General features: G+C 40.9%; 6 protein-coding genes, 2 non-coding genes and 1 pseudogene across 21 annotated transcripts; 6 read left to right on the top strand and 3 right to left on the bottom strand.

Annotated features, from left to right (window-relative positions):
- Positions 1–21550: 21550 nt before the first annotated feature.
- Positions 21551–46053, bottom strand: SLC39A6 (solute carrier family 39 member 6). The gene is made up of 10 exons (XM_057526153.1): positions 45914–46053; positions 43544–44257; positions 41875–42058; positions 40852–41021; positions 39908–40126; positions 29366–29471; positions 26574–26951; positions 25400–25480; positions 23579–23769; positions 21551–22805 (listed from the first exon to the last, which is right to left on the bottom strand). The coding sequence occupies exons 2-10, from the start codon at positions 44246–44248 to the stop codon at positions 22653–22655; spliced, it is 2187 nt and encodes a 728-aa protein (XP_057382136.1). The 5' UTR covers positions 44249–44257; positions 45914–46053; the 3' UTR covers positions 21551–22652.
- On the top strand, positions 24614–24686 carry TRNAG-UCC (transfer RNA glycine (anticodon UCC)). Its single transcript has one exon. It is a non-coding gene; the product is annotated as a tRNA-Gly (tRNA).
- Positions 46054–46767: 714 nt separating the features above from the next.
- ELP2 (elongator acetyltransferase complex subunit 2) lies at positions 46768–91275 on the top strand. Of its 3 annotated transcripts, XM_007167090.2 has the most exons (22): positions 46768–46918; positions 49929–50007; positions 53371–53441; positions 57163–57319; positions 57714–57791; positions 59192–59256; positions 59995–60061; positions 60767–60907; positions 62161–62256; positions 63322–63422; positions 63609–63740; positions 67190–67339; positions 70444–70632; positions 72759–72828; positions 73359–73454; positions 73610–73667; positions 74302–74374; positions 83074–83266; positions 84656–84777; positions 86312–86445; positions 87194–87307; positions 90713–91275. In XM_007167090.2, the coding sequence occupies exons 1-22, from the start codon at positions 46781–46783 to the stop codon at positions 90867–90869; spliced, it is 2481 nt and encodes an 826-aa protein (XP_007167152.2). In that variant the 5' UTR covers positions 46768–46780; the 3' UTR covers positions 90870–91275. The 3 variants fall into 3 exon arrangements, 2 of the variants coding, with proteins under 2 accessions (XP_007167152.2, XP_057382135.1); XR_449742.3 differs by lacking the exon at positions 86312–86445 and having other exon boundaries at positions 90713–90851; XM_057526152.1 differs by lacking the exons at positions 46768–46918; positions 53371–53441.
- Positions 91276–101502: 10227 nt separating this feature from the next.
- Positions 101503–157477, top strand: MOCOS (molybdenum cofactor sulfurase). Of its 4 annotated transcripts, none has more exons than XR_009005090.1 (15): positions 101503–101694; positions 108086–108175; positions 109350–109416; positions 110304–110948; positions 113878–113954; positions 116900–117099; positions 122660–122776; positions 124769–125230; positions 129437–129599; positions 139190–139268; positions 141842–141966; positions 146493–146598; positions 150197–150335; positions 151663–151911; positions 153894–153998. XR_009005090.1 is itself a non-coding variant. In XM_007167096.2 (15 exons), the coding sequence occupies exons 1-15, from the start codon at positions 101553–101555 to the stop codon at positions 157434–157436; spliced, it is 2670 nt and encodes an 889-aa protein (XP_007167158.2). In that variant the 5' UTR covers positions 101503–101552; the 3' UTR covers positions 157437–157477. The 4 variants fall into 4 exon arrangements, 3 of the variants coding, with proteins under 3 accessions (XP_007167158.2, XP_057382953.1, XP_057382954.1); XM_007167096.2 differs by lacking the exon at positions 151663–151911 and adding an exon at positions 157284–157477; XM_057526971.1 differs by lacking the exons at positions 101503–101694; positions 108086–108175; positions 151663–151911 and adding exons at positions 109941–110044; positions 157284–157477 and having other exon boundaries at positions 109375–109416.
- Positions 115751–115880, top strand: LOC114235731 (small nucleolar RNA SNORA20). The gene has a single exon (XR_003621835.1). It is a non-coding gene; the product is annotated as a small nucleolar RNA SNORA20 (small nucleolar RNA).
- A 30145-nt stretch (positions 157478–187622) lies between the features above and the next one.
- Positions 187623–683217, top strand: FHOD3 (formin homology 2 domain containing 3). 5 transcript variants are annotated; one of them, XM_057527272.1, is made up of 29 exons: positions 187623–187916; positions 248281–248387; positions 261980–262044; positions 395398–395465; positions 402311–402416; positions 470846–470940; positions 487955–488066; positions 495352–495446; positions 502346–502489; positions 513080–513318; positions 535989–536099; positions 538886–539227; positions 539639–539713; positions 543362–543475; positions 568132–568266; positions 572603–572653; positions 578359–578573; positions 600406–600702; positions 608641–609521; positions 628164–628322; positions 637969–638151; positions 639832–639951; positions 640699–640860; positions 646266–646456; positions 652225–652417; positions 662492–662515; positions 663871–664045; positions 670778–670939; positions 682378–683217. In XM_057527272.1, exons 1-29 carry the CDS (start codon positions 187752–187754, stop codon positions 682458–682460), a joined length of 4869 nt encoding a protein of 1622 aa, XP_057383255.1. In that variant the 5' UTR covers positions 187623–187751; the 3' UTR covers positions 682461–683217. The 5 variants fall into 5 exon arrangements, with proteins under 5 accessions (XP_057383255.1, XP_057383254.1, XP_057383252.1 ...); XM_057527271.1 differs by lacking the exons at positions 535989–536099; positions 538886–539227; positions 539639–539713 and having other exon boundaries at positions 568168–568266; positions 682378–683207; XM_057527269.1 differs by lacking the exons at positions 535989–536099; positions 538886–539227; positions 539639–539713 and having other exon boundaries at positions 187624–187916; positions 682378–683204.
- A 9971-nt stretch (positions 683218–693188) lies between these two features.
- TPGS2 (tubulin polyglutamylase complex subunit 2) lies at positions 693189–753812 on the bottom strand. Of its 2 annotated transcripts, XM_057526540.1 has the most exons (8): positions 753326–753812; positions 736797–736876; positions 719764–719820; positions 712302–712389; positions 710087–710215; positions 701789–701902; positions 699864–700024; positions 693189–698718 (listed from the first exon to the last, which is right to left on the bottom strand). In XM_057526540.1, the coding sequence occupies exons 1-8, from the start codon at positions 753405–753407 to the stop codon at positions 698488–698490; spliced, it is 942 nt and encodes a 313-aa protein (XP_057382523.1). In that variant the 5' UTR covers positions 753408–753812; the 3' UTR covers positions 693189–698487. The 2 variants fall into 2 exon arrangements, with proteins under 2 accessions (XP_057382523.1, XP_057382524.1); XM_057526541.1 differs by lacking the exon at positions 719764–719820 and having other exon boundaries at positions 753326–753716.
- KIAA1328 (KIAA1328 ortholog) lies at positions 753692–1127745 on the top strand. Of its 4 annotated transcripts, XM_007180910.2 has the most exons (10): positions 753695–753870; positions 759943–759978; positions 760705–760847; positions 768110–768204; positions 817933–818048; positions 886339–886466; positions 978959–979632; positions 1049766–1049947; positions 1070788–1070896; positions 1125603–1127745. In XM_007180910.2, the coding sequence occupies exons 1-10, from the start codon at positions 753813–753815 to the stop codon at positions 1125811–1125813; spliced, it is 1752 nt and encodes a 583-aa protein (XP_007180972.2). In that variant the 5' UTR covers positions 753695–753812; the 3' UTR covers positions 1125814–1127745. The 4 variants fall into 4 exon arrangements, with proteins under 4 accessions (XP_057382521.1, XP_007180972.2, XP_057382520.1 ...); XM_057526537.1 differs by lacking the exons at positions 753695–753870; positions 759943–759978 and adding an exon at positions 753925–754117; XM_057526538.1 differs by lacking the exons at positions 768110–768204; positions 817933–818048 and having other exon boundaries at positions 753692–753870; positions 886347–886466.
- Positions 942068–943362, bottom strand: LOC103011447 (60S ribosomal protein L4-like; annotated as a pseudogene).
- Positions 1127746–1134054: the final 6309 nt, after the last annotated feature.

The raw sequence follows: 1134054 nt of genomic DNA, 5'->3' as shown, positions 1-1134054 counted from the left end.
TAGAGAATGGACTTGAGGATATGGGGAGGGGGTGGGGTGAGATGTGACAGGGTAAGATAGTGTCATGGACATATATACACTACCAAATGTAAAACAGATAACTAGTGGGAAGCAGCCGCATAGCACAGGGAGATCAGCTCGGTGCTTTGTGACCACCTAGAGGGGTGGGATGGGGAGGGTGGGAAGGAGGGAGATGCAAGAGGGAGGAGAAATGGGAACATATTGTATATGTATAACTGATTCACTTTGTTATAAAGCAGAAGCTAACACACCATTGTAAGGTAATTATACTTCAATAAAGATGTTTAAAAAAAAAAAAAAAAAGAACTACAATCCTGCAGCCTGTGGAAAAAAAACCACATTCACAGAAAGATAGACAAGATGAAAAGCCAGAGGGCTATGTACCAGATGAAGGAACAAGATAAAACCAAAGAAAAACAACTAAATGAAGTGGAGATAGGCAACCTTCCAGAAAAAGAATTCAGAATAATGATAGTGAAGATGATCCAGGACCTCAGAAAAAGAATGGAGGCAAAGATCGAGAAGATGCAAGAAATGTTTAACAAAGACCTAGAAGAATTAAAGAACAAAGAAAGAGATGAACAATACAATAACTGAAATGAAAACTACACTAGAAGGAATCAATAACAGAATAAATGAGGCAGAAGAACGGATAAGTGACCTGGAAGACAGAATGGTGGAATTCACTGCTGCAGGACAGAATAAACAAAAAAGAATGAAAAGAAATGAAGACAGCCTACGAGACCTCTGGGACAACATTAAACGCAACAACATTCGCATTATAGGGGTCCCAGAAGGAGAAGAGAGAGAGAAAGGACCCAAGAAAATATTGAAGATATTGTATTTGAAAACTTCCCTAACATGGGAAAGGAAAGAGCCACCCAAGTCCGGGAAGCGCAGCGACTCCCATACAGGATAAACCCAAGGAGAAACACACTGAGACACATAGTAATCAAATTGGCAAAAACTAAACACAAAGAAAAATTATTGAAAGCAGCAAGGGAAAAATGACAAATAACATACAAGGGAACTCCCATAAGGTTAACAGCTGATTTCTCAGCAGAAACTCTACAAGCCAGAAGGGAGTGGCATGATATACTTAAAGTGATGACAGGGAAGAACCTACAACCAAGATTACTCTACCTGGCAAGGATCTCATTCAGATTCGATGGAGAAATCAAAAGCTTTACAGACAAGCAAAAGCTAAGAGAATTCAGCACCACCAAACCAACTCTACAACAAATGCTAAAGGAACTTCTCTAAGTGGGAAACACAAGAGAAGAAAACGACCTACAAAACCAAACCCAAAACAATTAAGAAAATGGTCATAGGAACATACATATCAATAATTAACTTAAACGTGAATGGATTAAATGCTCTAACCAAGAGACACAGGCTTGCTGAATGGATACAAAAAGAAGGCCCATACATATGCTGTTGACAAGAGACCCACTTCAGACCTAGGGACACATACAGACTGAGAGTGAGGGGATGGAAAATGATATTCCATGCAAATGGAAATCAAAAGAAAGCTGGAGTAGCTATACTCATATCAGATAAAATAGACTTTAAAATAAAGAATGTTACAAGAGACAAGGAAGGACACTACATAATGATCAAGGGATCAATCCAAGAAGAAGATATAACAATTATAAATATATATGCACCCAACATAGAAGCACCTCAATACATAAGGCAACTGCTAACAGCTATAAAAGAGGAAATTGATAGTAATACAATAATAGTGGGGGACTGTAACACCTCACTTACACAAATGGACAGATCATCCAAAATGAAAATAAATAAGGAAACAGAAGCTTTAAATGACACAATAGACCAGATAGATTTAACTGATATTTATAGGACATTCCATCGAAAAACAGCACATTACATTTTCTTCTCAAGTGTGCACGGAACATTCTCCAGGATAGATCACTTCTTTGGTCACAAATCAAGCCTCAGTAAATTTAAGAAAATTGAAATTATATCAAGCATCTTTTCTGACTACAACGCTATGAGATTAGAAATGAATTACAGGGAAAAAAACGTAAAAAACACAAACACATGGAGGCTAAACAATACATTACTAAATATCCAAGAGATCACTGAAGAAATCAAAGGGGAAATCAAAAAATACCTAGAGACAAATGACAATGAAAACACGACAACCCAAAACCTATGGGATGCAGCAAAAGCAGTTATAAGAGGGAAGTTTATAGCTATACAAGTCTACCTCAAGAAACAAGAAAAATCTCAAGTAAACAGTCTAACGTTACACCTAAAGGAACTAGAGAAAGAAGAACAAACAAAACCCAAAGTTAGCAGAAGGAAAGAAATCATAAAGATCACAGCAGAAATAAATGAAATAGACACAAAGAAAACAATAGCAAACATCAATAAAACTAAAAGCTGGTTCTTTGAGAAGATAAACAAAATTGATAAACCATTAGCCAGACTCATCAAGAAAAAGAGGGAGAGGACTCAAATCAATAAAATTAGAAATGAAAAAGGAGAAGTTACAACAGACACCACAGAAATACAAAACATCCTAAGAGACGACTACAAGCAACTCTATGCCAATAAAATGGACAACCTGGAAGAAATGGACAAATCCTTAGAAAGGTATAACCTTCCAAGACTGAACCAGGAAGAAACAGAAAATATGAACAGACCAATCACAAGTAATGAAATTGAAACTGTGATCAAAAATCTTCCAACAGAGAAAAGTCCAGGACCAGATGGCTTCACAGGTGAATTCTATCACACATTTAGAGAAGAGCTAACACCCATCCTTCTCAAACTCTTCCAAAAAATTGCAGAGGAAGGAACACTCCCAAACTCATTCTATGAGGCCACCATCATCCTGATACCAAAACCAGACAAAGATGCTACAAAAAAAGAAAATTACAGACCAATATCACTGATGAATATAGATGCAAGAATCCTCAACAAAACACTAGCAAACAGAATCCAACAACACATTAAAAGGATCATACACCACGATCAAGTGGGATTTACCCCAGGGATGCAAGGATTCTTCAATATACGCAAATCAATCAATGTGATACACCATAATAACAAATTGAAGAATAAACACCATATGATCATCTCAATAGATGCAGAAAAACCATTTGACAAAATTCAACACCAATTTATGATAAAAACTCTCCAGAAAGTGGGCATAGGGGGAACCTACCTCAACATAATAAAGGCCATATATGACAAACCCACAGCAAACATCATTCTCAATGGTGAATAACTGAAAGCATTTCCTCTAAGATCAGGAACGAGACAAGGATGTCCACTCTCACCACTATTATTCAACATAGTTTTGGAAGTCCTAGCCATGGCAATCAGAGAAGAAAAAGAAATAAAAGGAATACAAATTGGAAAAGAAGTAAAACTGTTGCTGTTTGCAGATGACATGATCCTATACATAGAGAATCCTAAAAATGCCACCAGAAAACTATTAGAGCTAATCAATGAATTTGGTAAAGTTGCAGGATACAAAATTAATGCACAGAAATCTCTTGCATTCCTATACACTAATGATGAAATATCTGAAAGAGAAATTAAGGAAACACTCCCATTTACCATTGCAACAAAAAGCATAAAATACCTAGGAATAAACCTACCTAGGGAGACAAAAGACCTGTATGCAGAAAACTATAAGACACTGATGAAAGAAATTAAAGATGATACCAACAGATGGAGAGATATACCATGTTCTTGGATTGGAAGAATCAATATTGTGAAAATATCTATACTACCCAAAGCAATCTACAGATTCAATGCAATCCCGATCAAATTACCAATGGCATTTTGTACGGAACTAGAACAAAAAATCTTAAAATTTGTATGGAGACACAATCGACCCCGAATAACCAAAGCAGTCTTGAGGGAAAAAAACGAAGCTGGAGGAATCAGACTCCCTGACTTCAGACTATACTATAAAGCTACAGTAATCAATACAATATGGTACTGGCACAAAAACAGAAACATAGATCAATGGAACAAGATAGAAAGCCCAGAGATAAACCCACGCACCTATGGTCAACTAATCTATGACAAAGGAGACAAGGATATACAATGGAGAAAAAGCAGTCTCTTCAATAAGTGGTGCTGGGAAAACTGGACAGCTACATGGAAAATAATGAAATTAGAACACTCCCTAACACCATACACAAAAATAAACTCAAAATGGATTAGAGACCTAAATATAAGACTGGACACTATAAAACTCTTAGAGGAAAACTTAGGAAGAAAACTCTTTGACATAAATCACAGCAAGATCTTTTTTGATCCACCTCCTAGAGTAATGGAAATAAAAACAAAAATAAACAAATGAGACCTAATGAAACTTCAAAGCTTTTGCACAGCAAAGGAAACCATAAACAAGACGAAAAGACAACCCTCAGAATGGGAGAAAATATTTGCAAACGAATCAACGGACAAAGGATTAATCTCTAAAATATATAAACAGCTCATGCAGCTCAATATTAAAGAAACAAACACCCCAATCCAATACTGGGCAGAAGACCTAACTAGACATTTCTCCAAAGAAGACATACAGATGGCCAAGAAGCACATGAAAAGCTTCTCAACATCACTAATTATTAGAGAAATGCAAATCACAACTACAATGAGGTATCACCTCACACCAGTTAGAATGGGCATCATCAGAATATCTAGAAACAATAAATGCTGGAGAAGGTGTGGAGAAAAGGGAACCTTCTTGCACTGTTGGTGGGAATGTAAATTGATACAGTCACTATGGAGAACAGTATGGAGGTTCCTTAAAAAACTAAAAATTGAATTACCATATGACCCAGCAATCCCACTACTGGGCATATACCCAGAGAAAACCATAATTGAAAAAGACACATGCACCCCAATGTTCATTGCAGCACTATTTACAATAGCCAGGTCATGGAAGCAACCTAAATGCCCATTTACAGACCAATGGATAAAGAAGAAGTGGTACATATATACAATGGAATATTACTCAGCCATAAAAAGGAATGAAATTGAGTCATTTGTTGAGACGTGGATGGATCTAGAGACTGTCATACAGAGTGAAGTAAGTCAGAAAGAGAAAAACAAATATCGTATATTAACGTAAGTATGTGGAACCTAGAGAAATTGTACAGATGAACCAGTTTGCAGGGCAGAAGTTGAGACACAGATGTAGAGAACAAACATATGGACACCAAGGGGGGAATACCATGGCGGGGTGGGGATGGTGGTGCGCTGAACTGGGCGATTGGGATTGACATGTATACACTGATGTATATAAAATTGATGACTAATAAGAACCTGCAGTATAAAAAAACAAACAAAAAACAAAACAAACAAACAAAAAAAAAACGGAACTGAGAAAGTAAAAAGATAATCCTGGAAGCTGATAGCTAGTGTTGACTTAAAACTATAAAACGTCCAGTTATTCTTAGTGGCAAAATGAGTTTATTTGGGAACAGCAGAGAAGTGCAATTCAGGACATGCGACTATGGCAAACCACAGGCAAGCCCAATAAAACAAAAGAGAGAAAACTCTTTTATAGAGGAGAAGGAGAAGTTCGGAGGGGCTGTTAGAAACAAGAAGTCCATTGGAGGAAACTGAGAGTTTGAAGTATAGTGGCTTTTTCATTGGCTGGGCTGTTGCCAGGCAAGGAGAAGTTATTTTTTTTGGCTGGTGGTAGTAGTGTCACTTCTGCTGGAGTGATAGGGTTTGTCTCTTCCTTTTGGGATCTGTATTGAGCTCTAGTGGTAAGTGTGTGAGAGCTCCCGCTTTTGACTCCCCGACTCCATTTTAGTGACTTTTCCCTTTATTAATTTTCATACTAAGCTGTAATGTTCCTAACAAAACACCAGCTAGGCCTCACAAGATATAAACAATAATCAGAAAAGGCTATTCTTAGACTGTCATGGAACAACACAGAGTTAAGGCCACCCTGTAACCATGAAAATGGCTAATATCTTTTTCTTATATTGTAAATACATAAATAATTACAGCTCCTTTACCAGTGATATCTCTAGCCCAATCTTAATCCTTTGGCATTTCAGATAAAAATTACCAAAGATCTACTCAGTCACCAAACTGCCCCTGCTTCCTGCAGCACCCAATCCAGAACAGGATCCTGCTTTCCCTAAAACCTCCTTAAAATCAGCACAAGATCAAATCTTGTAATAAACCCTTCCTAATTCCTTTTTTTTTTAATTTTGGCCATGCCACGAGGCTTGCAGGATCTTAGTTCCCAAACCAGGGATTGAACCCGGGCCCCACGGCAGTGAAACTGCCAGGGAATTCCCCCCAATTCCTTCTTAACGATCCATCCCCACAGTTTCTCTGGTGTGTGCTCTTCCTTGCTGCAGCAAGCTAAATAAACCTAACTTTAACTTTAGGTGGTTCTTGTGGTCTTCAGCTGGTGAGTTTTGGTATGGAATATACATCAAGCTTTTAATAGTGGTTCGCTGTATGGGTAAGAAAATAGTGATTTCTTCTTTCCAATGTTTATATTTCAGTATGGTTTGAATTTTTGACCACAAGCGTGTATTAGTTGTATAATGAGAAAAAATAATAAATATATTTTGATTGGGGCAGGGGAGGGACCTCCATTGATTCTCCCTTGCCTATAAGAAAAAAGTCATAGCCTTAGTATGGCATACAAGACTCATATTCACTCAGTTCTAGCATTCTCAGCAGCCCCATCAGCCACAGTTCCCCTCTCTGTGTTCTTGAGCCCCCAGCACTGACAAACTTCTCTATTTCCCCAATCCTATACAATTCCATTTTCCACTGCTTTTTAAAAAAATATTTATTTATTTTCTTTACTTATTTACTTTATTTTTTTTTGGCTGTGTCAGGTCTTAGGTGCAGCACGAGGGATCATCGTTGAGGCATGTGGGATCTTTCATTGCAGCACTCAGTCTTCTCTCTAGCTGTGGCATGTGGGTTTTCTTTCTCTAGTTGTAGTGGGTGGGCTCCAGGGCACGTGGGCTCTGTAGTTTGTGGCACATGAGCTCAGTAGTTGTGGGGCGTGGGCTTAGTTGCCCTGCGGCATGTGGGATCTTATTTCCCTGACCAGGGATCGAACCTGCGTCCCCTGCATTGGGAGGCAGATTCTTTACCACTGGACCACCAGGGAAGTCCCTCCACTGCTTTCTATCCATTTAAACATGCAAACAATATCCTTCCTGCAACCACCTGCCCCCATCTCCCCCAAGTAAATAATTTCTTTTTAAAATTGGTTTGAATCAACAGATGAATGGACAAACAAAATGTAGTATATGCATACAATGTGAAATTGTTCAGCCATAAAAGGGAATAAAATTCTGATACGTGTTACAACATGGGTACACTTTGAAAACACGCTTAGTGAAATAAGCCTGACACAAAAGGACAAATATATAATTTCAACTATATGAAGTACCTAGAATAGGCAAATCCATAGAGACATAAAGTAGAACAGAGGTTACCGAAGTTGTGGGGGAGGAGGGAATGGGGAGTTATTGTTTAATGGGTACAGAATTTCTGTTTGGGACGGTGAGAAAGTTCTGGAAATAGATAGTGGTGATGGTTGTTCAACATTGTGAATGTATTTAATGCCACTGAACTGTACACTAAAAATAATGGTTCAAATGGTAAATCTTATGCTATGTATATTTTACCACAATAAAAAAAGAAAAAACTTGATTGGAATTTTTGTTACGGAAAATTTCAAGAACATAAAAAAATGAAGAATATTATGAACCTCTACGTATCCATCAACAGTTTCAACAATTATCAACTCCTGGCCAAACTTCTACTCTTTCCCACACCACCCCTACACCCACGCTAAATTATTTGCAGTGAATTCCGCATTTTTTTTTTTTTTTTTTTTTGCCAAGCTGCTTGCAGGATCTTAGTTCCCCAACCAGGGATTGAACCCAGGCCCTTGGCAGTGAAAGTGTGGAGTCCTAACCACTGGACTGCCAAGGAATTCCCAGACATCATATCATTTATCGATAAATATTTCAGATTGTTTCTCTAAAATAATTAGGCACTTTTTTTTTAACCAAGGAGTTCCTATCCCATCTTCAAAACCCAGCTCAGATATGACCTCCTCTGTAAAACCTTTCCTTATGTTCCCTAGAGCTAGCATGACCCATTCCTCCCTCTATGTATCTTTCACTTTTTTCCCCTCCCTCTAGAACAGGGTTTCTCAGCACTGGCACTGTTGACATTCTGAGACGAATGACAGATCCTTTGATGTGGGGCTGACCTGTGCATTGTAGGATGCTTAGCAACGTCCATGGCTTCTACCAACTAGATGTAAGTAGCACTGCCCCACCCCCCCCCCACCTTGGTGACAATCAGAAATGTCTCCAGACATTGCCAGATGTCCCATGGGGGGTGAAATTGCCTCCAGTGAGAACTATTCTTCAGAACTGCCCTTAAGAACTACACTGCAGATGTTTGCTTCCACGTCTGTCTCCACTTCTAGACTGTGAAATCCTAAAAGGCCCTAGACAGATTTTTCTTCATCTTAGTGGAGCCAGTGTCTGATTCTTACTGGGAACTCCATAAGAAGAATGCTGGAAGGCCAAGCAGGTTTTGGGAGATCGTCACAGAACTGCACAAAAATCTGAGGCTATTAGTCCAGCCTTCCATTCAGTGTCTTAGTCACGTCTATAATATCCCAATCCATTAACTCTCCAGTCACCACTGAGAAGTCAAATCATTGGAATTCATCTTGCTGTTGAGGGACTCATTTTGTTAAAGCTTTTACGGTGAGTGGAAGCTTGCTCACTCTGTGACTTTCCCCGTTGCCCCAACTCTACCCTCTGAATTCTTATAAAATGAGCCGATTTCATGGGACAGCCCTTCAGGTATATGAAGACCACCATTATATTCATTCATTAAATCATTAAAAAATATATACTTGAACAAGAGAAAAGCAACCACTGACCTTGGGAACTAGCCTGGTCCTATCAGGCAGGTCTAGGTGGCATTAGCCTCTGGCCTGGCATTCACAGATAGGCATGTATTTTCCCTAGTGGACATAAACAATTTCACAGAACACCTACATCAATCAAGACCACTCTATGACCTTGATAAAGTAGGATAAAACAAAGCAAAAAGAAGACCACTTCATAAATCTTATCTAAGCAGAGATAAAAAACGAGGTCACTGTGTAAACCACAAAAACACTGAACATCCCCTTCTCCCCGCTAATATAACTGCTGCTGCTTTACCGACAGTCTTTAGCCTTGCACTCTTCCCTCTATCCAGAAAATTCATTAAGATACCCAACCAGGGAATTATTACTGTTTCCTGGCAGCATCCAATCCAGAGCAAAGTCCCACTTCCTTGAAACCTCCCCTCAAATCACCTAATATTCGCAAGCCTTACTGCTCTAAGTCAGTGCGAACATCTGCTGAGTCACTCCATGGTTCCCCCTGATGTGCGTTCTCCCTCATTGCAACAAGCCAACAACCCAACTGTTCACCAGTGGGTGTGTGACTGGTGTTCTGGCTGGTGGATGTTGACATACTGAACACCTAATGTGAGCCAGGCCCTAGGGATACAGCGATGAATAAAGCGGACAAAAATCCCTGCCCCTCATAGAACTTACAGAGAGGTGAAGAATGAATCATGTATGTAAATGTTATATGGTGTTAGGTTAAGTGCCATCGGGAAAAGTAAAGGGCGGGAGGGGGGAGGTGATATGACTTGGAAGTTTTAAATTGGTTAGCCAGGGAAAGCCTCACTGAACTGACACTTTAGAATCTGAAGGAGGGGAAGCATGAGTCAAGCAGTTATTTCAGGGTGAATCGAGCAGAGGAAAGAGCAAATGCAAAGGTCCTAAGACAGGAGTGTGTCTGTTGTGGCTCAAGAAACAGCAAGGAGAACTCATGTGGCTGGAGTGGGGTGATCAGAGAGGAGAGAAATAGGAGACAGTCAGAGAGTAAGACAGGGCCGGGGAGGCAAGAAAGATCATATAGAGCCTTATGGACCACTGTGAGGACATGGGCTTGGCTTTTACTCTGAGATAGAAAGTTGTTGAGAGGTGTTGAACAGAAAAAGGACATGATCTTATTCACATTTTAATTTAAAAAGCAAACACTCTAACTGCCATGTTAAGAAAAGATTGAGGGAGCGGGGACGAAGGTGTTAGGAGGGAGACCAGGTACAGGTTTGCCCCGCTATCCGAAAGCAGAGCGATCCTATGAAACTTTTTCTAAGCCGAAATGGCAGAAGGCGAAAAAGCAATTGACTTAGGACACATCTTGCTAACAGATGAACAAAATAAATCGAGATAAAGGGCAGATGCTCACAGACACAGTGCAAAGCTCTGGCGGCTTGATGCTGAGATGCTGAGTGTATTTCCGGGGGAAGGAGCTTGGCGGTGTCATGCTCCGAGCTTCGGGTGCAGCCTCTATAACCAGCTAGCTGCAAAACAAACTTGAACACTATTTTCGCTTTTTGTGTGTGTGTGTGTGTGTGAAAGCGAAAATCCTCTTTGGATTTTTTTCAGTTAGCGAAAATAGGGACTAATGTAGGTTTTTCCAAGAAGTGAAGTGGCAAAACTCGAACTTTTTGAAAAGCAGAGGAAACCTGTACTTGTGATAACCCAGTAAGAGATGATGGTAATTTGAACTAGGCTGGAAATATCGAAGGTGAGAAGCTGGCAGATTCTGGATATATTTGGCAAGTACAACAGGCCAAATTTACTGGTAAGAAGGCAAGGGTGAAAGAGGAAAGTCAAGGAAGATATTAGGGTTTGCAGCCCGAGCTGAAACTGGAAGGCTGACAGTTGCCATTAACTGTGGGAAGAAAGTGGGGAGGGCAGGTTTCTTAGGAGGAAAGAACAGAAATTCATATTAAATTTGCAATTACAAGTGGAGATATTGGGTAAGCAAATGAATAGCTTACAATTCAGAGGAGGGGTCTGGGCTGTAGTTATAATTTTGGAGTTTGGCAATATACAGTATTTAAATCATGGGACTGGATGAGATCACAAAGCAAGGGAGTGCAGACTGACAGAGAAGGTCTCAGGGCACTACTATGTTTAGAGTTTGGGGAAATGAGAAGAAATTACCTAAAAACAGCCAAAGGATATTAGCCACTGAGATAGGAGGAAAGCAGCAGTGTGGAATCCTGGAGCCCAGAATGCATTTGAAGAAGGGAATGATCAACTATGTCAAATGCTGCTAATTGACCAAGATGAGGATGAGAATTGACTAGCAATTTTATGTTATGTTGACTAGCAAGATTTAGCAACATTTTCCTTTGGCCTTTTCTTTTCAGGAGAAACATGTGATTCTGTAATCCTTTTTAAAAAATATCACTTTCCAATGTATGCCATAATTTACCTATTTATCTTATTGTCTGCCGATTCTTACTAGAATGAAAGCTCTATTAGGGCAGGGATTTTTGTCTGTTCTGATACTTAACAAAATATTACATAGAACAGTCATAGTAGGAGCTCAGTATTTGTTGACTGTATGGTTTTCCGATCCATAACTATGTTGGCCTGACATCTATGAACATGCCCATTTGGCAATGTTTCTCTAAAACTATTAGCGTATGTTCTAGCCAAGTCCTGGAATACTAGGATGGTGCCCCTTTGTTCAAAGCCTGGCATTTTATGGTGCAGCCCAGCAAGCTCAGCCTGTTTGGCAGGCAGCCCTGCTACATCACGCCTCCCCGTTCAACACCACATACTTTCCTGTGAACTGGGGAAAATAATCCACAACGAGCCAGCCCCGCAGAGCTCGGGATGTGAGCCACATCTCTAATGTGGAACCGTGTGTTTCAAAGGAAATGGAGAAAAAGGACATCAGACAACAGATTGCGAAATCCCTTTTAAGGTGGGGTGCCCAAGGGGACTCCCCAGTGTTTCAGCTTTGGAAACTGACAGGACTTTAAGCCCTTTCTGTGGCATGAAGTGGTGCTGAGACTTTTGTCACACCAATGAATTTTACTGAGCTTCATTTTCCTCATCTGCAATATGTAACTAATCTGGTCTATATTGCAAGGTTGTTATGAGGATTGAGAGAACTATGTTCAGGCCTACAAAAGACTTTAATAAATGCTATTATTCTTACTTCATAACTCCTTCCCATTTGCTAAATGTTTTCAGCTAAGATAAAGTGGAAGTAAAGAGCTTATTTATTTATTTTTAAAATTTTTATTTATTTATTTATTTTTGGCTGCGTTCCATCTTCGTTGCTGCACGCGGGCTTTCTCTAGTTGCGGCGAGCGGGGGCTACTCTTCGTTGCGGTGCGCAGGCTTTTCATTGCGGTGGCTTCTCTTGTTGCGGAGCACGGGCTCTAGGCGTGTGGGCTTCAGTAGTTGTGGCTCGCGGGCTATAGAGCGCAGGCTCAGTAGCTGTGGCGCACGGGCTTAGTTGCTCCGCAGCATGTGGGATCCTCCCAGACCAGGGCTCGAACCCGTGTCCACTGCATCGGCAGACGGATTCTTAACCATTGCGTCCCCAGGGAAGCCCAAGAGCTTATTTTGTAATGGTAACTCCATACAATAAAAAAGGACAAATACAGTATTTATCTTTTTGTGTCTGGCTTATTTCACTTTAGCATAATGTTTTCAAGATTCATACAAGTTGTAAACAATTTTATTTTTAAATTGCATTTTTTCTTGAGTGAGAAGTTTTGCAATATGCAATCTTTTATATGGTAAAAAGCGATTTGACTCTTTTTCCATGACCACTCAATGCATGTGTTTTGTGTATTCCTCCTAGACAAGAACATAAAATACCTTTACATTTATTCAAATGTTTGTGTCCATTAGCAACACTTTAAGTTATCCTCATATAGATCTTGCATAGATATGTTAAATAAAACTGGTTCTTTAAATTGACGCTGGAAAAAAATCTAACGGTTGAACACAAGTGGCATCATTTCTAAATTACAGCCATCCTCTCAATTTGTAAAATTGGAAGTTGCATTAAAGTTCCACAAGGCGGCAGACTGGTTCCATTAAATCAGGTTTACTGCACTGATTTAAATACAGTCTAGATATTTATACTTGGCATCCCCTCCAAGTATAAAAAAACTTTCTAAGCCAACACAAGGAATCTATGAAGGCATTTTCTCCCAGAAACAACTTTACAAATGATGGTTAATTTTGTAAATCAGTTCACAAATCGTACTTACCATTAAATTAGTTGTAAAAGAATCACAGAATTTTACACTTAAACTTAAAAATAATTTAATTATATAATTCTTGCCCCAATGCAAATATACTTATTCTTGGCTTAAAAAAAAACACATGGCAGTTCTATTGTATAGCACAGGGAACTCTACTAAATATTCTGTAATAACCTAAATGGGAAAAGAATCTGAAAAAAGAATATATACATGTTTATGTATAACTGAATCCCTTTGCTGTACACCTGAAACTAATGCAACATTGTAAATCAACTATACTCCAATATAAAAATTTTTAAAAAAGGACCCTTAGATTTACCTTTCCTCTAAAAAAATAAAAAAAAAAAAAACCACACAAAGAAACATGGCATTGGAAGTTTAAAATTGTACGGTTTGCTGTGGAAAACGGTATAGCAGGTCATCAAAATATTAAACATATAATTATGATTCAGCAATTCCACTTCTGGGTATATACCCAAAAGAATGGAAGCAGAGACCCAAACAGATATCAATGTTTGTGCACCTATGTTCATAGCAGCATTGTTCACAATAGCCCAAATGTGGAAGCAATCCTACATCACTGGATGAATGGATAAATACAGTATGGTACATAGATATAGTGGATATTATTCAGCCTTAAAAAGGAAGGACATTCTGACACATGCTACAACATGGATGAACCTTAAAACATTATACTAAGTAAAATAAGCCAGACTCAAAAGGACAGATATTGTACGATTCCATTTATATGGTGTACCTAGAATAGTTAAACACATGGAAACAGAAAGTAGGACCATGGCTTCCAAGGGCTGGGGGTAGGGAGAATAGGGAATTATTCTTTAATGGATACAGAGTTCCCCAGAATAGGATGGTGAAAAGGTTCTGGAGATGGGTGGTGATGATGCTTTCACAACAATATAAATGTATTTAATGCCAGTGAACTGTCCACTTAAAAATGGTTGAACAGTACCATTTATGAGATGTATATTTCACCACAAAAAAAAAGGCATGGTAAAGAAAATAAAATTCAAGTAGAGAAAATTTATAAAGAATACTAAATGGGAGTTCCCTGCGCAGCCAAAAAAAAAAAAAAAAAAAGAATACTAAATTCCCCCACTTTACTTCCAAAATCTATAAGCACACATCCACACTCTTGCATAAATAAATAACTTGATATTATTCACTGTATAACTAAATCAACAGAAGTTTTACAGGAAAATTACTTTTTAAATTTTCAGTAGAGTTCTATAAGTTTTATTACATGTATAGATTTGTGTAATCGTCATCACAATCAGGATACAGACTGGTTCCATCACCTCAAAAAAAAACACTCCGTGTGTTAACACTTTATGGTCACACCTTCCTCACAACACTAACCCTGGGAAACTACTGGTTCTCCCTCTGTTTTTTTTTTTTAAATTTTTATTTATTTATTTATTTTTGGCTGCATTTGGTCTTCGTTGCTGTGTGCAGGGTTTCTTTAGTTGCGGCAAGCAGGGGCTACTCCTTGTTGCAGTGCATGGGCTTCTCATTGAGGTGGCTTCTCTTGTTGCAGAGCTTGGGCTCTAGGTGCATGGGCTTCAGTAGTTGTGGCATGCGGGCTCAGTAGTTGTGGCACACGGGTTTAGTTGCTCCGCGGCATGTGGGATCTTCCCAGACCAGGGCTCGAACCCATGTTCCCTATATTGGCAGGCCGATTCTTAACCATTGCGCCACCAGGGAAGTCCCTCCCTCTTATATTATCTCCTCCAGAATGTCATATAAATGGAAACACCTAATATGTAACCTTTTGTATCTCTTTTTCCACTTAGCACAATGCCTTTGATATTGATGGAAGTTGCTATATATATCAATTGTCCATTCCTTTTAATACTGAATAGTATTGCATTGAGCAAATACACCAGAGTATGATGTATCCATTCAACTGTTGAGGATATTTGGGTAGTTTCCAGTTTCTGGCAATTACGTATAGAATTGTTATACAAGTTTTTGCGTAAATGTAAGTTTTAATTAGGGTACATACACAGAGAGGGATTGCTGGGTCATAATGTAGGTGTATGTTTACTTTTATAAGAAATTGCCAAATAGTTTTTCATAGTGGCTGTACCATTTTGCACACCTGCCAGCAGTGTATGAAAGTCCCAGTTGTTCTACATCCTTGCCATTATTTGGTATTGTCAGTGTTTTTTATTTTAGCCATTCTAGTAGGTGAGTAGTGATATCTTATCATGGTTTGAATTTGTATTTTCCTAATGGTTAATGATGTTGAACATCTTTTCATGTGCTTATTTACCACCATGTGTCCTATTTAGTGACATATCTATTCAAGTTTTTTGCCCATTTTTAAAAATTGGGTTGTTTTATTAGTGTTTGAGTTCTTTATATGTTCTAGATATAAGACCTTCGTTGAACATGTGATTTGCAAATATTTTTCTTCCAGTCTGTAGCATCTCTTGCATCCTCAAAGAACAAAATTTTTCAATTTTGATGGAGTTCAAATTATCAATTTGTTCTTTTATAGACTGTGTTTTTGGTGTCATGTCTAAAAACTCTTTGCCTAACCCCGGGTCCTGAAGATTTTCTCCTGTGTTTTTTTCCTAAAAGTTTTATGGTTTTATACTTATATTTATTATCTATTTTGGGTAAAATTTTGTACAAGTTGTAAGGTTTAGGTAGATAATGTTCAATTGTCCCTACACCATTTGTTGGAAACTACTGAGTTCTCCATTGAATTACCTTTTCACATTTGTAAAAAAATAAGTTGGCCAGGACTTCCCTGGTGGTCCAGTGGTTAAGAGTCCACACTCCCAATGCAGGGGGCGTGGGTTTGATCCCTGGTTGGGGAACTAAGATCCCACATGCAGTGCAGCCAAAAAAAAAAAAAGAAAACAAAAGTTGGCCATATTTGTGTATATCTATTTCTGGACTCTCTGTTCTGCTCCATTTAATTTATATATTAATCCCTTGGCCAATACCACAGATTCTGGGTTATAGTAGGTTTATAGTTAGCCTTAAAGTCAGATAGTATGATTCAATCAACTTTACTCATCTTCAAATTTGTTTTGGTTATTCTAGTTCCTTTGCCTTTCTATACAACTTTTATAATCAGTTTTTCTATCTAAAATGATCCTGCTGGGATTTTGATTGAAATGGACATATTTACTATATTGAGCTTTCCAATCCATGAACATGGTATGGCTCTCATTTAGCTTTCCTTCCTCCCTCCCTCCCTCCTTCCCTTCCTTCCTTCATTTCTATCAGCATTTTGTAGCTTTCAGCATTAAAATTCTGTACATGTTTTGTTAGATTTATACCTAAAGGTTGCATTTTGGTGGGAGTTATTGTAAATAGAATTTTATTTTAAAATTTCAGTTTCCAATTGTCCACTGCCAAAAAATAGAATCACTATTGACTTGTGTTGTTGACATACACTGTAACCTTGCTAAAATCACTTATTAGTGCTAGGAGGGTTTTTTTTGTAGATTCCTTGGGATTTTATATGTAGACAATCATGTCATATGTGATTAGGAACAATTTTATATTTTCTTTTCCAATCTTTATGCATTTTAATTAAGTTTTCTCCCCTTATTGTACTGGCTAGGATTTCCAGTAAGCTGTTGAAAATGAGTAGTAAGAGTGGAAATCCTTGCTTTATATCTGATTTTAGGGGAAAGCATTTGGTCTTTCACCAATAAGTATGATGTAAGGCATAGTCTGCTGAATTGTTTTTTCTTAATCATAAATGGCTAATATTTGTCAAATATTTTTTCTGCATCAATTGATATGATCATGTGATTTTTCTTGTAGTTTTCTTGTACTGACCTGTTTTCTTTTTTTTTTTTTTACTTTGGCTGCGCCGCATAGTTTGTGGGATGGTAGTTCCCCAACCAGGGATTGAACCTGGGCCCACAGCACTGAAAGCACTGTGCCCTAACCACTGGACCACTAGGGAATTCTGTGGCATGTCTGTTTGATATCAGTAATGTTGGTCTCATAAAATGAGTTGGGAAGTGTTCCCTATTTTCTAAGAGACATCATTTACTATTGGTATTATTCTTCTTTATATATTTGGTAGAATTCACCAATGAAACCATCTCAGCCTGTAAATCTCTTTTTCAGAAGGTTTTAACTACAAATTCAATTTCTTTCATCATTACAATACTATTTAGGTTGCTTATTTATCTTGGGTGAGTTTTGGTAATTTGTGGTTTTTGAGGAATTGATCCATTTGATCTAAGTTGCCAAATTTATGTCAGTATGGTATTCTTTTATCCTTTTATTTTTAACTGAAAAAAAATGAAAATGCAACGTATCAAAATTTGTAGGATGCAGTTAAAGCAATATCTAGAGGGAAATTTATAGCATTAAATGTTTATATTAGAAAAGAAGAAAGATTTCAAATCAATGATCTAAGCTTCCACTTTAATAAGTTAGGAAACAAAAAACAAAATAAACCGGAAACAAGGAGAACGAAGGAAATAATAAAGTATAGAAATTAATGCAATTGAAAACAGATAAACAATAGAGAAAATCAATGAAACCAGAAGTCTATTTTTTGAGAAAATCACTAAGCTTGACAAACGTGTAGTCTGACTGATCAAGAAAAAAGAAGACACACATTACCAATAGTAGGAATGATACCATTACAGACCTACTGTTGTTGTTAAGAGGATAAATGAATACTATAAACAACTTTATGTCTATAAATATGGCAACTTAGATAAAATGGACCAATTTCTTGAAAGACATAAATAAATTACCAAAACTCATTCAAGATGAAATAGATGACCTGAATATTCCTTTATCTATTAAAGGAATTGAATAGATAGATTAAAAACCTTGAAAGAAAACTCGAGGCCCAGATTGTTTCAGTGGTGAGTTCTAACAAAAATTTAAGGAAGAAATAATACCAATTCTATATACAATCATTTCCAGAAAATAAAAAAGGAGGAAACACTTCCCTATTCATTTTATGCAGTCAGCATTATTCTGACACTAACATCAGACAAGGGCAGTGCAAAAAGCTGCAGACCAATATCCATCATGAACATAACAGAAACAAAAATACTCAACAAAATATTTGTACACTGAATCCAGCAATATACAAAAAGGATAACATATCATGTACAATGAGATTTATCCTTGGAAGGCAAGGTTAGTTCATCATTTGAAAATTAATTAATGTAGTCTACCATATTAGAACCACACAGATCATATTAATTGATACCAAGAAAGCATTTGACAAAATTCAACATTCATTCATGACAAAAATTCTCAGCAAACTATGAGTGGAAGAGAATTTCCTCAAGCTGATAAAAGGGATCTACAAAAAACTTACAGCTAACACTACCCAGTGGTGAAAAACTGACTGCCTCTCCTACTAAGATCAGAACAAAGCAAAGATGTCCACTTTCACCATTCCTACTCAACATCATACAGAAAGTCTTACAGCCAGTGTAATAATAAAAGGAAAAGAAATAAAAGGTATAGAAGACAATACTATATAGAAAATCCCAAACTATCTACAAAAATCTCGTAGAATAAATGAGTTTAGCAAGGTTGTAGGATATAAGGTTAACACACAGAAATCAATTGCATTTCTACATACTAAAAAAGAAATTAGAAATTGAAATTGAAACAAGAATGACATATAATGGCACCAAAACCACGAAATACTTAAGTATAATTCCAACAAAATGTGTGCAGAATTTGCATGCTGAACACTATACTCCAATGAAAGAAAATTGTAAAGAACTAAATAAATGGGCAGATATGCTGTTGTTCATTGATCCGAAGAATAAATATTGCTAAGTTGTCAATTCTTCCCAAATTTATCTATATTTTTAACCTAATTCCAGTAAAAATCCAAGCACAATACTTTTGGAGATTGAAATACTGACTCTAAAATTTACATAGGAAAGGAAGGAAATAGTATAGCTTAAACATTTTTGAAGAAAAGTAAGCAAACTTGAAGAAGTCATAATTTCAAGATTTACTGATTTCAAGGATTATTATAAAGCTACAGTAATCAAGACAGAAGAGAAACTTCAGTAGAATACTCAAATAAATATGGTCAGAAAGCTATAGTAATCAATAGTGTGACACTGGCCTTAGAACAGATACATAGACCAATGGAATAGAATAGAGAGCCCAGAAATAAACCCTTGCAAATATGGTTAAATGACTTTCAACAAGGGTGCCAAGACTATTCAGTGGAGGAAAGGATAACAACAAATGGTGCTGGGAAAACTGGATCCACATGCAAAAGAATGAAGTTGGACCCTTATGTAATACCATATGGAAAAATTAACTCAAAATAGATCAAAGAGCTAAAACCACAAGGCTCTTAGAAGAAAACATAGGGAAAAGTCTTCATGATATTGGATGTGGCAATGATTTCTTAGACATGACACCAAAGGTACAGGCAACTAAAGAAAAAATAGACAAATTGGACTTAAATTTTTTTGTGCACTGAAGGACAGTATGAACAGAGTAACAAAGCAACTCACAAAATGGGAGAAAATATTTGTAAATTACATATCTCATAAGGGATTAATATTCCAAATATGTAAAGAACTCCTACAACTCAACAACAGAAAACAACTCAGTTTAAGAATGGGCAAAGAATTTGAATAAATTCTCCAAAGAACATATACAAATGGCCAACAAGCACATGAAAATATTCTCAACATCATTAGTCATTATGGAAATGCAAATCAAAACCACAATAAGACATGACTTAACCCCCCCCCCATAAGGATGGCTATTATCTAAAAGCAACAAACAAACAAAACAGAAAACAAACGTTGGTGAGGATGTGGAAAAATTGGAACCCTTGTGCTAGTGGGAATGTGAAATTGTGCAGTCACTGTGGGAAATGTTATGGCAGCTCTTCAAAAAATTAAACATAGAATTACCATATGATCCACCAATTCCACTTCTGTGTATATACCTCCCAATGAATTGAAAGCAGGGAAACAGATATTTGTACTTATGTTCATAGTAGCGAATCTGCAACTAAAGCCAAATGCTTAGCCAGATGCTGTTCCATCTTCCCGGCATGGTTTTGTATCAAGATTACACTAACCTCAATTAACATGATGAACATTCTTTTTTTCTTACCCCAGAATCTACTTGGATAAACGTGTTACTTGAAGTTTTGGTAAAACTCACAGCAAAAGGGTGTTCTTTTGAGGGAGGTTGGAGACAACTGTGATGTGGTGAGCATTTTCTTTTAACAGTTACTGATTCTCAATTTTTCCTTGAGTGGACATTTATTTTTCCAGAAAAAATCCATAAAAATTTCAAATAGTTTGTTTTAATGATTGCTTGAATCTACCATACCTCTATTTATGTCTCCTTTTTCATTCAAGATATTATTTGTGCCTTTTCATTTTCTATCAGTCTGATAAGTTTCTCCCCCCGCAAAGGATCAGCCTTTGGTTCATATTCTACAGTTTCTGCATTTTCCTCTAATCTCCATTCTCTCCCACAGGGAGCCATGGGAACCAACTACTTAAATCTTCTACATACTCACTAGTGAGTTCAAACTGGAGTGGGAAGTAAGGCTGCTATCATCCTGTTTTCTGGGCTGGTCCAGCACACCTTCCACCTTCAGAATCCGTGTGAAAGAAGTAGGTACAAGTCTGTGTTTCCAAAACTCCTGGAGGAACATTCCAATGATTCCAGAATTTCATCTTGCACTGATCCAGCAGTGGCATTAGGGTAGGTCTGTGGGTTTCTGAAGCAGAGTAATCATTCAGCCCGAGAAGGAGATGCCTCATCTCATCCTTTCAGGCACCCCGCCTAATCCAAGTAATTCTCATTACTCATTCCTCTTTCACTTGGTTTGGGGAATAGAAATGCTGGTCCAATTGTCTTTCAGTAGGTGGGCTGTATGGTCTTGTCCAGTTGTTCTTGATTCTCCTTAGAATGTAGGGCATTAGTGTGACTTTTCAAGCTTAGGCTCTGGTGTTTGTTTTTTGGTTTTTTTTTTTTTTCAAGTTAGGGACAGCTTGGAACAAACTGTGGACCAATATTTTCTGAAGTGCCCTTTGTGATAAACAATTTAAAAATTGAATAAGGCCACCTAATACAATAATATAAATGTGTTGATAAGTATATATAATCTGGATTATACTTAAGAAAATCAGACATCTCAAATTCATAGAAATAGAAAGTAGAATGGTGGTCACCAGGGGTTGTGGGGAGAAGGAAACAGAGTTGTTTAGTGGGTATAGTTTCAGTTTTGCAAGGTGAAAAAGTTTTGGAGATCAATTGCATAACAATGTGAATATACGTAAAATTATTGAGCTGTATGCTTAAAAATGGTTAAGATGGTAAAAAAAAAAAAGAAAAGAAAATCAGATAAGTGATATCAAGCTGACACAGGGAATTTATTTTGTAGAAAAGCAACATCTAGAGAATGCCATACAACCCTAGTACATCTAAAGTACTACACATAAAAATGACAATTGCTCATAACAACAACACTGAAGCACTGAAAGATACCAAAGTACTTTCTGAATCCAAGAAGTCAAATTATAACTAGTATGGTTTTAATGTCCTAATATATATCAAAATTTAATATGCTGACATGTGGTAAACCAGATAACCAGAACATCCAGTAATGTAACTTGGGTGACACATAAGTTAACCTGGGATATCCAAGTCTTTTGACAATATATAAACTTGCTCATACTCATCTGGTGTACATCCACACAAATATTTTAAAATTCCAATTTCTTGGTCAAGTGATATATTTTGCTTGAGTTTATTAAATACATTTAGATGTCTCTATTATACAAAGTTAAATGTACAACTAAATTAGTAAAAAGTGCTGAGATTTTATGGGAACATTAATTCTCTGACAAAAATGTTTATCAATGTACTCTATACTCAATATTGCTTTTTTTCATTTAAATCTAAATTTTTCCCTTCTATTTTTAAACCAGTTTTGTGATTTTTTAATATGAAACCTATGCCTTCTCAATTTATACAGTTTCTTCTCTTTTGTCCCTTATTTCTTAGCTTAAATTCAGTTTAAGCTTTATTGGTATCTTAGGCTTCATGTGTATTCTTACTCCTAAACACCAGCAGTTCTTCAGAGGCCTAAAATCCAGCATGGGAATTACTATATTAAATTAGTTCTAGAAAAAGCATTAAAGACATTTTTTTCTGAAATATACAGAACATGTCATGCCAAATCTCTTGTTTATACCATAAACCGGTAATATTGGTAAATTGCACATATAGCTTACATTCCCCAAATAGAATAACTTAAATATTAAACGTACCTTTATGTTACCACCATAACTGACCTTATAAGCATAACAAATGGCAATATTCAATACAAAAATCACAAAATCCACTAACCGTAAATGCTACATATCACAGCATACTAACTCATCTCCCTATGACCTACTCAAACTATAGACAGCAAACTATAGCTTTAAGCTACTCTAGCACATATACCCTAATTAGAAATTTATACGAAACACAATTTTATGTTCAAATATGGAAATAAGCAACATAATTCCAAATCCCAAAAGTATCCCAGCATTCTGTAAAAAGAAATATCCCCAGCGGCTACATCCATGGTCACTAGCATCATTGTGCAGCATCTCAGGTACCTTAAAAAAAAAAGAGCAACCTTTAAGTTTCCAGAACCACTGATTAGTTTTTAGAAGAATTTGCAGGACAGCTTTATATGTAGCTGGATATATTATGAGTCAATTCTCTAAAACATGACCACATATATATACTGACTCTAGCTAATAATAATGTCACACAGCATTTTCTAACAGTTTAATTAACAATGATTATTCATGGTCTGCTCAGCAAGTCAAAATTTTTATTGGTCCAGTTTGCTCCACTATAAAATGGAGAGCTACATTGATTATCCTGCTTACTGTCTGTATCTGTACATAACATGTGGCTCACTTGAAATTCAGAGATATGGAAGCCTTACATCATATAAAATATAATTTTAGCAATAAGATTGGCTGAGATTGTTAGGTGGACTTTGGTGACAAAAAGATGGCTCCTTTGTCCATTAATAAGAAACCTTTAAGCATTCTGAAGTATACACAGTTCGCCAACAGTATGTGGCTTGTGCTAGGTTTCCTACATGTCTATAGACAATTCAATGCCTAATTACTGAAACTCTCCTCTCAAAAGACACATCAGAAGGGGGTAGATACTTTTGTGTATCCTGATACACATTAGGCAGGACAAAGATGTGCTTGTGAGCAACAATCCAAAAAGATAAAACCATCAAGGACTTATAGTTTATATGCTACTTTGTCTAGCATAGAATCACTTCTCACTGCAACCATATTTAATCTAAACCCTTTTAAAAATGGTTTCATTGAACATTTTCTCTACTGACTTCTTAAAAACTTACCATATCAACCAGAGCAACATACATGAATAAGCCTGCAGTAAGTGCAAATATCCACATAGAAACATTTTCAGCATAATGACCAATGAAAATTCCTGTTGCCATTCCGAGATACGCCAGCATGGCTGACAGAGCATTATAAAGAACAGCCTGCTTAACAGTCATGCCAGCCTTTAGCAAAACAGCAAAGTCACCTTTAACAGAAAACAAAAAAAGGAGATAAGGTAATTAAAAAATCATTTTTAAGACACATACGCAAAATACTTTCCAGATTTAAGAAATTCTCCAGGGCTCCCCTGGTGGCGCAGTGGTTGAGAATCCGCCTCCCAACGCAGGGGACATGGGTTCGATCCCTGGTCCAGGAAGATCTCACATGCTGCAGAGCAGCTAAGCCCATGTGCCACAACTACTGAGCCTGTGCTCCAGAGCCTGCAAGCCACAACTACTGAGCCCACGTGCCACAACTACTGAGCCCGCATGCTGCAACTACTGAAGTCCGTGTGCCTAGAGCCTGTGTTCCACAACAAGAGAAGCCACCGCAATGAGAAGCCCGTGCACCACAACGAAGAGTAGCCCCCGCTCGCTGCAACTAGAAAAAGCCTGAGCGTAGCAACGAAGACCCAACGCAGCCAAAAAAATCAATTAATTAATTAACTTAAAAAAAAAAAAGAATTACTCAGGGCTAACAGTGTTAATCAGTGTAAATCACCCTAACAGCTTTATAAACTAAGATATCTTTTATCCAAAGTATTTCTTAAGGCTTCCACTTTGTCAATGAATGTCAATACTACAAATGTCAATAAGTACCAACTATTGTGCTCTTCCACTGTCTTCAAGGAGCTTTTAGCTGGCCACAAGGAGGAAGAGGGAGTAGAGAACACAAATGAAATGATCAGCAAATGATTAAGGAAATATATAATTAAGAGCTAAAGAGTCTAATGTTCTGGTTATAAAAGGAGAAAAAAAGAAATTAAGATGAGAATAGCTAAGAGAGGCTTCATGGAGCATGAAGGATCTAGAATGTGGAACATAGGGAATTCCCTGGTGGTCCAGTGGCTAGGACTCTGCATTTCCACTGCAGGGGGCCCGGGTTCGATCCCTGGTCGGGGAACTAAGATCCCACAAGCCGCGTGGTGTGGCCAAAAATAAATAAATAAATAAACAAAAATAAAAATAGAATGCATAACACAGACCAGATGTTGAGGATTACAAGCATTGAGCATGAAGACAGGAGGCCATCTAAATGGCAGAACACATGCCAAGGAACAAAAGTGAAAATGGTGTTACAAGTGTGTGCGAATATGCATCTATACGAAGAAAAACAAGGACACGAACTGGGAACCAGGACAACTCTGGGAAGGTTTTAAGTCCCAGTGACAGAGAAAAAGAATTCAAAACACTATTCATCAACTTCTCATTTCTTTAGCTCTAGTGAGTGAAATACTCTTTGTCAACTTCTGTCTGTTAATGGAAGATGATTCTTTAGATTCCTGTGGTCTTATTCATATTGTGCATATGAAGAAAACGATCACTGATGTCAGCAGTATGCTGGTATAGGAAGATATCTGGTAGGGGAAGAGGAAAAGAGAGGGGACTCAGGTATCTCTTTGGCAACCCCACACAGGCAATTGTGTAATTGTAATCACAGGGTTAGAATTCTGGCTGGGAACAAACTTGTCCTCAGAAAGAAAGAAAGCTGGCTAGGTTAGTAGACTTAGGAGAAGGCATAAATGAGGAAGCTTGCTGGAAACTATCATTAGCAAAAGCCAGGGACACTAAGACACTTTACCCACCTGGAAAATACCATTTGTAGGGTTCTCTTACCTAATTCATGAGGCAACTCATGACAAAACACAGCAACAGAAGTACTTAAGCCACTCGATAAACCTTCAGTAAAAGCAGCACCTGTGTAAAATTCATTGCATTATTTTGTGGGTGTGTATTTTTAAAATCTTAACAGCATACACAATGAGGTAAAAGAAATAAAATATATTCTGGTTGTGAATAAACAGAACTTTCTCAACTGCACTCTGTACCTTCTTCATAAGTAATCTTAGATTACATTCAATTAGGTTTAAATTTCCCAAAGGAGCACAACGATTGAGAAGGGAAGGTTCCACTATGCCTTAGAGTGATTAAATGATCTTATACAAACCTGAGAAGTAAATTGCTACCACATAAAACACTTACTTAAAAATATGAAACAAACTGATTTAAAAGGTTTAGGAAAACACCCTCAGCAGTCAAGAGTACAAATATGTTTCCTGGCCTCAGAGGAATTCACTATACGATTAGACCACCATGTCTGAGCGTTTGCACATCCTCCTTTGTCGCTTATGCTGTGCACAGTGCAGAGAAGGTAGAGCACCAAGCTCCCAGGGAGCCAGGCTGGGCTACAAAACAACACTGCCTCCTTGGCAAGTGGTTCACCTTGCCAGGCCTTGGCTACCTAATCTGTACTTATTTCCACGGTTCCTCCCAGCACTAAGTTACTACAATTTTTAAGTATTTCTATTACCTCTCAGTTGTAGCACAACAATTTAATAGCAAAAAAATCTATAATTCTTCTTTGGGTAGAGATTAGTAATTAAACTTATCAGATATATGAAGATTCCTTTAGCATAAAAGAAAAGATGGTGGAAGTATTTTACTTTAATAAATACTGTCTATATTGCAGATAAGGGAACTCAAATGTATTTGGGAAAAAAAAAAAAAAAATCCTCACATGTGCTCCAAACACCTTAGAGCCTGAGCCTGCAAATTAAAACAACTTTTGGTAGTTACAATTTAGATAAAGGGCCAAGCACAGTTTCTAGCACTTAAACTAACATTTATCGAGTACTTCATTGTCAAAGCAGCCAAAAAATAAATAACAGTTTGATAATCTTAGAAGTCAATAGCCTTATCAAACCAACCTATTCCTTGTTAAAATAAGACTGCTACTTTCATGTGACATTTTCAGAGTCAACCAACAAGGGACAGATATGTAGATATATACCAATTGCTAGGCCATCACTGAAATTGTGCAGGCCGTCCCCCATGATCACCATCCACGCCAGTGTGGCAATGCCGGCATCCTTCAGCTCCTCCCGAGAGTAGCGCTGACTGTGACTGTGTGGGTGGTGGTTTTGGTGGTGGTGGTGATGGAGAATATGATGGTAGTCATGATGGTGGTGAACGAGGTCATCTGACTGGCCAAGCGTATCATGGAAATGCGAATGGCATTTATTCTTGCACCCTCTGGGTACGTATTCATTGTAAACTTCCTGTGGATGAGCATGAGCTATCATGACTTCCTCTTCTTCCAAGATTGCTGGCTGTTGAGAATCAAAGTGGGAGGGCTCTTGTGAGTCAGCTCGCAAATAGCCTTCAGGTCCTAGGTGTAAACAGAGAGGACATTGGGACAAAGTCAAATGGCTTTGTTAATGTGCATGGACACATTTCAAATATCTCCACTGACAAAGTCAACAAAAGATCTTAAAGCATGGCAACTCTCTCACACAGACCTGGCAGAACTAGACATTAGAGTATTGTTGATGAAAAACATCAGTAGGTAAATGATCTCACGTACTAAGAATGGATTTTAAATGTTAACCTTCAGTAACTACCCCCAGATCCTCCCTTAATTTCTTCTGCCTCCTTATGTTTTTAAAGATGATTTTTTTCCAATTATAAAAGAAGTACATGCTTACTTTATAAAAATATTTCATTTTTGATATTTAAAATATTTAAGAAAAATATTCCTGAAAATTGGAAATAAAAAACATGCATAATTCTGTCATCTGAGTTCCTCTCTTTCAAAATTCAAGGAAAAACAGAAGAGGGGAATTCCCTGGCAGTCCAGTAGTTAGAACTCGGTGCTTTCACTGCCGAGGGCCTGGGTTCAATACCTGGTCGGGGAACTAAGATCCCTGCAAGCCGCGTGGCATGGTCAAAAAAAAAAAAAAAAAAGAAAACACAGAAGAATCTGAAATACCATCATCACCAAGAAACAGTTGTTATCTATCTGTGTAAGATAAATTGCAACAATAAGGTTTTGTTTTTTCTTTTTTATACATTGGTATCAACTTTCTTGGGAGCATTCCCGATACTGTGGCCCAATTCTAGAATAGCTGTTTCCTCTCATCATTATAAATTTCACTGGAGCCCATTACAAAGGTTGAAGACAGAAGAGATGCAGGAAGACGAATGAGAGTATTCACCTGCTCTTTAGAGAAAAGCAACATGCTGGAAAATAAAGGGTGGACAGGAAATCTTACAAATAACTTGGTAGCAACAATAAAGTTCTTCTTCCTCCTTAGTCAGCAACTATATATTGAGTATCTGCTCTGGGCCAGGCACCTGCCCAGATACTGGGACAAAGTGGGTCAGCACAAAGTCTCTGCCTTCGAGAAGCGTATGTTCTTGTGGGGAGATAGCCACTTAACAAAGAAATACATGTATAAATAAGGTAATCTAAGGCATTGGAACGCATGGGAAGAAAATAGAAAAGGGTAACCTGAAGGAGAGTGACTGGGAGACCTTTGTATTCAGGTGATCAGGGAAGACCTCTGAGGACGAGATGTCTGAGTTGAGATTGGAATGATAGGGGGAATTTATATGAAGACCTGGGAGAACAGTACTCCGAACTGAAGAAACACTGAGTGCCAGGCCCTGAGACAGACCTGGTGTGCTCACAGGATGAAAAGGAGGCCAGTGAGGCTGGACAGGACAAACCATCGGAGAGAGTGGAGGGCAGGGCAGGAGCTCGAAGGTCATTGTAAAGCGTTTCGTTTAAAATTTTAATTTTAACTGAGTCTGTCCAACAAGAAATGCCAAGCTAACAAGTTACAGGAAACAGTAACTTTACAGTGGCGAAACATGGTAGACACAACGTTAGCCAAGTGATCAAAATTAACACCACCTGTGTGTGACACAGAGCATCCTGTCGGGTGGCACACCATGTCACTGAAAAGGATGCAATACCACTTCGTGGTATTCCTGCCCAAACTGATCAGCCTAATGTGAAAACATTAGACAAACCCAAAATGAGGGGCAATGAGATGCAACATTTGATCCTGAATTGTACTCTGGGCCATTTCTTTTCCTTTTAGGGGTTGGGGGAGTATAAAGAAATTATTAAGAAAATTGGAAAAACACGAAAAAGGTCTATAGACTAGAAAATGGCATTGTATCAGCTTTAATTTCCTGATTTTGATCACTGAACTGTGATTACAAGGGAATGAATGTCCTTTTTCTTAGGAAACATAAACTTAAGTATTTTGAGGTAAAGAAGCATCATGTTTGTAACTTATTCTCAAATGGTTTAAAAAAAAAATGTGTATGTATATATACAGAGAGAAAGAGAGAAAGAATGATAACTGTAGGTAAAATAACTGGGGAATATAAGAAAGGGGTACAGGAATTCTTTGTACTATTCTTGGAACATTTCTCTAAGTCTGAATTTACCTCAAAATAAAAAATTAGAGAAAAAGGAGATGTAAATATATATAGAAATAACCAACTCACTGGCAATTAAAAGAAAGTATGAGTTTAAAAATAAAGAGCGGGTGGGGGGTGGTGGTGGTGGAGGAATTCCCTGGCGGTCCAGTGGTTAGGGCTCAGCACTTTCACTGCTGGGGCCTAGGTTCGATCCCTAGCCGGGGAACTAAGATCCCATAAGCCACATGGTGCAGCCAAAAAAAAAAGGGGGGGGGTGGAATATGGTTCCCCCTCTTCCAGACAGTCCAGGTTGCCTGCAAATCACAGAGCACTGAATTCCCTCCAGCTCTCAGATTTATAAGGACTTACGATCATCTGCGTCTACTTTCTCCTCATTTGTTGACAGTTGAGATTCATACTGGGACAACTGCTTCTTAATCTCCACATCATCATCATTTTCAGGTTTTTTCTGATTCTACAATAGCAAGGAAAAGCAATACTTTAAAATAGGTGGTTTGCTTATACATACATCTTTAGGTAAAAAGTTAAGCAAAAGATTTCATCGAAAAAGACAGCAGAGTAACAGACTTCTAATGGAATAAACCCCATCTAAAGGCAGGGCCTGTACTTAACTTGCATAGCACCTAGTAGTTTGTTTTAGGCATAAACTGTTCGGAAAGGTAAAGAATTAATGCTTCAGTAATATGAAAGAAAAATTACACACTCATCTTTCTGAATGTCCCCCTAGGTCACACAGTCTAAATTTGGTCTTATGCAAACAGCACTGCATCCCCTGGGACCTTGTTAGAAATGCAGTCTCAGGCAACACCCCAGACCTAATGGATTAGAATGGGGATTTTAACTAGATCTCCAGGTGACTCATACACCCATTAAAGCTGAGCTCTGCCTCAGGCCATTGATTTAGAACCAGCTAAAGGCATGTCCTCCAGGAATTTAGTGATCTGCTAACCAATTGCTTAGTTTCCTCCAATGCCTCTTTTGGACACTGAAACCCCATACTTTCCATACTTTTTATAAATTAAAACTATACTGTGATATCGATATGTATTTGTTATAAAACTAAAATACTTTTCGGGTAGTAAAACACCATTAACAAGCTTTTCTCTTTTTAAACAAATCTCTATTAGTTAGGCTTGAATTTATCACTAGGTTTTTTAACCAACTGAATACTATACTTGAGATATTGTCCATATCTCAGAGCCCAAGAATAAAGGTCACTGTTTGAACAACAGTGCCTGTTTATTACTACTTACATAGAATATTCAAGATAATGAAAACTGTCACAAAAATAATAGATTTCTTATTTGCAGTATCTTTTGAATATGACTTAATAATCACCATACCTGAGATTTCATTCTAGATCTAACAGTATGTAAAATATCTGTACCTTCTTAGGTTATAAGTTTTTAAAGGGAAGCACAGACAAATCTTTATACCTACCTCTAGCAAAATGCCTCAAACACAGAGAAAGTACTTAAATATTTGTGAAAATAAGTGAATTCATGATATTTTAAATTACTTCAGTTGATGCTTTATTTGTTTGCCAATGATTATCTGTAGGACATACACTTTTTAAGCAATTCTTTCATTCCCTAAGTATTAAGAGCCTGTAATGTTCCCTGCGCTGAATGGTGGCAATACATCAATATATCGTAAAACAAGATACACATAGTCCTTGTTCCCAAGGAAGCTTATCACCCACAGGGAGGGAGGCTTTACACAGGTAATGATTATACAATTCTCTGACTGAAATTTTTGATATATTTTACAAAGGAAAAATATACAGTGTTATGAGAGCATATATATATAAGAGCATATAACAAACATTTAAACAAATCCCTCTGTCTGCTCTCCTCTGCATTAGGACAACAAAATAATGTAAACAGGCCAGTTAGGAGGCAACTACTATCACCCAGGGAAGTCTGGCATGGATCAGAATGACAGCAAGGAAGATGGAGAGAAATGAATAATTTCATTTCTGGATACATTTAATAAAACTAGGTTGGATATAAGGATGAGGGAGACAGAGATGATTCTCTGGTTTCCAGCATGAGCAAGAAACCTGAGAATCCAGTAGAAAGAAAGTTTGACATGGAACTATTATAACCATCTAACTACACCAAGTATGCGATTTAACCCTAATCTGAATGTAGAGATTTCAGAGCGACATATATGGAAGGTAACCTAAAACTATGACATATAGAATTTTCCAGGAGTGCAGGATGGATGTCTTAAGGGAAATCTTAGGTAAAATGTTCTGTTATGGGTCTGAAGAGCTCCCAATACTTGCCATATAATGAATAGTTTTTTTCTTTTTGAGAGAAACAAATGAGATTAAAAGCTGTTATGTAAGTTCCACTAAGATCTGGATGCCCTTGAAAAAAGAGAAACTAAATATTTTCTAAAAAGGAAGAGGGGAGGAACCAAGATAGCAGAGAAGAAGGACGTGCTCTCACTCCCTCTTGTGAGAACACCAGAATAACAACTAGCTGCTGGACAATCATCAACAGGAAGACACTGGAACTCACCAAAAAAGATACCCCACATCCAAAGACAAAGGAGAAGCCACAATGAGACAGTAAGAGGGGCGCAATCACAGTAAACTCAACTCCCATAACTGCTGGGTGGGTGACTCACAGACTGGAGAACACTTATACCATAGAAGTCCACTCACTGGAGTGAAGGTTCTGAGCCCCACATCAGGCTTCCCAACCTGGGGGTCCGGCAATGGGAGGAGGAATTCCTAGAGAATCAGACTTTGAAGCTTAGTGGGATTTGATTGCAGGACTTTGACAGGACTGGGAGAAACAGAGACTCCACTCTTGGAAGGCACACACAAAGTACCGTGCACATCGGGACCAAGGGGAACGAGCAGTGACCTCATAGGAGACTGAACCAGACCTACCTGCTAGTGTTGGAGGGTCTCCTGCAGAGGTGGGGGGTGGCTGTGGCTCACCTTGGGGACAAGGACACTGGCAGCAGAAGTTGTGGGAAATACTCCTTGGCGTGAGCCCTCCCAGAGTCTGTCATTAGCCCCACCAAAGAGCCCAGGCAGGCTACGGTGTTGGGTTGCCTCAGGCCAAACAACCAACAGGGAGGGAACCCAGCCCCACCCATCAGCAGTCAAGCGGATCAAAGTTTTACTGAGCTCTGCCCACCAGAGCAACAGTCAGCTCTACCCACCACCAGTCCCTCCCATCAGGAAACTTATGCAAGCCTCTTAGATAGCCTCATCCACCAGAGGGCAGATAGCAGAAGCAAGAAGAACTACAATCCTGCAGCCTGTGGAAAAAAAACCACATTCACAGAAAGATAGACAAGATGAAAAGGCAGAGGGCTATGCACCAGATGAAGGAACAAGATAAAACCGAAGAAAAACAACTAAATGAAGTGGAGATAGGCAACCTTCCAGAAAAAGAATTCAGAATAATGATAGTGAAGATGATCCAGGACCTGGGAAAAAGAATGGAGGCAAAGATCGAGAAGATGCAAGAAATGTTTAACAAAGACCTAGAAGAATTAAAGAACAAAGAAACAGAGATGAACAATACAATAACTGAAATGAAAACTACACTAGAAGGAATCAATAACAGAATAAATGAGGCAGAAGAACGGATAAGTGACCTGGAAGACAGAATGGTGGAATTCACTGCTGCAGGACAGAATAAACAAAAAAGAATGAAAAGAAATGAAGACAGCCTAAGAGACCTCTGGGACAACATTAAATGCAACAACATTCGCATTATAGGGGTCCCAGAAGGAGAAGAGACAGAGAAAGGACACGAGAAAATATTTGAAGAGATTATAGTCAAAAACTTCCCTAACATAGGAAAGGAAATAGCCACCCAAGTCCAGGAAGCACAGCGAGTCCCACACAGGATAAACACAAGGAGAAACACGCCGAGACACATAGTAGTCAAATTGGCACAAATTAAAGACAAAGAAAAATTATTGAAAGCAGCAAGGGAAAAACAACAAATAACATACAAGGGAACTCCCATAAGGTTAACAGCTGATTTCTCAGCAGAAACTCTACAAGCCAGAAGGGAGTGGCATGATATACTTAAAGTGATGAAAGGGAAGAACCTACAACCAAGATTACTCTACCCGGCAAGGATCTCATTCAGATTTGATGGAGAAATCAAAAGCTTTACAGACAAGCAAAAGCTAAGAGAATTCAGCACCACCAAACCAGCTCTACAACAAATGCTAAAGGAACTTCTCTAAGTGGGAAACACAAGAGAAGAAAAGGACCTACAAAAACAAACCCAAAACAATTAAGAAAATGGTCATAGGAACATACATATCGATAATTACCTTAAACGTGAATGGATTAAATGCTCCAACCAAAAGACACAGGCTTGCTGAATGAATACAAAAACAAGACCCATATATATGCTGTTGACAAGAGACCCACTTCAGACCTAGGGACACATACAGACTGAAAGTGAGGGGATGGAAAAAGATATTCCATGCAAATGGAAATCCAAAGAAAGCTGGAGTAGCAATACTCATATCAGATAAAATAGACTCTAAAATAAAGAATGTTACAAGAGACAAGGAAGGACACTACATAATGATCAAGGGATCAATCCAAGGAGAAGATATAACAATTATAAATATATATGCACCCAACATAGGAGCACCTCAATATATAAGGCATCTTCTAACAGCTATAAAAGAGGAAATTGACAGTAACACAATAATAGTGAGGGACTTTAACACCTCACTTACACAAATGGACAGATCATCCAAAATGAAAATAAATAAGGAAACAGAAGCTTTAAATGACACAATAGACCAGATAGATTTAATTGATATTTATAGGACATTCCATCCCAAAACAGCAGATTACACTTTCTTCTCAAGTGCACACAGAACATTCTCCAGGATAGATCACATCTTGGGTCACAAATCAAGCCTCACTAAACTTAAGAAAATTGAAATCAGATCAAGCATCTTTTCTGACCACAATGCTATGAGATTAGAAATGAACTGCAGGGAAAAAAACATAAAAAACACAAACACATGGAGGCTAAACAATACTTTACTAAATAACCAAGAGATCACTGAAGAAATCAAAGGGGAAATGAAAAAATACCTAGAGACAAATGACAATGAAAACACGACGATCCAAAACGTATGGGATGCAGCGAAAGTAGTTCTAAGGGGGAAGTTTATAGCTATACAAGTCTACCTCAAGAAACAAGAAAAATCTCAAATAAACAATCTAACCTTACACCTAAAGGAACTACAGAAAGAAGAACAAACAAAACCCAAAGTTATCAGAAGGAAAGAATTCATAAAGATCAGAGCAGAAATAAATGAAATAGAAACAAAGAAAACAATAGCAAACATCAATAAAACTAAAAGCTGGTTCTTTGAGAAGATAAACAAAATGGATAAACCATTAGCCAGACTCATCAAGATAAAGAGGGAGAGGACTCAAATCAATAAAATTAGAAATGAAAAAGGAGAAGTTACAACAGACACCACAGAAAATACAAAGCATCATAAGAGACTACTACAAGCAACTCTATACCAATAAAATGTACAACCTGGAAGAAATGGACAAATTCTTAGAAAGGTATAACCTTCCAAGACTGAACCAGGAAGAAACAGAAAATATGAACAGACCAATCACAAGTAATGAAATTGAAACTGTGATTAAAAATCTTCCAACAAACAGAAGTCCAGGACCAGATGGCTTCACAGGTGAATTCTATCAAACATTTAGAGAAGAGCTAACACCTATCCTTCTCAAACTCTTCCAAAACATTGCAGAGGAAGGAACACTCCCAAACTCATTCTATGAGGCCACCATCACCCTGGTACCAAAACCAGACAAAGATACTACAAAAAAAGAAAATTACAGACCAATATCACGGATGAATATAGATTCAAAGATCCTCAACAAAACACTAGCAAACAGAATCCAACAACACATTAAAAGATCATACACCGTGATCAAGCGGGATTTATCACAGGGATGCAAGGATTCTTCAATATATGCAAATTAATCAATGTGATACACCATATTAACAAACTGAAGAATAAAAGCCATATGATGATCTCAATAGATGCAGAAAAAGCTTTTGACAAAATTCAACATCCATTTATGATAAAACCTCTCCAGAAAGTGGGCATAGGGGGAACCTACCTCAACATAATAAAGGCCATATACGACAAACCCACAGCAAACATCATTCTCAATGGTGAAAAACTGGAAGCATTTCCTCTAAGATCAGGAACGAGACAAGGATGTCCACTCTCACCAGTATTATTCAACATAGTTTTGGAAGTTCTAGCCACAGCAATCAGAGAAGAAAAAGAAATAAAAGGAATACAAATTGGAAAAGAAGTAAAACTGTCACTGTTTGCAGATGACATGACACTATACATAGAGAACCCTAAAAATGCCACCAGAAAACTATTAGAGCTAATCAATGAATTTGGTAAAGTTGTAGGATACAAAATTAATGCACAGAAATCTCTTGCATTCCTATACACTAATGATGAAAAATCTGAAAGAGAAATTAAGGAAACACTCCCATTTACCATTGTAACAAAAAGCATAAAATACCTAGGAATAAACCTACCTAGGGAGACAAAAGACCTGTATGCAGAAAACTATAAGACACTGATGAAAGAAATCAAAGATGATACCAACAGATGGAGAGATATACCATGTTCTTGGATTGGAAGAATCAATATTGTGAAAATGACTATACTACCCAAAGCAATCTACAGATTCAATGCAATCCCGATCAAATTACCAATGGCATTTTGTACGGAACTAGAACAAAAAATCTTAAAATTTGTATGGAGACACAAAAGACCCCGAATAGCCAAAGCAGTCTTGAGGGAAAAAAACGGAGCAGGAGGAATCAGACTCCCTGACTTCAGACTATACTACAAAGCTACAGTAATCAAGACAATATGGTACTGCACAAAAACAGAAATATAGACCGATGGAACAAGATAGAAAGCCCAGAGATAAACCCACGCACCTATGGTCAACTAATCTATGAAAAAGGAGGCAAGGATATACAATGGAGAAAAAGCAGTCTCTTCAATAAGTGGTGCTGGGAAAACTGGACAGCTATATGTAAAAGAATGAAATTAGAACACTCTCTAACACCATACACAAAAATAAAGTCAAAATGGATTCGAGACCTAAATGTAAGACCGGACACTATAAAACTCTTAGAGAAAAACATAGGAAGAACACTCTTTGACATTAATCACAGCAAGATCTTTTTTGATCCACCTCCTAGAGTAATGGAAATAAAACCAAAAATAAACAAATGGGACCTAATGAAACTTCAAAGCTTTTGCACAGCAAAGGAAACCATAAACAAGACGTAACGACAACCCTCAGAATGGGAGAAAATATTTGCAAACGAATCAATGGACAAAGGATTAAGCTCCAAAATATATAGACAGCTCATGCAGCTGAATATTAAAGAAAGAAACAACCCAATTGAAAAATGGGCAAAAGACCTAACTACACATTTCTCCAAAGAAGACATACACATGGCCAAGAAGCACATGAAAAGCTGCTCAACATCACTAATTATTAGAGAAATGCAAATCAAAACTAAAATGAGGTATCACCCACCTTACACCAGTTAGAATGGGCATCATCAGAAAATCTAGAAATAACAAATGCTGGAGAGGGTGTGGAGAAAAGGGAACCCTCTTGCACTGTTGGTGGGAATGTAAATTGATACAGCCACTATGGAGAACAGTATGGAGGTTCCTTAAAAAACTAAAAATAGAATTACCATATGACCCAGTAATCCAACCACTGGGCATATACCCAGAGAAAGCCATAATTCAAAGACACATGCACCCCAATGTTCATTGCAGCACTATTTACAATAGTCAGGTCATGGAAGCAACCTAAATGTCCATCGACAGACGAATGGAGAAAGAAGTTGTGGTACATATATACAATGGAATGTTACTCAGCCATAAAAAGGAATGAAATTGAGTCATTTGTTGAGACATGGATGGACCTAGAGACTGTCATACAGAGTGAAGTAAGTCAGAAAGAGAAAAACAAATATCGTATATTAACGCATGTATGTGGAACCTAGAAAAATGGTACAGATGAACCGGTTTGCAGGGCAGAAGTTGAGACACAGATGTAGATAACAAATGTATGGACACCAAGGGGGGAAAGCAGCGGGGGTGTGGGGGTGGTGGTGTGCTGAATTGGGCAATTGGGATTGACATGTATACACTGATGTGTATAAAATTGATGACTAATAAGAACCTGCTGTATAAAAAAATAAATAAAATTTAAAAATTAAAAAATAAATAAATAAAAATTAAAAAAAATAAAAAGGAAGAGAACATGTAATGTTTGCAAAACTCCTGTGGGAAGTCTTTGTCTAGAAATTATGCTTATTTGCCATTTAATGTTTCTTATACACGTAACAAACATTTACCAATCATCTATTATGTGCCAGACACTATTCTAGGCACTGGAGATACAGCAGTAAAGAAGACAGAGAGGTCCTGGCTCTTAAGAACTTACATTTTAGTAGAAACTATTTTAGAACAGAGATTATCAAACTTCTTTGACTACAGTTCACAGTAATATATGTAATAAACACAGAGTAATATATGGAATATACTGTAATATCACGGTTGCATTTAAAAACATTGGTCGTGACACAAGATTTATTTCACAATTCACAAATGATTAATTTGAGTCTAAAAAATACTGTTCTGTATTAAACAACAGAGAGCCTACCTCTTAGAGTCCCATGTTAGAGTGCCAGATGAATATAAGGCAATCTTTAGGTAAAACTTGAAAATTAAATTGAAATTAGAATGCTAAATAAATTATGGCATTTGAAATAGAAACACAATAACACAAATAAACACAAACAACCCCTCCCAAAAAAAAACCCTAAAAATGATCTTTTTTTTTTTTTTAAGGTGAGAATAATCCCAGAGAATGCAAAGAAGTTTGGATATAGTCTCAAACCCATCCAAGTGAAGCAACAGGGACAACAGGAACACAGAAGATGACTTCCTGGATTAAGAATGAGTAAGCTATTGTTATTTCACTTCTTCCCTGTAAACTGAGGTTCAGTAAAGGTTCAAAATTTGCAATTTGAGATTTTAGTGAATGTAAAATCCATAAGGGCAAATATTCACAGGATGGAGGAGGTCACTCTTCTCTTCACACATGCACTTGATTCCCAAAGTGAGCTCTGTGCTCAGCAAGAATCAACTATGTTGGTTTTCAAGCCTCTTCATGCCAGCTATACCTGTTATTGCAATTGCACAATTTAATTACATATTACTCAAACTATGAAATGATGGTGAGAATAGTTACTTCCATGAAAACTTAAGTTGAAAGCTTCTGAAAGATTCAAAGGCAAGTTGTTAAAAAAGAAAAAAAGGCTATTAAATTACATAAGGCACTAAAAATAGAATTACCATATGACCCAGCAATCCTATTCCTGGGCATATACCCAGAGAAAATCATAATTCAAAAAGACATATGCACCCCAATGTTCACTGCAGCACTTCACAATAGCCAGGTCATGGAAGCAACCTAAATGCCCATTGACAGACGAATGGGTAAAGAAGATGTGGTACATATATACAATGGAATATTACTCAGCCGTAAAAAGGAACGAAACTGGGTCATTTGTAGAGGTGTGGATGGACCTAGAGACTGTCATACAGAGTGAAGAAAGTCAGAAAGAGAAAAACAAATATCATATATTAATGCCTATATGTGGAATCTAGCAAAATGGTACAGATGAACCAGTTAACAAGGCAGAAACAGAGACAGATGTAGAGAACAAACATATGGACAGTAAGAGGGGAAAGAGGGGGTGCGGGGGGGTGGGATGAACTGGGAGATTGGGCTTGACATATATACACTAATATGTATAAAATAGATAACTAATAAGAACGTGCTGTGTAAGAAAAATAAATAAAATTCAAAAAAAAATTACATAAGGCAATCACTGTATAAAATTTTTTATATTTCCAAAAATCTAGATTCTACACTTAAAATAGCTTTACAAGTATGTAACCTCTTGCTCAATTTTAGAGAAACCAAAATTGGAAATTTAGATGAAGCAGCATGGCGGTAGAGAAAAAAAAGATCATACAGAACTCCAACTCAAAGAAAAGTTTGGTCAACATCAAATGACAAGAATATGAGTACACAAACATCCAAGATGTGTACATGTCATTTTTAAGAGTCCCCATGAGGACAGTCTTTTGACTCATTTGCCCAGTCACATCAGATAGGAAGAGGCAGATAACCACAGGCAACTCCAAAGATATTTTTACCAGAAATAGAGAGCCTACTGTTCAGCTTCACACTGTCTTCTGGTGGCAATTTGCAAAGGGCAAGTCTGTGAAAGTCACATAGTCTTTCAAACAAAACGTAATATTCAGCTACTGCATGAGTAATTTAAAAGTTAATCCATGATACTTTTTGCTTAAGCCACTTTATTGAGGTATAATTGACATATAACAAGCTGTACATATTTAATGTATACGACTCAGTGAGTTTCGGGATAAGTATATACCCATGAAACCATCGCCACCATCAATGCCATAATCACGATGCTTCTCATCTTCAAGGCCCTGTGTGTGCCTTGTTTGGTGATTTGTATAGATATTTACCCTTGCCTTTCTTATGGTCTTGTGACTTTGAAGGGAGTACTGAAGATAGAGAACTCCAGGGTTATAAAGATACAGAACTGCTCTCCATGAGTGCTTCTGGGAACAAAAAGGTACTGAACCCCCTCACAAATGAAGATCATACACCCTGGACAAGCCCAGTTTAGTTCAAGTACTGCTCTAAATAAATGTCCAATGCATAGTAAGTATTCAGAATACTTTTACCTTTTTCTTCTTATCTTTAAATTGCTTGATCAACGTGAGGACATGTTCAACAAGAAACATGAAATACAAGCCTCCCAGAGCTGTCAGACCTTTCCACGTGGAATCAAAATAGGTACTTTCTTCTATGTTTTGAGAAGAGAGATGGCTGAAAAGCGGTCCTCTCTTCATTTCCATTGCTGGTTCTTCATGGCTGTGACTATGGTGATGACTTGCATGAGACTAAAGGCAAAATAATATGGATTTTATAAATTCAGTAGTTTCACACGTCAGAAAAATTGGCTAAGATAATTAACATCAAATTTGAAATTATTCAGAATTAGGCAATTAATGCGATACTTCGGAATGAGGGGAAGTTTAGGATATTAAAAATAAAATGACCAACAAGCAGCAGCGATCTAGAGCTTAAGGTATGTAATGTACGATGGCACTTAGTAGAGTGGATCTGTTCAATGTAAAGACAGACACATTCCCCAATGACCCTCATAACATACAGGTAGTGGGTATTTCCAGTGTTTTCCCATGGCCACAAATAAGAGGGAACTGCAAAACTTAATAGGCATATAGTGTCTATTGCTTATACTCCCAGCTGAAAAGCCCCTACCACAGTCGTCAGTGTGCTTATAAGAAGCCCAGTCTGGGTAATGGGCCCTGGCAGGTACCCGAGATCCAGGTGCACTGCCCCAGTGGCTTGCAGCTGAGTGCAATAGGAACTTCTGCCACTGGGTGTGAGGGAATCAGGTGTGGCGCACACTAACAGAGGTGAGACGGGGGGTCACAGGGTATGCCCCACGCACGTGCTCCTAGAAACCAAATTTCCAGCCTTTTATACATATCAATATAAAGCACAAACCAAAAGTACACACACACACACACACACACACACACATATACACACACATATATTTAATGTTGAATACACTAATGGGATAAATTACTGTACTTACATGTGGAAGAAGGTGTAAAAAAGCATCACCACTCAGTGTCCCAACAGCCAATGCCACAAGGAAACTCAGAAGAAACTTGAAAAACACCCGATTCATGAGAGGCACTAAGATAACACCCAGCAAAGACAGGAAACTGATGACAGAAATGGCTATAAAGCCACCAACCCAGGCTGTCAAACAAAACAGAGCAAAGGAAAAAGTAAACAATTGATAACCTTTAAAAGAGAGACTGTGGAGCGGCTTAAGGCAACTTGTAAAAGCAGGGGAGCTAAAAAAGTACAAACTCAGTGGAATAGGACCGTGGTAACAGAGCAATAACCAAGAAATTCGATCAAATGAACAATGTGACTGAACCCTCCAGGTAAAGGGCATAAACCTAGTGGAAAATTCTTCAGCTAGGGGTGAAGGGAGGGGAAGACATGGTTACCAAGGATGAACTCTAGCTCACTTGGGAACTGAGCTTTCAGACTCCCATAACAGTTAAATTATGAGAGAGAAGAGGAAAAAGTTAGGAACGGAAGGAAGGAAGGAAAGAAGGAGAAAAGAAAGGAGTAAGAAAAGGAAACTGGGAATTCAATAATTTCCTCAGTGAACAAAGCAATTAACTCTTCATTATAGTTTCTGAGCAATGCAACTTACACTATAGCAGAGCATATCCTGATTTCATCTATTAATAAGAATGTATGAGAATTAGGCTCCTAAACAGCAGAGATGAACTCTGACCATCCTCCAAATAGTATGACAACATATAAAGATCCCAAACTTTGAATGACCCTGACCTATCCTGTGGGAGGACCTCAGACAAGTTCTGATCTAAATTTTATTTTCTCGTTTTTGTTTGTTTTGTTTGTTTTAAGGGTAAGGCTTACACACTTGCTTTCTTCACATTCAAGGCAGAGAACAGTTAAGATGATATATTTGGAATTACGCTGAAAAATGAATAGGTTGATATAAATATAAGGAAAAGTACAACATAAATGTATCTATTGGAAATGATTTTTACACAAAAAAAGGCAATTTTACCTATTTGTAAAGAATACGTCTTTGGAGGGATTTCAGCTTTCTTTTCACTCGCTGTATGAATCAGACATGATCTAGTATCAATCTGATTGATGATGGCTGGGCAGAGATAGTTGAACTCGGTGGCATTCAGTGGAACCTGGATGCCCATGCCATGAGATGTAAGCAGCTTTGATGCATTGAAACACTGAAGAAAAGGAAACAGCGAAATCACCAAAAGGTATTCCCATTAGAGAATCCAAAAAAGCTGTTTGATGACACAACACCCTTTTCTTACTGAAGGTACCTACTTCTTTATTCAAGTTAAGGTAAATCAAAATCAACTTTAGTTTTAAGTACTTTGGAACTTGCCTCAAGCTACCTGGAGATACTACGTCACAGGGGTGATTTCCCATCTCTTCCACCTATTTCTTCTTGGGAGAAGCAGTCACATCACCAGTCACCTTGGGAGAAAGCCTCAAGGGGAAAAAACTTGAGGATAAATGGACATTCACAAGCCTGTTAACTCATTGTATAAACCTATTAAGGAAACGAGCTTTAATTTCGAGACAGGTTCACTAGAGATTGAGAAATATGTTGTTCTAGTACTAACGCTACCCTACCTGGTCTAAACAAGCCCAAGACATGTCACTCTTCCAGCAACAACTGTAATTGCAAAACTTAGCTCAGTTCTGTCTACATACTTGGCAAAGTAATGCTCCACAATGAGAGAATATTAAATTATGTCGATTACTCTTGCGAAGGACAAGGCTGGTTAATAAAATAAACCTGTACCGGAGGCTGTTGTTTCAAAAATTTAATTAGATGACAAGCTTAGTTTGAAGAGACTCTCCTCTGGGGAATGTAAGCTCCCCCTTCTCACCAAGAAAACTGGTGGTAGCACCTGTTTCTCATCTTCTCTAAAGGTATTTTAAACTCCCACAAATCTTGGCCAATACTACTCAGAACAAACTTTATCACTAGTGTCGCTATGGGAATGACCATTAGTAGGATTATCCCAGAATTAGTAAATCATGTGACGGTTTGAATGAAGTACTTAAGTTTTGCCTATTAATGTATACCAACTAACTCCTTGTTGTTGACATCTCTCAGCCAAAGCAAATTGTGTACAGTCTGGAAGTCTAGTCTAGGAAAAAAACACATTAACTCAGAAGGTCACTGCCCAGACTTCTCACGTGTCCAGCATATCGCTGCTATTCCAGTCACTCCACAGGTCACTGTGATCCCTCTGCCAAGGAGGCGAAGCTGCCCTTCCCGCACTCTTCAGCCCTTCCAACCACACCTTTTCCTAAAACAGGGATTCTAACTCCTGCTCTTTCGACCTTCCGGTTTCTGTGTTTTAATTAATAGGATTCTCCTTTAAAGATTTTCTCCAGATATAATTTTGATATCTGCTTTCTACACTTACTTTAAATTCTATATTAGAAAATGGTTTCAGCAGGCAGCACTATTCTTACCAAAGAACTACCCCCCCCAAGTTTTGTATAAGGGATGTCTACAACATAGTAGGGACACTTTGAGCTAAGTGCCTTGCTGAGAGAGTAGAAATTCCCCTTTCAATGAACTCACCACTTTATTTTTATTTTAAACTCCTTACAACTGAGATAGAATGGCAATGACAGGACAGACAAGCAGGCATATCGATTAAAATAATGAACAGCACTCATCTTACCTCCTGAGTATTTTCATTTGTGCTTCTGGAATACATAAAGCCTTTTCTGGGCTCACTCACAGATTCATTTGTTTTCCTACTAGCCAGCCAGGTCGCCCAGCTCTTTTCTGTGACACTGGGTAGAGTGGAACTGCTCACACCTTTGGGGAGAAGTTTTCCATGTTTTGGCGTTTCTATGGTCTCTAGAAAGTGAGTTCCTTCAGAGACAGCATTATACACAGTTGAGGTCACTTCACTAGCACCAGCGCCATCCTTGATTAAAACATTCCTTCTACCATTGGCATGTTCTGATCGATGAGGTCCTTTCCCCTGGCTGTTTCTAGGCTCTTTACTTGAACTATCAGAGTCATGGTCTGGGCAAAGAGCTTTTCGATTTTTACTGGAAGCAGCGTGACTATGGTGAGAGTGATGCTCGTGGTCATGGTGTATATGGATTCTCTTAATCTTATCTATGCCTATATTCTGAAGCAATTTTCTGAACCCTTCAATTGACAAGGAATTATTTTCTCCATAGCGATGGAAAAGCTGCTGTAGATGATGCTGCCGTGTGGTAACTGCCAAGTCAACATTAATGCCAGATTCCCAATTCGGAATAATTTTCTCAGTGGTCTGAGGGAAAGCAGTGGCTGGTCCTACTTCATGAAGGGGATTTGTGACTGACAGAACGAAGGTCAGGATCAAGATCACTGATAAATTCCTCGCCATTGCACCTTCCTAAAGAAGACAGAAAAAAAAAAAATCCTTGCCTTCACTTCCAAAACAATTTGAATTAAGAAATCCTATGCTGAAAACTGATGTCTAATCAAATAATCAAGTTTTACAGAGCATCATCTAGTGTGATCAGTGTAGTAAAACAAAAGAAAAAAAAAACTGGAGTCCTAGGCTCTACCCCTGCATTGCTAAAGCATGGGAAACAACTGGAGAGCAGCTGAGTGCTAAGACTCTGTAATTAGCACTGTAAATGCAACAGTAATTCAGAGACTGGAGGGGTCCAGGTGGCCACAGTCACACTGGCAACTTCTTATTGCTTCGAACAACGATTTAAAACAAAAGAAAACCCAACTAACTACCTCCATCACCACCACCGTCATTTCATAGAACAATCTTTCAACATCAAAAAAAGCAGAAATGGCAATCTCAGAGTAAGTCGCATTTAAAAATTTTTTCTTAAACTATACGCAAATCACTTTAAGACTTCTCTCCTGAAATCCCACTCTTCAAGGGCACCCAATTCTGCCAGTTTCTTGTGAATCCCTCATGCATACTCAGGCAGATCTGTGCCTTAACCACACAAACAGGATCTTTTTTTTTTCCCCCTCAACAAATGACATCTTTCCATGTCAGTACATATAAAGGGATCACATTCTATTGAGTGACTGCAGTTTTTAAGTAAATTAAACTTCATAAAAAACTATGTTGCTCTTATATTGCTATAAACCAGTGAAAATGTTGTCAGACTATTACTCATCCATACAATAGTGTTTGGAACCAAAGGCCTATGCTCCAAAGAGGAGTTAGGAATCCAGTTGAGCATTGAATTCAGTTAAGGAGAGGAAGGTATAGTCCAGATAAGCGGATAGACTAATATCTCAGGACCCAGCCAGCAGATGTCCAGCACCAATGATGGGTAGTGATCATGACCAAATTCATCTGCCTCCAGTGAAAGACGCAGATGTCGGGCTCTGGAGTGAGACAGCAAGGGCGAGAGAGGCAACCTAGCTCTACCACTTTCAGCTGTTCTTCCTTGGACCCACTGGTAATACCCATTTTATAGGGTGACTGAGAAAACCACATGAATGGATGTATGTGGAAGTGCTCCAAACACTGTCAGCAGTGTTGCACAACTGCTGCTTACCATACTGTGGAAAATGGAAGTACGCACTACCACGGGGCTAGACTCCTGAAAGAACAATCCTTGGGGCCTGAAGTTTTAATAGGCAGAAGAGAACCATTAAGAAATCATTCGCCGAAGAGAGGAGAGGAGCGAGATGCGTGGGGACAACACAGACGAATGGCTCAAGGGCAGCCCCGTGCCTTTCTCCACGGAGGATGCTTAGGGCGGTCCCGGACCTGCCGGCGGATCTCCGTCCCCGCAAGTCCGCGGGTGTTGGAGAAATGAAAGCAGAAGGAAAGGGCCTGGAGAAACGGGTGAGTGGAGAAAACGGGAAAGAGGGCACAAAACTGTTTCTAAGGGCTATTTTTAAACACGACAGTACCTTTTTCGAAAATGAGATGAACAGGACAAACCGTTTCCTTACCGCGTTGGACCCCGAAGCCCATCTGTGGGATGGGAAGCCCAACTGGAAGTCCGGCCTCGTCGGCCCGCGGGGTACCCTCTCCGCCCGCCTCTCCCGGACCTGCGGGACTCACCTCTCCGCGGCCTCGCCGTCCCACGGCCCGGTCCCGCGCGCCGCTTCAGTTCCCGCCGGCGGTCCGGAGGGCTCGGAACCGGCCCGTGCTTCTCTCCCTAAAAACCTCTACACGGCACGGAGAAGCGGCGGTCTCATCGGCCCGGCCGCCCCTCGGTCGGGGTACCGCCGCGCAGACACCGGGAAGCAGCGCCCCACGCGCCGTAGCCTCCCAGGAGCAGGAGGACAATTACTAATTACCGCCGCGCGCAGCGCGCGGCCGGGAACCACCGCCCCCGCCGGCCATGACTGCGGGGCATGCGCAGTGCGGCTCCACCCCGTCCCCGGCAGGCGAATCCGCGCGTCCGCCGGTTTGCCGGCTCCGTGGGGCTCGCAAGGGCGGGAGGGGGCGGAGACGCGGTCCGGGTGGGCTCTGAGCGCCGAGATCAGTCGGGGGCTCTTTCCTCAAGGCCCTCTGCGCCTTCGCCTCTCTGAGGCCGGAGACTCTCTCGCCAAGGCTCCCACCGAGCCAGCCTCGTCTGCTGTTGGGAGCCCGGCCGTGAGGGGCAGTGGGACGTTCCTACCGCCACCCCGGCACACGAGCCCCGGGTCTTTCTGGAGGGTCCTGAGCTGTTCCGGTCGGGTCTTCCCTCCTGGGACGAAGGCCGTGCTTGTTCCCTGGGCCAAGACCCAGGAGACAGGCGCTGGTAGAGGCAACCGGGCACTGAGGACCACTGGCAGGGGAGGGGGGTGGGGTCGCCCCCGTCCCGCCCCCGGCCGCCTTGGAAACGCGGTGCGGATAACGCCAGCGGGAGACGCGGCGGCCGAGCAGTTCCGCTCCGAGGGCGGAAGTGCGTGCCCAGCTTTCGGCCGTTGACCAGGCAGCAACATGGTGGCACCCGTGCTGGAGACCTCTCACGTGTTTTGCTGCCCGAACCGGGTGCGGGGAGCCCTGAGCTGGAGCTCCGGGCCCGGAGGACTTCTGGTCTTCGGCACGTCCTGTTCCGTGGTGCTCTATGACCCTCAGGTAAGAGAAGTGGCCATACGCCCGACCCCGTGTGCTTCTGGGGCCAAATATGCTGGGTGCGCTTGGGGCGGACTGTAGACGCTGCTCCAGAGCGTGGAGACCGGGTGTGCTGTCCTGTCCGCTTCGGGGAGGGTGTCTGGGCGAGGAGTCTGGCTCTGGCGAGCGGGACTCGCCCCTCGCCCTCTCGTGCGCTGCGTCAGCCTGGGGTCACCATGTCCTACCAGTGGCCTGTTAGCCCCAGGTAGAGTCTCAAATGATGACAACCTTTTCCGAAGCCGCCTGTGGGAACTGTAGTACTGTTAAAAGAATCGGTTTGAGCTTTAAAAGATGTGCAATTTAGGTATGGGTTGAAGCCATCACACAGATGCTATCTCATTTCTATGTTTCCCTTAGTGTTATCTAATAAACTTTTGTTTTCTTGAATTTCGAAGACATATCACTTGTGTTTTAGTTTTGAGAATGGACATTTTAAAGAAAGTGCTGTTGGGGTAAAAGTCATAGGGGATGGGGACCCTAAGCACTAGGCATAAGGCAGGACTTACCCGTTCCCTGAACTGCACCCTTGGCCCTTTCCCTGTCACACTTCTCAAGTGACTAGTTTCTGCATTCTTCCCAGAGTTCATCATGACCTCATTCCCCCTGGCTAATTTTGGACAATGCAGTTAGTGTTGCTTCTCAAAAGGAGCATCAGTATAAAAAGTAAAGTGCTGGAAATTAAAATGCAGTGCAGGAGATATATATTTTTCTTATCTCACTGCTTTATTAATTTGATTAAAAATTCCATCATCCTAGACATACAGATGGCCAGCAGGCACATGAAAAGATGCTCAACATCGCTAATTATTGGAGAAATGCAAATCAAAACTACAATGAGGTTTCTCCTCACACAGGTCAGAATGACCATTATAAAAAGTCTACAAACAATAAATGCTGGAGAGGGTGTGGAAAAAAGGGAACCCTCCTCCTACAGTGTTGGGAGAAATGTAAATTGGTGTAGCCACTATGGAGAACAGTGTAGAGGTTCCTTAAAAACCTAAAAATAGAGTTATCGTATGATCCAGCAATCCCACTCCTGGGCATATATCTGGAAAAGACAAAAACTCTAATTCGAAAAGATATGTGCACCCCATTGTTCATAGCAGTGCTGTTTACAGTAGCCAAGACATGGAAGCAACATAAGTTTCCATCAACAGATGAATGGATAAAGAAGACATGGTATATATATACAATGGAATATTACTCAGCCATAAAAAAGAATGAGGTAATGCCATTTGCAGCAACATGGATGGACCTAGAGATTATCATACTAAGTGAAGTAAATCAAAGACAAATATCGTATGGTATTGCTTATGGGTGGAATCTAAATTATGATACAAATGAACTTATTTACCAAACGGAAATAGACTCACAGACATAGAAAACAAACTTATGGTTACCAAAGGGGAAGAGGGGGAGGGATAAATTAGGAGTTTGGGATTAACAGATACACACTACTGTATATAAAATAGATAAACAACAAAGACCTACTGTATAGCACAGGGAACTATATTCAATATGTTGTAATAACCTACAATGGAAAAGAATCTGAAAAAGAATATATATATATATATATATATATATATATATGACTGAATCACTTTGTTGTGCACCTGAAATGTTGTAAATCAAGTATACTTCAATTAAAAAAAATTCTGCCATCCTCACATCCGTTGCAGATTTGAACTTATAAATGAAATAGTTGTATTCATTTTTCTTATCTTGCGCTTGCTCATCTCCTCCCAGTTTTTGTTTTGTTATTACCATGCACTGTTAACTGGCAAGATAAAGCACTTAGAACCAAGGGTAAACTTTACAGTGGCTATTAACCAAGGCTTTGGAAGCCTGTCTCTCTGCACCTGTTTAATGGGTTTGTGCCCCATGCCCTCTATCACATTTTTATTTTTAATGATAATCTGCTGGCCATGTTAGGGGATTTTAACATCAAAAAAAAGTGTATGGAGCCTAAAAAATACTTATTTTGTTTTGTTAAATATTTGTTGGCTGGGTATTTAATGAAATATAAGAATAAGAACACGTCAGATGCTAAAGTAAAGTTTTGGGGATGATGTTCATTCAACAAACTTTTGAAGACCCTTTATGCACTAACCTTGAACTGAGTGGTGATGACACAAAGATAATGGGTAATAACTCCTGCCCATCAAGGAATACTGATTCTAGTGAGAAAGACAATGAAATGCTTTAAATTGTTTCCTAACCTCAACCCATATGTGAAATATGTTATTTTATGCACATTTACCCCTGTAAACCTTTTTCTCAGCCATGAGAATTCCGGTTGACATACAAGTAGATATCAAGCCAGTGCTCTAGGCAATCAGTAGAGAAAGGGGCTATAAAGTGGAGGGTTCAGTAGGCATAGAGTCTTCAGCAGTGGGGGAAGAAAAGAAAGCCCAAGTGTGGAGTGACATTGGTGAAAGCAGCAATCTGAGGGTCTTCAGGGAACCTGGCTGTAGGCCCTGAAGGGATCTGATGTTTGAGGACCTTAGTAGTTGTGGCCTGGTGACCTTGGGTCATTAAGGCCGAAGAACCGAACACCAGATCAGCCAAGGCATACAAAGTGAGCCACGAATTTGTATCCATTAATCTCGAATTCCTCTCTTGAAGGGTTTTTTGGTCAACCAAATTCTCAAATTGGTGTGAGCTTGGTAGAAGTAGGCCCTAAGACATGTGGGAACGCAGGTCCTTATCTGGTCTGGGATTTCAAGACAGGCCTCCCAGACAAGAATAGGACAGAGGTGAGTGAATGTGGAGTGGGGAGAAAGGCAGGAATGAATTAAAAAGTGAATGGATGATTTAAGCCATGGTTAATAGTTCATAAAGGAAGGTGATTCTGTTTGAAGTAATACTGAACCTTTTATTAGCATCAAAAACACTGAAATCTGATTTTTATTAATTTATTAATTCCTCTGTAGGATAAATTCTAATTTACTAATAAGTGTTTTCTTCTCTAAAGAAAAGTGTTGTTATTACCAACCTGAATGGTCACACTGCTCGAGTCAACTGCATACAGTGGATTTGTAAACAGGATGGTTGTAAGTATTAATCTGACTTTTCTTAATTTAGCATTAGCTTATCTGATATTATGCAATTGGAAAATAGAAGAAAAATGGTATGCCCAGTGAACTGTCTGACCTGTACTTTTACTTTATAGCAATTGAAGCATGGATAACACAGCAGTGCTTAGGATCAAGGTAGAGGCGGCCCATTACTGAGGCAAGACCCCATCATTGCTTTTGATCCAAAGCCTGTAATCAGGGCCTGTGTTGAGGCCCAGGTTGGGATTCAAAAGATTTGGCTTGTAGGTCTCTTTCTACCACAGACAAGCTATTGTTTTTTTAGGCAGGGCATTGCATCTCTGTTGACCTCAGTTTCATCTTAGTAACATATGAAAAGTAAATGTTTGGACTGAATCAGGGGACCCTGAGTGATTCTTGACACCTGTGAGGTCAAAATTATTTTCAGAATAATAATAAGTTATTCGTAGTTTTCATTCTCATTCCGTCACAAGTATGCAGTGCCATTTTCCAGTGGCTGCATGGTGTGGGATATTGCAACAGATTAAATACAGAAGCAGATATGAAAATCCAGCTGTATTCTAATAAAGTCAGACATTAAAGAGATTTGCTGAAATATAAAACAGTGCCTTTCTTCTTATTAATTTTTTGTTTTGGAAAATACAAGGTTCCCCCCATAAAAATGTTATTTATGTTAATGGGGTTCATCGTTATTTTTTTTTTTTTAAACTTTGGATTTATTTATTCATTTATTTATTTATTTATTTATTTATGGCTGTGTTGGGTCTTCGTTTCTGTGTGAGGGCTTTCTCTAGTTGTGGCAAGTGGGGACCACTCTTCATCGCGGTGCGCGGGCCTCTCATTATCGCGGCCTCTCTTGTTGCGGAGCACATGCTCCAGACGCGCAGGCTCAGTAATTGTGGCTCACGGGCCTAGTTGCTCCGTGGCATGTGGGATCTTCCCAGACCAGGGCTCGAACCCGTGTCCCCTGCATTGGCAGGCAGATTCTCAACCACTGCGCCACCAGGGAAGCCCCGTTCATCGTTATTTTTAAGTAAACTAATAAACAAGTATTTTTCATATTTCTCAGTTTTAATTTCTAATGTGGTTAATATTGGTACATATAGCCTATATAAACAAAAGGTCTTTGGGGTCCTGAAAAAATTTTAAGAGTGTAAAGGAATCCTGATATCAAAAAGTCTGAGAATGGCTGGACTAGATTATCTCCAGGTCTCTTCCATCTCTAAGATTCCATAGCTCCAGAATTTTTAATTAAGAATGCTTTTAGGTGGGCTTCTAAAATCCTATGGAATTTCCTCAGATGTCTTAAATATATCTCCAGTAGTATTCTTATGGATTCTCAATTAATTTTATTATTCCGTTTATTAAATATGTATTGAGAGCATTCTGAGCCAGGCACAAATGCAGCATTTCCTGAATTAGTGAGGCTTGGCTATGATTTTTATCTGTGACATTAAAAAAAATGTTTAATAAACTACTTACCTCAGTTGATGATGCAGTATTAGTCGCAGTAGGTCAGTAAAAACCATTAAATCTTAGAAAGAGTGGCTGTTAGCGCAGATACTAAAACACAGTTGTAATTATATTAATTGCCACCAGATGACATTAAAGACTACTTGAATCTCAGTATAGGGATTTGTTATAAAATATTAATTTGGGCTTGTATATTTTATTTTCCCTTTAAAAGTTAGGTTACATAAAATGAACTGCTTGTTGTATCACTGTAATCTCTATTATGATTGGTTTTCTCAGATTTGGCTCCACTGTCAGATAACTCATGTATTCTTTCTAACCCATGTATCAGTGACATATAAAATTCTAATAATACCATTTCATATTTTTAAAGTGTCTGATTTTTAACACATTACCTTCATGTACCTTATAGTAATTATCAAAATCATATAGTTAGATAAATGGCTTAATTTCTGTGACACATGAAGAAATTAAAGTCCAAGATCACAGCTGGCTGGCAGCAGGGTTAGGACATGAACCTGGGACTTCTGAGTATAAATGTAATGTTCTTTAGATAATCCCCCAGCTTCTTAACCTAACTATCTAGACATAAGCCAGAAGAAACAAATGGATGCAAAATCCAAACCAAAATTATGTTAGATTATTTCCCCCTTTTTTGGTTCTTACTCCCTTTTTTTTCTGTCTTCAACAAAAAGTTGTAAATGTTTAAAAGAGCTATTTTGAAATGTGTCTGATCTCAAAAATATGTCATGTACTACTTGATAGCAGCAGCTGACTGTAATGTCTCATATATGTTATTTCTGCCAAAAGTGTTTAGCCTGAATCTTATGAGGAAACAACCAGACATATCCAGATTGAGGGACATTCTGCAAAACAACTGGCCTGGACTCTCACTGTCACAAAAAAGGAGGGAACTGGGAAACTATTCAAGAGTAAAGGAGACTAAAAAGATGTGACAACCAAATGCGCAATGTGTGGTCCTTAGATTCTAACTTTTAAAAAAAAAAGCTATAAAAGACATTACTGGGACAATTTGGGGAAATTTTAATATGGATTATGTATTACATAACAATATTGTATCAGTGTTAAAATTCTTGAATGTGATAATTGTATTGTGGTAATGCAGGAGAATGTTCCAGTTCTTGGGAAAAATGGTAAAATATTTAAGGATCAGAGGTCATCATGTCTCCAACTTATTTTTTTTTTTAATAATGTTGAACATCTTTTTTGTTTGTTTGTTTGTAAATTTATTTATTTTATCTATTTATTTTTGGCTGCATTGGGTTTTGGTTGCTGCACGCGGGCTTTCTCTAGTTGCGGCGAGTGGGGGCTACTCTTCGTTGCGGTGCGTGGGCTTCTCACTGTGGTGGCTTCTCTTGTCGCGGAGCATGGGCTCCAGGCGCGTGGGCTTCAGTAGTTGTGGCATGCAGGCTTCAGTAGTTGTGGCACGCAGGCTCAGTAGTTGTGGCACGTGGGCTCAGTAGTTGTGGCTCGCAGGCTCTAGAGCACAGGCTCAGTAGTTGTGGCTCGCAGGCTCTAGAGCACAAGCTCAGTAGTTGTGATGCACTGGCTTAGTTGCTCCGTGGCATGTGGGATCTTCCTGGACCAGCACTCGAACCCACGTCCCACGCATTGGCAGGCAGATTCTTAACCACTGCGCCACCAGGGAAGTCTCTCCAACTTATTTTTAAATCGTTTGTCAAAAACAAAAAAGGGTGTGTGTATGTACATAGAGCAAGATAATTGAGCAAATATGGCAAAATCTAAACAGTTGGTGAAGCTAGGTAAAGGTATATGAGTTTTCTTTTCTCTTTTCTATAGCTTTGAAATTTTTCAAAATAGCTGGAAAAGAATTAAAATGTTTACTGAGGTATGATTTTTTTTCAGCTCCTTCTACTGAATTAGTTTCTGGAGGATCTGATAATCAGGTGATTCACTGGGAAATAGAGAATAATCAGGTGGGTAGACATGTTTATGGTTATAAGAAATGACTGTTATATCTACATTTATTTTCAGTCTTTCCCCTCATTTCTGCTGTGTTCTTCCTTTATGAAGTTTCCTCATTCTTGCTTATCAGTAATCCAGATCCTGTATCTTCCATACTTCACAGGCCTTGTACCCTTCCCTGTAATCTGCTTCTGTATTCATATGCTGTCAGTCATTTCTGTGAATTTCTCATCATTTGGAATAATTTTCAAACTGCTCTTACAGGGGATGTTTGTCTTGTTTTCATTGGTAGCAAAAATTAATACTGCTCTGTGCATAGGACAGCAGTTATCACGTGGATATAGATTTACATAATTCTGAGTGATGTTATAATATGCAATACTGGGTGTGTATGGACCTCTACTGATAGACATTTAGGTTGTTTCTAGTCACAAGCAAAGATTAAAAATGTAAAGTTAGTGCATCAGATGTTTGAACATCTGCCATGCGGAAGGTGTAGTAGATGAGGCAGAATCCTATTCATGAATCGTGTACATAGTTTTGAAGGCAAAATGTGCTTGAATAACTGAAGTACAAAGGTGGCTCTGTGGGTGCGTGATTTCACTTGCTGTACCACAACCATGCTGCTGTGGAAGTTCACTAGAGATTTAAGAGGCGGCCTTTGGGTTGCGTCTGATAGTGTGAGGTGATTTCCTTAGGAAACATTAAAGTGGTGAGGGTTCCAGGTAGGGAAAATGCATGAATCAAAGTGCAGGTAAGAAAGGAGACCATTTGCTCAGAAGTATCCAGTGTTAACCAAAGCCTAAGATGTTTTAAGGGCAGGGCTTTCCAGAGCTTGTTCAGGGAATTATTCATCTCTCAGTTATTGATTGTGGCCAGTCAAGTTTGGGAAACAATGCATATCATATACTTCTCTTAGAGAATCACAGTGCCCGTGAGCATAGTGAAGACTCTGAAAAGTTCTGATATGGAAAAACCTGCTTATCTTTGTTTAACTAATATTTCCTAAACTTACTTCAAGTCTGATTTTGTGTGTTTTTTTTTTTTCCTTCAGATCTTTTAGTATCCCTTGTAACTTTGAGGAACACAGTTTTGGAAATGTTTCTAGACAACACTTATGGGCTGTAATACTAGAGAAGTAGAGAAGGAGAAGACCTCGTGAGAATTTGAATACTTGCTTCAAGAGTTTGTTTTTTATTGGCAGGCATTTGGAAGTCATTGAGGATTTCTAACCAGTGGAGTATGAATACCAAAGAAGATGAATCTGACAGGAGCGTGCCAAATTAAGATAGGAAAAAAATACAAAGGAAGAGATATGGGATATATTTTTGAAGGAAAATGATTTTGGTATTGACTAGATAGTTGTCAAAGGAGTAGGGAGCTATTGGGTAGAGGAGTGAGAAATCAAAAAGAGTGGGATTCTGGCTCGGGGCTCTGGAAGAAAGATATTTCTACAAAGCAAAATCGGCAAGTTAGAGGGAAGATGCAGAATTCAGTTGTTAATATGTTACTTGTATTGCCGGCCAGAGACGGGACAGGTGTGGAGGAGGGGATTGTGGAGTCACTTAGACTTGAATGAGAGTTCTAATGGTTGTGTAGCAAAGCAGCTCCTGTTTGGATTTACCTTGGCAGAGGAATCCAGAGAGAGCCATTTGAGCACTCATTTTTGAGACCTTGAGTTGAGACTTGGAAGACTCTTTCCTCAGTGCTGCCCTACGCTTCTGTCAGTAGAGAGGATTGCAGGCTGGGTATCTGATGGCAGACAGCGAACTTAGAGACGGACCGGAAAGTAGAATGTGAGGCCAAACAAGGAGGAAGATGAAAGGCATAAAAGAGGGATGAAGGGAATAAGAGGATTTGGGGGAAGAAGTCACATATTATAACCTTAGAGGCTTAAAGGTTCCTTCTGGTATGCATTTCCATGCACACAGGTGTTCACTACATCTTGACTTCTGATAAAAGGAAATAATTCTAAGCTGGTATAATGAGAGATTTGAGTCTCTGAACAGTGGGCATCGTTTTTTTAAAAGCCGGTGAACTTGAGAGATTTGTTTTGTTTGAGGTTTTAAGGTTCTCTAATGGTTGAAATACAACCCTGCTTAAAAGATGTGAAGTGACATAGAAAACAAACTTATGGTTACTAAAGGGGAAAGGAGGTGGGAGTGGGGATAAATTAGGAGTTTGGGATTAGCAAATACAAACTACTATATATAAAACAGATAAACAACAACGTCCTACTGCGTAGCGCAGGGAACTATATTCAATATCCTATAATAAACTATAATGAAAAAGAATATGTGTATGTGTATATACATATATATGTATATATATTATAAAACTGTACACCAGAAACTAACACAATGCAACATTGTAAATCAACTATACTTCAATTTTTAAAAAAATAAATAAAATAGAAAAAAAAGGGCTGTGAAGTGAGTTTTTCCATAGATTTAATGTTTCAGGGGGTAATGATACAGACTCATGTAAAGTTTAAATACAGAACAATAGGAAGGAGGAAAAAGATACAAAATTTCAACAGTTAACATTTTAATGAACATTGTGCCAGATCTCTGGTTATGTGTGTATAATTACACATGAAAGTGACTTTATTCTACTTGAGTTTTAAAAAGTGTTTTTTTCAGAGAAGCCAAAGGTTAATGATTACAGGAAGTTAGTGTACAGACCCTTATACATAACTATCAATTACCTTCTTGAGTGGCAGAATTCTGCTTAACTAAATGGGAAAATAATTGAGGAGACATTTAAGAGACACCTCTGTTTCAGCAGACAACAGTTTACAAAAGGTACCTCTCAAAGGAAGTAGTAGAATCTCACATATTTGGAACTCTAAAAAATAGATGCAATATAGAAATGATGCCACAGGGAATAATATTGCGTGGCAAGCTAGAAGACTTGATAAACAGATGGGATTTCCCAGTTCTTTTTGTCATTTTTCCATTTTGTAACTCTGCTTGATACAGGTAAGTATTATGAGTGGATGCTAAAAATACTTGGTAAAAGTTTGACAGAAAATAGAGTATTTACTCCGTCCCAAAGTAAAATCTCACATATTACCACCAAAAAAAAATTTAATTTCACAGTGAAAAAACATGGCAGACACTACCTCTACTAAAATATGAGGGTTAATTTTACTAGAAGTGGGACAAACTGACATTGTGTGCCTCCTGATGTGATGCACTTACGTAGTGGTGACGTCAAAATGTACACCCTGAGTCTGTTCGTGAGGAAATATCAGACTAATCCAAGAGGAGGGACAGTCCACAAAGCTGGCCTATATTCTTCAAAAATGTCAACGTCATGCATGTCTTTCCATGGTAATAAGCATGCATTATCCTTTTTGTTGGCTTAGAATATGTGTCTACAATTATTTAATCAGTTTCCTATTAATACTTATAGGTTGATTGAAGTTTTCCTAAACAGTGTGTGATGAATGTCCTTCTGCATTTGTCTTTTATTACTTGTTAAACTAGTACTGCTCTCTCAGAGTAGATTCTCAGATGTGAGATTGCTGTGTCAAAGGGTATGCACATTTTGTGTATAGTTAATATGATCAGGCAGGATTCTCACACGTTTACATTCTTCTCATTGAGAGGACTTATTTCTGGATCAGGCATTTTAACAGTACCTTTAATCCTCTGATTCTAGTTAAATGCAGGTTAAACTGATAATTCCTTTTTTATCATAATGTTTTTGTTATTCTTTGTGATTCAGCTTTTAAAAGCAGTCCACCTCCATGGCCATGAAGGACCTGTTTATGCAGTGCATGCTGTTTACCAGAGGAGGGCATCGGACGTTGCATTACATGCACTGATAGTGTCCGCAGCTTCTGATTCTACTGTTCGAGTCTGGTCTAAACAGGGTTCTGAAGGTAAGTTTACAGACATTGTGATCCAAACAAATGAAATTAAGTAATTTAATTATCAGATGAAGGACAACTTAGAAGAGCATTCATGTAATTTTTCAGTCTTTCAAGCTGTTTTAAAAATGTTAGAATTCTAATCTACATGTTTGTTTCTTTTGCACTTTTCCATAATTCCTCTTTACCAAACTGTTTGATAATGTAAATTCCTTCAAAGTCTTTTCATATAAGTCTTTTTGTTCTCTGTAACCTTGTTAGAAATTGGCCATTTAAATTCCCGTCATCACTGGTGGCTGAGGACTGACTTCTCTCATCTCCCTGCTGACATCTGATGATGCTACCCAACCTCTAAGGTGGATACACTCAGAGTTAGTTGTTCATGATGTGTTTTATTATTTCTTAGTGACATGCCTTCAGACCTTGGACTTTGGAAATGGATTCACTCTGGCTCTCTGCTTGTCTTTTTTGCCTAATACTGATGGTGAGTATCCTGCTAAGTGTATATTAAAAGAGGAATGTATTTTTATATCCCCATACAACCAGAACCTAAAAGAAACATACTGGATCTCAATTTTGTGTCTAAATGTTTTCAGGAAACAAGTTGAGACATGGATAACATACTTTTGTTCTCAGTATTCAAATGATCTGTGTATAAAACATAAGGTCAAGGGGGATTATGGGGGGGTGGCTATTAGAAACTTTAGTAGCAGTTAAAAATTTAAGTGACTCAATATGTACTCAAGATTGGTACTGCTATTTATCAAATATACTGTCTATGTATATAGATGTAATTTGAGAAAATTACCTAGCTCTATAGAAGGTGAAGGTCTGGGATAAGTTGAGAAAGTACTGAACATGGATCATGTGAGTATTTCTCTCAAGGTGACAGCCCCTGCACCTGCATAATGACAGCATCCTTCATAATGACAGCGCCCTGCGTGATGACAGTTTGCCTAAGACCACTTAAAATCTCCAAAGAAAAAATTCCCCTTTTGCTGTGAAACCCATCTGTACCTATCTTTGATTATCCTCCACAAAAATGATGGCCAGTGCAAGTCAGACAGTCTTGTGCCTCCTCAGTTACCTGGAGGACAGACCTGGTGGGGAGAGGCCGGGCCTGGAAGCCTCCAGGCTCTTTTGCCCTTTGCAGCAGGAGCTGCGACTCTGTGGTCTCACGTGATGTTCCACTTTGTGTGAGGGCTCCCCAGGAGGAGGAACTACACACATTCTGGTTTCATTACATAGATTTTGATTTCTTCGCATCTACGTTGAGGCCAAGTGACTGGAGTTTTTGGCTTTTTTTTTTTTTTTTAAGTTGATTTAAAGAAAACTAATTTTACAGTCACACCTTTCATAACTTTTTATCCACATAGTTAATTATATGCTCTTTTATTTTCTTTAATTACTTCATGGATTTTGTTTTACTATCAAATTCTCAAAATGTAGTGTCCTCAAAGTAACAAACATACCCTTAAATCTTTGTGCAGTAGCCCTGATGCTGGGCTCATAGTAGCTCTCCCGGAAATTTTATTATTCACTTGGGCTGACAACATTTCCTGTTAGTCTTCTGGCTGACATAGTTAAATGCTCCCAGCTTGCTCTCGAGCTTCTCTTTTTACTGCTCCTTCTATTGTAAATGAAACAGAATAAAGGAAAGGATTCTCAGTTAATAATCATTCTTTGCCGAGTAACCATTTAATGGAACATTTTAGAATATTCATTTTATTTCTAAAGACGTTTATTGAGTACTTTCAATTTATTTGTTCAGTGGTGTGGGAAGCAGAAGTCAGGATTCTTTACCTAGAGCTTAGGATCCAGCATAGGTGATAGTCATAACATATGATGGAATACTTACAGCGATGCCTCTTTTCCCCCCACCAGTACCAGTATTAGCATGTGGCGATGATGACTGCAAAATTCACTTATTTGTTCAACAGAACGATCAGGTAATTAATGTTGTTTCTTAAGAGGCTAGAATTATGTTCTGCTTAATTACATATCTTAATACAGATTATTTCTAGATTATAGAATTTTGGGAATGTTCCAATCTAAATAATCCAATAGGAGAATCTTTTCTGGCAGTCTTCCATTAAACAGTTTTTCACTCTTTGAACACCAGGTATACTGCTGCTGCTTTGGCTACCAGGTCCAGAGTCGTTGGGGGAAACAGGTCGTTAGGTGGAGAAGAAGAGAAGGAAGATGCTGTAGTAGTGTTTTGTCCTCCCTAGCAGTGGTTATTTGTCCTTCTGGGCTTTACCTATTCTTTGAGTGGTTAAACTAGAGGGAAGTTTCAGAAAGAGGGTTGGTTAACTCTAGGCTCGTTTAGTTAATAACAGAGGTATTTGTTTCTTTGCATTTTATAAGAAAGTTAAAAATTACTGAATGTTCAACCACCCAGCTTTTTTCTATATTGTGTCCACAGCATATGTGATTTTACCTTGTGAATGTTGAGTGTATTTGAGAACTACAGATATTATCTGCTCAGGATTGCTCAGTTAAATTTGGATGATTATGAGATTTTTCATTCCCAAATGAGAGCTCTATCTGATGTCTGATCAGATAGTGTTCCCAGTAAAAAAAAAAAAGCAATGCAGTCAGACTGGCTGAGACCAAATGAAGTCACTGATATACATGAAAATATTAAATTCTTACATCAAGTCCTATGATTTTTGTTATCTTACTAGTTTCAGAAAGTGCTTTTTCTATCTGGACATGAGGATTGGATAAGAGGCGTGGAATGGGCAGCCTTTGGTCAGTATGAAATTTTGCTAAAGTACATATAATGGGGACAAGTATGTGTAATTTCAAAGCAGCCTCTTATTTTTTTTTTTTAATATTTATTTATTTATTTATTTGGTGGTGCTGGGTCTTAGTTGCAGCAGGCGAGCTCCTTAGTTGTGGCTTGCTGGCTCCTTAGTTGTGGCATGTGAACTCTTAGTTGTGGCATGCATGTGGCATCTAGTTCCCTGACAAGGGATTGAACGTGGGCCCCCTGCATTGGGAGCGTGGACTCTTAACCACTGTACCACCAGGGAAGTCCCCCGTGTATGTTTTAATTTAAAATTTTCTTTGTATGTTACATTTTCCTATTGGCCCAATTAGAAAAGAGGATACTTATCCCTTGTATTAACTATTAGTTGGGTTGGTAGAGGATGAAGCAAGTTGATATTTATAAGAGGACACTAGTTGTTACACATGCAGACATTCTTGAGAAGTTCTTTGTAGAAATTAGTAGATTGTATAGGAATACCACATATTATAGCCATTTATTATCATTGTCTGTATATTTGTCAGTGTTATTGAAAATGAATATAGGTCAAATGAATGAAGGATAAGGAAGCAAAGTCTAATTTTTTCAGGAAATCGATAAATGTGTATATTGTAGAAGAAAAACTCTTATATTTAAATTTAAGAATAGGATGTTTTAAAAGTAATAAAATTTGTTTTTTTAATTAGGTAGAGATCTTTTCCTAGCAAGCTGTTCACAAGATTGCCTGATACGCATATGGAGGCTGTATATAAAATCGACATTTTTAGAAGCTCAGGAAGATGATAATATAAGACTGAAAGAAAATACTTTTAATATAGAAAGTGAAAGTGAGTAATAATGAAAATATTTGATTTAACAATACTCAGGTTTCTTAGCTGATTTACGTATGTTTCACTACACACATATGTGAAGGTTAGGTTTTCAGAAGTATCAGATCCCTAGCTGAAACTGATATATGCATTTTTCCTTTTTTATTTTTATGTGAGGGTAAGTCATTTTTCATATATGAAACTTACTTTCTAAACCATGTTAGTGAGATTTTTTTAAATTGCTGGAAATAATGTTATTTTCTCAATAAATGAGTTTGTAAAATATTACTTAATTTGCAGTTTTAGCATAGGAAGATGTAAAGGGTTAATGTGAATTATTCATACCATTTTTGGAGGATATTCATCAGAGACAACTAAATCCCTACATTTGAGCAGTATATATAATTCTGATTTTCTTACTGTCTGGCATCGGAACAATAACCCTCCATGGTAGATTCTGTTGGAATGTTGTATTTGAAGGAGATATTTTTGGATGTGTATCTAAATTATAAAGTTAGTCCTCAGTAAACACTTCATCCAGGAGTACTCTTCTTTGTTATTACTCTTCTTGGTTGTAAAGCCCATTGGAGTTGAGATTTGGTAACAGATTTATGAACCAAGAAATACTATAACCAGCATATTGTGAGTAGCTATTTCCAAATATGAACATTTTTGTGATATTTTCATTAATTATTTTGTTTGAAAGGTCACAGTACTGATTTGACTTCCTTTATTTCTGCATTTATCTTAGGTTTTTTTTTTTAATGGTACTTTATTACACAAAATGAGTGAGGATAGCAAGGAGGCTGGCATGTCTGTTTTTGTTTTTTTGAGTTTTTTTTTTTTTTTTTTGGCCGTACTGTGTGGCTTGCAGGATCTTAGCTCCCCAACCAGGAACTGAACCCGGGCCCTTGGCAGTGAAAGTGCGGAGTCCCACTGACTGGACCGCCAGGGAATTCCCTGTTTTTGTTTTTTAATTGCAGTGTAAGAGTAGCTATCCCTGAAAATTTTAAATAAAACATATTCCTTAATTTTTATTATGACTAGGTAGCGAAAATGTAAAAAAAATTTATATATCTTTAGAACTTTTTTCTCCTGTAGTTTTGAACAATGGGTAAAGTTAATGAAATTTAGAATGAGTGCTTTTTGTTGAAAATAAATCATGTTCTGTTCATTTTTTTTTTTTGGACATAATTGTACAACCGAGCTGGTTTTGAAAATGTTCTTTTTAGAAGAGCTTTGTGGAGAGAATCCTTTTTTTGTTGTTGCAGGTATTAAAATAGCATTTGCGGTTACTCTGGAGACTGTGCTGGCTGGTCACGAAAACTGGGTAAATGCAGTTCATTGGCAACCTTCATTTTACAAAGGTAGGAAGAAAAACATACACAAAGCTGTCATTTCAGTACAATCTCACTTACAGAATTTTAAGCTGAACAAATGAAGTAGAGGATATTTTTTGAGTGTAATTAGAAATCTCAACTATAAGACAGTTTCAAGTTGGGAAAGTGTAATACTGCAGCCCTGTTCTGCTAGATACTCAATTCCATTGAAAATTGTATTTCTAAGAGGGGAAAAGTATGATTCCTGCCATGATGCCAAAACTGCCATATGCCTTTTAACTTTTTTTCTTTAAAGTTTTTACCTAGGCCTTATGGGATTTAAGAGAAGTTGACTTTCAAGCCAACTTCACTGGAACCTTTACCCTTGGAAATACAAAGTTGGTAATACCAAGATACATCATTTATGAAAAAGTAAAGACTTCCCACTCTTTCATTTGCCCTTAACTTCTGTTTATGGAGTGACGGCTGATGCTGGGGTGTAGAGGTGCGCACGGCAGCAGCCTCGTGTTCTTCCCCCAGCCCCTTCCCCAAGACAAGAGTAGAGCATAGCGATAATTAATGCTCAGGTAACACCATCCAGCTTTTATTATATTATGCCATATTTGCTGCAGTTAAAAAAAGATAAATTAGATACTGTAGATACTGGGGATCCCTGTATAGTTTTTCCTGAACCTTTTCCCCTTCATCCTTCCCTTGAGGCTGAATTCAGTGTATATTATTCCCATGCATATTTTTATACTTTTACTGCACATTTATGTAACCATAAACAGTATTGTTTTACAGCTGTTAAAACTTGATCTCAATATGCATTTGTCCTCTTATGACCTGCCTTTTAAGCATAACATGGTTTGGATTAATGTAACTCTAATTTACTTATTTTTATTGCAATATAATATTTCATTGTCTAAATATTACCACAAGTTGTTTATCTGGTCTTCTACTGATGGACTTTTGTGTTGTTTCCAATGTTTTGCTATTGCAATGCAACAGTGAATGTTCTTATAGTACCCATGTTGTGTTTTTCTGGTAATCTACAAACAGGATGCCTGTTGATCACCTAAAGGCATTAGTTGTTTTGTTTTTCTTCTTTAGATGGTGTTCTGCAACAGCCAATGAGATTGTTGTCTGCCTCAATGGATAAAACCATGATTCTTTGGGCTCCAGATGAAGAGTCAGGAGTTTGGCTAGAACAGGTAAAATGTGAATACTTAAGGAACAGAAAACTGGGTTTATTAGACAATAAATCCCAAGTCTGTATTCCTAGAGCTGCAAATATTTGCCTTTGTGTACGTTAAATAAGTGAGAACATAATCTCTGGAATGAGTGATTTCTGTTTTGAGAAATTGGTTATGAATTGTTTTCCGTCTATTGTTGAATAGGTTCGAGTAGGAGAAGTAGGTGGCAGTACCCTGGGATTTTATGATTGCCAGTTCAGTGAAGATGGCTCCATGATCATTGCTCATGCTTTCCACGGGGCACTGCACCTTTGGAAACAGAATGCCACTAACCCGGTAAGAAAAGTGCTTTTAAATCATTTCTGATTAGATAGAGTGAATTCTACATGAAACCTAGGAAAACTGTTGTTTTATGTATAACACTCTACAGAAACATAGTAGAGGCATTTAAGTTAAGATGACATCACTTCTTTATGTAGATTTATTCTGTAGTTATAATAGGTAAGACACTCATGCTTTTCTAAGAATAAAATTCAGTTGTCCAGCATTGTTGAGATATTGAAATTTGCATGTAGGTAAACTTACATAAGGGAAGTTTAAGCTGTATAAATTTTAAGCTCTCCCTTAAAGCTATATACATTTTGTGGTAGGAGTTTTTCCTAAAATGTATAATTTCTTTGTCTTTTTTTTAAATTAATTTTCTTTTTTCTTTTTTAATTAATTTATTTCTTTTCGGCTGCGTTGGGTCTTCATTGGTGCACGTGGGCTTTCTCTAGTTGTGGCAAGCGGGGGCTACTCTTCATTGCGGTGCACGGGCTTCTCATTGCGGCGGCTTCTCTTGTTGTGGAGCACGGGCTCTAGGCGCACTGGCTTCAGTAGTTGTGGCACACGGGCTCAGTAGTTGTGGCTCACGGGCTCTAGAGTGCAGGCTCAGTAGTTGTGGCACACGTGCTTAGTTGCTCCGCGGCATGTGGGATCTTCCTGGACCAGGGCTCGAACCCTTGTCCCCTGCATTGGCAGGTAGATTCTTAACCACTGCATCACCTGGGAAGTCCCTCTTTGTCTTCTTAAAAATAACATAATTTGATATTTTCCTGTTGGATAGCTAGGTACTCCACTGATAATTATTGAATGAATGACTGATACAAGGGCATTAGAAGCACCTGTTATTTTATGGCAGAATATATTAATTCTCTCAGGGGCTCTTGATATGTGTAATTCTAAATGGTCCTCCAAATATTGGGCTCTTCTAGATCTTTCTTATAGTTTTTAGTCTCTTCTCAGAGAGGGGTGATCTTCCTCTAATCATGTAGCTGCCTCTCAGCATTATTCCAATCTTTTCTTTCTAATTTGCTTCTGATCTGCTTTTTTGGGTTTGGGGAAATGAGATAGCAGGAAAAGTGGCCAGGAGCACACGGATCTTGGCCCCAGCACTTACTAGCTGTGTTTCTGAGGTCATTACTGAACTTTTGTCTCAGGTTCCTCATCAGTAAAATGTGGACAGTAATAGCACCTACTCAGAGGATTTTTATGATACTAAAATGAATTAATATTGGTGTAGTATGAGAAGTAGGGCCTGGTACATACTGGATACTATATATTTTAAATAAATAAATCAAAGAAGTCAGAACATAGAGCACAATGTGAGTTAGCGGATTTTGAATGTGCATCTAATGGCTTCCCTTACAAAGTAACAATTCATGGCGCCCCAGTGGTGCACTCGGTTAGTGTGTGGTACTTAAGTACAAATTCATGGATTTGCATGACCTTTAGTTTGTGGGCTTTGTAATAGTTGTGTCAGGTAGGAGGATTTGAATTCTCAGTATATGGAGTGATTTACTTTTCCCTTGTATCTTCGATTTGGAGTTGATCTTTAAGATTGTTTTTACTGTTAAATGAACCAGGGAACCATTAGCTATGACACTTGTAAATAAGATATTTTTTAGGATAAATGTAATTTTGTTCTTTTCTTTTTTATTACTTTATTTTTGGCTGTGTTGGGTCTTCGTTGCTGCGTGCAGGCTTTCTCTAGTTGTGGCGAGCGGGGGCTACTCTTCATTGCAGTGTGCAGGCCTTCTCACTGCGGTGGCTTCTCTTGTTGCAGAACATGGGCCCTAGAGTGCAGGCTTCAGTAGTTGTGGCACGCGGGCTTAGTAGCTGTGGCTCGCGGGCTCTAGAGCGCAGGCTCAGTAGTTGTGGTGCACGGGCTTAGTTGCTCCGTGGCATGTGGGATCTTCCTGGACCAGGGTTCGAACCCATGTCCCCTGCATTGGCAGGCGGATTCTCAACCACTGCACCACCAGGGAAGTCCCTTAATTTTGTTCAGAGCTCCTTTGAGCCGTATTTCAGCTGGTCTTCAGAGGGCCTTCATAGAAAAAAGCATCAGTTGAGTAGGGAGAAACTCAAACCAGAGGACAGAATTTCACTGTACTTTTGCTTATAACTTGACTTCATATTTATAATAGCTATTTACCAAGTATTTAGGGTGATTTTTTTTATAGACTTTTATTTGTTTATTTTAAAGATTTTTTTTTTTGATGTGGACCGATTTTAAAGTCTTTTATTGAATTTGTTACAATACTGCTTCTGTTTTATGGTTTGGTTTTTTGGCTGAGAGGCATGTGGGATCTTAGCTCCCCGACCGGGGATCAAACCTGCACTCCCTGCATTGGAAGGTGAAGTCTTAACCACTGGACCGCCAGGGAAGTCCCTAGACTTTATTTTTTAGAGAACTTTTAGGTTTACAGAAAAATCGAGCAGAAAATACAGAGTTCCCATTTTCCCCTGCCCCCCACACATGCACAGCCTCCTCCATTGTCAGCATCCCACACCAGAGTGGAAATTTATGACAATCAGGGGTGATTTCTAAAAACAAACACTGCCCTTGAGGACTGTACCCATAGTCAAAAGTGCTGCACTTTGTTCAGAACTTTTTGGAACCTCCCATTAGTGCTAACTTTAGAATCAATTTTTATGTCACAGAAGAAATTAACAGCATTTCTTTGTTCCAGCCTATTTATGTTTTTGACCAGAAAATAATATAGCTTAGCTGACCATATTCATCACACTTGGCTTTGAATGACCTTTTAGCTATTTATACAAATTTAACTTTCCTCTAAAGTTCAAGTTTTACCACCACTTGAGTTGTTGAAAAAGGTGCTCTGTGGACCAGGCATATGACGTTTTCTGCATTTCATTTCACTCTTTGTTTATGTGGTTGCTGATGCAGGTTCCCTCAGGAGGTGGACTAACTGTGTTTGATTTAACCTCTGTCCTCTACACCTGCTGCTCTTTTCACTTAATAAAGACAGTTGGTCAGGCACACAGAATCTACAGACTCACATTACACAGTGCTCTACTATTTAGCTTGACAGGTAAATACTCACATAGTATCTAGAATGGGCCAGCCTTGTACAAATATAGATTCATCTAATTCTTGTAACAAACGTATGATGTAGGTAGCTCTTTTACAGAAGGGTTAATTGAGGCACAAAAAGGTTAGGCAGTGTTCTAGGAGGCAGTCATAAATGATGAATGGAGGGGACTTTCCCAAGGTTACTGCTTTAGAGGACACAACGCATGTTTGAATGTTTAAGTTCTAATATATTGATACTTGACTGGAAAACAGATCCTATTAAGTTCCCATCTTGTTTACTTAGCTCTTCACCTTGCTTGGGAGCTAAGGTTTTTCCCATACCAGACCTGAGGGATGAAGGCATTATCAGGTTTAATTTTGAGTGATGGTCTTTGATTATTTTGATGTGTCATGAGCACTTTCATTGCAGAGAGAGTGGACTCCAGAGATTGTTATTTCAGGACACTTTGATGGTGTCCAAGACCTAACATGGGATCCAGAAGGAGAATTTATCGTCACTGTTGGTACTGACCAGACAACTCGACTTTTTGCTCCATGGAAGAGAAAAGACCAATCACAGGTAAAATGTCTTCCTACTTGACTGATCACTTTACAAAGCATCCATGAGCACATGAAAAGTGGGGCAGCATCATTAGCCATTAGGGAAATGCAGATTAAAACCATGATGGGATGCCACTACACACCCTCTAGAATGGCTAAGGTATAAAATACAATAGCAAGTAGTTGTAAGGATGCCGAGTGACCGGATCTTTCTTACATTGCTAATGGGAATGCAAAATGGTATAGCCACTCTGGAAAACAGTTTCGTATTTTCTTAAAAACTGAAGCATTCTAAAGAAGACATACAGATGGCCAACAGACCCATGAAAAGATGCTCAGCATCACTAATCATCAGGGAAATGCAAATCAAAACCACAATGAGTTACCACCTCACACCTTTCAGAATGGCCATCATCAAATAGATAACAAATAATGAATGTTGGCCAGGAGGTGGAGGAGAGGAGCCCTCCTGCACTGTTGGTGGGAATGTAAGTTTGGTGCAGCCACTGTGGAAAGTGGTATTGAGGTTCCTCAGAATATTAAAAATAGAACCACCCCATGATCTAGCAGTCTCACTTCTGGGTATTTACTTGAAGAAAATAAAAACACTAATTCGAAAAGATGTATTCACCTCTATGTTTATTGAAGCATTATTTATAATAGCCAAGATACGGAAGCAGCTGAGTGTCCATTGATGAGTAGATAAAGAAGATGTGGTATATAGGCAATGGAATATTACTCAGCTGTTAAAAAAATGAAGTCTGAAATATATGCACAACTGAGTCACTTTGCTGTACAGCAGAAATTAACAACATTGTAGATCAACTATACTTCAATAAAGTTAAAAAATAAAAAATTTTTAAAAGAAAAAAAATGAAGTCTTGCCATTTATCACAACATGGATCTAGAGGATATTGTGCTGAGTGAAGTAAGTCAGACAGAGAAAGACAAATACCTTATGATCTCATATGTGGAATTTAAAAAACAAAACAAACGAACAAAGTGGAAACAGACTTATAGATACAAAGAAAAAAACGGGTGTTTGCCAGAGGTTTGAAGCCGGGTGAAATAGGTGAAGGGATTAAGAGGCACAAACTTCCAGTTATAAATAAGTCACAGGAGTGTGATATACAGCATAAGGAATATGGTCAATAATGCTGTAATAACTTTGTATGGGGACAGGTGGTTACTAGACTTACCATGGTGACAATTTTGTAATGTATTTAAATGTCGAGTCACTATGTTATACACCTGAAACTAACATAACATTACTTTTTTTTTTTTTAAATTTATTTTATTTATTTATTTATGGCTGTGTTGGGTCCTCGTTTCTGTGTGAGGGCTTTCTCTAGTTGTGGCAAGCGGGGGCCACTCTTCATCGTGGTGCGCGGGCCTCTCACCACCGCGGCTTCACTTGTTGCGGACCACAGGCTCCAGACGTGCAGGCTCAGTAACTGTGGCTCACGGGCCCAGCTGCTCTGCGGCATGTGGGATCTTCCCAGACCAGGGCTCGAACCTGTGTCCCCTGCATTGGCAGGCAGACTCTCGACCACTGCGCCACCAGGGAAGCCCATAACATTACATTTTATTTCAACTATATTTCAGTTAAAGGAAACTTAAGCATACACATATTCTTTATAATTCATACAATTAAAATGTTAGTTGTCAAAATGTGTTTACTTCAGTTCCACATAAAAGTTCTCATAATACCTTGTAATTTTAGGTTTAATTCATTAGGAAACACTAACAAGGGAATTCCCTGACAGTCCAGTGGCTGAGACTCTGTGCTTTCGCTGCCGAGGGCTCAGGTTCGGTCCCTGGTCAAGGAGCTAGGATTCCACAGACAGCGTGGCGCAGCCAAAAAAAGAAAGAAACACTGTCAAGTCTGTAATAAAAGCTAATTTCTAACATCATATAGTGTTACATAATAGTAGTCGAGGCCAGTTTTTGTTCAGGAAACTTTTCAGGCTTGGCCCTGAGCTTTAAAAAACTGCAATAAAACTTTACCACTGATAAACCATTGAACTGTATACTCAGAGAAAGTATAGTCAGCTTCAGTTTCTGATAAAAATTCATGGAACTGACTCTGGGTCAGTCCATGAAGCTAATGAAATTGGCCACTGACATTTCTGCGTCAGCAGCATGTGGTAGATTAAAATTGATAGAGTTGAGGACATTGGGAGCAATGCTATAGTCAAGTAAAAAAACAAGGCAGATAATTTTGGAGTGGTTTTCTGTGGCTCTTGGTAATTTGTTATCAGTATAACTCAGTTGTTTATTCATGATCCTTTTTAAAAAAATCAATAAATCAGAGTTAACTAAAATGTGAAATTCTACTCTTTGAAAGACATTGTCAGGAAAATGAAAAGTCACAAACTGGGAGAAAGTATTTACAAAACACATACCTGATAAAGATTTTTATCTAGAGTATATAAAGAACTTTTTGGAACTCAGTAATAAGAAAACAATACATTTCTTTAAAAAAGGGGACAAAAGATGTTTATCCAAAGAAGATGTATGGATGGAAAATAAGAACAGGAAAAGATTCTCAACACCATTAGTCATTAGGGAAATGCAAATTAAAGCTACAATGAGATAGCGTGACACCCCTATTAGAATGATTACAGTTGAAAGGCTGACTGCACAAGTGTTGATGAGGGAGGGTATGGGCAGGTGGATCTCTCATACACTGCTGGTGGAATTGTAAAATGTACAGCCACTTTGGGAAATCATTTGGCAGTTTCTTAAAAATTTAAATATACATCCACATCATCCAGTTATTATACCCATAAGTACTATTTACCCAAGAGAAATGCATTCATGCAAAGACTTATACACGAAAATTTGTGACTGTTTTTCCAGTAAGACAAAAACTGGAAAACAACCCAAATGTCTATAAGTAGGTGAATAGATCAACAAGTTGTGGTATAGCCGTACAAGGGAATACTACTCAGCAATAAAAAGTATTGATCTGTTGATAAACAGAACAACATGGATGAATCTGCCCCATGGTCACATTTCCATGGCATAATGAATAATTTTGTGTCTGATATTTTGCTTGTTGAAAAGAATTCAGTTTTTGAAACACGTGATCATTTTTGTTTATCTTATTTTGATACCCAGGTGACCTGGCATGAAATTGCAAGGCCTCAGATACATGGATATGACCTGAAGTGTTTGGCAATGATCAGTAGGTTTCAGTTTGTATCTGGAGCGGATGAAAAAGTTCTTCGAGTATTTTCTGCACCTCGAAATTTTGTGGAAAATTTTTGTGCCATTACGGGCCAATCACTGAATCACGTGCTTTGTAATGTGAGTATTCCTCTAAATGTTTTAACTAGATCTAGCCACTTCATATAAAATTTTAGGAAGTTTCACTTAAGGCTGTAAATGGAGTATATGGGTAGAAAGAAAGTGAAATCATTTTATTATTGGCTTGACAAACTTTTGTGTGCACTGTGGCAGGCAGTAATTTAAATATTAATTTAAGAAATTTTGTAACAGTTAAGCCCAAGAGACTGTAAAGAATTAAAATGTTAAATTAAGGCACGAATACTATGCGTTTTCACCGTGCTTGGTAACTACGATAAAGCATAATAGATGGGTCATATTTTCAAGGAGATTACCATCTAGATGTAGATTAGGGGTAGTGAACAATGGAACTAATGTACCTGTAATTATTAGATGAAACCAGTTAATTGCTAAATCTTGTGGCTAAAGTAATTTTCATAGGAGGAAGTGGTAGCTGTAGTAGAGTAATGAGAAAATGGGGCTTCATTTGAGTTTTGAAAGGGTAAGTTTTTATTAATGTTTGTTTATACCCCCTTTCTACGAAAGATTTGAGCACTTACAAAAATACATAGGTTGTAAACATTATAAAGTAACCAGTTTTGAAGGAAGGGAAAGTAAGTAGGAAGGTAGTTGTGTTACACAGAAGTGCACGTCATACAGTCCGTTGCAGTACTTAGAGTTGGGTCATGAATTTGCTTCTGAGCTTGAAAAGGATGAGTACACTTTTGATAGGCAGATGGAAGGACAGAGAGCAGTGGGGTGGCTAGAGCTGCTTGAATGAAGAGTATATAGAGGGAAATGGAGGGGCTGGGGGAAAGTCAAATGGCGGAGGACCTTGGGAGGCAGGCATAGTTCAGACTCTGGTACCAGTGGAGGTCCCTAAACAAAGAAAGTGATGAAAAGCACTTTGGGGCGAAGAGTTATGTGGGAGCAGGATACATTTGAGCCCAGACACTTTGAAGACAGGGACACTAGCACCAGTCTGGGTAAGACTGGAGAAGAAAGTAAGAGTCATTTTAAAAGAAATGTCCAACTATGTTTCCTGGAGTGTATCATGGGCGCCTCAGGCCACAGGCTCTCTTGATTAGGTAAAGGAGATGAAAGATTCTGTTGTGCTGTTTCTACTGCTAATGGACAGTGGAACAAGATCAAAAGGGAGGCCTCGACTGGTTATTTTACCGAGCTAAGCATATGGTGGTGGAGGGCAAGTTGGTTTGAGGATCTGACAATTCTAGGGATTGAAATGTGGTTTTAGGATTCCATAAGAGGCTAATCCCAGGTGTATATTCAATTCTGTGTCCTAAGATACAGGAATCCTGTAGACTGCAAAGTCTCTTGCTGCTTTTTGGGTTTGTTCCCATACTAAATGTTGGGATATATAGGAGTGCCTCTTATTGCTCTTTTCCATGGTGTTTTATTTTTCCTGTTTTCTAAAATAAAGCATCCTGCGTCTCAGGTAGCTATTCTTGGTGATGGTTTAAATTCCCATTGCTCATGTTTGTGTTCAGTTCCAGCCCCTGTATTAAAATTTAAATTCTGAGAAATGCTCTTAGCTTATGGACATGTGCCAATTTTGATGGTTAACATTTCTTTCATATGTAATAATTTAATTGATAGTGCAGGGCATAAGCAGATTATTGCCACTTCAAAGGGCACTCTGTTAGAAGGTTTTAAAATATTCAGAATTTTAAATATGTTTAATGAGAATACTATGAGTGCGCCTTCCTGGGAGACATGTGTGTTTGCATGAGCACCACCAGGGATGTGCCTGTGAGACTCTCTTGGAAATAAAGCTCCAGGCCTTCCGTTCTCAGCCCACCCTTTGCTAGAAGCCAGCGCAGTGCTTTCCTTGTCACACCCTGAAACCCATTGAGCTGTCAGGGTTCGATGAGCTCGTGGATGAGAGGATGCCCGACTTTATGGATTGGGTGCGGGCTGGGGATTAGCTGGAGCCTGTCTGCTGGAGAGTGATTGCTTAGTATTGCATCTCTCGGTTCAGGAAATGGAAGTGTGGGCAGATACCTCACAAAATGGTGAAATGGTCTTTACACTGCTTCTCAGCATTTATGAGCATAACATTTTTTTACAGTGCCTGAGGTAACAGTAACTTTTAGCATTTAAAAGTTGTATCATACTTTTTATTCCAGCAAGACAGTGATCTTCCAGAAGGAGCTACCGTCCCTGCTTTGGGATTATCAAATAAAGCTGTCTTTCAGGGTAAGGCTTTCGTCTCCAAAATTACTGAACCTATAGTGGTGCTTAAAACCTAGTTACACATTTGTATATTATGTACCTAATGTTCATTACAGGTGATTTACTATTTTTAAAAATCACAATACATGCATCTCTCTTCTATCAGCTATTCCATGGTAGCTACTCTGTGTACACATGCAGGCCCTGAAATAGGTGCTGCTTTTACAAAGTGTATTTCATGGAGCACTCACAACCACAGATGCTAATGTGGATAGCTTGAAAAATGTGTTCCACAGTTTAAAAAGTTTGGGAAACATTAGGTCAAAGGAAAAGGAAGGAATCTTTATGGAATTGACCAGTGCTCTAAGGAGCGCATTTGGAAAATACCAGAGTAGTGGAAATACCCTTGGCTTTGCCATCACGCGGATGCAGCGTTGAATTACACTGCCTTCAGGTACCACTATTTTCTAACTAGTGGCCTTAATATTGGGACATGTGCAGGAGACATAAAGATAGTGACTACATTCATGCTGTTGATGTTTGTTTTAAACTAGGAGATATAGCTTCTCAGCCTTCTGATGAAGAGGAGCTGTTGACGAGTACTGGTTTCGAATATCACCAGGTGGCCTTTCAACCCTCCATACTTACTGGTAAGAAAAGGCAAAAAGATGGTTCGCTAGAATCATTAGTACAGTACACATAGTATGGGGTCTGTCACCACTGACCTAAATAAGTGCTGCAGAATTCACTTGTTTATCTGCATGAAAGTGGAAAAATTAATTGCAATGCTATAAATTTATTGTAGAACCTCCCACTGAGGATCATCTTCTGCAAAATACTTTGTGGCCTGAAGTTCAAAAACTGTAAGTTAAGTTGGACTTAGCTCTTTAGTCTGATTCGATCATAACTTGTGATCCCCCCTTCCCAACCAATTTGATTTTCTCCTTTGCTTTCCTCTTACCTACATTTTCCCCCCTGCTGTAAACATCTCTTGATGGCCTTCATAAGGGGTCAGAATCAAACTTCACAAAGATATTTATATTGCTATGTATTATATTTACTAGATTTATTGGTCTTGATTTTTAAAGTAGAGAGGCATAACACTATTTTTTTTCCTTTTTAGAAAAGTTTTAAGTTTTGTTATTCTCTTGGTCTTTTTTTTCCTACAGTGTTTCCCTATCAGGACCTTTCTATGGTTTGTTATTTATGGTACTGGCTGGCTGGGGGCGAAAACTTGTATTTTAATCTAGTTGTTTGAGTAAGTTTTATTACTACTAGGAAGTTGGCATTTTTCTCCAGTCTCTGCTTTTACCCCAAATATTTGCCTAGACAAAAGTACAATGTTTCTTAAAAGAACTGTGTGTTAGCTGGAGAGATTGATTTCTTCTCTCATTTAAAAACTTTGCAGCACATTTAAAAATTTTGCAGCACAAGAATAGGTACATTTACTAATTACCTATTTACAGGGGTCATCCATTTTCTCTTTTTAAATTTTAGATACGGACATGGTTATGAAATATTTTGTGTTGCTTGTAGCAATTCAAAGACACTGCTTGCCTCAGCTTGTAAGGTAGGGCATTTTACTTTTTTATTCTACTTGGTCACAGGGTATTTGAGTCATCAGGCTCCTGCAAGCTTAGTAGTGATGGAGGCAGAATTTGACACAAAAGGCCACAGGTGCCTGATTTTTCTGAATCTTGCTTTCTCAGTCTCTTTTCCATTCTGTCCTATCAGAAGCTTGCAGTTGCCTTTTAAATCTGTTTCAGCTGCACATTTTTGTTCTTAAATACTTGGTTTGAGCTGATTTATGCCCCTACTCAGAAACTATTTAATCAGATACCTTAAAATGAGAGCTAAAAATGTGGTAACATAAATTTTTAGTAATGGGAGTCCTGGAGACACAGGGAAATGAGAAGGTGAAACCCCGCACCATGCACTCCATCTGACCATCTCTTGAGGACACTGTGGGTGCTGACCTAAGTGAGTAGAGTCCCTTGGCCCTTGCCACAGTGAGGCAGGGTGGTGGCCAGCTCAGTGAGCCACCAGCACGTGACAGTGCAGAATAGTGCATCTCAGATATCTGCCTGGGAGAATGATCTTGAACTTCCTATTCAGTATTTATCTATATACTGTGGAGGATTGTGTGAAAGGTCTGAGACCTACACATTCGCCTAAATTTCCTAAAATTTATTTACTTGTTTTAACCAAGAAGATTAATTTATTTATTTGTTTTAAGCATGATGAGAGCTGCCCACCTGGATGGGCACCTATGGGGTTTTTTGGTACGTTTGTTTTTTGTCCCTGCTCTTGCTGTGGTTTCTTGCTACTGGCCTGTATTGAGGGACATCCTAAGAAATAATTGTTGTGCTCCTTCTGCCCCACCCCCCTTGTTTGTTGTCCTCTTTGTGAGGGTGGTACTGAGAGGGTGGTACTTCCTTCTGTTAATACAAGGGCCTTTGGAAAGAATAGGGTATAAGTAGCAAGAATAACTGTGCTTCTACTGAGCAGCTAATTTGTGTCTTAGGGCACTGTCAATCACATAATTGATTACTTTCTCCTTTTCAAGTTGGCTCACTTGGAGCAAGTATGTGCGTTTCTTTTTTAAACTAACGTTATTAGCTGCTTTATTTAGGTGTCATTAGCGTGCCATCAACTGCATGTTGAAAGTGAACAATCTGATAAATTTTGACATATGTTTTTACCTGTGAAATCATCACTACAATCAAGATAGTGAACATACCATCAGCCCCCCAAATTTCCTCTTCCCCATTCCTAGTAAACCACTAATCTGCTTTTTATCATGATAGAGTAGTTTACATTTTCTAAATTTTTGTATAAATGGAATCATATAGTATGCACTCTTTTTCATCTGGCTTTTTGCATTTAGCATAATAATTTGAGATTCATCTATGTTGTTGCATGTTATCAGTTGCTCTTTTTTTTTTCTGAATAGTCTTCCCTTTTACAGATATACTACAATTTGTTGATCCATTCACTTATTAATGGACATTTGGGTGATTTCCAGTTTTTGGCTTTTATTAATAAAGCAGTTATGAACATTTGTGTACAAGTCTTTGCATGGATATATGCTTTCATTTCTCTTGAGTAAATACATATGAGTGGAATTGCTGGGTATATGGTAGATGTATATTTAAATTTTTAAGAAATTAACAAACTATTTTCCAAAGTGGTTGTACCATTTTACAATCCCACTAGCAATATATGAGAGTTCCAGTTGCTCCACGCCCTCACCAGTGTGTGGTATTGTCCATCTTTTTAACATTAGCCATTCTGATAGGTTTGTAATATCTCATTGTGCTTGTAATTTGCATTTCCCTAATGATTAATGATGTTGAACAACTTTTCATGTGCTAATTTTCCAACTGCATGTCTTCTTTGATGAAGTATCTGTTCAAATCTTTTGCCCAGTTCTTTATTGTATTGTTTTCTTATTACTGAATTTTGAAAAGTTCTTTATATACACTGGATACTACTTTATCAGATATATGCTATGTAGGTAGTTTTCCCCAGTGACTTTTCCTTTCATTTTCCTAACAATGTTTTTCAAAGAGTATAAGTTGTATGTTTTGGTGAAGTCTAATTTATCAATTTTTTTCTGTATTGGGTTTGTGCTTCTAATGTAGTATCTAAGAAATCTTTGCCTGGGACTTCCCTGGTGGTCCAGTGGTTAAGACTCCACACTCCCACCGCAGGGGGCACGGGTTCGATCCCTGGTCAGGGAACTAAGATCCCGCATGCTGTGCAGAGTGGCCGAAAAAGAAAAAGGAAAGAAAGAAATCTTTGCCTGACTCAAGATCTTCTGCTGCATTTTGTTCTAGGAGTTTTATAGATTTTAAGTTTTATATTTAGACCTATGATACATCTTTTATTAATTCTTCCTGTTGTATGGAGTATATATTACAGTTGATTTTTTTTGCATGTGGATATCCAGTTGTTCCATCATCATTTGTTGAAAAGACTATCCCTTCACCTCGTACCTTTTGCATCTTTGTCAAAATTAGCTGTCCATATATGTTTGGGTCTATTTCTAGACTTTATTTTGTCCTACTCATCTTTCTGTTTTCTTTCCTGTTTTGATGCCAATGCCACAGTCTCTCTAACAACTATAGCTTCTTATACTGTGTCTTGAAACCAGGAAGTAATTGTCTTTTCTCTTCTCACTTTTCAAATGTATTTTGGCTGTTCTAGGTTCTTTACTTTTCCACATGAATTTTATAATCAGCTTGACAGTTTCTACAAAAGTATGTGCTGGAATTTTGATGGGGATTGCATTGAATCTATAGATTAATTGTGGAAGAATTTTAACAATATTGAGTCTTGACACATGAATGCAGTATGCCTCTCATTTATTTAGATCTTTAATTTCTCAGGGATTTTTTTTTTTTTAGTAAGCCTTTTGTTTTGGAATAATTTTATATTTAACGAAAGTTGCAGAGATAGTACCTAGAATACCATTATACCTCCTACCCAATTTTCCCCAATGTTAACATCTTAATATTATCAGGAATATTTTGTACTTTTCAGTGTCAGGTCTTACACATATTTTGTCAGATTTATCCTTATTTCATATATTTTATGTCTGACTGTTCATTGCTCACATAAGGAAATGCAGTTGCTTTTTGTATATCAGTCTTTTATCCTGCAACTTGCTAAACTTATTACTTCTTATAGCTTTATTGTAGATATTGGATTTTCCACATAGATGCTTATGTTGCCTGTGAATAAAGAAAATTTTACTTCTTCCTTTCCCATATGGACGTCTTAATGTTGACTAGACGTTGTAACATCAGAAGTCCTCACCTTATTCCTCATCTCAGGAACAAAATATTTAGTTTTTGTCCATTAAGCATTATGTTTGCTGTGGATTTCTTTTTATGACTCTTCTTTATCAGGTTGCAAAATCTCCCTACGGTTCCGAGTTTGCAGAGAGTTTTTATCAGGAATGGATGTTAGATTTTGTCAGATGTCTTTTCTTTATCTCTTAACATGGTCATATGTTTTTCCCATTTTAGTTTATTAATATGGTGAATTACATTGATTGATTTTTCAAATGATGAACCAACTTTGTATTCCTGGAACTAAACCCCAAATGCTTATATTATATATATATATATGTGTGTGTGTGTGTGTGTGTGTGTATATATATATATTTTTTTTTCAGTTCTTTTTATTGAGGTATAACTAACATATATAACATTATATTAGTTTCAGGTGTACAACCTAATGATTTGATATTTGTGTACATTGTGAAGTGATCACCACAATAAGACTAGCTAACATCCATCATCATACATAGTTACAAGAAATATTTTTTTCTTGTGCTGAGGACTTTTAAGATTTCAGCAACTTTCAGATATGCAGTGCAATATTAACTATAATCACCATGCTGTATGTTACATCCCCCTGACTTAGTTATTTATAGCTGGACGTTTGTACTTTTTGACTCCCTTCACCCATTTCACCTTACCCCCCAATGTTGGCTTCTGGCATCTCCCAATCCATTCTCTGTATGTCTATGAGCTTGGTGGGTTTTTTTATTGTTGCTGTTTTTAGATTCTGCTTATAAGTGAGATCGTACAGTATTTGTCTTTGTCTGACTTATTTCACTTAGCATAATGCCCACAAGGTCTATCCATGTTGTCACAAATGGAAATATTTCATTCTTTTTTATGGCTGAATACTCTTCCACCATTGTGTGTGTGTCTGTCTGTTTTCTTTATCCATTGATCCATTTTCTTCATCCATTTGATGGACACTTAGGTTGTTTCCATATGTTGGCTATCATAAATAATGCTGCAGTGAACATGGGGGTACACATATCTTTTCAAGTCAGTGTTTTTATTTTCTCTGGGTAAATAACCAGAAGTGGAATTGCTGGATCATATGTTAATTCCAGTTTTAATTTTTTGAGGAACCTCCATACTGTTTTTCATAGTGGCTGCACCAGTTTACATTTCCACCAGCAAGGCACAGGGTTCCCTTTTCCCCATATCCTCTCCAGCACTTATTCCTTGTCTTTTTGATAGCCATTCTGATGGGTGTAAGGTGGTATCTCATTGTGGTTTTGATTTGCATTACCCTTATGATTAGTGATGTTGAGCATCTTTTCATGTTTCTGTTGGCCATGTATATATCTTCTTTGGAAAAATGTCTATTCAGATCCTTTGCCTATTTTTTATTTATTTATTTATTTATTTTATTTAATTTTATATTTTGCTATTCAGATATATGTGTTCTTTATATAGTTTTTATATTAACCCCTTATCAGATGATTTGCAAACATTTTCTCCCATTCAGTAGGTTGCCTTTTCATTTTGTTGATGATTTCTTATATTTTTATATATTGTTGGATTCAATTTGCTAAAATTTTGTTTAAAACTTTCATATATAGTACGTGAGAGACATTGCTATGTAGTTTTCTTTCCTTGTAATGGCTTCATCTGGTTTTGGTATCACAGTAATATTAGCCTCATAGAAATATTTCCTACTTTGCAATTTTCTGGAAGAGTTTGTGAAGAATTGGTATTTCCTTTTTTAAATATTTGGTAGTATTTCCCAGTGAAGCAAACTGACCTTGATGAGTTATCTTTGTGGGAAGGTTTTTAACTGCCTTTAATTTTTTAAGTAGATACAGGGCTGTTTCATTCAAGGTATCTAATTTTTCGTGGGTGTACTTTGATGGTTTGTGTCTTTCAGGAAATTTGTCCCTTTTATCTGATTTGTCATATTTATTGGCATAAAGTTGTTCATAGTATTCCCTTTTGATCCTTTTATTACCTGAAGAATCCCTAGTGATGTTACCTTTCTTATTCCTGCTATTGGCAATTTGTCTCTTCTCTCTCATACCCTGTTTTTTTTTGGTTTTTTTTTGGTGGGAGAGAATTCTGGAAGTTGACCAGGAAATTAATGAGTTTATGATTTTATTAATATTTTCAGAGAACAAGCTTTTGGTTAATTTATTTATTTATTTTATTTATTTTGATTTACTTTTGCCTGCGTTGGGTCTTCGTTGCTGTGTGCAGGCTTTCTCTAGTTGCGACAAGCAGGAGCTACACTTCATTGTGGTGCACTGGCTTCTCACTGTGGTGGCTTCTCTTGTTGCAGGGCACAGACTCTAGGTGCACAGGCTTCAGTAGTTGTGGCACGTGGGCTCAGTAGTTGTGGCTCACAGGCTGTAGAGCACAGGCTCAGTAGTTGTGGCACACGGTTTTAGTTGCTCCGCGGCATGTGGGATCTTCCCGGACCAGGGCTTGAACCGTGTCCCCTGCATTGGCAGGCAGACTCTTAACCACTGCACTACCAGGGAAGTCCTCATTTCTTTTTCTGTCTCTAATAAGGTTAAAACTGAGGTCATTGATTCTAGATCTTTCTTTCTAATATAGGTGTTAAGTGCTATAAGTTTTACTCTAAGTATTGCTTCTGAGGCATTCTGCAAATTTTGGTATGTTGTGTTTTCATTTTCATTCAATTAAAAATACTTTCTAATTTCCCTTTGATTTTATTTTTTAACTTAAGTTATTTTGAAATGTATTAGTTTCCATATACTGAGTGTTTTTCAGATATCTTTCTGTTATTGATTTCTAATTTAATTTATTTTGTTCAGAAAACATAGTATGACTTCAATCCTTTGAAATTTAATCTTGGTAAATTTCCATGTTCTTTTGAGAAGAATTTGGATTCTTTTTCTTTTGGGTCGAGTGTTCTGAGAATATGAATTACATTGGTTGACAGTATTGTCTTCTTTATTCTTTTGGTTCTGTCGTGAATGGCATTTTGAAATCTCTGACTATAATTGTGGACTTGTCTTTTAATCCTTATAGTTCCTTCAGTTTGTACTTTATGTATTTTGAAGTTCTGTTGTTAGATCCTAAACATTTATGTTTGTTATTTTCTCTTGATTAACTGACTAGTTTATTATTATGCAATGAACCTCTTTACTTCTGATAATATTTTCTGCTCTTAAGTCTACTTTCTCTGATGTTAGTATAGCCACTCCAGCTTTCTTTTGAGTTGTGCTTGAATTATGTATCTTTTTCCATCATTTTACTTTAAGCTGTTTGTTTCCTTTTATTTCAAGTGGGTTTCTTGGAGACAGCATATAATTGGGTCTTGCTGTTTTTCTCATCTTGATAATCTTTCATTTTAATAGGGGTGCTTATTAGATCATTTGCATTTGATGTAATAATTGATATGATAGATTAACTCCTATCGTCTTGCTATTTGTTTTCTATTTGATCTATCTGTTCTTTGATCCACTATACTTCTTTTGGATTACATGATTCCTTTTTATGATTCCATTTTATTTCTTTTGTTTTGTTTAGTAGATACAACTCTTTGTTATTTTATTGGTTGTTTCACATTTTATACTATATATCTTTAATTTACCACAGTTTACCATCAAGTAATATTGCACTATTTGCATACGAGAACGTAAGTATACTTTCATTTCCTTCTACTTTGTGGTATTGTTTTTGTACATTTTACTTCTTCACAGAAATCCCACAATATTATTTATGCTTTAACAGTCAATTATCCCTAAAGAGATTTAAATAATAAAAAAAAATTTCCATCAGATGTTATTTTCCTGCTGCCTACAGGATGTTCTTAACATTCCTCGTAATGCAGTTCTGCTGGTCAGGAATTTTTTCACCTTTTGCCTGTCTGAAAAGGATCTATTTCTCCTTCATTTTTTAACAGTATTAGTGGTGGCTAAAGAATTGTTGGTTTTCCCTTAGGTACTTTAAAAATGTTGCTCCATTTTCCTCTGATTTGCATTGTTTTGGATGAGAAGCCCACTGTCATTTTTCTTTGTTACTTAGTAATGTTGTTTTTCCCTCCAACTGCAATTTTATATTTTTCACTGGTTTTAAACAATTTGATTACTGTTGGTATAGTTTTCTTCGTGTTTCTTGTGCTTGGGTTTTATTGAACGTCTTAAATCTGTAGGTTTATTGTTTTCATTGAATTTGGAAATTTTTTTGGCCATTATCTTTTTAAGTATTTTTTTCTTATCCTTTTGCAGACCATAGTTATACCTATATTTGGCTGCTTGACGTTGTCATAGAGTTCAGTGATTGTTTTTTTCTTTTTTCTTTTTCTTTTTTTCCTACTCTGTGATTCGTTTTGTCTTTTAGGTATCAGTGTTCTTTGTTGCCAGATATCTAATATTTTGGAGTGCCATTAGTTCGTGTATTCTGTCTGATCTTTTAGTTTTTTTCACACAAGAGAGTAAATCTGGTCCCTGTTACTCCATATTGACCAGAAGTGAAAGTTTCTAAACTACTAATTACACAGTTAATACACAGATGTATTCTTCTTGTAAAATATTAAAGTAGTATGGAGGTTCCTCAAAAAATTAAAAATAGAACTATACCATATGAGCCAGCAATTCTTCTTTTGGCTATTTATCCAAAGGAAATGAAAACATTAATTTATAAAGATATATGTACCTCTATGTTCATTATAGCATTATTTACAATAGCCAAGATATGGAAGCAACCTAAGTGCCCATTGATAGAGGAATGGATAAGGAAGGGGTGGTATGTGTGTGTGTGATAGAATATTACTCAGCCATAAAAAAAAGAATGAAATCTTGCCATTTGTGGCAACATGGATGGACCTGGAGGGTATTATGCTAAGTGAAATGAGTAAATAAGTTAGAGAAAGACAAACACCAAATGATTTCATTTATATGTGGAATCTAAAAAACAAAACAAATGAACAAATAAAACAGAAACAGATTCATAGGTACAGGAAATAGACAGGGTGTTTTTGGTGGGCTGGAGGGATGACCGAAGTAGGGGTTTAAGAGGTATAAACTTTCAGTTATAAAATAAATAAGTCACAGGGATGTAAGGTACCCATAGGAGATATAGTCAATAATATGGTAACAACTTTGTATGATGATGGATAGTAACTAGACTTAATGTGGTGATCATTTCGTAATGTATAAAAATATTGAACCTGAAATTTTGTCGTACACCTGAAACTAATATAATATTGTATGTTAAATATAACTCAATTTTTAAAATTCTGATTTCAGTGCCAGTCTCTAATTAGTCATCATTTCTAATTCCAGTCTGTCTCTTCTCAGAGGTTACACCTGGTTATAGTATTTTCTCAGAAGTTGTGTTTTTTTTTTTTTTACACGGATGCATAAAAAATACCATAGAAACAATATATTATTTTGAAAAATGTTTTCAGTTTATTTCACTTTAATTGCTTTATTGTTTCATCTCTGTCCTATAGGCAGCTAAGAAAGAGCATGCAGCTATCATTCTTTGGAACACTGCATCTTGGAAACAGGTGCAGAATTTAATTTTCCACAGTTTGACTGTCACGCAGATGGCCTTCTCTCCCGATGACAAGTTCTTACTAGCTGTTTCCAGAGATCGGACCTGGTCACTGTGGAAAAGGCAGGACACAATCTCACCTGAGTTAGGTAAAACAGCTCCTGGTTGGGAAGATTATTAGTGAAACAGTTATGTCCATTTACCTACTTTGAGCAGCTATTGTGTAAAGAGAAATAGAAATGATAACAGGGTGAAGGGCAGAGTCTGGTTGTTGTGAGTCTTTCAAAGTTTTGTGATAACTGAGGAAGACCTGACCTTCCTTGTAAGGATGATATGTATTCAGACATCTCAGATAAAGAAACATAAAAACTACATGTAGAAAATTTGGATTTCGCAGATGGTTACAGAATGCCACCATAAAACCAAATGGATGATATATACTGAGGGTTTTATGGGACAGGAATAATGAATATACAGTTAAATTATGAAACTCAGAAGGACCATTGTCTTTACCGTTCACCTACCCACCTCTGTCACAGTGATAATTGGGAGGGGTGTTTTAGGCATCCATTTGTGAATAACATGACCCCTGGGCAAGATGTTAACACACCTACCTGCATTCTACTTTGGATCTGGCATAAATTGAAAAAAAAAAATGAAAAGGAGAAAAGGCTTCGTGTGATTGCAGCAGTAGCCTATTCTTATTCTTCCAGTTTCATTGAGTAGGTAAAATCTAGAGAGCGTTTAAAGTACTTTGTGTTGTTTAATCCTGTTTTTAATTTTTCCATTGATAAAACCTATTGCAGTTTGATCTTATGATATTTTTAGTCCTTTGGGGTTTTTTGTGTTTTAGAGAATACCAGGGACTATGACACATACTGAGCAGTATATGTTGTAACAGACTGATTTCATTTGCAACTAGTGATTTCCTAACATGCAACTTTTCCTTTTTTAAAAAGTTAAAGTGATATTATACTAATAAATCCTTTAATTTGTTATATCTTTATGGATTGTGGATTAATAGATACATTAGTCTACCCTCCATACACAGTTATGTCTTTTAGGTTTAGTCCCTATGAGGGCTAGAAGTTAGTTACCCTACACTTAAAATATTACAAGGGAAGAGTTTTTTTTAAGTTGTTTTTTTTTTTTTTTTTTTTACATTATTTAAGGGTTCGTTAGTCTTTTTTTCCATAGCTTAATACACAGATCTGGCTACTTCCTGAGTAAGTTTAAATTTCATCAGACTTCTTCCATAAGCATAAATTGAACTTTTAGTTAAGTGTCCAGAAGATGTTTGTCATCAGTCACTAGAGAGTGACTAGTCAGTATAAAAGCATTTCCTACTAGAAAAATAACTGTATGCACATAGCCTTCTGGTGAGGGATCAGCTGCCTGGCCTTGGTCGGTTGCAAAAGTCTGTGTATATAAATTGATTGTTAAATTACATGTTGTATATGGCATTTAAACATAGCTTTCTAACAGGTAAAAAAACAGCTTTCTCCACTTTGTGACTAGTGCATATGTTTTTCTTTCAGACCCAGTTTTCAGTCTCTTTGCCTTCACTAACAAAATCACTGCTGTGCACAGTAGAATTATTTGGTCTTGTGATTGGAGTCCTGATGGCAAGTATTTCTTCACTGGAAGTCGGGACAAAAAGGTAATTTTTTTTAACTTAATATTTTTTCAAATGTAAAATAGTAATATTACAGGTGTGTTTGGATAAAAAACACATAATCCTAATTTTCTGATACATCTTTTAAGAATCAGTTTATGTATTTCCTTCTGTGTTTTTCATATGCATACATAAAAAGGCTTTTCTTACTTGTTAAATTCTATAAATACATGTCTCTGAAATATCAAATAAGAGAGGAAGGCCCTTCAGACACATGACTATCAGATGGCCCCAGTAGGAGAAAAGTAGTAAATGAAATGGGTCAAGACCAAGAAAGTAGGAGAGCAGGAGTGGATGGAGGGACATAGGGAAAGACAGTTTCTGCTTTTCTTTTTCGTACTTTTGTGAATTTAAAATTCTTTCTATAATGAATGATTATTACCTTTTCATTCAGCAGAGGAAGCGGGGTGTGTGCCTGTGTGTGTCACGAGCTGTAAATAAAATCAGAACAAGTTAGCTAGCAGTAGGTTCTTGACCATGACCCTCGCCCTTGTTCTCTGGGAAATGTTCCCCTGGCCTCTGGTCTTTCCTCTGTTTTCATGCTCTTTAAAGCATCCTTTCCTTTTTCTGCACTTACTGCAGACCAGAGGTGCTGGGGCACTTGAGCGTTTCCTTTCCTCTCCTGCCCTCTCCAGTCACAGTCATGGTACAAGTTACAGAAGCAGAGGACTAACACAGCATGTTGTCACTCAGTGAAACACTGAAATGTTAGCCTCTGAAGTGCTTTCTCGCAGACCTTTACTTCTGTCATTTGCCTATTCATTTCTTCCCTGACATTCGTCTTCCTGCTCTCTGCCAGCTGCTCAGGCAGCAGGACTGCTGCTGCCTTCCACAGTCAGGCCCGGTAGCAGATGGTCCAGCTGTGGCTGTCACAGTTCGGTCAAGGCTGAAACGGACAAAGCATCATCCACCATGCAGTCTCAGGAATGCACTCCTGCTTGCTTGGGTGGAGCCCTCTGCTCAGAATCTTGCTCTGGTCCTGCGTTTTCACTTCCCTCTCCATTTCTTTGTGACCATTCACACCCTTTTGAGGCATGAGCTTCCAGGAAAGCCTCATTTCTTATGCGGTGTATCATCAAGGTTAGGGCCTCCCGAGTGAGCTGAGCTGATTCCATGATCAGTGGGTGGTGTGGAAGAAGAGCCAGGGACTTGGCTGGTTTCATGCATTTTGTGGTAATTTCTTGGGGTGGTGCACGAGCACCTTGAGGACGTGGTGGACAGAATCTCACCGGATCAAAGCTGGTTTCCTGGGTGTAAAGAGCAGGCTGAACACCCCTGGCCTCTGGGTGGGACAGTCATCGTTGGACCAGCGCAGTTGGATAGTTGAGGTCTCAGAGACATGTATCTGCCACATGGTGGCTTCTCTGTGATGCTTGAAATGCTCAGAAGTCCTGGAACACACATGAAAATGATGCATTTTTTTAAATGTCAGTGTCCTCTATGCCATTGAAACGCTCTAATGCATTGCTAGAAACCTTGCAAGGAGAAAGTTTTACAGAGTTTGATGTGTCTGTGTTAGGTGGTTGTCTGGGGTGAGTGCGACTCCAGCGAGGACTCCACTGAGCACAGCATCGGCCCCTGCTCCTCCGTTCTGGACGTGGGCGGAGCTGTGACTGCCGTCAGTGTCTGCCCAGTGCTTAACCTTTCCCAACGGTCAGTCTCTGTGTGGGGCTTCATCTTATGCTTTCTTTAAGAAGACCACTTAGTTTCTCAACGTGTAGCCCTCTTATACTTTTATCTTTGGGTTCTCTTAGGTTCCAAGTTAACTATTTTTTTTATAATGCTTATGTTTCTCATAGGATTTCTTTTTTGTTTTTAACACCATTTTATTTTATCTTATCTTTCTGATCAACCCCTATTTATTTATTTATTTGTTTGTTTGTTTGGCTGCGCCACGTGGCTTGTGGGATCCTAGTTCCCAGACCAGGGATCGAACCCAGGCCCCCCACAGTGGAAGCTCAGAGCCCCAAACACTGGACCACCAGGGAGCTCCCCTCATAAGAATTGCTAAATTGATAGAGCTTGATGATATTCAGCGTGGTGAAATAGAGATTGGGAGTGTGGCTCAGAGGTTCTTGTTTCACCAAATTTAGGACTGTGGTGCTTTCTCTGTAACAAGTATCTTCGGTAGAACAAGGGTCTCTGCTGCCAGCCAGGGAAACACTGGCTCATAGGCCTTGCCAGCAGAGGGCAGAGGTAAGACTGTGAGCATCCTCGACGGAGAGGAGCCTCTGCGAGCGCACAGTAGAGCAGTGCACTGGATCCTGGGCCCGGATTTTAAACAGAGTCCTTTGTAAGCCAGAGACAGTTGGGAGCACTGAAGAACGACTTCAGATTGGTGATGGAGATAACAGTAGTTCATGCTAAATTAATCACTGTCTTCCCCTTCCCTTAAAAACAGATATGTTGTTGCAGTAGGATTAGAGTGTGGAAAGATTTGTCTGTATTCTTGGAAAAAGACTGATCAAGTTCCGGAAATAAATGACTGGATGCACTGTGTAGAAACAAGTCAAAGGTATTTCCTTCCTATTTTTGCTTTCATCAGATTAGATAGAAATCATGGAGTCTTTAGCAGCAAATCTTATGTCACATTTGCATGGAGAGAAACACAAATCTGTTCATGGTGCTTACTGCTAATTTGTACCTCTGTGTTTTGTGACAGTCTTTTGAAATTGATGTTTGTTACTATATTGCACTTGTTTTTTAAAAGTTTATTTGACCAAATTGCTTGTTTGCATGATACTGTGTTTACAGACAACGCATTGGACATGAAAGTGATTTTCATAATGATGAGTTTCAGAATTTGACTAAGTAGAATCTTAGTAAAATTTAATTCAGAATGTTGGTGGTTTTTTGGAAATATTATAGATTGTGTTTGGTAGCCGAATCTCGTGTTTGAACACTTCAGCTCACATCCTGAAATGGAGTAAACTGTCAAGTGCCCCTCAAGGCCCTGTGACCAGCCTTCAGGCAGAGTAAGTGCTCCTGAGCCTTGTGCCCTGGGCGTGGGCCTTTGCCACCTGAGCTGGCTCAGAGCACCTGCTGTTTACAGCCTCCTCCTCATCCACCTGCTTAGACAGCAGGGAACACTTTTTAATCTGCTTCTTTACCCATTTCATTCATTAAAAATGACTAAACTTTCAAAAAGTCATTAATGTCATTCTGTGTTAGATTTTTTTAGGATTCTTCAACCTTCATGTATTTAAACTATCCAAAATATAACTTCAAATACAATTCCAAACGATAGCATCATGAGGAAGGCCATTGGCTTGATGCTGAGAGACGTATTGTACAAGATATACCTTCCAGGGGAGTTTGTCTCCTTACCGGCAAAGCATGTTAATGCTCATGATAATTGTATTTATTTAAATGTATTTAAAATGAGATCTGCTTTATTACTGCTGTCCTCGTGGGTTCTCTCCCACCTCTCTGATGCTGGGTTTAGCTGTTGAAACAGTTCATGCTGTTGGCTTACTGAAGAGAGAGGTATCCAATGAAATTCCATGTTTCAGGCGTTTGAAATTTCCTCTTTTCCTGGCCTCCCCTCCCCTGCTTTTCCTTCCTTTCACTTTGCCCTACCCATGATGCTTGCTCTGCCTCTGCCCAATACCCAGACCACTTCTGTGGCCCGAATGTGGAACAGTGGCAAGAAGCCCCTCAGAAAGTATGGGCAGGGGACATGCACAGTATTTGAGTTTTTCATTTAAAATTTTTTTAGTCATTATGGTGACTTTGGATTTGCAAGAACTAATTCCTGGCTTACCTTATATTATTTGGATTGCTAATATTACACTTATCAGATTACAAATACTTTTCAAATGAAAGGTTTTGCTGATAATGAAATATAAACGAAGGTAATATAAGCAAACACTGCCTTCTAGGTTGGCTCCCCAAACTCCCTGTCTTCTAAATGTCATCTGTTAACATGCTGGATTTAAAGAACATTACCAAAAAAGAAAAGAAATGAAACATACCTTCTCAAAGCATATATAGCCAAATAAGTACTGTCCCTCAAAGTAACTTCTCTGGGATGCAAAGTACTATATATATACTAGTCTATATATATACTTGTTTCAGTGATGTCACTACTTCAAATCATTCTTTTAATGAAATGAGAGAACTTTAATATTAATCCAGAACAAATGAGATCCCAGTGATGTTGCTGTTACTTAAAATATTTTTGGAACTTCTCTTTAGGAACTGTGTTCAAAACTAGCTTACTAGTGATGCAAGAAAACCAATTATGATACCTTTTACATAAAGTTTTCCTCATTTTGACCATTCACTTTTTTTTTTTTTTAGCTTAACCTTCATCTCATTTATAAGCTCCTATCCAGATGACTTTTGACTTCTTTCAGTAATCAAATTCATCCTCAAAGGAAGATGAGCTCTCATTGAGAATACTCAGGTCGTAGTCTGTGTGGAAGTATTTCCTTTAGGAGAACTTCAGGAAACACTGAGGCACAGCAGCATTGTTGGAATGTGTGGACCCTTCTAGAGTGGCCACTTGCAAGGGCTCACAGTCATTTGGTGACTTAGGTTCTGGTGTGCTGATTTTTTAAACGTGTTTCATCACTTCGAGGCTGTGCTTCATTCTTTTGATCCTGAGAGTGCGTTGGCGACAGGGACTCTCAGAGTCTGCAAGTATGATTTGTGAGCTCAGGCATTATTTTCAGTGTTTACTGCTTTACAACTTGCTTAAGCTTTTCACCTTATTCCGTTTTGGTTTGGAGGACTAGTTTGCAGGTTAAATTTATAGAGGATATTGTATTTCATAGAGATTTATTAATAATCTATGTTTGGTAGCATCCTAGGTCAGCCATGGGGGCTGGGGGAGTGCGTTAATATGAACCTCTTGCCCAGGGTCGTGCAGTTACAGGTCACATTGGAGACCAAGGTTCTTTCACTGGGTAGTTTATTAAATCTTTCACTCTTTCCTTACCCAGCAGTAAATAATGAGAGTAAGCATCCATTCAAGTTACGGGGATGTCAGAAGATCAAATAATGTAGAATATGTTGCAAAGTTGGAATTCTTTAGAAAAGGAACACATTTAGTAATGTTGCCTGAAAGACTGATTTTAATAGTTAAAATTGATGGTTAAAGCAAAATTTGACAGAAATGCATTGTCTATTTCTTGCTCTTTCTGGTGGTGTCCTTGGTCAGTAAGTAAAATATTTTCAAGGCTAACATAAAATTGCTAAAATATTAGTGATGGTATTTTAAAACCTGTACTTTTTTTTTTCAAAAGAGACAAAAACATGTTTATTTCATAAGTGCTTTAGATACATATTTTATACATATTTTGGATCATAAAGTATATCTAAACAAAATCAATGGATGAGATTGTAAAGTATATATAGACAAAATTCAGGATATTTTCTGACTGTAGAAAAATAAATAACAAAAAGATAATTAGAAAGTCTCCAACTGTTAGAAATTAAGCAACATACTTTCAAACAACACATGGGTCAAAGAAAAAATTACAATAGAAAGTAGAAAATATTTTAAACAGAAAGAAAATGAAGACACAGCATATGAACCTTTGTGGAAAATAGCGAAAACAATGCCTAGAGGGGAATTCATAGCCTTAACTAGATACATTAGAAAAGAACAAAGACTGAAAATCTATAATCTAAGCATCCATCCCAAGATGCTGGGAAAGGTATAGTAAAGCATACAAAGTAAATAGAAGAAAATAATTAAGATAAGAGAACTCAATGAAAGATAAATACAGAGGAATATATTAACACAAGAGGTGAAAACCTGTACATTTAGATGTTCAGGTTTTGACTTCTATTTATGTTAACAACACTAATAGGAAGAGCATACTAATTGAATTAATATGCAGGTGAGCACCCAGAAAAATATTTCATAGTCATAGCATACATTCATTTCATGATTTCTCTGTCTTTGTTTTAGCCAAAGTCATACACTTGCTATCAAAAAATTATGCTGGAAGAACTGTAATGGAAAAACTGAACAGAATGAAGCAGAAGGCACTGAATGGTTACACTTTGCAAGTTGTGGTGAAGATCACACTGTGAAGATACACAGAGTTAACAGATGTGCACTGTAATGGACTTAATGACTGCAAGCATATACTCGTTGGTGTCTTAAAAATATTTATCATGTAAATAGATAACCTTTCTTTACCTCATAATTTCATTGCATTTCATGCTTAAGCCCTATGGCAGTAGTCCTTATGTGAGTCTCAGACCCTTTGAAATATGATGAAAGCTACAGACTCTTCTCTCAAAATGTTTATATACACACAGTCTCAGAACCTTGCCCATACTTTCAGGGATTCAGACCTGCATCTGTGTGTCCCAGATTGAGAGCCTCTATTCTTTCTTTCTTCATGATCAAATTTGCCTAATTTTGTGTCATTTCGGGCCTTCTCTTTTCAAATGTTTGGGACGTTTCATTATTTACTACCCTCCTCTGAGGGAGAGCCTAGAAAATAAAAAGAGATAAAACCCAGATTACTCAATTCTAATTTTAACAGTTTTTGTAAATAAGCAGACCACACAAAGTGTGGTCTTGACCCCTCCCTCCCAGTACACACCAGCCATTCTAGGAATTTGGCAGGTTGTGAGTTTGAACTGTAGTCGGTCTCTTCTCTTATTCTTTAAAAGTACATAGATGCTTCCTTCAGAGTTTGACTTAAAGTGCTTAAAGTAACTGAGAGACATAGGGGCTGGAAAGTAGCGTCTGAATCACCTGAATTTCTGTGAAGTTGCAAGGATGAGTCACAAGAGGAAGGATGAAGTCATGAGCGTGAAGAATGTCCCCCAGGGAGAGGGAGCGGTGGGAGCAGAGGGCAGAAGAACACACCAGAAAGAGTGTTGGGTGTGCCTGCTGAGGTTTGGGAGGCTGCCCGCCAGAGCTGAGCACTTGGGAGTTGGGTGGAGAGAGGTTAAGAGAGGGTGTGGGAGAGCCTGCGAAGACTGGTGGGAGAGCCAGGCCTCTCCTGACCCTGTGGGAACATGAACCACCTGGCAGATTGCCACTTTGCACACTGTACATAGTAAATAGCTGGAAGGAGGGAGGCAAGGATTTTCTTGCTGGGTGTTTATGCTATTATCTAACATGACATTTTACTTCCAAAGAAGTTAAGTGATACTTAGTCCAAAGAAGTTAAGTGATACTTAGTCTAAATGAAGGTTTTTAGACCAGAACTATCCAGTATTTCTAGTCCAACAGAAATATAATGTGAGCTACCTATGTACTTTAAACTTTTCTGGTAGCCACATAAAGTAAAAAGAAAGGTGTCATTTATTTTAATGACACATTTGTTCAAACCCCGTATATCCCAAATAGTATCATTTTAATATAGTCAATATAAAAAATTATGGAGATATTTTACCCTTTCTTCTGTATGAAATCTTTGTACACTACAAATTGCATTTTATACTTAGAGCTCATCTCAATTCATACTAGCCACATTTCAAATGCTCACTAGCCACCTGTGGCTAGTGGCTATATCCATATTTGGACAGTTCAGTTCTAGACCACTGAATCTGTATAAAGTTGTCGTACACCCTTAGGGGTGTGTGTGTGCATGTGAGCATGCATGCACCAAGGCAGTGAGCACCTGAGCTTCTTAACCTCAGAAACCAGGATGCTCTGAAGGATGATTTCTTTGCTTATCTGCTGAAGGATCTGAATCTTCCCGTTGGCACACAGCAATTTGTTCAGATCCTGCGCACATGGGATTCCAGAGCAGACTCAGTGGACTAACAGTCCTTTAGAGCCTTTTCCAGCACGGAACTCAACCCCCTAAGGTCTCCTGAAAGCAGGCCTAGTCTTGGAGAGACCAAGTTCATGGTTAGTTGTTGTTTTGCCAGTTGTAAATAGACAGTTTTCCCAAGTTGTCCTGAAGCATCTTCCTCAGTAATCACCTGTGTAATTAATTCAGTTCAGTAAGTGTTTCCAGGACTTGCTGTACATTTGGGCAGTATAGTGAACTCCATACACATACATTGTACTTTTACCATGATGGTCTTCATCTGCTAAAAGAGAACACTTTGAACCATACTGTAGTAGTTCATAACATCTAAAGCAAAAAGGCAGTCTTGCAGCTTTGCTCTGGAGTTGCTGAGGAGTATTTCAGAATCCCTGACCTGCCCTTCCTTGTCTTCCCTGATAATTTCATTTTTCTGCCTGAGTCACAGCATCAAAGCTCAGACTGATGCCAAGTGCCAACCTAAGCAGTTGCTATCTTCTGACCTACCTGACTTTCCTAGATGGAGGAGAGGTGATTGGGTTGTGTTCCCAGCACATGTTTACCTTGGGCAACAAGGAGCCAAATCACTATCTTCCCAGTAGCCTCAGGGGGAGCAGCCATGGTTATTGGTTCCAAAGACAGATTGGGGGACTTTGAGGGAGACTGTGCCAATTCAGGAATAAAAGGAAAGCCAGAATCATTCCCCGTCTTAAATTATCCTCGCCACCATAGGAAATCTTGGGTTGTCTGTAAGAAAAATGCAAGGCCTTCTACCTACTTCTGTACAAATCCTATGTACTTCTCAAGGCAATCTGGGTGAGGGTTGGAACCCCGATGTAAGGAATCAAGTGTGTTTGAATCCTGGCTTACACTGGCTATGACTGGGTAAGCTTTCCCCCTCATCTCTAAATGGAGATAATATTAATGGATCAGTCTGACCTGGATTCAGCTCTGTGTGAAAGAAAATGCAAAATGTTCTTTCTGGCTTATTGCGAGAGAGAAGTTTTCTCTCTCAAAAGCAGTCAAGGTAGGCAGACCAGGTTGGGCAGGGAGCCTTCTCAACATGGTCAGGGGACCCAGGCTCTTTGCTACCGTGCTCAACGTGTGGCTTCCTCACTATCCAGGATGGCTGCTTGGCCTCCTGCCATGACCTTTGCATCCCAGCCAGCAGAAAGCAGGAAGGCATAAGAGGCTTGCCCCTAACTTTAAGAAAACTTGGAAGTCCATACCGTTGTGCTTAACCTCTGTGGCCTGAATTTTGTCTTGTAGCCATACCTCAAGAGAGGCTGGGAAATGAAATCTTTATTGCAGGTGGTCATGTGCTTAGCTGGGAATTGAAGTGCTTTATTCTGGAAGAAAGAACAAATGTTAGTCTCATTTCATAAAAAATAACCACTTCATAGGGTTGTTCTGAGGATTAAATGAGCCAATGCATGAAAAATGCTAGCCCAAGGCCTGGATATAGTAAGACACCAATAATTGGTAACTGTTACAATTAAATAAAGCTCAGCTCATGTCACCTCCATAGAGCCTTTATTAATCCCCTTGTTTCAAGTATTCTTTCACTGAATTCATAGTATTTTCTTCTCATTTTCTCTTATGGCATTTGTTACTTCCTATGTTTTATTAATGTATGTCTTAAGCAGTATCAATTAGATGCTTTCTATGGTAAGAAAAGTTTGTCTCAAAAAGATACAGGGAATTAATTAGCTCACATAACTGGAAACAGTCCAGTGGTAGGACAAAGCCCATGTATGGTTTGACCAGGACACTGTTTCCCTTTCTCTAATTCTCTCAGCTCTGCCCTCTCCATGTGTCAGTCGTCTTCTAAGGCTGTCCTTCCTCATGGCTATGAGATGGATGAAAGCAGCCCCTGAGGTTACAGATTCCCTTGCTCATTCATATCAAAAAGAATAAACTTTTGGGAGTTCCCTGGCGGTCCAGTGGTTAGGACTCGGCACTTTCACTGCCGTGGGCCCAGATTCGATCCCTTGTCGGGAAACTAATATCCTGCAAGCCGTGTGGTGAGGCCAAAAAAAAAGAATTAACCTTTAAACATGAAGTCCCTAGCTTTACTCTGAGTGGACCATCCTGAATTAATCGCTGTGGTCAGAGGTAACCACACATTGAGTGGCTGGAGCCTGCCCATGTAGCAAGAGCATGAGATTACCTATTCTGGAGCTGGAGGCAGGGTCGGTCCCATTAAGACTGTGTGGTTGCTCTACATGGGGTGGTTTTCCAAAGCAAAATCGGAGGGGCAGTGGGTGCTGGATAGGTAACCAGTGAAAGCCAAGCGTACAAGCCTACTAAAGCCTGAACATCAGGGCATCAGATTTGTTTTCTTGTTTTCCATAGCACCTAGCACAATGTAGCTGGCCCTGTGTACTGTCAAATATTTGCTGAGTTCAAGAATAAGTTTGATCGCACAGATGGCTGGCTGGTGGAGGAAGCATTCTCCAGTGTAATCCACTGGTCAGTAAATAGGAAAATTGGCATCAGATCCTTTCCCTGTCTTGGTGGCATAAAGAGGTAGGGAACAAAGAGCAGGAAGGAGATGTCAACCCAGAAGGGAACAAGAAGGGCGTGGTTTGGCCCAGTCCACCCACCCTTGAATGAACAGGGAGAAGCTGGGCCCCGAGGAAAAGGGCCTCAGCTGTGGGTCCACCCACCCTCTCACTCCTGTGGTCTGCCTAGTACTCGGGGCGGAGGGCCGGGTGTTGTTTTGAACATGAGTCTGGATATAACGGAGCCTTGTTCCCAAACATGGTGATTTTGAGCTGCCCTTTTAGCTTCTGTTCACAAAAAAGTTCTCCTATCACTCCAGGGGAGGGAGCTTCCTGGGGTTTTCCGATCCTTTTTTCCACTGCTCTCAAGTTGTTTCTGCCAGAGCTTCCAACCTCCAGGCTCTGGAGAGAAACCTGCCTCCACTGCTGTCTGTCTTCCTGCTCTGCAGGCCTTCTTCTGATTTCTCCGGTATCAGGATATCTAGGTCAGCAGGTTCTCATTGTTAGGGAGGTATGCATTTCACTTCTGGCAGGAAGCACACCAATTTCATTATCCAAACTAAATTCAGCCTCCTCTGAAACACCGACCTCATCTCAACTACTTGGCAGAAAATATGATCCATCATAATTGGCAACTCCCAACTACCTCTATGATCAAGGGGCCTCGGGGGTTTTAGCCAGTGGAAAACCTCTACCCTTCCTTACCATTTAAGACTGGACCGTTATAATGGAGCTTCCATCCCCACCAGGATAACAGAAATGCTCACTTAGGTCACTGCATATCACCGAACCAAGCAAGTTGAATAATCTGATCAGTTCTTGTCCTAACTGGCTTTTCAGCCTTAGTTACCACCAAGGCGCTCTCCTCTAGCTCTCCTCCCATCTCTCTGACTACCTTCTCATTAGTCAGTGGCATGGAGGCAGGTGATCCTTAAATGTCACTGGCCTCAGACACACCTCTTCCCGTCCCTCCTGGACCCCAGCCATGCTCCTCTGCACCGTAGGGTCTGCCCCGCTCTCTTGCCTCAGTCCCCATCCCTACCCCTCATCCCCTACCACAGGCTGTGCTCCAGCCTCACTGAAGTTCCTGCTTTGGGAATTTTCTGAGCCTTTTGCACCTCCAGACCATTGTACATGGAATGCTACCGCCCCACCCAGGACCCTCTGGAGTCCTAGGTGGAGGAGGCTCAACCTTTTGAAGGAAGGCCCCTTCTTGGGCTCTGCAGCACGGAGAGGCGACCTGGCTGTAGAGCCATCTTCTTCACCATCCTGGGGGCCTCTCAGCCCAGAGGCTGCCTTATGGACTGTTGTCTTCCCAGCACCTACCGTGTTCCTAGCAGGGAGCAGCTTCCCAATGAACACTGAATGAGTGTCCCGGCCAAAGCACGTTTTCATCTGCAGTAATTCAGCCTGGACAGTTCCAAGAGGTTGTAGCTGGTTTCCCTGCCCCCAGTTCCACCACCCCATCCGGCCTGGGCACAGTCATTAGACAGTTTGGTCGAAATCACCTCTTGGGGACACTTTCTTGCTCAAAAATCTTCAGAATGAAATTCTATTCCCTTAGACTGACTTAAACCTGCCTTTCAAAACCTGCCTCCAAACCTGCCCCACCTCCTTCCTCAATCCCCACAGACTCTAACTCTGAGAGGCACTCACTGAACTGTTGCCAAGTGAGTGAATGAATAAATAGTACATGAATGAATGTCTCCTGTATTGTGGAGCTTCTCAAGAATGGAGTCCATTGCCAGGGAACACATCATCCTGAGTACAGAACCAGGCTGAGTGGGATGGCCCAGGGGCAGAGCCTCACCAAGGGGGAAAGATTTTAAGACAAAATTGGGGCTGTCTACCCAATCTGGCTATAGACATACTTTTCACAGTTCTTGGTGAGAGAGGGGTGTCCGGAGGAGCTGAAGGGCTGTTTCACTACAAAGCTATGAACTTTGGGTGCAGAGGCTGGTGGCTGCCTGGGGCCTCAGCATGGACCAGCTCAGGCTATTCCAAGGTCCCAGGGCCAGCAGATGGACCAGGGGAGATGAAGCAGTGGTAGGCCTATAGCACAGGAGTTCACTGAACGATGAACACGTGTAAGACGTTCACTGATGGGGACTGGAGGTTCTCCTTCAGGCAGGGTAAGAGCGAGCGCTCCGATTTCTGACAGTCTCTTTCTGGCAGGAGAGGCCCAGGGAATCTTGGTGAAATGCACTTGGAGGTGCCAATTAGAGACTGAGGCTCCCGATGTCCCCACCCACCCTACCCTCCCTTCTTTACTGTGGCCCAGATCACTGGCTTCCTCCTTTGGGGTGCCTTCCCTGGACTCCCTGGTAGGAAGGAGCTCCTTTCTCTCTTCTCTCCTGCCATTCTACACTTGCGTCCTGAAGCGAAGCAACAGGGCACTCAGCCCCCATTGTCTGTGTCATTTCCCTACGTGGATGTAGGCACAATATCTTCACATCCTCCTGAGCACGCGGTCCCCTGGGCAGAGCCAGGGGCTTAAAGATACTTCTTGACTAAGTGGTAATTCAGTGGTTTTTAATGACCTTAAGGGTTCTGCACTGTACATCAAAGGACACAGTCAACAGAGTGAAAAGGCAACCTTTTCAGAAAATATTGCAAATGATAGATCTGATGAAGGGTTAATATCCAGTCTATATAAAGAACTCCTACAACTCAACAATAAAAAAACAACCAAGTTGGGGGCAGGGCAGGGGGGAGCAAAGGACTTGAAAAGACAATTCTCCAAAGATGATATATAAATGGCCAATAAGCACGTGAAAAGATACTCACCACCACTAATCATTAGGGAAATGCAAAACAACAACACAATGAGAGGCCACCTCACACCCAGTAGGATGGCTACTGTAACAATAACAAAAACCTAACCAAACAAAACAAAACCAGAAAATAACTATTGGTGAGAATATGGAGGAATTGGAGCCCTTGTGCACCATTGGTGAGAATGTAAAACGGTGTGGCCGCTATGGGCAACACTATGGCAATTCCTCAAAACTTAAAAATAGAACTACCATATGATCCAGCAATCCCACTTCTGACTATATATATCCAAAAGAATTGGAAGTAAATTCTCAAAGAGATACTTATACACCCATGTTCCTAGCATATTTGCAATAGCCAAGAGGTGGAAGTATTCCAAGTGTTCATCAATAGATGAATGGGTCAAAAAATATGGTATATACATACAGTGAAACATTATTCAGCCTTAAAAAGGAAGGAAATTCTGAACACATGCTGCCACATGGACATTATGCTGAGTGAAATAAGCTAGTCACAGAAAGAAATACTATATGATTCCACTTATATGAGGTATCTAGAGTAACCAAATTTGTAGATACAGAAAATAGAATGGTGATTGCCAGAGGCTGGGGGAGGGGGAAAGGGGAGTTCTTATTTAATGGGTATAGAGTTTAAGTTCTGCAAGATGAAAAGAGTTCTGGAGATTGTTTGCACAACAAGGTGGATATACCTGATATTACTGAACTGTGCACTTAAAAATGGCTAAGAGGGGTAAATTTTATGTTATGTATATTTTAACACAATTAAAAAAAAATTTTTTTAAAGGAGTTCTGACTTGGCCCATTCAGATTGTTCCCTAGCAAGTTTGTCCTAATGTAACACCCTTGTGGATTTGTGATTTGTTACTTGGCCACATAACACCTTGAGGAGAGGTACTCCTTACATTCCCAGGGAAGTAACCTAGGCCCTCACTGCTCAGGGTGCCGTCCAAGGACTCTAGTGTCCGCATCACCCAGGCGAGTCAGAAACACAGAACCTTAACCACCACGCCCCCCAACTTAATCAGAATCTGCATTTTCATAGGCTTCCAGATGATTCTTGCAGGTTAATTCCTGAGAGGGCTGGCCTCAAGGAGATCCTCAGGGAGAAGTAGTGCATTAAAAGGAGGGGTGAGAGGAGCATCAACCCCCAGCAGTCTCCCCAGCTTGGAGGTGGGGAGGCGGAGGCCCTGAGGACCACCGTGGCTTACACCGGAGAGATTGTTGAACACATTTAACTGGTTGGGCTCTGGAGACTGCCTTCCCAGGCGCTAGCTTGTCCACCTTCTTCTAGCTGTGTGCCCTTGAGCAAGTTACTCTACCTCTCTCTGCCACAGCCACCCAACCTGTAAGAGCCACCTCATGGATCTGTTTATTTAACTGTTGAATAATTAGTACAGATAAGAGTATACATGTGCCCAGTGCAGTGCCTGCTCCTGTTGGTACTGTTGCCAGAAGTCACATTTAGAGGTTAGAGTGCAATGGAGTGAGGCCAAGATGCCCAAGGTTCCTGCTCCAAGTATGGCCAACAGGTACGCCGCAGGGAGGTGGCTGGATGGTGACGCTAAGGAGCAAACTCGGGCATCCATCCATCGATACCATCCATTCCTTCCAGAGTAAGATCCTGGGGATAATTTTTTAAAAATATTTATTTATATATTTGGCTGCTCCGGGTCTTAGTTGCGGCATGCAGGATCGTTTTTCGTTGCAGCATGCAGAATCGGGGATCTTTAGTTGCAGCATGTGAACTCTTAGTTGCGGCATGCAGGATCTAGTTCCCTGACCAGGGATCAAACCCAGGCCCCTGCGTTGGGCGCGCGGAGTCTTAGCCACTGGACCACCAGGGAAGTCCTGATCCTGGGGATTCTGCAGTGAGTGAGACTAGCCAGGGCGGTCTTCACGCAGGGGCCACCTAGGCAAGGGGAAGCCTGGGCACCGGCTCTAGCACTGCAGCCTGGTACCCAACGGCTCTGGCCTGGGCCACAACCCGCCTCCCCCACCCCCAGGGTCTTTCTCAGACCTGGTATTGGGGGCTGAGCCAGGAGGGGCTGGTGGGCCACCAGGCAGCAGAACCCTTGCTTTTTATACAAGCAGAGGCTGGACCGGGGAGTCTGCTCCACGCATTTTCACGCATCCCAAGGTGCCTGCAGCGCACACACAGGGTGACTGAGGGCCTGGCTGCAGCACAGGCAGTGAACCTGTGACCTGGGTGCCCTTCCCACCTTGTCCCACTACAGCATGCTTTGAGAGCTGAGACAGAAAGGAAGGGGGCAGAGCACAACCATTAAAGGAATGACACAACCATTAAGAAGAACAGGAAGTGACAAAAGCTGGTTAGAACCTACTAGGCCCAAGATGGCGGAAGATTCAACTTCCAGTAGGCCTTGAGCCTCATTATACTCTCATTGTAAAACATTAGCATCTGCTAAACGACACACCCGTGCCATGACAGTTCCATAAAAGACCAAAAGCGGGTGCCTCCCCAATTCCTGAAAATCCCTGCCCCTTCTCTAAGATAGCTAGAATATTCCTCCCACTCATTAGCCTATGAAATTACCCAGCCCATAAAAACTAAACACCCCATATTTCCCTGGCACCTCTCTCGCCTTCTGAGACGAACCACACTGTATACGGAGTGTGTATCTGTCTAAATAAACCTTTCACTTTACTATGGCTAGCTCTTGAATTCTTATCTGCACCGTCTGCCCCAGGAATATGACTTGGGATATGACCAAGACCATCCTCTCATGCCCCATTTTTCCTACAACAGAGCCAGTGGTCCATTCCTGGGGCCCCACCTTGGGTCCCCAAGGACCCGAATCTGAGTCCTCACTTAAGCCTCCAGACTTCGCCGCCCTCCGATGTGGGTTCTGCACAGCCCTCCCCTCACCTCGGGCACCTTTCCTGGGCCTCCAGTACCTTTCACTCCATCCCCGGAAGCCGGCCCCCACCTGCCCACCCGCTTCCACACTCACACTGGGCCCGGCAATTCCCGCCCGTGGGTTTGGCCCGCCTCTCCACACTTGAGGCAATTGTGTCCTGGGATGCAGGCCGCTGGCGGAGCGGAGGAGGTGCTTTTGCTTGGGTCGCACTGGAGCTACCGGGTCCCGACGGTGCCCACCTGCCGCGACCTTATTAACCAAACTCATTGGTCCCCAATCTTTTTCCTCTTCCACCTTTTGCTCACCCGCATTCTCAGAAACGCCGAGCACACGCCCCACTGGGGAACAGCACCTGAGGAAGTCTCCTTGCAAACGCCCCGCCCCGCACACTGGGGTTCCTCCACGGAGAGTGAGGCTCCCGGGCGCTGGGCTGGGCTCGGGCCAGGGACAGTCGGCGGGGAGGATCGCCAGGTTCCAGGATGCCCAGCAGCAAAAAGCAATTCATTGCATCTTGCATCAGCCTCTCCGTGGTACCGTAAACGAGAACTTTGTGTTCCAAGGGTCTGGGGGCGTCTCCGTGGACTCCGTTGGAAAGCGGTTAAAAGAGACAACCACGGGCACTCCCTCCCCCTGCCCCCAGGTGGGAAAAGGGCAGAAAGCAGTGAAACTCCGTGAGTCAGGGCGCCCGGGGCAAGCCCGGCCTGCCGGGAGAGGCGCCGCCCCTCGGCGGGGGCGCGGTGCCACTGGCTGGCCGGGAGGCGCGGCCGGGGCGCGGCGGGGCGGAGTCGCAGCGGGTGGGCCTCGGCGCTTCCCCGGCGCAGCCCGTTTGGACTGCGCGGCGCGCAGGCCTGGGTCATGGCCGGCGGCGCCGGGCAGTCGGGGGCCGAGCTGCTGGCCTTTGCGCAGTTCCTGGACTCGAGCCCGCAGCCTCTCGTCTACGGGTACGGTCGGCGCAACCTGCACGAGCTCCGGGCGCGCGAGTTCGGCCGCCTGGCAGGTGAGACCGGCGGGGGTAGCTGCGCCGGGCCTGCCGGGAGGCCGTGGGGGACACGCGGTTTCTAGAACCGACGTGGAAGGAACTTTTGCTCCCGGCGGGAGCGGCGTTACCTCATTAGGGACCCATTTTGAATCGAAAGACCTGGAGCGATGTGTCCACGAGCTCTCTTCGTGGACGCGGCTCCCTGAGGTCCCACCTGCAACCCCAAGACTTCTTGCTCCTTAGACTTTCCAGGGATGTAGGACCAAAGTGGTCCTTTGCCACCTGTCTCCGCCCTCTGCGAATAGGGCTGAGGATTCTTTTTGCCTTCGCTTGCCACGAGACTCCCGGCTCTAAAGTTCCAACTGGAGCCGGGGTTGCAAAATGCAGGAATGCCCGGCGGCCGTGACTGTTCGGCTGATTGCCCGGGGACGGGAGCGGTGCACGGGCGGCCAGCGCGCGGGGTTGGGACCGCGACTCTGCGGGCGCGCGGGTTGGGGACCGAGGGGCTGCGGCCGCCGTGCAGGAGCTTCCCGAGGCTGCGCTCCAGACTCCGCTGGGATGGCTCCCAGCAGTTTGTATTTTCGAAGTCTCATTTTTCTCACTAGTGTAGGCAGAACAATGCCTTGGAAGTCCCGCTCGCTGGGGGACCTGAAGAATTAGCAAACCGTGCAATTTGAACTTTAAGTACAGGACGAGCCAGTACATTGGACGTGAGGACCGGGATCTCATCGTGCCTTCGAGTTCCGCAAGGCGGAACAGGCAGGTTAAATTGGAAGACAAGCTTGATCTGTCCAGTGGTCCTCCCAGCCCACTGCTGCAGGGCGGGAGGACGTTCCGCACCGGGTCGGGACTCATCCTTTTCCAGCAACCTTCTGTGAGGGGCTTCACCAAGCCTTAGAAGGGCGTGCTGTTTGAACTGGGAGGGGTGCCGGGTAAGTGGGCAGGTCGTGGCGCCGGGCACTGGGATTTGAGGTGTATTTATTCTGTCGTGGTGAACAGTTGGTGCCGCTTGCCCGCTTGTGGCAGAACAACAACCATGATTTATGTTTCAGTTATCAGGTAGCTGACTTCAGCTCTCTGGGTCATTTTCTCATGTTCCGGAACGTGATTGTTTTCCCGCCCCCCCACTTTGGGAGCTTTAAGGGCTGTGCCCTCCTCCTTGAGTGGCCCCGTCTGTACTTAAGTAGGGAAGCTCAAGGGAGGAGACAGTGGCCCTCTGGCGGCCTCTCTTCACTCCCTCCCCGATCTTCCCAGTTGCCCATTCACCAGCTGGAGACAGTGCCTCTTCTCTCTCTCTCTCTCTCTCTTTCCTTTTCTCTCTGAACTTTTTTGGTTATAGAAACTTCCTACCCACAGAAATAGAGGCACCTATAGAATGAATACCCACAGGTGCAGAGGACTTGAGAAAGTCTCCCCATTCTTTTGAAGCAAATCCCAGAAGCTGTTATCGTACAGTAGGTAATTATTTCAGCATCACTCCTCCTTAATCCCCTAACCCCCTCCAGCTCTGATCCCTCACACCCATCACTGGCTGACCTCTCCCCTCAACACTACCCTGGGAAAGTAGAAAGTAGATCCCTCCTTGTTTCATTCTTGTCTCTCAGAGAACAGCACCCTTTTCCTCAAATGTAAAGTTTAGATGTGATAGCCAGGATCCCAGGCTGGCCTTCAGTGCCCTTTTAACATCTACTGTAATTGTGATAGTGTTTTGTGATTATCTATCTACCTACCTAACTATCTATCTATCTATCTAGTACAATTTCCCAGCATTTCCTCTACATTATGGTTGAAGCAGACTTTGTGGACTATAAACTCACCCTTCCCGCTGCTGGGAGTCTAGGAACATATCCCCCTCTTTTTTCACACAGAAACAAACGAACCAGAAAGAGGGCAGGGAAAAACAAGCAAACCAAACCACAATAGTGTAAGATTCACCTCCTCTTTCTATCCCTGACCCCTACCCACCCCCCAAAGTTTTCTTGCAGGTTTGAGAATTTGTCTGGTTAAGTGGTTGCTCTGGATAATTAAATGCTTAACCTTTAAGTGCTGAAATATTTTGCATAACCCATTGGATGGAAATGTCCTTGTTTTGGTGAAGGGAGCATATTGATTACACAGTTGTGGTTCAAGTGGTTCTTAAAGCCTCTGGGTGCTGACTGACGGTCACTCACCCTGCATGGAACCAAGAACTGAAGGTGCATGAGCCAGAAGAGACCCTGGAATTCCCTTTCTTGAAGACCTAATGCCGATTGGTTTGGGGGTCGTTTGCCTACTTCTTCTAATAATAGCGACAGGGCATTAATGCTCCCCATGAGCGTCTCCCTAATGCTGGGTGGACAAAAGCCTTTCTTTTGGTGCGGTACCTTTCTATTTCTGAATCTTTAGTAAAGAGAACATTATTTTAAAACTAATTTTTTTGGCTAGGTAATACATTTAACATGGTACCAAATTCAAAAGGTGTCAAAAGAGGATGAAGAATGGCCAGGGAGCACCCCCAACTCCAGTTGCCGCCACTGTGGCCACCCCAGAGTCAACTGCTGCCATTTGTGTCTTGTTTGCCTTTCCAGTGCTTGTCTATATTTATATGTGTGTGTACATGGGTTTTTTTTTTTTACATAGTTGAGCCATAACATTTCTTACCACCTGACATAGTTTATATTTATTTGTTTATGGTCTTTCTCTGTCACTATCATACCAGCTTCTATTTTGTCTGCTGTTATGTCCCCAGCACTTAGAACAGTGCCTGGAACACAGTAAGTGCTCAGTAAATATTTCTTGAATATAAAAACACTCAAACTAGGAATAAAAGGAAATTTAATCAACCTGATAAAGGCCATCTAAAAAACCACAGCTAACATCATACTTAAAGGTGAAAGAATGAAAATTTTACCATTAAGATCAGGAACAAGGCAAGGATGTCTCTTCTCACTACTTCTATTCAGTATTGTGCTAGAAGTTCTAGCCAGGACAATTAGGCAAGAAAATGAAATAAAAGACATCCAGATTGGAAAGGAAGAAGTAAAACATCTCTACTTGCTGAGAGTATAATCTTGTATACAGAAGATCCTAAAAAATCCACACGCAAAGCTATTAGTACTAAAAAAACAAGTTCAGCAAAGTTGTAGGATAGACGGTCAATATACAAACATCAATTCAATTTCTATACAGTATCAATGAACACTATGAAAGTGAAATAAAGGAAACAATTCCCAAAGCATCAAAAAGAATAACATACACAGCAATAAATTTATCAAAAGAAGTACAAGACATACACTGAAAACTACAAAATATCATTGAAATAAAAGAAGACCTAAATAAATGGAAAGACATCCTGTATTCATGGATTGGAAGACTTAATATTGTTAAGATGGCAATACTCCCAAAACTACCTACAGATTCAATGCAATTCCTATCAAAATCCCAGGCAGTTTTTTGACAAGTTGATCCTAAAATTCATATAGAAATGCAAAGGATCCAGAATACCCAAAGCAATCTTGAAAAAGAACAAAGTTGAGGGACTTCCCTGGTGGCACAGTGGTTGGGAATCCGCCTGTCAATGCAGGGGACACGGGTTCGAGCCCTGGTCCAGGAAGATCCCACATGCCACAGAGCAACTAAGCCTGTGCGCCACAACTACTGAGCCTGTGCTCTAGAGCCTGTGAGTCACAACTATTGAGCCCACATGCTGCAACTACTGAAGCCTGTGTGCCTAGAGCCAGTGCTCCGCAACAAGAGAAGCCACCGCAATGAGAAGCCCGTGCACCGCAACAAATAGTAGCCCCTGCTCACCGTAACTAGAGAAAGCCCGTGTGCAGCAACGAAGACCCAATGCAGCCAAAAAATAAAATTTAAAAAAATTACTGAAAATAAAAGAGAACAAAGTGAAAGGACTTACACTGCCATAAAAGTAAAGGTAAGTAAGATTTACATAAAGTTATAGTAATCAAAACAATGAACAATGTGATATTGGCATAAGGATAGCTACATAGACCAATGGAGTAGAGTTGTAAGACCAGAAATAAACCCATACATCTATGGTCAATTTATTTTCAACAGGATGCCAAGACTATTAAACAGGAGAAAGAATAGTCTCTTAAATGGTGTATCCACATGCCAAAGACTGAAGTTGGACCCCTCTTCAACACTGTATTAAAAAATTAACTCAAAATGGGCCAAAGACCTAAATATAAGAGCTAAAAGAATAAAACTCTTAGAAGAAAGCATAAGTATAAATCATCAGGATCTTGGATTAGGCAGTGGTTTCTTATGACACCAAAATTACAAGCAACAAAAATAGACAAATTGGACTTAATCAAAATTAAAAAAAAAATTTTTTTCAATGGCTATCATCAAGAAAGTGAAAGACCAACCAACCAAATGGGAGAAAACATATGTCCACACAAAAACTTGTACACAAAGATCCATAACAGCATTATTTATAATAGGCAAAATTGGAAACAACCCAAATATTCATCAACAGATGAATAGATAAACAAAATATGTGGCATATCTGTACAATGGAATACTATTCAGTCACAAAAAAGGAATGAAGTTCTGATACATGCTACAGTATGGATGCACTTGAAATTATTATGCTAAGTGAAAGAAGCTACACACAAAAGACCACATGTTGTATGACTCCATTTATATGCAATGTCCAGAGTAGACAGATCTATAGAGGCAGAAAATAGATTGGTGATTGCCAGGGGCTAGGGCTGGGGGATCTGGGGAGTGAGTGGTAATGGGTATAGGGTCTCTTTTTGGGATGAATGAAGTGTTCTAAAATTAGATTGCGGCCATGGTTGCACAACTTTACGAATATACTAAAACCACTAAATCATACACTTTAAAAGGGCAAATTTTACGGTATGTGAATTAATCTCAATAAAGCTGTTATAAAATAAATGAAAAATCCATCCTGCACAAAACAAAAAATATTTGTTAAGTGCATGAAAGAATGAATGAATCTATTCACATTGTATGTTCTTGAAAACATATCTTGGAGTTTGTTCCATGTCAGTACTAGATGGGTGTATTCAGATTCTTTATTTTAAATACATGTTGATAGATATTTAAGTCATTTCCAACCCTTTGCTCTTACAGACAGTTCTGCACTGAATGTCCTCACTGACAGGCCATTTCACAATTTATAAGATAGATTCCTGGAAGACAAATTGCTAGGTCAAGGGAGTTTGCATTTTTAAAGCATGAGGGATATTGCTAAATTTCTGTCCATAAAGAAGTTGCACCCATTTACCCTCCTACCAGCCGTGTAACAGCGGGCCTGTTTCCCCACACCCTCACCCATACAGTGAGTTATCCTTTTGATCTGGGGCAGTCTGATTGGTAACGCTTGGTATCTCACTGTCATCTAAATTTGCCTTTCTCTGTTTATGAGAGAGACTGGAAAGACCACAGCCATTCCCAGTCATCTCCGAAGCTGTCACAGCTGTTCTAGGGTTGAGGACTTTGGAACTCACTATGGGAACGTAGAATCAGGGCTTGACAGCCTGGGAAGCTGCGCGGAAACTCCAGAATAGGGTGTGTGTCATAACATGAAATAGCTTTGCCATCCTGAATGATGAACGTCTGCTGGGCTTCTCCTCTGTGTGGGCTGCTCTTCCAGGTTCAGAAGAGAGCTGGCTCATCAGGAAGGCTCTCAGGGCTCTAAGGGTCATTAGATGTTGAAAGTGCAGTCCTTCCATTGCTCATGCCTCCACTTAATTCAGAAGCGCACATCAAGGGGGAGAGAGATGGGGGAGGGAAGGACTGGGAGTTTGGGGTTAGCAGATGTAAACTATTATATACAGGATGGATAAACAACAAGATCCTACTGCATAGCACAGGGAACTGTGTTTAGTATATTGTGATAAACCTTAATGGAAAAGAATAAGAGAAAGAATATTAAAAAAAGAGCGTGCATATCAAGAGGCTGGGAGAAATCAGTGGCCTGGTGTTATGTCTAAACACATCATATGGGCACTGGTCAGGTTCACACAAACTAGATCTAGGTGAAATGAGTGGAATACCTCTGAAAAATAATCACAGCTTTATTTTTTTTATTTTTTATTTTTTTTTAAAGAATTTCACTTTTATTTATTTATTTATTTATTTATTTTGGCTGTGTTGGGTCTTTGTTTCTGTGCGAGGGCTTTCTCTAGTTGTGGCAAGCGGGGGCCACTCTTCATCGCGGTGCGCGGGCCTCTCACTATCGCGGCCTCTCTTGTTGCGGAGCACAGGCTCCAGACACACAGGCTCAGTAGTTGTGGCTCACGGGCTTAGTTGCTCCGCGGCATGTGGGATCTTCCCAGACCAGGGCTCGAACCCGTGTCCCCTGCCTTGGCAGGCAGATTCTTAACCACTGCGCCACCAGGGAAGCCCCACAGCTTTATTTTGTGTTTTCTTTCAGGAACCGTCTATCTTGACCATGCAGGAGCCACGTTGTTCCCCCAGAGCCAGCTTACAAGCTTCACTAAAGATCTCATGGAAAATGTTTATGGTAAAGAAAAGCACAGCACAACTGATTTTGCATTGAACGTTAGCCAACTACATTCAGCTAATATATCTATGCTTAATAAAATGTCACATTAACAGGCAGGACAGTGCTGAACACGCAAAGCTGAGTAAGCCCCGTGAGAGACGGGGTCAGGCAAGCAAGCACCCAGGGTCAGTCCCTGTAGCACATGTGCTGCTGGGTGGGAGGGACTGCCTCAGGGACACACAGGTTACTTCCAGAAGAAGGGGTCAGTGTCAGGAAGGGCACGGGGTGCTGTGTTTGGTGGTGGGATGACCCTGTGGGACCAGCACAGTGCAGAGGGTGGGACAGCGGGAGGAACATTCATTCATTCATTCATTCATTCACTCTGTAAATGTTGATTAAGCCACTCTGGTGTTGGGGGCATGGTGCTGTAATGGGAACAAAGTAAATACAGTCCCTGCCTTCATGGACTATGGTCTAGTAAAGACAAGACCTCAATCAAGTGATCGCCAAATAAGTGTTAAAAAAAAAAAAAAGTAAAGTGGTGTAAAATGTAAATAAAGTAAATTATCAATTGAGCAAAGGGCTGTGACCAAAAGGCCCCGGGCGCTATGGGGGTCTGTATCTGCAGAGTGACGGTGAGCTGGCAGCGTGAGTGTCACAGAAAGCTTCTACAGGAGTGGGGCAGATGCTAGAGGAGGAGGAGGAATTCACTCGGAAAAGAGGAGAGGGCATGTTAGGCAGAAGGAACAGCATGAGCCAAGACCCTGCGGTGGTTTCAGGAACCAGCCCAGAAACAGGGAGGGGAGGAGAGTGGTGGAGATGTGAATGGAGAACTGCGTAGGGGCAGCATACAGTTAACTTCTTCCACCTGGTATGCGTTTTAGTATCTATAAAATAGCTCAAAGGATATGGCCCAGAATATTATCTATAGCCCTTGAGGAGGAACTAAATAAAGGTCCTTGACTTTGTTTAATGGCTAAACCATTATTATTTTGTCTTGCTTGACTTTTCCTTTCTTTCTGCATTTTCTCACTTCCCTGATTAAATTTACTGTATGGAACTTGGGGAAGGCTGGGTCATATGATAATTTTTTTGCTTAAATTTTGAGAAACTGAGGGAGGGGATTTTGGAGGAACACAAAAGGAGAGACTATAAGTAGTGACCCAACGGCTTTGTCTTTGTAACCTGCCAGGTAATCCTCACAGCCAGAACATCAGCAGCAAGCTCACCCATGACACGGTGGAGCAGGTGCGCTACAGGTGAGCAGCAGGGGCGCCAACTTGTGTGGGCACCTGTGGGTGGATGGACTTCCTACCACCTACCCACATCCCACAAAGCTTCTGAGTTGGTTTCAGGAAGATCACGTTCAGCTAAATGGCCACACATGCACGCTGATAGCCGTCAGGGTCAGAGGACAGGAAGGTGAGCTTGAGCACGTGCAGAGCGGGGCCGACCAGAAGCACAGGTGGGCACCTCTGAGGTGCCCAAGCTGTCGTGTGCGGCTCTGGGCTGGGGCCAGAGTTCCTGGGGGCCAGAGAGACAAGGAGTGACCCAGGTTCCTAAGTCTTGTTTTCAGGAAGAAAAAAAATGCTTTCTCTGTTTTTTTTTCTTTTCGTATTTCAGATTTAGACATCTTGTTTTTTCAGTTTTCCCCCCTTTACTAATATTTGCACATAACAAATTAATTAGTTTTTGGCAAGTAATTTAGGTAGTACCTAAAGATATTTGAATCTATACAATTTCAAATTATTTCCAATTTGAAAATGATACTCTTTTGCTATAGGGTTGCCTGTATTAAAAGCAATGTGAAACAAGTTGATGATTGAAAACTTGTTATGATAGAGCCAGACAGTAGACCAAGAAGGGGTGTTTTCAACTGAGTTTAAGGTAGCTGTGGATTTTTGTCTTCTCCATTTGGGGGTGGGGATTTGGGAGGCTGGGTGATTTTGCCGGTTTGCACCCATTTGCCATCTCTTCCCACAACTTCCTCTGCCCTTGCCCTAACTTCACAATGTGGCAAAGCCTCTCTGGCTTTTTCCTAGCTCTTAAGGTAGAGAGATGTCGTATTTAGTTGAAATACAACTAGCTCCAAACATTTAACACTGGAGGGAAACCAAGGAGTTCCCTGCTGCTGTGCTTCTTCCAGGATCCTGGCACACTTCCACACCTCCCCAGAGGACTACACTGTGATTTTCACGGCCGGGAGCACAGCTGCTCTTAAACTGGTGGCAGAGGCTTTCCCGTGGGTGTCCCCAGGCCCAGAGAGCAGCGGGAGTCGCTTCTGTTACCTCACTGACAGCCACACGTCTGTGGTGGGCATGAGGGAGGTCACCGCGGCCATGAACATCACTTCCATCCCAGTCAGGCCAGAGGACATGTGGCTGGCGGAAAAACAGGATGCTGCCGCTGCCAGCGACCCCAACGGCCAGCCTCTGCATCTCTTCTGCTACCCAGCTCAGAGTAACTTTTCCGGGACCAGGTACCCCCTGTCCTGGATAGAAGAGGTCAAGGCCGGGCGGATGCGGCCCGTGAGCGGGCCTGGGAAGTGGTTCGTGCTGCTGGATGCGGCTGCCTACGTGGGCACCTCGCCTCTGGACCTGTCGGTTCACCGGGCCGACTTTGTCCCCCTCTCCTTCTATAAGATCTTTGGCTTCCCCACCGGCCTGGGCGCCCTGCTGGTGAATAGCCGCTCAGCTCCTCTGCTGAGGAAAACCTACTTTGGAGGAGGCACGGCCGCTGCATACCTTGCAGAAGAAGACTTCTATATCCCCAGAGAGTCGGTGGCTGAAAGGTAACCCGGCGATGGGAGTGGCCGCTGGAGCTCAGCAAGGCTCGGGTCAGGCCTATGCCACCTGTAGGGTTGTGCAAGGGAGGGGCTGGGTGGCAGGGCCCGGATCCGGGAGTCAGAGGTCAGCTGGAGCTGCCACAGGGGGCTGTGAACCCTGCCCTGTGTGTGGGCTTCTCCACAGCTGGGGGAGGATGAGGGCCTGCAGGGAAGGGCTGCGAGCAGAAGAGATGAAGGCCTTCCAGGGAGTAAGGAGGATGGGCCCCAGGCCTTTGCCACAGCACTGACATGAGGGGGCAGCAACTGGAGCAGTGATTTAGAAGGATGGTACCATTTGGAACAGGTGTGCATACATGTTGACAGCACAGCTGTATTTCAGCAGCTAGTATCAGCTCAGCTTGATGTCTAGTCAGCAAGAGGAACCAGTTAAGTCAGAGGCCACCAGAGTCGGGGGCACAGCTAACAGCAGCCTCTGTGAGCCTCCCGGGGGTTACCAAGGAAGTTTGAGGGCAGGCAGCTCCTTGCCTGGGTTTGCTGGTCTATGTGTCATTCTCAGGGTGCAGGGGCAGGCGGTGTGGCTCGTGCCCAGGAATCCCCCAGATGCCAATGGCTGGGGCCCGTAAGGTTGAAGGTATGAGAGGGTGAAAATGGCAGCTGACCCAGGGTTCTGCTGGGTCCAACAGTGGGAGATACCATGAGGTGGGGGCCAGAGAAGGCCCCGGGGCCTGGATGGGAAGGTGGCTCAGATCCCCCGCAGACCCGGGTGCAGACTCAAGGGTCCTGCAGGTCGGGGCGTGGCCTCGGCAGTAGAGCCATAGTCCAGAGTGTAGGTTCTGGAGCTGGACCGCTGGGGAGTGAATCCGGGCTCCACTGCACACTGTTTGTGGGAATGGGACCCTGTGACTTGATCTTTGCACCTCATGTTTTTCCTATAAAGTGCATCCCTAAAAGGATACAGTTCTTTAGAGCTACTATAGGTGAAGCACCAAGGTTGAGTTGGCATCAATACGCTATGAGGATATCTGATGTCTCTTTCATTTAGGACTTTTCCATAGTTGCGCGATTCTAAGACAGGAAAGCTAATGTAAAACCTTTTGAATCCCAGTGTGATAACGTAGCATGTAATATAACCAAGTGAGAAAAGAATGACAGGCACAACATCATGTAAATTAAAGGCAGAACAAAATGACAACCCAAACTTTATTTAGTCAGTAGGGGCACCTGAAGACCTAGAGGAGTGGGGCAGCCCATTAGAGGCACGGCATGAGTGCGCTGGGCTGGACCAGACCTCTTGCCTTCAATTTGGGTGAATCGCCTTATAGCAGGTGCTGCACCAAGATTCCCAGAAAGCTGAATGTATTTATTTACCATTAGAAGCCTCATATTTTTCTTGTGAACCTAGGACTAGAGCTTGAGATTTAATACCCAACTCAAATGTTTCTTGAACATGCATCTGGACCATGTTCTTAATCTTTTCTATTTTATAACCCAGTGAGAAACACCCCCGATGGAAACAAAAAAAACCTCCCTTTTCTCCTAAGAGTCTGTTAATTATTGATCAATCAATAATTATTTATTATTGATCAATTAGTAACAGAAGCCATTATTGCCTAATCATGTTTAATAAGGAGTCATTAGTTACTAACTTATTAATGGTCAATTAATTATCAATTGATTCATTATTATTTCTATATATCTATTAATTACCATTAGTTTTATAAGGATACTAACATTCTGGTAATGATATTTTGAGCAACTCTTATCCCTAGAGTGTTAAAATACAAAACACGGTATTTCCATTGAAAGCTTCAACTTGCATAAGACTGCTGTTTGTCACCTCACTGTGCCCCAGGCTTCCCCCTCGCTAATGAAGCAGCCAGAGGCGTTTTATCAAAACCTAGGCCCCATCCCGTCACTCCTCTCTGCTCGGTGCCCTCCAGCCACTCGTCTCATCCAGGGTGAAGTCCTCTGACTTGCTCTCCTACCACCCTCCGCCTTGCTCTCTTGCTCCTGGCCTCACTGACCTCCTTGCTGTTCTGGCTCCACCTGCTCAGGGCCTTTGCTGCACCCTCTCCCTGGAACTCTGTTTCCCTCCAAAACTGTTTCAAAAATGAGCAGTTTCCCTCGCTCCCTTAATTCCACTCAGTCTCTGCTCGAATGATCTCCCTTGGAGAGGACTTCCCCTGACCATCTCATCTAAAGCAGCCGCCAGCCCTCCTGCTTAGGCAACTTCATTGCACTTGTCACCCCCTGGCTTGATGCTTATTTGGCTTCCCTGCGTGTTTGCTGTTTGTTATTCCTAGTTTCTGTGCCCTGTGAAGGCAGGGATCCTACCTGTCACGTTAACTGCTGTATCCTTAGCACCTACAACAGTGCCCGGCATGCAGTACATGGATAATAAAGATTTGATGAGGATTTTGTCTAAATGAATAACTATAAAATGCAAATATAATTATAATGATGATCAGGAAGTTTATTGAGAGCCTTAGAATAGCTGTGGTCCTATAGACTTCGGAATCATAGACTCTTGTTAAGAACCTCATGGCTGCACAATTGATCTGACTGGATTGATGGCCTGTCCGTGGTGCTCTCTTGGGGTCAAGGGCAGCATTTCCAGAGCCCACAGCACTTGAGGTTTTGTCAGGTCCGAAGTCTTCCAAGGTGGTGACTGTCTTTCACGGCCCTTTATCACCACTGCCAGCCCATCCCAAGTAAGCTGCAGACCAGGTCAGGGCCGGAGGCAGCCCGCATGTCTTGGTGTGCATGGCCCTCTGTCTTGAGGAGGAGAGGGGAGAGCAGCATTGTGTAAGGCAGCAGAGGCAAGGTCTCCATAGATCACGGCTAAGGCTAGAGTCGAAGCCGCGTTGTCACATACACGAAATGCACACGGAGGAGCTAGCCACAGCCTGACCTCACCCCCTCACCACCACTACAGGTTTGAAGACGGCACCATCTCCTTCCTTGACGTGATAGCGCTAAAACATGGATTCGATGCCTTAGAGCGCCTCACAGGTCAGTGGACCTCTTCATCTCTGTGGAATTCGCTTCCTGTTGCCCGTGTCCTTGAGGGAGCCCTGGCCTGGCTGGGATTCAGATAAGGAGAGAGTCTGTGCAGGTGACCGGCACATGGCAGCTCTGCACTGATGCAGATGAAGCTGATTCTAAAGAACTTCCAGACATGACTTCTGAGGCAAGAGCAAGAAACTGGACCTTTTTTTGGTCGGTTAAAATAACATTTTAACAAGTGAGAGACATTCCAAATCCAGAGATTAATAACCTCACAGACGCAGAGGAGCCCTCCTTGGTCCCTGCACTGGGAATGCTTACAGATCCTGAGACCTTATTTAGCTCTTACCTCGCTGGGTCTTCCCACAGGGGAGCTTTATGACGAGCCCACTTTGCCCACGAAGGAGCTTATGCTCAGAGATGTTGGATGCCTTCCCCAGGACCAGGGAGCTGGAACCTGGGAGGGCTAGGGTTTAAACCCAGGCAATGCTAACGCCTAACCCTGAGCCCCCAAACACTGTCTCTTCTGCTGGCCTTTGCAATGATACATGTTTTCTTTCCTGACAAGTGCTTGCGGTGTGTGAGCAGGTGGGGGACATTCCCCACAGGCTAACACACAGATGGATGCCACTTCCCATCTTATGGGGCTTGGCACAAGGCACAAGGCTGGAAGAACCTCTGTCTGGTGATCCATGACTCCCCACTCCTGCTGCGCTCTGGGCGCTCCTTTCAGAGGCTAAGCTTCTAGAATGGGGTGACACTGCTTGTACCGTCCACATGGGTATGGGGTTATGGTGAACCAGGGACGCGGCTTAGCAGTTAGGCAGCCCTTCCTCTCTCTCTCTCTCTCTCTCGTCATAATAAGGAGACCCTTAGGTCCTCAGCCTAAGCCTAAAACTGCGGGCAGACAGAATTCATAGGAGGGCTGTCATGACAGTAATGCAGGGAGGTGAGTGGGCATCATCTAGCCAAAGAGGAGATAATCAAGATAGACATTGAGAAATGAGCACTTTCTCAAGGACAGATACTAGCAAGGTATCCAAACCACAAGTGAGAGGGTCTGACAGAGCCAGGGGCACCTCTGAAGGCAGATTGACAATATCAGCCCCACAGTAAGGCAAACCCTGATTTTTCCTACTTAATTAGGCTCCTTTTTAGAAAAAATTGTGGCGAAATCTATATAACATAAAATGTACCAGTTTAGCCATTTTTAAATATTCAATTCAGTGGCATTAAGTATATGCACATCGTTGAGCAACCATCGCCACTATCCTTCTCCAGGACTTTCATCATCCCAAACTGAAAAAACAGTAACTCCCCATTTCCCCTCCCCCAGCCCCTAGTAAACTCTATTCTCCTTTCTGTTTCTATGAATTTGCCTATTCTAGGCACCTTATGTAAGAGGAATAATACAATATTTGTCCTTTTGTGTCTGGCTTGTTTCACTTCGCATAATGTTTTCAGGGTTCATCCATGTTATAGCAAGTATCCTTAACTGCTTTGTATAATATTAAAATGCTTTAGGGGACTTCCCTGGCACTCCAGTGGTTGGGGCGCCGAGCTTCCACTGCAGGGGGCGCAGGATCGATCCCTGGTCAGGGAACTAGGATCCCACATGCTGTGCGGTGTGGCCAAGAAACTAAAAAAGAAAAAAAAGATTTAAACATTAACGAAAACAAACAGCAACAGCAAAAAAGAGATACATTTAAAGACAAAATTGTACATTTTTGCAATCTGTTACCAAAGGGTCTAAATTATCTGAATGCTTAAGTAACATTTTTTTTTTAAAAAAAGGAAGATGACTTCCCATTTATTGGCTGCTATAGTCTTTCAATGATATAAGCAGTTATACGCATGGGATAAAATAATGTTGGGCCATTGTAAATTGAGGTGAAGTAACCATTTCATCTCTTCTCCATGGTCTAGACATTGCTTCCATGTCTAAATGTCCTGTGTAAGCAGGATTTCATCAAGGCACTTAGAGTGAATTTCTGCATGGACTTATTAAAGCATTGATTTAAGAATTTCACTGTTTTTAAAATAGCACTAAGGCTCGTACCTCTGCGTCAGTCATCTTACGTGGGGCAAATGATTTCATGTGTGACGAGGTGGAGCACTCTTTACATGACGCTCTTTGTGTAGTGAAGAGTTTTGGAGTCAAAATCTGTGGTTCCGGGTTGGGGTTCTGTAGAAGCAGCCCTTTCCGTACATCTCAAAAACTACGCACCAGCATGGGCTCCCGGGAACAGCTTGCTATTGCCGAATTTGCAAGATCTCTTCTTGTTATTCCTAATACTCTTGCAGTTAATGCTGCCCAAGACTCCACAGATCTGGTTGCAAAATTAAGAGCTTTTCATAATGAGGCTCAAGTTAACCCAGAACGCAAAAATCTAAACTGGATTGGCCTTGACTTGGTCAATGGTAAACCCCAAGACAACAAACAAGCAGGGGTGTTTGAACCAACCATAGTTAAAGTTAAGAGTTTGAAAGTTGCAACTGAAGCTGCAATCACCTTTCTTTGAACTGATGATCTTATTAAATTATACCCAGAAAGCAAAGACGATAAGCATGGAGGTTATGAAGATGCTGTTCACTCTGGAGCCCTTGATGACTGATCTGATTTCTTTGATTTATGACAATGTTAGATGCAGTTTTCTTGTACCTCGAGTATTACACATTAAAGTGCAAAAAACTGGAAAAACAAAAAAAGGAAAATGACAACAACAATTCCTATGGAAAATTCCACAGAAGCAGCAGTGGTAAACTGTCGTTCAGTACCAATGACCTAAACATTTATCATGTGGGCAGTACCATGCACTATTTACAAGTATTTAAAATCATGAATATGAGGTCCAAGTTTGCCAGTTATAATGATCTCATTTTCTTAAAAATGAGATAGTGAATTTTACATTAAGTTCATGATCCCCTTTTGTTTCCGTAACTGTTTTGAGGTGGAATGGAGAACATCAGGCAGCACACCTTTACCCTGGCTCAGTACACCTACGCTGCCCTGTCCACCCTTCGGTACCCCAACGGAGCCCCTGTCGTGCAGATTTACAGCGACTCTGAGTTCAGCAGCCCAGAGGTTCAGGGTCCGGTCATCAGCTTCAACGTGCTCGATGACAATGGGAACATCATTGGTTACTCCCAGGTGGGTTTTCTTTTCATCTTGCTGACCTGTTCACAACAGAATCCCTCTTGTCTGGAATTCTGAAGCCTTTCTGAGCCCAGAAATTTGCAGTCAAGGCCTCTGGGTCCTTGCAATAGCGTTACACAAAATTCTGGGCCTCTTACCACCATTTGTTTGCATGTTGCTTGGAACTCATAACTCTTTTTTTTTTTTTAATGAAGTAGGAATGATGTCCTTAGTAGCACAAAAGCCCTTATGTCTACCATAGTTCATCCCTATTATGAGTTCAAAGGATTTGATAGATTGGTTATAAAATAGTTTCTGTAGATATACCCTTTGTATGTATTTTCCCATGAAAACACTGCAGGTTTGGGAACTGCTTGGATCCTTACCACAGTTGAGTAAGCTGGTCACTGCCCAGTACATTAAAAAATCTAGAGTCACACTGAACACTCAGACATGGCAGTAGGTGGTCAGCAGATGGACTGTCACACACGGGGCATGGGGAGCCCAAGGTCCTTCTCAGAGCCCGGGTTTCTAGAACTGCTGTAAGGAGCAGATTTGATCATCACATAAGTTTGGAAGATAGTGGCTCATCTTCCCTTGAAAGCCACTATCTCCGTACACTTTGTCAAACCCAGAATTTCTCAAACAAAATCCATTTCTCAAGGAATCCTGTCCCGCCTTCTGAATAGCCATAAACTTTCTGAGGAACCAACTTGAGAAATACTCTCTGGGGGAAATGTTGGTTCTCACTGGTGTCCAGGGGCCAACACTCTACAACCATAAGTTGTCTCTTTGGTGAGTTGACTGTGAAGACCCCAGCCCACACTGCCCCTCACTTACACAGCCCAGCGCCACTCAGAAGCAGGCAATTTTAAATGCTTCTGAGGGGTGGTGGAAAATGCATTGGGGCCAAAGGTTTGCCTTCCCAAATATGTTATTCTAGGTTATTGGTACAATAAGTTTCATTCTCGAACCTAAAATAAGTGTATTTTTTGAGGGGTGTGGAGGAGGGCAGACAAGCGACCATGAAGTGTGCTGTGGCAGGCATGTTACCGAACTCAGGTTGGGCTGCTCACTGCTCAAAAGCCAATAATCGAGGGGCAAGTGTCAGTAGAAAGGAAAGGTGCTTTATTCAGAAAAACTGGCAATCTGGGGAGAAAGTGGACTCATGTCCGGAGACCAACTCCGAAGATTCTGCTCAGCCATGACAATTTTTAAAGGGAAAAAGGGGAAACAGTCTCAGTTAATCATTAAGGTAGGAGATCAGATTCTTCATCATTTTTCCATTGCGTGCAGACCCACTGACTTCTGATCTTCGTTTGGTACTGTCTTGCCCTCATGGTCCACCTGCAATTGGATGTTCTCTTGCCCCTGTTGTCCGCCTGCAAATTTGCTAACAGGGAAGCTGTTATTCTTTAACTACTTAATTCTTCATTCTTACTCCTTTTAATCCAGGAAAGGAATCAACCGGTTAAGCAAGGCATTGTGTACATTCAGTAGAGCAGAAGTCCGGAGTTAGGTTAAATGTTACCTAGTGATCTCATTTTTACAATTAAGGTCTGTCTGAGGAAAACAGAAATGAACAAACAGAAAAGGGGCAAAAGAGCTGCTTACAAATCCCCACTATCAGACATCATTACATTTCTATGGGAATAGGAGTGAAGGTCCATCTTCTGTAACTGCTTCATGCTGAGAGAGGGTGTCGAGATCTTAGAGTGAAAGATGTCGACATGGGTCTGTAGCTCTCTTTGCTGACAATTTTAGTTGCCTGCTCACATATATGGTCAGAGCAAGCTACAGTTATTTCTATGCCCACAAAGATATAGATTATTACGAGCAATAGCATTAATCCCATTCTTTCATCAGACACAGAGTCTGTGACTCTCTTGTCCTAATCATGAACTGCTCAAGCCTTTTCTTTTGTGACTCTGGGAGGCCTGGGAGACTTCAGCTTTTCTACAAATAAGAGGCAGCCTTTGTACTTGGTGGGGGGGTGGTGGGCCCACAGGGTTCTGCTTGGTCCAAGCAACGGTGAAAGAACCACCCCCCCACCATTTGCCCAGAGAAGCCTCAAGAGGAAGAATCCCCCTCCCCCTCAGGGAGCGTATCTGGGTGCCTGGCTGACTTCACCAGGACCTTCATTCTCCGAGGCATCACACAGGATGAGTTTCTCCCTCTGTGCCTTTGTAGAGGAAGCTATGAGTGGAGGCCGAGGCTGAGCCATGGCCCGCTGTGCCGGCCCAGGAGAATCTTGGGTTTTCCTGGGCTCCTTCACATGTGGGAATTCCACAGGGATTTGGGGGGCCTTCGGAAAGATCAGATGGCGTCATGGCTGGGTCTGGCTGTCTCTTTTTCAAGGGATGCGTGAAAGAATTGAGCCTTCTGTGAGAAGATTTTGGGTTCTTGTTTTTGGCATCCAGGTCTCCGAATTTCATTCTCCCCTCTGTTGGAAGTCAGTCTACCCAGTGGTTAAGAGGGTGGGTTCAGATTTGGACTGCCTCTTGCTGGCTCTGGGAGCTTGGGTGAGTTAATGTAAGCTCCCCAAGTCTCCATGAAATGGGGGTAACAATGTTCCCTGCTGATAGGTTGTCACGAGGATTAAATGAGTTACAATGCACAGCCCCTTAGCACTGAGCTGGTATGAAGCAAGTGCTCCATTGCACTGTGGTCAGGCCGCTTTCTCACCCTCCCAGGATGCAGCGCTCATCCTGCCCCAGCAGCCAACTCCTTCACCTGGCTGGGCACTGGCCGAGCCTGTGTGGGATTCCAAAGGTCTCAGGGTGAGAGGAGATGAAGTTGTGATGAGAAATTAGTATGAAGGGTAAGCGTGGCCGAAACAGCCTCTTCCACCCACATGCTCTTCTAGGTGGGGTCCCTGTCTCTTCCCCTTCGAATCTTGGCAGGTCTGTGACTCACTCATAACCAACAGAATGCTACAGAAGGTGACACTGCTTGGCTTTGGAGGCTGGGTCAGAAAAGGCCACACGGCATCAGCATCGCTCCCCGGGGCATTCACTTTTGGAGCCTCGAGTTACTGTGTAAGGAGTTTTACACTGAGCGGCCATGCTGTGAGGAAGCCAAAAGCAGGCATGATGGTGACTGTCTGCTTTGAGCCCTTCTGGCTTGGAGACCAGACACATACATGAGAAACTGAGTCTCCAGGTGATTCCAACCCCAGACGTCGTGTCGCTCCCAGCCTTCTAGTCTTCCCAGCTCAGACACGCCATCTCCTCTGGGGCCTTTCTGAACTCCTGACCCCCCCTGTAGCCGTGAGCGCAATAAAATGGTTATTGTTTTAGGCCGCCAAGTTTGGGTGGCTTGTTTTGTGGCTGTGGTAGCTGGAATAGTGGATACGGGGTGGGTGGGGGAGACTTCTCATTCAGCTTGGCGGGAGTTGGGGTCGGGGAGTGAGGGGCTTTCCTAGGGGCTGCCCCTTGAATGGAGACCACCTGATCCTGGAGGTGGAGTAGGCCATACCCAGGGGTGCCGCCAGGTCTCAGCTCAGAGAGCAGGGAACTCCTGGATTTCACCAGCAGAGGTGGCTTCTTTTCACTCTGACCGTCCAGGGGAGACGGCTAAAGGGAAGACAGTGTGGTCCCCATAAGGGTGTGTGGGAGGTAACACCATTGTGCCTGCCTAGCAGGGAGCCCAGGCTGACCACGTAGTGACCTGTGTCTGTGTCCCCCACCTGTACTTCCCAGGGAGAAAAGTTTCAAAGGCTTCTCTGACTGGGCAAGATGTGTTTGTTTCCTTGAATGCATTTAGGGCACTCCCCCAAGTTTAACCTGAGTCACCAGGGCTGAGGACCCTCACTGGGCCCCCAGGCCCTTGGGGGAATGGAGCTCTGGACCCACAAACAGAAGAGCTGGGATAAACATCCCTCATGCCAGCTCACCTTTGAGCCTTGTGACTATGAATCACCTGTCTAGCTTCCAGGGGACAGGAAAGAGCCTGGGAACTTCTGGATTGAATAGCAGTTAGTTCTGTGATTCAACCCAAAGTCTGAGACATTATGAAAAGCAAATCGATAACACACAGTGTCAACACAGTAATGTTTGCAGCCTGGGCTGGGAGCTGAGGCAGAGCTGCTCTGATGGTAGCTCTGCTAAGTCCTGCTCTGGGAATCTACCCGGTGGCAGAGGATGCCAAGGAGCTGCCCCACGTCCCAGCCGCCCTCAGATTTTATTTTTGTGAATCTCCCTTGAAACATGTGGGCTCTTTTTTCAAAGATTAATTTATTAAAAAAAATTTTTAACAATTGAGATATAACTGATGTATAACATTGTATTAGTTTTAGGTGTACAGTGCAGTGATTCGATATGTATGTATATTGCGAAATGATTACTACAGGTTTAGTTAACACCCATCACCACACATAGTTACAAATTTTTTTTCTTGTGATGACAACTTTCAGGACTTACTCTCTCAGCAACTGTTACATGTGCAATACAGTGTTATTACCTATAGTCACCATGCTGTACATTACATCCCCAGGACTTATTTATCTTATAACTAGAAGTTTGTATCTTTTGACCACCTTCACGACCCCCATCCCTTGCCTCTGGCAGTCACCAATCTGCTCTCAGTATCTATGAATTTTGATTTGATTCCACATGTAGGTGAGATCATATAGTATTTGTCTTTGTCTGACTTATTTCTTAGCAGTTTTCATTATGACTTAGCATATTTCATTATGACTTAGCATAATGTCCTCAAGGTCATCCATGTTGTCACAGATGGCAGGATTTCCTTTTTTTATAGCTTAATAATAATATTTATAAATCACATATTTTTTATCCATTCATCCTTTGATGGATACTTAGGTTGTTTCCATGTCTTGGCTAGTGCAAATACTGTAATGAACATGGGGGTGCAGATATCTTTTCAAGACAGTGATTTCATTTCCTTCAGATAAATACCCAGAGGTAGAGTTGCTGGATCAAAGTTCCAGCAATTAGTTCTATTTTAAATTTTTTAAGGAACCTCCATACTGTTTTCCATAGTTCCTCACCAGTTTACATTCCCACTAGCAGTGCACGAGGGTTCCCTTTTCTCCACATTCTCTCCACCTCCTGTTATTCGTTGTCTTTCTGATAATAGCTGTTCTAACAGGTGTGATATTAGATGCTAGCTATTAGATATTTGAGAGCTGATGTCATTGCGGTTTTGACTTACATTTTCCTAACAATTAGTGATGTTGAGTACCTTTTCATGTACCTGTTGGGGATTTGTATGTCTTCTTTGGAAAAATGTCTGCTCATTTAAGAAATCAGATTGCTTGTTTACATGTGAGCTCTTAACTTGGAGTTTGGTGTGAATTTGATATCTTTCACTTTTATCAGGCATATGTTTATAACCCAACTGGATAAGATTTAATTATCAGTAACATTTTATAAAATGTGTTTAGTAAACCCATGATAGATCATGGCACTTTAGAGCAAAATTCCAAGCTCATATTTTCATTTTACTGTTAAGAAAGAGAGGTCCAAGTATGGATCTGAAACTCCTTCCCAGGCAATCAGAGTAAAACTGGACACTTCTAACACTGGTTCCATGTCACATATTAAACCCGCAGGTGGATAAAATGGCCAGTCTTCACAACATCCACGTGCGAACCGGCTGCTTCTGTAACACTGGGGCCTGCCAGAGGCACCTGGGGATAAGTGATGAGATGATCAAGAAGCATCTTCAGGTTGGTACTGGACCGTGTGGTCCAAACGCTGGCCAGCAAGCCCCAATGGCGGTGCCTCTAACTTCATTAGAGGCTGGTCGTGTGTCTGGGGTCGGGGCTGGATCTGCGAGCTCATTTCTCTGAGCCCACCCTGTGAATGTGTAAAGAAAAAGGGGTCAACAAAAATAGAAAACACTTCAAGATAGTATCTCTCTGGCAGTCATTTTTTAGTTTGAGGGCAAACATTTAGAGGCAGAAGAGGATTGTTTGTTTGTTTTTTTCCAGAAGAGGGCTTTTAACAGGGGGCAAGCAAATGTGAAAATGTGCTCATACATGCAGAGGGCCCTTAGCTAGTTCAGTCCTGCCAGAGTGAAATCTCCAAGCAGGAGGTAGCTCATGTCTGGGTTGGGTGAGGAGAGGAACTCTTCTACGGGGCATTCTGCATTTCTCGGGTCCCCTCTCTTCCTGCCGCTCCTCTGGGCTGAGGTTTGTCACTTCAAGGTACAGCCTGTTTTGAACCATTTCATAAGAATGGTTTGAGTGGCAAAGAGCCCTTATTTATATCAGAATAGTTTCTAACTTAAGTTTCTTTTGGTTGCCACTAAATATTGAATATATTAAATCCCAACCAACTGTGAACAGTGTTTTATTTGAAAAGGAGCTGGGGACTTCCCTGGTGGTCCAGTGGTAAAGAATCCACCTTACAATGCAGGGGATGCAGGTTCGATCCCTGGTCAGGAAACTAAGATCCCACACACTGCGGGGCAACTAAGCCCGCACGCCACAACTACTGCGCTTGCGCACCTCAACTAGAGCCCACGTGCTGCAAACTACGGAGCCCACATGCTCTGGAGCCCACGCGCAACAACTAGAGAGAGAAAACCCGCACACCACAACTAGAGAGAAACCCACGCGCCACAATGAAAGACCCCGCATGCCTCAATGAAGATCCTGCATGCCACAACTAAGACCTGACGCAGCCAAAAAAAAAAAAAAAAAAAAAAAAAGATAAATCTTTAAAAAAAAAAAAGAAAAGAGAGAGAAGGGGGAATTCCCTGGCGGTCCAGTGGTTAAGACTCAGTGCTTCCACTACATGGGGCGTGGGTTTGATGTCTGGTCGGGGAACTAAGATCCCTCATGCCACATGGTATGGTTAAAAAATAATAATAATAAAATAAAATAAATAGAGAGAGAAGGAGTCTCAGAACACAAACGAATGCAGTTCCAGATGTAATATTGATCCTGTGGACTGCCGTGGCCTCATCTCCTTGGGTGACTGACTTGGGTTCAGCTCTGGGGGAGGTAGGCAGCTGGAGCAGCGCCCAACACCAAGCTGCCAGGCTTGGAGAGGCTTGGGGACGTCTTGCCTTTCTTTCACCACCTCCCGACCAGGCACTCATGCTGCCTTTGGCTTTCGTCCTGGCCCCGGGCCGGTTATTCATAGGGGCAGCATCTCTGTCTTGCCCTCTTGTCAAAGGGCAGCTGTCAGGGATGCAGACCTCCCTTTGGTTCTGAGAGAGGCTAAAAGGCATGGCCAGCAGGTGCTCCTCTCACTTAAGCCCTAGGTAGACCAAGGAGCTGACCCATCTGTGCTTCTGAAACTTTGGTCTGTCTTTTGATACCTCTGTGGGTGGGCACTGTGTGCGTGTTTCTGGTAAGTGCTTTCCATGAATGATTTCTTTTAAACTTTAAAAAAAACAATTATTTATTTATTTATTTATTTATTTTTATTGAAGTATAGTTGATTTACAATGTTGTGTCTTTTAAACTTTTTAGTGGCCCCCTGAGATTGCTATAGATCCCAATTCACAGTTGAGCAAAGAGTGACGTCCAGAGTGTGAGTCCCTGTGCTTCTGGAACTATGCCTCAGGCACACGGCTCCTATTAGTGTTGCAGTTCTTTTTTCCTGGGTTAATTTTATCTTATAAAATTAACAAAACTTGTTTTACCAAATGGTTTCCACTTTATCCATGAGGAATGAGTCACTCTGGCTGACTTATTTCTTTATTCTAGGCTGGTCATGTCTGCGGTGACGATGTGGACCTCATAGATGGGCAGCCGACGGGATCTGTGAGGATTTCGTTTGGATACATGTCTACGCTTGAGGATGCCCAGGCCTTTCTCAGGTTCATCATAGCAACCCGACTGCGCCCGTCTCATGGCCAGCCTCTCCCTCTGGCCACCCCTGGGGAGGCTGGAGCCCTGCCAGCAGAGAGCGAGGCTCCGAACGCCGTGCCTGCCACCAGGGCCAGACGTAGTCCCTCACCTCAGGAAGATGCTTCCCCAGACGCCAGGGTTTGGGACAACTCACCCACCACTGTGGATGCTGTGAGTTTGCGCCCACCTCTGCTGGAGACCACCAGAACCCAGCAGACCCCTTCAGAGAAAGCTGCAGGCATCCCGGATGGGGGCCTTGGGTCACACATTGTCACCAACCTTTTCCTCTACCCAATCAAATCCTGTGCCGCATTTGAGGTAAGGGTTTTAGTGGCAGCTAAAGAGACTGCTTCTTTTTTGTTTACTTTATAATGTTGTTTGATAAAGCAAAGAAGAAAGTTCAGGAAGTGAAGGAAAGCATGCAGAAAATCAAAATCATAGTAGCCACTCTCATTCTGCCTTTCTTGGTTTGGGCTGACTTTTGACCACGGCTCTGCTTATGGGGACCCCTGAGAGGATCCTGTTTCTGGATGTGACCACCTAGTTACTGTTGATAGTTAAGGATGTAACTTTCACTGAATGCGTGTGTGCTGGCTCCCTGCTGAAGCATCGTACGTGCTTTGTTTCATTTGATCCTCAAAACAATAATATGAGGTGCTGGGTAATATCATCCCCATTTTATAGATATGGAGCCTGGGGGCTATTGAGGTTAAGCACTTTGCCCAGGTCATGACCCCCTAATAAATGATAGAGCAAGGATTTGAATCCAGATCTGCTGACTTCTTGGGTCCCTGCTCTCATGCATCTGTTCCGCTCAGCTCTCCCCGTGGAGGTGAACTACATAATGTCTGTAAACATGCTGGCCTGGTAGTCACCGGAGCTGGGAGCTGCAGACCAAGTCCCAGGGACACACATAGATCATAGAAAGACAGCCTCATAGAAAGTTCCCAGCCTCCTGAGCCTCTGGGATGACAGGCTCCCTGGCTCCTGGTCGGACATACCGTGGTCAAGGCTGTTTGTCGCCTGCATTTCGGGCTGGTCACACAGCAGCCTGTCCTCCAATCTGAGACCATAAATAAGCAAGTTCACCTCCACTCCTGAATGGAGGCAGGTGAGGAGTGTCAGGACTCTATTTTCACAGATGAGTCATGTCCCATAGAAGAGCCGTATTGCACAGATAGCGTAGCAGGAATTAGTGTTCCATTTTACAGACGAGGACACTGAAACTCAGTAGGTTTCCATTTTTGCTAAAGGTCTTCTATCCATCTGCTCTTTCAGAAACTATACACTGAACACCTGCTGGGCCCTGGGCCTGCACTTGCTGTGCAGTGATGAGCAAAATGGAAATGGTTCCTTCTCTCAGGGTGTGCAGTATCTCAGAAGGGAAACAGACACTTTACAACACACACACACACACACACACACACACACACACATCTATGTATCTATGTATCTATCTATCTATCATCTATACATCCATCTCCATCATCTATCCATAGGCCATGATTTCGTACTAATACCTCGAATTCCAATCCAACACCACAAAGTTTATTTAGCCGTCCCCCGTTCTGCACTTGTAAATCCTGTGAGAAACCTGGCTCCCACTGTCCTCAATGAATACTTATTTGCCCAACTCCTTCCGTAACCCAAAGCCCAGCTGCACCAGCTGAAAGCTCACACCTCACATGCCAACACAGACACACTGGCTGAAAACGTGGCCCAGACAAAGAAGAAGAAGGAAGGAGGAAGCCAGTAAGTGATAGACATGTTCCAACAGATGGGTGTGAAGAACCGTGAAGGGTCTGAGAAACAGCCTGCCACAGTTTCATGGATGCTGACAGAAGACATGAGATTCCTGGGTCAGAGATAAAGGACTTAACTCACAACCCAGCACGCAACGTGAGCTTCATGGTGTGTTGTTCTCTTTGTCCCCCAGGTCCCAAGACAGGGTCCAGAGGGGCCCAGGTGGATGCTGTGCTCATGTTCAGGAACCTCTAACTCAGGAAACCTGACTCTTTCATGATAGGATGCCAGCCAACCTGTGTAGTCTTCGATCAGGGAGAAGCCATTACCTTTATAATATTGGACTGTGAACAAACCTGCCCTCTGCTCCAGAGGGTTGTAGAGCTGTTCACTATGCAAGCATCCTTGAAAAGGTAGTCTGGAACAAAAGGACAGTTAGTGCTCTGCTTGTTAAAACAGGCATGCAGAAATGAGAAATCCATGGAGAAATGCCTCCCAATAATAGACTGTCTTCTCAAAAGTTATTTGTAATTCAAAACATGTTCTCCTATAGAAATAATGATTTAATGGTGGTTTCTGGACCTAGCTACAATTATATAGACTATAGTATTGCTGAACTTGAGTGCTGTACTACCAGAAGCAGCCATAGTCTATGGGGAGAGGTCTGATACACAAGACAAGTGAAGGGCAGAGGTAAAGGGATTAATATCTGTGGATCATCTGATATATTTCAGTTGCTTTACATTTTATACTTTTAGTTTTCACTCAGTCCTATGAGAAATGAGAATAATGTCCATTTTACACATGACAAAGCCAAGGCTCAGGAAGGTTAGTTGTCCAAAGCTAATAACTAGCTGAGGTGAGATTTAAGCCCAGGTTTGTCAGTCCTCAAAGTACCCTCCCCACTCCCACCCCACTGCACCACATTTCTGCGTCTTGGATACAGGGCTTACCTTGCTTGAGGTTCAGTTTGCCTTGACACTGTTTCTTCTTGAGTTCTGCACCCTCCCCCTGGGGCCCGCAGCTCCTCTCCTTCACTTTCCCTGATGCCTCAGTCTTCCCTCAGGTCCCTCCCAGCAGGACCCACCCCAAAGTGCCCCTAGATTAAAAATTGCTTTCCTTTCTTCATTACCCCCAATTGAAGTTTTCAGATTCCTTTGAGAAGTTGATTTGAGTGCTCAGAGGAAAATGACGGGATGAAATTGATTCACAATTAGTGTGCGAATGTTGGTCTCTTAATCGTAATACTACTTCAAAAGCATTGCTTGACCTACACCCTTCTTTAACAGACAGCTGGCTCCAGAAGAGCCCTCATGCATGGAACTACTGCACCTGCCGCGCTGTAAGCAACTTGTGTAACTTGTGGACAAAACTCCTGCAAAGACCTGGTCCCATGATATTGAAATTTCATTAGTTTTCCCCTAATGTTCTTTTTCTGTTCCAGATCCCATCCAGGACACCATATGACATTTAGTTCTTGTGTCTCCCTGGGCTCCTCTGGGCTGTACCAGTCTCTCAGACTTTCCTTGTTTTTATAACCTTGATAGTTTTGAGGAGTATCCGTCAGGTATTTTTTAGAATATCCATCATTTTGGGTTTGTCTGATGTCTTTCTGAGGATTGGACTGGGGTTATGGTTTGTTTTGGAAGTAGGACCACAGAAGTAAAGGGCTATTCTCATCATATCATGTTAGGGTACTGTCAGCATGACTTACCACTATTGACATTAACCTGGATCACCTGGTATTTGCCAGGTTTCTTTGTTGTAAAATTTCCCCTCCACTCTGTGCCCATACTGTTCTCTTTGGAAGCAAGTCACTAAGTGTAGCCCACACTTAAGGGGTAAGGAGTTTTATGCTCCACCTTCTTGAGGAGGGAACACCTACATCAATTATTTGGGATTCTTCTGTATGAGGGATTTGACTTTTTCTATTTATTTATTTATTTATTTGGACTCATGGGTATTTATCTTACACTTTGGATTACAATTCAGTACTACATTATTATTATTATTACTATTCAATATTTTCCAGTTTTGGCCATTGGGCATGCTTTCATGACTCCTGCGTCCCTTTGACATACCCCCATCAGTTTGTTTTTTGAGCACTTCCTTACTTTTCTAGCACTACGGGGTGCTCCTGGCTCATCTTGTATATTCCCTGACCCAGCCCTAGAATAAACCATTTCTCCAAGGAGTCCTGGTTCTTTTTATTGGAGAATGGTATTAAATGCAAGATCTGGGCACTGGTCATAATTTGTATTTTAATTTTGTAGAAATATGAAGAATTGAGGAAAACTTACACACTTAAAGTGGATCAACTCAGGGACCATTCCAGTGTAGCCACAATTTGTACAATAAGTCTGTAGTACCAGGATATGCCTGTTCAGGCATCCACCACTGTGGAAGGACACACAGAAAGCAGGTGCAGTGGAGGCCTGTGGGGAGGGGAGTGGGACACAGGCTGGGGCGGAGACCTACTTTTCAAGTACATTCTTGTGCTCCCAGAATGTTGTACTGGGCACGCGCATTACCTACTTAAAAAGCAGGTTGAAGTGGAGAAGGGTGCAAACTGGATCTGGAGGGTGAATGGAAGGTATCTCAATCCCAAAGTCTCCTTTGCATTGTCTTCTTTGTTTTACTTCCTTCTCTTCATCCCTTTTTTCCTTCAAGAGTCTGTGCTGAATTTCTGAAGTCCTCTGCTTTTGTACAGCCGCTGTGCAATAAATGCGAAGATGATTTTTGAGGAGCACTGGCTTAAAATACATTGACCTTTTTGTTTAGGTGACCAGGTGGCCTCTAGGAAATCAAGGGCTGCTGTACGACCGGAGCTGGGTGGTTGTGAATCACAACGGTATTTGCCTGAGTCAGAAGCAGGAACCCCGGCTCTGCCTGATCCAGCCCTTCATTGACCTGCAGCAAAGGATCATGGTCATCAAAGCCCAAGGTCTGAAAACTGGGTTCATTTTTACAAAGCAGCTGTCAAGAGTAACTTTTCTTCTCATAGGAAAGTAAAGTCATGGCTTTTCCTTTACCAAATATCAAAATAATCCAGAAGGAAGTGAAATGATGTCTAGAAGAGACAACGGAAAGTTTGTTCCTTTTGTGTTTTTGGGATTTCTTTGGGGGCAGATTTTTGGGAAGAGGTAAAGATCTGACAGTCCAGTCAGAAAGTAAAGAGATATAGATACTGAAATTATATGTTGTCCTTTTACTTACATTCCTTTTAATTCCTTCACTCATCATAGGTTCTGCAAGCTTTGATTCTTCCTTGTGGGTTTTTTTTTTTTTTTTTTTTTGGTGGCGTGGCTTGCGGGGTCTTAGTTCCCAGACCAGGATCGAACCTGGGTCCTCAGCAGTGAAAGCGTGGAGTCCTAACCACTGGACTGCCAGGGAATTCCCCCTTGTGGATTTTTATTAGGAACTAACACATATAAATTCATAGGCCAGCTCTGTCCAGTGGACCCTTATGTGATGATGGAAATGTTCAACATCTACCTTGTCCAGCTTGGTAGCCACCAATCAGATGTGGCTACTGAGTGCATGAAATGTGACTAGCAGGACACTGGAACTACATTTTAATTTTATGTGACTCTAATTAATTTAAATTACCAAATGTGGCTAGTGGCTACAGTGTTGGACAGCACAAGTATAGAGAATACTATAATACGTACTTACAGCATCCAGTTTTAACAAACCTTCACATTTGGCCACATTTGCTTCAATTTCTCCTCCTCCTCTCCCTACTCCTTCCCACTTCTCTTACCTCCTACTACCCCCCTCCTTTCTCCCTTCTCCACTACCTCCTCCTCCTCCTCCTTCTTTTAAGACATAAAAACATTACAGATATAGCTGAAATTCCCTAGGTACTTCTCCTTGGTCTCATTCCTTCTCCTTCCACACCCCACCTACCATTTATAGAATATTCCAATTTCCCTCCTAACTTAGAGCTGTACTTTTGTGATATATCCCATTTCCATATATTCAGTGATTATGTTTCTTGGCTGTAGGTGTTCTATTCTGTTCCAGTGGTTTATTTTTTCTTGAACCAATAAGCCAGTGTTAATAACTATAGAATGAATTCTGATATCTGGTAGGGCATGTCCTTCTACCTCATGCTTCCAGATTGTCTTGGCTATTCTTGGCCTTTTGTCCCCTCTATGAATTTTAACACATGCACAGATTTGTGTAGTCACTCCCATCATCAAGGTACAAAACAGTTCCATCACCCCAGAAAACTCCCTCATGCTATCCCTTTATAGTCTCTCTTCTCCCCACCCTTAACACCTGGCAATCAGAGATCTGTTCTCTATCACTATAGTTTTATTTTTTTGAGAATGTTTTATAAATAGAATATACAATATGTGACCTTCTGACATTGGCTTCTTTCACTCGGCATGATGCCTTTAAGTCCCATCTAAGTTACTGCATGAATCGGTAGTTTATTCTTTTTTTTATTGTTGAGTAGTATTCCATTGTATGGCTATACTAGGGTGTGTTCATCCATTCATCTGTTAAAGGACATTTGGATTGTTTCCAGTTTTGAGCAATTATGAATAGAGCTGCTCTAAACATTCATGTGCAGGTTTTTGGTAGATCACAAGTTTTCATTTCTCTAGAATAAATACTAGGCGTTGATTGCTGAGTCATATGGTAAGGATATGTTTACCTTTAAAAGAAACTGCCAAACCATTTTCTAGAATGACTGTATCTTTTTTCTTTCCCACCAGCAATGTATGAGAGTTCCAGTTGTTCCACATTCTGTCAGCTTTTGGTATTGTCAGTATTTTTTGTTTTATTTATTTTAATAGGTGTGTAATGTCATCTCATCATGATTTTTTTTTTTTTTTTTTTGGCCATACCATGTGGCTCGTGGGATCTCAGTTCCCTGACCAGGGATTGAACCCAGGCCACAACAGTCAAAGCCTGGAATCCTAACTACTAGGCCACCAGGGAACTCCCGTCTCGTCATGATTTTAATTTTCATTTCCCTACTGGCTAATGATATTAAGCATCTTTTTATGTCCTTACTTGTTCTCTTTATATTCATTTTGACCCATGGATTACAGAAGTGTGTTAATTTCTATATATTTGGAGATGTTTCTGTTTTCATTCTGCTATTGATTTTCAGTTTAATTCCATTAAACTCTCCAAAAGAGAGAACATACTTTATAGATTTTAAATTCATTAAAATTTGTTAAGGTTTGGTTTATGACCAAGGATATGATTTATTGCCGTGAGTGTTCCATATACACTTGAAAAGAATGTGTATCCTGTTTTTGGGTGGAGTGTTCTATAGATGTCAGTTCTATACCAGTTGGTTGATGGTATTGCTGTTTTTCTCTATACTTGCTGAATTTTTATGTACTCGCTACCAGTTCTGTTGATTACTGAAAGAAGAGTGTTGAGACAGAGGGGCAAGATGGCGGAAGAGTAAGACGTGGAAGAAGAGTGTTGAAGTCCCCAACTGTAATTGTGGATTTGTCTATTTTTCCCTTAGTTCTCTTAGTTTTTGCTTCACTTAGTATTATTATGTCTCCTTGGTGAATTGTTCCCTAAGTAATGCTCCTCTTTATACATGGTCATTTTCTTTGTTCCAAAGTATGAAGTGTGAAATTCTTTGTCTGATATGAATATAGCCATTCAGCTCTCTTTTGGTTAGTGTTTGCATGGTGTATCATTTTCCACCTTTTTATTTATTTCTTCTAGCTTTATCGATATTTATGTAACATCCCATAAAATGTATTCATTTAAAGTGTACCATTCAATGATATTTTTGGTATATTCACAAGGTTGTACAACCATCACCACAATCAATTTTAGAACATTTTCATCACCCTCAAAGAGAAACCCCATACATATTGGCAGTCACTCCCCATTCCCAACCTTATCCCCGGCTTCTGGCAACCACTAATCTACTATCTGTTTCTATGGAGTTGCCTATTCTGGATGTTTCATATAAATGGAAACAATATATGACTGGCTTCTTTCACTTAGTGTAATGTTTTTAAGGGTCATCCATATTGTTGAATAATATTCCATTGTATAGATATACCATATTTTTTTTATCCATTCATCAGTTGATGTATATTTGGATTGTTTCCATTTGTGGTTATTATGAATAACGTTGCTGTGAACATTTATGTATAAATTTTTGTGTGAACATATGTTTTCAATTCTGTTGGATATATACCTAGGAGTGGAATTGCTGGGTCATATGGTAACTCTGTGTTTAGCAATTCCAAAGTGACTCCATCACCATTTTACATTCCCACCAGCAACATATGAAGCGTCCAATTTCTCCACATCTTCCCCAACACTTGTTATTTTCTGTTGTTGTTGTTTTTTTTTAATAGCCATCCTAATGGGTGTGTAGCAGTACCTCACATGGTTTTGATTTGCATTTCCCTAATGACTAATGATATTGACCATCTTTTCATGTGTTTATTGTCCATGTGTATATCTTCTTCAGAAAAATATCTATTTAAATTCTTTGCTTACTTATTTTTTAATTATTGAGTTGTAAGAATTCTTTATATATTTGAATATGTCACTTTTAAGATCAGATTTGCAAATATTTTCTCCCATTGTGTAGACTTCCTTTTCATTTTCTTTATGGCTCCATTTTACATTTAATCTGCCTATATCATATTTGAAGTGAGTTTCTTGTATCCAGCATACAGTTGGCTCATGCTTTTTATCCATTCTGACATTCTCTATTATTTTCATTGGTGTGTCCTACTGGATTTTGATTGCAAAATTACATATTTTGTAATCATATTTTGATTGCAATATCATAAATTAATTTCAGGAGAATTTATATCATATAATATTGAGTCCTCTATATATAAATAGTATCTCTCTCCATGAAGATTTCTTTACTCCAAAATTTTAATAGTATTTTCCAGAAAATTTTTGCACATTTTTTGTTATATAATTGTTTATTTGAGTATTTTGAGCACTATTTTTTTTTTCTATTAAATGTTTTAATTGGTTATTTTTGTAGTTTAGAAACACTATTGACTTTCATATATCAGTGTTTTACCCAGTACTTTTTCTGAATTCCTGTTAGTTTTATTAGTTGGTCTGAAGATTTTCTCACATGTTCTATATAAATAGGCATATCATCTTCTAATAATGACAGTTTCATATCTTCCTTTTCCATTTTTATCCACTCCTTCTTTTTTTCTCTTTTCTTATTGCATAGAGCAGTGATGGAAAATATCCTTTTTTTATTACTGACTTGAATAAAATGCTTCTAAAGTTTCAAAAATAAGAGTTGTATTTACTGTACATTTTTTTTTTAATTCATTTATTTATTTTTATTTATGGCTGTGTTGGGTCTTCGTTTCTGTGTGAGGGCTTTCTCTAGTTGTGGCAAGCGGGGGCCACTCTTCATCGCGGTGCGCGGGCCTCTCACTATTGCGGCCTCTCTTGTTGCGGAGCACAGGCTCCAGACACGCAGGCTCAGTAGTTGTGGCTCACGGGCCCAGTTGCTCCGCGGCATGTGGGATCTTCCCAGACCAGGGCTCCAACCCGTGTCCCCTGCATTGGCAGGCAGATTCTCAACCACTGCGCCACCAGGGAAGCCCCCTACTGTACATTTTTAATAGATTTGTTTTACCAGGCTAAAGTAGTTTTTTTTAATTTAGCCAAAAGTTTTATCATGACTAATAGTTCTTACTAAATGCTCTTTCTGCATCTGTTGGTTATATTTTTTCCCTATAGTCTATTAGTGTGATGTCTTAACATTAGTAGATTGTCTAGTATGGAACTATCCTTGCATTCTTGGAGAAAACAAAAACACTATTTGGCAATGATTTTTTGATACATTAATGGATTTAGTTTGCTAACATTTTATTGGTATTTTTGTACCTATTCTTATTAGTGAGATTGAGAAGTTATCTTCTTTAAAAAAATTTTTTTTTATTGAAGTATAGTTGATTTACAATGTTGTTAGTTTCTGGTATAAGCAAAATGATTCAGTTATAAATATATATATATATAGTATAGTATATATGTATAGTATATATATATATACTTTTTCAGATTCTTTTCCATTATAGTTTGTTTCAAGATACTGAATATAGTTCCCTATGCTATGCAGTAGGACCTTGTTGTTTATGTATTTTATATATAATTGTTTGTATCTACTAATCTCAAACTCCTAATTTATCCCCCCCTTTAACCATAAGTTTGTTTTCTATGTCTGTGAGTCTGTTTCTGTTTCGTAAATAAGTTCATTTGTATCATTATTTAGATTCCACACATAAGTGATATTGTATGATATTTGTCTTTCTCTGTCTGACTTACTTCACTTAGTATGATAATCTCTAGGCCCATCCATGTTGCTGCAAATAGCATTATATCATTCTTTTTTTAATGGCTGAGTAATATTGCATTGCATATATATACACCACATCTTCTTTATCCACTCATCTGTTGATGAACATTTAGGTTGCTTCCATGTCTTGGCTATTGTAAATAGTGCTGCAATGAACGTTGGGGTGCATGTATCTTTTTGAATTTTTGTTTTTTCTGGGTATATTCCCAGGAGTGGGATTGCTGGATCATATGGTAATTCTATTTTTAGTTTTTTAAGGAACCTCCATAGTGGCTGCACCAGTTTACATTCCCATCAACAGTGTAGGAGGTTTCCCTTTCCTCCACACCCTCTCCAGCATTTGTTATTTATAGATTTTTTAGTGATGGCCATTCTGACTGGTGTGAGGTGGTACCTCATTGTAGTTTTGATTTGCAATTCTCTAATAATTAATTGCTGTTGAGCATCTTTTCATGCACCTATTGCTGATCTGTGTGTCTTCTCTAGAGAAATGTCTATTTAGGTCTTCTGCCCATTTTTTGATTGAGTTGTTTGCTTTTTTGTTATTGAGCTATATGAGCTGTTTGTATATTTTGGAAATGAAACCCTGTTGGTCACATCATTTGCAAATATTTTCTCCCAGTCTGTAGGTAGTTGTTTCATTTTGTTTATGGTTTCCTTTGCTGTGCCAAAGCTTGTAAGTTTGATTAGGTCCCATTTGTTTATTTTTGCTTTTATTTCTATTGCCTTGGGAGACTGACTTATGAAAACATTGGTATGATTTATGTCAGAGAATGTTTTGCCTATGTTCTCTTCTAGGAGTTTTATGGTGTCATGTCTTATGCTTAAGTCTTTAAGCCATTTTGAGTTTATTTTTGTGTATGGTGTGAGGGTGTGTTCTAACATCATTGATTTACATGTGGCTGTCCAGCTTTCCCAACACCACTTGCTGAAGAGACTGTTTTTCTCCATTGTATATTCTTGCCTCCTTTGTTGAAGTTTAATTGACCGTAGGTGTGTGGGTTTACTTCTGGGCTCTTTATTCTGTTCCATTGATCCGTATGTCTGTTTTTGTGTCAATGCTATGCTGTTTTGATTACTGTAGCTTTGTAGTATTGTCTGAAGTCTGGGAGGGTTATGTCTCCAGCTTTGTTCTTTTTTTAAAAAATCAATTAATTAATTAATTAATTAATTTATTTATTTATTTTTGGCTGTGTTGGGTCTTTGTTGCTGTGCACGGGCTTTTCTCTAGTCGTAGCGAGCAGGGGCTACTCTTTGTTGCAGTGTGTGGGCCTCTCATTGCGGTGGCTTCTCTTGTTGTGGAGCACGGGCTCTAGGTGTGCGGGATTCAGTAGTTGTGGCACGCGGGCTCAGTAATTGTGGCTCGCAGGCTCAGCAGCTGTGGCACATGGGCTCAGTTGCTCTGTGGCATGTGGCATCTTCCCGGACCAAGGATCAAACCCATGTCCCCTGCATTGGCAATGGGATTCCTAACCACTGCATCACAAGGGAAGTCCCTCCAGCTTTGTTCTTTTTCCTCAGAATTTCTTTGGCAATTCTGGGTCTTTTGTGGTTCCATATAAATTTTAGGATTATTTGTTCTAGTTTTGTGAAAAATGTCATGGGTAATTTGATGGGGATCGTATTACATCTTTAGATTACTTTGGGTAGTATGGCCATTTTAACAATATTAATTCTTCCAATTCAAGAGCATGGGATATCTTTCCATTTCTTTGAATTGAGATGTTACCCTCTTTTATTATACTTTTCTTGTTTAAGTTTGGATACCCAGGATATTAACATACAAAAAGAGTTGAATGGGTTACTCTTCTTTCTATTCTCTGAAGAATAAAAATGTATATCATGACTAAATAGGATTTATCCCAGAATATAAGGAATAAGAGAGAGAGAAAACAAATACCCAAATATCTTCCACTCCAAATCAGCAGCACTTTGCGAGGTGGTGTGGTATATCAGATGTTCTGCTCACTTGTAGGGACTTCCAGCACTGTGGGTGGAGGAAGGGCATCCTTTGCAGGACATGTATGGTAGGACAAACTTTTGGCCCTAAATAATAAACATTAAAACAAGGCATTATAATTGTTTTATGTAAATGACTTGTCACTCCAAAAGATTTCAGGTATCTTGAGTCCAGAGGTTGGAATCTTTTATTTCTCTGTATCTCTGAGCTGTACGAGCACAGGGCTTAGTATATCCGGAATGAACTCAATCCCCATGAACTTTGTTGGGGGCGGCCCTTGAGCTCAATCCATATGGGGACCCCAGATTAGGTTGCCTGTTTAACAAGAGGCCTGCGATGACCTTTATAAGCCAGCTGAGGGCCATATTTATGATTATACATGATTTGTGCAGAGTCTTGGGTAAGGGTAGAAAGAGGCTGAGCGCAGGCCTCCTGCTGGCAGCCCAGGGGTGCATTTCCGCCGTGCACTTGTACACGTGCTGTCCCCCTGCTGTGGTTACTTCCTCGTAACCAATGTTCCAGGACTCACTTTACCGTTCTCCCCTGTGGGTGCACACCTGGTGCAATCCCATCCTTCCATGAACAGCCTTTTGACACAGCAGCATCTCTACTCACTCAGCACAGCACTCTCCAAACTTCTGGAGCTTTCTGGATGAGGCCTCTTCTGGCCTTCCCCACACAGGGACAGGAGTTTGGAACTGGTCGTGCTTGCGTAAGACATGGACAAGCAGGGGACAGAGCTGATGACATACCTCTTACACATATTGTTTCTTCTCTGTCTTTGTTGCGGTGAAAGGCTTGTCGTGATTGGCGTGGGTCTGGGTAGCAGTCATGATCTGAAGCTCGTGAGTAGGAATGGATGTACCCGTTTGCTGTGCTGTGTGTGATGAAGCAGGACCAGCATGAGCAGGGATACAGGTGTGCTTGATGTGTGCTTGCTGGGGGCAGGTTGGGTCATGCCGGTGAGCAGTGTGACAAGCGGCCATGCTGAGAGGGTGCAGGGCGCGGGTGGGCCACACAGGAGTCCACAGAGCAGGAGCCGCCACAAGTTCCGCTCAGGTGTCTTGGCTTCATGCAGTTCCCTATATTTTTAATGACTCACGAAGGATGAGAAGGAGTGCAGAGTGGCAGAGGCCCTCAGCCGTTCCAGCCTTTAGCAAAGGTCTTTCACTCATCAGTGGCCATGGATCAGTTTCCTCTAGTTTCTTCCACATATTTTATTCTAAATCTATTGAAAGAATGAATACCACTTTAGCTGAGTGCTGGGTATATGAGTGTTTATTATTCTTTAGACCACTACGTATATATGTTAAACACTCCTTTGTATGTATGAGGTATGTAACAATTTTTTAGAAAGGAATGGCTTCCCAACCCCACTGACATAATAACAGTTTTTTGGGTTTTTTTTTCTTGGTGATAATGGTGATTGATGCAGGAATCCAATTTGATGCTGATTCCTAGGGGCTACTGAGAATTGACACTGTGCTGACATCCTTACGGAGTGAGCCTTCATGTCTGCCTGCCTATTTCTTTCTTTTTTTTTTTAATACTTTATTTATTTTATTTATTTATTTATTTATGACTGTGTTGGGTCTCTTAGTTTTCGTGTGAGGGCTTTCTCTAGTTGCGGCAAGTGGGGGCCACTCTTCATCGCGGTGCGGGGGCCGCTCTTCATCGCGGTGCACGGGCCTTTTCACTATCGCGGCCCCTCCCGTTGCGGGGCACAGGCTCCAGACGCGCAGGCTCAGTAGTTGTGGCTCACGGGCCCAGTTGCTCCGTGGCATGTGGGATCTTCCCAGACCAGGGCTCGAACCCGTGTCCCCTGCATTGGCAGGCAGATTCTCAGCCACTGCGCCACCAGGGAAGCCCTGCCTGCCTATTTCTAAAGGATCTAAGGTAGCTTAGTGAGCAATGATGTCAGGATGTGGAGTCATGCAGAGGTAGAGAAAGCTTTCAGAGGAATTTGTAGTATTCCAGGGACTGTGGATGTGACTGCCCCAGTGCAGAGTCTTCCATGTCAAAGCTGCTCAATGCACACGCTGTTGGTGGTACCGATAATGATGAAGAGAATCTCTGTGTTATAAAGAGCTTTCCAAGACTCAGCCACTTACTTGATTCAACCAATTTCCAGGGTCATTAAAATTCTTGTATATTTCAGGATAATGGACTTTTTTTGGACATACTTGGTTTTTTTTCCATGATGATAAATTTGTCTCTAACCTTTATTCGATAGGGATGGAGCCTATAGCGGTGCCACTTGAGGAGAACAGCAAACCGGCTCAGATTTGCCAAAGCAAGGTCTGTGCGGACAGGTGAGGCTGCAGCAGGTGAAACTCGCAGGTCTAGCTGCAGGGCGGCTCAGAGGGGGGGAGAGAGCAATGCCCTGTGCCATCAGTCCTCGGCTGCATCCTCTGTCCGGTCTGCTGCCGCTTCCCCCTCGCACACTCCACTCCCACCACGCTGGCTCCTAGCTCTTCTTCACACCTACAAAGCATGCTCCCTCCTTAGGACTTTGCACTTGCTGTTCCCTCTGCCTGGAATGCTCTTTCCCTGTTTACGCCCCCGCAGGGTTCACTTCCTCACCTCCATCGGGTCTCTGCTGAAAAGCCTCCTTCTCAGAGGGGCCACCTGACCTCCCCTAGGAGCCAGCCCCTCCCTCTCTACTTGCTCTGCTGAATTCTTCTCCTTCTCATTAATCTTTTCCCCAACATATACGTTCAGTCCCTCCTGCTAGAATGCCGACCCCGAGAGAGCAGGACTGTCTGTGTTGCTTCCTGCAGACCCTGGAACAGTGTGGTGTGGAGGGAGGTGAGGTGAGGCAGGGGACAGTTTGGAGGAGGCATGGTGGAGCTCAGAGGGGTGGCCGCAGGGGAGTGGTGAGTCAAGGGACCCGATTCACAGCTTGAAAAGATTGGCTGGTGGGTGTAGAAAAGTTGGAAGACGGTAAAGGTGCAAGTGGGAAGGCCAGCTGAGCATCTGTGTTAGTAACACACGTGAGATGAGATGGAGGCTTGGATCAGGATCAGAGAGAAAATCAGGTGGGCGTCAGATATAATATATTCTGGAGGTAGAATAACCTGAACTCGCCGGTGAATTGGATGCGGAAGCTGAGGGGGGTGTCAAGGTGTCCCTCAGGTTGTAGAACTTTCAGGTGATAATTCAACAATTATATTCCATATAGTTGTGGATTATTACCTACTCTGAGTTATTGATGATAAATCATCTGCTAAATTCTAGGAAACGTAGAAAATGAGGTTGAGTGTTATACGATTTCATTTTATTTCTTGATCGTAAATATTTACAAATCAGTTTATTGAATACATCAAATTTCTGCATCCCTTTTAACCTAAATCTAATTTCAACCTGAAAACATGTGGAATACAAATTTTCTGATTGTGGGCCTCTATCTGATGGGTTCCCCGCGCAACTAATACCCCAACTAGTTTACCCCCCAAATACTAAAATGGTTAACTCTAACAGTTCAGTAGGGATTTATATATAGTAGAAGTCTTTTAAAATGCTAATTGCCTATTAGTTAACACAATAAAGTAGTTGGTGGGTATGTTTGTGCTCAGTAGTTGGTGATATGCATAGTACTGGGTCAGAGTACATTTCCTTCTGCACTGCAAACAAGTAAGTCATGAAATGATATGTCAAATACTCAAGCTACATCCAAATTGGACTCAAGTTGTTAGTGCCCCAGGTCATGCTGGGATGATGAAGGGCTACGTGCTCAGAAAAGGTGGGAAGGTGATAGCGTGAAGACCGTGCTCTATACAATTGAGCATCATGGGCCCTGGCCCATCCTGGAGCCCAAGGGGTGAGCACACTGCATCCTCTTGCTAGTTCTTGTGCAGATTTAAACACTCATCATACCACATTTTCAATTAGGGCAATGAATTTTGGGTAAACATTTGTGCATGTCACTATAACAAATCTTCTCATAGAGAGAAATATAGCCATCTAGGGGTACCTGCAATTATTTATCAGGCTCTTCCCTGGTTGTAGATTTCATTTAGCTGCATCTGAGAGGAATGGCGTTTTCTGGTTAATAAAGCTTTTTGATAGCTAGAGGTCAGGCTTATACTCAGAACCACAAGTACTCAATATAATGAAAAATGGACTTAGGTGCATCTCTCAAATCACCAGAGAGAATGTCTACAAAGCAAGGTTTCATCCTTCCCTTTCCTTTCTAGATCCTAAAGGCAACTATTTTTCCCAGTAAAAATTAAGGATAAGTTTTCAATAATATCTATCTTGTAATCCCAATGTAAGTTATTAGCAATTTTGCATTATTAGTTCTGGTGATGTGTAGATTATAATTTTTTAAAAATTAAAAATTCTATTTAAAAATTCTAGAAGTTGGAAGAGTTTTAAAAAACCAGATCAAAAAATGTACTTATATCGGTGACTTATGGCCGTAGTGTTCTTTTCAGAAACCAAACATGTCAGTCCCTACAGCGTGGCTGCGAGAGAAGATATTCCAGTCAGGCTTATAGTAAAAAAACCAGGACACGGGTCTGGGTTCCAGAGCTTCTTAAAGCAAAATAATGCTCTGGAAGCTCTTAAATTCCAAGCTTTGTGGTTCTCAGTGGCTGTACGTAATATAAACAAAGTCTTTCAAGAGAAATTTCTAAAGCTTTTAATTTGATCTGAAAGCTTTGCATAAGCTCCAGATCCCAGGCCTTCCTGTGCCTTGGAAATCTCATTGTGACTTCCTAAGCACACTTGTCACTTTAGATTTCTGTCTTGTTGGGGGCTTCATGTTTTTATATTATATATTATATTATATTAATTATATAATATTATATTACATAACTTTTTGCTATTTCAATTATTTAAAGGAATACTATATAACATCTTCCCCTTTTTTTTTTTCTGCCAGGGTAAATACTTATGATTGTGGAGAAAAAATTTCAAGCTGGTTGTCAAAGTTTTTTGGCCGTCCATGTCATTTGATCAAACAAAGTTCAGACTTTCAAAGAAATGCAAGGAAGAAACGAGGCAAAGGTATCACATTTCGGATTGCTTCTTAGGGGACAGGCACTTGGGTTTACCCTTGCAGACGCGAAAATAGGCCCACAAAATGGATTGACAGGGCAACGTGCTCACGAACAGAAAGTAGGGGTGGTCAGCCTCTGGCAGAAAGGTGCTGTGGTGGCCCCCAGGTCAGCAGGACCCATGTGTGGTCTCCAGGATGAGCCCGGGGAGGCCGAGGGGGGCTTGCAGCCTCTGCTCAGGCTCTCTGCCTCAGTTTAGAAGCACAATTAAGTTTTGTTAAAGAAAAACATTGGTAGCTTGCTGTATCCTAAGAAAATCTGGATTTCTAGTCTTGGCCCTGACACCAAGTAGTTGTTGAGACCTTGGCAAATCCTTGAACCTCATGGTGTTGAACTTCTGTAGAACTCAACTACTTAGATTTAAGGGTTTTGACAGTTTTTCCTGCCATAAGCTGTTGTGAGCATAAAATGAGACAGCAGAGAAGAAAGTACTTTGAGCTAACAGTACCATATAGGTAGATGGAGTTTTCAGGTGTCTGCTCAAATGTCGCCTTCTTGGGAGAGCCTTGCCTGACTGCCCTCCTTAGAACCAGGGCCCCTACCTGAACCTTCAGCTCATTCCCTGTTTTATTTTTCTCTGTGGCACTTTTCACATCCTATAGGCCATGCATTTGACTCAGTTATCCTGTTTATGTTCTGTCGTCCCTCTGTTAGATCATAACAGGGTTATGTTCAGGGTTTAGAACAGACCTGGCACATAGTAGTTGCTCAGTAAATACCAGATGAATAAATGAATGGACTGGAGAGTTGCCACATTACTGGTTTGTGCAGGAATGACCTGGCTTAGTCACTAGCTTCCTGGGAGACTGGCTTGTAAATCTACACCTGGAGTGAGTCATGGAGGGCTTCAGGGAAGAGGTGAGTTTGAAGCTGCATCTTAACAGGAGAGTAGAAGTGTTCCAGGCAGAGAGAGGCAAGAAGATTACTGAGGAGCAGCATGGCAGAGCTTGGCATTTCATGGGTTCAGAGAAGGGTTTAGGAGGGTCGGACATGGGTAGGGGAGTGACGGGGCAGAGCGGGGGAGAAGAGATGAATGTGCTGCTGAGGAGTAAGTAAGCACTGTCTTCAGGTTGAAGAACTGAAGAATTCTACCCTGGGGAGTTTCATGATGCAGCTTGCATTAGAAAGACACCCCTGGTGAGGTGTGGAGGCTGCAAGGGAGAGGGAAGTGAAGGAAGCAAAGAGGCCAGGCAGGAGGCGGCAGTGACTGTCCTAGTGGGAGACGGGGCCTGGGTAGGCAAAGGTGGGAGCAGAGTGAATCTGTTGGCTGCTCGATACAGGATCAGGAGTGTCAGCTTGTGAATATTATACTTCAAGGATGCCATTTATGGTGGAGAGGTCTCTGATGGTCTAGGTCTAGGCCTTTGAACATTTTTGTGTTGGTACACCTTAGAAGAAAATTTTTAAAGCTACACTACCTCTTTACGTTGTCATCTAAATTAAAAAAAAAAAAAGTTGCAAAGGATGTGATTTCCAGCGTATTGCAAATATACAGGCTTACTTTGGAGATATTGAGGGTTCGGTTCCAGACCATTACAATAAAGCAAGTCACACAAATTTTTTGGTTTCCCAGTGCGTGTAAAAGTTATATTTACACTCTATTGTAATCTATTAAGTATGTAATAGCATTATGTCTAAAAATCAGTGTGCATAACTTAATTAAAAATACTTTCTTGCTAAAAAACTCTAACCATCATCTGAGCCTTTAGCAAGTCACAGTAACATCAAAGATCGCTGATCACAGATCACCATAACAAATATAATAATGAAAAAGTTTGAAATATTGTGAGAACTACCAAAATGCAACACAGAGATATGAAGTGAGCAAATGCAGTTGGAACAATGGTGCAATAGACTTGCTCAATGCAGGGTTGCCACAAACATTCAATTTGTAAAAAACTTAATACCTGTGAGGTAATACGTGTGAGGCACGATAAAATGAAATGCAATAAAACAATGTACGCCTGTAGTCATTTAAACTTGTACATTGCTCTTTTAAATATAAGCCAGTGGAGTCTCAATACCATAGTGATTTGAGTCTTATGAGTATTAATTTAAAAATATGTGTATAAACTGTTTTTTAATGTACAGAAATTTTCTTTCTTTCCTTTTCTTTCTTCAACTTGTATTTCCATTCCACTTCCTTGAAGGAATTTTATCTTAGTGTTATATATTTTATTCTTGAAAATCTTTCCTTGATCACCCTATCATATTTATCTGAAACTAAAATTATATATAAATTGAAATGTATAAAAGTTTTTAAAGTTTCCTGTGATTGTAGAGTCTCAGTGTTAGGAAATTTTTCCTAGGTTGAGTTCTTATCATAGTTTGTAATAGTACACAGTTGATCAAAGCAACAAAAGTATATTATAAATTTCGAAAAATAGTTATTAAACATAAAGAGAAAAAAATAGTGGAAAAGGAATCTCTTAATGAGATGGCTGGCCACCTGTGATTAATTCCCATGTCCATGAATGACTGTCACCTATGATCAGAATAGCTGGTGTTCAGCACTGGTTCTCTTCTGAAGAATCTTATTTACGTCAATAAAGAGCTGGGGATGAAGGTGTTGGTTAACGTGCTGTCACTCAAACCTTTCTTCTGAGGCACAGGGATCTAACATCAAGATGACTTTAATCATCTGTCACTTGACAACTTAATTAGTTCCGGCAGTTTTGTGGTTAGCAAAGAATTGGAACCCATCTGACCTACAGGAGGATCAGTCACCCAAGCCTGAGAGACTTTTATTTTCTCAGCACAGACCCCAGGGTTTTGAACTGGTCTTTTGTTTTCCACCCTGGAGATTTTTAGCCCCCAGGGGCAATGGCCACAGCAGAGGTGCGGCCTTTGCCCTGTGAAGGGTGAGAAGGGCCTTTGGTGGAAGGGCCTGGGATTGCACCTCACTGCTCTGACAGAGCCATTTTAGCAAAGAAGACATGGAAGTAGAGAGTCTGTAAGCGATTCTCTTGGAAGTGTTCATTCTCGGGTACTCTGGGGTCCACAGGCCTAGTTCAGAGACAGCTCACTAGGTTTGGGCCCGCCAAGCCTTTATTATCAACATCTTGTATAAAGACAGCTATGGCATGCCCAAAAAGTGGGAGCTGGAAGATGGGTGATGGGCTGCAGTAGTTCTGGAGGCCCTTGATATTTTCTTCCACTCTTTTTTTTTTTTTTTTTTTTTACTTTTCAGTAGTTTTAAAACTTGTATTATTTATTTCTAAAGTCAATATTACACACTTGCCCAAGGGCAGAACCCAGCTTCTCCCTGACTAGATTCACTGACCAGATTCAGAAGATCTCACCGGGCCTGTGACCCTCATCAAGGCCCTTCTTCTTGCTTGGGGAAGGGGCCCCCTGCCCACTTCCCCGCCTCCACCCTGCAGCCCCATCTCTCCTCCTCTAAGTGTTGCCTCCAAGTTTCCTTTGCTGGAACAATTTAACTTCAGCATTTTATTATTTTTTTCCAGATTATCAACACAATATTCTAGGAGCTTATGTTCTTTCTGTTTTTGAGAAGTTTGAGCCATGCTTAGAACATTTTTTATTTCCAGGGCACCATTTTCTTCCCTTTAGAAACAGTCCCTAATATTTAAAAATGCAAGTCTTCCATCCAAGTACTAACCAGGCCAGGAATTCTACTCAATATTCTGTAATAACCTATATGGGAAAAGAATCTGAAAGAGAATGAATATATGTATATGTATAGCTGAATCACTTTGCTTACACCTGAAACTAACACAACATTGTAAACCAACTACACTCTAAGATAAAAATTAAATTAAAAAAATGCAAGTCAATGGAAGCGTGATTCATTTGCATTCCAAGAAAGCAACTCTTCTTTTCTAATTTATTTTATCTTAATTTTAAAATTTAGGTATAATTGACATACAACATTATATTAGTTTCAGGCGTACAACATAATAATTTGACATTTGTATATATTGCAAAATGATCATCACAATAAATCTAGTTAATATCCATCATCACACAGTTACAAATTTTTTTCTTATGATGAGAACTTTCAAATATGCAATACAGTATTATTAACTGTAGTCACCACGCTAGACATTCCATCCCCAGGACTTACTTATTTTATAACCGGAAGTTCGTACCTTTTGACCTTCACCCATTTCGCCAATGCCTGCCCCCCGCGCCCCCCCCGCCCCCCCTGCCTCCGCACCTCTGGCAACCACCAATCTGTTCTCTGGATCTATGAGCTTGTTTTGTTTTGTTTTAGATTCCGTATCTAAGTGAGATTATACAGCATATGTCTTTCTCCGTCTGACTTTTCACTTAGCATAATACCCTCAAGGTCCATCCATCTTGTCGTTAAATGGCGAGATTTCATTTTTTTATGGCTGAATAATATTCCACTGTGTATGTATACCACAATTCCTTACCCATTTATCCATCAGTGGACACTTAGGTTGTTTCCCTCTCCAGCAACTCTTCTTTTAAATACTCCATCACTTTTAGATCAATCTGCTTGTACAACAGCCACCCTCTCTCTGGTGAATGAGGCACAGTATCTGCTGATAAACAGATCCAGTGTTTTGGAACTTCAGCGGCAATTAAGCACCAGGTAAGATCCCTGTACTATTTGCTATTTACCTTGGGAATAGCAGACAGGTATAACTACTTGCCCCTGGGCGTGAGCTGGTCACCTCTTTGGGGAGAAAAGATCTGAGAATCATGAGTCCAGACCCTTCATTGAGAAACTGAGGCCCAGAGAAGTCACAAAACATTTTAGGCCAGTTTTCCTTAATCTTTTAGAGGGTTCTCTTTTATCTTCCAATGTCCTTCTTGATGCCCTCAGGATGCTTAGTGGAGAATCCCAACTCTCATTTTTAATCATTTCAATTCTTAAACATTTAGTTGAATGTAATTGCCAGCAATTGGACCCACTTTTGTTGCCCACTCTCCCACTGTCCCCTGGCCCCTAGGAGCCTTGCATTACTTCCACAGTCATTTTGAGTGAAAAGAAGAGTGGTTATGAAAGCTTTTAAAGTTGTAATTGTAGATACTATTTGTTTGTATCATCAGACAGAACTGGCACCCTTGCCTGCTCACTCCCACCCAGGGATCTCCCAAGGGTCCTGGAAAGGTCAGCTCTAGAAAGGGTCTTGGTTGGTTCAAGCCCCCTCATTGTCCTTCAGAGGAAATTGAAGTCCCAAGGTAATCAGACAACTGGGGCAAAAAAGAAAAATCACCCAGCTCTTACGTAAGAGTTGGGACCGGCAGATCATTCGTGGTCCACACCTGTCAACACCGTGAGCTGGGGCTCCTGTGACGCTCACATGCCCTGTGGTCCTGGGCACATGTGTGCACGTGCACAAACATGTACACATATAGCTTAATAAAAACTACAAAAATGGACTGTTTGTAGTAATTCCTGTTTATAGTCATTGGCAAAAACACACAACAGTGTTCCCTTGCTGAGGTCCAGGCTGCCCTCTTTAGGAGCTGAAGTGTGATGCCTGGTCCCTGAGGGTTCACTGAGTTTTCCCCGTACTGAGTGACCCGCTTGCTCAGGTACCCTGGGCCCTGGATGGAGCAGGTCTGCAGTTTTCTGGGATTCTTGGTGTGGAAAGAGGAGGTGGGGACAGGCTTGCTGCAGCCCTGGTTCCTGCAGTCCTGGTTTAGTGCAGGGCTGACAAGCAGGAGGTAGGAAGGCCAGGTGGTCAGAGGTAAGAGAAACAGCCTGTGGTTAGTACATAGTGAGCGTCCCTGGTTCTGTTTTCAAATTTGATGGATGATACTGTCTCCATGCTGGCCATGGTAGCTTTTGGACATAAAACTTTCCCTATTACAAAGCACAAAGGGAGTTTTTTTGTTTGTTTGTTTGTTTATAACCTGGAGGGTAAATCCAGAATCAAAGGATTTTAGGACTGGAAAGTGCTAACCCTCTCATTTCCCACAAGGACCCTGCAGTCCTCATCGATTGTGGGTGTTGCACATAGTTAGTGGCAAAGCTGGACTTGGGTATTCTGGTCCCTGGCTTTTCACATGCCAGGGGCTTTGAGATACAGACATGAGACCCCTTACTCTCCCCCAGCGTCTTTCAGTTCTGTCTCCAGGGCAAATTCCAGTCATGCTCAAGGATTTCCCTCCCTCCAAACTTCAAAAATTTTTATTAAAGTACAACAAAGTGCAAAAATCATAAGTACATAGTTTAGTGAATGTCTACAGATGTATATACCCACGTAACCACCATCCAGATCAAGTAGAGAACATTTCTAGAACCCTAGACTCCTTCCTCATATCCCTTCTTAGTCAACCACACTGAAGGTTGCCACTATTATGCCTTCTTTCACCCTAGAGAGTTCACCTTTTCTTAAACTCAATTTAATGGGATCATACAGTGTGTTCCTCTGTTGAAGTTTTCAGATGCTTTTTCAGTGCTTTTTTACCTTAGGGGAGGGGGTGCATGGAGGTGCAAGGAGCTGTTTTATGGTAACTTGTGCTAATAAACAAAAATTTTAAACAAGAATTACAAAAATAACATATGCTTAGTTAAAACTGCAAACGGGATGGAAGCTAGGAAATAAAATTTTTAATCGAGGGGACTTCCCTGGTGGCGCAGTGGTTAAGAGTCCGCCTGGTGATGCAGTGGACACAGGTTCGAGCCCTGGTCCAGGAAGATCCCACATGCCGCGGAGCAACTAAGCCCGTGCGCCACAACTACTGAGCCTGCACTCTAGAGCCTGCGAGCCACAACTACTGAGCCCACGTGCTACAACTACTGAAGCCCTCGTGCCTAGAGCTCATGCTCTGCAACAAGAGAAGCCACCACAATGAGAAGCCTGCGCACTGCAACGAAGAGTAGCCCCCGCTCACCGCAACTAGAGAAAGCCTGCGCGCAGCAATGAAGACCCAATGCAGCCAAATGTAAATAAATAAATAAATTTAAAAAAAAAGAATATAAGGCTTTAAAAAAATTTTTTTAATCGAGATACAATTGACATGCAACATTATATTAGTTTCAGGTGTACAACATGATTCTATATTTGTATATACTGAGAAATGATCACAGTAAGTCTAGTAAACATTTGTCATCACACATAGCTGGAAAACTTTTTTTTTAAGATTGTTTATTTCTTTTTCTTTTTTTAATAAATTTATTTATTTATTTATTTTTGTCTGTGTTGGGTGTTCATTGCTATGCGCAGGCTTTCTCTAGTTGCGGAGAGCGGGGGCTACTCTGTTATGGTGCTCAGGCTTCTCATTGCAGTGGCTTGTCTTTGTTGTGGAGCACGGGCTCTAGTCACGCGGGCTTCAGTAGTTGTGGCATGTGGGCTCAGTAGTTGTGACTCGCGGGATCTAGAGTGCAGGCTCAGTAGTTGTGGCGCATGGGCTTAGTTGCTCCGTGGCATGTGGGATCTTCCCGGACCAGGGATTGAACCCGCGTCCCCCGTGCTGGCAGGTGGATTCTTAACCACTGCACCACCAGGGAAATCCCGCAAAATTTTTTTCTTGTGATGAGTGCTTAAGATTTATTCTCTTAGCACCTTTTAAATATGCAATACAGTAGTTTTTTAGACAGTACAGTATTATTAACTGTAGTTGCCATGCTATACATTACATCCCCATGACTTGTTTATTTTATAACTGGAAGATTGTACCTTTTGACCCCTTTCACCCATTTTGCCCACCCTTCCCCCAACCCCTGGCAACCACCAATCGGTTCTCTATAGGAAATAAATATTAAAACCTCCCATGTATTCTCTATGTTGCTTTATGGTGTTCTAATATCCAAAAAGAGTGTGAGCTCTTGATACTTTTTAGGTCCTTGACAATTAAGCCTGTTGACAGTCTTTAAATGCCTTGTCCTGACTCTGTAGAATTGATATTTTCTCATAAGTTTATTCACTCGATCCCTGTTCACTTGGTTTCCAAAGTTCTTCATCTCTTCAGCAAAGATCTGCTCACCCATTGCACTGCCTCTTGTGGGCTTCTCCATGGAGAGGGGACAATATTCCAGGGAGATCATGGAGGCCTGTCCAACAGATGTGTGTCTCTTGGCCTTGCACTCATGATAAAAGCTTGTTCTGATCATCTAGGCCTCAGGCCAGAGTACAATTGCTGAACTCAGGCATCGAGTGGTAGGAATGTTGAATTATTACAGTAGTGCAGTTATCCACCCTTCCCCACCTTTTCTCTCTTTGGTACGTCTTAAACAGTGATGAGAATGGAAAGGAAGAATTATTCCCAGTGAACAATCTCATCTCACGTTTCCGTGCCAATATTATTACCAATGGAACAAGGGCTTTTGAAGAAGAGAAATGGGATGAAATTTCAGTTGGTTCCTTGCATTTCCAGGTAAGTTCCCAGAAGTTCTATTATCCTTCCTCAAGGGTTGCCAGTGGGAATTGACCTCAGTCCTAGGCCGGGATGGTAGCAGGGAATCCCATGCCCAATCACGTGCCCCCTCTCCCCCGCCAAGCGTTGACTCTTACCCACAAAATCTCAGCAGGAGGGTATGTAACATCTGCATCCTGGGGTGCCCCTTGGAATGATCCATCCCTCCTTCCTCCGAGGAGGGCAGCAGTTTCACGTGGGGAAGAGAGAACGTACAGGTGATGAAGGTACAGACCTTGTCGCCGTGTCTAGGCTTCAACTCTGTTTCTTGGAACGCTTGTGTCTATGAGAACGTCCTCCTCCTGAAACGTGCTGGATTTTCTCGCTGTCTGGAGCTTGAGGAGGAGGACCCAGATGCCTCATGGTCCCTCAGCGCCCGTCGTGGCTGTACCTTCTCCCCATGCTCTCTCGCTTCTGGCCTCGCTGGCAGCTGGGGAGGAGCTTGCAGTTAGAGGCAAAGCCTCCAGGATGCCCTCCCTCCCCAGGCTTTGGGCTCCCCAAACCTGAAGTCTTCAGCTAACATCTACATTCCTCCTTAGGGCGGATAAGGCCCCCAAGACCTGACCCTCCGGCCTCTCCCATCTCCCCGAGCTCATCACCCCTCCCCCTCTGCCTGTCCTGCAGACCTTCCCTCCATTCCCTAAACAAGCCAAGCTTCCTGCCTTAGCACCTTAGCCCTGCTGTCCATTCCACCTGGAGCACTTTTCCTGCAGCTCCTACAGGGTCTCAGCTCAGATGTTACCTCCTTGGAAAGGCTGTTCCTGACCCACCACAAGGTCACACTCTGCACAGTGTCTCCTTATTTCTTCAGAGCATACGAGGGTGGGGACCAAGTCTGTTTAGTCCCTGCTGTTCCTCTGGGGTCTAGGACAGTCCTTACCCAGAGTAAGTGCTGCAAACTGCTGATGGAATGAATGGGCAGGAAAGCTATGGAATAGCTGGGGACAGAAGGATGGGTCATCTGCATCTGCACAGAATGTGCCCAGTTCTTCAGTGGGGAATGAAATTATCTTAATAACAGTACTTAGCCAGTTGTATAAACTGATTGTAATAGGGCTACTGCGCTCAAATGGAACATCACTCTAACTTCCAGGAAAGCAGTAAACAATAATTTAACCCTTAATGAAGGATTTCAGTGGTCTGGGGTTTGGGGTAGGGATAAACTGCGTGGCACCAAAAGAAAAAAAAGATGTCCGAAAGATCTTTGTTATCCATTTAACTCTCCAAACTTCCTCTTATCCTGGAAGCTGCCCCCCCTTGAAAGAATTGTCTCTTTTCTCTTCCACAGGCCTCTCTGGCACCAGCCTTCTGTCGTCCCGCTCATTCCTCCATCCCGGCTGACTCTTCTTCATTTTCTGTTGCTGTGTCCCTGCCATGCTATAAAAGCACCTGCTCTTACACATCCTGCCTGGTACAGAGTAGGCACTCAATATATGATAGATGAAGAGAGAGAGGGAGAAATAAAGGAAGAAAAGAAGGAAAAGAGAAAGCACTACGACTAGACTAGGATCACTGTCAGAAACTTATCTTGTAACAAGTAAGTTGTAAGGTACCTGGGTACATGAATACAAGAAGGACTCTACAAAAACCTTTCTGAGATGCTTTGCTTTCTTCAGGTCATGACACTTAATCAACATCAATTAATGAAAGTTAAAATATGCATGCCCTTTGACCCAATAATTTCACTCATAGAAATCTATCCCATAAAAAATACTCTTACAAGTATGCAAAGACATATTACAAAATTACTCATTGCAATACTTTATAAATATGGAACATTGGAGAACATCCTAAATATCCATAAAAGGGAAGTTTTTTTTTGTTTGTTTGTTTTTAATTTAATTTAATTTAATTTTTTTAAAGGGAAGTTTTTTTAAATTAATTTTTATTGAAGTATAGTTGCTTTACAGTATTATGTTAGTTTCTACTGTACAGCAAAATGAATCAGCTATACATACACATATATCCCCTCTTTTTTGGATTTCCTTCCCATTTAGGTCACCACAGTGCATTAAGTCGAGTTCCCTGTGCTGTATAGTTCCCTGTGCTGTATGTTCTCATTAGTTATCTATTTTATACATAGTACCAATAGTGAATATAGGTCAATCCCAAACTCCCAATTCCTCCCACCCACCCCCTTCCTCCTTGGTATCCATATGTTTGTTTTCTACATCTGTGTCTCTATAAAAGGGAAGTTGATTAAATAAAGTACACTACATCCATACAATGTCATCCTGTGCAGGCATTAAAAAGTATAAGCTATAGTTAATACTGTGCCTTTCAAAAAGTAAATGCTAAATTAGGAATCTGGGATTAACAGATACATGCTAATATATATAAAATAGATAAACAACAAGGACTTACTGTATAGCACAGGGAACTATACTCGATATCTTGCAATAACCTATAATGGAAAAGAATCTGAAAAAAGAATATATTTATATTATATATTTATATTCTTATTATATTATATATAAATATATAACATAAATATAAATATTATATTTTTATAAATTATAAATATATATTATATAAATATAAATATTATATATATATTTATATAATTCATATTCTTTTTTCAGATCACTTTGCTGTGTACCTGAGACATTGTAAATCAACTATGCTTCAATTAAAAATTTTTTTTAAAGTAAATGCTTAAGAGATGTTTGTTGGTGATAATACTCAGTGCTGAAGCAGTTGCAATGCAGAAAGATCTAACACATCTCTTTTGGAAAGCAATTTTTCACTGGATATCATCAAGTCGTAAAAGGTTTATACCTGTTGACTTTATAATCTCCTTTTGGGAGATTTAGCCTGAAGAAAAATTCAAACAGGAAAGAGAGTTATGTGAATTAAGACCTTTATTGCAAAATTATTGATTACAGCAAAGCATTAGAAATTATGCACATGGCTTCAAAGTAGAAGAGCTAAGCGCATCAACCCATGGGAATACCAGGCCATGGTGAAAACTGCAGAATCCAGGGATGAGGTAGCTGTCTGTGAACGGACACCGAACAATGTCCGTTATGTATTGTGGAGTAATTAAAAAAGAGAAAGAAAGCCAGCGGCTCTCAGCTCTCAGCCAGTGTGTTTCACAGGGGCGCATGTGGTTGCGTGAGCTACTTGCTGCCGTCTCGCAGTCTCGAGCGATCTGTGGCCGTGAAAGCAGCGCAGGGTGTGTGGCTGTTGATCTTCTCCCAGTCTGCCCTCCAATCAGTTCTTTTCTTCCCTGGAGGAAGCCCAGCATTCCCTGATAACCACCTGTGAGTCACAACCACTCTTCGTTTTCTTCAAAGCCCTGATGCAGTAGCCTTTAAGCTGATAAACGAATGTGGGTGATTCCCTAGCCGGCATTGGGAAGAGGTGGCACTTCTTGGCTCCTTGCAGTTTGAGTATTTCTCTGTGAGTCTGAAATTGGCTGTTTACAACGATTCCTCCTGGACCCAGATTCCTCCCTGCAGAGTGTGACAGTCTGGCCACTTTCATGGCAACGCTGTCTTTTCCCTTCTCACCTCCCAGGTTGTGGGACCTTGTCACAGATGCCAGATGATTTGCATCGATCAGCAAACTGGGCAGCGAAACCAAAATGTTTTCCAAAAGCTTTCTGAGAGGCGAGAGAGAAAGGTAAGCATGACTGCTAAAAATGACACCCCATTTTAAGTTCTTGATGCATTGTCTACACCAGAACTAATCCTTAATAGTGCTGAGTAATTTTTAGAAGTGGGAGAACATTGTAAGGCTGACGGGCTACCATCAAGGTTCAGACCTTATTGGCAACACTGTCTTATTTTTCCTTTCCATTCATTTCCTCACTATTTTTATTACATGTATTTTTGATGCTTTCAAATCTTGTTGAAGAGATATGGAGTATAGATAAGAAATAGTTAAAAAAAAAAAAAGGGGGGGACTTCCCTGGTAGTCCAGTGGTTAAGACTCTGTGCTTGCACTGCAGGGGGCATGAGTTCCACCCCTGGTCTACGAACTAAGATACCGCATGCTGGACGGTGCGGCCAAGGGAAAAAAAAAGAGAGAAATAGTAAATAAGTAAAGTAATTCTATTGTCTCAATCATTATTTTCTTCGCCACAGAAATCTCATGAAGAATAAAAATGCCTTATGGTGAATAGGGTAGCTGCATAGAAAATAAATTTCACTATACTAAGTTTGTAAGTCATCTTCTTGAGGGCTAAAATGACTAAGTGTTGTTGTGGATCCCAGATTATAAAAGCTGAACTTCTAAGAGATTGATTCATTAGGAACATCCATTTATTTCCAGGCTTGCACTTTCTGTCAGGAATTTGGGTTTGCAAAGAATTCAAGGAAACCAAATAAGCAATCAGGCTGCATGGAACAATTCTTGAAAATTAACAGAAATAATGCAAGCATTTCATCTCTTCCCAGTAATAAACTGGCAAGTTAACTCATGGTAAAATGTTCTGCATTGTTTCCTGTGTTTCTCCAAAACCAGAGTTTTGTTTCACAGTATTTGATTGACAAAACTCTCCTTACGGATATGGATAGGTATGGTCTGCAGAGCTGTTGCGCTTGAGTATTATACCAACAAGTCTGTTCGCTCAGCTGTGGCAGGCCGTGCCAACTGGGGGCGTGGGGACCTGGAGCCTGCCCCATGCAGGCTGCCAGGAGAGAGGATGTGTGGGCACAATACTATGGTACATGGAAGTGGTATTTCTCAGCATCACAATAATTCTTGTGCACAAATCTTTTTTATTTTTTAAATTTGGAATAATTTTAGATTTACAGAAAAATTGCAAAGATAGTACAGAGAGTTCCTGTGTACTCTTCACCTATATGTACACAAATATTAAGGAATTAATTTATCCCCAGTCCCTAGCTTGGGGCCTGGAACGTGGTGGTGGCCAACTGATGTTATCACAGATCTGGGAGCACATCACATACTCCAAAGTGTTGTTACTGGCTCACTTGCATTGATGGCAAACTTTTTTTTTTTAATTTAACTTTTATTTTATATTTGGTGCAGAGTTGACTTACAATGTTGTGTTTGTTTGAGGTGGGCAGCAACTTGATTCACTTATACATATCCATATATCTATTCTTTTTCTGATTCTTTCCCCATTTGGGTTATTACAGAGTGCCAAGTAGAGTTCCCTGTGCTGTAGAGCAGGTCCTTGTTGATGATCTGTTTTATATATATATTAGTGTGTATATGTTAATCCCAACCTCCTAATTTATCCCTCCCCCCCCCCCCGCCGCTTCCCCCCACCCCAACCATAAGTTTCTTTTCTAAGTCTGTGAGTCTGTTTCTGTTTTGTCAAGTAGTTCATTTGTATCAATTTTTAGATTCCATCTATAAGTGATATCCTGTGATATTTGTCTTTCCCTGTCTGACTTAGTTCAATTAGTATGATCATCTCTAGGTCCGTCAGTGTTGCTGCAGATGGCGTTATCTCATTCCTTTTTATGGCTGAGTAATACTCCATTGTCTATATGGACCACACCTCCTTTATCCATTCATGTGTTGATGGACATTTTGGTTGCTTCCATGTCTTGGCTATTGCAATTAGGGCTACAATGAAACTTGGGGTGCATGTGTCCTTTCGAATCATGGCTTTCTCTGGATATACGCCCAGGAGTGGGACCGCTGGATCATACTGGTAGCTCTATTTTTGGTTTTTTAAGGAACCTCTATACTGTTCTCCACAGTGGCTATTATCAATTTCCATTCTCACCAACAGCATAGGAGGGTTCCCTTTCTCCACACCCTCTCCAGCTCTCACTGTTTGTAGGTTTTTTTAAAATTAATTTTTATTGGAGTATAGTTGCTTTACAATATTGTGTTAGTTTCTACTGTACAGCAAAATGAATCAGCTATACATATACATATATTCCCTCTTTTTTTGGATTTCCTTTGCATTTAGGTCACCACAGTGCATTAAGTAGAGTTCCCTGTGCTATACCGTATGTCCTCATTAGTTCTCTATTTTATACATAGTATCAATAGTATATATGTATTAATCCCAATCTGCCAATTCCTCCCACCCTACCCCCTTTCCCCCTTGGTATCCATACATTTGTTTTCTACGTCTATGTCTCTCTCTCTGCTTTGCAAATAAGATCATTTATACCAGCAGTCCCCAACCTTTTTGGCACCAGGGACCGGTTTCGTGGAAGACAGTTTTTCCATGGACGGGGATGGGAGGCGCCGGGATGGTTCAGGCAGTAATGCAAGCGGGAGCGATGGGGAGCGATGGGGAGCGGCAGATGCAGCTTTGCTCGCTCGCCCGCTGCTCACCTCCGGCTGTGCGGCCCTGTTCCTAACAGACCGCGGACTGCTAGTGGTCCGTGGCCCAGGGGTTGGGGACCCCTGGTCTATACCATTTTTCTAGATTCCACATGTATGTGTTCATATATGATATTTGTTTTTCTCTCTCTGATGATGGCAAACCTTGAGTAGACTTACACAACTCTTCATTTTCAACCTCCCATCCTTATTCTGGAGAATTTGGAGAACTTAATTTACGTCACGCATTCTTATAGAAAATGCTGAGTTTTGCCCTTATTTTCACAAAATGGTTTTTACATCAGGGAACAGAGCAGAAATCGGCCTGACAGTGGTCAGAGGCCCAGAGGAGGAAGAAGCCCTCCTGTGGGAAACTCAGGGTATACAGGAAGGAGAAAATAATAGGTCCAGCAATAAAGAGGTATAGGCTGACTATTGGGAAAGAACACTTTAAAATGAGAATCTGTGTGGTCTAGGATATTAGGATTCTCCTTGTTTCTCACTACCTTCTACTAAATGGCAGATAGGACATATCAAGTCCCAGTACATGTTTTTAAAGATCTCACTTAATTTTAGTGGAACATTATTATTTACAAAATTATTTTAGCTGCTAAAATAACCTAACTTCTGTTGTTACTGTTTTGTTCACAGGTGAACTTTGGGCTGTACCTGATGCATACCTCTTTGGATTTATCTTCTCCATGTTATCTGTCTGTAGGATCTCAGGTGCTCCCTGTGTTGAAAGAAAACATAGAACACTATGATTTACCTGCTTCTGAGAAACATCAGGAAGTTATCTCCTAAAGTTTTTTTCAGCATATATTAAAATTTCTCTTTTACAACTATCTCCATTCTTTTTTTTCTTCCAGTTTTGTTGAGATATAATTGACATGCAGCTCTGTGTAAGTTTAAGGTGTACAGCATAATGATTTGACTTATATACATCATGAAATGATTACCCTAGTAAGTTTAGTGAATCGTCTCAGATAGATATAAAATTAAAGAAATAGAAAACAATATATAATTTTTCCTTGTGAAGGGAACTCTTAGGATTTACTCTCCTAAATTTCATATATAACATACAGCAGTGTTCATTGTATTTATCATGTTGTACATTACATCCCTGCTACTTATTTATCTAATAACTGGAAGTTTGTACCTTTTGACTTCCTTTATCCAATCCCCCACCCACCTCCCCCCTCTGGTAACCACAAATCTGATCTCTTTTTCTATGAGTTTGTTTGTTTGTTCTGAAGTATAATTGACCTACAACATTATGTTAGCCCCTGGTACACAACATAGTGATTCAATATTTCTTTACCTTTCAAAATGATCATCAGGATAAGTCTAGATATGATATGTCATCATACAAAGATATTACATAATTATTTACTATATTCCCCACGCTGTACATTTCATAACCTTGACTCATTTATTTTGCAACTGAAAGTTTGTACCTCTTAATTTCCCTCACCTGTTTCTCTCCTCCTCCCACCCCTGCCCCCACCTCCTTCTGGCAACTACCTGTTTGTTCTCTGTATCTATGACTCTGTTTCTGTTTAGTTATGTTTGCTCATTTGTTTTGTTTTTCAGATTCCACATATAAGTAAAATCATACAGTATTTGTCTTTCTCTGTCCGATTTACTTCACAATTACCATAATATCCTAAGTCCATCCATGTTTTCAAAAATGGCAAGATTTCATTCTTTTTTATGTCTGAGTAATATTCCATTGTATATATGTACCATATCTCTTTATCCATTCAACTTAGGTTGCTTCCATATCTTGGCTATTATAAATACGCTGCAATGAACATTGGGATACAAATATCTTTTTGAATTAGTGTTTTCATTTTCTTTAGATAACAACTCAGGAGTAGAATTGCTGGATCATATGGTAGTTCTATTTATAATTTTTTGAGGAACCTCTATATTGTTTTCCATTGTGGTTGCACCAATTTACATTCCCATTAACAGTGCACAAGGATTGCCTTTTCTCCACATCTTCATCAGCACTTCTAATTTGTTTGCCTTTTTGATGATAGCCATTCTGACAGGTATGAGGTGATATCTCATTGTGGTTTTGATTTGCATTTCCCTGATGATTAGTGATGTTGAGCATCCTTTCTTTTCTTTTTCTTTCTCTTTTTTCTTTTTTTGGCTTATAAACAACAGATATTTATTTCTCACAGTTCTGGAGACTGGGAGTCCAAGGTCAAGGTGCTTGCAGATTCAGTGTCTGGTCAGGCCCCTCTTCCTTGTTCACAGCCAGCTCCTTCTTCCTGTGTCCTCACCTAGTAGAAGGGGTGAGGGAGCTCTCTGGGGTCTCCTTTATAAGGGCACCAATTCCACTCATAGGGACGGAGCATCTTTTCATGTGCCTGTTGGCCATCTATGTCTTCTTTGGAAAAGTGTCTATTCAGGTGCTCTGCCCATTTTTTAATCAAGGGCTTTTGTTTGTTTGTTTGTGTTGCATTATATGAATTCTTTGTATACGTTGGATATTAACCCCTTATTGGATACATCATTTGCAAATATCCTCTCCCATTCAGTAGGTGTCCTATTTGTTGATAGTTTCCTTCGTTGTGCAAAAGCTTTTTAGTTTGACATAGTCCCACTTGTTTATTTTTGCTTTTGCTTCCCTTGCCCTGAGGAGACATATCCAAAAAATATTGCTAAGAGTGATGTCAAAGAGACTACTGCCTATGTTTTCTTCTAGAAGTTTTATGGTTTCAGTCTTACATTTAAGTCTTTAATCCATTTTGAATTTATCTTTGTACATGATGTGAAAGAGTAGTCCATTTTGATTCTTTTGCATGTAACTATCCAGTTTTCCCAACATCATTTATTGAAGAGGTTGTCTTCTCCCCATTGTATATCTTGCTTCCTCTGTCATAGATTAATTGCCCAGGGACTTCCCTGTGGTCCAGTGATTAAGACTCCGTGCTTCCACTGCAGGGGGCATGGGTTTGATCCCTGGTCAAGGAGCTAATATACTATATCCTGCATGCCACGTAGTGTGGCCAAAATACATATATATGTATATACACACACACACATATATATACATATACATGCATACATACATATATAAATTGCCCATATAGGGACTTCCCTGGTGGCACAGTGGTTAAGAATCCGCCTGCCAATGCAGGGGACATGGGTTCAAGCCCTGGTCCAGGAAGATCCCACATGCCGCGGAGCAACTAAGCCCGTGCACCACAACTACTGAGCCTGTGCTCTAGAGCCCATGAACCACAACTACTGAAGCCTGCATGCCTAGAGCCCGTGCTCCGCAACAAGAGAAGCCACCGCAATGAGAAGCCCGCGCACCGCAATGAAGAGTAGCCCCCACTCGCTGCAACTAGAGAAAGCCCGTGCGCAGCAACAAAGACCCATAGGAATTCGTCCATTTCTTCTAGGTTGTTCGTTTTATTGGTGTAGAGTTGCAGTAATCTCTGATGATTTGTGTTTCATTGGTGTTGGTTGTAACTTCTCCTTTTTCTTTTCCAATTTTATTTCTTTGGGCCCTCTCAGTTTTTTTCCTTGAGGAGTCTGGCTAAAGGTTTATCAATTTTGTTCATTTTTTCAAAGATCCAGTTTAGTTTCATTGATATTTTCTATTGTTTTTTAGTCTCTATTTCATTTATTTCTGCTCTGATCTTTATTATTTCTTCCCTTCTACTAACTTTGGGTTTTGTTTGTTCAACTGTCTCTGCCCTCATTAAGATCAACAACGTGTTCAGTAGAACTTGGTCTTTTGAACACAGAGAGTTCTTTTCCTCTTGAAGGTAGAGAGTGCCTTCACTAGCTTCCTTCTTCCTCTAACTCCACACTCTCCTTGTGTGCACAACCCCACTCAGGAGGGCAGTTCTGAGGCTTCTGTGCTTTCCATGAGGCAAATTTAGCACAAGTACTGCATCCACACCCAGCAAGGCTCCCACATGTGTTAGAAGTATGATCATTTTTAATTAGATGAGATTTTTAGTGAATCTCACTGGGAATATTTAACCTCCTCTATTTTGCCATTTTACCATGCTCCTACTTTGCCTTTAGAAAGACACTTTAGGCTGTCTTCTTGCACTGAGGAAGGTAGTCTGTGCCCAGTGATCTTGAGGGAATAAGAATGTGCCTCCCTTCCCTCATGTACACAGAGGAGCTGGGTTTATGCTCAGGGCCTAGTGTGACTTGTGTCCACATTCCTTAGGAGAGGCTTGACCAGGATGTGTTGATCAAGGCATGGGCCAGCACCCCCCTTCCTCCTACTTCCTACTCCTGCCCATCATTCCTCTCCCCCTTTGAGTTGCTGCCCTGTGGATTGCTAGCAAGCTTGAAGTCACACTCAGTGATTTGGTGTTATATGAGCAATTGTGCTCCCATCCACAAGCCCATCAGACAGTGTTGGTCCATCCACTCAGAGCCTCCAAATCATAGTCAAGAGAGGAACTTTGGACTCGGAAATTTTTTCAAGATGGGGGAGTAGAAGGACATGCACTCACTCCCTCTTGCGAGAGCACCAGAATCACAACTAACTGCTGAACAGTCATCGACAGGAAGACACTGGAACTCACCAAAAAAGATACCCCACATCCAAAGACAAAGGAGAAACCACAATGAGATGGTAGGAGGGGCCCAGTCACAATAAAATCAAATCCCATAATTGCTGGGTGGGTGACTCACAAATTGGAGAACAATTATACCACAGAAGTCCACCCACTGGAGTGAAGGTTCTGAGCCCCACATCAGGCTTCCCAACCTGGCGGTCTGGCAACAGGAAGAGGAATTCCCAGAGAACCAGACTTTGAAGGCTAGCGGGATTTGATTGCAGGACTTTGACAGGACTGGGGGAAACAGAGACCACTCTTGGAGGGCACATGCAAAGTAGTGTGCGCATCAGGACCCAGGGGGAAGGAGAAGTGACCCCATAGGATACTGAACCAGACCTACCTGCTAGTGTTGGATGGTCTCCTATAGAGGCGAGGGGTGGCTGTGGCTCACCGTGAGGACAAGGACACTGGCAGTAGAAGTTCTGGGAAGTACTCCTTGGCCTGAGCCCTCCCGGAGTCTGCCACTAGCCCCACCAAAGAGGCTGGGTAGGCTCCAGTGCTGGGTTGCCTCAGGCCAAACAACAAACAGGGAGGGCACTCAGCCCCACCCATCAGCAGACAAGCAGATTAAAGTTTTACTGAGCTCTGCCCACCCGAGCAACACTCAGCTCTACCCACCACCAGTCCCTCCCATCAGGAAACTTGCACAAGCTTCTTAGATAGCCTCATCTACAAGAGGGCAGACAGCAGAAGCAAGAAGAACTACAATCCTGCAGCCTGTGGAATGAAAACCACATTCACAGATAGACAAAATGAAAAGGCAGAGGACTATGTACCAGTTGAAGGAACAAGATAAAACCCCAGAAAAACAACTAAATGAAGTGGAGATAGGCAACCTTCCAGAAAAAGAATTCAGAATAATGATAGTAAAGATGGTACAGGACCTCAGAAAAAGAATGGAAGCAGAGATCGAGAAGATGCAAGGAATGTTTAACAAAGATCTAGAAGAATTAAAGAACAAACAAACAGAGATGAACAATACAATAACTGAGATGAAAACTACACTAGAAGGAATCAATAGCAGAATAACTGAGGCAGAAGAAGGGATAAGAGACCTGGAAGACAGAATGGTGGAATTCACTGCTGCAGAACAGAATAAAGAAAAAAAAAATGAAAAGAAATGAGGACAGCCTAAGAGACCTCTGGGACAACATTAAATGCAATAACATTCGTGTTATAGGGGTCCCAGAAGGAGAAGAGATAGAGAAAGGGCCTGAGAAAATATTTGAAGAGATTATAGTCAAAAACCTCCCTAACATGGGAAAGGAAATAGCCACCCAAGTCCAGGAAGCACAAAGAGTTCCATACAGGATAAACCCAAGGAGAAACAGGCCGAGACACAGTAATCAAATTGGCAAAAATAAAGGACAAAGAAAAATTATTGAAAGCAGCAAGGGAAAAATGACAAATAACATACAAGAGAACTCCCATAAGGTTAACAGCTGATTTCTCAGCAGAAACTCTACAAGCCAGAAGGGAGTGGCATGACATATTTAAAGTGATGAAAGGGAAGAACCTACAACCAAGATTACCCGGCAAGGATCTCATTCAGATTCGATGGAGAAATCAAAAGCTTTACAGACAAGCAAAAGCTAAGAGAACTCAGCACCAAAAACCAGCTCTACAACAAATGCTAAAGGAACTTCTCGAAGTGGGAAACACAAGAGAAGAAAAGGACCTACAAAAACAAACCCAAAATAATTAAAATGGAAATAGGAACATACATATTGATAATTACCTTAAACGTGAATGGATTAAGTGCTCCAAACAAAAGACACAGGCTCACTGAATGGATACAAAAAACAAGACCTATATATATGCTGTCTACAGGAGACCCATTTTAGACCTAGGGACACATACAGACTGAAAGTGAGGGGATGGAAAAAGATATTCCATGCAAATGGAAATCAAAAGAAAGCTGGAGTAGCTATACTCATATCAGATAAAATAGACTTGAAAATAAAGAATGTTACAAGAAACAAGGAAGGGCACTACATAATGATCAAGGGATCAACCCAAGAAGACGATATAACAATTATAAATATATATGTACCCAACATAGGAGCACCTCAATACATGAGGCAACTGCTAACAGCTATAAAAGAGGAAATCGACAGTAACACAATAATAGTGGGGGACTTTAACACCTCACTTACACCAATGGACAGATCATCCAGACAGAAAATTAATATGGAAACACAAGCTTTAAATGACACAATAGACCAGATAGATTTAATTGATATTTATAGGACATTCCATCCAAAAACAGCAGATTACACTTTCTTTTTTTTTTTTTTTCACTGTATTTTATTTTATTTTATTTATTTATTTTTTTTAAAGGTTCAAGAATAATTTTGTGCTTCTTTTTTTTTTTTTTATTTTTATTTATTTATTTATTTATTTATTTATTTTTTGGCTGTGTTGGGTCTTCGGTTCGTGCGAGGGCTTTCTCCAGTTGCGGCAAGCGGGGGCCACTCTTCATCGCGGTGCGGGGACCGCTCTTCATCGCGGTGCACGGGCCCTTCTCTATCGCGGCCCCTCCCGTCGCGGGGCACAGGCTCCAGACGCGCAGGCTCAGCAATTGTGGCTCACGGGCCCAGCTGCTCCGTGGCATGTGGGATCTTCCCAGACCAGGGCTCGAACCCGTGTCCCCTGCATTAGCAGGCAGATTCTCAACCACTGCGCCACCAGGGAAGCCCCACTGTATTTTATTTTTACAAGAGATAAATAGACTGACACCAAGCATTGTACATGGATGACCACAACAAAAGCAACAATGATTGCAATTACCAAACATGAAACACACTCATACTATGTCATAATATTGACATTCAGTCCAGTAATCCTCCACTGTAACAGCTCCTTTACTTTGCAGTGAAAATTGATTTGTATATTCTTTGCCTCTGAGTCCTTGTGGGATTTTTTTTTTTTTTAATTCAGACAGAAAGTCACAAAAATTATACTCATCCTCATCAGTTCACTCAGTCCCATGTAATTAATTTTTTTTTCATCTTGATCTTTTGTTAGCACTTTTATGAGTTCATCAGTTTTTCATTAGAGTTCTGAAAATGCTTATTCATTCAGTTCAGCAGTACAGTCAGTTACCAGAAACCTGTACTTGTCAGAGTCTTTTCCATGAATTTCTTGAAGATGAAACCCTTTTATAGGAACATATTTGCAAAATCATCAGAGTACACCCAGAACTGTCTGTAAATGACAAAAGACTTAAAAATGACCATGGTTAAAGATTTGATGAAAGTTCATAATAATGCAGTTGACAAGAAAATTAGTTATTTCTGAGATATACATTTTAAAGTAATAACTAGGATTATTACTTATAACATTATACCAGAACGTATAAGATTTTTAGAAGTTTCCTGTAATGTCTGAAACATTTATATTAACATATTTCCATACATATTTCCATACAAATACAAATATAAGATTTTTAGAAATTTCATGTAATGTCTGAAACATTTATATTAACATATTTCCATACATATTTCCATACAAATACAAATATAAGATTTTTAGATTACACTTTCTTCTCAAGTGTTCACAGAACATTCTCCAGGATAGATCACATCTTGGGTCACAAATCAAGCCTCAGTAAATTGAAGAAAATTGAAATCATATCAAGCATCTTTTCCAACCATGACGCTATGAGACTATATATCAATTACAGGGAAAAAAACGTAAAAAACACAAACACATGAGCCCATGTGCCAAAAGTACTGAAGCCCATGCACCTAGAGCCCAAGCTCTGAAACAAGAGAAGCCACGGCAATGAGAAACCCATGCACTGCAACAAAGAGTAGCCCCCACTCGCAGCAACTAGAGAAAGACCGAGCGCAGCAATGAAGACCCAACAATGAAGGCCAGACACAGCCAAAAAAAAAAAAAAACCACTACAATCAAGTATCACCTCACACTGGTTAGAATGGGCGTCATCAGAAACTCTACAAACAACAAATGCTGGAGAGGGTGTGGAGAAAAGGGAACTCTCCTGCACTGTTGGTGGGAATGTAAATTGATACAGCCAGTATGGAGAACAGTATGCAGTTTCCTTAAGAAACTAAAAATAGAATTACCATATGACCCAGCAACCCCACTACTGGGCATATACCCAGAGAAAACCATAATTCAAAAAGACACATGCACCACAGTGTTTATTGTAGCCCTATTTACAATAGCCGGGTCATGGAAGCAACCTTTAACAGACAAATGGATCAAGAAGGTATGGTACATATATACAATGGAATATTACTCAGCCATAAAAAGGAACAAAACTGGGTCATTTGTAGAGATGTGGATGGACCTAGAGACTGTCATACAGAGTGAAGTAAGTCAGAAAGAGAAAAACAAATATAGTGTATTAATGCATATATGTGGAATCTCGAAAAATGGTACAGATGAACCGGTTTGCAGGGCAGAAATAGAGACACAGATGTAGAGAACAAACATATGGACACCAAGGGGGGAAAGCGGGGGTGGTGGTGGTGGGATGAATTGGGAGATTAGGATTGACATATATACACTAATATGTATAAAATAGATAACTAATAAGAACCTGCTGTATAAAAAAAATTCAAAAAAAAAATAAAGGTTATACTCTATAGTTATTATAAAAAAAAAAAAAAGAGAGAGGAACTTTGGAGGTTGAGGTATCCCATCTATACCCTCTCTGATGAGTCCTCCGGCGGCTTCCAGTTGAATATGTCCAGTGATGGAAAACTCACTCTCTAAAGAAGTTATCCATTCCATTGAGTTGCTCAAAGGTTCCTTCCTGTACTGAGCTTATATCTGCCTCCTGTGATTTCCAGCCATGGGTCTTGCCCTGTCGTCTGCAGCACCCCAGAGTATGTACCCTCTGCATCCATCCTGCCAAGTCCTTCTGAAGCATGGAGTCCACGTGTGAACCCCAGGTTATTGGCCAGACCTTCAGTACCTTCCACCTGGATTGCTCATTTGTCCAATCACTTCTTTTCCCTAAACCCCTGCCCACCACTGCCCACAGCAGCTTCCTAAAGCCGGTCTTACCTACTGCTCAGTTGTTTAACACAGCAGGCTCAGGCTTCCCTGCCTGATCTAGTCAGAGGCCTTGGAAATAGGAGCCTATCTATTTCCTTACCTTATTTGTAGGACTTTGTGTTTTTCCCAGCATAATGTGGGATTTTAAAGATAAGGAATGCCTCTGTTGAGGTTGTCAAGATGGAATTTTGTGCTTGCACTTTTATTTGGTGGCAAGATTAAGTGTAAAAAGTGGCCTCTGATTCAGTAGTTTCTGAGGTGAGTGAAAGGGGAGGAAAATGAGGTTAGATGGTTTATTATTTCAAACTATTTATTATAAATTCAGCCTCTTTGAAGACCCATCAATACTGTATTATGTATCTGGGCCTGTCCTCATCAGCTAACCAATGGGAGAAAAACGTACTCAGCTGATGGCCCTCATTCAGGCCAGTTCCATACATGAGGAAACTCTTCCCAGACAGCATGCTGAAGCATTTTCCAAGAATTTGCATTCCATCAAATATGACTGGAGCCAAGTAAGAAGGCATGTTCATCAAGAATTTGGTCACCTATGTCATCAACATATTTTCAGATACAAAGGATGATTCATTTTGTTCTTATCCATACCCATGTCACTTTTTTTCAGTCAATAATTTTGGGAATGATTTCAGACATTTTAATGAACAAGTGTTTTATTAATTACTTATAATTGTTGATTTCACATCTATCTGTCTCCATCAGACTGTGAGCTCCATGAGGACAGGGCCTGTGCCTGTCTGGCTCACCAGTGTATTTCTAGTGCTCGCAGATAAGAGGTGCTCAATAAAATCTGTTGACTGACTGGCTTTATTAAAGCTGGTCCTGTTTTTAAAATTGATTGATTTCAAATGTAAATTGTCTTTTTGGCCTAATTTCAAGATTTCCTATATGCGATTTTAGCTAAAAGTATATTTTGTAGACTCTGTGGAGTGGTTTCATATTCAGATTTCTTGGGCATTTATGATTCTGTGTCCCTTCCTTGGTTCCCACCTCCTGAACTTCAGCCCTATGTGCTTCTAAAAGAATATGAAAATCAAGGGCAATGTCACGTCCCTTGAATTTAATTCTAACACCAAATCTCAGAAAGTCACAGAAAGTCAAACTGTATTTTTTATATGTCCTGAGTATAGGCAACATCATGTGTTCCCTTCATGGTTCTTGTAGCCGGGGGAGAGGTTCTCTTCTACATGCTTTAGAGTGACTCCTTTGAGAAGGGAGGTGGTGCTGAATTCTTCCCACTGAGATGCATCCTCATCCCCTCCTCAACCTTATGGGACAGAAAAGGGAGCCAGTGATTCCGTCCTCTTACTGAAAGATGTCCATTCATTTTCTTTTCATTCAAAATGTGCTGAACAGGTTCTAGGGCTACAGAAATGAAAGAAACAGAATGTGCATTCAAAGATCTCACCATAGGGCTTCCCTGGTGGCGCAGTGGTTGAGAATCTGCCTGCCAATGCAGGGGACACGGGTTTGAGCCCTGGTCTGGGAAGATCCCACATGCCACGGAGCAATTAGGCCCGTGAGCCACAACTACTGAGCCTGCGCGTCTGGAGCCTGTGCTCCGCAACAAGAGAGGCCACGATAGTGAGAGGCCCGCACACCGCAATGAAGAGTGGCCCCCGCTTGCCGCAACTAGAGAAAGCCCTAGCACAGAAACGAAGACCCAACACAGCCCCCAAAAATTAATTAATTAATTAAAAAAAAAAAAAAAAGATCTCACCATAGAGACAACACCAAGAGAGGAAAGACAGACCAATAAATCATCAAGTATGATATGGAGTGCTTCAAAAATATGCTAAACTCCAATGCACGCATTTGTCATTTGGGATTTACTTAAAATGTCCAGATGTTCTTTGGTGAGAAAATTCTAGAAGGGTCAAAAATACAGTCAGATATTCCCGGATATTCGTCTCTGATGTTATGGTTTGACTTCTAGGCTGAGATAGATGAGCCTGCATTCCAGGTCACACAGGCAAAAAACTCATTTAAAACTTGGCCCTCCATACACATTCCATATTCTTATCTATGTGAAAACAGAATAGAGTGTTTATAACAGTATTTCTAATAGCCAGAGTCGGAAAGGACCTAAGTGTCTGTTAACAGGAGAATGGAAAAAAAGTGATAGTGAAAATGAAGGGATAAGAACACAATGTTGAGAGAAAGAAGCAAGTTTCAGAACACGTGCAGTAAGATTGCAAAAAAAAAAATCAAGCAAAACACTACCATGCATTGCTTTAGGGATACATACGTAAGTAGTATGTAGTAAAAGAATAAAGAAATGGATGGAATGATAAGTTATACATTTTGGGGGTGGAGAACTAGAAACAGGGAGGGCACATGGGGTTTTGGCTCTATTGGGAATGTTTTTATTCCTCTTAAGTTCTCTTTCTCTTGCTCAAAGAGCACAACATTGATCAAGAGAAGGTGCCCAGCCTGCTAAGGTGTCATAAGTGTCCCTGAAACTAAGCCAAAGGCAGGTTCATGAAAGCAGGGACTTGCACTTAGGCTAATAGATTTGCTATGTTGGTAGCAGGTGGTAGCAGGTATATGAAACTTACGAGTAGAATTTTTAAGAAAGATTTTATTTTATTGTGGTAAGAACAGTTAACATGGGATCTACCCTCTTAAATTTTTAAGTGTACATACATCATTGTTGACTATAGGTACAATGTTGTACAGCAGGTTTCTAGAGTGTATTCATCCTGTTTAACTGAAACTTTATGCCCTTTAATTCGTAACTCCTATTTCCTCCTTCCCCCAGCCCCTGGCAATCACCATTATACTCTCTGATTCTATGAATTTGACTATTTTAGATACCTCATATAAGTGGGGTATCTTCATATAAGTGGAATCATACAGTATTTGTTTTCCTGTGACTGGCTTATATTTCATTTAGCATGAAGGTCCTCAAGGTTCATCCATGTTGTCACATGTTTTTCTTTCTCAGGATTCCTTCTTTTTTTAATTAAGGCTGAATAGTATTTCATTGCATGTATGTATCACATTTTTTTATCCATTCATCTGTCCATGGACATTTAGGTTGTTTCCACCTTTTGACTATTGCGTATAGTGCTGCAATGAACATGGAGTACTACTATCTCTTCGAGGTCTTGATTTCAATTTTTTTGGATAAATACCTAGAAGTGGGATTGCTGGATCATATGGTAATTCTATTCTTAAGTTTTTGAGGAGTTTTCATACTGTTTTCCATAGTAGCTGTACCATTTTACATTCCTACCAGCAAGCATGCAAGCGTTCAATTTTCTCCACATCCTCACCAACACTTGCTGACTTTTGTCTTTTTTCATAATAGTGGGTGTGAGATGATATCTCACTGTGGTTTTGATTCACTTTTTCCTGATACTTAGTGACATTGAGCATTTCTTCATATACCTGTTGGCCATTTGTATGTCTTCTTTGGAGAAATGTCTATTCAATCACTAAGCCCATTTTTAAAAATTGGGTTATTTGTGCGTGTGTGTGTGTGTGTGTGTGTGTGTGTATGCATGCATGTGTGTGTGTGTTTTGCTATTGAGTTGTAGGAACTCCTTATATATTTTGGAGATTAACCCATGATCAAATATATGGTTTGCAACTATTTTCTCCTATTCAGTAGATTGCCTTTCACTCTGTTGATTGCTTCCTTTGCTGTTCAGAAGTTTTTTATTTTGATGTAGTTTCACTTATTTACTTTTATTTTTGTTGCCTGCAGCTTTGATTTCATATCCATGAAATCATTGCCAGACCAGTGTCATGAGGCTTTTCCCCTATGCTTTCTTTTAGGAGTTTTACAGTTTCAGGTGTTATGTTTAAGTCTTTAATCCATTTTGAGTTGATTTTTGTGTATGGTGTAAAATCAGGGTCCAATTTTATTCTTTTGCATTTGGATATCCAATTTTCTCAACATCATTTGTTGAAGAGACTATCCTTTCCCCGTTGTGTATTATTGGCACCCATGCTGAAGACCAGTTGACTGCATATGTGTGGGTTTATTTCTGTGCTCTCTGTTCTGTTGCATCAGCCCATATGTCTGTCTTTATTCCAGTGCCATATTGTTTGATTACTATAGCATTTTGAAACAGAAAGTGTCATGCCTCCAGATTTGTTTTTCTTTCTCAGGATTGCTTTAGCTATTTGTAGTGTTTCATGATTCCATATGAATTGTAGAATTGTTTTTTTCTATTTCTATAAAAAATGCCATTGAGATTTGATAGGGTTTGCATTGACTCTGTAGATTGCTTTGGGTAGTTGGACATCTTAACAATAATTAAGTCTTCCAATCCATGAACATGGAATGTCTTTCCATTTTTTGATGTTTTCTTTAATTTCTTTCATCACACTGTACTTCCAGTACTATGTTGAATAGAAGTGGCAAGAATAGGCATCCTTGCCTTATTCCTGAACTTAGAGGAAAAGCTTTCAGTTTTTCCCCTTTGAGCATGATTTTAGGTGTGGGCTTTTCATATGTAGCCTTTATTATGTCTTCTATTCCTAGTTTGCTGAGAGAGTTTTTATCATGAAAGGGTGTTGAATTTTGTCAAATATTTTATCTGCATCTATTTAGATGATACTGTGATTTTTATCCTTTATTCTGTTAATGTATCACATTAATTGATTTTCATATGTTGAACCATTCTTGCGTCCAAGGGATTCATCCCACTTGGTCATGGTGTATGATTCTTTTAATGTGCTCTTGGATTTGTTTTGCTGGTATTTTGTTGAGGATTTTTGCACCTATATTCATCAGGGATATTGGCCTGTAGTATTCTTTTCTTGGGGTGTCTTTGTCTAGCTTGGTAAGAGTAATACTGGCATCATAAAATGAGTTTGGAAGCATTCCCTCATCTTCATTTTTGGAGAATAGTGTGAGAAGGATTGGCTTTAATTCTTCTTTAAATGTTTCACCAGTGAAGCCATCTGATCCTGGGCTTTTCTTTGTTGGAAAATGTTTTGATTATTGATTTAATCTCCATACCTGTTGTAGGTCTGTTCAGACTTTCTATTTCTTCATGATTTACTCTTGATAGGTTGTAGGTTATTAGGAATTTATTTATTTATTTTTTTTAAAGATTATTCAGTTCGTTGGAGTATAATTGTTTTTGTTTGTTTGTTTTGTTTTTTTGGGCTGTGCTGTGTGGCTTTCAGGATCTTAGTTCCCCAACCAGGGATTGAACCCATGCCCCCTGCAGTGGAAACACAGAGTCTTACCACTGGACTGCCAGGCAAGTCCTTGTTCATAGTAGTCTCTTATGATCCTTTTTACTTCTGTGTCATCAGAGTTGTAATGTCTCTTCTTTCATTTCTGATTTTATTTATGAGTTCTCTCTTTTTTGTTCGTTTAGCTAAGGTTTGTAAATTTTATCTTTTCAAAAAACCCAACACAGTTTTTGTTGATTTCTCCTATTGTTTTTCTGTTTTCTATTTTTCTTACTTCTGCTCTGATTTGTTATTTCCTTCCTTCTGCTAACTTTGGGTTTTATTTCATTCCTCTTTTTCTAGCTCCCTGTGGTGTAAAGTTAGGAAAGCCATATTGTTTATTAAACAAATTGCTTTGCTTTTGATACAAGTAAAAACACTATGAAAATAAACATTGTTCAAAATCTGTGGTGGGTACTGTGTGCCTCCCATTGTACTGGATGGTGGTCTTGAGAAAACGAAAAGCCACAGTTTCTGTATTCAGTGAGCTTGGTAATCACCAGACCATGGTGCTTTGATGGAGGTCCAGGGGGCAAGGGCACATCTAGGAGTGAGGAGGTTGGCCCTGGGGAGAGGAGGGGAAAGCCCTGCAAAGATGGTCAGTGCAGCGCCATCTCTTCTGAGTGACAGAAAGCTGTCCAAGCTAATGCTGCCTGGTCCACTTCCACCCACAAATATCTCTGACCTCCAGGGTCTTCAGCAAGGGAAGAGGTGAAAATACCATTTAGGACTATGTCCCAAACTTCCAGCTGTGGTGAGAGAAGTTAAGCACTGCACGGCCAGCTGCAGTGAGTAGCATTTGCTCTTTAGATTGACCCTGCCCTGATTAGAGGAAGCCATTGGGACCAAATGTTCCCCATCTTTCTCAGGTTCCTTTATCTAGCCAGTAAGCAGCCGAGGAGAGCACAGACTGCAGGGATCCAGTGGATCCAGAGATACACTGCTAGAACTGAATGCCGGCGGGCACTTGAGGAGTGTTCTGATTGATGCAAGTGGCCTGCTGGGGACCCTGACAGCGGATGAAAGCTTCACTGGATGGGCAGTGTTTGGAGCCCCTGATTTCCCCGAGAAAGGCTGAGGCTCATCTCACTGCAAGGAGAGTTCAGGGTGTAACTGGAAGCAGAAAGAAACCTAGGCTCCAGCTGACAGACACTTTCAGCCTGTTTTTTTCCAGTTCTTTTTTTGGGGGGGCAGGGGCTGACAGAATTAACTTCTATGTATCTCACTTTGAAGATCCCCAAATTAAAATCACGGCAAGCATCATCCCATGTGAGCAAGTTATTGGACATCTCTAAACCTCACTTGAAAAGTGAGAAAAACCACAGTACTTTCCTCATAAAATTGTTTGACAATTAAATGGGACATTTTGTGTTTAGCACAGTGCCGCAAAATAATTATGCCTGAGTAAGCCACGTCTGCCACCTGGTGGCAATATTAGGTAAGTGCAGATTTTGTTCCTTCAAGAAGATGAAAAATTGTTCAGATTGCGTCAGCAAATCCTAAACAGAAGGAAGGCAAACATTACGGCACTTCTTTTTTTTTTTTTTTTTCACACACACACACACACACTGTATTTTATTTTTACAAGAGATAAATAGACTGACACCAAGCATTGTAAATGGATGATCACAACAAAAGCAACAATGATTGCAATTACCAAACATGAAAGACACTCATACTATGTCATAATATTGACATTCAGTCCAGTAATCCTCCACTGTAACAGCTCTTTTACTTTGCAGTGAAAATTGATTTGTATATTCTTTGCCTCTGAGTCCTTGTGGGATTTTTTTTAAAAATTCAAACAGAAAGTCACAAAAATTATAATCATCCTCATCAGTTCACTCAGTCCCATGTAATTAATTTTTTTTATCTGATCTTTTGTTAGCACTTTTAAGAGTTCATCAATTTTTCATTAGAGTTCTGAAAATGCTTATTCATTCAGATCAGCAGTACAGTCAGTTACCAGAAAGCTGTACTTGTCAGAGTCTTCACCATGAATTCCTTGAAGATGAAACCCTTTTATAGGAACACATTTGCAAAAGCATCAGAGTACACCCAGAACTGTCTGTAAATGACAAGAGACTTAAAAATGACCACGGTTAAAGATTTGATGAAAGTTCATAATAATGCAATTGACAAGGAAATTTAGTTATTTCTGAGATATACATTTTAAAGTAATAACTAGAATTATGACTTATAACATTATACCAGAACATATAAGATTTTTAGAAATTTCATGTAATGTCTGAAACATTTATATTAACATACTTCCATACAAATAACCCAATGAAAGTTTAGTATTAGTTGTTTTGTTTGTTGGTTTTTTTATACTGCAGGTTCTTATTAGTCATCAATTTTATACACATCAGTGTATACATGTCAATCCCAGTCGCCCAATTCAGCACACCACCATTCCCACCCCACCGCAGTTTTCCCCCCTTGGTGTCCATATGTCTGTTCTCTACATCTGTGTCTCAACTTCTGCCCTGCAAACCGGCTCATCTGTACCATTTTTCTAGGTTCCACATACATGCGTTAATATACGATATTTGTTTTTCTCTTTCTGACTTACTTCACTCTGTATGACAGTCTCTAGGTCCATCCATGTCTCAACAAATGACTCAATTTCGTTCCTTTTTATGGCTGAGTAATATTCCATTGTATATATGTACCACATCTTCTTTATCCATTCATCTGTCGATGGGCATTTAGGTTGCTTCCATGACCTGGCTATTGTAAATAGTGCTGCAATGAACATTGGGGTGCATGTGTTTTTTGAATTATGGTTTTCTCTGGGTATACGCCCAGTAGTGGGATTGCTGGATCATATGGTAAATCTATTTTTAGTTTTTTAAGGAACCTCCATACTGCTCTCCATAGTGGCTGTATCAATTTACATTCCCACCAACAGTGCAAGAGGGTTCCCTTTTCTCCACACCCTCTCCAGCATTTGTTGTTTGTAGATTTTGTGATGATGGCCATTCTAACTGGTGTGAGGTGATACCTCATTGTAGTTTTGATTTGCATTTCTCTAATAATTAGTGATGTTGAGCAGCTTTTCATGTGCTTCTTGGCCATCTGTATGTCTTCTTTGGAGAAATGTCTGTTTAGGTCTTCTGCCTATTTTTGGATTGGGTTGTTTGTTTCTTTAATATTGAGCTGAATGAGCTGTTTATATATTTTGGAGATTAATCCCTTGTCCGTTGATTCGTTTGCAAATATTTTCTCCTATTCTGAGGGTTGTCTTTTCGTCTTGTTTATGGTTTCCTTTGCTGTGCAAAAGCTTTGAAGTTTCATTAGGTCCCATTTCTTTATTTTTGTTTTCATTTCCATTACTCTAGGAGGTGGATCAAAAAACATCTTGCTGTGATTTATGTCAAAGAGTGTTCTTCCTATGTTTTCCTCTAAGAGTTTTATAGTGTCCGGTCTTACATTTAGGTCTTGAATCCATTTTGAGTTTATTTTTGTGTATGGTGTTAGGGAGTGTTCTAATTTCATTCTTTTACATGTAGTTGTCCAGTTTTCCCAGCACCACTTATTGAAGAGACTGTCTTTTCTCCATTGTATATCTTTGCCTCCTTTGTCATAGATTAGTTGACCATAGGTGCATGGGTTTACCTCTGGGCTTTCTATCTTGTGCCATTGATCTGTTTCTGTTTTTGTGCCAGTACCATATTGTCTTGATTACTGTAGCTTTGTAGTATAGTCTGAAGTCAGGGAGTCTGATTCCTCCAGCTTCGTTTTTTTCCCTCAAGACTGCTTTGGCTATTCGGGGTCTTTTGTGTCTCCATACAAATTTTAAGATGATTTGTTCCAGTTCCGTAAAAAATGCCATTGGTAATTTGATAGGGATTGCATTGAATCTGTAGATTGCTTTGGGTAGTATAGTCATTTTCACAATATTGATTCTTCCAATCCAAGAACATGGTATATCTCTCCATCTGTTGGTATCATCTTTAATTTCTTTCATCACTGTCTTATAGTTTTCTGCATACAGGTCTTTTGTCTCCTTAGGTAGGTTTATTCCTAGGTATTTTATTCTTTTTGTTGCAATGGTAAATGGGAGTGTTTCCTTAATTTCTCTTTCAGATTTTTCATCATTAGTGTATAGGAATGCGAGAGATTTCTGTGCATTAATTTTGTATCCTGCAACTTTACCAAATTCATTGATTAGCTCTAGTAGTTTTCTGGTGGCATCTTTAGGATTTTCTATGTATAGTATCATGTCATCTGCAAACAGTGACAGTTTTATTTCTTGTTTTCCAATTTGTATTTCTTTTATTTCTTTTTCTTCTCTGATTGCCATGGCTAAGACTTCCAAAACTATGTTGAATAATAGTGATGAGAGTGGACATCCTTGTCTCGTTCCTGATCTTAGAGGAAATGCTTCCAGTTTTTCACCATTGAGAATGATGTTTGCTGTGGGTTTGTCATATATGGCATTTATTATGTTGAGGTAGATTCCCTCTATGCCCACTTTCTGGAGAGCTTTTATCATAAATGGGTGTTGAATTTTGTCAAAAGCTTTTTCTGCATCTATTGAGATGATCATATGATTTTTATTCTTCAATTTGTTAATATGGTGTATCACATTGATTGATTTGCGTATATTGAAGAATCCTTGCATCCCTGGGATAAATCCCACTTGATCGTGGTGTATGATCCTTTTAGTGTGTTGTTGGATTCTGTTTGCTAGTATTTTGTTGAGGATTTTTGCATCTATATTCATCAGTGATATTGGTCTGTAATTTTCTTTTTTTGTAGTATCTTTGTCTGGTTTTGGTATCAGGGTGATGGTGGCCTCATAGAATGAGTTTGGGAGTGTTCCTTCCTCTGAAATTTTTTGGAAGAGTTTGAGAAGGATGGGTGTTAGCTCTTCTCTAAATGTTTGATAGAATTCACCTGTGAAGCCATCTGGTCCTGGACTTTTCTCTGTTGGAAGATTTTTGATCACAGTTTCAATTTCATTACTTGTGATTGGTGTGTTCATATTTTCTGTTTCTTCCTGGTTCAGTCTTGGAAGGGTATACCTTTGTAAGGATTTGTCCATTTCTTCCAGGTTGTCCATTTTATTGGCATAGAGTTGCTTGTAGTAGTCTCTTAGGATGCTTTGTATTTCTGTGGTGTCTGTTGTAACTTCTCCTTTTTCATTTCTAATTTTATTGATTTGAGTCCTCTCCCTCTTTTTCTTGATGAGTCTGGCTAATGGCTTATCAATTTTGTTTATCTTCTCAAAGAACCAGCTTTTAGTTTTATTGATCTTTGCTATTGTTTTCTTTGTTTCTATTTCATTTATTTCCGCTCTGATCTTTATGATTTCTTTCCTTCTGCTAACTTTGGGTTTTGTTTGTTCTTCTTTCTCTAGTTCCTTTAGGTGTAAGGTTAGATTGTTTACTTGAGATTTTTCTTGTTTCTTTAGGTAGGCTTGTATAGCTATAAACTTCACTCTTAGAACTGCTTTTGCTGCATCCCATAGGTTTTGGATCGTCGTGTTTTCATTGTCATTTGTCTCTAGGTATTTTTTGATTTCCTCTTTGATTTCTTCAGTGATCTCTTTGTTATTTAGTAATGTATTGTTTAGCTTCCATGTGTTTGTGTTTTTAACGTTTTTTTCCCTGTAATTCATTTCTAATCTCATAGCATTGTGGTCAGAAAAGATGCTTGGTATGATTTCAATTTTCTTAAATTTCCTGAGGCTTGATTTGTGACCCACGATGTGATCTATCCTGGAGAATGTTCCATGCGCACTTGAGAAGAAAGTGTAATTTGCCGTTTTTGGATGGAATGTCCTATAAATATCAATTAAATCTATCTGGTCTATTGTGTCATTTAAAGCTTCTGTTTCCTTATTTATTTTCATTTTGGATGATCTGTCCATTGGTGTAAGTGAGGTGTTAAAGTCCCCCACTATTATTGTGTTACTATCAATTTCCTCTTTTATAGCTGTTAGCAGTTGCCTTATGTATTGAGGTGCTTCTATGTTGGGTGCATATATATTTATAACTGTTATATCTTCTTCTTGGATTGATCCCTTGATCATTATGTAGTGTCCTTCCTTGTCTCTTGTAACATTCTTTATTTTAAAGTCTATTTTTTCTGATATGAGTATAGCTACTCCAGCTTTCTTTTGATTTCCATTTGCATGGAATATCTTTTTCCATCCCCTCACTTTCAGTCTGTATGTGTCCCTAGGTCGGAAGTGGGTCTCTTGGAGACAGCATATGTATGGGTCTTGTTTTTGTATCCATTCAGCAAGCCTGTGTCTTTTGGTTGGAGCATTTAATCCATTCACGTTTATGGTAATTATCGATATGTATGTTACTATGACCATTTTCTTAATTGTTTGGCGTTTGGTTTTGTAGGTCCTTTTCTTCTCTTGTGTTTCCCACTTAGAGAAGTTCCTTTAGCATTTGTTGTAGAGCTGGTTTGGTGGTGCTGAATTCTCTTAGCTTTTGCTTGTCTGTAAAGCTTTTGATTTCTCCATCAAATCTGAATGATATCCTTGCCGGGTAGAGTAATCTCTGTTGTAGGTTCTTCCCTGTCATCACTTTAAGTATATCATGCCACTCCCTTCTGGCTTGTAGAGTTTCTGCTGAGAAATCAGCTGTTAACCTTATGGGAGTTCCCTTGTATGTTATTTGTCATTTTTCCCTTGCTGCTTTCAATACTTTTTCTTTGTCTTTAATTTTTGCCAATTTGATTACTATGTGTCTCGGCATGTTTCTCCTTGGGTTTATCCTGTATGGGACTCACTGTGCTTCCTGGACTTGGGTGGCTATTTCCTTTCCCATGTTAGGGAAGTTTTCGACTATAATCTCTTCAAATATTTTTTCGGGTCCTTTCTCTCTCTCTTCTCCTTCTAGGACCCCTATAATGCGAATGTTGTTGCGTTTAATGTTGTCCCAGAGGTCTCTTAGGATGTCTTCATTTCTTTTCATTCTTTTTTCTTTAGTCTGTTCTGCAGCAGTGAATTCCACCATTCTGTCTTCCAGGTCTCTTATCCATTCTTCTGCCTCCATTATTCTGCTATTGATTCCTTCTAGTGTAGTTTTCATTTCAGTTATTGTATTGTTCATCTCTGTTTGTTTGTTCTTTAATTCTTCTAGATCTTTGTTAAACATTTCTTGCATCTTCTCGTTCTTTGCTTCCATTCTTTTTCCGAGGTCCTGGATCACCTCCACTATCATTATTCTGAATTCTTTTTCTGGAAGGTTGCCTATCTCCACTTCATTTAGTTGTTTTTCTGGGGTTTTATCTTGTTCCTTCATCTGGTATATAGCCCCCTGCCTTTTCATCTTGTCTATCTGTCTGTGAATGTGGTTTTTGTTCCATAGGCTACAGGATTATAGTTTTTCTTGCTTCTGCTGTCTGCCCTCTGGTGGATGAGGCTATCCAAGAGGCTTGATGGGAGGTTCTGGTGGTGGGTAGAGCTGACTGTTGCTGTGGTGGTCAGAGCTCAGTTAAACTTTAATCCGATTGACTGTTGATGGGTGGGGCTGGGTTCCCTCCCTGTTGGTTGTTTTGCCTGAGGCAACCCAACACTGGAGCCCACCTGGGCTCTTTGGTGGGGCTAATGACAGACTCTGGGAGGGCTCACGCCAAGGAGTACTTCCCAGAACTTCTGCTGCCAGTGTCCTTGTCCCCACGGTGAAACAGAATCACCCCCCGCCTCTGCAGGAGACCTTCCAACACTAGCAAGTAGGTCTGGTTCAGTCTCCCTTTGGGTCACTGCTCCTTCCCCTGGGTCCCGATGCGCACACTATTTTGTGTGTGCCCTCCAAGAGTGGGGTCTCTGTTTCCCCCAGTCCTGTCAAAGTCCTGCAATCAATTCCCACTAGGCTTCAAAGTCTGATTCTCTATGAATTCCTCCTCCCATTGCCGGACCCCCAGGTTGGGAAGCCTGACGTGGGGCTCAGAACCTTCACTCCAGTGGGTGGACTTCTGTGGTATATGTGTTCGCCAGTCTGTGAGTCACCCACCCAGCAGTTATGGGATTTGATTTTACTCTGATTGCGCCCCTCCTACCGTCTCATTGTGGCTTCTCCTTTGTCTTTGGATGTGGGGTATCTTTTTTGGTGAGTTCCAGTGTCTTCCTGTCGATGATTATCCAGCAGCTAGTTGTGATTCTGGTGTTCTCACAAGAGGGAGTGAGAGCACGTCCTTCTACTCCGCCATCTTGGTTCCTCCTCTGCCTTATGGCACTTTTGACTCCCTGCCTGCCTTCCTTAATGGACCAGCTCTGAGAAAAATTTCTATGCTGATGTTAGAGTCCTTTAAAAAGTTGGTTGTTAAAAAAAGTTGGTTCATGAATTATTTCTTGGTCAGATGAACTTTGAACCTATATTGCATCAACCATTTTTTTGAGGTTCCCTATTTTTCTTAGGATTTTAAAGGATGCTGATTTGAATTGGCAGTTCTATCCCTGTCTCTCTCTCTCCCTCCCCCTCTTTTTAATATATGGTACCTTCTGTCAGCAACAGATCCAGGTTTTGTGGTCCCGAAGTTTGTACAGTTTTAAAGTCATCTTGAAGGAAAAGGATACAAATAAAAATTGGGCACAGAAGCTAACCTTTACTTGCATGAGAAAAGACGAGGCTTTGGAAGAGGTCTGTTCAAGTGAGCTGCCCTGAGCTTGAGCTTCGTTACTTTTGCAATGACCTCACCTTTGCTTGGTTTTCTGGCTGCTCTTCTTTCCTGGTGCAACTAAGCACCACTCAACCCCTCAAGGATTACTTTGTTCTTTTGCAGTTTACAGAATAAACCACATTGTATTCACTTTCTAAGGTAAACAGCCACATGAAGACCTGTCCTGGTCTTTTCTCTCCCACCTGTGGGTGGAAAGTAATTTTTTTTGTCATCACTCTGAAATAGTGACTTATGCTGGACACTGCTTGCTCCAGTTGGGACTGAGACCTGAGATCTTGATGGGTATGTTAAATGAGTGCATGGTTGTATTTATGTATTGTAAGTAATTAAAACATACCCCTATGGACAGACATATAAGTTTCTAGTTTTAAATTTTATAAGTAAGGATGCAGTTAACCTTGCTTTTGAACATGGCTATTTATATATTTACTTATTCGTTTATTTTTGCTTCTTTCAAATGATTTCCTAGGAACATGAGTGGGATTCCAGGATAATAGCTATGAGGGTATTGCTAGGTGTTGTTATAATGTTTTCCAGTAGAAATGTACTGACTTATAACTGTAGTGTTTCAATAGCATGCTTGACCAGGCATTTCAGGTTCCCTGGACTGGGGGTCCTGGATGTATTGTAAGAAAAATACACTCCATTTCTTCCTTGGTTTAGCCCATTTTTTTGTGGCAGGCAACTTGTTAGCTCCAAGGAGGCAGCAGGCAGAGTCTGAAGAAATGAGCCAGAGTGGCTTCAGGATTTGGAGAAGGTAGGAGTGTGCCTGGCAATGGGAGATGGGGGAGGGTAAGTGAAACTGCAGAGTAGATGGAGTGATCCCACCCCTCCCCCCGACCCAGTTCCAGTGAGGCTAATGAGGCCCCTTCCCAACATATGTGTGGCCCAAGGCAAAAGTTCAAATGGAGGCCCATATGCATACATCTAAATATATTTAAAATTCATAAATCAAACAAAATGTTAAGTAAAATATGCTCTTCCTATGTTGACAAATATACCTTCATAACGACTTGGAAGGACAGACCTGAATTTAGAATTCTGACTCCTTGGCACTCCACACAGGGAAAGGATGGCATGAGGAGAGCTGGCCCAGCCCCTGGTTGCCGCCATAGCCTGTACCCTTTCTCCTCCCACCCCTGAGACATGAACTCCAGAAGTGTGGCCACCAGATCCTGCACGTGCAAACTCTGCCCATACCCCATTGCAAACAACCACTCCATAGCCTCTTCTTAGGCCAGGAAGCAGCAGGGGCCACCCTTAAAGGGATCACCCAGGGAAGAGACACACGTAGGCATTGGAAATATGTTCAAGGTCATTTGGGCAGAGGGTTCTGTGGTTCCAGGTACCTGGAGACCAATCTCAAGAGAGCGCAGCTTGGGTGCCAGGTGGGCATGAACATTTGGACCTATGGACTCCGTGCCCTTTAGGGAGGGGTGGGCAGAGTGAGGCTCTCTAATGCATGGAGCCTAAGGCAGGGGCCCCTCTTGCTCTGGGCTAAGAGAAGTACTGGTAAGAACTTTCCTGGATAAAGTAAATTACCCCAGAGAGAGGACCTAAAGATACTCATGGAAAAAGCCATCTGTCCACCAGCTTGTCTGCAGTGAAGCCCACCAGGCAAAGTGCCTCTGTTATACTCCAAAGCTTCCAATCAGTTTTTAATATGAACTAACAGCCAAGGATCACAGGAATTTGAGGATAAATTCTACTATAAAAGAAAAAGGCTGAAGGAAAGAGAAGGGAAAAAACCCCTCAGAGAACATAGAAACAGTACAATGAAATGAAAACTTTAAAGAAAATGTAATCAATAATATCAGGGAAATCCTGAAAACAAGAATAACATACGGAAAATCAGAGAACAAGAAAAAAGTTCTTGAAAATTAAAAACGTGAATGCTGAAATTAAAAATTCAGGGGACTTCCCTGGTGGTCCAGTGGTTAAGACTCTGCGCTTTCAGTGCAGTGGATGCGGGTTCCATCCCTGGTCGGGGAACTAAGATCCCACATGCCGTGTTATGCAGGCAAAAAAAAAAAAAAAAAAAGTAAAAAAATAAAAATTCAGTAAAAGAGAAGGAAAATATAGTTGAGAAAAATCTCACAAAAATTAGAACAAAATAATCAAAGAGATGAACAGGGTGGAAAAGTTAAGAAAATTAGAAGGTCTGTTTAGTGTCCAATATCCAAATAATAGGAGTTCCAGAAAGAGCAAGCAGAGAAAACTGTGGAGAGGAAATTATCAAAGACATGATACAAGTACATTCCTACAAATCAAAGAACAGGATCCCTAGGCTAGAAATAGCAATGGAGTCTCAATATGATGAATGAAAATGAATTCACTCCAGGGTAATTTATCATGCAATTTCAATATATTGGGAATAATGAAAAGGTTCAAAATATTCCAGAGAGAGGGAAAAGAAAATGTTACATATACAAAGTAGGTAATCACCAGACCACACATCTTCTCAATGGTAATAATGAAGCAATGCCTCAAAATTAAGTGAAAATCATTTTCAACCTAGAATTATGTGTTGCAAAGATGACTGCAAGAGTCACTCATATGTGGGTAGTGATGCCTTTTTGTAATGTGACTTTGCTTCTCCTCCCATCAGGGAGTGGACTCTATTTCCCTGCTCTTTGAATCTAGGCTGGCCTTGACTTACTTTGATTAAAAAAACAGTGGCAAATGTGACACAGCATAAACTCTGAGCTCAAGGTTCAAGAGACCCTGCAGGTTTTGCTGTTGAACTCTTAGCATGCTAGCCTAAGACTGCCAATGGGAAAAAGCCAGGTCTAACTTACTGGATGGAGGAGGAGAGATCTCCTTAGTCAAGTCTACAAGTTCATTAGATACATTTTCTATCTTCCAAATTACTGAGGGCAATTGTTTTCTCAATTGTTTTATTGCTACATAACACAGGTAACCATATTCCCAGTCTTCAGTAGTAATTTTCTTACCACTTTTCCTAGGACCTGGCTTCTTCACATGGTAGTTTCAAGCCCATATGCCGAGACGGTGAGAGCAGATGCTGTCAGGATTCTTGAGGCCTAGTTTCAGAAGCCACACGATTCCACCTCCAACATATTCTGTCAAGGTAAGTCACACAGCCATCCCCATTCAAGCGGTGGGGAAATAGACTCCACCTTTTGATGGGAAAAGTGGCTAAGTCATATTGCAAAATGGTGGGGGGGAAAGGGGTGGGAAGGGATGTGGCCATCTTTGCTAACAAAACAACCACACCAAGGCAAGAGTGAGGATAGAGAATAAAAATACTTTCAGACATAAAATTTCTCAAAAACTTATGTTTTCTCAGGAAGTTACTGGGCTATGTATTTACAAAAATTGAGAGTGTAAACCAAAAAACAATATGACATGTGACCTGGGAACCAGGGGTTCCCACAAAAGAGAGAGATGACAAGGAAATTTCGAGTAGGATAGGGCTGAGAGAAACATTCCAAATCAGAGCAGGAGGATGGAGGACTGCCAGAGGAATGCTTCTGGGAGGGATGTCTTAGGGGGAAAATATAGCACTGAGAAATTATTTGACATTATTAGAAGAGGTATTTGCAGAGCTGTTGCAGGATATGAGGTCTAACTATCTGCTCAAGAAAAAAATAAGCAACTGAAAAAATTGAGGCAAATATTAACTTCAGATAAAAACAAAAAGTTGTACTAGAAAGGCCATGTAATCATGTGCACTACTTGACATAAAAGTGAACAATAGTAACATAATCATGCGGAAGTGGTCTGTAATTTTAGCATGTAAGAAAGTCAGTGTATTCTCTAAAATTCCTTGATCAAAGTAGAGCAATGTCCTTATTATTTAGAAGTGAGTGCCTCTGGGAAGTGGGGTGGGATGTGGCTGGCGATTATAAAACAGGGGCTGATAGTTTTTGTTATAACTTTTTATTACTCTTGACCTTTTAAACTAAGAGAAAGTATTACATTACTAAAACAGAATGATTTCAAAAAATACGCTGAGAAAAAAATTGGCTGTTAATCAGCGGAAAAATTTATTGCTAGGAGCAGTTTCAAGGGAGTTGTCAGGGCAGAAATCCTCAAAAGAATTGAGGATGACCTGTAAGATTAAATTTTTAAAAGGTTTCATTTTAGGTGCCAGTCACTATTCGAAGTTTTAAAACTAAAATTGAGTAAGACAAATTCCAACCCTAAAAGTCTTATGGTTTGGTAGAGCAGGCATATGGGTAAGCAAGTATTTTCAGTGCAACATGAAAAGAGCTACGATAGCGACATGTAGAAAGTAATCTGAGACCACAGAGGAAAGAGAGACCGTCCTTGTTTGGGGTGAAGTTGGAGATGGCTCTCTAGAAGAGCTGATCTTAGAAATGTGCATTGGAGGATAAGTGGATTCAGCTGGCCAACTAGATAGGTATCAATAAAAGCATTTCAGGTTGAGAAGCTCACCATGAAAAATCTCAGCATGTTTGGGAAAGGGTAATAAGTTCAACGTGGCCAGGATGTGAAGTGGGGACTGACCAGAAGTGAGCCTGGAGCCTAAGACTGGGGCAGATCTTAGATGGTCTTGTGGGTCACGCTAAGGGGTTTGGCATGTAAGGATTTTACCCTAAGATATGACACATCTAATGCACATTTAAGAATGATCACTGGTTCTGGGGAAACCAGTAGAAGATCAAATGCAGGTTGCAAGACTGGGGAAGAGAGACTCATTAGAAGCCTAGCATAGGAAGTGAGGGCTAGACAGGGGGAGAGTTGAGAAATATTTCAAAAGCTGATTCAGTGACAGGTCATAGTGACCAACAGCAAGATCCAGCACGCAAGTTGACTCTGACGTTCACTCATTCATCAGACATTTACTGTGTTCCTTTTCTGTGCTAGGCACTCTGCCAGGCACTGGGCGGGGGCGTTTAGGGTTGAATACCACATGGTCCCTGCCCTAGAGGAGCTTTCAGTTTAGTGGGAGCAGAGAGATGTATTAACAGCAACTGTAGCTGTGATGCTCTATTCTTAAGAGGAGAACAGAGCCCAGAAGGACTGAGAAGAAGCTGCCAAAGAGTGAGAAGGTAACCCAGAGTGGGTAGAACTAATGAAGCTGAGAGGAAGAGAGTTTGGGAAAGGAGTGGTCCATAGTGACAGATGCTGCCGAGAAGGTGGGTAGCAGGGCTGAGGTGTTCCCCAGACAAGGCAATTAGGATGGTATTGATGATCTCAGAACAGCAGGGAGGGTTGCCCTCCAGATGGTGAGATGGTGATCCTCACCAGCAAAGAGGTGGTGAGGATGCTGAGAAACGAATATAGCTCTTCTTTCAGAAGCTGGTCAGGAAGTGAAGAAGAGATAAGCTACTGAGAGGCAAGCTTCATAAAGATGTAGCTTTTAAGATGGAAAACACTTGAGTCTTTATTCTCATCAGGACCAGTTACATGACTTGTGGATCCCAGCGCACAATGAAAATTTGGGTCCTTTTGTTAAATCATTAAGAATTTTAAGACAGCAACAGCAGAGTGTGAAACCAGTGTGGGGCTCTTCTAAGTGTGGGAATCTATGTGACTGCCCAGGTTTCATGCCAGGAAGCCAGTCCTGATTTTCAGGGGAAGGTGCCCAGGAAGGAAGGAAGAAGGAGGCTAGATCAATGACAGAGCAACTGGGAAGAGAGGGACTCAGTGTCCAGATGGAGGTAGAGCCTTGAGCAAGAGGAAAATCAGGGCTTTGGTCATCTTCTGAGATGGAGGAGGTGTAGGCTGGAGATGGAAGATGGAGAGGAGGGAGTGCTGGAAGGGCAGGACTTCACACTGGAGACATGATATTCTTTACTGAATGATCTGTAGGTAGAGGAAAGTGGCAGAAGTTTGTGGCAGCCTGAGAGGAGTGGGAGGCCACACTGAGCAGTGCTGAGGAACCTGGGGTGTATAGGTCATTGAGAGTGGCCGCTGCCAGCAGGCACTTGGCGGATGGGGAGGGAGCAACCTAGGGACTGATAGGTGAGGCCAGGAAAGTGGTACAGTAAGGAGGCCTCTGAGCTGATGGGGTGGCATTCACGTTGGGACAGAGATGAGAAATGGGGCGGTCAGAAAGATTGGAGGGCTCCCTCACTGAGGAGGGGTGAACGTGGTGATGAAAATGGGAGGGTAGGAAGTGGGGGTCAAAGGAATGGGATTTTCAGGTTTAGTGTTCTGGCCAAGAGCCGATGGTGAAGTTGGTGTACTGGCCTGCCTAAAGGACTCATGCAGAGAGTTGATTAGCAAATGCAAGGAGAACTAGAAGGTCTGCTGGAATGAGCAGGTGTCATGGATAATTGTTATTTTAAGAACAGTGCTAAGCCTCACGAGTGACGAGTGACGAGTAAAGGGGAGGTTCCATAGAGAGAGAAGGTTAAAGGTGCGGGCGAAGAGGCTAAGTATGGGACGAGTGTTTCTTGCCTTGAAGCCAGAAGAAAAGGAGAGATACATGTTTTAGAGCCGCCTTGCGTGAAGACGCGGATGTGAGAGCGATTGGGTATATTCCATAAGGCCTACTTAAGATACAGGGAGAACCGCGACCTTGGCCACAGCCTGGTAATGGAGAAAACCGGGAGTTCTTATTGGAAACGAAGGGGGTCACCCTCGAGCAGCGAGGAGTCTCGAGGCTCAGGCAGGCCAAGGCGGGCAGGCTGCAAACCTTCCCTGCAAGTCCCTCGGTTGCCAGCGGGTCCCTAGCTCTCTGCCGGCTCCGTGCAATTCGGTGACCTCGCCGGAAGCGCCCCCCGCGGCCCCACTAGCTCCGTTTAGGGCTTTCGGAGACCTAACTGGCTAAGAGGCCGCGGTCATGCAGAGGGTCAACCAGGGCGTCAGGCCTGGCGCTGGGGTGTCGGAGCGGAGCCTCGCAGTTCTCCAGGCCTCCCGCCTGGCGCCCCCGGGCTTGTCTCTTAAGAACAGCTAGCAGGGTTCGCCGGTTCACCCTCCTCCTTTGTAGCTTCCTTCTCCCCAAGGGAAACCTCCCCCGGAACCTCGCCAGGGCTCCAGGTGCCTGCCACCACCCCGCTTGCTTGCCGGGGGCCGGCTTCCTCGCCTCCTGGTGCCCAGCTGGGGTTTTCCGAGTCCAGGCAGCGGGAGCCCGGCCGCCGCCGCCTTCATCTGGAAAGAGTTAAGCCCTCTCCCAGATGGATAAGAAGCCAGGGGACGGCTATGCCCCCGCCCCGCCCCCATACCCCGGTTCCCCGAGCCCCGAGCGGTGCAGCTGGGCCGGGGCTCCCTCGGTCTCGGGGCGCACGTGCAGCCGGCGGCCCAGGCGGTGTCCGCGCTGCTGGGGTCTGCCCGCCGGTGGTCGGGGGGTTCTCCGCCCCGCCGCCGCCGCCAGCGGACTTGGCGCAGGGCAGCGGATACTGCACGAGCCGTTCTCCCTTTCCTGTTCCACGCGGCGGGTCGCGTGGGTAGCGGCGGCAGCCGGGCGGGCACAAGGGGGACGCCGGAGGGGAGGAGCCGGAGAGCTAGAGGAAGGAGGGGGCCCGCCGGCCCCGCCCCCGCCCCGCCCCCCGCGGCCGGAGCCTGTGAGCCCGCGAGCCAGCGAGCTGCGGCCGCGGCCTCCACTGCTCGCGGTGACCCCGGCGTCCCGGTCCGCGGCCCCGCAGATCCCGGGGCCCGCGCCCCCCCGGGGCAGGGATGCATCATGGCCACGCTGGCTTGCCGGGTGCAGTTCTTGGACGATACAGACCCTTTCAACAGCACCAACTTCCCCGAGCCCAGCCGGCCGCCGCTGTTCACGTTCCGCGAGGACCTCGCGCTCGGTACCCAGCTGGCCGGGGTCCACCGGCTGCTGCGGGCGCCACACAAGGTACGGCCCGGCGCGGGCGGGCTGGGCCCCCGGGACGCAGCCCCTGCTCCGGGGCGCGCCGGGGTAGGGGCGCCGCGGGCAAGCTGGGCTGGGCGCAGCCGGGAGACAAGCGCCCAAGGGCAGACCTCCCCGCTCCCCGTTAGGCAGAGGGGTCTGGGCGCCCGCCGGCTGGCTCGGGATCTCCTAGGCCAGCGAGGAGGACAGTCCCGCGTTCCGGCCCGGAGCGGGGGAGGGGGTGGGGGCGGACGGGGCCGAACAGGTGCGGCGCCGGCCGGAGGCGGGATGGAGAAGGTTCCCCGCGCCGCGCCGTTCGCTCGGCCGGGTGGGCGGGGTGGGGCTCGGAAGCCGGCAGTCGGTCCCCGCACCCGGGCGGGCGCCGAGCGGCGCGCGGAAAGAACCCGGGCCCCGGGGGGCTCTGGTCCTTCGCAGGGGAGACCCGAGCGACGCGCGGGACAAAACCTCTCAGGCCTCTGGGGCCGCTGCGGGCGGCCTCGCGACCCTCGCGACAAAGCACGCTTCCCGGGGACACCTCTCCTTCCTCCCCTGCGGGGCACCACGGAGGGCGCCGCCCGCGCGCTACGATAGTGCTCGGAGCAGCCCCTTTTCCTTAGAAGAAGCAGGTGGCCTGGGGGACCTTGGAGGAGCAGTGGCTGTGGGAGGAGGGGCGGGGGCGCGGAGGGGCGGCGCGCGCACAGAGCCCCAAATGAGTGTCCCCTGGGAAGAATGGCTTCTCAGTCCACCCCATAGTTTTTTTTTTTAACCCTTTTCAGGGCAGGCATCTTGCAAAGTGTGTGCTGCAAAGAGCTGGGCATTGAAAGCCAAGCATTTAGTTACCCAGGAGAGCCCTTCCTCCCACTTAGTGACTGCACCTTGAAGAATTACTTCCCCGGTACATTTTTTTTTGGCTTAGGGTTCATATCAGAGCTTGTAGATGATTTATTCTTTGAGGATCAACACTGAGAAATATTTGGAAGAGATAACCCTTGATACCAAAAAGAACAAAATCGATTTAAAAATTTTTTTTTAGACTTCTGTATGATGTTCACCTGCCTTGGAAGTAGAGGGAGGTTGGTATGGATACTGGTGAACATTGGCAGTGGTGTCTGTTATATCATTGCTCCTCCCCCCGCCCCAAACGCCACTTCTTAATGAGTAACCTGTCTTCAGGAATGAGGAATGGGGCAGTTCTATCTCCTTTTCTCTGTGCTGGTGCAGGATGGATACAGTCACTGCTCCTGGGAACCTCTCTGGCCATAAAAGGTTGGATTGGGAGAATGATGTTTTTATTGTGGATTCAGCTTATCAGAATCACTTTTGTCAGTTATTTGGTTCTTCTCAACCAGTGGATTCAGTTAAGAGTTTTCGAAGGGCTTCTTCAGCATCATGGTTATTTCATTCATTATGGTCTCTGATTACAGTGATCTTTTGTTGAAACTACAGAAGACTCATAATTGTGGCCCTGTGACCTTGAAGTGCTTTCCTTGGATTTCAAGCCCTATGTACACCGGCTGACCTTTCAAACTGGAAGCTGAAGTACATTTTTATGTTTCCATGGAATAGCCCCCTAGCCTTGATCCAGTGTTCCTGGTCTCATAGGAGATCCTGATGCTCCAGCACTATAGCACCCCCTCCACTCCCCCCGACCCCCTAGAAGCCACAGTACAGCAGTTGCACTGGCTCACAGGACTTTCTGAGATGGCCCTTGTAGAATAAATGGAACCCGAATACGTCCCACAGAGACCCTTGACTCCTTGTCCTGGAGGGGTCCAGCCAGCCTCAGTCTGAGTCTTGCCTGCAGACCCCTGCAGTATAGTCAGATGTTTGGCATTGTTTTTCACATCTAGAGCCGACCGAGTGGCTGGTTCTATTAGCCAGGGTTCTTTAAAGCAGAATTCAGGGCATTTATGTGCCTAGGTGCACATTTATATTGTAAAATGCTAGTTAATTTCCAGCAGGGAATCTGCTGGATTGGATGATGCATCTGTGATAGAAAGAGCTGATGAGTTTTGAGCACTTGGTATGTAGGTTTGTACTCTATTAGGGATATCAATGCAGGATCTCATTTAATATTACACTCGTCTGTGAAGTGCAGACTTTTACTATACCTATTTTACAGATGAGGAAACTGAGGCAGAGAGCAATTAAATAACCTAGTTTCTCTGTTAGGAGTGGGGAGCTGAGATTCAAACCCTGTCTGTGCGGCTTGAGACTCCACTGCTGTTCTGCTCCCTGGACCAGCTGTTTGGCTGTGGGCAGAAGCCGCGTCTCCTCGGGCTTCCATTCCGTTAACTTGGGGAGTTTCCCGAATCAGCTTCCTAGGCCAGGTACTTTTTGGCCTGGAGCAGGTGAATGTTACAAGCATGAGTAAGAGCCTTGAGACAGAATTCCAGCCTGGTAGAGTTCACAGTCAGAGGTGGGAACAAATAGTTACGAACCCTGCTGTGAATTAGCTAACAGTGAGGGAATGGGCAAGCCCCTGCCATGGATAAGGTTTCCACGTCCCATGGAGCCCAGCCTGGCAAGAGGAGGAGTTCCTGGGGCAGGGGGCGTTCTGGGTGGTGAGAGGGGAGAAGCGTGACTGTGAAACATGCAGACATCCTCAGCATCCTCAGCCATCCTGCCTGGGGGTGTAGACTTTTGCTTGAAGTGGATGGCACGCCCAGCAAAGCGTGCGGGGCCTAAGTGAGCGGCTGGATGAATTTTCACTAAGTGAACACACCTGTGTAACAAGCCCCCTCAAAGGCCCCTGCAGAGGGTCTTAATTTGTAAAGCTCCCCTAGGGATTCTCCTGTGCTGGGAACCTTTGAACTGGTTAACCTCTTAAGTCCTTTCCAGCCCAAACTTGAGTCTATGCATCTTTTCCTAACCTAATGAAATATGTATACATTTATCTCGTGTTTGCTGACTCCATTTGAAGTTAGTTGTTAATTTAAACCATTGTCTTGGACGAAAACAACATGTTGTGCTTATAATGCTTTATCTTTTTTTTCCCAAGCTGCTAGACTGAAAAATAAAAACCCACCCCAGCTTTTTATAGTAGTTCTAAGAGGATAATTAAATAAATGATTAGTCTGATAACAAAAAGGTCAGAACAGGTACCGTATTCTCACTGAGGGAGATGTTTATTTTGGTGGTTATATGTTTTATCTGGACTATGTGAGGCCTTTTGTTTTCAAATGCATAAACAGGTGTTTATTTCTGGTTCAGTGTCTTAAGAAGAAAAATAATTGTAATTACAGGACTTATAATTTAGAAAAAACTGTGCAGTAGAATTAATAGAATCCTAGACCTTTCAAAGCTTAGATGTCTTTGGATTGTTTGACACTAAAAGTGAAGGCTCCAAGGATTCTTGTTTCTTTTTGATAGGCAAAACTGGAATTGTAGAATGTTACAAAAAAGTGGTAACTAGCTTGCGTGTCAAAACAGCAATTATGACCTAGTAATTTAATTCAGGGAATGTTTCCGTGGCTGCTGCGGACCAGAGAGTAGAGTAATAACAGCTCCCAGGTCCTGGCCACGTGCCCGAGTCAAGCATGCATCATCTTGCCAAGCCCGCGGCCACCCCGTGGGTCAGCACTGGTACTGTTGCATCTCACAGCAGAAGAGCCCAAAGCATAAAAAAAAGTCAGTGGGCCATGTGAGTGGGACGTTCCAGAGTTGGCATTTGGCACCAGGTCTGAGCCCTTAATGACTCTACTACTTTCGTGTCTTGAGTTTCTTCCTTCCAGGCAGCCTGCCCACGTTTCAGAGTTCCATGCTGTCATTGGATTAGCCTTGACCGTGCCCTGTTCATTCCTTTCTCACTACCTTTGTCTTTGTGGTTCCCTTGCTGCCTCAGCTATCCCACCTGTAAAATAGCCAGTTGCTGTGAGGATTAGAACCTTGGTCCTCTGAGTGTGGGCTGGGCATCACCTGGGCTCTTAGAAATGCACTCTCAGGCCTCCCCAGACCTGCTGAAGCAGAATGTGCATTTCCCCGAGATGCCTTGGTGATTCCTGTACACACTGCAGTCTGAGCAGCATGGATTAGAGGTCATTTAGGTCAGACTCAGTCCGGGGCTAGGAGGGTCCTCTCTCTCTCCCCTGTTCACAGATAACTTCCTTGAGGGTAAAGACCTGGGCTGTCCAGTTCTCCAGGGTTCTCCTGGAAGCTGAGCAGTGCTAAGATGGAGTGTGCACTAAGTTGATTGATGGGCGTTAGTTTTAGAACACAAATCCACTGGTATTATTGCTCTAATGAATTTCCACCTTAATCCTCTTAAGGGACACATCTGTTTGCTACATTACATTAAGATTTTTTAAAGATGAGATCATTAGTAAAGTTGGTAAGTGTGTTGTGTCACATAGCATCTTAGGACAAAACTGTTTAAGAATGTTGTATGAACAGCTAAGAGTGTCTCCGTGCAAGCTGCGTTGAATCCGACTCTACCGTAATTAGCTCAGTTGGTTGGAGCCGTGCTATTGAGATCAGGATCATGGGATTGAACCCTTTATGGGTCAGTTGGCTTTGCTTCATGCATGGCCACAGACCGCATCGGTAACACAGCTAGACATCCAGCAGGTGCTGTCCTGGCTCCCTGCAAGGGTTTGGGTTGGGGTGGCCTGGTAGAAATCTTTGGGGGCAAAGGACTAACATATAATGAGCTTGTGCTGGGCACTGTACTGTGGGCCTCGGCGTATAACTTCATTGACCCTCACAAGAGTTCTAGCAGACAGACAGTGGTATCCCCAGTTAACAGATGAGGAAACTGAGGCACACAGAGGTTAGGCAGGTTATCTAAGGTCACACTGCTTTTAAGTGGAGGAGCTGGGATTTAAGGTCAAGTCTTTTTTTACTCCAGGGCTTGTAGCCAACTGTGTCCCATTATTAGAAAACCAGCAGAGCACATGCTTTCTGTGCAGGGGGAGGGGTGGGGGGAGGGGGCTGACTGCATTGCCTTTGCACGCTGCTGCCTGTCACAGTTTGTGACTTACATGGTTGTGCTCTGGTTGTCCTTCCAGTGTAGAAGCTCTGGGAGTCTATGCCTCTTGTCCTCAGAGTCCAACCTGCTTCCCTCTGGAAAACAACAGGACTGCCTTTGCCCTCCTCTGGACTCTGAAATGTTAGTTTTTAGTGGTGGCAGATTTAAAACTGATTAACATGCTGAGGCCAACTCAGGAGCACCCCTCCCCCAGCCTCCTTTCCCCTCCATGGTTTATTTCTCTCTGAAGATGAAACTTCTGAACCTTGGAAACCTTTCTGTCCTCAGACAGAAAACAGTCACCATTCCTGCAGCCTCCACACTGTGTCACCTGCAGGTGATGCCCCTGTTGCCTGTGGCCAGCTCAGGAATGTCCCCGATTTAAACCTGGCTTTCTACTCCATGTAGCTGGTTCCGCGTCTGTGGGGCATTTTCAGTCTTGGGTTTGTCAGCATCTGGTCCTTTCCAGAGACAATCGGACTGCTTTTTGTTTTGTTTTGTTGTTTTAGCTATTTTACTGGGATGTGTTCCTGTGCCTTGTTCTGAACTAAGTAAGAAAGAATGGGGGAAATTAAGTTATAGTGAATGTTAAGCCTCACCACAGGGATGTAATCAGCAAAATTCAGATTGTGGGAAATTATAGTTTTACCAACAAATACACTGTAAAGGAAAAAAAGATGGAGATGGAAGGAAACCTTAGATTAAAAGAGATTTAAGAGATATATCAACCAATTGCAATGTGTGGCTCTAACTGGACACTGATTCAAACAAATACATTGTAGGGAATTCCCTGGTGGTCCAGTGGTTAGGACTCCGTGCTTTCGCTGCCGAGGGGATGGGTTCAATCCCTGGTCGGGGATCCCTGTAAGCTGTGCGGCCAAAAAAAAATTTGTAAATAAATATGTGAGACCATTGGGGAAACCTGAATAGTGACTTTTTGTTGTTGTTGTTTGTTTGTTTGTTTTTTTATACTGCAGGTTCTTATTAGTCATCAATTTTATACACAACAGTGTATACATGTCAATCCCAATCGCCCAATTCAGCACACCACCATCCCCCCCCCCACTGCGGTTTTCCCCCCTTGGTGTCCATACGTTTGTTCTCTACATCTGTGTCTGAACTTCTGCCCTGCAAACCGGTTCATCTGTACCATTTTTCTAGGTTCCACATACATGCGTTAATATATGATATTTGTTTTTCTCTTTCTGACTTACTTCACTCTGTATGACAGCCTCCAGGTCCATCCACGTCTCAACAAATGACTCAATTTCGTTCCTTTTTATGGCTGAGTAATATTCCATTGTATATATGTACCACAACTTCTTTATCCATTTGTCTGTCGATGGGCATTTAGGTTGCTTCCATGACCTGGCTATTGTAAATAGTGCTGCAGTGAACATTGGGGTGCATGTGTCTTTTTGAATTATGGTTTTCTCTGGGTATATGCCCAATAGTGGGATTGCTGGATCATATGGTAATTCAATTTTTAGTTTTTTAAGGAACCTCCATACTGTTCTCCATAGTGGCTGTATCAATTTACATTCCCACCAACAGTGCAAGAGGGTTCCCTTTTCTCCACACCCTCTCCAGCATTTGTTGTTTGTAGATTTTCTGATGATGGCCATTCTAACTGGTGTGAGGTGATACCTCATTGTAGTTTTGATTTGCATTTCTCTAATAATTAGTGATGTTGAGCAGCTTTTCATGTGCTTCTTGGCCATCTGTATGTCTTCTTTGGAGAAATGTCTATTTAGGTCTTCTGCCCATTTTTGGATTGGGTTGTTTGTTTCTTTAATATTGAGCTGCATGAGCTGTTTATATATTTTGGAGATTAATTTTTGATATTAAAATTGTTGAAGTTAAATTAATAAAAAAATAAAAAATTAAAACAAAATTAATAAAGATATTTAACATTAAAATTATTAAAGTGTGATAATACTACTGTGTTACGTTTAAGGAAAAGTCTGTATCTTTCAGAGATACATACTGAAATATTTACAGATGAAGTTATATAATGTCTAGAATTTGCTTCAAAATAATCTTGGTTGAGGGGCAAGTAAGTAGGTGGGTGAGTGTGTAGAGGGAACAAGATAGAATTTGAGTTAAAGCTGGATTATAGGTCTGTGGGGGAGTCATTATACTATTTTCTGTACTTTTGCATATGTTGAACTTTTTTTTTTTAATAAAAGTGCTAAAAAAATTAGGTTATGAGTTCTGATGTTCCCTTTGGGATCAACGTCCTTTCATTAAGTGTCACCGTGTGTCCTTAGTGTGTTTGCTGTGGCTGAGATGGCCAATCTGTAAATTTTTTGTAGTGCCTCCACTGTTACCTTCCTTCCCACCCTGATAGTCGTGTTTTCCTTATGATCTTTGAAAAACAAACATAGGGCATCAGTCTTTTAGTGTTCAGAGTATCTTTCTCGGCTCAGTCAATTCCAATGATGAACTCAGTCATCAGTTACATAAACTGTTAGTTTAGTAAAGAAGTGTTAGGGTAGAGATATTATACATAGAGCACATGCATCTAAATTTTTATCACTAAACTGAGAAGTTGCTAAGGCTATAATTAACGATATCAATATAAAAGTACTCAGTTTCCCAGTGGCTCTTGGAGGCTGTGACATGCTTGCTTGGCCACACCAGGGTCTTGCCCCATTCCTAGTGAGCCAGCTCAACCTCCATCTTCAGTATGCCTCAAGAGAGTATCTCAGAATGCAGTGAATGCAGTGATGCTGTAATGCATATGAAAATGTAAGTTGATTGTATACCTTGGCACTGAGCATCACGGACAACTATTGATTTCTATGGACAGATTAACCCATTTGTGCATTAGCTTTTGGGGAGGGGGAAGATTTTAGCTCATTCAAAAAATTAAGTTACCACACATCAGCAAAATTATCTGTACACCCAGAAGTTTGTCTATTTTTAGACCCACCTAGTGACAAACAGAATCTGCACTGTATCTGTATACAACTTGGAAACATACCTTCTCTTCTCCACTTAGATTTGGAACCTAGAAATTAAAAAGTTGGACTCCAAGGGAAAATGTTTAGAACTTAATGTTAGAAAAAAAGAAATCTCAAAATTGTTGAAGACTTTGAGAAGAGGGAAAATGTTAAAGAACTTGCAATTCAATACAGACTAATACTCCTAGGTTTGGCAAGAATGACACAGAAAAATTAGTTTGTGGGTCACCTCATCAAATATTTTTAGCATTCTTGGAAAGAGGAAAACCCAGAAGAAGACGTTTTTGTTATTGATTAGGCTACTTGGACTCTTCATACACTGGTATTACAGCAAGGAATGAAATGCCAGGGTCTTAACCAGAGTGCACAGGACAAGCCAAAGATTACTGTGAAGTTCTCAGAATAGAAGGTAACTAACTGATGCATCTTCTGACTGGTTCGTCAGATCCCAAGAGTGGCTTGGGGTTCATAGCAAATGCAGATGGGCAAACACTCCTGAGTGGCCAGATGCTGACATGTTTAGAGCAGGCTGGAGACAGAGCAGTGGGTCCTCAGAGAGGACATGAGAAGGAGGTCCTTCTGGCTCAACCAGGGTCACACACAGCGCTGCAGCCATTCACCGGGTTGCCTAAAACTGGCCACAGTTTTGACTAAAGAAGTTTATACCAATGACACTTTATACCACTTTAGGGGGAGTTTTGTTTTATCTGTGATTTGAAGTCACCTTCTCCGACCCTCCCCTGGTTATAATTGATTAATCCAGAGTTGATGGTAACATCCTTCACAACTCATTAAAGCATGAATGAGCGGTGATACTGGGGTTGAGACAGCTGGTTTAAGCAGTGCTTCCCCCCGCCCCCATATCTGTAGTTTTGTTAAATGAAAACAAAATTTACTATTAATTGTGCTACAGCCTGGGAACCTAGCTTTTAACCCTTATGACCGTTGTGAGGGCACTTCCGTCTGGTCCTCTGATTTCATCATGGAGGCTGCAGGCAGCTGGGGGGTGCAGGTGCTGGACCCCCGGGGAAGCAGCCGACTGAAGACTGGGTATTGAGTCACTCGGAGCACAGTCTCCACTGCCTCCCCGACTTCCGTTGCATCCACAGCCTCGAGGGGGTGTTTCTGGCCTCCCTGCTCCCCTATCTAGCAGTGTGTTCTTGGGCTAACCCCCCTCTCACTGTCTCACTGTAGTTTACAGCAAGTCTTGATGGGGCGGGGTGGAGGTTCCCTCCTTGCCTTGGAACATGGCCATTAATAGGAAAAAAGTAAAAGGTTAGAGATAGGGTGCATTCAGTGGGTTTTAATGTGAGGGAACAGCCTAGGGATCAGGCCTGTGTGATTGGCTAAAGAGGAAAGAGAGAGCATGTCACTCCTCTGCTCTAAAACCTCCCTCAGGCCCCCTGCCATTCAGGGTTACTCTGAAGCCCTTGAGTGGCTGGCCTGGTGCTCCATGAGGGTTGGGTGCTTTGTTTGTTTTATGGTCTGTTTGGTTTACTGGTGTAGCCCTAGAGCCTGGAACGGTGCTTGGTACATCATGAGTATACAGTAAATAGGTGTTGAATGAGTGAATTATCATACACTTTAGAGTTGGAGGGAAAAAAGAGCGGTCTCCTTATCCCAGCTGTCTCCATGCAGAAGTCCCTTCTTAAAAGCCTCTGGTCAAACACATTCTAGCTGCTTCTTCATGTATGATAGAGAGCAGTTGGTCCCCTCCTTTCAAGTGTGGCGTTTCTCCATTTTTGAACTTTATTTGCTAGACTTTATTCTTTATTTGTCCCTGATTTTCACCTGGAAAGGTGAATCCTCATATCCCCACAGATGGGGATGGAAGTGGGTCTGGACCATCAACTGGCTGACTGAGCCCAAGAGGATGGAAATAGGATGGATAAGCCAGAAGAGCCATGACCTCAGGGTTTGCTAAGTAGAGTGACCTGTGACCTGGGACCTGCAGATAGTGCCTGGAGGGAGTTGCAGGAAGTTTGTGTACTTTTCCCTGGGGTGGCAGAAGTAAAAAGCTGCTTTCTTTTCATGTTGAAGCTGAGTCATATGGATTGTTTTTATTACTCAAATCAGTGTATGTATCTTGATATGTTTATGTCTGGTACCCTAAGGCATCTTCACACTTGCAGTTCCATTTAACTGTGAACTTAAACTGTTCGTGTGGAATCAGGGAGACATTGCTGGGGAGAGATCACGGCTAAGAAAGCTAGGTTCAATGAGAGAAAGGCCAGGAAGCAAGGAGTCTACCCTTATAAAACAAACAAAGCATCTGTTCCCATCACAGAATGAGCATGTGTATAAAATTTGAGACTACAGAACACACTGAAGAAATAGAAATCATTTTCTTATTACCCAGAGGGAACCACTCTTAACACTTTTGCGTCTTACCAGAATTAAAATATATAATGTTTTTAAACATTTATGGTGTTTGAAATGTTTGATAAAAATATAAATATCTGAATACTTTCCCGAGTCATTAAATATTCTTGGAGTGTATCATCTTTAACGACAGCGTGGTAATCCAGTCTGTGCATGTACCATGGCCCAGATGTAAGCATTGCTCCCATGCTCTGTGAGGGAAAGGGCTCTGTCTTCTTCAATGTTTATTTCTCCTGTGCTTGGCCCTTTTTTTTTTTTTAACATCTTTATTGGAGTATAATTGCTTTACAATGGTGTGTTCGTTTCTGCTTTCTAACTAAGTGAATCAGCTATACATATACATATATCTCCATATCTCTTCCCTCTTGCGTCTCCCTCCCTCCCACCCTTCCTGTCTGTGGTTGGTCCTTAATAAATCTTCATTAAATGAATGTATGAATGAATGAACCATTGGATGTTTAGGCAGTTGCCAATTAAAAAAATGCAGATAATGCTGTTTTATATATATACTTGCAGAAAAAATAATCTTTATGCTTTGATTGCTTCCTTAAGATGAATTCCTAGATGTTTAGTTGCTGAGTAGAAGGGTAAAGAATTCATCTTAGATGGGAGCAGTTTCCCCCATTTTAAGCATTGGCGGTGGTTGGGAAGATGGTCCCTAAGTCCGTATAGGGCTGTTGAAGACCTGGGCCAGGATGGGAAGCCCAGCTCCAGTCCGACCTCCTTCTTGCAGGTGCAGCTGGTGTCACAGCAGAGAGTGACATTTGAATTCTGGGAAGATAACCTGGTGGTACTCAGAGAAGATTGTTAAAACCTTGAATAAATTATGTATCCCATTGCCTCTCCCTATTTTGAGGGACAAAATCATGACCATACTTTAATAGTCCATGCTAAAGGTAGATCGATTACATTTCCTGAATGCAAGTATTCAATATTCAATGTTCAGTATAACAATATTATATTAGTAAGACAAAAATACATCTCATTAGTTGTTAATTCTTTGAGAAAACAGAGGCACTTATATCCTGTGGGTAGTGTAGTCAATGACTCTGCCTCTTTCTAGAGACTTGGCAATATACACAAGTCATAAAAATGATTGTTTTTGACCCAGTGACCCTACTTACAGGAATTATTTGAAGAGATATATAAAAATGATGAAAGTACTATATGTATAAAGATATTTGAGGATTGTTTTAATAATGAAAAGCTAAAAAATGTCCAACAACAAGGGAGATGTTAAGTCATTATGTTTTATTATGGATAGAATATTGGGTAGCTATTAAAATAACTCATACCTTAGTCAGCTCAGGCTGCCGTAACAAAATACCATAGACTGGGGGGGCTTCAACGACAGACGTTTATTTCTCACAGTTCTGGAGGCTGGGATGTCCAAGGGTAAGCTGCTGGCAGATTTGGTTCTTGGTGAAGCCCTTCTTTCTGGCTTGCAGATGGCCACCTCCTTGCTGTGACCTCACATGGCAGAGAGGAAGCTCTGGTGTCTCTTATTTTTCTTATAAGGGCACTAATCCCGTCATGGAGGTCCTACCCTCATGACCTCATTTAAACCTAGTTACCGCTGAAAGGCCCCACCTCCTAATACCATCATATTGAGGGGTAGGGCCTCAACGTATGAATTTCGGGGAGACACATTCAATTCATAACACCCTACATGAGTCATAAAATTGTACATGTGGACATGTAGGTAAGAAATGTTAAAGATGGGACCAGTAACTTCCTTCTCCCAGACCTGCTCACCACGCCCCTTCTGCATCTCATTCATTGGAAACACCATGAGAACGGCTTGTCAGCCTTGGTTCCTGTGCACCCATTCAGTCCCCACTCTTCCGTTGCCGAGTCATCCGGGCTCTCATTTGGACTCCCGGCTCCGGATAAAAGTGATCCATCCCCCAACCTACTTTCCCTACCTCCTCCTCCTTTACTCTGGTGCTTCCCCATTATTGACAGGGTAAAATCACAACTCGTCATGAGGACACCCAGGGCTGTCTGGGACCTGGCCTCTTGTCTGCCACTCCCACGTTGCCCCGACTGTCCTTCCCCCCACCCCGCCCCTCCCGAGCCCTGGCCGTGCTAAGATGCTTGCAGTTTCGCTAAGAGGCTGCCCTGGATGGTAGTTTCAGGTCTTACCTCTCCCTGGACTGCCCCTCCATCCTCCAGCCTGGGGTGAGACCATGTCTGAGGCTCAGCTCTGCTGGCCTTTGCCAGCCCTCCCCCGTGGTCTGTGCAGGCTGTGCTCCTAGCCCCCTCCCACTTGTGACACTCTGGTTCTTATTTCATCCCATGTCACCATCTTCCCGCCAGCTGCAAACCCTCAGTAGCAGGAAGTGCATTTCAACTCACTGTTGAGTTGAGAGTTCCTAGAACAGTGCCTGATACACAATAAACCCTAATAAATGGTTTTTGACTATCTGAAAGAAGGTTAAGTGAAAAAAGTGAAGTATATATTTATATACATGATGATCGCAACACTACCAAAGGTAAAATCGATAGCTAGTGGGAAGCAGCCGCATAGCACAGGGAGATCAGCTCTGTGCTTTGTGACCACCTAGAGGGGTGGGATAGGGAGGGTGGGAGGGAGATGCAAGAGGGAGGAGATATGGGGATATATGTATATGTATAGCTGATTCACTTTGTTATAAAGCAGAAACTAACACAGCATTGTAAAGCTATTATACTCCAATAAAGATGTTAAAAAAAAAAAAGAATAGATATCCTCAAACCTTTGTCAGATCCCTAATCCATAAACATGATTTGCATGTTATAATTTCCCTCACAAACTGCAGGTGAGTGAGGCATAACCAGCTCTTCAGAGTCTCATATCCTTGTATTCTGGCCTCTTCCGCACTAGGCCCAGGCTAGGTCCTCGGACAGGAATCCTCAGGTTGGCAGAAGGAGGCCCGCCGTCCGTCAGGGTCATTTTCTGTTGCGTTTGGAGGGGCGGGCACGAGCCTGGGGCCCTCCTGGGTGGGGGCCATGAAGTCTGCTCCGTGGGGCCAGGCTTGAGGGCTGCAGTGCAAGATGGGGAAGCGCTGCCTTCTCCCACTTTCCTGGTCGTTCCTGAGCCTTCCGCAGGCCTCCTTCACTGTTCCTGCCCAGGCTGAGCGTGGCAGTTACGTGGTGAAGAGAGTTGTGAGCTTGTGCGGGGGGCAGAGGTGGCCACAGCAGCTGTGAGCGGTGGGAAGTTCTGAGCAGGGGGTGGATCTGGGAGACTGGCGTGGTGCCCGCAGAGTCCAACCGCCCTTCTCTCCACTGGGGAGATTCAGCGCTTTGCCAACCTTGGAGGCTCTGGGGAGATTTTATTTCAGGTGATGGCACTTACCTAAGAGGGATCTGTTACCCCTTTGCTGTATCAGGTCCCAGCTGCAGGCCACAGGAGTGCTCGGGCTGGCTCCTGATCACAGCTTCCATAAATCACCAGCCCTCTGGCTTCTGCAGGACTTGGTAGGTCCCGAGTGGCTAGCATCTGAAAGACCAGTGCCCGGAGGTAGAAGAGGCTGTCCAGTCTTCCTGGGGTCCTCCATTCAAGTTCAACAGTACCATGTGTCTGTCTGGGGGCAGGGAAAAGAGAGCTGTTGGGCATCCTGTCCAGAACAATAGTCAAGGATATGAGCGGTTTTTTGTTCCCAGAACTGGGTGCATTTTTGTGGACGGTGATTCATCACCGAATACGCCAGGAACAGAACCCCGGCGTGTCTGTGCAGTTCACGAGGCACTGGGACATAGGTTCGCCTGGCGGATCCTCACACAACCCTGCAGGAGAGGGAGATGGGGCATTTAGGCCCTGTCTGCAAGTTCAGAAAACAAAAATTGTGTTGCTTTCAGGACTGAGGCACAAAGGTGGCAGGGCTAAAACTCAGGTACACATCTTCTGACCTCAGGCCCAACAGTCTCCCACAAGGACTCCCTGCCTCAGTCTGTCAGAGGTAAGTGTGAGGAACATATGTTGGCGCCCAGGGAAGTTTGTATTGCTAGATGAGCACAGTCGGGGAAATTTCACCTGAGTTCATACACATCACATGTAACCACCTGGTGATTATGTTTTACAAGGGAGCAGGCTTGGCTAAATGGGAAGCTTTATTTCTGTCAATGCCACTGATCCCAGGACATGATAATTAACTCTTTTATTGTCATGACTGGTTGGGGAAATAAGTCAGAAACATAACAGAAAGTGGAGTAACCTCTGAAGGCAGCATATGACTCACGTCTAAGTGTGATGTAAGCAGCCTGGGCTATAGAAATGTCAGAAGTGGAAGAAATCCACGTGGACTGCACAGTCCAGAAAGCCTCCTGGAGAGAGCGGGTGGGGTGTGAGTGGGTGAAAGGAAGGGGGAAGGGTGTTGCATGCAGGTGGGAAGCAGATGGGATGGGCGTTGGGATCAGGTACGGACGGCTCTGGGCGAGTGAGAGCGGCTGGCCGGAAGGTGGTGACCTACGGCTGTGGGCCACGGGGCTGGGCTGGTACAAACAGTGAGCACAAAACTGTTTCAGAAGTTACTTCCATTCCATGTAGTGGAAACAAAGGAGAAGGAAGGGAAGAGGAGATAAATAACAAATTTGGGAAGAAAATGATTACAGAGAAAAATCGAGGGAAGGAGAACCAGGGGAAAGAAGAGAGGAGAGGGATGGATAGTCAGTAACTGCAAAGCCACCTGTGACCAATGCGTGGGAGGAAGAAGAGCATCAGAAACAAGCCGCACGGGAGGGGCCTGGCCTGGGCCCGGGGGAGCAGGCTGTCCCGAAGCCCAGGGCCCTGGTTGCTGCTGATTCCTGGTGGGCTGAGGTGTTAGCCAATGAGGGTTTAAGATGTGACCCTTTCTCCCTCCTTCCTCTCTTTCATGGGGTGTCTGCTCAGTGTCAGACTCTGTTAGGGCCAACACAGGAACCCAAATGAGTGAAACCGAGGGTGGGTGAAACGGGGTGGAGCCCCAGCCCCGGCCCAGCCCGCGCGCTCCGCACGCCCTCTCCTCAACGCTTTGAACACAGCATCTCCCTTATGGGGCTGTCGGGGACGAAACCAAACAAGGATCCTACTCTTGCATGTTGGCACCACTTGGCTTTCGCGGCCTCCAGTCCCGCTGCCCGGTGGGCACCGGCAGGCCGTGCTCCTGTTTCCCTGGACTCCCTCTCCCTGCCTTCCCCGCCACTGCAGAGGCAAAGCAGAACCTTCAGACGCAGCTCCTGCCCCCACCTGCCTGTCTCTCTGCCCCCATGTGCCCGCCCTCCTTCCTAACAGGGGAGCTGTGTCCCCTCTCCTGGCCCGGCCTGGCCCCTTTCCGCTGGACCGTCAACCATGGCTTCCCTCTGGGATCCCTCGTTTAGCCTTCAGATAGGCTAATGCCTCCTTTATCCAGACATCCCCTCCTCCCTGCATCTATCTTTCTTCTACGTTCACCCCTCTGCGCACCCCGAGTCTTAGACCTTGTCTGAGCCCTACTCTCTGCCTCACTTTCCCTCCTGCTGCATCCGGCACCCTCCCTGCCAGCACTGCGACACTGCTCTTGCTGAGGCACTTGTCATTCACGGTGTGGACACTTTCCAGTCTTTATCTTTTTTTTTTTTTTTTTAATTTATTTTTTAATTTATTTATTTTTTTTGGCCGTGTTGGGTCTTCATTTCTGTGCGAGGGCTTTCTCCAGTTGCGGCAAGCGGGGGCCACTCTTCATCGCGGTGCGCGGGTCTCTCACTATCGTGGCGTCTCTTGTTGCGGAGCACAGGCTCCAGATTCGCAGGCTCAGCAGTTGTGGCTCATGGGCCCAGCCGCTCCACGGCATGTGGGATCCTCCCAGACCAGGGCTCGAACCCGCGTCCCCTGCATTAGCAGGCAGACTCTCAACCACTGCGCCACCAGGGAAGCCCTCCAGTCTTTATCTTATTGAATCTCTTAGCAACACTTGCCGTTTCTGGTCATCTCCTCCGAGGAATGCTCGCTGTTCTAAGTCTAATGGTGAGAGATCCACCTTCCCTCTGTTCCAGGACCAGGCCTTCTCCGCGCAGTCGAGCTCCTTTCCAGGGCTTTCTGACGACCCCCTGGTTGGCATCAGGGGCCCAGCGCTCTCTCTGGTCCTGAGGCCAACTATCCAGCTGCCCCCTGGACAGCTCCTCTTGGGGGTCCCGCAGATGCTGAAGGTGCACTGTGTCTAGATGGAAGGCATCGTGTTATCTTCCCGCAGACCCGTCCTGCCTCAGGGTGCAACGTCACCATCCAGCCAGCTGCCCAAACCAAGAATCACCCCCTGGCTTTGACCCCATCTCTCAGCCCTCACAGTCTGGTGATTCTGGCACTTCTCTCCCCATTCCATAGATAGTCCTTAGCATATAGAAAGTGCTTGGTAAATGATGAAATGAATGAAAAATAGACACGATAATATATGAGAAAGTGTCTGTCGCATGGCAGTTGCTCAAAAAATGTGCCTATATTAGTTATCCATGGCTGTGAACAAGTCACTCTAAAGCATAGTTGCTTAAAACATTTTTATTATCACTCACAGTTTCCTTGGGCCAGGAATTTGGGAGCAGCTCTGAGCAGTTCTGGCTCAGAGTCTCTCTTGAGTTTGCAGCCAGATGATGGACTCAGAGGCTCTTCAGTCACAAGTCTGGTGTCTGGGCTGGGAAGTTGCAAGTAACTGGGAGCTCCTCGGGCGTCTCTCTTTATGTCTCTGTGGTCTCTACATCAGGACTCTCTAGCAAGGTGGCTTCCGGGTAGCTAGGCTTCTTATGTGGCTGCTCAGGGCTCCAAAGAGTGAGGCCCAGGGCCGGGGGATGTCATATCACTTTTTTAAACCATCTCTCTCCTTGTATTGTACTCCTTAGAAGGGAGTCGCCAAGCCTGGCCCACATTCAAGGGCAGGGGAATTAGACACCATTGTTTCCTGGGAAAAGTGTCAAAGAATTTGTGAACTTTTAAAAAAGAAATCTAGGGACTTCCCTGGTGGTCCAGTGGTTAAGACTCTGTGCTTCCACTGCAGCAGGTTTGGGTTTGATCCCTGGTCAGGGAACTAAGGTCCCACATGCCACGTGATGCAGCCAAAAAAAAAAAGTTAATAAAAAATAAATCTATATACAGTAAAATTCACTTTTTTTTTTTTGGTGTTCAATCCTTTGAGTTTTAACATATGTTTAGGCTTTTAAAAAATTGAAGTACAATTGACTTATAATATTATAATAGTTTCAGGAGTACAATATTGTGATTCGATATTTTTGTAGATAATGTACCATTACATGCCTAGATTCTTGTAACTACCACAGGATACAGAACAATTCCAGCAACCTGAAGAATTCTCTAGGGCTTCCCCTTTGTAGTTAGTCATCCCCTCACCCCAATCCCTGGCAACCACGAATCTGTTCTCTCTCCCTATGGCTTTGCTTTTTCCCAGAATGCCGTCCATATAAATAGAATCATTTAGTTTGTAACCTTTAGAGACTTGCTTCTTTCACTCTGCGTAATGCCCCTGAGATCCATCTAAGGGTGCATCCATGGTTCATTCCTTTTTAATGCGGAGTGGTATTCCATTGTATGGATGTACCATTTTGTTTATTCATTCACTTGTTGAAGGGCATTTGTGTTGTTTCCAGTTTTCAGTGCTTACAAATAAAGCGGCTATAGACATTTGATCCGGAGGCTGATCTCTTTGCTACTATGCCATACCACCTTTCCTGCTCTACACATTTGTGTAGAGATTTTATGGAACATAAGTTTTCATTTTGCTAGAATAAATTCCTAGAAGTGGGAAGGCTTTTTGGCAGAGGATTACCTGCCCCTCTCCTTAGCAGGACTGTCAGGAGGTTTTTACTTATTAGGCAAATTACCCTTTGTCACAAGAATTTGTTATTTGAGTCTTTGGACTTCAGAGTGTAATTACTTTTGAAAACACTGCCCACAGAAAGGACCATTCATTTAAAAGTCATTGCTTGTAGTTATTTGACTGTTCTTTATTCTGGAGCCTTCGAGGCTCTGTTGTGGAGGAATCCCGGTGTCCCCCCTCAGCCTCATCGCCCTGATGTCACCCAGCACTTGCTCCATACTCTCATCTGGCAGCTTTACAAAGGGACGATGACCCCATGGAGCACAAATCACCAGAAATTCTACCAGTTGGCAAAATACCATAAATAAACGAAGAGCAGCCTTGGAGAATGTTAGCATATGAAAACTGCACTTGGATGGTGGAGCATAGAGATGAAGTAAGCAGAAATCGGGGGGCGTAGAGGGCTAAGGATGTGGTTCTCTTCCTCTGCCAAGTCAGAGACCAGATCTGAAGTGAGGGAGGCGGCAGGAACAATGGGAGGGGTGACATATTTAAGTTCTGAGGCTATAATATAAAAGGTCCAGTTCCTGAATAACTTTGACCTTTTTACCAAGGGAAAGCTCCATGTCCAGAAGGTTGCCAAGGCCTCAAGGTGGCCCTCAGTGGAGGATCCCATCCTTCATCTGGGCTTCCTACTCATCCCATTTGTGCTTGGCTGGATGAAACTCCCTGCCTAGGGGCCTGCCTGAAATACACACACATAGAGTCCCCCTTTCAGCTCCCTTTCCATTCTGCAGGGTTACCTGGGAATACCTACCTTCCTGAGGGTATTAGAGTACATAAATTAGGTCAAGGACCTAAAGAGGGGAGTTCTGTGCAATTCTCCAAGTACCTTTAGAAACTGAAGATGTGACCATGTGCATCCTTTGGGAAAAGGAAGTTCAATATGAAATCGTGCCTGACCTGCGTGGGAGTCCTTCACTCACCCTGCGCAGATGTGAGTTCTTGTCCTTTGTCAGGTTCTCTGTGGTGCACTTGGAAATCAAAGAAGAATAAAGCATGGGCCATGTTGCCAAGAACTCGTAGGCCATGAGGGTGACCAGCTGGCCTGATATCCTAACCATAGGTATCACTTTATTCCTATGGAAAATGCGTTCAGAGCTCCAGACAGCCAAGCCATAGTGGACTTGTGAATGCCACCCTGGTGTAAGTTGGGGACCGTGCTTATGCAGGCAATTGTGATTGGCCTTTATTTAGGTGAGTTTCATTTGCCCTTTGGTTGTGCCAGGATGTTTGGGACAGTGCCTCTTAGCTGTGTCCCTGAGAAGTCAGCCCCCCTCTCTCTCCCCCTCCCTCCCGGGCTGTTCCTGGTCTCTGCCCACTTCCTTGGATACTCAAGAGCTCTGTATTCCAGATTCCGCCTCTCATGACCCAAGTCTTTCCCCTCTAACGCATCTTCCTAACCCCGAGCCTCTTGGTTCCCTCAGTCACCCAGCGTGCAGAAACTTTCACCAGGTTCCCTTACAGGTGAAAGTGGGGGGCTTCTTCGGAGGGGCTGTAGGGCTTAAGGTGGACCCGGGGGCCTCCGGCGCATCCCGAGATTCTGAACTTGGCTTGTAACAGTAGAGTTTGTGAACAGCCCTTCGGTTAGAGGCCCGGCCTCGTGGCAGCAGTGCGGAGGTGGGGCACTGAGATGAAAACCCAAAACCTGCGGGTGCCCACACGTGCGCCTCATTAGTTCCTGCCCTGCGCCTGCCGGTGGGGAGGCCCCCCTGCTCTGCGCTCTCCCTGCGAACACCAGCAGTGCTCAGCCAGGCAAAGTCCCTGTCGCTTCTGTCATCACCCGTGATTTTTGGAAGCATGATTTTGGTGTCCTGATTTGGTGTGTGTGTGTCCCCTGTCTTCCCCTTGGTGAGCTGCCCCCAGCGGCTGTGACCTGCCAGGCCAGGAAGTGGTAGCTCCCTGCCTGCCGTGGCTGTACATGCCGGATGCTGGTGAGACAGGAGTGAGATGAGAGCTAATCCCCTGGGCCGAGGAGCGGGAAGGGAGGGAAGGTTCTTTGTGTCTAGGGCTCTGGGGTCTGTAAGCTTCTTTTCTCCCCTAACCCTTTCTTGGAGAGCCGTTGCTTTCATTTCACCAAAGCTCCTCGGCCTGCCCGGTCCCTGAAGCGGAACATGCCAGCTCCATTAAATCAATGTACCCAATTCTGCAAAGTCTAAACAGTTTAAATTTCATTATTCTGGGCAGTGTTTTTCTGGTGACTAGAGTTCGCCAAAGCAGGGGGAATCGGCGCAGGTCGAGGAGAGGTTTTGCCCACCACACACCCGGGACCCTGCTCTGCTTCTATCTTCTCGAGCGGGTGGGAGAGGATTGGGCTCTGCCACATTTAATTTGTTCTCGGGCAAAAATGGGATTGCTCTAATTCTACTGCCAGGGTCACTGGGGCTAAACATCCATCAGATGCGGGAGAGGCTCAGCTCTTTGACCTTATGGCGCTGTCTGTGCATATTCCATAGTGTATCTTGGTCACATGGATCGGTCATTGTTGATGGAAGGGCCTTAGGTGTCATTAGTGTCTTAATAATTTCCAATCACTTTCCAATCAGTGGATTGAGGGCTGAACCCTGACGGCAAACTGCACTGCCCGCCTGCGCCCCGCCTGCTGCAGCACCAGCCTTTTTAGGGCGTGGGCCTCACGCACGGTTTTAGGCGAGGCTACTGCTTATCCTGCTGGGATCAGTGCTAACTGGCAGCGTGTTGAGGAGCCTTGTGATGCCCTCACAGCACGGTGCTCGTGAACCCTGGCCATCACCGTGTTTACTCACTTATCCCTTCACTCACCACGTTTTTCTTGAACAAAAAATGTGCCAGGCTCCGTTTTAAACACTGGAGAAACAACAGTGGACAAAACAGGCATGAATCCTAATCTTCTTGGAGTTTGTATTCTAGTGGGAGAGATGCAGGGGGAGATAATAAAAAAAGCAAAGTAGCAACTTAACCAGGTGTTAGAAGTTGATCGGTGCAGGTCTGTAAAATAAGAAACGTGGGCCTCACCCCAGCGTTCCTCCCTGCCAGCCCTTCTCTAGGTTTCCTTACGTGTTTTCTGCATTGCTTCACAAAGAGATCCAGCAGGATTTCTTACCCGCAGGTATTCTTCCTATAAACACAGAAGCGTTTCCAAAAGTGTCGTTGTTCCATTGGGTGACACTGGGTGTGTGGCTCTCCAGGTGTCCAGCGGGGAGTGGTGAGACTCTGTCATCCCTGCAGGATGAGGCTAGGACCCGCCCCTGCTACCGTGGGTTTCGCCGAGCCCCGTGCTCCCACGTGTGGACTGCGGGAAGGCCTTCCGGTGAACAGGAATGGGCGCTCCCCTCCCTGGGGGTGTGTGGGGTGGCTGGAGAGGCCTGAGAGGATGGAGGGACCAGGTCTTCTCAGCTCAGCCTCCACAGCTGCTGGATGATGGGGCTGAGGAGTCATTTGTCTTTTCTCTCCTGGCTCAGGGCTTTCTGAGAATGGAACTGCTGCTGATCTTCATCAATACGTATTGCACTTCTGGAATATATAGAACCGTTGCTTTCCCCTCAGTTTAAATCAAACAGTTATGGCCAGTCCCTGGGCCAGGCATAAGGAGTGAGACGGTGAGGAGTAGCCAGCACATCTTTGGGGGACAGCTGGGAGCCCAGGAAGGGAGTGAGTTTGCGTGGTTGGTAACCAGGACCCAGTGTGTGTGTGTCTCCTCCACTTCTTTCTTGCTGAGGAACCAGGTGCTAGGCCGTTGAGGTCGGGGGGAGGGGCAGGGCCTTCCAAGAGGGTGGCAGAAATTGGGGCAGAGGGTGCCAGGGCCCTGAGGTCAGGTATGAAAAGAGATGGTGGAGCTGGGTGGCTCTGCCCTTGAAAGTGAAAGAGCAGTGGGTGACCGGAAACTGCCCACCTTCCAGTACAGTCCCAGGGTGTACTGGGCCAGGGGAATGGTCAAGGGGACACACTGCTTCCTCTTGAGAGGGTGACGGGAGGGGGGGCATCCTTGGGGAATCTCCAGGAGGGCAGATATTGTGTCTGTTCTCTTCACTGCTGAATCCCAGGTTGGCCCCCTTGCAGCTGGGTGGGGGATGGATGCAGGGCCAAGACGGGAGCAAAGGCACCAGAGGGAGCTGGGGCGGCCCTGGAGCCTGCGGAGCTGCAAGGAAGGGCAAGCTTCACGGGGCAGTTGGAAGGTTTGGTGTTGGGCACGTAGAGTTGGAACTGCGGGGTCCAGCCGGCCACCCCCTTTTGTTACAGCTCATCACCAACACCTGGAGGCCTGGGTGCTGCCTCCAGTGACCTGGCAGGGTCCCCGCTGTCCAGTCTTGTCCCTTTCCATTTTCCATCTCATGTTTTATGCTTCAGTAGCCCGACTGCCTTAGTTCCTCACCTTCCTCGCTGCTTCATGCTTGCCTGCCCTTGCTCTGCGTTCCCTCGGCCTCCCGCCCCCTCCCCCTTCTCCTGGCTGGGTCATCCTCATCTTCTTAAATAGACGGCTCTGGCACAAACTCCCTCATTCATTCCACGAACACTTATTGCTGCCTGTTAAGTGTCAGGTGTGGCTGCTGGGTGCTGCCACCTGCCACCACCCCCTGCCCTCGAGGCCACGTGGGTGCCCCTTGTGAGTGCGCCTTTGGCCTTCTGTTTAGTCCAGCGTTATGGTTTAGAGCACAGGCCTTGTATCCCACAGATATGCTTCCCATCTCTCTGAGCTTCAATTTGTGCATCTACAAAATGGGAATAATAATAACTTCCTTAGAGGGTGGTTGCAAGCCTTAAATGGAATTGCACCTGGAAAGCATTTAGCACAGCGCTTGGCCCACTCAGAGAAAGGGAGGTGTCCTGAGGCTGCTTGTCTTTCTTGTATCATCACAGGGTTGGGATTCCCTGACTGGGTCCCTTCCCCTGTGGGAGTCAGACTGATGTAGTCCGGGGTGGCCTCAAGAAGGAGGTAGGATTTAGCCAAGTCTGGAGAGCAGAGGTGGCTTTAGGTGCATGGGAAAGGGAGGAGTGGGTTAGAGGCTTGGAGAGCGGGGAGTGTGAGATGAGTAGAGGCCAGTTTATGAAGGGCCTGGGATGCCAGGCCCAAGTTTTGGCCTTTGTAACCAGGATTTGGTCCATCCATAGTGAGTCCTCATGACCAGCAGATCTGGGGTCAAGTTCCAAGGCTTTCAAGCAAATTGAAAAATGAAGCCAATGTATTGTGAGTGTTGAGTGTCAGATATGGACTAAATATCCACGGAGGTATTAGATAGTTCATATCTGCCAATTACTTATAATCTAGAAAAACAGTTAAACTGGCAATTAGGATCTTGTGTGATATTGTGATGATTGAGGGGTGAACGTATTTGGGGAGAAGTAGTTTTAGCACCCTCAGAATACTCCACCGAGAGGACCTGGGGCTGGGGTGGAGGGCAGAAGTGGTCCATCCAGGTGCCTCAGTGCTGGGAACCTGGATGCAGGTCCTCTGTTACAGGGATCAAAAGCTTCACTTTGCCTGGTCACAATGAAACTCTGGAGGGTGCTAGAAGGGGCGGGTAGAGGCATTGTGATATGCCTGGGCTGTGACCCCCAAGCCAGCAAGGGCTGCATTTTATGACTAATAAAACATGCTAGTTGATGTCTCTCTTTATCTGCAATCTTGCCTCACAGACAATCCCATCCAGTGCAGTTTTTTAAAGTGTCTTCTTTGTCATAGTGTTATGTGGAAGAATTTGCTGGTGCGCCCCATTGCAGGACTTTGTGTTCTAAATTTTCCTTACCATCTGCTTTGCCTGCTCCTGCCAACTCCCCATCTTTTGTGGCCTGGGTGAATGGTGCCCAGAGAGAACTGTGTTGAGCTGAGTTGAGAGAAGAAAGATGGTTTGGTTAGAACAGTTTTGCTTTGGATCCTGTGGCCAGAAGCCAAAGTAATTTGATGTTCTTAATTTGATATTCATGGCTCACCACAACCTGAATTCAGCCTGTCTTTGTCCTACTATTCCCTGACACATTGATCACAAGCTGTTTCTTGCCCCTTTGCAGGCTGCCTCTTTCAATAACTATATTACTGCATAAGCGGAGGTCCCTGGCAGGAGAGAGGGAAGATCGTTTTGGGACTTTGTGTCCTAGTGTGTTTTCCAGACTGTATACATTAGTGAAGGTAGGTTTGGGGATGCAGGAAATAACTTGGTTTCAGGCAGCTGCACCTCCCTCCTGAGTTGTTCTCTGACTGAGCCACACTCTACCCCCCCATACCAGTGATCAGCTACCCCAAAACCTTCCTATCTTTCAGGGTCCGGCTCTAACAGATGCTGTGGCCTCCATGGAGTCTGCTCTGCTGAGTCTGGCCAGAAGTAACCATCCTCCTGCTTGCCCTCCCAGTCTCCACCTTTTTCAGGTTTTCCTTACCCTTTAGATTATGATAATGTTTTTGAATTTCTTCTGCCTCGGGAGAGGAGGGATGCTCATTGGATAGGATCCTGCTCTCAATCATCTTTGTATCCCCCAAAGTGATTGCCACTGCCTCCTCCAACACTTTCTCAGCCATTTATTTTCTTTCCTTCAGATTTATGGTATTAATTTTTAAATTTTTTTGGATGAGCTCTCCGTCCTGGTTCTAGGTTTCTGGTGTGTATTTTAGAAAGTGACTGAAGATGAAATCTGTAAAGATCAGTTCCATTTCAAATTTAATTCCTCATATGTTACTGGCTGGTCTCTAAGGTCCCCTGTCCAAAAAAAAAAAAAAAAAGTTGATTCTTAAGCAGCACAGGCTGAGAAGTTGAAAGGCTGAGTAGAACTACAAATAGTCTTATGATGCTTAGGAGATAAAAATGACAGGTAAGGGCTTACAAAGGTGGAGAGATCCTGGAAATACCTCATGCTTATAAATACCCTCTTGCTTCATTTAGGAGCCCTGAAAGACTGTATCCTAGAAGAACTGGCTTACTAAAAACAGGTCAACTTTATAAAGACTGAAACCCAATCTCAAATTAGCTGACCAGAATAGACCAAGTTTATAAAGAATGAAATGAAGCCTTGAATCAGCTCAACCCCTGACTGGATTAAGATAATCTGTTCCTGATCTAGTTGCCTGCCACAAACTAAAGAAAATCAGAAAATCATGTAACAACATCTAGATCCTTTGTAGTTTTAAATATATATATAAAACATCCATCATTCAGTTAAAGAAATGCCAGGCATATGAAGCGGCAGGATCAAGAGATGAAAAAGACACTCAAAACAGGCCCACAGGTGATACAGATACTGTAATTATCTGATAGACTTTAATATCAGTGATTAATAGGTTCAAGAACGGAAATGACAAGATGGAGAGTTTTACCAGAGAACTGGAATCTATTTATATACATAAAAAATAGAAATTCTAGAACTGAAATAGAATCAGTGATATTAATCGTAAGTAGGTGGATTTAACAGTGACTTAGACACAGCTGAAGAGAGATTTAGTGATCTAGAAGATAGGTGAGTAGAAATATCCTGCCTAAAACAGGGAGAGAAAAAAAGATGAAAAATAAAGGAAATAGTCACCAAAGATATACGATACATAATGAAAAGGTCTAATACACCTGCCATTGGAATCCCAGAAAAATAATGGAAGAAGCAATATTCCAAGAGATTCAGAGAATTTTCCAAAACCAATGAAATACACCAAGCCACAGACTAAAGAAGTACTATAAACACCAAGCAGGATAAAGAAAAACAGAGATATGTCAGTAATACTTCTGCAAACCAAAGACAAAAAGGAAATTTAAAAGCAGCCTGAGAAAAAAGACATATTACCTTCAAGGAAAGAACAGGAGGACTAATGACTGACTCCTCAACTGAAATGATGAAATCCAGAAGACAATGAAATATATCTTTAAACTGTTGAAGAAAAATAATGCCAAAGTAGAATTTTATATCTAGATTTTCCTCAGAGGTAAAGATGAAATAAAATCATTTCCAGACAAGTAAAGACTGAATTTATTGTCAGCAGACACACCCCAAAAATACTAACAGGAGTTCTTCAGAAAGAGGCATATGCTCCCAGATAGAAGCATGGAAACGTAGAAGGGAATGAAGATCAATGGATAAAGTAAATATATGAGTAAATCTAAATGAACTACTGATTCTACAAATGTCTCATGGGATTAAAGTACGTGTAAAATTGAAATATACAACAAGGAACAGTCCAAAAGAATAAGAGGGGTAAATAGGATTGAAGCCCTTTTATTTTCTGGAGAATGGAAAAGTGCTAGTCAATTGTAAGTCAAGGATGTTGTTTACGTGATAACCCTTAAAATAGTAGTAAAAGAATATATAATTAACAACCTAATAGAGAAGGGAATATTTTAAAATACATGATTAATCCAGAAGAAGGTGAAAATTGAGGTAATTGAGAGAAAAAGGAACACTGAACATGTAGGACAAATAGAAAACAAATAGAATGTAGATTTAAATCCAGATCTATCAGTAACTACATTAAATGCAAATGGGCTAAATATTCCAATTAAAACTCTGAAATTGTGAAATTTAATTAAAAAACCCCCTGCAAAATCCAATTAAATGCTGCTTACAAATATTTCCTAAATATAGGAACACAGGAAGACTGATAGTAAATGAATGCAAAAAAGATATACCAAGGACTTCCCTGGTGACACAGTGGTTAAGAATCCACCTGCCAATGTAGGGGACATGGGTTCGAGCCCTGGTCTGGGAAGGTCCCACATGTCACAGAGCAACTGAGTCCATGCACCACAACTACTGAGCCTGCGCTCTAGAGCCCGTGAGCCACAACTACTGAGCCCGCGCCCCTAGAACCTGTACTCCACAACAAGAGAAGCCACCGCAATGAGAAGCCCGTGCACCACAATGAAGAGTAGCCCCCGCTCGCCGCAACTAGAGAAAGCCTGCGCACAGCGACGAAGACCCAATGCAGCCAAAAAAATAAAAAAGAAAAATAAATAAATAAAAATAACTTAAAAAAAAAAGATATACCAAGAAAATAAGTTGATATTGCAAATGAGACAAAGTAGACCTTAAGACAGAAAACACTGCTAGATACAAAGAGGGACAATTCGTCAGGGAGATACCAGAAACCCTAAATTTGTTTGCATCTAACAGAACGTATAAAACAAATTTTGACAGAATTGTAAGGAGAGATAAACAAATTTATAATGAAAGTGGGTTTTTAGGATACTTTTTTAGTAACTGATAGCAGAAGCGGACAGAAAATCTGTACGGCTACAGAAGATTTGAATACTAATAACCATATCCTAACTGACATATATAGACCACTACACCCAACAGTTGTGGAATACACATTCTTTACAAGTTCACATGGCACATTTACCAAAATTTAGCATATTCGGGTCTTAAAGAGATTGAATCTGTAAATAAAAACCTTCCTATAAAGAAATCTCAGGCTCACATGTCTTTACTAGTGAATTTGCCAAATATTTAGGGAAGAAATAGCACCAATCTTATACCAAATCCTCTAGAGAATGGAAGAAGAGTTGAACATTCTGCAACTCATTTTATGAGGCTAGCATAACCTTGAACCCCAAACCTGACAAGGACATTACAAGAAAGGAAAACTGCCTAGGTCAATCTCTTTCATAAGTGAAGATATAAATCTAAACAAAATATTGGCAAAATAAGTTCAACAATGTATTCAAAGGATAGGACAGAGCACCAAGTTGGATTCATTCCAGAAATGAAAATTTGGTTTAATATTAAAAATTCAGTGTTACCCAATATACTAACAGGCTGAAAGAGAAAAATCGTATGTTCACAATACAGAAAAAGCATTTGCCAAAGTGTGTACCCATTTGTGATAAAAAAACAATCTTAGAAAACTTGGATCTCAGTGAACTGCAGATATTCTTTTAAAAAATAGAGCAAATATCGTATTTCATTGTAAAATTTTGAAAGCCCTGAAACCGAGACAAGGAGGTCAGCTATAATCACTTCTTTTCAACATGTCGCAGGAAGTCCTGGCAGGTACAACAAGGCAAGGAAAAGAAATAAAAAGTCTAAGGATTTGAAAGAAAGAATGAAATTGTCATTTGTAGGCATCATGATTAAATACAGAGATTATTCAAAATGATCTATAGTTAAACAATTAGAATTAACAAACAAATTTAGCAAAGTCACTGGATACAAAGTCAGTATGCAAGAATAAAACTTTATTCTGTATCACAGTGACAAAAATTAGAAAATAAAAATGACAGGAGTCAAATCATCAGATATCTAGGAATACATTTGACCAAAGATATTCAAGACCTCTACTTAGATATGGTGGATATTTTAAAAAACTGAATTAAATGGAGAGATATAAAATGTTCATAAATTGGAACCCTCAATATTGTAAAGATGTCACTTGTCCCGAGTTGATGTATATAATCCCAGTTAAAAATCCCAGGAGATTATTTTTGGTAGAAATTGACAAATGTGTTCTAAAATGTGTATGAAAATACAAAAAGGCCCAAAATGGCCAAGATAGTCTTGAAAAGAGCCAAGTTGGAGCACTTACACTACCAGAGATCAAGACTTCTTTTAAAGTTACAGTAAGTAAAACATTGTGGTATTGGTTCAGGGACGGATAACTAGAGTGTTGGAACAGCATAGAGTCCAGAAACATAGCCACACACTCATTGGTGATGACAGAGGTAATGCTGCAGTGTAGTGGGAAGAGTTTGTTCTTTGAGTAAACAGTGCTAGGTCAATTGGATATCCACATGGAAGCAAATGAATGTTGACCTTACCTTGCACTGTATTCAAAATTCAATTACAGTTGGATCACAGATCTAATGGTGAAAGGTATAACAATAAAGGCCTTAGAAAATAACAAAGAAAGATATATTCGCAACTTTGGGTAGGCAGAGATTTTTAGATAAGATAAAAAAGCACCAGCCATAAGGAATAAATGTGATAATTTAGAGTACATTAAAGTTAAGATCTTGTTCATTAAAAGACATCAATACACGTGAAAGGGCAAGTCCCAAAATGGGAGGAGATAATTTTGTGCTCTCTATCTGTATATATGTATGTATTCAACAAAGGACTCACATTCAAAACTTATAAAGAGCTTCTACTTCCACTAAATAAATAAGAAAAGACACAATCTAATAGAAGAATGGGCAGAAGTCTTAAACTGGCACTTCAAGGTGATATCCAAATGGCCCATAGACTTTGTTCATCAGGGAAATGCAAATTAAAACCAAGTTGCAGACTTCCCTGGTGGCACAGTGGTTAAGAATCCGCCTGCCAATGCAGGGGACACGGGTTTGAGCCCGGGTCCGGGAAGATCCCACATGCCGTGGAGCAACTAAGCCCCTGCGCCACAACTACTGAGTCTGCGCTCTAGAGCCCGCGAGCCACAACTACTGAGCCCTCGCACCACAACTACTGAAGTCCACACTCCTAGAGCCCGTGCTCCGCAACAAGAGAAGCCACCGCAATGAGAAGCCCGCACACCGCAACGAAGTAGCTCCCGCTCGCCGCAACTAGAGAAAACCCGCACGCAGCAACCAAGACCTAATGCAGCCAAAATTAAATAAGTAAATAAATAAATTTATTTAAAAAAAAATACAAGTTGCTACTGCACACCTACCAAAATGGTTAAAATTTAAAAGCATGATAATACTAATAGTTGGCAAAGATGTGGAATCAAAGGAACACTCACATACTGACTCTTCAATACTCTTTTCTAGTTACAAAGCTGAATATCTGCATGCTCCATGACCCAGCAATTTCACTCCTAGAGGCCCAACAGATATGTATACATATATGTCCCAAAAGATATACAGATATATACACATGCATATGTATATATATGTATGTGTGTATATATCTATATCTATCTAGCTAGCTATCTAGCTATCTATATATCTGAATGTCCACAGTAGCAATCTCTGTGGTAGCAAAACAGAACTGAAATAATGCAAAGTTTATCAACAGTGGAATGGATAATTATACTCATACAATAGAATACTAAACAGCACAGAAGATGTACTGTTATATCCATGTAACAACATGGTTGAATCTCACAGACATATAGTTGAGTGAGAGAAGTAAAAGAAGACACAGGAGATTACCTACTGTAATTTATATCCAGTTCAAGTACAGGGAAACTAGTTCATGATTTTATAAGTTAAGAAAGCAGTTACCTTTGGTGATAAGGAGGTTTCAGTGGCTGGTTGGGCTCCTGGGGTACCAGTAACGTTCTGGTTTTTTTTATCCGAGTGTTGGTTACATGGGTATGTTCACTGTGAAAATTCATTGATTTGTATCCTTTTCTAAATGTGATACTTAAATAATAATTTTTAAAAACTTGCTTAAAAAAACACAGAGGATGGAAGAGGCTGGTATAGAATCTCTTGGCTTTTGCCATTGGAGGACTGGCTATCTGGAAAAGAGGGAGGTGATGATAAAGTTCCAGACTTCTGCTCATCCTTGAGCACAGTGAGTGCTTCAGCATCGTGGTCCCTGCGGAGCCCGAGGACCAGGAAGTAGTGAAGTACCCATTTCTGTGGCCCTTTGTCTTCCTTGGAGACACTAGAGCTCCGTCATCTCCGCTTTATCCATAATAGATGATACTGGCAGTGTGTGGAGTGCAGTGTGCAGGAGGCAGGAAACCAGAGATGCCGGTTCCTCTCTCCTTCCCCTCCTCTCTCCCCACTCCCGCCCCCTCCTCTTCTCTTACTCTGCTGCAAAGAGTCAGGATTCCTGCTAGGGAGCCCACACCCACAGATGAAAAAGACAGAAGGACATTTATTTTGAAAAAGGACAGATGTAAATTAGTATTTTGTAGATGAGACACAAATGCTAAGACTCGAGAATGTGGTGGAACTTCGACCCAGTGGGCAGTAGAGAGAACCGCTTTGAGAAGGCAAGAATTCCATTTTCAGAAGCTGAATGAAAAGATGTTAAACATTTTATTCAGAGGATGTTATGGGCTGAATGTTTTTGTCCCCTTCCCCCAATTCAGGACGAGGACCCTCACCAAGAACTGAATCTCCTAGATCATTTTTTTTTTTACAAGCCAATCACAAAAAGACAAATACTACATGATTCCATTTAATTAATTAATTAATTTATATTTATTTTTGGCTGTGTTGGGTCTTCGTTTCTGTGCGAGGGCTTTCTCCAGTTGCGGAGAGCGGGGACCACTCTTCATCGCGGTGCGCGGGCCTCTCACTGTCGCGGCCTCTCCCGTTGCGGAGCACAGGCTCCAGACGCGCAGGCTCCAGACGCGCAGGCTCAGTAATTGTGGCTCACAGGCCTAGTTGCTCCGCGGCATGTGGGATCTTCCCAGACCAGGGCTCGAACCCGTGTCCCCTGCATTGGCAGGCAGACTCTTAACCACTGCGCCACCAGGGAAGCCCTCTCCTAGATCATTAATCTTGGACTTCCTAGCCTCTGTGAGAAGTGAATTTCTGTTATTTAAGTCATGTAGTCTACAGTGTTTTGTTATAGCAGCCCAAGTTGACTAAGACAGGGAAATAAAACTTAATTTGGTTTATCGGCTCTGATTCCTGCAAGCTGGGGCAGTTGCCTCTTCCCTGCGGATATTTATCTGCAGAGCAGTGTTGGCTGGGACCACTTGGCAGCCCAACCATGTCCATCTTTTGTGAGCATGGTGGTCACGTTGAAATAAGAAAATGCCCTTTGTAAGCACTAAGGTTTCCAGCCTGTCCCCATCTTGGTATTGAGAAAAGTCAAGGAAAGAAATGAGAAACACTTGAGTTTCTGGGAACAGAAAGATTCAAATATGCATGCCAGTACCATAATTAGATTGACCTCCAAATCAGGGGTTCCCTTTAAATTTTGCTTGTTTTCAGTCTAACCAAATAAATTAAAACATCTTATTTACTCCTAAACAAAGTGATCATAAAAGAATTTGCTCTCAGTCTTAATTAGTGCTGCTTCTCATATATCCAGTGGGAGTTGAAACTTCTTTTCTCTGATTAAACAGACAATGTGTTTCAATGGTGTAGAATTTTCTCCACAGATTTCACACTAATAATTGTAGTTTAAATTGCTCTACTTCTTCAGAAAATAATACTGAGCTTATTTGGTTTGTGAAAAAGTCAAAAGAACGTCAGTGGTTCAGGACACAGACTTAGCAGGAGCAGGTGCCTAGCTGAGTTGCCTTCACCACACCCCACCGTGTCTCTGTGCTGAGTCTGGCATTTTAATCCAGTGATTCAAGAGTCTGCAACCACCAGTTATCTGGACCAGCCAAAAATAGGCACAAAATCTGTTGCTTTGCGTGGTATCTCTGCAAAGTGTGTCACGAGGTTTCTTTGAATTGGGAGATTTTCCTGCTAATTTGGGAAGCAGCTGAGGAGACGGACAGAGGTTCCGAGTGTCCCTGGGATCCACACTGCTCCCCAAGGCAGCTCAGGTCTTTCCCTGGTTCCCCAGAGTCAGCCTGGCCCCACAACAATGCTGAAACCATGGACTTCATCACCTTTATTTACAAAAAGTTTTTAAAAAATTGTATTTGTCAAAGATAAGTAAAATCCACTGGGTGTTGGCATAGCCCAGTTAGATTTTTGTGAGGATTAGCTGTTGGTACATGTGTAGCATCTAGACTGTGCTTGGAATATAGTAAATTCTCAAAAAATCATTAGTCGTGTAGGTGTACCGTGTGCTAGCCACGGCTAGATGCTTTATCTTCAGAATCTCCACTCCTCACAATAGTTCTGCAAGATGGTTGGTAGTAGTTCTTATTTTATTGATAAGAAAGAAGAGCTTCAGAGCAGTTAAGTAATTTATATAAGGTCACACAGCTGCTGAGTGGCAGTGCTGGGGACTGAATCCAAGTCTGTCTTCTCTTCTTCCTTCACCACCACCACCACCACCACCACCACCACCATAGTCTCTCTAAAACTATTTCTCAGTTGGGGTCTGGGCCTCCTGGAAGGTTTGTGGAAGTTTTCTTAGAAGGGTTGCCTATGAGTTTATAGTTTGAAAAACACTGCTTTGTGCAAGAGGTTGACAAGTGTTTTCTATAAAGAACCAGCTAGTATTTTATGCTTTTGAGGCCATACAGTCTGTGTTGCAACTACTTAATTCTTCTGCTGCAGCTCACACCATGGGTAATATTTAAACAAATGGGTATGTCTATGTTTGGATAAAACTTTATTTATGGACACAGGTGATGGGCCGGATTTGGCCTGCAGGCTGTTGTTTGCTGACCCCTGCTTTATTCCATGCTCCCTTCTGTTTTCTTCAAACCCTCACATCCTTGGGTGCTCCAGCTCCTCTGTCTGTCTTCTTGGAAGCTTCTACTCTATCTGCTCAGTTGTCAAAGTCCCACATTCTACAAAGTTCCTGACCTCATGGAACTGACAGTCTGGTGGGGAGACAGACAAATGTATGTCAGGTGGTGAAGGGTAAGAAGAAGAGGGCAAGGGGTTAGAGAGTGACAGGGCTACTCTTTTATATGGAACAGTGAAGGAAGGACTCTGAAAAGGTGACACTGGAACAGAGGCCTACCGGAAGGGAGGCGTAAACTACGTGGCTGTCTTGGGAGGAGTGTTCCCGACAGAGAGAACAGCAAGTGCAAAGGCCCTGAAGCAGCAGTGTGCTTGGCATGTCTGAGAAACAACCGGGAATCCAGAGTAGCTGGTGCGCAGTGAATGAGGGGAAGAGTGGTGGGAGAGAGGCAGACAGATAAGGGGCAGTTCACGTAGGGCCTTGTAGGTCACAGCAGGGCTTTATAATGAGTGGCCCTTGCAGGGGGGCATTTGAGCAGCAGAGTGTCATGATCTGACTCATGGAACAGAGGATCCCTTGGAACTGCTGGGTGGAGAGAGTCTACAGGGTGAGAAGAGGTGGGTCCTGGGAGCCATTTAGGAGGAGGATGGTGGGAGAAGCCCATAATTCTAAATATATTCTGAGGTCAGAGCCAATGCTCTCCCAACAGATTGAGTAGGATGTGGGAGGTACAGAGGGGTCGAGGCTGACTTGAGGTTTTGGCCAGAGCAGGTGGAAAGTCAGAGCTGCCCTTTGCTGAGATGGGAGGACTGTGGGAGCAGGTTTATGGGGAAGGTGAGGAGATCAGTTTGGATGTGTTAAGTTGGGGCTGTTAGTTCATACCCAAGTGCAGATGTCAAGTAGGCAATGGATTTGCAATTTTGGAGTTTAAGCCGGGGCTCTACAGAAGGGAGTCAGCAAGGGATGGGTGGTCTTCAAAGCCAGGGGTGGGCTGGAATTGCCTAGGGTGTGAGTGCAGAGAAACGGTGGGCTAAGCTGGAGGCCATCGCCCCCTCCTTCCCCATCCCTGGCCCTTGCCAATTTCACACCTCAAGGCTCTTACCTAAAAGCACTTTGATAGCTTCCTTCCTAGTCTGTTATCTACGGCAGGGGTCCCCAACCCCTGGGCCACGGACCCCTACCAGTCCCCGGCCTGTTAGGAACCGGGCTGCACAGCAGGAGGCGAGCAGCGGGTGAGCGAGCAAAGCTTCATCTGTATTTACAGCCGCTCCCCGTCGCTCGCATTACCACCTGAGCTCCACCTCCTGTCAGCATTATGGTGAGTTGTGTAATTCTTTCATTATATATTACAATGTAATAATAATAGAAATAAAGTGCACAATAAATGTGGTGTGCTTGAATCATCCTGAAAGCACCACCGCACCTTCCCCGCTCCGCCCACCCTGGTCCATGGACAAATTGTCTTCCGTGAAACCGGTCCCTGGTGCCAAAATGGTTGGGGACCGCTGCTCTACGGAACTACCAAGGATTCCGGGAGCTCAACACCAGCCATGTCCCTCCGCTCTGAAACCTTTGGTGTGTGTGTGTGCAGCTTGCAAGAGAGCGTGTGGGTGCCAGCCTCTCTCCTGTCCTCCCGCACTGTTGGCCCACAGTCTCCCTGTGGGCAAAGCAAAGTGAAGTCCGCTGCTGTCCTCACCTGTCCTCAGTCTCCATGTTTCTTCCCAGCAGGAAGTACAACACTCCCTTCCCCATCATTATTTCATAAATACATAGCCGTTGTGCTGAAGACATAAAAAGATTCTAGAGAGATGTAAGTCATTGTGTGTGAAGACTGACATCTTTAAAAAATATTCCCTTGCGATGATGAAGAAGGTGTTGGAGATGTTTCCATATTAGGGAGACGTAGAAAGAGAGAGTGGATGAGTTGAGTTTTAGCCGTGAAGGAGGGGAAGGGGCCTGAAGAAGGGGTGAGGCCAGCTGGCACTGTGGTCTTGTCCAAAGGTGAGCAGGTTCCCAGCAACGCTACAGATGTCTTGGGATGCCTGCAGGGACCCATGAGCCACATCCCAATAGGAGAGGGAATCCCAGGGAATAATTGAAGCAGGGAGCCCAGGGCGCTGCTGGGCCTGCCCCCAGCCGCCTGAGGCTGAGGAAGGGCAAATAGCTTTCTCTTGATTCTGCCAAGTGACGTCAACTGATAATGCCTGCCTGGGTTGCAATCTTGAGGTCAGGTCTCAGGACGATGAATGTGGTGATTGATTAGTCACGTCTACCAGGAGTTAGTGGGGCTGCCTTTGCCTCTCTGGTCCTGAGGGTGTTTCTGAACTTGACAGAGCTGCCCTGAGTGCAGGAGTGCTGGCGCTCCCCATCCACCTGTGGGGAATCATGCAGTGTGAACCGGGCACCCACCAAGTTAGATCTGGCTTGAAATTAACCAACTGAAGTGCAAAGTAACCAAATGTACTAGCTTTTAAAAAGTCATAGGTTTTCTCCTCATGCTTTGGAGGTGACCCTTAATGTTGTTGCGGTCTGTGTTTTACATCATGGAGTGAATTACACAGAAGCTTCTGAACAGGTGAAAACAAAGCATTTGAGAGAAAAAAAAAATATCTCAAGTAGCAGGAGATTTCCTTCACCAAAAGGAAATGACATTTGTGAAGGTATTTCGAGCGCTGTAAAGTGCTCTATAAATGTAAGGATTTATTATTATGCGTTGCTGGAGGAAAACCAGCTAAGCCATGATGCTGACAATTATAGAACAGACTTCCTTATTACTCTTGCTTCCTACAATTAAGTTCCTCCTCTTGGAACTTGAAGAGAACCTCTGAGGATGGGCTTTGCCTGACTTGGATAAGGTCCTTGCTGGTGAGGGCAGGCTGAAGGTGGTGACCAGTGGCCCATTGGGGCTGGTGGTCCACCCTGTTGGTGGGCAGTTTGTCCAGTAGGGATCCAGCCTGTGAAAAGTTGGCTGTTGCCTCCAGTGCTTGTGTGAGCTGGCTTCGTATGGGGAGGCAAGTCACTGAAAAATGACTGTCTGCTGGGAAGACTGGAGCTGGCCTGACGTTACCCCTGCTCTCTAGAGGAGATATTCCCTGCTCCCTCCTGAGCTGTTTCCCTGCCCTTTTAATACCTGTTACATCCAGATCACAAATTCTGAGTACTAATTTCTTTGTAAGACCCTGCTTCTTCTGATTTCCTCCAAAGAGGTGTATATCCAATTATTTCCTATTTTCTTTTGTAAAAGGGTGAAAAATTATAAACAATAAGGTACAAATGACTTTCCCTGCTGGTGTTTGATAGAAATAGGCTGCGAAATACCCTTTGTCAGTAAGCATCCAAAAAACTTTTGAATTGGTGGATAATTTAAGAATCTTCAAGAAGAGGGTCTGAGCCACTCTTATTGGCTTCCGTAGGTACTCAACTGACAAAGACACAGGACTGATTGTCACAAACTACACTAGAAGTTAGGCTCTCTCTAGGGGGTCCCTTGTCCCTCTGAGTACATCGATGTCAGCAGATGAATGATGCAAGGTTTGCTGGCCTGGGTGATGCCCTCTATTACTGTATAGCTTCTGTGGGGTGTGTGTCAGGGACAGTTCTCCTGTTGTAGTGGTCTGGATCCAGTTAGGAGGTAGAAACCACACAGTGATTTAAACAGGGGAAGTTTAATACAAGGATTTGCTAAACTATGATGAAAGAGTAACTATAAGATAAATGAAAACTCTCTGTGGTACCCCAGGGCTGAGGGAGAGCATCCAAGGAAGGACAGATTTGGAAGGGGTTCAGACCTTGTTGGAGAAGGTGTAGTTGAGCACGCTGGATGGCAGACAAGTTTGCTGGTTTCACCGGTCTTCAGTCACTGGGCAAACAGGAAGCGAGCCTCCAGGGTCCAGGCAGGGTGGGTGAGCTGCTGTGGTGCTGGTGCGGGTGTGCGGTGGGAGGGGGCACTCAGTGCAGGAGGCCTGGAGCACAGGTGTCTGTCTGGAAGGCCATGTTGTCAGGAGGACCACAGGAGACGAGACTGGGGGGAGGCAACGAGTGAGCAGAGGGAATGAGGATGCTCGTGTGGGCAGGAGGCCTGGAGGGCCCGAGGTCTGTACTGGGAGGGCTGTGCAGGGGCTGTGAGGATGCTGGGAGACAGCACGTTTTGGCTAGGGGGCTGGGCAGAGCCTCACTGGCTGTCCTCATCCCCTTACCATCAACTCTCTCTCCCTGCAGCCCCTTCCTCCTGCAGCGTCCCTCCAGCACCCTCTGCTGAGAAAGCTTAACTTTGTGCTGCTGTAAAGGAGAAATGCTTGAAGGGAGTCCTTCCATTATTGCAGAGCATGTATTGAAGGGTGAATCTGGAGCTGAGAGGGAAACACATGGATAACTGGCTTCCTTGGGTCCCCTTTCCTGCAGCACCTGTGGCCCCAAGACATCTGTGAGGGTGTAGGGTACCCCTTCTTCTGGGCTCCCCCACTTCCTCCTCAAGACTGGCTCACCCAGGGGCTGGCTCTGCTTATAAGACTGCAGCTTATCCTCTGGCAGCTGGGGCAGCGGTAGGGGAGGATCATGACTGTCTCACAGGCCTGCGGCAGAGCTCGGGGTGAAAGGATGTGTGTGTGTCAGGAACCGAGCTGCTTCAGCCCAGCGCTCCTACCTGCTGCAGTGTGTGGTTTAGGACTTTAACTTGACCTTGTGGTTGGGGCAGTGGCGTCTCTGACAGCTCACAGAGGGCGTCTTCCTCCCCAACTCTGTCTGCAAGCCAGCTGGAGGGGCAAAACACTTGAAGGACGTGTGTCTCTGCAGTCCTGGACCACCATTCCCATCATAGCTCGGGCAGTTCCTGGAAGGAATGTTTCTTTATTGGTGCAGGTCAGGCACGAGAGCATGTTCTGTGCCTGTCACCATGAGAGCTGGATCCAGCTCTTGGCCTGTGGGGTTAGGGGCCAGACTTAGGTTTGGAAGGGCTTAGGCCTTCAGTATCCCTCTGCCTGGGCCCCAGCTCCTGGAGATTCTGACTTCATTGATCTGAGGTGGGCCTCTGGCATTGTGACGCTTTAACAGCACTGCCAGCTCTGCCGTGTGGCTTGAAGGTGCAGCCAAGGAGAGGACCCTTGGTTTGAATCAGTCTCTGCCCCTTGGGCTCACGCTCTCCTCCATTTACTTGTTTGTGCGTCTCACTCAGCTGTTGCCTGGGAGCGTCTTGAAGGCAGAGGTTTGTCATCCCCTCTGTGCATCTGTCCCCCACTCTGTCCCTGGCCGGTGGCAGCCTCTGCCTGACTCACCCTGCACTGACCAGCCCTTGGTTCCCGGATGTCAGTGGAGTTGCCAGTGCCCCCAGGTTTATCTCAGACTCAGCTCCAGAAGCTCACTGTCTCCACCTGTGAGATCTGACTTTTCTAGACTTTTTCAGGGTCCTATTTTTACTTGCTGAAGGAGGGACTGAGGAAATCACTCTTGGAGAGGATGGCTGTAGGGCCAAGACCGCTGCCACTGGCTGACGTGGTCTTGGAACACTTGACCTGCTGATATGTAGGGGTGGTCATTTGTCCACCTGAATTCTTCTCCAGGAGTTCATTTACAGACAAAGGATTCCATGTAGTCCCCACTTAATTGGATGGGATGGATTAAAGCCGATCCAGAGGAATGTACGATATTGCCCTTTTGGGTTTATGGCCATTTTTGCCTTGGCAGGCTCTGACGTGATCTGTCATGGTCATTCCCAGATGGGAACAGTCCACCTCTTTTGGGCAATCCACTTGTCCTCCCTGGAATGTCTGGGGGGTTGGGGTGAAGCATCTTTTTTTTTTTTGAATTTTTGAATTTTATTTTATTTATTTTTTTATACAGCAGGTTCTTATTGGTCATCAGTTTTATACACATCAGTGTATACATGTCAGTCCCAAAGGGCTGGAGCATCTTCTGTCTTTGTTTGACAAACCTCATCCTAGCAGTTCTCAAAGTGTGGTCCCTGGGCGGCAGCTTCAGTATCGCCTGGGTATTTGTTACAAGTGCAAATCCCACCCCGCCATTGATCCTGGAACTTTGGGAGTGCGGCCTGCATTCTGTATTTTAAGAAGCCCCCAGATGACTGATACATGCTCATGTTTGGGAACTGCTGCCCTACCCAGTAGTCAGACTGGATGCCTTAGTGCACCACGAGTCCAGCAAGTACTTTCTCTTCTTTTCTTTCTTTTTGACTTCTGAGACTTTGTCCCTACCCATCCCTCCATTCTTCACAAGGGCCTTTTGAAATCACATCCATATTCCTGGCCAGAGTCAGGTGTCACTTTGTTCGTGAGGCCTTGCCTGACTCCCCCTCTCGCAACAGGTGTGTGCTCGCCCTTCCTCCTCCCACCCCCACAGTCCCCTCCTGGCAACACCAGCGTCACTGGGCTCTCCTTAGAAATGCAGAATCCCGGCTCTGCCCCACTGACTGAGTCAGAAGCTGCCTTGCACAAGATCTGCAGGCGATTCCTATCTACTTTAAAGGCCGGGAAGCACGGATCAGACCACCCTGAGTGTACTAAAAGAAATAATGTTTTTTTTTTTACTTTACATTTTAATAATATTTATTCATCCAGGAAAAAAATGGGAAATATGGAAAGTCCAGAAATTGACACTTACATGAGTAGACTTTCAGGGGTCAGTATGAACGTCCCACCTTTGTTCTAGGAGGAACTATATTCAGATGACCTGTTTTAGAGACAGGAATCACACTTTAAACAACAGCTAACACCATGTCTTGCATAAACCAGGTGTTCAATAACTCTTAAAAAACATAAAAGAGGGAATTTAAGAATTCTCTACCACTATAAAGGTATTGTCTCCTTTCTAGAAGTTGGAGTCCTCAGCCTATTAAAGAGGTAGGTCAAGGCTGTTTTTGGCTGAGCGTCTGATGGCTGTTAAATCCTGGTGCAGTGACCAGAATGTCTCAGTCTGAAACCTCCATGGCTGGCTTTCCTGAGGGACAGAGAAGCTTGGTGAAAGCTCTGCAGGCCGCTCTCAGTCATGGTCAGGATGCTCTGTACCAGGAAACCCACTTTCTGACTTGCCCTGAGAACTAAAACTGATAAGGCGATTGTACGTGTAACTAGAATTCTCCAGTGTGAATGCGGAGAGAGAGGGAATCGTCCTGCCTGCCACTCCGGCTCAGTCAGAGCTTCCGGGCTAATTTAATCAATCCTGTAAGGGGCCCGACAGCTGGGGAGAGGCTTTCTGAAGCATTCCAGAGTCACCTTCAGCACATTCAGCCCAGCATGCCTGGCCGTGTGCCCCTGTCTTTCAGTAGCTGTGCCTGAGGCCTGTCCCTACCCTCCTTGGCCTTGGGAGCAGCTGTGAGTCTCCAGGACCCCTTCTGGGCTCATGGGAGTCACCCAGCAGAAAAAGCTCTGAGCTCGGAGTCCTCATGTCAAGGTTTCCAGCATTTCTCAGCTCTGAGCCCTTTGTCACTTTTGCTCCAGCCCTTTCCTGCCCGGGAAGAGCCAGAGTTGGCTGCATCGGGGTGTGTGTGGGGTGCCGTCACCGCACACATCACTGTTCCCAGCCTCCAGGTGGGCAGAAACGTGGGTGCTCCTTGCAGGCCTCCGTTGCTAGGGAGCGGCGGCTCTGAAGGGTCAGCACAGGGCGCCTGAAGCACGAATGGCTCCCACCCGCTGGCCATTACCCTCCGTGAGGGTGCATGAAGGTGTGTGAGAAGCAGGTGCGCCTGTGCATGTGACGATGGTCTGGGCCTCTTGCTGCAAGAATAGCACGCGGGTTGGTGGCAAGCGTACAGGACGGAGGACGTGTTCGTATACCAGACGCATCTGGTGCTGCAGTGTCAGCCTGGCCAGAGTGTTCCTCTTAAACACCTGGGAACGATTACTCTCTGCCTAACCAAACCGTGTGGCGGCCACGAGCAACTCCATGTTTAGGTGAACTACAAAAACAAGCAGGCAGTCGTGTTCACGTGTGCGCCTCTGTGCAAGTGGCAGGTATGAATCGTTTTCCAGAAACACCTGCATCCTTTTACTTTGAGTGCCCAACCAGAAAGGGACCCGAGCCAAGGCCTGTCATAGACGTGCCGCTGCTTCTGGCCGAAGCCGCTGCAACCGCTTCTGGGACCTGAAGAAAATTTTGATTTTGACTTTTTAAAAAGCCAACATTGGAGTATGCTTTTTAGCTGTAAAGTTTCTCTAGATCCCCAAAGATGACTGCTGAAGCCTGATTTGAATCTCACAGGCAATAGTCTATAAATTCAAAATTTCACACTGGATTTTCACTCACCAGAAAATGTGCTATGTTTAAAATTTTCATTGATTCCAAAACTTGATCATCAACAATCTTAGGTTCAAAGTTATTTTTATATTGAAGGTCTGAGACTTTCAAATGAGCTCAGAACATACTGAGAGTCATGTGCTGATAATTTTGATTTTTGGTTCCAGAAGTGTGTATCCTGCATAATGAATGGGATGCCCAAATATTCCAGACCTGGTTATAGAGCTAGCTCTGCTCCTGCTGCTGTATAATGTGAGTAACTTCAGAGGAGCTGATGACTTTTTCTCTTCAAACATTTATCGAACACTAATTAAAGATGACAATATGGAGGTTTTTCAGGGACTATTTACTTGGAGCATACGGCATCACAAATGGAAGTTTTCCATTTTTGCCGTCCCCTGCCTGTGACTGTTTGGAAGGTTGTCCATGAGTGCCTGGGAGCCCCAGGAGAGATCTGTCCAAGGGATGTGTGGTCTTCTGCTCAGGGCAGTGGGTTTTTTTTTTTTTTTCAATTAAAAATGGACAAGTTGTAATGTAGAAAAACACGGATGCTTGCGGATTTTAAAATTGGATTTAAAAAATTGTGGCAAAGAGTACAGGCACCAGTCTTTAATTACAGCTCTCACCAGCCCTACACTTCATCATACCAGGTGTGGCGAGGCATCGCCGCTGAGCAAGGCCCCCCTAACCAGGGCTTCAGGCATCTTGATGGGGCTTTCTGTTTGCTATGGTGACAGGAAGGAGGAAACAGTGGGGCAGTGGATGCTGACTTGGGTACCTGGGTTGCTGAGGATCTTAAAGACGGCACAGACCTCAGTGAGCTACTAAGGAGTGGAGTGTTTGGTTGAGGGGTTCCAGCTGATCGCTAAACTAGAGTTGTCTGGTCACCTTGTTAATGAATTACTAAGGGAATGAAGTAGGGTAAAATACCCTGCTGATTTCATGCTGCTGATTTTTGAAATTCTCTGGTTATTGAGAAGAACATTGGTGTTATGTATGGTTGAAACTAAATGAAGAAACTGGACATTTAATCCTAGAGTGTTTGAGGGTAAAGGACTTTTGAGTCACCTGAGCCAGGGTTGTCCAGATGAGTAATGGAAATGAGCCAGGTGGGCAGGTGGCCCGGGGAACTGGGATGGCACTGCCCCAAATAAAGGGAGGGTGCCGCTTCAGCCCGGCTTCCCTGGGCCTGGAGGCGATGGCCCCGGGGTTTCCAGATCCTCCCATTCTTTAAGAGATGCTGGAAACCTGAATTTTATGTAAATCTCTTTTAACTATTGGCAACTAAACATATATACTTTAAAATGCCACGTGGGCCAAAATGAGCACAGCAGCGAGCTGCAGTTTGCACTCTTATGTCCCCGGTCTCCCTTGACAGATGCCATAACTGGCTGGCCCCATGTTCCACCGCTGGTTTGGTGGCATCCCTAGGCCTGGAGACCCAGCCTTTTGTCTCTGAGGCTGATATTCTTTTCCCCCCAAGGCCGATTTCTGGGGACGCCCTGGAGTGACTAGGGCGTTCTGGCTTTCCTGGCTAGTGGGCAGCTCACCTCTAGTGTTCTTGAAATCTCTTCCTAGAAGTCCACAGTCATGGCCAGCTGGACTTCCCTGAGGTGTGGCTTCTGTTCCTGGGTGTTCATGTCACACATGCCAGATGGAGCTGGATTCTTGGCCCGTTTGTGTGTTTTCCTAGGATATTAGTCAGTGGACCTTCCCTGGGGCATTGGGTTAATACCCACACGCTTGGACCCCGAGACATACTTTTTCAGTATGAAAAACACTACACACAAATATGGCAGAGCAGGACTGGGGACTGGGTGAAGAGAGAGAAGTTCCAAAGAGATCGGGACCACCCCCCGCCTCCACCCTCTTGCAGTTTCTGCTCTTGGTGCTGAACCTAATCTGAGACTTCTGCCCTCCCCCAGGGGAGCTAAAGTTAGGTGTCCTTGGCACCTGTTCTCAGAGTGGAGCCCCGGCCCCTGCATCAGATCACCTGGGGATGGTGGGAGATGAGGAGTGTCCTGAGCCCTGCCCACCCGGACCCTCAGAATTAGAATATTGGGGCGTGACCTCGGAAGCTCCCTTACACACTGCCCCCCAGGAGGTTAGTGTGCACACAGAAAGTTAAGAACCGTTGTTCTAGGGACGGCAGAGGCACTGGGCAGTAGGGCTTGTGATTCCAAGTTATGTTCTAAGGCCCCACCACGCAGGGATCGCAGTAGATCAGAGGAGCAGGTGTTCAACTAGCCGGTTCTAGCTCACAACCTGGAACCCAGGGGGCAGTGGTAAGTGGTGACTTACTGAAACCCAGGACTGGTTTCACGGGTGTGTGACACTGTTGTCCGCACAGAGCCCTGCACTTGGGGTTTCATGCTCTACGGTCACAGTTTTGAAATTCTTAATTTTACTACTGATTTTGTGTCTTTTAAGCAAAGTCTGATGGGACAAGGGAGCATGCGCTGGGGGCTTGAGGCCTCTGCTCATGCGCGGTTTTGCCTGCCTCTGCCCCCCCAGCACCTGGTCTCTGATGCGGGCTGCGCCATCTGCCCCCCCCCCCGCCCCCGCCCGGTGACTTCCGCTGGACTGTGCCCCAGCAGGGGCCTGGTGCAGGTGGGCACGTGCCCGCGTGCTGAGTTGTGCGGGTGGGTTGTGGGCACCGGTGAGGGTCTACACAAGCCCAGTGAATATCCCTGAGCTCAAGGAAGCACAGTAATAAATCGCAGGTTAAAATACCACCTCTACAGGTCGAAAGAGAGACTGCTGAGAAAGGAAAAAGAGTTTTTCCTGCTTTTTGAACATGGGGCCCTGCAGTTTGCATTGGGTCTTGCAAATTATATAGAGGGCATAGGTGACCCTGTGCATAAGTTCTATTCTTAGTGGGTCTATTTTATTAGTGGCTCATGTGAGTGAAGTAAGGTGCTCCTTCCCCTAGAGCTTCTCTTTCTCCCCGTTTCACCGACTCTTTGTTCTGGTCGTAATATACAAAGTCTTCATATGTTGACAACTTTCTTTACATTTTCCATTGCAGTCTTTCTCTTTCAATGACTGCGAATAATGGGGATTTTTGAAGCAAGAAGCAATAATATAAATTCCCTTGTAAATTTTAGGTAAACGTTTTGAAGACTTTACAGAGCATCAGTGAGAGCTGTCACATTTGCATGGTTTCTCTAATTGTGAAGTGTTCCATTTTCAGTGAATGAATTTGCTTCTGTGGTTTAGCTCTCTAGGAGTGCTTTTGCCCAACCTCAGCTTGGCAGGCCAGATGAGCAGGATACACTGGGGACACAGCGTGTGATCTGTGACCATTTGCAGAAGGGTGGGATGTGAGGACTGGATATGCCAGTGTCTCTGCAAAGGGTTTAATTTTTGTTGTGTGAAGGCATGAGCAGCTGATAACACTAGGCCCGGTTATTTTCAAATGATAATTGTAACAGTCTCAGTTTACCATGTTCTCCTTAGAATACTCTCCTCCCTCGGCTTATAGGACAGCCTTCTCCTGGTTTTCCTCTGGTCCTTCTGGCTGATCCTCTTCAGTTTCCTTTTCTTTGATGCAATCTCTAAATGTTTGAATTGCAGAGGGCTTACTTCTCTGCCTTTTCCCTCTTATTTGATATACTTTTGTAGCTAACAGCACAGTTTCAGGAGCCAGGCTGTTTGGGTTGAGTTGCTACGAATTGTGGTGATCTTTGGCAAGTTGTTTGGCCAATTACAGTTTTCTGTGAGTTTGTGCTCCACAGTTTTACATTGATTAGAAGAGGAGAATAATAGTAGTACCTTCCTTATACCTTGTGTGAGTATTAAATAATTAATGTTAATTCATGTCAAATTAATAGTAAATGTTTTTAGCTATTAAGTAGATGTTTGGGCTTCTTCTGTTACCGATAGGAAGCTTGTGTGCCTGATGCACAGTGAGGCCAAACAAACTGAAATGTCGGAGTTTGGAGCAGAGAAAGGTTTATTGCTGGGCCAAGCAAGGAGAACGGCTGGCTCGTGCCCCCCAAACCTTGAAGTTCCTGAAGGGTTTCAGCAAAGCTTTTTTTTTTTTTTTTTTTTAAAGGAAATTTATTTATTTATTTATTTTTGTCTGTGTTGGGTCTTCGTTTCTGTGAGGGCTTTCTCTAGTTGTGGCAAGCGGGGGCCACTCTTCATCGCAGCGCGTGGGCCTCTCACTATCGCGGCCTCTTGTTGCGGAGCACAGGCTCCTGACGCGCAGGCTCAGTAATTGTGGCTCACGGGCCCATTTGCTCCGCGGCATGTGGGATCCTCCCAGACCAGGGCTCGAACCCGTGTCCCCTGCATTAGCAGGCAGATTCTCAACCACTGCGCCACCCGGGAAGCCCATCAGCAAAGCTTTTTTAAAGGCAAGGTGAGGGAGGTCATCCCAGGATATGTGTTCAGCTCGTGCACAATTCTCTGTGATGCTGAGATAACAGGGCAGTGAACATTATCAATCCTTAGGTGCCAGGAGGTCAGGGGGTATGTGCTCATGATCATCAAGTAGTTAATTTCTTCCATTTGGTGGTGGTTTTTAGCATCTGAAAAACTCAGGAAATATGCATGAGATACTATTATCTGGGTACTTCAGAGAGGAGACACAGCAGAGGATATGTGGAAGGGGTTGGTCCCAGGAAGGCCCCATAGGGTCCTGCTTGGTTACACTTCTGGCTATAATGAACTAGCTTGTAGCAGACTAATACTTCTACCCAGAACACCCAGATAAGGTAGACAAAGGACCAAAAAACATCTCTTTGAAGGCACTAGAGAGCTCCCAGGCAGCGAGGACTTGGGAAGCCAAGATCCCAGAGTGGAGGGAGACTTATGGAGGTCATACTCAATGAGTCTGACATTCTTAGTTCTTTTCACCTTGATGCATATACCAGTTCATCAATGGCAGGTGCAGAGACTATGAAGGTAAGTAGAAAGTGACTGTGAGGAGGCTGAGAAGTTAAGCAAAGCTACTCTCAGTTTCATAGTGCTGGGGAGAAAAAAACAGAGATCAGAGCTCACCAAGATAGATGGATCCCAATAAACACTCCATGCATTCAGTTGGGACCCCCTAAAGATTACACCCTAGAAGTCAGTGTTAACTGAAAACAGGCCAGGCATACAAAGACTGAAACCTAGTTTTGAATGAGCTCAGTCCTTAATTGGATAAAGGTGATCTACAGTTTGCTAGAAGCTAAAGGAAAATCCTCTCTGGAAGGAAGCTATTACCCAGAGCCTTGAAAATTTTTCTTATAAACAATGATTGTATTCAATAAAATGTGCCTGGCATATCCAGAGACATGACCAAGGATTGGGGGAAACCATAGAAATATCTATAGGTGATCCAGATTCTAGAGTTACCAGATATAATCTCTAAAACTGTTATGAGAAATACATTCAACAAAAGAGGCAAGATGGAGAATTTAAACAAAACAAAATAGGGATGGAGATATATATATAAATAAAATAAAGAAGCAAATGGAAATGTAGAAATGAAAAATACAAAAATTAAGAATGGAGTAGGTAGGTTCACTCTTAAGATTAGACACAGGAAGAGAAAATTAATGATGTGGAATGTAGGTCAGTAGAAGATATTAAGATATATGGAGAGTAAAAAAATGGAAAATGCAGAAAAGAGCATGATAGGCATATGGGTCATGGTCTAAAACATATGTATTGGAACCCTAGAATGGGAGAAAAAGGAGAATGGGGCAGAAGCAATATTTGAAGTGATAATGGCCAAGATTTTCTAAAATTAACAAATGACATCAGCCACAAGTTCAAGAAGTGCTATAAACCCCAGGCAGGATAGATACAGGTAAACCACACATAAGCATGTCATAGTAAAACTGATGGAAATTAAAGACAAAATATTAAATGAAGCCTGAGAAAAATAGATTATCTTCAAAAGAACAACAATAATACTGGCAGCTGATGTTTCAGCTGAAATGATGTAGGCTAGAAGACTGTGGAGTTACAGTTCGTGAGTATAGGCATACATCATTTTTTTGCACTTCATCTTATTGTGCTTCACAGATACTGTGTTGGTTTTTTTTTTAATATTTATTTACTTTCCTCATTTTTCTTGTCTGTGTCGGGTCTTAGTTGTGGCACACGGGATCTTTGTTGAGGCATGAGGGATCTTTTCGTTATGGCGCGGTCTGCTTGGGTTTCTCTCTAGTTGTGGCATGCAGGCTTCTCTCCAGTTGTGGTGTGCGGGTTTTCTCTCTCTAGTTGTGGCACACAGGCTCCAGGGCACGTGGGCTCTGTAGTTTGAGGCACGTGGGCTTTCTTGTTGAGGCGTGCGAGCTCAGTAATTGTGGCGCGTGGGCTTAGTTGCCCCGTGGCATGTGGGATCTTAGTTCCCCGTCCAGGGATCGAACGCGCGTCCCCTGCATTGGAAGGAGGATTCTTTACCACTGGACCACTGGGGAAGTCCCGATACTGTGGTTTTTTTTTTTTTTTTTACAAATTGAAGGTTTGTGACAACCTTGCATTGTCCCATGATGGTTATTATTTGTTTAGCAATAAAGTATTTTTTGAATAAGGTGTGTACATTTTTTTTTCAGACGTAATGCTATTGCACATTTAATAGACTACGGTATGGTATAAACATAAGTTTTACATGCACTGAGAAACCAAAATATTAATGTGACTTACTTTATTGCAATATTCACTTTATTGTAGTGGTCTGGAACCTAACCTGCAATGTCTCTGAGGTATGCCTGTACTCCAAGCAAATAACTGCTAATTTAGAATTCTGTATCCTTCAAAAATATCCTTTAAAGTAAAGGGGATATGATACCAAAAGCACAAACAACAAAAGGAAAAATAGATAAATTGTACTTCATCAAAATTAAAAGCTTTTGTGCTTCAAAGGACACCACTGAGAAAGTGAATGACAACTCATAGATTGGGAGAATAATTTTGCAAGTCATATAACCAATAAAGGGCTTGTATCTGCAATATGTAAGGGATTCTTACAACTCAACAACAAAATGACAAATCACCCAATTTAAAAACGGACACAGGGGCTTCCCTGGTGGCGCAGTGGTTGAGAATCTGCCTGCCAATGCAGGGGACACGGGTTCGAGCCCTGGTCTGGGAAGATCCCACATGCCGCGGAGCAACTAAGCCCGTGAGCCACAACTACTGAGCCTGCGCGTCTGGAGCCTGTGCTCCGAAACAAGAGAGGCCACGATAGTGAGAGGCCCGCGCACCGCGATGAAGAGTGGCCCCCGCTTGCCGCAACTAGAGAAAGCCCTCGCACAGAAACGAAGACCCAACACAGCCATAAATAAATAAATAAATAAATTTATAAAAAAAAAAAAAAAAAAAAACGGACACAGAATTTATGTAGCAATTTCTCCACAGAAGATACAGAAATGACCAATAAATATATGAAAAGATGCTCACAATCATTAGCCATCAGGTAAATGCAAATTGAAATCATGAAATACCAACTCAAATTTATTGAGATGGCTATAATAAAAATAAAAGAAACAAGCACTGGTGAAGTTTTGGAGAAATTGGAACCCTCATGCATTGCTGGTGGGAATGTAAAATGGTGTAGCCTCTTTGGAGAACAGTTTGGCAGTTTCTTAAAATATTAAATATAGAGGTCATGTGACCCAGCAGTTCTTCTCCTAGGTACATACCCAAGATAAATGAAAATATATGTCTATGTAAAAACGTGTACACGAATGTTCATAGTAGTATTATTCATAATAGCCCCGAAGTGGAAACAACCCAATGTCCCTCAGCTGATAAACGGATAAATCAAATGTGGTATATCCATGAAATGGAATATTATTTAGCAATAAAGGGAGTGAAGTACTGATAAATGCTATAGTATGGAAGAACCTTGGCAACTTTATACTAAGTGAAAGAAGCTAGTCACAAAAGACTATTGTGTGATTCCATTTATATAAAATGTTTTGAATAGGCAAATCTATAGAGACAAATTAGATTAGTGCTTTCTGGGTATAGAGGGGATGTGTTTGTGGGAATGAAGAGTTACTACCAATTGGTACCTGGTTTCTTTTTGAGGTGGTGGAAACATTCTAAAATTTATTGTGGTGATGGATGGGCAACTCTGAATGTATAAGCTAGGGAATTGTACACTCTAAATGGGTGAATTATATGGTATGTGAGTTATATCTCAATAAAGCTGTTGCAGAAAAAAAAAGTACGTGAAACAAACATGTTTCTAGAAAATAGGAACTGAGGAAATTTATTGCCAGTGGACTCTCGCTAAAGAAATACTAAAGAGAGTTCTTCAGACAGAAGGAAATTATCACAGAAGCACAGAAACACAGGAAGGAATGAAGTACAGAAACCAAAGTAAATATGTGCGTAAATTTAAATGAATATTGACTGCCAGAACAATACTATGTCATAGGGTCCAGAATACATTTCTCAATATGTCAAAAGGTATAGGCCATATTAAAGTGGTCTAGTGCCCTTACCTTTTCTGGGAAGTGATAACATTCATTTGTAGTAGGTTCTGCTGAGTCAGGAAGCCATGTGATTATCTCAAGGGTGAATTACTGAAAGAATTAATAAAAGAATATGTACTAGGAATAAATAGAATAACGTAAAGAAATAGATAGGAAATATGGAATAATAAAGAATAGCAGATTAAACCAAAAGATGCCAAGAAAGGAGAAAAAGGGAAATTAGAATGTAGGTCAAATGTAGGTCAAATATTGAACATGTAGATTTGAACCCAAACAATAGCAATCACTTTAGAGTTAACAGACTTCGTTAAATACTTTTATTAAAAAACTAAGATTGTCAAGATTGGATAAAAAAACTATATTCTAATTACAAGAGATACATCTTAAATATATGGGTACCAAATATTATAATTAAAAGACTGGAAGAAGGTAAGCCATGCAGCTCTAACCCAGTGGCGTGGCCATATTAGTAACAGATGACATAATCTTTAAGGCAAGAAACATTACTAGAGATAGGAAGAAATCCTGTGGTGCTAAAAGACTAGGAAATTATATTTTCAGTAAGAAGTATAAATCAGTCAATCAAATATTGACAGAATTAAAAGGAAAAATAGAAAAATGTACAGTTGTAGTGGGAGATTAATATACTTCTCTATAGAATAAGCAGATTAAGAGCAATACAGATAGAGGAGATTTGAGAATCTCACTTAACAAACACTGCAGCTGTTGAGTACACATCCTTGGCATTTACTGGGCCATAAAATAAGTTTCAAGAAATTTCAAGTTCCTACTGTATAGCACAGGGAACTGTATTCAGTATCCTGTGATAAACCAAAATGGAAAAGACTATGAAAAGAATATATATATATATATATATATATATATATATATATATATATATATGAATATATATATATATGCATAGCTGAGTCACTTTGCTGTACAGCAGAAAGTAAACACAACACTGTAAATCAACTATACTTCAAGAAAATTAAAAAAAGAAATTTTAAAGGATTGAAATAATACAGAGTATATTTTCTGACCATAGTGAAATTAAGCTAGAAATCAACATTAAAAAAGATGCTAGAAAATTCCTAAATATTTGGAAATTATGTAATACACTTGTAAATAACCCATGGGTCAAAGAAGAAATCGCAGTGGAATTTAGAAAATATTTTGGACTGAAGATAATGAAAATATGGCATATCAGATCTTGTGGTCTGTAGCTAAACCTTACTCGGAGGAAAATTATAGTCTTAAATGCACATGACTGAAAAGAAGAAAGACTGAAAATCTTAAGATTTTATACAGTAGAAGAAACCAGCATATTAAACACAAAGAATGTGGAAGGAAGGAAATAGCAAAGATAACAGAAACTAATGAGGTAGAAAGCAAACTTAAAATAGTGGAAAAGCAATGCAATCAAAAGTTGGTTCTTTGAAAAGACTGATCAGTGAATAAAGGACCTCTATTAGAGAAAAAAAAGGGAAAGCACAAATTACCACTATTAGGAATGAAAAAGGGGGCACCACTACAGATCCTCAAGCCACAAAAAGTTAGCTGTTGTCTTTAGGTTCACCAGTGCACTTGTGGGACTTCAACCGCCATGTTTTTATTCATGCCCAAACCCCCAACTCTGTTTCTCTATTCAACACCTCCACTTGTTTTAGACATAACATCTTAAAAACAAAAATCCCAATTTTATCTTATCTCCCTGCCGCCAACAGCTTTTTGTATAATGTTTCCCATGTTGGTAAATGGTAGCACCATTTATTAATTTGCTCAAGCAAGACACTCTCAAGCAAGGATCCCTCCACATCTTATCAATCACCAAGTCATTCTGACTTTTCCTTCTTCCCTTCCCCTCTTTCCCTGTATTACCCCCTCTCTTCTTTTCTCTCCATTTCCACCACTTCCACTATTGTCCAAGCCACCTTCAAATTGCCGCCCCCCCCCCATTCTTGCAGTGGCCTCTTCATTTGTCTTCCCCCTTCTATCCTCATACTGCAAAGCTGATCCTGCATGCGTCTGTTTACAACCAATTTCACGACTTCTCGTTGCCTTAGAATCAAGTCTAAAATCTGCTGTGGCCAGGAAGACTCCCTCTCTGGAGCCCTTGCCCTGCCTTCTTTTAGTATCTCAACTACTCATACTCCTTCTGTGTCAGGGCTTTTATATCCATAATACTTCAGCTCCCTGATCCCTGCACTCCTTCCACAGTGAAAATAAGAACAGAAATAACAAAGGTGACTAACTCCTTGTCCTCCTTATTTCCCTGTTTGGTGGTTGGTCCTGTCCACAGCCCTGAAGCCTGGTCTGTCATGCTAGGACATAGCACAGTGCCTGGCACAGAGAAGGTGCACAGGAAAGCATTATTCATCTGAATGAATGAATGATAATAAATTAATAATAACACTGAAACTTGGTGCTGACACTGTTTTTCAACTTGACTGAAAAGAAACAGAAAATGGAAAAAGGTATCTGTAAACGCAAGTAAATATAGTCCAGCCTTTTCAAGAGAAAAGTTTAATGCATTTTTGGTTATTTATTTAATGATAGAAAGGCCCTTTAAAATAATCCAAATATTTCCCAGATTATCACAACCACTCAGCTTAAGCTCTTAATGGGAGGAACCTTGCCTTTTGTCTTTCTTGTAGAATTTGGCAGAGGTCCTTGCCTTTGGTTGGTGAGCTGTGCAATTTTGTTGACTTAAATAGAAGTCTGGGGCTTGATTTGGAAACTGCCTAAATCAATTTCAGGACATTGCTTCTCTCACTGAGGTTGCTGGCCATAAACAACATAACTTGTTAAAGGTTCCTGAGGAAGTAAAATCCAACCGCTTTCAAAGTAAATACATTCATATTTTTTCATAACCCGTATATGCTAGATCTTCAAAAATATCCTTGTACTTGACCCTAAAACATTTATTAAGTACCCACGATATATTTGTTGTTCCGAAGAGGCTAAATGGGCCCCTAGAGATTTAGAAGTTTAAATATGATTTGTTGAGGTTAGCCAACAGGACCGATTTCTTCTGATATCATGTGAGTCAGTTTCATTCGGCCTTTTTCTTAAGAAAACTGACCAAGAGTTACTTTTATTTTTAAAATATGTAAAATCACACCTTTGTAAGAAACTGTTCATTTTCTATTGTGAAGTGCGTTATACGTATGAAGGGGATGAATGTGGATGGTGTGTATAGTTTGAAGGATGATGAAACGAGCGCCATGTCCTCACTGCCCATCTTAGGAAACGGCAGAGGGCATCCCCGGCGTGTGCGCCCTCCACCTCGTCCCTTTGCAGTGGCACTTATGGGATAGGGGGCCACCGAAGCCCACAAGATCTTGAATGGCTGAGCCAGGGTTTTGTGAAGGTTTTATTAAGAATTGTGAAAGGGACGTGCGGCCCTGCTTGTTGGAAAGCTCTCTTTCCTGACTCATTTTGCTTGTCAGCTAAGTCCAGTCTGTAGTCCTGCTGCCTTTAGAAGGAACCACCAAGTTGAGGGAAGCCATAAGCTTCATGACTGCCTGGCGACCAGAGCACGATTGGAGGAGGATATGGTGTAGCTCTCTTAGAACTGACCGTCTGACGCGCTGATGGCCTGTGTGCTGCTCTGCGAGTGGGATGAGCCTGGATTGGGGGCGCTCAGGGTGCCCACAGTGAACCCGGCCCTGGAGGAAGATGGGGCCCACAGCAGGGCTTCACTTCTGAGCCAGGAGCGGGGCCAGTGTGGTCAGAAGGGCCCTGCACTTGCAGGTGCTGTTTTGAAAGTCTTCATACTTTTTAACCTGTGAATGTGCATTTTGTATGATGGGACACTGGAACATGCTCCGAGGGCTTGGAGCTACAACTCATGCGGGGTTTCACCTCCTGCTGCCTCCTCGCCTCCCTGGGAGGGCTTTGCAGCTGACTGCTCCCCAACTCCCTGGGGCTCCAGGCCTTTCTACCCAGCAACTGCTGCTGGCCTCTGTCCCTGGTGGGGCTTGGGCTCTGGCAGGGGCAGGGCCAGGCATGTATGCTCTGTGGCGTCTGAGGGCTGGGCATGGTGCTGGCATTCCTGCCTTGAGCTGGCAGTGTCATAGTGTGTTCAGCGGCACCTTGGTGGGTGAGCCTCTCACCCACCGCTGATCCAGGCACGGAGCACTTTGAGTGTGAAATTGCAACCCCTGGGGGAGTCGCCTGTCTGCTGTGGGTGGAGGAGGCAGGCTCAGGGGAAGTGGAGATTGACTTCAAGCAACAGCCATGAAAAGTGGCCCACAAATCTGTGGGTCTGCTGGGCAGTTCTGCTTGGGGCCCATTTGGCCCATAACTGCTGGCTCCCTCCTGTGTCTGTCGTCAGCTGATGGCTCATCTGGAGGCTTGGTGATCCACACTGGCCTCGCTCGGCGTGTGGCGGTTGGCAGGCTGTCGGCAGGGGCAGCGGGCGCGACCAGGTACCCCGGAGTCTGGCTAACCCAGGCTTCTTCGTGTGGTGACAGAGTTCCAAGAGCAACAGGAGAGCCCAGCCCTAGTGAGGAAGTGCCTCTCAAGTCTCTGCTGTGTTACATTTGCTACCATGTTGGCCAGAGCTAGACACAGGCCAGCCCAGATTCCAGGAGCAGAGAAAGAATCCACCTCTTGATGGAGGGAGCTGCAAAAATTACATGCAAGGGATGTGGATGGAGGGATGGAAGGAACCCATGAAATGACATAAGCAAATGGCATTTACTTTAGTTTTTTTCTTTTAAAAATCAGCATATATTTTCCCACTTCTGAACTCTTACCAAAATGAGTTTAACGGATAGACCTCATGTATATTTATAGAACAGTTCCATGCAAATCTATTTCAGAGTTCCACAGAACTTTATTGCCTAGACTAAGGATTACTTTAGACCTGCTGCCAAACCCAGATAATCATTAAACCACCCCAGTAACACGCCACTTCACTGGATTAAGGAAAGAAAAGAATGTATAAGTTGAGACCTGACATCAGCCTTGTTTTAGATATTTTTCCTCTCCAGGATGGTGAGTCTGCCATTTCCTTTTGAATGCACTGTCTTTGCAGGAACTGTCAGGAAAACGAGTGACCTTGTGCAGGCTGTCTGCAAGGAGTGGAGGGCTCTTTCCATGTCCCCAGAGATCGAGGGCCCGTTTAATGGTTTGTTTTGACCCGGAGGAGTGGCACAAAATACCAGAGTATTTGGAAGGGTCCCTCATGTGGCTCTGTGACTGACCTCCTCCCCAGCACCCCCTCCCCACCAGATTCCTGGGTACAGGTTCAGAGCCTGCAACCTGGTCCTCCAGCCACACCACTCTCACTGCCCCTCACCTACCCTAACCGCTCTCCTGTGATCGCCCTGCCATGTTATCTTCCACAGGGCTTCTGGCTTTGTCTTATGTCCTGAAGTGCTTGGCAATGTCCTGGCCACCGAACCCAGGGCCAAGAAAGGAGTGCAGGGGACATGCTCCCAGGGTATGAGGGTTGACACGAAAATCACTGGAGTCAGGAAATTCCAGGGCCCTTAAGTCATTCGGCAAGACATTTGACATGAAAGGCCCAGGGAGGGGATCAGGTTGCCTCTGTGTCCGTAGGAATTGAGGTTCCTGTCAGGAACTGGTCTGGCAGGGAGGTGTCTGAGTCCTTCACTCTGTAGGCAGAGACTGGATAGTTCCATCCAAACCTTTCTAATAAACAGATTGGAATGAATCGCCACTCGCTGCCTGTTCACATTGTTGTTGCGTTCTCTCATAACTGTTACTTATTTGTCCCTGACAAGATTGAAGACTGCACTTGGCGTGTACCTATCCATTTGTTTCTAACAATGATACCTAAAGCCGAACCCCAAAGTGCTGAGGGAATTTTACGCTTTGTGTGTCAGTCCAGCCAAATAGCCCTGTATTCCTACCCTTTGGCTCATGTGATGGTTTAAATATTAATCGTGTGTGTCTGGTGTAACGATGGCAGGGCTCATGTTGTGGAACGGAGCGGGCAGTGTGTGTTTGTTCGTTTGGTGTCTTTACGGGCTGCCCGGGTTGCTGGGACCCCTTCGTGCCCACGTGCCCCAGCTCGCTAAGGGGGTCAGTGTCTGACCTTGCCCCCTTCCTATAGGCATACTGTGAGGATCCTCCCACACCTCCTGAGGGGTTAAAAGGCACAGAGTCATCGTTCCTCTTTTAGTTGAAGGACTTGTACAAATTGCCCGACTGTTAATTAGGGAGGTAGGGTTGTGACACCTGGCTTAGGAAGTCAGGGCAGCCTTTCTCCTGGCAGGGGGCTGGGGCCGTTTTATGGAGGATGCTTGGGTCTCAGGAGGCTGTGGCTACTAATTGTAGCAGAAGGAATATAACTGAGGATGAACTTTCACACATTTTGACGGTTGGCTTAAATGACTTTTTATTCTCTTGTGTTCTATTGGCGTGTCATACTTCCTTGACAAAATGATCTTTGAGGGAAGGAAGCGTCTATGTGTTCCTTGGTGCCCAGCCCGGGCCTGACATATAATTTTGTTAAAATTGAACTATGGAAGTGGCATAGTTAATGATGCCCTGACTGTGAGGAGAGGGACGATGAGAACAGGCAGTTCTGCTAAGGTTTTGGGATTCTGTGGTCAGGAGGCTGGGGACACGGTAGGGCTTCCTGCTGTGATTTGGGGCCGCTGGTGGCATGTGGAGGCAGATGCTTGGTGCGCCAGGGTGAGCGGTGAGGCAAACCAGATATTCGCCCCAGCGGCTGGGGATCAAATCAGAAGGTATGGGTGGAGATGGTGTGGAAAATAAACACGGCTGCCAGTAAGGATGGGGCTGCATCTGCTGGCCCCAGTGATCCACCTCTGCCCCAACTGAGGAGAAGAGCATAGGGCGGGGGGGGTGGTGAGGGCTGAAAGCCCGGGACAGGGTCGCTCAGGCTTCCGTCTACTCCCTGCTAGTCTCCCCTTGAGGCGCCTCAAGTTCATGACCCAGGAGGGCCAGAAGCAGCGTTTGCTGGGGCTGGCCTGGGTGGCTCGAGAGGGCTGATCAATAAGTCTCAGGAATTTTGTTCAATATAGCCATTATTAAAAATTAAATTATCCTGTATAAATGTATAACGAATAAAAGTTACATTAGAAACAAAGGTAAAGGAGGTATATGTATATGTATAGCTGATTCACTTCGTTATACAGCAGAAACTAACACACCATTGTAAAGCAATTATACTCCCATAAAGATGTTAAAAAAAACCAGATATTTATAAAAATAAATAATTAAAAATTAACCCCCCCCAAAACAGATATTTATAAAAATAAACAGTTAAAAAATAAGAAACAGGGCTTCCCTGGTGGCGCAGTGGTTGAGAGTCTGCCTGCCGGTGCAGGGGACATGGGTTCGAGCCCTGGTCTGGGGGGATCCCACATGCCGCGGAGCAGCTGGGCCCGTGAGCCACAATTGCTGAGCCTGCGCGTCTGGAGCCTGTGCTCCGCAACAGGAGAGGCCGTGATGGTGAGAGGCCCGCGCACCGTGATGAGGGGTGGCCCCCACTTGCTGCAACTGGAGAAAGCCATCGCGCAGAGACGAAGACCCAACACAGCCAAAAATGGATAAAAAAAAAAAAAAAAAAAAGAAACAAAGGTAAAAAATATTCAAATATATATACATATATATGTATAACTGAATCACTTTGCTCTACACCTGAAGCTAACACAACATTGTAAATCAGCGGTACCTCAATTAAAAACAAATACTCAAAACATGTCACTGCCTAATTGTTTCATTACATTTTGCTGCTACCTATGCTTGGGAGGTTACTTACATCTCCTGGATCTGTATGATAAAAATTCTATATGCTGGTGAGCTGCTGTGTAACTTTTTTTAGCTCCACGCTCAGTGACTTGGCCATGGTGGAATATTTATACCACATACACATGCACATCCTGCCTCTCTACACCACAGCAGTACTTCCTCTAGGACTCGGTTCTCTGTCAGGCCTTAGTGTGGACCACAGCCTCAGAATGCCTTCGACCCCCTAGAGGGGAAGCAGAAACTTTTTATCCAAAAGCTTCTTTCTTTGGACTTTCTTTGGACTCACACATTTCCAGGGATGGAGACAAAAGAAATTGTTATGGCTTAAAGGGCTTTCATTATCCCCATCTGCTAGTCTGTTGATTATATGTGGGATTAAAAATGAGCAGAAGTGTTGATACTATCAACAGAATGGACCACGTAAGCTTTATTAGTCGAAAATGTCAATAGGAGTTAAAAGCAAGAATGAGCTGCAGTGATTACAGCTCTACTGACACGTGGTCCAGTGTACATGGTAACGGGTTCCGTTTCCAATGGAATTTTCCACCTAGGAATGATAAAAGTCAGATTTCCGTCCGCAGGAGACCCTTAGCGCAGGAGACGCCTTCTGCAGGAAATCCTTCCTGTCTGCTGCTTCCGCAGGCAGGGAAGCCAGCTCCCCCGTGTGTTCCCCCCAAACCCTGGGCACACCTCTGGTATCACAGCGCAGTGAGTTTGGCCAGTTTGGTCTCTGCTTTCTCAGATCGGATGATCCATCTGTAAAATGCCAGTCAAGAATGCTGACCCTCACCAGCATGCCTTTAATAGTTTGTTATTAGAGAAATAAAACAGGTGAATCAAATAGGATTAACCCCTTCAAGTGATTTAACTATTTCTTACAAATAATAAAGAACAAATTCCTTTCATTCTGTTGAGGATAACCAGAAACACAGAACTGCGGGGTTTCTGCAAGAATTAGCAGCTTGTTATAGATGCTGATTCTGGACAAGTTGACAGTCTGTGTTTCTCTTGTTGAGGATAATAAGCAAAGCTTTTCTATCAAAGGAGACTAATTCCTTGTTTGAAATCTCACTTACACCGGGAGGGTTATCAGGCCTTCACCTAGATGTTTTGAAGTAGCCACGTATTTGCCTGCACTTTTCCTCAATCTCCTGGCATTTTGGAATAAGAGCCTTAACTCACCCAAGAGGATGAATAATCAGAGCCATCCTTGCAGCCTGAGAAATGAAGCATGAAGTCATACACTTGGATTTCCTCCTAATGTTAATCTTTGGTACAATTACTTTCCTGTAGTTCTAAGTGAATTGGTTATTCTAAATGTCATGTAATGCCACAAAGGCTCGTGTCTTGCTCTTGTGCCTGTCCAGGATGGGTCAGTGGAGGTGAGGCAACAGGATGCTCTCTTTCATGCGGTGATTCAGGAACCTGAGCTGTTTCTCTCCAGGGTCTGTCGGTTTCCAGACTTGGGAGTCTTCTCTGGCTCCTCTGCATCTAGCCACAGGCACGAGAAGAAAGGTGGATGGTTGTGTAGGGGTGTTATGGCCAGGCTGGTTGGGACCTTTCTTCCCTTTCACCGATATTCCAGTGGTCAGCACTCAGTTACATGGTAGTAGCCCAACTATAGGCCTGGGATATGTGGTCTCTGTTCCCAGGGGGAAAAGGGAACAGGGTTGGTAAATACGTGGCGTTACCTTGGCCACACCAGAACACTCAGATGACATAAGTTGTGTTTTGCAAGCACATTTTCAAGTCCTTAGAAGGTCTCTGGCCATAGAGAAGATGCAGAGCATAGTGGTCAAGAGCATGACCTGGACTCAAATCACCTCTATCCAGATCCCAGCTCCACCATTTATCAGATGTGACATTGGGCAAGTAACTTAGTCTCTCACTGTGCCTCAGTTTCCTCATTGTAAAATGGGGATAACAAAAGAAATGAATAGAGTTTGTGTGAGAATCAAATGATGTAACATACGTAAAGTGCTTAGAATTATGAATGGGATGTAATTAACAATATAAAAATATTTGTTAAATAAGTTTTCAAAAAATGAGGCTAGTAACAAAGAGACCTAAGGTCCTCTTTGGTGTGTTGTAATTTGGATATATTGTCATTCAGATGGAGAATGTTTCTTTTTGTTCAATTGTAAAAATGTTTATTGAGCGACTATTAATTATAATGGCCCAGGTATGACCATAGGCACTGAATAAGTAGGCTTCTCACTGAGTCAAAGGAAACAGCATGTTTTCTCCACCAGATTTGCCTTTTATGTGTCTGTCCATCAGTGGTCCCATCGGCATCTTGGTTTCCACTCCCCAAATCCATGGCTTCCCCTGGGCCCCTCAGAGTGGAAAGTGGCTTTAGCCCAGTGCCTGGTACTTCTCTTCCCTGCGCACGTATTGGGCGCCCTGTCAATATCACTCCCTTAGTAGGTGCCATTTCTGTCTACCTGTTATGCAGTTTGCTTCCAATCTATTTGTACGAACATGCTACTTCTTCCAGTTAGGATCCAAATTTCAGAATAATGCTGGATTTTAAAAAACACATGCGGGCAACCTGAAGTGATGTCCCTGTACAGATCCCCATCCCCCCAGGAGCAGGCTGGGCATAACAGACTCTTTCTCTTGCAGCTGGATGACTGCACGCTGCAGCTCTCCCACAACGGCACCTACCTGGACTTGGAGGCCACCCTGGCCGAGCAACGGGACGAGCTAGAAGGCTTCCAGGATGACGCTGGGTAAGAGCGACAACTGTCCCTCCCAGCTGGTCCCAACTTTCCACGAAATGAGGGTTCATTGAGGCCTTAAAATATCTTGGAGAAACCACCATAGCTTTGACCTTGTCTTCACGCACAGTCACACAGAAAGGAGGGAGATGCAAGTGATTCACCAGTAGTAACTGCAGACCCTTTTGAATTTGAGTAGCTCTTCTTGATAAGGCTACTCAGGAGTAGGAAAATTTCTGGTGTAGTTTAATTAAGCACATGGTATTTAATAGTCTGTTTTTTTTTTTAAACCAAATATACTTAAATTAGTACTTTCCAGATTTTAGTGGATTGACAACTGTTTTATATATTGTTTTTAACGATAAATTACTGGATATTAAGTTTTCTTGGCAGATGCCTCTGCAGATCATTTTATACAGTATCATCTTTTGAACTCACTACTGTGGAGAAAATAATTCTTAATTATGTTAATTAACATCAAGTTACTTTTAGCTTACATATAGGATTGCTTAATATTTCTGATTGCTGTGAGTGAATAAAGCAGTCCACATAAAAAATCAGAGATGTGTACAGAAAGCAAAACCACTGTAGGAATATTGCCATACAATTAGCCATTCCCCTATTTATTAGATTATTTTTTCTAGTAATTGTTTTATCCTTTTCCAGATTTTTTAAACTTTTCATGTTGAAATGATTTTTAACTTCCAGAAGAGTTGAAAATAAAGCACTGATATTTCCCAAATACACTTTACCCAGCTTCCCATAATGTTAACATATTACATAACCATGGCAAACCAAGACATTAATATTTGTAAGATACTGTTATGTATTTACTAGATTATTGAAATACTGTTTGGATGGGGCCCCCCACCTCCCTTTCTATTCCTCATTCATCTACAGCCAAGTTTATCTCTGATTTCATTGCCTTCCTCCTTAGAAACCTTCAGAGGCTCCCTGTTCTTTTCCAAATAATGCCCAGCCATCTTCATCGGTGTCCAAGGACCTCCCCAAAATTTGTTTTGAAGCTACCTTGCCTGACTTAAAAATATATTAGGGGCTTCCCTGGTGGCGCAGTGGTTGAGAATCTGCCTGCCAATGCAGGGGACACGGGTTTGAGCCCTGGTCTGGGAGGATCCCACATGCCGCGGAGCGGCTGGGCCCGTGAGCCACAATTACTGAGCCTGCGTGTCTGCAGCCTGTGCTCTGCAACAGGAGAGCCTGCGATAGTGAGAGGCCCGCGCACCGCGATGAAGAGTGGCCCCCACTTGCCACAACTGGAGAGAGCCCTCGCACAGAAACGAAGACCCAACACAGCCATAAATAAATAAATAAATAAATAAATAAATAAATAAATAAATAAATAAATAAATAAATAAAGAGTTCTCATCACAAAGGAAAAAACTTAAAAAAAAAATATATTACAGGCAGATGAATATTATCTGAGAGTGCTGACTTTTCATGAGTGGCTCAAAAAAATGAGGAAAAATGGGAAGCTTCTTAGTGTTTGTTTCCTACCTGACACCAGTGTGTACCGATGACTTCCTGAATTTCCCCTGCTTTAACACCCATCACAACTTACGGTCCTTTCTCCCTTAATTGTCCCTCCTTTCTGCTGCTAAAACTCTGCTAGGTCAGAACTGGGCCTGTCTGAATATCCAGCCTAGTGTTTTCTCAGCATGTTATAGGCACTTAGTGAGCACTGGTGGCCAGGTGAATGGCAGGATCCCAGAATGTATTCCTGAATGGCATGAACTTGAGCACCAAGGCCAGGGGCCTTGGTAGGAACTAGGCAGGTTCTCTGCGGATGCCCTTCCTGTCTCCTGAGTGGTTCCAAGGGCCCCGAAAGACCCTGGAAACTGCCATAGGCTGTACACACGTGAAGCGTATCATTATTAAGTCACATCAGATTCTACTCATCATCATTTAAAAAATTGACATTATAAGACTGATAGATTCGAGGAAATCCACTGCTGTAGTTTTTACAAAGTATTTGACAATGACATCCTTTTATTTAACATGTCAGCATTCAGGCTGGATGACAGTCTAATGGGATGACTTCATGTCTCATTGATCAAACAGATCCCAGGAGTGTTATGAGTAGATCACTGCCAATTTGAAAAATGTCTCTAGTGGTGTTGTGCTTGAAGACCGTGACCTGTTTGATATTTTTTCTTTCTTATCAAAACTTGACTGGTTTGGAGATGGCAGCTTAGGAAAAAAGTGTTAATATATTAGATAACAATATCAAGAGTTAAGAGTGGAAGAAAATAAAGCTTTATGGAGCACCTGTTATGCCACCCACTGTGTTAGGCACCTTATTTCACAGTATGTTTGTTTAATAGTTCATTCTGTTAATATCACAAACATGGAATTGGATTTTATCATCTCCAGTTTTCATTTGAAACTACCGAGGGCCCGGAGTTAAATCACATGTCCAGGGAGGCAGAGCCGGTAGATGGTAGAGCCGCGTTTGAACACAGATGTGACTGGTTCCCAAGTCTGTGATCCTCCTCCATCCCAGGAGCTTCTGGGAAATGGCATTTCAGGTTCTCCTGAAGATGTACAGTTGTACCGGTGGGGACATGCGGTTGGTTCCTGCAAGGACATCCTCAGTTCCGGGCTAACACACTGGCTGTAGCTGGAGCTGCACCCACTGCAGGGTTGCTCCGTCACCTGGCCCTGACGCTACAGCTCGCACTGTCATCAACTCCAGTGTCCAGATGCTGGAAGTCCCTTTGCAGCCGTTCCTGAAGAGCCAGGGAGCCCACTGCAAGCTCCCCGGAGTAGATCCTGGGGCATTCCTTCTCGCTTTGTTCCCTTCTGAACTGTCACCTGGCCATGGGTTCATCTGACAGATGCAGCCTTGACCACATTTCTGCACCACATTTCCAACAGCACGGGATGCTGGGGAAACGAATTACGGCAAGATGAGAAGGCAGGACTCACGATGTGGGAAACTGCAAACAGGGGAAGGTGACCCAAACGATGTCGGGTAGCCGCACATTTGACTATTGTGTCCCAAACTCACCCCAGACTTTGAAATAGTCTTCATTTGTGGGACCCACCCTTGGTCGTCTGGAACGTACTCAGGATGATATTCTTCTGTGTCTGGAAGAATGTGAAGAATCTACATCCACTGATCTCTGGTGGGGAGATCCCCTGTCCCCGGCCTGGGTTGCAGAAGACATGCCAGGATGGTGCTGTCCCGGCATTGCCGGGTCACCCTTGCGATCCCCAGGTCATTTACCAGCACTGAGCACTGGTGGCACAGGGCACGTTACTGGGAGCTGGCTGGAAGCAGCCTGCAGGTGGAGGTTTCCTGCACAGGTGGCAGGTGTCTGGGCACATCTGCAGTGTCACTTGCACTGAGTGTCCCTCCTAGGTCCTCTCCTAGAAGCGTGGCACTTGGCACAGTTTGTGTGCTTGAGAAGTCATGTCTCCCTCGAATGGGAGTTAAAATATAATTTCTTCCTAGTTAAGAATTGCCCTGTCGAGGAATGAAAAGGGCAAATGAAACCATTCTTTCTCTTGATGTTTTTGTGTAAATTATAGGAAAATACCTGCTCATGTTGTGGCTATCTCATGAAGATGGGTGGCAGGCTGTATGGAGATGGTGGTGGTGTTGGTACAGTGTGTTCTGAGTCAGTTTTCCTTGTGGAGGAGTTGGTTTCTTTGTTCTTGTCCAATACGCTGCTCTTTTACGCCGGACTAGAATTTAACTTACCCCTTGTTTAGCATGATCACTCAGACTATAGCTAGTTGGAGAAGAGGAGAAAGACCTTCAAAAGTAGAAGGACAAAGCAATTATTATGCTGGCAGAGTAGAGCCAGGTCTGTTTGTTGCCTTCCAACGCCAGCGAAGTTAGCAAGCTCAGCAGGGTACAGCCGAAGCCGAAGCCCCTGGGTTATTATTCCCGACCCTGCTACTGTGGGACATTGGGCAAGCCACTTCACCTCTGATGGGAGTTTATAAAATTTATTTATAAAATGAGGACAATATTAACCAATCCCATTTCCCTCCTTGTATGAGCAGGGATCCCAACAGGGTCTCTGTTGCCCAAGCAGAGCGTAGCAGAGAGCAACTGCACAGTGGTTAGGGACATGGGCTTTGCAGTTAGTCTTATGGCTGTGCGGCCACGGGGATGTTACTTCACCTCTCCAAACCTCAGTTTCCTTGTAAGTGGGGTAATATAATCACAATACTGCCTCCTTGGGTGGTTGCAAGGTAAAATGTGATGATTTTATCTAAATGTAAGTAGGCAAAATGTATCTAAAACATTAAGCTGGTTCCCGGCATGTAACACAAACCCCAAACTAGTAGCTCTTACTCTAATTACGATCAGAATTTGAGATGATACACTGAAATGGGAATCACCAGATTTTAGACCTGGGGTGGGGTCTATGCAGGTCCATCACTGGGAGATCTCATTGTTTTAGTTGAGAAAACCAAGGCTGGAGACTTATCCACAGGGCAGAGCTGGGCCAGATTCCACCTCCCCAACCCCCCACCCCTGACCTTTTTGCTTAGTCCCATCCTCACTGCCTCTGAAAGGAAACCGACGCACAGGGAACTGTCACAGAGAAGTGGGGTTAGAGGTTAGCCCTGAAGGCGACAGAGTGGGGCTTCGCAAAGGTAGCGGGGACAGTAGGTTGGGGCGTGGTAGAGCTCAGAGTGGGCCTGAGAAGCACGGGGCGTCAGGGATGCTGTGGACCAGTGTGGTTGTTGGACGGACTGTACGCATCCCCAGGTGCCCCTGACCTGGAATACCTCAGGGGGCTCACCCGTTCCTCGGCTTGACTCCCCTCGGGCCTGCGCGAGAGGGTCAGCGCTGAGACAGTGCTTATCTCTGACTTCCCTCATCCCGCCACCCCCATTCCTGTCCCCACTGCGTTATGTGAAGGTGGGAAAGTCAGGTGAAAACCTGTGGAGCGCGGTGGGTGGAGCCACAATGGGAGGCTTGTGGCTCAGGGATGAAGGATGTGAAGCCCGGACGTGGGAAGGGCTGTGAGGAAGCCCATTCGCAGGGGCAGGTGGGCCCCGACCCCGCCAGCCTTGCAGTGGATGCGCTTGGAGGGACGAAAGGGTTTTGGGAGAGCTCTGGTTTGATTCTTAGACACCTAACTTCTCAGCCTGCAGCTCATGAGCGCCAAGGATCCATGCGTGTGTGTCGGGGGGCAAGAACCCCTGAGATTTCTGCAGTTTGTGGGTATGCAGGGTTTTGGGGTGGAGAGGGGTTTCAGAGCCTTTCATCAGATTCTCAAAGAGTTCTCTACGTTCAAGATGTCAAGTTTGAAGGAATAAGAAGTCGTTTTCCCTTCTTACTGTCTGATACGAAAGTTAACCTCATCCAGTCACATCTCTTTCTGGGTTTCCTCTGCATCTGGACCTGGTAGAATGGGAAATCACCTAAAATACATTTTAAACCTAAATCTAAAAACCAAGTGAACTCGAAAAACCAAACTGAACAACAAACAAAAAACCTCGACAAAAGAGAGATTCTGGTTAGGGTGTGGATGGGACACAGGGAAGGGTTTCCCCCCACTTTTCCTCGTAAGTGATTATCTGCAGCTGAGAGCACAGGTGTGTTGTTGTCTGAGGCTCTTTTGACAAATCATCGAAGGATTAAGGGTCTCCCATCTTCTCAGTGCAAGGCTCACACTGCCGACCACCAAGCCCTGCTCTGGTCACGGTGGATGAGAGAACTGGCCCTTTGCAGACAAAAGGTGCCCTGGGGGGCAGGGAGGGTGGTTCAGTGCTGAGCTGGGCAGAGCAGCCCAGAGGCCCCTGCACACCTGCTCTGGGTCAGTGCTAGGCCACTGCCTTCAAATACCCTGGGGGAAAGCCGCTTAGGAATGCTCAGACAAGACAGATGAGCTTCCGTGCTGAGTGGACAGTGGAATTGGCGTGGCTCTAAGTTCCTTCAAATGCCAGATTGTATGACAGGACAAAGATGGAGTCAAGTAGGAGTGGTGGAGCCCACGTGGGTGCTGGGCTTTATGGTATGGGTAGGAGTCAGAAGAGGACTGGCCTGCAAAGAAGGAGCCCTCACAGAACTCCTTCAGTAACAGGGAGGGTGGAGTGAGGGGACAGAAACTTGAACAGGGAGGCTGCAGTCAGTGTGGCCCACTGTGATGGGAGAAGGGAGTGACCTAATGGGTCTGAACCTGGTGGCTGAGGAAGGTGGATGGACTGGGGCCTGGACCATTGGGGAAATCTGGAGATGTGATACTAGTTGAGCAGAGAGAAACAGGAGGATAAAATGGACACATGCCATTAGGCAGATAGTGCGTGGACGGTGGACTACTTAGAGAAGTAGTGAGGTTATGGGGGGCAGTTTGGGGAGGGGGAGAAGAGGTTTATACATGTTATTCTGAGGTTATGTCAAGCCATGCTCAAGGTGCAAGGTGGCCAGGTGAGAAGTATGGGCCTGGCACTCAGGTGAGAAAAATCAAGGACCAGAGAGACTGGGGGTGACCCCTTGGAGGAAGGGAGTTGAAAACCTAAAACTTCTCTGAAAAAATGAAGTCTATTTAAAAAAAGAGGTGGGTAATTAGGCCGTTTTGAAGACAATATGTTGATTACAAGATGCTCTTAGGAACCCAGCCTTCTTTTACCTTTCTACTCTGCCATCCTGCTGATGTAGCTTTCATCTTTCGTGCTTCATCATAGTTACAGTATGGCTGCTCTCCCTCCAGCATCTCATCAGGGCAGGAAGTCATGTGTTGGTTAGGGTATAGTTTTCTCTGATGTAACCGATAGATTCCAAATTGTGGAATTTAAATATAAAGGTAAAAATTTCTTTGTTGTGTAAGAGTCGAAATATAGACAGCTTTCCTTAGACTGGTAGAGCAGCCATACCGTTCTGCAAATGAGAATTCCATCTCTGTGTCCAGAGTGATTGCTTTACCTTTTCCCTTCTCATCTGCATCCCAGCTGCCAGGAAGAAGGAAGTGGACAGAGGGGGTGAATGTCCATTCTGTGTGCACATAGCTTTCAGTCACATGCCATTGCCCAGAACTTAGGTCCATGATTATACCATGAATTTTGGGCTCGTGTCCAGCCAACCCTCTACCTTTATTACTAAGGGTATGAAGTCCCTGCCTTAGACGGGAAGAGTGAAGAACAAATGTTGGTGCCAACTGGGTCTGCCCCCTTTAGAGAGTTTTTCCAGAACCTCCACCAGCAATTTCCATCTGCAGTTCACTGAAGAGAACTGTGTCATGTGGCCACTCTTGGTAGCCGGGGAGACTGGAAAATATAGTTTTAGGTGGGTACACTGTCACCCCAAACAAAATCAGGTTCTCTTTATAAGACAAAAGGGGGAAATGCATATCGGGTGGGTAACTGGCAATGCCTGCCTCAGCAAGGAGAAAATTTCGAAGAAGGGGCAGTTAAGAACACTGTGCCATGGAGAAATCAAGTTGTGACAGTACCCAGGCAAGGCCAGGGGTGTAGTAAGGAGGAGATTGTGGTGTCCTTGGGGAGAGAGGAAGCAGAAGAGTAGTGGGGTGGAGGCAGGTGGAGATAGGTCAAGGGGAGAATGTGGGGCTGAGGAGGAGAGACAGCAGGATTGCGTAGGAGCTGGGAGTTGTGAATGGGTTGAACAGTGGCTTCGTTCCCACTAGGAGAGACCTGAGGGGGAAAAGCTAAAACTATAAAACTCTTAGAAGAAAATAGGAGTAAGTCTTCGTTTCTTAGATATGACACCACAAGCATAATATTATCCTACGTTGCAGACAAGGAAGCTGAGGCTCATAGAGGCTAAGTAACTTGTCCAGGATCACATAGCTGGCTTCAGAGTTTAGCTTTTCACCACTACCATCTCCTAAGGGAGACCGGAATGCATCTGGAGACAAATGTAGTGGCAACTAGCTCTCTTGGACTTTGAGCTTCTGAGCAAATTAATCTTCACTAGTACTCTCCTTTTACTAGCTGATGACTGGTCCAAATCCTCTTCATTCCTCAGGCAGAGCGTGGGCTGAGTCTCACAGTTTCAGAAGCTTACTAAGAGGAAGCTTATCCTGGGGCAGCTGCTGGGGGGGCCCTAAGCTCTGCTTCTGCTGCATTGTCCAATGTATGTTTTCTACTCTTGACTGAAATCATAGTTTAGTTCTAATTTGAGTGGAGGAATATTTGGGGGCATCGATTCTGCTGCTGATTGCAAGAAAAAGTCTTCAAGCCTTTGGCTCCATGCCACTCAATAAAATAATGTAAGCACTTGGTCTTACATTACAAAGACTTTATATGTTATTTTTATAAAAAATTTTCTTGAGAGACAGGGATAGGACTGAAACACACGGGTTCAGAACCAACAGACTTGGTTCTGTGGTATTTGGTTACACCAGATCTTTTTCCCAAGGCCATAGACATTATTGCAGGAGAAGCTCAGGTATTGTGAGAAACCGGGAAGTTTCAGGAAGTTCCTTCAACAATAGTGCCATCAAGTCCCTGGCATGTGTGCCTCGGCTGGAGTCTCCTTGAACTGAGCACCTATTTTAGTTCTCTCATCACTTGGGTAGCATTGACCTTGGGTATGGGCAGCACTGACCTTGGGTATGGGCAGCCAGTTGGCTGTGGCTAGTCTCTGAGGCCTGTGATATTTTTCTGGCAGTGGCTGTGCTGATAAGAATGGAATGTGAATCTCCCTGGGGAGTTTTAGGTCAAACTAAACTGCCTTTGCCTCTGGGTCACCAGATTCTAGTAACTGATGCACCCCCATTTCACTCTGCTGCAAACAGGCAGACTTGGAAGGAGTGGCTGCTATGATACTGATACAGCAAGCCAATATCGGGGAGAAAAGGACCATTAAAGTGCTTATGGTGAACACACATTGACAGCCTCCCATTGGTTTCAGTTTTAGAACATGGGCGCTCCATGAAGGCAAATATCAATGTTTGTATTAGGGTTCTTCAGAGAAATACAACCAATAAGATATGTCTTATCCATCTAGTCTAATCTAGTTTAATCTATCTAATCCATCTAGTCTGTCTAGAGAGACTTATTTCAAGCAACTGGCTCACACCATTTTGGGGGCTGGCAAGTCTGAAATCTGTAGAGTGGACCAGCAGGCTGGTAATTCAGGTGAGAATTGATGTTGCAGTCTTCAGTCCAAAATCTGCCCGGCAGGCTAGCAGGCAGGATTTCTGGATTGCTGTCTTGAGGCAGACGATCCTTTGTGGATCTGACATAGAGTCCAACACACACTAGTCACCAGTGAACATGTGTGGAATGAGGGAATGGATGAAGGGACACCCATCTGGGAGGCAGCTTCAGGGAGGTGCTAGGCGTACAGGCTCTGGGGTCAGACTGCCTGGGTTGGGTCTGAGCTCTGTCACTTTCTGTGTGACTTCAGCTACGTCGCATAACTCTTCTGGGCCTCAATTTCCTTACTTTAAAAATGGCAATAATATTACCTACTTCATAGGAGTTTTCTGAAGACTAAATCTGTATAAAGTACTTAGAACCTCATCTGGCACATGATAAGCATTCCATAAATGTTAACAACTATTATGATTATTATTTTCTGAACCCAGACTGACATAGTATCCCACTGGGGGCCGGGGAAAGTATATCCATGATTATTTAATTTTCCTCTGAAAGTTTTAGCCAGGAAACAGAAGACAAGGGCATATTTACTAGAAAAGTGGGGATAAAGTGATTATTTTAAAACGTATGAAATGATTATTTCCCTGAAAGAAGCCAAGAGAATCAGCCAAAAGATTTTTAGAATCCATAATAGCAGCAAGATGGCATATATAAAAGAAATACATAACAATCAGCATTACCCAATTACAAAATATTGTGGTGGAGGGAGGGAAGCTATCAAATTTAAAGGACCTTATGATGGGTGTCGTCTACACATTGATATTTTATATAGATAAATAAAACATGGACATCTTGTAATTCTTGAATTCTTAGAATAAACCTTATTTGGTCCTATTTTATTATATTCACATATTTCTTATTTTGGTTTGCTAATATTTTCTTAGATATTTTCATCTTAATTTTTTGTGTCCTTTTTTGTTAGATTTTAGTATTGAGGTTAAATCAGTTCCTTAAAAAACCTGGGACACTTTTTATCCTTAGAAAGTGCTGGAGAAGGTGATATAGTGAGGCACTTAACACAGCAAAAGGCAGGATGGTGCGGGTGACGGTGGAGTCAGACACTCTGCTTTCAGCCCTGGTCTGTTTCCATCAGCTATGTGACTTTATGCAGGTTACGTCATTACTACAAGCTTTGCTTCCCTCATCTGCAAAGTGGGCACAACAGTGGTACCTGCGTCAAAGATGAGAGAAAGTAGGGGTTGCAGGGGGAGATGAAGGACAACTTCCGTGGACCTGGCTGCACTCACCACTCCCTGGTCTCTGCTTTGGAAGGACCCCTCCTTTGCCAGGGACTCCTGGGCTCTGGACCCTCATCCCCTGTTGAGGGACTTCCACAGCCTTTGGTCCCCAATTCCACTCAGGTTTCTTTCATTGTAGGATTTTGTGTACAGGGGCAGGCAGGGAAGGAGGTGAATATATTGAAGCAGAGGAATTATAAGTGATAAAACTACTTAAAAATAGGCCTTTTTTGTTCTATGCTGTCTTAAATTCTATTAGGGTTTAACTTAACCAGTCTGATTGCCTGGTTTCTCAATGTACAAGCATTGAAAAATGCAGAAAAGATGATACCTCCAGAGTGGTGTGCTGATGGCTTCCTCAGAAACACTGTCCTAGTTCTCCTGCAGGTGCCTGGATCCCTTGTGACCATGGGACTGGAGAATTCTGTGGGAAAACTGAAGCACTTCCTCAAAATGCAACTTTGCAGTTGTTTGAAGATAAAAGCGGGGGCTATCAATGGGCCCTTCTGAACTTCTCTAGAACTTCTGAGGTATTCTGAAATATTTTTTCCTGCCATCCCGTGCTTCTTCCCCTCTGGGCATCTAAAGCATGTATTTTGTCTACTGTCCATTTGGTATTTATTTTTGATTCATAACTGCTGATAACATGAGTTACAAAAAAATCTTCCAGATTAAAGAACTTTGGGTTTGCTGTTTCTAATAGTTAGGGTCTGGCCATCATCAGGGGTTCACTGGTTTCTGCTCCCGGCTGAGCCCCTGGCTCAGCTCTGGGTGAGGCTGCAAGCCCCTGGTGGCTGCTGCCCCCACCCCAGAATACCTCTCCTGGGAATTCACACAAAAGGCTGTTCAGCAGCTCAGTTCAGTGCACTCATGGCAACTTTCTTCCTAGTAGGATCACAAGAATTGAAGGAATGTCAACATCAGGACCGTCTAGAGAAATTTAATCAAAATGAGATGGCAAAGGAATATGTCCCAGGTGAAGGAACAAGGTAAAACCCCAGAAGAACAACCAAGTGAAGTGGAGATAGGCAATCTACCTGAGAAAGAGTTCAGAGTAATGATCGTAAAGATGATCCAAGAACTCGGTAAGAGAATGGACGCACAGAGCGAGAAGTTACAAGAAGATTTTAACAGAGTTAGAAAATATAAAGAACAACCAAATAGAGCTGAAGAATACAATAACTGAAATGAAAAGTACACTAGAAGGAATCAATAGCAGAATAAATGAGGCCAAAAAAAAAAAAAAAGAATAAATGAGGCAGAAGAACGAATCATTGAGCTGGAAGACAGAGTGGTGGAAGTCACTGCCACGGAACAGAATAAAGAATGAAAAGAAATGAGGACAGTTTAAGAGACCTCTGGGACAACATCAAGTGCACCAACATTCACATTATAGGGGTCCCAGAAGGAGAAGAGAGAGAGACAAAGGGCCTGAGAAAATATTTGAAGAGATAATAGCTGAAAACTTCCCTAACATGGGAAAGGAAACAGTAACCCAACTTCTGGAGGCACAGAGATTCCCATACAGGGTTAACCCAAGGAGGAACATGCTGAGACACATAATAATCAAACTGACAAAAATTAAAGGTAAGGAGAAAATATTAAAAGCAACAAGGGAAAAGCAACAAATAACACACAAGGGAATCCCCATAAGGTTATCAGCTGACTTTTCAGCAGAAACTCTGCAGGCCAGAAGGGAGTGGCACAATATATTTAAAGTGATGAGAGGGAAGAACCAACAACCAAGAATACTCTACCCAGCAGGGTTCTCATTCAGATTTGATGGAGAAGTCAAAAGCTTTACAGACAAGCAAAAGCTAAAAGAATTCAGCGCCACCAAACCAGCTTTACAACAAATGCTAAAGGAACTTCTCTAGACAGAAAAGAGAAGGCCACAACCAGAAACAAGAAAATTACAAAATGGGAAAGCTCACCTGTAAAGGACTGTCAAGAGAGAAAAAGATTTTTTCTGTGTGAGGAAGAAAGTTTTGAAGAAGTCTGTGTTTATAGGAATCTCAAACTTGTCTTCTGAAGATGGGTCGAGTGTTGTGTATTTGTGTAAACGCGAGGCTAGTACCTTGCACATAGCTTAACTAAAAAGGAGGATCTTGTCGGCATTTGAAGGGACTGTGAATGCAGATTCTCTGCCCACGAGGAGCTGCTGGGTTGGAGGCTGCTGCATGTTTTTGTAGGACCATGCAAGTGGTTTTCTTTTCTCCTTTAAAAGAATCAAAAAAAATTTTTTTTAAACCATACTTTCCCCTCTTATGGTCTCAAGAATAAAAAATATAATTGTTTCAGTACTATAATATAATTCCTGTGACTTCATATCACAATATTAAGTGTGCCCTGGTGAGATTTCTGTCCTCTTCTCCTCCAGCACAACCACAAAACCAGGAAGTGGGAAAGTACTGCGAGCCTGGTATACATGAAGCCCTGATGGGGAGGGAACTCAGCCACTGAGCTGGTTACCCGCTCCTGTGCTGGTTCCTGGCTCCATTTTACCTTTGTCCACTGGCTTCCCCCTTTCTCCAAACCTCAAAGCCTTTGCTACCCTAGGTAGCCAGGACTCACGTTCTCCCCATTTATCTTCTCTCATCTGCTCTGGGCTTCGGTCCTTCTCTGTAAAAGCGGGCTGAGCCCTCATGGGAGGAGAACTGGGGAGGGGGCCATCCTTTTCCTTCCTTTATAAGAAATGAAGTGAAAGGAAGCAAAGATGAGACAAAGTGTGGTGTACCTTGACATTCTGATGACAAATAGCCTACACGCCCCCTTTGCTGGACTCCCGTCTTCAGGGAAAAGCTATGTCTTGAATTGATAGACAGCAAAACAGCTCTTTCTGATTACCCCACTATTTGTGTCCTTTCCCGATATGCAAAAACATGTAAAAATAGCCATGGGAATGATCAAGCAGATTTGTGCTGTTACATTCCAGGGATTTCACTTCATGGGCACAGATTTTAAAAATTTCCCAACATGGTCAGGCATGAGTACACGGAACTCTGTGGAGTGGACCGGGTTTGGCAGTGAAATGTGTGTGCCAGTCCAACAGAGTCAGACTTCATTATTTTATTTCCCGTAAAGCCCTGTGACGTCACAGCGTTTCAGGACAGATTGTTGTTCTGTGTAGGTTCCTGCTTATCTAGAGCCTCTTCCAGGTGTGGGTGTCCGAAACGAACCGTCAAGTTGATTGCCAGCAGGTAGGGTCACCTTGTTGCCTCCTCTGATGCCCGTGAATGTTTTGTCTCCTGTCTCCGTTAGGCGGGGCAAGAAGCACAGCATCATCCTAAGGACACAGCTGTCCGTGAGGGTCCATGCCTGCATCGGTGAGTGACATCTGCCAAAGGGGATGCTTGCCATCTGCCCTCAGTGATTAAGCATGATGATTAATGCCACTTACGGGAATAAAATGCAATATTCACTATTATGCTATCTATGCTGGGGTTAGCCCCTGTCATGTACTGTTAGAGCTTTTAGGGAAGCAATTTCTGGCAGTAGTTTTTGAAGCCCTGTTTCATTCTGGCTGCCTTTGCTGTTTGGTTCGTGAACAGAGCTCGAGGTAAGACAGACACATCGGTGCTGAGGTTCTTTCTGGCGATGCTGGGAGAGATGGGGTTCTTCCTGGGGCTGTGCCAGTGTGAACCTCCAGCCAGTTGAAGTGACCTTTTTTTTTTAAATTTATTTTTTTATGCAGCAGGTTCTTATTAGTCATCCCTTTTATACACATCAGTGTATACATGTCAATCCCAATCTGAAGTGACCTTTACGTGCCTTCTGGTGGCTCTCTGCAGCTCCCTGTGGGGAAGCGGGGCCTGAAGCTCCAGGCCGTGGTCTCAGGAGATTGAAGGGAAGTCTCAGGTCAGTGCAGGACAGGGCACACGTGGATGCAGAGCAATACGGTGTTGAGCGGACGTATCTGTGGTTCAGATGGCTTGCCTGCGGTCACACAGGAAACCCCACTGACGCCCATTCCTGCAGCCATTGATTTTCCCGGACCCGTTGCTTTCCCCAGTATACACGTGGGCTGAATGGCAACAAAGGCAGTAATTTATGCTAAGTAGACAGTCTCCATGGGAAGGTTTCCTCCTGGCATTGGGCCGAGTTGAGGCAAGTATGTAATATAAAAAGGAAAAAGAAAGGAACTAAATTTCATTTTATGCATAGAAGTTTTCCATATCTGAGTCATTTTGTGTTTATTTAATATATGTTGTGGTCTTAATTCAGGTCTGTAATTAGCAGAACATCAATCATCCTGTCGAGGCCCAGTCTGCACCTGGAGTGTGGTATGCATGGGTGGAGTGGAGAGAATCGTTTCTGGTTCTTCTTTCTCCCTGCTTTCCTGTTGGAGACCCAGGGATGGGGTGAGGGAACTGCTGGATGTGGAGGGGAAGCTGTGTAATTTTACTTCATTTGGTGTGGAGTGGGTGAGGCTGCAGGTGTCCCGAGGGACAGTGTTTGTCTTACTCTGTGGTTGGTGAGTAATTGTGTAGCCAACATGTAAACCTCAGGGGCTGGAGGGTCAGGGCGTCAGGAGGTTCGTGATCTTGTTGGAGACAAAGCGAGATTTGTAGGACCTTCATTACTGACCCTGTTCCTCAACTGCCTGTAGCACTGAGTGACCTTAAAATATGCACCAAAATAGGCTTTCTTTATTACTTGCTTTATATTTTTCAAATTATTTTATGTGTATAAATCATGTCTGCCTGAAGAAAAAGCCTGTGACCTATGACTTTAGTTAAATTCCCTTCTGACCCTCATCCTGGATCTAGGACAAATCCAGGCACATACTATGTGCTGAATACAACCAATACTGAATATTGGTTGAAATATAGCTGATAACCCGTTGAGATTTGGGACATGAGTATGAATTGGTATTTCCCAGGAACAGTAAGGCTGTGGAAAGCAGATTTACACTAAAACTGGCTAGATCAAAATCCTAATGAGCTAACTACCTTTTAGCAAAATTCATTCTTTTGCAATATACACTTAAAATGTTTCAAGTACAGGATTTTTCTAACCAGCTGCCACGTTATTGACTCACCGCATTAACTGGTGTATTGCTGTGTAGTCCCGTGTCATACACGTAAACACACATCTCGTCTCCATGGCACCTGAGCCCCAGCAGCCAATCCAGCCCACTCTCTCTCAGGACGCCCAGGTCTTCCTATTTGAAGGGTTAAACTGGGTGCTGACAGGATCAGTGTGTTTATTCTCAAACCTGCTTATGCCAGTCGCACTTGCTATTGGAATTATGTAATTTAATGAAATGGGATGTGAACGTTTTATAAACTGATTAAATACAAGGATACAAAGTCACTGCTGTGAGTATATTGGAAAAGATTCAAAATTAGTTACTACAAAAGCATTTCTGTCAACATGAGTGGGTTGTGATAACTACAAAAGGTGGGGGAATGTTGTAAAAATCCAGAAGGATTCTAGTCTTTGTAAGTTCTTGCTTGACTTCAAAGACACTGAGGTTGAGAATCATAGACTATATTATGTGAGTGGTTCATGAAAGGAGGTCCGCGGGGAGTCCCATTAGACCTTTATTCAAAGAAAGGTCATGCCCCAAATGATGTGAGGGTGCATCTCCTGTGCTGTGTGCCTGGCAACCAACTGTGTCTCATCCCAGAGAAACAGGACGGTCAGTCACCATGGCTGCAAGTTAAAGTCTTAAGGTGTGTATGTGTCATTTTTAAAAGATTTCTGCTTTAATCAGTTTTCACCATTAATTACCTCAGGCCTGAGTGTGTTGGATGAGAGGATTTGACTGTGTGAATTAACATCAATGCCCAAGAAGGCAAAGTTCTTCCTTTGTATTAAAAAACCCTCTTTCCCCTTCCATTTCCTGTTATTGGCAAGATCTGGAATAGATTTATTATAATAGCATTAAATATTATCCTTTGGTGTATGTGTAAACAAAGGAATGTATGCATCGTATGTGTGATGTACCAGCCCCCATTGTGACATATTCTTTCCCTTTCCAAATGGCAATATTAGATGAGATTTCTTTTTTTTTTAAAATTAATTAATTAATTAATTTATTGGCTGTGTTGGGTTTCATTTTTGTGCGAGGGCTTTCTCCAGTTGCGGCGAGCAGGGGCCACTCTTCATCGCGGTGCGCGGGCCTCTCACTGTCGCGGCCTCTCCCGTTGCGGAGCACAGGCTCCAGACGCGCAGGCTCGGTAGTTGTGGCTCACGGGCCTAGCCGCTCTGCGGCATGTGGGATCTTCCCGGACCGGGGCATGAACCCGTGTCCCCTGCATTGGCAGGCAGATTCTTAACTACTGCGCCACCAGGGAAGCCCTAGATGAGATTTCTGTGGGATTAAAAAAAAAAAAAAAACCAAACCGGGAACAATCTTCCATTGAAATGGCAAAAGAAAGCATGACGGGGGCAGAAAACCTTTTTCACATCAGTTGGTTGGGTCCTTGTTTCCTTTCAAGATATTTCCCCTCTTCACCATCTAAGAAATGATTGAGTGATTATAGGCGTGGGACAGTGACTGCTGGCTTAGGCCTAGCACCGTACACAGCTCCCCCAAAGACCTACCTTCCCATTGCACGATTGGACCGGAAGGATCCAGGATCACCTTAGGCTCATGGGCTTAAAATGCTATCAAGTAAATTTCTCCAAAATAATGTTTTCTTCACCCTATATTCTCTTCTCCTTTGTCCCTGTTTTAATTAAGTATAGAATGTTTAGAATCCAGGACTGCATGTTGATGAACTGCAGGTGACATGCCTTTGGAATTCTCCAGTGTTAACTTTGGAACTCTGTACCCATTGGGATGAGAGTGGAGTGGAGCCTTCATGGTTAGCAACCAGGCAAACCTCATGAGAAATGAAGGCCACGGGGCACTGCTTTGATGGTCCCAGCAAGCAGCCGAGACAGGTCTTTGCTGATAGTAGGAAGCTGGAATGAGATTTTGGTACCGAGAGAGGCCCCAAGCTTTTTGTACCTCTGTGCTCCTCTCCACTGTATTACTTTGCACATTTTTAGTATGACTACTTTTTTTTTTAAACTTGATTTTTTTTTTTTTAAATTTTTTGGCTGTGTTGGGTCTTCATTGCTGTGTGCGGGCTTTCTCTAGTTGCGGCGAGTGGGGGCTACTCTTTGCTGCGGTGCGTGGGCTTCTCATTGCGGTGGCTTCTCCTGTTGTGGAGCGTGGGCTCTAGGTATGCGGACTTCAGTAGTTGCAGCACTCGGGCTCAGTGGTTGCGGCACCTGGGCTCTAGGGTGCACGGGCTTCAGTAGTTGTGGCATACGGGCTCAGTAGTTGTGGCTCGCGGGCTCTAGAGCTCAGGCTCAGTAGTTGTGGTGCATGGGCTTAGTTGCTCCGTGGCATGTGGAATCTTCCCGGACCAGGGAACGAACCCATGTCCCCTGCATTGGCAGGCGGATTCTTAACCACTGCGTCATCAGGGAAGTCCCTAGTATGACCACTTGATGTAACATAAGGTAGCAAACAATGCATACCTTGCCTTCTTAATCTAGCTTCAGCCCCTCAAAAAAACAATGGTCATATTGTGGGCATGAACTTAACAGATATAAATAACAAAATCTATGCCCGGCATGTGAAGTCTGCATTTAATGAGGTTAGCTAGAGAAAATAAATTTTTTGGTCCTAGCAAGTGATCCTGTTGCCAGACACCAGAAAAATGTTCAGAGGGCCAACTGGCTCTGATGACTAAGTCTCATAATGAAGAGAAAAGGAGTGGAAGAATTGTGGAGTAAGGAATGGAATTGAGAATTAAAAAAAAAAAAAAAAGGTTTGAAGTCATTAGAATCCTAAAGTTAATATCTGAGTGTTTTCTACCAGCTGACTTCAAAGGCATTTCGTTCGGCTTAAAACCTCTGTGCTTCAGTTTTCTGAAGCAAACCCTGTCTTCTCATCAAGAAAATAAACCCTGTTGATTGATTCTCTGGGACTCATAACGCTGGCACTTTCAAGTATCCAGCATTGAGTTATACAAAAGGATAAAAAATTGGCTAAAGATTCCCAAGTGTCATTGGTGCTTGTAGTCAGGAAGAACTGCCCAGTGCAAAGGGTCTTTAGACTTTTTAGAGGCATTTCCCCCAAACCTCTGAGATGACGAGGTCTGCCCGTAAGGTAGAGGTGAGCTCGGCAGAAGCTGGCAAGGTGGCCGAAGGGATTAAGCTCTCCACGAGATGAGTCTCATCTCTCGTTAAAGGTCAGATCACAGGGATAAAGACATTTTTAAAGGCAAGAAAACCACGTAGGAGAAGACTGCTTCATCCACTGATCAGAAACGTAGTCATTTTCCAGCAACAGAAACATCAACAGAGCGAGGCATCAATATATCATTTTTTTTTTTTAACTTTTGGGTTTATTTATTTATTTATTTATTTGGCTGTGTTGGGTCTTCGTTTCTGTGCGAGGGCTTTCTCTAGTTGCGGCAAGTGGGGGCCACTCTTCATCGTGGTGCGCGGGCCTCTCATTATCGCGGCCTCTCTTGTTGCGGAGCACAGGCTCCAGACGCGCAGGCTCAGTAATTGTGGCTCACGGGCCCAGTTGCTCCGCGGCATGTGGGATCCTCCCCGACCAGGGCTCGAACCCGTGTCCCCCGCACTGGCAGGCAGATTCTCAACCACTGTGCCACCAGGGAAGCCCTCAATATATCATTTGCAAAGCATTTTCCTCTCACAAGGAAAGTCATGCAGCTATGTGCTTTCCACTACTCTGTCACAACAGAGCCGAATGACAAACAGTGGAGCATTTCTTCAAGAGCCTTCTAGTACAAGAGTGACTGCGGGGATTCAGCTCGTGTGCCAGCCAATGTAGAGGAGGTGGCTTCCTGGGCACAGTGTTGAGAAGGATCCTGAGGCTGTGTGTGGTCTAGTGGGGAAGGATCCTGTCTCAGTGCCGGCTTTCACTTGCGGTGATGGAGGTGGTGTGTGAGTGTGTGGGGTGTGGACAGCAGCTCAGGGGCTCCTGGTGAGGCACAGATTCTGTCCAGTGTCTGAACCCCCTCTAGCTATGGTGTAGAGGGCCCTGGGCTTCTGCGTGCAGAGGGTGGGGAATGGAGCCGTGATCCCTGAACCCTGCCACCAGCCCACCTTGTTCCCCAATCCCTTTCTCAGGTTCTGCCTTTCTTCTTATGCCTGTGAATACGAGCAGGGCTCCTCCGTCCTCTCCACCTTGCTGAGCTTTCTGACTATCTTTCCCTCTCTGCTCAGTGCGAGCTGGGCCCTCCAGGCCCTGCAGGGAGGCTCCCCTCCAGCTACCTTTTCCCGTGTTACCCTCACCCCTCAGGCGGGTTGCTGAGTGTTACCTGGATTCCCATGTGGTCCTTACTGCTTCTTGATTTGGACTGTTTTGGGGCTCCCATGAAAACTAGGCCTTCTGGTAACATCAGAATGCCTTTTTGACGCTCTTGGGCCTAGTAGCACCCGGGTGGTGCTTCTGTATTAGCTAATGAAGACGAGGAGCCCCTGGTACCGTGGGTGCTGAGGCACATGGCCTGTGCAGAGACACGCGTTAGCTTGGATGACCAGCCCGTCTGGGTGCTGGGGTGGAGGCCCCCACAGGTGCTGCTGGCTCCCTGTTGTCCGAGGTGGCAGGACCCCCACTGTCCACTGTGTATCTGCAGGAACAGAGTAGAACTGTCTGTTCTCTGACCAGGAGACACCTCTAGAGTCATTCCTTCCCCTCTTGGGCCCCCGGCCCGTCTCCCTCTGACTCTAGGTCTTGGACCTGGGCTTCTTGCCGACTCTGTCCCGCATCCCACAGGAGGCCGGTTCTGTTCTTGTCCTGCCTCTGCAGCCTTGGGTTAGGGGTGGGGTTCCCTCCTGCCCTGTTTGTGGATGTCACAGTGGCCAGACTCCCAGTGTCCTGACCAAACTATTCCCTAGTGGGTTTAGGCGCAGTGGGTCACATTTCCTGTTTTCTGTCCTTTGATGTAGGGATCCAGTGATTCTCCATAAACCCTGGAGCCCATTCCCATTCCTGCTGTCTTTCTGCGGAGCCCTGAGTGGCTGGCTGTGGTCTTGGCACAAGACGGGCTTGGGTTTGAAATCCTGAGTCTCCCTTTGCAGAAGGAGACTGGTGCCTGTATCTTTTAAAAAAATCTCCTCCTTTTTATACCCCGGCAAGTCTGTGACCCATTTTTGCCCAGAGTTCTGCACTCTAGGTAAAAACAAGCTGTCTGGATTAATCAGATTAAACACTTCTTATCATCTGTTTCCTATTAATCTGTCTCAGCTCCCAGATGACAGACCCCACAGGATGTCCATGTGTCTAGAAGGCCGTTGGGTCTGGGCTGGGGGAGGTCGGCTTCTCAGCCTCTCCCCACTCTGTGTGTGGGGTGGCTCCTCTAAGGTGCCTTACGGTCAAACAGTGATTGACAGATGTACCCCCTCCCCGACAAAGAAGGAAGAAAGGATATGGGAAGGATGTAAAACATACCACTAGGTTGTCAAACAACATATCTGTCACTAATGCTATAGAGTAGATAGATAGCTCAGGAAGGATTTGTTGCCAAAAATTAAAGAACAGCTGGAGAATGAATTTAAAGAATTGCTCTACCATCTGCAGACATGCAGGTAAACATAAATATGGGGGTGAATAAAGAAAAGGAGACACAAACGTATGAGAGAGCACGAGAATCTTCCAGGTACAGCTGGAAACTCAGGTCAGCTACGGAAATTAAGAGGCATCCATAAAAGGGAATATGGACACGAGCAAATGTGAGTTGCACAGGCAAGAAAAGCAGGTGTATCAGGGTCCCTTTTGGCAGGTTTATTTCATGTTTGTGCTCTCCACCCCGACCCAAGATTTTTACCTTATTTAAATGATTTATTCATTGCCCCTATAGGACTTTGTTACCTCTCCTCTCTAAGGATCTCTAGATGTTGAATGATAGAATTTGAATGTTGCCTTGGAACCATTATCATTGTGTTTGCTTTGTATTGTCCTAGTGAAATTCTGGCCAACAAAAAAATTGACACTGGAGAATGTAGTCGTATTGGTGGAGACACCTGTAGCAGATGTTATAAGACGAGTTTAAACCACGTGCTGGCAATTAGACTCCAAAGTTGCTGTCCAGCAGAACCTTAGTTCTATCTAGAAAACAATCCCTGGTAAAGAAACCACCGTGCTTTTGATTTCTTCAAGAGTGTCCTGGGACTTCCCTGGTGGTACAGTGGTTAAGAATCTGCCTACCAATGCAGGGGACACGGTTTGATCCCTGGTCTGGGAAGATCCCACATGCCGTGGAGCAACTAAGCCGGTGAGCCACAACTACTAAACCTGCGCTCTAGAGCCCGCAAGCCACAACTACTGAGCCCGCATGCCACAGCTACTGAAACCCACGTGCCTAGAGCCCATGCTCTGCAACAAGAGAAGCCACCACAATGAGAAGCTCACGCACCACAATGAAGAATAGCCCCCGCTCGCCGCAACTAGAGAAAGCCCACGTGCAGCAATGAAGACCCAACGCAGCCAAAAATTAATTAATTAATTAATTATTTAGAAAAAAGAGTGTCTTTCTTATAATGCTTTCTACTCACAGGTCTGCCCCGCATGTGGGGTGCAATGCAAGCTCTTGTGCCTGGCTCTCTGCGCTTGTGCCGATCCCCATGAAGAGACAGCCTCATTCTTATCACGGATCAATAAAAGTGTATGTCAGGAAACAAATGCGTTGTCTCATTACTAGAGACACTGATATCCAGAGGGCTTGGGAGCTGAAAAGTAGGATGGATGGCTTGCAAGTGTCCTGCTGCATGGAGACTCTCCAAGGATTGGGTGTACACTCATGTACTTTTCAGGTCTTTCTGAGAGACTTGGAGAAAACAGATTTTTGGGGAGGCGGATTCTTTGGGCATTTTACCAATTTCTGTTGTATTAGAAATACCTAATGGGAAGTATTTTAACTTGGAAAAAAACACATGGAAAGCATTAGTAGTTCAGCAAAACATGCAGCCAGTTGAAGATTTAATTCAAAGGAGAAAAAAAGGTGTTGGAGGATTTGTTAAAGTGCTGTTGGTCTCCAGTTCACATAATATAGTAATAGCGACAAAATGGCAAAGGAGAAAATTAAGGTTAGTATAATTGAAATCTTGTTAGCATCACTGAAAAGAACAAATTCTGTTGTTAATTATACCCAGAGGTGGTATGATTTATCTGTATCCTAGTAACTGCACTGTGATGGTGTGGGCAGGAAGGGGATCCACTTTACAAGGATGTAGGGGAATCTTTGTGGGAGGAAGTATAGTGCTAGGTATGCATTTAACACTTCAGTCATTTCCTAGTCTTTTAGAAAGGCTACACTTTAGATTCAATGGTCAACTTAATAACAATCTTAAAATTAGATAATGTAGCTACCAGTATTTCGAAAGTTGTAAAATGCTACAGAGATGATTAGTTTGAGAAGAACTAACCCTAACCCTAAACTGTAGATTGTTTATCTCAGCCATTTAAAAAAGGTCATGTGATCCATGTTCACTGAATGACACCTTTGCAGTTTTTCCTTTCTCACCCACATTTCACGGACCCTTACTACCCCTCCTGAGCCTCGGGAGGGGCTGAGAAAGGTGGGCATTTTCTCAAGGCCACGTGCTTGGGAGGTGCAGGGACTAAGGCTTGATACTCTCGATTCCCTGACTGGTGGTCTTTGCCCTGGCCTGCTGCTTCTCTTTTTAGGCCATTTTATATAGTCTTTAGCCCTTTTCTAGATATGTGATTGCAGATACCAATGCAACTTTCTGGTTTGAAAAGTCTGAGAAAGGCTGCCGAAACATCTAATATAACATTTTCCCTAAGTGAAGTTTCACCAGGCTTCAAAGGACAGTCTTCCAGTCGAGTTCCTGTGTGCTTCACAGATTGTCTTAGGGAAAAGGAAACAGCCCAGAGAAATGGATTTCACCCTTCAAGAGCTGACTACGTTTAGTAATGCAGTTAAAATCCCTTCTTCTGAGCTGGTCTGCTGACTCCTGGAGATGGAGTTGGAGCTTCCGGGTCCCTTCCAGGCTACATCCTGACCCACTGGACACACGGCCTCTAGTTTTGGTCTTTGTGTTGGGAAGTCCCTGGAAATCGTTGCCTCTGGCTTTAGGAGCTGCCCAAAAGGAAGAGAAGGGTTCTGGGCTGGAAGCCATGAGTCCTCCTGTTCCTGGTTTGGAGATCTGGTTCTTATCTGGGAAGATCTATGAGGTAGGGATTCTGTGCCAGGTAGAGGCTACCTCTTGAGTATTGAAGGTGGACTGTTTTGTGTCCAGCCTACAGAAGCTGACCTCAAATTATTTGTTGAGTAAATAAAGCCTCTTGTGATATTGTGGTTTGTATTAAGAAATGTGTATTTGGTCTTCATCCTGTTTCTGGCACAGAGCTCCTAAAGCCCTTGGAATTTCCTAAGTGATGAGAGCAACAAAGGTGTTTTTTGTTATATTAACAAGGTGACTTTTGGACCCCCATCTAGGGATGGGGGCTGTTTGCCAGTGGAGCCAACCATGTGATTAGAGGGTTGGAACTTTCCAATTTACCACCTGACCTTTGGGGAGATAAGAGGGGCTAGAGGTTGAATGAATCACCAGTGGGCAATGATCTAATCAGTCATGACCATATAATGAAGCCTCCATTAAAAACCCCAAAAGGATGGGGTTCAGAGAACTTCTGGGTTGGCGAACCCATGAAGATTCAGGGAGAGTGGCAGGCGTGAAGAGGGCATGGAAAATCCTTGCCCTTTCTCTTTACTTTGCCCTGTGCATCTTTTCCATGTGGCTGTTCCTGAGTTACATCCTTCTATAATGAACTGGTGACCTAGTGAGTAAAATGTTTCTCTAAATTCTGTGAGCTGCTCTAGCAAATTAATCAAACTCAAGGAGGGGTTCATTGGAACCTCTGATCTATTGCTGGTTGATTAGAAGCATGGGTGACAACCTGGACCTGGGATTGGCCTCTGAAGCGGGGTGGGGGCAGTCTTGTGGGACCACTTGTAGGACAACTAATGAGCCAGGTAGATAGTGTCAGCATTGAGGTGAATTGTAGGACACCCAGCTGGTGGGCTGAGGATTGCTTGCTGGTGTGGGGAACACACACACACACATGCGCACACACACACACACACACACACACACACACACACACACACACACACACGTTGGAATTGGGTCCAGGAACCCAAAAGAGCCACTGAGAAGGCTGTGGAACTGACGTGTATTTAAGTGTAATTCGTTTGCTTCAGAAATGAATTTCTTTGGTATTTTCTCAGAAAGAAGAATAAAAGGCAGTAAATAGAATGTGAAAGTATAGAAAGTAACAAAGCTGTGAAAGTGGGTAGAATGTCATTTAAAGAGTGTTTCCAGGAGGACTGTCAGTTCTGTGAGGTCTTGTGTGAAGCTGGAGCGACACAGTCCGTGGTTGCTCGTGGCCTGGGTGCCAGGCAGAGCGATGTGAGTGGGGCCTGGGGGCCACTCGCTCCCTCTACCCTGGGTGTTCTGGGCCCCCCGTGGAGCTGTGACCTTTAAATCTGGGTCCTGAGGTTGGAGGTAAGATGGTGGTGATTTGGGCTAACGACCTGATACGAGACTGCTCTGCGGAACAGAACCTGCATCACTTCTTTTAAGGAATGGGGTGGCATGCTCCTGGCCCCAAATGTAACAAGCTGATGACAGACCATTGAAGAACAAATGAAGGAGACGGTGAAGCATCATGAAGGGTGATTGTGGACGTTCCTATGACTGGTGGTCGTGCTGGTTCTGATTGTTCAGAGTGGGTGTAGCCAAGGCCTGGCGGGTGACCCGTGCAGGCGGCATATGATGACTTTTGAGAGCCCTTCTAGCCCGACTGTCCCCTGTTCTTTGGCAGTCTCCTTCCTGGGTGGGTGAGGTGTGTGCCCTAGATGTCACCTAGGGATGGATGGATGGATGGATGGATGGATGGAAAGAGCACAGGGATTTAGGTCTGAATTTTGTCTGAAAGCAGATTAAATGTCATTATGAATCACGATGCTCTCCCTGCCACGGCGCCGTTGTCCAGGGAAGGAGTACAAACGCTGGCTTCGCCTGGGGCGTTTTGGGGGGCACTGTGCTGCATCTGAGTCGTCCCCAGGCCCTGTCAGCTGCCACTATTGAGCACCTGCTTTGTGCAGGGTGCTTGACATAGGTTATGCCATTTATCTTCCTGACACATTCGTTATCCTTACTTTACAGAAGAAGAAAGTGAGTTTCGGAGAGGTTTGGTAGCTTGCCCAGCGACAGAGAGCTGGACAGCAGAGCTGGATTCAAATCCACATCTGTCCACTGTTGAATGGAAAAGTACAGTTTTGTTACTTTTTACCAAGTTTTTCTTTTATAAAAGCAGAAAGGGCAATTTCCACTGCATTCCCTTCCCACCAGACACTGAGTGAAGTGCTCTGTAGAGATTATCTCCTTTAATCCTCACAACAACCTCTGAGGGGGATTACTGTTCCCATTTAACAGAGGAGGAGACTGAGGCAGTCGTGGTCGGATTGCTTGGCCAAGGTCCTGAGGGGAGTGCATGACAGAGCTGAGATACTCACCGGGTCTTCCTGACTCCAGGGCCTGCCCTCGCACTAGCTGGCCTTGATTGGGCGCTCACCATGCTCCAGCCCTCTGCTGAGCCCTTCGAGAGAACACAGGCTCTAGAGTCAGACCTGCCTCTGAGGAGCTGTGTGACCTTCAGCAAGTAACCTCACCTCTCTGAGCCTCCATGCCCTCATTTATCAAGAGGGAATGATACTATCTCCTTAAAGCGTCATTATGAGGATTAGATATTTCATTGGTGCTGGATCCAGTTTTTAAAAACAAAGCTTATATCGCGTGTTGATTTGTGGGCTCAGAGAATGGGTATGTGTTTTAGAATCAGACAAATTGGAGTTTGAATGCCAGCCCTGCCTCTGTGTGTCCATGAGCAAGTTACTCAACCCTTTGAGGTCTATCTGCTTATTTGTGACAGGGAGGACAAGGGGGTCCTGGTGTCTGCCCCCTGGCAGTGATGTAAATATTTATGGAGATAGTGTGTGTACAGGCCCAAGCATGGTGCCCGAAACATGCTACCTGGGGTAAATGGTGGTGAATATCATCATCATTTTCACAAAGTTTGTGTTTTGTTGCTTTACAGCTTGTTAGAGCAATACTGAAATGTAATTATCCAGTGGTTCTTAAAGGAAATTACCTTTAGAGTGTCTGATTTATTCTCAGACAGAACTGACTTGTATGAAATGCATGTCTTCTCTCCAATTCTTGAATGACCCTATGTTCCTTATCCAGAACTGGATCTCAGGGTTGTATTAAATGTTAAACTGCGGCAATGAATTGTAGAACTCTTAAATATGAACGCAACTAATACCGAACTAATGTATTCAAAGTATGTTTTACCTGCTGCCCTTTGCTGATTGGCAGATTTGAGACTATAGGTCAGTAAATTTCCATTAACATTCTCTTTGATATTACACAATGGAGTTGGCCAAACCAAGAAATGAAGGACCATTCTGAGTCTTATTTAGCTAGTGACATTGGGGTCATTTTTGTGGTTCTCTTCTCTTTAATTATCCTGGTTTTGATACATTTTAGAATGCTTCAGTCCTGGCAAACATCAAATAGCATGTTTACTGAAAAACTCTCACCTTCATTGAAATGAAGTAGGTTTTGTGTTAGTGAAGGCAGCTTTTCTCCCCCATTCTTTGTGTTCCCAGATCGTGTTCTCCAGAAGGGACTGCTGAAATGGAGGATAAAGCTTCTCAGAAACCAAACAAGACAGTCAAATGTATGAAAAGAAATAAAAACACCATAACATAATGCCTAGTGCTAGTTACACTGTATCATAATTTTAGGGTTGAAAAATGATGCTCTAAGCACCATAAAAGTAGTAAAGAAAATTCTATATGAGTTGACATTTACAAAATGCTCAGAGACGAGCTGTTCCAATTGTATCTAAAAATACAATCAATATGTTTGTTAACAACTGTACTAGAGATGGTAAACTTTCAGTACACATATAACAGTAATATTGTCAACTGACTCAGTGTCCTGGGGATTTTTTTTTTTTTAATTAAAAAAAAAATTAATTAATTAATTAATTTTTGGCTGTGTTGGGTCTTCGTTTCTGTGCGAGGGCTTTCTCTAGTTGGGGCAAGCAGGGGCCACTCTTCATCGCGGTGCACGGGCCTCTCATTATCGCGGCCTCTCTTGTTGCGGAGCACAGGCTCCAGACGCGCAGGCTCGGTAGTTGTGGCTCACGGGCCGAGTTGCTCCGCGGGATGTGGGATCTTCCCAGACCAGGGCTTGAACCCGTGTCCCCTTCATTGGCAGGCAGATTCTCAACCGCTGCGCCACCAGGGAAGCCCGATCCTGGGGATTTTTAAAAAATGACTTGTTTGGCCAGGGTTCCTTAAACAGCTGTCCCATGATGTCATGTGCTGGCCTCTCCTGCCCCTAATTTCCCTGCAGTGAGCTGGTGGCTCAGGGCGCCTGGGTGTGGGGAGTGGGTGCTGGGGTTGGTGAGGGTGATATGGGTGGCCTTTGTCCCCTTGTCCCCCTGTCCCCTTCACCAGGCGTTGGCTCCGAGGACTCCGAGGCCACCAGGAAGCAGTGCAGAGTGCCACGGAGTGCTTTGCACTTCATCAGAAAGCCAGAAAAACAATTACCAGCCCATTAGGGACTCTACAGAGGAGCTCACAAAGCTGCCTGGCTAGGGGTTGCCAAGGCTGGGTGAATCACTGATGTAATTTGTGCTGTAGATTTTTTTTTTTTGTATGGTAGATAGTGAAATCTTGAAGAGAAGTGTGTCTGTTGAGATGGCCTCCCAGAATGCCTGAAGCAGCTCAGGCCAGGCTTCTTGAGGGCAGAGTGCTGCTATGTGCCCACTGCAGGTATCTGGATGGTGGGACTCAGGGGCAACTTGGCCTTGGGGTTCTAGTTGCAGCCCTGCCTCCCCTAGACTCTCCTCCAAGGTTTGGGGTTCAGTCCTATCCAGGGTCTGACTTGAGGCCTGGCCTTTGTCAGGACTCTTAGGGGGCTCCAGGCTGTGGCATCTTGTTTGGGGGGCTTAGGGAATGTGGGGTTCTCACTCATGGGCAGGGCAGTCGGGCCTTGTGGGAAGGACTTGTGATGTCACCTGCCTAGACTCCAAGATTAAATATTTAAAACATACCAGGGCTTCCCTTGTGGCGCAGTGGTTGAGAATCTGCCTGCCAATGCAGGGGACATGGGTTCGAGCCCTGGTCTGGGAAGATCCCAAATGCCGCGGAGCGACTAGGCCCGTGAGCCACAACTACTGAGCCTGCGCGTCTGGAGCCTGTGCTCCGCAACAAGAGAGGCTGCGATAGTGAGAGGCCCGCGCACCGCGATGAAGAGTGGCCCCCGCTTGCCGCAACTAGAGAAAGCCCTCGCACAGAAACGAAGACCCAACACAGCCATAAATAAATAAATAAATAAATAAATAAAAACATACCAGTTTTTATTTCATATAATCCTCCTTTGGCATGTCTTCATTTTTCTTAAACAAATGGCTTAGAAGACAAAATAAGAAATAAATAATAAATAAAAAACCAGGTGTCCTGGAGAGGTCCTGCTCAGGTCTGGGGGCCCAGACTGTAGCTGAGGGTGTTGGTCCCTCTTCAGGGGTGCCCTAGTTGAGGGGAGCTGGCAGGTAAGGGCGGAGACCTGGGAGACAGGATTCTGATTCCAGTACCAGCATCGTCAGGCGGCCAGGCCCGGGACATGACACTGACTTCTTCAAAAACGGAGACCCTTGCGTTTCCCTTCGGAGCTGCTGAAAGGACTGCTGAGCCTGGAGGCTGTCTTAGCTCAAGAACCCGGCATCCAGCTGCCCTGCAGGATTTCCATGAACAGGAGCTTTGTTGCTGCTGCTGTCAAGATTAAACAGTAACTTATGGGTGGGATTTAAAATATCACTATCATTTATATTACTGTAATGTGAGAAATATTCAGCTTTCCATCTGACTTAGAAAATAACTCATCAACATTTATGAAATGCTTCCTGGGGGCCACCACTGTGTGAAGTGCTATAAAGGAAATAAATAGGTACATAGTAAATGCAGTACAAATATGAACCAATTCCCTCTACTTTAAAAAAAATTTTTTTTAATTGAAGTATAGTTGATTTACATGTTGTGTGAGTTTCTGGTGTACAGCAAAGTGATTCAGCTATATATATATATATATATATATATATATACACACACACACACATATATATACACGTGTGTGTGTGTGTATATATATATATATATTCTTTTTCAGATTCTTTTCCATTATAGTTTATTACGAGATATTGAATATAGTTCCCTGTGCTATACAGTAGGACCTTGTTGTTTATCTATTATTTATTTTTTTTAAAAAAATTATTTATTTATTTATTTATTTTTGGCTGTGTTGGGTCTTTGTTTCTGTGCGAGGGCTTTCTCTAGTTGCGGCGAGTGGGGGCCACTCTTCATCGCGGTGCGCGGACCTCTCACTGTTGCGGCCTCTCTTGTTGCGGAGCACAGGCTCCAGACGCGCAGGCTCAGTAGTTGTGGCTCACGGGCCTAGTTGCCCCGCAGCATGTGGGATCTTCCCAGACCAGGGCTCGAACCCGTGTCCCCTGTGTTGGCAGGCAGATTCTCAACCACTGCGCCACCAGGGAAGCCCGTTTATCTATTTTATATTATAAAATAGTTTATATCTGCTCATCTCAAACTCCTAATTTGTCCCTCCCACCTTTCCCCTTTGGTAACCGTAAGTTTGTTTTCTATGTCTGTGAGTCTGTTTCTGTTTTGTAAATAAGTTCATTTGTATCATTTTTAGATTCCACATATAAGTGATATATGATATTTATCTTTCTCTGTTTGACTTACTTTACTTAGTATGATAATCTCTAGTTCATATATATATATATATACATACACCACATCTTTATCCTTTCATCTATTGGTGGACACTTTGGTTGCTTCCATGTCTTGGCTGCTGTAAATAGTGCTGCTATGAACACTGGGGTACATGTATCTTTTTGAATTAGTTTTCATCTTTTCTGGATATATGCCCAGGAGTGGGATTGCTGGATCATATGGTAGTTCTATTTTTAGATTTTTAAGGAACCTCCATACTGTTCTCCATAGTGGCTGCACCAATTTACGTTCCCACCAACAGCGTTAGCAGGGTTCCCTTTTCTCTACACCCTCTCCAGCATTTATCATTTGCAGACTTTTTGATGATGGCCATTCTGACCGGCGTGAGGTGATACCTCATGGTAGTTTTGATTTGCATTTCTCTAACACTTAGCGATTTTGAGCATCTTTTCATGTGCCTATTGGCCATCTGTATGTCTTCTTTGAAGCATTGTCTATTTAGGTCTTCTGCCCAGTTTTTGACTGGGTTGTTTGTCTTTTTGTTATTGAGCTGTATGAGCTGTTTGTATATTGTAGAAATTAAGGCCTTATTTGTGGCATTGTTTGCAAATATTTTCTCCCAGTCTGTAGGTTGTCTTTTCATTTTGTTTATGGTTTCCTTTATAAGCTGTGCAAAAGCTTATAAGTTTGGTTAAGTCCCATTTGTTTATTTCTGCTTTTATTTCTATTGCCTTGGGAGACTGACCTAAGGAAACATTGGTACGATTTAGGTTAGAGAATGTTTTGGCTATGTTCTCTTCTAGGAGTTTTATGGTGTCGTGTCTTATATTTAAGTCTGTAAGCCATTTTGAGTTTATTTTTGTATATGGTGTGAGGGAGTGTTCTAACTTCATTGATTTACATGCAGCTGTCCAGCTTTCCCAACATCACTTGCTTGAAGAGACTGTCTTTTATCCATTGTATATTCTTGCCTCCTTTGTCATAGATTAATTGGCCGTAGGTATGTGGGTTTATTTCTGGGCTCTCTAATCTGTTCCATTGATCCATATGTCTGTTTTTGTGCTGATACCATGTGCTGTTTTGATTACTGTACCTTAATAGTATTGTCTGAAGTCTGGGAGCAGTTCCCTGTACTCTTGATTCTAACTAGAAGCTGTGTGCTTGAAGTTTCCAACTCTTTCCTGAGTTCTGGATCTACTGTTGAGATGTGTGCTGTGTCCACTGGATACCTGAACTTCATCCCATGTCCGTCTCCCATCCCCCATTCGAAGGGCTCCAGCCCACCAACCTTCTTTCCCCGGTGCTTTCAGCACAGTACATTCACCGTTCACCTCTTGCTTCTCCAGGTGTGTGATCTGTCCATGTCCTGTTTCCCCGCGATGCTGTGTGACCCTTAAGGGCAGGGATGGAGGATCTTCTTCTCTCTGGGGGCAGAGGAGTAAAGGGGCCTCGGAGGAGGAAGGAGTTTGGGGTTTCTAGAAGCCAATCATAGAACTGCCCTGAGCCTCAATTTTCCTACCTGAACTTGGGGACATGGTTCATTTAAATATTGGAAAATTCTCTGTATACATTTAAAAAGTATTTTGGGGGTTCTTTTTAATAGTTTGGTTACGTTGGTCTTTCTCTTAAATCTTTTGTCTTTTTGTTGTGTTTTTCTCCAAGGATATTTGCTCATAAAATTTTAATTATACTCTTCATTTCTCTGCTCCTGATTCTGTAGCATACCATGTCTTTCCGACTTTTCCGTGATTCTTCAACTAGACATGAGGCCCAACCTAAGCAGAGAAAACCAAATAAAACTTCTGGAGTCCCCACATGCCTCCCTTGGTCCGTTGTCTCCCAGATAGAAACAGAAAATGGATACAGTATGTTTTTGAGTCTGTAGCTCAGCTCCATGAAAGGCCCAGGACGACAGATTGGGGCAGGCAGCCCTCTATTCCTACTTGATCCTGCAAAGTGCATTTCTTTTTTTCCTTCCTTATTCCTTAGGAGGGCAACACTCCCAGACCCAAGAATTGAAGAAATCACCTCCTTATTTCCAAGTGAACTTACCTAGTTACCGTTATTGCCCTTTCCTGGAGGACTGAATGCTAAAAATGTGCTCCCTATACACATAGCCCCTAGGATGATGTGGCATGTGTTTTCATTTTCCTCTGATGTGAGTACATCTCAGGGAAGCCTTATGTCCCACTCTTCCTACTTCTAGAGAGAGCAGGGAATTCTACTCAGCTCCCCAAGAGGACACTGTGGCCTCCCCTGGACCCCTTCACTCCTGCCCCAGGAGAGATGGGTGGGTATGGGAGAAGGCAGTGAGCGGGTGAGGCCCAGGCTCTCCCTCTTCTTCGTGTGTCCTGTTTTGAGGACCCTCAAGGTCTTTGCTCTGCCACGAGCAAGCAGCCTGCCCCTGTGGTGAGCCAGTGGTCATTCCCTGAGCTGCTAGGAAGCCCTCTGGCCCCACGTGCAAGGCCAGATCTCTCCTGAGCTGTGTCAGTGGTCTTCTGGCTCCGTTAGTCTGCCTGGTGTGCCTCTTTTCCCACGTGCTTCTGAATTCAGGAGGGAAAGTCCACAGTGTTATCCCTGGACCCCGTTAGCCCCACAGAGAAGGTCTCTGCAGACGGGGCTCAGGAGTTGGGGATGTGAGTACTTTTAGCTCTAGCCCTTCTCCTGATGGCATGGAGCTGCATCGTCAAGCAGCTTAGAGAGATGAGCTGCGTACATGGAAGAAAGGGGTGATGTGTCCAGAGCGGGGATGACAGGCAGCTGCTCCTGCCTTTCTTTCCTCTGCAGGGATTGCGGCTTGGAGCAGGGTGTCTGTGCCAGGCTAAATTAAAACTGGAGATGCCCTGAGTTTTGTTCTTTTTAAGGCTAAAGTATTTGAGGTTAAAGGGAGGGAGTGAGTCTAAAATAAAATGTGACTCTGTCGGGGGCATGCAGCCAGATGCTCTCCTGGCGCTCGCTGCTGTACAGGAGGAGATGGAGCTTGTTCCAGGGCTGGGGTCCTGCTCTGTGTGCACCATGGCCACTGTGCCGAGTCCTGCCTGTTTTGATTTTCTGGGAGCACATCCTATACCCTTGATATTTTCAGTTAACGCTTGTCTGAATAATGTAAAAAAGCAGTTTAGCCCATCACAGTCTGGCCTCTGCAGCTTGGCGTATCAAGGTATGAACAAGACATGGTTTTGAGATTTGCAGCATACTTGCTTGAGACTAGTCCCTTTGTGAGTGACTGATGTAGCAGAGGACACACGTTCACTGGTGACAGTGGTTCTGTTACGCCTGGCATGACTCTCCACTCAGAGCATTCTGAGGGGGAAGAAGGAAGTTATTAAGCTAATAAACCCTGAGACCTGGAGTAATTGTGTAATAGAATTTATGGAGAGATTGCAAAATTTGGGGGGAAATAACCACTGGACCACATGGACCAATCATGTGTCATTCATGAATGAAACCAACGTGGAAAGATCAAGAGTCCACGTCTGTGGACAGGGAATGGCACTGCCTTAGCTTTCTTTCCTCTTGGGCATGAACGAAGGTCCATGAATGTTCACCTGTAACTAATTGTTGCCTGTGCATTGGGAACTTAGGAATTTGAGGGCAGAGAGCCTGGAACTTGTAGTCATCAGTCAGGGCTCTGTTTCTGATGTCGGAGCATCTTTCCGTGAGCCTAAGGCCTGGTTTCACACGGTGATGCCAGCACTTCCGGGAGGGGATGCTTCACTGTCTCCAGGTGTAGGCCTGCAGTGTGCCGAGGTTCAGGGCCTTTCTGTGGTGTAGGTTTTGAGGACCATAGAGGCACTGGGTACATGAGGGCAGCGTGTACCCACTTTTAAGGGGGAAGACTCATGGACAGGTGAAGAGAAGCCATTTGGCCAAAGATTGGGCCTCATCCTACACAAGGGCTAGAATCCCTGCACCTGACGGAGTGCTCGTGGGTACCTGGGCATTATCCTGGAGTCCACATGGGGTTCCCTCAACCAGGTCAGGGCAGCCTTGCCCAGGAAGCTTCTTTACAACAGGAGGTTCTAAAGGAGGTGCTGTGGACACTGGCAAACTCAGGGAATTGGAGTTCAGGCAAGTTCAGGGCCTCAGCCACAGGGGAGTGCCCTGGGGTGGCCTGTCCTGGGTCTTCGGAAGTTCTGAGAGCAAGAGCTGTGTAGCAGACGTGCCCAGGTTGAGGCCTGGTTCCACCACTCAGCAGTGTGACCTTGGGCAGGTCATTTCAACTCCCCAGGCCTCAGGTGAGTGTCTTGTAGGGGGTGGTCATCACTGTGTGCACCTACCTGACAGGTGGGTTGGGGGTCTGGGCTCCGCAGGAGGACTGGCCGCGGGGCTTCCCAGGCAGGCCCTGTGGCCCACCACTCCAGGTCTGTGTCTGCCTTTGTTGATTCCTACTCAGACTTTCGGGCTCTGCTCACGTGTCCCGCCACAGGGAAGATGACGCTTGGCCCTCCGTGTGCCCGACAGGTGAGATGGGGCACGTCAGTACTGTCATGGCCCCTGGCCTGTGGTGAGTGCTGGTTGTCCTGCTGCGGGGATGCTGGACGCTGTGTGGGAGGGTGGACTTGCCCTAGTTCACCTGGTTCACTCCCTGGCTCCACCACTAAAGGGCTGTGTGACCTTGAACAAGTGACTTCTCTCTGCCCCTTTTCTCACCTGTTAAAATGAGACCGTCATAGGGGCTTCCCTGGTGGCGCAGTGGTTGGGAGTCTGCCTGCTAATGCAGGGGACACGGGTTCGAGCCCTGGTCTGGGAAGATCCCACATGGCACGGAGCAACTAGGCCCGTGAGCCACAACTACTGAGCCTGCGCATCTGGAGCCTGTGCTCCGCAACAAGAGAGGCCACAATAGTGAGAGGCCCGTGCACCGCGATGAAGAGTAGCCCCCGCTTGCCGCAACTACAGGAAGCCCTAGCATGGAAACGAAGACCCAACATAGCAATCAATCAATCAATCAATAAATCTTTAAAAAAAAAAAAAATGAGACCGTCATAGGGTTGTTGGCGGTTAGGTGAGTTGATCCACATCAGGGGTTTACAACCCCATCTGGTACACAGTTGGCGCTTTGTCAGCACGACGGGGCAGCTGTGATCAGCTTCCCCAGCACAACGCACGGCTGCAGGGCACACGGTGGTCTTCATCTAGCTGTATGAATAATAAGGGAGTGGAGTCTGGGATCATGGTGAGAGTTCAGCTGAAATATCAGGCCATGGAGTCATCTGCCTTTTCTTTCCGAGTCCCTCTGGAGTTTCCCTGAAGTGCTGATAAGATGCAGTGACCAGGCAGGATGCATCTCTTGCTTCTCTTTGTCTGGCTTTGTCTGCGTTTCATGCTCTGGCAGCTAATTTGTACCTCACTTTGAAGCCGATTCTTTCTCTTTTGGCTACTGTAATGGCAGATGGGAAGGGAGGTTTTAATGAATTACTGTTTCTTTTGGAGATTAAGCTTTCATTATAAATATAATTATGGACACATAGCTTTCTGGCACTTACGTATCATTTGCCAATTAGGATAATGGGCTAAAAAAAGTCCCTTGGAGAGTGACGGGGACAGAGTTAAGCCTGTAACTCAGCTCGGGGTGCTGGCAAATGAAGTGCTTTGCCAACTGGAAGCAGCCTAGATCAAGTCTGCCCACAATATGCATGTGCTAAGAGGTCCGAAAATATTCGTGACCTTTGAGAAAGAGAGATTAAAATTAGTAGGCAGAGATGCGGCAGCCAGCTCCTGTACTTTGTGATGTGGTCCTTCTGGAGTGTCTGCCATGCCCACCACATGCTTCTGGGATGGCTGCAGGGCAGAAGACTGTGCTGCTTAATTTTAAATAATGCAGTGTCATGTTGAAAGCATTTATGATGGATCTGGATCTGGCAACTAATGTGATGTTTCCATCAATTCTTCTAGAGGGCCTAGGTCTTTTGGGCACTTCCTCTTTCAATGTTTTGTTCCCTCTGTAGCGGGATTTCTCCACCTCGGTAGTGTTGACATTTTGAGCCGGATACTTATTTGTTATGGGTCATCCTGTGCGTTATAGGATGTTTACTGGTATCTCTGGCCTTTACCCACTAGATGCCAGTAGCAACCCCCCTAGTTGTGACAGCAAAAAGTGACTGCAGACATTGCCAAATGTCCCTTGTGGGGGCAGACTTGGCTCCAATTGAGAACCACTGCTCAGGAGGCGCCCCCAGGAGAGCCACCGAGGGACTCAGGAGCCTCGGTCATGCCCACCGCAACTGGTGTTGAGAGGAGTCTGATTAGACTGATCCACGCCAGGACAGTTGGTGACTCGTTCCTTCAGGAAGCTAGTAAGTCAGGAGCCCAAGTTGTGTGCCTGGTACTGTGTTAGACCCAGAGAATGCAAAGGTGAGTGAAGATGACCCTTGCTTTCTAAGAAGTTTCAGAAAAATGGGTGTTTTGATGGGGCCAGAAGGCTTCCTCTTAAATTGTATTAACTGGGCCTACTCCTCGCTCCTAACTGGGTTGATGTTATGGCCCCCACCATTGGGAAAATCTGGGTTCTGATGGTATCCCACGTGGGGGCAGAGAGCTAATCCATCTGGATTCACAGGCCTGGGGTCTACAGAGAAATTGGTCATAGGAGATTGGTCCTATGGTTCAATTGGTCAAGTAATTGGTCTTGGGAGGTGAGTGGCTTGATCAACGCCTGGAAGGGTTTAAGTAGGTAACGTGGAGGGGCTGAGGGAGCACCTGGAGAAAAGACACGCAGCTGGGCGTGAGCAGGAGCAGAGTGAATTTGGCAGCAGAGAGAACCCTACCTACCTGGACAGAAGACCAAGGCAGGAAACAACGTGGGTGTGGCTGTGGTGGGTATGAAATACCTGGGTTTTCTGAGCTGTCAACTAGGGAGGAGGCCACCTGCTTCATGGGTTCATTGTTAGTTTCAAACACGATAATAGCAATTTAAATATTGTGCTGCCCAGATAAAGATTATTAATAAAGTCTTTGTGTGGACAGTCTTTACAAAGAGAAAATGAGATTTTTACTTTACTAAGTAGAAAATAAGAGAATCACTGAAATCACATTTTGAGCTGGGGAGTAATATGATGGGAATAGGATTTGAAGAAGAATATTCTGGAAATGGTACATAGGATGAATTGGATGGGGAGGAGCCAAGAGGTCAGGGTGGAGGAGAGGAGGCTGGTATCGCTGACCAGCTTCCCCCACTACCACAGCACTGGAGGGGGGCTTGGTGGTGGAGAGGGGCTCTGGGTTATAATTGTGTGTGAAGTGTGATTGGCAGAAGCAGTGGTTGGCCCTGACCCCATGATTAAGTGACTATCGTTGGACATTTTCCTGTTTCCCAAAATGATTGGAAGTGGCGTATAGTATTAAAACGACACAAAACAGTATATCAAATAAATATGGATCATGAAAGATTGTAAGGAACAAAGAAATAGATGGTCCCAGGCATCTGGGATGAGTTAGGTACTGCATCTGGTCATTAAACCTCCTGGTGGTTTAGTTGTAAAGGGAGACCACTGCCTTAGAACCTAGATGTTTCTCTTTGTTTGGGGTATCCCTTTGAGATAGTCTGGAGGAAGAAACCAATATTTTGGCTCTGATTTATTTAGATCGTCATACAAAGGCACAGAATATGTTTGTAGCTATAGGTTTTAAAAATCCACCCAAATTTTATTAAAATGGGTATTTCTTATGTTGAGCCTCCTTGGAAAAATGGAGGCCCCTTTTAAAATCCTGCCTCATTGATGCCTGAATGATATCATTTCTGTTTTTACCAAACCCTTTCTGAGGCTCAGCTGGTGCCCATGGAGCATGGCAGGTCTGGGTTCTGGTTTCTTCCAGGGTCCCTAAGAGCTGTAGGGGATATTATACTGGCACACAGATGTGTTTCGGTGACATTCATGTAGGCTGAATTCTGCAGAGAACCAAGCTCACACTTCGGTTTGAAGAGACCCAAGCAGGGCTCAGAGAAGCAAGAGGAAGAGTGAATACATGTGACCAATTGTCCATCCGTCTCCGGCATGGGATATGGCAGGGGATTTTTATCAGGTGAGAATTATTGCCTTTCTGGGCAGATGGCTGGCTTGGGGTTTTGATGAAGAGGAATCCATGTACTTTGTTTTTTCCAGCTACTAAAAGCTGGTTCTGTCTTTTAATTGGTTTGTATTTATAAACTGAGTTTCCCTAGAATTATCAACTAAGTCTTTATCTGTACAGGATCATTCGCATTTAATAAATTGGCTTGATTTAGCAATTAAAGTGTAATTTTATCCTTTTGAATAGGTAATAAAACAATTTGAAAATTAAAAGACACAAAGAGTGAACAGTCCCCTCCCAACCCTGCCTGGTCACCCTGGCTTGGCTTGTCAGTGTCATCAGTTTCTTGTATATCTTTCCAGGGATGGTCTAAGTGTGAGTGAGCAAGTATGAGCACACCTACAGATGCACATGTAGTGCTCGACTGGTGATACAGTGATTTATTTAACTGGCCCCTCCCCAGTCCATGCACTGATAGTGAATTGTTGAGTGAGAGGACCCATAAACTTTGAATGGCTGTCTGAAGGTGGTTCCGACAATGTTCTTTATGAGTATTTTTGCTGACCTGGAGAGAAAGCCAGTCAGGGGAAATCCAGCAGTTTCCAGCCCCGTACGGTGGGAGGACAACTAACCCTAAAAGAAATGTAGGAACTGGGAAGAGTGGCTGATTTGGAGAAATGGTCTGTGTATTCAGTTTTGGGCATGTTCAGACTAGAATAAGGACAAGATACCTTGCTTAGATAGAAGGTACTAGAGGCGTGTGAGATGGAAGAGTTGGGTTATGAGTGCAGGGTTGCCGCTGATGCTGCACTCAAACACAGGAGTGGATAGAATAGCCCGTTTTTACCCATTTACTTTATGTCACACTTGCATAAGTATCAGAATAACAAGACTCAGCAGTATATTTACTGAGAAGACTTAAGATTTTCTTTTTGCATTTGTTCTCTTCATTTTTTATATCAGTATCTAAAGTGTCAGAATGTTTAGCTCCTCTCTTCATTTCAGCCCTCGTTTACTCTACAGGTACCTTCATGTTTAAAGTTCACCATCAATCCTTATATTCATTTTGTGTCATTTTGTATGTTTGCAGCTCATTCTCCAGTTAGGGAGTCCTTGAGGTCAAAACTGTTTTCATGGTAATTCTAAGATGTTATTTCCCCCCTTTTCCACCACTCTCTGTCTCTCACGAGTGCAGAGTGGAGTTATGTAGAAACTATGTGATTTGTGATATCATAACAGATTGAATGCATTAACAGACAGGTGAGTCAGACTGTTTTGTATTAGGAGAGATAGTAAAGAGATTTACAAAAATGAAAACAATGCTACTCTTCTCTAAATTATTTTTATTTAGGAAGACAGTTATTTTTCCTAAAATATGTTATTTATGTTAGCATTTAGTGGGTTTGTTATTTTTGACTAATTAATAAAACATTTAAAAATTTCTGTTTTAATTTCTAAAAGGTAAATTATGTGGCTATCACCCACATAAACAAAGCTCCTTGGGTGCCTCAATAATTTGAAGAGTGTAAGGAGTTGGAGATAAAAAATTTGAGGACCCTCATTCTAGTAGATTCTTTAGAAAAAGCTTTGAGGTTTTACATGTTGTTAACAGTTTATTGGTACATTTATACTTAAATTTTTTGCTGTATATAATGTCCTTGGCTCACATTTTCTTTCCTTGTTACTCCATTTCCTTCTACATAAGGTGTTGCTTCTGAAAAGTCTGGTGATGATCCACTTTTCTTTCCCTTACATGTCACTTTTTTTGCTTAGACTCCCAAAGGATATTTTTTCTTTCTTCTGTAAAGTTGAATAATTAGACTGTGTCTTGGGGTAGGTCATTCTGGGCCAGTATTCTCAGGTACATTGTGTGTTCTTTCAATATGTATTTTCAAGTACATATACTTTTTTAATTTTAGGAAAGTTTTCTTGTATTATAGTTTTTAATATTAGTTCTGTTCCCTTGTTTTGCTTGTCTTCTTCAGGGACTCCTATTCTCTGTGTGTTAGAGCTTCTTTGCCTACCTTTAGTCATTTACTTTCTTTTGAATCATTTTCTTCTTTTCTTTTTGAATTAAAAAAATCTCCATTTAACTTTCCACATATCTTAAAGGATTAGCTGTTGTATTTATTTGCTCTTGTGTTTCTTCTAGTTTAATAGCCATTTCTGAATATTAGTGATTTTCTTTTCTTTCGAGTACCTGAGTTCTATAATTTCATTTCTAAGTTTTCCTAATTCTGATTTATATTGTTCTTTCTTATCTTATATCATTTCTCTACATCTTTTATCCCATTTTTTAAGAAGTAGGTTACGACTTTGATTTGTTCTTTAGATATGTCTTTCTGGCACGCTTTCATTGTCTATAAAGATGTTATTCAGCTCCTTATTCACTTTTTCCCTATAATAACTCTGCATGTAATTTGACCTTTATACATTTATGTTGCTCATTTTTATGTGGAATTAGTTTTCCTGAACTCTTAGAAGGAGGTTTGGTTCAGACGTGTTTTTCTAACTTCACAGAGCTTCCTCATCTATTTTAATATAGTGTTCAGAAACATGGCTAGTTACATTCTGAGACTTCTGGGCTCTGTTTCTATCTCTCATTTTTAATTGGACCACCACCTTCCTCTGTATTATTGTTCCTATCTTGCTCAATTTTGATTCCACTCCCAGCAGTTACTCCTATCCTGGAAGGGTGCCCTGGGGACCAATTTTAAGTGTTCATAGGGACTAGACTGCTGCAGTCTCTGAGTCCAACAGTGGGCTCATGACTTGCCTTGGGTTGGATTGGTCAATACCCCTCTCAGTTTCAGCTGCTGTTCTCAAATCAGCCTGCTATACTTTCCAGTGAATACCTGTTAGCTATTTTGGGTTCTTCTGATCTCACGTCTGTTAGATGTCTCATCACTTCCCTCCATTTTCTGCCGAACAGATGACAATACCACGCAGTTGGTAGTTTGTCCTCATCCACCTATGTTTTAGTGTTTGTGCAATTTTTTCTCACCTAGTTGTACTTGACATTTGTCATTTTATTGTAAATGCTGTTTATGAGGTTTTTGTTTTGTTATCTGGTGGATTTTTTTTTAAGATAGTACTTAGAAATTAAAAATATTTTGAGAGAACTATAGATTCGCACGCAGTTATAAGGAGTCATACAGAGAGAGCCTATATATCCATAGCTTATTAGTTTCTCTATTTTTATGTGGGATTTTTGAAGATTCAAAAAGTATGCCTCTGCTACTACCTCCATCTTCATGGAATCCTCTCTCCATTGGTGATTTTTTAAAAAAAATTCCTTAAAATTGTTACTTAAAATTCAGTTTTACGTTGTATAACCAACCCCCCAAAACAATAGTGAATGGTTTAAAGATAGCAAATCCTTTCCTATTGTGTAAAAGAAGTCTGGGGGTTGCATTCCAGGGCTAGTATGGTAGTTCCAAGGTCATCAGGGTTGTGGTTCCCTGTCTCTTGTTGCTGTGTCATTCTTAGCACATCCCCTCCTGTCCAGGATGACTGCTTGAGCTCTAGTCATCACTTCTGTATTCTAGGCAGCAGAGAGGAGGGAGTCTGAGGAGGTTTTTTTGGAAGTTTCTGCTTACATTGGATTGCCCTGAATTTAGTTCTGTAGCTACAATAGCTGCTAAAGAGTCATGGAAATGAATTCTTTTAGCTGGTTGCAGGGCCACCCTAAGTAAAACTGGGGTTCTTTTCCTGAGAAAGAATGGGAAAGTGAATGGTGGGGTAGGCAACTCAGAAACAAATAGAGTTTTCCTTCTATTTGCTTGAACACAGACTTACAGAAAGTGAATAAATATGTCAGAAGTTCAAAGGACATTTTGAGTGCGATTTTAATCCTCACATATTTTTTGGATTAAATTTATGCTGTTTTGCAAATTGAAACAATTCAGTGCTATGAATTGAACTTTTTGCACAAATCTCAGGGTGCTAATGGACTGTCAGTCAGTGCAGATCTTTCATCTCTTGGCAGCCGTGGTGGGAGGGGAGAGATGGCTCCCCTTTCTGCCTTTCTGGCCGTACTTCCTGAGTCACTGTCTTTTTTTTTTTTTTTTTAAATTCCATTTTTAAAACAAATTTTCATAATTCCATCTTCCCAAAACTTTTTTATCTTTTTGAGTAAAGAACTGTTCCAGGTGCCTTTTAGAGTTCACTGTCTTTTAAATGTGGTAATAATGCTGACCCCTGAGAATATCCAAGCTGTGATGACTGTGGATTTAAAGGGTTCCTTGGCTTCCTAACTTTGTCTATTTAGACTGGTAAACATCCATATAGCCTTTAAAACATAAATACCATGGGGAGAAGTGAGGGACGACTTTTCCATTTTCATACCGAAGCTGGGATGTCCTCATGGGAGTTTTTGAAGTTCACTGACATACTAGAGTCAAAGAATTTGACAGAATCCAAGTCTGATGTTGAGTTGGGAAAAGTTGTATCAGGCTCACTGTTGTACGAAGTGTGACGAGCCAACATGGTCTCTGGTGACTTGGGTAATAAACAGGCTCACCTTCTCATTGCTATCATGTGTGTGTTGGCTGTTGTGAATAACGCTACTGGGAACATTGGTGAACACATATGTCTTTGAGATCCTGCTTTCAGTTGTTTTGGTTATATATTCAGAAGTGTTGTCGCTGGATCATATGGTACTTCTATTTTTAATTTCTTGAGGAAACACCATATTATTTTCCATTGTGGCTGCACCACTTTACATTCTTACCAACAGTGCATGAGGTTCCAATTTCTCTAGATCCTCACCAACAATTGTTATTTTTTATTTTGGTTTGATAGCAGTAACTCCAGTGGGTACGAGGTGATATCTCTTGGAGGTTTTGATTTGAATTTCCACCATTGTATTTTTGAATCCTTACTTTCATTATCTTTAAATGGAGAAATCCTAGGATATTCTTTATGTGTTAAACGGGTATTTGTTTTGGAGTCAGATTTCCATGTGGTCCAGGTGCTGCCACGTGGGCTGAAAGAAGCCTCCTCTGCACTTCATGGAGTTGTGTGTCCACCTCCTGTAATGAAACTGTTACCTCTTTGTAGTTGTGCTGCGGGGCCATATGCCTTTTGCACAAAGAAAGTAAAGTGAAGTCACTGAGGCTAAAGTTAATTGCCTTTTAGTAAAATCTTCAGACTCATAGGAGACATTTTTTGGTTTCTTACTTTATTTTTGGAGCAGGTCTTGTCATTGCTTGTTTCAAAATTATTTGCTGCTTTCCAAAAGGTTATAAAAATAAACGTTCTGCTTAATTGGGAGAGATGCTAAGCTCTGAATACTGTCATTACTCATATCTGATTTTCTCCCAGCTAAAGCTGCGCTGTAACTAAGGTCCTGTTAACATTTGAGCAGGGGGCCTTTATTCAGGCCCTTCAGTGGCAACACGAAGCCCTTTGGTCAGAAACACCCAGAATCTTCAAGAGAAAATTTGGCGTTTTTTTTTCTTAAGAAGACAACTTACCTCTAATAAAATAATACATCATCTTGGCTCTCAGTTTCTCCATTGTTTCTGCTGTTTTGTCATTTTCCCTTGTGCCCTGTCTTTCCTCCTCTTTCCCTTCGCTTGTTCAGAATTTCAGTATTTTGAAATACCACCCTCCACTTCAAGCCATGCTTGTTTGCAAGCTGGTTTCAAGTTGCACATGTTTGCAAGCAAGTTATTGACTCTTTCTCCCTTTAATCACTGCTTTTTAAAAAAACTGTGGCAAAATACACCCACATAAGATTTACCATCTTGACCATTTTTAAGTGTACAGTTCAGTGGTATTAGATACATTCACATTGTTGTGCACCTATCACCACCATCCATCCTTAGAACGATTCTCACCTTGCAAATCTGAAACCGCATACAAATGAAACAACTCCCCATTTCTCCCTCCCCTCACCCCAGTCCCTGGCAACCATCATTATCCTTTCTTTTTTTTTTTTTATAGAAGACTAATTTTTATTTTATTTTATTTTTTTAACATCTTTATTGGAGTATAATTGCTTTACCATGGTGTGTTAGTTTCTGCTTTATAACAAAGTGAATCAGTTATATATCCTTTCTGTCTCTATGAATTTGATGACTCTTAGGTTCCTCATAGAAGTGGAATCATACAAAGAAGAGATAGAAACTCTGTTCCTGCCCACTTCCCTTCTAAATGGGAGGGACAATTTTCTTTTAAATCTGGTTGGTTGCTTTCTGTCTCCCCCAGCCCCAATTCTTTAGTGGGGACCCCAGGACCTTGCTACTCAAAGTGTGGTCTCCAGGCCGGCAGCATCAGTGTCACGTGGTTAGAATGCAGCATCTCAGGCCCCACCCAGATCGCTGGGTGAATGGTGAGCACATTCGAGTCGGAGAAGTGTCGCTCTGGCTGATTTGAGAGGGAGGCCTCTGTGAGACTGAGGCAGCGGGCCTGCAGCCTGGGGAAGCGGCAGGCATGGGGAGGTGCTCTTCTCACCCAGTTCGTTCACAGAGATGAGAACAGCACCGGCCCTGGGACAGCGAGGGTGGCTGGGCGGCAGGGGATTCACCAGATGTGCCCAGGAAGTGGGTGCCTACAGCCATCTCTTTTGAGAGGGAGTCCTTTTTTCTTCATGGACAGAGGAGGAGAGGACAGAGCCCAGAAGCGGACGGCCAGAAAAGAACAGGGATTGTGAAGACGTTTTAGGGAGGAAAGCCAGAGGGAACTGTCAGGGCCACAAGCTTCCGTCTCTGTGTCTCAGATGTGAAGGTGGCAGTTTGGCTGACCTCTTGCTCTGGGGGGACAGCTGGGTGACCCTTCACTCCAGAGGTGAGCCACTGAGTACTAGTTATGGAAACAGGACGTTTCGGACGATGTGATGCACGGTTTTTCTCAACGTGGGAAGGAGGGGCAGGCAGGTGTCTTCAAGAGAGCGTGGGACCAGGAGCTGGATGCCATGTTCTTGCCCTGGGCACTGTTTCCTACTAGTGTGTGACTTTGGTTGGGTCACTGCATCTCTCTGATTCCCGGTTTCATAGTCTATAAAATGGACACAACAACATCCCATGCTCTCTGGGCTTTTGTGAGGATCAGATGCAATTAAGGAAGTAAAAGTACTGGAAACCTGTGAGCGCGGAGCTTTACCTGGCCTCAACTTTTATGCATGAGGCATCTGTGCAGGAAACCTCACCTGGGGTGCACCACGGGTTGGCCATAGTTGGCTAAACAAACCTGAACGCCCATTTTGCCAGTTCATTGATTTACATGTAGAAATATGTTAGTCACCCAGGAGAGGATGGTCACAGAGATGTGTCCGGCTTCTCTCCCCTCACAGGTCTGCTGGCTGGGAGCTGGGGTGCAGATGGGTGTGAGGGGGGAGGTTCATTAGCTACATGACTCAGGTGTTTGATGGCGTTGGCTCGGGGAGCCCAGTGTGATCAGCCTCTCTCATAGGGACTGGGGGCTGTGGGACAGGGCAGGTTTCCCTCAGTGATGCTACCAGCAGACTCGTGAAGATTTTTACACGAGCATCCCACATAACTAGGTACATATGTTCAATGTTTTACAAGTTTATTGAGATATAATACACATACCGTAAAACTCCCCCCTCCTGTAAAAAGCATTTAGTATTCTCCCTGTTTTTTCAGTATATTCACAGAATTGTGCAACCATCACCACTATCTAATTCCAGAACATTTTTATCAACTCCCTAAATACCCAATAGCAGTTACTCTCCATTCCCCTCTCTGGGCCCTTGGCAACCACTAACCTACTTGTTGTCTCTAGGATTTGCCTTTTCTGGAAATTTCATATAAATGGAATCATATGATATGTGGCCTTTTGTGTCTGGTTTCTTCCATTTAGCACACTGTTTTCAAGCTTCATCCACGCTATAGCATGGATCAGTACTTGATTTCTTTTTGTGGTTGAACACTATTCCGTTGTCTGGATCTAGCACATTTTGCTTATCTATCCCTCAGTTGATGGACATTTGAGTTGTTTCCACCTTTGTGGTTATTAGGACTAATGCTGCTATGAACATTCATGTACAGGTGTTTAGGTGAACATACATATGTTTTCAATTCTCTTGGATATATTCTTTTAACATTCATTAAAAAAAATCTATTGGTTTCTTTAGGTGGGAATCTTTTACATGGTGCTTTTGAAGTTGTGATTGTTCATTTTAGCTCTGAGAAGAGGAGAAGATGACAGGGACCAGGGGCCTCTGGGGCAGGCACAGGGTAGGAGAAAAGAACCGAGTTGGCAGGGCTTTGCCTTTTAGTTTTTCAAAGCAGAAAACCTGACAGAGCTCCAGGGGTGAAGAAGGCCAGTCATCTCTTGCTCTTCCTTTCATCATGGCGGCCAAGAGGCCTTTCTGAGTAAAGATCCATAAACTTTGATGACCGCAAAGAACCTGAGTGCTCCTCTTGATCATATATGAAAGTACCCCAGAGAGGAGGGGTGACTTGTCCAGGGTCACACAGCTAGCAACCAGCAAGGCCTAGACTAGAGTCCACTTTTCTGTAACTTTGATCCATCCTCTTTCCCTGACATTCACTGCTTCTCCTTTGAGGTGACATTATGAAACTCCTTCCTTCATGTCTGAAGGGGAAATGGCTTTGTGCAGAGTGGAATTTCATATCTCTGAATTTTAAGGCCTCACCAAATATATTCCACTTTTCGGAGTATCTAAACTGGAAACACAGTAAGTTTTCATCAGCTGCAGAAAACCCACCATTTACACATGGCAGCGTCTTTTGTTTCACATCTGCTGAGAGGCATGTTGGCCTGGCCTGAAGCTGTGGCCAACAGTGACGCAAGTCAGAAACTCAAGCTGGCAAGGCGGTAGGAAAGTTCTCCTTGGTTAGACTTTGCTAAGTCATGACAGTGAAGTGAAAATCTGTGAGGACAGTTTTGTTGGGAAGGGGCTGTGGTGGTGCAGGGTGCAGGCTCCTGAGTTCCTCACGAACTGCTGGGTGATGCCCTCCAAGGCCAGAGCTGGAGCAGGCCTTGGCCCGGTGGAAAGCCCTGGGCAGGTGGAGGGTGCTGGGAGCCATCTCTGGGACTGCCCTCCTCCTGTTTCCTCTGGGGGCTGGCCAGGGTTGTGTTCTGTCCTCTGCAGCCTCTCTGCAGCCCACCCTTTGGAACAAGACTGTCAGAATAGAGTAGGACATCACTGAAGGTGACACGTACCCAGGAGTGTGTCGGTGTAGAAAGAAGAATCCTGATTCATTCACGAAACCCCCTGATTCTCTTCCCACCTTAAAAAAAGACATCTCAGGTCATCTACAAGATGAATGACACATCTTCCTTTTGTGCTGCCTACTGAGATTGGAACATGAGAAGCCCTCATGTGTGCCAGGGCATTTTTATAAATTCATGCCCTCAGAGTGGGAATTATCATTCAGGGGCCTTACTATTCATCTTTATAATAAAAGATACACCCCAGAGTTTTCCCACTTAGTTATAAAAAACACAGGAGCGTTTAGTAAAAAGCACAAAAATAATAAATCATAATAAGATATTAGCAAAATAATTGCCGATTTCATTAAAATAACTCACTTTGTAAATTGTTCCAGAGTTTTCCCAGTGTCTGTCTGTCAGACACTTCAATTTGAGGTAGGAATAGTCACTGGATTGGGATACCCGTGCAATTTCTAGAAAGAACTGGTGCCTGGGCCCCACTGCAGGCCAGTGGGGTCTGACTTCCTGGGGCTCAGTCTGGGCTTCGGTGTCCCTTAAAAGCTTCCCCAGGTGATTCTCAGTGCCCTCAGGGTAACTGCAGGCGAACCCTTGCCCTGTGTTCCACCTGCACTAAGTGCTTGACTTATGGGATCACATTTCTGTCTCATTAGAGGGAGGTTTTATTATCCCCTCCGTACAGAGGCAGAAACTGAGCTTCCCTGGTTAAGTAACTTAAGGCTCCCAACCTCCAGGCTGTCTCTTGAAAGTTTGGGCAGTGCTGGACCCCAGCCCAGGCCTCCCTCACCTCCTGAGCTGTCCTGTATCCTGCTGAGCCCTCTGGAGAGCCAGCTCCAAGTCAGGCAGGCGCTAAGGGGTTGTCTGCTGGGAGTGTTGGTGACATACCTCCTGGAATGGAAGCAGCAGGCTCTGGGGCTGATGTTGGTTCATGGCCCTGGCCTCTTGCTGCTCTGTGACCTCACTTAACCTCTCCAGGTCTCCACTTCCTCATCTGTAAATCAGGGATCATAGTGCCCACCTTATAGCGTGGATGGGGGGATTAAATGCGATAGAAGCGTGAAGGACTTGGCAAGGCAGCTGACATGTCGAAAGGACGAGGGTTGTGTATAATGTGACCCTACATCCCCAGGTCCCAAATGCCTGAGGGGCAGTTTCTCAGCCTTCCGTGTGCTTGTGCATCACCCTGGGACATGGATTTGGTAGGCCTGGGGTGGAGCCTGAGATCCAGCATCTCTGCCAAGTTTCTAGGTGATGCCAAGGCCTAAGTCGTCAGCTCCTGGGATTGTCATGCACCCGTCACAGTAGCCAGCAGGGTGCGGATGGCGTGACCACAGGGCGAGCTGAGTCCTTGACGTCTTCACAGTGCCGTCCCTTCCATTCCCAGACCTGAGGGTGCCACCCTTGCTGTTCTCCTAGTGTGGCTGTGAGTGCTTCTAGCTTTTGTGTAGAATTTCTTTGGTCCTTCCAGTTACCAATCACTAGAAGAATTATAAAAGCAATTATATATTAATACTGTGATGTGAAATCAATGCACTATTGAATGATAATGCATTGATACTCGTTTTCATTTTCTTGCTTTTGTGAACTCATTGCTGTTTATTATTTATAACATATCAGCTCCCATCGAGTAGATCAAGAAGTGGACATGGGGTTGGAAGTTTAGGGTTTAATTCCTGATGCTCCCATTTAGTAGCTGTTTCTCCAGCCCTTCATTTGTGCATCTGTGAGATGGGCCGAACAGTACCCGCAGCACTGGGTTGTTAAATGGAAATGATCCGGAGGCTCAGATTCCACCGTTTTGTCTAATTATATTTTAAGGAAAAAAGTTTTAATTTGCAGAGGAATTTAGTTCAAAGATCAAAACATATTTTTAAAGCTCTGGAGACGTTCCTCTCTCTTGCCCTCTCTGCTTGCTTTGGTGGTGGTGGTGGTGGGGTGTGATGCTAGGAGCAAAATTGATAAGCATGACATGCAGGGCTCCCAGGATGCCATTTAAATTTTAAAGTTTTAATTGTTTTGCCTACATTATTTGGATGTGTGACATCTTAATTATGTATTTTTTGAATATATAAAATGCAGGTGAAAATAGGATAGTCAAAACCCAAAGAGGAATAAAGGCCAGGACCAATATTTATAGAACTCAGGATGAGCACAGATTACATCTTCGTAAGGTTCCCAAGGAGCCAGCTGTGTGGACATTTTTATACGACTGTGAACGTGTCAAAATACGGAACAGATGTGCTTCTCCACATGGAGGAATAACTCCTGTTTGTGGCTGTAAGGTTCATGGATGCTGGGAATTGCATAATAATTATTTTCCCTTTTCTCCCCCCTTTGTTGGTTAAATGAAGCGAGGCTATTTAAAACATGGTGTGTCAGATTTGCCTGTGGGTTCCAGAAGTTGAATCAGCTGTGCAGGGGTCTGTGCCCAGCATTGCTAACTAAGCACATAGTAGGTTCTTGATAATGGCCAGATGGCAAATTCATTTCAGGAGTGGGGACTTTGATGGACTTTGATCTGCTCTAAGTTCATATTCTGGCCTCTTGTCTGGATTTTAAAGCAAGATGGCACCTGCAAACACACTTAGAGGCAATGGGAAAGGAATGCCGCCTTCCATGGGACGCTTATGGGCTGGTGCAGGGTCGCACATCCTCTGTACGTGGCATTTAGTGGGCGTCAGCACTGTAGATGGGCTTGCTGACAGGTGGCCTTCTGCGGAGATGCGGTTTTAGGCTCTTAGTGGGGCAGCTCACAAACCCACCAGTCCTGCTGCCTCGTTTATTATTCCCATTTTTTGGAGAGCTAAACGTTACACCTTTGTAAGGGTTTTCCTTTCAGAGAGTTCCTACATGTGCCTGAAAACACAGCCTTGGACACGTGTGAGGACGAGAGTGGCGTGTCTGTGTCGGGACCCTCGGGCATAGGATTTGGAGTGGATGGGAGGTAAGAGAAGGATACAGATACCTCTTACATGTGACATTGAGAGGAGGTACATTCAGATTAGCAAACTCTTCTTTTTGAAAGTCTGCCCTGTCTAGTCTATCAGTCATTCTCACCGTGGAATGAATGAGTTTGATCTGATTATCTTTGACCCGAGATCGGCTGCCCACTGGGACTGGGTGCTCTTATTTTTGGAGTGATATTAAGGAATTTTGGAGTTCATGATGCATATTCTGGCTGGGAGCTCAAAAGTCCAAATAGTCTATAAATCACTTTCGTGGGTTCATAAAAAGGAAGGGCTGTTGGCAGGAGGCTGTATGTTAATGGTGGTCCCCCCGGAGCCCTCACTGGGTGTGCTCAGACCACCCGCGGGTTCTCATCCGGGTTTGTCACATCATCCACGCATCTACCCACCACCCACTCACCTGTAAACATTTACTAAGCACACGTGCTTCTGTCCTGCTGAGGGATGAGGTCACATATGAGTCCAGGGCTTTGCACAGAGTGGGGCCTCAAGGGGCATTGATATGAGTGTAAATGCCTGGTCTGACTGCATCACACAGCAATAAGGATAGTCTGCTGTCCTCTGGTTTCCCTCCCCCTCTCTACCCATCCCTCGTCTTCCTCCTCCCAGGGCTGTTCTTGTTCCCCTTTCCCGATTGTGCAGGAGCGTGGTCCAGAGTCACCTGTGGAGGCTTTTGAAAAAGCAGATGTAGGGCAGGCCTGAGCTGCTTTTGTAAGGCTTTCTGGGTGATTCCAGTGTGTAGCCAAATTAAGAATTACTGCTTTACAGATTCTCCTTTTGCTCCAAATCTCTACCAGTCCATTGATCCTCCCTAATTTTGCATTTCCCCACTACTGTTCTCTCTGTTGTCTGAGCTCATGAGCGATAATGATGCTTTAGTCACACATCTGCACTGTGTTAGGAACTTCACGCTCATTATTTCAGTCTAATTCAAGTCTATCAGGCTTGCAAAATAGGTGTTATCAGCCTCATTTTACACATAAGAAAACTGAGGCTTAAAAAGACTCATGGACTGCCAAAGACACGGGTTTAAGTGGGAGAGCAGGAATTTGAATCGAGGTCTGTTGGACTCCAAAGGCATGTTATTTCCATCAGTTAGGCTGCTTCACTAAATTCTGCTTTGAGCTTTGCAGACACCTTACATTAATTCACATCCAAAGAAGAATAGGATTCAGAGCGTGGACTCTGCAGTCAAATGGGCTGGATTTGAAACCTCGCTCTGCCACTTTTTGGCTGGGAGCTTGAACATCCTACTTACCTTCTGTCCCTCAGGGTCCTCATCTGCGAACTGGTGATAATAGTACTTATCTTGTAGGGTTGTTGCACGCTGAGTGGAAGCTGGTATATGATCAGTGATTGTCAAATATACATTTTTTTATTGAAGTATAGTTGATTTACAATGTTGTGTTAGTGTCAGGTGTACAGCAAAGTGATTTAGTTATTTTTATGTATAGGGCTGGCCAAAAAGTTCGTTCGGGTTTTCCTGTAAGTTGTGAAAAACCCGAACGAACTTTTTGGCCAACCCAATATATCCTTTTTCAGATTCTTTTCCATTATAGGTTATTACAAGATACTGAGTAGGGGGCTTCCCTGGTGGCGCAGTGGTTGAGAATCTGCCTGCTAATGCAGGGGACACGGGTTCGAGCCCTGGCCTGGGAAGATCCCACATGCCGCAGAGCGGCTGGGCCCGTGAGCCACAACTGCTGAGCCTGCGCGTCTGGAGCCTGTGCTCCGCAACGAGAGAGGCCCGCGCATCGCGATGAAGAGTGGCCCCCGCTTGCCACAACTGGAGAAAGCCCTCGCACAGAAACGAAGACCCAAACACAGCCAAAATCAATCAATCAATCAATCAATCAAACATACGCATCTGATTCAAGATCCTCATTAAAAAAAAAAAAAAAAAAAAAAAGATACTGAGTATAGTTCCCTGTGCTATATAAGTCAGCCCTTGTTGTTTATCTATTTTATATATAGTACAGAGTGTGTATCTGTTAATCCCAAACTCCTAATTTATCCCCTTGGTGTAAATTTACTCGCTTCCCCTTTGGTTTCTATGTCTATGAGTCTATTTTTGTTTTGTAAATAAGTTCCTTTGTGTCATTTTTTTAGATCCCACATTTAAGTGATATCGTATGATATTTGTCTTTCTCTGTCTGACTTCACGTAGGTCAGTACTTTTTTAAGCAGCACAGTCCTGTCTCTAGATATCTTATTAGGGAACAAAGACGTAAGGCAGATGATGTTGGGACTGGAGAAGGGTGGGCAGCTTGAGGCCTTGGCTGCTGGTATTCCTGTGGAGAGGGGCCCCTGTGGCCCTGAGGACTGCCTTTTGTGGAGCCCTTGGGGCTGCACTCGATGACCCCTTCTCCAGCGTGATTCTCTGCCCTGTCCATTTACTAACCTTTAAAATCAATAACAGGGGGACTTCCCTGGCGGTCCAGTGGTTAAGACTCCACACTCCCCATGCGGGGGACCTGGGTTCCATCCCTGGTTGGGGAACTAAGAACCCACATACCGCAACTAAGCCCGCGCGCCGCAACTACTGAGCCTGCGCTCTAGAGCCCGCATGCCGCAACTAGAGAAGCCCGCATGCCACAGTGAAGACCCAGCCCAGCCAAAATAAATAAATAAGTAAAAATTAAAAAAAAAAATCAATAACAGGGAATTTACTTGTTTATTATTATGGTCCTCTGTAGAGGAGAAGAAAAAGCTGAATGGTGTACAAAAATTGGGGCATGTAAATGTGGCATCTTAAAGATGGTCTTGATCACTAAGAAGAATGTCCACCTCAGCCTGGTGAAACTCAGTCTCCGTTGGCAGGATGTGCAGGGCAGAACGTGCACCAGTGGGTGGTCCTGCATGCCCAAAGAAGGTTGTTTGAGAAGGTAAGAGCCTAATGCTTCTAGGTGGGAGTGCTGTGGGCAGGGCTGACAGGTGTTACAAGGCAGCTGAGAGTTGCCGAGAAATAGGAGTGAAGGGCATAAAGGGCACCGGGCAAGGGAGCTCTGCTGACACCGAGTGGGAAGATACCTTCCAGAGACTTCTTGGCAGACAGAGGTGGCGGCATCACCAGGGAATGGAGCTCAAGACCAACACGAGTTGGCTCACCCAGGATACAGTGCCAGTGTTTACCTGGAGTGAGGGCTGGATAGCCAGGGGTGGGCACCAACACAGCCAAGGAGTTGTCAGGAAGGAGCCAAGGGTAGAGATATAGTGATCTGGCCAGGGCTGGGGTTGTCCATCATGAGGAAGACCGAGGCCGTCCAGAGCCCAGGAGCCAAGCCCACAGTGTGTGGTGGATCATGTCTTTGGAAAGGACAGGCTGCCGTTAAAGGGACTCACTAATCGGCTGTCTAAGTAAAAAGGGTACAAGACATGACTGAGGCAAGTGGTCACAATGCAGGTAAGTTGACCGGTCATTGTTGTTGCTGGGAGGGGCTCCTGGGACTCTGCTTACTGCCTCTTGCTGGGCAGCCAGGTCAGAGCTTCAGGGACGGAGTAACCTCTCCTCGAGTGTGGCTGAGGGGTAAGCTCATCTCCTTTAGCCCCTGCTTTCTAAGGCGTGGAGGAATGAAGTCTGAAGGATGCAGGCTTGATATGCTAGACAGGCAGGAGGAGTGCTGACAACACAGATTACAAACCCTCTTCATCTGTGCCATTGGCATCACGTCTGCTCCCCTCCTTCCTCAGTGGTTCGCTGCAGTTGTCTTCCACTGTTCAGCTCAGTGCTTGCTCATCCAGCAGACCTTCTTCATTTCGTCTGTCTGGTCTGGGTGCCCCACATGTGTGTCCCAGCTACCTTCATGTGTTATTCTGGACTTGCTTTCTCTTCTACTGGGCTCAGTGCTCCTTGAACTTGTCTTTCACCTTTGCGCTCTTAATGCCAAGCACTGTGTCCATTTCAGGGCCCAGTATGCAGTAGGTGCTCAATAAATGTTGATTGAGTGATTGATTAAAGATGACATAGTTTGTATTCAGTCTCCAGCATTGACTGTTAAACACAGACTTTTGGCCGCTGGAAAAAGCCAAAACTTTGGTATTTGTCCCAGAGCTCTGCTGGTGTGGCCAGCTGGGGCTGCTCCAGCAGTTGTGGTGGCAGCTTGAGGAAGAGGCACCACTCACCGCTTGGAAGGTGGATCATCCCATTCTTACCCAAACTTCAAGATGAAATGCCCTGTCTGCCCAGATGGCCTCTGTCAGTTCAACTCGTTGCTGTTGGAGAAAGCAGTCAGAGCAACAACGCTCAAGAGAAAAGGCACCGTCAGAGGGAAGGGACATTACCCAGGGGGCTGCACCCCCTACCACCCCGGCCATGGTGCTGTGAACCTACCAGAAGTATGACCTCTTACATTCTTTTTTAAAAAAGGGGCTTATGAGCTATAACCCACATACTATACAATTCACTCAAAGTGTCTCAGTAGTTTTTAGTTACAGTGACAGATTGTGCAACCATTACCACAATTTAACGACATTTCATCACCAAAAGAGACTTCACACCCATTAATAGTCCCCCTCCATTTCCCCCCAACCTCCCCAGCCCTGGCAACCAATCATCTACTTTCTGTCTTGATGGATTTGCCTATTCTAGTGACTTCATTATAAATAGAATTGTACAATATGTGGCCTTTGTATCTGGTTTCTTTCACTTAGCATAATGCTTTCAAGGTTTATTCGGCACTTCGTTCCTTTTTGTGGTTGACTAATTTTCCATTGTATAGTTATACTACATTTTGTTTATCCATTCTTCAGCTGATGTACATTTGAGCTGTTTCCACTTTTTGGCTCTTATGAATAATGCTGCTATGAACATTCATGTACAGGTTTTTGTGTGGACATGTGTTTTCATTTCTCATGGGTATATATCCAGACTGGAATTGTTAGATCATATGGTAAGTCCATGTTTAACATTTTAAGAAACTGCCAGACTGTTTTCCGAAGCAGCTGTACCATTTTACATTCCCACCAGCAATGTATGAGGGTTGCAGTTTTTCCACATTCTTGTTAACATTTGTTATTGTCTGTCTCTGATTATAGCCATTTTAGCGGTGTGAATGATACCTCATTGTGATTTTGATTTGTATTTCCCTTGTGGTTAATAATGTTGAGCATCTGTTCATGTGCCTATTGGACATTATTGTTTTTGAAGAAAAGTTTTTCAAATCCATAGCCATTTAAAAAATTGGGTTATTTGGCTTTTTTATCCTTGTATTGTAAGAGTTCTTTATATATCCTGGATACAAGTCCCTTATCAGTTATGATTTGCAAATATTTCCCTCTCTGTGGGTTGCCTTTTCACTTTCTTGATGACCATTTAAGTACCACATTTCAAGTTTTAATGAAGTCCAATTTACCTGTTTTTTCTTTTTTTTTCCTTGTGATTTTGGTGTCATATGTAAGGTATCATTGCCTAAACCCAAACTCATGAAGGTTTACACCTAGGTTTTCCTCTACGAGTTTTATCATTCTACCTCTCGTATTTAGGTCTTTGATCCATTTTTGAGTTAGTCTTTGTATATGGTGTGAGGTAGGGGTTCAGCTTAATTTTTTGTTTGTTGATATGCAGTTGCAGCACCATGTCCTCATACATTTTGATGAATTAATATGTTTTAAATTTCACTTCTGTATCTTAAGTGCTTTTGATAATTTGGGATCTGTTTTAAAGGAAGTTATTAAAATAATGTAATTCATCAAAGTGCAACATTTACTTATTGTTATGTGATCCTGAGTGAGGAATCAATTGATTTCATATCTCTGTGTATTTGAAACTAACCTAAACGATATTTAATCACTGAATTCTAGTTCTTAAAACACACCAAGATCTTGCCTTCTTGTTCTTATTTTTCAGTGGTTTTTCATCTTATTCCCTGTTTGTGTCCTATATTTATTTGCTTTTTTTGCTTTTGCTTTTTATGGTATGATATAGAGTGCCTACAGTTAAAATGTTTGGAGCATAAAATAGAGTAGTTATCCCTGTGGATTTATCTTCATAACCTGGCCTGAGTGGCCCAGTAGAATGCTGCAGTTGTTAGTTTTTAAAAGGAGAAAGGAACCAAGATTTTGGTTCCTCTTCTCAAAATGAGAGCGCTCTTATTCCAGTGCTATTTGGCACTCTCCTCCCACTGATCCTAAAAACATGGCCACCATTTTGGGCCTGGAAGTTTGGCCTACCTGCTGACCTTCTCCCTTTGAGTAGCCCCTGCTCCAGGCAGTGGCTGCTCTCTTGTCCTCTCCTCTCTCACCCCCATCCACAAACTCCTAAAATAGAGACTTCCCTGGTGAGCCATCTGCAGGGTGACCAATGGATCACTGGAGCTTGTGGAGTAGGAATTGAGTCCTTTGTATAAAGTGTCCTCTGTGCCTGCCTAATTATAACCAGGACAGTCCTGCCACCCCTACCTTACATGTGTGGCAAGGGGGTATTATTAGTAGTGCTTAGAGCCACTGCCTAAGGGGGATGGTGGGGGAGGGGCAGAAAAGCTATTCCAACCCAGTGGCCTTTCTTTAGTACTTTTAGAACAACTGTGATAAGGGAATCTGTACAAGGGCAAGGGCTTTATCTTCATAACATGGCCTGAGTGGTCCAGTAGAATGCTGCAGTTGTTAGTTTTTAAAAGGAGAAAGGAACCAAGGGCTGTACAAGGGCAAGGGCTTTCGTGTGTATGTTCACATATACATTGAAGAGCAATGTGAGATAAAGCTACTTACCAAGAAATGAAAAACTACTTTAGTTCTAGTATTTAAAATTAAACTCGAATTTATAGAAATGTGGCTAAGGGGAAAGGGTGATACCATTCTTAAAACAAAAACAAAAATGTTGCTTAAATGCACATAATTTAAACTCAGGGTGATTGACAGGTGACAAGGAGTAAAATCAGACTTATTCTTAAGCAGCTGGGAAAGCTATCAATATGTCTTAGGTTATCATGACATTTTCCCCGTGTGAAAGTCAGTGTGATTCTGGAGAAGAGTTACCCAGGTGAATTTATTCCCCCTAAAGCAAGACTTAAGGTAGAGAGAAGAATTTGCACTTAAAATAGCTTTATGAAAGTCAGAATACCTTTTGCCACAATCATTTCGGATTTTTTGTTTTGATTAGAAAAAAATCACTGTTGTATAACATTAAGGTTAAAAAATACTGGTGAAGTTTGGAAGTCTGTGAAAAGATCATAGAAAGCTAATATGTAAAAAAGAAAGTGTGATATGAGCATTTTCTCATCTTCCTGGTGGCCCATCGTCATGGAATGTGTGTCCCAGACATGTCACTGGTGAGGTGTTACTGGAGCTTGGCCGGACCACTGCCTACCCTGGGCACGTGGTGAACCTTGTTCAGTGAGATGCACGATGGACGAGTCAGCAACGGGCAGGGCCGGAGCCAGAGGCCTGCACTTCTCCTAGAAACACAGTCACATAACTTAGACACCCTAGTTTTCAGCAGTATTCATCAGAAACTTGTCAAAAAGGCTGACTCTTCTCATGTTTTCTAACATAAGTCAAAAGTTGTCATCAAGTTGTGTTTGGAGAAGGAGACCTTAGGAAAAGGTGTCGGTGTCTTGGGGATGAGTGGCCTGCGATGTCCTACCCGCCCAGAGGGAAGGGTGCTGATTTCCCAGTACCACACATGTTCAGATCCACCGCTGGAGCACATGCTCGGAGACCCTGTGAGATGGTGGTCCCTCTAGAAGCTTCTTTAATGTCTCCCCTGACAAAACCAGTAGAAAGTGTGACACATTCTAACTGGGAACCTCAGAACGTGGCCCCAGGTGTTCTGTGGGCTGTGCTCTGAGGCCAGACCTGCTGACCAGAGCCTCGAGCCCTTACGCTTGGCTCTGGGATGACCAGGGCTGCTTTCCTTGGGGATGGTGAGTTGATTTTGGAGTCAAGTCCTACACCAGCCCTTCATCTGTCAAGCAGAGCCACACCCATAACGTTAGGCAGCTGGATTTATATATTTTATCCATGGCCAAGATATATGCTCCCTTCTCCAGAGCTCACCACATCCTACATATAATTAAAATATTTTACTGTTGTAAAATACATATAACATAAAATTTACCATTTTGACCATTTGAAGTGTACAATTTGGAAGCAGTAGTTACCTTCAAAATTTGGGACAGCCACCACTGCTACTTCCAAAACTTTTTCATCTTTCCAAACAGAGACTCTGAAACCATGAAGCAATGCCTTCCCATTCTCCCCTTCACCTCGAATCTTCTTTTCTGTCTCTATGAATTTGCTTATATCATTTTAAGATTTAATTTTAAAAAATTATTTTAAACTGGTCTGAGAAGCAAAGTTTATAGAAGAGTTCAAAATTTCAAAAGAGTGCTTCAGGTTTTATAGTTTTTTAGTGGAGCAAAACCAGCAGGTCTGCTTCACTTTGCACGTAGTTGCTGGGAGAGACAAACAGGAGATGGGAGCAGGGTGACTGAGTCCTTGAGGAGTTTTCGTAGGTCGCGCACAGGAGTAGCTGCACGGAGGTCCACGATCTCAGCAGCTGCACACGGTGGCCTAAGTGAGACAGCCATTCCTGTTTCAAGACAAAGAAAGTGCTTTTCATTGAGAAACTGACATACAAGTTGTGTTACTAGTGGAGATTGAAAACCAAATCCTTCTGATCTCAAGACGCCCATCTCTTTCTATTACTCTCCTCTGTCTTCTGGAGTGTGCAAAGGGCATTCTGTAAGGGCGGGACCATGCATTTCTAAATATTATTATATTTAGCTGAGTGAGTTTCAGAGCCAAAGGTGGAAGCAGTACCGACAAGGGGTAAAGCCACACCAGGAAAGTGCGAGGGGAGCCCCTCCTTACCTGAAGCCACCAAACACTTGTCTACCCACGTCAACTCATCCCCAGTCAGTCACTGGTGCCAGCCACATGCTGGGCTGTGGGGGGATGAGCCAGGGGCCCCAGCTGGCTGCCCGTGATGATGACAACAAGGGTGACAGTAGCCGCCCCGCCTACCCCTGATGTTTATTGAGCACATACTATGGGCTGGGCTTGGGTGGGGTGTTCTTGAGCATTCTCTTTAGCTCGCACACTCCACCAGAGAGGTGGGTTTAGCATGGGAAGAAGGAAGCTCCCAGAGGTCAAGTTGAAGCTTTCAGGAGAGCACTTGGCTGGCGGTGGCAGCACCAGGCTTGGAGGACCGTGTTGGGGGGCTGCCTGACTTCTGGGCAGTGCAGTCCTGCCTCATGCTCTGGTCGGGGTGGGGCAGGGAGCCTACTCCCAGGCCACTCCCCTGGGCAAGACACAGAAGCCTGAGTAGCCAAGGGACCTGGGCATCAGGAGAGGGGAGTTGGGGGCCCGGGGAGCAGGGACTGCAGGGGAGGGATGTTGAGGGTCTCCATTTCTGGGCCTCCTGGCTGGGAGATCTTCACAGTGTTTCAGGGAGATACGGGGCCTCTGCTGAGTGTGGCCTCTCTCATGTGAGCACAGGCGGAGGTGGGGACAGGCCCTGATGACGAGGGCAATCGGAGAATAAAAGTCAGCTGTTGAAATTCTGTGTGTTAGTGCTAATTCACTTTCACAGAGGAAAGGCCCTCACGTGGCACTTGTTTATTCTTATTTTGCCTATACAGTTGACCCTTGAACAACGTGGGGATTAGGGGCACCAGTCCTCTGCTTAGTCGGAAATCCGAGTGTCATTTATAGTCGGCCCTCTGTGTCCTTGGTTCCTCCGTTTCCAAGGTGGTTCCGCATCAGTGGATTCAACCAACGGTGAATCATGTAGCACCGTAGGGTTTACTGTTGACAAAAATCTACGTATAAGTGGACCTTCACAGTTCAAACCTGAGGTTCCAGGGTCAGTTGTATTTCTGTCAGCTTTATGACCTCATTTCTTAGTTCTCAACAAATCAGCGAAGTCAAATCAGAAGGGAGCAGTGAGGCTCCTTTGATACACAGGCACGGCAGCAAGAAGTGCAGTGTAGGATGAGAACTGGTTCAGCAAGTGAAAGGGGAAGAAAAGATTAAGAAGAAAAGTTGACCTTTAACAATCTTCTTGGTGTGCTAGGATTTATTCATATACCATTAAAACTTATGATTCAGTCTGTCACTGAGGACAAGTGGTTCCTTTTAGGCTTCATTTCATTTGAACTGTTTTATCCAGGCAATAAATATTTACTTGGTTGATGTTTTAAAAGTTTACCAGGCTGCAGTATATCTATATTTAGCATAAGCCCCAGTAACATTGTAAGTCATTTCCAACAGGATTAAAATGATCAGCATGCTTCTTCAGTCCTAAAAGAAATACGAAGCTCTGGGGCACATTCAGTTGTACATTCTTAATTTCAGACGGATGTTCTTGTCTCACTAACAAGTTTTTCCAAGACTGCATAATAAGGCTGGTCTTTCTCCTTTCTGTGTCACAGCATCCCCACAAGAGAAAGAGAAAGGGATCTGGTCTCTTTGAAGTTTGATCCAACCAAACGATCATCAAGTGATCTCTTTGCTTCTATACTGTTTTACTTGGAAATAAATTTGCTTTTCTAACAGATCTCAAACACATAAATGTCTGAGTGTCATATATATAGGTTGATACCATCTGTCATTACTCTGAAACATGAAAAGGTGGGTTGGATGTCACTTAGGAAGCGTGACGAGTCCTTGACCCCTGTCCTGGGCATTTTCATCTACATCTTTGTTCACCTGACACAGGTGACTGAGTGAGCCGTAATTTACTCATTAATATACCCTCCTTGCACAACTATTTGGTCAATGGCACTTATTTTGTTTGATCTTTAATTTCTACTTACTAAGAATATATAATTTTGGGGACTTCCCTGGTGTTCCAGTGGTTAAGACTCTGTGCTTCCATTGCAGGGGGCACGGGTTCAATTCCTGGTCAGGGAACTAAGATCCCGCATGCTGTGTAGCGTGGCCAAAAGAAAAAAAAATAAAGAATATATAATTTTGATTCGTAAAGTTGTCCCCATGAGCCCTCTCTCTCCACTCCATAGCACCGTAATTTGGGGTTCTCGACACCTCTGTTTTAGATGGTTGTGGCACTCTCCCTGGGGTCCCTCTCCTCCAGTGGGATTCTCTGCCAGCCCTTCACACACTTTGCAGGGTGATCTCCCTGAAATGCAGCCCTGACCAGGACATTCTGCTGCTTAAAGCCTTTCTAAGTGAACCCCTCAGCCTTACCTTCAGGCCATCTCTGTGCCCTCAGACTGGTGTACAGTACAGGCTCATTCTCTTGCCGGCCAGGGTCCTCGCTCCACTCCCCCTGCCCTTCCCTCTGCCTGCAGTGGCCACTCCACCTCCTGTCTCCTGTGCTGCCCAGGTTTCTCATCTCGGTCAAGAAGCAATTCAAAACGGAGAGGTCTACTTCTTTAACTCTATTTCAGTTTCTCCCCCCTTGGGTGAGAGGTACTGGAGGAACCAGAATATATATACACACGCCTTTGTTTCCTGAGATTATATACCTTAGAAACCTCTTTCCATAACCACATGCTTTGTCTTTTATTGCTGTTGTGTATATTTCTGAGCCAGCAAGGGATTGTCGAGAGAGGAAGAAGACAAATATGAAACTTCCAGTGACATTCCCTCCCCAGATATTTGGAAAAATATAAAGTCACTCAGCAAATGAACTGCCTTAGAGAAGATTATAATGTTGGCCTTAACTTCTTTTACCAACTTTCCATTTCCTTGACATGCATCCAATCAACTGCTATTAACTGTCTCGGAAAACTTTTTTGTTTGCAGAGCTTTTTAAAAAAAAATAAAAATTACCACCAAATTGAAGAAATTTAGGCTGAAAAATGTTACTTTTAACGAAAAAGGAAAAGCATTGGGCATATTGACACATATAATTATATGAATTGTAAGATGCGATCATTTTCTTTGGCTTTCCCACCAAAAATGAGACTCCTTAGTTTTCACCTCAGTGACACTTTGGAGGTGGGTGGTCATTTGGTATTTGGAAATGCTGCACCTTCAATCCATTTAGACAAATGTACCCATTTCTGATGAGGCTCAGAGTGGTGGTGGCTTTCTTAAGAGTTTAGATGTTCACAACGGCTCCACATTTTCATGTATTCTGAAGAGGAATTGCACAGAGATTAACATTCAGAATGTTTGTCTAAGTCCAAGTAAAGACTTTTGGGGTAGAAAGATAGAATAAAGTGCTTTATCCTCTGCTGCAGTTTTTTAGAAAGCATCCATGTTGCTTTTGTAAAAGCAATTTAAAGATATTCCATGTGAGTTCGGATGCTTTGTCCTCAAGAACTAGACACTTTGGGGCTTGGGAATATTACTGCGGACCTGAATTGACAGGAGAGTTTACGTTTATGATGAAAAAAGTGTGCAGGAAAGGCATGTGACGTGTTTACTTCTGCTGCCTGGCTCTTACGGTGTGACACAAGTCAGACCCTTTTGTCAGAATCCACATACTCTTGCTAAATGGGAATTTCATTTTGATAAAGAGGCCTGAAACAGTGGTCTGGGAAGTAATTCTCAGTGTCAGAGGGAGGAGAATGGTAGAAAAACTATAGAGCTGGAGGAAGAACTTATAATGTTAAAATTACGGTTTATTCGTTTTACAATAGGTCTGGCCATAAACATATTAAATTCTTACCAGTATCAAATTCAAGGAAAATGTTGTGAAACAGCACTGGATGCAGTAAAAGGAATCTTAAAATAATTATCCTTTGCTGTCTTCTCCGTAGTCAACAGGACTTTGGACTCTGGCTCTCTGGCTGTGCAGTCATCAGAAACTCTTACTCTTTTCTCTGTGTATTTGGCTGTGCTCTGTTGTTGACTGTCTCCCGTTCGGTTCAAGTGGAGGCCTCCTGGGCAGTTGGTGGCCAGGGCAGCTGTGGTGGCCCGAGTCAAGTGTGCCCCTCCCATGGATGAGGCTCCCAATTTAGCTGTTGGGTTTGTGCACAAAATGCCACAGTCCGGCAATCTGAGCTCTTGCTTTCTGTTTAAATAAAAAGGCAGATGCTTCACACATGTTTTCCTGAATTGACATAAACCATGGAAGGAAAGAATGCTGATACTCCATAGTTACCCTGTAGCAGCTTGTTACTTTTAATGTTTAGGTTTCCTGTAAGAGCACAGGCTAAAGGCAAAGCAGCATCTGTGCTGCCCCCGGATTAGGAGTCATATGCTCTTTTAAGTGCCTGAGTAACGGGTGAACGGGGCGGCTGTAAATAGCCAGTTGGTGCGTTTGATGGACGTCAGCGTCGGGAGGGCTTCCTTGGGCCGGCGCTGTCCTGGGTGGCCAGGGAGGAACACAGCCGAGGGGAGGAAGGCGCATTCTGTCTTGCCTTCCTTTCCATATCAAGAAGAGCAGATGCTCGACTCACAGAATTAGCCTGCTCGGGGAGTGTTCGCTCTGGAGCACAGGCTACTGGGAAGGTCTAAAAATAGGACTGAGAAAGGGTTTGCCCCTTTTCTTGAAGAAGACATTGGCCTACATGACTTTCGGAGGCGTCAGACGGCTCCCAGCAGACTCTCGTGTCAAGTTACACTTGGTTCACTCTTCTGTCTCTTCCGGGGCTCAGCTCTTACCGAGGCTGGTCCTGCAGAGGCTGGGAAGGGAGGATGTGGCCCTGGACATTCCTTACAGTTGTTGTGGGTTTATACTGATCTGTCCGCACCCCCTCGGTCCGCCACGGCGGTGCCAGGCTCACGTCAGAGCTGAATTAATTGATGGTGCATACTTGAAAGCAGACGGGCCGCAATTTGGGGGTGTCTGTGGCCGTCAAGTACAGTCAGGTGTCACGCAGACTGAGCCTTACGGCCTGTGAATCATGGACCAGCTGCAAACACTCAGGGAATGTCGTGCGCCCACCTGGGATCGCGTCTCCCGCTGGCCACCTGGGCAGTGTTGCCCCCTCCAGCGTGACCTCACTCTTGTAAGTGCCTCTCTGCCCACACGTGGTAGAGGCCAGTGCCTGTGTGTGCCGCCCCAGGACGGTGGCCCTGAGGGATCTGAGGTGGGCCTGGGAACGGGTCTGTTAAATAAAGAAGCTCAGAGACAGTTTTACCTGTGGCGGACCCTCGTGAGCGCGGGACAGCTGGTTTTATCAACAAGACTTTAGATAACCACAGAATTTGGTGTTAAATATTTCTCCCCCGCACACTTAGGGTTTTTCAAATGCAGTGTTGGCCTAAAGTAAGAACCAGCTTCTGGGAACGGGTCAGGCAGGAGCCCTAGTATTTGGCTAGTGTCCTTTAGCTTATCTGTGATTAGCTGAGATGCTTGATAAATTCTTTTCCCATTCCAGCAGCTTTATGACTGTCGGGGTCTGAGGTCTGGTGGCAGTTCAGGACAGTATGTAGTTGGCGTGGTATAAATAGTAAGTGGGGACATGTCTTACTAGCCTTTCATTTCAGCTGATGACGCCAGTAGTGCTGGAGTTTTGATGTTTATCACTGTCTCTTTCACCCCCATCCTTTTCTTACCCAGAAGACAAATGGTGAGGTTAAATATGGCCATGACTCAGCCACGGCTCAGCCCCAGCCCAGTAGTGGCCTTCAGGAGTGTCACCATCACAGGTTCTGCTGGAACTGGCATGCAGGCCTTTCAACTGTCTTAGTTTTCACTAATAAATGTATCCTGATAATAAGCTAATAAAGTATTCCTGAGCATGTTTCAAAAACTAAAACAGTTTTTTAAAATGAAAATATAGATTAGGTTGATTTGCCAAGTGACATTCGTGTGTGAGGAAATGCACACAATTCAACTAAATCTAACTTTTATGCGTAGATAACAAAAGAGAGATGCCTTCAAATTTTCAAATATCAATACTTATTCAACAGTACATGATGAGGAAGTTGGATAGCTTCTTTTGTGAGACTTTTCTCATTTTGATAAAGTTAGTTGGCCCTGAAAACTTAACTTCAGTTGAACCAAGAGTTTGTGGAGCTAACCTTGTAAGGATCTTAAAGCCTAAAACAAGACCGAGATTGTGTATCATGAATTTTTTGTATGGGTTAAATGTTAGAACGGAGAACAGAAGTGGAGTGGTGACTGGCTTCAGTGTTTTCCCTTGAGAAGATGTTTCAGGGCAATAAAGGTGACATGTACTGTTGAGCACACGAGTGTGGGTCTGAGTCCAGTGGGAGTTGCTGGCGGATTTTCTGGAATAATTTTCCAGAATCAGTAGTCAACAAGAAGACAGTAGTGACATGCAGCATTGATATCTGGCCAGGGCTGCTGTGAATGTTGATGGGGGTTTGGGGCCACGTGCCAGTTGTAGGGGACAGTCGGGCCATGCTGGTTTCTGGGTGGCAGCACCTGTGCAGATAAGCACAGAGGGGGCGGGTAACAGGAGGAGGGAGTGTGCTACCTGAAGAAGGAGAACTCTGAAGGGGTCAGCATAGGAATCGGTGGGGAGACCATGGGCCAGGGTAGAGCCAGGAAGAGAAGAGCAGGGCTCTCATGGATCCCAGGACACCCCAAGCCTCACTCCTAGATCAGTGTACAGCTGTCAGTTTTGGAGCGGGGTGGCATTTCAACAAGGTGTGGGATTTTTATTTTAATTTTTAAAAGTTCTTTAATTAAACTCTAAATTTAACTTTTTGGGAAAAAGTGGCACACATCCACATGGCTGCACCTTTGAAAAGTATAGAATGATGTGTAATAAAATATCCTGCCCTCTTACCCCAGCCATGTCCTCTACTCCCACTCCCAAAGCTCACCAATTTGCCACCTCATGTAGTCAGTGTTATTAATTCCCTGTGTTTTTAATGCATGAATGAAAAATAAATAATTTATCCCCCTTTTTAAAATAAAAAAGGTAACATGTCATATGCATTTTTTTTTCACTTAGTATTTTTTGAGGGTCTTATCCTGCTAGTAAATAAAGAGCTGCCCATTTCTTTTTTGACAGCTGCATAATATTCCATTACGTGTATGTAGGAACCTTTATTTAATCCACCTCCTTGGTTTGTTGCCTATTCTTGGCCATAAGAAGCAATGCTGCAGTAAATAACTGCATGTGTGCCATTTTGCACACGTACAAGTTTATCTGTCGGATAAATTCCAGGAGGTGGGATTGCTGGGTCAGATGGTTTGTGCACTTGTAATTCTGATAGATTTTGCCCAGTTGCCTTCCACAGGACTTGTTCTCATTTCCCACCAACGATTTGAGGTTTTGAGGTTGGTCAATTCAAATGTGTTGGAATATGTCTTCATGCATCAAATAGTGATGCAAAAAGCGTATTCCATGTGCGGGTCTGAAAGCACCATCAGAAATGTGACAGCAGTGCTTCCCAAGAGTGCAGGGGACCCGCTGAGTCCTGGTTTCCTGTAAGACAGCCCCGCCCCCCGACAGCAGTGCTTGTAGTTCCTGCCCAGTGGCGTGTGATCGGCCTGGGATCCAGGTCGCCCTCCAGGCTGCCCAGAGGGGTGCCTTGCTTTAATCCCCCAGCAGCAGCCCTGGCTGAAAAAGCCTTTTGAGAAACAAAGAGGATCCAATTCAAATTAGAAAACATAGAATCCCTGAGTAAGCCCTTGGTGAATTAGATCTGATTACATTAAACACTGATGGAAGCTGTCTTTATCAGACGTGTAGGAAGGATGTATCAGGGAGATGAGCAATCAGCTTACATCTTTTAGTATTTTTAACACTGAACAGAGAAGAATGAACATTGCCATCATTTTAACATGAGACACGAAACCACCAAGCTGGGGTTGGTAGGTTGGTAAATCAGCCCAGGGGGCCTTCCTGGGTCTCCCACTGCCCCAGCTTCTCTGCCATTCCCAGCCTCCTGGGGGTTTACGGTGCATCTGCCCCCCAGGCCCACCCCTCTGCCTGCTTCTCCACCTCCTGAAGCGTGGTGTCCAAATCCCCATTCTGCTATGAACTTTAAAATTTAAGTAATGAAATTTTTTTTCTAGTAGTAAGAGCAGTTCACATTGATGATAGAAAATTTGCAATATTTATGATTTAAAGCGGTGATTCCAGTTTTGGAATTTGTTAGAGATTAGATTAGGTTAGAAAGAAGGAATGAGCAGGCATGGGAAAGGAGGTTGGAAATGGGCTGAGTTCAATTTGGGTGAAGTTCTCAAAGTATGTGGAGCAGCTGAAATCATCTCACCACATTTTTGACCACTGGGAAAGTGTAAAGAAAAGGCAGCATAACAGCATTTTGCCAGGGTGAATCTGTTGAGAATCCCTGAACACACAGTGAGAATTAGAATGATGATGGATGCAAAGAATGTATTCGGGGTCACTAATCACACAGAGGGGCTGATTTGGAAATACTCTGCTGTCTTTTCAATGCATTGAATCATATTGCTTTATAATAGTGAATAATAGTAGAAAGTTCTTCGAGACCCCATAGAAGGGCTTTAGGCGGTGGGCACGGTGTCTGAGGCCGTGTGACAAAAGCATGTGCTTCTGAAGGTAGAAGTAGTGCCAGAATGATCACAGGCTCACGTATAAATGCAGTGCACATGCGTTTTTTATGAACAGTTGGTATAGAATGAATACAGTGGTATTGAATAATACAGCAAAAATTTAAACAAAATCCCCACTCTGAGTTTCCCTTATCCTGCTGTAGTTTTTCACAGCAATTATCTCTTTATGTTATACACTCAGTTCTGTATAACACTTGTTTTTAAAACATACATTTGTTCTAACATGATTGACATATTAGGGAATAATTTGAGTGTAATGTGAGTTTCAAATTTGCTTATGTGAAATTTTCTTTGCAAAAGCACCAGATAAGCTCAGAAAACTGCACTGAGCTGAGCCAAGCCACGTGGGAATACACAAAATGCACACATGCGCACACCTCAGACATCTCCCAGCTGTCTCAGTTCATGTCCTGTTGTCTGAGGCACACTCTGCCTACATGTCTTTACAGCTTTCGTCTGATTTCTGATCATCTTCCTTGACACCCCACAATGACTCCCGAGCTGCAGCCCCTCTGGTGCCCACTTCCACCAGCACCCTTCAGATTTCTTCCCTCAGTAAAATGCCACAGTGATTGTAGTGCTTATGTATTTCTTAGCCATTCAGCATGTATAAAATTGTGCTACAGCGTTTATTAGGTTCCTGTCTTTTTCCCCCCTTATGCCCTTTGGTTTTTGGTAAGTGATCTTTGCATAGCATGGTGATTTGCAGGAATGCCTGTGTCGTGTTATAGCAGAACTGACAGCATGAGTACCGTGACCTTATTGTGTTTGTCTATTGTCTTGTGTCTCCATGCACCTCCCCCCCATATCAGTTCATGGGGGGCAGGGCCTTCTGATCATTTGCTCACTCTTGCATCCCCAGCATCTTCTCAGTGTCTGGCCCAGAGCAGGGGCTCAACAAATATTTGTTGAATGAATGAATCACCAGATTTTTTTTTTTTTTTTTACTGCAAATGGCATACTCTGTTGCAAATGAATGGTTCTGTTAAAAAAGAGATTATTAAAGTTAAGGGATAGAGTATTGCATTTGAGTTTGGCAAACACATCTGGCTCTTTGGCTGACATAGCTGATCAAGGGAGGCAGGGATGGAAATTTGGGGTAAAGGTCACAGAGCTTTTTAAAATTTGGATTCGAGAAGAAACATTCTAATAATGTATTCAAAGTCAATTAAAGTAAGAACAATCAGGATAATAGCCAAAGTGGTCAGACCTACAAAAGGGTTATGTTCATTTAGTAAAAATAGTGAAAAAGAAGAGATCCTAATGATGGTGTTTGACTCCAAAATAATTTAATAAATGAAAAAGGAACTTTTTTTTTTTTAATCCGGAAAGATATTTTCGATTAGTTGTTAGGAAGGACCCAAGGTTTTTTTTTAAACTGAAATTTCAAAGTCAGTGCATCATTGCTTCAGCACCTGTCATGTATGTTTAAAATATGTATATGGTTAGTACTCAGTAAATGAAGGCATGGATTGAGTATGCATGTAAAAGTCTTAGCTAGAACTATAGATATAGACGTATGTGTGTGTACACACATATCCATATACATGGAACTTTGTGATGCAATCATGGGAAGCAGTTTATGCATATTATTTCATTTCATCCCGACAACAACCCTATAGGGTAGGAGCTATTACTCTCAACTTTCAGATGAAGAAACTAAGGCCCAGAGAGGGTAACTTCGTGACAGTTGTGTAGCTGGTGAGTGGCAGACCTCAGATTTTGGAGCCAAAGCCCATGCTTCCATGCACTGAGAGCATTACGCTAGGTTCTGGTGATTCCAATGAAGAAAACTTGTCTCCTGCCCTTCAGGAGGGGGTGATGGAGATGTAAGGAAGAAAGAACAGTGCGGTTGGCACCCAGGTGAGGAGAGCATGAGGAATTGTGGTGGAGCAGGTGCTTGACTGCTTCATGTAGTGGGCTACTCAGCCATCAACTAGGCCCTTTGGAAGGTGCCTTCTACATCGAAAGGAGACCACACACCCAAAGAAGCAGAAAGCGTAGACACTGCGTGAAGGAACGAACTACCATTTATTGAATTCTTAACTTCATTCTAAGTGCTGGACCAAAAGCTTTTTATGCATTGTACTGGTAACTAATGATTTTGGATCTGGGCTTTGTGGTAAGTGCTTTTACTTGTTCTGTCTCATTTAATCTTTACAGTACCCCTGAGGTTGGTTCTCATATTACCTTCCTTTTCCATAAAACTCAAAGAATGTGCACACAAAGTCACACAGTCAGTAAGTGGCTTTGTTTAGTCCTCACCCACCAACCAATGGTGGGAATTATTTTTAGAATGAGGAGACACAGTGAGGAAGTAGCACAGTTAGGATCTGAACTCAGATCTGTCTTCACAGTCTTTGCTTTAACCATTATAAATAAGGCACACGTTGAGGTGTGCTTCTAGAAAAAATATGGGAGGAGATTTGAGACCGAAATATTTAAGTTCCTACAAAGCTTAATAAAAATAAATGTGTACTTAGAATCATGGAGATCTTCTACTTAGAAAAAAAAAACAATTATCAAGTTGCCACAATTTACAGAGACATGATTTAAAATATAACTGTGAGACAAGGGCGATCACATCGCCAGCAGAGGGATTCTTCTCAAAACCAGATCTGATCCTGTCTCTGTTCCACCAAAAAATAATCCTTCCTGATTCCTGTTGTCTGCAGAGTATGATTCTTGGCATGTCTGCTGTTGTGGTCAGTCTCCTGCCACCTCCACAGGCAACTCAACAAGAGCTTCTCTCTCCAACACTGAATACCCCTTGTGTTTTCATATAATAATGCAGTTAATGCTCTTCTCTCTTCCCAAAGGCACCACCCCTTTCTTTCTTGCAAAATCTAGCTCAGTCTTATTACCTTGGGGAAGACTTCTCCAAATCCCTCAGGCAAAATTTAGTTGTCTCATTTTCTGTTACCCAGATCTTTGCTGATCTTACTCTCATGAATTCAGTGCGCTGGTTCGCAACCAGTGGCAGACTCCACATAGTTCAAGGATTGTCATGGGTTGAGGCTATCCTTTTTCCATATTCATGCTCCTGGTGCCTGGCCCAGAGTCTGGTACACTCAGTCAAGTGTTTGTGCAACGGGTAGGTGGATGGATGGATGAATGAATGGATAAAATGTTTGAATTATCCCATAAAAATATGATACATGGTTAATAAGTTATTCTAAATTATTGCAGCCACAGTCACTGGACGAATTGTTTATCCACAGTGAATGTAATTACTAATTTTTTCATTGTTTCTGAAAAGTAATCGTTTTCAGATATTAGGATGCAAAATAGGTGTTGAACAAGAGATGTTACAGGTATGTATCTTCCAGTGGATCACAATTAGGAAGTGTGCAGTTTTGTGCATTTGCTTTCCTGCCTCTCCAAAACCTAGTCATCCGTCTTGGTCCCAGATGAACTGTCAACCTGTGAGCAACTCCCCGCTCACCTGCTCTGGACCCTCTTGACAAGCCTCTTCAGGGAGCATCCATAGCTGTGGTTGTCAGTTATTGTGAAATTCATTTCTAAGGTATATATCATGACTTTATTTTTCATTAATTCTGTCTTGGGTTACTATTGGTTGCCCAACCAGATGATAAATAGTTAGGGGGCAGGGGTCACATTTATCCTCTCCCCCCTCCCCTCAGCATGTGTAAAGGGGTAAGCATGTCTGTGTAGTAGGCATGAAGGAAATTTTTGTTGAGTCCATCACTCTCTTTCTTTGTCTTGGAAGGTTGAAAATGCCCTTCCTCCATTCTTGGCTCACACTTGTGAGGAACAGAGCCCCACTCAGGGCTGCTTCCGTAGAGGGGGTTTGCTGTGAGGGTGCAGGGGTATCTCATGGAACAGAAGAGCCGGGCACTCGTGGGAGAGGGTGTGGCAATGGGACATCCTCGGCTAACAGGTCTGTCTGCCTGTCTTGTCAGATGGTCTCTCGTCCCTCCTTCTCCTGGGGCCAGTGCCCCACCCTAGTTGTCTCTGTCGACTGGACCTGTTTGCTCTTTGAACATGGTATCAGAATGGCCACTCAGGGAACCATACTACACTTTCTGACTCTCAATAAGAAATTTTCACACTTTCTGACTTTCAGAATCAATTTTTAGGAGGAGGAACATGACTGGTTTCCTTAGGTCAGGTGTTCTTCCCTGGTCCTGTCAGCTGTGGCCAGATAGATGGGGTCACCAGGTGTCAACATTTTCAAGCAAGGTAGTGAGACTACATCATCAAAAGATGGTGTGGTCTGAGTAGGCATCCCAAGCTTGTCTAGTGAAATTTAAAATGTTTCAGCAGGAGTCAGTTGAGATGAGAATGTTAAATTAATTAAGGGGCCAAGTGCCAACGTTGCTTGGAATAAAGAGAGAGACATGCCATGCTGCTGCATGAAGGTTTGGCCTAGGAAGTGGCGTCTCGTGAAGGGTTTTGAGGTCCAATTAGAAATTAGAGATTGTTTTTCCCAGAAGCCCCTGCCACCAGGAACTCTGACGAAGTAACATGGCAAGCAGTGGCTGGAGTGTCATGTAGGTAGCTTATTCTGCTGTGAGAAGCAGTGCTGTGAGGCGTAGGCTTTTCAGGGTGTTATGTGCACCTGTTGTGTCTGTTTAGAGGAGGTGGGTGGGAGTGACACCATGCACAGTACTAATTGCTACCAATCTGAAAAAATTAGCAAACTTCAGGGGGAAATAGGAGCTGAAGAACCAGATAGATGTACACCTAATGAGATTCAGAGCCCCAGCCAAAATGGGTGAAGAAAATACCCAGTTTTGTATGGCAGGTCCCAGCAAGAGCCACACAGGATGCACTTCTTAGAAGCAACCAAAATACTGCGGAGGGGCCTCCATATTTATTGCCTTTGTGCTTTGAAAGCAGCATCAGTTACATCTGTTACAGATGAAGCTCATTCCTTTGCTATGGGGAAGGAGAATGGCTTTCAAGAATGTCTCTCTGCTTTTTGCCTGTTAACACAGATGAAGGAATTCTTAGGATTGGAGAAATAAGCAGGAGTCAATGTGAAAAGGAGTCTGAGGCTCTGACAGGAGACAAACGCCATGCAGGGCAAGAAGGGGGCCATGCACAATAGAACTGAGGGCGGAGCTGCAGGAAGAAATGAGGGGCTTCTTAGGGGAGAGGCCTCCCCTGTTCCCTGGAGCATCCAGAAGGTAGCATGCCATTGCCAGCACTGGAGAGGAACCTTGTTGCTTAGCAGCAAGAAAAGTAGAGAAGCAGCCATCTGAAGAGCTGACCTGCTGGCAGACCTGTGTATCTTCCTCTGGGGCTTGTTCTCATGATGGAGCAGAGCCTGACCAGACCTCAGAGCTACCAAAGAGCTTGCTGATGCCAATGGGTGCTGTTGCCTTGTGTAGGCCCTAAACCTCAGGGTCCAGAGACCTTGAGATTCTGGGTGTGAAGGTGAAAGACCTTAGGACACAGGAGAAGCTTTCGTCTCTTTTTACTATTGAAGGATCTTGATTTGAAAGAGAACAAAGATACAGCACTTTGACTGCTCATTGGTGTTGATCTAAATTACAGGTTATTTCATTGTGCATGATCTCCATTTGCCAGAAGAGTAGGGTTGGGCAAATAAGCCAGTTTTTAAAAATAGAAAATAAGCAAGTTTATTTTAATCATAGAAGCTTGACAGTAATCTCTAGTGAAGTCTATTCCACCCAGTACATGGTTGATAATCAGTAGCTTTATTTTTTTATTAAATCAGAAGTGAAAATGGGGGGCAAGTTGATAAGCATATTGTTAGAATTTCTAAATGACTGCAGAATTACAAGGAACCAATGTCATGGGTTAGCTAAGAGTGAATGGAGGTGACATTGGGCTGGTAGATCTTATTTTAGGAATACACTCGATAGGGATTCTTATAATGTCCTTGTGGGCTAGATGTTAGTAAGATGAACTCACCATTTATTTAAAAACAATCTGGTTGATGTTTTTGCTTTGAGTCATCAGAAAGGGACAGGCAGACTCGCTGGATGTCATAATGCTGTCATGTCTTCACCTAAAAAAAAAAAAAGATCGGTGTCCTATATCTGGGAGGGCTTCCTCAAAACAACTGAAAGTGACAGAAAGCTGATAGGAATACCTAACGTTACATGACAAAGTTGAGATGTTAATAGGTTGGAACCAACTAAAAAGAGGAAACATAATTGAAATAAATGTCCTACCTCTTGGGTAAAATTTTATTACATGAGTATAGAAAGATACTGGAAAAACAGCATTTTAATAAAAGATGACCTGTATGTTTTACTCGACTACATTTACAGAAAATAAAGCTATATGGATGAGATGGCCTGTAAAGCTTTATATTCTTTCAAAGGGATATAAAGGCTTTGGCTGCAGTGCTCTGTGAGCAGTATCTTAGGAGGGCCCATGACTCTTTGAAGGGTGTCCTGAACAGCATGCAGGAGAATTTGGGGTGGCCAGAGGGCTTAGGGAGGCCTGGTGTAGAAACCTGGCAGGGTTGTGAAGAGCCTCTTCCTAATTTTCATGACTGTGTTAGGGAAGGAGCGGGCCTGTTCTGGGTGGCTCCCTGGGGTAGCACTACCTCTGTGGGTAGAGGTTACTGGTGGACAGACTGGGATCAGGTTTGAACAAGCCTAAAGGCTGAGTTAGGGTGCGTCTTCAGTGGGTGGAGAGTAGAATTTGGTGCCCTCTGAGGTCCCTTCCAAATCTTAGATTCTGCAGTACTGGACAATCTACATTTTGTTTTAATTTCAGAGTCACTAACATATGGTTTAGAGATGAGTTTATCATTATAATTTGGATTGTGTAATACTATAAAAGGAAACTGTGATAGGACTGTCCTTTAAGTGGGAAGGCCCAAGGAAGTTTCCAGAGAAGCAAGAGAAACCAGGACCGTTTTGCAGAGGGTGAATTTTGTTGAATGTAATTGTGATAATAAAATAAACTTGGTATTTGAAAAACATGCAGTAACTTCAGGGAGTGCCTAGGAAATGTGTGGCATGGGGAACGTGTCCCCAAAATGCGTTTTGCCTTTAGTCACTAGAGGTTGACTCCATTTGGTAAATCTGAAGATTGAAAAAAACCTTTTTTCCTTTGGTGATTCTTTTTGAGCATTTCTGCTTTCCAGTAATCATAGCTTTGTTTTACCAAGAAAGCTCTGCCTCTCAGGGAGCTGTGATTTTCAGAGCAATTACAGCTGGCATGGGTGACCAAAGCCCGTCAGGACCATGGTTGTCCTGGAGATTTTCCTCAGAAAGAGACCCTGATTACTCTTTATTTTTGCTCCTGTTGTTTTACTCTAATTTGTAATTTAAAATCCACTATACAAAGAGTCTACAGAGCGCCAGCTGGTTGCTAGTTTAAAGACTTTCTTTTCTTTCTCTATTTTTTAAATTTTAAATTGGACTGTCAATTTTGGTGGTTGGTGTTTTGAAATCGGTGCGATGTATCTTTCTGTTTCCTTAACTTCAGTGGATGGGGAGGTTGAAAACAAAATCACCAGTTTAAGATTTACGTTAAACGTCTTTTCCTAGAAGAGGGGGTAGGGCTGCCTCCTTCAGCTTCATCTTCTGTAGATGAGGGAAGGAACGGTGGGTCCCTGGAATTAGTTCTCTGATTACAACCTGGGAAGTTGTCATCTCGGGAGACCTTTGAGTGTGTGCTGTGTGCCCTGCTCTACTGGTCCTTTTCTGGGCAAGTCGGGATCACACGTGGAAGGGAGGAAGGCAGGCAGGTGGGACCGACCAAGACGGTACTTTCACTCGTGGGTCGTGGTCAACCGCAGAGGGCAGTAAATGACACCTTCTTGTTGCTTTTGAAAAGCAAATGCTTAACTCCTATTTAATAATGGCTGTGTCTTGACTTTTGCTCAGTGTTCTTTATCATATGTTTAGACTGTGTTTTTTGGAGGGAATGGCTTTTCTTTTTGGTACTATGATTCTCTGCCTTTGCAGTTTAGATTAAAGCCTTATCTTTGTTTTCTTTTCCCGTTAATTGTTCAAACGTCTTAATGTCTTAGGCTTACACATTGACTCTTTTTTTTTTTAATTTATTAATTTATTTATTTATATTTGGCTGTGTTGGGTCTTCGTTTCTGTGCGAGGGCTTTCTCTAGTTGTGGCGAGCGAGGGCCACTCTTCATTGCGGTGTGCAGGCCTTTCACTGTCGCGGCCTCTCTTGTTGCAGGGCACAGGCTCCAGACGCGCAGGCTCAGTAGTTGTGGCTCACGGGCCCAGTTGCTCCGCCGCATGTGGGATCTTCCCAGACCAGGGCTCGAACCCGTGTCCCCTGCATTGGCAGGCAGATTCTCAACCACTGCGCCACCAGGGAAGCCCCACATTGACTCTTGAATGAAATCACTCATATAACCCAAACTTAATAGGACACTGTGAAGTGGACGTTCTTAAACTGCTCTTGCTTTGGAAGTACAGTCCTTTGGGGAAGCAATTAAGCAACATGTATTTAGCTATTACTTTTATTATTATTAGGAAAGACCTTTACAAATTTATTCTCTTTGTCCCAGTAATTTAATCTCTAGGACTCAATCCTAAGGAAGTCTTATGAAATACAAAACATAGACATAAAGCGTTATTTATAAGAATGAATTCTAATAATAAATATTGTAAACAAACTATATGTCTAATAGTAGCAAGATTGGTGTTGTTTCTTCTTTAATTATCTGCATTTTCAGCACCTTTTAAAAGTGTGTTCATTTGACTTGTTCCAGCAGCTAGTAGGTCACACCTTTTATGGGTGAGAGGCTAGACTAAATGGAATTTATTTTTCTTGCATAGCTAGTGTAAGGGAAAAAAATGCTTGGTTTAGGATATCTCATACTTATTGACTGTATACCCTGGGACTTCTGTTCCTGGAAGTATGGTAGATGAAATATCTTGAAAACCCTGCTCTTACAGAACGCTTGGTACTGCTGGCTGTAAAACATTGATGTTTTAAATGCATGGCAGAGATGACAAGAAATCATAGGAAATCCAGTGTCCAAAAACCTTTTCATGAGTGAGAACTGTGTGAGCTGATGCTAGAGCAGCCTCGGGAAAGTGGGCCAGTCTTGGTGACCACAGGGCACTTAGGGGGCTGTGGAGGTAGATGATGAGACCTTAGGTCCGAGGAGGGTGGGGATTCCTGTTTAAAGCCAGGCTGCTCAGGACCATATTCTTGGTGAAAGAATAGACCACAGAAAATATGCCCACCAGACTGGGGAGATTAGCAGGAAGTTTACCCCCTCTGGCTTGGGGCTGGGTGTGGTGGGATTTGTAATCTCAGGTGTACCCTTAGTTGGGTTTGGGGTTTGAATGATATTATTTGTGTAAGAATCCTCACTCTGATTAATTAGCATAAGAGGGGTCCCAAGGTGGTGATGCTTTTCTTGAGGGACACACTATACTGAGGCTGCACAGAATTCCCACATATCAAGTATTTCTGAAGATGGGCTCACAATCCGAAATTAAAGACCCCCTGAGGGAACCATCTACCACACCCGAAGCTTAGTACACATGGCCAGCAGTGGGGTTAGACTGCTATAAAGTTATATAAGAGACTGCTGGATGGAGAATTTTAAAGAAGTATGTTTCAAACTATTGGAGACATGGAAGAAGGTATTTAAAGCATAAGAATAAAAAGATGTTATGAAAAAAGAAAAGGCAGACTTAAATCAAAACCAAAGTAATTAATTTAAATACTCAGTGTACAAGTTAAAATTGAAGAAAAACTTGTGTATTGGAAGATGGATGAAAGAAATCTACTGAAATTGTACAGCACTGCATATTTCATTTAGAATATATATTGGGAATTTTGGAAGAACACAGAAACCAGGGCCCAAAAGATAAACTGCAAATTATAGAAGCTAATAAGTATTGCCTAGCAGCGTATAGCTTTAATGTGTAGTTGGATTGTGTTTCCAAATATATTTTATGAGACATTGACAAATTGGGTGAGACTAGTCATTGCTGCTATTTTGAGCACTTGCCATGTGTAAAGTCTTGTTTTCATGCATTCCATTCCATGAGGAGGTGTGGGGGCGTCTGCTGTTTCCACCTGTCCAGTTCTTTTCCCACCTTCTCTGGTAGCAGCACTTGCTTCTCCTTTGGGGGACCACCCTTCCCCCAGGGCGTGCTGTTGTGGGGTGGTCCTGGTAGAGGCTTGCCTGTGAATCAAGTTACACCAGACCTCCCTGGCTCTGGGTCCCCGCTGGGCATCTCCCTCCTTGGAATCCTGATTTGAGGGGAGCGCCGCAAGGATGGAGCTGATTCAGTGCAACAGCAGCGGCCCCTGAAAAGACTGTTTATAATTTGTTACCCACATCCCCAGGGCTGTTCTGCTTCCAGCCCTTCCCAAGGCCCAGCCATTAGCTTTTCTTTGGATTCTGAGAGCTGCTCTTATACTATTAATGCATTTTTCTTTCTTTCTTTCTTTTTTAAGCCAGTTACTTTCTGGCTTGCAGTCACAGAAACTTAACTGATTTAGTAGGTGTTTAACTTTTCTGTCTTTCAGATGCTAAAAATGAGGTGTAGAAAAATTACATTATTTCCCACAGGTCATAGGGTCAATAAGGAGTAGAGGCTGAATTTGAAACCAGATCTGGTCTGTTCCAGAGCCTCGTCTCACCCTGTTTCCAAAGGGGCTCTAAAGGGGCTCTTCTATCTATTAAGAAAATTTTTTCCAGCTCACATCTGCTTTTCTTTCAGGACAATATCTCCATACACTTGCATGTCATTGGGGTGGAACCTTGTCAAAAGTTGGCTGTATGTACAAATAAACTCTATTTTTGGATTCTGCCTTTATTAGTTTTCTATCATTGCACAGTAAATTACCACAGACTTAGGCCTTAAAACGCTTATTTTTAACAACTTATTTTTAACACTTAAATCAACAACTTATTTTCTCACAGTTTACATAGATCCCAGCTTTGCTTACATGGGTCCTCTGCTCAGGGTCTCACTAGGCTGAAATAAAAGTGTCAGCAGGGCTGTGTTCTCATCTGAGGCTTAGGTTCTTCTTCTAAGCTCACTGGTTGTTGGCAGGATTTAAGTCCTTGAGGTTGTAGAACTGAGGTCCTCAGCTTCTACAGGCTGCCTGCCCTTCCCTGTCATGTGGTCCTCTCTTCAACATGGCAGTTGCTAATTCAAGGTCAACAGAAAAGCTCCTCTGCAGCTACTTACCTCTTACCTCTAGACCCTTTATTAAAGGGCTCGCCTGATTAGGTCAGGCCTTCCTAGGAAATCTCCCCTTTGATGAACTCAAACCGATATGGGACTTTAATAACATCTGCAAAATTCTGCCATCTTTGTCATATAGTGTATCTAATCATGGCAGGGATAGCCTATCATATTCACTGGTCTTACCCACATTCAAGGGAAGGGGATTATACAGACTTTGTGTACCAGGAAAGGGAATCTTGGCGCCATCTCAGAATTCTGTCCATTACACTCCTCTAAACATTTGTTCACTTAAGCCTCAAAGAATTGCACAGGATTAGTAACAATTTTTCCTTACATTCCTTTCCTCCTCAAGTTCACTCATTAGTAATTTATTATGAATTTCACCAAACTCCCTGTATGGGAATGAGCTCCAGTACTACTTTTAGCATAAGTGAAGAGGTTAGGAAATTTACTCAGCCTTAAAGTAGGTTGGAATTTTACTGAATCTAGAATATTCTGGGCATGTGATTTAGCACAAGGCCACTCAGCGTGTCATCTATAGATTACGGCTAGTTTGTGAACTGTTTGTTTGTTATCAGTTCACGGTGAGTTAAGTACAGGACCTAAGAGTAAGCATTTAGAAACATTTATAATAATTTAACATTGTTAGAGTATCCAAGCAAGTGATCAGTAGACAAACCGTGTTGACCAGAGTATAGAACAGGTTGGGTGTTGTTGGACTCACGTGGTAAGTTACGTATGGCATAGGTGGTGTGTCAGTCATGTGTTTTAGAACTATGTTGTAAGGTGTGATTTTGTTTTTAATCAACTTTATTGAGCTATACCTTACATTTCAGAAAAATGTACCCATTTAAGTGACAATCTGATAAGTTTTGACAAATGTATACATCCATGTAATGGCCACTAGCACAGTCAAGCTATAGAACATGGCTATGTTCCTAAAAAGCTTTCTTGTGCCCCTTCTCAGTCATTCTATGCTTTGTCCCCTTTCCACCCTTTACCTTCAAGCCACTGGTAATCACTGATGCGCTTTTTGTCACTATGGATTAAGTTTGTCTTTTCTAGAGCTTCACAAAAATGGACTTACTTATTCACTATGTACTTTTTTTGTCTGGCTTCTTTTATTCACCATAATGATTTTAAGATCCATTCATGTTGTTGTGTGTTATTGATAGTATATTACATTTTATTGCTGATGACTAATCCATTGTATGGATGTACCACAGTTTGTTTATCTATTTATCAAATGTCAAATATTGATTGACACTTGGGTTGTTTCCAATTTTGGTCATTATGAATAGAGCTGCTGTAAACATACATGTACAAGCTTTATATATTTTTCATTTTTCTTGTGTAAATATCTAGAAGTGGAATTGATGAGTAATATGGTAAGTGTATGTTTAACTTAATGGAAAACTGACAAAGTTTTTTCCAAAATGATTATGCTATTTTACATTAATACCAGCAGTGCATGAGAGTTCCAGTTGCTCCATATCCTTGTGAACACTTGGTATTCCAGTCTTTTAAGTATTAGCCATTCTAATAGGTTTGTCATTGTATCTCATTTGGGATTTGATTTGTTTTTCTCTGATGACAAATTGTGTTGAATGTCATTTCATGTGGTTATTGGCCATCCAAATATCTTCTTTGAGAAGTATCTGTCCAAAGCCTTGCGCGTTCTTTTTTATTGGCTTTTTGTCTTTTTTGAGTTATGAGTTCTTCACGTGTTCAGTTTCTTCATAGCTTAGTATTATTAGCTAAATGTTATTTGTCAGTAAATGTATATTAATTATTCTTAACCTTAATTTAATACTGGCAAAACAAATGTCACTGGACGTTTTTTCTTTTTGTCAAGAAAAGACTTCTTTTCTCAATGCACAGTAGTAGTAAACTAAAAGGTGACAATGGAAGTCACTTCAAAGTAAAAGATTTGATATTAGTTTTAGTTAACTGTATGAACCTTCATACATTCAGTTCAGTTTTGCAACCATAAGTAGCCAAATAAACTGCTAAACACAGTGTGCTATTTTCTGAGGAAGTACTGGCTGATGAAGAGATAAGACCATCAATTCTTAAAAAGCATTTACAGATAAACTAAAGAAATACAGTGAAAAACAAAAAGAATTCTTTGAAAGAAAGTATTCAATTAAAAGAGCTGACAGATGCAAGTGTTCACTGTTTCATATATCAACATGAGTATTCTGTTGCCTTCTTACTAAATAACAATTTGATTTACTAGGAATAAAAAGACAATATATATTTGTCCAGACAGTGGTGAAGGACTGCATCAAAAATGCTGATGTGGAAATGTTCAGTGACTCTATGGCCAAGAAGATGGCTCAAGTACCACTTTCTAATGATGTATTCAGAAACTGGCTATTGATATAGAAAGCCAAGGCACAGAACAAGTAGTAGAGAATTTTTCATTATAGTGTAAAGAATGCACAGATTTACTAATTGGCAATTCTAGTAAATGTGTAATTTGAATATGATGTTGATATAGGAAGAATTCTTTTTAGCTTCATTGCTGATAAACACAACTAACTCTGAACTACTATATAAAACTATGAAAAATTACACTGTCAACAAGTTTAGTTTGAAATTTGAGTTTTGCATAAGGGAGTGTGTTCTGACAGCACAGGAGAATATTCTAGAACAGCCACATGGATTAAGGAGCTTGCATCAGTGTAAATCAGTCCACTCCTTCCTCCATTAAAGAAGTTGTGGTTCAGAAAAATGTCATCTGAACTAAACAGTGTGCTTAGTGATGATGTAAAATTGTAAATTATATAAAGGCAAAGGCATTAAAGATTATCCTCCCTTATATGTGATAATATGGAAGCTAATTGTTACAAACTGTTATTGCATCCTGAGGTATCGTGGTTGTCTATGGAAAATGAACTGTAAAATAAGCTGTCGTATTTCTTGAAGACAGGAAACCAGCTTGTTCTCAATTCTTTAAAGATATGAGTTAGCCAGACTTGCTTAGTTGTTTGACATCTTAGGTATTAAAACTTCCATGCAACAAAGGAATGCAACATATTTTTAAATGACAGATAAAATCGAAGGGCAAAAATAAAAGTTAGAAGTTTGGAAGAACAGAGTTTGCAGATTACTCTGTTACGTTCCATGATTTAGCTACAGCTATCAGTGAAGCGGGTAATGATCTTCACATTGAACCCCTAGGAAACATTATCACTGAATACTTTATGATTTTATAGAGCATTTTGAATTTTATTTTCTATCAAAAAAAAGCCAAGCTTGGGAAATTTATGGATCTCATTTCTACTTATTTCATTGAAAGATAATTTAATTTTAACAGTAACTGCACAGGATAGATTGGGGAATTGGCAACTACTGAAGGATTGAAGATGCGTTTTGAAAATACAGCATCATTTGCTTTCATTTTGGATAAAAGTTAAAAATTAATGTTCTGAGCTTGTCAAAATTATGCTAAAATCTCTTCCCCCATTTCCATCAACATACCTCTGCAAGACTGGTTTCTATGATGAGTGTTATTAAAACAAAATAGAGAAACAACTTAGCTATATATTATTCCCTGAGAGTAGCTTGGTAGATCTGTCCTAGAATAGATAAGTTAACAAGCAAAAACTAGAGTAGTTTTTCTCATTTAAAGACTTTGAATACAGATAACACGTAGCTTTTATTCATTGTGTGTGTATTAGGTTTTAGTATGGCAAATCAATTTCACTTGCAACTTTTTTTTTTTTAATTTTATTTATTTATTTATTTTTATTTATGGCTGTGTTGGGTCTTCGTTTCTGTGCGAGGGCTTTCTCTAGTTGTGGCAAGCGGGGACCACTCTTCATCGCGGTGCACATGCCTCTCACTATCGCGGCCTCTCTTGTTGCGGAGCACAGGCTCCAGACGCGCAGGCTCAGTAGTTGTGGCTCACGGGCCCATTTGCTCTGCGGCATGTGGGATCTTCCCAGACCAGGGCTCGAACCCGTGTCCCCTGCATTGGCAGGCAGATTCTCAACCACTGCGCCACCAGGGAAACCCTCACTTGCAACTTTTGTTTGCACTACAACAAAGTTGTGAGAGTGATTGTAACTTTCTATATTAATTGCCTGTATGTTTTCTTTTATATGCTATATTGTGTAACTCTTCTCTTTTTCTGAGTTACGTTTTTTTAGATTATATTAAGACAGAATTTTGTGTATTGAGTGTAATGATAAAGTATCTGGCATGTATTTGTATGTCCTGTTTTATGTCCTTTAGTAGTTGTTCATTTTTGTTGTAATTTACCAAGGCATTGGTCAACAATGGATTGGAAATTGCAACCTGACAAACTATTCCATCAACCTGGGTAGTTTGAGAAGCACTGAAGTTAATGTTTGGTTTCTCCTCGGGAGAATTTATTTTCGGTGGCATCTCCCCTGGGCTGCCCTCTGCCTCCCACCTCTGCAGAGGTGGCTTGGATGGCCTCTTACAAGCACTTTCCACCACAGGGCTGTGGGGAGCCTTGGTGAAGACCTTAAGTAGCTCCACAAGGAAAATTTGACAGTAGAAGGCATTATCCGGAAATATTATTTATCTTAGGTTTATCAAGCAGACCAGCATGGCAGGTGTTGTCAGCAACTGCTGTTGCCTCAGCTCTGAGGACACGCCAGCCCCCCAGCCCTCTGTCTGCGTTTCCTCACTGATGCCATCAGCCAGGGAATGTGTTTCCGGGTCACCAGTGATTTAGGACCTTTTATCTTTGGTCCTCCCCTTCTCCCAAGCACTGGAAGCTATCTGCCATCTGTGATTTTTAAATTGTCCTCTCTCACTGGCTCCGCTGACAACAGGCTGCCCTGCTTTCTCCCTCTTATCTTTCTGGCAGCATCTCCGAGTCCTTTTCTGGCTCCTGGTATGACATCCCCCTTTGACCCTTTCCTCTGGTCTCACTCTGTCCGCTCTCCTCCAGCTGTGGCTTCAGTAGCCTTTCTGCGCAAACCCCAGCTCCTCCCCTCTGACCTGCACCTCTGTCAGTTCGTGGGATGTCACGCAGCCCCTCAGACTCAGCATATTCACCATTCAGTATTCACCATTCAGTAGATATCTTATCTGCTGACGGCCCCCAACCCTGAGGCCCAGCCAGCTCCCTCCCGCTGCCCACTCACCTGGGCTTAGAGACCTTGCCTGGCATCCACTGCCTGAAACCTTCCAGCCTCACCCTCTGCACTCCATCCTCTCTCTGCCTTGGCTCAGGCCCTCACTCTCATCTGCTCCGCATTCTTGCCTCCAGGCTCTCTCCTCCAGCTTCTCCCCCACACGGGGATCTGAGTTTTCTCTTAAAAACCTTGTTCTGATCCTGATCTGACCTCTCTGTGGGCTCGGGGTGAGGCCTGGATCCTTTGCAGCCTGGCCTGAGTGTGTCTGGGCTCACCTTGGACCACTCTGTTCACCTTGAACTCCAAGTCATGCTGAACACAGTCAATGCTGATGCAGGCTGTTTAGGATCAGTGTTATCTGCAACACAACAAAGTTAATCTACTAGCATCTCACAGAAACTGTGGGCAAGAGAGAATGTGAAAGCTTCTAGCCAGCAGAGGATGCAAAGTGGAAAGCAACAGTACAGCACCTTACTGACGGAAGTTGTGTAAAAGGCCCTTGATGGTTTTTTATCAAGGGTGCTCTTTCATTGTATTTAATGTATAAGTTTTCTAAAGACTTTTATTGATCCATCCCAAACCTTGAACTCTCTGGCTTCTTTCTCAAAAGATCTTAAGTGGTTCAGCCATGGATTTCCTCTCCCTGGGGCTGCAGAAGGGCAGCTGCATCACCCACTCACCTGGCTCTCTCTCCTGCTGGACTTTGTGGGTGCCTTGTCAGATCTTTGGATCTGCCCAGGATTTAGCAGAGAAGTCAGTGAATGTTTGAGGAACGAGTAAATGAATCCTCCTGCGCTCTAGGACTGAATCAGTGCTTCTCAGACCTTAATGTGCATGTGACTATTTTGGGGATCTTTAGTAAAGTCGCAGGATATAAAATTAATACACAGAAATCTCTTGCATTCCTATACACTAACAACGAAAGATCAGAAAGAGAAATTAAGGAAACAGTTCCATTTACCATTGCAACAGAAAGAATAAAATATCTAGGAATAAATCTACCTAAGGAGGCAAAAGACCCATAGGCAGAAAACTATCAGATACTGTTGAAAGAAATCAAAGATGACACAAACAGAAGGAGAGATATACCATGTTCTTGGATTGGAAGAATCAGTATTGTGAAAATGACTACACTACCCAAAGCAATCTACAGATTCAGTGCAATCCCTATCAAATTACCAATGGCAGTTTTCACAGAACTAGAACAAAAACTTTTACAATTTGTATGGAAACACAAAAGACCTCGAATAGCAAAAACAATCTTGAGAAACAAAAATGGAGCTGGAGGAATCAGTCTCCCTGACTTCAGACTCTACTACAAAGCTATAGTAATCAAGATAGTATGGTACTGGCACAAAAACAGAAATACAGATCAATAGAACAGGATAGAGAGCCCAGAGATAAACCCATGCACCCATGGTCACCTAATCTATGACAAAGGAGGCCAGAATATACAATGGAACAAAGATACCCTCTTCAATAAGTGGTGCTGGGAAAACTGCACCACTTATTGAAAACTGTTCTAATTTCATTCTTTTACAGCTACATGTAAAAGAATGAAATTAGAACACTCCCTAACACCATACTCAAAAATAAACTCAAAATAGATTAAAGACCTAAATGTAAGGCCAGACACTATAAAACTTTTAGAGGAAAACATGGGCAGAACACTCTTTGACATAAATTGCAGCAAGATCTTTTTTGACCCACTTCCTAAAGTAATGAGAATAAAAACAGAAATAAACAAATGGGACCTAATGAAACTTAAAAGCTTTTGCACAGCAAAGGAAACCATAAACAAGACGAGAAGACAACCCTCAGAATGAGAGAAAATATTTGCAAATGAAGCAAAAGACAAAGGATTCATCTCCAAAATATACAAACAGCTCATGCAACTCAATATCAAAAAAACAAACAACCCAATCCAAAAACGGGCAGAAGACCTAAATAGACATTTCTCCAAAGAAGACATACAGATGGCCAAGAAACACATGAAAAGCTGCTCAACATCACTAATTATTAGAGAAATACAAATCGAAACTACAACGAGGTATCACCTCACACCAGTAAAAATAGCTATCATCAAAAAATCTACAAACAATAAATGCTGGAGAGAGTGTGGAGAAAAGGGAACCCTCATGCATTGTTGGTGGGAATGTAAATTGATACAACCACTGTGGAGGATGGTAAGGAGATTCCTTAAAAAACTAAAAATAGAACTACCATATGGCCCAGCAATCCCACTACCAGGCATGTACCCAGAGAAAACCATAATTCAAAAAGATACATGCACCCCAGTGTTTACTGCAGCACTCTTTGCTATAGCCAGGACATGGAAGCAACCTAAATGTCCATCAACAGAGGAATGGATAAGGAAGATGTGGTACATATATACAATGGAATATTACTGAGTCATAAAAAGGAACAAAATTGGGTCATTTGTAGAGACATGGATGGATCTAGAGACTGTCATACAGAGTGAAGTAAGTCAGAAAGAGAAAAACAAATATCGTATATTAACGCATATATGTGGAATGTGAAAAAATTGGTATAGACGATCTTATTTATAAAGCACAAATAGAGACACAGATGTAGAGAACAAATGTATGGATACCAAGGGCGGGGGATGGGATGAATTGGGTGATTGGAATTGACATATATACACTATTGATACTATGTATAAAATAGATAACTACTGAAAACCTACTGTATAGCACAGGGAACTCTACTCAGTGCTCTGTAGTGATCTAAATGAGAAGGAAATCCAAAAAAGAGGGGATGTATGTATGTGTATAGCTGATTCACTTTGCCGTACAGTATAAACTAACACAATATCGTAAAGCAACTGTACGCCAATAAAATAATAAGTAAATAAAAAATAGAGAAAAAATGCAGATGATGTTTCAGTAGGTCTGGGTGGGACCAAGGTTCTGTGTTTCTAATAAGCTCCCAGGTGGGACTTTCCTGGTGGTGCAGTGGTTAAGAATCCGCCTGCCAATGCAGGGGACACGGTTTCGATCCCTGGTCTGGGAAGATCCCACATGCCGCGGAGCAACTAACCCCATGCGCCACAACTACTGAGCCCGCATGCCACAATTACTGAAGCCTGTGTGCCTAGAGCCCGTGCTCCACAACAAGAGAAGCCACTGTGAAGCAATTATACTTCAATAAAGATGTTTAAAAAAAAAAAAAGAGAAGCCACTGCAGTGAGAAGCCCGTACACTGCAATGAGGAGTAGCCCCCGCTCTCTGCAACTAGAGAAAGCCCGTGAGCATCAACGAAGACCCAACACAGCCATGAATAAATAAATAAATAAATTTATTAAAAAAGAAAAACAAAAACACAAGCCCCGGGTGATGCTGGTGCTGCTGGTCCAGACTATGCTTTCAATAGCTAAGGATTGAACCCCTTACCTTTAAAAAATGTAGGGTTCATTCAGGTTCAGCTAGCCACCTGCTGTGAGGACTGGCCAGCTGTCATTTTCCGTAGTAAGAGCAAGCTCCAGGGTATTTCAGGAAGCCTTTCCACATCCGCCTGGGAGAAAGCCTTTTCTTCCTGACGCAGGATGTGGTTACTCGCCTGATCTCCAGCCTCCCTTCCTTATTTGAGGAGCCCCTTGAAAGCACCGCACGTGGGATGGGAGGGGAGTGAAGCACTTTCCCAGGTGGGCGCTCTGACCAGCTGACTCTGAGTCTGCATCTGGAAAATGACAGCTCCACTGGAGGACCTCCCCAGCCCTCCTGGTGCTCCTGTTCTGCCCCAAGACCTTGAGGGCCCCCAGAGTGTAGAGATTATCTTGACAGGATTGTCTGAGGCTGAGTTCCAAAATTTTTGTTAATGAACCTAAGCACCTTTATGGTTGAAAAAAATCCAATCCATAATAAACTCTATTAATATCTTCCCGCATATCAACATAGTTCACATTCTTGTCATTTTTAAATGGCTCAGTAGTTGCATTCCCTCAGGTTGCCTGGGTAAGGCCGTGTGTAGCCATTCCCTTGAGGCTGGCAGCTGGCTCATATCCAGGATTTTTCCTCGAATTTTAAATAGTGAAGTTGTGACTGTCTGCTGAGTTTATTCCCCTCTCCCCTGCCCCCATCCTCCCCAACCTACATTATTGCCTTGGGTAAGCTTTTAAAATTCATACCTCATGTGGTCAGGTTATCTAGTTACATGATCTTATAGCCCTGCTATACTTTTGCTTTTTTACTGTGTTTTTCCCAATTGTAATTACATAATTATTTGTATGGCTGTGTGTGTAAAGTCAGTCTCCTCCACTCGATTCTCAATTCCAGAGGCTGGCCCCTCCTCCACCTTTGTCATCCCAGTGTTCTCACCAGCTAGAACACGGCTGGCTTGCAGGGGTCCGTGAAGTAAGTTATGTGAATAACCACGTGCTGCGTGGCTGGACTGCATGCACATCAGGCGTGCCTTACACACGTGCCACCTGCCTGCCAGCACGTGTCAGGTGCCTGTATGGGCCAAGCATTGTGTCAGACGCTGGGGATGTACTGAAGGGTGTGCGTGGACCCTGCCTTCAGGTAGCTGAAATCCAGCTGGGAGAGAGGGAAGGAAAATGGCCAATTATACTTCATTGTTTGAAGTTCCAGCAAGTGTGGAAGCACAGGGTTCTTTGGAGACATAGAGGAAGAGGACCAGACTGAGGCTGGGGTCTAAAGAAAGTCCACCTGGAGACAGGGAGGCCTGAATTGGGGTCCAGAAGGCTTCAACACGTGTCTGACAGCTATGCTGCAGGCTGGATGTCTGATGGCTGATGTAGTGGGTGGAGCCCTGGCTGGCAGGATCCTTCTAGGCTTTGTGTTTGGTGGTGGCTCTTTTATTTTGATTTCTAAGGTCATTGTAGAGATGTTACATTGGAGAACCACACATTACAGGGGAAGCATGACTCAAACAGCTGGGCTGTGCAGTTGGCTTTATGTGCCTTAGTTATAGACAGCACAGTCAAGTGGCCTCTCTCCAACACATTTTAGATGAAGTGCCTGCCTGTGGAACAAAATGTACCTACTCATAGAGTCGTGGACTCACTGAATTTGTTTGGTAGCTCTAGAAGGGACCTTGATTAACTAACAGTGACACATTGCATGTTGGGAAATAAAGTGTCCCCTCCCCCCCATCAGAAAGGCCAAGTTAGGTTCCGCTAAGTGAGGATTTTTCACTTCGGTTCGTGAAAGTCAGTGAGTAAAGCTGAGGAATAGAATAATAAATTACTGATTACAGAGTGTTTCCTCTGTGAGTCATGGTGTGTTAATGTCATTATTTTTCACAATTTAGAAATGTCATTGCCAGCAACTGGAATACTCAGAAACTTCCAGACACTGGACGTCTCATGTGTTCTTGAAACACCCCCTTCCTGATCCCATTCCCCACCCAGCTCCCTTCCTCTTTGTGCTGTTTCATGTAATATGCTTGCATGATTGTGGTTCAAACAGTCCTCTGAGTATGTGGCATTTTTCGAGCAGAAAGTAGTCTGCGGAGGCCAACAGTTTTTTTTCTTTTCTTTTCTTTGAAGGTGTATTCGTGATATTACGTTTATCATACACACAAATGTATTTCCACATATAGCTCAAAAGTAGTGAATTCTATTCCCCAGGTCTTTATAAATGGATTTCCTCTACTGGGGTTTTTTTATCACGTGACTTTCTTACATTGGCATGTGGACTTCGTACACGGATCTGCTTATTTTTCATTCCGTCTGTTTCCTTGTCTCACCTTGTGTGGTTGCATAGGAAAAAGGCAACTTCCCAAGAAATGAGAATTTGATGGAAAATTTTGTTTTTTACATTTACTTTTATATTTTAACTTTTCATCTGAAATAATTGCAGACCTCCTCCCCACTCCCCAAATTACAAAAATAATACATAGCTACACAGACTTTTTGTCTGTGCTTCCCCCAGCTTCCCCAGATACTATCATCTGACAAACCATAGTACAGACATAAAAACCAGGAAATTAATATTGCTACGATACTATTAACTCTTCTAAGATGCCCTGTTCAAATTTTGTCAGTTGTCCCACTGTTGCCTTTTTTACAGTTCCAGCGTCTAATTTGGCATCCAATTTAGGATCACACATTTCATTTTAGTTGTCATGTCTCCTTAGTATCTTCTGGTTTGTGGCCATTCCTCAGTCTCTTTCTTTCACAACCTTGACACTTCTGAAGAGCACTGGCCAGTTATTTTGTAGACTGTCCCTCAAAATGGGTTTGTTTGATGCTTCCTCATGACTGAATTTAAGTTATGCATTTTTGAAAAAATACCACAGAAAGGTTGTGTCCGTCTCAGGTAATCATGTGAGGAGGTGCGTGATACTGATAGGTTTCATTGCTGCTGATGGTAACTTTGGTCACTTGGGTAGGGTGCTGTCTGTAAGCTTTCTCCACTAAAAAGTTACTGTTTCCCCCTTTGCAATTAGTAAACATCTTGTCAGGAAGTGCTTTGAGATTACATAAATATCTTGCTTCTCATCATACTTTGAAATCCCTTGATAATTCTTGCCTGTGATGATCATTACTATGATGCTTGCCAAATGGTAATTTTCTATTTCTATCATCCCATATGCATTTGTGCATTGGAATTCTACTGTAAGAAACAGCTTCCCTTCTGTATTTATTTATTCATTTACTTGTTAATATCAGTATGGACTCAGGGATATTTGTTTTATTCCATTACTATCATCATTTATTTTGTTGCTCAAATTGTTCCAGATTTGACCATCAGGAGATCTTTCAAGTTGATTCCTGTGTTCTTTAGATAGTCCCACATCATATTTTTTTGGACTTTTTCATTTATGGTATCTCAAGATGTTTATGCTCGTTTTGTACTTGCCCTGCCCAGTCCTGGAAGCAGTCATTTCTCTAAGGAGCTCTGTTTCCTTTAGTGGAGAATGGTGCTTAGAAACCAAGATTTTAGAGGCTAGACGTACTCATTCACACTGGGGTGTCATGAGTTTTATACCTTCTCAGAGCACATAGGTAGAAAAAGTATATATACACACACACTTCCCTCTATCTGACTATGTATCTATGTATCTGTCTATCAAAAATCTTTGAATTTCTACTGATATGACTGATTCTAAACTACCTGCACGGGGCTTATTTTAGTCATCCCCCCTTTTATTATTTGTAACTCTTTTCTGCAACGAAGAGACACCTGGCTCCTTTAAGTCACAATATGTTTACTTATTTACTCAACCTTAGAATGAATACAGAATAAAGTACAATAGTTTCCAAATTGTTAACCCATGCAGCTGTGGAAAAAACTTACTATAAGACTAAAGATTTATACTCTAGTATCTAGTCAAGAAAGTAACTATTTTCCAAAGTTACTCCCTTTCTTTCCCCACCCCCTTCAGTGTTGTTATATTATTCATTTGTAGTACAGTTAGATTCATTTGTTTCTTTTTATACTCCATTTTGGGTTCCCATCATATCCTGGTTGATTTTAGTTGTTTATTTTTGAATATGTCAGAAACATAAGCAAGATTTTAAAAATCAAAACAATTCAAAAAGGCTTGCTCAGAGAAGTGTTACTTCCTCCTTATCCTCCTCTCAATTTCCCATTTCCCTCTTCTTTCCACCTTGTTCCCACCCACCCCCTGTAGATAACCCATCTCCTTAGTTTCTTGTTTCTCGTACTGTATTTCTCGTTGCACAAATGAGAAGATACATGAATATTTTATCTCCTCTTTCTTACGTGACAGGTAGTATGCTATAGATACTCTTTTGCATGTTGCGGTTTTTGCTTAACAGAATGTCCTGCAAGTCACTTCATATCAGTTCATAGAGATCTTCCTCAATTCTTTTTTGCAGCTGTGTTGTATTCCATTGTGTGGATGTACCATAGTTTATTCAACAATACTCTGATGTGTAGGCATTTGGCTTGTTTTCAGTGTGTTGCAATTATGAACAATGCTGCAATAAATAGCCTCATGCATGTGTATTTTCACGTTGTGGGAGGTGTATTGTCAGGGTAAATCCCTAGAAATAAAAGATAAGTCAAAAGATAAAGTGCCTTGGGACTTCCCTGGTGATGCAGTGGTTAAGAATCCACCTGCCAGTGTAGGGGACACGGGTTCGAGCCCTGGTCCGGGAAGATCCCACATGCCATGGAGCAACTAAGCGCGTGCACCACAACTACTGAAGCCCGCGCACCTAGAGCCCCTGCTCCACAACAAGAGAAGCCACTGCAATGAGAAACCCATGTACCAAACAAAACCCATGTACCACAACAAAAGAGTAGCCCCCGCTTGCTGCAACAAGAGAAAGCCCGTGCGCAGCAATGAAGACCCAATGCAGCCATAAATAAATACATAAATAAATAAATAAGTAAATTAATTAATTAAAAAAAAAAGATAAAGTACCTCTACAGTTAGGATGTTTCCAAATTCCCCTTGAAAGATTGTGGTAGGATAATTTGAATAGGACAGGCTTATTAACAAACTGTATTTGCCAAAGCTGGCAGCTGTGATGGCATTTACTTGTTGTAGAGATGGGCGCAAGTGGTTCCCTTGGAGGGTAGGAGCTTGACCCATTGCCCTGTTCCCTCATCCTGTCTTCTAGGGCAACAAGACAGTACAGTGGAAAGAGGGTAGAGGCCAGCTTGGGATTTAGATAATCCATGCTTTTCCAGGCTACCTGGGGGACATATGGGCTGCTGTTTATGGTGGTGAATGAAATGACCTTTATTTTAGGGAAGGAGCATGGGGTGGGGGTGGGAGGTGGGTTAAAGACTGCTGGATCTGAGTCCTGCCTTGAGTTTTAGTGGTAAAACTCCTAAGCAGGCATTTTATTTAACTTCCCTGGAAAATTAGAATAATAAATACTAATGTATGGAAAGTGCATTTCATGGCGTCTGGTAGGGTTGATATGGTTGGTCTGAAGAATAAATAAATCATCAATGGAGTGTCACACAGTGAACGTTACTTCCCCTCTCCACTTCCCAATCCTGTCCAATTTATTTGCAGTAAGAAGAGGGATTCTAAATCATTTCACTGACTGACAGTGAGACTGTTTAAAATCTCTATAAAAATAATCTTTGTTTTACTTCAGTATTTGACAGCCTGGCTAAGGGTGTGATTATGAAGGTTTGGGCCTCTGCCTCATCTCGGGTTTCCTCTTTCTGGTTGAGGATGCCCTGCTGGCGGGTTCCAGGAATAATGGGCGTTTCCAGACAGTACCACTGAGGCTTGATCTGGTTAGCCACAGCAATCATGATTGTAGTCTCCTGGATCTTAATACAAGTCAGGTTGAAAATGAAGTCACACATTTCTTCTAAGTCAATTAATGAAGAGTTCTTGACCCTCTTCCAGGGTTCTCCAGTGCTTTTTGTTGCATTCAAACCAGTGAAGCCTTCCTCCAGGCTTCTGCTGATGAACTGATGCCCTGGCTCCCGTACTGGGTGAGGCTTCAAGGACTGGAACACATTGCTAGGACAACAGGTATTTTAAAGGGTTTAGAATTGCTGAAGAATCGTCAACAGTTAATTCTGCTGCAAATCCAGGACTGATCCATGTGGGGTAAGCAAAGTGTTTGAAAACCAGACTTCAAAATGTGATGTTGGACTTCCCTGGTGGCGCAGTGGTTGAGAATCTGCCTGCCAATGCAGGGGACATGGGTTCGAGCCCTGGTCCGGGAAGATCCCACATGCTGCAAAGCAACTAAGCCCATGTGCCACAACTACTGAGCCTGCGCTCTAGAGCCTGCGAGCCACAACTGCTGAGCCTGCGTGCCACAACTGCTGAGACCTGTGTGCCTAGAGCCTGTGCTCCGCAGAGGGAGAGGCCACCGCGGTGAGAGGCCCACACACTGCAACGAAGAGTAGCCCCTGCTCACCGCAACTAGAGAAAGCCCACGCGCAGCAACGAAGACCCAATGCAGCCAAAAATAAATAAATAAGAAATTAATTAATTAAAAAAAAATGTGATGTTGTCACCCAAGACTGGCACTTGGGGATCCAGAATTCTGGGGACCTAGTCTTCCTGCAGTGCAGAAGGGCCCTGGGGGTTTTCAGAATGATGGATCATTATTAGCAAAAGTCTGAAATCACCAGCAACACTAGAAGCCAGCAACAGAGTCAGACTGTCTTTTAACAGCTTTATACCTACGTATTGATTTCTCCTATTCAGCAGCATCAACGTCTGTGGGCATTTTCCTTTTCCAGCACGCTATCTCATCAGCATTGGAGACTGCTCCCCCGGGGAGGTCAGGGGATAATTCCTCATTGGCAAGTTTCGTCTCACTTTAATCCACACGTCCCAGATTGAACCCTTTTGAATGGAAAGGCTTTGTAAGTCAGTAGGGATTTGCAAGTAAGTAGAGAGAATTGAGGTAGGCGCCCGGTTGGGGAGGTTATGAATTCACATCCTGTCCAAGGTCGGTCCTAAAGGAAAGCTGCCTGTGTGCCGTGGCCAGTTCATACACAAACTCAATTCACATTCCTGTTGCTCCCCCCAACTTGGTGTGAACTGGTGCTTAATAGTTGTTACTATATCTGTCTCCCTCCACAAGAGTAATTATTGAAAGGTGAACTGTTTTACTCCTCTGTTAATCTACTGTGTACCTGGCCTTAAGGCTTCCTCAATGAAAGCTTATCCAAATGAGTAAGAGAACGGCTGATGGGGTGGAGGCGTGGAGAAGAAAGCCTGCCGGGTTCTTCCCTTGCTGGGGAGATGGAGAGCGTGGCAGAAAGCCCCTGGGTCCTTGCCCTGTTCCTGCCTGATCACCTAAAAGGCCTTCCACACACCACCCATGGCAGCTCCTTTGCTTTTGGATTTGAGGTGAATTTCTGTCAAAGCCCTCAGTGTCTTAAGGACCTGGAGGTCAGAGTAAGTGGTTTACACTTAGGGCAGCACTCCTCACACCAGAAGTTCAGGGTGGCCTGGGAGCAGCGCCTAAACTGCCTGCCTCTGCGAAAATGCTGTTGAGATCTTTTCTTGTTATCTTAGCTTTATTTTAGAAACTCATTTAGACTGTGCCTTCCCCTTTCTAAGGATCATGATAAATATAAATGTAATAATACTTCATCTCCCAATCCTTTGGGTAAGAATGATGATCAGGATGGGGCACGTTAACCCTGTGGATTAACCCGTGTCACTGCGGATCCCGGGGTATGAGCACATGTTGGAGCAGTCCAGAGGATCTCTTAAGATGCTGTCATACACATGCCTTTGTGCTTGGCGGTCTGGGGACACGGTGTTTGATTTGGCCGTCGTGTGTGATGCAGTGTCTGGGCGTTATCAGCTTGACCCCGCCCAATTTGATAGGTTTAGTTTTTTCCACATGAGCTGGTCTTTTCCAGTAGGGCGGCAGGGCTGGTGTGGACTATGGACTCCAGAGCTTCATGTGGTGTGGACCACGTGCTTCTCTTTACCTTCGGTGCGACTATCAAAATGATTGGTGGAGGTGGAGAGGGGGATGGACAGCTCCAGCCTCAGGAAAAAGTCCACAGTATGGCAAAAGCCAGCCAGTGTCCCCAGATGGCTACTGCAGCATTATTTATAATGAAAACCTGAGAGCAACCTTAATGTTTAATTACAACAGGTTAAGTGTAAGAACGTTATGGACGATGGAAAATCACGCAGTTATTAACATCATTTTTTGCGTAGCAACCTGGAACAGGGTTGTTAAGGTTGATAAAAGCAAGTTTCAGACTTGATTTAGAAACACATTAAATGCATATTTGAACAAGAAACTTGTTCCTTTGGCTGCCTTTGAGGAGGGGAATCAGGCAGCTGAGGGGACAAGAGAGGGGAGAGGTTTTGTGCCTTTTGACTTTTATACGATGTGAATGTATTTCTTTTTCAAAAATAACAAAGAAGAGAGAAACGTGTAAAAACTGAAAGGAAATACAGTAAAAGGAGGATAGTAGCTGTGTTAGGTGTTGCCATAAAGAATATTTTCGTTTAACTCCAGGCTTCTTAAAATAATAAGAAATAATATAATAATAAAATAATAATAATAATTATTATTATTATTTTGAATTAAAAGAGCAAGTGTGAAATATATGTGACAAAAAGAATTTCCCTGAAATTGCTCAAATGTTGAAGAAAGGACACAGGGTCCCCTCTAGATTTCCTGTGTTGGGGCACAAAGGATGGGGTACGAGCCATCTCATATAGTACAAAACAACAGGTATGTGACAATAATTTGATTAGAACTTTGGATTGAATTTTTAATTTGTTTCAGAGCCACACATACACTGTAATAATGAAGACCCATTTTCATCGTAATCAAGCCATCTTCTGCAGAGCCCTGGCGAGCCCTGCCAGCATCTCTTTCCTTGTGAACATGCGTCTGCCTGGGCTGGCTCGTGTTGAGGCCTGAAGGTGGACAGTGGTGAACCTTACCTTTTCCCACGTGGCTCATTGGGGCCAGGCTGACCTGGCTTCCCTGCCTCTCCCTACACAAGGGAGTGTTTTCTTTCATTAGACAGCCTCCTGCCCACCCAGGCCCAGGCCGGGGATAGGACCTAAACCACTGTCCCTCCCCCTACTCTTGCTGGGTCCAGTCACGCTCCAGGCAGAGTGTGTGGGGTGACTCAGGATGGGGTACATGACAGAGTGACCTCTGGCTGTCCCTGGGGGCCATCCATAGCTGGTCTTGCAGTTGGGAAATTTGGGTGCCTTTCCTTGCTGTGCTCCTGACCCCTCTGGGGTCTAATCCCCACTTACCTGCTTGCACTCTCTGTGACCAAACATGCAGTCTTTGTCTGTTCTCCTGTACTCAACCCAGGGCTCCCTCTTCTCTCCTGACTTTCCCACACCAGCTTTCCCTTTCAGGACAACCATTTCTCAGTGCTCTCTTTTCTGGGAGTGATGGGAAGAACTCCCTTCCTCTGAGGCCTCATGGGGGTATTCGCATTTAAAATATTCTTGAAGAGTACAGTGTTTTAATCAAAGCAATTAATCCCTAATGGTAGAATTTCAGGTTGCATTGCAAGGACATGCTGACCCTCAAATCACTTGGAAACTGCCCACATTTCCTGTATTTAAAGGCAGTTCTATCACTGGGCTTGACTGCTAGATAATTGAAAGGAAATGGTACGTATATATATTTTAAATATTTATTGTGTTTATTAAGATAAAGCATACAGGGAAGGCACAAAATATTAAGTATATAGCTTGAATACTTTTTAGTACTATTTAATTCTTTATTTTGTTTACATGTTCATTTTACATTTATACTGTATATGCCCTTGTTATCCTGATGTTACAGGTTATGGCTGATGTTATCGGGAGGAGACTCTGAGAGCTTAAGGCACCTGCCTACTGTCTCAGAGCCAGAAAGTAGGATTGGAACCCAAGTCTGTTCAACCCCAGAACTTCCGTCACTGTGTTAACTGTTTTTCTCACTTTTTTACTCCCTTCATCCCCAACTTGTTCCACAGAATTTTACTATAGGAGATAATTAAATGCATTCTAAAATAGCAACAAAATGTGAAACCTAAAAAAACTTTTAACATTTTATGCTTGGCTAGAATTCTTGGAATTTTAAAATGACATTTCTTTCCTTGTGTTCTAATATACATAATAGTTTGTTCAGTAAGTTTTTCTTGATACATGTAGCTTAAAGAACAAATTAGGGAAAAATTGCTTTCTAAGTCCAATTTCATTATTGATTCATTATTGAATAGGTGCCCAGGGTAGGTAAATAAACACTTAAGATTTTGTATGGTGATAATCACGATGAAATGACCATATTCCGGTTTGGGGGAATTTTTGGAGTCATGTTTTTATTATAGTTTGATAAAGGAAAAAAAATCCACATTTGGTGAGCAGCCAGTGATAAATCTAGGAGAGAATTAATGTGAGAGGGAAGGCAACCAGTGGGGCTTCCTGGAGGGATGGAGAAGACTGAGAACTTCATGGGTCTCAGCTAAGATCATGTATGGTGTTTTGAGGTGAAGTGGTTAAAATAGGGGAGGGTTTGGACTAATATCATTCATAATTCTTTTTTTTTTTTTAAAGAAAATTCACTGTTTTAGAGAATATTTAGAAAATACACATTTATTTTCTAAAAAAATTTAATTAACTTCGGGTACGTGAAATAACTACTTAGTGGGCAGTGACCCCAGAAAAGCTGCACCTGGCTCCAGTCTCTGGGGTCTTAACAGAAGAATAACTTACCACTTTCATTCATTTACTTGTTCCTACTACAATAGTCTTTCCATTTAGTTCCTTTTTACAAACTAAACATACCCACATTTACATTATGAATTTTCTTAGCAAACCACTTTCATTTCTTTCATGATTCCCAGAGGGGGAAAAATACCCAAATCACTTGAAAAACAAAGTATGTATAACCTTGTTATGACTTCCCAAATTAATCTAATGTATATCTTTTGGTCCTGTAGTGGTCATCATGAACTGAAATGTGATGGGTACAGGAAAGAGGAAACTAGTTTATACATAATGTTAAAATATGCAGCCAAGGTCACAGATTGCAGAGTTGGTGAACCAGTGTTGTGTGTCACCTCAGGAAGCCAGCACTCAGCAGATCCTGTCTTGGAGTGGAACCATGGTAAAGAGAGGATCTGGCAGCTGAAAGTCATTTCAACAGGGCTAAAATTGGTTCATGACTTTCTTCAAAGTGATTATAAGTCCCCTTTTCTCTCCTCTCCATATGCATCAGAACTCAAAACTGCTTGGATGGAAAAGCCAAAAATCTTGTCCTTCCTCCCCACTGGCAACCATGGTGTCTCCATCTTTCCCCTCCACCCGTTGGTACTGCAGAAAGTAGATCAATTTAGCCAGTCTGGTCATTCCTTAGACTTCTGCCTCCTTCCTTTCCTTCCCATGTCCTGGAGGCTGCACACCAATATTTAGAAAGCCACCCGGCAGGATCTGAGTCCTCCCCAAGGCAAAGTGCAGATTCTCTGTGGGAGTGGGGGTCAAGGGGAGGGGGGAGGAGAGCCAGAGGGCTCACAGTTACCGCTAACTGTTCTGTTGCATCCGCATGTAGGACCTGTTTGTCAGAGATGTCACGTGTACAGAATGAATGAGCCTCGGGCAGATTGAAATTTGCCTTCTCAGGCCACCACAGTTGCTGGGCCCACCTCTGGCCTTGGTGTCAGCTCCCTTTCAGTCTCAAACCACCCTGCTCTCCCAGATCCGTACTTTCCTGCCCTTGATTCATTCTCCCAGATTTGCCCCTGTGTGTCTTCAGCCCCTCCCCAGTCAGCAGCCTCACTTGCCTGCGAGTTCTTTGAGCCAGGCTGGGAGTGTGGATCCCACTTGCCCCGTTGAGTGACCGGCCACCTTGTGAACTGTCATTGCAGCTCGGTGTCATCAGGACTTATGGGAATTAGGAGAGGCCTGCTGGCATTTTTTGTGCCACAAATGCGGAGAACATTAAGACTTTAACCGTAAAGACATCTCATGAGCCTTCTCAGTGCTTGTGTCCCCTTTCAGAGCTGCAGCGTCTAACAGTAGTTTTCCTTGAAGAATTAAGGAAGAGTCCACCTGCACAGCAGGCCTGTCAGGCTTGGAATCATTCACCGTTTTGTTGTTCGTTGTCAGTGTGAGTCAAGAAGAGAAGCCCAAAGAATTTGAAAAGTCAAAAGAAAACCAGAGGTAGCTATTCCGGCATCTTAATGTTTACAGATTAATTTTTTAAATTTTTGTAGTAAGAACATTTATGAACTGACCCACTTCTTACTGCCCCACTTAGGCTTCGGCTTCCTATAGTCTGCAGAGTCAGAACACATGCCCGTTTATCTCTGTTTGATCTTCAAACCCTCTAATGTGAGATCCACTTTCTGTGGAACAAAGGCCTAGACCCACAAGGACAAAGAAAACTGGAGAGGGAATGACAGCATCACAGGTGTGTCAGGAATATTTCTGAAACCAGACTGCACGTGTTCAAGTTGCTGGGTTTAGCTGGAGGTCACTTCAGTTTCTTATTGATTCCCCAGTATAAGCCTTGAAGTGACTGTTCCAGAACCTTCCACCCTGTAGAGTTTCTGCCACAGTCTTCTCTCCCTGCTTCAGGCATGGAACCCACCCAAGGTGCTAGTTTACATCCAGCCTTATCAGCCTTGACCCTAGGAAGAGCCTGCTGTCAAGGATCATTTGAATTTGAGAACAAAAATTGTTAGGGAGGTATCTTGGGGTGCAGTGGGGAGAATGAGAAGGGGGAAGAATCCTCAGGGTTTCACTGTAGATCTTTTGTTTTGCTTTATCATATCTATATAGTGATAATGTATCTATGATAATTCTTTTAGGGGGAAACTTATAAGTAAAATTTTATTAAGGGAGATTTGTTTTTCATTTGGACAGGTGCTGGCAGTATTTGTTAAACTTCAGTCTTTTATAACAATTGTCTAGGGATCACAGGAAAATGTATTTAATACAGAAAGAGCCAAGGAATTTAAAAAAATAAAAATATAAACCATGCTATGAGTACTGCCTTCCTCAGGCTCTGAGATGCGTCAGCAGGTATTGGAGTGAACGTTTCTGTGAATACTGCGCACACTTTGATCCTGGCTTCCGCTACCATCTGGGACAAATGTAGAAACAGACGGGGCTGCGGCCTTCAGGAGGGGATCAGACTCATCCCTTTCCGTCCGTGGTTTGGTTCTGCCCTCCCCTCCCCTCCCAGTCTCTCTCCTTGGGGTGTGTTAACAGCTGGAGTTACCTGCCAGACATGAGTGGCTCCTGGGTGCTGCGCCCCAGTGCAGAAGCTCTGCATGTAAATGCTGCCAAGTCCTCGTGCATCCCGGATATGCACTGGCATTTGGATCTGCCACCCCCCAGGGCCTGTACTTTTCCGATGTTTTCCAGGCCCCCCGTGGAGTTGATGGGGCTCTGTCCTGTTGAACGCCTTTTGTCCGGAGCAGTGAACAGTGAAAAGTGAGTCTGGCTCCTGGGCTCCTGGTGCAGTTAGCATTAACTATGGGCCTCAAACAGATCCTTTAGCTGTGCATGATTTTCCATCTCTGTGTGACCTTTGATGGTCTGTGATGCATCAACTTCTGACGGTGACTGGAAGTATTTAGTTTTCCGATACATGCGGAAGACTGCCCTGAGGACTGGGGCTCAGGTGCAGACTTTATCAGCTGCACCAGCTCAGGAGGTCGTAGGTTGGATATCCTGATGGTTTTCTTTCTTGAGAGAGGGGAGAAAGGGTAGTTGATTGTAATGCATTAGAAGGTATTTTGAAAAGAGGTGGTCATTTCTTGTAAAAACAAATGTGCGTTCTTAGGTCACAGGTAAGGATGGAATAGGAGGAGAAAGCCGTAGCCATCATCCAGCCTATAGTTTTCACACTGCTTATCGAGGCTCTCAGGGTTCCTTAGGGGTGGCTGGAAGGGATAGGGAGGGGTTTCCAGCACGTGGGCCCCCCAAGGGTGACAGTGTCAGTGTCAGTGATGGGGTCAGAGAGCGACCCACTTCTACCGCCTTCCTGCGTCGAGCTCTCTGGGCTGCACGACACTTCCTGAGAGAGGCCTGCTTGAAGCCCGGGCTTTGTACACACCTCGGCTCTTGCCTGTCCATGGGAAGCAGGGCCACGAAACTGTGACCACCACCCTCCCTGTGTCATGGGGTGACCTGTCATAGCCATTTAGTGCCGAGGAATATGAGTGTGAGAAGGAAGACACTGGTGTGTAAATATTCTCCGGTAAGGGGATCTTCTTTTAAAGGCTCTCGTGTTTCCCTTTTTAGCACCTGCGTTTTTGCTTTTATGGCACAGAAAAGAGAAGAATTAGAAAACCTCTGTGAGAGAGGTTAGATGGGGCATGGAGCTACAGGTTATATCCAGCCTGTGGGGAAGTGGGAAGTGAGACAAGGGGTCAGAATGTTTTGGGAGGAGAGAGGTTTTAAGGGAACAGCTGCCAAGATGCACGTGACTTGTGTGAGAGAGACAGGTGAAGAAAACCTTGAGGACGTTTGGCTGTGTGTTGATGCCTGTTCAAGAGATTTCACTGTGGACTTACAGATCCGTTGAGGATTCATTTGATGTTGGACTTCTTTTTTTTTTAATGAATGCAGTGTCATGCTGGGTACAGCTGTGGCAGTTACTCATCTTGGTCAGGGTCCTCCTGTGATGGGTCATCATGTGGACCTCCTGGTGAAAGTTGTAGCCCTCAGCATTGTGGATTGTCCGCTGGGAAGAGCATCTTCAGATGCGGTAGAAAGCTCTGCAGTAAGCATAAGCTTCTGTATAGAACATCTGGTTTTTGCAAGAATTTTGGCTTAAATTCAAATACTAATGGTGTCTGAATCCAGCAGTAAAAAGGCAGAGTATTCAAAAAGAAAAAGAAAGAGACAGCTTTTGTAATTTGCCTTTATTGGTAAAGTTGGTAGAGCTGAAACTGATTCCATAGAGGTTGACAGTCTTGTATGATAGGATGAGAATAAAGAAAACCACAGCGGCTGCTGCAGCAGGTGGAAAGTGATGTGTTTACTCTTGAACTGTTTTTTCTCTGAATCAGTTTCTGCCTTTTTTTTTTTGGCAGGGCAGAGGAGATTTCTTTCTTTTTTTTTTGTAATTTTATTCATTTTTGGCAGCGTTGGGTCTTCATTGCTGTGCGTGGGCTTTCTCTAGTTGTGGCGATCGGGGTCTACTCTTCGTTGCGGTGTGCAGGCTTCTCATTGCAGTGGCTTCTCTTGTTGTGGAGCATGGGCTCTAGGTGCACGGGCTTCAGTAGTTGTGGCACACGGGCTCAGTAGTTATGGCTCGCAGGCCCTAGAGTGCACAGGCTTCACTAGTTGCAGTGCACGGACTTAGTTGCTCCGCGGCATGTGGGATCTTCCCTGACCAGGGATTGAACCCGTGTCCCCTGCATTGGCAGGTGGATTCTTAACCACTGTGCCACCAGGGAAGTCCCTGGGGGAGATTTCTGAGTAAATTTTTTTTTAATTGAAGTATAGTTGATTTACAATGTTGTGTTAATTTCTGCTGTACAGCAAAGTGACTCAGTTATACATATATATGCATCCTTTTTTATATTCTTTTCCATTATGGTTTATCCCAGGATATTGAATATAGTTCCCTGTGCTATACAGTAGGACTTTTTTGTCCATCCACTCTATATGTAATAGTTTGCATCTATTAACCCCAAATTCCCAGTCTATCCCTCCCCCATGCCACTCCCTTGGCAACCACAAGTCTGTTCTCTATGTTATATTTTAGATTCCACATATAAGTGATATCATATGGTATTTGTCTTTCTCTTTCTGACTTATTTCACTTAGTATGATTATCTCTAGTTGCATCCATGTTGCTGCAGATGGCATTATTTCATTCTTTTTTTTGGCTCAGTACTGTTCCATTGTATGTATATACCACATCTTCTTTATCCATTCATCTGTTGATGGACATTTAGGTTGTTTCCATGTCTTGGCTACTGTGAATAGTGCTAGTTCCTGCTTTTTCTTGATTTCTTTTAGGAAGATCTCCAGAGCCTAGTACAGTTAACTTAGCTGAGGACATCACAGCCTGGAAATAATAAAATAATTTTGTTTCTGCTTAATCATAGGCCATGTAGTAAGCAAAGGTCTGAGGAGACAAATTACAGCCTCATAGTCGATCACGAGTTATTTTATTAACATCTTAACTTAATATTCAGCTAACATAGAAAGTCCTGAGCTTACTAAAGGCTAAGTTCTGGAGTCCCCAAGAAGGAGGAGAACACTTGAAAATCCTAAAAAAGAGGAAGGGAGAAACAAGAGGAGTGGATGGCCACCTCCACCTCCTTTGATACACCTCTTCCCACACACTGTGTCAAAGGGCACTCCATCTGCAAGAGGGGATTAAAGCAATTGTGCATGTGGCGTGCGTGATCAAATGACAGAATTCTCTCTGGGGGTATTTGGAGGTTCCAAGGAAATTTACAAACTCACAGGAATGACTCTTTGGTTGGTGGACTGAGAAAGAAAGATGGGCATGCAGACTTAGTAATTAGGTTTAGCATTGGAGGTAAGGAGGGTGGTCTTGGGGGCCCTTCTGGTTGCCTCTCAGGTGGCTGTTTCACCCCGTTGCTCCTTTATAATTCCGTGAGGACCGAAATAAAAGAGGACTGAACAGTTTTAAAAATGTATTTTTTGGTGGCATGCAGCTTCCAGTCACCCATCTACCCCTCGTCACCTTTATGATGATATCCGCACACCAAGTGTTGCTGCAGAGAAGATGGAACAGCAGAATCAAGGCTGGGGTGTCTCTGAATTAAACTAGTGCTCGCCTCTGCTGAGGGCCTCCTTCCTGCCTCCATTGGCCAGTTGATCTTTTGCTGCCGTGAGGGGAGGTGGGACAGTCCTCAAGCCTTTTAACAAAACACATTCCTTTGTCCTGGTTTGCTGGAAAATCAAACTTCCTCCCCATGAAATCCCCAGATGGCTCCATTGAACCCTATGGATGACTTGGCCAAACTGGTTTTCATGGGTCCTTCTCGCCTCCTTTTTTTCCCCATAATCTTCAAAAATATTTTAGTACTTTCTAACCTTAAAAATAAAATCAGTCTCTACGGAACTTGACCTGTTTTGGAACTGCGTTATTATATCTACATGTATCTCTGATCACCTGGCCGAGGTAGTGTTTGTCAGGTTTCTCCTCTGTGAGGTTACTCTTTCTCCCCTTTTCAAACTGGCCTCTTTGGAAGAAAGTCACTACATGTAGCCCCAACTCAGGGTGTGGGGAGGTACGCTCCATCTATTTGTCTACTCTTCCCCTTGATTTGTTTGGTCTTTTATTTATATCAGTATAGACTTGTGGAGATTTATTTTATATGTTGGATTATAATCCAGTACTACTTTTGAGCAGGGGTTTTGTAAACCACACATCATTATGCACATGTGAGACATTAATGTAATCATTGTGTTATATGCTAGCCTGGAGGTCGCTTTCCCAGGAGGCCTTGCCACGAGCCATTTCCTGAATAGGCCCAGCGGCCTGTGCAACACACAAGGTGGATGGTCACAGCAGTAGCCCCTAAGTTGTGTGCAGCATTGCATGGGAACGAGCGTTCAGAGGGCCAGCTGGGGGTAGTGGCACATGTCCCATATGGCCACACAGTTGTAGATTTGAGCCTCATTCCCCTTTGCTTGCTGTGTGATCTTGGGCAAGTCACTAAACCTCTCTGAACATCAATGTCTAACTTGTCGGATCAGGACATGAAGACCTGTGTCAGGGTTGTTGTGGGAAGTGAATAAAGAGGTGCCTGTCCAGTGCCTGACGTGGAGAAGACGATTGTTAAATTCCCTACTCGCCCTTGCTTCACCCCCTCTCCTGCTAACCAGGGAGAGTCAAGTCTCCCCGGAGGCTGAGGTGCAGTTGGGGCCCCCTCGGTCACAGCAGAGGAGAGTCACTGGAAGTGAAGATGGGGCTGAGACCTTTGGGAGGTGCACAGGCTGGGGACTGAGAGGGAGGGACGGAAGGGCTGGTGGCAGGGGCCTCCCTGTAGAGTAAAGGAGGGCAGGCTTGGGAGGTGTCTTTCTCCAAGTCCTCAGATGGTCCTCTGCTTCTGTCCCCGGCTCTGGGGCCGGCTGCCCATGTCCTTTTCCACTGGCACCATTTGTTGCTTCTGAGCAAGGCTTCTCTCCTTCCTCTGGGGCCCATAATCTTTTCACCATCCTCTCTCTTTGCTTGTTCCTGGAGGGAGAAGGGCTATTTGGATTTCTAACCCGCCAGTGTGGCAGGCACATGCATGAAGAGTAAAAGGATTTCCTCATGCCATTCTCCTCTTTTTCCATTAGATTCTTACTGAGAAAATAAAGCCTATATCTCTCTGCTAAGGTTGGATGAACCTGAACTTGAACTCAGGCTGGTCTCATTTCAAAGCCTTTGTATTTACCTACTTTGCCCTCACGATTTGACAGTGACTGGCTTGTGAGTCATTGCTTGCCTGGCACTAGAACCTCAATTAGAGGTATTTGAGGACTTAAGGCATCTCAGAAGGCTCGAGGATTACTTGCTTCTGCTTCTCATAGCTTCTAAATTCGCTTTTGTGGACTAGCCTGGGAACTCATCCAACACAGGCAATGCTGCTTTCATAGGGAAATTTCTTTTTAATTTCAAGTAACTAACTTACCAATAAGTTCTTGGAACCTAGGTAGTTTGCCTTGCAGACTTGGGGTTCTGCCTGTCAGTTGTGTAAGAAACAGCAGGATTCCAGCAAGGAAAGGGGGATGTAGTGGAAAGAGTGCTGCCCTGGGAGTTGGAAGACCTCTGCCTCAGTCATGGATCTGTCACAAATTACGGGGAACCTGAGCCAGTCCCTTCCAAGCTTGAGCTTTTCAATGTTTTTTCAATCAAATCAAGATGCCCTAAAAGATCTTGAAGATCCCTTTTAGATCTAAGAACTTACGCGCCACTGTAGAGTGATGTGCAAAAGTGAAAGCAGTTGTAGTAATTTTTAGATGAGTTTAGACAAACCTGTTTTTATTAAAATTACTTTATCATTATTTTTTCTTCCAGTGGAAAATGCTAGGCTGCCTTAACTATTCCTATACCCTGGCCCACATGCCCAGCGCTCACTAGTCAGATGCTATAGAAAAAGGAGATGAACTTTCTTGTGGCTTTGGTGGAGTAGTTTGGGTGCAAGCAGGAAGATTTCCTTCCTTTTAGTTCTCTGGTCTTTGCTGTATTACATGGCCAAAAGTAATTTATATCAGATTACTTCAGATTATCTGTTACTGACCCTAGAAGGTTCCCAGTAGTTTAAAGACAGCAACAAATATGTGTCCATTATACAGCAACCCATTGCAACTCTGATCTGTATGTTTTTTTTTTTTTTAAAGATTGCCAGGTTTGTTAATGGGACTATTTATCTCCAGAGTTAAACCGTTTCAGCAAAATCCAAATTAGGTAGGCGACTGTCTTCGGTTTCCATGATCCCTGTACAGTCAGAACTGAATACCTAGGAATTCCTTTCTGATAGCCTTACAGTCTGTGACAAGTATTTAATCTAAGTGTCAACTTATCTGCAGAAAATATAAATGTTCTCAGTGCTTTCTTGGTGTGTTTAGGCTTAGGAGACACTGAAAGTTGGGGAAATTAAAATCCAGTAATTTCTTAAAAGTGCTTCATAGATGGATAGATTAACAATACAATTATGGTCTTTAAAAGAAGTTTTTTCTTTATTTGGGTCTCCGTTTACTGTAAAAATACTCAGAGACATAAAATTGACTCAGAAAAGTAGGTTCTTAAGCTAAAAGGAAATCTATAACATTGATGGAAATGTTCTCACAATGGTAGAGCAGGTAGTGTTTGCAATGAGATTAAACAGGAGAAGGCAACTGTCTCTAATTGTGTTTAATCAGAAGAGCCTTCTGTTTTCAGTAGCTGGCATTCGACTGGGACCATATCTGTGGCCAGGTTGATAATTCTCTTGGGAAACATGCCACTGTACTTAAGGTTTCAGATGAGTGTGTCGATATTGACGTGTCGCAGAAATGAACTGTGTGCCTCTCTGATAAAAGATATCTGGGGAGAAGATTAGTAAAGGACAAGTCAGTTACAGAGCCATAAACATTCCTTTCATTAATAACATTTGAATGGTTCCTGAGGACATTCTGCTGCCCTTAAAATTCTTCCAGGAAAGGCTCTGAATGGCAGCAGCCTGCTTGCTGCTGTTTGAGATGTGCAGCCAGGCCGACATCTGGGTCCTTGTGCGGGCTCTGCACACGCTGTGTGTGTGATACTGCAGTGCAGCCTGGGCCCCTGCACCCAGGAGGCTCAGGCTGGGGGTGGACTGGCTCCTGCAGAGTGAGTCAGGCCCAGTCGGGGAAACTTGGGTCAGGAAGATAAAAATTCCTCAACTCACAGCTAAGAGACATTGCGTTTCTTTTCCTTTGGAGACTGCCAGTGTGATAACTTGCAGAAGTGGAAAGGATCTGTGTGCAAGTGGAGAAAGAGAATTCCAGAGATGTAGAGTCAGGGAGGGAGATGTGGATGGGTCTCCGGTTGTTGGGGGAGGAGGCCCGGGATGAGGCAGAGCAGGGGAGGGAGGCCCCAAGGAGTAGGTGGTAGTGGTTTGGCTTCAATGGAAGCAAGAACAAAGACCCTCAGCCCTCTTCTTTGTCTCTCTCTTCCCCTTCCTCTTTCTTTCTTTGGTACCATAGGTCCTGAACATACACAGGATAGCTGCCCTTCAGCATCTGCATGTGCATCTGTCTTTCTCTCTCTCATACACACACACACACACACACACACAGAGGTAAACTATCATGGAATGTTTAAAACTTTTAAAATAAAAGTAAAGCAGAAATATATAATAAAAAATGGTGTGACACTTGTAGGCAAAAATAGATAGACATGGATATCAGAACTTGAGAGGATCTCATGCAGTGATATTGGTGGCCACCTTCCTGAAACTGTGGGTCCAGAAGTGACCTAGGATAACCAGAGGCGTAGGCTGACTGGGGGTGAGACTGTGGCCTGGGCTTGCTTCTGCAGAGCATTGGGATGGGAACCAAGAGTTAGCACAGGAAGTGTGTCACCACCCTCCAGCTTTTGTGGAGGTCCTTCTCACTCATTATCCCAACGCTGACACTGTCATCCAGGGATACAGTGGGAGAAGGTTCGGCTGATGTCCTCCTAATATTTCTAGGTTCATCAAATATGTTAGAGATTGACCATCCACACATTGATTTAAACCAAGAATCCCTAAGTAGGTTTTATTTTAAGGGCAACACCTATTGATTGATACTGGACTCCCAAGATGCTGTGTTAAGAATGATTCTGAGGTTGTGTCTGGGCTTGGTGGGTTCATTTAAGTAGTACCTGCCATGAGGATAGTGGGAGAAAGAGGGTTTTTTTTTTCCTTCTGTAATCTAAATCCTTCTATATCACATTAAACTTAGATTTTCCTCCTTCTCTTTTCCATGCACTGGTACATTTTACCTGCTCAGACTGAGATTGACTCTGACCTCAATTCTAAAGCATAAAATTAGAGCAGGCCCTCAAAGTAGATAATACTTGTCAATTGCTTGTAGACGGTCTGGCTCTCTCACGCTCTTGTATTTCCATTGTGCCTGCCTTCTCCCCGTCTCACATTAGGTACAAATCTTGCATAATGATGACATTGCTGAGAAAACGAAGACTCTTCACCTCTCCCACAGAGAGCTGCCCTGCCCCCTGGCTGAATTACTTCAGCACCTGTTCTCCCAGGGAGAGGGAGACCCTCAGGCCACCCCGCAGGGACATGGATCACTGAAAATGGGTGAATTTGCCCCTAAGCTTGGATGAGCCCTTGTCTGGGGTTGGCCACCTGGTGTTCCCAGACCCCATCCCCTCCTGCTGACCAGCAAGTCCAGCTCTTTCAAGAAGGTGGAGAAGACATTGCATTCCAGGGGAGGGACTAGGAAGAGAAGAGTCCCGTTTCCCATCCTCTCCTGGGCACCTCCCAACTTCACCTTTGTCTTAGGAGACAGAAGCGTCCTCCATGCTTTTTGTCTTGTTCCTCTGGTGATTGAGCAGTCCTGACAGACTGCCAACACTCCGCAGAATGGTTCTTCTTCTGGAGTGGTTGGAAGGTCATTGTGTGAAGAATGTGGTCAACATTTAAAGCTAGATAACACATATATATGAAATCTAAAAAAAAAAAAAAGGTTCTGAAGAACCTAGGGGCAGGACAGGAATAAAGACGCAGACGTAGAGAATGGACTTGAGGACACGGGGAGGGGGAAGGGTAAGCTGGGACGAAGTGAGAGAGTGGCATGGACATATATACACTACCAAATGTAATATAGATAGCTAGTGGGAAGCAGCCGCATAGCACAGGGAGATCAGCTCGGTGCTTTGTGTCCACCTAGAGGAGTGGGATGGGGAGGGTGGGAGGGAGACGCAAGAGGGAGGGGATATGGGGATATATGTATATGTATAACTGATTCACTTTGTTATACAGCAGAAAGTAACACAGCATTGTAAAGCAATTGTACTCCAATAAAGATGTTAAAAAACCCCCACAGAAAACAAAAAACATTTACAGCTAGCAATGCCCTTTCCCGTGTACCCTGTGTCCCTGAGAGCGGACCCCCCGTGCAGGCGAGGGGGCAGTAGTCCACCCTGTGGCTGCCCCCGGGGGCTCTCCAGCCTGGGGTCCCTCTTCCTTCCCGTTCAGCAGCGTGAGGTGGTCTAGCCCGGCCCCTACGGTGCAGCTGGGAGGGAGCAAGGGGCCAAGGGCAGAGGCTTTTTCCGTTCACTGACTTCGCATGTTGCCTGGCCAGTGCAGTGAAAGAAGCACCTTGCTCCCCGGGGATGAAACGCCACCAAGTTAGCCAGATTCCTTCTCAGCTCTGAAATGTCAGCTTATAGCTGGGGGAGGTCCCCTGACTTTCCTATTCTCAGTTTGTTCGTTTATAAAACTGAGAAAACCCTCCTCACAGGACTCAGAGCACGTGTAAAGCACTTGTTACACTGGCTTGCATCCTAGAAGTGCGCTGTGCTGGCCTTCGTGTTGCCGAATGAACAGCCTCCCTGCCCTCTTAACTTTCAACCCTCACCAGACATGGGTGCTTTCCTGCTTCGGGCAGGTGGGGAGATGACACCAGGCATCGTCTGTAGCACAGGTGGCCGCACTGCAGACCTGGTGGAAATGGAGACACTCGTTAAAACAAATCCAAATGGCAAGAAACCTCGACAGATTTGCACAGTTTGAAGGCAGAGAGGAGGCCTGGTCCCTGACCCTGTACTCAGCTGGACAGTCAGGGTGGCCCCTGGGCTCCCGCATACCCCACCTCCCCACTCCCCCTCTACACTGGCGTGAAGACAGATGCTCCTGTGTGAAGCTTCTGGGTGTGGGAGGAACAACAGGAGGAGAAGCAGCAAACATCAGCCTGCGAATGCTGACTCAGGAGTCGCTGTGCTCATCCCCTGCAGGGCCCCGGTCTGGCTGGATTGTCTCTGACGTGCCTTCCACCTTAAAGACCCTGCAGTACTGGAGCTGCGTGTGCGGTGGCGTCTCCACCCTCATCTGGGTAAAGCAGCAGGGAGGCCCAGGAGCAAGGAGGACGGGGCTCTAGGGGTGAATGTGGTACTAAGAATAGCCAGCGAGACATGGTGATAAGGGCCCAGATGGCCAGGGACATCAGTTGGGGACAGGGAAGGCGGAGGTGGTGGGGAAAGAACAGGGTGATAAGATAGGGGCTGCGACACAGGAATGCACAGCTGGGGCTCTGGAGACGGCTGTGGGAGCATGGTGTCAACAGGGCGCCCTGACAGCCGTGGGCGACAGAGCTGCCCAGAGGCCTGCCGAGTGTGCCTTGAGGGTGCGAGTCGGTGCAGAGGAAGGACGAGCTGGCCATGAGTAGTCGTGCATTTGGGAGCCAGCTGGATTGTAGTGGTTTTATAGTCTCCCCGCCAACCTCCATCCACGGTACTTTCTGTGGGAGAAATCTGTGGCTCAGAGACAGGAAGGGACCACTTCAAAGTTGGTGGCGGAGCTTAGTCCAACCCTAGCCCTTCTGGCTCCTCCCACCACCAGGCCAGCCCCTCCTGTGGTTGTGACCTCTGCTCCACACGGGGAGCGCAGGGCACCCCCCCAGGTGGGGCTGGCCAGGGTGCGGGCATTACTAATCCCACCGAAGAGCCCCGGGCCCCTTCTAGGCCGCGGGTCTGGGCATTATCACTGGGGGTGTAATGGGAACTACAACAGAGAAGGCCTGTGCCTTCCTGGCACTTGGGGAAGGAGAGAAGACAGACAGTAAACAAACAAATGTTGCTGCTGCTTTTGGACGATGCCAGGCAGGGAGCTGAGCCTCGTGGGGCTGCAGCTGTTCCCACCTCTGGACTTTGACGTTGTTGTGCTTGGGGGTCTTTCCTCTTAGAATGGTGACCACTAGGACACTTCCTGAGAATTGGGGTGAAATTTTCTGCTTTACATATGGCCCTGTCCCCCACCCCGGTAGAGGGCTGCACACAGTGAGTACTGACCCTCGCAGGGCTGGAGAACTGCTTACTTGTCTTTGTGAAACTTGAGACGTTTCCCCCAGGGATAGGTCCTGTGGATTTGGGTGCAAATTAAGGGGCGTCACACTCAGAGATCCCTGGGTCTTGATGGCCAGACTGACTGACCGAGGTGTGGACAGCTCTCCCCCATCCCTCCCCGGTGCTATGACGGGGGGTGGGCAGCGGCTCTGGAGCATTTATCCTCCCTGGCACCACGCCCTGCAGGCTGGCCAGGCTCCCCTCAAGGTGTCCACCACCTTGTCCTTCAGCAGCGGGAGTGCCAAGTGGCACGTTTAGGACATAAAGCTCAAACTGCTTCAAAAGCTCCGAGAAATCAAACCCTGCCTACTCAGTGATCCTCCACCAGACAGGCAGCGGATGCGGCACGAAAATAACTTGGCAGGAATGTCAGGCTTCACAAGGGGTCGCGAGGCCTTGTCGCATTGGGTTGGATCATAACGTGAAACCACTTGGTGCTCCCACCAGCTTTTAAGGGCATTCGAATGTTCCAGACTGTGGGCTCTAGCAGGCCCTGAGGGAGGGTGCTGGAGGTTCAGGGGGTGGCGGTGGCTCTGTGGGGACGCTCCAGGGCTCTGTGGCTAAGCTAGAAGAAGCATTATTATTTCCACAGATCAAGCCATTTTCGTGCACCGTTCCCCTGGTGTCCTGATCAGTGTAATTATGGAACGCGTATGTGTGGGGAGGAGTCTTTGGAAAACGAGTCCCTGTTCTTTGTCAAGAGACTGACCTAAGACTTTAGGAAATTTTTTCATGAGGAAATTCTGGAGTGGAGAGCTGGCAGGAGTTCCAGACGGTAGGAGAAGGTGGGGCCTCCTCTGTGTTGCATTGTCCCTCTAGACCCCGAAAAGGTCAAATGCAGAACACAATGAACAAAGAACAGATATGAACACGGGCAGCAGTTGGCATATGCTTTTATAGTCGGAAGACCGCTGGATGGGGTTTCTGTTCTGCCACTGAGCAGGAACTGCACCCTTTTGGGCCCACCACTGTTTCCTCAGTGCTTAACAGGCGCCCAACACACAGTAGATGCTCAATAAATATTAGTGATATGAACGAAGATCCATAGTCTCTGCAGCCTCAGTTTCCTCAGGCATAACACGGAGGAACTGGATTAGCTCAGAGATGGCAAAGAATTTTGTCCTTCAAGTTGTGACAGTTGTCTTGTAGGACAGGAGAGCTTTATTGAGAGGTTTCTGAGGCACAGATTTGGCACGGAAGTAGGGGAGGGGGTGGCAGGGTAGGTATTTCTCCTGTCCTGTGCTTTCTAAAACCTGTGTGGTTCTATAGTTACATATCATTGATATATTTAAAACTGATGAGACTTAGGTAACTGGGGTAGTGCTCGATGATCTGTATAGACCCTGGATACATTCCCTGACTTCCCATGTCTCCTGGTGAGCGCAGTGAGAGAAGCACCTCTCCCCCGACCTGCACCGCCCAGCACCCCGAACCTGGATGAAATGCAACAAAGTTAGCCAGATTCCTGCTCTGCTCTGGGATGTCAGGCAGAGTGTTGAAGCCCCTGGACACTGATGTCCTCACTGGCAATAGGGATAAAAAGGCCAAGGTCACGGGGCTGGAAGTGAAGTCCCAGGTGAAGAGCTGTCAGGTGGTAAGGGTTTTGTGAGTGCTGAGTAGCTGGCAGCTTCTCCCCTGGGCTGGTGACACCTTCCCATAGAGGGGCCATGGCATCTGGCATGGAAACCTACTTCCCCTCTCTGAGCGAGGACCGAGGGCTTTTGGTCCTGGCTCTGGATGCCCACGAGCGTTCCCCTGTGGCTCAGATACTGCAACATCCCAGAGTCAACAGTGTTCATGCATTTCTGCCATAGAAGGAGGGGCAGAGGATGTGTGCTTTTTTGAGTGGATGGACTTGAAAAGGTGAGGACGCCGCCTCTGTTCCTCTGTCCTGCCCCAGGAGGTAGAGGAACACCAGTCCGTGCCGTGTGGGTGCTGCCAGGAGTGTCACGAGCTGTGAAAGCCTGGCTGCCTCCTGGGAACCCGCAGTCTCACACCCAAGCCCCAGTGTGAGACTTGTGTCTCACCTGACCCCAGCTGGCTTGTGTCCTGCTTCACGATGCACCCTCTAGGGGTTTCCTGTGGTTGCACCTTCTCCCCGAAGGCTACAAGGTTGTTATGGATAGAAGCCACCCCTGCTACTTCCCTTGGTCACCCTGTGTGCGTGGCGGGCGGTTGTCCTCAGCTGCCCTGCGCTAGTAGCTCCCGGTCTTCTCCTGAGCACTGGCCTCGTTCAAACAAAGAGTAGTCCGTGCAATTAGGATCTAAACGATGGTCTGTTCAGCACTTCTCCAAGTAAAGGCTCCTTTTGTCCAGACTGCTGACTTTGAAAAGTTCTTCTTGAGGTTTTGCTGTAGGAAATTAGAATCACCAGGGCAAAGACAGTAAAAGAAAACCTCCTCTTGGGAAAATGTCCCTGTTTAAATGTAGCTGGTTTTCTGCTACTCTCACAATTGCTTGTCTGTGTATCCACAGTGTAAGGGATATTTTCTTTGCAGCACCTGGAAAGCTTATTTGTTTTAAGGGCTTAGCTTCCAAAGTGCAATTTTTTTTCCATCCCAGGGAGTTTTACATAAACTAGATGATATGAATAATGGTTTTCATAGCTTTTGTGGGCAGTAACACAATAGCTGTGAAAGAATCCAAACCAGGTGGAGAAACAATTGCTGTTTCCAATCATTTTAGTACCAGGGTTCTCAGGACCTCAGCAAATGTTAGTTGAGAGGATAAAATCGTCAAACTCAGGTACTGATGTTGCTTGGGGCGGGAAAAAAGGAAGTCTCGAATGAAAATGAAGAGTGTTAAGTGCAAATCCCATTTCTCTATAGCGCATATTTTGTTACAATCTTAAACATATAAATTATGTGGCCTGTGTGATTCCCATTAGAGATGCAACCGTTATGAACTTTGAAGCCCAAATTAGTGTCTGGTAGTGTTTCTGACTAACCGGCTGAGGGCTTTGTGTGAGTGAGTTTGGGGTTTCTGGTGTTCGTATAACGGCAGGCAGCTTCACAGCCATTCAGTGTGGGTTACTCTTACATCATCCCTGTTTCATGGATGAGAAAAAACTATTTAACTTGTCCAAGGTCACATATTTAGTAAGTGAACGAAGCAGGACGTTTAAAAATAGCTTTATTGAGATATAATTGACACACCACAGAATACACCCTTTTAAAGTGTACCATTCAACGAGTTTGGGTATATCCACAAAGTTGTGCAACGATTACCAGTATCTAATTCCAGAACATTTCCATCACTCCAAAAGGAAACCTCATTCTGGTTAGCAGTCAATCCTCATTCTATCTTCCTCTGGTTGGCCCTAGGTAACCAGTAATCTGCTTTCTGTATCTACGCATTTGCCTATTCTGGGCAATTCATACAAGAGAATCTCATAATATTTGGTCTTTCGTGACTGGCTGCTTTCACTTAGTATGATGTTTTTGAGTTTCATCTGTGTATCAGTACGCCATTATTTTTTATTGCTGAATAATATTCCCTTGCATGTATATACCACATTTCATTTATCCATTGATCAGTTGGTGGACATTTTGCATTATATCCACTTTTTGGCTATTCTAAACAACACTGCTGTGACCATTGTGTACGCAAAAGGAGCTAGAATTTGAACCTGTCTCTTAACAACCCTGCTATCTGCATGTGATTGTCACTAATACATTGAATCCGCTCCAAAGAAAAGTAGGATTTTACAGCAAGCGGAGTCCTTAGAGATTTGTTTTCAAATCCAACTGAGCTTCCTTCATTTGAAGGCAGGACACCAGCCTGGTGAAATGCAATGAGGTACTCTAACCTTAGCTACTCAAAGTGTGGTCCTTGGACCAGCAGCACCAGCTTCTTCTGGGAGCTTGTTAGAAATGCAGAATCTCAGATCCCACCCAGAGCTGCTAAATCAGAACCTGCGTTTCCACACGATCCCTGAATAATACGTAGGCTCATTAAAGTTTGAGAAGCACTTCTGAGTCATGCAGCAGGGGCTAGAGCCGTGATTTCCTAATTTCTAGTCTAGGGGGATTTTTTTCTCTTCCATATTATGTCCAGACATTTTCTGAATGCACTGATGTTCTATAAAAGATTTAATAACTTCCTCACTGACTCAAAGTGAGACATGGCGAAACCAATACCCTCTCTGCATTGAGTCAGTGGAATAGATAAAACTAAAAGGAAGATATTTTAGCATCACTCTTCATCATTTTCAGAGTGTGTTGCTAATCCCTCCTAGGCCAGCTGTGTCTAACCTCCCTCTGCAAAATTTCCATTCCCCTGGAATGTATCCATGGCTCTGAGAATACCTTGGGAAAGAGAGCTCTTTATTCCAGAATACATATTTTGAGAAGCATCCTCAGATATTAATAACACTTGTGTATTAGTCAGGGTTCTCTAGAGAAACAAAACCAATAGGATACCTATATAGAAGCTGAGGCTTATTATAGGAATTGGCTCATACAATAATGGAGGCCAAGAAGTCCCACTGTCTGCCATCCGCAAACTGAAGAGCCAGGAAAGCTGGTGATGTGGTTCATTCTGAGTCTGAAGGTCCAAGAACCAGGAGTGCTGATATCTGAGGGCGGGAGAAGATGGATGTTCCAGCTTAAGCATAAAAAGAGCAAATTTGCTCCATTTCCATTTTGTTCTATCCTGAGGCCTGTGGATTGGCTGATACCACCTGAGTTGGTGAGGGTGATCTTTACTCCTTCTGCCAATTCAAATGCTAATCTCTTCCAGAAACACCCTCACAGACACACCCAGAAATAATGTTTTACCAGTTATCTGGGCATCCCTTGGCCCAAACTGACACATAAAATTGACCATCATAACTTAGAGCCCATTTTGGGAAACAAATCTGATCCCAATGTTGTAGATCCCACATCCTACCCATATGTTATGGTCATGCGGCAGGGACATCCAAGTTCTCTATTTAATATTTGGTTCCTTTACTTCTGACTTTCTTCTTCCATTGACCCTAGCAGTTAAAGATGGAGTTTAGGAAACCACAGTTTTTTCTAATATTTATGCAACATAACACAGTTAAAAGACCTTGCAAGGGACTTAGAGATCCCTAAAGAGGCATCTTGATTTTTGGTTGATCTTGTAAAACCAGAATGACTGTACTCCAGAAGATATACCTGTTTGTCTGTTTCACTGACTCCACCATATCTGCAGGAACATGGTTTTCCTTTGTTTTGTCTCATAAGTTAGTTCAGTTCCTACAGGAGGGGTGCACCCACGAGGCACTGAGAGTGATGGGGATGTAGACTGAGAGGAAGGGAATTAGGATTGAGACATCGATATTACTTCCACAGGTTTTGGCAAATTCTCTTAAAGAGAATTCTTGTCCTGTCCCATCCATCGTTTGGGCTGTGCCCTTATAATCAGGATGCTGAGCTTTAAGAGTAGGAGGCAGCCTGCAAACTGAGTGCTGGAGCTGTTTCCCTGCAGCTGGCAGCTGACAGCCTGACACTCCCTGGAAGGCGAGGAGGACTCAGAAGGGCTAAAACCCAAGAAGGCAGGTGCCTGAGGAGAGTGGGTCAGAGAATGGGGTTAGGGACGGAGGGGAGCCCTGAGAACGCCAGGGAAGAACCCTGAGCTGGCTGAGGTCTACCTAGGTTGGCTCAGTGGCCTCTGCCTCTGACTCGGCCTGAGCCCTCTCCTAGCCCAGAGTAGATCCCTGAAGCCTCTGGCAGGTTGGGCCTCTGGACTTCTGAAAGTGTGGCCAGTTTCCCTTCAAGCTGAGGCCTAAGCTGCTTGGAGCTGCAGGCCGTTCTTGGCTGGTTTGGGGCTCAGCTCTGTCTTCAGGGTCTTTTGAGAAGGTTGAATATCCTGAGGCTCTAAGGAGGATAGGGTTAGTTCTGGAATGTTCCAGGGGTCAAGGTCTTCTGGGCATTTCACATCCTCTGCATTTTGTGAAATGTCAAGGTCTTATGTGCTGTGGCCACCGATCATGAAAACACTGTGTGTTGGTAGGGAGGGGACTACTGAGATTTGCTGGAGAAAAATCATTCATCAAAAACCAGGGTTACATAAGCATGGAGTTACCATGTGACCCAGCAGTTCTACCCCTAGGTTACAACCAGGAGAATTAAAACCGTATGCCCACACAAAAAGTTATACACCGATGTTCATAAGAGCACTATTCACAAGAGCCAAAGGTGGAAACAACTCACACCTCCATCAACTGATGAATGGATAAACAAATATGGTATATCCATCCATACACAGGAATATTATTCAGCCATAAGAAGTACTGATATACTGGTACATGCTATAACATTGAAAACATTAGGTTAAGTGAAAGAAGCCAAACATAAAAGGCCACATATTGTATGATTCTGTTGATATGAGTTTTCCAGGATAGGCAAATCCATAAGATAAAAAGTAGATGAGTGGTTGCTTACAGCTGGGGGGGGAAGGGCGAGTGGGGAGGGACTACTAATGGGTACGGGGGTTCTTTTTGGTGTGATGAAAATGTAATTAGAGAGTGGGATGAGTGCCCAACTTTGAAAAATATACTAAAAATCATTTAATTGTACAGTTTAAAAACATGAATTTTATGATATATAAAGTAAAGTATATCTCAATAAAACAAGCCAAAAAAATCAAGGTTGATGCCTTGTACTTGGAGAACAGAAAGCCTTGGGACTATTTCGTTATCCACTTATTTGATCTATAAAGGGTTTTTGCTTGCAGTGTGGGTGGGAGATTGTGCCTTTCATGGTAGTGTTTCCCTCACGCCACCCTTGGCCCCCAGGTGGATCATCTTCTCTCTTGGCCCATGTGTGGCTGTGACCCCATTTTTTGATGGACTTGGGTGCTCACCTGTCCTTGGAGCCTTTAGCAGCTTGGTGCTGCCCCTGGGCTAAGTCATGTGCAAGGATGGTGCCCGCGGGGCCCTGGCAGCTCAGCTGGCGGGCATTCTCAGCCACCCTGTGCTGTGGTCCATGCAGAGGCCCAGCCATGGGGTGAGGAAGGCTGTGGCTGGTACTCTTCATTGACTGCCATGAGGATGTTTTAGTCAACTCAAGCAGTTGAAATCTCATGGAGGGCTGAAGAAACACAAAGGGAATTGAGAATTCTAATGGGAAGAACCTGCCATTGAAATAGAGACTGATAAAATGATTTCTGAGAAACTTTCCCTACCATAATTAGGTGCAGTAACGAGTAAAAACACTGCTTAGTTTAAATGTATATATGATGTTAATCTATTAATTTAACAAGTCTGGAAGACTATATACCAAAATCTATAGGGGTGGGATTATAGGAGGCTTTTACTTCATATGCAGATATGTAATTATAGTGTTTTTTTAATTTTTTCTGTATAATAATAGCATTTCCCCCCAGTGGGAATGTATTACTTTTATAATCAGAGAAAATAAACACATTAAAAAATAATTGTGGCCTAGATAACATTATCTAAAACCTGTGAGTTAAAAAATGTGATTGTCAGAACTTCCAATTCACTAGGTATGTTAGGAAAATCATGATCCAAAGATTGGTCTAGAGAAATTTATTTTTAAAAGCATTTCACTAATAAAGTGATTTATAGTTTACAAAGTTTGTTCTTTCATTCACTCATTTGGTCCATCCATCAACCCATCAGTCTTTCATTGAACCGTGTTACTTGTCACAGCACTGAGTGTGCCTGAGGATGCTGAGGTACCCCGGCCATGGTGCCTGACCTCCCAGACTTACATGGGTTTGCTGACTTTGACAGCGCCGTTTCCCCTGGGTCCTGCTGTAAGGAGTGTCTGCACAGGCTGATGAGGGCCTGAAAGCCATGCTCACCTCTGCCAGGGGTGGGAAAGGTGATGCCATCAGATGGGCAGGAAGGAATCTCCGTCTCTTGTCCACGGATGTCGCCGTTGGTCACAGGGTTCGGGACTGTGGGCGGAGCCTGTTACTCCACACAGGGCAAACGGCAGGCAGCACAGCAAGACTGAGAGAGAGGAGAGCACGGGCCGTGTGAATGAGGGAGCGGGTCATTCTGTAGCTACCCTCATGGTAAACTGGGCCTGGTTCTGGGGCGAGCAGAGCCCATGAAGTTGGAGTCATCCAAGGAGCGATCCTGGGAAGGGGTCGCCTTTGTAAGGGCTGGATTGGGGGACCTTGACCCCGTGGGAGGTGAGATTGGTGGGGGCTTTTGCTTTCTCTCCCGGTGCCCCTCACACTTTCTCTGTCCCCAATTCTCTTCTGTTTACATTGAATCCCCCCTTTGCTTGGCCCTGGTTGTCATAATATTGAAATAATCATGTCTTATTATTTGCCATATTTATTTGAATAATTGGAAGGCTCTTATTCTTGATTAAAAATACAGATGTGCTGTATGCTTTTTCTTTTTCCCTCTGAAAAATTCCTCATTATAGGAAAGTCATCAATTTTTCCTTTACCATTGTGTTTGTTTTTATGGGTTAATGACCTTTAGGTCATTAAAAGACTCATAAGGACTTTTGGATGAGATTAAGTGGTCTAGTTATCAAGTGGTGATATCTAAATTCCCTGGATGTCCAGATCAAGGTTGTATGGCTTTTCTCCTGACTGAGCCTCTGAACCGAGGAGGTAGTGAAGCCTGGGTGTTTTATGAACTGCGGTGAAGACGGAACACGGTGAAGACCAAGCCATTGATGGGGTGTGAAGGAGTGAGCTGGGAGGCCAGGGTAGGCTCCCCAGTGTGGACCCCTTTCCCACAGCTCTGAGATCTAGGGGTGTGTGGGAAGCGGATGTGGCCTCGGATTCTGCTCTACCTGCCTAGAGTGACGGCAGAGATGCCCAGAAGCAGCAGTTTCTTAAGGATGGTCCAATAGTGTTTTATTCCTTCCGTGCCCTCTTCTGTAAGCCATCTCCAGATGAAAGCATCACTCTTCGAGATGTTGCTGCGGGCAGGGTCTCTGTCTTTTGCCCCCTGTAGCTAGGAAAGGGCTGCAGAATACTTGGCTCTTTTGTGTTTAAGTCAGATCTTAAGCCAGTTTGAGTCACTGAATCCCCACGATCAAAGGCAGTAATTTCACATCTTTTAGCCACTTCAAAGCAAGCTGTGGAAAAAATTAGGAATCTGGAAGCAAATTGAATTATACATCAAAGAAAAACAATCTCTTGACCTTTTTTCCTTCCAAAACCAACTGTTCCTAAGTGTAAAGATCCAGACTGGATGCAGACTATTCAGCGTTGGGGGGATGGAGGTCCAGTTAAACCAAAGGGCTTGTTGAACACTTTCTTTACCAAGGAATGTTCTTGGAGCTGCCAGAATGTGGAAGAAGCACAGGATGAGGGTTTTGTCAGAAAAATACTCATCGTTAGTTGGGGAAGCAAGAATGGCACACAACACAACTGCCATGCAGGGTCAAAATTCAGTGGTGAATTGGGTGATACAAAGTGATGTGCGGTGAGACTTCAAAGGGGAGAAAGCAGTAGTGGAGCTGTGGGTGAGGATGGATTTCACAGCAGGTCTGTAGAGTCTGGTGACAGGAGAAAGATGGGCTCGAGAAGAAGGAGAGGAAGGAGGGTGGAGCGTCGGGTGTGCATGAGGGAGGTCAGATCCGTCCTCTCAGTTGAGGTGGAGAAGGAGGGTGGGTGGCGAGGGGGGAGTGGCCCCAAGAAAGATGGGTTCCTAAGGCTGGACGGAATGTCAGAGATACACAAAGCCAGACACTGGTTAAAGTTGCGAGGGCAGATTTAATCAGTAATACACTGTCGTAATAGGGAGAAGAGGCCAGCGTGAACTGAACCCAACTTTGATTTGTAGGGTGGTGACTGGGCTGTTTAAGGAGAGTAAGGGGCTAGGGAGGGGCTGAACCAGGCTCTGTCCAGTGAGGGAGGTGAAACATTACAAAAAGTGAGAAGGGAGGTTGGTCCATGTGAAATCCATCTGGGTTTTCAAACTGGCACTTATTGGGGAATTCCCTGGCGGTCCAGTGGTTAGGACTCGACACTTTCACTGCCGAGGGCCCGGGTTCAATTCCTGGTCAGGGAACTTATATCCTGCAAGCTGTGCAGCGTGTCCAAGATAACCAAACAAAACTAAAATCAAAACCAAACTGGCACTTACTCAACTTAGGTTCCTGCCCTCCCACGGAGGCTGGAGACGGGGGCCCTATCTTCAGGTGTTGGCTGGAACAAACAGTAAATTCTTTTGGCAGCCTTGAGTTTTCTCAGTTCGGCACTTTAAGGGGGGTATGAGTCATCCTAGGGATGTGGCCTTGAGCTGTTAGAAACTATGTTAGTGTTTGTTCAAGTCTTTATAGGCCAAGGTTAAGGCCTGGCCAGGAAGCGGGCTCAGAGGAGCCTGGCTTAGAGTTCGGTAAGGCGAGAATCTTCGTCAGGAGACATTTGCTTTGAGGCAGGAAATGGAGTTAATGATACTTTTCAAAGTGGGAATAACTTGGTGCAACGGATAGTAAAGGAGATTAGATTGGTTTTGAATATTAATCACTTTTCACTGAATCTTAGGGCCACAAATGGCCAAAGAGAGCATTTAACTTTATTTACTGAGGAGGTAGCTGGGATCTAAGAGATCAAGTGATTTTTATCTTGTGACATGAAAATAGTCAAAATGTGTGCTTGTTCCCAGTCCTGTGTGTGTGTCGCCTACCAGGAAGGTCCTAGGTACTGTGCTAGGTATTGGGGGAGGTGCAAACGTCTGTGCTAATCCCTGGGGGCCCCGAGATGCTCACAGTCCGGTGGAAAGGCACACACGTGTGGAGAGTCGGCAGCCCACTTAGACACGATGGGCTCACATGGCAGGAAGTGAGGGCAGAGACAGGAGAGTCCCTGGACTGTAATGGTCCAGGAAGACAAAGACCCATGGGATGCCAGAGCTGAACGGACTGCAGGGGTGCTCTGGTCCAGCAAACTCACTACATGGATCTTGACACATGGGCAGGATTTTGGCAAACGAAAGAAGGGCAGAGGCTCTGGAAAGGGAGGAGGGAGACCCCGGGATGATGTAGGAGGATGCAGAATCTGTTCTGGTGGCAGTGAGTGGGCAGGGGTTGTTGAGCAGAAGCTTCTGGAAGGTGAGTAGTAATTGGTCACCTGTAACGCTGGTGTGTTAATGAAAGATACAAAGATTTTTATTGTGACTTTTCTTGGTCCACCTGCCCCCTGTAATGTTGGCAAACTACCTTAATCCAGGCCATTGTTACCTCATTTTTCAATGGATGGAGTGTCTTCTTAACAGATTTCCCTCCTTCCTTTGTCCACTCAACAAATATTTATCAAGTCTCTTGGATCCCTCCAAATGGTTTTTCACAGTAAATGTAGTCAGAACGATCTCTCTGAGACACATTGGATTGTGTCTCTCTACTCCACCTAAAGCTGCTCGGTGGCCTTCTGTAACATTTATCTTCTCTTCTCCTTAATATCATCCATTAGTCCCGGCTGTGATAATCCTGATAACCTCCCACCCTTAACTCTCACTCCTCCCCCAACCACTCCACTCCTTCAAACTATTGATACTTTGCTCCTTTGATCTTCTGGACTAGGACTTGAGCTTTTATTTTGTATTTTTTTTCTTCTCCAGTAGACATATCAAAGGGAGAATTCTAATTATAACTTATATTGCATGACTTTTATCAACTTTAGATAGTCAATGAAGCTCAAATAATGATGCCAGCATCTTTTGTATCTTTTCATGTCCTGTGCACCACCCACCCCCTCCTTGGTGGCCATTCCTATGTATCTTCATTGTGTTCCGTTGTTCGCACATGTTACAGACATAGTGGGTGATCTCTGTTTTACAGAGATGGGAGTGAGCTGTATACATAATATAATCTTCAAGAAAACGAAAGATTATCCCTTAAATAGCAACATTTTAAAGAAGTATATCTGATTTTGGTGTAAGTCTAACAGGTACTATACATTTCCTTGTTTATGCCTTTGTTTGTTAAATAAAGAACACTAAACCTACTCACAGTTTGACCCTTTCTTTGTCATTATAATGAACTTCAGTTTCTTTTTGGTCCTTTTTGTCTAGAGAATAGTTTTCCAGATATATTTGTTTCCTCAATATTTGTTAAGTTTGTACCCACTTGTGTTGGTACTGTCATAAAGTTTGTAGCTTCTGAAAATTTCTCACATTTTAGTCTGCTTTCATTTGTCCCAATAACAGCATTTTAAGGAATATTCAGTTGGTCACATCATAAAAGGTCTTTTTCGAAATATATAATTTTTGGAATGTATTTCATGAAAATGAATATTCATTTTTCTTAGACATATATTCCTAAGAACTTTTTTTACTGTGTTGAATGAATATATTAGATATTTCTTTATTTGTAGAAAGTTTAAATCAGGAGGCAATGCCTGTAATCAAAGGACTGGATGCATAAATGTAAAATGCACTACCCCCCCACTTTCCACTCCTGCCTCCCCCTCCGTCGACTGCTGCCCAGTTAGGCAGTGTCCACGCTTCCACTTCGTTCCCCCGACTCTCCCCACAGCTCTTCCCAGCTGTACCTGCAGGAGGTTGGGTCAGAAACAAATTAACCATTCCTAAAACCAGTCATCCAGAAGTAGGCAGAATTATCTGTTAGAACCATCACATCTAACCAAATTGCTAAAATTTCATAAATAATGAAGAGAAACAAGTATATTCTGCAAGTTGGGTTTAGGCAAGTGGACATTCTGCAGATTGGCCTGCTTCCATGTGGTGGCACCTTGATGGCCCCATGGAAGATGGTTTTCCTCTCAGCCTTGGGCAGTGCCAAGGTCCAGTGGCCAGGTGCCTTTTCTTCCCCTGTGCTGCTCCAGATACCCCTAGCTTCCCAAACCATACGTCGCTTTATGTACTGCTTCTCACTTGCTGTGTTCAAACATCAGGTCACCTAGCACATGAGAGCCACGGACAAAATTTGATTTAATTCTGTAGAGAAATATTTGCACACATGCATGGAGATGTTCATTGTCCAATGTCCATCAAAGGGTTTCCATAGTGGAAAACTGGGGGGGAGCTGAAATGTCCACTCAGGACAGTGGATGCTCAAGGAACATACAGCATGAGGCTGTTGCCTATGGCTCCAAAGACATTATCACTGTTGACAAATATTTCAGTTATTCAGAGGCCTTTCCTGCTTATTTATTCTGGAGTTTTTCAGTTTCACTCTCTAGAGTTTTCAGACTCTAGAAAAGTGGGAGAGTGACATTCATCATTTTGTGACCAGATGTTGTGTACAAATAAATCGTAGCAGGCAAGCAGCGTTTGGTCCTCAATTTATATCTTGGTAGCAACCAGGTTCAGTAGAACAGACCAACTTCAATATGAGTGAATGACTTGCATTTGATATGCGTAAGTAGACATTACTAATGATCTCATTTAAGGATCATCGCAGTGAGTGCCGTGAATTGCCCCCATTTACCTAGTCTGCTTTTTTCTCCAAGTTGAGGTCCCAGCAGTTTTTCTCTCCTGTATTGAACCCTTCCTCCCTTGTGGCACTAGGAGAGCATTCAGACTTCTCTGGAAACTCAAGTCATTTCTAACTATAGTTTTCTTGTGGTGTACTGGGCTGTAGGCATTGGTAGTCTTTTTGCTTTTGAAGAGCATAATTCCTTTTTTTTTTTTTTTTTAAGCTTTTAAAGTGTTATTCAGCTGGTGTTGGAAATAAACCTTAATTTCCTTCAGCTTTTTTCTTTCACTGAAGGAGAAAAGCAACAGGACTTGAAGGAAGAGGGCAGTGGGGAAAAATCATTGTTGCTTTCCGTGTTTGTGCTCTGCATCTCTTTTCTTAGTAAATTGCCTCAGGAATTTCTGCAGTCAGCTCTAATCTGCTCTTGAAAGGCCTTCTTTTGGACCAAGCTCTTCAAGTGAGCCAAAACTCTCTCTAGGACTACAGGGTTTGGGAGGAGACAATGAAAAGAAAGGGAGTATTAACATGTGGGCTTCTATTGAGATTGTGAAATTTCCTTAAGTTGTTGTAAAGGAGGCTGGGAAAAAAGCGGAAAACTGCTTTTTTGGGAGGCAGAATTTACCACCCTCCTCTCTTCCCTCTCTTTTTTCTTTCGCCCCTTCCCACCCAAGTTGGTTGCAACAGAGAGCTTTTTACATGTTTCTGAAAACAGGGGCATTTGCATTCTACTGGTACCATGGACAGATACCAAACATATTTTTATCTTGGTATTTTGAATTAGCATCTCACCTCAAAATAAACAGAAAATGTAAATGATAAAAATTTGACTTTTATCAGGTTATTATTGCTTCCAAAGTCAATTAAACATGGGAATTTTGAAAATAGGTTGAACACAATTATTATATAAATCACCAAAGACAAAGGTATTTTTATCTGATGGCTGGCGTTTTTAAACGGCATTCCTTCCCCTCCTATCCACTAAGGAAAAAGTCCTCATGCTACCAAATCAGAGGCAGTGTTTCTGGACCTGAGACTTCTGCCATTGATTTAGTTGAAAGTGAGAACAAATTAATTCATGTTTCCTTAATTCGAAACAAGGATGTGAAGCAAGCTTGTGACTATTTTATGCCCAGACCTGGGTTGGAGTCTTAAGGAATTAGGCAGAAGGTGGGTGGGTGTGTGTGACACTTAATCTGTCTTAAAGATCCTGAAAGTTATTCCTAGCTCTTGGAAATTATGAAAAAGAATGGGGTGGAAAAGGAGTTCAAACACTCTATTCATAGGATAAGAGGAAAAGGAGGAAGGGAGGGAACCGACTTTCATTCACTTCACAGAAATGTACTCTGTACCTGTTATGTGCCAATTACTGTTTAAGGTCCTGGGCTACAGTAATGCATAAAGCAGACAAAAATCCCTGCTCCTGTGGACCTTCCATTGCAGTGGGGGTGGGGAGAGACAGACGATAAACAAGGTAAATACATAATAAATACAGAGTGTGACAGTGATCAAGGCTGTGAGAAGAAAAACAGGCATGTGGTTCTGAAATGTGTGTATTTGAGTGCATGTTGGAGATTTAAAAATAGGGTGCCGGGGGAGATCTCACCCAGAAGGGGTTGATTTCATGAGATGGGAGGCACGTAAGGGGGAAGCAGGGTGAGCAGGTAGGAGGCCACTGCACGACCCAGGTGAGGGATGACTGCTTTAGGCCAGAGGTGTAGCAGGTCAGTGGTGAGAAAGGTTGGATGTGGAATTCCTTGCCAAATGAGCTCAGGGGTATAGGAGAGAGAAACAGGAAGCCTGGCTTCAGGGTTCTAGCCCGAGCATCTGATGCAGACCCCATGGTCCCTCTGCTGTGACCTCTGAAGCTGTCACCTAAGATTTTCAGTTTGTGCTGTGTTCTACTTTGTGTAATTGTTTCCATGCTACGTTATCAACTCCCTAAGAGCCAGGCTAGTTCCTTTCTGTCTTTCTTTCACACCTCAAAGAGTCCAGTGAATGTTTGTTGACTTGAACTGAATTGACTAGTCCAAGATCAGCACTTTAGAAACACAGAACATTGCCGAATACCTACCAGGCATAGAATGCATGGCTCATCTGAGGTCAAAATGATAGCCACGGGCCACGATGAGCTCTCCTCTGAGACAACCAGATGCGCTCATGAACTCAGAACACCAGGAGGAGGGGTGGGGCCTCCTTCATATGCGGCCCCTCAGGCTCCCCATCCTGGCTCCAGAGCCACCGGAATGGTCCTGCTTTGGGAGGGGGGCACTGGAAGAATTTGGGATTTTGCCGGGTGGTGTGTCGTCTGGTTGGAAGGCCAGTCACTGAAAATGACCCAGGGTTTTTTAGTGTGTCCCGAACCCAGGACAAGCCAGCAGGGCAGCGCGGTTGCTGGAGGGGCAGGAGCAGCTTTGGGTGGGCACTGCTGGCCCCGACCCAGCTCAGCTCGCTGCTCCACTTGACACGGCCAATCAGCGTCTCCGAGCCGAGGGGGTGAGGAGAGACGGCAGTCACGTCGCACCTGCCCTCTCCTCTTCCTCCCCTGTCATTTTTTTTTTTTAATATTTGTGCTTTTTTTTTAAATTAATTTATTTATTTTTGGCTGCGTTGGGTCCTCGTCTCTGCGCCAGGGCTTCCTCCAGCCACGGCAAGCGGGGGCCACCCCCCATCGCGGTGCGCGGGCCTCTCACTATTGCGGCCTCTCTTGTTGCGGAGCACAGGCTCCAGACGCGCAGGCTCAGCAGCCGCGGCTCACGGGCCCAGTTGCTCCGCAGCACGTGGGATCCTCCCAGACCAGGGCTCGAACCCGTGTCACCCGCATTGGCAGGCAGACTCTCAACCACTGCGCCACCAGGGAAGCCCCCCCTGTCATTTTTTGTGTGTTTTGCTGTGGTTCATTTGTTGAATGTGAGAATCACGTATATGTCAGGAGTCCACTCCCCACTGGCCCTTTTTGTTTCATTCCCAGGTGGAAAAGGTCATAATTCATGCTAGTAAAATACCTCCCCAAGTATTTTCACAGGAGCAGGTGAGTTCTATGTTGCTCCCATTTTCCGATGAAGGGCTGGCTCAGAGGTTATCCATGGGTAAAGGGTGGGGGGCCTTTCTTAGTCAGTGACATATCTTGAATACCGTACGTTTCACCACTGAAGTATTGTATCATCTGTGATGCTGGTTACTGCGCCCTGAGGAGCAGGTCTGGCAGGATTAGAGCCCCTTGAGGTAGCCACCCTCGGTGTGGACCCCTTCAGATTCTAACTGGTCACCCCCCTGGTGGTAGGGGTGGGGACTCTCCTAGCAATTCAGGTGTTAACCTGCCCCCCAGGGTCAGTGCTTCTCCCAGTGTGGTCCTGGGCCCTGTGAGTTTGGTCGAAACGCAGAATCTCAGGCCTACCCCAGATGGACTGAATCCACGTCTGCACTTTGCAAGCTCCCCAGGTGATTTCTATGCACATTCAAGCGTGAGAAGATTAAGGGTACCACGCATCAGCTGGTCTATTTTAAAATAAATCACATCAGTCACGTGACAACCCCAACTGTGGCTAGTTCTCCTTCAGGAAGGCTGCTGTCCTACAGGCAACCACGCCTCTCATTGCTTCCCTTTTGTTGCTGAGTCCTTGAAACTTTTTTCTCTTCACTTGTCTCATTCCTTCAACATATGCCTCAGAAAGTGTGCAGCCCGAGTTTCTGATGATTTGCTCTGCAACTGAAGGTAGGCATGGCTGTGCCCCCTCTGTGTCCCTCACATGCCATGTATGGGCCTGGACAGGGAAGGGTTGCTTTTTAAATTCTGACTTGACTCATGGAGATGGTAAAAGTGCTTCCCCGACTTAAGGCTGACTTGGCTTCTATATCCTCTAAATACAGGTATGAACGGGTGGAACGAGGCTAAAATCGTCTTAGGTCCCAATGAGAATATAAAAAAACAGGCCTCATAATTTTCAGACTAGGAGGAAAATGAAACAAATCCCTGCTTCCTTGCAAGGCAAAGCAACAGTTTGGGCGCTTGGTTTTGTTCTAATGGCACCTTTATCTGCAGTCAGTGTTTGAGGGAGCCTCTAAGTGTGGTATAATGACGGGTATTCATGTCTCTTTCCTGAGTAAAGAGCTCCAGCCCCTCAGGGGGTGTGGTGAAGTCTGGGGCCCTGCTGTCCGACCACAAAGATTACTGAGGACATTTTCCATGCCTGTGGCTCTGGTCTGTGTGGAATCGGGGCAGAGCCCAAGGGAGACCACACGGAGGGCACCGAAGAAAGCCACCCCTGCCTGCTTCCCATTCCTGGTTCTGTCGCCACCCACCCTCCCAGCCTTGCACCTGGCATTGCCACCTGGATAATGGTTCAGACAGAGGGTGTGGCTGAGCCCCGTACCCCATTATCCCATTCTTACTCCTGGAAATACTGTCTGCCCTTGGGAAGGGAAGGGGGCCGCCATCTGCGTCTAGGGGTGAGTGTGTATAGAGCCTGGGCATTAGGGCCGGGTGGGTGGTAGATTGCCGGGAGCCAAAGAGACTGTCACCTCTTGCAAAGGTACTTTAAGCCCCCCTCCCTTCCCCACTCCCACGCCCTGACTATTGTTATGTACAGTCAGAAGTTGACTCACTTTCCCTGCCTGAAATAATCCAACCCGTGTGAGGCCTGCCCAGAGTCACGGTGACTTGAAGACTGCATTGTGGTGTCGGAAGGGCATGCCCTTCTGCTTGCCTTTCCCTTCGGTGGCCTGTGGTTGTGACTCTTTCTTTTAAAGGCCCCCTTGGCTCGGAGCCCAGTGTGAATGGGTGGTGGAGTCACTGAGGGTGAGCGCCCGACCTTGGAGCGCATCCTGGCCCGAAGTCTCCTCTTTAGCTGCTCCCCACCCTCACTCTCCGCCGCTCCGTGAAGATCCAGGGCTCCCCAGTGCTTTCCCTTTGAACGGCACCAGGTGAATCAGGTGGGCCCCCGCTTGGAGCTGTTCCTCCGGAGGCCGAGGCCCTGGAGGGCAAGGAGGTCAGGGTCAGAGGCAGCCAGATCCAGGAAGTGGGCCTTCTAGGCTGAGGAGCTGGGGGTCGGGGGAGAGCGCCGCTGGAGCACTTTAACTGGCTGACCCACGGCACCACCGTGGCGGGTCACCATGCACACGGCGTGAGCCTGAAACGGCATGAGCCTGGTACACACACAGTGACCTAGCGTTGGTTGAGTGAATGCCAGAAAAGCCTTGCTCAGCCAGCAGGCCACGAGCATGATGGTGATCGGTTCAGGACTCAGCCCGTGTCTAACCCAGAGAAATGGAATTGGTGCTGCGCATTCATGGCTCCGCCCCTTGGCATCACAGGACTGCAAAGCTGCCCCAGTAACACCAGGCTCTGTCATTTCTTGGGGTCTCTCACACCTGGCCCCTCAGCCTGGAAAGCTGTGCCTGCCTTTACTCACCTGACTCATTTTCCCAGAGTTTACCTGGACTGAACGTATCTAACCGTGGGTCTCTCTCTCCCGTTAGACTCGGAGTTCCTCACGGGATCACTGTGTAGTGTTCATCTTTGAGGCTAGGATGCAGTGCCCTCCCCCACCCCCCCGGAGTGACTCCCTGTGAGTGACTCAGAGTCACAAGCCCCCTCTCTATATGGGTCACTGTACGGCTCCTTTATTCCGTGGGAGAAGCTGCACCTAGGCCGCTAGCTGATTTCATTAGAAAATGCCTACTGATTAAGTATCAGGTCTGGAAATACTGATTCCACTGAGGCGCCCAACCCTAGCTGTTCTGGTCCTCTTCTCTGTGATGGAGGCTGCCGGCGGCTGCGTCCACGTTGTTTCCTAAGTAAGTTCTCCGGTACGTTGGGCTCACCTAGGTGTTACCACCAAGGCCACGAGCAGTCACACTTGGCTCATTTCGAGTTTTCACTACGTCTACTTGCCGCAGCTGTCGGGCACCCTCGGCTCAGCCGTCCTGGGCCCAGGACCTTGGCACGGCCTAGAAATAAACCCAGATGGAGTGTCAGGAGGTCAGGGAGGATTGGGAGGCAGCTTGTCCTTTTGATGTGTAGAAACATTCAGTTCAGACGTGCGTTTGCTCCATGACATAACCAATATTTAAGGTTTGCTGCACTTAATTGTAAAAATGCAACGCGACGTTCTTTTACTGTGGTTCCCGCTCCCCCTTGGTCAGTGAATAAACTCTATTCAAAACAGTTGTTTTAAAAACCCTTTTCTCTGCTGCAGTTTGGTTTGCGTTCTGTGATGCTCGCCGTAGATTAATGGCTATTTCCATCTTGAAGAATCTTTAAAGGAAGAGCCTGGCCCCATGGGGTGGGTCAGGTGAACTACTGAGTTTTGCCATCTCTGTTTGGTGACATGATTGATGCCAGACTGTTCCCTTTTGACCCCAGCTAATGATCCTTATCTTCTCTCTGAGGATTAGACATTCACTTCTTTTTCTCAGAGTATTTAGGGCAGGGATGGTGAACATTTTTCCTGTCAAAAGCCATCGACCCCAGGAAGGAAGAGACCATCTCTTCGCAGGAGTGATGGTGCCTTGGAGAGGTACCCCTGGGGCCCAGCCTGGGTTGTCTGAGCTCAGGCGACCTTCTCAGCACAGTAAGAAGGACCTGACAGATGACAGGAGGTGCCTTGCCAGCCCAGAGTGAAAGGGCTGACTAAGTCACTCTGTGGAGGGTCTTGGGTATGTTTTAGAAATATCACTGAAGCCTTTGGGGCTGGCGGGAGAAGGAAAAGTAATCTTTACTGAGCGCTAAAGTGTGCCAGGTGCTTTGCCAACGTTATTGTGTTCTTTATCACATTGCCTTAGAATGTTGGAATGTGTGTTTTTTAATCCTGTTTTACTGATATGAGAACCAAGGCACAGAGAGGAATGTCTTCCGAAATGCAAACATCGATTTAGTAGTCTGGATGGCAGTAGAGTTGTGCGGAAGCCGTGTGCAAACCAGAGCAGTGCATGGTGCAGCCTGGCGAGGGCCTTGCCAGCTGGGAGTGCAGGAGAGGGCAGGGGAAGTGGGCACTGTGCCCCCAACGGTGGGCACGAGAGGAGGTTGGGGGACACTGGTGGTAGGTTCTGTGAGCTGAGCCTGGGAATAACAGGGTGCTTCACTGAGGCCAAGACTGGGACAGTCCTGGCTGCAGTCGGTGCCTGGGTAAGAGGTTGAGTAGTTTTGATGTGTGTCCTCTGGGGCTGCTTGGGGTTGTGGTATGTGGTTTTGGGCCACTGTGCTGGGATGGTTCTCTTCTCCTAAATTTTTCCCCCCTGAGAGTAAAAGCCAAGTTGGGCCTCATACCCAATTGAGAGGGATGGTCTCCTGTGGACACCACGAAGGACTCTGGATGCTTCCAGAAGCACAGAGAGAAAATGGGCTTGTTTGATCAGGAAACGTCTCTTCCCTTTGTGCCCTGCCAGTGGGGGTGAGAAGCGCCGAGCTGCAGTCAGTGACTGCCGCTGGGCTGTGGCCATCTCAGGGGCAAAACACCCCACATTCGGGGCTTCCCTGGTGGCGCAGTGGTTGAGAATCTGCCTGCCGATGCAGGGGACGCGGGTTCGAGCCCTGGTCTGGGAGGATCCCACATGCCGCGGAGCAACTAGGCCCGTGAGCCACAATTACTGAGCCTGCGCGTCTGGAGCCTGTGCTCTGCAACAAGAGAGGCCGCGACAGTGAGAGGCCCGCGCACTGCGATGAAGAGTGGCCCCCGCTTGCCGCAACTGGAGAAGGCTCTCGCACAGGAACGAAGACCCAACACAGCCATAAAAAATAAATAAATAAATAAACCCAAAGTTTAAAAAAAAAAAAAAAAACACCCCACATTCAAGCAAAACCACTTGGCAGTGCAGTTTCTCTGTGGTTGTTAGAACTAGGAAGAGAAATATATGTCATTTTGGGAAAAAAAACAAACAAAACACATACATCTAAACGTTTCAACTTAATTCTAAAATAAAGGGAATGATAAAAGCCCATAAATAAAGTAACTGTTTTGAGGTTCTCCAGGCTCCTAATTTGAGAAGAGAGCAAAGGAAGAAGGAAATGTAGAAGGAGAGAAGGAGAGGGGAAAGGCAGGAGGGCAGGGGCCAAGCCGTGGCAGGAGAGAGAGACAGGCGGGTAGATGGAGGGAGGGGAGGAGTTCTGAAGTGAAAGGTCTCCATCACCTGTTTTTCACACCACTCGTTGCCTCAGGGTGTTTCTGCCGCTTTCAGATGCTAATGATCAGATTACTCTGGGTCAGCAGCCTTTTTAGCGGGTGGTGTCAATGTGCAGACCCTCTGGGCCCCTGCACAGGGTCCTGCGGCTGGGCAAGTGATCGCAGAGCTAGATGGTCTCTGAGGACCCTTGTCTATCTACCATTCTTTGATCCTGGGGAAAAATGAAGGCATGTTTTAAACAGAATTCCAATTCATTAAGTGACCTGCACTAGCTGACCCCGGCCTTTTTGCCTCTGAGAAGAGACACTTTTGTTCAAGCAGAGATGGGAGCAGACGGAAGTGCCCTTGTGCCCTTCGCTGGGGCCCGAAGCTAGCTGGTGCCCTAAGTTCAGAGGGAAAAATCCTTTCCTACTCTTGCCAAAATCTCAGCCTCTGTGCACCGGTGCCGAATCAAATCTTGGAGACAGAGTTTTGGATGAAGTAGAAAAGAATAGCTTTATTGCTTTGCCAGGCAAAGGGGGACACCGCGGGCTCGTGCCCCTGAAAAACTGTGTCCCCAACCCAGGAGGATTTGGTGAGGAGTTTTATAGCAGTGGTTCAAGGGCGGGGTTGCTGATAAGGTTAGGGTGTGTGCCTGCACTCCTTTAATCTGGCCTGAGCCGGTCTCCTCCTCATGAGCTTCTCTGGTTCCTTTAATCTGGCCTCGAGTGGTCTTCTCTGGAATGAAGAATGCTAACACTTCCATTTGTTGGGGGTTTTAGTTCTGTGAAGAGCTCAAAGATATTGTTACGTGTATCCCTTGAGGCGGAACCAGGACCCTGCCTCAAGGCTGCACTGTTGTTTTCTGAGCTGCTCCTCCCTTGTCTCTGCATCCCCTCCCTTCCCTGGTTAGCAACTCTTCGAATCTGCCCTTTGGAGCTCAGGGAAGGTCATGGAGGCTGGAGGGGGACACAAACAGGGGACAGAAGGGCTTCCGTGCCCAGGAGTTCCATAGGGTCCCACTCGGTTTCACTACGAAGGGATTCAGAACTGGAGGTCCATGGCTCTGCCTGGGCTGAGTGAAGATGAGAAGGGTGGTGGTGTGGTTCCCAAGGTCACAGGCAGAAAGAACGTGGAGCTGGGTGGGGCTCGGCAGGGTGGTGATGACAGGCAAGCAACCAGGCACGTAATTGCATAATTTCAAGTCTGGTGCAGCTTTTTGGTCGACAGCTCCTTGGACACTGCTCGCCACTTGCAGGGGGGGCCTCTTGTGTTCCTCTCTAGCACGGCGCCTGCGTCCCCGCTGTCTGCTGTTGACATGTTGTCTCCGCTGACTGCAAGCTTCATGAAGCCGGGTCGTGCCTTGTGCGTCTCTCTTATTCCCCCTCCTGGCATGGCCCTTGGAGCACAGTAAGTGGCCAGTGATTATTTGAAGGAAGGAAAGCCTGCTGAGGGCTACAAAGAAGCATCCTGGGATGTCTAGGGTCCTAAAAGTTCTCTGTGCTCTGCCCTTCAGAAGTCAGGGAAGGCTACAAACCTGGGCTAAAAATGTATGCACAGATGTGCCTGAATCTCCTCTGTGGACCCTTTTTTAGGGATCCAAGGTCAACAGATTCCTGGCCTTAAGCAGTACAACATGTACATCTGTCCGTTAGCCATGTATTCTGAGCCCCGGCCCCTTGCCAGATGCTGCCAGGGCCCGGAGGGAAACTGGCATGGATGCGAGTTGGTTCTGGAGCGGGGAGATCCACGTAAGTGTGAGTGGAAAGACCAGTAATGCTTTGTGGCAGAATATGTCAAGTCTCAGGCCTGTGGCCACACGTGCAGAGAGTGGTTGGAAAAAGCAGTGCCCTTCGTAACCTCCAAGCTTGTGGCCTTTCACTTCCTGTAGGCTCGCCTTTGGTTATGATTTCTTTTAATAGACACTATTTTTGGATGGAGCAGTTATAATTTTACAGACAAAATTGAGCAAGAAGTACAGAGAGTTCCCATATGCCCCTCCAGCCTCCCCCAATTTCCCCTATTATCAATATCTTGCATGAATGTGGTACATTGTTATAATTGATGAATAAATATTGCTGCATTTAAAAATTTTTTTAAATTTTGTGTTGGAGTACAGTTGATTAACAATGTTGTGTGTTAGTTTCAGCAACACAACAGCAATTGATGCATTTTTATTAACTGAAGTTTGTAGTTTACATTAAGGTTCATTCTTTGTGTTGTACATTCTATGGGTATGGACAAAAATGTGTAATGACATGTAGCCACCGTTACTGTGTCATGTAGGATAGTTTCACTGCCCTAAACATCCCCCATGCTCTACCTATTCATTATTTTCTCTTCCCCTCTGAGTCCCTGGCAACCACTGATCTTTTTATTGTTGCCATGGTTTTGCCTTTCCAGACTGTCATATTGTAGGAATCATACAGTACGCAGCCTTTTCAGATTGGCTTCGTTCACTTAGTAACATGCATTTAAGGTTCTGCCACGTCTTTTTGTGACTTGGTAGCTCATTTCTTTTTTCTTTTTTCTTTTTTTAAATTAATTAATTAATTAATTTTTGGCTGTGTTGGATCTTTGTTTCTGTGTAAGGGCTTTCTCTAGTTGCGGCAAGCGGGGGCCACTCTTCATCGCAGTGCACGGGCCTCTCACCATCGCGGCCTCTCTTGTTGGGAGCACAGGCTCCAGACGCGCAGGCTCAGTAGTTGTGGCTCACGGGCCTAGTTGCTCCGCGGCATGTGGGATCTTCCCGGACCAGGGCTCGAACCCGTGTCCCCTGCATCGGCAGGCAGATTCTCAACTACTGCGCCACCAGGGAAGCCCCAGCTCATTTCTTTTTATCAGTGAATAGTATTCCATTGCCTGAGGTACCACATTTTGTCAGCCAGTCACCAACTGAAGGACCCTAAGGTTGCTTCCAAGTTTTGGCAATTATGATTGTGGATATGCTTTTCATGTCTTCTTAGGCCCTGTGGCCACAGGGACATGGCAGAGTGGGGCTGTGTCTTTGGGGGCTGGGCTCATTCACAGAAAGCAAGACTCTAGCATGTTCTTAGGTTGGGCAAACCTATAAAGCCATAACCAGGCCAGATGTTGGGGGTATTAAGAATGTGGATGGTGAGTGTTCCTCCTAGGTTCTTTTTCCAGCCCCCAGAGTCAACTTGGTCAATTCATTAATCAATCATTTATTGAGATATTAGATCCTGGGGATATAGAGGTAAGTTATTCATGGGCCCTGACATCAAGGTGCTCACAGTTTAGTGAGGGGGTAGAATTGCAAAAGAATCATTACATGTTGGGAATATTTAAACAAACACTGATTGTGAAAAATTAAGGACAATGGCCGATTTGTAGGGTTAAAAGCCACCACCATCATCAGAACTCATTCCAGCCCGCGTGACAAGTGTGACAATATGGGTGAATGTCAGGATTCACAGAGAGGGGCTGGGAAGGCGAAGGAGGGGTCTCCAGGAGGAGGTGACCTGGCACACAGGGAGGGGAGAGGTGGTGGAGGAAGCAGGGAAGCCCTATTCCCTGTCGGAGCATGAAGGCTGGAGAGTGAGGCTTCTCCTGACCCTAGATCGTCTCTGAAAGAGTCAAGGATGGCGTTTGGCTGTCTCGGGGTCCATTTCAAGGCAGGGGCACTGCTTGCTGGCTGTGAATGCCCAAGCTCCTCCAGTGTCCCATCTCTCAGGGAGTGTCCCCCCAAACCCCGCCGCCGCCAGCCCAGTGGGCCAAGCCGGAAATCTGGGAGTCTTTCACCTGCTTGGTCCCGCAGTCAGCTGTATCCCTAAAGCTCTCTCAAGTCGACCCCTCCTCTCCATCCCCGCTGTTCTCCTCCCGACCTACCGCATCTTGCTTGCATGATTCCAGAGGTCTCTTAACTGGTTTCCTGCTCCTACTCCCTTCAGTTTATCTGCCTTCGCTCACCGGACTGGCAGTGAACTTTGTACAATCCTGTCTCATTGGGTTCCTTCCTGCCTGAGAGACATGAAGCTGAAACTCCAGGGCACAGCAGCTCGGGGCCCGCCCGCGTGAACCCTCTGGGTATCGTCAGCCTGGTGCTCTCCCTGCACGACCTGCCCGTGTCCTGGCCCCACTGAAGTGTGGTCCACTTTGAACACACTTGGCAGCCGTGCAGGCTGCACAGCTACTCTTCTCTTCCTCACGTTCGCCTTCTGCACAGCACTTCTCACACGGGTGGATTTTCACTCAAGCCTCCGCAGTCTGTTCCATGTCATGGCGTCTGAAGCTCCATCCCCAGCCCCAGCTTCACAGGGTTTTCCGCTCCTTCCTCTGCGGCCCCTTAGTGTCGTCGTGTCCTTCTCACGTGACAGTGGCATTATCTGGGGACATGTCTGTCCTCCCCAGTTGGCCATCAACTCTTGATACCTGAGAGTGTCTTCATTTCCGTCCATCTCCCGAGTGCTCGGCATGCTCCCTGCTTAGGAGATAATCAAGAAAGGATTGTTAGAAGGATGATGTTACAAATATGTAAAGGGTGATTGCACTCTAAGGGAATTTGGGATTAAAGAAGGTCACCTGAAGCAGCCTTGCCTCATCGGGTCTTGGGACCTTCTCATCATTCACATTTAGCCTCTCCACCCTCAGGCTGAGGAGGCTGCCCCTCGGCTAACTGGGGGGGCCCTCACGCATCCCGATTCACCATCATCACCACTGGCACTTGTCACGGTCGGTCCCCCAGAACAGGAGCCGTTGCTTTTATATGTGAGTGTTTTCTTCTGAATTTACGTGGTGACAGGAGTGTCGTGGTTAGGATGTGAGCAAATGTCAGTGGCCCAGTTGTTTATTTTTATTGTACAAACAGAACATAAGGCCGTTTCCATTTCTGCTAGGCATTTTCCGTTACTCTCCTCCACTTCTGAGAACCCGTAATCCCAGCGCTGGGGCCAGCGATGATGTCGCTTCTCTGGCCTTGGTTCCTCCACCTGTGAAATGACGATGTTGGATTAGATCAAGGATTCTTACCTCTTGGTCCATAGAATCTCCTGAAGGCCCATGGGGAGCTTCTGGGTACCCATCCTCTCTGAAACTATTAACATTTTGTGTGTCTGAACATCTTTTTGTGACTCGTGTCTGATTTTCAAAGAGTGTGACTCCAATCACTGGAAAAAATGGCTTCCAAAATCTGACCCAGCAGTTTTTTTTCACTGAGAAATAGTTTCTACTGTGCCACTTTTTTTTTCTTTAAAATATCAACTTGTTATACTGAGTAACAGTTTCAGGTTGAAATGGGTTATACTTCCCAGTCATCAGTGTATCATGTGGCACATTTGAATTCATGGGAAGAATTTCCAGAGTTTAATTCTTTTGACTCACTCAGTGTTGACAGTAACTTGGGCTGTGGGCTCCTGGCTGGGGAGAGAAGCATAACCCAAGCTTGGCCACTGACCTTCAGGTTGCCTTTTGTCACATTTTCCCAGTTCTAAGTGGGGAGTCTGAAGAGCAAATGTCACAGCTACATCCAGGCAAAGCAGGAGCTCATTTCTCATTGCTGCATCTGAAAAACCATGCTGGTTGCATTCTCTGTAGCTGGTGCAAACAGATTTTTAAATGCAGGCATGGTATTTAGCTGATGAATAAATCTCCTCTCTACGTGTGATGTCTTTTGTAGCAGCCCAAGGGTAGGAGGAAAGTTATTGTCTCCTCGTGCAGAAGAGGGACCCCTGTGTCTTGGTCCCAGTTCCCCATAGAGTGCTTGGTTACTGAGTTTGCCTCTTGGTGAGAAAAGGATGTGCTGTAATTATTAAAGTCAGTGATTTTTATGGGCCTGAAAGCATGATATTCTAGATGCATCTTTCACTAGCCCACTTCCCCAGACACACCCACAGATGCCTTTTGTTCTTCCCCTCCACATTCTTTCACCGATGTAAGCTGGTTCTGTTTTTTTCACTGGTGCCTTCTCATGTTCTAGTCTTTCTTTCCCCTCACACTGAGGTTTTCTCCATTGTGTTCTTGGCTGAGCAGGAAGCATGGGACCTCTGCGGTTGTGCTTTTCAGCACTGAGATTTTCGAGCCATGCAGGTTTCCTTCCCAAAGACAGAGCCGGAATGGTCTCTGATGGCCTTTACTTAATTTGCCCTCAACTCCTTGTTATTGTAAGCTAGTTTATCATGTAATACACTAATTACATCTCTTAAAGGAACATATTTCATTTTAAATGGCAAGAACTGTGGAGAGAAAAGATGGGAGGGCTTATAAAGACTTTAACAAATGATGTTCTGATTACACCTCCTTTCCCCACCACCTGTAGGCTCCCAATGGCCCTTTACTCAAAGGTGAATGCCTGCACCCCAGGCAGATTCAGCCTGGAAGGGTGGGGAGAATGAATGTGCACATTCATTTACTGGCCAAGCACACTCTGTGTGCTTGACCTAAAAATAATGAATGTATAATTGCACGCACCTACAGCTTCTCCCCAGCTGCTGGGACCAGCACTGCCTCTTCCATGGGACCTTCTGCAGCCTGAGCTCTCCTGAGCTACAGGCCACCCCGGGCTGTGCTGGTGGGAGGGGACTTCTTTGCACACTTCCGACCTGGCAGTGTCAAAACTTCGGGAGAATGGCAAACCTTTGAGAATCCAACCAGATCCCAGCCTTACATTTTACATATGAAGGTTCTGCTTTGAGTTTGACTGTTTGTGCTCTTTTGATGTTTGCCAAGAAGCATCCCACATTTCACTACTTAGTCCCCCAGGCACCTTTTTCCCTGATGCTCCGACTTGGGACTCTCAAGCCAAGTCTTGGTGGCAAGAACCATCTTTTTCCTTACATGCCCCTCCCTCCCCCTGGGAGGGGCTGCACCCTCATCAGCATGCATTCACGACCGAGGTGTTCAAGGAGAAGGGAGCACCTCTGAGCTCCTGGGAGAAGTGTGAAGTTCACATACAGGTGGAGCCCCTGGAGCTGCCCTCTTGCTGACTTAGGCTGGGATCCACGTCCCTCCCTGTGCTCAGCATTTGAGGTCTTTTTTTCTTCTGCATTGCCTGATTTTCGGGCAATGTGCACACATAGAATTCCCTCCCCTGGGACTTGGGACCCATGAGGACAGTCCACACAGTGTATGGGGTATAGTAGGAGGATCAGAGGAACTCCAAGCTCTGCTCCACCATCCACGGGCTGAAGCCAAGGGTGCATCTGCACCTATATACACAGACTCAGAGACACGCACGCGAGCCCCACCTACAGAGAGGAGAGCCTGCAGACACTGGTGGCAGACCAAGGGCGCACCAAGGTTATCAGTCCTACTCGCTGAGGAAGCCTTGGATTCACTAGGTAACCCAGGACTGAGAATCACACCCGAATAGACAGACTACTTCTAAAGGAGTGATTGATGTTCTGTTGGACATGCATCCAGGAGAGACATCAAGCATACCCTTGGGAAGCTGGCAGGCCATCCTCTGTTCCTAGGTGAGCCCTTCACACTCTAGTCTAAGATGAGGAGGAAGCCAGCACAGCCATGGTGAGTCTGACTTTCTGTATGGTGAGGCCTGGATGAGATGTAAATGGAACACCCAATTACTTGAACTCAGAAGGTCCCCCAGCAGTTAAAGCTCCAGACCACACCACCCACAGCATGGCTAGCCCAGCAGCAAGGAAGCCAGGACCTGGGCTGTGGGAAGGAACACTTCTCCTTTGGCCTGTGTAACTCCTCTTATTGAAGGGCTGTCAGCAGTTTTTGGTTTGGGTGTGGTATCTGACGTGGTAGAACATCTGCTGGCTGCTCTTCTACCAGCAGGAATGGTACCTCTCATAAAATGACAAATTACATGTCATTTACAAACATCCTTGATCCCTAATCCTTCCTAACCTCTAGGTAAACAGTGGTGTCTCCTAAGACGTATATAAAGTATCAACAGAACAAGTCAGGTAGGGCATGGAAGCTTTTGGGTACCCTATGTTTTTAAGATGGATGGTAATTTTGAGTTTTAATTAAGCATTGTGATTTCATTTTACACCATGATGTTGGTTCTTTTTAGAGAGGTAATATCAATTGCCTTTTCCCAAAATATCAGTACTCTAGAGTAATATTTCTTTGAGTGAGTATTTGGTCATTTAAATTTCAACCAATATGGTGAGGATTCCAGTATTGTTCTCATAAAATATGGGGACCAACTCGTGACATTTATTAAAATGTTTATCGCACAGAAAATGGAAAGGTTTGCAGTACTTTGGGAGAGGGTATCTATGGCCATAAAAATGAAATTTCGCTGCCAATCACTTTTATGAAAGGTTAAAAAAAAAAAGCTACAATTTAACAGATGCCAGATGGAAGGATTTCTGATTTAGACCTCACCTAGTGCTTTATAGCTTATGGAATTAAAAAGAAAGTATTTTAAAGGACATTTCAGCCAAAATATGTAATATTCTTATATAGGTTAGGTGCTCTTTTGAGCTTTGATATTAAAAAAACAAAACTACATTAAAACTCATAACTTGCTCTCTGAAGTGGTAGTGATAATTTTCTCACTTTAAAGAAAGAATTATTGGGAAACCATACTATTTTTTTTATTCAGCTTTGTTTGAAATATACGATTATTTAAATAGAATGTAAAACTAATTAAAAAAAATTAAAGACAATTGGGATGAAAAGTACTTACTCCTTGAATAGAAATTGTTGTTTGTTTTAATTAAGGCACTTGGCAAAAAACGGAGGGGGAGAGACTTTTGGCACCACTCAAAGATATCTTTGGCATTTGTACAAGGATGTTTCTCATCAAAGGGTGAGGCCTCCCTGAGGTCTTCTATTCTAGTGCCACAGAGGAGGCATTTGTGATGTCCTAGAGGTTAAAAATACAGAGAATGCATACCAATTAAAAGATAGATTGGATGAAAACAAGTTGCAACTGTACCTACAAGAAACTCTATATAGACAGGTTAGAAATAGAAGGATGTAAAAAGATACACCATGCAAACACTAACCAAACACTGACTAACTGTATAAGTATTACAAAAGTAGACTTTAAAAAGGAATATTGCCAGGGATGAAGAGAGACATTACAAATGATAAAAGGTCACTTAACCTAAAAGCCATAGCCATCCTAATTGTGAGTGTACCTAACAACTGACCTTCAAAGGACCTAAAGCAAAAACTCATAAAGCTGAAGGAAGGAATAGACAAATTCAGTATCATAGAGATTTCAATACTGCTCTCATAGTAAAATATAGAACAGATAAACAGAAACTTGGTAAGAGAAGAAGACCTGAACAGCACTATCATTCAACTTGACCTAGTGAATTTTTACGGAATGGTTCAGCCAATAACAGCAGAATACACATTCTTTTCATGTGTACATGAGGCAGTCATCAAGATAAACCATATTCTGGACTATAAAATAAACCTTAATAAGTTTAAAATAATTGATATCATACAAAGTCTATGTTCTCACCATAAAGAAATTAAACTAGAAATTGGTAACAGAAAGATATCTGGAAAATCCTCAAATATTTGGAAGCTAAGCAGTGTACTTCTAAATAAACCAGAGGTTAACAACAACAACAAAAAACCCCACAGGATTAAGTTATTCCCTTTTGAAATGAAAGAAATGTTCAAGATTCATTCAATTTTGAATCGGACGAAAATAAAAACAATATATGTAAATTTGTAGAATGCAGCTGAAATAGTGCTTAGAGAGAAATTTTTAGCATCAAATACTTATATTTGATAAGAAGAAAGGTCTCACATTAGTTGTTAAGTTTTTACCGTCAGAAACTAGAAAAAAAGAGCAAATTAAGCCAAATGCAATCAATGAAATAGAAATCAGAAAAGCAATGAAAAAAGGAATGAAATCAAAGGCTGATTCTTTGAAAAGATCAATAAAATTTATACATCTTTAGCCTGACTGACCAAGCATAATGGAGAAAAGACAGATACCAATATCAAGGATAAAAGAGAGGAGGTTGCTCTAGTCAATAAAAGGATAAGGGAATATTATGAAGAACTTTATGTCCATATATTTAACAATTTAGATGCAATGGATAAATTTCTTTTTAAAAAAATAAATTTATTTATTTGTTTGTTTTTGGCTTCGTTGTGTCTTCGTTGCTGCGCGTGGGCTTTCTCTAGTTGCGGCGAGCAGAGGCTACTCTTCATTGTGGTGCGCGGGCTTCTCATTGTGGTGGCTTCTCTTATTGCGGAGCACGAGCTCTAGGAGTGTGGTCTTCAGTAGTTGTGGCATGCGGGCTCAGTAGTTGTGGCTCATGGACTCTAGAGCGCAGGCTCAGTAGTTGTGGTGCACGGGCTTAGTTGCTCCGTGGCATGTGGGATCTTCCTGGACCAGGGATCAAACCCGTGTCCCCTGCATTGGCAGGCAGATTCTTAACCACTGTGTCATCAGGGAAGTCTGAGAAATTTCTTGAAAGATACAAATTACCAAAGCTCATTCAAGAAGAAGTACATAATTAGAATAGCCCTATGTTAATTGAAGAAATTGAATCCATAGTTTAAAAACTTTTATTAAAGAGAACTCCAGGTGCAGGTAGCTTCACTGGAGAATTCTGCCAGACATTTAAGGAATAAGCAATACCAAGTTTACACAAACTTTTTCTTAAAGTAGAGGAGGAGGGAGTACTCTCAACTCATGAGGTCAGCATTGCCTCAATGTCAACAACATTACAAGAAACAAAAACTATAGATTAATGTTCCTCACGAATATGGATGTAAAAATCCTCAACAAAAAGTTGTCATTCTCAGCTGAATTTTTTTCTATTAATACTTAATCCCTATTTGAACCCTCCTACACTGTTGGTGGGAATGTAAATTGGTGCAGTCACTATGGAGAACCGTATGGAGGTTCCTCAAAAAACTGAAAATAGAGTTGCCATATGATCCAGCAATCCCACTCCTGGGAATGTATCTGGACAAAACTATAATTCAAAAAGATACATGCACCCCTATGTTCATAGCAGCACTGTTTGCAATAACCAATACATGGAAGCGACCTAAGTGTCCATCCACAGATGAATGGATAAAGAAGCTGTGGTACATATATACACTGAAATATTACTCAGCCCTAAAAAAGAGTGAAAAAAATGCCATTTGAAGAATGCTTAATCCTTGTTTAAAAAGTGATTATTTTGATTATAGCACCAAGTAGTAAAACCTTAGCAGTCAGAACACAACAAACCGTAATTCTCATTCGCATGAATTCGAAGCCGTGACAAATCGCTGATAACTAAAGGAGACTCTAACTGGGATATTGTGAATCTATGTAAGACATATTTCTGCCTGTCGTCTGGTAGTGTATAAGCAAGAAAGTAATGCAAGCCTTATTACCTTATAAAGAAGTACCTGGAATTGCCTCTGTCCTCTACTGACGCTCTTCCCGGATAAGCTAAATCTGCCCTTGTTCTTCAGGGTGTATGTAGCCCCACGCTTGCATCTGGGAGCTTTATTCTTATATAGAAATGGTACTGGCTAAAACCAAAGTCTGTTCCTCTGGGATTTGAGAATTCTGAGACATTAGCTGTAGAACCTGGAGGAAGAAGTGATCTCCCCAGGGACCTGGGTTCTACCGCAGGGTGATGCAGTTCACTCTATTTATTACTCATGTCCTTTGAGGCCACGCATATACTTTAGAGGTCAGCTTGTGAGTCATCGGGCCTCAATTTTTAGGGTCTATGATGAGTTAGACGTTTAGTTTGGGGATGGTGGATTCCTTTGGAGTCTTCCTGGCTCCTTTTGTTCAGGAAGGTGACGGGTTCTCTCTTAATCGAAACTCTTCATAATTAACAAGTGACTGTGGACTGCATATTGTACTTACAGGTGGGAGATTCCATGGTGGGCAAACAACTAGGAGGCCTTGGAGACAGACACCACCCCCTAGACCCCAACCCCACAGAATCCTGCCTCTGCCCCTTAAGCTGTGTGTATAGGTTGTGAGTCTGAAGGAGGCTCGCCGCCTCAGGAGCGAGAGACCGGCGTGTCTGCAGCACAGAGAGGGAGGGGCGCCAGGGCTGCGTGACCAAGGGCTTGACAGGCCACTTAAAGGATTTTGGATTTCCTGCTCAGTGCAGCGGGCGGCCACTGAAGGGTTTAAATGGGGGCGGTGATGTCGTCAGGTGGTCATCTTCACCCAGTCTTTCTGGCCTTGGTCTGGAGGGTGGATGGGAAGAGGGGAAGCGGGCAGGATGTCCGTAGGGAGGCCTTCGAGGAAACTACTGCCATTCACATGCTGAGCCTCGCCGCTCTGTCATTTTAAGTGTCTCTCAGATGGGAGCCTGTTCACTTCTCAAGCCATAGTGCAAAGCGGGCGTGTCCTTCTCACATCCAGACTTCTGCTAAGTCATTTAGATCTGTGTGTTCCATCCCCTTCCACTCAAGTCCATGCCACTCACACAAGAGGAGAATGTGGCTCTGTCCATTACCCCACCCCCTAGTCCCCCCCCACATAGGCTGTCATTGAAGCCCAGGGTTGCTGGCCATGCATGTGACATTGCTTTGAACTCTATTATTCTCAATATTTTAAATAATTTTGCATTCTACTCCATCATATCAGTGCTTGATTGAATGCAAAACCATTTTCCTCTTAATCTATTATTATCTGTTCCCATTTTACGGATAAGGAATCCAAGGCCGAGAGAGATGAAATACTTTGCCCAAGATCACATAGCCGTGGGTGGTGACACCAGGTTTGAAATGCAGGCTGTCTGATTGCTTAGTCTATGCTGTAAGGTCACTCTTCACTACTGTACCCTCAGTGCCTGGCAGGTGCTCAGTAAATATGTGCTGGATGATTTACCTTGGGGCGGTCTGGCATGAAGTGTTAGGAACCCAACCCCAGCCACCTGAGCCACCTGGGTCAGGGCCAAGCTTGGGTTCTGGGAAGCTGAGTGGAATCCATGCTCCTGGGAGTATGCATACACCAGAAGAAGGGGACGCTCCTTCGGGGCATTGTAGTGCCACCCCCCTGACCAGTGAGGAACTGTGGCATACTCATCTGCCTCTCCTGCTGCACTGTGACCTCTGGAGGGTGGGTCCTGGATCGAGCTCCCCTCCTTATGCATGAGGCCTGGCCTAACGAGTACATGTTAAATGTGACCAATTGTAGAAGTTGGTCTGAGTGTCGAGCCCCAGGGTACTGACAGGGGCTCCTCCATCTGCCTTGCTCTGGGCCAGGACCCATCCTTGAACCCATCTCAGATGTGAGAGCCTGGGTGCAGGCAGAGCTAAGGCTGGGTTCCTGCTGGAAGGGCCATCACCAAGGGAGCTGGTCAGTCCTTAGAGCCACTCTGCTGCTCTTGGATCATTGGATCACAGGGAAAAGGAGGCAACTTGAAGCTTTCTGAGCCCAACTGCAGAAAGCATGGTGGTGCAGGGGCTGTGAGGCAAGGAAGGAGGTTCTGTTTTGGCTGTGTTAACTTTCCAGATATAGTTGGCTACCAAGTATAGTAGTCTGTAAACAGCTGGAAATAGAGCTCTGGAGAGAGGGAGGTGAGGACTGAGGGTGCAGATCAGGGCATCTTTCCCACAACTTACAATCTCTTCTTCCTGCGTCCTGCAACAGCTGGAGTGTCCTTTGCAGCACTGGGGGTAAGGTCGATACCCTGCATGAAATGAATTTGTTTTACTCACCTTTCCAGTGGAAATTCATTAATTGTTCATATCCTCTCTGTTTTTGCCATCTGTCGAGTCAGTTTAATTAATTGTATATGTTGTATTCTTTATTTCAGAAAAACTGTACAACTCCAGTGGACGAGATTTACGAAGGGCCCTTTTCTCCCTGAAGCAGATATTTCAGGTAAAAAAAAGAAAAAAGTACTCTCAGGTTCTGTTTTTGCATTGCTTGTGGAATTAGATGCAGACAAGTTTATACCTTTTACTGATTACAAAAAGTCTCTTTAGAGTACAATGTAAATTCTTTCAGAATATCAGTTGAGTATTTTTACCATACCAAATATTTCAAGCATAATAAGTAAAAAAAAAAGGTATCAAATCACAATATTTTTCCATATTTACTTCAGATTAAAAAAAAAAATCCTACTATGGAAGTAACTGAAGTCTTGTCTTCTGCTCAATACCAACCACTGTCTTCCTACCCCACCCCGGGTCCCCTCTCTACTGAATGTCACATATAGTGTTTATCATGCAAATGCACGTTTCCATACTAATGGTGAATATTCACCAATAATATGTGATATTCTTTTCTATGAACTGTACATGCATGTTATCATGCTGTGTGTATCATGCTGCGGCTTACTTAGTGAGAGCGGGATAGGTGTGGGCGTGACCAAGGTAACTCTGAGTGAGTAACCATTGTATGGAGGAAGCACAAGTTGCCCTGTTCATCTTCTGTTGGCAGACAGTTGGGTTCGTTTCCAGGGTTCTGCTGTTACAAACCGTGCTGTTAGGGACAAGCCCCCTTGTGCACGTGTGCAAGCATCTTTGTCGGGTTCTGTGTTATCCTTCTCTCCTAAACCTTCCCTCTGCTTCTCCCCTGGGCAAGTCACAAGCTTAGCGAAGAAGGCTAGGACAGGAGTGCAGGCAAACTCCAAGCTGTCACCCACAGGGAAGAGGGACAGAGAGTCAGGGGAGGAGGGTGAGGCCGCTGTGCCAGGCGGGGCAGGGTCAGGAGAAGCAGGATGAGGCTTCGTGGAGACGATGGAGCCTGCATTGAGCTTGTGTCTCTGTAGGTTCATCATTCTTTCTGGCATGATTTTAGACTCTAGGGTGCGGTCCATATCTCTTCAGTTCCCGTCTCCTTCACATACTTAAAGGATTTTCTGTCTGTGATAGTTCTAGCCGAGTGGCCGTCCGCTTCATGGGTGCCTTCCTGTCTGAGGGGGATTGGCAGAAAGGCAGGCCAACAATCCATCCCACCTGCACGTTCTTGTCTCATTTTCAAACTTGTTCAACCATGCACGCCCTCATCTTTTTCCCAGAGCAGAGCCCTTCTCAGTGACAGCGTTTCTGGAGATGAGTCCTCATTTCTCATCTTCCCACAGCTACAGGCATGACCCTGAGTCACCACTGCTGCCTCATGTCGCATGTCTCAGAAGTGCCTTGGGGTTTGGGGTTGGCCTTGATTCAGGCCGTTTCTTCTGGAAAATTGTAACAGCTGTCATGGGCACCACCTGCTGCTTGGTGCATCCTCTAGCTTCCCACCAGAGGGGCTGACCAAGTCCTTCTCATTGCTGGTTCTGTGTAGCCATCTGAGTTACGTCTGAATCTCTCAGTATAATGTTGAGGCCCTTCTGGACCTGGCCTCTGCGGCCCACCTCCCTGTCCTTGGCTGTAGCTGTCTCCCCCGTGATTGTGTTCTGGGGACAAGTCTCTTCTGCACCTTTGCCCCTGGACCTATTGCTTCTATCTCAGGATGCGTTGTCGCCCCACATCCACTCCCCATGTCTCTGTTTCCCATCTGGTGTCTCCTCCTGCCAGGGAGATCCTCCAGATGAGCCCTCACTGCAGTCAAGGGCTCTCCTCTATAAAGTTCTCTGTGCTCACCTCTGGAATGGAATTTAAGATACCACAGGGCGCATGTCTGAGTCCGGTCATCTGTGAGCTCCCTGGATTCCGTCACTGGGTCTTTGGAGCCTCACGCAGTGGCCAGTGCCACTGAAGCAATAGATGAACAAATTGGGCGAACTGAATACTCCTCTCACAGGTGTCTGTCTTCAGTCTTTCCCGGCTCTAATTGAGTAAATGCTTCGCTAGTTACTTGCCCCAAAGCTTCACTTCCCACGTGTCCATCTGTGTCTCCCTGCTTCTTAGCTGAACAAAACAGAACTTCTTCACCCTCCGTTAACCTCCTCCTCTCGAACTCAGATCCCTGACTGCACTTGGGCTGGACTCTCACTGTGCCACCGGAGGACCACACCCCTGCCACCCCTCACGCTAGCTCGTGCAGCCCCTCAGCCTGCCTGCTGCTTCTGTTGTTCAGCTTTGACTTCTTTTGAAACCTGTGTTCACCTCACTGAGTTGGTGGCAGAACCACACAGAGAAGAGCCATTCCAAGTGACTTTAAAACACTGCAGTTTGTGTACCCTGGGTAGGATATACTCTAAGAAGAAACAGAACCACACACATACGAAAATCAACTGTTTATAATATTCATATTGCTGGTGGTCGTATTGGTATTGCTCTTCTGATACTTGTGTGTGTGTGTGTGTTCTAATTTTGTCATTCTTAGAGTTCTTAAGGATTTGGATTCTTGGTGTGTGGAAGAAAGTTGATAGAAAGATAGAAGGGTCAGGTTAAAAAACTCTGGATTCCTGAATTTAATTGGAAGTATCAAAATGAACCCAGGGTGTTTATTATCTTAACAAACTTGCAACAAAGCATATTTCTAGCGCTAAGTTTATTGAAGAGGACTAGAAGCAATGACCAACCCATTAGCAAAATGCACCACTAGCACCGAGATTGTGGTCTTAAAATACAGAAAGGAACCAGAGCTCCCTGGAGAAATAGCTGACTCCAAGTCTAGCGTAGGAAACGGGTAAAATAAACCTGGAACATATTATTATGCAGATAGCAAGGAAGCTATCAAATACTACTAGGATTATTGCCAGAGGAACTAGGGAGCACATTGAAGGGTCTCCCCCTGGCTGGCTGAAGATGGACAATTAAGCATCAATAAGGATGATAATTACAGTGGATTAAAACACATCAGGTTTATCTGCATTGATGAGTGCATAATAATACTAAAGAATAACAATGAATTGGTCACCAGTGGAAGGAAGATGGTGGTGAACCAGCACGTTATTTTGAAAAATGGGTAAAATTTTAGAATCAGACATTTATCTTACTTTTTCCTGAATGAACTTTAGGATAATCAAAAGTTTAGTTGAGGGGAAGTTTTGCTTTTAAAAATATTCTAGCTAGCAAGTAAGAAGGAGTGATATAATTAGAGTATCAATTAGAATGTCAGAATTTTGCAACCCTGAATGAATGAATGGATCTAGGTATCAAGCATCAGGATCTGCTGACATGATGGAAGTGAGATACAATCAGATATTACATGCCTTCTCATGGAAACTTGCACTGCCGTTGAGGATGTGGTCAAGCCAACGAAATCAGCTCTGGATCTGATCCTGCCTTTCTATGCAGTAACCAATTTACAAATGATCTAGGACAGAGGCACATGTTAAACCACACAGCAGGCATGTAATCAACAAAATCCAGAATGTAGACTACTCTGTAGGACAAATGATCTAGTTTCTTCGACACACAAATTTCAAGGGAAAAAAAGAGATGAATTAAAAGACATTTAAAAGTTATATCAGGGCTTCCCTGGTGGCGCAGTGGTTGAGAATCTGCCTGCCAATGCAGGGGACACGGGTTCGATCCCTGGTCTGGGAAGATCCCACATGCCGCAGAGCAACTAGGCCCGTGAGCCACAATTACTGAGCCTGCGCGTCTGGAGCCTGTGCTCCACAACAAGAGAGGCTGCGACAGTGAGAGGCCCGCGCACCGCGATGAAGAGTGGCCCCCGCTTGCCGCAACTAGAGAAAGCCCTCGCACAGAAACGAAGACCCAACGCAGCCATAGAAATAAAGAAATAAATAAATAAAAGTTATATCAGCTAATTGCCACATGTGGCTCCTATTTGGATCCTGCTACAAAATTTAAAACGCTATTTTTGAGACAGTTGGAATTGGTCACCGACTGGACTTTTGATAATACTAAGAAAGTATTAATTTTTTATTATGAGTACATAATTTTAAAAAGACTTTCTGTCCTTTGAGGTACATATTGGAATATTTATGGATTAAATGATGTGATGTCTGGGATTTGCTTCAAATTAATATGGCAGCAGACAGGGTGGGGTGATAGATGGAACAGGATTGATATGAGTTGATTGGCACCTGGGGTTCACTAAATTGTTCTGTCTTCTTTTGTATATGTTTCAAGTTTTCCATGGTGACAAAGTTAAAAGATAAAATAAACACATGTCGGTCTTGTTTCACATCCCCTCACCATGCTTGTTCTGTAGTGTTGTCTCTCTGAATTCTCAGGGATGCTGTTTCTACCACTTATTCAGCAAACAAATATTCTTGAGCAGGCTTTGTTGGCATTATGTAGGCAAGGAAGAAGCCATTTGCTACCAAAAGTTTAATCTGTTTGGAAGACCACAGACCTGTGCACAAAGCAGCTCTAACACACAGGGCAGGGTTGCTTTGGGTATTGGGTGGATTCCACAGGCTGCAGTCTGTCTGGGGCTTAGATTACCTTCTCCCACACCCACCAGTCTGCACCTCCATCATATCTTATGTTTTCTGGATGTGGAGGTTCTTCTTGGAACTAGAGTTTAAGGGTGTAAAAACAGAACCATTGGTCATTTGGATTGAGGTGAATATTCCTTGACTAATAGGCATTTTTAAAAAATGATCACAGGTTAAAATATGGCTATTATAGAGAATTCTGAAATTCAAGGATAATCTCATATCAGTTAGTGTTAACATGTTGACTTCATTCTAGTTAGAAACCAGTGTTTTAAAAATCATTTATTAATGCCTGTGTACTTCAAGATGTGTGTTCAAAATCTTGTACATTGCCAATTTGGAAGATATTTTCTACATTAATCATCCATACACTTTTATTTTCTAAGTGCCTTATCTACATATGTGCATAAATATTAGTTAGGGTTCTGAATTATTTTTTATAAACAATGTCCAGTGCTTTTTTCCAAGTGCCATTTCCAGACAGTGAGCTCTCTGCTATATTAATATTAGTGATTAGCTTGAGTGGTTTCTTGAGAGCTTGTTCTCACTTTTTCACCATGAAGTCATGTGTGAATCTAGTTTTAAAGTAATAAACATTTGTTACATGCTTGGAAAAACTTTCTGACTAGACATGAGCTCATCTAAATGTTCACTTTTCACATATGCTGGTGGAAAAGAATATGGATGGAGGGAGAATTATTTTTATTTCCTTTATACATATGAGTGTAAAGTAATTTTCCAAAAACTCATGATATTGTCCCATTTTCTCTTGCTTCCAATGCCATGATTAGCTTAAAGTCTGAGTTAACACAGCTGCCTTTCATTACCTTCGGGACACAGCAGTGCTCCCCCCTCCCCCCAGTGCCCTCTGAATTTTGAGTGTGTTCTTGGTTCAAAGGGAGCATTTGCCTGGCCTGCCCCCTGCTTCCCTCTCCCCATCTCCCCGTTAGCTCACGTCCTCCTTCCATATAATTGGAAAATGCCATAAAATTAAAATGAGGGGCTGATTTCAATGTGGAGACGGGAGAATTATGCCAGTTTGTCTAAATTATTTTGTCTTTTTTGGAGATAAACCATGGTTGCTGACCATTCCTATAATAATAACCTTTCATTATTCCATTAAGCTTTCTACTATTTACATCACTGAGGTTTTTTATTTTTGCTCTGTTGTTATAATTGAAGATGCACGTATCCTAGCTGTGTTTGAGACAAGGCAGTGTCCAATTGAGGAAATCTCCTGAAACAGTAGTGGAAAAGTCCCTCTCAGAGCTCCATGGAACTTGGTACTCCAGGCAAAGGACTGGATTTGGGGGCTGGCTGGACCATAGTTAGGTCATCTTGGCCAAAGTTTTGCCCCTCTTAAGTCTTCATCTGTAAAGGGAAGGTAGGATTAGATCAGTGGTTCTTGAACTGGCTGCCCTTTAGGATTTCCTTGGGAATTTAATAGCAGAGCCTGGGCCCCACCCCAGAAATTGGGATTAAACCCATCTGGGCAGGGACCTGCTTCCTGTTCCTTTTTAAAGCTCTGCAGATGATCCTGATGTGAGAGGGTCAGAGCTGAGAAGGATCTGAGCACCTCTGAATCCCCTGCAGGGCTTTTAAAGCACAGGTTGCTGGGCTCCACAGTGGAGTTTCCTATCCAGTAAGTCAGGGTGGGGCTGGGTATTTTGCATTTCTAACAAGTTTCCAGGTGATGCTCAGGTGCTTGTGGGTCTGGAGACCTCTCTTTGAGAACCACCAGATTAGATGACTTCTGCGATTCCTTCCAGGTCTTTCCTTCTGTGACCCGGTCTTCAGGCTGACCGCCGTGGCTCTTTTGAGCGACAGTAGCTGCTCCAGACACACGGCCGGTTCTGTGCTCTGCCTCCTTGCTTGTCCTGCAAGCTGCACAACTTGGGAGGTGGAGAAACTGCTCCCCTACTTTCTCAGATACCATTTGCAAGACGCTCGGAACCATCTTTAGGGACTGTCTTTTGAAACACACGAGTTGCTTTGAATCCTTTACGTGATGGTCTGTGCTGCAGCCCAGTGTTTCCTGTGTTGAAACCCATCAGGCTTCATGTGGCTGGTCCCTCGGGACCTGTGGGGATACGGAGCCTGGTGGTTTCTAAAGAATGAAAAACAGATCACTATAAGTATTCCTGACAGTCGGGGGATTCATTTGCTTTATCTTTATTAGATTGCCCAGAAGGCAATAATTGGTCTTTGGCAAACAACAATGTGAAGACTGGCTGTAAAATTCCTCTGGCAACAGTTAAGATGCCTCATTTGAATAGAGCAGAACAATCTTCAGAGGTCTCGGTCTGGCGTCAAAGGCTTGTACATAGTTTTCACAGCCCAGCCTGGATGGAGGATGGACCGGGACAGTATTTGAAGTCTTTTTTTTTTTTTTTTTTTTCTCTCTTTCCCTGTTTCCTGCCAGGATGACAAGGATTTGGTGCATGAATTTGTAGTGGCTGAAGGTCTGACGTGTTTGATCAAGGTGGGAGCTGAGGCAGATCAAAACTATCAGAACTACATTCTGAGGGGTAAGTGACGCCGGGCCTGGGGCGGCCAGCCCCTGCTGCAAGGAGGGTCTGGGGTCATCTCCAGGAACTTCGATACTGAGAGCTTTTTGAAAGATTTGGTTATGGAGTAAGGAGATGAAGACATCCTGTAGCAAAAGAAGACCCCTTCAGGTTTTATCGATTCCTCGTAACTAATCAGTGTCTGAGTTCATTTTACTGACTTTCCCTGTAGTCTCTTCCCAGTTATTAAGAAAAGAACATTCTGCACACTAGGTTCTTTATAATCTCTTTTATTTGGTGAGGAAAGGTACACACCAAGTGGGCTTGGGTAAGGCCTGCATTTGAACAGAAAGCCCCTCAAAACCGAAGAGGCCAGTTATTTCCTGGGAAAAATATTGTCACCGACTTGGGTTATCACCGGGATTTCCTGTAGGAAGCGCACATTCCTCACCAGGTCCTCCTGTTTCTGACTTGGTAGGTCTGGGGTGGGCCCAGAATTTGCTTTTTAAAGAAGGATGCTGAAAGCTACCTCCGTAATTTCATTTTTTACAAAGTGGTGCGTGTGTGGTGTTTGAAGCACTGATGACCATTCCAGTTCATAAAGTTAATGCTCTTTTCAGAGTTCGAGTATTTTTGTGCACCTTCATATAAATAATTTTATTCGATTCCGTAAAATCTGTCAATAGGCAGGGCAGGAATGATTAGGTTGGACCATATGACATAGCTGTTATCAACCGTTTTGACTTACCAAAGGAAAAATTTAATATAGTTCAATGTTATCTTCATTTTGCAGTTGAAAAATCTGAGTCTCAAAGAGGTTGAGTGTTTGCCTAAAACATCACTTCCTCTAGTGTGAAGTCGAGCAAGGACCGTGGCCAGGCACTGGGGCATATCACGACTGATCAAGGTTCTGCTCCCCCTTCTGCATCTATGCCTGTAACTCCACAACTCCGTGTTCATATAAGGAAAAAAAAAATACCTCCTTTTCTTTCCCTCGGATGAAGGGAAAATACACGAAACGTGTGATTTAATATCAAATGTCCTTGGTTAGAGTTGAATGAGGCAGGCAAAACGAAACAGTCTCCTGCAGTTTCCTGTTGTGTTTTACCCTGAGAAGGTTCCTTACGTTCTGAGTTGTGACCCAGCGCCTCGAACTCTCTGAATCCTTCCCCGTTTTCTCTGCTCCTGGAGAGCCACTGCAACAAGGGCAAAGGCAAAAGGGTAAACTGAGGGCTCATTAAAAAAAATTTTTAGGGACGTATTTTTAAGTCAGTATTAATTGTTTCTGCTCATTTTGATAAATGCCAAGTGTGTGTGTGTGAGAGAGGGTTCCTCATCCTCAGTTTCTCAGCTCCATGGTGTTCGTGAGGCTGGGGAAGCACCTCCTTTTGTCTACCTTCCATCTTTCCCTGGGTATGTGGTAGGTCCTCATTATAAGCTGTCGGCAGAGATGCTTTATGGATGAATTTTATGATTTCTAGTCTCAGTATGATTAAAACATTTATATGGAAGCTTTTATGGTATGTGTACCAAGTTAACCATAAACTTTGTCCTGCTGTGTTGCCTCCGAATGCAGCTGTCCTTCTGTGTCTGAAGAAATGCATACAAGCCTTGATTCTCATCCTTACATTTCCATCCACACTGGCCCAACACCTGGAAGAGGGGACGGCACAGGAATAAGGGTGGGAGCAATTCCTCTATTTTATTTTCCAGGTGACTTATACCATGGATGCTCATAAGTTGAACCACATGGAAAGAAATACACCTAAAATGGCCTAATTCTGAATAATGGGTCCAAACTGTCAGCGTATTTTTTGCGAGGTTTAAAGTATGCATCATTTTAAGTTACAAAAAAAAAAAAGTCTTCCCAGTGGGTGCTGGTATGAGTGCACAGACCTACACACACCTGTATGGAACTAATAACCATCTACATGTTTATCTTTATTCTTCTGACCCTTACCTAGGAGTGTATATGTGCATTTTTATAGAGCCATCATCAGTGTAAGCATCTTTGTTCATCTGCGTTCAAGGCTGTGGCGAGGAGGGTGGCTCTGCCAGCGGTGGTCAGCCCCCTCTTATCAGGAAAGCAAAATTCTCATCAGGAGCCCCCCGCAGACCTCCCATGGATTAGAACTGGGTTGCATGGCCGCCTGTAGCTGCTAGGGAGGCTGGCACGGTGGGTGTTTGGCTTCCTGGACTCTAAGGGGACGTAGCAAGAGAGAAAGGCCTGCCTTTGTGCCTGCAGGTTACTCGTGCCTGCCACATAGAGGGACTTGGGAAGGAAAAACTCAGCCCAGCGGAGAAAGCCTTCCGGTAAGCAGCCCGGTGGTGGCCTGGCTGGAGGGAGAGAGGGCCTCCCTGCCACTGAGTGCATCATCGTATAGGGGCAGGGTAAGCTCGATGGTTGTGCAAGGTCCCAAATGGTGAATTGTGTCAATGGTACTTGCCGGTAATGAAAGATGGTGTTGACACAGAAACTTCAGCTAGGCTCTCTGCCCCAGTGTGTGCAGTGGTTTATTAATCTGCAGTGTTCTGATCTGCCCTGGAAAGGTACCAAAAGCAGGTAACGATGCTTGAGAATCAGAACTCCCAAACACAGCCAAGGGATAACCCTGCCAGCCACCTGCTGCTTCTCTGTCCCTGAAGAAAATGCCACCGAGGTAAGACCCTTACTTGCCTCTGAGTTTCCATTGCCACCACCAAGGCCTTGCCTTCTGATTTTGATTTTCCAGTGATGTCTATTTATTGGAGGCCAGACGGCTACCATCTGTTACCTGGGAAACGAGCAAGCACTCCCTCCCTTTCAGGTTATTACAAGACGTCCTGCTTTCCATGCAACCGAGGGGCCTTTGCATGCCCACCCCACTTTCGCTGAGTCTCAGGAGACTCGGGGTAACCAGGGCACTGTGTGCACACACATCAGCACATTTGGACATATCTGACTGAAGCCCGTGCCAGGAAAGTGTACTTCTGAGGGATGTAAAGGACAGATTTCTTAGGCTGTGACTTTTGTGTTTTGATACAAGGAAACTATCGTTTTTCCCAGCCCACATGTTGAGTTACCCCTTCCTGACCTTGAAGGCATGTAGGCTTTTTTAGGTTGTGATCAGCTGCCGGCAGCCACCAGACATTTGCAATCAAGGACAACCTTTGAATTGCCTCTTTGTCCCACCTCATTTTAACCAAATTACCTTGGGTGAAGGATGGTGAGGCCTGTTGCAGATCAAGAGAGAGAAACTGGGAAGCGGTTTTTAGTTTTGTAACTCACCGTTCCCCGGGGAGAACACATCATGCCCGCTCTGGGCCACCCAGGGGAAGCAGAGTGGAGGACGAGGGCGGGCCCCTCTGTTGTGGTTTGCACACAAGGCGGGGTGAGCAGGTTTAGGATTGGCCAGTTTGCATTATGTCAGTGGGCCCCGGGGCTCTGGCGTGTGAGAAGCCCACGTGGCTGCGGGTTGGGAGTGTGGACTTGGGCTGCTGGAGAAGGGGACTGGCTGACTTCTAACCAGAGCCTCAAAACTGGGTCCAGACAGCGTTGAAAAACTCTCTTACAAGCCGTAAGGTGGGCCGGTTGTCACAGTGCTGTGGGGGAGCATATGCCCTTCATGAAGTTTCCTCAGTTTCTATGGGACCATGTGTGAGCCCCCCGGATGCAAAGGAAACAAGAGCATTTGGAGGACCCAGTCCTTTCCACATATGTTTTTAGGACTCATTTAAATGATCTTTATTTTTGCACTCAGCCCTCTGTCAGCTCTTTTTTTTTAAGGCTCAGGAATCTGTTGCTGTGCGTTAAGGATGTATCTGCTGAGAGGTAAAGATAGGTTTTGAGTTATGGTGTAGCCTAGCGCTCTCCAAAAATGTGAGCCGGCTGCTGGGAGGAGGTCTTAAATGCACCACATGTAGAAGTAATATTTATCCGACATTATTTTTGGATGGCTATAGCTAATGATCTAAAGGGTTTGTGTGTGTGTGATCACCAGTATTTAATATATATCTATAGTGGAATTTTATATCTCACAATTATTCTTGTTGAAGTAGAACCTCGAGAGCTATATTCCTGGGAACTTAAACTTTCCGCACACATGCTGAGCCTTCACGATGGGCCCTGTCAGTCCCAGGGAATGAGCCCATAAAACCAGGCTATACAGCTCTGCCCTGGAGAAGCTCCCTGGGAGGTGCTGTCTCTGAACCACTATATGCTGTATCGAAAACGTCTTACGTGTTTAGAAATTGCATATAGGTGATCTGCTTTGGGGAAGAAAAGAGAAAGAGATAAGTAGGATCAGTGAGACCAGTTGCCTTTTCTGGCTATACCTCCAGGGAAGCTGCCTCTTAAGGGCTAGTTTTACATGGAAAAATTAGATTTGATCATTTCACCTAAAACAAAATACCCATTAATCCTAAAGCACCTTAGTCATTATCAGAGCTGGATAAGATCTTAGAGCTCCTTTAGCTCAACCCTTGCATTTTAGGAGAAATCTGCAGATATTTTATTTGCTCCTGTGTTTTTTAAAAACGTTTTAATGGTTGTCAACATTTAAAAATTGGGAGATTTGACATAAAAAAATCCAGATTTCAGGTGTCTTTGGAAAAACCAGAACCAGAGAATTTCAGTGCCTTGCCAAATATCACTTAAACTAATAAGGGGGAAATGCCTTGTGTATTAGGGGGTCTGTTAATGAGGATCAGGACTTGTGGTCAGATAGCTTTTGTTGGCATCTACATCACCAGGAACCAGGCAGTGATACAAAATGATCAGGTGGTAATCAAATGATGATTAAACTAACATCCTCCATCCCAGGAAAACTTAAAAGTTTATCTTTTGACATTTCAGAGCAAAAGAGGAGAGCAGAGGTTGGGTTCAGACTATAGATGGGGAGGGTAGGGAGGGGCCCAAACTGGCACCAAGGTGAGGAGGTGAGCACAGAAGGGGAAGAGCTGCTTACTTCCTGAATCAAGCATCCCTTGGCTGCTGTGTTTTCTACCCTCCAGCCTGGCCTGACTCTCCTCCACCCCCTTACCCTAGTCCTCAGGTGCACCTGACTGTCTCGGAGGGAACTTCCTCTTTCTTACCTCTTGCCGGGTCAAGACTTCAGGAATCAATCATGGCAGCCACATGGCCAGTTGTGTGGATGACACAACAGCACAAGTGTCCTAGCAGTGTTTGTCACCAGCCCCCCGGGGAGGGGGAAGTTGAGACCAGTGTCAAGGGCAGAATCTTCCTTCACTTGATGTTTCTCCTCTTGGTCAGTCAATGTGACAGGGGCCGTTTTCAGTAAGGAGTCATGTTGGCTGGCACAAATTAGCAACCCATTGGGCCAAATAGAACCTGCAGAGATGAGAGTGGCAGAGCATCAAGGCCAGTGACGTAAAGGTGGCCAAAGATGGGCATGGCCGACAAGAAAACTTTGTAAAAACTGAGTGATGTAGATATTTTTCTTAAAACAGAAATAGCTTTTATAACTTTTTATTGTATAATTTGTGAGCACACAATTGTCTGAAAAGCAAACAGCATAAAAAGGAAAAACATGAAAATCACCCATAATCCCACAAAACAAAGACCATATTTTACCCACCCATGTACATACTTGCTTTGCACATGCCTTTTACAAAAATGAAGCATCCTGTACATATGTTGTCAAACACGTCTCCTGGAAGGGAGCGGTGGACCTTGGCAGCTGGCTTTGTGATGGCTCCTAGACCTTGGCACAATTCTGTAACTTCTTTAAACCACTGCTCCCTCACCTGTAAAAGGGAGATAATACCTTCTTTATTGCAGTGTTGTGAAGCTTAAAGAGCTCATAGAAAGGTCTAAGTAAAAGACTGAATTGTAGGTATGACAGTTGTTATCAATAATAATCAATGATATTAATGCAGTAACTACCTGTAATGGGCTGAATTATGCACCCCTCAAATTCATATGTTGACGTCGGGCCCCCCAATACCTCAGAACATGACTGTATTTGAAGATAGAGCCTTTAAAGAGGTAATTAAGTTAAAATGAGATCATTGGGCCCTGATCCAGTATGACTGGTATCCTTATAAGAAGAAGAGTTTGAGACACAGATCTGTCCAGGGGGAGATGATGTGAAGACACGGGGAGAAGACGGCCATCTACAAGTCAAGGAGAGAGGCCTCAGGAGAAACCAACTCTGTGGACAGTTTGAGCTTGGACATTCAGCCTCCAGAACTGTGAGAAGTAAATATCTGTTGCTTAGAGTTGTTGGGTTCAAAGGTATGTACATTTTTGTGTTGCTTTTGCTTGAATAATTGCCCTCCAGGGATGTGTGAATTTATGTTTCCACCAGTGATCTCCATTTCTGCTTATTTACCCCAGGCCGGCGGTGATCATTTTTTTGTAATCTTTGTCATTCCTGGTGATTAGGGTGCATTTATTCCTACGGACCAATTTTATAGTCATTTTTATAAATTGGCTTGTAAATTTTAGTTGTCATTGTGTTAATTTTGTCCATTAATTTGGGAAGAATTGACATCCTTGTTTAAAAATTCAAAACTATTGCTTGCATGCTCTTTCATGGCCTGGGACAAATCCTTTGCAAGTTCTCCATCTAACTCTTGTGTGCAATGTCCATTTCCTTCTTGTTTGTTACAGAATTTTATGCATATCCCCCCAGGTGTGTTTGTATTTTTTTTTTCTTATTTATTCATTTTTGAATTGGGTCTGGTATTTACCACATGAAAGGATGAAAGGATTCTCTTGGGTCTTTTTCCTGTTTATTTTGTAAACTTGGTTTGGGAATGTCATCTAAGAAAGGTCTCTCTTGCCCTCCTCGTTTTGTTTCAATCAGGGAACACTCTGTGTCTTGGGGCCTGGGTTCCTCAGTTGTGGCAACCGCTTGGTTAAGACAGTCAGGCTCATGGGTGAGGTCCTTTTCCCTGAGGGAGAGTTTGCTTCCTCTTCCTCTGTGTTTGCATGTTGAAACTCTTCCTTTGAGGACTTAGATGAGTAGCATGCCTGCTGGACACTTGGTCTGTCAGTTCTGGGCGTTCACCAACTGTGGCGTGTGGGCTGGGGATGGCTGGAGAAGCTGGGCCACTCATAGCTGTGGGACGTGGTCTCCACAGTTTGTTTGTTTATTTGTTTTTCTTCTCCGCTGTAGTTTTTGAGACCTCTGCGTTTGGTGTCTCATGTTCTTTGTGCCCTGGTGTATCTCACCTTGGCCTGACCTTTCTGCTCACACACCTGGCACGCTGTTGGGGACATGGCCTCCGGGTTGAACCAGCCACAAACCTGCTGTGAGGGGTTTGATCAGGGCAGGAAAGCCACAGCCCGCCCTGCCTGGGGGTGGGGGTAGGCTGAGTCACTCCTGCCGCTGCTGTTGGTGTGTGGTGACAGAAGGGTCACCCCGAGTGCTCTGAGTGTCCCATCTGTGGCCCCTCTTGCCACCCTTGCCGTCCTCACCCTGTGTCAGGCCTGCACCCCTCTTAAAGAAATGGGTCAGGGAATAGTCTAGAGCTGCACTTATGTCTTTCCTCTCCCAGCCTGTTCAGGCACAGGGGCCAAAAATGGACTCATGCTGGTGTACTGTATGTCTTTCCCGTGGCCCGCATGACCATGGGATACTGTGGACTTGCCCAGCTTTTCTCCAGGACTTTCTCCCAGGAGAGGGAGCTGGTTGCTGGACACACCATTCCCCACGGCCAGCTGCACGCAGCCTCTGGTGTATCTAGATGGACCCCTCAAAGGCCGTGGTGTGTGGTTGTTACCCCAGTCTCAGGGCTCGTGGAATCTCTTCTTCACTTGTGCTTCTCATCGGTCATTTGGGTAGGTTGGTAAGAAGGGGGTTTGGAGGCTTCTGGTTGTGCTGCTATTTTTCTGGAAGTGCGAACTCATCAGAATCATCATCGCTTATGCTCTGGGCCCTGCCAGGCCCTCAGTCTTCAGCACTGCTTGCAGGAACGTGGGGTCAGGTGGGTGAGGGAGCGAGGGAAGACCAGAGCCGGGTCCTGAACTTCGATGGGACAAAGTGCCCTTTGTTTTTCCTCTGGGTTCTCAGGTGAGAGAGGCAGGTGCTGGGTTAGACCGCAGGTGAGGCAGGCAACATGCATGACCCTGAGCCCTTCGCCACACTGGGCAGCAAGCAGGGTATCTGCCTTTAGCATCTAACTCTAGGTGAGTACCTCCAGCTTTAAACATGATTTTGGCTTTTCTCTTCACTCCCTTGCAAGGTATTTTTTCCCTATAATTAGATGACACTTATTTTGGTAAGTTTACCTTAGAACGAATAAGGCTTTTCTTTCAAGTTTTAATTTTTCTGAAGTAAAAATCAATGATTAATTCTGTTCAATTCTGTTAAGTAGTACAGAAGCACTTCACAGGATGGTCTTTATGAAGCAATACACGGCTAGGTCTACCTGGTCAACATTATCCCCGACCTGGAGCATCATTAGGCCAAATCATGTGAAATTGCTGATATGTGACCATTAAAAAAAATTTTTTTTTTAAATTTATTTTTGGCTGCGTTGGGTCTTCATTGCTTTGTGCGGGCTTCTCATTGCGGTGGCTTCTCGTTGCAGAGCACGGGCTCTAGGCATGCGGGCTTCTGTAGTTGCGGCGCACGGGTTTAGTTGCTCCGCGGCATGTGGGATCTTTCCGGACCAGGGCTCGAACCTGTGTCATTGGCAGGCAGATTCTCAACCACTGGACCACCAGGGAAGTCCATGACCATTTTTTTTTTACCATAGAAATGGCAAAGCTGAATGGTTTAACTTAATATTATTATCATAATTTAAGCTTGACTTGTTCCTGGATTGATAAGATGCTTCTTTAAAATTCACCTCGCGTTCTGTGTAGAGTCACAGCCCTCCAGAAATTCAGGCCAGTTTGCAGATCAAGGTAAAAAAAAAAAACCCAACCCCCTCGCCAAAAACCCCCTAAAAGCCCTTGCTATTTTGTGCACTCGTGCGTTCGAGCACTTCACCCTGTCATAGTCTCAGCCAAAGAGATTTCTCCAGAATTTTCCTCTCCATTCGCAGCCCCCATCTTCTTCTTTTATCTGAGATGAGAAGGAAAAAAGAAAAACAGAGCTATTTGGCCATTCCTATGTGTGGAATTTTCCGCGGCTGAATCTCGTTGCTCTCTGTTCATCAGGAATTTTTCCACTTTATTTACACCGAAGATGTGCCTCTGCACTCCATTCTTCTCTCCTTGTTCAGTGGACTTTTCCAGAGGAACTGCTGACAAGGTGTACCTTGAATCACAATTGTTATTTCCTTGGCTATAACCTTATCTCACATATGGTCCTTTATACGGTTTCTACTTACAAATCCAGGCTTACTATAGAATAGAATGTCTTAAGCAAATTTTAAACCTAGCCTCAAACATGGATTAAAGTTATTTTCCTGGCTGGGATTTCCTGGGGAAATGTCAGTTTCTGTGTTCATAGATTCTTGCCTTTTGGAGTTTTGAGGGCTCTTGGTAGATTGGGCCAGCCTCCTGCAGGGCACTGCTCTTTCTCTGGGCACTGTGACTCCCCCAGCCGCTGATGTGTACAAGGCCCCCAAGCCCAGGTCACTCTGCAGCACCTCAGATCTGCGGACCTGGCATGTCCTGGGTGTCCCCAGTGCACCATGTCCAAACCCCAACCCGACAGCTTCACCCCCCGGCCAGCACCCCATGGCTCTATCCAGCATATGGATGGAGAGTACAGTCATCCATCATATTCGAGTACTACGGGGGGCCTCCCAGACCCCTCTCTCTCACTCACTCTCTGTAATCATCAACCATCAAATTTGGGCTCTTCTACCCTTCACCCCCTTTCAAGTCCTTGCATCTCTTTTCATTCCCAGTTTTAGAGTCTGAGGTTAGACCATCATTTTTTTTTCCTTCCTGATCTGCTGTCCTAGCCCGCTAACTAGTCTCTCTGCTAGAGACTAGTCCTAGTCTCTCTGCTTTCAACCCTGCCTTCCATGGTCCATTTTGCCCCCTGTTGCCTGGCACCTTCTACAGTGCCCAGCTTGTCTCCTCGGTCCTTGGCGTACATGGCTAGTGGCTTCTCTCATCCTCAGATGAAGTCCTGGCCCTCCCATGTGGGTAGCGCCCACCTTGGTCCTACCCTTGTGTACCTGTTCAGCCCTCTCCCTGACCTCAGCCTCACCCCTCCTCACCTGGTTCGCGCTTTATCCCTTGCTTCCTGCTTGTCCTCAGGATGAGGCTCAGATACAGTATTCTGCAGGAGACCTTCCACTGCCCCTCTGGTATTTTGGCGCTCTCTGCATACCCTGATCTTTTTTTTTTTTAACATCTTTATTGGAGTATAATTGCTTTACAATGGTGTATACCCTGATCTTGACACTCACCTCACTGACAATAAATATTTGTTGAGTATAGACTATAGCCCAGAGACCCTATGCTAATTCCCTGCACCATACTTGGCTGCCTTCGTGCCAGTTCCCATCCTTGATGCCAGGCACATTTTAGGAGCTCAGTGAAAAGTGGCTGAAGGAGAGAGTAGATGAATGATAGAATGTCTGCAGGGAAGAGAACTCACAACTCTTGAGGAAGCTGCTGGTTTGTACTAAGAATTCGACAGCCTGGACTTGCTAATCTGAAGCTTTAGCTCACCAGATCTTCTTGTTTTGGAAGCAATACAGCACACGTTGATTTGTTTTTGGTACTTAGAAAAAAATGCCAAATTATTGAATTTTTCTTTTTAATAAGCTTACTAGTTCAGTTCATCAATATAGTGAATATCTTGATATTTTTACCATTTTCTTTATTGAAGTATAGTTAATTTACAATGTTGTATTGGTTTCAGGTGTACAGCAAAGTGATTCAGTTATATATATGTGTGTATATATATTCTTTTTCAGATTCAGTGTATATCTTGATTTTAAATTTGTCATGATTTCCTAAGGTAAAATACGCACAAAAATGGGTTATACTTCATAACTGGTTTTGGTTCTCAAGGAATTATATACCTGCCACCAAAATAGATATGTTATGAGTTCCTTGGTGTCAGGAACTCACAGACTTTGTGGCCCCAGCTCCAGCCTGCTCTTTGGTGTCATGTAGATCTTCAACAGATATTTGATGAAAAAAGAAAGAAAGAAAGAGAGAGAGAGAGAAAGAAAGAAAGAGAGAGAGAGAGAGAGAGAAAGAGGAGTCCCCAGAGACATGACACAGAGCTCTATTTGATGAAAAAAGAAAGAAAGAAGAAGGAGAGAGAGAGAGAAAAGAGAGAGAGAGAGAGAGAGAGAGAGAAAGAAAGGGGAGTCCTCAGAGACATGACACAGAGCTCTGTCTATTTGATGAAGAAAGAAAGAAAGGAAGAAAGAAAGAAAGGAAGGAAGGAAGAAAGAAAGAAAAAGAGAGAGAGAGAGAGAAAGAGAGAGAAAGAAAGAGAGAGAGAGAGAGAGAGAGAAAGGGGAGTCCCCAGAGACATGACACAGAGCTCTGTCTTGTTTTCTGAGTGATTGTGGATAAGTGTGCAGAAGATGTGAAATGGGGGGACAGCAGTCATATGCTAAATGATGAAGTGTGATTTGGAGGGTTTTCCTCTGAGTCGGTTTTTGGTACCCTTGTTACGTCAACCGTTTTATCCCTTACTTCCTTCCCCCTGCCTCTTCTTTCCCCAGCTCCTGAAAGCCAGGCTCTGCCAAAGCCACTCCAGTGCTAAGCTGGCCTGACTCATTTCTGGAGTCAGTTCCCGCAGGCAGAACGGTGCTCCGTGGCCCACACCGCACACACTCATCTCTGCCCCCAGTGCCTTCTTGGCTCCAGGGTTTCCTGAAACACTATGAGGGCACCTGACTGTCCCAGAATTACAGCTCGACTCCTTTCTCTCCCAGGTAACCCTGTCCTTGGAGCTGGCCTTGATCCTGCAAGGGTTTAAGTAGGGAATAAGTTTAGATGTAGTTAGATAAGTAAGGGTTGTTTTTGGAGGAAGGGACAAAATTGTTGCTTTTAAAGGCAGATTAGGAGCAATGAGTAGGAGTTACAGGAAAGTGGTTTTTGACTGAAGACGAGCTCCAAGAAGAGAGTTGGAAAATGAGTTGATTTCTCTTGCCAATGTAAACTGATCAGTGGTGACTTTCTGGAGCATTCTGTTGAGAATTCTGAAGCCACATCCAGCATCAGCAGGAAAGAGTGCCATGACTGATTAGTGATGTCTGTCAACAGCTTGAGAGGTGGGGAGTGAGAGCAGGATACCAAATATGGCATTTGCTTATTCTGGGGAACACTAGACATTTTCGGAATGTTTGTTGAGTTGATTTCAGACAGGTGTGTGGGACAATTAGTTTTCCCACCACAGAACACACTGCTTTGCATTGGAAATGTCCCACCAGAGCCCAGGTTGATGGCCTGTTAGGGCTGCTAGGGTTGGTAGGGTGCTTCTGGGTGACCTCATCGATCCCTTCCAGCTCTGAGATTTCTGTGATTCTAAGTAAAACATAAAAAGCAGAAGGGATGGAAGCAGAGCCATTTGACTCTCCCTCTTCTGCATGTTCTGTAGCAGTCATTATAGGATTCCCTAGGCCACCACCAAGCCTATGTTGTCCTTTTTCAGAAAATTTCAAAGAAGACCATCTGGTTACATGGCATAGATTCCAGCCAAGTCATTGAATAGAAAGATAAACTGCCCTTAGTCATTTCGGGGCCAGCATTCAAATTTATCTGCAAGAGGTTGAAGGATTAGCAGGGTGAGTGTTGGTTTCTATCCAGGAATTCATCTGTTCATGGTGAGGTCAGGAGCACAGGGGACAGTGGTGGGCTTGCTCTGTCTCCAGAGCCTGAGGACTGGGAGCTCAGAGGGCTCACAGAAACATCGTGGGTTGGACTCACTACTTAAACATGGCTGGGCTGGAGAAGTGGATTGGGAGCTATGAGGAGAGGCCCACAACAGGGTCACCTTCTTGGCTGCCTTCTTGACTTCCCTGGTGTCTCTCCATACCACCGCCCTCGTCCAAATAGTTTCTCTCCCTGTGTGCACCTAGCTGCCTCGCACCCTTCGTTCCAGATGCTTTTCCTGTCTTTTCCACCAGGTCTTAACTGGAGGGTTTCAAGAAGATTGACCTCCTCCCAATTTTATATTTCGTTGCTTTTTGTTGGTTTGTGGCTCTAATTTGTCTCTGGTTGGAGGCCTCAGTAAATGAAGTTGGGCTGGTTCATTCATTCGTCAGTGAGTGTGACCTGATTACCTTACCTGAGTCAGTCACTTTGGGGCCTGAGTATAGACAAGCAGAGAACGATACAAACTAAATAATTACAAGTTGTGCTGTTAAGTCCAAGAATAAGGTGCTAAGGAGAGTAAGCTTAAATTTAGTTGGGAAAGTGACACACATACTGTGGTCAAGGCAGAGTTCTAAGATGGCCCAAAAGATTCCTTCCCCCTGGTCTATGCCCTGTATAATCCTCTCCCCTTGAGTGTGGACAAGACCTATGATTATGATGGATGTGTGAATATCACAAAACCATGATTAGGTTGCATTATATGGTAAAGGCGAAAGGGTTTTACAGGTGTAATTAAGGCCCCAAATCAGTTGAATTTGAACCTGTTAAAAGGAAGCTCATTCCGGGTGGGGCACGCTCTTCTGTTGACCTTGAACAAGCAAGTTGCCGTGAGTTCTACAGCTGCAAGGAGACTAATGCCGCCAACAACCACATAAGCTTGGAAGGCGAGCCCAAGCCTCAGATGGGACCACAGCCCCAGATGACACCTTGATTGCAGCCTTGAGACACCCTGAGCAGAGGACCCAGTTAAGCTGTGCCTGGACTCCTGCCCCATGGAAATTGTGAGATAATCAATATGTGTTGTTTTAGGCTGCTAAGCTTGTTATATAGCTAATCTGTTATATAGCAAAAGGAAGCGAATACAGTTACATACAAACAATTGCCATACAAAGCCATCTGGATGGACTGAAATTGGTACAAAATACCATGTGACCTCACAAGAGGCCGACATCTTGGGGAGCCATTAGGGGAAGGCTTCATGAGGACAATGACTTTGTATTTTCTTCTTGGGCCTTACAGGCAACCACATGCCTGCCGCCCATTCCAGCTGAGCCCCCTGCGGTGCCCTGCTGCTGCTGGAGTCATCGTCTCTCACGCTTTCCTGAGACCCCTCACTAGGGTAGTGGCTGCTCCCTGGGACCTCTCAACTACTGGTGGAGTCCAGGCCCGTGCAGTTAAAGGGCTCTGTGCTGCACACCAATGGGCAACTAAAGGAGAAGGTGATCCAGAAGAAAGTTCAGTGTTTCCAGTATGCCAGCATCAGGAGAGGACATGGAGGTCTGAAAAAGATTGGGCTGAGTTTTATTTTTCTTTTCTTTTTCTTTTTTTAAATAGTTATTTGTTTGGCTGCATCACGTCTTTTATTATTATTATTATTTTTTTTAACATCTTTACATGTTAAAAAAAAACATGAGTTTTTTCTCTTTAACATCTTTATTGGAGTATAATTGCTTAATGGTGTGTTAGTTTCTGCTGTATAACAAAGTGAATCAGCTATATGTATACATATATCCCCATATCCCCTCCCTCTTGCGTCTCCCTCCCACCCTCCCTATCCCACCCCTGTAGGTGGACACAAAGCACTGAGCTGATCTCCCTGTGCTATGCGGCTGCTTCCCACTAGCTATCGGTTTTACATTTGGTAGTGTATATATGTCCATGCCACTGTCTCACTTCATCCCAGCCCACCCTTCCCCCTCCCCGCGTCCTCAAGTCCATTCTCTACATCTGCATCTTTATTCCTGTCCCGCTCCTAGGTTCTTCAGAACCTTTTTTTTTTTTTTAGATTCCATATATATGTGTTAGCATACGGTATTTGTTTTTCTCTTTCTGACTTACTTCACTCTGTATGCCAGACTCTAGATTCATCCACCTCACTACAAATAACTCAATTTCGTTTCTTTTTATGGCTAATATTCCATTGTATATATGTGCCACATCTTCTTTATCCATTCATCTGTCGATGGACACTTAGGTTGCTTCCATGTCCTGGCTATTGAAATAGTGCTGCAATGAACATTGCGGTACATGATGCACCTGGTCTTCGTTGTGGCACGCAGGATCTTCGTTGCGGCATGCGGGATCTTAGTTCCCTGACCAGGGATCGAACCCGGGCCCCCTGCATTGGGAGCGTGAAGTCTTAGCCACTGGAGCACCGGGGAAGTCCCTGGGCTGAGTTTTAGGAAGAAAAGGGAAGTTGGTAAGCAATCACATGGGTCATCTTGCCCATGAATTAGAGATGGTTGACCGGGCACAGGGGCTCTGGGGCAAGTCTTCAGAAGTGGTTTCTGCTCATCTTCCTCCACATCCACACCATTCACTCCTTCACATGTTCACGCATCTGGCCCGTGCCCTGTGCAGAGAGCAGCGGTGGGAGGGGGAGGGCTCCAGCTGAGGCCCCTCGCCGCAAGGAACTTGGCAGTGCTCTGAGGATAGGAGCCATCAAGTGAGGATGGATATACACAAAAACACTGTATTAAGTTGGGCTTTGGATGAAAATCCCGAAATCCTGTTTTTTCTCTCAACTTTGCTTGCATCAGCATTATGTTTCCAAAGGTGGTTGATAAATTTTAAGTACTTCAATCCTATAGAATCCATTTCAAAGACACAGAAAACTGTTTTTCAGTTATTCTTTGCTCAGTCGTTCAAGATGTTTGCTTTTCAAAATTCAGCTTTTCTTTTTTTTAAAAAGAATCAGCTCAATGTATCATGTTTCATGGGAATTTCATAAAACATGAAATGTGGTACTTGAATCAATTATTCATTCTCGTGTAGGCAAAACACAGCACAAAGGTTTCTAGGCATTATCAGGCTTGAAAATAAAGGAAATATGTAATTTTAGGGTTTGTTTCTAAATTCCATATGGATTACAAAATCCCTCTGATATCAGTTGAAGTTCTAATGTGAATGGTGCTTGGAACCAAGAACGGCTGACCTTTTTGTAAATTACAGTTGAGATAGTAGGAACCTTCCAGACCTACTAAGAAGCACGATTCGTTCCCCACCTGCTTGGACAAGCAGATATTCCGTGGAGGCTTCATCTGGGCGCCTTGGCACCGAGGATGGGAACAATGGCTGATGCTCTTCGGTACCTGCAGAGGGCTCCAGGGAGCGTGATCCCATCTAAGACCTTTCCGGCTGTTCCCCCCGGCGAGCTGTGCCCAGTGAGTGTTGAGCAGGGTAGTTGCTGTTGGACTCTAAGTCAAAAGGCAGAGGCATATTGTCATCTGAATCATCTGGTCTAAATTAGATTTTCTGACTAGTCATGCACTGAGAAATAAGTATAATTTCTCATAAAAAGGGATTTCTTTAGAATATACGGCAAGTACCCTGTGAGTGTTCCTCTCATCTGACGAACCTTGGGAGATGGTAGCAGTGCTGCCTGTCTTGTAACCTGATGGACTTGAACAATGGCTAGTGCTTCTTCGCCCTTTGCCTTTGCAGGCTTCTTGGTCACAGGACACAGCAGAGGGCAGTGGTTTGGAGCCTTCTCTCCCTGTGCTGCTGGCGGCAAAGACTGTGGGCATACAAGAGCTTCCCAAGCCTGCTGGCTCTGTCAGTTTCTGGGTCTTCTGTCATCTGAGTGCAGTGTTGTCTCTTGAAAGCCACCATTACGAACACCTTTGGTCCACAGTCTATGTTCCAGCCATGGGACCCGTTCACTTGCTTGGCTTATGGCCGTGGAAGTGAGAAGATGAATATTTATCTTGCCAAGGGGGTAAGACGGCCTCCACTCTGGCTCTGTGTTGGGAGGTACAGGAGGTTGAGCTACATGCAAGTGTCTGCATCTACTGTGTACTTGACCTCTTCGTGCACGCTGACCCTTCTCCTCCTCCTCCTTGTCTTACTGCAGGGTTTCTCTTTACCCTTTGTGACACCTTTCCCCTGACACCCTTCCCGTGATGCCTTCTTGGGGGACCCTCCCTAAAGCCCTCTTGGGATGTGGTCTTCCCACCTCACAGAATATTCATAACCATTTGTCCCCTTGTCCTTCTCCCCGACTAGATGGGGTCCTCCTTATGGACCAAACACTCTTATTTACACCTGGATCCTCCATGTTGCACTCTGAGCAGGCAGCTCAGAAAGAGCGTAGTGCTTGCAACGCTTTTCAGTAAAGGAGTCAGCGAGTGACTGTTGTCCAGAGGATCTCAGGGAGAGAACAAATCCGTGCAACATGGATAAGGCAGAGAAGTCTTAGAATCAAAAGCTAGAAAAGCAGAGGGAAAGACCCAAAAGAGATGAACGTGATTATTGCCAAAGCCATGTCCACGCACATGTGGGCAGTTAGGTGGAACCTCGGCGTTCTTGGCTTGTCGCATTCAGGCTGCCATGTTAGACGATGGGAACCTGAGAAAATGAGCCCTGTCTTGGGCATTTGGAAGGCTTTGCTGGGAAGAGAGTGCTCTGTGTTCCCGATCTAGAGCCCTGTGTTTCTCAAGAATGAAGTCTGCCTTTTTGTTGCGTACTTCCCTTTTTCCTGTGCAAAGGGCACAGCTGAGAGAAGCAAAGGGCAATTGTGGAATGGTGTAGTGAGTGATTTCCTTTGCTCAGTGTATGTGGAGCCTGGACTACATGCAAAGCTCAGCTGAATGCCACTGGCTTTCTTTGTTAGCTGGACTTCTCGTGGTATTGAAAGCGAACATGGCTGATTTGTCGGACTATGGCTGGAAGGTTTTGGGTGCCGAAAAAATTGACTTCATTGCATAGCTTCTGCCCTTTTAGAAACCTGGACTTGTGCACATTACCTCACCTATTTCCACCCCTGCTTGCATTGCCAGTGTGCTGTGCTGAATCACCATTCACCTCGCTTCGTGCACCCTCACGACCCAACTTAATGGGTTGGCGTCAGCTGGACAGAACGCTATACGTCACAATTAGCTCCTCATACTTTCCAGAGGGGATTCTGACCCCAAGCAAACGTCACCATCATTTGCTCTAAAGAGGGTGTCTGGAGGCAGATTTCTTACTTGGAGTTTTATAAATAGACGTGGCTGTCGGTGATATTCAGGCCAGCCCTGGGTGTTGCTTCTGAATATCTTGGTGATTGGAAGTTCCTGTGGTTATTCTGGAAACGCAGCAGCATTCAAGGACAGATGGGTTTAAATTCAAATTCCTTATCACACTGATGGAATTTGACGTGTGATTTTGTCTGTTCTTTTTCTGTTCAGCTGACCGCTATGAGACAGTGAGGCAGTGGCCATGTCTTTTTCCAGTATGTTCATGGTTAAGATTTGGGAGCGGTCTACTTCAGCCACTTTATATTTCCAGGGGGAGAGGGCCTTCACTGAATAAATGTATCTTGCTTTCTGATCTTTCTTTTCAATATTAGGGACTAAGGAGACATAGGGTTTGCAGGGAGTACTTTCATATCACATGTATTTAAAAGATGTAAGAAGGCTGAGGCAGTCTAAAGCCTGAAGAGCCGTGTAATTTGGAGTGGAAGCCTGTTGTCCGACATTGGAAGTCAGGTCTCTGACGAGGTTCCTTGCTGGGCTGGGTAGTAGCAGGCGCTGTGAGGTTTGGCTGGATTCTGGGAGCATCGCTTTCGACCTTGAGAGCCTCTCCTTCTTGAGAGACACCAGCCTCCCTGGGTGGGAGGTTTGGTTCTCTGGGGGTGGAAGGCAGGAACGGTGGCCTGCCATGTCTGTGTTCACACCCACCAAAGGCAGGAAGGGAGCGGGTGGGGGAGGTGGGGGGAGAGGACAGACGGCTGGGATCGGGAGGATGGGATATATTTAAGTTTAAGGTAGAAGAATATACACTCATCTGTTCATTACTTCCCTTATCAGTCTTAATTGTAATTAAGATTATTTTGAAATACATCCAACAGATAAAGGCATAAGGAGTAATAGAAATGAACCCGTGTGCATGCATCACCCAGCTTAAGATAAGAAACATCACCAGTACGCGATGTGGCCTTTCCTGGCCACTGCATAAAATAGCACCTGCTCTTCCTTCCCTCATGCTTCTCTGCGGGACACCACGTAGTCTGTCGCACAACCTGTATTACTGGGTGGTGCTTTCTTTTCTCTGTCCACCCACTAGGGCAGGGACTTCATCCATTTTGTTCAATCAGGTGTCCCCCATGCCTAGACCAGCCTCGGCACAGAGTCTCGTGCTGTGAGTGCTTGGAAGGTGAGTGAGCATAACTATGTGAGACACTTCCAAGCTGCGAATGTGCCCCTAGTCTGTCTGTTTCACTGCTGGGTGGTTTTCCACTGTGTGAATGTATTGCCACTATTTATCAGCTGTCCGATTGGTCCACGTTTAAGTGGGTCCTGTTTTCTGGAATTGTAATCAAGGCTAGCACGCACGTTCTCGTTCTATTTCCTTGTGCATGGGTGTGAGTTCCTGTAGGGTGTAAGTAGAGGAGTGGGATTGCTAGGTCGAGGGGTGTTCACGTTATTCTGTAACACGCTGTGTGAACTGCTGTGACTGACCCCAGGTGTCCTGCATCCACGTCCTTGCTTCTTGGCTTTTGTATTGAGTCTTGTTCTCCCCGAGGCCCCGGTGGTGAGTGACCATGTGACTGCAATGGCTGGTGAGCCTCGTACTGGAGTCTTTGGTCTAGAAGAGACTTTTCCTTGGCCACTTTCCACTGGCCCCCAGGACCTTGCCCCTGTCACCATGCTGCCTAGTTCAGTGTTCCATCCAGTGGCCAGCCTGCCTGGACGAGGGATATTAGAACCAGAAGGTTCCTTAGAAGCTGCCTAGTTGGCCCTTCTCATTGCACCATAGAGAAAATGAGGTCTGGAGGGTGGAGGTGACTTGGCCATGGCCTCGGAGCTGTGGATGTCACAGACCAGGGTGCTTTCCAAATCACTAATGACAGCCCTGATGAGGACGGGCACCAAGAGCCTCCGTGTCCCTCTGTGCCTCCCTTGCACCTTCCACGTCTGTGGCCTGACCTCAGATAAGTGTGTGGCCCGGTGCACACAGTCACCCCTCACTCCTTCCCCTTGGTGATGCTTTCCTCTTTGGTGACCTTGCTGTCACAGTCTGTCCCTTTGTTTTTCCTTTCAGCTGTAACTTGTTTCAGTGCTCACAGCCACTCTGGCTGTTCAGACCCTTCCCCCTTCCTGTATTCTCACCAGCTAGCCCCTAACCCCTTTTCGGTCTCTGAAAAGCACTTCTTGTGTCATTGGGAGAGACAGGATGTCTCCAGGACATATTTGTAGCACCTCCGGTTACATGAACTCCTTGGTTTAAAAGGAGCCTCTTCGATATTTAAAAATTGTGCCTTCAAAAACAGACATATAGATCAATGGAATAGAATAGAGAGCCCAGAAATAAACCCATACACCTACAGTCAATTAATCTATGACAAAGGAGGCAAGAATATACGATGGAGAAAAGGCAGTCTCTTCAAAAAGTGTTGCTGGGAAAACTGGACAGACTACATGTAAAAGAATAAAATTAGAACATTCTCTAACTTCATATACAAAAACTCAAAATGGATTAAAGACCTAAATGTAAGACAATATACTCTAAAACTCCTAGAGGAAAACATAAGCAGAACACTTTTTTTTAAAATTTATTTATTTATTATTTATGGCTGTGTTGGGTCTTCATTTCTGTGCGAGGGCTTTCTCTAGTTGCGGCAAGTGGGGGCCACTCTTCATCGCGGTGCGCGGGCCTCTCATTATCGCGGCCTCTCTCTTTTTTTTTTTTAAAATATTTATTTATTTATTTATTTATGGCTGTGTTGGGTTTTCGTTTCTGTGCGAGGTCTTTCTCTAGTTGCAGCAAGCGGGGGCCACTCTTCATCGCGGTGTGCGGGCCTCTCACTATCGCGGCCTCTCTTATTGCGGAGCACAGGCTCCAGACGCACAGGCTCAGTAATTGTCGCTCACGGGCCTAGTTGCTCCGTGGCATATGGGATCTTCCCAGACCAGGGCTCGAACCTGTGTCCCCTGCATTGCCAGGCAGATTCTCAACCACTGCGCCACCAGGGAAGCCCATAGGCAGAACACTTTTTAACATAATTGCAGCAATATTTTTTTGGATTCATCTTCTAGACCAATGGAAATAAAAGCAAAAATAAACAAATGTGACCTAATTAATCTTGAAAGCTTTTGTACAGCAAAGGAAATCATCAACAAAATGAAAAGACAGCCTACTTAATGGGAGAAAATATTTGCAAATGAGGTGACTGACAAGGGGTTAATATCTAAAATATACAAAGAGCTCATACAACTCAATAACAAAAAAAAACCCAATCAAAAAATGGGCAGAAGACGTAAACAGACATTTCTCCAAAGAAGACATCCAGATGGCCAGTAGGCACATGAAAAGATCCTCAACATCACTAAATATTAGAGAAATGCAAATCAAAACCACAATGAGGTATCACCTCACACTGATCAGAACGGCTATCATTCAAAAAGTCTACAAGTAATAAATGCTAATGAGGGTGTGGAGAAAAGGGAACCCTTGTACACTATTGGTGGGAATGTAAATTGGTTCAGCCATTATGGAAAACAGTATGGAGTTTCCCTAAAAAAACTAAAAGTAGAGCTACCATATGATCCAAGAATTTCACTCCTGGGTATGTATCCAGAAAGAACAACAACTGTTTCAAAAAGATACATGCATTCCAATGTTCATAGCAGCACTATTTACAATAGCCAAGACATGGAAACAGCCCAAGTGCCCATCAACAGATGATTGGCTTAAGAAGATGTGATATGTACACACACAATGGAATATTACTCAGCCATAAAAAAGAATGAAATGATTCCATTTGCAGTAACATGGAACAACCTAGAGAATATTACACTGAATGAACTAAGTCAGAGAAAGACAAATATTATATGATATCACTTACATGTGGAATCTAAAAAATACAAATGAATCTATATACAAAACAGAAACAGACTCACAGACATAGAAAACAAGCTTATAGTTACCAAAGGGGGGAGGGAGGCGGGTAGGGATAAATGTGGAGTATGGGATTAACAGATACAAACTACTACATGTAAGATAGATAAGCAACAAGGATTTACTGTATAGCACAGGGAATTATATTCAGTGTCTTATAATACTCTACAGTGGAAAATAATCTGAAAATATATAACTGAAAAAAAAAACCCAAAAAACAAAACAAAACAAAATTGTGCCTTGAATGTCCTGCTGATGCAACAAAACTTAGAGGAACAGGTTATAAGCTGATGTAAGTCAGGAAATTATCTCCAAAATGAGAATCTCGGGGCTGGCTCTTCATCCAGCTCCTCTCCCACCCTCAGCTGTCTACGGCCTACCATATGCTCAGTCAGATGCCCCAAATCAGAGTTGCTGCCCACGGCTCCTGGCTCCTCCCGGGTTTTCCCGTGTGTGCCCTGGGGTCCCCTGCCCTGCCTGGCTCCTCTGCATTCCCTTTCTCCTTTCCCCACATCTCACACGTTCTTGCTGATGTAGGTCTGTCTCTGCCCCTTCCCCTCTGCTCTCACACCAACCCTTGACCTCGTTGCCTGCCTGCTTCTGTTCTCCGCCTCTGGGGAAATCTCCCTACCATGCTTCTTTTGTGCATCATTGAAGGAAAACGCTGAGTTCCTCCCGTGCCCCAGATCGTGCCCCTAAACATGTATTCTCCATAACTATAATTTGGGACATCAGCGAGCTCTGTAAATTTAATGCTTGAAGTATGCTAATGTTCGGAATGGCTCCTATTCAGCAGGCATCCCGTGCACACAGAGTAGTGATTGCCACGCTTCGGAAAGTCTTTAGTCTTGGTCTGCACGTTTGGGAAACTCCAGGACCCTCATTCCCCTCTTCCCCCACCTGCCCTCTCCGGTCCCAGCCTCCCTGGAAGAGAGAAGGCAGGAAGGGGAGACACTGCAGTGGCTTCTACAAGCTCCAGTGCGGGATTGACCAGCCGAGGCAACTCTGGGGATTCGTGGCTGGTGGAAGGAGCTGTTGCGCTGGGCTTGATCTCAGCTCAGTAGCGGGTGGGAGACTCGTGGTTCTCCTTCCCCGTCAGAAACACTTCTGAGAGTCTCACCTCCTCCGCTCTTAGTGGGAGACTGGAACCCAAAACTTTCCCAAGAATCTCTTCAGAGCCTCCCCCATTTCCACTTGTACGAGGAGCCAGGAGTTTCCATGTGTTATTCCACAAACCCTGGGCTCCCCTTGAGACCCCAGGGGGCCCCACCCCAGCCAAGCCTTCACTCGGTCCATTTTATGTTTCAGGGTTACGCATAGAGTTCTTTTGGGAAAGATTTGGTTGTTAAAACATGTAAAGGTCAGAAGCTGTTGTTAGATGAGATGAAATGCAGTGTTTCATCCCGTCATTCAAGGCCGTCCGTAATGGGTCTCCATTACGATGCCTGCTTGGTGCCCTGTCCACCTGGGCTCCCCTTGGTGCTGGGGGCTCCCCCTGCCCACTCTGCGTGAAGCTGACCCACGTGTCCTCTGCACAGTGTTGTGCCTGCTGCCCAGGTATGTCCTTCAGGATCTAGGTCCGTGCCTGGGGGTCCAGGACGGGGTTCTGGAGCAGTCGCGATCCTCGCCCCGTTATGGATGTCTCCCACCCACTCCTTCATTTTAAGAGCCTGGACCCTGGCTCGAGGGTTGAGATGCTGTGCACATTCCCAAAGCTGCCCTCCTGGGAGTGGTCCCCCCTGCCACCATGTCACTGTAGCTGTCTGGAGCTGCCCAGGAGCCATGGGTGTTTAGTCTTATGCCCTCGTGCTCCCAGTGCCAGAGGAATAGGGAAAGACTGGGGAAAAGATGGCAAGAGAGAGAGAGAGAGAGGAAAGTAGTATTTTGAGTCCAAGCACGGGGTTCAGTTGTGTTGCTAGTTGAAGAGAAAGAAAGATACTGTCTATTGCCTCCTCTCAGTCAGGCTGCCATTGGTGCAAGTGTGTTGCGGCACTGTGAGCCGGGGGGGCGGGTCTCTGGACCAGGAGGCGGGCCAGGGTTCCAGGGGGGATGGGGTGGGTGGTGCAGTCGAAAAATCTCCGACCTAAGGCGACTGTGCAATGTGGAGGTTCTAGGTCAGGTGCTCCAGTGGTGAAGCCCATTCACACACCTTTATCTAGAGCCTGTGGAGTGCGGGGCCTGGAAGTAAGTCAGATGAAGATCCCGCCCGTGCTCTCCGGCTGGGGAAGCAGAGATGTCAGAAGTCCGCCACCTCATCCCCAGGTGGTCAGGGCCAGAACGGCAGAACCCCCTGGTGTCACAGGCCCCACGTGGCAGCCCTCCCAGCCGGGGATGAGGAGGGGGAGCAGGGAAGAGGGGGTAACTGAGTGAGTCTGGAGGAGCATGATTGGCAAGGGAATGAGGGGATAAAGGCACAAGGGGCAGCATGGTGCCTGCCAAAAGCTTCCGGCAGCTTCCAGCTGCTGGGTGGCCAGAGCGGGAGTGGGGAGCTCCTGAGGTGGGGACGGAGCAGGCCCCGTGGGGCGGGTGTTGGGCATCCCATAGAAGAGCTTGGACTCGGACGCACAGCAGTGGGCAGGGCGGTCAGAGGGTCTGACTGGGAGGGGGCGTGGTCCGGGGTTGGTCTGGGAGGTCACCTTGGGCCTGCGGCAGCCGGAGCACAGGGAAGAGCAGGTGTGGAGGTGGTGAGGGTGGGATGGTCCTGACTGAAGGGGTGGGGCGAGGTCCGAGCAACTGCTTCCTACAGGGCGGAGCTGGGAGCGTGGTGTGTGCAGGGCTTGAGGGAGAGGGAGGCATCAGGTGACTAATCGGTTTCCGGCCGTAGTAATAAGGCAGCGGTGACATCACTGAGCGAGTGGAGAGGGCAGCAGGGGGAGCAGTGTGAGGGCTGTGTTTGAGCTGGAGCTGCTTGTGGACTTGTAGGTGGAAATGTCAGCAGGCAGCTGGGCATCTGAGTCTAAGACTCAAGCGGGAGGTTGAAACAAGCCCTGTAGGTTTGGGCAGCATCCAGGTTACCTGGGGGAGGGAGAGGCCAGGTGTGGGCCTTGAGGGTGGCCCCGGCCCTGCCAGCCCGGGCTCTAGGCCTTGGGCCGCCACCACCTCTGTATCCTGAGGATTGACAGGGATAGCGGTGTGACCGATTTCGCACGGGGCTGGCTGAAATCATCATTGGGCCCAGGGGTGAGCAGGCTTCAGGAGTGGAATACTCTGGAGTGAGAAGCAGGGGCAGGGACACAGCTGGCGACTCCAGCAGGCAGGGGGCACAAGAGGAAACCAGAGGCCATGAGGGAGCAGAAAGTAATGGTCAGAGAGGCGGGAGGAAACCCTGAGGATTGAGCTGTCCCAGCAAGCCGGGGGCCCCACGTTCTGAGCACTCAAGGTCACGGGCAAGGTGGGAATGCTGGTCCTTCATCAATGGAAACCATGAAAACTTCGGAGGACCTTAGAATGAGGGCTGGGTCACTCATAGAAGCTATATAGCCAGGGTTTAGCACCAGGAACTCGAAATTCTCAAGGCTTAGCTTCCTCGTCTGTAAGTGGGGTAAGACATGCGTCCCCTTAGAGGCTGCTGTAGGATTGAGTGAATGCGCGTGTGATGCACTTAGACTCCTCCCAGCACAGAGTAAGGGCTGTACAGATGCTCGCTCTACTCCTGGCACTTCTGGAAGAAGGGCCGGGGTGGAGGATGGGGCTTGGGCTGGGTCCTACAGGCCAGCCTGCCTCCTCAAGATTGACTGAGCATCTGCTCTCTTCAGGGCAGGCTGCTGGGTCAGCCCCGTGCAGAGTGCTGTCTTCCGAGTGGGCTGTTAGCTGTGCTCTGTGTGGGTGGCACAGGATGAGTTCAGGGTCCTGCAAGCTGCTGGTCCACGCCCAGTGGCTCCTGTAAAGGTCTGAGGGACTTTTTGGTGGTCTCCAGTTGAGCTTCACAAGGTGAAGAAGAGGGGCTGGGTGATGGGTGGGTAGTTCTGACCACCTGATGGTGGCCGATCTCCTTGTGAAGGCCTCCTGGGAGATGGCTTAATGTCTTAGCTATTGAGGAAACCGTGGCACAGCCTGGCCTGCCCTCCAGGGTTGCAGACAAATTGTGAGGTATGAAAACCTGACAGCCGAGTCTCCCTGAGGGTGTGTGTGTGTGTGTGTGTGTGTAGGACAGGAGTGGGGAAAGGGAAAACTGAACAGTGTGATCTGAGATCTAAAATACCTGTATGTTGAGAAATACTTTCCCCATTAGTGTGAAGAATCTGAGAATGCCAGGATTACAGGGGCATCTGGACTGATTTCTCATTCATGGCTAGTGGGCCTCCTACCTCCAGTGAAAGGAGACTTCCCACCCCTGGAGTGGGGACTGTCCCCATTTTGGACCCTTCTGACTAATCAAAGTCCTTCCTTTCTGAAGTCTGCTCCGTTGTAACATCCTCCTCGTGGCCCTGGACACACAGCAGCTCTAATCCCCACCCCAGTGACAGCGCTTCAGATGTCCAGAGACAAGGGTCACAGTCCTGCAGCCTCCTCTCCTCCGGGGCTAGGAGAAGATAGATCCACAGCTGAGTCAGGGTGTGGTCTTCCTGCCGGGCCCTCCTCAGCGCTGCACTGTTTCTCCAGTGGTGAGGAAGGAGGGCGGCCGCTCATGGCCAGCTGTGTCTGGGGAGGGTGGGTGCACAGCACGGGCGATGTGGAGGAAGGGTGCTCCTGCAGCTGGTCCTGGGAGGGGCCGTTCCCCACCAGGGTGACCGTCCGAGCTGGAATTTGATTAGTGTGGCTCATAGGTCCAGCACCTGCCTATCTAGTTGCCCTGGGTTATTACTGTTGATTAGTACCTTCAAAAGATGTGGGGAAGCTGAGTCTAGCCTCCTCGTTTCACCTTTCCCCTGTTTTGCAAAGCTGTCCTGAAACAGTGGCTCCCAAGACAGCCCCTAGCACAAGAGAGGGCTTGTTTCCCTGGTGCTCACTTGCAAACCCCAGGTCTAGCTTTTACATGACTATATAAATCTACTGTCCTTGGAGGGCCACTCAAAATACTCAGGACCATCTGTGAAAGTTGACCCTCACCGTGGGGAGCAGAACAAGGTACAGAGACCCTGCTGGGCCACTTTGATGTCTTTATCATGTTTTTCTTCTTCTTGTGTTTCTTGCCCCATTTGTTCCTTCAAACTCCACCCCACTGCTACTGTAGGAAACCCACTTTTTCAGATTATAAAGTATCAGTGTTACAAACAAACAAACAAATTTAGCATACCAAAACAGTGTTGCCTGTGACATTGGGCTGTGAGCTAGTACGGCAAGACTCAATAGGTTGGTCAGTTGCTTAAATTAAAAGTGCAATTTTCACAATCCAGGAGTGAAAATTACATGCCCTAGACCGATGGCGTCATCCTAGATTGGAAGGTCCAGAATGGGTCCCTGCTTAAGGGTGCTCACCCTGCTTGCCTGGGGCGGGCAGCCCACTCTCCCGCTCCCTGCTGCCTGTTCCTCCCCGCATTTGCCCCTCTGCCCCCCACGGCCCCTTCCTAGTTGCTTACAGGAGAAGTAAAGGGTGAATCTGAGGTCTGAACACTTGAAGTTCATGAAAAGTAAAAAGCTGGGTCACTGAGGGACACATTTATCAGGAATCCCTTTAATCAGGTCCCATGTTCCTTTCCTTTCCCTGCAAACAGAAGGCCCTTACAGGGAAAATGTCTGAGTTAGAGGACAGTTTAAAATAAACGTGCTTTATTTTAAGTTTTCGAGTTACAGAGGTAAATTGGGTGTTGCTTAACTGTGCTTTAATGAATAGGTAATTATGTAAACATATTTTCTTCAGCAGCTTTAACAACATTTCAGAGAGACAGTTTTTGGCCATTTTATTTATATTATTAATTTATGCCAGAGGTTGACAAACTTTTTCTGTAAAGGGCCAGAAAGTAAATATTTTAGGCATTTTGGACCAAGAGGCAAGCCGAGGATAGTGAGCAGTTACTTCTGTGATAAGAGAGAAAGCAAATTTGCACAGACTTTTAAGTTCAAAATGTAATAATAGTCGAGTACCGTATTTTTATAACTCAGGTTTACTCATGATACACATGGAATTTTGGTGGGGAGAAATAACATTTCACTTAACTGAGGTTCAAAATTAGTGTTTCCTATTGTCAAATTGACCACCAATGTTTATGTGTAAAAAACAGTTCTTAGCTGTACAAAAACAAGTGGTGAACCAGTTTTGGCCCGTGGGCTGTGGTTTGCCGACGCCTGGTTTACACAAATGGTTTGCTTAGAAAATTTGTCCTCCCTCCCCACGAACGGGGCCAAGATAACTGTCTGTCTGGTCTTACAAAATACAATTTTATCTAAACGTAATGGCCTCTGAATGTTTGTGAACTTTGTGACACTTCGATTTTAAACCATTGCTTTGTGTGTTCGTGTAGTTTTACAAATAAGTCTTGGTGACTTCCTGTCATTAACAAACATGGATTGGAGACCGTCAACGTCCCGCTGGCACAGACGCCCTGCCAGAGAGGCGATCCTCCCGGTGAGGATCAAAGCAGGGAGGAGGAGGAGGGAGGCCGTGTTCCCACACTCCTGTCCGCTTTTGCCACCAGGAGGCTCCATCACAGCCAGTCGGGACCCACTAACTCGGCTGGCAATTCTGGCCCCGATACAAATGCTCGGGAGATATTCCCTTTCCCCCCTTAGTTCAGCTAAAATACTGTTGTTTTTCAAATGGAAGCTTTTCTAGAAATAACAAGAAAAAAAGGAAAGAAAAACAACAGTAGAGAAAGGTAAAGTTACTGGATCAGAGTAGAGCTTGATTAGAACATTCTAACTTGAGTAAAACTTGACTTGGCCTTGGTTTCCCCTAAGTGGAGGCCCCCCCACCCCTCCTCTCCCTGTTTTGCTTTGAAGCCAAGGCCTCTGCTTGCACTGCCTGCTGCATCAGGTCAAGCCTCCAGGCTGCAGCTCGCGTGTAGGGCAGTCACACTGGCCGGTCTACACTGCAGACACATCACCCACTCCCACAACATCACATTTGCACGTCAAGGTGGGGGCTGTGGCCTGGGAGGTCCTTGAAGATGCCCCATCATTCACACTCGCTGTGGGCGGAAGACCCCAAGCCCTCCAGCTTTCTTGGCCTCCCCATTTGTCACCATCACGTCAGGCTGCTTCTCTTGGTTCCTCCACTACCCCGTCTGGTTTCCTCCTGACTTTTGTCTGTGCTGTTCTCAGATGGGGAGCTGGGACGATCATCCCTTTCTAACAGAAGGAGTCTCCCTACCCCCTCTCCTCGCCCAGGGAGTCAGTGGAGACCGCATGGGGAGTCTGGACAACCACCTCTCCCTGGGGGCAGTGAGGTGCCCTTCCTCCTCCTTGCTGAGGTGGTGCCAGAGCAGGCCAAGTGGGCAGTCAGGACTTTTACTACTGCTCAGTTGAAACAAGGCAAAGAAAATTACCAGAGACTGAGAAGGACATTACATAATGATGAAAAGATCAGTCTACCAAGAAGGCATAGCAATTTAAATGTGTATGCACACAACAACGGAGCTGTAAAATATGTGAGGCAGGGCTTCCCTGGTGGCGCAGTGGTTAAGAATCCGCCTGCCAATGCAAGGGACACGGGTTCAAGCCCTGGTCCGGGAGGATCCCACATGCTGTGGAGCAACTTAGCCTGTGCACCACAACTACTGAGACTGCACTCTAGAGCCTGTAAGCCACAACTGCTGAGGTCCACGTGCCTGGAGCCCATGCTCCGCAGCGAGGGAGGCTGCCTCAATGAGAAGCCCGCGCACTGCAGCGAAGAGTAGCCCCCGCTCGCTGCAACTAGAGAAAGCCTGAGCGCAGCAGCGAAGACCCAACACAGCCAAAAAAAAAAAAAAAAAAAAAAATATGTGAGGCAAAAACTGAAGGGAGAAATAGACAAACCCATGGTTATAGCTTGAGACTTCAATACTCCTCTCTCAACAATTGATAGAACAGTTAGACAGAAAATCAGCAAGGATATAGAACACTTTAATAACACCATCAAACATTTACAGAACAGTCCAACCAGTAAGAGTGAAATACATAATCTTTTCAAAGGCCCATGGAATATATACCAAGATGAACCAAAGGCCCATGGAATATATACCGAGACGGACCATATACTAATACATTTAAAAGGACTGATATCATATAGCATGTGTTCTCAAATCACAATGGAATTAAACTAGAAATCAATGGCAGACAACAGGAAAATCTCCAAACCCCTGGAAACTAATGGTACCCTTCTAGATAATCCATGAATTGAAGTGAAAGTCTCAAGGGAAATTAAAAAAAAATACTGAATCGAATGAAAATGAAAAACAACATATCAAAACTTGTATAATACAGTTAAAGCACTGTTTAGAGGGAAATTTTTAGAACTAAATGTTTGCATTAGGAAATAAGAATAGCCTCAAATGAATAATCTCAGTTTCTACTTCCAGAAAGTTGAGAAAGAACAAAACAAACCCAAAATAAGCAGAAGGAAGAAAATAATCAAGAACAGAAATCAGTAAAATTGAAAATAGAATGACAGTAGAGAAAATCAATAAAACAAAAAGTTGGTTATTTGAAAAGATCCATAACATTCATAAATCTCTAAGAGGAATGATGAAAGAAAGAGAGAAGAGACAAGTTACTAATGTCATGAATGAAAGAGGGAATAGATATCCTGACAGACTCTGCAGACATCAAGTGGATAATAAGGGAACACCACAAACAGCTTTACGCACACAAATTTGACACCTTCAGTTAAATGGAGCAATTGTCCCTCTCAGTGGGTGAAAGGTTAAACAAACTGATATGTCCTACCATGGAATACTACTCAGCAATAAAAACATAATGACTACTGGCACACACAACCTGGATGGAGCTGCAGGGCATTATGCTGATTGTAAAAAGCCAGTCCCCAAAGGTCACATACTGTCTGATTCCGTTTATGTAGTATTCTTGAAACAGCACTACTATAGAAATGAGAAACATGGGTTGCCGGGCTTAGAGATGGTGGTAGTGAGTTGGCGGGGTTGGGGGGGGTGGTGTGAGTGTGGCTATAAAGGGGTAGCACGTGGGAGATCTTTGTAGCGACAGAGTAGCTCTTGATGTTGACTATGGTGGTGGTTACACAAATCTGCACATGTGATAAAACAATATGGAGCTATCCACACACCCAATACCAGGGTGAAGTTCTTGGTTTCGATATTGTACTATAGCTGTGTAGGATGTTACCATTGGGGGAAACTGGTGAAGAGTGCCTGGGACCTCTCTGCACTACCTGTATATTTGCCTGTGTATTTTTATTTCAAAATAAAAAGTTGAGCAAAGATCAGGGCATCATCTGTCACTCAGCTACTATAAAACCACTTCCGTTGTCCCCAGCAAAAAATATCCACAGTTAGCATGGGCTGTGTTAATGGATTTGTTGTATCTGATGAAGGGACGTCATGTCTTCATGTTGTCTATGCCGATTCTACACAGCTTGAGTCCATTCTGCACTTTAGACTGGGCTGACCTGGCTGGAATTCAGGACATGAGGTAGTTGAGGGAACCTGGGTAAGATTTGCCAGGGAGGGCAGGCTGTGACTTTAATTATTTGAATAGTTCAAATTATGCTGTGTCTAGGCCCTGAGGCCAAAACCAGGGCCAGTGGATGGAAGGTATCCGGAGTGAGATTGGGCCTCAGTGTAAGGAAATCCAGTCACTGTCTAGGGAGGTAAACGGGCTGCTGCTCTCCTGCTGCTGAAACCAGCTTGGAGTGGTGAGCTGAGACTCAGTGGACATCCACCGGGGACGCTGTCAGGGTGGCGACTGCAGTGGCAGAAATAGGGACCGCATGGCACCTTTGGACAGCACACCAAAGCCGCTGGTCAAGTTGTGATTACAGAAACCCCATCGCTGGGTGAATGGAATGAGGGGTGACAAAACCGTCAAATGGACCATTTATCAATCTTCACTATTTTGAGAAAATTAAAACCAAAGCATAATTTTCTGGGATTATTTTTGGTCCCATTAGAATACTAGTTTCAGAGTAGGGATGGCTCTGGGTTTGAGTAGAATTTGAGGGTGATGTGCTCATTAAAGCCCCCCCAGAACGGAGAGCATTCAGAGGAATTAGAACATGAGCATCTCGGGGAGAGGCCTAGTTCTGATTGTGGTGATGGGGGTGCAGGTCCACACATCCCTGTGAAGCCTTGGACTCAAACAAAGAGAGGCCCTGCAGAACGTTCTCTGCTACCTCTGGCTTCATGTAACCTGCATTTAAGTAATAATCCCTTTCATTACGTTGCTCCAACAAGCATGCTCTCCACAGATCAGAGCAGATTCCTCGATGACACACACACAACTGCAGGCGTGGAGTGGAGTTGCCGTGAAACGTTAGGCAGGTCTGTAGGGCCTTTAAGAAAGGAGGACATTCTGCATCTCAAGGATGTCCGATTGGGCCAGTTTCCAGTTATGGTGGTGAGGTCGAGTGCCAAGGCAGCGCTATCTAATTACTCGCTTCATTTATACTCATCTGCATGCAGTATAGTTTCCATCAAACTTTCCTCTTCTTGGAATGACTCTCAGAACTGTCGTGGCTAAAAGTGTAGGTAATTGATAGAACAAAGAGCCCTACAGACAGAAATCATTCATAGCCATGTCAGGTACCCTCACGACCGGAATTTGGGGTCACCTGAGCTAAAACTTGAATAGACAGTTGGAAGGTGGGCTTGGGCAGAAGGGTGCTCATGGTGCCAAATGCAACTTAGAGACGTTGGGGATTTGCTGATTACGTGAAGTTAATGCGTTTGAAGTAACATAATTGACAGTTGCTGCTGTATCCAGGACATTCTTGTCTGACCAAGTTCTGTTTACTGAGTGATAGCCAATGATTTACACAGGCTGGGGGAGAGGGTGGGATGGAAGAGTGTAGAAAGAGGAGGGAGAGTTCTCACAAAAGTGAGAACAGGAAGGGCTGGTTGCCTAGGAAGCAGTTTCCAGGGGAAGAACTGGAAGTAGCCCATCCTAATACCAGCGCTGTGGTCACTCAGTGTGGCATCCCTGCTTCCAGGCCCTGGTCAGTGGGGCAGAGGACACTTAACCCCATTCCCAATCACTTGGCCTCTCTTTTCCCTAACCCTCTTCTCTAGGCTGGCTTGCCCTCACCAAAAGGAAGTATTTGGTTCTGTTTTGTTTCTTTTCCTATTAATGTCGCTTTTCAAAGGGAGATTCTGAAAAGAAATGTTGCTATAAGTTTATTTTTTTGCTTTCAATTTTAGCAACCAGAAATCTGAAGCAAGACATAGAGGTATATGTGTGTTTACTCATTCCAAATAGAGTGGGGGGCTTCCCTGGTGGCGCAGTGGTTAAGAATCTGCCTGCCAATGCAGGGGACACGGGTTCGAGCCCTGGTCCAGGAAAATCCCACATGCCGTGGAGCAACTAAGCCCATGAGCCACAACTACTGAGGCTGTGCTCTGGAGCCCGTGAGCCACAACTACTGAGCCTACAAGCCACAACTACTGAGCCCACGCACCACAACTGCTGAAGCTCACACACCTAGAGCCGGTGCTCTGCAACAAGAGAAGCCACCGCAATGAGGAGCCCGTGCACCACAACGAAGAGTAGCCCTCTTTCGCCGCAACTAGAGAAAGCCCGCACACAGCAATGAAGACCCAACGCAGCCAAAATGAATTAATTAAATTAAAATAAAAAAAAAATAAAACTAAAAAAAACAAATAGAGTGGGAAGTTAAGCAGGTAAAATGTAAAATGTAGAACTAGCTCTGGGACGTTAGGATTACACGAAAGTTGTTACAAGGTTGAGAGTCTGGATCCATAGTTTCCTAAAATCTTTTTAAAGTTTAACCTTTTTCAAGTTGGCCTTTAATCTAATGTGTCTCTTTGTGGGACAGAATTGGAACTGAACCTCAAATTGAGCTGAGCTAAATCTCCAGGTCATCCCCCTTGAGAATTCTGAGAAATTAATGCCCTCTCTTTTATGTACTTAGAGATTTTCAGATAACAATACTCAGTGCTTATAAAGTACCCTTTGCTCATATACTAGCTTGAAGGGGAGGTAGAAGATACATGCCAGCATCTACAGCTCCCAGGAACTACCCCTTGCCAGTCCAGTCCTCACCAGCTCCACAACAAAGCTGTTTAACAAATGGGAACTTGGATCCCAGTTTTTAACACTGGAATTAAAAGGCTGACATATCAAGGATAGAGCTATTTATAATGAGGATGATTTTAATGGGTTTCCCCACAGCTCTTTGTAGAGTTAGTACCATCCTTGTGTTTTTCTGATGACAGATGCCTTGTGAAAATTAGATCAGAACTGGAGCCCAAACAGGAAGTACAACGCATTATGATTTCCACAGTTAATGCACTTTTCATCTCATGGATCTCAAGGGGGGATAGGGTTGGAGGTGCCTTTATCTTTTTTATAGACTCAAGTCTCTTCAATTTACTTTTATATTTAAGGATTAAAAAATTAGCATCAGTTTTTGGTAAATTCTAAGAAAAATAATGGGCAACCATTTCAACTAATATTTTGTAAAACTTTAAAAACAAAGATGTTAAAGGAAAGGCCACTCTAATTACATTGTGTATTCTGTATTCTTGGCTTTGGCCTTTATCCTTCCGCTTGACAGATATACATGGTGCACCTTGAATTTTCATCTTTTTCCCAGAATCAACTTGATGAAAAGGAATTATATTGGAAAAAATCCACTCTGTCTTAAAACACTTTTTCCATTTTCAAAAGTTGGATATTTTTTCTCCAAAAAATTTGACCTATTTAGAAAACAAATTTTTAAACTTGATATTGTGTGACTTCCTTTGTAAAAGGGGTGAATTTGTAAGTTGTCAAAAAATGGTTTCTAAAGCCTCGAAGTTACTAGGGGTACCTGTATTGCTAAGGGACATGTTATTATATTTTAACAACATTTACTACATCTGGAAGCACAAAAAAAGTGAGGAGGGTGATTTGCTTCTACGGCTGGTGATTTTAATGTATTAACTTGACAGGGCTACAGTGCCCAGATATGTGGTCCAATATCATTCTGGGTGTTTCTGTGAGGGATTTTGGATGAGATTCACATTTACGTGAGTGGACGTTGAGTAAAGCAGACTGCTTTCCATGATGATTTTGTGGCTGGGCCTCATCCGAGCAGTTGAAGGCCTGGATAGAACAAAAGACTAGCCTCCCTCAAGCAGGAGGAACTGCAGTAGACGGGCTTTGGATTTGAACTGTAACATCGGCTCTTCTTGGATCTCCAGGCTGCCAGCCCACCCTGTAGATTCTGGATTTGCCAGCTTCAGTGAGCCAATTGCTTAAAATGAATCTCTGTATGTACGTATACATATATACATACATATTTGTGTGCGTGTGTATATATATATCTAATATATATGTGTGTGCATATGTATCTTTATATTTTTTTTTTATATATATTTATCTTCCACTGGTTCTGTTTCTTGGCAGAACACTGACTAAACACTCCGCCTTTGGAGACATCCACCAGCAGAGAAATCTGTAATCACAAATTTAACTGCATGGTATTTTCCTTGAGAGCCTGGTTGGACCAGGCATCATTACATAGGCACCCTTCCTGCTTGTATCCAGAGAGGAAAGTTCAGGGCACTCAGGGGAATAGCAGCCCATTGAGCCAAGAAGAAATTCTAATCATTCTGCCCAGGGTGAGCCAAAGAGAACATTTTTGAAGTTTCCAGATGCTGAAAAGCTTTTGAAGCCAAGCTGGGCTAAGGTTCTGAAGACTTAGGAGCCCTGCTGCCCACCAGGGACTCTGGTGGAAGTAAAGGAACAGGCCTGGCGTGTTGGCATTAAGGTGAGGTCCACGTGAGTGCTATGGGGAGAGGCACTAAAATGTCACAGCATGCTTATTCTCCCCAAAGCTTGCTCTCTGTACACTTTAAATTAGTATTTGGTAATATCGCCTGCACTTCAACAGTTCTACTTCTTAAAATAAATGTGTTTATGGAAAAAGATCATGCTTCTAATCTCCTTCATTTATCTCTGTGATGGGGGGCCGGTCACTTTATGGCTACAATCCCAGAGGAATTGAATTGTCCAGGACAGGAGGAGGGGTTTGAATATAGCTTAGCTGAATCTTCATGGCAAACATAAAATAGTTCTAATGTCTTTTTTTTTTTTTTTTTAAAGTTTTTACTTGATTTTATTTATTTATTTATTTATTTTTGGCTGTGTTGGGTCTTCGGTTCGTGCGAGGGCTTTCTCCAGTTGCGGCAAGCGGGGGCCACTCTTCATCGCGGTGCGGGGACCGCTCTTCATCGCGGTGCGTGGGCCTTTCTCTATCGCGGCCCCTCCCGTCGCGGGGCACAGGCTCCAGACGCGCAGGCTCAGCAATTGTGGCTCACGGGCCCAGCTGCTCCGTGGCATGTGGGATCTTCCCAGACCAGGGCTCGAACCCGTGTCCCCTGCATTAGCAGGCAGATTCTCAACCACTGCGCCACCAGGGAAGCCCCTAATGTCTTTTTATAGTCTTCCGGCACATAGTAGATGTTCATTAAATATGTCCTGTGAATGAGAAGTTCTCTGGCTGTTCCCTCAAGAGGTAGATCCATATCGATTTCGGTAGTGTGGTCTTTGACTATCAGAGCGGGCCGGGTATTACACTTGAAGAGAGGCTCCAGACCAGACTCTTGCATAAGGTGAGAGAGGTGGGCTGTGGAATCGGTGCTGGAAGCTGGCACAGTCTCCCTGACCAGCGCCCCGACACGCCCCCCATCGCAGTGCTGCACTCAGCCCACTCAGGGCTTGTTCATGAGGAAGATCATACGCCACATGCTCATCATGTGCTGACTTTCCTTTTTACTTCTCCTTGTTTGTTCCCCATCTAATTGCATCCAGTCTGTGGGTAAATGCTCTATGAGGTGGGGCCAAAGCCCAGGCATCCTCTAAGCCTGATGAATCAGGTTCTGTCTTGAGTCAGCTCTCGCTGTCAGGTGCCTGGGCACCTGAGTCACTCAAAGGCTGGGTGGCAGCCGACGCTGCAGTGCCGGTTGTGGTCACGGCAATTGGCTACCCCAGCGCCTCTGGACTTGCAAAGGTTTTGGCAAGCTGAGAAGTTGGCCAGAGACTGAAAAGAGCCAAGGAGAACCAACCAGGGTTGTGGTGCAGCAAATACGCGTCGGAGGAAACCTAAATCCAGGTGAGTGTCGGTGGACAAGTCAGGGCTTGACAGCCAAGTGCCGCTCCCCCCTTTTCCTGCTGCACCTCCTCCCGCAGTGTCTTCCCCAGGCATTTTCTTTGAACAGAGTGATGGGTACTTTTCCAGCTATCTATAAACCTCTAAACAGAGAAAATATGCAGCTGATTATAACTTTAAAAATTAAACCAAAAACAGCCTATCTTCAGAAGTTGAGATTTCTCAAAGGGTTGGGCAAATAACTTAAACTTTCTCAATCTAGTTTTCTCATCTCGAAAATTAGGATGTTAGGGAATTCCCTGGAGGTCCAGTGGTTAGGACTCCGTGATCCCTGGTCAGGGAACTAAGATCCTGCAAGCCGTGCGGCATGGCCGAAAAATAAAATAAAATTAGGATGATAATATTATCTGCCTGTGTTGTCATGAGGATTCAAGGAAGCAATGCTTGTAGGTTATCTCAGCGTTGTAGATGCTAGCACGATATTGGCGTTAGAAGTGTCAACTCTTACTTGAGGTTTCAGAATTTAATGTTTATCCATGCTCCACCTCTCTTCACCCCTCTCTGCCCTGCTTTGGTCAACAAAAACTCATTTTGTGACCAGTGAGCCAGGACCAGGGCATACGGTGGTGAACAAGACAGATACGGCCCTGCCTCATGGAACTTTCCATTCTGGCCAAGGCAGTAGACAGGAGCATGTAAAGGGTATATGTAATAATGATAGGTGTGAAGAGAGAGAAAGCGAGACTTGGCGATGGAGGGTGGTGATGTGAGGTGGGCAGATTCTGTTTTATGTAGGGCGATGTTTCCTGAAACCTCAGCAACCAGTCATGCTACTGATAGCATATTAGCTCAGAGATGTTTCTCATGAAATGTTTCTAAGTTTGGGAAACAACGTCTGCGTCTCTGTGTATGTGTATGTGTGTATACGTGTGTATGTTTGTTTTCGATGTGTGTGGCAAAGGTGCCTTTTCCTTGGCGTGGACTGTGTTTTATCTTTATGAAGACACTGTTGAAAGAAGAGAGAGAAATTCTGCATGATTTAGCAGAATTTATGTAGAAGGTAGAGGATTTGGGTGATGCTAGTGTTTGTTACTCTTTCAAGTAGTGGTTGAAAGGAACTACTGAATTGTTGCTTCTTTAACGTGTGGAAATAGGTAAAAAACTTTCATGTCTCTGTCTTTTTTTTAAAAAAAAATCTGCTACTTTGGTATAAAAAAAATGCTGTTTAAAACCAGTTTTATGCCCCTACAACTGTTAGCAAAGCAGGGTATAGAGGTGACTGCTTGTGAGGAGTTACTGAGGTCTGCCTTGGGCTCCTGTTTCCTGGAAGGACCCTTTGTGTGTACTGTAGGCTTGCCTTTTGGAACGCAACCAGTGTGATATCTGTGTGTCTCTCTGTGTGTGTGTGTGTGTGTGTGTGTCACATCAGGTTTTTCTTCCTGGAGAAATAAGAAGTGTTGGGGCTAAATGTGCTAGAAGCCCTTTTTTGTAGTTGTACAGGAAGAAGAAATCCCTCTCAGGCTGCATTTCCTTAGGCTGTCATTCCACTACGCTTCATCTCTAGATGTTTCTGGTAATCCGCTGCTTTCATTGTTGCTACAAATCAGGTTTTCTTACCCCCCACCTCCCCCTGCAGGATATACTTACTGCTAAGGGTCTTAGTGGAATTTGGGCTGTTTTTATTCCACATCGTGTATTACTCAACAGTGTTCTGTTTCTTTGTACCAGTTCCTGTTGCTTATGCTTCTGAGTTTTGATATTTCATTGAAAAATTGACCCTGGGCAGCCTTAAAGCAACTTGGTGTGTGGTGGTTGGCGAGTTTCAGCCTTGGGGCATCAGCAGGGAATGGCGGTCCTAGGAGCCTAGTGATTTTTCAGATGTTGGTCTATCATTTTCTTCAGGGACAGTGGCATTCATGGGCAACGCTGGGAAGTTCCCTGTGTTCTGTCTCCAGCAACAGGAAGGGAGGGGGCAGACTGGAATGGTCATTACGAGACCAGTTTCTTCTCTTGCAAGATGAAGTGTGTTGTTTTTTAACATGGACTTCAGGATCTCAAGTACATCAACAGGGATGGGTGTATTTGCTTGTGCTCCGGCGTCCCCACTTCACACAGTGCATTTTGGTGTAATAATTATCAGGTGCCGTCAGGGACACCAGTTGGCGTGGCATGAAGAGGTTAGCAATGACACTGGGTACTTACTTAATGCTTCCCTTTGAGTCTTAAATGCTGGCTTCCTCAAGCCTTTCCTTCTTATTTCATTTATGGGGAACTCAGTACAGAAGCTCAAAGCGAGCAATGTGCCAGGACCGTAAGGTCAGTGCCGCTCAAGACGGGCAGACTCTTGACTGAAACGTGGACTCCAGAGATGATCCTCCCTGCCCAGTCTCCTGGGGAGAGCTTTACCCCGACCCCTGGATCCTGGAGGCACACAGTGACACTGAGGGGAGTGGTGTCCTTGAGGGGCTGGAGGACACAGGAGAGTATGGGCGGGGAAGGGCGAAGGCCCTGGCAGCACAGGGCCGTCCATCCTGCAGGTGAAGTCCAAGGTCTGGTCTGCTGACTGGGGTGGGAGAGCCAGCTCCTTCCCTTCTCTCTCTCCAACATCATTGTTTCAAAGCACAACAGTCAAGCCTTACAGAACAACCAAAGGTAGAAAAGAATATCGTTTTGGTTGGTTTTTTTTTTTTCCTTACTGTGAGGTAGATTTGTAACATGCTAAACCATCTAATTTTAAAAACCAGGACAAAGACCTTGAACACTTATCTCCACAGATACAATGAGACAAAAAAGGTGGGAGAAAGAACAAGGGATGGTGAAACCATAGAGAAATGCAGGAAAGGAAGTAACGTTTGTGGGAACTGGTCACCTGCTGATGGCTTTATACATTGTGACCTTTCTTCCTGTGGTGACTTGTCAGCCCCCAGCGTGAACCCGGTGTGAGGGCACCTGGTAGCCAGTTCCTTCATGAAGTAGGTAGTTTTGAACTTAGGCTTTAAAGCACAAAAAAAGAGGATTAAAGCAGAAGAATGAAATTTGGGTTTGATGAGTTAAAACTAAAGTTTGTTCATTCACTGAGATGAGTGTATTTGTTATGCTGTTGTGTTCTTTCAGTTTTATAGAATATTCCTTTTTCTATTTCATTAGGTTCAACCACTGATATTTCAAAACCACTCTTGAGGTCAAATTGATATACAATAATCTGTACATGCTTAACGTGTACAATTTGATACATTTTGACATATGTATACACAGATGAAACCATCACCACAATCAAGATAATGAAGGTATCCACCACCCCAAAAAGTTTCCTTGTGCCCCTTTATAGTTCTTCTCATCCACAACTCCACCCATCCCTTCCCCAGTCAACCACTGTTCTACTTTCTGTCACCATAGATTAGTTTGTATTTTCTCAGATTTTTATAAAGTTGAATCATATAGTATGCATTCTTTTATTGTCTAGCTTCTTTGATGCAGCATAATTATTTTGAAATTCACCTGTGTTGCATGTTATTAATACTCATTCTTTTTTATTGCTGAGTAGCGTTCTAGTGTATGGACATACCACAATTTGTTTATCTATTCACATGTTGATGGACATTTGGGTGTTTCTAGTTTTAGACTATTCAAAATAAAGCTGTTGTGAACATTTGTGTACAAGTGTTTTTGTAGACATAAGCTTTCATTTTTCTGTGGTAAATACCCAAGGGGAAATTTTTGAATCCTAAGATCATGGTATGTTTGACTTTGAAACACTGCCAAACTTATTCAAAGGGGTTATACAATTTTATATCCCCACCAGTACTGTATGAGAGTCCGGTTGATCCACATCCTTTCCAACACTTGGTATGGTTAGTCTGTTTAATTTTAGCCATTCTAATAGATGAGTAGTGGTACCTTATCAGGGTTTTAATTTGCATTCACCCAGTGACTAATGACGAACATCTTTTTTAATGTGCTTATTTGCCATCCATCTATCTTCTTTGTGTGAAATGTTTGTTCAAATCTTCTGCCAATTTTTAAATGGGATTGTCTGTTTCTTATTATTTAATGTTTATTGTATGTGTAGTATTTATTTCTTACTATTTCTAATATTTTTTTGAGTTTTGAGAGTTCTTTATGTGTTCCAGATACAAGTCCTTAATTGGATATGTTATTTGCAGATATTTCCCCTAGTATGTGACTTGTCTTTTCATTTTCTTAATGGTGTCTTTGAAAGAGGAGACATTTTTAATTTCAAAGAAGTCTGATTTATCAGGTTTTTTTCTTTCATGGAATGTACATTTAGTGTCATATCTAAGAAATCTTTACCTAACTCAAGGTCACAAAGATTTACTCCCGTGTTTCCTTCTAGGTTTATAGTTTCAGATTCTAAATTTATACCTAAGGTCTATTTTGAGTTAATCTTTGCACATGGTGTGGAACAAGGTTCTTTTTTTTCCTCCTATGTATAAACACCTGTTCTACCACAATTTGTTGGGAAAAAAAATAGCAACTATGTTTTCTATATGGAATTATCTCTGAACCTTTGTTAAAAACCAGTTGTCCATATATATGTGGGTCTATTTCTGGACTTTCTATTCTCTTCCCTTGATTATTTGTCTGTTTTTTAGGGTTTTAAATTGAGGTATAATTGGCGTATAACATTATATTAGTTTCAGGTGTACAGCATAATTATTTGATATTTGTATATGTTGCAAAATGATCACCACAATAAGTCTAGTTAATACCTATCACCATACATAGTTACAAGATTTTTTTCTTATGATGTGAACTTTTAAGATATACTCTTTCAGAACTTTCCAATATACAATACAGTATTTATTTATCTAGATGCCAATACCACACTCTCTTGATTATTGTAGTTTTATAATAAGTCTTGAAGTCAGGTAGTGTAAGTCTTCCAATTTTGTTCTTTTCTTTCAAAGAAACTGTATTAGACCCTTTATATTTCCATATGAATTCTAGATTTGGTCTGTTAATTTCTAGAAAAAAAAATCCTGCTTAGATTTTGATTAGGAATGCATGAATCTTTAGATCAATTTTGGGGGAATTGACATCTTCAAAATATTGAGTCTTCTAATCCATGAGCATGGTATATCCCTTTATTTAGGATATTAATATCTTTCAGTAATCTTTTATAGTTTTCAGTATATAGGCATTACATATTTTTATGATGTTTATGCCTAGGCATTGCATATTTTTGATGTATTTTTAAAATTTCAATTTCTAATTTTTCCTTGGTACTACATAGACATACAACTGAATTTTGTGTATTGATCTAGTATTCTGCAACCTTGTTAAAGTCATTTATTTGTTCTACTAGCTTTTCTGTGAATCCCGTAGCATTTTCTACCTAGATGATCATGTTGTTTGTGAATAATGACAATTTAACTTTTTCCTTTCCAATCTAAATTACTTATTAATTTTTTTCTTATTGCACTGGACTTAAGGTTGAATAATGTTTTTTGTTTGTTTGTTTGTTTTCGGCCACACCGTGTGCCTTGTGGGGTCTTAGTTCCCCGACCAGGGATTGAACCCATGCCCTTGGCAGTGAAAGCGCAGAGTCCTAACCACTGGACCACCAGGGAATTCCCTCGAATAATGTTGAATGGAAGAGATAAGAGTGGACATTCTTATCTTGCTCCCCGTCTTAAGAGAAAAGTCTTTCACTATTAAGTATGATGTTATCTATAGGTTTTTTATAGATATCCTTTCTCAGGTTGAGGAAGTTCCCTTCTGTTCCTTGTTTGCTGAGAGTTTATAGCCGAAAAACACATTAGATTTTGTTAAATGATTTTTCTCCATCTGTGGTGATCATGTTTTTTGTTGTTGATATGGTGGGTTACATTGATTCATTTTTTGAATTGTTAAACAAACTGGGATAAACTCTACTTGGTTATGATGTATTTTTACAAATAAATTGTTGGATTTGATTTGCTAAAATTTTTAAACTATTATTCATGAGAGCTATGTTCATGAGAGGTATTGGTCTGTAGTTTTCTTTTCCTCTGATGTCTTTATTTGGTTTTGTTACCATGATAATGCTGGTTTCATTGGGTAAGTTGAGAAAATTTGCTCCTCTTCAGTTTTCTGAAAGAGTTTGTGTAGAATTGGCATTTTTCATCCTTAAATGTTTGATAGAATTCACCAATATATCCATCTGGGCCTGGAGATCCCTTTCTGGAAAAAATTTCACAAGTTCTATTTCTTTAATAGATGTTGGACCATTCAAGTTATCTATTTGTTCTTGAGTGAGGTTTTGTTAGTTTATGTTTTTAAGGGAATTTGTCCAGTTTCATTTAAGTTGTCAAATTTTTTTGGCATAAAGTTGTCCCTAATAGATTATTATCATTATCATTTTAATATCTGCAGAGTCAGTAGTGTTGTCATCTGTTTCCTTTCTGGTATTGTAATTTGTATCCTCTCTTTCTCTCACTTTCTGATTAGCCTGGTATATCAATTTTATTGACCTTTTCAAAAAATCAGATTGGTTTCTTTATTGTTTTCCTTTTTCATTTCATTGATTTCTCCTCTGATCTTTATTATACCTGTCTCATGCTTACTGTGGGCTTAACTAGCTCTTCTTTTTCTAGTTGCTAAAGGTGGAAGCTGAGGTCCTTGATTCAAGACCTTTCTTCTTTATAATACAGACTTTTAGTGCTGTAAATTTCCCTCTAAGTACTGCTGTTTAGCAGCATTCCATACATTTTGATATGCTGAGTTTTCATTTCATTCATTTTAGAATACTTTCTAATTTCCCTTTTGACTTCTTTAGCCCTTGAGTTACTTTAAAGTATGTTATTTATTATATAAATATTTGGGAATTTTCCAGAGATCTTTCTGTTATTGGTTAATTCTGTTGTGGTCAAAGAACATGCTTTGTATGACATGAGTCCCTTTAAATTTATTGAGACTATCTGTATAGGCTAGAATCCAGTCTGTCCTTGGGACTGAGTAGAACATGTATTCTATTGTTGTTTGAGTAGAATATTCTATAAATGTCAATTAAGTCAAGTTGATGGATAGTTTTGTTTCAGTCATCTATATTCTTACTGATTTTCTGTGTACTTATTCTATAGAGTACTGTGAGAGTAGTATTGGAGTTTCCAACTGTAATGGTGGATTTTTCTGTTTTTTCTTTCAGTTCTGTCAATTTTTGCTTCAGACACTTTGAAGCTCTGTGTTAATGTGCATAAACATTTAGGATTGTTATTTCCACTTGATAAATTGACCCCTTTGTTGTTTTGAAATGACATTCTTCATCCCTGGCAATATTCATTTATCTATCATAGATCTATCTTGTCTGATATATAGTCACTCCAGCTTTCTTTGGATTAGCATTAGCATGGTTTATCTTCTTTTTCCCATCCTTTCACTTTTAGCTTATTTTTGTCTTTATAGGAAAAGCTTGATTTTTGTAGGAAGCATTTTGGTCTTTTTTCTCTGTGTTTAATTTTGGATAGTTTCTATTGCCATGTCAGTTTCACAAATCTTTCCTTCTTCCTTGTTTAATCTGCCATTAATCACATCTGATGTAATTTTCATCTTGGAAATTGTGGTTCTCATCTAGAAGTTCAATTTACTCTTTAATATTTTCATATCCATACTTAACTTTTTGATTACATGGAATACAGTTATAATACTCATTTTAATGTCCTTGTCTGATAATTCTACTATCTGTGTTAGTTCTGTTTCAGTTTTGAATTATTTTCTCCAAACTCAGAACATATTTTTCTGCTTCTTTGCATACGTAGTAATTTTTTAAATTGAATTCCAGACTGAATTTTACCTCATTGCATGCTGATATTTTTGTATTCCTATAAAATTTGTAATGTTTGTTCTGGGACACAGTTAAGTTATTTGGAAACAGTTTGATACTTTGGGTTTTGCTTTTAAGATTAGTTAGGTGGTATCAGAGAAGCATTTAGTATAGAGCTAATTATTCACCATGACTAAGACAAGATCCTTCTGAGCATTATGTCCCATGAATTATGAAATTCTAGTCTGGCCGGTGGGAGTAGCCCAGTATGAGCACTGGGTATTTTTCCCCCTAACTGTTTGGGTGGTTCTTTCCCTGGCCTCAGGTGCTTGCATGCACTGAGTACTCTGCTGAATACTCAAAGGGACCCTCTGTAGATTTCCAGGTACTTTCTCTGGGCCACACACTCGTGTTTGGCCCTGTGAACTACCTACCTTGCTCTCCCAGGTCTCCCAACTCAGGGCATCTGATGAATCCCTAGCTCTGCCTAGGATCCCTTTCCCTGTGTCATGGCCTGGGAATTTAGCAGTTAAGGCAGGGTTTTGTATGTCTTAAGCAGAAGGGGAAATGTGATGCATTTTCCTTAAACTTGGCCGAAAGCAGAAGTTTTGCAGCTATTAATATTAAAATGTGTTGATAATGTATAATGATTCACAAAAAAATGATCAGAGGTTTTGACCTAAAATCCTATCTCTGGGCACATAACTTAAGTAGCTGTAAAAAGGAAGAAGATATTATGCACACAAAAATAGTCTGTACAGCATTATTTGTAATGGGAAGTTAGAAGAAATCTAAGAATAGGAGAGTGGTTAAAATTACAGCATATCTATGCACTGAAATATTAGGGGTTATTTTAAATGATAGTTTCAAAGATTTTCAATGTTAAAAATGCTTAATATTTAATATTAACTTCATTAATGATATGGTAATTAATATAGCACATTAATATCATCATTACAACCTCATAAAACATTCATATGGATAAAGACTCAAAGAGAATACACCAAATGACAGCATTTTAGGGAGATTGAACTGAGTATTTTTCTTCTACTTTAAAGAATATATTCATCATTGTATTAGAATCCATCAATTTGGAATTAATTTGAGAATTATTCTTTTAAATTTATTACAAAATATTTAAAGTATAAAAAGAGGTGTAAAGAAAAATAAGATACCTGTGGGCACACTATTAACCTTAAGAAATCAAAATTCACAGTGTTGTTGAAGCTGCCTTGCATAGCACCTGGCAGTTACACCTTTCTTCTCCCTCCAGAGGTGACCACTGTCCCAACTACTGCCCCTATTAATCTCTAATCCTTTTACAGTCCTGTGTGTATGTTTGCCAACTTTTTATAAATGTATTACATGTGTTCTGTGATTTAACAAGATGAAGACTCATCCTCGTGTATTTATTTGCATCATAGAGTGGCATATTTGTGTATGGATACTCACAGTTTCATGAGCCATCTCCTGATGATGGACATTTAAGTTGCTTCAATTATTCAATGTAACAAACACTGACGTTATAAAAATTCTTGCATGCATCTCCTTGTGCTCGTATATGAGAATTTCTCTAGGCTAGAGCATGTTGGTGTGACAGAAGTCATAGGCTTGTGAGGTTGATAATTACGTTTGATGGAGCTAGGTTTCATAAGCTTTCTCGTTTTACCTGTTCTCTGGAAGAAGGGTTGCTTTATATCTCCCGGTATATATTAAAAAACATTTTAATTTGATTCTAAAAGACAAGCACCATAAATTGCATTATTAATCAGATTTACTGAAATTTAAATGACAATCTGGAACCTTCCTGGTTAATCCATATTGCTATGCCTTAGTTATGTAGAATCAGGGGAGTCCCTTTAGAATTTCAGTATTGATTTTGGCACCATTGATAAATGATTCCTTATGCATAAACCACTCTGTAAGAGACTCCTGGGATTGTCCTGATAGCCCACCTTTGGCGGAAGTCACCTCAGTGGCATCCCTGTGAGCTTCAGCGCCTCCAGTCTGTGCCCACGTTCTCATCCAGACCCCTGTGCTCAGCTCAGCCTTCAAACCTGGCTCCTTTGGCAACCTGTCCTGTGCCACCAATGTTTTCACGGGACAGGGAGCATCACCTGTCTCCAGCCCCCTCCCTCATCTTCACCTGTTGTAAAGTACTGTCTTCTCTCTGCTGACCTTCTCTTTGGACCACAGCCAACCATCACTTCCTAATGTTCCTTGATGGTTTCAGGGAGGTGGATTCTTCTGGGGCTGGTTCAGCTTTTCAGGGCAGGATGATGTAGAACAGCCAGATTTCAAAGCCCTCCGCCTCTGATCGCCTCAGTAATACAAGACCACCTACCAGCTGATGACCCAATGGCATTGTTTCTCCTCGCAGAGCCTGTCCCTCTCCACTGAGTCTCTTGACTCAGCAGAGAGCAAGGAGAGAAACATGAGCAGCAACATCTGCTGTGGCATCAATCCCCACCCCCCCCCCACCCCTCAAGGAAGCTTTTAAAGTAAGACTAGCTGACTATTCTTTCCTCGTTGCTAATAGATTGCAATTTGCGTGCAATTATTATTTACTAATTACATACCATCCAGCTGCAGTCCCTACCAATACCCCCACCTCCTCTGTACCTCTTTAGCACTTTGCTTGGACAGAACACACTCATGTTTTAAACCGAGCCGCGCAGTGATTTTTCCTCCCTGTGTAAGGTTGGTGCTCCCTGAAGACGTGTCTGTTTTGGTCTTCATCACTGTCTTATTCTGAGCTCCTGTGTCCAACTTGCTTCCTCTATAGGCCTCTTTCTTCCTAGCAGTCCCTGAGCTCCACCCCACACCCCAAAACGTCAAGGAGAGCTCTGTGTGGGGGTGACTGAGGGCCACAGAAATGGTCAGGTGTCACTTCTTTATACAGTAGTAGGAGCATATGCAGCATTTGTCTGGCCTGAAGCTTATACGACTTGGGGTATAAAAGTGAATATTTTAGAATGAGAAGATGAATCACAACAAATTACAGATTATTAAAGGCCGACAGATACCATAGACATCTCAAAACCCCCCACAAAAATCTTAATATTTTTTATTACTCATTACGCTAACATGCCTCTATAATACAGTTTTTCCTGCATTTTTTGACTGAATGCTTTCTGTTCTCTTAATACTGCAGTGATTTTGTTGCATTTTCTATAGAAAAAGCAGGAAGATAACTCAGTCTTTGTTCTGGTATGACTGATTGAAATTTGTTTTATATTATTGATAGTTTAGAGTGAGGATCAGGAAACTTTTTCTGTAAAGGATCAGCTAATAAATGTTTTAGGGCTTGGGAGCCACATGGTCTCTGTAGCAATTAATCAACTCTGTCTTTATGTGCAAAAGCAGCCCTGCGCAATATTTAAATGAATGGGCATGGCTGTATCTCAAGAAAACTTTATTTATAAAAACAGACAGTGGACCAGATTTGGCCAATGGGCTGTAATTTGTTGGACCATAGTTTGCCAACCCTTGCTTTAGACTGTTTCTTTCATCTTTACAGGTCATTTATGGTAATCTCTTGGAAATGTCTAGGATTTTTGCAAATGGGGGGGAACTTCTATTAGTTTTCTTTCATATAGGAGCTGTAGGAATTGGAAGTATATACCACAGACAAGCTTCCAGCTCTTTCCATCTGAAGTGCTGGTTTTCCTCCAATCACATACTTGAGGTACCTCACGCTTAGGTCACATTCATATTGCAGTCTGAGCCCTTGGCCTGCCCCTCAGGTCACACAATCCGCTGAGTTGCCACATTGGGTGGCAGGAGTACTGGGGGGACTTATTCCTTCATCAGGACAACTAACAAAAAGCTAAATGTACACCGAAGAAATGGTAAACCATGTAAATACATCCCACCAACCCCCTGCTTCACTTCCCTGGGCTAGAACCTCCAAATGCTCATGATAATTCTACCACCTGCCATGTGAGGAAGTGTGATGGAGGGAACCAGCACGGATAGGGACCATGGTCTTAAGTGATTGTGTACCTTCCTTTTGCAAGTTACATGAAAATATAGGGCCATCAGAACACATTGCTAGGGCCCCTCCCAAGGTCTGGGAAGGGGCTTGAGGGAATGAGGGCTCTGGTGCTAATAACTTATGTCCCATAGCATGAATTCTATTAACTTCCTAGGGGATGGATGCTTGAACCTTACTTTTCTTTGTGGAAAGGAAGCATGTATCCACTGAAAAAGAAAGTTTCAGCAAGCTGGGGAGAGGCATACTTTGCAAAGGCCCATTCCTTCTGGGGCTCCTGAACTCATACCCCATATACAGCAGACTTCTTCACCTGCTTGTGAGTCTGAGCTTGTGGGAAGTGACACGTTTCAGTGTGTCCTTGGGCACCTGGAGTGAGTGTGTCTCATCTTGGCTAGATGAACTGGCGTGAAGAGGGATACACATTGCTGAAATTCTTCACTGACATAGAAACCCAGCCTGCTGCTGCTCCTGTCTGCCCCTGCGACTTCGGGCTGGACTCTGCATGTCCCCTGCTAGAGCCCGTTCTCTTGTGAGCTGACCTTGAAGCCAGAGCTCGCCCCAAGAGGTAGTTGCAGGGCCCTAGCGGGAGTGGTGAGGGTGTTGTACACAGAATCTGCTCGTGGAAATCATGGCAGGTAGCTGTATACTTTCTTTTTTTTAAAAGATGTTTTCTGGCTTTATTTATTTATTTTTGGCTGTGTTGGGTCTTCGTTTCTGTGCGAGGGCTTTCTCTAGTTGCGGCAAGCAGGGGCCACTCTTCATCGCGGTGTGCGGGCCTCTCACTATCGCGGCCTCTCTTGTTGTGGAGCACAGGCTCCAGATGCGCAAGCTCAGTAATTGTGGCTCACGGGCCTAGTTGCTCCGCGGCATGTGGGATCTTCCCAGACCAGGGCTCGAACCCGTGTCCCCTGCATTGGCAGGCAGATTCTCAACCACTGCGCCACGAGGGAAGTGCAGCTGTATACTTTCTAATCGTCCTGTTATTTCACTTGGGAAGGCATTACCAGTAGTCACTCGAGCTTGCAAGAGCCAAATGTGTACTGTCATCTCTCACTTGGTTCTCACTGCATCCCCCTAAGAAACATCACAATCTCTTTTTCTCGGAGGAGGAATTTGAAGACCAGAGGTGAAACCACTTGCACAAAGTTGCTTGTTTGGTAAGAGGCAGTGCCACCTGGCCTCAGACCCAGGTTTCTTGGCTTCAGGGCCCAGGCTAGCAACCACTTCCCTGGACTACCCCCGATTCTCTTTTTCCAAGGCTTATGTGGGGCAAGGGGTCCAAGCATTCTCCATTTCTGACAGCCACGGGGCTCTGTCCATTTGGACGAGGTGGGTCCACCCAAATGGGCCTAGCAGGGTGCCTGGGGCTTAGCAGATGCTCGTGGTTGGCTGCTGGCACGAATGAATGCATATGGCAGTCCTGGGAAAAGCCAAGAGAGTTTGGGCCAAATGGAGGGCAGCACCCCTCACAGATCGCTGCACAATATGCTGCTAAGACTAGAGGGAGGCCTGCAATTAAAACTTTTCACGGTTCTTTTTTTTTTCAATTGTAAAGAGCAGTTGGTTTGCTTCTTTTTGGTTTAAGGAAGATCTTTAATCATAGGATATAAAGCAGTGTTTGTCAATTTTTAAAAATGATTGCCGCCCTCCCCAAGCCTTTTAATACATCTTTTCCTTAACTACCATCATTCCACCCCAATGAAATTTTAATGCCACAGACATACTATATATCTGTTATGTACCATGTCCCTGTAGAGGACCATAAATCATTGGAATATATATCTAAGGTATTTTTGCCCCCAAGAACCAATTTTCTTGTTTCTTGCTCCTGTTGAGAATGCATGGTCTAAAGTGTTTATTCAGTTTCAGTAGCTGGTGACATGTGAAATGCTCATATACTTATAGAAATGAAAACAAAGTACTTGCCAGTGACAGCCCGTAATGACTATTAGCATGGCAAAACAGTCAGCTCTAATGAACATGTGATCACAGCTTCCAGGAAATAGCTATTAAATAAATCTGAGTCTAATGTGTTGACTACAGAGATGGAATGGGTGATGGTGAAGTTCATGGTCGCATGGCCTTGTGGCCTCGTCAGCTCTGCAGAGGCTGCACTGGTCTTAGACCTGTTTGTGCTCAGGGAACTGCCCAGCACGGTTAGAGAACACATTTGGCCCCGGAGACATCGTCTTAGTTGCTTTGGGGATTTCTTGCTGTGGACATTAGGCCATTGGTTTTTAGTCAAGTAGTGTGTTGATATGATTTTATTTTTACTTATTTTATTGTAGTAAAATATAGACAACGTATAATTTGCCATTTTAACTGTCTTTAATTGTACAATTCAATGACATTAATTACCTTCGCAAGGTTGTACTGATATTACCACTATTTCCAAAACTTTTTCGTCATCTCAAACAAAATCTCTGTACCCATTAAGCAGTAACTCCCCACTCTGTCCTCCCCCAGCCCCTTTTCTTGTCTCTATGAATTTGCCTATTCTAGATATTTCATGTAAATGCAGTCATCCAGTATGTGTCCTTTTGTGACTGGCTAATCACACTCAGTATGATTTTTTTTTCAAGTTTCACTCATGTTGTAGCATATATCTGATATGATTTTTAAATGTGTCTATATGTTAAATGTATTCACACATATTTCAGTTTTTTGGATGCAGATAATAAGATAGACATGCACAACCAATGGAGGGATTTATTATTTATTTTTCTCTTATTAAAGGAAGCTTATTATTTTTTTCTCTCCTTTTCTTTGAACGTCACCAACTTATAGCCAACAGGTGTGAATGAGTCACAATAGGAAGGTTTCTCATTCTTTGACTACTATGCATATTTTGGTTTTGTTCTAGATCATAAAATACACATAAAATAATATCATAAAATACATTTGGCAAGCTTGTAATACTTCTAAAGAATTCAGGTTTAAGTAAGTTGTAGGCAAGTGACTACTACACAGGATCCACAGTTTAAAAAAGTCCTTGAAATCTGACTGTGGAGGTTCACAATCAAGTAACAGTCCTCTGAGAAGGAATGAAGGGATTGTCATATTTAAAAACATTATTTTCTTGTATTCCATGATGCTCTGATTTTAAAATAATGTTTAAAAGTGAAAATTTGAACCTGTGTCTATCAAACAGGCACCCGTGTAAAGCTTGGCAAACATGCGGAGACCCGGGAGACATTTCCAGCAATTTGGAGTTTTGAGGGAAGCAGGCTGGGCTGGTGGGGACCAGCGCCACCTACCTGGTCCCTATCCACATCACTGCCCCAGTGGAGAGCACGGAGACTGGCCATCAGGATGTGGGAAATTGGTTTTCCCTCTGTTTACCTTTGAGTTTGATTGGAAGCAGGTGCTGATAGTAAGCTAGGAGAGAGCCCTACCTAACCAGGCACAACCCTTAGGTCGTGGTTTGGTTTAGCAATGACCAGTGGTTCCCATCTCTGGCTGTGCAGGAGAATCACCTGTGGAACTCTGACAAACACGGAGGCCAGGATCACGCCCACAACCAGTTAAATCAGGTGCTGGAGGTGGGGCTGAAGAGGGGTGGGAGTTGTGGTTTAAGGCTTCCCAGGCAATGATTTTTTCCCTGAGAACCCTGAGTAGGGTCAGTACCTTGGATGCTGGCAGCCAAGGTAATTGCAGGACTCAGATCCTTTTCAGGGGGCAGCAGGACACCCTGGAAAGAGCCAGCAACCTGCAGGGGGGCCAGCAGCAAATCCTGTCTAGATGCGGATTCACTAGCAGTTGGTAGAATTTTAGTGAGCTAGGAAGTTGAGTAAGGTAGGTTATTTTAGGAAGTTAAAATTCTAAATATGTTGAAATCCTAAATAGAGAGAAATACAGAATTAATATACTGAAAAATACTCTGGTTGCTTTAAGTAGTGCCCCAAAGTGAATTTTTTTTATGAAGTCCCATCTGGGATTCCAGGACTGCAGGTATAAACACCTATTAGAAGAGCGCCACCTAGTGCCAGACACTTCATATTACATCCCCATGAAGCGCTTTAGAATAATGTTATAGAAGTATAGAACTTTGGAGCTGGGGGGCTTTGGAGGTTTTCGGGATAAACCCTATATCTCTCAGATGATGGAGTTGAGGTCTAGAGAGATTAATTAGCATAACATCATCAACAAGAACTGGCTGACCATCAGCCGTGTGTGCTAATATGTAATCTCATTTCATGCTGACAACATGGAATCCAGGTTGGATGCATCTTCCATTTTACAAATGTGTAAATTGAGGCCCAGGAAGCTACGTATCTTGCACTTTTTTAGAATTAGGAAATGGTGAAGGCAACATGAAAGCCAGCTTCTCCCTGGGTCCAAGTCCTGTGAGTTTTCCTTGATGCTGCTCTGTCCTGAAAGCAGAAATCAGCAGAACCATTGATGTACCTTTTCTCGTGCCCTGGGAGCTCATCTGTCTTCTCGAACGAAGCTAAGTATGCGCCAACTTTTAAGGTATGGCTCTGTTGTCCTTGTCCTTGAAACCTTCCCTACTTACTCAGGCTCATACCAACCCCACCCTTCTCTGAATTTGGGTGTTTTATGAGCTCTATCCCACCCCGCTTGGGCTTAATTGCTCTCTCCAAGCTTCATACCTCTTGCCTCTGTCACAAAGGCTTATACAGGAAAGCCATTCAGGAGGCGATGCCCCATGTGTATGCCTCCTGTGTGTCCCCTCCCTAGGTTAGGGGAGGAGCTGCTTCCCCTAGGGTCCCTGTGAAGGGAGCCCTGGTTACTGACTCATGATGCCACCCCAGGTCCCTGTGGGAAAAGCAGGATTAGATTGAGTTCATGAGGTGAGCAGGACGGTCCAGTCACTGCTGAGACTGTGGAGTCCGTTTCTGGTTCATTTCATCTCTGGCTCTGAGGTGCCTTGGGAAGGCTTTGTGCTTCCACTGGTATTTCATTGGATGTAAGTCCTGGAGATCATTATAGAACAGATGATTAAAATGACTGTTTTTCTTTTCATGGAGAAATTAGGAGTCCGCCAAATTTTTTAGAAGCTCAAACCCTGCTAATCTATTAAACCTTTCTTCATTCCTTTGGTTCCTCCTTACCTAAAAAATGGGAGAATGTGGAATGAGAGAGATTGAGCATAGGTGTAATTGAGGCCACAAAGATCTAGCAGTAATAAGGCTACTCCTGTACTGGTGGCTCATGAAGGCTTAGTTTTAAACCTTTAGTGTGGAAATCTGGAATGTAAACTTTGATGCTGGTGGAAAGGTGAAGGAATGGGGTAGAAACTTATCCGTCCTATGTGTGGCATTAGATGGGAGATGAGAATGCAGAGAGCTTGGCTACATAATGTCCTGGTGGGACGGTCCATCAGGAAGAACCACACAAAAGATCCTGTTGTAAGGGCCCTGGGTGGAGGATCCTCCGTCCTCTGAGAGCTACTGTTTAGGCTTGCAAATGTTAAGAGAGACCCTTAAGCCTGATTTATTTTAAAATTTATCTTAGGGACCTTTTTCAGGGGGTAGAGAGAGGTTAGTAATTATTCCAAGAATGGTTTTGAAAATTTGCATTGCAAATACTGCTGAATGTCAGCAGGGGACTCAAAACTTTGACACCTTGTTGGAGCTCCTTGTGCTGATTAAATTCTTGTCTCCAGTCTAGAATTGGCAGCTTATTCTCCTTAATTTTCATGCAGTAGTCACTGTTAAAAGACTATTTCTTTGACAGTTGCCCTTGGGTAAAACTAGGCCTGGGCTTGTTATTTAGGGCGGACAGTTGAGTGGAAGAGAATATTAATAATGCAGACTCCAAGGTCTCCACTTAGTTCCAAGAATGTCAACCTTATCAATCACTTTTCAATATTTACTGCGGGCTTTGGTGCATAATGGAAATTGGGGATTGGCAAATCCATTTCAGAGTTAAGAAGAGTAACTTTTAATGGTCTGATTAAAATAAGTTGAAATCCGTTTTTAAGATGAATTAGCTCTTCCCAGGAGATAAGGTTTTAATGATAGTCATGGTTTTTTCCCTCTAGGGAGATAACTTTGATTCAAGAACTCGCACCCCAGATTGTCAGAGCCCCTGCTGTGTTCTGCTTTAAGAAAATAGTGTCGATGATCTTGTGCTTCCATGGCCTCCAGGGGGTAGTGAATGTATCCAGCAACACAGAAAAATCCATCTTCACTCCCAATGGGCAAGTCACAGGTCACCGTCCTCCAAAACGAAAAACAAAAAAGCAAAACCAAAAAAACCCCAAACCCCCCCCAAAAAAACCCCCAAACCCAAACCGACCCTAGTGACCACTGATAATGGTTTGTAGCAAAAAATTGCCCTTGTGGGTAAGGTAATTTTTCTTTAATTTTTCATACATCCAGTCTAGTTTTTCTGTACTTTTGGTTGAAATAAGTAGGCATTATTTGCAGTCACATTTTCAAATGGTAAAAATCTCTGATCTAATGGAATGGCTGTAGAATAGGCTTTCCTTCCTATTGCTTTTGTCAAAAGAAAACCAAGTCAAGAGTGGGAAAGTGCAGTTGAATAAGTCTAGAGATCTAATGTCCAGGCATGATGACTATAGTTAACAAAACTGTATTGAATTAGGGAAATTTGCTAAGAGAGTAGACATCACGCACACAAACTGTGACTCTGTGAGGAGCTGATATGTTAATTAGCTTGACTAAGTAGTCATTTCGCTGTGTATGTGTGTATCACATCATCATGACATATACCTTAAATATACACAGTTTTTATTTAAAAAATATTTTTAAAAGTTCAGGAAGAGAGAATGATAAAATAAATGGTACATGATATAAACAATTAATGGATCTGGGTAAAATGTATATGGGTAAACAAGAGTTCCTTGCACTATTTCTGCAACTTTTTTGTAATTTTGAAATTGTATCAAAATTATCTATATCTGTATCTATATCTATATCTATATCTATATATATCTATATCTATGGTGGGGAGGTGATGTACAAAGGTAAATTGAAATACTCAGACTTCAGTGGGAGAAATCTTTTGTTTCATGGTGGAACTCTAAGGTCAGATATGCAAGTGGATGCTTAGTTTGCAAGTGAAAGCCTTGTCCAGGACATAAAAAAAAGGGCTAGTTTATAGTCAAATGTATGATATGCCTATAGTTATTTCAGTGCTTTTTAAAAAACCCAACAATATTGCATTAAAAACACTTCCACCTAAACTGTGTAATTCCCTTAAGAAGGTAATGCAGCTCTGGAATCTCTGAGCCCATTTACAGAGTACATGTGACCTGTAATTTCACTGTAATATCTAGTGAAAGGAAAGAATGGATGAGGGGTTTATTAAAAGACTACTCAGGGCAGCAGTGTTTAAGAGCTCTTTGTTTAAAAAGTCAGATGACTCTGCCAGGAAGGAATTACCTTTCAACTTCTTCCATGGCATTTTTGGCATCTTTGGCCAAAGGAAAGGACATGAACAAGCAGGCAAATAACCTAAATGGGATTGTTTTCTTGGGGTGGTTGTCTCCGATGAGTAAGAACTTCTTTTTTAAAAAAATTACATCTAGCTCTGGTTTGTAGAATGAATATATATTTTATATGTAAGAACTTCTCTTTAAAAGCAAGGCACATGTAACTAAATCAAGATTGACAGTCTTAGGAAGCCCTTAATGGAAGCAGAAGGTTCAGAGACACAGGAGCCCAGATGGCGTGGATAGGGAGCTGAAAGGTGGGTGGGAGGCTGGGGATGGGAGGGAGCTGGGAGGTCTTCCAGCTTCAGCTGATACGGTTAATGTTTTAGAAAATTCAGTGGTGACATCTTTCATGGATTAGAAAAAGAGTGGGAATCAGGCTGGGTCAGCAGTTGCTATAATCCGAGAGAGACAGTGGAAGCTGGACCTGAGGCAGTGATGGAGGGAAGAAAAGGTGAATTCGAGGCCTGTTTCAGAGGAAAATGAATGGAATTAGATGACTCACTGGAGGCGAAGGATAAGGGAAGGAAAGGAGTTTGGAATAATAGATTCCAAACTTCTGTGGCTGAAATCTATAGGAAAAGTTTTCATATTTATATAAAATAGAACACAAATAGAAACAGGCCCTTACCTAAAATGGAATGCACTCTGTTTTCTATTCTGTTTTGTTGCTTGAAAAAATAAATTGCCGGTCTGGACTCACTAAATTGATTTCCTAACCCATTTGTGGTGTTTGCAAATGCAGTGTGCAGTGAGCTCCAGTGTGTAGCCTGGGTGATTGGATGCTTTTAACAGGCCCCATTGGGACTCACTGCAGTAGGCAGGGTGAGGAGTGTCAAGTGTTAATGGGGAAGCAGTTAAAACCCACCAGTCCTGCTTCTAGCAAAGCATCTGGGAATTATCTGTGGCGTATGTTATTGTTCCTTTTAGAAGATCCTTGGACTAAAAGATTTCCAGCTTCAAAAAAGAAATGAAAATAAAAAGGAGGGAGGAAGGGAGAAGAGGAGAAAGGAAGAAGAGAAAAAGGATTGAAAAACCATGTGGTTAGACTGTTGAGGCAAAGTTCTGAGCAGACCCAGACACAGGACTTCACTCCAGGCCACCTTCCATGTTGCTGCTAGAGTTCTTATTCTAAAAGCAGAGAGGGAGGAGTTCTGCCTGAGAGGGCATAAGCACACTGGAACTATCTCTCCTATTAAATGCGACTGTAAACCTGGGAAAAAAATACGTAAAGCAACTATTTGAGGACTTTGAAGAGTAAACGGTAGTGGACAGATTGGGGAAGAAGACTAGAATTTGAAGATAGCATTGTGATGGTGCTTTTAACATTTTTCTTCTAGTATTTCCTGGTCTGGACTCAAATCAGCCACAAACCCAAAAGTGGCCATCAATGTATTTAGAGAGAGTTCCAGAAGAGGCCTTCTACTTCTGGCTTGAGTAGGAGGAAAAGGGACTCCAAACACTCAAGAGTGCAAAAGTCCCCCGGTGTTTCTTAGTCTTTTCTCTGTTATCTTGAATCCCTGCCCCCAGGTAATACCATGGTAAGAACAGCTGTGATAATAATGTGAGAACAGCAGGGGCCTGCAGGCACCTAAAACTCTGAGGGAAGGAGGCATAAACTTTTGCTTTGATTGAGAGGAGTTGTAGTCACAAGAGGGTTGGGGTGAATTCCATTTGTATTTTTCCCTCTCTGTTTTCCCACTGCTTGGCCCCAGATGTGAACACAGTCACAAAAAGTCAGTGGCAGAGCAGGATAAATAATGGCACAGCTCTCTGGTTGAAAGACTAAGAAAGGGAGCCCCAGGGAATCTAAAAGTAAGTATCAGGGAGATAATGGAAAAAGAGGAGCTCAGGAAAGTGACCTGCAAAGTTTTTGATGAGCCCCTGGGCTCACCGCAAACTACACACATGAATCTGATGCTAATCCGTATACCAAAGACTTTGAGAACTGAACAACAAGGTAGACGACTGCCCAGGTTCCAGACTAGCCACTGGGTGGTAGACATGCAGGGCCAATCCAAATGGCACAGCAAAGGACTTTGAAAATTGAACTGGTATTGGAACCACAGCCCATAAAAGGCAGGTCAGAACTTGTGGCTTGAAGGGAACAGGTTAAATTGCCTGCTTAAACAAAAATGTCAACATTTTCTCTAATATTTAAACAAAATCCAGAGTCTTATAATTTTCAAAATGTCCAGGATATAAGCCAAAATTAGTTGACATACAATAAACTAGGAAAATTTCAACTTGCATAGGAAAAGACAAATCAGCAGACCCCAGTGCCAGGGTGACATTGACTGAATTTGTCAACTGCTTTTAAAGCAGCTATGATAAAAAAAGGAAGTAAGGATGAACACTATTGAAGTGAATGGAAAGATAGAAAGTCTCAGAAAAGAAACAGAAGATATAAAGGAGAGCCAAATGAAAAATTTAGAAATGAAAAATACATTAATCAAAATAAAAATCTTACTAGATGGGCTCAGTAGCAGAATGGAAATGATGGACCTAAATTCAAATGTACCAATAATTATATTAAATGTAACTGGCCTGATCACAATGATTAAAAGACAGAGATTATCAGAATGGATACAAAAAACAAGACCCAACTAAATGCTGCCTATAAGAAACCCACCTTAATTATAATGCTATAGTTAGTTTAAAAGCAAAAGGATACAGAAATAAATATCATACAAACACTAATCAAAAGAAGGCCATATTAACATTAGAGAAAGTAGAGGCCAAAGTAAAGAAAATAGCAAGGGATAAAGAGGGACATTATAATGATAAAAGAGTTGATTCATCCAGAAATGGAAAACCTATAGAGCTTCAAAATACATGAAGCAAAAACTGAGAGAATTGAAATAAGAAATGGAAAATCCTCTGTTGTAGTTGAAGACTTCAGCATTCCTTTTTTAGTAATCAATAGAACTGGTAGACTGAAAATCAGCAAAGCTATAGTGAAACTAAACAGCACCATCAACCAACTAGTTCTAATTGACATTTTTAGAGTACTCTACCCAACTATAGCAGAATATGTATTCTTTTCAAGTACATATAAAACATTCACCAAGATAGGTAATATCCTGGGTCATAAAAATAACAAATTTAAAAGAATTGAAATCATATGATATATTTCCTAGCCATAATGGAGTTAAACTATAAATCAATTACAGAAGGGTAACAGGAATGTCTCCAAATTCTTGGAAATTAAACAACATGCTTTTAAATAATCCATATGTTGAAGAGGAATTCTCAAATGGAAATTAGAAAATATTTTGAACTAAATTAAAATGAAAAACAAATAAAAATCTGTGGGATGCAATTGAAGCAATGCATGGAGAGAAATTTATAGTATTACACGTTTCTATTAGAAAAAAAAGAAAATAATCCATAATATAAACACCTGCCTTAAGAAACTAGAATAAAAAAGGGAAAACAAACTCAATCAAGTAGAAGGAAAGAAATGATAAAGATAAGGGTAAAATCTAATGAAATTTAAAACGGAGAAATAACAGAGTTGATATCAGTGAAACAAAAGCTCATTCTTTGAAAAGGAAGATAATAAGCAACAATGACAAAGAAAAAGAAGAGACACTAATTGCCAACACCTGTAATGATAGAGGGGCTATCATGATAGACTCCACAGACATTAAATGAGTAATAAAAGAATACTATGAACAACTCTAGGTATATAAAATTGATACTTAGATGAAATGGGCAAGTTCCTTAAAAACCACAGATTACCAAAATTCACCCAAGATGAAATAGATAACCTGACTAGCCTTATTACTATAAATGTTATTAACTATGACTATTAAAGAAATTTGATTTGTAGTTAACAACCTTCTGAAAAAGGAATCTCCAGGCTCAGATGGTTTCCTGGTAATTCTGCCAAACATTTAAAGACAAAATAAAACCAATTTTACGTAATCTTTTCCAGAAAACATCAGAGGAGGGAATGCTTCCCAACTCATTTTATAGGACCAGCATTACCATGATATGAAACAAGACAGAGACAGGATACTACAGACCAATATGTCTCATGAACAAAGATGCTAAAATCCTCAGCAAAATATCAACAAATCAAATTCAGCAATCTATAAAAAGAATAATGCACCATGACCAAGAGGGAATGCAAGGCTGGTTCAGTATTTGAAATTCACTTTGTGTAACTCACCACATTATCAGTCTGAAGAAAAACCACTTGATAATATCAATTGATATAGAAAAAGCATTTGACAAAATTCAGCATCCATGTATGATTAAAAAAAAAAACTTCTTAACAAACTAGACATTGGGAGGGTTCGTCTTCACCTTGATAAAGGGCAATGTGCAAAAACCTATAACTAACATCATAGTTAATGGTGAAAAATTTACATGCTTTCCCCCTAATACTGAGAAAAGGCAAAGTTGTCCACTCCTACCACCCCTATTGAAATACTTAACCAGTGCAATAAGGCAAAGAGGAATAAAGGGTGGGTGGAGGGGGGGGGGAATATAGGTTGGGAAGGAAGAAATAAAATTGTTCTAGGTCACAGACAACATTATTGGCTATGTAGAAAACCTCAGAGAATTTACAAAAACATAATCCTCCAAACCCCTAGAATTAATAAGTTTAACAAAGTTATAGAATACAAAGTCAAAACATAAAAAAATTACTTTTATTTCTATATACTAATAATAAATAGTTGGGAATGGAGAAGTTTTAAAAATATTTCCAGTAGCTCCAAAAATATGAAATACTTATAAATTTAGCAAAAAGCCATATACAGAATCTTTGGTTAAAAACTACAAAACACTCATGAAAATAGAGAAGATCTAAATGATGACATAATAGGATCATGGGTTACAAGACTGAATGTAGTAAAGATGTCATTCTCCCAAAATTTATCTGTAGATTTAATGCATTTCTCATAATACTTCCTGAAAGATTTTTTGCAGATTTAGACAAACTGCTTCTAAAATTTACATGAAAAGGCCAAAAGACAAGAATAGCCAAAACAATTTTTAAAAGGAAGAATGAAATTGTAGGAGTCATACTACCTGATTTTAAGACTTCTTATGAAGCTACAATAATCAAGATACTGTGGTGCTGGCAAAAAGGATAGATGCATAGATCAGTGGAACAGAATAGAGAATCCAGAAATAGACCCATGCAAACATAGCCAATTGATTTCTGGCAAATTTGCAAAAACAAATAAAGATAAGATAGTCTCTTCAAACAACGGTATTAGATCCATTGGACATCTATGTGAAAAAAAAAAGAATATCAATCTAAACCTCACAATTTATATAAAAAATATCTCAAAATGGAGCATATATCTAAATATAAAAAGTAAAACAAAAAATTTTTAGAAAAAAATAATTGTGACTGAGTTGGGCAGAGGGCTCTCCCCCACCGTGTGTCTTGGAGAGTTTTTCATTGCGTGCTTCTGTCCAGTAGATAATTGATGTGACTTCAGTGACGTACTTGATATTACTAACGTTTATTGAGCACCTACTCTGAGTCAGGCATTGCTCTAACTCAATCCCTACAACACCCCTGAAAAGTAGGTACTACAGTCTTACTATCTTATTTTTGAGGTGAGGGAACTGAAGCACAGAAAATTAATAAAAATGCCTCGAGTAAATTCCATGAGCAGCATAACAACAAAGGCCCTGGTCTCTTTTTAGACCTGTGCTATTGTTACCCACCACTGTGTTCTGACATTCTGATCCTCCTCATCCTTCTTAGAAATGGAAATCACTAATTTTCGTGGTTCCTGTGACCTAGGCCATCTACTTTTCTTTCTTTTTTTTTTTCCTGGGTGAGTTTTATTCACAGGCCCTCATTTACATTGGTGGTATTTTGCTGTGGAAGCTTAGTGAGACATTAACACACTTAAATCTATTTAGTGCCATCTTGTGTCTGCAGTGGGTTTTGCAGGATGGTGTGCTTTAGCTTTAGGGCTAGGGTGCAAAAGATCTAGCCTGAAAGTTTTGATTGTCACAATATTATGACAAATCAGTATGATCAGAAAGTTGAGTTCCATTAGACATGGACTTTCTGGTGACTTTCTTCCTCCAAAGTGGGCAGTTAATAGAACCTTGAAGGGAAACATCATAGAGCGAAAACTTATAGAAATTCTTACTTTGACTCCCTTTTTGTAGTGGTGCCTTGGCTTGCTGGGCTTTCTGCAGTACCAGAGGCCCTGAGCAGTTAGGGAGGAGACATTCATTCCTGGCTTTTCAGCCTTGGGGGGAGGGTCTTCCCAAGGAATGTACCTTCCAGAGGCTGAACAGTCTACATTGACTCCCCTGTGCCATTAAGCTGATTTAGAAGATGCTAAATCTGCCTTGGATTTGCTTCGTCAACAGTGGAACTTGAATGGGAAAAGGACTGTGGTACAAAGTCCTCTTCCCTAGAGATTTGCCAGTTTGTTTTGGAAGGGAGAGGAGGAAAGAAAAAGGGAAAGGAAAAAATGGGCAGAATGTGCTGAATTCTCAGAACTCTTTCATGAAGTGGGGGCTGTATCTTTCTGAAGGAGGGAGGGGTATGCCAAGAGGGATGGGCTAGTAAAAAAATTCTAAAAACCAGGAAAAGCACCTAACACTTTACATTATACAGTCTTATTTGGTTCCTTTTTGTATATTTGTTTACTTTCCAATTATAAAATTAATAGATGCTCATAATGAAAATCAGGGAAAAGTAGAAAAAAAATACATCCAAAGAACATATATCTGATCATAGTGCTTAATATATCATGAGTTTTCCTTTCCTTCTATGCTTGAGATTTTAGTGTTTTACTGAATTACATAATCATTATAAGTTTCTACTTTTTAATTATTTTATCAGAAACAGTTCATAGGTTAGGACATAGCTTTGATAAATTGCTGTGTATGCTGAGTTCTAGATCTGATCTATATTTAGATTTTAGTTGATATTTTGATGTTATAGATGACACTCCAGTGAGTGTCTTTGCTTCATCCTTTTTTTCCCCCTTTAACTTAGGGTTATTTCCTTAGGATAGATTCCTGAAATCACACTGGCTTGGGAAGAGCTTAGAGAGGACTTCCAGGCTCTGAGTACAGACATGGAGGAGCCCGCCTGCCCCGGCTGGAGGTGGACTCCGCCACTTGGTAGTGATGGGATTTGGGGGCACATTCCTTTACTTTTCAGAGCTTCAGTTTTTTCCTCTGTCAGATGGCAGTTATAATACCTGCCTCACAGCAGGGCTGTAGTATTAATAACACATATAAATTCCCACCCTCAGACGTTGGGATATGGTAGACACTAAATGGTAACTATTTTTAAAACAATTATAGCACTAAATAGCCTTATTATAGGACTTGTACCAACTTGCCCCACCACCAGGAATGTATGAAGTTACTTGTTTAACCTCTCCAGCAATTGATAACCTAATCATTTCTTTAAAAAATATCTTTCATGATTTAAGTGAAAATTCTACCTCATTATTGTTTTAATTTGCATTTTTATTATAGTAAGAATGAACAACTTTGTTACTGTAAACCAGCTTGTCATCTCTCTTATGAAATGCTTTTACTTTTTTTCTATTGGCATTTAGTATTTTCTTATCAGCTTGTATGAATTGTTTATACAATAAATCATTTAAGCCTTTATCGTATTTGCTGTCATATCATTTATCTAGTATTATATTTTTATATCAAACTTTGATTTTCTTTGTATGTTACATACTTATTTCTCATTAAGATGAGAAAGTGGTTACAATTGTGATCTCGTCATTATAAATTCTGTAGATGAGTTTTTTATTGGGTCTATAATATTTCTTGCAAATAATGACAATATTATGTATTCATTTCTAAACATCCTACCTTTAATTATTTTTCATGTCTTGTTAAATTTGCTTGAAACTCTGTAGCATGGTATTAAATAATTATGGGATTAATGGGCATCATTTTAAAATTATTTATGATTTTAATAGGAGTATCTCCAGTGTTTCACCACTAAATAGAATATGAAACTGTTATTTTCAAAAATGTACAGTTTATTGTGTCAAGGATATGCTCAATTAATTGTTTATAATTTTGAGTTTTTACTTCCAAAATATAGCAGAGGGAGGAACACTCCCAAACTCATTCTACAAGGCCACCATCACCCTGATCCCAAAACCAGACAAAGATGTCACAAAAAAATGAAACTACAGACCAATATGACTGATTAACATAGATGCAAAAATCATCAACAAAATACTAGCAAATAGAATCCAACAGCACATTAAAAGGATCATACACCATGATCAAGTGGGCTTTATCCCAGGAATGCAAGGATCCTTCAATATACACAAATCAATCAATGTGATAAACCATATTAACAAATTGAAGGAGAAGAACCATATGATCATCTCAATAGATGCAGAAAAAGCTTTCGACAAAATTCAGCACCCATTTATGATAAAAACTCTCCAGAAAGTAGGCATAGAGGGAACTTACCCGAACATAGTAAAGGCCATATATGACAAACACACAGCCAACATCTTTCTCAATGGTGAAAAACTGAAACCATTTCCACTAAGATCAGGAACAAGACAAGGTTGCCCAATCTCACCACTATTATTCAACATAGTTTTTGGAAGTTGTAGCTACAGTAATCAGAGAAGAAAAAGAAACAAAAGGAATCCAAATCAGAAAAGAAGTAAAACTGTCACTGTTTGCAGATGACACGATACTATAAGTAGAGAATCCCAAAGATGCTACCAGAAAACTACTAGAGCTAATCAATGAATCTGGTAAAGTAGCAGGAAATAAAATTAATGCACAGAAATCTCTTGCATTCCTATACACTAATGATGAAAAATCTGAAAGAGAAATTAAGGAAACACTCCCATTTACCATTGCAATAAAAAGAATAAAATACCTAGGAATAAACCTACCTAAGGAGACAAAAGACCTGTATGCAGAAAACTATAAGACACTGATGAAAGAAATTAAAGATGATACAAACAGATGGAGAGATATACCATGTTCTTGGATTGGAAGAATCAACATTGTGAAAATGACTATACTACCCAAAGCAATCTACAGATTCAATGCAATCCCTATCAAACTACCAATGGCATTTTTCACAGAACTAGAACAAAAAATTTCACAAATAGTATGGAAACACAAAAGAACCCAAACAGCCGAAGCAATCTTGAGAAACGAAAACGGAGCTGGAGGTATCAGGCTCCCTGACTTCGGACTATACTACAAAGCTACAGTAATCAAGACAGTATGGTACTGGCACAGCAACAGAAATATAGATCAATGGAACAGGATAGAAAGCCCAGAGATAAACCCATGCACATATGGTCACCTTATCTTTGATAAAGGATGCAAGAATATACAGTGGAGAAAAGACAGCCTCTTCAATAAGTGGTGCTGGGAAAACTGGACAGCTACATGTAAAGAATGAAATTAGAAAACTCCCTAACACCATACACAAAAATAAACTCAAAATGGATTAAAGACCTAAGTGTAAGGCCATACACTATAAAAGTCTTAGAGGAAAACATAGGCAGAACACTCTATGACATAAATCACAGCAAGATCCTTTTTGACCCACCTCCTAGAGAAATGGAAATAAAAACAAAAATAAATAAATGGGACCTATTGAAACTTAAAAGCTTTGCGCAGCAAAGGAAACCATAAACAAGACGAAAAGACAGCCCTCTGAATGGGAGAAAATATTTGCAAATGAAGCAACTGACAAAGGATTAATCTCCAAAATATACAGGCAGCTCATACAACTCAATATCAAAAAAGCAACCCAATCCAAAAATGGGCAGAAGATCTAAACAGACAATTCTCCAAAGAAGATATGCAGATTGCCAACAAACACATGAAAGGATGCTCAAAATCACTAATCATTAGAGAAATGCAAATCAAAACTGTAATGAGGTATCACCTCACACCAGTCAGAATGGCCATCATCAAAAAATCTACAAACAATACGTGCTGGAGAGGGTGTGGAGAAAAGGGAACCCTCTTGCACTGTTGGTGGGAATGTAAATTGATACAGCCGCTATGGAGAACAGTATGGAGGTTCCTTAAAAACTAAAAATAGAACTACCATACGACCCAGCAATCCCACTGCTGGGCATATACCCTGAGAAAACCATAATTCAAAAGGATACATGTACCCTAATGTTCATTGCAGCACTATTTGCAATAGCCAGGCCATGGAAGCAACCTAAGTGTCCATCGAAAGATGAATGGATAAAGAAGATGTGGCACATATATACAATGCAATATTACTCAGCCATAAAAAGAAACGAAATTGAGTTATTTGTAGTGAGGTGGATGGACCTAGAGACTGTCATACAGAGTGAAGTAAGTCAGAAAGAGAAAAACAAATACCGTATGCTAACACATATATATGGAATCTAAAAAAAAAAAAAGGTTCTGAAGAACCTAAGGGCAGGACAGGAATAAAGATGCAGTCATATCGAGAATGGACTTGAGGCCACAGGGAGGGGGAAGGGAAAGCTGGGACGAAGTGAGAGAGTAGCATTGACATATATACACTACCAAATGTAAAATAGAGAGCTAGTGGGAAGCAGCCACATAGCACAGGGAGGTTGGCTCTGTGCTTTGTGTCCACCTAGAGGGGTGGGATAGGGAGGGTGGGAGGGAGACGCAAGAGAAAGGAGATATGGGGATATATGTTTATGTATAGCTGATTCACTTTGTTATACAGTAGAAACTAACACACCATTGTAAAGCAATTATACTCCAATAAAGATGTTAAAAAATAAATTAAATAAATACAAAAAAAATTTTGAGTTTTTACATATTTAGGAGCATACTTTTTCTTAGAATGATTATGTGGTTTTGTCATTTGATCTTTTGTTGGATAGTATAATAATGAGTTTTCTAACATAACACATATATTTGTATGCTTGGAATTAGTGTACACTCACTATTTTGTGCTTTGCTCTTTTCAATCATCACCATTTTATCTGGACTGTTCCTACAACCTATGTATAAAGTTGTGTGTATGTGTGTGTGTAAAGCATAAAAGAAAGAATGTAAGAAAACATATCAACATGTTAAGAATAATTCTTTAAATTATGAGATTATGAATTATTTTCACTTTACACCTCTTGTTGTCAGTTTTCTAAAATAAGATACCCTAATATTACCAGAAAAAAAAGTGTTACCTAAAAATGCCAATGCCATGCCAATTAATTATGGCTGCAGTAAGATTTAGGAGGTCAGACCTGATTCAAGGAAGCCTATTTACTTAGAGTATGTAACTTCTGTTTATTCATATTCTAGAATCCAAATTATTTTGATACCAAGGGAACTGAAAAAATAGAGTTAATATTTATTTTTTAAAAAAGTAATAACGTGGCTTGTTTTTTTGTTTTGTTTTGTTTTGGGTTTTTTTGGTGAATAATGACAATCTGTGGTGACTATATTTTTCTTAACTAAGAATTTAGGCCTTGGTATCAACAATTTTTTTTATGATTTCTTTTTTAAAAAAATTTTTTTATTTCAGTAAAAGTCACATAATATAAAACATACTATTTTAACCATATTTAAATGTACTCAGTGGCACTAAGTACATTCACATTTTTGTTCAACTCTCACCATCATCCATCTCCAGAATTTTTCACCTTCCTAAGCTGAAACTCTGTCCCCATTAAACACTAATCTCCCCATTCCCCCTCCCCACCCCCACCCTCTTTTTTCATGATTTCTGACATTTTAAAACCTGAAAGTCTTTAAAAGGATTACAAATAATATTTAAATACATATTTATCCCTTATCATAAGGGTTCAAATTGTATTGGCTCAAAATTGTTCCATAGCATCTGGGACCTGCCTGACCATAGGCTGGGGCACCAGACAAGTTGTCTTTAGGAACTTCACGCACCCTCTTGGCCCCAGCGGGAGGCCACGACCCAGACACCATCTCATGGATATCTCTGCCTCGTCTGGGACTACATACAGATATAGAAACGTAAAAACATGCATTTATACATCAAGGCACAGAGAAACAACAATCACTGGATTTGGTGCCTTAATTGCATCTTCCAGACTCCAGGATAACCCTTATTTCTTCTGGAGTGATCAACACTTTCTGCAATGAAATTGCGCTAATTTCAGAGCTCAGGGATTCTCTGCAGATTTGGTTCTTAACATACACTGTACTTAAAGTGTGAAAATCTCACTTGACATTATGATCATTGGAGATTATATTTACATATAAACCATAACGTCTCCTTGCTTCTTTTTCTCTTCTCTTCTGTAGCTTTGGGCCAGATTATGTTGTATGTGGATGGGATGAATGGAGTAATAAACCACAATGAAACCATTCAGTGGCTGTACACGCTCATTGGGTCAAAGGTAAGAGAAGGTTATGATTGAACATTTTATTAGTTTGCATATTATACGCCTATCTTTTTACCCTGTTACCCTCTCTGAGATGGTTTTGCAGAAAGAAGTCCTATTCAGCTTTGTTCCTGCCCTGTCACAGTACAAATAAGGACTACTGTTTTATAGATTAAAAAAAAAAAAAAAAACTCACTCAAATTGCAAAGAGCTTATGAATTTTTAATGTATTTTTATTTTTTCCTTTTAAGCATTAATCAAATGCTTTTGGCACCTCTGGTTTTTAGTGTTTAATTAAAACATTATGCCATGGATAGAGTATTAATATTACCTGCTGTATTTCATGTTTAATACTTTCAGTTACTTAAGTACATACTTATATGTTATACATATGTATATGCATATTCCTATATATAGATGAATGAATTTGAGATTGCCTTTCAACTCTGCCGTCAATTATAAAAGTGACCAACATTTATTAACAATTTACCTAGGCACCAGGCACCATAGTAGGTGCTTTTCAACCATTACCGCCTTTAATCCACATAAGACCACCCTAAGGTAAATAATGCTATCCCCATTTTGTAGTTGAGGAAATAGTGCTTGGTTATGAGAATCTATCTAATTTCCCCCACGGATCTTGGCCCACGTCTGGCTGGCCGTGCCTTGGCTGTGAGTGCCCACACTCTGGGGGTGCTACCTAAAGGAGGAAGATCCACCCTGGTACCCAGGGGGCGCTGGAAGCTGAGTGAAGCTCTGGTGTGGTCTTCTCTGGATTCAGGTGGGACCGGGAGGTACCTGGCTGGGGGCGGGGCGGGGTGGATTTGGAGGAAGTAATAAGGGATCCTGTCCTGAGCAGATGCTACTGAACCCAGGCTGAAGTATGGTCAGCTTGTGGGGTGAGACACCATGGCAGAGACCACGGTGACTAGAGGAGGCAACGGGGTCAGGCAGGGAGGGCATCGAGGGCCTGGGTGGGGAATGTCAGCCTGGCTTAGGTCACAGAATCAACATAGCTTCCCAGGGGTCCCTGCAGAACCTGTGGTCATCCCAGGCTTCCCCATCCCTATGTTCACTGCCACCCCGAGTTGGGCGAGCCTGCCAACGCTGGCAGGCACCAGCGCCATGCTCTAAGCAATGAGACATCCCTTGGCCTCGCTTCTCAAAGTACCTGCTTCCTAAGGACCCTGCTGTATTTCAGGAGCACTCAGCCTTGATTTGACTTTATGACAAGAATAGGTCTAGTTGAGGTGGTATCTTCCTTCCAGACTTGGTGATGGTGCCCTTGTGTGTGTGGGAGGGCCTTTCCCCTCTGGATGGCTTTGGTGTGCAATACCCACTGGGTCCCCAGGTCCTTGGTTGCCCTTACATCTTCCTCTCAATTTTCCTTTTCCCAATATTATTGATGATAGAATCCCCCCCGTCCCGTTTTATAATAGAAACAGCCATGGTTTCTCTTAGGAGACTGAAAATCTGTTCTTCTTGTTAAAAATTTGGCTCTGTTTTCTATGGAGAATGGATATGGCTCTATTTACAAACTGCTGTAGGTGACCTTACAAGCTGAGTGGAATGCTGGGCCTAATAGGCTGATTTAGCCAGGCTGAGGGAAGATGTATATCTCATATCCTGTTTCAGTGTTTTCTGATTTTTCTGTCCTTCTGCTGGGAGCCTTCCCTAACTTTCATGTTCATTTGGAAGCTGCTCCCTCCTCTGTGCTTTCTGCATGGTCTCGAGGACCCCAAAAGCTAGGGAGATGGGAGAGTTTGCAATGAAAACTGACTTTATTATGGTCATGATAAAACACCAACAAGCAGCCCTATTTCCAAAAGGGAATAAAACCTAGCAGCTATGCTTGTGATAGGAAAAGTGACAACCTTTTAGCTGATCACCAGGAAGGGAATAGAGGGAGGGCAAGGTCCCGGTGGTGGGAGTGGGAGGGGAGAGAGGATGGCAAAGGCAGGAAAAAGAGAAGAGAGAGAAGGGAAAGGGTGAGAGGAGAGACCATGGGCTGGGAAGAAAAAGAGGAGGTGAGAAAAAGGAAGTGGGCCTAACAGAAGTGCCTCTGTCCGCTCAGTAGGTGGGAGGAAGGCTCAGAGCCTTCCGTGTTGCAACAGCATCCTGTCAGTTTTTCTTTGGAATCATCCTGCAAGGAGAAGGGATGCACAGGGACATCCTTATTGACTTCTAAATACCACGGAGAAATCACAAAATTAAAAGTCCTCAAGAATGAGTTTGTAGGAATTGTGCTTCCCCCGCTTCTTTCCCTGTGTAGCACACACAGCGTTTGGGACCTTGGGCATCTCTCCTCGGGGCCTCTGTCTCCCCAGCCTCCTCCCCAGCCACTTGGGGCATCAGCATCAGATCAGTGCTGGTTTCTTTCTCCATCTTTCATTTTCCAGAAGGAAGGTCCACAATAGTCTCCAGCTCTTGTGTTCAATACCAGGCCAGTCACCCCGAGGAAAAGAAAATAGAGCCAAGGGTCAACCTAAGCCTTGGAGCTTATGGCGTTGTTAGAAAGGAGACCGTGGGTGATGCTCGCAGCCCGTGTCCACTCTGTGATGTTGGAGGAAGGTCTCGCCTGACCCTGCAGGGGGTGCTCGCGTCCAGGCTAGTGGCTGAAAGTCAGCAGGGGTAGCAGCTACCAAGTTTATCTTCAGTGTAGTTCTAATGAGATCACTTGTCTTTACAAAACCAGTATGGTGGTCTCAACACTCCCCCTCACCCCCATGACTGGACAGTGAGGAATCTGCAAGGACGAATGGATGCACCAACATGAGACCCTTAGGTTTGGAGAAGGAAGCCTCGGGCCCCTCCTTCAACATTCAGATTGGTCAGTACAGCCACAGTGGTTTTCCTGGTTCAAATTAAATTAAGAAATCAGGAACGCCAGGAGTCCTAGGGTTTTCTTTTTTTCTTTTTTTTTTAAATGACATTGGAGGAGGTCAGAAATAGAGTGACATCCTGCCGAAGTGTTTTTTTTTTTTTTTTAATTTATTTTTGGCTGTGTTGGGTCTTCGTTTCTGTGCGAGGGCTTTCTCTAGTTATGGCAAGCGGGGGCCACTCTTCATCGCGGTGCGCGGGCCTCTCACTATCGCGGCCTCTCTTGTTGTGGAGCACAGGCTCCAAACGCGCAGGCTCAGTAGTTGTGGCTCACGGGCCCAGTTGCTCCGCGGCATGTGGGATCTTCCCGGACCAGGGCTCGAACCCGTGTTCCCTGCATTGGCAGGCAGATTTTCAACCACTGCGCCACCAGGGAAGCCCCAGGGTTTTCTTTTGATGAAGATTTCTCGGAACCTAAAGAACAGGAACCATGAGGTCCTGTTGTTTTCAACTTAAACAGGCACAGAGTTGATAATGGAATCCTGGGTTAGAGAAACCTTGTCATTCTATTTTCCTAATTCTTCATTTTCCTTCCATGAAAGGCAACAAGATGTGAGTCTGCCAGAGGGCCATTATGCAATATTTGCAGATATTTGAGTCTTATAGACAGAGGAGAAAACGTTACATTTGCAGCCAAAAAATTACTTTTTAAAAGAAAGAAAAAGTGTTTCCAATAACATGTTTCATTCTATTTACAAAAATCCATCTTTAAACTTCCCAGTTAGAGGTAAGAAGCAGATGCTCACCCCATGGCTTTCCACACGGTATGGATTTTTTTTCTTTTAGTGTATCTGCAAGTCTCATTAATTGGGGTAAGGTGATTCAGCTTGTACAGCATACATAGCCTTTCATCATCCTCACACAGAGAGTCTGCCTCTCTGTATCCGTATGGCTTCCCTTCTGGCCATGGGGGAGGCCGCAGGGGTTGTCCACCTCCTTGTGGGTTTCATGACCTCCTGGTGTCATCATGAAATCCACCCATTCTGTGTTGCTGTTTCTGCATTTTTCTGTCTGCTCCACTGAACCTCATTCTTCCAGCTGCGCCCGAGGTTGCTGGTCACAGATCTCCAGACTTTCTTTGTACTGTGTGGGGATGGCCCTGCGTCCCGACTCCCATGTAGCTTAGCTGCTAAACCTGAGACTAGGGGACCTCTGGCCACAGCCCCCTTTCACACACAGACACTCTCTTACACACCTTAGAGAGCCATGCTTCCTCTTCTCCCTACCCCCCAAACACACACACACACACACACACACACACACACCCCACACACACTGGGAACACTGCTCAAAATTTCGTTAGGATGGTAGAATGATGAGAAGTAACGTGCAGTGTGTAGGATGGAGGTGGGTGGGTTGGGGAGAAATTGACAGGGATGGGAAGCTGGGGGGCTTAGCACAGTATCAAATCTCTGAGGTGGTGAGGCCTGGCTAAGAATTACAGCAGAAACGCAACGATGAAAATTTGGAGACATTTTGAGGAATAGCTTCCTAGGATTGGGTTTCTGCATGTAGAAAAACAAACTCAAGAATCAAAGCTAGGGTCATAGTTTTGAATTTGGGCAGCTAGAAATACATCATTGCCTCTGGCAGGAGTAGAAAAGTTGGATATTGGGGTTCATTAGCAGGAAAGCTTTGACATACTGGTTGTGAGATGAAGGCAGTGTCTCCCAGGAGAGCTAAGCAGGTGTGTCCAGGGTGCTAGGTGCTCCAGGAGGTGCTGGCTGGTTGTGGAGGAGAGGACCTTCCGTGAGCCCTTTGGTCATGGTCATTGGCATGTCCCTGCCGGTGTGTCCACTGAGATGATCTACATGTGGGTGAGATCTGAGGCGCTTTTTAATTTTTTTTTTTGGTTAAACTTTTTATTTTGAGATAATTGATAATTGTAGATTCACATATAATTGTTAGAAATAATACATAGAGATCCTGTGTAATCTTCACCCAGTTTTCTCCAAAGGTGACATCATGCAATACTGTACTACAATATCGCAAACCAGGAGATTGAGATTTTGGTACAGTCAAAAGACAGAATATATCCATCACCAGCAGGAGCCCTAATATCACTTCCCTCCTATTCCCAACCCCACCTACATCCCTGGCAACCATTAATCTGTTCTTCATTTCTATACTTTTGTGATTTCAAGAGTGTTATATAAATGGTAGTGTACACAGCATGTAACCTTTTGGAGCTGGCTTTTTTTCACTCAGCAGAATTAACTGAAGATTCACTGAAGTGCTTTTTGAGTTACATAATGTAAAATAGAATCCTAGCCTTGAAGAGATGGCGAAGTCTTGTTCAAGGTGTTCCTGACATTCACCAGCCACATTCCTGATACTCCGGCAGAGAGAGTGCCATTTCCCCCCAACAGCCATTGCTAGACACTGGAATTGAGGGAAAGCCTTCCTTATTGGGACCCACCTCGGCCTCTCTGTAATTAACCAAACGCTGTGCACTGCTTTCTGGAACAACACACACTCACTTCCCCATGGATGCTCTTTGAGTATTTAAAGGCAGTTATCATGCCACTCTGTCCAAACTAAACTCGATGGTTTCCACAGATAGTCCTTGGGGATGTAGTTTGCAATTACTCATCATATGGGTTACTAATTTTTCTGTCTATCCAGTACAAAGAAGAGTAATATGGTAGACTCCTGGGATACCATGTCACCCTTCCACAAATCCTACCTCTGATTTCAGCAGCAGCCCTGGGTGCTGGCCCAAATCAAACTTGTAATTCACTATACCTCCCAGGTGTTTTTTTTTTCCCCCCCCCACTCATCCACGTTTGCCAGTTTCTTCCATTCTGCATCTCTGTGATTGTTTTACACCTAAGTCCAGAACTTTGCATTTTTTCCCATTGATTTCAGGCCAGAGTTCCAGCCTCAATATACTTTTGAACTTTGCTTTGCCCATTCATCACGTTAACTCTTAATCTTAGTTTTATTTAATGTAAATTGAATAAGCAGAGTTTCTGTGTCATTGACCAAAATGTCGACAGAGGCAAGGAATGTGTAAGCCAGTGCTGCCTGCAGGTCAGCACTGATCAGTTAGGGCATTGGGGCCATTTTAGTGCAATTAGTGGGAAGGCACCTAACTCTATGATCATCCAGCCTCGTTTCTTCATTGAGTTCACAAGGTAGGCTGCATCTGGTGGTAAGAGTGGAGCTTTAGGGTCAGACAACCTGTGTGATCCTTTGGGTAGATTATTTTTTTTCTATAAAATAGAGATAATAATTTATAAAATGAGGATAATAATAATGAAGAATATGTAAAACACTGAACATTGTACCTGCACCTAAGTGCTCAGCGTTGTAAGCTAAAAACTGTTTTTCCACTTGTCCACCACCTCCTGTTTAAAAAAAAAAGAGATGCACTCAGCTTGCCAGGACCTGTTCACCTGGAAACTGCTGGTCCCGGGTGTTTCCCTCTCTTTTCTAAGTGCTCATGATACATTCGTCCAAAATATGTCTTGCATGGGTAAAACTTCTATTCACTCTTTTTGCTTCTGTTTCATTTGGGCAATTTCTACTGACTTATCATCAAGGAAACTGATTCTGTGCTCCGCCGTGTTGAGTCTTCCTGATGAACTTCTGGACACATTCTTCATCTCCTTTAATGCTTTTTATTTCTAGCACTTCCATTTGAGTCTTTCTTATAGTTTCTCTCTGCTGAACTGTATCATCTGCTCATGCAAGTTGTGTACCTTTTCCACTAGTCTTCAACATATTAATCATTGTGAATTTTATAGTTCCAGTGTTGAGTCAAGTCTAAGTCTGGTTCGGTTGATGGCTTCATTTCTTGACAGCAGGGGTGGGGAGTTGGGGCTTTCCTGCTTTTTTGTACATCTTGTAATTTTTGGTTGAAAGCTTGGTATCATGTATAGGACAGTATAGACTGAGGTAGGTAGTATTTGTGCCTATAAATGGGCAAGTCTCTAACGCTAGGCTATTAAAGAGCTTGTCAGTCTGCTCTCGAGGGGAGCAGGGTTTGGGTTTTGCTATTGCTCTGGTATGTCCCTGCACCACCAGTTTTCAAGTTCCTTAAGGTATTATCTTGTGCTTGAGGTGAGAACTGGTTTGCCAAAGGGTTTTTCTCAAAGTTCCTTTTTCACTGTCAGCTTTAGACTTTTTTTATGCGTCTGAGCCTCAGAGGGGGTCTCTCTCCATGCTCCTGTGCCCCCGCTAGCGATAAGCACCAGTGACACTTCCTGGACTGGGCTTTCTCCATCATCTTTGTTTTCGACGTTGGTCTTCAGAAGGGTCAATGTGCCTGGGTCTTGGGGATGGGGCTATCTCAGTGATCCTGTACCTCTCTCGGTAGTAGGGGACCTCTAAAGTTCTGTGCTGAGGATGGTTTCCTGCCCCTGCCCCAGCAGCACAGAGTCTTATTCTTTTCCCTTCTCCTACACCACCTGTGCGTCAGGGGCAACAAGATTTGCTGTCCTTCCCTGCGGCTTACGGCTTTTGTCTCACAGAGGAGAAGGCTCAGGGCGTAGTTTCCTGCCTGTCCAGGTGGTGTGGTGGTTGCTCCCCTCCTCCTGTGGGGTGAGTGCTGCTGTTCCCGTTATCTGGTTGTGCGTCCCCCAGCCTGCACCATGCGGAGACTTTCTTAGGTCTCCATCCCTGCCCCGATCTTCCTCGTGGTGCCGTGGAGGTCATTGGATAGCGGCTGTGAGTGGATGCTGAATCCCTTTGTGTCTGTAGATCCCAGGGGTACCATACTCTCATGATAGTCTATCCTTGGCCATTTGCTAAAACTATGATCTGAGTTTGACTTGCTGCTCGGTATGATGGCTCCATCTTCCTTCTCTGCTCTACTTAGATGGGCCATTGCTGTGTCCCACCTTTTCTTGGTGGGGAAAACTGTCTCTTTTTACATTTCATGCTGTTTGGTTGCCCTGAAATCCCATCTCTCTAGTGGATTCAAGAGAATTTGATTTTAATGATTATTTGGCGTTTTTTCTTGTTAGGTTTGGGGCAACACTCTTTGTAGCTTTCTGAGTAGAAGCCAGAGGTTCAATTTTGTATATTTAAAAACACGATAAATAAAATACCATGAGATCTACTCAGGCAATGAATTCTATCAGATTTTTATGTTTAATCTTTCCAAATTACTTGAATTAATATGTATTTTATTAATAGAAGTTTGGATTAAAACTAATTTCATGATGCAGTTAATGATAACAGATTGAAGAAAAAACACCTAAAGTTTATTGGTGTAATATGAAATCTTGATATTATAAAATAACCTTTTAAAACTTTAACTGATTTTTTTATGATTGTAAGAGTAATATATTCTCTCTGTATAAAACTTTAGAAATACAAAAAAAAAAGTAAAAATCACCTGAAATGCTACTATATGGATATAAAGATTGTTAACTTTGTACGTTTCTTTCTACTTTTTTTCTTTGAAATGTTCTTACGTAGTTAACTCTAAATATATTATAAGCGTTTTCCTGTATTATTATGGCATTTCAAAAACATAACATTTAATGCCTATGTAATATTTAATCATACAAGTGTACTATAATTTATTTGACTTTTCTTATATTGTAAAATCAAATTGTTTCTAATTATGTACTATAAAGAGCTTCTTTGTTTCTTCATGAAAACATATTTAGTGAATGAGGTTGTGTTTCAATTTTTTCCATGTTTGTCAATATTTCATTAGGTAAGATATTTTAAATTCCACAAGTTGTAGTGGCAGGTTCAAGTAATATTTGTGTCAGAGATATTATGGGTGCAAAGAGCCAGCCTCCCCTTTATAGCTATTGCTCTTTTGCTGGTTATTTGGCTCCGTACACCCAGAAAACTAATTCTCACTGATTTGATCTCTTGGATGCCCCCATATGCGGATAATCTCAGTGGAAGGGAAAAAAAAGGAAGTTTTACTAGTCATTGTTTGGGAAGAGGGAGAGGCCAGAGGTTCAAGGCAGACCTTAAACGAGCCAGCAGGTTGAGGGGACCCCATGGTCCAGGATGGGTCTCCAGCCACAAAGCTGGAACAGCAGTTTCTTCAATCCACTCTGAGATGATCTAGTTCAGGGAGCTGATATGTGGAAGGAACCACAACTCTCCAGAGGCTTATCGATAAACCAGAACGGCAGCTTACTATTTTACTGGGAATAGCCCTACCGGCTCAGGTCTGCCTCTGCCAGCACCGCCAACCCGCATCCCTGCAGCCTCTCTCCACCTGCCAGTACTCACCTGCCAACCCTTCTCCAGCCATCCAAGGAGATGTGAGCTGACTGCCGAACTCTTGCCAATAGCACATTCACCATTCCTGAGGTTTGCTTGTTGTCCACTGTCATGTTTCCAGAGCTGGCTATTTATATAAGAAAGTTCTTTAACTTTGATTATTCCTTGGAGAAGGATATGTGTCACATTCCCCCAAGGCTTATGTTTTTGCACCAGAGGGAAAGATGGGGTTCCCTGTAGTATAGTAGAAAGAATCAGATAGGCCTGGTTTTTCTTTGATTTCCTCCAGAAATTAGCTATGTGACAAGTCACATAGCCTCCTAGACCAGGAGATTTTGCATCTGAAGATGGAGATATCACTCATGGGAAAAGTCCCCACCCTGGTTGATTCCCCCCTTCATTTTGCAGATACTATCAAGGTGTTCCTTCAGGCAGTATTTCAGTGCAGGGTTTTCGGTAGTGCTTAGTTAACAACAGTGGATTTATGTTACCTGCTATCAACTAACTCTTCATAGTTACATTGCGTATCCTAAGGGAAAGTTAGCACGGTGGATGTTTTCTGGTCTTGTCCACTTTTAGTCATTATTCTTCAAAGAAACCTCCAGCTAAATCCCAGAATTTTATCTCAATAGAACATGTTCATTTGTAGCATTGTTTACCATCTTGACATTTATTTGAATTATTTTTGAATAGTCTTCTGTATTTTACATTCTGTAAGATTTCCTACCACTGACTAGTAAAAACTTAAGGGGTGGGCTTCCCTGGTGGTGCAGTGGTTGGGGGTCTGCCTGCTAGTGCGGGGGACACGGGTTCGGGCCCTGGTCTGGGAGGGTCCCACGTGCCGCGGAGCGGCTGGGCCCGTGGGCCACGGCTGCTGAGCCTGCGCGTCTGGAGCCTGTGCCCCGCAGCGGGAGGGGCCGCGATAGTGAGGGGCCCGCGCACCGCGATGAAGAGCGGTCCCCGCACCGCGATGAAGAGTGGCCCCCGCTTGCCGCAGCTGGAGAAAGCCCTCGCGCGAACTGAGGAGCCAACACAGCCAAAAATAAATAAAATAAATAAATAAATAAATAAAAAGTAGCTATAAAAAAAAAAAACAAAAAAACTTAAGGGGTTACCAGCCTCACACTTGGCTACTCCGTTAATGACCAAGTTGGTTCCCTTTCGGCAGATTGCACTGGGTCATAAACAGGTTGGCCATCAGGGTTTGAGGCAGGTGACTTCCTGTCCTGGCAGATGTGCCAACGTTAGTGTGTTCACCCCTCCCCCACAGAAACCTGAAAGCTACAGCTCAGAATTCTGGACGCAGGGAATATATTTGGGCCCATACTTTATTTCTGATAAGATCCACCTCATTTTGCAGACAACATCACAGAAGGGGAAAGATTTGGAGTCCAAGGTATCTGTTTGATAACCAGTTACAAAAGCTTTCGGGCCCATTCTGAGCTTTTCGCCTAGGAATTCTGAGCTTAAGTATATGTTTAAGAGAAGTTCTTAAAGATAAGTATCTTAAGTCACTTGAATTTTTTGTTGTTGTTAAAATATTTAGTATATTCTTAGTTCTGGTAAGCTTGTAAACAATGTGGCAAAGCTTTGTGGATCCAGTTCACCTTACAATTTCTAATTCAGTTGTAATAACCAGCATCCGCTTCTATAACATATTTATTCTTTTTTAGTGGAAAATGAAACAAATAGAATGAAGCATGTCTTTCTAACCCCCTTTGTAATTTAAATCCTGAGGTTTGGAAATTATTTTCTTTTTATGGTTGCTGAATTTTAGAAGAGGAGTAGGAATTTGGAGATTTCAGGGAATACTTTTATTTCTACCTAATAAGCAGCATATTTGACCTGCTAAGTGTAGTTGTTGGTTTTCTCTAAGTACAATAAAACATGAAGGGAGTTCCGGTTTGCTTTTAAGTGCAGAATTATTGAGAAGCTGCCTTTTATTCCTTTTCCATACATCTGGTGGTTACATTTTTTTTTTAAAGATGTATTTATTGATTGATTGATTGATTCCTATGTTGGGTCTTCGTTTCTGTGCTAGGGCTTTCTCTAGTTGCGGCAAGCGGGGGCCACTCTTCATCGCGGTGCGCGGGCCTCTCACTATCGTGGCCTCTCTTGTTGCGGAGCACAGGCTCCAGATGCACAGGAGCGCGTAATTGTGGCTCACGGGCCCAGTCGCTCCGCGGCACGTGGGATCCTCCCAGACCAGGGCTCGAACCCATGTCCCCCGCATTAGCAGGCAGACTCTCAACCACTGCGCCACCAGGGAAGCCCTGGTGGTTACATTTTATCCAAAACCTAGACTCCCGGGTTCTGTACAGGCTGACTCCACGCCCTCCCTGTGGGTTGACCTGGAAAATTAAAAAAAAACCAAAGCCAAAAATCAGCCAAGTACTGTGCGGACACCATCCTCCTACTCTCAGTCCCTGCCTCCCTGACACGGAGGTGACACTGGAGTCCCGAGTTATTCATGCAATTGTTCATGGAAGCTCGGTCCCTGACTGAGGCTTGACCTGAGAAGTGCTGCATCCCTGGGTCATCAGGCATCCTTGTTCCTCTGAAGCCTCATGGCCCCTATTTTACGCTGTGTAGGAGCAGAGAGTGAGGATGACAGCTGCAGCCAAGAGGAAGGCTCATACGTGTGAGAAGCACAGTTCAGTGCTGGCTGCATGTGCCTGGCCTTGTGCAAAGGGGTTGTCTCAGATTCCTGTTACATACTGTGATTTAGCTGCATGTTTTAAAGCAATATAAAGCATAATTTATTATAATGGACAGCGCTAAAATAGACTACAGTACTAGTTTTTCCTAGAATGTAATTATAGTTGACCTTTAAATTACACAGAGGTTAGGGACACAGACCCTCCCAGGAGTCAAAAATCCATATATGAATTACAGTCAGCTCTCCGTATTTGTGGTTCCTCTGTATCCTCGGTTCTGTATCCATTGTTCTGCACCTGTGGATTCAACCAGCCGCGGATCATGTAATACTGTGGTACTTACTTTTGAAAAATATCTGCATATAAGTGGACCTGTGCAGTTCAAAGGGTTATTCAAGGGTTGACTGTATATAAAAAGTAGGTAATGTGTAGCCCAAAGGCTGAATCTCGACCCCCAGTGTGTTTCCTCCAACCCTAAAAAAAGAGGGCTTATTTGTGTTAGCAGGAACCCACAGGTTGTCACACGGCTCTTCTGCCCCATGGAAGCCCCGAAGGGCGGCTGGATCAGCGCTGAGCCTGTCCAACTGTCTCTTCTCCCCACTGCAAGGGCCCTGCTCTGGGAAGCGCTCCCTGTTCTCAGCAACCTGGCTCCGAGGGCCCCTAACACGGTAACGCTCTCAGTTGTGTGGTATGGAGGTGTTCTGAGTCCTCTCTCCGCAGCAGGAGGACCATCTCCTTAAAGGCAGGGCTACAGCTTCCTGACTCTCTCAGGGAACCTCGCTGGGTGCTGGGCATCTGGAAGGCACTCAAGACATTGGAAGAAGAAGCAGAGCCTCTTGGGATTTGGAGGGACTTTAAATGGGCTCAGCCAGCTCACCCCCATCCGGGTTCTGACTTCCTTCTGCAATAGCCTTAGCAAGGGCCACTCAGAACCTCTGGATGTGGGGAATCTACAACCCCAGCATCTGGTTGGTCTTAGAGCCACTGCTTCTGAGGCTGACTCCGTGTTGCCGTGTTTAACTGTTTTGTGACCAGTTGCTTTGTCTTCCCAAGCGATTGATGCTCCACAAGAATGAGAATCTATTCTTACTGATTTTCCCTCAGTGCTAGATGGATAGGCCGGTGTGTGAGCCTGTGAGTCATTGCAGTGAAACCCCTCATTAGAACACGAAGGAGCGCCAGGCAGAGATGAAAATGTCATGGGAGCGTCACTGCCCTTTGAGAAGCCTTCAGTGTCTGAGCCACGCAGTAGAGTGTGTGCTGGCATCCGAGCCGCTTGCTCCCGCCCCCTCATTTGCGGTCCTTGCTCCTGCTGCCACAGCGGGCCTGCCTCTCCTTACCCATCACTGGCCTCTGGTTTGCCTCTTCTCAGCAGGTCGGGAAGCTCAGTGGCCACCCCTGTTAGCATGTGTCTTAGGGGAAGTGCTGTGGCACTGGGTGTGGATTTTTAAGAGCTTTGAGGTGAACAGCGTGTTTGGACTTGGAGGAGCGGCTGTGTGGCCTCCATTGTGGCTATTCCAAGGTTGTGGAGGGTTTTGATAGCTTTCCAGGTTCTGGAGGGCATCAAATTAAGTGAATTCTGGAAAAATAAGGGTTTGATGTAGAAATCTTTTGAAGTCAGGTACTTTTATTACTTTCAAGTCTGTGCAGCAATGTTAGTGAGGTATTTATCAGGAGGAGTCCTGCCGGATGTATTTTGATGGTTAGTTGGGACATGCTTGCAATTAGTACCATTCATTTCCATAAAATTAACGTGCTAATGCTCCTTCTCTAAAGTAGTTTAACTATCTAATATGTTTGTGATTAATTTCACATAGTAAGTCTTCCAAACATAAATAAACGTCCACTTAGACTCAGTAGAAGCCAAATTCGTAGAAACCTAAAATCATGAATCAGAAGAGTTTAGGGATTTTTAAAAAGTAAAATAACAGTGCCAAAAGATCTCTAAACAGAGCCTTTATTGCAAAGGAGAAGATGACATGAATAGGCATGTTGAGACTAATAGAGAAAGAAGGCTCCCTGAGAAACCAGTCAGTGGTTTCTTACTTAGAGAGCCTCATATGGGAGAGTGGGTCCCTGGGACCATGCCGGCCAAGGCCCCGTGACCACAGAGATGCCCAGAAGGGGGTCCTGCTGAGACCAGCTGATGGGAGAGCGGGCTGGGCAGCAGCCAGCTTCTTTCCCACGAAGGCACTGAGGAGGCTGAAACCACATAATAATAGTGCACCCACTGAGGAGGGCACCAAGCCTGGGCTTGCTGGGTTGTTTTATTTACTTGAAGAAATTTTTTTCAGCTCTCAACGTACAAAGATAGCACAGTTCATCATGCCATGCCTTCCCCTCCTGCCCCCAACCTTGTAGTTGCTGAGGAAAATACTCTGGAATTTAGTCTGTTCTCAGTCAGGGAGAGCAGAGAATGTGGGGTTCAGGTTAGGAAGGTGAAAACGTTCTGAAGAGTTCAGAGCCCTCCCAAGAACTCAGGTCCCACTGCGATAAGGATGTCGCTGTGAGGACAGAAGCCCAATAGGCTGGTTGTCCTCCGTGAAGTTGTCGGGGTGTGGCGTGGGGGATACGAGGCTGGCTACAAATACATTAGTGGCTGGGTGTGCAGAGCAAACCGCGGTGAAAAGGGCGCGCCGGCCTGCCCTTCGTGTGCAATACCGACCCAGTAGTTCCTCGGGGCAGATGCTGTCTCCTGTGTGTCAAATAAAATAGCATCTCCGCCACCAGGTAGCTTCTGCTCTAGTCGGGGGCAACAGACGAATATCAGGTGAACAAACTTGTATGTAGCGATTTCAGGTCACGATAAAGGATGTGAAGAAAATAGAACAGGGTGATGTGAGCGACCAGGGGGCTCCTTTAGATGAAGTAGTCAGGAAGGCACTTCCCATGACGGGAAATTTCTCAGACCTGGAGGATAAGGAAAGGCCAGTCCTGTGGTGACTGGTTAGAGAATAACCAAAGAGAAGACTGAGTCATGCACAAGCTTCAGTATGTGAAAAGCGCATGGTCACATGACTAAAGAAAGGTGGCTAGTGGAAGCTCCCTGGGCAGAGGGAGAGTGACAGGAGATGAGGTCAGAGAGCTTGGCAGAGACAGACATAAAGCCCACAGGGGTGGATTCCACCCTGAATGTGACGCGGAGCGAGTAGAGGGTTGAGAGTGCCCGGGTCACTCTGGCTGCAGTCTGGAGAATGGACTTCATGGCGACAAGCCCAGAAGTACTTCGGAGGCTCTCATGGTGGACAGGGAGATGGAGCTATGGATGGAGTCAGGGCAAGGACAGCCGCTGACAGCCCTGGACGACGGCGTCATTGTAGGATTGGGTGGGAGAAGGGCAGGGTGACTCCCGCTTGCACTCAGTGGATGGCGGGGCCTCGTCCTGAGGTGGCGACTGTGGAAGGAACATGCTGGCAGTGGTTGGTGGGATGGAATGGGCATGAGTGCAAATCAGGAGTTCTCTTTGGGCCGTATTGAATTTGAGGGCCTGTCAGCATTCGAGTGGCGATGTCAGGGGCCAGGCCTGGAGAGCACTGAGTCAGAGATGGGACTTAAAACTAAGAGCCTGGATCAACTCGCCTAGAGAGAGTGCACAGCAAGGGAGCAGGGGGAGTCGTGAGCTCTGAGGCCTTCCCACACCTGGAGGTTGAGCTCTTCAGAAGGAGCCAGCAAAAGAGTAGCCATCCAGGTGGGAGACTGCGGTCGGCCATGGCGAGAGGAAGTTGTTTCTGGAGGGAGCAGTTGATTGTGTCACGTGCTGCTGAGGGCTGAGCCAAAATGAGCACAGAAGAGTAACCCAGTGACCAACACGGAGGTCATCGGCAGCCTTGACAAGAGTAATTTAATCTGCGCGGTGGAGATCGAAACGCTGTCAGGTTGGATTGAAGAGTCCATGGGAAGTGAGGAAGGGGACCCAGGGAGGGTGGCAACTCTTTTGAAATGTTTTCCTATAAAGGGGAGCTGGGAACCACGGCACTGGCTGGAGAGAGATGTGGAATTAAGGAAAAGCCAGCTGGCTCACTAGGGAAGTATGACAGAGGAGAAGGGGCAAAGGGTAGAGGGAGGTGCATGTATTTGGAGAATTGACTGGGGGTGGGTGGTGGTTTCCCGCTGTTTCCCGCGGTGGGTGCAGGGCTCCAGTTCTCCCCTAACGCGTACACATGCCCCTAATAATTCGACGTGAGCTGATGCCTGCGGGGGCACTGGGCCTTTCTCCGCTGCAGAGTGAGTGGAGAGCCTGCAGCCGATTCTCCACGGCCACGGGGGTGGGGCGAGGGGACGTGGGCTGACTGGCTGGTCCTTACCTGATCCGTTCATCCAGTGAGCAAACATGGCTGAGCCCATTCTGTGCCAGGTGTAGTTCCAGGCCCTTCAGACACGATGCAGATCGGCCCCTGTCCCCTAGAAAGCGCTTTCTGCCGGTGGGGGGCGGGGCACTGCCCAGCCACCTGCTGGGGGTGGGAGGAGCAGCCCCGAGGTTTGCTGTTTCTTAGAAGCAAGATTTGAACCCATTTCCAGGAGGAAGCTGGTGTGTGAGTTCCTTGAGAAGGAGGTTGTGGAAGGAAGTGGGGTGCAGGAAAGGAGACTGTGGGTGAAGGTAGCAGCTGCAGCACCTGCGGGAACAGGCAGGGAGCTGAGCTGGAACCCCCGGGCTGCCACAGTCCCCCAGCTGCTGAGCTGAGTTAGGGATCTGCGGCAGCATCAATTGGGAGGTTGAGGAATTTCTCTGGGTGAGTGACCCTCGGCCCGCGTGCGTGAAGGGGGGCCCCTGGGCTACGTGTGGCTCCTCATGAGTGCAGTGCTCTGGGCCCAGGACTGTGGGGCGAGGCCCCAGACAGCCCTCTCTGCAGGTTTAAGGACCAGGACTTGGTTCAGGTGACCTATTGTGACCATGGACAAGTCATTTAACCTGCCGTGCCTGCTTCCTCACCAGAAAAATGAGAATCGATTGTTCTACTTCAGAATGATCTAGTCTGGGTAAAATGAGATAACTAACCCAGCAGCTGTTACCTTGTTTGTTGAGAGACCATTGGTGTGAGCTCTGGGGCCAAAGGCCTTGCGTTCAAATTCTGGTTCTATTTCTAGCTGTGCAATCTTGGGCAGGGGACTCTGTGCCTCAGTTTGCTGACCTGTGCAATGGAGACAATACTAACGCCTGCCTTCTGAGGCGTCCAGTGAAGGAATCTGTGTAATTGCTGAGAAGAGGGGCTGGGTGCCAGCTGCTGTTAGGACGAAGCTTTCAGGCATCCCCGCCGTGTCTGCAGCTACACGATGGTTGTATCTTTTCTCTGCAGTTCCGCCTGGTGGTGAAGACAGCCCTGAAGCTGCTGCTGGTCTTTGTGGAGTACTCGGAGTCCAATGCACCTCTTCTGATTCAGGCCGTCTCTGCTGTGGACACAAAAAGGGGTGAGTGGTCCCTGCCCACTATGTCATCGAAGTAAAAGTGCCTAATGTAAGAAGGCTTCCACTTTTTACATGTTCAAAACAGAATTAAGGATGAACAGAATTCCCTTTGTGTGGACTTCCCACTGCAGGAAACATATATTTTAGGATAGTTAAGTGTACAAAGATTAGGTTAGGGAGGGAACAGTGAAAGGAAAGCACTCCTGGGCTAACCCAGGACAGGTCAGACCCAGCTTATCTTTATGCTCTGTCTTCAGCCTCCGCGACTGAACACACAGAACCAGTTCCTTATCCTCTTTTCCCATCCTGCTGGGATCACTCTCACTCCTTCCTCTCTTCCCCTCACACCTGCTTTGTTGGCTCTGACCCCTAGATGTTCCCTGAATGTTCTCGCTTCCCTGCATCCCACACCCTCACCATCTCTCACCTGGCATCCCTTGCCTCCCTGAATGTTCTCCCTTCCCTGGCATGCCCACCCCCCCCCCCACCTCTGCTGTTGGAGGATTCTTCTGAAGCACAAATTTGGCCACATCGTTTTCCGTCTAAAGCCCGCCAGTGGCTTCCCGGTGCCCACAGGATTAGGACCTGACCCTTTGCCATCTAGCCCCTACCCACCCGTCACCCCCGCCTCCTACCCGGCCTGTACCACACCCTCCCTATCTTGGATCAGACGGGCATATGCTCTCAAAGCCCTCACGCGTCCCTATTCTCTGCTGTGCTGTTGTCATTGCCCGTCTCCCATGAGTGTGTGCCCTGCTCAAGGGCAGGGTGTCTGTCTCTTCTTGGTGTCCCAGCACCTGGCTGGCCCACAGCAGGCAGGCCTGCTGTACACACTTGATGACGAATGAGCTTTGGATTTGGTTTACTGTAAAGCAGGCTGTGGCTCCTATAATACTGTGAAGCCTGAAGCTAAAATGGGGTTTTTTGTTTTGTTCTTTTAAAAATATTTTGGTTTCGTTCCTCAGTAGGACATTTTTATTAACATTATCATCCCCACAAACACTCTAATAAGAACAAAAACTTGATAACATTAATTTTTTTCTTTTTATAATAGTAACACTCTGTAGAAAATTTGGAAAAAACAATGTAAAGGAGACCGTAAAAAAATCACCTCTAATCTCACCAGAGAGAATTGTTGTTAACATGTTGATGTATGGTTTTGTGTATGTGTGTGTGTGTGTCTCTGCATGTGCACACACATGTGTATGAACAAGTCAGCCGAGGGACAACTGTCAAAAAGGAATGAGAGGCCTAAATAGCCCTCTTTGATTCAAACCACTTGTGTCTCTGACTTAGCATTGCTCAGAGACCCACATCCAGGGCTGAATCCAAAGATGAAAGAAAGAAGCTTACTAGTTACTTTGAAAGTTTGAATATAAGTTAATGAAAGCCATCCAGGACTGTGAGCTGGGCTCCTGCACTTTCCCCACAAACACGCAGGCAGACCTCAGTGCCCAGCACGGTGGATTGCAGGCTGGAGGGGACTCCAGGCCCGTGTGTAGGTGTATCACAGAGGCAGCCCCTAGTGTGTGGTTGGGGGCTGTGAGTCTGGAAAGTGGATCCCAGACAGGGGCGGGTTTCTTTCTGCCACAGCCTGTTGCCATCTGAAGCACGAGCATGAAGACCCTCATGGCCTCAAGAGCAGATCAATGGGACTCCCTGAGAATCCTAATGAAGGCTCTCAATGGCTCAGAAGCCAGGCTGGGCTTTCCCAGGGCCAGTCAATGAGGCCTAAGGCCAAAAGTGGGTACTTGGGGAGAGAGTGAGGCCAATCCTTTCATCTGTCCTTGGAAGATTCATACTCCATCCTCCAACCCTGGGGGTTGCTTTAGGACAATTAGTGGACTCTTCATTTTCCTGTCCTAAATTTCAGGTAACTCATGGGCCCGTGTCATGGGAGCCATGTTAGAGGGGACAACCTTCTTGTGACCTTGAGGTTCTCCTTTGGCTTCATTGGGTTGGGAGCTCATAGTTTCCTTCCTCAGACGGCACGTTTCATGGAGGGCATGTTGTGGAGGTAGAGGAGTGATCCCGAGGGCACTCCACCCCCAAGACTCTACCCGCAGACCCAGTCAGAGGCTCTCAGCTATACTCTCTCCCCCAAGACAAAACAATGGCCATCTTCTCCCAATTTGTAAAAATATAAAATCACAACGGCCAAGGGGTTGTTTTTTCAACGTCACGATTTTTGCCTATAAAATTTCTTAAGCTTCTGGCAAGTGCTGTCATCTGTCTGCTACTGAGCACTAGTGGCTGAGAACAGAAAGGAACCACACTGATGGAAAAACTCAGCCATAGCTTATCACGTGTGGTTCATTCCCATGTTTCTCTATGACATGTGTGGTCTTGGCCATGATTTTACAACATATACATATAACATCATCCTCTTTTACTGCTAGTAAAATTGTTCCTGAACCCTGTGCTGGAACTGGACATCTGAATATGTCATGCTCTTCTGCAGGGAGCAGCCTGACTCGCAGGTGTGTTTCCACCTGGCAAGGTTAGAAGCTGCTCTCGCTCTCCAGTCCCTTCTCAGCTGGATCAGCAAGTAGACACATGTGCCAGAGGTGACTGAGGGCCAGCCGAGTACGTCCATTTCCACACAAGTTTATAAATAAGCCATAAATTTGACTCCTCAAGGTGGCTTTAGACTCATTTTGGGGGGGATAGGGTGGAGAATGGGCATGTTATAGACTTTTTTAGTAGAAAGGAATTCATTTGGATGATGAAAACTGTTAAATTTAAAGAATCAGCAAAGAAAATCAACAAATGAGCTAAAAGGCCGCAAAAATTACTGCCACCTACAGCAAATGAAGTTGTCTGAGAACAAGTTCCTCTGGTTGCTTTATAGACATCACACATCCCACACGAGAGTTAACCAGAAGTGTTCATTTGTGAGCATGGATGGACAATTTGCTGTCAGGCCGAGAGTGGGCCTGTTAGGGAGCAGCAATAAAAGCTGAGGGATCTAGGTGTTTCATAGAGACTAATAAACATGCGTGAATTAATGAAAATTAAACGGGCCCTACTTGATCCCGGCTATTGCCACTTTGGTTCAGGGGCTAGAATGAAATGGTGGATTGGAGTTAGTCTCTAGGGCATGGCTCAGTGTCACACCTGTCTGCGCATACTGCAGGGGCAGACTTTTTTTTTTAAGATTATTTATTTATTTATTTATTTATTTTTGGCTGCATGGGGTCTTGGTTGTGGCATGCGGGATCTTCGTTGAGGCACGCGGGATCTTTCATTGCGGCACGCGGGCTTCTCTCTAATGGTGGCGTGCAGGTTTTTTTCTCTCTCTAGTTATGACGCGCAGGCCCCAGAGCGTGTGGGCTCTGTAGCTGTAGTGCATGGGTTCCAGAGTATGTGGGCTCTGTAGTTGCGGCACGCAGTCTCTCTAGTTGAGGCACGCAAGCTCAGTAGTTGTGGCGCATGGGCTTAATTGCCCTATGACATGTGGGATCTTGGTTCCCTGCCCAGGGATCTAACCCGCGTCCCCTGCATTGGAAGGCGGATTCTTTACCACCGGACCACCAGGGAAGTCCCAGGGGCAACTGTTTTGCCTGCATCTTCAAGTCAGTTTCCCTTCCTAGTGGATGGGGCCAGGCAGGAAGAGAGAAAGGCAGTAAGCACTCGTGGAAGCCCACGGGAGGGCCTTGCTTTGTCATCTTGCTATCATCAGAGACTTCCTTTCCTGGGGACCTTCACTGTGGTGATCAACAGGAAACTGGTCGAGAACCCTCTGCTCCCCTAGGCGGGGTGCCCCTCCCTCTGACTGTATGAGTTTGCCTCTCAGACACAGGGGGCGGCACTTATTTTGTTACCCACAGACTGGGTAACTTATTTTGAAATTTCAGTCATAAATCTTGAGTCCTGCTAATTTGGTTCAGCACTGCTTTTGAAGAAGTTCCATTTTTCATTTGAATGTGAGGTGATGAGATATGACATAATTTCTAAACATGTGTCTAACACATGATTAACAGGGGAAAAAGAATCCAGCCATCTTTTCAAGCTATCCCGTCTCTGACTTCTGCTCAAGGATACATTGCTCTGTGAAGAATGCACAGAGCATGGTGGAGGTTAGAGTGGACAGAACTCAAGCTCTGTTGCCATTGCTGCTTAGAGCAGAAGTATACCTGTTAAGTGTTCATTGATCACGCTGAAAGGCTTGGAACATGCTGCTGGGACCTTGTATTTGAGTGTTAGACCAACTTGTGTACAAGGCATCGTGCAAAATAGCTTACTATTTTCTTTTGGGTTTAATACAGAGACTCGGGGGGAGAGTAAGAGGGAGAAGTACTGAGCGGTTTATTCTGTGCTTATTTATTCTGGGTTGAGGGAGGGGTGCTACGGTTTGGTGGGAGGAGGAGCCTGGCCTGGGAGCCTGTGTGGAAGGCCTGTGGGTCCGTGTGGGTGTCCTCCACCCACCACCACCACTGCAGTGGCAGCTACTGCTATTCGAGTGCCTGCCATGCAACAGGTACTGTTCTAAGCGTTCTTCATATACAACTCATTTGTTTGACAGATATTTAAGTGCCAACCATGTGCTTGCAAACATCAGAGAAAAACCAGGCTTTCATGGAACCTATACTCACTCCAGTGTTTGGGGTGGAGGAAGGGGAAGTGGAGTTGGAGGGAGACGGATGATAATGTTGAAGGAAATGACTGTCTCCTGATGTTCTCCATCAGTGCTCATGAGAATCGACAAAGTGCTCTACCTCCATGACACCTCACAGTGAGCCTCTAGGGTGGATCCGATCCCTTCAGGTTAGACGCGTCTCTCTAGCCTCTGTTCATTCCACTACTTTGGGGCTCGGTTTCGTTCTCTGTTATGTGAAGGGGGAAGATCGTGTGGCTTATGATTCTAATACAGGACCATCCGCTACCTACACGTACACACACGTAAACCCCAAATGGAGCAACAAAGGTGATGGTGGTGGGGGTGAACTGGACCATTTAGTTCTGACAGGTGGCAGCTCCTGGGACAGTTACGACTGCTGGTGCTTGACACAGGCCAGCTGGAGCCCTGCCAGGGCTATTTGTGTTGAACTAGAAGGTTTCTTCCCCTTCCCCTTCATTCTTCTAAAAATTTTCTATTTTCTGGTCCCCAAACAGTCAAAGGACAATAAACATTTATCCAACAGTGTATGAATACATGCAAATTTCCAGTCTTGAAATCCTTAAATGGTAAAAAGGGAATCAGATATTACAGCTGAAAAACACGGTTTTTAATTAAGCCAGTGTTTGAGTGTTTTCATTATAATGGATAAACTGGTGCACAGATATGTGTGTCTGCATGAGAGAGAGAGAGAGAGAGAGAGGGAGAGAGGGAGGAAGAGAGAGAGAGAGGAAGAGAGGAGATAGTCCAGGCACATCCCTCTCTCCGGGATGCCTGCGGTTGCTTCTTGGCCTTTCCTTCCCCAGGCCCTGTTTGACATGTATGGCTCCAAAGTAAGGAACCAGGAAGCAGTTCTGGGCCCCCGAGCCCCACTAAGAATCCTTCGCATTGATGCCGTCTCTCTTGCATAGGCTTTTCTTTACGCATACGTGGGGAACCCAGTAGAACTCGTGTTTTCGTGTTTTGTACTGAGGTTGGGTGTGAGTGTGAATGACGAAGTTGTCCTTGTTATGAACATGAGCAAAGGCACCTGGAATGCTTGACCTATACTTGGACAGTGAGACCCATGACCTACTGACCACACTGATTGTCTTGAGGGTGGAAACAGTTACTTTGCTGGGCTTTGAAGAACAGGTGTAGACTTCAAAATAGTTTGATGATAAAGATCAGCAAGAAGATAATTTCCAACAGTTAGTAGGCAAAGGATCATGCTTTTGTGTTCACAATAACAAAGGGTCATAGAAGCTTAGTCCATAGGTTCATAGTTTGGACCAACTGGGCAGCTAGTCCAAAGGAAAAGGCTTTTTGTTCCCTTGCTGGGAGCACCAACAGACCTGTACATCAAACTACATTTGTGTCTTTCACATTGTGTAGTAGGTGCCTATTCCTTTTAAAATTCTCCTGTCTTCTTTTCTTACTGTGTGCATTTAACCCTCTGGCTCTTTTAAAACTGCCCCACTTTAACCCACCCATGCCCTCTCAGGGGTCTCCAGTCACTAGTCAGACATTTTATTGAGCACCTACTATGTGCCGGGCACTCTGCCAAGGGCACAGAGATAAGACAGGACACATCACTGCCCTTGGGGAGCTTTTGTTCTCAAGGCCAGGAAATCAGCTCTGACATAACCCATCCATGAATCAGCATTTGGAACCCACTGGTTTTAGGTTATTTCAGACTTTACTTTTTCAGCAAAAATAAGCCATATGCCTTTGAGATCTTTATAGAGAAAGCAGGAAAGAGCTGCACGTTCCACACCGCCACGCCAAGGGCAAGGCAGTACTTCACTGCAGATGTTTATCTCCAGCGTAGGAAATCACATCAGGGTGTCATATACCCTTTGTGGCCTTGGCCTTGGCTTGGCGATCCTGAACGTGGAGGGTTTCCCTGCCCTCCCTGGAGCCACGGGACAGCCTCCAGGAGCCTCCCCCCAGAGCCCCACTGAGGAGTCACCTCTTGCACCAAACCTTCCTCGACCATCACACTGCAAGAGACAGACCTCCCTCGCTGAGTGACAGGCTTGGCTAAGCGCTTTGCCTTCTAAGTGCTTTTACCCTGTGCTGAGGTGTGTTCCTGTACTTATGCCTAACTGTTCCATTTGATTATAAGCCTCTTGATGACAGACTCCCAGAGACCCAGTTCCTTGGTACCTGGTTGATGCTTAAATAGTTATTTGTGCCTTGATTGAATAGAGATAATATACTTCTGTTCTTGAAATGTTTGCTAGATGGACGTTTCACAGTTATTGTTTGAAGTCCATTGCTAGAGTGACTGTAAAGCCCTCCTGCATCCCCTTTCCTTGCAGGAGATGGACATACAGAGAGTACTTACAAAGAATTTCCACACTTAGTAAAATGCATGGTCTAAAAAAGCTGCATATGATTGGATTTTTTAAAAATCACCTACTTAGTATAAAGGGAACTTTTCAAACAAACTGATAGGCATCCTGACACTGAAGAGTATACATTTTCAAGTAGACAAGGATGACATGGTATATCGTCACCTAATTGGAAACATATTCAAGTCCATCCTAAGAATTGTGTCATGCTTTGAAATTTGGTGACTGAAAGGCACTGCCATCATTGGGTGATAAGTCTCTGCGTAAACTGTGATGTGAATTGGACAAGGAGTGTTGAATTGCTGTTTCTAATGATTTTTTGCTTTATTCCTAGGAGTCAAACCTTGGTCAAATATCATGGAAATTCTGGAGGAAAAGGATGGGGTCGACACGGAGTTGCTGGTTTATGCAATGACTTTAGTGAACAAGGTCAGTTGATGTTTGTTATGGGTTGAACTGTATCCCCCCACCCCAAAAGATGTGTTCCTGTAGATGTGTTCCTGAAGCCCTAACCCCTGGTACCTGTGAATGTGATCTTATTTGGAAATAGGATCTTTGCAGATGTAATCAGGTTAAGATGAGGTCATTAGGGTGGGCTCTAATCCAATAGGACTGGTGTCCTTATAAGAAGAGGAAGAGAGATACACATAGAGGGAAGACAAGGTAGACACACATACATGAGGAAGACAGCCAGCAAAAGCAGGGGCAGAGATTGGAGTGATACATCTATAAGCTGAGGACCGCCAACGGATGCTAAGGATTGTCAGTAGCCAATCCCGGATGAAGCAAGGAAGGATCCTACCCTAGAGCCATCGGAGAGAGCACGGCCCTGCTGACACCTTGATATCAGACTTCTAGTCTCTCCACCTAGAAGAGAATAAATTTCTGGGTTGTTTTCTTCTTCAGAAAACCAGTTTTTTATTTTTAAAGCTCTGCCATGTTTCTAGTGGGTGCCGAGGGTCACCTGCCACGCTCACACCAGGTGGTCCATGTAGCCAGCAAACAGTCTGGCCATCAGCAGGCCAGGCCAGAGAGGTCCACTGGGGTGGTTCTGCCTTGCTGCTGGTCCTGATAACTTCTTGCTTCAATTCATCTACAGTAATTTTGCCCTCCAAGTCCCAGATCTTGATGCTGAGCCAGTGGCAGCACAGAGCCAGTAGTATCTGGGACTGAAGCACAGGGCGTTGACGAGGCTCCCACCATCTAGCGTGTGCAGGTGTTTGCCTTCGTTGAGGTCCCACAACTTGGCCTGGCCATCCTTGCCTCCAGAAGCGCAGAGGGATCCATCTGGAGAGATGGTCACAGTGTTCAGGCAGCCTGTGTAGCAAATGTGATTGGTCTTCAGCTTACAGTTTACCAAGTTCCATACCTAATTTCTGTTGTTTTAAGCCTCTCAGTTTGTGGTACTTTGTTATGGCAGCCCTAGGGAACTAGTACATGTGGAAATCTAAGATTTGCCCTCTGAAGAAGAACCACATCGTGTGCACCCCCGTGGCGGGAACACCCTTCAGCATGCCTCTTTGCAAGAGAAAACCCTTTACACCCACACGTGGCATGTGTGCAATGTGTGCTGGTGCTCATACCTGTGAAGGCCTGAGAGTCTGCATGCTTTCTGTGCTTTGGTTCTTTCCAATAAAACCGGAAAGAGGGTAGCGAGAATTTTATGGCTACTCATCCTATCAAGATGTCCCCTTGAAAACATTTTTCCTTAAGAATATAGATGAGCAAGTTTTACTCTAAGGAAATCATTCACAATCAGACAGAAAAGCAAGCACTCTGTTCCACGGCTTATTGACTTCTGACTGCTGTGGGCGAGGTATGGATTCCTGAGGGCGGGTCCCGTCCTCCTCCTGTGATGGTGACCTCACCCTTGTGCTCCCTTTCCTCCCATTACGTCCTCCCTGGTCACCAGCTTGTGTCCGTCCTGAGAGGTGCTCTGACAGTGGGTCCCATGCTGACCTGGGACAGCCCACTCTTAGGACTGGAGCTCCTTCATCCTGGTGCTCGGGCCCCTTCCTCATTAATAATTGAGGGAGGGTGGGGTTGTTTCTCTTCCCTGGACCCCAGACGCCACATCTGCTACCCCAAGATCCTCCCTTTTTGTGCCCCAGGCTGCCAGGTGCAAGCCTAAGGACCAACTGCAGTGATCATTAGTTCTTCAGAAAGGACCCAGAATCTCTTCCTGAAATGTAACTGGAGAAACATTTCCCCTGATGACTGGGGACAAATTAGTAGAAAGCAACATGATTATGAAAAATAATTCTACTAGATATTAAAATGTTATGCAAACTCTAAGGATTAAAACAATGTGGTCTTTACTCTTTCCTCAGCAGATGGCTGAAGCAGAGGGGCTCTGAAACAGACTTCAATGCACAGGGTGACTCACCCTGTGATTGAAATCCATAGGGATGGCCAGCTTTATTCATGACTGGGAGAGGTTTTGATAAATGGAAATAAACAAAAACATACTTTGACTGTATACCAAAATAAATTTCAGGTAGATTAAAGAGTTCAATGTAACATATCAAACTGTAGAAAACTGAGGAAAAACTAGAGGTGAAGATTAACTGGTCTCTAGTTGCCGAATAATAAAATAGTAAAACCAGTCAAAAAGATTCCAAAGCAAAGGATTTAAATATTTCACTGTATAAAACTATAAACTATAAAACATCTTATTTGTAAAATGAAATCCAAAACAAAAACTAAAGGCAAGTGACAAACTGGGAAATTGTTTGCAAAAAACTGGGCAGAAAATGATACTATCCTAAATATATTAAGAACTCCATTGAAAAATGAATGACGTTAACCCTACTAAGATTAAAAGAAATATATAGTAAAACAACAAGCCATTTTCTCCGGGTCACGTGGGCAGTGATTGCTTTTTAATGAAATGCCATTTGTTGATGAGGTCACAGGAAATTTCCTACAGTCCTGGTGGGGAATGGGCATCACTTTTCTGGAAGATAATCCTAAGAGTTCGGTTTTTATTTTCAAAGCTCTTTGTGAGTTGATTTTACCACGCAATTTGAAAGCAATTTTCTGTTGGTTTTTGAAGATGAAAGTCACCTACTTCCTGTCATTTTCAGTCACTGCCATTGTTTTGGAAAACATTAAATTCAGCAAAAATGGCATTTTCACTCTTGCACAGTGTTTTCGTTGTAATGCTCTCCACCTCAGTGGTAGAGGCCATGCTCAGCTGTGTAACGATCCCAGCAGCAGCCGCATGGCGTGGGCATCCTGCTGCCAATCACTGGCAAGGACCCAGCACGTGTCACACTCTCCTTGGCACCATAAGGCATCTCACGTCCAGGAATTCCTCGCTTACTCTTTCTCTTCTGGCAGTTCCGTCTCATCTTTTGTTAGTTCTGGCCCAGGGGAAGTCCAGGAAGGCCCTGAGGACATGATTCTAAGTGTCAGCCTTTCCTCAAAAAGGTCAGCAGGCGGCTGGCACCCACACTGGGTTTGTTTTCTTTTGTTGACTTTTAGTCACGTTTATCGTTCCAGTGAGTAACATCTTCTGAGATCCCAAACATCATAACACATTGAAATGCTAATATGGGTCTGGAAAAAATTCAGACTCTGAAATGTGGGAAATTATATTGCTTTTCTGACTTTTCTTTCAACAAAATGGAAGCTGGCCTAATAACATGGAATTCAAAACATTAACATTTTTATGACGAAACAAGGGTATGAAATTCTAGCCTGCTCATGGTTCTGACACTGAAGTCTGCTCCCTTTGTTAAACAGGGAGATTAATGAGGGGTTTCCAGGATCCAGACTAACCCCCCCTGAACTCTCCCCACACCCCCAAACCATGTCTTCAGCAGATCTGAGGGGGCATCAGAAACGAGCCATTTCCCACCCTGCAAGCTGAAGTTGCATGGTGCTCTGTCCTGATCCAGCTGCAATCTCCTAGGTGGGATTCCCCGCTTTGGGGGCTCAGATATTGACCACCTTGTAGAATCAGATGAAGCAGGTGGCGGGGAAGGGGGGGATGAGTTACAACAGGCATTACCATGGGGCTGGCTTGGAGCGTTCAGGGAAGGCGACCCCAGGGAGCCCTGGGGAGGGAAGCAGCTCTAGCGGAGCCAGCGGGTGAGTTACCTGATGGGATTCACACTGAGCATTTGTTTTTAGATTTGATTATATTGTTTTTTTAATTACCATATAGTAAAGTTGACTTTTTTCTCTTGGTATTTAGCTGTGTAAGTTTTAACACATACATAGTTACGGATAACCTTCACAATTAGCATATAGAACAGCTCCATCTCCCCTCAAATCTCGCTCATGTTATCCTTTTATAATGACATCCTGATCACCTGTTCATGCCCCTGGCAACCACTGATTTATTCTCTATCACTATAGTCCTATTATTTCAGAAATGGGAATCGTACAGTATGTGACCCTTTGAGGCTGGCTTCTCTCACCCAGCACAGTGCCTTAGAGATTCATCTATGTTACTACGCGTATTAATAGTTTGCTCCTTTCTGCTGCTGTATACTGTGCCATTGTATAATAGAAATATGCCACCATTTGTTATCTCTTCATCCACTGAAGGAGATTTGGGTGCTCACAGCTTTTGGCTTTCACAGATGCTTCTGCTTCTGCTGCTATGAACACTGTGTGTACAGGCTTTCACCACACTGGTTTTACCCCACAAGAAAGATTGGATGGGATCAGTGAAAACCCAGGGACTGGAAAATAAAATGTCCTTTAGGACAGAGATTTCTCCCTCTGAGAGAGGCTGTAAAGATTTACTTGTCACAAACCCTGGCAAGACAAGGTCTGAGAGAAACCAGGAAGGGGGTCCTGAGTGTCGTCTGAGAGTGAAGGCATCGAGAGCCATTTGCTCATAGACTTTTCTGGAGTAGCTGCCACCTTTGCCAGAAATAGGCACCTTAGCAGTGAGTGTCAGCGTAGAAATGGGAGGACAGGGCCCAGGAGGGGTGGGAGTGTGGCAGAGTTTGCTGAACATGTCAGAGAATCAGCTGAAAAGATGTGAGTGTGTTTCTGGGCTGCACGGTCCCCTCCCCATGCAGGCGGAGAGCGAAGCTGTCTTTGACAAGATCAAGTGCATTCAGGGTGGTATGGCCATGGACTAGAGAAGCTGTCTTTGATGGTGGTGGAAGGTCAGCTCCCCTGCAGCCACCCGCGAGAGGTGGTGGGACGTGGTTGTGGCTCAAGCCCACATTTTCACCGTGGAAATAACAGATGTCCTCTCAGTCAGTACCCTCAGATCTGGGCCTCTTATTGAGCAAGGGCTCTCTGATCTGTTTGGTTCTACAGACATAATTATTTAATAGAAATCTCCCTACCAACCCATCATGGTTGGGCTTGCTAAGGCAATGGGGATTAGGTCCAGGAATTTAACCTCCTGGAAACTTCTGAGAGAAGGAACCTCAGTTGACTCTCAGCAGGGAAAAAAGGGAAGAAGAAAGGAAGGGAACGGGGAGGTGAGGAGACTGCCAGAGGCCCCTCTCTGTGCCCATCCCACCCCCCCACACTGCCGTGTAGAAAGTTTTGAATCTAACCCTGAATGTCTACTCACCTGTGATTGGCAGGTCAGCAGTCAGTCAGGGCACCTCCCATCATTAGCCCTGCCCTGGCGTTTGTATCACCATTTCCCTCTCATCTTTTAACAAGTTCTGGAGTTTTCACTAAAACCAAAAGATGGACTTGTTCTGATGAGAGGGTGCTTTGGACAGGTGTGTACTTTTTCAGTTAACTCAGTGGACTGCTATCTGCTAATGCAGCAGTGACTGCCTTGCCCGGCATCTGCAGACACCTACGTGTGCTTCCACACTTGGCCACTTAGATGTGAGCACCTGTTTATTTATTACAGCTGCTGACTGCTCACAGCCTCCTGTTCTGTGTCCTTGCTGGGCCCCCTGATGGATTAAGCTGTCGTATCCCAGTTATTTTTCTTCAGTGTCTGGTCTCAACAGCAGTGAGTTGTATCCTCTTTGTTCAGCATAGAAGGGAAACAGCCATTATTTGGGTTATGAGTAGAGACATTCTTTCCAATATTAATAGCCCCAAAATAGAAGTGTTAAAAGAAGTTGGTGCTGTGAGATGATCCTTAAGAAAGTATTGGTCTTTTTTCTTTCAAGGCAAGTCACCATGTTTAGAGTAATTTTGAAATGCAATAATAGTGAAATAAATAGGGAGTCGAGACCTTGAAATTTCAGGCCAGAGTAGCTTGTGTAGAAGGCACAGGTGTGTGAGGAAAGGAGACCAGAATAGCAGGTCTGAGCGCAGGGTTTTATTAGTTATTATTTAGAAACTTCCTGTTACCTCAGGCTAATCCTTCCCTCCCCTGCCTTCATCTCCCTCGTTTATAAGGTAAGGGACTTGGAGTAAATCACCTCAAGGGTCCTTCCAGTTCTCAGCCTGATCTGAGCCATCATCCTTCTTCTAAGAGAAGCAGAACTCGAAGAGAAGTCTGCTTTTTCTTCCTTGGGTTATCTTTTTGTCTCTTGGTTGCCGCTTTAAAATTTCTCATGTTTTCCTAAATGTCTTAGACCAAGGGGAAGGCCTGCCGAACTGAAAGAAAAGGGAATCATTCAATTGTTTTAACTCCAGCTGTTGGTAGATCAATCTTAATGGGAGTTTTTCTGATCACTGAGTGTTAGTTTTCAATTGCCATGTAACAAATTACCACAAATTTAGCAGCTTGAAACATCACAGGCTTATCATCTCACAGCTCCCGTGGGGCAGGGTCCAGGCACCCCCTCGCTGGGTCCTCTGCTCAGAGTCTCACAAGGCGGCAGTCAAGGTGTCAACCAGGGCTGGTGTCTCGTCTGAAGCTTGGGGTCCCCTTCCAAGCTTCTGTGGTTGTTAGCGGAGCTCATTTCCTTGCAGCTGTGGAACTCATGGCAGCTTGCTGCTTCTTCTGGGACAGCAGGATAATCTCTCTTCTAGTCTCGGTGCTCAGAAAAGGCCTAAACCTACTTTAAATGGCTCACGTGATTAGGTCAGGACCACCCGGCTACTCTCCCCTTTGATTAACTCAGGATCAACTGATTTGGGACCTTAATGACACCTGTAGAATGCTTTCACCTTTGCCATATAACGTCACCTAATCATGGGAGTGTCCTCCCTACCCTCAAGGGGAGGGAATTGTATAGCATCTGTATCCCGGGGGGTGGGATCTTGGGGTTCATTCTGCTTACCACACTGAAGAAGCTTTTTCTCAAATGAACTTAGCATCTGTTTGCTTTGCCCCACATTGTTATACTCGTGGCCACTGGCTACCATGCAAAAAATGCCCTGAGAGCCTTGTGACAGTCCCCTAAGACATGTCTGTGTCCTATTCTTTCTCCATCCAGACCTTGTCAGGATTGCCAGACCAAGACACATTCTACGACGTGGTGGACTGCCTGGAGGAGCTGGGCATTGCAGCTGTGTCCCAGCGGCACTTGACCAAGAAAGGGACTGACCTGGACTTAGTGGAGCAATTGAACATCTATGAGGTAACAGGATATGTGTATGCCTTTTGTAGGGCCTCATACAGCCTGGACAAATGTCAGAGGCTGAGAGAAACATACTCTAGACCAGTGGCTCTGAGTGTGGTGTGGCAGCATCTGCAACACCTCGGAGCTGCCAAAATGCAGGTTCTCAGGCCCCGCCCCAGACCTGCTGAGTCAGAAACTCCAAGGGTGGGCCCAGATTGATTAATTGCTATTTTATTTTAAAGAACATTCATTCTGAATGAGGGGTGGTGGGGAAGGAGGCACATAGATCGTGTTTCTTATCCTTGGATAGAGGTGGAACTTCCGGCAGGGCTCTACATAATTTGTAGGGTCCACTGCAAAATGAAAATGCGGGGAAAAAGTGCTATTAAAGATACTAAACTTTTCACTTTCTTCTGCTTTCTCTCTCACCTTGTCATGGTGTTTTTTTTTTATTTGCTAAAAGTATGTACTCATTGAAGAATATTTGGAAAATACCAAAAAGTGTAAGAGAAAGAAATCACCCATGATTTTATTACTAACCATGGTTAACATTTTGGTCTGTTTTTCTAGTCTTTTTTGTAAATGTTTAGATTATTAACTCTGGAGATAATAGTCTATATACAGTGTTGTGTACTGAATCTTTATTAGTAAATATTTTGGAACCATTTTCTTTTGTCATTGAATCGTCTTCAAGAATTTCGTTTTATTAGGAACATAATAGCCTGTCTGTGTGCAAGTACCATAATACATATAACCAGTCCCTGTTTTCTCAGATTTAGATTGCTTCCAAGTTTTTGAAAATGATAAATGCTGTTATAATGAACAGCTTTATTCATAAATTTGTGTGCACAGCTAGAGCCCTAGGAGGGATATTTCCCAGCTAAATGGCTCCATTGTGATCTTCACTGGGTAGAAGTGGAGAAACTGACATGTAACTCATTACTTCCTTAAAGTTACTGTCATAATAAGTGACAAGCTGAGGAACAGAACAGAATTATCTTTGTATGATCTTAGGAAAAATCAGTGGAAACTGAGCCAGAGAGATCTGCTGTCAGAGCATAAAGCTTCCCACAGCTGGCCAGCTCTTTTACCCCTGCTCTGGGCATCTTCTCCTCTAATGAAGCCTCACTTACCCAGTAATCTGCTCACACTTTCGTGTTTTATTATCAGTGGGTGGTGGAGGGGTATGTTCTCATGGCCCCTAAGAGACAGGATAAAGTAGGAATTAAGTAATACTAAAGATGGAGAAGGAAGGGACTAAAGACAGTTGGCTCACATCAAGGTAGAAGGACTTTTCCCAGTACGTATACCTCCCTTTCTTTACCCCCTTCCCCCTGATCAGAACTCCAATCTCTGAGACTCTGCTCAACCAGGGGCTTATATTATCATAGCTTTGGATTCTGTGTGGTCAGTGTGTATCAGAAGATAGCATAATGCAGGTGAATTTCCTACTAGTGAACAACTGGGAGAGCATTTTGAAAAGTAGCCTGGATACCTCCCCCAGAAGACTACTTCTGGTTTCAGGGCATACTTTCTCTCCAGTCTACCTGACTCTCAAGCTACCTCCCCATCTTCCTCTTTCCATTCATGCCAAACGTTTTAAAAGATGTCCTGTGTTCACCGTCTTCCTTTTGTCAAATGGCATTTGCTTAATATTTTAACATTAAGTACATATCATTCACAAATGTAGATTATATGTTTCACTCAAAGAACAACAAAACAAACACCCATTGTTATAGTTAACTTTATGTGTCAGTGTGACTGGTGCCCAGATATTTGATCAAACATTATTCTGTGTCTGTGTAGGTATTTCTGGATGAGATTAACATTCACATTGGTAGACTGAGTAATGAAGATTGCCCTCCTCCATGTGGGTGGGCCTCATTCAGTCTACTGAAGCCCTGAATAGAACAAAAGGCTGAGCAAGAGAGAATTCACTCTCTGCTGATGGAAATGAGCTGGGACATAGTTTGCCTCTTACCTTTGACCTCCGGCTAAAACTAACACCATTGGCTCCCTTGGTTCCCAGGCATTTGGACCACAGATCTTGGGACTTCTCAGCTGCCATAATCATGTCAGCCAACTCCTTACACTAAATCTCCATATATATCCTATTTGTTCTGTTTCTTTGGAGAGCCCTAATACACTCATGTATTTAAGAAGTAGAATATTACCAGTAACTTGGAAGTGTCCTTGATGGCCCTTCCTGGTGTCATCCAACTAACTTCCAGCACTGTTCTCTCTTTTTTTTTTTTTTTAATAATTTTGTCTGAAAATAACTTATTCTGTAAGCTAACACAAAGGATCAGATTATCAAATAAGAGTTGACAGATCTGAGATCTTGCTACCTATAGCAGAGCTATACTAATCTATCCAGGCTAATAATTTCCAGAATACAGAGGTGCAGAGATCTGTGACTCCCAGGTCTTATATTCATATATCAGACATGTGCTTTCTGACCCAGAACGATAGATGAGGTCTCCAAGTGTGGTTCATGCGTCACCTCGCCCAGCGAGTAGTTTGCTTCATAACTATGAAGGCTCTCTACTACATAGTCCAGAGAGTCATGGCGTATAAATCCATAAGTTCTGTGTTTATTTAGTGTAGGTGATCCTTAGCCAATCCTAGCCTGCTAATTAAGGGCATTCCAGAAACAAGAACTCTCATTTTAGCAAATATCATCAGGCTGTTTGTTAGATAGTCTAGTTATTAGCGTATTTACAAAAGATTAGATGGGGTCATTGTATTCTTTCTTTCCCCAGAAGCATCACTACTACAAAAGGAGTGGAGGGGTCACAGGCCAGCTGTTTTAACTCCTTCCTCCCAGTCTGTATCCCTAAACAACATATTAATTTTGTCTTTTTATGAATGGAACCATACCTTTGGTGTCCTCCTACAGTTTCTCTTTTTGCTTATTGTTTTTGAGACCTACCCATGTTGTTATGTGAAATTCTAGTTTGTTCACTTTCACTGCTGATGAGTATATCCCAATTTATTTATCTGCTCTTCTCTTGATGGATGTCGGCTGGTTACAGTTTTGTTGCCATGACAACGCTACCATGACCATTCTTTTCTGCGTGTGTGTGTGTGTGTGTGTGTGCGCGCGCGCGTGCGCGCCCAATACTCTTTATGTTTAGGTATCAATTCTATTCTTGCTTTGTAAAAATATTTAGAAGTTTTTCTTCATTCTCTCTGCCTTTGTCTCTGGTCTTTGATTATCTGATAGAATTCCCTTGGGAAATTGTGTGGCCCTGTGATGAAGAGTGTGTGTGTGTGTGTGTGTGTGTGTGTGTGTGTGTGTGTGTGTGTGTTGGAGGCAAGAGATCTTTGGTAACTATGTTTTTTCTATGGGTATTGGTCTATTTAAGCTTCCTATCTTTATGGAGATCAGTTTTTCTGAATCATATTTTCCTAGGAAATTATCCACTTTATCTGGATTTTTAAACTGATTACTAAAGAGATATATAAATAGTCTCTTAGGAATGTTTTTAATTTCCTCTTGCTCTGAAGTTATTTTCCTTTGTTAATTTTTGTGTTTGTAATTTCTCCCTCTTTTTCCTCTGGGTTAACTAGTGGTTTGTCTATTTTGTCGTTGTTGTTAATTTTGACTTATGTATGATTTGCAGTGCTCTTCTGTTTTGTAACTCAACTCAAAACGTTTTTATCTCTATAATTTCCTTCTTTAATTTTCTTTCAGTTTACTTTGTTGTTCTTTTTTTAGATTTTTAAGTTGTTTATTTACTTCATTTCCTCTTATCCTTTAACCATCCTCGCATTCCTGGACTGTAGCCCACGTGGTCATGATGTGTTCTTTTTTAAAGTGTGCTGTTGGAATTCTGTTCGATACTAATTTATTTAGGATTTTTACGCAAATAGTCATAAGTAAGATTGGTCTCCCTCTCAGCCTCCCCCCTCTTCCTCTCTTCCTTTTCTGTATGCCGTCCCTAGCAGCTTGGGCACCACTGTTATGCTAGTATCATAAAAAGATGATGCTGGTGGTCATGAGACCACTTTTGTATGTTGCTCCTGTAGAATGCACTCCTGGTGACTATGTCTATGGATGTCTCCAGGGTACCTCTCTGATTGTTCCTCCTCGATGTCCTCCCATGGATCTTTCTTCTCTGTCCCTTCCCTTTCAGTGTTGGGGTTTCCTTATCAGACCTGCTCTCTCAGTACATGCAGCCTGCACTATGATTCACCCAGTGAGTTCAGCAGCTTTGGAGGCTGGTGGCTGATACCTTGACCCTGAGCTTTCTGCCAAGGCTCCTGGCTGCCTGCCCCTCTGCCTGCTTGTCTTTTTGTATTACGTTCATTCATTCATTGAGGGTATGTCATATACTCTGCTGGGGCTGAAAATACAGAGCTAGAAGATCTGTCCTTTCCCCAAGCAACTTTCATTCTGTGGTCTAAGACAAGCAGGTGGCTGGTTCCCCCAGCAGCTAAATGTGATGGCACAAGAAAGGACATGGAACGTGCCAGAGGAGCTCAGATTATGTTAGTCACAGCCACCTGGAGGCTGCACGTGACATGTATCCAGCCCTAACAAAACCTTTTATTTTTCTCCCATGACAAAAACAAAAATCCTGCACAATCTGTTCATTTCTCCATCTCTACAAAGAGCAGAGTCTCCCAAGTTACAAACCCGGAGCTGTCCTGGACTCCCTTCTCTCTCTTCTGTCCCCACGCTCGGAAGTCTGATTGCTGAAGACTGTGATTTCTTCTCCATTCCCCTAGCTCAGGCCCTCATCATTTCTTGCCTGGATTTTTGCAATACCTTCTCATTCATTTGTTCCTCTGTGAATCCATTCATTCAACAGAACTTTACTGAGTATGTACTATGTGCCAGGCACTATTCTAGGCCCCAGGACACAGCAGCAAACTAGACAGACAAGGCCAGTGTCCTGAGGGGATGCACATTCTCATGGGATGCAGACAGTGATCAAAGTACGTGAGTAAGCTGAGGATCCAAGATTGCTGGCGTGTCTATGAAGAAAAGAGGCAGGATAAGGTAGAGGTGAGACACTGAGGCAGGGGGAGGAAGGCCCATCTGAGGTGGTGGCCTAAAGAAGGACAGTGACAGAGGGAAGAGTAGTGGAGGAGCTCAGGTTTGGCAGGTGTGAAGGGTTGAAAGGAGGTGTGATGACGGGCAGGGCCTGGAGAGGTTGGTATCTGCAGAGTGGCATCACCCGGGGGCTTCTCTGCTTATTCCCTCTTCCTAACTCCCTGCAACTGAAAACAAAGGATCCTCCTGGAAGTCAGATCTGACTACGCCATTCCTCTAAGAAAATAAACAGGAGTGAATTAATGAATGAATGAATGAAAAACCTTAAAACCTTTTTCACAGCCCGTGGGATGAAGCTCAAACTCTTTGAGTTGGTACAAGAGCTAACACCGTCTGTGGCCTTCGTGCTTCTGTGGCCTGTCTCGGGTCATTCCTAAGATGTCTCTGAAGTTTCAGCCACACTCAACTTCTTCTGTTTCTTGGACGTGAAAGGCAGGTCATCAGGGAGCTTCCCTTTATCCATTCTCCTTGCTTTGCCTGGAGTGCTCTTCCTTCCCATTCTCAGGGAGTCATCTCAGACGTCCCCTCGTCCGCAAGGCCTCCTTGGCAAGGTAAAAGGAGTTCCTGCTACTTGTCGCCTGCACTTTGTTTATAACCCAGGAAGGAGCACTTGTCTGTGTCCACACCTCAGACTGAACAGTCCTCAGGTCGCACTTGTCTATCTGTTTGCCTTTGTCATCTGTCTCATTCCCCTCTAACCCCTGTGCCCAGCAGCACACCTGCCCAGAGTATAGGTTCAGTAAGCACTTGAATGAAGGTCTCTTTTAAATATCACACATTTTATTAACAGATGCTGGGTTGAAGGAAGGGCATGATTTAATCAGAAATCAGCTACCTTAAATGGGGGGAGATGCTTTGAGTAATCACTCAAGGTGATTACTGAATGCTTGGGATACTAAGTAGAGTCAGGATTTTTATTCCTTTCTGAAAATTAATGCAGTTTTAAAAATATTTAGTGCCACAGGACAACTAAGTTCATTATATGCAAGAGCAGCAAGGAGGCCTATAAGCAGTGCCAATATTTTCCTCACAATAGACTATGAATGTTTTCAAGCCATTGTAGAGACCTTGGTTGGGTTTCTAGAATTCTTCTTAATAGTGGAGGATGTCTGGTGACCATATGTCCTGGACTTTCTGGGGAATGCCCAATTCCATGTAATTTAATTCCATTTTAGAAAGGTGATTTAATCCATGTTTAATTAAATTCATTTGAATTTTTATAGCTTTGAATGATTTTTCAAATACATAAATTCACAAATCAAAATAAAAAGTCTTTTGTCAGATTGTGTTCTAACTTTTGATTCTGAAAATGTGGTCCTAGTAATGGCAAAGGCATCTTAGGGCTGAAGACTTTGGGGGTGAGGTGGTGACTGTTACTGTCAGGAATAAATAACTTATAGATCCAATCTCTTAAAATTCTTCCTTTGTCATAGGTGATTTTTAAAATGTGTATCAGTTAGCTCTTGCTGCATAACAAATATGCCAAAAAGAGTGGTCTTAAAACAGCAATTATTGCTCATGATTCTGTGGGTCAGAGATTTGGGCCTGGTTCACCTGAAATATTCTCAGGGAGCTACAGTTATCTGATGGCTTGACTGGGGCTGAATGGTCTAAGATGGTCTCATTCACCTGGTTTGGCATTTGGTGCTGCTGTTGGCTGGGCCATATGTCTTCAGTGGACTAGCCCGAACTTCTTCATATGTAGCAGCATTTCAGAAGGACAAGTCCCAAAGTGCAAACACTTTTGAGGCATCTATGTCTTCTGATGTCGCATTGGCCAAAGCAAGTCACATGGAAAATCGTTGACTCAGTGTAGGAGAGGGCTACACAAGGATAAGGAAACAGAGAGGCATGATTCCCTGGGAGCCTAGTGCTATAATCATCTGCCACAACCTGTCATCAGAATAGTTTCTTCTTGAAATCGTACTAGCGCTGGCATCCACTTCACCTAAAAGCTGAATCAAGATGTATAGGTGTGAATTTAAAAGAAAATGTGGGATAGCAATTTGGAAAATGATAACATCTGATGTGTAAAGATGGCTGCCTGTCATGGAGGTTAGTAGTAGTATAACAACGTAAACTCAAAGAAATGTTAATAGATTTTGACCTCCATTAAGAATGTTCAGATTGTTCAATGTTTGATGATATTAAGAAATTATTTTAAGCAGGACAGTGGTATGTGGTTATGGGTTTTAGAAATCCTTATCTTCTAGGGATATATACTGAAATATTAATGGGTGAAATTATATGATCTGGGATTTATCTCAAAAAAATCTGGCTGTGGGGTCTGTGGCAGGGAGTAAATGAGGCAAGATTGGCCAGGGTCGATAGTTGTTGAACTGTCATAGGTGATGACAAAAGTCATCAAAAGTCTTTGAGCAGTTTGAAAACATATACAAAACATACAAAAGTCTTTGTATATGTTTGAAAATTTCCACAAAAATTTAAAAAGTATGTTTAGATCATTCAGTGGCCTCAAAGACTGGTGGAAGTTGCCACAGATGCCACCTTAGTCCTCTCCTCACTGCTTTCTTGATAAGATGGGGTAGGATGTGGAAGCAATCAGTGCTGGATGAGGAACCTGCTTGCTCCTCATCTTGGTTTTATAGACAGTGCTCTACATTTGATTAAAAGAGTCAGAAGGTATATGACGAGGGGTCCAGCAAACAAAACACTCCATCATTTGGGTGAGATTAGAGATTGTTCAGGACATGGTTGATCTCACCTTGGGTCCCATGGAGGATACTGCACTTGTAGTTAATTAGATCTGACACCACAGATTCTGAATAAGTCTCTTGATAAGTGCTGTTATCTCCAGGTGTTTTCCAGCCCTTAGTGGTCTTGACTGTAATCCATAGTGCTCCCTAGAATCTGAAGAATTTGGAACTGCCATCGAGGCCCTGTACGTGAAAGTGCGTCTCTCTTACTATCATCAGTGGACACTGGTGATTCTAAGATTCTTCTTGTAAAAACAAAACCAGGAGTGAAGAGCAGCCCCAAATTTCATGTTACAGCATTCCTGACTGCCAAGCCCGAGACTGCCATTGGATCTCCTGGGATTCTGAGCCCCATTTACCTTCCACCCCCATGCACCCTTTTCTTTGTTTAAGGGGATGGATGTTTTGTTGAGGATCTGAACTTTAGACAGCCCTCATTGAATTCCCTTTTATGGTGTCATTTTGATAATCTTTCAAGACTTTTCATGTAAACTTTCTGATTGTCTCCATCTTCCTTGACAAAAGGCAGTTAAAGTAGATTTCACTTTGTGCATACTCCGTGTACTTCTCTGAAACGCACTGTGAGTGGAATGCTATTTGATCCTTGCATCTCTGAGGTTAGACAAGGAATTAGAAATATCTGAACTCTACTTTATCCCCTAATCTTATCATTCCAAATGTGTGCTTAATTAGAAGCAGAATCAATACTTCAGGTCAGAGTAAGTTCAAATGGTCTAGAATTTGTACATCTAAAAATGAAGAAAAAATAATTGGCTAGTAATATTTTAAAATACTCTCCTTGGTTAGGTGTATAATCATTCTCAAACTTTCCCCAGAGAATGCCATTTAAAGTGCTAAAGTTGAGATGATAAAAGTGGTTAACGAAATACATAACTTCTTTCTTAGTTCTTGCAGTTATACCACAGACTCCCCTGCGCCACCCCCCCTCCAGGAAACAGACTTTCCAGCGAGATTTTGTAACAATAGAGCTTTTTCTGAAGTCTTATCAATTCTTACCTCAAACCTCCCCAAATTATGTCTGACTTGTAAATTCTAAGGGAACAGAATAGTCAAAATATTATTCAATTGTCTTCATCTATCTGGGAGTTTGTTATAGAATGTATCTGGCACATAGATAGAAGAGTTTTCACTAAATCAATCTCACCCAAAAGCTAGAACTGGAGGAAACTGGAGATGGAGCAGATCAAGGGAGGCTGCACCCCTGAGAAACAGGCCGTGCATCTCAGGTGTCCATCCTCGTGAACAGGATGAGAGTGGCCAATCTGGCCTTGACTAAGCCAAGCTCACCTTGCTGTGTGAACACAGTTGGCATCAACGCTTTGGACAGAGGAGACCACTGATTTTGCAGTAGCCAGGTTTTAGGTAGACAGGTGATGTCAAAGCCAAATAGCATGGTTAGCCATCTAGGTCTTTATATTGCTTCTCCATCCTCTCACTTGTCAGGACCACGTTGTGAAATGTGACCAAGAGCACACACAAGGCTGGAAAATATGCACCTTTGGGGACGGGGGACCATATGGGTCCTTGGGTGCCAAATCAGAGAGACTGCTGGACTTGCTTTGGCCTGGCCCATCTGGTCTGCGAGGTGGCCTGAACTGCCAGTTCTGTGTGATGGAGGAATCTGTGGGCATCCTAGGCCCCTTCATCCGAGGGCCTATGTTGGGGAAGAATGGTCATATTAATTGAGTACTAGCCACAGGGAAAGCCCTACCCTAGCTGCTTTACATATGTTAGGTAAGTTTTCTTACCACAAACCTGAAAATGCAATCCTCTTAGCCTCATTTGCCGAGAGAGAGGCTCTCGGGCAAGCAATTTGCTGCAGGTCACCCTTGGTCCACTAGTGGCCCAGGCAGCCACACAGAGGTCTAGTCAATGATAACTTGTGCTCGTCTGACCGTGTAGTTTTTGAGAAGGTAGGCGTAAAATTAATTAAAGAAGCTGGAGCTACAGATAGGTGTAACCCATGGTTGAGAAGAGTGAGCTCCAATAAAGAGGAGCGCATGCATAGAGATGGTGGGTGTTACTGCGAGCTGAGAGGACCAGGGAGCAGGATCCAGGATAGAGGAGATCAGGAGAGGGCCGAGCTGGGCCTTTGGACAGGGCACCACGCAACTAGGAGCAGGGCTCCTAGTGTAAGTGCTTTTAAGAGGAAATTTTTTTGAAAAACGGAATTCTAGAGGTCCAGTGTATTTCTGGTCCATATTTTTGCGACCGCAAGTGCAAGCAGGCGCCTGAGACCAGGCTGCAGAGGGTTCCCTGAGAGCCGCGGTGCGCGGGGATGATCTAAAGTCAGGCCTCTCAAAAGACCTTTAGGTGAGGCCGTTCGGCTCACCTAGTTTGTGGCTCCCACCTTTCTCCTTGCTGTGCTCTTCTGAACAGCCTCGCTGGGACAGCGAGCTCCGAAACTGTCAGGAACTCCGGGGCTTCCTGCTGCCGCTGGGCTTCAGGAGAGACTCCGCCTCCTGGTCCAGGGAAGAGCAAAGGCGGTGGGGGCGGGGGGCGGGGCACGAGAGATGACCTCGGAAAGGGCAGTGCTGGGCCGCAGGGTGAAGAGACCATCTAATTACAAAATATTTCTCAGGTCTTCTCGTGACATCAGTTGACCTTTTTGTATCCGTTTGGGAAACTCACACAGTGGCGAGCATCTTTTGGTTTGCAGGCGGCGCTTTAGGATGCGTGTGGTTGTGATGACCTTGCAGAGAAGCCGCAGCCACAGGGTGGGAAGAGACGGCGTAAAGTGCTCATTGGGGCGGGACTGTGAAAGGCTGTGAGGTCTGAGCTCGCGCTGGGCACTCTCTGCTTTTCCAGGTGGCACTCAGGCTCGAGGATGGCGACGAGACGGCTGAACCACCCCCCAGCGGGTGCCGGGACCGGAGGAGGGCCAGCGTGTGTTCCGGCGCGAGCGGCGAGCACCAGGGCCTGGACCGCAGGCGGAGCCGCAGGCACTCGGTGCAGAGCATCAAGAGTCCTCTGTCGCCTCCGTCCAGCCCCTGCTCCCCGTTGGCTCCTGACTTCAAGGCCAGTCAAGTGCGAGATCTCCGTGAAAAGTAAGTATTAACCCAGCCGCGGAGAGGGGCGCAAGGATGCCGGAAAGAGGGGGGGGAGGCCACAACCCCACGGGTGCCCTTGACCATCCCCACCTCTCCTCTACCATTAAACCATCACCCCCAATTCCCCCGGAACTTCCCAGGGCGAGGTGGCCCTGGTGACATGCGTAGACTTGGTCTTACTAACGCACGAACTCATCTTCACCCACTTGTGTTTTCATATTATTTAGCATCTCAGTTAATATCTGTGTAGTAATGCTGTGCTTTATCAACTAGAAAAGAATCCAAAACACAAAACTTTGGCCTAGAAATAAATGGTATGCCACCACACAAATGTGAGATCGATAGAGTCTGAGGTACTCGTGACAATACATGGTTGAGGTAGAGTTAAATAGAACAAATATATGCTTCCGTATAACTTCAGTAAATACTAATGCCATCATTTATTCAGTCAGTCATGCAGCATAATTTTTAAGTGTCTGTTATAGGCCAGGACTGTTTGAAACCGTGAAGACATATAAATAGAAAAGATATGATCTCCATTCCTGTGAACCTCCCATCTGAGCAGGGAGAAAATAAGAATGAGGACAAGGACATAAAAAGAAATAGATTGACAATCCCATGAGAAATTATATATGTCCAAAATATAAAATTTGACAAAATCTATAGGAGCTCAGAAGTAGTTCTGTAAAACAGAGGTGCAGCAAAAAGATGGCCATGCCGCTCTGGGGTCTGGGTCCAGTTATATCTTCCCAAATGGATGCTATCAGTTCACTAGGATGGTGGGACTCTGTAGACCAGTCCATACCAGCCAACTCCACTGAGGCTGACAGATACACTGGTTGCCAGTGCACCTCTTCCTGCTGCTGGCGGAAACCCTGCTCACATCACTTGACTGAAGCATTTTCCCCCCATCATGGAGATCCACCTGGGAGCCAAATGTAGGTCAGGAGGCTGCTTGGTGTAGAAGAATATAACTCAGAATAAGTGGTATGACCTTAAGATAGTGAGGTCTATCACTATCCACATATGTCCCTTCCTCTCTATCCCTAAGGGGACACCCACCCCATCCCCACCACTACCAAGAAGTGACTTGAGCAGTCTGGTACTCATGGGATCACTGGAACATGAACCGGTCCACGCCTTTGGGTGCCCCCTATTACAGAAGGAGAAGGAGGGCATCGGTCTGCGAGCGATGTGCAAGGCATGGTCCATGTTGACACCCTTCTCCATCACCTAGCCCTCCATCTACAGGTTTTTCTGTCTCTAAGAGTCTGTGTATAGCAATCTCTATTTTAGTGAAAAGAAGACCAAAACTTCTGAACAGACTGAGGAATGAGAACCTCTACTATGAACATTGTACTTTGTCATCTAAGATCTTCAAGAAATTCAGGCAGTGCTCAGAGGGCCCTGGAAGCTCTCTGTAGCGCTGCTTCTGGCTAATAGCTTGAGAAATTAACATGGAGAGAGCTGAGGAAAGTGTACACAGTGGGCTGAAAAATCGGTTTAAAACCACCAAAGAGGCTGAAGGTAGGAGTTAGGAGGCCTTGTTAGCAGCATTTGGTGTTCTTTTGCTCTGTCTGACTTGTGTCATGTTTGTTTCTGTTCTGTTTCTTGTTTTTATACTTTTCAAAGGTCCCTGTGTTGTGAGTTCAGGTGACCACACCTTGTGATATGTTGGCAAAGGTAACAGCAGTGGAGTGCACCATCCTGGGCACAGTTTTGAGACTCTGGGCTTGGTTGGATCTGGAACAGGAGGCCACAGACGCTCCTCTGAATGTTCCTGCCTCAGTGTTTTCAAATAGGACTGATTTTTCATTTTAATGAAATTATTGCTTTAATGTAAATTTCATAGCATTTGTTTAAGAAAAGGACACTTTCCAGCTTACCAAGAAAGATAAAGGTTTTCAGATTGATGATTATGAAGTGGCTTCATCCATGAAGCCTGTTGGAGGGATTTTGCCCTGTGGCCCCAAAATGACACCGTAATTTTGGAAGAAGTGGGAGTAGAATAGAGGGAAAGTGTGGCGAGAAGCAAATTGGGAAGCAATCCCTGCGTGCATAGCTTAGTCACCTGCTCAGCATCTGTGCCTCAAAACATTACCTTAGAATCAAGAAGTTCATTGTGCTCTATTCCCCGTAGACCTTGAAAGACACAGACGCATGCCTGACCTAGATTACTCTTCATCTATGTGAACGTTCCGGCCCTGCTTACTGCTAACTTGTAGCAACATGCCTGCATATGTCACATATGAAGAATTTTACGCTGAATTGTATTACTCTGTGTCCCAACTAATGCCAAGACTTTTGAAAAGGAGGTAGAGCTGTGTTACAGGTTAGGGAGAGATTCATGTTGTCCTGAACTGTATATGGCACTCTCCACTCAGATGGTTCTTCTCTGTCACTTGAATTGGATTCTCATGATGATCCTCTGTAGGACCCAGGCAGGACAAGTATCATTATCCTCACATTACAGATGAGAAAACAGTCAGGGGCTTGGTGCCTTGTGATGAGTCTCAGGACTAGGGAGCTAAGCCCTGGGTTAAATCTAAGTCTTTGGCCTTTGCCGCTCAATGTCCGACTCGTATAGAACCACTTGCCACCCTACCATTCCTAAACATAGTCATTGAGTGAGATTTGTACTTCTGACTTTTTAGACAGGGAATTTGATTTACATACCATGTATGTGTATTTTTATTCAGGTGAATATAAAAATCAAAGAGAGTCGAACAGGAGAAAATCCCCAAGTCTTCTTACAGACTTAGGCCTGCTAGGCTATGTGCTTTAATAAGGACGAATAAGCCTCAAAACTCACATTGCTCTGCTTAGGTTTCTGAAGAAATAGAAGTCCACAGTGAGCATGTACCAAATAAGGTATGAGTTTATTGGTCATCTGCCACCTAAAAGTACCTCTTGTGACTATGTAGCCATAGTGAGTTTCACCTTTGCAATTAAATTTACAGATCTGATTGGAAGAAAAATGTTGATGCTTTCATTTTTTCACCAAGAAAGTTATTTTTAGCATCTAATCATCAAAAGAGCCAGTGTCTCTGGTTTAAATTGTAATAGTATATAGTGTTAGGACTAAAAAGTCTTCAGGGTTGTCAAGCCCAGACCAGAAGCCCTTTCCGTGTACGCAGCCTCGGACATTCTCCTCCTTGAGGCACCCCATTCTATCCTTGAACTTTTTGGCTTATTAGTAAAGTCACCTGGTCTAAATTTGCTCCATATTGTGGTAGCTCTATTATTGCTTAGCATTTCACTGTATGGATAGAATTTCCCTATAATGTTTCCCTATTCATCCTGATTCTTACCTCTGGCGACACACACTGGGTCTTCTTCCTGCTCTGTATATCCATCTTTCTGACAATGAACTTGGCATGGGACTTAATATATAAAGTTTAATTTCATCCTGTTGATTTCCACACAACATTCTAACCCGTAGAGGTAATTTTGAACTTCATTTAGTCATTCATGTTAGCAGTTGTGCCATCCAGCTTTCAGTCATGTGTATATTTTAATACACATGGAAGAGTGACCTGGCGGGTAGTGGATGGTGACAGCAGCTTGGAAGTAGATGGTACAGACGACTCCCACATTCCTCAACGTCAAGGGTTGGAAATGTTCTCTGTCAAGGGCCAGGTAATAAATACGTTAAGCTTTGCAGCCCAGACAGTCTTTGTTGCAACGATGGCTGCTTTTATGCTTTTTTTGTAGCATAAAAGCAGCCATAGAAAACAGGTAAGAGAATGAGTGTGGCTTCCTTCCACTGAGACTTTATTTATGGACACTGAGATTTGAGTTTTACATGTCATGAAATATTCTTTAGATTTTTTCCCCCCAACCATTAAAAAAACGTGAAAATCATTCTTAGCTGACAGACTGTACCAAAACAGGTGGTGGGCCACATTTGGCCCACAGGCTTGCCAATCCATATTCTAAGGGGCTGCGTTTCTTGAGGGAAGTTGCAGGGGAAGTGGTGTGGAGTTGGCAAAGAGGAGTATGTGGGTAAGAGAGAAGAACCCGTCATGCCGTAGGAGAAGTCTGTTAGGGGACAGCATCCTTAAGTCCAGGGTTAGAGCAAGGAATATTCCATGAAGGTGTGGAGGCTGTTTGCTGATGGCTGCTCATGCGTTCCCAGTGGGAGGTTGAGGGGGTTGGAGAGGGTGGAGAAGAGTCAGACTAGGGGACATACAGAGCCAGTGGGGAGGAGGGCGTGCGGCAATGAGCCCAGAAAAGGATGCGCTGCTCAGGGATGTAGAGGCAGGCTGGGACCAGTCCCAGTGGCCCCGAAAGGCAGTGGTCTTCAACCGGAAGTGATTTTGTCCCTAGGGGACACGGGGCAATGCCTTGGCACTTTCTGGGTTATCATAGCTGGGGTGGGGAGTGCTGTTGGTATCGGTGGGTGAGTCTAGGGACACTGCTAAACATTCTACAGTGCAAGGACTGCCTCCCGCAACGAAGAATTATCTGTTCTACAATGTCAACCCTGCCTTAGGGGAAGGCACGTAATTGGTTGTGATTTTCACCTCCTTGGGACGATGCTGAGGCAGGGAGTCTTTTGACTGTTGGAAGCAGGGTAGCTTTCTTGAACTTTGTGGACCTATCTTAAATACTCATGTGCGTGGGTCAAAATTGACTTTTTTTTCCAGAGAATATAATTCTTAAATTTGGGGGCTACTGTATAGATAGTACAGTAGAGCCCCTTTTTTATTTTGTTTTGTTTTGTTTTTAACTCCATTTAGCAAAGTTTTCTACTTCACATTCTCAGGGAATATGCTGAGCCCTCTTTGAGAACCAAAAGTTTGACTAAATGTCATGATTTTCTCAGTAGCTGAAATGCCCAGAGTATCCAATTCTAATCAGCTTCACACCTATCACATTCCAAAAATATTGACGTAGTGGAATGTGACACCAGCATACAACAGAATGGCAAGACAGAAAAATGATGATATGACAGAAGGTGTGGTCTTCTGCAGCCAGACTCGGGAACCTGGTTGTAGGAAGAGGAACACAGGGGACAAGCTCACTAGAGCCACCTCTGTCCACGCAGTGTTCACAGGCGTTTAGGTGGAGTTGAGAACTCAGCTTGAGGAGGAGAGGTGGATGCCCTCCTCTTGACTGATGGTGTCATCAACTGAGGGTCAAGAAGTGAAAGAGTTAAATTCAAGAATTGTGATTTCTTCCATGGAGGTTAGATTAGGGGTAAAAATAAGGAAAAAAGGCTTAATATTTGTTGTACAAAACTACTCATTCTAATAAATTGAAGGTGATCAGGAAGTAGACAGACTGACCAGGAGTCAAGGGTTGTGGCCGGGCCTGGAGCTTGCAGTTGGGAAGGACTGGATGCAGCAATTTGACCTACAGACATGCCTGACCCTCCAGCAGCACAGAGAGCTTGTGGCCTGGCCCCCTTGGTCCTGGAGAAGGGGAGACCAGGAGGGACCATGCCCACATGGGCTACAGGCCACGGGTACTGACCCGGGGTAGCTAGCCAACCCATGCTGCAAGGAGGAGCCTGGCAGGGTGTGGTGTGGGGACAGACTATGGACACCAACACCTGCTGGTCCACACCTGCTGGTCGAGAACCGGTCCTGGATCCTAAGGAGCACAGGAGCACTCAGTCTGCACACATTCTCACCAGCATGGAATTTGGAATCACTGCTGTACAGGACATAGAATGGAGGTGCTTGGCTCTGCCACTACGAGCCCTGTATCCATTTAGACATGGCCCCTGGCACAGAGTGAGAACAGAATAAAGAACAACTCTTATATGTTTTCAAATAATGTACTGAGCGCTTAATTATCTGCCAGGCATTATGCTAAGAACTTTAGTGTACTACAGTTTTTCACTGTTACCCTATGAGGTATATGTACTGTTATTCTCTCTATGTGACAAGAGGAAAAACTGAGGCACAGAACGTTGAAGTAACTTGTCCAGAGTCCCACAGCTAATCTATGTGGAGTTGCTTTTAGAGGTCAGGTGGTCTGGATCCGGAGTCTCTGCCCTTCACCATTTTATTAAACTACCCTTTTTTTCCCCCCTGTGATTCTGTAGAAATAAAACAAATATACTGGGTACTTGGCAATTAATAAGCAATTATCAAATGCATGCTGCCATTCTTCTATATTATTAGTTCTAGTTTTTTGTCAGTACATTTAAAAAATTACTACAATACATTAAAAATTATTGCTTAGTGTTCCATTGTAAGGATATACCATAATCCTGTAATGCCTTCATTCATTTTGCTATGGCTTGATTCCAGTTTTTTTCCTAATACCAAACTTTCTGTAATGAATGCACACACATGCATACACACACACACGTTTGTGCACATACATTAACATTCTTTCAGAAGAGATTCTTAGAAGTGAAATCCCCTAGATCATGGGACACTTACATTTTATAATATTGTATTACATATTGGTGTCAACCATATTGCTCTCTAAAAGGCCATATCAATTTGCTGTTCTACCATAAGCATATGATTGACCATTTTCCCATACCATCACCAGCACTGGATGTTAAGAATTTTTCAGAAGTTTTATAATGCTGAAAAGTAAAATGTGGTCCTTCAGCATTTTAATTTGCATTTTTCTCTTACTACTGAGGTTGTTCATCTGTAACTGTTTCATTGGCTGTGGACATTTCCTTTTCTGAGTATTGTCTGTTTATATCCTTGGCTCATTTGTCTCCTGAATGGTTTAAGCATTTTAATTGGTGTACAGCCATTCTGTTTGTAATGTGGAAAATTTCAGATACAAAAGTAGAGAGAATGTAGTATTTTTAATACATTATAGATATTAACTTTCGGACAACTATGTCACAAACATTTTCTCCCTATATTTTAACTATCTTTAAATTACTTTATGGCATCTCTTGATATATGCATAAAACATATTGTTATAGTGTCCAATCTGTTAGTCTTTTCCTGTGTGGCTTTTAGGCGTCATGCTCACTCAGGGAAGTGTGTCCTCTTTCTAACTGCAGCCTCTCTGTGTTGTCCTGGGAGAATGCTCTCTATTTTTCCTTCACCCTCTAGGAGGTGAGTAGTAGCAGCAGTGGTGATAGCAGGAACCACATTTATGGAGCACTTACTTTGTGCTGACTATGGTGCTAAGCAATTTGACATATGTTGTAAATTCCATGAAGCAGGTGGTAGTATTCTCCCCATTTTACAGATGAGGAAACTGAGGCACAGGGAGGTTAAAGAACTTGCCCCAGATCTCACAGGTGGTAAGTGGCACAGCTGGGTTTGAACCCAGACCAGACAGTCCTAGTCCAGAGTCTGCACTCAGAGCTAAACATCCCTGGAACTAGTCTCTGAATCTATAGAACGTGTTCTGTAGTAACAAGTTTTTCTCTTTTGAGGATTAGTTAGATTTGTTAAGAAAGCAAAAAATCATTCAGAGCAAATGTTTATTGGAACTTGGTCATCCCAAGAGCTGTGTTGTTTATAATCACTGTTAGATTTTGATCCTGAAATAATCATACTGGTTTGCTTGTTTCTCTCATAAATTGGCACTGAAGACAGTTCCTAACGAGGAGTTCTGAAAATGTTCAGAGCAATAACTGCAACACCGGAACAGCCTTCCCAGTTAATCATAACTAACCAGCTGTAATCTTGGTGATGGGAGCAGGAAAGAAGGTATAGAGAACAAAAGTTCATGGTTGAGATGAAGCCACAGTTAACTATCAATTATCGGAGGCTAAGCTGTCCTCACGTTTTGGGGGATCATACCTGATGTGCACCGGTTAGTGGCCCAGTGGGTGGTGGGCAGAAGAGAGACAAGCCTTGGGGCTGAGCCTGCAGGGTGGAAGCTGGAGGGAGGCAGTTGGAGAGGGTGTGGTTTTCTATTTTCCTGCGGGAGTAGGAAAGGGTATTGGCACCTTTCTACCAGCCCCAGGAACCAGTGGGCAGATGGGAGAGACTAACTCTGAAACTGTGCAGGGTTGGGGAGGCCATTTTCCTGCATTTTGTCAGGAAGGAGGCATATTTGGATGCTTAGTTCCAGGGCCGTGCCTTGCCCTCTGGTCTGTGTCATGCCTTGTCCACAGGGCTTCATTGCCAGGGCTTACGGATCCCACTCCTCCTTTAGCTGCAGGATCTGCAGCAGAAATAGCAGAGTAGCCCTAGTTCTGTGTTTCTTGGAAGTAGTTGGCAGTGAACAGGTTGTTGAGGGCACAGGCATGGCCTTTCCAGCTACAGTTCCCACTTCCTCCCCAGGCTTGGCCTCGGTCTCCTCCACTGTAAACTCAGGGCACTGATGCCGCTTTAATAGAGTGGCAGGGGAGTCAAGAGAGGCAGCGCAAATGTGGGCTTAGCTCAGTGTTGTTACTGTAGTCACTCCATGCCCTGGAGCTTTCCCGGATGTTGTGCTATTAAAGAAGGTCATCGTTAAATAAATATGAACGTGAACTGGCGAGAAGATTCTGTGCACTGGCAAAACCGTGCTAGAGGATTTCACCACAACTAGATTAACAACCACTGGTATCATAAGCAGCAAGTAGCTACTTGGGAAGATTGATCTGACGGTAATGGTTCGTTACCAGTGGGATTCACCAGCAAGGGATGTGACCTCCTCAGGTAGGTATGATTAGAATACAGCCAGTGATTCAGATTCACCAGTTAATGTCCCGGAAGCCCTTCGTGGTTTCCTGAGTATTGAACAGCAAAGGGAGGATAGGAGGGGAGATGGCTGGGGGGTGGGGGGCTGGGCAGAGGACTGTGAACTTGGAACTGAGAGCACCTGCTCCAAGAGAGGACAGAAGCAAAAGCCTTGAGGAAGAGGTCACTTTGCAAAGCTCCTTCTGATTTCTGGCGCAGGACTTCTGGTTTCTCAAGAGATTCACTGTGATCAGATTGCAGATTTCTTTGGGGGTTTGGACTTTGCTGAATTGAATTTGGGGGATTTTTCTAGATTCTGAAGAAAATGGCAAAACTTTAAAACTGAACAGAGCTACTGATGAATTTTAAGTGAAGAAGTGAGATCGGGGTGGTATTTCAGCAAGACCCCTGTGGGAACAGCACAGAGAGTGCATGGGAGGAGAGCAGACAGCAAACAGGGAGCCTGGTGAGGCCTGGGCCACAGTCTGGAGAGAGGTGGAAAGGCCCGACAGGCAGTGGCAGGGAGAAAGGCAAGCAGGAGAAGGTGATGAGATACAGGATGGACGTCATTTGTGGGATGGTGACTGGACTGTATGGTGAGAAAGAGGAAGGAGTCCGGGGTGATCCCTAGGAAGCCACTAACTTAGGGTCGTGGGATGGCTGTCAGGCCACTGAGTAAGCTGTGGGCATTTTCAGTTTGAGATATCTGGTTCACAGGTAGAACTTCCCATATGCAGTTGGATAGGCACCTCTGGAACTCAGGTACATGCAGGTGAGGGTTGAAGCTTGGGCTTAGATGCCATAACCCAGGGAAAACAAACCAAGTGAGCAGAGAAGTGAATGGATAAAGTGTAGAATTGTCATGAAATTCTGAAACCGAGAAGTTCACTCACTTCCCAAGTCAATGAACCTTGATATTGGTTGTCTTCAAGTGTGAATGCTTCTCAAGCTAGAGTGGCCTTACTTGGTGTGGTGTTGCAGGAAGAGACAGCCCTTTACTGTGGGAGTGGTGAACACGCTTCAAAGAGAAGGAAAGGTTTTGTTTCTCGTTACATCTTTGACTTGCTTTGGGTATTTTCGTTCAGTGTCAAGCCTGCTTGCCCTTGACCTTGCAGACTCTCCATTTTCTGTAATACACGTCTTCCCATCCATGTCTTGACTGTTCACAGCCCTTTCTGGTAGAGCTGATTTTGTTGGCAGGTCATGCAGGTATGGGTGGTCCTTCTGGAGAGCAAGCATCTCTCTCTTTATATCCCTGGCAATTCCAAGATCCCTTTGGAAATGGAGCAGGGGCTTTCTAATGATTACTAAACTGAGTCGATTAAATCCAATCATGGAAGGAAGAATGAGATTGTCTCTTTTACAAGAGCCTGTGGAGGGAGCCTGGTAGTAACTCTTCAGTGATGAAGGTTGAACTAGCAGGGAAATAAAACCCTGAAAATGTAGGCCGAGGAGGTCAAATCTGACACGGCACAAAAGGTGTTTATAGTGGACCAAGGTGATGCTGGTGAAGCATTTTGCAAGGGACCCCTTTGGAATAGGCTTTGGAAATTGATGAGGAGAGGCCCAAAGAAAGAGAGACCTGGCCTAATGTCATTCTTGTCTCACACATGTGTTCAGCGAGCTGACAGTGATCACAGAAGCATCATATTCTTGTAGAAAAAACGTTGATTTCTAAGGGAGGTAATGTTGATGTTTCAGAGACTGATGAGGATTAACATGGGCTATAGTTGTGGTCCAAGTTTGTCTATATCAAGGCATCACTGATGCTCCTCATGGTGGAATGGGGCCTCGGTGAGATGGGCAAGGGGTGAGAACTGGTAGACTCCCTATACACTTGAATACATGAAAAGAATCTGAAAGAAGGAACGATTCACAGCTTCTTCCTGTCCTTAAAGAGAAGAGGCATTTATTTCCAGCCACAAAGAAATGATCATAGTGGAGGTAGCAGAGCATCGTGGTCAGGAGCTTAGATGCTAGGGTTAGACTACCTGGGTTCAGATCCCGGCTTCTAGCTCTGTGACTCTGGGCAAGCTCCTTAACCTCTCTGGGCCTCAGCTCCTCAGCTGTGAATTGGGTAGTAATAGTACCACCTCAGCAGTTCCTGCGAGGAGTTCAGGGGTGGACCATGTAAAGTGCTTTGCGTGAGAGCGCCCGTCAGAGAGTTTGTTAAATAACTAGAATAAATGAGTGACTGCAGCCTCACCCCCACCCCGCCCCCCAGCCCAGTGAGAGTCTGATTTCCCTGGAGAGAAACAGGAGGCAGAGCCAAGCCAAGTAGAGGGAAGCCTACCCCTTGCCCTGGGAGAGTGGCCTGCAGAACAGGGAAGCCTGGGCACATTTGGGACGGGTATCTGCAGCCTAAGTGCCATTTGAACATCCTGACAAAACATGCTTCCCAAAGACACAATAACTCAGTGAGGAATCAGAGACAATTATATCACACTTCAGGAATACTCCATTACAGTAATCACGTTTGCCTCCAGAGAAATTATTTTAATTCCTGAGGTTGTTGTTTTTTTTTTTTTCCCCCCCAGTCATGCAGTTCTGGTTTTATAAACATGAGTTTAAACATTGACTGGAGATGAGCCCCCTTGAAGAAGTGGCCAGTCGGGGCCTGCTGCGTGCGGGCCGTGGTCTCCTAGAGGTCTTGGGACAGAACAGGGCGAGCAGGTGTAGGGTATCAGGGCTTCATGCCAGTGGCAGGCCTTCTGAAGTGAAACAAATACTTACTGAACTTGGGAAGATATTTTTCTTTCTTTATCTATATTTTTTTCACTTATAACAAGCTTTGCAAAATTGACTTTGAGTTAGAAGAGTAAATAATTTTGATCCTGAAAAGGGGAAAAAATCATGAAGCAGAGAAGAAGTGCTTTGGCACTTCCTTGGTGGCGCAGTGGTTGAGAATCCTCCTGCCAATGCAGGGGACACGGGTTCGAGCCCTGGTCCGGGAAGATCCCACATGCCGCAGAGCAGCTAAGCCCGTGCACCACAACTATGGAGCCTGCGCTCTAGAGCCCGCGAGCCACAACTACTGAGCCCGTGCACCACAACTACTGAAGCCCACGCGCCTAGAACCCGTGCTCTGCAACAAGAGAAGCCACCCAGTGAGAAACCCGCACACCGCAATGAAGAGTAGCCCCCAGCTCGCTACAACTAGAGAAAGCCGGCGTGCAACAATGAAGAGCCAACACAGCCAAAAATAAATAAAATAAAATAAATTTATAAAAAAAAAAAAAGAAGAAGAAGTGACTTTGTGGTTGTTAAAACATGGCTGGGACTTGGGTCCACATCCATAATAGCTCACGCCCATAAGTAAACAAGCAAGCCACCAATTCTCTATCAGCGAAACCCCAACACTGAGTATATTATTTCACAGTAACCATACAGGGATAGACTTCTTAGTCAGTCCTGACATTTTATGAACTTTGATGTTATGATTACTGCCCTGAGTTTGTTGAGGCAGGAATAGTAGCTTATGAGCCAAAGGAGAACAAAATGATATTCTTTCATTCCTTCATTATTCACCAGCTTGTATTTTCCTGTACCTGCCAGATTTTCGGTTCTGAGGATACAGTGGTAAGCATGACCCTTATGACTCTTCCAGCCTCATAAGACAGGGTGCACATAAATATTGTAGTCAGTAAATGTGTGTAGCTTTGGAAGAGGGCTTTTGAAGGCTGCAAACAGGGCTGTGTGCAGGTAGCAGGGATATAAGGATATGCACTTGGCAATAACGTGCAGTTCACAAGGACATGTGCAGGGATTGTCATTACAGCGTCACTTGTAACAGCAACTTGGGGAGTGGCTAGATAAGGAGAACATGGCATAGCCACATGATGGGATGCAACTAGCAATTATAAGAAATGCATCACACCAGAAGTATCAACATACTTGCGGCATCAATTGCTGTATTAAAAGGACTGTAGAATAATATATGTTAAAACGTTCTTTTTTAATCTGGAAATTTACCCACCGAATTTATAACCGTGGTTACCTCTGGTCAAAGGGGACTTAATTTTTATCAGTAATATTATACTTTTTCAAAGGGAGTATGAATTCTTATAATTAAATATTAATTTAAAAGATTTTTTTAGAAAAGAGGATAGTGGGATGGGGCAGGGTGTGGGGGGTGGGGGTGGCCAAAAAGCCTCCTCAGGCGTTTGGGCTGAGTCCTGAAGGATGATTGATGGTGGTGTGTTGAAGTCCAAAGCATGTGAAAAGGCAATTCGAGTTCTAGAATCAAACTGAGTCATGAGTTTGAAAGATGGTCCTACACACAGAACTCTGAAACGGGGTTGGCTTCCTCGTGGTGGTTACATTTGGTATCTGCCTCTTAAAGACACACATATCATGTCTCTTTCTAACTTGGAGTCTTTCATTCTTTAGTATCATTGCCTTCCTGTTTGTGAAAACATGAGACAGAATGTGTGTAAGAAGTTCTGTTATTCGAAACATTTAAAAGTGAGCTTGGCTAGACAGCACACTATTTGACTAATAGTGTACAACTTCTGGAGATGAGAGAACTTGTCTGATGTCCACACAATTTCATTTCGTCGGCTATCACAGACCACCAGAGATGAAGGCTGCTGTTCTGCTGTTGCACTTTATTTTATGGGTGACATAAGAGAGTGTCTGGGTCTCAGGATGGAGCCAAGCCAGACGCAGGCAGGGCTGCTTTCGCCTCTGGAGGCTGCCATCTTGAAACCTCAGCCTGGGTCTGTGCTTGGCGTCCCTGCAGTTTCCAAAAGGTCACAGAGAATTCCAGTCTACCTTCATGCTAGTTTCTCGTCCGCTCTCTCAGGCCTCTAAGAGACACTTAGGGCAATTAGGTAGTCTCTCTGGCTTGGAATAAAGTCTTTTTTAAACATAAAATCAAAGTACCCACAAAAGAAAGTAGTGAGACACCTCATAGTCCGCAGTTATCACTGGATTGACTTGTTTGACTCCTAAATAAACCTGCAACCAGGCTACTAATTGTGTTTTTTTTTCCTATTGGTTTTAGGCTATGCAGACTGGAATTCCATTACATTAAACTGCTCCATGTTTTCCGCAGAAATAACGTGCTGGGTCCATTGGTATTTTATTCTAAAACAAAACAGCAAAATAATGGCTCGTGCATTAAGGTTCTGGCCAGTTGTCCAGTTCCTGGGTATATTCAGTATCCGTGGCCTGTAAATATGCTCCTTCTAAACTCTGAGTGTTACAGGCACAATAAATACTTTCCTGTCTCACTTTGGGTTCTCACCATGGAAACATCAGAGCAACAGCTGGACTCTCTTAAACGTCTTTTCATTCTCTTAGTAGCTGGCAAAAATCTTTTGAGGGAAGCTGCTTCTTCTTCTTCTTTCTTTTTTTTTTTTTTTTTTTTTTGGTGGATAACAAAACTATTTTTGAATGAAATCACCGCTTCAGTTGGTCAGATATACATCTTAACTGATTAAGATAACTAATTGGAAATTTTCAAATCCCTTCTTGGGGCCTTGGTAACCTAGAAACGGCCTTGAAGGGAGCAGAAAGTATGAGTCACCGGGAGGCTAAGTTCAAACTCCAGTTGAAGTGTACTCTCTCACAGAGGGATGCAGCGTTTGCTCCATCTGCGGGATACAGATGGAGCCCAAGGGGGCACTTTGTCTGACAGAAATTTAACACACTATTTCTTCTGTTTGTTTTTGTGTTTGTGTTTGTTTGTTTAAATTGTAAATTTTAAAAAATTTTTATTGTGGTAAAATAGACATAACATAAAGTTTACCACTTTAACCATTTTTAATTGGACAATTTAGTGGCATTAATTATATTCACAGTAACACTATTTCTATGACATTTTTTTTATCTAATTATAGTATGTCATATGCATTTTACAGAACTAAATGGGGCATTTAAAATGCCTGCATCTTATCTAAACCTTAATACAGAACTTACTAACTAGTTGCCACAAATGGGTCACACCTGTGTCAAGACACCGATTTTTTTTTTTTTTTTTCCCCCCTCAGGGCAACCAGGCAGGTCCGGGGTGACTGGGGCACTGGGCGGGTCTCCTGTCCATTACTCTGGTGGGCTGTGCAGTTGTTCTTGTCTATGCCCTGTGCAGGGAGGACTGAGAAGCACCATCCAGGGTGCTATTGCTTAGAAGGAAATGTGCAGTGACGGTGGAGCAATGAAACCAGTTTAGATTCTGCTTTGGGTTCATGACGTCGCCAGTTCTTACTGGCAGGTTGTGTGATCTTGCCTTCTCTGGACCTCGTCTTTCTAATCTGCAATGTGGGGAGATCTCCAAGGTCATTTTTCCAGTTCTTGCCACTCTGTCTGTTGACCATCCATAGCGAGTATCTCCGTGCTGAGCACCATGCGAGGTCCACTGGGCCAAAGATCTGCAACAGGCAGTGAGTACTTACTGGATGTCCCTGGCAGATGGGTCCACTAGAGAAACAGCAGAAGGAGTAACTCCAGGCAGGGAGAATGGCTCCTTTGAGGACCCCAAGCTGAAATGCCCTTGGTGTTGGGTGGACAGCTCAATAGACTGATTAAGACTAGGGTGGGGGAGTTGCTGAAGGGAGAGAGGGAGATGAAGTTGGCGAGATGATGGGGGTATTAGCTGAGCAAGTTGGACTTAATCTTAAGGTTAGCGTGTACGTGTTGGAGCAGGAGAGTGTCATGTGTAAAGTTCCATCTTTTCCTCTGGTCAATTGCTGCTTGGCCTTCTGAGTTTTGCCCCAACAGCACTGTGGAAATTTTTCTCACTTGAGTACTTCCTGGTACAATTAGATTAATGTCTTTCTCCCCCACAGACCTGTACACATTAAGGGTGAGAACCTCTACTAACCACTGTACCCCTGCATCTTGCACATAATAAATGCTCAATAAATAATTGTTGGGTAAATGGAGAGAGAGCCCTTGCCCCATGGTTACACTTCTTCACTTCTAAAAAATGTTTGTATTGTTACTTATTATGGGAAATCTCTACACCTTCTGCTCAATTTTGCTATGAAACTAAAACTGCTCTAAAAAATAGAATCTATTTAAAAAATTCTAATTGTCCAGAATTGAATTAATCATAATCCTTAGTTCATGATACACTGGCATCATTGGTCCATGTGTGGCCCTCTCCTAGTTTACTTATTTTATATAAATATAAATATTATAAATATTAATATTATAAACATGATTAACATTATTAATATTAATTATTAATGGTATATAAATATTAATATAAAGAACATCCATGAGACTTCCATCTAGCTAGAAACCCAGAGCATTACCCTTAACTTACTATGAGCTTCCAACTTTCACATCTCTGAACCTGGGTAACCAGCACTCTTAAATATTGTTTAGTGTTGTCTTATGGGTTTGTTGTTATTTGTTTTTAGTATTATCAGATATATATATATTATATAACAATAGTATATTATACAATTTTGCCTTTTTGAACTTTATAAAAAATATTAGAATATTGTAGTTTCTCTTTGCACTTGTCTTCACTCCACATCATGCTTCCAGGGTTCATCCATATTGTCATGTGATGCTGAAGGTCTTCCATTTTCCCTGCTTGGAATATACCACAATCTATTTATCCTTTTTCCCATTGGTGAGCATTTGGGTTGTTTCCATTTTTTGGTAATTACAGACAGTGCTGCTGAGGATATTCTCAGACTCATATCCTGGTGTACATGCTTTGGCATCCCTAGAGAGGGTTTCTCAACCTCGGCACTGTTGACATTTTGGACCAAAAGTTTTCGGTGCAAATGTTGTTGTGGAGGGCTGCCAGGTGCATTGTAGGATGCAACATCTAAGACTAGATGTCTCCCGACATTGATAAATGTCCCTTAGGGGGCAGAATCACCTGGTTCAGAACCACTGCCCCAGGCTACAGCAATGCCACTTCTAGGTGATGTCAGTCATATTCATGATATGAATGCTTAACTTTATGACATAGTGCCAATTATTTTGCCAGAGTCATTATGCTAATGCACACTCCTATCAGCAATATATGAGAGCCCGTTGATCTAAATGCTCTTCAGTGCTTAGTATTATCTTCAGACTTCTTAATTTTGCCAAGCAGATAAAAAATGGTATCTCATTGTAGTTCCAACTGAGTTCTATTAAACTCTGATTGATTTATATTTAAACTTCGGTTTTAAAATATCATTTCATATAAATGTATTGGCCATGATTGTGTATTTTGCTCACTTTTATAGTTGTGTTTTTACTGATTTTTAAAATATATTTTTTCATATTCCTGATTTGAGTTTATGTCTATTAGATGTGTTGAAATGTCTGCTCCAAATGTGTTGCTTAACTCTTCCTCATCCTGATTTCTTTGGTCCTAGAATATACTTTAACACTGTTTTAAATGTTTCTATTGTACTTTTAAAACATCTCAGCAACATCCATTTTCCTTCTTGTTTTTTGAAGCCTAAGAAACATGACATCAGCCTGAGACCCGAATTTGAGAAAGTTAATTTGACTTTGAAGGAAACTGTGCCCTGCAGAATTGGTCAGGCGGTGGGCCTGTTGCTTTTCCAACATGAAGAGGGTGGCCTCCAGTCTGGGACTGTTTGTGGTTAAAAGGAGACTACCTGATGGGTTCAGAACAGGCCTGTGCCCTAGAGTAACTCCTTGTCAATTACAAACAAGCAGAATACCCCTAGAGGTATTTGAAAGCCAGAGGCCAAAGACCCAGAATGCCTTAGAACAAGTGTAAACAAAATTAAGTTATACTTAATTCAGCTAGGGAAAAAGCAAAATTGTCTGAACTAATTCTTCAATCTTAAATATTAACAGCATAAAATATCATTCCATTTGACTAATTCTACTAGGATGAAACTAAATAAAATCAAGCATAGAAAGTCCTGTGCCCTACGAGAGGGTATTTCCTTCTTCATGCATTTGAGTTGTAGGGCAAGGCCAGTGCTTTGACCATGGGACTTCCTGGAAGTGGATTCCCTGAGTGAGTCATTGTGCTGCCTGCCCTTGGTCCTGCTCTGCCACTCATGATAGCAAAGCTATGACATACACAAGTCATCAGAAGATTTATTGCAGAGTCAGAGATGTTGAGCCCAAAGAGGAAACAGGTTGGGATGTTGATCAGAATGCCTGTCTTCATACATCTGTAGGACAGCTACATTCAAGAGAGGAGGATCAAAAATACACAGCTTACACAGGTGGAAGTTATAAAGGGGAAAGTGTTACTATCTGCCAGTGATTGGGAATGCTTTGCAGAGTACTATGTCCTCTTCCTTAGTGAATCAAGCAGAGTTCTGAGTATCCATTAGTGGGGGATGGTAGAGATTTCCTAAGAAGGCTCCAAAGCCAGTGACGATGATGGTGATGATGATGATGAGAGCTAATAGCTAAAACAAATTGATTTGCTCACTGTATACTGCTCCTTTTCAAAGTGCTTTACATATTAACCCAGTTCTCCTAGAAGGTAGGTACTGTTGATATCCTAAATTGGGATGAGGAAGGTGGGGCCCAAGGTCACACAGCTGGTAAATTATGGAGCTGGAGTACAACCCAGGCAGTTGGCTCCGAGCCTCTCCAACTCCAGCAGACTTTGCTTCTAAATGACTTTACCACCTGGGAGAACAAATGAAGTCAAGTCATTTTGGAGGCTGGGGCTCCCTGTTTTGTGTTAAAGAGGAGAGACCCATTGGTTGGCAGGGTAGAGATCCGTGGGTTCTGGGCGGACCAGAAGTAATAACATTTGCAAATTCCTGATCAAGCTGAGGGAAGGTAGCCTCAGGCTGAAGGTTGAGGGTACAGTTTTTAAGTTGACTGCTGTTAGAGCAGAATAGGACTGCCAAGAAAAAGGACTGTGGTGTGTGAGGGTGAGCTGTACCAGGCTCAGAAGGACAGATGGGGTGTGCTCGTTTGTGGCTTGTGGCATTACAGGAGGAATGCTGTCTTCACTGTTCCACTGGCTTCCTTGTTTCTGACAGAAGCACCCCTCAATCCAGGTATGGGGTATATAACCATGGGGTTGTACCAATACTTCTTTCTTCCTTTCCTGCCACATCTAACCAGTCACCAAATTCAGCCAAATCTATTTTAATTTTTTTCGGATCCATCTCTTTTTCTTTAGCTCCACAGCTGTCACCCTCTCTGCCCTACCTCTTTATGAGGCTTGCATAACCTTTATTCCATAAAAGCTGACCAGCACATTTTAAGAAATAGGAATTATAGATCAATCTCTTTCCAGAAGATATACGTAAAAAATTCTTAATAATATTATAATCAACTATACTTCAATTTAAAAAATTCTTAATATTAACAAATAGAACCCAGGTGTTTATAAAAAGGATAACATGGTATAACAAGGTGGGGTTTATTGCTGGTATGCGAGGTTCGTTTAACCTTTTAAAAAGCAGTTTTGTAATTCATTGCATTTGCAGAAATAAAGCGGAAAATCATATGATTATCTTGATAAATGGAAAGAAAGCATTTGATAGAATTCAGCACTCATATATGGCAAAAACTCTTAGCAAACAAGGAAACTTCTTTGATCTGATAAAGAATAAAAAATCTGTGGCAAAGCTCATATTTCCTCTTGATATTTGGGACAATGAAAGGATGCTTACTGTCATCACTTCAGTTCAATGTAATATTGCAGTTCCTAGCCAGTGTAACAAGGCAAGAAAAAGAAAGGCATAAGAGTTGGAGCAAAATAAATACAACCATCATTACTTACAGACGGTATGCCTGTCTATATACGAAATCTGAAGAAATCTATATAAAAAGTATTACAATTGATAAATTTGGAAAAGTTGCTGGATACAAGGTAAATTTACCCCCCAAATCAATTTTATTTCTATATATCATCAAATAAATAGAAAATTAAATTGGAAATTGATAACATGTACAGTAGCATTAAAATTTATATTTAGAAGTAAATTTAACAGAAAATATATAAGACCTCTACTGAAAATTTAAAGCTTTAAAAGAAATGAAAGAATATTGGAATAAGATTAGATCTAAATAAAGGATATACCACAGCCATGGATTGGAAGACTTAATATGTAAAATTGTCAGTTCTTTTTCTAATTTGTGTATAAATTCAATACAATCCCAACTAGTAGTCCAGCTAGATTTTGGTGAAGCTGATTGACAAGCTGATTCAAAACTTCTATGAAAGTATAAAGGGCAAAGAACTTACTTTGCAATGTCAAGGTCTATCATAAAACTGTAATAATTAAGATAGTATTCATGCAAAGATAGAAAAATTGACTAATGGTGAGAAAAAGTCCAGAAACCCACAGATATATACTTGATTTATGATAAAGATGATACTAACATGGGGAAAATATGGCCTTTTTACTAAATGGTTCTGGGCCAATTGTATGTCCACGTGGGGATAAGATGTATCTTACCTCTATCTCATATGATACAGTAAATAAATTATGGATGGACTGCAAATTTAAATGGGAAAGGTTATATAATAAAGCTTTTAAAGGGTCACATAAGAGAATGCCTTTAAGACCTTGGTGTAAGCAAAAAAAAAAAAAAAAAAAAAAGAACAGGACAAAAAAGACACTAACCATCAAAGAAAAAAAGATAAATAGGGTCCCATTAAGCTTAAGAACATATGTTTATTAAAAGATACCATGAAGTGGATGCAAAGGCAACCCACAGGGAAAACATATTTGCAACACTAGAATATGACAAATTACTTGCGTCCAAATTATGTAAAGAATTTCTACAAATCAAAAGCCTTTTTTTTAAGTTTATTTATTTATTTATTTATTTATTTATTTATTTATGGCTGCATTGAGTCTTCGTTGCTGTGCGTGGGCTTTCTCTAGTTGTGGCAAGTGGGCGCTACTCTTTGTTGTGATGCTCAGGCTTCTCATTGCGGTGGCTTCTCTTGTTGCGGAGCACAGGCTCTAGGCGCTCGGGCTTCAGTAGTTGTGGCTCGCGGGCTCTACAGCACAGGCTCAGTAGTTGTGGTGCATGGGTTTAGTTGGTCCACTGCACATGGGATCTTTCTGGACCAGGGATTGAATCTGTGTCCCCTGCATTGGCAGGTGGATTCTTAACCACTGCGCCACCAGGGAAGTCCGAGGCTTTTCTTTTTTTTTTTTAAAGGCAAAGTACTTAGACACTTCAAAAAGAGGATATCTAAATAGACATTAAAAGTATGATAATGTGCCCATCTTCATTAGTCATCAGGGAAAGCAAAGTAAAACCACAATGAGACATCATCACACACAGATTAGATGGCAAATGAAATAGACAAAAACATAAAATCTTGGCAAGGATGTGGAAGAACCAGAATGCTCATATACTATCTATGGGAATGTAAATTCATTCATTCATTTTAAAAAATTGTTTGACAGTTTCTAATAAAGATGAATTTAAGCATATCTTATGACCCAAAACACTAAAAAACATGTACTACAATATCTATAACAGCCCTATTCAAAATGACCCCAAACTGAAAAGTACCTGATTATCATCAACAGTAGAATGGATAACTAAATTATAGTATATTCATGTAAGAGAATACTATACAGCAATGAGAAAGAATGATCTTCAAGTACACATAACAGTATAGATGAATCTCACAAGTGTAATACTGAACAAAAGGAGCTAGATACAGTATGATTCCTTTTAGATGGAGAAGAAAATCAGGCAAAGCTGACCTGTGCTGTTTCAAGTTGGGGAGGGAAGCAGTTGGAAGGGAGCTTTAAAGGAATGCTGATTAGGTAGATGCATCTATTCCGTGAAACCTCAGTGATTCGTGTACTTTTCTGTATGTGTTTTATATTTCAGTAAAAAGAAAAACTGTAACTGAAGGAGAGTGGGGCAAAAGAGTTACAGATTTTGGCAGAATGATGCCTACAGTGGGAAACGGTCGATTCATAAGGATTGAAGGCAAGAAGGAGCTGGTGGACGTTTAGGAAGTAGAGGAGGACACTGAGATTTCAGAAGAGTTATGGTGGGAGGAGAGGAATGAGAGATTTGGGGGAATGGGGGCTTGTGGTTGGGGGTCAGAAGTTTAGATTTAAGGTTTCCAAGGTGGGCTACTTAGATGTGATGATGAGGTCCAGCCTGTGAGGGCCTGAAGTGAACAAAGATGAAGGTCATTGGAGTTCAGGAGTTTTAATCCCTTTGGCAAGGGATTGAGAAGCTTGGGTAAGTGTTCCACATGGAACACTTGCATCACATAAGTCACATGTTGATAGAATTTAGAGGCCAAAGGAGGGTAATGATTCAGTTATCAAAGTCTGTACTTGTTTAGCTGCAAGGGCAAAACCCAAGTTAAACTACCTTAAGCAAAAATGAAAAGTTATTATCTTCTGTTAGTGAAAGGCCAGGGTGAAGCTTCAAAAGTATTAGATGCAAGTGTTAAAATTGCCATGGAGACTGCTTTCCTCTCTCTCCACCTCCGTCCCTCTTTCTCCAACTCTGCTGTTCTTGGGCCGGGGTCACTCACAGGCAGCCTTCCTCCACTAGACTTAGGGTGTCCTTGTACCTTCTCATCCCTGAAGGCACCAGGAGAAATCCCAGGGGTGGCCCAGATTGACTCCACCTGGACTATGTGTTAACCTTTGAAGTGGGGGGGGGGGAATCAGCCCCCCACCCCCAAACACATTGACTGAGAATGAGGGAGTGACATGCAAAAACCATCCGTCCACCGTAGAGGGTGGTGCAGGAAGGAATGCAGTGAAGACATGAGGACTTCTCGCTGCAGGCGCTGGGCAGCCCTGAGAACAGCCACTGCATGACTCTGTATGCAGAAGGAGAACCACCTGGGAGGCCTGCCCAAGGCCAGAAGCTGTTGTGAATCATGTGTGGTAGGGGGATGGGAGGAGCGGGGTCAGGGTATGCAGGCAGTAGCATCCAGCCAACTTGACAAAGAAATGTGGCTTGTGCTGGGTTATTGCATCTCCAGCCCACACTTAAATTTCCCCATCTCACAACTGTCTCCTCTAAGTGTGCTCTTTTCATCTCAGCCAGCTGGAGTTTTTTTTTTTTGCTTCATCTTCCTGTTTGTCTGTAATGCTTATCTTGCTTTTCCATCTTGTCTCTGTGTGCATTTCTCTTTTCCTGGCCTTGCCTCAGGGTTGAGGAGGAGGAGGAGGAGGAGGAAGAGGAGCAGCCAGTCACGGAGCCCAATTCAGAGGAAGAGAAAGATGACGATGCCCCCTGTCCGGGCAAGGACAGGTACCGAGGGCTGGACACTCCCTGGCTCCCACCAAAAGCCTGGAGTCTCCTTCCTAAGGGATAGTTTGCAGCCACCCTTCAGTAGCCGCCTCCCTTCCTCACTAGCTCCCACTGGCAAACGTTTACACAGAGCCACAGAGTGACTGGTTTTATAGAAATAACTGAGCACGTTTTCCCTAGAGAACCGTGTTTTTTACTCAAATGCTGCCTTCCTAACCTTGCTTTATGGGAGACACACCCAGGAGCTTTTCTCCCCACTGTCCCCTCCCTCACTGAGTGCTTTGGCTCAGTCAGATTGACAGTACCTAACGGGATGTTCCTCTCTGCTCAGAAAACTTTAACCCTCCCTACACTGTAGGAAGAATAATTCCATGTGTCCCCTTCTTCCTACTAATTTTACCAGTACAATGTTATCTATAATGTGTGGATGTCTGCTGTAGGAATAATGCCTTTTGATTTTTATCTAAATGGACAGAAACACTTTTCACCCCATATAGCGTAGAAAAAATTCCCAGCATTTATTTGCATGCCTAGAATAACTACCATAGCTCTACAGCCCTTTGGGGGAGTTTTCTGTCCTCCACTCACCTCTCCAAGGTGCATCCTTTCTGTCTTCGGTCAATGTTAACAGACACAGGCACCTTGCAGATATGTGTAAATTTTGTGGTATTTTCCCCAAATGATGTCTGTATGAAAAATAAAAATTGATCATGGGTAAATTCATTTTCTGACATTCAAAAATAATTCTATAACTGAATGGTTCCTTCACTTGATTGATTACGCTGCAAACTGATATTGTTGCTGTTAGTTTTTCCACAAGTAAGCAAAGTCAAAAGGATCTTGGATGAATTAGGGTAAAATCTTTCTCTTACCAAGTTCAAAGTTAATGTGATTCTTTGCTGCTGTGGCCTCATTCTCGGGGCCACCGGCGCACATAAAAGTTCTCAGACAGGCTCATTTGACGTGCTGAGATGCCCACCACTCCCAGGGGTCGTGGGATCCTCTCTGAACTGATTGCTTCCCCCCTTTGGACATGTCCGGGAAGAAGCCAGCAGGATGTAGAGAGAGGAAAGGAATGACCTAGTGACAGACAGTGAGGTACACATTCCAGAATGAGATGGGGAGAAAGGTCGGCATTAACCAAGGGCCCCCGCCCGTGCCGAGTGCCATGCTTGGGGGGTAGTGACCTTAGTTAGGGATGCTCTGGGAAGGGAGGAGGTTCAGTTGACAGTCCCACCTTAGGTCAAAAATGAGTCACAGAAAATCTTGTGGACCCTCAATAAATACATCGGTGTGGCTCTACACGTGCTTAAATGTGCATGGTATGTCCCACCCACAGACTTTTCACCCTCAGGGGCTCAAACAGCTCAGCAGCACCTACAGACCAGATGGAAGAATCTGGCTGGAAAGAGCAGCCTCCAAAGGCATCCCTACTGACTCGTGCTGTCTTTACATGGGATTGCTATTTACACAGGTAGATGGTGGTTTATCCTATCCTCTGCAGTGTCTTTGACTATATGACTGATTCTGGAGGGTGTCTTCATCAGAGACTATACAGTTAGACTTTTCAGTTTTAGGAAGCAAAGGTGTGCATATTAAACACCAGCGTTTGATCTTAACCACGGTGTTCATTAACATTGATCTGGACGTTATTTCTTCCCTGATGTCAACCTACTAGACTTAAAAGTGGTGGGAAAGATTCTGCTTACTTCTGTGGGCTTGGTGTCTTCCACTGCTTCTCCTTCCTGCTGGCTGCTTCCTTGTGTTTGCCCGCCATGTGTGCCCACCACGTGTGCCCCCTGTGTGTGTGTACCACCTGTGCCAGGCCTGCCCTGGGCACTGCAGTGTGGTCTCATCCCATCCTCCCCTTGAGCCAGGGAAACCGGTATGTCCCTGCCCTTATATACAGATGGAGCTCTAGATTTGAGGTAGGAAAAACAACAGCTCACATCCCGTTCCCAAGTGGGCATGGCTGGGAGTCAAGTTCTCTGGGAAAAGGACTATGATTTTGAAAAATGCAGAGTTTAATGTAGATTCTCCTGTTACAAAGGTAGGCTTCAAAATGTCTAAGTGGTCTAAATCCAGTCCCCTGAAGATGGAAAGTCTTCATAACTGTATCTGTGGCAGAATGAGGCCTGCCTGCAGGAGTCTAGACATCTAGGGCTTAGTGGTAGAGGAAGCCCTGGGGGAAGTGTGAACCGGGCAAAATGTGTCTTCACTCTGCCAGCCCCTCATTTCCAGCTCTTTGCATTTCTTGCTGGCATCTTTTCTCCTTCTCCACACTTGCTTTCCAGAAAGGATCTGAAAGCAGTGACTGTTAAGTATGGGGCTTGTGGGATACCTCGCCCTCAAGTTTGGGTGTTTCAGGAGGAGGGCAGATCCCCTATTTAATCAAGACAAAGAAATGAAGTTCAAATTGTGGAAATTCCGGTGCCGACACAACCAGTGGGGAGAAACTTGGGGATTGAGGGGCAGGTGCAGAAGAGCCTTTGAGCTTCCACTAAACCCCCTCATAAAGGCCCTTGTATGCTCAGAGGCCAGGTGGGTCTTACCCCCCCAGATTGGCAAGCCCAGGGCGCCAGGATTATTGGGAAAACCAGGGCTTCTGGCTTTTATGCTGCAGGTCAAGAAACACAGCTGGACTCTTAAGTGAGCGGCCCTAACAGTAGTGAGCTTTTACGTGTCTTTTTCTCTTTCCTAACTTTTGCTCCCTCTCTCCCAAATCTCTTTCCCTCCCCTTCCTTCCCCCTCCTCCTCTCCTCCCCTCCTCCCTGCTGACCCAGCGTCGAGGCCAGCCCTGCCTCAGAGCAGGTCCCCACCGGAAAGGATGCTGCGCCCGAGAGTCCGGCCCTCCCCGCGGCCTCCAGTGCCTCCTCACCGGGAAAGCAGCTCCCGGCCGGCAGTGCAGCGGGGACCGCCTTGCGCGGAGGGTCCTCAGGGCCTGCGCTGCGCGCGCCCTCCACGCCCTCCCCGGCTTCTCAGCCCTTCCGCGCCGCACCCGGCCCCGCGAAGGCGTCACCGACCGTAGAAAAGCTGCCCTATGTGCTTCACAGCCCCTTCCACCTCTTCTCCTATGACTTTGAGGATTCGCCCTTGTCCACCAAGGAAAAGGAAGCCGAATCCCAGCAGGAAAGCAGGTAGATCCGGCCCACGTGATGGCCTGCGCGAGGCTAACCCGGGGACGGTGACGCAGCGTGTTAGCTGCATCCTCTGGCTTGTCTTTCGTTCGCTGCGTTTGCGGAGATTCCAGTCAGAGCAGAGAGCAGTTGTGGTGTGAACTCTCTGAGCGCTCACTAATTACCAGTATGTAGGCAAAAGGCAGAAGAAAATTCCAGCTGCTTGAATGGAGGAGCTCTTGTGTTATAACGTAATTACTAAAAATGGATTTTTGAATTTAAGGTTTATAAAAATATGCACAGTCTGTCAAAATCTACACATCTCATGCCCATCTCTCTGGCACGGGCTCTCTTTTGATCTGCAGAAGGCAGCCAGGTGCTTTGCCAGCTTTCCAGGCAGCGTTTTGAGTGGGGTTTTCCTTCCTTTAACAGTTCCTCTGATTCTCTCCATCCGAGCACGTATTCTGCCTCCGAGCCTTACAACTTCCGGTTTTTCTCTTCCAATAGGTGGGTGTCTTTTCTTTATCTCCTTTCCCTTTTCTGTAGCTTTCTGTTTTTATTCTAATGTATGTGATTTTCTTTCAGACATTGCTCATAGCTTCCCATGAGATGGCAAACAATTGCAGTTTGAATCACTTCACAGGCATTAGTATAATTACATTATTTAAGTATGGACACCTCAATGATTCTTATGCAAACCGGAGATGAGGCAGAGGGAGGGAGGTGTGCAAATCAAAACGGCACGGGGAATTTTCAGCAGGTGCTTGTCAGCTTGCCTGTGTGCCTGCCCTTCACTGATGCCTGGATCAGGACCTCTCTGCAGAGCGGGGAATGGGGAACAGAGGGTTTGCATATTTTAAACAATCAGTTGTCCAAAGTCAATAATAAAAGTCAGTATTGACTGATGGCCACTCCCATATTAAGAGTAATAATAATAATTGCTAACATTTATTGAGCATTTATTGAGAGCCAAGCCCTGTACTTTAAAGTATCACTTAACCCTGAAGAGGTAGGTTCTATTTCTAGCCCTTATATACAGTGAGGAAACTGAGGCACAGAGAGGTTGGGTACGTGGGGAATGGTGTCTACCAGACTGGCTTTGTATACCATCAGGAGTACGTGGCCTCCAGTTTGAACACCTCCAAACTACAAGTCCTCTACCAGTCTCTTTTAGGTCTAAAATTCTCAGTTATTGTGATCTTTCACACAGTTTTCATGAAATGCATCCAACATAGCTCTCACATTCCCCAAGAACAGTATCCGTGTACAAGGTAGGAGCTGCACATTTGACCGGAAGAAAAAATATCTTGGCAACCTCATCTTCCCCAGCAGGGTGGTGTTAGCCCGGGATGGTGATGGTCTCACAGCTTCTGACGGGGCTTTCCTGGGACCCAGGTCCCTCCCACTTGGTCCCCAGGCTTCAGTACCACTGACAGTCCTGGGGGATGAGAGCAATAGAAACATGGAAATGGACAAAACAAATATACACATAAATTGAGAAAAGCAGCTGCATGCTTGTGAATGAAGATTGGCTTGGATTTCACTGAGAAAAGTTTACAATTTTTTAATCATTTGACAGGAATTTGAATATTGTATAAATATCGTTCGTACCAATTAATTTTCTGATGTTCACTTACTGTGGTTTTTGGAGGTCTGTATGGCCACAGATTTGACTGCTCAATGGTTGACTGCAATTGTATGGGTTATAATAGAGACCAACCAGTTAGTCATTAAAAAGAATTTTTTAAAAATACAAACACTAACACACCATTGTAAAGCAATTATACTCCAATAAAGATGTTAAACAAACAAACAAACAAAACCAAAAAACGCCGTGTAGTGAATTGAGTGAATTGTATGATCCAGTTAGTTTGGCTGAAATTCAGAAGCAAAATTAGACAGACCATGAGGTCGTTGAATTAATTGCTCAACCAGTAGAAAAACCAAAAGAGGGAAAACGACACTATGCTTCTTTTATTTCCATAACGTCATCGAAACATAATTTTAGTAAAGTAATCCTGTTAAAACATTCTCCGGGATGCCCACTTTTGGTTGGGAAGGGGATGGTTTTAGATGCTTGCGTAGAATAACAAGTTTAGTGTCCAGGCAGCTGGGTGACGCAGGGCTGAAGCTGGAGCCCGGGGCCTGTCTCTGAGGACTTGGAGGACCTGGGCAGCGTCCTTCCCTCCCAGGTGGGGCCCACTGCCTCCTGCTTCTCTCCCTCTCTTCCCTGCTGAGCTTGTGCTCCCCTCTCTGCTGCTTCCTTTCTTTTGTATATTCTCGTCCTTTGCCTTTCTGTCTTCCCTGTGGCCTGTGGTTTTGGGGGCCCTCTTTTTAAATTTTTTTATTTAGGTGTAATTGACATAACGTTATATTGGTTTCAGGTATACAGCATAGTGATTCAATATTTGTATAATGGGGGGCCCTCTTGAAAAATCAAGCCAATACTCACTTGGAGAAGCAGTAAACAACCTGTTGGACAGGTAGAGTGTTGGGGCTTTAAGAGAGGAGAAGATGAGTGTCCAGAAACCAAGTCCCATGAAGGTGGTATGCTAACAGGGGAGGGTGGTGGGGTAGTATTATGAGTCCCCATCTGCCTGCCAGAGTGCCTGGTACTTAGCACAGGCTGACACATGATACCAAATAAGCAGATTAGAAGAGCAACAGCCAACACACCAGACTTAGCAACACAGGGTAGATTTGGGATAGTATAAGTATTTTATTTCCCATTATAATAATGTAATTTATTAAGGAAAACTGAAATTTCACCTCCGTATTCCACTTTTAAAAATAGATGGCCTGTTTTTTTACACTTTTTTCTACACGTGGTTTTTAACCTTTAAGATTATTTTTTACAATTGTGATCAAACTCAATGTGTAATATTATATCTTGATGTGACGTGCAGTATGTGTGTGTGTGTATATTTATACACACACACACTCTCACGTACACATACATTATAACCATTTGCCATGTTATCACTTATAAATTGGCAATCATTTTAATGGTTGTGTAATCTTCCATTGACGAATGTTACATCATACTTTCTTAGCCATTCTCACACTGTTACCTGGTTGGGTAGTTGCCGGTTTTTTGCCATGATCTCAATGAGGCTCCAGTGAGTATCTTCCTGTGTGATACTTTTAGTATATAAATAACCATAAAGTTATGTTAACGTCCCAAAAGTAGACCTACTTGGTCAAGGGGTATCCACATTTTGAGGTCAAATTGCTTCCTAGAATGGTTAGTTGGTGGGAGTTTATATTGGATTCACTGCATGGGGGAAGGTCTTTGTGCACTTATATCATAGTGACCCTTGGGGTCCCACACACTCCAGTACTGTGTCCTCACCAGTTTAGAAGAAGGAGTCGGCCCTACCTTGTAGCTGAGGAGGTTGTGAGGCAAAGCTCTGATCATGATAGCTAAATACAAATAGATAGCTAAAGAAAAGCTATTCTGAAAAACAAAGAAAACTCTAGAATTTTACAAATCCTGAAACTTGTTAGAGATGACTGGGAAATGATAAAAGCTCATTTAAACCTAGTGGCTATAATTTTGGTTCTAGGGAAATATTGGATGAAAACATTGAATACATGCACCTCTAAGCATCAGGCCAGCCTAGAAGGTCTGGGGACAGTTTCTCCTTGATCGTTGGGCATGTGATGAGATTATAGCATTTAATGGATGAAATTGATTCAGAAACACCTAAAGGAGAATTTTTAATCCGATGTTTCTTTAGCTAATCATCTGGTATTTTCTGCAGACCTTTGATGCAATTAATGCTAATTGTGCCACCACGAGAGGCAAGAAAATCTTCAGATTCAATTGAAAGTAATTTGGATTCTTGATTTATGTTAGCACCTAGTTTTAATGTACACTTAAAAAGAAAGGAAATATGAGGGTTTTATTTAAACCCTTTGTCATAAATCCTGCTGCCTAATAGTTTTCGACTTTGGGAAATTTTTCTGATGAGAAATAAAACAAAGAAGTTACCAAGTTTCTTCAAGTTAGGGTAATCACTAACAGTGCTACCATTTCCAGACCTGTTTTTCTTGCAAAAATTAACATAGTTTGCCAAGTGTTATTCATTTATTGACTTGTACTCATTTTTCTGTCCCTTCCTGCCCCACAACTTAAATCTCTGCACTCTCCAGATACAGCAACTTTGGCAACAACTCTCATCACTCCTCGAGACCTTCGTCTGGATCCAATGTGACCATCACCCTCACGTCACCTCTTTCACCTCCACAGGAGGCCGGGCTGGAAAGGTGGGTTTTAGAAGAAGCATGGTGATGACTTCCCTGTTCTCAAGTGAAGGGAATCAGTTTGATTAAGAGGGCCCCAAGGAAAAGTATAAATGAAAAGAATAATCTGAAATATTTCCCTTTACAGAATATAGCCCAAAGGTAAGAATCTTTTCTGTCTCTTTCACACTGTGTACTAAGTAAATATTTCATTAGAGGTGATATTTTATTGGTAATACTGTCTTATCTCCCTACATACTATAGATAGGTATACCAGTTTGTTCTAAAATACTTAAATGTGAATGTTTCTATTCACCTCTTAAAAACTGTTCTAGATTTTGTGTAAACCGTGCAATTTGTCTTATACACATGTTTTCACCTTTGAATGATTCATTGTATGTAAATCAGGAGGTAGTGGGCCTGTTAAGGTGTTGTGTAATTAATCCAGGACCTACCAGAAGAGAAACAAATTGTATGGGTCCATGGAAGGAATGTAACTTGGCAAGAGTATTAATTAGGCCACCAGAAATGAACTGATTATTACTCCTAGAAGTGAATGATTGCACAGGATATGTTTACAAGGGAAAGGTAAGACCTGTAACCTTAGAACAATTAAAAACAGGTACCCTTATATGGCAAGAGTGCTGAGTTAGAGAAGACAGGCTAGGGTTCCAGCTCACTCAGTGGGAAGTTATTTAACCCCTGAGGGTAGATGCCCCTTATGCCAACCCTTACCTTAGAGGGTGGTTTTGATGAGCAGATGAAAAAGTACACATGAAAGCCCTGTGTGAACCCCACCATGTGGGTCCAGTGGGAAGTGACAATGTATGATGATGAGATACAACTTCCAGCAGCTCATGATTGATCAGATATTGAGACATGAGTGATTCACAGAAGTCATTTGCCTCAAATCCTGAATTTAAAACAAATTCTATCTGTATTCCAAATTCAAATCGTCTCTTGTGCATTCTGAAGTGTGTTTTGCTGAGCGCTGCTGGTGGTTGGGGGTTTGGTTGGGATACAGAGCCCCAGGAGGAAGGGCTGTCCAATGGGGTTTACCTGGCCACACATCACCTGTAAGTTCTAAGATGGTGCATAAACCCCATGGTGTCAAAATCCCAGGTTCCACAGTCCAGTGTGGTCCTGCGCTGGGCATATTTGGGCTCAGTTTGGTCTTGGTAATAAGGTAACAAGTTGATTACCCTGAAGATACTCTCTGCCCTTTACCCCAGGGCACCTCTTCTGGGGATCAGCTGAGGTTGCCTGTGCTCCCAGAGAGGTCACCAGTAAAGAAAACCCTTGTCCTATTAGATGTGAGATTTGGGGCTGAAGTAAGGAATATGAGAGTCTGAATGATATTACATCACATACCTCGCACATGCTTGGCTGCCAGCTTCTCGGGAGCAGGGAACCAGGCTCCATTCATTGCCGTGTCCCCCATAGTACCTGGGGCTGGGCTGTGGCAGAGTTGAAGTATCCAGGTGAATTATCCACTCACTGGTTGGAAAACAGTTTGGAGGTCCCTGAAGTTGAGAAGTTATAAGGATAGAAGGTCTGCAGGTTTCCCAAGCCCCGGCCTTTGGGGGACATTGTTCCCGGGTCCTAACAGGGAAGCCCCAGCCTCAGCCTACTGGAAACCCAGGTCCAGTTTGGGCTGTTCCAGGAGTGCAGGCCCCTGAAGGACTCCTGTCTGTGTCTCCTTCCCTGCTGGGGCTGGCTGAGTGTCCCCTGGGGTTGCTGGGGGATTAAACGAGGGAGGAAGGGGCTGGTTCGCAGAGAGGATGGAGTGCCCTGGGGGGGAGGCTGGTCTTCATCCTAAGGCCCTGGGGCTTTAGGGTTTTGAAGCAGCTGGTGATGCTCTCTAATTTGTCAACAGTGCAGAAGGAGCCAGCGGGGCGAGGCTGCAGAGACAGGGACCGCCAGAAGCTGCCTCTGAGTCTGAGAGAGGTGACCATGGCCAAGAAGGGCAGAGGCCTTGGGGCTTGAGAGGATCAGCGGGTTGGCTGCTGCCGGGAGGGTGGGAGCAGGGGAAGCAAAGTGAGGGTTCAGGCTTGCAGGAGCCTGTGGGTGTTAGAAACAAGGAACTGAGGTAGAAGATACTGGAAGAGAAGCAAATCGAGGATGGAGATGTTCATCTTGGGGCACGCAAGGCCTGAGGGGTCTGTCTGACACCCAGGGAGATGCTCCAGGCGCTGGGGAGGTAAGAACTCAGTGGTCCTCGGCTTGAAGAAGGCACTGGGTTAAAATCCGTTAGAGGGAGGCTGCACGCTGAGACCCAGTCACTGGGGACAGCAGGGGCCCGTCCTGTTCTCTCTTACTGTGCACTTCCGCCATAGGAAATTCATTACATCCACTGTATCCACTAGCAAGGAAAGCTTCAAAGAGTTTCCTACTTCCTTTCCGTTTGCATGATTTTTTTCAACTATCACCATCTGCGACTTTGAAAAACCATGTGATGGATCATTTGAAACATCAGCTGTGCCATTTCATTAAGGCCGGGAAGCCACCAGGCCGGGCTGCATCATCACGTCTTACTCTCACCGTGCTAGCTTATGTTTTGTGACTACTAAAAAAAAGAAAAAGAAAAATCAGAGGGGCCCCAACTCCAAATCATATTTGTATGCTACCACCCAAGCATATTATGTCAGTTGTATTTATGATAATGTATATTTTCATACAGTATATTTATTTTCTTTTTCCTATTTAATAACTGGATTCTTTGGATGTCACCCATAATCTATTTTTACATTTACAAATATTTTCTGCCTTATTAAGATACATGATTGTTTTTTTTTTTTAATTAATTAATTAATTTATTTTTGGATGTGTTGGGTCTTCGTTTCTGTGCGAGGGCTTTCTCCAGTTGCGGCGAGCGGGGGCCACTCTTCATCGCGGTGCACGGGCCTCTCACTATCGTGGCCTCTCTTGTTGCGGAGTACAGGCTCCAGACGCGCAGGCTCAGCAGTTGTGGCTCACGGGCCTAGTCGCTCCGCGGCATGTGGGATCCTCCCGGACCGGGGCACGAACCCGTGTCCCCTGCATTGGCAGGCGGATTTCTAACCACTGCGCCACCAGGGAAGCCCCTACATGATTGTTTTTACCGAGGTATATACTTCAGTAGAGTTTGTAAGATTTATCATTGAGGTGTTTTATAATACCCATAATTATTGAAACCAAACAGAAAACTCTTAGGAAAAACATTGAGCTATTATGAACAGTTGCATATTTGCAATGAGAACCCACGTGTTCTGTTAGAACACTCCTGACTAATAAACAGCATGACAGGGCCCCATGCAGTACCCGGCAGTTCTAGAAATCCTTTCCCTTGATTTGGAAGCAAGACTTACTTCTCTGAAGTCCTAGGAAAATCAGGCCAACTAAAACACCCCTTCAGGCAGGTCAGCCCGATTTGGGACTACAGCTGGGCATCATTGTGAGTTTGGAGTTTTCCATCTTTTTCCCAAGCATATTAGTGTGTTGGATGTTAATAAAACTCGGAATGATAAATCGACCTAGAAAGGAAGAACTGAAGAAACAATATATAAATTAAATCAAGGCAGGGGTATTAAAACGAATCCATCTCCACGTCTCCTATTACAGCTTCGTTTATAGGGCTCTTTTCGAAACAGAGAGTGTAGCGTTGATTTTCATGAAATTGCAACTTGAGTTGTGCCCAAACAAAACAAAATAAGAAAACCAGAACTATTTGCAAAAGCCCTCAGGGATACAAGATGCAACTGTCTAATGAAAGCAGACTTTTAAAATGCTTCAATTTTGAAAATGTGCTTTTTGAGTGGAAATGTTCTAAATATTTTCTTTTTAAAAGAAAACAAAATTACAAGACTATTTGAACCATTCACGTTCAAATAGTCAAATGAAACAAACAAGCAAACAATAATCACAGCACAGTCACTGTGGCTCTGGTCAGAGCTCATCCTCTCTCCATCCCTGCGGCACCATCCCCATCTGGTGGCCTTTTCAGAAGTGGCAGCTGGAGGCTTGTCTGGTGTTGTGACAGCAGTTACGGAGGGAGTTCAGGGGAATGGTGTCGGGGGTTGAAGGTGCTTTGAGGCGGGTCAGTCTTTGTGCTGGGGCTAGGAAGGAAGTGCTCTGGGAACGAGGCGCCCCCCTGCGCTGTGAGCTGAGGTGAGCAGGTGAAGATGCTGAGAGCTCAGCGGGTACACCTGGGAGATTTTAGGAGGCCAGGGAGGACTTCCCTGTAGACCTGTCAGTGTACCATAAGCATTGACTCTGATCTCTTTCCCCCTTACGATAGTGCTGTTGTCTACTGTAAATGGCAATCACCTGCCTGTTTTACAGACTAATGTCAGGAGTCCTTAGAAGTTTGGGAATTGTCTACCTTCTATAGTCGTCCCAGCAGAGTTTTTCTGACTTCCTGGAAGACTATAAGCCCAGATATTAGTAGTGACACTTCCTTTGGGAATAAATGGATAATAAGGGATGAATAAAGGATGCAACTTTAAATTCTGTTGTATGACTGTTTATATGGGCTTAGCATGTATTGTATACACAGTATAACATTTGAAAGGTGTGAAGGGGTGCACAGTGCAAGTGAAGCTTCCTCCTACCCAGAAGTAACCACTCCTAGCAATTTCTTATGTGTACTTCCAGAGATATTTTACGTTAATATCAGCATATATGTGTTGAATATAGCTTTACACAAATAGTAACACACTACACAAACTACTCTGCATCTGGCTTTTTCACTTAAAAATATATCTAGGTTCTTTTTCCATAGCAATACTTGTAGCTGTTGCATTCTTTTTAATACTTTGTTCTCTGGGTGCTTCTTCATATACCTAGTCCTGTAATGATGGGCCCTAATCTTTTGCTATTCCAAATGATACTGCAGTGTAATCTTTGTCCATGTGTCTTTTTATCCATGTGTCTTTTTGTCCATGTGTCATTTTGCACATGTGTGATCATCTCTAGGATAAAAGCCCAGAAATAGATTTAGTAAGTCAAGTTTTTGTGTTTCTAAAATTTTGATTGATTTTTGCCAAGTTTGCTCTTCGTGAAGATTGTACCAGTTTTGGTTCTCAACCACAGGTGTGTGAGAGAGCTTGTTTTCCCACACCTCTGCCAAAGAGGTGTCATTCAACTATTCAACCATTTTACCCCAGTAGTGAAGAGGTGTGTCATTAACATTTAAATTTGCATTTCTTATTATGAATGTGATTGAGCATGATTTCATATGTCCAGGTACCTTTCCTTTTCTGTGAATTTTTGGTTCATGATCACTGTGTTCTTTTTCTTATTGAGGTATACAGGTTCTTTATTAACTGCAGTAGGTGAAGCAATTATTTTCCTCAGTCGTTGGTCTTTTTACAACATTTATGGTGCTTTTACCACGCAGAACGGTTTAAATTTTGGAGTCAAGTTTATTCATCTTTTCTATCTTCTGGGTTTAGTGTTCCTCATGAGGACAGCCTTTTCTCCCATGGTTTCTTCTATTATTTCTATAGCTACAGTTTTCACATGGAAATATTTTATCTATCTGGAAGTTATTTTGGCATATGGTATGAGGCAGAGATCCAAGTTACATTTTTTCACTTGTTTGAGTACCATTTAGTGAACAGTCCATCATTTCCCTATCGATTTGTCATATACCAACAGGAATATGGGCTCGTTTATGTGTCTGTGCAAGCTGTTCCCATAGGAGCATTTCCCATCTCCTCTGGTGCCCACCTTCTTGGATGGATCAACTATTTGAGGCCGTCAGGAGCCCCCCTTCCTCCCAGTTTTTGGAATATGACTATATCGTGTGCTACCTTGAAATAGTCCATTATTTTTGTCATATGCTGTTGTGGGGTTTTGTATGGTGGTTGACTGTGCAGGAATAAAGAGAACGGGAACATCTGGGGAAGCTGGAACCAAGCAGCTAGGACGAGGAGAGTGGGAGCTTGCTGTACTGAGCTCAAGCCCCCCTCACTTCCTGTGACCCCCTAGGACACCTGTCCCTACCACTGATATGGTAACTCCTCCCTCTGAATGAAGGTCTCCGTTTCCATGCATTTCCTGCCTACTTTCAGTTACTTTCACTCTTGTAGTTCTTAGCTACTTGCAGTGACCATTGCCCCGAGTATAATTTGCTGCTGCCTGTGTCTCCCTCATCCCGATTTCCTCCTCCACGTGGACTGCTCTATATGGGTGTCTGGGTGCTTGTGTCTTTCTGTTCTAGTCTGCTTTGGCTTTTATTATTTCTGGCCTTTGCTAGTATCTACGTATGCCTTGAGGTTCTACTTGTCTGGTTTTCAAATCACTGCTTTTTCCAAATATATGATCCATGTATTTTTCTGGATCCCAAGCACTTGCTGGCTGTGTTCCATCTCTTGACCTACACAGTACTTTTTCAAACATTGTGTCAGTAGAGTTGAGAGCTCCATTGTCCAATGGGCTCTAGTTAAATTTTTATTTTTAATTTATTTTTTTGAATTTTTGAATTTTATTTTATTTATTTTTTTATACAGCAGGTTCTTATTAGATTGGGATTGACATATATACACTAATATGTCTAAAATGGAAAACTAATTTATTTTTAATTTAAATTGTTCCAAGTAGATTTTAAAAAATATCAGGGTGGCGTGGTGGTTGAGAGTCTGCCTGACGATGCAGGGGACACGGGTTCGAGCCCTGGTCTGGGAGGATCCCAGGAGCAACTGAGCCCGTGAGCCACAATTACTGAGCCTGCGCGTCTGGAGCCTGTGCCCCTCAACAAGAGAGGCCGCGATAGTGAGAGGCCCGCGCACCGTGATGAAGAGTGGCCCCCGCTTGCCGCAACTAGAGAAAGCCCTCGCACAGAAACGAAGACCCAACACAACCATAAATAAATTAATTAATTAATTAATTTTTAAAAAATATCAGAGAGAATCCTGATTCGCATGTAAAATGGGATAAAAGGCATTGCCTTTCTTTGTGGTCACAGTTAATGGCATAGAGCCCACTACGGCCAACAGAAGGAAAAAGATACCAACAGGGACAGATTCCCTACAGTTCAAACCAAGAAGCTGTGTAGCTGTGTGCTCCCGGTGCTGTGCACCAAGTAAATTTCCTACTCACTGGCTGCTAGTTCCTGATAGCAATCTTGTTACAAACAATGAGTTCCTGGAATCAGGAATGTGGTCCTGATTAATCCATTGTGTTACATCCAAAGTGCACAAGAGGAGACGCACTGGTCCACTGACGGAGTGAGTTTACAGTAGGGTCTGGCTCCCTGATGGCAGCTTCATACAGTGACTGTGGGCATTAGGGGACCTGGGCTCTGCAGTAGCCCACGTGGGTTTTAGATCCGACTTCTTCTTACCATTCCTACTACCGTAGATTTAGTCCGAGATCTGTGTCATGCCTGGACTATGTAGTGCAGTGATGTATGTCTTCCGTCCTTTCTGAAATACGGATCTGACATTTCCTGCTTAGAAACCTTGAGTGCCTCCCACTACCTGTCTGTGAACCTAACCTGATTAACATCATCTCTAGGATCTCTCGCGTTTGGGTCCTGCATGCACCTTGCAGCTTCATCAGCCATCAGCGTCCCCATCCTCACTGTACTGCAACCGCACAGAAGTGCTACCAGGCTCTCCTGAGGCCCCTTCCTTCATATTTGCTCTGTCCTCTGACCAGCCTCCTCCTCTCTTCATTCAGTCAATTCCTTCTTATCCTCCAAGATCCAAGTAGGTGACATCTGTCTGTAAAACTCCTCTGACTTCCTCAGGCAGAATGAATTGTGACATTCTTATGGGTTCATATACCTCAATTTCAGCTCTCAGCCCTTTGAATCATTATGTGTTTATCCTTCTGTTTCTAAAATAGGGGTCACAAACGTACAGTGGTCTGAGGTAGTGAACCTGGGTTCCACAAAGCCATGGGATAAAGATGGTTCACATTTCTGGACTGGCCATTTTTTTAAAGATTCAGGAATCCTTAAGACAAGCAGGACTGGAGAATCCACATGCATGTAAATTGTAAAGATAAAAGTGTTTGCTTTTGCAGGGAAGCACTTTCTGCTCGTCCCATGTTTCTTTTGTTTTGTTTTGTTTTGTTTTGGAAAGTATATTTATTTTATGTTAGCATGTAACAGGCTCATTTTTTTTAATAAATTAAGAAACAAGTTTTTTTTTTTTTTATGGCTGTGTTGGGTCTTCGCCTCTGTGCGAGGGCTTTCTCTAGTTGCGGCAAGCGGGGGCCACTCCCCATCGCGGTGCGCGGGCCTCTCACCATCGCGGCCTCTCCCGTTGCGGAGCACAGGCTCCAGACGCGCAGGCTCAGTAATTGTAGCTCACGGGCCCAGTCGCTCCGCGGCACGTGGGATCCTCCCAGACCAGGGCCCGAACCCGCGTGCCCCGCATCGGCAGGCAGACTCCCAACCACTGCGCCACCGGGGAAGCCCCAAGAAACAAGTTTTTTTATTGAAGTATAGTTGACTTACAATATTATATTAGTTTCAGGCATAAAACATAGGGATTCAATATTTTTATAGGTTATACTCCATTTAAAATTATTACAAAATAATGGCTATATTTCCCCGTGCTATACAATATATCCTTGTTGCTTATTTATTTTATACATAGTTTGTATCTCCTAATCCTATACCCCTATTTTGCCCCTCCGTCCTTCCTTCTCCCCACTAGTAACCAGTGGTTTGTTCTCTGTATCTGTGAGTCTGTTTCTGTTTTGTCATAAACATTCATTTGTTTTATTTTCTGGACTCCACACATCAGTGATGTAATACAGTATTTGTCTGTCTCTGTCTGACTTGTTTCACAAAGCATAATACCTTCTAGGTCCATCCATGTTGTTGCAAATGGCAGAATTTCATTCTTTTTATGGCGAAGCAGCCAAAAGGCTGACAAAAAGGAACATGGCATAAAAAGAATGAAATTCTGCCATGTTCCTTTTTGTCAGCCTTTTGGCTGCTTAGCTATTGGGCGTCTCGTCTCTACATCTCTCCAGCATGAGATTCCCTATTCCTCACTGCCCTGCCCCCTACCTCTTTGTCAAATAACCAGGCGAACAAATATATGAGCAGTTTTAATCTCTTCTAATCCTGTTTCCTTCCTTTGGAACGTGGGGTTAGAATAGATTTTTTAACTTTTAATTTTATTTTTTTGGCCACGCTGTGCAGCTCGCAAGATCTTAGTTTCCCGATCAGGGATCAAACCTGGGCCCCTGGCAGTGAAAGATCCAGGCCCTAACCACTGGACTGCCAGGGAATTCCCAGGAATAGATTTTTTTAAATTAGACAATTCTCTCACCCTTGTTTACTTAAAGGGTATCTATAGCAACCTTAAGAGGTATATATTGTAATTCTGTTTGGAAGTGAGAACATTGTGTGTGTGTAAGAGAGGTAGGTGAGCTCTGTAACAAGGAAGTGCAAATATCACTCATCAAAATAGTGCAGATAGAACAGCTACACCACAGAGCTGGAGACACTTACAGTTGTTTCGCGTTATAACCTGAGCCCTGCGCCATCATCCCTGCTTGTGCACCTCTCCCAGTGGGACAGCCCCCGACGGCCAGGTTTCCAGTTGTCGTTGGCTACAGTGGTTTTGCACTGGCATTGTAAGATCACAGAGAGAAAATGGGTAGGAAGGATGGAGAAGATTTCTCCTCCAGAAAATGTTACTGGGTCCCTGGTCCCATTTCCCTGCTCCTTCCCACAAAGCCAGGCCACAAGTGAGTAAGCTTTACTATTATAGTGGACGAGACTGGTTTCCGGGTTGATTTTGGAAAGTGTGTGTGTACACACGCATATATAGATAGATATCTAGATAGATAGAGATAGAAACACACACCCCTTCCTACCCTTTTTCACTCTCTAGTCTTTGTACAATGCTAGTGCAAAACCATGGTAGCCAGTGACAACTGGAAACCTGACTGTTAGGTGCTGTGAACGTGCATGCACGCGCGCACACACGCACGCACACGCACACGTTACATACTCATCCGTATCATTCAGTGAGTATTTATCAGGTGCTCACAGTGTGCCATGAGTGCTGGCCTGGGAATCCAACACTGATTGAATCAGACCCTGTCCCTGACTTCATCGAGCTTACACTCTACGGGCAGAAACAGAAGGTAAGCAAAGCATCAGCAAATAGTATTGTGAAGAAAATGAACCGTCATGGAAGAACTGGAGAAAGAGAGGCCATCAATGTGGGGAGCCTAGCACCGGTCCTCCATCCTCATGACTGACACCTCCAGTAAGAGGTCTGGGAAACTGAGTCACCAATATAAGGCAAATTGCACTTTGTCCCTAGGTTTGCCTGGTGGGAGGGCGGGGGTGGGGAAGGGAGGTAAAGAGGGAGATAAGAAAATAGAGTGATTCCACATCTTTCTTCAAGTCATGATCCTGAAGATCTGGAAGAGTTGGGAGATTGTGTTTGGAAGACATTTGGTGTTCAGAGGAGAGGCGGGCATGCAGGGGAGGGGTAAGTTGGCCTGGAGTGGAGAGGAAGGGGGATGACTGGAAAGATGGGCTTCAGTTCAAGCCAACAAGGCCCGGAAACTGCAGGACATAGGAGGGGCTGGTGGCAATCAGTGCTTTTGGAAGCTGCCAGGAGAATGGGTTAATTATAAAGCCTAATCGAGGTGGACCTGTGACAGGAGAGGACTGACCTCCTTCTGGCTGGAGGACTCACTTGGTCTTGGACAGTAGGGTGGGAAGTAAGAGGGAACCGGCAAGAACTGCTGTATGCTTGGGCTCAGGGCCTGCAGAAGGGGCAGCTGGACAGGCTGAAGCATGATGCCAGCCAGGCCTGGAGGATGGCTTCATGCTTTATGCATGAGCCAGCACAGTCCATGAGATATCCCGTGGGACCAGTCTCTACTGCAGCTGTGGGAGCCCTGCTGTTTCCTCCTGTGGCCGGGAAGCTCAGACCTGCACCAAAGTGGTGTGTGACAGGCTGGAGAAGGAGAGCAGAGGAACCTTTAAATCCACATCCCCATCTTTGATGGCAGCTGTCTCCAGGATTGTAGCAGTGACAATGAAGAAAAGTTGCCTGTTTCTTAAGGCTGCCTCTGGGGCTTGCTCATTTCATCCTGAAAGCTGGAATGTGACCCTGAAGGTGTGAAAAAGCTTCTGCCATTTTCTTGTTTCAAGGCAAGCAAAATGCCTTTTATAACCAGGCACAACCCAGAGTTACCTCTTGTCCTGTGATCATTGGATTGGGTCACCCCAGTTTCATAGCCAGGTTGTAAAGACAGCCTCAGTTGCAGACAACCATTCTGCATCATTGAATTACCATTTTATTATTATTATTGACCTCTAAGTCTTCATATTAAATTACCTACTTGTGAATTAAGTGACACTTTCAAATATCAATTTGTGAACTTAGTTTGGGTTTTGTTAATATTTAACCAGAGATTATAATTTTTTTAAATAAGAAATGTTGAAGATTTGCTCCTTTCACAAATAAGATTTTACTTAACTCAAACTTACCAAAGGAGCATTTATTTTTAAACAGCTTTTGCAGTATAATTGACATACAAAAAACTGCACATAAGTTTTGACATATGTTTTGCCAGTGAAACTATTACCACGATTGAGATAATACACAAGTTCATTACTCTTAAGCATTTTCTTCATGCCCTTTTGTGATTATGGCCGCCCCTCCCTATCCCCAAGCAACCATGGGTCTGCCTTCTGTCATTATCGATTGGTTTGCATTTATAAGAATTTCATGTAAATGTAATCGTGCAGTAAGTACTCTTAGAGAGGGGTTGACTTCTTTCAATTAGTGTAATTGTTTTGAGACTCCTCTATTTTGTTGCATGTTTCAATAGTAAATGCCTTTTTATTACTGAGTAGTACTCAGTTGTATGAATATACTACAATTTATCTGTTTACCTGTTGATGGACATTTGGGTTGCTTCCAGTTTTGGCTATGAATAGTTGTGTACAAGTCTTTGTATGGAAATCTGCTTTCATTTCTTTTGGATAACTACCTAGAAATGAAATGGCTCAGTCATATGGTAGGTGCATGTTTAGCTTTGTAAGTAATTGTTAAGCTATCTTCCAAAATGGTTGCATACCAGAATAATGTGGGCCTCATAAAATGAGATGAAATATCTTTCCTTCCTCTTCAACTTTCTAGAAGAGTTTGCATAGCATTAGTGTTATTTATTCCTTAAATATTTCTTAGAATTCACCAGGGAAGCTCTCTGGGAGTAAAGTTTTCTTCATAGGAAAGTTTTAAACTACAAATTCAATCTCTTTTTTTTTTAAAGAGATTGCAGTTTATTTATTTATTTATTTATTTATTTATTTATTTATTTATTTATGGATGTGTTGGGTCTTCGTTTCTGTGCGAGGGCTTTCTCTAGTTGCGGCAAGCGGGGGCCACTCTTCATCGCGGTGCACGGGCCTCTCACTATCGCGGCCTCTCTTGTTGAGGAGCACAGGCTCCAGATATGCAGGCTCAGCAGTTGTGGCTCATGGGCCCAGTTGCTCCGCAGCATGTGGGATCCTCCCAGACCAGGGCTCGAACCTGCGTCCCCTGCACTGGCAGGCAGATTCTCAACCACTGCGCCACCAGGGAAGCCCCCAAATTCAATATCTTTAATAGATGTTTATCTGATATCAATCCACATCAGGTCATCTATTTCTTCTTGAGTGACTGTTAGGAGTTTTTGTCTTTCAAGGAATTTTTCCATTTCACCTAAGTTGTCAAATTTATTGGCGTAAAATTCTTCAAAATATTCCCTTATTATTCTTTTAATATCTCTTTCAATCCTAAAGTTCATAATTTTTGTCTTCTCTCTTTTTTTCCTGATCAGTCTGCCTAGAGGTTTATCAATTTTATTGATTTTAAAGAATCAGTTTTTGGTTTCACTTAATTGTCTAATATTTTTGTTTTATGTTTCATTGATTTCTACTCTCTATATATCCTTTTTTTCTGCTTACTTTGGGTTAAATTTGCTCTTATTTTTCTAAGTTGGAAGATGATGCCATTGATTTGAGACTTATTGCCTTTTCTAATATAGGCATTTAGTGTTATAAATTTTCCTCTACATGTTGCTTTAGCTGCATCCCACAAATTTTTAACATGTTGTGTTCTTATTTTCACTTAGTTCAAAATGCTTTTTAATTTCCCTTTTGATTTCTCCTTTATCCATGGGTTATTTCAAAGTATTTATTTAGCTTATAAATATTTGTGGATTTTCCAGATCTTTCTGTTATGGATTTCTAATTTAATAAAACTGGGGACAGAGAACATATTTTGTATGGCTTGAATCCTTTTAAATTTATGGAGCTTTAATTTATATCCCAGAATATGGTCTATTGTGGCAAATGTTCTGTGTGCATTTGAAAAGAATATGTATCCTGATATTATTGGGTAGAACATTTTATATGTTTTATATTTAAATTGGGTGGAATTAGTTGTATATTTAAAGTGGGTTTTGTTTTGTTTTTGTAGACAGCATATTGTTGAGTCTTGCTTTTTTATTGAATCTGACCATCTCTGCCTTTTAATTGAGGGTGTTTGAGCATTTATATGTAATGTGATTATCAATTTGTGATTGATATATTGTTATTATGCTTGCTTTAATCAATCTATTATCTTTTAAAGGTATTTAAATAATAATAAATATGCTTTGTATTTACCTATCTTATCTTTTCTATTGCTTTTAATTTCTTTGTGTAGATCCAGATGGCTATGTGGTGTCATTTATCTTCTGCTTGAAGGATTTTCTTTAACACTTCTTGTAGTGCAGGTATACTGATGGTGAATTCTTTCCATTTTTATATGTCTGAAAAGGTCTTTATTTCACCTTCATTTTTAAAAAAATTTATTTATTTATTTATTTATTTGGCTGCACTGGGTCTTAGTTGCGGCAGGAGGGCTCCTTAGTTGTGGCATGCAAACTTTTAGTTGCGGCATGCATGTGGGATCTAGTTCCCTGACCAGGGATTGAACCCGGGTCCCCTGCATTGGGAGCACAGAGTCTTATCCACTGTGCCACCAGGGAAATCCCTCACCTTCATTTTTGAAAGATATTTTTGCTGGGTAGAGATTATAGATTGACAGGGTTTTTTTCTTTTAGTGGTTTAAAGATGTTGCTCTACTTTCTTCTATTTTACATTGTTTCTGACAGTAAACATTCTGTAATTTTTTTTGTACCTCTGCATGCAATGTGTCTTTTTTCCTCTGGTGGATAAAGAGATTCTCTCTTTATCATTGGTTTTAAAATTTTGATTTTGATATACCTCCATATAGTTTTCTTCATGTTTCTTGTGCTTGAGGCTTGTTAAGATTCTTGGGTCTATGGGTTATAGTTTTTATCAAAATGGGAAAATTTTCAGTGCTTATTTCTTCAAGTTTTGGGGGTACTTTTCACCTCTCCTTTCTTTTGATGACTTCAATTGCATATATATTGAGCAACTTGAAGTTTTACCAAAGTTTATGGGTGCTCTATTGATTTTTTCCAGTCTTTTTTCGCAATATGTTTCATTTTGAATAGTTTCCATTTCTATGCCTTCAGGTTCACAATTTTTTTTTCTCAAGCGTCAGTCACCTTTACCACTGAATTCTTTTTTTAAATTGAAGTGTAATTGACATACAACATTATATTAGTTTCAGGTGTACAACATAATGATTCAACATTTGTGTACATTGCAGAAGGATCATACCATAAGTCTAGTTATGATCTGTCAACATACAAAGTTACAGTTGTTTTCTCTTGTGATGAGAACTTTTAAGATTTACTCTCTTAACAACTTTCAAATATGAAGTACAGCATTATTGACTATAGTTACATTCCTGTGACTTATTTATTTTATATCTAGAAGTTTGTACCTCTTAATACCTTTCACCTATTTTGTCTAACTCCTGACACCCCCTTCTCTGGCAACCACCAATATGTTTTCTGTATCTATGAGTTTGTTTTGTTTGTTCATTTGTTTTTTTTAAGATTCCACATATGAATGAAATTATGTGATATTTGTCTTTCTTTGTCTGACTTATTTCACAAGGTCCTTCTGTGTTATCACAAATGTCAAGATTTTATTCTTTTTTATGCCTGAATAATATTCCATTGTGTATATATACCACATCTTCTTTATCCATTCATCCATCAGTGGACATTTAGGTTTCCACATCTTGACTATTGTAAATAATGATGCAATTAATATAGGGATTCATATATCTTTTCAAATTAGTGTTTTTGTTTTCTTTGGACAAATACCGAGAAGTGGAAATTTTGGGTCATATGGTAGTTCTGTTTTTAATTTTTTGAGGAACCTCCATACTGTTTTCCATAATGGCTGCACCAATTTATATTCCTACCAACAGTGAACAAGGGTTCCCTTTTCTCCACATCCTTGCCAACACTTGTTATTTCTTGTCCTTTTGATAATAGCCATTCTGACAGGTGTGAGGTGATATCTCACTGATGATTAGTGACATTGAGCATCTTTTCATGTGCCTCTTGGCCATCTTTATGCCTTCTTTGGAAAAATGTCTATTCAGATCATCTGAACTGGGCTCTTTTTTATACCTTTCATGTCTTAACATGTTCATAGTTTCTTTAACTTCTTGAATCTATGGACTATAGTCATAATAACTTTTAATGTTCTAGCCACCTAGTTCTATCATCTATGTCATTTCTGGATTGTTTTCAATAGATAGATTTTATTTCTTCTTTATGGGTTGTATTTTCTTCCTTGTTTGCCTGCCTGGTCATTTCTTAATGGATGCCACACCTTGTAAATTATCTTTTTTTTGGATTCCTATAAATATTCTTGAGCTTTGTTCTATGATGTGATTCATTCAGAAAGTTTGATCCTTGGACTTCCCTGGTGGTCCAGTGGTTAAGAATCCATGCTTCCAATGCAGGGGGTGCAGGTTCGATCCCTGGTCGGGGAACTAGGATCCCACATGCCATACAGTGTGGCCAAAAAAAATAAATAAATAAAATAAAATAAAAGTTTGATCCTTGCAGGCCTCATGTTTTTAGCTTTAGGCAGGACCAGAGCTATGTTTAGTCTAATAGTTTACTTCTTACAACTTTAACTGATGCCCCCTGACCCTTTGGCTTCTGCTTCTCCCAACTACATATTCTCTCCTCGCTTTCCAGTTCAAAGTCCTGGACACACGACTATGATTAGCTCGGCCTTCTACACCAGAAGCCTCACACACCGCTAGACGGCTTGCCTTTGGATGAGCTACCTTTGGGGCAGGAACCCACTCTGTGTTCACTTAGCTGTTGCCAGGGCACAGGGTCCTATGCAAAAACATTATCTCAGCAGGTCTTCATCATGTGTCTTCCCTCAGAGAATGGGCTGGGGCTGTAGACACATATAGACTAACATATACAGATGACTCTGACTTGATACATCCTCATTATTCAGTATCTAATTGATTCATCAGGTGACTAGTCATGCAGCTCTTCTAAGTGCCAGGATGCAGAGATGAATGAGAAAATAGGATCTGGCCCAGAAACTTAGACTGCAAGAGGAAATATAATAACATATATGGAAATGATGATGGCCAAATTTAGGGTAGTGGTCATTTTTAGGAAAGAAATGAAAAAAAATAAGTATTTAAGCTGAGACATGTACTGTGGCAAGTACTGCAGGAATGGTACTTTGCTAAGTACCCATGGTGTGGGGACAGAAGGAATATAGGTCAATATGGGGGCTCTGGCCTGATAGGCCTGTTTAAAAGCTCAGCTCTGATACATCCTAAATTTAACTTCGCTGTGCCTCAATTTCCTCATCTATAAAGGAGATAATAATAGAACTTAGTACAAGAAGTTGTAGGGATTAAAAGAGCCATTTTGTGTAAAATAATTGGCACACTGTATTGTCTCCATAAATGTTAACTATTATTATCAACCATATTTCAGTGCAATCGAGTTCCTGTTCCAGACGTCCCAGCAAGGGAGGCTTGAACCAGATGGGATTTCTGGGGCAGTTCCTGGAGACTTTTACGGCCAAGGTTAAATACTGCAATTCCTCTCACTCAGAGTATATCATCCACTCCCTTGCAAAATCTCTCTGGCCTCTGGCCACCTGCATTCTTATGTGGCTTCACTTGGTTGCAGCTGCCTTGGGTGTAACTTAGATGACTTCAGCTTTCCAGGTGCATTCCGGGTGGCACGCAGTCCTGATGATGGACCAGCTTGTAGCCATGATGGGAAGGTTCAGATCAAACCCACAGCCCACTCTGGCCCCTGAGGCTGGGAACCTCAGGCTGGAACTCCCCTGCATCTGTAGAGTTTAGACTCCCAACATAAAGTGATGTCGGTTCAGCGTCTACTGTGGCCCAGATGCTGTTCTAAGCAAACTCATGGGTACACTCTCATGTAAACCTAATAGTACTTCATGAGTTGGAAGTATTATTACCTCCGTTTTACAAACATGTAAAGTGAGGCTCAGAGAGGTAAAATGACTGGTCATACTCAGGTTTTCTCAATCAAAAGCCTTGTGCTTATTCCTTTACCCCCTAGCTTGTCCCCAGACTGGCCACGATTAAACAATGCAACAACTTCCAATCACTACAGGCATTTTCCTGAAAGATTGAATATGAAAGATAAAAATCTGTTAAAGATGCCTTTATAAAGAGAAAAATTCACCATACTAGCTTGAATTTTGGTGTTTGGGTTTTTTTTTTTTTTTTTTTTTTTTTTTTTTTTTAGCAATGATTTGGGATATTCCCTTTGTATGGTTTGAATGCATTCCAGCATTGGTATTATAGGTAAGCTTATTTCCAGAAACAGGATTTATAGGGCCAGGGTTTATACTCTTACACGTTTGGCTTATCTAGGTAGAGGGAGATCTAGGGAAATTTAATTTATTAATATTATATGTATAACTCTTTGTTTCCAGTATGACCAAAGTAGCTTATATGTTCATGAGGCCCTTTAATTGCCCTTTCCTGCTACAGGAATCTGTGTTAGGGCACCCAAGAGAATGGATCTTGAATTGTAGAAGGCATTGGCTGCATTTTAGGAAAAGAGGAACCAGTCTTCATTGCTTTGCATTAGCCGCTCACATCTCAGTTCTGAAAGAAAAGAGCCTCCACATGTTGTTAACGCTGCCTGCCTGTGTGTTCACTGGTATACACTGGCCTCAGAGCCAACACGAGGTCTGCCTTTGCAGCGTCTCAGTGGACAGGGGATCATCTGCATTCCCCTTCCTTAGAGGCACCCGGGAAGGAATGACAGCATCCACTAGACAAGATTGAACACTTTTTACTTTCTCAAGTTCTAATACTATTCTAATTTTAAACAAGCTCCAATATTCTCATTTGAAACAAGGAAATGATGTTAATGAATGATATAGAGAAGCTTCACTGTAACCTCATTAGTATAGCCACTAATGACCCATTATTAAGTTACCATGCATGAAGTTTTCTTGAAACAAGCTGATATATTTAGAAGAACAAATTAAAGTCAGAAGCGTAAGGGGAAATGGCAAGGTCCTTATTTTGCTCCTCACCCAAGAGCTTCTCTCTCCTCCCTCTGAAAAGAGAACTCAAGAGATGAAGCTGCTGATTCTTACGAAGACCACCACACAGGGCAGGCTGGGAGCTGAGCTAGAATCAGATTCGCCTAAAATAATTGTCCTATGTAGGGTACCTTATTTTTTGTTTTGTTTTTTGTTTTTAAATTTTGTAATTGGACATAACTTTTAATGTTCAGCTAGCTTGGGGCTTCAAAGATATTTTATATTAACTATGAGCTATTTGTCTACCCAAGGACTTTTGATTATTAAAGAGAAGTGGAATGAATTTTAAAAATGTATTCCAGGCTTACAGAAAATTGTAGATAATTACAGAAATTATAGAGCAATAAAGAACATTATATATAAAATTGAAGACTTCATCTCTTTTCTTCTTCCCTGGAGATGACCACTACCCTGAATTTGGTGTTTACCATTTCCTTATATGTTTTTATATTTTTCTAAATATCATGTATCCCTAAATAGTGTGTGGTTTTGCTCTGCATGTATTTAAACTTCATAAAAATGATAGCATGCTGTTCATGTTCTTTAAACTACTTGTCACTGTCAATATATTGTGCTTTTGAGAATCATCCAAGTTAGTCCGTATCACTCTATTTCATTCATTTTCTCAAGTATAGAGTATTCCATTTGTAGATATTTATGCTGTTTCTAATTATTAACCATTAGCAGTACAAAACGGTGTAATATATTATATTCTTGTACATGTCTGTCATCTTTACACATGCAAAGGTTACTCTCTAGTATAAACCTGGAAGTGGAATTGCTGGGTTGCAGGATATGCACATCTTCAAATGTATTAAGTTTCTCCAAAATGATTTTATCCCCTTAGACTCCCAGAAGCAATATATAGGAGTTCTTGTTGTCTTATTCTGTGGCAATGCTTAGTGTCATCAGGCACTAATTTTTGTCTGTCTTCAACCTGAGAGGTGTGAAACAATATCTCACTATGGGTTTAGCTTACATTTCCTTTCCCTGATTTCTAGTGAAGATGAGTAGCATTCATATATTTATTGGCGATTTAATTTTCTTCTTCAGTGAAATGCCCATTATCTTTTGCTCATTTTTCCATTTCCCATTTTTCCACTGGGTAGTTTGTCTTTTTCATACTGATTTAGAGGGGTTCTCTTTGTATTGAGTTTACTAATACTTTGTGGTTTATATGTGTTACAGTTAGCTTCTTCCAGGCTGTGGCTTTTCTTTATCCTTAGTCTTTCAATGTATACAAATTTTAAATTTTAACGTATGCATATGTATTAAATTTTCCCTTTTTGATTGCCCTTTTGGGTTTCTTGTCTAAAAAAATTCTTTCCTATCCTAATATCTAGAAGTTGTAAAGTTTTGCTTTTTACATTTTCACTTAAACTTCCTAGAATTTATTTTTGTGTCTGGTATGAGGAAGGGCTAACTGTATTTTGTCTTATATAGCTAATAGTTGTCTCAGCACCATTTGTTAAATAGTTCATTTCCTTCCTGCTGATAAGTAATGACACATCTATCATGAATCAAGATTCCGTATGTGTATGAGCCTGTGTCATTCCATGTTTCTGTTCTTGCACCAAGACCACATTCACATTTGATCATTGTGGTTTTAGAATGGGCTTGATATACAGTGGGGCCAGTGATCCACTTTGTTCTTATTCAAAATTGTCTTGGTTATTCCTGGATCTCAGTTCCTCCATAAAAATTTTGGAGCCACCTTGTAACGTTCCATGGAAAATCCTTTTGGAATGTTGAATAAAATTGATTTGGAATTGTATTAGAATTGTATAAATTGAAAAAGAATTGGCATTGGCATCTCGACTATATTGAATCTTTCTATATGTGAATGTGATATAGTTATCATTTATTTGGGTCTTTTAATAAAGTTTTATAAATGTCTTTCATATAATTAAGTAATTCATAGTTACCTTGTGGTTAACTTGGTAAATTGTTGCTGATATATGAAAATACAATTGCTATTTGTACATTTTATATTGAGAAACCTTGCTAGACTCTTATTAATTCTAATAACTTGTAGGGGTTTTTTTGGATTCTCTAAAAAGATGATATTATCTGCAAATAATGGCATTGTATTTCTTTCCCTTCCTTATGCTTTTATTTGTTTTACTTATCTTAGTGTACTGTCTAAGAATAACGTCAAATACAGGCAATTCTGGGGGTATCCTTGTATCACTTCTAATGTTAAACTGCTCTTAATGTTTCAGCATTAAGAATGGTGCTTACCATAGTTAAAAAAATTTTTTTTTACTGAATACCCATTGTCAGGTTTAGAAAGCTCTCTTCTAGTCCTAAGAATAATGAATTTATTACATTCTTGCTTTTCAAATTGTTGAGTTGACCACTCATTATGCTTTAGAAGCATCCTAAAAATTTTGATATATAGTCTTTTCATTATAATACTCTTTGAATGTTTTCTAATTTTCTTCTTTGACCTGAGTTAATTAGAAAGGTTTAAAATTTTTCCAATTATATGGATTTTTCAGATGTATCTTCTTGTTATTTATTTTTAAGTCAATTGCATTGTGGTTAGGAAGGTAGCCCACATGAAAACCAATTCTTGGTATTCATTCACGAGCTTGAACTTTGTCACAGGATTGACCGTCAGTTTTTGAATAGTTCCTGTGTATTTGAGAAGATTGCATTTTCTTTAATTTGGGGCACCAGGTTATATATGGTCATCTGCTAGGTTAAACTTATTAATCAAGTTAAACAAGTCTGTTACATTCATAACAATTTCTCTCAATCACTTTGTGAGTGGCACAGGCAACCCCTCCACTCTGATTGTGGATTAGATTTGACTGTATATAACAGAAAAATAAATAGGTAACAGTATCTTAAATAAGATAGAAGTTACACAAGCTAGTCTGGACTTTGTTTATATGAAAGATAAATAAAATTCTATCTATGCCTACGGGTCCAAGGTGCTATAGTAGCTGCCTAGTGAGCTGAGAATATAGGTGTTACTGAACTTAGGTCTGGCTGCTCTCTGCTCAAAAGTCAATACTCAAGATTCAAGTGCTTTAGCAAAGGAAACCATAAACAAGATGAAAAGACAACCCTCAGAATGGGAGAAAATATTTGCAAATGAAGCAACTGACAAGGGATTAATTTCCAAAATACACAAACAGCTCATGCAGCTCAATATCAAAAAAACAAACAACCCAATCAAAAAAATGGGTGGAAGACCTAAATAGACATTTTTCCAAAGAAGAGATACAGATGGCCAACAAACACATGAAAAGATGCTCAACGTCGCTAATCATTAGAGAAATGCAAATCACAACTACAATGAGGTATCACCTCACACCAGTCAGAATGGCCATCATCAAAAAATCTATAAACAATAAATGCTGGAGAGGATGTGGAGAAAAGGGAACCCTCTTCCACTGTTGGTGGGAATGTAAATTGATACAGCCACTATGGAGAACAGTATGGAGGTTCCTTAAAAACCTAAAAATAGAACTACCATGTGACCCAACAATCCCACTCCTGGACATATACCTGGAGAAAACCATAATTCAAAAAGATACATGTACCCCAATGTTCATTGCAGCACTCTTTTTTTTTTTTTATATTAGGGAAGAGTTTTACTATTTTTATTTATTTATTTTATTTTTGGCTGTGTTGGGTCTTCGTTTCTGTGCGAGGGCTTTCTCTAGTTGTGGCAAGTGGGGGCCACTCTTCATCACGGTGCACAGGCCTCTCACTATCGTGGCCTCTCTTGTTGTGGAGCACAGGCTCCAGACGCGCAGGCTCAGTAATTGTGGCTCACGGGCCCAGTTGCTCCGCGGCATGTGGGATCTTCCCAGACCAGGGCTCGAACCGGTGTCCCCTGCATTAGCAGGCAGACTCCCAACCACTGCGCCACCAGGGAAGCCCCATTGCAGCACTCTTTACAATAGCCAGGACATGGAAACAAAATGTCCATCAATAGAAGAGTGGATAAAGAAGATGTGGTACATGTATACAACGCAATAGTACTCAGCCATAGAAAGGAACGAAATTGTGCAATTTGCAGAAATGTGGATGGACCTAGAGCCTGTCATATAGAGTGAAGTAAGTCAGAAAGAGAAAAACAAATATCATATAATATCACTTATGTGTAGAATCTAGAAAAATGATACAGATGAACTTATTTGCAAAGCAGAAACAGAGACACAAATGTAGAGAACAGATGTATGGATACTGGGTGGGGGGGGAGGGGGAAGGGGGAGGTGGGATGAATTGGGAGATTGGGATTGACATATGTACATTACTATGTATAAAATAGATAATTAATGAGAGCCTGCTGTGTAGCACAGGGAACTCTACTCATTGCTCTGTGGTGACCTAAATGGGAAGGAAATCCAAAAAAGAGGGGATATATGTATACGTATAGCTGATTCACTTTGCTGTACAGCAGAAACTAACACAGCATTGTAAAGCAACTATACGCCAATAAAAATTAATTTTAAAAAGTAAAATTAAATTAAAATTAAAAAGAAAAGATTCAAGTGCTGGTAGAAACAGAAAGGTTGCTTTAATCAGAAAACCGGCATCCTGGGGAGAAGGTGGACTCGTGTCCCAAAACCAACTCCAAAGATTTTGCTCAGCCATGAACATTTTTAAAGGGAAAAAGGGGGAGTAATCTCAATTAATCATTGAGATGGGGGTCAGCTTCATTGCCATATCCCATTGCATGCAGGCTTGTCAACTCCTTGTAATCTTTCTTTAGATTCTATCTTGTTCTCACCGTTTGTTCATAGGATTACTGACAGGGAAGCTGGGGAAAAGATTTAGTGATCTGTTAATTACTTATTCTTCATTTTTACTTCTTTGATCTAAGGAAAGAACCAACAGGTTAAGCAAGGTATTGTGTGATCAAAAGGTTTAAAACGTATGCTTGGGCCAGAGATGAGTAGGGCATGGGGGCACCTGGTTTAAGGTTAGTTACAATATAGCTTTGCTAAAGTGACAAGACAAAAGGAGCTCTCTCCTGCAGAGAGCTCTTTCCTGCCAAAAGCTGCTTACATAGGATTTGGTTACTCCCTCCCTGTAGCTACTGGGGATGGTGGTTTCTTCCCTCTACTTCTCCTCCCACCTCTGATTGATATCCAGAGGTGACTCACCTTCTCTAGGGAGAGCAGCTGTGTGACTTACGGCAGAATGTGTGTGATGCAAGAGTCACATCTTTCTCCTGGGGGGACCTTGTGTTCCCCACCAGGCAGGTATATTTTCATCAAATTCAAGTAGGCTATTACCCAAGCTATATATTAGAAATATTTGTGTCTTAGTTTAGAAGTTTTCTTGTCCCCTCAATAAATGAAGGGCCAATTGTCTGTAACAGATTATGTTTATTATTCCCCAGGGGTCCAACAGACTCTTCTTCCCAGCTAACCCTCTTCTTTATTTTCCATGAAGTTATCTAATTTTGCCTTCTCCTACCCATTCTCCTGACTTAACATTTCCTGTGATTCTCCACTGAGGCCGTCACACAGCTGACCTTCCCCGTCACAGCATCTTGAGTGAACAGTCCAGATTGTTTGTGTGGTATTACCAGAGTCAAGTGCCGTCCTCTGAATAAGCTGCATGTTCATGGATGCTTCTTGACATGCAAAGAAATTTCCTTAATTGCATTCAGATTTCAGACCATTGCTGTCTCTTTCTCCTTATCTGTCATCCCAACATCGTGTTTTAAGATGACATAACTATTTTGGGAGGTATATTGAGAAACTGGTGTATGGCAAAATATTTTTAGTACATGTAAAATAGAAAAACAGTTTTAGATTGAATGTTGATTCCAGCTCATCAAAGTCTTATCATAGACCAGTTTTAAAATGTGTGTGTGTGTGTGTGTGTGTGTGTGTGTGTGTATGGAGAGAGAGAATATGTATATATATTTTAAGTATATTCCTGGAATACTTGTCGATAATAATAGCACTCATTATTGATGACTGCTTGTATGCCAAGCATGTTGCTTGGTATTTTATATGCATTATCCCTTTTCTGTCATCTGAGCACATGAAGCAGGTTATTTACCTCCATTTACAGATGAAGATCTTGAAACAGAAGACCTGAGACACTCAGTAATTTTCCCCATGTATTACCTAGGTACTAGCAGACCCTCAGTTCTAACCAAGGACGGACTGATTCCTGCATTAGTACTTTTAATCACTGGACAAGCCAATCAAACATTAACTCATTGTATCTTTAGGTCATCACTGAGTGGTCTTCTCACGTCATCCTTTAGGCAGCACCAAGAGTCCTTGGCGGCAGAGAGAGAGAGGCGGCGACAGGAGAGAGAAGAAAGGTTGCAGAGAATAGAACGGGAGGAAAGAAACAAATTCAGGTAAGACGGATTTTAAGATTTTTTAAAGAATGAACTGAAAGTTAAAGCACATGCCTTCACCATTGCATATGGTTAATACTGGTGTTAAAGGGTTAGAAATTAATATGCTTGCTTCCTATGCTGTCTCTGTTTTCAGGGAAGAGCAAGACGATGCCTGAAACAGGCTCCATCTGGTTTGTTATGGCCTGTCTTCCTTGAACCTATGGCAGGAAGCACAGCCAGCCAGCCAAATACAATTAAGGACTTGTGTGTTCCTGGGTCCTTCGTTATCTAAAATGGTTTTATCCAGGCCTTCCTGAAGGCAGAGAACCTAATCGTCTTAATTAGCCATTTCCCCCTGAAGCTACTCATGTTTTATTCATATTCTATTGGACGCCTAAAAGAAAATGCTTTTCCCACTTTCTGGTTTGTTTCTTACTCCCAGTAGCAATATTTCATATTTTTTAAGCAATAATTTTTCCTTCTATGGGGGAGAAAGAGGCATTGTGCTGATTACTCCCAGCCCAGTGTCCCCCTGATCTCTTTGGTCTCTATCCAGCTCCAAGGATGTGTTCTTTGGTGTGGCCTACTCCAGCTTCCTTGTCTTGGCCTGTCTGCCCCACTGAGTCCAGCGTCACTCCTTTTCTCCTTCAGCCAGATCAGCTGTCCACATTGCCCCCATCCTCCTGGTCAACCTCCTAACACTCCCTTTTGCCTGGGTCAAGCTGGGCAGTGCTTTATAAAACACCAGACACTTTTCTTACACATTTCATTCCTTCTACTATTCTTTTGTCCCCTTTATCTTTCCCCTACTTCCCTCTTGCCTTCCCCATCTCCTTCCTTCCCCCTCCTTCATCTTCCCATTCACCTCTCCCATAGCTTCCACACTCTTTCTTTTTTTTATTTCTCTCCCATCTCCACTTCCTTTTTCCTCAGTTCACTTTTTTGGGAAAAGTATTCCAATCTATTACTCCCAGTGAAATCTACAAAGAATGTAAAGCATTGTCAATGAGGATTTACAAGTTCAATAGTGTTTTTTTTTCCAGCAGCCAGGAAGAGTATGTATAATTGTAGAAATGACCAAAACATGAGCAGAGTTGTGAACTTGCCTTGACCGTAACTCATGAAAAGAAGTATCCCAAGTCTGTGGGTGAAACACTAATCCTGACTTTTGTAAGATGGGGCTAATGGGCTGCATGAAGTAAACCAACATCATTCTCATACCATAATTGTGTGGTATACCTTGAGCTGTCAGATTTCTACCAAATGATATATGGAAAGACCAGACCTGTATGCACCATTTCTCATGAGGTAGCTCTGGAAGTTGTCACTTTCGGAAAGACCAGTTTGTAAAACCACTGGAACAGGTTAAATGCTTCCTGATTCAGTGCCTTCTGAGAGATTCACATATTTCACCACCAAATAGCAGCAGAGAATCTGACTGAAACACATGGAAAATTCAGAGATTAGCTTACGCATCTAAAGATTTTGATTGCAAACCTCTTAAAACAGGGTACCAGTTCTGGGAAAGATGGAATCAGCACACTCCCTCCTGTCTCTTCTACCACATCACTCAGTGCAACCATAAATCATGGACAGATTTAAAGCATGGAGCTCTGAGAACTCTGAACTGTAAAAGGGAGCAGGTGAATTGGGGATGGAGACTAGCATTGAACTGGGGATGGAGACTAGCATTCAAAGCTCCACCAAACCAGGGAGAGTTTACCATTTTTTCCCTCCAGTATCACATGGCATGTACTCACCAGCACTCCAAAACTCAGAATCACATACCAAGTGTGAACTGAAAGAGCTCTGAAAGAAGCCCTCTTTTTCTGGACTGGGGAGCTGCAAAAGGAGTTCCTGAGGGTCAGAGAGTTGAGAAGTCTCCTGTTTTTCTTATTTTTTTCTTCTCTCCTACCCCAGCCTCCAAGCAATATTGTTACAGAAGCACAGTGATGGCAGCAGTGTCCAGGCAGGCGCCTAAGACTCTGAGGGAGGGAACCCTTCCTGTGATCAGAAGAGCATGACTGCAAGGGCACTTTTCTTCCTCTCTGTGTCCTCTTGCTGCATTGCCCTGTATGCAGATAGAATTACTGAAAGTCTGCAGCAGAGCAGGGAAAATAAAGCCCAAGCTTTCTGGCTAGAGGACCAGGAAGGGAGACCCAGGGAATCCAGAAAATGATGGGAAAGTCACAAAGAGTAGAGAGATCAAGAGAGCAATCCTGAGATCATCTCTAGTTTTGTACACATGTGGCTCAGGACCTAAACAGCATACCACAGGCTTTGAGATCTAAGTACAGAGTGGAACACACTCAGGTCCCAGACTGGCCACTGGGTGGTGCATATAAGGGCCTGATATGAATAGCACTAAAAATATTTGAAAACTGAGCTAATATTGGAACCAATATCAGAAGGCAGTCAGAACTTGCCGGCTGAGCTTGACTTAGTTGATTGCCTGCTAAAAGAAAACAATCAAGGTTCTTCATAGAATTTAAATAAGACCCAGAGTCTCATTACAAAATACTTAAAATGTACAGAATGCAATCCAAAACAACTTGTCATAGAAAAACAGGAAAAATCTTAAAGGAAAAGAGAATCAAAATATGCTAACCACAAATGGACATAGATGTTGTCATTATCAAAGACTTTAAAACAGTTATTATAAACATGTTCTAAGATATAAAGACAAATACTCTGGAAACAAATGGAAAGTCTGCAGAGAAATAGAAGATATAAAGAAGAACCAAATGGAAAAACTTGTAGAACTGAAAAATACAATAAGCAAAATAAAAAATTCATTGAATGCTTTCAACAGCAGAATAGAAATGAGAGAAGAAAGAGTCAGTGAATTTGATGTTAAAACAACAGAAATTCTCCAATCTGAAAGACAAAACAAAATATTGAAAAAAATGAACAGTGCCTCATGGACCTGTGAAACAATACAAATAGTATTTATATCTTTGAAGTCCCAGAAGAATAGCACAAGAGTGCATTGTAATATATATTCAGCACACATGTTGGCAGAGTGAGAATTAGACCCGGGCAACCTATCTTCAGAGATCACGTTCATAGCTATTCACTATTTCCTCTTGGTCATAAAAGGATCTCACTCGTCATTTAAGAGCATAGAGAGACCCTGGCAAAATAATCCTTGTCCAGAAAGGAATGCTGATCATCAGTAAAGACTGCAGAGAACTATTAATTTTGATGACTTCAGTTCCATTCTGAAAATCTGAGGATGTGAATGAAAAGAAATTCAAAGAAGGAAATAGGAAAAGCTTTATAGAGTAGTCCCTGGGATTACCCAAATGGCTGATCCTTTATCAGCCACTTCACTGATTTAAGTTAGTCATGATCCTTGTGCTTTTTTCTTTGCAAAGCATTCTTATCTGTTGTTATTTTTGTCGATTATGATCTTAAGTTTCCTGGGTTACGGGAAATATTATTTCTAGTGTGGTAAGTGATGAGAATGGATGTTTATAAATGATAACAAATTTGTGTCTTTGTTGCTTTTTCTCCCCCTCCTAACCTGCTTTAGTTGCTCTGACTTACTACCCCTTTATATCCAGTTATCAGTACACAGAGGGGTGGAGTACTTAAGCTACCTTGTGAGATAGAAAACTGTGATGTCAGAATTCTCCAGGAAAACAAATGGTTAACTGAGAAGTGACTGACCACACAGTCTTAAACTTAGATTCAAGTTGGAACCTCACCAGTAGGAACAGAAAAACAAACATTAAAATTAGACCAATTTGGACATCTTGTGGATAAAGACAAGAGAGAATGCACAAAGCAAGAGCTTCCAGTGATCCCTGCTTAGAAACCGAGAATGTGAGGGATGCGGAGAAAGAATCCTGGGCCCTGGAAGGAATGTGCAAACTGTAGAGTGCAACACAAAATGGCCAAGACACTTGGGCCCACTCAGATTTAATTCTTGAGATGAATGTTGGGGAGTTACCAGAGCTTGATTGTGTGTTAATCACTTCTGAAAGCTATTGCTTGCTTGTCATTGCCATATTTTATTTATGAATTGTTTTAACTTTTAAAAATGTTTTTATCTCCCCTCCCCTCATATACTTAGTCTTCTTTCTGAAGAGTAATTAGCAAAGTCTCTGAGTGAATCCAGTAATCCCATGTTTTCATCCCTGTGATTTTATAGAAAACTCATTATATTTAGTACTTTTAAAGTACAGCCTTTATATTTATTTTTTAAAAATTCAATGACAACCACTTTCCATTTCTGATATGATAGTGGGCTTTCATTATATACTCTGTTAATAATTTCTTGGCAATTTTATGAGCATCTAATTCTGTTCTTTTCCTTCCCCATTTTGTTTCTTCTGCATATTTCCATTAGCCGAGAATATTTAGACAAAAGAGAAGAGCAAAGACAAGCAAGAGAAGAAAGGTTTGTATATCTCTTCTTTCCCATTGTAACCAAATGGCACGTGACTTTGCACTCAACCAAGCATGCAGAGGAGACTGTGTTAATTAAAATATAATAGCTTCACCTAAGACACCTAAGACCTTGGGTACCTGGCATTTTGCAGAATAGAGTGTCCTGGTTATCTCAATTTTCCAAGAAAGTACAGATTTATTACTTAGTGCCATCACGGTGTGAGATATGTGTCTGTTCCTCCAAAACTGTTCACCAAATAAGGATATTAGTTTGGCATATTGGCATATGGTATATATTTTAAATGCTTTGCACCACCACTGCTGAGCCTGGGTTAGGTGTCCCTCCTGTGTGTTTCCAAGTCACTTGTTCAGCATTTCTTCAACAAATACTTGAGCGCACACACTATGCCATGCGCTGGCTGGGGTACCACACCCTCCTGAGACTCTCCATGGAGGTGCATGATCATTTGCCTGTCTTCCTACCGAACTGTACTCAGTTCCTGGATGGCAGGAACCATACCTGATTTTCCTTGGTGTCCCAGTGCCCGCCACAGGGCTTGCACATAGCAGGCACTTAAGAAGGATGTATCGAATAAATGAGCAAAGGAGCCAACAGCTTTAAAATATTTAAGCTGTAAACCATTTCAATGTTCATTTCAATAGCAACATACTTTGAATCCCATCAAACCATGCCAAGTTAATGTATTCAGTGTCTGGTAAACTTAGATAAGCACAGGAAATTGTTTTTGGAAGTAGACCAGCAAAAGGCAAGTTTACCCCCTAGCACTGTACAGCCTGCAGTTATTCCCTCCACCACCAGATGGGGTTACTGCATGGAGAGCTGAAAGGCTGAGTTCATGCCAGAGCCAGTCAGGAACCTAACAGTCTCTGAATTATGCCAATAAAAAGTGGAATTGTGCTAATTTTTTTTTAGACACCATCAGCTAAATAGATCAGGACAGTCTGAGTCAGGGAAGAGTGGATGCTGCCTGTGTTCAATTTAAAAATTAGATGCTTACGTCAGCCTCATAAACAAAACCATGGCGTTGCTTTAATTCCGGCATTCTGTTAGATTATTGCCATCCTGGTAATCAGTTGTGGCCAGCAAGTTTAGAGTGAAAGATGCTGGCAAAGAAACAAAGAGACTTCTTTTTGTCTAATTAGTACCTGTTTTTGACATTGGGGGACATGACGTATACCCAAGTTTAAGAAATCGAATTTTGTGTTTTAGATTCCCCACCAGATTCTGCACTTTTTTGAACTTTTGGACAACTTGACTGTCATGTTATGTCTGCACAGGCAAGTCCTCAAAGCTCCTGGAGAGATGACCAGGTGCTGTGTCCAGGTCTGAGCTGATTCAGACTGACCTTGAATTTTTCCCAAATCACTTAGGGCTACTACCTCTTTCCGAGTATTATTTACTGCTCTTTTCCCCAAAGTAGAGCATCACTTATACCTGGAAAATTCATGCAGAGGAGTTTTCCACTCCTCTTCTCTCCCTTCTTCTTCTGCTCTCCGTCCTCAGCCCCACACCACCCATCTGCCTGGGCGTTCTTAGCTGGTGCAGGAGTGGGCTCTCCATGGCTCCACGGGGGATTCCTTCCTTACAGCCCACCTCTGTTTCCCCAGAGGTTTGGGGAAGCAGCCAAGCATTTTCCTTTGATTTGGACCAGCCACTTTTCCTGGTTAGTTGGCTGCTTGAATTACCTGGTAAAGGTGGAAGTGAGGGAGATATACTTTCATCCCTTGTTGGAAAGCAGTTGGGAGTTCCTGTTAAGCCAGGAAAAGATAAGATTTCCAAGTATAATGGAATTTGGAGATGGAAAACTAATGGAGATCAGAGGTGGAAAGAGACATGGAAGAGGACTCTTGTTTGGTCCCATGACTCTTACCCCTAATGCAAAGACTCAAAAAGACAGCAAGAGGTACAGCAGAGGGTTTTTGAGGTTCGTATCATCGAGTTTAACGAGATAAATGTCATTTTGCTGTTGTGAGGTGTAATGGACTTAATTTTTAATTTTAAAATTTCATTTCATGTCATCTCATTCCATAATTTCAGGCAAAGTGTTTTACTGATAATGGTGCAGACCCAGAGTAAGTTTCTGTTAGGTCTATTTCTAATTTTTTAAAGTATTATAAGAGAGGATCTCTCTGATATTGATTGACTTGACATTCATGAATAATCCTTTTTTAGGAGTGGTAAGGAATGAGATGCAGGCTGGGAACTATTGGAGTGGGGTGGGGGTCAGGGTGGAGAGTAGTCTGAGGGAGACAGCGGGACATGGAGAGGAGGTACCTTATGGGAAACAGGTTCTGAGGACAGAGTGCAAGGGGGAAGTTGGGACTGGGCAAAGATTTGGGAAATTATGCATGAGAGTGATCATGAAGCAGTAAGAGAGGGTTCTGAGCACAGTCTGTGGACAGAGTAGAACTTAGAGGGGGCCAGGTTTTGATTTAATGTAAGGTAGAATTTCTGAGTAGTTGGGTGGCAGGACGAGTCATTAGTAAGTCAGTGTAGTTGAAAGTCAAGCAGGGTTTCTATTGGACCCTGCGAAAAGAGATGATCATATGTTCCCTTGACGGCAGTACCAGCCCTGCCACCTGCAACCCTGGTGGGTATTGAGCTCATGCCAAAGTTTGTTTCTGTACCTCCCCCTGAACTATGAGTGCCAAGAAGGTGGGGTTTTTCTTGTGTATTATTAAATCTCTAGTGCCTACTGCAGTTTTTAGCACATGACAGGCACGCAACAGAATATTTAATAAATAACGAAAAGACAAAGACATGGACAGAGGCAGGATAACGAGACTGTTCCGACAAGGGTAGCAAAGGTGAAAAAGTCTTTTTGGGGGGCTGTGGTCTGTGGATAGAAAATCCAGTGCTTTGTACCTGGGAGGCTACATCAGAGTCTGTGGGTTGGGGGTGGTGTTGCTAGGCAGCCAGAGATGTGACAGTCATCAAATGGGCTGGCGGGCCCCTAGATCAAGTACCACTTAAAGTCACTGTCTAAGGGAAGGTCAGGATATAGGTCCAGCTTCCTCGCCAGGTTCTGTGGGAGATAGCTCTCCACGCCGGGTAGCCTGGCTTTCCCCGTGCCCACCCGTTTACCCTCACCACTCTGGCCCATCTCGGGGGAACACTGAAAGATTTAGTGGTTCTTGACACCTGGGCCTCCCCACCCCTGCCATTTTTTAAAGTGTTTAATTGTGGGAAAATACACATAACATAAAATTTGTTATTTTAACCATTTTTAAGTGTATAATTCAGTAGTGTTAAATACATTCATGTATTTGTGCAACCAGCCTCCAGAACTCTTTATCTGTAGAACTGAAAATTCCTACCCATTTAATAAGGCCCCGTGCCCCTTCCCCTGCCATTTTTGTTTACCATGTAGACATCCTCGGAATGATTCAGATTAAACCCCTGACTCTCCCCCTGTCTCAAGGATCCTCAAGGATGACATCTGTGAGCCGAGGGGAGCACGGGAGTAGTCTTCGAGTCATATCTACCCAGAATCGGGATGAGCCACCCCTGGGGTCCCCCGGAAAATGGGGTGAACCCTTTGGCTGCCAGTGCATACCTGCTAGCTTGGCTGCCCACAGGGAGGGGAATGGAGAGCCAGGTCCAGGGCCGGGCCAGCTGAATGGAGGTTAGTGATGGGTTGTCCTGCTGGCCTGAAGCCTTTTGTGCGAGGCTTTCTTACCTCTCTCCCTGGACCCTTCTGATTTTGTTAGGGCACTGTCTCCCTCCTCCAGGATTCCGATCTCCTGGACACATGCAGGCCCCTTGGTTTGCACTTTTTTCCTTCCTGTCCCCCGTCCTGTCGCAGACGGCTTGGACTCCGTGTGGGGGCACCTGTGCTCAGGAACTCCTCCTGGGCTCGCGGCATTCCTGGCCTTCCGTTTGCCCCCAGACCTTTTAAAATATGGGCTCTGACTCTTGCCCTCAAGACCACCTTCTTCCACGTTTCCTGTCACTTCCACAGCCAGGTGGTTTTTTCCTTGCTGGTCTGAATCAAGTTCAGAAATATCTTCCTTTTGGTCCCTCTCGTGCTTTTTGAGAGGTGACATTGTTGGCAAGGAAAGTCCAGAGTTTCTAAAGCTTTCTTTCTGGGTCTAGCTTCACCCGGTAAGGGTGACACAGACGTTTGTAAATGCAGATCTGTCCCACGTCTTCTATCAGAGATTGACCATGAAAGTACACTCACTCCCCAAGAAAGTGCAATCAGCTGGCTCTGCCCCCGGGTGCCCTGGGCTGCAGGGAGACATGCAGGTAGGCTACTGCTTGGCAGGTCCCTCACTGCACACTTCGCCTGCTTCCCGTCAGCCAACGAATGCACAGTGCCGAAGGAAAGAGCAAAGGATGGTAATCTTCATGGTCTCAAAAATCCTATTATCTGCTTGTTGAAAACAGACCTACACACGTGAAAGGATGACTACATATGCCAGGCAGTAAATGTAAAATGCCATCTGAGTTGAATGGACTACATATCCGACATGAGTTCAGAGGCAAGGCCAGGATCACTTCCAGCTGTGGTGGTCAAGGCAGGCCTGCCGGAGGGAGACGCGCGTGCGAGCCTGTCCTGAAGGGCAGACTGACTGCCTTGGGACTGGCAGAGCGAAGGGGTGATGACTACAGATGTGGGGGGCCACGCCCCCCGAAGGATGGACGAAGAAACGCGTGCTTTTTAAATGCATTCTTTTGAAAGGTTTTACATGTGCACTCTGCCTTTCTTATCAGGCTGAAGTAAAAGTGCGGTATGCAGTATCTGGGGGTGGGGGCTTGCCCATTGGAAGAAACAGAAGCAGTGAACCTGGATGGATGTGAGGGAGGGTCTGGAATAAGCTGTTTCAAAGTTTCATGGTGGGTACGATAGTCAGAAACCTGCTACAGCTGAGTTCATAAATTTATTCCTGAACAAATAATGGTGGGTAAAATTAGCAGACATCTGGAAGAGGCACATATTTCAAAGTTATTTTGGTCTGATCTATAAAGCACACTATGAGGAAGATGATTGGTAGCTGGTCTTAATAAACAGTTACTGGGTTCTGCCTGCCTGAAATGCAAAACAGATGTATCTTTGTTCTTTTAAACTGACTTTGATGAATAAACTATATGTGACGTCAGGTCCAAGCTATTGGATGTCTGAGTCCTACTCAGAAATATTTTAGAATATAAAAAACTTTCCATGGTCGACACCGAGAGAACAAAGTGAATTCCAGCCACATTGCTGTTAGCATTGAAGCAGGTTCAGAAATCCAGAGAGGGCTTCGTCCAACAACCTTTTGGTATTTTGGGGCATTGTTCCTCTCTGCCGCACCAAGGCACCCTCGCATTTCACAGCTTCGAGCTCTGAGGGAGTGTGGTTTTCAGCTGTCACTGCTGGGGCTTTTTGATGGTCATTATTGCTGTTTTGCTTGTTGGTACAAATGTTTCCTAAAAGAGCAAAATAGGATTCTGCAGCAGTGATCTAGTATCTGGAGACTGTGATGTTGCCACTTCCCCCTGTTTGTTTGGTTATGAATGATGCAGGATTTTTAATCATTAGCATCTTGGCTTTGCTGGGTGTTTTTGGCAGACGGGCCCTCCAGCCAGCCCTGCGCTGTGCTCTGTGCATCAGGAAACCAGCTCACTCTGCAGGTGTTTCATCCATAAACAAGCATCAGCCACGGGCTCCTCTTTCTTTTTACGGAAACCCTTTGGAATTTAACTTGCAGATACAAATACTTGGAGCAGTTGGCAGCTGAGGCGCATGAGAAGGAACTGAGAAGCCGGAGTGTGAGCCGGGGCAGAGCTGACCTCTCCTTGGACCTGACCTCACCCGCAGCCCCTGCCTCACCCACCCCCCTGAGCCGTTGCCCTTCATCTCTAGACTCGCAAGAGGCTCTCACGGTATCATCTTCCTCCCCAGGAACAGTTCAGCATCCCCAAGGTGAGTGCAGGGACAGTAGAGGGGAACTGATGAGTTAATTAACATCAGACAGGCTTCTTCTGGGCAGCGGTAACCATTCCTACGTGCAAACTCATACTGAGAGGCAACTAATGGGAGGCTTCGGGCGTGACTGTGACCTGAGCTGTCCCTAATAACTAGGGGTCTGCAGAGCCACTTACTAAAGCAAAAGTATTTATTGTAAAGATTGCAAAGGTATGATCATTGAAAAGGGAGAATGCCAAAAATCAGACTTACTTTGACATTTAATCCTAATTCACAGGGTAATAAGTTAGGATTAATTTATTACTCTGTAATTTGCATGTTATTTATCTATTGGATCTGCCCGATAAAGTGACCCCTTTTAAATGTTTCTCCCATAAGAAGTATTGGTCTGGTGTAAGTTAAACTGATGGAGGATAAAATGAATCAAAGTGAGCAAGGAAACGTGGACCTCGTGAAAATAGAAGTTAAATATTGAAGAAGAAAAAAATAGAATATAGTAAAGATGATTGGCACATGCTGTGGGGTGGGTGTAGATGCCTGTGGGCAGTCGGACAGGCTCTCCCTGGAGAAAGTCCCTCTTGTCTTAGCTTATCTGGAGAAAAACAATGATACTGTACGCTGCAGCCTTGGAGCATCAGCAGTTTTCCTGATGGCTCTGCGAATTGTGGGTCCGTTTCCTTTCACATTATCAGGGAGGATGGTTCTCGGCTACAGGCACCTAACACTGCGTGTTGACTAACCCTGCAGCCAGAACTGTTTGGTTTAATTGAGTGTTATGGCTTGCAGCCTGATGTAGACCTAGCCAACTGAAGACAACAGAGACACTAAACTTTTAACTCTATGAGGGTTCACTAAATATGGCGTGAAGTCTAATTTAAACAAGGCAGGACTCCATGACCTCAGCAGAACTGGATGTAATGGAATAGTCTTGTCTGTCCAATTCTTTGCTGGCTCGCTGAGCCTCAGGGCTCAGTCTGCTTGAGCAGGCTGGTTCCACCCCAGCTTCCCATCACATCGAGTCACTCCTGGTCCCTGAGCCATGGAAGATTGTCCCGGGCAGATGGCTCAGTCGTAATGAGTAATGTCGGTCTTAAAATATTAAGACTCTGAGAATCAGGAAAACAGACTGCTCTGTAACAGCAATGTGCTTTCCCAACTCTGTCTGATATCACTGCTCTATCTAAATTGTGGTATTTCCAGAGGCAATATAAAAAATATTCCCCTGCAAAGCCGTGGTTCAGGACTTAATCTTGGGACTTTTAACTCTAAGAGTTGTATCTGCAGCACTTTACAGAATGGTTTTGTCCAAACTGTGAAGTACAGAATGGCCCCAAGCTGAGAAGGAATTGTCAGTATCTGTAAATATCGTTTGTCCTCAAGATTTTTAATCTGCTTGATGTTTGTGGCAAAAAGACAGTTCCTCAGGCATTTTGTACAGTTATAGTCAAACTTGAGGCCATCTTATCCCACTAAAAAGACAATATTTTAAACTTCAGTAAGAACACAGGAAATACTTATTTTGTGTATACATAATATGCATTTGGGGAAAATAAAGTTATTTCAGTACGCTTTCAGAGAGAGAAATAGCAAATGTCATTTTCCTTTACAGAGAGGGGATTAATAGAGACTAAGAAAATGTTTGACTGAAATCACACCATAAGTGGTATCTGCATCAGAAAAAGGAATACTGGGCTTCAATTTAGACATAATTACAAATTAATAAAATAGCATGGACGTTTGCTTTTTCCTTGGGGGGAGGGGGGAAGCAGTGGCTCTTGTAGAATCTAGAAGTGCTGTCCATCATATGTTAACTCATTATCATCCAAATCAGTTGGAACCAGCAAAGTATTCTAACACCTTGTCCTAACACATAACTGAATTATACAACTGGAAATTCTAAGGGTAGAAGAAGATATGCTATAAGAGGATGCTGTCAAAGAGAACTGCTGAAGCTTCCTTCTGATTTGGAGCCTTTGCCCTTACGACAGAAGCCTTTCTGTATATATGACAGAAAGGTTTTTCTCAGCCTGGTTTGTTATCATTCTTGGAAGCATTCTGCCAGCTCCCAATTAATAGTCTAAACTTTTCACCAGGTCCCATTTTCAAAGCTCAAAGTAATTTTTTGCTGATCCCTAATATTTAGAATATATTAACAGCTGAAGGAAGAATACAGACTATAATCACACATCCAGATGTTTTTCCTGCACCAAACACCTGGCACGTGGTCCAAACGTGCCGGGCGTTGACTCGCTTTTTCACTCTTTATCCTTGTGGAGTCATATGCTAATAATTCATCTCACATTTCTGTAGTGCTCAGTGCCTTCCTTCCAAATGCTACTATTTAATACCTTGTGATGCATCTCAGTAAGTAAGGGAAATGCTATTATCCGTGTTTTACTGAGGCTCAGATAGATGGAAGATGTGCTTCAGATCTCGTTGACGCCATGCTGAGAGTAAAACCACTGCTTTGACTTCCAGCCGAGCCATTTATCAGGGCGTCACGGTGCCTTGACATTTGTGGTGGTGCTCCCCTGCACGCCACGCCATCCCCTTGCTGACCCTCTCCCCAGTATCTGTAAAAATTGTGATCTGCATTTCAGAATTATATCTATTAAAAAAAAAAAAAGGGAAAGCAGGTATTTGTTCCTGAATTATATATACCTCAGGGTTAAAGGTCACTTTGTGAGTGCTTACTTGGATTCTGGAGAACTTTTGATAGCCGAAGATATGGAAACATTAAAGCTTTCTTTACCTTTTCTCTTACAAAATATATTTACAAAGAGGGGAGGGCTAATGGTAAAATACCTGTAGCATTATGTGCCATCTAGCGAGAGCTTTCAGCCAAAAACCTTCCCAGCTGTAACTTTTGTGTAAATTATGCCACTGCTCCCACCATCAAGTCAGCGTGCGCTTGAATTATTTTTCACCTGGCCCTCTTGTGGTTCACAGCAGGCGTTTGTCCCAGCGGTGCCTAAGCTTGGTGGTGATGGTCTGAATATTTTTCCTTTGTGTGAAACTATCAGGCCCAAGTGATGAACAAACATATACATGTGTTCTCATTTTCACTGTGCTCTAGTTAACCGAGACAATTAGCCCCCATTTTAGGTAAACATGGAAGGGCCTCGCTCTTCAACCATTGCTTTAATTACCCTTTCCTTATTTTCACTGAGCCCTGGTGGTATCCGTCAGAATTTCTAGAATAAATTTACTTCCTATTATTTTAAGAAACTTATAGATGACTCTGGAAACAAGTTATTCTCACTAGTTAGAGAAAAAGGCACAGTGTTCTTATTGGGCTAGAGTTCTTCGATGTGACTCTTGAGGAGGTTATTCTGAGGATTAAAGATAATGATAATCTCTGGACCCACAGTGATGTCAACACAGCAAGGTAACCTGTCATGCCAGTGGGTGTCAGATCTAGGTAACCTATATTGTGGAAACAAAGTGGAGAAAACCAGTCATCTCAAAACCAGCTTGAAGGTGGTCCCTGCAGGGTGTCCCAAGGTTGAACTGCCTTCTGTGGAGGCTAGAAGTGTGTTCTTTCCAGGCTCCCTGGCTTGCATACCTGAGTCCCTCCTGAGGCTAAATGGAGAGAAATGACCATTTCCCAGTAAAAGGAAGCTGCTGCCAAGAGTTTACAAGGTGCTTTCACTCACTGATATAGCCATGAAAGCATACATAATGGCTAGATTATTTTTAGCTCAATACTCTCTATTTTGCACACAGAAATAATATGTTAGAGATGCATTTAAAATTTTTACCATACTCTATTAATTTTATGTCAAGGATAAATATGTTCAACAGTGATTTTTTTCTACCTGTAATCAATTCCTAGATATTTCCAAATATCTCATTGTTTGGCCCTGGAGATATAAAATATGGCTTATATGGCCATGGCCTATTCACCAGCACTCAGCTGGAGGCACTTACAGAAATTATGGACATGGTACACTAATATATTCTCTCACAGATCCAAACATTTAAAGTACTAGTAAATATGATCATTCCTCTAGCTTCCTGATCTTCACACCTGGAAATAAAATACAGACATACAGTTATCAGTTTATTTAAATGCATAATCATTTTTCATCATTTTCATTTATCATCACGGCTGTTGTCATTGTTACCAGTCATTGACTGAGCATCTTTGTCACCTTCATTGTGTAACATGTTTTCAGTTTCCTTCAGGTATAGAGACACTCTCCTAGGTTACCCAGTCCACATGGCAGAAATCAGAAACGTCTGGCATCCTATTTCCAAAGGGCACGGTAGCGATGGAATATCATCAATCATCAGCCTAATGCATGCTGGTTCCCTTGCATAAAGCTTTTGGACACCTCCAGTCTAGTATTTCATGAATTGGCAGGAAACTAGATTCCTTGTGGTTCTATGACTCAGGGCCGCCCCAGCTCCCCATAACTCACCTGACTACTGCTACTTAATGCCATTTGGTCAGTGAGACAGAATCTCTTAGGAACTCAACCCAAGGCCAAGGCCGTGCCTGTGAAACCTGCTGTGGAACTTTTTTGAGAGCCTTCACGAATCATTGGGTTTTTCTGCTTGCCATTTCTCTGTCTCTAAGAAATGGAAAAAGGCAAAAACTTTCCCTTTTTTCCTCCGACAGAGAATGACAGTTGCCTGCAATGTGTTTTCTTGTACCAAATTTTAAAACATTAAATAGTCTTGAGTTTTTTTAAAGCAAAGTATAAATCTTACTGAAGTATACTTGAATAAAGGTAAGGTGCAGAATGGCATTGGGAAAGTTTGTTTGTTTCTTTGTTTTAATTTTTGAATTTTATTTTATTTTATTTTTATACAACAGGTTCTTATTAATCATCCATTTTATACATCAGTGTATACATGTCAGTCCCAATCGCCCAATTCATGACACCCCCATCCCCACCCCCTGCCACTTACCCCCATTGGTGTCCATACATTTGTTCTCTACATCTGTGTCTCAATTTCTGCCCTGCAAACCGGTTCATCTGTACCATTTTTCTAGGTTCCACATATATGCGTTAATATACAATATTTGTTTTTCTCTTTCTGACTTACTTCACTCTGTATGACAGTCTCTAGATCCATCCACGTCTCAACAAATGACCCAATTTCGTTCCTTTTTATGGCTGAGTAATATTCCATTATATATATGTACCATATCTTCTTCTTCCATTCATCTGTCGATGGGCATTTAGGTTGCTTCCATGACCTGGCTATTGTAAATAGTGCTACAATGAACATTGGGGTGCATGTGTCTTTTTGAATTGTGGTTTTCTCTGGATATATGCCCAGTAGTGGGAATTGCTGGATCATATGGTAATTCTATTTTTAGTTTTTTAAGGAACCTCCATACTGTTCTCTATAGTGGCTGTATCAATTTACATTCCCACCAACAGTGGAAGAGGGTTCCCTTTTCTCCACACCCTCTCCAGCATTTGTTGTTTGTAGATTTTCTGATGAAGCCCATTCTAACTGGTGTGAGGTGATACCTCATTGTAGTTTTGATTTGATTTCTCTAATAATTAGTGATGTTGAGCAGCTTTTCATGTGCTTCTTGGCCATCTGTATGTCTTCTTTGGAGAAATGTCTATTTAGGTCTTCTGCCCAGTTTTGGATTGGGTTGTTTGTTTTTTTAATATTGAGCTGCATGAGCTGTTTATATATTTTGGAGATTAATCCTTTGTCCGTTGATTTGTTTGCAAATATTTTCTCCCATTCTGAGGGTTGTCTTTTCGTCTTGTTTATGGTTTCCTTTGCTGTGCAAAAGCTTTTAAGTTTCATTAGGTCCCATTTCTTTATTTTTGTTTTTATTTCCATTACTCTAGGAGGTGGATCAAAAAACATCTTGCTGTGATTTATGTCAAAGAGTGTTCTGCCTGTGTTTTCCTCTAAGTTTTATAGTGTCTAGTCTTACATTTAGGTCTCTAATCTATTTTAAGTTTATTTTTGTGTATGGTGTTAGGGAGTGTTCTAATTTCATTCTTTTACATGTAGCTGTCCAGTTTTCCCAGCACCACTTATTGAAGAGACTGTCTTTTCTCCATTGTATATCCTTGCCTCCTTTGTCATAGATTAGTTGAGCATAGGTGCGTGGGTTTATCTCTGGGCTTTCTATCTTGTTCCATTGATCTGTGTTCCTGTTTTTGTGCCAGTACCATATTGTCTTGATTACTGTAGCTCTGTAGTATAGTCTGAAGTCAGGGAGTCTGATTCCTCCAGCTCTGTTGTTTTCCCTCAAGACTGCTTTGGCTATTCGGGGTCTTTTGTGTCTCCATACAAATTTTATGAATTTTTGTTCTAGTTCTGTGAAAAATGCCAGTGGTAGTTTGATAGGGATTGCATTGACTCTGTAGATTGCTTTGTGTAGTATAGTCATTTTCACAATATTGATTCTTCCAATCCAAGAACATGGTATATCTCTCCATCTGTTGGTATCATCTTTAATTTCTTTCATCAGTGTCTTATAGTTTTCTGCATACAGGTCTTTTGTCTCCCTAGGAAGGTTTATTCCTAGGTATTTTATTCTTTTTGTTGCAATGGTAAACGGGAGTGTTTCCTTAATTTCTCTTTCAGATTTTTCATCAGTAGTGTATAGGAATGCAAGAGATTTCTGTGCATTAATTTTGTATCCTGAAACTTTACCAAATTCATTGATTAACTCTAGTAGTTTTCCGGTGGCATCTTTAGGATTCTCTATGTACAGTATCATGTCATCTGCAAACAGTGACAGTTTTACTTCTTGTTTTCCAATTTGTATTCCTTTTATTTCTTTTTCTTCTCTGATCACCATGGCTAGGACTTCCAAAACTATGTTGAATAATAGCGGTGAGAGCAGACATCATTGTCTCATTCCTGATCTTAGAGGAAATGCTTTGTTTTTCACCATTGAGAATGATGTTTGCTGTGGGTTTGTCATATATGGCCTTTATTATGTTGAGGTAGTTTCCCTCTATGCCCACTTTCTGGAGAGTTTTTATCATAAATGGGTGTTGAATTTTGTCAAAAGCTTTTTCTGCCTCTGTTGAGGTGATCATATGGTTTTTATTCTTCAATTTGTTAATATGGTGTATCACATTGATTGATTTACGTATATTGAAGAATCCTTGCATCCCTGGGATACATCCCACTTGATCATGGTGTATGATTCTTTTAATGTGTTCTTGGATCCTGTTTGCTAGTATTTTGTTGAGGATTTTTACATCTATATTCATCAGTGATATTGGTCTGTAATTTTCTTTTTTTGTAGTATCTTTGTCTGGTTTTGCTATCAGGGTGATGGTGACCTCATAGAATGAGTTTGGGAATGTTCCTTCCTCTGCAATTTTTTGGAAGAGTTTGAGAAGGATGGGTGTCAGCTCTTCTCTAAATGTGTGATAGAATTCATCTGTGAAGCCATCTGGTCCTGGACTTTTGTTTGTTGGAAGATTTTTAATCACAGTTTCAATTTCATTACTTGTGATGGGTCTGTTCATATTTTCTATTTCTTCCTGGTTCAGTCCTGGAAGGTTATACCTTTCTAAGAATTTGTCCATTTCTTCCAGGTTGTCCATTTTATTGGCATAGCATTGCTTGTAGTAGTCTCTTAGGATGCTTTGTATTACTGCGGTGTCTGTTGTAACTTCTCCTTTTTCATTTCTAATTTTATTGATTTGAGTCCTCTCCCTCTTTTTCTTGATGAGTCTGGCTAATGGTTTATCAATTTTGTTTATCTTCTCAAAGAACCAGGTTTTAGTTTCATTGATTTTTGCTATTGTTCCCTTCATTTCTTTTTCATTTATTTCTGATCTGATCTTTATGATTTCTTTCCTTCTGCTAACTTTGGGTTTTGTTTGTTCTTCTTTCTCTAGTTCCTTTAGGTATAAAGTTAGATTATTTATTTGGGATTTTTCTTGTTTCTTGAGGTAGGCTTGTATAGCTATAGACTTCCCTCTTAGAACTGCTTTTGCTGCATCCCATAGGTTTTGGATTGTCATGTTTTCATTGTCATTTGTCTGTAGGTATTTTTTAATTTCCTCTTTGATTTCTTCAGTGATCTCTTGGTTATTTAGTAATGTAGTGTTTAACCTCCATGTGTTTGTGTTTTTTATGCTTTTTCCCCTGTAATTCATTTCTAATCTCATAGAGTTGTGGGCAGAAAAGATGCTTGATATGATTTCAATTTCTTAAATTTACTGAGGCTTGATTTGTGACCCAAGATGTGATCTATCCTGGAGAATGTTCCGTGTGCACTTGAGAAGAATGTGTAATCTGCTGTTTTTAGATGGAATGTCCTATAAATATCAATTAAATCTATCTGGTTTATTGTGTCATTTAAAGCTTCTGTTTCCTTATTTAGTTTCATTTTGGATGATCTGTCCATTGGTGTAACTGAGGTGTTAAAGTCCCCCACTATTATTGTGTTACTGTTGATTTTCTCTTTTATAGCTATTAGCAGTTGCCTTATGTATTGAGGTGCTCCTATGTTGGGTGCATATATATTTATAATTGTTATATCTTCTTCTTGGATTAATCCCTTGATCATTATGTAGTGTCCTTCCTTGTCTCTTGTAACATTCTTTATTTTAAAGTCTATTTTATCTGCTATGAGTATTGCTACTCCAGCTTCTTTTGATTTCCATTTGCATGGAATACCTTTTTCCATCCCCTCACTTTCAGTCTGTATGTGTCCCTAGGTCTGAAGTGGGTCTCTTGTAGACAGCATATATATGGGTCTTGTTTTTGTATCCATTCAGCGAGCCTGTGTCTTTTGGTTGGAGCATTTAATCCATTCACATTTAAGGTAATTATCGATATGTATGTTCCTGTGACCATTTTCTTAATTGTTTTGTGTTTGTTTTTGGAGGTCCTTTTCTTCTCTTGTGTTTCCCACTTAGAGAAGTTCCTTCAGCATTTGTTGTAGAGCTGGTTTGGTGGTGCTGAATTCTCTTAGCTTTTGCTTGTCTGTAAAGCTTTTGATTTCTCCATCGAATCTGAATGAGATCCTTGCCGGGTAGAGTAATCTTGGTTGTAGGTTCTTCCCTTTCATCACTTTAAGTATATCATGCCACTCCCTTCTGGCTTGTAGAGTTTCCAGTGAGAAATCAGCTGTTAACCTTATGGGAGTTCTCTTGTATGTTATTTGTCGTTTTTCCCTTGCTGCTTTCAATAATTTTTCTTTGTCTTTCATTTTTGACAATTTGATTACCATGTGTCTCGGTGTGTTTCTCCTTGGGTTTATCCTGTATGGGACTTGCTTCGCTTCCTGGACTTGGGTGGCTATTTCCTTTCCCATGTTAGGGAAGTTTTCGACTGTAATCTCTGCAAATATTTTCTCAGGTCCTTTCTCTCTCTCTTCTCCTTCTGGGACCCCTATAATGCTAATGTTGTTGTGTTTAATGTTGTCCCAGAGGTCTCTTAGGCTGTCTTCATTTCTTTTCATTCTTTTTTCTTTATTCTGTTCTGCAGCAGTGAATTCCACCATTCTGCCTTCCAGGTCACTTATCCGTTCTTCTGCCTCAGTTATTCTGCTATTGATTCCTTCTAGTGTAGTTTTCATTTCAGTTATTGTATTGTTCATCTCTGTTTGTTTGTTCTTTAATTCTTCTAGGTCTTTGTAAAACATTTCTTGCATCTTCTCGATCTTTGCCTCCATTCTTTTTCCTAGGTCCTGGAACATCTTCAGTATCATTATTCTGAATTCTTTTTCTGGAAGGTTGCCTATCTCCACTTCATTTAGTTGTTTTTCTGGGGTTTTATCTTGTTCCTTCATCTGGTACATAGCCCTCTGCCTTTTCATCTTGTCTGTCTTTCTGTGAATGTGGTTTTTTTTCCACAGGCTGCAGGACTGTAGTTCTTCTTATTGGGAAAGTTTTTAAAGAAGGAAATTATATGATCAGCATGATAATTTCATCGATGGCAAATAGGCATCAAAATCTGTGAAAGGTCTGAGACTTTACCGTATTCATAATCTAGTAAATTAGCCTGCTGTGACCTCATGGATGTTGGCAAGTGACATGAAACTCCTGGGTCAGAAACAAAGGACTTTATTACTCATAGCAATAGTAGTAGCCAAAATATCAGCATTTGTGCCATTTCTCCAAGCCCTAGTTTCCAGAAGGTGATGTGAATAAGCCCAAGTGATACCTGCACACACACTGAGTGGAACCCTGAGTTTAAGGACCTCAAATCTTACATTGTGCAGTAAGTGTGTCCTCCCTTTGTCCCAGAGCGAAACATGATGTTGATCACAGTGTGCAATAAACCAGGCAGTACCTAGCTCCAGAGGGAGACTCTGTCTCTGTCTTGCAAGGTTATTTGCTATGCACACATCCTTAGAAAGATAGTCCAGAGCAAAGGCTTTCAGTGCGTCCGCTTGTAAGACCCCAGAAACATGAGAGACCCATGGAGAATTATTTCCAAGCTTTGGGATATAATGGTTTTCAACCAACCTTTACAATCAGATTTTCATCCTAAGATCTGTTTAATGTAAACAAAAAATTCAAGTGTTAAACAGCCATTACCTTGTTTGTTCTTATTTGACAAAAAGAAAGAGCATCAGGAGCTGTAAAACCCAGTCCGGAGCAGGCACTGTCTGCATCTGGAGGTGCTACCAGGGAATGTGGAAAGACATCAGTGCCTTTCATCCCAGGTAAAAGCCTTGGGTAAATGCTTCCAGGTATAGTCAGAAGGCCCTCCACAGGTAGGGACAGTGAACATTCTTAAGTCAGTGTGGTACTTCAAATTTCCAGAGTCAGTGACTGAGAGCTCGGAAATAGCAAAGAAGGATAACTCTCAGGTTTCTTCTTGCACCGTTATCTGTGCTCGACCTGTACTCCGCCATCTCCACCACTCCTCTTTTCCCCCCTGCACCTCTGCCTCCCCCACACCCCTGCCTTTCCCCCACCCACTCCCATAAAGCATTTGTACAGAATGATACAACGCCGGCAGTGTGGCAAGATAATCAAACATTGGTTTTCCAGTCCCTAAAAGTGTGCTTTTTCAAGAGAATTCCTGGGTTCAGTGAATCTTTAGAGCTTTCCAAAGCTGTGATGTCTTCTGAAGAAGCTGCCTCCACCAGATACTTTGGGAAGTTCCAGTAGCTTTTTGTTGACTTTCTAGATCCAGCAGCTCTGTATCCTTGTGTATCTTCTAGATAATCTCTAGACTCAACCTGTTATCGGGCTTTCATGTCTTCTACTTCTGTCATCATTCTTTTCTCATCATTTTGTCTCAACCTTTCTCAGCATTTTGTTTCAGTCTTCTCACTGACTCTTCTTCTAGCTGACCCCTAAGTGTCAGATTTTTCCAATGTTCCTTCCCCAGCAACCTCCTATCTTCATGCCACACCCTCTGGCTGCACCTCCACATCCCCATCTGTGAATTTTTAACTACCTACCAAGTGCTGAAAACCGCCAGGTCTGCATCTCCAGCCATGGCCTTCTTGAGCTCAGGACACGTGTATCCAACCTCCTTAGGCATCACCATCTGAATGCTCCTTAGACACTTCAGACTTACCAAGTGCCAGTCAGGGGCTTTTTGATGGGAGATGTCACTCATCTCTCACCCATAAAACCCCTACTGCCAAACCTGCTCATACCTCCTAGTCCTCATCTGGTTAAGACCATTTCTCCTGGCCTAGTTATTTAAGTTGGAAGCAGACATGTAACTTTGCCTCCCCCCTCAATGCTCACCCCTACATCAAGTCAATCACCAAATGTTTATGTGCTCCTTTCTCTCAAATCAGCCCTCTCCCATGCCTCCCCATTGTCAATGCCTTAGTCCTGATCTTAACCATCTCTGATCCGGACCATTTCAGTAGCTTCTACTATGTCTCACCTCTTCCAGGTTCTTCTTACAGCCCAGCCAAAAAAAAAAAAAAAAAGAATCATGTCTATATCTTGTTTTTAAAATCCTCTAGTGGCTCTCCATCATCTACAATGTGAAGTTAAGATCTTGCATGGCACTCAAGACTCTTGGTTATCCAGTCCTACAGCCAGTCTCTTACCACCATAACCACCTCTACATGTTATTGTCCATCAGGACCAAACCACCCTCAGTCATGGAAAAGTGCCCTATTCTTTCAGGCGTGCCTCTGTACTTGAGTGCCTTCACCCATGGGGTGCCCACTGGACTTTTATCCATCTACTTGAAACATCTTCTCTAAAGCCTCTTTGAGCCCTCTCTTGTGTTTTCCTTACATCTTGTGCATGCCTGGGATATAGGACTTATTTCACTGTATACACAACAAGTGGTCCTCTCTCCTTTGTGTGCTTCTCAGAGGAGGGCTAGTGCCTGTACTCACCTTTGTTATCTTCCAGTGCTTGAAGCAGAATAAGCCTTCAGGAAATGTTTTATGAGCTAATAAATGAAAAAAAGTAAGCAAGTACATTCATCTACAGAGATAGCTGTTTCCCCTGTACGCAGAAATTTATCACACAGACCATGATGGAGGGCACATCTTCGACTATATAGGCCCCTCTGTAAAGACTGAAGAAATGTTGGTGGCGTAATGTAGACAGGAAACTCGGGCAGAAAGTCAACATAATGTACGTAGACCATTTCTTTCTCAGGATCTAACTCTAAAAGTGGAAGAAAATTCAGAGGATGACTCTTGACAAATTGACAGTTAAGATATTCCTTCAACTACCTTTAAAAATACTCCTTATTTTAAGTGAATTTTTCTCCATTTCTTTGTGAATAAATTTGCTAACAAGTGCAAATAAACTGAATTACTGGCTAAGTGGAAAGCCACATCCATTAGTGACTAGATGTAAGTGAGGAAGGGTCAACTTTTAGGGATGAGAATTTAAAAGTGGGATTTCTAGTCATACCCCAATTGCAGGCCAGCTGGCTCTGCTTAGGCTTGGTCAGACTCTACTGGCAGGAAGAGCTAACATTTTCTTTAGATATTAATTGTTTTGATCTTATAATGTCTCTTGGATATTACCTAAGAGGCCACTTTAGCCTGAAAAATATTTTAGGGAAGATATTTTTTCACATCTGACTTCCTTGTGCCTAGCACAAGGCCTGACGCCTGGGAGGTCTCAGTAAGTATTTATAGGATGAATGAGTGTTGCTACTAATCACATTAGAACATCTCATTAAGAGTAGCTACATCCTGGTAAGCCTGAATTAGCCAAAAACCTCAAGTTTGATCACTCTTTTGCTAGCTGTTATTATTTAGGACCATCCATTTTAATGCTAGTGTATCTCTTCCAAAATAGCAGTTTGGGTTTTGATGTCACTGCTGTTTCTGTCTGGGACTTGACAGGAGCTAGGAGTGCTGTTGAAATGCATTGCCGGTTTGGAATTAGACAGTGTCTTCATCCTTGAGGAAGGGCTTGTCTTTCTATTTGCTCTTGTAAGGAAATGGGCATGTCATTAACCCAGGAGCTTCTCCAGCCCTACTGGGAATGGAAGGATGAACGCATATTGGAGTCTATCCTTGTTTGACACTGAACCAAGACAAGACTTACCTATCTGACTTTAGAAGAAGAATTTAAATAAGCTGAAAAGAAGTCTTTATAACCGGGGTTGATGTTTGGGGTCATATGGTTTGAGTTCAAGGTAACGACAGAGCAATAAATGATATGGTCATCTTAAATTGCTTTTCATTGTCTGTTTCTAGTGTGAAATAGAATCTATATATTAACCGATATTACAATAATTGGACCTGAAACTGGCTTCTTCTTTTTTTGTCCTATATGATATTACAGTAGAGTTATATCATATACATGTTTAACCAAGTGAATTTAATCAGGAGCATAATCTGAGGGGCAAAAGGGGGGAGTGAAAATTACAGTTTAAATAATGCGTGTAATCCTGCTTAACATACAACTCAGGTGTGTGTCCCCAGGTGAGCACAACATGAGGGCCATGGGTCTGTTTTTTTCTTAAGCCATTCCTGACTCTCATGTGCCTCTTGTCATTTGAACAACTTGCTGCACCCAGTGTGATTTAAGAGTTTAAGGACCTGTATTTGGAGATAACATGGCCCATGACTCTAAGCCCAGGACTTCTTACACTGTCGCACTGAAGCTCAGTGAAAACCTGGATTGTCAGAACTCTGAGGGTGGGTGTGGGATCCTACAAGGTGGCATCTTCCAAAAGGACTTTTGAAGGTAATTTTGACCATATATGGTTTTCATCTTAAGAGGTGGCTTAGGCCCGAACCTGTTTGGAAGGTCTAGCTCTAATTTTGAGGACAAAGCTGGACTTAATTTTAAAGGCATACAAATTCATTAGACCCATGAATCAGTATTTTGCAGGTAGTGTCTTTTTGGAAAGCTGAAGTAGGCTGAATTTGTGCCCATCCTAATGAAACTATTCCTGTAGAGCAATGATTCTCAACCAGGAGTGATTTTTTGCTCCCAGGGGACATTTGGTAGCATCTGAAGACATTTTCGGTTGTCACAATTGGGGAGGAAGTGGTATTGGCCTCTATTGCGTGGAAGCCAGGAATGCTGCTAAATAGCCCATAATGCACAGGATAATAGGATACAGTGCCACCTACAACAAAGACTTATCTGACCCCAAATATCCAAAGTACTGAGTCTGAGAAATCCTGCTCTAGAGTGAATCTGAGTGAACAGCTTAGCAAGAATTAGCCCAACACCAAAAGCAAAATCTAAAGAATTTTCAAAGTTGTGAGCTTCATCTCATGGGACCTTTTTCACATTTATATGATTAAACCACAAGTTTAAAGTCGATGGTGTTAGTTATTAGCTCTGAACGGGGGAGGTCCCTGGAATCTACACAGTTTGGAGCAACTGTTATAGAACTGGCTGGCCCAGCCCTCAGTTTCATAAGACCTGCCAGAAAGCCAAGTCCTGGCAAAGTCATCGAGACACCATCACAGACTGAAATCAATTGAAGCCACCCAAAGACTTATTAAGTTCAGATCTTTCTACCAGCAATTTATCTCTTCAAAGAAAAATTGCATGACAGGAGATTCCAGTTGGACACTCTGGACTCAGCTGTCAGGGACATTGATGAAAGCAGAGCTGGAACGTTTGTGCCCACTTTTTGTTTTGTGTTGTTTTGTTCTTTCAGGAATGATTATATACTTGTCCTTTGTGGCTTAAGTCACCCACCGCACAGTGTAACATCATGATTAACAGCCCAGGCTTTTCTATCAGGCCAATCCAAGTTCAAATCCCAGCTCTGCTCATCAGCAAGGTTCTGTTGGAAGTAGATGGCTCATGCTCAGAGGGTGCCTGCAGGCAGGCAGTGAAGGGACGGTTTGCAGAGGTGCAGAGAGGGTCACGGGACCACCAGAGGGCAGGGAAGCACCCAGCGACTAGCAGCAGTGGGAAACTGCCAACACTGTTTCTGCCTCCAGGCCTGGAAAAACTTAGTGAACAGCTAGGACTTGGTAAGCGCTGTAGCCTTGGGAGGGAGCCCTGGGGACAGAAAAGCTGGCCTGACACCTTCTGCCAAAGTGGCCCCCCAGAAAGAGAGCAGGAACATAAATACGCCAGCCTCTCCTTCCTCCTAGCTTTGCAGGTACCTCCCAGGGCCGACCCGTCTGAAAGTGAGAGGGAATGCAAACTCTGCAGAGACCAGCCTCCCAGGGCACAAAGCAGCACCAAGAATGGGTCTAGAAGAACAGGCCGAGAGTATCCAGTATGCTGTGTAGCCCTGGACAAGTTACTTAACCTCTCTGAACATCATTCCTCATTTCTCACATGGGAACATTAATCTTCATGTTGTTGGCATGAGAATTAAATAAGGTGACGTGTCTATAGTTCCTAGGACGGCACCAGTGTGTTGAAGGCACTGTATAGACGGTAGCATTTATTTTTACTTCACTTAAGGCCAAACGGGGCCGGATGTCGAGTAAGATTTTGCGGATCAGATGAGAAGTTGGTGCTGGGCTTTTAAAGGGACAAAGAACTAGCCAGTCGGAGTCAATGTCTGCCCCGGCTGCCTTGGAACAGGGGATGAGCTGAAATCCTCAAGGCCTGGTCTTTCCTCTTCTCACCCCAGTGTTGTGATCTGCATGAGGGACGTCCCAGTCATCAGACGGGGCACCCTTTCTTATTCTCTCAACAAACACACTTAGGTTTTCCCTCTTTCACTGTGGTTCTCACGTTGATGGGCTCCTACCCTGGCTCCCAGCCTCTCTCTCCTGTAATGTCTATTTCCTTTGCATAAAGAATTCCCTGTAGTGGCCGTGTTCAGGTTATGGGTCCTTCCGCACAGGCTGGCAGCAACCAGGTTCCTTGTTACTTCCTTCTGAATATACCGTGGACCTCTTCCTTCCTGTTATATCTTCCACATTCCATGAGTTATCCCTTACCGTATCCTTATATATAGTTTAATTTTGTCTTGTTGGTTTTTTATTTTTTTCTCCTCCCTTATACTCCCCCACCTCCAACCTTAAAATTTAGTTTAAAGTTCTCTGAATCAGGTCAGTGCAGGTTCTGGCCAAATACATTTTTCTGGCCTTTGCTAAGTATGTTCTCTCAATGCCAAGATCCCATCAGTCTGCTCTCTCAGGCTGTGGTCCAGCAAGACAGATCCCAGTTTTGGATGCCTTCTATGTTGCCAGGCATTTCTTGCCATGTCCTCATTTCACTTCCAAGCTCGCACCCACCGTGGGGAGAAGGGCTGCTGGGCACCTGGGCCTGGGCCTTCGCTGTTCCCTCCCAGCCTCAGCTTTCTGAGGGCGGTAAGAGACCCCTCCCCACAGAGGGGTCTGAGGGTTTAGTAGAGAGTTGGTGCGCAGGGCTTGGGAACAGCGCCCCAAAGGGGGCCACAGGCCTGCTGTACCCCTGCTCTTCTCGGATGCAAACACACTGCTTCCTCCAGGGGATCCTGGGATGGAAAATTTCTTCCCACTGTCCAGAATCTCTATCACTTGCCCATGTGTTCTTCCACTGATGCCATTTATTCATTTTCTTCTTCTCTTGAGCCCCCCTGACTGGCATTCACCTCTTCGTCCTCAGTCTCTTTGTCTGCGGGGTCTGCTTCCCGAATGTTCACCCAACACTGACTAAGAGCCTCCTCTGAAGCTACAGGCCCACCTCAGCTGTCCCAGCCGGAAGTGTGGTTTGCCTGTGCTGTGGGTATAGTCAGGGGTCCTCTCAGACAAAGTGAAATGTGGCCTGTCTCTCCGTGAAGCAGCCATCACTGCCCTTCGTGTAAAGCCCCAGGTCCTTAACTCACCGTGTGAGGCCCGTTGCCCCAGCCACTGCCGCCGGACGGCTTTCATGCCTCCTGCTCACCCTATGCTGCTGGCTGCATGCGCCCTTCCTTCCGCCCAGAACATTTGTGTCCAGTGTTCCCTCTTGAACTCCTTTTCATCCTTGGAGACTCTGCTTAAACGTCCTTTTGGCACAGAGACTCATGACCCATCCTAGGCTTTGCAAAAACCCTTGCCAGACCTTCCCAGGGCAACATGAATTTGCTCTTAGAATATCCATCATGTTTATAAATGTTTTTTATTGTGTCTGGTGGGAGCTGAGGGGCTGGGATTTCCCTGTGTCCGTTGGTGTTAGGATGTACCCACCTTTGCCGTGCTGAGGCCACGGGTGACGTGGAGGATCTCTTAGCATCCCTGTGACCTCCATGACAACAAGAGCTGGGTCTGTCTTGTGTGACCGTGTGCCTCTCACCACTGGTACTGTGGTTGGGTATCAGTGAGAAGTTGTGAGCAATTTTCATCCCTCGGTATTGACAAATATCTTAGCTCCCTTGAGGACTTTTCCTGCAGACTTTCAAGGTCCCTCCTATTTCCAGGGGACTCGGCGAGGGTAGATGATACTTTTTCCCAGGTCTGCTGAGAGGGCAGCTGGTGTGGCTTAGGGCAGTGACTCAGAAGGAATGGTTGCGAGTATGTGGAGGGGACTGCTGGTGACCGAGGTCCTGATGAAAGAGAATAGGAAGGCGGGCAGAAATGTTCGGGAATTCAGTGTGTAGTCTCACAGTGTTTCCTAAGTGTCCATGAGAACTTTGTGAGAAGATGCCGGCCCCAAGACCACACTGGGGGCCCTTGGACATGAGAGGAAGGCAGAGTCTTGGTCCCCAGAGAACTTGTGCCTTGTCATTCCTGTGTTTGATTAATACAGCTCGAGGAGGGCTCGGCCGTGGGTCCTTTCCAGGGACTCCCTGCTACTTGGTACCCAGGCCCCTCACTTGGGTGCCTGGCCGTATACCACCGTGACCCCCATTGATAGGATTTTATGTCCCGTGTCACTAGCCAAGTGGTGAGCCCTCTGAAAGCAGGGGTGTGTGTTGTGCCCTTGACACGTGTGTCACCTGGTGTATTCAGTGCAGAGGGTGTCAGGAATGAGCAGCCACGCGTGTTTGCTCTCTATCAGCTCCATTCTCCATCTTTGGTGGCTTGGCTTGACTTGAATGTGTGTGAATTTTATTTAATTTGTTCATCATTAGAACAGCTTCACACACTGCAGATTTGCAGTGAGGCCTTGTGGACCCAGAGCCTGCATTCTGGTCAGGAGGTAGTTTTGGAGATGATTTCCTCCCCAGCAGTGATGAAAGAGAGAAACTACCCCAGCGGTCGGATCACACATTTAAATGTCTGACTCCAGGCAGTAAGGCTCGAACGTAGGGGGATGAAATTACACTATTTATTCCCAAGAATGTGTGGCTTTCTAGAGCTTGCATGTCCATTGCCTCACTTGTCCCTGCAACCACTGGCTGATCAGGGGCCAGAGTCACTGCTGAAGTGGAAGGAAACACGTATGTAGGCTGGAGTCAAACAGCCGTCAAATTGTGGACCCTTCCTGCTTTGTCTGCCAGTCTCCTGGGGATGATGAGTAGACTCAGGCTGATGGCAACCAACTGCACCCATCTCCCCGTCAGTGATAAAGCCCCACAGAGGCACATTTGCCAGTTTTGCCATATGCTCACCAATTAAAACTTAAATGCACGCCACATGCTAGGCTGTTGGAAACACATTCTCGTTTTGATGTGGCTATTCTGAAGTAAATGTGTGCAAGAACATATGCTTTCTGTCAACCAAACGATGACACTGCTGTTGCTAAAACTATGCTTCTGCCGTGCTAGTAAAACGATGGGGTTCTGTTTCTCTTTGCTGAATGCTCTATTATCAAATGAAAAAGAAATACCATAAAAAGTCCTTCAGCACCAAAGGGAATTTTTCTCAAAGGTTTGTTCACTTTTTCCCTGTACCCAGCCTGGTTTTTGCTCTTAAGGAAGAATGCCTGGGACTTCCCTGGTGGTGCAGTGGTTAAGAATCCGCCTGCCAATGCAGGGGACACAGGTTTGAGCCCTGGTCCGGGAAGATCCCACATGCCTCGGAGCGACTAAGCCCGTGTGCCACAACTACTGAGCCCGTGTGCCACAACTACTAAAGGCCGCACGCCTAGAGCCCGAGCTCCGCAACAAGAGAAGCCACCGCATTGAGAAGCCCGCGCACCGCAATGAAGAGTAGCTCCTGCTCGCTGCAACTAGAGGAAGCCCATGCGCAGCAACGAAGACCCAACGCAGCCTAAATAAATAAATGAAGGAAGGAAAGAAGGAAGGAAGGAAGAATGCCTGACACACCCATCTTGAGCACACGGGTTCACAGTCGTGTGCCCTTCGATTTCCTCCTGCTACTGCCAGCCAGTGCATCTCAGCCTGGAAACTTTGCTCTCTTATCATCAGTTCCAAAACCATCCCTCCTGGGGACACCCAGCAAGGGCACCCAGCAGACAGCAGAGGGCCTTTGCCACCCCGTCCTCATTTCCCCCATTCTCCCCAGGAAGCAGGTGCCTGTACTGGGCTGGAGTCCCCAGCAGCCCGGGTGGGCAGAAGTCCCTCTGTCCTCTACACCCAGTTCCTACCTGAAGGGCACTGGGGCGGTTCCCATGGAGGAGGATTTCTTCCGTGTGGAGGTTGGAAGTTACCCAGGATGTAAGGAGAGGCTGGCATTTCATTCTCTACACTGCCTCCCTCTCTCCCCCCACAATTCCCATACTCATTCTCTGAGGACGGCAGCCTGAGAGCAGGTGAGGGGCAGGGGTTCTGGACCCAGTGAGTCCTGGCAGAATGACTTCTTGCTGGGACGCTGAGGGCAGCTGGGCCCCCTGCCCAGTGAAGCCTGAGCTTTGCTCTCCCATAGTAATGCCACTGCCTGGCCTGCTGGGAGACCTGCTGTGGGCACCCCATTGCCAGCCATCCCTGCTCACCTGAGCTGGCAGGATATCTCCACAAAGAGAGAGCCCTCTGATCTGCCTGTTCTTATAGGGTCAGGGCAGGCCCCTTACATGCACCGATCCTGCCTGAATCTCTATTGCTTCGAGCAGTATGTACGTAGGGCTGGAGCACATGCTCTTGGTGGCACTGCCAGGATTCCAGCAATGTGGCTCTGCCAAGCCGTGAGGATCAGACCCTCAGGAGTGACTCGTCCTCCTCTGGCCTTCACAGATGACATTTTTTTTTTTTTAATTCCCAATCATTTTGCTACCCGTTCACAGCTCACACATGAGAGGGTTGCTCAGCAAAAACATGCATACGGCAGACTGTGCCATTTCCCTGCTTCCTAGGGGACACCCATGGAGCCTGAGCAGCAAATCTCCAGCCTTGACAGGTTTACAAAGAATTCTGTGCCCGTGAGTGATTCTTCTAAGTAACTTTCAAGTGTATGGAATAACTTCACATTATGAGCAAACATAATTCAAGCAAAGGGTGATGGACCTCACTGGTTTAGCCACTGATAGAACATCAGGCTGCTCTTTGCTTATCAGCTTGATTCACCATGGGCTTTTTTCCTCTTTCCCTGAAGAGGCAAAAGGATCACGTATTAGTTTGCTACTGCTGTGTAACAAGTTACCACAAACATAGCTGTTCAAAACAGCATCCGTTTATATTATCTCACAGTTTCCATAGGTCAGAAGCCCAGAATGGCTAACTGGGGTCTCATCCGAGGGTATCACAAGGCCACAATCAAGGTTGTGGCTGGCTGGGCTCTTACCAGGAGGCCCTGGCGAGAGTCCACCTCCAGGTTCATTCGGGTCGTTGGCAGAATTCAGTTGCTTGTGCTTGCAGGACCGAGGTCCCTGTTCCTCGCTGGCTGTCGGCCGGGAGTCACTCTCAGCTTCTAGAGGCCACCACATTCCTCATCACATGGCCCCCTTCATCTTTAAAACCAGCACTGATAAATCAAATACTTTTTAAAAAAATAAATTTATTTATTTTAGTTATTTTTGGCTGCATTGGGTCTTCATTGCTGTGCACGGGCTTTCTCTAGTTGCAGCAGGTTGGGGCTACTCTTTGTTGCAATGAGCGTGCTTCTCATTGCGGTGGCTTCTCTTGTTGCGGAGCACACAGGCTCTAGGCACACGGGCTTTAGTAGTTGTGGTGCGAGGGCTCAGTAGTTGTGGCTCGTGGGCTCTAGAGCACAGGCTCGGTAGCTGTGGTGCACGGGCTTAGTTGCTCCGCGGCATGTGGGATCTTCCCAGACCAGGGATCGAACCCATGTCCCCTGCATTGGCAGGCAGATTCTTAACCACTACACCACCAGGGAAGTACCTCGTCCAATACTTCTTGTGCTTCTAATCTCTGACATCCTTTTTTGATGCTAACCAGAAAACACTGTTTTTAAAAGGCTCACCAGGTTAGATCAGGCCTACCTGGATAATCTCCGTATCTTAAGGTCAAGAGACTTGAGACGTGAACACCAGCTGCACGGCCCCTTCCCTGCAGTGCCTCAGTCTGTGTTTGACTGAATAACCAGGGGACGGGAATCTCAGGGGCCAGTTTAGAATTCTGCCTGCCTCACACAGCACGGAGAAATCAGCCTCATGTTCAGTCTCACCCTCACTCGACGCTTCCAAGAAATTCCTGTCCTGCTCATAATCTCCACTGTTATCTCCCGCAGCGAGCACCGGGGATCCTGAGCCCGAACCAGAGGCAGAAGCAGAGGCGGAGGCAGAGGTGGGACGGGTGGCCGATGAGGCCAGCCGGGAACTAGCCCCTGCGCACGCAGCAGCAGAGAGCGAGGTGGGGCGGGCCCTGGAGCCAGAGCCTGAAGAGCGAGCCTCCCTGAGCGAGAAGGAACAGCAGAACGAGGCAGTGAACGAGCGGGACAACTGCTCGGCCTCCAGCGTCTCGTCCTCCAGCAGCACGTTGGAGAGGGAAGACAAGGAGGACAAGCTCTCTCGGGACAGGGGGACCGGTAAGGAGGCCCCCTTTCCCCGTGAACACATCCCGGGGAGCCCCGGGGCAGGGGACCTGGTTTGCTGGCCTCTGAGCTGACTGGCTGGCCCGGCTCACTCCCCAGACTGTCCCCCAGTGTCTGGAGGGGGGTGTGGCCCCACTCAGCCAGCCAGCAGCTTCCTGCCCTGCAGAAGGGCCCCGACCCTCTGCCACAAGGCTGCACCGTCACTTCTACAGCTGGGAAAAGGGCCTGATAATGAGGGCGACAGGGGACTTTTCCGGAGGAATAAACCCCAGAAGAGAAATTCCTCTTGTCCTTCTAACTGTTTAATTGTGAGTAGTCAGTGTGGCTTTTTTCTGATTTAAATTTAGAGACATGTCATGTTGTTATCTACTCCCTTGAAAGAGTTTTTGCAAGGAAGTGTGTTAAGCCACTATGACTGAACATTTCAGACCAGAGCGGATTTGGTAAAATGAATCGTATGAGTACTTTCAAAAACTGCCAGTTCACAGCATGCAGGGATCGATTTGATGTGCTCAGCTGGAATGTATGTAATTTAAGTAATTTTCTACAATATGCTCAGGACCACTCTTTTCTTCAATACTAAGTATGTGCTTTTTCTTACGGAATCATACCTTTTTGGTGTTATCCCTGATATTCATTCAGTTTCACCTGTTTAATAGTGACTTTATGTTTAGGGATCAAATGGAATGTTAGTCCTCACTAGGGACTTGCGGAGGGTGCCACAGAGGGTTCTAGAAATTGTAAACGATTCAAATAATCATTTGAATTATGATTCATATGCGACACCATGGAGTTGGTTTTCCTACCCGTGACCTGTGCACTGTCAGGGTGGCAGGAAGCCACCTCTTTCAACTGACGCTCCTCACCAGTGAAGGCATGTCTTATGGGCCAGGCTTCATTAAGCTACACAGTGACACAGACTCAAGGAACTTACATCGTAGGCCCAAACGGCAGCCGCAAAGGCCTGCCAATCAGTGGCATGACCCAGGCATGATATGTTAGTTCACAGATTAAGAATACATTGTCCCTGAAGCCTGGATGAGTGAACAAAGATTGAATGAATGAATGAAGCCATAATGTCTCCTAGGAGACCTGTCAATCAATGGCTTAGTCTAAATAGTTAATATTTGAGTTTTCACAGTTATATTATTAGATTTTATTCTATATATCACTGGTCACCATGATACAGTGAAAAAGGAGGACTGACTTAAAATACTTTATGTCTTAGGAATTATCACGTTGGAAATCTTGTGTCTGGTTGAAGATGTGTGTGCTAAAAGGATTACGTATTTTGATACTAAATTTCTTTCAAAGACAGATTACAGTTACACTCTCAAATTCTGATTGTTGTTATTCACATTTAATGTAATTATGGTCACAGTACAGGGTGTCGGGTAAGTCTTCTTGATCATTTGGCCTTAAATCATGTTTTATTCTATTATGAGTAGCTTTAAGTATTATTCATCATAACTAGGTTTAGCAGGCCTAAAACATAAACAAGTTGGATTAGTAAAAATAAGCCGGGAACAGAACTTTCTTGGATCAGATTGCCCAATATCCTTCCAAATAAGGACAACTTTCCAAAAATGGAGACTCTGCTCCCAGTGAAGAACCATTGACTTTCTACCAAAAGCTGGTGGTGTCCAGGAATTGGAGCTTTGCAGTGACTTTTCTGCTTTAGTCTGGTGCTGTTAGGAGATGTGACCATGTTTATTTGTTGTAGCTTATTGGTTCCTAAAAATTCCCACTGCTCATGGGCACATCAGCAGCTGTGGAGACAGAGAAGCTCTGTCACCATAGCTTTTGCTTTTCAGAATCTTCTCAATTAAATCACAAAGGCAATCAAAGTGATTCCCAGTCTTATTTCTAACGGTTGTACCTATTACTTGAGAATGAATTTGTAGGACTTGAAAGAGACCCAACTTATTGCAGATGTGTGGTTTTATTTTTCTTTGTTTTCATGTGTTCCACTCCCTGGCATTAGAGTGAGAGGCTTTACTGTAGCATTCATCACACTTTGTTGTAGTTACTGGTATAACTGTCCTTTGTCTCTATTTGAATGTAAGCTTTGTGAGGATGGGATTGTCTGTCTTATTCATTGTGAGTTCTTACTTCCTAGCTGGGTGCCCAGAACATAGTAGTGGCTCATAAAACCACTGATGAATAAATGAATGAATCTGGCTAAGATGGAGATGCCCCCATTGCTCCCAGGTCCTCCCTTTTACAACTAAAATACCAACACCCTGGATGTAACAGGACAACCAATCATAGGAGGACTCTGAAAGGTGGAAAGAAGGAAGCAAACTGCCTAGAAGCCTTTGGACTTGAACGACATGGCAGTGAAGCTTCAAGGAAAGCCGATTCCCTTAGCCAAAGGATTAGGAAAGGCGTTGCCTAACAGAACAGAAAATCTTTTCTGCTGTTAATAAGTGCTCTATCCTAAATGAGATCTAATGGAAAATTTGCTACTGTCCCACCTCTCCCCCTAACCCAGTGGTTTCAGTGAGACTGAAGAAGAGGTGGTCTTCTATACAGCACCCCCATGGAAACAAGAGTGACAATTCTGCAGTTCCCTCCCCTCCTCAACCCTGTGGTGTCAACGGGACTCAGAAGGGAGCCAGTCTTCTATCCCCTGCCCAGTAGAAGCAGGTAGTGCTCCAGTTCCCCTGCTGGGGTAGTGTTGGCCTAATGGGGAACTCAGTCTATCCCCTGAAGGGGAGAAGCAAGTGGATCCCAATTCCTCCAACAGGGTAGTGTCTGTGGGGTCCTGTGGGGACCTGAGCCTTCACCCCCACCCACAAGGAACCAGACTTAATGAGGAGTGGAGAGGGGACTAATAGCATTCTCTGTCCCCACCACCACCCTCCTTGTCCCTGATGCTGATGGGGACACAGCGGAGAGCTGAGCTTCCATCCCCATCTGGTATAAACAAGGTAGAATGATGTGGTTGGAGGTGGGGCTAGTCTGCACTCTGTTCTCCCCAAGCCAGAATCAGTGGGGACTGGTGGGAAGCTGAGCCTTCACCTCACTTGGAGGCAATGAGCCAATGTGAGTTAGTGGTCCACCTCCACTGGGAAGATGCTGGTGGGGTCAAGGGGGTGCTGAACCTCCACCCTACCCATCTGCAGTGAGGGAGTGTGAGTCAGTCCTCTTCCTGGGTGGTGACAGTAGGACCCAGCAGGGAGCTGAACATCTACCTGCACCAAGCCCTGTATGCTACACCCCAAAAGGGTGACTACCAGCTAAAAGAGAAGATTAAATGTTATCCAGAGTCTATCAGATGATACCGAAAATATCCAGGATACAATCGAAAATCACTCATCATATCAAGAAGTAGGGCAATCACATCTTGAATGGGAAAAGACCATCCACAGATGCCAACACTGAGATGAATCAGATGCTGGAATTATCTGTCAAAAATTTCAAAGCAGTCATCATAATAATGCTTCATTGGACAGTTACAAACACTCAGGGCTCAGGAAATACATGAAAAAAAATCTTAGCAAAGAAATAGGAGATATTAAAAAAGAACCCAAGGGAAATTATAGAACTGGAAAATGCAGTAACTGAAATAAAATATTTGACATGCTTTATAGTTGATTGGAGACAACAAAGAAAATAATTAGTATACTTGAAAACAGATCAGTAGATATTACCAAATCTGAATAACAGAGAAAAAAATAGACTAAAAAAAATGAACAGAGCCTCAGGGACCCATGGGATTATATCAATAAAACTAACATTCATTTCATCCGAGTCTGAGAATAAGAGGAGAGAGAGTGCAGTATGGAAAGATATTTGAGGAAATAATGGCTGAAAATTTCCCAAGTTTGGCAAAAGGTATAAATCTACAGATTTAAGAAGCTGAGCAAATCCTAACAAGGATAAATCCAAAGAAATCTGCACCGAGACAAATGACAAACTTCTGAAAACTAAAAACCAAAAAAACATTTTTTGGAAAGAAAGAAATGACGTGGTACCTATAGAGGAACAGCAATTCAAAGGATAGCAGGTTTCTCATCTGAAACATGGAGGCCAGCAGGAAGGGGCACAGCATCTATCAAGTGCTAAAAGACTAGAACTATCAACCATGAATTACATATACAGTAAAAGTAGCCTTTAACAATGCAGGGAAAGTAAAGACATTCTCAGTTAAAGAAAAACTAGGGGAATTTGTCACTAGCAGACCTACCCTTGAAGAATGGCTAAAGGAAGTTCTCCGAACAGAAAGGAAATGATGACAGAAGAAGGCTTGGGACTCCAGAAAGAAAAGAACAACAGAATGGGTAAAAATAAGGGTAAATTAAAAAATGCTGTCTTTTTACTCATGAGTTTCTTAAATCATATTTGATGGTGGAAGCAAAAATTACATTTGATATATGGTGTTCAATATATGTAGAGGAAGTACTTAAGACAATTGTATTTTTATAAGTGGGAGGGTAATGGGATCGAAATGGAAGTAAGGTTTCTACACTTCAAAGTAGTAAAACATCAATACCAATAGACTAAATAATTTAGTGTATATATTGTAATACCTAGAGCAACCACTAAGAAAATTACATGAAACCATGTACTCAAAAACACTCTAAATGAATCATGTTGAAATTCTAAAAAATGTTCAAGTAATCCACCCAAGACCAAGAAAGGAGAAACAGACACTGAAACAAAGAGATCAAACAAAACAAATGAAACAGCAGACTTAAGCCCTAACATATCAATTAAAAGGCAGAGATTTGCTGAGTGTATAAAAACACAACCCAACTACATGCTATCATATACAGCACTCATTTCAAACGTAATGACATGGGCAGATGGAAAGTTAAAAGTTGGGAAAAGATATCATGCCAACATTAATCAGAGAAAAGCTGGAGTGTCTATATTAATATCAGATAAAGTAGACTTCAGAGCAAAGGAAATTAGTAGGGACAAAGAAGCACCCTACATAATGATTTTAAAAAGACCTAAATGAATGAAGAATGTAAACGAGAAAACCAGCATTTAAAATGTTACCTGATTATGCTCTTTTCCCTGTTGCCAAAATAAGAAACTGCCAACATTTCCCAATAAATGGAGAGAGTGAGGCAGTCTGTTCAGAGAGACTCAGCCACTTTATCTGCCGCAGCCTCCTGGCATCAAAGCAGTCTCCCTATTTACTGGACTGTCTGACCAGCTGTAGAAGTTTTTCCATCGTGTCCTCAAATGCCACCTCCTCTCTCTTTGATGGTGGTTATCGCCTAAGTGTATTTTGTTTGTGAAACCAACCTACAAGAGGGCTTAAGAGCTCCTTGTTCTGGTGTTGGTCGCTTGGTGAGCTTAGGCCACTGTTGAGAAGAACATAGAAGACAAACCTACACAGGAAAAAATGGAGCACCAGGGGGCCTCTGTGCTTCCCCAGTAAATACCTCCTCAAGATGAAGGCACAGCTGTGTGGGAGAGACCAGTGTCCTCCCCCAGCCTGTTTGATCTGGCTCTTCTTTGGTAGAAAGAAAGCTCCTGATGTTCACGTCCATGGCCTAGGTCTTCTGCCCCCTCCCCAAACAAGTATCCACACAGGCCCTAGATATCTGATGGAACTCATATCCTGAAATGCCCACTGCACAGCCCTGCTGGCCCTTAGGAAGCAAATTCAGAGGGATAACATTGGTGACCATTCATTCATTCATTCATCCTAGGTGCTAGGGATACAACAGGGAACAAAACAAACCCAAATCCCTGCTCTTGTAGAGTTTACATTTCAAGGAGGAACACAGCTTAGCAAGTAATGATAATCATTCCAGTGATGGGGCAAAGGCAACAGTAAAATCAAAAAGGGAAATGTGTGGAAGATTAGACAGTAGGAAGTGCTTGGGTAGAAAATAAAGCAGGAAAGGATGAAACTGTGAGGGAGAGGGAGGTTTGCACAATTTTAAATAAGGTGATCGGGGAAGATTTCACTGGGAAGATACTATTTGAGCAAAGACCTAAAGGAAGTTGAGAAGCAAATTGTGTGATTACCTGGGTTTGTCCCAGGAGGGGCAAAGATCCTGAGGCTGGATCACCTCATGCCTGGTGAGTTCTAGGAATGTCAAGGAGCTGCTGTAGCTGAAGAGGTTCATGTGTGTATATCTGGGGTGGTGACAGTGGTAGAGGTGGTGGTAGGAGAGGAAAGAAAATTAAGGTGGGATCACACATGGCTTGGGAACGTTGCCAGGTCATTGGCTTTTTGTCTCAGTGAAATGTGGCACTATTAGAAGACTTTAAGCAGAGAGATACGATCGGACATTGTAACACATCATGTGGCTGTGGTGTTGAGAACTGACTGCAGAGGGACAAGAGTGGAAGCTGAGACCAGCTAGGGGCTCCCCTGCAACACCGCCGGCAAGAAACCATGCTGGTTTGGACCGGGGTCGTGGCAGGAGTGGTGACGAGAAAAGTGGTTGGATTCTGGATGTAACATGAAGATTTAGCTAACAGGATGCCCTGCTGTGTGGGGTGAAAGAACAGGATAAAAGTCAAGGATGACTCTGAGGCTTTTGGAATTGGCAGCAAGATGGGTGAAGTAGCCGTGTCTGAGGTAGGAAATGACTGCAGGAGAAGCAGTTTCAGTGAGTGGATGGGAGTGAGGGCAGAAGGTGGTATTTAAAGCCCTGAGACTGATTGAGATGATGACTAAGAAGGTGAGTGTAGATGGAGAGAAGAGGTCCAGGGACACTTAAATGTTAAAGACGAGGAGGAACCAACCCAGGAGACTGAGAAGGAGCAGCCAAAAAGAAGGAGGCAAAGCAAGTGAGTGCAATGTTTGGGAGGCCAAGTGAAGGACATAAGTCAAGGATGAGAGGGCGACAGCTGCATCTAGTGCAACAGGAAGGTCATCGGTCACCCGGAAAGGAGCATCTTTGAAAGGGAGCAAAAACTTCACTAGACTGGGTTCAAGAGAGAATAAAGAAAGAAATTGGAGATAGCAAAACAACTCTTATAAGCAGCTGTCCTTTAAAAGAAAGGAGAAAATTTGGATTATAGGTGGAGGGGTAAATGGAATCAAGTGAGGTTTTCTGTTTTTGTTTAATGGGTAAAATTATACCATGTTTATATGCCAGTAGGAAGGCCTAGTAGAGGGAGCATGGGAGATGCAGGATGGAGAATTGCTGGAGTGGCTTCCAAATGCACGAGTGGAGCGGTTGACCCCCGCTAAGAGGACGGTTTGTCAGTGTCACAGGACAGAGGCCATGGTCAGGGTTCAGGTGCAGGTGGGTGGGTGGAGGCAGAATGGAGGCCCTGGAAGATCTCTGACTTTGTCTATTAAGTTTTTGAAACAGGAAACAAGGCCATGCTTGCAGAGGATGAGATGGGTGGGGGACGCTAGAGGAGAGTGGAGGTGTGTGAAAAGTCATCTAGGAGAGGTCATGGATGGGACTGCCAGGCAGCATCACCTGAAGACTGGTGGCCATGAACTTAAAGTGTGACCAATGGCATGGTCTGTGCATTTCTCCAGACACTTTGGCTGCCCTGGTGCAGAGGTGGAGTAGGAGGAGAAAGGGGGATAACTCTACAGCCTTTCCAACATCTGCCATGGGTGAGGGAGCATTTCCTTGCCTCCCTATGTGTAGTTGGGGCAGAAGCCCCTTAGTTACCCTGGGTGGGTCCTGACCAGCTGTCACGGGTGGGCAGGAAAGGTGTGGAAAATTTTTCCCATGAACCTAGGCCAGAGCCACAAGCAGTGTCATACCTACAAGAGTCTTGGGTCCTAGAGTGGGTCATTGGCTCTTTGATGTAGCGTCTCTTTCTGATCAAGAGCATCTTGTCAGGCATGACCACCTTCCTCTCCAATTGCTTTATTTCTGTGCCTTCCTGAATCCCTCTGTGTGCAATGTCCACATGTTGCCTAGTTGCTTTTCTCATAGTATTGAGGCCCATGCCACGTTCTCATTTTTTTTTTTCCTGTGAACTTTTCAGGTTTGTGGTCTGCGGGTGTTCAGGATGCCGGTGTAAATGAGCAGTGTGGCGACATCCTTACCAGCAAACGGTTCATGCTGGACATGCTGTATGCCCATAACAGAAAGCCCACGGATGATGAGGAGCAGGGGGAGGGCGAGACCACGAGGACCGCGCAGGGGGCGGAGGCCGTAGCCAGCCTGGCCAGCCGGATATCCACCCTGCAGGCCAACTCTCTGGCCCAGGATGAGAGCGTCAGGAGGGTGGATGTTGGCTGTCTGGACAATCGGGGCAGCGTGAAAGCCTTCGCTGAGAAATTCAACAGCGGGGACCTAGGGAGAGGGTCCATCTCCCCTGACGCCGAGCCCGATGACAAGGTCACAGAGAAGGTGTCGGCACAGCCCAAGACAGAATCTGACTACATCTGGGACCAGCTCATGGCCAATCCGCGGGAGCTCAGAATCCAAGACATGGATTTCACTGACCTGGGGGAGGAGGACGACATCGATGTCCTGGACGTGGACCTGGGTCACAGGGAGGCCCCGGGGCCGCCTCCCCCTCCCCCGCCCACCTTTCTAGGTTTGCCGCCCCCTCCCCCTCCGCCCCTGCTGGACGGCGTGCCTCCCCCTCCAGTCCCCGGTAATTTATTGGCTCCTCCTCCAGTATTCAGTGCTCCTCAGGGCTTAGGGTGGCCCCAGGTACCCAGGGGTCAGCCAGCATTCACCAAGAAAAAGAAGACCATCCGTCTGTTCTGGAATGAAGTGCGGCCTTTTGAGTGGCCGTGTAAGAACAATGGCCGCTGCAGAGAATTCCTGTGGTCGAAACTGGAACCTATTAAGGTGGACACTTCCAAGCTGGAGCACCTGTTTGAGTCTAAATCGAAGGAACTGGCCGTCTCCAAGGTACCGCTAGCATCCAGCATGCCTCTTGATTGGCAGTTACTTTCAGCTGTTGGGTAGAACGGAGAGATTTGTTGTATATAAAATGCCCTTCACGTTGCTCTTGCTATTTGCTAAAAAAGACAGTTGGTATAAAAATCTGACCTTTAATACAGTACTCTCAGTGCCACATGCTAGGTGTGAGCTAAATGCATAAGGGACCCTTCATTGCTAACATGGACAGCAGCTTACTAACACCAACAGGCAAAATAGCTTTCAAAGAACCCAGTAACCTCGAGGAAGAAACAAAAGGGTTACCCAGGGAATGTTAGTATGGCCCGACAGCAGATGTTGACATTCTCTAGAGGAAAGTAGGCTTGCTAATTAATCAAACATACCGACTTCGCCAGGGGATGTGTTTATTCACACTTAACCTTTGTTGTTTATGGTTGATAGTAGTAGTTTGAACCTCAGCTGTAACCACACAATGCTTTCACAAAGGCAGTAATCCACGTGGCATTTCTTCAGATAATCCCCTGGCTGAGTCAGCGTGCTGCAACTATCTAGATATTTCCAAATAACTGGATAGTTAGCATCTGTAAACATTACACATGTATCTAGATTTCTTATTTTTCATAGTTGTTTGAGAACCCTGTAGGCATTGCTGCTGTGATATTTTTAACAGAGATATTCTGTCCACTTTTATAAATGGAAAGCTCTATACATGAAGTTACTGGACATCAAAGGTAAAGTCATGGCTAATGAACACTGATGAAGAGGCTGCATGATACTGTCACAGATTTTATTTCTCATAATTCACTGCATTAATAGGGTCTCCTTTACATATCTTAAAGAACTGGTTTTTTAAAAACCTCTTGTGATTCTGGGTATATTACAGTTTTAAAACAGGTTTAAGACTATCTTCTCAGGAACTAGGGGTAAGAGAAAACACTTTGTAAAGTATGGTTTAAACATGTAAGAACTTATTATCGTGAATTAATTCCAGCTCCATGGGTTGCTTCATTTAGCATCATATTGGGTGAGTATAAAGATGCCTGAGTTGGGCTCCCTGACCTGCCAGTTGGGCACTGAGTTTGAATCAAGAAGTATGTGCAGCATCCTCAGGACAGGAGTGTCCTTCAGACAAGGACCCGAGTGATGGAGTTAGCGCCTGTCACCACTGTGTGATGCTGAAAGGCTAGGGCGGGAGCTGTAAGCAGTCAACTTCCTGTTAAAACCTGTGCCTGGGGGTCTGGACCTACCTGCTGCTCTTCCTGAGTTGGCCTTTACCCTTGCAATGATTTCTGCCCAGTCCCAGCAAGCATGTGAATCTAAACCATTTCCAGCCCTACCCCACCCCCAAGTCAGAATTAAAGTTTTCTCCTGTTTACAAATCAAACTGCTAGAATCCAGTATAGAAAATCATGCCATCAGTCCTCTCCTCCAGCTGGAAGTAGACCCCCTCTTGTCCTCTCTAGAAAATGACACCAAGGGAAGTGACGTTGGGCACCTGCTCTCGGTGTCTCTGTGTCCTGACTTCCCAGGACTGGTCACATGTGGTGATGAGCCACCCTCATGCCCCCTTCAGTTCTTACCATCAGATCTGGCATCTGGGAGAAGACTGGCCTGGCGGGGCTGAAACAGGAGACGTGGTGGCCAGGAATTACCCAGGTTGTGCCCTCACTCCCTTCACGCTCCAACACGCTGATCTGGTTGGCCCGTCTCCATCATCCCGCGTGGCTCCTGCACCCTCTGGGCTTTCCCTGGTTGCTCCTCAGCCTCGGAGGTTGCTGACGGGGAGCCTGGCTCTTGACTCAGGGTGGGAAGAATAAAAGAGTAACAGTTTGGCAGTGAAGGCACTTCTGACTTCATTTTTACAAAGGAAATGGCAAAGTTAAAAGCTTCCTTGAGAATACAGAAAATGGGTTCACCTCTCCCGCCTCCTTCTCTTGGTCCCACTGTGGTCGGTGATAAGAGCCTGGTTGGTGCCCTCTCAGTAGCCCAAAGTTCCAGTCTTGCTTGAAGTAGGTGGCAACCTCTTAAAATCCTTTATTTCCCAGCTTAAGGACAAATGTTCGCCTCGTTTTTATAAAGTGAGAGCATGAGAGGAAAGTAATATATTGAAAAATTTACCACACTGATTCCAGAATGTTCTACAATGGAACACAGGAGACCATCTTGGGAGGCTAGGAAATGTGAGTAGGGGTTAATTGATAAATGTTACAAAAGGTGAGAATGCAAACTGGAGCGTTGAACCTGTTATGTGTATGTTACCCATACAGGTACAACCAATTTTACTTCTGTTTCTAATCCTTGACTGTGATTTTCATAAAACTCAGCTGTAAACAGTCACTTCCAAATTCTGGCTCATGAGAAGTTCTTCATTAAACGCAATAGAGTGCATCAAAAATAAAACAGACTTCACAAGGCAGCACAGAGCAAAGGGAATCAGTTATAGTTTCCATCAGAAAACTTACACCAGACTAGAGTTACAGGGCATGGTTATGACCAACCGAGTTACCTCTAAAGATTCATGTGCCAGATCCAAGGCTGGGTGACCACTTAATGGAAATGATAAGGACAGAGAGATGTGCTTTTCGATTTCCTTTCCAAATAGTTTCTGGAACTGGATCTACTTTTATCTCTCAGCAGTAGATATATATATATTATATATGTATAATATATATATAGCTTTTTTTTGAATTTTATTTTATTTATTTTTTTATATAGCAGGTTCTTATTAGTTATCCATTTTATACATATTAGTGTATATATGTCAATCCCAATCTCCCAATTCATCCCACCACCACCACCACCACCCCCTTTACCCCCTTGGTGTCCATATGTTTGTTCTCTATATCTGTGTCTCAATTTCTGCCCTGCAAACTGGTGCATCTGTACTATTTTTCTAGGTTCCACATATATGAGTTAATATAAGGTATTTGTTTTTCTCTCTTTCTGACTTACTTCACTCTGTATGCCGGTCTCTAGATCCATCCACTTCTCTACAAATGACCCAATTTTGCTCCTTTTTATGGCTGAGTAATATTCCATTGTATATATGTACCACAATTTCTTTATCCATTCGTCTGTCGATGGGCATTTAGGTTGCTTCCATGACCTGGCTATTGTAAATAGTGCTGCAACGAACATTGGGGTGTATGTGTCTTTTTGAATTATGGTTTTCTCTCGGTATATGCCCAGTAGTGGGATTGCTGGGTCATATGGTAATTCTATTTTTAGTTTTCTAAGGAACCTCCATACTGTTCTCCATAGTGGCTGTATCTGTTTACATTCCCACCAACAGTGCAAGAGGGTTCCCTTTTCTCCACACCCTCTCCAGCATTTGTTGTTTGTAGATTTTCTAATGATGCCCATTCTAACTGGTGTGAGGTGATAATACCTCATTGTAGTTTTGATTTGCATTTCTCTAATAATTAGTGATGTTGAGCAGCTTTTCATGTGCTTCTTGGTCATCTGTATCTCTTCTTTGGAGAACTGTCTATTTAGGTCTTCTGCCCATTTTTGGATTGGGTTGCTTTTTAAATATTGAGCTGCATGAGCTGTTTATGTAATTTGGAGATTAATCCTTTGTCTGTTGATTTGTTTGCAAATATTTTCTCCCATTCTGAGGGTTGCCTTTTTGTCTTGTTTGTAGCTTCCTTTGCTTTGCAAAAGCTTTTATGTTTCATTAGGTCCCATTTATTTATTTTTGTTTTTATTTCCATTACTCGAGGAGGTGGATCAAAAAAGATCTTGCTGTGATTTATGTCAAAGAGTGTTCTGCCTATGTTTTCCTCTAAGAGTTTTATAGTGTCCGGTCTTACATTTAGGTCTCTAATCCATTTTGAGTTTATTTTTGTGTATGGTGTTAGGAGGTGTTCTAATTTCATTCTTTTACATGTAGCTGTCCAGTTTTCCCAGCACCTCTTATTGAAGAGGCTGTCTTTTCTCCATTGTATATCCTTGCCTCCTTTGTCATAGATTAGTTGAGCATAGGTGAGTGGGTTTATCTCTGGGTTTTCTATCCTGTTCCATTGATCTATATTTCTGTTTTTGTGCCAGTACCATATTGTCTTGATTACTGTAACTTTGTAGTATAGTCTGAAGTTAGGGAGTCTGATTTCTCCAGCTCCATTTTTTTCCCTCAGGACTGCTTTGGCTACTTGGGGTCTTTTGTGTCTCCATACAGATTTTAAGATTTTTTGTTCTAGTTCTGTAAAAAACTGCCATTGATAATTTGATAGGGATTGCATTGACTCTGTAGATTGCTTTGGGTAGTATAATCATTTTCACAATATTGATTCTTCCAATCCAACAACATGGTATGTCTTTCCATCTGTTGGTATCATCTTTAATTTCTTTCATCAGTGTCTTATAGTTTTCTGCATGCAGGTCTTTTGTCTCCCTAGGTAGGTTTATTCCTAGGTATTTTATTCTTTTTGTTGCAATGGTAAATGGGAGTATTTCCTTAATTTCTCTTTCAGATATTTCATCATTAGTGTATAGGAATGCAAGAGATTTCTGTGCATTAATTTTGTATCCTGAAGCTTTACCAAATTCATTGATTAGCTCTAATAGTTTTCTGGTGGCATCTTTAGGATTCTCTGTGTATAGTATCATGTCATCTGCAAACAGTGACAGTTTTACTTCTTCTTTTCCAATTTGTATTCCTTTTATTTCTTTTTCTTCTCTGATTGCTGTGGCTAGGACTTCCAAAACTATGTTGAATAATAGTGGCAAGAGTGACATCTTTGTCTTGTTCCTGATCTTAGAGGAAATGCTTTCATTTTTTCAGCATTGAGAACGATGTTGGCTGTGGGTTTGTCGTATATGGCCTTTATTATGTTGAGGTAGTTTCCCTCTATGCCCACTTTCTGGAGAGTTTTTATCATAAATGGGTGTTGAATTTTGTCAAAAGCTTTTTCTGCATCGAGATGATCATACGGTTTTTATTCTTCTACTTGTTAATATGGTGTATCACATTGATTGATTTGCATATATTGAAGAATCCTTGCATCCCTGGGATACATCCCACTTGATCATGGTGTATGATCCTTTTAATGTGTTGTTGGATTCTGTTTGCTAATATTTTGTTGAGGATTTTTGCATCTATATTCATCAGTGATATTGGTCTGTAATTTTCTTTTTTTGTAGTATCTTTGTCTGGTTTTGGTATCAGGGAGAGGTGGCCTCATAGAATGAGTTTTGGAGTGTTCCTTCCTCTGCAATTTTTTGGAAGAGTTTGAGAAGGGTGGGTGTTAACTCTTCTCTAAATGTTTCTTAGAATTCATCTGTGAAGCCATCTGGTCCTGGACTTTTGTTTGTTGGAAGATTTTTAATCACAGTTTCAATTTCATTACTTGTGATGGGTCTGTTCATATTTTCTATTTCTTCCTGGTTCAGTCTTGGAAGGTTATACCTTTCTAAGAATTTGTCCATTTCTTCCAGGTTGTCCATTTTATTGGCATGGAGTTGCATGTAGTAGTCTCTTTGGATGATTTGTATTTCTGCGGTGTCTGTTGTAACTTCTGCTTTTTCATTTCTAATTTTATTGATTTGAATCCTCTCCCTCTTTTTCTTGATGAGTGTGGCTAATGGCTTATCAATTTTGTTTATCTTCTCAAAGAACCAGCTTTTAGTTTTATTGATGTTTGCTATTGTTTTCTTTGTTTCTATTTCATTTGTTTCTGCTCTGATTTTTATGATTTCTTTCCTTCTATTAACTTTGGGTTTTGTTTGTTCTTCTTTCTCTAGTTCAGTTAGGCATAAGGTTAGACTGTTTATTTGAGATTTTTCGTCTTTCTGAAGGTAGGCTTGTATTGCTATAAACTTCCCTCTTAGAACTGGTTTTGTTGCATCCCATAGGTTTTGGATTGTCATGTTTTCATTGTCATTTGTCTCTAGGTATTTTTTAATTTTCTCTTTGATTTCTTCAGTGATCTCTTTGTTATTTAGTAATGTATTGTTTAGCCTCCATGTGTTTGTGTTTTTTACATTTCTTTCCCTGTAATTCATTTCTAATCTCATAGCGTCGTGGTCAGAAAAGATGCTTGATATGATTTTAATTTTCTTAAATTTACTGAGGCTTGATTTGTGACCCAAGATGTGATCTATCCTGGAGAATGTTCCCTGCGCACTTGAAAAGAAAGTGTAATCTGCTGTTTTCGGATGGAATGTCCTATAAATATCAATTAAATATCTCTGGTCTATTGTGTCATTTAAAGCTTGTGTTTCCTTATTACTTTTCTGTTGTATGATCTGTCCATTGGTGTAACTGAGGCCTTAAAGTCCCCCACTATTATTGTGTTACTGTCGATTTCCTCTTTTTTAGCTGTTAGCAGTTGCCTTATGTATTGAGGTGCTCCTATGTTGGGTGCATATATATTTATAATTGTTATATCTTATTTTTGGATTGATCCCTTGATCATTATGTAGTGTCCTTCCTTGTCTCTTGTAACATTCTTTATTTTAAAGTCTATTTTATCTGATATGATTATTGCTACTCCAGCTTTCTTTTGATTTCCATTTGCATGGAATATCTTTTTCCATCCCCTCACTTTCAGTCTGTATGTGTCCCTAGGTCTGAAGTGGGTCTCTTGTAGATAGCATATATATGGGTCTTGTTTTTTTTTTTTTTTTTTTTTTTTAAGCTTCAATAGTGTTTATTTTTTTCCGGTATTGTATTGTAGTTCACATATCATAATGTATTAGAGGCAGTGGTTTGTACAGGCGCTCAAGAATTTTTTTTTTTTTTTACAGTGCTGCTATGAACATAGGGGTACATGTATCTTTTTGAATTACAATTTTTTTTTCCACACACACACACTGTATTTTATTTTTACAAGAGATAAATAGACTGACACCAAGCATTGTACATGGATGACCACAACAAAAGCAACAATGATTGCAATTACCAAACATGAAACACAGTTATACTATGTCATAATATTGACATTCAGTCCAGTAATCCTCCACTGTAACAGCTCCTTTACTTTGCAGTGAAAATTGATTTGTATATTCTTTTCCTCTGAGTCCTTGTGGGATTTTTTTTTTTAATTCAGACAGAAAGTCACAAAAATTATACTCATCCTCATCAGTTCACTCAGTCCCATGTAATTAATTTCTTTTTTTTTTCATCTTGATCTTTTGTTAGCACTTTTATGAGTTCATCAGTTTTTCATTAGAGTTCTGAAAATGCTTATTCATTCAGTTCAGCAGTACAGTCAGTTACCAGAAACCTGTACTTGTCAGAGTCTTTTCCATGAATTTCTTGAAGATGAAACCCTTTTATAGGAACATATTTGCAAAATCATCAGAGTACACCCAGAACTGTCTGTAAATGACAAAAGACTTAAAAATGACCATGGTTAAAGATTTGATGAAAGTTCATAATAATGCAGTTGACAAGAAAATTAGTTATTTCTGAGATATACATTTTAAAGTAATAACTAGGATTATTACTTATAACATTATACCAGAACATATAAGATTTTTAGACGTTTCCTGTAATGTCTGAAACATTTATATTAACATATTTCCATACATATTTCCATACAAATACAAATATAAGATTTTTAGAAATTTCATGTAATGTCTGAAACATTTATATTAACATATTTCCATACATATTTCCATACAAATACAAATATAAGATTTTTAGAAATTTCATGTAATGTCTGAAACTTTCAGTCTGTATGTGTCCCTAGGTCTGAAGTGGGTCTCTTGTAGATAGCATATATATGGGTCTTGTTTTTGTATCCATTCAGCGAGCCTGTGTCTTTTGGTTGGAGCATTTAATCCATTCACGTTTAAGGTAATTATTAATATGTATGTTCCTATGACCATTTTCTTAATTGTTTTTGTAGGTCCTTTTCTTCTCTTGTTTTTCCCACTTAGAGAAGTTCCTTTAGCATTTGTTGTAGAGTTGGTTTGGTGGTGATGAATTCTCTTCGCTTTTGCTTGTCTGTAAAGCTTTTGATTTCTCCGTCAAATCTGAATGAGATCCTTGCCGGGTAGAGTAATCTTGGCTGTAGGTTCTTCCCTTTCATCACTTTAAATATGTCATGCCACTCCCTTCTGGCTTGTAGAGTTTCTGCTGAGAAATCAGCTGTTAACCATATGGGAGTTCTCTTGTATGTTATTTGTCGTTTTTCCCTTGCTGCTTTCAGTAATTTTTCTTTGTCTTTATAATTTTTGTCAATTTGATTACTATGTGTCTCGGCGTGTTTCTCCTTGGGTTTATCCTGTATGGGACTCTCTGTGCTTCCTGGACTTGGCTGGTTATTTCCTTTCCCATGTTAGGGAAGTTTTCGACTATAATCTCTTCAAATATTTTCTCAGGTCGTTTCTCTCTCTCTTCTCATTCTGGAACCCCTATAATGCGAATGTTGTTGCATTTAATGTTGTCCCAGAGGTCTCTTAGACTCTCTTCGTTTCTTTGCATTCTTTTTACTTTATTCTGTTCCACGGCAATGAATTCCACCATTCTGTCTTCCAGGTCACTTATCTGTTCTTCTGCCTCAATTATTCTGCTATTGATTCCTTCTAGTGTATTTTTCATTTCAGTTATTGTATTGTTCATCTCTGTTTGTTTATTCTTTAATTCTTCTAGGTCTTTTTAAAACATTTCTTACATATTCTTAATCTTTGCCTCCATTCTTTTTCCAGGATCCTGGATCATCTTCACTATCATTATTCTGAATTTTTTTTTGGAAGGTTGCCTATCTCCACTTCATTTAGTTGTTTTCCTGGGGTTTTATCTTGTTCCTTGATCTGGTACATAGCCTTCTGTCTTTTCATCTTGTTTATCTTTCTGTGAATGTGGTTTTTGTTCCACAGGCTGCAGGATTGTAGTTCTTCTTGCTTCTGCTGTCTGCCCTCTGGTGGATGAGGCTATCGAAGAGGCTTGTGCAAGTTTCCTGATGGGAGGGAATGGTGGTAGGTAGAGCTGGCTGTTGCTCTGGTGGGCAGAGCTCAGTAAAACTTTAATCCGCTTGTCTGCTCATGGGTGGGGCTGCCTTCCCTCCCTGTTGGTTGTTTGGCCTGAGGTGACCCAACACTGGAGCCTACCTGGGCTCTTTGGTGGGGTGGCAGACTCTGGGAGGGCTCACGCCAAGGAGTACTTCCCACAACTTCTGCTGCCAGTGTCCTTTTCCTCACAGTGAGCCACAGCGCCCCGCCCCCCTGCCTCTGCAGGAGACCCTCCAACACTAGTAGGTAGGTCTGGTTCAGTCTCCTATGGGGTCACTGCTCCTTCCCCTGAGTCCCGTTGCACACACTGCTTTGTGTGTGCCCTCCAAGAGTGGAGTCTCTGTTTCCCCCAGTCCTGTCGAAGTCCTGTAATCAAATCCCTCTAGCCTTCAAAGTCTGATTCTCTAGGAATTCCTCCCTCTGTTGCTGGACCCCCAGGTTGGGAAGCCTGACGTGGGGCTCAGAACCTTCACTCCAGTGGGTGGACTTCTGTGGTATAAGTGTTTTCCGGTTTGTGAGTCACCCACCCAGCAGTTATGGGATTTGATTTTATTGTGATTGCGCCCCTCCTACCATCTCATTGTGGCTTCTCCTTTGTCTTTGCATGTGGGGTACCTTTTTTGGTGAGTTCCAGTGTCTTCCTGTCCATGATTTTTCAGCAGTTAGTTGTGATTCTGGTGTTCTCACAAGAGGGGGTGAGAGCACGTCCTTGTACTCCACCATCCTGAACCAATCTCTCTATATAGGTTTTTAGTAAGATGATTTTAATTATATTTTGAGGAAAAAGACAGAAATCCTGCACTAAATTTCATCATGTTGTTTCTTCTACTGGTCTAAGATGTGGAGAATGGCATAAGAGGTGGTTAAAATGACTCCAGAGTAGGATGTCAGGGCAAAAAGCCCCTGGGGGGTGGGGAGGTACCCTCCATGGACTTGACATCACCCTGAGGAGCCCCAGGAAGTGGCCTTCTACCCCTGTGCCTAATCCAGGGCAGCCAATTCCCTCTTGCCCCCAAAGGGCAGCTTTTATACTCCCACATCCAGAGAGACCACAAAAGGTATGGAGTGGAAGAGGGGCACAGAAGGAAGAAGGGATCTGATTTCCCCTTTGGGGACTCATTGCTATCTTACTCACCTGGGTTTATTACTTTATTAAGGGGAGGGGGCTCCAGAATGGATTTGGAGAAATTTGTTCAACTTTATTTACCTTGAAGTTTTGAAATATATCAGAAACTATTAGCAGTGACTCTTTAAGAAAATTCAGAGATGATGATTTATTGGTCTGAGGTAAGCCCTGGCCTGGGTTATTTTGAAAATCTCCCCAGGGTCTTCAGCCAAAGTTGGGAACCATTGATTTAAAGTGAAAAATTAGGCACCATTGAGGGGGGCATTGTTCCCACCATCACTTTCCACATTGACTCCTTCACTGGCCCCCCACGTCCACCTCCATTTTATTCTCCTGAGAAGAGAGGAAAATCTTCCTACCTTATATTCAAGTTCAGGTCATAAGGAAGTACGTTATTTTATTGAACAGCACCCTCAGAAAACCTGAATTCTCCCTGGAAATTCCAAACCCAACTTTGGGGCTTATCTGGGGTGATCACACACCCTAGTGTATCCAGGATGATCCTGGTGTGTGTGGAGGTCCCAGCATAATTATTAAGGGTACTCCCTTCCCCTCTCAAAAGTCTCCTGGTTAGGGTACTAGATAAACTACATGAACATTGGAAATGTAACTGTTTTACAGTTGGCCTCTGCTGTAAAAGACTCTAAGAACAAATATGGGAAATTAAAATTAAACTTACCAATAAGCAAGTCTATTCTGGCCAGATCCTCAGAAACTCTATTCCTAACTAAAGGTTTTTCAGCTTTTATTTAGGTTTCTTTGGCTTTTGGATGTGGGGTATGTTTGGCTTTTGGATGTTGTTGTTGTCTTTTGCCTTAATGCTTTCCCATGTATATGGCCTTCTCCCTCGTTACAGGACTTAGGAAAATTCCATAGCAGTCACATCTTTATGACATCTGTATCGTGGCATCACTGTCATTGTCACTTTCTCAGTGGACAGTTTTGAAAATATCCTGTGGCATCACTCTTTTGGCAGTTAGCAGGGAAGGAGGAGGAATGATTTACCATTTCTAGAACTCATGCCTTGCTGAGCCAGCCCCAGGGTCTGTGACAGTGATGCTGACAAGCGTTTTGAGAGGTCAGTCGCCTTTCATGGAAATGCTCTCAAACTTAGCAGTTTTCTCCAAGACTCTGAGTCCTCTTAATAAATCATGTCCTTAGCCCAGTTTCTATTTTCAGTCACAGCACCCTCTGGGATGACAAGTTCTGTGTGCTGAATAACCACTTTTTAAAAACTGCATCCTTTGTGTCTAGTAAAATTACTCTTTAAAAATTCAAAGCAGTGATTCTCCATGTCAACATTTCAGAAAACTTTGGAAGGCAAAGCCCTATCCACCTGCCCAGACTGTGAGCCTCCACAGTCTTTGCTCGTGCTCCCCTCCCTACTCTGCTCATTTTGTTCTCTCCTCCCACGTGCCTTCACGGTGGCCCTTCTCTGGACCTTGGCCGTCTTTATCATGGTGTGCCACGGCTCATTTACTAGATCTCCTTCCCACACCAGGCACTGTCCATGTGCCTGGGGGTCTGCACAGACTCTAATGAGCATCCATAAGCTCTTTTCATTCATTCAGGAAGCCCCAGACAAGTTGCCCATGTCCCCGGGAAGCAGCTCTGCAGGCTAAATTGAGTATCAAGTCCCTGCACTGTCTCCTGCAACTATCACTATTCAGGGTGGGGACACTGGTCTGATCTGACACTCCTGTTTATGTAGATGCCTTTGATCAGTGAGCGTGGTAGATGCATTAGTTGTGAAAAATACACATTGGTAAACCATATATTTTTAAATACAACGTTATTAGGTTAAAATGATAAAAAAAAAGGAGTCACTGGTAGTGAAGAAAGCTAAGAGCTAATTCGTAGAAAGCACTATTTTCCAGGTATTGTCCTGAATACTTTACGTGTATCAATACCAGTAATACTCTTCTAATAGGCCCAGCAGACACTTCTGTTGTGCTTACCAGGGGCCAAGCCTTGTTCTCACTGATTTACATCCATTGTCTCCTTTCATCCTCACAACAAACCCTGTGAGATCGGGTCCCAGAGAGGACACGAGACACAGAGAGATTCAGTGACTTGGCAAGGTCTCCAGGCTGTGAATGGGTCAGACCCCAGCTGACCCACCTGGGTGACTTGATGCTCTGGATACTTGCAGTTACCCTTCAGGGCTCCTGAATCTGTTTGTGTCATCCTTGGATTCCGTTTTGTTTCAGCTACTTTCAAGCTCATGCTCTGAACACTTCCTCGTGCTCTTCCCTTGGGGATTTTTAAATCTTGTCATTTTTAAAAAAAAAAAAAAAAACCTCTCTCTTTCTCCTCAGTGATCTGTATGGTTTGCTACTGAAATTTTAAATTTCATTTGGTCTGGACTCTACCTCTAACTGTGTGACCTTGAGCAAGTCGGTCAACCTCTCTGAGCCTGTTTTTGATTATTGGGGGGGGGGGGGGAAGAAAGAAACTAGGCCTGATCCTGTGTGCCTGACCTCCCAAGGTTGTTCGATAGACCCAGTGCAACAGGGGAGAATGTGCTTTTGTGCTGTGTTAACAGGTCAGTAATTTTTTATGCTATTGATTGTCTTAGCCTTTGTCTCACGTGACTTTCCCGAGATTCCAATGTGAGATCTTAAATTAGCCTCTAAGCTTAATGACTACTATTTAGCATTAAAGTTTTCCTTTCCACTTTTTCCTAACTGCTGCCTGAATATTCATCCTTCTCTTTTCCAAAACTGAATGATTATGAGGGGGAGTAATGGTCTCGTCCTCAGGATATTGAATGCTATCAGGTTGTGGTCACTCTTACCTGGCGGTCACCCACCCCATAACCATTCAGAATCAAGTTTGTCTCTTTACTTGCAGATTCTAAAAGACTTGTTCTTGGAGGCAATACTTTGTTCCATCCAAAAACCTGACTTGCATGTCTCCTCCCTGCGAGGCCTGTGGTCATCCATCTCTGTATCAGGATTCGCATTGCCCCACAGTCCCCCTGAGAAGACCTGAATAGGTGGTTTAACCGTTCTAAAAAATATTCCTGTCGTATGTGACTTTCTGCCCCTTGGAGTGGCTGAGTTTGCAGGGCCCAACCTCTTGGAGCTGGCTGGTTCTAGAGAGACGGCCCCCACCCAGGGAGCTGACCACCAGGTGAATCTAGGGCTGCAGGGGAAAGTCACAGCCCTTACCCCTAAGCCTTGACAGTTAGCACTCACTGCTTAAATTAAGTACCTCCTCTATGCTTCTTAGAAATTCTGTAAGTCTTGTGGTCTTGGGCACCGCCTGTTTGAAGCTTCCTCCTGGAGGGGCTCACTTCTGCCTCCTGGAACTGGACCCTCAGCCCTCTTGGACAGCTTGGGAGAGAGGAGCTGAACTGCCTTGGTGACTTCCTTCCTGCCCCTTCTCTCTAAGAGGTCTCTGCTGGCCTTGACAGCATCTCTTGCCATAGAGGGTAACCTCAGTCTCTCACCCTTTTGGCTGTTACACCCTCTCCCCACTCCCTGCAATCTTCTTGGCCAAGTCAAAAACAAACAGAAGCCCTCCATTCCACGCAAGCCTGAAGCATTTCTCCAGAGACAGTATTTCTGGAAGGGCAACTGTTGGCAGGTTGGAGGCTCCCTGATAGTTGTTGTTTTGAAGGAGGTTCTGGGTGTCACTGCCTCGTTCGGTCAGAAGTTCAGCTTCACCAGGCTTTCTGGAAGCAAATCAGAGCCTGGCCTCTTCCTAGAGTGCCCCCTGCCCCTTCAAGAAGTTAAGTTCCTCTTTTACCTTGAGAACTTCTGGATGTACTTGGGGAAATTACATGTTCAAAGACATCCCCACCCTGGTTCCCCCCACTCTGCTCACTTCCACTCTGTTGCTGGGGCAACTCTCTTGCCCCAGAGACAGTTGTTACCATTTTCACTTCCAGCAGCCCCCTAGTCCAGCATCCTGTGCCTGAAGCCCCACCCACAGGAGCCTCCCTCAGCATCCTTTCTGCCCTGTGAGTTCTTGAGACCTGAGGGCAGAGGTTTGGCTGATTGACCTTTTATCAAAGATTTGAGGCAGAAACGCTTATTTCCTGTGGTCCCAGGACTGACCATTGCTGCCGGTGGCATCGTGGCCCCCCACGTTTTTGTTGGTCTCCATGAAAAATGTCCCCATTCAAGGCGTAGGCACCTAACAGGCACTCAGGAAATGTTCGTTTAAGGAAATGAGATCTATATCAAAGAAAGGCAAAAAATAAATAAATGTGGGAAGATACCCTGCCAACCAGAAGGAGACAGTTGAAGGACTGAGCTTGCTTCTCAGCCTCTTTTCCTGCTCAGGGTTTGCTGTCGTGGACCATCACTGATAACATCTTGAGAAACCAATCAGCAGAGGGGTCTCATGGGCTGTGGCATACTCCAACCATGATGACCCTTGGCCATTCCCACATAGCCTGTGTTCTTGCTTTCTGCTGGCTTTTTTTTTTAAAGAAGGAAGATGTCAGTCAATCCAGTCTGTCATGATGTTTACCTACCATGTTGAGTTTTTTGACTTAAAGTTACTTTCTTTGGTTCCATATTAGAATTGGGCTTTCATAATGGATTGTGACTCACTGATCTTGAGCTCTTGTTGGAATGCCCTGGATCACTGTATGAGAGCTTTTGCTGTACTTTCATTCTATTCTGTTCTATCATTGTAGCTGTTTAGTGCCAGTGCTACACATTAATTATATCAGTTTTATAATAAGTTTTTAGAGCTAATTGGGTAGATATTATATATATTTCTACTTATGGATTTTTTACACATAAATTCTTTCATAGTAACTCTAGAATATTTTTTAATTCCAAAAAAATCTTGTTGGAATTTGATTAGAATCATTTAAAAAATATATATCTTATTTATATATAAATTCTATGATGAGAGATAATGAACATCCTTACAACATTGAGGCCTCCTATCCAGGAACATGATGTTTCTCATTTATGCACATCTTCTTCTTTTGCTCTCAAGAAAATTTTGTCAGTTCCTTCAAGTAGGGCCTGTATTGATATTTCAGGAGGTTTGGGCGTTTTGTTTCCTTGTTTGTGTGTTGTTTTTTGGGATGGGTCTGGGCTCAAGTAAAATGCAAAACAACTTTCTCATCTCCTGCCTAGAAGTATCACCTGCTGTCATCCTCCCAACCCTGTTCCACCTTTGCCCCATCACATCTTAGCCCTTCCTTTCCAGATGCCTTTAGAGGGTCATTTAACATTTCCTAACCTCCTCTGCAAGGAACACTCTGTCTTATCTGCTTTACCTCCTCTTTCTATCATTGACCAATTTCCTATTTTTCTCATTTCAAACAATGGACAGTCACAGACTGTCTGATCAAAGAAGTGCAATAAGCAGATGGGTGCCTGAGAAAGACTCTTAGCAAGAGTAGGATGAATGGGCTGGGGGTGAGAAGAGGCTGGAAGCAGGCGGCCCGTGGTGGGCTGCCCTGGGAGGCTGGCACCGGGGTCAGGCTCAGGGTGCAGGTGGCGGGAATGAAGGACGGGGCATGAGAGGCTTTGTGGAAGAGGATGGGTGACAGTGACTCAGACACAGGACCAGGTGAAGGACGTAGTGAAGGTCACTCTTGCTGGTCTGGGCTTTGACCCTGAAAGAGGATTGAAATGGATCAGAATCGATGACGGCTAATCCCTAGGCAGGACGCATGCTTCCGGGCACGGAGAACTTTGGCTTGTTCTTGCAGGCGCTGCTCCAGTTTGTTGTGGGAGGGGAGGAGAGAGTTGGACAAGCCCGCGTGACCCACCCCTCGTGTCAGGCAGGACAGCCGCCAAGGCACTTGAGGGGTCAGTAGCATCCAGTGGAGTCTGTTTTAATTATGAAGAAGAGCATTTAAAATACCTCTTGGATAAAATCCAGAGATTTAACAGTTCAATTTCAGATATGACTTTAATTCTTATTCCTTCCTTTGCGAAGTGGTTGGAAGTGCTCTGAAAACATGTAGCGTCGTTTGTGGAGATAGCTTCCCCATTATCTCAGGATGCCCAGCGGCTTGCTTCTTCCCGACTTGTGGGGTGTGTGGGTGTGGGTGTGTCCGTTGGTGTGAACTGAGTTCTACTGAGAATGGGGGCAAGGACATCTCAGGCTCAGAGCCACCCCTGAGTCTGTGTGGGTTGCTTGCTGCATGTGGACGCTGGCTGAGGGGGGAGGGCTGAAATCTGAGCAGTGCTTCCCTCTCAAGCTGTTTGCCGTGGGGCTGTGTCTCCCTGGAGGTGGGCATCTTTTTCTCATTTGCACAAAGGCTGCAGTTGGGCTGGACATGCTCAGGCATCTCTGCAGGCTCCTAGAATGACGGGGACTCTATAGATGGGGGGCTAAGGGCTAATGATTCCCAGGGAACCCTTGCCTGCCCATAAATGCTTCCTGCGCTGGAGCCTGGCTGTGGGTAGTTGCCTCTCCAATGCCAGGTCCCAGGCTTCTTCCGTCTTCCATGCTGCCGTCCATGTGGCTTCATTCGTTATGCTCATGAGATGTCTCACGGCTGTCTCTCCGGGCCTCACGTCCACATTCTAGGCAGGAAGGAGGAAAGGCAAAAGGCATGGCTCACTGGGTCTATCTCTTTTTAATCAGGAAAACAAAAACCCAAACTGTCAGCCTTACCTGCCAAGGGTCCAGGGAGGTGACTGATTTCACCGACATATTACCAGCCTGAAAAAAGTCAAGTCCCTGTTGGTGAGCAGGGAAGAGGGAACGGATGTTGGGCAGGTTCCCTGCAGCACCTGGAGGGGTGGACACCCCGCACCCCAACGTGGGCATCGCAAGTCATCACATCTGTCTTCATCGCCTGTAATCAGCATTTTGTCAAACCTTTTCTCATTCCTTCTTAGCCTTCTATACACAAAATAATATTTTAAAGTAGATTTCAGCTAAATTTCAGGGGCTCCTGATAAGCTTATTTCCTTAAATATATAGAAGACAAGCTTGCCCTACAGAGTGAGGGCGCATTTATGCTGCGTGGCCCTGGGAGCTCACAGTTCCAAGCCGACGAGCACACCCACAGGAATTGTTCCTCTTGGCTACCAGGCGGCCAAACAGCTGGGATGCTTTCGCTTATTTTCTTCGTGAAGAAATTGTAATTTATTCCCAAATGCATATTTAAGGACCTAAAATAGAATGTTAGCAATTGAGTTTGGAAGGGCTCAGTAGGACTTAAGGGGCCGCAGCCGTTTTTCCTTGCCAGCTCCCAACCTCCTGTGCTACAGCGATCAGCTTCCCTGGGCGGCTCAGCTGCTCCCAGGCCCAGCCTTGTTCCCTTCCTCAGAGGAGAGGCTGAGGCCTCAGCACAGGAGGCCGATATTGAGCAGCTATCAGCTGCTCAGCTGGGGCCTGCCTGCAGGGGGGTTCTGAGCAGCTGATTCATGGAGCTCCCCCATATGGCCCCCGAACCTCCAGCTTCATCCCTGGCAGTTCCCTGGAACTAGACAAAGGCACTTCTCCTCTGCTTGTATTCTCTCCCAGCCCCAGGCTAGTCCTAGACAGTCTTGAGGGTCCAGCTCAGGTGGCAGCTTCTCCAGACCCTAACCCTCTCCACCACCAGGTGAGTTAGTTACCCCACAGCTGGGCCCCTCACACAGTGAGCACACCCCATCACTGTGCTGGACGGGTCTTACCCATCCTCGTCACCCCAGGCTTGTTTCATGAATCAAAATCATCATCCTCCCAGTCCTGTGGCCTCAGGGGAATCGGCGCAGCACAGGGAGCTTGCTGACCGGCCCGCCTCCACCTGTCCGGGTGCCACCCGCCCTTGGCTTCCCGAGAGCTGAAGGGGAAAGCTGGGGGCCTTGTCACAGCTCTGGGCAGAGGTGAGCATTGGCTCAGCACCTCACACCCTTCCTGGCTTCTGGCCGTGTGCCAGCCCGGGGCTGGCCGCAGGGACTGCCCCGAGGATGTCAGGCCAGCAGGGAGGCCACATACGTCAGGGCTCTGTGGGGACATGGTCCCCCTCCTCGGCCTCTTGGCTAGTTTATCCCTCACTCCTCTTCACCCACCCACTGGGCAGCTGCCCAGATGGCTGAGTGTAGCAGGAGAGGCGGAAGTGCTCAGGTGTCGGGGCGGAGGATGTTGGAATGATGAGAGGAGCCCCTGAGATGCAGAAGGGCTGACCGGCCAGCGTTGCAGGATTCCCCTCTGGCTCCCGTCTCCTCGGTGCGCGGACCAGCTTTGTCCATCTCTGGGCACACACCACACGCTCCAGGGCCAACCAAGGCACATTCCGACACCTTGCAGCCTGCAGGAAGGGAACTCTGAGAGGTTTGAGTTTTGTTTCCACTGCTTCTATGGAAAAAAACAGGTTTTTTTTTTTCCTTGCAAAATATCACATTTTTCCCAGTTGAAGGCAAATCAATTTTATTTTGTAACGTGTCTGGCTCGCGAAGTTCCATTGCTGCCCTGCTCTTGGCGGCCTCTTGGAACTAATCCCTGATCTCTGCTGTGCTGAGAGGTAGCTAGTCCTTCCCTGAGCTAAACTGAGGGTATTTGTTTTCATGTCTAAGTAAGCTGTGAGTTTGCTTTTAATAGAGGACCAAAGATGATGCATTAATCTTGAATTCTCCTTATTTTATCACAAGAAAACTGCTGCAGATGGAAAAAAGCAGGAGATCATCGTCCTGGATTCCAAGAGGAGCAATGCTATTAATATTGGTCTGACGGTACTGCCCCCTCCAAGAACGATTAAGATAGCCATTTTGAATTTTGATGAATATGCCTTAAACAAAGAAGGGATTGAGGTAAGAGGAGCTCTGTGGAGCATTATTTGTGTCCTGTAATATGCTGCATATGTAAACATTACTGTGTCCAATGTGACTTTCTCCACAGGGTGGCTTGCCATTTTGCTGTCTCAGCCAGATTCTGAATAATGTTAATAATTCTCACATCTTGTTTTTTAACTTCTGGGGGGAAAGAAGCCCCACTTTGCCTAGGAAATTCAGAGATCCTCACTCTCTGGTTCATTTACTAACTTCCTTCTGACCACATTCCGCCTACCTCGACGTGGAAGAAGAATTTGACAACCTCCACGGGGGTGGGGCTGGGATGCCTTCTTTCACATCATTTCAAACCAAATACATTTAATGAACAGTCTCAAAGGTAGGGTTTTCCATACGTGCTCACTCCGTGTTAGCGGCTTTGTTTCCCTCTTGGCACCCTTTGGGGTGTGTAGAGATGGGTTTCATTTGATCAGCTGGAAAACACAAGCCAGCTGAGTCTGCAGCATTTGTTAATCTGAGTGGCACAAGTGGAGAGAGGTTGGGTGCCTTGGCTGTGACTACACGGCTGGCAGGCGGCCCAGCTGGCACCACAGCTCCCCTGCTCTGCCAGGGTCCAGTGCCCTTCCACCAGGCCCTGCTCACCCTTCGCTGTGGGCTGGTGCCTGTCTGTAGCAAGTTAAATCTCCTATTCTCATAACAGAGAAAGAGTGAGTGAAACCAGTGGCTCAGCCCACAGATTCCTACAGATGGGTGGATGGCCTGGAGGCCCACTGGGTCAGAGTGGGGATCTTAGGACACTGCTTCATGACGTTGAAGCATCAACGTCATGAAGCAGTGTCCTTCTATTGGCAAAGAGCCCTGGATTCCTTTAAGGGCTCTCCATACTTGAGATTCCTTCATAACCCAGTCTTATTTGAAAGCCTCGAGAGTGAAGGAAGCCAATGAAGGCTGGCTGCAGTGAGGGAGAGCGGGCTTTGGCAGGAGAGTTGGAAGTGAGGAAGGCCTGGGGGGCTGTGCCGGACGCGTCTCCAGCCCTGAGTGTGGTAGGGGGCAATGGGGCCCATGGGGCAAAGTGATGCCTGAACCCAGGAGGACAGCCGTGCCTTTGTGCTTTGGAAAGCGGAGACCTCCACAGGAAAAGCCGTGTTCCAGAGGTTTGTACTGGATGGAGTACAAACTTCAAAATCCATGCCTACCCAGAACCCCAGAGTGTGACCTTATTTGGAAATAGGGTCTTTGCAGACATGATCAAGTTAAGATAAAGTCATCCTGGATTAGGGTGGGTCCTACTCCACTGGCTGATATCCTTCTAAGAAGAGAGAAGTTTGGACATAGACCCAGAGAGGGGAATGCCATGGGAACACAGAAGACACACAGGAAGACACACAGAACAGAACACTGTGTGATGATGGAGGCAGAAATTGGAGGGAAGCGTTTACAAGCCAAGGAACATGAAGGACTGCCTGCAACTACCAGATGCGAGGACGAGGCAAGGAAAGATCCTCCCCTCGAGTCTTCAGAAAGAGCATGGCCCTGCCGACACCTTGATATTAGACTTCTAGTCTCTCAAACGGTGAGAGAATAAATTTCCTTTGTTTGGAACCCCTGAGTTTGTGATGCTTTGTTATGGCAAACCTAGGAAACCAGTACGAGGCCTAAGCAACTCTGCCCTGAGAAACACACACACAGCCTGTGCCAGGAGCAGGTACGATGAGGGAAATGCACTTCCCTCTGGCTGGAGAGGAGGTGGAGCCCGAGCCCTGGAGTCAGGCCATGCGGGACAGCAGGTCAACAGAGCCAGGGAGTGAGGGCACGTGGCAGACCGGGGAGGGTGTAAAAAGGAGAGAGCAGGTGACAGTAGGCAAATACAGAGAGGGACACTGAGGCAGCTGCCAGACAGTGAGAAAGAAGGGGGCAGGCCCAGCCTCTGTGTGAGGGCACCTCCACCCTGGGACGCACAGAGCAGCAAGAGAGAAGGGCATTGGGCAGGTGGGAGCTGCCAAGCGGGATGAACCAAGTGCAAAGTGTCTCTCACATTGGACAGACAGAGTAGTAGGCCCTAGCGCATGTTCTGGCCATCCTGTTTACTTCACAGGATCTTTTAAAGACTGCAAAAGCTTCAGATTTGTACATAGCCTCCAAATGCAGCCAGGGCCAGCTTGATTGAAGGAAAAAATGACAACTTCCCCTTTTAAAAATATTTCCCCTTCTTGCCATGAGAACTTGGAAGTCCATCAGGAGAGGCGGATGCCTTTGGTTTTGCCTTTGTTCTTTCCTGAAATGTCAGTCTCCCTGGGTGGGGAGAGTTTCAGATACAATAAGTTACTTAGAGTTTAGAATGAATCAAATTATTTTTTCCTTTGCTGACTGGTTTCCAGCTGAGCACCTTTTTGATCCAGGAAGGAATGATGACAGGTACAGTAATGATGACGGATATAGGAGCAGCAGCACAGCTAAACTTGACTTTCCTAGGTTTCCTCCTGTGGCCCAGACACCAGGTAGGTGCTTCACACAGATGCTCATCAGAACCTTACGAGGTACATACTATTATGTTCTTCATCTTAAAGATGAAGAGGGTGAGTTCCAACGTTTGTCTGTGTCCAAGCTCACAAGCCAGTAAGAGGTCGAGCTGAAATATGATTTCTAGAGCCTGAGTCTGAAGTGCAATCCACAGGCCAGCCCTGGCAGCGGCCAGCCCAGGTGGGCTCTCTGGGCCTGGGTTCACCCACCGAAAAGAATAAGAGGGAATCTGAAAGGGGAGTGAGAAGGTGCATGAGGCAACGCAGTCCACATCACAGCGCTGCCTATGGTTTTCCTCCGGGAGTAGCTGGCATGTGAAATGAGGTACAGTGAGAGGACACAGCCATAGAAAACACTGCCTAACCCTTCCTGAGAGCTTATTGTGTCATGAGTGCTCGGTAAATTCATATACAGTCACAAGGCATGGAGTTACACATTTTTACCACAGTTTTTGTTGAAAGCAAGGTTTCTCAACTGGCACTATTGCCATTCTGGGCTGGACAGTTCTTTATTGTGGGAGCTGCCCTGTGCATTGTAGGGTGTTCAGGGTCCCTGGCCTCTGCCCACAAGATGCCCGTGGCACCCATCCAGAGGTGACAACCAAAAATGTCTCTTAGCCTTCGTCAATATACCCTGGGGACAGAATCACCCTGATTGAGAACCCGTCATCTGAAGCTGCCTGGGCAAATCCAGAGACTGTGTATATTTTCAACTCTTGTCAGCTGTAGCTGAGAATCCAGAAGAAACCAGTCCTTGTGGGGAAGACAGAACCCAGGCCCTCCCAGCTGTTACCTGCTGTCTCTGGCCACTGATCCCAGGGGCCCAAGGGGTAGAGATGGTCTTCATCCATGTGCAGAGCTACTCCCCCAAAATTATTGTCTATGCTTGTTGTTCAAGAGTTAAGTCAGGGCTGAGAAGAGATGTAAGTTGTGTCCTTACAGATCTTTACTAATATGATTTCCAGCTTATGCCCAAATGGCCTTTTGCCAAACCGTCTGCTTCTTGGATGCAGGCCCTGTAGCGTGGCACTACTGCTTAATGGGGTCATTCGAAATGAAACCTCTGTGTACCTGGACGTGATTAGGATGTATTCACAGACATCCTGTTTGTCAACCCCATGTTTTGTATCTGGTTCATCATGAAAACCCATGGGAGTAAGTAACTTCATTAAAGAAGTAGTTTTTCATAAGAGTATTAAATTTTAGAATATGATTTGGGGGCATCTTTAAGTATTATTAATGATATTTTCCCAAGTAAAACATCGCTGAGGTATCACAGATGGAAGTAGGAAGGGTTTTCGTTTTTCTCCTTGCTTTTCTCATTTTTAGAGTCTGTGTTTACTCAGAGGGTAACACAATTGAATGGCCCCAAACGACGTTTAACTTGACCCTTCTTGGCTGCCAGGCCAGTCAGCATCCTAGAAACAGAAGCTCCCTTTGGCCGCCTGTACAAAACTACAGTATCTTCTCAAGCAGTTTGTGTTGGGGAATCCCATCCACAGGTCCCTGAGTGAACGCTGGACACGCGCAGGTGAGCCTGAGCGCAGTAGCCCATCGGTGGGTCCACAGTGCCAGGAACCAGAATGTCCCAGTGACTGGGCACCTTAGCCACACTGGTAGTTTGTGGAATCGCCATGAGCATGGAGGTGGTGCTGGAAAGTAGGAGGAGCCCCTGGGTGGTTCTCCAGCGCTGCCTTGGTTGATCCAGCCTAGCTTCAGGCACTGCATCTTCATCTGTAAATTTGGTGCATAATTTCTGCCTTACATGCCTCACTTGAGTAATCATAAGAACGAAAGAAGATACTATCAAGAAATAAACTTGAGAAGTTAACCTTTAACCTTGAGAAGTTAATTAAAAAAAAAAAAAAAAAGCTCCTCCCTGCGATTAAGTGCATGAAGAGAATGCCATTGTCTCATAAGACTGCAAGTTGCATCCAAACTAGCCTCAGCCATAAAGGCTCCAACTTTCTGCTGTTAGATTCTCATCCAGAGTCATAGCCAGGGTTCTGTTCAGAACTCAGGAGATATGGGGATACATGTATATGTATAGCTGATTCAATTTGTTATAAAGCAGAAACTAACACACCATTGTAAAGCAATTATACTCCAATAAAGATGTTTAAAAAAAAAAACTCACAAGACATGATAATTACTTAGTATGGTCTCATCTGCAGGTGAATGAGATGGCCAAACCCCAAAGCATTTGGGTCCGTAAAAAATAAGTAAGACTTATGAATTTTCATCTGAAATATGATTTTCAGATACAAAAGCAAGCATACTTAAAGCAGTGCTGGAGAAACACTATCTGGAAGAAAGCAAAAAAACACTGAGATTATTATGTCATGGGCCTGTTTGATGTTTTTCTCCCTGTGAAACCAAATGGTCATCACAGAAACATCAGTAAATTTACTGACATGGTAAAGAGCAAATTAAAGGTATGCTCATTCTCTGTCATCTGCTCATGGAAAGAAGGGGCCATCACCTCATAGGAGGTAGCGTTGACCTCCTGTCCCCGTGTCTTACAGCTATTTTTATTGTCAGTGATGTGTAAAAAAAAAAAAGGAAAATAAACTGGCAGATGGCAACCTCATAAATCTTCAGTAGTGAACAAATGGTTTAAATTAGAGAAAGGAAAAACAAAAGTGTTTGATTACTTTCCCAAAGGAAAAAAGCAAACAAAAATCATCCCAGGAAAATGCCTTCTGAAGAAGGGGGAGAAGTGTTGACAACTTTGTATTTCGGAATTCTTGTACATGCTTAAAACAATTTGAGCATTAAGGAAATTAAAATACAAATTCTTAGTTAAGTTTTTCTTTTGAAAACCAGTTAAGTTCAAATGCTGGGTGTTTTGGAAGAAGTGACATCTGCTTGGATTGTTTTGGTCCTTTTTAAATGCCATCTGTGTGAATAGGTGGGGTCAATAGCATCAGCCTGTGGGAGAACAAGGAGGATTGTCACTGAACGTCTCCCCGGTGCTCCATTCCACCCACATAATCTGTGTTTGGGGCCGTGATGAAGAGGATGTTGGAAGAAGAGGTATCTAGGGCTCACCACCTGTGACCTCACTCTGACCACAGCCCAAAACAGGTCTTCAATACAGTTTGGCATCACTGACTTCTGATGAACTCCTGAGACAGCCCTCCCTGATAACACTTTCAGAAGCCTAGGTCAACTACTACCCCACCCAGATACATCCTAAGGCACAATCATGTAGATATCTGCATGTTTGCTGATTCTGGTGTCAAGTGTCCAGTCTTTTATTTTGGCTTTTTATTTTTTTTGAATTAATATAGAGTAAAGTTGACTTTTGCGGGGGGGTCCAGGTCTATTGAGTTTTAAAACATATATAAATTCATGCAATGACTACTGTAGTCAAAATTCACAACAGTCCCATCTCCCAAAAAAGCTCTTGTGCTGTCCCTTTCTAGTCACACCCTTAACCCACCCCTAGCCCCTGTTAATGACTGATTGATTCTCATTACTATGGTTTTGTCTTTCCGAGAATGTCATATACATGGAATCATACAGCAAGTAACCTTTTGAGATTGGCTTGTTTCACTCAGCATGATCGATGCCTCTGAGATTCATCCAAGTCGCAGTTTGTATCTACAGTTGGTCCCTTTTTATTGCTGAGTATCATCGCATTGTAGGGATGTACCACTGGCTGTTTGTAAATATAAATATTCACCCGTTGAAAAATATTTAGCTTGGTCCAGTTCATAGCAGTTATGAATAAAGCTACTACAAATACTCATGTACAAGTTTTTGTGTGAACACTGTTTTAATTTTTCTAGGGTAAATACAAACGGAATTGCTGGGTCATGTGATAACTCTATGTTAATCTTTTGAGGAACTGTAACTTGTCTCTTCATTCTCTTAACAGTGTCTTTCACAGAGAAAAAGTGTTTAATTTGGATGAAGGTTAATTTATCAACCTATTCTTTTTTTGTATCATGTCTCGGAGTTCATTGAATAACCTGTGCCACAGAAATTTTCTCCTTTGTTTCCTTCTAAAAGTTTTGTAGTATTATCTCTTACTTTTAGATCTATGATCCCCTTTGAGTTAACTTATCTAGAAGGTGGAAGGTTTAAGTTGAGGTTCACTTTTTGCATATGGATTCCAGTTGGTCCAACACCATTTGTTGAAAACACTACCATTTGTCCACTGAACTGCCTTCACCCCTTTGTCAGAATCACTGGGCCATATTTGTGTAGTCTATTTCTGGATGCCCCGTTTTGTCCCACTGGTCTCTGTATCTATCATGCAGCCCATGCCACACTGTCTTAATACTGCAGCTTTATTGTAGGTCTTAAAGTCAAGTGGTGTGACTCCTCCAAGGGTATTCTTTTTCAAAATTATTTTGGTTTGACTGTTTTGGTCCTCTGCCTTGCCATATAATTTTTAGAATCAGCTTGTCTATATCCACAAAAGATCATGCTATTTTGTTTGGAATTGAGTTAAATTTATACATCAGTTTGGGAAGACTAGCATCTTGACTATGTTGAGTCCTTCAGTCTGTGAACACTGTTCCTTCTCTCTTCATTTAGATCGTCTTGAGACGATTAGATTGCTTTCATCAGCATTTTCTACTTTCCAAATGCAGATCCTACACGTGCTTTGTTAGATTCATACCTAAGTATTTCATTGTAAATAGCATTTTTTAAAAATCTCAGTTTGTAATTGCTCATTAGTAATATATAGAAATAAAATAGACTTTTTTGTATATTGACCTTATATTATGCAACATTGTTTAACTCATTGTTTCATAAGTTTTTTGTAGATTCCTCAAAATTTCCTATGTAGACAATTATACCATCTGTGATAGGAAGAGTTTTATCTTTTCCTTTCCAATCTGTATGCATTTTTAAAATTTTATATACCTGGCTAGGATTTCCACACAATGTTAAATAGGAATGGTGAGAATGGACACCCCGTCTTGTTCCCATTCTTAGAGGGAAGGCATTCTCTCTGTCACCATTAAGTATGAAATGAGCTGTAGGTTTTTTTATAAATGTCTCTTATCAGGTGGGGGAAATGCCTTCTATTACTGGGTTGCTGAGAGTTTTTTGTCATGAATGGAAGTTGAATTTTATCAAAACTTTTTTGAGTCAATTGAAATGACTGTGAATTTTCTTGTTCACACTGTTAATCTGGTAGATTAATTGCATTGATTAATTTTTTTCATATTGAACCAACCTTGTGGCTATTTTTAAATATATTGCTATATAAAATACAGCAATAGATTTATATATCTTAATATATTGGCATTTATTTATATACTTTAAAATATTTTGTTAAGGATTTTTGCATCTGATTCATCAGGATATTGGTATGTAGTTTTATTTTCTTGACTAGACTAACTTTGTCTGGTTTTTGTATCAGTGTCATTCTGGTTTCATAAAAAGAATTGAGAATTGTTCCATCACCTGTTGGAGTTCAAGCCACAGATTCTGACCCACCTTCTGTGGACTGTTGTTCCAGCATCAGCTCAGTTTTCAAAGTTTTCAAAGACCAGTTCAGGTCTCAAAGTCTTTAATGTGCTTTTGAAGGTCAGATTCACATATGAACAGCTCAAGGAGAAGCTCAGAAGTTCTTAAACAGCTTTGTGCCCTTGCTTTGCAGGCTCTTCATGTTTCATGACCTCCCCACTGCTTTCTGGTTTTCTGGGGCCTTCCTTTTTAGTCCTCCAGTGAAAGCTGGGGCTTTAGTTACCTCACTTTACCATGCACTTGCTATGACTGTGCCCATGTCTGGGGCCAAGCAGAGAGAAGATAGAGAAGAAAAGCGTAAGGAGTTTGCCCCACCTCTTGGGACCACAGCTCCACTGACTGGAGAGGAATGTTCCCTTCATCTAAGTTTTAGGACCTGCCAACCTTGCTGCCACCGCTAGGAGACCCTTTCCCACACTTCGAGTCAGAACTAGAGGGCTCCCCTGGTGTTCTCTCTGTCTGCACCTGATACCCTCTTCCAGATTTTTGGGCTACCTGAGCCCAGGCTAGGGAATACCAGAGGAAAAATGGTCAACTCATTACCAGTTCAGTTGAACTTTCAGTTCTGGTCTTCTTCCTCAATCCACCTACCACTATTTCTTTTTTGTAAGTCTTCAAGTAGCTGCTCCATGCCTGCTGTCCAGGGTTACAGTTGCATTTAGTGGGACAGACAGAGTATTGCTTACTCCATCTCCCCCAGAACCAGAACTCCTTCCCACACTTGATCCAGATGGTTGCTATTGTAGAGCAGTAACCAAAGCCACTTAGAATTAATGAATTAACATAAGTTACTGAAAAGTATGGCACAATGTGTATTTCTTTGCTTTGATACTCTCATTTGATAAATGAGAGAAAAATAATGACACCTTCCCTTTCGTAATGTTGTGTGTTAAATGTCACGTGATGGGAATTTTTACGTTCTTTTAAAATGTAATCACTAAGGAATTTGAACTTATAAGAGTCATAATCCTTCTGATGCCTGTTTGCTCCCTCTGCCTTCCACAATTGACTTTTACCAAAAACAAATAAAAGCAGAAAGTGATACTCTTTCCATTAGTAGGTAAGTATTGCTCTTTATAAGTACCATCATCATTTTTTCCTCAATCAGACATGAGCTTGATGTTAAGATGTTTTCATTTCTATATAAAATTTGAAATATACTTGAAATATTTAGAACAATTAAAGTTATAATATGGCCCAGTACAAAAGTTAGTTTGAGCTCTTGGTAAATGATTTATTTTTGTAAACTCATAAATTAATCTGTGAGAAGATTATATTCTTAACACGTTTTACTCTATTTCTTAGGGAACAGGGAGCTGTTCTCTAATCTTCTATCTTATTCTTTCACCTTTGTCTCACCCCCCCATCCCTTTCTTGCCTAGAATGTCCTTCATGTACAAGACCAGGAAATTTAGGGCAAGTTGCTTATGAAACAGGAGATTTAAAGAAAGAGAAAGAATGTTAAAACAAATGAATGTAAATTTAGATGCTACGTAGGGCTTTTCTTCTCTGAAGTTTGTTTGGTATATAGCAGCTGTATATGATAAGAGCACTGACAACAGAATATCTCTACTACCTGGTTGGGAAGTTACCATATGAATTTGGAAACATCGAAGGGTCCACCACTAAGAATATACTGTATCATTCCATCTTTCCAGAAAATTCTAACCATGATTCCCACCGAAGAAGAGAAGCAGAAAATCCAGGAAGCGCAGCTGGCCAACCCTGAGGTGCCCCTGGGCAGTGCAGAGCAGTTCCTCCTTACACTCTGCTCCATCAGCGAACTCTCGGCTCGGCTCCACCTCTGGGCGTTCAAAATGGATTATGAAACTACAGAAAAGGTAAGCACTTAGGAAGAGAGGCAGCCAGTCCTATGTCCCCAGAGTTGAGAACGTTCATTTTTTTAAAGGTGAACATAGTGAAGTATCATTCCTGAGACAGGGTTTGAAGGGTGAGGGTTTGATCGTGTTGGGGTCGTGTCTACACCGAGTGATGAGCAGCCTACCAGTGAGGGCTTATTCTGCAGTGTCTGTCTGGCACCAGCCTCAGATACTTGACTGTTTAAAAAAACAAAAACAAAAAAAACTATCAAATGTTTTTCTGACTCTATATGCTCATTGTAGAAAACTTAGACAATACAGAAAGACACAATATGGGAAGTGACTTGCAATCCTTCTCTCTGATGATGGTCACCTCACTGCCATTGACTGTGGCAACCAGCAGGTCACTGGGTCCCTTTGAGAGAGTATCGCAGTAGAAAATCTGAGATGAACAGATTGCAAGAGGTTGAGAGGAGAGTAGAAGGAAAGGGACCTTGACAGTGAAGGCATGGGAACACTCATCCCGAGTAGAAAGTGGAAGAAGCAGGTGTCCTCTCTGGATGGGTGAGAGGTGAGTATTTTTTGCAGGCTGAGAAGAAGGAACCATGGAGAGGACAAGGGAGGGATGGATGGTGAGCTGGAGGTGAGCTTGACTGAGAGCAAGTGCCCGGAGGAGGTGGAGAGGCTGTGTGGTCTTCCTCTTTCCGCAAAGGAGGGAGCATGGTCCTTTCTGAGGGCCAGGCAGGTAGCAGTGGGCTAAGGCTGCTTCAGGAGGGAACTGCTATATTTGACTCCATTCGAGAATCAGGCAGGGCTGAAGAAGCCTAGAACTGCTAGGGTGACATGGTTGCAGAACTAGTCAGCATGTTCAGGTGATTTTCTGGAGAAAAGTGAGGTAACTTCAGGGAGAAAACAGGTCATCGAGTCAGCCTTGGCTGGGGACTGGGAGGGCCTGCCTAGCAGAAGCGAGGCTGGAGAGAATGAAGCTGAAGCTTCTGGCTTTGGGGTCCATGCTTGGGGAGAGCCTCAGTGAGGACGCTGAGGTGGGGGGGTGGTTACAGAACAACAAGACAGAGGGAAGGGGAGACCAAGGCCATGAGGCTACAGGGCAGGCTAGATACCCGAGAGAGTGGGAGTTATGAAGAAAGCTGGAGTAATGAGGACGATGGCCTTCTAGAAAGTAACCCAGGCCAAGAGGTGGCCAGCCACAGAGTGCCTAGAGGGGAGGTTAGGAGACCTGGGTCCAGGGACAGTGAGACCACAGTTTCCAGTGTCATCTGCCTGGGAGGAGAAAGGCAAAGAGGAAGACTGGTTCAGATGCTGAAGGAACATGCAGGTGAAGAGTTTCATAGACATCAACCATGGTCAGAAGAGAGAATGGGATGAGAGTATGACCTGAGTGTCCTGCTTGAGCTTGGGAGATGGGCAGGAACAGGGGAAGACAGAGCAGATGTGACCCAACCAAGCTCCTGTGAGCCACAGGTACCCAGTTGGTCTCCACTGAGGAGACTTTGGGGCTAGACTTTCTCCTGCTGCCTTTCTGCTCTTTTCCACACCTGGGAGCATGTGCCCATCACATGGGATTGCCTTATACTGGGAGAACTCCACTGGTAATGACCTTGTACAAAAATTAAAAAGAACAAAGTAAAACCAAAATTTACGCTCTCTATCACCTTCTTCTAACTTTTTTTTAATTGAAAGGAAGTGGCAGAACCACTTTTGGACCTGAAGGAAGGAATAGACCAGTTGGAGAACAATAAAACCTTGGGCTTCATCCTGTCTACTCTCTTAGCCATTGGGAACTTTCTAAATGGAACTAATGTAAGTCTTTCCCATCCCCTTCCTCACAAAATCCCTGCCCTTCACAAAATCCCTGCCCTTCTCTTTCCAGTGGAGGTCATACCTCTGGTCCTCCAAAGCACAATTGAACAAACAATTTTTGTGTTTTTTGGTGAAAATCTAGAAGTTTTGTCCTTAAAATATCAGGGCCTATTTATTCAAGCCTGTATCTTGCTATAAATAAGAAAACTTAGAAAAATAAGCACTTTATTCCTTATGAAGCTTGGCTCCTCCCAAAATTGACTTTGGAGCTATTTTCTTCTACCCTGTTTTTTTCTTTTTCTCTTTTTTCCCCTGAGCTTATCACTTAAATATTTATACTCATACACATTATAAACAAACTTTTGTTTGTTTGTTTTAATGGCCTGTCTTCGGCCAGGAAGTAGAAAAGCAGCAGGGAAGGGATTAGGGAAGTTGTAGATACCTACATGGCAGAGACCCCACCCCCTTCGCCCCATCCCAGCACCCTGATTTAGGAGCAGAGCCCTGGGATAGTCTGTGGCTGATGGGCGTAGTGGGAAAGGGCTGGAGGCTCATTTTGCTCTCAGGGTGGCTGGTCCGTGTGTGATCAACTAAGGATGATGGAGCGTGTGGCCTGAGATGCTTCAGTCACAGAGGAACTAAATATTGGGCTCCTTCAAGAGAGCATTGATTCTAACCATTTGCGCCTTTCTGAGAACCTGCGTGAAACTTGTTCTTCCTGTCTTTTATTTAATGTTCCCCAAACAGGCCAAAGCGTTTGAGTTAAGCTACCTCGAGAAGGTTCCAGAAGTCAAAGACACCGTGCACAAGCAGTCACTTCTCCACCACGTGTGCACCATGGTGGTGGAAAACTTCCCGGACAGCTCTGATCTGTACTCAGAGATTGGGGCCGTCACCAGGTCAGCCAAGGTATGTCCAGGGCTTGGAAGAGCGGGCGTGCCTGTCCCCAGAGGCTGGCTCTGCATCAGTCATCTCTGCGGAGCACAGGCTCTGTTAACTAAAATGCCCAAGTAATGCTTGCACCCCCTGCTCTAAAGTTTGTGAATAAAACTCGTCTCATGCCATTTCTAATGGACTTTTGAGATCATTTTCCCATCTCTGGTTCTCTGTCAGATTCTTTCCTGCTGAGGTATGTGAAGCAAGCCTGCCATCCCAGTCAGTCCTAACCCTGGCGTCCCCTGTTCAGCTGCGTTACTCACCAGGCTGGCTTCTCCAGAGCAGTGAAATCACCCAGCTGGTTTTAGGTGGGCAAAAATGTGCAAAAGTTGCAATTTGGCTCCTCCTCAAACTTCCATAGGACCCTGCAGTGAGGTGTGGAGCCAGGAAACTAAGGGCACGCCTGGCCCCCTGACCCCTACAGATTGGCCATGCCCATGATCTTACACCGAGGGAACAGTTTTATAGGGCTGTAAACAGCGTAGAGCATTGGCCCCTCAGCTGCAAGCTCTTAAACTTAGTGCAGAGTTAAAATCTTCATGAGCTTATGGTTTAGTCGTAAGAGCTGGACAGCCAGCTGCCCCCGCTGCAGGAGCATCCCTGGGGCCAAACAACCCCAGAGGGATCCCAAACACAACAGAACTGGGAGATGTAAGGGTCTTGGAAGCAACAGGGAACTCACAGGGAGGGGCTTCAGTAGCGCCAGGTCAGTGTGGAAGAAACTCCCAGAAATACAACCCGTCTGGGGAGCTGAAAGCAGAACAACGTTTAGCTCTGAGACACGTTGGAATCTAGTGTGAACATAGGAGAGACTGTGGTGGGCAGAGGGGGGAAAGGGCTTTGCTAGGTTCCCCTTCAAGGAGCTTTCCCTCTCTCTGCCTTCCCCCACAGAGCTGGCTTGGGGACCTGGGGCCTGGGACCCTCCTTCACCTGTCTCAGGCCAGCAGCTGCCAGGTCCACTGAGCTGGGCGCCCTGAGCCAGCCTGACGGTGGCCCTGCCTTGAGGCAGAAACAGGCAAGGCCAGCGATCCCGCAGCTCTGAGAGTGGACAGACTTTTCTATTTCACAGGGGCTCTCTCTGTATTTACTCTGTGCCAGGCACTGTTCTGAAGTCTTTAGAAATATTACGTCAGTATTCCAAAAGCCCTTCTGAGTGTCCCAACGGGGGTCTTCTAGGTGCCGCATGAGCGCCTTCTCAGAAGACAGTTTATTAGTAATAATTCTTGAGATAGAGTCTGCCTATAATTCTTGAGACAGGGCTTCTGGATCCCCTTCATTTGGTCCTGTTTCCAGAACAAATCAGTTCCCTTTTTACAAATCAGTAGTCCTTTGTTCTTTCCAGGGCCTTCTGCTGGGTGGAGCCTGCTTGTGATGAAAGTCGCCCTGGCCTAGGGGCCCTGACACCAGGCTGGCCCCCAGTGACTGCCCTGGGCCCCCTCAGTATCAGGCCTTTCCTTGCCTAAAGACTGGCTACACAAGCCAGAACTGCAGGTAGCTTCTCCCCATTAACCTCGGCAATTACGAAGGATGACTATTGACCAAGGTCCGTGTGACTTACAACAGGACGCCAAGAGGGCATCTACCACCACTTCTTAGCCTTTACTCCCAAAGTTCTGGGGGGCTTTGAGGGGCTCTTATGTGTAGACAGGTACAAAATCAGCTTCAAGGACCCCCAGCCCCAGCTGCATTCATTCCATCCCCTGGTGTGTCACTTTGGGTGTCATCACTGCAACCACCGAAGAGCAGGTTACTCTGGCATCTGGAAGAAAACTGTCCCACCAGGGGCTGGTGGAAATGAGTGAAGGTGGGCATAGCTCTGGCTGCTCGTAGAGGGGCGGGGGGGACTCACAGGCTTGTGCAGAGTGCTGACAAGTCACATTAGCTTTCAGAGAGCAACAGTGAAGTGTGATCACTGACTTGACCCCATGGCTTCAGGAGTGGAGGCAGGTGACCGTGTAGGCGCTTCTTCCTTACATTTTTACCTGCATGTATTAGTTATCTACAGCTGTGTGACAAATCACTCCAAAAGCTAGTGGCTAAGGATAATGTATTAGTTTCCTAGGGTTGTTGTAACAAAGTATCACAAACTAGGTAGCTTAGAAAAACAGAAATAATTTGTTCCACAGTTCTGGAGGCCAGAAGTCTGAGATCAAGTTGTTGGCCAGGTCAGTTTCTCTTGAGAGAGAAATCTGTGCCATGTCTCTCTCCTGGCTTCTGGTGGTTTGCTGGAAATAACCCCAATCTCTGCCTTCATCTTCACATGGTGTTCTCCTTGTGTGTCTATGTCCAGATTTGCCCTTCTTATAAGGATACCAGTCATATTGGATTGGGATCCACCCTACTCCATTGCAACCTCATCCTAACTTATTTAATTACATCTATAATGACCCTATTTCCCGATTAGGTCACATTCTGAGGTACTGGGAGTTGGGACTTCAACACATGAATTTTGGCAATAGGAAACATTATTTCATGAGTGGTTCTGTCTCAGGTTCTTTCCTGGGGTTTCAGTCAACACGTCAGCTGAGGCTGCAGTCATCGAAGGCTCGACTGGGGCCGGGAAGTTTTTCCCACGGTGGTTCACTCATCTGTTAGTTCTTAGAGAGAGGACTCAGTTCCTTCCCATGTCGGGCTCTCCCAGGGCTCCTTGAGTGTCCTCATGACTTTGCAGATGGCCTTTCCCCAAATATGTGGTCTGAGACAGAGCACACAAGAGCTCCAGGCAGAAGCTGTTCCCCATTTGTGACCTAACTTTTACATTCTATTCGTTAGAACCAGGTCACTAAAGCTGGCTCACATTCAAAGGGAAGGATTTTAGTCTTTACATTCTGAAGGGATGAGTGTCAAAGAATTTGCTGTTAAAGCACCAGACCACTCATACTGTGTGTTTTCCCTACCCCATCCCTTCTGCAGCCCCGGCTCTCATCCCTGAGTTGGCCCGCTCCACCCCAGACTAACTTGATAAGACTTGACTACCTCACAGCACAGTTCCATGTCCTCCTACACACGGAAGGTGGCCCATGTGGAGCAGTCCTCAGGAGAGGGCTTCCTGGTGAGGACTTCCTTCTTACAACAGAAGGCCAGGCCAGCTCTCTCCCTGGGGTGGAACTTTTTAGGGACAAACCTAGGCTTAAGGCATGACAGTTGAGAACTTAGACTCTGGAGCCAGAGAGATGTGGGTTCAAATCCCAGCTCTACCACTAACCAGCTGTGTGCCTCTCACAAGTTCCTTAACCTTTCTGTGCAACAGTTTCTCCCCCATGAAGTGGGGCCAGTTATAGAATCTGAGGCCATGAAGTAACTGTGAAGACTCAGATCATGGTGGTTTCGTCAGCCCCAGCAGGCAGCCAGCTGAGGCAGCCTTCTAGCTCTCCTCAAAAGATGCTACATTAAGCTCCACCCTCAAACACCTTTTGGTCAAAGGCTCTCCACCTGGTTTCCATTGGCAGTGAGGTCACTTTTTTCTGCCACTACCTTTAAAGGCTCACAGTGGATTCTCTTCCCTGAAAACCATCTCTAACGTGGTTTCTGCCCGACCGCTCTGTACCCACTGCAGTGCTGGACAGGCATCACCTGGTTAGACTGTACCAAGCTGCTCAGTACATTCTGAGCTAAACTGAAGTTACTACACTTATTAAAGTTATTACAGATATTGTGGATCAAGGTTGCTGCCAGATGCAAATGAGGACAGATGGCGAAGCTATGATTAGACCTGTTACAATTGGCATCAAACCTCCTAGACCTCTTAGATATTATGTGTCAATCCCAGACCATCTGGAACCCTTTCTAGGCTTATTCTTTGAACTATTCAGTCCTTCTTTTCGAAACCTGCGTTCCTTTTTCTTTCAGGTAGATGCCAGATTTTTTTTCTAAGCTCCATTGTATCATAGGAAAATGGAGCTTTTCTAATCTGGATCCAGAATTCCTTTGTTTTCAGGCAAATTATTTTTCTCAAAGTCCCATGGTGCTCGCTGCTTACCTGAATCCCTAGCCTCTGCCTAAACTTGCCTTCTGTTTTTGGCACCATAGCACCCAAGAAATCCAGGACGTGTGGAGTCTTGCCTGGCCCCTTGGGCATCTCCTATGCTCAGCATACCTTCATCCTGTCTGGTGACAGATCTTCTCACGGATTCAACTTTTGTTGACTTGGCCTTCTCCATTGTCTTTCTCAGGGTGGGGCTGGAGGTCTGAGGTCACTCCAACCAGTCCCCTTGGGCACTCGCCTCCAAGCCTTGCTCTCGTGACCACAGTCACGGCATCTAAGTGATGGCGGCTTACCTCTCCCCACCTTCTCTTTCTCCTCCTGGCCTTTGTTTGCCAGGCTCTCGCCCTTTCCCACCATCTCTCACTCTCCATCCACCTCAGTTCCCTCCCTTCAGCTCACCAGTTTATTTCTTCCTCCCCTCCTCGTCTTCTCAGTTTCTTTCCCCTATCTCACATCTCCCTCCATTAAATACCCTCAAGTGTATTATTTCACGGCTAACTCTCTGATTCCCATAATTTTTAGTCTAGAAATTCTATCAAAGCATTCTTTTAGAAAGCTTCATCTCAGTCCACTTTAGTCAATCCAAATTGGTCCCACTTCCCCGAAGAGCAAAGTGAATGTTCCGTCACATCTGTTCTTTGCACACGTGGTTTGCATCTGCTGGCAGATGGGATGGACCACACACCCCGATACTCACCCAGACACAGAGGCCTGGTGGGTTCTGTACATCCTCAGTGCTCGGTGATCACCTGTCTGTACTCTGAGCCTCCTTGGGAATAGCAAGTTGGTCTCTTTCCACATTGATCTTTGTCTTCTTCATACCTGGGAGGGGGACTGGCATGCACTAGTTTTTCCCTGAGTGTTGTTTGAATGAGGGAATGAATGGATAAATAAAGTAATTTGTCACACAATGTAAAAATGATCATGGTGAAGAGAAGCTCTGGCTGCCCCTTAACTGGCCCCAGCATATCAAGGCCATCCATGTAGGACTATGGTGCATTCCTCCAACCTCAAGTGAAATATCTAAAGAAAAAGAGAGCTCTGAAAAATTTTATGAAACATCTGCTCAGTTCATCTTGTACTAGATTCCTTGATATCACGTTTTAATTTACAGTGCCCGAAGACTTTCTTAAGATTTCTTTCCAAATACGGCAAAAAAAAAAAAAAAAAAAAAAAAGGTGACACTTGCGTTGAGTTCATTTGGAGAAGTTTTATCACTAAATAATTTGATGTCAAGACATGTGGATAATTTTTAGGCCATAAATATATTTGTATTTCAAGATGTAAATTGGGTTTTGATGTTTGTTTCTTCCCAGAGGCAGTTCGGTTTCCTGGGTCAGGTTGATGTCCGGTTATTTCATTGCATTTGTAATGTTCTCTCTCTGATTTTCAGGTTGACTTTGATCAACTTCAGGATAATTTATGTCAGATGGAGAGACGATGCAAAGCTTCATGGGATCATCTCAAGGCAATTGCAAAACATGAAATGAAACCAGTTTTAAAACAACGAATGTCAGAGTTCCTAAAAGACTGTGCAGAGAGAATTATAATTTTAAAGATTGTCCATAGAAGAATAATTAACAGGTGAGTGGATTGAGGAGCTTATGCAAACATCAGTAAAATGGCATGTTGAAGATATTCTGCAAACCAAGATCTGAAGGTTAAATTTACTAACATCGTCCTGTAAATTCTTGGTACATAGCAAGTGCACCTTTGACGGACTTTTTTGTTTCATGAGTACTTAATTTTTCTCAAACACACACACACCCCAATAATATGATGCCGTTGAATCTTGAGATGGGAAGGAATCTCAGAGACGCTGTCATCCAAAAATCCTACTCGATCAGGAATTGCATCTGCAAGATCTCTGGCAAGTTGGCCTCTGCATCTTTGCATCTGCCTGAACAGTTTTGCCTACAGAAAGTACACATCCTTGGAAGGCAGCTTGACTTGTTAGGAAGCTTCCTTCCTCATATCAAGCACAGCCTGCCTTCTGAGACCTTTCTCTCATCGATTCTCGGACGGCTGCTCTGTGCTGCAGCCCTCCTAGAGACAGCCTGGGTCCCACCATGGGTCCCATCCTCTGGATCAGCCTTCCTTCAAGTCCCAGGATCCATGAGGACCCTGGGAGACACAGCAGTGATGTGTCAGGCCTTGCCTGACTACAGGGAGGCTGGCTGGGGTCTGGGACAGCTCCATGGCTGTCCAGGGCTGTCTCCCTTGTAAGTGGTGGCAGCACCAAGACTAGGTCTTCCAACTCCCCAGGTCAAGCCATTTCCTACCAGGCATCCCCCACTTTCTTCTCCTTTGTCTTGTCACAGAACATGGTTGCAAGTCCCTCACCCCGGCCTCTGGGTCTGCGTGCTGTGTGCTGGGCCTTGCACCTTGATGAGCAAATGTTCAGACCTACAGGCTGGGGTTTCCCTGGAGCAGGTGCTCTGATAACAGACGCTCTGAAACAGGCCTCCTTGCAATTCTGTTAAGGGAGCCCTCCCTTGGGGTCATCTAAACCACAGGCTTTCCCCAGAGAACTGCTCTTCAAGCCCACTCCCACTCTTGTGCTTGAGTACTTTATTATTATTTTTAAACAAATGTGTGGTATTTTCATTTATCCCTGTGCATTTCACATCTTTTATTATTTTTTTTCTCTTTTCCCCGCCTCCATACTCTGTCTTTCCTTCCTTCACCTTTCTTGAACCCATACAGAACTTTAAAAAAACCTCATTCTCTTGTCTGCCTGTGAGCCCTCTCTCAGCTTGTGTCACGTGCTGTTTGGGTGATCATACCTCCTGGGTCTTGATCCAGACTTTTCTGGGTGGGGGGTGGTGAGGTGAGTCTTTAAATGTTAGACTGGATAGGAATAAGGAACAGAATCTTCCCTCCAGGTTGACAACTAACCATTACTCAGTACTTTTGGAATTTAGTTGTTCAACTGTAAATCCCCCTCCCTGTACTTCATCTGGACCTCACAGCTGCCTTCTGGGTAGGAGGATCTTATCAGAGATTTTGTCAAATTTCTTACTACAAGCAAAGTACACGCTGCTTTTAACATGGTTAAAAAGGGGAGGCAGAGAGTGTAAGCTGCTTTAGCCCTCCATGCTTTGTATGATACAAGTAATTTCCAACTTAAAACTACTCAAATAAACAAATAGTTTCCATTTGGAATGGCAGGAAACTGGAGCAGTTTTATGAAAGTCTTGTAAAGCTATTATGCCTGGTCACAGTAACCATCTTATCCCAGACAGTTTAAGACTCAGTTTGGTGATATATCTGTTCCTTAGGCTATTGTGTGTGTGTGTGTATGTGTGTGTGTGTGTGTGTGTGTGTGTGTGTGTGTGTGTGTGTGTGTGTGTGTATATGTGCATATATATGACACGTGCGGATATGTATCCTATGCATATAGTGTTTGCTCTGATTGTCCTTTTCTCCCTGGTAAGCTGGTTGCCCAGATGCTGGTTGCTCTTGTGTGACCTGGATCCCTGATGCTCATTATTGGACACCCACCTGGGCGCCCACCTTCTCTGCTCCCCTCTGTCATGGAGCTAACGGGGCAGGCGCTTCCAGCTCCCTTTCCTGTCTGATGCCAGTGGCCCCTCTTAATAAAGGAGCAGAAAAAAGAACTTAGACAATTCTCTTTAGGCAAAACCTGACTTTCAGACTATTGCCCGGCTGAGAACATCTTGTTCTGGATGTCCAAACCTGAGATTAACCTGCCCTTCTGCATTGCTGCGGTGACAGCCAGTTCCACTCTGTGGATGTACAAACCGACTTGCCAATTCCCATGGAGTCACTGGGCTACAGTTACACCGTGGCAGGCACTGCAGGGGGGACCAGGTGAGAGTGGGGAGAAAGGCCTTCCTGGGAGGCACGGAGAACTACAGCAAGGACCTGGCATTCCTCGGGCAGAGACAGGTGGAAAACAAGCGAACACCCACACACTGGCTTCCCGGTGCCCCCAAATCCACCCCTCCGGGCCAGACACCCTACTCAGTGGCACCCATGAGGAAAAGGGCGGAAGGTGGAACATATCAGAGGTGTTTGGCTTGTGCCTCACGACACTGATGAGGGGAACCAGCCCCTCCATAACCATAAGACCTTGTCATGTGTTATGAAAGTTACAAACTCAACTAACGAAAATCGCTTAAATGTTTTACTCCCTTAAAGGCATACCCACTTTGTTCTTCTGAAGGAATGCCACAGTTTCTTTCCTCTCAAAGGTACATCTGAATCTTTTTTCAGGTGTGCATTTTACTTGCTGCTTATTACTCCCCTGTTTACAAAATATATACAGTAAGTCCCCTACATACAAATGAGTTCCGTTCCGAGTGTGTGTTCCTAAGTCCAGTTTGTTCGTTAAGTCCAACAGAGTTAGCCTAGGTACCCAACTAACACAATCGGCTGTATAGTACTGTACCACTATTACGGTACAATAATACTTATAATACTTTTCACACAAATAATACATACATAAAAAACAAACACAAAAAACAAAGAAAACACTTTTAATCCTACAGTACAGTACCTTGAAAAGTACAATAGTACAGTACAACAGCTGGCATACAGGGGCTGGCACGCATGTTCGCATCTTTGAAAGCAACTTGAAGGTTTGTATGTAGGGGACTTACTGTACTTGAATCATATCTCCAACTTATATGTTAAGATTGGATCCCCTCTAGATATAAACAATGTTCTGGAAAGTAGGGGATAAGGAATCTTGAGTAGTACTTATGTATAGAAGAGGACCCAGCTGTGGGCTGATTGATCCTCCCTCGATTCCTCTTACACACAGATCTTGAGTAGTGATAAGTGGCAATACATACGTATATTACACTATCCTATCCTAATATATATAATATCATGCCAAATCTCCAGTATGTAATGTCAGGTAGTAATAAGAGCCAGGAAGAAAAATTAAGAGTGTAAATGGGATAGGGAGTGATAAGGACACGCTGTTTTATGTAGGGCGGTTAGGGGAGGCTTCTCTGAGGAGGTGATATTTGGGCAGAGACTTGGGTAAGAGAGCCATCCAGGCAGCTGTCTGTGGCAAGAATGTTCTGGGCGTAGGGAAGAGCTAGCACTGGATGCCTTGTTAGGACCTGTGGTCCTCCCAGTGGAGTGGCCACCCCACCCCTCCTTAGAGTCCCTGCAGGCTCTCAGCTCAGCTGTGTCCCCCGAGGGTCCCCTACACACCACACTGGGGGACTGAGGCCCTGAGGTGGGCTTGTTCAAGGAATCACCAGGAGTCAAGTGTGACTGGCGTCCTAGGCAATGAGGTCAGAGAGGTAGCGGGGCCAGTTTTGTGTGGATACACCACATATTGTCTATTCATCTGTTGATGGACATTTGGGTCGTTTCCACTTTTTGGCTATTGTGAATAATGCTGCCATGGAATTTGTGTAGGTTTTGTGTGGACACATAGTTTCATTTCTTTTGAGTATATGTATAGGAATGAAATTGCTAGGTCATAGGTTAACTCTGTGTTTAACTCTTCAGGAACTGTGTCTTTTCAACCACAGCTGAACCATTTTGTGTTCCCACCAGTACTGTGTGAGGGTTTCAATTTCTCTACATCCTCACCAACACTTGTCTGTCTTTTTTATTACAGCCATTGTAGTGATTGTGAAGTGGTGTCTGAATGTGGTTTTGATTTGCATTCCCCTAATGACTAATGGTGTTGAGCATCTTTTCATGTACTTATTAGCTATTTGCCAATAATCTTTTTGGAAAGGTCTGTTCAAATCTTTTGTCCATTTTTATTTGTCTTTTTAGTGTTGAGTTGTAAGATTTATGTATATATTCTGGATACAAACCCCTTATCAGACATGATTTGCAAATATTTTCTCCTATTATTTGGGTTGTCTTTTCAATCTTGAGAGTATCATTTGAAGCACAAAAGTTTTTAATTTTGATGAAGTCCAGTTTATCGTTTTTCTTTGGGTGCTTATGCTTTTGGTATCATATCTAACAAATCATTTTCTAATCCAAAGTCATGAAAAGTTATACTTTATGTTTTCTTCTGAGTTTTATAGTTTTAGCTAGCATTTTTGGTTTTAAACAGCATTTTTTATCCCCCTTTAAATGCATGTCATATGCTTTCCTTCAGTATTCTTCACAAAAAGAATAAGCCACTGTCCTTCATTTGAAAAATAAACCAAACCCCTATTCAAGCTGTACAAATTAGAGTGATCAGAAAAGTTTTTTTATACAATTAGTGGTATCAGTTATATAATACTGTTTATTCTACATAAAAATTATCCTCTGTCTCCTACTATTTTCTTTCTCATTTCCTTAATAACTAAAAATTGGGAACTTCTTTGCTCACTTCCTTAATAACTAAAAATTGGGAACTTCTTTGCTCATTTAATTTCTTTTCCAAAAGTTTTAAGTAGATAGAATCCAGTAATTTTTAATTTATATACTAAATAGCTGAAATAAATTGATTTAGGGCTGCTTGTTTGGTGTGTCCTAATTAAATTAAGATTGCATATGATATTGCAAGAAAATATTTCAAAATATTTACTTATAAGCATCTTTTTACAAATCATGAATTAACATGTTATTCAAAATATGTTCATGTCAATTCCACGTATTCATTAAAGTGGGTTCCCAAAAAATTGCTAAGCAACATTTCTTTATCCCTTATTCAGTTTTCATATGATCTAGAAACTGTGCAATATTTTTCTTAAAATAGTACTTCATCATTTTTCTTATAAAAGTGTTACACACCAGTTTTGGGACTTCCCTGGTGGTGCAGTGGTTAAGAAAACGCCTGCCAATGCAGGGGACACGGGTTCAAGCCCTGGTCCGGGAAGATCCCTCATGTCGCAGAGCAACTAAGCCCGTGCGCCACAACCACTGAGGCTGCACTCTAGAGCTCGCGGGCCACAAATACTGAAGCCCGTGCACCTAGAGCCTGTGCTTCGCAACAAGAGAAGCCACCGCAGGGAGAAGCCTGCACACTGCAATGAAGAGTAGCCCACGCTCACTACAACTAGAGAACGCCTGTGCGCAGTAACGAAGACCCAATGTAGCCAAAAATAAATAAATAAATAAATAAATAAATAAATAAATAAATTTATCAAAAAAAAAAGTTTTACACCCCAGATTTAAGAGACATTAAAACACAGATAAGCATGGAGAAAAGGTAATTAATCTCCTGAAATCCCACCACCTCTGTCAGTGACAAAGTGAGTTGAACTTGATTTCTGGTTGCATTTTCATTCTTCAATCTCAGAGCCCCAAGAATGAAGAGCAGTGTCTTTGGCTGATTGGTTTTTTACTGAAAGTTTGCAGGCAACTGATTTTTGTTCCTTAAACCTGAAGCCCTTGCCACCATTGTTTCTTCACTGCAGGTTCCACTCCTTTCTGCTCTTTATGGGTCACCCACCTTATGCGATTCGGGAAGTGAACATAAACAAGTTCTGCAGGATCATCAGTGAGTTTGCACTGGAGTATCGCACCACCAGGGAAAGAGTTTTGCAGCAGAAACAGAAACGGGCCAACCACAGAGAGAGAAATAAGACCCGAGGGAAGATGATCACTGATGTAAGTTTCATGAAACGAGTTTCTTTATTTCATTTATTCTGAAAGTCCGATCAACCATAAACCTCTCTACAGGGACTTCCCTGGCAGTCCAGTGGTTAAGACTCCACGCTTCCACCTCAGGGGGCGCGGGTTCAATCCCTGGTCAGGGAACTAAGATCCTGCATGCCGCGCAGCACGGCCAAAAAAAGAAAACAAAAACATAGAACTAAGACATAAATTAAGGATGCGTGGCTGGTGGAGGAACTTTAACCTGCCACACAATTAATTAACTTGGTGTGTTGTATGATGCTGATGACTTTAAATGCTTGATTCCATTTTCCACCTTTGCGATGTGGATAGAATGGAAGAGGAGAAGAAAAAATACAAAAGATAACGGCACTTATAATAGGAAGACAAATGTACTGATTTGGGAATTGATTCAGTTAATAATCACAATGATACTATATAACCAATCAGCTGACACATGGACCACCCATTCTAGGCATCTGAATGGAGAAATCATTGATGTGGTTGCTCAAAGACATAATCTGATGGGCTCTTGGCAGTCCCTTGAGTTCGAGGGTATCAGGGTGGAAGGAGAGCCCAGAGGACAGTGAATTCATTCAGCAAGAGTTCCCAATAGCCCCATGGGGGGGCCCTGCACACTTGCATGCCTCCGCTGCTCCTGGGCTCCTCCCCCATCTCTTCTACTTCAGCCCTGAGCCCACCCACACCACGGGTGCAGTGGGAAAACATCAGATGGGAGATGCTTTGTAAGTGGAAGGCAAAGCAATGCGTGAGGATGCCAGAGACAGACAAAGACACAGTGCAGATGCCTCTCTAATGTGCCTTTATGAAACTTAGCCCATCTTTATATATATCTGAGCGTCACATTGCCTCTCAGTGATCCAGGGACTGGATAGGCAAAGGAGTAAGTCATAGGGAGTGGCATCATCCTGGGATTGCAAACCTCTGCCGAACCCAAGTCAGGCAGATTTCTTCGGGGAGGAATAAATTCAGTTAAGAACTCACTGAGGCTGCCTTCTGTGCCAGACGGGTGTTCACACTGTAGGAGAAACAGAAGACATATGGTTGCTATCCACGTTCCTGAGGGTGTAACTTTCTTGGATGCATTACAATTTTGTTACCATTTTAAGGCATTTCTAAGGAGAACCAGGGACTAATCCCCTCACCATTCACCCCACCCTTGATCCCTTGTTTCCTTGGAATTTTCTGGACCCTTAGGGAGTGCTCAGATCACTTTTCTGCAGAAGGGACCCTTTCTACGGACTGTTCTGAAGGCCAGTGCCATCAGCTGAGTCTTCTGTCTCCTCTCCTGAAATCTGGGTTCAATCGGATCTTTAGCTTCCTGGAGGACAGCAACTAAGGAAGCAAACTGAATCCATTTGGGCAAACTATAGCCCACATTTCATTCCAAAGTATTATTTTTAAAAGTTTTAAAAGGGAAGTGCTTATGTTTGTGGAAATGAAACATACTGGAGGGTGAAAAATACAAGACCAATATGCATATGCTTATAGTTATGAAAACACACCAGAATTTCTTGCCAAATTCTTCAGATTTTTTACAGATCCCACTAATTTTTAAGTTCTGTCCGTCTCTGAAAATATTCAGTCTTACTATTTATAAACAGGGGTAAATGTTTCTAGAATTGGATTCAAAAATATTTAAATTCTCATTAAAATCTGGACAGTGCAGGCTTTTTTAGGGTTCATCCTCAAGGTAGTCCCTGTTTTTAGTGGTCCAAGTGGCACCATTCATGTAGAAAGATTGCCATCTGCTGGAAGATTAGGATACTGTCATTCGAAGCAAAGTACTTAGCTTCAAGTTTTTCCAACTCTCAATTAAGCGCCTATAGTGTGCCCAGCAAGCGACACAGGGCACCGAGGAAAATGTGAGTGCAATAACAGACAAGCTTGTACCCCAAAGATGTCATGATCTGGGTAGAAAACAACATATATGCACAACTTAGACCACTGAAAACAAAACCAGGCAATAGAGAGTCACAGAGCCCCTGAGCATTAGAGCTGGACGTGATTTTTAGAGAAAACTGTAGTAAGTCATTTTTAATATAGATGCTGAATAATGATGGTGGAAGTGGTTGCAGTTAAACACAGATGACTTTAGAAAAACCATTATTTTATAAGACACAGAGAAGTCTGGGTAAAATCTGAAGACCCTACATTCGTAGCCCCACATCTGCTTTGTGTGCCTGTCTTTCCTCTTCTTTCTCTGTTTCTGAATATGCAGAAGGCTTCCTTTCTTACAATCCAGGAGTCCTGCCATGTAAGGTTCAGTGAGAAACTAAGTCATTCCTTGTTCCTTGTGGCCCAAACTAGTTCCAGGCAAAATGGTGACACAGACAAGGCAGCACAAGGTAAGTGTGGCCTTTTCTGCCGTCATCACACCCCAGACGGGTGGTGAGAATGCGGGCTGTCCATCCAGGGATTCCCACAGCCTAGCCAAGGACCGTGGTCATCCTGGGTGAGACTTAATCTCTCCCAACCGCAGCTTCCTTTTCTATGAAAAAGAAACACCAGTGACTGGGAGATATCAAGAGGGCTAGAGATTTGTATGTTCAGCACCTTGCACGTGTGCTAATTGCCAAAAAAAAAAGCCAACCATCTGGTGAAATAAAGAAGCTCTAAGGTTGAAGATGGCGGAGTAGAAGGACGTGCGCTCACTCCCTCTTGCAAGAGCACCAGAATCACAACTAACTGCTGAACAATCATTGACAGGAAGACACTGGAACTCACCAAAAAAGATACCCCACATCCAAAGACAAAGGAGAAGCCACAATAAGACAGTAGGAGGGGCATAATCACAATAAAATCAAAGCCCATAAGTGCTCGGTGGGTGACCCAAAAACTGGAGAACACTTATACCACAGAAGTCCACTGGAGTGAAGGTTCTGAGCCCCACGTCAGGCTTCCCAACCTGGGGGTCCGGCAATGGGAGGAGGAATTCCTAGAGAATCAGACTTTGAAAGCTAGAGGGATTTGATTGCAGAACTTCGACAGGACAGGGGGAAACAGAGACTCCACTCTTGGAAGGCACACACAAAGTAGTGTGCACATCGGGACCAAGGGGAAAGAGCAGTGACCACATAGGAGACTGAACCAGACCTACCTGCTAGTGCTGGAGGGTCTCCTGCAGAGGCGGGGAGTGGCTGTGGCTCACCGTGAGGACAAGGACACTGGCATCAAAAGTTCTGGGAAGTACTCCTTGGCATGAGCCCTCCTAGAGTCCACCATTAGCCCCACCACAGAGCCCAGGTAGGCTCCAGTGTTGGGTGGCCTTAGGCCAAACAACCAACAGGGAGGGAACCCAGCCCCACCCATGAGCAGTCAAGTGGATTAAAGTTTTACTGAGCTCTGCCCACCAGAGCAACAGCCAGCTCTACCCACCACCATTCCCTCCCATCAGGAAACTTGCACAAGCCTCTTAGACAACCTCATCCACCAGAGGGCAGACAGCAGAAGCAAGAAGAACTACAATCCTGCAGCCTGTGGAACAAAAACCACATTCACAGAAAGATAGACAAGATGAAAAGACAAAAGGCTATATGCCAGATCAAGGAACAATATAAAACCCAGAAAAACTACTAAATGAAGTGAAGATAGGCAACCTTCCAAATAAAAATTCAGAATAATGATAGTGAAGAATATCCAGGATCTCGGAAAAAGAATGGAGGCAAAGATTGAGCATATGTAAGAAATGTTTAACAAAGACCTAGAAGAATTAAAGAACAAACACCTAGAAGAATTAAAGAACAAACATACAGAGATGAACAATACAATAACTGAAATGAAAAATACACTAGAAGGAATCAATAGCAGAATAACTGAGGCAGAAGAATGGATAAGTGACCTGGAAGACAGAATGGTGGAATTCACTGCTGCAGAACAGAATAAAGAAAAAAGAATGAAAAGAAATGAAGAAAGCCTAAGAGACCACTGGGAAAACATTAAATGCAACAACATTCACATTATAGGGGTCCCAGAAGGAGAAGAGACAGAGAAAGGACCCAAGAAAATATTTGAAGAGATTATAGTCGAAAACTTCCCTAACATGGGAAAGGAAATAGCCACCCAAGTCCAGGAAGCACAGAGAGTCCCAGGCAGGATAAACCCAAGGTAAACACGCCGAGACACATAGTAATCAAATTGACAAAAATTAAAGACGAAGAAAAATTACTGAAAGCAACAAGGGAAAAACGACAAATAACATACAAGAGAACTCCCATAAGGTTAACTGCTGATTTCTCAGCAGAAACTCTACAAGCCAGAAGGGAGTGGCATGATATACTTAAAGTGATGAAAGGGAAGAACCTACAACCAAAATTACTCTACCCAGCAAGGACCTCATTCAGATTTGACGGAGAAATCAAAAGCTTTACAGACAAGCAAAAGCTAAGAGAATTCAGCACCACCAAACTAGCTCTACAACAAATGCTAAAGGAACTTCTCTAAGTGGGAAACACAAAAGAAGGAAAGGACCTACAAAAACAAACCCATAACAATTAAGAAAATGGTCATAGGAGCATACATATCGATAATTACCTTAAACATGAATGGATTAAATGTTCCAACCAAAAGACACAGGCTTGCTGAATGGATACAAAAACAAGACCCATATATATGCTGTCTACAAGAGACCCACTTCAGACCTAGGGACACATACAGACTGAAAGTGAGGGGATGGAAAAAGGTATTCCATGCAAATGGAAATCAAAAGAAAGCTGGAGTAGCAATACTCATAGCAGATAAAATAGACTTTAAAATAAAGAATGTTACAAGAGACAAAGAAGGACACTACATAATGATCAAGGGATTAATCCAAGAAGAAGATATAACAATTATAAATATATATGCACCCAACATAGGAGCACCTCAATACATAAGGCAACTGCTAACAGCTATAAAAGAGGAAATCGACAGTAACACAATAATAGTGGGGGACTTTAACACCTCACTTACACCAATGGACAGATCATCCAAACAGAAAATTAATAAGGAAACAAAAGCTTTAAATGACACAATAGACCAGATAGATTTAATTGATATTTATAGGAGATTCCATCCAAAAACAGTAGATTACACTTTCTTCTCAAGTGAACATGGAACATTCTCCAGGATAGATCACATCTTGGGTCACAGATCAAGACTTGGTAAATTTAAGAAAATTGAAATCATATCAAGCATCTTTTCTGACCACAACGCTATGAGATCAGAAATCAATTACCGGGAAGAAAACGTAAAAAACACAAGCACATGGAAGCTAAACAATACATTACTAAATAACGAAGAGATCACTGAAGAAATCAAAGAGGAAATCAAAAGATACCTAGACACAAATGACAATGAAAACACGATGATCCAAAACCTATGGGATGCAGCAAAAGCAGTTCTAAGAGGGAAGTTTACAGCAATACAAGTCTACCTCAAGAAATAAGAAAAATCTCAAATACACAATCTAACCTTACACCTAATGGAACTAGAGAAAGAAGAACAAACAAAACCCAAAGTTAGTAGAAGGAAAGAAATCATAAAGATCAGAGTGGAAATAAATGAAATAGAAACAAAGGAAACAATAGCAAAGATCAATAAAACTAAAAGCTGGTTCTTTGAGAAGATTAAGAAAATTGATAAACCACTGGACAGACTCATCAAGAAAAGAGGGAGAGAACTCAAATCAATTAAATTAGAAATGCAAAAGGAGACATTACAAGAGACACCATAGAAATACAAAGCATCCTAAGAGACTACTACAAACAACTCTATGCCAATAAAATGGACAACCTGGAAGAAATGGACAAATTCTTAGAAAGATATAACCTTCCAAGACTGAACCAAGAAGAAGTAGAAAATATGAACAGACCAATCACAAGTAATGAAATTGAAACTGTGATTAAAAATTTTCCAACAAACAAAAGTCCAGAAGCAGATGGCTTCACAGGTGAATTCTATCACACATTTAGAGAAGAGCTAACACCCATCCTTCTCAAACTCTTCCAAAATATTGCAGAAGAAGGAACACTCCCAAACTCATTCTATGAGGCCACCATCACCCTGGTACCAAAACCAGACAAAGGTAATACAAAAAACCAAAATTACAGACCAATATCACTGATGAATATAGGTGCAGAAATCCTCAACAAAATACTAGCAAACAGAATCCAACAACACATTAATAGGATCATACACCATGATCAAGTAGGATTTATCCTGGGTATGCAAGAATTCTTCAATATACGCAAATCAATCAATGTGATACACCATATTAACAAACTGAAGAATAAAAACCATCTAATCATCTCAATAGATGCAGAAAAAGCTTTTGACAAACTTCAACACCCATTTATGATAAAAACTCTCCAGAAAGTGGGCATAGAGGGAAACTACTTCAACATAATAAAGGCCACATATGACAAACCCACAACAAAGATCATTCTCAATGGTGAAAAACTGAAAGCATTTCCTCTAAGATCAGGAACAAGACAAGGATATCCACTCTCACCACTATTATTTAACATAGTTTTGGAAGTCCTAGCCATGGCAATCACAGAAGAAAAAGAAATAAATGGAATACAAATTGGAAAAGAAGAAGTAAAACTGTCACTGTTTGCAGATGACATGATACTATACATAGAGAATCCTAAAGATGCTACCAGAAAACTACTAGAGCTAATCAATGAATTTGGTAAAGTTGCAGGATACAAAATTAATGCACAGAAATCTCTTCCATTTCTATACACTAATGATGAAAAATCTGAAAGATAAATTAAGGAAACAGTCCTACTTACCATTGCAACAAAGAGAATAAAATACCTTGGAATAAACCTACCCAGGGAGACAAAAGACCTGTATGCAGAAAACTATAAGACACTGATGAAAGAAATTAAAGATGATACCAACAGATGGAGAGATATGCCATGTTCTTGGATTAGAAGAATCAATATTGTGAAAATGACTATACTACCCAAAGCAATCTACAGATTCAATGCAATCCCTAGCAAACTACCACTGGCATTTTTCACAGAACTAGAACAAAAAATTTCACAATTTGTATGGAGACACAAAAGATCCTGAAGAGCCAAAGCAGTCTTGAGGGAAAAAAACAGAGCTGGAGGAATCAGACTCCCTGACTTCAGACTATACTACAAAGCTACAGTAATCAAGACAATGTGGTACTGGCACAAAAACAGAAATGTAGATCAATGGAACAGGATAGAAAGCCCAGAGATAAACCCACACACCTATGGTCAACTAATCTATGACAAAGAAGGCAAGGATATACAATGGAGAAAAGACAGTCTCTTCAATAAGTGGTGCTGGGAAAACTGGACAGCTACATGTAAAAGAATGAAATTAGAACACTTCCTAACACCATACACAAAAGTAAACTCAAAATGGATTAGAGACCTAAATGTAAGACCAGACACTATAAAACTCTTAGAGGAAAACATAGGCAGAACACTCTTTGACATAAATCACAGCAAGATCTTTTTTGATCCACCTCCTAGAGTAATGAAAATAAAAACAAAAATAAACAAATGGAACCTAATGAAACGTAAAAGCTTTTGCAAAGCAAAGGAAACTACAATGAAGACAAAAAGACAACCCTCAGAATGGGAGAAAATATTTGCAAATGAATCAACGGACAAAGAATTAATCTCCAAAATATATAAACAGCTCATGCAGCTCAATATTAAAAAACCAACCCAATCAAAAAATGGGCAGAGGACCTAAATAGACATTTCTCCAAAGAGATACAGATGGCCAAGAAGCACATGAAAACCTGCTCAACATCACTATTAGAGAAATGCAAATGAAAACTACAATGAGGTATCACCTCACACCAGTTAGAATGGGCATCTCAGTAAATGTACAAACAACAAATGCTGGAGAGGGTGTGGAGAAAAGGGAACCCTCTTGCACTGTTGGTGGGAATGTAAATTGATACAGCCACTATGGAGAACAGTATGGAGGTTCCTTAACAAACTAAAAATAGAACTACCATACGACCCAGCAATCCCACTACTGGGCATATACCCTGAGAATACCATAATTCAAAAAGAGTCATGTACCACAATGTTCGTTGCAGCTCTATTTACAATAGCTAGGACATGGAAGCAACCTAAGTGTCCATCAACAGATGAATGGATAAAGAAGATGTGGCACATATATACAATGGAATATTACTCAGCCATAAAAAGAAATGATATTGAGGTGTTTGTAGTGAGGTGGATGGACCTAGAGTCTGTCATACAGTGTGAAGTAAGTCAGAAAGAGAAAAACAAATACCATATGCTAACACATATATATGGAATCTAAAAAAAAAAAAAAAAATTTGTCATGAAGAACCTAGAGGCAGGACGGGAATCAAGATGCAGCCCTACTGGAGAATGGACCTGAGGACACGGGGAGGGGGAAGGGTAAGCTGGGACAAAGTGAGAGAGTGGCATGGACATATATACACTACCAAATGTAAAACCGATAGCTAGTGGGTATCAGCCACATAGCACAGGGAGATCAGCTCGGTGCTTTGTGACCACCTAGAGGGGTGGGATAGCGAGAGTGGGAGGGAGGGAGATGCAAGAGGGAAGAGATATGGGGATATATGTATATGTATAGCTGATTCACTTTGTTATAAAGCAGAAACTAACACACCATTGTAAAGCAATTATACTCCAATAAAAATAATAATATAAAAAATAAGAAATAAAAAAAAATGTGGTACATATATACAATGGAATATTACTCAGCCATAAAAAGGAACGAAATTGGGTCATTTGTAGAGATGTGGATGGATATAGAGACTGTCATAGAGAGTGAAGTAAGTCAGAAGGAGAAAAACAAATATCGTATATTATCGCATATATGTGGAACCTTGAAAAATGGTACAGATGAACTGGTTTGCAGGGCCGAAATGGAGATACAGATGTAGAGAATAAACGTATGGACTCCAAGGGGGGAAAGTGGCGGGGGTGGTGGTGGTGGTGGGATGAATTGGGAGATTGGGATCGACATGTATACACTAATATGTATAAAACGGATAACTAATAAGAACCTGCTGTATAAATAAATAAGTAAAATTCAAAAATACAAAAAAAAGAAAAAAAAAAGAAGCTCTAAGGTTAAGAAAAAAAATCATGTCTTGTCAGAAGGCCATTTGCCTAGAGGCAGTGCAGAACTGGAAGCATTTTGTCATTTCGGCTCCCAAAAGTTTAGTCAGTTCTCAAAAACCTGTGCCTGATTTGCTGGCCTGGCTTGTAACCTCGGTGGAAACACAAGTTAAATTGAGGGTGTGTTTGATTTAAAATTAAGAGATTGACATGACTTTCACCCTCAATTTATTTTTGGAAAAGGGATATTGTATTTAGTTACTTAAAGCAGTTTGTCTGGTGATAATTAAAAGAATGGCGTGTCAGTTCAGACAGCCTCCATGAAGGACAGGTAAGATTTTAAAAAGAACTGAATTTCATGTTTCTGAGGAAAGAGTAATAGGACCTGTTCTGCCTGGCAGTTGTCCCACTTGTCCTGTCTGGCCTGTCTGTAGAAGGATTCACGGGGACCCAGACCCAGCAGCCTGGGCAGGGAGAGGTCCAGCACTCGGGCTGAGAGGTGGGGATGACAGCTGATGGATGGAAACAGGCAGAGGGAAGCTGGTAAACTTGCTGAGGGCCTGATTGCTGGCAGGTGGTGGTTCCACGGAGCATGGCCAGCCGAGTGGCAGGGCACAGAGTGAGGTCTGTAATGGTCAGGGGAGCAGGTAAGCTGGTTATCATCCTCCTAGGCAGCCTCAGGAGACGGGCCTGGAGCTCCAAGTCCCTCCCGACTTTGGTCAGGACCGGTCTTGGGGCTCTCGGAGAGAATGTCCAGACAGGAGGGCTTCGCAGGCAGGGCTCAGCAGCTCCCAAATCAACAGGGTGTACCCTGGTTGTGGTGGCTGAATTCTTTATTTGGAATTTGATGTGACAGTCAGATGATCTCATCTTTGCTGACTTCTGTGCCTTCTAAGAATCCCCTCTGTCTTTCCCATCCTGTCCTGTCCTGTCCTTTCCTCTCGAGTAGACTGATGAAGAGGATGAAGTTGAGGTAGGATGTTTATAAACACAAAGAATGCCACGTGTGACCTTCTCAAGCGTGCTGTAGAATCTAACCTGACATAAGCAGCATGAAGTGTCAGCCCTGTTCAGTGCTTTAAACCTTGCATGACTGTTTTCTGCTGGGTTTCCATGTGATCACTAACCCCCTGACACGGGTTCTCATCATGATGTGTGTGCCAGGGACTGACTGGAGGGTAACTGCATTTTCCAAGCTGTCCCTGAGTTCCAGGCCCTGTCAAAAGTGGCAGGGTCAGCAGATCTCTTCCTACTGCTGGACAAATGGACAGAGGGGTGGGATGGGCAGCAGCTCCTCCCCCTGACCCTGGTGCAGATGCCAGAACCAGAGACCAAGGCCGGGCTGCTCAGCCCTGAAGGATGAGGAAGGAGCTGTGCAGATGGTACAAATCACGGATGTGTCCCGGGCTCTAGCACCAGAGCTGAGACACTGGATAAAAAGAGGAAGCCAGAAGTCTATGGAGCTACTCTTTGTTATTCTAACTGACTTTTTATTTTTCATCCAGATGTTTGGCATTGTGTGCATAAGGCCCGATATTCTAGCATACCTCTTGTAAAACATATATGCTGTCTTTGTTCAGCTAGAATTAGAGAACATCATCATGTGAGTGTAATGCTTGTGAAAACAACTAAATTTTTGACACAAGGAGAAGTAGTGAGTGTTGCCAAACTCAGTTTCAGCATGAATTTCTGTGCCGTGTTCTGATCTGGGCCCTGAATCAAAGCCTTTTGGGGCCTTTGGCAAGTCACTTAATCTTGGACAGCCTCAGTTTCTTCTCTTTAAAGTGAGGTGGGACTAGTTCTGGAAAAATCCTTCCCAACTCCTAACATTGTATGATTCTGTAATTGAATCCCACTTTTAAACTTCTACCGTCTTAAGTGATATATGAGAAACTTCTAACTGCTTTCTGGCACTACGTTTTAAAAAATAAATCTCACTATATTTGATTAACAAGCATATTTCAATGATCCTATCAAGGCTGTGGTGTTAGAAACAGATTTGATTTCTGAATTTTTCCCAGAGTTGAGGTCTGTTGCCCCTTGCCGGCTCCCACTGAGGGAATCTGCAGGGAGCTGGGAGACCCACTACCTGGAGGGATGGGTGTGGTCCTTCTGGGGCCAAGGCTTCTCTTTCAGATAAGAGAACTTCCTGGGTATGCAGATGCTTTGTCATTAGTTCATTGACCCCTCATTGACTGCCCGTTGCTAACTTGTCTGCAGAATTCTGTAAACAAAAGACAGAGAAGAGAAGGCTTTCCTCATCTAAAGGTTTTCTAAGCTTGAGTTGGCTTTAGTCACCTCACGCCCTAACCCCCCTTGCTCTTGCAGTCTGGCAAGTTCTCCAGCGGTTCCCCGGCGCCCCCGAGCCAGCCACAAGGCCTGAGCTATGCGGAGGACGCTGCCGAGCACGAGAACATGAAGGCCGTGCTGAAGACCTCGTCCCCTGCCCTGGAGGACGCCACCCCCGTGCTGGGCGTCCGCACACGCAGCCGAGCAAGCCGAGGTAACGCCCTCTTCCAGGGTGGCCACCCCGTGGTGTCGGGTCCCCGCCACAGGGTACAGATTACTGTGCCCGGGAAGTGGCCGCTCCGGGCCGTGCACTCCCCAGGGCTCTCCGTGCAAGTCTGATGTCATCACACTTTCCTTCACTCATGCCTTTGTGACCCACCTTCAGTAGCTTCATCTCAAAAACAAGCAACCCTTCCCAAAAGCACAACTTAATTCGCACAATAGGAATTAGTATTGTGAACGAATCCTCATGGGTTAAAGCCCCCAGGCCAAATTGAGCCACCCATTTATTCCTGTAAATAAGGTCTTATTGGAACACAGCCACCCTTCCTTCTGTGGGTGTGTTGTCTAGGTGCTTTTGCACTGCGGTGGCAGAGTTAAGGGGTTGCGACGGAGACTACAGGGACCATAGAGCCTAATGTTTTTACTCTCAGGCGGGGTACAGAAAAAGCTTGATGACCCTTGGATTAGAACGCTATCCCTTTTTGCCTTTGAAATCCTTGCAGGCAGAGAGGAAACTAAAACTTCAAGATGGTAAAGACAGATAAGAGTTTCCAGGTTTGTTTCATAACCTGGAAGGGATTTTTTGTTTTAATTAAGAATTGAGGTACACTTTGCATCTGAGAATGTTTACCTGTATTTCCCTGGTCTGGTCTGATGCCACACGAACCTTCCTAAGTTTCCTCGCTGCCTGCAGGATCCAGCCCACGCGATTCATGCTGTTGTTTGAGGTTCCCTGGGGTCTGGTCCCCTCCTGACTCCCACACTTGGCTTTCACTCAGCCCCACATTGTGGGCAGTGCCCTACTCTGCACACCCTGTGTCTGCCTGAGCCCCTGCCGTTGCTCATCCCGTCCCCTCTCCTCGGCCTGTCCCCTCTTCACCTCCAGAATCCTCCTCCTCCGCGTTCTCTGCCTTGCCACGTACTCCTGAGACCCCAGTTTAGGTCTCAGGAACTTACAAACTTTATAACTGAAGAGGATGAACTCCTGGAGGACCAGCTTTCTCCTCTTGGTGTTTGCTTAGCACACAAGCTAGAAGAAACCATGTATTTATTGCCCAAATTGGAATGCTTTAGTGTGTAAAAGGGGTTCAAGTAGTAATTACAGTGGGAAAATAAGTAAAACTGTGCAGTCTGGGTGAACTGGATCGTGGGTTACCTTACACGTCACAGAACCTCAGTAACGAATGAGTGTGTGCAGCGCCCATCAGGCCCTTGCTAGGCTCCAGCGAACATCCAGGCTCACAAGATGTTAGAAACGCAGCCAGGATCTAGAGGGCTGTGATCTGGAGAAACTCCTGAGAAGACCCATCGGTGACTTCTATCTAGCTTTGCTGACTGCCCTTTTTTTTTTTTTTTTTTAATTTTAATTTTGCTGTTGTCAACCATGTTAAGTATTTAAAAATGATGATAGGAATAACAACTTTAACATAAAAGAAAAAACAAAGGCAGTTCCAGGTTTTCTTTGGCAGGAAGGGGGTCACGTGGTGCATATGGTTTCTTGTAGCTTCTTGTGAACCAAGGGCCACAAGCTGCTCTAGAGGAGGAGGGTTGAAGGGGCTTCCAGGCTGAGTTCTAGATCCGTAAGGTTTACGCGGGATTCCCAAGTAAAGCTGCACTTCAGGCTATTTTATAAATGACCAAATGTTTTTCTTATTTCACGTGAGTACAGTGTCACTGAATCTAGTTCCTTCTCCTCTTCTTAACGTTGAACCTTTAACAGGGCTTTTACTTTGTGATATACAGCTTAGACTATGCCGGAAGAAGGGCTTCCTCCACCCACCCTTCCCCAGTGTTATCCTGACTGAGACACAGATGATAAGTAGAAAAGTCATCCCTCCTACTACAATCTTGATTCCCAAACTATACCTCAAATACATGCAGGTATTATATTATTATTACATCAAAGAATCACAGATTAGGTTCTCTGGGATTTGGTCTTTCCAAACCCTCTGACTTTTAGGTAGTTTTGGATGTGGAATTAGGGAAAGAAAATAAATTACGATTTGGCAATGCAAAGGCAGCCTTTTGGTGACCAAGAGCAGACAGACGCAGCTGTGACAAACCACAGTCCTGAGCACGTTGTGTGGGACATTCTGATTGTCTGGTTTTCTATGTGGAAAGAAAGGTGCCCTCTTCTTGGCCAGTGCTGTCTATAAAAAGCCTCCATTTCTCAGAAAAACCAAGAAGTGACAGGAGAGAAAGAGTGTGTAAATAAGACAGAATATAAGAGGAGAGAAGAAAGTGGGGAAGGTCAGAAGGTGAAGAAAATTATAGCATTAAATGCTGAGTAGTAGTGACTGTCAGTCTAGACAAAGTGTAAAATAAAGATAAAAATAAAATAAAGCAGCTTTGCAGTGTTGGGGCGGGTGGGGATGGGAATCACTGGTCTCCCAAAAGGCCTAGGACATCCCATGCATGAGTCTGTCTGTGCCCCAGCAGCTCTTGCAGGCTTTGTCTGCTAGGCTAACCGTGGACACCAGGAGATCAAGGGCAGCATTAGCACCTGCGCCACAGTGACCCCAGCCATCAGGAGTCTTGAGCCACTGTACCTTGGTGGATGCAAGGGTAGTGCAGTGAAAGCCACCTTGGGAGATGGAGTCCAGTATCTCTAATGGAACATAACACACTGTGCTAATTTTAAAAGAGAAAATAGAAAATCCTTCCTGACTGGAAAGGACAAAGAGAAAAAGATATTGCTGGGTTTGTACAATACGCGTTCCTTTTCACTAATTGATGAAAAGGATTAGAAAGGAAAGCTGTTCAGTTTCTCTGCACACGCAGAGACTTCTGCTTCCAGGTGGCATGTCGTAGGAAGGAACAAGCCACCACTCCTGCTGCCATAACCAGAAACTTTAATAAAATAACAAAAGCTTTCTCTCAAAATCCATCAGGGAACTGTGAAAGGGAAGAGGACTAGACAAACTAGAATTCTAGGTGAGCTGAGAGCACTTCTCTAAGAGCATTTGCCAAGTCTGGGCACAGGCTGAGAATTGGACTTGGCATGTGCAGAGTGACTTTAATAGTAAAGAGAAGCCAGCAGGACTTCTAGTGGTCATGTGAGCTGGCGTAAGAGTTTGGAGCTAGAGGAGCTTCAAATGCAGACAGTTTTCTCCATGAGACATTTGCTAAGTCCTGGGGCAGCATGGGGAGGGGGAGGCTGGGCCAGAAAGGCTGCAGGAAATCTCCTACAGTCTTGAAGTTCTGAGGAAACAAAGACAAGCTAGAATAAGTGCCTTCAACAAATGCATACAGATAGTTAAAGACAGAATATTTAAAGACAGAGGTGGACTGATATTAAATAAAAACTGCTATCTGGCCCCAACCCTGCTCAGTCCTTCACTGTGTCCGCTTAACAGGAAAGGGTAAAGACTGGGGAAAAATGACACCGACTTCAGTCTCTGCATTCTTTTCTACACAAAGTCCAGTGCGTAGTCAAAATTATGAGCCAAGAGAACATGAAAACGTGCCTGACAAGAAGAAAAGTAGAGCAGCAGATCCACAGGTGATCCAGATGTTGAAATTTGCAGTCAAATTTAACCATTTATAAGTGTTAATGAAAATAAAGGAAAATAGAGACAAATTGATAAAAAGTTTGAAATTTATAAAAAAGAATCAAATGGAAATTCTAGAACTGAAAAAAAGAAAGATCTGAAATGATTAACTGTTATCATGTGTTTAACAGCAGACTGGTCCCAGCAAAAGAGATTAGTGAATTCAAACAACACGGGTTAATAGAAAATGTACAAACTGAAGCATGGTGAGAAAAAATAGAAAGAATGGAACAAAATGTAAGAGATATGTGGGACACAGTCAAATGGTCTAATGTGTCTGTAACTAGAGTACCAAAAGAAAAGATGGGTAAGAAGAAAAATTAAAGAAACAATGGCTGAGAATTTCCCAAAGGCTCATGATAGATATCAACCCACATATTTAAAACCCGTAACAAATCCAAGGAGAGTAAATGCAAAGAAAACCACATCTAGGCATACCATGGGCAAACTGCCAAAACCCAAAGATATAAATAAAATCTTTAAAACAGCCAGAGAGAAAAGAATGTACTTTCTAAGGAGCAACAGTAAGAATGATGACTCACTGTTGACAGAAGCTATGGAAGTCAGAAGAAAGTGGAATGGCATCTTTAAATTGCCAAAAAGAGAACTTTCTAACCTAGAAGTATATACTCAGGGAAATTCTTTCAGAAACAAAGGTAAGCGTTTATTACATTAATATAATATCTATTTGGATATAATTATTTTCCTTTTAGACTATTTCTTTAAGTTAGATTTTTAAGGGAAAAAATTAGTTACAGTGTTTTCTTTCAAACTACAGTTTACATATTTTCAAAAATGAAGTTCAAATAAAGTGGTATACTCCTATCATGGTATATAATGCTTTATCCCCTCCACCATATCTCTATCTATATATATTTATATATATTATATATAATAATTATATAGACATCTCAGTATATATAAATGCCTGGCTAACACTTGGGAGACCATGGGGAGCCAAATGGCCCCTTGGAGTCTGTAAGGTATGGACAGTGTTGTCCTGTGGCTATATGTGAGTGCAGAGGTTCCAGAAAGAGAAACATATACACGACCAAGAAGAATGGGCATAAATGGTAATCAGGCAGTGACGACAGTAACCAAGGGGAGAGGGGATAAGAAAGCAGAACCAAAATGAGGTCATGAGAAAATGATGGTGTCACAAAACTGAATCTGACAATCCTGGACAGATGGAGAGATGTTCCTTGTAAGCACCTCCTGACACATCACAGTGAAAGCAGATTCCCAGGAATGTATAAGATGAAAGTATAGGTAATTCTCATGGAAAGATCAGATGATGCCTTCATTTCTGGCTCATCAGGAGCAAATTATATTATATTATGAGCAAAGACGATTGAGCTTTGTGTGTTTTGGGAAGGGTAGCTTGGCATTACAAAATGAGGCACAGAATTATAAATCAGTAGGTAAAAGGGAAAACAGGAAATTGCTGGGCAAAAAGCAATTGCTGTATTGATGGCTCTGCTATGAATAGGGCCGTGGTTCAGAGGCTCTGCAGAGCCCCAGTCTGAGAGCTGTGCCACTATGAGGCCTCTTGCCTCCAACTTGAACACCTGGACCAGCCTGAGGATGCAGAAAAATTCAGCAATTTCAAATATTTGTTTCTGAGAAGAACATATTTTTAAAGGGTTTTATGATGCTGAAAAAGTTAGTCTTCTGATGGAAGCAAGTAGATCAAATTCTCTTGGGCATAAGCAGAAAAAGTAAAATGTCCTGACTTTGTATATCCCAGTGTTGTAGGTATGCTCCCACTCCTAAAGCAAAACGATTTTTATAAATGACCACAACAAAAACGTTGTCATCAGAAAACATTGTTGTCCTATGGCCACAGGTCTCAAATAGTGAAAGTGGTCCAACACTGGAATCCTGGTACTCCTTTTGCAAAGTGTTTATTTAATTCAGTCATGTGAACTTTACTAGCAGAAATTATGACTAAATTATAGCATATTACATATTTGCAGTGAACTTTCAACCACAAACACATGTCTATAAAATGTGCAGTCTACTGAACCGTAATCAACTATTCCCAACTATTTCTATCAATAGCCGAACACTGAAAGTTTTGAAAAATTAGTATAGAAATATAGAATTCAAAATTTAAGATATATATTTACTAACATTTTTTTCACCTGTGGTTTGAGAAAAGCTGACTGTTCTTCAGCTTTAGCTGGACCTTGGTCAAGTTCAGGGTACCTGTGTTCCATAAACATAAAAGTCTGAGAACACTCACCTGCAGGCTTTTAAAGTGTATGTCTATTACAAAGAGAAGGTAGAGGAAATTCACAATTTTGAGCACACTGTACATCTTTTTTCTTACAGAAGCATATTTCCCATCTTAGAGAAGAGATTGCACAGGGAAGTTGATCAGTCACAAAGGCACAGTTTTTGATGAATTAAAATAGCATTCATTTCTGAGTGTTTAATATGACTTGGGAACCCATGTTTTTGTGGTATTTTCTTCTTGCTGGTCTAGGGGCAGATGCTTTTATACCAGACTTGGACTGTCTTAACGTACAGCTATTTATAAACATATTTTTTTCTGGTCAGGGAGCAGATGAATGTACCAAAGAAAATGTTGTGTTAACTCCCTTTTCCTGGTAGAAGAGGGCAATCCTGTTACGATTTTTAAAGGCTAGTTAATCCAAAGATAAGCTATATGTTACAAAATCCATTGATTTTTATTTAACTGAATGAGAAGTTGGGGCTAATTGACATTCGCTAGGCACATACAACCACAGATGGGGAGCTGACTTAACAAATGGCTCTGGACATTTCTGGAAGCACTCTGCTGGGTATCTGTGATGTACATAGTGGCACACGGCGTGGGAAGTCTGCCCTTCCACGACCACAGGACCTGGCAGGTAGAGGCACATCCAGGACAGTGAGAGATGACAACACAGCTGCGTGACAGGGTAGTATGACATAAGGGCCCCAGGTATGGATTCATGGGAGGTCAGAGTCTGGAGGGTGATGGTCACAGGTCACTGTGGTGCCCCTGCAGTGGGGACGGAGGAACACCCTTAGATCCATCAGGAGGCTCAACCCTGGCTCTGGCCTCTGCTGTGCTCTGTTGCTGATGAGCTTTGCTGCTGCAGGAGCAGTGCTGTGTTTTCCTCCTCTCTGAGTACCTCGTGCTGTCTGGTTGTTTAATTCTTCAGGACCCGCTAGTTCGTGGACTATGGGAATGGATGACTCGCCTAATGTCACGGATGATGCTGCTGATGAGATCATGGACCGCATCGTCAAGTCGGCCACCCAAGTGCCCAGTCAGCGAGTGGTGCCGCGGGAGAGGAAGCGCTCCCGGGCCAACCGGAAGTCTCGTAAGTGCCTTGGAGTTAGGATGTGGGACTCTGCCTGCGGGACCAGCCCTCTGGTTCTGTATGACCCAGGAAGGGCAGGGACTCAGAGGTGGGCTCTGGTGAATTGTCATTGGTGCCCGGAGGGCCCACCTGTGCCCATCGACAAAAGATTTCGTGCTGGACAGTCAGCATTGGCCGCTGGGGAGGAGGGGTGCTGCAGTCACCTGTCCAGTGTATTTGCTATTTCTGGTCAGGCCTCCCCCAATTCACACTTTGTCCCCAGGAAGGTGTGAAAGGCCCTTAGATGACTCTGGTGTGCAGGGGTGGGCACAGTGGGGCCCATTGCCAAGTACTGCCCTGGATGCTTTGCTGAGGCCATATTATTGCCCCTCACCCAGCATCAGGGGCTACTTTCAGGGCTGGAGACTATTCCCCCAGGGGTTCACTGCTGCCCATGAACATGCTGAAGGTGCAACCAGGGGTGGCAAGCGATTTTTGGTCCTTAGGATGCTTAAAATAGTTCATGTTAGCCTAGGTTGACCAGTTGTTTTTTTTTTCCTACCAAACAGAGGATTCAGCTAAATCAAAGCGACTTATTTGCCCCCGTAGTCTCAGCCTGTTACCTGCCCCTACCCGCCGAATGACAGGTGTGGAGTTGCCTCTGTGGGCACCATGCTGACTCTCACAGGGATGGCTCACTGTAGAGAAGCAGGGTTCTCTGAACCTTTGACATCTGCCTTCATGGCCGTGGCCCTAGTGTGTTTCAGAAGAGAGCTCATCCCCCAAACTTTGGCCTGGTGCTGGTCACTCAAGGTCAATCCCTAGGACAGGGATTTATGATGTTCTGTAAAAAGGAAGTCCGGCTGCCTCCTCATTTCCTGGCTCCCGAAAGTGAAAGGAGGGAGAGTGACTGTGGGAGGCAGGAGTTCAGTAAGAACTCAAACTCAGAGCCCCCCACGCGGTGCCACCTTTGAGATTCATACAAGAGGTGACTGAGTTTTGGGCTGCATACTTCAGACCCCTCGGTTCTGTTTGACCCGTTGACATGCTTGTTTCCAGGGTAAAGAACACTAAACCAAATTGCTGCAGACTCTCAGACCCTGCTCCTTTTATATCATTGGCTTTAGATTCTGACAGGAATTTTTCCCCAGAAAAGAATGTATCACTTGACACCTCCACCAGGAAGACGCAGAGCTTCTCAAACCACGGAACTTGGGGGCTGGGGGATGTGATTCTCATTCAGTGAGATGCGTGGCTGAGAGTCTGTTTTCACCACACTCCTAGGTGAGGTCCATCCTGCTGGTACACACTTTTGAGTAACTTCTTGAACTGTGGCTCTCAACCATGGCTGCACATTAGAACTTTCTGCAGAGCTTTAAAAATTCCAGGTGTCTGGGCTGTACCCAAGCTGACCACCTGAGAGCCTCTGCGGTTGGGCCCTGCCCAGGCCCCTCTGGTGTTTAGTGGCCTTAGGAGAAGGACTCTTGCTCCACTCTGTGCGCCCCCTGCCACATTCCCTCTGTTTTTTAAATGGAAAACTATCATTAAGGGGCACTGGCTTTTTACATCTTCAGGAATATGTTTGTGGGCTCCAACATCAATATCTAAGACCTTTACATTTATTTGTTTCCAACATTTCACTATTTCCTGGTGCTGCTGTGAATTCTTTGCCATTCTTTTGGTGCTCCCATGTAAGAACTTGGCTAGGGACTTGCTATTTAAAGTTGTTCCTCAGACAGTATGGGCACCTCTTGGAGGCTGGTTAGAAATGCATATTCATGGAGACCTCTCCAGGGCAACTGATTCAGAATCTGCATTTAACAAGATCCCCAGGGGACCCCATGCACGATAATGTGGAGGGGGTCAGTGGGGTATGAGGCCAGGACTGGAATTGCAGGGTCCCCAGGTGTGCACATCCTGGGGGGCAAACTCATCTCCAAAGGGGTGAGGCTGACTCACACTCTCTCCACACTGCATGCTCCAGGCCAGGCCAGCACTTGCCTTTTTGCCTGTCTGAAGCATGTGAAATAGTATTCCTTATGGTTTTAACTTACTTTTTCCTGCTAGTGTACTAGGAAGGTCTAGCCTCTTGTGATTTGCATCTCTTCTTTTGTGTATGGCTTGTCCGTACCATTTGCCTGTTTTTCTCTTGCTCTTTTTCATGAACAGAAATCTCTTTCTTAAATAATTTTTTAAATGAAACTTATGAGAGGCTTTTTGAGGTGTATTAAGTAGATTATCTTCAGTACTTGCCCTTTATTGCCCTCTTATTTACTTCAATAAACCAGTAACCAAATGGCAGAAATTTTGCACCAGTTAACTCCTGGGCTTCCTGCAGTGGGCAACCTTAGTGCAAGAGTCTCCACTGGGAGGAGCTGGGAAAAGCATGTGGGGAATCAGACCATGGGAGAGGAGTTGAGAAAGGATGCCAGGTCAGGGAGTGCCCTCTAGAAGGTGGGCAGGGTTGGGTCAGGGACCTCAGAAAAGGAGATTGCCTGAGAGGGGCCTGGCCCAGGGTATGTACTCCTCCTATAGGTTACATGTCTGTGTTGGCAAAGAGTGTTGGCCCTGCCCTCTGGTCTAGAGAGAACCAGATTCTTAGAGAGACACATAATGTCACTGGGAACAATAACACAGTCATAATTAGTTTTCCTCTTCAATCTGGCCAGAGAGATATTTTGCCTGCTTTTGTGGTTGACATAAAATAATTTCCTGTGGTGTCGTTTCCATTCCAATCTTATGCAAAACAGCCCTATATTCTTTTTATTTAGCCCAACACATTTTGTCCTGTGATGCAGTTACTACAACAAATACAGCACTGCATGTATGTAAATGTTTATCTGTAGCAGGTTTAATTAATTAGTAATGGCTCCATCCACAGAAATTTAAGATGGGGGAAGTTACTTTGATTTCTGTTATAAAGGGATGTAAACTCTAGCTTTTCATAAGAAGTTAAAGGAATGAGAAAAAACCAATTTGCAAAATCGATGTGAAGTGTCAGGCTGGGGTCTCACCCTGAAACAATGCTGCGTTTGATTTGATTGTTTAATGGTGGCCGTGTGGCAAGTGGATAAATGAATAACCAGCATATTTGGGCTATACCTCATTTGGCTAAAGACAAGAATAGTCCAGCTATTGTAGGAAACCAAACAGAATCCAGCTCATAACCTAGAAATTTATGACCTGCAAGCCCCTCAAAAATCCTCTGAGATACTTAAACATCTGTTTTCATGTTTGATGCTGGTGGCTAGGCCTACATCCGCCAAATGTCCTGCTTAAAGCCTGAAATATGCAGCCAGTTGGGACTCAACCGAGGGCACCATAATGGATTCGCAAGTTCCAGGCTCTGCCCCTTCTGTTGTTTTCCCAGCTGGTGGCCATCGGGGTCTCATTAAGTAAAATGTTTCGAATTGTCCAGTTGATTTCTAGCCTGTGAAATGTCAACACAATGCACCTCATATGCTTCCCCAGATTCTAGCCACGGCTCTCGAATCGGCTGGTGGAGATGGCCGAGGAGAGCATTCTCCAAGGTCTTGGTTTTCTTCTTATTTTGGTTTCTCTTTTCATCATACTGGGGCAAGTCCTTTGTCCCGGGGCTACTTGTTCTCTTAGGCCTCCCGGATGTTGGTCTTCCCTAGAAAACCCTGAAGCTGACGGGCATCTGAGATCTCGTTCCCACTGTGATTCTGCAGGACGGGCCTGGGGCCTGGGGAAGAAAAGGGCCCCTTGTGTTCTTTTCTGTGGGACCCAACTTCGGAAGAGGGTCTCTGCCCAGCTGGCTGTCTGCGTGTAGCCATTACCCTGGACTATCACAGAGCAGAGCGGGGATTAGGGACTCATAGTTGGCCTTTTCCTCTTTCCTGCTGAGAGAGGCTGAATGCCTCCTCTCCTGTTGAGTTTCTCTTCAAGGGGAGTCTGGGCCCCACCTGTGACGTGACCGTGGAGTTTTGGGCTCAGGGCTATATTTCTTTAAAAATGCAATCACTTCGATGTGACCTACAAATAATCTAACAGTGTCTTAGGAACATAAGGCTGGTCACCCTTACAAGAACAGTTTCTCAATGGGAAGGGCCACAAGTCTGATTCTAGGGGCTGCTAGGAAAGCAACACTGAACTCTGACTTGACTTCATGCTCTCACTCTCACCCCATCTCTTATGAGGCTTCAACATTCCTCTTGAAGGCCATGTGACATATTCACGTTGATTCCATATAACTAAAGTCTTATTTTACAGAATATTGAGGGGTGTTGCCATGCTATCTGTTAAGTAGGATTCCGTGGAGAAGGAGAATGAACGAATCTGAAAAAAAATATTGGATCTGTTTTAGGGAAAATGGGAGATATGCCTCACAAAATATTAGATTGAGCCCTGGAACTGATCAGCACTCAGCTTAGTTTAGTTGTCTCTAATTTTCCAAAGTGGTATTTGAAAATGTCCAGGAATTTTCCCACTAATCCCATTAAGAAAAATTTCGCTGCATGTTATTTACATAGTTCTTCCCTACTTAACGATTTTATATTCTTTTATAGGGACAATGGAATGGGCCAGAGACTTTAAAACGGATGCTCTTAGAATACAGTAAAATAAGATGTTAGTGGAAAGGACCAAAGTTTCTCAATCAAATTTTTGTCTTCTCAACATCCTTACTATTTGCTCAGCCCCTAATTATTCTTTGAGCTCATTAAAACTGGACTGATTCCTCCTCTAAAGACAGCTAAGGACAGCCACCCATGTGTACAGGACACATGACAGGAAGATAAATAGAATAAGTCCAAGAGAGAATCAAAATCTCTTCCCTAAACCCAGGTGGAGAGTCACTGCATTTTAGAGGGCCAACGTGAGGGTTTGTGCCTCTGGGGAGAAGTGCCACCCCCATCAGCGCCCACTCCAGGCTTCAGGAGTAGAGTGACCAGAGGGGATGGAGCTGACAGCGGATCTAGGATTCACTGGGGCTGACTTTAAACCTATGGTGGGTGTCAAGCCCTTTTCACTAGAAAAGGAAGATGGGGAAGTGAGGAAGGCATTTGCAGCCTGGCTCTGCATTGGGAAGGTCTTGGAGGCAGGGTTGGATGGACACAGGAAAGGGCCTGTGAAGGGGTTTGACGGCAGTGGGCTGGGAGGCATAATTAGAGTCTGTGGACTGGGGAGATAAATGAGGCCCAAATCAGAGCAGGTGCTATCAGAACAGACTCCAAATCACCTGGAGGCAGGTCCTAAACAAGGGTGTACAGGCCTCGTACCCAAGCCCAAGGGGGTGGAAGCAGCCCCCTGCTCTAGAGCAGGGTCAGGCTGGTAGCCAGGACTCTGATGTGGAAAGAAGCTTAGGTAGAAGCCTTGGGGATAGAGAGGTGGTGCAGGAAGAGCTTGGAAGGGTCTCACTGCCCTGAATGGCTCTCTGGTTGTTGTATTTTCAGACAAATCACCCTTCTAAATTGGGAACTAGCACTTTGAAAAAGGAGGCTGGCTGTGTGTCCTCCACTGTGTCTATCTGTATGCCAGGCACCCTTTTGCCCCAGAGTGGAAGTTCAAGAGGAGGGAGGATCAGTAAACAAGAGGAATCTGAGAATTTGTCTTTCCTGCATAAGAGCAAAGTAGAGGGTTCTAGGAAGGGTGCTTTGGAAAGTGCCAAGCACCTTACTGGCAGGAGGTTACAGTAGTTCATTGCCTTTGCTGCCAAGTTCAGATGGAATCCAGTTCCGTGCTTGGGAATTTGCACAGTCATACAACCGATGAGGGCGGTCGTGCCAGCCTCCCGGGATGGTTGTGAGGGTTAAGCGGGGCACCTATGACGGGTTCTCAGCACCCTCCTTCCCTTCACACTGCTGTCCAAGGGTCCCAAACATGGTAGGAATATGAAGCTGCCTGCAAGCGTTTAGGAGCTGCCAGGGAAGTCACCCACGAGCCTGTGCACAGAAACCACACCTGCCCCCTTATCACTTTGCTACCATCACCCGCCTGGCTCCTTGTCCTCCACTGGCCACCTCACTTGGCCTGCTGTAATGTGTAGACCAGACCCATCTTCCCCTTTCTTTTTACCCCCGGGACACTGGTGCAATGGCTTGCCCCTGTGCACGGAAGCCTGGGTTGTTAGCATTGTGTGTGTCTAGTATTGTTGTGACATCCCAGTAAGCACTAAAGAGCTCGACTTCATCTGGAAAGGCGGAAGGCAGTTCTGTCCCACCCAGGACTTGCAATAATGCTGAGAACTCTGAGCTCAGAAGGCAATGGAGAGAACTGTTTCATTTCTTTCTGCCCAGGCCAGATTCCATCCTCTCCCCGTCCTCCCCAACAACGTGACTCATAAGAAGCAGTCTGCTTTTGCATTCCAACTGATTGCTTTCTGTTCAGTGCTTACCTAGGAACCAAAGAGATTATTGAGGAGCACTGGATGTGAACGTAGCCACAGATGTAGGAGGGAAGTGGGGTAGGGGCACTGCGCAGCCAAGACTGTGGCCAGACCAGTGGCTGTAGAAAGCGCCTGATACCATAAGTATTGCTGAGAGCCATCTCAGCATGAGTGAACTTAGTTCCGGGTGAGGCAGAACTCGGAGACTTCAGCCCTATCACCACAAAGGCCGTTGCCTTCATAAGGGGCCCCCTTTCCCCGCATCTCACTCATATGGCAGTGTTCTAAGTCAGGGATCTGAATCTCCTGGGGAAGTAAGAATGCACTGTCGGGGCCTCTCCCAGAGACCTTGGTTCTTTGTGCCCAGGCTGAGTCTAAGAAGTCGAGTTTAAATCAACCAGGTCTGGGAACCTTGGCTTCTTGTCATTGTTATTCTATGTTTTATTTTTTTAGCTTTTGATTTTGAAAGAATTTTAGACTTAACAAAAAAGTTACAAAAATAGCACAGAGAGCTGCCTTACATCCTTCACCCAGCTTCCCGTCATGTTAACACCCTGCACACTGTAGGACAATGCATCAAAAAATTAACTCAGCTGCAGGCTTGACTCAGATTTCAGCATTTTCCCCCTAATGCCCTCTTTCTGTTCCATGATCCCACCCAGGGTCCCACGTTGCATTATCGTCATGTCTGCTTAGTCTCCTCTGATCTGTGGAGGACATTTCATGACCTTGACACTTTTGGAAAGTACCAGTCAGTTAGTTACTTTGTAGAATGCTGTCAATTTGGGAAACCTCTTCTTTTAATGGATGGGATTTTATGATGGAGGGTGGAAGTAAGAAAAATAACCCAAATGGTTAAATAATTGACGTTGACCGAAAAAACAAAAAAACCCAAACCCATGAAAATCCCACAGAATATCTAACATTGAATCATTAAGAATGATACACCTTAAAATGATTCCCAGTATTTAAGTCCAAAGAGGCAGGACTGGACCTGCCATTTTTCTCCAGTTGCAAACAGGTCCCTCCAGGAACAAGGGCTGCACAAATGGACAGCAACATTTGAATACCAGCGGGGCCAGTTACCTCCCAACCCCAAGAAACAAACACGTAAGATATCTTCAAGTTCTGATATGAGCCCCTGTCATCCTAGACACAGCGCTCTTAGTATACTCAATAGAACAATTTTTAGGATCTTAGGGATTACAAACAAAACAAAACAAAACACACACACACCACCTATTTCCAAATTGCTTGACGTTATGTGCAAAAAATGAAAAAAAAAAAAAATCTGTCAGTGATCCAAAGGTGAAAGAGCACACATGTGGATTTCCGTCACATGGAAGTAAAACTCGGTCCATTTGCCATCAACATGAAAGACTGTCAGAACTTGTGCTGCCAGGCGTGTCAGGGCACAGTTGTTTCCAGGGTGGGCTCTGATTCAAACGTCCTGGCCCAAATCCTTCTCTTCCCCTTACTGTGTACGTAGGGGCCGGAGACTCGATCTCTCTATGCCGCTGCTGCTCGTTCCCTGGGGAGATGATTACAGTCCCCACCTCATAGGGTTGCCACAAATATGGGGGGAAATGATCCATGGCAGTGCTCAGGAAATGGCAGCCACCACTGCCATTATTCTCAGATTCACATCAGCAAAGAATGGCCTGGGAGCACTTTGTAGGATCAAAACATTTTTTTCAATTCAAGGGAGGGGGGAAAGAAAGAGAAAACGAACTTATGATTTTTCCGTGAGCCCCAGACCCCCCCTGTGCTGCATGTTGACAGCAGAGGCACCTCTGCGTCAGACCCCGCTGCTGACATCGTGAGAGCTGTCCCAAGCGCCTGGGGCATCGAGTGGCCGCTGGTGCCAGCAAAGTGACCCATGCCCTCTATGGAAGGAGTGTGAGGCAGACAGGGATAAACATTTCCAGGGCCTGTTCTCTGTTAAGCAGCTGCGGGGAGGGGAGGCTGTCACATGTGACAGGCTGGCAAGCAGCTCTACTGCAGCCAGGACATTCAAGTGGGAGGCAGGAAGGGGGAGCAGTGGAGAGGGGCCCGGACGTTATCTTATCAGATGTCAGCCAGCCCTCCCCCCTGCACCTCTCCCCCCTGCACCCCTCCCCCCCTGCACCCCTCTCCCCCTGCCCGCCAGCATTTGAGAAGTGCTAGTTGAGAATGCCCTATTTGATGGAAGGCTTGTTTCTGTTGTGCAAGTTCCATATCCTGCCAGCCCCTGTGTGTTGGTCCTCTCATTCTCATATGTCCTCAGCCCTTTTTTGCTTTCTGGAAACTTTCTGCGTGAGAGCCAACTCCTGTGCGGACAGGGTCTGCTGCCCTGCGCCCTTCCCCTCACTCCATGTTCCTGTCAGCTCCTGGCCTCCTTGGTGGGACACTTGGCTCAAGGTGGAGGCTCACGTAACATCTGTTGAATGAATGAGTTAACTGATGAGCAGGTAGACGGAGAGACAGACACTGTAAGAGGCCCTTTCCATGCAGGACTCGAATCAGGGTACAAAGCTGATTTCAACTGATTACCTTCATTTCACACCTTCTTTCAAGAGTCTTTAACAAAGGAAGGTGTTCAAATTCTTAAGGTGCTTTTCAGGGCTAATGTATTTCTGGGAGAATTTATCTGAATTGTCCTGAAGGCCCACAGAAAGTAGGACTCCATAAATGGGGCCGATTTTTCTATGAATACCTGCCTTTCAGGGACACATCTGGCAAGCAAAGGGACCTTCGCTTATACTGGCTTTTCCCCACAGCAGAGAAAAGCCCAGGCTGGAGGGGGCAGGAGGGTCCGCAGGGGTCTCGTGCATCAAAGCTGTGAGTGGACCGTGAGGCTGAGGGCAGCAGGGCTGGTGCGGCACTATTAAGCTTTGTTCTGTTCTCTGAGCTGGTCCCTGATAGGCTGGCCCGATGCCCGTATCTATTAGCAGATTACTGCCTGTTCCGTAAGGTGCCAGGGTCCTTACTCAAGTATTTACATGGACTGAACCCTATAGTTCTAGGGCTGAAGCAAACATGTGAACAGAACTGTTAGAGGCATCTTCCAATGCCACCAGCTCGTGGAGTCTTCTGTGGTCATTCGGCCAAGTGTGTATACCTGAAGGCACAAAGCTGTGGTTCCCAGCCCATGCCACCTCCTGCTGCTAAGGAAACATAAGATGCCCTCCTAGTGCAGCATGGACTTACTCAGGCAGAATTTTGTATCTTGGGTAAGAGGTCTCAGCAGTCCTTGTCAAGAATGAGAAATAGTTCATCTTGTTTTCTGCCTTTAAAATTATTATCTTTCTTTAACAAACACTTGAAGGAGTGTTTAAAGAACATAAAGGGTATTACAAACTAGTATTTTTATTGCTGCCCCATAGAACGAATTCCATTACTCAGTTAAATGCAATCTGCCTCCAGCCAAGGCTCTGGAGCCAAGCATTTTGTCTGGATGAGTTAAATACTCAGTCTGGAGCCCAAGGGGTCCGGGGTTGCGGGAGGGTTAGCCAGTGTAAGGGCAGCTGCAGACGGGTGGCTCTAGGGCCCTGAGCTGGGCTTGAAAATACAGAAGCGTGCGGTGGCATGATCTGAGGGTCCCCCTCACCACAGAGCTTTGTGCGTCTATAAACCCATGCTTCATGTCTGTGAATCTTCCCTAAGTGTGCCCATTCTTTTAGTTAAAGTGCTGAGCGCACAATAGGTTCTCCATGAAGTATTTGTTGACTGACGGACTGATGGACTGGGTGTTGGCCCCTGTTCAGAGTGCTGATTCCTGGGAGAGAAGAAAGTATTTATTAGTAGATATTAGCCGCTGTTTGTTCTACCAGAGGCCTGGCTCTTTCAGATTCTTTGTCCATGGGCTAAGTGGGCTTTTGCCCAGGGGAGGCATCGATTTGTGTTTTGCGGCAGACACACAAGGTGGGACCCTCACCTCTGGGGAGGCCTCAGAGGACACAGGCCCCCTTGTCATAGAGGGGGCGTGGGGAATTAGGTCTGGCAAGGAAGGTGGGAAAAACACTAAGGATGAGCTTTACTTTCTCCACATTCTGATCAAGGGCCTTCCCTGAGGATCTCAGGGACTCCAGCTGACTGAGGATTTACGGTAGATGGTAGATCTGTAACACATCTCTTCTGAAAATAGAATACCCAAAACTCTGTATGACTTCCATACAGAGTAGGCCAAATACAATTTATCAACTAAGGAAAATGTAATTAGGAACCTTTCAAATGAAAGGACCAGTCTTGGAAGGGGCAGCTGCCTCATCATGCAGCCTTACTCAGCCTTTATTTTGACATCGAAATTGATCAACACTAAACAATGGAAAACCCATAATGTCAGGCTAAACATAAGCCAATTCTAAGTCAGTTAAATATGAGTGTGCCTCCAGCTGCCAGTTGTAAACCTCAGGGCGGGGAGGTCACTGGTCCTTCTTGAGCCTTGTGTGTTTCACAGAGAACATCCATCAAATCCACTCAGAAGTTTGGCAGTTTGCTCCTTGGCATCCAGTCTACAAGGAGTCACTGGTTATTCTCTGTAGAGGCCCTTTGATGAGTTGAGACTAAGACCCTGATGCTCGTGGAGAACTCATCCTGACAGCTACCCCTTGCGCCGGGTTCCGTTAATGCCTTGCTGTGGGGCCTCTACAGAGGTATGTCCCTGCAGATTTGCGGGATTATTTTACCTAATTTGCATCACTGGAGTCTGCATTTTCCTATGCTCAGTAATTCCTTTTCCAGCTCTGATCCACTCCTTATGCTGGGAAAGGCTGAGCTCTCAACATGCCACCTGCATTTTGTAGTTTGCACCATTTCTCAGGCACCTCATGACGGTGGGCCTCTCCTCCCCGACTCCCCTCTTACAAGGTCCCCTATCTGCCTGACTTTCCAGGTCAGTGCTTGTGTCATCTTCAGGTCAGTCCCTGGCAGCCGCTAGATTTTCCCTGCCCCAGCGGCCAGCCAGCCAGGGCACTTCAGCAGGAGTAGGACGGGGCCAAGTGTCCGTGAGCGCTGTGACTCCTCTGGGAGTCCTCGGGGGAAGGAGGCCTGTGGCCTGATTGCCACGTGCCTGGCTGCTAACACCGCCTTCTCTTCTCGTCTCTTCGCCTCTGGTCTGCTGGCGCTGCTGCAGTGCGGAGGACCCTGAAGAGTGGCCTGACTCCGGAAGAAGCCAGGGCCCTGGGCCTGGTGGGCACCTCAGAGCTGCAGCTGTGACCCCCTGGTGCCCTAAGGTGGATGCCCATGCAGAGTGCAAGCTCCTGCTGGAAGGAACCCCTCCGGTGGGAGGTGAGGAGGCTCTGACACCCAAAGGTTCTGAAAGGGGTGCCCATGCCTAGGTGTCACCGAGTGACTTGCGTGGCCCGCTGTGCACTGACATGGATCTTGGAGTCCCCTTCACAGACTTTCTTCATCATGTCAGCTGTGTTTCTCTTGTTTCCTTGACACCTGGCTTAGTAGTTCCAAAGCGTGACACCTTTTCTGTGCAAGGAACAGCCCTTTTAAGGAGCAAATCACTTCTGTCACAGTTACTATGGTCATGAGGCAGTTTGATTAGGTTCACAGACTGGGTCTCTCCGTAACACCAAAATATCCAGATGTAAACTCCAAAATTGTACACAAAAGAAAGCACAGATTGTTTACCAGTTGTGGATTTTAGATGTACTAAATGTTTATACAAATTCAGAAATGTACACCATGTTTCAAATACTAAATAAATAGAGTTTAATGCCATAACCGGAAATTTTCATTCTCCTGGTGCAGGACTTTAAACAGCTCCATAGGCTTGCCTCCTTCTGAATCAGCAAAGCCTTTTCTCGGGTTCATCAGAAGGACCCTGGCTTGGAATGGCCTCCAGGCCCTTTGGGTTTCCTTTTTTTTTTTTTTGTTAATTGAGTGAGAAGCACTGACATGTGCTCTTTGTAACTCCAGATTAATTAGGCATCAATCTTTGTGGCAGTACAAGTTAGCAATAACCTCATGTGTATCGCCTTACCCGTGTGCTTTGTTTTTGCTCCTTTGTGATGTAGAAACAAAAATTAGAGTAGCATTTTAAAAATCTGAACTATTCTGCAACTCATTCACTTGCTTGTTATGTAAAAATTCATTTTCTCAAAAAAATTTACTAAGTCACCAAAACAAAATGAAAATTTAAAGCTTCGTCTGCAGAGAACTTCAGAAGTGTTGTCCTTGGCACTCAAGTGCAGGTCATCAGCAGCTCAGGTGTCCAGAGGGGAAGGTGCTGTGAGGAGCTCTCAGCAGCCGCAGAGCCACGCTGAGGGGCCTGATGCCCAGGTGGTGGCCAAGCCCTCCACAGAGACCCTCAGCCCAGGGTCACATGGCTCCCTGTGAAGAAACTCTGCCTCTGAAAATAGGGAAGGGTCAACAATTGCAGCAGGTATTCAATGGGGGCGGTGCCAAAAGATCATCAGGTCACCAATTCTATCTGTGCCTTTTTAAAAATTAATGAATTTTTGGGCTGCATTGGGTCTTCGTTGCTGCGCATGGGCTTTCTCTAGTTGCAGTGAGTGGGGGCTACTATTCGTTGGCGGTGCGCGGGCTCTAGGCATGCGGACTTCAGTAGTTGTTGCACTCAGGCTCAGTAGTTGTGGCTCATGGGCTGTAGAGCGCGGGCTCAGTAGTTGTGGCGTACGGGCTTAGTTGCTCCGTGGCATGTGGGATCTTCCCAGACCAGGGCTCAAACCCGTGTGCCCTGCATTGGCAGGCAGATTCTTAACCACTGTGCCACCAGGGAAGTCCCCTGTGCCTCACTTTCAAAACATCTGTGACTGTGCATTCCTGAATCTGGGCAGATGTGATTTAGAGACAGGATGCAGTCCTGTAGTCTGAAGAGCTGAAGATAATATATTCACCCCACAGGCTTCTGTGACTGTTTCCCCCCCATCTTCTGCATCTCCACTATCAGGGAGACAGGGAGCTCTTTCAAGTGGGCATTTGTCAAATAATACATGATGCATGTGAGCCCCCCAGAGAGTCTGGAACCTACAAGAGTTAGGTCTGTATATTCCAGACAATTGAGTTTAATCACTTTATTGAAAAGGGTGCATAGGGTATCAATGTTTATTTCCTTATGGTTCTAAATAACATATAATATTCCACATGTGGTTTAGTGGTTTGTGAGAGCCTTGGCACTGAATATGAACATGCATGGAATATCTGTATCACTGGGGATTGTGATGGGCAAACAGAAGGAAGACACATTTTTTTTTTCCACCATTTAGTGAACAAATACTTTGATGCCCTTCTGGGGGCCCCTGGTGTTCTGCTGAGAGTTACTGCTTTAGAATAAAAGGTCACATTTGGAAGGAAGTGACTGAATAACTCTAATGTTAATTTTATTTTAGGGATTAAAAAATTCTCAGAGGGAGCAAGCTAGGTCAACTAATTTCTTGGTTACAGCTAGGTAAAGAGGCTCTCTTTTTATTGGGAATTGGTTTAGTAGTTTTTAGTGAATCTGAAGGATTTTTTTCTATTGCTCACTTCCTCTCTCCTTGTCGCCACTCATTCTGGCTGCCTCTATTAGTGTTTTTAATTCAAGGAGTTAAATTTCTCTAAAAGACTTTTGAGAAGCATTATAGTGAATGATACTTCACACTTGTGAGATGCTGTTGCTAATTGTGCTGGTCATCACCATACATATTCTTGTGTCTATTTCTTAATCTGGGTTGAAATTACAAAACTGCTGGTAAAGAAAGGCAAATACTTTAAAGATGCCCGGGTTTTGGTTTCTTTGGAGTCTTAAGGTTTTTTCTTTCTATTTAAAAAATAACTTACTGAGGGATTTGGGGATGGAGGGGAGGGTGCACAAAGATATACCATGCTTATGGATTGGAAGAATACTGTTAAAACAACTATACTACTCACGGCAATCTACAGATTCATTGCAATCCCTATCAAAATACCAATGGCATTTTTCACAGCAGTAAAACAAATAATTCTAAAATTTGTATGGAAACACAAAAGACACTGAATAGCCAAAACAATCATGAGAAAGAAGAACAAAGTTGGAGGTATCACACTCCCTGATTTCAAACTATACTGCAAAGCTACAATCATCAAAACAGTATGGTACTGGCACAAAAACAGACACATAGATCAATGGAACAGAAAAGAGAGCCCAGAAATGCCACACTTATATTGTCATAATTAATCTACAACAAAGGAGGCATGAATATACAATGGGGAAAATATAGCATTTTAAATTAATAGTGTTGGGAAAATTGGACAGCTACATGCAAAAGAATCAACCTGGACTACTCTCTCACACCATGCACAAAAATAAATTCAAAATGGATTAAACACTTAAATGTAAGACCTGAAACCATAAAACTTCTAGAAGGAAACATAGGCAGTATGCTCTTTGACATTTTTTTTTTTTTTTGCTCAGGCAAGGGAAACAGAATAAACAAATGGGACTACATCAAACTAAAAAGCTTTTGCACAGGGAGAGAAACTATGAACAAAATGAAAAGGCCACCTACTGAGTGTGGGAAGACATTTGCAAACAATATACCTGATAAGGGGTTAATATCCAAAATATCCAAAGAACTCCTGCAACTCAACATAAAAAAAAAAAAAATCCTGATTAAAAAATGGGCAGAGGGGACCTCCAGGGTGGTCCAGTGGTTAGGACTCCATGCTTCCAATGCAGGGGGCGCAGGTTCTATCCCTGGTTGGGGAGCTAAGATCCCACAAGCTGCATGGCGTGGGCAAAAATAAATAAATAACAATTTTAAAAAATGGGCAGAGGACCTGAATTGACATTTTTCCAAAGAAGACATACAGCTGGTCAATAGGCACCTGAAAAGATGCTCAACATCACTAATCATCAGACAAATGCAAATCAAAACTACAATGAGATATCATCTCATACCTGTCAGGATGACTATTATAAAAAAGACAACAAATAAGTGTTGGGGAGAATGTGGAGAAAAGGGAAACCTTGTTGCTGGGAATGTAAATTGATGTAGCCTCTATGGAAAACAGTATATAGGGTTCTCAAAAAATTAGAAATAGAACTACCATATGATCTAGCAACTCCACTTCTGGGTATTTATCTGAAGAAAACAAAAACACTAATTAGAAAAGATATATGCACCCCTATGTTTATTGCAGCATTACTTACGATAGCCAAAAATATAGAAGCAACCTAAGTTCCCATTGATAGATGAATGAATAAAGAAGATGTGGTGTATATATATATATATATTCACACACACACAATGGAATGTTACTCAGCCATAAAAAAAGAATGAAATCTTGCCAATTGTGACAACATGGATGGACCTAGAGGGTATTACGCTAAGTGAAATAAGTTAGACAGAGAATGACAAATACCGTATGATTTTACTTTAATGTGAAATCTATACATGAAAACAAATGAACAAACATAACAAAACAGAAACAGACTCATAGATACAGAGAACAAACAGGTGTTTGCCAGAGGGGAAGGAGTTGGGGGAAGGAGAGAAATAGGTGAGGGAAATTAAGAGGTACAAACTTCCAGTTATAAAATAAATGAGTCACAGGTATGAAATATACAGTGTGGGGAATATAGTCAATAATTACATAATGCTTTTGTGTGGTGACAGATGGTAACTAGACTTATGGTGATCATTTTGAAATGTATAGAAATATTGAATCACTATGTTGTACACTAGGGAATAACTAACATGGTGTTATAGGCCAATTATACTTCAAAACAAACTCTTAGAAAAAGAGATCAGATTTGTGGTTACCAGAGGCAGCAGGTGGGGGGAGGAGGAATTGGATGAAGGCAGTCAAAAGGTACAAACTTCCAGATAAGGTAAATAAGTACTAGGGATGTAATGTACATGATAAATATAATTAACACTGCTGTATATTGTATATGAAGTTGTTAAGAGAGTAAATCCTATGAATTCTTATCACAAGAAAAAAATACTTTTCTGTTTCTTTAATTTTGCATCTATATGAGAGGATGGATGTTCACTAAACGTACTGTGTAATCATTTCATGATGTATGTAAGTCAGATCATTAGGCTGTATACCTTAAACATATATAGGGCTATATGTCAATTATATCTAAATAAAACTGGAAGAAAATAAAGATATTCCACAGAGGATCGGCGCAGCACATTAAAGATATGGCATTAAATCCACCACAAGGTAAGTAGGACACCTTCTGTTCCTCTGTGTCAGCGGCAGGCTTTCTTGGACTGCGATAGGTCACTGCTGTACTTGGACTATTCAGTTGGCCTAGCTAAGCAGAGGCCTTGGCTATTGCTCTTTCAGAAAATAAACCAGAAGGCTCATTTTCCTTCAGAGAGACCCCTTACCCCTTAGTAGCATCTGCCTAGAAATGCTTTTAACCCTGCACTGCTTTCTGGGAGGGGGTTCCACAGGGTGACAGCCAGATACTTCTGGGCACGGCAGTGGGCTAGGAAACAGAAGCAATCACCCCTTCCAAAAAACATTTGAGTTGAGTACCCAAGGGAAAAATTATATTTTTGTAAACCCCAAGTTTCAAATAAGAATCTAAAATGTAGCTATACAGAAAGAGATGGATGCCTGGGGAAGCTTTTGTAGCTGTTCTATCCAGCCTCAGAAAAAAAGGTGTCCTTGATGGTATGCTGATTTAGGTCATTTTGACTGGAGCTCAGCACACAGCAGCTGGTGGTAGACCTGGCTACAGAATTAGAGGAATTCAATCAACATCAGAGCGCTTCTTGGCTCAGAAGATTAGGCATAAGATTGGAAGTGACAAGGGAATAAAGGAGTCCATTCCCAGTTTAAACCATCCTCAGATATGCAGTCTCAGTGGAAGAAAATGGGCTCTAATCTAGCAGCTCGTCAGTAGGTGGTATAAAAAAATAACTTGTCTATCTATGGAAGAAGAGCTTGTCCTGAAATCTGTAAAGGTTGTAGAAGTTAAAAAACTTCCTAAATCAACATCTGTAAATGGAAGTTCACCTTTGGGTTAAATTAAACTTTATAAGCTTGTGTTTATAGAAGAATGTTGTAAGACTAATTTTTATATTTGTCTTGTGCTTGATTGAATTTTTCCTATTATTGATATTATAATATTGAAGGTGATTTCCCACTTTTTTAAATGGCCAAAAACATGATGTGTGAGGATGGTAATTAAGGCCACAGCAGTCTGTGTTAGAATCTCATGTTTAAAGGAAAATAGTTTTTCTTATTAAGTTGTTCAATAAGCCTATATTCTAGAATCCCAACACTCTGGAACCTGTGTGGCCATGGTCTAGAGCCACCTACGGGAGCAGGTGTGCCTCGGGAACCACCAGAGATTTAAACAGAGATCCTCAAGTGCAATCTGTATCTCCATCTCTCCCGAGGGATGACCTCATTAAAAAAAAAAAAAAGTTTAAAAGTATAAAGTTGGGCACTGGAGCCTTGGTAAAGGTAAGCTGTTCTTCCAGAGGTTTAATCTTGTCCTTAATAGTTTGTCCCTCACCGTGCAGCTTTTGCTTGAGGGACGAGGTGTCTTCATTGGTCTTGAACTATGCTGAGGCCTGTTTGTGTCCCTGCTCTGGTTGCTCTCCGAGGTATTCTTTGCCACTCTTTATGCTGTGAAAAAAGATAAAGGTAACTGATCCGTAGAGGAAGAGAAGGTGATTTGAGAAATGTCACTTCTTGAGCAATTACTTCTGAATTTGGGAGCGTGTTCTCAGTCAGGCCCACCTGCTCCCTGGGAGGGCAGAGGAGATGAACTGCTTTAAGATGTAGAAAATTTGCACCTTCATTTCCCTCAGCTTTCCATGCTGGAGACCGTGCAGAGCCCTAGAGGCTGAGTTGCTTCGGGGCCTTTGGCTACAACGCGGGGCAAAGCCCAGAACCCACGCTGGCCACTCTGCAGCCAGAGAAATGGGCCCTTTTCCAAGGTATGCAGTGGCATGCTGACTCATCCCTGGCCTTCCCTGTGAGCCAGGGGTTGTAAAAAGAATATTTAAAGTATGAAAGGATGCTGTATCTTGCAAAAGTATATTAAATTGAGTAAATGTCCCTGTTCTTTGTTGAATATAGCATGTTATAAAAGGGCTTTGCAGCAGTTATTCTGAGATTTGTAATGTAAAAACAAGCCATGCGTGGTCTAAGACAGGGCTGCCCAATAGAAATGTGAGGATGGAAATGTTCTATATGTGCCCTATTCCAATATGGTAGCCACTAGACATGCGTGATTACGGAACACTTGAAATGTGACTAGAGAGACGAGCAGAATTTTATTTACGTTTAATGGCTACCTGTGGCTAGTCACTACTGTACAGTACTGGATATCACAGGTCTGAGAGAACGCATCTTTTTATGTACTTTGTTGCTGTTTATTCATTTTACAAAAAGGAAGTTTTTATGTGAAATTGTGTATAGAATTGCTTTGGACTGCCGTTCTATCAAGAACTTAAGTACAGTGTCTAAGAAGCTATGTCCACTGCCTGCCTACATTGTGTCCTGAGCCTTGGGAGTTCTTGTCCTCAGTGGAGAATTCTGTGATTGATGTTCACTGCCATCAAATACGCACTCTTCTCTCCCTACGTATCCCACCTAGAGGATGCGCTCTCTCCTCAGCGGAGTCCACATCAAGCCTGTATGCGTGACCCGGTGATACACGCCGTGGCCAAGAACACATCTCCAACAGCTAAATCCACCCTGTAATAAAGCTTTACAAAGCACCACTTAGTTCTTGTATTGCTTTCACCATGGTCCTCACTACTGCATTTCACCATTATCATCTGGGAGGCCTACTCTCAATAGAGTTTATCCACGTGAGATGAATTGGTTGGATATTGGCAAACATCCAGTTGGATGGCTGCGTTTATTTGAAGTGCTGCCTCTACCAAGGTGGGTATTGGGCAAGGCCTGGGTGTTGGGTGCTATAGGAAACATAAGGATGTGTGCCCACAAAGATCCCACTTCTGAAACCACAAATAGAGGGACATTGTCTGATAAAAGATTTCTGAGTCACAGCCAGTGAGTGGCAAGAGGCAGTCTGGGAGAGACAGTTTGGATGCCAAAACATTGGCATACCAGCAACATATTGCATTACAACAGGGTCTTCTGAGAGAGGTGGTCTCTGAGCTGAACTAAGATGTCCTGCCTCTAAAATAAAGCAGTGGTTGCATTTTGAGGATTTAAATGAACATTTAAACAGCATTTTCACAACTTTTTTTCTCATTATTTGGTAGTCTGTTCTATTGGTCTATCCTGGATTTAAGTATGTGGCAGCTCCTGATTTAGCACAAAATTATGAATTAAGTTTAATCTAATATTTCATGTGGTTTCACAATAAGCAGCATAGCTTGCACTGGTAAATTAAGGCCCCCATCTCAACTACCATTGAGGACACAGAGGAAACAAGGCAAGATGATCAAAAGTTAACCGAGTGGTACAGGCGTGAAGCGCTCCCCCCTAGAGTGGGCTCTCCTTGTGAACTCAGCTTCTCAGAAGCTTTGAGGTGGAGGTCGACTGGAGCTGGACCTTGGAAGGAAGACGTGGCACAACTGGCCAGCACTGGCAGGTAGGAAACTATAGGTATGAAGTCGCAGAAGGAGAACCACACTGGTGTTTAGGAAGCAAAGTGAGAGGATCAGTAGGCAGAGCCAGATGGCTCATGTAGAAAGTTAACGGCTAGAAAGAAGGGTTACAGTCACATTACAAAGGGAGAAGGGACTAAACTTTGAGTTCTTACCTGTGTATTTAATCTTCACAGTAACTCCATAATGAAGGCTGACGTGTTAACCAGAGAATGCTTGGTGGGAAAAACAGAATCCAGTCTAGGTTGGTTTAAGCCAAAGAAGGAAATTAATCACAAGATCCCAATTTGGATTGGTACTCACCCAGTGTCAGTCAACTGTAGTCAAGGAGGCAGAGTTATACTACACAAATGTGGCTACCAGGGACCCTATGTATATATAAGTGGCTACTGTGTTGAACAGAAAAAAAGTTAAGAATACATATTGTAATCTCTAGAGCAACTGCTAAAATATAATGCAAAGAAGTATAACTTAAAATCAACAGGTAAGTTAAAATGGAATTATTTAAAAATTAAAATTAGAGGGATAAAGAACAGGGGTATAGATAAAATATGATTTGTCATAAGCTGATAATTGTTGAAACTGGGTGATGGATACACGGGGATTCATTATACTATTCTATCTTTGTAAATGTTTAAAATTCTCCATAATAAAAAGTTTTAAAAATGGATGTATTTCATATAGAAACTAAAAGGTCCCTTGGTTCTTCTGTTCCAGTCATTGTATATGCTTCACTAGATTAAAAACATTTTGAGTTCTTCTCCTGCAATGAAAGCAAAACCACCCAGACCCATTAAGTATAAAGTTTCAGAGTCAGTGAACATTACTGTCATCATTGTGGTTGATTAAAAGCCCTGATGCTTGGAATCTTTCCTTGCAATTTTGATTTAGTAGGTCTGGAGTGGGATCTATGCATCTTATTTTCTACACACGATTCCACTGACACTGATGCATATCCACGTTTGGGGAGCACAGGAATAACCCATGTTCTGTGGATTATCCTGTGCAAGCTGCCCCTTGTCATGCCTATCCTTGGCTTGGGTACTTCCCTGCTGTAGGACGCAAGCAGCATGATGATGTGGCACTTCATGCACAGTCTTAGCTACATCAATGCATCGTGAAGCACCCTGCCATTTATTCTCTTTCTGTAATTCCAGCATAGAGTCTTCTTCTTGGGCGGTTGATTTATAGTAGTGTCTATTGCCATTTTAATTGCTTTAGTTTCAAAACATTAGTATCCTTGTGAGCTTTTTCCCCATGTAACCCACTCAACCTATGCATTGTCTGAAGCCTTTCGCCAGGAATGCTCCCTTCCCCCTTCACCAGGGCCAGCTTCATGGGCATGTGACCTGTGCAGTCACACAGAGCTCCACACTCAGAAGGCCTCACACTTGGTTTAATGCTCTCCTGCTACTGCCTTGAAATTCTTAGTTTTATCTTTGAACTTGTGTTTTGTAAGTCAAGCGTGATGAGACAAGCATACACATGGGCAGAGGAGATATGTGCAATATGTGTGTCCACTGTTCCTTACCACCTCTTTCATTTACAGCCATCGTGATTCTCGTGAGCACAGAATTCTAGTGGGCCCACCGTACATGAGAGTCCAGGGAGGTTCAGAGTTAAGTACAAGGCAAGCATGTTATGTCTACAACTGAGAAAGTGGGGACACAAGGGCCCCAAAAGGTCATACTTTCTATTTGAACCAGACTTGATTTGAATGCAAAAAGAAGATAATGGCATTCTAAGAAGCATGAATGACCATGGCACCCAAACATTCCCTTTCTTACTCATGTTACTTTCCTGTATTAGCCAACCACTTATGCTGAAATGATGACACAGAAGAAAAGGAAAACATAGGGCAGCTCAAAATTTCTCTTTCTTTCAGTCCTTCCTTAGTCATCGGTAAGTTGAGGGTGTTGATAGAATGTGTACATATCAAGAAGTGAAATATCAGTTGAGCTAGTTTTGCGTGTTGTTTCCACTGTTCTGATAAGAATGAAACATATATGCATACAAAAGGTATAAAGTAATAATTGTGTAATTTTTGGTAATGCTGTACATGAGTTAAATGCTCTGTAGCTGCACTAAAAACTGGAATGGCACAATAGAAAGAGGAATGATAAAATTAACGCTAATAATTTAAAGTTTTAATTTTTCCTAGAACAGCATCAAGTACCAAACAGATAAAACACTGTAACAAGTTGTGAGAGAAACCACAGAAGAAAGGTAAAACAAATTAGTACTTTTTTTTTTTAACAGCTTTATTGGACTATAATTGCTTTACAATGGTGTGTTAGTTTCTGCTGTATAACAAAGTGAATCAGCTATACATATACATATATCCCCATATCTCCTCCCTCTTGCGTCTCCCTCCCACCCTCCCTATCCCACCCCTCTAGGTGGACACAAAGCACCAAGCTGATCTCCCTGTGCTATGTGGCTGCTTCCCACTAGCTATCTTACATTTGGTAGTGTATATATGTCCATACCACTCTCTCACTTTGTCCCAGCTTACCCTTCCCCCTCCCCGTGTCCTCAAGTCCATGCTCTACGTCTGCGTCTTTATTCCTGTCCTACCCCTAGGTTCTTCAGAACCTTTTTTTTTTTTTTAGAGCCCATATATATGTGTTAGCATACAGTATTTGTTTTTCTCTTTCTGACTTACTTCACTGTGTACGACAGTCTCTAGGTCCATCCACCTCACTACAAATAACTCAATTTCATTTCTTTTTATGGCTGAGTAATATTCCATTGTATATATGTGCCCAACCTCTTTATCCATTCATCTGTCAATGGACACTTAGATTGCTTCCATGTCCTGGCTATTGTAAACAGAGCTGCAATGAACACTGTGGTACATGACTCTTTTTGAATTATGGTTTTCTCAGGGCATATGCCCAGTAGTGGGACTGGTGGGTCATATGGTAGTTCTATTTTTAGTTTTTTAAGGAACCTCCATACTGATCTCCATAGTGGCTGTATCCATTTACATTCCCACCAACAGTGCAAGAGGGTTCCCATTTCTCCACACCCTCTCCAGCATTTACTGTTTGTAGATTTTTTGATGACGGCCATTCTGACTGGTGAGAGGTGATACCTCATTGTAGTTTTGATTTGCATTTCTCTAATGATTAGTGATGTTGAGCATCCTTTCACGTGTTTGTTGGCAATCAGTATATCTCCTTTGGAGAAATGTCAATTTAGGTCTTCTGCCCATTTTTTGATTGGGTTGTTTGCTTTTTGGATATTGAGCTCCATGAGCTGCTTGTATACTTTGGAGATTAATCCTTTGTCAGTTGCTTCATTAGCAAATATTTTCTCCCATTCTGAGGGCTGTCTTTTCGTCTTGTTTATGGTTTCCTTTGCTGTGCAAAAGCTTTTAAGTTTCATTAGGTCCCATTTGTTTATTTTTGTTTTTACTTCCATTTCTCTAGGAGGTGGGTCCAAAAGGATCTTGCTGTGATTTATGCCATAGAGTGTTCTGCCTATGTTTTCCTCTGAGACTTTAATAGTGTCTGGCCTTACATTTAGGTCTTTAATCCATTTTGAGTTTATTTTTGTGTATGGTGCTAGGGAGTGTTCTAACTTAATTCTTTTACATGTAGCTGTCCAGTTTTCCCAGCATCACTTATTGAAGATGCTGTCTTTCCTCCATTGTATATTCTTGCCTCCTTTTATCAAAGATAAGGTGACCATATGTGCATGGGTTTACCTCTGGGCTTCTATCCTGTTCCATTGATCTATATTTCTGTTTTTGTGCCAGTGCCATACTGTCTTGATTACTGTAGCTTTGTAATATAGTCTGACGTCTGAGAGCCTGATTCCTCCAGCTCCATTTTTCTTTCTCAGGATTTCTTCGGCTATTCGGGGTCTTTTGTGTTTCCATACAAATTGTGCAACTTTTTGTTCTAGTTCTGAAAATGTGAAAAATGCCATTGGTAGTTTGATAGGGATTGCATTGAATCTGTAGATTGCTTTGGGTAGTAGAGTCATTTTCACAATGTTGATTCTTCCAATCCAAGAACATGGTATATCTCTCCGTTTGTATCATCTTTCTTCCGTCAGTGTCTTAATAGTTTTCTGCATACAGGTCTTTTGTCTCCTTAGGTAGGTTTATTCCTAGGTATTTTATTCTTTTTGTTGCAATGGTAAATGGGAGTGTTTCCTTAATTTCTCTTTCAGATTTTTCATCATTAGTGTATAGGAATGCAAGAGATTTCTGTGCATTAATTTTGTATCCTGCAACTTTACCAAATTCATTGATTAGCTCTAGTAGTTTTCTGGTAGCATCTTTAGGATTCTCTATGTATAGTATCATGTCATCTGCAAACAGTGACAGCTTTACTTCTTCTTTTCCAAGTTGGATTCCTTTTATTTCTTTTTCTTCTCTGCTGTGGCTAAAACTTCCAAGACTATGTTGGGCACCTTTGTCTTGTTCCTGATCTTAGAGGAAATGGTTTCAGTTTTTCACCATTGAGAACAATGTTGGCTTTAGGTTTGTCATATATGGCCTTTATTATGTTGAGGTAAGTTCCCTCTATGCCTACTTTCTGGAGGGTTTTTATCATAAATGGGTGTTGAATATTGTCAAAAGCTTTTCCTGCATCTATTGAGATGATGGTTTTTCTCCTTCAATTTGTTAATATGGTGTATCACATTGATTAATTTGTGTATACTGAAGCAGCCTTGCATTCCTGTGATAAACCCCACTTGATCATGGTGTATGATCCTTTTAATATGCTGTTGGATTCTGTTTGCTAATATTTTGAGGATTTTTGCATCTATGTTCATCAGTGATATTGGTCTGTAGTTTTCTTTCTTTGTGACATCTTTGTCTGGTTTTGGTACCAGGGTGATGGTGGCCTCATAGAATGAGTTTGGGAGTGTTCCTCCCTCTGCAATATTTTGTAAGAGTTTGAAAAGGATAGGTGTTAGCTCTTCTCTAAATGTTTGATAGAATTCACCTGTGAAGCCATCTGGTCCTGGGCTTTTGTTTGCTGGAAGATTTTTAATCACAGTTTCAGTTTCAGTGCTTGCGACTGGTCTCTTTATATTTTCTATTTCTTCCTGGTTCAGTCTCGGAAGGTTGTGCTTTTCTAAGAATGTGTCCATTTCTTCCAGGTTGTCCATTTTATTGGCATATAGTTGCTTGTAGTAATCTCTCATGATCCTTTGTATTTCTGCGGGGTCAGTTGTTACTTCTCCTTTTTCATTTCTAATTCTATTGATTTGAGTCTTCTCCCTTTCTTTCTTGATGAGTCTGTCAACAGTTTATCAATTTTGTTTATCGTCTCAAAGTACCAGCTTTTAGTTTTATTGATCTTTGCTATCATTTCATTTCTTTTTCATTTATTTCTGATCTGATCTTTATGATTTCTTTCCTTCTGCTAACTTTTTTTTTTTTTTGTTCTTCTTTCTCTAACTGCTTTAAGTGTAAGGTTAGGTTGAGATTTTTCTTGTTTCTTGAGGTAGGATTGTATTGCTGTAAACTTCCCTCTTAGAACTGCTTTTGCTGCATCCCATAGGTCTTGGGTCGTTGTGTTTTCATTGTCATTTGTTTCTAGGTATTTTTTGATTTTCCCTTTGATTTCTTCAGTGATCTCTTGGTTTTTTAGTAGTGTATTTTTTAGCCTCCATGTATTTGTATTTTTTACAGATTTTTTCCCTATAATTGATATCTAGTCTCATAGCATTGTGGTCAGGAAAGATACTTGATAGGATTTCAATTTTCTTAAATTTACCAAGGCGTGATTTGTGAACCAAGATATGATCTATCCTGGAGAATGTTCCATGAGCACTTGAGAAGAAAGTGTATTCTGTTGTTTTTGGATGCAATGTCCTGTAAATATCAATTAAGTCCATCTTGTTTAATGTGTCATTTAAAGCTTGTGTTTCCTTATTTATATTTTCATTTTGGATTATCTGTCCTTTGGTGAAAGTGGGGTGTTAAATTCCTCTACTGTTATCGTGTTACTGTTGATTTCCCCTTTTATGGCTGTTAGCATTTTCCTTATGATGTATTGAGGTGTTCCTATATTGGGTGCATCAATATTTACAATTGTTATATCTTCTTCTTGGATTGATCCCTTGATCATTATGTAGTGGCCTTCTTTGTCTCTTGTAATAGTCTTTATTTTAAAGTCTATTTTGTCTAATATGAGACTTGCTACTCCATATTAGTACTTTTAATGGTACTGTTTATCTGATTTTTGGACAAAGGCCCCCACATTTTCATTCTGCACTGGGTCCTACATATTGGGTAGCCATTCGTGCTCTTGAGTGCTCTGCTCCTCCTGAGGCAGGTTTCAAACCTTTCCTTGTTGGAACCCCCTTCTGTCTACAGCCCTTTGGGGATTCCACCTGATTGTCACTGATTTGAAGGGTGCCATTGTTTCGTGGCTCCTCTGCTGCTTCATTTATGAAATCCAGAGCTGGACCAGGACTTAAGAAATAATTCAGGGGCTCCATGATCTCTAGAGGAAGGACACCTGCCACAGTGGAAGATGACGCAACTTCTCAATCCCCTTCTAACCCTGACTTGGGGAGGCAGCCAAATGCTGGAATCTCTTATCTGGCACTGCTGGTTCTCCCTTTGATGAGCTTTGGCAGAAAAATGCTTCTGGAAGACTAAACCTCAGCTATTATCCTTGACAACTTGGTTCCTCTCTATCCTTTTCTGCTACCCCATGAATTGTTGAGCAGTTGTGAGTAGGCAGAGCAGGTGGAGGCTCTTGTCAACAGTGACTAATTTCATCAAAACTCTGCATGAAGAGTCCTGGCAAAGCAATGCTTGGGAGGTTTTGTTTTGTTTTGGTTTTAATGGTACAGCAGAATCACCTCTTCTTTTAAAAAAAAAGTGATAAAGATAATTTTGGCAAATGTGCAACTATCACATCACAAAACTGGAAACAAGAAACTTTATAGGAAACCGATGAAGATGAGAAACTATAGGAAACTGAAAATGAGCAAAGCAAGATCTGTTTGTGGTAAAGGATATAAAGAACATTAAAATGTATATTCAAGGTCTTTCATGGAACATTATAACCCATCAAATTAAGGTATCAATACTCTCTAACAAAAATTAACTGATCTGAGAAAGGGTAATGCAGAAGTATTCTAATGCAGTGCTGCCCGATAGAACTTTCTGTGATGATACAGAAATGTTTCATCATCTCTGTGCTAATACAGAATCCACTAGCCACATGAATACTCCCATTGTGGCTAATATAACTGAGGAACTGAATTTTTAACATGGCTTAAATTTAGCTGCTTTAAAAAGTGGCTACCAATTGAGCAGCATAGTTCTAATGCCTCATAGGTCAAAACCAGTGGTTTCTATGGGGGACTTCTCTAATTACTGTTGAGGGGTAGGGGGTTGGAGTAGAAAGAGAAGAAAGCTCTTAAGAGATCTACTTAGTCACTTACACAACACCTTACATTCGCCACAGCTTCCAGAATCAGTAGGTGGCACAACCTGCTGTAAGGGGTATGAGGGAAGGATTCTTGGGGAGACCTGAGTATGCCCTTCCAACTCCTGGCTCAAGCCAATGGCAGTAAAAGGCCTAGGATTTTGTCACTCAGATGGAGAGAGGACTATGGTTCCACACACAGAATCTGAGGCTTGGGCCACGCCTGGGGCATCTGTGCATGGAAATCGTCGCTGTGGGGCTGCCAGGGAGCTGGAGGTGGGGTGCTCATTTTCGGACAGGGTTTCCAGAGCCAGAGGAGGATCTAGAGGTGGAAGGAGGACCTGCGGGCCCTTTCTGGCCACCTGCAGGCTGAACAGACCCTTTCTTTTTGGGGATTAAGGTCTTGTTCTTGCTCTTGAACACTTTGCTGGGATCCAGCTTGTTCACAAAGGAGTCGGTCTCTTCCGTGAGTAGGTTTGTGTTGTAGGTGATGGGTTTATACATGTTGAACCATTGCTGTAAGGCAGAATTAGGAGAGAGGGTCACAATTCAAAGGAGAAGAGCATGTGTTTATGTTCTTTAGGGGAGATACAGGGGTAGAGAGCTGGGTAGATGAGGCAGAGTAAAAGACTTTAGGAAAAACTGCCTCTAAAATCTATTAGCACTTCCTTTAGGTAAAAGGGAAGACAGACACACATTGCTTTATGGGGTCTCATAACCTTTAAACATGAGGACTAAGAATCTGAGTAAAGGGAAGTTGCCTGATCTCTTCCCAACAGGCTTTCTGGGCAGCTGAGGGCAAAGGGCATCTACCTTTATTTTCATTGATCACAACCACCCACTATGTTGCCTGGATGTATGTCACTGTCATGTGACATTTGAGGAAAGTGAGGTCCACTCGATGAATACACACATTCATCGAGTCCCTCATTTTTTGCCACCCAGTCAAAAGTTCTTCTAGACACACCTGGTGCTCTCAAACCAGGCAGTATATCAGCATTACCTGACATCTGTATGTTTAAAATGGTGTCTGGTTCTATAATATAAATGAGGCACATCCATACTTTGAAATACTCTATATCATTGAAAAAGACAGCTCTCTATATATTGATAGGGAATGAGCTCCAACATGGAGTTAAGTGAAAAGAAGGAGCAGAACAATGTGAATAGTATATCGCACTTGTGATTTAGAAAAAAGGAACCAAAAACTGTATGCATGCATGCTTTCTATCCAATAACGTATCTCAGTGAGGGCACAAGAGAAACTAACAGTGGCTACCTGTGAGGAAGTGGATGGGGAAGCTGGAGAACCAGTGAATAAGAGACTGATTTTTCACTGTTGCTGTATGCATGTACTGCCTATCCAAAATGAATGATCAAACCTAATCTCCCCCCACCACTAACCCCTTTTTATTAGAAGTAAAAACTCCCCAGGTGATTCTGAGGATCAGCCAAGTTTGGGAACCACTTAACTAGATTAGTATAAAGTGAGGTTGTCCACCTAAATTGGAAGCACCTGCCTTGCTTATTGAACATATAGGCTCCTGGGCTCAACCCCAGATCTGAATCAGATGAGGAAGCTGGGAATCTGCAATTTAAGCATTTCCTCTGAAGATTCTGATACATTCTACAGTTTGAGATGACAGGTGGTCCCCCCTTACCTTGGCCTGTGGGCTAATGCCATAGCTGGTGAAAGCATACTGCCACTGGGGCAGGCCCAGGTGGGTGATAAGCAGGCGATAATAGGCAGTAAAGGTATCGGTGAGAAAATGCCAGTATAATGCTCTGTCCAGGAACCAGATCTCAGTGTCTTGTGCTAATGCTGAAATAGCAGACAAAGGACATAAAGGAAGGGATGGCTTAACACTTTTTTCCTTTTATCTATAAAGTCAACATCTACTCATGATTAAAACAAATTTCAATAGTAGAAGGTATGTAAACTATAAGTAAAAGTTCCCTTTTTTCCCTTCCAACCTCCCAGTTCTGTTCTCCAGTGGCCACTGTTACTGGCTTCTTTATATTCTTTTACAAATTCTTGATCACTCAGTCGACTGATCTATCTGCTGGGCTTTGGCCATCTGTGCATTCAGGCTATCTAAGCAGCACTCCTTTCTTGTGCGGGCTCAACACTCCCCTTCCCCCAATAGGTACATACTGTGGTCTCAGCCTTCCTGATGGAGAGACACTCTGAATAGTTCTGGCTTTCTCAGGAGGTCTGTCAGGAATTAGAAGTGCTGTGAGAAACCACCATGGAGGAGCCCAGACCAGCTTCCTCTCCTGGGACTCCTGCCTGTGCGGCTGTGTGATGTGCCGGTTGAGCTGAAGCAGGCACTATTGTACCAGCTCCTGCCTCACGCTTGCTCCTGACCGTCCATTCTTAGTACTCCTAGTTCATCTCCTAGGCCTCTCCTATTTCATTTCCTGTCTAATGGCTGTAACATCTCCCTAAGTGGCCTCCATCCTCCAGTACCTTCCACTTCCATTTCTGCTTGTGGTCACATTTTCATTTGAATCCTGCCATACTTCTGCTAAATAACCTTGACTCCCCACCTACTTCCACATAACGTCCAAACTCCTTCACCTGGCTTTCAAAACTCCTCAGGAAAGGGAATAACTGGGCTTCTGGTGTCATCTCCTCCTCATCCACAAGATGAATCATGTGGCCAATGAACTGGAATTGTCATTCCCCCCAAATCAGGTGCATTCTCCCATGGCATGGCTTTTACCCATATCCCGTTGCTTGGATGCCCCCTTTTGCCCCCCACCCCACACCCCCCATATCTCATTCAGACCTATGCTTCAAGATGCAGTTCATTAGTTGCGGCTCACTGGCTCCTTAGTTGTGGCACACGGGCTCTTTAGTTGTGGCCCCACGTGCTGCAACTAAGACCCAGTGCAACCAAATAGATAAATAAATAAATATTAAAAAAAAAAAGATGCAGCTCAAAGGCTACTTCACAAAGACTCCTCCAGCTGGAGATGATCTCTCCTTTCCCCCAGAGGTAAACCCTGGTGTGTCTTCTCACCCTTTGCAGGCAGAAAGCTACTTGAAGAGGCCTGGACCTTGTCCAACTCTGTAGTTCCTAGGGACTGAATTGCTGTTAGGGGGCCAAGTGATGCCCACTGCTCAAGAAGCCAGAGCCTTTTTCTCTTGATTTCCCATCTGGGATCTTAGATTGAGGTCTAGTAATTCAGGTTTTTATTGCTGTTAATTGGCCTACATAAATACGTGTAAAAGACAGACAATGTTTTTCCTGGATGCTTTTCTAATGCATGAGCCTGCTGGAGGAGTTATAAACAGAATGACTATTTCTTTTAGCTTTTATTCACTTATTACCCTAATCTTATTATTTTGCAGTAACTCACAAGTGACACAAATGACAATAGCTTAAAAAGACTCTAGTACTTGGCCTGGAGGGGGATGCTCAGAGAGGACCAAAGGGGTTTTCTGGGTCTTGGCATCTACAAGAGACCCAGCAGCACCTCAGGAGGTCGGGGAAGAGCATGCCTTTTGTGTGATGGCTGGAGAGCAAGGTCAGCCAAGGCCATTCCCAAACTACAGGACCATGCCTGCCATGATTCTTACCTGGTTTCCCTCTTTTGTAGACAAGGCAAACCTTCCCATTCCCGTTGCAAGGATCCAGCTCAAATATTACACTGCGAGAATCAAAGTGAGGCTTCTCTGGCTGGTTCTCACTAGCTGCAAACCCAGAAGTTAATGGTAATGTTCAAACACACTCAGCTCAAACATACTTATTCATCCAGCTTTGCTTGGATGAAAAAAACAGAGGGAAAAAAAGCCTTATCTCAAACATATTCTTAACTATTATTTTCAAATGTGGACCAAATGTATTCTATACTCTAAATGCCCTGGGTCTTATTCATGGTCTAAGCCTCTGTCTGGGCTCCCCTACCACCAATAGACAGTGTCATGGAATCTGGGGAAGGGGGCATGAGGACAACAAACTGAACTTCTTGGGAGTGGGACTACATAAGTCAGAGTAATCTGAACAACTTTTTTCTTTTTCCCCAGATACATGCTTTCCCCTCGTTTATAGCACTTCATGATCTTTTGATTAGAATCCTTTTTCCTCTGTCTAAAATGTATATTTGTGGCATTTTATGTTTATTTCTATTATAATTATAACATTATAATTAATGCTAAGTCTGGCTCTCTTAGAAATACCTACCTAGAAATGAAATACCATGATGTAACAGAAAAAAAGATAAATTCTTAGAAATGCAAGCATCAGAAACCTTCTCTACTGCTTCTTTCATTACAGCAATTATGCAATAATGATTAGCATTAGTGACTGAGGTGGAAAGGGTTTAACAAACCTAGGAGAGATTGGATAAAACAGAGTATATAAAAATAATATTTTTGATTTACACATATACCCATACATATAATTTTACATAAAGGCATAAATATTTACATTTCTAAATAAGAGGGCTTTTTGTGTTTTTGTTTCTTTCTTTAACATGGTTTTACCCTCCCCTGGTGGTTATACCTTCATATTCTTCATCTCATATGGTCCTAGGCAGACATATAGGTATACATTTAAATTCTGTGAGATCATTTACTATATAAAAATGGGATACCACACATGTTACCTGAATCTTACTTTCTATACAATAATACCATGTGGAAAGCCCTCTAAGGGTTGTAACTCTAATGCATTCTTTTTAATGGCTGCCTGATGTCTGTGGGAGTGGATGCACCCTAATTTATCCTGTCAGCCACCTATTGATAGGGGGCCAAAATTATTCTGCTGCAAATGCTACAGTAATCATCTCTGTACCTGTCCCTTTGTTCTGGTGCTTTTGTTATATGGCTAGACACCCTGAAATATTATAGAATGGACATTGCCAGACTGCTTTTTGAAAAGGCCTTTGTTTTTGAAAGATATTTTCATGGGGTATAGAATTCTAGGTTGACAATTTTTTTCTTTGAGTATTTTACATTTTTTTTAATCAAATGAATTTGCTTAAAGAATATTTTATTTTTAAATTTTTAATGTATTTATTTTTTCTTCCGGTCTAACAGCATGATTTTCCTCTGATTTTTTCTTTCTTTCTTTCTTTCTTTTTATTGGAGTATAGTTGATTTACAATGTTGTGTTAGTTTCAGGTGTACAGCAAAGTGAATCAGTTATACATATATCCACTCTTTTTTAGATTCTTTCTTTTCCTATATAGGTCATTACAGAGTATTGAGTAGAGTTCCCTGTGCTATACAGTGGGTCCTTATTAGTTATCTATTTTATATATAGTAGTATGTATATGTCAATCCCAACCTCCCAATTTATCCCTCCCCTTTCCCTGAGTATTTTATCTTGATTGAATTGTTTCCAATGAGAAATATGCCATTGTCCTTATCTTTGCTCCTTTGTATGGAATTGTCTTTTCCCATTGACTGCTTTTAAGATTTTCTCTTTATCCCTGATTTTGAGCAATTCATGTTTCCTAGTATTGTTTCTTCATGTTTCTTGTTCCTGGCTTGTTAAGCTTCTTAGATAATGGTTTAAGGTTCCAAGTAACTGGTACAGTTTTGAGCCACTATTTCTTCAAATAGTATTTCCTGGTCCATCCCCCTCTTTTCAGGGACTCCAATTATACATACATTATACCATTTGTTGTCCCTCAGTTCACCGATGCTCTTTTAAAATAATTTTTTATTTTCTTTCTGTGTTATTTTGGATTGTCTATTGTTATGTTTTTAAGTTCTCCAGTCTTTTCTTTGGCAATATCTAAACTATTGTTAGTCCCATCCAGTGTATTTTTCATCTCAGAAACTAGTTTCATCTCTAAAAGTTAAGTTTGGATTTGTTTTTTCCTATCTTCCATGTCTGTACTAAGTTTTTGGACATATAGAATATAGTAATGACTGTTGTAAAGTCTGTATCTGCTAATTCTAAACTGTATCTCAATTCTGGATTGGTTTCAATTAATTTTTCTCCTCATTATGGTCATTTTTTTCATGCTTTTTTGCATACCTGGTAATCTTTGATTGGATGCCAGAAATTGTTAATTTTGCATTGTTGAGTGCTTGCTATTTTTATATTTCTATAAATATTGTTGAGCTTTGTTCTGAGACACAGTTAGTTAAATTACTCGAAAACAGATACTTTCGGGTCTTGTGCTTAGTATTTGACAGGCAGAACCCAAGGCAGCATTTAACCTAGGGCTAATTTTTTCCCCATTACTGAGGCAGGACCCTTCTGAGTACTCTACCTAATTCTATGTAAGCCATGAGGTGTTTCAGCCTGGCCGGTAGAAACGGACTCTATTCCTGGTACAGTGTGAGTACCAGGCATTGTTCCCTCTAATCTTCTTGGGTGGTTTTGTCCCTGGCCTTGGGCAGTATCTTCACATGTGTGTGCTCATCAGTTCTTTCCTGAATACTTGAGGAGGACACTCTGCAGATCTCTGCAGTTCTCTCTCTATGCAGCTCATTCCTCTCTGTTACTCAGTCCTGTGAACTCTACCTGTCTTCATCCAGCTGGGCTCTTAGTTCTGTCTTCTCAATTAACAGGTACAACATGTTCTCCTTGGGTTCCCTTCTCTACGCTGTCGACTGGAAACTTTCAGATAATAAGCTAGGGTTCACCTCATTTGTTTCCCATCATTCAGAGCTCATCGTTCTTCTCTGTGTGATGGTCATTATCTTGACAACATCCATTGTTTTATATATTTTGTCTGTTTTTGTTTTTTTTGTTGTTCCAGGTGGGAAGATAAATCTGGCCCCTACTATTCCATCTTGGATGAAATCAAAAGTCCAGACTGTAGGAGCCCACCAAGTTTTAGCAGCCTTGACTGATGCTGACTGGGGTCTGCCCTCAGGTGAAAAGTTATAAAAATAGGAAAATCATTCAGTGTGGTTCCCTTCTGCCATTTGTAGATGCCACTCCAGTTTCTGCTTATTTTTGGTTACTCTCCAGTCCTTTTAGGTAATTATTTTAAAAGTTTCCCCAGAGTTTAGAGTATTATCTCCACAAGTCCTGATCTGGTAAAAGGTAGTATGCCACATGGCCAGAATCATAAGGTCAAATCTACAATGTCACTGTCATTAGTTCTTCACTGAATTTTTAGTTTGGTTTTATCTCCATGTGCACATTAGCACACTGTCCTACAGTCTGTGCCTAATAATTTCACCCTCAGGAATAACAGTGGATATCTTTCTGTTACCTGTTATTTGCACTGGTTCTTGTTCATGGTGTTGTGTTTCTTCACGTGCCTGGTTCTTTTTTAGTAGGATTATTTTTGAAAAATTATTTATAAAAACAATGAGGTCTAGGATAATATTTTCTTCCTCTAGGGAAGAATTTTATTTTTACATGAGCTTTATACTGAGATATAATTCACCTACCATACTATTCACTTAAAGTGTACAATTTAATGGTTTTTAGTATATTTAGAGCCGTGCAACCATTAACACAGTCAATTTTAGTACATTTCTCTGGAGTGAATTTCTGTTTTTTTCTGCCAGGCCCCTGAGGAGATTAGTAATCTGGAATCAGATTAGTCCAATTTTGGGATTTAACATTTTCTGGGATGCACAGGTGACTTATACTTGGGCTTCGGTCCATGTGAAGAGTGGTTATTTCTGGTTCATTCTATCTTCTAGAGTATATAGCTCCTCATGGTGCTAACCAAAAGGGTAGGGTAGTTTTTAATGGGTGCCATCTTTTGTAGGTTCTAGACTCCATTTTATTCTTCTAGTCTCACATATGGGTCAAATTCTCAATTTTTCAGTAGCCTCATTGCCTCTTTTGAAAAGGACAATGTATCCTAGGCAAAAGCAACCCTAAACATTGAGCCTCTGTCCTGGATTTCTGTCTTCTTCTGGATGTTGATCTGGTGCTATCTCATCATCTTATTAGCTCTTTGATGATTTTTATATGTTCCCTGACTTTTCAATTGTCTTCAGCAGGAAGACTGCTCTGAATTACCTATCTATCTGCCATTATCAGGAGGCCTCTTCATCAGTTTAAGCATGCTCCTGAAAATAACATATAGATGAGCTTTGCTTTTTATATCAATCTGCTAGTTTCTGCTTTTCAAAAGGGAAATTCAATTCCAGCACACTTAACATAATGATTTATCTGTTTTATTTTATTCCTCTTAATGTTTTGTTGCTTATTTTATAATGTTGTTTCTTTTCCCTTTTTCTTATTTTTACTCATGTGATTCAACATTCCCTTTATTAGGTTAGAGATTCTAGAGTAATTTTTTATTCCTTTAATGGTTATCTTCCTTTTTGTTATGTATTTGCATGACTGGATCCATATGATTCTACCCTTACTTGAAAACAATATGCCATTGTTTCTCTAACCAAATGTGGTATGCAGAATTCTAAGATGGCCCCCAAGATTCATGCTTGTGTGTATACACACCTGTACAACCTCCTCCCCTGAGTGTGGTCAGGACCTATAATATGATGGAGTAGTCATTCCCTTGATTAGGTAACATTATGAAACTCTGTTGTAGCAGACTGGAGAGAAATATTCCTGCTGGCTGAGAAGCAAGTGGCCATATTGTGAGAGGGTCTTGTGGCTAGAATCTGAGGGCAGCCTAAATGAGCCAAGAGCGAGCCCTGGCCAACAGGCAACAAGAAAACAAGGACTTAGTCCCACAGCTGCAAGAAACTGAATAAGGTCAACCACCAGTGAGCTTGGAAGAGGCCCTTATGCCTCAGATGAGATCACAGCACCAGCTGACACCTTGTTTTTAGCCTGAAAAGATCCTAAGCAGAAGACTCTACTAATCTGTAGCTGAATTTTTGACTCATGAAAACTGTTAGATAATAAATTTTTAGTGTTTCAAGCCATTAAATTTGTGGTAATCTGTTATACATGAATAGAAAATCAATACACCAAGACACTCTGTTTCCCCCAACAAGGCATACTATTTCTTTCCTACAGTAGGATGAGGCTTCCACTTTCTACTTCCTTTCCTCTTTGTCCTACATTTTCTATTAAAAGGACTCTCTGGAACATTCTTTGTATTAGTTGCTAGGGCTACTGTACCAAAGTACCACAAACTGAATGGCTTGAATAGCAGAAATTTGTTATCTCACGCTTCTGGAGGCCACAGATCCAAGGTCAAGGTTGGTTCCTTTTGAGGGCTGTGGAGAAGAATCTGTTCTATGCCTCTCCCGTAGCTCCTGGTGGTTTGCTTGCAACTTCTAGCTTTCCTTGGTATGTAAAAGTACCACCCCATCTCTGTCTTCATCTTCACATGGCTTTCTTTTATATCTGTATCTCCAAATTTCCCCTTTTAAAAGGTTGTCAGTCATATTGGATTAGGGCTCCACCCAACTCCAGTATGACCTCATCTTACCTACTTACATCTATAATGACCCTATTTCCAAATAAGGTCACAGTCTGAGGTAGTGAGGTTAGGACTTCAACATATGAATATTTTTTGGGGGGAGGGGACACAATTTAACCCATAAAGCTCTTATATCTTGCCTCTCTCTTTTCTGTTAGGTTTAGCTGAGAGTATACATTTAAACATATTCTGTGCACTATGTCCCCTCTTTTCCAAGAGTTCTTATGTAAAAGTTGTATACATTCCTGGATATTAAGATTTAATTTAGTCTTTCTCTTTCATAGGAGGTTCACTAATCTCTTGTTTCCCTTCCTCTTTATATATGTGCATCTTGAGATCTCCATTCCATTTCATCTGTCTTTTGGTTAGAGTATTTATGTTCTTGAAGTTTTACACATCCTTTAATATTCTTCTAATAACCTGAGACGTATGTTTGGTCTGTATATACAGGACTCTTGATTTTCACTCCTTTTATCTCAGTAACCTGTTTGTTTTTTTACTGCCTTCTAGTTTCCACTGTTGCAGGTGAGAAGTCTGATGTCAGTCTGATTATTCTCTCTTCACAAGTAATTTGTTATTTTTGCCTAGAAGCTTGTGATTTTTTTCTGCATCATGTAATGCCTAGGTGTCTGTTTTCTCCTGAATTCAATTTGAGTCTAGGAGAGCCCTTTCAATCTGCAGATTGAATAAAAGTTTTCGTTTATTACTGTTTATTTATTATTCCCTTTCCAGCTATTCTTTTTCTCTTTTTTGAGCACCTATAATTCCAATGGAAGGTCACCTGGATGTATTTTCTATTTCTCTTACCCTCCACCTTTTCACTCATTTCTCCTTTTAAAATTTATTTATCTGTCCTTTTAGATATTTCTTGCACTTGCTTTTTCAGGCTACTAACTCAGGTCTCAATATTTATACCCGTCTTCAATTCATCTAGTCAGTTGTTTAATCAAGAATTTTTACTTTTTTTCTATAGGAGGTCTTTGTGCTGTCTTAAATGCCCTTAAGTGTTCTTGATTTTATTTAGGTTTTCATCTGTGTCCTCTAGCAGTGTTATTTCTCTGGTTGTGTATTCTGATATTGCTTCCTGATTGTCCTCTTTCTAACTGCTGAGTCCCCTGAGAAAAGTCAGCATTCTTCTACTTAAGTTTAATGAAGCTTAGGTCTAATTGTTGGACTATCCTAAAAAGCATGAACTCAGAAGGTGCCAGAAGCCCACGTGGTTTTTATCCCCATCAGTATGTAGGACAGTGTGGTCTCTACCCCTAGCTCAGTCCTTTGCTGAGGTCCCTTGAAATCCTGTCATCTAGTCTACCTTTATCTACCAGCTTCAAAAGCAGGGTACACCCATTCTACTTATTTAACAACTCTTTTGCCTTTTAGGGGTTAGAGAGCCCCAGTACACACATATGAAGCAGATGTGACCGTTTTCCTATCCTTGAGGATTCCACACATTTCTGAGTGACAAACTCTTCCCAGGGCCCAACACTTTCCAGGCTTAGCTCTTGGACTCCTCCTCCTATTGTCCAGCTGCTTGTCCAGTTGAAGGAGAAAGCCTTGCATCAGTTCTCTCTGTCAGAACTTCAATGCACTACAAGGCATTAGTATTGGAGACACTAGTTGCCTACTGAATATTCATTCTCCCTTTTTAAAACTCCAGTTCTGTTTGATGAGGGAATACTACACAGCTAATCTCCTCAAATTCCCTTGCACTACAGGTAACCTTTTGACTCTATTCTGGCCAATGGTTATTGGGAGGGGCTTCTGGGAAAACTATTATTTTTCTGACAAAAAGGAAAATATTCTGCCAAGAGACAGTTATTTTGCCCTTTACTCTTCTTTTTCCTGCCTGGAACATAGACTTGAAGTTTGGAGGTAGAGCCCACATTCTTCAACCATGAGGATGAAAACCAAACACAAAGGCTGGTGTGCCAGGAATCCAGAGGGAGACTTTATCATTGAGTTTCTCAAGCAGCTACACCAGCCTAGTTCCAGATTTCTTATTATGAGAAAAATAAACTCCTATTTAAACATTGTAATGGGGGTCTGTTATATGCAGCCAAACACAGTTCTGACTGAAGAAGTCCTCACTTATACATAGTTGATCATAGCTTTAGCAGCCATTTGAATTATAAGCCATTTTAATCAGAAGTGGCAAAGAGCCTGAAGGGAGGAAGGGAGCTGCATTTAGACTGTCACGGTCCCTGAAACCTCTCAATACTGAAATGTGGAGTGAAGTTTAATCTGTAACATTCATTCACTTACCAGGTATTCATTAACTGCCTACTATGTGCCAGGGACTGAAGTGGGTCCTGGAAACAAAGATCCCAACCCTGGCATTTTCTTCATGAAAATTTCCTTTTTTGATACAGGCTGGTTTTTTTTTGTTTTTGTTTTTAACCTTACTCCCATGGTTCAGAGAAGCCATAAATGGGAAGGGTTGGGTTTAGGGGAACATGTTACAATGCCACAATGTCTTCCTATTATTTTCAACATTATAAAATGGAAACAAGCAGGCTGATTTCTAACTCAAAGCAGAAGCCCGTCCAGTTACCTTCTTGTGTATCGTCCTCCAGGTCTGCAAGAGTTGGTGCGTTAGGAAGTGAGTACAGGGAAGACTGGTTGAGTTGAGTCAGTTTTGAGATGCTGTTAATTGCCATGCTGCCCAATGGAATGGTATGTTCTATGGGAACGTTAACAAAAAGAGTTACATGGAGTAATAAGCTAGTTACCATGGTCATCAGAAGGGTTTCTGCTTGACTAACTTAAGCCCAGCTATTATTTGATCCCAGGGCTGAGGAACTGAATGGAAAGTGGAAAGGAGAGAATCAATGCACTACATGCTCCAAAGCACCAGCCTTTTATGCAAAAAAGAAAGCAAACAGCTGGGGCCATGAGTGAAGAGTCCCCACTGCACGTGTTAGGGCGGAGCACCAAAGGAAGTTTTAAAAGGGGATTCTCAAAAAGAACTGGGAATTCTAGGGTAGGGGCCCTAGTTTGAAGATCAAAGGACTTAAAAATGTTTTTGCTCCCGCCATCCCTTGAATGAAGGGTTATACTTTCCAAAGGAGTAACAGCTTTGATTATATAACTGACCACTTCTACCCTTCTTATCATAAGCTTTCACTATGGAAACTATCTCCCCCTCTACCTGTCATTTTTTCTTACTCAATGGAGCAAACTGTCTTGAAAGCCTTCTTGCTTGGTTCAGTCGTCTGTGATTCAGGTGTAAACAAGAAACAGGCAGACTATGTATTTTCCTTATCTATCATATAGAATCCTTATAATATAGGGTGTTGGACATGGGATGACACACAAAGACTTGGACATATGACTGCTAAAAAACTGGCATAACTGAAGGCAATAAAACAGCTGGTGTACAGATCATGGAATGTCCAAGAAAAGACCGCTAAGGAGGTAAACATTGGAAGCTGCCTTTGCTGGCTTTTCTGATAATGATTTGAGCCATCCAGTAAAGAATGGGTACAGCAATGCAGATAAGGATAAGAAGATGGGTTGGGAGGATTACATTAGAAAAAGTATTAATAATGAATAGGGACTCATTCATAAAACCTTCATGAAATGTTTCTTTTCTGATGCAGGCTTCTGAAGGGGCTAGCCTGTCTCCGTGATGTGGGCAAGGGAAAATCTGACAGTCACTCTAGCCTCTGTCCACTCTCTCTGTTGCTCCAGACTCCAAAGGCCATGGCCATGAGGGTTTCTGATGTTGGTGACAACAATGGTTTCTAGACCATCAGAGGAAATGATTCTAAGCCAAAATTTCATGTTAAATGCTTAGTAGTAAGCTATAAAATATGCCTCTGGTCAGCTGCGAGAAAAACAGGAAGGTTTGGGGAGTCACCAGAACAAGGGAACCTAGGAGGTAGCGGCAATGAAGGGGAGGAGTCAGTTCTGCAGGTTTGCTGTGTCACAGAAGTGACTGCATTCTTAGTGGCAGCAAGGAGACGTATAGGCTGATTCCCAAGGACCAAAGTAGATCTGGGGATGTGGCTGGAGTTTGGAGATAATAAAGTCCTCTTGAGGACAGGGAAGTCTGTGTCAGGAATGAGCTGGACTCCAGTGGCTAGATCCAGATTTCCTAGTCTATGGAACGTTACTGGAGTCTTCACCTAAATGCACAGCACTGACTTTCATGCCTGTATAGTACCTGAATCTCTGACATGTACCAAGGTGTTATTTCCCACATTCACAATAGAAATGTTTATTCTGGACGTATTTAATACCAAGGATGATAGCCTGCGAACTAAGGTGGTTGATGACTCAGGCTGAGGAGATGTGAGGCAGAGAAGGAAAGGCTCTGGTCTGAGGGTTGGAGCACTGAGGTCTCCACCATGCTGGGAATGAAGGAAGGAGCCCCTCTTATGACCACCAGAGGCTGTCACTGCAGCTCATCCTGAGGAGACCGCTCCAAGGTGGAATCCTCAGAGGCTTTAAGTTCGAGGTGGCTCAGGATTTTTGTGTAGTGACTAATTTTTCCCTCCACCTCAGGCCAACAGGAAGCCTCTAAATTGAGCTTCCAGTTAAGTACTGGGTAGACCCTGGCACAGGGGCTGGGGAGGCAGTGGGTGAAGCAATGATGGCATGTGTTAGCTTTGGGAGATAATCACAGCTTCTGGACGCTGCACTTTAGAAGAACCCACAAAAACTGTCCAGATTCAAAGACTCACAAGTTGTAAAGGCCCTCAGAGTTGTCTCCTCTAACCTCTCAGCCAGGGAAATGTTCCTCTACAGCAAGGGGGATGACTCACCATCCAGCTTCACATTCCATGTCATGTGGAAGCCATTGGTCATCAGGTAGAAGTTCTTCAGATCCTCAGGCAGCACACAGTTATTTTTCTAGAACCACAAAGCAGCAGACTGTTAGGTCAGGGCTGGGAAAGAGGGTGTAGGGCTCTGCCTCAAAGCATCTGGGGATGCTATTTACTGTGTTTCAGATCCCCAAAACAGGAAAACTCTGAATAATTACCTATAAAACTCTATTGGAGAGTTCTGGATTGAGACGGCAACAAAGCAGCCTCCTCCACTCGCCTCGTTTCACTGACACACTGAACCTACAGCTACAAATTGAACAACAATCCCTCTGAAAGAAATCCAGAAACTAGCTGAGCGACTCGTACGCCTCGGGTGAACAAGAAGACACACTGAAATGGGTACGAGAGGCTGATCACAACCTTGCCATAAAACCCACTCCCGGCAGGGCGACATGCAACCAGGAGGGAACTCACAACTCTTGGATTCTCCTTGAGGAGCAAAGGGCTTGGACCCTACATCTAGCACCCCAACTCTTAAGACTTCCACCTGAGAAACAGGCCCCCATGACATCTAGCTCTGAAAGCCAGTGGGGTTTGGGTCCAAGAGACTCACAAGGCTGTAGTAAACTAAGAGATAGTTCTTAATGGGCTCTCATGGACTTACCATGGATATACCCCCAGGGCCCAGTACAGAGGCAGCAGACTAAACTGCCCAGTCTTTTCATTAAAGAAGCTTATTAGCTTATTTTAAAAGCTTTGGCCTGAGGGGGCAGGCTTCTAATTTAGTACACATCTAGATGCCAACTGTAATCCTCTCCAGAGACCAGGGAGGCTAGTGGGCACCATACCATCTTCATGCTCTCCTTCTGCCTCACGAGCAGGTATCTTCTGGAAAGGAGCTTATACACACGTCTGGCACCCCAGCTTTTGCAGCTACTGCCCAGGGGACACACCTCTTGATTGCCTGGCTCTGCTGGCCAACAAGGTTTATGTTCCTGGGTCCCATAGGACTCTAATAAACAGAGTAGCAGATCTTAAGCTATGCCACCAGGGCACAGGGCAGAGGCAGCAGACTGAAATGCCCAGTCTGTAAGTGAAAGAGGCCTATTTCTAGATCTTAATTGCAGCCTGAGGGTCAGGCTTATAATTTAACAACATCTAGGGGCCATCTGCAATCCTCTCCAGAGACTGGGGAGGCCAGTGGGTGCCATCTCTGCACTCTCCCTTTGCCCTGCCATGGGTCACCCGTGTTTCTACGAATGGAGCTTGTGCAAACATCTGGTGCTCCAGCTTTTGTGGCTGCTGCTCAGAGGACACATCCCTTGATATCTGGCTCTGGTGAGCAGCACAGCTTGTGTTCATGGGTTCAATGGCATGGTAGCAAACAAAGAAATAGTTCTTAACCTGCTATCCCCCTAGGGCTCAGTGCAGAGGGAGCAGACAGAATGCCCATCTCTCAGTCTTCTCCTGAAAGAGGTATACGGGCATACTTTAAAAGTTACTGCCTGAGTGTCCAGCTTCCAATCAGCCTGCATCTAGGTGCTGAGATCCTTCTCTTTGGGACACTGACAGGTCTTGGTATACCCTCAACTACTGGGAGCCACTAAGAACAAAGTAGGCTGGACATTCACAAAGGTTTGAGAGACAACCAAGAGCCACGGCAGGGTTGAATAATAAGGTTCATCTCTTACATGAGGCCACTCCTTCAAGACTGGCTATTGTATCTAATGCATAGAAACCAACATAGAGAGTCAAGAAAAATGAAGAAAGAGGAATATATTCCAAGTGAAAGAATTAGATAAAACCCCAGGAAAAGACCTTAATGAAATTAAGATAAGTAATTTTTACCTGATAAAGAGCTCAAATAATGTCATAAAGATGCTCACAGAGGTCAGGGAAACAATACATGAACAAAGTGAGAATTTCAACAAAAAGGAAATATAAGAAAGTACTAAACAGAAATCACAGACGTGAAGGATACAATAACTGAGCTGAAAAATTCAATAAAGGGGTCCAACAGCAGACTAGACGAAGTGAAAGGATCAGTGAACCAGAAGACAGTGTATTGGAATTCATTCAATCAGACCAGCTAAAAGAAAAAAGAATAAGAGTGAATAGAGTTTAAAGGACTTATGGGACAACATCAAGCAGATCAATATTCACATTTATAGGGGTGTCAGAAGAAGAGAGAGAGAAAGAGGCAGAAAGCTTATTTGAAGAAATAATGGCTGAAAACTTCCCTAACCTGGGGAAAGAAACAGACTACCTGGAAATAAATCCAGGAATCCCAGAGAGTTCCAAAAAAGAAGAATCCAAAGAGACATTATAACTAAATTGTCAAAAGTTAAAGGAGAAAATCTTAAAAGGAGCAAGAGAAAAACAACTTGTTATGTACAAGGGAACCCCCATAAGACTATCAGCAAATTTTTAGGTAGAAACTTGGCAGGCCAGAAGAGGGTGGCACAATATATTCAATGTGCTGAAAGAAAAAAAAAAACAACCTGCCAACCAGGAATACTCTACCTGGAAAAGCTGTCCTTCAGAATTTAAGGAGAAATAAAGTTTTCCAGATAAGCAAAAGTTGAAGGAGCTCATCACCACTAGACCAGCCTTACAACAAATGTTAAAGGGACTTCCTTAAGGTGAAACAAAAGGGTGCTAATTGGTAACAGGAAAAAATATGAAAATATAAATCTCACAGGCAAAAGTAAATGTATAGTTAAATTCAGAATAATCTAATGTTGTCATGGTGGTGGGTCAATCACTTATAGATATAGCATGAAGATTAAAAGACAGAGTAAAGTAACTATAGTAAAAGTAGTAAAATACACTATATTTTAGTAGTAAAAATAACTATAACTACCATAATTTGTTAACGGATACACAAGATAAAAAACTGTAAATTGTGACACCTTTTAAAATGTGTGGCAGGGAGAGTAAAAATGTAAAGCTTTAACATGCATTCAAACAAGCTGTTATCAGCTTAAAATAGACTGTTACATTTAAATATAAGCCTCATGGTGATCACAGAGCAAAAACCCATAACAGACACAGAAAAGATAAAGAAAAAGGAGTCTAAGCACAGCATTACCAAAAATCATCAAATCACAAAGGAAGCAAGAGAAGAAGAAAGAAACAGAAGAATTACAAAATAGCTAGAAATCAATGAACAAAATGGCAGTAAGTCCATACCTATCAACAATAACTTTAAATGTAAATGAACTAAATTTTCCAATCAAAAAACAAAGAGTGACTGAATGGATAAGAAATGAGGCCAAACTATGTTGTCTACAAGAGATTCACTTCAGATGTAATAACACATAGACTAAAAGTGAAGGGATGGAAAGATATTCCATGTAAATGGAACCAAAGAAAGCTGGGAGAGTTATACAAGACAAAATAGACTTTAAGACAAGACTCTAACAAGAGACAAAGAAGGGCATTATATAATGATAAAGGGGTTAATCCAACAAGATGATATAATATTTATAAATATTTATGCATCCAACACAGATGCACCTAAATATATAAAACAAATATTAGTAGACGTAAAGGGAGAAAAAGACAGTAATACAATGAAGCAATGGACTTAAGTGACATGTTAGACCAGATGGACTTAACAGACATTTACAGAACACTCCACCGAAAATCAGCAGAATACACACTCTGCTCAGGTGTACATGGAATATTCTCCAGAATAGATCATAGGTTAGGCCACAAAATAAGTATTAACAAAATTAAGAAAACTGAAATCATATCAAACATCTTTTCTGTGCACAACGGTATGAAACTAGAATCAATTATAGTAAGGAAACAGGAAAATTCACAAATATGTGGAGAGTAAACAACATGCTACTGAACAACCAATGGGTCAAAGAAGAACTCAAAAGAGAAATGAAAAAATATCTTGAGACAAATAAAAAATAGAAATACAATATACCAAAACTTATGGAATGCTGCAAAAGCAGTTCTGGAGGGGAATTCATAGCAATAAGTGCCTGTATCAGGAGATAGGAAAGTTCTCAAGTAAACAACCTAACTTTACACTTCAAGGAACCAGAGAAAAAGAACAAACTAGGACCAAAATTAATACAAGGAGGGCAATAACAAAGATCAGAGCAGAGATAAATGAAATAGAGGCTAAAAAGATAATAGAAAAGATCAATGAAACTAAGAGCTGATATTTTTTAAAAACTATAAACAGACAAACCTTTAGCAAGACTCACCAAGAAAAAAAGAACTGAAAAAATTTAGACATCAAAGAGGAGACATTACAACTGATACCACAGAAAGACAAAGGACTGTGAGATTATGATGAATATCATACACCAACAAATTGGACAACCTGGAAGAAATAGATGAATTCCAAGGAATATACAACTTGTCATGGCTGAATCATGAAGAAATAGAAAATCTGAACAGACCAATTACTAGTAAGGAGATTGAATCAGTTATCAAAACCTCCCAAAAAACAAAATTATAGAAACAGATAGCTTCCCTGGTGAATTCTGCCAAATATTAAAGAAGAAATAACACTAAACACCTTTTCAAACTAGTCTAAAACACAGAAAAAAGGAACAATCCCAAACTCCTTTTATGAGGCCAGCATTACCCTGGTATAACCAGACAAGGACACTCCAAGAAAAGAAAATTACAGGCTAATATCCTTGATGAACATAGATACAAAAATTCTCAACAAAATATTACCAAACTGAATTCAACAATACATTAAAAGGATCATATACCATGTGGAAGTCTTTCCAGGGATGAATGGATGGTTCAACATCTGCAAATAAATCAATATGATATACCCGTAATAAAATGAAGGATAAAAATCATATGATCATCTCAATACATGCAGAAAAAGCATTTCACAAAATTCAACATCCATTCATGATAAAAAAAAAACCTCTCAACAATTAGGTATAGAGGGAACATAACTCAACATAATAAAGGCCATATAATTAGCCCATGGGTAACATCATATTGAAGGGTTAAAAGCTGAAAAGCGGTTCCTCAAAGATAAGGAAGATAAGGATGCCCACTCTTGCTAATTTTATTCAACACAGTATTGGAAGTCCTAAGCAGAGCAATTAGGCAATAAAGAGAAATAAAAGGCATCCAAATCAGAAAAGAAGAAGTAAAATGATCACTATTTGCAGATGACATGGTATTACATAGAGAAGATTGTGAAGACTCTGCCAAAAATCTTTTAGAACTAATAAACGAATTCAGTAAAGTTGCAGGACACAAAATCAATATAAAAAAATCTATTGCTTTTCTAGGCAAGAATAACCAACTATCAGAAAGAGAAATTAAGAAAATGATCCCATTTATAATTGCATCAAAAAGAATAAAATACCTAGGAATAAGTTTCACCAAGGAGGTGAAAAATCTGTACACTGAAAACTATAAGATATTGATGGAAAAAAATTGAAGAAAATACAACTAAATGGAAAGATATTCCATGTTCATGTGTTGGAAGAATTAATATTGTTATGTCCATACTACCCAAAGCAAACTACAGATTCAATACAATCCCTATCAAACTTCCAATGGCATTTTTCTCAGAAATAGAACAATCATAAAATTTGTAGGGAACCACAAAAGACCTTAAATAGCCAAAACAGTCTTGAGAAAGAAGAACAAAGCTGGGGGAATCACTCTCCCTGATTTCAAACTGGAGTAGAAAGGGAGAGTAATCAAAACAGTGTATTGGCATAAAAACAGACACATAGATCAACAGAACAGAACAGAGACCCAGAAATAAACCCACACATACATGGTCAATTAATTTATGACAAAGGAGTCAAAAATACACAGTGGGGAAAGAACAGTCTCTTCAATAAATGGTGGGGGGAAAACTGGACAACCACATGCCAAAGAATGAAACTGGACCACTATCTTACACCATATACAAAAATCAACTCAAAATCTAGTAAAGACTTGAATGTTAGACTTGAAATCATAAAATTTCTAGAAGAAAACATAGGGACAAGCTCCTTGACATTGGTCTTGACAATAATGTTTTGGATTTGACACCAAAAACAAAGGCAACAAAAGCAAAAGTAAACAAGTGGGACTATATCAAACTAAAAAGCTTCTGCACAGCAAAGTAAACCATCAACAAAATGAAAAGACAACCTAGATAACAGGAGAAAATATTCACAATGTTCACTGATTGTGAAAATTCACTGATAAGAGGTTAATATCCAAAATATATAAAGAACTCATACAACTCAATAGGAAAAAATGAAACAACCTGATTAAAAAATGGACAGATGAAGTGAACAGACATTTCCAAAGAAGTCATGAACAAATGGCCAATTGCATGAAATTGGTAAATGAAATTGGTAAATGAAAAGATGCTCAACATCATTAATCATCAGGGAAATACAAATGAAAACCACAGTGAGATATCACTGCACACCTGTTAGAACGGCTATTATCAAAAGAGACAACAAATTAACAAGTGTCAGTGAGGATGTGGAGAAAAGGGTGCATTCGCTAGTGGAATGTAAATTCGTGCAGCCACTATGGAAAACAGTATGGAGGTTCCTGAAAAATTAAAAATATAACTACTATATGATCCAGCAATTCCACTCCTAGGTATTTATATGAAGGAAATAAAATCACTATCTTGAAAAGATATCTGCACCACTATGTTCACTGCAGCGTTATTTACAATAGCCTAGATGTGGAAACAAGCTAAGTGTCCATCGATGGATGAATGGATAAAATATGGGGTGTGTGTGTGTGTGTGTGTATGTGTGTGTGTGTATATATATATATATATATATATATATGTATGTATGTATGTATATATATGTACATATATATATATATACACACACACACACACAACAGAATATTATTCATCCATAAAAAAGGAAATCCTGCCATTTGTGGCAACATGTATGAACCTTGAGGGCATTATGCTAAGTGAAGTAAGTCAGAGAAAGACAAATACTATATAACCTCACTAATATGTGGAATCTAAAAGAAAACTGAACTCATAAATACAGAGACTAGATTGGTGGTTGCCAGAGGTGGGGGGTGCGGGTGAGCGAAATGGGTGAAGGGGGTCAAAAGGTACACACTTGCAGTTTTAAGATAAACTAGTCTTGGGGATGTGATGTACAACAAGGTGATGACAGTTTACAATACTGTACTGTATATTTCAATGTTGCTAAGAGAGTAAATCTTTAAAGTTATTCATCACAAGAAAAAAAATCTGTAACTCTTGCAATGGGTGTTAATTACACCTGTCATTTCACAACATATGTGTGTGTGTGTATATATATATATGTACACACACATATATATCACATCATTATTTTGTAGACATAAAACTAATAAAATGTTATATGTCAAGTATATTGCAATAAAAATTAAACAACAAAAAACTCTATTAGAGAGACAGAGCAGAGCCCCCAGTTTGATCTCTTTTTTGCCTCACCTGATAAGGCAGAGTAGGCGGGTGTTCTGCTGTGGTAATTTCCCTCTGGAGAGCTAGCTGGAGAAAGGGGAACAAGAGGAAGAGACCTAGAGGAACATGGTGTGAGAGGAGATCCTACACAAAGTTTTTATGATGCTGGAGCAAAGCAATCACTTCTATAAATTTCAGACCCATGCTCATAAATTATTTCCTGAAACAAATTATTGGCTCAATGAGAACATCTTAAAGGTAAAAAGTATATACTTCTAGAGCATTTAATGCAATGAACCTAACAGTTCTGAAAGTTCTTAGAAAGTAAAGAAGCGCAATAGGATATAAACAAATATTTCATATGAACAACAAATCATCCAAACTGGTGTGGAAAGAACAAAGGAACAGCTTTGATTCCTTTTAGGAGGTACTAGGAGCACGCATTAAATTCTAAGTAACTCACATCTGTGCACATGTCTGGCCAGTCTTCTCTAGCCAATCAAATCACTGAGTACAGAAGGATGAGTTCTCCAATTACTTTTCTGACTTCTTATCATGTCTTATGTTTATATAGGCGGAGGGGCAATTTCCAGACTTTTTGATTATTGGACCCTTTTGAGATGTGCTACTGAACACTGCTTATATCAAGTTTGCTTTAGATCATAGTGTCAGTCAATTTCAGGTACCCAATTTGTGAGGAAGTTGAGTGTAGCAGTACGATCTGCATTTATTTCCCATTTCTGCCACTAGCTGAGTGACCTTGAGTGTCAAACTCTGTGAATCCAAGTTCAAGAATAATCTCTAAGATTGAGTCTACAAAACACTGGAGGTGGGAGGAGGTGGAAGCCTGGGAGGAAGAGAGATTAGGTAATCAGGGTAATTATTATGGTTTTAGGGCATAGCATCTTCAATAACTATATGTGAGAAGCAAGCTTCAAGCTTGCAGGTAATTGTAAGCAGTGTTTTTATATTGTTAAATATACAATAGTTGTCATTTTAATGAAACAGGTTTTTCATTTTCTTGATCTAAGAACTAAAATATGCATTCTGATCTTCTTTTGTTTTTTCTCTCTTCACCATCTAGTTCTCAATTTCAGAGATGAGTAACGTAAAGAACTCTCTGACTCCTTGGGCTAAACATTTATTTTCCTGCTCAGTAAGTTATTTGCAGTTTAGGGCTTTCTCCTAATGCCTCCAAGTATGGCACATTCTCTGTGCTTTCCGAGAGAAAAAGTGTGTACGCAGAATGCCCTTCTCCCATCCCTGGGACCCTAGCCCAGGAAGCCTATAGTTATCAGTGTTCTGACAAAGCTCTTGCTCCCTCTGTCATCCCCAAAGGCCAGCATCCAATGTGAGATTTTGGTCACTAGTGCCATCTAGTGGTAGAGACAAGGAAACTACTGTCTGTAAGTCTTTCTTAAGCCAGATTCCATGAGATCCGAGAGCCGAGATGGGCTGGTAGCATTGTTCACCTTTAAGTTAGGCTGGAGAGTTTCAATAGTAGTGATTATAACATTTATTACAGTATTGATTTCACTCAAGAAAGAAATTTTGTTAATACTTTATACTGGTATTTTAAAAATTATTTGAAATTCATAAAAATAGAAAAAAAAAACAGTGAAATAAAATATTTAATACAATTCAAACAATAACATAAACATGCAAAATGTCAAGTAAACCAAGTTCGTAAAAAAACATTAAACCTGCATTGTCATTTTCATATAAATCACTGTGGCCCCAGCTGTGCTGCCTCCTTGCTGTAGACCTTACCACCTGGCAGCCTGCATGGTGGGGCTTCCTTCTGAGCGAGGCTTTCAGGGCACCACTTTCAGGTGGCTCCTACACCCTGGCCAGTAACTCAGAGTTGCTGCCGTTTTAATTTCTCTCCTGCCCAGTGTGGGAAGAGACTGCTCTTCTGCGGGGAGTAATCTGCCCACTTCAGAGGGCTTCTCTTGCCAGATTCAGGCTCAGTCTCTATTTTGAGGGGATGAAAAAGAAGGGGAAGGAAGAAGACTGGCAAAAAGCAAATGGAAGTCGGGGTGTAAGGATTAGAGAGAGGATCTGGGAGAAAGTCAAGAAGGGAGAGTAACACTGCTGACCAGTGTTTGAAATAACAGTGGCATCAACATGGTACTGCAATCTCCCTGTACCCCAGTGATGATTCTGTCACATAACTCCCAACTTTTGATTTTTTTCCCTCCTCCTGAGGAGGCTATTTACAATAGTCTCTTTAAGCTATGCTAGGAAGAGTCCACCACAAGCTGTGTTACTGCTTCATCAGCTGGACCGTAGAGCCACTCTGACGTTTTAGGAGTCGTCAGCTTGATTCCCAGAGAGCCTTCCTGAGCACTGCCTGAGCCTTGAGGGAAGGGTTAAGGGCCATCCACAGCCTCCTGCTCACCTGCTGTACTTCTGAGAATCTTGTGGCCCACTGTCCCCTCGCTTTCAGAGGCCACTTCACCAGGGAAGGGGGCTGGTGGGGAGATGCAGGATCAGGTTGGCAAAGAGGCCAGGGGCCAGAGCATGGAAATTAATGTTTCTGTAGGTGCTTATCCACAGTGGACAGGCTCTCCATGAGTCCATTTGCAACAACAGCAGAGGAAGGGTTGCCCAGAATGCCCATCGATGAGGAGCACTAAAATCTAACCGGAAACGTGAGGCAGTGAGGACACCTGCATCTACTGAAACTCTTCTCAGGGAGGATGTCCCATGCAATGGAGGAAAACCGGGATGGGCTGTGGAGGGACAGGGTGAGATCCTCAGGAGAAGTCTCAAATATATTCTCAAATTCTTTCCCAAGGAGAGGGGGAAGCCCTGGTTAACTGGAACCTCTGGTCTTGGTGGGTCAGGTATAAAAGTTTGGGGACAGAGCTGAGTTGCCTAAGACACAGAGGAGAGGTCCTTTCTAAGTCCTTTCTCCACGCAACCATCAGTCTCCCTCTAAAAATGCATGATAAAAAAGAATATAAATACTGGCCTGTCTGGGGCACCACGTCTCGGTGAAACTCTGTATAAGGCAGACATCAGCCAAGACAACCTTCCGAACAGCAATGCCCCCAGGCGTAACTAGTCCTTAGGATCTTACAGACGGGGACATTAGTGGGGGAAGCCTTTGCACCTGCGGCCGCCTTGCTCCAGAGATGGTGGCTGTGGCGGCCTCACTCTGGGGACTCAACTAAGAACTGCTTATGGAAAAGAAGCTGGGTGACCTTGGGTAAGTTCTACACTCTTTCCCACCTTTGTGTTTTACCTAATTCACTCATTCATTCAACATTTATTCATGTCTGTTGTGGAATAAATACTGTGCTGGGCACTGGAAACAGAAAGGAATGAGGCAAGGTGTAGAGATGACTGTGGCAGACACATGGGTTGCATATTCAAATCCACCTTCTTCTACTTCCTCCTTGACAGAACCCTCATTTTGTTTGAGATGGTAATGTGCCCGGCTGAATACTTGTCTTCAGAACCTCCTCTGTAACTAGTGCTGGACATTAAAATGTAAACCCAAGTCCAATGACGGGGTTTCTAGGAAACTATCACTTCCTGATTAAAACGTGACAGGTGTAGCTGGCAACATCCCTTACCTTTTCCCTGCCTTGAGCTTGGAGGTGACAGGTGGGGCCTTAGTGGTCGTTTGGCCACCATAAAGGAAAAGACCAAAAGAATTACAGAGATAATGGCTGAACACTGTCAGGGCCAATGAACAATTTACAACTGCTTACCTCAGATCTTGCTATGTAAGAAAAGTTAACTACCATTTGTTTAAGCTATTTTTAGTTTAATATTATACCTCTTTGAGCCAAACGTATTCCTACTTGATCCAGAGACAAATGTGTAACAGAGGAGTGTTGTGGATCTGTAGAGGCAGAGATAACTAGGAAGGAACAGTCAGAAGGCAGGGCAAGAATCAGGGAGGGTGGAGCTACAGAATCCAAGGGAGGAGATAGCTAGGCATAGGAGGGTGGTTAACAGCAAGAAATGCAGGAAAGATGTCAAGCCAGAAGATGGCTTTAACAATGAAGAGGCCCCTGGTGATTTTTGACACAGTGGTGTCCATGGAATGGTGGTGGAGAAACAGAGGATGCAAAAGGGTGAAGTGACTGGGAAGTGAAGGAAGGGGACAGTAATTTACACCAGGGGGTCTCTGCCCTGCCACCTGGTTTTGTAAATAATGTTTAATCGGAACCCAGTCACACCCATGCATTTTAGTACTATCCATGGTTGCTTTTGGTGCTACAATGGCCGATGAGTAGTTGAGATACAGACTGTACAGCCCACAGAGCCAAAAATATTTACTATGTGGTCCTTTAAAGAAATCATCTGCTGACCCCTGATTTACACCATTTTTCTACGTGCTTGGCTGTGCAAAGCAACAAATGGCCAAGCAGCCAGAGGGAGACATAAGGTTGAAAGTTTTGTTTTTGTTTTTAATTTTAAAGAGATGGGGAAGACCCTCTAGGGCAGTTGCCGGTGCAGAGGGAGGAAGTGAGGCACTGGAGAGAGGGGGCTTACCTGTCACAGAAGAGCTACTGGGGCAGAGTGAGAGCACAGTGTGAGGGGCTCCACAGTGAAAGGATGCTGTAGGCTGCTCTCTCCCACCAGGGGTGCTTAGAATAAATTCATAGCAGGGGCATGTGAGGGACACATTTGCAAGAAGGTTCAGAACCCACTCTCTTCTCTGCAGACTGTAGAAAAAGTGAGGCTAAAAAGAAAGGGGATATTCTGCCAAATTGTTTGGTCTCTTGGGCCATAGTTTCACCACCAGTAAATTGAATTTTTATCTGGGGATTGAAAAGTCTAACCAATCAAGAATTGTACAGCACTCCGCAAGTATGAAATGTCACTGAAATGTTTAATAACAGAACGCTCCTGACCCCAGGATGCTGTGAGGATTAAGAGGCAGATGCTTTCATAGTGATGAAAAGCTTTGTGTAGACATTACGTCTTACTAACTACCATCATTACAAAAGGCAGGTAGCAGGCACAGTGAACATGAATCATGTAAGGGCACAAAACCAGGCAGTTTGAAACTGCCTTTTATTAAAATAAAAAGAGGTTGTTCATTTTTTTTCTCTAACCTTAGGAGACTGCAGCAGGTATATAGTCATTTAGGTTTTAGTTTCAACCTTTTCTTCTGCATTTGCAACAAAGAATCACGAAATATTGGAAGTGGATGAGTCCTTCAATAACACTAATGTCAAGGGCTCCAATCAAGATGGCAGAGTAGAAGGATGTGGAACTCACCTCCTCCCACAAATACATCAAAAATGCATCTACAAATGGAACAATTCTCACAGAACACCTACTGAACACTAACAGAAGACCTCAAACCCCTTAAAGGACATGAAAGATCCCCATGTAACCGGGTAGAACGAAAGAAAGAAAAAAAAGAAAAGACAAAAGGAAGCAGGATGGGACCTGTGCCGGGGGGCAGTGGGGAGAGAGGATAATGAGGAAAGGTTCCTGCACCCTGGGAAGCCACTTCACCAGTGGGGAGATCAGCTGGGACAGAAGGGGAGCTTCAGAGGCTCAGAGGAGAGCGCCACAACCAGCATGTAGCAGGCAGAACTGAGAGAGACTTGCACAGACAGTCCGCGCCACTGCCCTGTATGCCCCAGCCTGGGACACATCTGCTGGTATGGGTGGGGCTGGGTGCTGGAACTCAGGGTTTAGAGAACAGACCCGGGGAAAGGACTGTTGTTGGCTGCGTGGAGACAGCCTGAAGGGGGTGGAGTGTGGCATAGCTGGAACGGGGGTGTTCGTGGAAAAAGCCTGGGCCTGCCACAGAAGTGAAGCGCCATTGTTAAGTGGTGCATGAAGGGAGGGGCGGGGCTGCCATTACAGCCTCCGTCTCCATGTGCCGGCCCCGCCTCCGCGGGCTCTGTGAGAGCGTGCCCCAGCTGCCGCCTCGGGGCTCCTGCCTCCGAGGGCTCTCGCGTCCCAGCTGCCGCCTCGGGGGCACTGGGAGCAGATGCCAGCGGGTTGCCCACTCACAGAGGTGGGGCTGAAACAATAGCTGAGCCCCAGGGGCCATGCAACTTAGGAAGTAGGGTTGAAATCTCACCCCGAGGTTGTGCGAGCCACAGATTTACACCTCCGCCACTGGCTCTGTAAATTTAGTGCCTGCAGGACATCCGAGTAGACAGCAGGTGTGCCTACAGCTGGGATGGCTCTGGCTTAGCAGCTGTGGGCTTTGTGGGCACGTGCATGGGGGGGCTGGGCTGGGCCAGGGTCTGAGCTGCCTCCATAGCTCCCACAGCGGGTCCAAATGTGTGACTAATGAGGTCCTGGGACCTGACTTTGGTGGATCTGCACTGGTGGCCTTGTGAAAACAATGTCTGAGGGACACCAAGGTTGAGATGGGATTCCCAGGGTTGAGACAGCATTCCCAAGGTTGAGACGGGCTGAAGGCAGTGCCAACAGCAGTGTACTCTGTGAGCCCCCACAACAGGTGACAGGTGATACAACAAAGCACACTCACTGGTGAACAGCTCTGGCAGAGGAATAATTAGTGGCTCCTCTCCCAATGGGAGCGTTCCAATCCCATCTATCTCACGCTGCAGCTTATAAATGCAGCTCAGAAACGGATCTGGGGGCTTCTACTCCAACAGACCCAGGGAACAGACCCAGCCCCTGACAGGGCAGTGACAACCACAGAGCAAAGAGGAGGCCCCAATCAATATCCAGTGCAGGCTCTGGTCACCATAATACCAGTCACTCCTCCTATCAAGGGGATAATGGCTAGCACATACTGAGGAAAGAGGTGTCAGACAACCACACTAAGAACAGCCCTCGCACCAAAAAATATTATGCCCACACAGGCTATACAGGGATACTCCCACATAAAAATAGCCCTCCAAGACCACAGTAGATAATTGTTTCTTCTAATAAACTCATAGAGCAAGAGAAATATAAGTAAAATGAAGCAGAAGAACCACTCCCAATTAAAAGATCAAGAGAATTCCCCTGAAAGAACAAACAATGAAACAGACCTTTTCAGTCTAATAGACACTGAGTTCAAAAAGGAGATAATAAAAATACTGAAGGAATTAAGAAGGACTATTGATAGAAATGCAGATTACTATAAAAAGGAACTACTGTAGAAACTATAAGGAGGAGCCAAGAAAAATTAGAAAATTCATTCGCCAAGATGAAAGCTGAGCTAAAGGTAATGAATAGCAGAATGAATAATGTGGAAGAATGAATAAGTGATTTGGAAGATAGAATAATGGAAATCACCCAATTAGAACAGCAGACAGAAAACTAAATGAAAAAAAATGAAAGCAATATAAGACACCTATGGGATAATATAAAGCATGCCAATCTACAAATAATAGGGATCCCAGAGGATAAGAAAGAGAAAAGGGGATTGAAAATGTATTTGAAGAATTATGGCTGAAAACTTCCCAAGCCTAAAGAAGGAAACAGATATCCAGGTAAAGGAAGCACAGACGGTCCCACAAAAGGTAAACGCAAACAGACCTACACCAAGACATATTATAATAAAAATGACAAAAGTTAAAGATAGAGAGGATTCTAAAGGCAGCAAGAGGAAAACAAAAAGTTAATTTCAAGGGAACCCCCATAAGGCTATCAGCTGATTTCTCTACAGAAAGGTTGCAGGCCAGAAGGGAGTAGCAAGATATATTCAAAGTCCTGAACAGGAAAAAACCGCAACCTAGGATGCTCTACCCAGCAAGATTATCATTTAGAATAGAAGGAGAGATAAAGACAAGCAAAAGTAAAAGAATACAGCAATGCTAAACTTACCCTAAAGGAAATATTGAAAGGTCTTCTCTAAATAGAAAATAAGTAAGGATCTACAGGAAAGAGTAAATCACTTAAATAACCCAGTACACTGATTAAAACAAAAAATCAAAAAACTTCTGTGAAAGTGATAACCACAATGAACAGCAAAAGAATTAAAATGAAGATGTAAAAGAGGATCAAAATCATAAAATGTGGGGGAGAAGAGTAATAAAATGTAGATTTTTTTTTTTTTTCCTAGAATGTGTTTGAGCCTATATGACTACCAGTCTAAGGCAGGTAGAGGGACTTCCCTGGTGGTGCAGTGGTTAAGAATCCACCTGCCAATGCAGGGGACATGGTTTTGATCCCTGGTCCAGGAAGATCCCACATACCATAGAGCAACTAAGCCCACTTGCCACAACTACTGAGCCTGCGCTCTAGAGCCCATGAGCCACAACTACTGAGCCTGCGAGCCACAACTACTGAGCCCACATGCCTAGAGCTCGTGCTCCACAACAAGAGAAACCACCGCAATGAGAAGCCTGCGCATCTTGATGAAGAGTACCCCCCCTCGCCACAACTAGAGAAAGCCCGTGTGCAGCAACGAAGACCCAACACAGCCAAAATAAATGAATAAATAATTAATTTAAATAGATTAAAAAAAATAAGGCAAGTAGATATAGGAAGTGGTTAACATACTTGAAAACAGGGTAATCACAAAGCAAAAACATGCAATGGATTAAAAAAAAACAAAAAAAAAGAGAACATGAGTATAATACAAAAGAAATTCATGAAACCACACACAAAAGGAAAAACAAAAAGAAAGGGACAAAGAAGAAATATAAAAGCAAAGGGAAAATAAAGTTTAAAATGGCAATAAATACGTATCTATCAATAATTACCTTAAATGTCAATAGACTAAATGCTCCAGTCAAAAGACACAGAGTGGTATATTGGATAAAAAAAAACAAGAGCCTACATTATTCTGCCTACAAGAGACCCACTTTAGGACAAAGGACACACAAAAATTGAAGTGAGGGGGTAGAAAAAGATATTTCACGCAAACAAATGACAAGAAAGCAGGGTTGCACTACTCACATCAGACAAAATAGACTTTAGAACAAAGGCTATAAGGAAAGATAAAGTAGGACAGTATATAATTATAAAAGGATCAATACAAGGAGAGGATATTATACTTGTCAACATATATACACCCAATATAGGAACACCCAAATACATAAAAAATTACTAACAGACATAAAGCGAGAAATTGATGGGAATACACTCACATCAATGGACAGACCTTTGAGACAGAAAATCAACAAGGTAACAGAGATCTTAAATGATACAATAGCACAGTTAGGCTTAATTGATATTTTCAGGACATTATATCCAAAAAAAAGCAGAATACACATTCTTTTCAAGTGCACAAGGAACATTCTCTAGGATTGACCACACACTAAGGCACAAAACAAACCTCAACAAATTTAAGAGTATAGAAACTATTTCAAGCATCTTTTCTGACCACAACAGCATGAAACTAGAAATCAACACAGAAAAAGAAATGAGAAAAAAAAAAAACAATTACATGGAGACTAAACAACATGCTATTTAAAAACCAATGGGTCAATGATTAATTTAAAGAAGAAATTAAAAAATACCTTGAGGCAAATGACAATGAAAACACAACTATACAAAATCTATGGGACGCAGCAAAAGCAGTTCTTAGAGTGAATTTCATAGCAACACAGGCCTTTAAGAAACAAGAAAAGTCTCAAATAAACAACCTAACCCACACCTAAAAGAATTAGAAAAAGAAGAACAAAACAAAACCTAAAGTCAGCAGAAGGAAGGAGCTAATAAAGTTCAGAGAGGAAATAAATAGAGATTAAAAAACAATAGAAAAAAAACTCAATAAAAACCAAGAGCTGGTTCTCCAAAAGGGCAAACAAAATTGACATATCTCTGGCCAGGCTCACCAAGAAGAAAAGAGAGAAGACTCAAATAAACAAAATAAGAAATGAAGGAGGAGAAATCACTACTGATACCTCAGAAATACAAAAAACTATAAGCGAACAATTATATATCAATTATATGAACAATTATACGTCAACAAATTCGACAACCTAGAAGAAATGGACAACTGTCTAGAAACATACAGCCCACCAAAACTGAATCAAGAAGAAATAGATAACTTGAACAGACTGATGATTAGAAGTGAAATAGAATCTGTAATAAAAAAAAAACAAACCTCCCTACAAAAGTCCAGGGCCAGATGGCTTCACAGGCAAATTCTACCAAACATACAAGGAAGAGCTTATACTGATCCTTCTCAAATTCTTCCAAAAGATTGAAGAGGCAGGAACACTCCCGAAGACATTCCAGGAAGTCACCATGACCTTGATATCAAAACCAGACAAAGACACTACAAAAAAAGAAAATTACAGGCCAATATCTTTGATGAATATAGATGCAAAAATTATCAACAAAATATTAGCAAACCCAATCCAACAACACATAAAAAAGATCATACACCACAACCAAATTGGATCCATCCCAGGGTCGCAAGGATGGTTCCAGCAAACACAAATGAATCAATGTGATTTGCATGTGTTGAACCACATGATACACCATATAACAAAAGACAAAAACCACATGATCATCTCAATAGATGAAGAAAAAGCATTTGATAAAATTCAACATCCATTTATGATAAAAACTCTTACCAAAGTGGGTAGAGAACATATTTCAACATAATACAGTAAGTCCCCGACATACAAACCTTCAAGTTGTGAACTTTCAAAGATGCAAACATGCATTTGCATGTCCAATCACATAAATTAGTTCTATTTGAGGAGGCACTGTTAGTCTTTGAGGCAAGGGACCCGAACACAGAATGGTACACGAAGGCTGCAGCAGCCATTCAGAATGCAATCCAGTGCTACTGGGCCATCTATGACGAGAAAAAAAGAGGTACTATCCAGACATCACTGGATCATTTTTTCAAGAAGGTGGATAGAATTGAATCCAGCAAAAAGCCAGAACCTATGCCATCAACATCAGGTGTGAGTGAATTTGCAGCTTGCCCTCATCTCCTATTGCTGATGATCCTTCAGCTCTACCATCTCCCACCTCCTTTTCCTCCTCCAGTCAGTAACTCTTCTTGCCTGTTCACTCGATGCCAGCCCTGTATGCCAGCTGTTGTACTGTACTACTTTACTTTTCAAGGTACTGTAAGATTAAAAATGTTTTCTTTATTTTTTGTGTTTGTTTTTTATGTATGTATTATTTGTGTGAAAAGTATTATAAACCTGTTATAGTACAGTACTATATAGCTGATTGTGTTAGTTGGGTACCTAGGCTAACTTTGTTGAACTTATGAACAAATTGGACTTATGAATTTGCTCTTGGAATGGAATTCGTTCATATGTAGGGGACTTACTGTAAAAGCTATTTACGACAAACCCACAGCCAATATAATACTCAATGGTGAAAAGCCGAAAGCTTTCCTGCTAAATTCCGGAATAAGACAAGGATGCTGACTCTCAACACTTCTCTTCAACATAGTATTGGAAGTCCTAGCCACAGCAATCAGACAAGAAAAAGAAATAAAAGGTATTCAGATTGGTAGGGAAGAGGTAAAAGTGTCATTATATGCAGATGACATGATACTATATATAGAAAACCCTAAAGACTCCACATAAAAACTACTGGAACTGATAAACGAATTCAGCAAGGTAACTGGATACAAGATTAACATACAGGAATCAGCTGCATTTCTTTACACTAACAATGAAATATCAGAAAGGGAATGTAAACAGTCCCTTTTAAAATTGCATCCAAAAAAAAAAAAAGGAATAAACCTCACCAAGGAGGTGAAAAACTTATATGCTGAGAACTACAAAACACTAGTAAAGGAAATTGAAGATGATTCAAAGAAATGGAAAGCTATCCCATGCTCTTGGATTAGAAGAATTAATATTGTTAAAATGGCCATACCACCCAAAGCAATCTACAGATTCAATGTGATCCCCATCAAATTACCCATGACATTTTTCACAGAACTGGAACAAATAATCCTAAAATTTATATAGAACCATAAAAGACCCATAATTGCCAAAGCAATCCTAAGGAAAAAGAACAAAGCAGGAGGCATAACCCTCCCAGACTTCAGACAATACTACAAAGCTATAGCAATCAAAACAGCATGGGACTGGCACAAAAACAGACATATGGATCAATGGAACAGAATAGAGAGCCCAGAGATAAACCCACACACCTATAGACAATTAATTTTCAACAAAAGAGGCAAGAATATATAATGGAGTAAAGACAGTTTCTTCAGCAAGTGGTGTTGGAAAAGTGGGACAGCCAGCCACATGTAAATCAATGATTTTAGAACATACCCTCACACCATACATAAAAATAAACTCAAAATGGCTTAAAGACTTAAAAACATAAGACATGACACCACAAAACTCCTAGAAGAGAATATAGGCAAAACATTCTCTGACATAAATCGTACCAATGTTTTCTTAGGTCAGTCTCCCAAAACAATAGAAATAAAAGCAAAAATAAATAAATGGAACCTAATCAAACTTAAAAGCTTTTGCACAGCAAAGGAAACCATAAACAGAATGAAAAGGCAACCTATGGACTGGGAGAAAATATTTGCAAATAATGTGACTGACAGGCCTTAATTTCCAAAATATACAAACAGCTCATACAACTCAAAAACAAAAAAACAAACAACCCAATCGAAAAACGGCCAGAAGACATAAATAGACATTTCTCCAAAGAAGACATACAGATGGCCAATAGGCACATGAAAAGCTGCTCAACATCACTAATTATTAGAGAAATGCAAATCAAAACTACAATGAGGTACCACCTCACACTGGTCAGAATGGTCATCATCAAAAAGTCTCCAGGGCTTCCCTGGTGGTGCAGTGGTTAAGAATCCGCCTGCCAATGCAGGGGACAGGGGTTCAAGCCCTGTTCTGGGAAGATCCCACATGCCACGGAGCAACTAAGCCCGTGCGCCACAACTACTCAGCCTGTGTGCCACAACTACTGAAGCCCACGTGCCTAGAGCCCGTGCTCCACAACAAGACAAACCATCTCAATGAGAAGCCCGCGCACCGCAACGAAGAGAAGCCCCCACTCGCCACAACTAGAGAAAGCCAGCGTGCAGCGACAAAGACCCAGTGCAGCCAAAAATTAAAAAAAAAAAAAAAAGTCTACAAATAATAAATGTTGGAGAGGGGGTGGAGAAAAGAGAACCCTCTTACACTGCTGGTGGGAATGTAAATTGGTGCAGCCATTATGGAAAACAGTATGGAGGTTCCTCAAAAAATTAAAAATTGAGTTGCCATATGATCCAGCAATCCACTTCTGGGCATATACCCAGAAAAAAATATAATTCAAAAAATACATGCACCCATATGTTTATAGCAGCACTATTTACAATAGCCAAGACATGGAAACAACCTAAATGTCCATTGACAGAAGAATGGATAAAGAAGATGTGGTGTGTATGCGTGTCTATATATATATATATATAGAGAGAGAGAGAGACACACACATACACATACATGCACACAATGGAATATTACTTGGCCATAAATAATGCCATTTGCAGCAATGTGGATGGACCTAGAGATTATCATATCAGTCAGAAAAAGAAAGACAAATACCATATGGTATCACTTATATGTGGAATCTAAAATATGATACAAATGAACATATCTATGAAACAGAAACAGCCTCACAGACATAGAGAACAGATTGCCAAGGGGGGAGGCAAGGGGGGAGAGAAGGACTGGGAGTTTGGGATTAGCAGATGCAAACTAGTGTATCTAGGATGGATAAACAACAAGGTCCTACTGTACAGCACAGGGAGCTATATTCAATATCCTGTTATAAACCATAATGGAAAAGAATATGAAAAAAGAATACATATGTATAACTGAGTCACTTTGCTGTAGAGCAGAAATTAACACAACATTGTAAATCAACTATACTTCAATAAAATTTAAAAAGAATAACACTAATGTCAAACCACTTATTTTATGGATGATGAACAGGGGACACAGAGAAGTTATGATATTTAGCCAAGGGCCTGAGCTGGCACAAGACTCCTACTCTAGGCTGTTTTCCTCACATCAGTGCCTCCATAGCCTTACTATTATCTTATCTCAATGGGCTTCCCAGAGGGCAGGGCAGAGGCAGTGGGCCTCTTCTTGGAAGGAAAAAATATTATCTGGCTATATAGATGCAGCTGTAGACAGCAGGTTTACCACATGATGGCTGTGCTCTGGCTGGGCCGTCTCCAAGGACACAGTTCTCAAGGGTCAGTCCCCTAGAGAAGAGACTTACCAGCTCCTTGGGACCCTCCTGCTCCTCTGGTACAGGTACTTCTGGGAGCAGGCACGAGTCAGAGGAGCCCTGCCTAGCTTGCTCCTGTGGAAATGTGCTCTTCAGTTAACCCTCGGGTGAAGAAGTGGGGTGGGTAAGTTTCAGACCAAAACTTCTGCTCTCCATTGCTTAAGCGACAAAACGGCACATAGTATATTGCCTCTAGTTTGAATGTAAAAAAAAAAACATACAAAAACATGTTCTTAAGGTTTATGGGGTTATGAGCCCCTTTCAGAATCTGAAGATCTTTCCACAGAAAAATGTACATACTTCATAAATTAACACATATTTCAAGGAGTCCATGGACCACTTTCCATTCACGGGCTCTTAGGGGGCTTCCTGGACCACTACCCATTACCCACCCTCCACCCACAGCTAAAATTACACTAACAGTGGTTACCTCCTAAGTGGTAAGATCCTAAAGGACTTTTCATTTTTAAAAATCATTTTTTGTATTTTCCAAATTTTCTGTGGTCACCATTTTTTTTGTTTAGTATAATCAGAAAAAGTGTTATATAAAAACATAAAAGTACCCATCCAAAACTCCTATCGTCTGTGTTCATATGTTAGCTTTCAAGCACCTCATAGCCCTTCATAAAGCTCAGACATGCCAACTGCTCAAGTGAATTTTTACGTTACTGATCCTAATACTGTTTGTACTGATACTTCAGATATGGCATATTTTACTGTACTTAGGTCTGAGATATCCAAATCTATGTATCTTATTATTGTAGGTGCTTTCACAAAACTTCCTCCAACTGAATATGTCTGAAGAAAATGTTCCATTGGCTATCTCAGTTAGTTAAAAATCTCTTTCTCTCGTGCGTGCCCTTTAATTCTTTCAGACTGCTGATGACTATTTACTCAGCTCTACAACTGTATTCTCCTCAATGTCAGTCTAAGCTAAATGGGAACCCAAAAAAGTTGTCTTGTCCAGGAGGCAGATTAGATCCCAATGACACCGGATGTAGACTCTAGCCCTGAAAAGCAGACATGGAAGGCATACTTCCAATGAATAAGCTACAATATCATAAGTAAAACTGGAACAAATGGGTGAAGTCATCTTAGAGAATTCTGGGGAATATCTGGTATAAGACACAGGAAGAATATGCCTCAGAAATTATCTCAATAAATAAGTGACATAATATGACACAGCCTTAATGGCGTTCCACCCCAGACAATGCATTCCTGTCCTCTCATTCTCCCATCCAGGTCTATGACTGGGTTTCTAAGCCAGGAGTCTCCTCTTCAACAGACAGAAACACCTCAGAATCTTATTCTTAAAAAGAGTCCCGAGGCAGTTCTCCCTAAAGGGCTGACTTAAGCCTGTTAAGGATCAGGAGGGATGTAATCAACAATGTCAACAGGCCAGGCTGGCATAGCCACAGCTGCACCAGGACTGATCAGCCAGTAAGAGTTTAACAGATAGACGTTGCTCTGGAATTCCATTTTCTCTTATGCGCTGTGAGTGAAAATGGGAGTGGGAGTTGAGTGAGCCCATGATAAATGTTGAGGTGCGCTGAGCCGAGGTCATGGAGAGAAACCTTGATTACCAGTTACTGAGAATCCAGTGAAGCTGCTACTGGCTCAGCCCTGGGAGAGTGAGCGCTGTTGGCAGGGACTGAACATGTCCACATACCTGTGGGCTGCTTGGCTGGCTAGGGCAAGGCTGCCACAGTGTTGCCCTCTATAGGAGGGGCAGTCTGCCAGAGCAGAAAGCGCATGTGCTTAGAGGCAGACAACTGAGTTCACATTCAGGCTCTGCCACTTGGTAGCTATGTGGCCCAGGACAAATTCTTTGACCTCTCTGACCCTCAGCTCCTTCATCTGTAACACAGAGATATCAATGCCTATCTTGCGGGATTATCTTGAGGGTTCCATGAAATAACTTATCTGATACGTGTTAGCAGCACTCACTAAATGGCAAGGTAACTTCTTGCTCCCTCGTCAAATCCACTTGCTGCTACTCAGCCACAGTGATTTTCCAAAGCAGAAATCTGACTTCTCTACTTAAAACATTTCAGTGGCTCCCCTTTTCTCCCAAGATAAAGAACAAAATCCTGATGATCTACAAAGCCCTGCATGTCCTGGTCCTTGTCAACCTCTCTCCCTTGTTCTCCTGTGCTCTAGCCACATGGACCTCCTTTATGCTCTTGAAAAATGTAATCCTATCTTGAAGGCTTCACACAGGCTAAAAGCCCCTTCTTCCCAGATCTCACCTATCTGGTTAACAACTTCTCATAACTTCTTTGGGAAAAACGTTTCTCAACCTCCAGACTAGGTCAGGCCTCCTGACAATGCTCCCTTTACCTCCCTTTCACAGAACTTGATCTGCTTTGTAATTATACTTGGAATGACTTATACTATGCCTAAGACAGTAGGATCAAGAGGTAAGACACTGTGCTCTTTTTTGATTATCACTGAATCTCCAGGACTCAACATCAAGCACAATGCCTGGCCCATTTTAGGGGCTTAAAACGTTTACTGAATAAATGAATGAATGGAAGTTCAGAGGAGGGTTGGAAAGCATTCGCTATTAATCTGGTTAGTATTGATACTTCTCTGCAACATTTAACCACGTTCTGCCCCGCATGCTTATTAACATTTAATTCTTCCTTTCCTCGCTGGATTTTCAGCTTTGTTGTATATACAACTTCAAACGTTCCACTGCCTGCATACGACAGGCTCAGAGGAGCTGCTCCGTGTTGGGGAGATGGCATGGAATGGAAGGGAGTGTTAAATGGCCTGAGCAGGAACAGAGAGAAAGGTGAACTCTACCTTGAAGGTGGCTGTGGCCTGAGATAAGAATAGGTTTCCTGTCCAATCTTTCCTTCTCAGGGGCATTTGAGTTGACCTCCCTCTGTTGGGAGGTGAGGATTCAACAGGGCAACACTTACTTGTTCCCATGAAGAAATCATATGACGTTCAGCAGGCGCCTTTTCTATGATGGTCACCTCTGTCACACCTGGGGATGATTCTGAAAGAGGAAATAGAGAGTCTGTAGAGCTGCAGTTGGTCCATTCTCACATATCTCTACACTAGAGGTTGACTAACTCTTGAAGACTGCTCTAGGAATACCAGATCCCTCTGAGGAGCATTTGTTACCCCTGTGAGGAAAGCAATTGGTCCCTCGAAGGCACTTGGTCCTATAACCTAAGACCATGTAGTCTTCCTGGTAATAATTATGCCACAATCCTTTCTATGTATCATAAAGTTTCCCTCAAGTTTTCCGAAGGCTCAAATCTTGGGATGCAGCAATAGTCCAATATGCCAGCTAAGAATTCTGGACTCCACCTATCCTAGTCTTGCTTTATGCATTCACTAGCTGTGTAACCTTACATGAGTGCTCACTTCACTTTGCATTTAGTAAGACAAGAATTACAATAATACTTTCCTTGATAAGCGAAGCAGAGGAAACAGAAATGAAGGTGCTTTGGAAAAGCAAAAAGTACCATATATACAATTTTTCTTCTGCCTTCTGTTCAGTGTTCTTCCTAATATGTTGGGAAGCATGGTACTGCGGTAGAAAACCACTGTGAGCTTCAAGCCATTTGACCCGGGGTGAGTCCTTGCTATCCCCATGATTGGTTAGGATGGAAGACACTGTCTTGTCCCTTCAAGGGTGGTCCTATTTGGCACTGTTCCACCAAAGCCAAGATAGTGACTAATAAATGTCATTATTCAATTTTACAGCAAGGACACTGAGCCTGAGAGGTAAAGCCACAAAGCCAAGCCTCTGACTCCAAGTATGGGTCTGGTTGAGAAATGAAGATCATGTGCAAAAGTCACTACATGCCCCTTGGCACAGCCCTTTAAAGCAGTCATCCTACACAAATGCAGAGTCTAGCTTTAATCAGTCTTAGCAACCTACCACTCCACCTGCAGTGAGACAGAAGAATATAGAATTCCTTGCCAACAAACCAGCTGGTTACATAGGCATGTCATCTGACTATACTCACAGGGCAATCTAGTGTCTAGGGTTGCAAGAGGACACACAGCTAATGTAAGTGCCTGACATTAAGTTTTGCTGAGGCATCCATTTCAAATACATCCATCTTGAATAAACAAATTGCCAGCTGTATGACACAGCTACTAACTAAGTAACTAGGTAAGGAACCAGGCCACCCCCACCCATGAAGTTCCCTTTTTAGAAAGCCCTGGGTAACTGACCACTAGAGTGGTCACCCACCTTTTCCCTTCTCATGCCCTAATTCTTGCTCTTATGTTTTAAATTCACCAATAAAGAGTGAACCCACAAAACCCTAGACACCAAGTCCTGGGACCCTAATAAAGACAAAGACCCTGCTCTGCTTGCTCATTCCCAGCTACCTGGCTGTGTGGCCCTGGGCATACCATGTACCCTCCAGGACCTGTGCGTAATAAAAAAATTTTTTTCAAAGTTCCCTGACAGTTGTTGCTGAGGTGTATCTTCAATCATAATAAAAACCACAATGGCTGGTCCAGCCACAACATCAGCTCCAGTCAGGGAAATGTCTGTAGAGCTCATCCAAGTAGTACAGACCGAGGTGAGTGCCTCAGGTATCCCTAGCCAACAGCATCACTATCAATAAGCTGAGACAGACACAAACACACCATTCTTCAGTTTATAACAGACCTACGTGGAGGGGCTACAGGCTCAGACAGAACTGCTGTGATACAGTTCAGATGAGAACATTTCATTTTCAACCTTTGAACACCTCCGGGATAGGACAACTGGTCGACGTACTGACTTTAAGAACTTTCATATAACAAGTTGCTTAGGAAGTACCCACTGCAGAGACTCCGCTACCCAATACTTCAGCACTGATAAGGAGGAGGTGCTGGGGATGAGGAAGAGAGGGACGCACAATAAATTCCATTTGTATAATGCTCTATTTCTGGGAACTGGTATAAGTTATCTCATTTACTCTTTCAACAATCGTGTGAAGCAGGCATCGTGACTTTATTTTAAAGATAAGGAAACAGGTTCAGCAATACTAAATAATCTCACAGAAGTAAATCTCTGACCACAGCCTCAGATACCAAGCCTAATGCTTTTGCTACCATGTTGCCTTAGTAGCTAATTCCAACATGAGGGGAAGTTTTCCCCTCACCACCAAGCAATTCTCAGACACCAGCTGGGTGTCCTACAATTCAACTCAATCCTGACGCTATCTACCAGGAGAAGGCATCAGATCCCACAGGTTAAGAGCTCAGTCCCACAAAACTGCCCTTACTTCAGATGCTAATTGCAGGTCCAGGGTGTTACCTGTGCTTCTGACAGACTGGCTATAAATCAGGGGTTCCTATGATCCCCTCCTTGGGTTTGATTGGTTTGCTAGAGAAGTCAGGAAACCCCTTTACTTACCAGGTTGCTGGTTTATTATAAAGGATATTACAGATCAACAGGGAGATAAGGTACATAGGGCAAGGTCCTGAACAAAGGGGTTTCTGTCCTCATTGAGTTTGGGGCCTGGCACAGTGACATGAGTAAGTGTCTGGCTAACCAGTCTGGAAGCTCTCTGCACCCTCTCCTTTTGGTTTTTTATGGAGGCTTCATTACATAGGCATGCTTGATTAAATAACTGGCCTGTTGGCAAATGACTGAACCTCTAGCCTCTCTCCCCTCCCTGGAAATCAGGTGGGGGAGTGAAAGTTCCAGCCCTCTAATCCTGGTTGGTTCCCTTGGGAACCAGCCCCATCTTTAGGTTACCGAAGGACTTTCCAAAAGCCACCTCATTAACATAACAAAAGACACTTCCTTTTCTCCTATCACTTAGGAAATTAGAGGGGTTTTAGGAACTCTGCCTGAAACAGGGATGGAGTCTAAATATGTTGATTATAAATCATAATACCACAGATAACCAAAAACATCATGAGGATGTTTAGAAAGCAACAGCAATAACAAGTTGTGTTTGGTTTATTAATATGCCACATGAGAAGTAGTATCTGACTAGATATAGCCATCCCTACTCTCTTGCCTTTGTGACCAATGACAAGCATTTGTGAGCTGCCTGGCTGGAATAATCTGTATGGCAGAGTATGAAATGAAATACTGAATGAAGATATGAAGGTCAGGTCTTCAGACACGGCACAGTCTGCTCTAGGTAACTATGACATGCCACAGATGAAAACTCTCTGTGGTAGCCTACTCCAAAGTTGGGTGCTATCACTTCCTTCCTTCACTCCCTGCCCACACCAGCTCCCCAATGAAAGGTGAAGTCTATTTCTCTGCCTCTGTGACGAGACGTTAACAGGGGTTAGCCTGTGACTGCCTTGACCAATAAAATACGGCGAAGAGACACCATGCAAGTTTTGGACTTCAAGAGGACTGGCAGGTTCCCGTTTCCTCTTTTTGCTCTGGACCATCACATACTAAATCCAAGCTACTCTTCTGGACAGAGAGGCCATGCTGAGGAGCTCGGAGGGGCCAGACATGTGAGTGCAGAAGCCATCTTGGACTTCCAGCCTAGCTGAGCCATCAGATAATTCCAGCTCCATCTGCTATCTCATTGCATACACTTGAGAGCCTCGAAATTAGAATAGTCCCACCTGGGCCTAGTCAACCCACAGGACTGGGAGAGACAGTAAACTGCTGTTTCAAACCACTGTTTTGTGGTGGTTTATTACCCAGGAATAAATAAGTGGAACAGACTGCCTAGTAGAAAACAGTTGCTGAGTCAATAATCTCTGAGGTACTCAATGAGGACCTGCTGTCACAAACTATGCACAGTTGATCTGGGCCTTGAAGGACGACATGGCCATTCCTGCGGATTGGCTTAATTAACACCTACTCCTGCTCCTTCCAGTGTGCTTTCCTGTATTTTAGAGACTGGCTGGCTAAAGACTACATTTCCCAGATTCCACTGCAGCTAGGCACCCTCTGGAGGCCAAGCTTTCTGCAGGGAAACCGGCTCCCATAAAACCTTGAAGGAGGGAATGAGCAGGTGAGGTAGAGGGGCACATGGGGAGACTGGCTCTTTTCACAGTCATAGTTGCAAAGGTATTTTGATCTCATGGGGTTGAGAGTTGTCATGTGGCAGAAGCAGCAGCAACTTCTCAATTCTGCAGCTTCCTAACCACACTAGCTGCAGGTACGCCCCACTAAGCATCCCCTTTTCAGTTTGGTTCTCAGCTTAGAATCTGTTCCGCTTAATCTTCCAATGATTTTATGGGCTAATGCCCCTTAATCAAGCCCTTTCTGCCTTAACTAGCTAGAGTGTACTTCTAGCCTTAAACTTGCTATGTATTCTACGGTCTGCCACTAAGAACCCTGATAGACACAGACAGTTTGCATCTGTAGGTTCACTTTCAGGACAAGTGAATGTGTGCAGGTCAGAGGAAGTGGTCATTTATATGATTTAAAAATTGTGGCCAAGGAGCCAGACAAAAAAGTGTGAGAGGTTTTGGAATCCAAGATATGACACTGAAGGTCTTTAGAGTCAGAAAAGAAAACTTAAGACTACATACGATTATTCAAAGAGAACAAGTTAACAGTTTATTACACAAATCAAAGAACTGGGTAAGGAGAATACATGAAGCCAGGGTTTGAAGGTGAGGCATCTGGAGGGCTGGGGGTGGAGTAGGGTAGACTGCACATAGCCAACCTGAGGTTAATCTCTTTAGAAGGACCAGCTTGTGGGTTCACTTGTAGCTGGTGCCTGGCAATCTGGCCTTTGCATGTGTTCTACATTGATAAGGCTGTTTTGCCCATCTTTGGCTAAACCAATAAACACCTGCTATCCTTTTGGGAGTCTAAAATTTCCATAGTGTCATGGGCAAAGCTCATTAACAATTCCCAGGAAATAAAAATAGAATCTGGATAATAAGGTAAAGTCTAATCTTTTTTTTTTTCCTTTGGCCTTGGTCTAGTTTCACTTCCTTAATAGGGTACTGCGTGCAGAGGCCTTGTACCTGGCACCTCAGACCAGAGTTCCTAGTGCAAAATGGCTGCACCTGACGTTTCAGCTTGACTCCACACCAGGTTCAGGTTTTAGGAAGTTCTAAGGGAACAGAATAGTTATCCCCTGGAAGGTTGATTCAAGTTCAGGCTATGCCTTTAGACCACCCAGTGGCTACCACAAAAACCTGTCACACACCAAATCCTGCCACCCTGCTACCCACAGAAACAGGGCCCCTGGAGCATGATCGTATAGAAACCACAGACACAATCTATTCCAGTTGCCCCGACCTAGGAAGTGAGCCTCTCCCAAATTCCAAAGAGGAATGGCTCACAGACAGGAGCAGTTTTATGAGAGAGGAGAAAAGGCTGGTGGGACATGCAGTAACCTCCCACACCCAAGTAATAGAAGTGAGAAGCTACCCACCCCTGTCCCCCCACCGGGACTTCCGCCCAAAAGGTGGAGTTGATAGCCCTCACCTGAGCCCTAGAGCACGGGACAGGGAAAATCTTAAATGTTTACACAGATTCCCGGGTATGTGTATGTCATCCTACCCACATACAGGGCTAGCTGGAAGGAACAAGGTATGCTTACTGCAGGGAATAAACAGGTGAAACGTGGCTTAAGCATACTGAAGCTCGTAGAAGGAGTACAGCTTCCAAAACGGGTGGCAGTGATTCATTGTAGGCCTCACGAAAAGGGAATACAGAGGTAATAAACGGAAACAAAGCGGACGCAACTGACAAAAGGGTGGCCCTAGAACCTGTAACTTGGCAACTACCCCTCATACCTCAAAGGCCAGATCCATCCAATTATTCCCCAATCTACACAAAGACTGTACAAAATCTACAAAATTAGACAAAGACTGAAAATTGGGCTTCAACAGAGATCTAGGAGGCCATGGGTGGCTAGCTAATGAACATGGTCAATACTTCTTTTCCCAAACTGTAGCTTGTCAAGCCATCAGAGAGGCTCATCAAAAGACTCACTACAGGAGGGAAGCCCTATATAATTGGTTAGTTGAGCTCATGGTAACTCCTGGCATGAAAAGTATAATCAGTCAGATAGATGAGACATGCCCCATCTGCACAATGAACAACCCCCAAAACAAGACCCTCCAGAGGCCCCCAGACAAGGCCCATTCAGATCAGAGGGACATATCCTGGAGAAGACTAGCAGATTGATTTCACCGTCATGCCGAGAGTACTGGGCAATTTCAGGTATCTCTTGGTGCTAGTAGACACAATTTCTGAGTGGATAGAAGCATTCCCTGCTAGAACTGAAATGGCAGCTGAAGTGGCTAAGGCATTGCTAAAAGATATAATTGCCAGGTTTGGGCTCCCAAGATCCCTGCAAAGCAATAATGGTACAGCATTGGTCTCTCAAGTGACGAAGGAGGTAATGAGTGCCCTGGGCATAAAATGGACCTTGCACTCAGTCTGGAGACCCCAATCATCAAGGACAGAGATCCAATCAGACCTTGAAACTCAAGGTCCAATCAGCCTTAGCCAAGCTATGTTAGGACCCTCAAGAAAACTGGATTAAGTTGCTTTCGATAGGCCTGCTCTGCATGTGGTTACCCCAAGGGATAATTAAAGTTAAGTGCATTTGAACTCATGTACGGTAGACCCATTCCCCAAGTCCAAGAGAAGGGACACCTTAGCCCCCTTGAAATGAAACAACTCAAGCATGCCCTCCAGGTAGGAGAAATAATGAAAGCTCTCACAGAAGATGGTGACCAGGTGCTGCCCACACCCACTGACCTGGCCCTCCACCCCTTCTGGCCAGGAGCCTGGGTGAACCTAAAGATCTCAAAAAACAGCAGCTGCAAGATCAGCTCATGGCTAAGTGGAAAAGAATCCACTTGGTGACCCTAACCACCCACTCTGCCCTGAAGTTGCAGGGATCACTCCATGGGGATGTTACACTCAAGGGAAGAGACCCCCGAGCCCCAACCTGTAGAGAGACAACCTGGGTCAATGGCCCCCCGACCACTCGTGTGATCCTCTCTAAGATCCTAAGCTTTTCTCCTGTAAAACAACCAAAGGATGACCAGGGAGACGCAGCCCTGGCACTGAGCCTTGACATCAGGGCAGACTTGTCCACAGGCCGAAGACCGAGATACTTTCATTTTTAGGAAAAATTTGACATGTCACCATTATTCTCTTAGGCCATGTATCTTAAATTGTCTGAAGTCCTTTGTCTCCAAAATGTTAGACAAATGGTGGTTGCTCAGGGCTACAAACAGGGCCAAGGCCTGGGGACAACCACACAGATTTAAAGGCAGCTGGGGACTTCCACTCCTCCACCCGGGGTGATGACAATGCCTCAAATCAGCAAGAAGTAGTTACAGAAGACAGACCTGCACCCCTCAGCGCCCCTCGAGAATGAGGAGCAGGACAAAAAGCAGGGGGGGTTTGTCACCCGCAAAGCCAAAATTAACAATTCCCGGGAAATACAAAATAGAATCTGGGTAATAAAGTCTAAGCTTTTTCTTTTTCCTTTGTGCTTCATCTTGTTTCACTTGTTCATAGGGTACTGTGTGCAGAGGCCTCGCACCCAGCACCTCAGACCAGAGCTCCTGGTGCAAAATGGCTGTGCAGACACCTCAATGGACTGTGTGCACCTCTGTGCACAACACCTCAACTCAAGATGGCCTCAGCAGGCCGTGTGCACAGAGGCTGCGCCTGGCACTGCGATCTGGAGCGTAAACAGCACAGCTGTGCTGCCATGTGAGAACTCCACCCCCTTCCCTCCCCACTGACTAGAACCCTATAAAGTAGCCCCACCCACAGCCCGTGAGGGAGAGCTGGACTCTAGAGTGTGAGCTGGCACCTTTCCATTCTTTGACCAAAGAATAAAACTTTCCTTTGCTTCTGAACCAAACTTGGTCTCGTTCTATTGGCTCTAAGGATACTGGGCGGAAGGACCCTTGTTGGGGCCTAACTCAAAGGGTTGGTAACAATAGCTGTGGCTGGTTGTTTTGCCTACCTGACCAGGCCCCAATAAAATCTCTGGAATTTGAGTCTTAGGCAGGCTTCCCTGGGCAGAAACACTGCACACATATTGCAGCATTTCACTGCTTAAGGAAGGAGTGTATTCTATGTGACCACTCGCAGCAGGGAAAACTGCAGAAGCCTATACACAGCTTCCTCTAGATGCCACCTGACATGTCAAAGGTCAGATTCCCAGGCACCAGCTGACTGATATAATAAACTATAGCTGGGAGTCCTGTCTGCATCCTGTAAGTCCTTCTAGTGAATCACTGAACTTGTGGACAGTTGTGGGACCCCAAAACATGTATCCATCGCTTCATGTTTAATATTTCTGAATTAGTTTGCTTTAGTTGTTTGGGGAAACAGCAAAAAGTTGGGTTTTGTAAGCTAGGTTTAAAATCTTTTTCTATTACTAGGTGACTTAAGCCCATTCATATTTGTTGCTATGAGGGATATGTCTGGTCTCAGCTTTATCTTAATATTTTATAATTACACGTATTATATTTACACTTATATTTCTTTTTGAGATGGGTACCATTCGTTCTTTTCTTTAAAATATTTGGGGGAATGTATGATTTTCTACTGATGCATGATAAATTACCACAAATTAGCAGCTTTAAACAACACCCAGGTCACAGTTCTGTAGCTCAGAAGTCTGGCACAGCATGACTGGATTCTCTGCTGAGGCTGAAATCCATAAGCCAGGTGCACTGACTGCTCAGGTGTCAGCTGTTCTGTTTTCATCTGGTGCTCCAGGTCATCTTCCATTCCTGTTACAGGCAGCATTCAACTCCTTGTAGTTGTAGCAATGAAGTTTCCATTCCTTGCTTGCTGTCACCTGGGGCCACTCTCAGCTGTATTCTTTACCATGTGTTCCCATCTACCTTCAAGGCAGCAACAGCATAACAAATCTTTCATGTTTCAAATCTCTTTGACTCCCCCTTCTGTTAACAGCATGTTGTAAAGGGCTCATGTGATTAGATTAGGCTCACCTGGATAATCTCCCTTTTGCCATTTAACACAACAAATCACAGGTGTTATATCTCATCAGTTTCATAGTCCTGGTGCAGGAAATCTTGGAGGGCTGTTTTTAGGATTCCTTTTTATTTAAAAAAAAAAGCCTTATTGAGATATAACTCACATACCATAAAGTTCACCCTTTTAAAGTATATAATTCAGTGGTTTTTAGCATATTCACAGAGTTATGCATCCTTTCCTGAAAAAGTAACCTTGTACCATTTCCCACTCCCAGCATCCTCTGGCAATCACTAATTTACTTTAAGTCTCTATAGATTTGCCTACTATAGATGATATAAATGAAATCACACAACACATGGGCTTCGTAACTCTTCTTTCATTTAGTTTTCAAGGTTCATCCATATTGTAGCATGTATCAGTACTTTACTCCTTACTATTGCCAACATTTTCTATTGTATAGATATACCACGTTTTTTAGACCCATTCATCAGCTGATGGACATTTGGACTGTTTCTACTTTATTACAAATAATGCTTCTAAGAACATTTGTGTACATATTTTTGTATGTAAATGTTTTCATTTCTCTTGGGTATATAACCAGAAGTGGAATTGCTGGGTCATATGGTAACTATGTTTAACTTTTTGAGGAAGTACCAAACTGTTTTCCAAAGTGACAGTACCATTTTACATTCCCACCAGTGGTGTATGTGTGTCCCAGTTTCTCTACTTCCTTGCCAACACTTAGGTCAGTCTTTCTGATTATTGGCATCCTAGTGGGTGTGAAGTGGTATTTCACTGTGGTTTTTTTTTTTAAATTTTATTTATTTATTTTTTTATTTATTTATGGCTGTGTTGGGTCTTCGTTTCTGTGCGAGGGCTTTCTCTAGTTGCAGAAAGTGGGGGCCACTCTTCATCGCGGTGCGCGGGCCTCTCACTATCGTGGCCTCTCTTGTTGCGGAGCACAGGCTCCAGATGCACAGGCTCAGTAGTTGTGGCTCACGGGCCTAGTTGCTCCGCGGCATGTGGGATCTTCCCAGACCAGGGCTCGAACCCGTGTCCCCTGCATTGGCAGGCAGATTCTCAACCACTGCGCCACCAGGGAAGCCCTTCACTATGGTTTTGATTTGAATTTCCCTAATGATCAATGATGACCATCTCTACATGTTCTTATTGGCCTCTGTATATCTTCTTTGGACAAATGTTTATCTATTCAGATCCTTTTAAATTGGGTTATTTGACTTTTTTTTGTTGAGTTGTATGAGTTCTTTATAGATTCCACCCAAAAGTCCCTCATTGTATATGTGATTTGCAAAAAGTCTCTCCTTTTCTGTGGATGTCTTTTCACTTTCTTGATGGTATCCTTAAAAGCACAAACATCTTTTATTTTGATGAAGTCCAATTTATCTATTTTTTTTGGTTTGTTTCTTGTACTTTTGGTGTCAGATCTAAGAATCTATTGCTTAATCCAAAGTCATTAAAAACAAATCCAAGGCCTATGTTTTAGCACTTACATTTATATCTAAGATCTATTTTGAGTTAATTTTTGTATTTGAATTGAGGTAGGAGTCCAACTTCATTCTTTTGCATGTGGCTATCCAGTTGTCACAAAACAATTTGTTGAAAAGATTGTTTTTCCCCCACTGAATTGTACAGACATCCTTGTTGAAAATCAGTGGACCATAAATGTGTTAGTTTAGTTTTGGAGTCTCAATCCTATTCCATTGATCTATATTTCTATCTTTATGCCAGTGCCACAGTGAAGACTATTGTAGGTTTGGAGTAAATTTTTTTATCATAGTAAAATATACATAAAATTTGCCATATTAACTATTTTGAAGTGTACAGTTAAGTACACTCACATTGTTGTGCAACTATTACCACTATTCATCTGCAGAACATTTTCATTATCCCAAGTGTAGTAAATTTTCAAATAGTGAAGTTTAAGTCCTCTAACTTTTGTTCCTCTTTTCCAAGGTTGTTTTGGCTATTGTGGGTGTCCTTCATTTCCATATTAATTTTAGGACTGGGTTATTTGTCAATTTCTGCAAAAGAGGCAGCTGACATTTTCATAGGGATTGTAGATTTACATAAATTTGGGGAGTATGGGATTCTAACAGTTAAGACTTCCAAACCATAAACATGAGATGTCTTCCAATTTATTTAGGTGTTCTTTAATTTCTTTACATAATGTGTTGTAGTTTTCAGTGTACAAGTCATGCACTTCTGTTAATGTGCTCGTTTACTCCTTAATTCTGTTAATTTAACTTTTTACTAAGTATTTTACTGTTTTGACCCAATTGTAAATTGAATTGTTTCTGTAATTTTATTTTTGGATTGTTCATTGCTAATATGTAGGGTTTTTTCCCTTTTTTTGGTGGATTTCTTAGGACTTTTTTAATATACAAGAGCATGTTATCTGCAACTAGCTCTTTACTTCTTTCTTTCCAAATTGTATGTCTTTCATTTTCTTGTCTAATCATTCTGACTAGAATCTCCAGTAAAATGCTGAATAGAAGTTGTAAGAGGGGAGTTCTTATTGTGCAAAAAAGAGTGAACACAGCATGCCTGAGACTGCAATATTTAGAAAGGCCTGCTTGGAAGGTTGGTTCTTGGCTGGCATCTGGGAACTTGGATTTCAGGAGGGTTCCCACCATTGCCTAGTAAGAATGGCTCACTTTATTTAAAAAAAAAAAAAGAATGGCTCATTGTACCTACCTGTTGTTACAATATGGTTTATGTTGAACACAAGCTTTCCGCCGGGAGTCTCAAATTTGGTACATACTAGGTAGAGGATGTCTGAATGATGGATTTCCAATAAAAGGTCTGGACTTCTGGGCTCAAATAAGCTTCCCTAGTAGACAACATTCCAGATGTGTTGTCACATGTTGCTGGAACAACTGTGTCCCATGTTATTTCACTGAGGGAGGATTCTTGAAAACTTACATCTGGTTTCCTTGATTTCCCCACATGCACCTTTCCCTTTGCTTCTGTTGTAATAAATCACAACATGACTGTCTCCCAAGTCCTGTGATCCTCCTAGTGAACTGTCAAACCTGGTGTGCTGCTGGGGATCCCATGAATATTTGTCTTGTTCCTGATTTTAATGGGAAATCATACAGTTTTTCACCATTGAGTATAGCGTTAGCCGAGGATTTTTCATAGATGCCCTTTATCAGGTTGAGGAAGTTTGATTTCTGTTTTTATGTTTTCACTCTATCCCACAGTTTGGGTGTGTTCTATCATCAGAGAACACACTTTGTATGATATCAATCCTTTAAAATTTATTTCAGCTTGTCAAACATATGGTTTATTCTTGAGGTTACTCCATGTGTACTTGAGAAGAATTTTTATTCTACTCTTTTCGGGTAAAGTGTTCTATGGATGTCTGTTAGGTATAGTTGATTTACAGTATTGCTTACGTTTACTATTTCCTTGTTGACTTTCTGCTTAGGTGTTTTATCCATTGTTATAAGTAGGGCGTTTAAGTCTCAAAAACTATTATTGTTGAATTGTCTACTTCTCCTTTCAAGCCTGTCAGTTTTTGCTTCATGTATTTTGGGCCTTTGTAGGTGCACATAGATTATAATTGTTTTGTCTTTCTGAGCATTGACACCTATTATCATTATGAACTGTCCTCCTTTGTTTCTAATAATGAACTTTGTTTTAAAGATTATTTTGCCTGCTATTAGTACAGCCACTCAAGCTCTACTTTGGGTTCTATTTGCATGGTATATTTTTCCCCCATCATTTCACTTTTAACCTATTTGTGTCTTTAAATACAAAATGTGTCTCTTGTAGACTGGGTATATTTGAATCATGTTTTTGTTTTTCTAAAATCTTATGTCAATTTCTGCCTTCTCATGGGAGTCTCTAGTTTATTTACATTAAATGTAACTACTAATAAGGTAGGATTTATTTCTGCCATTATGCTATTTCCTTCTGAGTCCTCACCAGCAGTATTCTCCATATTGTTATAGTCCAGACTTCTATTACAGTCTTTTCATGGTGATTTAGACTTTATCAAGTTCCTGAAAGTTCCTCCAGCCTCCACCCACTTTCCAGTTCCAAAGACACTTCCATATAGGTATATGTTACAGCAGCACCCACTTCCAGGTAATAAAATATGTACTAGTTTTCTATGCTGCATAACAAATTACCACACTTAGCAGTGGTAGGACTGAGGATCCTGTTCTCTTGATGCCCATGAGCTAGGAGGTTGCCCTCAGCTCCTAGAAGTCACTCGCAGTTCCTTGCTATTGGCCCTCTCCTAGGATCTCTCACAACATGGCAGCTTAGTTTTTCAAAGCCAGGAGGAAATCTGTCTGACTTCTATACCCTCTTTTAGAATGCTCACCTGATTAGGTCAGGCCTACCTAGGATAATATCGCTTTTAAGTCAAAGTCAACTGATTAGGTACTTCAATTACATACACCAAAAAATCTTTGCCTTTGTCATATAATGTAACCTAAGCCATAGAATGGCATTCATCATCTTCACAGGTCCTGCCCATTTTCAAGAGTAAAGTATTATACACAGGTAGGTGGCATTGGAGGTCATCTAAGAAATCTGCCCACCAGTTACATTGTACTTATACCCTTTCAAATGCCCTTTTAATTTGTCATAATAGATAACAACTGATACATCATTCTTCCACTCTCCTCCCACCTTTGTTTTAGTCTTATATGTATGTATTTACGTATGTTCATGTGTATGTGTCTGTATGAAAATGATGCTCAGCATCAGTCTTTTTGCTGAAGGTTTCCCCAGCTATATTTGATTTGATGAAATCTATCCTCCAGCAGATTCCTCAGGAAGGGTTCATGGGTGTAGATATCCCTAAGTTCTTTTATTTTAAAGACAGTTTGGCTAGATATTATATCCTTGGTTCACACTTTCTTTCATTGAATTTTCTATACTTGTTCATGTATTTTAATTTTGTTTGGAGTTTAGACTTACCATTTTCTTCTGCTTCACAGTTGTTTTTTGGTAAGAGTTTTCCTCAGTTGTCTGTTTGACATTTTATTTCCTGATTTCAGCATTAGTTCTCTATGGGTTTTACTTTTCTCTCCTTCATTTTGCATTATTGTGTTGTTTAAAAAGATTTCTAGGTTAGTGACGCTAGTTTCTAGTTTCTGTTGATTGTTCCAACTAGCCTCTTCATGGGTCTGTCTGCTTGTCACAGAGCCTTCTAGCAGTGAGGAAGTGCGGCAGGAACAATTAGGGTCTGGCCCTGTGATTTGTTGCTTTTTCTCTTTTTATTCAGCCATTCTGCACAGTTGGTATTCTCTGCCTTTAAGCAATGCTGAGAGTTTGGTTTTGGATAAATATGCAATTGTGGAGTTATTTCATATCTTTTAGGGAGGTTGTTTACCATACACCCACCACTGACTTCAGCTGCCTTGTTTTAAAAAAATCCCCTTAATATATTATCTTTTCAAACAAAAAACAAATGTGAAAAAATAATATACAGGCATACTCATTTTACTGTGCTTTGCTTTATTGTTTTTCTCAGGTACTGCATTTTTTACAAATTGAAGGTTTGTGGCAACCCTGCATTGTCAGATGATATTTAGCATTTTTTAGCAATAAAGTTTTTTTAATTAAGGTATGTACATTTTTTTAGACACAATGCTATTGCACACTTAATAGACTACAGTATAGTGTAATCATAACTTTTATATGCACTGGGAAACCAAAAATTTGTGTGGCTCGCTTTATTAGGATATTCACTTTATTGCAGTGGTCTGGAACCAAACCCCCAATATTTCTGAGGTATGTCTGCAAATGATTTTTGACTTGTGATTATTAACTTGAAATTATTAGGTTTTGATTAAGTTTATAAATAGACTGTTTACAGGAGGCTAGATTTCCTATAAGTTTAATTAACAGAGTCGGTTAATTCCTTACGTAGTTTTTGACTTGTAGCTATTACCAGTTTGCCAAACATCTGAAATGCATAATAGATAGAATATATTAAGTGCATAAATGAAATTTAAAATGTTTACAGTCACTTAATTATTTAGGTCTTTAAATTGAACTGACAGCTTAAGGGAAATTTAGTTGGCTTGACTTGAGTAGATTAAACATTTATCAAAAGAAAATAACTTCTTATTTAGAGAAAACTTCCTAGACTTATAAAGATACGAATGAAGCATGCCTGTGGAATAGCAAGACCTGCCTAAGTCCAGGAGTACAAGAAGGAACAGGGCAGAAGTTTCGATAAGAATGAGGAGATAGAATATGGGTGGTCTTGATGATTAGATCTCTCCTTGCCCTACTCTATAATTTCATTTATAAAATCTATCACTTCTCCCAAACACATCATGATGTTTCATGCCTCATTTACTGTCTTAGGCACTGGGGAATAGAGGGAAGAGCAATACGAAGTTCCTATTCTCATGGACTTCTACTACAGAAAAAAGACAGAAAAAAAACCCAACCAAATAAATATATAATTTCAAGTAAAATATATAATTTCAAGTAGTGACAAAGCCGTGAGGATAAAAAAAAAAGTGGGATAAGGGAACAGAGTAATAGGGAAGGGTGTTATTAAGATTATATTCAGGAAAGGCTTCTCTGAGCTCGTGATATTTAATCAGAGATCTGAATGAAGTCAGAGAGAGACAATGACAGGAAGAGAATTCCAGATGCAAGGTCTAGTAAATCGCAAAAGCCTTTAAGTGGGAATAAGCTTAGTGTGCTCATGGTACAAGGAGGCTACTGCGGCAAAGCCAGAGTGAAAATAAAGTCAGAAAGACAGATGAGGGCAAATTATAGCAGACTTGTGGGCCATGGTACAGAATTTGGATTTTATTACGAATGCGATAGGAAGGCACTGAAGTATACTGTTCGGCCTGCTTAGATTGCCTTTCTCCTTAGATATCTGGTTAACTCCCATTTGTCTTTCAAAATTTAGCGTCATCTCCTGTGGGACGTATTTCTTAACTCTCCAGATAAGGTCAATCACCTCCTCCTGTGTGCTACTTCTGAGCGATAATAGATTACTGAACTGTGTTTGTGTTTTATTTCATTTTATTTTATTGCTGCCCAGCATGTAACCTAGCGGTGGGTACTAAGTAAAGGTTAGTGCTTAGTAAAGGTTAGTAAAGGAAAACCACCCATTCATTCAATGGTGCCAGCCTTGATTCCTCTGGACCACTTCAGGTGCCATACACGGGGAGGCGCATGGGAGTTGGTACCCTGGGAGGTTGGCTGCAACATTCCCCCAGCTCTCTCTGCTACCAGAGGCCAAAAAGGCCTCTCGGGACAGCCAACCTCCCAACTGTCAGGTGCCTGCTGTCTCCCCTTTGAACATCTATGCCCGACCTTCTTGGGCCCTGTAGTGGGACTTCGAGTGGGGGGACCTTCGAGCTTCACATCTCTGTATCCACACTCCCCGCAAACCCTTCTACGGCCTAGTCAAGCACCCCGCTCCCCACTTTCCTCTTTAACAACGTAAGTTACAGCCGCGATGCCCACTGGCCTACAGGGTCCGGCTCTTGCCTTCCCTCCGTGCTTCCACTGCACACCCCTCGTCCCGCAGTGGCCCCCACGGCCCCCCGTCCCACTCACCGAGGATGCGGGTGACCCCCAAGGTCAGCTTCTCCAGGTGCGGCTTGTTGCTGCCCAGCAGCGGGGGCGGTGTCTCCTCCATGGCTCGCGTCCCAGCTCCGCGCGCGGTCGGAGGAGCGGCTGGGACAGGGCGGGGGAGCGGGGCGGCTGGGAGGGCCGGACTCCGCCCGGGAGGCGCGGCCGTCAAGTTCACGGCATGCCGGGAGTTGTAGTGCTCGGAGCCTGAGAGCACGGCGGGGCGGAGATGGGGGGCCCGGGCTGCTCTGGGAGTAGCAGTTCCGCGTAGCGCTCGTTCCCGCGGCCCCGGCAGGGGCTCCACGCCACGCCGCCGGGACACAGCGACTCCACCGCCCGGACCCTCCCGCCCCGCCGGGGCCGGCTGCGCAAGCGGGGGCGGGCCTCTGCGCAGTGCGGCCAATCGGGACCGGGCCTGGAGGCCGGGGTTGGACGGCCCCGGCGGGACGCCCCGAGTGGCGGTTGTTTCAAGATGGCGGACGTGGCGGGTCACTGCCGCCCCGGCGCGGCGGCGTTCTGGAGTCGCGACTGTATCCTTTGCCCGCCTGGCAGGGGGCGCCGGCGCTTTCCCCGGTGCGGCGAGCGGTCGCGAGGGACGCAGAGTGCAGAGGAGAAGCTCGCCGCGGACCCCGGTGGCGGGGCCGTCCCGTCCGGCCGCCGTCCGGGTGCTGGGCTATGCTCTTCCTTGGGTATTAGGTGTCAGAGAGCCTGCACTGTCTCCCGGCTGGAGTTCAGGCGTGGGGACTCGGCACAGATGTTTCCCAGCCCTCCTTGGCGGTGAGCTCTGGAAAGATGGCCTAGAGTCTTGGCCTCTCCTGGGGCTGGAAGGGTCCCTCTGCCCGAGATGACCTCCGGCCGGCCTAGTCTGTGCGGAGTGAGCTTGTGGAGGAGGGCATGGTGTTGGGTGGTCCAAGAGCTTTTTTTCTTGGTTTAGGAGTGTCCTCGGTCTGCGTTGTTAAGAGTAAGTCAGGACCTTGTCGGACTTAGAAGGCCTGTCAGTGGTGATTTATTTTCATACTGAGATCTTCGGAGAAATGTGGACTTGGTTTCACGCGGACATGATCTGGTGATGATGATTATGGAATAAGACGCGATGCAGATTTTAGGGCCTGGAAGTAGTGTTGATTTGCATGTAGATTGCGGGTCCCACTAGCAGGACTGAAGTTCTTGGGTTGTTTTATGGTAGAGAAGCTGTGGCGCTTTTATCCTTGGGGTAGTATTCCCAGATTAGTATCTATGATGAGATGTGTGACAAAACTGGTTCTTTCCCTGTGTTAGGTAGACTGTTCTAGGCTGATCTTTGGTTCTGATAATTGGCTTCATGTTAGAGGAGTGTTACCTGAAAGGAAGGCATTCAGTGTATTGGGTGCCCGCAGAGGCAAGTCTTTTTGTCTGTTTACTAGGACTGGTGATGGCATTGTTGGAGGCATTGCTCTTAACTTTGGCAGAATCATTCTTTGCACATTCTACTTAGCTCTCAGTAAAACTTAGAAAGTTGCATTATCAGTTACCCTTGTTGAATTACTAGGATTAAAGTGTCATGCCGTGGAGAGTGAGATATTTTTGCATTTCTTGCTGCTCCGTGTTTAGTGTTATGCACTTTTTAAACATAATTACCACTTGTGTGTGATAGGTTGGTGAGAATCAAGTGAAATCGTGTCCATACACGGTGGGTAGAAGCACACTGATGCACTGTGCAAATCAAATATTTTTTTCTTTACCTATAAGGAGAATATGTACACTGGGAACAAGTGGGCTGAATTAGGAAGTCAGGAAATTGGGATGAGTCGTACTTTCTCGTGAAACATTACCTCTGCATTGTTAGAATTTTGTGATAGAGATATTTGAAGATTATTAGCTTATAATGTGCTTCTTTAGTGTAATCATTTTCGTAACCATCCATGTGGCTTTGGTTATTATTCCTTAACTTTCTGTATAACCAATGCTATTGTGCTGATACAGAATATATAAGAATATTGTTCTGATATAGAATGTGTGTGGGGCGTGGGGAGGGGAGACAGTCTGTTGCAGTGGGTCTGATTAAGTTAATAGGTATGTAAACTGAATCTATGCTCTTGGTCTTAGCAACCCTGTACTCTCAGTTATTCGTGTAGTCATATTACTACCTATTTCATACAGAAGTCACATAGCCTTCCTTTTCTCTTACACTCTCCCTTACTCTAAAAATTTATGGAAAATACTAATCTTCCCATTCAAAGTGGGGAGTTGAAATTATATGGGGAAAATGGTGGTGATTACATTCTGTAGAAATTCAGATGCTTGAAAGGAATTGCAAGGTTACCAGTATCACTCTTCCTATTCCACATAATGACCAATTAATATCCAGCCTCAGATATTTTCATTTTAATCTCTATAGGACATAAAAGCAATGTCAACTATAAATTTGTTACTGAATCTTTGCTAAAAAGCATAACAATAATTATGAATCATTTGATTTAGTCACGTGTCTTTTAATCTTGATCTCTTTTCTTGTCACAGTGATGACTTCCCAGGCCACCCCAAAGCATTTATAGTTAGAACTTTCAATAGAAAAAGACCAAAAAGTATGCACCTATAATCTGGTATTCTTTTCACACTATTGAAAGATTTTCAGTGTTTCACCTAAACAGTTAGAGAAATATGGTTGAGCGATTTCCTGGTCCTGGATGTTTCCGTCATGTGAGGACAGACCATCTGTGACTGAATATCACCTTTTTCATACTGTTGTTCTTATGAGTTCTGTATCTCCTGCACAGTAAGATTCAGCAGTGCTGTTTTGCACAAGGTATGTCTTTTTACGCAATGTGTAAACAATGAGTATGCCATGTTGTCATTTATGGCTTAAATCTGCAAGTAGAATATGCCCCTTCGGCCATAAACTGCTTTCCTCCTTCATTATAGCTCCTGGTAATATCAAAAGAAGTTAGTGTTTCTGCAGTATCTAAATTTGCTGAAGTGCACTCAAGTGTATTATCATTAACAGTATTATGAACTTGATATTAACAAATATGAACTGTAAAGGACCTGGTCGAAACATTGCAGTAGCTGTAATCTCTGCCATTGAGTTTTTAATTAAAAATAGAGACTTTACGTTGATGTTAAAATAATATACTAGTCAGGAAAATCATTGTGGTTAGTAATAATAATACACACGTTGTTGGTAAGTGATTGAAACTCACAAGGTTAGGGTAGAGTGGGAAGCACTACGTTTATTTTCTTCAGATCCTGGTGATGTAGGGTAGGTATACTTATTTCTCTCTACCACTTCTGCCTTGGGTTTCTCATTACTACTTTAATTCCGGAAACTTGGGCATTAAAGACTCTTTATAATTTGCTGTACTTGTCTTATTGAGGCACTTCCAAATGAACCAAGTAGAACTAAGGTGGCACATAGAACCCAATAAGAGGTCCAATATACATTTGATATATATTGTGTCTCTTTGACTTTCCCATAAAATATATATTTGTTGGGAATCTTTGTATTTGAAGAAGGTAAATATTTGGGTTCTTAAGATAATGAGCTGAAGATAGATTACATATGATTAGAAAAGATAGGATGGAGGCAATTTTGAATATTTCTATCTTATTTATAAAAACTTTTGTTAAGGTCTGTTTATTTAGCGTTTTTATACTTGAAAAGAAATTTGGCATGGATGTAGCTAGTGGGTTTTGTGTGCATATTTTGAATAGGACAGAAAGAGGAGGATAACACTGAGTTGTTGGACAGTGCCTCATAGGATTAAATAAATATCAATTTCATTCATTCATAGATGGTTTACCATGAACCAGGCGTTCTTTGACCTTAGGAGATACAACATTGAACAAAACGATGTAAATCTTCACCCTCTTGGTGCTTACATTTTAGTGAAATGAGATGAGTTCATGAATAAGTAAAATAATATATGTCCAGTGATTACAGGTGCTATGGAGAAAAATAAAGCCGGAAAAGTGTAGCTATCATGGGGGTCTTTTGTGTCTTTTTTTATGCCAGTACTGTACTGTTTTGATAACTATAGCTTTGTAATATTTTGAAACCAGGAAATGTGATTCCTCCAGCTTTATTCTTTCTCAAAATTGCTTTGTCTAATTGGGGTCTTTTGTGGTTGCATACAAATTTTAGGATTGTTTGTTCTATTTCTGTGAAAAATGGCATTGGAATTTTGATAGAGATTGCATTGAATCTGTAGATTGCTTTATGGACATTTTAACAATATTCTTTCAATTCATGAGCATGGAATATCTATTTATTTGTGTTTTCTTCATTTTCTTTTATCAATGTCTTATAGTTTTCAGTGGATAGGTCTGTCACCTCCTTGGTTAAATTTACTCCTAGATATTTTACTCTTTTTTTGATGCATTTGTAAATTGGATTATTTTCCTAATTTGTCTTTCTGATAGTTTTATTCTTGTATTGAAATGCAACAGATTTTTATATATTGATTTTGTATCCTACAACTTTTGTTTATAAACAAACTGAATTTATTTATTCGTTTTAACAGTTTTTTGGTGGAGTCTTTAGGGTTTTCTATATGTAGTATCATGTCATCTGCAAATAGAAGCTTGTGGAAGGCTTCTACAGTTTGTTTTTCTTAAAGAAATAGGAAGCAAAGTTATTAGCTTAGAGTAAGGATTGGGGAGGTGGCATCAGGTTTGAGAAGAGAGGAGAAAGTGTAAAATACTTGATGAGCTTCCAAATCAAGGTGCATCTGAGTGGGGTCCTCAGTGGCTGGTCTCTTCCAGCTGTTGAGCAGGCTCCTTTGTGAATGATCCAGAGAAGTGTAGTATGTTTTCCAGGACTCTGTTATGTCAGTCTTTCCATAGGTCATCCTTGGAGATGGAGAATATTCTGCAAATTCATCACTACTTTATACTCTAATTGAAGACACTGCCGTATGGAACATGTCCTGGGTCATCTTGAATTTTTTCCCCTGGGTAGTTTTTCCCATGTGTATATTTCCAACAGCAAATGATTAAACATTTATTGAGCACCTGCAGTGTGTGCAGTCCTAAGGGATGTAAAAAATGAATCTGCTGTTAAAGATCGTGCACAATTTCATTTTGTAAGGATTTTTTTTGGATTGTATGTCAGTGAATTTAGAAATTCTCTCTCTGCTCCAGTGTTAGTGGCAGTCAATTTCCTTGGACTTGTGGGGTCTGATTTTTTGCTTGTTTACTTGTCTTATGTGCCTCCTAAAATTTTCTAAGCTCCATCCCTGATGTCTAAGGGAATTTAAAGTCTTTAGAGGCCCTATCAGCCAAAAGCTTGAAGCTGTGATAGTGCTGCAGAGAGCTGGTAGAAACCACCTGGCAGCTCAGACAGTAAGCACCATCTTTGTGTTCCATAGGGATTCTAGGCATTTCCAATCAGCATTCCTTGAAAAGAATCCATTACTAGAATTGATTCTGAACTGAAATATATTGACTTTTTAACATGTTATTAATCCACTGTTTTATTCCAGCCTTTTCCCAGGAGGAAATAGTTAATAATTGGTTTGTCTACAAATTTTGGAAAAGAAAGTGTTTTATAAAGTAACAGAAAACTTTAGTATTTTCTAGATCATTTGGAAAAAATTGTTTAGATACTTACTTCCTGGAAGTGTAATAGAAGGTTATCAAATGGTGGACATACCTGGATTTAGATATAGTTCTGAATAAAATTTTATTTCTGGAAAGTAAACTTTCTTATTATATTCCCTTTCTATAGCAGTGTTCTAGCCTTTCTGAATTTCTCCTTTTGAAATTCAAAATAGTTCTTTTTGTCTTAAATTTCTTCAACTTCTTAAATAGTAGGGCTTCTTGAGACATTTCATGAATATACTGCAGAAGAATAAAAAATGTTTTTTATGTTTGCATGATTGACTTGCCCTCAAACAGTGTTTGTTCTTCAAAGCTGAAGCTCACTTTGAAATTACAAATTCTTTTTTTTTTAATATATCTTTATTGGAGTATAATTGCTTTACAATGTTGTGTTAGTTTCTGTTGTACAACAAAGTGAATCAGCTATAAGTATACATATATCCCCATATCCCCTCCCTCTTGAGCCTCCTTCCCATCCTCCCTATCCCACCCCTCTAGGTCGTCACAAAGCATCAGAGCTGATCTCCCTGTGCTATGCAGCAGCTTCCCACTAGCTATCCATTTTACATTTGGTACTGTATATATGTCAATGCTAAAGCTTACTTTAAAATTAAAAGCTAAAGCTCAGTTTGAAATTACGAATTCATGCCTAAAATAACTTGTCATTCATCGATGATGAGCAAAATGGAGTATTTAACTCCTTGTTTACGAAAGGAAAGAAAATGAAAGGAAACTAATTTGTAGTGTATCTCACTTGGGAATAAGCATGGATAAAACTTTTATGGAACAAGGCCTTCCAGAATTTTTACAAAGCAGATAGTTGTGAATATATAAAGATGAACTTTAAAAGATTATTAATTTTGTTACATTTATTTTAATTATGGTGCTTTCTAGTTTTGTTTTTAAAAGCTAGTTATAAACTCCCAGGTCAAAAGAAATTACAAATTATAACAGAAGTACAGAACAGCAATGTTTGGATGTTGGATAATCTTTTCTAGTATTTTCCTTTATATCTTCCTACATAGTTTCTGATGAAGAACAATCAGTAGTGTATGTTCCAGGTATGATTTTCTGCATTAATTTGGTAAACTTCCGTTGCCTCTTAAGAGTTAGGAGAAAATAAAAACATTAGGATAACTTTGTAGGTATAAGTAGATGCAAAACAGTTCATCAGAACCTAATTTTTTTTTTTTTTTTTTAATGTTTGGTATGACCCCACTAAGCTTTGAAATACTGCCTTATTTTAGGGGCTGGCTGGGCAAGTCAGCTTTTGATGAATTTATAGAATACTTCATTCATGTGTTAAAGAGCAAGAGATTCTTTTCTTGTCATATTACAAATAATAGTTTAAATTTTATATTTCAAAAAAAAAGTGAAAACTTCTTTATATAGTGTTTATGTAATAGACTTTAAAGCTTACTTACTGGTTGTTAAGAGATGAGTAGTAAAACTGAACCACCGGAGGCACCCTAATTATGTGAAAAATCAGATTTTTAATTTCCAGTAAGTTAAGGTATGTATGGTATGTTGTAGTTTATTGGTTTTAATGAGACTTACGGATGTTCACATCCCCATTTAAAAATACTTCAGTTGAATCTTTGCATGCAAAACATCGTCTTTTCATGATTCATTATTTATTAACAGAGCCTTAAAACGAAGTTTATAAAGTAAGAGATTTCCCCGTCAGGTGCCATAAGTAGAGGATATCAAGGAAGAGGTTGGTGGGGGGAGGGTTTAAGAGAATGAAAAGATGTAATTTTGAAATCTTGTTTGATGGAAATCCTTAGGAATTTCTACAGAAGGAAATATCAGATCAAGACACAAGATGGTGAATCCAAAAGCTGATGTTAAACTTAAGACTTCCAAGGTGACTGCTACTTCAGTCTCCATGGAGTCTTTAAAAGGTGCAGGAGATTCAGTAGATGAACAGGTCAGTAATTTCTTTTTTTCTTTTTCTGTTTTTTTTTTTTTTCCTTATTCTCCAGTCTTTATAAATGCTGACCAGTAAGTCATTTTTTTGTGCTGACCAGTAACTGATAGATAAGGGTAGAAGAGCCCTTGAAAGAACATTAGATGATCTACAAGTATTTTTAAAGATACAGAGGATTCTAGGATGCTTTGCTTAGTATGAATATAAAGTATGCATATTACTCATTTTGTTTCAAAATGTCCAGGCTTGCTTTAAGCCTTAGTTAAGAAACATTTATCGTCTTAGTGTGTCTCCAAAGACTTACATCCTGATCTGTGTGGAGTTAGTAAATCAAATTGACAATTTTTTTCTTTTATTAGGTGTCCTTTGTGATTTTTGTTCATGTGAATTTGTTAGTTGATGATGGACAAACCTTTGTATATAAGAAAATACTTTATTAAAACAAAATCAGCCTGTATTATTATTGTTATTATTATTATTTCCTTCGTTTGGCAAATAATATCATAAAGACTTTATTTTTATAGCTCAGTCATTGATTTCTCCCTTGTCTTTCTTTGCCTCTGTAATAGTGTCTGTACATTCCTTTGGTATATGCTCTATCTGATTGGTTTATTTCACTTTACTTTCTGTTATATTTTGTCTCCCCAACCAGAGTTTAACTCAGGGTTTGGCAATCTATGACCTGTAGGCCAAACCTGCTTCTTCCTGTTTTGTGAGTAAAGTGTTACTGGAACACAGCCACTCTCAGTCTTTTAGTGTTATGTTATTGCCACTTTCGTATTACAATGGCAGAGGCGCTGTAAAGACGAATGCTCACAAAGCCAAAATCATTTGCTATCGAACTCTATATAAAAAATGTTTTTCAGTACCTGGTTTATGTTCAAATATTGAAATTTTCAATGTCTAGTTTGTTACCAATTACAGTTGACCCTTGAACAACACGGGTGTTAGGGGTGTTGAACCCTGGGCAGTCGAATATTTGCATATACCTTTTGGCTCCCCAAAACTTTACTAATAGCCTACTGTTGAATGAAAGCCTTACTGATAACATAAATAGTCAATTAACACATATTTTGAATGTTATATATATATTTACATACACTTCACGCATTCATGACACACCTTTTTTCTTAATTTTTTTTTTATATTTCTTAGGCTGTGTGGTTCATCTGCAAGCTTATTCAAACTGTTGTAAATCTCCAAAAAGTTTTCCAATATATTTATTGAAAAAAACTGCTTGTACGTAGACTTGTGCAGTTCAAACCCATGTTGTTCAAGGGTCAACTGTTTTACGTTTAGTTATCTACAGGATTTAACTGTGATTAGCTCAAAAGGCCTGCCTATGTTACTTTTATCCCCAGTGTATACACTTCACACTAGGATGTGAATAGTTGAATTTGCAAGTTCTTATCAAAAATTGAAAGTACTTTTTCATATAATGGTTTGTGTGTTTTATAGTGAACAGAAGCTATTCCCCATTCATATCAGCTCCTGGCAACCACTAATCTGCTTTTAGTCTCTCTGTATTTGTTTGTTCTGGACATTTCATATAACTGGAATAATGTAATATGTGGCCTTTTGTGACTGGCTTTTTTCACTTAGTATAGTGATTTCAAGTTTCATCTATGTTGTATCATGTATCTTTACTTCATTCCTTTTTATGGCTCAATACATATTTTGTTTAACCACCAGTTGAAGGACATTTGGGTTGTTACACTTTTTGGCTATTATCAATAATATTGCTGTCAACATTCATGTACAAGTTTTTGTGTGGATGTATGTTTTCAATTTTCTTGTGTATACACCTAGAAGTAGAATTGCTGGGTCATAGAGTAATTCTGTGTTTAACCTTTTGATGAACTACCAAAGTAGCTATACCATTTTACATTCCACCAGCAATGTATGAGGATTCCAGACTCTCCACTTTCTCACCAACACATTATATCCATCTTTTTTATTTATAATTGTCGTAGTGAGTGTGAAGTGGTATCTCATTGTGGTTTTGATTTGTATTTTCCTAATGGCCAAAAATGATCATCTCTTTATGTGCTTCTTGGCCATTTGTATGCGTTCTTTAGAGAAATGTCTATCCAGATCTTTTTCAGTTGGGTTGTTTGTCTTCTTATTGATGAGTTGTAAGAGTTCTTTATAGATTCCACCTCCAAGTTCCTTGTCAGATATATGAGTTGTAGATATTTTCTCCCATTTTGTGAATTGTCTTTTCACTTTCTTTTTTTTTTTTTAAATAAAATTTATTTATTTATTTATTTTTATTTTTGGCTGCATTGGGTCTTCACTGCTGCGCGCGGGCTTTCTCTAGTTGCGGCGAATGGGGGCTACTCTTCGTTGTGTTGTGCAGACTGTTGTTGTGGACGGAGCACAGGCTCTAGGCAAGCGGGCTTCAGTAGTTGTGGCTTGCTGGCTCTAGAGCGCAGGCTCTGTAGTTGTGGCACATGGGCTTAGTTGCTCTGCGGCATATGGGATCTTCCCAGACCAGGGCTCGAATCCGTGTCCCCTGCATTGGCAGGCAGATTCTTAACCACTGTGCCACAAGGGAAGTCCTCTTTTCACTTTCTTATTGGTATCCTTTGAAGCTTGAAAGTTTTAAATTTTGATGAAGTCCGACTTATCAGTGTTTTCCTTTTATTTATTTAATTATTTATTTGCTGTCATATCTAAGAAATCATTGACTAAACCAAGGTCTCAAAGATTTATACCAACATCAAGGAGTTTTATAATTTTAGATATTACATTTAGGCTTTGATCCATTTTGATGTAATTTCTGTACATGCTGTGGGTAGTGACCCAACTTCATTCTTCTGCATGTGGATTTCCAGTTGTCCCAGCGTCATTTGTTGCAAAGACCATTCTTTCTCCTTTGATGGTCTTGCCACCCTTGTTGAAAATCTGTTAAACATAAATGTGTTTGTTTCTGTAATCTCAATTCTATTCCATTGATCTATATTTCTATTTTAATCCCAATACCACACTGCTTTAGTATACTGTAGCTTTGCAGTAAGTCCTGGAATCAGGAAGTGTAAATACTCCAAGTTTGTTCTTCCTTTACAAGATTGTTTTGGCTATTCTGGGTCCTTTGCATTTCCATAAGAATTATAGAATCAACTTGTCAATTTCCGCACAAAAGTCAACTTGGATTTCAGTAGCAATTGTGTTGAATCTTTTTTAAAAAATTAAAAAAAAAATTTTAATTCAAATATAGTTGATTTACAATGTTATGTTAGTTTCAGGTGTATAGTACAGTGATTCAGTTTTTTATGTGTATGTTGTATATATACCTATATATTATATATGTATATATATTTTTCCTTTTTTAGATTCTTTTCCCTTATAGGTTATTACAAAATATTGAGTCTAGTTCCCTGTGCTATACAGTAGGTCCTTGATGGTTATCTATTATATATATATAGTACTGTGTATATGTTAATCTCATAAATTAGGAGATTGGGAATCTTTTTTTTCTTAATTTAAAAAAATTTTTAATACAATTTTTAAAGGTTACTTTCCATTTACAGTTATTACAAAATATTGGCTATATTCCCCGTGTTGTACTATACATCCTTGAGCCTATCTTACCCCACAGTTTGTATTTCCTACTCCCCCACCCCTATGTTGTGTTGAGTCTTTAGATCAATTTGGAGAGTACTCTCAACTTAATACTATTAAGTCTTCCAGTCCTTGAATATGGTGTGTAAAATGTCTTTCTATTTATTTAGGTCTTCTTTAATTTCTTTCAGTGATGTTTTATAGTTTTCAGTGTACATTCTTTATACTCCTTTTGTTGAATTTATTTTCAAGTATTAAGTGTTTTATACTCTTTGATACTACTATTAACGGAATTGTCTCCTTAATTTCATTTTTGGATTTTTCACTGCTAGTGTCCAGAAACACAGTTGATTTTTTATCCTGCAACCTTTCTAAATTCATTTATTAGTTCTAATCTAATAGTTTTTCGGTAAATTCCTTACAATTTTCTATATATAAGATCATGCCATCTGTGAATAGAGATAGTTTTACATACCCCTTTTCAGTTTGGATTCCCTTTATTTCAGCTGTCTTCTAAAGAGATTTAAAAATGCAACAAACTTTATAGCAAGTTCATTTTTCCATACTGATAGTCTGTTGGTCCAGTATCATTTATTAAGAGGACCATTCTTTTCCCCATTGAATTGCCATGATGCTATTGTAATTCAAGGAGAGACTTAAAATTTCACAAGTCTGGCAACTGTGAGAGGAGAAAGAAAGAAAGATTGACTAGGAAGAGCCTCAGACTTCCTTGCAGTCTGAGGTAGTGTCTGTCTGTAGAGATGTATCCTTCCCGTATTATAGCATAGCGTCTTTTTTGGTAATCTCTATCCTGAATTTTGTGTTTGTCATTCTTTTGTTTTTCTATATCAGGGGTTGGCAAACTTTTTCTGTAAAGGGCCAGATGGAAAATATTTAGCCTCTGTGAGACACATGGTTTCTGTCTTAATTATCTAAGTCTGCCACTATAGTGTGGAAAAAGCCATATGTATGTCAATGTATAAGAGAATGTGCATGACTGTGTTTTGTTTTGTTTTTAATTAATTAATGTATTTATTTTTGGCTGTGCTGGGTCTTTGTTGCCTCACGCGGGCTTTCTCTAGTTGCGGCAAGTGGGGGCTACTCTTTGCTGTGGTGCGTGGGCTTCTTAACTGCGGTGGCTTCTCTTGTTGTGAAGCATGGGCTCTAGGCGCTCAGGCTTCGGTAGTTGTGGCACGTGGGCTCAGTAGTTGTGGTGCACGGGCTTAGTTGCTCCACAGCATGTGGGATCTTCTCGCACCAGGGCTTGAACCCACGTCCCCTGCATTGGCAGGCAGATTCTTAACCACTGCGCCACCAGGGAAGTCCCCCATGGCTGTGTTTTAATAAACCTTTTTTACAAAAACAAGCTTTGGACCAGATTTGGCTTGCAATCGTAGTTTACCAACCCCTGTCCTATATGGTCTAAACATGTATTTATTTTTTAAACAATGTTTAGTTTTATATATATTTCAAACTTTATATAAATGATCTCGTATTGTGTGATTTGCTTTTTTGTTCAACATTATGTTCCTGAGATTTATTTATGTTGCATATAGTTATATTTCATTTCCTTTCACTGATATTTCAGTCAAGGTTTAGTCAGTTATTTTAACTGGGAGTATTTAATTTAAAGACTTGTTAAATTGGTGCTGGAGAACGGAAAAGCAAAAAGGGCACACTAAGTTATCGTGTAGGTAGTAACTGCAAGAAACAACCACCACCTTTAGGGCTGGGAAATCAGATAGAACAAGTTGGAATTATTAAAACCTAGAAGCTTGGAGGGGGAGCCACTTAGAGCTGGAACTTTGACCTCCGATGATGGGAAACCAGCCTGACTGGTATTGCTGTCCCCAAGCAGACATGATAAAGGCTGGTTCTACGAGGGCTGGAAGAATTCCCAACTGGAATCAGCTGTTCTTGCCAGGGTAAAGATCTCTGACAGGGGTGGCAGCACTGACAGAAACAGGAAGCAAGGAGAAAGGAATGTGTCCTTTCTTCCTCTAAGAGCCTCTAGTTCTTCCTGCTGGCAGAGTTTAACAGAACGTTGTGGCAAAGAAGAAATGAAGTTTCCAGAGTCTCAGCCTCAGCATCACAAAACAGAGCATTGGGGATGGGTTTGAAGATGAATGTCAACAGCGTAACAACCAGTAGCTACAGAATTCCATTGTATAAATATACCACAGTTTAACTCTGGTTGACAAACATTTGTGTTTTCAGGTTTTTGCCTAAACACGATGCTGCCGAAGTTCTTGCCTGTGTGCAAGGGTTTCTCTTGTTTGTTTACTGAAATTTCTTTTAAAGGGTTTTCAGCAATTTTTCACATTGCCAAATCCAATGACTTCTTTTTATATTCTGTTTAACTTTTTTGATCATCAGCATCATTAACCCCATATTCTTCTGGAAACTTTTTCTCCCACAATGTCGTATGCTTCTGATTCTCCTCTTGTCTTTTCAAAAACCAATTTTAATTTATTTTCTTGGGTTAGGAGATGATTTTTAAAAACTAATATTTTTTTCTTAACTTTAAGGAAAATTTTAAAACATAGAAAAGTATAAAGAAAATAATAAAAATCTAAATATTATCAATAATAACATATGGCTGAACTTTAAATCTTTAAAACTCTGCCTTGAGAGCCAGACCCACATTTCTAACTTCCTGACTAAACATTTCCACATGAATATCCTCCTGGCATCTTAAATTGACCATATCTAAAATCTAAAACCAAATCCATTTAATTTTTTTTTTTTTTACCATATCCTCTTTCCCATTTCCTTTTTCTCCCCTATCTTTTCCATATTTGGGTAGCAGTAATTCCAGGATTCATTTTAAGGGTATTAGATTATTCCTGGCCACCTGAAGTAATTGGACTAACCGACTTTGTGGTTACTCAAATGCCAAGGATTCTTTTTTTTTTTTAACATGTTCCTTTTACATGTTACCTCCAGTTCCCTTGTGAATCCCTAGGTTTCATGGCTTTAAAGCCCCCTTTTGATGTTCAAGTACTAGGAGAACTTTTTATAGCACAAGAGATAGGATAGTACAGTGGGTAAGAACATAGACTCTGGAATCAATGCTTGAGTCTTGATTTTGCTACCTAACTGCTATATTCCTAGGCAAGATATGTAACCTCCTTGTAGAATAGGAATAATACCTACCTAATAACGTTGTGAAAATTAAATGGATAAGTATAAAATACTTAGAATATTCCTAATAATACTAGGTATAATGTTATCTATTACTCTTTGGTCTAATACTCTTTGGAATGAACCTTTGGATATATTGAGAGCTTAGAACTGGTGCTTCTGCTGCCAGCCTTAGTATACCTTTAAGCAGCCATGGGGCTATGTTGTAGGAAAGGTTCTCAGTATCTTCCATTAGGTGTTTGTTTCTGTGACATTCACCAAGGGAAAGTTGTTTCCTTAATACTCCCTAACACTTAAGCAGGCACATTTCTGCCTAAGTGTTCTTTCTGTGTGCTTTTCTGTGTAAATTTCAGATGTCCCCTGGTGGTCAGATAGTTCCTTAGCCTGTGTTGACTTCACAGTAGGTTTAAATGAAATGGGTAAATAGTGTTCTACCATATAAAAGAGATCCAAGAAATTTCATCTCCTGTGCTTATTTTAAGAAATTTATCAAAAAGTCTTAAAAATTGTGTTTTGTGAAAGTTGATCAGAAGGATTTTTTTTTTTTTTTAAAGAATTTCTGCAGGGGAGGAATAAAGAGTGCATCATTGAAGGATTTATGTCTTGAAGACAAAAGACGCATTGCAAACTTAATTAAAGAACTGGCCAGGTGAGACAAAACCTTATATGAAATGCATTACTATATGAGAGACAGTGGTTTTTTTGAAAATAGAAAATTACAAATATGTTCTGATGTCATTGTGTCATTGTGTCATTGATCTTATGGGAGCAGTGGCTTTTAGAAGAAAAGGTATTCTGTGGTGCCAAAAAGAAAAGTAGAAAAAAACGTAAAATGGAAAAGAAACACTCTCCAATTTATGTTTTCTGGTTTATTTAATTTCCCAAATTGTTTCATGGAAATATCTGCAGCAGTCATTTATCAAGGGGGAACATTTTGAAACTTAGCTCTGCTATTGATGTAGGTTAATATTGTAATCAGAGGCATAACACTTTGGTTTTGCTTTAGTATCTGAAACAGAAAAGAACATTCATTTTATTGTCATCTTTCACAAGAATACTAGTTGTCATTTTGCTAACTTCTGATACTTTCAAATAAGGGATTTTAAATTTTGAGAATGAGAGTTCTTAGCTGTTTGGATGTACTATTCCAGTTTATTAATGATGTGTATGAAGCATATTTACTTTGTATAATTTTTTTGTTAATATACATGTCAAGTTTTGGGGTCTTAAATAATAAATGAAGATGCCTATAGAGGAATGTATTAATATAAATTATAAAAGTTAAGTTTAGGGGAAGGCCATACCTAAAAATTGATAAAATTGTATTTATTTTTATCATTGAATTGCATGTTTGGAAATAGGTCTTTTTCTTCTTTCTCTATTTTTAATTAAAGATAACTACATGAAGTGTTTCATTTTGAGACCTTAAAAGAATGTTTGTAGAGGCTTTTCTAGAAAGACCGAAGTTAAAAATTACCTTATTAAATCATAGAATCACAGGTATAAAAGATGACAAAAATCAGTGATGTTTTGGGGGCTTAGGTTACAAGGTATGAGATTTCAAACTACATGCCTTAGTCTGAATGTGATATGCCACCTGAGATAAGCAGTAACCTCTTTCACTAGAATTCTTTGACTGTTCTGTTCCCTGAAGTAGAATTTTCATGATCTCAAGTAGTGTTTTTTGTATTGGGAAAACATTTAATGGTTAAACATTTAATTTATGATCATCTCACAAGGCTTTTTACCACGAAGATGGATGTGGATGTCCTTAAAGCAATTACAATTAGTTTGACTTCATATATACTGGTCCTGAATTGCCATTATTGTCCTGACTGATACATTTTCAGCTACCAGGCTTAGAGAGTACTTGACATCTTAGAGTATATTGTTTTGGTTTCAGTAAACTTCTGCTTTCTAGCAAAGTGCTCAATTCTTGGTAGAAGGTCATTGTGTTAATACAAGGTTAATATTAGTACAAATTTCACTGCTAAAACCCCCTGTTATTACTATATTAACTATTAACATACAGGTATATGGGAATAATGTATTCTAGGGTCCTTGAATTTGCTACGTTTCCTCTGCTGGATATTTCAGTCTATGTTTTTCTACTTATAGTTGCCAAACCGTTTTTTTTTTTTCCTTCAAGACAGTTTTGTGCAAGTGGGAAAGTAGGGATAGAATTCCATGTACCTCAAACACTGGCAACAGAATATTTCTAGCCTTCATGTTCTTTTACCTCTGAATTTTCAACCTGATTTCAAATAACTGGTTTCCTGTTGGCATTAAATACAGTCATTTCTCTTTCACCTTGAGAAATAAAGTACATACTCCTTTGACCAGATATTTCCCTCTAGCTACTACCTTCTTTGTACTACAACATAACCTCATTCCTAGAAAAGAGTCTGTAATATCTATAATACTGTTTTCTACTCTGTTGCATTTCATTCCCTCCTCAAACTTATTCATTTATTTTAAAATATAATGTATGGAAGTGCAATTTATATACGATAATATGTACCCATTTTAGTTGTATATTTCACTGAGTTTTGACAAATGTATGATTACTCCAAAAAGTTACATTGAGAACTTTTACAGTCAGTCCCCTCCTCTAGCCTCCATCCCAGACAGCCATTAATGTGATTTCTATTATTACTGCTTAGTTTTATATGTTCTGACACACCAGTATAAATGGCCCAACAGTATGTACTTTTTTCTGGCTTTTTTCCCTCAGCAAAATGATTTTTGATGTGTGATAAAATATACATAACATAAAATTTACCATCTTAACCATTTTTAAGTGTACAGTTCAGTGATATTAAGTACATTCGTGTTGCTATGTGACCATTTCTGCCATCCATTCCCAGAACTTTTTCATCGCTGAAACTCTGTCCCCGTTAAACAATAACTCCTCACTCTCCCCACTGCCTATTCCCTGGTAACCACTATTCTATGTGCTTCATGAATTTGGCTATTCTAGATACCTCATATAAGTGGAATCATATAATATTTGTCCTTTTGTATCTGATTTATTTCAGAGCGTAGTGTTTTTGAGACTTTTTTTAATTTGTTGTGTATAGGAGTAATGCATTTTTTATCATTGAGTAGTATTCCATTGTATGCCTGTACCTTAATTTGTTTATCTGTTCATCTATTAATGGACATTTGGGTTGTTCCAGTATTTACCTTTTATGAATGGTGATACTCTAACATTCATGTACAAGTCTTTGTGTGGCTATGATGTTTTATTTTTCTTCTGTAAATACTTAGGAGTGGAATTACTCAGTTATATGTTAAGTGTATATTTAACTTTATAAAAAAACTGCCAAACTGTTTCCCAATGTAGCTGTGCTATTTCATACTCCCACTAGGAACTTATGAGAGTTCCATCATTCTGCATATTCAATAACTCTTGGTATTGTCATTTCTTTACATTTTGACCATTCTCATGAGTATAGTGATATCTCCTTGTGGAATGAATTTGTGTTTCCGCAATGATTAATGTGATCATTGGCCAGTCTTTTGTTAAGTGTCTGTTCAAATCTTTTGCCTGTTGTTTTTTTTTTTTTTTCAATCACCCCCTTCCTTCTTGACATTGAAGTATTAGAGTTCTTTATATATTCTGGATGTAAGTTTTCAAATATTTGTTTTTTCCTCCCAACCTGCAGCTTGCTTTTAATGCTTTTAATATTTTCTTTTGAAAAGCAAATTTTTTTTATTTTGATGAACTTCACTTCATCAGTTTTTTCTTTTATGGTTCATGTTTTTACTGTTCCATCTAAGAAATCTTGCCCATCCCACAGTAGCAAAGATTTTTTCCTATGTTAGAAAAGACTATATCTTTTCTGCAGAATTAACCTCCGCCTCCTTGTCAAAAATCAGTTGACCATATATGCATGGCCTATTTCTGGGCACTTTATTTCATTCCATTGACCTATATGTTGCCCTGATGCCAATAACATACTAACTTGATTACTGTCATTTTATAGTAAGTCTTGAAATCAGGTAAATCCTATTGATTTTTTCTTCTTTTTGAAAATTGTTTTGGCTCTTTGAGGTCCTTTGCATTCCACTAAATTTTAGAGTCAGCTTATTAATTCCTAAAAGAACATTGCCCCCTGGAATTTTGTTTGGGGTATATTGAATTTACAGATCAAAGTGAGGAAAATTGACATGCACTGAGTCTTCCAATCTATGAATATGTCATATCTCTCCATTATTTTTTTAGATTTTCTTTCATTTTTCTCTGCATGATTTGTAGTTTTCAGGGGTACAGGGTGTAAAATATGCTCATATTTTGTTGTATTTATCCTTAAGTATTTTATGGTTTTTGATACTATTATAAATGGTGTAATTTTAATTTTATATTATACTGTACACTTAATTTTAAATTTTATTTCATTTCTAATTTTAAAAAAACAATTGATTTTAATATTGACTTGGTATCCATCAACTTCTTAAAATTCACTTGTTATAGTAGTTTTTTTTGCCAGAGTACTTTCGATTTTCCACATACAGGATTATGTCATCTACAGATAAGAACAGTTTTATTTCTTCTTTATAATCTATAGATTCTTTGTTTCTTTTTCTTGCCCTTTGGCATTGGCTAGAACCTGCAGGACAATGTTGAATGAAAGTGACGAGAGTGGACATCTTTGCCTTCTTTTTCTTATCTTAAATCTTTAACTATTAAGCACAATGTAAGCTGTAGGTTTTTTGTAGATGTTCTTTATCAGGTTGAAGATATTTATTTTTGTCCCTAGTTTGGGGAGGTTTTTTTTTTTTTTTTTTTTTTTTAGTCATAAATTGGAGTAGAATTTTGTCAAATGATTTTTCTTCATTTACTGTGCTGATAATATGTTTTTTCTCTGTTATACTCTGGTAAAATACGTTGATTGGTTTTTGAATGCTTAGTTTACCTTGCCTTCCTGGCCTAAGCCTCACTTAGTCATGGTGGTTTTTGGTTTTGTTTTTAATCTATTACTGAGTTTGATTTGCTAATATTTTATTAGAGATTTTTGTAACATGAGAAATGCTTGTAGTTTTTATGAAATGTCATTATGTATTTTTTTTAAATTAATTAATTAATTAATTTATTTTTGGCTGTGTTGGGTCTTCGTTTCTGCGCGAGGGCTTTCTTTAGTTGTGGCGAGCAGGGGCCACTCTTCATCGCGGTGCGCGGGCCTCTCACTGTCGCGGCCTCTCTTGTTGCGGAGCACAGGCTCCAGACGCGCAGGCTCAGTAGTTGTGGCTCATGGGCCCAGTTGCTCTGCGGCATGTGGGATCTTCCCAGACCAGGGCTCGAACCCGTGTCCCCTGCATTGGCAGGCAAATTCTCAACCACTGTGCCACCAGGGAAGCCCCCATGTATTTTTTTTAACTTTATGTTTTAATTATGGTAAAATACACATAACTTAAATTTTACCACTTTAACCAGTTTTTAAGTCTACAGTTCAGTTGTATTAAATGTATTCACGTTGTTGTTCAGCCAGCCTCCAGAACCCTTTTCATCTTGCAAAACTAAAACTCTGTGCCCATTAAAGCTCCCCATTCCTCCCTTTGCCAGCCCCTGGCAATCACCATTCTACTTTCTCTGTCTACAAATTTTACTATTCTAGTACCTTATATATATAAGTCAAATCATTGTGTTTTTTACCATAATGTGGTAAAATACATATAACATACAACTGACCCCTCGTGACATTTAGTACACTCACAGTTTTGCATAACCACCACTTTTAAGTTCCAGAACATTTTCACCCCAAAGGAAACTGTACCCATTAAGCAGTTGCTGCCCATTCTCCCTTTCCACCTAACCCCTGACAATAGCTAATCAGTTTTCTGTCTGTATTGATTTGCTGACTCTCGATATTTCGTTTAACTGGAATCATACAGTATGTGGCCTCTTGTGTTTGATTTCTTTCACTTAGCATAATGTTTTCAAGGTCGGCTTAAAAATACCCCATTGTGTGAATACATCACATTTTGTTTCTCCATTCATTCGTTTATAGACATTTGGGTTTCTACCTTTTGACTATTGCGAGTAGTGCTGCTATGAATATTCATTTGCAAGTTTTTGTTTGAACACCTGTTTCAGTTATTTTGGCTATATACCCAGGAGTGGAATTACTAGGTCTTAGGTTATTCTATGTTGAACTTTTTGGGGAGCTACCAATCGTTTCCACAGCAGCTGAACCACTTTATATTCCCCCTAACAATGTACAGGGATTCCAATGTTTCTATATCCTCACCAACACCTGTTGTATTTCATTTTTTTGATAATAGCCATCCTAGTAAGTATGAAGTGTTATCTTATTTGTGGTTTTGATTGTCATTTTCCTAGTGGCTAATGATGTCAACATTTGTAAGTCTTCTTTGGAGAAATGTCTATTCAAGTCCTTTGCCCATTTTTTAATTGGGTTGTTTGTCTTTTTGTTGTTGTTGTAATAGTTTTACATATTCTAGATTTTAGACCATTAAAAGATACATGATTTACAAATAATCTGTCATTATGTAAGTTGTTTTTTCACTTTCTTGTGTCCTTTGAAGCATAAAAGATTTTACTATTGATGAAGTCTAAATTTTCTAATTTTTCTCCTGTTGATTGTGCTTTTGGTAACATATCTAAGAAACTACTGCCATATTAAAGATCATGAAGATTTAACCCTATGTTTTCTAGCTCTTTATTCAGGTCTTTGGTTCATTTTGGTTTAATTTTTGTGTATGGTAAGAGGTAGTGGTTCAACTTAATTCTTTTGCATGTGGAAATCCATTTGTCCCATTTGTTGAAGAGACCATTGTTTTCCCATTTAGTGGTCTTAGCAGCATTGTCAAAAAATGATTGACCAGAGGTGTATGGCTTTATTTCTGGACTCTCAGTTCTTTTCCATTGATCCTCATGTCTATTCTAATGCCCATGCAACACTGTTTTTTGGTTTTTTTAAAAAAAATATTTATTTATTTATTTGGTTGCAGCTGGTGGGCTCTTTAGTTGCAGCTCACTGGCTCCTTAGTTGCGGCCTGCATGTGGGATCTAGTTCCCTGACCAGGGATCAAACCCAGGCCCCCTGCATTGGGAGCCCAGAGTCTTCACCACTGTGCCACCAGGGAAGTCCCCAACACTGTTTTGATTAGTGTTAACTTTGTAGAGAACATAAAATACAAATCCTACAACTTTCTTCTTCCTTTTCAAGATTGTTTCAGCTATTCTTGGTCCCTTGCAATTCTGTATGAATTTTAGGATCAGCTTTTACATTTCTGCAAAAAGGCAGTTGAGATTTTGATAGGATCACATTGAATCTATAGATTGCTTTGAGGAGTATTGCCATGTTAACAGTATTAAGTCTTCCAATCCACAGACATGAAATATCTTTCAGTATTTAGGTCTTCTTTAATTTCTTTGAGTTTTATAGTTTTCAGTGTACAAGTCTTTCACTTCCTTGGTTATTTCCAAGTGTTTTCTTCTTTTTGATACTCTTAGAACTGTTTGATTAATATTCTTGTCAGATTGTTCATTGCTACTGTATAGAAATACGAAAGATTTTTTTTAAAATAAATTTATTTATTTATTTATTTTTGGCTGCGTTGGGTCTTTGTTGCGGCGCGCGGGTTTTCTCTGGTTGCGTCAAACGGGGGCTACTCTTTGTTGCGGTGCATGGGCTTCTCATTGTGGTAGCTTCTCTTGTTGCGGAACACGGGCTCTAGGCAGGTGGGCTTCAGTAGTTGCAGCACGTGGGCTCAGTAGTTGTGGCTCGCAGGCTCTAGAGCACAGGCTCAGTCTTTGTGGCGAACGGGCTTAGTTGCTCCGTGGCATGTGGGATCTTCCCGGACCAGGGCTCGAACCCGTGTCCCCTGCATTGGCAGGTGGATTCTTAACCACTTCGCCACCAGGGAAGTCCCCGAAAGATTTTTGTATGTTGTATGAAACTTTGTTAAATTTGTTTATTAATTAGTTCAAATAATTTTTTTGTGCATTCTCTATGGATTGTCTATATATAGGATTGTGTCATCTGAAAATAGAGATAGTTTTACTTCCTCCTTTCCAGTTTGGATGCCTCTTGTTTCTTTTTCCTGTTTAAGTACTCTGGCTTGAAGTTTCGAGCCTGAATGAAACATATTGAATGGAGTGGTGGAAGCAGGCATCCTTATCTTGTGGGAAAGGTTTCAGTTTTTCATCAGTGGGATAAAATGTTAGCTGTGTTTTTTTCATAAATGCCCTTTATCATGTTAAGGAAGGTTCCTTCTGTTCCTAGTTTGAGTGTTTTAGATTTTGTCAAAAGCTTTCTCTGTATCAACTGATATGATCATAACTTTTTTGTTTGTTTGTTTCCTTTTTTGTATTAAATATGGTGTTTCAATTGATTTTCTTATGTTGAACAATTCTTGTATTACTGGGATAAATACCAATTGATCATGTTGTATAATCCTTTTAATATGTTTTTGGATTTGGTTTGCTGGCATTTTTGAGGATTTTTGAATCTATATTCATAAGGGATATTGGTCTGTAGTTTTCTTTTCTCATAGTGTCTTTGTCTGGCTTAGATATCAGGTAATGCTGGCCTTATAGTATGAGTTAGGAAGTATTCCCTCTCCTTATGTTCTTTGGAAGAGTTTGAGAAGTATTGGTGTTAATTCTTCTTTAAATATTTTGTGGAATTCATCCGTGAAGTCATCTGGTCCTTGGCTTGTCTTTATTGAGTGGTTTTTGATAACTGTTTCAATCTCTTTTACTTGTTATAGATCTGTTCAGATTTTCCATTTGTTCTTGAGTCAGTTTTGGTAATTTTTGTATTTCTAGGAATATGTTCATTACATCTTGGTTATCCAATTTGTTGACATACAATTGTATGAACTATTTTCTTACAATTCTTTTTATTTCTGTATAGTTAGTAGTAATGTGCCCACTTTCATTTCTGATTTTATTTATTACATCATCTCTCATTTATCAGTCTAGCTAAAGAATTTTAAATTTTGTTAATCTTTTCAAAGAACCAGCTTTTGGTTTTGTATATTCTCTATATTGTTTTTCTATTTTCTATTTCATTCATCTTTCCTCTAATCTTTATTATTTTCTTCCTTTTGCTACTTTTGGGTTCGAGTTTCTAGTCCTTAAGGTGTAAAGTTAAGTTACCGACTTTAAATCTCTCTTCTTTATTTTAATTTCTTTTTTTTTTAAATTTTATTTTATTTGACCATGGCTCACGGCATGCAGGATCTTAGTTCCCCCACCAGGGATCGAACCTGTGTTCCCTGCATTGGGAGCGCCGAGTCTTAACCCCTGGACCACCAGAGAAGTCCTTAAATCTCTCTTCTTTGTTAATGTAGGCATTTACAGCTATAAATACCCTCTGGGCACTGCTTTTGCTGTACCCTATAGGTTTTGGTATGTTTTATTTTCATTTTCATTTCATCTCAAAGTACTTTCTAATTTTCCTTATGATTTTTTTCTTTTACCCATTTGTTGAGTGTGTTTTTAATTTCCATATATTTATGAATTTCCACTCTTCTTTCCCTTGATTTTTAGCTTTATTTTATTGTACTGGAGAAGATACATTTTTTTTTAACATCTTTATTAGAGTATAATTGCTTTACAATGGTGTGTTAGTTTCCGCTTTATAACAAAGTGAATCAGTTATACATATACATTTGTCCCCATATCTCTTCCCTCTTGCATCTCCCTCCCTCCCACTCTCCCTATCCCACCCCTCTAGGTGGTCACAAAGCACCGAGCTGATCTCCCTGTGCTATGCGGCTGCTTCCCACTAGCTATCTATTTTACGTTTGGTAGTGTATATATGTCCATTCCACTCTCTCACTTTGTCCCAGCTTACCCTTCCCCCTCCCCGTATCCTCAAGTCCATTCTCTAGTAGGTCTGCATCTTTATTCCCATCTTGCCACTAGGTTCTTCTGACCATTTTTTTTTTCTTTTTTTAGATCCCGTATATATGTGTTAGCATACGGTATTTGTTTTTCTCTTTCTGACTTAATTCACTCTGTATGACAGTCTCTAGGTCCATCCACCTCACTACAAATAACTCAGTTTCGTTCCTTTTTATGGCTGAGTAATATTCCATTGTATATATGTGCCACATCTTCTTTATCCATTCATCTGTTGATGGACACTTAGGTTGCTTCCATGTCCTGGCTATTGTAAATAGGGCTGCAATGAACATTTTGGTACATGACTCTTTTTGAATTCTGGTTTTCTCAGGGTATATGCCTAGTAGTGGGATTGCTGGGTCGTATGGTAGTTCTATTTTCAGTTTTTTAAGGAACCTCCATACTGTTCTCCATAGTGGCTGTATCAGTTTACATTCCCACCAACAGTGCAAGAGGGTTCCCTTTTCTCCACACTGTCTCCAGCATTTATTGTTTGTAGATTTTTTGATGATGGCCATTCTGACCGGTGTGAGATGATATATCATTGTAGTTTTGATTGGCATTTGGAGAAGATACTTTGTATTCGTTCACTCCTGTTTAACTGTATTGAGATTTGTTTGTGAGATTTGTTTGAGATTTGTTTGTGATTTGCTTGTGACATTGAGATTTGTTTGTGACCTAACATATAATTTATTCTGGAGAATGCTCCATGTGCACTTGAAACAAATGTTGCTTCAACTGTTGCTTGGTAGAGTGTTCTATATATGTCTTTTAGATCTAGTTGGTTTATAGTGTTGTTCAAGTCCTCTCTGTTCATATTGATGATATTTCATCTAGATGTTCTATTCATTGAAAGTAGATTATTGAGGTCTCCAACTATTATTGTAGAACTGTCTACGTTTCTCTTCAATTATGTTCATGTTTTCTTTATATATTTTGGGTCTCTGATGTGTAACGTGTTTACTTTTATAATTTTTACAAATCCTTAGGGAATTTACCCATTTATAAATCTATGACATCTGTCTCTTTTTCTTGTAACATTTTTTGTTTTAAGGTTTATTTTGGGTGATGTTAGTAAAAAGCCAACCCAGTTTTGTTTTGGTTACTATTTGCATGGTATTTGCATGAAATATCTTTTTACCATATTTTAGCTTTCAACCTTTCTGTCTTTTAATTTAAAGTGAGTCCTTGCAGGCAACATATAGTTGGACTGTGGGGTTTTTTTTTAATCCATTTTGCCAACCTCTTTTTTTCATTTGGTGGATGTAATCCATTTACATTTAAAGTAATTTCTGTAAGGAAGTACCATTTTGCTTTACACATATGGGGGTGTGTGTGTATACATTTATACACATATATATATACACATGTATATGTACATATATGTGTGTGTGTGTATATATATATATATTTTATATGCAGGTATACCTCAGACATATTGCAGGTTCTAAACCATCACAGTAAAGCGAGTATCACAGTAAAGTGAGTCACACAAACCTTTTGGTTTCCCAGTACATGTAAAGGTTATATTTACACTATACTGTAGTCTGTTAAGTGTGCAATAACATTATGTCTAAAAAAAAAACCAATGTACATACCTTAATTTAAAAATACTTTATTGTTAAAAAGTACTTACCATCATCTGAGCTTTCAGCAAGTCATGATCTTTTTGCTGGTGGAGGACCATACCACAGTGTTGATGCCTGCTGACTGCAGGGCGGTGGTTCTTGAAGGTTGGGGTGTATGTGACAATTCTTAAAGTAAGACAACAATGAAGTTTGCTACATCAATTGACTTTTCCTTTTACTAGCGATTTCTCTGTAGCATGCAATGCTGTTTGACAGCATTTTACCCACAGTAGAACTTCTTTCAAAATTGGAGTCAATCTTCTCAAACCCTCTTCTGCTTTATCAACTAAGTTTATGTAATATTCTAAGTTCTTTGTTGTTATTTCAACAATCTTCATAGTATCTTTACCAGGAATATATTCCATCTCAAGAAACCACTTTCTTTGCTTATTCGTAAGAAGCAACTCTTTTTCCATGAAAGTTATCATGAAATTGTAGCAATTAAGTCACATCTTTTGGTTCTACCACATCTGCAGTTACTTCCTTTACTGAAGTCTTGAACCCCTCAAAGTCAACCATGAGGGTTGGCATCAACTTCTTCCAAACTGCTGTTAATGTTGATATTTTAACCTCTTCCCATATATCACAAATGTTCTTAATGGCATCTAGAATAGTGAATACTTTCCAGAAGGTTTTCAGTTTACTTTGCCCAGATCCATTAGAGGAATCACTGTCTATGGCAGCTTACAAAATGTATTTTTTAAATAATAAGACTTGGAAATTGAAATGACTCCTTGCTGCAGAATGGATGTTGTGTTAGCAGGCATGAAAACAACATTAATCTTTGTACATCTCCATCAGAGCTCCTACATGACCAGTCTCATTGTCAATGAGCAGTAATATTTTGAAAGGAATCTTTTTCTGAGCAGTAGTAGGTCTCAACAGTGGGCTTAAAGTATTCAGTAAACCATGTTGTAAACAGATGTGCTGTCATTCAGGCTTTGTTGTTCCACTTATAGAGTGCAGGCAGAGTAGATTTAGCATAATTCTTAATGGCCCTAGGATTTTCAGAATGGTAAATGAGCATTGGCTTCAACTTTAAGTCACCAGCTGCATTAGCCTATAACAAGAGAGTCAAACTGTCTTTTGAAGCTTTGAAGCCAGGCATTGACTTCTCCTCTGTAGCTATGAAAATCCTAAGTAACATCTTTTCCCAATAGAAGGCTGTGTCATCTCCACTGAAAATCTGTTGTTTAGTGTAGCAACCTTCATTAATTATCTTAGCTAGGTCTGGATAACTTGCTACAGCTTCTGCATCAGTACTTGCTGCTAACCTTGCACTTTTATGTTATGGAAATGGCTTCACTGGAGTGTTCACTGGAGTAACACTTTTAATTTCTTTCAAGAACCTTTTCTTTCCATTCACAACTTGGCTAACTGGTGCAAGAGCCCTACCTTTTGGCCTATCTTGGCTTTTGACATGCATTCTTCACTAAGCTTAATTACTTCTAGCTTTTGATTTGAAGTGAGAGATGTGTGACTCTTCCTTTCACGTGAACCCTTAGAGGTCATTGTACAGTTATAAATTGGCCTAATTTCAATATTGTAGTGTCTCAGGGAATAGGGAGCGCCAAAGAGAGGGAGAGACAGGGGAATGGCCAGTTGATGGAACAGTCAGAACACACACAACATTTATTGATTAAGTTCACTGTTTTCTATGAGTGTGGTTCATGGCACTCCAAAACAATTACAATGGTAATAGCAAAGATCACTGATCACACATCACCATAAAAAATTTAATAATAGTGGAAAAGTTTGAAATATGGCAGGAAATACCAAAATGTGATGTAGAGACACAAAGTGAGCAGATGTTGTTGGAAAAGTAGTGCCTATGGAGTTGCTCAACACAGGGTTACACAAACCTTCAAATTTGTAAAAATGCAATATCTGCAAAGTGCAAAAAAGTGAAGTGCAATAAAACAAGGTATGCCTGTATATAAAACAGCAAGAGTTTATGTAAAATATACAGATGAAAAAAGACATTTCTTGTTCCTCAGTTACTTTAACAGTACTATCTTTTCTGTTTGATTTGTGTGTGTGTGTGTGTGTGTGTGTGTGTGTGTGTGTGTGTGTGTGAGAGAGAGAGAGAGAGAGAGAGACATTTTCACTAGCTCCCTGATTCTTTTTTGGTAAAATTTTTCGTTCTTTTCTTAGTGGCTAACCTGGGGATTACAGTTAACTTCCTAAATTTTATAATAATCTAATTTGATTTCATACTAACTTATCTTAAGTGGTACAAAAAAACTGTACAGCTGCATTCCCCAGTCTTTATTTTGTTTTTGTCACCAATTACATCTTTATACATTGTGTGCTTGTTATGTACTGCATTGTGAGCCCCCCCAAATTCGTATGTTGAAATGCTAACCCCCAGTACTTTAGAGTATAACTAGAATTGAAAAGAGGGCCTTTAATATGGTTATTAAGGTAAAATGAGGTCACACTGTGATTAAAGACTTGTGCATTTTACTTCTTAGTTTTGTCAATTTTTGCCTTATATATCTGATCCTATGGTTATTAGTTGTACTCAGTTATAGTTTGCATTTTCCTGTTAAGTGAACCTCTGGTCACCCTGGATATTTGTAACATGCATCCTTGACTAATAGCAGTCTAATATTAACTGGTAGTTTTAGCTCTCCTAAGCAATTTAAGAACTCTTGATCACATGAGCTTCATTTTCCCTCCTGTGTGCCATTATATAGTATATCATAATTTCTTCTCTATATACATTTTAATTCAATGTAATATAATCATTACTTTTTTGTATTATTTTTTAGGGTTACAGAAAAGTTGCAAAAAATAGTACATTATTGGGGGAGTGAGGAATTGGGAGTAATTGTTAATGAATATAAGGTTTCCTTTTGAGAGGATAAAAATGTTTTAAAATTAGATGATGGTGATGGTAGCAGAACTCTGTAAATATACAAAAAGTCAGTGAATTGTACACTCTGAGTGAAACTTACTGTATGTAAATTATATCTCAATAAAGCTCTTATCTCAATAAAGCTCCTAAAAATTAATAGTATGGGTGACTTCCCTGGTGGCGCAGTGGTTAAGAATCCGCCTGCCAATGCAGGGAACATGGGATCGAGCCCTGGTCTGGGAAGATCCCACATGCCGTGGAGCAGCTAAGCCCATGCACCACAACTACTGAGCCTGCACTCTAGAGCCCACGAGCCACAACTACCGAGCCTGTGTGCCACAACTACTGAAGCCTGCGCATGCCTAGAGCCCATGCTCCACAACAGGAGAAGCCACCACAGTGAGAAGCCCGTGCACCGCAAATAAGAGTAGTCCCCGCTCGCCGCAACAAGAGAAAGCCCACACGAAGCAACAAAGACCCAACGCAGCCAAAAATAAATAATAAATAAATTAATTAATTAATTAAAAAATTAATAATATGGAGGGTTTGGATACCTTTCATATAGCTTTCTCCAAACATAACATCCTGAGTAACCATAGTTTAGTTATCAAAAATTAACATTGGTACATTAGTACTAATTAACTACAGAGTATATTCATATTTTGCCAGTTTTTCCACTAATAATTTTTTTCTATTCCAGTATCACCTTTGTATTCAGTTTTCATGTTTCCTTAACCTCCTCCCATTTGTGGCATTTCCTTAATCTTTCCTTGCCTTCCATGACTTTGACACTTTGAAGAATACTGATCAGGTATTTTGTAGTATTTCTTTTTTTTTTTTAATTAATTACTTTATTGATGTGATTATTTTTGGCTGAGTTGGGTTTTCGTTTCAGTGTGTGGGCTACTCATTGTGGTGGCTTCTCTTGTTGCGGAGCACAGGCTCTAGGCGTGCCGGCTTCAGTAGATGTGGCACGTGGGTTTAATAGTTGTGGAACACGGGCTCAGTGGTTATGGCTCACGGGCTCTGGAGCACAGGCTCAGTAGTTGTGGCTCACAGGCTTACCTGCTCCGTGGCATGTGGGATCTTCCCGGACCAGGGCTTGAAACTGTGTCCCTGTATTGGCAGACGGAATCTCAACCACTGCGCCACCAGGGAAATCCCAGTATTTTTTTCAATATGCGTTTTTCTCATGATTGTGTTGCATTATGATATGTTGTACTGGGGGTATGTGATGTTGATATGTCATTACTGGTGGTTTTAACTGTGGTTAACTTGGTTGATGTAGAGTGTACTAAGGTTTCACTCCTCAAAAGTTAATTAATGAGCACCAGAGGGCAGACAGAAGAAGCAAGAAGAACTACAGTCCTGCAGCCTGTGGAACAAAAACCACATTCATAGAAAGATAGACAAGATGAAAAGGCAGAGGGCTATGTACCAGATGAAGGAACAAGATAAAACCCCAGAAAAACAACCAAATGAAGTGGAGATAGGCAACGTTCCAGAAAAAGAATTCAGAATAATGATAGTGAAGATGATCCAGGACCTCGGAGAAAGATTGGAGACAAAGATCGAGAAGATGCAAGAAATGTTTAACAAAGACCTACAAGAATTAAAGAACAAACAAACAGACATGAACGATACAATAACTGAAATGAAAACTACACTAGAAGGAGTTAATAGCAGAATAACTGAGGCAGAAGAACGGATAAGTGACCTGGAAGACAGAATGGTGGAATTCACTGCTGCGGAACAGAATAAAGAAAAAAGAATGAAAAGAAATGAAGACAGCCTAAGAGACCTCTGGGACAACATTAAACGCAACAACATTCACATTATAGGGGTCCCAGAAGGAGAAGAGAGAGAGAAAGGACCAGAGAAAATATTTGAAGAGATTATAGTCAAAAATTTCCCTAACATGGGAAAGGAAATAGCCACCCAAGTGCAGGAAGCACAGCGAGTCCCATACAGGATAAACCCAAGGAGAAACTGGCCGAGACACATAGTAATCAAATTGGCAAAAATTAAAGACAAAGAAAAATTATTGAAAGCAGCAAGGGAAAAATGACAAATAATATACAAGGGAACTCCCATACAGTTAACAGCTGATATTTCAGCAGAAACTCTACAAGCCAGAAGGGAGTGGCATGATATACTTAAAGTGATGAAAGGGAAGAACCTACAACCAAGATTACTCTACCTGGCAAGGATTTCATTCAGATTCGATGGAGAAATCAAAGGCTTTACAGACAAGCAAAAACTAAGAGAATTCAGCACCACCAAACCAGCTCTACAACAAATGCTAAAGGAACTTCTCTAAGTGGGAAACACAAGAGAAGAAAAGGACCTACAAAAACAAACCCAAAACAATTAAGAAAATGGTCATAAGAACATACATATCGATAATTACCTTAAACGTGAATGGATTAACCAAAAGACACAGGCTTGCTGAATGGATACAAAAACAAGACCCATATATATGCTGTCTACAAGAGACCCACTTCAGACCTAGGGACACATACAGACTGAAAGTGAGGGGATGGAAAAAGATATTCCATGCAAATGGAAATCAAAAGACAGCTGGAGTAGCAATACTCATATCAGATAAAAGAGACGTTAAAATAAAGAATGTTACAAGAGACTAGGAAGGATACTACGTAATGATCAAGGGATCAATCCAAGAAGATATAACAATTATAAATATATATGCACCCAACACAGGAGCACCTCAATACATAAGGCAACTGCTAACAGCTATAAAAGAGGAAATCGACAGTAACACAATAATAGTGGGGAACTTTAACACCTCACTTACACCAATGGACAGATCATCCAAAATGAAAATTAATAAGGAAACACAAGCTTTAAATGACACAATAGACCAGATAGATTTAATTGATATTCATAGGACATTCCATCCAAAAACAGCAGATTACACTTTCTTCTCAACTGCACACGGAACATTCTCCAGGATAGATCACATCTTGGGTCACAGATCAAGCCTCAGTAAATTTTAGAAAATTGAAATCGCATCAGGCATCTTTTCTGACAGCAACCCTATGAGATTAGAAATGAATTATAGGAAAGAAAACGTAAAAACACAAACACATGGAGGCTACACAATACGTTGCTAAATAACTTAGAGATCACTGAAGAAATCAAAGAGGAAATCAAAAAAATACCTAGACACAAGTGACAATGAAAACACGACAATCCAAAACCTATGGGATGCAGCAAAAGCAGTTCTAAGAGGGAAGTTTACAGTGATACAAGCCTACCTCAAGAAACAAGAAAAATCTCAAATATACAATCTAACCTTACACCTAAAGGAACTAGAGAAAGAAGAACAAACAAAACCCAAAGTTAGCAGAAGGAAAGAAATCATAAAAATCACAGCAGAAATAAATGAAATAGAAACAAAGAAAACAGTAGCAAAGATCAATAAAGCTAAAAGCTGGTGCTTTGAGAAGATAAACAAAATTGATAAACCATTAGCCAGACTCATCAAGAAAAAGAGGGAGAGGACTCAAATCAATAAAATTAGAAATGGAAAAGGAGAAGTTACAACAGACATTGCAGAAATACAAAGCATCCTAAGAGACTACTACAAGCAACTCTATGCCAATAAAATGGACAACCTGGAAGAAATGGACAAATTCTTAGAAAGGTATAACCTTCCAAGACTGAACCAGGAAGAAATAGAAAATATGAACAGACCAATCACAAGTAATGAAATTGAAATTGTGATTAAAAATCTTCCAACAAACAGAAGTCCAGGACCAGATGGCTTCACAGATGAATTCTAAGAAACAGTTAGAGAGGAGTCAACACCCATCCTTCTCAAACTCCTCCAAAAAATTACACAGGAAGGAACACTGCAAAACTCATTCTATGAGGCCACCATCTCCCTGATACCAAAACCAGACAAAGATACTACAAAAAAGAAAATTGGGCTTCCCTGGTGGCGCAGTGGTTGAGAATCTGCCTGCTAATGCAGGGGACACGGGTTCGAGCCCTGGTCTGGGAAGATCCCACATGCCACGGAGCAGCTGGGCCCGTGAGCCACAACTGCTGAGCCTGCGCGTCTGGAGCCTGTGCCCCGCAACGGGAGGGGCCGCAATAGTGAAAGGCCCGCGCACCGCGATGAAGAGCGGTCCCCACACCGCGATGAGGAGTGGCCCCCACTTGCCGCAACTGGAGAAAGCGCTCGCACGAACCGAAGACCCAACACAGCCAAAAATAAATAAATAAATAAATAAAGTAGCTATAAAAAAAAAAAAAAAAAGAAAATTACAGACCAATATCACTCATGAATATAGATGCAAAAATCCTCAACAAAATACTAGCAAACAGAATCCAACAACACATTAAAAGGATCATACACCATGATCAAGTAGGATTTATCCCAGAGATGCAAGGATTCTTCAATATACGCAAATCAATCAATGTGATACAGCATATTAAGAAACTGAAGAATAAAAGCCATATGATCATTTCAATAGATGCAGAAAAAGCTTTTGACAAAATTCAACACCCATTTATGTTAAAAACTCTCCAGAAAGTGGGCATAGAGGGAACCTACCTCCACATAATAAAGGCCATATATGACAAACCCACAGCCAACGTCGTTCTCAATGCTGAAAAACTGAAAGCATTTCCTCTAAGATCAGGAACAAGACAAAGATGTCCACTCTTGCCACTATTACTCAACATAGTTTTGGAAGTCCTAGCCATGGCAATCAGAGAAGAAAAAGAAATAAAAGGAATACAAATTGGAAATGAAGAAGTAAAGCTGTCACTGTTTGCAGATGACATGATACTCTACATAGAGAATCCTAAAGATGCTACCAGAAAACTACTAGAGCTAATCAATGAATTTGGTAAAGTTGCAGGATACAAAATTAATGCACAGAAATCTCTTCCATCCCTATACACTAAAGATGAAATATCTGAAAGCGAAATTAAGGAAACACTCCCATTTACCACTGCAACAAAAAGAATAAAATACCTAGGAATTAACCCACCTAGGGAAACAAAAGACCTGTATGCAGAAAACTATAAGACACTGATGAAAGAAATTAAAGATGATACCAACAGATAGAGAGATATACCATGTTCTTGGATTGGAAGAATCAATATTGTGAAAATGACTATACTATGCAAAGCAATCTACAGATTCAATGCAATCCCTATCAAATTACCAATGACATTTTTTATGGAACTAGAACAAAAAATCTTAAAATTTGTATGGAGACACAAGAGACTCTGAATAGCCAAAGCGGTCTTGAGGGAAAATAACGGAGCTGGGGGAATCAGACTCCCTGACCTCAGAGTGTACTACAAAGCTACAGAAATCAAGACAATATGGTACTGGCACAAAAACAGAAACATAGATCAATGGAGCAAGTTAGAAAGCCCAGAGATAATCCCACACACCTATGGTCAACTAATCTATGACAAAGGAGGCAAGGATATACAATGGAGAAAAGACAGTCTCTTCATAAAGTGGTGCTGGGAAAACTGGACAGCTACATGTCAAAGAATGAAATTAGAACACTCCCTAACACCATACACAAAAATAAACTCAATATGGATTCGAGACTAAATGGAAGACCGGACACTGTAAAACTCTTAGAGGAAAACATAGGCAGAACACTCTTTGACATAGATCACAGCAAGATGTTTTTTGACCCTCCTTCTCGAGTAATGGAAATAAAAACAAAAATAAACAAATGTGACCTAATGAAACGTAAAAGCTTTTGCAAAGCAAAGGAAACTACAAACAAGACAAAAAAGACAACCCTCAGAATGGGAGAAAATATTTGCAAACGAATCAACGGACAAAGGATTAATCTCCAATGTATATAAAGAGCTCATGCAGTGCAATATTAGAAAAAGAAACAACCCAATCCAAAAATAGGCATAAGACCTAAATAGACATTTCTCCAAAGAAGACATACAGATGACCAAGAAGCACATGAAAAGCTGCTCAACATCACTAATTATTAGAGAAATGCAAATCAAAACTACAATGGGGTATCACATCACACCAGTTAGAATGGGCTTCATCAGAAAATCTACAAACAACAAATGCTGGAGAGGGTGTGGAGAAAAGGGAATATACTGCACTGTTGGTGGGAATGTAAATTGATACAGCCACTATGGAGAACAGTATGGAGGTTCCCTAAAAAACTAAAAATAGAATTACCATATGATCCAGGAATCCCACTCCTGGGCATATACCCAGAGAAAACCATAATTCAGAAAGACACATGCACTGCAATGTTCATTGCAGCACTATTTACAATAGCCAGGTCATGAAAGCAACCTAAATGCCCATCGACAGGCGAATGGATAAAGAAGTGGTATATATATACAATGGAATATTCCTCAGCCATAAAAAGGAATGAAATTGGGTCATTTGTTGAGACGTGGATGGATCTAGAGATTGTCATACAGAGTGAAGTAAGTCAGAAAGAGAAAATGAAATATCGTATATTGACGCGTATATTTGGAACCTAGAAAAATGGTACAGATGAACCAGTTTTCAGGGCAGAAATTGAGACACAGATGTAGAGAACAAACGTATGGACACCAAGGGGGGTAAGCGGTGTGGGGGTGGGGGTTGTGGTGTGATGAATTGGGCGATTGGGATTGACATGTATATACTGATATGTCTAAAATTGATGACTAATGAGAACCTGCTGTATAAAAAAATAAAAATAAATTTAAAAAAAAGTTAATTAAGGAATATTTTGGAAGAGGTTCCTGGGGACTATTCAAATACACTGTTTTTTCTGTAACTTTACCCTCTACTATAAGCATCCATCAAAGGAGCTTGCCTGTAACAACTATAACTGTGATATTGTAATGGTACTTTATATTTCCCTTATTTTTTTTACATTTATTAATTGGAATTCTTGTTTAAGGGTGAGCTATCCCTTTTGTCCTATTTACTTGCTTATTTATTTCAGTATTTATTTTGTTATTTATTTTTATCACTACCAGACTCATGGACATTTTATTTTATTCTAATCCAGGACTCACAGAAATAAAAATGGAGTAGCACGGTGGTACATTTTAAAAAAAGAACACTGTTTGTTTTGAGGTAATTATAGATTCATCTGCAGTGGTAAGAAATAATACAGAGAGATAGTCCATGTCCCCTTTACTCAGTTTTCACCAATGGTAGCACTTTTATTAACTGTAGTGCAATATCACAACCAGAAAATTGATATTGATAGAATTCATCAACCTTGTATAGATTTCACATGTACTTATTTGTGTGTATATTTAGTTCTGTGCAGTTTTATCACATGTGTAGATTTGTGTACCATCACCACAGTCAAGATACAAAGCAGTTTTGTTACAAGAGTCACTCATGCTGTCCTTTTATAAACATAGCTATTTTCCTTTGTACCGCTTTCTCCTTCCCTAATCGCTAGCAACCACTGATCCACTCTCCATCTCTATAATTTTGTCATTTCAAGAATGGTATATAAATGGAATCATACAGTATGTAACCTTTTGATATTGGCTTTTTTTCCCACTCAACATAGTTCTTTTTAGATCCGTCCAAGTTGTTGAATGTATCAATAGTTTGTTCTTTTTATTGCTGAATAGTATTCCATGGTATGGGTGTACTACATTTTCTTTAACCATTCACCTGTTAAAAGATTGTTTTCAGCTTTTGACTGTTAGAAATGAAACGGCTATGATTATTCAATGTATAGATTTTTGTGTGAACATAACATTTTCATTTCCTTGGAATATTGTGTCATAAATGCATGTATAGTTTTGTCAGAAACTGCTGAACTGTTTTCAAGGAGGGTTTACCATTTTACATTCCCACCAACAATGCAAGAGAGATCTACATCCTCTGCATTCTTGCCAACGTTTGTTATAATTATTTTGTATTGTAGCCATTCTGATAGCTATTTAATGTTATCTAATTGTGGTTTTAATTTGCATTTTTCTAATGGATATTGATGTTGCACATTGCTTCATGTGCTTATTTGCCATCTTCTTCAGAGAAATGTCTGTTCATCCTTTTTGCCCATTTCCTGTGTAATATTTGGGTTTTTTTAATGATGAATTTTGAGAGTTCTTCATATGTCCTATATATAGAGCCTTTGTTGGATATGTAATTTTCAAATACTTCTTCCTAGTCTGTAGGTTGTCTTTTCATCCCTTTCGTAGGGTCTTTCATAGAGCAAATGTTTTTAATTTTAACTAGGTCCAGTTTATCAGTTTTTTCCTTTTACGGACCATGCTTTTATTGTCAAGTCTAAGAACTCTTTGCCTAGCCTTAGTAGCTGAAGATTTTCTCCTATTTTTTTCTAAAAGTTTTATAGTTTTATGTTTTGTATTAAGTGCATGATCCATTTTGCAATAATTTTTGTATAAGGTGTGAGGTTTAGGTTGAGGTTCCTTTTATTTTGCCTGCTGTGTTCAATTGCTCCAGCGCCATTTGTTGAAATCTTTTTTATACTTTTGTCAGAAATCCGTTGGACATATTTGCATATGTCTCTTTCTCATCAGTTGGACATATTTGCATATGTCTCTTTCTCAGTTCTCTTTTCTAATCCATTGATCTATGTCTCTATCCTTCTGCCAACTGTCTTAATTGCTGTAGCAATGTAGTAAGCCTTAATATTGTATAGAATGATTCCTCCCATTTTATTCTTTTTCAAAATTATTGTAGCTCTTCTAGTCCTGTGCCTTTCCATGATAACTTTAGAAGATTTTCAATGTCTATTAAAAAAACTTTGCTGGTATTTTAATAGCTATTACATTAAAGCTATAGATCAGTTTTGGGAAGAATTGACATCTTTACTCTGTTGAGTCTTCTGGTCTATGAATATAGCAAGACTCTCCATTTATTTAGCTATTTGATTTCTTTCATCAGCATTTTATAATTTTCAGGATATAAATCCTGTACATGTTTTCTCACATTTATATCTAAGTATTTAATTTTCTTTGGAGCAATTATAAATGTATTGTGTTTTAAATTTTGGTTTTCACATTTGTCGTTTCATGTTTGTTTGCTGTTTGAAATGTGATTGAAATTTGTGTGTTTATCTTGATTCCTTGGAGCCTTGCTGAACTCACTTACTAGTTCTAGAGGTTTTACTGTTGATTCTTTGGGGCAATGACAATTATGTCATTTGCAGATAGGGACGGTTTTATTACTTTCTTTTGAACGTGTATGCTTTTTATTTATCTTATGATCCTGGCTAGGACTCCCAGTGCTATGTGAATAGGAGTGTTGAGAGAGGATATGTTTACTATGTTCTTGATTTTATGTGGAAAGCATTCAGTCTATCATCAAGTATGATGTTAGCTGTAGACTTTTTGTAGATACTCTTTTTAAATTTGAGGAACTTTCTCCCTGTGCTGAGTTTTTGTTATGATTCCATGCAAGGTTTTGTAAAATACATTTTTCTACCTCGATGTCATATGAGTTTTCTTTAGCTATTGATTTGGTGGGTTATGTTAATTGATTTTTAAATGTTGGACATGTCTTACATACCTGTAATAAATCTCACTTGTTATAATTGTTTTTCTACATTGCTGGACTTGCTTTTCTAGTATTTTGTTTAGAATTTTAATTTTTTTATTTTACTTTTTTATTTATTTATTTTTTGGCCATGCCACGCATCTTGCAGGATCTTAATTCCCCAACCAGGGATCAAATCTGGGCCCCAGCAGTGAAAGCAGTGAGTCCTAACCACTGGACTGCCAGGGATTCCCTGTTTGGAATTTTTACATCAAAGTTTGTGAGAAGTATTAGTAGTTTTTTTTTTTTTATTGCCTTAGTCTGGTTTTAGTACCATCCTTATAAAATGAGTTAGGAAGTATTCTCTCCTTTTCTGTTTTCCGGAAGAAATTGTATAAAGTTGGTGTTAGTTCTTCTTTAAATATTTAATAGAATTTTCCAGTGAAACCATCTGGGCCTAGATATTTCTTTTTAAAGAGCTTTTTAATTACAATTTCAATTTGTTTAATGGTTACAAGATTATATAAGTTGTCTATTTTGTCTTGGTTGAGTTTTGGGAGTTTGTGACTTTTGAGAATTGTTCCATTTCTTCTAATTTATGTCAACATAAAGTTGTTCATAGTAGTCTCTTATTATCTTTTTAATGACTTCAGGGTCTATAGTGCTTCATTTGTGATATTATTTGTACCTTCACTCTTTTATTTTTGTCAGTCTTGCTAGGCTTGTCAATTTTAGAGATTTTTTTTCAAAGAACCAGCTTTTTCTGTCATTGATTTTTTCTCTATTTTTCCTGTTTTCAATTTCATTGATTTTTGCTCTTATCTTTGTTATTTTCTTCCTTTTTGTTATTTTATATTTATTTTGTTCTTTTTCTAGTTTATTAAAATAGGAACTTGAGACTATTCTTTTTTTGATATAACTATTTAGTCCCTCTCATTACAACTTTCAATGCATCTCACATGTCTTGATTTTTTGTATTTTCATTTCATTCATTTCTATCTATGTATTTTTAAAAAAATATTTCCTTTGAGACTTCCTCTTTGACCCATGGATTATTTAGAACTGCACTGTATAATTTCCAAGCATTTGGAGGTTTTCCTCTTGTCTTTCTGTTACCAATTTCTAGTTTGGTTTTCTTATGCTAAGAGAACAATTTAAAATTTTTCTTTTTTTTAAGATTTATTTATTGATTGATCGATTGCTTGCTATTTTGGGTCTTCGTTTCTGTGCGAGGGCTTTCTCTAGTTGTGGCAAGCAGGGGCCACTCTTCATCGTGGCGCGTGGGCCTCTCACTATCGTGGCCTCTCTTGCTGCAGAGCACAGGCTCCAGACGCACAGGCTCAGCAGTTGTGGCTCACGGGCCCAGCTGCTCCGCGGCATGTGGAATCCTCCCAGACCAGGGCTCGAATCCGTGTCCCCTGCATTAGCAGGTAGACTCCCAACCACTGCGCCACCAGGGAAGCCCCTAAAATTTTTTTTGAGGTTTGTCTCATGGCCCAAGATATGGTTGATCTTGGTGAGTGTTCATGAGTGCTTGAAGAAAATGTTTATAATTGTAATTCTCCCAGTTTACATTGAAAAACCTGTTTTATATTATCTTTAATATATTTCCTTTTTTTGTTTGATCATCCTGTATGTAACTAATCCTCCATCTCTGCCTCTACCCCCTCTCCTGCACAGAAGCCACCTCATCCTGCTGGAGCCTGGACTCCCAATTACCGTCCACCAGTTTCCCTCTCAAGGATGCCCTTTCTCTCGGCTTACATTCCAGCACACCAACCCAGGCCACACTCTGCCTGAATGTCCTCTTCACTGCACTCTGGTTCTGACTCTTCATGTTGAGATGTCTCCACTCCTTGGATGTCCTCTCCTCTTTCCTCTGATTAGGCTTTGACACCCTACACCAAGCCACCCCTTTGCAGTTATGTCCTCCTTACCTTTCTCTGGCTCTGACCTCCACATGCTGGTCCTCTCCTTTGTGTGGATTACCTCCTTCTTCACCTTGGCTCTGACATTTCACCAGCTTGCCCCTTCTTGAGATTGACCCTTCTCACTCTGCCTGGGCTCTGATACTACTCACGGGGCTGCCCTCTGAGTGTGTGTCCTTTTCATCCTCCTTGGGCTGTGATAACCTGCTTCAGGTTAACACTGTGTGGATGCTCTCTTTACTTTTTGTAGACTACTCTACACCAGCACCCACTCCCAACCCCTGCATAGACCCCTCTTCACCATAAGGGGGCTCTGAATCTCAATGCTGGATCACTCCCATCCTCTTGCAAGGATACCCACCTCAAATACTTAGGCTCTGACACCCATGCTGGGCTACCCCTCCACATGGATGCTCTTCTCATCTCGTTGAGGCTCTGCTGCCCGTGCTGGATTACCCTCACTTGTTGATGCCCTCAGCTAGCTCGGCCAGTGACATCCCACTGGGCAAACCTTCTGTGCACCTCTTGATCTCATTCTGATTCTGACTCTGCCCTGTGTCATGGTTTTAGGACTTAATTGTTCAGGAAGAAAAAGGAAAGTCGAAAATGAAGAAGAGAAATAGAAAATGAAAGCTCAGCGTTCAGTTTAGAAGAGAAAAAGTTTTCTCTTTGCGTAAAGGACATTTAGATGTATTTCCTTATTCTTGAAGAAACACATTGTTTTATATTTATATACTTTGCTTTCCAACTCGTGTCATATAAAATAAGACAAAAACTCTGATTCTTTTGTGTTCTGCCTACCTTGCCTGGTACATTGCTTTTTTAAAACTAATATGCTTTTGAATAAATAGAGAATAATGAAAATGTATTAATAGAGCGTTATTAGGAGGCTAAAGTTTTGAAAGTTGTTTTCATTCATGTGATTTCAGTAAAAATTAGGCATAAAGAATGGAGGTTGTTTCGGTTGTGATAAAGGTCAAACCAAATGGGGAAAGTGTTGGAAGATTTAGGAAATCTTACGTATTCCTATGTCATGTTCAAGTATAGTATGCTTAAGAATTTCAGCTACTATGCAGATCTACTAACATTGTTTTAGGAGAGAAGTCACTGAGTGCTTAGCACCCAGTGTTGACCATTAACAAGTTTATTTTCAGAATTCTGTAGTATTCAGTAACTCTCAGTACAACATACAAAACAAATAGCGTGTTTGCAGTTGCAGAGTGACATGCAATATAAAGGCAAAGTGATAACTGTATCTTTCTTTTAATGTTGCCTTTGAGGTGAAAAGCATTCTTACCAAAGCATAGCCTTTTTAATAAAAACATGGCCTTGACTTTATCAGTATAAGAGGGAAAACCAAATATATCCAAATTCTGAGACTGGCTTACGTATATCTTGGGGGGATCCATTGAGAATCTAGCTGTGAGGTCCTTTTTAGTCAGTATCTTTATTGGTGTTATATATGAAAGAATAAAAAAGATGCCTATAAGATTTATTGCTGTTTCTAAATGAAAATAAATGTTAATAGAAGATATAAATAAAATTCAGAATTGGTATAAGAGCTTGGAAAATGGTTTCATTCAAGCAGGATAGAAGACAGTAGTGACAAGTACAGGTTATTAAGTGCCTAGGATAAAAATAAATTAGAAATTCATTTTAGAGAGAGGCTTACTGGTTAGGCCCAGTGAGTGAAAGAAAAAAATGCATGGTTCCTAGTTAAATTTAACCTGAACATGAACAAGCAATATTATGCTATTTGGCAAGAAAACAAATAGATAAAACCACTTGGTGTGAGTTTTTAATCTGTAGATGCCTCCTTAATAATCTGTATATGCTCAGAGAACTTTTTCACTTGTGTTAACTACACTAATAAAATAATAGAATACAAATACAAATCAAAATTTGCAGGCTAATGGATAACGCATACCACAAAGATAAATTAGGAATATTATGCATTATTTAGTTTGTAGAAGAGAGTATAAGAGATGACTTGATATACGAGTTTCAAGTAAATAAAGGGGTTTCCCTGAGGTGTCCAGCATTGATTTACATTTGCAGAAGCATAAGTGGAATATTGATTAATCTTTGTAAGAGGTATTAGGTTAGAGAAAATTCTTTTTGTTCAAGATTGCTGAATTAAGTGACCTCAGAAAGTCTTTTACAGTAAAATTAATGAATTGTTTGCATGGATGGGAAAAGTAGTGTTATTTATGAGGACTTGAAAAATGAATGGCTCTGCAAAATATTGTAGCTTGTGCTGAAAGATGGTGACAGTTCTTTATTTACGCATTTGCATTTTTTTACTGAGACTTTTTAAGATGGGGAGGGGTACCATAGACTAATGCACAAACCGTACTATAGCTCATTCTTTAAAGGGAAAAAAAAAGTTTTAAAATAATCCTGGCTACAATTTCAGCTTTTGATGTATATGAGCCATATTCTAAGAAGCCTTAGAAAACCTCCACTATTTCATGTTCTGAGCCCACACTGTCAAACAATGCATGGTTCCCTAGTGAATACCTGTGCACTAACTCATTTCAGGACAGGGTTCTTTTTTAGGCTCAGATACTCTGATTTTTCCCAGAGGACAGTTTGCTATTTCTACTTAACATTTCTCAGAAGAAAAATAGAAAGTGTAGCACCATTAAGTTCCCATTGTAAAATGAGTAGGTCATCATTATTTTATATTTATTCCGGTCTTTTATTTTTTGAAACCAATCATAATTTTGGGTCATAATTAAATGTACGTTGCAGTACAATAAGAAGGTTAGACTTTAATTTTTCAGTGACTCAGTTTTTTGTGTTCCCATTTGAAGCCTTTATGGATTTGGCACGGGGTATAAATGGAATTTATAATGGATTATATAGTAAATTTCAAGAAAAGATAAGGAATTTTTAAATTGCTTTAGGTAGAAAGGCATTCTCTGAACTTTAGTGTATCTCGATGCTGTAGAACAGTTAATATGCCAAAATGCATTCTCAGATTGTCGATTCTGAGCTCTACAATTGAAAGAATAGTGTTTGAGTGACTAGCGTACAGTCTTTCTCTTGGTTCTGGCCAGATACTTCTCCCTAAAAGAGGTTAATTTTTCTATAGCATTTTTTTTCTCCCTTCTGCATGGCCTCTGGAAACATGCACAGTGCCACTTGAATGTGGACAGGCTCCTCTGACCCTGCTGGATCTACACAGAATTATGCCTGCTTGACCTACTTAGAATTATGCTTGGGCCACAGTTTGGTTATGAAAAGTTGAAAGGCCACAATTGTAGGTACATGTGATATGTAAGTATATGCAGTAGCTTTTCATTCTTTTCTCAGGCAATTGTTATTTTTTTTACTAAGAGGCTTTATATATGCTGATTATTCTCTTTTTTTTTTTATATGCCTGTTTTAATGGATTCAGATTTCTTACATCTGAAATCAACAGGAGAAAGGAAACATTGAACTAAGGGAAGAGTGAAGAGTATAGATTACCAGAAATTCTTATACAACTATTTTCTTAGATTGGTGTCTCAAAATTGGAACTGTAGCTCAAATTATGACATTTGAGATTTGAGTATTGTCAGGTTAGTACTTTATAATTGAAAGTGTTTATTCTTACCATATTAATTACCCAGTTTTTATTGAAAAACAATTATTGAGTATTTGCTACGTGATGATCTACTCTTTCAAAGCATTTGTGGAAGAGGTAATCAATTTTTGTCATATATTATGCTGAATATTTTCTAGTAGTTTTTATTTTTTTAACATCTTTATTGGAGTATAATTGCTTTAAAATGGTGTGTTAGTTTCTGCTGTATAACAAAGTGAATCAGCTATACATATACATGTATCCCCATATCTCCTCCCTCTTGCATCAACCTCCCACCCTCCCTATTGCACCCCTCTAGGTGGTCACAAAGCACTGAGCTGATCTTCCTGTGCTATGTGGCTGCTTCCCACTAGCTATCTATTTTATATTTGCTAGTGTATATATGTCCATGACACTCTCTCACTTCGTCCCAACTTACCCTTTCCCCTCCCTGTGTCCTCAAGTCTATTCTCTACATCTGCGTCTTTTTTTTTTCTAATTTAATTATTTTTATTTTTTTATACAGCAGGTTCTTATTAGTCATCAATTTTATACACATCAGTGTATACATGTCAATCCCAATCGCCCAGTTCATCACACCTCCACCCCCATCCCCCCGCCGCTTTCCCCCCTTGATGTACATACGTTTGTTCTCTACGCCTGTGTCTCAATTTCTGCCCTGAAAACCGGTTCATCTGTACCATTTTTCTAGGTTCCACATATATGCGATAATATATAATATTTGTTTTTCTCTTTCTGACTTATTTCACTCTGTATGACGGTCTCTAGATCCATCCACGTCTCTACAAATGACTCAATTTCATTCCTTTTTATGGCTGAGTAATATTCCATTGTATATATGTACCACATCTTCTTTATCCATTCGTCTGTCGATGGGCATTTAGGTTACTTCCATGGTCAGGCTATTGTAAATAGTGCAGCAATGAACATTGCGGTGCGTGTGTCTTTTTGAATTATGCTTTTCTCTGGGAACATGCCCAGTACTGGGATTGCTGGATCATATGGTAATTCTATTTTTAGTTTTTTAAGGAACCTCCATACTGTTCTCCATAGTGGCTGTATCAATTTACATTCCCACCAACATTGCAAGACGGTTCCCTTTTCTCCACACCCACTCCAACATTTGTTGTTTGTAGATTTTCTGATGACGCCCATTCTAACTGGTGTGAGGTGATACCTCATTGTAGTTTTGATTTGCATTTTTCTAATAATTAGTGATGTTGAACAGCTTTTCATGTGCTTCTTGGCCATCTGTATATCTTCTTTGGAGAAATGCCTATTTAGGTCTTCTGTCCATTTTTGGACTGGGTTGATTGTTTTTTAATATTGAGCTGCATGAGCTGCTAATATATTTTGGAGATTAATCCTTTGTCCGTTGATTCGTTTGCAAATATTTTCTCCCATTCTGAGGGTTGTCTTTTCGTCTTGTTTATGGTTTCCTTTGCTGTGCAAAAGCTTTGAAGTTTCATTAGGTCCCGTTTGTTTATTTTTGTTTTTATTTCCATTACTCTAGGAGGTGGATCAAAAAACATCTTGCTGTGATTTATGTCAAAGAGTGTTCTTCCTATGTTTTCCTCTAAGAGTTTTATAGTGTCCGGTCTTACATTTAGGTCTCGAATCCATATTGAGTTTATTTTTGTGTATGGTGTTAGGGAGTGTTCTAATTTCATTCTTTGACATGTAGCTGTCCAGTTGTCCCAGCACCACTTTATGAAGAGACTGTCTTTTCTCCATTGTATATCCTTGCCTCCTTTGTCATAGATTAGTTGACCATAGGTGCGTGGGTTTATCCCTGGGCTTTCTATCTTGTTCCATTGATCTGTGTTCCTGTTTTTGTGCCAGTACCCTACTGTCTTGATTACTGTAGCTTTGTAGTATAGTCTGAAGTCAGGGCATGTGATTCCTCCAGCTCTTTATTTTTCCCTCAAGACTGCTTTGGCTATTCAGAGTCTCTTGTGTCTCCATACAAATTTTAAGATTTTTTGTTCTAGTTCTGTAAAATATGCCATTGGTAATTTGATAGGGATTGCATTGAATCTGTAGATTGCTTTGGGTAGTATAGTCATTTTCACAATATTGATTCTTCCAATCCAAGAACATGGTATATCTCTCTATCTGTTGGTATCATCTTTAATTTCTTTCATCAGTGTCTTATAGTTTTCTGCATACAGGTCTTTTGTCTCCCTAGGTAGGTTTATTCCTAGGTATTTTATTCTTTTTGTTGCAATGGTAAATGGGAGTGTTTCCTTATTTTCTCTTTAGGGTATTTCATCATTATTGTATAAGAATGCAGGAGATTTCTGTGCATTAATTTTGTGGCCTGCAACTTTACCAAATTCATTGATTAACTCTAATAGTTTTCTGGTGGCATCTTTAGGATTCTCTATGTAGAGTATCATGTCATCTGCAAACAGTGACAGCTTTACTTCTTCATTTCCAATTTGTATTCCTTTTAATTCTTTTTCTTCTCTGATTGCCATGGCTAGGACTTCCAACACTATGTTGAATAACAGTGGTGAGAGTGGACATCCTTGTCTTGTTCCTGATCTTAGAGGAAATGCTTTCAGTTTTTCACCATTGAGAATGTTTGCTGTGGGTTTGTCGTATATGGCCTTTATTATGTTGAGGTAGGTTCCCTCTATGCCCACTTTCTAGAGAATTTTTATCATAATTGAGTGTTGAATTTTGTCAAAAGCTTTTTCTGCATCTATTGAGATGATCATATGCTTTTTATTCTTCAATTTTTTAATATGGTTTATCACATTGATTGATTTACATATATTGAAGAATTCTTGCATCCCTGGGATAAATCCCACTTGATCATGGTGTATGATCCTTTTAATGTGTTGTTGGATTCTGTTTGCTAGTATTTTGTTGAGGATTTTTTTTGCTTCTATATTCATGAGTGATATTGGTCTGTAATTTTCTTTTTTTGTAGTATCTTTGTCTGGTTTTGGTATCAGGGAGATGGTGGCCTCATAGAATGAGTTTTGGAGTGTTCCTTCCTCTGCAATTTTTTGGAAGAGTTTGAGAAGGATGGGTGTTAGCTCTTCTCTAAATGTTTGATAGAATTCACCAGTGAAGCCATCTGGTCCTGGACTTCTGTTTGTTGGAAGATTTTTAATCAGTTTCAATTTCATTACTTGTGATGGGTCTGTTCATATTTTCTATTTCTTCCTGGTTCAGTCTTGGAAGGTTATACCTTTCTAAGAATTTGTCCATTTCTTCCAGGTTGTCCATTTTATTGGCATAGAGTTGCTTGTAGTAGTCTCTTAGGATGCTTTGTATTTCTGCAGTGTCTGTTCTAACTTCTTTTTCATTTCTAAGTTTATTGATTTGAGTCCTCTCCCTCTTTTCTTGATGAGTCTGGCTAATGGCTTATCAATTTTGTTTATCTTCTCAAAGCACCAGCTTTTAGTTTTATTGATCTTTGCTACTGTTTTCTTTGTTTCTATTTCATTTATTTCTGCTGTGATCTTTATGATTTCTTTCCTCCTGCTAACTTTGGGTTTTGTTTGTTCTTCTTTCTCTAGTTCCTTTAGGTGTAAGGTTAGATTGTATATTTGAGATTTTTCTTGTTTCTTGCTGTAGGCTTGTATCGCTATAAACTTCCCTCTTAGAACTGCTTTTGCTGCATCCCATAGGTTTTGGATCGTCGTGTTTTCATTGTCATTTGTGTCTAGGTATTTTTTGATTTCCTCTTTGTTTTCTTCAGTGATCTCTTGGTTATTTAGTAACGTATTGTGTAGCCTCCATGTGTTTGTGATTTTTACGTTTTTTTCCATGTAATTCATTTCTAAACTCATAGCATTGGTGGTAAGAAAAGATGCTTGATACAATTTCAATTTTCTTAAATCTACTGAGGCTTGATTTGTAACCCAAGATATGATCTCTCCTGGAGAATGTTCCGTGTGCAGTTGAGAAGAAAGTGTAATCTGCTGTTTTTGCATGGAATGTCCTATAAATATCAATTAAATCTATTTGGTCTACTGTGTCATTTAAAGCTTCTGTTTCCTTATTTATTTTCATTTTGGATGATCTGTCCATTGGTGTAAGTGAGGTGTTAAAGTCCCCCACTATTATTGTGTTACTGTCGGTTTTCTCTTTTCTAGCTGTTAGCAGTTGCCTTATGTATTGATGTGCTCCTATGTTGGGTTCATATATATTTATAATTGTTATATCTTCCTCGATTGATCCCTTGATCATTTTGTAGTGTCCCTCCTTGTATCTTGTAACATTCTTTATTTTAAAGTCTATTTTATCTGCTATGAGTATTGCTACTCCAGCTTTCTTTTGATTTCCATTTGCATGGAATATCTTTTTCCATCCCCTCACTTTCAGTCTGTATGTGTCCCTAGGTCTGAAGTAGGTCTCTTGTAGACAGCATATATATGGGTCTTGTTTTTGTATCCATTCAGCAAACCTGTGTCTTTTGGTTGGAGCATTTAATCCATTCACGTTTAAGGTAATTATTGATATGTATGTTCCTATGACCATTTTCTTAATTGTTTTGGGTTTGCTTTTGTAGGTCCTTTTCTCTTGTGTTTCCCACTTAGACAAGTTCCTTTAGCATTTGTTGTAGAGCTGGTTTGGTGGTGCTGAGTTCTCTTAGCTTTTGCTTGCCTGTAAAGCTTCTGATTTCTGCATCGAATGTGAATGAGATCCTTGCCAGGTGCAGTAATCTTGGTTGTAGATTCTTCCCTTTCATCACTTTAAGTATATCATGCCACTCCCTTCTGGCTTGTAGAGTTTCTGCTGAGAAAGACAATGTATTGAAAGCAGCAAGGGAAAAAGAACAAATAACATACAACGGAACTCCTTATGGGAGTTCCGTTGTGTGTTATTTGTTCTTTTTCCCTTGCTGCTTTCAATACTTTCTCTTTGTCTATAATTTTTGCCAATTTGATTACTATGTGTCTCGGTGTGTTTCTCCTTGGGTTTATCCTGTATGGGACTCGCTGCGCTTCCTGGACTTGGGTGGCTATTTCCTTTCCCATGTTAAGGAGGTTTTCAACTATAATCTCTTCAAATATTTTCTCAGTCCCTTTCTTTTTCTGTTCTTCTTTGGGACCCCTATAATTCTAATGTTGGTGCGTTTTATGTTGTCCCAGAGGTCTCTAATACTGTCCTCAATTCTTTTCATTTTTTTTTGTTTATTCTGTTCTGCAGTAGTTATTTCCACTATTTTATCTTCCAGGTCACTTATCCGTTTTTCTCTTAGTTATTCTGCTACTGATTTCTTCTAAAGAGCTTTTAATTTCATCTATTATCTTCTAGGTCCTTGTTAAATGTTTCTTGTATTTTCTCCATTCTTTTTACAAGATTTTGTATCATCTTTACTATCATTACTCTGAATTCTTTTTCAGGTAGACTGCCTATTTCCTCTTCATTTGTTTGGTGTGGTTGGTTTTTACCTTGCTCCTTCATCTGCTGTGTTTTTCTCTGTTTTCTCATTTTGCTTAACTTACTGTATTTGGGGTCTCCTTTTCACAGGCTGCAGGTTCATAGTTCCTGTTGTTTTTGTTGTCTGCCCCCAGTGGCTAAGTTTCAGTGGGTCGTGTAGGCTTCCTGGTGGAGGGGACTAGTGCCTGTGTTTTGGTGGATGAGGGTGGATCTTGTCTTTCTGGTGGGCAGGACCACGTCCAGTGGTGTGTTTTGGGGTGTGTGTGATCTTATTTAGGCAGCCTCTCTGCTAATGGGTGGGGTTGTGTTCCTGTCTTGCTAGTTGTTTGGCATAGGGTGTCCAGCACTGTAGCTTACTGGTTGTTGCGTGGAGCTGGGTCTTAGCGTCAAGATGGAGATCTCTGGGAGAGCTTTCACCATTTGATATTATGTGGAGCTGGGAGGTCTCTGGTGGACCAGTGTCCTGAACTTGGCTTTCCCACTTCAGAGGCAGAGTCCTGACACCTAGCCAGAGCCCCAAGACCCTGTCAGCCACACGGCTCAGAAGAAAAGGGAGAAGAAAAGAAAGAAAGAAAAAAAGAAAATGAAATAAAGTTATTAAAATAAAAAATTTAACAGTTATTAAAATAAAGTAATTAAAAAGTAATAAGAAGAAAAAAGAAAAAAGAAAAAAGAAAGAAGGAAAAGAAAAGAGTAACCAATCCAAAAAACAAATCCACCAATGATAACAAGCACTAAAAACTATATTTAAAAAAAAAAAATGGACAGGCAGAACCCAGGACAAATGGTAAAAGCAAAGCTATACACACAAAATCACACAAAGAAGCATACACATACACACTAAAAGAGAAAAAGGAAAAATACATATATATCTATATATAAAATAAAAAACAAAAAAAGGAAGAGTGCAACCAAATCAATAAACAAGTGTACCAATGGTAATAAACTCTAAATACTAAACTAAGATAAACATAAAATCAGAAACTAGTCATTCGCATACAGCAAACCCCAAGTCTACTGTTGCTCCAAAAGTCCACCACCTCAATTTTGGGATGATTTGTTCTCTGTTCAGTTATTCCACAGATGCAGGGTGCATCAAGTTGATTGTGGAGATTTAATCTGCTGCTCCCGAGGCTGCTGGGAGAAATTTCCCTTTCTCTTCTTTGTTCGCACAGCTCCTGGGGTTCAGCTTTGTATTTGCCCCCGCCTCTGCGTGTAGGTCACCTGAGGGCATCTGTTCCTGCCCACACAGGGCGGGGTTAAATGAGCAGCTGATTAGGGGGCTCTGGCTCACTCAGGCTGGGGGGAGGGATGGGCACAGAATGCGGGACGAGCCTGAGGCAGCAGAGGCCGGAGTGACGTTGCAGCAGCCTGAAGTGCACTGTGTGTTCTCCCGGGCAAGTTGTCCCTGGATCATGGGACCCTGGCAGTGACGGGCTGCACAGGCTCCTGGGAGGGGAGGTGTGGATAGTGACCTGTGCTTGCACACAGGCTTCTTGGTGGCAGCCTTAGCGTTTCATGCCTGTCTCTGCTGTCTGCACTGATAGCTGTGGCTAGCGCCCGTCTCTGGAGGTTGTTTAGGCGATGCTCTGAATCCCCTCTTCTCGCATACCCCGAAACAATGGTCTTTTGCCTCTTAGGCAGTTCCAGACTTTTTCACGGACTCCCTTCCAGCTAGCTGTGGTGCAGTAGCCCCCTTTAGGCTGTGTTCACGCAGCCAACCCCAGTCCTCTCCCTGGGGTCTGACCTCTGAAGCCTGAGCCTCAGCTCCCAGCCCCCACCTACCCAGGCAGGTGAGCAAACAAGCCTCTCAAGCTGGTGAGTGCTGGTTGGCACCGATCCTCTGTGTGGAAATCTCTCTGCTTTGCCCCCTGCACCCCTGTTGCTGCACTCTCCTCCGTGGCTCCGAAGCTTCCCCCCCCCGCCACCCTCTGTCTCTGCCAGTGAAGGGTCTTCCTAGTGTGTGGAAGTTTTTCCTCCTTCACAGCTCCCTCTCAGAGGTGCAGGTCCTGTCCCTATTCTTTTGTCTCTCTTTTTTCTGTTTTCTTTTGCCCTACCCAGGTACTTGGGGAGTTTCTTGCCTTTTGGGAAGTCTGAGGTCTTCTGTCAGCGTTCAGTAGGTGTTTTGTAGGAGTTGAACATTTACATCCACATGTAGATGTATTTCTGATGTGTTTGTGGGGAGGAAGGTGATCTCCATGTCTTACCCCTCCTCCATCTTGAAGGTCTCCCTAGTAGTTTTTAAATTAATTGATTAGGACACAACAAAGAGAGTTGGATAATATTGAGTGATATTTTATATTCGCTCTTACAGAGCCAGAAATTGCATCTTTATTCACTCTATGGTATACCTTTCCCCCTAATTTTAATGTAGTTACATGAATATTAAAACTATCATTAAAAAAAATTGCAATAAAGTAAAATCCTTCTTTGACACTCTCCCTCCTTCCCATACCCACTTTGTTTATGTTTGAGTTGAGTTTGTTTCTTTTTAACCTTTTTATTTTGAAATAATTTTAGACTTACAGAAAAGTTACGAAGATAGAATTTCCATATATTCTCTAGTCAGCTTTCCATACTGTTACCATTTTGCATTATCATAGTACAGTTATCAAAACTAAGAAATTAACAGTAATGTAGTACTGTCAGCTAAACTATAGACTTTATTCACATTTCACCAATGTCATGTCACTGATAAGATTTTTCTAATCCAATATCCAGTTCAGTGTCTCGCATCATATTTAGTTGTCACATCTCCTTAGCTTTCTCTGATCTGTGATAATTCTTTGGTCTTTCATAACCTTGGCACTAATCAGATATTTTGTGCAATGTCTCTCAATATGGATTTGTCTAGTGTTTTCTCTTGATTAGATTCAGATTATGCATTTTTGGCAAGAATACCACAGAAGTGATGTGCTTTTCCAGTATGTCATAGCAGGGGCGACCTGAAATTCATATGCCTTTTTACTGATGGTATTAACCTTGATCACTTGATTAAGGTGGCTTCTGCCAGGTTTTTCCACTGTGAAGTTATTTTTCTCCTTTTAAAGTAATGTTAGATTAATTAAATAAGGAGGTCATTAGCCTGAGGAGGCTTTAATGCCTTAGGAGCCTAAATAAGCGAACTGAAACCTATACCTTTAATGCCTCAAGGTTAAGAAATCAAAACCTAAGGACAACCCATAACAAACAGCCACCTAGGCTTTCCTAAATAAGGCAGTTGCTTACACTGTAGCCAGGAAAATACTCTCCTTGCTTGGCTTCCACCTCTTCTCTATAAAAATCTCTTTCTTAGCTCCTGTGGGTAATGTAATAATGCCTCAGGTTATCTTTTAACATTAATAAATATCATAGTTCTATGGGTTATAATCTAATGTTATAGTTATTTTGTTGCTAAAATTGTTCCAGCTTTGAAAATTGGGAGGAAAATAAGAGTTTTGAAAAATAAATTGAGGCATATCACATTTTTAAGACTTTATTTGAGCAAAAATCAAATAGGGCAGCCTTGAACCGGAAGTCGTTGGGAGCCCTGTACGCACAAGAGTGAGAGGAGAGACTTTATTATAAAGCAGGCTCAGAAGCAAAGCAAGGAAGGTATTTGATTGGCTGTAGCTTAAGCAATTGCCTTATTTGGGAAAACCTAGGTGGCTGTTTGTGATAGGTTGTTCTTGGGTTTTTATTTCTTTTTTTTTTTAATATTTATTTATTTATTTGGCTACGTCGGGTCTTAGTTGCAGCATGCAGGATCTTTTACTTGTGGCATGCAGGATCTTTTAGTTGCGGCATGTGGGATCTAGTTCCCTGACAAGGGATCGAACCCATGCCCCCTGCATTGGGAGCACGGAGTCTTAGCCACTGCACCACCAGGTAAGTCCTGGGTTTTGACTTCTTAATCTTGACACATTATAGGCATAGGTTTTGGTTTGCTTAAGTAAGTTTCTACGGTACTAGAAGCACCTCAGTCTAATGGCCTCCTTGTTTAATTTAACAGGAGCAAAAACAAATATATAAATATGTATAAATTATTATGTAGCTAAGTCTACATGACTGTAAAGAATGTTGCTCCCAACCTTACACTTAAAAATAAGGTGGAACAAACTGCAAGCTCTGGACATTTCTTGAAACAGAGCGCTCAGTTCAACCAGCTAACTCAAAATCTCAGGAAAGACCTGTGCCTACAGGGAAAGATGAGGTGTGAGCACTAGCTTACATGGGGCAGACACCTCTGGAAATGGGTAAGAACATTTCAGCTACAATAGGCAACAAATTGGTAGAGGCCAGATCTGGGCAGGTAAGAATGGGGAGCCCCTTAGGGCAGCAAGTATAGGGGCAGCTTGAACTCTCTTGCAAACTTTTTCTCCATAGGCCCCACTTGATGAGAGCCCTGATAAAGCATCCCTCCTGGTACAGGCCTGGGAGGAGGAACAGCAGTTGTTATGGAAAGTGCACAAAATATTTCCTGGATCCTTCTCGTGTATCTTTGCTATGTAACAAAAACCGTAAGTTTAGGAAGAGGGATTCCGTAAAATGTAGCCTTTATGGCACTGGTAAAAACCACTGAAGCGGGTGGTGGTGGTGGGATAAACTGGGAGATTGGGATTACATATATACACTAATATGTATAAAATAGATAACTAATAAGAACCTGCTATATAAAAATAATAAAATTTTTTTAAAAAAGGATAGAAAAAAAACAACACTGAAGCTGGGGGTAGGCAGAAAATAACTTGGTGGGAGGTCAGGGTTACATGCTGATCACAGAACTATGGAGGAGAGACAGGAGCACTTGTAAGACTCAGGCATACAGAGTCTGATTAGCCAAAGCCTAATTAGAATAATAGAGAACACCACTCCAATCCAGATCCCCACCCCTAGACTAATAAGGATCTAATAAAAGTAGCAGTTGAATACTAATGAGAACCTCACAAGAGACAGACCCTCTAGAGGGGAAGACTGAAAGCTAAGGGTGGAGCAGACATTGAGGAAAACTTCTGGTCCCCCTGAGGGGGTGGTTATGCCTAGAGGAATTTGAAGCCTGTGGTGTACTTAGGGTAACCGTAGCAACAGTAAACCTTAAACCTGCCTAACATGTGATTAGATAAACACAACCCCTACTCTAGACACCTGGCCAAAGGAAAAGTCTGCTCATTACCAACCATAGAAATTATTTGCCTCAGTTACTACTGTCCTACCCAAGATATCCAGATATTAATAAAACTATGAGTATGTGAAAATGCAAGGGAAAACAACATGTTGGAAAGAGATAAAGCAGCAGCAGTTGCAAGTGGAATGATCTGATGAGGAATTTAAAGTGACTGATTAATATGTTAAAATCTGTATTAGTTATCTATGGCTGCCTAACATTATCACAAAATTTTAGCCTTTTAAAATACTAGTAAGCTTCCCAGAGGCCCCATTGTTTGAGAGAATTTGTGAAACCCAACCTTAATGTCTTCAAAGTGCTTTTCATTTGACTCGATTGAGGCATCAACTTTGATGTTTCTGAGGTCTTCAACAGAAGTTGTTACCTAGGCTTTATCTCCAGAGCTTGTTCTTCCTGGCAGTGTCCTGGTTTTGAAATCTACTCAGAAGACATTTCTTAATTTTAGCAGTTTTGCTATCTGGAGAGGCTGAAAATTTTTGAAACTATGAAAATCCTGCCTCATTTTGGTTTAATAGTCTTTCCTTCAACTTATCTCTCTCTTCTCCCAATTTACTGTAAACACCAGGAAGAAACCAGGCAGCACTTTCAACACTTTACTTGGAAATCTCCTTAGATTAGTTACCCAGTTCATTAGGCACGTTTCCTCCTTTCCACATTTCTAAGGATGTTGGTAAACTTCTGCCATCACCTGTAATACTTCTCCTTCCTACAATTTCCAGTTATGTCTTCCTGAGACTGAGTTTCTCAGTTCCTTGCTGACTATTGGCTAGAGGCCTCCCTTAGTTTCTTGTTTCAAGGGCCTTTCCATATGGTAGATTACAACTTGGCAACTGGCTCCCATCAGAGTGAGCAAGAGCAATCAAGACAGAAGTCACTATATTTTGGTAACCTAATTTCAGAAGTTACATTCAGTTAATTTTGGTACTCACTAGGTCAGCCCATACTCAAGGGGGGGGGAATTAAAGAAGGACATGAATAGCAAGAGACAGGGATCACCAGGACCCATTTTAGAGGCTGGCTACCCCAATAACATTGTGATTTTCCTAAATTTACGTGTTCTGATATATTTTCTGTGATTCCTTAATATTGTCTACATAACAATCATATCATTGGCATATAAATTTTACTTCTTTCTTTCCAATCTGTATGCATTTTATTTTATTTTCTTGCATCATTGCACTGGCTAGGACCTCCAATCACTATTGAATAGAGGTAGTAAGAGTTGACACTCTTGCCTTATTCCTGAAGTACAAGGAAAGGGACAAAGTGCTCTTTTTTCATCCTCATAGATATGATACTGGAGGTTTTTCATGGATGTTCTTTATTCGACGGAAGAAGTTCCTTCAGTTCCTAGATTGTAGAAGAGTTTTTATTATGAATAGGGTGAAGTTTGACAAATGCCTTTTCTGCATTTAGAGATGATCATGTAAGATTTCTCCTTTATTCTATTAATATGGTGAATTATATCAGTTAATTTTCAACTCTTAAATAAATCTTGCCTTCCTGGGCTAAACTGAACTTGGATATATTTTCTTTCTGTAACACTGGATTTGCTTTGCTAATTGTTTTTTAGGATTTTTTCAGCTATATTTATTAGATAGATTGGACTATAATTTTTGTTTTCCATAAGTCCTTGTTAGATTTTGGTATTAAGATTATTATGGCTGCTTCATAAAATGAGTATATACTTGAACTGAAAGAAATAACCAGTGAGTATTAGAATGTTAACTTTTGGGGGGTTCAAATTTAAACATGAATTTAAATTATCAGACATCTCACAGCTTTAAGTATTATATATCATGCTGCCTCTTATGCTTTGTTCCTTGGAAAATGTGTTTTATTCTTAGGGCTTTTAAAGCAACATGTTTTTTTATAGTTTTCTCTATACCTGATCTTTCTTCCTGTATTCAGATTCATTTTTGTCATTTCCATTTTTGATGTCTTAACTATTATATTAATTTTAGGGGAAATCATGCATTCCACCTTTCATTTCAGACTTCTTATTTCAGGTATAGTTGATGTACAATATTGTATAAGTTTCAGATGTACAACATGTTATTTGTGTTCTTTTTGATGGTAGCCATTCTGACAGGTGTGAGGTGATATCTTATTGTTGTTTTAACTTGCATTTCCCTGATGATTAACAATGTTGAGCATCTTTTCATGTGCCTGTAAGTCATCTGTATGTCTTCTTTGGAAAAATGTCTATTCAGATCTCCTGCCCATTTTTTAATCAGGTTGTTTGCTTTTTTGATGTTGAGTTGTATAAGCTGTTTATACATTTTTAATATTAACCCCTTATCAGTCATATCATTTGCAAATATTTTCTCCCATTCGGTAGGTTGTCTTTTCGTTTTGTAGATGGTTTCCTTTGCTGTGCAAAAGCTTTTAAGTTTAATTAGGTCCTGTTTGTTTATTTTTGCTTCTGTTTCTTTTGCTTTAGGGGATAGATCCATAAATATTGTTACGATTTATGTCAAAGAGTGTTCCGCCTGTATTTTCTTCTAGGAGTTTTATGGTTTCTGGTGTTACATTTAGGTCTTTAATCCACTTTGAGTTTATTTTTCTGTATGGTGTTAGAGAATGTTCTAATTTCATTCTTTTACATGTAGTTGTCCAGTTTTCCTAGCACCATTTACTGAAGAGACTGTTTTTTCTCCATTGTATATTCTTGCCTCCTTTGTTGTAGATGAATTGACCATAAGTGCATGGGTTTATTTCTGGACTCTTTATTCTGTTCCTTTGATCTATGTGTCTTTTTTTATTCCAGCACCATACTGTTTTGATTAGTGCAGCTATGTAGTATAGTCTGAAGTAAGGGAGTGTGATTCCTCCAGCTCTGTTCTTCCCTTTCAAGATTGTTTTGGCTATTCGGGGTCTTTTGTGTTTCCATACATTTTTAAAAATTATTTGTTCTAATTCTGTGAAAATGTCCTTTGTATTTTGATAGGGATTGCATTGAATCTGTAAATTGCCTTGGGTAGTATGGTCATTTTAACAATATTAATTCTTCCAATCCACGAACACAGCATACCTTTCCATCTGTTTGTGCTGTCCTCAATTTCTTTCATCAGTGTCTTATTGTTTTCCGAGGACAGGTCTTTTACCTCTTTAGGTTGGTTTATTCCTGGGTTTTTTATTCTTTTTGATGCAATTGTAAATGGGATTTTTTCCTTATTTTCTCTTTCTGATAGTTCATTGTTTGTGTATAGAAATGTGACATATTTCTGAATATTAATTTTGTATCTTGCAACTTTACCAAACTCATTGATGAGGTTTAGTAGTTTTTTGGTGGTGTCTTTAGGATTTTCTATATATAGTATCATATCATCTGCAAACAGTGACAGTTTTACTTCTTTCTTCCCAATTTTCATTCCTTTGATTTATTTTTCAGTTTTTTAAAAGTGTATTCACAGAGTTGTGCAGTCATCACCACAGTCAATTTTAGAACATTCTCGTTACATCAGAATGAAATCCTGTACCCATTAGCAGTCACTCCTCACTTCTCACCAACCTTCCTGTCCCTAGACAACCACTCTTTAGTTTTGTCTCAATGAATTTGCCTATTTTGGATATTTCATGTACATGGAAATATATAATATGTAGTCTTTTTAAACTAGTTTCTTTAACTTAGCATGATAATTTCAAGGTTTATTTCTGTGGTAGCATGTATTAGTATCTCATTTCTATTTATTGCCAAATAATATTAAATTTTATAGGCAGTACCACATTTAACTTATCTATTCATTTATTGATGGCATTTGGGTTATTTATACTTTTTGATTATTATGGAAAATGCTGCTGTGAACATATATGTGTAAGTTTTTGTGTGGACATACATTTTCATTTCTCTTGGTACATGTCTAGGAATGCTGGGTCAAATAGTAACTCTGTTTAACTTTTTGAGGAACTGCCAGACTGTTTTCCAGAGAGGCTGCACTGTTTTATGTTTCCACCAGAAATCTATGAAGGTTCTTATCTGTCCTTTTACATAATGGCTAATGATGTTGAACATCTTTCCATGTACTTTTTGGCTATTTGTGTAACTTCTTTGAAGAAATATCTATTCACATCCTTTTAAATTGGGTTGTCTTTTTTAATTTAATATTTATTTATTTATTGGCTGCGTTGGGTCTTCGTTGCTGTGTGCAGGCTTTCTTTAGTTGCGGCGAGTGGGGGCTACTCTTCGTTGCGGTGCACAGGCTTCTTGTTGCAATGGTTTCTCTTGTTGCAGAGCACAGGCTCTAGGCATGCGGGCTTCAGTAGTTGTGACACCCAGGCTCAGTAGTTGTGGCACATGGGCTCTAGAGTGCAGGCTCAGTAGTTGTGGCAACATGGGCTTAGTTGCTCCGCAGCATGTGGGGTCTTCCTGGACCAGAGTTCGAACCCATGTCCCCTGCATTGGCAGGCGGATTCTTAACCACTGTGCCACCAGGGAAGTCCGGGTTGTCTTTTTATTGTCGAGTTCTCAGTGTTCTTTATATATTCCATTTACAAGTCCTTTATCAGATATATTATTTGCAAAAATTTGATCCCATTCTGTACATTGTTTTTTCACTTTCTTGATGGTGTCATTTGAAGCACAAATGTTTTTAAATTTTGATGAAGTCCAATTTATTTTTGTTGTTGTTGCTTGTGTTTTTGGTGTCATATCTAAGAAACCATTGCCTAATTCAAGGTTGTGAAGATTTATACCTATGTTTTCTTCCAAGAGTTTATAGTTTTAGCTGTCACATTTTGGTCTTTAATTCATTTAGAGTTAATTTTTGTAAATGCTGTGAGTTATAGGGGCCCAACTTCATTCTTTTGCATGTGGATAGCAAGTTGTCCCTGCACTGCATGTTGAAAAGACTGTTCTTTCCCTTTGATTTTCTTGTTACCCTGGTTGAAAAATCAATTTATTATAAAAATGAGTGTTTATTTATGTTTAATTCATCTATATGTCTGTCTTTATGCCAGTACCACACTCTCTTGATTATTGTAGTTTTGTAGTAGGTTTTAAAATTGGCAAGGGTGAGATCCCCATTTTTTTCTCCTTTTTCAGGAATATTTTAGGTATTCTGAGTCCCTTTCATTTCCATATGAGTTTTAGGATTGGATCAATTTGTCAATTTCTGCAAATAAACCTGCTGAGATTTTAATGGAGATTGAGTTGAATCTGAAGATCAATGTGGGGAGTACTGCCATCTTAACAATATTAAGTCTTCCGGTCATGAACATGGAATGTCTTTCCATTAATACAGGTGTTTAATTTCTTTCAACAATGTTTTTATAGTTTTCAGTGTCTTGCTTCTTCTGTTGCAAAACTTCCAAGCAAGTCTTGCAAGTTTTCAAGTCTTGCTTCTTCTGTTGAATTTATTCCTTTGTATTTTATTTTTCTTGATGCAGACGTAAATGGAATTGTTTCCTTAATTTCTTTTGGGGGTTGTTCACTGTCATTGTATAAACATACGGTTGACTTTTATATATTAATCTTTTATCCTGTAACCTTGCTGAACTCCTTTATTAGTTGTAATAGTTTTTAAGTGGATTTTTTAGAATTTCTGTATACAAAATTGTGTCATGTAAAATAGAGATGGTTTGACTTCTTTCTTTAGAACCTAGATACCTTTTATTTCTTTTCCCTACCTAATTGCCCTGACTATAATCTCTAATACAAAGTTGACTTGCAGTGGCGAGAGCAGACATCCTTGTCTTGTTTGTGATCACAGGGGGAAAGCACTTAGTCTTTCACCATTAAATATGGTATTAGATGTGGGGTTTTCATAGATGGCCTTTTTCAGGTTGAGGAAGTTTCCTTTTCTTCCTATTTACTGAGGGTTTTTTTTTTTTTTTAAATCATGAATCATTGATTTTTTTCAAACACTTTTCTGCATCTATTTGGATGATCATGTGGTTTTTGTCCTTTATTTTATTGATATGGTATATTACATTAATTGATGTTTGATTATTAAACCAACTTTTCATTCCTGGGTTAAATCCTAATTAGGCATGATGTATAATCTTTTTTTTTTTTTTTTTTAATGTTCCTGGATTGTGCTTGCTGGTATTTTGTTGAGGATTTTTGCAACTACATTCATTTGCTGTTGTTTTGTAGTTCTTAGAGCTCTTTTGACATAGATTGCTGTGTTTCTCATTTCTTAAAGCACCTGTGTTCCTTTAGACAGTACATTTTAAATTACAATCAAATGTTAAAATTTGTAAAGAGGGCATTAAGATGATTTCACTGCCATATATATATATTTATATAAATATATTTTTTTAACCATGAAAGCTCTTCTTTTTCATCATGCATTTACATTTGCTTAAAAACAATATCTCCCTTTCTGTCGTCTAGGTGTCCTGTGAAATCTAGGACATCTAATCTCTCTAAATCTTATCCACTAAGTTAATATTGAGAATTTATAGAATGCTACCAGCATTCTCTGCTTCCAAATGTGAGATATCAATCAGGGAAAGAAATTTATCTGGTTGACCATTGGTGAGCTGCAATTAATTCTCTTTGGGATAGAAGCTTCGTTGCCTTGACCTTGTCTTTCACATTAGAAAGACATTTCTGGAGTACCTAGAAGAACATTGGGGGTATGTAAAGCCATAAAATAAATCTCTTCCTAGAACATTAGTTTTACTAAAAAGTTTAGAATAGATGGGTATGGGGAAACTTTTTATATTAAAAGAGAAAAGATTGCTTTATGGAGAAAAATACAGAATGTGCAGGGATGTTTAAGCTAAAACATAAGCCTTCAAGGAAACTCAGGTTTTTTGCCATGGTTTTCAGCCCAACCACCCAACTCCAAGTGTATGAATTCTCTTTCCTGGTTAGATAAGAGTACAGTTTGTGGACATTATTGAGAAATACTCTGAGATGTTAAATAAATGCTGAAATGATTATTTCTTTATGAACAGACTATTGTCCTCCTTGTAAATAATTAACAAACCAACACTGGGAATATCCTCTTGACCAGAGTTTTCAACTTTTCTATCCTATTGGTCAAATATTTCCCTTTTTTGTGTTTACATTCTCATTTTGTTAACTAGCTTATTGCTGTACCCTAAATGAGATAGAGGATTAGGTATTTTTATGTTACTTTGTGGTCTGAGAATGCTTTGATAAAAAATGTAGATCATGATACCAGATAATTTCTCATACATACACCTCATGGGAAATATTATTGAACATAAGTTAAACAGGAAGACATATTTCAGAGTGGATATAAAATCTTGAGTTTGTTTTATTGGCAAGTCCTTTGCATTTAAAGGATGTATTAATATACTTGCTCCTATTAACTATGCTAATAGGCCACAGAGAAGCCATGCATATCTTTAGATAGGCCTATAGAAGTGTTGCCTTTTGTGCTTAACACAGCTTGTTAAGTTTATAGCCTTCCAGAGCATAATAATTGCTAACGGGTAGTCTAATCATAGCAGCATAACAGAAAAGATTTTCTTTTTTTTAAAAAAAACCCTGTTTAAATAGTGTAGCAACAAAATTTTCAAATATCTCTAGAAACTAAATTTAGGAAAGAGTGGTTCTTCTGGATAGAGCACTTTAAGTTTTGGGAGAAGCTCATCATAGCCACTGGCATTATTGAATATATGTACAAGCATTTTTTGCCGTCAGTGATCCCTAGAGTTTTCATGGATTTTCTTCAGGTTTGACAAAGGGAGTAAGTAAATGCTGGGGTATATGTTTTGACCTGGCAGTCTCTAGACATACTTTCTGCATTTACTTTAATGTTAGGTAAATGTGGCAGTGTACTTTGTTGTTACTGTTTTTATGACCTTGGAAGCCTTGCTTTCTTGAACAAACAAATCTTTGGGTCATTCCTCATATTTATATGGCTTTTATGAATGAAATTGAAATGACAGGGGCCATTGTGAGGTTCCTTCTGGATATCCCATAACTGGATAAACTTACTGTGATTATTTTTTCCTATAGTAGGCATTCAGTTAATATTTTTTAATAAGTAAATGAAAATAAATCTTCTCTTATCTGCTTATGGATTTTCCTCTTCAGTCTCATCTTTAAGATTTGACCAATCTAAACAGGGAGAGAATTTGCCATATATTTTCTCACCTTAACAGTGTTTATTCTCTCCTTACAATATATAGCATTACCTATTACATCTTTCTTTTATGCATAATCCTACAGATTCATCACTTCTTTTGTTTTACATTAACCTCATGCGAAATTTTGCATTGTTACACTTTTTAATATTTCTCTTGTCATCCTCTCCCACTGCCTCTTTTAGCCTATGGCTGTAGCTTTTGCATAGATTACGGTATTGTATGCCTTGTACCCTGACCAGATGTTTGTTAACTTCTTTCTTATTTCTTTACAAATGCTCTCCATATTTGTAAAGGACATATATATAGTTCCAGTATGTTTATAGTATAGTAAAGGAAATTATAGAACTTAAGCTGGAAAGAATTTTAAAATTGTCTAGTCTAGCCTTGTTTGCTTACAAATGGGAGTAATGATGCCCAGAGAAATAAGCATGCTTTGCCACAGTCACCATATGTACGTGGTGTTCTGATTTACAGTTTGGGGGTGTACTTGATCTGGAACAGTTTCCTAGCAAAGGTGTTTCAGAAGCCGGTTGATAGATTGAAGAGGAGCGATTTGGATGATAGGATTAATTAATGGTTCAAATGTTTGACACTTTTAGAAAAAACTTAAGAGGCAGTGGGGAATTATTGTGAAAGATGTTAGTACAAATGTGGTTGAGGATAATGACAAGAAAAGTGAAGGCATTGTAAAAAGATGGCAACAAGGGAGCAGGCTAACCTGAGACCAGATTACAAATCCTCTACGTATGTGTATATTTGTTCTTTGTTTAGTTGTGTTGATTCCTTGTAATTGTATCAGTATTAGAGATTATGCTCGTAGAAAGAAGGTCCTGAGTCCCAAACATGAGCCTAGTATTATGCCAAATGTAAATAATAGGAGCCGGGAAAATGATTTGAATGTCATGATAAGCAAGAAAAAATAAAGCTATTTTTTGAACATTACTATATGTCATGCACTTTCACACAAATTAATTCAAAGACAAGATGCAATCAACTCTTGAACATTCAAAATTCTAATTTTCATTCTGTTATTTCATTGATCTTAATATCCCCACCAGAAAGCTAGCAACAAAGGAAAGGCTGTGGAGTTCGTGTTATTCAGAAATTGCTCTGGTGGAGTACAGGTGTAGGAGGAAATAAATTTAGATGCTCAAAGAAAAGATTCGGCTTCCCTGTGGATTTCACTAACACATATCCCTATGTGATCTTATAGAATAAAATGTGTTGTACTCTCTTTGGAGAATTAATCACCAGTGACAGAAATTCAGAGCCAACATCTCTGTTCACAGAGTAACATGAAAATTAGGGTTGTCATTTTAAGGTAAGTTTTAATGTTGTTTAGGTTTTTTTTTCCCCCCCTCTGTGCTCTTATCAGAAACCACCCATTTTTGATAGGATTGAGTTGGAATACCTTTCAGAGTTAAGCATTAAAGATACATATTTTTGGTCAGTGTTTTTTACTTTATAATCCCTTTTTGAACTAAGAATAAATGTGCAAACCTTTTTTTATCTTAATGCCATTTAAAAATTCCTGTCCAGTTATTTATATGCTACTGAGGATTGCAGGGTATTAGTACCAGGAAAAAGTAAAATCACCTATGTATGTTTAATGCAATATATATATATTTTTAATTAATTAATTAATTAATTTAATTTTGGCTGTGTTGGGTCTTCGTTTCTGTGCGAGGGCTTTCTCTAGTTGCAGCAAGCGGGGGCCACTCTTCATCGCGGTGCGTGGGCCTCTCACTGTCGTGGCCTCTCTTGCCGCGGAGCACAAGGTCCAGATGCGCAGGCTCAGTAGTTGTGGCTCATGGGCCCAGTTGCTCCGTGGCATGTGGGATCTTCCCAGACCAGGGCTCGAACCTGTGTCCCCTGCATTAACAGGCAGATTCTCAACCACTGCGCCACCAGGGAAGCCCTTAATGCAATATTTAAGCGATATATATGTTGTTTATTTTATTGACAGGATTTAAATAGAAGTATGAAAAAGATCTAAATCAAAATAAATTGTGCCTTATTTGATAATGAAGAGATGAAACCTTTGTTTTAAAAATTGGATATTTTTCTGTCCTGGATCATAATTGGGAACCCATAAAGTATAGGACTTTCCATATTTAAGACAATTCTGATTATTGCAAAAATTCTTGATGTAAAAACCACATGCATATTTTATTACAAAGGTATGGAATATTGCCTTGTGAAAGATTAATTTTAAAAAATTCAAAAAACATGAAGTATCCCTGAAGAAACCAGCATACCTCTGGAATAAATCTAGTTTTGGTAAACCACAGCTGTAGGCACATATTTTATTTTATTCTCATGGGCATTTTCTTTTCACTTGTATTTTTTTCAGAGTAAGTGAGGAAAAGGAAGTAACAGAAGAAAGACTCAAAGCTGAGCAGGAATCATTTGAGAAGAAGATCAGGCAGTTGGAAGAACAGAATGAACTGATCATAAAAGAAAGGGAAGATATCCTTTTTGAAAGTCCTCTTTTTTAACGTGCAGAAAGTTTGACTCTTTCATGAAGAAAATGTAAACTCCAGAGAAATAATTGTTCTAATTTATAACAGAGGGTAAATCTGCATGGGCTGCCATTTTTAGGCAGTCAGAACGACACTTAACAGCATGTGTTGTTGCTTCCTTTGTGCTTGATACAGTCGTCCAGCTGTTCCACTGCTGCTGTTATACTGTGGAGCACACATTTGTCAATTCAAAGAGACAATAAGAAATTTGGGCATTAAAATGTAGTGTTGGAACTTTATTAAATTCCGTTCCACTACTGTAATTGAGCCTGAACCCTCTTTGTCTTTGGTATTCTTTCTAGCTAAAGCCTTGACAGTTCTAAGGAATTCTATTCTGAAATCATAAAAATAAAAAAAATCAGTTGTAACTTATAGATGTTGTAATTGATAAATGTTTCTACTGCAACATAATACCACCAAACTATTCTCATGGAAGAGAAAACTATTGGGTTTAGAATTAGAGAGAGGGTTATGTGTGTGTGAGTGTAAATATGTATAATTTCATTATTTGTAAGAAAGTAAAATTAAAAATGGTGTTTTAACTTAAGAATTGTACTTTAGGGGATATGTGAGTTGAAATAAGCATATTTCTGAAGTTTGTTTTGACTGGGTAGATACTTATCTTTGGGTGTTTTTTGCAGTGACATTGGTATAAAAGAGAAGTGACTGTGCCTAAAGGTAGGATGCTGGATCTGCCAGCTAAAGGAGTACGTGAATGCTTAAAGGAACGATTGTCCTTATTGTCAGTAGCATCATTTACTTGATTTTTTTTTTTTTTTTAGATTTTTTTTTTTGATGTGGACCATTTTTTAAGTCTTTATTGAATTTGTTACAATATTGCTTCTGTTTTATGTTTTGGTTTCTTGGCCCCAAGGCATGTGGGATCTTAGCTCCCCGACCAGGGATTGAACCCACACCCCCAGCATTGGAAGGTAAAATGTTAACCACTGGACCACCAGGGAAGTCTCCCATTTACTTGATTTTAATAATTTTTTTGAAGGTTCTTTGAGTGTCAAAAATGATCATATATTGACAGTAACTATACCTTTGTGAAAACCAGGGAAATAGAAGCATAAAGATAAATTAATTCACTGGAAAAAAAAGCACAAAAAATAACTATAAAAATTGAGTTCTGAACTTGTGTTTTTCAAACAGTAGGAGTGCGTGATTGCAAATTAATAGAATCAGAATTCTCCGATTTGATTTGTGGAGTAGAACATTTGTTAGTTTTATGGGCCCCACAGTTCGAAAGGAGTACTTTTTCAATTTTCTTTTTCTATATTTCTTTAGCATTTGAATAATCATCTTGGGCCTTCTCTTTTCTTTGCTTTCATTGACTTTATTGCACTGGGTTGTCAAGTCTCAGGCTACGCCCCCCACCTCTGTGATTTTCTTGCTACTTTTCTCTCTTGGTTAAAATAGCACTGTTTAGTCAGAATTCACAACTGTGCTCAGCCATTGTTAGTCTTTCACTTTGCAAAAGGAATAGTGACTCAGGACCCTAGCACTTTCAAGAAAAGGTGGACTAGGAATGCTTTTATTTGTAACAGAAGTTCACTTTACAGGGTCTATTTCTTTGCACGTAACAATTCTGGAGGTAAGTGGATTCTGGCATTGGTTCAGTGGCTTAAAGTTTTCAGTGCTGGGTCCATACGGTTCTCTTAGCTTCTAATGGTTGCAGGATTCCAGGTTTCAAGATGGTTGCTCCAATTCCAGGTATTAACATTTGCATTAAGGCAGAAAGGGGGAGGAAGACATTCTGGTAGTTGTGACTCCCTGTCCTTTTTTTTTTTTTTTTTTTTTTTTTGTCCTTTTTCATAAATACATAAAATCTTTCCCAGGGCATTTCCCTCGACTCTGCCCCCCAGCAGTCTTTCATGAGATATTTATTGTCCTGAACTTTATCACATGGGCGTGCTAATCTGCAAGGGAGGCTGAGGAAGTGAGCGTTTAGCTTATCCAATTTAGACAGTGGCAGGCAGCAGGGAAGGGGATTGGAAATGAAGTCAGCCTCCAACTCTGGTAGCAGAAGTAGGGGAAATTGAAATCACTTTTTAAACAATTTTTTAATAATTTTTATTTTTTTGCCTGCTCCATGCGGCATGTGGGATCTTAGTTCCCCGACCAGGGATCGAACCCATGCCCCCTGCATTGGGAGCACGGAGTCTTAACCACTGGACCGCCAGGGAAGTCCCTGAAATCACTTTTTAAATACAGAGGAGGTGGTGATACCTTGATCTTCCCGGAACAAGATAAATAAATAAATATTATGTCAAGTGGAATTGGGGTGAGTTGGAGAAATAAGGTGAGAGAGGGAGGAGGTAGCAGACAATTTAGAAATCCTGGCCACGGTTAGAGTGCGGCCTTGTTTATCTGTATGCTTAACAAAAACGTGTGGCTGTCTGATAAAGTAGAATTTAACTTTGGTGGACTGTTACATTTAGCAGTCTTCTGGATCAAGATTAATTGTATTTAGTGTCGAAGCAGTCTGAACTCAGCATGGTTATGGACAGAATAGTTTCTTCTATCAGGGTGAATGTTAAGATACCTCCAGATGATTGTAGTGACACAGTTTTTCCTGTTTTCGTAGAACATAGGTCAGCAAACTACTGCCATGGGCCAGATCTATCAGGGTGCCAGCTAAGTGCCGCCACACACATTCATTTATGTATCTTCTGTGGCTGTTCTTGCGCTACAGCTGCAAGTGGTGCAGTTGCAACAAAGACCCTGTGGCCTACATAGCCCGAAATATTTACTATCTGGCCCTCAGCAGAAAAGTTTGCTCGCCCCCATCTACCTTATAAGATTAAAGTAAAGGAAAAGGCATGTAAATAAGTCAAAGACTTAGACATGTGTTGTAGTTAGACCTATTTTGCATTTGGTATAAAAGGATTTGATTTGAGCATTTATTATTATTATTGTGAGTGAAGATTGGAGTAAATGTTAGACCATGTTCAAAAGTTAAAATGGTTTAGTTAGTATAATTGGTTTAAGATTTTTTGAATCACCCAAAGATAAGTGGTATTCGTAGAACTTGTCAAAGAAAAGAGAATGGAAGATATGATTAAAAAACAGTGACATCCATGGTTTGTATTCCAAGTAGATTGCTCAAGTACAAATCTCCTTTACCAGTATAAACTTGTCAAAGGTTAATATAGATGATTTTATAGTACATAAAACTCTGTAAAACTTAGAAACATACAACAAGGATATGATTTAAAACAATACAGTTTTAACTACAGATACATTAACCTCTCATACATGAATGATTCAGACTCATATACATGAAATCAGATAATTTCAAATTATTTTAAAGCCTGTCTCTGTGTGAGGAACTATTTGGCATTTTAAAGGTGTGTTATCCTAATTTATGGGTTTTTTGTTTTTAAAGTTCTAATAACGGGATTTATTGATCAACTGTACGAACCCAGACCAGTCCAGTCCCTTAGTAGAAAAGAGTAAAGATATTTTACATATTTGCATTTGGATCAGGCTTCTGAAGGATTTGTTCTTACACTAAGTAGAGAATTTATTACTAAAACATAAAAATCCTTGGTAGTTTTCAGTCTTTGAACAAAGAAAGCTTATTTCTTGAGAAATTAACTACATAAATGAATATGCCATTTACAAAGTCAAGCAATCTGATGAACCTAGTAGATTTTTGCCTAGCTAAATGAGTATGAATGGAGAGATAAATCTGAAATATAGAGAGAAATATGCCCAATAGGAATAATTCTAAAACATGTTAGCATGTAATAGTATAAGACACAGAGGATGTAGCCATTACAAAAGTTGATTAATGTTTGAGCTGATTGTATTTCCAGAACATAGGTCTCAGGTCAGGATGGTATCAAAAGCTTACAGAAGGAAAGTAAAGTCTGATATTTTCTGATTTCACTGTTTTAACTGACAGAGCAAGGGAAGTGACAGAGAAGAAAGCACAATGGGCTTTAGAGTCAAAATTGTTTCAGCACTGCCTAGCTGTCTGACCTTGGTAATGCTACTGAACTTTTCTAAGTCTCTTTTTTTCATCTATAATATATGGATAGCTAATAATGCCTTTTTTGCAGGCTTGTTGAAATTTGGCAGACTCTTTACGTTGTGTGTGTAAAGAATCTAGCAGTGTTTCTTACTTTGGGACACTGAAAAAACGATAGCAATTCTCGTTATTACTACTATATGGATGAAAGATGAGTTGACTAGCTTCTCTGTTTCTCACTTCTGTGCCTTTCTTCAGTGGGGTTTTGATGGTTTTCATTAGGTTAAGCAGGTGCTTAGGCTGCTTAGAGGCCCAGTAGGAGAGTGAAATTGATCTGTTCTCTGCTTTATCTTCTATTTCTGTGAAAGAGGAAACCTTTCTGCATCATATATACCAGTTAGGTGCTCATTGAGAACAAACCAAGTCTTACTTTCCTCTCCCAGAAACCAGACTGACAAAAATGTTTGTTTTTTTCTCCTTCTGGTCTGTTTCCATTGTCTCTCTGATTGAGACTTAGTAAATTGAAGAGGTTTAGAGGTACTTAGAGCTTAGATCCTCAAGTGCATTGCATCAGAAGTTGTTTTAGAAACCTTGCTCTAGGAAGAAAGAATTTTAAAGGAACCAACCTTAACCTTTTTGAGGAATGTTTTAGAATGAGCCAAAGGTCTCAGTATGTCTGTGCTGAAATTAGACTAGAAAAAATTCACAAGAATTTAATCTAATTATGTAAAAAGAAATCATCTGTTCAAATAGCAATAATACTTCAGAGGTATTCAAAGCTTTCAATTTAACTATATACATCTCTGCTACATGAGCTGAAGTACCACCATCTGATAGACTTTTACCAAGAATAGGAGCCATACTGTAGGAAGCTCTATCATAGATCTGGATGCAGTGGTCTTGGGTGGGTAGGCAGGGTGGGAAAAGATAGTAAATAGAAATAAGTTTCATGAGAAAGGAAATGAATTTCAGAAGAAAGGGTACGTCTTCCCTTTCTTTTATTTATTTATTTATTAATTATTTTTGGTTGTGTTGGGTTTCCGTTTCTCTGCGAGGGCTTTCCCCAGTTGCGGCGAGCGGGGGCCACTCTTCATCACGGTGCGCGGGCCTCTCACTGTCGTGGCCTCTCCCCTTGCGGAGCACAGGCTCCAGGCACTCAGGCTCAGTAGTTGTGGCTCACGGGCTTAGTTGCTCCGCGGCATGTGGGATCTTCCCAGACCAGGGCTCGAACCCATGTCCCCTGCATTGGCAGGCAGATTCTTAACCACTGCGCCACCAGGGAAGCCCCACGTCTTCCCTTTCTAATTAATCTTTCTGATCCTTCATAAGAAAAGGCAGGAGATTCTCCAGTCTTGGAAATAGTTTGGAGAGAATTAAAAATCTAAACTTAGTGAAGAAGCCTATAGGCAGAGAAGATGGTATTGTGGTGTCTGGCAATGTGGTATACGAATATAGCAAAGTATGTTGCCCAACACCTTATCAGCCTTTTTGTTTTGAATAAATATTGGGTTTTTGTTTTTTTATGTTTACAAATTGAATTTTATGGTGGTAGGATATATTCTTTGCACATGGATAGTCAGTTTATTCCATTTAACAAGTGCTAGACAATATTGTTTTACTAATCTAATAACTATCTCTAGTACTGTAGAAGTTGTGCTTTTGGGGGCCATTTTATTTGCTCTGTGATGCTGTATAGCTTTAGCAGGTTTTGGACCATTATTATTGTATATTATCCTGGAATGTCATTATAAATCATAATAACAGATTAAATAACCCTTCACATTTGTATTACAAAGAAATAAGCATGCGTAAGGAAAGAACTAGTTATTACTAGTATTATTGTTGCCTAAGCTGTTCTTTTTTTTTTTTTTTTAATTTATTTATTTATTTATTTATTTTTGGCTGTGTTGGGTCTTCGTTGCTGCGTGCAGGCTTTCTCTAGTTGCGGCGAGCAGGGGCTACTTTTTGTTGCGGTGCGTGGGCTTCTTGTTGTGGTGGCTTCTTTTGTTGCGGCGCACAGGCTCTAGAGCGCGGGCTTCAGGAGGTTGGCACACGGGCTTAGTTGCTCCGTGGCATGTGGGACCTTCCCGGACCAGGGCTTGAACCCATGTCCCCTGCATTGGCAGGCGGACTCCCAACCACTGCACCACCAGGGAAGTCCCCTTAAGCTGTTCTTAAAGATTATGTTGTTCTCTTAAAAATACTTAGATGTTAATGCTAACTGAAGGGAGAAATTGATGATAAATGCTTGCAGAATTTAAAAAAATACATTAAAATTTTATCCATATACAACTTCATTTCAATAAGCCTTTAGAGTTTAAGTTACTCTGTGGTAGTGAGTTATATTTACACTTTACTTTTCTGGAACTCATCCAAGAATAAGAATAAAAAGAAGTACTCCTCACCTGCTCTGGTCCCCTATATATGCACTTTTCTTATATGAAAATTCCTGGGGCTGTCAAATGTATAATAATAAACTCATTATCTGGTATCTAGTTTGTAAGTCCATTGCAGATTAGAAGTAGAAAATTAGAAGTAGGGAAAGGAGCTACAGTGAGAATATTGAAGCTGATAGGAGAGTCAGCTATTAAAACTATTAAAAATGACATAAAAACTGAAAATGCACAGCAGTCTAGAGCTTCTCCACACCTAGATATATCTCAAGGCCATCATATATTAAATGAAGTACGGTACTTAACATTCATAATGATGATTCTGAGGCATCAAAATAATGCTAAATTGTTTTTATCCCATTCTCTTTTCTTGGTACTTCTAGTACTTCTGTTAGTAAGACATCTTACATTTGTGTGTTGGTTTTCTATTTACAGAGCACCTTCGCTTATACTTTTTAATCTTCACAATAACCTGATTAAGTTAGGTGAGGCAGATACTCATATCCTTATTTTACAGATAAAGATTCAGGTCTGGAGAGGTACCTGAAACAGCCCATTGCAGAGTTAAGAGTGAAATCTTTTGATACCAACTGTCTTTACACCAAATTATTTCTGCAGTAGTGAATGATACAAATATCAATAAGCCTTACTACTTTTCTAAACTGCTTTATAGTTAAAGCACAATTTTATCAAAAAATTATATTTTACAGTGCTTTTTATCCAAAGTTGGTTAAAAAAAATGGGAGGGGGGGTGTTACTTAATAGAGTGTAACCTAATTATCCAGAAATCCAGGTATGTAGAATGTTCCTGAGATTCACTTGTATTTTGGCTTTTCTATCCAGTCACGAAGTCTTTATCATTTTTCCCTCTGAAATGTTATTCTGAACCCATTGTCTTTTTTTTTTTAATTTTTATTGGGGTATAACTGATTTACAGTGTTGTGTTAGTTTCAGGTATACAGCAAAGTGAATCTGTTGGACATATACATATATCCACTCTTTTTTAGCTTCTTTTCCCATATAGGCCATTACAGAGTATTGAGTAGAGTTCCCTGTGCTATACAGTAGGTCCTTATTAGTTATCTATTTTATATATAGTAGTGTATTTTATATGTGTCAATCCCAATCTTCCAATTTTTCCCTCCCCCTGCTTACTCCCCAGTAACCATAAGTTTATTTTTCACATCTATCACTCTGTTTCTGTTCTGTAGATAAGTTCATTTGTAGCCTTTTTGTAGATTTCACATGTAAGTGATATCATATGATATTTGTCTCTCTCTGTCTGACTTACTTCACTCAGCATGAGAATCTGTAGGTTCATCCATATTGCTGCAAATGGCATTATTTTGTTCTTTTTTTATGGCTGAGTAATATACCATTGTATATATGGATAAAGAAGTTGTGAACCCATTGTCTTTTGCTGTTTTCACTGACACTTCACTGCATTCCTGTGTAGTATCCTTTTGCCCGTCTCCTTTACCTACAGCCGCCCTTTGATTGACTTCATTTCATCACTGTTGCCAGATTAATCTTTCTTGAGGACTATTTTTATCACATCACTTGTCTTTTTAATAACTTGCCTTGGCTTCTTATGGCCTAAAAAATCGAATGCGTGTTCTTAATTTTGACGTTTAAGCCCTCCATTACTGATATCACATAACACATGTGACCTTCAGTTTTATGACTCCCTTGTGTGGTACCTACATACTAGGTAGGAAAAATTCATTAGTTTTTCCTACTTATTACAGTTTATTTCTATTTCTTTGTCATTGTTCCTTTTGCTAGTTTTCTTTGAGACTTCAGGAAAGTTTTCTGAATTTTTTTTAATAGTATTTGACTCTTAGAACTCTTCAAGCATTCATACCTATACCAACTGCCCTAACTTGTGCATCTTGTGCTTCCTTGGGCAACTGTAGTGCTCTTTCAGTAGTACTGGATTTTGAGTAAGAAAATTTACGTCAGTCTTGGATCAGCTAATTTATACCTTTGTGACTTTACACAGTCATTGAACGTAAGACCATTTCAATTTCATTTTAGAAGAATAAGCCAATTTAGTTGCTTTAGACTTGAGTAGTAGAGAAAGTGAAGGCTGTGAAGAAAAGGAGATATTATCTAGCCAAAGGGTATCTATATTTGAAGAAATGTTTTCTGTTTTGTTTTAAGGCTGGAAAAGAATGTTGAGTATATTTATATGTTGAAACAAATGTGCTAGGAAATGATTAAGGTCTGCTTTCCATCTCATAGTACCTTTTCTGATTTTTAGTTTTTCTTCTGTGAAAATGAAACAAGTCTTAAAGAAATCTTGATAAATATATCTAACTGTTAAACTTAGATGCTTTGGAATATTAAGATATAAGATTGTGCTTTTCAACCACTTTGCCCTCTATTCTGGGCTTAGCAAGGTTCATTTGTTTACGTATGTATGTGTTTGTTATTTTGGTGTTTGCTATGGACTGAATTTTGTCCCTCCAAAATTCGTGTGTTGAAGCCCTAACACCTCCCTCCCTCCCTCCCCCAGTGTAACCATCTGGAGAAGGGTTTTTAGGAGGTAATTAAGGTTAAATGAGGTCATATGGATGAGGCCCTAATCCAATAGGACTGTGGCCTTATAAGAAGAGAAAGAGGGAGCTCTCTCTCTCTCCCTCCCTTCTCTGCATCCCCCACATGTGAGGACACAGTGGCCATCTGTAAGCCAGGAAGAGAGCTCTCACCAGAAACCAAATCCTTTGAGACCTTGATTGGACTTTCCAGTCTCTAGAACCATGAGAAAATAAATTTCTGTTTTAAGCCACCCAGTCTATGGTATTTTGTCAGCCTGAGCAGATTTAGACAGTATTTAATATGTACTTAGTTCTTTGGTATTTTTATTCTGTGTATATGTTGAAAAAGCCTTTCAGTGTATCTGTAGAAGGTTAATGTTTCTAAATTTCTAAATAATTAGTGTGGTTTCAGATATCATTCTCTGATAGTTTTCCTTTATTTTTAGTCTCCTGGTTGGGTATTATTGAACTTTGAACACTAATTTTTAAGATATTATTTTGTATTTTTTAATGAGATTTGCTTTTAAGGATTTTTCCGCCTTATTGTTTGAGATCCTTTTAATATCTGTGGTGTACCATTTTATAATAAAACAAATAGCTTTACTTTCCAGGTTTGGTTTTGAAAGTGTTTTGATTTCTTTGACATGCTAAAGGCTCTAGATGTGGAGCCTGAGCACCCCCAGAGAGCAATTTCTGTGTTGCTTTATAGTAAGTGACACTGGAATTCAAATAGATGTGGATTGGGGCTTCTAAACTAGCCCTAGTAGCTAAAGTATTCACTTGTTTTTGATGCCCACATGTAAATAAGCTTAAGCAGACTGAAATTCAAAAAATTTATTTTCTACATTTCTGTTTAATTAAATTTGTTTTTAGTAATAGTTCTCCACTGGATAAACGGTAATCTGTTTAGCATAATTTAAAATTACTTTGGGAAGTTTCAACAGTTCTTGCATGAAGAAATAGACTTTTGATAAATCAATTTCATAATAATTATTGTTGAGGAGAGTTCATTATTTCATTTAGCTTTTACATTACTGATCTTCTTTAAAGGGCTGTTCTGACGTAATCTCTTCAGCTAAATCCATTTGCCATACCACAGCTTGTAATTGCTTTAGATTTGAAGAATATGATGAATGACTTTATTATTGACCAGTAGCAAATTTGTCTTAAGTGTTCTTAACCTCAGTATGGCCTTCACTTTTGAACAGTTAAATGATTCAGATGGTAATATTCTCACCTCAGTTATAGACTTATACAATAGCACTTCCTTTTTTAATTTTTATACTTAATGCCCAAGAGTTTACATTTCCAACTCTAATTTTTCAGATGTAGTAAGTCTAATTATGGTATAGTCATGTAATGAACAAAAATTAACTGAATATCTGAAATGGATCTCCCTATAGATAAGATGGTAAGGATTGTCACCTTCTCCCAATTTCATTACCTTTTGTTAATACAGAAATCCCAGGCTGTTCAACTCTTTTCCTGAATGCTCAGCCTGGTGAAAAATGGAGAAAGAACCCTTCCTAACAAAAGTCTTACACGTTCCTTGAATTTCTAAATAAATATGACCTAGAAAACTCAAATATCTAAAGATGATACTTGTTTATCTTCCAATTGGTGTTCCAGTTGGTCAGTTTTTCTAATAGTAGTTATAATGTGTGTGTCTTATTTTTTGGCCATACCTTTAGAAGACCTTTATCTACACAAAGGCTGATAAACACAGGAAAAATGGCAACAGGCAAAGGAGGAAATAAGAAAGAGATGAAACCAATAGAAAAGAAGGTTAGAAATAATAGAAATAACCCTAATGAGAAATTTGTACTAGAGAAAGTTTGACAATTGAGAAGACAGCCTAGGATATGGTGATAGAAGAGAATAGTTATTAGCTGAGTGCTGGGAAAGGTTGCCAGATAGCTACCTCTGTCTCACATAATAACCCCAAGGCATCCGTGTGCCAGGCTAAAGTATAAGGACTAGTTTAACAGTCTAGAGGCAAAGGGAGTGAGAGGAGGTTTTAGTGTGATGGTAAGTGTAATCATTTAGAGATATCACAGCCTTTATAAGTATATTCTTCATATAGTATTATACAGTAATTTGAGATGGCAGAGAAGTGCTTTATGCTGCTAAGACAGCTTTTTTATCTTTATTAAGTAAAAAATCTATATGAACAGTTCTTTTGTAAACCTTTAATTAGCAATCGGATATCTTAAATATGACTTATATCAATATGTGACATAATAAAAACACTGTAGCATTTTGGAAAGAACACGAAAATCATAAACTTGAAATCTTGACTTCGTTTTACCTTTAAACTAGCTATATGACCTTGGATAAACTAACCTCTGCAAGTCTGAATTTTATCGTATTTAACATGTTAATAATATCTGAACTGTTTACCACAAAAGGTGATCAAAACTGTAAAAGTTCTATAAAAATTTGAAGTCTACAAAAATATTTTCTCTCCCTGAAAAAGTTTACAACATACAAATGGATATGAAGATATATTTGATAAATCATTTTATTTTTATTCTTTATTATATTCCCTCACACATTTAAAATGTTATCATTTCAAGCATGCTGTGAATTTAAATAAGCCTCTTTTTGTACCAAAGCAAATGCTATTATAATTCTTTTTCAAGTAATCATATATTTTATTTTGTTTTTTATTAAAGTAATGTTGATTTATAACATTATATGTTTCATCTGTACAACATTATATTTCTACTTCTGTATACCCTACAATGTGCTCATCACCAAAATTTATTTACCATTCATCACCGTACAGTTGATCCCCTTTACCCATTTTGCCCTTCCCCCTACCCCCATTCCTCTCTGGTAACCACTACTCTGTTCTCTGTATCTACATGTCTGTTTTTGTTTGGTTTGGTTTGTTCATTTATTTTATTTTTTGTTTATTATTTTTTTATGTTCCACATATAAGCAACATCCCATGGTATTTTCCTTTCTCTGTCTGACTTATTTCACTTAGCATAATACCCTCAGGGTCCATCGATGTTATTGCAGATGGCAAGATTTCATCTTTTTTTTATGGCTGAGTAGTATTCCAATATATATATATATATATCATATCTTCTTTATTCATCTGTTCATGGGTACTTAGGTTGTTTCCATATCTTGGCAATTGTAAATAATGCTGAAATGAACATGGGGGTGCAGATATCTTTTTGGATTAGTGTTTTCATATTCTTTGGATAAATACCCAGAAGTGGACTAGTGAATCATATGGTAGTTCTAGTCTTAAGTTTTTTTTGAGGAATCTCCATACTGTCTTCCATAGTGACTACACCAATTTACATTCCCACTAACAGTTTATGAAGGTCCCCTTTTCTCCACATCCTCTCCAACACTTGTTATTTGATAGGGATTACATTGAACCTGTAGACTGCTTTAGGTAATGAGGACATTTGACAATGTTAATTCTTCCAAGCTAGGAGCATGGAATATCTTTCCATTTATATGTGTCTTCTTCAGTTTCTTTCAATAATGTCATGTAGTTTTCAGTGTACAAGTCTTTCACCTCTTGGTTAAATTTATTCCTAGGTATTTTATTGTATTTGTTGCAATTATAAATGGGATTGTTTTCTTAATTTCTCTCTCTGCTAGCTCATTGTTGGCATGTAGAAATGCAATGGATTTATGTTCCATTCTTTTCCTCTTCACCTTTTACGTTTTTGTTGTCTTAAATTATCCCTTTTTATGTTGTGGGTTTGTTACCAAATGGAGATAGCTGTAGTTATTCTTTTACTTTCTTTTTTCCCCCTTTAACCTTTATACTATAATAAAGTGTTTAAAATCTATTCTGATAGATGCAATTTTCCAGTTCTGTCTATTTATCACCTCACTCAAAGTTTTGTATACTTTTTCCCTTTTGTTTCTGGTAGAAGTGTTTTTGTTTTGTTCCTGTCAACATCTCTTGTAAGACAGGTCGAGTGTTGATGACCTCCCTCAGCTTTTGTTTGTCTGGGAAAGTCTTTATTTCTCCTTCATATCTGAATGATAATTTTGCTGAGTAGAGTATTCTTGGGTGACAGGTTTTATCTTTCAGTATTTTGAGAGTGTCATTTTACTCCCTCCTGGCCTGTAGGGTTTCTGCTAAGAAATCTGCTGATAGCCTAATAGGGGTTTCTTTGTAGGTTATCATCCTTTTTTCCCTGGCTGCCTTGAAAATTCTTTGTCATTGACTTTTGACAATTTTTTTATATTTCTGGTAGAAGGTCTTTTTGCATTGAGGTAACTAGATGTTCTCTTAGCTTCATGGACTTGTATATCCAGTTTCTTTCCCAAGTCTGGGAGGTTCTCAGCTATAATTTCTTTAAATAAACTATACTCCCTTCTCCCTCTCTTCTCCTTCTGGGATGCCCATTATCCTAATGTTGCCCTTTCTTAAAGAGATGAACAGCTCTCATAGGATTTCCTTTTTTTTTTTTTTTTTACATCTTATTTCTCTTTCCTTTTCTATTTGTATCATTTCTATATTTCATCTTCCAGCTCACTAACTTTCTCTTTCATAGTCTGCTCTATTTCCAGTGCTTTCTAATGCATTATTAATGTTATTTATTGTGTTCTTCAGCTTAAGAATTTGATTGATTCTTGTTTAATTCTTTTTTAGAGTTTCAATCTCTTTGGTAAAGTATTCCACTTGTTAATTAATTGTATTCCTGAGCTCATTAAACTGCCTTTCTGGGTTTTCTAGTATCTTGTTGAGTTTATTCATGACAACTATTTTGAATTCTCTATCAGTTAGATTGCAGTATTCTGTGACTTGAAGTTTAGTTTCTGGAGAATTGTCATTTTCTTTTTGTGGTATGGTGTTACTGTGGTTCTTCATGTTGCTTGAATTGTTCCTCTGCCTGCTCATTTGAAGTTAAATGACAGGTTAAGAGTTAGTTTCCTTTCTTTTGTTTTCTGGTAGGTGGCACTATCACACAAGTTTTTGGCTTCTCTTACCTGCACTGCCTCTTTACTTGAGAGTGGCACTTTCCAGCCTCTACCATCTCTGTAAGAGGTGTGGCTTCTTGCCTCCATTATTGCTTCTTGTGCTACCAGGGTTGTTGCTGCCTTGCTTCTTCCAGAACCACTGTCATCCATCAGGATGGTGGGCTCTTTCCTTGTGTCTGGGATCCCCTGAGACACAGACTACACTGTGGGGTGAGTGGTACATTGGTGGGGGAACTGGGGTTGCACAGGCACCTCCACCATGTTTGTTTTTGTAAGGTTTGTGGGTTCCACCACTGTGGATGGTGGGGCAGGGGCTAGGGTCATGGGCACCTCAGCATTGGAGGGGTGGGGTCCCAGGCCCCACTGCCGATGCTGCCCAGTTACCTGCAGTCATGGTCACTGGTGCCGTTGGTGGCCGGAGTTGTGTGCACTGCCTTCCCTGCTGCTACTAGGTTCTCTGTAGCTGTGGGCTCTGCTGCCATGGTCAGAGGGCCAGGATTGCAAGCACCATCTCTGCTGTTCCCTTGGTTCTGCCTCCTCTATGTGTTTCAGCCCACCCACCTTTAGACGTACAGATGTGTGGAATTCTCCGGTGTCCTGTTGTGTCGGGCAGAGGCACCTTTGTTGAATTGTGGATGTATTACTGGTTGTAGGTTAAAGTGGGGAGACAAAAGTAGTTTTTCATCCTGCCATGTTTCTGAAATCACTCTGTATAATAAATCTTTCAAAAATTATCTTTTATTTCAGATGCTGTCTTCTGTTTGAAGTTTTTTTGCTGTTGTTGTTGTTGTTGTTTGCCTTTAGAGTTCTCGTTCAGATTTCTGTTGCCCAAAGGGTGTCTAGGTTTCTAGTTTTTGAAGAGACAATATAGTTTTTGAAGTAAAATGTTTTTTGATTATATGAGTGAGCATGCTTTTAAATTTTTAAAGCAGTTTTAAGGAAGTTTGTTGCTAAGAGAAATCAGGTAGGAACTGCTAAGGAATCTCATGCTGTTCTGACAAGGTGTAGAAGAGATCACAAGGAAAGTAATATAGAAACAAAGCTGAAAAGACTAGGATTAAATGGAACCTACTTAAGGACATTTTGTGAATCTGTGTCAAAATTAAGCTTCCTTGTAGATAACAAGAAATGCCAAAGTTAACAGTAATGAAAACAGGATATATGTTTATTTAGTTTTCATGTAAAAGACATCTGAGTTTTGGCAATTTGAGGCAGATATGATGACTCTGTAGATTTTGGGGGAGGCACAACTTTTTTATCTTGGCATTCTAAGCTTCAGCCATCATGTGCACATTCTAATCAGCAGGAAGGAGTCTGTTAATTTTGAAAAGTTTGTTCTCAATTTAGTTTTCATTTCAATTTTCAGTGTTGGATTTGGAAATACAGTCAATTTCTGTATATTGATTTTATATCTTTTGACCTTGCTAAGTTCTCACTTGTTAATCGTAGTAGTTGTTTTACAGATTCCTTCGGGTTTTATATGCAAACAATTATGTCATCTGCAAATGAAAGCAATTAGTTCTTTTTGCCTACTCTGTCTGCCTTTTATTTCTTTTTCTTGCCTTATTGTAGTACCTCCAGTTAGGTACTGAACAGAAGTGATGAGTGAGAACATCCTTATCTTGTTCCACATGTTAGTGGGAAATACATATTTCATCCTTAAGATTGATTTAGCTCTATAGTATTTTGATGGTTGCCATTTATCATACTGAGGAATTTCTATTTTATATCTAGTTTTCTAAAAGGTTTTTTTTTCGTTCTTAAGTTGTCAATGAACACTGATTATTCATAGTACTTGGCATTTGATTACATATTTATTTATTGTCTATTTCCCTCATGGGACATCATTTCTGTCTTGTGCACTACTGTACATTGAGAATCTAGCATAGTACCTGGTACTCTGTATGTATTCAAAAAATACTTGTTACATGAATGAATTTTAAACATCCGTGAGTTGCTTGATCAGACTCTGAAGAGAGAGAGAACTTGTACTTTACTGCTGGAACTGCATGATCATAGCACTTTATCGCCACATGGTGATATATAACTAAATTGCAGTAAAAGCTTCTTGGGAGGTGAATAAACTTATGAGAACTAAAACTGCAAATGATTGGGCTGATGTGACAGGTATAATTTCAAATAAACGTATACTCATTATATATAACAAGACTGTGTCTGAGATTTAGCAAATATTTTTCACATTTGGTAGGTGCTGAAGTGTTTTCTCTTTTCCTGGATGCTAGAAAAGGATGAAGGATCAGCTTAACTACACATGTTAAAGAAACAGAATAAATTGTGAAAGTTGACACAAGTAGAGTGAGAGCAAAGGCATTTCTATATTTGCATTCCTGCTCTGTCAGCATTTCCTTGCTATTAGGTGTTAGCCAAATTTGAATTTTAAACAACAGGGATTTTCCAGCTTCTTAATTTCTTGTGCTAAATATTTAATATATTTCAAGAAAGTCCATCTTACGGCCGAGAAGGAAACTTTAGGTTTGTTCTTAAATATCCAATCCAACTAATTCTGTAGAATTAGTTCTATGGAATTCACTGAGACATAAATGTAGAACTGAGTGGGATTTATCTGTTTTATCAGGCAGCATCTTCGAATGAAACTGTCTATCCTATATACTGGTATGATTACCAATGTGTATTTTCACTTCTTAGCCTCCCTTAAAAAAAAAGAGCCATATGCCACATATATGTTAATAAATTTTTTTAAATGCAGTTCAAATATTAAAACTTTCTTATTTATGTTAAATGGTCAATCTTGTAAAATATATTTTTACATGAAGGTTAGCCCTTCTTATGATCAAAATACCCTAGGGCGATAGTATTGGGAGTACTGTTTTAGTAATAAAGATTATAGGATGAATAAGTTCCTTACAAGGCCCCATGATGGTAATACCCCTAGATTTTGTCATTAAAGAAAACTGCTGAGAGGCAATAATTTTTTTTTTGTATGTGTCCCATTTTCATTAATGCATGGTAATTGATGGAGTTGCAGTGACTTGTAGCAGTAATGAGTTCTAAACATAATAATGCACTCTTTTCTAATAAGTGAGCACTGCTGGGTTTTAAAAGCATACTAAATCAGTTGCTTTAGTATGAATTTATTAGTTTTTTTCAGCATTAGCTTTAATAGTAGTTATTTACATAAGCGTACATCCCATTAACTGCCATCAGGGCTGGAAAACATGCTGAACTGTTCATATTTTCATATAATTATTGAACATAATGGTTTCATTTGCATTTCTAAACAGTGATGTTTCTGTCAGCCTTGGAAATAGTGTCTTTACGCAGTCCCTATTTCACATCCACTTATTTGACATCGTTAAATTTTATGCTAATGTGCTTCCCTAGAATATCATCAGTAGGACAGATGCTTGTGCTTTAATATACAAATCAGGGATGCTTTTCCATCCCCCCAATGGCAAAGGAAATTTTTTAAATCTGCACTTTTAGATATAGAGTCTGTCTCCGTATAAATAGGTTTATGAAATAAAACTTTTAGGGTTAAATGTTATAATCTGGTTTTCTCTTCAAAATACTTCATTATGAATAGCTATTTACCTGACTAAGGTTAGTTTTGTTGTCTTGAATGAGGCGATGAGTCTTAGTTAAAGATCTTGTTGCTTATGAATATTTAGAATTCTGCTTCTGAAATGTTGATATTGAGATGCACGCTTTTCAGTGCCTTTGCATATATCAGGCCACAGCGTTAGTTTTGAAAGTATTCCCTGTATTTTTGTTCCTTTAGTTTCAGAACCTAGATTGTAATACCTCATGGTGGAAGCTGTTATGTTAATGCTCTTGGGCATCTAAGCTTTTTGTATGCACTTAGAAAATGCTCAATGTAAAAAATAAGTCACTTGGTGGGGGAGGGGTACAGGATGGGATGCCAAGAGCATGTCAATGAGGTAGCAGAACTAATATGAAAGGACAGGTTTTCTGGAAAAACTCAATGCCTTTTGGACATCTATGTGTACTATCAGCTTTTATTTCTCCAACATTGTGGATGCTTTTGTGAATGCTGTCAATTGGACAGCTGGCTGGAAAAGTTTAAACAGGAGCAACCAATTAAAGAATTGTTTTGGGAGTTAATTCAGGTTTTTTGGGGATTACCACTTTTTTTTTTCCAGCCCTTTCTTTTCTTGTGTCCTTACAGCTCAAGGTGGCATTTTATTGTTGACTCTTAGTGGACCTGCAGTGCCAGAGCTGACTCTGCAAAGTTCAAAATGCAAGGTTGGCATTCTGGCAAGATAGGCTAAAGAAAAATCTTCAAGAGCTCTTGCCCCAAATTACTTGCTAAAAATATTTTAGAACTGATAGAGCATAAAACTGATGCAGCATAAAAGGATTATTTGCATAGAAATGTTATTTGGCTTAAACAGGTCAGGAGGCAACTGAAATTTGGGGGAATTTCCAGGGAAGAAGTATGATAAGGGCTGTGAAGAAACTACTATGGAGGTGGAGCTTCATAGCTATTCAGTTTTACCCCAACTTTGTAATGAATTTTGTCTGAGATTAGTACTTCTCACAGCAATGGGACCCTCTGAACTATGGTATTGAAAACATTGCTCGTGCCCTTCTGCCTAGGGAAAATGTAGCCTTCGTAGTTGCCAGGTAGACATTGTATGTGAAAAATTTTAGAAAGTTCTTAATATCTAGCCTTATTATAAGCAAGGCGATATTTTCAGCTATTTATAAAACTATTTGTGATTGCATTCTTTAGCAATGAAACTCTTTTTGGTGGGGTGCAGTTTTTCACAAAACTAAAGAAATACATTCCCTGTCACCAAAAAATACCATTTATCTTTTTCCTCCCTGTGCACATTTCTCTCTTTTCTGGAGAGATTTAATGATGAAATGAAAATTTCATCCGCCTATTCAGTTTTAAAGTGTCATGATATTTAATTTGACAACTTGCCCCTGAATGTCTCTGTTGCTGTAGAACTTTACTACCTTCAAGGTTGCAAAGGGTGTGTGTTTTAAGTGCCATGTGACTGGTTTCCAAGCCCTGACTTGAGAGGATAAAAGAATTCTAAATTTTGTTTTACGACAGTCTCTTTGTAGGTTTCTTATAAAGTTAAAAATTTGAGACCAGTCAGGTATTTTCCATAATGTGCCAGCCAGTAGGAGGACATTACCTGTTTGGTTATACTTATTTTCTCTTTTATGGCTGGGGGAACACAATTACCACCACCCTTATAGAGATGGTGCAAGTGCTTTGAAATAAACATCAAGCACTGTGAGATGCCTGAGTGCCACATGTTGTGCAAAACTGCAGGGACTCTTTGGCATCCACTGTGTTGCACCTGTTTAAGGAAACTTTAATTTAGGGTATTTGATTTTTCAGTTCATATATTTTATTTATTTTTTCATTGCTGGGTACGACAGTAATTACTCTTAAAATTGTCTAGCCTGAGATATTTACAAATATGTATCTGTTAATCTTTCCTCAGCTATATGATTAGTGCTAGTATTTGAGGACATGGGGGAGCTTTGGAATACTTGAAAATTAATGCCTTACTTAATTAAAAACTTTTAACCTATTTTTCCTGATTTCAAAAACAATACATGTACATTATGGGATATTTTGGAATAATGCAGAATATTGCTTTATTCTTGAAATCATCAGTGTGGCATATTCATGTTTTCCTAGTTCATCATTTTATCATCACTTGAGTAGCTAAATGGATGCAAGTAGGTTTATGTAATTTGACATTACAATGAAATAATTTTTTAGCTCTCTTACCTTTAATTTTGTATGAATTAATTATATTTTATTTAAGTAAAATATTAAACATCTGTTTTAAACACAACAGAAAAGTCAGCCAAAAGATGTTTAATGGTATATATTTACAGTAATACTTGCCAGTTCAATTGTATAATGGTATTTGTGAAAGTTCTCTGCTCAGTTTTGTGGTTATGCTTAGGTCTTTCAAGTGAGGAGGGTGGGGGAGGACCCAAAAGAAAGAGAAATCTGAAATTGATGTGATTTTAAGGGAAATGTTGGGAAAAGAAAATTTCCATGGAGCTCATATAGTGCTCAGAACACCTGTGCTTTACTAAGCCAGGTGGTTAGATGGCTCCGTGATGTGTGTAAATAACTCTTTAAACTTCAGGTTCCTTCTCTGAAAAGTGAGGGTCATAATAGTATTTATTTCGAGGAGTTGTTTTGAAGGTTAAATGAAATAATTCATATGACTAACCACATTAGAATCACTCAGAAAACTTCCTAGAAGAAGGCAATGCTAAAGTGATCCTGGCTTGCTTTATTCACTTTCCTCTCATCTTCTAGTCCCTTGCTACTCCAAGCACACTCCACGGACTTGTAATGTCAGCATCCCCAGCAATACCTGGAATCTTGTTAGAAATGCAGAATCTGGGACTTCCCTGGTGGTCCAGTGGTTAAGATTCCCCCTTCCAATGCAGGGGGTGCAGGTTTGATCCCTGGTCGGGGAGACTAAAAACCAAAACATAAAACAGAAGCAATATTGTAACAAATTCTGTGAAGACTTTAAAAATGGCCCACATCAAAAAAAAATCTTTAAAAAAAAATGCAGAGTCTTAGACCTCATGCCAGATTTTACTTTTTCAGAATCTGCATTTTAACAAGACCCCTGTATAGTAAAGTAGTGTTTGTACTGATTTCTTTCAATAAGGAATGTTTAGTGTAAGAGATATGAACAGTGGATAAATAAAAGCTTTTGCTTTCTTTTCTCAGTTCTCACTTTCCAATTAATAGCTTTGGAAAATGAAGGGATGTGTATATGAGAGGAGTGTATTGTATTAACTTGTATTCTGCTGCTGTTAGGTGGGTGTACAAGTGTCAGATGTGTGCTGTAAAGCTTCTCTATGCCTATTGATTTTTCATCTACTTGTTTTATCAATTATTGAGAAAGAGGAATTGAAATCTCTGAGTATAATTGTGGATTTATCTATTTCTCCTTGAAGTTCTGTCAGTTTTTGCTTCACGTATTTGGAAGATCTGCTTTTAGTTGCACAAAAGTTAGAGATTATCTCTTCCTGATGAATAGACCCCTTTATCATTATGAAATGACCTTCTTTATTCCTGGTAATATTCTTTGCTCTGAAATCTACATTGACTAATATTTCTTGAGCTACTCCAGCTTCTTTTGATTAGTGTGATCATGGTATATTTTTTGTATCCTTTATGTTTTAACCTAATTGTGTCTTTATATTTAAAGCACATTTCTTGTAGCCAGCATATAGGTGAGTCTTGCTTTTTAATCCAATCTGACATCTATACCTTTTAATTAAGGTATTTAGACCATTTACATTTTATGATTCTTGATATGTTGGTTTTGAGTTTATCATTTTGCAATTCGTCTTATTTGATCTTTGTTCCTCTTTTCCTTTTTTTCTGCCTTTGGATTAATTGAATAATAAAAATTTTATCTCCTTTGTTGGCTTATTACTTATCACTTTGTTCTTTTTGGTATTTAATGGTTGCTCTAAGGTGTATATATTCACCTAACTATTAACAGTCAACCTTCCAATGATGGATTATACCATTTTAACTACCTTACAATAGTGTAATACCATTTCTCACTCCCTGATCTTTGTACAGTTGTCAAGATACATTTTAATTTTATACCCATACCTTATTTTTTGTGTTAGAAATCAGTTATCTTTAAGGAGGTTTAAATAATAAGACAACATATATTTACCCTTGTAACTACTGCCAGTGCTCTTCATGTAGTCCATATTTCTGTTACCACTTCCTTCTGCCTGACAGACTTCCATTAACAATTATTGTTGGTATGAATTCTTTGTTTTTGAATATATGAAAAAGTCTTTATTTTTCCTTCATTTTTGAAGTTTTTTTCCCTTAAGTTCATTAAAAATGTTGCTCCGCTATCATTACACAGTCATTTCTACCAATGAGCAGTGGTTGCCCTTTGTCTTACTGACCACCTTCCTTTTTGCCTCTAAGCACAGCTCATTCACTGTCTCCCATATCTGCAAATTATTGCATAACATCTCATCATTGCTGATAAGTACTTATTGATGTTTTTGCAGGGCCTAAAACTTCATTACTTTTTATCACTTAATAGTACTACATTGTATGGATGTACCACAGTTAGTTAATCTACTCATTTATTAAAGGATATCTTGGTTGCTTCTGTTTTTTGGTGATTATGAATAAAGCTATTAAAAACATTTACAGACAAGTTTTGTGTGGACATAAGTTTTCAAAACAATTAGGTAAATATCTAGGAGAATGATTCCTGGATTGAATGGTAAAACTATGTTTAGATTTGTAAGATACTGCCAAATTCTCTTGCAAAATGGCTGCAACATTTTACATTATGACCAGCAATGAATTAGAGTTACTCTTGCTCTGCATTCTCACCAATTGTTGTTATTTTCAGTGTTTTTGGACTTTAGCCATTCTAATAGGTATGCAGTGATAGCTCATTGCCTTTCCTTAATGACATTAGATTTTAATCATGTCTTGATATACTAATTTGCCACCTGTCTGTATTCTTTGGTGAGGTGTCTGTTAATATCTGTTGCCTATTTTTTTTTAACATCTTTGTTGGAGTATAATTGCTTTACAATGGTGTGTTAGTTTCTGCTGTATAACAAAGTGAATCAGCTATATGTATACATATATCCCCATATCCCCTCCCTCTTGGATCTCCCTGCCGCCCTCCCTATCCCACCCCTCTAGGTGGTCACAAAGCACTGAGCTGGTCTCCCTGTGCAATGCAGCTACTGCCCACTAGCTGTCTATTTGACATTTGATAGTGTGTGTATGTCAGTGCTACTCTCTGACTTTGTCCCAGCTTCCCTTCCCCGTGCCTGTGTTCTCAAGTCCAATCTCTACGTCTGCGTCTTTATTCCCGTCCTGCCCCTAGGTTCATCAGAAACTTTTTTTTTTTTTTTAGATTCCATAATATGTGTTAGCATATGGTATTTGTTTTTCTCTTTCTGACTTACTTCACTCTGTATGACAGACTCTAGGTCCATCCACCTCATTACAAATAACTCAATTTCGTTTCCTTTTATGGCTGAGTAATATTCCATTGTATATATGTGCTACATCTTCTTTATCCATTCATCTGTCGATGGACACTTAGGTTGCTTCCATGACCTGGCTATTGTAAATAGTGCTGCAATGAATATTGGGGTGCATGTGTCTTTTTGAATTATGGTTTTCTCTGGGAACATGCCCAGTAATAGGATTGCTGGGTCATATGGTAATTCTATTTTTAGTTTTTTAAGGAACCTCCATACTATTCTCCATAGTGGCTGTATCAGTTTACATTCCCACCAACAGTGCAAGAGGGTTCCCTTTTCTCCACACCCTCTCCAGCAGTTGTTTATAGATTTTCTGATGATGCCCATTCTAAGTGGTGTGAGGTGATACCTCATGGTAGTTTTGATTTGCATTTCTCTAATAATTAGTGATGTTGAGTAGCCTTTCATGTTCCTCTTAGCCATCTGTATGTCTTCTTTGGAGAAATGTCTATTTAGGTCTTCTGCCCATTTTTGATTGGGTTGTTTGTTTTTTTAATATTGAGCTGCATGAGCTGTTTATATATTTTGGAGATTAATCCTTTGTCCATTGATTCGTTTGTAAATATTTTCTCCCATTCTAAAGGTTGTCTTTTCATCTTGTTTATAGTTTCCTTTGCTGTGCAAAAGCTTTTAAGTTTCATTAGGTCCCATTTGTTTATTTTTGTTTTTATTTCCATTACTCTAGGAGGTGGGTCAAAAAAGATCTTGCTGTGATTTATGTCAAAGAGTGTTCTTCCTATGTTTTCCTCTAAGAGTTTTAGAGTGCCCGGTCTTACGTTTAGGTCTTTAACCCATTTTGAGTTTATTTTTGTGTATGGTGTTAGGAAGTGTTCTAATTTTAGAGCTTTAAATTGTTATCTGTAGGAGGGTTGGTTCAAATCAAACTACTTCACAGTTACAGGAAGTGTGATTCTCCTTATTTTCCTTTTGATTTATGTAACATCTATAGTGATACCTCTTCTCTTATTCCTTATATTGGTAATTAGTGTTTTTCCTTTTTTTCTGTTAGTCTTGCAAAGGTCTTACCAATTTTATTAATATTCAGAAAGCCGGTGTTTGGCATTCTTAATTTTCTTTCATGTCTGTTTTCTATTTTCTTGATTTCTGTTCTTATATTTATTCTTTCCTTCCACTGACTTTGGGCTTAATTTGCTAATCATTTTCTAGCATCTGAAGATAGAAACTGATATCATTGTTTTAAGCCTTCATTCATTTTTAACATAAGCATTTAAATACATAGATACCCATCTAAGCTCTGATTTAGCTGCATTCCACAAATTATGAAATACTGTATTTGCATTATCATTCAGTTTGAAATACTCTTGAATTTAAAAAAATATTTTTTTTGACATGTGAGTTATTTAGAAGTATATTGTATTGATTTCTAATTTAATTCCTTTATGCTTACAGAACATACTCTGTATAATTTTACCCTTTAAAATGTAATGAGACTTGTACAGGCATACCTCATTTTATTGTACTTTGCTTTATTGCGCTTCAAAAATATTGCATTTTTTACAAGTTGAAGTTTTGTGGCAAACCTGCATTGAGCAAGTCTATCAGTGCCATTTTTCCAACATCATTTGCTCACTTAATGTCTCTGTGTCACATTCGATAGTTCTCACAATATTTCAAACTTTTTTTATTATTGTTGTATTTGTTATGATGACCTGTGATCTTTGACGTTACTATTATGACTTGTTGGAGGCTCAGATGATGGTTAGCATTTTTTAGCAATAAAGTATTTTTTAATTAAGGTATGTACTTTGTTTTTTTAGACATAATGCTATTGCACACTTAATAAGTTACAGTATAGTGTTAATATAACTTTCAAATGCACTGGGAAACTAAAAAGTTTGTTGGACTCGCTTTATTACAATGTTTGTTTTATTGCAGTGGTCTGGAACCAAATCCCAAGTATCTCTGAGGTATGCCTGTATTACAGCCCAGTATGTAGTATACGTTGAAGAACATTCTATGTGCATTTGTTAAGCATATATATTTTACAGTTGTTGGGGTAGTGTTTTTTTCAATTTTATTGTCAGTTGTATCAAGGTGCTTGATGGTATCATTTGAAGCAGTGTTACTAGGGATATATATACCTTTATTATTGTTATATGTGCATGATGGATTTATCCTTTTATTATTATGAAATTTTCTTCTATATCTGTGGTAATACTTCTTCTCTTGAAATCTATTTTACTTGACATTGATATGGTCACAACTCTCTTAAGCTTACTGTTTGCATAATATATCTTATTCATTCTTCATACTTACAATCTATAATATCTGTTACTTTTATTTCCAGTGCCTCTCTTATATATAGCATATAGATGGGTATTTTTTTATCCAGTCTGACAATCTCTGTATTTAATCATGAGTGCTTAGTCTATTATATTTATTTAGTTACTGGTATGGTTGAATTTAGGTCTTCCATTGTGCTGTTGGCTTACCCTTTGTTATATTTGTGTTTTGTCTCTGAGGCAGCTTTCTTGCCTTATTTTTAGTTGAATATTCAGTATATTGTATTGATTCCTCTATTGGAATTTTAGCTTTACCACTTTACATTATTGTTTAAGTTGCTCTAGGGATTACAGCATGAACATTAAATTATCAAAATCTACATAGTTAATATTGTACTATTTCTGGTTAAAGGAACCTTGCAAAAGTAGAATAACATTTACGCTCTACCTTGTGAACCTTAATTTGTTTCAGTTTTTGTAGATCATAAAAAGTTTTGGTCTTTGTTCAGACACTAAAATAAGTTATTTGGAAATAGTTTATATCTTTCAAATCTTGCTTTTAACTTTTATTAGATTATATCTATGTCAACCTTTATTCTAGGGTTAAGTCACCATTATTAAGGTGTGACCTCTCTGAGGAGCCTATCAAATACCTTTTGTATTACATAGTTTCTCTACTCTGGCTGATGGGAATGCTGCCTGTTTTCATCCCTGTGTGACCTCTGGGATTGTCTAGCCTTATGCTTTCCCAGTGGTTCTTTCACTGACTTCATGGTGTTTCACTTCATCAGTATGCAGATTAGTACTCAGCCAAAGATTACATCCCTCTGCAGCTCTCCAGAACACTCTCTCTGTGCAGCTTCTTCTTCCCTGGTACTAACCATGTGAATACTAGCATCCACGGCCTCCCTGTATGTCAGTCTCTTACTTAACTCAGCAAGCCTACCATGTTCAATAGGGATTTCCTCTCACTGTGCTGTGGCCTGGCAACTTCCTTTAAGCAGAAAGCTTAGGTAAGTATAGGGCTTACCTAACTTAAAATCTTTTCCCTGGCACTGTAATCCTGCTCTGTTCATTGTCCATCATCTGAACACAGTTATTTCATATATATTGTCCTCTTTTCTAATTACTCATGACAGGAGGGCAATTTTGTCCCAACTCTTCCTTCATGGGTAGAAGCAGAAACTCCTGAAAACACAGGTTTTGTTTGTTTGTTGGTTTTTTGTTTATTTATTTTTGGCTGCGTTGGGTCTTCGTTGCTGTGTGCAGGCTTTCTCTAGTTGCAGCGATTGGGGGCTACTCTTCGTGTGGTGTGCGGACTTCTCATTGAGGTGGCTTCTCTTGTTGCAGAGCATGGGCTCTAGGTGCGCGGGTTTCAGTAGTTGTGGCACGCAGGCTCAGTAGTTGTGGCTTGCAGGCTCTAGAGCGCAGGCTCAGTAGTTGTGGTGCACGGGTTTAGTTGCTCTGCGGCACGTGGGATCTTCCCGGACCAGGGCTTGAACCTGTGTCCCCTACACTGGCAGGTAGATTCTTAATCACTGCACCACCAGGGAAGTCCTTGAAAAGACAGTTTTTATGGTCATGATTACCAGAGAGTTTTTTCGTAGTTCAGGTTGAATGAAATTTTAGATATATTTTTACCTTAGGTCATCTAAGGTCTTAAATTTAACAGATATCCAGCTTACAAGTTTAGTATGACTTGTCTGGTCCATTCTTTTCACTATCAGAATCTTCCAAGATTCATATAAATTCTTGGATTTTGACAAGCTACCTACGTATGGTTGCATTTTTATTCTAGGAACCCACTCCTAGTACTCATTTTCCCTTATTCATGTTTTTATCAAAGTACTTACACTTAGTTTATTTCAGATGTGTGGTTTGGAAATTTTTGAAAATACTTTTTAATAGAGACAACCTGTATTATTTAGTCAAGTCATAGAATTTCATTTTATTTTATATTTTAGAAGATTACATAGATCTCAGCAGGATAGGGATAGCATTTAACACCGTTCTTAGGTTTTTTTCAGGCATTGATGCCATTGTCTTTTTTTGCTGTGTTTTGAATGTTAATTGTCTACACTTACCTCCTGATCATAGAATTCTTGAGTAGGCATGGTCTGCTTTCTCTTCCTTTCATCCTCTGTATGGTACCATACTTTGATTTAGTCCAAACATGTTTGCCTACCTCTCCTAACCCCATCTTTCAGTTGGCAATTTCGTTGCCTCTTTAAGTGAAGGGTGGAGTTGATGAGCTATTTTTCAGCAATTGAAGATTTTATATTTGGGGTCTGCATCATCCTGGAAAAACAGTCATGAAGAATCCATCATGTTACAGATTCCTTCTGATTCAGGTATTGAGAAGTTTCTTGGTATTTTGCCACAGGGGTTAAATGTGGTTCTCTGTTAAGACTTAATAGGCTGCTTTTTCATTAGTTCAAATTTAGTAGGCTGGCCTGTGAATGCCCTTCTGAATTGGTTACATCTAAAAATGTTTACATTTGGACTTGTTGAGGTAATATTTCTTCCTTTTATGCATGCCTTTGTAAAAGGGAAAAACTTTTTAATTCAATAGAAGTCTAAAAAAGGTAGACTGTTTCATATTTAATAGAGAACACGAGTGTTGAGTTAATGAGCATATGACTATACTCAGGTTTCATCCTTTAAGTCAGTTAGGTTGGAAATGTATTTCTCATAATAGAGATTATTTGGGGGACATTTTACACACTTCCCTGAGAGGAGTCTTGTTGCCTTTTGGTTTGTTATCGTAATTCTACTCTTACTGTTTGCATAGTATTGCAATATATGATATATGTTAATATATTTACAAATCGATTGCTGGACATTTATCGTACTCCCATTTTTATTCTCATATATGTAAATTATTTTGAAAGAATATCCTTTTGTCATCCCCCTCCCCTGCACCCCATCGGATAAACTCATCTGATATTTTTGCACTCTTCTTTGATCTCTTTCTTTCAGTCTGCAGTATTACCTGCTTCATTCATTTGTCCCCTATTAAAATCTTTTACTATTTAAGTGGTATTTAGCACAAATGCCTTTGATAGCTCTTGGTTTAAAGTGTATGTATAACATTTAGATATAGAACTTTGTTACAGTGAAAGAAACTGTATCAACCCTTGGAATATAATTCTTAACCTTGTTTTTTAGAAGAGATGGTGCTTCCTCTATGTCAAAAAGTAATGAAGACATTTATGACTGAGTTATTTTTCCCCTTTATCTTGCTCTTCATTTCTAAATACCCATGAGCCAGAGAAGAAATTCAAATGGAAAACGGAAAGTATTTTTAACTTAACAAAAATCAAAACATTACATATTAAAATTACTTGGATGCAGTTAAAGCAGTACTTAGAGGGAAATTTTTAGCACTGAACACCTACCTTAGAAAAGAAGAAAAGTCTCAAGTCAGTACCTTCAGCTTTCACCTTAAGAAAGTAGAAAAAGAAAAACAAATAAAACCAGGACTTTGCAGGGGAAATAATATAATAAAGACCAGGAAGGAAATCAATGAAACAGAAAACAGAAAAACAATAGAGAAAAATTAGTGAAGCCAACATGTTTCTTTGAGAAGATAATAAAATTGATAAAACATTAGTCATACTGGTGATCAGGCAGAAAAAGAGGAGATAAATTGCCAGATCAGGAATGAGATAGGTCTCATTTCTACATTCTACAGTTATTAAAAGAATAATAAGGGATTACTGTGAACAACTTTATGCATATAAATTTGACAGCTTACAAGAAACATCTCAAATAAACAACCTAACCTTATACTTAAAGCAGCTAGAGAAAGAAGAACAAACAAACCCAAAGCTAGTAGAAGGAAAGAAATCATAAAGATCAGAGCAGAGATAAATGAAATAGAGAAAACAATAGAAAAGATCAATGAAACTAAAAGCTGGTTCTTTGAAAAGATAAAAAAAATTGATAAACCTTTAGCCAGACTCATCAAGAATAAAAGGGAGAGGGTCCAAATCAATAAAATTAGAAATGAAAAAGGAGAAGTTACAACCGACACCACAGCAATACAAAGGAACACAAGAGACTACTACAAGCAACTATACGCCATAAATAAAAAGCAACTAAATGCCATAAAATGGACAACCTAGAAGAAATGGACAAATTCTTAGAAAGGTACAATCTCCCAAGACTGAACCAGGAAGAAATAGAAAATATGAACAGACCAATTATAAGTACTGAAATTGAATCCATGATTAAAAAATTCCCAACAAACAAAAGTCCAGGAACAGATGGCTTCACAGGTGACTTCTACCAAGCTCTATATCTATTTTTAAAAATGAACTTGTAGTTTAAAACTCTTACAGAATGTCCTACTAAAAGTCTTACTAATTCAATAAGACAAGAAAAGAAAGGGTATACATATTGGGAAAGAAGAAATAAAAAGCTGCCTTTCTTCACAGGTGACATGATTGTCTCTGTAGAAAATTCTTAAGAATCTACTCCCAAACTCCTGGAACCTAATAAGCAATTATAGCAAGGTTGCAGGATACAAGGTTAATATGCAAAAGTCAATTGCTTTCGTATATACCAGCAATGAGCAATTGAATTTGAAATTAAAGACATAACATCATTTACATTCACAGCCAGCGAGAAAGAGAAAGAAATACATTCCTAGGTTTAAGTCTAACGAAATATATACAAGATCTAAATGAGGAAAACTTCAAAACTCTGATGAGCAAAAGCAAAGGGGAACTAAATAACTCGAGAGAGATTCTGTGTTCAGATATGAAGACAACATTTTGAAGATGTCAGTTCTTCCCAGCTTGATCTATAGATTCAATGCAATCTCAGTCAAAACCCCAGCAGGTTATTTTGTGGATATTTACAAACTGATTATAAGGTTTATACAAAAAGGTAAAAGACCCAGAATAGCAAACACATTATTGAAGAAGAATGAAGTTGGAAGACTGATGCTACCCAACTTCAAGACTTACTATAAAATTATGGTAATGAAGAGAGTGTGGTATTGGCAATAGACAAATAGATCAATGAAACTAAATAGAAAGCCTAGAAATAGACCCACACAAATATAGTGAGCTGATCTTTGACAAAGGAGCAAAAACAGTTCAATGGAGAAAAGACAGTCTTTTCAACAAATGGTGCTGAAACTACTGGACAACCATATGCAAAGAAATGAATCTAGACACAGACTTTACATCTTTCATAAAAATTAACTGCAAATGGGTCATAGACCTAAATATAAAATGCAAAACAACAAAACTTCTAGAAGATGGGAAAAAATCTATGTAACCTTGGGTTGGGTGATAAGTTTTAAGATAAAACACCAAAAGCACAGTTCATGAAAGGAAAATTAACAAATGGGACTTTATTGAAGTTTAAGACTTCTCTGTAAAAGACACTGTTAAGAGAATGAAAAGACAGGCCATAGACTGTGAGAAAATCTTTGCAAACACATTATCTGATAAAAGACTTATACCCAGAATATATCAAGAACTCTTAAAACTCAACAGTAAGAAAACTAACAGCTCAATTTTAAATATCGGCAAAAGATATGAACAGACACCTCACCAAAGAAGATATACTCTTGGCAAATAAGCATATGGAAAGACGCTCAATATTATATGTCATTAGGTAATTGCAAGTTTACGCAACAATGAGATACTACTACACACCTATTAGAATGGATAAAATCTAAAACACTGCCAACACCAAATGCTGATGAGGATATGGAACAACAGGAACTGTTACTGGTGGCAATGCAAAATGGTACAGCCACTTTGGAAGACAGTTTGGCAGTTTCTTACAAAGCTAAATATAGTCTTAAAATGTGGTTCAACGATCATGCTCCTTGCTCTTCAAATGAATTGAAATCTTACATCCACACAAAAACCTGCGCAGAGATGTTTATAGCAGCTTTATTCATAATTGCTAACACTTAAAAGCAACCAAGATGTTCTTCAATAGGTGAATGGATAAACAAATTGTGGTGTATTTATACAATGGAATATTATTCATTTGATAAAAGAAATGAGCTTTCAGGCCTCAAAAAGACATGGAGGAACTTTAAATACATATTATTCAGTGATAGAAGTCAGTCTGAAAAGGCTACATACTGAATGATTGTAAATATATGAGTTCTGGAAAGGACAAAAGTATAGAGACAGTAAAAAGATCAGAGTTGCCAGAGACTCAGGGTCGGGAAGGAGGGAAGGATGAATAGGGGGGATTTTTCAGGGCCGTGAAGCTATTGTGTATCATACGGTAATGGTGGATACATGGCATTATTCATTTGTTAAATCCCATAGAGCTGTACAACATGAAGAGTGAACCCTGATGTAAACTATTAAGCTTAGTTAGAAATAATCAAGATTTGTTCATCAAATGTAACAAATGTACCACACTAATGCAACCTGTTAATACTAGGGGAAACTGGGGGTGGGGGGCACTGTATAAGAGCTCTCTGTACTTTCTGCTCAATTTTTCTATAAACTTAAAATTGCTCTGAAAGATAAAGTCTATTAATTAAGGGAGGAAAAAAATTTCCTATAAAGAAAATATCAAGCTCTGATGGCTTCACTGGTAAATGATGCCAAGTATTTAAGGAGAAAATACTACTAGTGTCTTTCAGTGGTCCCCAGTATCACACTGTGTTGGGTGTCCCCAAGATCACCTCTAAGGTTAGTGATTTGCTACAGGGATCCCTAGGACCCAGAAGTCATCATATTCATAGGTACATTTTTTTAAAAAAGCAAAAGGATACAAAGCAAAAGTTATATGTATTAGTGTTGTCTACCAGGGAATCTTGCTTGATCCTAATAATCTAAGGTTTTTACTGGAGATCAGTCACGCAGTGCCTGTGTGACCACTGTAGTTACTGAAAGCCAGGTATTCACTATAAACCACATTGTTTGCATAAACTATCTAGACAAATTGACATACTGGTGCAGTGCCATTCAAGACTCCAAACGTGCAAAACAATTTTTTTAGAACATTCTAAGAGTTCAGTTCCCAAGAGTCAGCTAAGAGCCAGTCACAAAATCAGGCACTTCTGGAAATGTGCAATATTTGAGCAAATCAAGCCTGCAGATAGTCCTACACAAACTTGTTCTGAAAATTTTTCTGAAAATTACTAACTCATTACCTACAATTTCCTGTTAGGAGAACCTGACAAAGATACTACAAGAAATAGTAATATTGCAAATGAATATCCCTTGTTTGTTTGTTTGTTTGTTTATGGCTGCGTTGGGTCTTCATTGTGGTGCGCGGGCTTCTCATTGTGGTGGCTTCTCGTTGCAGAGCACGGGCTCTAGGCACACTGGCTTCAGTAGTTGTGGCACACGGGCTCAGTAGTTGTGGCTCGCGGGCTCTAGAGCGCAGGCTCAGTAGTTGTGGCGCACAGGCTTGGTTTCTCCGCAGCATGTGGAATCCTCCCGGACCAGGGCTCAAACCTGCGTCCCCTGCATTGGCAGGCGGATTCTTAACCACTGCACCACCAGGGGAGTCCCCAGTATTCCTTGTTATTAATATAGATGCAATAATTCTCAATAGAATATATGCAAATCAAATCCAACAATATAGAAAATGCATAATATATCATAACCAAATTTTTTCTAGAATGAAAGACTGGTTTAACATTCAAAAATCAATCAGTGTAATTCACCGTATTAACCAAAACCAAAAAAAAAACTATATGATTATCTCAATAGATGGAGAAAAAAATATGACAGAATTCAACATCCCTTTCTTATAAATGTCTGTGCCAACTAGAAATAGAATTTCTTCAACCTGTTCTAGGGTATTTATGAAAAATTTACACTCATACTTAAATGTGAAGATTTTATACTTTTCCACTTACGATTAGAAGCAAGGCTGGTAGTTGGAAGTAGAACTCCAAATCATCATTTTAAATTGATTTATGATTCTTTACTTTCACGTATGTATGGAACTTTAATAGTTAAGTGCAACAAATACATTTTTCTTTTTCTTGGTGGGACACTTTTTTTCCTATGGTTTTTTTTCCCTGCTGTTTTATTATCATTTATTTTATTTTATTTCATATTTAAATAGGAATTGTGGATAACGGGATAAGAAAGAATAAAAGTAATATATATTCTTTTGAGTAATTTTGGTTTTGCTCTGTGAAACTCTCTGGAAGATATTAATGTCATTTTGATTTAAGACTCTTCTGAGCATATATAACCAAAATTATAAAATGGCCATTTTGTGATCCTTAAGTTGTTTAGTTTGATTTAAGAGGAGAGGTGGTGCAAGATTAAAATAGTGATAGGTGATTGTAGTGTTTTGAGTAAAGGTGAACCATGTTTAACATATATTGTACTTGGTTTCAAAATGCTTAAAACCCTTTTTTTCCCCTGTAGGTATTGGTCCCCTGAAGAGACAGGACCAGGAGAAGGCTCAGGTAGTTTGGGATAAGTTAAATAAATTTTGGATGTGTTCAGTTTGACTAGTGTGTAGGTCTTTCGGAATATGTCCATTTACCAAAGTAGTAAATGGAAATTTGCCTATAAGGCTCAGGTGAAAAGTCAGAGTTGTATATATATATTATTGGCAGAAGTGAAAGTAAGAATAATATTAGTTGATAATATCTTATTTAGTATGTAGACGTATATTTTGCAAACAGTTTTTGAGTGCCAGCTATGTACTAGGCACTGTCTGACATGTTGTATGGGGGAAACAAACAAGATATTTGTAATGCAGTGTGCTAAGTCTATGATAGAGATATTTGCAGGGTGAGATTTCAGAGAGCAGAGGAGAGGCTAACTAGGGATTAAGGAAGACTTCCCAGAGGAATTGACTCTTGATCTGAATCTTAAAGCACAAAGGAATTTATCAAATAGAGAAAGCAAAGGAGGGAATGTCACACAAAAGGAAAAGCATGTGAAAAAGCATCAAAATGTAAATAAGCATGGCATTGTTCAGAGAACAGTATTGGCAGATAATTCCAGTAGAGCACCTCTTAATCAGCTTGCAGTTGTTTGTCCTAGTGAACAATGAATTTCTTATTACAAAATGTTTACTTATTCTTTGTGACGTCAGTGTCTTGCACAGCATTTAACACATAACAGATCCTGAGTAAATAATTCTTGAAAGAATGACCACAATATACACAATATGATAAATGGTACTTTTTTTTGGCATAAGGGATTGTGGGAGTTGATGGGGCAAAGAAGACTTTGAATAAAATAGTCATTGAGTTGAGACTTGAAAGGTGAATAGAAAATTACCATGCCTGCAAGTAAGGGGTAAAGAAAGGAACATTCTGGACATCCCAAGATATAGAGTTATAGAGAGCATTCAGCTGCCCTCTTTAGTATGGAAACCACTAGCTACATGTGACAATTTAAATTTAAATTAATTATAATTGAATAAAATAAAAAACTCGGTACCTTAGTCACCACACCATATTTTAAGTTCCCAAATGCCCACATGTGACTGGTACTGTATAGAATGGATATAGAACATTTACATCATCACAGAAAGTTCTGTTGGACAGCACTGTCATCATGTGACATTTCAGGAGTTCGATTTACTGAAAGTACAGGTTGCAATGGTGAGGCTGAAGTTGCAAAGGCAAGGTGGAAGGAAATGATGCTGGAAGGGTAAGCTTAGTCCAAATCACTGAGGGTCTTGAATGGCCAGGGTATTTGGGCTTACCCTTTGGGATATCAGCTTGGGGTGGGGGGAGAGGTTTGGTATTTACTTTTGATAATTGAAGGTAGGGCCTGGTGAATTGATCTGATTGGTGTTGTAAAAGAATCTTTTCGGCAGCAAGACCAAAGATCGATTGAAAGGGTAAAATTAGTGTTCAGAAGTTTACTGTGTAGTAGAGCAGTAGTCCAGGTGGGAGAGATGCTAAAATCTGAGCTAAATCAGAGATGATGAGGATAGAAAGGGGGAGACAGACTTGACAGCTATTTAGAGGTAGAGTAGGTGTGATGATTGTGGAGCTAACAGAATCTGGGTGGCTCTGATTTCTGGGTTGGGCATGTAGGGAGATGGGATAGGACATATATGGGGAAAAGCAGGTTTTAAAAAGAGATAAAGGTTATGACTTTAATTTTGGCCACATTAACTTTGAAGATAGGCCCAATCTAATTCAGATAAGAGTCTGAAGTTGAGAATAAAATTTGGGACTAGGTATGTACTTCTGGGAGTCAGAATATAATTGGCTTTTGAAGCTTAGACGTTGGGTGAGATTGCCCAGGAAGAACATACAACATGAAGAGAGATAAAAGCCAAAGACAGACCCTAACATTTATTAGGTGTAAAGAGATAGGGCCTTAGAATGAGAATGAGAAAGAATAGAGACAAGGGAATAGTGTTAATAAAAAGTTGGGTCAGAAGGAGCTGAAGGAAGATAGCATTTCAAGAGAGTTGTACAGATAAGTCATATAAGGAGAACCATAAAGTATATATTGGATTCGTTGAACAAGAAGTCACTAGGGACCTTTAGGAATTACAGTACGCTGAACTACCAAGTGAATTCAGATCTTCATTTGAGGTGAATTTGTAAAGGGTCATTGGGAGTAACAGAACTGATATGGGTAACTTCAGCCATGTAAGTTACCCTTGCTTCATTTGTAAGATGATAATATACCATGGTGTTTTTATTATTATAAAGATCAAGTGAGGGAATAAGATAAAAAGTATTTTGTAAACTCTAAAGTTTATTTTTTTAAGTTTACAGAATTGTGATTACTTTTAGGTGAAATCTATGTTTAATTGAAGGTTAAGAAGATGGGAGGGAGGATTTTAGGTAAAGCCAGAAGACACCAAGACATATCTTGGTAGAATATTAGAGACTCTGGAGGACCAATTAGAATCGTATGAACAGTGAAGTTATAAGACAAAAGAGTGAGGCTGGACTGAGTGAGGAAGAGAGAATATTGTGATTAGCAGACCATTTGGCTGAATACCTTCTTCCTGGGCAGATCTAGGATACACTAAACAAGTATGAAGCCTTTTTTGTACTGTGCAAACAGGTCACTCTTCCTTAGATATATTCATGCTAGTTACATTAGTTACAATTTAGCCTGCTTGAAAAAGAATTTGACTCTTATATATTTCTTACAAATGATTTAGTTTCGAGGGTTATATTCATTTCATCTAGTTTTTCTTCTTCTCTCTCTTCTCCCCTTTGATTTCTTCTTCTTTTGAAAGTTCTCTGAACCCTTATTTTTCTCTTATTGCTGTTTTAGTTGTTGTTGTCTGAAACCCTCAGCTTTTGTAGCTTTTGAGTGTAGGTCTTCTGGGTATGGGGTTTTCTAAGCATTTTCACATTCATTTTACCTTGAGGTGAGCTCCTTGCTCAAGGAGTTCTGTTTCCTGGGGTCTAACTGATCGGATGAAGGATAGATTATCTGAGAAATTATCGTCTAACCAAGAATAATTGAAAATTTTATTTTAATATATCTGGTTATCATGCTTTGTTTGGCCTCTAGAGATATAAATTCTAGCAGCATCTAGCAGATGCCAGCACGAGGCATCTTTGCGTTATTATTAGGAAAGAGGAACACCTCTACTCTGAAGGGGGAGAAGGGAGAGGGAGGGAAGGAGGGAGGAAGGGAGACAGACTTCGGTTGCATGGTGATGAGAATACCAAGTCCTGTTCCATATTCCTCCATTCAAAGCATACCTTGAATGAACTCTGCTTCTTTCCTAAGGTTATACAGATGCTGGGCAAAATTGTTAACTCAACTGTGACACTTTAAATTTGTTTCTTTTCAGTTGGGCTGAAAAGTGGGCTAGGGGCTTGTTCCTTGGCTTTAAGAGAGTGAAATCTCAGCTAAAAACATGTACTTTATATGATCATTTTACCCCATGTTAAACAATAGCTTAAATATAAATTAGTCAAATGGGGGAGGAGAGACAACTCTTTCTTACAGAAGAATTTCAAATAATAAATGTAGATACTCCCCCTTTCAAAAGGTGGAGCTTAATTTCCATCCTCTGCTCCTGAGATACTCTCACTTACTTGCATTCAAAGGATAGAGAATGAAAGGAAAAATAATAACTTCACAATGGAGAAGCCCAGCAAACGCTACCTTAACCAGTTAATGAAGGTTAACATCACCAGAATCTTGTGGCTCTCAGATACCCCCGCTGGGATGGGATGAGAATGGCACTTCGCCTCTGTGGTATTCTTTCCCAAAGTCCATAACCCCATTCCAGCCATGAGAAAAACATTCGACAAACTCAGACTGGAGATTGGCCCGTATTCCTCAAAACTATCAAGGTCATGGAAATCAAGGGAAGACGGAGAAACTGTCACAGACTACAGGAAACTGAGGAGACATGATAAACTCAATGTACCCTGAATAGGACTGTGGAATAGAAAAAGGACATTAATGGAAAAATTAGTGAAATCTGAATAAAGTCTGGAGTTTAGTTAATAGTAATGTAACAGTGTTGGATTCTTAGTTGTGACAAATACACTACAGTGATATAAGATATTAACAATAGGGAAAACTGGAGAAGAGGTATATAGGAACTCTCTGTAGTATCTTTTGAACTTTTCTATAAATCTAAAATTATTCTAAAATAAACCCTATTGAAAATAAATTAATCATAATGCTATGACAGAATTGCTGCCTGAAGACTGCCTGCTGTGAGCAGAGACAATTTAGAAATAGTAATAACTTTTTCCTTGATGTTATGTTCACTGTCCTTTAAAGGAGAGAAGTGGTTTCAAATGGGAGTGCCGTTGTAAGGACAAGTAGGTGCAACTCAGCACCAAAATATATTCATGCAGTGCATTTAAAATCCAGATTTCTTGTTGCCCAGAAGTATTTACCTAACTTACAAGGAGCTGTGTAAACTATACTAACATTCACTGCCAACCGCAGTAGTGATAGAAGTTTCTGTTCTTCCATACATCAGTGTTGCTTTCTCTTTTAGGAACACAGACAGGGCAAGATGTGTATGGTGGTGTATTAATTATTGTTGTTTATGGTACCCTAATGGGGTGGAGATAAAGATCTTGACCAAAACAGAATGGTATAGTGATTAAGAGCATGAACCTGGTGCTAGACTGCTGGGACTTGAACCCTGATTCCACAGATTCTAACTGTGTGATCCTCAGCAATTTATTTAACCTCTTGGGATCTCAGTTTCTTCAACTGTAAAATAAGATATTAAATGTACCTCATAGGGGTTTTGTGACACTTAGAACAGTTTCTGACATGTAACAAGTGCTCAGTAAGTGTTAGATATTCCTGTTTTATTATTTGTAACTGTCAAGTCACAAATGTGGAATATGGTTGCTATTGTGATATGCTTTTTAAAATACTTTAAAACGCTTTTTTCCTGCTGTCTTCAAAATTTAGTCTTTGGCTCTGGTTTTCGGCAATTTGACTATGATATGTCTAGGGAGGGATGTGCGTGTATGTATGTATGTGTGTGTGTTTATCCTGCTTGGAGTTCCTTGAGCTGCTTTTGTCTGTGGTTTGTTGTGTTTCATTAATTTTGCAAAGTTCTTGACCATTCATTATCTCTTCAGACATTCCTTCCATCCCCTTCTCTCTCTTTTCTCTTTCTGGGATTCTGGTTATACATATTTGCTATGGTACCACAGACCTGGGATGCTCTGTTCTTTTTATCTTCTTTGTGTTTCATTTTGGCTAATTTCTGCTGCCTTACTTTGAAGTTGACTGTTCCCTGTGCTGTATCAAGTCTGCTGATAAAGCCATCGGAGGAATTCTTTATTTATTATTTAATACCTGACATTGTGTGCTAAAGAACAGCAGAGATTGAGGTAAATAGTATTTATGCTCAGAAAAGGCACCTCTCTCCTCTATCAGGCAGGCAGTTAGTATGCACTTTGAGTCATTGTAGTCAATTGTTGAATTGGATTCGTGTCTTATTATTACTGTAGTTATCCTCAGTGCACCAGACTTGAAATTTCTGTAGTGGAGGGCTTCTGCTACCTTGTGCTTATTGTGGGTTCTGGAGTACTGGCAGGGTTTTCCTAATGTTCCTGGTCTCTCTGGGTATAGGTAGGGCAGCAGTGTTTCCTGACCTCATAGAAGCTTCTAACTTTTGCTTTCGGTAAGAGAATGGTCCAAGAAGTGGGCAGAGTTTTGTACATAGGCCTCACTGATGGGAATTCTCTTAGGTCTCTTGCTTCATTATTATGTCCTATAAGCCCCTGGTAGGAGCCTGTGAGAAAAATCTAGTGAGGGAATGCTTACTCTTCTATGTCTTCTATGTCTGGTGCTCCCAGGAATGTGTAAGCTGTCATATTAGCCCACACTCAGCCTTTATTAAAATTTTGTTATAATTTTTCAGCTGTTTTTTCTTATCTGCCCTTTATGATGACCACCTCTTCTCTGAGTTCTGTGTCCTGTCTCTCCTTAGAGAGGCTTGTCACCTTTGGAGTTCAGTTCTTGTGACATGAACTCTGATGGGCGCAAAAAAGTTCTACAGATTCTCTGGCTGTTTCTCATCATTAGTGTGGGAGTAACCTTCTCTTGAGACTTTCTACATTCTAAGCAGAGTGGACCTCCCTTATAATCATAATATATCTTTTATATACGAGTTAAAGAGCTCTAAGAAGAAATACTTCACGTGTAGAACTGCCTTTTCTAACTTTGAAGCTAATAGTAGTACGTTTTAAAATAGTAGTAGCAGTGCTGAAATGAATGGATAAGAGCATATTTTTAATAGGCATCTTGAGTCCCACAAAGAGATGTTATAAAGTGTGCTGTGTAATGAGGTGAGTTGTGCATCAAGATGCTTTGAGTCTGAGGTGTTAGAAGAATGGTCCTCCTATTGTACTCTGCATGTAGTTATGGAATCCACTTTATAATTAGTGTTATGCACATTAAATCAGATCACAGCAATGGCCAATCAATTTTTCCTTAATTCTTCTATTTTAAATCTAGGATGCATAAAAAGGATCCCATTCAAAATGAATCTGAATAATATGGTATAGCTTCAATGCTGTAACAGTTCCATAGCAACTCACAATAATTGCAAGGATTAAAGTAAAAAAATTTTTCTTTGCAAAGTCAGGACCCTACACTTTGCCATAATTACCAGTTTTGGTTACCTCATAATGTCTTTATGGCATTCAGTATATTTCCCCATTGGTTGCACATATTCCAAAATTAGGGCAGTTGCTAAGATTGTCACATGGATTTTTCTTCCCAGCATGAACCCAACATGAATCCAGTGAAAAAGAAAAAAAAAGAAAAAACAAATAGGCAAAAACCTCAAATGACAAAGAAGTCTTTTGGCTAGGACTTGGATTCATAAAGACAGTTCAAGACATCCTGACCTTTTTCTCTGCACGTAGTAAGAGGGCTTCTGGTTCTAGTTGGCCTCACTCTTGAGGTAGCTTAGCCCAATCAGATATTTGAAGATTTGTTTTTATCTGACTTTCAGAATTGTGAAATATTCATTTATTCTCTAGGCTTTATTTTAAACCAGAGATAAATAAAGTAGTAAATAATTTGCTATTTTGCAATGTTTTTGCTATTCTTCACTTTCGGGAATCTATGCTGTAATATAAATTTTTGAAGATTACCAAGCCTAGCTACTTTATTTTTTTTAATTTTAGTTTTATTTGTTTTAACATGTAACAGTGTATTCATGCTTTTATATATTCTATAAGAATGGTTTTGCTCCTTAGAATTCCACCTTGCATATTATATTACACAGAAAGTATGATGTATAATTTAGGAAAATCAGTTATAAAAGATTTAAACCATATGCACTTAAATGTAATGTGCTTTTCCCTACTTTGTATCCATGATATAACCTATTCTATCAGTTTATTTTACCAAGGGAGCATAGGGGAAAATATATATAATATGAACAAAAGAAGTAAGTTTTATCGAAAGTAAGCTTATGATTATGCTCTTATTATCTTTATGACATGGACCATACTAGACACCTTAGTGACCATAAACATTTGCAATAATCAGTCTTTTGATTTGCATTAAAAAAAAGTTTGCAATTTTATTTAGATTTTTCTGTAACTGACATTTACTGTAATTACCTAAAGCCCTGAAAGAGAAATTAAATTCAACAGTAAATGTGGGAAAGTAGCTCCATAGCATATTCTGAGGAATTTTCTCTGAGGTCAGAAACAAAGCAACAAAGCTGAGGTGCTCTGTCTTGTGTGTGTGTTGCTTGTAGAATTAGTAGAAGATGAAAACTGTTAATGATATTGGAACTGGTTTCAAATTCTCCTTTTTAATCAGTATATAAAAATGATGAAAGTATGTTCACCCTTGGATTTTCAGCACTCTATTATATATGTTTTATGTATGCATTAGGTGTTTTTAATGTCCTTTTCATATGTCTTTTAACTCAGGACAGACATCTAGACTTCAATATAGAGCATCAGGAACTCAGTCGGAAATTGAGGGTACAAGAATAAGAAAGAAAAACAAAGCAGGGTTTCTTTAATTTGGCCAATTTTGTTTATTTTCTAGAGTGGACATGAAGTAAAGGATAAACTGGGTCTCTTCTTTGTATTTTCAGTCTTTGTAAGATTTTCCTGTGTTTCAATCTTTTCATTTGATATAGCTTTTGATTAGAGTCCCGTAATTACCATTCTCTGTCACTGATAGTCATGTTTCTGCCCACAAATAAGGGATCATTCCTTTGCCATGATGATTAGTGATGTTGAGCACCTCTTTATGTACCTGTTGGCCATTTGTATGTCTTCTTTGGGAAAAGGTCTATATAGGTTCTTTGCCCATTTTTAAAATTGAGTTATTTGTTTTTTGCTATTGAGTTATATGTGTTCTTGTGTATTTTGGTTATTAACCCGTTATTGAATATGTGGTTTGCAGATATTTTCTCCCATCCCATAGGCTGCCTTTTCATTTTGTTGATGGTTTCCTTTGCTGTGCAGAAGCTTTTTAGTTTGTTGTAGTCTCACTTATTTGTCTGCGTTTGGTGTCAAATCCAAAACATCATTGCCAAGACCAGCGTCAAGGAGCTTATCCCTATATTTTCTTCCAGGAGTTTTATAGTTTCAGGTCTTACATTCAAGCCTTTAATCCACTTTGAGTTGGTTTTTGTGTATGGTGTAAGATAGTGGTTCAGTTTGATTCTTTTGCATGTGGCTTTCCAGTTTTCCCAACACAACTTATTGAAGAGACTATCCTCTTCCCATTGTATATTCTTGGCTCCTTTGTCATAAATTAATTGACCATATATCCATGGGTTTATTTCTGGACTCCCTATTCTTTTCCATTGATCTGTGTATCTGTTTTTATGCCAGTACCATACTGTTTTGATTACTATACCTTTGTAATATAGTTTGGAATCAGGGAGTGTGATGCCTTCAGCTTTGTTCATCTTTCTCAAGATTGTTTTGGCTATTTGGGGACTTTTGTGGTTCCCTACAGATTTTATGATTGTTTTATTTCTGTGAAAAATGCCATTGGAAGTTTGATAGGGATTGCACTGAATCTGTAGATCACTTTGGGTAGTACGGACATTTTAACAATATTAATTCTTCCAATCCATGAAATGGAATAATTTCCATTTATTTGTGTCTTCTTCACTTTCTTTCATCAATGTCTTACAGTTTTCAGTGTACAGATCTTTCACCTTTTTGGTTAAAATTATTCCTAAGTATTTTATTCTTAACTGATGCTATGGTAAATGCAATTATTTTTCTTAATTTCTCCTTCTGATAGTTTGTTGGTGGTGTCCAGAAATGTAACAGATTTTTTTATATTGATTTTTTATCCTGTAACTTTGTTGAATTTATTAGTTCTTACATTTTTTTTGGTGGAGCCTTTAGGCTTTTCTATATGTAATATCACATCATCCTCAAATAGAGATAATTTTAATTCTTCTTTTCTGATTTGGATACCTTTTACAGTTGGCTCTCATTATCCATTGGGGATTGGTTCCAGAACCCCTGTAGATACCATGGATTCTCAAGTCCCTTATATAAAATGGGTGTTGTACAGTTGTACAGTTGACCCTCTATTCTCAGATACAGAACCCGTGGATATGGACAGCCAACTGTATTTCTTTTTCTTTCCTAATTGCTCTGGCTAGCACTTCCAGTGGAAAATTGTTTTTTTATTATTATGAAAATAACAAGAAGGAAGCTTAGGGAAAGGAAAAGTATATGTCACTGCAATATGATAAAACAAGGTCTGTAATAACTATATAAATACTAGCCCAAGTTAGTTTTCAAAGGGCTAATCACTCTCAAAATCAGTGACAGAGATCTTAGAGACCACTTCCTGCTGGAGGCCAAGTGATTCTCATTCATCATTTCTGTTTCTCATAAAACCCCAGGAAAGTTACAGCCATAGTTTTTCTAGTTTTAAGCTAGGCTATAGCAGTACTTGAAAACTACAGCCTATAGGTCAAATCCAGGCTACTGCCTACTTTTGTAAATTAAGCTTTTTTGGAACACAGCCATGCTTACTTGGTTCTGTATTGTCTATGTTTACACGGCAATCACAGAGTTGTTCAATTGTGGGATACAGTATGGCCCGCAAAACGTGAAATACTATCTGGACCTTTAGAAAAAGTTTGCCAAAGTTTGGGTGGAAAGCATCCACCCTAAATGAAATCTCTAGATCCAAACAGGTCTCCCTTTTTTGTCTTAATCTCTATTGTTGTGCTATTATTAGCTAGCATAGTTTATTTTGTCTTTCTTCTCTTGCTGAATCTGATTTTTAATACTACTTATATCTGGAATTCCAACATTTCAGTTCAAGAATTTGTACCCTTATCTTTCTGAGGAAAGCAAGACATTATAGTTCTCCCAGTGAATTAGGAAGAAATTTTTTTGTTTTATTTTTGCACTTTTGTTTGTTTTTAACCTTTATTGGTTAGTCTGTTTGCCTGAGCATACATATTTTCTTCCTTGCTGCATTTTCCTTTATTCTATTCTCCTATTCCCTTTTCCCTTTCCCCACTTACCCAGACCTGAAGTCTCCTACTAAAAACAGCAAATTTGGAGCTCCTTTGGTATAAGCCTTTCAGTTTATATTTTAAGGAAAAGGGCATCTCCCCTGCTCGTGAATAGCTGCCCAGATAATGCCATCTTTGCCATCCCAGATAGCATATGACTATCTGATTCATTATGTTATCTGGAACCATATATTTGCTTAGTTGGGATTTTGGTTTTAGTTTGGTTTGGTTTTGTCATGGACCTGTAAGAAACAGATCAAGGAGAGAGGAAAACTTGCGATTAGGAGATAAGTCCTGGAGCTCTAATGCACAGTATGGTGAATATAGATAACAATATTGTATTATAATTATTAACTTGCCAAGAGAATAGGTCTTAAATATTCTCACCACAAAAAAGAAATGATAATTATGTGACATGATAGAGGTGCTAACTCTCGCTGTAATGCAATCATATTGGTGCAGTATATATAAATGTATCAAATTAACATGTTTTTTGTACACCTTAAATTTACACAGTGTAATATGTCAAATACATTTCAATTAAAAAATAAAAGCGTACACACACACACAAAAAAAATAGGGAAAGTGAAGGCTGTATCCCTCAGCACTTTGCAGCCCTTTGTCCTAATGAAGCAGCCAGGCTAGTCTGTGCCAAGTGTATACTGTGTGTGTGCCTATTTAGAGATCAAAGGAGATAGCTTGAGATAACAGGGGACATTTTACCAGAGAATTTCTGGGTGCTTGGCACTTAAAATTATGTGGCAATATGCATGTATTAATGAGCTGTATACTGATTTTCAGTAAAAATCTGTGATAAATTGTCCTATCACACCAAATTGTATAAAGGTACCATTATTAAACCATTTCTTCTGTAGGTTTTAATTCACTGTAACCAGCTCGCTCAATTTAGTGCTTTTATATACAATTGGGGAAGAAACATTAACTCTCTGTAGTTTTTTAAATGTTTGTCTAATTAATGAAATATGTCCTAGGCATATGACATAAGCATGAGTTGCTAGGGTTTTTATTGCACACATATCTGCTGTTTGGCATGTATAAATGAAAAAAAACCCCATGTTTTATATTTTATATATACTTATATATAAAATTCTGCCTTTTTAGGAATTAATATTTAGTCATATTTAATCAGTTTTATCTCACATATATTTTGTGGCCATACTCTCCATTCTTATCCATTGTGATCCAAACAGATTGTGTTCTAACAAGGTTAGAAAGACTAACAAAATGGCAGCATATTTTTTGTAAGTTAGCATTCCAGTTAATTCACTGTAAAAGACTTATACTTTGGTGGCAGGAAAGCTGTTAACTTCATAGAAGTGCAAAACAGGCAGAAATGGAGCCTGGGAGTTTGTCATATAGTACTTTAGACCTGTGCTTCTCAGACTTTAATGTGAACATCAGTCACCTATGCAGCTTGATAAAATGAAGACTAACCCATATCTGGAGAGAGGCCCAGGGTTTTGCATTTCTTAAAAGCTCCCAGGTGATACCCCTGCTGCTGTCCATGGCCCACACTTAGACTTTCCTGCCTGACAGTAAGTTTTTCTTTATTTACAATAGGTTGATAATGTGAAAAGGTTAAACCCGATGTAGACAAACTGCTAATGTTGAAGTATATACTCTGATAAGGAAGGTATGCATTTGACAAACATTGCTGTGATTGAGAAGCATTGGATGTAAGCAAGAGTATTTAACTAAGAGAAGGCTTATGAATTCCTAAAGGTTATAGTGACTTCCCTTTTATCTGAATACAATGCGGGTATTTTTCAGAAAAATGGAAAACCTATTATAAGAAACTGCATTTATCATTGGTGAGAACAGCTGTTTGGGCTGTTTGTGTTGCCTTGAACCCCAGTCTCTCTCCTTAATGGATTGCTTATTTTTCTTATGCAACTTTTTGGTTAATTCTGGTTTTAAGTGACATATGAACACAAAACAAGGAATCATCCTGTCTGTTTTTTGAGTCATTTGGACCTTTTCTCACCTCAGACTTCTGGAAAGAATTTGGTTGTCAAGTCATAGCAGGGGCACAAATTATTTGGCATGATTAATAGCTTGAATGGGAAAAATGGCAGTGTGTGTGTGTGTGTATATATATTTATATATATATATACACACACACACACATAATAAATTTTGTATTATGTATATATGTAAAACTTTTTCCTTCCTGAATTCTTATAAAGGTCTATAACTGAGAAAAGAGCCTTTCCGAAAGGAGATAGAAAAAGTCAGTAATACTCTCATGAAAATAAACACATAAAACACATTTTTAAGTTATAAAATTTAAATAATTATTTATAATTACTCTTGTCCTATACACAAATATAGTAGAGGCGTACATTGTACTATTTATTATACAATTAGTTCTGCTAAAAGGAGACATACATGTTCCTAAAAATCACACTGCAAAATCATGCCCCCAAAACCCCACTTATGGGAAAAATGTGTTTAGGGGCACAGCACTCAAAAACTTCATCAGTGCAACACTTTTTTAAAGGAAACTAATAAAAACGATAGCACAGTTTTACAAATATTAAATAATTAAATGCATAAATACTGCAATAAACATGGTGCTTTACCTTGAAAATACCTGAAGTATGCTGGTAGAAATGGACACTGAAAGGGGTTGCAGTTTGTGAGTTACTGTAAAGTGGTAGAAGAAGAGTTACTGAGATTGTATAGAAAGTTTTAACACTAGGTGTGTGTGGGTGTGGCCATAACACAGGGTGAACTACCTTAGCTGGTAGATGTTTGAGGTGTGAGGTGTGTGGGTGTGTTTTTGTGTATTCCTACTGGGCTTGAGTCAGCTGGCTGCTATTTTCTGCCTGCACCTAGCATTTCTTATGGGTGAGAGTCACATTGTGCTCAGATTATTTTCAAATACATCAAATGCACTGAAACAAATGTGTGTTTTCAAAACAAGCGTTATGGCAGAACTGACAGTATATAAAATTTCCCACTTGGAGAAATGAAACTTTTTATTTTATTGCAATTCAGTTGCACAGGCACCAGGGGGAGTAGTAGGTTCACATTTCTCAGCAGCACTGACCAGTGCTTTTCTTAGTTTTGCAGCTGCACATATGGTAGATTATTATCATTTTATGGTTACAGTTATAAGCAATTTGGTAGAAAATGACAGCTAAATTATGCAGTGTTACTTTTATTTGTTTTAATTTGGTAATCTAAATATATATATTTTTTAATGAGGAAACAAAAGGCAGAATAATTTTTAGTAGTAGGAGTAACCCTTCCTACGTCTTAGTCATGTGCCACCCAGTGGAGCTAGCATTTCACTTTTAACGGATCTCTTGTGTATGATAAAAAGTGAAGCACATATCTGAGAGGTTATGTCTGTATTCTGGGGAGTGTTGTTTTCAGCTACATTATCATAATTCTTACTGCTTACTAAAAGGGAGATTTTGCTGGCAATTGGATTGAAAAATATGTAAATTTAAAAATCCTCTACCATTTCCTAGAGACAGAACATTCCCAAATTTTATTCTAGGAGGCATCTCTAGAAATGATGGCAAAGCAAATTTACTTCCCTGAGCGCTATCAGGATTTGGTACAGTGCTACTTAGAGTGCTTGCGGGTTATAGGCATCATGGCCCATTGGCACCTATACATACAACCCTTTTTTTAATTGCAAGAATATGCCAGGGAAAAGATGTTCAGAGTGCCTACCTTGGTTGTTTGGGACTTGTATATTCAAAGGGAGTGTCAGAAAATCAGTACCTAACACTCGTGTGAAATTCCACAGGTATCCAACTTGGAATACATCTCTATTATAAAACAATGGATTTGCCTTGAGTAAAGGCAAATTTTGTTTGTAGTATTTAAGTACACAACTTCATTTGTTATTAAGTCTTCCTTACATATTTTCTTGGCTTGCTTAGCGTTAATACCTGTTGATACCCATATGGTGATCTCTATATCTTAAAACACAGCCTATCATTTTTACGTGGTCTGTATATTCAGAGCCATTACCGGAACTGGGGAGAAGATACACACAAACTGCTTGATCATTGAAAATGTTAAATTCAGTGAAATAATGTAGTGCTTGTGATCTTTATTCCATTAGTATAAATAAGTCGTATCAGTGATTTTACCAGAGTGGGGAGTTAGTTAGCATTTTTCATTGCTTTTAAGTCATTTTAAAACAATTGTTGCACAAGTGGTATAGATGGAATTAGAAAACAATTCCTTTTGGGGGTTAGAAACCTGAATATTACAGTAATCTTATTGACACCAGTTGGAGAAAAAGAAAAAATTTTATATTGATGGATAACATAGTCCTTAATTTTATTCAGTGTGATTTCTTTTTTGTTGTATATGGTACCCTAACTTAATTCACTTGTATTATAGCATATGTCATTTTGGATTCATTTCAGAGGGTAATCAACTCAGGAACTGATTGTGCCATATTATTCTCTAGTAAAGTCAACTTCATGTTTCCTTCAAATGAAACTGGTATGTATTAGCACTTTATAATAAAGTGACATCCCTCAGCAACATAATGATGATGCTCTAAATGATAGTAGGATGTTAAAACTTTTTTGGAGCACTAACTTTGGTTATTTAAATGTAAAAACTCAGCATTATGATTTGAAAATACTGAAAGTGATTTGAGAAATTAGAGGTTTAGCAATTATCTCACCTATATTTTATAAAACATATAGTGCCAAATATGTGCATGTACTCTACTGGATAATAATGATGTTTGTAACATGGGACTGCTATAGAACCGTAGTCACTTCTCTTGAATAGCTAAAAAATAGAAATTTGGGGATCACCAGCATATATATTGAATTTGAAGCTATGGTATTATATAAGGTCATGGGAAAAGGTAGTGAATAAGTTCTAGGACATTATCTTAGGAAATATCTGCATTTAAGGGTAAGCAAGGGAAAGTCAGTGAAAGAGATTTAAAAAGGAGCAATCAGTAAGGAAAAAGCAGAATGGGCCAGTAGCTCAGAAACCAGAAGAGGAGATCCTTTGAAGAGAGAAAAAGTGGCCAGCAAGGAAGATAAAATCAGGGTGTTATATTTAGCAATTAATAAATTAGAGGATATTTGTCAAGAATACTGTATAAATAAACTGACAAGACAGCGAAACATTGTTTTGGGCCAAAATTAAATTGGACATGAGAAATAGAGATAATGAATATGGATTAATTTTTTAGAGTTTTGGTAATGGGGAGGAGAGAGAGATGTTGGCTGCTCAAGAAGAAGGTATTATTTGAGGAGGGAGTTTCTTAAGATGCACTTAGTTGAAGACTTATGGGAAGGAGCCAAAATCTGTTGAGACCATGGGAAAGATAGTATAATTTATAGGACAGTGTCTGAATGATATAGAAGAAGGTGAAGTCAGAAATACAGATGGAGAAGTTTGTCTTAGAAAACATTCATCCATTCACTCATTCTTTCAACATTTATTGAATGCCAAGACCTGAGGGAATGATGTGTTGAGATGGAAGTTGGGGATATTTAACAAGGTCATGTTGGCCATCTGCCTTTTCAGTGAAATAGGATGTACTTAAAAATGAGTAAGTTTTTTGCTTCCAGATACAGTTGCTTAAAGCATTACCATTCCATTATAAGTCTTTTTAAATTCACATCAGACAGTGTTATGTTTCAACTGTCAAACATAATTCAGAAAATTTAAGAGGGAAAGGAAAGTCTGTTTATCCATATTTGTATTCTTTCCATTCTTCCTTCTTGATGTTCCAAAATTCCTTCCTTTGTCATTTCCTTCCTATTTAGAGAATCTTTATCTACTCTTTTAGAATAGATATAAATTCTCTTAGCTGTCTTTCATCTAAGAATTTCTTGATTTCTCCGGCATTTCTGAAGGATATTTTTGTTGGATATAGAATTCTGGGGGTCGATAGTTCTTTTCTTTCAGCACTTGAAGAATGTGTCACTTCCTCTGCCCTTCATGTTTTATGATGAAAATCCAGTGTCATTCATTTAAAAAAATTTTTTTAAGTTAATTAATTAATTCATTTATTTTTGGCTGGGTTGGGTCTTCGTTGCTTCACGCGGGCTTTCTCTAGTTGCAGCGAGCGGGGGCTACTCTTCGTTGCGGTGCACAGGCTTCTCACTGCGGTGGCTTCTCTTGTTGCGGAGCATGGGCTCTAGGCGCGCAGGCTTCAGTAGTTGTGGAGCACGAGCTTAGTTGCTTCACGGCATGTGGGATCCTCCTGGACCAGGGCTCAAACCCGTGTCCCCTGCATTGGCAGGCAGATTCTTAACCACTGTACCACCGGGGAAGTCCTATAATTCAGTTTTTTCCTTCTTTAAATGAGGTGTTGCTTCTCTCTTGCTTTCAAGAGTTTTCTTTGTCTTTAGTTTCCAGAAGTTTGATTATAATGTGTCTTGGCATGGATTTTTTGGGGTTTATTCTGTTTGGGGTTTGCTTGACTTCTTTATTTTTTGTTTTTGTCCACATTGGGTCTTGATTGCTGCACACGGGCTTTCTCTAGTTGTGGCGAGTAGGGGCTACTCTTCATTGCAGTGCACGGGCTTCTCATTGTGGTGGCTTCTCTTGTTGCAGAGCATGGGCTCTAGGCACACGGGCTTTCGTAGTTGCAGCATGCAGGTGCGGTAGTTGTGGCACAGGGGCCCTAGAGCACGCAGGCTTCAGTATTTGTGGCATGTGGGCTTAGAAGTTGGGGCTCGCGGGCTTTAGAGCACAGGCTCAGTAGTTGTGGTACACAAGCTTAGTTGCTCCACAGTGTGTGGGATCTTCCCAGACCAGGGATCAAACCCATGTCCCCTGCATTGGGAGGTGGATTCTTAACCACTGCGCCACCAGGGAAGTCCCTCACTTGACTTCTGGACTGTAGGTTTATGGTTCTTGCCAAATTTGGGGAATTTTCAGGTGTTGGTTCTTTGTATATTTTTCCAGCCCCACCCTCTTTCTGCTCTCTTTCTGGGACTCCAGTGACTGGAACGCTGGATCTTTTATTATAGTCCCTCAGGTTCCTGAGGCTCTGCTCATTTTCTTTGTCTGTTTGTTTTCTCTCTGATATTCAGATTGGATAAGGTGTATTGTTCTATCTTCAACTTCACTAATTCTTTCCTATGTACCCTCCATTCTGTTGTTGAGCCCATCCAGTAAGCTTTTTATTTTGGTTATTATTTTTTTCAGTTCTAAAGTTTCCATTTGATTGTTCTTTATATTTTCTATTTCTATGCTGAGACTTTTTTCATTTGTCTTAAGCGTGTTTGTAATTGCTTATTGAAGCATTTCATGTTGGCACCTTTAAAATTCTTGTCAGATAATTCCAACAACTGTGTCATTTCAGTACTGGCATCTGTTGATTGTCTTTTCTAATTCAAGTTTATCCTGGTTCTTGGTATGACAAGTGATTTTTGATTGTATTCTAGACATTTTGAGTATTATGTTATGGTCTTATTTAAATCATCTCTTTTAGCAGACTTTTTCTGACATCACACTAGTGGGGAAAGAGGAGTCTCCACCTCATTACTTTTAGGTGAAGGTGGAAGTTCAGGGTCCCTACTCAGCCTCTTTTGACACCCAGGGTGAGGTGGGCACTTAATTACTGCTGGGTGGGGGATAGAAGTTCAGCGCTGTACTAGACCTCTGCTGATACCAGCTGGCTTGGATGGGGGCTTCCCAAATGGCCTCCACTGTTACTGCTGATATGTCATGAAATTCTTGGCTTTCCACTCAGCTTCCTCTGACACCACCCCAGTAGGGAGGGATACCTCATTAAAGGTAGTTGGGAGTGGAATTCCAAGCTAAGAGACCTCTGCTGATAATCATGAGGGTGAAAGAGGTAGGGGAGGGAGTCATTACCATCAATCTTCCCCATTAAGTCTTCTCTGATACCACCCCAGCAGAGAGGGGTGGGGGAATAGAGGGACACCTAGAAGTCTAAGCTCCTCACTGAGCCTTTGCTGATGGAGGTGGGGTAGTGTTGCAATCTTTTCTGTGGTGTTTGGCTCGATTAAGGCAAAAGGTTCTTGTCTAAAAGGTTTTCATTTTGCTAGGTTCCCCCCCTCCTCCCATTTTTTCTTTTGGCTGGTGAAAGCAGGCCTCTCTTGGATTTTTCTTTTTGTCTGTGTCCATTGCCATTTCTGGGTTGTTGTTTTCTCCAGCACTCAGTCCTGGATATATGAGGTAAAAACAAAACTAGGCAGCTCTCCTCTGTGTTGTTCCCCAGGTTCTGAGCCTCCTAGCCATTCTACCACCTCTCCATCTTTTAGAGTCTTCTTATGTTTGTATTGTATATCATGACCAGGACTTTTAACTATCATTAGTGAGAGAGATAGGGAAAATTATGTTTATGCCATCTTGTCTGGAACCAGAAATCCCATTATATTTATTTTACTTTTTTCTTTAAAAATTTTTTTCTGGCTAGTTAAATGGACTCAATTTTCTGAACATATCCTATTGTATTTAGACACTTTACCTTAGTCCATAAGATGATATTTTCCCTCCCAGTGCAGACATGGGTGAATTGACTTAGCTAAGACTGATTTTTCAAAAAAAAATATCACTACTAGACAGAAACTAAATATATAAATTTTCTGCCTCCTAGTAGAATTTCTTAAACTAGTCAAAAAATAGAATATAAATCATTGGCTATTCAGTTCATTACTTTTGAATTTTATGGTAGATTTCAATTCTCTGTTAAGCATATGTAGATAAAAACGTAGGTCTCAGGGATTGTTCTTTTAAATGTGGCCTCTTGGATTAATTTATTTAGTAGTCAATATTGTTAAAATATAGTAAGTCAAAAACCTAACTTCTTGATTTTAATGACACTGTAAAACTTTTCTCCTTGAATATTTTGGGCTGTTTCTCTATAACTTTTCTTGAGTGGAGGGTCAAGTAAATAATCTGGTTCTTTACCAGTTTTTAAAATATCATTCTGCTAAACAGTTCATGTAAGCTCAATTATATTAGGAACCAGTGAAGTGAAGTTGTTCATAAAATGCTTTATTACCTTTGGTTTTTGCAGCATTTGCTGGGTTTAGATAATAAACCTGCACATAGATGTTACTTAACTTTTCTCTGTGCAGTAATTTACATTTGTGAGCAGTAGCCCTAGTCATTTTCAAAGAGGGAAGAAATGAGATATTCCTACTGCTTTTTCCAATTTAACCTTAAAATGTTAGATGTGATTCCATTCTATAAGAACTCTCCTTTTTTACTCTAGTTATGAATACTATTTTATGGAAATTGTTTGATTTTTACTTAGAATTATTATATTGGTCATACTTTCATACTGCATTAAAAAGTACATGCAACTTTGGTGAGAGTGCTATTCCCCAAGGCTAATGGTCTGCAATGTTAAACTGAATTCAGAAGTCATACTATAAAGTTAGGCTTAAAAGTGTGCTTGGAAAAAAAAAAAAAAGTGTGCTTGGGCAAGGTAGGGGATGAATATCTATTTGAAAGTAGAAGAGACAAAATGTGGTTGTTTATTTTTTCCTGTGGACTCTTCCCCAATATAGATTGTCAGGCCTTACAGTTAATACTTGCTAATTGTATGACTTCAGTAGTCAGCCACAATAGAAATGTATTTCTGTATGCTTCTTTCCAAAACAAAACAGTTGACCAAAAAAGAGAACAAGCATCATCATTTGTAAGGATAGATTAAAGGGAAGAAGCAAAGGAGTCCAATAATGTATTACACTTCAACGTAAGGAAGGAGGATGGGCCTCCTCCCACTGATATGGAGTAGGGAGGGTTCTAGGAGATGGTATGCACACTGAAAGTGTGGTCCCTGGACCAGCAATCAGCATCCCTCAGAAGCTTGTTAGAAATGTAGAACCTTAGGCCCTACCTCAGATCTACTGAATCAGTGTCTGCTTTCTGACGAGATTCACAGGTGATACCTGTGTATAATACTATACTCCAAATCCCAGCTCACTGACAGAGTAACTAACCTTGCATAAGTGTTTAGCCATTCTGTGCTGCAAATTTATTTGTAAAATTAGAGTAATAATAGTACTTTATGTTATTTTCTGTTGATGAGGGTTAAGTATGATAATTTCTTTAAAGTACTTAGAAGTACCCCACCCTTAAGTAGAGGTTATACTGAGCTGTCTTCAGATATTCTAATTCAGGTACCTATTCCTGGTGATAAGCATTTAATTGTGCAGTAGGCGATGGTGGTCTGACTCTTATAAAAGAACTCTAATGAGGAACTGAAGAAGGGAGAGATGACAAGCACAAAACTGATAAGAGCTGGAAGATGAACTGTATGAGGGAAGCATAATGCCCCTGGATTACTTAGTTTGGAAAAGAGAAGATTAAGGGACCTCTTACACTCATTTTACATTTCCACTCAGAAATGGATGATCTTACACAGCAGCATAAATAGTTTAAGGAGACAAATAGAGGTGTATGAAGAGAGAGAGGTGTTGTATATATTGATATTGATAGTTCATGAAGGGTTTTAATTTAATGACAAGAACAAAACTCTTTTTCTTGAAGGTAGGGAGCAGAATGAGATGACTTCTTTCTAAGGTGCTTTTAGCCTGTTTCTCATGGCTGGAGATAGTAGGCCCTGGCTTGGTATGTTTAGCCCTGCTTCACAAAGCATTATACACATAACTTCACTTATTGGCCTTTCAGAGTCTAGAGAGCTTAGTGTGCAGACCATTTTCAGTGGTCTGTGTTGTCAGGAATTTACCCCTATTGAAATTTGAAATTTTCAAGTGTTAATCGTTGTTACTGCAGTTTGCCTTATAAAGTAGCTTCTGATGAGGGGAGGGGTGTGATAACAGCCTTTTCTTCTACATTTCTAGGCTAGCTCCTGTAACTCAAAAAAGGTTGTATTAAACATTAGCCAGACTCATCAAGAAAAAAAGGGAGAAGACTCAAATCAATAGAATTAGAAATGAAAAAGAAGTAGCAACTGACACTGCAGAAATACAAAAGATCATGAAAGATTATTACAAGCAACCATATGCCAATAAAATGGACAACCTGGAAGAAACAGACAAATTCTTAGAAAAGCACAACCTTCCGAGACTGACCGGGAAGAAATAGAAATATAAACAGACCAATCACAAGCACTGAACTTGAAACTCTGATTAAAGATCTTCCAACAAACAAAAGCCCAGGATCAGATGGCTTCGCAGGCGAATTCTATCAAACATTTACAGAAGAGCTAACACCTATCCTTCTCAAATTCTTCCAAAATATAGCAGAGGGATGAACACTCCCAAACTCATTCTACGAGGCCACTATCACCCTGATACCAAAACCAGACAAAGACGTCATGAAAAAAGAAAACTACAGGCCAATATCACTGATGAATATAGATGCAAAAATCCTCAACAAAATACTAGCAAATGGAATCCAACAGCACATTAAAAGGATCATACACCATGATCAAGTGGTGTTTATCCCAGGAATGCAAGGATTCTTCAGTATATGCAAATCAATCCATGTGATACACCATATTAACAAATTGAAGAATAAAAACCATATGATCATCTCAATAGATGCAGAAAAAGCTTTTGACAAAATTCAACACCCATTTATGATAAAAACCCTCCAGAAAGTAGACATAGAGGGAACTTACCTCAACATAATAAAGACCATATATGACAAACCCAGAGCCAACATCATTCTCAGTGGTGAAAAACTGAAACCATTTCCACTAAGATCAGGAACAAGACACAGTTGCCCCCTCTCACCATTATTCAACATAGTCTTGGAAGTTTTAGTCACAGAAATCAGAGAAGAAAAAGAAATAAAAGGAATCCAAATTGAAAAAGAAGAAGTAAAGCTGACACTCTTTGTAGATGACATGGTACTATACATAGAGAATCCTAAAGACTGTACGAGAAAACTACTAGAGCTAATCAATGAATTCGGTAAATTTGCAGGATACAAAATTAACGCACAGAAATCTCTTGCATTCCTATACACTAATGATGAAAAATCTGAAGGAGAAATTAAGGAAACATTCCCATTTACCATTGCAACAAAAAGAATAAAATACCTAGGAATAAACCTACCAAAGGAGACAAAAGGCCTGTATGCAGAAAACTATAAGACACTGATGAAAGAAATTAAAGGTGATACAAACAGATGGAGAGATATACCATGTTCTTGGATTGGAAGAATCAACATTGTGAAAATGACTCTACTACCCAAAGCAATCTACAGATTCAATGCAATCCCTGTCAAACTGCCAATGGCATTTGTCACAGAACTAGAACAAAAAATTTCACAATTTGTATGGAAACACCAAAGACTCTGAATAGCCAAAGCAATCTTGAGAAAGAAAAACGGAGCTGGAGGAATCAGGCTCCCTGACTTCAGACTATACTACAAAGCTACAGTAATCAAGACAGTATTGTACTAGCACAAAAACAGAAATACAGATCAATGGAACAGGACAAAAGCCCAGAGATAAACCCACGCGCATATGGTCACCTTATCTTTGATAAAGGAGGGAAGAATATACAATGGAGAAAAGACACCCTCTTCAATAAGTGGTGCTGGGAAAACTGCACAGCTACATGTAAAAGAATGAAATTAGAAAACCTCCTAACACCATACACAAAAATAAACTCAAAATGGATTAAAGAGCTAAATGGAAGGCCAGACACTATAAAACACTTAGAGGGAAACATAGAACACTATGACATAAATCACAGTAAGATCCTTTTTGACCCACCTCCTAGAGAAATGGAAATAAAAACAAAAATAAACAAATGGGACCTAATGAAACTTAAAAGCTTTTGCACAGCAAACAGAACCATAAAGAAGACGAAAAGACAACCCTCAGAATGGGAGACAATATTTGCAAATGAAGCAATTGACAAAGGATTAATCTCCAAAATATACAAGCAGCTCGTGCAGCTCAATATCCAAAAAACAAACAACCCAATCCAAAAATGGGCAGAAGACGTAAGTAGACATTTCTCCAAAGAAGATATACAGATGGCCAACAAACACACGAAAGGATTCTCAACATCACTAATTATCAGAGAAATGCAAATCAAAACTACAATGAGGTATCACCTCACACCGGTCAGAATGGCCGCCATCAAAAAACTCTACAAACAATAAATGCTGGAGAGGGTGCAGAGAAAAGGGAACCCTCTTGCACTGTTGGTGGGAATGCAAATTGATACAGCCACTATGGAGAACAGTATGGAGGTCCGTTAAAAAACTAAAAATAGAATTACTATATGACCCAGCAATCCCACTACTGGGCATATACCCTGAGAAAACCATAATTCAAAAAGAGTCATGTACCAAAATGTTCATTGCAGCTCTATTTACAATAGCCAGGACATGGAAGCAACCTAAGTGTCCATCATCGGATTAATGGATAAAGAAGATGTGGCACATATATACAATGGAATATTACTCAGCCATAAAAAGAAATGAAATGGAGGTATTTGTAGTGAGGTGGATGGAGTTAGAGTCTGTCATACAGAGTGAAGTAAGTCAGAAAGAGAAAAACAAATACAGTATGCTAACACATATATATGGAATCTAAGGAAAAAAAAAAAAGAAAGGTCATGAAGAACCTAGTGGCAAGATGGGAATAAAGACACAGACCTACTAGAGAATGGACTTGAGGATATGGGGAGGGGGAGGGGGAAGATGTGACAGGGTGAGAGAGTGGCATGGACATATATACACTACCAAATGTAAAATAGATGGCTAGTGGGAAGCAGCCGCATAGCACAGGGAGAACAGCTTGGTGCTCTGTGACCACCTAGAGGGGTGGGATAGGGAGGGTGGGCGGGAGGGATTTGCAAGAGGGAAGAGATATGGGAACATATATATATATGTATAACTGATTCACTTTGTTATAAAGCAGAAACTAACACACCATTGTAAAGCAATTATACTCCAATAAAGATGTTTAAAAAAAAAAAAAAGAATCATGTATCATGATGTTCATTGCAGCTCTATTTACAATAGCCAAGACATGGAAGCAACCTAAGTGCCCATTGACAGATGAATGGATAAAGAAGATGTGGCACATGTATACAATGGAATATTACTCAGCCATAAAAAGAAATGAAATTGAGTTATTTGTAATGAGGTGGATGGACCTAGAGTCTGTCATACAGAGTGAAGTAAGTCAGAAAGAGAAAAACAAGTACCGTATGCTAACACATATATATGGAATCTAAAAAAAAGAAAAAATGTTTCTGAAGAACCTAGGGGCAGGACAGGAAAAAAGACGTAGATGTAGAGCATGGACTTGAGGACACGGGGTGGGGGGTAGGGTAAGCGGGGACTAAGTGAGAGAGTGGCATAGACATACATACACTACCAAATGTAAAATAGATAGCTAGTGGGAAGCAGCCACATAGCACAGGGAGATCAGCTCTGTGCTTTGTCTCCACCTAGAGGAGTGCGATAGGGAGGGTGGGAGGGAGACGCAAGAGGAAGGAGATATGGGGATATATGTATATGCATATCTGATTCACTTTGTTATGCATCAGAAACTAACACACCATTGTAAAGCAATTATATTCCAATAAAGATGTTAAAAAAAAAAAGATTGTATTGATTTAAAGCAGCCTTCCAAATGGAGAAAATACTTCTTCAGGTCTAGCTGAAACAGGGAACCTTACACAAAAGATACATTTTTAGGCAGGTTAGAAGCAAGATAAAATGCATGACTTTCATTAGAAATGTTTTTGTAACCTTGTCTTTAACATCTACCATGAATGCTTGAAAACATGTATATCCTTAGAGTGTTATGTGGAAAGGAAACTAGTATAAATAATTCAAAATTCTAATCAACCTGGTACATTGATAGCCTGCTTTTTAAGATATCTGCATACGAACTTTTAAATAAGGGCCCTTGCCTTTAAAGTTGGAGAAATAAATATTGTGTCTCCATTGTATAGCTGGTTTCCTGGAAAACCTCAGGGTTCAATGATCTGAGCAAAATACACGATGTAAAGCATCTTAGATCCAAGTCTGTTTCTGCCCCATATTGTTCTGTGACTCTGCAAGAAACAAGGTAAAGACCATAAGGCTTAGAAAACTCTTATAAAGCTAGTTATATATTCTAATTAGATATCTTTCCATGGCTTCTTGTTTTGTTGCTATTATTCAAACAGAATGAGTAGAGTCCAGAAGAAAATGGGTGAGGCATTTGTCTCTTCTTCCCTTTGTAAGTGTCCAGAACATTGAGTTTTCCTCTGTTTGATTTGGAGATTTGTTTCCCTTCCTAACAGGTTACTGTTGTCAGGAAATTGAACAACACTGTGGCCTTGCACTGAATTTGCCATAAATTTCTCTTTTAATTAAATGGAAAATTTCAGACTTGTATCAGTGGTTTGTACCCCAGTACAGATCACAACTTAATAAAAGAGTATAAACATTCATATGAAGTTCTTGTCTAGCTCTGCTAGTCAATGCATCTTGGTATCAGTTTTTCTTTTACCAATAATCTGTTTTCAATTGCACATATTGTCATTGAGTGCCAAACTAGATATATAATTTGGACCTGAGTGTTTATCTCAGAAAATGTGTTCTTTTTTTGAAAAGGGAAAAAAGGAAATGATTGTGCAGTAAGAAATATAACATGATCAGAAACTTTATTTGCTTCAAGAGAGGAAAATCTGTGAGGTTAGAACAATTTAAAATTTTTAATGAATTGGTATTTTTAGGTGTCTTCTTGGGTAAAGACCACATAGCCTATCTTTGGGTTGCTTTGATTCCAAATCCAAACCTCACATGAAATTCAGTGGGCGCTCCTTTACTTTTATTCCTTTATTCATTTCTCTAACATTTTTAAAGTGCCTGCTGTGATAGAGAGAGATCAAGATTAATAAACTATGATTTCAGGAACTCACAGGCCACTTCAGGTGATAGTAATATAATCAAATAATTTTAGCTATATGCTATTTACTATAATGAAATGCTTAACTCTGCATGGAGGTCAAAGTTAGGAGGAAGAGGTGACATAAAGCTCAATTTGAAAGGATAAGTAAGAATTGCGTAGGACTGGGGGCAGGCAAAACATTTGAAGCAGAATATAGAGTATGTGCTGTCTTTATATATTAAGTAGTATGTAGGTGTTCAGAGTAAAGGGAGGACCTGCCCTAGTGAAGCTCTTTGAGTTCTAGATCCCCTGAGAGCCTCGTGACTAATGGACCGCGTGAGAGTGGGAGGCACATGGTCAGCTGTCTTTACCTCGAGGGACCCTGAGTAAAACAGCTCTTTCTGTCCAGGAGCTTCTCTCTGATGGGAAAACAGGATCTAGCCAAACAGTGGGGGAAATGGTGAACAAACTTGTGTTCTGGCAAGGGTCACTGTAGCCTCCTCAATGTCATCTTTAACTGGCGTGGCCTCTGCAGCACTGGGCACAGTTGACTACATCTTTCTATTGATTCCTCCTCTCTGCCTGCCTCTTTTCTCTCATTTTGAACATTTTTTTCTCCAAGAGGCTTTCCCTGGCTCCATCATCTGGGTCCCCTTAGGAAGTGCTTGCATAGAACTACATTTATGTTCTTGCTATTGCTTTCATCATTTGTTATCTTAAGTATGCACTTGATTACCCGCCCTCCTTGCTGGATGGTAAGCTCCCTGCAGGAGACAGTGTTGGTCTTGTTCATCATTGTATGTCTAGCACCTGTCACAGTCTCTGGTGTTAATGTACTCAGTAAATATTATTTAGTGTTTATTGAGCTCCTATTATGTAAGCTAAGGAATTCAGCGGTAAACAAAACAGACAAATATTCCTGGCCTAACGGTGCTTATTTGTTGAATGAATGAAAGAATGAACAAACAAAACTGAATACTTTCCTAGACAATGTTCAACACTCTTATGTCTTCAGCCACCACTTACAAAGTGATTAACTCCCAAATCTCTCTTTCTAATGAGACCTCTTCTTTGAATTCCAGGCCCAGGGATTCAAATGTCCCAATTGGCCATCTCAACTAAATGCTCCCCAAGCATCTCCAACTCAGTGTGTCTAAAGCTGCACCCCTTCCCCCATACCGTTTTTTTGTTCTGCATTCCCTGTCTTGGTAAATGGAACTGTGCATCATACAACTGGTCATACATCTTGCTACCCAATTTATAACTTGACATTGTCTTAAATTTCCCTCTTCAACTCAGTCACCTCCTGATTCCTACCATTATTACTTCAATTCAGACCCCTCTCATCTCTAGCTTTAGACTGTTATAGCCATTTTCTAATTGGTTGCTTTCATTCTCTCTTCAAGCTCTCCACTCCACCCTTCACATTCCAACCAAAGGTATCTTTACAGCATACAAATTGGTTGTAAGACATCAATGGGTTATATAGAAATAAAATCCAAACAACTTAGTGTAACATTCAAGATCTGGCCCCTGTTTGTCTCTGTAGCCTCTTCACTCATTCTCCCTACTCACCACCAGTTGACCATCCATACTGTCCTATTTGCAGTTCCCTTAATGTGCAAATCTGTTTCATTTCTCCATGCCTTTGCTCCTGATGACCTTTCAGCCAAGGGTACTCCCTTTCCTTCCTACCCAGTGCATCTGTAAACTCCTCTTCCAGAATTCATTTCTAGGGTCACATCTTCTCTGAAGCATTTTCTGACTTCCCCTCAATGTTGTCAAAGTGACCACTTACCCCCATTTTAAAAAATCCATTGTACCCTTTGTTTAAATGTCTCTCCCAGAACATGTTATCCTTATTTATTTAAATCTTTAAACCCTTTGATGTCTTTTTTATCTCAGCTTTATTTAGATGTATTCGGCATATAACATTATGTAAGTTTAAGGTATAATATGTAATATGTATATATTGTGAAATGATTACCGCAATAAGATTAGTTAACACACCTATTACCTCATATAGTTACCTGTGTGTGTGTGTTGAGAACATTTAAGATGTACTTTCTTAGCAACTTTCAAGTATACAATACAGTGTTGTTAACTGTAGTCACCATGTTGTACATTACATTCCGTAGAGCTTATTCATTCTAAAACTGTACATTTGTATACTTTGACCACGCTCACCCATTTCCCCCACCCTCCTGAGCCATTGGCAACCACCAGTCTCCTCTCTGTTTCTATGAGTTCAGTTTCTTTAGATTCTACATATAAGTGAGATTATGCAGTATTTTTCTTTCCCTGTCTGATTTATTTCACTTAGCATAATGCCCTCAAGTTTTTATCCATGTTGTTACAAATGGGAAGACTTCCTTCTTTTTTAAGACTGAATAATATTGCATTGTATATATGTGTGTGTGTATGTGTATAACATTTTAATCCATTCATCTGTTGACAGACACTTAGGTTGTTTACATGTCTTGGCTGTTGTAAATAATGCTGCAATGAACATGAGGGTGTAGATATCTCTTCAAGATAGTGATTTCATTTCCTTCGGGTATATACCCAGAAGTGGAATTGCTGGATCATATTTTTAATTTTGGGGGGAACCTCTGTACTGTTTTTCATAGTGGTTGCCCCAATTTACATTCCCATCAATGGTTTTCAAGGGTTCCCTTTTCTCCACACCTTCACCAGCACTTGTTATCTCTTGTTCCCTTGATGTAAAAAGTCTATTGAATGTATGCTTGTGCTCTGCCCTATGCTAAATTCTTTTCTTTTATTAGCTCATTCATATTCATAGTTGCCCTGTGAGGTGAGGTAGGTATTATTATTCCCAGGTGAGGGTGTCAGAGAAGTTTCTTGTCAAAGTTATATCATTACTAAGTACCAGAATTAAGATTTGAGCCAGGAGTGTTGGATGACACCTAAGTCTGCGCTTTTACTCATTCTACGTTACTGCCTTTGTTAAATAACTGGAAGAAACCTTAATGGGCCTTTTTTATATGGCCTTTTGCTGCCATGGATGTGCCTATTCTTCGCTCAAATGACAGGTTCCAGTTAGTGTATCATCAGACCATACTAAGGGTTAGTCACCTGACTTAATGACCACGGATAAATGGAGTTGTAGAGCTCTTAGGAGTCTGACCTGATGTTTAGGTTTCTGCTTCTTTCATGATAACTTATGATGGGAGTAGGAAGACAAGAAGTGACTGAATAATAGTAGAAAGAAGAAAACACAAAAAACACAAACAAAAACAAAAAAAGGTTTTTTACAACTTTTTATTATGACAGTTTCCAAATATATAGAAAAGTTGACAGAATAGTGCAATGAACCACCATATACCTGCCACCTAGATTCCACAGTTGTTGACATTTTGCTCTATTTGCTTTGCCTCCTCATATATATGTGTGTATATATACAAATCTATATACATATTTATGTTTACTTATATAAATTTATAATATAAAATAAATTTACATATATAAAATTTATTTTGCTTATTTTTTTTACTACTTGAAAGTGGCAGGTGTCATATGTCACCCCTAAGTACTTCACACTCATCTCATAAGAATAAGAACATTTCTCTTTATAAGCCACATTATGATACCTAAGACAATAAGCAGTAATTCTATAATATCAACTGGTATTGAGTCCCTATTCCAACTCCCCTAGTTGTCCCAAGAATGTCTTTTATAGCTATTTCTCTTCCTGAGCCAGGATTCAGTCTGATTCATGGTTTATGGTTTACATTTGGTTGTGTCATGGTTTACATTTGGTTGTGTCTTTGCTCTCTTAATCTAAAATAGGCCTACCCACTTTTTCCCCCCATGACTTGACTTTTTTGAAGAGTTCAGGTCAAGTGCTTTGCAAAATCTCACATATTATGGATTTGTCTGATTGTTTCCTTGTGGTATAATTGTTTCCTTGTGGTATAATATAATTTGTTCCTTTATTTCTTTTAATTCCTGTGCAGTGGGAGTGGGAGTTAGATTTACATATTTGGTTTGATTCAGGTAAAACATTCTTGGCAAGAATATTTCTTAGGTGATGTTGCCTGGTTCAGACATTAAGAGGTACATAATGTCTGGTTTTTTCACTATTAGTAATCCTACATTAATTTACTTTGTTTAGGTGATGACTACCAGATTTTACCATTTAAAGATACATTTTCTTCTTTGCTATAAATAACTAATCTTGACACCTTATGAATATCTTATTTATTAACCTTTTACGTACTGGTTTTAATATCAATTAGTGATCCTCTCCTGAATTAGTTATTACATTGGGGATTGCAAAATGGTGATTTTTAAAATTTGACCATTCCTTCTAAGTAATTAGCATTTTTCTATAAAGAAGAACTTCAATTTTTTCCACTTTCACTCTTCCCTTCTTTTGAAGTATCACTATGAACTGGTAGATTTTTATTTATTTAATTTGCTATTAATTAGAGTCATTCCTTTTGATGCTCAAATTGTCCAAAATTTGGCTGAGTCCCCTTCAGGGTTGCTGCTATTCCTTTTGATAAGCCCTCATCTATTCGTCTTTAAACACTTTCTTACATTAAAATAACAAGAGTTTCAAGCTCACTTTGTACTTTCCCTACCCCAGAATGGGAATCAGCCATTTTTCTGAGGAATCGGTTCCCAAAAAGGAGTTGTTTGAAAAAAATTGATTATTCTCCCTTTTCTCCTCTCATGGAGACCTTTCTTCATTTCATTCTGTATTAGATCAGGATTTACGTAGTAAACTACCAGATTCAAGTATCCTAGATACCCGAGGCAGGGGTGGGATGGGGTGATGGGAGTGGTCTCTGCTCCACCAGAGGAATTCTTCCAGTTTAAGACAATCACTTGGGCAGCGTGCTACTAGTATATTCTGTCTTCTGGTCCTTCTACTTCCACCCCTGTTTTTTCTCTCACACAGTTTTTAATCTTTCATCACCCTATTCATTCTGCTTCAATCTTTAGTTTTATTTTTCTATATAATGCATTTTGGAGTTAAGGCTTTAAGCTTTGCAAAATGACCATTTCCAACATCCATTTCAGCTAATTAATTTGATATGTTTAGGTTTTGACGTGATGTTGCTCAGTATTAGTTTATATTTATTTCTGTTATCTTACGAAGCTTGCTTTCTTTGATGAGGCTGTGATGACTGCTCTTTCTCTCAGTTCTTGAATGGTGGTTGGGCAGACCAGCAGTATGCTAGGTTCACATCATGGTTGGTGCACACCTTCCCTTAGGTTCAATTTCCTACATCTGTTGCATTCTTTTCTGTCAGTTGACCAGGCTTGAGTTAAATATGTCTTCTTTCTCACTGTACTCCCTCCCCCAAATCAGTTAAGAAGGCATTTTACTTGCATTTTCCTAACATAAATCTCTCTCTCCAGATGGAGGGTTGAAGTCTCATTGTGCTAAGGAGGAAGGAAAATTACTGTTTTGCGTGTACATATATTTTGGATTTTACAGGAAAGGGGAGGGCATTTCAAAATCTGGTGAATCAATACAGATATAAAAAAATTGATAAAGATAGGACTGCTTGTTTTTATATTCTGTCACATAGCATGTGTTTAAATGAATTTGCCTATAATTTGTCTTCAAATGTTGACATTTAACTCTTAGACTGTATAATTGTGCTGGCTTTTTCGAGAATAAAATTGATATTCTGTGTCCAGGATAATATGTTCACCTATTACAAACATTATTGCCTATGGTAACAGCTAGAATAAAAAATTCTTTTTATATACATCATAGCTGGCAGAGGCTCTTGGGACCGCCACAAATCATTCCTGTCTTTTTGAGCTTGCTGAGGAAAAGCATGGAAATGTAAAACCAACCTGGTCTGATATAGATTGGCCTTGAAAACATATTAGCTTATCTAGACCACGGTTCATTGTATTGTTGGGGTTGTTTTTAAGATGCTGAGTATTAAACATGCTCTTCTACGTAATGTATTGTTTAGCTTAGTAACCTATCCTTTCCTTATGAACCAGCTCCTCTTCTACAAGCTGTCTCTGGTTTTTGTTAAAGGTTAACAATGAGAATAATGAAGCAGTTGGTTATTTATTCAGTCAGGATTGGCACAAGTTATTAGAATAGAAATCTGCCCAGAAGCAGTGATTAGGTTATGAAAATGTTAAGAAGAACACTGAAGCCAGTCACCATTTTTGACATTTAAGAAATACTGTTCCCACCCTTAATCATGATGGCCTGTTATAAGAGTATTTATACAGAATAATCTTATTGGACAGTAATTTTTATACCAACAGCATATATAATTAGGTGCTGGGGAGATTCAGAAATGATCTGAGAGAAGAATGGGCCTGGGGAAGAAATTACCACAGTGAGAAATAAGGAACAGAGAACTCTCCCTTGGATAGAGCCCCCTGTCTTCCAGACACCTGATCTGTGCAGTTCAGTATCTTCTTCCTGAGAACTTTGCAAGTTTGAGGAGCTGTGGGAGAGGGTACCCCAAGTTAGGTTGCTGTGTTCTTCATACTAGACTGTAAAACATGTAGGGAGGTATATGGGCAGAAAATTTCCTGATGATGCTTTTATTACTGAAATATTGACATTATGCAAAACCAAACAAATAGGACAAAAATCTAATCATAATCCTGTTACGTTTAATATACTTATAGCCTCCTATGTAAATTAGGCAGTAATTACTTTGACCAGAACAGTATCATCACTTCCACCCTGAATTTTTTAGTAACAGCTTTATTGAGATATAATTCACATACAATAAAAATCACCCTTTGAAAGTATAGAATTCAGTGGTTTTGAGTATATTCCCAAAGGTGTGCAAAGACAACCTTCCAATTCCAGATCATGTTCATTGCCTCCCCCATAAAACTCATACCCATCAGCAATTGCACCCTATTTCCCTCCTCCATCTTTTGGCAACCACTAATATACTTTCTATCTATATGGATTTGCCTATTCTGGACATTTCTCTTTTTTTCCCCATTTAGCTTTTCTCACATAATGGGTACTTTGGAAAATTGGAGAAGAGGACAGAAAGTGAACATGGATGAATATAACTCTTACTTGTGATCTGGTATACTTAGAACTAAGTATTCTTTTCCCTGGCTCATTGGAAGAGGTATTTTAAACAACAACATACACAGAATTTGTAGCCTTTTGTGTCTGGCTTCTTTAGCGTATAATATATTCAAGTTTCACTCATATAGTAGAATATAGTGATACTTTGTTTCTTTTTATGGCTGAATAATATTCCATTTTATAGGTATACCACATTTTGTTTATCCATTTGTCACTTGATAGACATTTGGATTGTTTTCACTTTTTCACTGTTATGGATAATGCTGCTCTGAATATGCATGCATACGTTTTTAATGTGAACCTATATTTTCAATTCTCTTGGGGAATTGGAGTAGAATTGTGGGTCATATGGTAACTCTGTGTCTAACTTTTTGAGGCACTGCTAAATTATTTTCCAAAGCAGCAGCATTTTACATTCCCATCAGCTATGTGGGAGGGTTCTAATTTCACCGTATTCTTGCCAGTGCTTGTTATTGTCAGTCTTTTTGATTATAGCCATCCTAGTAAAGGCAAAGTGGTATCTCATTGTGATTTTGATTTGCATTTCCTAGTAGCTAATGGCTAACGATGTAAAGCATCTTTTCTTGTGCTGCTTAGCCATTTGTATATTTTCTTTTGGGAAATGTCTATTCAAGTCCTTTGCCCATTTTTAATTAGATAATAGTTTTTTATTGTTGAGTCATATAACATCTTTACATATATATGGATACCAGACCTTTATCATTTGTATGATTTGCAAATATTTTCTCTCATTCTGGAGGTTATCTTTTCAATTTCTTAATAGTGTCCTTTGAAGCACAAAGTTTTAAAATTTGAAATCCAATTTATTTATTTATTCTTCATTGCTGTGCTTTTAGGTGACCATTGCCTAATCCAAGGTCACAAAGATTTGCTTTTATAGAGTTTATAGTTTTAGCTATTACATTTAGGTCAGTGATCCATTTTCAGTTAGTTTTATATATGGTGTGAGATGGGGGTCCACCTTCATTCTTTTGCATGTGTTTGTTTTTATCAAATTTAAAGACTTGAGAAAGAAAAATTTTAATGGGATAAACATTGTTACTCCCTGTGAATTATTGTTTCATGATTTTGAGGGGGATACATATGGTGTGTTCATCTGAAAACTACAGCTTACCTGCACTCTCACCAAGTATGGTTACATTTCTGTCTCTATTTTGTTTGTTGAAATCTGAAAAGCAATACAGATGTATGCAGTTTAAATCCATTTATTAGCTTTTTCCCTTAATTTGCGATCTCACCTCTTCAGCTACAGTATAAAGAATGCCAAGAACTTCTAAGCCTCTATCAGAAATATCTATCAGAACAGCAGGAGAAGCTCACTGTGTCTCTCTCAGAACTTGGTGCTGCTAAAATTCAGGAACAACAGGTAAGCATCTTTTTTCTTACCTTTACTTGTCTTTAATGGATCAGCAAGATGTCAGAAGAGTCATTTGCCTTTTACTTTGTCTCACTGTATTCAACATTGTCTTTAGACGTACAGTTACAGCATGTGATTGAGTTGGTTTCATTTACTTCCCTGTTTCCCTTTCCTCTTCTGTTCCTGGGGCCCAGAGGTCAGGAATGATTACTTGAAGCAGGCTCTGGGTCAGGAGGGAAGCTTCTGGTTGTATGAAAGCACAGCAGGAGTGATAAAGAAAACCCACTGCTCTGTTACTTAATGAAGATCAGGTGGGCTCTTTTTTTTTTACTCATAAGCCTCTTGTAACTCATGTTTAGACTTTTAGAATAATGAAAGTGTCTTGGCAACTTGTAAAAGCTTTAATTGGAGAAAACTGGAACATTTAGCGTGATTCTGTGTTTGTATATATGTATTAATCACATAAGTATATATGAGAGTGTTTGCATATTAACATTTATATACATATCATCAAATAGTATATATTATATAATTAAATGAAAGTTCAGAACCCGGCCAGTTGTGATGTGAAACAAGTTCTGAAGACTTACTTCTTGCCCTCTAGCAAGTGACATTGGTTGTCTTTTTCATATCCAAATGAATTTAAATGGATGAGGATAGCTTTTGTATTAAAACGTTGTAGAAAAAACTATATAGAGTGTCAAAGTCATTCATATTATTATTAAAACATGGATAACGTACTAACTAAAGGGTTATCCTCTCCCTTTGAATAGTAACAGGTCTTGAATGGTTTTCTGTAACCCTTCTAAAGAACACTGTTCTGTACAACCTAGAGACACCTGTCTCAGATGGGTTAAGAGTTTTGGCTAAGAAAACTCCAGTTTTAAACCTCAAGTTTGGACATATGGAAAACTAAAAAGAAAAGAAAGAAAGAATAATAATTTTGCTGGAATGTGGCATAGCTTAGACTTTTAACATACCCTCCTTTTTTTTTTTTTTGAAGTCACAGTATTTATAAGAAAGAACCAAAGTATGAATGGTTTATTTGTATTCTAACTTGAAATATTTTCTTTTTTTCTGTTTTCTGAAAACCTAGGCTATAAAATGAGGCAGAGGAAGGTGGAAGCTAATCTTTTTATCTGGATTTGTTTTGCCACTTTGAAAAAGGGCAGGCAGTATTTAAGGTGGCACTTGCCTAATGCTCTCATGGGTGGGCTAGAGAAAATTATAGCATGAAGATCAGATTTCTGACTTTTGTCTTTGCGTTTCCACTCCCTCTTTCTCTATGACAGGTGTTAAAGGGCACAAAAACGTTGGCCAAGGGTAGTAGAGGAGAGGCTGAGGGACTTTTCAATTGCCAGTAGTTAAGGATATAGACTGAGAGTCAAGAAATAGTCATTAGGGAGTTCTAAAGACATCTAGATAAGGAGGCCTGGCCCTTTTTCTATCTACTGCTGAAATGAGGGGAAAATAAAACTTTCTTAAAGGGTAGTGTTTTATGTTTAAAAGAGTGATTCTTGGAGGTTTCCCTAGAGACCAATCATAGTTAACACTGCCTCTCTTAACCTCAACCTTGAGGAGCAAAACCAAAAAAATTACAAATACTAGGAAGAAACTGCTGGTCAAGGGTATGGAGAAAGTATACTCTCAAAAGGAGATACTTTTGAATTTTCATTTTGACTTAATCATGAGAAAATTTTAAAACCATGTTTTCAGGAAGTGCCCGGTGATCAGACTTTAGATTATGTCCTATATACAATGAAAATGAAATTGAGACCACTTGTAGACTCTGCTATTTGAACCAAGAGAGGGAAAATAAGTTTCTTTTTGAATACCAAGTGGAGACTGTCACCTGTTTCCTTTGTTATCTGATTTGTTCTTTGTGACAGGCTTCTCTTAGCTAAGCAAAGGTAAGCACCTTCTCACTCACCCTCATGGGAATTGGGTGAATTTGGTGGACAAGTCTACTTCCTGTCAGGAAGGGCATCATTGTGAACACTCTGAATGAGGATGTGGTAAAGTTAGAGGTCCTCTTTATGTGCTCACAAATAGACTACTCATCTGTATCATAGCACTGTACTTGTTCTTTTGTAATCATTGTTTATTCATCCATCTCTCTCACCAAGCTTTTTTAAAAACAGCATCCTGTTGGTTTTTTTATACTCAGAGCCTAACATAGGTTGGCCTACTAAAGTTTTAATTTTTATTTAACAAAATTTAATATGGTAAATACTGTGTGCGCCAGGTACTGTTCTAAGCTCTTAACACACATTAAATCGTTTAGTCCCTCAGTAGCCCAATGAAGTTATTATCCCCATTTTACAGAGGAGGAATCCCAGGCAGAACAAGAGACTTGCCTTGTCATCCAGGTAGCAAGCTAGGAAATCAAGATATGAACCTAAACAGTCTGACTCCATATTTTCTTGAAGAGAGAAAGACAAGAAAATCTTGAGATAGCTAAAAAATATTGAAAATTTGCTTTGCAAGCCCTTGTTTCTATGACCAACCCTCTTTTGGATCTTAATCTGAAATCCAGTTTTTTGAATGCCAGAGCACAAATACACTAGAGATGGTGGGAAACTATTTGATTTTCCTGTGAGTAGCCATAATGTCAGGTAAACATAAAATTTTATTTGTTCTCAAAATAAGGTTTTTTCATAGGCAGAACACTCTATGACATAAATCACAGCAAGATCCTTTTTGACCCTTCACCTAGAGAAATGGAAATAAAAACAAAAATAAACAAATGGGACCTAATGAAACTTAAAAGCTTTTGCACAGCAAAGGAAACCATAAACAAGACCAAAAGACAACCCTCACAATGGGAGAAAATATTTGCAAATGAAGCAACTGACAAAGGATTAATCTCCAAAATTTACAAGCAGCTCATGCAGCTCAATATCAAACAAACAACCCAATCCAAAAATGGGCAGAAGACCTAAATAGACATTTCTCCAAAGAAGATATACAGATGGCCCACAAACACATGAAAGAATGTTCAACATCATTAATCATTAGAGAAATGCAAATCAAAACTACAATGAGATATCATCTCACACCGGTCAGAATGGCCATCATCAAAAAATCTAGAAACAATAAATGCTGGAGAGGGTGTGGAGAAAAGGGAACCCTCTTGCAGTGTTGGTGGGAATGTAAATTGATACAGCCACTATGGAGAACAGTATGGAGGTTCCTTAAAAAACTAAAAATAGAACTACCATATGACCCAGCAATCCCACTACTGGGCATATACCCTGAGAAAACCAGAATTCAGAAAGAGTCATGTACCAAAATGTTCATTGCAGCTCTATTTACAATAGCCAGGACATGGAAGCAACCTAAGTGTCCATCAACAGATGAATGGATAAAGAAGATGTGGCACATATATACAATGGAATATTACTCAGCCATAAAAAGAAACGAAATTGAGTTATTTGTAGTGAGGTGGATGGACCTAGAGTCTGTCATACAGAGTTAAGTAAGTCAGAAAGAGAAAAACAAATGCAGCATGCTAACACATATATATGGAATCTAAGAAGAAGAAAAAAAAGAAGTCCATGAAGAACCTAGGGGCAAGAAGGTAATAAAGACACAGACCTACTAGAGAATGGACTTGAGGATATGGGGAGGGGGAAGGGTAAGCTGTGACAAAGAGAGAGAGTGGCACGGACATATATACACTACCAAACGTAAAATAGATAGCTAGTGGGAAGCAGCCGCACAGCACAGGGAGATCAGCTCGGTGCTTTGTGACCACCTAGAGGGGTGGGATAGGGAGGGTGGGCGGGAGGGAGATGCAAGAGGGAAGAGATATGGGAACATATGTATATGTATAACTGATTCACTTTGTTATAAAGCAGAAACTAACACACCATTGTAAAGCAATTATACTCCAATAAAGATGTTAAAAAATAAATAAATAAATAAACAGCCCAAAAAAAAACAACAAAATAAGGTTTTTTAAAACTCACCTTCAGATTTTGTGATAGAGATACAGCAGTTCATTTTTCATGAGGCATTCATTTGACTTTAAGAGACTTCTTTTGTTTCTTCTTTGTGTTGGTTGCCATGTGGCTCAAATTGCTCATTATAGGTTTTGTGTATAGTTTTATTAAATTTGCAGTTCTTCAGAAAAATGCCCTAGCTTATGGTTTTCTTTTTACTTCTGCCATTTGGTTGAAAAGAAGTTGCTCCATTTACAGGGCGAATTTTTTCCTTGCTTCTCCCCCCATCCTCTTTCTTGCTTTGCCTCAAAGATGAATGCATTCTCCATTCATCTTGTAATTTGTTCAGCATTACAAGTTCTTCATTGTGGAATCTAGAAAGATTTTTCACTTGTTCTATTTAGACTGAGATACCTCACTGATGTGTGTCTGTTACTCCATTTCCTTATCTTAAGAAACAGTACTTACCCACAGTATAACCTTGTTCTTAGACATGGGAGGATCTAGTAACCATAGTTTTAACCAGAGTACATTTTAGAAGATAGCTCTTCTTGTCACAGTTGAGTGTTATTATTTTGTGTGTGTGTGAATCTGAACTTAAATAATGTCACCTTAAACTCTGATGCTTATAACTTCTATTTTAATCTCATTTGATAGGCTGTATCATTTCAGGAGAGGTATGGTATTTCCACAGTATTCTTTATATTAAGAGAAAGCCTAGACAGCACTTTGAGTAGCTTTTCCCGCTGCAGTTTGAAAATGTCTCTATGCAAGATTGCCTTAATGTTTTTCTTAACTCTTCCATTTTTTTGCCAAGTAGATGTTAAAAGGTAGATTTGGGTTCATCTTGAGATTTCCCCCTTTTCTATAAAATGGATAAAATCATCATTACTTTTCAGCCATGGGCAATGGATATTAATGAGTCCATGCTTTTCTGATCTGGTAAAAGGCCTTTTATAGAAACTTTTCCATTTTTCCTATGATTACTTGTTCTGTGTTTCTTTATTTAGGTCTAGGTCATGAACTGGACAGAATCTGAACTATAATAGGTCAATCATTGCTGAGTGCATGTTTAATTGTTTCTGGGTGGTTTCCATTACTGTTGTCTCTATAGTTTGTTAAAAGAGTTTTTGTAGTGCTTAGGGCCAGAGTGTCTTGGGACTATTTCCTATTCTATGATTATTTTCATGTATTCTTTTGGTTAAACATTTTTTAACTGCCTCCTATAGGCATGTGGTAATAGAGCTCCTTACCATTTTATTTCTATCTAACTTACTTATGCATTTTAATGTGTATTTAATGTGTAATATTTATTTTAATTCTATCTATACTAAGCTATCTTTGAGTCTGTTATAAGAAGCCCAGATTTGCTTGGTAGTCCAGAAGTGTCACCACACTTCTAACTGACAAAGAAGCCAAATCAAAAATGTTATGCTCTTTGGATATCTGTTATATGTCTGACTCAAATGTACTGCTAAACTCCTTGTGGAATAAAAGATTTGTACATAGAACAAAGATATGATTAACAGCTGACTTCTCATCAGAAACAGTGGAGGAAAGAGGCAGTGGGATGGCATATTCAAAGAGCTGAAGGAAAAAAAAAACTGGCAATCAAATAAAACTATCCTTCAAAAATGAAAGTGACATAAAGACATTCCTAAATAAATAAAGACTGAGAGAATTCATTGCTAGCTTACCTGCCTTACAATAAATACTAATAGAAGTCTGCTCAGATGAAAGAAAATGACATAAGCCAGTAACTCAAATTCACATAAAGAAATAGAGCACTGGTAAAAGTAATTACATATCTCTCTTTTCTTAAATAGAAAACTTAAAAGACATCTGAATAAAACAATAATTATAAAACTGTATTGTTGAGCTTATAAGATATAAAGACGTTGTATGTGTGTGTGTGTGTGTATGTGTACTTGCACAAAGGGAGGAGGACGGAAGGCAGAACTGTTGGAGAAAATTTTCTCTATATTACTGGAATAAGACTGTCTTTATTCATTGACAGCATGGTCCTATATGTAGAAAATCTTAAGAAATCCACAAACACACGCACACACAAAAACATGATAGAACTAATAAATAAGTTCAGCAAGTTTGCAGGATACAAGATCAGTATGCAAGTCAATGTTATTTCTATTTACTTCCAATGAACAAAAATGGATATATTTAATAAAAGCAGTGCAATAAAAACACTGAAAATAACAAAACATTGCTGAGAGAAATAAAGATCTAAGATATTATTCCATGTTCATGGACTGCAAGACTCAATGTTATTAAAATGGCAGTTTTCCCCAAATTAGTCTATAGGTTTGTTGCAATCTCCATCAGATTTCCAGCAAATTTTGATAATTTCATTTTTACAGAAATTGATAAGATGATCCTAAAGTTTATATGGAAATGCAAAGTAATACTAATAGCCAAAAAAATTTGAGAAAGAACAGTAAAGTATAAGATCACTCTTTCTAATTTTAATGTTTACTCTAAAGGTACAGTATAGTAGATAGAGTTTTAACCTGACTTGCATGACTTTTGACCCCTGCCGAAATGGTTTTACTCCCATGATATGTTATGTTATATAATAAAAAGGAGATTATTTAGGTGGGCCTAACCTAATTACATGATAAAAGCAGAGAGTTTTCCCCAGCTGGGAGCAAAAGAGAAAGTCAGAGAGATTTAAAGCATAAGAATGGTATTCAACATACGATTGCAGGCTTTGAGGATGGAAGGGGTTAGGAGCTGAGAGCTGTCTCTGACCAGTAGCAAGAAAAGAGTGATTTAAGTCTTGCCACCACAAAGAACTATATTCTGTCACCAGCCTGAGCTTGGAAGCAGGTTCTTCCTCAGATATTTCCAATTAGAGCCTGGCCTAGCTGATAGCTTGATTTCAGTCTTGTGAGAAACTAAGCAGAGAACCTAGCCAAGCCTGCCTGAACTTCTGACCTACAGAACTGTGAGGTGATAAATTTGTGTTATTGTAAATTGCTGTGTTTGTGGTAATTTGTTATACAGAAATAGAAAAATAGAATATAGTACTGCCATAATGATGGACATTTAGATCAGTGGAACAGAATTGTGAATTCAGAAACAAACTCTAGCAATTATGGTCAACTGATCATCAACAAAGGTGCTAACGCAATTCAATGCGGAAAAAATAATCTTTTCAACAAGCATTGATAGGACAGTTGGACACATGCAGAAAAGATAAATTTAGACCCTTTGCACCATGCACAAAAATTAACTTCAACATTATTCCAACCTTGAAGACACCTTTTTTGAAGCCTAACTTCATATATTGATTTTTCTCAGTACCAGTTTTTGTTCTTCTTTAGATACAGTGTTTTTTATGCATATTACAGTGACCACCTGAACTTGAACATTGATCACAGTATTTCATTTAGTCTTATGTAATTAATAGTAACCGGAAGTACTGCCTTTAATTAAGAAGAATAGAGTATTACTTTATTATGTACCTGTTCCAAACATAGGTCTCAGGTCTCTTTACCCTCTCAGAGAGTGGTTCTCAAAGGCTGGTGGTCTCTGGACCAGTAGTATCAGCATCACCTTGAACTTGGGGGAAAGGAAAAAAAGAGGAGGAGGCGGTACCTGACACTTGAAAACTGGCCTAGCACTCACTGTGGGCCATGTTACTCCCCTACGGAACAGAAACAATCTCACAGAACACTAACCTCATGCAAGGTTACTCTGAGACCATGATAAAATAAGACAAAACAAGGCCACTTCATAATTATATCTAAATACAGACAAAACCAAGGTCACTGTGCAGCCCACAAGTTACCAAACATCCCCTCTCTTGGCCAAAATGAGTGGCTGCTATTTCCCTACCAATTATAGCTTATCCTCTTGTGAGTCTCCCCTCCCTAAAGATAAAACTTATTGAGATATCCACTCATAGAATCATCCCTGTTTTCTGACAGCATCCAATCTAGAGCAAACTCCCACCTGCTTCCCTCAAATTACTCAACCAAAGCCCAAATCCTATATAGTAGGATCTTCCTAACACATCCATGTTTCCCCAAGGTGTGTGTTTCCCCTCGCTGCAGCAAATAATAAATCCAACTTGGGCTTCCCTGGTGGCGCAGTGGTTGAGAATCTGCCTGCTAATGCAGGGGACACGGGTTCGAGCCCTGGTCTGGGAAGATCCCACATGCCGCAGAGCGGCTGGGCCCGTGAGCCACAATTACTGAGCCTGCGCGTCTGGAGCCTGTGCTCCGCAACAAGAGAGGCCGTGACAGTGAGAGGCCTGCGCACCGTGATGAAGAGTGGCCCCCGCTTGCCACAACTACAGAAAGCCCTAGCACAGAAACGAAGACCCAACATAGCAATCAATCAATCAATCAATTAATCAATAAAAAAATAAATCTTTAATAAATCCAACTTATTTAACTACAAAAAAAAAATAGAGTATTACTTTTATGGTACATGAAATCCTTAATAAGAAAAAAAAGACCAGTGAATGTTCTGGTATTCAAGTAACTACAAATTTCAAGAGACCCTAGAATAGTGCCTGAAGCTTTGCTTTTTTGGAGTCGTAATATTAAGACCATTTCCAAATGTCTGGGTATCTTGCTGATAAATTCAGTGTGCTTGTAGGCTCGATTGCCAGATCACTTTAACAGCTGTACCCTTAAGTCAATAAACAATCCTAGTCAATAAAATATATACTTTTAATAGCCAAGGAAATGCTACCCTTGACAGATGGGTGAACCTAATAAATCTGGTATTATATCAGTTATGTTGCAAAGATTCTCAGTTTAATAGGAATTAATATTAAAAGTGTTTGTAGGATTCATTTTGACATAGATTTATTTAAAATGTGGTCCAGTGGTATGAATCATAATGATAATGAAGGTCTTGGGCGCAGGCAAGGTTCTGTTGTCTGTATATAGCATACTGTGCCATATGGATTTTGAATCCTAAGATGATTATGCATATTGAATTTCTGTGTCACTGTGAACTGTGAGGATTGGGCTAAGCAAACAGTTAGAAAGGCAGTTCTGTGTCTCCCTCCACCACCGATCAAATGCATTCTTAAGCCCAGTGCATAGAATGGTGGCTTGTCTGCTACTGTAATGTCCTTTACCCAGAAAGTAAACTTAAAATGTGACAATTTAAACTATTTATTGTAAGAAAATAGTTAAGGCTCTCTCTCCGAGAGAGAGAGAGAGAGAGAGAGAGAGAGAGAGACTGACCAAAGAAGGTAATGCTTTATCAAAATGCAGAAGAATTAGCTGAAATGTAAATGAGGATAACTCTAATAAAGAACATGAGAATAACTCTAATAGGGAACATGAGAAGCATGAATACTTAGTCACATTTACTGGCTCTGACTCATTGCATATTATCTGGTCTGGAAAGAGTAAGCTATATTACTGTAGGAGATCACAACCCAAAGTGTAGGGTAAAGGCAAAACTATACAGACAGTAAAATGATCTGTAGTTGCCTGCAGTCAAGGAGAGGGAATGAGGGATGAATAGCTAGAACATTTGTCAAACACTGTATAACACAAAGACATAAAGAGTGAACCCTAATTAAACTATGGTTTTTATGGACTAATAATAACGCATCAATACTGGTTAATCAGTTGTAACAAATGCACTACGCTAATAGAAGATGTTAAAAATCAGGGAAACCAGGAGGGGGAGAGAGGGAATATATGGGAACTATCTGCTCAATTTTTAAATCTAAAACTGCTCTTAAAAAGTCTGTTAGGGCTTCCCTGGTGGCGCAGTGGTTGAGAATCTGCCTGCTAATGCAGGGGACACGGGTTCGAGCCCTGGTCTGGGAAGATCCCACATGCCGCGGACCAACTAGGCCCGTGAGCCACAGCTACTGAGCCTGCGCGTCTGGAGCCTGTGCTCCACAACAAGAGAGGCCACGACAGTGAGAGGCCCGCGCACCGCGATGAAGAGTGGCCACTGCTTGCCACAACTAGAGGAAGCCCCCGCACAGAAACGAAGACCCAACACAGCCAAATAAATAAATAAATAAATAAATAATAATTAAAGGTGCTAATAATTAAAAAAAAAAAAAGTCTGTTAATTTTAAAAATACAATGAAAATAAAGTACAGGGTTTAAGTTACTATAAAGTTGTTTGCTACCAAAATTTGTTTTATATTCTAAACAAACTATATTCTTCCAGCTGTTGGTTGGAGTGCCACAAGTTAATTAACTAGACAGTGAGTAGAACGAATCATCTAATATCTGTATTTTTGGCAATTTAGTTTTACTTATTTAATGCCATTTTTTAATGTTTATTTATTTTCTTATTAGTCATCCATTTTATACACATCAGTGTATACATGTCAATCCCAATCTCCCAATTCATCCCACCACCACCACCCCCACTGCTTTCCCCGCTTGGTGTCCATATGTTTGTTCTCTGCATCTGTGTCTCAATTTCTGCCCTGCAAACCAGTTCATCTGTACCATTTTTCTAGGTTCCACGTATATGCGTTAATATACGATATTTGTTTTTCTCTTTCTGACTTACTTCACTCTGTATGACAGCCTCTAGATTCATCCACGTCTCTACAAAAGACCCAGTTTCGTTCCTTTTTATGGCTGAGTAGTATTCCATTTTATATATGTACCACATCTTCTTAATCCATTCGTCTGTTGATGGGCATTTAGTTTGCTTCCATGACCTAGCTATTGAAAAGTGCTGCAATGAACATTGGGGTGCATGTGTCTTTTTCAATTATGGTTTTCTCTGGGTATATGTCCAGTAGTGGGATTGTTGGGTCATATGGTAATTCTATTTTTAGTTTTTTAAGGAACCGCCATACTGTTGTCCATAGTGACTGTATCTATTTACATTCCAACCAACAGTGCAAGAGGGTTCCCTTTTCTCCACACCTTCTCCAGCATTTGTTGTTTGTAGATTTTCTGATGATGCCCATTCTAACTGGTGTGAGGTGATACCTCATTGTAGTTATGATTTGCATTTCTCTAATAATTAGTGATGTTGAGCGACTTTTCATATGCTTCTTGGCCATCTGTATCTCTTCTTTGGAGAACTGTCTATTTAGGTCTTCTGCCCATTTTTTGATTGGGTTGTTTGTTTTTTTAATATTGAGCTGCATGAGCTGTTAATATATTTTGGAGATTAATCCTTTGTCCGATGATTCATTTGCAAATATTTTCGCCCATTCTGAGGGTTCTCTTTTCATCTTTAGGGTTTCCTGTGCTGTACAAAAGCTTTTAAGTTTCATTAGGTCCCATTTGTTTATTTTTGTTTTTATTTCCATTGCTCTAGGAGGTGGATCAAAAAATATCTTGCTGCGATTTATGTCAAAGAGTGTTCTTCCTATGTTTTCCTCTAAGAGTTTTATAGTGCCCGGTCTTACATTTAGGTCTCTAATCCATTTTGAGTTTATTTTTCTGTATGGTGTTAGGGAGCGTTCTAATTTCATTCTTTTACATGTAGCTGTCCAGTTGTCCCAGCACCACTTGTTGAAGCGACTGTCTTTTCTCCATTGTATATCCTTGCCTCCTTTGTCATAGATTAGTTGACCATAGGTGTGTAGGTTTATCTCTGGGCTTTCTATCCTGTTCCATTGATCTGTATTTCTGTTTTTGTGCCACTACAATACTGTCTTGATTACTGTAGCTCTGTAGTATACTCTGAGGTCAGGGAGTCTGATTCCTCCAGCTACGTTTTTTTCCCTCAAGACTGCTTTGGCTATTCGGGGTCTTTTGTGTCTCCATACAAATTTTAAGACTTTTTGTTCTAGTTCTGTAAAAAATGCCATTTGTAATTTGATAGGGATTGCATTGAATCTGTAGATTGCTTTGGGTAGTATAGTCATTGTCACAATATTGATTCTTCCAATCCAGGAACATGGTATATCTCTCCACCTGTTGGTATCATCTTTAATTTCTTTCATCAGTGTCTTATAGTTATCTGCATACAGGTCTTTTGTCTCCCTAGGTAGGTTTATTCCTAGGTATTTTATTCTTTTTGTTGCAGTGGTAAATGGGAGTGCTTCCTTAATTTCTCTTTCAGATTTTTCATCAGTGTACAGGAATGCAAGAGATTTCTATGCGTTAATTTTGTATCCTGCACCTTTACCAAATTCATTGATTAGCTCTAGTAGTTTTCTGGTGGCATCTTTAGGATTCTCTATATATAGTATCATGTCATCTGCAAACAGTGACAGTTTTACTTCTTCTTTTCCAATTTGTATTCCTTTTATTTCTTTTTCTTCTCTGATTGCTGTGGCTAGGACTTCCAAAACTATGTTGAATAATAGCGGTGAGAGTGGACATCCTTGTCTTGTTCCTGATCTTAGAGGAAATGGTTTCAGTTTTTCACTGTTGAGAATGATGTTTGCTGTGGATTTGTCATATATGGCCTTTATTATGTTGAAGTAGGTTCCCTCTATGCCCACTTACTAGAGGGTTTTTATCATAAATGGGTGTTGAATTTTGTCAAAAGTTTTTTCTGCATTTGTTGAGATGATCATACGGTTTTTATTCTTCAGTTTAATAAGGTGTATCACACTGATTGATTTGCATATATTGAAGAATCCTTGCATCTCTGGGATAAATCCCACTTGATCATGGTGTATGATCCTTTTAATGTGTTGTTGGATTCTGTTTGCTAGTATTTTTTTGAGGATTTTTGCATCTATATTCATCCGTGATATTGGTCTGTAGTTTTCTTTTTTTGTAGTATCTTTGTCTAGTTTTGGTATCAGGGTGATGGTGGCCTCATAGAATGAGTTTGGGAGTGTTCCTTCCTCCGCAATTTTTTGGAAGAGTTTGAGAAGGATGGGTGTTAGCTCTTCTCTAAATGTTTGATAGAATTCACCTGTGAAGCCATCTGGTCCTGGACTTTTGTTTGTTGGAAGATTTTTAATCACAGTTTCAATCATTACCTGTGACTGGTCTGTTCATATTTTCTATTTCTCCCTGGTTCAGCCTTGCAAGGTTATACCTTTCTAAGAATTTGTCCATTTCTTCCAAGTTGTCCATTTTATTGGCATAAAGTTGCTTGTAGTAGTCTCTTAGGATGCTTTGTATTTCTGCAGTGTCTGTTGTAGCTTCTCCTTTTTCACTTCTCATTTTACTGGAGTCCTCTCCCACTTTTTCTTGATGACTCTGGCTAAAGGTTTATCAATTTTGTTTATCTTCTCAAGGAACCAGCTTTTACTTTTATTGATCTTTGCTATTGTTTCCTTTCTTTCTATTTCATTTATTTCTGATCTGATCTTTATGATTTCTTTCCTTCTGCTCACTTTGGGTTTTGTTTGCTTTTCCTTCTCTACCTGGTGTATTGTATCATTTAAAGCTTGTGTTTCCTTATTATTAATTTTCTGTCTGGATGATCTGTCCATTGGTGTAAGTGAGGTGTTAAAGTCCCCCACTATTACTGTGTTACTGTCGATTTCCTCTTTTATAGCTGTTAGCAGTTGCCTTATGTATTGAGGTGCTACTATGTTAGGTGCATATATATTTATAATTGTTATATCTTCTTGGATTGATCCCTTGGTCATTATGTAGTATCCTTCCTTGTCTCTTGTAACATTCTTTATTTTGACGTCTATTTTATCTGCTATGAGTATTGCTACTCCAGCTTTCTTTTGATTTCCATTTGCGTGGAATATCTTTTTCCATCGCCTCACTTTCAGTCTGTATGTGTCCCTAGGTCTGAAGTGGGTCTCTTGTAGACAGCATATATATGGGTCTTGTTTTTTTCATCCATTCAGCAAGCCTGTGTCTTTTGGTTGGAGCATTTAATCCATTCACGTTTAAGGTAATTATTGATATGTATGTTCCTATGACCATTTTCTTAATGGTTTTGGGTTTGTTTTTGTAGGTCCTTTTCTTCTTTTGTGTTTCCCACTTAGAGAAGTTCCTTTAGCATTTGTTGTAGAGCTGGTTTGGTGGTGCTGAATTCTCCTAGCTTTTGCTTGTCTGTAAAGCTTTTGATTTCTCCATCGAATCTGAATGAGATCCTTGCTGGGTAGAGTAATCTTGGTTGTAGGTTCGTCCCTTTCATCACTTTAAGTATGTAATACCACTCCCTTCTGGCTTGTAGACTTTCTGCTGAGAAATAAGCTGTTAAACTTATTGGAGTTCCCTTGTATGTTATTTGTCGTTTTTCCCTTGCTGCTTTCAGTAATTTTTCTTTGTCTTTAATTTTTGCCAGTTTGATTACTGTGTGTCTCAGCATTTTCTCCTTGGGTTTATCCTGTATGGGACTCTCTGCACTTCCTGGACTTGGGTGGCTATTTCCATTCCCATGTTAGGGAAGTTTTCGACTATAATCTCTTCAAATATTTTCTCGGGTCCTTTCTCTCTCTCTTCTCCTTCTGGGACCCCAATAATGCGAATGTTGTTACGTTTAATGTTGTCCCAGCGGTCTCTTATGCTCTCTTCATTTCTTTTCATTCGTTTTTCTTTATTCTGTTCCATGGCAGTGAATTCCACCATTCTGTCTTCCAGGTCACTTATCTGTTCTTCTGTCTCAGTTATTCTGCTATTGATTCCTTCTAGTGTATTTTTCATTTCAGTTATTGTATTGTTCATCTCTGTTTGTTTGTTCTTTAATTCTTCTAGGTCTTTGTTAAACATTTCTTGCATCTTCTCAGTCTTTGCCTCCATTCTTTTTCCGAGATCCTGGATCATCTTCACTATCATTATTCTGAATTCTTTTTCTGGAAGATTGCCTATCTCCATTTCATTTAGTTGTTTTTCTGGAGTTTTATCTTGTTCCTTTATCTGGTACATAGCCCTCTGCCTTTTCATCTTGCCTATCGTTCTGTGAATGTGGTTTTTGTCCCACAGGCTGCAGGATTGTAGTTCTTCTTGCTTCTGTTGTCTGCCCTCTGGCAGACTGTGGGAGGGCTCATGCCAAGGAGTACTTCCCAGAACTTCTGCTGCCAGTGTCCTTGTCTCTTGGTGAGCCACAGCTGCCCTCTGCTTCTGCAGGAGACCCTCCAACACTAGCAGGTAGGTCTGGTTCAGTCTCCTATGGGGTCACTGCTCCTTCCCCCCGGTCCCGATGCACACACTACTTTGTGTGTACCCTCCAGGAGTAGAGTCTCTTTTTCCCCCAGTCCTGCCAAAGTCCTGCAGTCAAATCCCACTAGCCTTCAGAGTCTGATTCTCTAGGAATTCCTCCTCCCGTTGCCAGGCCCCCAGGTTGGGAAGCCTGACGTGGGGCTCAGAACCTTCACTCCAGTGGGTGGACTTCTGTGGTATAAGTGTTCTCCAGTTTGTGAGTCACCCACCCAGCAGTTATGGGATTTGATTTTATTGTGATAGCACCCCTCCTACCGTCTCATTGTGGCTTTTCCTTTGTCTTTGCATGTGGGGTATCTTTTTTGGTGAGTTCCTGTCGATGATTGTTCAGCAGTTAGTTGTGATTCTGGTGTTCTCGAAAGAGGGAGTGAGAGCATGTCCTTCTACTTTGCCATCTTCAATAAGTCGTTTAATTAATGTCATAAGACTATGAGATATCTCTACTTTAAATATGGTGTATTAGTTATCTATTCTCTGTTACAAATTACTACAAAAGTAGCAGCTTAAAACACTTAACACACAGTTTCTGTGGGTCAGAAATCCAGTCAAGTCTTGGCTGGTTCCTGTGCTTTGGGGTCTTCCACAGGCTACAACAAAGGTGTTGACAGTCTCGGGGAGGATCCATTTCCACTTTTACGTGTAATTGGAAAGAATCAGTTCCTTGTGGGCTTTTGCACTGCAAGCCTCAGTTCCTACCTGCTTCTTGGCTGGAGGCCAACCTCAGTTCCTTGTCATATAGACCTCTCCAGTGTGGCTGTTTGTTTCATCAGAACAGGTGAGTCAAGAAGGCACTAGAGTCTACTAGCAAGATAGAAGTTGCTGTTTTATATAACCTAATTGTGGGAGTGACATTTCATCACCTTTGCTGTATTTGAAGCAAGTCACAGGTCCTGCCTACATGCTGGGGCAGATGTTCACACACAAGGGCATGAGTACCAGGAGACAGGCTGTGATCATTGGGGCCATCTGAGAAGCTGCCTACCTGCCACAGGAGGGGAAGTTAAGTAAATTGTATGCCATAGTGGTATTTGAAAATTAGTTCTTAGGACATATTTCTCTAGTTAGATTCTACTTTGTTTTATGCAAATTTACATCTTTATTTTCTGTTTTCTAAATACTTGATTTCTCTGACATCTGAATACGGTTGCCCCTTGAACAATGTGGGGATTGGATTTTTTTTTTATTATTATTCTTTAATTAGCATCCTTGGGGGAAGAAAGTTACATCAGGACTTAAAGGCAAAAGCAGAGACCCCAAACCAGCCAATTTTTCCTTGTTAGGCTGGAACAGAGTTTAAACCAGGGCAGACCCACTCTAACTCTGGCCACAATCTACTCTCTATATCCTGTTCCCAAGTTTGTTTGGTTAGAAACTGTGCTAAACCTACACACAGTTGAAAATCTGCATATAACTTTTGACTCCCCCGGAACTTAACTGCTAATAATAGCCCACTGTTGACCCTTACTGATAACATAAACAGTTGAATAGCACATATTTTGTATGTTATATTTATTATATACCATATTCTTATTACAAAGCAAGCTATAAAAAAGAAAATATTATTAACAAAATCATAAGAAGAGAAAATACATTTACAGTACTGTACTGTATTTATCAATACCATAAGTTTATGTCATCTGTTTACAAGATGAATTGGCTGTCTTTCAATACCTATATAAGCATTGTCTTATATGATACAAAACCCTGTAGATGTTATACTTATAACACTAGCACTGGAATCAAAATGAAAAGATAATGTGTAAAAGAAATTCATCTTTATTTACAGGTATAACGACTTATCCATTGTTAATGAAGAAGCAACAATATGATTGTTTATGGTAGCCTAGTATAATCAATAACGATTGCTTCATGGTAGCCTAGCCTATACACTAATGAATGAATCATTGTCAAATAAAATTTTTATGGCATACAGTATTATAGTCATATTCATAATATAGTATTGGAAACATCGTTACTTTTTTTAAAGAAACCACTTACCTGTGATGATAGACTGATACACAGTTACTCGAAGTATGAGAGAGAGAGTCATACTGTATGGTTATGTAATTCTTTGAAAGCAAAGTTATAAGATAGTAAGAAAACTAACACATTATTAATTTTATATTAAATACCACTCACCTTATGCCTGTGTAAGGAAAGGCTATCCAGGCTATCCACTTCAATACAAGTCTTGCACGTGATGTTCTATATCATGAAAACTTAGGTGATTATGATGGTGACACGAAAAGGTCTCACACAGTTCTTACTGTACATTTATTTGATTTTCACATGAACACATGTGAACACACATATACAACAGATTAGTTTGTTTATTAACTCAGATGATTATTTACTATTCATTAAGTGGAAGTGGATCATCATAAAGGTCTTCATCCTTGTCTTCATGTTGAGTAGGCTGCAGAGGAGGAGGGAGAGGAGGGGTTGGTCTTGCTGTCTCAGGTGGCAGAAGTCGAAGAGATGGAGGTTGTGGAAGGGGAGGCAGGCACACCCAGTGTAACTTTATGGAAATACATCCTAATTTCTGTCTGACTTTTTTGCTTTTTCATTTCTCTAAAAATGTTTCTATATGGTACTAATCCTTCTTCAGCTGTTTGCATTAGTTTCAGTGCCTGTATCACAGAGTGATCCATGTCATAAAATAACTTAAAAGCAGTCTTGAATAATTTGAACCCTTCTGCCAGATTGTCTAATGCAATTTGTTTTCTGGCACTGTTTCTTCTATGTCTTCTTCCTCATCATCTGGCACTGGTTCAGAAGCACTCATCTTCATCCAATTGTCTTCTGTTAATTCCTCTGGTGTGGTGTCTGTTATCTCTTGAATTTTTCCAAGATCTTTGTCTTAAAACCCTTCACCCCCGCACCTTTTCCCCCCCCATATCCATAATCTCTTTCATGATTTCCTTGATATCCTGTCATAAAACCATCCTTTGCTGTCATTAAATTCTCCAGCTTTAGACCTTTTGTCTTCCTTTTGCTTTAAGTTGTCATATAATGACTTCACTTTTTAAAAAATCATGTTAGAGTCTATTGGTATACCTTTCTTATAACAATCCTGCACCCACATAAAAGCTGCATTTTCAGTATGAGATAAAAAGATATTTCACAAAAAGTGTGAGGTTTTTGTGTCTGCTGGAGTAGCCGTAGCAACAGCTTCACGAATTTCCTTTTTTTTACAATGGTCCTTATGCTGGATTCCTTTATCTTGAAATGGTGGGCAGCCACAGCTGCAGACCTCAATCTACAGTACATATTAAGCAATTCAACTTTTTCTGGTAGTGTCATGACTTTTCTCTGCCTCTGGGGACCACTGCCAGCATCGTTAGTGGCACTTTGTATAGGTCCCATGGTGTTATTCAAGGTTTATGGTATTGCACTAAACACGATGAAAAATACACGAGAACCACAAGAGATCACTTTTTTACTGAGTCACACAGTTTACTGGAGAGGCAAACTGCTCATGCAGAGATGATGAGTGTCACATGATGTTTTAAGCGGATACTCATACTTGCAACACGAGCTCATCGCAATAGCATCAGGAGGTGGCTGAGAAGTTATTACAGTACTACAGCATGTACAGTTCATTTATGCAGTTATGATTTAAAACTGAACCTTTATGGTTGTTTACATTTCCCTCAACTGTGAATGGCGCCATGTACAGTATGTTTGTCTGTGTAAATTTTGATAAATTTTCATGTTTTGTGATAGATTTATGTATATTTCATGGTAGTAAATGATAAAATAGACTAGTATCTACATATATTTTATGCATTCATGACATGCCTTTTCCTTAATTTTTTTTTTTATATTTCTAGGCTATGTGGTTCCTCTGAGTTTTTTCAAATTGTCACAAATTTCAAAAATTTTTTCCAATATATTTATTGAAAAAATCCACAAAGAAGTGGACCCGTGCAGTTCAAATCCATGTTCAAAGGTCAACTGTATGTGAATTTTATGTTGAAGATGCTGCCATGGTAGCTGACCAGTCTGCAGAATGAATTATTCTTACTAGGTTTTAAATATTTTACTTTGCTGTATGTTTTACCAGTTATTTATCACCACCTTTTTATTATTTATTTGGACACTTACACAAATTATCATAGACCAGTTGCTACCAGTGTGAGAGAAGGGATAAGCCTCTTTACACTCCAATGAAAGTCATGCGTACCTACTCCAGATCTTCGAATCAGGCTAAATTTAATGATAATAAATAATTATTTGGTGACATACTACAAGTATAATAGCTGAAAACCAAATCAACATTTTAGATATGTATTTACTATTGTCTTAATGTTAATTGTTTCAAATCAAATTGATAATTGGTACTGGGTGCACAGTTTTATATATACTTGCATATTCCATAAATATTTTTTCAAACCAGAAAATCTGTTGAAAAATGCAGTCTAGACATTAATACCTGGTTATTGACTTGAAGAAATATGTTTTATACTAGTAGTTTATAGATTCAAAATGAAATCTGAAAGGTGTTTAAACTGATAATATGATACTAATAACATTAAACTTTGTATGTTCTCTACACTAGGTATGATTGGGATACAATGGTTAAAATGTGTAGGACAAATTCAGATTCATGATCACTCTTTTTGGAGTCAAGAATGTTTGTCCTTATATTGGACTGTTTATTTGATATTGATTCTCAACCCTAGATCACAGAAAGCTAATTATGTTGTTCATTTATTTCAAATGAACTTTGGCTCTAAGACTGCGCCATCTGTCATAGAGCATCATGGGATAGGAAAGGGAACCTAGTACTCAACAGATTGTCTCAATACTCCATGATTCTACTTATATGAGGTTTCTAAAATAGTGAAATTCTTAGAAACAGAAAGTAGAATGGTGGATGACAGAGGCTGGGGAATGGGGAAAAGGGGAGTTACTTTTCAATGAATATACAGTTTTACTTTTGCAGGATGAAAAAGTTTAGAGTTCTGTTATACAGCAATGTATATGGTTAACACTACTGTACTGCAGACCAGAAATTGTTAAGATGGTAAATTTTATGTTTGTGGTTTTGACCACAATTAAAAATAAATAGATAGATTGTCTCAGCCAAAGTATGAATGAATATTTACTCATGCAACAGAAAGGCTTGATGTGGAACCAGTTCTGTTGTGGTATATAAGCAGCCACATTAGTAGTACTTGATTTTGCAGGGTTAACATCAGCATGCTGAGATAAGAAATCAGAGAGTGAGATCTAGGCCACTCTTCAGTATTACATTGACATCACCTGGTATCCATCTGGACTCTTTCAAAGCTAAGCTGTTGATCCAAGAGCCTCTCTAAACTGGAAGAAGTCCTAAATACTCTTCCCCCCATTTTGTATGGGAATACTGACATTCATATATCAGGCCTTACTGACAAAGCAATTTGACAAGCACCGTGCAGGTGAACACGAAAATGTAATATTTGACTGTGCTTCTGTTTATGGAGTCAAACCTTCTTATAACTTACCTTCCTTCAAGTGCCTGTTAGCTAAATTAAATTTCAAATACTTTTGCCACCTGATTTTTATTGTCTTTATTATTCAATGAACATTAAATTATTTCTTCCCTTAATTATTAACTTTGTTTGAACCTTTGCTAGCCTGTTTGTTGCTTTTTTCAAATGAATGTGATTTTGAGCCTTGGTACGTTATTTGATTAATTCTGTCATTACAGTGATAATGCTCATTATCTGATTCGAGATTTTAATGTTCATGTCAATATGTAAAGATTAATTTTCTAATATGGGAGAAAGATAAGTGGAACAAATAGGTAAAGATGGAATTATTTGGCAAATGTTTATAGTGCACCTACTATGTGCTCATTATTCTGAGTTCTGTGGGTACAGATCCTGCCCTCATAAACCTTATAATCTCAAAAAAGAAAAGAAATTATATTTTGAAATTTCAGATAATGACAAGTGCTTTATGATAAATAATTGGGCAGGGCATACATGAATGTGCCTTTTGAGAACAATATAAAAAGCAGAGCAGAGATACAAGATGGCTGTGTGAAGAAAGAAAAGCCAGTAAGAATAAAGGCACATAAACATAAATATAAAATAGTATTCTTCATATTATTTATGTCTGTTTAAGAGTAAAAGACAATTTACACATTTAAGAAAAGTAATATAATGTGGAGTTTTTAAGGTATGTAGAAGCAAATGTATAACAGTAGTACAAAGACTGGGTGAGGATAAATAAGTTATACTGTTGTAAGGTTTCTTACATGATGTCTGAAGTGGCATAATATCTCCTGAAGGTAGACTATGATAAGTTAAAGATATATGCTAGCAACTCTAAATCTGTCCCCCAAATAATAAGACAAACATTATAGCTAATAAGTCAACAAAGTAGATCAATTGGAATCATGAGAAATAATCCTAAAGAAGGCAGAAGAAGAGAGAAAAGGGAACAAAGAACAGAAAGGAAACAAAAAACAATATTAAAAGTAAAAGGATGGGGAAAAAAAAGATATACCATGCTAACATTAATAAAAAGAAAACTGGAGTAGCTGTGTTAATATTAGACAATGTATATTTCAGAGCAAAGAATATTTACAGAAAAAGAAGACCATTTCATAATGATAAAGTGTTCAGTTCATCAAGAGAACATAATAATGCTAAATGTTTATGTACTTAATACAGAGCTTCAAAATATGTAAAGCAAAAGGTGATAGAACTACAAGGAGAAATAGACACATTGACAATTTTAGTCAGATATTGTAATATCCTTCTTTCAACAATTGACAGAACAATTAATCAGAAAATTAGTAAGGATGTAAAAAAGTAGAATTACATCAGCCAATTTGAGGTGACATTTAAAACTCTGCCCAACAATAATCTAATACAATTCTTTCAAGTGTACACAGAGCATTTAATAAGATAATTTATATTGTGCACCATAAAACAAGTCACAATATGTTTAAAATAATTCAAGTTATACAAAGTACTTCTCTGGCCACAGTGGGATTAATTTAGAAATCTATAACAGAAAGTTATCTGTGAAATCACCAAATATTTGGAAGCAAATAACAAAAGTCTAGATAACCCATGGGTCATAGAAAAAAATCAAAGGGAATTAGATAGTATATTGAACTGAATGAAAATGAAAACATATCAAAGTTTGTGGAATACAGATAAAGCCGTACTTAGAAGCATATAGGCCTAACCATCTATATCAGAAAAGAAAGGTCTCAAGTAGGTGACCTCAGCTTCTGCCTTAAGAAACTACAATAAGAAAATTAAGTTCAAAGTAAGCAGAAGATAAGAAATAATAAAGATTAGAGCAGAAATCAATGAAATAGAAAACTAAAAAAAAAGTCTGTGAAATCAAAACCTGGTTCTTTGAGAAGATCAATAAAGTTGATAAACCTCTAGGCAAACTGCTCAAGAAAAAAAGAGAAGTGGGACTTCCCTGGTGGTCTAGTGGTTGAGAATCTGCCTTCCAATGCAGGGGATGCAGGTTCAATCCCAGGTCGGGGAACTAAGATCCCACATGTTGCGGGGCAACTAAGCCCATGCACCACAACTACTGAGCCCATGCGCCACAACTAGGAGCCTGTGTACCACAACTACAGAGCCCATGTGCTCTAGAGCCCACGTGCCGCAACTACAGAGCCCACATGCTCCGGAGCCCGCGTGCTGCAACTACTGAGCCTGCGCACCCTGGAGCCCACGCGCCACAACTAAAGAGAAGCCTGCGTGCCGCAGTGAAGAGCCCGTGTGCCGCAACGAAAGATCCCACGTGCTGCAACTAAGACCCAACGCAGCCAAAAATAAATAAATAAATAAATATTTAAAAGAGAAAAGAGAGGATGCTAATTACCAACAGGAAGAATGAGATATGTAACATTACTACAGTTTCTACAGATATTAAAAGGAAAATAAGGATGTATAATGAACAACTTTTTGTTGATAAATTTAACAACTTATAAATTCCTTGAAAGACACAAACTACCAAAGCTTGCTTAAGAAGAAATAGATAACTGGATAGCCCTATAATAGTCATTGAACTTGTAGCTAAAAGCCTTCTGACAAAGAAAACATTAGGCTCATATGGCTTCACTGGTGAATTCTACCAAACATTATTATTTATTTAAGAAATAAATAGTATTAATTCTACACACATTTTCCAGAAAATTCAAGAGGTAATTCTTCTCAACTCCTTATATGAGGCCAACACTATGATAAAAAACCAGACAAGGGGATTACAAGGAAAGAACACTGCAAACCAATATTCCTCAGATATAATAGATGCAAAAAACCCCACAGTTTTAGCAATTTCATTCAAAAAATATAACTAATAATACATTATGACTAAGTGTTTACCTCAGGAATGTGAGGTTGATTTAACATTTGAAAATCAGTCAGTGTAATTTACCATATTAGCAGTCTAAAAATGAAAAAACATGTTCATCTCAGTAGATGCAAAAAAGATATTTGAGAAAACCCACTTCCATTCATGATAAAAGCTTCAAAAAGTAAGAATAGAAGAGAATGTCCTTATCCTGATTAAGTACATCTCAGAAAAACATATAGTTAGCATTATACTTTTAATGGTGACAGATCAGGAATAAGGCAGGGTTTTTCTTTCACTTCTATTCACCATTGTATTGGAGGGTCTAGCCAGTGCAATAAGTCATGAAAAAGACATACAGATTGTAAAAGAACTAAAACTATCTTTATTTGAAGATGACATGATCAAAATGTAAGTCTACATAAACCATAAGTGTACAAACAGACTTTCCATGTAATTTCAAAAAAAGCTACTAGAAGTTCTGAGTTTAGGAAGGTTGCAAGGTACAAGATCAATTTATAGAAACTAATTGTATAACACGTATATGAGGTACTGAGAGTAGTCAAAATCATAGAGACAAAAAGTAGAATTGTTGTTGCCAGGGGCTGTAGGGTGGGAATGGGCGGCTGTTGTTTAGTTCATACAGAGTTTCTGTTTTACAAGGTGAAAACAGCTATGAAGATGGATGGTGGTGATGGTTATGCAACATTATGAATGTATTTAATACCACTGAACTGTACCCTTAAAAATGGTTAAGATGGAAAATCATATGTGTATTTACCCCAAAAAGTTTAAAAAATCAATTGTATATCTACATGTTAACAACAAAGTAGGATGTTAAAACTTAAAAACATTTTAAATGGTTAAATTTTTAAAATACCATTTTATAATAGCATCAGAATATATGAAATACTTAGGGATAAATGTGACCCGTACTCTGATAACTGCTCTGCAAAAGATTAACAGCCCATATTGGAAAGATATACTGTGTTTGTGGATCAGAAAACCAATATTGTTAATATGTCAATTCTCCCAAAATTGACCTAATGATTCAGCTGATACCAGCTGAAATTCCAGCATGCTTTTTTTGTAGAAATAGACAGCTGAATTGGAAATTCATTTTAAAATCCAAAGAGTCAAATAAGACTTATTTTTAAATTACAGTAATTAAGACAATATGGTAAAGAGAAACAGATCAATGCATCAGAATACAGCATCCAGAGTTAGACCTACTTATATATAATATATTGTACCTAAACTTAAATGTGAACCTAAAGCTATGAAACTTCTAGAAGAAAACATTAAAAAAAAAAAAAAAAACAACCAAAAAAAACAATAAACCTTTTTGCTTTGGGTAAAGGGAAAATGTCTTAGAATCAATACCAGAAGCATGATTTATAAAAGAAAAATTGATAAATTGCACTTCATCAAAATTAAGAACTAGTCTTCTAAAGGTACTGTGGTGAGGATGAAAATTCAAATCACAGACTCTAGGAAAATATTTATAAATCACACATCTGATAAAATTGTATCCCATTACGCACTAATATGTATAAAATAGATAACTAATAAGAACCTGCTGTAAAAAAATAAGTAAATAAAATAAAATTCAAAAATTCAAAAAAAAATGTATCCAAAATATATGAAGAACTCTCAAAACTCAATATTAGGGAGAGAAACTAAGAGTCTAGCCCTTTACTACTTCTAGAACTTTGTTGTTGGGTTTCAAAGGCGGAGAGAACAGAGAAGAAAATGCAAATGTATTTTTTCCAAATTCACCCTGTTTAAAATATTCTCAGTACTATTTGGAATTTTATCTCTTGTGTACACTGAGGTAATAGGTTCTCTCTGGTTTCTATAGGTCTCACCACTTACATGTCAGAGTTCAGTGTTGGGGACCTCTTAACATTGACTTAACAGCTAGCTGCTAATGCTACCCTAGTCTCTACTCACAGAAATCTCTGTTAACTCACTTTTCTTAGACTGCCAATGAGTTTCTTCAAAGTGTTCATGAAATGCCATGACTTTGCCTAGGCACATAGAATGAGCCAGTGGTAGTAAAGATTCAAACCCAGACTTTGTAATCTGAAGGTCAGTGCTCTTTCTGTTGTGCCTTAGCTGCTTGGTTGAAAATGAGTTTGGGGTTCTAATTTTTGCTCTTCTTACTCTTCAGTTGTGTGGACTTGGTTCAGTCATTTAATTTCTCTCATCTTCCATTTTCTCAGATAGAAAATGAGAAAGTAGAAGGAAAGAGAAGAAAGACCCTAGCCCTTTTCATTCTAACTTTCTATTATTTTTTATCCTTCAGTTCTCCTTCACTCTTCCTGCCCCTTGCTCAACCTTTTTCTCCCTCTTTTTCTCTTTTTACCATCAATGAACTCTCCTTATAAGTCAAGTTGTTGTATGAAAGTTGTCTCTTGAGTGACATATGTACCTCACAAACTCTCAGAAGATTGCCTAGTAAGCTTTCCTTGCTGGCTGCAGCCCTGTTTTCCTGTCTTCCCACCAGTGGGATTGTCACTCCAGTTCTACTTTTTCTGTCTCTAAAGTACACCATACTCTAAAACTGAAAATCAATTGTTATGATTGTCATCTTGAACATACCTAGCTGGAAAACTTATTTCTAAATTTTCACATGCAGAAACAGCTGTCTTCTCATTTTTTTACTTCCTGAGATTTCTGTTATTCAAGGGTAGTTATTTAATGACAAGTCTGCCCTTTTCTACAGCTCCAAGTTAACCACTGGAAAAAATCACATTTCTTTAGGATCTCTGAGCACTGATTGAATTGGATAGTGGAGAGGAGGATGCAAGACAGCACTGCATACTTTTTAGTCCTAGTGAGGAAAAAACTAATTGTGGAGATGCTGAATTACAAGAGTAGCTATAACCATATTTTTATATTTAATTGTAGCCCTGATTCTATTCATGTTCAACTAGTACTGCCACTTTTGTCATTCTTTTATATTTATTTTAGCCCCATTTTTTTGTGCATCACAATTTCTCAGGAACTTTCTTGCACAGAAGCTTAACTCATTAACCATATGTTTTCCCTTAAATGGAAGCCAATTTTCAAAATGTAAAATAGGACATTTCCATTTGCGGCTAACAGGTATAGTTGGAAAGCCTATGGCTGCTTTAATTCTAGGTACCCTTCTTTCATGAGTCTGATGTCCATGTGGGAACAGTTCCACACCATCCAGCCTTCTCCATTTCCCTTACCCTCCTCTCCTCCTCCCCCACTTTCTTATGGTCAGGCATCAGGCCTGACACTTCCAGCCAGTTTGGCATTGTGTTAATAACCCAGTCATTGCTTCATTTTAAAATAATATCACCAAATATAGGAACTATCTTACTTAATAAGAACTTACTGAAATAAACTAAATAATTAAGAACAGTAATGAATTAATTAATTATATACTTTTGGGGGAAAATAGACATTCATGAGTCTATATCAGTGATAGAGACATAGATAGATATCAGTGATAGAGACAGATAGATAGATAGGCAGATACATATATACATATATATGTGGGTGGATGGGGAGGAAGGAGGGTTGTTATTTACGGTAAAATGTTGCAAGGTCAGCTAGTAAATGTGGAAGGAGTGCTAAAGTAGGAAAATCATTATTTTGAAACCATCATAGAGAAGGTTGAATCAAGCAAGAGTCGTCAGTGGCTGCTAAATCTAGGGAGACATGAGGAGGAGAAGCAGGATATTTTCACGGTCTTTAAGTGTTTCCCCTAAGACTGTTTATTAATTGTAAGGAAGAAAAAGAAAACAGTAATTATATAGCATGGAGAGATCGTGTCTCCAGGCATTAAACTCTGAGAACACATCACCTATTCAGTGTTCCCAGTGAGAGTACACAACCTGAATCTAAATCTCAAGGAAACATCAAACACAAAATGACAGACTTTCTTCTAAATAAAGGAGGAAGGGAACTGTATACTTCAAAAATGGATATGTCATAAAAGACAAAGGCTATGGCAATATTTCAGATTAAAAGGGAATTAAGAGATATGAAAACTAAATGCAGTGTCTAACCATGTTGAGAGGAATATAGTATAAAAATATTATTAGGTCAACTGATAAAATCATAATGTGGATGATAAGTGAGATAAAGTTTATGAAATTGATAACTGTACTGTAGTTATATATGTAAGAAAATTCCTGTTCATAAGCAATGTTCAGTGAAGTATTTAGGGATAAATGGTCATGATATATGTAAGTTACTCTCAAATACTTCAGAAAAATATTACATATGTATGTGTGCAAATATCTGAATGTGCAAATGATAAAATGGGGTATGATTATAAACAGTATGTAAATCTGGGTAAAGGGCATATGAGTGTTAATGTACCTTATTTTTACGCTTTTTCGTTGTTTGCTATTGTTTCCCTTTTTTCTCTTACTCTCTTTTTTCCAGTTTTATTGAGATATAAATGACATAAAAATACTATAAATTTAAGATGTACATCGTAATGATTTGATATATGTATATATTACCAAGTGATTACCACAGTAAGCTTAGTTAGCGTTCATCACCTCACGTAGTTACATTTTTTTCTTGCGATGAGAAATTTTAGCACCTACTCTCTTATCAACTTTTGAATATACAGATGGTCTCGTTAACCATATTATGTTGTACATTACATCTTCAGAACTTATCTCGTAAGTGAAAGTTTGTCCTTTTTGACCACCTTCACCCAAATGATAGTTTCTAAATAACTTTTCCAATTAAAAAAAATGTTTAAGACCAATTAAAGCATTTGTCCATCTCAGTCCGAATCACTGGCCAATCCTGTATCTTTTAGAGAAATAATAGTTTTAAAGTTCTATGATATGGCTACTTTAAATACTCTATTTTTATAACTATGATTTTTTATATGTAAAGATACATATATGCTTACTGTTTTTCATGATAGAAAGCCTCTGGATTAGGCACATCATGGAATATAAGTAAAACAGAGAGACTGAGAAATCTGTTGTAAATCCAAGTACCCTATTAATAGAACAAGTAGAACGACTCCTAGAGCAGTTCTGTCCCATCAGTTCTGTGCTGATGGAACTGTTCTTAGTGTGCATTCTCCAACATGGTAACACATCATCAGTGTGGCTATTGAGCACTTGAAATGCGGGTAATGAGACTGGACTTTTCATTTTAATTAGTGTAATTTCAGTAGGCACACATGGCTAGTAAATAGTGCAGTTCGGGAGTGGTGATTAGTGCCTGGATATGAGAAGTTTATAAGTTCCCATAATCAATAAGCTGATTATTTAAAGAGAGGAATATGGCTGGACTTGTTAGCTTAAGTAAGATCCGTCCTTTTCAGAAAGATTCTCTGATATGTTATTGCATATGTTATAACTTTATACTAGTAGAAAAATTTATTATTGGATAATAATGAATCAAACACAATGAAAATTTCAATGTCAAAATTAAGTATAATTACTGCAAGTCTTCATTTTACAGTTTACAGCATTTGCCACCAAAAACCCAAAGTAGATGCAAGACTTCCCTTTTAATGACTTACTCTGATTAAAGAGACTTAACGGATGATACATAGGGAGGAAAAGGAGGAAAGAAGAGAAGGAAAGATGGATAGTTTGATGGACAAGAAAACAATGCAAAATATTCTATTCTAAATGCCACAGGAGGGTTACATTAAGTCTGTTTTATCAAATGTGAACAGACCTGATGTTATGTAAGGTTCTTTCCCTGCTCTAACTTTTGTGATGCTAAATCTTAAGAATATTGAGCAGGAGGAAATCTCTGAGACTGGAGCAGTCAGATTAGTTTAGGATTTGGAGTTCAGTGTTTTACTGGTGTTGTTATATGATCGTAATCTCCCATACTATATGAATGATTTCTGTATTGCTAAGTAAATTTATTTCATTTCAACCAGTGTACTGATTAACAGAAAGCTCTGATAGATACTCTCTAGACTATGGTATCTTCCTGGTTATTTTAATAGCTTTTTAAACAGTGATAGGCATGCTTTTTAATCAGTCAGATATAAATATGCTACTTATGGAGGCAACATGTTAAGAGAATAGGCTAGAAGGAGGTATGAACATAAGTGGTAACCTGTGTGTCTTCCCCAATACAGCACTATTTAAGCACTGAACCTCTCAGTCCATTGTTCCTGTCTTTCACTGTGTATCAGTAAGGCCTTACATTGGCATTGGGAGGTAATACTGTTCTAGGTGGATAGCTAACCATGTTGGTAACTTCATTTCTCCTTCCAGACTGAGTCAAAGTATTAATTTTTTAAGTTTAATGCTTTGTTGATTTGCAAATCTATGGCTCTGTGTGGCTTAAATCTTTGCACAGTGCTCAGAGTTCTCAAAAGATGTGTAGGCTTAAACATTTTGCTCTGCCTTGGGCATGAAGTAAGTGTTTGATGAAAGCCACCTGCTTGGCAGGCTGAGTGACTGCTGTTTTTCCATCTATCCTCACTCTGCTACATGAATGATTCTTGCTCGGCACCTCTTCTCTCAGCATTTGCCTGAGTTCTCACAGCACTCACACCCAGCTGGAACTATGTGCCACCTTCATATCACTCTTTTTTATTTTTAAAGCAAGGGACCATATTAATCTATTAAACTCAGAAACTGAGTGTATCAGGGTTCCCATGACCACCCCCACTAGGTGATTTGGTGATTTAGTAGGAGGGCCTACTAGACTCTGCATATAGTCATATTCACAGCTAAGATTTATTACAGTGAAAGGATACAAAGCAGAATCAACAACGGGAAAAGTTACATGGGGTGAAGTCTGGAGAAAATCATGTACAACCTTATAAGAATTTTGTCGAAGTGGAGTCACACCAGATTCACTTGTTACCCGAAAACTGGGTTCACCTCTTGGTGGGTGTTGAGCCAGTAGACACAATCAAGCCAAAGATCAAGAGAAGGAAGGGTTTATTATTACTTGCAGCAAGGAAGGAGAACACCAGAGATCTTGACCAAAGCAGTGTCTCACTGAACAGCAAAATTGGGCAAGTTTTAAGCTAAGGGTACATGCATATTCATGAAGGAGCTTGAGCACAGGAGAATTGGAGCAAAGGTCGACAGAGTCCAAGCTTTAGTCGATTGAAGTCAGGAAGGTCCACATCATCATTCCATCCTCCACCTGGGTGGGGACCTTAGTTCCTGCAGAACTCAAAGATATATAATTATGTATATCCCTTGAGGAGGAACTGGGACACTGCTTCATCACTGCACTATTGTTTGACTGCCTTTTCTCTGTTTCTGCATTCCTTTGTTCCCTTAAGATCATTAATTACTGAGACCTGTTCAAGGGCAGGCATTATGGCTGGGCTTAGATAACAAAATGACTTAGGCCGAAATGGCTTCTCTTATGTCAAGAAAGCCATTCCTGGTTCTCTTTGTCAGGGGACCTGCTAACTTATCTTACACCCTTAATTCCTCCAGCATCTAATTATGAAACATGTAAAGTGCTCTATACCAGGGAAGCTCATTAGAGACTCAGTGCCCAAGGTCTTCATTGGAAGCTGGTCATGTTGACACCCTCTGTCTAGCATGTACCAGTTTTGTTCAGCATAAACCATATTGCTTGTATAAACAATTTAGGCACAATAAAATATCCTTATCACTTAGGAGATGGTGGGCATACTCCCCAAATCCAATTTCCCAAAATGCCATCCAAGGGCCAGCCTTGTAAGTAGGCTGTTCTAAGGAGAGCAGTCTCAAGCCTGCTACGTTAACTCTCTTCTGCATCTGGGTATGCGTCAGTCACCATTCAGACTTGGAATTTTTAATCTGTTTTTAATTTTTCTTATGTCTAGTCTCTTTACTGGCTTTTTTTTTGATCATTAGATCACTTAGAGATTAATGGAAATGTGGTGTACTACACACCTATTCTTTTGCCAAATGGAACCATTTCAATTTCTTGTAGGCTAGAGCACCTAATCTTCTTTCCTCTTGATCCTTGCCACTGTTTTTTTTTCTTTTTGGATTTGCTTTGCGCATTTCTTCAAGAGTATGATCTCAAAGTTGCATCTGAGCCTTTAACCACAGATTTCTTTCTCCCCCAAAGCTCCAGGCTAGTATTGCCCTGAAAGAAGATTGCATGAATGCCTATCAATATGCTTCTTGAGACTTAGAAACCTTAGAATTGAACTGAAGCATCTTAGAGAAGCCCTTGTGTCTATCATAGTCATAAACTGTAGCCATTATATGAGCAGACTGAGAAATATAAATTGGGCCTTTAAATCAGGTCTAAATCAATGCCAGCTCATACTTCCAAGTGATTTAAGAATTTAAGAATAAAGAAACCTTTCTATTCTTCAGGTGGAATCACAGTTAAAAGCATTTGGGTAAAGACAATAGGAAAGAAATATGGAAGTGATATAATTGTGGGAGTCCACAGAATAGGAAGTAGATGATGCTGCCCTAAAAAAAAAGTAAAGGTTGGCATAGAAATAAGATAGCAATAGGGGCTCCAAATATATAATATTGGGTATATGCTAGAACACTCACTGTTGTCAATTTGGAATATGTAATGATGTTTGACTGGTCTAAATGAAGGGAAGGAGGTAGTGAGAAGTACTATTATTTTGAGTTAATTCCAACTAACAAGGAAAACCTAATTGGTGAGGAACAGGTGATAGGAACTTTTCAGAGAAAGTGACCATTCCATTTTAGAATTCATATTAGTAAAATAACAACTGGGAATAGTAACTGTTCCTGTCAACCAGAGGGATAAAATTCATAATTCTTGGGGCATTAGGTAGAGTATTCCCATTAAATCATGTCTTATGGATCATAGACCTAAATGTTGTTAAAAAACAAAATTCAACCAAGTAAATTTTAAGAATCTTATTGGCTTTATTCAACAATTCATGAATTGGGCAGCATCTCTTCTAGTAAATAGAAAGGAGCTCTGAGGAGCTATACAAAATGGAAGACTCTTATAGGCAGAAGGGAGAAGGACAAGAAAGTTACTAGTAAAGAGTGCATTGTTTCAGGCAAGGTCACCATCCTTTGGGGAAGGGCAGGGATCTATCAGGTGCAGTACCTCACAGATAATTTTTTTTAATAAATTATTTATTTATTTAGGCTGCGTTCGGTCTTCACTGCTGCACGCAGGCTTTCTCTAGTTGCGGTGAGCGGGAGCTACTCTTCGTTGCAGCGCTCAGGCTTCTCGTTGTGGTGGCTTCTCTTGTTGAGGAGCACGGTCTCTAGGCACATGGGCTTCAGTAGTTGTGGCTCTCAGGCTCAGTAGTTGTGGCGCACGGGCTTAGTTGCTCTGCAGCATGTGGGATCTTCCCAGACCAGGACTCAAACCCGTGTCCCCTGCATTGGCAGGCGGATTCTTAACCACCGTGCCACCAGGGAAGTCCCCTCACAGGTAATTTTGGATTGACTGGATTAAGAGTCCTCTCCTGGGAAAGGTTGAAACTGTAAAAGTTAGGTATTAAGTCTCAGTTTGGTGACCTGGGTTTTGGACAAGTGACTTCATTTTGAGCCAGTTGTCTGCTTTTTAACAATGAAAACCTAAAACTATAAAACTCCCCCCCCCAATAAAAACAGGAGAAAATCTTTGCAATCAGTTATAAATTTATTAGCTGCAACACCAGAAGCTTAATCCATAAAAGAACCAGTTGAGATTGGACTTCATCAAAATGTAAAACTTCTGTTTTTCAAAAGACCCTGTTAAAAGAATGAAAAGACAAGCCACAGGTTGAGAGAAAACATCTGGAATACAAATATTTGATAGGGACTTCCCTGGTGGTCCAGTGGGTAAGACTCTGTGCTCCCAATGCAGGGTGCCGGTGTTCGATCCCAGGTCAGGGAACTAGATCCCGCATGCGTGCCACAACTAAGAAGTCCGCATGCGCAACTAAGAAGTCTGCATGCTGGCTGCCCCGCAGCCCCAGGGCAGGGCGGCCTCACGACGCTGCCGGCTCTGGAGGGGCCCCACCGGTCGAAGCCACAACCCTCCTGGGGACCGCGGGTCAGTTCCCTGAAATCTGGACCTCCAAGGCCACCTTTATTCACAAAAAGAAGGGATTTTTCCATGTGGAGGTCAAAGTGTCACAAGTTCCCAGGCTGCTATCTGCTAAGGAAGAGGATGTGTCACCCATACCTGCTATTGGAATTTCTCCCTGGGCAGAGGTAATCCACAGGACCCAAGACATGGCAGTTACTAATATGCTCTTCCCACAGTGCCTCTTAATACCATGTGGAATCCTACAAGGGAAATAAGTATCACAACTTTGGTTGAACTTGGTCTGGTCTCAGATTTACCTGATGGTTACCACTCACAGTTTCCGCAGAACCCAGAGATTTCTCCTTGAAGGAAAAGTTCCAGAAAAATCAGAGGGATAAATAAAGAATGCAGCTGATTCCCACCTTGTGCTAATGCCCAAGAGGGTGATGAGAACAATTATTGTTTTACTCTGATGCTCTTGTAAAATAAAGATCTTCAAGAAGATTCATAAAAAGAACTTTTTGACAAATACAAGTTTTGGATAACTGGGGCGATGCTGGCATCGTGGGATGAGTTCAGAAGTGTTCCTTCCTCTGAAACTTTTGGAGTAGTTTGACAGGGGTGGGTGTTGGCTCTTCTCAGAGTGTTTGGTGGATTTCGCCTGTGGGGCCGTCTGTTCCTGGACCTCTGGTTGTTGGGAGTTTTTAAATTACTGATTTAATTTCATTACTGGTGATTGGTCTGTTCATATATTCTGTTTCTTCTTGGTTCACCCTGGGAGATTGTGCCTCTCTGGGAGTTTGTCCGTTTCTTCTACATTGTTCATTTTGTTGGCATGTAGTTGTTTGTAGTAGTCTCTATATCATCTCACACCTGTCAGAATACCTATAATAAAAAAGAACACAAATAACGAATGTTGGTGAGGTTGTGGAGAAAAGGGAACCCTCCTACACTGTTGGTGGGAATGTAAATTGGTGCAGCCACTGTGGAGTATATGAAAGTCTCTCAAAAATCTAAAAATAGAACTGGTATATGACCCAGCGACTCTGTTCCTTGGTATATACAAATAAACAATAAAACAATAAACAAATAAAACAATAAACAATAAACAGAAACACTAATTCAAAAAGATACATGCAGCCAAATGTTCATAGCAGCATTATTTACAATTGCCAAGACATGGAAGCAACCCAAGTGTCCATCAACAGATGAATGGATAAAGAAGTTCTGGTATATATGCACAATAGAATATTACTCAGCCATAAAAAAGAATGAAACTTTACCATTTGCAGCAACATGGATGGACTTGGAGGGCATTATGCTAAGTGAAATAAGTCAAACAGAGTAAGACAAATACTGTATGATATCATTTATATGTGGAATCTAAAATATACAGTGAAGTAGTGAATAAAACAAATAGAAGTAGACTCACAGATATTGACAAGAACTTTGAGAAATAAATGTTGTTTAAGCCAAAAGAGAAATAAAAAGAATATTATAAGTGAAGTAAGGTAGGCATAAACAAAAAGATGATCCTACTTACGTGGGCAGTTTTTAAAAGTCGAATACATAGAAGCAGAGAGTAGAGCAGTGGTTACCATGGGCAGGGAGGTAGGGAAACAGGGAGATGCTGGACAAAGGGCACAGAGTTGCAGTTATGTAAAATGAATGTCTAGAGAGCTAATGTACAGCACGGTGACTGTGGTTAATAATGCTGTGTTGAATACCAGAAATTTGCTATGAGAGTAGATTTCAGGTTGTCTCATCACACACACACACACACAGACACACACACACACACACACAAATGGTAGCTGTGTGGGAAGATATGAAAATTAGCTTGACTGTGTCAATCATTAAGCTATACATATAAAATAATCATGCTTTACACCTTAAATATATGTATGTTTAATTAAAAAAAATGCTTTTACATGAAAAAAAAGGTGTATAGAGTTTAGGCCCACTGCAAAGTTAGAGAGAACAGTCCCCAAGATTGCCCTCATTCTGACACCAATTGCAAGTTCAGTGGATTCCCCAAATCAATTCACTGACAATTCACTGGAAAGACTCCAAGAATAACTGAAAGCTGTTAAAAATCATGGTTATAATTTTATTACATGGTTTATGACAAGGAAAGGATACAGATACAAATCAGCCAAGAGAGTAAGCACCTAGGACAGAATCCAGAAGATTTACCAAATATGGGGCTCCCATTGCCTTCACTCCATAGAATCATAGATGTGTTACTCTCCCAGCAGTGATGAATGACAATTTCCAACTCATTCTATGAGGCCGGCACTACTCTAATACTAAAACCAAGCAACAACTTTATAAGAAAAGAAAAATACAGACCAGTATCTCATAAACATATGCAAAAATATTCAACAAAATATTAGTGAATCAAATCCAACAATGAATAAAAAATTATATACATCATGGCCAAGTGGGATTTATTTCAAGTAGGCAAGGTTGGTTCAACGTTCAAACATCAATTAATGTAATACATCTTGTCAACAGGATGCAGAATAAAAATCATGATTCTATCAATTGATGTAGAAAAAGCATTTGACAAAATGCAACATCACTGTATTATAAAAATGTTAGCAAACTAGTAATAGAGGGTAACTTTCTCAATTTGCTAAAGAACATCTACAAACATTGACAACACCAAATACTGGTGAGGAAGTGAAGCTATAGGAACTCTCATTCGTTGGTGGTGGGAATGCAAAACGACACAGCCACCTTGAAAGACAGGTTGGTAGTTTTTAAAAAAATGAAATATAGTCTCAACCATATGATCCAGCAATCATGCTCCAAAATATTTACTCAAATGAGCTGAAAACATGTCCACACAAAAACCCTCACATAAATGTTCATAAATGTTTTACTCAGAATTTGAAAAAATTAAAATTAACTAAGATGTTCTTCAAAGGGTGAGAGGATAAGTAAATTGTGGTGCTTCCAGAGCATGTTAATAGGCAATAAAAAGAAATAAGCTATCAAGACACAAAAGGCATGGAGGAACATAAAAAGCATATTGCTTAGTGAAAGAAGTCAGTCAGTAAATGCTACATGGTATATAATCCCACCTATATGACATTCTGGAAAAGACAAAACTTAGAGATAGTAAAAAGATTACTAGTAAAGAGATCACTCTTTGTTAGGAGTTCAGGGAAGGAATTAATAGGTAGCAGAGGTGATTTTTACACGGTGAACTATTTATGATGCTGTGATGGTGGATAACTGTCATTATATATTTGTCAAAACCATAGAACTTTCAATATAACAGTGAACCGTAACGTAAACTATGCAGTTTAATTAGTAACAGTGTATTAACATTAGTTCAGCTACGGTAACAAATGCACCATAGTAATGTAAGATGTTAATAACAGTAGAGACTGAGGTTGGGAGAAAGGAGGTATATGGTAACTCTGTACTATCTGCTCAATTTTCTGTGAACTTAAACTTCTCTAAAAAATAAAGTATATCAATTTTTGTAAAAAAAAAAAAAAAAAAGTCCGCATGCCGCAGCTAAGATCCTGCATGCCGCAACGAAGATCCCACATGCCACAACTAAGACCTGGAGCAGCCAAATAAATAAATACTTTTAAAAGTATGTTTGATAAAGAATTCATCCAGAATACATAAAGAACTCATAAAACACAGTAACAAGGAAACAAACTACTGAATTAAAACAATGGGAAAAATATTTGGACAGATACCTCATGAAAGAAGATGTACAGATGGCAAATAAGCACCTTGAAAAGATGCTCAATATCATTAGTAATTAGGGAAATGAACATAAAAATCATAATAACATACCACTACACACCTATTCAACATTTGGCTGTTGGTCAAAATGTTAAAAGCTTGCCCTGTCAAACAAAGATGTGGAGGAACTGTAACTCTCATGCACCGCTGATAGGAATGTAAAATTGTACAACTTTACAAAAGTTTATTTAAGAAACTGCCAAACATACACTTACTATATGCTCCATCCATTTTACGAGGTATTAATCCAGAAGAAGTAAAAGCATATATCCACTCACTAATTTTTACAGCTTTATTTTTTATAGCCCCAAACTTGAAACATCCTAGATGTCATTAGCAGGTGCACTGATAAATTATGGTATACTTATGTAATGGAATACTACTTGGCAATGAGAGGGAACTACTGATACATGCAACAAGGATAGATGTTAAAATAATTAAGCTAAGTTAGAGAATCCAGACTTAAAAGATTACATACTATAATTCCATTAATATAAAACACTAGGAAAATCAAAATAATCTCTAATGGCAGGAAGTAGATTAGTGCTTGTCTGGTTGGGCAGATGCAGGAGTAGGGGAGTAAGTGGAAAGGATTACAAAGGGACATAGGAAACAGGAACCTACTGTACAGCACAGGGAACTCTACTCAATATTCTGTAATAACCTATATGGGAAAAGAATCTGAAAAAGAATGGATATATGTATATGGTATAGATGAATCACTTTGCTATACACCTGAAGCTAACACAATTGTAAGTAAATTGTACTCCAATATAAAATAAAAATTAAATTTAAAAAAAGGGACACAAGGAGACTTTTGGAGGTGATGGATATGTTCGTTATCTTGATTATGATGATGGTTCCTGGGTATATACATATACCAAAACTTATTAGTTTGTACAATTTAGATATGTACAAGTTATTACATGTCAATTATACCTCAATAAAGCAGCTTTTTGGAAAACTGCATGGTTTTCCTTTAACATTCTAGTTGCCTGGCCTCATTGGGATCAGAACAAATTCTCCGGCCCTGGTTCAGCTTTATCTCTTCCCTTGTAATATACTCAACAGTTCATGATATATTTAGTACTCAAAATAAACTTGTAAGCAGTTAGTATAGCCACTATCCTAACAAACTATATATTCCTGACAAAGTAGAAATGTTCCCATTTGAATTTTTTTTAATTAATTAATTAATTTATTTATTTTTGGCTGTGTTGGGTCTTCGTTTCTGTACGAGGGCTTTCTCTAGTTGCGGCAAGCGGGGGCCACTCTTCATCGTGGTGCACGGGCCTCTCACTATCGCGGCCTCTCTTGTTGCGGAGCACAGGCTCCAGACACGCAGGCTCAGTAGTTGTGGCTCACGGGCCTAGTTGCTCCGCGGCATGTGGGATCTTCCCGGACCAGGGCTCGAACCCGTTTCCCCTGCATTGGCAGGCAGATTCTCAACCACTGCACCACCAGGGAAGCCCCCCATTTGAATTTCTTTTTAATGACACATTACACAGGCTTTAAATGTCAGTCTTTGTATTTTCAAACGTGCAAAAACTAAAATGAAGTTTACATATAAGAGCAATCAACTCTGATAGCAAAAGGCTGAATATCAGTTTCTGAAAATAAATTTTATATGACTCTTTTCTCCAGATAATTTGAGTTTTAAATGTCTTTAACTGTGACATCTTTTTTTAAAAATTTTTTTGATTTTTTATTTTTTTATTGGAGTACAATTGCTTTACAATATTGTGTGTTAGTTTCTGCTGTACAATGAAGTGAACCAGCTATATCCCCTCCCTCTTGGACCTCCCTCCCACCCCCCCGCCATCACACCCATCTAGATCATCACAGAGCACCGAGCCGAGCTCCCTGTGCTATATACAGCAGGTTCCCATTAGCTATCTGTTTTACACACGGTAGTGTATTTATGTCAAACCTAATCTCCCAGTTCGTCCCACCCTCCCCACCCCCCCGTGTCCACATGTCCAGTCTCTATGTCTGAGTCTCTATTCCTGCCCTGCAAATAGGTTCATCTGTACCATTTTTCTAGATTCCACAAATAAGCGTTAATATACGATATTTGTTTTTCTCTTTCTGGCTTATGTCACTGTATGCCAGTCTGTATGACAGACTCTAGGTCCATCCACATCTCTACAAATGACCCAATTTCGTTCCTTTTTATGACTGAGTAATATACCATTGTATATATTTACAACATCTTCTTTATCCATTCATCTGTCATTGGACATTTAGGTTGTTTCCATGTCCTGGCTATTGTAAATAGCGCTGCAATGAACACTGGGGTACATGTGTCCTTTTGAATTATGGTTTCCTCTGGGTATATGCCCAGTAGTGGGATTGCTGGGTCATATGGTAGTTCTATTTTTAGTTTATTAAGGAACCTCCATACTGTTCTCCATAGTGGCTGTATCAATTTACATTCCCACCAACAGTGCAAGAGGGTTCCCTTTTCCCCACAGCCTCTCCAGCATGTATTGTTTGTAGATTTTTTGATGATGGTCATTCTGAACATCTGACCAGTGTGAGGTGACACCTCATTGTAGTTTTGATTTGCATTTCTCTAATAATTAGTGATGTTAAGCAGCTTTTCATGTGCCTCTTAGCCATCTGTATGTCTTCTTTGGTGGAATGTCTATTTAGGTCTTCCGCCGATTTTTTTATTGGGTTGTTTGATTTTTTGATATTGAGCTCTATGAGCTGTTTGTATATTTTGGAGATTAATCCTTTGTCCGTTGCTTCATGTGCAAATATTTTCTCCCATTCTGAGGGTTGTCTTTTCATTTTGTTTATGGTTTCCTTTGCTGTGCAAAAGCTTTTAAGTTTAATTAGGTCCCATTTGTTTATTTTTGTTTTTATTTTCATTACTCTAGGAGGTGGGTCAAAGAAGATCTTGCTCTGGTTTATGTCAAAGAGTGTATTTCCTGTGTTTTCCTCTTAAGAGTTTTAGAGTGTCCAGTCTTACATTTAGGTCTTTAATCCATTTTGAGTTTATTTTTGTGATTGGTGTTAGGTGGTGTTCTAATTTTCATTCTTTTACATGTAGCTGTCCAGTTTTCCCAGCAACACTTATTGAAGAGTCTGTCTTTTCTCTATTGTATGTTCTTGCCTCCTTTTTCATAAATTAGGTCACCATATGTGTGTGGGTTTATCTCTGGGCTTTCTATCCTGTACCATTCATCTATGTTTGTTTTTGTGCCATACCATACTGTCTTGATTACGGTAGCTTTGTAGTATAGTTTGAAGCTGGGGAGCCTGAGTCCTCCAGCTCCGTTTTTCTTTTTCAGTATTGCTTTGGATATTCGGGGTCTTTTGTGTTTCCATACAAATTGTAAAATTTTTTGTTCTAATTCTCTGAGGAATGCCATTGGTAATTTGTTGGAGATTGCATTGAATCTGTAGATTGCTCTGGGTAGTATAGTCATTTTCACAATATTGATTCTTCCAATCCAAGAACATGGTATATTTCTCCATTTGTTTATGTCATGTTTGATTTCTTTCATCAGTGTTTTATAGTTTTCTGAGTACAAGCCTTTTGCCTCCTTCAGTAGGTTTATTCCTAGGTATTTTATTCTTTTTGTTGCAGTGGTAAGTGGGATTGTTTCCTTAATTTCTCATTCTGATTTTTCATTGTTAGTGTATAGGAATGCAAGAGATTTCTGTGCATTAATTTTGTATCCTGCAACCTTACCAAATTCATTGATTAGTTCTAGTAGTTTTCTGTGGCATCTTTAGGATTTTCTATGTATAGTATCATGTCATCTGCAAACAGTGACAGTTTTACTTCTTCTTTTCCAATTTCTATTCCTTTTATTTCTTTTTTTTCTCTGATTGCCATGGCTAGGACTTACAAAACTATGTTGAATAAGAGTGGTGAGAGTGGGCATCCTTGTCTTGTTCCTGGTCTTAGAGGAAATGCTTTCAGCTTTTCACTGTTGAATATGATGTTAGTTGTAGGTTTGTCTTATATGGGCTTTATTACGTTGAGGTATGTTCCCTCTATGCCCACTTTCTGGAGGCCCTCCGCACCTCCCCTGATCCTCCGATCCCGGAGAGCCCCTCCCTGCCTGCCCTTCCTCTTCCCCCCCCCCCGCCTCCCTCCTACACCCCTAGGAACCACGTGGCCCGGCAGGGGCCCCCAGAGAACAGAGGACCAGGCCCGGACTGTGACATCTTTATATAAGTGAATATAGATTGAAGAAGTAGCTATAAAACCTGAAATGTCCATGTTTCAATTCTTTTTTACCATGACTGTTAACATGATATAGCTAGGTATTGTGCACACTTCATTGTTTACTCTGCAATAAATTACTTCCCTCCTGACCAATAAATAGACAACCATCACCATGAGTTAGAAATGTTAGGCATTTGGCTATACCCTAGAATATAGTTCGTGGCTTTTAAATATTGTGTGGGTGTGAAAGATTTTGAGTGACCATTGGATAAGCTACAGCATTCTATCCTTAAGCCATATCTGGGGATGTTTACTTTATAATTATAGTCTTGCTCTAGGGCTTGCTATTTGGTGGACAAGATATTTTTCTGCTCATTCCTCAAGGATTCATTCTGAATGCCAGTTAAGAGCATGAACTTTGGATCCAGAATGCTTGGGTTTCTATATATTAAACTCTACCACCTTGGCAAGTTACTTAACATCAGTAAGCCTCAATTCCCTCATCTGCAAGATGGGGAAAATGTAATGAATATAGCTCATAGATTATCTTTCAGGACTGAAAAGTTAACAAATGCAAGTAGAACTGTACCTTGCATGCAGTAAGTAATATATAACAGTTAGCTTCCCAGTTGTTATCATCGTTTATTGTTATAATTGATTTTATTGTGATTGTGGAATAGGTTCTGGTGGAAACCAAAAATATCATGTGTTTGGGAATGACCTTATGTTTAGTTATTCATCTTTTGTACTTATGACATTCAGTCAGAATTATTATGTCAATTTAGTGATTATCACACCTGGTTTTCATTTTGTTGGTCCTGAGGTACTGTATTCATCAGAATTGAGTGCTTTGAGAATAAAATTGAGATTGATGAATAAAGGGGTTTTTTTTTTTAATCTTCTAGGAATAAAATTTTTGTAACCACCAGTATTCATTTGGTTTAAAGCACAAGGAAAAACTGTGCTTTATAAAATGGATTACTATGTTCAACTGTTATTTGAGTTCCTCAGAATTACTGCCTAAGCTTAGATCTGTGGTCCATCTAGACTAGCATTTGCTCTTGGATAGGTTCTCAAGGAGAGAACATGGGTAAATCTAGAAGAACTAACAGAAGCCCCACCCAAATTTTTAAAAAATTTTTTTCTGCTTTTCTTTTCATTCCAGCATGGCTCTTTAGTTTCTTTAAATCATTTAGGAGAGAGGTTCTGTCCCAGGAACTCCAGAAATAGCTGGGGAGATTAGTATTTAGTCATTGTGAACATGAGCCAGGAAAAACAGAAAATGTTTAAAGATAGTTTATTGTTAGTATATTACTTTTTAAGGTTTTTATTGTTTCTTTGTTATTGTTAAGCTAATATATTCTGGCCTTAGAATATTCAAGCAATTCAAAAATGTATGGTATATTAATTCCAAGTCCTCTGTATTCTCCTTCCTCAGCAATAACTAGTTAACTTTGTATATTACTCTAGTTTTTTTTTTCTATGCAGATCTAATACTTTAATTTTTAGGAAAGTAGGTTAATACTATACATATAATTTTTACAACTTTATTTTCTTACTTAATAATATGTATCCTATATTTTCCAGGGGATTACATGTATGTATTAATGGCAACCTTTTTAATGCTCATTCATCATTTTAGTGTGCAGATATATGAATTTATTTATTCAATTCCTTATTGATACATGTTTGGGTTATTTGTAATTTTGTATTACAAAGTGTACTGCAGTGAATATCCTTGTACACATAATTTTGAATGCGTTTGCAAGTTCTATTCCCTAAAGTGGAAATGTGTGCTCAAAGAATATAAAAATTTTTAAATGGTAGATATTGACAAATTAGAGGTGCTTGTTGAGAGAAAAAATAACTCATAACATTAATAGTAGATACTGACAGTGGGAATGGCAGGCTTTGCTTTGCCCTCACTTGGGGTAGCTCCTTGTGTAAACAGTTAATAGTGATTTCTAGAACTTAAAAAAATTAAGTTTCCCTGACTCCTCATTCATATTTGTTCTTTCCATTCATTCATTGGTCCTTAGAATTAGATAGGGAAGGGGATGCATGGAGGTGGAAGGAAGTATGGATACTGACTTTCTCATTTTACAGAGATACAATCTAAAGTAATGGATCAAGTAGAGATTATAATTATTATTCAGCTTTAGAAAGGTAATGTACAGAAGAACTAAAGATAAAAACACAGCTAAGAAAAACTTTAAAGGATGTAGTGTAAATGAGCTAAATTGTATATCTTTCATAGGGAGGAAAATACTGGATTTTCCTTAACAAATCTGTAACTCTAATTACAGAAGAAATAGAGGTCTAAACAGATAATTTAAAGTTTTGGAGGTAACACTGAATAACTGACGTCAGAAATAGAGAAGAAAGTTTACCTCTGAGGAGTGAGAATGGTAGTAGTGAACGGAGATGTTTTTTTCATTTTATTTCCTCCTTTAACTGCTGGTATTTCTAGTTCTGTGTTTATTGATTACTTTCCAAGTAATATAAAAAATAGATTAAAAAAGGAAAGCTGAAGCTATAACTCTATGATGGGATAATTAAGACAATTGTGGGAAACAGCAATATCAACGTCAAATCAGTTAGTGGGACAAAAATAGACTTGGGGTGTTAGTTATATAGTTTATGAGTCCATTTATAAACTTTCCATATCAAGAAAGTTTATACCATATAGCAGTGTATTAGAAATAAACCTACTTAATTTGAGTTATAGAATTCAACTCATGACAATACATGGATACATTCATTCATTTGACAGACATTCATGAGTGGAGTAAATTCATACTGTTATTTTTCTATGCCTGTCCCTGATGTGCTTTAAGATGTTGTATAGGAAAGCTCACAGTGGGTTTCTGTTGAGTGAACTCTTAAAAACTCCTCTCCTCCTAAAACTTAATGTCTCCTTAAAGAGATTTTCAATCAGTCCTTCTCTTTTCAGCCTCACTTCTACTGTCATTTTTGGTAATACCCAGTGTTTCCCATTCCTGAGCTACTACCAGTCAGCCTGCTTCTGAGTGAGGTTTCTGCTTTGTTCATGCTAAATCAGTTACCGATTCATCCACCTGCTTTCTAACATCCAAAGTTTTGTTGGTATCTTTTCCAATTTTTTTCTCAGTATGTCTATACCTTTTTATATTCCTTTCCTGCCATTCCTCTAATATTCAATCCACCAACTTTAATCTAAGGTCTAGTTTTATTTTTGCAAGTGTCAAATAAAAAGCCATTCCAGTACAGAAGAATCACTGATCCATTAGTAAAGCAACAACATGAGGTGACTGCTCTTAAAATGAAAAGTGCATAATGATGAAACTGCTTTGTTGATATGTTCTGACCTAGACCTCTAACAAGAGAATCATTCTTTTGTCAGAGGATTGGATTTGGCAAAAACTTTAGTTAAATACACCTTTCTCCTACTTCTCCTTTTTTGGAATGAAGGAAAGTTCTCCCTTGTCTAGTGGTTTTCAATGCAAGAAAATTTGCATCTTTCTGGTTTCTCTTGAAGAACTCAAAGTAAAATGTGTGATTTCTACAGAGGGCAGAAGAATTCCTTATTGTTTGGGGAGAAGCTGGGTGATGGTGATAATAATTACTATTATTTATTGATTGCTTCTGTGTGCAATTTGTTTTACAAACACTGTCTTTTATTAATCCTCAAACTGCCATAAGTAGTTATTATTTACTCCTTTTCACAAAGGATGAAATAACTTTTCTAAGGTTAAGTAACTTGCCCAAGGTTACACAGTGAGTGTTGGGCACATTATCAAATGACTCTAAAATCCATTCTTTTCCCACTTTTCCACCTTGTTAGACTCATACTATTTTAATAACAGCAACAATGATAGCCGATAGTTATATAGCACATACTCTCTACTAGATACTACTTTATACTCTTTATATATATTGACATATTTAGTTCTCATCCCTTAACCTTATGAGGTAAGCACCATCATTATCCTCTTCTATGGAGGTCAGGGAGAGTAAGTAACTTGCTGAAGGTCAATTAGTTATGGCTATAGTGATGTGGACCAGGATTCTAAGACAGTTGTTTGGTTGTTATTGGAGTAGATGAGAATGTTTATATTTGTTCTCATTGATTGCTGAGTCTGTTAAAAGGGCTCTAAACTTTAAAAACGAAAGTAAATAAATATTTCGGTTCTTTTTTCTTTAAAGCTATGAGAAGGTAACATGAAACAATAAACGTCTTGCCACAGCTTAAGGTGTCTAGTTAGTATACCAACCCTTACCAAGAAAAAGTAATTAAATAGTGGGGGAGCGGGAGAAAGGGGAGGTGTTTCTGTATTAGAGTTCTGGCATTAACATTTGCATATTGAGAAAAGCTCAAGAATTTTCTTTGAAGTACCCTCTTTATTTTGCTGTAGTCTTTAAAGTTGTTTCTAATTCCAAGAGAGACTATAATATGTATTTCATCCATCCTTAACTATACCAAGAGGCTGAAGATAGCATGCGTTATCTTGGCAAGGTTTTAGGAGAAAATTCCTATGTCTAGAGTTAGACATTTCGATCTGTTTGAGCACTGCCTGTGTCTAACCTGGACATACACACTGGCTTTGCTTTCCTGTTATGTCTGTGACACTGTAAGACATTCAAATAGGAGGAAGCCACTCTAGGGTTCCTGGATGATGCTTTCACTTTCCAATATTAAATGCCTTGCTTCTTATTAAACTTGTCCCCTTCTCCCCTCACTCCCTCTCCCAAAAAGTTGCTTTAAAAGGAAGAATAATAGAAGTATTTTGATCTCTTTTTCCATAACCAGATTGACCCATTGACAGTCTGACTTTATTAGTTCAGACACTTGGCTATGAAAAATTCCTTTTTCATCCTGATTATTGTTTTACTTTAACACTTTTGATTTAAGAATGAATGTAATTAATTTCTCTTTATTTTTTGTTATTTACTTATTAAGGCTTTGTGATTTGTGCAGCTAGTTCCTATGACTTTCATAGAAGCTTATACTTCTATGACTCATAAAAGACATTTTAGAAAGTTTATACTCCTGCCTCGTTGAGGTAAGCCCCCTATAGCCTACCTTTCCTGCTGATTAGAACTAAAAACTCTGGACAAAATACAAAAGCAACTACATAAATAATCAAAAACAGACAGTTGGTGCTGGGAAATTAAAACCTGGAGGGGCAACTAGTTTGGGGTGAGTTCCCTAGTGTTTTATTTTGTTTTGTTTCTTTTTTCCCATGGCTTTGCCCCCAGTTATGGAGCTGGGGAACAGTGGCTCTGGCAATTAAAACTCTGATAGAAACCTCATTTTTCTATCCAGAGAAATCAAGAAAATGGGTCCTGCATTTAATAGTATGGGGGGGGGATCTTTATGTTTTTTCTACCTTTCCCAGCTTTGCTCCTAAGACAGACCCAGTTGCAAGGCTGCAGATATAGTAGAAGTGCTACAAGAGAAACCCTGTCTTTCCTGCCAGATAACCCAGAAAGGGGCGTCTGTGATGAAGACTAAGGAGGACATCTTAGGAAAAAAGAGAGCTGGGGAAGGTGTCCCCTCATTTTGTGTATAACCAGCACAAGTACTAGTTTGTGCATGTGTCAGACAAACCCACAGCAGCATACCACAGTCTTTGAGAACTGGCCTTCAGTTAGAACCACTCCTCAGAGGAGGTGAGGAAGAACTTGTGGTCTGAACCTAACTGACCTGATTGCCTGTTAAAACAGACAAACAAATTCTCTAGCAGATTATAAAAGATCAAAGGACTGACAGTCAATACAGCATAACATTAAAATGTCCAAGGTATGATTCAAAATTATGCTACCTACAAAAAAAACAGGAAATTATAAACAATTCTCAAAGGAAAAGACAGATGGCAACCCCAGGGTCACCCAGATTTTGAAATTATCAGGGAAAGACTTTGAAGAAGCTTTTATAGCAATTCTCTGTGGCATAAATGTAAACACTTTAAATTAATTTCTCAGTAGAGAAATAGAAACTATTAAAAACAACCAAATGGAAATTTTGGAACCAAAAAAATACAGTATCCGAGATAAAAAATTCACTGGGTGGGCTCATCAACATAGTGGAGTGACAGAAAAAAAAAGTCAGTAAACTTAAAGATAGATCAATAGATATTTTTCAACTTTTAAAACAGAGAGAAAAAAGAAAGATTGGGGAAAAAAATGAACAGAGCCTTAAAACCTAACTTATGTCCAGAAGTAAGAAAAAGATAACGTACAAAAAGCCGGAAAGAATAACCAATTCTTAAGGGAGAAGGCAGCCTCTGCCAAAAAAGAGTAAGTCTTTTATATAAGACACAAATCAAGGTAAACTTTCTTTTTAAAATCTTGGGAGCCTTTGCAAGGATATGCTCAAGAATGTCAGTTTGCACAAAATTGTCTTGCAAATAAAGTACTGAAACATTTTCTGTCACAGAGAATGCTATTTGCCTACCTATTATCTATTCTTCCCTTATTCCTTCTTAAATGAATGCCAGTCTTATTGAGAGTAACAGTGTCACAGGATAAAACCCGCATTACCCAGCCTCTTTTGCAGATGGGGTGGCACTGGGATCCAGTTCTGGCCAGTGAGATGTAAGTAGAATTTGTGCTATGGGGTTTCTAAGAAACTCCCTTAAGAGGGCCCGGAATGGGGGTGGGGTGGGAGTGTAGCAGGCTACACTCGATTTTATGCCTCTTTTCATCCTTTGTCCAGTCTCTTTTTCCTCTATGGCAGCGGTTCTCAACCAGGGATGATTTTGACCCCCAGGGGAAATCTGGCAATGTCTGGAGACATCTTTGGTTTTTACAACTGACAGTTGCTAGCAGCATCTAGCAGGTAGAGGCCATGAGTATTGCTAAACATCCTACAGCGTACAGGACAGTCTCCCACAACAAAGAATCATCTTGTCCAAATGTCAAGAGGCCAGATTGAGAAGCTTTGCTCTGTGGAATGCTGACCTGATGTTGGAGATTGAATAACCATTTTGTGAGTAGAAGGTGGCAAGTCCATGTCTGAACAAAAATATAGAAGGAACTGAAGTCCTGATGACATTGCGACACTGCTATAACAGCTGCAGACTGTGTTCTTCCAGAGGCCTCATTACAAGAAAAAGAAAACATCTAATTTATTTAAGCTAATGGATTTCTCTTTCCTTACTCATTTACTAACTGATAGAGTATTTATTTAGAAATTGTTAGTCATAAAGATTAGGGCAGCTAAAATATAAATAGTAATGAAGAGGTCTTAGGTATTGAAAAGAATAAGGAAAAGCTTATCATGTTTATCTGGGCAAAGAGGCATTTGAAGAAAGTACACTTGGTGAATAGAGTACAAAATCTGGGAAAACATCAGAAATACTGGGCTACTGTCATAATTTTGCCTGTTGTTGAAAGACTAACGCTATCTTGAAAGGAGTTGTACCATTTTGTGGGTTTTTTTAATGAGGAACTTTTCTGTTGTTACTATAACATATTTCGTTCTAGTGCCAGAATTTGGTCACCTCAACTTCCACTAGATCTGTAGTTAGCTTGGATCACATAGGGACTTAACTACTTGAGTCTCCATTGCCTGGGGTTGCAGATCCACTAAAGGGAAAGTGATGGAGGTTAAGCATTGTATATACTATGGAAGGATAAGAGGTAATGTTGGTTGAGCTTTTGGGGATCGCTTTCTGATTATGGGGGCAACATCAAAGCTAAAACACCATGTCTAGCCTTGGAACTCAGTTAAAATGATGCTGTCATTTGAAATCATGCCACACTAAGATCTAAGGAACTAAATCTGTTTGTTCTGACCAAAAAGAGGATAGAGGTATAGCAATAATTGATGGAAACAAAAAATGGAAAATACAACATAAAAAATTCCCTAACCATGAAATTGCCTCATGTTCTCCAGAAAATGGTATTTCTTTGCTTTAAAAATGCTGGTTTGAAGCTGTCGCAGAGCGATGCCATATTTACCTAAATTATAGGGACCCTTTAAGTAGCCATTTGTGGAATACAAGAAACTTAGTGTACTTGTAAATTTATACCTGTGACAGCCTGATTCTCACTGCAGAATTCTAGGGGTGAAAAACACCCCCAAACCTTCTAATCCATTCCCTTACTATTGTGGGAAATTGTATATCAGTAAAAGATACAGATTTTACCCTAAAGGGTTTCAATCTAATGAAGCTAACAGTAAACATATACTGGGTCTGTCCACTAACATCTCAAAATTAGTGTGACTAAAAATGAACTCTTGATTTCCCTTCCAAAACTGTAACTCTCTCATCTGCCTAGCTCGGTAGATGGCATTCCTATTCTGTTTCTCAGGAAAAAAAATCTTTGAAGTCATGATTGACGTTTTTCTTTCTCTCTCACCCCCAGAGCCAGTCCATCACCAAATCCAGCCCATTCTAAACATATCCCAACTACTACCATTGCTTACCACCTTCACTGCTCCCACCCTAGTTCAGGTCTACTTTTTACCAGGATTACCTCCTAGATTTTTACCCAAGTGAAATGAAGACCTATATTCACATGAAAACCTATATGTGAGTATTTACAGTGGCTTTATTCATATTCCTTAAAAACTGGAAACAATCCACATGGCCCTACTCAGCAAAAAAAGGAACAGACTGTTAGCATACACACTACATACCTGAATCTCCAATGCATTATGCTAAGTGAAAGAAGCGAGACTCAAAGTGTGAGTCCATTTATATGACATTCCTGAAGAGGAAAACTACAGAGACAGAAGCAAATCAAGAATTTTTAGGGCTGATTACAAAGCATGAGGAGTTTTTTTGGTATGATGGAACTTTCTTGATTATTATGGTGATTACCCGACTGTACTCATTTCTTAAAACTTGAAAAACGGTAGACTTAAGGATGAATCTTATTGTACATAAATTGTATCTTAATTCAGAAAAAAAAAAAGAATTCATTGTTAGTAATAGCAAAAGACCTGTCAGTCAGAGTTCAGTGTGGGAAACAGAAACCATTCAAGATATTTTAAACAGGAAGGAATTTTATATTAGGAATAAAATCTTTGGAAGGGCCTAAGAAGCGATTTTATGTTGGACTTCGGTTGGTGACTTCAGAACAATATAGAACTAATATACTCAGGCATAATGCTCTGAGACCATCACTGGAGCTATGCTGGAATCCGGAACAAAGCATCTACTGCTGCTGCACTGGTCTCTGGACATCCAGGAGACCACAGAATAGATTCCCACCAGTGAGACCAAAGGGTTAGGAAGCCAGGTCAACAAGCCATTGGTGCTTCTGCTGCTGCCACACTGCTGCTTCTTACCCAAAAAACTGAAAAATGTCCCCTATTTTGTTAATGCTGGAGAGAATTCTCATGTTTTCACCATTGTCCTTGCCAGCAGAGACAAACAAAGAAGACCCCCAAAATCATGTGAAATAAGCAGAACCTAATTGACATCCAGAGCTCTGGCTAATAGAAGAGAGTCTGTAGTTTCCCACATTTTATAATTAAATGGAGGGTGGAGTAAGCCATGCGTCAGTGGTCAGCATAATATCTAAGCTTCCATCAATAAGGGACTGTTTAATGAATTATGATATGTTATACAGTAGATGAAGGATTTACCCAGGTGGTGGGTATTCTGTAAGCTGGAGTATATAATTACACTGTTGAGTCTTGGTTAATAAATTCTGGTGCTTTAAATATAGAACTCTTACATCTAACTGTACTGAAGTCAATATATTGCAGTTTCTATAATCCTACTTTTAAATTTGTGTAGCAAACATTGCTATTTCTTTAAGATAGTTAAATAGCTTCTCTTTTTCAAAATTAATTTGAAAGATTACAGGACAAGTTAGGCTTCCTAATATCGAGAATGCCATACATAAATTTAGAAAAACAAGAATTTTTCAGAATGGCAAATAATATAGAAGAGATCTTTAACAACTTTCTACGTGAGGCAGATCAGCTACAGATAAAGGACTAAGTTTATATAGAATATGTAGTAGAACACAGCCTTATCTCTTGGCTGTGAAATGCAAATGTTGGATTCCAAGTGGCATGTGGATCACTGTTCCCAGAGAAATGCCCTGATGGCATCCTCTCACATATCACCTGCGACATAGCTGGTGTACATGCACACTCCTGTGTGTACGTACACCACCAGAATGGGTCTGAGTAGACTCACTGCAAACTTAAAGCTCCAGGGAGAAGTATTTTAGTTCGTGAACACAAGCCTGTTAAGTTCGGCCCTCTCTCACCCCCACAAAATAAAGTTCAAGTTAAAAAGTATCTTTAAATAAAAAATAAGCTATTTTATCTTAAAGTGTACGAGCAATGCGATTAGAGTGAATTGCCTCAGAAACTAAATGGCCAGACTTCCTCTAACAGATTTTAATTATTTTTATAGTTTTTCCCAAATGAAGACTCACAATAGCCATTTTAAGTAAACTAGAGCAACTCTTTCATCTTCATTGCAAGCTTCAGACCCTAAACAAAGCATGAAGCTGGGCAGTGCACTGTTTAATTTTCAGATTGGATTTTTCATTATGTTTTATGATAACTTTTTATTTTTATCAAGTTGCATCTCAGCCTTCTGTTTAGACTCAAGAAGATTCATGGCAAATGATCTGGGTGTTTATTTGGACAAACATGCAATAAATCAGTCTACTGTTTCAATAAAATGTTATTAATAGAACACATTATTCTGTTCAGTATTATGTTATCTTTAAAATTAAGCAGAACATTAGTGGTAGTGAAACTAGTTTCAATCAATACACTCCTGTAATGAAACCTATTGTATAAGAAACTTCTTTTTAAGGAGGAAAAACGTCCTTAACACAACTACCAACTACCAACTTCTGACTCTAGAGACGGCATTTCACAGTTTCTAAAAATTATTTGGTAGGATTTCTTTGTGTTTGTTTTGGTGTTAAGATAGTTTCCTGAAAGTTACCTTGCAGCAGTTAGTGCATAAATGTTCCTTAAATGCTTTTTTTCTTTAATTGAAGAATTTAGTTGGCACTTGACCTGGCAGAGACCCACCCAGGTGTGTGCTTCAGTGAAATTGAGGTCAGAGCTGCTGTTGACACTCAGGAGTATAAGAATTGCCAATTTCTCTTCTGATCGTATAGAGATAGAGGATATAGATTTCAATTTTTCAAAACTCATATAATAATGAGAATTTACTAGGAGTGAGCCCCGATTTAGATCCTCTATCACCCACTCTACTCCCTATTAAAATTTTAGAATGATGGCTTTAAAATCAAAGGTGGCTAAAGTCTCAGGGTGGCACTGCAGTCTTAGGAGAACTTCACTGCACAGGGACTGGCGGGTTGATTCTGCTGCTGTCTTCTGTTTAGATAGCAAAGTGCCTTGAGAAAAGGCTGCTATTTAATAATGCAGTGGGAAATTAAAGACCTTTGAATGTTAAATTGCATATATTTTCCAGTGGAATATCTCTTAAAACATACTTTATGCTTTTGCTTGGTACACAGTATTGTCATCACATGGTAGTTTAAGGAATCTGGAGACTTGTTGGAATTCCAAGTTTACTCCTTTACTTCTGTCGTTTTGTATTTTTAATCTGAATGTAAGAAATAGAGATTATCTTACTGTGGTTTTATTCTCATTAAATTGTTAAGAAGTTGTTGTTTTGGGAGATGAGCGTTATGTTAAGATGAAAAAATAATTATGAAAATCTAAGCCATCATACATATTCTACTGGCTTAGGATAAAGTTTCCATAGTCCATCAGGCAAATAATTTGATCATGTTGCTGTACGACTTTAATAGTAAACAAGTGAGTTCTAATACATTCTTTGAATACCACTGCTAACATTTAAATGCAGATGGTTATCATATTTTTTCATACCAGTAGGAGACTACTTAAAATCTGCGTTGGAGTGAAGCATAAGGTAGCAAGCAGTACACTTGATTCTGGTTTTTATCTTTCTTAGTTCCACCGCAGAACTCTTAAATGCTACATTTCTGAAGGAAGGTTCATTTTTGTGTTATGACTGTGAACACCTGTGAACCACTGGGCTTAATTTGTTTACAGCTGACAGTGATTATGTGTGGAGACTGTGGCAGTAGTTGGCAAGGAGCAACTGACCATTTGGTTATCTCTGCATTGTCTTATTTTTCTTGTTTTCCCCAACATTTTAACATCATCTATGTTTTGTGAGGTTATTTGTAGGTTTTTTTTTTCCTAGTAGTTTTATCTGGTTTGGTATTAAGGTAATTCTGGCTTCACTAAATGAATTGGAAATTGTTTCTTCCTTTTTCTGTTTTCTATCTTTGTGATATTATAATTTCTGTAATTGACATGGTGGTATTAAGATGTTCTCTTTTGTCTTCAGTCAGTTTTGGTAATTTCTGTCTTTTAAGGGATTTGTACATTTCATAAGTTGTCATATAAGTAGCATGAAGTTGTTCATAATATTCCTTTTTCAACTTGATAATGTCTGTGGCATTGCATCTGTGTGCCCATTTTTCATTTTTTATTTTGATGATTTGTATCTTTTTTTTCTTGATCAATCTTACTGATTTTTTAACAAAACAACTTTTATTAGATTTTCTCTATTGTTTGTTTTCTATATTATTTATTTCTGGCCTTATGTTAATTTTTCCTTCTATTTATTTCAGTTTTTTTTTTTAATTTCAGTTTTAATTTGCATTTCCTTTTCTAACTTCCAAGATTGACATTTAGATCATTTGTTTGGGACTTTATTCTTTTCATTTAAAGTTACAAATTTACACATTTAAACATTTAATGTTATAAATTTCCCTCTGAGAACTCCTTTACCTGCATCCCACACTTTCTTATGTTGTGCTTTTTTTTTTTTTTCAAAATATTTTCTAATTCCCTTTGTGGTTTCCTCTTTGAACGGTTTATAATCATTTATAAATTTTTCTTAATTTCAAATTTTTGCAGATTTCTCAGATAGCTTTCTGACATTTATTTCTAATTTAATTCCTCTGTGTCAGAAAATGGAGTCTCCACAATTTCAATATGTTGCAATTATTGAGACTTGTTTTATATCCTGTGATACGACCTATCTTGCTGAATATTTCATCCACATGTAAAACTAACCTAATCTACAATTATTGGATGGAGTAGTCAGTATACAGCAATAGGGTCAATGCTTTTATAGTATTTGTTCAGGTCTTCTATATACTTACTGATTTGGGATCTGTTTTTTCCGCCATTAACTGAGAGCTTTGAAAGCTCCAAATATGATTATGGATTTATTTTTCTTTTTATTTCTATCTTTCCTTCACATATTTTGAATTTCAGTTATCAGATGCCTTTGCATTTAGGATTGTAATGTCTTCTTGGTGCATTAAGTTCTTTCATTTTGTAACATGCTTCTTTATCCCTGATAATATTACTTGTTCTGAAATACCTTGTATGATATTAATATAGCCACTCCAGCTTTCTTTTTTTTTTTTTTAATAGTTTTTTTTTTTTTTTTTAATTTTTATTTTATTATTTATTTATTATGTTTTATTTTTGGCTGTGTTGGGTCTTCGTTTCTGTGTGAGGGCTTTCTCCAGTTGTGGCGAGTGGGGGCCACTCTTCATCGCGGTGCGCGGGCCTCTCACTATCGCGGCCTCTCCCATTGCGGAGCAGAGGCTCCAGACGCTCAGGCTCAGCCGTTGTGGCTCACGGGCCCAGTTGCTCCGCGGCACGTGGGATCCTCCCAGACCAGGGCTCGAACCCGTGTCCCCTGCATTGGCAGGCAGACTCTCAACCACTGCACCACCAGGGAAGCCCCCAGCTTTCTTATAATTAGAATTTGTAGAGTATATTCTTTTCCATCCTTCTAGTTTTCCCTATCTTTGTCTTTATAATTAAAGTAGGGTTCTCATAGTTGGATTTGGCATGTAGTTGGCTTTGGTTTATAATTCTATCTGACATCCCTGGCTTTTTATTGGAGTGTTAGTATCTTTTACACTTGACTAATTATCCAATATAGTTGGGTTTAAATCTACCATCTTATAATTTATTTTCTATTTTTCACCAATTTTTCAGTTTTTCTTTAGTTTTTCCTGCCTTTTTTTTTTTTTATTAATTTTTATTGGAGTATGGTTGCTTTATAATGTTGTATTAGTTTCTTCTGTACACCAAAGTGAATCAGCTGTATATATACATATGTCCCCCCTTCTTTCCCATTTAGGTCACCACAGAGCGCTGAATAGAGTTCCCTGTGCTATACAGTAGGTTCTCATTAGTTATCTATTTCATAATAGTAATGTATATATGTCAACAGTTTTAGCATTATCTCTACTTGCGGCTCATTTTTTTGTTTTTGTTTTGTTTTCTTTTCTTTTTTGCCTCTTTGATCAGGTCTTTATTCAGAATTAGCTGTCTGAAATGATCTGACCTTTATGGAATGCACAAATTTAAGTTTATGCAGCAGGCTTCTTTTCTTCTGTGGTGGGTTTCTTTTCTGTGGGCTTCTTTTCAGCTGGTGTTTTTTTGGTCACTGCAGCCTTTTTCCCCACAAAAGGCTTCTTCTTAACACCAGCAGCCTTCTTTCCTTTCTTCTCCACCACAGGCTTTGCCTGGAACCCCTTCCTCATCTGATTTGGCTGCTAACACTGCTGCTGCCTTATCCATCCAGAGTTTGTGATTCTTCTCCTAGAGAAGAATTATGTCCATCCAGCGCATGGTCTTTGCATATGGGTTTAGCTTCAGCGTGATTCTCAGGTTTTTCAGTGGATTCTTCTTCTGGACTCACAGATGAATCTGTGTGGTGTTCTGAGGGCTCTTTGGATCTCTGGACTTTTCAAGTTTCTGCAAAGGTCTGTTTTGAGCATCTTGCACATGGGAAGGTTGTAGTTGCTCTTGAAGGAAGCAGCTTCATGCCAAATGCCATACAGATCATCTTACTTGTGGAAAGTACTTTCAGTACAAATGCAGAAATGTCCCATGTGCTCATCAGGAGTAAGTTGCAAGATGTTCAGTTTGCTTACACTAAGCAGAGTAATTCCAGGGATGTTTCTGAAGGCCTCAATGATACCGTTGTCCTCATTATAGATGATGCAGGGTTCCCTACCCTGGATATGACACAGTTTCTCATTTTGCCTTTGCCAGCTCTCATTTGCTGTGAGCCATAGACCTTTTTGAAATCATTCCAGGCCTTAAATTTCTTAAGAAGCAAAACAGCCTCCTTGTTCTTCTTGTAGCCTTCAGCTTTATCTTCAGCCACCAAAGGAAGTTCAGGAACTTCCTCAATACAATGACTTTTAGGCATAACCAGTGCTGATAAGGCCGAGGCATCCAGGGCAGAGCAGATGGCATATCACTTCTGTGTTGTGTTCACTCTGCGGTGCCAATGTTGCCAGATTCTGGTTGGCACAAACATGTGGCCCCCATGATACATATTTCCAAAGGCAACCTGGCCAGAACAGTCAGTCCAACTGCCTCGAACCCTGGAAACTTGAGCCAGAGCCTAGCCAGCACCCAAAGACTCAGCACTGGTTTGATGACCTGCTAATTCATTGACAGCATAGGACTGTCTGCTGTGTTTGTGCAAGTTGGTGTGAACAGAGTTCACAATATCTGGTTGAGCAGGAGCCTTGAACACAGCAGGTAAAGTGACATTTATGCCAGATGACTCCTCCTTTTAAGAGAACACTGATATCAGTGATTGAGCACACGCCATGGCAGCGAGAGGAGAAGACTACGCTCCTCTCAACCTGGCGGCTCCCATGGGAAAAGCTTGGGCTCATTATCTTTGTTTTAGGTAAATTTTAAATAAGAAAAAATATCGCTTATATGTCCATTTTCTGGAAGTCTTTATTCGTTTGTTTCCAAGTTTCCATTTAGTATTATTTTACTTATACCTGAAGATATATGTTTGTTTGTTTGTTTATGGCCATACAGATTATCTGGTAATAAATTCTTTTATCTTTTGTTTGTGTGAAAATATCTATTTCACTTTCAATTTTAAAGGAAATTTTTATACAGTTCTGGCTTAGCAGTGTGTTTTTGTTTTCTATTCACCACTTTTAAAATATTCTATAATTTCTTCTGGTTGGTATGTTTTTTTCTAATGAGATTTTTAAATAAGATTTATTCTTATTCTGTTCCTTTGTATGTCATGTGTTTTTTAATCTTCCTGCTCAAGAACTTTCTATCACTAGTTTTTAGCAAGTTGATAACGGTGTCCCTTGGTGTTCTTTGTGTTTTTCTGCTTGAGTTTCATTGAGCTTCTTGGGTCTGTGGGTTTATAGATTTTATTAAATTTAATATTTTAAATCATTATTTCTTCAAATATTTTTTCTATCTTCACCTCTGCTGTCACTGCAATTACATGTATCACTTGTATCATTCCACAAGTTACTAAGGGTTTGTTCCCCAATCTTAATTTTTTTCTCTATGTATTTCATTTTGGATAGTGTCTATTTCTGTGTCTTCAAGTTCCTTAAGCAACATCTAATCTCCTGAAACTTTTACTGCATGGGGTTAACATTTTAGATTTGTCATTTTTCATCTATTGACTATCATTTTGTTATTTTTTATATCTTATTATTATGTTCATGTTTTTCTTTAAATCTTTAATTATGTTGGGCTTATTTATAATAGATTTTTTAAAATCCTCATATGCTAATTTCATCATTTGTCACTTCTGGTTTTTTTCCTCTTGATTGACAAGTCAAATTTCATCATATGTCTTGTAATTTTTCTTGGCTGTTCGTTAGTGTGTATGTTACATTAATGAGTATCTAGATTTTGTTGTCTTCCTCTATAGAGTGTTCTAGCGGGCATTTAAGTTATTGGTAGATCTTGACTTCTTAGAGGATTATGTTTAGGCTTTATTAGGACTAATCTGTAGGCTAGATTTTTCTCTAACAACCATTTAGTTAGCTCTTTCTGGGTTCTCAATAGGACTGAGTATCCTGGGATCAGCTATGACTCTCTCATTCTGACTGGTCAAAACTTGTATACCTCCCTGTTCTGTGTGACTTCTGGGAATTGTTTTATTTCCAACTCCCTGGTTGTTTTCTGCCCAGGCTATCACAGTTTAACTCTACATATATGCAGTCTTGGCATTCACCAAAAACTCAAACGGACCTATGTGCCGATTACTTAACTATTTTTCTGAATAGCTCTCCCTTCTCTGGGACTCTGTTCTGTAACTTCTGGCCACCTCAGCCTCCCTGAACTCCGATCTCTGTCTCCGTAATTCACCAAGACTTTTGTGTTCTGCTTAGGACTACCCTCCCTCTAGCATAGTCTGGAATGTTTGTCCAAACAGAAATGCAGGGCCATTGTATGGCCTAGCTCATTTGTTTGCCTTCTTCCAGGGATCATACACCTTTACTACCTGTTGTCCAATGTCTGAAAACAGTTGTTTTATATATTTTTTCTAGTTTGTAGTGGGCAGGTAAGTGTATCCCCCTCTGTAATACCCCAAAATGGAAATTTTCATTGAAACTATCTTTTAAATGTAGTTTTTAAATTTTAGCATACAAATTTAATGGTATTCTTAAGAAAACAAAGAGGCTTTATGGGAGGGAGAAAGTGTATTGTGAGCATAACAAATGCACAGTAACAAAAACTTATAGGAGATATAGTATTGAATTTTTTTGCTCTTTTAAAGAAGGTAAAAATATAACCTTATGGACCAAAAAAATACTTAAATGAGAAAATTTAAGGGAAGAGAAGATACATTGTTGTCAGATTTATTGTAACTTGTAATTAAAGCCCAAATTGATGTGTAATAGGAATCTTGTAAAGAATACTTATTTTGAGGGTCCAAAGTAATAAAAGAGAAATAGAGATTTAAATAAGAACTACGGAAATATAAATATCTGGCTTTCACGCTGGAAACCAAACTTCATGGTTTTGGCTCTAGATTCAGTTACTTTGGTCATGTCTTTGAGCTTTATTAACATCTTATATGAATCATATTTAACTCTTAATAAAAATAAACTTTGGGGACTTCCCTGGTGGCGCAGTGGTTAAGAATCCGCCTGCCAATTCAGGACACTCGAACCCGTGTCCTGGTCTGGGAAGATCCCACATACCACAGAGCAGCTAAGCCCGTGCGCCACAACTACTGAGCCTGCGCTCTAGAACCCGCGAGCCACAGCTACTGAGCCCGTGCGCCACAGCTACTAAAGCCCGTGCGCCTAGAGCCCATGCTCTGCAACAAGAGAAGCCAATGCAATGAGAAGCCCACACACTGCAACCAAGAGTAGCCCCCACTTGCCACAACTAGAGAAAGCCCGCACGCAGCAGCAAAGATTCAACACAGCCAAAAATAAAATAAAATAAATAAATAAATAAATAATTCTCTTTAAAAAAATAAAATAAAATAAACTGTGACTTCACCCACTAAAAGGTGCTCTATCAGATATATCCCATGTGCCTTCTGTATGATGCAGTACTTTGTGAAAATCTGTTAATACCCTGAAAGGACAGAGAAATGAAATGTAGTTACGGATAGGTTAATAATCCTCTGCATCCCAAAGGTTTATGTGTGTTCTTGTCATAAGTAGATTTGGTCTTAAAATAAAAGCAAATTCAGATAAGGTAGGAAGTAGAAAATTTAATCAACATTGTTGAGCAAAAGAGCTGAATGAGGTTCATCTGGTACTGTGCAGGACTAAAAGATGCTGAAAAGTAATGGATATAAAATAAGAATAAAGGGGAGAACAAAAGGAGTGAAAAGAACTCCAAATATATTTTTCTTCTGTTAGTTACATATAGACCACACAGAGACTTTTGAGAAAAAGATACTTCATGGACAGAAGGTACCTACTTTAATGGGAAAGAATTATTTGTTCCAATATTCACATAAAGAGGATAAATAATAAATGTTTAGGTATAAACCAGTCATAGAGGAGGAGACCAGAGCAGGAAAGGAAATTGTGTTTGGCCCATTGTATGAGGTAAGGGAATGAAAAATATCTGAACACTGACTTCCCACAGCCAGATGGAACACAGTCATCAAGTCAGGAGGCATTTGGTAGCACAGTGGTTCTCAAAATGTGTCTCCTAGACCAGCAGCATCAGCATCACTGGGGAAGTTTTCTAAAAATGCAGATCCTCAGGACCCAACTCACACCTACTGAATTAGAAACTCTGGCAGTGGGACCCAGAAATCTGCATTTTTAACAAGCCCTCCAGGTGATTCTTATGAACACGAAAGTTGGAGAATTTTTGTGCTAGTGTAATGGAAATAAATGTCTTCTGTTAATCAAACTGCTGGTGAGTCCTATCACATGCAGCGTTTTATAAATACATCTTCCTGAATTATCTTCTTGGTACAGATAGGTTAGAAATATTTTCTGTCTGAAGAAATGATCAGTGTGCTTAATCACACAAGTATTAGAAAACAGGAAAAGTCTATAAGATGGAAACTGACAAGTCTTTTTCTTTGTCATCACTTCTATCCATTCTTTATGTCCTTTTTCTATGATTTTTCTGTGTAGATAGAAGGATTTAAACTAATTTTGGTTTGGAGTGAGGTAATCAAATATGCAACTTCTAGCACAAAAATGAGTCCTTTGAGCTTAAAATAGTTTTTAAAAACCTGTATGAACTGTACTAAAGTGTTATTTTTTCAATGTTGCTCTTCCTTTCCTCTCTACTCTTCTCTGCTCCCCTCTGTTCCTCTCTACTTCTCCATGTGGCCTCAGCTTTCTCCCCTCTGCCTTTCCCTCAAAGTATGCCTTCCGAGGAGAAGAGAGATTCTGTGTCAGGTTGGGTTTACGAATATTAGGATGGTCTTATGTTAATGGCTGTTTCTGTTTTCTTAATGGTGCCAAAAAAAATTCTCACTCTGTTTTGTAAGCACTTGATTGCAGGTGTGTTTAGTGCTGCCTAGCAACTTTGGCTGCCCTGTGTAAGAAACCACACTTGGTCAGAGTGATTTCCAGAAAGCATTGAAAGGCAACATTGTAACAACTAAGGAAAATGCCTTTCTTGCAGACTAAAGTAGGCTGATTTAGCAGTCTTTCATAGCCAAGTTAACAAACATGTACAGTTGTTTATTTGTATTTCCAAGAAATATATTAAATATCTTATGGATTAGCAGCCACTTTATGCTGGACACCCATTGCACCAACCTGAAAAATATTAACTGGGAGAGGAACTATAACTATGACTAATATTATACTAATGAGCAAGACTTCCAGGTTTGAATACTTCTTGGGAAGAAGCCGGTTGTCCTGTCCTTCTCGCTAAGAGATTAATCAAAATCACGTTGACTGTGGTGCCATTTAAATCACTCGGTGTCTAGGACTTGGCTAATAAGCCTGGTAGACTGGGGATGCTGTCTGTGCCTACCCAAGTTGTGCCAGTCTTCCTAGGTGAGACTTATTGGTGGAAGCCCTTTACATACCGGTCATTTAGACACATCAGCTGTGTTGAACAGATGATGGCATGCACAGATATTCCATACAATTTGACTTGTTTAGTTCTTGTTGAGATGTTGTATGTGTAGAAACATGAAGACTGTTGCGAGTAGGCCAGTCTGTGCTCACAGGTACCTGCTTTTTGTATTGGGTTGGCCAAAAAGTTCTTTCAGGTTTTCCTGTAAGATGTGATGGGAAACCCGAACGAACTTTTTGGCCAACCCAATATTTGGACTCATTGCCAAGAGTAACGGCCTGGTTTAGATGCCTGGGTCCACTCCCTTCCATCCCACGTGAAAAGTGCTGTGAGAATTCAGGTTTGTGTTGTTGCTACCCATACCCCTTCCCTCTTCTCCACAGCAGCATCTTAGGACAGTTTTCTGTGAGCAGGGCTTCTCCTACTTGCTAGACTTAGTCTAAAGAACTAATTTAAGTTTTTGTGCTCTTTAGACTGTTTCAAGCTTAAATAATCATCCTAATCATGACCTCAGCCAAAATATGTCCAAAAGTTATCAGTGTACAGTCTATCATAATGATTTTCAGGCCCTAAAGAAACTGTATATTATAAATTGTGCAGTGATTAATTTTTGATTTGAGTATTCATCATCACTCCCTCTCAGCAGTGAAGTAAGCAACATCTGCCCCACTTGTATTTTTTGTTGTCATTATAGTTAACTTTACCTCTTTCCACCTATTTTCTACAAATTGTATTGTTCTCTAATTGTATATTGCCATAAGTATTTAGGGCATTGTGTAATAAATCTCTCCCAAAGCAAATTACTTTTCAGCCAATAGGCTCTAAAGGCCCATCTGAAACAAGATGAAGTGTGGATCTCCTGTATTAATGACATGTTGTCTATCATAGCAGAAGGGACCTTGTAAAGAAATCTTGAGGCAAGTAAAAGAAGTGGAAAGGGTTCATTGAGCCTCTATCATTCACCCCAATTATTCTTCATCAAAAAGCCTGATTTTTATTGTCTTTCTACTACTTAAAAAATGACAAATGACCTTGTAATTAGTTTGTTTACTAATTTGTCTCTTTCCACTAAAATGTGGATTTTCATTACAGCAGGCTCATTATGTTTGATGGTTCCACAGTACCTAGATCAGTATTTAGTACAAGGTATGCATTCAGTAAATGTTAGTGAATGAATGAATGTTGTCTTTTTATTATAAAATTCACCCATTTTAAAGGTGAATGATGCTGATAAATTTATAGAATATACAACCATCACACAATCCAGTTTTATAACATTCAACCAGCATTGGTCCATTAAGGACCATGCCTGCTGAAGGATCCCTCATGCCCTGTTGCAGTCGTTCCTATTACTACCCTCAGCCCTAGGCAACCACTAATCTGCTTTCTGTCTCTATGCATTTGCCTTTTACATTTCATATAAATAGGGTTGTACAATAGAGAGCCATTTGCATTTGGTTTCTTTCCCTTAGCATCATTTTTTGAGGTTCATCCATGTTGGAGCATGTATCAGTAGTTTGCTTCTTTTTATTGATGAATACTGTTCCATTTTATAGATATACCACATTTGGTTTCACAGTTCACCAGTTAATAGAGATTTGGAATGTTTCCAGTTTTTGGCTATTATGAATAGTGTCGTCGTGCACATTTGTGTTACAAGTGTTTATGTGGACATATGTTTTCATTTCTCTTGGATAGGTACCTAGGAGAGAAATTGCTGGGTAGTATGGTAATTTTATGCTTAATTTTTGAAGAAATTACTAAACTGTTTCCCAAATGGCCATAGCATTTTACATTCTCACCAACAGTATATGTGAATTCCATTTTCTCCAACTCCTCATTTTCTATATTTTTGATTATCACCATTAGAGTAGATGTGAAGTACTTTCTCTCTTTGGTTTTAACAGGCTATTCACTTTATTTATTTTTATTTTTTTTAATTAATTAATTAATTAATTAATTAATTAATTTTGGCTGTGTTGGGTCTTCATTGCTGCGTGCGGGCTTTCTCTAGTTGCAGCGAGCAGGGGCTACTCTTCGTTGTGGTGCGCGGGCTTCTCAATGCGGTGGCTTCTCTTGTTGCAGAGCACGGGCTCTAGGTGCGCAGACTTCAGTAGTTGTGGCACGCGGGCTCAGTAGTTGTAGCTCACGGGCTCAAGAGCACAGGCTCAGTAGTTGTGGCACACGGGCTTAGTGGCTCTGTGGCATGTGGGATCTTCCCAGACCAGGGCTCGAACCCATGTCCCCCTGTATTGGCAGGCGGATTCTTAATCACTGCGCCACCAGGGAAGTCCCAGGCTATTCACTTTAGCTTTCCTAATGTTTAATAATGATGAGCATCTTTTCATATGGTTATTATCCATTTGTATGTCTTCATTGGTTAAAGGCCTGTATCTTTTGCCCATTTATTTACCCATTTTTAAATTGAGTTATTTTTCTCATGGAAAAAAATCCTTGTGTAAGTTGAGCCACACAGTTCAAACCCTGTGTTGTTCAAGGGTAAAATTGATGTTTGTATATGGATCTTGTATTTTGTGACCTTGCTGAACTAACTATTCTAGTAGTTTTTCTGTTTTGTTTGTAGATTCCTCAGTATTTTCCACATAAAGGATCATGACGTCTACAAATAAGTTTTCCTTTCTTTCCATAATGTCTTTTTTTTTTTTTTTGCCTTAGTGCACTGACTAGAACTTTTAGTATACTGTTGACTTGAAGAGATGACAGTGGACATGCTTATTTTGTTTCTGATCTTTTACCATTAAGTACTCTTAAATAAAACCTATAGCTATAGATTTTTTTATAGATACTGTTTATCAAGTTAAGAAAGTTATCTTCCTAGTTTGCTGAGAGTCTTTATTGTGAATGGTTGTTGAATTTTGTCAAACGTTTTTTCTGCTTCTGTTGAGATAATTGTATGGTTTTTGTTTTTGTTTTTCATTCTATGAATACACTGTATTACTTGAATTGATTTTTTTTGATGTTAAGCCAACCTTACATTTCTGAAATAAATCTCACTTGATCATTGTCTATAAGTTCTTTTATCTTATGTGAGATTTGGTTTACTAATATTTTGTTGATGATATTTAGGTCTACATTCTTAGAGAGATTGATCCTTGTTTTTCTTAAGATATCTTTGGTTTGATATTATCGTAATACTAGTCTCATAGAATGTGTTGAGAAGTGTTTCCTCCTCTATTTCCTAAAAGTTTGTGAATGGGTGTTATTATTTCTTTATATATTTGAGAGAATTAATCAGTGAAGCCATCTGGGCCTGAACTTTCCTTAGTGGAAAGATTTTTTTATTACTAGTTCAGTTTCCTTATTAGTTATGACTTCTATTAGTTTTCTATTTATGTGTCACAAATTATAATAAATTTAGCACTTTAAAACAACATTCATTGATTATTTCACAGTTCTATAGGTCACAAGTCTGGTTGATCTTGATGGGGTTCTCTGCTGAGTGTCCCACAAGGCTGAAATGAAGGGGTCCCCTGGCCTGGGCTCTCCTGTGGACACTCTGAAGAAGAATCCACTTCCTAACTCATTCAGGTTTTGGTATAATTCAGGTCCTTGCAATGTAGGACTAAGGTCCCCTTTTCCTTGCTTACTGTCATCTGGGGGCCACTCTCAACTTTGACAGGCTGCCCACATTTCTAATCACCTGGGCCTGTTCATCTTCAAGCCAACAACAGCATGTTGATTTCTTCTTGTTTTTTCAAATCTCTTTGACTTCCCCTTCTTCTACCAGCTGAAGAAAACTTTCCTTTTAAAGCACTTCTATGATTAGATTAGACCCGTCCAGATGATCTTTCTTTTGCCATGTAACATAACATAATCATAGTAGTAACACCTTTTGACTTCTTCTTGGATCCATGATTTATTTAGACATGCATTAATTTTTAAACATTTGAATTCCCAAATTATTTTCTGTTGTTGGTTTCTGATTTAAATTCGTTATGTACAGGAAATATATTTCACATAATTTCAACCCTTTGAAATTTGTTAAGATTTGTTTTAAGCTCTAGCAAAAAAATTTTTTTTCCCGAAGAATGTTTCATATGATTTCTACTGTTGTTAGATAGAATGTTCTATAGATGTCAGGTCAGGTTGGTTGACTTATCGTTCTTTTATGTTTTTGCTGATTTTCTGTTTAGTTATTCCTCCTTGTGTTGAAAATGGAGTATTGAAGTCTCCCATTTCTTATTATTAAATTGTTTATTTCTCCTCAGTTTTTTTCAAGTTTTGATTCATGTGCCTTGAGAATTCAGCTGTTAGGTTCATATACATTTATAATCATTGTTTTTCTTATAAATTGATTATTTTATCAATAGGAAATGTCCTTCATCGCTAGTAATGTATTTTGCTTAAAGATATTAGCATAGCTACTTTAGTTCTCTTATGTTACTATGTGCATGGTATATCTTTTTCCATCCTTTTACTTTCAAGCTATTTATGTGTGAATCTAAAGTGTGGCTATTATAGATAGCATACATTTGGATCTTGTTGTTTTATCTAGTTTGACAATCCCTGCCTTTTGCTTGGAAAGTTTAATCCGTTTGCATTTAATGTAATTGTGATATGGTTGGATTTATGTCCTCCATTTTGCTCCTTTTTTTCTTTATATCTCATGTGGTTTTGTTCCTCTGCTGCTTCTTTACTGCCTTCTTTTGTGTTAAATAAATGTTTTGTAGTGTAACATTTTAATTCCTTGGCTATTTTTAAAATCATTGCTCTTGTGATTACAGTCTGCATTTTAATTTACCATAATCTCCTTAAGATGAATTCTAACAGTATTCCAGTAAAATATAAGCTTGGCTCCAATATAACATTTCCTCCCTACTCTGCTATGCTATTGTTGTCATACATATAATCTTTTCATGTTAAAAGCCCAATAATATTGTTTTATAACTGTGATTTTTATGTAATTGTCTTATAAAGCAATTAAGAATTCACACATATACAAATTCTTTTACATTTACCTCCAAGATTCTTTTCTGGTGTCCTTTATGTCTGTACATTCAAGTGACTGGTGTAAATTTCTGTTTAGCCTAAAGGATTTCATTTAACATTTCTTATAGGGCAGGTCTACCAGCAACTATTCTCTAAGTCTTTTTGTTTTGCTTTGCTTTGTTTTTAAACATGGAAATATCTTTATTCTGCCTTCATTTTGAAGGATAGTTTAGATGGATATAAAATTCTTGCTTGACAGTTTACTTCTTTTAGGACTTTGTACCATCCCACTGCCTTTTTGTTCAACTGTTTTTGATGAGCTGTTAGTTGTTAAATATTTTTTTTTTGCAGTATCTTTCCATTTATTTGTGTCTTCCTTCATTTCTTTGCGTGTGTGTGTGTGTGTGTGTGTGTGTGTGTGTGTAATGTGTTCTTGTTCCCTATATGTAATAACTCATTTCCCTTAATCCTTTGAAGATTTTCTTTTTGCTTGGCTTTAAACAGCTTGACCATAACTTGTCTAAATGTGGATCTTTTATGTTTATCCTACTTGGAATTTGTTGAGCTTCCTGGATCTGTGGATTAATATTTTTCATCAAAATTAAAATATTTTGGGCTTCCCTGGTGGCGCAGTGGTTGAGAATCTGCCTGCTAATGCAGGAAACACGGGTTCGAGCCCTGGTCTGGGAAGATCCCACATGCCGCGGAGCAACTAGGCCCGTGAGCCACAACTACTGAGCCTGCGCGTCTGGAGCCTGTGCTCCGCAACAAGAGAGGCCACAATAGTGAGAGGCCCGCGCACCACGATGAAGAGTGGCCCCCACTTGCCACAACTGGAGAAAGCCATAGCACAAAAACGAAGACCCAACATAGCAATCAATCAGTCAATAAAGAAATCTTAAAAAAAAAAAAAAAAAAGTTGCTTATATTAAAAAAAAAAAAAAAAAAATTAAAATATTTTGACTGTCATTTTTTTCAAATATTTTTCTCCCCCATTTCTCTTTCCTCTCTTTCTGGGACTCCCATTTCATGTATGTAGGTATTCCTGGTTACCCACAGGTTTCTGAGACTAATTATTCTTCATCCCTTTTTTTTCTTTTTCTGCTCTTCAGATTAGATAATCTCTGTTGATCTACTTTTAAGTTTACTGTTCTTTCTTCTACTATTTCACATCTGCTGAGGAGCCCCTCTACTAAATTTTTCATTTTACTCATTATACTTTTCAATTCCAGTATTTCCATTTGGTTCTTTCATATATATTTTTTCCCTCTATCTCTTTGCTGAGATTCTCCATTTGTTGTCAATATCGTGCTTTCCTTTAATTCTTTAAACGTGTTTTTCTTTAGGTCTTTCAACATATTTATAATAGCTCTTTTGAAACCTTGGTAAGTCCAGTATTTGGGCCCCTTCAGAGACAGTTGACTTTTTTTTTTCTTAACATGGGTAACCTTTTCCTATTCCTTTGAAATTCTTGTAATTTTTTCATTGAAAACTGGACATTTTATGTAATATATTGTAGCAACTCTGGCTTCTTATTGAAGGTTATTTTTGTTGCTGTCCTTTTCTTTGTTTGTTTGTTTTGTGACTTGCCTGTGTTAATTCTGTAGAATGTATCTCCCCTCAGTGTGTGTCCACTGATGTCTCTGCTCAACGTTTTCTTGTTTTCTTTTTAAATCTAGCTTCATAGGGGACAGTGCTGAGTCAACATAACTTAATTAGCAAATAGTTAATGATTGTTGATAGGTTGTGCTCAAATACTTTGAGTCAATATGGCTTCCACCCTTTGCCAATGGATGTTTGTGAGTTGGGGAATGCTTTCACTGTCTGCCATGCCTTTTCATGTTGCTATTTTCTAAGCTAGTAGTAATGTAAAAAACTTTAAAATTAAGCTACCAATGGCAGGCAAAATGGCACCTTTGTTGGTTCCATATGCTTGATTGCATAAGGTGAATCCCTCAAAATAGGAAGCAAGTACCATATTTCAAGACATCTCAAACAAAATGGGTAGTAGTTTTGACCTTTAACTTCATAATTCATGCACTATAACATTTCACACATTTTGCTTTCTAACTTTATTTAAAACTCTGTTTAGCATTTACTTTTTTGAGGAAAGGAGGAATTCTCAGACATATCATTATTCAGTTGCAAAGTATCCCTTTTCAATTTCTTTAAAATATATAGCAATAGTCCCTGGATTTATGAGCTTTGTGAGACAGATAAAGTGATAGTTGGAAGCATTAAGCCAGCCATAACTAGCATGAAAAGGAGCCACTTCTACAGGATTTAGTGATTCACATTGAAGGTCATTGTATATTGATACTGCTTTCTCTTGTTGTTCTTGGTTATTTTGCTGTTTGGCCTTCAATCTAAATGTTCACCAGTCTTTCCATTGTTTTTTTTCTTTAGGCCATGTTCTTAATGACTTTGCAGCACTTGAAGTTATATCAGCCATAGACTTTTTTGCAGATTGTCTCTGATGGTCCTCAATGTGGATTCCTTTATGTTCGTTGCTCAGGGAATAGCACATTCCCATGTTTCTTTCCAAATACTTTATTATATCAAGCTTCTCCTCGATACTTGAAACTTGGCTTTTGTGTGTACTGCTTGATGTTTCTGAACCAGGATGCTTAGACATTTAGGAGCTTGTTTTCTTATATTGAAAAGTTCACAATGTAAAAGGATAGCAAAGCACAACCTTGTAGTGTTACATTCCTGGGGAACTGAGATAACTGATGGTTGTTTCAGGTGTGTGAGTGTGTGCATTGTGTAAATTCCTACATGGCCCAGTTCGGCTGGGTGCAGTTTTCTGTGTTCGCATAGTGTGTTTCACAAAAAGAACTGTTAAGGAGCAAACATGAAGTTTGCATTGTTTTCGGATTATTCCCTAATATATAAATTATGTTGGAACAAATCCATCTTTTCAAAGTAGTGTTCTAATAGACTGACTGTATTCTAGATGATTTGGGTCAGGGCTTCCTAAATAAACTATCTGTGGTGAAGAACCAGGTTTGATTATTTTTGTCCATCTCCATGGACTAAAACTTTTAAAAAATTTATTAAAAATTAAATACTATAAAATGAAACGTGACAAAATTTTTATTAAAAGTTTCAATAGACAGATTATATTTCAGTAAACATAATCTGAACAGACACAACATAGGAAATAATGATAAAAATCTTCATTGAAAGTATGCATACAGGTGATTAAGACAGAGAATGACTACTACATCACTTTTTCTTGTTTGCAATCATAACAACAAAAAAAAAATGTATGTGTGAAATCACAATTCCCCCAGAATAAGTGCCTGTACACACTTTGAATGAGCGCCAGCTATATCAGTAGTACTATGTATGTTAACATTGAAAGTTTTTAATGTGATACACAAGCTTGCTCCTTCATTTATAACCTGTGCAGTCTTGTTTGGAGAGGTGATATGATACTCACAGGTGATAACATATATATTTAAACTCTTTCTGTTTTGTTTTATTAACAGTCACATTAGAGAAATATCACAATAGTATATTGCTAGGAATGGAAGAAAAGATTTTAAAGCAGTTTCAATAGGCTTTGATTATTCATTCTAAACTTTTAACTTTTTGTCCAAAATGAAGGAAGTGGTGGTATGTTTTCAAAATTTGTCTCTAGTCCTTTATCGCTAACCAGTTTCAACAATTCTTTAACATTATAGTTAAATTTAAAATTCTTTCAATGAAAGAAATGGATTTTCTATGCATGGATCTTATTTTGATGGAAAATAAAATTTGAAACATCTAATTTGAGAGGAGTTCAATGATAATTTTTCAAAGATGTTCAGTATCAAGATCATCATAAATAGGGAATTCCCTGCTGGTCCAGGGGTTGGGACTCTGCGCTTTCACTGCTGGGGCCTAGGATTGATCCCTGGTCAGGGAACTAAGATCCCACATGACACACAGTGGGGCAAAAAAGAAAAAAAAATCACAAATAAATTTTATTGAAATTATGGAATATGACATAACAATACATAGTGACGCTGCTCTTTCAAAGTACTGCCATTCATTTTTGCTCTTCAATCTGATCTGCCATTGAAGACCATGTTGGATTTCAACCTTACAAGGAAGTATTAAAAATCAGTAAAAAATACCAACAATATCAGTCAAATAAGGTAGGTTGGCTCTCCGGTTCCTATCTTATAAAAATTGTGACCAAATTAGTTTCTTACGTTGCAGAAACACTTAAGATTTGTTCCAAATTCCCAACAAAACTTTTCCCTTCTATAACCATCATGCCTCAGCATGTAAGTTGTTAGCGGTTGGCTTCTGTATTATAAATAAATAGAATAAACTCAAATTTTATGCATTTGCCTTTAGAAAATCCACATTTTTAACATGTTGCTAAGCACACTATTTAATTCACCTGATTTTTAAAATAGTAAAACATTCTAGATGAAGGAATTAATATGTTTATTTATAATTTGATTCATGATCCAGAATATTTTCCTATTGCTACTGTGCTGTCAAATGACATTTATGGATAATGTAAGCCTTCATAGTTTTATACTGTTCAAAATTGGTTATGTTTGTTGGCAATGAAGCCAAAAAATACTATTCTTTCTTCATATCATTATGATGTTTAAAATGCATGTGTACTAGAAAAACTGCCATGTTAGTGGAATATTTGCATTCTTCAGCTTCCAAAGACAAACACTTTGCTAGTTTTATTCTATGGAGTTGTTTTCGATATTACTATCTAGTTCCTGCATAGCCACATCAAGCTATGGTGTCATGAAAAAAGAGTACTTGAGCTACTCTCTTTTCTACAGATTTACCCAACATCATGCATACACCTTTGATACAGTCTTTCACTAATGTTTCAACAATTGTACATGGTCTTTGTGTTCTTAGCAAACCAAATTGCTACCTTATAAGCCTACAAAATACTAATGATTATATGTGAATATTGTACACTGCTTCTGTTGGATCAGTACTCTTTATTTCAAAATCCCTTATTTCTTTATGTATGTATGTAAATGTTTCTTAAGTTTTGATAATTTCATTGCTTCTTTAGCCAGAATATATCGGTGGGTAACACACTGTGGTTTTAGCACTTTACTGTCATTTATGGCCACAAAACTGAACTCAGTATATGAGGGATCACACTTCTAAGTAAAACTAGTATGAAGTAAAGCTAGTATGACCCCTTGGCCTTTATATCTTTAGAATCATTTCCATCATCATCATTTGGTTTATAATAATAAACTACTTCTGTATTCAGAAAAGGGATGTCTTGGCGGGGGGAGGGATAAATTAGGAGTATAGGTTAACAGATACATTCCACTGTATATAAAATAAACAACAAGGATTTTTTGTATCGCACAGGGAACTACATTCATCATCTTGTAATAACCTATAATGGAAAAGAATCTGAAAAAGAATACATACGTGACCATACTTTGCTATATACCTGAAACTAACACAATATTGTAAATCAATCAACTATAGTTCAATTTAAAAAAAAAAAAAAAAAGGGATGTCTTTTCTTGACCAAAAAGTCCAGTGAAGCTTGTTTCACTACATATAAAATAAAATTGTAAATAAATAAGTAAAATATCACTTCCCTAATTTAGCTAATAATATAAAAATCACAATTTAAAAACAGGATTGATTAAGAATTAAAACAGGGGCTTCCCTGGTGGCGCAGTGGTTGAGAATCTGCCTGCCAATGCAAGGGACACGGGTTCGAGCCCTGGTCTGGGAAGATCCCACATGCCGCGGAGCAACTGGGCCCGTGAGCCACAATTACTGAGCCTGCGCATCTGGAGCCTGTGCTCCGCAACAAGAGAGGTCGCCATAGTGAGAGGCCAGCGCACCGCAATGAAGAATGGCCCACGCTTGCTGCAACTAGAGAAAGCCCTCGCACAGAAACGAAGACCCAACACAGCCATAAATAAATATATAAATAAATAAATAATTTAAAAAAAAAAAAAGAATTAAAACAGTATTGTGACTTCCCTGGTGGTGCAGTGGTTAAGAATCCGCCTGCCAGTGCAGGGGACACAGGGTCGAGCCCTCATCCAGGAAGATCCCACATGCCGCAGAGCAACTAAGCCTGTGCGCCACAACTATTGAGCCTGCACTCTAGAGCCCGCGAGCCACAACTACTGAGCCCGCATGCCACAAATCCTGAAGCCCACGCACTCTAGGGCCTGTGCTCCGCAACAAGAGAAGCCACCACAATGAGGAGCACACACACTGCAACGAAGAGTAGCCCCCGCTCTCCACAACTAGAGAAAGCCCCACACAGCAATGAAGACCCAACGCACCCAAAAATAAATAAATCAAATAAATTTATTTAAAAAAAGGATTAAAACAGTATTACTACAGTAACTCAGTTATTATAGGTAAAAATCATGTAATTAAAAAATTTTCTCAGATTTTAATACAATTTTGGGGTAAAAATGACAAACTATTCTTGAAATATCACACATTATACCACGGTTTTAGTACAGAACTAGTCTGCAGCTCATGACTCAGTCATGATTTCAAAGTCACCTGGAATAGTCTGTGTCCGATTTAACTACCTGAGCCCACCGATAACCCATGTGTGGATTTTTTTAAATATTGGTATGTCCTATGTACTGTAACATATGTATGCTAAAAAGTTATTTGTTGTTTATCTAAATTTCAAATTTAACTGGGAGTCCTGTATTTTTATTTGCTAAATCTGGAAACCATATTTTGCCTACTATATAGTTGCATAGATTATCTCATATTTTCTTCAGAATTTTAGTTTTTGTTTTTGTATTTAGGTCTATAATTCCTTTTGAGTTATTTTTTAAGTTTATTTTTTACTGAAGTATAGTTGATTTACAATATTGTACCAATCTCTGCTGCACAGCAGAGTGGCTCAATTATACACATATGGACATTCTTTTTTTTATATTCTCCTTTTGAGTTAATTTTTGTGTATGGAGTGATGTAAGGATTGAAGTTTTATTTTTTCCTTATGGCTGTGCAGTTGTCCAGGATCATTTGTTGAATACGCTATCTTTTCCCACATTGAGTTACCTTCCTACCTGTGACAGACACACACTAAGGTGACCACTAATGTGTCATGTCCTTGTACAATTCCTTCCTTTTGAATGGGAGTGGAACTTGTAACTTGCATCCAGCCAACAGAAGGTGACAAAGGTAGAGGAATTTTGCAGATGGAATTAAGGTCCCAAATTTGTTGGTTTTGAGTTAATCAAAAAGGAGAGCCTGGGTAACCTGATTTAATCAAGCAGAAGCCCTTAAAAGGGAGAGTAGGGCCCTCTCTGTAAAGAGCTCTCCTGCTGGACTTAAAAAAGCAAGGTTCCATGGATTCCACAACTGCAGGGATATTCTTCCAACAACTACATAAGTTTGAAAGAGGACTTCAAGCCTCATATTTGACCATGGCCAACACTTTAATTGCAGCCTTTTAGGATTCTGAGCAGAGAACCCAGTTAACAAAAGCTGTGGGATAATAAATGTATGTTGTTTTAAGCTTCTAACTTTGTGGTAATTTGTTGCACAACATTAGAAAGCTAATACAGTACCTTTGTCAAGAGACGATTGATCACCTATATGTGAGGCCATTTCTGGACTCATTACCCTTTTCCAGTTATCTCTCTAATCCTAATACCAGTGCTGCAATGTCTTTATTACATAGCTTTATAAGAAATTCTGAAATTAGGCAGTGTAAGTTCTTCAACTTTGTTCTTTGTCTTCAAAATTGTTTTTGCTATTCTAGTTGCATTGAATTTCCATATAGATTTCAGATTTAGCTTGTCAACTTCTACAAAAGAATATACTGGGATTTCATTGAAACTATAAATCAATTTGGGGAAAACTGACATCTTAACCATATTGAGTCTTTTGATCCATGGACACAATCTCTCTCTCCATATATTCAGGTCTTTTTCAATTTTTCTCAGTAGTACTTTCTAATTTTCATTGTATAATAGTGTACATATTTTGTTAAATTTATCTCTAAGTTATTTCATGTCGGGGATGTTACTATAAATATTATTTTTGTTTCAATTTCTAATTGCTATTTACTAATATAGAAATATACCTTATTTGTTTATGTTGTCCTTATACCCTGCGAGCTTGCTAAAATTAATAAGCAATTTTGATATTCTGAATTCCTTATGATTTTCTACATATATGATCATGCTGTCTATACATAATGGCAGTTTTATTTTCTAATTTCCGAACTCTATGCCATTCATTCATTCATTCATTCATTTATTCATTCGTTTTCCTTATTGCACTGGCTAAGATCTCCAATACGATACTGAGGAGATGCAAAGAGATGTGCTGAGAGTGGGCATTTATGGGATTTTTTCCCAATCTCATATGGCATGCATTATTTCCTTCATCATTAAGTCTAATTGTAGCTATGGTTTTTGCGTAAGTACCCTTTATCTAATTGAGGAAATTTCTTTTTATAACTTGCTGGATGGTTGTTGAGTTTTCTCAAATGCTTTTTTTGCTTCTATCAATGTGATCATATAATTATCTTTTTTTCTATCAAGAGAGTGGATTGATTTTCAATTGTTAGGCCGATCTACCTTTTCACTGATAAATCCCATTTGGTCATTTTATATTATTCTTTTTACATATTGCTATATTTAATTTGGTAACATTTTATTAAGAATGTTTGCATTCATGTTCATAAAGGATTTTGGTTTATACTTTTCTGGTAATGTCTTTGGTTTTTTTTTTTAATCAGCCACATAAAATGTTCCTCTTTCCTCTACCTCATGAAAGAATTTGTGTAGACTGGTATTACTTTTTACTTAAATTTTAAGAGAATTCATCAGTGAAGCCATCAGAGCCTGAAGCTATCTTTATGAGAAGTTTTTAATCACAAATTCAATTTGTTTAAATGATTTAGAGCTAATAAGTGTTGTATTATGTCTTGATCTGTCTTGGTAATTTGTGTCCTTAAAGCAATTTGTTTATCTAGGTTGTCAAATTTATTGGCATAAAGTTATTCATATTTCTTTGTTATCTTTTTAATGACTAGGATGTGTAGTGGTGTCTGTCTTTGATTCCTGATACTGTAGTTTGTCTTCTCTCTTGATCTGTCTAAAGTTTTACCTTTTCAAAGAATTTGTTTTCATTGTTTCTCTGTTTGTCCATGTTATACTTCATTCATTTCTGCCCTAATCTTTATTAGTTCTGCCCTGATGGCTGTGGGGATTTAGTGTATTCTTTTTCTGGTTTCTTAATATGGAAACACTGTATTGATTTGAGATCTTTCTTATTTTCTAAAATAGGTGTTTAGAGCTATAAATTTCCCTCTATACACTGTTTTAACTGCATCCCCTAAGTTTTGATGTGTTATGTGTTCATTTTCATTCAGTTCAAAATATTTTCTAATTTCCCTCATGAATTCCTTGACCCATGGTATATTTAGAAGTGTACTGCTGAATATTAAAATAATTGGTGATTTTCCAGATAGCTTTCTGTTATTGATTTCTTGTTTAATTTCTTTGTCTCAATTTCAGTTCTTTTTGATTTGTTGAAACTTGTTTTATGGCTCAGCATATAGTTTATATTGGTAGCTTTTTCATACGCACTTAAAATGAATGTGAATTAGATTGAATTGGTTGATAGTCTCATTTGTGTTCTATAACCCTATTGATTTTTCTTCTTCCTCTATTGATTACTGACAGAAGAGTGTTGAAATCTCTAAATTTTATTGTTTGTTATTCTATTTTTCATTTCCATTCTGTCATTATTCCTTCATATATTTTTAAACTCTGTTTTTAGGTGCATACTCAGTTGGATTACTTTGATGCTTTGATGAACTGAACCCTTTATCATTATGAAATGTCTGCATTTTCCCTGGCAGTTTTATTGTTTTGATGTCTACTTTGTCTGAAATTAACACAACCATTCCAACTTTCTTTTGACTAATGTTTGAATGGTACATTCTTTTCTATTCAGTTTACTTTTAATCTGTCCTAACCTTTATATTTTGTGTGAGTTTCTTGTAGATAGCATATAATTCAGTCTTGCTTTTTTATGCAGTCTGAGAATCTTGTCCTTTGATTTGGAGCATTAAGTTCATTTACATTTGTTGTAATCATTGATATGTTTGTATTTCAATCTACCATGTTGCTTTTTAATTTCTCTCTGTCCCATCTGTACTTTTGCTTTTTGTTCTCTTCTTTTAGGTTAATTGATTATGTTTTAGGATTTCCTATTGACGTATTAGCTATGTTTCTATGTTTTGTTTTTTAGTGGTTCTAAGTTTTATAAAGTTAACCCTTAACTTACTACATTCTACTTTCAAATACTATCATTCCATGTTATATAGAATATATGAACCTTATATCAATATGCTTTTGTCCTTGGTGCTATTGTTGTGAAACATTTTGCTTCTACATATATTTAAAACATTGCTACATTGTTATTATTACTGCATTAAACAATCAATTATCTTTTAAAGAGATTAATTAATGAGAAAGAAAAGCCTTTTATATTATCTGCTTAGTGATCATTTGTAACTAACTTACTATTTGTAACATTTTAATTTTCTTTTACCAGGTCCAGGTTTCTATCTGGTGTCATTTCCCTGTGCCTGAAAAACTTCTTTGACATTTCATGCAGTGCAGATTTGCTGTCAATGAATTATCGTAGCTTTTGTTTTTCTGAGGGAAAAAAATCATTTCTTCTTTATTTCTGAAGGATATTTTCATTGCATATAGAATTCTAGGTTGATAGTTCTGTTAGCTCTTTAAAGATATCATGTCTTTGTCTTTTGGCATGCATAATTTCTAGTAAGAAGTCTGCCATAGTTCTTTATGTTCTATATGTAATGTTTCCTTTTTCTGTGGTTACTATTGAGATTTTTTTTCTTATCACTAGTTTTCAGTTATTTTATTTGGATGTGCATTTCTTTATATTTTTCCCACAGAGGCTTTATTGAGCTTCTTCAACAAATTTGAAAATTTTTAGACTTTTATCCTTTCAAGTATTTTTTCTGTTGCTGCCCCCCATTGTTTTCTTCTGGCACTCTAGTATGTGTGAGTGTGTACACATGTATGTATACATATATGCATGTATATATATAGAAACACAAATATTCATACATAAAAACATTAGATTGTTTCATATTTTACAAATGTTACTAATATTCTGTTTCTTTCTCCCCTCCCCTCTGTCTTTCACTGACTCACTCATCTTTTTTTTCCTCTCTGCTTCATTTTGGATAATTTGTCATCCTGTATCTTCATGATCACTGATCGTTTCTTCTGCAGGTATCTAATGTACTGTTCATCTCATAAAGTGAAATTTTCATTTAACACGTTATATTTCTCTTTCCCAGAAATTCCATGCTTAAAAAAATATTTCTTACATTTCTCTCCTTATCATGTTTTCCATGATATCTTTGAATATATTTGTAGTAGCTCATTTTAGGTCTTTTTAAAATAATTCAATCATTTCTGTTATTTTTCAACCTCTATTGATTGATTTTCTTCTGGTTATGGGTCACATTTTTGTTTCTTCATTTGTCTAGTAATTGAATGTCATACATTATTAATTTTCTGTTGTTCAGTGCTGAATTTGGTTGTGTTCCTCTACAAAGTGTTGAGGCTTGTTCTAGACAGCAGTAAGTTTGCTTTAAGATTAGTTTGATCAATTCAAGGCCTTTATTTAAGCTGTTTCAGAGTAATTCTAGTTTAGCCTTTACTCCAGGGTTAATTTTGCCACACACCTAAGGTGTGGCCCTTTTGTGATCTGTCTTGAATGCTGTTGTATTCATTGAGACCTCTCCACTCTGACTGGTATGAATTCCCCCTCTCTTGAGTTTTGTGAATTGTTCTTTTTTCAGCTTCCCCATAATTGTTCTTTCCCTGGAGTTCCTCATGAGTTTTCATCCTGCACATGCACAGATTGGTATTCAGCCAAAGACTCAAGGAGACCCTTATGCTCCCTTCCCTTGGATACTTAGTCCCTCAAATACTAGCCATTTCTGCTTCCCCCAACTCTAATCTCTGATTCCTCAACTCAGTGAGATTGCTGGGCTCCATTTGTGTTCCTCCTTCTCTGTGCTGCAGTTTAGAAGTTCCCTTCAGGCAGAAAACATAGGCTGTTGTTGAATTCACTGAATTTTATTCTTTTATCTCAGACAACACAATATCTGCTACCTGTTTCCTACTCTTGAGATAGGTTTTTCATAGGTTTTTCTTCTTTTCTTGAGATCAGTTTTTCTTGTTTAAGTTTGGAGGTTCATTTCTGACCTACTCAGGACTGGAAGCAAAAATCTGTCACTTTCATTTTTAGTGAATATTTTTACTAAGTAATAGAATTATTTTAACCTTAAAAGTCATTTGTAAGTTTTATTATTGTCTCCTTGAAGTTTGTAAAGTGCCTGCTTTTCTGTTGGCTTTTGAGAATTTTTTATGTGTCCTTGATTTTTAGCAATTTTACTATGATGTGCTCTGTTGTGGATTTTGGCTTTCTCTGTATTTATCCTCCTTTGGATTCACACTACTTCTTAAATTTGTGGCTTGATAACAGTTTTGAAAACTTCTCTGCATTATCTCTTCAAATATTACTTCTTCCTCATTCTGTCTTTTTCCCTTCTTCTAGTATTATAATTACATTTATTTTAGGCTCTTATCATCGTGTTTCACACATTCTTTTATATCTCTCCATCCTTTTATGTCCATCTCTTCATGTTAGTCTAGATATTATCTTTGGACTTTTATTCCAGTTTACTAATTGTCTCCTCAGATAGATCTAATCTGCTGATCAGTTTTTAATTGTATTTTAAGTCCTAAAATTTTCATTTGATTTTTTCTAGTTTCCAGTTCTCTGCAATATCTTCATCATATCATTTAATTTCTTCATCACATAAATCACAATTATTTTACAGTCCATATTTGATAATGTCAATATGTAAACCTCTTGTGGTTCTATTCCTATTGACTTTTTTTTTCTCTTGTAAGTCTGTTATTTTTATCTTTTTGTATGCTTGATTATTTTTTATTGAATGTTAGACATTGTCTGTGGAAAAATTAGATATAATATGAGTTTCTGTTTGATGTTATCTTTCTCCAGAGAGAATTTGCTGCTGCTTCTTGCAGGCAGTTATCATGGTTCAAATAACCTTAACCCAGTCTTAGACTGAGTGGATTTGAAGTCCAATTGTAGTATGGGCTTTTCTATTACATTCTTATTACTAGCTTTTTAGGGGTCTCAATTGAGAGTCTGGGGTTTTTGACAGAACCTCTTTCTTGGAAGGCTCTGAAATCTAAATTTTGTTTCCACCCCTGTGACACTGCTTAAAGCTCTTCTCAGCTTCTCAGCCAGCACTTCCTTCTGTCTTGAACAGAAGAGTGGCAACGAATGTAAAGCTAACTTTTCTTGTTTACCTTTTTTTTGGGGGGGAGGGGTTATCTTGCTGAGCACTTGTCTTTTTTTTTTTTTCTTTCCTTCTTGTTTACCTTTGATCTGGGATCTTGGCCCTTCGTGTCCTCACTACCTTGGTAACACTTCAATGCCTTCAAACAGATTTTTAAATATATAATATATTTTGTTCTCATAGTTATTCATGAAGGGAGGCTTAAAACAAACTAATCTACAATGTATTTTGTCCAACCCTTTTGAGAATTTGGAGGTACTGGATCCTGATGGAATTCTATAGGGTACTTAACAAATTGTAGAAAGGTTGTTGGTACCTTCCTCCTGCTATAGTTCCTTTTTGTGCCTTGGCTAGGCACCTACTCTCTACTGAGTCCCCTTACTCTCTAAAGATCACTCAATATAATGTGTAGATCTAAACACTTTAATTTTAATTATACTAATTCGTTTAGTTAGTGTTTTGGTCTATGATAGGTCTTCCTTTCCTTTTTTGTCTTTTACTATCTCCCATTTATATTTCATGTCTCGATTCCTTTAAGTACTGAGTAGATTATCTTGCCTTTTGTTATTTCATTTGCTTCCAACTGCCCACCACAGATGGCTTATTGGCCATCTTCTGTATTAGGTGGGCATAAACAATTTAAAGAGAAACTTCTTTAACATGGCAGTTACACCATTTGTACTCTGCCACCTCTCTGACATTTTGGCTCCATTCATTCTGCCTCACCCTGTCCACCATGCCCTGGACTACTTAGAGTTCACCATACATATTTATTTTCATAATCTCTGGCTTTCTACTCATATTCTCCCCACTGCCTGAAATGTCCTACCCTACATACACTATACACCTTCACATATACCTTTATCATTAATAAACTCCAATCTGTCTTCCATAATTTAGTCTAAATGTCCCCTCTATTATGAAAATGCCCCAACTTCCCCTCCCCCCACTAAAGGCAAAGGTAGCATCACTAATGGTCCTCAACCCTTTGCAATAACATTCTTATCACATAAAATGTTTTCCTCCTTAGCCAAAATTTGAGAGCCATGAATGTTGGGATTCTCAAAAAACTTTGTATTCCTGGCAGCTAGGACAGTATCTCACGGACACTTCCAGATGCCCGTCCTCCTCACTCACCCCAAGGTGGCAGCCTATACCTTTGGGTAAAATTATAGAGCAGGAGGAGGATAGTAATACCAAATGTGTTTATCCATAGTATTTTGTTTATATATACTCTTCCCTTCTATTGTTAAACAAATATGCAAGATTTGACTTTTAGCTGCAAAAGTTTTGCTTATTTATGTATTATTGCTTATTATGTATATTGCTTAATAATGTATTATTTTAAGTATTTTTTTAAACAGTTCTAGGACTGTATTTGTTTGGGAGTATCTTTTACAAATTGGAGGACACCCTTAACTGAAAAAGGATTGGGGGAAAACGCAATTAACTTTACAGTTTTGAAAGCCCTGCTTGTCCAAAATTTTCATAAATCTTCCTTCTGAACTTAATGTTGTCTCTCTCAAAATATGTCTGCCTTGTTTGTGATATGAAAGTCAATTATGTCATGACTGATATTTTTTTAATAACTCAAAGTAGGAATCCTGAGGCAGTTAGTTGCCTTTTATTCAGGTGTGTCTTACAACCAGTCTGTTTGCCTATCCCTAATCTAGGTTGATATAGCACACATTTTGTGGTCTTTCAATATAGTTTCTTGTTTTAAAACCATTTCATCGAACATTTTAGAAAGTAATATAATGATCTGCTTTAAGTTTAGATTCTCATCTCAAAAGCAAAAAGTGCTCTTGTAATTTACTGTTTCATAGATCCAAACCAAATAAGGCATTGAGATCCCTATGTTTATTGACCCTGTGTAATGAGAGATATAGTTGGAATTTTTCCTGCATTTATAGAATTTTTATTAACTTTTAAAGACTTATTGGAAATAAGTACTTATAGAAGAAGTAAGTGGCTCCTGCAAAAAGTACAATATATTTTATAATAAGTAAAACTAAGTTATCAAACTCCTTAGGATACAAATTAGGTCATTTAGCTGTTGCTGCTCCCGCTTCCTGCTTACTGGTTGATTCCACAGATATTTATTACTTTAAGTATCTTTTATTTATAAAGACCAGTGTCATTGAAATATGAAGTTGAGAGTAACATTGCCCCTCTCCTCAAGTTCCGTACAATGTGTACTGGAGAGGGGCCAAACTGTATGCAAAAAAAAAAAATTATTGAGCACCTATTATCTCGAGATACAGCAATGAATGAAAGTGATGGTATCTTTTGAGGTCACTGCCCTCAAAGATTTCACTATTTCCACAAGGAGAAATGTACATTCTTACACATCACAAAGAAAGTTAAAGATGTGAAAACAGCTAACTGTGATAGAGCAGGATGAAATAAATACGGCAATAAAGGGCTGAACAGAGTTGTCCTGGGGTGCCTCCTGGGGAAGGCATAGCTTATCTGAGCTTGGGAAGTGAGGGAACTACAGTGGGAGGCAGTGGTACTAAGCCAGCCTTAAAACAAGAGTAGAATTTTAAAGCATAGAAAAAGGAGTTAGGGCATTTGAGTACTAGGAAATTTCATCACTCATTTTATCTTTTACTGGTTTATAAATGAAATCTTTTCTCTTGGTTTTTTACAGTAAACTAAAATAGCTAGTAAAAAATGTTCTAAATTTTTAAAAGTCGGAATTTGGTACTATATAATTAAAGGACTAAGAATCCTAAAAAATCTTGAGCTCCAAGAGCTTGCCCTTTAAGGGTGACCACCTCTTTGGTTTGGTAGTTTTTTGTTCATTCAGAAATGCTTCTCATTAGGTTTCTTCAACATTTCCGGTCTGCAGCCATTTATATGGGGAAAAAATGAATATGGAAGACACTAATCTTTAGTAAAAGGACTGTGATTCACTTTGGGAAATCTTGATATAATAAAGAGCCTGGTTTTACCTTCCTCCTATTTCCTGCAAGTAGGCTATAGGTTATATTTCTTGGTATTTCATAAATGCTCTTTTTCAAGAGAGTTTATTTTTATTTTCTAGTCTCAAAAATATAACACCAATACTTTTTCCCCTCAACCAACAACATAAATGCATTCTGATTTCCCCTTCAGGGACAGTTGGTCACATTCAAATAGTGTTAACTTTATGTTTTCTAGAAGGTGTATTAAGAATTCTTTGTTAAAGCTTTCCTTCATTTGACACAAACTAATCTTGTTTGCTTCCTTTAAGAAGAAAAACTGCATTGAAACATCTTGCCTACATGCAGCTTTTGTTTCCATCCTTGAGCCTGACTGTTACTAGAGGGATATATGAGAGGGCAGTAAGCCCCAGGATACTCTGTGCAAACGTAACGCCAAGGGAGTGACAGGGGAAAACTGATGTAAGCTCTTTTGGATCATTTTCTTGTGCTGCATCCCTAACTGAATCCAAGTACCCTTGGCTTTATTATTCAATATGTCTTGTTTTCATTTTGTACCTGTGAAGATTGTTCTCACCACTTCTAATTTGTCTTTGTCTCATTTTCTCTATAAAAATTATTTTAGCTTCTTTCTGATCTTCATTAAATAATTAAAACTAGCCTTGGGTATCTGTTTCCTTTTGTAGATTTAGAAAACCATGTATAAAGCTCCTTTTTTTTTTTCTTTTAGCAATTATGATCATATACATGGAAGTGATTTGAATCAGTATCACTGTTATGTATTTCTATGGTGAATGATTGTCCCATCCCATCAAAATATTTAAATCCCATCAAATATTTAGGACTCTCCTCACAACTGTATTTTTGTCTTACTCAATCTTCATTTGTGTCTCTCTCAGATTTAGTGACCAGATAGATAAATTAAGATGCTGATTTAAGTTCTTGAGCATGTGAGTCATATAACACAGTAATGTTAAAACACAGAATTTGCTAGGGGAAGTAGAACCAAGGGGCATTCAGTAATTTTGTAGTATGTCTGTTAGTTGATAGGTGAACATTTACTGATTGGTAAATTTCTCATCTATCCTTTTCTTTTCTCTCATTTCCTTGGGGTATAACAACCCAATCCCTGGGTTTTTCAGCACTTAAGGATAGCATAAACTATAGAGCTCATCAAACCCAACCATTTTACTAACATCTAAATTGCATAAGAGATGTAAAATGACTTGCCAAAAATAATAGAATTCCTAAGTAGCTGTACTGGAATTCTAATCAAGGTATTTTGACCTTAAGTATACTGTCAATTATTCTGTGCTCTATATTCATTTTTATAGCAAATCAACACATTCCAGCTTTCAGGAAATGCAGTAATGATTAAAGAATATGAGGTTTAGCCTTTTCTGAGTCTGGTAATTGCTGTTAAAAATTTTGGCAGGCCTATGGTGTATGTATCTTAAGAGTTGGTACCGCATTTGGTATCTGTTGCTAGTATTCTGTCTTTTGTACAATCTTGTGTGCCTGTACTTTTTATTTTTTTATTTTTTTTTTTTAAAGTATTTTTTTTAATTAATTAATTAATTTATTTATTTATTTTTGACTGTGTTGGGTCTTCGGTTCGTGCGAGGGCTTTCTCCAGTTGCGGCAAGCGGGGGCCACTCTTCATCGCGGTGCGGGGACCGCTCTTCATCGCGGTGCGCGGGCCTTTCTCTATCGCGGCCCCTCCCGTCGCGGGGCACAGGCTCCAGACGCGCAGGCTCAGCAATTGTGGCTCACGGGCCCAGCTGCTCCGTGGCATGTGGGATCTTCCCAGACCAGGGCTCGAACCCGTGTCCCCTGCATTAGCAGGCAGATTCTCAACCACTGCGCCACCAGGGAAGCCCTGTGCCTGTACTTTTTAAATCTCATAATTATTGACTTCAGTGCCTTTTAGATTCAATAATCCTAGGTTGTGCCACAGTCCCTATGGGAAATAGAAAAAGTTATTAGAGCCTTGCAAATGTGACTGCTGCATTCTGTTACTTCCATTGATGACCTCCAGCTTTAGCGATTGTGCAGTGGAGAAGCTTAAACCTCAAGGGCCCATTAGATTTAACTTGTTTGCTGCGTTGATATCTATATGTTAAACGACAAGAGAGTTCAGGTTATTGAATAATTTAAAATTCAGCTCTAATTGGTGTCATATGACCTGGAAAAGGCCATGGATGATGCCAGGAGCATGCTGTGAATTTCTTATAAATAATTCATAAATTAGATGATTCATTTGCCTGGATGTCTTGCTAAATGCCAAAGTTTGTAAGTTATAACTGATGATATAACACCTGTAAGTATTTAGTTCATAACACTAGAAGGTAATCTATCTTGATCTTCTAGCAAAATCTGCCAGTATAGGAGAGTTAATTGCACTGGGGAGGATGAACATTTATTTGGGATGAGACTTTGGCAAACCATACAGCGCAGCTGTTGCATTACGTAGCTTCTGTCAGCTTGACAACTGGTTCATGTAAGCTTGACTAAAAATGCAGCTTGTCATTCTGTGCCTTATTTTATATTAACTCCAAATGTTCTGGGTAATACAATGACCTGCCCCACACACAGTAGTTTAGGTTTAGAAATATTTATCTAGCTCTTGAATTTCTGACTTCATCATAAAATAAAGAGGATAGGGGGAAATTCTGAAGTTACAAAATTGAGATTTTTATTCTTATAAGGCTATCAGTGGGAATATGAGGATTGTTAATAGGGTGCTTGCCAGGATCGTAAATTATTATTTACCATTAGAGAAATGAATACCAATAAGATCTGTTGGTACTATTGACTAATCCTGTAGTTAACAACTCATAAATGCATTGTAAGTAATCTCTTCCTAATTATGTAAATAACAACCTGTTGCAGGAAATAATTACTGCAGTTTAGTTTGGCTCTCTCCTTACGGCTCATAGCAGAGATTGGCCAGGCCTGCAAAAATGATTTGCCTAAATTTATAAAACATCTTTGTTTACTTGTTGATGGTATTTCACGAAGCAATACTGCAGTTATTTTTTATTATGTGAGAACACCGGAAAGCCCTAGATTACCATAGGAATGTGTATGTTCCTATATGTACCTACACACCTGTGTGTGCTTCCATGCATGCATACAAGATCATATCATAAATGTTTATAAAATAGACATCCTTTATTTTCTATGAAGTCTTTTAAAAATATCTGTCATATTTTAAAAGGGTATCTTAAAGATTCCGAAAACCTTCCAACTCAGAAATTTACTAACCTTCACTATCAGAAAATTCTTCTTTGTGTCCAAGATAAGTCTCTCACACTTTTTTTTAAACCTTATACTTTTCTCATTGGTGTTTTTTTATCTAGTCATTGGCCTGTGTCTACCCAAATTAAGAGATATTATGCTTCTACTCTGTCATAAGCCAAGTATTGCCTGCATTTTCTCCTCATCTTTCTTTTGTACAGTAAATCCCACAGCATACCCTGTCAAAGATTTTATGGCTTCATTTCTACCACATCTAGAGTCTAAAGATGTAGCCAAGATTATGGTACCTTTTATATAAGACAAATCCTAATATGCCACCATTTCGAACTTAACTTTTTTATCTGTTGTTTTCCATAGATCATTTTCTGTCTAAACTTTTTTTTTTTTAATTTATACAATGTGTTTGTCCTGCCCAGGTATATTCTTCTACATGCTTTATGTTTATTTCTAATTAAGCACTCCAACTCATTTTCATCACACAGAAAACATGTAAATAGATAGCACATCCCAACTCATATTGTTCAATTTGCTTATTGAGTTTTGACCATATCTTAGGATATTCATAGACTCCTTTAAATGGAAGAGCATGCAACGTAATTATCAAGTTCACTTGGCAAACTGTGGGATGCTAAATCTAGCTAACTGTATCGTTTTGTACAACTCACAAGCTAAGAATGGTTTTAGCTTTTTAGATGGTTGGGAAAAAAAGAATATTTCATGAAATGGGAAAATTACATGAAATTTAAATTTCAGTGTGTCTACCAATAAGGTTTTCCTAGAACAGTTATTCATTTATGTATTATCTCTTGCTTTCACACTACAAAAGCATAACTGAGTAGTTATGACAAAGTCTGTATGGACTGCAAAGTTTAAAATGTTTATTGTCAGACCCTTTACAGAATAAATTTGCTGACCCCTGCTATATAGCTATGAAAATACAGCCACATGCAGCACCATGTATGAACTTCACAAATATAACTTTGGGTGAAAGAAGTTAAACACAAAAGAATGTATATGATTTCATTTATACTTTAAAAATAAGCAGGTAAAACTGAACTCTACTATGGATATTTAAGCAGAGAAGTATTAAAGCAAAGAAGTGATTCCCATTAAAGTCAAGGTAGTCATTCCCTTTGGCAAGAGAGGTAGAGAGTGGTGATTGCTCAGGGCCATCAGGGTCTTCCGAGTACAGAAGACAAGGGTCGTCTTCTGTATCTTGGATGGTAGTTACATTGGGCATTGCCTTGCTCATAATTGTTTCGTGTACTTTTCTATGTTTAATGTATTTCATATTAAAGAATTTTTTTAAAAAGATCTACAGCAGGAAGCAATGGAAGACTACGGATTTGGAGTGAGGCATAGTCCCATGTCTCACACATTGTATTGATGTGACCTTGGGAAAGTTGTGTTGATTCCTTGAACTTCATTTTCTCATCTGTAAAATGCTAATTATAATAACTACCTTACAGAATTGTTGTTAAGAATAATAGGTTGAATATGTAAAACATTTAGCACAGTATATGGTAAACTCTGAGTTGAGAACAGCCAAAGTGACGGTGTTCTGGGAACATGTTCTGCATTCAGTGGTCAATGAAGGTGACCATTTAGAGCCAAGTTATCTCATCAGAAACAATTTGCATGAAATTGTCTTCCCTGACCTTCATTTTTCATTTCTCATCTTCACTCCTTTAAAAATTATTTTGAATTATTTAAATATATTAGTTTCAACAAGAACTTCATAAAAGAAGATATCCAAATGACCAACAAGCATATGTTCATTAATATCATTACATATCAGGGAAATGGAAAATAAGACCACAGTGTTATTTAACTATACAGGCACAAGATTGTCTAAAAATGAAACACACTAGCAAGTGTTGCTGTGAATGTGAAGCAACTGGGACTCTCTTAATTTGCTGATGGGGATATGAAACAGAATAACCACTTTGGAAAGCTTATTGGCTGTTTCTAATAAAGTCAAATATGCCTACCCTGTGCCCAAGAGAAACAAATGCATATGTCTAAAAAAAAGGCTTGTATGAGAATATTCATAGCAGCTTTATATATAATAGCCCTAAACTGGAAACAACCTAATCCAATAAAAGAATAAACAAATTTTGCTTTATTCATACAATGAAGTACTATGCAGTAGTAAAAAAGAATAAACTATTGATATACACAACAACATAGAAGATACTCAAAAATTATGTTGAGTTTAAGAAACCAGGTACAAAAGGGTAGCATACTGTATGATTCCATTTATATGAAGTTCAACATAGGCAAAACTAATCTATGATCATAAGAATCAGAGTAATGGTTACTCCTGGGAGTGTGAGGATGTGATATTGACTAGAAAGGACGCAAAGGAGCTTTCTGGGGTAATGGAATTGTTCTATAACTTGATCTGGGTGATGATTACATGGGTAAATGCAAGTATAAAACTTCATCAAGCTGTACATTTAAGATATGTGCATTTTATTATGTATATGCCTCCATTTAAAAAAATTTAATTTTGCCTCCATTTAAAAAAATATCTAATGGTTTCTAAGTTAGTGTTATATATCTGAAAAATTCATGTCAAACCCATATACCAGAGACAGCAGTTTGGGATTTGTTGTTAGTTTAAGCCTTAGTTAAGAGAAGTTATATTTGTAAATGTCATATAGAAAGCATGGAGCAGCCCCAGAAAGAAAAATACATGTTTCATTTAGGCCCACTGTGACTTCCGTGTGTCCCAAAGTCAAATTAAGCCCCATCCAAAGCACTTTATATGAATTATCCCATCTAATCATCACAACAACATTAAGAGGCAGTGCAAGATGTTAGTGTTAAGACTGACATCCTTTATATGAAGGAGAAAGATGAAGAACCTCTCTACTATCTCAAGCAATTCAACTCTGACCCAACTACAAACCTCACTGTAGCAAAATAAAGATAGATAACTGAATTCATTCTCCTTGAAGACAGTTCAGAGATAATCTGTCGTAACTGAACATGCCCCTTGGTGATCTCACCCGACTCCACTCCCCCCGCACACGTACACAATGTTCTCATTGAAAGAAGTTGGGTAAATATAAGGTTTGTGTTTCCTTTTTGTAAATTAGTACCCTTATAAATTAGCACCCTTGATAACTGCTCATCTGTCTCACCACCATGTTCAGTTTTGATGTAGCTGCTATTTTTAATCCCTGTTTTTCTGTTGAAGAACCTGAGGCTCAGGCAAGTTGAATAATATGCTATATTAGTTTTTTATTGCTGTGTAACAAATTACTACAAATTTAGCAGCTTAAAACAACACACATTTACTATCTCACAGTGTCTGTGGGTCAAGAGTCTGGCACAGCTTAGTTGGGTCCTATGCTCAGGGTGTTAGAAGGCTGCAATCAAGATGCCAGCTGGGCTACATTCAGTGGGTTGTTGGCAGGATTTATTTCCTTGCGTATGTATGGTAGGGGCCTCATTTTCTTGCTCACTGTTGTCTGGAAACTGCCTTCTGCTCCAGAGGTCATTGCCACATAAGCCCCTCCATAACCCATCCCACCCTATGTATAATAGTTTGCCTCCGCTAATCCCAAACTCCCATTGCTTCCCGCCCCTCCTCCCCCCCCCCCCGCCCCCCACCCCTTGGCAACCACAAGACTGTTCTCTATATGTGGGTCTGGGGTTAGCAGATGCAAACTATTATGTATAGGATGGATAAACAACAAGGTCCTACTGTATAGCACAGGCAACTATATTCAATATCCTGTGACAAACTGTAATGAGTATGAAAAAGAATATATTGGGTTGGCCAAAAAGTTCATTCGGTTTTAAGTAAAAATAGAAGACACATTTTTTCATTTTCACCAAGAATTTTATTGAACAGTGTATTCACTAACTGAACGAACTTTTTGGTCAACCCAATATATATGTGTAACTGAGTCGCTTTGCTGTACAGCAAAAATTAACACAACATGTAAATCAACTCTACTTCAATAAAATCTTTAAAAAAAAGCCCTCCCACAACACAGTAGCTTATTTCTTCAAGGCCAGCAGGAGAATCTCTGATCTTGGAGAGGGCACCAGACCCTCTGTTAAAGGGCTTACCTGACTGGGTCTGGCCCGCATGAGATAATCTCCCTTTTTATTAATTCAAAGTCAGCTGTAGCCTCAGTTACATCTGCAAAGTCCTTTTTGCCATATAAGGTAACATAACCACAGGATTGATCTGATCATATGCACAAGTTCTACCCTCACTTAAGGAGAGGAGATAATACAGGGAGGGGACACTAAAAGGATGGGAATCTTGAGGACCATCTTAGAATTCGGTCTGCCAAGTTGCACAGTCACCCAGCAGGTAATTGGCAAAGCAGTATTCTCTTTGAGCAAAGCATGCATGGAAATCATTAAGTTGTAGTGCCTCTCAAAAACATAAAAGCTAACTACAAAAAAATTTTAGAAATATTCCAAATACCTGACATTTGTGAATAATGTAACACTCAGCACCATTAAAGTAAGTGTAAGCTATGTAAATACCTAAAAATGCACATATGTAAATAATGTTAAGGAACAAAAATGAGAATATAAAATAATATATACATGCTATCTACTGTTATATTAATGATACATGGATCAGAAACTATATGATGATATAAAATAGTTGATTTAAGTTTCTGGACTTTTAAAAAATTTATTTCTCATTTTAAAAGTATAATCTATAAAAAGATGGTTTATCATACAAAATAGCAGGTGATAAATGTTAAATATTTCTGTTGACAATAAGTGCTACAGAAGTTCAGAGTAGGGGAGATTAATGTGGACTAGAGTTTTCCTTTGGGTGTAAAATAAGGTTAATTTTTTTAATGAGGTAGTTTATCATAAATTTTGCCCTAGGACTAGTTCCTTTTATGTAGCTTGTCATCTGCTCAGTGTCATCTGCTCAGCATATAAGATTGCGTGGCTTCTTTGAAGAGGCCCAAGTCATCTCCCCAGATGTGGCTCATTCTCATTTAAATAGAACTCCTTTAACATTGCTTTAGAAACTCAAAATCTTAAAAGAATCATTGTAATAGCCCTCTTTTATCATAGGAGAGGAAAAATTGTATTGCTATATATATGTTAGGTGACACTTTTTACCAGTCAGTTCATCATTTTCAACTATTGCAAAGTAAATTGGTGGGATTTTTTTTCCCCCTCTGCCACGGAATCTCAATTATTCATTCATTCTAGAGTACATGTCTCTGGAATACATAACCATCTCAACTGTTTATGAATTAGTTCTTACTTTAAAAGAAGTTGGGGCGAACTGAATAATAGCCTCCCAAACATGTCCATGTCCTAATTCCTGGAACCTGTAAATGTCATTTTATATGGCACAAGCGACTTTGTATGACAAGAGGCTTTACAGACGTGATTAAGGATCTTGAGATGAGGAAATTAGCCGGGATTACACGGGTAAGCCGGATGTAATCAAAATGGTCCTTAAAAGAGGGACAAAGGAGCAGTCCAATGGCCCATGGTACAGACCAGTGGTTCTCAAAGTGTGGTTCCAGATTGGAACTTGTTAAAAATGCAGATTCTCTGACTCTGCTCTGGAGTTACTGAATTGGAAACTCTGGGGAGTAAGCCAAGCAATTCACATTTAACAAGCCCTCCAGGTGATTCTGATACATCCCAAAGTTTGAGAGTCATTGATATAAACTAAGTTTTGCTCTCCTTGATAAAACAGGCTTGAGGCTAAAATGCTGGGAAAGCTCACTCTATTGGCCTGTCAAAGGTTGTTTGCAACTGCTTCCTTTCTGCCTGAGTTCTATCAGACTATAATCACTTGAACAGCTTAATTGAAAAATCACTTATGTTTACAGCTGAAATTAAATATGTTTTGTATTTAAATAACTGCTTTTGATTAGAATCATATTTTGTGGAAAGTGGTTGGTTTTATGTGTGTGCTGTAAAGATATTTATAAGAACTCATCAAATTTCCAGCAGTAACTAACATCCTGTTCAGTATAAGGTGAAATGTTCTACATCAAATCTCATGCTGTGTAATGGCCAATCAAAGGATATTTAAGGTGGCTGAATGGATTTCTTTCTTGGCTTAGTATTCAAAATTAAACACTTTAAGGCATTAACGTTCAATGTTTTTCTTCTCCTCAAAGTTGATGCTATATACCCCTCATTATTTGCAATTCCTGAAATCTTGCTTAAGCAGCGAGTGGCAACTCTTTCTTTTTCTCATCCTTGTGGATTTACTGAAATGTAGGTTGTTTGAAACTGAGATTAGCTTTATGGCACATGTCTGTTTAGCTACGTGAATACTATCATTTATTAATGAAGAAGACAAAAACACAGCTTTGTCTTGGCAAACATATATCGCTGATTTCTGAAAAGTCAAAAGAACTCCTTCTGTTGTGCTCTTATTTGACAACTGATCTTGCGGTTCCTTTTAGGTATCCAATAGGAAGAGCACTCTCTGGTCTTCATCTGTGGAACTGGATGGTTCCTACTTGAGGGCAGCCATACCACAAACCCACACTCAAACCAAGCAAAGGCCTAAGTCTGCAAATCAGGACTCAGCTTCAGAATTCCTTGAGGAATTTAGGAATAATTCTTCGAAACCAGCAGCCCTTCATTATCCCAAAGAGGATGTGGACAAGGTGCCATCAGAGACCAGAACATGTAATTATGGATCCCCAGGGAAAAAGCTAGTAGATGCAGTCGTTACAGAGAAAGTTCCACCAGAGGAAGTGAAGATGAAGGAATGCCAACACCCTAAGGCTACTCCATCTAGTCGGTGCTGTGGTCATAGACTTTCTGAAAATGCGGATCATGTTCATGAGAGCCATCCGACAAACATGGTCCCTCAGTATTCCAAGACACATCTGGAATCATGCAGGTATTGTGGGCTTTCCTGGGCATCTCTGATGCATGGCCAAGGGGCACTGCAGCCTAGTGAAACTGATGTCAAAAAGCAGCTCTCAGAAGATAGAAGGCAGCAACTCATGCTTCAGAAAATGGAGCTGGAAATTGAAAAGGAACGCCTTCAGCATCTACTGGCCCAGCAGGAGACAAAACTACTCCTAAAACAGCAGCAGCTGCAGCAGTCTCGACTGGACTATAACTGGTGAGTCCTCCCTGTTCTTTCAGCAGTGTCTGTAGCTTGGAGAACCCAGTATCTGTAGCTTGGAGAACACAGTATCTGTAGCTTGGAGAACAAAGTATCTATAGCTTGGAGAACACAGTATAAAATGGCAGCTGTGTTACTGTAACAGATGTGTAGGAACAGAAGTTCCTCGGGACCTTGGTTTGCTCAAGATGCACACCAGCTATGACTTCCAAGTAAATTGCACTGTCTTTCAGGGAAGACTTGAAAGATTACCTTGTCTTCCAAAATGTTAGCTTAGAATATCTACTTCTCAGCAGTCCAGTCTAATTTTTGCTGGATTCGAAAGCCAGTATTTTAAAATATTACCATTACACAAAATCCTCTGCTGTTTGATGTCATTGTAGAGAATATTACCATTAAGTAAAAGCTTGAGATTTCAGGATGTGAAGTCAGACCAAAGTGTGGCTGGCTGTCATCATTCCATGCAACAAATGATGGGAACCTTCTAAATTCAGTCTTTTCTGGTCATGAAGCATAGCCTGTTCAATAACCAGTTCTTATACACTTACCCACATTTAAACTGTTCTTCCTCTGACAATTTTTCCCTAAGGACAATGTTTCAAAAGCTAAAGTCCTGTTTTATATCATGTAGTGTTCAGCATAGTTTTACATGCAGAGTCATAAAGTTTGTTACCTTAGTTTAAAAATAGTAATAAATCAGACACAATTGTATTTTAAACACAAGAAAATATGGCCTTTATGTCTTTTTTAAAAAGTAAGTTTCAAGTTTTCATAGGGAATTGTGTGTGTGTGTGTGTGTGTGTGTGTGTGTGTGTGTGTGTGTGTGCGTGTCTTTCCCTGCCGTTTCCTCCTTGGTCAAATATACCATTTCCCCTTTGTATGCATTCTTAGACACATAGATCCTATACAGACAGACTTAATACTAGTGTTATTTTGTTTTACTTCTTGGAGTTAATTTTGTTTCATTTTTAGATCTTGCCTAACATTTTTTAAATTCTAATTTCTTTGAAAGTTCCATCTTGACATTTTTCCTTCAGTGTAATACTGACTCTTCTAGGAAGCAAAGGTGGTCTTCCTCTTTCTCTTCCTTCATAATCAGACAGTTTTATTCTTCGTTGTTGAAACCTGGAGGCTTTTAAAGGAAGTAAAAATGAAGCCTCTTGTAACATGATTGTAACTAAAGGCTGAAATGTTGCTTCAATTTTATGACCCCAATCTCTAATCCTCCAGTTAATGTGTAGTCTCTCCCTCCTGAGAACTTCATTCAACAAACATTTATCGAATGCCTATGTTATGTGAGGAATGGTTCTAGGTACTTGGGATAGGTAAAAGAATTTTCAAATGCGGTCTTTGAAGACGTCACAGTCTAGCAGGGGAGAATGGATAATTTTAGATTAGGCATCATGTTCATTTGAACAGCATTTTGTGTTCAAGTAGTGCTGCATAAATGATAATAAAGTCTTTCTTGTTCTCTTGATCACCCTAGCTTAGATGAAAGAGCTATGAAAACAGATTTTGAACAAGTTTTGTGTGTATATAAATTGTAAACGTTTATGCATATGTATAGAGATTTTAAAAAACTTTTTATTTTGAAATAATTATATTTAGATTGATAGAAGTTGCAAAAATAGTATGGAGAGGTTCCATGTACCCTTCACCCAGCTTCTCCCAATGACTACATCTTATACAACTGTAATATATTATCAAAACTAGTAAATTAACATTGGTACAGTGTGTATGTGTATTTCTATGCCATTTTATCACATGTGTGGATTTGTGTAACCACCACCACAATCAAAATACAGGACTATTTCAGCACCACCAAGATTTCCTTTGTACTCTTCTGTTAGAGTCACTCTCTGCACCCCCCCATCCCTAACCCCTGGAGACTCCTAATCTGTTGTCTATTTCTATAATTTTGTTATTTTGAAAATGTTATATAAATGGAATTATACAGTATGTGAAATTTTGATATTGGCTTTTCTCATTCAGCATAATGTTCTTGACATCCATCTAGGTTGTTGCATATACTGTACCTTTTGATTTCTGAGTACTATTCCACGATATGGATATACCATGATTTGTTCAACCATTTATCTGTTAAAGGACAATTGGTTGTTTTCAGTTTTTTTCTGCTACAAATAGAGCCGCTAGGTATTCTAATGCAAGTTTTTGTGTGGCCTAAGGTTTTTGTTTCTACAAATGAAAACTAGGAGTAAGATTGCTAAATCTTATGATAAGATCATACTTAGCTTATACCACATTTAGTTTAAAATACTTTTCTACCAGTAACGTATGAAAGATCATTTCTCCACATCCTTGCCGGCATTAGATAGTGTCACAGGTTTTTATTTGACGTGTTCTAATCTGTGTGTAGTGATACTTCATTGTCGTCTTAGTTTGCATTTTGCTAATGGCTAGTGATATTGAATATCTTTTCATTTGCTAGTTTGCCCTCCTTCCATCCTTTTGGGTAAATTGTCCCTTTAATATCTCTTGCCATATTCCAACTGGATTGTTTGAATTGTTTTCCTGTTGAGTTTTGAGAGTTCCTTATATATTCAAAGGATATAAGTCTTTTGTCAGATAGGTAGATTGCAAGTATTTTCTCCTGGTCTGTAGCCTGTCTTTTCAGTCTCAAAAAGGATCTTTCACAAAGCAAAAGTTTTCAATTTTGATAAAGTTTGATTTTTTATTTTTATTGTAGATTATATAAAGTTTTCATGATGACTGTTGAATTCTGTCAAATACCTTTTATGTGTTAATTGACGTGATTGTGTGATTTTTCTTTCTTAGCCTGCCAATATGGTGGGTTGCATTGACTGTTTTTTTTAGTATTGACCTAGCATTGTATCCCTGGAATAAATCTCCTTGGTCATAGTGTGTAATACTTTTTATATACTACAAACTTCTATTTACTAATATTTTGTTAAGGATATTTACATCAATATGTATGAGGGATATTGGTCTGTAGTTTTCTTTTTTTATACTGTCTTTGGTTTTGGTATCATGATAATACGGGTCTCATTTATTTATTTCATTCATTTCTTTATTTTTCCCTTATTTCTGCTTGCTTTGGATTTATCTTGTTCTTTTTTTCTGTCTTAAGGTGGGAGCTTAGATTATTGATTTGATACTTTTCTTTTTTACTGGAAGCATTTAGTGCCATAAATTTCCCTTTCAGCACTGTTTGTTAGTCTCACATATTTTGGTATGTTCACTGAACACAGTGTCCTCTAGGTTCATGCATTCTGTTGCAAATGGCAGGATTTCCTTCTTTTTTCTGGCTGAATAATATTTATAAATAAATATATAAAGAATATATAAAGAACGTATATAATTCAATAGCAAAAAAACAAACAATCCAATTAAAAAATGAACAGGGGATGTGAATAGACATTTTCCCAAAGAAGGCATACAGATGACTAACAGGTACATGAAAAGATGCTCAGTATCACTAATCATCAGGGAAATGCAAATCAAAACTACAATGAGATATCACCTCATACCTGTTAGAATGGCTATTATCAAAAAGACAAGATACAACAGTTGTTGGTGAGGATATGGAGAAATGGGAATCCCTATATATTCTTGGTGAGAATGTAAAGTGGTACAGTCATTATGGAAAACAGTCTGGAAGATCCTCAAAAATTTAAAAATAGAACTACCATATGATCTAGCAACTGGGTATTTATCTTAAGGAAATGAAATTTGTATCTTAAAGAGATGTCTGCACTTCCATGTTCATTGCTGCATTAATCACAATAGCCAAGATATGGAAACAACCTAAGTGTCTATTGACAGATGAATGGATAAAGAAGATGTGAGATACACACACATACACACACACAAACATACACACGCATATTTATTGTGTGACAACTATTACTCAATATTTATCAATAAGCCTGTTATTGGATAATATAAGGTTTTACTATTATACAATAAATTATGCTTTGAGGAACATTTCTGTACATACATTTTTAACTTTACCTATTTCCTAGGAATAGATTCCTGTAAGCAGAATTACTAGCTTAAAGTACATATAAATCCTTTCAAAATTCTTGATTCACATTGCCAAATTGCTTTTCATAAAAAGTTAAATCAGTTTACACCCCCAAAATCAATGTTTGAGAATGCTGTTTTCGTGAAATATAAAGAATTTTTGGCCAGTATTTTTTCAAATATATTTTTTCCCTATTCTCTTTATCCTCTCCTTTTGGAACTCTGTTTACATGTATATTAGAGCTTTAGTTTTTGTCCCACAGGTCCCTGGCTCTTTGGTAATTTTTTAAAATCTATTTTTCTTTATTCTTCATATAGAATAATTTCTATTGATCTATCCTCAGATTCATCAACTCTCTTCTGTTATTTCTAATCTGCTGTTAAGCCCATACAATGATTTTTTTTTAATTTCAGATATTGGCTTTTTTTGTTTTTAGAATTTCCATTTGGATCTTTGTTATAATTTCTATTTCTCTGTTAAAATTTTCTATTTTATTCGTTACAGGTGTGTTTTTTCCTTTAAAATCCTTGTCTGCTAATTCTAACACCTGGTTCATCTTGGGGTTTGTCTCCAGTAATTGACTTTTCTTTTGAGTGTTGGTCACGTTCTTCTTTTTCTTTGTGTGTTTAGTAATTTTGGATTGTTTCCTGATCATTGTGAGTAACTCTAGAATTCAGTTATATAGGTATATCTCATTTTATTATGCTTCACTTTATCATGCTTCACAAATAATTGTGGTTTTTACAAATTGAAGGCTTGTGGCAACCTTGTGTTGAGCAAGTCTATCGGCACCATTTTTCCAACAGCATTTGCTCACTTTGTATCTCCGTGCTACATTTTCCTAATCCTTACAATATTTCTAACATTATTATTATTGTTGTTACTATCATTATTATTATTTTTGTTATAGTGATCAGTGATCTTTGATTTTACTGTTGCAAAAAGATTATGACTTGCTGAAAGCTCAGATGATGGTTAGCATCTTTTAGCAATAAAGTATTTTTTAATTAAGGTTTTTTTTTTTAGACATAATGCTATTGCACATTTAATAGACTACAATATAGTGTAAACATAACTTTTATATGCACTGGGAAACCAAACAATTTGTGTGACTCCTTTTATCGCAATATTCACTTCATTGTGGTGGTCTGGAACCAAAACTACAGCGTCTTCAAGGTATGCCTGTATTTCTCTGAACAATGTTAATTTTCTGTGTGCTAGTGGGCAGTTAAGGTAACTGAACTCAGATTCCAAGCTCTATCTTCCTGGAGTAAGTGGCAGTGATAATCGCTATTGAGTTATTTTAATTTTAATTAGGTTGCTTGAGTCTGCCCTGTTCATGTGTAGTTCAGGGGTCAGCCCAAACTGGCAGGGTTGTTGTACAGAATTTGAGGCTTTCCTCTTTCTCTCTCTCCACTCCAAGATTTTTCCCTTTTTAGCTACTTTGGTCAGCCTAGACTCTATCCTCTGGTTCTTTAAGCCTACTTTCAGCTAAAAGCCATTAAAAAAAATTGGGAACTCTTCCAGTGCCACTGTTTTCTTTTAAGTGCTAATCCTCTTACAGTTTCTGCTTGCTTTTGGCCACTTTTCAGTGTGTTCAAGTTATTTTTTTCCTCCCAGAGTTTATAGTTGTTACATGTAGGAGATTTGATTCTATAGGAGCTACTCAGCCATTATCAGGAGCAGAACCCAAGAATTCTTATTTTAGCACAATTCTGCCATAATTAATTTTTAAAATTGTGGTAAAATACACATAACATAAAATTTACCATCTCAACCGTTTTTTAGTATACTATTCAATAATAGTAAACATATTTACAGTGTTGTGAAACCAATCTCCAGAACTCTTTTATCCTACAAAACTGAAACTCTGTGCCCATTAATAACTACTCTTCATTTCCTCTTACCTCCAGCCCCTGGCAACCACCATTTTATTTTGTCTCTATGCTTTGATATTCTAGATACCTCATATAACTGGAATCATACAGTATTTGTCTCTTTAATAAATAAAACGAATTTATTTTTATTGAAGTATAGTTGATTTACAATGTTATGTTAGTTTCAGGTGTACAGCAAAGTGATTCAGATATATATATATATATATATATATATATATATATATATATATATATTCTTTTAAAGATTCTTTTCCCATGTAGATTATTACAAGATATTGAGTATAGTCCCTGTGCTATACAGTAGGTCCTTGTTGTTTATCTATTTTATATATAGTACTATGTATATGTTACTCCCAAATTCCTAATTTATCCATCCCTATCACCTTTCCCCTTTGATAATCATAAGTTTCTATTCTATGTCTGTTAGTCTATTTCTGTTTTGTAAATAAGTTCATTTGTATCATTTTTTAGATTCCACATACAAGTGATATCATAGGACATTTGTATTTCTCTGTCTGACTTACTTCACTCAGAATGATAATCTCCAGGTCCATTCACATTGCTGTAAATAAAAAGAATTTTATTCTTTTTTATGGCTAAGTAATATTCCATTATATACATATATGTATATATGTATATGTATGTGTGTCTGTATATATATATATATATATATATATATATATACAGACACACATACATACACACACCACATTTTCTTTATCCATTCATCTGTCGATGGGCATTTAGGTAGCTTCCATGTCTTGGCTATTGTAAATAGTGCTGCAATGAATATTGGAGTACACGTATCTTTTCTTTCTTTCTTTCTTTCTTTTTTTTCTGTTAATATTATTTTTATTTTATTTCTTAAATTTTTATTGGAGTCTAGTTGATTTACAATGTTGTGTTAGTTTCAGGTGTACAGCAAAGTGAATCAGTTATATATATATATATATATATATATATATATATATATATATATATATATATATATATATATATATATATATATATATATATATCTCCAGTCTTTTTTAAGCTCTTTCCCCATATAGGCCATTACAGACTATTGAGTAGAGTTCCCTGCGCTATACAGCAGGTCCTTATTAGTTATCTGTTTTATATATAGTAATCTAGTATAAATCTGACATATAGTATATGTCAGTCCCAGTCTCCCAATTTATCCCTTCCCCTAACCACTGCTAACCATAAGTTTGTTTTCTACATCTGTCACTCTATTTCTCTTTTGTAGATAAGTTGATTTGTACCCTTTTTTTTAGATTCCACATATAAGCAATATCCTATGATATTTGTCTTTCTCTGTCTGACTTACTTCACTCAGTATGACAGTCTCTAGGTTCATCCACATCTCTACAAATGACCCAGTTTTGTTTCTTTTTGTGGCTGAGTAATATTCCACTGTATATATGTACCACATCTTCTTTATCCATTTGTCTGTCGATGGGCATTTAGGTTGCTGCCATGACCTGGCTATTGTAAATAGTGCTGCAAAGAACATTGAGGTGCATGTGTCTTTTTGAATTCTGGTTTTCTCTGGGTATATGCCCAGTAGTGGGTCATATGGTAATCCTATTTTAGGTTTTTAAGAAACCTCCATACTGTTCTCCATAGTGGCTGTATCAATTTACATTCCTACCAACAGTGCAAGAGGATTCCCTTTTCTCCACACCCTCTCCAGCATTTGTTGTTTGTAGATTTTCTGATGATGCCCATTCTAAGTGGTGTGAGGTGATACCCCATTGTAGTTTTGATTTGCATTTCTCTAATAATTAGTGATGTTGAGCATCTTTTCATGTGCTTCTTGGCCATCTGTATGTCTTCTTTGGAGAAATGTCTATTTAGGTCTGCTGCCCATTTTTTGACTGGGTTGTTTGTTTTTTTAATGTTGAACTGCATGAGCTGTTTATATATTTTGGAGATTAATCCCTTGTCCATTGATTGATTTTCAGATATTTCCTCCCATTCTGAGCATTGTCTTTTCATCTTGTTTATAGTTTCCTTTGCTGTGAAAAAGCTTTTAAGTTTCATTAGGTGCCAGTCATTTATTTTTGTTTTTATTTCCATTACCCTAGGAGGTGGGTCACAAAAGATCTTGCTGTGACTTATGTCAAAGAGTGTTCTTCCTATGTTTCCCTCTAAGAGTTTTATAGTGTCCAGTCTTACACTTATGCCTTTAATCCATTTTCAGTTTATTTTTGTGTGTGGTGTTAGGAAGTGTTGTAATTTCATTCTTTTACATGTAACTGCCCAGTTTTCCCAGCACCACTTATTGAAGAGACTGTCTTTTCTCCATTGTATACCCTTGCCTCCTTTGTCATAGATTAGTTGACCATAGGTGTGTGGGTTTATCTCTGGGCTTTCTATCCTGTTCCATTGATCTATATTCCTGTTTTTGTGCCAGTACCATATTGTCTTGATTACTGAAGTTAGGGAGTCTGATTCCTCCAGCTCTGTTTTTTTTACCTCAAGATTGCTTTGGTTATTCAGGGTCTTTTGTGTCTCCATACAAATTTTAAGATTTTTTTGTTCTAGTTCTGTAAAAAATGCCATTGGTAATTTGAGAGGGATTGCATTGAATCTGTAGATTGCTTTGGGTAGTGTAGTCATTTTCACAATATTGATTCTTCCAATCCAAGAACATGGTATATCTCTCCATCTGTTTGTGTCATCTTTGATTTCTTTCATCAGTGTCTTATCGTTTTCTGAGTACAGGTCTTTTACCTCCTTAGTTAGGTTAATTCCTAGGTATTTTATTCTTTTTGTTGCAGTGGTGAATGGGATTGTTTCCTTAATTTCTCTTTCTGATCTTTCGTTGTTAGTGTACAGGAATGCAAGAGAATTTGTATCCTGCAACTTTACCAAATTCATTGATTAGCTCTAGTAGTTTTCTGGTGGCCTCTTTAGGATTATCTATGTATGGTATCATGTCATCTGCAAACAGTGACAGTTTTACTTCTTGTTTTCCAATTTCTATTCCTTTTATTTCTTTTCTTCTCTGATAGCCATGGCTAGGACTTCCAAAACTATGTTGAGTAATAGTGGCAAGAGTGGACATCTTTGTCTTGTTCCTGATCTTAGAGGAAAGTCTTTCAGTTTTCACCATTGAGAATGATGTTTGCTGTGGGTTTGTCATATGTTGAGGTAGTTTCCCTCTGTGCCCACTTTCTGGAGAGTTTTTATCATAAATCAGTGTTCAATTGTGTCAAAAGTTTTTTCTGCATCTATTGAGATGATTATATGGTTTTTATTCTTCAGTTTGTTAATATGGTATATCATATTGATTGATTTGCATGTATTGAAGAATTCTTGCCTCCCTGGGATAAATCCCACTTGATCATGGTGTATGATCCTTTTAATGTGTTGTTGGATTCTGTTTGCTAGTATTTTGCTGAGGATTTTTGCATCTATATTCATCAGTGATATTGGTCTATAGTTTTCTTTTTCTGTAGTAACTTTGTCTGGTTTTGGTATCAGGGTGATGGTGGCCTCGTAGAATGAGTTTGGGAGTGTTCATCCGTCTGCAATTTTTTGGAAGAGTTTGAGAAGGATGGGTGTTAGCTCTTCTCTAAATGTTTGGTAGAATTCGCCTGTGAAGCCATCTGGTCCTGGACTTTTGTTTGTTGGGAGATTTTTAATCACAGTCTCAATTTCATTACTTGTGATTGGTCTGTTCATATTTTCTATTTCTCCCTGGTTCAGCCTTGCAAGGTTATACCTGTCTAAGAATTTGTCCATTTCTTCCAGGTTGTCCATTTTATTGGCATAGAGTTGCTTGTAGTAGTCTCTTAGGATGCTTTGTATTTCTGCAGTGTCCATTGTAACTTCTCCTTTCTCATTTCTAATTTTATTGATTTGAGTCCTCTCCCTCTTTTTCTTGATGAGTCTGGCTAAAGGTGTATCAATTTTGTTTATCTTCTCAAAGAACCAGCTTTTAGTTTTATTAATCTTTGCTATTATTTTCTTTGTTTCTATTTAATTTATTTCTGCTCTGATCGTTATGATTTCTTTCCTTCTACTAACTTTGGGTTTTGTTTGTTCTTCTTTCTCTAGTTCCTTTAGGTGTAAGGTTAGATTGTTTATTTGAGATTTTTCTTGTTTCTTGAGGTAGGATTGTATTGCTATAAACTTCCCTCTTAGAACTACTTTTACTGCATCCCATAGGTTTTGGATCGTCATGTTTTCGTTGTCATTTGTCTCTAGGTATTTTTTGATTTCCTCTTTGATTTCTTCAGTGATCTCTTGGTTATTGTTTAGCCTCCATGTGTTTGTGTTTTTCATGTTTTTTTCCACATAATTTATTTCTAATCTCATAGCATTGTGGTCAGAAAAGACACTTGATATGATTTCATTTTTCTTAAATTTACCAAGGCTTGATTTATGACCCAAGATGTGATCTATCCTGGAGAATGTTCCGTGTGCACTTGAGAAGAAAGTGTAATCTGCTGTTTTCAGATGGAATGTCCTATAAATATCAATTAAATCTCTCTGGTCTATTGTGTCATTTAAAGCTTGTGTTTCCTTATTATTAATTTTATGTCTGGATGATCTGTCCATTGGTGTATGTGAGGTGTTAAAGTCCCCCACTATTATTGTGTTACTGTCGATTTCCTCTTTTATAGCTGTTAGCATTTGCCTTATTGGGGTGCTCCTATGTTGGGTCCATATATATTTAGAATTGTTATATCTTCTTCTTGGATTGATCCCTTGATCATTATGTAGTGTCCTTCCTTGTCTCTTGTAACTTTCTTTATTTTAAAGTCTGTTTTATCTGATATGAGTATTGCTGCTCCAGCTTTCTTTTGATTTCCATTTTCATGGAATATCTTTTTCCATCCCCTCACTGTCAGTCTGTATGTGTCCCTAAGTCTGAAGTGGGTCTCTTCTAGATAGCATATATGTGGGTCTTGTTTTTGTATCCATTCAGGCAGCCTGTGTCTTTTGGTTGGAGCATTTAATCCATTCACATTTAAGGTAATTATTGATATATATGTTCCTGTGAACATTATCTTAACTGTTTTTGGTTTATTTTTGTAGGCCCTTTTCTTCTCTTGTGTTTCCCGCTTAGAGAAGTTCCTTTAGCATTTGTCATAAAGCTGGTTTGGTGGTGCTGAATTCTCTTAACTTTTGCTTGTCTGTATAGCTCTTGATTTCTCTGTTGAATCTGAATGAGATCCTTGCTGGGTAGAGTAATCTTGATTGTAGGTTATTCCCTTTCATCACTTTAAATGTATTGTGCCACTCCCTTCTAGCTTGTAGAGTTTCTGCTGAAAAAATCAGCTATTAACCTTATGGGAGTTCCCTTGTATGTTATTTCTCGTTTTTCCCTTGTTGCTTTTAATAATTTTTCTTTGTCTTTAATTTTTTTCAGTTTGATTACTGTGTGTCTTGCCGTGTTTCTCCTTGGGTTTATCCTGTATGAGACTCTCTGCGTTTCCTGGACTTGGGTGGCTATTTCCTTTCCCATGTTAGGGAAGTTTTCGACTGTAATCTCGTCAGATATTTTCTCAGGTCCTTTCTCTCTCTCTTCTCCTTCTGGGACCTCTATAATGCGAATGTTGGTGCATTTAATGTTGTCCCAGAGGCCTCTTAAGGTGTCTTCATTTCTTTCCATTCTTTTTTCTTTATTCTCTTCTGCAGCAGTGAATTCCACCATTCTGTCTTCCGGGTCACTTATCCGTTCTTCTGCCTCAGTTATTCTGCTATTGATTCCTTGTAGTGTATTTTTCATTTCAGTTATTGTATTGTTCATCCGTGTTTGTTTGCTCTTTTATTCTTCTAGCTGTTTGTTCTTTAATTCTTCTAGATCTTTGTTAAACATTTCTTACATCTTCTCGATCTTTTCCTCCATTCCTTTTCTGAGGTCCTGGATCGTCTTCCCTATCATTATTCTGAATTCTTTTTCTAGACAGTTGCCTATCTCCACTTCATTTAGTTGTTTTTCTGGGGTTTTATCTTGTTCCTTCATCTGGTACATAGCCCTCTGTCTTTTCATCTTGTCTATCTTTCTGTGAATGTGGTTTTCGTTCCACAGGCTGCAGGATTGTAGTTCTTGCTACTGCTGTCTGCCCTCTGGTGGATGAGGCTATCTAAGAGGCTTGTGCAATCTTCCGGATGGGAGGGACTGGTGGTGGGTAGAGCTGACTGTTTCTCTGGTGGGCAGAGCTCAGTAAAACTTTAATCCGCTTGTCTGGTGATGGGTGGGTCTGAGTTCCCTCCCTGTTGGTTGTTTGAGCTAAGGGGACCCAGCACTGCAGGCTACAGGCTCTTTGGTGGGGCTAATGTTGGACTCCAGGAGGGCTCATGCCAACGAGTAGTTCCCAGAACTTCTACTGCCAGTGTCCTTGTCCCCGCAGTGAGCCACAGCCACCCCCCACCTCTGTAGGAAACCCTCCAACACTAGCAGCTAGGTCTGGTTCAGTCTCCTATGGCATGACTGCTCCTTCCCCTGGGTCCTGATTGGCGCACTACTTTGTGTGTGCCCTCCAAGAGTGGAGTCTCTGTTTCCCCAGTCCTGTTGAAGTCCTGCAATCAAATCCCTCTAGCCTTCAAAGTCTGATTCTCTGGGAATTCCCACTTCCGTTGCCAGAGCCCCAGGTTGGGAAGCCTGACGTGGGGCTCAGAACCTTCACTCCAGTGGGTGGGCTTCTGTGGTATAATTGTTCTCCAGTTTGTGAGTCACCCACCCAGCGGTTATGGGATTTGATTTTATTGTGATTGTGCCCCTCCTACCTTTGTCTTTGGATGTGGAGTATCTTTTTTGGTGAGTTCCAGTGTCTTCCTGTCAATGATTGTTCAGCAGTTAGTTGTGATTCTGGTGCTCTCACAAGAGGGAGTTCTTTATCTTTTTTATGTGACCCATTTTCCACGGACACTATAAGAATCTTATCTTTCTCTGCATTGTTGTAAAAATTATTGCCGACGTGCATCAGTTGGGCCTTTTTTCATTCATTATGCTATTAGCCAGATGTTGAATCTCTTGGAATCTCTCATTTTCTTATTTTTTCTCTTATTTTTCTTATCTGTCTTTTTTTCCTACTTTCTAGAAGACTTCCTGAACTTTATTTTTTTAACCCTTCTGTTAAATTTTTTACTGCTATAATTTCCAAGAAAATTTTATTCTGTAAATTAAAAAATATGAGAACCCATGCTTATTGCAATATTTTTTCTTATCTCTGAGGTTATTAATAACAGTTTTTAAAGTTTCTATTTTTTTACAGTCGTTGTCTATTTTCACCAAGTTCAAGTTTCCTTTTTCCACAAATGTCTGATGATATACTTATATTTGCAAACAAAATGGTGAAAAGCTATTGAAAGTTCTCAGTATATATAAGCAGGGCTTGTCAACTGATAGACTTCATTGCGGGGTGATTATGTAGGGACCCTGGGACTCCCCTCCTGTTAGTATTGGTGGGTCTTTTCTGTTAGGTGATCAATTTTCCTAGGCATAAACCTTCTGTCTGGTTGGGAAGAGAGAATGGGAGCATTATATAAGCTTGGCTGCTAATGTGGGGAGCTCAGTGGAGGAAGAGGAATGAGACCCATCGCTCATTATGTAGGCTTTTACTTAATACCCCTTTTAACTCTATGGTATTTCTGCCCTCAGCTGTATTTTAGACCCCTAAGACCAGAGTCAGTCTGATTCAACCACTCTAGGGAAATAAGCCTCCAATCTTACAAGATGGAAAGAGATAGTTGACTGGCTCTGGAGATAGAGGAGGGTATCTTGGATTTTTACTGCTATACATACTTCCAGCCAGCCATACTTTCATTCCCATGTGCAGCCCTACTTGGTTCCTTCAATCTCTGAGCCTGTCAGGAGTTCTCTGGCATGTTTCAGCTTAACACCCTCCTCCATTTCAGCCAGCCAATATTTCAGTTTTGATTTTTCGGGTTGGTTAATTGAGTTTGAACTTATATGTCTTATTTCCAGGCTTTTTAAATTTTGCAACATCTCTTGTTTGTTGTTCTTTCCTCTTTATTTTTCTGCAACCACATTGTTTTATGTCTTTTTTTATCCTTTTACAATTATTTGAGAGGTGCCATAAAAGAATAGTGGTTTGTTTTCAATCAACCATGTAAATTGGCTCTCCAATGTTGATCTGTATAATTAAGCAATATTTGGGAGTTTAATAGGTACAAAAATGGAATCTTATTGTAATTTGCAATTATTCAATATTCAGTTAAGCTGAATATTTTTCTGTATATTTATTAACCCTTTATGTTTCTTTGTAGAATTTTTATTTCCTGACTATATCCACATTTTCTATGTATGGGTATTATATTCCTTCTTTAGTTGATGTGTAAGAACTTTTTATTATATATGTTTTTAACTTAAAATAATTTCTTACTTAGTGCTACTCATAGTTACCTATATCTTCATATATTTACTTGCTTGCTTATGGTAGGAAAAATATATAAAATTCTGGTAAGCCAAAAGAAAATGAAGCATACCCATAATATCATCTAGAGGTAATCTTAGGTTGTAACTTCTAGGTCTTATTTTTTTATGAACATGTGATATATGTTTATATTATATATCTTGTCTTATAATTCACCTTATTTTTAATTAAACTTTTTCTAAATTTCAAAAGAAAAACACTTGTAAAAAGTAAGACATTCAAAGACACATTAAGAAAAGATCAGTCATCTTTCATTCACTGTCCTGTTCCCTATCCTGTTTTGGTGGAATTAGTGTTAGCACCCTGATGTTTATCTTTCTATACTTTTTTTATGCTTACATGTATATAAACATGTACATACATTTGAGATCAAACTGAACACATTACTTGTTAATCTTTTTTTATTCCACTTAATGGTGCTTTAATGGTCATTTGTCAGGTTCTTAGATGTAGAACTGTGGTAAGCAGAATAATTGTCCCTCAGAGACATAGATGTTCTAATCCCTGGAACTTCTGAATATGTTACCTTATGTGGCTAAGGGACTTTGCAGTTATGATCAAGGGAACAGACCTTGAGAGAGGGAGATTATCCTGGGTTATCTGTATGGGCTCAGTCTAATCACATGAGTTCTGAAAAATGAAGAACCTTCCCTTGCTGTGTCAGAGAGATAAGACAAAGGAGGAGGAGAGATTTGAAGCATGAGAATGCCTCAACCTGCCTTTTCTGGCTCTGAAGATGGAGGAAGGATGTATGACCCGCCAAGGGATATAAGTAGCTTCTAGAAGTTTGGAATTGTCCTCATCTGCTGGCCTGCAAGGAAATGGGAATCTCAGTCCTCAAACTGCAAGGAACGGAATTCTGCCAACAGCCTGAATGAGCAAGGAAACAGATCCTCCCCTACAGCCTCCAGAAAGGAACATAGCCCCGCCAACACCTCAGTGTTCACCCAGTGAGACCTGTGTCAGACTTCTGACCTACAGAACTATAGGATAATAAATTTGTGTTGTTTAAGTCGCTAAATTTGTGGTAGTTTGTTATACTGGCAATACAAAGTTAATACAAATACTAACTTATTTCCTATAAATGGATAATCATTCCTGGTTTCTATAGAAACATGAAATAATATACACTGTAAGTATTTCAGCACTTCTATTGTCAGACATTGATATTGTTTCAAGTTCTTTACCACTGCACAGAATGCTATAATAAGCATGACTGTACTTACATTCTTGTGTTCTGGTACTTTTATTTTTTTAGGATAAATTTCCAAAAATGAAATTGCTAGGTCAAAGGCTATTTTTACATAAGGCTATTTTATGTAATTTACAATTATAATAATCCATGCTAACTTTCTTTTCCAAAAGGTTATAGCAGTTCATACTCACACTTGCAATTTATGAAAGTTTTCATCACTGTTAGTCAGGTAGATGTATTAAATGCTTTAGAAACTAGTGCTCCAATCTAAGAGATGGACATGCTTTAAACTTTAGTGCATCTGGGCATGCATGTCCTACATTCAAATAATTATGACAAAAGTAAGGTAAGACTATGCACTGCTTCCAAAAAAAATCTTCCCTAATATGCCTTCGATAAGATCATAGATCTTTTAAAATCTTAATATATAGTATAAGGGTTTGAAGAAACTCTGGCAACTGTTTCCGAAGTCTGACAGTCATTGGGAAGCCAAGAATTGTCACTCAGCAGCCCTTAAGTTATTTAATCTAACGTGAGATTAAAAGAAGTATAGACAATGAGTTCATTTGTCTTCTTGATTCATTTGGCTATGGAAATGATAGCCAAACCCAAGAAAGAGGTAGAGATGAGTCCAGGGAGAATAGTGTACAGCCTTGAGCAGGCTTTGTAGAATTATTTAAATGAAAATGTCTGCTGACTTTAAAAAATGTAATCAAGAATTGTTACGGGAAATGACCTTTTTTTACCTTGCAGGCTCTTTGATTTTGCCAGTAGAACTCCCTAGATAAAATTTAATTTTAAGCTGAATTTTCTTTATTTGGAAATTTAAATTATCTCAGTATTAAAAATACTCTGTGTATTTAAAATATTAAATTACTCAAGTGAGGCATTAAGAATTTGGAACTAAAATAAATGAGATAATGAGGAAGTGAAAAACATATTTTTTATAATTAACAGCTCATTTTGAGTTAATTATATACAATTAACAAAATCTAATTGCAATTTATTTTCTATTATCTGTGGGAAGAATCACAGTCAAGGGAGCTTACATTGCTGCTTTCCTGCATTAATGCTATAAAATGAGAATAAATAATATGTGAGGCCTTAATGACAAATATGAGCAAATAGTAGAGCACAGCTGAGCCAAACCATTGGAAGGTAACTATCACATGAAATATGGTAATGACTTTAAAAGTCACTAGCAATTCTGATTGCTTATAGGTTCTCTGGTTTGTTTTTTAGTTTGCTTGATGTTTGTCAGCTATGCAAAGATGACCCTTATAAACTAACATTAGTTTTGTAAATCTGCAGATTTCTAAAAATATGACCATTTTTGTATTTTCATATAATAATGAGCAATTCAACAAAAAGTTTATTAAACACCTATTATTTTTTAAAATCTGACTTGCTAAATACTGTAGGAAATGCAAGAAGCCCCTAACAGTAGAGTAAGGCAAATATACAAATATTTATCATCTATAAAGAACAGAAGAGCTATGAAAGAAATACAAAGCAATTAAGAAAAAGGTTTTTCGAAGAGGTAATATTTAAGATAAGTCCTAAAATATAGGGTAGAATTTTGATAGGCTATGGGATATATATAGGTGTGTGTGTGTGTGTGTGTGTGTGTGTGTGTGTTTCTGATGGGGGAAGACATGGAAACAGTCTGAGTAAAGGAAGGAAATCACACAATGAGGCACAGCAGTAAGTATGCTTTAGTATGACCAGAAGAGTTAGGGAAAATGAAACCAAAGATTACATTAGTAAATTAGATTAGATTATGAAAGGGTTTAACTCTCAGGCCAAAGATTATGGACCTGTGTGACTGGAATAATAAAAAACTAAGGGGGCTTTCCTGGTGGCGCAGTGGTTGAGAGTCTGCGTGCCAATGCAGGGAACATGGGTTCGAGCCCTGGTCTGGGAAGATCCCACATGCCGTGGAGCAACTAGGCCCGTGAGCCACAAGTACTGAGCCTGTGCGTCTGGAGCCTGTGCTCCGCAACAAGAGAGGCCACGATAGTGAGAGGCCCGTGCACCGCGATGAAGAGTGGCCCCCGCTTGCCACAACTAGAGAAAGCCCTCGCACAGAAACGAAGACCCAACACAGCCAAAAATAAATAAATAAATAAGTAAATTTAAAAAAAAAAAAAAAAAACTAAGAAAAAAGAACTGATTTTGTGATGAAGACGATTAAGTTGATTTTAAAGACTATTGGAATAAGAATCAAGAATTCCAGGTTTTAGTCTTTCTAATAATTAGCCATGTGGCTTTAAAAATAATGCTACGTGCCTCAATCTTCTTGCCTTGTAAATGAGAGTTAAACTGGATTTTACTAAGAGTTTCTTCCATCTCTAACAGTTCATGATTATTAAACAGGTTGGATTTCCAGCAAAGCTATCTTTGCCTGGGGGAGGAGGAAGGGCAGGAGTGGGGGAGGATATAAGTAGAAGTTTGGATCTAAATTTCCTAAGAGAAATTGAATTTAAAGATTTAAATTTGGGAGTCATCTGCATTGATGTTGCACCTGTGAGAAAAGATGCTAATTTCTGAGAAAAAGTTTAGAGAAATGTAAACAGAACCTTATAAAATGCCTACATGTGGGAATCTGAAAGACAAAGAGTGACAATGTGAAAAGTTGACAAAGAAGCAGCCTGGGGCAGTGTCATGGAAACAAAGGAGAAAAGGCAGAAATGGTACTTTGAAAAGAAATTTGGTTGAGGGAGTATAATTTTAAGGATAGGAATGACCTAAACATTTTTATAATCTTGGGGAAGTGGCTAGTTAAGGAAGAGATTACAGAAATTCTGTAATTAATGGAATGTAGTCCTAGAAAAGGTAGGGGGATCAATTCAAATCACTTGTCAATTTCTCAATTATTTGTGCTGGCTTCTCTTTCTCTGCTTGTACCTGGACCCATACCTTCTTTCTTCTTTCTACACATTCTCCCTATGTGACCTTATGTAGGCCCTTGACTTTAAATATCATCCATATGCTGATAATTCCCAAATTTGTCTCTACAGGCCTGACCTTTCCTCAAGGCATTAAACCCACAGATCTTGTCCACACAACTTCCACTAGACTGTCTCACAGATAGACATCTCACAGATCACAAAGCTAAAACAAATCTTGTGGCCTTTTTCCACCACCCACTCCACATTCACCCCATCCCAGACTTTGCCGACTCAAGAATTAATATTAGTTGCTCAAGTCAAAAAATGTTCTTGATTTCTCTCCTTCCTTCCTTCTCCCCTCCAAACAATCTATAAGCACATTCTTTTGTTTCTATTCTACCTCCAAAATATATGCACTCCTCCCACCACAGTCCAAGCCTGGACTTCTGCAGAGGTTTCCTAAGTAGTCCATTTTATTTATTTCTGTTCTTACCGCCCCTACAATCCATTTTCCACAGCAGCTGGAAAAATCATTCAAAAATAGCAATCTACTTTCTTCCTTAAACTCTTCAAAGCCCTCAGTGCACATAGAATAAAATCTGAACTCCTTGGCTGGCTTAGAGTGTTCTACATGATCTGGCTTCTACTTATCTCATTTCATACCACTCTCTGTCTTCAACACTTAGTCATTCCTACACCCATTTTACTTAAAATTCAAACTTCCTACCATGGCCTTTAGGGCCCGTTATGCTCTACTATCTTGACTTTGCACTTTCTTCCTTACATCCTATGTTCCAACCATTGGCCTTGGTCTTCTTTCAGTTTCTAGTGCATGCTGCATCATATGTATAGCTGCCTTTAACACTCTTAACCCTGTTCTTCCTTTTATTAACCTATTTAGATGAGGGCTTAAGTATCATCTCCTGAGAGGCTGTTTTCCTGATCACCCTATGTAAAAAGCGTGTCTCCCATTGCTCCCTGTTTAAGTACTCAGAAGTCCCACACACCAACACCCAACTTTAAGCTTCATGAGTGCATAGATCACAATATGTGTTACAGATGATATATCTTCTACATGTTATGCAGATTGTATCTTCAGCATATAGTAGGTGCTTGTAAAATATTTGTGGAATGGGGTTTTTTAAAGATCCCAATCTTCTCAGTAAAGTATGAAGGGAGATCATCTACTAAAAATGGTGACAGTAAGGATAGCATCTGGTAGGAGGATGCTTGGAATAGCCTCAAAAGAAGGTATAGGAAGAAGTCATCAAAAGATGATGAATAAGAAGTATTACATCTGTAATGTAGAAATTCCCTCGAATTTCTGATTTATCTGATAAGATAAACTACCCCAAATAGGCAACTGTCAGAAGAGTAAACCTCAAATAGCCAATACATATATAAAATCTTCTCACAACTAATCTTGGAAAAATGAAAATTAAAAACAACAAAAATAAAATTTTAAGATCAATTTAAACTGATTTTAAGTCAATAAATTGGCAAAACTGAAAAGTTTAATAATATCAAGTGTTAACAAGGCTGTGGGGAAACAGGTCCTTTGATACACTGCTGGTAGGAATGCAAATTGCTAGAGCCACTTTGGTGGTCAATTTGGCAATATCATTTTACAATTATTTTTGGCATAGCAACTCCCGTTCTGATTATCTTCCCCTACCTTCTAACTTCTCTTCATTTCTTTGCTCTTTGTAACTCATAGATAACCTTTTGGCCTAAAGAATTGCTCATGCAAAAAGAGAACATTTCTCTCTCTCAAAATTCTTTAACAACATGTCTGACTAACATGGGTGGGAATCACTGCTGTCTACCTTAGACACATTAGACATCATCAGTAAGACTGTAAAATAGGGCTCAGAGACATTGCAGCATAAAGCATAACTAAAGTAAAATGAGAAAAAATTGTCCTATTAGTTGAATATTACATAGCTTCGATAATAGAGAAATTTTCAGGGATTAGACTGTGATCTTCCTGTCTTCTCTCAATTCTTTTTTGAGCTATAATATAAAAATCTGTTTCCTCTTCAGTACTTTCTTCTAGACCCACACTTTACTCTTTTTAAATCCTTCACCTTTTTGATAAATATAAAAATCATCACTTAAAATTACCATATGACCCAACAATTCCACTCCTAGGTAACATACATCCACACAAAGACTTCTGTGTGACTGCTCATGGCATCATTATTCAGTATAGCCGAAAAGAAAAAACAAGCCAAATGTCCAGTAGCTGGTGAATAGGTAAACAAATGCATATATCCATACAATGTAATATTTGGCAATAAAAAGGAACAAAATATTAATACATTCTACAGCAAGGATGAACCTTGAAAACATGCTAAGTGAAAGAAGGTCATCACAAAGACCACAAATTGTGTCTTTCCATTTATATGAAATGTCCAGAAAAGGCAAATCTATAAATAAAGAATGTAAATTAGTGATTGCCTAATGTGGGTGGTGGGAATGGGGAGGAACTGCAAAAAGCATGAGGTTTCTTTTTGAGGTGTTGGAACTGTTATAAAATTAGATTGTGGTGATGGTTGCACTTACTAAGTGCACCTACTAAACTTACTAAGAATTGCTTTAAATCGGTGAATTTTATAGTATATATTTAAATTTATCTCAGTAAAACTTTAAAAAATCGTCTTCTGTTTTTACTATTTTTCAATATTCAAAATAAAGATAGCTAAGAACAAAAGAGATAGTACAAAGCTTTGCTTGCTTTCAGACTGCATCAGCCTTTCTGTCTTGCTCCTCAAGATTTTTCTTACCCCTTCCTGTACTTGGGAATGGCTTTTTAAAACTTGGTTCTCCAAGATGGCATCCCATTCTGTGTTTATAACAGATACAATGATATGACAAGCAGGAGCAAATACTATTCAAATTCTATTTATGAGACCTATTTCCTGGTGAATGATAATTTTATTTTTTAAAACTGTATATAACCAAAAATTTTTAAAAGATAAACTGGTGATAAATATATAATTTATTAAACCAAGTTTTCCTTTTTCTTAATTTTAAGCATTATGGGGATGGAAGCACATCCCTCAATCTGGTGCCTGTTCTATCGGTGCCTTACCATAACCTTACATAGCCTTCAAGAGGAAAGCTTCCTTCTTACATTTCATACTAGTGTACCTCCCTTCTCTACCCTTAGCACAAACACAGGTTTTCAAATAATTGCTATAGATTGAAACATAAGGCTACTTAGAGTTCTCGCAAGCTACTGTCTGCACATGCTTTGTTACTTTGCAGATTGATAGCACTCAAATAGGAAAAGACAAACCTTTGCCCCTTGTATGGCATATCCTTAGAATTAGCTTCTTCATGTGTGATATCTACATGTTCTTGGCTCTGGATAATTTAAATCACATTTGTCATCTTAGTACATAATGAATTTGTGGGATAAGTACTTTCTGAACTGGCAAGTCATAGATTTTTCAGGGTGTTAGATTATTTGGCTGCATAGCATTTTCCCAGGGTCTGGTTTATATGTACATGGGGGTAGAGGATAGAGAGCATCATCTATAGAAATTAGAAAAATCTCCTGAAGAATATTACCACTACCACTGGTTAAATACAAGGAGCTGGATAATAAATTGTATAAATATTTACACTGTATCAGCTGCACACAAATGAATAACATGGTGGTTTTCCACCTTTTGCTCTAACGTACTTACACAAATCTTTGTGAAAGTAATTTTCTCGCAGCCAACAATATTAGCGGGATTGGGGAATTGGAAGTTTCAGTGCAGCTTGCTTTGATAACCTCATTCCCAGATTTATTTAGAATAAGAGCTATTTGATTTCTTTTTAGACAGTAACTGCCTGTCCTGTTCCAATCTGAAACATATGGGTTCTTGTCACAATATGGAACAGAGGTGGCATCTTGGATAGTGAACATTGTTTCCCAGGAGAGAGAGAAAAACAGTTGTGCTAGAGGTGTCAGTTGGTTTAAAAATACTATTTATTTTTTAGCGTTTTTTGCAAGCCCCAATAAATAGAGATTAGTATGAAGCCTACAAATGTAGATTTAATTATCATATCAAATCTTTGGTAGAATACAAAGGACTGTTTCTGGATATTATGACCTAGTTGATAAAGTATGTCCATTCTTGAGTCCTTCTTTCTCTCTACAAGTACATGATATTTTTCTATGAAAGGAATCTGTGAACATATTGCTGTGTTTCATTTGTACAGTTGAAGTATTTTCACATAAGATATTTTGCAGAGGGAAGAGGGAGTAAGAGCTAAGACAAAATGAATGGAGGCCAAAAGCATTTTACCAAAAGCGTCACATTGGCATATAAGACTTTTTTTTTTTGACTTAAAAGATACATTAAATGTCCTTTTTTTAATTTTATACATTGAATTTTACACAATCAATTGGAAAAAAGCTTCTAAGAAAACAAACACAGAGAATAAATAACTATAAAAGACTGATTCTGATTTATTTTCTTTGTGTCCTTAGTACACCATCATGCTACTTTTTTTTTTTTTAATTTATTTATTTTTGGCTGCACTGGGTCTTCATTGCTGCGAGAGGGCTTTCACTAGCTGCTGCAAGGGGGGGCCACTCTTCGTTGCGGTGCGAGGGCTTCTCATTGCGGTGGCTTCTCCTTGCGGAGCACAGGCTCTAGACGCACGGGCTTCAGTAGCTGTGGCGCGTGGGTTTAGTTGCTCCGCGGCATGTGGAATCTTCCCGGACCACGGATCAAACCCGTGTCCCCTGCATTGGCAGGTGGATTCTTAACCACTGAGCCACCAGGGAAGGCCCCACCATGGCATATAAGACTTTTATATGTCTATAAAAGAGTGGAGGCAGCAAGATTAAGACTAGTGATTATTAGGTCAATTTATTTATTCTTGTTTTCAGAAGTCCCAACAGTTCTCTCTGAAAGGATGTAAAGTTTTTAGGTGCCGTAAAAGTTTTTTTACTTTTAATTAACAGTAGCTTCGGGTGGCTTTTCTAACTGCCTGGATATAGTTTGAAAATGGATTTTTGGATTCAGGACAATTGAATATGCAGAGGACAAACACATATAAATGCAAAAGTTTAAAAATCACGGCATTCTTTTATTTGTAGAAGTGTGTATGCAGGAACTCCTGGGTAGATCGGGTAACTGGGGGGTTATTTAAAGGTAAGATGAAAAGAAATAATGACTGTGTTTCTGAGTATACCTTTTGATCAGAAAGTGTCTGCGGATATGGTTATGATCTTGATTATCCTGTGGTGGTTTGCTGTAGGTGGATGCCTGTCTCAGAAGAACTGGCTATTACATATGAAACGGTGCTAATTTTTGATAATCCTACAGAAAAAAATTTTTATATTGAACTCAACTCATTTGTTTTTCTCTTTCTCCAGTGGTGAAAAGGATTGATTTCTGTGTTGCTTTTGCTATTTGGCATTTTCTCTTTTGGTAAATAGGGTGTGCAAGCTTTAATCCTTGAACCTTGAATCTGAACTCTCAGCTATTTAATGGAAAGAGAATCTTTCTTTATTATATCATGTGGCATGGTGAAGGATTGCATAGGTCAGGGACAACCAGAGAAACAGAACCAGTAGGAGGTATGTATTATGAGATGTATTGCAAGGAACTGGCTAAGACAAGTCTGAAGTCCATAAGGCAGGCTGTCAGGAATGGCAGGCTGGAAATCTCAGGTAAGGGCTGAAGCTACTGTCCACAGCGGGGATTTTTTTCTTTTTCAGGGAAGCCTCAGCTCTGCTTTGAAGGCTTCTCAAGAAATTGAATCAGGCCCATCTAGATTACCTAAGATTTTATGGATTTTAATCACATCTGTAAAATACCTTCACACACCTAGTTTAGTGTTTGATTTATGAACTGTAGCCTAGCCAAGTTGACATATAAATAAGACCATCATAGTCCACCCTTTGTCAACTTGGCACCCATACGCATCTCCTTAAACTGTATTAAATCTCTAAATAGAGATAATAAAAAAGGAGTACTCCCACCTAACATTGTACAACTATCCCAAATACAACTCAAAACATCCTTTCCCCAGAAGAGGATGTGAAGTCCTTGGATGATGGTCACTCTTCTCCTTGATATCCTTTCATTTCAGTGTTGTGATGTAAAGTTAATTATTATTAGCGCATCTTAGATGATAAAGAGATAAGATAGGAGAGAAAACAAAAATATTTGGTTAATATACGTATACAAACATACTTATAACAAAATAGGGAAGAATTACTCTTAACTATTACAGTCCTTATTTCTGCAACTGACCACATGGCTGTAGCTGGTATTTATAACTACTTTGTTCCACTACCCATTCCATATTCCCTTTGCTGTCAGCGAACACTTCAGCTAGTCGTGGTTCTTTGTCTGGTGGGGTGACCCAAAACTTCACTCCTGGATGGGTGGGCCATTAACAGTCGTGCCTGAATTGGATTTCTGTAACCTCCCATTGACTTGTAATCATAGGACACCCTAAGGGAGCTCCTGTATTCCAAACATATTTCTCCTTATCTACATTGTGTAATAGCAACTCATTTCCCTCTCAGTAGTTATGATCAGTTACCCTAGCCTGTACAGTAACCCTTTTATTTGTCTGATAATTCAGAGGCATGAGGAACCCAAAGTGGTTGGGTGGCAGTGTCATCTTCCAGTTCAGTGGAATCACTGTGGTGTCTCCTAGTAGAAACATTACTCCCTTTGGAACTAAGACCTCTAGACCAATAGACCCTAAGTTCATGGGGAAGGAAAGCAAAAAATTTGCTAACAGTTCACTCTGGTCAATGGTGAGTGGAGTACTTCCATTTCCATCTTCTTTCTTGGACTTGTGAATCATAGCTATGGGAGAAACAGCACCACATATTGGATACTGATTTAAAGCATATTTAGAGCATCCTGGAAGACCTTTCTCCAGCCCCACAAGGTATTGCCTCCTAGCTGGCATTGTTGCAAGTCATTAAAGGCCACTTCATTGTTCTTCAAGATAGCTGCTTCAGGATAACAGGGGATATGCTAAGACAAGTGAATTCCATAAGCATGAGCATGTTGTACTATTTAACTTGCTGTGAAGTAAGTTCTTTTATCAGAGGCAATGCTGTGTAAAATACCATGATGATAAATAAACCATTCTGTAGATCCATGGATGGTAATTTTGGTATAAGCAATGTGGGCACAGAAGACAAATCCATATCCAGAGTAAATGTCTATTCCAGTAAGATATATCTCCAGCCCCCTGACAGCTACTAATAATACTAGATACCTACAATCTATAAATTAAAAAACTACAGAGGGAAAAATTAAACATAAACAAAAGCATAAGGCTAGAATGAATACTGTGGTACTAGATCAGAGTGGAAGTGTGAAATCAGAGTACCAGCATGTTCATGTTGTGGTGGGAGCTCTCTTCTTGGCTTGCAGATGGCTGCCTTTTCACTATGTCCTCACATGGTGTAGAGAGACTGAGCTAGATCTCTGGTATCTCCTCTTACGATGGCACTACTCCCATCATAGAACATCACTCTCATAACCTAAACCTAATTACTTCCCCAGAGGCCCCCATCTCCAAATACCAATACCATCACATTGGGGGTTAGGACTTCAACATATGAATTTTAGGAGGACATAATTCAATCCATTTTGTGTGTGTGCACACAGAGATGGATATATATATATATATATATATATATATATATATATATATAAATAAATATATAAAAATAAATATACGTATAGGTTACTATACATAATATATATTTCCTATGTTTGCTGAGAGGTCCTGGCTGGAAGCAGTGATACGCAGTAGCAATGAGCACACCCAGCATATAGGTCTTGGTTTCTAAATACCATTCTCCAGTAAAATAAACCAGGACTCCTAAGAAAAATGGCTAATTAGAAGGATGGGGCAAAGAAAATAAAAGATGAGCCTGAAGCCAGAAAGAAAGAAAGTACTCAAAAATCAAAAGGATGATGGAATGTCAAGGGGACAGAAGAGCTAACCTAAAAGAGCTTCCAATGGCCCAAACTGGAACAATTTGATCAACAAAACAAATAGTGTGGTACTGGATTACAACCCAAAGTATAAAATAACTGTAGATGAGTCCATACTGATATAAATAGATGATCAATGAATAAATAAATGAAGGAAAAGGGACAAATCTTTCTTCAGAAGAATTCCAAATAATTTAAGTAAATACTTCCCTCTCTGGGAGGTAGAGCTTGAACTTCACTCTGCTTGAGTGTGACTTAGTGACTCACACCCAAGGAATAGGAAGGATTTGGAAAGGAGGAAAGCCATACTTTACAGTGGAGAAATATGGTGAATACTACCTTAATCAAATTATCAAGGCTAACATCACCAATGAATAGTCATGTAGATATCTTGTAACCCCTCTTATGTTGTGATAAGGAACGAACTTCACCTCTGTAGTTTTCTTCCCAAATACTAATAGCATTGTACTTATGATGGTGAAAACAAAGACAAGTCCAAATTGAGGAACATTGTAAAAAATACCTGACCATTTCTCCCCAAAACTGGTCAAGTAAAGTCATGAAAGACTGAGCAACTGTCACAGGCCAAAGGAAACTAAGAAGACATGTTGACCAAATACGGTGTGGAATATCCTGGAACAACAACAGTAAGTGTAAAACCTGGTGAAATCCAAATAGTCTCGGGTGCAGTTAATAGTTATGCACCAATGTTGTTTTCTTAGTTTTGACAAATGTACCATACTATTGTAAGATGTTAACTTTTTTTTTTTAACATCTTTATTGGAGTATAATTGCTTTACAATGGTGTGTTAGTTTCTGCTGTATAACACAGTGAATCAGCTATACATATACATATATCCCCATATCTCCTCCCTCTTCTGTCTCCCTCCCACCCTCCCTATCCCACCCGTCTAGGTGGTCACAAAGCACCGAGCTGATCTCCCTGTGCTGAAGTGAGAGAGTAGCATGGACATATATATACTACCAAAAGATGTTAACATTTAAAAACCTTTTATTTGTTTGTTTATGTTCCCCCAAACTGTATTATGTTAAATTAGATCAATTTCTTAATACCATTAACATACTATCTTGATTAATATAGCTTTGTTGTTGTTGCTGCTGTTTTCTTCCAGTTTTATTGAGATATAATTGACATACAGCACTGTATAAGTTGAAGTTGTACATCATAATGATTTGACGTACATACATCATGAAATTATCACAGAAGTTTGGTGAACATCCATCCTCTCATATTAAAGAAATAGAAAAAAATTTTTCTTATGATGAGAACTCTGAGGATTTACTCTCTTTAACAACTTTCATGTATAACATATGGTGTTATGTATGAAGCAGTATTAATTATATTTAGCATATTGTACATTACATCCCTAGTACTTATTTATCTTACCTGGGAGTTTGTACCTTTTGACTACCTCCATTCAGTTCCCCCCCACACACACACCTCCCTACTCTGGGAACCACAAATCTGATCTAAGAGTTTGTTTACTTTTTTTTTTTTAGTTGTTTTGTTTGTTTGTTTGTTTTATACTGCAGGTTCTTATTAGGCATCAATTTTATACACATTAGTGTATAAATGTCAGTCCCAATCGCCCAATTCAGCACACCACCATCCCCACCCCACCGCAGTTTTCCCCCCTTGGTGTCCATATGTCCATTCTCTACATCTGTGTCTCAACTTCTGCCATGCAAACCAGCTCATCTGTACCATTTTTCTAGGTTCCACATACATGCATTAATATACGATATTTGTTTTTCTCTTTCTGACTTACTTCACTCTGTATGACAGTCTCTAGATCCATCCACTTCTCAACAAATGACTCAATTTCGTTCCTTTTTATGGCTGAGTAATATTCCATTGTATATATGTACCACATCTTCTTTATCCATTCGTCTGTTGATGGGCATTTAGGTTGCTTCCAAGACCTGGCTATTGTAAATAGTGCTGCAATAAACATTCGGGTGAATTACGGTTTTCTCTGGGTATATGCCCAGTAGTGGGATTGCTGGGTCATATGGTAATTCTATTTTTAGTTTTTTAAGGAACCTCCATATTGTTCTCCATAGTGGCTGTATCAATTAACATTCCCACCAACAGTGCAAGAGGGTTCCCTTTTCTCCACACCCTCTCCAGCATTTGTTGTTTGTAGATTTTCTGATGATGCCCATTCTAACAGGAGTGAGGTGATACCTCATTGTAGTTTTGATTTGCATTTCTCTAATAATTAGTGATGTTGAGCATCTTTTCATTTGCTTCGTGGCCGTCTGTATGTCTTCTTTGGAGAAATGTCTATTTAGGTCTTCTGCCCATTTTTGGATTGGGGTGTTTGTTTCTTTAATATTGAGCTGAATGAGCTGTTTATATATTTTGGAGATTAATCCTTTGTCCATTGATTCGTTTGCAAATATTTTCTCCCATTCTGAGGGTTGTCTTTTTGTCTTGTTTATGGTTTCCTTTGCTGTGCAAAAGCTTTGAAGTTTCATTAGGTCCCATTTGTTTATTTTTGTTTTTATTTCCATTACTCTAGGAGGTGGATCAAAAAAGATCTTGCTGTGATTTATGTCAAAGAGTGTTCTTCCTATGTTTTCCTCTAAGAGTTTTATAGTGTCCGGTCTTATATTTAGGTCTCTAATCCATTTTGAGTTTATTTTTGTGTATGGTGTCAGGGAGTATTCTAATTTCATTCTTTTACATGTAGCTGTCCGATTTTCCCAGCACCACTTATTGAAGAGACTGTCTTTTCTCCATTGTGTATCTTTGCCTCCTTTGTCATAGATTAGTTGACCATAGGTGCGTGGGTTAATCTCTGGGCTTTCTATCTTGTTCCATTGATCTGTGTTTCTCTTTTTGTGCCAGTACCATATTGTCTTGATTACTGTAGCTTTGTAGTATAGTCTGAAGTCAGGGAGTCTGATTCCTCCAGCTCCATTTTTTTGCCTCAAGACTGCTTTGGCTATTCGGGGTCTTTTGTGTCTCCATACAAATTTTAAGATGATTTGTTCTAGCTCCGTACAAAATGCCATTGGTAATTTGATAGGGATTGCATTGAATCTGTAGGTTACTTTGGGTAGTATACTCATTTTCACAATGTTGATTCTTCCAATCCAAGAACATGGTATATCTCTCCATATGTTGGTATCATCTTTAATTTCTTTCATCAGTGTCTTATAGTTTTCTGCATACAGGTCTTTTGTCTCCCTAGGTAGGTTTATTCCTAGGTATTTTATTCTTTTTGTTGCAATGGTAAATGGGAGTGTTTCCATAATTTCTCTTTCAGATTTTTCATCATTAGTGTATAGGAATGCAAGAGATTTCTGTACATTAATTTTGTATCCTGCAACTTTACCATATTCATTAATTAGCTCTAGCAGTTTTCTGGTGGCAGTTTTAGGATTCTCTATGTTTAGTATCATGTCATCCGCAAACAGTGACAGTTTTACTTCTTCTTTTCCAACTTGTATTCCTTTTATTTCTTTTTCTTCTCTGATTGCCATGGCTAGGACTTCCAGAACTATGTTGAATAATAGTGGTGAGAGTGGACATCCTTGTCTCGTTCCTGATCTTAGAGGAAATGCTTTCAGTTTTTCACCATTGAGAATGATGTTTGCTGTGAGTTTGTCATATATGGCCTTTATTATGTTGAGGTAGGCTCCCTCTATGCCCACTTTCTGGAGAGTTTTTATCAGAAATGGGTGTTGAATTTTGTCAAAAGCTTTTTCTGCATCTGTTGAGATGATCATATGGTTTTTATTCTTCAATTTGTTAATATGGTGTATCACATTGATTGATTTGCGTGTATTGAAGAATCCTTGCATCCCTGGGATAAATCCCACTTGATCGTGGTGTATGATTCTTTTAATGTGTTGTTGGATTCTGTTTGCTAGTATTTTGTTGAGGATTTTTGCATCTATATTCATCAGTGATATTGGTCTGTAATTTTCTTTTTTTGTAGTGTCTTTGTCTGGTTTTGGTATCAGGGTGATGGTGGCCTCATAGAATGAGTTTGGGAGTGTTCCTTCCCCTGAAATTTTTTGGAAGAGTTTGGGAAGGATAGGTGTTAGCTCTTCTCTAAATGTTTGATAGAATTCACCTGTGAAGCCATCTGGTCCTGGACTTTTGTTTCTTGGAAGATTTTTAATCACAGTTTCAATTTCATTACTTGTGATTGGTCTGTTCATATTTTTATTTCCTCCTGGTTCAGTCTTGGAAGGTTATACCTTTCTAAAAATTTGTCAATTTCTTCCAGGTTGTCCATTTTATTGGCATAAAGTTGCTTGTAGTAATCTCTTAGGATGCTTTGTATTTCTGTGGTGTCTATTGTAACTTCTCCTTTTTCATTTCTGATTTTATTGATTTGAGTCCTCTCCCTCTTTTTCTTGATGAGTCTGGCTAATGGCTTATCAATTTTGTTTATCTTCTCAAAGAACCAACTTTTAGTTTTATTGATCTTTCCTATTGTTTTCTTTGTTTCTATTTCATTTATTTCTGCTCTGATCTTTATGATTTCTTTCCTTCTGCTAACTTTGGGTTTTGTTTGTTCTTCTTTCTCTGGTTGCTTTAGGTGTAAGGTTAGATTGTTTACTTGAGATTTTTCTTGTTTCTTTAGGTAGGCTTGTATAGCTATAAACTTCCCTCTTAGAACTGCTTTTGCTGCATCCCATAGGTTTTGGGTCGTCGTGTTTTCATTGTCATTTGTGTCTAGGTATTTTTTGATTTCCTCTTTGATTTCTTCAGTGATCTCTTGGTTATTTAGTAACGTATTGTTTAGCCTCCATGTGTTTGTCTTTTTTACGTTTTTTTCCCGGTAATTCATTTCTAATCTCATAGCGTTGTGGTCAGAAAAGATGCTTGATATGATTTCAGTTTTCTTAAATATACTGAGGCTTGATTTGTGACCCAAGATGTGATCTATCCTGAAGAATGTTCCCTGCGCACTTGAGAAGAACGTGTAATCTGCTGTTTTTGGATGGAATGTCCTATATATATCAATTAAATCTATCTGGTCTACTGTGTCATTTAAAGCTTCTGTTTCCTTATTTATTTTCATTTTGGATGATCTCTCCATTGGTGTAAGTGAGGTGTTAAAGTCCCCCACTATTATTGTGTTACTGTCGATTTCCTCTTTTATAGCTGTTAGCAGTTGCCTTATGTATTGAGGTGCTCCTATGTTGGGTGCATATATATTTATAATTGTTATATCTTCTTCTTGGATTGATCCCTTGATTATTATGTAGTGTCCTTCCTTGTCTCTTGTAACATTCTTTATTTTAAAGTCTATTTTATCTGATATGAGTATAGCTACTCCAGCTTTCTTTTGATTTCCATTTGCATGGAATATCTTTTTCCATCCCCTCACTTTCAGTCTGTATGTGTCCCTAGGTCTAAAGTGGGTCTCTTGTAGACAACATATATATGGGTCTTGTTTTTGTATCCATTCAGCCAGTCTATGTCTTTTGGTTGGAGCATTTAATCCATTCACGTTTAAGGTAATTATCGATATGTATGTTCCTATGACCATTTTCTTAATTGTTTTGGGTTTGTTTTTGTAGGTCCTTTTCTTCTCTTGTGTTTCCCACTTAGAGAAGTTCCTTTAGCATTTGTTGTAGAGCTGGTTTGGTGGTGCTGAATTCTCTTAGCTTTTGCTTGTCTGTAAAGCTTTTGATTTCTCCATCAAATCTAAATGAGATCCTTGCCAGGTAGAGTAATCTTCGTTGTAGGTTCTTCCCTTTCATCACTTTAAATATATCATGCCACTCCCTTCTGGCTTGTAGAGTTTCTGCTGAGAAATCAGCTGTTAACCTTATGGGAGTTCCCTTGTATGTTATTTGTTGCTTTTCCCTTGCTGCTTTCAATAATTTTTCTTTGTCTTTAATTTTTGCCACTTTGATTACTATGTGTCTCGGCGTGTTTCTCCTTGGGTTTATCCTGTATGGGACTCTCCGTGCTTCCTGGACTTGGGTGGCTATTTCCTTTCCCATGTTGGGGAAGTTTTCGAGTATAATCTCTTCAAATATTTTCTCAGGTCCTTTCTCTCTCTCTTCTCCTTCTGGGACCCCTATAATGCGAATGTTGTTGCGTTTAATGTTGTCCCAGAGGTCTCTTAGGCTGTCTTCATCTCTTTTCATTCTTTTTTCTTTAGTCTGTTCCGCAAAAGTGAATTCCACCATTCTGTCTTCCAGGTCACTTATCCGTTCTTCTGCCTCAGTTATTCTGCTATTGATTCCTTCTAGTGTAGTTTTCATTTCAGTTATTGTATTGGTCATCTCTGTTTGTTTGTTCTTTAATTCTTCTAGGTCTTTGTTAATCATTTCTTGCATCTTCTCAATCTTTGCCTCCATTCTTATTCCGAGGTCCTGGATCATCTTCGCTATCATTATTCTGAATTCTTTTTCTGGAAGGTTGCCTATCTCCACTTCATTTAGTTGTTTTTCTGGGGTTTTTCTTGTTCCTTCATCTGGTACATAGCCCTCTGCCTTTTCATCTTGTCTATCTTTCTGTAACTGTGGTTTTTGGTCCACAGGCTGCAGGATTGTAGTTTTTCTTGCTTCTGCTGTCTGCCCTCTGGTGGTTGAGGCTATCTAAGAGGCTTAATGGGAGGCTCTGGTGGTGGGTAGAGCTGACTGTTGCTGTGGTGGTCAGAGCTCAGTAAAACTTTAATCCACTTGACTGTTGATGGGTGGGGCTGGGTTCCCTCCCTGTTGGTTGTTTTGCCTGAGACAACCCAACACTGTAGCCTACCTGGGCTCTTTGGTGGGGTTAATGGCAGACTCTGGGAGGGCTCATGCCAAGGAGCACTTCCCAGAACCTCCGCTGCCAGTGTCCTTGTCCCCACGGTGAAACAGAGCCACCCCCTGCCTCTGCAGGAGACCCCCCAATACCAGCAGGTAGGTCTGGTTCAGTCTCCCCCAGGGTCACTGCTCCTTCCCCTGGGTCCGGATGTGCACACTACTTTGTGTGTGCCCTCCAAGAGTGGGGTCTCTGTTTCCCCCAGTCCTGTCGAAGTCCTGCAATCAATTCCCACTAGGCTTCAAAGTCTGATTCTCTAGGAATTCCTCCTCCTGTTGCCGGACCCCCAGGTTGGGAAGCCTGACGTGGGGCTCAGAACCTTCACTCCAGTGGGTGGATTTCTGTGGTATAAGTGTTCGCCAGTCTGTGAGTCACCCACCCAGCAGTTATGGGATTTGATTTTACTCTGATTGCGCCCCTCCTACCGTCTCACTGTGGCTTCTCCTCTGTCCTTGGACGTGGGGTATCCTCCTTGGTGAAGTCCAGGGTCTTCCTCTCAATGATTGTCCAGCAGCCAGTTGTGATTCTGGTGCTCTCGCAAGAGGTAGTGAGAGCACGTCCTTCTACTCCGCCATCTTGGTTAATCCTCAAGAGTTTGTTTACTTTTGAAGTATGATAGACCTACAACACTATGTTAGTTCCTGTTACACACCATAGTGATTTGGTAGTGCTATACATTTCAAAATGAGCACCACAACAAGTGTAGTTACAATGTCACCATACATAGTTATTAACTAGATTCCCCACATTGTATATTTCATACCTGTGACTCATTTATTTTGGAACTGGAAGTTTGTACCTATTAATCTCCCTCACCCATTTCTTCCCCCAACCCCCCTCCTTTGACAACCACCTGTTTGTTCTCTGTATCTATAACTCCGTTTCTGTTTTGCTATGTTCGTTCATTTGTTTTGTTTTTTAGATTGCACATATAAGCAAAATCATACAGTATTTGTCTTTCTGTGTCTGACTTATTTCACTAAGCACAATACTCTCTAGGTCCATCCATGTTGTTGTAAATGACAAGAGTTCATTCTTTTTAATTGCTGTGCAACATTCCACCATATATATATCTTATTTATTCAGTCATCTATTGATGGGCACTTGGGTTTTCCATATCTTGGCTATTGTAAATAATCCTGCAGTGAACATAGGGGCGCATGTATCTCTTCAAATAGTGTTTTCATTTTCTTCAGATATATACCCAAGAGTGTAATTGCTTGATCATATAATAGTTCTATTTTCAATTTATTGAGGAGTCTCCATACTGTTTTTCATAGTGGCTGCACCAGTTTGTATTCCCAGCAATACTGCATGAGTGTTCCCTTTTCTGCACATCCTTGCCAATGCTTGTTTTTGGCATCTTTTGTTAATAGCCATTCTGACAGGTGTGAGGTGATATTTCACGATGGTTTTGATTTGCATTTCCCTGATGATTAGTAACGTTGAGCATCTTTTCATTTGTCTATTGGCCATCTGTATGTCTTCTTTGGAGTAATATCTATTCATGTCTTCTGCCCATTTTTTAATTGGGTTGTTTTTTTGATGTTGAGTTGTATGAGTTCTTTGTATATTTTGGATATTAACTCATCAGATACATCATTTGCAAATATCTTCTCCCATTCAGTAGGTGGCCTTTTCATTTTATTGAGAGTTTCCTTCACTGTCCAAAAGCTTTTTAGTTTGATAAAATCCCATTTGTTTATTTTTGCTTTTGTTTCCTTTGCCTGAGGAGACATATCCAAAAAAAAAAAATATTGCTAAGACTGATGTCAAAGAACATACTGTTTATGTTTTCTTCTAGAAGTTTTATTATTTCAGGTCTTATATTTAAGTCTTTAATCCTTTTCAAATTTATTTTTGTGCATGGTATGAAAGAGTAGTCCAGTTTGATTCTTCGGCATGTAGCTGTCCAGTTTTCCCAACATTATTCATTGAATAGGCTGTCTTTTCACCATTCTATGTTCTTGCCTCCTTTGTCATAGATTAATTGCCTATGTAAGTGTGGGTTCATTTCTGGGCTCTCTATTGTATCCCATTGATCTGTGTGTCTTTGAAACTCTCCTGGAAATCTAAAATTATTCCAAGCTAAAAACTTTATTTTTAAAAACAGGAAAGTATAAAGCTGTAATAATATGCAAATGAATCAGAGAAAGCATAGGGGTTTTTTTTGTTTTTTTGTTTTTTTATTTTAATGTGGTCAAATTTATCCATTTTTCCCCCCCAATGAGTAACAATATTTATTTATTTATTATTTTTTCCACTTTTACCAATGGACAGATCATCCAAAATGAAAATAAATAAGGAAACACAAACTTTAAATGATACATTAAACAAGATGGACTTATTGATAGTTATAAGACATTCCATCCAAAAACAACAGAATACACTTTCTTCTCAAGTGCTCATGGAACATTCTCCAGGGTAGATCATATCTTGGGTCGCAAATCAAGCCTTGGTAAATTTAAGAAAATTGAAATCGTATCGAGTACCTTTTCCAACCATAATGCTATGAGACTAGGTATCAATTACAGGAAAAAAAATCTGTAAAAAATACAAACACATGGAGGCTAAACAATACACTACTTAATAACTAAGAGATCACTGAAGAAATCAAAGAGGAAATCAAAAAATACCTAGAAACAAATGACAATGAAAACACGATGACCCAAAACCTATGGGAAGCAACAAAAGCAGTTCTAAGAGGGAAGTTTATAGCAATACAATCCTACCTCAAGAAACAAGAAACACCTCAAATAAACAACCTAACCTTACACATAAAGCAATTAGAGAAAGAAGAACAAAAAAAAAAAAACCCAAAGTTAGCAGAAGGAAAAAATCATAAAGATCAGATCAAAAATAAATGAAAAAGAAATGAAGGAAATGATAGCAAAGATCAATAAAACTAAAAGCTGGTTCTTTGAGAAGATTAAAAAAAATTGATAAACCATTAGACAGAGTCATCAAGAAAGAAAGGAAGAAGACTCAAATCAATAGAATTAGAAATGAAAAAGGAGAAGTAACAACTGACCCTGCAGAAATATAAAGGATCATGAGAGATTACTACAAGTAACTATATGCCAATAAAATGGACAACCTGGAAGAAATGGACAAATTCTTAGAAAAGCACAACCTTCCAAGACTGAACCAGTAAGAAATAGATAATATAAACAGACCAATCACAAGCACTGAAATTGAGACTGTGATTAAAAATCTTCCAACAAACAAAAGCCCAGGACCAGATGGCTTCACAGACAAATTCTATCAAACATTTAGAGAAGAGCTAGCACCCATCCTTCTCAAACTCTTCCAAAATATAGCAGAGGGAGGAACACTCCCAAACTCATTCTATGAGGCCACCATCACCCTGATAACCAAAACCAGACAAAGATGTCACAAAGAAAGAAAACTACAGGCCAATATCACTGATGAACATAGATGCAAAAATCCTCAACAAAATACTAGCAAACAGAATCCAACAGCACATTAAAGGGATCATACACCATGATCAAGTGGGGTTTATCCCAGGAATGCAAGGATTCTTCAATATACGCAAATCAATCCATGTGATAAACCATATTAACAAATTGAAGGAGGAAAACCATATGATCATCTCAATAGATGCAGAAAAAGCTTTCAACAAAATTCAACACCGATTTATGATGAAAACCCTCCAGAAAGCATAGGTTTTTTTAAAAAAAAAAATTCATCTTGGTTTTACAATGTATTAGTTAGTCCTTGACTTCTTAGTGTGATCTAATGGTAGCTGCACTACTTTAGCAATAAGAAAAGGTGGGATTGTAAACAGAACTTCAATGCACCGAATCTCAGTGACACTTACTAAAATGCCCTCCATAGAATATTAATGTCAAGTGTTTTGTTTTTTATTTGTTTATTTGTTTCCTTGTAAAATGATACACAGAAATTACTTTGGCTGAGCTGGAAGGGTAAAAAAAAGCACAACTTGAGCTTACTGCTCATGGAGAATGAGAAAGATGAGTAATTATTTCTAATTCCTTGTGGTTTGGTAAAGGGATTATATAATCGTTGTTCTTTGTTAGTAAAGTGAAGGGCAAACATTCTGGATGGTGTAAGAAAGGAATGGTTTTATTAGAGAAATAAAAAGGTCTTGCAGTTCATCCAGAGAGACAGCCCAGGAACTCATAAAGAGAACCAGAAAAGGCTCTAGTTCTGCTTGAAAGTGAAATTTTTAGCCTTGAGGTAGTTTACTATCCTGATAAACTGTAGAAATTTTGCTCTATTTGTCTTTCAGTCATAAGTGTTTTATGTGAAAGCAAGTGTCTTTGAGGCAAAAGTAGAAAAGGATACCATTTTAAGCTCTACCTCATTAGAAAGTTTGATGAGCTTCTAGAAAAAAAAAACGAAGAAACTAATATAAAAGGAATCTGGAAGTATAAGATTCCAAGCAAGGATGTAGATTTTAGAAATTTCCTCCTTTCTTAACAGGAAAAGCACCATCAGGTAGGTGGCAAGTAGAAAAATAGGTCAATATAAAGAGGAAAAACAATCTCTGTTCTACCATACTTATACAGTAGAAATTGTACATTTGTTTAAGGTTAAAATGTATATTTTAGAATTGGAAGCAATCAATATGTTCATACGCCTTTTTTTTTTTTTTACATGAGTCAGATAGTCAGCATTTCTTACCTTGGTTTTCCTATGAGGATTTTTTTTTAATTTATTATTTTTATTGAAGTATACTTGATGTACAGTATTATATAAGCTACTGGTAACCACTAATTTGTTCTATATGTCTGTGAGTCTGTTTCTTTTTTGTTATATTCACTATTTTGTTGTATTTTTTAGATTCTACATATAAGTAATATCAGACAGTATTTCTCTTTGTCTGACTTATTTCTCTTAGCATAATACACTCCAAGTCCACCCATGTTGTTGCAGATGGTAAAATTTCATTCTTTTTTATTGGCTGAGTAGTGTTCCATTGTATATATATGTCTATATGTGTATATGTGTGAGTATATATATATATATATATATACATATATATATATGTATATATATATATATATATACATACACACCACATCTTCTTTATCCATTCATCTGTTGATGGACACTTAGGTTGCTTCCATATATTGGCAATTGTAAATAATGCTGCTATGAACATTGGGTGCATCTATCTTTTTGAGTTAGTGTTTTTGTTTCTTGCAGATATAGACTCAGGAGTGGAATTGCTGGGTCATATAGTAGTTGTATTTTTAGTTTTTTGAGAGAGAAATTGTGCTTCTTGAAAAGTTATAAGTAAATATAAAAACCAGAGTATAAAGATGGAATTTTACAGTTTTAGAGCTTAAAGAACCTGTAGAAGCATAATCCAAATCTCATTTTATCAGTGTGTAAACTAAATAATTTGAAAAAGAATAAATTCAGTTACCATTAGGTATATGTCCAACAATTTTAACTCACAAAAACAGTAAAGAAAATGTTTAAGTTCTAGCAGAATCGAGAAAATCTACTGTTGTCTTCTATGAGAATGGAGTTCATCAGGTTAGTTGACAATTCTCTTATATTCATTTGGAGGTATATAGACTTGACATAGTTCATAAGAAAGTAGGCTATCATTAGAACCTCTGTCTATACTGTTATTAAAAAAAAACCTGTTGAGACTCTTCGAATCTAATTATTCATCTAAGTGTGAAAATATGACTATAGGTCAGATTTAAGAGAAAAGGCAGTCTTACTTGTTGTCGTTATACTGGAGAGCATTTGGGCAAAATCAAAGAGAAAGGACCCTGGAAATTTTATTTCACTCTAAGATGTCTTGACTGCCTCATGTTAGCATTTCATATCCTAAAAGGAGATGAAGACAACCAGTAGAGTTGACGTATTCATCCTACTTCTGACAAATGAAAAATTCATAATAGTTAGATATGTAACCAAAACTTAAGAAAGGCAGAGAAAAGAGAAGCATGCTCTTCTGATCTGAAATTCAAAAGTATAAGAGTTGAAAGAGCTGGGAAACTATCAAAAGTATAATTCTAACCATTCAAGCATAATTAATTGAGGAATTAAGAGAGGATTCTTTAGATCATGGCTGCAAAAATAGGAAGATATGTCTAAGGGTAAGGTTTAAGAGGATTTCAAAGAACAGTAAGAATACTGTAAAATATACTAAAGTCCAAAATAGGTTTAGGATTTTAAAACATGTCATGAATGACTGGAGTAGCTTATTTGATTTTGTTTAAAGGATTAAGGGCAAATCAAGAACAGTCTTATTATTTAGGACCTATGATGTGTTAACACATGGCAAAGAGTGTTCCAGTTGCTATTATTATTATTTTTTATAATAATAATAATTATTATTATGTATTATTATTACACTACCCAGTTATTATTTTTCTTCTCAAGATGAATGATCTTTGGTCTAGAAAGAGAAGAACAATGGTTCATACATGAAAACTGAAGCAAAAGATAGGTGAGGACTTTACATACATACTTGGATATAGATGTATAAATTCAACTCTTCCGGCTTAGTTTATGTACATCTCAGGGTAGTAAAAGTTCCTGTAAATAAGGCTGTTAAACGTTAATTGGTAACCTTGAAGATTTATGGAAAACTATGGAGGTACCAGGAGGCTAGACGGTTAAAGTTCAGTAAAAAAAATTTTAAAACAATGGATTCTGCATATCATATGCCAGTGAACTAGACATTGATTCTGAACATGATTCTTAATTATAAAATTATTTATGATCTAAGAAATTAGATTGAATACATGGTTACCACTCTCTCCTACAGAATACCACTAAGGTGACCAAAAAAGATGTTTGGAAAACCCACATTTATACCTTTCTTCTTACCCATTTCAAGTAGATTTGTGTCCTGTTGCTCAAGTCAAAAACTACATAAACCACCTTGACTTTATTTCCCTTCTTCCTTCACCCTCCATATCTGGTTTATTAGTAAGTCCTATTGACCCTACTTCTAAAATTATCCACTTTCTGTTAAATTCCCTCCATTTCCATTTTCTACTCTAATCCACACTACCACCATTTCCATTTCTACCCAGATTATTGCAGTTGCCTGCTGACTGATGTTCCTATTTCTACTTGAAACTCCTACAACCCATCCTTCTTAGAGCATATGTCAGAATCATGTCAGTCCTCTGCTGAAAACCCTCTAATGGCTTCCAATTATACTTGAAATACAAATCCAAACGCTGCAAGGCCCTACATGAAGTGGTCCTTGCATACCTCTCTGAGCTCATTGTATACAGCTATCACTCTGCTCAGGATATTCCAGCCACAGTGGCCTTTCAGTTTCTCAAATATGCTAAGCTTATTTTCACACCAGTCCCTTTGTACTGGCAGTTTCCTCTGACTGGAATGGTCTGTCCCTAGATTCTTACATGATTGGCTTCTTATTCATAAAGGAAAAATCAGTCAACTGTCACTTCTCATTTTGTATACTGATAAAAATTAAAGAATGATAACACCCATGCTTGTAGGGCTGCAGGGAAAATTATAAAGTACATACCTGGTGAAAATATAAATTATTTTGTAAAGCAAGCTGACTCCACAGTTAAAATTGAAAATATAAAACTGAATGAAGGTAAAAGCACAACAAATTAAAACTTGTGGGATGCAGATAAAACAGTGTTTAGAGGTAATCTTATAGATAGATGTTATTTAGTCCTTTCATGGAGGTATGGGAACTAAAATCCATGTTACAGGAGAAATAATGGAGGAAACTAAGGATATTCAACCCCAACCTATTAAATCACAATATCCGTCGACGGGGCCCAGGAATCTGTATTTTCAGAAAGCTCCCAGGAGATTCTGCTGTCTAGTGTGGGAACCAACTAGAGAAAAATCCTTTCTATGCTCAGGTTGTGCTTGTTGTATGAATTACTTTATAATTCTTACATGTCCTACTATAATGTAACTGATGAACAGTAAACACTTTATTATAATGCTATTGTCATTATCTTTAGCAAATAGTATTTACATATTTTTATGGCCACTAGAGATTCAAAGTTGTATCAAAATTGCCTTTTCTTTCCAGAACAGGTATGTGCCAAAGGTGGCTGAGTAGTGCTATCTGAAGTCAACCTTTTGAACCATGGCTTCTCATCCGTTGATTTTGTGCTTGCACAGCCTTTGAGCAATGTAAAAGGAAGTTGCATCTCTAAATGAATGAACTAATAGACATAATAAGCTGTCATGATTTGTTTTTCATGGCCAAGTGGTTATTATATATTCATACTTAGCAACTCCCTGCTCCTACCTCTCACTTATCTCCAACAAGAAATTCAGCATGACACCTAGCAATAAGGTTTTTGATGAAACACACTGCACAGAAGCCTTTGCAAAACAGCACAACTCAACAGAGACCAATTTTAAATTTCAGCAGAATTTTAAAACTATAGTTCATCTGGTAACTATATAGTAACACCAATAGCAACAAACGTTATATGAGAAAAACATGCAAAAAGGACTGTCTTTGTGTAAATTATATATAACTATTAACATTAAGGTAGCATGATTGATTTCCTTTAAGTGAGTCATTCTGAGGTAATTAAAGGCTTTCATTTTATCCTTATACTCTGGGGCTTTTCATACTGTTGGAGGGTTCTGGGTCAAATGGGTGCCAGGCCATGGCCCATACAAACTATAATAAAACCACAATTTTACAGCTCAAAGCTGGCTGCTCTAATTATGGGTCCTTTTAAGTGTTTTCTTTAAACCGCTTTAAAATGCTGTCTTTTTTATTTGCCAGCTTTCTATTTATTACATCCTTATTTACTTCAGTGGGTGATGGTTCTATGAATAGGACCCACTGGCAAAAAAAAAAAAAAAAAAAATGGGAGGGATTTCAAAATTGCTATTCATTTACCCAAAGCTTCCTGCTATCAGTGGCTGTGAGCCAGTTCTAAGACCCCTGTGGTTGAGAATGGTGTGTGTATATATTTATGGTCATATTGAGTGTATGAAAACATAAAAGATCTTGTAGCATGCTGATGTGCCCAGGATTTTTATAGAAAGTTTATTGATTCTGTCTCACATTGCTGGTTTGGTTGTCCCCTTATATAATAATCAAAGCTCTAGAGGGAGATTCTTCATTCTGTTTGGTCCAAGGAGATGAGAAAGCCTGTTGACCTCTTGCTAATTGGTATTACTCAGCAGTCAGACCCCAAAACACATGATTCTGTAAATGTCAGAAAATGGGTTATTTTCGTGATGATTGTTGATCAGGCAAGGTTAATGTGAGTTTCTTAAATGGGCAAAAGGGAAGGGCAAATTGGAATAGGAACTCGTGATAAATTCTCAAGGTGTTGATTGGAAGGCAAGTTTACTTTCCTTCAGTAAATGGAGAATAGGAATTCCCTTTAATGTAAACGATGTAGTCTGATCTCGGAAACTTTGGATGGTATTTTTGAAGTTTGTCACAAAACTTTTGTTGAGAATGCAGGAACAGGGCTCCTTTTTATACATACTATTACCAGTGGTAAGAGCCAGAAGACTTCCTACTTTATCCTCTGACTGAAATTTAGGAGCTACCTTTAGTTAGTTGAATGTTCATAGTAACTTTATTTACTGTAGTCCAAACCTGGAGACCACACAAAGGACCTTCATTGGGTGAATGGGTAAATAAACTGCGGTAAGTTCATACAATGGAATACTACTTAGAAATAAAAAGGAATGAAATATTGATATACACAAAGACTTAGATGAATCTCAAAGATGTGCTGAATGAAAGAAGCCAATCTTAAAAACAAAACAGAACCAAATCCTGTTTGATTTTATTTACGTGGTATTCTGGAAAAGACAAAGCCGTAGTGATAGAGAACATATCAGTGATTGCCAGAGTTAGGTTAAGGATGGGAAGAGTATGTGACTACATAAGGACTAGTAGAGGAAGTTTTTTAGGGTGATGGAACGATTTTGTATCTTCATTGTGGTGATGCTTTAAAGAATCTACGTATGTGTTAAGGTTCACAGAACAATATACCTTATCCCCAAAGTCAATTTTACTATATACTAACTTTTTAAATTAAAACTTTTTGCCGGAAAATTTATTCCTGCCATTGATTCTCTAGAATCTTCCATATTGATGCCAAATTCAACTTCTGAAAGAACATGTTGGTAATTATTTCCATGGACTCATCATTTATCATGCTACATAGAGTAGCAGTTCTCAAATATTCTGATCTCAGGACCCCTTTACACTCTTAAACTTTATGGAGTTCCCCCAGGAGCTTTTATGTACATTATTTAATGTGGATTATATCTATTACGGTATTAGAAATAAAAACAGAAAAATTAAATATTTATTCATTTAAAAATAATAATAGTAAACCCATTGCATATTGTTATAAATAATATGCTTTTATGAAAACTATATTTTCCAAAACAAAAAAATTTAGTGAAAAGAGTATCATTGCTTTACATTTTTGCAAATCTCATCTTATACCAGATTTTTGAAGTTTTGTAAGTGCATGTTTTGATGAAATTAAAATATGGATTATAGATCTAGGAATGCCTATGAATGGTCCACAATGCAAGGAAGAGGTAATAGTTAATTAACTCAGAGTTCTGTTGTTTTCATTCCACAAATGCCTTCCAAATTGTAACCATTTCTTCAGTAGATGTATGTTGGGCCTCTTCTCTGTGTGCACCCCCATAGAAGGCATTGCTAGGGTTACAAAGAAGAGGAAGGCACGGAATCTGCCCTTAGGAAATTGATTGTGTAGTAGGCAATCTTTGTTTATACCTGTGTTTCTTAGTTTATATTGAACTGACATTTTCATCTTCCCAACTGTCAATCTTCAAAAGAAGACTGTAGAAGTATGTAAAAACATACTTTTAAAAAGTTAAAAAGTGCACATTCTACATTAAAATCTGCATTAATTAGCTTAAAGAGCTATTTTCCTTATTGAAGGCCATAGAGAAATTCTGAAGGCATTTCTAGGATCAGAGCAACAGAACTCTAAATTAGTGGTTTGGTGATGGATACAGCAGTGTTTTATTTATCACAGCTTCATCACCATTCTCTTTTTCCTGATTCTCCCTCAGTTGCTGCTGCTTCTGAGAAGAATTAAAATAAAGATATTATAATTAATGAAAATCGAGCTACATTCCCTTTGGTGAGGGAGCAAATTACAATCTAGTGACATCTTCAAGTACAAAGTGTGCCTTCACTAAAAATGAGGTCTGCCCTAGTTTCTAATTATATGGTGAGGGTCCCATCTTTGTGTGAAACACTGACGTCTCTCCAGAGTTCATAGTTTAAAGTGCCCATCAGCATTACTGCTTAGTGGTCCCATAGTGCCTCTCAAATCCGCACATCTCCTGCATCAGTGCCTCGTTCACATCCCCTTCCTATTTTCTCAACGATTTCACTGCATCAATACTTCTCATACGTCTTCGGGTTCTTCTTCTATATGCTCAAAGATCCTTCTTAAAAAAACAACAAAAACCCCTCACCTTTGCCTTGCCATTGAACCACTGCTCTATCTTTCTTTTCTTTGTTCCAAACTTCTTGATAACATAATCTACATTGTGTCTGCTTCCACTTCCTCATCTTCCATTTATTCCTCTTCTACTGTATCATGCAACTAAAACCCTGCTCCCATGGTCACAAGTATCCTCCTAATTCCCAAATCTTTTTACTGCTTTTCAATCCTCATCTTACTTGACTTCTCAATAGCTAGCAACACAGCTAACCTTTCTGATATACCTTTCATTCACTTGTTTTCTTGATACCATTCTTTCTTTCTCTGCCTATTTCCCTGTTGGAGAGTCTCTCTCCCTGTTGGCATTTGCTTCCCCTCCACCCAGAGTATTTTATGGTTTCCTTTGCCTCTACCTACTGTTTAAGTAGTGACAATTCCATTCTCTTCCCTCTTCTCAATAGATGTCTCTCTGTGGGAAATTTAATTCATTCCCATGATTTTAGATCATATCTCTATGCTGATAACTCTAAAATCTTTATCTCAGGTCTCAGCCTTTCCCTCCTGAGGTCCAAACCTGTCCTTATAACTGCATGATAATATTAATATTATCTAGCCCAAATGACTTAGGGTCCCTCAAATTCAAGGTTTTCAAATCTAATCTAGTTATCTCTCCCACTGCCCCAGTGACCTACTCTTTCTCCATAATTCTGAACGATTATACCATCCATTTATTTAGCTAGTCTCTAATAACTTATTAAGCACCTACAAAGTACTAGATATTGCTCTAAGACTTTTAAATGTTGCCTCATTTAATAGTAATAGAAATAATGATAAGAATAGAAGCTAACATTTAGGTAGTGTTTATGTGCTGGGCACTCTTTTGTGTATCTTACATATGTTAATTCATTTAATCCTCACAACAATCCTACACACTGTTATTTATCTCATTTTATACATGAGGAAATGAGGCTCAGTAACTTTAAGTAACTTGCTTAAGAAATCACATCTATAAGAACTTATAAATAGCTCTAGAGTACCCAGTTCTGTCTGACCAAAACTAATATACTAAACTATTACACGGGGCTAACTAGGGTCAGACTCTCTCTTTCCTGTGCCATGCACATCTAAGTTAGGTGTTTTCTGCTCACCTATTGTCTTCTGGACACCATTATTCTACCCAGCATACCTGAGAGATCTGGCATCCTTTCGTAAGTAAACTCTTTACTAGGATGGCTACATCTTTTGGAACGAGGGACCAGGCCAGTGCCTTTTCTATATTATACGCTGATAAGTTATCTTTTCTTTTAACTGACTTTTCTTACCTCATCCCCTTCATGACCCCTCATTCCCTTCTTGCAAGCTTCCTGCTACATTTTTCAGCTCCATGTAGCACTTTGCTTATACTGCCATCATCACACCTGCCATTGTATGTTCATTGTCGAGCTAGCTATCTCTTCCTGTTTACCTGTAAATATTCAAAGGTGTAGTCACTTATTCCCTTGTGTACTCCCATACCCAAACACAGAACTGACACACAGTGGGCTCTCAGATAATATTTATTGGATATATGGAAATAAAATTTGTATTAATAATTTTGGAGTGGGAAAATATAAAGATCTGCCAATATATGGAATATCTCATTTTTGAAGATTTATTCTTTAAACTCTTTGATCTCAGAATATTTTGTTCATTGACAGGTCCATCTCTGGGGAGTGTAAGGATTTAGTTGGGACATTTAGAAAAATTATTTTTAAGAGTTCTAAGCACTAGGGTTATGTGCCATCTGGCTTCACATTCGTTGGTAGCCAAGTATGCAGAGAAATGATAACTAGAAACTCACAACACAATAAATCATGAATTCTTTCTTTGGAAGTAGCAGGTGGAATTAAATACTAGCTTATTGGACCTCCTTTTGCTACTTAGCACATCAGTGGATCCATAATAGTCCATTTACAGACCAAGCAGACCATTTTTGCTGGATTGATTCATTGAGATGAACAGCTAAAACAAGTTAAAGTCCGTCATCACATGCCTGCATAATTTTAAAATGAATTTAGTTGGTATTAAATGGACATTTGTTTTTATTGTCTCAAAGATTGGACTTTTCCTCCAGTAAAGCAGAATAATGTATCTATCTGGTGTTCTATCTTGAACAGTACATAAAGATTAGTAAATAAGGCCCCATTAAAAATACTTATAATGTAAGTAACATGAGTCCCAATAGCATTTCTAATGTCCATTAATGCTTATTCTGAGGATCAGAGCTCATTTTACTGAGCCACTTAGTCAAACCGTGTGATTATTTAGAAAGTTAATTCATGCATACTAAAATCTAGCTTAAGTAATTCAGAGGGTAGGAGGTAAAACTCTATGGAGACGATAGTCCTTTTTGTTATTTAATGATCAGCCATAATTAACTTGCAAATTTGAAATAATTAGAACAAATTAAAGGTATTTAACTTTGCCTCCCTAAAGAAAAATTCAAATTGCACCAAATGCAGCTTTAAATTATTCAAATCTCAGAGGTCTGGGCTAGATTTTTTTTTTTTATAATGCCTTTTCTATGATGAGAATACCAATCTGCTTTTTGTCAGAAGGCATCCTATCAAGTAATTGTTCTTTGTGTTTAATAAATGACAGCTATTCTTCTTTGTAAAAGTATTCCAGTCTCTCAAGACTACATCAGCATTTCCGTGGCATTTTAATTCAATAAAACAAAAGGTTAATGTTTTTCTACTTTTTAAGGAATGCAAATACAAGTGTTATTCAATTGGTCCTGAATGACATCTAAAATTTACTATTCAAGTTCAGACAGACTATCGCGATATTAGATTTGGGCAAAATAGAAAAGTTCAAGGAGTTTTAGATTATTAGAATTTTAATGAACTTGAAGAACTGAAAATGTTTTTTTATTTCCCCATCCTAAATCAGGGCTACCAAAGTTTCCCATCTAGTATTTTATAATGTTAAAATATGGAGATATAATTCAATAAAATCTTAGTAACTTAAGAGTGACTTATACACTGTGGCAGTCCTAAATGCCATGAGTTTAACCTCTTCTGCTATCTTGATTTTGACCATTTTACTATCACTTTAACAGCTCCAACAGATACTAGATAAGAATAGCAGAAAATTATTTCTAATAATTTCATCATATCAGTAATTGACGTTTTATATTAGAGCCCCTCAATGAATTTTATACACATTTTATCTGGACTGTATGAAGTGATGAGAAACACTGATCATCTGACAATTAGGTTTTGACTTTATGGTGCCTCGCATAGAGAATGAATGGTACAAAGTATGTGGACAGTGATTGCTTCTTCAGCTTAGTACCTGATTCTGTGTAAGTTTGGAAATAAAATATAGCTATTAATTTTGATTTTATCTCAGCATATCAAAAAGTTTCTTCGGTAAATTTTTTTTGCTGTTTTAACTTTATTTTTTGATCCACTTTATTGAAATATACATTTAATAAAATATACAAGAAGTTTGATGTGTTTTTACCTGTGTAACTAACATTCCAATTAATATAAAAAGTATCCATCATCCCAGAGAGTACTTTGCTCCATTTTCCAGTAAATCCCCTCACAAACCCCTGGCCCAGGCAACTAGTGATCTGATTTCTATCACTTAAGATAGCTTTGCCTATTCTAAATCTTCATATAAATGAAATCATACAGTATGCATGTAACTGGCATCTTTTGCTCACCATATGTTTTGGAAATTTATGCATGTTGCTGCATGTTTCATTAGTCCATTACTTTTTTATTCCTGAGTAGCAGTGCATTGTATAAGTACACCACAACAAGTTTATATATTCATTTGTTGATTGACATTTAAATTGTTTCCAGATTTGGGCAGAAAACAAAAAAACTGAGCTGCTATAAACATTTGTATACGAATCTTCTGTAGACATGTTTTCTTTCTCTTAAGTAACCAGACAGGGGTAGAATCACTGTATCATATTCTAAGTTTATTCTTAACTACACATGAAATCACCAAACTATTTTACAGAGTTGTATAACTTTACAATCTTACCACCAAAGTATCAGAATTCTATTTGCATCGTGTCATTGCCAAGGCTTGGTATAGTCAGACTTTTTCATTTTAACCATTTTGGTGGATGTGAAATGGTACCTTATTGTGGCTTTAATATGCAGTTCTCTGATGACTAATGATGAAGAGCATATTTTAATGTTGTTACTGGCCATTCGTAGATCTTCTTTTGCAAAGTATCCATTAAGATCTTTTAATCAGTATTTTTAAATTTAATTTTATTTATTTTTTTATACAGCAGGTTCTTATTAGTTATCCATTTTATACATATTAGTGTATATATGTCAATCCCAATCTCCCAATTCATCCCACCACCACCCCCACCACCCCCGCCTCTTTCTTGCCTTGGTGTCCATACATTTGTTCTCTACATCTGTGTCTCAATTTCTACCCAGCAAACCAGTTCATCTGTACCATTTTTCTAGGTTCCACATATATGCGTTAATATTCGATATTTGTTTTTCTCTTTCTGACTTACTGCACTCTGTATGACAGTCTCTAGATTCATCCACATCTCTACAAATGACCCAGTTTTGTTCCTTTTTATGGCTGAGTAGTATTCCATTGTATATATGTACCACATCTTCTTTATCCATTCTTCTGTCGATGGGTATTTAGGTTGCTTCCATGACCTGGCTATTGTAAATAGTGCTGCAATGAACATTGGGGTGCATGTGTCTTTTTGAATTATGGTTTTCTCTGGGTATATGCCCAGTAGTGGGATTGCTGGGTCATATGGTAATTCTATTTTTAGTTTTTTAAGGAACCTCCATACTGTTGTCCGTAGTGGCTGTATCAATTTACATTCCCACCAACAGTGCAAGAGGGGTTCCCTTTTCTCCACACACTCTCCAGCATATGTTGTTTGTAGATTTTCTGATGATGCCCATTCTAACTGGTGTGAGGTGATAACTCATTGTAGTTTTGATTTGCATTTCTCTAATAATTAGTGATGTTGAGCAGCTTTTCATGTGCTTCTTGGCCTTCTGTGTGTCTTCTTTAGAGAAATGTTTATTTAGTTCTTCTGCCCATTTTTGGATTGGGTTGTTTGTTTTCTTAATATTGAACTGCATGGGCTGTTTATATGTTTTGGAGATTAATCCTTTGTCTGCTCATTCGTTTGCAAATATTTTCTGCCATTCTGAAGGCTGTCTTTTCATCTTGTTTGTAGTTTCCTTTGCTTTGAAAAAGCTTTTAAGTTTCATTAGGTCCCATTTGTTTATTTTTGTTTTTAGTTCCATTACTCTAGGAGGTGGATCAAAAAAAGATCTTGCTGTGATTTATGTCGAAGAGTGTTCTTCCTATGTTTTCCTCTGAGAGTTTTATAGTGTCCGGTCTTACATTTAGGTCTCTAATCCATTTTGAGTTTATTTTTGTGTATGGTGTTAGGGAGTGTTCTAATTTCATTCTTTTACATGTAGCTGTCCAGTTTTCCCAGCACCACTTATTGAAGAGACTGTCTTTTCTCCATTATATATCCTTGCCTCCTTTGTTGTAGATTAGTTGACCATAGGTGCATGGGTTTATCTGTGGGCATTCTATCCTGTTCCATTGATCTATGTTTCTGTTTTTGTGCCAGTACCATATTGTCTTGATTACTGTAGCTTTATAGTATAGTCTGAAGTCAGGGAGTCTGATTCCTCCAGCTCCGTGTTTTTCCCTCAAGACTGCTTTGGCTATTCGGGGTCTCTTGTGCCTCCATACAAATTTTAAGATATTTGTTCTAGTTCTGTATAAAATGCCATTGGTAATTTGATAGGGATTTCATTGACTCTGTAGATTGCTTTGGGTAGTATAGTCATTTTCACAATATTGATTCTTCCAACCCAAGAACATGGTATACCTCTCCATCTGTTTGTATCATCTTCAATTTCTTTCATCAGTCTCTTATAGTTTTCTGAGTACAGGTCTTTTGTCTCCCTAGGTAGGTTTATTCCTAGGTATTTTATCCTTTTTGTTGCGATGGTAAATGGGAGTGTTTCCTTAATTTCTCTTTCAGATTTTTCATCGTTAGTGTATAGGAATGCAAGAGATTTCTGTGCATTAATTTTGTATCCTGCAACTCTACTAAATTTATTGATTAGCTGTAGTTTTCTGGTGGCATCTTTAGGATTCTCTATGTATAGTATCATGTCATCCGCAAACAGTGACAGTTTTACTTCTTTTCCAATTTGTATTCCTTTTATTTCTTTTTCTTCTCTGATTGCTGTGGCTAGGACTTCCAAAACTATGTTGAATACTAGTGGTGAGAGTGGACATCCTTGTCTTGTTCCTGATCTTAAGGAAATGCTTTCAGTTTTTCACCATTGAGAATGATGTTTGCTGTGGGTTTGTCATATATGGCCTTTATTATGTTGAGGTAGGTTCGTTCCCTCTATGCCCACTTTCTGGAGAGTTTGTATCATACATGGGTGTTGAATTTTGTCAAAAGCTTTTTCTTCATCTATTGAGATGATCATATGGTTTTTCTTCTTCAATTTGTTAATATGGTGTATCACATTGATTGATTTGCGTATATTGAAGAATCCTTGCATCCCTGGCATAAATACCGCTTGATCATGGTGTATGATCCTTTTAATGTGTTGTTGGATTCTGTTTGCTAGTATTTTGTTGAGGATTTTTGCATCCATATTCATCAGTGATATTGGTCTGTAATTTTCTTTTTTTGTAGTATCTTTGTCTGGTTTTGGTATCAGGGAAATGGTGGCCTCATAGAATGAGTTTGGGAATGTTCCTTCCTCTGAAATTTTTTGGAAGAGTTTGAGAAGGATGGGTGTTAGTTCTTCTCTAAATGTTTGATAGAATTCACCTGTGAAGCCATCTGGTCCTGGACTTTCGTTTGTTGGAAGACTTTTAATCACAGTTTCAATTTCATTACTTGTGATTGGTCTGTTCCTATATTCTATTTCTTCCTGGTTCAGCCTTGGAAGGTTATACCTGTCTAAGAATTTGTCCATTTCTTCCAGGTTGTCCATTTTACTGGCATAGAGTTGCTTGTAGTAGTCTCTTAGGATGCTTTGTATTTCTGCAGTGTCTGTTGTAGCTTCTCTTTTTTCATTTCTAACTTTATTGATTTGAGTCCTCTCCCTCTTTTTCTTGATGGGTCTGGCTAATGGTTTATCAATTTTGTTTATCTTCTCAAAGAACCAGCTTTCAGTTTTATTGGTCTTTGATATGTTTTTCTTTGTTTCTATTTCATTTATTTCTGCTCTGATCTTTATGATTTCTTTCCTTCTGCTAACTTTGGGTTTTGTTTGTTCTTCTTTCTCTAGTTCCTTTAGGTGTAAGGTCAGGTTGTTTATTTGAGATTTTCTTGTTTCTTGAGGTAGGCTTGTATTGTTATAAACTTCCCTCTTAGAACTGCTTTTGCTGCATCCCATAGGTTTTGGATCATCGTGTTTTCATTGTCATTTGTGTCTACGTATTTTTTGATTTCCTCTTTGATTTCTTCAGTGATCTCTTGGTTATTTAGTAATGTATTGTTTAGCTTCCATGTGTTTGTGTTTTTTACGTTTTTTTCCCTGTAATTGATTTCTAATCTCATAGCATTATGGTCAGAAAAGACGCTTGATATGATTTCAATTTTCTTAAATTTACTGAGGCTTGATCTGTGACCCAAGATGTGATCTATCCTGGAGAATGTTTTGTGCTCACTTGAGAAGAAAGTGTAATCTGCTGTTTGGGGATGGACTGTCCTATAAATATCAATTAAATCTATCTGGTCTACTGTGTCATTTAAAGCTTGTGTTTCCTTATTAATTTTCTGTGTGGATGATCTGTCCATTGGGTGAGGTGTTAAAGTCCTCCATTATTATTGTGTTACTGTCAATTTCCTCTTTTCTAGCTGTTAGCAGTTGCCTTATGTATTGAGGTGCTCCTGGGTTGGGTGCATATATATTTATAATTGTTATATCTTCTTCTTGGATTGATCCCTTGATCATTATGTAGTGTCCTTCCTTGTCTCTTGTAATATTCTTTATTTTAACGTCTATTTTATCTGATATGAGTATTGCTACTCCAGCCTTCTTTTGATTTCCATTTGCATGGAATATCTTTTTCCATCCCCTCACTTTCAGTATGTATGTGTCCCTAGTTCTGAAGTGGGTCTCTTGTAGACAGCATATATATGGGTCTTGTTTTTGTATCCATTCAGCAAGCCTGTGTCTTTTGGTTGGAGCATTTAATCCATTCACGTTTAAGGTAATTATCAATATGTATGTTCCTATGACCATCTTCTTTTTTTTTTTTTAATTTTTTTTTATAGCTACTTTATTTCTTTCTTTCTTTATTTTTTATTTTTATTTTTTTTGGCTGTGTTGGGTCTTCGGTTCGTGCGAGGGCTTTCTCTAGTTACGGCAAGTGGGGGCCACTCTTCATTGCGGTGCAGGGACCGCTCTTCATCGCGGTGCGCGGGCCTTTCACTATCGCGGCCCCTCCCGTTGCGGGGCACAGGCTCAGTAGTTGTGGCTCACGGGCCCAGCTGCTCCGTGGCATGTGGGATCTTCCCAGACCAGGGCTCGAACCCGTGTCCCCTGCATTAGCAGGCAGATTCTCAACCACTGTGCCACCAGGGAAGCCCTGACCATTTTCTTAATTGTTTTGGTTTTGCTTTTGTAGGTCCTTTTCATCTCTTGTGTTTCCCACTTAGAGAAGTTCCTTTATCATTTGTTGTAGAGCTGGTTTGGTGTTGCTGAATTCTCTTAGCTTTTGCTTGTCTGTAAAGCTTCTGATTTCTCCATCGAATCTGAATGAGACCCTTGCCGGGTAGAGTAATCTTGGTTGTAGGTTCTTCCCTTTCATCACTTTAAGTATATCATGCCACTCCCTTCTGGCTTGTAGAGTTTCTGCTGAGAAATCAGTTGTTAATCTTACGGGAGTTCCCTTGTATGTTATTTATCATTTTTCCCTTGCTGCTTTCAATACTTTTTCTTTGTCTTTAATTTTTGCCAATTTGCTTACTATGTGTCTTGGCATGTTTCTCCTTGGGTTTATCCTGTATGGGACTCTCTGTGCTTCCTGGACTTGGGTGGCTATTTCCTTTCCCATATTAGGGAAGTTTTCAACTATCATCTCTTCAAATATTTCCTCGCATACTTTCTCACTCTCTTCTCCTTCTGGGACCCCTATAATGCAGATGTTGGTGTGTTTAATGTTGTCCCAGCGGTCTCTTAGGCTGTCTTCATTTCTTTTCATTCTTTTTCTTTATTCTGTTCCACAGCAGTGAATTTCACCATTCTGTCTTCCAGGTCACTTATCTGTTCTTCTGCCTCAGTTGTTCTGCTATTGGTTCCTTCTAGTGTATTTTTCATTTCAGTTGTTGTATTGTTCATCTCTGTTTGTTTATTCTTTAATTTTTCTAGGTCTTTGTTAAACATTTCTTGTATCTTCGCAATCTTTGCCTCCATTCTTTTTCTGAGGTCCTGGATCATCTTCAGTATCATTATTCTGAATTCTTTTTCTGGAAGGTTGCCTATCTCCACTTCATTTAGTTGTTTTTCTGGGGTTTTATCTTGTTCCTTCATCTGGTACATAGCCCTCTGCCTTTTCATCTTGTCTATCTTTCTGTGAATGTGGTTTGTGTTCCACAGGCTGCAGGATTGTAATTCTTCTTGCTTCTGCTGTCTGCCCTCTGGTGGCTGAGACTATCTAAGAGGCTTGTGCAAGTTTCCTGATGGGAGGGACTGGTGGTGGGTAGAGCTGGGTGTTGCTCTGGTGGACAGAGCTCAGTAAAACTTTAATCTGCTTGTCTGCTGATGGGTGGGGCTGGGTTCCCTCCCTGTTGGTTATTTGGCCTGAGTCAACCCAACACTGTAGCCTACCCGGGCTCTTTGTTTGTGCTAATGGCGGACTCTGGGAGGGCTCACACGAAGGAGTACTTCCCAGAACTTCTGCTGCCAGTGTCCTTGTCCTCACAGTGAGACACAGCCACTCCCCGCCTCTGCAGGAGACCCTCCAACACTAGCAGTTAGGTCTGGTTCAGTCTCCTATGGGGTCACTGCTCCTTCCCCTGGGTCCCCATGCGCCCACTACTTTGTGTGTGCCCTCCAAGAGTGGAATCTCTGTTTCCCCCAGTCCTGTCGAAGTCCTGCAATCAAATCTCACTAGCCTTCAACGTCTGATTCTCTAGGAATTCCTCCTCCCATTGCCGGACCCTCAGGTTGGGAAGCCTGATGTGGGGCTCAGAACCTTCACTCCAGTGGGTGGACTTCTGTGGTATAAGTGTTCTCCCGTTTGTGAGTCACCCACCCAGCAGTTATGGGATTTGATTTTATTGTGATTGCGCCCCTCCTCCCATCTCACTGTGGCTTCTTCTTTGTCTTTGGATGTGGGGTATCTCTTTTGGTGAGTTCCAGTATCTTCCGGTCAATGATTGTTCAGCAGTTAGTTGTGATTCTGGTGCTCTCGCAAGAAGGAGTGAGAGCACGTCCTTCTACTCTGCCATCTTGCACCAGTCTTTTTTAATCAGTTTTAATTGGGTAAACAACTCAATTATTGAACATAGAATTCTTTGCATATTTGGATATAAAACCTTCATCAGGTATATGTTTTGTGAATATTTTCTCCCATGGTGTGACTTACTCTTTTATTTCCTTAATGGTGATTTTGAAGAGCAAGACTTTTTATTGATGAAGGTTAAAATAATATTTTCCTATATTTTCTTATAGAAGTTATATAGCTTTATATTTTAAATTTAAGTCTATGATCCATTTCAAATTCATATCTCTGTGTGGTGTGAGGTAGGGCTCAGGGTTCATTCATTATCTGAACAGATATCCCATTATTCTAGCACCGTTTGTTGAAAAACACTTTTTTCTTCATTCATTGCCTGATGCCTTTTCAAATGTCAGTTGGATATGTACACACATGGACACACATTTATGGAATTCTATTCCCTTCATTTACATACCCATTTTTCTGTCAATGTCACACAGTCTGGATTACTTTAACATTATAGAAAAATCTTGAAATTAGATTGTCTTCCAAATATTTTTCTTATTAAAAATTCTTTTAGCTATTCCAACTTCTTTTCTTTACATTTTAGATTCAGTTTATTGATTTCTGTTAAGGCACTGGATTTATGATTAGATCGATTTGGGGAGAATTGACATCCTAAAAATATTATTTTCCAATCCATGAACATAGTATATCTCTAAATTTATTTAGATCTTTAAAAATTTAACTCAGTTATATTATGTAGTTTTTAGTGTAATAATCTTGCACTTTTTTCATTGAATTTATTAGTAGTATATAGAAAGAATATTGATTTTTTTTAATATTTACATTGTATACTACAGTCTTGCTAAATGCCTGTATTCTAGCAGGGGGTTTGTTTGTTTTGGGTTTTTTTTTTTTCTTTTGGTAGATTCCTTAGGATTTCCAAGTTCATAATCACATGAACAGCCATAATAATAGCTTTAATGCTTTCCAAGCTTCGTGCCTTGTGTTTCTTATTTTTAACTTGTTGCATTGGCTAGAACATTCAATACAATATTGAAGAGAAATGATTAAAGAAGACACCCTTGCTTTGTTCTCAAGGAAAAGGCATCCAGTAATTCACCAATTAATATAATGTTAAATACAGATTTTTCATAGATGCCCTTTATCAGCTTAAAGTAAGTTCCCCCCCCTTTTTTTTATGTGAACATTTTTATAGTTCTTGACACATACATATTGACAAATACATTCCAGAAGGGTAGTACCCATTAACTTTAGGACTAGTAATGTATGACAGAATTTTCATGGTGAAATAAGTTCCCTAGTTTGCTGAGTTTTTATTTTGTCAAATGCTTTTCCTACATTTATTGATATAATCATATGGTTTTGCACCTTTATTCTTTTAATGTGACAATTTATGTGGATTTACTTTTTTTAATGTTAACCCAACATTACATTTTGGAAAAATACTCATTTGGCCATGATGTACTACCTTTTATATATTGCTGGCTTTGATATGCTAGTATTTTGTTGAGGATTTTTGTGTCTGTGTTCATGAGCAATACTAGTTTGTAATATTACTTTATCGTAATAGCTTAATCAGGTTTTGGTATCACATGGTAACATAAAATGAGTTGAGAAGAGGTCACTCCACTTCTATTTACTGAAAGTTTGTATAAAATTAGTAATATTGCTTCCTTAAATATGATAAAATATACCAGTGAAGCTATCTGATCAGTTTTCTTTGTGGGAATGTTTTGATTAGATATGAGGTTATTCATATACTTCCTGTTTCTTCTTGAGTCAGTTTTAACCAGTTATATTTTCCAAGCAATGTGTGCATTTCATTTCATCTTAGTTATTGAATATGGTGGCATAAAGTTGTTTATGAGATAGCCTTAATATTCTTTTACTATCTATAGCATCTACAGTGATATCCCCTCTCTGATTCCTGATATTCATAAATTTTCTCTTTTTCTTAGTTTGTCTTAGATTAGGAGTTTATCAATTTTATTAATATTTTCCAAGGGCTGACTTTTATGTTTCTTTTGTGTTTTTATTTTTATCTATTTCATGGATTTCTACTGTTTACTGTTTCCTTCTTTCTACTTGCCTTATATCTAGCTTGTTCTTATTTTTCTAGCTTCATAAAATGGAATATTATATCATTGACTTTTTTTTTTTTGGCCATGCTGTGCGGCATGTGGGATCTTAGTTCCTCGACTACGGATTGAACCCGTGCCGCCTGCATTGGGAGCATGGAATCTTAACCATTGGACCACCAGGAAAGTCCCATTATTATTTAAACTTTTCTTCATTTCTAGTAAAAGCATTTAAGCACTTGCCTTCTGTATCCCTCAAATCTTAATATGTTGTATTTTCATTATCATTCATTTCAAAATGCTTATTAATTTCTCTTGTGATTTTTTTGGCCCATGAGTTACTTAGAAGTATGTTATAAAACTTCAAATACTTTAGATTTTTCTAGATATCTTGTTTTTTATTTTTAATTTAACTCCATTGTGGTTACATACTCTATAAGTGTTTATTCTTTTGAAATGTATTAAAATTTATTTTATGACTCAACATATGATTTATCTTGGTCAATATTCCATGTATACTTTTAAATATTTATATTCTGCTATTGAGTATAATGTTCTGTACATGTCAATTAAATCAAATTGACGAGTAGTGTTGTTCAGATCTTATGTAGCCTACTAAATTTTTTTTTTAACAGTTTGACAGTTTCTTTTTTTTTTTAATTAATTAATTAATTTATTTATGGCTGTGTTGGGTCTTCGTTTCTGTGCGAGGGCTTTCTCTAGTTGTGGCAAGCGGGGGCCACTCTTCATCACGGTGCACGGGCCTCTCCCTATCGCGGCCTCTCTTGTTGCGGAGCACAAGCTCCAGACGCGCAGGCTCAGTAATTGTGGCTCACGGGCCTAGTTGCTCCGCAGCATGTGGGATCTTCCCAGACCAGGGCTCGAACCCATGTCCCCTGCATTGGCAGGCAGATTCTCAACCACTGCGCCACCAGGGAAGCCCGAGCCTACTAAATTTTTTGTCATTTTTTTCCTATCATTTGATAACGAGATGTTAAAATCTCCAAATACGATTGTGCATTACTCTACTTCTTCCTTTACCCTTATGAGTTTTGCTATGTGTATTTTGAAACTGTTTTAGATGCAAATATATTTGGGGCTGTTATGTATGTTTGATGATTTGCCCCTTTAATCATGATAAAATATTTTAATCATGATGAAATATATCTTTTTATCTCTGGTTCTACTCCTTTTCTTAACATCTACTTTATTTGACATTATATAATCACTCTAGCCTTCCATGTGTACTGTTTGCTTGGCTTATCGCCTTCCATCCTCTATGTCAACCGATTTATTCTTTTACATGTAAAGTATGACTCCTTAGCATTGACATATATACACTCAAATGTAAAATAGATAGCTAGTGGGAAGCAGCTGCATAACACAGGGAGATCAGTTCAGTGCTTTGTGACCATCTAGAGGGGTGGGATAGGGAAGGTGGGAGGGAGATGCAAGAGGGAGGGGATATGGGGATATGTGTATACATATAGCTGATTCACTTTGTTATACAACAGAAACTAACACAACACTGTAAAGCAATTATACTCCAATAAACATGTTAAAAAAATAAAAATAAAGTATGACTCTTGTAAACAACATATGGCTTGGGTTTTGCATTTTTCTCTAGCCTGACAATCTCCCTTCCATTTGATTTGAGTGTTTAATTCACTTTAATTTATTATTGATACTGTTGGATTTAGGTCTAACATTTTGCTTTTCTTTTTTCCTTCCTGCTACTCATATCTATTCTTTGTTCCTGTTTCTCCTTTTCTATTTTTATTGGGAGGGGAAAGGGAGAATAATAATTTTTTTTCAATTTTTTAAAAATTCCTCTAATATTTTATTAGCTATACCTCTTTGCATTTCCCTTAGTGATTTCTGTAGGGATTATAATATGCTTTCCTAACTTATTAAAGTCTATATAATACTAACATTGTGTCATTTTATGTAGACTGTAAGAACTTTTATACTGTATAGGTATATTCTCCATTCTTTGTGATATTATTGTCATATACATTACAGCTAAGTGCATTATAAATCCCATGCTTTAAACATTCATATATCTTTTAGTGACATTAAGAGAAGAATAAGAACATACAGAGTTTTATATTTATTCACATATGTACTATTTCTGATGCTCTTCATTTCTTAGATCCAGGTTTCCATCTAATATCATTTTCTTTCAACCCAAAAAACATACTATTTCTTGTAGTGCAGGTCTGCTAACAACAAATTTTCCCTGTTTTTGTTTATCTGAAAATGTCGTTTCTCCTTCCTTATTTTGAAGGATATTTTCATGCGATGCAGAATTCTAGGATGACACTTTGGGTTTGTTTTGTTTTGTTTTTTTCCTTTTAGCACTTTAAGGATATTGTTCTATCTTCTAGCTTTCATTGTTCTTATGAGAAGTTAACTGTTAAAATCATTATTTTTTATGTAATTGACATTTCATCTGGTTGTTTGCGAGGTTGTCTTTATCTTTGGTTTTCAACAGTTTGTGATCTGTGGGTCAAAGTTTTTCATCAAATTTGGAAATATTCTGCCATTATTTCTTTAACATATATTTTTTCAAATATTTTTTCTACCCCATTCTCAGTCTCTTCTCCTTCTGCAACTTCAGTTATGTTTGTTAGGCAGCTTAATATTGTCTCTAAAATCTCTGGGACTCATCATTTTTCTTCAATCTTTTTTTCCCTATGTTCTTCAAATTGGGTAATTTCTGTTGATTCTTCCATAAAATTCACTTACTCTTTAACCTCTCATCTCCATTTTCTAATTTTTATTTCAGTCACTGTAATTCCCAGCCAGAGAGTTTCTATCTCTTTCTGCTGAGGCTGCCTGTCTTTTCACTCATTAAAACCATGTTCTCCTTTATGTCCATCAATATATTTATAATAGCTGGTTTAAGTAAAGTCTTTATCTGCTAGGTCCAACATTTGGGGCATCTTTTGGTTGATTTTAATTGACTGATATTTTTCTTAACTATGGATCACATATTTTTTTCTTTTTGTATCTGACAGTTTATATTGTACTCTGGGTATTATGGATGATACATATAGAGATGCGGATTTTATTATCATTCTCTAAAGAATGTTGATTTTTCCTCTTCTCAGCAATTCACTCACCTCCTAGTCACCTTGAACTTGGATAGGTTTGGTTATATACTTTGTAAGGACAGATGTCTGGAAAGCCTGAGGTGTTTCCCAAGCCCCTCTAAATTGGTAAGAATCAATCTCCAAACTTTTTTGTCCCTGTGCATTTTGTTATAGCTTGATTTTAGGCTTTGTTAGAGCTTTACAGTAAGCCTTTATCCAGGATATGGACTTTCTAGTGTCTCAGTGGACATTAACAATATCTTCCATTCTGGGCCAGAACTCCAGTTTCTCCCAGCATTGCCCAATTTGTATTATTTCTGTATTTATATTCTGCTTTCATCATTGTAGCAACCAATGTTTGTTAAGTCTTGCAATGAAAAAGAAAGCAAGCAATAGAGAAAATCTGTAAAGCTAAAAGTTGACTTTTTGAAAATGTAAATAAAATCAATAAGCCTTTTCAAGATGATCCACCTATTATTGAGAGGAAAACAAATTATCAGTATCAGGAATGAAAAAGAAGATATCACCATAGACTCTAGCAATATTTTTAAAGTAATTAAAGAATATTATGAATAATTTTTGTAAGCACATTTGATAACTTAAATGGTATAAATTCCTTGAACTTGATGATATACCAAAATTGATACCAGAAAAGTAGAAAATCTGAATAGCCCTCTGTTAAACAAATTTAATTTCTAATTAAGAAATGTCCCATAAATAAAACTACAATCACAATCCCATAAGACTTCACTTATGAATTCTACCAAACATCTAAAGAAGAAATATCAATCTTACACAAATTCTTTCAAAGACTAGAGCAGGGTTTTTCAGCCTTGGTACTCTTGACATTTTGGACCAGATAATAGTTTGGGGTGAGTTTGTAGGGTGGTGGTGGTCTGTCCTGTACATTGCAGGATGTTTATCAACATCCCTGTCTTTTTACCCATTAGCACCCCCCACAACTGTGACAATCAAAAACCCTCCAGACATTGCTAAATGTCCCCTGTGTGGCAAAATCCTCTTCTTCTACCCCACTTGAGAACCACTGGACTAGAGGAAGAAAGAACTTTTCCCAACTCCTTTTATGACACCTAAACCAGGTAAAAGCGTGAGAAGAAAAGAAATGACAGACTAATCTTCCTCATGAACATAAATGCAAAACAAAAAAGTTCCTTAACAAAATATTAGCAAATTAAGTCCTGGAATATATAAAAATATATATAATCCAGCTTGACTAAATAGAGTTTATCCCAGGAATTCAGAGTTGGCTTAACATTTGAAGATCAATCAGTGTGATTTGCCATATTAACATAGTAAGGAAGAAAAACACCATTTCAAACAGATGCAAAAAACTTCCAATGCTCATTTTTTAAAAATGACTTCTTATCAAACTAGAAATCAGATACAGCGTATAGATAAAGATACATCTCTTTAATGATGAACACTCTTAGGAACAAGGTAAGGATGTTCACTCTTACCACTTCTATTCAGCATTGTACTAGAAGTCCTAGCTGATGTGACTGGGCATGAAGAATATTAGAAATAAATCAGTGAAACTGTCTTTATTGTTAAATAACATGACTGTCTACATAGAAAAATCCTAAGGAAACTACCCCAAAACTGCTAGAATTATTGAGTGAATTTAACGCAATCACAGAATTCAAGTTCAATGTATAAAAATCAAATTTATTTTCATATGATAGCTATATATTAGCTATTGATCAATGGAACAGAATAGAGTCCAGAAATAGACCCACACAGTCATATGTTTGACTGCTTTTTGACAAAGGTATGAAGCATTCTGTGGAAAAAGGAAAGTCTTTTAAATAAATAATGCCGGATATACTGGATGTAGATATGAAAAAAATTAACCTTGAACCCAGCCTCACATCATACCCCAAATTTATTTGATCATGGGGTTAGAGCTTGATCCACAGAGGAGGGCAGCTTGGCACTGAATGTCAGAGCTTGTGCAGGGTGGGGAGTGCTTTCATCCTGGTGATTGTATTGGTGTAGGGTGTTGGAGCTTGAACAGAATGAGGATGTTATCCATGTAGAGGTCAGCCATACATGGGGTCTTGAGAGCCTGAGATATGAGGAGGGCTTTCTCACAGCAGAGGTAGCCCACTCAGAGCTTAGTGGGGAGAGTGCCTCTACAGAGGTATGTTGGCAGAAACACCCGGAGCAATGTGGTGGTGACTGACAGGGGAGGGAGGGGAAGGGATCGTGGCAGTGGTGATGGAATACTGTTTTCATACAAAATGACTAAGTAAGTAATTGTATTAAGGAAAATGATAGCCAAGTTTTTTCACTGTTACAGAATGGAGTTACATATATGGAAAGGTAGAAAACTAAAATGAACCCTGTTGGTTTGGAATTGAAGATATTAGTGTAAACTCATGATTTTCAATATATTTACCTAGATATATAAATAAACATATGTGTATATACATACATACATGCATATAGTCTCTTGCTCTGTGAGAACTTAGGAACAGTGATAATCCAATTCCGTTAGCTCTTTTTTTTTTTTTTTTTAACTAAAAGATACTAGATCTCCTTGAAGAAATGGCTGATTCCATGACTGAGCCAGAAACTGGATGATATAGCAATTGTTTAGACATGGCATGACTAGCACCCAAATTTGGCCACTGGAAAAAGGAAGGAAAGATTTAATACATGTTTCCCCATCCTAGATTTTATAGTCTTCTAAATCGAGGATGTGTTCCCCTTCATTTTTTGTTAAGTGACTCATGCCAAAATTTGAGTAATTTGTATTGATTTTTCTCTCTTGTACTTTCATTCTCTTAAAAGTCTACCTTTCCTTCCCTAACACCCCTTTCCCTCCTACTGCCCCCAGGATTTCCTAAAGGTGCCTTACCAAACACCTGTTTCATAGAAAATAAACTCTTTCCATCCTCAACCTTTTCACACACACAAAATATTTTCATTCTTGGCCATAAGTTAGTGATTTTCAGCACTGACTGGACATTGGGATTACCTGTGGAGCTTTAAAAAAAGGACAAGAGAGGGTGAGAGAGGGAGGCACATAATGCGGCTCACTCCAGGTGGATTCATTCCATTTCTAAGAATGGGTAGGACAGCCCATCGCTCTTTTAAAATTTTTCCCACATAATTTTAATGTATAGCAGGCTGTGAATCACTGCCTAAATTTGGCACCTTTTCTGAGAATGCTACTATCCAGGCCATTCTTTCTGTCACATTTGGCAAACAACAGAGACAGTAGTGCCAGCATTTCCTGTTCTTCTCATTCCAACATCTCAAACTTTTAAGTAGTTTACTCTCTAGTGAACCTCCTTGTTTATGTGAACCTCAGGATACCTGGTCTTACAGTCCATCCTTCCTTTTCTTTGTTTTCCATTGTGATCTCACTAGGAATTTGACATCCACTCAGTCACTTCCTCCCCCACGTCTCCTAACCGCATTCTGTGAGATTCCAGTATTCACGTTGTTGATCTCTCTGTTGCCGTAGTAAAGAGATTTGTCTTCCGTGGTTCACTTATTTTCTTTAGCTGTATTGTCCCTGGCCACATCCGGAGCTTGCTTGCCCCTGCTGTTGTTCCATCACAGAAATCGCTGACTGGTACCCCCTTTATAGTTCACCTCTTTCACTTGAGTCTGTTCATGTTCTCATTTCTCATATAGACTATACCAAGTGTTTTGTTTGTTTTTCTTGTTTTGTTTTATCTTTGTTTTACCTTAAAGAGACATCTAAATCCTTCATTTCTCCCCTTTTTTTGCCAGTCTTTCAGGCCCCTCTTTGTCTCACTTTCTTCCCCATGTACATTCTGGACCAAATGGTCGACCTAAACTATTCCCTTATTAGTATACAAATTTCCCTTGACCTCTAGTCTGCTGCACCCTACACAAAAAATCCTAACCCTGGATCAAGCTCTCAGGCTGCTTTCTCTGCTTTTACATCTGTGCACCTGAGCCCAGATACAAATTTATGATTTCTAATTCTATTATAGCCCTAAACGTTGCAGGACAGTCTTGTTTTTGTTCTTGGTCATTTTTACCTTGAATTCCCTAAATACCTTCTCTAAATCATCACTTTTCTCAATACCCATTTCTTTCACCTACAGGAATGAATTTACCTCCTCCTTCACCAACGAAATTGAAAGTAAAGCACATGCTCTCTCAAGTCAGTCAGCCAACGAGCAAAAAGCTGCAGGGTTATTGATCCAATTGCTCTCTTGAAATATCTTTCCAGATGTTTCATAGGCACCTCAAGCTACATTTAATCCCCCCCCCGCCACCTTCTCTATATTGCTTATCCACCCAAATTCTGCTACTCGTTCTCAACTCACTCCTCTCCCTCACTTTTCACATTCAAACGCGTATCAAATTCTGCCAATTTTAAATCCTAAGTATATTTAAAAAGTTGTCTCCTTCCCATTCCTACCACTGCTTCTCTATTTAGACCCTCATCATCTCTCATCACAGCTATTTCAGCAGCCTTCCCACTCATCCAATCCATTCTCTAAATTGTGCCAGGGCAATTTTTCATAAATTCAAATTGTATCATGTCATTTTTCTCCCTAGAGCCCTTCAATGACTTTGCTTTTCAGAAAAATAAAGTTCAAGCCCCTTGACATGGAAAACCAGACCTTTCATGTTCTGACCCAGCCCATCTGTCTTGCTTCACCTTCCACTTCTCCGCATCCAATACCCCAAACTTAATACTATAACAGTTAACAGTGTACCAAACTATTTAACTTGCCCAAAATATATGCTGAAGTTTTACTAGTTAGTATATTTGCTAACACTCTTCTCTTCAGCCTTCCATCCTACTATCCTTCCTTATCCCCTGCTTATCCACTAAGACTTAGTTTGAAAGCTTCAGGAATTTCCCTTCAGTTATTCAAATAGAGTTAGATGCCCTGCCTTTGTGATCCCTTAAACACCACGCATATTCCTGAATCATAACTTGTATCATATCATATTTAAAAAAATCTGTTTCCATGTCTGTCTCTGCCATTAAAATCACTTGGAGAGCAGGAACCAGGTCTTGCTGGTTTGTATACCTAGCACCTAGCACATAACAAGTCCTCAGTAAATATTTGTTTTTCCCTATTTGCCCGCCCCAGCCCCTTCATACATATGAGTATGTCCTCAATAAATATCTAATGAATATATAAATGAATGATTGATTTGGCAATTTATTGAACAGGAATAAGGAAAGCAGAATTTGAGACAGCTGAAGTTTTTCATCTGAGTAACAGGGAGGATGGTGATACATTAAATGAGAATGGAAACAGGTAAAGGAACAGGTTTCAAGATAAAGATTATTCATTGCTTTAGCGTGAGTTGGTTTTGGGAGGTAGGACAAGGCATCTCTTCACAGCTTTTCAACAGATACTTGAAGAGGTCAGCAGTTTTGGAGAACATTGTGGGCTAGATGAATCTATTTAGAAATCATAATTGAAGATACAGTGGTGTGACAGGGATCACTAAGAAAGTGCTAAGGGAGGAAGAGAAGAAGGACAAGGGCAGAATCATCAGGAATGTCTGCATTTAGGGAGAGGGAAGTACAAGAGCTCCCAATAAAAGAATAGGAGCAGCAGCCTCCTAAAACTAGAAAACCAATCAAGATATATGTCATGAACTCCAAGGGAAATAAGTTTTAAGGAAGGAGTCAGTTGCTGTGAATTAGTCTTATAACAAGCAGGATGGTTGAAAGAGAAAACGCCACTAGATTTGTTCTTTAAAAAATAGTTTTAGTAGGCATGTCTGTTAAAATTATTGTTTTCTAGAAGTTTGGCAAAGAAGGGAAGGATAGAAGATGGTAACATAAAGGAGATGGTGAAATTTTTTGTTTTATAATTACAAAAGTACGTGCCTATTGGAAGAAATTTAAACATTCAGAAGTATATAAATTAAATTATAAAAATGTTTCCCTCAGTAACTGTTCTACTTTTTTGATTTGTTATTTATCCATCCAGAACTTAAAAAATATTTTTTGTATATTTTTGTTTTTACAAAAATGAGATATTATATATTCTATTATTGCAAATTGCCCTTTTTTTACTTAATAGTATGTGATGAAGTTTATTCACAGTAGTATAGAGAACTACCTCATTCTTTTTTTCTCTGTTTTCATTTATTTTATTTATTTATTTTATAAATGATGATAGTATGATTTTATTTATTTATTTATTTTTAATATATTTATTTATTTATCTTTGGCTGCATTGGGTCTTCATTGCTCTGCACCAGCTTTCTCTAGTTGCGGCAAGTGGGGACTCCTCCGCGTTGCGATGCGCGGGCTTTTCCTTGCGGTGGCTTCTCTTGTTGCAGACCACAGGCTCTAGGCACCCGGGCTTCAGTAGTTGTGGCACACGGGCTCAGTAGTTGTGGCTCATGGGCTCTAGAGTGCACGCTCAGTAGTTGTGGTGCATAGGCTTAGTTGCTCCGCGGCATGTGGGATCTTCCCGGACCAGGGTTCAAACCCATGTCCCCTACATTGGCAGGTGGATTCTTAACCACTACACCACCAGGGAAGTCCCTATTTATTTTTTTAAATTAAGGTACAGTTTATTTACAATATTGTATTAGTTTCAGGTGTATGAAACAGTGATTCAGAATTTGTATAGATTATGTTCCATTTATAGTTATTATAAAACAGACTATATTCCCTGTGCTGTACAATATATACTTGTAGCTTACTTATTTTATACATAGTAATTTGTACCTCTTAATCCCGTACCCCTATCCTGCCCCTGTCCTCTTTCCTCTCCCCACTGGTGACCACTAGTTGTTCTCTCTATCTGTGAATCTGTTTCTATTTTGTTATAGTCATTCATTTGTTTTATTTTTTAGGTTCCACATATAAGTGATAGCATATAGTATTTGTCTTTCCCTGTCTGACTTATTTCACTAAGCATAATACCCTCCAGGTCCATCCATGTTGTTGTAAATGGCAAAATTTCATTCTTTTTTTATGACTGAGTAGTGTTCCATTGTATATATATACCACATCTTCTTTATCCATCATCTGTTGATGGACACTTAGGTTGCTTCTATAGCTTGGCTACTGTAAATTATGCTGCTATGACCAATGGGGTGCATGCATCTTTTCAAATTAGTGTTTTTGTTTTCTTCAGATGTATACCCAAGAGTGAAATTGCTAGATCATATGTTGGTTCTATTTTTAGCTTTTTGAGGAGTCTCTATATTGTTTTTCGTAGAGGCTGCACCAATTTACATTCCCACCAACAGTATACAAGGGTTTCCTTTTCTTCACATCCTTAACAACATTTGTTGTTTGTTGTCTTTTTTGTGGTAGCCATTCTGACAGGTATGAGGTGATATCTCATCATAGTTTTGACTTGCATTCCTCTGATGATTAGTGATGTCTTTTCATGTGCCTGTTGACCATCTGTATATCTTCTTTGGAAAAATGTCTATTCAGATCTTCTGCCCATTTTTTTTAATTGGGTTTTTTGATGTTAAGTTGTATGAGCTGTTTATATATTTTGACTGTTAACCCCTTATTAGTCATGTCATTTGCAAATATTTTCTCCCATTCAGTGGGTTGTCTTTTCATTTTTTCAGTGGTTTCCTTTGCTGTGCAAAAGCTTTTAAGTTTAATTAGGTCCCATTCATTTATTCTTGCTTTTATTTCCTTTGCCTTAAGAAACGGATCCAAAACAAATATTGCTATGATTTATGTCAAAGAGTGTTCTGCCTATGTTTTCTTCTAGGAGTTTTATTGCTTCCAGTCTTACATTTAGGTCTTTAATCCATTTTGGATTTATTTTTGTATGTAGTATGAGAAAATTTTCTAATTCCACTGTTGTTTATGTAATTCTATAGGGTAACTTCTTAAAAGTGAAATTGTAGGAGGTTAGGTGCACTTTTATTTTGTAGTGACAAATCACTCACAGAAGGGTTATCCCAATTTGCAGTTTCCCTAGTACTATATTAAAACCCTCCTGTCCCCACACTCTCACTGACACTGAGTATTATTATACTTTTCCACTTAAGGGATAGTTTTGGGATTTAGATTTAGGTTTTGATTTTTGATGGAAAGTCTGGTCTTATTTGTAATCCTAGGAGAGAATTCATTTGAGAGGAGGAGCTTGTAAGCTATAAGAAAAGGAGATGATTGGCAGGCCATTGTCACAGAGGGAAGGGGCCAAAATGGTATCAAGAGTATGAGTAAAAGTTGTGATTTTCTTCTGAGATGTTAATAGAAGAATAGTAGATGGGTAAAGTTGGAAATAAATGCAAATGAAAGAAGAAAATTTTTTAAATAGTCATCTTTATTTCAGGGAAATTAGAACCCAGGTTCACAGGATGGGATTTGGAATAAAGGTACAGACAATCTTCTGTGTAAAATGGAAGGAACTATTCAGTATTGGGAGTGATCAACATTGGCTAGTATTGGGAGCTTGGCTGACCTGAGAATGTATGATTTGGGGGAACCCAGTAATCTTGGTCACATTAACTTTTCTGTAAGAACAAGTAGAGATGTAGTTGTTGGATTTGCCAGGGTTTGGGACTTCTGGGTTGAGGTAAACTTATCTTTCATTAACAGTAATATAGTTTTATTCTCCGTATTTTCCTGTCCCATGAGTAGAAGTTACATTAGCTAAGATATGCGTCCACTGGTAGGTCCACAAGGGAAAGTGATCCTTGGGTTCTGGTAAAAAAAATTTTAAGTGTATAAATTTAATACACTGCTTTATGCCCCTGTAAAGCCATACTGCTAATAGTTTGTTTCTTTTTACCACTCTGAACCTAAAACCATTTAATGTATTGGTTTTTATTAATAAATTATGATGTGAGCAAACATTACTAAAAATTCTGATCCACACAAAAGAAGCCCAGTGACTTTGATGGGTTTATGTGATTTGAATCCTGGTCAAGGGCCACCTAGGATTCATAATGGATCCAGTAATACTCCATCAACTTATTCTTGTCTAGAGATTGCCTCTGCTGCTGGGGAGTTTAAATATCCTAGTTTTTAGAATATTACTTTCTGAATAAATTATTTTTCTTCATTTTAATTTTCACCTTGTTTATGGTCATGGGGAAGACAAAACTAAAGTATCACGAGTCTATGGTGAACTTAAATTAGAAGGAAGGGGCTGGTAGAATAGTAAGGGATACACATCATCATAACATTTCTCTCTAAAAAATAAAATGTTATAAGTGGGATTGTGCTAATGGTGGGAACATAGTTCATTGGAGAGAAAAACATATACACGTGTGTTTATTTTCATTAAAATTTCTTTTACTCCATATTTGCCTTGTTGACTTTATAATGAAATTATGTGAGGACAGAGACCAATTCTCCCACAAGCACTATAATACCATTCCTCACATACCCTGACTACATAATAAATACTATAACAATTGAAAATGAGAAACACAAATGCATTTTGAAGCAAATTGGTGATATTTTAATCTTATGTTCATTTTTAGTACTCGGAAACATTTTAGTTATGCAAGCCTTGTTTTAGCATACTTTTTATTTTTACAGATACTCTGGTTCTTAGTCATACTCTATGGCTTTATTAGCAGTTTTAGGGTCTGAGTCTCATTTCCCCAACCCCAAATATAAACTTTTTGAGGATAAAAACCATTTCTTCTCCAAAACTGTTTTGGCAGAACACAAAATAGACCTTCAGTAAATTATTTAAACTATACATCAATAAAAGATAAGAAAAAGAAAGTTTCTATTGCCATGAATTGCATTTCAACTCATACTGAATGTATATGCCTTTGTGTGATCTATACCCCCTGCTGTGCTCTCTACAGCTCATAAATGTTTATTCTTTTCAGTTTATTGAAGTCAAAATATGATGGCTGGACGCTTGGAACATCATCATCCAGCAAAAATTACCAAGACTCTACTAACAATGGAGAGAATAGAAGGGAGAAGAAGACAGTTGGGTTTCAGTCACATATGGAAGATGATGCCCTGTGGACAGATCAAAAGAAAGATGCATATCAACCCCAAAGAGGTAAGCTCAGCATCTGTAGTAGCAAAACGGGAAGCTCTTGGGGGCAGGTGGTTGCTGATGGCTGCTAGCCATGAGCTCCAGATGATTTCCTATAACCCTGAACAAGAGTCAAATGTGTTACAAACTGACATGGGCCCGCAAGGCCAAAGGTAGCACGTCACCTAGATCAGTGAATTGCATCAACATTTCTCTTACAACACTCATATGAGAAACTGTCTAATGTGTCCCTCTTTTTGCAAACAGCAAACTGCAAGAATTATTAAGCAGTAAATGTGGTCATAGACATAAAATAATGCTTAAAGCAAATAAAGAGGACAAGAAATTGAACATAAATCTTTGCTGAGAAAGTAAACTCTAACAACTACAGTTAATCCTCGATTAACTGGAAATACAAGGAGGGTGGAGGAGAGGTCATTGCGGCTAAAACAGAACCTCATACGTCTTAAGCCTATATTGCCTAGCAGTCTTTGAAGTGCCTTCCTATTTTATATGTCGTAGATATTTTAAAAGAAATCAATTATAAATAACTATGTGAAAGGTTGAGTGAGGCAGTCAAATTTAATTGCATTTTCCAGTTGTTTCTGGAGTGACTTTTGGCTTAAATCTCTCCTGGAATCATTAAAGGAGGGACTCTGGGACAGAATGGAACAAGTCTGAGCTTCATCGGTCAGAAATGATGTACAGAAAACAAAGGGCCCAAAAGGTCTCAGAGCCCCCTTCTGCTCATGCCTCTTTCCCAGACATCTTTTGTTCCTGCTCACAACCATTAACCCTGATTTCCTCCTTGTTTACCTCTTGTTTTACTGGGCTAGCTAGCTAGCACTGCCCACTGCTAGTGTTAATCAACCAACTTTTCATAATCTCTCTAACCACTCTCACATTTATTTATTTGAGAATTGAGCAGTGCTTTATGAGATCTTACAGGTATACTACTCTCTGCCTTTCCTCATCAGCTGCCAACTTTGTCATGTTTTTTGGTTTTAATTATGATTAATCTAGAAATCGCTTAGTCCTCTCCCAGATAACTGAGAGATGATAATTAGTCCAAGCTTCAGAAGGGAGACTATCCACAATTTGAAACAAAAGCAAAGGTACATTTTGTTTGACATAGGGCAAAAGTTCTGCAGACCTCTGTTGTTTTAGGACAACTTAGAACAACTTTTGTCTTTTTAGACTTTGCTACCAGAAACAAAAATGAAATTGAGGAGACTTAGTATGTGAGATGGAATCTTCTCTACTTTCTCTATTAGTAGTCCTTCAGAGATGGGAAACTCTTACTTTTGGCTCCCTCTATTCTTAGTCATTGCACTTTGGAGAGTGGAGAACCAGTCAGAATTGGTGTGGTAGTTACACTGCAAGGCTCAACATAGTCTTCTATTAACTTGACAATAAATTTGTGTTGTGTGTCAGCACTAAAATAAAATAGCAAAATGAGAAAAATACAGTGTGATAGCAAAGGGACAAATAACTTGTGTTATTGGTTGAGACCACAGCAACATTAGAAAGCTGCAATTGAAAAGGCACTTTGAGAAAGGTATCATCAGGCCAGCCCTGGCCATGGTGGAGGTTAATCTCTCCCAAGCCCAGCTACAGAAGCCGGAAGTCTAGAAAGGGCTTTTTTCCAAAAAAAAAAAAAAAAAAAAAAAAATCAATTTCTAATTTGAAGCAAAATCATTTTTGACTAACAGGGGTTCAGAACCCATTACTTTTTGCTGTGTAGTCTGCTGACATTTCAGCACTTTCTGTTGTGCACAATGAATCCTGATAGTCATTTTATAATGTTACTATACCAATCAATTTAACCAAGAGAAAGCTGTTATAATTCTGCAGTTTTCAAGAACAGTTTTCACTCATGGTTTTATTTTTTTCATTAGTTTTTTTTTTTTTCTTTTCTTTTTTTGGGGGGGGAGGGTTGTAGCACTATAGTGAGAAAAATGGAAAAATTTTCATCTTTTAAAAAGAGTTTTGTTTCAAGGTATTCACAGCAACTATTAACTTTTTCTTCTACTCATAAGAAATGCTGTCTTGTATTTTTCTCTTCTTTTAATCTAGTATGGAGCCATTAGCAAAATTATGGTATACCTGATCACTGAGGAGCTAAAACTGCCCCTTTGAGCCATTCTGCCCGTTGCAGAGCTGGTGGTATACACAGATCACAGTACAGGGCAAAGTTATTGCATTGGCATTTGCTGTGGGAGACCAACTTTCCAAGGTGTGCTGTAGCGGGATTGGACCCCCTGTTTAGCATAAGGCAATGACCTGACACCAATTACCTAAGTTACACTGCTTGGTTTAGCATCTCCTTAATTGCTTTCCTCTCTTTAGCGTATCTGAGTTTTTAAATATATTATTCTTCTGTTTAATATCCTTTGTTACTTTTGTTGTCCTTTAATCATTAAGTACTACATAGGACATTTACTGCAGGACCATTAATCTTTATTATCAGTCTCTTTCTCCTTTACCTCTCCTATCTTCCTCACCATTCTGTCAACTTTATTAATACTAAACATGTATAAAAAACAAAACAGACCTGATTCTTGTCTCAAGAAATAACCTTGTGATTGCAAAAATATAAGTACAGTACAGTATTGTCAGAATTATGCTTAAAATATAAATTGTTTTTCAGTCATAGATGCTTGGAATGTTCTGTCTTAGTTGCTTTTATTGAGCTCTGTGGAACAAGGAGACATTACTTAGGAAAATCCAAACTTGAGTCAAGAACTTTTAAGCCAAAGGCATAAATCTAAAAATACCCAATCTTCATTCTTCTTTTTTCCTCCCTACACAGCAGTATTTTTATTCTCTCCTAGCTTGCCTAGAACCTCCCCTTCCTGAACAATCACTGACTCTCTTTTATAAGAGCCCTCGAATCTGGGAGAATATTTTTTCCTGTTATGCTGATGGGCTGGCAGAGGTTGTGAGGCCACTGAGCACGCATGTTCCAGAATTAATTAGGAAAATACTAACCCAATACTACAAAGCCCAATACTACATTTAGAGCTACCTCCTGTTTATTTCTCTGACATCGATCTCTGACTCCCCTTAACACTTTGAGAGGGCATGAGAGAGGCTGAACCTAGAATAAATTGGATTTACCTGATGGTATTGACCATGCCCTTCATTTTGTCTTTCGGGGTTTTTTAGGTTATATAATATACAGCAGCTGTCACTGGTTGAGACTCCCTGAGAGACTCCCAAACACATTTTTCTTTTACTGGAAATGAAGGAATAATGTGAAGTGAGAAATAATCTCTGAAGCTCCTAGTTGTTCCTCTAAGTGAGTCTGTGCTTGCAGTGATGTGAGAATCTTTGTAGCCCATGTTGGATTAATATTACAGTCCTGATTAAAGAAATAAGCAAGTAGGAGTATCTAAAGTACAGAAACCATTTCCATCTTGCCTCTAAGGAACATTTATTCATGTTTCTTTTATTATTAGCATTATCATTATTATTATATGTTTAATCATTAGAAAGGATACCACAATATATTACTTCTGGTTCCCAGTAGTCTGAGCTAAAAGATTTGTTAAAAATTGATACCTTTATCATTAGAACACAGAAGACAAGCATAGTATAGAGCTATGAATAAACCTAAACATGTAGATTAAATCGTCCTGCCCAGTCCCCTCAAAAAAAAAATTCAAACGCAAGAGACTAACATTCAGAGTTGAAGTTGCTATATATCGAATAGTAACTTGAACCAGAGGCTCTACATTTCCTATCCTCTGCAATAGAAGTATCTCAAAATACTATATAATTTACTTACTTACTATGTATGTTTTGTGTCTTCTCCCATGAGAATATAAGCACTCCTTATGTTCACTGTTGTTTCCCCATTTCCTTGAATGTTGCTTAATATGTGGTAGGTTCTCATAATGTATTTGTTTAATGAATTAATATATTACAGTTGACCCTTGAACAACTCAGGGTTGAACTGCCGAGTCCACTGACATGCGGAGTTTTTTCAGTAGTAAATACTGCAGTTCTAAACAGTCGTGATTGATTGAATCCACAGATGTGGAGGAACCGCCTATATGGAGGGCCAACTCTAAGTTACGCTCGCATTAACCCCCACGTTGTTCAAAGGTTGACTGTATATATGTTAATTTTTCTTTTTGTGTCCTTGCCCCATTTTCCCGCAACAAGGATCTAATCAATTAGACCTTTTGACCTCAGTCCCTGCAATGATTTAGTGGCTTAAGAAGTGTATGTGCTGGTCCCTTCAAAGTCCTAATGGTGATTGATTGGTAATGTCAAAGAAGGTCAGTAGAGTGGGGTCTTAAAAACATCACTGCTTAAGAGCCAAGAAAACTGTGGGGGTTTTTTCATTTTCTTTTATTCTAATTGAGGTTTAATTTATATACAATAAAATTGCACAGGACTTAATAGTACAGTTTGATAAGCCTTGACAATTGGATATACCTACATAATTAAGAAATAGTACATTTCCATTATTCATGAAAACTTCCTCACGTTCCTTTCCAGTCCTTCCCCGTGAGGCCTCTCTCCTTGGTTTGCAGATGGCTGCCTTCTCAGTGTGTCCTCACATGCCCTTTTTGCTGTGAATGTGCATCCTTGGTGTGTCTCCCTTTTCTTATAAGGACAAAGAGTCATGTTGGATTAGGGGCCACCCATATGACTTAATTTGACCTTAATTACCTCTTTAAAGGCCCTGTCTCCAAATACAGTCCCATTCTGAGCTGTACTGGGGGGGGGGGGGTGGGTTAGGACTTCTGCATATGAATTGCGGGGGGTGGAGGGGGACACCACAATTCAGTCCATAACAGTTACTCTCTTTCCAATCTTTTTATGCCTTTTATTTCTTCTTATTTCACTGTACTCTCTAGGACTTCTATTACAATGTAGAATAAAATGGTAAAAGTGGACTTCATGCCTTGTTCCCATTGTCATAGGGAAGGCAGACAGTCTTTCACCATTAAGTATGATTTTAGCTGTAGGCTTTTTGTAAATGCCCTTTATCAGGTTAAGAAAGTTCCCTCCTCATTTGCTGAGAGCCTTTGTCATAATGAGTGTTAAATTTCATCACATCTTTTTTTTCTGCACCTATTGAGATGATCATGTGTTTTCTTCCTTATTCTGTTAATTTGATGAATTACACTGATTGGGAGATATTGGTGTGTAATATCCTTTTTTTTGTAATGACCTTGTCAGATTTTGGTATCAGAGTTATACTAGTGTCATAAATGAGTCAGGAGCATGTCAGCAAAAATGGCAGAGTAGGGACTTCCAGGGGCTTGTCCCTTGCCAGAAACACTGAAAAACCTGGCACATACTGTCAGAACCAACATTATCAGAGCTCTGAAAGATGGTGAATGATTTATGGAAACCAAGCAAATGCTTAACCGGGAAAAAAGGCCACTGAAACATGGTAGGAGAACTTAATGAGGTTTTAATTTATCCTTGCCCTGCCCCCTTCCACAGTGTGGCAGCAGTCTTGTAGATGGCAGCCAAGTTCCAGGTGTGAGTACCTGGTCCCAGAGGAAGCAGACCTTATTCTCAAGGAGTTGTGTTTGTCTGTTTCAACCTGTCTGGATTTCCCAAAAGACTGATACAAGGAGACTGCCTTTGTTTTTCCTACCTCTGAACTTTTTCAGGACAGAGAAGCAGTTACATGTAGGACATTCCTTGAAAATACTGAAAGCCAAGTGAACACTGCCACCTGGGGTAAAAAATAACAGTTGAGACAAACAATAGACAACCAAAAGGCAACAAACCTAGATGAAATGGACACATTCCTAAAAATACACAAACTACCAAAACTGACTCAAGAAAAATAGAACATCTGAATAGACCTATAACAAGTAAAGAGATTAAATCAGTAATCAAAAAACTCCCAACAAGGCAAGCCGAGGACCAGATGGCTTCACTGGTGAATTCTACCAAATATTAAAGAAGAATTAACACAAATTTTTTTCAAACTCTTCCCAAAAAATAGAAGAGGAAGGAACACTTACTCAATCATTAAAATGAGGCCAGCATTAGTCTGATACCAGAGCCAAAGACATCACAAGAAAAGAAAACTACAGACCAAAATCCCTTGTGAATATAGATGAAAATATCCTCAACAAAATAATAACAAACTGAATGCAGCAACATATTAAAAGGATTATATATCATGACCAAATAGGATTTAGCCCAGGAATTCAAAGGTACTTCAACATATGAAAATCAATCAATACAATATACCATATTATAAAAATAAAAAATATGATCATCTTAACACAGAAAAAGCATTTGACAAAATTCAACACTCCATGATAGACACAATAATAAAATAGGAGTAGCAGGGACTTCTTCAACAAGATGAAGGGCATCTATGAAAAACCCACAGCTAATGTCATTTTCAATTGTGAAAGACTGCGAGTTTTTCCTCTAAGATCAGGAACAAGCCAAGTATTCCCACTTTTGCCAATTCTATTCAACATTTTACTGGAAGTTCTAGACAGAAAAATTAGGCAAGAAAAAGAAATAAAACATATTCAAGTTGGAAAGGAAGAAGTTAAACTGCATTAGCAGATGACATGATTTTATACATAGAAAATCCTAGAGAATGCAAAAAAAACCCAAAAACTACTACAGCTAATTGCACAAAAACTTTTAGAGCTAATAAATGAATTTAGCAAAGTTTCAGGAAAGAATTTAAAACAAAAATCCATTGTATTTCTATACACTAGTAATGAACTACTGAAAAGGAACAGGAAAACAATTCCATTTATAACAGAATCAAAACAATAAAATACCTAGCAATAAATTTAACTGAGTGCAAGACTTGTACACTGAACAGTACAAAACATTGCTGCATCAAATTAAAGAAGATGTAAATGGAAAGACATCCCACATTCATGGATGTGAAGACTTAATATTCTTAAGATGGCAGTACTCTGCAAATTGGCCTACAGATTCAGTGCAATTCCTATCAAAATCCCAACAACACTTTTTTGCAAAAATGGAAAAGCTGATCCTAAAACTCATAAAGAATTGCAGGGGTTCCCAATAGCTAACACAGTCTTGAAAAAGAAGAACAAAGTTGGAGGGTTCAAACTTCCTAACTTCAAAACTTACTACAAAGGTACAGTAATCAAAACAGTGTGGTACTGATATAAGGAGATAGCTAGAGATGGATAGATAGGTAGGTAGGTAGATAGATAGATAGTTGATACAATTGATTTTTGACAGGAGTGCCATGACAATTCAATAGGGAAGGAATAGTCTTTTCAACAAATGATGCTGGGACAACTGGCTATCCATATGTGAAAAAAATGAAGCTGGATCCTTCATTTGTATACTTCATGCCATATATAAAAATTAACTCAAAATGAATCAAAGACCTAAATATAAGAGCTAAAACTATAAAGCTCTTCAGAGAACACATAGGTATAGATCTTCGTGACCTTGGATTAGGCAGTGGTTTCTTAGATTTGACACCAAAAATACAAGCAACCAAAAGAAAAAATAGATTAATTTGATTTCATGAAAATTAAAAATTTTTGTGCCAAAGAACACCATCAAGAGAATGTAAAGATAGTCCACAGAGTGGGTTAAAAATTTGAAAATCTTGTATCTTATGTGGGTCTGGTATCCAGAATATATAAAGAACTATTACAACTCAAAAACAAAAAGACAACCCATTTAAAAACTGGGCAAAGTACATGAAAAGACATTTCTCTGAAGAAGATGTACAAATGGCCAACAAGCATGAAAAGATGTTCAACATCCCTAATCGTTAGGGAAATCCAAATCAAATAAGATACCCACTTTAACACCCACTATGATTGTTATAATTTTTAAAATGTAAAATAAGTTAGAGAGGATGCAGAGAAATCAGAACCCTCATACATTGCTGCTAGAACTTTAAAATTATGGAGCCATTGTGGAAAACACTTTGGTGATTCCTCAATACATTAAACATAGAATTAGCATATAACTCATCAATTCCACTCGTAAGTTTATACCCAAAGTAATTGACAAAATGCTTTCAAGCAAATCTTGTACACAAATGATCATAACAACTCTATTCATAATATCCAAAAGGTGGGAACAACGCAAATGTCCATGGACAGATGAATGTATAAACAAAATGCAATATATACATACAGTGGAGTATAATTTAACCATAAGAAGGAATAAACTTCTGATATATGCTACAATGTGGATGAACCTTGAAAACATTTTGCTAAGTGAAAGTAGCCAGATACAAAAGGCCATGTTGATGGAATCATGTTGTATGATTTTACTTATATGAAATATCCAGAATAGACAAAGGAGATTAGTGGTTCACAGGGGCTCAGGGAGAGGGGGAAAAGGAGAATGGCTACTTAAATGGTACAGGGTTTCCATTTAGAGTGATGAAAAAGTTATGGAACTAGAGCGTGGCAATGGTTGTACAACATTCATTATAATGCACCTAATACTAGTGAATTGTACACATTAAAATGGTTAAAATGGTAAATGTGTATTTCACCACAGTTTTCTTTTTTAATGAGTCAGGAAGTCTTTTTTTTCTCCTTTGTTTTCTAAAAGAGTTTGTGTAAGAAACTGTTGGCCCTGCCACAGCAGGTCAACAACGAGTAGGAAGGGAATGGAAGAGTACACGTGAAAGGCTTCAAGGTTTTTATAGGACAGGCCTGAAATGGCACACGTCATGTCCACTAGTTTTCCACCTGACCATACATAATTACAGGGAAGACTGGGGAATATAATCTAGCTGTGTACCCCGGAAGAAGGGAAGAGTGTGTTTTGGTGGATAACTAGCGGCCTCTGTCAGAGCAGCATTATTCACATTACCCCCAAACCAGAAATATTCCAAATGTCCATCAATCACAGAGTGGATAAAAAGTCATAAATGCATACAGTGGAATACTGTATAGCAAAGAACACAAACTGCAGCTACATGAATCATCAACACAGATCAATTTCACAGACATAATACTGAGCAAAAAAAGTCTCAAAAAGAATATATACAGTATATTTCTATTTGTATAAAGTTCAAAAGTGGCAAAACTAAATCACATTTTGGGATGCACACATAAGTGGTAAAACTATAGAGAAGAGAAAGGGAGTACTTATGAGAATAGTGGCTGGCTCTTGGATGTGAGAAGAGATTGTAATCGGGAATGGGTATTGGTGATGCTTCCAGGTTGTATGCTGCCAGTATTTTATTTCTTGATCTAGAGAGGGCTCACCCTGGTATTTTCTTTATCATTTATTCTTTAAACTAAACTGAATACTATAATATAGCTCAGCTATTTTAAAAATGCAAAATGAAACAACGGGTCAAGAAACAGAGTTTTCTTAAATGTTAACTCTAAGAAGTTCTCTTATCGTGAGATGTTGATTGATGGATGAGCAGACATACCCCCAGCTCTGTATAAATAGGACATGATCCATTATGTTCAATACCATCTGTGTATGCAAAAATATATGTGTGTGTTTATTTACATAAATATATTCACATATATTTACATATATATAAACATATGCATTTATACATGAGATTTATCTGCTTAGTGGATGATAGTCTTACCAGCACTTTTGTTTTTAAAATGTGTACATTGTCTTTGTGTGGGTGTGGTTGTGTGTGTGTGTGTGTGTGTGTGTGTATATAAATATAGAGAGATATGTCATTCTATGAATATGCATTAACTATGTAATTGTTGGTATACTTAATATTAAATCAAATTTTATAGAAGGAACAAATATAATTAAAAGCTGATATATAGCTTTCTGGAAACTTAATAAGGAATAGAGCTTATAGAATTAAGAAAAAGAAATAAACTTGCCCTATGCCTTAGAGCAATCATTCTGAACTTTTTGGGGTCCCTTTCAGAATATAATGAAAACTATGGTCTCTTTACCCAAAAAAATGAATGAGCATGTATACATACATTATTGTGCCTCATGAGGGATTCCTCATGATTCTACGTACTCTTGAAGTCCCTGCACTCTCTGTTAAAATTTCTTTTTAAAATTTTCCCCATCAGATATCAATTGTCTCAACCAAGTTTTTGACAGAAGTATCAAAACGGAAAAAAAAAAAAAAAGAAGAAGACTAATGTTCAGGTTTTCCGTGATAGTGACTAAAAAGATATTTATCTTCTTATCACTACCAGGCATTTCTTCTCCCCTCTCACCTCAGCCACAAATCCCTTCCAGTTGTTTCTCCTCCTATTACCTATTTTAATTTCCCCTTCTATCACCCAAGATGCCACCCAGCAGTTGTAGTCGTAGTGAACTGCTTTGCCTGCCTCCATTCTCTCTGTTCCACTCTATTCTAAATTCTGCCACAAGAATAATCTCTCCAAAGATCAGTTTGGGTTTTTTAAAATTTATTCATTTATTTGTTTGTTTGTTTAATTTTTATGTATTTATTTTTTAGGCCACACCATGTGGCATGCAGGATCTTAGTTCCCTGACCAGGGATCGAACCCGTGCCCCCTGCATTGGGAGCACAGAGTCTTAACCACTGGACCGCCAGGGAAGTCCCAGATTGGGTTTTGAAATTGTTGTTGCTGCTTCATTTTATTTTAGAGCTCAACTAACACAATGTTTAAGAGTTTGCAATTCAGAGTCAAATAGACCTTGACTGCATTCAAAGCCCAGCCTTGTTCCGACCATCCCCTATGTGATATTGGACACGCTGCTTGACCTTTTCACAGTTTCCACTTCCTTATCTGTAAATTGAGGACAATAATATAATTTATGGACTGCTATAAGGATTAATGAGATAATGCAGGTAAAGTGATGTAAAGTGATTAGCAAGCTAAAAGGACATAGTGATGCTCAATAAATATTTCCTGAATACATTAAACATTTAGCCTTAAGGTTTTTTAATTTAATGCTTTTGCTAATTCCATGCTCCTTATTCCTTTCTTTCAAAAGTTCACCTCCTGCATCAGATCTTCCCTAATCTTACAGCCAGATGTGATCTCTCCCACTTCTGAATTCCTCAGACTTTTCATATTGTTTTTTACAGCAGTATAGCATAATGGTGAAAACCCTGGGATCAGATTGGCTGGATATGAATGCTGGTCACTTATTAGCTTTGTGATCTTGGGCACGTCATTTAAGTCCCCTACAGCTTATTTTCCTTATCTGTAAATTATATATTAAGAAATAGTATCTATTTCTGGAAATGGCAAAACTATAAAGATAGAGCTGGAGGGTAATGGGAGCAGACCAAACAGGGAGAAGAGATTGACTACAAATGGGCATGAGGGAACTTTTTGAAGTGATGAAATATTCTAAAACTGGATTACAAAAATGAATAAGTAAAATCATGACAAAAATATTAAAAACTGGGTTGTGGCCATGCTTTCATAGCTGTATAAATTTACTACTATTTATCAAACTGTACACTTAAGAGGGGCAAATTTTATGGTATTCAAATTATACTTCAATAAAGCTATTTTTTTTAAAGAATGCATTGTATATGGAAAAGGCTTAGAACAGTACCAGGCACATACTAAGCATACTATATATGTTAGCTGTTATTATTACCTTATACTGCCTTGAGTTATTTATGATTCTTTACCAGATTGTTCAGAGTATCTCATTTCTTACTCTCACATCTTCCTTCCCCTCTCTATAAACTAAGCCTGAGTTTAATCCTAGCACCAACCCCTGTGAATCATTAGGTACTTGGTAAACATTTACTGACTGAATGCATTGTATGAACTAATGGAGTTTGTGTCCAGTATGAGAAAGTACTGGTTTAGGTTGAAGGTCCCACAGGTTTGTATATAAGAAGTCTGAATTGTACATTTGGATGACTGGTCTTTTATATCTCTACATGATAGAGAACAGTCAATATTGAGTATGGCTTTTGAATACCAAGGATCTTGGTGATTGTTTTGATGCTAATCTCTACAGATATAAGACTCTTGCCTTCTCCAGGCCTGATTTTCTCTGGTCACACTTAAACTCTGCCATTCCCAGAGTTAGCACATGGTATTCCTGGTCTGGTATTCCAGAGCCAAGGCTGATTTCAGGTCATTTAAATATTCACCCTTTTATCAAAGAAATAGTGACTCTTCCCAAATAACTTCTTTCAGCAGCCTGGGCAACAGTTTCCTAGGAACCAGAAGAAAATTGTGAATGAGATTTTTATAGTCTTCCAATAAAAAGACAGGAATGTTTTGTGTTATGTGGAAAATAATATTAAGAAGAAGCGGCGAGAAGGAGAAGATGGCGGAGTAGGAGGACATGGAATTCACCTCTTCCCACAGGGGCATCAAGAATACATCTACAAATGGAACAATTCTTACAGAGCACCTGCTGAACACTAGCAGAGGACCTCGGACACCTAAAAGGATAAGAAAAGATCCCCACCTAACCGGGTAGGATGAAAAAGAGAAAAGGAAAAAAAGAAGAGAGGAAGCAGGACGGGAGCTGCGCCCTGTGGGGGCTTCGGGAGGACCTGAAGGAGAGGAGAGGTTCCTGCACCCAGGGAACCCCCATTGCCAGTGGGGAGATCAGCTGAGACAGAAGGGGAGTATCAGGGGCCTGAAGGAGAGCACAGCAGCCAGTCTGTGGCAGGCAGGACAGAGTGAGACCTACACTGGTGGTCCATGACACAACCCTGCATGCCCCAGCCTGAGTTGTGTGTCTGCTGGTGTGGACGGGGGCTGGATGCTGGAACGTAGGGTTTGGAGAGCAGACCTGGGGAGAGGACTGCTGTGGGCTGTGTGGAGACAGCCTGAGGGGATGGGAGTGAGGAACTCCACATCTGGGAATGCTCCTGGAGGAAGCCCAGACCACCATGGAAGTGAAGTGCCATTGTTGAGTGACATGTGAAGGGCAGGGCCACCATGACAGCCTCTCTCCCCCCACTCTGGCCCCCGCCCCTAGAGGCACTAGGAGGGGTTCCTGCTGGAGTGGGTTCGCACATCCCCGTCAGTCGCCACCTCTGCCCCCTCCCACCAAAGCATGCCAGTGCACCCCCAGTCACCGCCTCCACCCCCTCTTGACTGGGCAGGGAGCAGACGCCTATGGATGGCCCACATGCAGAGGTGGGGCTGAAACCAAAGCTGAGCCCCAGGGGCTGTGCGACTAAGGAAGAAGAGCTGAAATCTCTCCTTTTACCTGAACAAACCACAGATTAAACCCCTGCAACTGGCTTGGTAAACTCAGCACCTGCGGAACATCTGAACAGACAACAAGTGCTCCTGCAACTGAGATGGGTCTGGCTTTAGCAGGTGTGGACTTTGTGGGCACGTACATGCGGAGGTTGGTCCAGGTCAGAGTCAGAGCTGCCCCCATAGCGCCCACAGTGGGTCCAGATCCAGGATTACCGCAATCTTGGGACATGACTTCAGTGTATCTATGTTGGTGGCCTGGTAAAAACAACGCCTGAGAGACACCAGGGCCAACTACCAGCATACCCACAGTTAAGATGGGGCTGAGAGCAGTGCCAATAACAGAGTAACTTGTGAGCTCACACAACAGGTGAAAGGTGACACAACATAGCATGCTCACAGGTGAACAGCTCCAGAGGAGGAATACTCAGTGCCTTTTCTCCCAGTGGGACTGCTCCAATCCCACCTACCTCGCATCACAGATCAGAAACACAGCTAAGAAACAAATCTGGGGTCTCTACTCCAACTAGGGAGCAGACCCCACCCCGACAACCACAGAGCAAAGGGGAGGCCCCACTCAATACCCAGGGCAGGCTCTAGTCACCACAACACCAGTCAAACCCCTATCAAGGGGATAACGTCCAGCATTCACTGAGGAAAGAGCGAGCAGACATCCATACTAAAAACAGCCCTTGCACCAAAAAAAAAAAAAATATATCTATATCTATATCTATATCTATATCTATATCTATATCTATATCTATATCTATATCTATATCTTAACCCATGCAGGCTACACAGGGACGTTCCCATATAAAAATAGCCCTCCAAGAGAGTCTAAGGGTCTGGGATTGGGAGGAAGAACCCCCAGAGCATTTAGCCTTGAAGGCCATTGGGGCTTGAGTGTAGGAGCTCCACAGGGCTGGGAGAAATGGAGACTCTACTCTTGGAGGGTACACACGAGGTGTCAAATGCACTGGGACCCAGCACAAAGCAGTACCTCCATAGGAGCCTGGCTAGACCTACCTAGGGGTCTTGGAGGGTCTTGTGGGGAGGCAGGGGTTGGCTGTAGCTCACATGGGGTCGAGGACACTAGTAGCAGGGGCCCCAGAGCATGAGCTCTCCCAGAGGTCCCCATTTCAGCACCAAGGCCTAGCCCCACCCAACAGCCTGCAGGTTCCAGTGCTGGAATGCCTCAGGCCGAACAACCAGCAAGACATGAACACAGCCCCACCCATCAGCAGACAGGCTGCCTAAAGTCATACTAAGCCTGCAGCCATCCCAAAACACACCCCCCAACATGGCCTTGCCCACCAGAGGGACAAGACCCAACTTGACCCACAAAAGGGCAGGCACCATTCCCTCCCACCATGAAGCCTTCACAAGCCCCTGGACCAACCTCACCCACCAGGGGGCAGACACTAGAAGCAAGAGGAACTACAGTCCTGCAGCCTGCAGAAAGGAGACCACAAACACAGTAAGTTAGACAAAATGAGATGACAAAGAAATATGTTGCAGACAAAGAAGCAAGATAAAGAACCTACAACAACAACTAAATGAAGAGGAGGTAGGCAATCTACCTGAAAAAGAATTCAGAGTAATGATAGTAAAGATGATCCGAAATCTCGGAAAAAGAATGGAGACACAGACTGAGAAGTTACAAGAAATCTTTAACAAAGAGATAGAAGATCTAAAGAACAAACAAACAGAGATGAACAACACAACAACTGAAATGAAAAATATACTAGAAGGAATCAATAGCAGAATAACTGAGGCAGAAGAACGAATAAGTGAGCTGGAAGACAGAGTGGTGGAAATCACTTCTGCAGAACAGAATAAAGAAAAGCAAATGAAAAGAAATGAAGACAGTCTAAGAGACCTCTGGGACAACATTAAACTCGCCAATATTCACATTATAGGGGTCCCAGAAGAAGAAGAGAAAGAGAAAGGGCCTGAGATTATATATTAATTATAATATTATATTGTATTATATTAATCAAACTGACAAAAATTAAATACAAAGGAAAAATATTAAAAGCAACAAATAACATACAAGGGAATCCCCATAAGGTTATCAGCTGACTTTTCAGCAGAAACTCTGCAGGCCAGAAGGGAGTGGCACAATATATTTAAAGTGATGAAAGGGAAAAACCTGCAACCAAGAATACTCTACCCAGCAAGGCTCTCATTCAGATTCAACAGAGAAATCAAAAGCTTCACAGGCAAGCAACAGCTAAGAGAATTCAGCACCACCAAACCAGCTTTACAACAAATGCTAAAGGAACTTCTCTAGGCAGGGAGGAAATAAAGAGGCCACATCTAGAAATAAAATCACAAATGGGAAAGCTCACTGGTAGAGGCAAAAATACAGTAAAAGTAGGAAATCATCCACACACAAATATGATATCTAAACCAGCAACCATGAGAAGAGGAGAGTACAAATGCAGGAAATGGGAATTGCATTTGAAATGAAGAGACCAGCAACTTAAAACAACCTTGTATATATATAGACTGCTATTTCAAAAGCTCATGGGAAGTGCAAACCAGAAAACTACAATAGGTAACACACACACAAAAGAAAAAGCAACCCAAACACAATACTAAAGATGGTCATCAAACCACAAGAGAAGAGAACGAAAGAGGAAGGGAAGAAAAAAGACCTACAAAAACAAACCCAAGACAATTAAGAAAATGGCAATAGGAACATACATATCAATAATTACCTTAAATGTAAATGGATTAAATGCTCCAACCAAAGACAGACTGGCTGAGTGGATACAAAAACAAGACCCATATATATGCTGTCTACAAGAGATCCACTTCAGACCTAGAGGCACATACAGACTGAAAGTGAAGGGATAGAAAAAGATATTCCACGCAAATGGAAATCAAAAGAAAGCTGGAGTAGCAATACTCATATGTGACAAAATAGAATTTTAAATTAGAGACGACAATGAAGGACACTACATAATGATCAAGGGATCAATCCATGAAGAAGATATAACAGCTGTAAATATATATGAACCCACATAGGAGAACTTCAATATATATGGCAAATGCTAACAGCCATAAAAAGGGAAACTGACAATAACACAGTAATATTGGGGGACTTTAACACCCCAGTTACACCAATGGACAGATCATCCAAACAGAAAATAAGTAAGGAAACACAAGCCTTAAATGATACATTAAACCAGAGAGACTTAATTGATATTTATAGGACATTCCATCCAAAAACAACAGAATACACTTTCTTCTCAAGTGTACATGGAACATTCTCCAGAATAGACCACATCATGGGTCACAAATCAAGCCTTGGTAAATTTAAGAAAATTGAAATCATTTCAAGCATCTTTTCTGACCACAATGCTATGAGATTAGAAATCAATTACAGGAAAAAAAAACTGTAAAAAACACAAACACATGGAGGCTAAACAATGTGTTACTAAACAACCAATGGATCACTGAAGAAATCAAAGAGGAAATCAAAAAATACCTAGAGACAAATGACAATGAAAACACGACGACCCAAAACCTATGGGATGCAGCAAAAGCAGTTCTAAGAGGGAAGTTTATAGCAATACAATCTTACCTCAGGAAACAAGAAAAATCTCAAATAAACCACCTAACCTTACACCTAAAGCAACTAGAGGAAGAAGAACAAACAAAACCCAAAGTTAGTAGAAGGAAAGAAATCATAAAGATCAGAGCAGAAATAAATGAAATAGAGGTGAAGAAAGCAATAGCAAAGATCAATGAAACTAAAAGCTGGTTCTTTGAGAAGACAAAGAAAATTGATAAACCTTTAGCCAGACTCATCAAGAAAAAAGGCAGCGGAGGAGTCAAATCAATAAAATTAGAAAGGAGAAAGGAGAAGTTACAACTGACATCACAGAAATACAAAGGATCATAAGAAACTACTACAAGCAACTATATGCCAGTAAAATGGACAACCTAGAAGAAACGGACAAATTTTTAGAAAGGTACAGCCTTCCAAGACTGAACCAGGAAGAAATAAAAAATAAGAACAGACCAATCACAACTACTGAAATTGACACTGTGATTTTAAAACTTTCAACAAACAAAAGTCCAGGACCAGATGGCTTCACAGGTAAATTCTGTCAAACATTTAGAGAAGAGTTAACACCTATCCTTCTGAAACTCTTCCAAAAAATTGCAGAGGAAGGAACACTCCCAAGCTCATTCTGTGAGGCCACCATCACCCTGATACTAAAGCCAGACAAAGATATCACAAAAAAGGAAAATTACATACCAATATCACTGATGAAAATAGACGCAAAAATCCTCAACAAAATACTAGCAAACCAAATCCAACAACACCTTAAAAGGATCATACACCATGATCAAATGAGATTTATCCCAAGGATGCAAGGTTTCTTCAATATACATAAATCAATCAATGTGATACACCACATTAACAAACTGAAGAATAAAAACCATATGATCATCTCAATAGATGCAGAAAAAGCTTTTGACAAAATTCAACACCCACTTATGATAAAAAAATCTCCAGAAAGCAAGCATAGAGGGAACCTACCTCAACATAATAAAGGTCATATACAACAAACCCACAGCAAACATCATTCTCAGTGGTGAAAAACTGAAAGCATTTCCTCTAAGATCAGGAAAAAGACAAGGATGTCCACTCTAGGCACATTTATTCAACATAGTTCTGAATGTCCTAGCCACAGCAATCAGAGAAGAAAAAGAAATAAAAGGGACACAAATTGGAAAAGAAGAAGTGAAACTGTCACTGTTTGCATATAGCATGATACTATACATAGAAAATCCTAAAGATGGCACCAGAAGACTACTAGAGCTCGTCAGTGAATTTGGTAAAATTGCAGGATACAAAATTAATACAAGAAATCTCTTGCATTCCTATACACTAACAATGAAAGATCAGAAAGAGAAATTAAGGAAACAATCTCATTTACCATTGCATCCAAAAGAATAAAATACCTAGGAATAAACCTCCCTAAAGAGGCAAAAGACCTGTACTCAGAAAATTATAAGGTACTGATGAAAAAAAAATTAAAGGTGACACTAACAGATGGAGAGATATACCATGTTCTTGGATTGGAAGAATAAATATTGTGAAAATGACTAGACTACCCAAAGCAATCTCCAGATTCAATGTAATCCCTATCAAATTACCAATGGCATTTTTCACAGAATTAGAATAAAAAATTTTACATTTGTGTGGAAACACAAAAGACCCTGAATAGTCAAAGCAATCTTGAGAAAGAAAAACGGAGGTGGAGGAATCAGGCTCCCTGACTTCAGACTATACTACAAAGCTACAGTAATCAAAACAGTATGGTACTGGCACAAAAGCAGAAATATAGATCAATGGAACAGGGTAGAAAGTCCAGAGATAAACCCATGCACCTACAGTCACCTAATCTATGACAAAGGAGGCAAGGACATACAATGGAGAAAAGATAGTCTCTTCAGTAAGTGGTGCTGGGAAAACTGGACAGCTACATGTAAAAGAATGAAATTAGAACACTCCCTAACAGCATACACAAAAATAAACTCAAAATGGATTAAAGACCTAAATGTAAGGCCAGATACTATAAAACTCTTAGAGGAAAACATAGGCAGAACACTCTCTGACATAAATCGCAGCAATATCTTTTTTGATCCACCTCCTGGAGTAATGAAAATAAAAACAAAAATAAATGAATGGGACCTGATTAAACTTCAAAGCTTTTGCACAGCAAAGGAAACCATCAACAGAACGAAAAGACAACCCACAACATGTGAGAAAATATTTGCAAATGAAGCAACTGACCAGGAATTAATCTCCAAAATACACAAACTGCTCATGCAGCTCGTTATCAAAATACAAACAAGCCAATCATAAAGTGGGCAGAAGACCTAAATAGACATTTCTCCAAAGAAGACATATAGATGGCCAAAAAGCACATGAAAATCTGCTCACCACTGCTAATTATTAGAGAAATGCAAATCAAAACTACAATGATACATCGCCTCACACCAGTCAGAATGGCCATCATCAAAATGTCTGCAAATAACCAATGCTGGAGAGGGTGTGGAGAAAAGGGAACCCTCTTGCGCTATTGGTGGGAATGTAACTTGATACACCCACTGTGGAGAACAGTATGGAGGTTCCTTAAAAAGCTAAAAATACAAAAATTGACAAAAATAGAACTACCATACGACCCAGCAATCCCACTACTGGGCATATACCCTGAGAAAACCATAATTCAAAAGGATACATGCACCCCAGTGTTCATTGCAGCACTGTTTACAATAGCCAGGACATGGAAGCAACCTAAATGTCCATTGACAGAGGAATGGATAAAGAAGAAGTGTTACATATATACAATGGAATATTACTCAGCCATAAAAAAGAATGAAACAATGCCATTTGCAGCAACACGGATGCACCCAGAGACTGTCATACTGAGTGAAGCAAGTCGGAAAGAGAAAGACAAATATCATATATCGCTTATATGTGGAATCTAAAAGAGTGGTACAAATGAACTTACTTACAAAACAGAAACAGAGTCACAGATGTAGAAAACAAACTTATGGTTACCAGGGGGAAAGTGGGGAGGCAGGGGAGAGGGTTAAATTGGGAGATTGGAATTGACATAGACACACTACTATATATAAAATAGATAACTAATAAGGACCTACTGTGTAACACAGGGAACTCTTCTCAATACTCGGTAATGACCTATATGGGAAAAGAATCTAAAACAGAGTCGATATATGTATATGTATAACTGATTCACTTTGCTGTACAGCAGAAACTAACACAACATTGTAAATCAACTATACTCCAATAAAAATTTTTTTAAAAATAAAAAATAAAACATTACTGAGAGCTCGTCCTACAAAAAGCATCTATCAAATACGAAGTAGGATGAGATGATGTCCAAGGTCTCTTCCAGCTGTAACATGAGAATTTGATAAGTGAAAAAGCCTTATTGTATTTTTAATAAATAAAATGTTGGCAATTTTGTTAATTTTTTTTTAAAAAGGAGGAGGAGAAATTTATTATTATTAGAAATAATAATAATTATAAAACAAAAACAAAAGGTCTTTCTGTCCATGCCATCTTAGTCTTGAGCACTCTAGAAGAGGAAAGTAATTATCAACTAAACATTTCTTGCTAGAAAGGAACAAAGGCCAAATCAGCCCTAGAATGGTTAGTTGAGCATCTTACTTGTTTTTGCATCTTACTTGTTTAACATCTTACATGTTGAGTTCTTTAAAAGAAATATTCAAGATTTATGTCTACCTTGAAAGTTCTGGGGTTAGGATCAATTTAATTTGGAGGGTGTAGAAGTACAAAGTGCTGGAATTATCAATTTTGTCAAAGAGAGGAAAGAACTTTTCTTATGATATTGATAGTTAAAAGGAACAAAATAAAGCAGTCTACCTCCTTGGGCATTTTTACAATAAACCCAAATCAGCAGGACTTTGATAGGCCATCAGGTTTAAAACCAAAATCTCTAGTTAGTCTGTTATTGCACAAATGCACTTTTTAAAAAATAAGATATTATGGATCACTGATGTTTACAAAACCAAAACAACTCACCGAGTTTTCCATCTGCCATTGTTTCATTTCATTTCGTGGGGGAAAATGGCTTGCTTCTAAAGCGTGGGGATTCCTATACGAATATATTACTCAGAATAGACTTTTCCTTTTATTAAATGCCCAAATTATTTCCTTTACTGTTCATGCAGGGACAATGGCAGAAGTTAGAAAAGATGCGTCCACATCTCCTATGACAGCAGGAAGCCAAAAGGAGCTTATAATCGCAACCACAGCATCATTGCAACATGACACCCCCCGGTAAGTTTCAGGGAATCTTTGTTTTAATATTCTGCAGATAAGAACTTTTTTTCAGTTATTTAATAAGTATTGAAAAATCTTGACAATTGTTAATGCCTCCTACTCAAGAGAGAGGCCCTTATTCGGAAGCATCTAGATATGACCAGGTTGAACTCATGGAGCCCTTTCCTTTATACATGCTTTTCCTTAATTGGTAATGGCAATTGACAAGGATTTCCACAGAAACACAAAGCTAATCCTGCCTTTCATCGAAAAATCTGTTTAGCAGCAGGTCCTTCCCAACTTATCATGGAATGGTTATACACTTGGACTATAAGCTTAACTAACTGAATTCATTGATATTGAAAACTGTGGTGGGTTTTGTACTACAGTTAAATGACTGTCAACATTTACTTACACCAGAGACATTTGAGGAGTTAATACTTTGATCAGCCTTTTCTGGAGTCAGGAAAAGAAATATGTTACTAAAATTTCTCATATCTAATAAGCCAACTCCCATATTATGCATTTAAGGCTGAATATATAAACATCAACACCAAAAGGGCTTGGTTTATGTTTCCTTGGGGATATGATTGTTTGAGCACTTAAATTCCTAGCATCTTATCAGATAAATGTATATTTTAAGACTTAATTTTAAAGAACTTTTGGGAAATGACTCAACACAGAGGATAATAATAATGGCTATCATCTATTAAGCATCTACTATGTGCCCAGCCCTTTGTACGCATTATCTGATTTAATCTTCGTCACAGCCTTGTGAGGTGGTACTACTATCATCCTCATTTTAAACATCAGGAAACTAAGGTTCAGAGAGATTGAGTGACTTGCCTAAGGTCACATAGCTAGTAAGAGGTAGAGCCAGCATTTCAGACTCCAAAGCCCGTGATCTTAAATATTATAATAGTTGACAATGACAACGTCCCTATTTAGGAAGCCACCCACAGTCAAAAGAAAATTTAACTAGTTTACCACATTCTTTGTCCATTACTCCTTTCTTTTATTTTTAATGCTACCATGCATGGCATTTTGCCAAAGACCTACAGTGAGTTGTGGTTCTGAAAGGTTGATGGGGCTTCCACCTTGGACCACTTAACATTGTGGATGAATGCTTGTGCTCAGAGAGGATCCATCCTAGCTCACCTTGAGGGATTTCTTTGGAGGAGTTATAAAGAGGAAAGACAATCTGGATTTTCAAACTTAATGAATTTTCCTATCTTTGACACTAAGATCTTCAATGAGATGTTTAACACTACTCTAATGTGTTTTTTTTTTTAATTTTTATTTATTTATTTATTTATTTTTTGGCTGTGTTGGGTCTTCGTTTCTGTGCGAGGGCTTTCTCTAGTTGCGGCGAGCGGGGGCCACTCTTCATCGCGGTGCACGGGCCTCTCACTGTCGCGGCCTCTCTTGTCGCAGAGCACAGGCTCCAGACGCGCAGGCTCAGTAGTTGTGGTTCACAGGCCCAGTTGCTCCGCGGCATGTGGGATCTTCCCAGACCAGGGCTCGAACCCGTGTCCCCTGCATTGGCAGGCAGACTCTCAACCACTGCGCCACCAGGGAAGCCCTCTAATGTGTTTTTGATGATTGCACTTCAGTTTAGAGAAAAGCATGAAAAAGAAGAATAAAATGTTTCCCCAGTAAGGGTTTTATAGTACATCCTCAGCACACATTTTCTGAAATGACCATATCAACTTTGTAGAGTTTTACAAGCCCAGGTTAAAATCGCTGTGAAGACTCGTATCTACAGACCTTAAAAAAAGGATTCTTTATCTATTAGTTCTTAATGCTGCAGTTCAGCTAAATACAGATTCTCAGAAGCTTCTTAAATAATGAGCATTTGGCTAAACAAAACAATGTGTAACACACCAGATTTTATCCTTAGAAGTGCTTGATGGCATATTATAGGTCTATTATACAAAGTGCAGAGTTGAAAAAAAAGATTCAGTACTATGAAAATCAGTTACCAGGAAGGCACAGTGGTTGCTTTCCACACTTCAGAATCAAGATTATTTGAATTATTTTTATTTCAAAGTGTAGAAAAGGCTTTTTTTATAGACTGCTTTTACATATAAACTCTTTTTTTTTTCCCATTTACAATAGTGACATGAGGTCACTTTCCTTTTTATTTTTTTTTTATTTTTTTTTCCACACACACACACTGTATTTTATTTTTACAAGAGATAAATAGACTGACACCAAGCATTGTACATGGATGACCACAACAAAAGCAACAATGATTGCAATTACCAAACATGAAACACACTCATACTATGTCATAATATTGACATTCAGTCCAGTAATCCTCCACTGTACCAGCTCCTTTACTTTGCAGTGAAAATTGATTTGTATATTCTTTGCCTCTGAGTCCTTGTGGGATTTTTTTTTTTTAATTCAGACAGAAAGTCACAAAAATTATACTCATCCTCATTAGTTCACTCAGTCCCATGTAATTAATTTTTTTTTCATCTTGATCTTTTGTTAGCACTTTTATGAGTTCATCAGTTTTTCATTAGAGTTCTGAAAATGCTTATTCATTCAGTTCAGCAGTACAGTCAGTTACCAGAAACCTGTACTTGTCAGAGTCTTTTCCATGAATTTCTTGAAGATGAAACCCTTTTATAGGAACATATTTGCAAAATCATCAGAGTACACCCAGAACTGTCTGTAAATGACAGAAGACTTAAAAATGACCATGGTTAAAGATTTGATGAAAGTTCATAATAATGCAGTTGACAAGAAAATTAGTTATTTCTGAGATATACATTTTAAAGTAATAACTAGGATTATTACTTATAACCTTATACCAGAACATATAAGATTTTTAGAAGTTTCCTGTAATGTCTGAAACATTTATATTAACATATTTCCATACATATTTCCATACAAATACAAATATAAGATTTTTAGAAATTTCATGTAATGTCTGAAACATTTATATTAACATATTTCCATACATATTTCCATACAAATACAAATATAAGATTTTTAGAAATTTCATGTAATGTCTGAAACATTTATATTAACATATTTCCATACAAATAACCCAATGAAAGTTTAGTATTAGTTGTTTTGTTTGTTTTTTTATACTGCAGGTTCTTATTAGGCATCAGTTTTATACACATCAGTGTATACATGTCAATCCCAATCGCCCAATTCAGCACACCACCATCCCCACCTCACCGCAGTTTTCCCCCCTTGGTGTCCATATGTCCATTCTCTACATCTGTGTCTCAAATTCTGCCCTGCAAACTGGCTCATCTGTACCATTTTTCTAGGTTCCACATACATGCATTAATATACGATATTTGTTTTTCTCTTTCTGACTTACTTCACTCTGTATGACAGTCTCTAGATCCATCCACGTCTCAACAAATGACTCAATTTCGTTCCTTTTTATGGCTGAGTAATATTCCATTGTATATATGTACCACAACTTCTTTATCCATTCGTCTGTTGATGGGCATTTAGGTTGCTTCCATGACCTGGCTATTGTAAATAGTGCTGCAATGAACATTCGGGTGCATGTGTCCTTTTGAATTACGGTTTTCTCTGGGTATATGCCCAGTAGTGGGATTGCTGGGTCATATGGTAATTCTATTTTTAGTTTTTTAAGGAACCTCCATATTGTTCTCCATAGTGGCTGTATCAATTTACATTCCCACCAACAGTGCAAGAGGGTTCCCTTTTCTCCACACCCTCTCCAGCATTTGTTGTTTGTAGATTTTCTGATGATGCCCATTCTAACAGGAGTGAGGTGATACCTCATTGTAGTTTTGATTTGCATTTCTCTAATAATTAGTGATGTTGAGCATCTTTTCATGTGCTTCGTGGCCGTCTGTATGTCTTCTTTGGAGAAATGTCTATTTAGGTCTTCTGCCCATTTTTGGATTGGGGTGTTTGTTTCTTTGATATTGAGCTGAATGAGCTGTTTATATATTTTGGAGATTAATCCTTTGTCAGTTGATTCATTTGCAAATATTTTCTCCCATTCTGAGGGTTGTCTTTTTGTCTTGTTTATGGTTTCCTTTGCTGTGCAAAAGCTTTGAAGTTTCATTAGGTCCCATTTGTTTATTTTTGTTTTTATTTCCATTACTCTAGGAGGTGGATCAAAAAAGATCTTGCTGTGATTTATGTCAAAGAGTGTTCTTCCTATGTTTTCCTCTAAGAGTTTTATAGTGTCCAGTCTTATATTTAGGTCTCTAATCCATTTTGAGTTTATTTTTGTGTATGGTGTTAGGGAGTATTCTAATTTCATTCTTTTACATGTAGCTGTCCAGTTTTCCCAGCACCACTTATTGAAGAGACTGTCTTTTCTCCATTGTATATCTTTGCCTCCTTTGTCATAGATTAGTTGACCATAGGTGCGTGGGTTAATCTCTGGGCTTTCTATCTTGTTCCATTAATCTATGTTTCTGTTTTTGTGCCAGTACCATATTGTCTTGATTACTGTAGCTTTGTAGTATAGTCTGAAGTCAGGGAGTCTGATTCCTCCAGCTCCATTTTTTTGCCTCAAGACTGCTTTGGCTATTCGGGGTCTTTTGTGTCTCCATACAAATTTTAAGATGATTTGTTCTAGCTCCGTAAAAAATGCCATTGGTAATTTGATAGGGATTGCATTGAATCTGTAGATTGCTTTGCATAGTATAGTCATTTTCACAATGTTGATTCTTCCAATCCAAGAACATGGTATATCTCTCCATCTATTTGTATCATCTTTAATTTCTTTCATCAGTGTCTTATAGTTTTCTGCATACAGGTCTTTTGTCTCCCTAGGTAGGTTTATTCCTAGGTATTTTATTCTTTTTGTTGCAATGGTAAATGGGAGTGTTTCCATAATTTCTCTTTCAGATTTTTCATCATTAGTGTATAGGAATGCAAGAGATTTCTGTGCATTAATTTTGTAACCTGCAACTTTACCATATTCATTAATTAGCTCTAGCAGTTTTCTGGTGGCAGTTTTAGGATTCTCTATGTATAGTATCATGTCATCCGCAAACAGTGACAGTTTTACTTCTTCTTTTCCAATTTGTATTCCTTTTATTTCTTTTTCTTCTCTGATTGCCGTGGCTAGGACTTCCAGAACTATGTTGAATAATAGCGGTGAGAGTGGACATCCTTGTCTCGTTCCTGATCTTAGAGGAAATGCTTTCAGTTTTTCACCATTGAGAATGATGTTTGCTGTGGGTTTGTCATATATAGCCTTTATTATGTTGAGGTAGGTTCCCTCTATGCCCACTTTCTGGAGAGTTTTAATCAGAAATGGGTGTTGAATTTTGTCAAAAGCTTTTTCTGCATCTATTGAGATGATCATATGGTTTTTATTCTTCAATTTGTTAATATGGTGTATCACATTGATTGATTTGCGTATATTGAAGAATCCTTGCATCCCTGGGATAAATCCCACTTGATCGTGGTGTATGATCCTTTTAATGTGTTGTTGGATTCTGTTTGCTAGTATTTTGTTGAGGATTTTTGCATCTATATTCATCAGTGATATTGGTCTGTAATTTTCTTTTTTTGTAGTGTCTTTGTCTGGTTTTGGTATCAGGGTGATGGTGGCCTCATAGAATGAGTTTGGGAGTGTTCCTTCTTCTGCAATTTTTTGGAAGAGTTTGAGAAGGATGGGTGTTAGCTCTTCTCTAAATGTTTGATAGAATTCACCTGTGAAGCCATCTGGTCCTGGACTTTTGTTTGTTGGAAGATTTTTAATCACAGTTTCAATTTCATTACTTGTGATTGGTCTGTTCATATTTTCTGTTTCTTCCTGATTCAGTCTTGGAAGGTTATACCTTTCTAAGAATTTGTCCATTTCTTCCAGGTTGTCCATTTTATTGGCATAAAGTTGCTTGTAGAAGTCTCTTAGGATGTTTTGTATTTCTGCGGTGTCTGTTGTAACTTCTCCTTTTTCGTTTCTGATTTTATTGATTTGAGTCCTCTCCCTCTTTTTCTTGATGAGTCTGGCTAATGGCTTATCAATTTTGTTTATCTTCTCAAAGAACCAACTTTTAGTTTTATTGATCTTTGCTATTGTTTTCTTTGTTTCTATTTCATTTATTTCTGCTCTGATCTTTATGATTTCTTTCCTTCTGCTAACTTTGGGTTTTGTTTGTTCTTCTTTCTCTAGTTTCTTTAGGTGTAAGGTTAGATTGTTTACTTGAGATTTTTCTTGTTTCTTTAGGTAGGCTTGTATACCTATAAACTTCCCTCTTAGAACCGCTTTTGCTGCATCCCATAGGTTTTGGGTCGTCGTGTTTTCATTGTCATTTGTCTCTAGGTATTTTTTGATTTCCTCTTTGATTTCTTCAGTGATCTCTTGGTTATTTAGTAACGTATTGTTTAGCCTCCATGTGTTTGTCTTTTTTACGTTTTTTTCCCTGTAATTCATTTCTAATCTCATAGCGTTGTGGTCAGAAAAGATGCTTGATATGATTTCAATTTTCTTAAATTTACTGAGGCTTGATTTGTGACCCAAGATGTGATCTATCCTGGAGAATGTTCCGTGCGCACTTGAGAAGAACGTGTAATCTGCCGTTTTTGGATGGAATGTCCTATATATATCAATTAAATCTATCTGGTCTATTGTGTCATTTAAAGCTTCTGTTTCCTTATTTATTTTCATTTTGGATGATCTGTCCATTGGTGTAAGTGAGGTGTTAAAGTCCCCCACTATTATTGTGTTACTGTCGATTTCCTCTTTTATAGCTGTTAGCAGTTGCCTTATGTATTGAGGTGCTCCTATGTTGGGTGCATATATATTTATAATTGTTATATCTTCTTCTTGGATTGATCCCTGGATCATTATGTAGTGTCCTTCCTTGTCTCTTGTAACATTCTTTATTTTAAAGTCTATTTTATCCGATACTAGTATAGCTACTCCAGCTTTCTTTTGATTTCCATTTGCATGGAATATCTTTTTCCATCCCCTCACTTTCAGTCTGTATGTGTCCCTAGGTCTGAAGTGGGTCTCTTGTAGACAGCATATATATGGGTCTTGTTTTTGTATCCATTCAGCCAGTCTATGTCTTTTGGTTGGGGCATTTAATCCATTCACATTTAAGGTAATTATCGATATGTATGTTCCTATGACCATTTTCTTAATTGTTTTGGGTTTGTTTTTGTAGGTCCTTTTCTTCTCTTGTGTTTCCCACTTAGAGAAGTTCCTTTAGCATTTGTTGTAGAGCTGGTTTGGTGGTGCTGAATTCTCTTAGCTTTTGCTTGTCTGTAAAGCTTTTGATTTCTCCATCGAATCTGAATGAGATCCTTGCCGGGTAGAGTAATCTTGGTTGTAGGTTCTTCCCTTTCATCACTTTAAGTATATCATGCCACTCCCTTCTGGCTTGCAGAGTTTCTGCTGAGAAATCAGCTGTTAACCTTATGGGAGTTCCCTTGTATGTTATTTGTCATTTTTCCCTTGCTGCTTTCAGTAATTTTTCTTTGTCTTTAATTTTTGCCACTTTGATTACTATGTGTCTCGGCGTGTTTCTCCTTGGGTTTATTCTGTATGGGACTCTCTGCGCTTCCTGGACTTGGGTGGCTATTTCCTTTCCCATGTTTGGGAAGTTTTCGACTATAATCTCTTCAAATATTTTCTCTGGTCCTTTCTCTCTCTCTTCTCCTTCTGGGACCCCTATAATGCGAATGTTGTTGCGTTTAATGTTGTCCCAGAGGTCTCTTAGGCTGTCTTCATTTCTTTTCATTCTTTTTTCTCTAGTCTGTTCTGCAGCAGTGAATTCCACCATTCTGTCTTCCAGGTCACTTATCCGTTCTTCTGCCTCAGTTATTCTGCTATTGATTCCTTCTAGTGTAGTTTTCATTTCAGTTATTGTATTGGTCATCTCTGTTTGTTTGTTCTTTAATTCTTCTAGGTCTTTGTTAATCATTCCTGCATCTTCTCAATCTTTGCCTCCATTCTTATTCCGAGGTCCTGGATCATCTTCACTATCATTATTCTGAATTCTTTTTCTGGAAGGTTGCCTATCTCCACTTCATTTAGTTGTTTTTCTGGGGTTTTTTCTTGTTCCTTCATCTGGTACATAGCCCTCTGCCTTTTCATCTTCTCTGTCTTTTTGTAACTGTGGTTTTTGGACCACAGGCTGCAGGATTGTAGTTTTTCTTGCTTCTGTTGTCTGCCCTCTGGTGGTTGAGGCTATCTAAGAGGCTTGATGGGAGGCTCTGGTGGTGGGTAGAGCTGACTGTTGCTGTGGCGGTCAGAGCTCAGTAAAACCTTAATCCACTTGACTGTTGATGGGTGGGGCTGGGTTCCCTCCCTGTTGCTGTGGCGGTCAGAGCTCAGTAAAACCTTAATCCACTTGACTGTTGATGGGTGGGGCTGGGTTCCCTCCCTGTTGGTTGTTTTGCCTGAGGCAACCCAACACTGGAGCCTACCCGTGCTCTTTGGTGGGGTTAATGGCAGACTCTGGGAGGGCTCACGCCAAGGAGAACTTCCCAGGACCTCTGCTGCCAGTGTCCTTATCCCCACGGTGAAACAGAGCCACCACTTGCCTCGGCAGGAGACCCCCCCAACACCAGCATGTACGTCTGGTTCAGTCTCCCCCAGGGTCACTGCTCCTTCCCCTGGGTCCCGCTGCACACAGTACTTTGTGTGTGCCCTCCAAGAGTGGGGTCTCTGTTTCCCCCAGTCCTGTCACAGTCCTGCAATCAATTCCCACTAGACTTCAAAGTCTGATTCTCTAGGAATTCCTCCTCCCGTTGCCAGACCCCCAGGTTGGGAAGCCTGACGTGGGGCTCAGAACCTTCACTCCAGTGGGTGGACTTCTGTGGTATAAGTGTTCGCCAGTCTGTGAGTCACCCACCCAACAGTTATGGGATTTGATTTTACTCTGATTGCGCCCCTCCTACCGTCTCACTGTGGCTTCTCCTCTGTCCTTGGACGTGGGGTATCCTCCTTGGTGAAGTCCAGGGTCTTCCTGTCAATGATTGTCCAGCAGCCAGTTGTGATTCTGGAGCTCTCGCAAGAGGGAGTGAGTGCACGTCCTTCTACTCCGCCATCTTGGTTAATCTCTACATATAAACTCTTAATGCAAGAGGAAAGCCTGTTGTTCTTCATCCCAAGAAACCTCTGAAAGTACTGAGGAGAACAAGAATAAAAGTCCTTTCCCTGTCTACCCTAAATTCCAAGAATTTTCAAGACCTGCAGAAAAGGATGGGGATGGGACAGATGCTGGTGGGCAACAGGTTTTCCTTTGTTCTCTGAAAAGTGCTAGCATCTAGAAGAGTCCCATATGGGTCCATGTGCAGGTGATAAAACCTAGCTTGGCAAAGTCATCTTTCTCATTCACAGTGTACGTTGTTAATTGTTCTCTCTGCTGCGTGTCAATGTAATGTGAAATTTTCATTCCCCATTCAAGATGGGAGAAGTTGTGGCTGAAAATGTTAACATTTGCATTTTTATTTGTTGATTTATTTAAAGGACAACCTCTCCTACAGCAATCCATCACTTGATGACACCCCAAATGTGAATAATGTATTGTAGACTTGCGGTTACAATGTGTAATAAGTGCTAGAGACAGTAAAGGAATGTTAATTATGTTGCAAATGTAATATTTATTGATGCATAAAGTTTATTGCTTTCGAGGTTCAATAATACTGACCAGAGAACATTAATATCACTTATCCTGATTTTAGCAGGGCACCTTTGTATGTGGAAATATTCATCTATCTCATGCTAACAAAATAAATATGTAATTTACAGCACAAGCAAAGAGGGCTTTATAATAGTTTTCTGTGCTGAGAGCTGCAGTGCTTCTCTCTTTCCATCTTACTTCTGGCCTCCAATACTGATCACCCACCCCTGAGCTGTCCAAGAAAGTAAGCACAGTGGGCATCTCAGTACAGGAGGGTGGCACCACTGAACTAAACAATGCCTTGCATTTCTGCTTGCCTGGAACAGGCAACACCCACAGACCATTCCGCCAGGAGAGAGAACTGGAGGGGCTTTTCTCCGTCATTCTGAACACCTGGTGGGTAGGTGTGCCTTTGCCCAGAAAGTTGAACAAATACCTTTCCTGCCATGACACTGAGTCAGAGTTTACCAATTCTACTTGATCCTCAGGTCTCCAATGTGGAGGCAGAGCTGGGCAAGTTACCAATGAATTTGTTATGAGCACAAATGATGCTGAGAATTAACCCTTTTGTACCTTGCAGAATTAGTTGTGTCTGTTGCCAGCATACAGACCATATAAGAAATATCTGAGACCCAGAGCAAAAGAAGTTAATGTTAATTAACAACCATCAGCTGTAATTGGCATCCCCATTAAGATGCAGAATTATGTATTTCTTTATTATAAATAACCTTTCTAATTGTGCTTGATGTATGCCAATTTAATCAAAAAGTATACTTGCAACAGGCAGTTATTTGCATTAATATAGCTTTGGATCTTCAAATCTTTTATTTCAAATTTGACCAAGGAGAAAAGTCTATTGCATGCAGTATATTTTTTATATGTTGGTGTCTTTTTTCTATTCAGGTATGTAAATCTGAAACATTTTATATTAAAATGAAGACTATCTTCTGGGATTGTTCAGTGAAACAGATATCTTGTCACTTTTTAAAATACTGGTGGAGTTTCTATCTCTCAGTCTTATGACAACACAGTAATGATTCCTTCCAAACTGATAGACAGAGGCAAATACCAGGCCTTACAGCAGCAGGCTTGCACGCTCGGTCCCTGAAGTAAAAGGTTACTAAGGCTCCTTCTCTCTGTTCTTTCCTGACTCGTAAGAGTTAAGACTGGTACTCTTGACCTCTTTTTTTATTTTTCCCTGTGAGATGTGAAGAGAGAAAGACTGATCTCACCAAATCATGCCCAATTAGTGAATTTTTGGAACTGGAACTGTAGTTAGCCTATTTCTAGGAAGTACTGTTCACCTCACTACTCTAGGTTTTTTCAGAAAGATTAGTTTTTATCACAACACCAAGTTGAAGGTTTTTGTTTTACTTTGTTTGGTTTGTTTTTTGAGCTATGTCAAGAGGGATGATTTTGTAGAGCTTGTTTTTTGTTGAGGGAGGTTGGAAAATATTTGTGTATGTGCTTTGAAGGACTTAATAGCTTATTTGGGGAACTTTTAAAAAATAATAGCTTAATTTGTTCTTTTTTTTTTTAAGACCTTGTTCCTTTGCTGTCGGACCATATGCTTAATGTGTTCTGAAAATTTTGCTGTAAGTTTCCACCTTGCTGAGCTTTCTATAGAGCAATTCCCATTGCACAGTCATGCTCACACACGGCTGACTTGAAGGTGGCTTGTGGAGACTCCTTGCGCACTGAGTTTGAGATTGAGGGACCCAGGCTCAGAATATTGGGAACCTGAGACCACACTCTGCCAACCCAGGCTGGAAGGATCCAAGTACCCTGCAATCTAAAACTTAAACTTCTCTCTGTCTTGAAGACAGTGTTTTTCTATGTCTTCTTTGGGAAAATGTCTTTTCAGGTCCTTTGCCTATTTTTTCATCAGACTGTTTGCTTTTTGCTGTTGAGTTGTAAGAGTTCCTTATATATTTTGGATATTAACCCCTTATCAGATGTATAGCTTGCAGATATTTTAATCCCAATCTGTAGGTTGCCATTTCACTTTGTTGAATGTTTCCTTTGCGGTGCAGAAGCTTTTTTATTTGATGTAGTCCCACTGGTTTATTTTTGCTTTTGTTGCTTGAGCTTTTGGTGTCACATCCAAAAAATCATTTTGAAGGCTAATGTCAGGAGCTTTTTCCCTGTGTTTTCTTCTAGGAGTTTTATAGTCTCTGGTCTTACATTTCAGTCTTTAATCCATCTTGAGTTGCTTTTTGTGTATAGTGTAAGATGAGGGTCCAGTTTCATGCTTTTGCATGTGGATATTCAGTTTTCCCACATGCTGTCCTATTTATTGAAGAGGTTATCCTTTCCCGATTGCATATCTTGACACCCTTGTTGAAAATCAATTGACCATTTATGCTTGGGTTTATTTCTGGGCACTTGACTCTCTCCAATGAGTCTATGTGTCTTTTTTTTATGCCAGTACCATACTGTTTGTAATATAATTTGAAATCAAGAAGTGTGATTCCTCCAACTTTGTTCTCCTTTCTCAAGATTGCTTTGGCTATTCGGAGTCTTTTGTGGTTCCATTTGAATTTTAAGGTTGTTTTTTCTATTTCTACAAAAAATTTCATTGGAATTTTGTCAGAGATTACATTGAATCTATATATCACTTTGGGTAGTATGGCTATTTTAACAATTTTAATTATTTTAATCCATGAACACAGGCTATCTTTCCATTAACTTGTGTCTTTTTTCAATTCTTTTCTTCAATGTTTTATAGTTTTCAGTGTACAAATCTTTCACCTCCTTGATTAAATTTATTCCCAAGTATTTTATTCTTTCTTATGCTATCATAAATGAGATTTTTTTCTTGATTTCCTTTTCTGATAGATCATTGTTGGTGTAAAGAGACACAACTGATTTTTGTATCTTGATTTTGTATCCTGCAGCTTCACCAAATTCATTTATTAGTTCTAACAGGTTTTTTGTGTGTGTGGAGTCTTTAGGGTTTCCTACGTATAAAACCATGTCATTCGAAGAGATAATTTTACTTCTTAACTATTTGGATGTCTTTTACTTCTTTCTTTCTTTCTTCTGATCCCAAGTTTCAGTGTTTTTTCATTTTCTCACACTGTGTGAAACTTGAATTTTGTTCTGAGGTGTAGGCACTAAGCCTATAAAATTCTGATTTAGAGTAGGAATCCGACAAACTTACTTTAAGAGTTAGAATTTGTTTTTATAACTTGATAGGAAGAAACTTAGTCTTACACAGAAGAGGAAGTGCTGTGTTTCTATTACACACAACAGCCAAATTGCAACGCTTTCTTGCACTTGTGCCCAGAATCCTAACTGTAACAAAATCCTTTTTTAAGAAATCAGACTTTTTTCTCACCTGTACATTCACACAAATATTTTTAGAACTTAACCAGATCCCCTCATGTGCCTAGCACATAATGTGTTATCCTTCCAAGGTGGAGAAACAGGAACTAAACTAAAATCCCAAACCTCAAACTAGAGCCTTACAGGCACTACTTGGGTTTATGTGGTAGGTTTGAACAGCAGAACTCACTGCTGCTATACAATAGAGCACATGAGTGGTGACCACATGTGGCAATACTGGCTACTATTCACTGAATGCCTATTATGTATCAGATCTTGTGTTGGGCAAGTTCGGCTATGTCCTTTCACAATATATGTTCATACAAATTACGTATCATTGTAAAACTCTTTTTAATGACTATTAAAATTCATTTTCAAAGTATTAGATAGATTTTCTTCTTAGATTTTTTTCAAAATGATTTCCAAAAGTGTGGGCTTCTAGGCCAAGAACTATCATTTTAGCTTTATATGCCCTCTGAATAATAGTTTACACACTACACACAATCAAAGTGCCATTTACTATAACTTTTCCATTTTGTGTATATTGCAAATAACAAAATAAAAACAAAGTTGAATGATATATTGCACATAAATGATGACAGTAAAAAGGGATAATCCAAAAACTTCAGAAAAGAATTGGTTGAATATGTAAAAGAAAATATGAAGTTATAAATACACCTGTCTTCCATAGCAGGAGGATGAAAAGTCCAGCCATTCAAAAAGATTTTTATTGAAGCTAGGTTGATAAATTGAAATTCCCTGCTGGCAGGTGCATTACTACTAAGAACAGTTGAATGCATGGAAATTTTTAGGTGTTTGATGAAAAGATGTTCCTTTTAATGATTTTGGGATGTTACTGTAATAATTCCCACTGTTAAAAACCATTAATATAATCATCCATTCCTCTTGCACACACTGCTTATAGAGTGTGTAAATTAAGAAAACAGAAACAAATAGGCTAAGTAGAAATAATAAAGACACAGTATAATTCCAAGAAATGAATCCAGTTTGAGGAATCTTGTCAAGACACTCTTGACATAGGACGAACGTACAGTAGGGAAAGTGTACATTACAACAGCTTATACGTACTAGCCACTTAGAGTTCCTTGGCTTCAGGAAATCTCTCTCAATTCTAGGGGAAGGGATTATAAGAGCTATTTTATTGCTCACACTTTTCTATATCTTCCAAATATTCTACAATAACAATGTATTATGTAGTTTTAAAAACAATATTTAAAAAGAAAACAAAGGGCACACATTTATAGGAGGTAAACCCATTTCAAAATTTTACACTCTGTAGTTCCAAGTAGTTGCAAAAAATCTAAGGTTACCCTTGGAACATAAGACGTAATTATGTTATTTCTTTGTTGAGCCAGCAATAGGTGAGGATTATGCTTCCTGGTGGGTCTTCTCCAGGGCACTGAACTCTGGAAAATGCTGCGATTAGTGACATCTCTTCAGTATTGCCAGTTCCTGCTATCATTTCAGTTTTTGGCCTCGTCAACTGCTGTTTTAGACTTGTGCCTTTGGTCCAAGATCATCAAATTCCCTTCACTTCAATGTTAAAAAACATTTGTTGAGTGCCACTTGCTGTCCTAGGCACTTAAATGCTTTTATAAAAATTCTTTTATGTATGTTACCTAATGTAATCCTCACAATCTTGAGAAAACAAAGCTCAGAGAGGCAATAGAACATTTACGAGCCCAGGAGTAATAATTATAACACCTAGGTTTATAGGCCTAGGTTTGAATGCTAGCCTATGTGGTTTTGAACAAATCACTTAGTTTAATCTATAAAATGGGGGTAATAATATCTCCCTCATAGTCTGGTCATGATGATTAAGCAACATAGTTTATATAAAGTACTTAGCAGAGTCTTGGTACATGGCTAATAGTAGTTGTCATTGTAGAACTTCCCAGGACCGCACAAGCAATAAGAAACAGAGCTCAGATTTGGACCTTGCTATTGTAATTCTAAACTCTATGTGAGTTCCCTGACAAAAGGTTAGGAATAGGGTTAGACTCATCTCAGAGGTGGGCGATAGGGTTGTATTTTTTAATATTCACCATGCAAACATTCCTGAGCCTGATTCCTCATGTGAAAATAAGAGTATTAATAACTACCTTGCAAATTTGCTCAGAGGATTAAACGTGACTAGGTACGCAAAGCCTTAACTTGGTTCTGGGCCACGGTGTGCCCTCAGTGTTAGCTTCTTTCTCTGTGCTCTGGGCAACAAGATTTTGGGGGGCACCTGGAGCACAGTACATGTGAATGACACAGGCTCCCGCTTGCCAAATGCACTGAGTGACAGTGTTATGCAGAAATGTGGCTTAGAAGCAAACTGAATAACCCTGCATTGAAAGTTATTGATAATGGATTTCTTCTCATAATTAGCTCTTTGTAAAAATTCTGAAAGGGCTTAATTCCCTTCAGAGCAGTGGTTCTAAAATCTATCTGCACATTGAAATCGCTTAGGAACCTTTGACAAAGTACCTATTTCTAGGCTTCACCTGGATTAATTGAACCAGATTAATTGAACCAGGCAGATTCTCAACCACTGCACCACCAGGGAAGTCCCTGCATTGGGATTTGATTGCTTAGATAACGTCTCACAATTGTTTTCACTTAGTATAGAATATATACCACTCCATTATCTTGTGTTCAGCCATATCATAGAGCTTCTTCTACTTAAGCCTATGGCCAGTTCTTTGTTTTGGTTTTCTCAAATTAAAAATCCTTGCGTGTACACAGGCAGCATGGCTTACAGGAAAGGCCTTGAGAATTAAAGTCCCAAGACCTGTATTCATCCTGCCTCACAGCTTAGCAGTAGCAAAGCCTTGACAAAGTCTCTTGACCACGTGGAACCTCAGTTTTCCAACTGTCCATCCTATGTCTGAACCGTACCCTTTGTTTAGAGATGAAATCAAAATGAAAACGTGTACATCTATCTCTCGATTTCAGAATAATTTACACATTTTGAGGAGAAAATAATAAAGAGATGAGTATTTTCAAAAATATTAAATATGGACTTCCCTGGTGGCACAATGGTTAAGAATCACCTGTCAATGCAGGGGACACGGGTTAGAGCCCGTGCTCCTCACCAATAGAAGCCACCCCAATAAGAAACCCGCTCACCGCAACTAGAGAAAAGCCCACGCGCAGCAACAAAGACCCAGTGCAGCACCCCCAAAAAATTAATTAATTAACTAATTTTTAAAAATTAAGATTGATTTCAGAATAACATGGTTTAAACTTCTCTTCAAAATCTTCAGGTTTTCTGCTGGCCGGTAGTTTAGAAATGCTAAGTAGATAAGCAAACTTGGCACCACGTCATTCACAGCACAGGGAAGAGCCATTCCCCGGATATCTTTGGCCTTCCCAGTTGACAGGGGGCCAGGTATAATTTACATTTCCTGAGATTATGCTCTGTGAACAGGTGTTTACTGAAGGTTTTTTCATTTTTAGGTTTAAACGAAACTATGTCTGGAAAACATCAGATTTTACTTTAGGAAGGACACTAGGAGAAAAACAGAAAGAAGTTAGTCCCCTTGAAGTCCAAATTGAGGTCATTAGTCGTATTGAAAAAGGTTATTGTATATTAGTGTAGGCTACCTGCTTTGCCTTAGGAAAAGAATGGTCAGGATTGTGCATGATAGTGCCAAGTATGCCACTGAGTAAATCAAAGACGTTATCAACGAGAATACTTAAATGAAGAGAACAGAATAATGCAGTAGTTAATGGTCATTGACTAATGCATTTTCAGCTCAGCTGGACACTTTTGTACACTGTTTATATATTCAAATATATGTATTGATATGTGTGTATATACCACTTTTAACATATTTAACACTTTTCATATTTTCCCCGTAAATTATTTGCTTTTGATATTAAGAAGCTCCCCCCCAAAAAAAGATATGACAGTCCTTTATTTCCTTTCAACCTACCTTCTCTTTATTTCTTGTGGAGAAATTCATTTTAACATTTTGTATTACCTGTAAACTTTTGTGAGTTTAACCACAAAACTTAAGAGACAGGTACATATGAAAGTTCTTTGTAAATAATAAAGGGAAACACATGAATATTGTTATTTTCATTAGCCTTAAGACTTCTGGAATATGTCTTCTATACCTTTATAGGGAATATAAATGAGCCACTTGCTGTATAAATCCTAACATTACCCATGAAAGAAAGAGTCCAAGTTGGTCTTGAAGCTCAAGAGTAATTGGCCAATGCATTACCTGTTTACTTACCAAGCATTTCATTGATTTTCTTTCTGTCGTGGGTGCATACTAAAGTAAGACTATTACTGAGATTGAAAGTGCATCATCTTGTTGCTTTGTACTTGTCCTTAAATGCTTATAAAATGATGAACTTGTCTGGAATGTGAGCCTTTGGCCAGCAAGGGGAGAGTGATTACTATTATACATGAGAGGCTGTTTCTTCCTTTGAGAAAGCTGGAAAATTCTGAGGTGGATTGTGACTTGTATTAGAATAGGGACGCTGCTTCAGGCTTTCCCTGTGACATGGGCTACTTGAAAACCAGAGCCAATCGTTAGAGCCGAGAAGGCTCCAGCCTAATACCAGGATGGCAAGTTATTTAGAAAGCAGACCAACCTTGTATACAATTGCATGTCTTGTAAAAGCCTTGCGTGCAGTTGTGTTTCTTAGCATACATGGAGAATTCATCCTTTCTACATTTTGACAGTTTAAAAATCACCTGGATTAATGTTCATATTAAATCATAATAATAACAATATATAAGGAAGATAAGATAAAAGGTATACTTACCCATGGGATTGTTTTTCAGTGGGATTGTTTGTTAAATGTTATTCAGTAAATAAATAAAAGGATGCTAGAAGTTGTACCCTAGGGATTTTCTTCTTTCTGGGGCTCTGAGTAACCCCACTGAGGCATTTTTAAGAGCCAGGATGAAAGCCAGAGCTGGGGCACCATGCCAGTTCACAGTGAAGAAAAGGATGTTCTTTATTTCTTGTTGAGGGCTGTCTCTTCTCGTCACCCTGGAAGAAGTCTGTACAACAGAAGTCAGCACGGCCATGCACTTGACACTTGGTATCTTGCCTTGGGACACCTGTCCTACCAGGTGCAGACTGGACCATTCACCACAAATGGCATTCCGTGTGGACTTTCATTAGGATGCTTCTAAATGTTCTTCATTAATGAAGTGGTGCCTTCCTGCATGGGTAGTTGGCAGGATGGCTCCAGCTAGCTCGAAGGTGACTTTTCAGTCAGTGTCTCTTCATTCCATGCAGCCCCATGTCTGCTGTCCTCACAATCTCAGCTCATGACTGAGAAATGTGCTGCTCCTAAAATAAAACTTCTCTGTGAACCAGTTGATACACCTTACAGCCAACCCCTGTCTTCTGGGCTTTGGAAAGAAACAGACTGGTGGTGGAAGAGCCAGCTTCTGGTAAAAGCTGAGGTGTTGCTTCATCTCAAGGGCAGATCATAATTGTAACTCAAGCCGTTGGTTTACAAAGAAACAAGCTAATTAGTGGCAGAACTAAAACTGGAACTGGCCCTGGAACCACTGGGAACCATGACACTCTGGACAAGAGGTGAGGTAGGAGTTGGTGGCATTGCTGTTATGCTATAGATGAGCCACCCTCCACCAGGGTTGCAGTTTCCCTTCACTCATCCAGGTGCTGCTGGAGCTCAGTAACTTTTCCAGAACTGTCCCCTTCAGTAAGTTGATGCTTCACCGAAGCTTGCCCCAATTCTTTTATCTTCTCCCTTTGGATATAAATATTTTTGTGAACAGCAAAATGTTTCTACTGATGTACAACTGTAGGTCACATGGCACTAACTTTTATTCAAACCGGAAGGTTTCATGCTAGGACTGTAGCATTGTGTCATTACCTCAGTGGAGTCTTTTGTATCAATGTGAGAATTTTAATTTCACGCCCTGCAGACTTCATAGTCTTTTGTTCTCTCTCTGCCCCTGTTGTTGCATAAAGGGTAAACCCCTGTGTCACATTCATCTTAGGTTGATAAAAGGTAGAGTTGATCCATTTGAGATCTCCAAACAAAGACAGATAAAAATCTGTTGGCAAAAAGCTCTTACTAAGACGAAAAAAAATGAATTATTTTCAGCTAATATGGCTTTCCATACGGATGAATACGGCCTGAAGGCACGAAAGAGGAAAAAATCTCTTAGTTAACGTTGGCCACTGGTACTATTTCATTAGTACAGATTATCATGAATGTACTGACTGAAACACAAGGTACCCTCAAGTGTTTGGGTATCAAAAATAATCAGACTGGGGCCAAGATCTTTCTTTAGCTAGTCATTGCTGGCAAAGAAATCAAAATTTCTCCTTCACACAACTATTTATTTGAAAGAGAAAAGGAAACATTGTAGTAGAGGAAGCTGTCAGTATAAGGAAATGTCTGGAATAAGTTAATAGCAAACCAGGTGGAAACAAATCGGAACTTATTATTTAAATTGGATATTTGATTAAAACGAATTTTTTAGATGAAATAAAAAGCTTACCTCTGGAAGTTTTCCATATCAGAGGTTTAAGATCAAAGATATCACAGAATTAGAATTGTAGCTTAGTATCATAGATTATTTAACATTAACTTCTAAGAGATATATTCATTTAGCCTTTAAAAAAATTATGAAATACTGTGTGGCCTACAATGAACTGTTTCAAATTTACTTTCTTGCCACCACCTGCAGCCTATAGTCCAGTCAAGTTTAACTACTGAATGAGATCAATTGGCTATGACACAGGCACCCAGCTCTCACTCCCTCATCATGCCAACTCTAATCCTTTTTATTTATTTATTTATTTATTTTATTTTTTTTGTAACCTTTTAGAGGGCTGTTGGATAGGGGCGAGGGGAGAGCCATTCAAGGATCTGTTTGCTGTTTTGTTTTGTTTTTTTTGTTTTTTTTTTAATTTATTTATTTAATTTATTTATTTTTGGCTGCATTGGGTCGTCTTTGTTGCTGCCTGCGGGCTTTCTCTAGTTGTGGCAAGCAGGGGCAGTGCAACGGGCTTCTCACTGCAGTGGCTTCTCTTGTTGCAGAGCATGGTCTCTAGGCATGCGGGCTTAGTAGTTGTGGCTCACGGGCTCAGTAGTTGTGGCGCATGGGCTTAGTTGCTCTGCGGCATGTGGTATCTTCCTGGACCAGGGCTCGAACCCATGTCCCCTGCACTGGCAGGCGGATTCTTAATCACTGCGCCACCAGGGAAGCCCTTGTTTCTTTTTTTAAAAGCAGCTTTATTGAGATATAATTCACAGATGATAAAATTTACTCCAGAGTGTATTTTTTTTTTGAATTTTTGAATTTTATTTTATTTTTTTATACAGAAGGCTCTTATTAGTCATCAATTTTTTTTCTTTTTTTTTATTTATGGCTGTGTTGGGTCTTTGTTTCTGTGCGAGGGCTTTCTCTAGTTGTGGCAAGCGGGGGGGCCACTCTTCATCGCGGTGCGTGGGCCTCTCACTATTGCGGCCTCTCTTGTTGCGGAGCACGGGCTCCAGATGCGCAGGCTCAGTAATTGTGGCTCACGGGCCCAGCTGCTTGGCGGCATGTGGGACCTTCCCAGACCAGAGCTCGAACCCGTGTCCCCTGCATTGGCAGGCAGATTCTCAACCACTGCACCACCAGGGAAGCCCAGTCATCAGTTTTATCCACATCAGTGTATACATGTCAACCCCAATCGCCCAATTCATCCCACCACCACCACCACCCCCCTGCCACTTTCCCCCCTTGGTGTCCATACGTTTGTTCTCTATATCTGTGTCTCAATTTCTGCCCTGCAAACTGGTTCATCTGTACCATTTTTCTAAGTTCCACATATATGCGTTAATATATCATATTTGTTTTTCTCTTTCTGGCTTACATCACTCTGTATGACAGTCTCTAGATCCATCCACATCTCAACAAATGACCCAATTTCGTTCCTTTTTATGGCTGAGTAGTATTCCATTGTATATATGTACCACATCTTCTTTATCCATTCATCTGTCGATGGGCATTTAGGTTGCTTCCATGACCTGGCTATTATAAATAGTGCTGCAATGAACATTGGGGTACATGTGTCTTTTTGAATAATGGTTTTCTCAGGGTATATGCCCAGTAGTGGGATTGCTGGATCATATGGTAATTCTATTTTTAGTTTTTTAAGGAACCTCCATACTGTTCTCCATAGTGGCTGTATCAATTTACATTCCCACCAACAGTGCAAGAGGGTTCCCTTTTCTCCACAGCCTCTCCAGCACTTGTTGTTTGTAGACTTTCTGATGATGCCCATTCTAACTGGTGTGAGGTGATACCTCATTGTAGTTTTGATTTGCATTTCTCTAATAATTAGTGATGTTGAGCAGCTTTTCATGTGCTTCTTGGCCATCTGTATGTCTCCTTTGGAGAAATGTCTATTTAGGTCTTCTGCCCATTTTTGTATTGGGTTGTTTGTTTTTTAATATTGAGCTGCATAAGCTGTTTATATGTTTTGGAGATTAATACTTTATCCGTTGATTCATTTGCAAATATTTTCTCCCATTCTGAGGGTTGTCTTTTCATCTTGTTTATGGTTTCCTTTGCTGTGCAAAAGCTTTGAAGTTTCATTAGGTCCCATTTGTTTATTTTTTTTAATTTCATTACTCTATGAGGTGGATCAAAAAAGATCTTGCTACGATTTGTGTCAAAGAGTGTTCTTCCTATGTTTTCCTCTAAGAGTTTTATAGTGTCCAGACTTACATTTAGGTCTCTAAACCATTTTGAGTTTATTTTTGTGTATGCTGTTAGGGAGTGTTCTAATTTCATTCTTTTACATGTAGCTGTCCAGTTTTCCCAGCACCACTTATTGAAGAGACTGTCTTTTCTCCATTGTATATCCTTTCCTCCTTTGTCATAGATTAGTTGACCATAGGTGTGTGGGTTTACCTCTGGACTTTCTATCTTGTTCCATTGATCTATTTTTCTGTTTTTGTGACGGTACCATATTGTCTTGATTACTGTAGCTTTGTAGTATAGTCTGAGGTCAGGTAGTCTGATTCCTCCCACTCCGTTTTTTTCCCTCAAGACTGCTTTGGCTATTCGGGGTCTTTTGTGTCTCCATACAAATTTTAAGATTTTTTTGTTCTAGTTCCATAAAAAATGCCATTGGGGGCTTCCCTGGTGGCACAGTGATTGAGAATCTGCCTGCCAATGCAGGGGACACGGGTTCGAGCCCTGGTCTGGGAAGATCCCACATGCCGCGGAGCAACTGGGCCCGTGAGCCACAATAACTGAGCCTGCACGTCTGGAGCTTGTGCTCCGCAACAAGAGAGGCCGCGGTAGTGAGAGGCCTGCGCACCGTGATGAAGAGTGGCCCCCACTTGCCGCAACTAGAGAAAGCCCTCGCACAGAAACGAAGACCCAACACAGCCAAAAATAAATAAATAAATAAATTTAAAAAATGCCATTGGTAATTTGATAGGGATTACACTGAATCTGTAGATTGCTTTGGGTAGTATAGTCATTTTCACAATATTGATTCTTCCAATCCAAGAACATGGTATATCTCTCCATCTGTTGGTATCATCTTCAATTTCTTTCATCAGTGTCTTATAGTTTTCTGAGTACAGGTCTTTTGTCTCCCTAGGTAGGTTTATTCCTAGGTATTTTATTCTTTTTGTTGCAGTGGTAAATGGGAGTGTTTCCTTAATTTCTCTTTCAGATTTTTCATCATTACTGTATAGGAATGAAAAAGATTTCTGTGCATTAATTTTGTATCCTGCAGCTTTACCAAACTCATTGATTAGCTTTAATAGTCTTCTGGTGGCATCTTTAGGATTCTGTATGTATAGTATCATGTCATCTGCAAACAGTGATAGTTTTACTTCTTCTTTTCCAATTTGTATTCCTTTTATTTCTTTTTCTTCTCTGATTGCCGTGGCTAGGACTTCCAGAACTGTGTTGAATAATAGTGGCGAGAGTGGACATCCTTATCTTGTTCCTGATCTTAGAGGAAATGCTTTCAGTTTTTCACCATTGAGAATGATGTTTGCTGTGGGTTTGTCATATATGGCCTTTATTATGCTGAGGTAGGTTCCCTCTATGCCCACTTTCTGGAGAGTTTTTTGTCATAAATGGGTGTTGAATTTTGTCAAAAGCGTTTTCTGCATCTGTTGAGATGATCATATGGTTTTTATTCTTCAATGGTGTATCACATTGATTGATTTGCATATATTGAAGAATCCTTGCATCCCTGGGATAAATCCTACTTGATTATGGTGTATGATCCTTTTAATGTGTTGCTGTATTCTGTTTGCTAGTACTTTGTTGAGGATTTTTGCACCTACATTCATCAGTGATACTGGTCTGTAATTTTGGTTTTTTGTAGTACCTTTGTCTGGTTTTGTGTCTGGTTTTGGTATCAGGGTGATGGTGGCCTCATAGAATGAGTTTGGGAGTGTTCCTTCCTCTGCAATATTTTGGAAGAGTTTGAGAAGGATGGATGTTAGCTCTTCTCTAAATGTGTGATAGAATTCACCTGTGAAGCCATCTGGTCCTGGACTTTTGTTTGTTGGAAGACTTTTAATCACAGTTTCAATTTCATTACTTGTGGTTGGTCTGTTCATATTTTCTATTTCCTCCTGGTTCAGTCTTGGAAGGTTATATGTTTGTAAGAATTTGTCCATTTCTTCCAGGTTGTCCATATTGGCATAGAGTTGCTTGTAGTAGTCTCTTAGGATGCTTTGTATTTCTGCAGTGTCGTAGCTTCTCCTTTTTCATTTCTAATATTATTGATTTGAGTCCTCTCCCTCTTTTTCTTGATGAGTCTGGCTAATGGTTTATCAATTTTGTTTATCTTCTCAACGAACCAACTTTTAGTTTTATTGATCTTTGCTAATTTTTTCTTTGTTTCTATTTCATTTATTTCTGCTGTGATCTTTATGATTTCTTTCCTTCTGCTAACTTTGGGTTTTGTTTGTTCCTCTTTCTCTAGTTCCTTTAGGTGTAAGGTTAGGTTGTTTATTTGAGATTTTCTTGTTTCTTGAGGTAGGCTTGTATTGCTATAAACTTCCCTCTTAGAACTGCTTTTGGTGCACCCCATAGGTTTTGGATTGTCATGTTTTCATTGTCATTTGTGTCTAGGTATTTTTTGATTTCCTCTTTGATTTCTTCAGTGATCTCTTGGTTATTTAGTAATGTATTGTTTAGCCTCCATGTGTTGGTGTTTTTTACGTTTTTGTCCCTGTAATTGATTTCTAATCTCATAGCGTTATGCTCAGAAAAGATGCTTGATATGATTTAAATTTTCTTAAATTTACTGAGGCTTGATCTGTGACCCAAGATGTGATCTATCCTGGAGAATGTTTTGTACGCACTTGAGAAGAAAGTATAATCTGCTGTTTTGGATGGAATGTCCTATAAATATCAATTAAATCTATCTGGTCTATTGTGTCATTTAAAGCTTGTGCTTCCTTATTAATTTTCTGTGTGGATGATCTGTCCATTGAGTGAGGTGTTAAAGTCCCCCACTATTATTGTGTTACTGTCGATGTCCTCTTTTCTAACTGTTAGCAGTTGCCTTATGTATTGAGGTGCTCCTATGTTTGGTGCATTTATATTTATAATTGTTATATCTTCTCCTTGGATTGATCCCTTGATCATTGTATAGTGTCCTTCCTTGTCTCTTGTTACATTCTTTATTTTAATGTCTATTTTATCTGATATGAGTATTGCTACTCCAGCTTTCTTTTGATTTCCATTTGCATGGAATATCTTTTTCCATCCCCGCACTTTCAGTCTGTATGTGTCCCTAGGTCTGAAGTGGGTCTCTTGTAGACAGCATATATATGGGTCTTGTTTTTGTATCCATTCAGCAAGCCTGTGTCTTTGGGTTGGAGCATTTAATCCATTCACCTTTAAAGTAATTATTGATATGTATGTTCCTATGACCATTTTCTTAATTGTTTTGGGTTTGTTTTTGTAGGTCCTTTTCTTCTCTTGTGTTACCCACTTAGAGAAGTGTCTTTAGCATTTGTTGTAGAGCTGCTTTGGTGGTGCTGTATTCTCTTAGCTTTTGCTTGTCTGTAAAGCTTTTGATTTCTCCATCGATTCTGAGTGAGATCCTTTCCGGGTAGGGTAATCTTGGTTGTAGGTTCTTCCCTTTCATCACTTTAAGTATATCATGCCACTCCCTTCTGGCTTGTAGAGTTTCTGCTGAGAAATCAGCTGTTAACCTTATGGGAGTTCCCTTGTATGCTTTTTGTCATTTTTCCCTTGCTGCTCTCAGTAATTTTTCTTTGTCTGTAACTTTTCTCTATTTGATTACTATGTGTCTCAGCATGTTTCTCCTTGGGTTTATCCTGTATGGGACTCTCTGCGCTTCCTGGACTTGGGTGGCTATTTCCTTTCCCATGTTGGGGAAGTTTTCGACTATAATCTCTTCAAATATTTTCTTGGGTCCTTTCTCTCTCTCTTCTCCTTCTGGGACCCCTATAATGCGAATGTTGTTGTTTTTAATGTTGTCCCAGAGGTCTCTTATGCTGTCTTCATTTCTTTTCATTCTTTTTTCTTTATTCTGTTCCACAGCAGTGAATTCCACCATTCTGTCTTCCAGGTCACTTATCCGTTCCTCTGCCTCAGTTATTCTGCTATTGATTCCTTCTAGTGTAGTTTTCATTTCAGTTATTGTATTGTTCATCTCTGCTTGTTTGTTCTTTAATTCTTCTAGGTCTTTGTTAAACATTTCTTGCATCTTCTCGATCTTTGCTTCCATTATTTTTCCTAGGTCCTGGATCATCTTCACTATCATTATTCTGAATTGTTTTTCTGGAAGGTTGCCTATCTCCACTTCATTTGTTTGTTTTTCTGGGGTTTTATCTTGTTCCTTCATCTGGTATATAGCCCTCTGCCTTTTCATCTTGTTTATCTCTCTGTGAATGTGGTTTTTGTTCCACAGGCAGGATTTCAGTTCTTCTTGCTTCTGCTGTCTGCCCTCTGGTGGATGAGGCTATCTAAGAGACTTCTGCAAGATTCCTGATGGGAGGGACTGGTGGTGGGTAGAGCTGGCTGTTGCTCTCTGCTGATTCATTTTTAAAGAAACTGACACCAGTGAATTGGCTATAATCGCTTAAGCACCTGTGCTTACTTGGGACAATTGTGGTGGAATATATATCTTTAAAAGTGATATTTTAAACAACCTATAATCCGTCTACCCACTGTTAATAGTTTAGTATTTGGTATTTTTCCTTCCAATCTTTTTTTTTTTTCTTTCACTTCTTATATACTTCTCTTTTTTTTAGACTAACTCTTTCTAAATTGTGAAATATCTGGAAGTTTAAAAAGCAAAACTCTTCTTTGTGTTAACCATTCCATGAATAAATAAGAAAGAGGTAGGCGAGAATTAGCAGTGCTAAATAAAAGTGCATAGATAGACCTGTTAGCAAGGTTGATTGTTGGAATGAGAATGTACATGTTTCTCTCATAAGTTATCTTAGGGATGCTACAATGTGATTGTGTTTCCAATAAAACTTCTCTCCTTTTTTCTTCTTTATTGGATCTATACACAAATTTAATCAGTATAAATCACTGCTATAAAACGTATGGTATATTCTAAACATGACTCCCATGTCTACCTTTTAGATGAGAAAAATATGTATTAAAGTTAAATCACACAATTAGAGAAAAATATGTATTAAAGTTAAATCACACAATTAGAATGAATTTCTTTGTAGAGGAAAAAAAAGTGATTAAATGTAATCTTCCTGGTTAGGAGTAATGTGAGACAAAGGGGTTTGCTGGAGGATACCATTCCTATTTGCCAGTCGCCATTCTGTTTTGTCAGTTTTCAGAAGCAGAGGCAGCTTTGGCAAGCCATATTGCTTTACCTTCCAGGCATCTGGAGTTTGAGCTAAGAAAGAATATTATTGTCTTGCTCTGAGCCTCTCTTAAGACACCAAAGTAAGGTTGGATTTCATCTTAGCATACCCCATTTATTTATTCTTTTACTTCCTTCCTTCCATTTTATCATTAACTTTGACCCAAGCAACGGACGTCAGGTTCAGTTTGTATGCTGGCTCCATGCCAGCTCTAATGGGCCAGGAGATCCTGGCCTTCCCATCAGTCTTCATCAGTTTCAGTCTTTCTTACTGACACCTCTTGTATTTCAATATCAAATTTATTGTGCTTTTCCTTGTCATCCAATTTTCTAAATTCTTCCAAACTGGGATAGATAGTTGATCTGTCTGGGTCTTGTTACTGCCGGAGCCAGTTGCTTCCCCAGTCTTGGTAATGCTCTGTCAAAACTCTGGTTTCTTCCTCATCAATTTCTGCTTTTTCCATTCCATGTTTTTATAACAACTGAAATATTTTCACCCTATTTTGTTTTCCCTTCTGTTGACTCCCCTTCCTTGCCTCTCTTTCTACTGAATCATTCTAATTTTCCTAGCATCAGTAAAGCCCATTGAAAGAAGTTAGAACAGTAAATCAGACATAGTTTCTTGCACTATTTCTTATCCATACCTGCCTCCCCACCACCCCCCAGTAACAAAGCAATATGGGAAGAACATTAGGTGTACTCTAATCACATCTCTTATGGTGGTCTGGGTCACAGGCATCTTTATTAGGAGAACATCCTGGTTACAGTAACGCCAGTCCAACACGACTTGCATTCACAGCATATCAGCTGCTGCACCAGTGGTGTTCCATTTAGTAGGGGAGTTGGGCAATTGCCTTTTTCAGGATACACACTGTGTACTGTTGTTGCCCTTAGTCACCCCAAAAAGCTGGATGTTCCCCCATCTCTAATTTTCATCCAAGCCGTAACAGACTGTGACTAATTGGGGCTCATATATTAACCAATATATGCCTCTTTATGCAGCTGTGTCCAGAATTAGGGAAACAGTCTGAGTCCACAATCCTGAAAAACCATTTAAGTAGTGACTCTTCTGGGAGCTACCTAAACTTATCAACAAAGTAGGTGAGCTCTTTAACTGTATGTCCTCCAATTTCTGTTGTTTCATGACTTTGCCCTCTGCCAACCTGTATCACCTTCTTTGTGACCAGAGGATGGAAGGGTATAATCTGCTATATTAAACTGGAAGAATCTGAGGTCCCTTCCTTCCAAAGAACTTCCATTCCAGCTTGCTTCCAATCAGTTCAAGTCTCCCAGCTTCAGCTGTGGCACAGAGAGCAAGCAGAACACCTTAATCTCCAGCTCATGCTCTCCCTACTAACACAGCCCTGAACACCTGGTTTTACCTAAACTAAAGGTAACAGCCTGTGGCACATACATAGGGAAACTCTGTGTGTGTAGGGGATGGCGGTTGTTTCTTTTCTGTTGTGGTGTTCTCCCTAATAGGTGCATATAAAAGTTATAAAGTCCATCTATCCATATTGTCTTTCTTTTTGAAAGTACAGACAGTCATAAAACAAAAACGCTACCATTTAGTTTTGTAATCTAAAATTTCAAACAATGCATGGATGAATTATTTATGTTATATTGTAGAATGTGTTTTCAATAATATGTAGCATACAGTGGAGTAAGTACATATCCATACATGCCCTGAACTTTCTAAAGTGCAGGCTAATAAACAGGGTAACCTGGCATCACTTCAGCCTGGTAGAGTTCACAAGCAAGTATTTCTCTTGTTGGTTTTGGTTTCTGCATCGTGTTCTCTGGAAGTCAGCTTACTGCTTTTGCAACTGGAGCCTAGCAGGTAACATTCTTTGACTCCAAACTATCTAACAGTGCTTTTCTCTCGAGATAACCAAGGTTGAGGTCTCTAAATTTCACTTGTCATTCTGGCTTCCAGCCATATTAAATTAGGCTTTAATTCATAATTAGTAAGAAGCTACAATTCCATAGAAAAGAGAACATTTTATATTAAATGACCATTATCCAACTTCATGATTTCACAAAATGATTAAGACACTAGAAAATAATTAAGATATCTTAAGTTTCCCAATACTGAAAAATACAGGCATGGGGAGCGGGGTGGTAATTTTATTTTTAACCTGTGTGTAGCTCTTGCTACAATGACAGAAAGAAAATAAATTCTTCTTAAAGAATTCCATTTTTATAGTTGCATAAATTATCAGATTTGCCCAAATTTTCTTTCCACATCAAAATCTCTGAGATCAGGTACATTGCTTGCATAGTGATAGTCTTTAACCAAAAATCCCAAAGAGTAAGAACAAAAAGCCAAGAGTAGGCATCTCATAAACCTTGAGTGGTGGGTATTGTTGAAGAGGATTGGATAACTAACTGTCAGAAGGCTCTTTCTGGTAATGATAATATTTTTGTGTGAAGACTTAACTCAGGACTGACGCCAGGAGAGAAAATCGTACAGGTCCACAGTCCTTCATCCAAAATTCTTAGAGCCAAACATATTTCAGAATTAACAAAATTTTAAGATAACATGGTTTACATACCATATGGGATACACTATGATGTATGATTATTCACATTAAATGTAATAAACAATAAGTATAAATAGCCTCATATCAGTTCAGGTCAGATTTTACAACCAAATAGATTTGGGTTAGGTCAGATATTGCTACCAAAAAGGTTATGAAAAAACTTTCACTTTTCATTACTCTTAAGATTTCACGGGACTTCCCTGTGGTTAAGACTCCGTGCTCCCAATGCAGGGGGCCCGGGTTTGATGCCTGCTCAGGGAACTAGATCCTAGATCCCACGTGCCGTAACTAAGAGCCTGCATGCCACAACTAAAGATCCAGTATGCTGCAACTAAAGATCCTGAATGCTGAAACTAAAGATCCCGCATGCCACAATGAAGATCCCACATGCCACAACTAAGACCTGGTGCAGCCAAATAAGTTAAAAAAAAAAAAAGATTTCACAATTACAGCTGGATTCTGGGCCCACATCACCATTTTATTTTATTTATTCCTACTACAGGAATCTCCATAAAAGGCATTGTCTCTGCTTTTCTCTAAATTATATCTTCATATTGTTCTCCTAGATAAAGGCTATACAGATTTCAGGAGGAACCCATTAAGGAATTTCAAATCCAGTTGGGTTAAATATTCACTTCCAGAGACAGAGAACTGAACTAAATTGTTTTTATAATTATTGTCGTATTCAAGAAATAAAAATTCATAGGCATATTTAGTGAAAATAGGCTTTCTCACACCCCAGTTTCCCAGCCAGCCAAGTGCCCTCCTTGGATGTAACCTCTCTCAGTTTCCTGTGTGTCTTTTCAGGGATAGTTATACATATACAATCTTGACTATGTATATGAATCTGTGCACTGTAAAACTACCCCATTTTTAAAAATCCGTACGATGTCCCATTGTATGAATGTACCACAGTGCATTTAGCCAGCCCACTAGTGAATGAATATTTGAGTTATTTTCAGTCTTTCATGATTGCAGATTATAATGCTGCAATGAATATTCCTATACATGTCATTTGTAAATGTGTGAGGATATCTGTAAGATAAATTCCTAGAAATGTAATTGTGGGTCAGAGATAAATTCACTATAAATTTTGATAGATACTGCTAAATTGCTTTAATAGAGGTTGTACAACTTATGTTCCCACTTGCAATATTTGAAAGTGCCTGTTTTATTATACTTTAAAGAGTATAATCAAAAAGTTTAGTACTTTGCCAATCTGAGAGGTGAAAATGGTATCTCTTAGTTATAATTTACATTTTTCTTGTTATGAGTGAAGTTTTATATTTGAGTCATTTGTATTTTCTACAAACTGTTGTTCTATTTTTTGTCTATTTTTCCACTTATATGTTAGTCATTTTCTTTATATGTGAAAAAAAGTAGTCCTTTTTGTAATGTTACAAACATTTTTCCCACTTCTCTTTCATCTTTTAACTTGGGTTCTATGGCATTTTTTCCCATGCAGAAAACTCTCCCATACAAATTACTTTTCAGGGCCCCTTCAGTTGGTTCTACCTTTGGTTTGTCTTCAGTCGTTTCACTCTGCATTCATTCATGTAATAGTTTGTTATGATAGTTTTAATGGCACATTTATCCAGAGTTCTTTTCTGATCTTTCTAGCTAGTCTCCCTTTCTCTGCCTATATCCTGCTTCCTAACAATACTTCAAAAAAAAATAGTAATAGTAATAGCTTTCATTTATTGAGCACTTATTATATGCCAGGCGTAGAGCTAAACACTTTACATACATTATCATAATTCCAAAGATAAACATTGTCTTTATCCCCAATTTAAAGGTAAGGCAACTGAAGCTTGGAAAAACTAAGCAACTTGCCCCAAATCACTTAGTTAGAAATTGGTAGAACCAGGATTCAAATATAGCATCTTTACTTTGGAGACTGAGCTCTTACCACCACCGTGAGTGAAATGTTTTAATAAAGAGTATAAATTTGGAGCTATTACCAGAAATACTATAGTAGAGTTATGATCAGCCCTATAAGGATGACTAAGATATTATTCTCCTTGAATAGCAAAGTCTTGGGCATGAAGATTTCCAAATTCTTCCATATTTATTCACTTTGTTATTGCCTGTTTCCCACTGGTGTCTGAAAAGCCATGCCATTTAAAATAGATAAAATAGAATGGTCATCTATTAGAAGTTTATATACTCATGAATTTAGCCCATTGAACTTTTCTACTTTGCTGAAAGTCTCTAGCTACAACTTTATTTAAGTGGTAATGACTTATCAGAATAACAATTTCATCAACTGAATTCACTTTTAAAAGCCCTAACACAATAGATAATATTGACTTTGTAGATCTAGAGGTTGAGATCATGAAATTGGTATAGAAATAGGAGTTAAACTTTTCAGCCAACATAATTTCAGTTTAACTGATACTATAGAACTAATAGCATTAAGAAGGCAGAAGAGAACCTGTAGGAACTCTTAATTTCTCCAGTGCCTGTACCAGAATGATGCCTGGGCTCCCCACGCCTTGCTTGTAGACTGTGGGGACTGGTTGACATGAATGTGAGAAAAAAGTACTTATCTCATGCGGATTACTGATACCTATCTGAATTCACTATCTCAGAAAGGAAGATAGATGCTAGATCTTTATGAACCTGGCTAGATTATGGCATGGTAAAGCAAACCTAATTTGAGCTATTTTATCTGAGATTTTCTGAACCCTTCACTGTGTCTTGCCATCTTATTTCTGCTCATTAAAGCAAGTTATGTTGACATTATCTTGTATGAAGGTAGTAGAAAGGAAGTTTAAGGAAAGCATACTTTAAAGGAAATATTTTCAAGTAAACTGTCCTTAAATCAACACTAATGACCAAATACTGATTTTTTTTCCTTAAGATAACAGAATTAATACAAAATATAGCTAGAGTAAGATAATAAAAGCTATGGGGATTCTTTAATAAAATTAGAGCAATGGCATCTCCATAAAATATAATACTGCTGTAGTTTACAAGAATTAGGTAGATCTATATGCATTATTGTGAAATGATCTCCAAAACATTCTGTTAAGTGAAAAAGCAGATCATAGATCAGTACATAAGCATGGCTCAATTTAAGTTTTTAAATATCAATACATGTGTGTCAGTGTATGTTTATTTGTATATGCACGTATAAGCATGTAATTGTATAAAATGATTTGGAAGGATATATACTAAACTATTTACAGTGATTTCTGGGAAACAGAATGGGATTTGTATTTGGGTAGGAGATAACGTGTTGAAGGGAATTTTATTTTTCTCTGTATAATTCTATATATTTGAATTTTTATAATGAAAACATACTCTTATATTACTTCAGCAATTATAATTGTTTAAGGAAACAATTGTGACAAGGTAGTTTCATTTGTTATTTATTGCATACTTTACATTAAGAATACAATGTTTCTTGCCCTCGTTTCCAGTGTAATGAGGGAGACAGACATTAAACAAATAAACCCATATAAATAAATAATTACAAATTGTGATAAATGCTAGGAAGAAAAAAAACAGATTATTATGAGAAAAAAATAACTAGGGCAATCTAATTTAGATAGTGGAGTTAAGGAACGCTTTTCTGAAGCAGTGATATTTCAGTTGATATCTAGTAGGATGAATTACAGTTTTACAGGAGAAAAATAGGTAGATAGTTGATATTCAAGTGTTTATCTTGTTATTCTTAATGATACATAAATACTATATGCACTCTTCTGTATTAAAAAGTAAAAAAGGGAGAGAAAGGAAAGAGAATGAGAGAGAGAAAACATTCCTAACAGATGAAAGAGCAAATATGCAGGTCTTAAAGCAGGAAATAACTTGTCCATTCCAGAAATAGAAAGAAGGCCATTGTAGCTGGATTGTAATGAGTGAAGCAGAAAGTCATATGTGAAATGAGAAAGGAGAAGCAGGCAGGAGACAGGACATTCGGGGTCTTGTTCCCAAGAAATGGAACCAATTAGGAGAGAGAGATATAGAGAGTGTTATTGTAAGGAATTCATGAGTTGTGAGGAAATTCAGTAAGAGTTGATGTTTGCGGTCTTGACACTGAAATCCTTAAGGCAGGTCAGCAGGCTGGAAATTCAGGCAGAATATCTATGTTGCAGTCTTAAGACAATTCCTTCTCCTGCAGAATATCTATGCTGCAGTCTGAAAACAGAATTCCTTCTCCATTAAGAAACCTCAGTCCTTGCTCTTAAGGCCGCCCTTAAGAACACACACACATTATAGAAGATAATTTGCTTTAAAGTCAACTGGTAAATGTTAATTATATCTAAAAAATATTTTCTGGACGGCTGTTTGACCAAACAACTGAGTACCACATCCTAGCCAAGATGACACATAACTTACCCATCACACTGCCCTTGTTAGCTGTTTTATACTTAAGTGCAAGGGGCTGTCCCTGAACGGGATTGACAGGATCCATTTTGACTTTGTAAAAGTTCACTCTCGTTGCTCTGTGGAAGAGAACAGGAGTAAAATGGGAAACCATTGAGGCTGTTGCAGTAATACAGATGAGAGACGATAGGAACTGGGACCCAAAGGTTGAAATGGAATAAGAACAATCAAGACATAATATATTTAGGAAGCAGAACCAACAGGACCTTACAGGGGAGAGGGCAGTAAATAGAGGGAGGTGTTGAGGATGATTCTTAGGTTTTGGCTTTAGTAATGGAGCAGATGAAAGAGCTTTTGTTGAAATGAGAAAACTGGGAGCGGAGGAAGCAAATTTAGCCATGGGGAGAAGGTAGGTATGAGGCAAAGATGAAGACTTTGGTTTAGGGAAAGTTAAGTTGGAGATGCTTCGAGATGTCCAGTGGAGAAATCATGTAAATGATTGGATTTTGGATCTTGGACTAAAGATAATAAATTCGAGAATTGGCACGGAGATGTTATATAATACTGAGGTTGGCGCAAAAGGAAGAGTGAAAGGAGAAAAGCAGAAAAGAGACCTCTGACCTAAGCCCTGAGGAATGCCAGTATTTTTAAGTTGGATGCAAGAAAAAGAACTAGCAAATTATTTTGAGAAGTGGCCCAAAAAGCCAGAAGAAATTCAGGAGTTTGTAATGTCATGGAAACCAAGAACAGAGAGAAAAGTGTTTCAAGGAGGCGGATATGGTCAATTCTGTAGAATGAGTCTAAGAGGTCAAAATATTATAATTGAAATGTCCACTGGATTTGCCAAAATGGAGGTTTTTTGGTGACCTTGGGAAGAATGGTTTCAAGAAAGTGGTCAGGAGAAAGCCAAGTTGAAGTGATTGCTGACCAAATGAGAGGTGAGGAAGAAGTGACAGTGCGTGCTACCGTTTCAAAAAGCTTGTTATAGAAAGAAGCAGAAGGGAATATGAGTTAAGGGAGGATTTCTTTTTAATTTTGTACTGTGGAAGTTTTCAAATGCACACAAAAATAGAATATAATGGACCCATATGCTTTACTGAGTTTCAGCAACCTTCAGTGTTCACTATTCCCTCTTAATCCCAGACATCATATCATTTTACCAATAAACACTTCAATATGTATTTCTAACAGATAATGATTTTTTAAAACATAACCACAATACCACTAACACGCCCCCAACAAAATAAAAGTTCTTTAATATCATCTAGTACTCTGTCCATATTCAGTTTTTCCTCATTTGTTTCAAACATACATATTTATCATTGATTTTTTTAATCACTATTCAATTAAAGTCTACATACTGCTTTTGGCTGATGGATCTCTCAAATCTCTTTTAATCTATAACAGGTTTCCCTTCTTTTGTAATGACATTTATTTGTTGAAGTAGCTGAGTCATTTGTTTTGTAGAATTTCACATATTCTGGGACTTAGATAATTATATCCTTATATCATTTAGCCTCTTCCTCTGTACTTTGCATTTCATGCAAATTGACAAAGTAGATCGAGAGGTTTGATTAAAGTCTAATTGTTCTATAGTAAGAATACTTCATAGGTGATGCTGTGTACTGTTGTAATACATTAGGAAGAAAATAATTACTGGTTGTCCTATTTTCATGATTTTTAAGATGTATCTGTGCTTAGATGATGTCATCCTGATCCATCTATTATAAAGGTCACTATTGACCTTTCACTTAGGAATTTAGCAGCCATTGATGACTGCTAACTAGATTAGGGGCTGCAAAATGACGATTTTTCTATTGTTATTCCCTCTTCATTTATAAGCTACGATTTTTCTAAAAAAAGGACTTTAAGGATGTTTTTTAATTTTGGAAGGTACCAGGTAATGCTGATGGCAATGATTTAGTAGAGGGAGAAAAACTGATACTGAAGAAGAGAGAAGAGATGATCAAATGATGTTGATCCCCAAGAAGGTGACAGGGGATGGGATTCAGAGCAGATAAGGAAGGGTCAGCTTTTGTTAGGAGATGGTCCACTTCTTCCATTGTAAGCGAGGGAAGAAACAAGACAGATGCAGATGCAAGGAAGTTGGTAATTGGGTGATCAGAAGAGTAATTTAGTTTCCTTAGTTCCCTGTGGTTATATTTTTTCAATGAAGTACACAGCAAAGTCATTGACTAGGAGGTGGAGAAATTGGGGGAAGGAAGTAGGGGAGCAAAAGTTTTAATTTTGCTTTTATGTTTAGTGACAACTTTAAAAAAACTGTGAAAATTTCTGTAATGCCAATGGCTTTATTGGAGCCCTCAAATGAAAATTACATTTTCTTAGAAATCTTATCTTTCAAAGGGATTCCTGAAAGCTGTCTAATCTCTTTGATGGAAGAAGAAATCAAGAATTTGTTCCAATATACTATTCTGTCTGTGTTTTCTCTATTCCTTCCTGAGATCTTAACCTGATTCTTCTTGTTAGTTAATTCTTGATGTTGATTTGGATCACACTGATATACATTTTTGAAAACGTGATTGTTTGCCTCTGAGATCCGTTTCATCCTGTGAATGTCTTACTTGTCCTTTTGGTCCCTGAGAAACTGGAAGTGTGGATTGCCATTACATGAATTCATGCAGCTTTTTTCTTGTAACTTTAATCTGGGTATTTTGGGAAATAAATGCGTTATGTTCTGACACCTCTAGAATGCAAATGGTAGGTATATTTCCAAAAGTGTTACTTTTGGAAATAGTAAAATTATAGTAAATAGTAAAATAGTAATTATTTTAAGCAAAATAATTAACATTTGCAGGCAAGGTTAAATACCTCAAGTGGCAAAACCTAAATACCATAAGGAAGCAGGATACCCTCTTAAAGCATATTATTTTTTTAATTGAAATATAGTTGATGTATAATATCATGTTAGTTTCAGGTGTAGGACATAGTGATTTGGCATTATGAAATGATCACCACAGTGAGTCTAATAACCATTTGTCCCCATACAAAGTTATTGCAATATTATTGACCATATCCCTTATGCTGTATGTTACATCCCCGTGGCTTATTTTATAACTGAAGGTTTGTACGTCTTAATCCCCTTTACCTATTTCATCCATCCTCCCACCTTCCTCCCCTCAGGCACACACCCATTTGTGCTCTGTATCTATGAGTCTGTTTTCATTTTGTTTTCTTTGTTTTGTTTTTTGGGTTCCAAATATAAGTGAGATCATACAGTATTTGTCTTTCTCTGTCTGACTTATTTCACTTAGCATGATACCCTCTAGAATCATCCATGTTGTCGCTAGAGGCAGATTTCTTTCTTTTTTTAATGGCTAAGTAACATTCCATTGTATATGTATACCACATCTTCTTTATGCATTTATCTATCAGTGGACACTTAGGTCACTTCCACATCTTGGCTATTGTAAATAATGCTGCAGTGAACACTAGGGTGCATATGTCTTTTCAGATTAATATTTTTGTTTTCTTTGGGTAAATACCCAGGAGTGGAATTGTTGGATCATATGATTTGAGGGGCCTTCATACTGTTTTCCATAGTGGCTGCACCAATTTACAATCCCATCAACAGCATTCTACACATCCTTGCCAACAGTTATTATTTGTTGTCTTTTTGGTAATAGTTGTTCTGACAAGTGTGAGGTGGTATCTCATTGAGGTTTTGATTTGCATTTCTCTGACGATTAGTGATGTTGAGCATATTTTCACGTTGTCTGTTGGCCATCCACTTGTCTTCTTTGGAAAAATGTCTATTCATATCCTCTGCCCATTTTTATTTGGGTTGTTTCGTTTTTTTTTATAATGAAATTCATAATTCATTCTTTATTTTTTAAATTTTTAAAATTTATTTATTTATGGCTGTGTTGGGTCTTCGTTTCTGTGCGAGGGCTTTCTCTAGTTGTGGCAAGCGGGGGCCACTCTTCATCGTGGTGCGTGGGCCTCTCACTATCGTGGCCTCTCTTATTACGGAGCACGGGCTCCAGACGCGCAGGCTCAGTAGTTGTGGCTCACGGGCCTAGTTGCTCCGTGGCATGTGGGATCTTCCCAGACCAGGGCTTGAACCCATGTCCCCTGCATTGGCAGGCAGATTCTCAACCACTGTGCCACCAGGGAAGCCCCTGTTTGTTTTTTTTAATGTTGAGTTACATGAGTTCTTTGTATATTTTGGATATTAAATCCTTATTGCATATATTGTTTGCAGATATCTTCTCCCATTAAGGAGGCTGCCTTTTCCTTTTTTTTTTTTATTGGAGTATAATTGCTTTACAATGTTGTGTTAGTTTCTGCTGTATAACAAAGTGAATCAGCTATATGTATACATATATCCCCATATCCCCTCCCTCTTGCATCTCCTTCCCACCCTCCCTATCCCACCCCTCTAGATGGTCACAAAGCACCGAGCTGATCTCCCTGTGCCATGTGGCTGCTTCCCACCAGCTATCTATTTTACATTTGGTAGTGTATATATGTCCATGCCACTCTCTCACTTCGTCCCAGCTTACCCTCCCCCCTCCCAGTGTCCTCAAGTCCATTCTCTACGTCTGCATCTTTATTCCTGTCCTGCACCTAGGTTCTTCAGAACCTTTTTTTTTTTAGTTTCCATATATATGTGTTAGCATACTGTATTTGTTTTTCTCTTTCTGACTTACTTCACTCTGTATAACAGACTTTAACTCCATCCACCTCACTACAAATAACTCCATTTCGTTTCTCTTTATGGCTGAGTAATACTCCATTGTATATATGTGCCACATCTTCTTTATCCATTCATCTGCTGATGGACACTTAGGTTGCTTCCATGTCCTGGCTATTGTAAATAGAGCTGCAATGAACATTGTGGTACATGACTCTTTTTGAATTATGGCTTCTCATGCTGTCAAAACCTAAAAGAAGTGAGACCTTCATTCTCATAAAAATTTGTCATGGATATGATTTCTGAGCTCACCCTACACTTGTAGGAACGTTTTTCTGACTTGGATGCAAATGCAGAGAAAGGATATTTCTACATTGCAAAATTCGTTTAACTGTGCCATTCTGCCTAACCATCAATTGGAGTGATTAGTCTTCAATGTAATGACATGCTAAAAGGCAAATATTAAGAGAAGAAACTAATAGAATTCTATATATATTAAATTAAAGTCATATGCTTGTGGATTAATATCACTATTTGACAATACCTGTCCTCATTTCCACATATGAGATATATTTAAAATATATTAAATATATTTCATATAGTTTAAATATATATTGTATATTAAATATAACATATATAAATATAATTTTATATATTACATTAAATATCAATATTTAAATTGTATAATATATTGATATATTGCTAATAATTATTAATTATTATATAATTAATAATATAATAATTAATTGTAATTATATAATTGTTCATATATTATGTATTATATTATATATTATTAATAATAATTATATATGATATATTACATTATATATTTTCAAGTTTATATATTATATAATATAATACATAATTTATAATATTAATATACTAATATATATTATACATTTTAATATATGTTAATATAATATAAGAATATATATCATATATAACATTAATATTATAAATATATGTTATATATTATTTTATATATAATATATATAAATATATTACTATAAATATATAATAATTATATGTTATTTCATATAAATATTTATATATAATACTATATAACATATATTAATAATAATATTAATACTATATGTTATATACATTATATTAATATATACTGTAATATATTATATATTATGTATTATATAATGTATATATAACAATATATTATATATTATAATATAGTAAATATAATGTATATAATATATTATATGCATCATATTAATAATATATGTATTGTAGTATATAATATATAATATATATAATATAATATATTATATGTAATTTTAAATGTTATAATGTATTATAATATATGTAATGCACAATATATAATATATAATAATATATGTTATATATTATTATATATCATATTATTATGTTATGTATTATATCTTATATATTATATTTTATATGTTTTATATATTATACTTTATATATAATTATAATAATTATATATGATATTATATATTATATGTATTATATTTTATATATTATACATTTTATGTCTTATATATTATAATTATAACTATAGTATAATTGTTATAATTATATTATACTTATATAATTAAATATATTAATGTTAATATTATATTTAATGTTTTATATATTTATTTTATAACATATTTAATAAAATATATTACATATATTAAATATATTTCATATATATTTATATGTATATTAAAATGTTAAAAATCTCATTACAGATCAGCATTAACAGATGAACATTTTCAATTTGGATGATAGGGAACATTAACTTTGAACCCTAATTAACTGAAATTATTTCCCCTCCCCCTCCAAAAAAAAAGAATTCTAGTCTTCTCATTAGTGGACCTGAATCAAAAATGTTAAAAGTATACTCAATTATTCTATTTTTAATCTTGCCAATATAAACTTTGTGGAATTTGTTTTCTCCCTTGTTATATAAGAAAACCTTCTCATGGATTTTGCTTCTTGGCAACAAAGCCTAAAATATTTACTATTTGGTCCTTTACAGAAAAACATTTCTGACCCCTCCCATGGACAGCCAATCACAGGCATTGAACTAGAGGACTGACCACTGCCCAGATCCCACACTGTCTGCTGGGTAGGATGCATATAGGACGTATCCAAATAACACTGCAAATACTTTGAAAACTTAACTGACATTATAGCAACACTAAGAAAACCATTTAGAACTGTGTCCTGAACCAATCCTAGTTTAATGCCTGCTACAATAGAACAAAACAAAACAAAATCAGCAATCTCCTTAGGATTTAAACAATACCCAGGTGACATAAATATTCAAAATGTCCAGGATACCATCTAAAATTACTTAGCATATGAAGAACCTTGAAAATCTCATCTCCCAAGAGTTTGATTGTCTTTTAATCAATAGATGCCAAACCTGGGATGACACAGATGTAGCATTTATCAGACAACTTTAAAGCAACTATTATAACCATGCTTCATGAAGTAAGGGTCAACACACTTCAAACGTATGGAAACACAGAAAATATCAGCATAGAAATAGAAAATATAAAGAGCCAAATGCATATTTTATAACTAAAAGAGTAAAGTAACTGAAAATTTATAATCCACTGGATGAGCTTAATAGCAGAATAGAAATGACAGAGATAAGAGTCAGTAAGCTTGTGGATAAATCACTGGAGATTATCCAGTCTGGACAACAGAGAGAAAAAAAAAAGATTGAAAAAGATATAGAAACAGAGCCTCATCAAATTGTGTGAGAATACTAGAAAGAGAAAAAACATAAAGTACAAAAATATTAGAAGAAAATATATTCAGTAAAAGACACAAGATTCAAGAAGCTCAGCAAACCCAAGCAAGATCAATTCAAAGAAACCTCTCCTAGACCCACCATAATTAGACTTGTAAAAACTATATAGAAAGAATACTGGAAATTGCCAGAGAAAATGGACATATATCATATAGGGGAACAACAATTCGAATGACTATATATTTCTCATCAGAAATCAAGGACAATAGAAGTTATAAAATGCTGAGGGAAAAGACCTCTCAACTCAGAATTCTATCTCCAGTGAAAATATCTTTGACGATTAAAGATGAAATGAAGAAGCTCTCAGATGAAGGGAACAGAATTCATCAACAGCAGACCTGCTCTAAAAGAAATGCTAAAAGTACTTCAGATGAAGTATTGGGAAAGATAAATAAAACTGTCCCTGTTCAAAGATGAAATGATGTCTACATAGAAAATCCCATGAACTCTACAGAGAAGTTCCTAGAACTAAATGAGTTTATTAAGGGTTGCAGGATAAAAGGCCAACACACAAAATTCAATAGTACTTCTATTTACTAACAAAGAGCAATTGGAAACTGAAATTAATACAACAATGCCATTCGCGATAGTTCCAAATAATTGCTGCAGTCTACCTTTAAGTAATATCATGCATTTCATGTATGGTATAAGACCCATACAACAGTATACTCTCACTTTCCCCCCTCCCAGCTTTTGTGCTATTTTTATTATACATTTAATTTATACAGAGGTATACACCAGTTTGTGTCCATCCAAATTTCTATCCAGTATCATTTTGAGACTTCTTTATATATTCTGGATAGAAGTCTTTTGTTTGATATGTGATTTCCAAGTATTTTCTTCCAGTATAGAACTTGTCTTTTCATTCTCTTAATGTATCTTTCACAGATAAAATGTTTTTAATTTTGATAAAATCTAATTAATTTTTTATTTTATACATTGTGCTCTTGATGTCGTATTTAAAATTTCTTTGACTAACTCCAGGTCACAGATGTTTTTTCCTATATTTTCTTTTAAAAGTTTTACAATTTATGTTTCACTCTTAAACCTATGATCCATTTAGATTAACTTTTTAAAAAGACTATTTTTTTAGAGCAGTTTTGGGTTCACAGAAAAATTAAGAGGAAGATAAAGAAATTTCTCATATATACCCTGTCCCCACACCTGCATAACTTCCCTTATTATCAACAAACCCCACCTGAGAGGTACATTTGTTACAACTGATGCATGAACCTACATTGACCTATCATAATCAGTTAAAGTCCATAGTTTACATTATGGTACACTCTGGGTGTTGTACATTCTATGAGTTATGGCAAATTTATAATGACATGTATCCATGGTTATAGTATCATACAGAGTGTTCTCATTGCTGTAAAACCCCTCTGTGCTCTGCCTATTCATCCCACTTCCCCAACCCCTGTCAACCAATGATCTTTTTGCTGTCTCTGTCGTTTTGCCTTTTCCAGAATGTCATATAGATGGAATCAGTCGGTATGTAGCCTTTCCAGATTGGCTACTTAGTAATATGCATGTAAAGCCCCTCCATGTTTTTTCATGACTTGACAGCTCATTTCTTTTTAGTGCTGAATAATATTCCATTGTCTTTATGTCCCACATTCATTCACATCATTATTTGTCCATTCACCTTCTAAAGGACATCTTGGTTGCTTCCAAGTTTTGGCTATTATGAGTAAAGCTGCTATAAACATCTATGCGCAGGTTTTTGTGTGGACATAAGTTTTCAGCTTTTTGGGGTAAATGTCAAGGAGCATGATTACTGGATCATAGGGTAAGAATATGTATAGTCTGGTAAGAAACTGCCAAATTGTGTTCTAAAGTGGCTGTGCCATTTTGCATTTCCACCAGCAATGAATGAGAGTTCCTGCTGCTCCACATCCTCACCAGTATTTAGTGTTGTCAGTGTTCCAGATTTAGGCCATTCTAATAGGTGTGTAGTAGTATCTCATTGTTGTTTTAATTTGCATTTCCCTGATGACATAGTTGTGGGCATCTTTTCATATGCTTATTTGCCATCTGTGTATCTTCTTCGGAAAGGTGTCTGTTAAGATCTTTGGTCCATTTTTTAATCAGGTCATTTGTTTTCTTATTGTTGAGTTGTAAGTGTTCTTTGTATGTTTTGGATAATAGTATTTTATCAGATGTGGGTTTTGCAGATATTTTCTCCCTGTCAGTGGCTTGTCTTCTCATTCTCTTGAGATTGTCTTTTTTAAATGACTTTTTTTTTTCCCACTGCCAGTTATTTCTTTTTTTTTTTTTTTTAATTTATTTATTTATATATTTATGGCTGTGTTGGGTCTTCGTTTCTGTGCGAGGGCTTTCTCTAGCTGTGGCAAGCGGGGGCCACTCTTCATCATGGTGCACGGGCCTCTCGCTGTCACGGCCTCTCTTGTTGCGGAGCACAGGCTCCAGACGCGCAGGCTCAGTAATTGTGGCTCACGGGCCCAGTTGCTCCGCGGCATGTGGGATCTTCCCAGACCAGGGCTCGAACCCATGTCCCCTGCATTGGCAGGCGGATTCTCAACCACTGCGCCACCAGGGAAGCCTGAGATTGTCTTTTGCAGAGCAGAAGTTTTTAATTCTAATGAAGTCCATTTTATCAATTATTTCTTTCATGGGTAGTGTCTTTGGTGTGGTATTTATGGAGCAATCATTATACCCAAGGTCTTCTAGGTTTCCTCCTGTTTATCTTCTAGGAGTTTTATAGTTTTGCATTTTACATTTTGAGTTAATTGTTGTGGAAGGTGTAGGGTCTGTGTCCAGATTCATCTTTTTGCATATTGATATCTAGTTGTTCCAGGCCATCTTTGAGCATTTGTTGAAAAGGTTATCTTTGCTCCATTGCCTTTGCTCCTTTTTCAGAGATCAATTGATTATATCAATACTTATGTGGGCTCTCTATTCTGTTTCATTGATCTATTTGTCTATTTTTTTTTTTTTTGCCGGTACCACACTGTCTTGATTACTGTAGCTTTATAGTAAGTTTTGACGTCAGGTAAAGTCACTCCTCAACTTTTTTCTCCTCCTTCATTTTTGTGTTGTCTATTCTGGATCTTTTGCTTCTCCACATTAACTTTAGAATCAGCTTGTCAATATCCACAAAATAACATGCTGGGATTTTGATTGGGATTGATTATGTTGAATCTGTAGGTCAACTTGTGAAGAACTCATTTCTTAACAATATTGTCTTCCTATCCATGAATGTGGAATACCTCTTCATTTATTTAGTACTTCTTTGGTTTTGTTCATCAGAGTTTTGTAGTTTTCCTCATATAAATCTTATATATATTTTGTTAGATTTATACCTAAGCATTTCATTGGGGGGTGGTGCTAATTTTATTTCAAATTCTATCTGTTCATTTCTACTATAAAGGAAAGCAGTTGACTTTTCTATGTCACCTTGTATACTGCAACATTGGTTATAATTGCTTATTAGTTCCAGGAGGGTTTTGTTGATTCTTTTGGATCTCTACATAGAAAATCATGTCATCTGTGAACAAAGACAGTTTTATTTCTTCCTTTCCAATCTGTATACCTTTTATTTCCTTTTCTGATCTTAATCATTAGCTAGCATTTCCAGTATGATGTTGGAAAGGAGTGGTGAAAGGATATTCTTGCCTTGTATCTGAACTTAGTGGGAAAGCTACAAGTTTCTCAACATTAAGTATGATGTTACCTGTAGGTTTTTTGTAGATGTTCATATCAAGTTGAGGAATTTCCCTGTATTCCTAGTTTACTGAGAGTTTTTACCATGAATGGGTGTTGGATTTGTCAAATACTTTTTCTACGTTTATTGATATGATGATGTGTTTTTTTTTTAACCTGTCGATGTGATGGATTACATTAATGGATTTTTTTAAATGTTGAATCAGCCTTGCATTACTGAGATAAATCCCACTTGGTTGAGAATTTTTCCATCTGTGCTCATAAAAGATATTGGTCTGTAGTTTTCTTTTCTTGTAATCTCTTTGTCTGGTTTTGGTATTACAGTAATCTGGCCTCATAGAATGTGTTAGGAAGAATTCCCTCTGCTTCTGTCCTCTGAAAAAGGCTATAGAGAATTCTTATAATTTCTTCCTTAAATGTTTGCTAGAGTTCACCAGTAAACCAATGTGGGCCTTGTGCTTTCTATTTTGGAAGGTTACTAATTATTGATTCAATTTATTTAATAGATAAAGGCCTATTCAGATTGTCTATTTCTTCTTGTGTGTGATTTGGCAAATTGTGTCTTAAGGAATTGTTCCTTTTCATCTAGGTTATTACATTTATGAGCATAGAGTTATTCATAGTATTCTTTGATTATCCTTTTAATATCCATAGGATCTGTAGTGATATACTTTCATTTTTAATGTTAGTTATTTGTGCCATCTGTTTTGCTTTGTTTTGCTTTTAATTAGCCTGGCTAAAGACTTACCGATTTTATTGGTCTTTTCAAAAAACTAGCTTTTGGTTTCATTGATTTTTCTCTGTTGATTTCCTGTTTTCAGTTACACTGATTTCTGCTCTACTTCCTATTATTTCTTCTCTTCTGCTTACTTTCGATTTTTTTTTGTTAATTTTTATTGGAATATAGTTGCTTTACAATGTTGTGTTAGTTTCTGCTGTACAGCAAAGTGAATCAGATGTACATATACATACATCCCCTCTTTTTGGATTTAATTTGCTCTTCTTCTTCTGATTTCCTAAAGTGGACACTTAGATGATTGATTTTAGATTTCTTTTTTTTCTAATGTATGCATTCAATGCTATAAATTTCCCTCTAAGCACTGCTTTCACTGCATCCCATAAACTGTGACAAGTTATGTTTTCATTTCTATTTAATTCAAAATATATATAAGTTTATCTTAAGATTTCTTCTTTGACCATTTGTTATTTAGAAGTGTGCTGTTTATTCCCCATGTATTTTTGGATTTTCCAGTTATCTTTCTGTTATTGATTTCTAATTTAATTCCATTGTGGTCTAATAGCAGACATTGTATGATTTATATGATTTCTATTTTTTTCAGTTTGTTAAGATGTGTTTTATGGCCCAGAATGTGTTCTATCTTGGTGAATGTACAGTTAATTTTTGTATAAGTTATGAGGTTTATGCTAAAGTTTGTTTGTTTTTGCATATGATGTCTAGTTGTTGAAACTAGACACTAACACTATTTGTTGAAAAGGTTATCCTTTCTCCACTGAATTTACTTTGTACCTCTGTAAAAACCTCAGTTGATCATATTTGTGTTGGTATATTTCTGGACTCTCTCTGTTTTTCTATTGATCTGTCTATCCATTCTTCACTAATACCACATTGTCTTGATTAATGTAGCTTTACAGTAAGTCTTAAAATCATGTTATATGAGCCCTCTGGCTTTGTTTTTTTCTTCAAAATTATTGTGGCTACTTTAGTTCCTTCTTCTTCCCTGTAAGAAACGGAGTCTTAGATAAAATGTAAATATTATAGGAAAATATAAATGTAATAACATGACTAAAAGATTTTACTCTGTTATTTGTGCCTTTTAATATGTTATATTAAAATTGTTCTTGATTAGAGGATCTCCTGTATACCCATCGGCTTTCTAGTAAATTCTTTAGCCTCCATCCAAGGTGCACTGACTTTGCATAGTATTCACTCTCTGGCTTATATGCACTTCAAGAAGAAATATATTAAATTAGGATTAGCAGAGTCCTTTTGTGACAGCGCCTCTGCTGAATGGAGAACAAGAGATAGAAAGGTAAGTTTCTGAGTATTACCCTCAATTCTGTGTCTGCACATATCTGACTTTCTCTCCATCTATATGAGTAGTTCTTCTGTGAGGTCTGCAGCCTCATAGGCAGGTTCAAGACCACCCTTTTTTCTTAACTAACCTTTTTGCTGATGTTTGACAGATGATTGGGAAGCACTTATAAAATATGCAATATCTTCTATTTTTCAGAAACCTGAATGCCAGCCTAGGTTTGCTTTAGCAATTAAAAAGTAGGAAACTTTTGAGAGGAACTGTTTTAGGATTCCTGAGAAGACCTATTTTAGGTCTCCTAGTCCAGTGCGGTAATTGGTTATCTTTCTACCTTCTTTATAAATTCATTCTGTCTTAAATTGGTACTATTCCTTTTCTCCCACTGAGGTAAGACTAATATATAGGGATATAAAGAACCATAAGAAGGATTATGAACAAATATTTCCTATAAATATAGATGTTTTAAACCCTAAAATAATCATAAAAATCTGAGTAAATATAAAGAATAATATTATATAACCAGGAAGAATGTATTCTAATAATTAAAATATGGCTACTATTTTGGAAGCCAAAAATAGAATATTTCTTAACAATATGCCAAAGTAGAAAAAGTATATTATCGTCTCAGTATATACTTAAAAGTTACTTGGGGGGCTTCCCTGGTGGCGCAGTGGTTGGGAATCCGCCTGCCAATGCAGGGCACACGGGTTCGTGCCCCGGTCTGGGAAGATCCCACATGCCGCGGAGCGACTGGGCCCGTGAGCCACAACTACTGAGCCTGCGCGTCTGGAGCCTGTGCTCCGCAACGGGAGAGGCCGTGGCGGTGAGAGGCTCGTGCACTGCGATGAAGAGTGGCCCCCGCTTGCCACAACTAGAGAAAGCCCTCGCACAGAAACGAAGACCCAACACAGCCAAAGATAAAAATAAATTAAAAAAAAAAAAAAAATAAGTTACTTGGTAAAATTAATTTTTCATTCCTGCTTTTAGTAAGCCAAAAGAGAAAATACTTCTTAATATAATAAAGAACATCTAGATGAGAAATACTTAATAGTGATAAAATAGAATAATTTCTGTTTAGATCAGAATTATACAAAGGTGGCTATAAAACTTGTATTTGCCCTGGAAGTTCTAGCCAATACAATAATGTAAGAAAAAATAATACAAATATGGGAGAATACATAAACCTTATGATTACCTATATTCATTGTAATTGTTCACCCATAAAACCCATAAAAATCAATTGAAAAAATAAAGAATTGAGAGTTCAATAATGTACAAAACTCAATCACTATAGGGACTTCCTTGGCGGTCCAGTGGTTAAGACTCTGCTTTTCCAATGCAGAGGACGTGGGAACTAAGATCCCACATGCCATGTGGTGTGGCCCAAAAAATAACCCAAAAAACTCAATTACTATAAATCTTGATACCAACATTACCTATTTGAAAGATAAAGTGAGGAGGGGGAAACTCATTTGTAATAGCGATGAAAAAACTCAGAAATTTCTAATAATAAACATAGAAATTTATGGAACGTTTCTGTAAACGTTTCCTAGCTAAGATGATTAATTGAGAACTTGTATTTATCTCTTCTATTTCCTGAGACACCAGTAAGATGAGAGTAAATTAATGTTTTTAAAGGTGTAAATCCATAAGAATAAATGGGAGAAGAGTCATCAATATGCCAGAGATTTATATACATTTTTGGAAAATGGAAAATGAATGGAGGGTTAGTAACTTACTAGACAAGACAGAGGAAGCTACCACATAGAAAGCACTGAGAAGGGTATTCAAATGAAAAGAGATTGATGTCACAGAACTTTGTAAAAGTTTGGGAATTGGAAGCAACATGAACAAATGAAGAGTGGTGATATGAGGTAGAACTAAAAATAGTATGAGGCAGACATTTGAAGCAAGAATCAAAAAACCCGGTACTCCTGCCACAGTGCCATATATGGAATATTAGTCCCAGACAAAAGACTGGAGATGAATTCTCTGGAGAAATTCAACAGAGAAGAGAAGACTCAGGAATGTCATGTACTTTGGAAGATTAGATGAGTGCTGAAAATGGGATGAATTCAAAGTATACAAATGGAAAAGGTCGACCTCCTTCCCTGTCCCAGAAGTAGACCACATCTCCCTCTCAGAATACTGAAAGATTCTTCTCTGAAGAAGCTTAATAGTCCCAAAAAAAAGACCTCCAAATACTAACATGAAGTGACATATTCACTTTAGAGAACAGTCTGGCAGTTCCTTAAAAGGTTAAACATAGAATTTGCAATCCCACCCTTAGGTATCGACCCAAGAGAAATAAAAACATGTTTACTAAAAACACATACGTGACTGTTCATAGCAGCACTGTTCACAATAGCCAAAAGATAGAAACAATCCAGGGTCTATCATGTGATGAAAGATAAACAAAATGTGGTATATCCATACTGTGGTGTATTATTTGGCAACAAAAAGGAATGTAATAGGGAGTGACTGCTAATGGGTAGTTTCTCGGGGGGGGGGGCAGGGTGGGGGGGAATGAAATGTTCTCAGATTAAATTATGATAGTTGCACAACTCTGTTAAACTAAAAACCACTGAACTGAATGCTTTAAATAGGTGTACTTTTCTGTTTGTATATTTTACCTCAATAAAACAGTTTAAAGTTCATAAAGAAGCAATCAGCCACGTCGAACGCTGGCGAGACATTATGTAAAACAAGGACTACAAAATGTCCATTGGATTTAGCAGCATGGAAGTCACTGGTGAAATTTGATGAGTTCAATTTTAGTATAGAAGATGAAAGCCAGGTTGGAAAAAATTGAGAAATGGTGTGGTTATGGAAATGAAAGAATGTCTTAAGTGCTCTTAGTTATCTAGTAAACAGGAAAAGATTGAAGGTTCTAGAGTGGATAGTCAATACTAAAAGGTTCCTAAGAAGCACAAATGGAGTGATTAGCCTTGTCTAAGAGAAGGATCACTTCCTTCAGTGTAAAAGGAGGAAACGATAGGTGCTGAAAGACTTGTGACAAAGTGACGACAATTTCTCATTAATGACCTCCTTTCTCTGATGTGGGAAGCAAGGCCATCTGTTTAGCATAAATTGCAAGAAGGGGAAATGAAGAGAGCAGAACAGCTGATTAGAGAAATACAGTAGCTCTGTCAGAAAATGTTTAGCACCCATTTAAGGCTAGTGACTAGGAATCTGTATTGGATCTGCTCTTTGTTTCTTTCTTGTTTCTTTGATTTTGTTTTATTTACGCTAAGTTTCCCAACTATAATTCACAGAAAAGGCAGACATTTGGATTCATGCAGTATTATGATTTTGCCAGATTTAGGGGAGGGGACAAATATACAGGGGACATGTTTTTAAGAGCTTTGTTAAACGAGTGTTTGGAATGCTGGACCATGAAATTCAAGTTCAATAAGAAGTAAAGGGTTGAGAAGAAAGTAAGCTATTAATGGTCCCACCAGGACAGAGATTTGAGCTATCTTGTTCACCACTTTACTCCCAGTTCTTAGAGCAATGATTGTTTGAATTAATGGTTCGTTGAGACCAATGGGCAGAGATAGTGGAAATAGTTGAAAAAACAAGCTTGAGGGTTAAGATGTGGGCATCAGGAAGTAGTAGGGTGTTTGAGTTACTGAATTCAGAAGAGATGCTGTTTTAATTGGTCACAAGTTCCTGGATATAAAAAGAAAGGCTTACTGAGAAAGTATTTGACCTGAGAGGTCAAAGAACTAAGTCAGAGTGTTGGTTGAGTGTCATTCATGTAATGTTGACATTAGCAGGGATGATGGTAACAGTTGAAGGAGAAGACTGAATCAAGTGTTATCATCAGTGATTGAGAGTGAATGGGTAAATAGATGTTACAGATGAAGAGAGGTTGAAGGTGGTAGAGCAGATGACAGAATCCTCAGAGCACTGGGAGTTTAATGAGAGACAGGGAGAACAATGATCAAAAAGCAAAAATAGAAGCAATGATGATCCAAATACTACCTCTTGGCCCTGAAATATATATGGTATATTGAGTATTAACAATTCTCACTGAGAAGGATGTAAGGGAAACATTGACCTCAGGAAAGAGCCAAGTTTCAGTTAAAATAGGAGATAGAGGTAGCACTCTAAGAAGAGTACAAAATACAGCTGAACACTGGGGGCATGGGAAGGGTTGGGGAAAAAAGAGAGTAAAACTATAGAACGTAATAGGGATAGCAGTACTTTGCTAATTTATGATGAATTGGGGTAGAGAATACCCTTTGGACATTGACTGATTGAAAAAAGGAAAGAGAGACATAGCTGATTTAGTCTCAAAAGACCTTGGACCTAACCTAAGTGCTCTTCAATAGCGGATTGGTTAACTAAATTAAGAGTGCTTCCAGGAGACAAAGTGATCTGAAATCATTAAAAATAATGTTATAAAAAATTGATATGGAAAAAATATCCCCAATATATTAAGTGAAAAATTAGTTTACACAATCCATATGTATATTATCCTTTTTTATAAAAGGAGAACAAGAAGAATAATTGGATGAGTAATACTTTCATACTGTTTGAAATATATTGTAATTTTGTAAAAGACTAGCTGTCCAAAGATCTAAAAAGCTGCCTATGGAGGAAGGTGCTAAAACTTGAACCATTCATTTTTTCAACAAATATTTAGCTCCTACCTTGGGTCAGATACCATTCTTTGCACTGGAGATAATAACATAAACAAAATAATGACCCTGCTCTTGTAGCTGTTGAAAGAGAAAAGCAAATAAGCAAAATCTGAGAGAAGAGCATCCTAAGCAAAGGATTCAACACACGCACAGGCCCAGAGGTAGGAATCAAGTATACCAGCAGGTTTTTGGCAACCCTGAGCAGCTGCATTGATGGAGAGGAGTGGGATTTAGAGAAAAAAAAATAATAGTTCTCTTTTAGATAGTTTGGGATGCCTATCACACATCCAAGTGGAGATATCAGGCAACAGTTGGGTGTATGAGTCTGGAACTCAAGAGCGAGGTTGATGTTAGAGCTATACGTTTAGGAGTCATTAACATATTGCTGTTATTAAAAGTCATGAGAATGAATGGAATTACCTAAGATGCGAGAACTAAAGATTAAGCCCTGGGACATTCCATCATTTAAAAGGTAAGAGAAGAGGAGGGTAATCGGGAGAGGTCTACTGAAATCACCAAAGATGAAAAAAGAGAGTGGGAAGGGAAAGCTCCTGCATCATGTTTAGCTTTTCATCCAGTGCAGCTTATGCACTGGACCTTGAAATTGTTTCATTTCAAGGTCTTGCCTGGGACTTAAGGGCAGGGTCAGCTACATAACTTACAAGACCAGTGCAAAATGAAAATCCCTTGTTCAAAAGGTAGGATGAAAAATGCAGTTAAAGGGACTAAACTACAAAGCATTTTCCTTTAAGAAGAAATTCATAAAATAACAGGTGATACATGAGTAATATAAACCCACAGATAGCAAAAAAATATTTTTGATGTTATAATTTTATATAATATAATAAATAATAGTACTTTATTAATGTGATAACTTGGTTGAGCATAAGATTTTTCTGGTTCATGTTTTTTCAAATTCATTTATTAGATCATCAAAGTTTATACTTTTAGCAACTTTATTTTAAGTGATATACGTAAAAGCAGATTAGCTGCTCTTGGCAAATGAAAGATCACACATAAATTTTGGTAATTTTTAATTTTGAGAAAGATCTTTCTGCTGATGCAACTGACACTGGAACTGTTAAGGATATTTTATAAGCTGTGACATTCGGATAGATTTCTGATAAATTATTTCAAAATATAAATAGTAAATTTTGTATATTATACAAATATAAGTAGTATATTTTAGTATATCTAGAACTGATGGTTCTTATGGAACAATTTTTTTAAAAGATTTAACTCTTCATACACATAGTTTCGTGTATATATATAAATTTAAATTTGTACAATGCCATTTTAATGTTTTCTCTGGCATTTTCTGTAACTTGTAGAGGTCATATGAGAAACCGAAAGTCACCTAATGGTTTGTAGGTAATTCAAAATGCCTATTATGCTTTCTATTACTGCATCTTAAATTACAAAGAAAAAACTAATTTTAAAACTGTATTCCTCATTAATTGGTTCATTTGAAGCTGCATATAAAAACAATGTTCTTTTCCATCAAATGCAATAATCTTTATACTTAATTTCTGTTTCTCAGCCTGTGGATATTTGCTTTGCAATGTTGCAGCAGTTTTTAAAACCAGAGATTCTAAACTCTTTGAAGATTTCTGATATCTCTTTGATATGCTATATTACAATGTCCATGCGTATGCTTTTATTTTGTAATAATTTTCCTGACTTTTATTGCCTAAACACTAGCAGTTCTTATCCCAGTGCTCATGCCAGAGAGCTAATATTTTTGCCTTGGGGATGAGCTCTGGGAAGATAGGCAAGCCAGCCTCCCACGACTGCCACCACCACTGCTGCTTCTGCCACCATCACCATCACTAATCTGGAGCCCTGCACCACCCCAGACTGCTTCTGGCATGAATGTGCATACCAAGCAGGCAGCCAACTGTTTGGCATACACACTGTGCTGTGGGCCAGAACCCACATATACATGCCTGGCATATCTTCTCTGTTCACACACATGCTCCCTTGTCCCATCAGATTTTATTGGGTTGGCCAAAAAGTGCCTTTGGTTTTTAAATAAAGATAAAAGACACATTTTTCATTTTCACCAAGACCTTTATTGAACAACGTATTCACCCTTTTGTTCCATTACCTTCTGCCATTTTTCAGGCAGCTTCATAATTCCATCTTCCCAAAACTTTTTATCTTTTTGAGCATAGAACTCTTCCAGATGCCTCTTACAGTCTTCCAGGGAATTGAAATTTTTTCCATTACGACAGATGAATCAGAACTTCCCAGCCAAGCTGTAACAGTTTTTGCCTGGTCCTCAAAGAAACATGCAGTCTTGCGTTATCCTGATGGAAGATTATGCATCTTCTGTTGACTAATTCCGGACACTTTTTGTCGAGTGCTGCTTTCAGTTGGTCTAAGTGGGAGCAGTACTTGTTGGAATCAATTGTTTGGATTTCCTGAAGGAGCTCGTAATAGAGGACTCCCTTCCAATCCCACCATGTACACAACATCACCTTCTTTGGGTGAAAACGGGTCTTTGGTGTGCTTGGTGGTGGTTCATTTCGCTTGAGTACTTATCACATGTTAATTTATACCAACTCATTAATTTAATCCTAACAGGATTTCTGTTGGTCCCTTACGCATGACAAACTGAACTGAGAGACTGAATAACTTTCCCTAAGTCACAGAGCTTGCACATGGTAGAGCAGAGATTTCAGCCAAGTCTGTCTGGCTGCAAAGAATTTGAGAGGCAGCATAGTGTCCTGTGTACAAGGGCTGGAAGCAAATGACCTGGGTTCAAATCCTGACCCTGCCGTGTAGTGTCTTCTTGCTAGACGAGTTACTTCTCTGAGCCTTGCTTTCTTCGTGTATATAATGGGGATCAGAGTACTACAGGACCTACCTCATAAGGTTATGTAGAGGGTTAAATGAAAGTGAGATACGTGTAAAGCATTGAGAACAGTGCCTGATGCTTTAGTAAGCCTGCGATAAATGTTGCTACTAATATTGTTATTGTTATCATGATTACTTTGCCCACTCCACGATCTGTCTTCACAGGTTAGAAAAGAAGGTTAGTAGTCAGCAGAAAAGAAGAGCTTAGAGACAGACAGACAGCAGAGCCTCTCTGGTGTTTACCTTCCCTAAAGTTCCCCTAGGAGGCCCTCCTGCATATGATGTGATCTGTGATCTGATTCTTGCTCTGGGCAGCCCATCTCTGTGGGCTTTTTGGATTTTAATGGTTTACTGATCTGATCATTTTCTGTCTGGGTTGTATGTGTTACAGGTATGAGACATCTCTATTGGATTTAGTTCAATCTCTGAGTCCCAAGACTGCTTCCAAACCGCGGCCCCATTGCTCCAGAGAAGCTGGGTCATGGCATCACAGTACTTGCCTACTCAGTCGTCTAAAACCAACCCGGAACAAGACCGGGGCAGGCAGGACCCCTGAAGACCTGGAGGAGGATCAGATTCTGGAAGATATCTTTTTCATTTGACACTGAAGCACATGCTGCAAGATTTCCGTCAGAAATTAGTGGGTGTTTTTATATACTGATCCAGGATTTTAAATTATTTGACTGCAACGTAATTGTGTCTCTCCTTTCACAGGGAGGGACCTATCTCACTAGCATCCTGTTACGTGTTGAATATAGAAATCATTCTAACAACCCAGGGTGTTTCTGATCAGACCAATCAGTAGATAACACATTAAGGACGGATGGGGGTGGAGGGCAGTAGCTTTTCTATGCCAAGCAGAGATTAGAACATTAACATAGGACACTTTCTGCATGGCAGAGGCCTTTGCATACTCAGCCTCATTCAAGAGTGTTTCTTTCTCAATATTTTGCTGGAAAAGGTTGGCTCTCTTTTGTACACAAGGAAAACCTTTCCATTGAGAGATCCCTCTAGTTTAAACGTAGCCCCTTTGTAACATAAGCAATTTCAGAAAGATAGAACCTTTTACCTCTCCACCCTGTTTTCTTACCACCTACCTCTTTCTAAGTCAGTCAGTTAATTCTGAGGTTGGAGTTGGTGCCCCTCCTATCACAAGCAACACTGAGGGCCAATTGTGAGTCAGTCTCGGCAGTCATCAGCCTGGCCGCTGCCCATCCTATAACCAAAAGGGCTGAATAAGCTAGAGGGAGGCCCCCCCAACCCTTAGAAACCAGCATTAGATTACACAAGCGAGTACTGCCCTAGGGGAGGCACTGGCCTGAAATGCTTGTCCTACGGTCGGCCATTTCCCAGGATAAATAAGAGTACTCTCTCAGTATTGTTCCTTGCCCCAAGTGTCTGTTTTATTCACCCTGGTGAACTTCCCATCAGCTGCTACAGGCTGACAGACTTCCCCTGGCCTCCTCTCTCTCCCCATGTGGAGTCAAGGCCCCGATTGACCAGGCCTTGCACATGCTCTGCTCAAGGCCACTGTCTCATGGCCCCAAAGAACCACCTCCACTTGCCAGACAATGTTCCACCAGCCCACGCAGAGTCTCCCCCTTTCTCCCGCTGGGCCTCACAGAGAAAGCCTTTGGAGGAAGTACACTCGAAACGTACTCTCTCTGCTCTCCTGTTCGGCAGAGCTCTTGAGATGGGTCCCTCAGCTTACAGTGGGCTCTAGTGGCCTCTCAGGCTTATGGGCAGTATGATGAGCCTGGTAGAGCCAGTGAGTTTAAAGCTTTGTAGTCATTGGAAGCCAGGGGAAGATATGCATTACTGGATGACTTTATTTGGTGTGGAGCCTGTTGCTTTTTTCTCTCTCCCTTTCACCAGCCCCTGGCCTGAACTGAGACTAAGCCTGTCAGCCATTATTGGTAGCTAACGCCAGACCTGCCGGGTAGCCTGCACTTAGTGAGACTGCATGGCTTCCCTGAGGTCTTTATCTAAATGAGATTATTTCAGCCCACAAAAGCCTCCTGGAGCAACTTCCTTGTCTGGGTAAATCCAAATCTCATTGTCTCTTCAGACTGAGGCCCTGTCACCTCCGCCCAGCCTTCCTTCACTTGGGTCTTTTTGTTCTTTGGAGGAGAGAAGAATATAGCCTACCAATACCATATTCTTAATCTGAGGTTAAGAATATCAGGTCAGGACAAACCAGTTGTAGTCATTCAGTTGAAAGGTTGAAAATTATTGCAGGTTACAATTTCCTCTTAAAGTTCACCCCTAAGAAAGTAACTGAATCAGTTTCATCCCATTCCAGAAGCCTTTGGAAAATAGAGCTTTCTTTGGTGTGGCCAAAAACAGGGTGAAAACAAATGGAGAGCCCTTGACCATTTTCTCAGTTAAAGTTAGGTTTCTAGAGCTATCTTTTCCTTGCCCCGTGTGTCATGACCAGCTTAAGTACACCCAGCTCCCTCGGATCATCCATAACCACACTTTCCTATTCTGGACAGCAGGGTCCTTACTGCTCTCTGGAGTAAGAGGATGCAAGAAAGACCAAGAGGGCTTCCCTGGTGGCGCAGTGGTTGAGAATCTGCCTGCTAATGCAGGGGACACGGGTTCGAGCCCTGGTCTGGGAGGATCCCACATGCCGCGGAGCAGCTGGGCCCGTGAGCCACAATTGCTGAGCCTGCGCGTCTGGAGCCTGTGCCCCGCGACGGGAGGGGCCGCGATAGAGAAAGGCCCGCGCACCGCGATGAAGAGCGGTCCCCGCACCGCGATGAAGAGTGGCCCCCGCTTGCCGCAACTGGAGAAAGCCCTCGCACGAACCGAAGACCCAACACAGCCAAAAATAATAAATAAATAAATAAATAAATAAATAAATAAATAAATAAGAAAATCCTTTAAAAAAAAAAAAAAAAAAAAAAAAAAAGAAAGACCAAGAAAAGGATTGTGATTTCTTCAAGAAGCTTGTTTGCCTTTAGAACAATCATAAACAGGACCTAAACTAAAGGCTTTGGGGGGTCACAAGCCACAAAATGGAGTTTAATTGCTTCTTTACCTCTCCTGAATGAGCAATTTGGAAGAGCAAAGATGTATTTTCAACAGAGCATCAATCAACCTATTTTTCATATGCCACATTCCCCGCCCTTGCCAGTTGCCTTTCTCTATCCTGTAGGCATTTCCTCGTCGTCAGGGCAATAGGATGTGAATTTGTGTCTCGTCTAACATCTTCATTATGAATTGAACAATATATGTTAACATTTTAATCTGTGTCTCACTTTGAGATCTATATACATGTATGAAAAGGTTGTTGTAGAGCCTCGAGGCTTTTGTAGAGCCTAGAGGCTTGACCTAATTGCAGACTAACCTACCAAGGGAGAGGGCCTGGCACTCAGGAATCTGCCTTTCCTCCCTGTTAAGCTCTCCCAACAGTGACTGCCTGTCATGCGCTTGCCCAGCCTCCAGCCATTTCCCCAAAGCAAGACTGGACACGTGTTGGCAATGCTGCAGGTAGTGTTACCACATTGCACACCCTGCTTCCCACTGTTCTGGGAGAGAAAGACCAATCAGTGTTTACAAAACGGGACAGGACAGACGCCCATGGAAGCTCCTTAAGTAGGGCCCAAAGTGCTTGATTCAGAAGACCAAAGTCAGTCAAGGAGAAGCTTTCTCTGACAGCCACCCTTCCAGGAGGCACATTTGTGTTTACAAACCTGACCTCCATGGGAGGACTTGTCCAGAGCACCCTGAATGTCACGGGGAGGGAGGGGCTCTGTCCTCCCCCAGAGCCGTTCCTTACACTTGGAGCTCTTTTCAGCACCATTGTTCACATGAGAGATTCGCTGGTCAGAAACTCTGGGGAGGGGACAGGCCTAAAGGAGCAGAGCTGGACAAAGTCTGCCGTCATAGCCAATATCTCAGTGGCTATTTTCCCCATGTGGTTTTGATATTGAATTGTTCCTTGAACATCCCCCATCAGATAAGTGGAGTATAGCTTGAAAGCAAGAGAAGAGCCTCAGGTTATCAAAATGTTATTTCTGTTAGTATTTGTTAAAACAACAGGAACCTATGGTCAGTTGAAAGAAAGGAAGTAGTTTGCCACATCCTACAGGTTTTCCTGGCTGAGTCCGGTTCACTCCCATCACATGAACACCAAGCCTCCTCTAGGTTGTGTGGTCACTAGAATGGGAGGTTCCATCTGTGCACACCTCTGAGTCCCTTTGTGCTTTTCCCCAAAACTGCTTAGCAAAGAAATGTCTCGGCACTTTGACACAGGAAAAATAGTGCTGCTTAGTTGGCTTTTGGTGCTGGGAGAACATAGGCGAGGGCTTGGATACCTGAAATGCCCAGTTCTGAGATCACCAAGACAGCCAGTTCTGTGGATTCAACCAAGACAGCCAGAGACCCTATCCTGCCCCTGCTCCCCCAGTCAGCCTGACACCTTCCCCTGAACCAGGAGGCTTTGCAGCTCCCCTCAGAGACAGAGGTGGCAAGGACAAAATCATCACTCAACTGGCTCCCAAGCTGAAATTGAGCTAAGTAATCGTTGCCCCGATTGTAATAAGATAACCCTTGAATCTAGGAGCAAAGCTAGAGATGAGTAGGGTGAGGGTGACACCCTGGTCCTCAGAGGAAGAATAACCTGGCAGCTAGAGAGCCAGTTTCATAAATGAGTAACCAGCTACACAGTTCCTCAGAGTTTCTCAGAGCTGCTACTCGAAGTGGATTGTTCCTGAGCCCCTTGGGCTCCATTGTTCCATTTAGAACTGGGATTTCTACCCTCTCAGGCTTCAGCTCCATAGCTATTCTCCCTCCCATCCACCTCCACCACATGCACACTCAGAATTGAGTGAGCACCTAGAAAATGCTCAGGGCCTTTTCTACCTCCACTCCAACCCCCCCCCCCCCATAATCCCATCACCTTCCAGAGTCACAGAATTCTGTGGCTGGATTAGACCTTAGAGCCCATAGAATCCATCACTTTCATTTTACAGGTGAAGAAATTTCAGAGAAAGGTGAGCTCTCGCATCCTGTCAGTGGCCAGTCTGGCTGCCAAGCTGGTACCCTCCCCACTGCAGGGCATCACTACCTTGATCTGGTGTTCCAAGATGAACATTTTTAAGAATCTCAACTAGGACTGAACATTCTACCACCATCTGTTAGAAGTGAGCTCTCACAAACCACTCGGGCCAAGGGGGGCAAAAAATGCAGCATGTCCATTCCTCAGGGGGGTTTTAGGTCAGTAACCCTCAAGTGCTACTGTCTGGAACTTCTTTCTGTTTGTGGAGGTGGAGGCCATGGGAAGGCTATCTCAAGAAATATCCCTGGGAAAAAGATAAATCTCTCCAGGTGGCATAATGGACATCACTGTCTTCTCTAAATAATAAAGGCTGTTACAGCCCTAGTTAAGACTTCTTCTGAAAAGACAGTGGCCAAAATGAGGGTGAGGCCCACCTTCAATTGGTAGGGGAGGTGGCTAGTAAAACCAGTAGGAATGACCTATATCATATGTTGCCAATGGGGCGACCACTTTGACCATGACTTGCCAGAACCCAAGGCCTGTCTTCATCAGTGCTGTTGGCCGGTTGAGTGGCTCCCCTGGGCCCAGCATTGTGTTAGATGTTGTTGATCCCACTAAGGAAGAGGTTAACAGCACAAGCTGTGGAACTCAGTAGACCTTATACAAATCTCAGTTACACTGCTTCCTAGCTGAATAATCTTAGGCAATATATTAACCACACTAAACCTAAATTTCTTAATCTGTAAAATTGGGATGATAATGCATACATCATAGGATGGTTGTAAGGGTGAAATTCAGTGAAATAATGTATGCAAAGGGCCTAGGAATAGTACCTGGCACATACAAAGTGTTCCACTAATGGTAGCTATCATTATTATCATTTATGTCTCAGTTAACTTACAGACTAGATAGAAGACAAAGCTTCGTACTTTAAATTTTTAACAATAATAAAACAAAAGCCATCACAGTATGTCTTCCAGCAACTGGTAGGAAGCTGTAAACACTATGGTTTCAGAGAGCAAATTGCTGGGCCGAGTTTACTTAGGATTTGTGGAAGAAGGAGGAGTAAAAGGAGGGAGATTTGACCTAGGCTTTGGAAGAGTACCTAAGATGGATGGAGAGTGGGGAGGGACTTGGGGGGTGGGAAAGTGCAGAAGTTGAGTGTTCATTGGCAAAAAGCTCAAGATGTGTTTTGAAAGAATGGTGAGGAGATCACAGCTAGTAGGTGAGGTTCCAGAAGAGAAGGCATCGACCTACACTGAGATAAATATGCTGGGCCCAAATTGTGAAGAATGTTAAATGTCAGGCAGTGGAGTTCCATCCTTCAAGCAACAAAATCCATAAACTATTTTGGAATTACTTGTTTAGAACTATCTACCTTGCAGTAGTGTCAGGCTCTATCAGAGGGAATGGGATAAGGTTGGGAAGGAAACACCTACTGTATGCCTACTAAGTGTTGAGCAAGGTCCATAGATACCTTATTTCATTTAATCCACACAGCAATCCCAAAACATAGGTGGCAGTATCCCCCTGTTAGAGATAAGGAAACTGATCTTGGAGAGGTTAGGTGTTGGGCCTCAGCTGCTAAATGGCAGAGCTAGTAAGTGACCTGGAGACTGGAGCTGTCTAGTTCCACAGCTGTGCTCTTTCTACTGTACAAGCCTTCCTCTAGCCTAAGCGGGTGGCACTTTAGGCAGAGACACCAATTGTTACGAAGCTATTGCCACAGGTCAGGTGAGGTGTTGAGAGATTGTCACCCCCATCCATAGGACTGGATAGAAGGGTGTAGAGTTGATACGCCACTACCATCAGGCTTGCTAATACCTCCTCCCAAGTGTGGACCTTGTGATGACCCACCCAAAGGAGAGTTAGGGGCTGCAGATCAGACAACCTAGGATCCACGTCACATGCCCGGGACTGAGTTGGAAAGAAAGACCTCGAATGCAGCACTTAGATCAGCCTTGCTTCAGTTGAGAATGTGCACCAAAAGTCAGATTGCCACTGGCTGAGAAGATAAATAATAGAGCATCGAGGAGGGAGTGATGAGCAGGGGATGTGGAAAGAAGTCAGAAGTTGCTCCAGTGGAGCTCCCTTCATGGACGCACTAGACAGGAGGGTTGATAAGGTGCTAAACCCCAGTAGTGTCAAAGGGGGAGATCTTAAAGGAAAGTAAGAAATGTTCATGAACCCTCATACACTGCTGGTGGGAATGTGAAATGGTACAGCTGCCTTGGAAAACAGTCTGTAATTTCCTCAAAAAGTTAAACATAAAGTTACCATATGACCAGCAATTTCACTCGTAGGTGAATACCCAAGAGAAATAAAAGTATATGTCCACGCAAAAACTTTTGCATGGATATTCATGGCAGCATTACTCATAATAACCAAAAGGTAGAAACAACCCAAATGTCTATTAGCTGATTAATGGATAAACAAAATGTGGCATATAGACACAGTGGAATATTTGGCAATAAAAAGGAATGAAGTACGTCCTACAACATGAATTATGCTAAGTGAAAGAAGCCAGTCGCAAAAGACCACACATGGTATGATTTCATTTATATGAAATGTCCAGATAGGCACGTCTACAGGGACAGAGAGTCTATTAGTGGTTGCCTAGGGCAGGGGTAAAGAGGGGTAATGGAGAGTGACTGCTAAAGAGTATGGGGTTTCTCGGGGCGATGACAATGTCCTAAAAATTGATTGTGGTGATGGTTGCATAACTGTGAATAGACTAAAGACCACTGAACTGTACCCTTCAAATTGGTACCTTGTATGGTATGTGAATTAGATCTCATAAACCTATCACAAAAGAAGTGTCCATGGGCATTGGTTGCTGGCCGGCCAAGGAGTGCTGGAAAGTCAAGAGCAAACACCTGATCACTATGGCTCTGAATGGGGCTTGGATGAAGCCATTTTGCAAGGTGTTAGGGGAGAGTGAGTCCAGGACCACTCATCTTAGAAATCGGCCTGTGAAAGGAAGGCGAGACCAGAATGGTTGATGGAAGTGAAAGTTCGGGCTGGCTACAGGGCGCTTTTCCAACTTGGGGGGGGCCTCCCCTTGATTCCCAGCCTGGTCGCCACAGGGGTTACCAGTAATCCGTGAGCAGTTTTCATGATTTCAGAAGGACTGATGGAAACCTTGCATGTCTGTGGAGAAAAGCTGCACAGGCCAACTGTAACATTACTTCTTTATGTTCAACTGGAAATCACTCTATCAAGTGGTGATAACCTCGGTTATTGGGGGGGGTCACCTCTGATTTGTTGGCATATCTATATGCACAACACGTTAATCTGTGCTTAATAAAAATGGGCAGATAAATCTATATATGCATTTCAGGAAACAGATTGTTTCCCAATGTGGGGTACATGGGGGTATCATCAAAGGGGCTCCTTGGAGATGCAAAAATCAGGGACTACTTTTAACAAACCAAGGGGAGAACAAAGCCATGGATAGGAAGAAATAGAGATGGGGAACAAAAATAACGTCACTGTAGGGTGATGACGTGGGAGGGACAGAATGAGCCAGGAAAGAAGGATGGAAACCCAGACCCTGTACCAGAAAGGGAGGAATAAATACAAAATATCAGGCATGTGAGTAGAGGCCGATGGGGGCCAGGAAAACATCAGAAACTCACAAAGCACTTACTGTGCACAAGACCCTGGGCTGGCCCTGTGTGTCTTATTCAATCCTTATGAGATGGGGCCTCTTTGCATACTTTTAAAAAAAAAATCATTTCATTATATGGGGTTTTTCTTGTGAGCCACCTCAAATCCTTTATGGAATGAGGCTAGGCATACATCGATGCACACCTAAAATTTGAGGGTGATATCTTTG

This window comes from Balaenoptera acutorostrata, chromosome 13, assembly GCF_949987535.1.
Source record: "Balaenoptera acutorostrata chromosome 13, mBalAcu1.1, whole genome shotgun sequence".
Classification (NCBI taxonomy): domain Eukaryota; kingdom Metazoa; phylum Chordata; class Mammalia; order Artiodactyla; family Balaenopteridae; genus Balaenoptera; species Balaenoptera acutorostrata.
The sequence above is the reverse complement of the archived record's forward strand: the minus strand, read 5'-3'. Positions and strand labels throughout refer to the sequence as shown.

What these genes read in the sequence shown, in the direction of transcription:
- FHOD3 (XM_057527272.1), top strand. Translation starts at nt 187,752, where the DNA reads ATGGCCACGCTGGCTTGCCGGGTGCAGTTCTTGGACGATACAGACCCT. An exon ending in GGCAAGGACAGGTACCGAGG is followed by an intron (nt 536,100 to 538,885) that starts GCTGGACACTCC and finishes CGTCGAGGCCAG; the next exon opens with CCCTGCCTCAGAGCAGGTCC. An exon ending in CAGGAGGCCGGGCTGGAAAG is followed by an intron (nt 543,476 to 568,131) that starts GTGGGTTTTAGA and finishes TTGTATCTTTAG; the next exon opens with GTCATCACTGAGTGGTCTTC.
- MOCOS (XM_007167096.2), top strand. Translation starts at nt 101,553, where the DNA reads ATGGCCGGCGGCGCCGGGCAGTCGGGGGCCGAGCTGCTGGCCTTTGCG. An exon ending in TCTCATGGAAAATGTTTATG is followed by an intron (nt 108,176 to 109,349) that starts GTAAAGAAAAGC and finishes GTAACCTGCCAG; the next exon opens with GTAATCCTCACAGCCAGAAC. An exon ending in AGAGAGTCGGTGGCTGAAAG is followed by an intron (nt 110,949 to 113,877) that starts GTAACCCGGCGA and finishes CCACCACTACAG; the next exon opens with GTTTGAAGACGGCACCATCT.
- TPGS2 (XM_057526540.1), bottom strand. Translation starts at nt 753,407, where the DNA reads ATGGAGGAGACACCGCCCCCGCTGCTGGGCAGCAACAAGCCGCACCTG. An exon ending in GGGGGTCACCCGCATCCTCG is followed by an intron (nt 736,877 to 753,325) that starts GTGAGTGGGACG and finishes TTCCTCTTTCAG; the next exon opens with AATCATCCCCAGGTGTGACA. An exon ending in GGAGGACGATACACAAGAAG is followed by an intron (nt 701,903 to 710,086) that starts GTAACTGGACGG and finishes CTGGGTTTGCAG; the next exon opens with CTAGTGAGAACCAGCCAGAG.
- ELP2 (XM_007167090.2), top strand. Translation starts at nt 46,781, where the DNA reads ATGGTGGCACCCGTGCTGGAGACCTCTCACGTGTTTTGCTGCCCGAAC. An exon ending in TTTTTTGCCTAATACTGATG is followed by an intron (nt 57,792 to 59,191) that starts GTGAGTATCCTG and finishes TCCCCCCACCAG; the next exon opens with TACCAGTATTAGCATGTGGC. An exon ending in AGAGAAAAGACCAATCACAG is followed by an intron (nt 67,340 to 70,443) that starts GTAAAATGTCTT and finishes TTTGATACCCAG; the next exon opens with GTGACCTGGCATGAAATTGC.
- SLC39A6 (XM_057526153.1), bottom strand. Translation starts at nt 44,248, where the DNA reads ATGGCGAGGAATTTATCAGTGATCTTGATCCTGACCTTCGTTCTGTCA. An exon ending in TTTTACACCTTCTTCCACAT is followed by an intron (nt 40,127 to 40,851) that starts GTAAGTACAGTA and finishes TTTTGCCTTTAG; the next exon opens with TCTCATGCAAGTCATCACCA. An exon ending in ATGTTGCTCTGGTTGATATG is followed by an intron (nt 22,806 to 23,578) that starts GTAAGTTTTTAA and finishes TTTTTTTTTAAG; the next exon opens with GTACCTGAGATGCTGCACAA.
- KIAA1328 (XM_007180910.2), top strand. Translation starts at nt 753,813, where the DNA reads ATGGCGGACGTGGCGGGTCACTGCCGCCCCGGCGCGGCGGCGTTCTGG. An exon ending in GATCATAAAAGAAAGGGAAG is followed by an intron (nt 818,049 to 886,338) that starts ATATCCTTTTTG and finishes TTGCGATCTCAC; the next exon opens with CTCTTCAGCTACAGTATAAA. An exon ending in TGCATATCAACCCCAAAGAG is followed by an intron (nt 1,049,948 to 1,070,787) that starts GTAAGCTCAGCA and finishes CTGTTCATGCAG; the next exon opens with GGACAATGGCAGAAGTTAGA.